The following is a 1,153,433-nucleotide window of genomic DNA, read 5'->3' as shown; positions in this document are numbered from 1 at the left end:
AAACTTGTTTCATCGCATTCAGCGCGTCAAATTACGCCGGAAACGGCCGTCTTTGTTCTGATATTGCTCAAAACACGGAGTCGAATTCCGTTTGTTTGTTTCGTGGATATCGGTGAGTAACTTTTTCTCTATACATGCTAGCGACCTAAAACTTGTTTTATCGCATTCAGCCCGTCAAATTACGCCGGAAACGGTCGTCTTTGTTTTGATATTGCTTGAAACACGAAGTCGAATTCCGTTCGTTTGTTTCGTGGATATCGGTGAGTAACTTTTTTTCTATACATGCTAGCGACCTAAAACTTGTTTTATCGCATTCAGCCCGTCAAATTACGCCGGAAACGGCCGTCTTTGTTTTGATATCGCTCGAAACACGAAGTCGAAGTCCGTTTGTTTGTTTTTCAGATATCGGTTGGTAACTTTTTTTCTATACATGCTAGCGACCTAAAACTTGTTTTATCGCATACAGCCCGTCAAATTACGCCGGAAACGGTCGTCTTTGTTCTGATATTGCTCGATGGACGAAGTCGGAGTCCGTTTGTTTGTTTTTCAGATATCGGTTAGTAACTTTTTTTCTATACATGCTAGCGACCTAAAACTTGTTTCATCGCATTCAGCGCGTCAAATTACGCCGGAAACGGTCGTCTTTGTTTTGATATTGCTCAAAACACGAAGTCGAATTCCGTACGTTTGTTTCGTGGATATCGGTGAGTAACTTTTTTTCTATACATGCTAGCGACCTAAAACTTGTTTTATCGCATTCAGCGCGTCAAATTACGCCGGAAACGGTCGTCTTTGTTTTGATATTGCTCAAAACACGAAGTCGAATTCCGTACGTTTGTTTCATGGATATCGGTGAGTAACTTTTTTTCTATACATGCTAGCGACCCAAAACTTGTTTTATCGCATTCAGCCCGTCAAATTACGCCGGTAACGGTCGTCTTTGTTCTGATATTGCTTGATAGACGAAGTCGGAGTCCGTTTGTTTGTTTTTCAGATATCGGTTAGTAACTTTTTTTCTATACATGCTAGCGACCTAAAACTTGTTTCATCGCATTCAGCGCGTCAAATTACGCCGGAAACGGTCGTCTTTGTTTTGATATTGCTCAAAACACGAAGTCGAATTCCGTACGTTTGTTTCGTGGATATCGGTGAGTAACTTTTTTTCTATACATGCTAGCGACCTAAAACTTGTTTTATCGCATTCAGCGCGTCAAATTACGCCGGAAACGGCCGTCTTTGTTTTGATATCGCTCGAAACACGAAGTCGAAGTCCGTTTGTTTGTTTTTCAGATATCGGTTGGTAACTTTTTTTCTATACATGCTAGCGACCTAAAACTTGTTTTATCGCATACAGCCCGTCAAATTACGCCGGAAACGGTCGTCTTTGTTCTGATATTGCTCGATGGACGAAGTCGGAGTCCGTTTGTTTGTTTTTCAGATATCGGTTAGTAACTTTTTTTCTATACATGCTAGCGACCTAAAACTTGTTTCATCGCATTCAGCGCGTCAAATTACGCCGGAAACGGTCGTCTTTGTTTTGATATTGCTCAAAACACGAAGTCGAATTCCGTACGTTTGTTTCGTGGATATCGGTGAGTAACTTTTTTTCTATACATGCTAGCGACCTAAAACTTGTTTTATCGCATTCAGCGCGTCAAATTACGCCGGAAACGGTCGTCTTTGTTTTGATATTGCTCAAAACACGAAGTCGAATTCCGTACGTTTGTTTCATGGATATCGGTGAGTAACTTTTTTTCTATACATGCTAGCGACCCAAAACTTGTTTTATCGCATTCAGCGCGTCAAATTACGCCGGAAACGGCCGTCTTTGTTTTGATATTGCTCGAAACACGAAGTCGAAGTCCGTTTGATTGTTTTTCAGATATCGGTTGGTAACTTTTTTTCTATACACGCTAGCGACCTAAAACTTGTTTTATCGCATTCAGCGCGTCAAATTACGCCGGAAACGGTCGTCTTTGTTCTGATATTGCTCAAAACACGGAGTCAATTTCCGTTCGTTTGTTTTGTGGATATCGGTGAGTAACTTTTTTTCTATACATGCTAGCGACCTAAAACTTGTTTTATCGCATTCAGCCCGTCAAATTACGCCGGAAACGGTCGTCTTTGTTCTGATATTGCTCGATAGACGAAGTCGGAGTCCGTTTGTTTGTTTTTCAGATATCGGTTAGTAACTTTTTTTCTATACATGCTAGCGACCTAAAACTTGTTTCATCGCATTCAGCGCGTCAAATTACGCCGGAAACGGTCGTCTTTGTTTTGATATTGCTCGATGGACGAAGTCGGAGTCCGTTTGTTTGTTTTTCAGATATCGGTTAGTAACTTTTTTTCTATACATGCTAGCGACCTAAAACTTGTTTCATCGCATTCAGCGCGTCAAATTACGCCGGAAACGGCCGTCTTTGTTTTGATATTGCTCAAAACACGAAGTCGAAGTCCGTTTGATTGTTTTTCAGATATCGGTTGGTAACTTTTTTTCTATACACGCTAGCGACCTAAAACTTGTTTTATCGCATTCAGCGCGTCAAATTACGCCGGAAACGGCCGTCTTTGTTTTGATATTGCTCGAAACACGAAGTCGAAGTCCGTTTGTTTGTTTTTCAGATATCGGTTGGTAACTTTATTTCTATACATGCTAGCGACCTAAAACTTGTTTTATCGCATTCAGCGCGTCAAATTACGCCGGAAACGGTCGTCTTTGTTTTGATATTGCTCAAAACACGGAGTCAATTTCCGTTCGTTTGTTTCGTGGATATCGGTGAGTAACTTTTTTTCTATACATGCTAGCGACCTAAAACTTGTTTTATCGCATTCAGCCCGTCAAATTACGCCGGAAACGGTCGTCTTTGTTCTGATATTGCTCGATAGACGAAGTCGGAGTCCGTTTGTTTGTTTTTCAGATATCGGTTAGTAACTTTTTTCCTATACATGCTAGCGACCTAAAACTTGTTTCATCGCATTCAGCGCGTCAAATTACGCCGGAAACGGCCGTCTTTGTTCTGATATTGCTCAAAACACGGAGTCGAATTCCGTTTGTTTGTTTCGTGGATATCGGTGAGTAACTTTTTTTCTATACATGCTAGCGACCTGAAACTTGTTTTATCGCATTCAGCGCGTCAAATTACGCCGGAAACGGCCGTCTTTGTTTTGATATTGCTCGAAACACGAAGTCGAAGTCCGTTTGTTTGTTTTTCAGATATCGGTTGGTAACTTTATTTCTATACATGCTAGCGACCTAAAACTTGTTTTATCGCATTCAGCGCGTCAAATTACGCCGGAAACGGTCGTCTTTGTTTTGATATTGCTCAAAACACGGAGTCAATGTCCGTTCGTTTGTTTTGTGGATATCGGTGAGTAACTTTTTTTCTATACATGCTAGCGACCTAAAACTTGTTTTATTGCATTCAGCCCGTCAAATTACGCCGGAAACGGTCGTGTTTGTTCTGATATTGCTCGATAGACGAAGTCGGAGTCCGTTTGTTTGTTTTTCAGATATCGGTTAGTAACTTTTTTTCTATACATGCTAGCGACCTAAAACTTGTTTCATCGCATTCAGCGCGTCAAATTACGCCGGAAACGGTCGTCTTTGTTCTGATATTGCTCAAAACACGGAGTCGAATTCCGTTTGTTTGTTTCGTGGATATCGGTGAGTAACTTTTTTTCTATACATGCTAGCGACCTCAAACTTGTTTTATCGCATTCAGCCCGTCAAATTACGCCGGAAACGGTCGTCTTCGTTTTGATATTGCTTAAAACACGAAGTCGCATTCCGTTTGTTTGTTTCGTGGATATCGGTGAGTAACTTTTTTTCTATACATGCTAGCGACCTAAAACTTGTTTTATCGCATTCAGCGCGTCAAATTACGCCGGAAACGGTCGTCTTTGTTTTGATATTGCTCAAAACACGAAGTCGAATTCCGTTCGTTTGTTTCGTGGATATCGTTAGTAACTTTTTTTTATACATGCTAGCGACCTAAAACTTGTTTCATCGCATTCAGCGCGTCAAATTACGCCGGAAACGGTCGTCTTTGTTCTGATATTGCTCAAAACACGGAGTCGAATTCCGTTTGTTTGTTTCGTGGATATCGGTGAGTAACTTTTTTTCTATACATGCTAGCGACCTAAAACTCGTTTTATCGCATTCAGCCCGTCAAATTACGCCGGTAACGGTCGTCTTTGTTCTGATATTGCTCGATAGACGAAGTCGGAGTCCGTTTGTTTGTTTTTCAGACATCGGTTAGTAACTTTTTTTCTATACATGCTAGCGACCTAAAACTTGTTTCATCGCATTCAGCGCGTCAAATTACGCCGGAGACGGTCGTCTTTGTTTTGATATTGCTCAAAACACGAAGTCGAATTCCGTACGTTTGTTTCGTGGATATCGGTGAGTAACTTTTTTTCTATACATGCTAGCGACCTAAAACTTGTTTTATCGCATTCAGCGCGTCAAATTACGCCGGAAACGGCCGTCTTTGTTTTGATATCGCTCGAAACACGAAGTCGAAGTCCGTTTGTTTGTTTTTCAGATATCGGTTAGTAACTTTTTTTCTATGCATGCTAGCGACCTGAAACTTGTTTTATCGCATACAGCCCGTCAAATTACGCCGGAAACGGTCGTCTTTGTTCTGATATTGCTCGATAGACGAAGTCGGAGTCCGTTTGTTTGTTTTTCAGATATCGGTTGGTAACTTTTTTTCTATACACGCTAGCGACCTAAAACTTGTTTTATCGCATTCAGCGCGTCAAATTACGCCGGAAACGGCCGTCTTTGTTTTGATATTGCTCGAAACACGAAGTCGAAGTCCGTTAGATTGTTTTTCAGATATCGGTTGGTAACTTTTTTTCTATACACGCTAGCGACCTAAAACTTGTTTTATCGCATTCAGCCCGTCAAATTACGCCGGTAACGGTCGTCTTTGTTCTGATATTGCTTGATAGACGAAGTCGGAGTCCGTTTGTTTGTTTTTCAGATATCGGTTAGTAACTTTTTTTCTATACATGCTAGCGACCTAAAACTTGTTTCATCGCATTCAGCGCGTCAAATTACGCCGGAAACGGTCGTCTTTGTTTTGATATTGCTCAAAACACGAAGTCGAATTCCGTACGTTTGTTTCGTGGATATCGGTGAGTAACTTTTTTTCTATACATGCTAGCGACCTAAAACTTGTTCTATCGCATTCAGCGCGTCAAATTACGCCGGAAACGGCCGTCTTTGTTTTGATATCGCTCGAAACACGAAGTCGAAGTCCGTTTGTTTGTTTTTCAGATATCGGTTGGTAACTTTTTTTCTATACATGCTAGCGACCTAAAACTTGTTTTATCGCATACAGCCCGTCAAATTACGCCGGAAACGGTCGTCTTTGTTCTGATATTGCTCGATGGACGAAGTCGGAGTCCGTTTGTTTGTTTTTCAGATATCGGTTAGTAACTTTTTTTCTATACATGCTAGCGACCTAAAACTTGTTTCATCGCATTCAGCGCGTCAAATTACGCCGGAAACGGTCGTCTTTGTTTTGATATTGCTCAAAACACGAAGTCGAATTCCGTACGTTTGTTTCGTGGATATCGGTGAGTAACTTTTTTTCTATACATGCTAGCGACCTAAAACTTGTTTTATCGCATTCAGCGCGTCAAATTACGCCGGAAACGGTCGTCTTTGTTTTGATATTGCTCAAAACACGAAGTCGAATTCCGTACGTTTGTTTCATGGATATCGGTGAGTAACTTTTTTTCTATACATGCTAGCGACCCAAAACTTGTTTTATCGCATTCAGCCCGTCAAATTACGCCGGTAACGGTCGTCTTTGTTCTGATATTGCTTGATAGACGAAGTCGGAGTCCGTTTGTTTGTTTTTCAGATATCGGTTAGTAACTTTTTTTCTATACATGCTAGCGACCTAAAACTTGTTTCATCGCATTCAGCGCGTCAAATTACGCCGGAAACGGTCGTCTTTGTTTTGATATTGCTCAAAACACGAAGTCGAATTCCGTACGTTTGTTTCGTGGATATCGGTGAGTAACTTTTTTTCTATACATGCTAGCGACCTAAAACTTGTTTTATCGCATTCAGCGCGTCAAATTACGCCGGAAACGGCCGTCTTTGTTTTGATATCGCTCGAAACACGAAGTCGAAGTCCGTTTGTTTGTTTTTCAGATATCGGTTGGTAACTTTTTTTCTATACATGCTAGCGACCTAAAACTTGTTTTATCGCATACAGCCCGTCAAATTACGCCGGAAACGGTCGTCTTTGTTCTGATATTGCTCGATGGACGAAGTCGGAGTCCGTTTGTTTGTTTTTCAGATATCGGTTAGTAACTTTTTTTCTATACATGCTAGCGACCTAAAACTTGTTTCATCGCATTCAGCGCGTCAAATTACGCCGGAAACGGTCGTCTTTGTTTTGATATTGCTCAAAACACGAAGTCGAATTCCGTACGTTTGTTTCGTGGATATCGGTGAGTAACTTTTTTTCTATACATGCTAGCGACCTAAAACTTGTTTTATCGCATTCAGCGCGTCAAATTACGCCGGAAACGGCCGTCTTTGTTTTGATATTGCTCAAAACACGAAGTCGAATTCCGTACGTTTGTTTCATGGATATCGGTGAGTAACTTTTTTTCTATACATGCTAGCGACCCAAAACTTGTTTTATCGCATTCAGCGCGTCAAATTACGCCGGAAACGGCCGTCTTTGTTTTGATATTGCTCGAAACACGAAGTCGAAGTCCGTTTGATTGTTTTTCAGATATCGGTTGGTAACTTTTTTTCTATACACGCTAGCGACCTAAAACTTGTTTTATCGCATTCAGCGCGTCAAATTACGCCGGAAACGGTCGTCTTTGTTTTGATATTGCTCAAAACACGGAGTCAATTTCCGTTCGTTTGTTTTGTGGATATCGGTGAGTAACTTTTTTTCTATACATGCTAGCGACCTAAAACTTGTTTTATCGCATTCAGCCCGTCAAATTACGCCGGAAACGGTCGTCTTTGTTTTGATATTGCTTGAAACACGAAGTCGAATTCCGTTCGTTTGTTTCGTGGATATCGGTGAGTAACTTTTTTTCTATACATGCTAGCGACCTAAAACTTGTTTCATCGCATTCAGCGCGTCAAATTACGCCGAAAACGGCCGTCTTTGTTTTGATATTGCTCAAAACACGAAGTCGAATTTCGTTCGTTTGTTTCGTGGATATCGGTGAGTAACTTTTTTTCTATACATGCTAGCGACCTAAAGATTGTATCATCGCATTCAGCGCGTCAAATTACGCCGGATACGGCCGTCTTTGTTTTGATATTGCTCGATAGACGAAGTCGGAGTCCGTTTGTTTGTTCTTCAGATATCGGTTAGTAACTTTTTTTCTATACATGCTAGCGACCTAAAACTTGTTTTATCGCATTCAGCGCGTCAAATTACGCCGGAAACGGCCGTCTTTGTTTTGATATTGCTCGATAGACGAAGTCGGAGTCCGTTTGTTTGTTTTTTAGATATCGGTTGGTAACTTTTTTTCTATACATGCTAGCGACCTCAAACTTGTTTTATCGCATTCGGCGCGTCAAATTACGCCGGAAACGGTCGTCTTTGTTTTGATATTGCTCAAAACACGGAGTCGAATTCCGTTCGTTTGTTTCGTGGATATCGGTGAGTAACTTTTTTTCTATACATGCTAGCGACCTGAAACTTGTTTCATCGCATTCAGCGCGTCAAATTACGCCGGAAACGGCCGTCTTTGTTCTGATATTGCTCAAAACACGGAGTCGAATTCCGTTTGTTTGTTTCGTGGATATCGGTGAGTAACTTTTTCTCTATACATGCTAGCGACCTAAAACTTGTTTTATCGCATTCAGCCCGTCAAACTACGCCGGAAACGGTCGTCTTTGTTTTGATATTGCTTGAAACACGAAGTCGAATTCCGTTCGTTTGTTTCGTGGATATCGGTGAGTAACTTTTTTTCTATACATGCTAGCGACCTAAAACTTGTATCATCGCATTCAGCGCGTCAAATTACGCCGGATACGGCCGTCTTTGTTTTGATATTGCTCGATAGACGAAGTCGGAGTCCGTTTGTTTGTTCTTCAGATATCGGTTAGTAACTTTTTTTCTATACATGCTAGCAACCTAAAACTTGTTTTATCGCATTCAGCGCGTCAAATTACGCCGGAAACGGCCGTCTTTGTTCTGATATTGCTCAAAACACGGAGTCGAATTCCGTTTGTTTGTTCCGTGGATATCGGTGAGTAACTTTTTCTCTATACATGCTAGCGACCTAAAACTTGTTTTATCGCATTCAGCGCGTCAAATTACGCCGGAAACGGCCGTCTTTGTTTTGATATTGCTCGAAACACGAAGTCGAAGTCCGTTTGTTTGTTTTTCAGATATCGGTTGGTAACTTTATTTCTATACATGCTAGCGACCGAGAACTTGTTTTATCGCATTCAGCGCGTCAAATTACGCCGGAAACGGTCGTCTTTGTTTTGATATTGCTCAAAACACGGAGTCAATTTCCGTTCGTTTGTTTCGTGGATATCGGTGAGTAACTTTTTTTCTATACATGCTAGCGACCTAAAACTTGTTTTATCGCATTCAGCCCGTCAAATTACGCCGGAAACGGTCGTCTTTGTTCTGATATTGCTCGATAGACGAAGTCGGAGTCCGTTTGTTTGTTTTTCAGATATCGGTTAGTAACTTTTTTCCTATACATGCTAGCGACCTAAAACTTGTTTCATCGCATTCAGCGCGTCAAATTACGCCGGAAACGGTTGTCTTCGTTCTGATATTGCTCAAAACACGGAGTCGAATTCCGTTCGTTTGTTTCGTGGATATCGGTGAGTAACTTTTTTTCTATACATGCTAGCGACCTAAAACTTGTTTTATCGCATTCAGCGCGTCAAATCACGCCGGAAACGGCCGTCTTTGTTTTGATATTGCTCGAAACACGAAGTCGAAGTCCGTTTGTTTGTTTTTCAGATATCGGTTGGTAACTTTTTTTCTATACATGCTAGCGACCTAAAACTTGTATCATCGCATTCAGCGCGTCAAATTTCGCCGGATACGGCCGTCTTTGTTTTGATATTGCTCGAAACACGAAGTCGAAGTCCGTTTGTTTGTTTTTCAGATATCGGTTGGTAACTTTATTTCTATACATGCTAGCGACCGAGAACTTGTTTTATCGCATTCAGCGCGTCAAATTACGCCGGAAACGGTCGTCTTTGTTTTGATATTGCTCAAAACACGGAGTCAATTTCCGTTCGTTTGTTTCGTGGATATCGGTGAGTAACTTTTTTTCTATACATGCTAGCGACCTAAAACTTGTTTTATCGCATTCAGCCCGTCAAATTACGCCGGAAACGGTCGTCTTTGTTCTGATATTGCTCGATAGACGAAGTCGGAGTCCGTTTGTTTGTTTTTCAGATATCGGTTAGTAACTTTTTTCCTATACATGCTAGCGACCTAAAACTTGTTTCATCGCATTCAGCGCGTCAAATTACGCCGGAAACGGTTGTCTTCGTTCTGATATTGCTCAAAACACGGAGTCGAATTCCGTTCGTTTGTTTCGTGGATATCGGTGAGTAACTTTTTTTCTATACATGCTAGCGACCTAAAACTTGTTTTATCGCATTCAGCGCGTCAAATCACGCCGGAAACGGCCGTCTTTGTTTTGATATTGCTCGAAACACGAAGTCGAAGTCCGTTTGTTTGTTTTTCAGATATCGGTTGGTAACTTTTTTTCTATACATGCTAGCGACCTAAAACTTGTATCATCGCATTCAGCGCGTCAAATTTCGCCGGATACGGCCGTCTTTGTTTTGATATTGCTCGATAGACGAAGTCGGAGTCCGTTTGTTTGTTCTTCAGATATCGGTTAGTAACTTTTTTTCTTTACATGCTAGCAACCTAAAACTTGTTTTATCGCATTCAGCGCGTCAAATTACGCCGGAAACGGCCGTCTTTGTTCTGATATTGCTCAAAACACGGAGTCGAATTCCGTTTGTTTGTTTCGTGGATATCGGTGAGTAACTTTTTCTCTATACATGCTAGCGACCTAAAATTTGTTTTATCGCATTCAGCCCGTCAAATTACGCCGGAAACGGTCGTCTTTGTTTTGATATTGCTTGAAACACGAAGTCGAATTCCGTTCGTTTGTTTCGTGGATATCGGTGAGTAACTTCTTTTCTATACATGCTAGCGACCTAAAACTTGTTTTATCGCATTCAGCCCGTCAAATTGCGCCGAAAACGGTCGTCTTTGTTTCGATATTGCTTAAAACACGAAGTCGAATTCCGTTCGTTTGTTTCGTGGATATCGGTGAGTAACTTTTTTTCTATACATGCTAGCGACCTAAAACTTATTTTATCGCATTCAGCGCGTCAAATTACGCCGGAAACGGTCGTCTTTGTTTTGATATTGCTCAAAACACGGAGTCAATTTCCGTTCGTTTGTTTTGTGGATATCGGTGAGTAACTTTTTTTCTATACATGCTAGCGACCTAAAACTTGTTTTATCGCATTCAGCCCGTCAAATTACGCCGGAAACGGTCGTCTTTGTTCTGATATTGCTCGATAGACGAAGTCGGAGTCCGTTTGTTTGTTTTTCAGATATCGGTTAGTAACTTTTTTTCTATACATGCTAGCGACCTAAAACTTGTTTCATCGCATTCAGCGCGTCAAATTACGCCGGAAACGGTCGTCTTTGTTCTGATATTGCTCAAAACACGGAGTCGAATTCCGTTTGTTTGTTTCGTGGATATCGGTGAGTAACTTTTTCTCTATACATGCTAGCGACCTAAAACTTGTTTTATCGCATTCAGCCCGTCAAATTACGCCGGAAACGGTCGTCTTTGTTTTGATATTGCTCAAAACACGGAGTCAATTTCCGTTCGTTTGTTTCGTGGATATCGGTGAGTAACTTTTTTTCTATACATGCTAGCGACCTAAAACTTGTTTTATCGCATTCAGCCCGTCAAATTACGCCGGAAACGGTCGTCTTTGTTCTGATATTGCTCGATAGACGAAGTCGGAGTCCGTTTGTTTGTTTTTCAGATATCGGTTAGTAACTTTTTTCCTATACATGCTAGCGACCTAAAACTTGTTTCATCGCATTCAGCGCGTCAAATTACGCCGGAAACGGTTGTCTTCGTTCTGATATTGCTCAAAACACGGAGTCGAATTCCGTTCGTTTGTTTCGTGGATATCGGTGAGTAACTTTTTTTCTATACATGCTAGCGACCTAAAACTTGTTTTATCGCATTCAGCGCGTCAAATCACGCCGGAAACGGCCGTCTTTGTTTTGATATTGCTCGAAACACGAAGTCGAAGTCCGTTTGTTTGTTTTTCAGATATCGGTTGGTAACTTTTTTTCTATACATGCTAGCGACCTAAAACTTGTATCATCGCATTCAGCGCGTCAAATTTCGCCGGATACGGCCGTCTTTGTTTTGATATTGCTCGATAGACGAAGTCGGAGTCCGTTTGTTTGTTCTTCAGATATCGGTTAGTAACTTTTTTTCTTTACATGCTAGCAACCTAAAACTTGTTTTATCGCATTCAGCGCGTCAAATTACGCCGGAAACGGCCGTCTTTGTTCTGATATTGCTCAAAACACGGAGTCGAATTCCGTTTGTTTGTTTCGTGGATATCGGTGAGTAACTTTTTCTCTATACATGCTAGCGACCTAAAATTTGTTTTATCGCATTCAGCCCGTCAAATTACGCCGGAAACGGTCGTCTTTGTTTTGATATTGCTTGAAACACGAAGTCGAATTCCGTTCGTTTGTTTCGTGGATATCGGTGAGTAACTTCTTTTCTATACATGCTAGCGACCTAAAACTTGTTTTATCGCATTCAGCCCGTCAAATTGCGCCGAAAACGGTCGTCTTTGTTTCGATATTGCTTAAAACACGAAGTCGAATTCCGTTCGTTTGTTTCGTGGATATCGGTGAGTAACTTTTTTTCTATACATGCTAGCGACCTAAAACTTATTTTATCGCATTCAGCGCGTCAAATTACGCCGGAAACGGTCGTCTTTGTTTTGATATTGCTCAAAACACGGAGTCAATTTCCGTTCGTTTGTTTTGTGGATATCGGTGAGTAACTTTTTTTCTATACATGCTAGCGACCTAAAACTTGTTTTATCGCATTCAGCCCGTCAAATTACGCCGGAAACGGTCGTCTTTGTTCTGATATTGCTCGATAGACGAAGTCGGAGTCCGTTTGTTTGTTTTTCAGATATCGGTTAGTAACTTTTTTTCTATACATGCTAGCGACCTAAAACTTGTTTCATCGCATTCAGCGCGTCAAATTACGCCGGAAACGGTCGTCTTTGTTCTGATATTGCTCAAAACACGGAGTCGAATTCCGTTTGTTTGTTTCGTGGATATCGGTGAGTAACTTTTTCTCTATACATGCTAGCGACCTAAAACTTGTTTTATCGCATTCAGCCCGTCAAATTACGCCGGAAACGGTCGTCTTTGTTTTGATATTGCTTGAAACACGAAGTCGAATTCCGTTCGTTTGTTTCGTGGATATCGGTGAGTAACTTTTTTTCTATACATGCTAGCGACCTAAAACTTGTTTTATCGCATTCAGCCCGTCAAATTACGCCGGAAACGGTCGTCTTTGTTCTGATATTGCTCGATAGACGAAGTCGGAGTCCGTTTGTTTGTTTTTCAGATATCGGTTAGTAACTTTTTTTCTATACATGCTAGCGACCTAAAACTTGTTTCATCGCATTCAGCGCGTCAAATTACGCCGGAAACGGTCGTCTTTGTTCTGATATTGCTCAAAACACGGAGTCGAATTCCGTTTGTTTGTTTCGTGGATATCGGTGAGTAACTTTTTTTCTATACATGCTAGCGACCTAAAACTTGTTTTATCGCATTCAGCCCGTCAAATTACGCCGGTAACGGTCGTCTTTGTTCTGATATTGCTCGATAGACGAAGTCGGAGGCGTTTGTTTGTTTTTCAGATATCGGTTAGTAACTTTTTTTCTATACATGCTAGCGACCTAAAACTTGTTTCATCGCATTCAGCGCGTCAAATTACGCCGGAAACGGTCGTCTTTGTTTTGATATTGCTCAAAACACGAAGTCAAATTCCGTACGTTTGTTTCGTGGATATCGGTGAGTAACTTTTTTTCTATACATGCTAGCGACCTGAAACTTGTTTTATCGCATTCAGCGCGTCAAATTACGCCGGAAACGGCCGTCTTTGTTTTGATATCGCTCGAAACACGAAGTCGAAGTCCGTTTGTTTGTTTTTCAGATATCGGTTGGTAACTTTATTTCTATACATGCTAGCGACCTAAAACTTGGTTTATCGCATTCAGCGCGTCAAATTACGCCGGATACGGCCGTCTTTGTTTTGATATTGCTCGATAGACGAAGTCGGAGTCCGTTTGTTTGTTCTTCAGATATCGGTTAGTAACTTTTTTTCTATACATGCTAGCAACCTAAAACTTGTTTTATCGCATTCAGCGCGTCAAATTACGCCGGAAACGGCCGTCTTTGTTCTGATATTGCTCAAAACACGGAGTCGAATTCCGTTTGTTTGTTTCGTGGATATCGGTGAGTAACTTTTTCTCTATACATGCTAGCGACCTAAAACTTGTTTTATCGCATTCAGCCCGTCAAATTACGCCGGAAACGGTCGTCTTTGTTTTGATATTGCTTGAAACACGAAGTCGAATTCCGTTCGTTTGTTTCGTGGATATCGGTGAGTAACTTTTTTTCTATACATGCTAGCGACCTAAAACTTGTTTTATCGCATTCAGCGCGTCAAATTACGCCGGAAACGGTCGTCTTTGTTTTGATATTGCTCAAAACACGAAGTCGAATTCCGTACGTTTGTTTCATGGATATCGGTGAGTAACTTTTTTTCTATACATGCTAGCGACCTAAAACTTGTTTTATCGCATTCAGCGCGTCAAATTACGCCGGAAACGGCCGTCTTTGTTTTGATATTGCTCGAAACACGAAGTCGAAGTCCGTTTGATTGTTTTTCAGATATCGGTTGGTAACTTTTTTTCTATACACGCTAGCGACCTAAAACTTGTTTTATCGCATTCAGCGCGTCAAATTACGCCGGAAACGGCCGTCTTTGTTTTGATATTGCTCGAAACACGAAGTCGAAGTCCGTTAGATTGTTTTTCAGATATCGGTTGGTAACTTTTTTTCTATACACGCTAGCGACCTAAAACTTGTTTTATCGCATTCAGCCCGTCAAATTACGCCGGTAACGGTCGTCTTTGTTCTGATATTGCTTGATAGACGAAGTCGGAGTCCGTTTGATTGTTTTTCAGATATCGGTTAGTAACTTTTTTTCTATACATGCTAGCGACCTAAAACTTGTTTCATCGCATTCAGCGCGTCAAATTACGCCGGTAACGGTCGTCTTTGTTCTGATATTGCTCGATAGACGAAGTCGGAGTCCGTTTGTTTGTTTTTCAGATATCGGTTAGTAACTTTTTTTCTATACATGCTAGCGACCTAAAACTTGTTTCATCGCATTCAGCGCGTCAAATTACGCCGGAGACGGTCGTCTTTGTTTTGATATTGCTCAAAACACGAAGTCGAATTCCGTACGTTTGTTTCGTGGATATCGGTGAGTAACTTTTTTTCTATACATGCTAGCGACCTAAAACTTGTTTTATCGCATTCAGCGCGTCAAATTACGCCGGAAACGGCCGTCTTTGTTTTGATATCGCTCGAAACACGAAGTCGAAGTCCGTTTGTTTGTTTTTCAGATATCGGTTAGTAACTTTTTTTCTATGCATGCTAGCGACCTGAAACTTGTTTTATCGCATACAGCCCGTCAAATTACGCCGGAAACGGTCGTCTTTGTTCTGATATTGCTCGATAGACGAAGTCGGAGTCCGTTTGTTTGTTTTTCAGATATCGGTTAGTAACTTTTTTTCTATACATGCTAGCGACCTAAAACTTGTTTCATCGCATTCAGCGCGTCAAATTACGCCGGAAACGGTCGTCTTTGTTTTGATATTGCTCAAAACACGAAGTCGAATTCCGTACGTTTGTTTCGTGGATATCGGTGAGTAACTTTTTTTCTATACATGCTAGCGACCTAAAACTTGTTTTATCGCATTCAGCGCGTCAAATAACGCCGGAAACGGCCGTCTTTGTTTTGATATTGCTCGAAACCCGAAGTCGAAGTCCGTTTGTTTGTTTTTCAGATGTCGGTTGGTAACTTTTTTTCTATACATGCTAGCGACCTAAAACTTGTTTTATCGCATTCAGCGCGTCAAATTACGCCGGAAACGGCCGTCTTTGTTTTGATATTGCTCGAAACACGAAGTCGAAGTCCGTTCGTTTGTTTTGTGGATATCGGTGAGTAACTTTTTTTCTATACATGCTAGCGACCTAAAACTTGTTTTACCGCATTCAGCCCGTCAAATTGCGCCGAAAACGGTCGTCTTTGTTTTGATATTGCTTAAAACACGAAGTCGAATTCCGTTCGTTTGTTTCGTGGATATCGGTGAGTATTTTTTTTTCTATACATGCTAGCGACCTAAAACTTATTTTATCGCATTCAGCGCGTCAAATTACGCCGGAAACGGTCGTCTTTGTTTTGATATTGCTCAAAACACGGAGTCAATTTCCGTTCGTTTGTTTTGTGGATATCGGTGAGTAACTTTTTTTCTATACATGCTAGCGACCTAAAACTTGTTTTATCGCATTCAGCCCGTCAAATTACGCCGGAAACGGTCGTCTTTGTTCTGATATTGCTCGATAGACGAAGTCGGAGTCCGTTTGTTTGTTTTGTGGATATCGGTGAGTAACTTTTTTTCTATACATGCTAGCGACCTAAAACTTGTTTTATCGCATTCAGCGCGTCAAATTACGCCGGAAACGGCCGTCTTTGTTTTGATATTGCTCGAAACACGAAGTCGAAGTCCGTTCGTTTGTTTCGTGGATATCGGTGAGTAACTTTTTTTCTATACATGCTAGCGACCTAAAACTTGTTTTATCGCATTCAGCCCGTCAAATTGCGCCGAAAACGGTCGTCTTTGTTTTGATATTGCTTAAAACACGAAGTCGAATTCCGTTCGTTTGTTTCGTGGATATCGGTGAGTAACTTTTTTTCTATACATGCTAGCGACCTAAAACTTATTTTATCGCATTCAGCGCGTCAAATTACGCCGGAAACGGTCGTCTTTGTTTTGATATTGCTCAAAACACGGAGTCAATTTCCGTTCGTTTGTTTTGTGGATATCGGTGAGTAACTTTTTTTCTATACATGCTAGCGACCTAAAACTTGTTTTATCGCATTCAGCCCGTCAAATTACGCCGGAAACGGTCGTCTTTGTTCTGATATTGCTCGATAGACGAAGTCGGAGTCCGTTTGTTTGTTTCTCAGATATCGGTTAGTAACTTTTTTTCTATACATGCTAGCGACCTAAAACTTGTTTCATCGCATTCAGCGCGTCAAATTACGCCGGAAACGGTCGTCTTTGTTCTGATATTGCTCAAAACACGGAGTCGAATTCCGTTTGTTTGTTTCGTGGATATCGGTGAGTAACTTTTTTTCTATACATGCTAGCGACCTAAAACTTGTTTTATCGCATTCAGCCCGTCAAATTACGCCGGTAACGGTCGTCTTTGTTCTGATATTGCTCGATAGACGAAGTCGGAGTCCGTTTGTTTGTTTTTCAGATATCGGTTAGTAACTTTTTTTCTATACATGCTAGCGACCTAAAACTTGTTTCATCGCATTCAGCGCGTCAAATTACGCCGGAAACGGTCGTCTTTGTTTTGATATTGCTCAAAACACGAAGTCGAATTCCGTACGTTTGTTTCGTGGATATCGGTGAGTAACTTTTTTTCTATACATGCTAGCGACCTGAAACTTGTTTTATCGCATTCAGCGCGTCAAATTACGCCGGAAACGGCCGTCTTTGTTTTGATATCGCTCGAAACACGAAGTCGAAGTCCGTTTGTTTGTTTTTCAGATATCGGTTGGTAACTTTTTTTCTATGCATGCTAGCGACCTAAAACTTGTTTTATCGCATACAGCCCGTCAAATTACGCCGGAAACGGTCGTCTTTGTTCTGATATTGCTCGATAGACGAAGTCGGAGTCCGTTTGTTTGTTTTTCAGATATCGGTTAGTAACTTTTTTTCTATACATGCTAGCGACCTAAAACTTGTTTCATCGCATTCAGCGCGTCAAATTACGCCGGAAACGGTCGTCTTTGTTTTGATATTGCTCAAAACACGAAGTCGAATTCCGTACGTTTGTTTCGTGGATATCGGTGAGTAACTTTTTTTCTATACATGCTAGCGACCTAAAACTTGTTTTATCGCATTCAGCGCGTCAAATTACGCCGGAAACGGCCGTCTTTGTTTTGATATTGCTCGAAACACGAAGTCAAAGTCCGTTTGTTTGTTTTTCAGATGTCGGTTGGTAACTTTTTTTCTATACATGCTAGCGACCTAAAACTTGTTTTATCGCATTCAGCGCGTCAAATTACGCCGGAAACGGCCGTCTTTGTTTTGATATTGCTCGAAACACGAAGTCGAAGTCCGTTCGTTTGTTTCGTGGATATCGGTGAGTAACTTTTTTTCTATACATGCTAGCGACCTAAAACTTGTTTTATCGCATTCAGCCCGTCAAATTGCGCCGAAAACGGTCGTCTTTGTTTTGATATTGCTTAAAACACGAAGTCGAATTCCGTTCGTTTGTTTCGTGGATATCGGTGAGTAACTTTTTTTCTATACATGCTAGCAACCTAAAACTTATTTTATCGCATTCAGCGCGTTAAATTACGCCGGAAACGGTCGTCTTTGTTTTGATATTGCTCAAAACACGGAGTCAATTTCCGTTCGTTTGTTTTGTGGATATCGGTGAGTAACTTTTTTTCTATACATGCAAGCGACCTAAAACTTGTTTTATCGCATTCAGCCCGTCAAATTGCGCCGAAAACGGTCGTCTTTGTTTTGATATTGCTTAAAACACGAAGTCGAATTCCGTTCGTTTGTTTCGTGGATATCGGTGAGTAACTTTTTTTCTATACATGCTAGCAACCTAAAACTTATTTTATCGCATTCAGCGCGTTAAATTACGCCGGAAACGGTCGTCTTTGTTTTGATATTGCTCAAAACACGGAGTCAATTTTCGTTCGTTTGTTTTGTGGATATCGGTGAGTAACTTTTTTTCTATACATGCAAGCGACCTAAAACTTGTTTTATCGCATTCAGCCCGTCAAATTACGCCGGAAACGGTCGTCTTTGTTTTGATATTGCTTGAAACACGAAGTCGAATTCCGTTCGTTTGTTTCGTGGATATCGGTGAGTAACTTTTTTTCTATACATGCTAGCGACCTAAAACTTGTTTCATCGCATTCAGCGCGTCAAATTACGCCGAAAACGGCCGTCTTTGTTTTGATATTGCTCAAAACACGAAGTCGAATTTCGTTCGTTTGTTTCGTGGATATCGGTGAGTAACTTTTTTTCTATACATGCTAGCGACCTAAAGATTGTATCATCGCATTCAGCGCGTCAAATTACGCCGGATACGGCCGTCTTTGTTTTGATATTGCTCGATAGACGAAGTCGGAGTCCGTTTGTTTGTTCTTCAGATATCGGTTAGTAACTTTTTTTCTATACATGCTAGCGACCTAAAACTTGTTTTATCGCATTCAGCGCGTCAAATTACGCCGGAAACGGCCGTCTTTGTTTTGATATTGCTCGATAGACGAAGTCGGAGTCCGTTTGTTTGTTTTTTAGATATCGGTTAGTAACTTTTTTTCTATACATGCTAGCGACCTCAAACTTGTTTTATCGCATTCGGCGCGTCAAATTACGCCGGAAACGGTCGTCTTTGTTTTGATATTGCTCAAAACACGGAGTCGAATTCCGTTCGTTTGTTTCGTGGATATCGGTGAGTAACTTTTTTTCTATACATGCTAGCGACCTGAAACTTGTTTCATCGCATTCAGCGCGTCAAATTACGCCGGAAACGGCCGTCTTTGTTCTGATATTGCTCAAAACACGGAGTCGAATTCCGTTTGTTTGTTTCGTGGATATCGGTGAGTAACTTTTTCTCTATACATGCTAGCGACCTAAAACTTGTTTTATCGCATTCAGCGCGTCAAATTACGCCGGAAACGGCCGTCTTTGTTTTGATATTGCTCGAAACACGAAGTCGAAGTCCGTTTGTTTGTTTTTCAGATATCGGTTGGTAACTTTATTTCTATACATGCTAGCGACCTAGAACTTGTTTTATCGCATTCAGCGCGTCAAATTACGCCGGAAACGGTCGTCTTTGTTTTGATATTGCTCAAAACACGGAGTCAATTTCCGTTCGTTTGTTTCGTGGATATCGGTGAGTAACTTTTTTTCTATACATGCTAGCGACCTAAAACTTGTTTTATCGCATTCAGCCCGTCAAATTACGCCGGAAACGGTCGTCTTTGTTCTGATATTGCTCAAAACACGGAGTCGAATTCCGTTTGTTTGTTTCGTGGATATCGGTGAGTAACTTTTTTTCTATACATGCTAGCGACCTAAAACTTGTTTTATTGCATTCAGCCCGTCAAATTACGCCGGTAACGGTCGTCTTTGTTCTGATATTGCTCGATAGACGAAGTCGGAGTCCGTTTGTTTGTTTTTCAGATATCGGTTAGTAACTTTTTTTCTATACATGCTAGCGACCTAAAACTTGTTTCATCGCATTCAGCGCGTCAAATTACGCCGGAAACGGTCGTCTTTGTTTTGATATTGCTCAAAACACGGAGTCGAATTCCGTTCGTTTGTTTCGTGGATATCGGTGAGTAACTTTTTTTCTATACATGCTAGCGACCTGAAACTTGTTTCATCGCATTCAGCGCGTCAAATTACGCCGGAAACGGCCGTCTTTGTTCTGATATTGCTCAAAACACGGAGTCGAATTCCGTTTGTTTGTTTCGTGGATATCGGTGAGTAACTTTTTCTCTATACATGCTAGCGACCTAAAACTTGTTTTATCGCATTCAGCCCGTCAAATTACGCCGGAAACGGTCGTCTTTGTTTTGATATTGCTTGAAACACGAAGTCGAATTCCGTTCGTTTGTTTCGTGGATATCGGTGAGTAACTTTTTTTCTATACATGCTAGCGACCTAAAACTTGTTTCATCGCATTCAGCGCGTCAAATTACGCCGAAAACGGCCGTCTTTGTTTTGATATTGCTCAAAACACGAAGTCGAATTTCGTTCGTTTGTTTCGTGGATATCGGTGAGTAACTTTTTTTCTATACATGCTAGCGACCTAAAGATTGTATCATCGCATTCAGCGCGTCAAATTACGCCGGATACGGCCGTCTTTGTTTTGATATTGCTCGATAGACGAAGTCGGAGTCCGTTTGTTTGTTCTTCAGATATCGGTTAGTAACTTTTTTTCTATACATGCTAGCGACCTAAAACTTGTTTTATCGCATTCAGCGCGTCAAATAACGCCGGAAACGGCCGTCTTTGTTTTGATATTGCTCGATAGACGAAGTCGGAGTCCGTTTGTTTGTTTTTTAGATATCGGTTAGTAACTTTTTTTCTATACATGCTAGCGACCTCAAACTTGTTTTATCGCATTCGGCGCGTCAAATTACGCCGGAAACGGTCGTCTTTGTTTTGATATTGCTCAAAACACGGAGTCGAATTCCGTTCGTTTGTTTCGTGGATATCGGTGAGTAACTTTTTTTCTATACATGCTAGCGACCTGAAACTTGTTTCATCGCATTCAGCCCGTCAAATTACGCCGGAAACGGTCGTCTTTGTTTTGATATTGCTTGAAACACGAAGTCGAATTCCGTTCGTTTGTTTCGTGGATATCGGTGAGTAACTTTTTTTCTATACATGCTAGCGACCTAAAACTTGTATCATCGCATTCAGCGCGTCAAATTACGCCGGATACGGCCGTCTTTGTTTTGATATTGCTCGATAGACGAAGTCGGAGTCCGTTTGTTTGTTCTTCAGATATCGGTTAGTAACTTTTTTTCTATACATGCTAGCAACCTAAAACTTGTTTTATCGCATTCAGCGCGTCAAATTACGCCGGAAACGGCCGTCTTTGTTCTGATATTGCTCAAAACACGGAGTCGAATTCCGTTTGTTTGTTTCGTGGATATCGGTGAGTAACTTTTTCTCTATACATGCTAGCGACCTAAAACTTGTTTTATCGCATTCAGCGCGTCAAATTACGCCGGAAACGGCCGTCTTTGTTTTGATATTGCTCGAAACACGAAGTCGAAGTCCGTTTGTTTGTTTTTCAGATATCGGTTGGTAACTTTATTTCTATACATGCTAGCGACCTAGAACTTGTTTTATCGCATTCAGCGCGTCAAATTACGCCGGAAACGGTCGTCTTTGTTTTGATATTGCTCAAAACACGGAGTCAATTTCCGTTCGTTTGTTTCGTGGATATCGGTGAGTAACTTTTTTTCTATACATGCTAGCGACCTAAAACTTGTTTTATCGCATTCAGCCCGTCAAATTACGCCGGAAACGGTCGTCTTTGTTCTGATATTGCTCGATAGACGAAGTCGGAGTCCGTTTGTTTGTTCTTCAGATATCGGTTAGTAACTTTTTTTCTATACATGCTAGCGACCTAAAACTTGTTTCATCGCATTCAGCGCGTCAAATTACGCCGGAAACGGTCGTCTTTGTTCTGATATTGCTCAAAACACGGAGTCGAATTCCGTTTGTTTGTTTCGTGGATATCGGTGAGTAACTTTTTTTCTATACATGCTAGCGACCTAAAACTTGTTTTATCGCATTCAGCCCGTCAAATTACGCCGGAAACGGTCGTCTTCGTTTTGATATTGCTCAAAACACGAAGTCGAATTCCGTTCGTTTGTTTCGTGGATATCGGTGAGTAACTTTTTTTCTATACATGCTAGCGACCTAAAACTTGTTTTATCGCATTCAGCGCGTCAAATTACGCCGGAAACGGTCGTCTTTGTTTTGATATTGCTCAAAACACGAAGTCGAATTCCGTTCGTTTGTTTCGTGGATATCGGTGAGTAACTTTTTTTCTATACATGCTAGCGACCTAAAACTTGTTTTATCGCATTCAGCGCGTCAAATTACGCCGGAAGCAGCCGTCTTTGTTTTGATATTGCTCGAAACACGAAGTCGAAGTCCGTTTGTTTGTTTTTCAGATATCGGTTGGTAACTTTTTTTCTATACATGCTAGCGACCTAAAACTTGTTTTATCGCATACAGCCCGTCAAATTACGCCGGAAACGGTCGTCTTTGTTTTGATATTGCTCGATGGACGAAGTCGGAGTCCGTTTGTTTGTTTTTCAGATATCGGTTAGTAACTTTTTTTCCATACATGCTAGCGACCTAAAACTTGTTTCATCGCATTCAGCGCGTCAAATTACGCCGGAAACGGCCGTCTTTGTTTTGATATTGCTCAAAACACGAAGTCGAAGTCCGTTTGATTGTTTTTCAGATATCGGTTGGTAACTTTTTTTCTATACACGCTAGCGACCTAAAACTTGTTTTATCGCATTCAGCGCGTCAAATTACGCCGGAAACGGCCGTCTTTGTTCTGATATTGCTCAAAACACGGAGTCGAATTCCGTTTGTTTGTTTCGTGGATATCGGTGAGTAACTTTTTCTCTATACATGCTAGCGACCTAAAACTTGTTTTATCGCATTCAGCGCGTCAAATTACGCCGGAAACGGCCGTCTTTGTTTTGATATTGCTCGAAACACGAAGTCGAAGTCCGTTTGTTTGTTTTTCAGATATCGGTTGGTAACTTTATTTCTATACATGCTAGCGACCTAAAACTTGTTTTATCGCATTCAGCCCGTCAAATTGCGCCGAAAACGGTCGTCTTTGTTTTGATATTGCTTAAAACACGAAGTCGAATTCCGTTCGTTTGTTTCGTGGATATCGGTGAGTAACTTTTTTTCTATACATGCTAGCGACCTAAAACTTATTTTATCGCATTCAGCGCGTCAAATTACGCCGGAAACGGTCGTCTTTGTTTTGATATTGCTCAAAACACGGAGTCAATTTCCGTTCGTTTGTTTTGTGGATATCGGTGAGTAACTTTTTTTCTATACATGCTAGCGACCTAAAACTTGTTTTATCGCATTCAGCCCGTCAAATTACGCCGGAAACGGTCGTCTTTGTTCTGATATTGCTCGATAGACGAAGTCGGAGTCCGTTTGTTTGTTTCTCAGATATCGGTTAGTAACTTTTTTTCTATACATGCTAGCGACCTAAAACTTGTTTCATCGCATTCAGCGCGTCAAATTACGCCGGAAACGGTCGTCTTTGTTCTGATATTGCTCAAAACACGGAGTCGAATTCCGTTTGTTTGTTTCGTGGATATCGGTGAGTAACTTTTTTTCTATACATGCTAGCGACCTAAAACTTGTTTTATCGCATTCAGCCCGTCAAATTACGCCGGTAACGGTCGTCTTTGTTCTGATATTGCTCGATAGACGAAGTCGGAGTCCGTTTGTTTGTTTTTCAGATATCGGTTAGTAACTTTTTTTCTATACATGCTAGCGACCTAAAACTTGTTTCATCGCATTCAGCGCGTCAAATTACGCCGGAAGCAGCCGTCTTTGTTTTGATATTGCTCGAAACACGAAGTCGAAGTCCGTTTGTTTGTTTTTCAGATATCGGTTGGTAACTTTTTTTCTATACATGCTAGCGACCTAAAACTTGTTTTATCGCATACAGCCCGTCAAATTACGCCGGAAACGGTCGTCTTTGTTTTGATATTGCTCGATGGACGAAGTCGGAGTCCGTTTGTTTGTTTTTCAGATATCGGTTAGTAACTTTTTTTCCATACATGCTAGCGACCTAAAACTTGTTTCATCGCATTCAGCGCGTCAAATTACGCCGGAAACGGCCGTCTTTGTTTTGATATTGCTCAAAACACGAAGTCGAAGTCCGTTTGATTGTTTTTCAGATATCGGTTGGTAACTTTTTTTCTATACACGCTAGCGACCTAAAACTTGTTTTATCGCATTCAGCGCGTCAAATTACGCCGGAAACGGCCGTCTTTGTTCTGATATTGCTCAAAACACGGAGTCGAATTCCGTTTGTTTGTTTCGTGGATATCGGTGAGTAACTTTTTCTCTATACATGCTAGCGACCTAAAACTTGTTTTATCGCATTCAGCGCGTCAAATTACGCCGGAAACGGCCGTCTTTGTTTTGATATTGCTCGAAACACGAAGTCGAAGTCCGTTTGTTTGTTTTTCAGATATCGGTTGGTAACTTTATTTCTATACATGCTAGCGACCTAAAACTTGTTTTATCGCATTCAGCCCGTCAAATTGCGCCGAAAACGGTCGTCTTTGTTTTGATATTGCTTAAAACACGAAGTCGAATTCCGTTCGTTTGTTTCGTGGATATCGGTGAGTAACTTTTTTTCTATACATGCTAGCGACCTAAAACTTATTTTATCGCATTCAGCGCGTCAAATTACGCCGGAAACGGTCGTCTTTGTTTTGATATTGCTCAAAACACGGAGTCAATTTCCGTTCGTTTGTTTTGTGGATATCGGTGAGTAACTTTTTTTCTATACATGCTAGCGACCTAAAACTTGTTTTATCGCATTCAGCCCGTCAAATTACGCCGGAAACGGTCGTCTTTGTTCTGATATTGCTCGATAGACGAAGTCGGAGTCCGTTTGTTTGTTTCTCAGATATCGGTTAGTAACTTTTTTTCTATACATGCTAGCGACCTAAAACTTGTTTCATCGCATTCAGCGCGTCAAATTACGCCGGAAACGGTCGTCTTTGTTCTGATATTGCTCAAAACACGGAGTCGAATTCCGTTTGTTTGTTTCGTGGATATCGGTGAGTAACTTTTTTTCTATACATGCTAGCGACCTAAAACTTGTTTTATCGCATTCAGCGCGTCAAATTACGCCGGAAACGGTCGTCTTTGTTTTGATATTGCTCAAAACACGGAGTCAATTTCCGTTCGTTTGTTTTGTGGATATCGGTGAGTAACTTTTTTTCTATACATGCTAGCGACCTAAAACTTGTTTTATCGCATTCAGCCCGTCAAATTACGCCGGAAACGGTCGTCTTTGTTCTGATATTGCTCGATAGACGAAGTCGGAGTCCGTTTGTTTGTTTCTCAGATATCGGTTAGTAACTTTTTTTCTATACATGCTAGCGACCTAAAACTTGTTTCATCGCATTCAGCGCGTCAAATTACGCCGGAAACGGTCGTCTTTGTTCTGATATTGCTCAAAACACGGAGTCGAATTCCGTTTGTTTGTTTCGTGGATATCGGTGAGTAACTTTTTTTCTATACATGCTAGCGACCTAAAACTTGTTTTATCGCATTCAGCCCGTCAAATTACGCCGGTAACGGTCGTCTTTGTTCTGATATTGCTCGATAGACGAAGTCGGAGTCCGTTTGTTTGTTTTTCAGATATCGGTTAGTAACTTTTTTTCTATACATGCTAGCGACCTAAAACTTGTTTCATCGCATTCAGCGCGTCAAATTACGCCGGAAACGGTCGTCTTTGTTTTGATATTGCTCAAAACACGAAGTCGAATTCCGTACGTTTGTTTCGTGGATATCGGTGAGTAACTTTTTTTCTATACATGCTAGCGACCTGAAACTTGTTTTATCGCATTCAGCGCGTCAAATTACGCCGGAAACGGCCGTCTTTGTTTTGATATCGCTCGAAACACGAAGTCGAAGTCCGTTTGTTTGTTTTTCAGATATCGGTTGGTAACTTTTTTTCTATGCATGCTAGCGACCTAAAACTTGTTTTATCGCATACAGCCCGTCAAATTACGCCGGAAACGGTCGTCTTTGTTCTGATATTGCTCGATAGACGAAGTCGGAGTCCGTTTGTTTGTTTTTCAGATATCGGTTAGTAACTTTTTTTCTATACATGCTAGCGACCTAAAACTTGTTTCATCGCATGCAGCGCGTCAAATTACGCCGGAAACGGTCGTCTTTGTTTTGATATTGCTCAAAACACGGAGTCAATTTCCGTTCGTTTGTTTTGTGGATATCGGTGAGTAACTTTTTTTCTATACATGCTAGCGACCTAAAACTTGTTTTATCGCATTCAGCCCGTCAAATTACGCCGGAAACGGTCGTCTTTGTTCTGATATTGCTCGATAGACGAAGTCGGAGTCCGTTTGTTTGTTTCTCAGATATCGGTTAGTAACTTTTTTTCTATACATGCTAGCGACCTAAAACTTGTTTCATCGCATTCAGCGCGTCAAATTACGCCGGAAACGGTCGTCTTTGTTCTGATATTGCTCAAAACACGGAGTCGAATTCCGTTTGTTTGTTTCGTGGATATCGGTGAGTAACTTTTTTTCTATACATGCTAGCGACCTAAAACTTGTTTTATCGCATTCAGCCCGTCAAATTACGCCGGTAACGGTCGTCTTTGTTCTGATATTGCTCGATAGACGAAGTCGGAGTCCGTTTGTTTGTTTTTCAGATATCGGTTAGTAACTTTTTTTCTATACATGCTAGCGACCTAAAACTTGTTTCATCGCATTCAGCGCGTCAAATTACGCCGGAAGCAGCCGTCTTTGTTTTGATATTGCTCGAAACACGAAGTCGAAGTCCGTTTGTTTGTTTTTCAGATATCGGTTGGTAACTTTTTTTCTATACATGCTAGCGACCTAAAACTTGTTTTATCGCATACAGCCCGTCAAATTACGCCGGAAACGGTCGTCTTTGTTTTGATATTGCTCGATGGACGAAGTCGGAGTCCGTTTGTTTGTTTTTCAGATATCGGTTAGTAACTTTTTTTCCATACATGCTAGCGACCTAAAACTTGTTTCATCGCATTCAGCGCGTCAAATTACGCCGGAAACGGCCGTCTTTGTTTTGATATTGCTCAAAACACGAAGTCGAAGTCCGTTTGATTGTTTTTCAGATATCGGTTGGTAACTTTTTTTCTATACACGCTAGCGACCTAAAACTTGTTTTATCGCATTCAGCGCGTCAAATTACGCCGGAAACGGCCGTCTTTGTTCTGATATTGCTCAAAACACGGAGTCGAATTCCGTTTGTTTGTTTCGTGGATATCGGTGAGTAACTTTTTCTCTATACATGCTAGCGACCTAAAACTTGTTTTATCGCATTCAGCGCGTCAAATTACGCCGGAAACGGCCGTCTTTGTTTTGATATTGCTCGAAACACGAAGTCGAAGTCCGTTTGTTTGTTTTTCAGATATCGGTTGGTAACTTTATTTCTATACATGCTAGCGACCTAAAACTTGTTTTATCGCATTCAGCCCGTCAAATTGCGCCGAAAACGGTCGTCTTTGTTTTGATATTGCTTAAAACACGAAGTCGAATTCCGTTCGTTTGTTTCGTGGATATCGGTGAGTAACTTTTTTTCTATACATGCTAGCGACCTAAAACTTATTTTATCGCATTCAGCGCGTCAAATTACGCCGGAAACGGTCGTCTTTGTTTTGATATTGCTCAAAACACGGAGTCAATTTCCGTTCGTTTGTTTTGTGGATATCGGTGAGTAACTTTTTTTCTATACATGCTAGCGACCTAAAACTTGTTTTATCGCATTCAGCCCGTCAAATTACGCCGAAAACGGTCGTCTTTGTTCTGATATTGCTCGATAGACGAAGTCGGAGTCCGTTTGTTTGTTTCTCAGATATCGGTTAGTAACTTTTTTTCTATACATGCTAGCGACCTAAAACTTGTTTCATCGCATTCAGCGCGTCAAATTACGCCGGAAACGGTCGTCTTTGTTCTGATATTGCTCAAAACACGGAGTCGAATTCCGTTTGTTTGTTTCGTGGATATCGGTGAGTAACTTTTTTTCTATACATGCTAGCGACCTAAAACTTGTTTTATCGCATTCAGCGCGTCAAATTACGCCGGAAACGGTCGTCTTTGTTTTGATATTGCTCAAAACACGGAGTCAATTTCCGTTCGTTTGTTTTGTGGATATCGGTGAGTAACTTTTTTTCTATACATGCTAGCGACCTAAAACTTGTTTTATCGCATTCAGCCCGTCAAATTACGCCGGAAACGGTCGTCTTTGTTCTGATATTGCTCGATAGACGAAGTCGGAGTCCGTTTGTTTGTTTTTCAGATATCGGTTAGTAACTTTTTTTCTATACATGCTAGCGACCTAAAACTTGTTTCATCGCATTCAGCGCGTCAAATTACGCCGGAAACGGTCGTCTTTGTTTTGATATTGCTCAAAACACGAAGTCGAATTCCGTACGTTTGTTTCGTGGATATCGGTGAGTAACTTTTTTTCTATACATGCTAGCGACCTGAAACTTGTTTTATCGCATTCAGCGCGTCAAATTACGCCGGAAACGGCCGTCTTTGTTTTGATATCGCTCGAAACACGAAGTCGAAGTCCGTTTGTTTGTTTTTCAGATATCGGTTGGTAACTTTTTTTCTATGCATGCTAGCGACCTAAAACTTGTTTTATCGCATACAGCCCGTCAAATTACGCCGGAAACGGTCGTCTTTGTTCTGATATTGCTCGATAGACGAAGTCGGAGTCCGTTTGTTTGTTTTTCAGATATCGGTTAGTAACTTTTTTTCTATACATGCTAGCGACCTAAAACTTGTTTCATCGCATGCAGCGCGTCAAATTACGCCGGAAACGGTCGTCTTTGTTTTGATATTGCTCAAAACACGAAGTCGAATTCCGTACGTTTGTTTCGTGGATATCGGTGAGTAACTTTTTTTCTATACATGCTAGCGACCTAAAACTTGTTTTATCGCATTCAGCGCGTCAAATTACGCCGGAAACGGCCGTCTTTGTTTTGATATTGCTCGAAACACGAAGTCAAAGTCCGTTTGTTTGTTTTTCAGATGTCGGTTGGTAACTTTTTTTCTATACATGCTAGCGACCTAAAACTTGTTTTATCGCATTCAGCGCGTCAAATTACGCCGGAAACGGCCGTCTTTGTTTTGATATTGCTCGAAACACGAAGTCGAAGTCCGTTCGTTTGTTTCGTGGATATCGGTGAGTAACTTTTTTTCTATACATGCTAGCGACCTAAAACTTGTTTTATCGCATTCAGCCCGTCAAATTGCGCCGAAAACGGTCGTCTTTGTTTTGATATTGCTTAAAACACGAAGTCGAATTCCGTTCGTTTGTTTCGTGGATATCGGTGAGTAACTTTTTTTCTATACATGCTAGCAACCTAAAACTTATTTTATCGCATTCAGCGCGTTAAATTACGCCGGAAACGGTCGTCTTTGTTTTGATATTGCTCAAAACACGGAGTCAATTTCCGTTCGTTTGTTTTGTGGATATCGGTGAGTAACTTTTTTTCTATACATGCAAGCGACCTAAAACTTGTTTTATCGCATTCAGCCCGTCAAATTGCGCCGAAAACGGTCGTCTTTGTTTTGATATTGCTTAAAACACGAAGTCGAATTCCGTTCGTTTGTTTCGTGGATATCGGTGAGTAACTTTTTTTCTATACATGCTAGCAACCTAAAACTTATTTTATCGCATTCAGCGCGTTAAATTACGCCGGAAACGGTCGTCTTTGTTTTGATATTGCTCAAAACACGGAGTCAATTTCCGTTCGTTTGTTTTGTGGATATCGGTGAGTAACTTTTTTTCTATACATGCAAGCGACCTAAAACTTGTTTTATCGCATTCAGCCCGTCAAATTACGCCGGAAACGGTCGTCTTTGTTTTGATATTGCTTGAAACACGAAGTCGAATTCCGTTCGTTTGTTTCGTGGATATCGGTGAGTAACTTTTTTTCTATACATGCTAGCGACCTAAAACTTGTTTCATCGCATTCAGCGCGTCAAATTACGCCGAAAACGGCCGTCTTTGTTTTGATATTGCTCAAAACACGAAGTCGAATTTCGTTCGTTTGTTTCGTGGATATCGGTGAGTAACTTTTTTTCTATACATGCTAGCGACCTAAAGATTGTATCATCGCATTCAGCGCGTCAAATTACGCCGGATACGGCCGTCTTTGTTTTGATATTGCTCGATAGACGAAGTCGGAGTCCGTTTGTTTGTTCTTCAGATATCGGTTAGTAACTTTTTTTCTATACATGCTAGCGACCTAAAACTTGTTTTATCGCATTCAGCGCGTCAAATTACGCCGGAAACGGCCGTCTTTGTTTTGATATTGCTCGATAGACGAAGTCGGAGTCCGTTTGTTTGTTTTTTAGATATCGGTTAGTAACTTTTTTTCTATACATGCTAGCGACCTCAAACTTGTTTTATCGCATTCGGCGCGTCAAATTACGCCGGAAACGGTCGTCTTTGTTTTGATATTGCTCAAAACACGGAGTCGAATTCCGTTCGTTTGTTTCGTGGATATCGGTGAGTAACTTTTTTTCTATACATGCTAGCGACCTGAAACTTGTTTCATCGCATTCAGCGCGTCAAATTACGCCGGAAACGGCCGTCTTTGTTCTGATATTGCTCAAAACACGGAGTCGAATTCCGTTTGTTTGTTTCGTGGATATCGGTGAGTAACTTTTTCTCTATACATGCTAGCGACCTAAAACTTGTTTTATCGCATTCAGCCCGTCAAATTACGCCGGAAACGGTCGTCTTTGTTTTGATATTGCTTGAAACACGAAGTCGAATTCCGTTCGTTTGTTTCGTGGATATCGGTGAGTAACTTTTTTTCTATACATGCTAGCGACCTAAAACTTGTATCATCGCATTCAGCGCGTCAAATTACGCCGGATACGGCCGTCTTTGTTTTGATATTGCTCGATAGACGAAGTCGGAGTCCGTTTGTTTGTTCTTCAGATATCGGTTAGTAACTTTTTTTCTATACATGCTAGCAACCTAAAACTTGTTTTATCGCATTCAGCGCGTCAAATTACGCCGGAAACGGCCGTCTTTGTTCTGATATTGCTCAAAACACGGAGTCGAATTCCGTTTGTTTGTTTCGTGGATATCGGTGAGTAACTTTTTCTCTATACATGCTAGCGACCTAAAACTTGTTTTATCGCATTCAGCGCGTCAAATTACGCCGGAAACGGCCGTCTTTGTTTTGATATTGCTCGAAACACGAAGTCGAAGTCCGTTTGTTTGTTTTTCAGATATCGGTTGGTAACTTTATTTCTATACATGCTAGCGACCTAGAACTTGTTTTATCGCATTCAGCGCGTCAAATTACGCCGGAAACGGTCGTCTTTGTTTTGATATTGCTCAAAACACGGAGTCAATTTCCGTTCGTTTGTTTCGTGGATATCGGTGAGTAACTTTTTTTCTATACATGCTAGCGACCTAAAACTTGTTTTATCGCATTCAGCCCGTCAAATTACGCCGGAAACGGTCGTCTTTGTTCTGATATTGCTCAAAACACGGAGTCGAATTCCGTTTGTTTGTTTCGTGGATATCGGTGAGTAACTTTTTTTCTATACATGCTAGCGACCTAAAACTTGTTTTATTGCATTCAGCCCGTCAAATTACGCCGGTAACGGTCGTCTTTGTTCTGATATTGCTCGATAGACGAAGTCGGAGTCCGTTTGTTTGTTTTTCAGATATCGGTTAGTAACTTTTTTTCTATACATGCTAGCGACCTAAAACTTGTTTCATCGCATTCAGCGCGTCAAATTACGCCGGAAACGGTCGTCTTTGTTTTGATATTGCTCAAAACACGGAGTCGAATTCCGTTCGTTTGTTTCGTGGATATCGGTGAGTAACTTTTTTTCTATACATGCTAGCAACCTGAAACTTGTTTCATCGCATTCAGCGCGTCAAATTACGCCGGAAACGGCCGTCTTTGTTCTGATATTGCTCAAAACACGGAGTCGAATTCCGTTTGTTTGTTTCGTGGATATCGGTGAGTAACTTTTTCTCTATACATGCTAGCGACCTAAAACTTGTTTTATCGCATTCAGCCCGTCAAATTACGCCGGAAACGGTCGTCTTTGTTTTGATATTGCTTGAAACACGAAGTCGAATTCCGTTCGTTTGTTTCGTGGATATCGGTGAGTAACTTTTTTTCTATACATGCTAGCGACCTAAAACTTGTTTCATCGCATTCAGCGCGTCAAATTACGCCGAAAACGGCCGTCTTTGTTTTGATATTGCTCAAAACACGAAGTCGAATTTCGTTCGTTTGTTTCGTGGATATCGGTGAGTAACTTTTTTTCTATACATGCTAGCGACCTAAAGATTGTATCATCGCATTCAGCGCGTCAAATTACGCCGGATACGGCCGTCTTTGTTTTGATATTGCTCGATAGACGAAGTCGGAGTCCGTTTGTTTGTTCTTCAGATATCGGTTAGTAACTTTTTTTCTATACATGCTAGCGACCTAAAACTTGTTTTATCGCATTCAGCGCGTCAAATTACGCCGGAAACGGCCGTCTTTGTTTTGATATTGCTCGATAGACGAAGTCGGAGTCCGTTTGTTTGTTTTTTAGATATCGGTTAGTAACTTTTTTTCTATACATGCTAGCGACCTCAAACTTGTTTTATCGCATTCGGCGCGTCAAATTACGCCGGAAACGGTCGTCTTTGTTTTGATATTGCTCAAAACACGGAGTCGAATTCCGTTCGTTTGTTTCGTGGATATCGGTGAGTAACTTTTTTTCTATACATGCTAGCGACCTGAAACTTGTTTCATCGCATTCAGCGCGTCAAATTACGCCGGAAACGGCCGTCTTTGTTCTGATATTGCTCAAAACACGGAGTCGAATTCCGTTTGTTTGTTTCGTGGATATCGGTGAGTAACTTTTTCTCTATACATGCTAGCGACCTAAAACTTGTTTTATCGCATTCAGCCCGTCAAATTACGCCGGAAACGGTCGTCTTTGTTTTGATATTGCTTGAAACACGAAGTCGAATTCCGTTCGTTTGTTTCGTGGATATCGGTGAGTAACTTTTTCTATACATGCTAGCGACCTAAAACTTGTATCATCGCATTCAGCGCGTCAAATTACGCCGGATACGGCCGTCTTTGTTTTGATATTGCTCGATAGACGAAGTCGGAGTCCGTTTGTTTGTTCTTCAGATATCGGTTAGTAACTTTTTTTCTATACCTGCTAGCAACCTAAAACTTGTTTTATCGCATTCAGCGCGTCAAATTACGCCGGAAACGGCCGTCTTTGTTCTGATATTGCTCAAAACACGGAGTCGAATTCCGTTTGTTTGTTTCGTGGATATCGGTGAGTAACTTTTTCTCTATACATGCTAGCGACCTAAAACTTGTTTTATCGCATTCAGCGCGTCAAATTACGCCGGAAACGGCCGTCTTTGTTTTGATATTGCTCGAAACACGAAGTCGAAGTCCGTTTGTTTGTTTTTCAGATATCGGTTGGTAACTTTATTTCTATACATGCTAGCGACCTAGAACTTGTTTTATCGCATTCAGCGCGTCAAATTACGCCGGAAACGGTCGTCTTTGTTTTGATATTGCTCAAAACACGGAGTCAATTTCCGTTCGTTTGTTTCGTGGATATCGGTGAGTAACTTTTTTTCTATACATGCTAGCGACCTAAAACTTGTTTTATCGCATTCAGCCCGTCAAATTACGCCGGAAACGGTCGTCTTTGTTCTGATATTGCTCGATAGACGAAGTCGGAGTCCGTTTGTTTGTTCTTCAGATATCGGTTAGTAACTTTTTTTCTATACATGCTAGCGACCTAAAACTTGTTTCATCGCATTCAGCGCGTCAAATTACGCCGGAAACGGTCGTCTTTGTTCTGATATTGCTCAAAACACGGAGTCGAATTCCGTTTGTTTGTTTCGTGGATATCGGTGAGTAACTTTTTTTCTATACATGCTAGCGACCTAAAACTTGTTTTATCGCATTCAGCCCGTCAAATTACGCCGGAAACGGTCGTCTTCGTTTTGATATTGCTCAAAACACGAAGTCGAATTCCGTTCGTTTGTTTCGTGGATATCGGTGAGTAACTTTTTTTCTATACATGCTAGCGACCTAAAACTTGTTTTATCGCATTCAGCGCGTCAAATTACGCCGGAAACGGTCGTCTTTGTTTTGATATTGCTCAAAACACGAAGTCGAATTCCGTTCGTTTGTTTCGTGGATATCGGTGAGTCACTTTTTTTCTATACATGCTAGCGACCTAAAACTTGTTTTATCGCATTCAGCGCGTCAAATTACGCCGGAAGCAGCCGTCTTTGTTTTGATATTGCTCGAAACACGAAGTCGAAGTCCGTTTGTTTGTTTTTCAGATATCGGTTGGTAACTTTTTTTCTATACATGCTAGCGACCTAAAACTTGTTTTATCGCATACAGCCCGTCAAATTACGCCGGAAACGGTCGTCTTTGTTTTGATATTGCTCGATGGACGAAGTCGGAGTCCGTTTGTTTGTTTTTCAGATATCGGTTAGTAACTTTTTTTCTATACATGCTAGCGACCTAAAACTTGTTTCATCGCATTCAGCGCGTCAAATTACGCCGGAAACGGCCGTCTTTGTTTTGATATTGCTCAAAACACGAAGTCGAAGTCCGTTTGATTGTTTTTCAGATATCGGTTGGTAACTTTTTTTCTATACACGCTAGCGACCTAAAACTTGTTTTATCGCATTCAGCGCGTCAAATTACGCCGGAAACGGCCGTCTTTGTTCTGATATTGCTCAAAACACGGAGTCGAATTCCGTTTGTTTGTTTCGTGGATATCGGTGAGTAACTTTTTCTCTATACATGCTAGCGACCTAAAACTTGTTTTATCGCATTCAGCGCGTCAAATTACGCCGGAAACGGCCGTCTTTGTTTTGATATTGCTCGAAACACGAAGTCGAAGTCCGTTTGTTTGTTTTTCAGATATCGGTTGGTAACTTTATTTCTATACATGCTAGCGACCTAAAACTTGTTTTATCGCATTCAGCGCGTCAAATTACGCCGGAAACGGTCGTCTTTGTTTTGATATTGCTCAAAACACGGAGTCAATTTCCGTTCGTTTGTTTCGTGGATATCGGTGAGTAACTTTTTTTCTATACATGCTAGCGACCTAAAACTTGTTTTATCGCATTCAGCCCGTCAAATTACGCCGGAAACGGTCGTCTTTGTTCTGATATTGCTCGATAGACGAAGTCGGAGTCCGTTTGTTTGTTTTTCAGATATCGGTTAGTAACTTTTTTCCTATACATGCTAGCGACCTAAAACTTGTTTCATCGCATTCAGCGCGTCAAATTACGCCGGAAACGGCCGTCTTTGTTCTGATATTGCTCAAAACACGGAGTCGAATTCCGTTTGTTTGTTTCGTGGATATCGGTGAGTAACTTTTTTTCTATACATGCTAGCGACCTAAAACTTGTTTTATCGCATTCAGCGCGTCAAATTACGCCGGAAACGGCCGTCTTTGTTTTGATATTGCTCGAAACACGAAGTCGAAGTCCGTTTGTTTGTTTTTCAGATATCGGTTGGTAACTTTATTTCTATACATGCTAGCGACCTAAAACTTGTTTTATCGCATTCAGCGCGTCAAATTACGCCAGAAACGGTCGTCTTTGTTTTGATATTGCTCAAAACACGGAGTCAATGTCCGTTCGTTTGTTTTGTGGATATCGGTGAGTAACTTTTTTTCTATACATGCTAGCGACCTAAAACTTGTTTTATCGCATTCAGCCCGTCAAATTACGCCGGAAACGGTCGTGTTTGTTCTGATATTGCTCGATAGACGAAGTCGGAGTCCGTTTGTTTGTTTTTCAGATATCGGTTAGTAACTTTTTTTCTATACATGCTAGCGACCTAAAACTTGTTTCATCGCATTCAGCGCGTCAAATTACGCCGGAAACGGTCGTCTTTGTTCTGATATTGCTCAAAACACGGAGTCGAATTCCGTTTGTTTGTTTCGTGGATATCGGTGAGTAACTTTTTTTCTATACATGCTAGCGACCTCAAACTTGTTTTATCGCATTCAGCCCGTCAAATTACGCCGGAAACGGTCGTCTTCGTTTTGATATTGCTTAAAACACGAAGTCGCATTCCGTTCGTTTGTTTCGTGGATATCGGTGAGTAACTTTTTTTCTATACATGCTAGCGACCTAAAACTTGTTTTATCGCATTCAGCGCGTCAAATTACGCCGGAAACGGTCGTCTTTGTTTTGATATTGCTCAAAACACGAAGTCGAATTCCGTTCGTTTGTTTCGTGGATATCGTTAGTAACTTTTTTTTATACATGCTAGCGACCTAAAACTTGTTTCATCGCATTCAGCGCGTCAAATTACGCCGGAAACGGTCGTCTTTGTTCTGATATTGCTCAAAACACGGAGTCGAATTCCGTTTGTTTGTTTCGTGGATATCGGTGAGTAACTTTTTTTCTATACATGCTAGCGACCTGAAACTTGTTTTATCGCATTCAGCGCGTCAAATTACGCCGGAAACGGCCGTCTTTGTTTTGATATCGCTCGAAACACGAAGTCGAAGTCCGTTTGTTTGTTTTTCAGATATCGGTTGGTAACTTTTTTTCTATGCATGCTAGCGACCTAAAACTTGTTTTATCGCATACAGCCCGTCAAATTACGCCGGAAACGGTCGTCTTTGTTCTGATATTGCTCGATAGACGAAGTCGGAGTCCGTTTGTTTGTTTTTCAGATATCGGTTAGTAACTTTTTTTCTATACATGCTAGCGACCTAAAACTTGTTTCATCGCATTCAGCGCGTCAAATTACGCCGGAAACGGTCGTCTTTGTTTTGATATTGCTCAAAACACGAAGTCGAATTCCGTACGTTTGTTTCGTGGATATCGGTGAGTAACTTTTTTTCTATACATGCTAGCGACCTAAAACTTGTTTTATCGCATTCAGCGCGTCAAATAACGCCGGAAACGGCCGTCTTTGTTTTGATATTGCTCGAAACACGAAGTCGAAGTCCGTTTGTTTGTTTTTCAGATGTCGGTTGGTAACTTTTTTTCTATACATGCTAGCGACCTAAAACTTGTTTTATCGCATTCAGCGCGTCAAATCACGCCGAAAACGGTCGTCTTTGTTTTGATATTGCTCAAAACACAAAGTCGAATTCCGTTCGTTTGTTTCGTGGATATCGGTGAGTAACTTTTTTTCTATACATGCTAGCGACCTAAAACTTGTTTTATCGCATTCAGCGCGTCAAATTACGCCGGAAACGGTCGTCTTTGTTTTGATATTGCTCAAAACACGAAGTCGAATTCCGTTCGTTTGTTTCGTGGATATCGGTGAGTAACTTTTTTTTTATACATGCTAGCGACCTAAAACTTGTTTTATCGCATTCAGCGCGTCAAATCACGCCGAAAACGGTCGTCTTTGTTTTGATATTGCTCAAAACACAAAGTCGAATTCCGTTCGTTTGTTTCGTGGATATCGGTGAGTAACTTTTTTTCTATACATGCTAGCGACCTAAAACTTGTTTTATCGCATTCAGCGCGTCAAATTACGCCGGAAACGGTCGTCTTTGTTTTGATATTGCTCAAAACACGAAGTCGAATTCCGTTCGTTTGTTTCGTGGATATCGGTAAGTAACTTTTTTTCTATACATGCTGGCGACCTGAAACTTGTTTTATCGCATTCAGCGCGTCAAATTACGCCGGAAACGGCCGTCTTTCTTTTGATATTGCTCGATAGACGAAGTCGGAGTCCGTTTGTTTGTTTTTCAGATATCGGTTAGTAACTTTTTTTCTATACATGCTAGCGACCTAAAACTTGTTTCATCGCATTCAGCGCGTCAAATTACGCCAGAAACGGTCGTCTTTGTTTTGATATTGCTCAAAACACGAAGTCGAATTCCGTTCGTTTGTTTCGTGGATATCGGTAAGTAACTTTTTTTTTATACATGCTAGCGACCTAAAACTTGTTTTATCGCATTCAGCGCGTCAAATCACGCCGGAAACGGTCGTCTTTGTTTTGATATTGCTCAAAACACGAAGTCGAATTCCGTTCGTTTGTTTCGTGGATATCGGTGAGTAACTTTTTTTCTATACATGCTAGCGACCTAAAACTTGTTTTATCGCATTCAGCGCGTCAAATTACGCCGGAAACGGTCGTCTTTGTTTTGATATTGCTCAAAACACGAAGTCGAATTCCGTACGTTTGTTTCGTGGATATCGGTGAGTAACTTTTTTCCTATACATGCTAGCGACCTAAAACTTGTTTTATCGCATTCAGCGCGTCAAATTACGCCGGAAACGGTTGTCTTTGTTTTGATATTGCTCAAAACACGAAGTCGAATTCCGTTCGTTTGTTTCGTGGATATCGGTGAGTAACTTTTTTTCTATACATGCTAGCGACCTAAAACTTGTTTTATCGCATTCAGCGCGTCAAATTACGCCGGAAACGGCCGTCTTTGTTTTGATATTGCTCAAAACACGGAGTCAATTTCCGTTCGTTTGTTTCGTGGATATCGGTGAGTAACTTTTTTTCTATACATGCTAGCGACCTAAAACTTGTTTCATCGCATTCAGCCCGTCAAATTACGCCGGAAACGGTCGTCTTTGTTCTGATATTGCTCGATAGACGAAGTTGGAGTCCGTTTGTTTGTTTTTCAGATATCGGTTAGTAACTTTTTTTCTATACATGCTAGCGACCTAAAACTTGTTTCATCGCATTCAGCGCGTCAAATTACGCCGGAAACGGCCGTCTTTCTTTTGATATTGCTTGATAGACGAAGTCGGAGTCCGTTTGATTGTTTTTCAGATATCGGTTGGTAACTTTTTTTCTTTACATGCTAGCGACCTAAAACTTGTTTTATCGCATTCAGCGCGTCAAATTACGCCGGAAACGGTCGTCTTTGTTTTGATATTGCTCAAAACACGAAGTCGAATTCCGTTCGTTTGTTTCGTGGATATCGGTAAGTAACTTTTTTTCTATACATGCTAGCGACCTGAAACTTGTTTTATCGCATTCAGCGCGTCAAATTACGCCGGAAACGGCCGTCTTTTTTTTGATATTGCTCGATAGACGAAGTCGGAGTCCGTTTGTTTGTTTTTCAGATATCGGTTAGTAACTTTTTTTCTATACATGCTAGCGACCTCAAACTTGTTTTATCGCATTCAGCGCGTCAAATTACGCCGGAAACGGTCGTCTTTGTTCTGATATTGCTCAAAACACGGAGTCGAATTCCTTTTGTTTGTTTCGTGGATATCGGTGAGTAACTTTTTTTCTGTACATGCTAGCGACCTAAAACTTGTTTTATCGCATTCAGCGCGTCAAATTACGCCGGAAACGGTCGTCTTTGTTTTGATATTGCTCAAAACACGGAGTCAATTTCCGTTCGTTTGTTTTGTGGATATCGGTGAGTAACTTTTTTTCTATACATGCTAGCGACCTAAAACTTGTTTTATCGCATTCAGCCCGTCAAATTACGCCGGAAACGGTCGTCTTTGTTCTGAAATTGCTCGATAGACAAAGTCGGAGTCCGTTTGTTTGTTTTTCAGATATCGGTTAGTAACTTTTTTTCTATACATGCTAGCGACCTAAAACTTGTTTCATCGCATTCAGCGCGTCAAATTACGCCGGAAACGGTCGTCTTTGTTCTGATATTGCTCGATAGACGAAGTCGGAGTCCGTTTGTTTGTTTTTCAGATATCGGTTAGTAACTTTCTTTCTATACATGCTAGCGACCTAAAACTTGTTTCATCGCATTCAGCGCGTCAAATTACGCCGGAAACGGTCGTCTTTGTTTTGATATTGCTCAAAACACGAAGTCGAATTCCGTTCGTTTGTTTCTTGGATATCGGTGAGTAACTTTTTTTCTATACATGCTAGCGACCTAAAACTTGTTTTATCGCATTCAGCGCGTCAAATTACGCCGGAAACGGCCGTCTTTGTCGTGATATTGCTCAAAACACGAAGTCGAAGTCCGTTTGATTGTTTTTCAGATATCGGTTGGTAACTTTTTTTCTATACACGCTAGCGACCTGAAACTTGTTTTATCGCATTTAGCGCGTCAAATTACGCCGGAAACGGTCGTCTTTGTTTTGATATTGCTCAAAACACGGAGTCAATTTTCGTTCGTTTGTTTCGTGGATATCGGTGAGTAACTTTTTTTCTATACATGCTAGCGACCTAAAACTTGTTTTATCGCATTCAGCGCGTCAAATTACGCCGGAAAGGGTCGTCTTTGTTTTGATATTGCTCAAAACACGGAGTCAATTTCCGTTCGTTTGTTTCGTGGATATCGGTGAGTAACTTTTTTTCTATACATGCTAGCGACCTAAAACTTGTTTTATCGCATTCAGCGCGTCAAATTACGCCGGAAACGGTCGTCTTTGTTTTGATATTGCTTGAAACACGAAGTCGAATTCCGTTTGATTGTTTTTCAGATATCGGTTGGTAACTTTTTTTCTATACACGCTAGCGACCTAAAACTTGTTTTATCGCCTTCAGCGCGTCAAATTACGCCGGAAACGGCCGTCTTTGTTGTGATATTGCTCGAAACACGAAGTCGAAGTCCGTTTGATTGTTTTTCAGATATCGGTTGGTAACTTTTTTTCTATACACGCTAGCGACCTAAAACTTGTTTTATCGCATTCAGCGCGTCAAATTACGCCGGAAACGGTCGTCTTTGTTTTGATATTGCTCAAAACACGGAGTCAATTCCCGTTCGTTTGTTTCGTGGATATCGGTGAGTAACTTTTTTTCTATATATGCTAGCGACCTAAAACTTAGTTTATCGCATTCAGCGCGTCAAATTACGCCGGAAACGGCCGTCTTTGTTTTGATATTGCTCGAAACACGAAGTCGAAGTCCGTTTGATTGTTTTTCAGATATCGGTTGGTAACTTTTTTTCTATACACGCTAGCGACCTAAAACTTGTTTTATCGCATTCAGAGCGTCAAATTACGCCGGAAACGGTCGTCTTTGTTTTGATATTGCTCAAAACACGAAGTCGAATTCCGTTCGTTTGTTTCGTGGATATCGGTAAGTAACTTTTTTTCTATACATGCTAGCGCCCTGAAACTTGTTTTATCGCATTCAGCGCGTCAAATTACGCCGGAAACGGCCGTCTTTCTTTTGATATTGCTCGATAGACGAAGTCGGAGTCCGTTTGTTTGTTTTTCAGATATCGGTTAGTAACTTTTTTTCTATACATGCTAGCGACCTAAAACTTGTTTTATCGCATTCAGCGCGTCAAATTACGCCGGAAACGGTCGTCTTTGTTCTGATATTGCTCAAAACACGGAGTCGAATTCCTTTTGTTTGTTTCGTGGATATCGGTGAGTAACTTTTTTTCTATACATGCTAGCGACCTAAAACTTGTTTTATCGCATTCAGCGCGTCAAATTACGCCGGAAACGGTCGTCTTTGTTTTGATATTGCTCAAAACACGGAGTCAATTTCCGTTCGTTTGTTTCGTGGATATCGGTGAGTAACTTTTTTTCTATACATGCTAGCGACCTAAAACTTGTTTCATCGCATTCAGCCCGTCAAATTACGCCGGAAACGGTCGTCTTTGTTCTGATATTGCTCGATAGACGAAGTTGGAGTCCGTTTGTTTGTTTTTCAGATATCGGTTAGTAACTTTTTTTCTATACATGCTAGCGACCTAAAACTTGTTTCATCGCATTCAGCGCGTCAAATTACGCCGGAAACGGCCGTCTTTCTTTTGATATTGCTTGATAGACGAAGTCGGAGTCCGTTTGATTGTTTTTCAGATATCGGTTGGTAACTTTTTTTCTATACATGCTAGCGACCTAAAACTTGTTTTATCGCATTCAGCGCGTCAAATTACGCCGGAAACGGTCGTCTTTGTTTTGATATTGCTCAAAACACGAAGTCGAATTCCGTTCGTTTGTTTCGTGGATATCGGTAAGTAACTTTTTTTCTATACATGCTAGCGACCTGAAACTTGTTTTATCGCATTCAGCGCGTCAAATTACGTCGGAAACGGCCGTCTTTTTTTTGATATTGCTCGATAGACGAAGTCGGAGTCCGTTTGTTTGTTTTTCAGATATCGGTTAGTAACTTTTTTTCTATACATGCTAGCGACCTCAAACTTGTTTTATCGCATTCAGCGCGTCAAATTACGCCGGAAACGGTCGTCTTTGTTCTGATATTGCTTGATAGACGAAGTCGGAGTCCGTTTGATTGTTTTTCAGATATCGGTTGGTAACTTTTTTTCTATACATGCTAGCGACCTAAAACTTGTTTTATCGCATTCAGCGCGTCAAATTACGCCGGAAACGGTCGTCTTTGTTTTGATATTGCTCAAAACACGAAGTCGAATTCCGTTCGTTTGTTTCGTGGATATCGGTAAGTAACTTTTTTTCTATACATGCTAGCGACCTGAAACTTGTTTTATCGCATTCAGCGCGTCAAATTACGTCGGAAACGGCCGTCTTTTTTTTGATATTGCTCGATAGACGAAGTCGGAGTCCGTTTGTTTGTTTTTCAGATATCGGTTAGTAACTTTTTTTCTATACATGCTAGCGACCTCAAACTTGTTTTATCGCATTCAGCGCGTCAAATTACGCCGGAAACGGTCGTCTTTGTTTTGATATTGCTCAAAACACGGATTCAATTTCCGTTCGTTTGTTTTGTGGATATCGGTTAGTAACTTTTTTTCTATACATGCTAGCGACCTAAAACTTGTTTCATCGCATTCAGCGCGTCAAATTACGCCGGAAACGGCCGTCTTTCTTTTGATATTGCTTGATAGACGAAGTCGGAGTCCGTTTGATTGTTTTTCAGATATCGGTTGGTAACTTTTTTTCTATACATGCTAGCGACCTAAAACTTGTTTTATCGCATTCAGCGCGTCAAATTACGCCGGAAACGGTCGTCTTTGTTTTGATATTGCTCAAAACACGAAGTCGAATTCCGTTCGTTTGTTTCGTGGATATCGGTAAGTAACTTTTTTTCTATACATGCTAGCGACCTGAAACTTGTTTTATCGCATTCAGCGCGTCAAATTACGTCGGAAACGGCCGTCTTTTTTTTGATATTGCTCGATAGACGAAGTCGGAGTCCGTTTGTTTGTTTTTCAGATATCGGTTAGTAACTTTTTTTCTATACATGCTAGCGACCTCAAACTTGTTTTATCGCATTCAGCGCGTCAAATTACGCCGGAAACGGTCGTCTTTGTTCTGATATTGCTCAAAACACGGAGTCGAATTCCTTTTGTTTGTTTCGTGGATATCGGTGAGTAACTTTTTTTCTGTACATGCTAGCGACCTAAAACTTGTTTTATCGCATTCAGCGCGTCAAATTACGTCGGAAACGGCCGTCTTTTTTTTGATATTGCTCGATAGACGAAGTCGGAGTCCGTTTGTTTGTTTTTCAGATATCGGTTAGTAACTTTTTTTCTATACATGCTAGCGACCTCAAACTTGTTTTATCGCATTCAGCGCGTCAAATTACGCCGGAAACGGTCGTCTTTGTTCTGATATTGCTTGATAGACGAAGTCGGAGTCCGTTTGATTGTTTTTCAGATATCGGTTGGTAACTTTTTTTCTATACATGCTAGCGACCTAAAACTTGTTTTATCGCATTCAGCGCGTCAAATTACGCCGGAAACGGTCGTCTTTGTTTTGATATTGCTCAAAACACGAAGTCGAATTCCGTTCGTTTGTTTCGTGGATATCGGTAAGTAACTTTTTTTCTATACATGCTAGCGACCTGAAACTTGTTTTATCGCATTCAGCGCGTCAAATTACGTCGGAAACGGCCGTCTTTTTTTTGATATTGCTCGATAGACGAAGTCGGAGTCCGTTTGTTTGTTTTTCAGATATCGGTTAGTAACTTTTTTTCTATACATGCTAGCGACCTCAAACTTGTTTTATCGCATTCAGCGCGTCAAATTACGCCGGAAACGGTCGTCTTTGTTTTGATATTGCTCAAAACACGGAGTCAATTTCCGTTCGTTTGTTTTGTGGATATCGGTTAGTAACTTTTTTTCTATACATGCTAGCGACCTAAAACTTGTTTCATCGCATTCAGCGCGTCAAATTACGCCGGAAACGGCCGTCTTTCTTTTGATATTGCTTGATAGACGAAGTCGGAGTCCGTTTGATTGTTTTTCAGATATCGGTTGGTAACTTTTTTTCTATACATGCTAGCGACCTAAAACTTGTTTTATCGCATTCAGCGCGTCAAATTACGCCGGAAACGGTCGTCTTTGTTTTGATATTGCTCAAAACACGAAGTCGAATTCCGTTCGTTTGTTTCGTGGATATCGGTAAGTAACTTTTTTTCTATACATGCTAGCGACCTGAAACTTGTTTTATCGCATTCAGCGCGTCAAATTACGTCGGAAACGGCCGTCTTTTTTTTGATATTGCTCGATAGACGAAGTCGGAGTCCGTTTGTTTGTTTTTCAGATATCGGTTAGTAACTTTTTTTCTATACATGCTAGCGACCTCAAACTTGTTTTATCGCATTCAGCGCGTCAAATTACGCCGGAAACGGTCGTCTTTGTTCTGATATTGCTCAAAACACGGAGTCGAATTCCTTTTGTTTGTTTCGTGGATATCGGTGAGTAACTTTTTTTCTGTACATGCTAGCGACCTAAAACTTGTTTTATCGCATTCAGCGCGTCAAATTACGCCGGAAACGGTCGTCTTTGTTTTGATATTGCTCAAAACACGGAGTCAATTTCCGTTCGTTTGTTTTGTGGATATCGGTGAGTAACTTTTTTTCTATACATGCTAGCGACCTAAAACTTGTTTTATCGCATTCAGCCCGTCAAATTACGCCGGAAACGGTCGTCTTTGTTCTGAAATTGCTCGATAGACAAAGTCGGAGTCCGTTTGTTTGTTTTTCAGATATCGGTTAGTAACTTTTTTTCTATACATGCTAGCGACCTAAAACTTGTTTCATCGCATTCAGCGCGTCAAATTACGCCGGAAACGGTCGTCTTTGTTTTGATATTGCTCAAAACACGAAGTCGAATTCCGTTCGTTTGTTTCGTGGATATCGGTGAGTAACTTTTTTTCTATACATGCTAGCGACCTAAAACTTGTTTTATCGCATTCAGCGCGTCAAATTACGCCGGAAACGGCCGTCTTTGTTGTGATATTGCTCGAAACACGAAGTCGAAGTCCGTTTGATTGTTTTTCAGATATCGGTTGGTAACTTTTTTTCTATACACGCTAGCGACCTAAAACTTGTTTTATCGCATTCAGCGCGTCAAATTACGCGGGAAACGGTCGTCTTTGTTTTGATATTGCTCAAAACACGGAGTCAATTTCCGTTCGTTTGTTTCGTGGATATCGGTGAGTAACTTTTTTTCTATACATGCTAGCGACCTAAAACTTGTTTTATCGTATTCAGCGCGTCAAATTACGCCGGAAACGGTCGTCTTTGTTTTGATATTGCTCAAAACACGAAGTCGAATTCCGTTCGTTTGTTTCGTGGATATCGGTGAGTAACTTTTTTTCTATACATGCTAGCGACCTAAAACTTGTTTTATCGCATTCAGCGCGTCAAATTACGCCGGAAACGGCCGTCTTTGTTACGATATTGCTCGAAACACGAAGTCGAAGTCCGTTTGATTGTTTTTCAGATATCGGTTGGTAATTTTTTTCTATACACGCTAGCGACCTGAAACTTGTTTTATCGCATTCAGCGCGTCAAATTACGCCGGAAACGGCCGTCTTTCTTTTGATATTGCTTGATAGACGAAGTCGGAGTCCGTTTGATTGTTTTTCAGATATCGGTTGGTAACTTTTTTTCTATACATGCTAGCGACCTAAAACTTGTTTTATCGCATTCAGCGCGTCAAATTACGCCGGAAACGGTCGTCTTTGTTTTGATATTGCTCAAAACACGAAGTCGAATTCCGTTCGTTTGTTTCGTGGATATCGGTAAGTAACTTTTTTTCTATACATGCTAGCGACCTGAAACTTGTTTTATCGCATTCAGCGCGTCAAATTACGCCGGAAACGGCCGTCTTTTTTTTGATATTGCTCGATAGACGAAGTCGGAGTCCGTTTGTTTGTTTTTCAGATATCGGTTAGTAACTTTTTTTCTATACATGCTAGCGACCTCAAACTTGTTTTATCGCATTCAGCGCGTCAAATTACGCCGGAAACGGTCGTCTTTGTTCTGATATTGCTCAAAACACGGAGTCGAATTCCTTTTGTTTGTTTCGTGGATATCGGTGAGTAACTTTTTTTCTATACACGCTAGCGACCTAAAACTTGTTTTATCGCATTCAGCGCGTCAAATTACGCCGGAAACGGTCGTCTTTGTTTTGATATTGCTCAAAACACGGAGTCAATTTCCGTTCGTTTTTTTCGTGGATATCGGTGAGTAACTTTTTTTCTATACATGCTAGCGACCTAAAACTTGTTTTATCGTATTCAGCGCGTCAAATTACGCCGGAAACGGTCGTCTTTGTTTTGATATTGCTCAAAACACGAAGTCGGAGTCCGTTTGTTTGTTTCGTGGATATCGGTGAGTAACTCTTTTTCTATACATGCTAGCGACCTAAAACTTGTTTTATCGCATTCAGCGCGTCAAATTACGCCGGAAACGGCCGTCTTTGTTTTGATATTGCTCGAAACACGAAGTCGAAGTCCGTTTGATTGTTTTTCAGATATCGGTTGGTAATTTTTTTCTATACACGCTAGCAACCTGAAACTTGTTTTATCGCATTCAGCGCGTCAAATTACGCCGGAAACGGCCGTCTTTCTTTTGATATTGCTTGATAGACGAAGTCGAATTCCGTACGTTTGTTTCATGGATATCGGTGAGTAACTTTTTTTCTATACATGCTAGCGACCCAAAACTTGTTTTATCGCATTCAGCCCGTCAAATTACGCCGGTAACGGTCGTCTTTGTTCTGATATTGCTTGATAGACGAAGTCGGAGTCCGTTTGTTTGTTTTTCAGATATCGGTTAGTAACTTTTTTTCTATACATGCTAGCGACCTAAAACTTGTTTCATCGCATTCAGCGCGTCAAATTACGCCGGAAACGGTCGTCTTTGTTTTGATATTGCTCAAAACACGAAGTCGAATTCCGTACGTTTGTTTCGTGGATATCGGTGAGTAACTTTTTTTCTATACATGCTAGCGACCTAAAACTTGTTTTATCGCATTCAGCGCGTCAAATTACGCCGGAAACGGCCGTCTTTGTTTTGATATCGCTCGAAACACGAAGTCGAAGTCCGTTTGTTTGTTTTTCAGATATCGGTTGGTAACTTTTTTTCTATACATGCTAGCGACCTAAAACTTGTTTTATCGCATACAGCCCGTCAAATTACGCCGGAAACGGTCGTCTTTGTTCTGATATTGCTCGATGGACGAAGTCGGAGTCCGTTTGTTTGTTTTTCAGATATCGGTTAGTAACTTTTTTTCTATACATGCTAGCGACCTAAAACTTGTTTCATCGCATTCAGCGCGTCAAATTACGCCGGAAACGGTCGTCTTTGTTTTGATATTGCTCAAAACACGAAGTCGAATTCCGTACGTTTGTTTCGTGGATATCGGTGAGTAACTTTTTTTCTATACATGCTAGCGACCTAAAACTTGTTTTATCGCATTCAGCGCGTCAAATTACGCCGGAAACGGTCGTCTTTGTTTTGATATTGCTCAAAACACGAAGTCGAATTCCGTACGTTTGTTTCATGGATATCGGTGAGTAACTTTTTTTCTATACATGCTAGCGACCCAAAACTTGTTTTATCGCATTCAGCGCGTCAAATTACGCCGGAAACGGCCGTCTTTGTTTTGATATTGCTCGAAACACGAAGTCGAAGTCCGTTTGATTGTTTTTCAGATATCGGTTGGTAACTTTTTTTCTATACACGCTAGCGACCTAAAACTTGTTTTATCGCATTCAGCGCGTCAAATTACGCCGGAAACGGTCGTCTTTGTTTTGATATTGCTCAAAACACGGAGTCAATTTCCGTTCGTTTGTTTTGTGGATATCGGTGAGTAACTTTTTTTCTATACATGCTAGCGACCTAAAACTTGTTTTATCGCATTCAGCCCGTCAAATTACGCCGGAAACGGTCGTCTTTGTTCTGATATTGCTCGATAGACGAAGTCGGAGTCCGTTTGTTTGTTTTTCAGATATCGGTTAGTAACTTTTTTTCTATACATGCTAGCGACCTAAAACTTGTTTCATCGCATTCAGCGCGTCAAATTACGCCGGAAACGGTCGTCTTTGTTCTGATATTGCTCAAAACACGGAGTCGAATTCCGTTTGTTTGTTTCGTGGATATCGGTGAGTAACTTTTTTTCTATACATGCTAGCGACCTAAAACTTGTTTTATCGCATTCAGCCCGTCAAATTACGCCGGAAACGGTCGTCTTCGTTTTGATATTGCTCAAAACACGAAGTCGAATTCCGTTCGTTTGTTTCGTGGATATCGGTGAGTAACTTTTTTTCTATACATGCTAGCGACCTAAAACTTGTTTTATCGCATTCAGCGCGTCAAATTACGCCGGAAACGGTCGTCTTTGTTTTGATATTGCTCAAAACACGAAGTCGAATTCCGTTCGTTTGTTTCGTGGATATCGGTGAGTAACTTTTTTTCTATACATGCTAGCGACCTAAAACTTGTTTTATCGCATTCAGCGCGTCAAATTACGCCGGAAGCGGCCGTCTTTGTTTCGATATTGCTCGAAACACGAAGTCGAAGTCCGTTTGTTTGTTTTTCAGATATCGGTTGGTAACTTTTTTTCTATACACGCTAGCGACCTAAAACTTGTTTTATCGCATTCAGCGCGTCAAATTACGCCGGAAACGGCCGTCTTTGTTTTGATATTGCTCGAAACACGAAGTCGAAGTCCGTTTGTTTGTTTTTCAGATATCGGTTGGTAACTTTATTTCTATACATGCTAGCGACCTAAAACTTGTTTTATCGCATTCAGCGCGTCAAATTACGCCGGAAACGGTCGTCTTTGTTTTGATATTGCTCAAAACACGGAGTCAATTTCCGTTCGTTTGTTTCGTGGATATCGGTGAGTAACTTTTTTTCTATACATGCTAGCGACCTAAAACTTGTTTTATCGCATTCAGCCCGTCAAATTACGCCGGAAACGGTCGTCTTTGTTCTGATATTGCTCGATAGACGAAGTCGGAGTCCGTTTGTTTGTTTTTCAGATATCGGTTAGTAACTTTTTTCCTATACATGCTAGCGACCTAAAACTTGTTTCATCGCATTCAGCGCGTCAAATTACGCCGGAAACGGTCGTCTTTGTTCTGATATTGCTCAAAACACGGAGTCGAATTCCGTTTGTTTGTTTCGTGGATATCGGTGAGTAACTTTTTTTCTATACATGCTAGCGACCTAAAACTTGTTTTATCGCATTCAGCCCGTCAAATTACGCCGGAAACGGTCGTCTTCGTTTTGATATTGCTCAAAACACGAAGTCGAATTCCGTTCGTTTGTTTCGTGGATATCGGTGAGTAACTTTTTTTCTATACATGCTAGCGACCTAAAACTTGTTTTATCGCATTCAGCGCGTCAAATTACGCCGGAAACGGTCGTCTTTGTTTTGATATTGCTCAAAACACGAAGTCGAATTCCGTTCGTTTGTTTCGTGGATATCGGTGAGTAACTTTTTTTCTATACATGCTAGCGACCTAAAACTTGTTTTATCGCATTCAGCGCGTCAAATTACGCCGGAAGCGGCCGTCTTTGTTTCGATATTGCTCGAAACACGAAGTCGAAGTCCGTTTGTTTGTTTTTCAGATATCGGTTGGTAACTTTTTTTCTATACATGCTAGCGACCTAAAACTTGTTTTATCGCATACAGCCCGTCAAATTACGCCGGAAACGGTCGTCTTTGTTTTGATATTGCTCGATGGACGAAGTCGGAGTCCGTTTGTTTGTTTTTCAGATATCGGTTAGTAACTTTTTTTCTATACATGCTAGCGACCTAAAACTTGTTTCATCGCATTCAGCGCGTCAAATTACGCCGGAAACGGCCGTCTTTGTTTTGATATTGCTCAAAACACGAAGTCGAAGTCCGTTTGATTGTTTTTCAGATATCGGTTGGTAACTTTTTTTCTATACACGCTAGCGACCTAAAACTTGTTTTATCGCATTCAGCGCGTCAAATTACGCCGGAAACGGCCGTCTTTGTTTTGATATTGCTCGAAACACGAAGTCGAAGTCCGTTTGTTTGTTTTTCAGATATCGGTTGGTAACTTTATTTCTATACATGCTAGCGACCTAAAACTTGTTTTATCGCATTCAGCGCGTCAAATTACGCCGGAAACGGTCGTCTTTGTTTTGATATTGCTCAAAACACGGAGTCAATTTCCGTTCGTTTGTTTCGTGGATATCGGTGAGTAACTTTTTTTCTATACATGCTAGCGACCTAAAACTTGTTTTATCGCATTCAGCCCGTCAAATTACGCCGGAAACGGTCGTCTTTGTTCTGATATTGCTCGATAGACGAAGTCGGAGTCCGTTTGTTTGTTTTTCAGATATCGGTTAGTAACTTTTTTCCTATACATGCTAGCGACCTAAAACTTGTTTCATCGCATTCAGCGCGTCAAATTACGCCGGAAACGGCCGTCTTTGTTCTGATATTGCTCAAAACACGGAGTCGAATTCCGTTTGTTTGTTTCGTGGATATCGGTGAGTAACTTTTTTTCTATACATGCTAGCGACCTGAAACTTGTTTTATCGCATTCAGCGCGTCAAATTACGCCGTAAACGGCCGTCTTTGTTTTGATATTGCTCGAAACACGAAGTCGAAGTCCGTTTGTTTGTTTTTCAGATATCGGTTGGTAACTTTATTTCTATACATGCTAGCGACCTAAAACTTGGTTTATCGCATTCAGCGCGTCAAATTACGCCGGAAACGGTCGTCTTTGTTTTGATATTGCTCAAAACACGGAGTCAATGTCCGTTCGTTTGTTTTGTGGATATCGGTGAGTAACTTTTTTTCTATACATGCTAGCGACCTAAAACTTGTTTTATCGCATTCAGCCCGTCAAATTACGCCGGAAACGGTCGTGTTTGTTCTGATATTGCTCGATAGACGAAGTCGGAGTCCGTTTGTTTGTTTTTCAGATATCGGTTAGTAACTTTTTTTCTATACATGCTAGCGACCTAAAACTTGTTTCATCGCATTCAGCGCGTCAAATTACGCCGGAAACGGTCGTCTTTGTTCTGATATTGCTCAAAACACGGAGTCGAATTCCGTTTGTTTGTTTCGTGGATATCGGTGAGTAACTTTTTTTCTATACATGCTAGCGACCTCAAACTTGTTTTATCGCATTCAGCCCGTCAAATTACGCCGGAAACGGTCGTCTTCGTTTTGATATTGCTTAAAACACGAAGTCGCATTCCGTTTGTTTGTTTCGTGGATATCGGTGAGTAACTTTTTTTCTATACATGCTAGCGACCTAAAACTTGTTTTATCGCATTCAGCGCGTCAAATTACGCCGGAAACGGTCGTCTTTGTTTTGATATTGCTCAAAACACGAAGTCGAATTCCGTTCGTTTGTTTCGTGGATATCGTTAGTAACTTTTTTTTATACATGCTAGCGACCTAAAACTTGTTTCATCGCATTCAGCGCGTCAAATTACGCCGGAAACGGTCGTCTTTGTTCTGATATTGCTCAAAACACGGAGTCGAATTCCGTTTGTTTGTTTCGTGGATATCGGTGAGTAACTTTTTTTCTATACATGCTAGCGACCTAAAACTCGTTTTATCGCATTCAGCCCGTCAAATTACGCCGGTAACGGTCGTCTTTGTTCTGATATTGCTCGATAGACGAAGTCGGAGTCCGTTTGTTTGTTTTTCAGATATCGGTTAGTAACTTTTTTTCTATACATGCTAGCGACCTAAAACTTGTTTCATCGCATTCAGCGCGTCAAATTACGCCGGAGACGGTCGTCTTTGTTTTGATATTGCTCAAAACACGAAGTCGAATTCCGTACGTTTGTTTCGTGGATATCGGTGAGTAACTTTTTTTCTATACATGCTAGCGACCTAAAACTTGTTTTATCGCATTCAGCGCGTCAAATTACGCCGGAAACGGCCGTCTTTGTTTTGATATCGCTCGAAACACGAAGTCGAAGTCCGTTTGTTTGTTTTTCAGATATCGGTTAGTAACTTTTTTTCTATGCATGCTAGCGACCTGAAACTTGTTTTATCGCATACAGCCCGTCAAATTACGCCGGAAACGGTCGTCTTTGTTCTGATATTGCTCGATAGACGAAGTCGGAGTCCGTTTGTTTGTTTTTCAGATATCGGTTGGTAACTTTTTTTCTATACACGCTAGCGACCTAAAACTTGTTTTATCGCATTCAGCGCGTCAAATTACGCCGGAAACGGCCGTCTTTGTTTTGATATTGCTCGAAACACGAAGTCGAAGTCCGTTAGATTGTTTTTCAGATATCGGTTGGTAACTTTTTTTCTATACACGCTAGCGACCTAAAACTTGTTTTATCGCATTCAGCCCGTCAAATTACGCCGGTAACGGTCGTCTTTGTTCTGATATTGCTTGATAGACGAAGTCGGAGTCCGTTTGTTTGTTTTTCAGATATCGGTTAGTAACTTTTTTTCTATACATGCTAGCGACCTAAAACTTGTTTCATCGCATTCAGCGCGTCAAATTACGCCGGAAACGGTCGTCTTTGTTTTGATATTGCTCAAAACACGAAGTCGAATTCCGTACGTTTGTTTCGTGGATATTGGTGAGTAACTTTTTTTCTATACATGCTAGCGACCTAAAACTTGTTCTATCGCATTCAGCGCGTCAAATTACGCCGGAAACGGCCGTCTTTGTTTTGATATCGCTCGAAACACGAAGTCGAAGTCCGTTTGTTTGTTTTTCAGATATCGGTTGGTAACTTTTTTTCTATACATGCTAGCGACCTAAAACTTGTTTTATCGCATACAGCCCGTCAAATTACGCCGGAAACGGTCGTCTTTGTTCTGATATTGCTCGATGGACGAAGTCGGAGTCCGTTTGTTTGTTTTTCAGATATCGGTTAGTAACTTTTTTTCTATACATGCTAGCGACCTAAAACTTGTTTCATCGCATTCAGCGCGTCAAATTACGCCGGAAACGGTCGTCTTTGTTTTGATATTGCTCAAAACACGAAGTCGAATTCCGTACGTTTGTTTCGTGGATATCGGTGAGTAACTTTTTTTCTATACATGCTAGCGACCTAAAACTTGTTTTATCGCATTCAGCGCGTCAAATTACGCCGGAAACGGTCGTCTTTGTTTTGATATTGCTCAAAACACGAAGTCGAATTCCGTACGTTTGTTTCATGGATATCGGTGAGTAACTTTTTTTCTATACATGCTAGCGACCCAAAACTTGTTTTATCGCATTCAGCCCGTCAAATTACGCCGGTAACGGTCGTCTTTGTTCTGATATTGCTTGATAGACGAAGTCGGAGTCCGTTTGTTTGTTTTTCAGATATCGGTTAGTAACTTTTTTTCTATACATGCTAGCGACCTAAAACTTGTTTCATCGCATTCAGCGCGTCAAATTACGCCGGAAACGGTCGTCTTTGTTTTGATATTGCTCAAAACACGAAGTCGAATTCCGTACGTTTGTTTCGTGGATATCGGTGAGTAACTTTTTTTCTATACATGCTAGCGACCTAAAACTTGTTTTATCGCATTCAGCGCGTCAAATTACGCCGGAAACGGCCGTCTTTGTTTTGATATCGCTCGAAACACGAAGTCGAAGTCCGTTTGTTTGTTTTTCAGATATCGGTTGGTAACTTTTTTTCTATACATGCTAGCGACCTAAAACTTGTTTTATCGCATACAGCCCGTCAAATTACGCCGGAAACGGTCGTCTTTGTTCTGATATTGCTCGATGGACGAAGTCGGAGTCCGTTTGTTTGTTTTTCAGATATCGGTTAGTAACTTTTTTTCTATACATGCTAGCGACCTAAAACTTGTTTCATCGCATTCAGCGCGTCAAATTACGCCGGAAACGGTCGTCTTTGTTTTGATATTGCTCAAAACACGAAGTCGAATTCCGTACGTTTGTTTCGTGGATATCGGTGAGTAACTTTTTTTCTATACATGCTAGCGACCTAAAACTTGTTTTATCGCATTCAGCGCGTCAAATTACGCCGGAAACGGTCGTCTTTGTTTTGATATTGCTCAAAACACGAAGTCGAATTCCGTACGTTTGTTTCATGGATATCGGTGAGTAACTTTTTTTCTATACATGCTAGCGACCCAAAACTTGTTTTATCGCATTCAGCGCGTCAAATTACGCCGGAAACGGCCGTCTTTGTTTTGATATTGCTCGAAACACGAAGTCGAAGTCCGTTTGATTGTTTTTCAGATATCGGTTGGTAACTTTTTTTCTATACACGCTAGCGACCTAAAACTTGTTTTATCGCATTCAGCGCGTCAAATTACGCCGGAAAAGGTCGTCTTTGTTTTGATATTGCTCAAAACACGGAGTCAATTTCCGTTCGTTTGTTTTGTGGATATCGGTGAGTAACTTTTTTTCTATACATGCTAGCGACCTAAAACTTGTTTTATCGCATTCAGCCCGTCAAATTACGCCGGAAACGGTCGTCTTTGTTTTGATATTGCTTGAAACACGAAGTCGAATTCCGTTCGTTTGTTTCGTGGATATCGGTGAGTAACTTTTTTTCTATACATGCTAGCGACCTAAAACTTGTTTCATCGCATTCAGCGCGTCAAATTACGCCGAAAACGGCCGTCTTTGTTTTGATATTGCTCAAAACACGAAGTCGAATTTCGTTCGTTTGTTTCGTGGATATCGGTGAGTAACTTTTTTTCTATACATGCTAGCGACCTAAAGATTGTATCATCGCATTCAGCGCGTCAAATTACGCCGGATACGGCCGTCTTTGTTTTGATATTGCTCGATAGACGAAGTCGGAGTCCGTTTGTTTGTTCTTCAGATATCGGTTAGTAACTTTTTTTCTATACATGCTAGCGACCTAAAACTTGTTTTATCGCATTCAGCGCGTCAAATTACGCCGGAAACGGCCGTCTTTGTTTTGATATTGCTCGATAGACGAAGTCGGAGTCCGTTTGTTTGTTTTTTAGATATCGGTTAGTAACTTTTTTTCTATACATGCTAGCGACCTCAAACTTGTTTTATCGCATTCGGCGCGTCAAATTACGCCGGAAACGGTCGTCTTTGTTTTGATATTGCTCAAAACACGGAGTCGAATTCCGTTCGTTTGTTTCGTGGATATCGGTGAGTAACTTTTTTTCTATACATGCTAGCGACCTGAAACTTGTTTCATCGCATTCAGCGCGTCAAATTACGCCGGAAACGGCCGTCTTTGTTCTGATATTGCTCAAAACACGGAGTCGAATTCCGTTTGTTTGTTTCGTGGATATCGGTGAGTAACTTTTTCTCTATACATGCTAGCGACCTAAAACTTGTTTTATCGCATTCAGCCCGTCAAACTACGCCGGAAACGGTCGTCTTTGTTTTGATATTGCTTGAAACACGAAGTCGAATTCCGTTCGTTTGTTTCGTGGATATCGGTGAGTAACTTTTTTTCTATACATGCTAGCGACCTAAAACTTGTATCATCGCATTCAGCGCGTCAAATTACGCCGGATACGGCCGTCTTTGTTTTGATATTGCTCGATAGACGAAGTCGGAGTCCGTTTGTTTGTTCTTCAGATATCGGTTAGTAACTTTTTTTCTATACATGCTAGCAACCTAAAACTTGTTTTATCGCATTCAGCGCGTCAAATTACGCCGGAAACGGCCGTCTTTGTTCTGATATTGCTCAAAACACGGAGTCGAATTCCGTTTGTTTGTTTCGTGGATATCGGTGAGTAACTTTTTCTCTATACATGCTAGCGACCTAAAATTTGTTTTATCGCATTCAGCCCGTCAAATTACGCCGGAAACGGTCGTCTTTGTTTTGATATTGCTTGAAACACGAAGTCGAATTCCGTTCGTTTGTTTCGTGGATATCGGTGAGTAACTTCTTTTCTATACATGCTAGCGACCTAAAACTTGTTTTATCGCATTCAGCCCGTCAGATTGCGCCGAAAACGGTCGTCTTTGTTTCGATATTGCTTAAAACACGAAGTCGAATTCCGTTCGTTTGTTTCGTGGATATCGGTGAGTAACTTTTTTTCTATACATGCTAGCGACCTAAAACTTATTTTATCGCATTCAGCGCGTCAAATTACGCCGGAAACGGTCGTCTTTGTTTTGATATTGCTCAAAACACGGAGTCAATTTCCGTTCGTTTGTTTTGTGGATATCGGTGAGTAACTTTTTTTCTATACATGCTAGCGACCTAAAACTTGTTTTATCGCATTCAGCCCGTCAAATTACGCCGGAAACGGTCGTCTTTGTTCTGATATTGCTCGATAGACGAAGTCGGAGTCCGTTTGTTTGTTTTTCAGATATCGGTTAGTAACTTTTTTTCTATACATGCTAGCGACCTAAAACTTGTTTCATCGCATTCAGCGCGTCAAATTACGCCGGAAACGGTCGTCTTTGTTCTGATATTGCTCAAAACACGGAGTCGAATTCCGTTTGTTTGTTTCGTGGATATCGGTGAGTAACTTTTTTTCTATACATGCTAGCGACCTAAAACTTGTTTTATCGCATTCAGCCCGTCAAATTACGCCGGTAACGGTCGTCTTTGTTCTGATATTGCTCGATAGACGAAGTCGGAGTCCGTTTGTTTGTTTTTCAGATATCGGTTAGTAACTTTTTTTCTATACATGCTAGCGACCTAAAACTTGTTTCATCGCATTCAGCGCGTCAAATTACGCCGGAAACGGTCGTCTTTGTTTAGATATTGCTCAAAACACGGAGTCGAATTCCGTTCGTTTGTTTCGTGGATATCGGTGAGTAACTTTTTTTCTATACATGCTAGCGACCTGAAACTTGTTTCATCGCATTCAGCGCGTCAAATTACGCCGGAAACGGCCGTCTTTGTTCTGATATTGCTCAAAACACGGAGTCGAATTCCGTTTGTTTGTTTCGTGGATATCGGTGAGTAACTTTTTCTCTATACATGCTAGCGACCTAAAACTTGTTTTATCGCATTCAGCCCGTCAAATTACGCCGGAAACGGTCGTCTTTGTTTTGATATTGCTTGAAACACGAAGTCGAATTCCGTTCGTTTGTTTCGTGGATATCGGTGAGTAACTTTTTTTCTATACATGCTAGCGACCTAAAACTTGTTTTATCGCATTCAGCCCGTCAAATTACGCCGGAAACGGTCGTCTTTGTTCTGATATTGCTCGATAGACGAAGTCGGAGTCCGTTTGTTTGTTTTTCAGATATCGGTTAGTAACTTTTTTTCTATACATGCTAGCGACCTAAAACTTGTTTCATCGCATTCAGCGCGTCAAATTACGCCGGAAACGGTCGTCTTTGTTCTGATATTGCTCAAAACACGGAGTCGAATTCCGTTTGTTTGTTTCGTGGATATCGGTGAGTAACTTTTTTTCTATACATGCTAGCGACCTAAAACTTGTTTTATCGCATTCAGCCCGTCAAATTACGCCGGTAACGGTCGTCTTTGTTCTGATATTGCTCGATAGACGAAGTCGGAGGCGTTTGTTTGTTTTTCAGATATCGGTTAGTAACTTTTTTTCTATACATGCTAGCGACCTAAAACTTGTTTCATCGCATTCAGCGCGTCAAATTACGCCGGAGACGGTCGTCTTTGTTTTGATATTGCTCAAAACACGAAGTCGAATTCCGTACGTTTGTTTCGTGGATATCGGTGAGTAACTTTTTTTCTATACATGCTAGCGACCTAAAACTTGTTTTATCGCATTCAGCGCGTCAAATTACGCCGGAAACGGCCGTCTTTGTTTTGATATCGCTCGAAACACGAAGTCGAAGTCCGTTTGTTTGTTTTTCAGATATCGGTTAGTAACTTTTTTTCTATGCATGCTAGCGACCTGAAACTTGTTTTATCGCATACAGCCCGTCAAATTACGCCGGAAACGGTCGTCTTTGTTCTGATATTGCTCGATAGACGAAGTCGGAGTCCGTTTGTTTGTTTTTCAGATATCGGTTAGTAACTTTTTTTCTATACATGCTAGCGACCTAAAACTTGTTTCATCGCATTCAGCGCGTCAAATTACGCCGGAAACGGTCGTCTTTGTTTTGATATTGCTCAAAACACGAAGTCGAATTCCGTACGTTTGTTTCGTGGATATCGGTGAGTAACTTTTTTTCTATACATGCTAGCGACCTAAAACTTGTTTTATCGCATTCAGCGCGTCAAATAACGCCGGAAACGGCCGTCTTTGTTTTGATATTGCTCGAAACCCGAAGTCGAAGTCCGTTTGTTTGTTTTTCAGATGTCGGTTGGTAACTTTTTTTCTATACATGCTAGCGACCTAAAACTTGTTTTATCGCATTCAGCGCGTCAAATTACGCCGGAAACGGCCGTCTTTGTTTTGATATTGCTCGAAACACGAAGTCGAAGTCCGTTCGTTTGTTTTGTGGATATCGGTGAGTAACTTTTTTTCTATACATGCTAGCGACCTAAAACTTGTTTTACCGCATTCAGCCCGTCAAATTGCGCCGAAAACGGTCGTCTTTGTTTTGATATTGCTTAAAACACGAAGTCGAATTCCGTTCGTTTGTTTCGTGGATATCGGTGAGTATTTTTTTTTCTATACATGCTAGCGACCTAAAACTTATTTTATCGCATTCAGCGCGTCAAATTACGCCGGAAACGGTCGTCTTTGTTTTGATATTGCTCAAAACACGGAGTCAATTTCCGTTCGTTTGTTTTGTGGATATCGGTGAGTAACTTTTTTTCTATACATGCAAGCGACCTAAAACTTGTTTTATCGCATTCAGCCCGTCAAATTACGCCGGAAACGGTCGTCTTTGTTTTGATATTGCTTGAAACACGAAGTCGAATTCCGTTCGTTTGTTTCGTGGATATCGGTGAGTAACTTCTTTTCTATACATGCTAGCGACCTAAAACTTGTTTTATCGCATTCAGCCCGTCAAATTGCGCCGAAAACGGTCGTCTTTGTTTCGATATTGCTTAAAACACGAAGTCGAATTCCGTTCGTTTGTTTCGTGGATATCGGTGAGTAACTTTTTTTCTATACATGCTAGCGACCTAAAACTTATTTTATCGCATTCAGCGCGTCAAATTACGCCGGAAACGGTCGTCTTTGTTTTGATATTGCTCAAAACACGGAGTCAATTTCCGTTCGTTTGTTTTGTGGATATCGGTGAGTAACTTTTTTTCTATACATGCTAGCGACCTAAAACTTGTTTTATCGCATTCAGCCCGTCAAATTACGCCGGAAACGGTCGTCTTTGTTCTGATATTGCTCGATAGACGAAGTCGGAGTCCGTTTGTTTGTTTTTCAGATATCGGTTAGTAACTTTTTTTCTATACATGCTAGCGACCTAAAACTTGTTTCATCGCATTCAGCGCGTCAAATTACGCCGGAAACGGTCGTCTTTGTTCTGATATTGCTCAAAACACGGAGTCGAATTCCGTTTGTTTGTTTCGTGGATATCGGTGAGTAACTTTTTTTCTATACATGCTAGCGACCTAAAACTTGTTTTATCGCATTCAGCCCGTCAAATTACGCCGGTAACGGTCGTCTTTGTTCTGATATTGCTCGATAGACGAAGTCGGAGTCCGTTTGTTTGTTTTTCAGATATCGGTTAGTAACTTTTTTTCAATACATGCTAGCGACCTAAAACTTGTTTCATCGCATTCAGCGCGTCAAATTACGCCGGAAACGGTCGTCTTTGTTTAGATATTGCTCAAAACACGGAGTCGAATTCCGTTCGTTTGTTTCGTGGATATCGGTGAGTAACTTTTTTTCTATACATGCTAGCGACCTGAAACTTGTTTCATCGCATTCAGCGCGTCAAATTACGCCGGAAACGGCCGTCTTTGTTCTGATATTGCTCAAAACACGGAGTCGAATTCCGTTTGTTTGTTTCGTGGATATCGGTGAGTAACTTTTTCTCTATACATGCTAGCGACCTAAAACTTGTTTTATCGCATTCAGCCCGTCAAATTACGCCGGAAACGGTCGTCTTTGTTTTGATATTGCTTGAAACACGAAGTCGAATTCCGTTCGTTTGTTTCGTGGATATCGGTGAGTAACTTTTTTTCTATACATGCTAGCGACCTAAAACTTGTTTTATCGCATTCAGCCCGTCAAATTACGCCGGAAACGGTCGTCTTTGTTCTGATATTGCTCGATAGACGAAGTCGGAGTCCGTTTGTTTGTTTTTCAGATATCGGTTAGTAACTTTTTTTCTATACATGCTAGCGACCTAAAACTTGTTTCATCGCATTCAGCGCGTCAAATTACGCCGGAAACGGTCGTCTTTGTTCTGATATTGCTCAAAACACGGAGTCGAATTCCGTTTGTTTGTTTCGTGGATATCGGTGAGTAACTTTTTTTCTATACATGCTAGCGACCTAAAACTTGTTTTATCGCATTCAGCCCGTCAAATTACGCCGGTAACGGTCGTCTTTGTTCTGATATTGCTCGATAGACGAAGTCGGAGGCGTTTGTTTGTTTTTCAGATATCGGTTAGTAACTTTTTTTCTATACATGCTAGCGACCTAAAACTTGTTTCATCGCATTCAGCGCGTCAAATTACGCCGGAAACGGTCGTCTTTGTTTTGATATTGCTCAAAACACGAAGTCAAATTCCGTACGTTTGTTTCGTGGATATCGGTGAGTAACTTTTTTTCTATACATGCTAGCGACCTGAAACTTGTTTTATCGCATTCAGCGCGTCAAATTACGCCGGAAACGGCCGTCTTTGTTTTGATATCGCTCGAAACACTAAGTCGAAGTCCGTTTGTTTGTTTTTCAGATATCGGTTGGTAACTTTATTTCTATACATGCTAGCGACCTAAAACTTGGTTTATCGCATTCAGCGCGTCAAATTACGCCGGATACGGCCGTCTTTGTTTTGATATTGCTCGATAGACGAAGTCGGAGTCCGTTTGTTTGTTCTCCAGATATCGGTTAGTAACTTTTTTTCTATACATGCTAGCAACCTAAAACTTGTTTTATCGCATTCAGCGCGTCAAATTACGCCGGAAACGGCCGTCTTTGTTCTGATATTGCTCAAAACACGGAGTCGAATTCCGTTTGTTTGTTTCGTGGATATCGGTGAGTAACTTTTTCTCTATACATGCTAGCGACCTAAAACTTGTTTTATCGCATTCAGCCCGTCAAATTACGCCGGAAACGGTCGTCTTTGTTTTGATATTGCTTGAAACACGAAGTCGAATTCCGTTCGTTTGTTTCGTGGATATCGGTGAGTAACTTTTTTTCTATACATGCTAGCGACCTAAAACTTGTTTTATCGCATTCAGCGCGTCAAATTACGCCGGAAACGGTCGTCTTTGTTTTGATATTGCTCAAAACACGAAGTCGAATTCCGTACGTTTGTTTCATGGATATCGGTGAGTAACTTTTTTTCTATACATGCTAGCGACCTAAAACTTGTTTTATCGCATTCAGCGCGTCAAATTACGCCGGAAACGGCCGTCTTTGTTTTGATATTGCTCGAAACACGAAGTCGAAGTCCGTTTGATTGTTTTTCAGATATCGGTTGGTAACTTTTTTTCTATACACGCTAGCGACCTAAAACTTGTTTTATCGCATTCAGCGCGTCAAATTACGCCGGAAACGGCCGTCTTTGTTTTGATATTGCTCGAAACACGAAGTCGAAGTCCGTTAGATTGTTTTTCAGATATCGGTTGGTAACTTTTTTTCTATACACGCTAGCGACCTAAAACTTGTTTTATCGCATTCAGCCCGTCAAATTACGCCGGTAACGGTCGTCTTTGTTCTGATATTGCTTGATAGACGAAGTCGGAGTCCGTTTGTTTGTTTTTCAGATATCGGTTAGTAACTTTTTTTCTATACATGCTAGCGACCTAAAACTTGTTTCATCGCATTCAGCGCGTCAAATTACGCCGGAAACGGTCGTCTTTGTTTTGATATTGCTCAAAACACGAAGTCGAATTCCGTACGTTTGTTTCGTGGATATCGGTGAGTAACTTTTTTTCTATACATGCTAGCGACCTAAAACTTGTTCTATCGCATTCAGCGCGTCAAATTACGCCGGAAACGGCCGTCTTTGTTTTGATATCGCTCGAAACACGAAGTCGAAGTCCGTTTGTTTGTTTTTCAGATATCGGTTGGTAACTTTTTTTCTATACATGCTAGCGACCTAAAACTTGTTTTATCGCATACAGCCCGTCAAATTACGCCGGAAACGGTCGTCTTTGTTCTGATATTGCTCGATGGACGAAGTCGGAGTCCGTTTGTTTGTTTTTCAGATATCGGTTAGTAACTTTTTTTCTATACATGCTAGCGACCTAAAACTTGTTTCATCGCATTCAGCGCGTCAAATTACGCCGGAAACGGTCGTCTTTGTTTTGATATTGCTCAAAACACGAAGTCGAATTCCGTACGTTTGTTTCGTGGATATCGGTGAGTAACTTTTTTTCTATACATGCTAGCGACCTAAAACTTGTTTTATCGCATTCAGCGCGTCAAATTACGCCGGAAACGGTCGTCTTTGTTTTGATATTGCTCAAAACACGAAGTCGAATTCCGTACGTTTGTTTCATGGATATCGGTGAGTAACTTTTTTTCTATACATGCTAGCGACCCAAAACTTGTTTTATCGCATTCAGCCCGTCAAATTACGCCGGTAACGGTCGTCTTTGTTCTGATATTGCTTGATAGACGAAGTCGGAGTCCGTTTGTTTGTTTTTCAGATATCGGTTAGTAACTTTTTTTCTATACATGCTAGCGACCTAAAACTTGTTTCATCGCATTCAGCGCGTCAAATTACGCCGGAAACGGTCGTCTTTGTTTTGATATTGCTCAAAACACGAAGTCGAATTCCGTACGTTTGTTTCGTGGATATCGGTGAGTAACTTTTTTTCTATACATGCTAGCGACCTAAAACTTGTTTTATCGCATTCAGCGCGTCAAATTACGCCGGAAACGGCCGTCTTTGTTTTGATATCGCTCGAAACACGAAGTCGAAGTCCGTTTGTTTGTTTTTCAGATATCGGTTGGTAACTTTTTTTCTATACATGCTAGCGACCTAAAACTTGTTTTATCGCATACAGCCCGTCAAATTACGCCGGAAACGGTCGTCTTTGTTCTGATATTGCTCGATGGACGAAGTCGGAGTCCGTTTGTTTGTTTTTCAGATATCGGTTAGTAACTTTTTTTCTATACATGCTAGCGACCTAAAACTTGTTTCATCGCATTCAGCGCGTCAAATTACGCCGGAAACGGTCGTCTTTGTTTTGATATTGCTCAAAACACGAAGTCGAATTCCGTACGTTTGTTTCGTGGATATCGGTGAGTAACTTTTTTTCTATACATGCTAGCGACCTAAAACTTGTTTTATCGCATTCAGCGCGTCAAATTACGCCGGAAACGGTCGTCTTTGTTTTGATATTGCTCAAAACACGAAGTCGAATTCCGTACGTTTGTTTCATGGATATCGGTGAGTAACTTTTTTTCTATACATGCTAGCGACCCAAAACTTGTTTTATCGCATTCAGCGCGTCAAATTACGCCGGAAACGGCCGTCTTTGTTTTGATATTGCTCGAAACACGAAGTCGAAGTCCGTTTGATTGTTTTTCAGATATCGGTTGGTAACTTTTTTTCTATACACGCTAGCGACCTAAAACTTGTTTTATCGCATTCAGCGCGTCAAATTACGCCGGAAACGGTCGTCTTTGTTTTGATATTGCTCGAAACACGAAGTCGAAGTCCGTTTGTTTGTTTTTCAGATATCGGTTGGTAACTTTATTTCTATACATGCTAGCGACCTAAAACTTGTTTTATCGCATTCAGCGCGTCAAATTACGCCGGAAACGGTCGTCTTTGTTTTGATATTGCTCAAAACACGGAGTCAATTTCCGTTCGTTTGTTTCGTGGATATCGGTGAGTAACTTTTTTTCTGTACATGCTAGCGACCTAAAACTTGTTTTATCGCATTCAGCCCGTCAAATTACGCCGGAAACGGTCGTCTTTGTTCTGATATTGCTCGATAGACGAAGTCGGAGTCCGTTTGTTTGTTTTTCAGATATCGGTTAGTAACTTTTTTCCTATACATGCTAGCGACCTAAAACTTGTTTCATCGCATTCAGCGCGTCAAATTACGCCGGAAACGGCCGTCTTTGTTCTGATATTGCTCAAAACACGGAGTCGAATTCCGTTTGTTTGTTTCGTGGATATCGGTGAGTAACTTTTTTTCTATACATGCTAGCGACCTGAAACTTGTTTTATCGCATTCAGCGCGTCAAATTACGCCGGAAACGGCCGTCTTTGTTTTGATATTGCTCGAAACACGAAGTCGAAGTCCGTTTGTTTGTTTTTCAGATATCGGTTGGTAACTTTATTTCTATACATGCTAGCGACCTAAAACTTGTTTTATCGCATTCAGCGCGTCAAATTACGCCGGAAACGGTCGTCTTTGTTTTGATATTGCTCAAAACACGGAGTCAATGTCCGTTCGTTTGTTTTGTGGATATCGGTGAGTAACTTTTTTTCTATACATGCTAGCGACCTAAAACTTGTTTTATCGCATTCAGCCCGTCAAATTACGCCGGAAACGGTCGTGTTTGTTCTGATATTGCTCGATAGACGAAGTCGGAGTCCGTTTGTTTGTTTTTCAGATATCGGTTAGTAACTTTTTTTCTATACATGCTAGCGACCTAAAACTTGTTTCATCGCATTCAGCGCGTCAAATTACGCCGGAAACGGTCGTCTTTGTTCTGATATTGCTCAAAACACGGAGTCGAATTCCGTTTGTTTGTTTCGTGGATATCGGTGAGTAACTTTTTTTCTATACATGCTAGCGACCTAAAACTTGTTCTATCGCATTCAGCGCGTCAAATTACGCCGGAAACGGCCGTCTTTGTTTTGATATCGCTCGAAACACGAAGTCGAAGTCCGTTTGTTTGTTTTTCAGATATCGGTTGGTAACTTTTTTTCTATACATGCTAGCGACCTAAAACTTGTTTTATCGCATACAGCCCGTCAAATTACGCCGGAAACGGTCGTCTTTGTTCTGATATTGCTCGATGGACGAAGTCGGAGTCCGTTTGTTTGTTTTTCAGATATCGGTTAGTAACTTTTTTTCTATACATGCTAGCGACCTAAAACTTGTTTCATCGCATTCAGCGCGTCAAATTACGCCGGAAACGGTCGTCTTTGTTTTGATATTGCTCAAAACACGAAGTCGAATTCCGTACGTTTGTTTCGTGGATATCGGTGAGTAACTTTTTTTCTATACATGCTAGCGACCTAAAACTTGTTTTATCGCATTCAGCGCGTCAAATTACGCCGGAAACGGTCGTCTTTGTTTTGATATTGCTCAAAACACGAAGTCGAATTCCGTACGTTTGTTTCATGGATATCGGTGAGTAACTTTTTTTCTATACATGCTAGCGACCCAAAACTTGTTTTATCGCATTCAGCCCGTCAAATTACGCCGGTAACGGTCGTCTTTGTTCTGATATTGCTTGATAGACGAAGTCGGAGTCCGTTTGTTTGTTTTTCAGATATCGGTTAGTAACTTTTTTTCTATACATGCTAGCGACCTAAAACTTGTTTCATCGCATTCAGCGCGTCAAATTACGCCGGAAACGGTCGTCTTTGTTTTGATATTGCTCAAAACACGAAGTCGAATTCCGTACGTTTGTTTCGTGGATATCGGTGAGTAACTTTTTTTCTATACATGCTAGCGACCTAAAACTTGTTTTATCGCATTCAGCGCGTCAAATTACGCCGGAAACGGCCGTCTTTGTTTTGATATCGCTCGAAACACGAAGTCGAAGTCCGTTTGTTTGTTTTTCAGATATCGGTTGGTAACTTTTTTTCTATACATGCTAGCGACCTAAAACTTGTTTTATCGCATACAGCCCGTCAAATTACGCCGGAAACGGTCGTCTTTGTTCTGATATTGCTCGATGGACGAAGTCGGAGTCCGTTTGTTTGTTTTTCAGATATCGGTTAGTAACTTTTTTTCTATACATGCTAGCGACCTAAAACTTGTTTCATCGCATTCAGCGCGTCAAATTACGCCGGAAACGGTCGTCTTTGTTTTGATATTGCTCAAAACACGAAGTCGAATTCCGTACGTTTGTTTCGTGGATATCGGTGAGTAACTTTTTTTCTATACATGCTAGCGACCTAAAACTTGTTTTATCGCATTCAGCGCGTCAAATTACGCCGGAAACGGTCGTCTTTGTTTTGATATTGCTCAAAACACGAAGTCGAATTCCGTACGTTTGTTTCATGGATATCGGTGAGTAACTTTTTTTCTATACATGCTAGCGACCCAAAACTTGTTTTATCGCATTCAGCGCGTCAAATTACGCCGGAAACGGCCGTCTTTGTTTTGATATTGCTCGAAACACGAAGTCGAAGTCCGTTTGATTGTTTTTCAGATATCGGTTGGTAACTTTTTTTCTATACACGCTAGCGACCTAAAACTTGTTTTATCGCATTCAGCGCGTCAAATTACGCCGGAAACGGTCGTCTTTGTTTTGATATTGCTCGAAACACGAAGTCGAAGTCCGTTTGTTTGTTTTTCAGATATCGGTTGGTAACTTTATTTCTATACATGCTAGCGACCTAAAACTTGTTTTATCGCATTCAGCGCGTCAAATTACGCCGGAAACGGTCGTCTTTGTTTTGATATTGCTCAAAACACGGAGTCAATTTCCGTTCGTTTGTTTCGTGGATATCGGTGAGTAACTTTTTTTCTGTACATGCTAGCGACCTAAAACTTGTTTTATCGCATTCAGCCCGTCAAATTACGCCGGAAACGGTCGTCTTTGTTCTGATATTGCTCGATAGACGAAGTCGGAGTCCGTTTGTTTGTTTTTCAGATATCGGTTAGTAACTTTTTTCCTATACATGCTAGCGACCTAAAACTTGTTTCATCGCATTCAGCGCGTCAAATTACGCCGGAAACGGCCGTCTTTGTTCTGATATTGCTCAAAACACGGAGTCGAATTCCGTTTGTTTGTTTCGTGGATATCGGTGAGTAACTTTTTTTCTATACATGCTAGCGACCTGAAACTTGTTTTATCGCATTCAGCGCGTCAAATTACGCCGGAAACGGCCGTCTTTGTTTTGATATTGCTCGAAACACGAAGTCGAAGTCCGTTTGTTTGTTTTTCAGATATCGGTTGGTAACTTTATTTCTATACATGCTAGCGACCTAAAACTTGTTTTATCGCATTCAGCGCGTCAAATTACGCCGGAAACGGTCGTCTTTGTTTTGATATTGCTCAAAACACGGAGTCAATGTCCGTTCGTTTGTTTTGTGGATATCGGTGAGTAACTTTTTTTCTATACATGCTAGCGACCTAAAACTTGTTTTATCGCATTCAGCCCGTCAAATTACGCCGGAAACGGTCGTGTTTGTTCTGATATTGCTCGATAGACGAAGTCGGAGTCCGTTTGTTTGTTTTTCAGATATCGGTTAGTAACTTTTTTTCTATACATGCTAGCGACCTAAAACTTGTTTCATCGCATTCAGCGCGTCAAATTACGCCGGAAACGGTCGTCTTTGTTCTGATATTGCTCAAAACACGGAGTCGAATTCCGTTTGTTTGTTTCGTGGATATCGGTGAGTAACTTTTTTTCTATACATGCTAGCGACCTCAAACTTGTTTTATCGCATTCAGCCCGTCAAATTACGCCGGAAACGGTCGTCTTCGTTTTGATATTGCTTAAAACACGAAGTCGCATTCCGTTTGTTTGTTTCGTGGATATCGGTGAGTAACTTTTTTTCTATACATGCTAGCGACCTAAAACTTGTTTTATCGCATTCAGCGCGTCAAATTACGCCGGAAACGGTCGTCTTTGTTTTGATATTGCTCAAAACACGAAGTCGAATTCCGTTCGTTTGTTTCGTGGATATCGTTAGTAACTTTTTTTTATACATGCTAGCGACCTAAAACTTGTTTCATCGCATTCAGCGCGTCAAATTACGCCGGAAACGGTCGTCTTTGTTCTGATATTGCTCAAAACACGGAGTCGAATTCCGTTTGTTTGTTTCGTGGATATCGGTGAGTAACTTTTTTTCTATACATGCTAGCGACCTAAAACTCGTTTTATCGCATTCAGCCCGTCAAATTACGCCGGTAACGGTCGTCTTTGTTCTGATATTGCTCGATAGACGAAGTCGGAGTCCGTTTGTTTGTTTTTCAGATATCGGTTAGTAACTTTTTTTCTATACATGCTAGCGACCTAAAACTTGTTTCATCGCGTTCAGCGCGTCAAATTACGCCGGAGACGGTCGTCTTTGTTTTGATATTGCTCAAAACACGAAGTCGAATTCCGTACGTTTGTTTCGTGGATATCGGTGAGTAACTTTTTTTCTATACATGCTAGCGACCTAAAACTTGTTTTATCGCATTCAGCGCGTCAAATTACGCCGGAAACGGCCGTCTTTGTTTTAATATCGCTCGAAACACGAAGTCGAAGTCCGTTTGTTTGTTTTTCAGATATCGGTTAGTAACTTTTTTTCTATGCATGCTAGCGACCTGAAACTTGTTTTATCGCATACAGCCCGTCAAATTACGCCGGAAACGGTCGTCTTTGTTCTGATATTGCTCGATAGACGAAGTCGGAGTCCGTTTGTTTGTTTTTCAGATATCGGTTGGTAACTTTTTTTCTATACACGCTAGCGACCTAAAACTTGTTTTATCGCATTCAGCGCGTCAAATTACGCCGGAAACGGCCGTCTTTGTTTTGATATTGCTCGAAACACGAAGTCGAAGTCCGTTAGATTGTTTTTCAGATATCGGTTGGTAACTTTTTTTCTATACACGCTAGCGACCTAAAACTTGTTTTATCGCATTCAGCCCGTCAAATTACGCCGGTAACGGTCGTCTTTGTTCTGATATTGCTTGATAGACGAAGTCGGAGTCCGTTTGTTTGTTTTTCAGATATCGGTTAGTAACTTTTTTTCTATACATGCTAGCGACCTAAAACTTGTTTCATCGCATTCAGCGCGTCAAATTACGCCGGAAACGGTCGTCTTTGTTTTGATATTGCTCAAAACACGAAGTCGAATTCCGTACGTTTGTTTCGTGGATATCGGTGAGTAACTTTTTTTCTATACATGCTAGCGACCTAAAACTTGTTCTATCGCATTCAGCGCGTCAAATTACGCCGGAAACGGCCGTCTTTGTTTTGATATCGCTCGAAACACGAAGTCGAAGTCCGTTTGTTTGTTTTTCAGATATCGGTTGGTAACTTTTTTTCTATACATGCTAGCGACCTAAAACTTGTTTTATCGCATACAGCCCGTCAAATTACGCCGGAAACGGTCGTCTTTGTTCTGATATTGCTCGATGGACGAAGTCGGAGTCCGTTTGTTTGTTTTTCAGATATCGGTTAGTAACTTTTTTTCTATACATGCTAGCGACCTAAAACTTGTTTCATCGCATTCAGCGCGTCAAATTACGCCGGAAACGGTCGTCTTTGTTTTGATATTGCTCAAAACACGAAGTCGAATTCCGTACGTTTGTTTCGTGGATATCGGTGAGTAACTTTTTTTCTATACATGCTAGCGACCTAAAACTTGTTTTATCGCATTCAGCGCGTCAAATTACGCCGGAAACGGTCGTCTTTGTTTTGATATTGCTCAAAACACGAAGTCGAATTCCGTACGTTTGTTTCATGGATATCGGTGAGTAACTTTTTTTCTATACATGCTAGCGACCCAAAACTTGTTTTATCGCATTCAGCCCGTCAAATTACGCCGGTAACGGTCGTCTTTGTTCTGATATTGCTTGATAGACGAAGTCGGAGTCCGTTTGTTTGTTTTTCAGATATCGGTTAGTAACTTTTTTTCTATACATGCTAGCGACCTAAAACTTGTTTCATCGCATTCAGCGCGTCAAATTACGCCGGAAACGGTCGTCTTTGTTTTGATATTGCTCAAAACACGAAGTCGAATTCCGTACGTTTGTTTCGTGGATATCGGTGAGTAACTTTTTTTCTATACATGCTAGCGACCTAAAACTTGTTTTATCGCATTCAGCGCGTCAAATTACGCCGGAAACGGCCGTCTTTGTTTTGATATCGCTCGAAACACGAAGTCGAAGTCCGTTTGTTTGTTTTTCAGATATCGGTTGGTAACTTTTTTTCTATACATGCTAGCGACCTAAAACTTGTTTTATCGCATACAGCCCGTCAAATTACGCCGGAAACGGTCGTCTTTGTTCTGATATTGCTCGATGGACGAAGTCGGAGTCCGTTTGTTTGTTTTTCAGATATCGGTTAGTAACTTTTTTTCTATACATGCTAGCGACCTAAAACTTGTTTCATCGCATTCAGCGCGTCAAATTACGCCGGAAACGGTCGTCTTTGTTTTGATATTGCTCAAAACACGAAGTCGAATTCCGTACGTTTGTTTCGTGGATATCGGTGAGTAACTTTTTTTCTATACATGCTAGCGACCTAAAACTTGTTTTATCGCATTCAGCGCGTCAAATTACGCCGGAAACGGTCGTCTTTGTTTTGATATTGCTCAAAACACGAAGTCGAATTCCGTACGTTTGTTTCATGGATATCGGTGAGTAACTTTTTTTCTATACATGCTAGCGACCCAAAACTTGTTTTATCGCATTCAGCGCGTCAAATTACGCCGGAAACGGCCGTCTTTGTTTTGATATTGCTCGAAACACGAAGTCGAAGTCCGTTTGATTGTTTTTCAGATATCGGTTGGTAACTTTTTTTCTATACACGCTAGCGACCTAAAACTTGTTTTATCGCATTCAGCGCGTCAAATTACGCCGGAAACGGTCGTCTTTGTTTTGATATTGCTCAAAACACGGAGTCAATTTCCGTTCGTTTGTTTTGTGGATATCGGTGAGTAACTTTTTTTCTATACATGCTAGCGACCTAAAACTTGTTTTATCGCATTCAGCCCGTCAAATTACGCCGGAAACGGTCGTCTTTGTTTTGATATTGCTTGAAACACGAAGTCGAATTCCGTTCGTTTGTTTCGTGGATATCGGTGAGTAACTTTTTTTCTATACATGCTAGCGACCTAAAACTTGTTTCATCGCATTCAGCGCGTCAAATTACGCCGAAAACGGCCGTCTTTGTTTTGATATTGCTCAAAACACGAAGTCGAATTTCGTTCGTTTGTTTCGTGGATATCGGTGAGTAACTTTTTTTCTATACATGCTAGCGACCTAAAGATTGTATCATCGCATTCAGCGCGTCAAATTACGCCGGATACGGCCGTCTTTGTTTTGATATTGCTCGATAGACGAAGTCGGAGTCCGTTTGTTTGTTCTTCAGATATCGGTTAGTAACTTTTTTTCTATACATGCTAGCGACCTAAAACTTGTTTTATCGCATTCAGCGCGTCAAATTACGCCGGAAACGGCCGTCTTTGTTTTGATATTGCTCGATAGACGAAGTCGGAGTCCGTTTGTTTGTTTTTTAGATATCGGTTAGTAACTTTTTTTCTATACATGCTAGCGACCTCAAACTTGTTTTATCGCATTCGGCGCGTCAAATTACGCCGGAAACGGTCGTCTTTGTTTTGATATTGCTCAAAACACGGAGTCGAATTCCGTTCGTTTGTTTCGTGGATATCGGTGAGTAACTTTTTTTCTATACATGCTAGCGACCTGAAACTTGTTTCATCGCATTCAGCGCGTCAAATTACGCCGGAAACGGCCGTCTTTGTTCTGATATTGCTCAAAACACGGAGTCGAATTCCGTTTGTTTGTTTCGTGGATATCGGTGAGTAACTTTTTCTCTATACATGCTAGCGACCTAAAACTTGTTTTATCGCATTCAGCCCGTCAAACTACGCCGGAAACGGTCGTCTTTGTTTTGATATTGCTTGAAACACGAAGTCGAATTTTCGTTTGTTTCGTGGATATCGGTGAGTAACTTTTTTTCTATACATGCTAGCGACCTAAAACTTGTTTTATCGCATTCAGCGCGTCAAATTACGCCGGAAACGGCCGTCTTTGTTTTGATATTGCTCGAAACACGAAGTCGAAGTCCGTTTGTTTGTTTTTCAGATATCGGTTGGTAACTTTATTTCTATACATGCTAGCGACCGAGAACTTGTTTTATCGCATTCAGCGCGTCAAATTACGCCGGAAACGGTCGTCTTTGTTTTGATATTGCTCAAAACACGGAGTCAATTTCCGTTCGTTTGTTTCGTGGATATCGGTGAGTAACTTTTTTTCTATACATGCTAGCGACCTAAAACTTGTTTTATCGCATTCAGCCCGTCAAATTACGCCGGAAACGGTCGTCTTTGTTCTGATATTGCTCGATAGACGAAGTCGGAGTCCGTTTGTTTGTTTTTCAGATATCGGTTAGTAACTTTTTTCCTATACATGCTAGCGACCTAAAACTTGTTTCATCGCATTCAGCGCGTCAAATTACGCCGGAAACGGTTGTCTTCGTTCTGATATTGCTCAAAACACGAAGTCGAATTCCGTACGTTTGTTTCGTGGATATCGGTGAGTAACTTTTTTTCTATACATGCTAGCGACCTAAAACTTGTTTTATCGCATTCAGCGCGTCAAATCACGCCGGAAGCGGCCGTCTTTGTTTTGATATTGCTCGAAACACGAAGTCGAAGTCCGTTTGTTTGTTTTTCAGATATCGGTTGGTAACTTTTTTTCTATACATGCTAGCGACCTAAAACTTGTATCATCGCATTCAGCGCGTCAAATTTCGCCGGATACGGCCGTCTTTGTTTTGATATTGCTCGATAGACGAAGTCGGAGTCCGTTTGTTTGTTCTTCAGATATCGGTTAGTAACTTTTTTTCTTTACATGCTAGCAACCTAAAACTTGTTTTATCGCATTCAGCGCGTCAAATTACGCCGGAAACGGCCGTCTTTGTTCTGATATTGCTCAAAACACGGAGTCGAATTCCGTTTGTTTGTTTCGTGGATATCGGTGAGTAACTTTTTCTCTATACATGCTAGCGACCTAAAATTTGTTTTATCGCATTCAGCCCGTCAAATTACGCCGGAAACGGTCGTCTTTGTTTTGATATTGCTTGAAACACGAAGTCGAATTCCGTTCGTTTGTTTCGTGGATATCGGTGAGTAACTTCTTTTCTATACATGCTAGCGACCTAAAACTTGTTTTATCGCATTCAGCCCGTCAAATTGCGCCGAAAACGGTCGTCTTTGTTTCGATATTGCTTAAAACACGAAGTCGAATTCCGTTCGTTTGTTTCGTGGATATCGGTGAGTAACTTTTTTTCTATACATGCTAGCGACCTAAAACTTATTTTATCGCATTCAGCGCGTCAAATTACGCCGGAAACGGTCGTCTTTGTTTTGATATTGCTCAAAACACGGAGTCAATTTCCGTTCGTTTGTTTTGTGGATATCGGTGAGTAACTTTTTTTCTATACATGCTAGCGACCTAAAACTTGTTTTATCGCATTCAGCCCGTCAAATTACGCCGGAAACGGTCGTCTTTGTTCTGATATTGCTCGATAGACGAAGTCGGAGTCCGTTTGTTTGTTTTTCAGATATCGGTTAGTAACTTTTTTTCTATACATGCTAGCGACCTAAAACTTGTTTCATCGCATTCAGCGCGTCAAATTACGCCGGAAACGGTCGTCTTTGTTCTGATATTGCTCAAAACACGGAGTCGAATTCCGTTTGTTTGTTTCGTGGATATCGGTGAGTAACTTTTTTTCTATACATGCTAGCGACCTAAAACTTGTTTTATCGCATTCAGCCCGTCAAATTACGCCGGTAACGGTCGTCTTTGTTCTGATATTGCTCGATAGACGAAGTCGGAGTCCGTTTGTTTGTTTTTCAGATATCGGTTAGTAACTTTTTTTCTATACATGCTAGCGACCTAAAACTTGTTTCATCGCATTCAGCGCGTCAAATTACGCCGGAAACGGTCGTCTTTGTTTAGATATTGCTCAAAACACGGAGTCGAATTCCGTTCGTTTGTTTCGTGGATATCGGTGAGTAACTTTTTTTCTATACATGCTAGCGACCTGAAACTTGTTTCATCGCATTCAGCGCGTCAAATTACGCCGGAAACGGCCGTCTTTGTTCTGATATTGCTCAAAACACGGAGTCGAATTCCGTTTGTTTGTTTCGTGGATATCGGTGAGTAACTTTTTCTCTATACATGCTAGCGACCTAAAACTTGTTTTATCGCATTCAGCCCGTCAAATTACGCCGGAAACGGTCGTCTTTGTTTTGATATTGCTTGAAACACGAAGTCGAATTCCGTTCGTTTGTTTCGTGGATATCGGTGAGTAACTTTTTTTCTATACATGCTAGCGACCTAAAACTTGTTTTATCGCATTCAGCCCGTCAAATTACGCCGGAAACGGTCGTCTTTGTTCTGATATTGCTCGATAGACGAAGTCGGAGTCCGTTTGTTTGTTTTTCAGATATCGGTTAGTAACTTTTTTTCTATACATGCTAGCGACCTAAAACTTGTTTCATCGCATTCAGCGCGTCAAATTACGCCGGAAACGGTCGTCTTTGTTCTGATATTGCTCAAAACACGGAGTCGAATTCCGTTTGTTTGTTTCGTGGATATCGGTGAGTAACTTTTTTTCTATACATGCTAGCGACCTAAAACTTGTTTTATCGCATTCAGCCCGTCAAATTACGCCGGTAACGGTCGTCTTTGTTCTGATATTGCTCGATAGACGAAGTCGGAGGCGTTCGTTTGTTTTTCAGATATCGGTTAGTAACTTTTTTTCTATACATGCTAGCGACCTAAAACTTGTTTCATCGCATTCAGCGCGTCAAATTACGCCGGAAACGGTCGTCTTTGTTTTGATATTGCTCAAAACACGAAGTCAAATTCCGTACGTTTGTTTCGTGGATATCGGTGAGTAACTTTTTTTCTATACATGCTAGCGACCTGAAACTTGTTTTATCGCATTCAGCGCGTCAAATTACGCCGGAAACGGCCGTCTTTGTTTTGATATCGCTCGAAACACGAAGTCGAAGTCCGTTTGTTTGTTTTTCAGATATCGGTTGGTAACTTTATTTCTATACATGCTAGCGACCTAAAACTTGGTTTATCGCATTCAGCGCGTCAAATTACGCCGGATACGGCCGTCTTTGTTTTGATATTGCTCGATAGACGAAGTCGGAGTCCGTTTGTTTGTTCTTCAGATATCGGTTAGTAACTTTTTTTCTATACATGCTAGCAACCTAAAACTTGTTTTATCGCATTCAGCGCGTCAAATTACGCCGGAAACGGCCGTCTTTGTTCTGATATTGCTCAAAACACGGAGTCGAATTCCGTTTGTTTGTTTCGTGGATATCGGTGAGTAACTTTTTCTCTATACATGCTAGCGACCTAAAACTTGTTTTATCGCATTCAGCCCGTCAAATTACGCCGGAAACGGTCGTCTTTGTTTTGATATTGCTTGAAACACGAAGTCGAATTCCGTTCGTTTGTTTCGTGGATATCGGTGAGTAACTTTTTTTCTATACATGCTAGCGACCTAAAACTTGTTTTATCGCATTCAGCGCGTCAAATTACGCCGGAAACGGTCGTCTTTGTTTTGATATTGCTCAAAACACGAAGTCGAATTCCGTACGTTTGTTTCATGGATATCGGTGAGTAACTTTTTTTCTATACATGCTAGCGACCTAAAACTTGTTTTATCGCATTCAGCGCGTCAAATTACGCCGGAAACGGCCGTCTTTGTTTTGATATTGCTCGAAACACGAAGTCAAAGTCCGTTTGATTGTTTTTCAGATATCGGTTGGTAACTTTTTTTCTATACACGCTAGCGACCTAAAACTTGTTTTATCGCATTCAGCGCGTCAAATTACGCCGGAAACGGCCGTCTTTGTTTTGATATTGCTCGAAACACGAAGTCGAAGTCCGTTAGATTGTTTTTCAGATATCGGTTGGTAACTTTTTTTCTATACACGCTAGCGACCTAAAACTTGTTTTATCGCATTCAGCCCGTCAAATTACGCCGGGAACGGTCGTCTTTGTTCTGATATTGCTTGATAGACGAAGTCGGAGTCCGTTTGATTGTTTTTCAGATATCGGTTAGTAACTTTTTTTCTATACATGCTAGCGACCTAAAACTTGTTTCATCGCATTCAGCGCGTCAAATTACGCCGGAAACGGTCGTCTTTGTTTTGATATTGCTCAAAACACGAAGTCGAATTCCGTACGTTTGTTTCGTGGATATCGGTGAGTAACTTTTTTTCTATACATGCTAGCGACCTAAAACTTGTTCTATCGCATTCAGCGCGTCAAATTACGCCGGAAACGGCCGTCTTTGTTTTGATATCGCTCGAAACACGAAGTCGAAGTCCGTTTGTTTGTTTTTCAGATATCGGTTGGTAACTTTTTTTCTATACATGCTAGCGACCTAAAACTTGTTTTATCGCATACAGCCCGTCAAATTACGCCGGAAACGGTCGTCTTTGTTCTGATATTGCTCGATGGACGAAGTCGGAGTCCGTTTGTTTGTTTTTCAGATATCGGTTAGTAACTTTTTTTCTATACATGCTAGCGACCTAAAACTTGTTTCATCGCATTCAGCGCGTCAAATTACGCCGGAAACGGTCGTCTTTGTTTTGATATTGCTCAAAACACGAAGTCGAATTCCGTACGTTTGTTTCGTGGATGTCGGTGAGTAACTTTTTTTCTATACATGCTAGCGACCTAAAACTTGTTTTATCGCATTCAGCGCGTCAAATTACGCCGGAAACGGTCGTCTTTGTTTTGATATTGCTCAAAACACGAAGTCGAATTCCGTACGTTTGTTTCATGGATATCGGTGAGTAACTTTTTTTCTATACATGCTAGCGACCCAAAACTTGTTTTATCGCATTCAGCCCGTCAAATTACGCCGGTAACGGTCGTCTTTGTTCTGATATTGCTTGATAGACGAAGTCGGAGTCCGTTTGTTTGTTTTTCAGATATCGGTTAGTAACTTTTTTTCTATACATGCTAGCGACCTAAAACTTGTTTCATCGCATTCAGCGCGTCAAATTACGCCGGAAACGGTCGTCTTTGTTTTGATATTGCTCAAAACACGAAGTCGAATTCCGTACGTTTGTTTCGTGGATATCGGTGAGTAACTTTTTTTCTATACATGCTAGCGACCTAAAACTTGTTTTATCGCATTCAGCGCGTCAAATTACGCCGGAAACGGCCGTCTTTGTTTTGATATCGCTCGAAACACGAAGTCGAAGTCCGTTTGTTTGTTTTTCAGATATCGGTTGGTAACTTTTTTTCTATACATGCTAGCGACCTAAAACTTGTTTTATCGCATACAGCCCGTCAAATTACGCCGGAAACGGTCGTCTTTGTTCTGATATTGCTCGATGGACGAAGTCGGAGTCCGTTTGTTTGTTTTTCAGATATCGGTTAGTAACTTTTTTTCTATACATGCTAGCGACCTAAAACTTGTTTCATCGCATTCAGCGCGTCAAATTACGCCGGAAACGGTCGTCTTTGTTTTGATATTGCTCAAAACACGAAGTCGAATTCCGTACGTTTGTTTCATGGATATCGGTGAGTAACTTTTTTTCTATACATGCTAGCGACCCAAAACTTGTTTTATCGCATTCAGCGCGTCAAATTACGCCGGAAACGGCCGTCTTTGTTTTGATATTGCTCGAAACACGAAGTCGAAGTCCGTTTGATTGTTTTTCAGATATCGGTTGGTAACTTTTTTTCTATACACGCTAGCGACCTAAAACTTGTTTTATCGCATTCAGCGCGTCAAATTACGCCGGAAACGGTCGTCTTTGTTTTGATATTGCTCAAAACACGGAGTCAATTTCCGTTCGTTTGTTTTGTGGATATCGGTGAGTAACTTTTTTTCTATACATGCTAGCGACCTAAAACTTGTTTTATCGCATTCAGCCCGTCAAATTACGCCGGAAACGGTCGTCTTTGTTCTGATATTGCTCGATAGACGAAGTCGGAGTCCGTTTGTTTGTTTTTCAGATATCGGTTAGTAACTTTTTTTCTATACATGCTAGCGACCTAAAACTTGTTTCATCGCATTCAGCGCGTCAAATTACGCCGGAAACGGTCGTCTTTGTTCTGATATTGCTCAAAACACGGAGTCGAATTCCGTTTGTTTGTTTCGTGGATATCGGTGAGTAACTTTTTTTCTATACATGCTAGCGACCTAAAACTTGTTTTATCGCATTCAGCCCGTCAAATTACGCCGGAAACGGTCGTCTTCGTTTTGATATTGCTCAAAACACGAAGTCGAATTCCGTTCGTTTGTTTCGTGGATATCGGTGAGTAACTTTTTTTCTATACATGCTAGCGACCTAAAACTTGTTTTATCGCATTCAGCGCGTCAAATTACGCCGGAAACGGTCGTCTTTGTTTTGATATTGCTCAAAACACGAAGTCGAATTCCGTTCGTTTGTTTCGTGGATATCGGTGAGTAACTTTTTTTCTATACATGCTAGCGACCTAAAACTTGTTTTATCGCATTCAGCGCGTCAAATTACGCCGGAAGCGGCCGTCTTTGTTTCGATATTGCTCGAAACACGAAGTCGAAGTCCGTTTGTTTGTTTTTCAGATATCGGTTGGTAACTATTTTTCTATACATGCTAGCGACCTAAAACTTGTTTTATCGCATACAGCCCGTCAAATTACGCCGGAAACGGTCGTCTTTGTTTTGATATTGCTCGATGGACGAAGTCGGAGTCCGTTTGTTTGTTTTTCAGATATCGGTTAGTAACTTTTTTTCTATACATGCTAGCGACCTAAAACTTGTTTCATCGCATTCAGCGCGTCAAATTACGCCGGAAACGGCCGTCTTTGTTTTGATATTGCTCAAAACACGAAGTCGAAGTCCGTTTGATTGTTTTTCAGATATCGGTTGGTAACTTTTTTTCTATACACGCTAGCGACCTAAAACTTGTTTTATCGCATTCAGCGCGTCAAATTACGCCGGAAACGGCCGTCTTTGTTTTGATATTGCTCGAAACACGAAGTCGAAGTCCGTTTGTTTGTTTTTCAGATATCGGTTGGTAACTTTATTTCTATACATGCTAGCGACCTAAAACTTGTTTTATCGCATTCAGCGCGTCAAATTACGCCGGAAACGGTCGTCTTTGTTTTGATATTGCTCAAAACACGGAGTCAATTTCCGTTCGTTTGTTTCGTGGATATCGGTGAGTAACTTTTTTTCTATACATGCTAGCGACCTAAAACTTGTTTTATCGCATTCAGCCCGTCAAATTACGCCGGAAACGGTCGTCTTTGTTCTGATATTGCTCGATAGACGAAGTCGGAGTCCGTTTGTTTGTTTTTCAGATATCGGTTAGTAACTTTTTTCCTATACATGCTAGCGACCTAAAACTTGTTTCATCGCATTCAGCGCGTCAAATTACGCCGAAAACGGCCGTCTTTGTTCTGATATTGCTCAAAACACGGAGTCGAATTCCGTTTGTTTGTTTCGTGGATATCGGTGAGTAACTTTTTTTCTATACATGCTAGCGACCTGAAACTTGTTTTATCGCATTCAGCGCGTCAAATTACGCCGGAAACGGCCGTCTTTGTTTTGATATTGCTCGAAACACGAAGTCGAAGTCCGTTTGTTTGTTTTTCAGATATCGGTTGGTAACTTTATTTCTATACATGCTAGCGACCTAAAACTTGTTTTATCGCATTCAGCGCGTCAAATTACGCCGGAAACGGTCGTCTTTGTTTTGATATTGCTCAAAACACGGAGTCAATGTCCGTTCGTTTGTTTTGTGGATATCGGTGAGTAACTTTTTTTCTATACATGCTAGCGACCTAAAACTTGTTTTATCGCATTCAGCCCGTCAAATTACGCCGGAAGCGGTCGTGTTTGTTCTGATATTGCTCGATAGACGAAGTCGGAGTCCGTTTGTTTGTTTTTCAGATATCGGTTAGTAACTTTTTTTCTATACATGCTAGCGACCTAAAACTTGTTTCATCGCATTCAGCGCGTCAAATTACGCCGGAAACGGTCGTCTTTGTTCTGATATTGCTCAAAACACGGAGTCGAATTCCGTTTGTTTGTTTCGTGGATATCGGTGAGTAACTTTTTTTCTATACATGCTAGCGACCTCAAACTTGTTTTATCGCATTCAGCCCGTCAAATTACGCCGGAAACGGTCGTCTTCGTTTTGATATTGCTTAAAACACGAAGTCGCATTCCGTTTGTTTGTTTCGTGGATATCGGTGAGTAACTTTTTTTCTATACATGCTAGCGACCTAAAACTTGTTTTATCGCATTCAGCGCGTCAAATTACGCCGGAAACGGTCGTCTTTGTTTTGATATTGCTCAAAACACGAAGTCGAATTCCGTTCGTTTGTTTCGTGGATATCGTTAGTAACTTTTTTTTATACATGCTAGCGACCTAAAACTTGTTTCATCGCATTCAGCGCGTCAAATTACGCCGGAAACGGTCGTCTTTGTTCTGATATTGCTCAAAACACGGAGTCGAATTCCGTTTGTTTGTTTCGTGGATATCGGTGAGTAACTTTTTTTCTATACATGCTAGCGACCTAAAACTCGTTTTATCGCATTCAGCCCGTCAAATTACGCCGGTAACGGTCGTCTTTGTTCTGATATTGCTCGATAGACGAAGTCGGAGTCCGTTTGTTTGTTTTTCAGATATCGGTTAGTAACTTTTTTTCTATACATGCTAGCGACCTAAAACTTGTTTCATCGCATTCAGCGCGTCAAATTACGCCGGAGACGGTCGTCTTTGTTTTGATATTGCTCAAAACACGAAGTCGAATTCCGTACGTTTGTTTCGTGGATATCGGTGAGTAACTTTTTTTCTATACATGCTAGCGACCTAAAACTTGTTTTATCGCATTCAGCGCGTCAAATTACGCCGGAAACAGCCGTCTTTGTTTTGATATCGCTCGAAACACGAAGTCGAAGTCCGTTTGTTTGTTTTTCAGATATCGGTTAGTAACTTTTTTTCTATGCATGCTAGCGACCTGAAACTTGTTTTATCGCATACAGCCCGTCAAATTACGCCGGAAACGGTCGTCTTTGTTCTGATATTGCTCGATAGACGAAGTCGGAGTCCGTTTGTTTGTTTTTCAGATATCGGTTAGTAACTTTTTTTCTATACATGCTAGCGACCTAAAACTTGTTTCATCGCATTCAGCGCGTCAAATTACGCCGGAAACGGTCGTCTTTGTTTTGATATTGCTCAAAACACGAAGTCGAATTCCGTACGTTTGTTTCGTGGATATCGGTGAGTAACTTTTTTTCTATACATGCTAGCGACCTAAAACTTGTTTTATCGCATTCAGCGCGTCAAATAACGCCGGAAACGGCCGTCTTTGTTTTGATATTGCTCGAAACCCGAAGTCGAAGTCCGTTTGTTTGTTTTTCAGATGTCGGTTGGTAACTTTTTTTCTATACATGCTAGCGACCTAAAACTTGTTTTATCGCATTCAGCGCGTCAAATTACGCCGGAAACGGCCGTCTTTGTTTTGATATTGCTCGAAACACGAAGTCGAAGTCCGTTCGTTTGTTTTGTGGATATCGGTGAGTAACTTTTTTTCTATACATGCTAGCGACCTAAAACTTGTTTTACCGCATTCAGCCCGTCAAATTGCGCCGAAAACGGTCGTCTTTGTTTTGATATTGCTTAAAACACGAAGTCGAATTCCGTTCGTTTGTTTCGTGGATATCGGTGAGTATTTTTTTTTCTATACATGCTAGCGACCTAAAACTTATTTTATCGCATTCAGCGCGTCAAATTACGCCGGAAACGGTCGTCTTTGTTTTGATATTGCTCAAAACACGGAGTCAATTTCCGTTCGTTTGTTTTGTGGATATCGGTGAGTAACTTTTTTTCTATACATGCTAGCGACCTAAAACTTGTTTTATCGCATTCAGCCCGTCAAATTACGCCGGAAACGGTCGTCTTTGTTCTGATATTGCTCGATAGACGAAGTCGGAGTCCGTTTGTTTGTTTTGTGGATATCGGTGAGTAACTTTTTTTCTATACATGCTAGCGACCTAAAACTTGTTTTATCGCATTCAGCGCGTCAAATTACGCCGGAAACGGCCGTCTTTGTTTTGATATTGCTCGAAACACGAAGTCGAAGTCCGTTCGTTTGTTTCGTGGATATCGGTGAGTAACTTTTTTTCTATACATGCTAGCGACCTAAAACTTGTTTTATCGCATTCAGCCCGTCAAATTGCGCCGAAAACGGTCGTCTTTGTTTTGATATTGCTTAAAACACGAAGTCGAATTCCGTTCGTTTGTTTCGTGGATATCGGTGAGTAACTTTTTTTCTATACATGCTAGCGACCTAAAACTTATTTTATCGCATTCAGCGCGTCAAATTACGCCGGAAACGGTCGTCTTTGTTTTGATATTGCTCAAAACACGGAGTCAATTTCCGTTCGTTTGTTTTGTGGATATCGGTGAGTAACTTTTTTTCTATACATGCTAGCGACCTAAAACTTGTTTTATCGCATTCAGCCCGTCAAATTACGCCGGAAACGGTCGTCTTTGTTCTGATATTGCTCGATAGACGAAGTCGGAGTCCGTTTGTTTGTTTCTCAGATATCGGTTAGTAACTTTTTTTCTATACATGCTAGCGACCTAAAACTTGTTTCATCGCATTCAGCGCGTCAAATTACGCCGGAAACGGTCGTCTTTGTTCTGATATTGCTCAAAACACGGAGTCGAATTCCGTTTGTTTGTTTCGTGGATATCGGTGAGTAACTTTTTTTCTATACATGCTAGCGACCTAAAACTTGTTTTATCGCATTCAGCCCGTCAAATTACGCCGGTAACGGTCGTCTTTGTTCTGATATTGCTCGATAGACGAAGTCGGAGTCCGTTTGTTTGTTTTTCAGATATCGGTTAGTAACTTTTTTTCTATACATGCTAGCGACCTAAAACTTGTTTCATCGCATTCAGCGCGTCAAATTACGCCGGAAACGGTCGTCTTTGTTTTGATATTGCTCAAAACACGAAGTCGAATTCCGTACGTTTGTTTCGTGGATATCGGTGAGTAACTTTTTTTCTATACATGCTAGCGACCTGAAACTTGTTTTATCGCATTCAGCGCGTCAAATTACGCCGGAAACGGCCGTCTTTGTTTTGATATCGCTCGAAACACGAAGTCGAAGTCCGTTTGTTTGTTTTTCAGATATCGGTTGGTAACTTTTTTTCTATGCATGCTAGCGACCTAAAACTTGTTTTATCGCATACAGCCCGTCAAATTACGCCGGAAACGGTCGTCTTTGTTCTGATATTGCTCGATAGACGAAGTCGGAGTCCGTTTGTTTGTTTTTCAGATATCGGTTAGTAACTTTTTTTCTATACATGCTAGCGACCTAAAACTTGTTTCATCGCATTCAGCGCGTCAAATTACGCCGGAAACGGTCGTCTTTGTTTTGATATTGCTCAAAACACGAAGTCGAATTCCGTACGTTTGTTTCGTGGATATCGGTGAGTAACTTTTTTTCTATACATGCTAGCGACCTAAAACTTGTTTTATCGCATTCAGCGCGTCAAATTACGCCGGAAACGGCCGTCTTTGTTTTGATATTGCTCGAAACACGAAGTCAAAGTCCGTTTGTTTGTTTTTCAGATGTCGGTTGGTAACTTTTTTTCTATACATGCTAGCGACCTAAAACTTGTTTTATCGCATTCAGCGCGTCAAATTACGCCGGAAACGGCCGTCTTTGTTTTGATATTGCTCGAAACACGAAGTCGAAGTCCGTTCGTTTGTTTCGTGGATATCGGTGAGTAACTTTTTTTCTATACATGCTAGCGACCTAAAACTTGTTTTATCGCATTCAGCCCGTCAAATTGCGCCGAAAACGGTCGTCTTTGTTTTGATATTGCTTAAAACACGAAGTCGAATTCCGTTCGTTTGTTTCGTGGATATCGGTGAGTAACTTTTTTTCTATACATGCTAGCAACCTAAAACTTATTTTATCGCATTCAGCGCGTTAAATTACGCCGGAAACGGTCGTCTTTGTTTTGATATTGCTCAAAACACGGAGTCAATTTCCGTTCGTTTGTTTTGTGGATATCGGTGAGTAACTTTTTTTCTATACATGCAAGCGACCTAAAACTTGTTTTATCGCATTCAGCCCGTCAAATTGCGCCGAAAACGGTCGTCTTTGTTTTGATATTGCTTAAAACACGAAGTCGAATTCCGTTCGTTTGTTTCGTGGATATCGGTGAGTAACTTTTTTTCTATACATGCTAGCAACCTAAAACTTATTTTATCGCATTCAGCGCGTTAAATTACGCCGGAAACGGTCGTCTTTGTTTTGATATTGCTCAAAACACGGAGTCAATTTCCGTTCGTTTGTTTTGTGGATATCGGTGAGTAACTTTTTTTCTATACATGCAAGCGACCTAAAACTTGTTTTATCGCATTCAGCCCGTCAAATTACGCCGGAAACGGTCGTCTTTGTTTTGATATTGCTTGAAACACGAAGTCGAATTCCGTTCGTTTGTTTCGTGGATATCGGTGAGTAACTTTTTTTCTATACATGCTAGCGACCTAAAACTTGTTTCATCGCATTCAGCGCGTCAAATTACGCCGAAAACGGCCGTCTTTGTTTTGATATTGCTCAAAACACGAAGTCGAATTTCGTTCGTTTGTTTCGTGGATATCGGTGAGTAACTTTTTTTCTATACATGCTAGCGACCTAAAGATTGTATCATCGCATTCAGCGCGTCAAATTACGCCGGATACGGCCGTCTTTGTTTTGATATTGCTCGATAGACGAAGTCGGAGTCCGTTTGTTTGTTCTTCAGATATCGGTTAGTAACTTTTTTTCTATACATGCTAGCGACCTAAAACTTGTTTTATCGCATTCAGCGCGTCAAATTACGCCGGAAACGGCCGTCTTTGTTTTGATATTGCTCGATAGACGAAGTCGGAGTCCGTTTGTTTGTTTTTTAGATATCGGTTAGTAACTTTTTTTCTATACATGCTAGCGACCTCAAACTTGTTTTATCGCATTCGGCGCGTCAAATTACGCCGGAAACGGTCGTCTTTGTTTTGATATTGCTCAAAACACGGAGTCGAATTCCGTTCGTTTGTTTCGTGGATATCGGTGAGTAACTTTTTTTCTATACATGCTAGCGACCTGAAACTTGTTTCATCGCATTCAGCGCGTCAAATTACGCCGGAAACGGCCGTCTTTGTTCTGATATTGCTCAAAACACGGAGTCGAATTCCGTTTGTTTGTTTCGTGGATATCGGTGAGTAACTTTTTCTCTATACATGCTAGCGACCTAAAACTTGTTTTATCGCATTCAGCGCGTCAAATTACGCCGGAAACGGCCGTCTTTGTTTTGATATTGCTCGAAACACGAAGTCGAAGTCCGTTTGTTTGTTTTTCAGATATCGGTTGGTAACTTTATTTCTATACATGCTAGCGACCTAGAACTTGTTTTATCGCATTCAGCGCGTCAAATTACGCCGGAAACGGTCGTCTTTGTTTTGATATTGCTCAAAACACGGAGTCAATTTCCGTTCGTTTGTTTCGTGGATATCGGTGAGTAACTTTTTTTCTATACATGCTAGCGACCTAAAACTTGTTTTATCGCATTCAGCCCGTCAAATTACGCCGGAAACGGTCGTCTTTGTTCTGATATTGCTCAAAACACGGAGTCGAATTCCGTTTGTTTGTTTCGTGGATATCGGTGAGTAACTTTTTTTCTATACATGCTAGCGACCTAAAACTTGTTTTATTGCATTCAGCCCGTCAAATTACGCCGGTAACGGTCGTCTTTGTTCTGATATTGCTCGATAGACGAAGTCGGAGTCCGTTTGTTTGTTTTTCAGATATCGGTTAGTAACTTTTTTTCTATACATGCTAGCGACCTAAAACTTGTTTCATCGCATTCAGCGCGTCAAATTACGCCGGAAACGGTCGTCTTTGTTTTGATATTGCTCAAAACACGGAGTCGAATTCCGTTCGTTTGTTTCGTGGATATCGGTGAGTAACTTTTTTTCTATACATGCTAGCGACCTGAAACTTGTTTCATCGCATTCAGCGCGTCAAATTACGCCGGAAACGGCCGTCTTTGTTCTGATATTGCTCAAAACACGGAGTCGAATTCCGTTTGTTTGTTTCGTGGATATCGGTGAGTAACTTTTTCTCTATACATGCTAGCGACCTAAAACTTGTTTTATCGCATTCAGCCCGTCAAATTACGCCGGAAACGGTCGTCTTTGTTTTGATATTGCTTGAAACACGAAGTCGAATTCCGTTCGTTTGTTTCGTGGATATCGGTGAGTAACTTTTTTTCTATACATGCTAGCGACCTAAAACTTGTTTCATCGCATTCAGCGCGTCAAATTACGCCGAAAACGGCCGTCTTTGTTTTGATATTGCTCAAAACACGAAGTCGAATTTCGTTCGTTTGTTTCGTGGATATCGGTGAGTAACTTTTTTTCTATACATGCTAGCGACCTAAAGATTGTATCATCGCATTCAGCGCGTCAAATTACGCCGGATACGGCCGTCTTTGTTTTGATATTGCTCGATAGACGAAGTCGGAGTCCGTTTGTTTGTTCTTCAGATATCGGTTAGTAACTTTTTTTCTATACATGCTAGCGACCTAAAACTTGTTTTATCGCATTCAGCGCGTCAAATAACGCCGGAAACGGCCGTCTTTGTTTTGATATTGCTCGATAGACGAAGTCGGAGTCCGTTTGTTTGTTTTTTAGATATCGGTTAGTAACTTTTTTTCTATACATGCTAGCGACCTCAAACTTGTTTTATCGCATTCGGCGCGTCAAATTACGCCGGAAACGGTCGTCTTTGTTTTGATATTGCTCAAAACACGGAGTCGAATTCCGTTCGTTTGTTTCGTGGATATCGGTGAGTAACTTTTTTTCTATACATGCTAGCGACCTGAAACTTGTTTCATCGCATTCAGCGCGTCAAATTACGCCGGAAACGGCCGTCTTTGTTCTGATATTGCTCAAAACACGGAGTCGAATTCCGTTTGTTTGTTTCGTGGATATCGGTGAGTAACTTTTTCTCTATACATGCTAGCGACCTAAAACTTGTTTTATCGCATTCAGCCCGTCAAATTACGCCGGAAACGGTCGTCTTTGTTTTGATATTGCTTGAAACACGAAGTCGAATTCCGTTCGTTTGTTTCGTGGATATCGGTGAGTAACTTTTTTTCTATACATGCTAGCGACCTAAAACTTGTATCATCGCATTCAGCGCGTCAAATTACGCCGGATACGGCCGTCTTTGTTTTGATATTGCTCGATAGACGAAGTCGGAGTCCGTTTGTTTGTTCTTCAGATATCGGTTAGTAACTTTTTTTCTATACATGCTAGCAACCTAAAACTTGTTTTATCGCATTCAGCGCGTCAAATTACGCCGGAAACGGCCGTCTTTGTTCTGATATTGCTCAAAACACGGAGTCGAATTCCGTTTGTTTGTTTCGTGGATATCGGTGAGTAACTTTTTCTCTATACATGCTAGCGACCTAAAACTTGTTTTATCGCATTCAGCGCGTCAAATTACGCCGGAAACGGCCGTCTTTGTTTTGATATTGCTCGAAACACGAAGTCGAAGTCCGTTTGTTTGTTTTTCAGATATCGGTTGGTAACTTTATTTCTATACATGCTAGCGACCTAGAACTTGTTTTATCGCATTCAGCGCGTCAAATTACGCCGGAAACGGTCGTCTTTGTTTTGATATTGCTCAAAACACGGAGTCAATTTCCGTTCGTTTGTTTCGTGGATATCGGTGAGTAACTTTTTTTCTATACATGCTAGCGACCTAAAACTTGTTTTATCGCATTCAGCCCGTCAAATTACGCCGGAAACGGTCGTCTTTGTTCTGATATTGCTCGATAGACGAAGTCGGAGTCCGTTTGTTTGTTCTTCAGATATCGGTTAGTAACTTTTTTTCTATACATGCTAGCGACCTAAAACTTGTTTCATCGCATTCAGCGCGTCAAATTACGCCGGAAACGGTCGTCTTTGTTCTGATATTGCTCAAAACACGGAGTCGAATTCCGTTTGTTTGTTTCGTGGATATCGGTGAGTAACTTTTTTTCTATACATGCTAGCGACCTAAAACTTGTTTTATCGCATTCAGCCCGTCAAATTACGCCGGAAACGGTCGTCTTCGTTTTGATATTGCTCAAAACACGAAGTCGAATTCCGTTCGTTTGTTTCGTGGATATCGGTGAGTAACTTTTTTTCTATACATGCTAGCGACCTAAAACTTGTTTTATCGCATTCAGCGCGTCAAATTACGCCGGAAACGGTCGTCTTTGTTTTGATATTGCTCAAAACACGAAGTCGAATTCCGTTCGTTTGTTTCGTGGATATCGGTGAGTAACTTTTTTTCTATACATGCTAGCGACCTAAAACTTGTTTTATCGCATTCAGCGCGTCAAATTACGCCGGAAGCAGCCGTCTTTGTTTTGATATTGCTCGAAACACGAAGTCGAAGTCCGTTTGTTTGTTTTTCAGATATCGGTTGGTAACTTTTTTTCTATACATGCTAGCGACCTAAAACTTGTTTTATCGCATACAGCCCGTCAAATTACGCCGGAAACGGTCGTCTTTGTTTTGATATTGCTCGATGGACGAAGTCGGAGTCCGTTTGTTTGTTTTTCAGATATCGGTTAGTAACTTTTTTTCCATACATGCTAGCGACCTAAAACTTGTTTCATCGCATTCAGCGCGTCAAATTACGCCGGAAACGGCCGTCTTTGTTTTGATATTGCTCAAAACACGAAGTCGAAGTCCGTTTGATTGTTTTTCAGATATCGGTTGGTAACTTTTTTTCTATACACGCTAGCGACCTAAAACTTGTTTTATCGCATTCAGCGCGTCAAATTACGCCGGAAACGGCCGTCTTTGTTCTGATATTGCTCAAAACACGGAGTCGAATTCCGTTTGTTTGTTTCGTGGATATCGGTGAGTAACTTTTTCTCTATACATGCTAGCGACCTAAAACTTGTTTTATCGCATTCAGCGCGTCAAATTACGCCGGAAACGGCCGTCTTTGTTTTGATATTGCTCGAAACACGAAGTCGAAGTCCGTTTGTTTGTTTTTCAGATATCGGTTGGTAACTTTATTTCTATACATGCTAGCGACCTAAAACTTGTTTTATCGCATTCAGCCCGTCAAATTGCGCCGAAAACGGTCGTCTTTGTTTTGATATTGCTTAAAACACGAAGTCGAATTCCGTTCGTTTGTTTCGTGGATATCGGTGAGTAACTTTTTTTCTATACATGCTAGCGACCTAAAACTTATTTTATCGCATTCAGCGCGTCAAATTACGCCGGAAACGGTCGTCTTTGTTTTGATATTGCTCAAAACACGGAGTCAATTTCCGTTCGTTTGTTTTGTGGATATCGGTGAGTAACTTTTTTTCTATACATGCTAGCGACCTAAAACTTGTTTTATCGCATTCAGCCCGTCAAATTACGCCGGAAACGGTCGTCTTTGTTCTGATATTGCTCGATAGACGAAGTCGGAGTCCGTTTGTTTGTTTCTCAGATATCGGTTAGTAACTTTTTTTCTATACATGCTAGCGACCTAAAACTTGTTTCATCGCATTCAGCGCGTCAAATTACGCCGGAAACGGTCGTCTTTGTTCTGATATTGCTCAAAACACGGAGTCGAATTCCGTTTGTTTGTTTCGTGGATATCGGTGAGTAACTTTTTTTCTATACATGCTAGCGACCTAAAACTTGTTTTATCGCATTCAGCCCGTCAAATTACGCCGGTAACGGTCGTCTTTGTTCTGATATTGCTCGATAGACGAAGTCGGAGTCCGTTTGTTTGTTTTTCAGATATCGGTTAGTAACTTTTTTTCTATACATGCTAGCGACCTAAAACTTGTTTCATCGCATTCAGCGCGTCAAATTACGCCGGAAACGGTCGTCTTTGTTTTGATATTGCTCAAAACACGAAGTCGAATTCCGTACGTTTGTTTCGTGGATATCGGTGAGTAACTTTTTTTCTATACATGCTAGCGACCTGAAACTTGTTTTATCGCATTCAGCGCGTCAAATTACGCCGGAAACGGCCGTCTTTGTTTTGATATCGCTCGAAACACGAAGTCGAAGTCCGTTTGTTTGTTTTTCAGATATCGGTTGGTAACTTTTTTTCTATGCATGCTAGCGACCTAAAACTTGTTTTATCGCATACAGCCCGTCAAATTACGCCGGAAACGGTCGTCTTTGTTCTGATATTGCTCGATAGACGAAGTCGGAGTCCGTTTGTTTGTTTTTCAGATATCGGTTAGTAACTTTTTTTCTATACATGCTAGCGACCTAAAACTTGTTTCATCGCATTCAGCGCGTCAAATTACGCCGGAAACGGTCGTCTTTGTTTTGATATTGCTCAAAACACGAAGTCGAATTCCGTACGTTTGTTTCGTGGATATCGGTGAGTAACTTTTTTTCTATACATGCTAGCGACCTAAAACTTGTTTTATCGCATTCAGCGCGTCAAATTACGCCGGAAACGGCCGTCTTTGTTTTGATATTGCTCGAAACACGAAGTCAAAGTCCGTTTGTTTGTTTTTCAGATGTCGGTTGGTAACTTTTTTTCTATACATGCTAGCGACCTAAAACTTGTTTTATCGCATTCAGCGCGTCAAATTACGCCGGAAACGGCCGTCTTTGTTTTGATATTGCTCGAAACACGAAGTCGAAGTCCGTTCGTTTGTTTCGTGGATATCGGTGAGTAACTTTTTTTCTATACATGCTAGCGACCTAAAACTTGTTTTATCGCAATCAGCCCGTCAAATTGCGCCGAAAACGGTCGTCTTTGTTTTGATATTGCTTAAAACACGAAGTCGAATTCCGTTCGTTTGTTTCGTGGATATCGGTGAGTAACTTTTTTTCTATACATGCTAGCAACCTAAAACTTATTTTATCGCATTCAGCGCGTTAAATTACGCCGGAAACGGTCGTCTTTGTTTTGATATTGCTCAAAACACGGAGTCAATTTCCGTTCGTTTGTTTTGTGGATATCGGTGAGTAACTTTTTTTCTATACATGCAAGCGACCTAAAACTTGTTTTATCGCATTCAGCCCGTCAAATTGCGCCGAAAACGGTCGTCTTTGTTTTGATATTGCTTAAAACACGAAGTCGAATTCCGTTCGTTTGTTTCGTGGATATCGGTGAGTAACTTTTTTTCTATACATGCTAGCAACCTAAAACTTATTTTATCGCATTCAGCGCGTTAAATTACGCCGGAAACGGTCGTCTTTGTTTTGATATTGCTCAAAACACGGAGTCAATTTCCGTTCGTTTGTTTTGTGGATATCGGTGAGTAACTTTTTTTCTATACATGCAAGCGACCTAAAACTTGTTTTATCGCATTCAGCCCGTCAAATTACGCCGGAAACGGTCGTCTTTGTTTTGATATTGCTTGAAACACGAAGTCGAATTCCGTTCGTTTGTTTCGTGGATATCGGTGAGTAACTTTTTTTCTATACATGCTAGCGACCTAAAACTTGTTTCATCGCATTCAGCGCGTCAAATTACGCCGAAAACGGCCGTCTTTGTTTTGATATTGCTCAAAACACGAAGTCGAATTTCGTTCGTTTGTTTCGTGGATATCGGTGAGTAACTTTTTTTCTATACATGCTAGCGACCTAAAGATTGTATCATCGCATTCAGCGCGTCAAATTACGCCGGATACGGCCGTCTTTGTTTTGATATTGCTCGATAGACGAAGTCGGAGTCCGTTTGTTTGTTCTTCAGATATCGGTTAGTAACTTTTTTTCTATACATGCTAGCGACCTAAAACTTGTTTTATCGCATTCAGCGCGTCAAATTACGCCGGAAACGGCCGTCTTTGTTTTGATATTGCTCGATAGACGAAGTCGGAGTCCGTTTGTTTGTTTTTTAGATATCGGTTAGTAACTTTTTTTCTATACATGCTAGCGACCTCAAACTTGTTTTATCGCATTCGGCGCGTCAAATTACGCCGGAAACGGTCGTCTTTGTTTTGATATTGCTCAAAACACGGAGTCGAATTCCGTTCGCTTGTTTCGTGGATATCGGTGAGTAACTTTTTTTCTATACATGCTAGCGACCTGAAACTTGTTTCATCGCATTCAGCGCGTCAAATTACGCCGGAAACGGCCGTCTTTGTTCTGATATTGCTCAAAACACGGAGTCGAATTCCGTTTGTTTGTTTCGTGGATATCGGTGAGTAACTTTTTCTCTATACATGCTAGCGACCTAAAACTTGTTTTATCGCATTCAGCCCGTCAAATTACGCCGGAAACGGTCGTCTTTGTTTTGATATTGCTTGAAACACGAAGTCGAATTCCGTTCGTTTGTTTCGTGGATATCGGTGAGTAACTTTTTTTCTATACATGCTAGCGACCTAAAACTTGTATCATCGCATTCAGCGCGTCAAATTACGCCGGATACGGCCGTCTTTGTTTTGATATTGCTCGATAGACGAAGTCGGAGTCCGTTTGTTTGTTCTTCAGATATCGGTTAGTAACTTTTTTTCTATACATGCTAGCAACCTAAAACTTGTTTTATCGCATTCAGCGCGTCAAATTACGCCGGAAACGGCCGTCTTTGTTCTGATATTGCTCAAAACACGGAGTCGAATTCCGTTTGTTTGTTTCGTGGATATCGGTGAGTAACTTTTTCTCTATACATGCTAGCGACCTAAAACTTGTTTTATCGCATTCAGCGCGTCAAATTACGCCGGAAACGGCCGTCTTTGTTTTGATATTGCTCGAAACACGAAGTCGAAGTCCGTTTGTTTGTTTTTCAGATATCGGTTGGTAACTTTATTTCTATACATGCTAGCGACCTAGAACTTGTTTTATCGCATTCAGCGCGTCAAATTACGCCGGAAACGGTCGTCTTTGTTTTGATATTGCTCAAAACACGGAGTCAATTTCCGTTCGTTTGTTTCGTGGATATCGGTGAGTAACTTTTTTTCTATACATGCTAGCGACCTAAAACTTGTTTTATCGCATTCAGCCCGTCAAATTACGCCGGAAACGGTCGTCTTTGTTCTGATATTGCTCAAAACACGGAGTCGAATTCCGTTTGTTTGTTTCGTGGATATCGGTGAGTAACTTTTTTTCTATACATGCTAGCGACCTAAAACTTGTTTTATTGCATTCAGCCCGTCAAATTACGCCGGTAACGGTCGTCTTTGTTCTGATATTGCTCGATAGACGAAGTCGGAGTCCGTTTGTTTGTTTTTCAGATATCGGTTAGTAACTTTTTTTCTATACATGCTAGCGACCTAAAACTTGTTTCATCGCATTCAGCGCGTCAAATTACGCCGGAAACGGTCGTCTTTGTTTTGATATTGCTCAAAACACGGAGTCGAATTCCGTTCGTTTGTTTCGTGGATATCGGTGAGTAACTTTTTTTCTATACATGCTAGCGACCTGAAACTTGTTTCATCGCATTCAGCGCGTCAAATTACGCCGGAAACGGCCGTCTTTGTTCTGATATTGCTCAAAACACGGAGTCGAATTCCGTTTGTTTGTTTCGTGGATATCGGTGAGTAACTTTTTCTCTATACATGCTAGCGACCTAAAACTTGTTTTATCGCATTCAGCCCGTCAAATTACGCCGGAAACGGTCGTCTTTGTTTTGATATTGCTTGAAACACGAAGTCGAATTCCGTTCGTTTGTTTCGTGGATATCGGTGAGTAACTTTTTTTCTATACATGCTAGCGACCTAAAACTTGTTTCATCGCATTCAGCGCGTCAAATTACGCCGAAAACGGCCGTCTTTGTTTTGATATTGCTCAAAACACGAAGTCGAATTTCGTTCGTTTGTTTCGTGGATATCGGTGAGTAACTTTTTTTCTATACATGCTAGCGACCTAAAGATTGTATCATCGCATTCAGCGCGTCAAATTACGCCGGATACGGCCGTCTTTGTTTTGATATTGCTCGATAGACGAAGTCGGAGTCCGTTTGTTTGTTCTTCAGATATCGGTTAGTAACTTTTTTTCTATACATGCTAGCGACCTAAAACTTGTTTTATCGCATTCAGCGCGTCAAATTACGCCGGAAACGGCCGTCTTTGTTTTGATATTGCTCGATAGACGAAGTCGGAGTCCGTTTGTTTGTTTTTTAGATATCGGTTAGTAACTTTTTTTCTATACATGCTAGCGACCTCAAACTTGTTTTATCGCATTCGGCGCGTCAAATTACGCCGGAAACGGTCGTCTTTGTTTCGATATTGCTCAAAACACGGAGTCGAATTCCGTTCGTTTGTTTCGTGGATACCGGTGAGTAACTTTTTTTCTATACATGCTAGCGACCTGAAACTTGTTTCATCGCATTCAGCGCGTCAAATTACGCCGGAAACGGCCGTCTTTGTTCTGATATTGCTCAAAACACGGAGTCGAATTCCGTTTGTTTGTTTCGTGGATATCGGTGAGTAACTTTTTCTCTATACATGCTAGCGACCTAAAACTTGTTTTATCGCATTCAGCCCGTCAAATTACGCCGGAAACGGTCGTCTTTGTTTTGATATTGCTTGAAACACGAAGTCGAATTCCGTTCGTTTGTTTCGTGGATATCGGTGAGTAACTTTTTCTATACATGCTAGCGACCTAAAACTTGTATCATCGCATTCAGCGCGTCAAATTACGCCGGATACGGCCGTCTTTGTTTTGATATTGCTCGATAGACGAAGTCGGAGTCCGTTTGTTTGTTCTTCAGATATCGGTTAGTAACTTTTTTTCTATACCTGCTAGCAACCTAAAACTTGTTTTATCGCATTCAGCGCGTCAAATTACGCCGGAAACGGCCGTCTTTGTTCTGATATTGCTCAAAACACGGAGTCGAATTCCGTTTGTTTGTTTCGTGGATATCGGTGAGTAACTTTTTCTCTATACATGCTAGCGACCTAAAACTTGTTTTATCGCATTCAGCGCGTCAAATTACGCCGGAAACGGCCGTCTTTGTTTTGATATTGCTCGAAACACGAAGTCGAAGTCCGTTTGTTTGTTTTTCAGATATCGGTTGGTAACTTTATTTCTATACATGCTAGCGACCTAGAACTTGTTTTATCGCATTCAGCGCGTCAAATTACGCCGGAAACGGTCGTCTTTGTTTTGATATTGCTCAAAACACGGAGTCAATTTCCGTTCGTTTGTTTCGTGGATATCGGTGAGTAACTTTTTTTCTATACATGCTAGCGACCTAAAACTTGTTTTATCGCATTCAGCCCGTCAAATTACGCCGGAAACGGTCGTCTTTGTTCTGATATTGCTCGATAGACGAAGTCGGAGTCCGTTTGTTTGTTCTTCAGATATCGGTAAGTAACTTTTTTTCTATACATGCTAGCGACCTAAAACTTGTTTCATCGCATTCAGCGCGTCAAATTACGCCGGAAACGGTCGTCTTTGTTCTGATATTGCTCAAAACACGGAGTCGAATTCCGTTTGTTTGTTTCGTGGATATCGGTGAGTAACTTTTTTTCTATACATGCTAGCGACCTAAAACTTGTTTTATCGCATTCAGCCCGTCAAATTACGCCGGAAACGGTCGTCTTCGTTTTGATATTGCTCAAAACACGAAGTCGAATTCCGTTCGTTTGTTTCGTGGAGATCGGTGAGTAACTTTTTTTCTATACATGCTAGCGACCTAAAACTTGTTTTATCGCATTCAGCGCGTCAAATTACGCCGGAAACGGTCGTCTTTGTTTTGATATTGCTCAAAACACGAAGTCGAATTCCGTTCGTTTGTTTCGTGGATATCGGTGAGTAACTTTTTTTCTATACATGCTAGCGACCTAAAACTTGTTTTATCGCATTCAGCGCGTCAAATTACGCCGGAAGCAGCCGTCTTTGTTTTGATATTGCTCGAAACACGAAGTCGAAGTCCGTTTGTTTGTTTTTCAGATATCGGTTGGTAACTTTTTTTCTATACATGCTAGCGACCTAAAACTTGTTTTATCGCATACAGCCCGTCAAATTACGCCGGAAACGGTCGTCTTTGTTTTGATATTGCTCGATGGACGAAGTCGGAGTCCGTTTGTTTGTTTTTCAGATATCGGTTAGTAACTTTTTTTCTATACATGCTAGCGACCTAAAACTTGTTTCATCGCATTCAGCGCGTCAAATTACGGCGGAAACGGCCGTCTTTGTTTTGATATTGCTCAAAACACGAAGTCGAAGTCCGTTTGATTGTTTTTCAGATATCGGTTGGTAACTTTTTTTCTATACACGCTAGCGACCTAAAACTTGTTTTATCGCATTCAGCGCGTCAAATTACGCCGGAAACGGCCGTCTTTGTTCTGATATTGCTCAAAACACGGAGTCGAATTCCGTTTGTTTGTTTCGTGGATATCGGTGAGTAACTTTTTCTCTATACATGCTAGCGACCTAAAACTTGTTTTATCGCATTCAGCGCGTCAAATTACGCCGGAAACGGCCGTCTTTGTTTTGATATTGCTCGAAACACGAAGTCGAAGTCCGTTTGTTTGTTTTTCAGATATCGGTTGGTAACTTCATTTCTATACATGCTAGCGACCTAAAACTTGTTTTATCGCATTCAGCGCGTCAAATTACGCCGGAAACGGTCGTCTTTGTTTTGATATTGCTCAAAACACGGAGTCAATTTCCGTTCGTTTGTTTCGTGGATATCGGTGAGTAACTTTTTTTCTATACATGCTAGCGACCTAAAACTTGTTTTATCGCATTCAGCCCGTCAAATTACGCCGGAAACGGTCGTCTTTGTTCTGATATTGCTCGATAGACGAAGTCGGAGTCCGTTTGTTTGTTTTTCAGATATCGGTTAGTAACTTTTTTCCTATACATGCTAGCGACCTAAAACTTGTTTCATCGCATTCAGCGCGTCAAATTACGCCGGAAACGGCCGTCTTTGTTCTGATATTGCTCAAAACACGGAGTCGAATTCCGTTTGTTTGTTTCGTGGATATCGGTGAGTAACTTTTTTTCTATACATGCTAGCGACCTAAAACTTGTTTTATCGCATTCAGCGCGTCAAATTACGCCGGAAACGGCCGTCTTTGTTTTGATATTGCTCGAAACACGAAGTCGAAGTCCGTTTGTTTGTTTTTCAGATATCGGTTGGTAACTTTATTTCTATACATGCTAGCGACCTAAAACTTGTTTCATCGCATTCAGCGCGTCAAATTACGCCGAAAACGGCCGTCTTTGTTTTGATATTGCTCAAAACACGAAGTCGAATTTCGTTCGTTTGTTTCGTGGATATCGGTGAGTAACTTTTTTTCTATACATGCTAGCGACCTAAAGATTGTATCATCGCATTCAGCGCGTCAAATTACGCCGGATACGGCCGTCTTTGTTTTGATATTGCTCGATAGACGAAGTCGGAGTCCGTTTGTTTGTTCTTCAGATATCGGTTAGTAACTTTTTTTCTATACATGCTAGCGACCTAAAACTTGTTTTATCGCATTCAGCGCGTCAAATTACGCCGGAAACGGCCGTCTTTGTTTTGATATTGCTCGATAGACGAAGTCGGAGTCCGTTTGTTTGTTTTTTAGATATCGGTTAGTAACTTTTTTTCTATACATGCTAGCGACCTCAAACTTGTTTTATCGCATTCGGCGCGTCAAATTACGCCGGAAACGGTCGTCTTTGTTTTGATATTGCTCAAAACACGGAGTCGAATTCCGTTCGTTTGTTTCGTGGATACCGGTGAGTAACTTTTTTTCTATACATGCTAGCGACCTGAAACTTGTTTCATCGCATTCAGCGCGTCAAATTACGCCGGAAACGGCCGTCTTTGTTCTGATATTGCTCAAAACACGGAGTCGAATTCCGTTTGTTTGTTTCGTGGATATCGGTGAGTAACTTTTTCTCTATACATGCTAGCGACCTAAAACTTGTTTTATCGCATTCAGCCCGTCAAATTACGCCGGAAACGGTCGTCTTTGTTTTGATATTGCTTGAAACACGAAGTCGAATTCCGTTCGTTTGTTTCGTGGATATCGGTGAGTAACTTTTTCTATACATGCTAGCGACCTAAAACTTGTATCATCGCATTCAGCGCGTCAAATTACGCCGGATACGGCCGTCTTTGTTTTGATATTGCTCGATAGACGAAGTCGGAGTCCGTTTGTTTGTTCTTCAGATATCGGTTAGTAACTTTTTTTCTATACCTGCTAGCAACCTAAAACTTGTTTTATCGCATTCAGCGCGTCAAATTACGCCGGAAACGGCCGTCTTTGTTCTGATATTGCTCAAAACACGGAGTCGAATTCCGTTTGTTTGTTTCGTGGATATCGGTGAGTAACTTTTTCTCTATACATGCTAGCGACCTAAAACTTGTTTTATCGCATTCAGCGCGTCAAATTACGCCGGAAACGGCCGTCTTTGTTTTGATATTGCTCGAAACACGAAGTCGAAGTCCGTTTGTTTGTTTTTCAGATATCGGTTGGTAACTTTATTTCTATACATGCTAGCGACCTAGAACTTGTTTTATCGCATTCAGCGCGTCAAATTACGCCGGAAACGGTCGTCTTTGTTTTGATATTGCTCAAAACACGGAGTCAATTTCCGTTCGTTTGTTTCGTGGATATCGGTGAGTAACTTTTTTTCTATACATGCTAGCGACCTAAAACTTGTTTTATCGCATTCAGCCCGTCAAATTACGCCGGAAACGGTCGTCTTTGTTCTGATATTGCTCGATAGACGAAGTCGGAGTCCGTTTGTTTGTTCTTCAGATATCGGTAAGTAACTTTTTTTCTATACATGCTAGCGACCTAAAACTTGTTTCATCGCATTCAGCGCGTCAAATTACGCCGGAAACGGTCGTCTTTGTTCTGATATTGCTCAAAACACGGAGTCGAATTCCGTTTGTTTGTTTCGTGGATATCGGTGAGTAACTTTTTTTCTATACATGCTAGCGACCTAAAACTTGTTTTATCGCATTCAGCCCGTCAAATTACGCCGGAAACGGTCGTCTTCGTTTTGATATTGCTCAAAACACGAAGTCGAATTCCGTTCGTTTGTTTCGTGGAGATCGGTGAGTAACTTTTTTTCTATACATGCTAGCGACCTAAAACTTGTTTTATCGCATTCAGCGCGTCAAATTACGCCGGAAACGGTCGTCTTTGTTTTGATATTGCTCAAAACACGAAGTCGAATTCCGTTCGTTTGTTTCGTGGATATCGGTGAGTAACTTTTTTTCTATACATGCTAGCGACCTAAAACTTGTTTTATCGCATTCAGCGCGTCAAATTACGCCGGAAGCAGCCGTCTTTGTTTTGATATTGCTCGAAACACGAAGTCGAAGTCCGTTTGTTTGTTTTTCAGATATCGGTTGGTAACTTTTTTTCTATACATGCTAGCGACCTAAAACTTGTTTTATCGCATACAGCCCGTCAAATTACGCCGGAAACGGTCGTCTTTGTTTTGATATTGCTCGATGGACGAAGTCGGAGTCCGTTTGTTTGTTTTTCAGATATCGGTTAGTAACTTTTTTTCTATACATGCTAGCGACCTAAAACTTGTTTCATCGCATTCAGCGCGTCAAATTACGGCGGAAACGGCCGTCTTTGTTTTGATATTGCTCAAAACACGAAGTCGAAGTCCGTTTGATTGTTTTTCAGATATCGGTTGGTAACTTTTTTTCTATACACGCTAGCGACCTAAAACTTGTTTTATCGCATTCAGCGCGTCAAATTACGCCGGAAACGGCCGTCTTTGTTCTGATATTGCTCAAAACACGGAGTCGAATTCCGTTTGTTTGTTTCGTGGATATCGGTGAGTAACTTTTTCTCTATACATGCTAGCGACCTAAAACTTGTTTTATCGCATTCAGCGCGTCAAATTACGCCGGAAACGGCCGTCTTTGTTTTGATATTGCTCAAAACACGGAGTCGAATTCCGTTTGTTTGTTTCGTGGATATCGGTGAGTAACTTTTTCTATACATGCTAGCGACCTAAAACTTGTATCATCGCATTCAGCGCGTCAAATTACGCCGGATACGGCCGTCTTTGTTTTGATATTGCTCGATAGACGAAGTCGGAGTCCGTTTGTTTGTTCTTCAGATATCGGTTGGTAACTTTATTTCTATACATGCTAGCGACCTAAAACTTGTTTTATCGCATTCAGCGCGTCAAATTACGCCGGAAACGGTCGTCTTTGTTTTGATATTGCTCAAAACACGGAGTCAATTTCCGTTCGTTTGTTTCGTGGATATCGGTGAGTAACTTTTTTTCTATACATGCTAGCGACCTAAAACTTGTTTTATCGCATTCAGCCCGTCAAATTACGCCGGAAACGGTCGTCTTTGTTCTGATATTGCTCGATAGACGAAGTCGGAGTCCGTTTGTTTGTTTTTCAGATATCGGTTAGTAACTTTTTTCCTATACATGCTAGCGACCTAAAACTTGTTTCATCGCATTCAGCGCGTCAAATTACGCCGGAAACGGCCGTCTTTGTTCTGATATTGCTCAAAACACGGAGTCGAATTCCGTTTGTTTGTTTCGTGGATATCGGTGAGTAACTTTTTTTCTATACATGCTAGCGACCTAAAACTTGTTTTATCGCATTCAGCGCGTCAAATTACGCCGGAAACGGCCGTCTTTGTTTTGATATTGCTCGAAACACGAAGTCGAAGTCCGTTTGTTTGTTTTTCAGATATCGGTTGGTAACTTTATTTCTATACATGCTAGCGACCTAAAACTTGTTTTATCGCATTCAGCGCGTCAAATTACGCCAGAAACGGTCGTCTTTGTTTTGATATTGCTCAAAACACGGAGTCAATGTCCGTTCGTTTGTTTTGTGGATATCGGTGAGTAACTTTTTTTCTATACATGCTAGCGACCTAAAACTTGTTTTATCGCATTCAGCCCGTCAAATTACGCCGGAAACGGTCGTGTTTGTTCTGATATTGCTCGATAGACGAAGTCGGAGTCCGTTTGTTTGTTTTTCAGATATCGGTTAGTAACTTTTTTTCTATACATGCTAGCGACCTAAAACTTGTTTCATCGCATTCAGCGCGTCAAATTACGCCGGAAACGGTCGTCTTTGTTCTGATATTGCTCAAAACACGGAGTCGAATTCCGTTTGTTTGTTTCGTGGATATCGGTGAGTAACTTTTTTTCTATACATGCTAGCGACCTCAAACTTGTTTTATCGCATTCAGCCCGTCAAATTACGCCGGAAACGGTCGTCTTCGTTTTGATATTGCTTAAAACACGAAGTCGCATTCCGTTCGTTTGTTTCGTGGATATCGGTGAGTAACTTTTTTTCTATACATGCTAGCGACCTAAAACTTGTTTTATCGCATTCAGCGCGTCAAATTACGCCGGAAACGGTCGTCTTTGTTTTGATATTGCTCAAAACACGAAGTCGAATTCCGTTCGTTTGTTTCGTGGATATCGTTAGTAACTTTTTTTCATACATGCTAGCGACCTAAAACTTGTTTCATCGCATTCAGCGCGTCAAATTACGCCGGAAACGGTCGTCTTTGTTCTGATATTGCTCAAAACACGGAGTCGAATTCCGTTTGTTTGTTTCGTGGATATCGGTGAGTAACTTTTTTTCTATACATGCTAGCGACCTGAAACTTGTTTTATCGCATTCAGCGCGTCAAATTACGCCGGAAACGGCCGTCTTTGTTTTGATATCGCTCGAAACACGAAGTCGAAGTCCGTTTGTTTGTTTTTCAGATATCGGTTGGTAACTTTTTTTCTATGCATGCTAGCGACCTAAAACTTGTTTTATCGCATACAGCCCGTCAAATTACGCCGGAAACGGTCGTCTTTGTTCTGATATTGCTCGATAGACGAAGTCGGAGTCCGTTTGTTTGTTTTTCAGATATCGGTTAGTAACTTTTTTTCTATACATGCTAGCGACCTAAAACTTGTTTCATCGCATTCAGCGCGTCAAATTACGCCGGAAACGGTCGTCTTTGTTTTGATATTGCTCAAAACACGAAGTCGAATTCCGTACGTTTGTTTCGTGGATATCGGTGAGTAACTTTTTTTCTATACATGCTAGCGACCTAAAACTTGTTTTATCGCATTCAGCGCGTCAAATTACGCCGGAAACGGCCGTCTTTGTTTTGATATTGCTCGAAACACGAAGTCGAAGTCCGTTTGTTTGTTTTTCAGATGTCGGTTGGTAACTTTTTTTCTATACATGCTAGCGACCTAAAACTTGTTTTATCGCATTCAGCGCGTCAAATTACGCCGGAAACGGCCGTCTTTGTTTTGATATTGCTCGAAACACGAAGTCGAAGTCCGTTCGTTTGTTTCGTGGATATCGGTGAGTAACTTTTTTTCTATACATGCTAGCGACCTAAAACTTGTTTTATCGCATTCAGCCCGTCAAATTGCGCCGAAAACGGTCGTCTTTGTTTTGATATTGCTTAAAACACGAAGTCGAATTCCGTTCGTTTGTTTCGTGGATATCGGTGAGTAACTTTTTTTCTATACATGCTAGCAACCTAAAACTTATTTTATCGCATTCAGCGCGTTAAATTACGCCGGAAACGGTCGTCTTTGTTTTGATATTGCTCAAAACACGGTGTCAATTTCCGTTCGTTTGTTTTGTGGATATCGGTGAGTAACTTTTTTTCTATACATGCAAGCGACCTAAAACTTGTTTGATCGCATTCAGCGCGTCAAATTACGCCGGAAGCGGCCGTCTTTGTTTCGATATTGCTCGAAACACGAAGTCGAAGTCCGTTTGTTTGTTTTTCAGATATCGGTTGGTAACTTTTTTTCTATACATGCTAGCGACCTAAAACTTGTTTTATCGCATACAGCCCGTCAAATTACGCCGGAAACGGTCGTCTTTGTTTTGATATTGCTCGATGGACGAAGTCGGAGTCCGTTTGTTTGTTTTTCAGATATCGGTTAGTAACTTTTTTTCTTTACATGCTAGCAACCTAAAACTTGTTTTATCGCATTCAGCGCGTCAAATTACGCCGGAAACGGCCGTCTTTGTTCTGATATTGCTCAAAACACGGAGTCGAATTCCGTTTGTTTGTTTCGTGGATATCGGTGAGTAACTTTTTCTCTATACATGCTAGCGACCTAAAATTTGTTTTATCGCATTCAGCCCGTCAAATTACGCCGGAAACGGTCGTCTTTGTTTTGATATTGCTTGAAACACGAAGTCGAATTCCGTTCGTTTGTTTCGTGGATATCGGTGAGTAACTTCTTTTCTATACATGCTAGCGACCTAAAACTTGTTTTATCGCATTCAGCCCGTCAAATTGCGCCGAAAACGGTCGTCTTTGTTTTGATATTGCTTAAAACACGAAGTCGAATTCCGTTCGTTTGTTTCGTGGATATCGGTGAGTAACTTTTTTTCTATACATGCTAGCGACCTAAAACTTATTTTATCGCATTCAGCGCGTCAAATTACGCCGGAAACGGTCGTCTTTGTTTTGATATTGCTCAAAACACGGAGTCAATTTCCGTTCGTTTGTTTTGTGGATATCGGTGAGTAACTTTTTTTCTATACATGCTAGCGACCTAAAACTTGTTTTATCGCATTCAGCGCGTCAAATTACGCCGGAAACGGCCGTCTTTGTTCTGATATTGCTCAAAACACGGAGTCGAATTCCGTTTGTTTGTTTCGTGGATATCGGTGAGTAACTTTTTCTCTATACATGCTAGCGACCTAAAACTTGTTTTATCGCATTCAGCGCGTCAAATTACGCCGGAAACGGCCGTCTTTGTTTTGATATTGCTCGAAACACGAAGTCGAAGTCCGTTTGTTTGTTTTTCAGATGTCGGTTGGTAACTTTTTTTCTATACATGCTAGCGACCTAAAACTTGTTTTATCGCATTCAGCGCGTCAAATTACGCCGGAAACGGCCGTCTTTGTTTTGATATTGCTCGAAACACGAAGTCGAAGTCCGTTCGTTTGTTTCGTGGATATCGGTAAGTAACTTTTTTTCTATACATGCTAGCGACCTAAAACTTGTTTTATCGCATTCAGCCCGTCAAATTGCGCCGAAAACGGTCGTCTTTGTTTTGATATTGCTTAAAACACGAAGTCGAATTCCGTTCGTTTGTTTCGTGGATATCGGTGAGTGACTTTTTTTCTATACATGCTAGCAACCTAAAACTTATTTTATCGCATTCAGCGCGTTAAATTACGCCGGAAACGGTCGTCTTTGTTTTGATATTGCTCAAAACACGGAGTCAATTTCCGTTCGTTTGTTTTGTGGATATCGGTGAGTAACTTTTTTTCTATACATGCAAGCGACCTAAAACTTGTTTTATCGCATTCAGCCCGTCAAATTACGCCGGAAACGGTCGTCTTTGTTCTGATATTGCTCGATAGACGAAGTCGGAGTCCGTTTGTTTGTTTTTCAGATATCGGTTGGTAACTTTTTTTCTATACATGCTAGCGACCTAAAACTTGTTTCATCGCATTCAGCGCGTCAAATTACGCCGGAAACGGTCGTCTTTGTTCTGATATTGCTCAAAACACGGAGTCGAATTCCGTTTGTTTGTTTCGTGGATATCGGTGAGTAAGTTTTTTTCTATACATGCTAGCGACCTAAAACTTGTTTTATTGCATTCAGCCCGTCAAATTACGCCGGTAACGGTCGTCTTTGTTCTGATATTGCTCGATAGACGAAGTCGGAGTCCGTTTGTTTGTTTTTCAGATATCGGTTAGTAACTTTTTTTCTATACATGCTAGCGACCTAAAACTTGTTTCATCGCATTCAGCGCGTCAAATTACGCCGGAAACGGTCGTCTTTGTTTTGATATTGCTCAAAACACGGAGTCGAATTCCGTTCGTTTGTTTCGTGGATATCGGTGAGTAACTTTTTTTCTATACATGCTAGCGACCTGAAACTTGTTTCATCGCATTCAGCGCGTCAAATTACGCCGGAAACGGCCGTCTTTGTTCTGATATTGCTCAAAACACGGAGTCGAATTCCGTTTGTTTGTTTCGTGGATATCGGTGAGTAACTTTTTCTCTATACATGCTAGCGACCTAAAACTTGTTTTATCGCATTCAGCCCGTCAAATTACGCCGGAAACGGTCGTCTTTGTTTTGATATTGCTTGAAACACGAAGTCGAATTCCGTTCGTTTGTTTCGTGGATATCGGTGAGTAACTTTTTTTCTATACATGCTAGCGACCTAAAACTTGTTTCATCGCATTCAGCGCGTCAAATTACGCCGAAAACGGCCGTCTTTGTTTTGATATTGCTCAAAACACGAAGTCGAATTTCGTTCGTTTGTTTCGTGGATATCGGTGAGTAACTTTTTTTCTATACATGCTAGCGACCTAAAGATTGTATCATCGCATTCAGCGCGTCAAATTACGCCGGATACGGCCGTCTTTGTTTTGATATTGCTCGATAGACGAAGTCGGAGTCCGTTTGTTTGTTCTTCAGATATCGGTTAGTAACTTTTTTTCTATACATGCTAGCGACCTAAAACTTGTTTTATCGCATTCAGCGCGTCAAATTACGCCGGAAGCGGCCGTCTTTGTTTCGATATTGCTCGAAACACGAAGTCGAAGTCCGTTTGTTTGTTTTTCAGATATCGGTTGGTAACTTTTTTTCTATACATGCTAGCGACCTAAAACTTGTTTTATCGCATACAGCCCGTCAAATTACGCCGGAAACGGTCGTCTTTGTTTTGATATTGCTCAAAACACGGAGTCAATTTCCGTTCGTTTGTTTCGTGGATATCGGTGAGTAACTTTTTTTCTATACATGCTAGCGACCTAAAACTTGTTTTATCGCATTCAGCCCGTCAAATTACGCCGGAAACGGTCGTCTTTGTTCTGATATTGCTCGATAGACGAAGTCGGAGTCCGTTTGTTTGTTTTTCAGATATCGGTTAGTCACTTTTTTCCTATACATGCTAGCGACCTAAAACTTGTTTCATCGCATTCAGCGCGTCAAATTACGCCGGAAACGGTTGTCTTCGTTCTGATATTGCTCAAAACACGGAGTCGAATTCCGTTCGTTTGTTTCGTGGATATCGGTGAGTAACTTTTTTTCTATACATGCTAGCGACCTAAAACTTGTTTTATCGCATTCAGCGCGTCAAATCACGCCGGAAACGGCCGTCTTTGTTTTGATATTGCTCGATAGACGAAGTCGGAGTCCGTTTGTTTGTTCTTCAGATATCGGTTAGTAACTTTTTTTCTATACATGCTAGCAACCTAAAACTTGTTTCATCGCATTCAGCGCGTCAAATTACGCCGGAAACGGCCGTCTTTGTTCTGATATTGCTCAAAACACGGAGTCGAATTCCGTTTGTTTGTTTCGTGGATATCGGTGAGTAACTTTTTCTCTATACATGCTAGCGACCTAAAATTTGTTTTATCGCATTCAGCGCGTCAAATTACGCCGGAAACGGCCGTCTTTGTTTTGATATTGCTCGAAACACGAAGTCGAAGTCCGTTTGATTGTTTTTCAGATATCGGTTGGTAACTTTTTTTCTATACACGCTAGCGACCTAAAACTTGTTTTATCGCATTCAGCGCGTCAAATTACGCCGGAAACGGTCGTCTTTGTTTTGATATTGCTCGATGGACGAAGTCGGAGTCCGTTTGTTTGTTTTTCAGATATCGGTTAGTAACTTTTTTTCTATACATGCTAGCGACCTGAAACTTGTTTTATCGCATTCAGCGCGTCAAATTACGCCGGAAACGGCCGTCTTTGTTTTGATATTGCTCAAAACACGGAGTCAATTTCCGTTCGTTTGTTTTGTGGATATCGGTGAGTAACTTTTTTTCTAAACATACTAGCGACCTAAAACTTGTTTTATCGCATTCAGCCCGTCAAATTACGCCGGAAACGGTCGTCTTTGTTCTGATATTGCTCGATAGACGAAGTCGGAGTCCGTTTGTTTGTTTTTCAGATATCGGTTAGTAACTTTTTTTCTATACATGCTAGCGACCTAAAACTTGTTTCATCGCATTCAGCGCGTCAAATTACGCCGGAAACGGTCGTCTTTGTTCTGATATTGCTCAAAACACGGAGTCGAATTCCGTTTGTTTGTTTCGTGGATATCGGTGAGTAACTTTTTTTCTATACATGCTAGCGACCTAAAACTTGTTTTATCGCATTCAGCCCGTCAAATTACGCCGGAAACGGTCGTCTTCGTTTTGATATTGCTCAAAACACGAAGTCGAATTCCGTTCGTTTGTTTCGTGGATATCGGTGAGTAACTTTTTTTCTATACATGCTAGCGACCTAAAACTTGTTTTATCGCATTCAGCGCGTCAAATTACGCCGGAAACGGTCGTCTTTGTTTTGATATTGCTCAAAACACGAAGTCGAATTCCGTTCGTTTGTTTCGTGGATATCGGTGAGTAACTTTTTTTCTATACATGCTAGCGACCTAAAACTTGTTTTATCGCATTCAGCGCGTCAAATTACGCCGGAAACGGCCGTCTTTGTTTTGATATTGCTCGAAACACGAAGTCGAAGTCCGTTTGTTTGTTTTTCAGATATCGGTTGGTAACTTTTTTTCTATACATGCTAGCGACCTAAAACTTGTTTTATCGCATACAGCCCGTCAAATTACGCCGGAAACGGTCGTCTTTGTTTTGATATTGCTCGATGGACGAAGTCGGAGTCCGTTTGTTTGTTTTTCAGATATCGGTTAGTAACTTTTTTTCTATACATGCTAGCGACCTAAAACTTGTTTCATCGCATTCAGCGCGTCAAATTACGCCGGAAACGGTCGTCTTTGTTTTGATATTGCTCAAAACACAAAGTCGAATTCCGTACGTTTGTTTCGTGGATATCGGTGAGTAACTTTTTTTCTATACATGCTAGCGACCTAAAACTTGTTTTATCGCATTCAGCGCGTCAAATTACGCCGGAAACGGCCGTCTTTGTTTTGATATCGCTCGAAACACGAAGTCGAAGTCCGTTTGTTTGTTTTTCAGATATCGGTTGGTAACTTTTTTTCTATACATGCTAGCGACCTGAAACTTGTTTTATCGCATACAGCCCGTCAAATTACGCCGGAAACGGTCGTCTTTGTTCTGATATTGCTCGATGGACGAAGTCGGAGTCCGTTTGTTTGTTTTTCAGATATCGGTGAGTAACTTTTTTTCTGTACATGCTAGCGACCTAAAACTTGTTTCATCGCATTCGGCGCGTCAAATTACGCCGGAAACGGTCGTCTTTGTTTCGATATTGCTCAAAACACGAAGTCGAATTCCGTACGTTTGTTTCGTGGATATCGGTGAGTAACTTTTTTTCTATACATGCTAGCGACCTAAAACTTGTTTTATCGCATTCAGCGCGTCAAATTACGCCGGAAACGGTCGTCTTTGTTTTGATATTGCTCAAAACACGAAGTCGAATTCCGTACGTTTGTTTCATGGATATCGGTGAGTAACTTTTTTTCTATACATGCTAGCGACCCAAAACTTGTTTTATCGCATTCAGCGCGTCAAATTACGCCGGAAACGGCCGTCTTTGTTTTGATATTGCTCGAAACACGAAGTCGAAGTCCGTTTGATTGTTTTCCAGATATCGGTTGGTAACTTTTTTTCTATACACGCTAGCGACCTAAAACTTGTTTTATCGCATTCAGCGCGTCAAATTACGCCGGAAACGGTCGTCTTTGTTTTGATATTGCTCGATGGACGAAGTCGGAGTCCGTTTGTTTGTTTTTCAGATATCGGTTAGTAACTTTTTTTCTATACATGCTAGCGACCTAAAACTTGTTTCATCGCATTCAGCGCGTCAAATTACGCCGGAAACGGCCGTCTTTGTTTTGATATTGCTCAAAACACGAAGTCGAAGTCCGTTTGATTGTTTTTCAGATATCGGTTGGTAACTTTTTTTCTATACACGCTAGCGACCTAAAACTTGTTTTATCGCATTCAGCGCGTCAAATTACGCCGGAAACGGTCGTCTTTGTTTTGATATTGCTCAAAACACGGAGTCAATTTCCGTTCGTTTGTTTTGTGGATATCGGTGAGTAACTTTTTTTCTATACATGCTAGCGACCTAAAACTTGTTTTATCGCATTCAGCCCGTCAAATTACGCCGGAAACGGTCGTCTTTGTTCTGATATTGCTCGATAGACGAAGTCGGAGTCCGTTTGTTTGTTTTTCAGATATCGGTTAGTAACTTTTTTTCTATACATGCTAGCGACCTGAAACTTGTTTCATCGCATTCAGCTCGTCAAATTACGCCGGAAACGGTCGTCTTTGTTCTGATATTGCTCAAAACACGGAGTCGAATTCCGTTTGTTTGTTTCGTGGATATCGGTAAGTAACTTTTTTTCTATACATGCTAGCGACCTAAAACTTGTTTTATCGCATTCAGCCCGTCAAATTACGCCGGTAACGGTCGTCTTTGTTCTGATATTGCTCGATAGACGGAGTCGGAGTCCGTTTGTTTGTTTTTCAGATATCGGTTAGTAACTTTTTTTCTATACATGCTAGCGACCTAAAACTTGTTTCAATCGCATTCAGCGCGTCAAATTACGCCGGAAACGGTCGTCTTTGTTTTGATATTGCTCAAAACACGAAGTCGAATTCCGTACGTTTGTTTCGTGGATATCGGTGAGTAACTTTTTTTCTATACATGCTAGCGACCTAAAACTTGTTTTATCGCATTCAGCGCGTCAAATTACGCCGGAAACGGCCGTCTTTGTTTTGATATCGCTCGAAACACGAAGTCGAAGTCCGCTTGTTTGTTTTTCAGATATCGGTTGGTAACTTTTTTTCTATACATGCTAGCGACCTGAAACTTGTTTTATCGCATACAGCCCGTCAAATTACGCCGGAAACGGCCGTCTTTGTTTTGATATTGCTCGAAACACGAAGTCGAAGTCCGTTTGATTGTTTTTCAGATATCGGTTGGTAACTTTTTTTCTATACACGCTAGCGACCTCAAACTTGTTTTATCGCATTCAGCGCGTCAAATTACGCCGGAAACGGCCGTCTTTGTTTTGATATTGCTCGAAACACGAAGTCGAAGTCCGTTTGATTGTTTTTCAGATATCGGTTGGTAACTTTTTTTCTATACACGCTAGCGACCTAAAACTTGTTTTATCGCATTCAGCCCGTCAAATTACGCCGGTAACGGTCGTCTTTGTTCTGATATTGCTTGATAGACGAAGTCGGAGTCCGTTTGTTTGTTTTTCAGATATCGGTTAGTAACTTTTTTTCTATACATGCTAGCGACCTAAAACTTGTTTCATCGCATTCAGCGCGTCAAATTACGCCGGAAACGGTCGTCTTTGTTTTGATATTGCTCAAAACACGAAGTCGAATTCCGTACGTTTGTTTCGTGGATATCGGTGAGTAACTTTTTTTCTATACATGCTAGCGACCTAAAACTTGTTTTATCGCATTCAGCGCGTCAAATTACGCCGGAAACGGCCGTCTTTGTTTTGATATCGCTCGAAACACGAAGTCGAAGTCCGTTTGTTTGTTTTTCAGATATCGGTTGGTAACTTTTTTTCTATACACGCTAGCGACCTAAAACTTGTTTTATCGCATACAGCCCGTCAAATTACGCCGGAAACGGTCGTCTTTGTTCTGATATTGCTCGATGGACGAAGTCGGAGTCCGTTTGTTTGTTTTTCAGATATCGGTTAGTAACTTTTCTTCTATACATGCTAGCGACCTAAAACTTGTTTTATCGCATTCAGCGCGTCAAATTACGCCGGAAACGGCCGTCTTTGTTTTGATATCGCTCGAAACACGAAGTCGAAGTCCGTTTGTTTGTTTTTCAGATATCGGTTGGTAACTTTTTTTCTATACATGCTAGCGACCTAAAACTTGTTTTATCGCATACAGCCCGTCAAATTACGCCGGAAACGGTCGTCTTTGTTCTGATATTGCTCGATGGACGAAGTCGGAGTCCGTTTGTTTGTTTTTCAGATATCGGTTAGTAACTTTTTTTCTATACATGCTAGCGACCTAAAACTTGTTTCATCGCATTCAGCGCGTCAAATTACGCCGGAAACGGTCGTCTTTGTTTTGATATTGCTCAAAACACGAAGTCGAATTCCGTACGTTTGTTTCGTGGATATCGGTGAGTAACTTTTTTTCTATACATGCTAGCGACCTAAAACTTGTTTTATCGCATTCAGCGCGTCAAATTACGCCGGAAACGGTCGTCTTTGTTTTGATATTGCTCAAAACACGAAGTCGAATTCCGTACGTTTGTTTCATGGATATCGGTGAGTAACTTTTTTTCTATACATGCTAGCGACCCAAAACTTGTTTTATCGCATTCAGCGCGTCAAATTACGCCGGAAACGGCCGTCTTTGTTCTGATATTGCTCGAAACACGAAGTCGAAGTCCGTTTGATTGTTTTACAGATATCGGTTGGTAACTTTTTTTCTATACACGCTAGCGACCTAAAACTTGTTTTATCGCATTCAGCGCGTCAAATTACGCCGGAAACGGTCGTCTTTGTTCTGATATTGCTCAAAACACGGAGTCAATTTCCGTTCGTTTGTTTTGTGGATATCGGTGAGTAACTTTTTTTCTATACATGCTAGCGACCTAAAACTTGTTTTATCGCATTCAGCCCGTCAAATTACGCCGGAAACGGTCGTCTTTGTTCTGATATTGCTCGATAGACGAAGTCGGAGTCCGTTTGTTTATTTTTCAGATATCGGTTAGTAACTTTTTTTCTATACATGCTAGCGACCTAAAACTTGTTTCATCGCATTCAGCGCGTCAAATTACGCCGGAAACGGTCGTCTTTGTTCTGATATTGCTCAAAACACGGAGTCGAATTCCGTTTGTTTGTTTCGTGGATATCGGTGAGTAACTTTTTTTCTATACATGCTAGCGACCTAAAACTTGTTTTATCGCATTCAGCCCGTCAAATTACGCCGGAAACGGTCGTCTTCGTTTTGATATTGCTCAAAACACGAAGTCGAATTCCGTTCGTTTGTTTCGTGGATATCGGTGAGTAACTTTTTTTCTATACATGCTAGCGACCTGAAACTTGTTTTATCGCATTCAGCGCGTCAAATTACGCCGGAAACGGTCGTCTTTGTTTTGATATTGCTCAAAACACGAAGTCGAATTCCGTTCGTTTGTTTCGTGGATATCGGTGAGTAACTTTTTTTCTATACATGCTAGCGACCTAAAACTTGTTTTATCGCATTCAGCGCGTCAAATTACGACGGAAACGGCCGTCTTCGTTTTGATATTGCTCGAAACACGAAGTCGAAGTCCGTTTGTTTGTTTTTCAGATATCGGTTGGTAACTTTTTTTCTATACATGCTAGCGACCTAAAACTTGTTTTATCGCATACAGCCCGTCAAATTACGCCGGAAACGGTCGTCTTTGTTTTGATATTGCTCGATGGACGAAGTCGGAGTCCGTTTGTTTGTTTTTCAGATATCGGTTAGTAACTTTTTTTCTATACATGCTAGCGACCTAAAACTTGTTTCATCGCATTCAGCGCGTCAAATTACGCCGGAAACGGCCGTCTTTGTTTTGATATTGCTCAAAACACGAAGTCGAAGTCCGTTTGATTGTTTTTCAGATATCGGTTGGTAACTTTTTTTCTATACACGCTAGCGACCTAAAACTTGTTTTATCGCATTCAGCGCGTCAAATTACGCCGGAAACGGTCGTCTTTGTTTTGATATTGCTCAAAACACGGAGTCAATTTCCGTTCGTTTGTTTTGTGGATATCGGTGAGTAACTTTTTTTCTATACATGCTAGCGACCTAAAACTTGTTTTATCGGATTCAGCCCGTCAAATTACGCCGGAAACGGTCGTCTTTGTTCTGATATTGCTCGATAGACGAAGTCGGAGTCCGTTTGTTTGTTTTTCAGATATCGGTTAGTAACTTTTTTTCTATACATGCTAGCGACCTGAAACTTGTTTCATCGCATTCAGCTCGTCCAATTACGCCGGAAACGGTCGTCTTTGTTCTGATATTGCTCAAAACACGGAGTCGAATTCCGTTTGTTTGTTTCGTGGATATCGGTGAGTAACTTTTTTTCTATACATGCTAGCGACCTAAAACTTGTTTTATCGCATTCAGCCCGTCAAATTACGCCGGTAACGGTCGTCTTTGTTCTGATATTGCTCGATAGACGGAGTCGGAGTCCGTTTGTTTGTTTTTCAGATATCGGTTAGTAACTTTTTTTCTATACATGCTAGCGACCTAAAACTTGTTTCAATCGCATTCAGCGCGTCAAATTACGCCGGAAACGGTCGTCTTTGTTTTGATATTGCTCAAAACACGAAGTCGAATTCCGTACGTTTGTTTCGTGGATATCGGTGAGTAACTTTTTTTCTATACATGCTAGCGACCTAAAACTTGTTTTATCGCATTCAGCGCGTCAAATTACGCCGGAAACGGCCGTCTTTGTTTTGATATCGCTCGAAACACGAAGTCGAAGTCCGTTTGTTTGTTTTTCAGATATCGGTTGGTAACTTTTTTTCTATACATGCTAGCGACCTAAAACTTGTTTTATCGCATTCAGCGCGTCAAATTACGCCGGAAACGGCCGTCTTTGTTTTGATATTGCTCAAAACACGGAGTCGAAGTCCGTTTGATTGTTTTTCAGATATCGGTTGGTAACTTTTTTTCTATACACGCTAGCGACCTAAAACTTGTTTTATCGCATTCAGCGCGTCAAATTACGCCGGTAACGGTCGTCTTTGTTTTGATATTGCTCAAAACACGGAGTCAATTTCCGTTCGTTTGTTTTGTGGATATCGGTGAGTAACTTTTTTTCTATACATGCTAGCGACCTAAAACTTGTTTCATCGCATTCAGCGCGTCAAATTACGCCGGAAACGGTCGTCTTTGTTTTGATATTGCTCAAAACACGAAGTCGAATTCCGTACGTTTGTTTCGTGGATATCGGTGAGTAACTTTTTTTCTATACATGCTAGCGACCTAAAACTTGTTTTATCGCATTCAGCGCGTCAAATTACGCCGGAAACGGCCGTCTTTGTTTTGATATTGCTCGAAACACGAAGTCGAAGTCCGTTTGTTTGTTTTTCAGATGTCGGTTGGTAACTTTTTTTCTATACATGCTAGCGACCTAAAACTTGTTTTATCGCATTCAGCGCGTCAAATTACGCCGGAAACGGCCGTCTTTGTTTTGATATTGCTCGAAACACGAAGTCGAAGTCCGTTCGTTTGTTTCGTGGATATCGGTGAGTAACTTTTTTTCCATACATGCTAGCGACCTAAAACTTGTTTTATCGCATTCAGCCCGTCAAATTGCGCCGAAAACGGTCGTCTTTGTTTTGATATTGCTTAAAACACGAAGTCGAATTCCGTTCGTTTGTTTCGTGGATATCGGTGAGTAACTTTTTTTCTATACATGCTAGCAACCTAAAACTTATTTTATCGCATTCAGCGCGTTAAATTACGCCGGAAACGGTCGTCTTTGTTTTGATATTGCTCAAAACACGGTGTCAATTTCCGTTCGTTTGTTTTGTGGATATCGGTGAGTAACTTTTTTTCTATACATGCAAGCGACCTAAAACTTGTTTGATCGCATTCAGCGCGTCAAATTACGCCGGAAGCGGCCGTCTTTGTTTCGATATTGCTCGAAACACGAAGTCGAAGTCCGTTTGTTTGTTTTTCAGATATCGGTTGGTAACTTTTTTTCTATACATGCTAGCGACCTAAAACTTGTTTTATCGCATACAGCCCGTCAAATTACGCCGGAAACGGTCGTCTTTGTTTTGATATTGCTCGATGGACGAAGTCGGAGTCCGTTTGTTTGTTTTTCAGATATCGGTTAGTAACTTTTTTTCTTTACATGCTAGCAACCTAAAACTTGTTTTATCGCATTCAGCGCGTCAAATTACGCCGGAAACGGCCGTCTTTGTTCTGATATTGCTCAAAACACGGAGTCGAATTCCGTTTGTTTGTTTCGTGGATATCGGTGAGTAACTTTTTCTCTATACATGCTAGCGACCTAAAATTTGTTTTATCGCATTCAGCCCGTCAAATTACGCCGGAAACGGTCGTCTTTGTTTTGATATTGCTTGAAACACGAAGTCGAATTCCGTTCGTTTGTTTCGTGGATATCGGTGAGTAACTTCTTTTCTATACATGCTAGCGACCTAAAACTTGTTTTATCGCATTCAGCCCGTCAAATTGCGCCGAAAACGGTCGTCTTTGTTTTGATATTGCTTAAAACACGAAGTCGAATTCCGTTCGTTTGTTTCGTGGATATCGGTGAGTAACTTTTTTTCTATACATGCTAGCGACCTAAAACTTATTTTATCGCATTCAGCGCGTCAAATTACGCCGGAAACGGTCGTCTTTGTTTTGATATTGCTCAAAACACGGAGTCAATTTCCGTTCGTTTGTTTTGTGGATATCGGTGAGTAACTTTTTTTCTATACATGCTAGCGACCTAAAACTTGTTTTATCGCATTCAGCGCGTCAAATTACGCCGGAAACGGCCGTCTTTGTTCTGATATTGCTCAAAACACGGAGTCGAATTCCGTTTGTTTGTTTCGTGGATATCGGTGAGTAACTTTTTCTCTATACATGCTAGCGACCTAAAACTTGTTTTATCGCATTCAGCGCGTCAAATTACGCCGGAAACGGCCGTCTTTGTTTTGATATTGCTCGAAACACGAAGTCGAAGTCCGTTTGTTTGTTTTTCAGATGTCGGTTGGTAACTTTTTTTCTATACATGCTAGCGACCTAAAACTTGTTTTATCGCATTCAGCGCGTCAAATTACGCCGGAAACGGCCGTCTTTGTTTTGATATTGCTCGAAACACGAAGTCGAAGTCCGTTCGTTTGTTTCGTGGATATCGGTAAGTAACTTTTTTTCTATACATGCTAGCGACCTAAAACTTGTTTTATCGCATTCAGCCCGTCAAATTGCGCCGAAAACGGTCGTCTTTGTTTTGATATTGCTTAAAACACGAAGTCGAATTCCGTTCGTTTGTTTCGTGGATATCGGTGAGTGACTTTTTTTCTATACATGCTAGCAACCTAAAACTTATTTTATCGCATTCAGCGCGTTAAATTACGCCGGAAACGGTCGTCTTTGTTTTGATATTGCTCAAAACACGGAGTCAATTTCCGTTCGTTTGTTTTGTGGATATCGGTGAGTAACTTTTTTTCTATACATGCAAGCGACCTAAAACTTGTTTTATCGCATTCAGCCCGTCAAATTACGCCGGAAACGGTCGTCTTTGTTCTGATATTGCTCGATAGACGAAGTCGGAGTCCGTTTGTTTGTTTTTCAGATATCGGTTAGTAACTTTTTTTCTATACATGCTAGCGACCTAAAACTTGTTTCATCGCATTCAGCGCGTCAAATTACGCCGGAAACGGTCGTCTTTGTTCTGATATTGCTCAAAACACGGAGTCGAATTCCGTTTGTTTGTTTCGTGGATATCGGTGAGTAACTTTTTTTCTATACATGCTAGCGACCTAAAACTTGTTTTATTGCATTCAGCCCGTCAAATTACGCCGGTAACGGTCGTCTTTGTTCTGATATTGCTCGATAGACGAAGTCGGAGTCCGTTTGTTTGTTTTTCAGATATCGGTTAGTAACTTTCTTTCTATACATGCTAGCGACCTAAAACTTGTTTCATCGCATTCAGCGCGTCAAATTACGCCGGAAACGGTCGTCTTTGTTTTGATATTGCTCAAAACACGGAGTCGAATTCCGTTCGTTTGTTTCGTGGATATCGGTGAGTAACTTTTTTTCTATACATGCTAGCGACCTGAAACTTGTTTCATCGCATTCAGCGCGTCAAATTACGCCGGAAACGGCCGTCTTTGTTCTGATATTGCTCAAAACACGGAGTCGAATTCCGTTTGTTTGTTTCGTGGATATCGGTGAGTAACTTTTTCTCTATACATGCTAGCGACCTAAAACTTGTTTTATCGCATTCAGCCCGTCAAATTACGCCGGAAACGGTCGTCTTTGTTTTGATATTGCTTGAAACACGAAGTCGAATTCCGTTCGTTTGTTTCGTGGATATCGGTGAGTAACTTTTTTTCTATACATGCTAGCGACCTAAAACTTGTTTCATCGCATTCAGCGCGTCAAATTACGCCGAAAACGGCCGTCTTTGTTTTGATATTGCTCAAAACACGAAGTCGAATTTCGTTCGTTTGTTTCGTGGATATCGGTGAGTAACTTTTTTTCTATACATGCTAGCGACCTAAAGATTGTATCATCGCATTCAGCGCGTCAAATTACGCCGGATACGGCCGTCTTTGTTTTGATATTGCTCGATAGACGAAGTCGGAGTCCGTTTGTTTGTTCTTCAGATATCGGTTAGTAACTTTTTTTCTATACATGCTAGCGACCTAAAACTTGTTTTATCGCATTCAGCGCGTCAAATTACGCCGGAAGCGGCCGTCTTTGTTTCGATATTGCTCGAAACACGAAGTCGAAGTCCGTTTGTTTGTTTTTCAGATATCGGTTGGTAACTTTTTTTCTATACATGCTAGCGACCTAAAACTTGTTTTATCGCATACAGCCCGTCAAATTACGCCGGAAACGGTCGTCTTTGTTTTGATATTGCTCAAAACACGGAGTCAATTTCCGTTCGTTTGTTTCGTGGATATCGGTGAGTAACTTTTTTTCTATACATGCTAGCGACCTAAAACTTGTTTTATCGCATTCAGCCCGTCAAATTACGCCGGAAACGGTCGTCTTTGTTCTGATATTGCTCGATAGACGAAGTCGGAGTCCGTTTGTTTGTTTTTCAGATATCGGTTAGTAACTTTTTTCCTATACATGCTAGCGACCTAAAACTTGTTTCATCGCATTCAGCGCGTCAAATTACGCCGGAAACGGTTGTCTTCGTTCTGATATTGCTCAAAACACGGAGTCGAATTCCGTTCGTTTGTTTCGTGGATATCGGTGAGTAACTTTTTTTCTATACATGCTAGCGACCTAAAACTTGTTTTATCGCATTCAGCGCGTCAAATCACGCCGGAAACGGCCGTCTTTGTTTTGATATTGCTCGATAGACGAAGTCGGAGTCCGTTTGTTTGTTCTTCAGATATCGGTTAGTAACTTTTTTTCTATACATGCTAGCAACCTAAAACTTGTTTCATCGCATTCAGCGCGTCAAATTACGCCGGAAACGGCCGTCTTTGTTCTGATATTGCTCAAAACACGGAGTCGAATTCCGTTTGTTTGTTTCGTGGATATCGGTGAGTAACTTTTTCTCTATACATGCTAGCGACCTAAAATTTGTTTTATCGCATTCAGCGCGTCAAATTACGCCGGAAACGGCCGTCTTTGTTTTGATATTGCTCGAAACACGAAGTCGAAGTCCGTTTGATTGTTTTTCAGATATCGGTTGGTAACTTTTTTTCTATACACGCTAGCAACCTAAAACTTGTTTCATCGCATTCAGCGCGTCAAATTACGCCGGAAACGGCCGTCTTTGTTCTGATATTGCTCAAAACACGGAGTCGAATTCCGTTTGTTTGTTTCGTGGATATCGGTGAGTAACTTTTTCTCTATACATGCTAGCGACCTGAAACTTGTTTTATCGCATTCAGCGCGTCAAATTACGCCGGAAACGGCCGTCTTTGTTTTGATATTGCTCAAAACACGGAGTCAATTTCCGTTCGTTTGTTTTGTGGATATCGGTGAGTAACTTTTTTTCTATACATACTAGCGACCTAAAACTTGTTTTATCGCATTCAGCCCGTCAAATTACGCCGGAAACGGTCGTCTTTGTTCTGATATTGCTCGATAGACGAAGTCGGAGTCCGTTTGTTTGTTTTTCAGATATCGGTTAGTAACTTTTTTTCTATACATGCTAGCGACCTAAAACTTGTTTCATCGCATTCAGCGCGTCAAATTACGCCGGAAACGGTCGTCTTTGTTCTGATATTGCTCAAAACACGGAGTCGAATTCCGTTTGTTTGTTTCGTGGATATCGGTGAGTAACTTTTTTTCTATACATGCTAGCGACCTAAAACTTGTTTTATCGCATTCAGCCCGTCAAATTACGCCGGAAACGGTCGTCTTCGTTTTGATATTGCTCAAAACACGAAGTCGAATTCCGTTCGTTTGTTTCGTGGATATCGGTGAGTAACTTTTTTTCTATACATGCTAGCGACCTAAAACTTGTTTTATCGCATTCAGCGCGTCAAATTACGCCGGAAACGGTCGTCTTTGTTTTGATATTGCTCAAAACACGAAGTCGAATTCCGTTCGTTTGTTTCGTGGATATCGGTGAGTAACTTTTTTTCTATACATGCTAGCGACCTAAAACTTGTTTTATCGCATTCAGCGCGTCAAATTACGCCGGAAACGGCCGTCTTTGTTTTGATATTGCTCGAAACACGAAGTCGAAGTCCGTTTGTTTGTTTTTCAGATATCGGTTGGTAACTTTTTTTCTATACATGCTAGCGACCTAAAACTTGTTTTATCGCATACAGCCCGTCAAATTACGCCGGAAACGGTCGTCTTTGTTTTGATATTGCTCGATGGACGAAGTCGGAGTCCGTTTGTTTGTTTTTCAGATATCGGTTAGTAACTTTTTTTCTATACATGCTAGCGACCTAAAACTTGTTTCATCGCATTCAGCGCGTCAAATTACGCCGGAAACGGTCGTCTTTGTTTTGATATTGCTCAAAACACAAAGTCGAATTCCGTACGTTTGTTTCGTGGATATCGGTGAGTAACTTTTTTTCTATACATGCTAGCGACCTAAAACTTGTTTTATCGCATTCAGCGCGTCAAATTACGCCGGAAACGGCCGTCTTTGTTTTGATATCGCTCGAAACACGAAGTCGAAGTCCGTTTGTTTGTTTTTCAGATATCGGTTGGTAACTTTTTTTCTATACATGCTAGCGACCTGAAACTTGTTTTATCGCATACAGCCCGTCAAATTACGCCGGAAACGGTCGTCTTTGTTCTGATATTGCTCGATGGACGAAGTCGGAGTCCGTTTGTTTGTTTTTCAGATATCGGTTAGTAACTTTTTTTCTGTACATGCTAGCGACCTAAAACTTGTTTCATCGCATTCGGCGCGTCAAATTACGCCGGAAACGGTCGTCTTTGTTTCGATATTGCTCAAAACACGAAGTCGAATTCCGTACGTTTGTTTCGTGGATATCGGTGAGTAACTTTTTTTCTATACATGCTAGCGACCTAAAACTTGTTTTATCGCATTCAGCGCGTCAAATTACGCCGGAAACGGTCGTCTTTGTTTTGATATTGCTCAAAACACGAAGTCGAATTCCGTACGTTTGTTTCATGGATATCGGTGAGTAACTTTTTTTCTATACATGCTAGCGACCCAAAACTTGTTTTATCGCATTCAGCGCGTCAAATTACGCCGGAAACGGCCGTCTTTGTTTTGATATTGCTCGAAACACGAAGTCGAAGTCCGTTTGATTGTTTTCCAGATATCGGTTGGTAACTTTTTTTCTATACACGCTAGCGACCTAAAACTTGTTTTATCGCATTCAGCGCGTCAAATTACGCCGGAAACGGTCGTCTTTGTTTTGATATTGCTCGATGGACGAAGTCGGAGTCCGTTTGTTTGTTTTTCAGATATCGGTTAGTAACTTTTTTTCTATACATGCTAGCGACCTAAAACTTGTTTCATCGCATTCAGCGCGTCAAATTACGCCGGAAACGGCCGTCTTTGTTTTGATATTGCTCAAAACACGAAGTCGAAGTCCGTTTGATTGTTTTTCAGATATCGGTTGGTAACTTTTTTTCTATACACGCTAGCGACCTAAAACTTGTTTTATCGCATTCAGCGCGTCAAATTACGCCGGAAACGGTCGTCTTTGTTTTGATATTGCTCAAAACACGGAGTCAATTTCCGTTCGTTTGTTTTGTGGATATCGGTGAGTAACTTTTTTTCTATACATGCTAGCGACCTAAAACTTGTTTTATCGCATTCAGCCCGTCAAATTACGCCGGAAACGGTCGTCTTTGTTCTGATATTGCTCGATAGACGAAGTCGGAGTCCGTTTGTTTGTTTTTCAGATATCGGTTAGTAACTTTTTTTCTATACATGCTAGCGACCTGAAACTTGTTTCATCGCATTCAGCTCGTCAAATTACGCCGGAAACGGTCGTCTTTGTTCTGATATTGCTCAAAACACGGAGTCGAATTCCGTTTGTTTGTTTCGTGGATATCGGTAAGTAACTTTTTTTCTATACATGCTAGCGACCTAAAACTTGTTTTATCGCATTCAGCCCGTCAAATTACGCCGGTAACGGTCGTCTTTGTTCTGATATTGCTCGATAGACGGAGTCGGAGTCCGTTTGTTTGTTTTTCAGATATCGGTTAGTAACTTTTTTTCTATACATGCTAGCGACCTAAAACTTGTTTCAATCGCATTCAGCGCGTCAAATTACGCCGGAAACGGTCGTCTTTGTTTTGATATTGCTCAAAACACGAAGTCGAATTCCGTACGTTTGTTTCGTGGATATCGGTGAGTAACTTTTTTTCTATACATGCTAGCGACCTAAAACTTGTTTTATCGCATTCAGCGCGTCAAATTACGCCGGAAACGGCCGTCTTTGTTTTGATATCGCTCGAAACACGAAGTCGAAGTCCGCTTGTTTGTTTTTCAGATATCGGTTGGTAACTTTTTTTCTATACATGCTAGCGACCTGAAACTTGTTTTATCGCATACAGCCCGTCAAATTACGCCGGAAACGGCCGTCTTTGTTTTGATATTGCTCGAAACACGAAGTCGAAGTCCGTTTGATTGTTTTTCAGATATCGGTTGGTAACTTTTTTTCTATACACGCTAGCGACCTCAAACTTGTTTTATCGCATTCAGCGCGTCAAATTACGCCGGAAACGGCCGTCTTTGTTTTGATATTGCTCGAAACACGAAGTCGAAGTCCGTTTGATTGTTTTTCAGATATCGGTTGGTAACTTTTTTTCTATACACGCTAGCGACCTAAAACTTGTTTTATCGCATTCAGCCCGTCAAATTACGCCGGTAACGGTCGTCTTTGTTCTGATATTGCTTGATAGACGAAGTCGGAGTCCGTTTGTTTGTTTTTCAGATATCGGTTAGTAACTTTTTTTCTATACATGCTAGCGACCTAAAACTTGTTTCATCGCATTCAGCGCGTCAAATTACGCCGGAAACGGTCGTCTTTGTTTTGATATTGCTCAAAACACGAAGTCGAATTCCGTACGTTTGTTTCGTGGATATCGGTGAGTAACTTTTTTTCTATACATGCTAGCGACCTAAAACTTGTTTTATCGCATTCAGCGCGTCAAATTACGCCGGAAACGGCCGTCTTTGTTTTGATATCGCTCGAAACACGAAGTCGAAGTCCGTTTGTTTGTTTTTCAGATATCGGTTGGTAACTTTTTTTCTATACACGCTAGCGACCTAAAACTTGTTTTATCGCATACAGCCCGTCAAATTACGCCGGAAACGGTCGTCTTTGTTCTGATATTGCTCGATGGACGAAGTCGGAGTCCGTTTGTTTGTTTTTCAGATATCGGTTAGTAACTTTTCTTCTATACATGCTAGCGACCTAAAACTTGTTTTATCGCATTCAGCGCGTCAAATTACGCCGGAAACGGCCGTCTTTGTTTTGATATCGCTCGAAACACGAAGTCGAAGTCCGTTTGTTTGTTTTTCAGATATCGGTTGGTAACTTTTTTTCTATACATGCTAGCGACCTAAAACTTGTTTTATCGCATACAGCCCGTCAAATTACGCCGTAAACGGTCGTCTTTGTTCGGATATTGCTCGATGGACGAAGTCGGAGTCCGTTTGTTTGTTTTTCAGATATCGGTTAGTAACTTTTTTTCTATACATGCTAGCGACCTAAAACTTGTTTCATCGCATTCAGCGCGTCAAATTACGCCGGAAACGGTCGTCTTTGTTTTGATATTGCTCAAAACACGAAGTCGAATTCCGTACGTTTGTTTCGTGGATATCGGTGAGTAACTTTTTTTCTATACATGCTAGCGACCTAAAACTTGTTTTATCGCATTCAGCGCGTCAAATTACGCCGGAAACGGTCGTCTTTGTTTTGATATTGCTCAAAACACGAAGTCGAATTCCGTACGTTTGTTTCATGGATATCGGTGAGTAACTTTTTTTCTATACATGCTAGCGACCCAAAACTTGTTTTATCGCATTCAGCGCGTCAAATTACGCCGGAAACGGCCGTCTTTGTTCTGATATTGCTCGAAACACGAAGTCGAAGTCCGTTTGATTGTTTTACAGATATCGGTTGGTAACTTTTTTTCTATACACGCTAGCGACCTAAAACTTGTTTTATCGCATTCAGCGCGTCAAATTACGCCGGAAACGGTCGTCTTTGTTTTGATATTGCTCAAAACACGGAGTCAATTTCCGTTCGTTTGTTTTGTGGATATCGGTGAGTAACTTTTTTTCTATACATGCTAGCGACCTAAAACTTGTTTTATCGCATTCAGCCCGTCAAATTACGCCGGAAACGGTCGTCTTTGTTCTGATATTGCTCGATAGACGAAGTCGGAGTCCGTTTGTTTGTTTTTCAGATATCGGTTAGTAACTTTTTTTCTATACATGCTAGCGACCTAAAACTTGTTTCATCGCATTCAGCGCGTCAAATTACGCCGGAAACGGTCGTCTTTGTTCTGATATTGCTCAAAACACGGAGTCGAATTCCGTTTGTTTGTTTCGTGGATATCGGTGAGTAACTTTTTTTCTATACATGCTAGCGACCTAAAACTTGTTTTATCGCATTCAGCCCGTCAAATTACGCCGGAAACGGTCGTCTTCGTTTTGATATTGCTCAAAACACGAAGTCGAATTCCGTTCGTTTGTTTCGTGGATATCGGTGAGTAACTTTTTTTCTATACATGCTAGCGACCTGAAACTTGTTTTATCGCATTCAGCGCGTCAAATTACGCCGGAAACGGTCGTCTTTGTTTTGATATTGCTCAAAACACGAAGTCGAATTCCGTTCGTTTGTTTCGTGGATATCGGTGAGTAACTTTTTTTCTATACATGCTAGCGACCTAAAACTTGTTTTATCGCATTCAGCGCGTCAAATTACGACGGAAACGGCCGTCTTTGTTTTGATATTGCTCGAAACACGAAGTCGAAGTCCGTTTGTTTGTTTTTCAGATATCGGTTGGTAACTTTTTTTCTATACATGCTAGCGACCTAAAACTTGTTTTATCGCATACAGCCCGTCAAATTACGCCGGAAACGGTCGTCTTTGTTTTGATATTGCTCGATGGACGAAGTCGGAGTCCGTTTGTTTGTTTTTCAGATATCGGTTAGTAACTTTTTTTCTATACATGCTAGCGACCTAAAACTTGTTTCATCGCATTCAGCGCGTCAAATTACGCCGGAAACGGCCGTCTTTGTTTTGATATTGCTCAAAACACGAAGTCGAAGTCCGTTTGATTGTTTTTCAGATATCGGTTGGTAACTTTTTTTCTATACACGCTAGCGACCTAAAACTTGTTTTATCGCATTCAGCGCGTCAAATTACGCCGGAAACGGTCGTCTTTGTTTTGATATTGCTCAAAACACGGAGTCAATTTCCGTTCGTTTGTTTTGTGGATATCGGTGAGTAACTTTTTTTCTATACATGCTAGCGACCTAAAACTTGTTTTATCGGATTCAGCCCGTCAAATTACGCCGGAAACGGTCGTCTTTGTTCTGATATTGCTCGATAGACGAAGTCGGAGTCCGTTTGTTTGTTTTTCAGATATCGGTTAGTAACTTTTTTTCTATACATGCTAGCGACCTGAAACTTGTTTCATCGCATTCAGCTCGTCCAATTACGCCGGAAACGGTCGTCTTTGTTCTGATATTGCTCAAAACACGGAGTCGAATTCCGTTTGTTTGTTTCGTGGATATCGGTGAGTAACTTTTTTTCTATACATGCTAGCGACCTAAAACTTGTTTTATCGCATTCAGCCCGTCAAATTACGCCGGTAACGATCGTCTTTGTTCTGATATTGCTCGATAGACGGAGTCGGAGTCCGTTTGTTTGTTTTTCAGATATCGGTTAGTAACTTTTTTTCTATACATGCTAGCGACCTAAAACTTGTTTCAATCGCATTCAGCGCGTCAAATTACGCCGGAAACGGTCGTCTTTGTTTTGATATTGCTCAAAACACGAAGTCGAATTCCGTACGTTTGTTTCGTGGATATCGGTGAGTAACTTTTTTTCTATACATGCTAGCGACCTAAAACTTGTTTTATCGCATTCAGCGCGTCAAATTACGCCGGAAACGGCCGTCTTTGTTTTGATATCGCTCGAAACACGAAGTCGAAGTCCGTTTGTTTGTTTTTCAGATATCGGTTGGTAACTTTTTTTCTATACATGCTAGCGACCTAAAACTTGTTTTATCGCATTCAGCGCGTCAAATTACGCCGGAAACGGCCGTCTTTGTTTTGATATTGCTCAAAACACGAAGTCGAAGTCCGTTTGATTGTTTTTCAGATATCGGTTGGTAACTTTTTTTCTATACACGCTAGCGACCTAAAACTTGTTTTATCGCATTCAGCGCGTCAAATTACGCCGGAAACGGTCGTCTTTGTTTTGATATTGCTCAAAACACGGAGTCAATTTCCGTTCGTTTGTTTTGTGGATATCGGTGAGTAACTTTTTTTCTATACATGCTAGCGACCTAAAACTTGTTTTATCGCATTCAGCCCGTCAAATTACGCCGGAAACGGTCGTCTTTGTTCTGATATTGCTCGATAGACGAAGTCGAAGTCCGTTTGTTTGTTTTTCAGATATCGGTTAGTAACTTTTTTCCTATACATGCTAGCGACCTGAAACTTGTTTTGTCGCATTCAGCTCGTCCAATTACGCCGGAAACGGTCGTCTTTGTTCTGATATTGCTCAAAACACGGAGTCGAATTCCGTTTGTTTGTTTCGTGGATATCGGTGAGTAACTTTTTTTCTATACATGCTAGCGACCTGAAACTTGTTTTATCGCATTCAGCCCATCAAATTACGCCGGTAACGGTCGTCTTTGTTCTGATATTGCTCGATAGACGGAGTCGGAGTCCGTTTGTTTGTTTTTCAGATATCGGTTAGTAACTTTTTTTCTATACATGCTAGCGACCTAAAACTTGTTTCATCGCATTCGGCGCGTCAAATTACGCCGGAAACGGTCGTCTTTGTTTTGATATTGCTCAAAACACGAAGTCGAATTCCGTACGTTTGTTTCGTGGATATCGGTGAGTAACTTTTTTTCTATACATGCTAGCGACCAAAAACTTGTTTTATCGCATTCAGCGCGTCAAATTACGCCGGAAACGGTCGTCTTTGTTTTGATATTGCTCAAAACACGAAGTCGAATTCCGTACGTTTGTTTCATGGATATCGGTGAGTAACTTTTTTTCTATACATGCTAGCGACCCAAAACTTGTTTTATCGCATTTAGCGCGTCAAATTACGCCGGAAACGGCCGTCTTTGTTTTGATATTGCTCGAAACACGAAGTCGAAGTCCGTTTGATTGTTTTTCAGATATCGGTTGGTAACTTTTTTTCTATACACGCTAGCGACCTAAAACTTGTTTTATCGCATTCAGCGCGTCAAATTACGCCGGAAACGGTCGTCTTTGTTTTGATATTGCTCGATGGACGAAGTCGGAGTCCGTTTGTTTGTTTTTCAGATATCGGTTAGTAACTTTTTTTCTATACATGCTAGCGACCTAAAACTTGTTTCATCGCATTCAGCGCGTCAAATTACGCCGGAAACGGCCGTCTTTGTTTTGATATTGCTCAAAACACGAAGTCGAAGTCCGTTTGATTGTTTTTCAGATATCGGTTGGTAACTTTTTTTCTATACACGCTAGCGACCTAAAACTTGTTTTATCGCATTCAGCGCGTCAAATTACGCCGGAAACGGTCGTCTTTGTTTTGATATTGCTCAAAACACGGAGTCAATTTCCGTTCGTTTGTTTTGTGGATATCGGTGAGTAACTTTTTTTCTATACATGCTAGCGACCTAAAACTTGTTTTATCGCATTCAGCCCGTCAAATTACGCCGGAAACGGTCGTCTTTGTTCTGATATTGCTCGATGGACGAAGTCGGAGTCCGTTTGTTTGTTTTTCAGATATCGGTTAGTAACTTTTTTTCTATACATGCTAGTGACCTAAAACTTGTTTCATCGCATTCGGCGCGTCAAATTACGCCGGAAACGGTCGTCTTTGTTTTGATATTGCTCAAAACACGAAGTCGAATTCCGTACGTTTGTTTCGTGGATATCGGTGAGTAACTTTTTTTCTATACATGCTAGCGACCTAAAACTTGTTTTATCGCATTCACCGCGTCAAATTACGCCGGAAACGGTCGTCTTTGTTTTAATATTGCTCAAAACACGAAGTCGAATTCCGTACGTTTGTTTCATGGATATCGGTGAGTAACTTTTTTTCTATACATGCTAGCGACCCAAAACTTGTTTTATCGCATTTAGCGCGTCAAATTACGCCGGAAACGGCCGTCTTTGTTTTGATATTGCTCGAAACACGAAGTCGAAGTCCGTTTGATTGTTTTTCAGATATCGGTTGGTAACTTTTTCTCTATACACGCTAGCGACCTAAAACTTGTTTTATCGCATTCAGCGCGTTAAATTACGCCGGAAACGGTCGTCTTTGTTTTGATATTGCTCGATGGACGAAGTCGGAGTCCGTTTGTTTGTTTTTCAGATATCGGTTAGTAACTTTTTTTCTATACATGGTAGCGACCTAAAACTTGTTTCATCGCATTCAGCGCGTCAAATTACGCCGGAAACGGCCGTCTTTGTTTTGATATTGCTCAAAACACGAAGTCGAAGTCCGTTTGATTGTTTTTCAGATATCGGTTGGTAACTTTTTTTCTATACACGCTAGCGACCTAAAACTTGTTTTATCGCATTCAGCGCGTCAAATTACGCCGGAAACGGTCGTCTTTGTTTTGATATTGCTCAAAACACGGAGTCAATTTCCGTTCGTTTGTTTTGTGGATATCGGTGAGTAACTTTTTTTCTATACATGCTAGCGACCTAAAACTTGTTTTATCGCATTCAGCCCGTCAAATTACGCCGGAAACGGTCGTCTTTGTTCTGATATTGCTCGATAGACGAAGTCGGAGTCCGTTTGTTTGTTTTTCAGATATCGGTTAGTAACTTTTTTTCTATACATGCTAGCGACCTGAAACTTGTTTCATCGCATTCAGCTCGTCAAATTACGCCGGAAACGGTCGTCTTTGTTCTGATATTGCTCAAAACACGGAGTCGAATTCCGTTTGTTTGTTTCGTGGATATCGGTAAGTAACTTTTTTTCTATACATGCTAGCGACCTGAAACTTGTTTTATCGCATTCAGCCCGTCAAATTACGCCGGTAACGGTCGTCTTTGTTCTGATATTGCTCGATAGACGGAGTCGGAGTCCGTTTGTTTGTTTTTCAGATATCGGTTAGTAACTTTTTTTCTATACATGCTAGCGACCTAAAACTTGTTTCAATCGCATTCAGCGCGTCAAATTACGCCGGAAACGGTCGTCTTTGTTTTGATATTGCTCAAAACACGAAGTCGAATTCCGTACGTTTGTTTCGTGGATATCGGTGAGTAACTTTTTTTCTATACATGCTAGCGACCTAAAACTTGTTTTATCGCATTCAGCGCGTCAAATTACGCCGGAAACGGCCGTCTTTGTTTTGATATCGCTCGAAACACGAAGTCGAAGTCCGCTTGTTTGTTTTTCAGATATCGGTTGGTAACTTTTTTTCTATACATGCAAGCGACCTAAAACTTGTTTTATCGCATTCAGCGCGTCAAATTACGCCGGAAACGGCCGTCTTTGTTTTGATATTGCTCGAAACACGAAGTCGAAGTCCGTTTGATTGTTTTTCAGATATCGGTTGGTAACTTTTTTTCTATACACGCTAGCGACCTAAAACTTGTTTTATCGCATTCAGCCCGTCAAATTACGCCGGTAACGGTCGTCTTTGTTCTGATATTGCTTGATAGACGAAGTCGGAGTCCGTTTGTTTGTTTTTCAGATATCGGTTAGTAACTTTTTTTCTATACATGCTAGCGACCTAAAACTTGTTTCATCGCATTCAGCGCGTCAAATTACGCCGGAAACGGTCGTCTTTGTTTTGATATTGCTCAAAACACGAAGTCGAATTCCGTACGTTTGTTTCGTGGATATCGGTGAGTAACTTTTTTTCTATACATGCTAGCGACCTAAAACTTGTTTTATCGCATTCAGCGCGTCAAATCACGCCGGAAACGGCCGTCTTTGTTTTGATATCGCTCGAAACACGAAGTCGAAGTCCGTTTGTTTGTTTTTCAGATATCGGTTGGTAACTTTTTTTCTATACATGCTAGCGACCTAAAACTTGTTTTATCGCATACAGCCCGTCAAATTACGCCGGTAACGGTCGTCTTTGTTCTGATATTGCTCGATAGACGGAGTCGGAGTCCGTTTGTTTGTTTTTCAGATATCGGTTAGTAACTTTTTTTCTATACATGCTAGCGACCTAAAACTTGTTTCAATCGCATTCAGCGCGTCAAATTACGCCGGAAACGGTCGTCTTTGTTTTGATATTGCTCAAAACACGAAGTCGAATTCCGTACGTTTGTTTCGTGGATATCGGTGAGTAACTTTTTTTCTATACATGCTAGCGACCTAAAACTTGTTTTATCGCATTCAGCGCGTCAAATTACGCCGGAAACGGCCGTCTTTGTTTTGATATCGCTCGAAACACGAAGTCGAAGTCCGCTTGTTTGTTTTTCAGATATCGGTTGGTAACTTTTTTTCTATACATGCAAGCGACCTAAAACTTGTTTTATCGCATTCAGCGCGTCAAATTACGCCGGAAACGGCCGTCTTTGTTTTGATATTGCTCGAAACACGAAGTCGAAGTCCGTTTGATTGTTTTTCAGATATCGGTTGGTAACTTTTTTTCTATACACGCTAGCGACCTAAAACTTGTTTTATCGCATTCAGCCCGTCAAATTACGCCGGTAACGGTCGTCTTTGTTCTGATATTGCTTGATAGACGAAGTCGGAGTCCGTTTGTTTGTTTTTCAGATATCGGTTAGTAACTTTTTTTCTATACATGCTAGCGACCTAAAACTTGTTTCATCGCATTCAGCGCGTCAAATTACGCCGGAAACGGTCGTCTTTGTTTTGATATTGCTCAAAACACGAAGTCGAATTCCGTACGTTTGTTTCGTGGATATCGGTGAGTAACTTTTTTTCTATACATGCTAGCGACCTAAAACTTGTTTTATCGCATTCAGCGCGTCAAATCACGCCGGAAACGGCCGTCTTTGTTTTGATATCGCTCGAATCACGAAGTCGAAGTCCGTTTGTTTGTTTTTCAGATATCGGTTGGTAACTTTTTTTCTATACATGCTAGCGACCTAAAACTTGTTTTATCGCATACAGCCCGTCAAATTACGCCGGAAACGGTCGTCTTTGTTCTGATATTGCTCGATGGACGAAGTCGGAGTCCGTTTGTTTGTTTTTCAGATATCGGTTAGTAACTTTTTTTCTATACATGCTAGCGACCTAAAACTTGTTTCATCGCATTCAGCGCGTCAAATTACGCCGGAAACGGCCGTCTTTGTTTTGATATTGCTCAAAACACGAAGTCGAAGTCCGTTTGATTGTTTTTCAGATATCGGTTGGTAACTTTTTTTCTATACACGCTAGCGACCTAAAACTTGTTTTATCGCATTCAGCGCGTCAAATTACGCCGGAAACGGTCGTCTTTGTTTTGATATTGCTCAAAACACGGAGTCAATTTCCGTTCGTTTGTTTTGTGGATATCGGTGAGTAACTTTTTTTCTATACATGCTAGCGACCTAAAACTTGTTTTATCGCATTCAGCCCGTCAAATTACGCCGGAAACGGTCGTCTTTGTTCTGATATTGCTCGATAGACGAAGTCGGAGTCCGTTTGTTTGTTTTTCAGATATCGGTTAGTAACTTTTTTTCTATACATGCTAGCGACCTGAAACTTGTTTCATCGCATTCAGCTCGTCAAATTACGCCGGAAACGGTCGTCTTTGTTCTGATATTGCTCAAAACACGGAGTCGAATTCCGTTTGTTTGTTTCGTGGATATCGGTGAGTAACTTTTTTTCTATACATGCTAGCGACCTAAAACTTGTTTTATCGCATTCAGCCCGTCAAATTACGCCGGTAACGGTCGTCTTTGTTCTGATATTGCTCGATAGACGGAGTCGGAGTCCGTTTGTTTGTTTTTCAGATATCGGTTAGTAACTTTTTTTCTATACATGCTAGCGACCTAAAACTTGTTTCAATCGCATTCAGCGCGGCAAATTACGCCGGAAACGGTCGTCTTTGTTTTGATATTGCTCAAAACACGAAGTCGAATTCCGTACGTTTGTTTCGTGGATATCGGTGAGTAACTTTTTTTCTATACATGCTAGCGACCTAAAACTTGTTTTATCGCATACAGCCCGTCAAATTACGCCGGAAACGGTCGTCTTTGTTCTGATATTGCTCGATGGACGAAGTCGGAGTCCGTTTGTTTGTTTTTCAGATATCGGTTAGTAACTTTTTTTCTATACATGCTAGCGACCTAAAACTTGTTTCATCGCATTCAGCGCGTCAAATTACGCCGGAAACGGCCGTCTTTGTTTTGATATTGCTCAAAACACGAAGTCGAAGTCCGTTTGATTGTTTTTCAGATATCGGTTGGTAACTTTTTTTCTATACACGCTAGCGACCTCAAACTTGTTTTATCGCATTCAGCGCGTCAAATTACGCCGGAAACGGTCGTCTTTGTTTTGATATTGCTCAAAACACGGAGTCAATTTCCGTTCGTTTGTTTTGTGGATATCGGTGAGTAACTTTTTTTCTATACATGCTAGCGACCTAAAACTTGTTTTATCGCATTCAGCCCGTCAAATTACGCCGGAAACGGTCGTCTTTGTTCTGATATTGCTCGATAGACGAAGTCGGAGTCCGTTTGTTTGTTTTTCAGATATCGGTTAGTAACTTTTTTTCTATACATGCTAGCGACCTGAAACTTGTTTCATCGCATTCAGCTCGTCAAATTACGCCGGAAACGGTCGTCTTTGTTCTGATATTGCTCAAAACACGGAGTCGAATTCCGTTTGTTTGTTTCGTGGATATCGGTGAGTAACTTTTTTTCTATACATGCTAGCGACCTAAAACTTGTTTTATCGCATTCAGCCCGTCAAATTACGCCGGTAACGGTCGTCTTTGTTCTGATATTGCTCGATAGACGGAGTCGGAGTCCGTTTGTTTGTTTTTCAGATATCGGTTAGTAACTTTTTTTCTATACATGCTAGCGACCTAAAACTTGTTTCAATCGCATTCAGCGCGTCAAATTACGCCGGAAACGGTCGTCTTTGTTTTGATATTGCTCAAAACACGAAGTCGAATTCCGTACGTTTGTTTCGTGGATATCGGTGAGTAACTTTTTTTCTATACATGCTAGCGACCTAAAACTTGTTTTATCGCATTCAGCGCGTCAAATTACGCCGGAAACGGCCGTCTTTGTTTTGATATCGCTCGAAACACGAAGTCGAAGTCTGTTTGTTTGTTTTTCAGATATCGGTTGGTAACTTTTTTTATATACATGCTAGCGACCTAAAACTTGTTTTATCGCATACAGCCCGTCAAATTACGCCGGAAACGGTCGTCTTTGTTCTGATATTGCTCGATGGACGAAGTCGGAGTCCGTTTGTTTGTTTTCCAGATATCGGTTAGTAACTTTTTTTCCATACATGCTAGCGACCTAAAACTTGTTTCATCGCATTCAGCGCGTCAAATTACGCCGGAAACGGTCGTCTTTGTTTTGATATTGCTCAAAACACGAAGTCGAATTCCGTACGTTTGTTTCATGGATATCGGTGAGTAACTTTTTTTCTATACATGCTAGCGACCTAAAACTTGTTTTATCGCATTCAGCGCGTCAAATTACGCCGGAAACGGCCGTCTTTGTTTTGATATTGCTCGAAACACGAAGTCGAAGTCCGTTTGTTTGTTTTTCAGATATCGGTTAGTAACTTTTTTTCTATACATGCTAGCGACCTGAAACTTGTTTCATCGCATTCAGCTCGTCAAATTACGCCGGAAACGGTCGTCTTTGTTCTGATATTGCTCAAAACACGGAGTCGAATTCCGTTTGTTTGTTTCGTGGATATCGGTGAGTAACTTTTTTTCTATACATGCTAGCGACCTAAAACTTGTTTTATCGCATTCAGCCCGTCAAATTACGCCGGTAACGGTCGTCTTTGTTCTGATATTGCTCGATAGACGGAGTCGGAGTCCGTTTGTTTGTTTTTCAGATATCGGTTAGTAACTTTTTTTCTATACATGCTAGCGACCTAAAACTTGTTTCAATCGCATTCAGCGCGTCAAATTACGCCGGAAACGGTCGTCTTTGTTTTGATATTGCTCAAAACACGAAGTCGAATTCCGTACGTTTGTTTCGTGGATATCGGTGAGTAACTTTTTTTCTATACATGCTAGCGACCTAAAACTTGTTTTATCGCATTCAGCGCGTCAAATTACGCCGGAAACGGTCGTCTTTGTTTTGATATTGCTCAAAACACGAAGTCGAATTCCGTACGTTTGTTTCATGGATATCGGTGAGTAACTTTTTTTCTATACATGCTAGCGACCTAAAACTTGTTTTATCGCATTCAGCGCGTCAAATTACGCCGGAAACGGTCGTCTTTGTTTTGATATTGCTCAAAACACGAAGTCGAATTCCGTACGTTTGTTTCGTGGATATCGGTGAGTAACTTTTTTTCTATACATGCTAGCGACCTAAAACTTGTTTTATCGCATTCAGCGCGTCAAATTACGCCGGAAACGGCCGTCTTTGTTTTGATATTGCTCGAAACACGAAGTCGAAGTCCGTTTGATTGTTTTTCAGATATCGGTTGGTAACTTTTTTTCTATACACGCTAGCGACCTAAAACTTGTTTTATCGCATTCAGCGCGTCAAATTACGCCGGAAACGGTCGTCTTTGTTTTGATATTGCTTAAAACACGGAGTCAATTTCCGTTCGTTTGTTTTGTGGATATCGGTGAGTAACTTTTTTTCTATACATGCTAGCGACCTAAAACTTGTTTTATCGCATTCAGCCCGTCAAATTACGCCGGAAACGGTCGTCTTTGTTCTGATATTGCTCGATAGACGAAGTCGGAGTCCGTTTGTTTGTTTTTCAGATATTGGTTATCAACTTTTTTTCTATACATGCTAGCGACCTAAAACTTGTTTCATCGCATTCAGCTCGTCAAATTACGCCGGAAACGGTCGTCTTTGTTCTGATATTGCTCAAAACACGGAGTCGAATTCCGTTTGTTTGTTTCGTGGATATCAGTGAGTAACTTTTTTTCTATACATGCTAGCGACCTAAAACTTGTTTTATCGCATTCAGCCCGTCAAATTACGCCGGTAACGGTCGTCTTTGTTCTGATATTGCTCGATAGACGGAGTCGGAGTCCGTTTGTTTGTTTTTCAGATATCGGTTAGTAACTTTTTTTCTATACATGCTAGCGACCTAAAACTTGTTTCAATCGCATTCAGCGCGTCAAATTACGCCGGAAACGGTCGTCTTTGTTTTGATATTGCTCAAAACACGAAGTCGAATTCCGTACGTTTGTTTCGTGGATATCGGTGAGTAACTTTTTTTCTATACATGCTAGCGACCTAAAACTTGTTTTATCGCATTTAGCGCGTCAAATTACGCCGGAAACGGTCGTCTTTGTTTTGATATTGCTCAAAACACGAAGTCGAATTCCGTACGTTTGTTTCATGGATATCGGTGAGTAACTTTTTTTCTATACATGCTAGCGACCTAAAACTTGTTTTATCGCATTCAGCGCGTCAAATTACGCCGGAAACGGCCGTCTTTGTTTTGATATTGCTCGTAACACGAAGTCGAAGTCCGTTTGTTTGTTTTTCAGATATCGGTTAGTAACTTTTTTTCTATACATGCTAGCGACCTGAAACTTGTTTCATCGCATTCAGCTCGTCAAATTACGCCGAAAACGGTCGTCTTTGTTCTGATATTGCTCAAAACACGGAGTCGAATTCCGTTTGTTTGTTTCGTGGATATCGGTGAGTAACTTTTTTTCTATACATGCTAGCGACCTAAAACTTGTTTTATCGCATTCAGCCCGTCAAATTACGCCGGAAACGGTCGTCTTTGTTCTGATATTGCTCGATAGACGAAGTCGGAGTCCGTTTGTTTGTTTTTCAGATATCGGTTAGTAACTTTTTTTCTATACATGCTAGCGACCTGAAACTTGTTTCATCGCATTCAGCTCGTCAAATTACGCCGGAAACGGTCGTCTTTGTTCTGATATTGCTCAAAACACGGAGTCGAATTCCGTTTGTTTGTTTCGTGGATATCGGTGAGTAACTTTTTTTCTATACATGCTAGCGACCTAAAACTTGTTTTATCGCATTCAGCCCGTCAAATTACGCCGGTAACGGTCGTCTTTGTTCTGATATTGCTCGATAGACGGAGTCGGAGTCCGTTTGTTTGTTTTTCAGATATCGGTTAGTAACTTTTTTTCTATACATGCTAGCGACCTAAAACTTGTTTCAATCGCATTCAGCGCGTCAAATTACGCCGGAAACGGTCGTCTTTGTTTTGATATTGCTCAAAACACGAAGTCGAATTCCGTACGTTTGTTTCGTGGATATCGGTGAGTAACTTTTTTTCTATACATGCTAGCGACCTAAAACTTGTTTTATCGCATTCAGCGCGTCAAATTACGCCGGAAACGGTCGTCTTTGTTTTGATATTGCTCAAAACACGAAGTCGAATTCCGTACGTTTGTTTCATGGATATCGGTGAGTAACTTTTTTTCTATACATGCTAGCGACCTAAAACTTGTTTTATCGCATTCAGCGCGTCAAATTACGCCGGAAACGGTCGTCTTTGTTTTGATATTGCTCAAAACACGAAGTCGAATTCCGTACGTTTGTTTCGTGGATATCGGTGAGTAACTTTTTTTCTATACATGCTAGCGACCTAAAACTTGTTTTATCGCATTCAGCGCGTCAAATTACGCCGGAAACGGCCGTCTTTGTTTTGATATTGCTCGAAACACGAAGTCGAAGTCCGTTTGATTGTTTTTCAGATATCGGTTGGTAACTTTTTTTCTATACACGCTAGCGACCTAAAACTTGTTTTATCGCATTCAGCGCGTCAAATTACGCCGGAAACGGTCGTCTTTGTTTTGATATTGCTTAAAACACGGAGTCAATTTCCGTTCGTTTGTTTTGTGGATATCGGTGAGTAACTTTTTTTCTATACATGCTAGCGACCTAAAACTTGTTTTATCGCATTCAGCCCGTCAAATTACGCCGGAAACGGTCGTCTTTGTTCTGATATTGCTCGATAGACGAAGTCGGAGTCCGTTTGTTTGTTTTTCAGATATTGGTTATCAACTTTTTTTCTATACATGCTAGCGACCTAAAACTTGTTTCATCGCATTCAGCTCGTCAAATTACGCCGGAAACGGTCGTCTTTGTTCTGATATTGCTCAAAACACGGAGTCGAATTCCGTTTGTTTGTTTCGTGGATATCAGTGAGTAACTTTTTTTCTATACATGCTAGCGACCTAAAACTTGTTTTATCGCATTCAGCCCGTCAAATTACGCCGGTAACGGTCGTCTTTGTTCTGATATTGCTCGATAGACGGAGTCGGAGTCCGTTTGTTTGTTTTTCAGATATCGGTTAGTAACTTTTTTTCTATACATGCTAGCGACCTAAAACTTGTTTCAATCGCATTCAGCGCGTCAAATTACGCCGGAAACGGTCGTCTTTGTTTTGATATTGCTCAAAACACGAAGTCGAATTCCGTACGTTTGTTTCGTGGATATCGGTGAGTAACTTTTTTTCTATACATGCTAGCGACCTAAAACTTGTTTTATCGCATTTAGCGCGTCAAATTACGCCGGAAACGGTCGTCTTTGTTTTGATATTGCTCAAAACACGAAGTCGAATTCCGTACGTTTGTTTCATGGATATCGGTGAGTAACTTTTTTTCTATACATGCTAGCGACCTAAAACTTGTTTTATCGCATTCAGCGCGTCAAATTACGCCGGAAACGGCCGTCTTTGTTTTGATATTGCTCGTAACACGAAGTCGAAGTCCGTTTGTTTGTTTTTCAGATATCGGTTAGTAACTTTTTTTCTATACATGCTAGCGACCTGAAACTTGTTTCATCGCATTCAGCTCGTCAAATTACGCCGAAAACGGTCGTCTTTGTTCTGATATTGCTCAAAACACGGAGTCGAATTCCGTTTGTTTGTTTCGTGGATATCGGTGAGTAACTTTTTTTCTATACATGCTAGCGACCTAAAACTTGTTTTATCGCATTCAGCCCGTCAAATTACGCCGGAAACGGTCGTCTTTGTTCTGATATTGCTCGATAGACGAAGTCGGAGTCCGTTTGTTTGTTTTTCAGATATCGGTTAGTAACTTTTTTTCTATACATGCTAGCGACCTGAAACTTGTTTCATCGCATTCAGCTCGTCAAATTACGCCGGAAACGGTCGTCTTTGTTCTGATATTGCTCAAAACACGGAGTCGAATTCCGTTTGTTTGTTTCGTGGATATCGGTGAGTAACTTTTTTTCTATACATGCTAGCGACCTAAAACTTGTTTTATCGCATTCAGCCCGTCAAATTACGCCGGTAACGGTCGTCTTTGTTCTGATATTGCTCGATAGACGGAGTCGGAGTCCGTTTGTTTGTTTTTCAGATATCGGTTAGTAACTTTTTTTCTATACATGCTAGCGACCTAAAACTTGTTTCAATCGCATTCAGCGCGGCAAATTACGCCGGAAACGGTCGTCTTTGTTTTGATATTGCTCAAAACACGAAGTCGAATTCCGTACGTTTGTTTCGTGGATATCGGTGAGTAACTTTTTTTCTATACATGCTAGCGACCTAAAACTTGTTTTATCGCATACAGCCCGTCAAATTACGCCGGAAACGGTCGTCTTTGTTCTGATATTGCTCGATGGACGAAGTCGGAGTCCGTTTGTTTGTTTTTCAGATATCGGTTAGTAACTTTTTTTCTATACATGCTAGCGACCTAAAACTTGTTTCATCGCATTCAGCGCGTCAAATTACGCCGGAAACGGCCGTCTTTGTTTTGATATTGCTCAAAACACGAAGTCGAAGTCCGTTTGATTGTTTTTCAGATATCGGTTGGTAACTTTTTTTCTATACACGCTAGCGACCTAAAACTTGTTTTATCGCATTCAGCGCGTCAAATTACGCCGGAAACGGTCGTCTTTGTTTTGATATTGCTCAAAACACGGAGTCAATTTCCGTTCGTTTGTTTTGTGGATATCGGTGAGTAACTTTTTTTCTATACATGCTAGCGACCTAAAACTTGTTTTATCGCATTCAGCCCGTCAAATTACGCCGGAAACGGTCGTCTTTGTTCTGATATTGCTCGATAGACGAAGTCGGAGTCCGTTTGTTTGTTTTTCAGATATCGGTTAGTAACTTTTTTTCTATACATGCTAGCGACCTGAAACTTGTTTCATCGCATTCAGCTCGTCAAATTACGCCGGAAACGGTCGTCTTTGTTCTGATATTGCTCAAAACACGGAGTCGAATTCCGTTTGTTTGTTTCGTGGATATCGGTGAGTAACTTTTTTTCTATACATGCTAGCGACCTAAAACTTGTTTTATCGCATTCAGCCCGTCAAATTACGCCGGTAACGGTCGTCTTTGTTCTGATATTGCTCGATAGACGGAGTCGGAGTCCGTTTGTTTGTTTTTCAGATATCGGTTAGTAACTTTTTTTCTATACATGCTAGCGACCTAAAACTTGTTTCAATCGCATTCAGCGCGTCAAATTACGCCGGAAACGGTCGTCTTTGTTTTGATATTGCTCAAAACACGAAGTCGAATTCCGTACGTTTGTTTCGTGGATATCGGTGAGTAACTTTTTTTCTATACATGCTAGCGACCTAAAACTTGTTTTATCGCATTCAGCGCGTCAAATTACGCCGGAAACGGCCGTCTTTGTTTTGATATCGCTCGAAACACGAAGTCGAAGTCTGTTTGTTTGTTTTTCAGATATCGGTTGGTAACTTTTTTTCTATACATGCTAGCGACCTAAAACTTGTTTTATCGCATACAGCCCGTCAAATTACGCCGGAAACGGTCGTCTTTGTTCTGATATTGCTCGATGGACGAAGTCGGAGTCCGTTTGTTTGTTTTCCAGATATCGGTTAGTAACTTTTTTTCTATACATGCTAGCGACCTAAAACTTGTTTCATCGCATTCAGCGCGTCAAATTACGCCGGAAACGGTCGTCTTTGTTTTGATATTGCTCAAAACACGAAGTCGAATTCCGTACGTTTGTTTCATGGATATCGGTGAGTAACTTTTTTTCTATACATGCTAGCGACCTAAAACTTGTTTTATCGCATTCAGCGCGTCAAATTACGCCGGAAACGGCCGTCTTTGTTTTGATATTGCTCGAAACACGAAGTCGAAGTCCGTTTGTTTGTTTTTCAGATATCGGTTAGTAACTTTTTTTCTATACATGCTAGCGACCTGAAACTTGTTTCATCGCATTCAGCTCGTCAAATTACGCCGGAAACGGTCGTCTTTGTTCTGATATTGCTCAAAACACGGAGTCGAATTCCGTTTGTTTGTTTCGTGGATATCGGTGAGTAACTTTTTTTCTATACATGCTAGCGACCTAAAACTTGTTTTATCGCATTCAGCCCGTCAAATTACGCCGGTAACGGTCGTCTTTGTTCTGATATTGCTCGATAGACGGAGTCGGAGTCCGTTTGTTTGTTTTTCAGATATCGGTTAGTAACTTTTTTTCTATACATGCTAGCGACCTAAAACTTGTTTCAATCGCATTCAGCGCGTCAAATTACGCCGGAAACGGTCGTCTTTGTTTTGATATTGCTCAAAACACGAAGTCGAATTCCGTACGTTTGTTTCGTGGATATCGGTGAGTAACTTTTTTTCTATACATGCTAGCGACCTAAAACTTGTTTTATCGCATTCAGCGCGTCAAATTACGCCGGAAACGGTCGTCTTTGTTTTGATATTGCTCAAAACACGAAGTCGAATTCCGTACGTTTGTTTCATGGATATCGGTGAGTAACTTTTTTTCTATACATGCTAGCGACCTAAAACTTGTTTTATCGCATTCAGCGCGTCAAATTACGCCGGAAACGGTCGTCTTTGTTTTGATATTGCTCAAAACACGAAGTCGAATTCCGTACGTTTGTTTCGTGGATATCGGTGAGTAACTTTTTTTCTATACATGCTAGCGACCTAAAACTTGTTTTATCGCATTCAGCGCGTCAAATTACGCCGGAAACGGCCGTCTTTGTTTTGATATTGCTCGAAACACGAAGTCGAAGTCCGTTTGATTGTTTTTCAGATATCGGTTGGTAACTTTTTTTCTATACACGCTAGCGACCTAAAACTTGTTTTATCGCATTCAGCGCGTCAAATTACGCCGGAAACGGTCGTCTTTGTTTTGATATTGCTTAAAACACGGAGTCAATTTCCGTTCGTTTGTTTTGTGGATATCGGTGAGTAACTTTTTTTCTATACATGCTAGCGACCTAAAACTTGTTTTATCGCATTCAGCCCGTCAAATTACGCCGGAAACGGTCGTCTTTGTTCTGATATTGCTCGATAGACGAAGTCGGAGTCCGTTTGTTTGTTTTTCAGATATTGGTTATCAACTTTTTTTCTATACATGCTAGCGACCTAAAACTTGTTTCATCGCATTCAGCTCGTCAAATTACGCCGGAAACGGTCGTCTTTGTTCTGATATTGCTCAAAACACGGAGTCGAATTCCGTTTGTTTGTTTCGTGGATATCAGTGAGTAACTTTTTTTCTATACATGCTAGCGACCTAAAACTTGTTTTATCGCATTCAGCCCGTCAAATTACGCCGGTAACGGTCGTCTTTGTTCTGATATTGCTCGATAGACGGAGTCGGAGTCCGTTTGTTTGTTTTTCAGATATCGGTTAGTAACTTTTTTTCTATACATGCTAGCGACCTAAAACTTGTTTCAATCGCATTCAGCGCGTCAAATTACGCCGGAAACGGTCGTCTTTGTTTTGATATTGCTCAAAACACGAAGTCGAATTCCGTACGTTTGTTTCGTGGATATCGGTGAGTAACTTTTTTTCTATACATGCTAGCGACCTAAAACTTGTTTTATCGCATTCAGCGCGTCAAATTACGCCGGAAACGGTCGTCTTTGTTTTGATATTGCTCAAAACACGAAGTCGAATTCCGTACGTTTGTTTCATGGATATCGGTGAGTAACTTTTTTTCTATACATGCTAGCGACCTAAAACTTGTTTTATCGCATTCAGCGCGTCAAATTACGCCGGAAACGGCCGTCTTTGTTTTGATATTGCTCGTAACACGAAGTCGAAGTCCGTTTGTTTGTTTTTCAGATATCGGTTAGTAACTTTTTTTCTATACATGCTAGCGACCTGAAACTTGTTTCATCGCATTCAGCTCGTCAAATTACGCCGAAAACGGTCGTCTTTGTTCTGATATTGCTCAAAACACGGAGTCGAATTCCGTTTGTTTGTTTCGTGGATATCGGTGAGTAACTTTTTTTCTATACATGCTAGCGACCTAAAACTTGTTTTATCGCATTCAGCCCGTCAAATTACGCCGGTAACGGTCGTCTTTGTTCTGATATTGCTCGATAGACGGAGTCGGAGTCCGTTTGTTTGTTTTTCAGATATCGGTTAGTAACTTTTTTTCTATACATGCTAGCGACCTAAAACTTGTTTCAATCGCATTCAGCGCGTCAAATTACGCCGGAAACGGTCGTCTTTGTTTTGATATTGCTCAAAACACGAAGTCGAATTCCGTACGTTTGTTTCGTGGATATCGGTGAGTAACTTTTTTTCTATACATGCTAGCGACCTAAAACTTGTTTTATCGCATTCAGCGCGTCAAATTACGCCGGAAACGGTCGTCTTTGTTTTGATATTGCTCAAAACACGAAGTCGAATTCCGTACGTTTGTTTCATGGATATCGGTGAGTAACTTTTTTTCTATACATGCTAGCGACCTAAAACTTGTTTTATCGCATTCAGCGCGTCAAATTACGCCGGAAACGGTCGTCTTTGTTTTGATATTGCTCAAAACACGAAGTCGAATTCCGTACGTTTGTTTCGTGGATATCGGTGAGTAACTTTTTTTCTATACATGCTAGCGACCTAAAACTTGTTTTATCGCATTCAGCGCGTCAAATTACGCCGGAAACGGCCGTCTTTGTTTTGATATTGCTCGAAACACGAAGTCGAAGTCCGTTTGATTGTTTTTCAGATATCGGTTGGTAACTTTTTTTCTATACACGCTAGCGACCTAAAACTTGTTTTATCGCATTCAGCGCGTCAAATTACGCCGGAAACGGTCGTCTTTGTTTTGATATTGCTCAAAACACGGAGTCAATTTCCGTTCGTTTGTTTTGTGGATATCGGTGAGTAACTTTTTTTCTATACATGCTAGCGACCTAAAACTTGTTTTATCGCATTCAGCCCGTCAAATTACGCCGGAAACGGTCGTCTTTGTTCTGATATTGCTCGATAGACGAAGTCGGAGTCCGTTTGTTTGTTTTTCAGATATCGGTTAGTAACTTTTTTTCTATACATGCTAGCGACCTGAAACTTGTTTCATCGCATTCAGCTCGTCAAATTACGCCGGAAACGGTCGTCTTTGTTCTGATATTGCTCAAAACACGGAGTCGAATTCCGTTTGTTTGTTTCGTGGATATCGGTGAGTAACTTTTTTTCTATACATGCTAGCGACCTAAAACTTGTTTTATCGCATTCAGCCCGTCAAATTACGCCGGTAACGGTCGTCTTTGTTCTGATATTGCTCGATAGACGGAGTCGGAGTCCGTTTGTTTGTTTTTCAGATATCGGTTAGTAACTTTTTTTCTATACATGCTAGCGACCTAAAACTTGTTTCAATCGCATTCAGCGCGTCAAATTACGCCGGAAACGGTCGTCTTTGTTTTGATATTGCTCAAAACACGAAGTCGAATTCCGTACGTTTGTTTCGTGGATATCGGTGAGTAACTTTTTTTCTATACATGCTAGCGACCTAAAACTTGTTTTATCGCATTCAGCGCGTCAAATTACGCCGGAAACGGTCGTCTTTGTTTTGATATTGCTCAAAACACGAAGTCGAATTCCGTACGTTTGTTTCATGGATATCGGTGAGTAACTTTTTTTCTATACATGCTAGCGACCTAAAACTTGTTTTATCGCATTCAGCGCGTCAAATTACGCCGGAAACGGTCGTCTTTGTTTTGATATTGCTCAAAACACGAAGTCGAATTCCGTACGTTTGTTTCGTGGATATCGGTGAGTAACTTTTTTTCTATACATGCTAGCGACCTAAAACTTGTTTTATCGCATTCAGCGCGTCAAATTACGCCGGAAACGGCCGTCTTTGTTTTGATATTGCTCGAAACACGAAGTCGAAGTCCGTTTGATTGTTTTTCAGATATCGGTTGGTAACTTTTTTTCTATACACGCTAGCGACCTAAAACTTGTTTTATCGCATTCAGCGCGTCAAATTACGCCGGAAACGGTCGTCTTTGTTTTGATATTGCTTAAAACACGGAGTCAATTTCCGTTCGTTTGTTTTGTGGATATCGGTGAGTAACTTTTTTTCTATACATGCTAGCGACCTAAAACTTGTTTTATCGCATTCAGCCCGTCAAATTACGCCGGAAACGGTCGTCTTTGTTCTGATATTGCTCGATAGACGAAGTCGGAGTCCGTTTGTTTGTTTTTCAGATATTGGTTATCAACTTTTTTTCTATACATGCTAGCGACCTAAAACTTGTTTCATCGCATTCAGCTCGTCAAATTACGCCGGAAACGGTCGTCTTTGTTCTGATATTGCTCAAAACACGGAGTCGAATTCCGTTTGTTTGTTTCGTGGATATCAGTGAGTAACTTTTTTTCTATACATGCTAGCGACCTAAAACTTGTTTTATCGCATTCAGCCCGTCAAATTACGCCGGTAACGGTCGTCTTTGTTCTGATATTGCTCGATAGACGGAGTCGGAGTCCGTTTGTTTGTTTTTCAGATATCGGTTAGTAACTTTTTTTCTATACATGCTAGCGACCTAAAACTTGTTTCAATCGCATTCAGCGCGTCAAATTACGCCGGAAACGGTCGTCTTTGTTTTGATATTGCTCAAAACACGAAGTCGAATTCCGTACGTTTGTTTCGTGGATATCGGTGAGTAACTTTTTTTCTATACATGCTAGCGACCTAAAACTTGTTTTATCGCATTCAGCGCGTCAAATTACGCCGGAAACGGCCGTCTTTGTTTTGATATTGCTCGAAACACGAAGTCGAAGTCCGTTTGATTGTTTTTCAGATATCGGTTGGTAACTTTTTTTCTATACACGCTAGCGACCTAAAACTTGTTTTATCGCATTCAGCGCGTCAAATTACGCCGGAAACGGTCGTCTTTGTTTTGATATTGCTCAAAACACGGAGTCAATTTCCGTTCGTTTGTTTTGTGGATATCGGTGAGTAACTTTTTTTCTATACATGCTAGCGACCTGAAACTTGTTTCATCGCATTCAGCTCGTCAAATTACGCCGAAAACGGTCGTCTTTGTTCTGATATTGCTCAAAACACGGAGTCGAATTCCGTTCGTTTGTTTCGTGGATATCGGTGAGTAACTTTTTTTCTATACATGCTAGCGACCTAAAACTTGTTTTATCGCATTCAGCCCGTCAAATTACGCCGGTAACGGTCGTCTTTGTTCTGATATTGCTCGATAGACGGAGTCGGAGTCCGTTTGTTTGTTTTTCAGATATCGGTTAGTAACTTTTTTTCTATACATGCTAGCGACCTAAAACTTGTTTCAATCGCATTCAGCGCGTCAAATTACGCCGGAAACGGTCGTCTTTGTTTTGATATTGCTCAAAACACGAAGTCGAATTCCGTACGTTTGTTTCGTGGATATCGGTGAGTAACTTTTTTTCTATACATGCTAGCGACCTAAAACTTGTTTTATCGCATTCAGCGCGTCAAATTACGCCGGAAACGGTCGTCTTTGTTTTGATATTGCTCAAAACACGAAGTCGAATTCCGTACGTTTGTTTCATGGATATCGGTGAGTAACTTTTTTTCTATACATGCTAGCGACCTAAAACTTGTTTTATCGCATTCAGCGCGTCAAATTACGCCGGAAACGGCCGTCTTTGTTTTGATATTGCTCGTAACACGAAGTCGAAGTCCGTTTGTTTGTTTTTCAGATATCGGTTAGTAACTTTTTTTCTATACATGCTAGCGACCTGAAACTTGTTTCATCGCATTCAGCTCGTCAAATTACGCCGAAAACGGTCGTCTTTGTTCTGATATTGCTCAAAACACGGAGTCGAATTCCGTTTGTTTGTTTCGTGGATATCGGTGAGTAACTTTTTTTCTATACATGCTAGCGACCTAAAACTTGTTTTATCGCATTCAGCCCGTCAAATTACGCCGGTAACGGTCGTCTTTGTTCTGATATTGCTCGATAGACGGAGTCGGAGTCCGTTTGTTTGTTTTTCAGATATCGGTTAGTAACTTTTTTTCTATACATGCTAGCGACCTAAAACTTGTTTCAATCGCATTCAGCGCGTCAAATTACGCCGGAAACGGTCGTCTTTGTTTTGATATTGCTCAAAACACGAAGTCGAATTCCGTACGTTTGTTTCGTGGATATCGGTGAGTAACTTTTTTTCTATACATGCTAGCGACCTAAAACTTGTTTTATCGCATTCAGCGCGTCAAATTACGCCGGAAACGGTCGTCTTTGTTTTGATATTGCTCAAAACACGAAGTCGAATTCCGTACGTTTGTTTCATGGATATCGGTGAGTAACTTTTTTTCTATACATGCTAGCGACCTAAAACTTGTTTTATCGCATTCAGCGCGTCAAATTACGCCGGAAACGGTCGTCTTTGTTTTGATATTGCTCAAAACACGAAGTCGAATTCCGTACGTTTGTTTCGTGGATATCGGTGAGTAACTTTTTTTCTATACATGCTAGCGACCTAAAACTTGTTTTATCGCATTCAGCGCGTCAAATTACGCCGGAAACGGCCGTCTTTGTTTTGATATTGCTCGAAACACGAAGTCGAAGTCCGTTTGATTGTTTTTCAGATATCGGTTGGTAACTTTTTTTCTATACACGCTAGCGACCTAAAACTTGTTTTATCGCATTCAGCGCGTCAAATTACGCCGGAAACGGTCGTCTTTGTTTTGATATTGCTCAAAACACGGAGTCAATTTCCGTTCGTTTGTTTTGTGGATATCGGTGAGTAACTTTTTTTCTATACATGCTAGCGACCTAAAACTTGTTTTATCGCATTCAGCCCGTCAAATTACGCCGGAAACGGTCGTCTTTGTTCTGATATTGCTCGATAGACGAAGTCGGAGTCCGTTTGTTTGTTTTTCAGATATCGGTTAGTAACTTTTTTTCTATACATGCTAGCGACCTGAAACTTGTTTCATCGCATTCAGCTCGTCAAATTACGCCGGAAACGGTCGTCTTTGTTCTGATATTGCTCAAAACACGGAGTCGAATTCCGTTTGTTTGTTTCGTGGATATCGGTGAGTAACTTTTTTTCTATACATGCTAGCGACCTAAAACTTGTTTTATCGCATTCAGCCCGTCAAATTACGCCGGTAACGGTCGTCTTTGTTCTGATATTGCTCGATAGACGGAGTCGGAGTCCGTTTGTTTGTTTTTCAGATATCGGTTAGTAACTTTTTTTCTATACATGCTAGCGACCTAAAACTTGTTTCAATCGCATTCAGCGAGTCAAATTACGCCGGAAACGGTCGTCTTTGTTTTGATATTGCTCAAAACACGAAGTCGAATTCCGTACGTTTGTTTCGTGGATATCGGTGAGTAACTTTTTTTCTATACATGCTAGCGACCTAAAACTTGTTTTATCGCATTCAGCGCGTCAAATTACGCCGGAAACGGTCGTCTTTGTTTTGATATTGCTCAAAACACGAAGTCGAATTCCGTACGTTTGTTTCATGGATATCGGTGAGTAACTTTTTTTCTATACATGCTAGCGACCTAAAACTTGTTTTATCGCATTCAGCGCGTCAAATTACGCCGGAAACGGCCGTCTTTGTTTTGATATTGCTCGAAACACGAAGTCGAAGTCCGTTTGTTTGTTTTTCAGATATCGGTTAGTAACTTTTTTTCTATACATGCTAGCGACCTGAAACTTGTTTCATCGCATTCAGCGCGTCAAATTACGCCGGAAACGGTCGTCTTTGTTTTGATATTGCTCAAAACACGGAGTCGAATTCCGTTTGTTTGTTTCGTGGATATCGGTGAGTAACTTTTTTTCTATACATGCTAGCGACCTAAAACTTGTTTTATCGCATTCAGCCCGTCAAATTACGCCGGTAACGGTCGTCTTTGTTCTGATATTGCTCGATAGACGGAGTCGGAGTCCGTTTGTTTGTTTTTCAGATATCGGTTAGTAACTTTTTTTCTATACATGCTAGCGACCTAAAACTTGTTTCAATCGCATTCAGCGCGTCAAATTACGCCGGAAACGGTCGTCTTTGTTTTGATATTGCTCAAAACACGAAGTCGAATTCCGTACGTTTGTTTCGTGGATATCGGTGAGTAACTTTTTTTCTATACATGCTAGCGACCTAAAACTTGTTTTATCGCATTCAGCGCGTCAAATTACGCCGGAAACGGTCGTCTTTGTTTTGATATTGCTCAAAACACGAAGTCGAATTGCGTACGTTTGTTTCATGGATATCGGTGAGTAACTTTTTTTCTATACATGCTAGCGACCTAAAACTTGTTTTATCGCATCCAGCGCGTCAAATTACGCCGGAAACGGTCGTCTTTGTTTTGATATTGCTCAAAACACGAAGTCGAATTCCGTACGTTTGTTTCGTGGATATCGGTTGGTAACTTTTTTTCTATACACGCTAGCGACCTAAAACTTGTTTTATCGCATTCAGCGCGTCAAATTACGCCGGAAACGGTCGTCTTTGTTTTGATATTGCTCAAAACACGGAGTCAATTTCCGTTCGTTTGTTTTGTGGATATCGGTGAGTAACTTTTTTTCTATACATGCTAGCGACCTAAAACTTGTTTTATCGCATTCAGCCCGTCAAATTACGCCGGAAACGGTCGTCTTTGTTCTGATATTGCTCGATAGACGAAGTCGGAGTCCGTTTGTTTGTTTTTCAGATATTGGTTATCAACTTTTTTTCTATACATGCTAGCGACCTAAAACTTGTTTCATCGCATTCAGCTCGTCAAATTACGCCGGAAACGGTCGTCTTTGTTCGGATATTGCTCAAAACACGGAGTCGAATTCCGTTTGTTTGTTTCGTGGATATCAGTGAGTAACTTTTTTTCTATACATGCTAGCGACCTAAAACTTGTTTTATCGCATTCAGCCCGTCAAATTACGCCGGTAACGGTCGTCTTTGTTCTGATATTGCTCAAAACACGGAGTCGAATTCCGTTTGTTTGTTTCGTGGATATCGGTGAGTAACTTTTTTTCTATACATGCTAGCGACCTAAAACTTGTTTTATCGCATTCAGCCCGTCAAATTACGCCGGAAACGGTCGTCTTCGTTTTGATATTGCTCAAAACACGAAGTCGAATTCCGTTCGTTTGTTTCGTGGATATCGGTGAGTAACTTTTTTTCTATACATGCGAGCGACCTGAAACTTGTTTTATCGCATTCAGCGCGTCAAATTACGCCGGAAACGGTCGTCTTTGTTTTGATATTGCTCAAAACACGAAGTCGAATTCCGTTCGTTTGTTTCGTGGATATCGGTGAGTAACTTTTTCTCTATACATGCTAGCGACCTAAAACTAGTTTTATCGCATTCAGCGCGTCAAATTACGCCGGAAACGGTCGTCTTTGTTTTGATATTGCTCAAAACACGAAGTCGAATTCCGTACGTTTGTTTCATGGATATCAGTAAGTAACTTTTTTTCTATACATGCTAGCGACCTAAAACTTGTTTTATCGCATTCAGCGCGTCAAATTACGCCGGAAACGGCCGTCTTTGTTTTGATATTGCTCGAAACACGAAGTCGAAGTCCGTTTGATTGTTTTTCAGATATCGGTTGGTAACTTTTTTTCTATACACGCTAGCGACCTAAAACTTGTTTTATCGCATTCAGCGCGTCAAATTACGACGGAAACGGTCGTCTTTGTTTTAATATTGCTCAAAACACGAAGTCGAATTCCGTACGTTTGTTTCATGGATATCGGTGAGTAACTTTTTTTCTATACATGCTAGCGACCCAAAACTTGTTTTATCGCATTTAGCGCGTCAAATTACGCCGGAAACGGCCGTCTTTGTTTTGATATTGCTCGAAACACGAAGTCGAAGTCCGTTTGATTGTTTTTCAGATATCGGTTGGTAACTTTTTCTCTATACACGCTAGCGACCTAAAACTTGTTTTATCGCATTCAGCCCGTCAAATTACGCCGGTAACGGTCGTCTTTGTTCTGGTATTGCTCGATAGACGGAGTCGGAGTCCGTTTGTTTGTTTTTCAGATATCGGTTAGTAACTTTTTTTCTATACATGCTAGCGACCTAAAACTTGTTTCAATCGCATTCAGCGCGTCAAATTACGCCGGAAACGGTCGTCTTTGTTTTGATATTGCTCAAAACACGAAGTCGAATTCCGTACGTTTGTTTCGTGGATATCGGTGAGTAACTTTTTTTCTATACATGCTAGCGACCTAAAACTTGTTTTATCGCATTCAGCGCGTCAAATTACGCCGGAAACGGTCGTCTTTGTTTTGATATTGCTCAAAACACGAAGTCGAATTCCGTACGTTTGTTTCATGGATATCGGTGAGTAACTTTTTTTCTATACATGCTAGCGACCCAAAACTTGTTTTATCGCATTCAGCGCGTCAAATTACGCCGGAAACGGCCGTCTTTGTTTTGATATTGCTCGAAACACGAAGTCGAAGTCCGTTTGATTGTTCTTCAGATATCGGTTGGTAACTTTTTTTCTATACACGCTAGCGACCTAAAACTTGTTTTATCGCATTCAGCGCGTCAAATTACGCCGGAAACGGTCGTCTTTGTTTTGATATTGCTCAAAACACGGAGTCAATTTCCGTTCGTTTGTTTTGTGGATATCGGTGAGTAACTTTTTTTCTATACATGCTAGCGACCTAAAACTTGTTTTATCGCATTCAGCCCGTCAAATTACGCCGGAAACGGTCGTCTTTGTTCTGATATTGCTCGATAGACGAAGTCGGAGTCCGTTTGTTTGTTTTTCAGATATCGGTTAGTAACTTTTTTTCTATACATGCTAGCGACCTAAAACTTGTTTCATCGCATTCAGCGCGTCAAATTACGCCGGAAACGGTCGTCTTTGTTCTGATATTGCTCAAAACACGGAGTCGAATTCCGTTTGTTTGTTTCGTGGATATCGGTGAGTAACTTTTTTTCTATACATGCTAGCGACCTAAAACTTGTTTTATCGCATTCAGCCCGTCAAATTACGCCGGAAACGGTCGTCTTCGTTTTGATATTGCTCAAAACACGAAGTCGAATTCCGTTCGTTTGTTTCGTGGATATCGGTGAGTAACTTTTTTTCTATACATGCTAGCGACCTGAAACTTGTTTTATCGCATTCAGCGCGTCAAATTACGCCGGAAACGGTCGTCTTTGTTTTGATATTGCTCAAAACACGAAGTCGAATTCCGTTCGTTTGTTTCGTGGATATCGGTGAGTAACTTTTTTTCTATACATGCTAGCGACCTAAAACTTGTTTTATCGCATTCAGCGCGTCAAATTACGCCGGAAGCGGCCGTCTTTGTTTTGATATTGCTCGAAACACGAAGTCGAAGTCCGTTTGTTTGTTTTTCAGATATCGGTTGGTAACTTTTTTTCTATACATGCTAGCGACCTAAAACTTGTTTTATCGCATACAGCCCGTCAAATTACGCCGGAAACGGTCGTCTTTGTTTTGATATTGCTCGATGGACGAAGTCGGAGTCCGTTTGTTTGTTTTTCAGATATCGGTTAGTAACTTTTTTTCTATACATGCTAGCGACCTAAAACTTGTTTCATCGCATTCAGCGCGTCAAATTACGCCGGAAACGGCCGTCTTTGTTTTGATATTGCTCAAAACACGAAGTCGAAGTCCGTTTGATTGTTTTTCAGATATCGGTTGGTAACTTTTTTTCTATACACGCTAGCGACCTGAAACTTGTTTTATCGCATTCAGCGCGTCAAATTACGCCGGAAACGGTCGTCTTTGTTTTGATATTGCTCAAAACACGGAGTCAATTTCCGTTCGTTTGTTTTGTGGATATCGGTGAGTAACTTTTTTTCTATACATGCTAGCGACCTAAAACTTGTTTTATCGCATTCAGCCCGTCAAATTACGCCGGAAACGGTCGTCTCTGTTCTGATATTGCTCGATAGACGAAGTCGGAGTCCGTTTGTTTGTTTTTCAGATATCGGTTAGTAACTTTTTTTCTATACATGCTAGCGACCTGAAACTTGTTTCATCGCATTCAGCTCGTCCAATTACGCCGGAAACGGTCGTCTTTGTTCTGATATTGCTCAAAACACGGAGTCGAAGTCCGTTTGATTGTTCTTCAGATATCGGTTGGTAACTTTTTTTCTATACACGCTAGCGACCTAAAACTTGTTTTATCGCATTCAGCGCGTCAAATTACGCCGGAAACGGTCGTCTTTGTTTTGATATTGCTCAAAACACGGAGTCAATTTCCGTTCGTTTGTTTTGTGGATATCGGTGAGTAACTTTTTTTCTATACATGCTAGCGACCTAAAACTTGTTTTATCGCATTCAGCCCGTCAAATTACGCCGGAAACGGTCGTCTTTGTTCTGATATTGCTCGATAGACGAAGTCGGAGTCCGTTTGTTTGTTTTTCAGATATCGGTTAGTAACTTTTTTTCTATACATGCTAGCGACCTAAAACTTGTTTCATCGCATTCAGCGCGTCAAATTACGCCGGAAACGGTCGTCTTTGTTCTGATATTGCTCAAAACACGGAGTCGAATTCCGTTTGTTTGTTTCGTGGATATCGGTGAGTAACTTTTTTTCTATACATGCTAGCGACCTAAAACTTGTTTTATCGCATTCAGCCCGTCAAATTACGCCGGAAACGGTCGTCTTCGTTTTGATATTGCTCAAAACACGAAGTCGAATTCCGTTCGTTTGTTTCGTGGATATCGGTGAGTAACTTTTTTTCTATACATGCTAGCGACCTGAAACTTGTTTTATCGCATTCAGCGCGTCAAATTACGCCGGAAACGGTCGTCTTTGTTTTGATATTGCTCAAAACACGAAGTCGAATTCCGTTCGTTTGTTTCGTGGATATCGGTGAGTAACTTTTTTTCTATACATGCTAGCGACCTGAAACTTGTTTCATCGCATTCAGCTCGTCCAATTACGCCGGAAACGGTCGTCTTTGTTCTGATATTGCTCAAAACACGGAGTCGAATTCCGTTTGTTTGTTTCGTGGATATCGGTGAGTAACTTTTTTTCTATACATGCTAGCGACCTGAAACTTGTTTTATCGCATTCAGCCCGTCAAATTACGCCGGTAACGGTCGTCTTTGTTTTGATATTGCTCGAAACACGAAGTCGAAGTCCGTTTGATTGTTTTTCAGATATCGGTTGGTAACTTTTTCTCTATACACGCTAGCGACCTAAAACTTGTTTTATCGCATTCAGCGCGTTAAATTACGCCGGAAACGGTCGTCTTTGTTTTGATATTGCTCGATGGACGAAGTCGGAGTCCGTTTGTTTGTTTTTCAGATATCGGTTAGTAACTTTTTTTCTATACATGCTAGCGACCTAAAACTTGTTTCATCGCATTCAGCGCGTCAAATTACGCCGGAAACGGCCGTCTTTGTTTTGATATTGCTCAAAACACGAAGTCGAAGTCCGTTTGATTGTTTTTCAGATATCGGTTGGTAACTTTTTTTCTATACACGCTAGCGACCTAAAACTTGTTTTATCGCATTCAGCGCGTCAAATTACGCCGGAAACGGTCGTCTTTGTTTTGATATTGCTCAAAACACGGAGTCAATTTCCGTTCGTTTGTTTTGTGGATATCGGTGAGTAACTTTTTTTCTATACATGCTAGCGACCTAAAACTTGTTTTATCGCATTCAGCCCGTCAAATTACGCCGGAAACGGTCGTCTTTGTTCTGATATTGCTCGATAGACGAAGTCGGAGTCCGTTTGTTTGTTTTTCAGATATCGGTTAGTAACTTTTTTTCTATACATGCTAGCGACCTGAAACTTGTTTCATCGCATTCAGCTCGTCAATGACGCCGGAAACGGTCGTCTTTGTTCTGATATTGCTCAAAACACGGAGTCGAATTCCGTTTGTTTGTTTCGTGGATATCGGTAAGTCACTTTTTTTCTATACATGCTAGCGACCTAAAACTTGTTTTATCGCATTCAGCCCGTCAAATTACGCCGGTAACGGTCGTCTTTGTTCTGATATTGCTCGATGGACGGAGTCGGAGTCCGTTTGTTTGTTTTTCAGATATCGGTTAGTAACTTTTTTTCTATACATGCCAGCGACCTAAAACTTGTTTCATCGCATTCAGCGCGTCAAATTACGCCGGAAACGGTCGTCTTTGTTTTGATATTGCTCAAAACACGAAGTCGAATTCCGTACGTTTGTTTCGTGGATATCGGTGAGTAACTTTTTTTCTATACATGCTAGCGACCTAAAACTTGTTTTATCGCATTCAGCGCGTCAAATCACGCCGGAAACGGCCGTCTTTGTTCTGATATCGCTCGAAACACGAAGTCGAAGTCCGTTTGTTTGTTTTTCAGATATCGGTTGGTAACTTTTTTTCTATACCTGCTAGCGACCTAAAACTTGTTTTATCGCATACAGCCCGTCAAATTACGCCGGAAACGGTCGTCTTTGTTCTGATATTGCTCGATGGACGAAGTCGGAGTCCGTTTGTTTGTTTTTCAGATATCGGTTAGTAACTTTTTTTCTATACATGCTAGCGACCTAAAACTTGTTTCATCGCATTCAGCGCGTCAAATTACGCCGGAAACGGTCGTCTTTGTTTTGATATTGCTCAAAACACGAAGTCGAATTCCGTACGTTTGTTTCGTGGATATCGGTGAGTAACTTTTTTTCTATACATGCTAGCGACCTAAAACTTGTTTTATCGCATTCAGCGCGTCAAATTACGCCGGAAACGGCCGTCTTTGTTTTGATATCGCTCGAAACACGAAGTCGAAGTCCGTTTGTTTGTTTTTCAGATATCGGTTGGTAACTTTTTTTCTATACATGCTAGCGACCTAAAACTTGTTTTATCGCATACAGCCCGTCAAATTACGCCGGAAACGGTCGTCTTTGTTCTGATATTGCTCGATGGACGAAGTCGGAGTCCGTTTGTTTGTTTTTCAGATATCGGTTAGTAACTTTTTTTCTATACATGCTAGCGACCTAAAACTTGTTTCATCGCATTCAGCGCGTCAAATTACGCCGGAAACGGCCGTCTTTGTTTTGATATTGCTCAAAACACGAAGTCGAAGTCCGTTTGATTGTTTTTCAGATATCGGTTGGTAACTTTTTTTCTATACACGCTAGCGACCTAAAACTTGTTTTATCGCATTCAGCGCGTCAAATTACGCCGGAAACGGTCGTCTTTGTTTTGATATTGCTCAAAACACGGAGTCAATTTCCGTTCGTTTGTTTTGTGGATATCGGTGAGTAACTTTTTTTCTATACATGCTAGCGACCTAAAACTTGTTTTATCGCATTCAGCCCGTCAAATTACGCCGGAAACGGTCGTCTTTGTTCTGATATTGCTCGATAGACGAAGTCGGAGTCCGTTTGTTTGTTTTTCAGATATCGGTTAGTAACTTTTTTTCTATACATGCTAGCGACCTGAAACTTGTTTCATCGCATTCAGCTCGTCAAATTACGCCGGAAACGGTCGTCTTTGTTCTGATATTGCTCAAAACACGGAGTCGAATTCCGTTTGTTTGTTTCGTGGATATCGGTGAGTAACTTTTTTTCTATACATGCTAGCGACCTAAAACTTGTTTTATCGCATTCAGCCCGTCAAATTACGCCGGTAACGGTCGTCTTTGTTCTGATATTGCTCGATAGACGGAGTCGGAGTCCGTTTGTTTGTTTTTCAGATATCGGTTAGTAACTTTTTTTCTATACATGCTAGCGACCTAAAACTTGTTTCAATCGCATTCAGCGCGTCAAATTACGCCGGAAACGGTCGTCTTTGTTTTGATATTGCTCAAAACACGAAGTCGAATTCCGTACGTTTGTTTCGTGGATATCGGTGAGTAACTTTTTTTCTATACATGCTAGCGACCTAAAACTTGTTTTATCGCATTCAGCGCGTCAAATTACGCCGGAAACGGCCGTCTTTGTTTTGATATCGCTCGAAACACGAAGTCGAAGTCTGTTTGTTTGTTTTTCAGATATCGGTTGGTAACTTTTTTTCTATACATGCTAGCGACCTAAAACTTGTTTTATCGCATACAGCCCGTCAAATTACGCCGGAAACGGCCGTCTTTGTTTTGATATTGCTCAAAACACGAAGTCGAATTCCGTACGTTTGTTTCGTGGATATCGGTTGGTAACTTTTTTTCTATACATGCTAGCGACCTAAAACTTGTTTTATCGCATTCAGCGCGTCAAATTACGCCGGAAACGGCCGTCTTTGTTTTGATATCGCTCGAAACACGAAGTCGAAGTCCGTTTGTTTGTTTTTCAGATATCGGTTGGTAACTTTTTTTCTATACATGCTAGCGACCTAAAACTTGTTTTATCGCATACAGCCCGTCAAATTACGCCGGAAACGGTCGTCTTTGTTCTGATATTGCTCGATGGACAAAGTCGGAGTCCGTTTGTTTGTTTTTCAGATATCGGTTAGTAACTTTTTTTCTATACATGCTAGCGACCTAAAACTTGTTTCATCGCATTCAGCGCGTCAAATTACGCCGGAAACGGTCGTCTTTGTTTTGATATTGCTCAAAACACGAAGTCGAATTCCGTACGTTTGTTTCGTGGATATCGGTTAGTAACTTTTTTTCTATACATGCTAGCGACCTAAAACTTGTTTTATCGCATTTAGCGCGTCAAATTACGCCGGAAACGGTCGTCTTTGTTTTGATATTGCTCAAAACACGAAGTCGAATTCCGTACGTTTGTTTCATGGATATCGGTGAGTAACTTTTTTTCTATACATGCTAGCGACCCAAAACTTGTTTTATCGCATTCAGCGCGTCAAATTACGCCGGAAACGGCCGTCTTTGTTTTGATATAGCTCGGAACACGAAGTCGAAGTCCGTTTGATTGTTTTTCAGATATCGGTTGGTAACTTTTTTTCTATACACGCTAGCGACCTAAAACTTGTTTTATCGCATTCAGCGCGTCAAATTACGCCGGAAACGGTCGTCTTTGTTTTGATATTGCTCGAAGGACGAAGTCGGAGTCCGTTTGTTTGTTTTTCAGATATCGGTTAGCAACTTTTTTTCTATACATGCTAGCGACCTAAAACTTGTTTCATCGCATTCAGCGCGTCAAATTACGCCGGAAACGGCCGTCTTTGTTTTGATATTGCTCAAAACACGAAGTCGAAGTCCGTTTGATTGTTTTTCAGATATCGGTTGGTAACTTTTTTTCTATACACGCTAGCGACCTAAAACTTGTTTTATCGCATTCAGCGCGTCAAATTACGCCGGAATCGGCCGTCTTTGTTTTGATATTGCTCGAAACACGAAGTCGAATTCCGTTCGTTTGTTTCGTGGATATCGGTGAGTAACTTTTTTTCTATACATGCCAGCGACCTAAAACTTGTTTCATCGCATTCAGCGCGTCAAATTACGCCGGAAACGGTCGTCTTTGTTCTGATATTGCTCAAAACACGGAGTCGAATTCCGTTTGTTTGTTTCGTGGATATCGGTGAGTAACTTTTTTTCTATACATGCTAGCGACCTAAAACTTGTTTTATCGCATTCAGCGCGTCAAATTACGCCGGAATCGGCCGTCTTTGTTTTGATATTGCTCGAAACACGAAGTCGAATTCCGTTCGTTTGTTTCGTGGATATCGGTGAGTAACTTTTTTTCTATACATGCCAGCGACCTAAAACTTGTTTCATCGCATTCAGCGCGTCAAATTACGCCGGAAACGGTCGTCTTTGTTTTGATATTGCTCAAAACACGAAGTCGAATTCCGTACGTTTGTTTCGTGGATATCGGTGAGTAACTTTTTTTCTATACATGCTAGCGACCTAAAACTTGTTTTATCGCATTCAGCGCGTCAAATCACGCCGGAAACGGCCGTCTTTGTTCTGATATCGCTCGAAACACGAAGTCGAAGTCCGTTTGTTTGTTTTTCAGATATCGGTTGGTAACTTTTTTTCTATACCTGCTAGCGACCTAAAACTTGTTTTATCGCATACAGCCCGTCAAATTACGCCGGAAACGGTCGTCTTTGTTCTGATATTGCTCGATGGACGAAGTCGGAGTCCGTTTGTTTGTTTTTCAGATATCGGTTAGTAACTTTTTTTCTATACATGCTAGCGACCTAAAACTTGTTTCATCGCATTCAGCGCGTCAAATTACGCCGGAAACGGTCGTCTTTGTTTTGATATTGCTCAAAACACGAAGTCGAATTCCGTACGTTTGTTTCGTGGATATCGGTGAGTAACTTTTTTTCTATACATGCTAGCGACCTAAAACTTGTTTTATCGCATTCAGCGCGTCAAATTACGCCGGAAACGGCCGTCTTTGTTTTGATATCGCTCGAAACACGAAGTCGAAGTCCGTTTGTTTGTTTTTCAGATATCGGTTGGTAACTTTTTTTCTATACATGCTAGCGACCTAAAACTTGTTTTATCGCATACAGCCCGTCAAATTACGCCGGAAACGGTCGTCTTTGTTCTGATATTGCTCGATGGACGAAGTCGGAGTCCGTTTGTTTGTTTTTCAGATATCGGTTAGTAACTTTTTTTCTATACATGCTAGCGACCTAAAACTTGTTTCATCGCATTCAGCGCGTCAAATTACGCCGGAAACGGCCGTCTTTGTTTTGATATTGCTCAAAACACGAAGTCGAAGTCCGTTTGATTGTTTTTCAGATATCGGTTGGTAACTTTTTTTCTATACACGCTAGCGACCTAAAACTTGTTTTATCGCATTCAGCGCGTCAAATTACGCCGGAAACGGTCGTCTTTGTTTTGATATTGCTCAAAACACGGAGTCAATTTCCGTTCGTTTGTTTTGTGGATATCGGTGAGTAACTTTTTTTCTATACATGCTAGCGACCTAAAACTTGTTTTATCGCATTCAGCCCGTCAAATTACGCCGGAAACGGTCGTCTTTGTTCTGATATTGCTCGATAGACGAAGTCGGAGTCCGTTTGTTTGTTTTTCAGATATCGGTTAGTAACTTTTTTTCTATACATGCTAGCGACCTGAAACTTGTTTCATCGCATTCAGCTCGTCAAATTACGCCGGAAACGGTCGTCTTTGTTCTGATATTGCTCAAAACACGGAGTCGAATTCCGTTTGTTTGTTTCGTGGATATCGGTGAGTAACTTTTTTTCTATACATGCTAGCGACCTAAAACTTGTTTTATCGCATTCAGCCCGTCAAATTACGCCGGTAACGGTCGTCTTTGTTCTGATATTGCTCGATAGACGGAGTCGGAGTCCGTTTGTTTGTTTTTCAGATATCGGTTAGTAACTTTTTTTCTATACATGCTAGCGACCTAAAACTTGTTTCAATCGCATTCAGCGCGTCAAATTACGCCGGAAACGGTCGTCTTTGTTTTGATATTGCTCAAAACACGAAGTCGAATTCCGTACGTTTGTTTCGTGGATATCGGTGAGTAACTTTTTTTCTATACATGCTAGCGACCTAAAACTTGTTTTATCGCATTCAGCGCGTCAAATTACGCCGGAAACGGCCGTCTTTGTTTTGATATCGCTCGAAACACGAAGTCGAAGTCTGTTTGTTTGTTTTTCAGATATCGGTTGGTAACTTTTTTTCTATACATGCTAGCGACCTAAAACTTGTTTTATCGCATACAGCCCGTCAAATTACGCCGGAAACGGCCGTCTTTGTTTTGATATTGCTCAAAACACGAAGTCGAATTCCGTACGTTTGTTTCGTGGATATCGGTTGGTAACTTTTTTTCTATACATGCTAGCGACCTAAAACTTGTTTTATCGCATTCAGCGCGTCAAATTACGCCGGAAACGGCCGTCTTTGTTTTGATATCGCTCGAAACACGAAGTCGAAGTCCGTTTGTTTGTTTTTCAGATATCGGTTGGTAACTTTTTTTCTATACATGCTAGCGACCTAAAACTTGTTTTATCGCATACAGCCCGTCAAATTACGCCGGAAACGGTCGTCTTTGTTCTGATATTGCTCGATGGACAAAGTCGGAGTCCGTTTGTTTGTTTTTCAGATATCGGTTAGTAACTTTTTTTCTATACATGCTAGCGACCTAAAACTTGTTTCATCGCATTCAGCGCGTCAAATTACGCCGGAAACGGTCGTCTTTGTTTTGATATTGCTCAAAACACGAAGTCGAATTCCGTACGTTTGTTTCGTGGATATCGGTTAGTAACTTTTTTTCTATACATGCTAGCGACCTAAAACTTGTTTTATCGCATTTAGCGCGTCAAATTACGCCGGAAACGGTCGTCTTTGTTTTGATATTGCTCAAAACACGAAGTCGAATTCCGTACGTTTGTTTCATGGATATCGGTGAGTAACTTTTTTTCTATACATGCTAGCGACCCAAAACTTGTTTTATCGCATTCAGCGCGTCAAATTACGCCGGAAACGGCCGTCTTTGTTTTGATATAGCTCGGAACACGAAGTCGAAGTCCGTTTGATTGTTTTTCAGATATCGGTTGGTAACTTTTTTTCTATACACGCTAGCGACCTAAAACTTGTTTTATCGCATTCAGCGCGTCAAATTACGCCGGAAACGGTCGTCTTTGTTTTGATATTGCTCGAAGGACGAAGTCGGAGTCCGTTTGTTTGTTTTTCAGATATCGGTTAGCAACTTTTTTTCTATACATGCTAGCGACCTAAAACTTGTTTCATCGCATTCAGCGCGTCAAATTACGCCGGAAACGGCCGTCTTTGTTTTGATATTGCTCAAAACACGAAGTCGAAGTCCGTTTGATTGTTTTTCAGATATCGGTTGGTAACTTTTTTTCTATACACGCTAGCGACCTAAAACTTGTTTTATCGCATTCAGCGCGTAAAATTACGCCGGAAACGGTCGTCTTTGTTTTGATATTGCTCAAAACACGGAGTCAATTTCCGTTCGTTTGTTTTGTGGATATCGGTGAGTAACTTTTTTTCTATACATGCTAGCGACCTAAAACTTGTTTTATCGCATTCAGCCCGTCAAATTACGCCGGAAACGGTCGTCTTTGTTCTGATATTGCTCGATAGACGAAGTCGGAGTCCGTTTGTTTGTTTTTCAGATATCGGTTAGTAACTTTTTTTCTATACATGCTAGCGACCTGAAACTTGTTTCATCGCATTCAGCTCGTCAAATTACGCCGGAAACGGTCGTCTTTGTTCTGATATTGCTCAAAACACGGAGTCGAATTCCGTTTGTTTGTTTCGTGGATATCGGTGAGTAACTTTTTTTCTATACATGCTAGCGACCTAAAACTTGTTTTATCGCATTCAGCCCGTCAAATTACGCCGGTAACGGTCGTCTTTGTTCTGATATTGCTCGATAGACGGAGTCGGAGTCCGTTTGTTTGTTTTTCAGATATCGGTTAGTAACTTTTTTTCTATACATGCTAGCGACCTAAAACTTGTTTCAATCGCATTCAGCGCGTCAAATTACGCCGGAAACGGTCGTCTTTGTTTTGATATTGCTCAAAACACGAAGTCGAATTCCGTACGTTTGTTTCGTGGATATCGGTGAGTAACTTTTTTTCTATACATGCTAGCGACCTAAAACTTGTTTTATCGCATTCAGCGCGTCAAATTACGCCGGAAACGGCCGTCTTTGTTTTGATATCGCTCGAAACACGAAGTCGAAGTCCGTTTGTTTGTTTTTCAGAAATCGGTTGGTAACTTTTTTTCTATACATGCTAGCGACCTAAAACTTGTTTTATCGCATACAGCCCGTCAAATTACGCCGGAAACGGTCGTCTTTGTTCTGATATTGCTCGATGGACGAAGTCGGAGTCCGTTTGTTTGTTTTTCAGATATCGGTTAGTAACTTTTTTTCTATACATGCTAGCGACCTAAAACTTGTTTTATCGCATTCAGCGCGTCAAATTACGGCGGAAACGACCGTCTTTGTTTTGATATTGCTCGAAACACGAAGTCGAAGTCCGTTTGTTTGTTTTTCAGATATCGGTTGGTAACTTTTTTTCTATACATGCTAGCGACCTAAAACTTGTTTTATCGCATTCAGCGCGTCAAATTACGCCGGGAACGGTCGTCTTTGTTCTGATATTGCTCAAAACACGGAGTCGAATTCCGTTTGTTTGTTTCGTGGATATCGGTGAGTAACTTTTTTTTTTATACATGCTAGCGACATGAAACTTGTTTCATCGCATTCAGCCCGTCAAATTACGCCGGAAACGGTCGTCTTTGTTCTGATATTGCTCGATAGACGAAGTCGGAGTCCGTTTGTTTGTTTTTCAGATATCGGTTAGTAACTTTTTTTCTATACATGCTAGCGACCTAAAACTTGTTTCATCGCATCAGCGCGTCAAATTACGCCGGAAACGGTCGTCTTTGTTCCGATATTGCTCAAAACACGGAGTCGAATTCCGTTTGTTTGTTTCGTGGATATCGGTGAGTAACTTTTTTTCTATACATGCTAGCGACCTAAAACTTGTTTCATCGCATTCAGCCCGTCAAATTACGCCGGAAACGGTCGTCTTCGTTTTGATATTGCTTGAAACACGAAGTCGAATTCCGTTCGTTTGTTTCGTGGATATCGGTGAGTAACTTTTTTTCTATACATGCCAGCGACCTAAAACTTGTTTCATCGCATTCAGCGCGTCAAATTACGCCGGAAACGGTCGTCTTTGTTTTGATATTGCTCAAAACACGAAGTCGAATTCCGTACGTTTGTTTCGTGGATATCGGTGAGTAACTTTTTTTCTATACATGCTAGCGACCTAAAACTTGTTTTATCGCATTCAGCGCGTCAAATCACGCCGGAAACGGCCGTCTTTGTTCTGATATCGCTCGAAACACGAAGTCGAAGTCCGTTTGTTTGTTTTTCAGATATCGGTTGGTAACTTTTTTTCTATACCTGCTAGCGACCTAAAACTTGTTTTATCGCATACAGCCCGTCAAATTACGCCGGAAACGGTCGTCTTTGTTCTGATATTGCTCGATGGACGAAGTCGGAGTCCGTTTGTTTGTTTTTCAGATATCGGTTAGTAACTTTTTTTCTATACATGCTAGCGACCTAAAACTTGTTTCATCGCATTCAGCGCGTCAAATTACGCCGGAAACGGTCGTCTTTGTTTTGATATTGCTCAAAACACGAAGTCGAATTCCGTACGTTTGTTTCGTGGATATCGGTGAGTAACTTTTTTTCTATACATGCTAGCGACCTAAAACTTGTTTTATCGCATTCAGCGCGTCAAATTACGCCGGAAACGGCCGTCTTTGTTTTGATATCGCTCGAAACACGAAGTCGAAGTCCGTTTGTTTGTTTTTCAGATATCGGTTGGTAACTTTTTTTCTATACATGCTAGCGACCTAAAACTTGTTTTATCGCATACAGCCCGTCAAATTACGCCGGAAACGGTCGTCTTTGTTCTGATATTGCTCGATGGACGAAGTCGGAGTCCGTTTGTTTGTTTTTCAGATATCGGTTAGTAACTTTTTTTCTATACATGCTAGCGACCTAAAACTTGTTTCATCGCATTCAGCGCGTCAAATTACGCCGGAAACGGCCGTCTTTGTTTTGATATTGCTCAAAACACGAAGTCGAAGTCCGTTTGATTGTTTTTCAGATATCGGTTGGTAACTTTTTTTCTATACACGCTAGCGACCTAAAACTTGTTTTATCGCATTCAGCGCGTCAAATTACGCCGGAAACGGTCGTCTTTGTTTTGATATTGCTCAAAACACGGAGTCAATTTCCGTTCGTTTGTTTTGTGGATATCGGTGAGTAACTTTTTTTCTATACATGCTAGCGACCTAAAACTTGTTTTATCGCATTCAGCCCGTCAAATTACGCCGGAAACGGTCGTCTTTGTTCTGATATTGCTCGATAGACGAAGTCGGAGTCCGTTTGTTTGTTTTTCAGATATCGGTTAGTAACTTTTTTTCTATACATGCTAGCGACCTGAAACTTGTTTCATCGCATTCAGCTCGTCAAATTACGCCGGAAACGGTCGTCTTTGTTCTGATATTGCTCAAAACACGGAGTCGAATTCCGTTTGTTTGTTTCGTGGATATCGGTGAGTAACTTTTTTTCTATACATGCTAGCGACCTAAAACTTGTTTTATCGCATTCAGCCCGTCAAATTACGCCGGTAACGGTCGTCTTTGTTCTGATATTGCTCGATAGACGGAGTCGGAGTCCGTTTGTTTGTTTTTCAGATATCGGTTAGTAACTTTTTTTCTATACATGCTAGCGACCTAAAACTTGTTTCAATCGCATTCAGCGCGTCAAATTACGCCGGAAACGGTCGTCTTTGTTTTGATATTGCTCAAAACACGAAGTCGAATTCCGTACGTTTGTTTCGTGGATATCGGTGAGTAACTTTTTTTCTATACATGCTAGCGACCTAAAACTTGTTTTATCGCATTCAGCGCGTCAAATTACGCCGGAAACGGCCGTCTTTGTTTTGATATCGCTCGAAACACGAAGTCGAAGTCTGTTTGTTTGTTTTTCAGATATCGGTTGGTAACTTTTTTTCTATACATGCTAGCGACCTAAAACTTGTTTTATCGCATACAGCCCGTCAAATTACGCCGGAAACGGCCGTCTTTGTTTTGATATTGCTCAAAACACGAAGTCGAATTCCGTACGTTTGTTTCGTGGATATCGGTTGGTAACTTTTTTTCTATACATGCTAGCGACCTAAAACTTGTTTTATCGCATTCAGCGCGTCAAATTACGCCGGAAACGGCCGTCTTTGTTTTGATATCGCTCGAAACACGAAGTCGAAGTCCGTTTGTTTGTTTTTCAGATATCGGTTGGTAACTTTTTTTCTATACATGCTAGCGACCTAAAACTTGTTTTATCGCATACAGCCCGTCAAATTACGCCGGAAACGGTCGTCTTTGTTCTGATATTGCTCGATGGACAAAGTCGGAGTCCGTTTGTTTGTTTTTCAGATATCGGTTAGTAACTTTTTTTCTATACATGCTAGCGACCTAAAACTTGTTTCATCGCATTCAGCGCGTCAAATTACGCCGGAAACGGTCGTCTTTGTTTTGATATTGCTCAAAACACGAAGTCGAATTCCGTACGTTTGTTTCGTGGATATCGGTTAGTAACTTTTTTTCTATACATGCTAGCGACCTAAAACTTGTTTTATCGCATTTAGCGCGTCAAATTACGCCGGAAACGGTCGTCTTTGTTTTGATATTGCTCAAAACACGAAGTCGAATTCCGTACGTTTGTTTCATGGATATCGGTGAGTAACTTTTTTTCTATACATGCTAGCGACCCAAAACTTGTTTTATCGCATTCAGCGCGTCAAATTACGCCGGAAACGGCCGTCTTTGTTTTGATATAGCTCGGAACACGAAGTCGAAGTCCGTTTGATTGTTTTTCAGATATCGGTTGGTAACTTTTTTTCTATACACGCTAGCGACCTAAAACTTGTTTTATCGCATTCAGCGCGTCAAATTACGCCGGAAACGGTCGTCTTTGTTTTGATATTGCTCGAAGGACGAAGTCGGAGTCCGTTTGTTTGTTTTTCAGATATCGGTTAGCAACTTTTTTTCTATACATGCTAGCGACCTAAAACTTGTTTCATCGCATTCAGCGCGTCAAATTACGCCGGAAACGGCCGTCTTTGTTTTGATATTGCTCAAAACACGAAGTCGAAGTCCGTTTGATTGTTTTTCAGATATCGGTTGGTAACTTTTTTTCTATACACGCTAGCGACCTAAAACTTGTTTTATCGCATTCAGCGCGTAAAATTACGCCGGAAACGGTCGTCTTTGTTTTGATATTGCTCAAAACACGGAGTCAATTTCCGTTCGTTTGTTTTGTGGATATCGGTGAGTAACTTTTTTTCTATACATGCTAGCGACCTAAAACTTGTTTTATCGCATTCAGCCCGTCAAATTACGCCGGAAACGGTCGTCTTTGTTCTGATATTGCTCGATAGACGAAGTCGGAGTCCGTTTGTTTGTTTTTCAGATATCGGTTAGTAACTTTTTTTCTATACATGCTAGCGACCTGAAACTTGTTTCATCGCATTCAGCTCGTCAAATTACGCCGGAAACGGTCGTCTTTGTTCTGATATTGCTCAAAACACGGAGTCGAATTCCGTTTGTTTGTTTCGTGGATATCGGTGAGTAACTTTTTTTCTATACATGCTAGCGACCTAAAACTTGTTTTATCGCATTCAGCGCGTCAAATTACGCCGGAATCGGCCGTCTTTGTTTTGATATTGCTCAAAACACGGAGTCAATTTCCGTTCGTTTGTTTTGTGGATATCGGTGAGTAACTTTTTTTCTATACATGCTAGCGACCTAAAACTTGTTTTATCGCATTCAGCCCGTCAAATTACGCCGGAAACGGTCGTCTTTGTTCTGATATTGCTCGATAGACGAAGTCGGAGTCCGTTTGTTTGTTTTTCAGATATCGGTTAGTAACTTTTTTTCTATACATGCTAGCGACCTGAAACTTGTTTCATCGCATTCAGCTCGTCAAATTACGCCGGAAACGGTCGTCTTTGTTCTGATATTGCTCAAAACACGGAGTCGAATTCCGTTTGTTTGTTTCGTGGATATCGGTGAGTAACTTTTTTTCTATACATGCTAGCGACCTAAAACTTGTTTTATCGCATTCAGCGCGTCAAATTACGCCGGAATCGGCCGTCTTTGTTTTGATATTGCTCGAAACACGAAGTCGAATTCCGTTCGTTTGTTTCGTGGATATCGGTGAGTAACTTTTTTTCTATACATGCCAGCGACCTAAAACTTGTTTCATCGCATTCAGCGCGTCAAATTACGCCGGAAACGGTCGTCTTTGTTTTGATATTGCTCAAAACACGAAGTCGAATTCCGTACGTTTGTTTCGTGGATATCGGTGAGTAACTTTTTTTCTATACATGCTAGCGACCTAAAACTTGTTTTATCGCATTCAGCGCGTCAAATCACGCCGGAAACGGCCGTCTTTGTTCTGATATCGCTCGAAACACGAAGTCGAAGTCCGTTTGTTTGTTTTTCAGATATCGGTTGGTAACTTTTTTTCTATACCTGCTAGCGACCTAAAACTTGTTTTATCGCATACAGCCCGTCAAATTACGCCGGAAACGGTCGTCTTTGTTCTGATATTGCTCGATGGACGAAGTCGGAGTCCGTTTGTTTGTTTTTCAGATATCGGTTAGTAACTTTTTTTCTATACATGCTAGCGACCTAAAACTTGTTTCATCGCATTCAGCGCGTCAAATTACGCCGGAAACGGTCGTCTTTGTTTTGATATTGCTCAAAACACGAAGTCGAATTCCGTACGTTTGTTTCGTGGATATCGGTGAGTAACTTTTTTTCTATACATGCTAGCGACCTAAAACTTGTTTTATCGCATTCAGCGCGTCAAATTACGCCGGAAACGGCCGTCTTTGTTTTGATATCGCTCGAAACACGAAGTCGAAGTCCGTTTGTTTGTTTTTCAGATATCGGTTGGTAACTTTTTTTCTATACATGCTAGCGACCTAAAACTTGTTTTATCGCATACAGCCCGTCAAATTACGCCGGAAACGGTCGTCTTTGTTCTGATATTGCTCGATGGACGAAGTCGGAGTCCGTTTGTTTGTTTTTCAGATATCGGTTAGTAACTTTTTTTCTATACATGCTAGCGACCTAAAACTTGTTTCATCGCATTCAGCGCGTCAAATTACGCCGGAAACGGCCGTCTTTGTTTTGATATTGCTCAAAACACGAAGTCGAAGTCCGTTTGATTGTTTTTCAGATATCGGTTGGTAACTTTTTTTCTATACACGCTAGCGACCTAAAACTTGTTTTATCGCATTCAGCGCGTCAAATTACGCCGGAAACGGTCGTCTTTGTTTTGATATTGCTCAAAACACGGAGTCAATTTCCGTTCGTTTGTTTTGTGGATATCGGTGAGTAACTTTTTTTCTATACATGCTAGCGACCTAAAACTTGTTTTATCGCATTCAGCCCGTCAAATTACGCCGGAAACGGTCGTCTTTGTTCTGATATTGCTCGATAGACGAAGTCGGAGTCCGTTTGTTTGTTTTTCAGATATCGGTTAGTAACTTTTTTTCTATACATGCTAGCGACCTGAAACTTGTTTCATCGCATTCAGCTCGTCAAATTACGCCGGAAACGGTCGTCTTTGTTCTGATATTGCTCAAAACACGGAGTCGAATTCCGTTTGTTTGTTTCGTGGATATCGGTGAGTAACTTTTTTTCTATACATGCTAGCGACCTAAAACTTGTTTTATCGCATTCAGCCCGTCAAATTACGCCGGTAACGGTCGTCTTTGTTCTGATATTGCTCGATAGACGGAGTCGGAGTCCGTTTGTTTGTTTTTCAGATATCGGTTAGTAACTTTTTTTCTATACATGCTAGCGACCTAAAACTTGTTTCAATCGCATTCAGCGCGTCAAATTACGCCGGAAACGGTCGTCTTTGTTTTGATATTGCTCAAAACACGAAGTCGAATTCCGTACGTTTGTTTCGTGGATATCGGTGAGTAACTTTTTTTCTATACATGCTAGCGACCTAAAACTTGTTTTATCGCATTCAGCGCGTCAAATTACGCCGGAAACGGCCGTCTTTGTTTTGATATCGCTCGAAACACGAAGTCGAAGTCTGTTTGTTTGTTTTTCAGATATCGGTTGGTAACTTTTTTTCTATACATGCTAGCGACCTAAAACTTGTTTTATCGCATACAGCCCGTCAAATTACGCCGGAAACGGCCGTCTTTGTTTTGATATTGCTCAAAACACGAAGTCGAATTCCGTACGTTTGTTTCGTGGATATCGGTTGGTAACTTTTTTTCTATACATGCTAGCGACCTAAAACTTGTTTTATCGCATTCAGCGCGTCAAATTACGCCGGAAACGGCCGTCTTTGTTTTGATATCGCTCGAAACACGAAGTCGAAGTCCGTTTGTTTGTTTTTCAGATATCGGTTGGTAACTTTTTTTCTATACATGCTAGCGACCTAAAACTTGTTTTATCGCATACAGCCCGTCAAATTACGCCGGAAACGGTCGTCTTTGTTCTGATATTGCTCGATGGACAAAGTCGGAGTCCGTTTGTTTGTTTTTCAGATATCGGTTAGTAACTTTTTTTCTATACATGCTAGCGACCTAAAACTTGTTTCATCGCATTCAGCGCGTCAAATTACGCCGGAAACGGTCGTCTTTGTTTTGATATTGCTCAAAACACGAAGTCGAATTCCGTACGTTTGTTTCGTGGATATCGGTTAGTAACTTTTTTTCTATACATGCTAGCGACCTAAAACTTGTTTTATCGCATTTAGCGCGTCAAATTACGCCGGAAACGGTCGTCTTTGTTTTGATATTGCTCAAAACACGAAGTCGAATTCCGTACGTTTGTTTCATGGATATCGGTGAGTAACTTTTTTTCTATACATGCTAGCGACCCAAAACTTGTTTTATCGCATTCAGCGCGTCAAATTACGCCGGAAACGGCCGTCTTTGTTTTGATATAGCTCGGAACACGAAGTCGAAGTCCGTTTGATTGTTTTTCAGATATCGGTTGGTAACTTTTTTTCTATACACGCTAGCGACCTAAAACTTGTTTTATCGCATTCAGCGCGTCAAATTACGCCGGAAACGGTCGTCTTTGTTTTGATATTGCTCGAAGGACGAAGTCGGAGTCCGTTTGTTTGTTTTTCAGATATCGGTTAGCAACTTTTTTTCTATACATGCTAGCGACCTAAAACTTGTTTCATCGCATTCAGCGCGTCAAATTACGCCGGAAACGGCCGTCTTTGTTTTGATATTGCTCAAAACACGAAGTCGAAGTCCGTTTGATTGTTTTTCAGATATCGGTTGGTAACTTTTTTTCTATACACGCTAGCGACCTAAAACTTGTTTTATCGCATTCAGCGCGTAAAATTACGCCGGAAACGGTCGTCTTTGTTTTGATATTGCTCAAAACACGGAGTCAATTTCCGTTCGTTTGTTTTGTGGATATCGGTGAGTAACTTTTTTTCTATACATGCTAGCGACCTAAAACTTGTTTTATCGCATTCAGCCCGTCAAATTACGCCGGAAACGGTCGTCTTTGTTCTGATATTGCTCGATAGACGAAGTCGGAGTCCGTTTGTTTGTTTTTCAGATATCGGTTAGTAACTTTTTTTCTATACATGCTAGCGACCTGAAACTTGTTTCATCGCATTCAGCTCGTCAAATTACGCCGGAAACGGTCGTCTTTGTTCTGATATTGCTCAAAACACGGAGTCGAATTCCGTTTGTTTGTTTCGTGGATATCGGTGAGTAACTTTTTTTCTATACATGCTAGCGACCTAAAACTTGTTTTATCGCATTCAGCCCGTCAAATTACGCCGGTAACGGTCGTCTTTGTTCTGATATTGCTCGATAGACGGAGTCGGAGTCCGTTTGTTTGTTTTTCAGATATCGGTTAGTAACTTTTTTTCTATACATGCTAGCGACCTAAAACTTGTTTCAATCGCATTCAGCGCGTCAAATTACGCCGGAAACGGTCGTCTTTGTTTTGATATTGCTCAAAACACGAAGTCGAATTCCGTACGTTTGTTTCGTGGATATCGGTGAGTAACTTTTTTTCTATACATGCTAGCGACCTAAAACTTGTTTTATCGCATTCAGCGCGTCAAATTACGCCGGAAACGGCCGTCTTTGTTTTGATATCGCTCGAAACACGAAGTCGAAGTCCGTTTGTTTGTTTTTCAGAAATCGGTTGGTAACTTTTTTTCTATACATGCTAGCGACCTAAAACTTGTTTTATCGCATACAGCCCGTCAAATTACGCCGGAAACGGTCGTCTTTGTTCTGATATTGCTCGATGGACGAAGTCGGAGTCCGTTTGTTTGTTTTTCAGATATCGGTTAGTAACTTTTTTTCTATACATGCTAGCGACCTAAAACTTGTTTTATCGCATTCAGCGCGTCAAATTACGGCGGAAACGACCGTCTTTGTTTTGATATTGCTCGAAACACGAAGTCGAAGTCCGTTTGTTTGTTTTTCAGATATCGGTTGGTAACTTTTTTTCTATACATGCTAGCGACCTAAAACTTGTTTTATCGCATTCAGCGCGTCAAATTACGCCGGGAACGGTCGTCTTTGTTCTGATATTGCTCAAAACACGGAGTCGAATTCCGTTTGTTTGTTTCGTGGATATCGGTGAGTAACTTTTTTTTTTATACATGCTAGCGACATGAAACTTGTTTCATCGCATTCAGCCCGTCAAATTACGCCGGAAACGGTCGTCTTTGTTCTGATATTGCTCGATAGACGAAGTCGGAGTCCGTTTGTTTGTTTTTCAGATATCGGTTAGTAACTTTTTTTCTATACATGCTAGCGACCTAAAACTTGTTTCATCGCATCAGCGCGTCAAATTACGCCGGAAACGGTCGTCTTTGTTCCGATATTGCTCAAAACACGGAGTCGAATTCCGTTTGTTTGTTTCGTGGATATCGGTGAGTAACTTTTTTTCTATACATGCTAGCGACCTAAAACTTGTTTCATCGCATTCAGCCCGTCAAATTACGCCGGAAACGGTCGTCTTCGTTTTGATATTGCTTGAAACACGAAGTCGAATTCCGTTCGTTTGTTTCGTGGATATCGGTGAGTAACTTTTTTTCTATACATGCTAGCGACCTAAAACTTGTTTTATCGCATTCAGCGCGTCAAATTACGCCGGAAACGGCCGTCTTTGTTTTGATATTGCTCGAAACACGAAGTCGAAGTCCGTTTGTTTGTTTTTCAGATATCGGTTGATAACTTTTTTTCTATACATGCTAGCGACCTGAAACTCGTTTTATCGCATTCAGCGCGTCAAATTACGCCGGAAACGGTCGTCTTTGTTTTGATTTTGCTCAAAACACGGAGTCAATTTCCGTTCGTTTGTTTCGTGGATATCGGTGAGTAACTTTTTTTCTATACATGCTAGCGACCTAAAACTTGTTTTATCGCATTCAGCGCGTCAAATTACGCCGGAAACGGTCGTCTTTGTTTTGATATTGCTCAAAACACGAAGTCGAATTTCGTTCGTTAGTTTCGTGGATATCGGTGAGTAACTTTTTTTCTATACATGCTAGCGACCTAAAACTTGTTTTATCGCATTCAGCGCGTCAAATTACGCCGGAAACGGCCGTCTTTGTTTTGATATTGCTCGAAACACGAAGTCGAAGTCCGTTTGTTTGTTTTTCAGATATTGGTTAGTAACTTTTTTTCTATACATGCTAGCGACCTAAAACTTATTTCATCGCATTCAGCGCGTCAAATTACGCCGGAAACGGTCGTCTTTGTTCTGATATTGCTCAAAACACGAAGTCGAATTCCGTTTGTTTGTTTCGTGGATATCGGTGAGTAACTTTTTTTCTATACATGCTAGCGACCTAAAACTTGTTTTATCGCATTCAGCGCGTCAAATTACGCCGGAATCGGCCGTCTTTGTTTTGATATTGCTCGAAACACGAAGTCGAATTCCGTTCGTTTGTTTCGTGGATATCGGTGAGTAACTTTTTTTCTATACATGCCAGCGACCTAAAACTTGTTTTATCGCATTCAGCGCGTCAAATTACGCCGGAAACGACCGTCTTTGTTTTGATATTGCTCGAAACACGAAGTCGAAGTCCGTTTGTTTGTTTTTCAGATATCGGTTAGTAACTTTTTTTCTATACATGCTAGCGACCTAAAACTTGTTTCATCGCATTCAGCGCGTCAAATTACGCCGGAAACGGTCGTCTTTGTTCTGATATTGCTCAAAACACGGAGTCGAATTCCGTTTGTTTGTTTCGTGGATATCGGTGAGTCACTTTTTTTCCATACATGCTAGCGACCTAAAACTTGTTTTATCGCATTAAGCCCGTCAAATTACGCCGGAAACGGTCGTCTTCGTTTGGATATTGCTTAAAACACGAAGTCGAATTCCGTTCGTTTGTTTCGTGGATATCGGTGAGTAACTTTTTTTCTATACATGCTAGCGACCTAAAACTTGTTTTATCGCATTCAGCCCGTCAAATTACGCCGGAAACGATCGTCTTTGTTCTGATATTGCTCGATAGACGAAGTCGGAGTCCGTTTGTTTGTTTTTTAGATATCGGTTAGTAACTTTTTTTCTATACATGCTAGCGACCTAAAACTTGTTTTATCGCATTCAGCGCGTCAAATTACGCCGGAAACGGTCGTCTTTGTTTTGATTTTGCTCAAAACACGGAGTCAATTTCCGTTCGTTTGTTTCGTGAATATCGGTGAGTAACTTTTTTTCTATACATGCTAGCGACCTAAAACTTGTTTTATCGCATTCAGCGCGTCAAATTACGCCGGAAACGGCCGTCTTTGTTTTGATATTGCTCGAAACACGAAGTCGAATTCCGTTCGTTTGTTTCGTGGATATCGGTGAGTATTTTTTTTTCTATACATGCTAGCGACATAAAACTTGTTTTATCGCATTCAGCCCGTCAAATTACGCCGGAAACGGTCGTCTTTGTTTTGATTTTGCTCAAAACACGGAGTCAATTTCCGTTCGTTTGTTTCGTGGATATCGGTGAGTAACTTTTTTTCTATACATGCTAGCGACCTAAAACTTGTTTTATCGCATTCAGCGCGTCAAATTACGCCGGAAACGGTCGTCTTTGTTTTGATATTGCTCGAAACACGAAGTCGAATTTCGTTCGTTTGTTTCGTGGATATCGGTGAGTAACTTTTTTTCTATACATGCTAGCGACCTAAAACTTGTTTTATCGCATTCAGCGCGTCAAATTACGCCGGAAACGACCGTCTTTGTTTTGATATTGCTCGAAACACGAAGTCGAAGTCCGTTTGTTTGTTTTTCAGATATCGGTTGGTAACTTTTTTTCTATACATGCTAGCGACCTAAAACTTGTTTTATCGCATTCAGCGCGTCAAATTACGCCGGAAACGGTCGTCTTTGTTTTGATTTTGCTCAAAACACGGAGTCAATTTCCGTTCGTTTGTTTCGTGGATATCGGTGAGTAACTTTTTTTCTATACATGCTAGCGACCTAAAACTTGTTTTATCGCATTCAGCGCGTCAAATTACGCCGGAAACGGTCGTCTTTGTTTTGATATTGCTCGAAACACGAAGTCGAATTTCGTTCGTTTGTTCCGTGGATATCGGTGAGTAACTTTTTTTCTATACATGCTAGCGACCTAAAACTTGTTTTATCGCATTCAGCGCGTCAAATTACGCCGGAAACGACCGTCTTTGTTTTGATATTGCTCGAAACACGAAGTCGAAGTCCGTTTGTTTGTTTTTCAGATATCGGTTGGTAACTTTTTTTCTATACATGCTAGCGACCTAAAACTTGTTTTATCGCATTCAGCCCGTCAAATTACGCCGGAAACGGTCGTCTTTGTTTTGATTTTGCTCAAAACACGGAGTCAATTTCCGTTCGTTTGTTTCGTGGATATCGGTGAGTAACTTTTTTTCTATACATGCTAGCGACCCAAAACTTGTTTTATCGCATTCAGCGCGTCAAATTACGCCGGAAACGGTCGTCTTTGTTTTGATATTGCTCGAAACACGAAGTCGAATTTCGTTCGTTTGTTTCGTGGATATCGGTGAGTAACTTTTTTTCTATACATGCTAGCGACCTAAAACTTGTTTTATCGCATTCAGCGCGTCAAATTACGCCGGAAACGACCGTCTTTGTTTTGATATTGCTCGAAACACGAAGTCGAAGTCCGTTTGTTTGTTTCGTGGATATCGGTGAGTAACTTTTTTTCTATACATGCTAGCGACATAAAACTTGTTTTATCGCATTCAGCCCGTCAAATTACGCCGGAAACGGTCGTCTTTGTTTTGATTTTGCTCAAAACACGGAGTCAATTTCCGTTCGTTTGTTTCGTGGATATCGGTGAGTAACTTTTTTTCTATACATGCTAGCGACCTAAAACTTGTTTTATCGCATTCAGCGCGTCAAATTACGCCGGAAACGGTCGTCTTTGTTTTGATATTGCTCGAAACACGAAGTCGAATTTCGTTCGTTTGTTTCGTGGATATCGGTGAGTAACTTTTTTTCTATACATGCTAGCGACCTAAAACTTGTTTTATCGCATTCAGCGCGTCAAATTACGCCGGAAACGGCCGTCTTTGTTTTGATATTGCTCGAAACACGAAGTCGAAGTCCGTTTGTTTGTTTTTCAGATATTGGTTAGTAACTTTTTTTCTATACATGCTAGCGACATAAAACTTGTTTTATCGCATTCAGCCCGTCAAATTACGCCGGAAACGGTCGTCTTTGTTTTGATTTTGCTCAAAACACGGAGTCAATTTCCGTTCGTTTGTTTCGTTGATATCGGTGAGTAACTTTTTTTCTATACATGCTAGCGACCTAAAACTTGTTTTATCGCATTCAGCGCGTCAAATTACGCCGGAAACGGTCGTCTTTGTTTTGATATTGCTCGAAACACGAAGTCGAATTTCGTTCGTTTGTTTCGTGGATATCGGTGAGTAACTTTTTTTCTATACATGCTAGCGACCTAAAACTTGTTTTATCGCATTCAGCGCGTCAAATTACGCCGGAAACGGCCGTCTCTGTTTTGATATTGCTCGAAACACGAAGTCGAAGTCCGTTTGTTTGTTTTTCAGATATTGGTTAGTAACTTTTTTTCTATACATGCTAGCGACCTAAAACTTATTTCATCGCATTCAGCGCGTCAAATTACGCCCAAAACGGTCGTCTTTGTTCTGATATTGCTCAAAACACGGAGTCGAATTCCGTTTGTTTGTTTCGTGGATATCAGTGAGTAACTTTTTTTCTATACATGCTAGCGACCTAAAACTTGTTTTATCGCATTCAGCGCGTCAAATTACGCCGGAATCGGCCGTCTTTGTTTTGATATTGCTTAAAACACGAAGTCGAATTCCGTTCGTTTGTTTCGTGGATATCGGTGAGTAACTTTTTTTCTATACATGCTAGCGACCTAAAACTTGTTTTATCGCATTCAGCGCGTCAAATTACGCCGGAAACGACCGTCTTTGTTTTGATATTGCTCGAAACACGAAGTCGAAGTCCGTTTGTTTGTTTTTCAGATATCGGTTGGTAACTTTTTTTCTATACATGCTGGCGACCTAAAACTTGTTTTATCGCATTCAGCGCGTCAAATTACGCCGGGAACGGTCGTCTTTGTTCTGATATTGCTCAAAACACGGAGTCGAATTCCGTTTGTTTGTTTCGTGGATATCGGTGAGTAACTTTTTTTCTATACATGCTAGCGACATAAAACTTGTTCTATCGCATTCAGCCCGTCAAATTACGCCGGAAACGGTCGTCTTTGTTCTGATATTGCTCGATAGACGAAGTCGGAGTCCGTTTGTTTGTTTTTCAGATATCGGTTAGTAACTTTTTTTCTATACATGCTAGCGACCTAAAACTTGTTTTATCGCATTCAGCGCGTCAAATTACGCCGGAAACGGTCGTCTTTGTTTTGATTTTGCTCAAAACACGGAGTCAATTTCCGTTCGTTTGTTTCGTGGATATCGGTGAGTAACTTTTTTTCTATACATGCTAGCGACCTAAAACTTGTTTTATCGCATTCAGCGCGTCAAATTACGCCGGAAACGGTCGTCTTTGTTTTGATATTGCTCAAAACACGAAGTCGAATTTCGTTCGTTTGTTTCGTGGATATCGGTGAGTAACTTTTTTTCTATACCTGCTAGCGACCTAAAACTTGTTTTATCGCATTCAGCGCGTCAAATTACGCCGGAAACGGCCGTCTTTGTTTTGATATTGCTCGAAACACGAAGTCGAAGTCCGTTTGTTTGTTTTTCAGATATTGGTTAGTAACTTTTTTTCTATACATGCTAGCGACCTAAAACTTATTTCATCGCATTCAGCGCGTCAAATTACGCCGGAAACGGTCGTCTTTGTTCTGATATTGCTCAAAACACGGAGTCGAATTCCGTTTGTTTGTTTCGTGGATATCGGTGAGTAACTTTTTTTCTATACATGCTAGCGACCTAGAACTTGTTTTATCGCATTCAGCGCGTCAAATTACGCCGGAAACGACCGTCTTTGTTTTGATATTGCTCGAAACACGAAGTCGAAGTCCGTTTGTTTGTTTTTCAGATATCGGTTAGTAACTTTTTTTCTATACATGCTAGCGACCTAAAACTTGTTTCATCGCATTCAGCGCGTCAAATTACGCCGGAAACGGTCGTCTTTGTTCTGATATTGCTCAAAACACGGAGTCGAATTCCGTTTGTTTGTTTCGTGGATATCGGTGAGTCACTTTTTTTTTATACATGCTAGCGACCTAAAACTTGTTTTATCGCATTAAGCCCGTCAAATTACGCCGGAAACGGTCGTCTTCGTTTGGATATTGCTTAAAACACGAAGTCGAATTCCGTTCGTTTGTTTCGTGGATATCGGTGAGTAACTTTTTTTCTATACATGCTAGCGACCTGAAACTTGTTTCATCGCATTCAGCGCGTCAAATTACGCTGGAAACCGCCGTCTTTGTTTTGATATTGCTCGAAACACGAAGTCGAAGTCCGTTTGTTTGTTTTTCAGTTATCGGTTGGTAACTTTTTTTCTATACATGCTAGCGACCTAAAACTTGTTTTATCGCATTCAGCGCGTCAAATTACGCCGGAAACGGTCGTCTTTGTTTTGATATTGCTCAAAACACGGAGTCAATTTCCGTTCGTATGTTTCGTGGATATCGGTGAGTAACTTTTTTTCTATACATGCTAGCGACCTAAAACTTGTTTTATCGCATTCAGCGCGTCAAATTACGCCGGAAACGGTCGTCTTTGTTTTGATATTGCTTAAAACACGTAGTCGAATTCCGTTCGTTTGTTTCGTGGATATCGGTGAGTAACTTTTTTTTTATACATGCTAGCGACCTAAAACTAGTTTTATCGCATTCAGCGCGTCAAATTACGCCGGAAACGGTCGTCTTTGTTTTGATATTGCTTAAAACACGAAGTCGAATTCCGTTCGTTTGTTTCGTGGATATCGGTGAGTAACTTTTTTTCTATACATGCTAGCGACCTAAAACTTGTTTTATCGCATTCAGCGCGTCAAATTACGCCGGAAACGGCCGTCTTTGTTTTGATATTGCTAGAAACACGAAGTCGAAGTCCGTTTGTTTGTTTTTCAGATATCGGTGAGTAACTTTTTTTTTATACATGCTAGCGACCTAAAACTAGTTTTATCGCATTCAGCGCGTCAAATTACGCCGGAAACGGCCGTCTTTGTTTTGATATTGCTCGAAACACGAAGTCGAATTCCGTTCGTTTGTTTCGTGGATGTCGGTGAGTAACTTTTTTTCTATACATGCTAGCGACATAAAACTTGTTTTATCGCATTCAGCCCGTCAAATTACGCCGGAAACGGTCGTCTTTGTTTTGATTTTGCTCAAAACACGGAGTCAATTTCCGTTCGTTTGTTTCGTGGATATCGGTGAGTAACTTTTTTTCTATACATGCTAGCGACCTAAAACTTGTTTTATCGCATTCAGCGCGTCAAATTACGCCGGAAACGGTCGTCTTTGTTTTGATATTGCTCGAAACACGAAGTCGAATTTCGTTCGTTTGTTTCGTGGATATCGGTGAGTAACTTTTTTTCTATACATGCTAGCGACCTAGAACTTGTTTTATCGCATTCAGCGCGTCAAATTACGCCGGAAACGGCCGTCTTTGTTTTGATATTGCTCGAAACACGAAGTCGAAGTCCGTTTGTTTGTTTTTCAGATATCGGTTAGTAACTTTTTTTCTATACATGCTAGCGACCTAAAACTTGTTTCATCGCATTCAGCGCGTCAAATTACGCCGGAAACGGCCGTCTTTGTTTTGATATTGCTCGAAACACGAAGTCGAAGTCCGTTTGTTTGTTTTTCAGATATCGGTTGATAACTTTTTTTCTATACATGCTAGCGACCTAAAACTTGTTTCATCGCATGCAGCGCGTCAAATTACGCCGGAAACGGTCGTCTTTGTTCTGATATTGCTCAAAACACGGAGTCGAATTCCGTTTGTTTGTTTCGTGGATATCGGTGAGTCACTTTTTTTCTATACATGCTAGCGACCTAAAACTTGTTTTATCGCATTAAGCCCGTCAAATTACGCCGGAAACGGTCGTCTTCGTTTGGATATTGCTTAAAACACGAAGTCGAATTCCGTTCGTTTGTTTCGTGGATATCGGTGAGTAACTTTTTTTCTATACATGCTAGCGACCTGAAACTTGTTTCATCGCATTCAGCGCGTCAAATTACGCTGGAAACGGCCGTCTTTGTTTTGATATTGCTCGAAACACGAAGTCGAAGTCCGTTTGTTTGTTTTTCAGTTATCGGTTGGTAACTTTTTTTCTATACATGCTAGCGACCTAAAACTTGTTTTATCGCATTCAGCGCGTCAAATTACGCCAGAAACGGTCGTCTTTGTTTTGATATTGCTCAAAACACGGAGTCAATTTCCGTTCGTATGTTTCGTGGATATCGGTGAGTAACTTTTTTTCTATACATGCTAGCGACCTAAAACTTGTTTTATCGCATTCAGCGCGTCAAATTACGCCGGAAACGGTCGTCTTTGTTTTGATATTGCTTAAAACACGTAGTCGAATTCCGTTCGTTTGTTTCGTGGATATCGGTGAGTAACTTTTTTTTTATACATGCTAGCGACCTAAAACTAGTTTCATCGCATTCAGCGCGTCAAATTACGCCGGAAACGGTCGTCTTTGTTTTGATATTGCTTAAAACACGAAGTCGAATTCCGTTCGTTTGTTTCGTGGATATCGGTGAGTAACTTTTTTTCTATACATGCTAGCGACCTAAAACTTGTTTTATCGCATTCAGCGCGTCAAATTACGCCGGAAACGGTCGTCTTTGTTTTGATATTGCTTAAAACACGTAGTCGAATTCCGTTCGTTTGTTTCGTGGATATCGGTGAGTAACTTTTTTTTTATACATGCTAGCGACCTAAAACTAGTTTCATCGCATTCAGCGCGTCAAATTACGCCGGAAACGGTCGTCTTTGTTTTGATATTGCTTAAAACACGAAGTCGAATTCCGTTCGTTTGTTTCGTGGATATCGGTGAGTAACTTTTTTTCTATACATGCTAGCGACCTAAAACTTGTTTTATCGCATTCAGCGCGTCAAATTACGCCGGAAACGGCCGTCTTTGTTTTGATATTGCTAGAAACACGAAGTCGAAGTCCGTTTGTTTGTTTTTCAGATATCGGTGAGTAACTTTTTTTTTATACATGCTAGCGACCTGAAACTAGTTTTATCGCATTCAGCGCGTCAAATTACGCCGGAAACGGCCGTCTTTGTTTTGATATTGCTCGAAACACGAAGTCGAATTCCGTTCGTTTGTTTCGTGGATATCGGTGAGTAACTTTTTTTCTATACATGCTAGCGACATAAAACTTGTTTTATCGCATTCAGCCCGTCAAATTACGCCGGAAACGGTCGTCTTTGTTTTGATTTTGCTCAAAACACGGAGTCAATTTCCGTTCGTTTGTTTCGTGGATATCGGTGAGTAACTTTTTTTCTATACATGCTAGCGACCTGAAACTTGTTTTATCGCATTCAGCGCGTCAAATTACGCCGGAAACGGTCGTCTTTGTTTTGATATTGCTCGAAACACGAAGTCGAATTTCGTTCGTTTGTTTCGTGGATATCGGTGAGTAACTTTTTTTCTATACATGCTAGCGACCTAAAACTTGTTTTATCGCATTCAGCGCGTCAAATTACGCCGGAAACGACCGTCTTTGTTTTGATATTGCTCGAAACACGAAGTCGAAGTCCGTTTCTTTGTTTTTCAGATATCGGTTGGTAACTTTTTTTCTATACATGCTAGCGACCTAAAACTTGTTTTATCGCATTCAGCGCGTCAAATTACGCCGGGAACGGTCGTCTTTGTTCTGATATTGCTCAAAACACGGAGTCGAATTCCGTTTGTTTGTTTCGTGGATATCGGTGAGTAACTTTTTTTCTATACATGCTAGCGACATAGAACTTGTTTTATCGCATTCAGCCCGTCAAATTACGCCGGAAACGGTCATCTTTGTTCTGATATTGCTCGATAGACGAAGTCGGAGTCCGTTTGTTTGTTTTTCAGATATCGGTTAGTAACTTTTTTTCTATACATGCTAGCGACCTAAAACTTGTTTCCTCGCATCAGCGCGTCAAATTACGCCGGAAACGGTCGTCTTTGTTCCGATATTGCTCAAAACACGGAGTCGAATTCCGTTTGTTTGTTTCGTGGATATCGGTGAGTAACTTTTTTTCTATACATGCTAGCGACCTAAAACTTGTTTCATCGCATTCAGCCTGTCAAATTACGCCGGAAACGGTCGTCTTCGTTTTGATATTGCTTGAAACACGAAGTCGAATTCCGTTCGTTTGTTTCGTGGATATCGGTGAGTAACTTTTTTTCTATACATGCTAGCGACATAGAACTTGTTTTATCGCATTCAGCCCGTCAAATTACGCCGGAAACGGTCATCTTTGTTCTGATATTGCTCGATAGACGAAGTCGGAGTCCGTTTGTTTGTTTTTCAGATATCGGTTAGTAACTTTTTTTCTATACATGCTAGCGACCTAAAACTTGTTTCCTCGCATCAGCGCGTCAAATTACGCCGGAAACGGTCGTCTTTGTTCCGATATTGCTCAAAACACGGAGTCGAATTCCGTTTGTTTGTTTCGTGGATATCGGTGAGTAACTTTTTTTCTATACATGCTAGCGACCTAAAACTTGTTTCATCGCATTCAGCCTGTCAAATTACGCCGGAAACGGTCGTCTTCGTTTTGATATTGCTTGAAACACGAAGTCGAATTCCGTTCGTTTGTTTCGTGGATATCGGTCAGTAACTTTTTTTCTATACATGCTAGCGACCTAAAACTTGTTTTATCGCATTCAGCGCGTCAAATTACGCCGGAAACGACCGTCTTTGTTTTGATATTGCTCGAAACACGAAGTCGAAGTCCGTTTCTTTGTTTTTCAGATATCGGTTGGTAACTTTTTTTCTATACATGCTAGCGACCTAAAACTTGTTTTATCGCATTCAGCGCGTCAAATTACGCCGGGAACGGTCGTCTTTGTTCTGATATTGCTCAAAACACGGAGTCGAATTCCGTTTGTTTGTTTCGTGGATATCGGTGAGTAACTTTTTTTCTATACATGCTAGCGACATAGAACTTGTTTTATCGCATTCAGCCCGTCAAATTACGCCGGAAACGGTCATCTTTGTTCTGATATTGCTCGATAGACGAAGTCGGAGTCCGTTTGTTTGTTTTTCAGATATCGGTTAGTAACTTTTTTTCTATACATGCTAGCGACCTAAAACTTGTTTCCTCGCATCAGCGCGTCAAATTACGCCGGAAACGGTCGTCTTTGTTCCGATATTGCTCAAAACACGGAGTCGAATTCCGTTTGTTTGTTTCGTGGATATCGGTGAGTAACTTTTTTTCTATACATGCTAGCGACCTAAAACTTGTTTCCTCGCATCAGCGCGTCAAATTACGCCGGAAACGGTCGTCTTTGTTCCGATATTGCTCAAAACACGGAGTCGAATTCCGTTTGTTTGTTTCGTGGATATCGGTGAGTAACTTTTTTTCTATACATGCTAGCGACCTAAAACTTGTTTCATCGCATTCAGCCTGTCAAATTACGCCGGAAACGGTCGTCTTCGTTTTGATATTGCTTGAAACACGAAGTCGAATTCCGTTCGTTTGTTTCGTGGATATCGGTGAGTAACTTTTTTTCTATACATGCTAGCGACCTAAAACTTGTTTTATCGCATTCAGCGCGTCAAATTACGCCGGAAACGGCCGTCTTTGTTTTGATATTGCTCGAAACACGAAGTCGAAGTCCGTTTGTTTGTTTTTCAGACATCGGTTGATAACTTTTTTTCTATACATGCTAGCGACCTAAAACTCGTTTTATCGCATTCAGCGCGTCAAATTACGCCGGAAACGGTCGTCTTTGTTCTGATATTGCTCAAAACACGGAGTCGAATTCCGTTTGTTTGTTTCGTGGATATCGGTGAGTAACTTTTTTTCTATACATGCTAGCGACCTAAAACTTGTTTTATCGCATTCAGCGCGTCAAATTACGCCGGAATCGGCCGTCTTTGTTTTGATATTGCTTGAAACACGAAGTCGAATTCCGTTCGTTTGTTTCGTGGATATCGGTGAGTAACTTTTTTTCTATACATGCTAGCGACCTAAAACTTGTTTTATCGCATTCAGCGCGTCAAATTACGCCGGAAACGACCGTCTTTGTTTTGATATTGCTCGAAACACGAAGTCGAAGTCCGTTTGTTTGTTTTTCAGATATCGGTTAGTAACTTTTTTTCTATACATGCTAGCGACCTAAAACTTGTTTCATCGCATTCAGCGCGTCAAATTACGCCGGAAACGGTCGTCTTTGTTCTGATATTGCTCAAAACACGAAGTCGAATTCCGTTTGTTTGTTTCGTGGATATCGGTGAGTCACTTTTTTTCTATACATGCTAGCGACCTAAAACTTGTTTTATCGCATTAAGCCCGTCAAATTACGCCGGAAACGGTCGTCTTCGTTTGGATATTGCTTAAAACACGAAGTCGAATTCCGTTCGTTTGTTTCGTGGATATCGGTGAGTAACTTTTTTTCTATACATGCTAGCGACCTAAAACTTGTTTTATCGCATTCAGCGCGTCAAATTACGCCGGAAACGGCCGTCTTTGTTTTGATATTGCTCGAAACACGAAGTCGAAGTCCGTTTGTTTGTTTTTCAGATATCGGTTAGTAACTTTTTTTCTATACATGCTAGCGACCTAAAACTTGTTTTATCGCATTCAGCGCGTCAAATTACGCCGGAAACGACCGTCTTTGTTTTGATATTGCTCGAAACACGAAGTCGAAGTCCGTTTGTTTGTTTTTCAGATATCGGTTAGTAACTTTTTTTCTATACATGCTAGCGACCTAAAACTTGTTTTATCGCATTCAGCGCGTCAAATTACGCCGGGAACGGTCGTCTTTGTTCTGATATTGCTCAAAACACGGAGTCGAATTCCGTTTGTTTGTTTCGTGGATATCGGTGAGTAACTTTTTTTCTATACATGCTAGCGACATAAAACTTGTTTTATCGCATTCAGCGCGTCAAATTACGCCGGAAACGGTCGTCTTTGTTCTGATATTGCTCAAAACACGGAGTCGAATTCCGTTTGTTTGTTTCGTGGATATCGGTGAGTAACTTTTTTTCTATACATGCTAGCGACCTAAAACTTGTTTTATCGCATTCAGCGCGTCAAATTACGCCGGAATCGGCCGTCTTTGTTTTGATATTGCTCGAAACACGAAGTCGAATTCCGTTCGTTTGTTTCGTGGATATCGGTGAGTAACTTTTTTTCTATACATGCTAGCGACCTAAAACTTGTTTTATCGCATTCAGCGCGTCAAATTACGCCGGAAACGACCGTCTTTGTTTTGATATTGCTCGAAACACGAAGTCGAAGTCCGTTTGTTTGTTTTTCAGATATCGGTAAGTCACTTTTTTTCTATACATGCTAGCGACCTAAAACTTGTTTCATCGCATTCAGCGCGTCAAATTACGCCGGAAACGGTCGTCTTTGTTCTGATATTGCTCAAAACACGGAGTCGAATTCCGTTTGTTTGTTTCGTGGATATCGGTGAGTCACTTTTTTTCTATACATGCTAGCGACCTAAAACTTGTTTTATCGCATTAAGCCCGTCAAATTACGCCGGAAACGGTCGTCTTCGTTTGGATATTGCTTGAAACACGAAGTCGAATTCCGTTCGTTTGTTTCGTGGATATCGGTGAGTAACTTTTTTTCTATACATGCTAGCGACCTAAAACTTGTTTTATCGCATTCAGCGCGTCAAATTACGCCGGAAACGGCCGTCTTTGTTTTGATATTGCTCGAAACACGAAGTCGAAGTCCGTTTGTTTGTTTTTCAGATATCGGTTAGTAACTTTTTTTCTATACATGCTAGCGACCTAAAACTTGTTTCATCGCATTCAGCGCGTCAAATTACGCCGGAAACGGCCGTCTTTGTTTTGATATTGCTCGAAACACGAAGTCGAAGTCCGTTTGTTTGTTTTTCAGTTATCGGTTGGTAACTTTTTTTCTATACATGCTAGCGACCTAAAACTTGTTTTATCGCATTCAGCGCGTCAAATTACGCCGGAAACGGTCGTCTTTGTTTTGATATTGCTCAAAACACGGAGTCAATTTCCGTTCGTATGTTTCGTGGATATCGGTGAGTAACTTTTTTTCTATACATGCTAGCGACCTAAAACTTGTTTTATCGCATTCAGCGCGTCAAATTACGCCGGAAACGGTCGTCTTTGTTTCGATATTGCTTAAAACACGTAGTCGAATTCCGTTCGTTTGTTTCGTGGATATCGGTGAGTAACTTTTTTTTTATACATGCTAGCGACCTAAAACTAGTTTTATCGCATTCAGCGCGTCAAATTACGCCGGAAACGGTCGTCTTTGTTTTGATATTGCTCGAAACACGAAGTCGAATTCCGTTCGTTTGTTTCGTGGATATCGGTGAGTAACTTTTTTTCTATACATGCTAGCGACCTAAAACTTGTTTTATCGCATTCAGCGCGTCAAATTACGCCGGAAACGACCGTCTTTGTTTTGATATTGCTCGAAACACGAAGTCGAAGTCCGTTTGTTTGTTTTTCAGATATCGGTAAGTCACTTTTTTTCTATACATGCTAGCGACCTAAAACTTGTTTCATCGCATTCAGCGCGTCAAATTACGCCGGAAACGGTCGTCTTTGTTCTGATATTGCTCAAAACACGGAGTCGAATTCCGTTTGTTTGTTTCGTGGATATCGGTGAGTCACTTTTTTTCTATACATGCTAGCGACCTAAAACTTGTTTTATCGCATTAAGCCCGTCAAATTACGCCGGAAACGGTCGTCTTCGTTTGGATATTGCTTAAAACACGAAGTCGAATTCCGTTCGTTTGTTTCGTGGATATCGGTGAGTAACTTTTTTTCTATACATGCTAGCGACCTAAAACTTGTTTTATCGCATTCAGCGCGTCAAATTACGCCGGAAACGGCCGTCTTTGTTTTGATATTGCTCGAAACACGAAGTCGAAGTCCGTTTGTTTGTTTTTCAGATATCGGTTAGTACCTTTTTTTCTATACATGCTAGCGACCTAAAACTTGTTTCATCGCATTCAGCGCGTCAAATTACGCCGGAAACGGCCGTCTTTGTTTTGATATTGCTCGAAACACGAAGTCGAAGTCCGTTTGTTTGTTTTTCAGTTATCGGTTGGCAACTTTTTTTCTATACATGCTAGCGACCTAAAACTTGTTTTATCGCATTCAGCGCGTCAAATTACGCCGGAAACGGTCGTCTTTGTTTTGATATTGCTCAAAACACGGAGTCAATTTCCGTTCGTATGTTTCGTGGATATCGGTGAGTAACTTTTTTTCTATACATGCTAGCGACCTAAAACTTGTTTTATCGCATTCAGCGCGTCAAATTACGCCGGAAACGGTCGTCTTTGTTTTGATATTGCTTAAAACACGTAGTCGAATTCCGTTCGTTTGTTTCGTGGATATCGGTGAGTAACTTTTTTTTTATACATGCTAGCGACCTAAAACTAGTTTTATCGCATTCAGCGCGTCAAATTACGCCGGAAACGGTCGTCTTTGTTTTGATATTGCTTAAAACACGAAGTCGAATTCCGTTCGTTTGTTTCGTGGATATCGGTGAGTAACTTTTTTTCTATACATGCTAGCGACCTAAAACTTGTTTTATCGCATTCAGCGCGTCAAATTACGCCGGAATCGGCCGTCTTTGTTTTGATATTGCTTGAAACACGAAGTTGAATTCCGTTCGTTTGTTTCGTGGATATCGGTGAGTAACTTTTTTTCTATACATGCTAGCGACCTAAAACTTGTTTTATCGCATTCAGCGCGTCAAATTACGCCGGAATCGACCGTCTTTGTTTTGATATTGCTCGAAACACGAAGTCGAAGTCCGTTTGTTTGTTTTTCAGACATCGGTTAGTAACTTTTTTTCTATACATGCTAGCGACCTAAAACTTGTTTTATCGCATTCAGCGCGTCAAATTACGCCGGAAACGACCGTCTTTGTTTTGATATTGCTCGAAACACGAAGTCGAAGTCCGTTTGTTTGTTTTTCAGATATCGGTTAGTAACTTTTTTTCTATACATGCTAGCGACCTAAAACTTGTTTTATCGCATTCAGCGCGTCAAATTACGCCGGGAACGGTCGTCTTTGTTCTGATATTGCTCAAAACACGGAGTCGAATTCCGTTTGTTTGTTTCGTGGATATCGGTGAGTAACTTTTTTTCTATACATGCTAGCGACATAAAACTTGTTTTATCGCATTCAGCCCGTCAAATTACGCCGGAAACGGTCGTCTTTGTTCTGATATTGCTCGATAGACGAAGTCGGAGTCCGTTTGTTTGTTTTTCAGATATCGGTTAGTAACTTTTTTTCTATACATGCTAGCGACCTAAAACTTGTTTCCTCGCATCAGCGCGTCAAATTACGCCGGAAACGGTCGTCTTTGTTCCGATATTGCTCAAAACACGGAGTCGAATTCCGTTTGTTTGTTTCGTGGATATCGGTGAGTAACTTTTTTTCTATACATGCTAGCGACCTAAAACTTGTTTCATCGCATTCAGCCTGTCAAATTACGCCGGAAACGGTCGTCTTCGTTTTGATATTGCTTGAAACACGAAGTCGAATTCCGTTCGTTTGTTTCGTGGATATCGGTGAGTAACTTTTTTTCTATACATGCTAGCGACCTAAAACTTGTTTTATCGCATTCAGCGCGTCAAATTACGCCGGAAACGGCCGTCTTTGTTTTGATATTGCTCGAAACACGAAGTCGAAGTCCGTTTGTTTGTTTTTCAGATATCGGTTGATAACTTTTTTTCTATACATGCTAGCGACCTAAAACTCGTTTTATCGCATTCAGCGCGTCAAATTACGCCGGAAACGGTCGTCTTTGTTCTGATATTGCTCAAAACACGGAGTCGAATTCCGTTTGTTTGTTTCGTGGATATCGGTGAGTAACTTTTTTTCTATACATGCTAGCGACCTAAAACTTGTTTTATCGCATTCAGCGCGTCAAATTACGCCGGAATCGGCCGTCTTTGTTTTGATATTGCTTGAAACACGAAGTCGAATTCCGTTCGTTTGTTTCGTGGATATCGGTGAGTAACTTTTTTTCTATACATGCTAGCGACCTAAAACTTGTTTTATCGCATTCAGCGCGTCAAATGACGCCGGAAACGACCGTCTTTGTTTTGATATTGCTCGAAACACGAAGTCGAAGTCCGTTTGTTTGTTTTTCAGATATCGGTTAGTAACTTTTTTTCTATACATGCTAGCGACCTAAAACTTGTTTCATCGCATTCAGCGCGTCAAATTACGCCGGAAACGGTCGTCTTTGTTCTGATATTGCTTAAAACACGGAGTCGAATTCCGTTTGTTTGTTTCGTGGATATCGGTGAGTCACTTTTTTTCTATACATGCTAGCGACCTAAAACTTGTTTTATCGCATTAAGCCCGTCAAATTACGCCGGAAACGGTCGTCTTCGTTTGGATATTGCTTAAAACACGAAGTCGAATTCCGTTCGTTTGTTTCGTGGATATCGGTGAGTAACTTTTTTTCTATACATGCTAGCGACCTAAAACTTGTTTTATCGCATTCAGCGCGTCAAATTACGCCGGAAACGGCCGTCTTTGTTTTGATATTGCTCGAAACACGAAGTCGAAGTCCGTTTGTTTGTTTTTCAGATATCGGTTAGTAACTTTTTTTCTATACATGCTAGCGACCTAAAACTCGTTTTATCGCATTCAGCGCGTCAAATTACGCCGGAAACGGTCGTCTTTGTTCTGATATTGCTCAAAACACGGAGTCGAATTCCGTTTGTTTGTTTCGTGGATATCGGTGAGTAACTTTTTTTCTATACATGCTAGCGACCTAAAACTTGTTTTATCGCATTCAGCGCGTCAAATTACGCCGGAATCGGCCGTCTTTGTTTTGATATTGCTCGAAACACGAAGTCGAATTCCGTTCGTTTGTTTCGTGGATATCGGTGAGTAACTTTTTTTCTATACATGCTAGCGACCTAAAACTAGTTTTATCGCATTCAGCGCGTCAAATTACGCCGGAAACGACCGTCTTTGTTTTGATATTGCTCGAAACACGAAGTCGAAGTCCGTTTGTTTGTTTTTCAGATATCGGTTAGTAACTTTTTTTCTATACATGCTAGCGACCTAAAACTTGTTTTATCGCATTCAGCGCGTCAAATTACGCCGGAAACGGTCGTCTTTGTTCTGATATTGCTCAAAACACGGAGTCGAATTCCGTTTGTTTGTTTCGTGGATATCGGTGAGTCACTTTTTTTCTATACATGCTAGCGACCTAAAACTTGTTTTATCGCATTAAGCCCGTCAAATTACGCCGGAAACGGTCGTCTTCGTTTGGATATTGCTTAAAACACGAAGTCGAATTCCGTTCGTTTGTTTCGTGGATATCGGTGAGTAACTTTTTTTCTATACATGCTAGCGACCTAAAACTTGTTTTATCGCATTCAGCGCGTCAAATTACGCCGGAAACGGCCGTCTTTGTTTTGATATTGCTCGAAACACGAAGTCGAAGTCCGTTTGTTTGTTTTTCAGATATCGGTTAGTAACTTTTTTTCTATACATGCTAGCGACCTAAAACTTGTTTCATCGCATTCAGCGCGTCAAATTACGCCGGAAACGGCCGTCTTTGTTTTGATATTGCTCGAAACACGAAGTCGAAGTCCGTTTGTTTGTTTTTCAGTTATCGGTTGGTAACTTTTTTTCTATACATGCTAGCGACCTAAAACTTGTTTTATCGCATTCAGCGCGTCAAATTACGCCGGAAACGGTCGTCTTTGTTTTGATATTGCTCAAAACACGGAGTCAATTTCCGTTCGTATGTTTCGTGGATATCGGTGAGTAACTTTTTTTCTATACATGCTAGCGACCTAAAACTTGTTTTATCGCATTCAGCGCGTCAAATTACGCCGGAAACGGTCGTCTTTGTTCTGATATTGCTCAAAACACGGAGTCGAATTCCGTTTGTTTGTTTCGTGGATATCGGTGAGTAACTTTTTTTCTATACATGCTAGCGACCTAAAACTTGTTTTATCGCATTCAGCGCGTCAAATTACGCCGGAATCGGCCGTCTTTGTTTTGATATTGCTTGAAACACGAAGTCGAATTCCGTTCGTTTGTTTCGTGGATATCGGTGAGTAACTTTTTTTCTATACATGCTAGCGACCTAAAACTTGTTTTATCGCATTCAGCGCGTCAAATGACGCCGGAAACGACCGTCTTTGTTTTGATATTGCTCGAAACACGAAGTCGAAGTCCGTTTGTTTGTTTTTCAGATATCGGTTAGTAACTTTTTTTCTATACATGCTAGCGACCTAAAACTTGTTTCATCGCATTCAGCGCGTCAAATTACGCCGGAAACGGTCGTCTTTGTTCTGATATTGCTTAAAACACGGAGTCGAATTCCGTTTGTTTGTTTCGTGGATATCGGTGAGTCACTTTTTTTCTATACATGCTAGCGACCTAAAACTTGTTTTATCGCATTAAGCCCGTCAAATTACGCCGGAAACGGTCGTCTTCGTTTGGATATTGCTTAAAACACGAAGTCGAATTCCGTTCGTTTGTTTCGTGGATATCGGTGAGTAACTTTTTTTCTATACATGCTAGCGACCTAAAACTTGTTTTATCGCATTCAGCGCGTCAAATTACGCCGGAAACGGCCGTCTTTGTTTTGATATTGCTCGAAACACGAAGTCGAAGTCCGTTTGTTTGTTTTTCAGATATCGGTTAGTAACTTTTTTTCTATACATGCTAGCGACCTAAAACTCGTTTTATCGCATTCAGCGCGTCAAATTACGCCGGAAACGGTCGTCTTTGTTCTGATATTGCTCAAAACACGGAGTCGAATTCCGTTTGTTTGTTTCGTGGATATCGGTGAGTAACTTTTTTTCTATACATGCTAGCGACCTAAAACTTGTTTTATCGCATTCAGCGCGTCAAATTACGCCGGAATCGGCCGTCTTTGTTTTGATATTGCTCGAAACACGAAGTCGAATTCCGTTCGTTTGTTTCGTGGATATCGGTGAGTAACTTTTTTTCTATACATGCTAGCGACCTAAAACTAGTTTTATCGCATTCAGCGCGTCAAATTACGCCGGAAACGACCGTCTTTGTTTTGATATTGCTCGAAACACGAAGTCGAAGTCCGTTTGTTTGTTTTTCAGATATCGGTTAGTAACTTTTTTTCTATACATGCTAGCGACCTAAAACTTGTTTTATCGCATTCAGCGCGTCAAATTACGCCGGAAACGGTCGTCTTTGTTCTGATATTGCTCAAAACACGGAGTCGAATTCCGTTTGTTTGTTTCGTGGATATCGGTGAGTCACTTTTTTTCTATACATGCTAGCGACCTAAAACTAGTTTTATCGCATTCAGCGCGTCAAATTACGCCGGAAACGACCGTCTTTGTTTTGATATTGCTCGAAACACGAAGTCGAAGTCCGTTTGTTTGTTTTTCAGATATCGGTTAGTAACTTTTTTTCTATACATGCTAGCGACCTAAAACTTGTTTTATCGCATTCAGCGCGTCAAATTACGCCGGAAACGGTCGTCTTTGTTCTGATATTGCTCAAAACACGGAGTCGAATTCCGTTTGTTTGTTTCGTGGATATCGGTGAGTCACTTTTTTTCTATACATGCTAGCGACCTAAAACTTGTTTTATCGCATTAAGCCCGTCAAATTACGCCGGAAACGGTCGTCTTCGTTTGGATATTGCTTAAAACACGAAGTCGAATTCCGTTCGTTTGTTTCGTGGATATCGGTGAGTAACTTTTTTTCTATACATGCTAGCGACCTAAAACTTGTTTTATCGCATTCAGCGCGTCAAATTACGCCGGAAACGGCCGTCTTTGTTTTGATATTGCTCGAAACACGAAGTCGAAGTCCGTTTGTTTGTTTTTCAGATATCGGTTAGTAACTTTTTTTCTATACATGCTAGCGACCTAAAACTTGTTTCATCGCATTCAGCGCGTCAAATTACGCCGGAAACGGCCGTCTTTGTTTTGATATTGCTCGAAACACGAAGTCGAAGTCCGTTTGTTTGTTTTTCAGTTATCGGTTGGTAACTTTTTTTCTATACATGCTAGCGACCTAAAACTTGTTTTATCGCATTCAGCGCGTCAAATTACGCCGGAAACGGTCGTCTTTGTTTTGATATTGCTCAAAACACGGAGTCAATTTCCGTTCGTATGTTTCGTGGATATCGGTGAGTAACTTTTTTTCTATACATGCTAGCGACCTAAAACTTGTTTTATCGCATTCAGCGCGTCAAATTACGCCGGAAACGGTCGTCTTTGTTTTGATATTGCTTAAAACACGTAGTCGAATTCCGTTCGTTTGTTTCGTGGATATCGGTGAGTAACTTTTTTTTTATACATGCTAGCGACCTAAAACTAGTTTTATCGCATTCAGCGCGTCAAATTACGCCGGAAACGGTCGTCTTCGTTTGGATATTGCTTAAAACACGAAGTCGAATTCCGTTCGTTTGTTTCGTGGATATCGGTGAGTAACTTTTTTTCTATACATGCTAGCGACCTAAAACTTGTTTTATCGCATTCAGCGCGTCAAATTACGCCGGAAACGGCCGTCTTTGTTTTGATATTGCTCGAAACACGAAGTCGAAGTCCGTTTGTTTGTTTTTCAGATATCGGTTAGTAACTTTTTTTCTATACATGCTAGCGACCTAAAACTTGTTTCATCGCATTCAGCGCGTCAAATTACGCCGGAAACGGCCGTCTTTGTTTTGATATTGCTCGAAACACGAAGTCGAAGTCCGTTTGTTTGTTTTTCAGTTATCGGTTGGTTACTTTTTTTCTATACATGCTAGCGACCTAAAACTTGTTTTATCGCATTCAGCGCGTCAAATTACGCCGGAAACGGTCGTCTTTGTTTTGATATTGCTCAAAACACGGAGTCAATTTCCGTTCGTATGTTTCGTGGATATCGGTGAGTAACTTTTTTTCTATACATGCTAGCGACCTAAAACTTGTTTTATCGCATTCAGCGCGTCAAATTACGCCGGAAACGGTCGTCTTTGTTTTGATATTGCTTAAAACACGTAGTCGAATTCCGTTCGTTTGTTTCGTGGATATCGGTGAGTAACTTTTTTTTTATACATGCTAGCGACCTAAAACTAGTTTTATCGCATTCAGCGCGTCAAATTACGCCGGAAACGGTCGTCCTTGTTTTGATATTGCTTAAAACACGAAGTCGAATTCCGTTCGTTTGTTTCGTGGATATCGGTGAGTAACTTTTTTTCTATACATGCTAGCGACCTAAAACTTGTTTTATCGCATTCAGCGCGTCAAATTACGCCGGAATCGGCCGTCTTTGTTTTGATATTGCTTGAAACACGAAGTTGAATTCCGTTCGTTTGTTTCGTGGATATCGGTGAGTAACTTTTTTTCTATACATGCTAGCGACCTAAAACTTGTTTTATCGCATTCAGCGCGTCAAATTACGCCGGAAACGACCGTCTTTGTTTTGATATTGCTCGAAACACGAAGTCGAAGTCCGTTTGTTTGTTTTTCAGACATCGGTTAGTAACTTTTTTTCTATACATGCTAGCGACCTAAAACTTGTTTTATCGCATTCAGCGCGTCAAATTACGCCGGAAACGACCGTCTTTGTTTTGATATTGCTCGAAACACGAAGTCGAAGTCCGTTTGTTTGTTTTTCAGATATCGGTTAGTAACTTTTTTTCTATACATGCTAGCGACCTAAAACTTGTTTTATCGCATTCAGCGCGTCAAATTACGCCGGGAACGGTCGTCTTTGTTCTGATATTGCTCAAAACACGGAGTCGAATTCCGTTTGTTTGTTTCGTGGATATCGGTGAGTAACTTTTTTTCTATACATGCTAGCGACATAAAACTTGTTTTATCGCATTCAGCCCGTCAAATTACGCCGGAAACGGTCGTCTTTGTTCTGATATTGCTCGATAGACGAAGTCGGAGTCCGTTTGTTTGTTTTTCAGATATCGGTTAGTAACTTTTTTTCTATACATGCTAGCGACCTAAAACTTGTTTCCTCGCATCAGCGCGTCAAATTACGCCGGAAACGGTCGTCTTTGTTCCGATATTGCTCAAAACACGGAGTCGAATTCCGTTTGTTTGTTTCGTGGATATCGGTGAGTAACTTTTTTTCTATACATGCTAGCGACCTAAAACTTGTTTCATCGCATTCAGCCTGTCAAATTACGCCGGAAACGGTCGTCTTCGTTTTGATATTGCTTGAAACACGAAGTCGAATTCCGTTCGTTTGTTTCGTGGATATCGGTGAGTAACTTTTTTTCTATACATGCTAGCGACCTAAAACTTGTTTTATCGCATTCAGCGCGTCAAATTACGCCGGAAACGGCCGTCTTTGTTTTGATATTGCTCGAAACACGAAGTCGAAGTCCGTTTGTTTGTTTTTCAGATATCGGTTGATAACTTTTTTTCTATACATGCTAGCGACCTAAAACTCGTTTTATCGCATTCAGCGCGTCAAATTACGCCGGAAACGGTCGTCTTTGTTCTGATATTGCTCAAAACACGGAGTCGAATTCCGTTTGTTTGTTTCGTGGATATCGGTGAGTAACTTTTTTTCTATACATGCTAGCGACCTAAAACTTGTTTTATCGCATTCAGCGCGTCAAATTACGCCGGAATCGGCCGTCTTTGTTTTGATATTGCTTGAAACACGAAGTCGAATTCCGTTCGTTTGTTTCGTGGATATCGGTGAGTAACTTTTTTTCTATACATGCTAGCGACCTAAAACTTGTTTTATCGCATTCAGCGCGTCAAATGACGCCGGAAACGACCGTCTTTGTTTTGATATTGCTCGAAACACGAAGTCGAAGTCCGTTTGTTTGTTTTTCAGATATCGGTTAGTAACTTTTTTTCTATACATGCTAGCGACCTAAAACTTGTTTCATCGCATTCAGCGCGTCAAATTACGCCGGAAACGGTCGTCTTTGTTCTGATATTGCTCAAAACACGGAGTCGAATTCCGTTTGTTTGTTTCGTGGATATCGGTGAGTCACTTTTTTTCTATACATGCTAGCGACCTAAAACTTGTTTTATCGCATTCAGCGCGTCAAATTACGCCGGAAACGGTCGTCTTTGTTTTGATATTGCTTAAAACACGAAGTCGAATTCCGTTCGTTTGTTTCGTGGATATCGACGAGTAACTTTTTTTCTATACATGCTAGCGACCTAAAACTTGTTTTATCGCATTCAGCGCGTCAAATTACGCCGGAAACGGCCGTCTTTGTTTTGATATTGCTAGAAACACGAAGTCGAAGTCCGTTTGTTTGTTTTTCAGATATCGGTGAGTAACTTTTTTTTTATACATGCTAGCGACCTAAAACTAGTTTTATCGCATTCAGCGCGTCAAATTACGCCGGAAACGGCCGTCTTTGTTTTGATATTGCTCGAAACACGAAGTCGAAGTCCGTTTGTTTGTTTTTCAGATATCGGTGAGTAACTTTTTTTCTATACATGCTAGCGACCTAAAACTCGTTTTATCGCATTCAGCGCGTCAAATTACGCCGGAAACGGTCGTCTTTGTTCTGATATTGCTCAAAACACGGAGTCGAATTCCGTTTGTTTGTTTCGTGGATATCGGTGAGTAACTTTTTTTCTATACATGCTAGCGACCTAAAACTTGTTTTATCGCATTCAGCGCGTCAAATTACGCCGGAATCGGCCGTCTTTGTTTTGATATTGCTTGAAACACGAAGTCGTATTCCGTTCGTTTGTTTCGTGGATATCGGTGAGTAACTTTTTTTCTATACATGCTAGCGACCTAAAACTTGTTTTATCGCATTCAGCGCGTCAAATGACGCCGGAAACGACCGTCTTTGTTTTGATATTGCTCGAAACACGAAGTCGAAGTCCGTTTGTTTGTTTTTCAGATATCGGTTAGTAACTTTTTTTCTATACATGCTAGCGACCTAAAACTTGTTTCATCGCATTCAGCGCGTCAAATTACGCCGGAAACGGTCGTCTTTGTTCTGATATTGCTTAAAACACGGAGTCGAATTCCGTTTGTTTGTTTCGTGGATATCGGTGAGTCACTTTTTTTCTATACATGCTAGCGACCTAAAACTTGTTTTATCGCATTAAGCCCGTCAAATTACGCCGGAAACGGTCGTCTTCGTTTGGATATTGCTTAAAACACGAAGTCGAATTCCGTTCGTTTGTTTCGTGGATATCGGTGAGTAACTTTTTTTCTATACATGCTAGCGACCTAAAACTTGTTTTATCGCATTCAGCGCGTCAAATTACGCCGGAAACGGCCGTCTTTGTTTTGATATTGCTCGAAACACGAAGTCGAAGTCCGTTTGTTTGTTTTTCAGATATCGGTTAGTAACTTTTTTTCTATACATGCTAGCGACCTAAAACTCGTTTTATCGCATTCAGCGCGTCAAATTACGCCGGAAACGGTCGTCTTTGTTCTGATATTGCTCAAAACACGGAGTCGAATTCCGTTTGTTTGTTTCGTGGATATCGGTGAGTAACTTTTTTTCTATACATGCTAGCGACCTAAAACTTGTTTTATCGCATTCAGCGCGTCAAATTACGCCGGAATCGGCCGTCTTTGTTTTGATATTGCTCGAAACACGAAGTCGAATTCCGTTCGTTTGTTTCGTGGATATCGGTGAGTAACTTTTTTTCTATACATGCTAGCGACCTAAAACTAGTTTTATCGCATTCAGCGCGTCAAATTACGCCGGAAACGACCGTCTTTGTTTTGATATTGCTCGAAACACGAAGTCGAAGTCCGTTTGTTTGTTTTTCAGATATCGGTTAGTAACTTTTTTTCTATACATGCTAGCGACCTGAAACTTGTTTTATCGCATTCAGCGCGTCAAATTACGCCGGAAACGGTCGTCTTTGTTCTGATATTGCTCAAAACACGGAGTCGAATTCCGTTTGTTTGTTTCGTGGATATCGGTGAGTCACTTTTTTTCTATACATGCTAGCGACCTAAAACTTGTTTTATCGCATTAAGCCCGTCAAATTACGCCGGAAACGGTCGTCTTCGTTTGGATATTGCTTAAAACACGAAGTCGAATTCCGTTCGTTTGTTTCGTGGATATCGGTGAGTAACTTTTTTTCTATACATGCTAGCGACCTAAAACTTGTTTTATCGCATTCAGCGCGTCAAATTACGCCGGAAACGGCCGTCTTTGTTTTGATATTGCTCGAAACACGAAGTCGAAGTCCGTTTGTTTGTTTTTCAGATATCGGTTAGTAACTTTTTTTCTATACATGCTAGCGACCTAAAACTTGTTTCATCGCATTCAGCGCGTCAAATTACGCCGGAAACGGCCGTCTTTGTTTTGATATTGCTCGAAACACGAAGTCGAAGTCCGTTTGTTTGTTTTTCAGTTATCGGTTGGTAACTTTTTTTCTATACATGCTAGCGACCTAAAACTTGTTTTATCGCATTCAGCGCGTCAAATTACGCCGGAAACGGTCGTCTTTGTTTTGATATTGCTCAAAACACGGAGTCAATTTCCGTTCGTATGTTTCGTGGATATCGGTGAGTAACTTTTTTTCTATACATGCTAGCGACCTAAAACTTGTTTTATCGCATTCAGCGCGTCAAATTACGCCGGAAACGGCCGTCTTTGTTTTGATATTGCTCGAAACACGAAGTCGAAGTCCGTTTGTTTGTTTTTCAGTTATCGGTTGGTAACTTTTTTTCTATACATGCTAGCGACCTAAAACTAGTTTTATCGCATTCAGCGCGTCAAATTACGCCGGAAACGACCGTCTTTGTTTTGATATTGCTCGAAACACGAAGTCGAAGTCCGTTTGTTTGTTTTTCAGATATCGGTTAGTAACTTTTTTTCTATACATGCTAGCGACCTAAAACTTGTTTTATCGCATTCAGCGCGTCAAATTACGCCGGAAACGGTCGTCTTTGTTCTGATATTGCTCAAAACACGGAGTCGAATTCCGTTTGTTTGTTTCGTGGATATCGGTGAGTCACTTTTTTTCTATACATGCTAGCGACCTAAAACTTGTTTTATCGCATTAAGCCCGTCAAATTACGCCGGAAACGGTCGTCTTCGTTTGGATATTGCTTAAAACACGAAGTCGAATTCCGTTCGTTTGTTTCGTGGATATCGGTGAGTAACTTTTTTTCTATACATGCTAGCGACCTAAAACTTGTTTTATCGCATTCAGCGCGTCAAATTACGCCGGAAACGGCCGTCTTTGTTTTGATATTGCTCGAAACACGAAGTCGAAGTCCGTTTGTTTGTTTTTCAGATATCGGTTAGTAACTTTTTTTCTATACATGCTAGCGACCTAAAACTTGTTTCATCGCATTCAGCGCGTCAAATTACGCCGGAAACGGCCGTCTTTGTTTTGATATTGCTCGAAACACGAAGTCGAAGTCCGTTTGTTTGTTTTTCAGTTATCGGTTGGTAACTTTTTTTCTATACATGCTAGCGACCTAAAACTTGTTTTATCGCATTCAGCGCGTCAAATTACGCCGGAAACGGTCGTCTTTGTTTTGATATTGCTCAAAACACGGAGTCAATTTCCGTTCGTATGTTTCGTGGATATCGGTGAGTAACTTTTTTTCTATACATGCTAGCGACCTAAAACTTGTTTTATCGCATTCAGCGCGTCAAATTACGCCGGAAACGGTCGTCTTTGTTCTGATATTGCTCAAAACACGGAGTCGAATTCCGTTTGTTTGTTTCGTGGATATCGGTGAGTAACTTTTTTTCTATACATGCTAGCGACCTAAAACTTGTTTTATCGCATTCAGCGCGTCAAATTACGCCGGAATCGGCCGTCTTTGTTTTGATATTGCTTGAAACACGAAGTCGAATTCCGTTCGTTTGTTTCGTGGATATCGGTGAGTAACTTTTTTTCTATACATGCTAGCGACCTAAAACTTGTTTTATCGCATTCAGCGCGTCAAATGACGCCGGAAACGACCGTCTTTGTTTTGATATTGCTCGAAACACGAAGTCGAAGTCCGTTTGTTTGTTTTTCAGATATCGGTTAGTAACTTTTTTTCTATACATGCTAGCGACCTAAAACTTGTTTCATCGCATTCAGCGCGTCAAATTACGCCGGAAACGGTCGTCTTTGTTCTGATATTGCTTAAAACACGGAGTCGAATTCCGTTTGTTTGTTTCGTGGATATCGGTGAGTCACTTTTTTTCTATACATGCTAGCGACCTAAAACTTGTTTTATCGCATTAAGCCCGTCAAATTACGCCGGAAACGGTCGTCTTCGTTTGGATATTGCTTAAAACACGAAGTCGAATTCCGTTCGTTTGTTTCGTGGATATCGGTGAGTAACTTTTTTTCTATACATGCTAGCGACCTAAAACTTGTTTTATCGCATTCAGCGCGTCAAATTACGCCGGAAACGGCCGTCTTTGTTTTGATATTGCTCGAAACACGAAGTCGAAGTCCGTTTGTTTGTTTTTCAGATATCGGTTAGTAACTTTTTTTCTATACATGCTAGCGACCTAAAACTCGTTTTATCGCATTCAGCGCGTCAAATTACGCCGGAAACGGTCGTCTTTGTTCTGATATTGCTCAAAACACGGAGTCGAATTCCGTTTGTTTGTTTCGTGGATATCGGTGAGTAACTTTTTTTCTATACATGCTAGCGACCTAAAACTTGTTTTATCGCATTCAGCGCGTCAAATTACGCCGGAATCGGCCGTCTTTGTTTTGATATTGCTCGAAACACGAAGTCGAATTCCGTTCGTTTGTTTCGTGGATATCGGTGAGTAACTTTTTTTCTATACATGCTAGCGACCTAAAACTAGTTTTATCGCATTCAGCGCGTCAAATTACGCCGGAAACGACCGTCTTTGTTTTGATATTGCTCGAAACACGAAGTCGAAGTCCGTTTGTTTGTTTTTCAGATATCGGTTAGTAACTTTTTTTCTATACATGCTAGCGACCTAAAACTTGTTTTATCGCATTCAGCGCGTCAAATTACGCCGGAAACGGTCGTCTTTGTTCTGATATTGCTCAAAACACGGAGTCGAATTCCGTTTGTTTGTTTCGTGGATATCGGTGAGTCACTTTTTTTCTATACATGCTAGCGACCTAAAACTTGTTTTATCGCATTAAGCCCGTCAAATTACGCCGGAAACGGTCGTCTTCGTTTGGATATTGCTTAAAACACGAAGTCGAATTCCGTTCGTTTGTTTCGTGGATATCGGTGAGTAACTTTTTTTCTATACATGCTAGCGACCTAAAACTAGTTTTATCGCATTCAGCGCGTCAAATTACGCCGGAAACGACCGTCTTTGTTTTGATATTGCTCGAAACACGAAGTCGAAGTCCGTTTGTTTGTTTTTCAGATATCGGTTAGTAACTTTTTTTCTATACATGCTAGCGACCTAAAACTTGTTTTATCGCATTCAGCGCGTCAAATTACGCCGGAAACGGTCGTCTTTGTTCTGATATTGCTCAAAACACGGAGTCGAATTCCGTTTGTTTGTTTCGTGGATATCGGTGAGTCACTTTTTTTCTATACATGCTAGCGACCTAAAACTTGTTTTATCGCATTAAGCCCGTCAAATTACGCCGGAAACGGTCGTCTTCGTTTGGATATTGCTTAAAACACGAAGTCGAATTCCGTTCGTTTGTTTCGTGGATATCGGTGAGTAACTTTTTTTCTATACATGCTAGCGACCTAAAACTTGTTTTATCGCATTCAGCGCGTCAAATTACGCCGGAAACGGCCGTCTTTGTTTTGATATTGCTCGAAACACGAAGTCGAAGTCCGTTTGTTTGTTTTTCAGATATCGGTTAGTAACTTTTTTTCTATACATGCTAGCGACCTAAAACTTGTTTCATCGCATTCAGCGCGTCAAATTACGCCGGAAACGGCCGTCTTTGTTTTGATATTGCTCGAAACACGAAGTCGAAGTCCGTTTGTTTGTTTTTCAGTTATCGGTTGGTAACTTTTTTTCTATACATGCTAGCGACCTAAAACTTGTTTTATCGCATTCAGCGCGTCAAATTACGCCGGAAACGGTCGTCTTTGTTTTGATATTGCTCAAAACACGGAGTCAATTTCCGTTCGTATGTTTCGTGGATATCGGTGAGTAACTTTCTTTCTATACATGCTAGCGACCTAAAACTTGTTTTATCGCATTCAGCGCGTCAAATTACGCCGGAAACGGTCGTCTTTGTTTTGATATTGCTTAAAACACGTAGTCGAATTCCGTTCGTTTGTTTCGTGGATATCGGTGAGTAACTTTTTTTTTATACATGCTAGCGACCTAAAACTAGTTTTATCGCATTCAGCGCGTCAAATTACGCCGGAAACGGTCGTCTTCGTTTGGATATTGCTTAAAACACGAAGTCGAATTCCGTTCGTTTGTTTCGTGGATATCGGTGAGTAACTTTTTTTCTATACATGCTAGCGACCTAAAACTTGTTTTATCGCATTCAGCGCGTCAAATTACGCCGGAAACGGCCGTCTTTGTTTTGATATTGCTCGAAACACGAAGTCGAAGTCCGTTTGTTTGTTTTTCAGCTATCGGTTAGTAACTTTTTTTCTATACATGCTAGCGACCTAAAACTTGTTTCATCGCATTCAGCGCGTCAAATTACGCCGGAAACGGCCGTCTTTGTTTTGATATTGCTCGAAACACGAAGTCGAAGTCCGTTTGTTTGTTTTTCAGTTATCGGTTGGTAACTTTTTTTCTATACATGCTAGCGACCTAAAACTTGTTTTATCGCATTCAGCGCGTCAAATTACGCCGGAAACGGTCGTCTTTGTTTTGATATTGCTCAAAACACGGAGTCAATTTCCGTTCGTATGTTTCGTGGATATCGGTGAGTAACTTTTTTTCTATACATGCTAGCGACCTAAAACTTGTTTTATCGCATTCAGCGCGTCAAATTACGCCGGAAACGGTCGTCTTTGTTTTGATATTGCTTAAAACACGTAGTCGAATTCCGTTCGTTTGTTTCGTGGATATCGGTGAGTAACTTTTTTTTTATACATGCTAGCGACCTAAAACTAGTTTTATCGCATTCAGCGCGTCAAATTACGCCGGAAACGGTCGTCCTTGTTTTGATATTGCTTAAAACACGAAGTCGAATTCCGTTCGTTTGTTTCGTGGATATCGGTGAGTAACTTTTTTTCTATACATGCTAGCGACCTAAAACTTGTTTTATCGCATTCAGCGCGTCAAATTACGCCGGAATCGGCCGTCTTTGTTTTGATATTGCTTGAAACACAAAGTTGAATTCCGTTCGTTTGTTTCGTGGATATCGGTGAGTAACTTTTTTTCTATACATGCTAGCGACCTAAAACTTGTTTTATCGCATTCAGCGCGTCAAATTACGCCGGAAACGACCGTCTTTGTTTTGATATTGCTCGAAACACGAAGTCGAAGTCCGTTTGTTTGTTTTTCAGACATCGGTTAGTAACTTTTTTTCTATACATGCTAGCGACCTAAAACTTGTTTTATCGCATTCAGCGCGTCAAATTACGCCGGAAACGACCGTCTTTGTTTTGATATTGCTCGAAACACGAAGTCGAAGTCCGTTTGTTTGTTTTTCAGATATCGGTTAGTAACTTTTTTTCTATACATGCTAGCGACCTAAAACTTGTTTTATCGCATTCAGCGCGTCAAATTACGCCGGGAACGGTCGTCTTTGTTCTGATATTGCTCAAAACACGGAGTCGAATTCCGTTTGTTTGTTTCGTGGATATCGGTGAGTAACTTTTTTTCTATACATGCTAGCGACATAAAACTTGTTTTATCGCATTCAGCCCGTCAAATTACGCCGGAAACGGTCGTCTTTGTTCTGATATTGCTCGATAGACGAAGTCGGAGTCCGTTTGTTTGTTTTTCAGATATCGGTTAGTAACTTTTTTTCTATACATGCTAGCGACCTAAAACTTGTTTCCTCGCATCAGCGCGTCAAATTACGCCGGAAACGGTCGTCTTTGTTCCGATATTGCTCAAAACACGGAGTCGAATTCCGTTTGTTTGTTTCGTGGATATCGGTGAGTAACTTTTTTTCTATATATGCTAGCGACCTAAAACTTGTTTCATCGCATTCAGCCTGTCAAATTACGCCGGAAACGGTCGTCTTCGTTTTGATATTGCTTGAAACACGAAGTCGAATTCCGTTCGTTTGTTTCGTGGATATCGGTGAGTAACTTTTTTTCTATACATGCTAGCGACCTAAAACTTGTTTTATCGCATTCAGCGCGTCAAATTACGCCGGAAACGGCCGTCTTTGTTTTGATATTGCTCGAAACACGAAGTCGAAGTCCGTTTGTTTGTTTTTCAGATATCGGTTGATAACTTTTTTTCTATACATGCTAGCGACCTAAAACTCGTTTTATCGCATTCAGCGCGTCAAATTACGCCGGAAACGGTCGTCTTTGTTCTGATATTGCTCAAAACACGGAGTCGAATTCCGTTTGTTTGTTTCGTGGATATCGGTGAGTAACTTTTTTTCTATACATGCTAGCGACCTAAAACTTGTTTTATCGCATTCAGCGCGTCAAATTACGCCGGAATCGGCCGTCTTTGTTTTGATATTGCTTGAAACACGAAGTCGAATTCCGTTCGTTTGTTTCGTGGATATCGGTGAGTAACTTTTTTTCTATACATGCTAGCGACCTAAAACTTGTTTTATCGCATTCAGCGCGTCAAATGACGCCGGAAACGACCGTCTTTGTTTTGATATTGCTCGAAACACGAAGTCGAAGTCCGTTTGTTTGTTTTTCAGATATCGGTTAGTAACTTTTTTTCTATACATGCTAGCGACCTAAAACTTGTTTCATCGCATTCAGCGCGTCAAATTACGCCGGAAACGGTCGTCTTTGTTCTGATATTGCTCAAAACACGGAGTCGAATTCCGTTTGTTTGTTTCGTGGATATCGGTGAGTCACTTTTTTTCTATACATGCTAGCGACCTAAAACTTGTTTTATCGCATTCAGCGCGTCAAATTACGCCGGAAACGGTCGTCTTTGTTTTGATATTGCTTAAAACACGAAGTCGAATTCCGTTCGTTTGTTTCGTGGATATCGACGAGTAACTTTTTTTCTATACATGCTAGCGACCTAAAACTTGTTTTATCGCATTCAGCGCGTCAAATTACGCCGGAAACGGCCGTCTTTGTTTTGATATTGCTAGAAACACGAAGTCGAAGTCCGTTTGTTTGTTTTTCAGATATCGGTGAGTAACTTTTTTTTTATACATGCTAGCGACCTAAAACTAGTTTTATCGCATTCAGCGCGTCAAATTACGCCGGAAACGGCCGTCTTTGTTTTGATATTGCTCGAAACACGAAGTCGAAGTCCGTTTGTTTGTTTTTCAGATATCGGTGAGTAACTTTTTTTTTATACATGCTAGCGACCTAAAACTAGTTTCATCGCATTCAGCGCGTCAAATTACGCCGGAAACGGCCGTCTTTGTTTTGATATTGCTCGAAACACGAAGTCGAATTCCGTTCGTTTGTTTCGTGGATATCGGTGAGTAACTTTTTTTCTATACATGCTAGCGACCTAAAACTTGTTTTATCGCATTCAGCGCGTCAAATGACGCCGGAAACGACCGTCTTTGTTTTGATATTGCTCGAAACACGAAGTCGAAGTCCGTTTGTTTGTTTTTCAGATATCGGTTAGTAACTTTTTTTCTATACATGCTAGCGACCTAAAACTTGTTTCATCGCATTCAGCGCGTCAAATTACGCCGGAAACGGTTGTCTTTGTTCTGATATTGCTCAAAACACGGAGTCGAATTCCGTTTGTTTGTTTCGTGGATATCGGTGAGTCACTTTTTTTCTATACATGCTAGCGACCTAAAACTTGTTTTATCGCATTAAGCCCGTCAAATTACGCCGGAAACGGTCGTCTTCGTTTGGATATTGCTTAAAACACGAAGTCGAATTCCGTTCGTTTGTTTCGTGGATATCGGTGAGTAACTTTTTTTCTATACATGCTAGCGACCTAAAACTTGTTTTATCGCATTCAGCGCGTCAAATTACGCCGGAAACGGCCGTCTTTGTTTTGATATTGCTCGAAACACGAAGTCGAAGTCCGTTTGTTTGTTTTTCAGATATCGGTTAGTAACTTTTTTTCTATACATGCTAGCGACCTAAAACTCGTTTTATCGCATTCAGCGCGTCAAATTACGCCGGAAACGGTCGTCTTTGTTCTGATATTGCTCAAAACACGGAGTCGAATTCCGTTTGTTTGTTTCGTGGATATCGGTGAGTAACTTTTTTTCTATACATGCTAGCGACCTAAAACTTGTTTTATCGCATTCAGCGCGTCAAATTACGCCGGAATCGGCCGTCTTTGTTTTGATATTGCTCGAAACACGAAGTCGAATTCCGTTCGTTTGTTTCGTGGATATCGGTGAGTATTTTTTTTTCTATACATGCTAGCGACCTAAAACTTGTTTTATCGCATTCAGCGCGTCAAATTACGCCGGAAACGGCCGTCTTTGTTTTGATATTGCTCGAAACACGAAGTCGAAGTCCGTTTGTTTGTTTTTCGGATATCGGTTAGTAACTTTTTTTCTATACATGCTAGCGACCTAAAACTTGTTTCATCGCATTCAGCGCGTCAAATTACGCCGGAAACGGCCGTCTTTGTTTTGATATTGCTCGAAACACGAAGTCGAAGTCCGTTTGTTTGTTTTTCAGTTATCGGTTGGTAACTTTTTTTCTATACATGCTAGCGACCTAAAACTTGTTTTATCGCATTCAGCGCGTCAAATTACGCCGGAAACGGTCGTCTTTGTTTTGATATTGCTCAAAACACGGAGTCAATTTCCGTTCGTATGTTTCGTGGATATCGGTGAGTAACTTTTTTTCTATACATGCTAGCGACCTAAAACTTGTTTTATCGCATTCAGCGCGTCAAATTACGCCGGAAACGGTCGTCTTTGTTTTGATATTGCTTAAAACACGTAGTCGAATTCCGTTCGTTTGTTTCGTGGATATCGGTGAGTAACTTTTTTTTTATACATGCTAGCGACCTAAAACTAGTTTTATCGCATTCAGCGCGTCAAATTACGCCGGAAACGGTCGTCTTTGTTTTGATATTGCTTAAAACACGAAGTCGAATTCCGTTCGATTGTTTCGTGGATATCGACGAGTAACTTTTTTTCTATACATGCTAGCGACCTAAAACTTGTTTTATCGCATTCAGCGCGTCAAATTACGCCGGAAACGGCCGTCTTTGTTTTGATATTGCTAGAAACACGAAGTCGAAGTCCGTTTGTTTGTTTTTCAGATATCGGTGAGTAACTTTTTTTTTATACATGCTAGCGACCTAAAACTAGTTTTATCGCATTCAGCGCGTCAAATTACGCCGGAAACGGCCGTCTTTGTTTTGATATTGCTCGAAACACGAAGTCGAATTCCGTTCGTTTGTTTCGTGGATATCGGTGAGTAACTTTTTTTCTATACATGCTAGCGACCTAAAACTTGTTTTATCGCATTCAGCCCGTCAAATTACGCCGGAAACGGTCGTCTTCGTTTTGATATTGCTTAAAACACGAAGTCGAATTCCGTTCGTTTGTTTCGTGGATATCGGTGAGTAACTTTTTTTCTATACATGCTAGCGACCTAAAACTTGTTTTATCGCATTCGGCGCGTCAAATTACGCCGGAAAAGGCCGTCTTTGTTTTGATATTGCTCGAAACACGAAGTCGAAGTCCGTTTGTTTGTTTTTCAGATATCGGTGAGTAACTTTTTTTTTATACATGCTAGCGACCTAAAACTAGTTTCATCGCATTCAGCGCGTCAAATTACGCCGGAAACGGCCGTCTTTGTTTTGATATTGCTCGAAACACGAAGTCGAATTCCGTTCGTTTGTTTCGTGGATATCGGTGAGTAACTTTTTTTCTATACATGCTAGCGACCTAAAACTTGTTTTATCGCATTCAGCGCGTCAAATGACGCCGGAAACGACCGTCTTTGTTTTGATATTGCTCGAAACACGAAGTCGATGTCCGTTTGTTTGTTTTTCAGATATCGGTTAGTAACTTTTTTTCTATACATGCTAGCGACCTAAAACTTGTTTCATCGCATTCAGCGCGTCAAATTACGCCGGAAACGGTCGTCTTTGTTCTGATATTGCTCAAAACACGGAGTCGAATTCCGTTTGTTTGTTTCGTGGATATCGGTGAGTCACTTTTTTTCTATACATGCTAGCGACCTAAAACTTGTTTTATCGCATTAAGCCCGTCAAATTACGCCGGAAACGGTCGTCTTCGTTTGGATATTGCTTAAAACACGAAGTCGAATTCCGTTCGTTTGTTTCGTGGATATCGGTAAGTAACTTTTTTTCTATACATGCTAGCGACCTAAAACTTGTTTTATCGCATTCAGCGCGTCAAATTACGCCGGAAACGGCCGTCTTTGTTTTGATATTGCTCGAAACACGAAGTCGAAGTCCGTTTGTTTGTTTTTCAGATATCGGTTAGCAACTTTTTTTCTATACATGCTAGCGACCTAAAACTCGTTTTATCGCATTCAGCGCGTCAAATTACGCCGGAAACGGTCGTCTTTGTTCTGATATTGCTCAAAACACGGAGTCGAATTCCGTTTGTTTGTTTCGTGGATATCGGTGAGTAACTTTTTTTCTATACATGCTAGCGACCTAAAACTTGTTTTATCGCATTCAGCGCGTCAAATTACGCCGGAATCGGCCGTCTTTGTTTTGATATTGCTCGAAACACGAAGTCGAATTCCGTTCGTTTGTTTCGTGGATATCGGTGAGTATTTTTTTTTCTATACATGCTAGCGACCTAAAACTTGTTTTATCGCATTCAGCGCGTCAAATTACGCCGGAAACGGCCGTCTTTGTTTTGATATTGCTCGAAACACGAAGTCGAAGTCCGTTTGTTTGTTTTTCAGATATCGGTTAGTAACTTTTTTTCTATACATGCTAGCGACCTAAAACTTGTTTCATCGCATTCAGCGCGTCAAATTACGCCGGAAACGGCCGTCTTTGTTTTGATATTGCTCGAAACACGAAGTCGAAGTCCGTTTGTTTGTTTTTCAGTTATCGGTTGGTAACTTTTTTTCTATACATGCTAGCGACCTAAAACTTGTTTTATCGCATTCAGCGCGTCAAATTACGCCGGAAACGGTCGTCTTTGTTTTGATATTGCTCAAAACACGGAGTCAATTTCCGTTCGTATGTTTCGTGGATATCGGTGAGTAACTTTTTTTCTATACATGCTAGCGACCTAAAACTTGTTTTATCGCATTCAGCGCGTCAAAGTACGCCGGAAACGGTCGTCTTTGTTTTGATATTGCTTAAAACACGTAGTCGAATTCCGTTCGTTTGTTTCGTGGATATCGGTGAGTAACTTTTTTTTTATACATGCTAGCGACCTAAAACTAGTTTTATCGCATTCAGCGCGTCAAATTACGCCGGAAACGGTCGTCTTTGTTTTGATATTGCTTAAAACACGAAGTCGAATTCCGTTCGATTGTTTCGTGGATATCGACGAGTAACTTTTTTTCTATACATGCTAGCGACCTAAAACTTGTTTTATCGCATTCAGCGCGTCAAATTACGCCGGAAACGGCCGTCTTTGTTTTGATATTGCTAGAAACACGAAGTCGAAGTCCGTTTGTTTGTTTTTCAGATATCGGTGAGTAACTTTTTTTTTATACATGCTAGCGACCTAAAACTAGTTTTATCGCATTCAGCGCGTCAAATTACGCCGGAAACGGCCGTCTTTGTTTTGATATTGCTCGAAACACGAAGTCGAATTCCGTTCGTTTGTTTCGTGGATATCGGTGAGTAACTTTTTTTCTATACATGCTAGCGACCTAAAACTTGTTTTATCGCATTCAGCCCGTCAAATTACGCCGGAAACGGTCGTCTTCGTTTTGATATTGCTTAAAACACGAAGTCGAATTCCGTTCGTTTGTTTCGTGGATATCGGTGAGTAACTTTTTTTCTATACATGCTAGCGACCTAAAACTTGTTTTATCGCATTCGGCGCGTCAAATTACGCCGGAAAAGGCCGTCTTTGTTTTGATATTGCTCGAAACACGAAGTCGAAGTCCGTTTGTTTGTTTTTCAGATATCGGTGAGTAACTTTTTTTTTATACATGCTAGCGACCTAAAACTAGTTTCATCGCATTCAGCGCGTCAAATTACGCCGGAAACGGCCGTCTTTGTTTTGATATTGCTCGAAACACGAAGTCGAATTCCGTTCGTTTGTTTCGTGGATATCGGTGAGTAACTTTTTTTCTATACATGCTAGCGACCTAAAACTTGTTTTATCGCATTCAGCGCGTCAAATGACGCCGGAAACGACCGTCTTTGTTTTGATATTGCTCGAAACACGAAGTCGATGTCCGTTTGTTTGTTTTTCAGATATCGGTTAGTAACTTTTTTTCTATACATGCTAGCGACCTAAAACTTGTTTCATCGCATTCAGCGCGTCAAATTACGCCGGAAACGGTCGTCTTTGTTCTGATATTGCTCAAAACACGGAGTCGAATTCCGTTTGTTTGTTTCGTGGATATCGGTGAGTCACTTTTTTTCTATACATGCTAGCGACCTAAAACTTGTTTTATCGCATTAAGCCCGTCAAATTACGCCGGAAACGGTCGTCTTCGTTTGGATATTGCTTAAAACACGAAGTCGAATTCCGTTCGTTTGTTTCGTGGATATCGGTAAGTAACTTTTTTTCTATACATGCTAGCGACCTAAAACTTGTTTTATCGCATTCAGCGCGTCAAATTACGCCGGAAACGGCCGTCTTTGTTTTGATATTGCTCGAAACACGAAGTCGAAGTCCGTTTGTTTGTTTTTCAGATATCGGTTAGTAACTTTTTTTCTATACATGCTAGCGACCTAAAACTCGTTTTATCGCATTCAGCGCGTCAAATTACGCCGGAAACGGTCGTCTTTGTTCTGATATTGCTCAAAACACGGAGTCGAATTCCGTTTGTTTGTTTCGTGGATATCGGTGAGTAACTTTTTTTCTATACATGCTAGCGACCTAAAACTTGTTTTATCGCATTCAGCGCGTCAAATTACGCCGGAATCGGCCGTCTTTGTTTTGATATTGCTCGAAACACGAAGTCGAATTCCGTTCGTTTGTTTCGTGGATATCGGTGAGTAACTTTTTTTCTATACATGCTAGCGACCTAAAACTTGTTTTATCGCATTCAGCGCGTCAAATTACGCCGGAAACGGCCGTCTTTGTTTTGATATTGCTCGAAACACGAAGTCGAAGTCCGTTTGTTTGTTTTTCAGATATCGGTTAGTAACTTTTTTTCTATACATGCTAGCGACCTAAAACTTGTTTCATCGCATTCAGCGCGTCAAATTACGCCGGAAACGGCCGTCTTTGTTTTGATATTGCTCGAAACACGAAGTCGAAGTCCGTTTGTTTGTTTTTCAGTTATCGGTTGGTAACTTTTTTTCTATACATGCTAGCGACCTAAAACTTGTTTTATCGCATTCAGCGCGTCAAATTACGCCGGAAACGGTCGTCTTTGTTTTGATATTGCTCAAAACACGGAGTCAATTTCCGTTCGTATGTTTCGTGGATATCGGTGAGTAACTTTTTTTCTATACATGCTAGCGACCTAAAACTTGTTTTATCGCATTCAGCGCGTCAAATTACGCCGGAAACGGTCGTCTTTGTTTTGATATTGCTTAAAACACGTAGTCGAATTCCGTTCGTTTGTTTCGTGGATATCGGTGAGTAACTTTTTTTTTATACATGCTAGCGACCTAAAACTAGTTTTATCGCATTCAGCGCGTCAAATTACGCCGGAAACGGTCGTCTTTGTTTTGATATTGCTTAAAACACGAAGTCGAATTCCGTTCGTTTGTTTCGTGGATATCGACGAGTAACTTTTTTTCTATACATGCTAGCGACCTAAAACTTGTTTTATCGCATTCAGCGCGTCAAATTACGCCGGAAACGGCCGTCTTTGTTTTGATATTGCTAGAAACACGAAGTCGAAGTCCGTTTGTTTGTTTTTCAGATATCGGTGAGTAACTTTTTTTTTATACATGCTAGCGACCTAAAACTAGTTTTATCGCATTCAGCGCGTCAAATTACGCCGGAAACGGCCGTCTTTGTTTTGATATTGCTCGAAACACGAAGTCGAATTCCGTTCGTTTGTTTCGTGGATATCGGTGAGTAACTTTTTTTCTATACATGCTAGCGACCTAAAACTTGTTTTATCGCATTCAGCCCGTCAAATTACGCCGGAAACGGTCGTCTTCGTTTTGATATTGCTTAAAACACGAAGTCGAATTCCGTTCGTTTGTTTCGTGGATATCGGTGAGTAACTTTTTTTCTATACATGCTAGCGACCTAAAACTTGTTTTATCGCATTCGGCGCGTCAAATTACGCCGGAAAAGGCCGTCTTTGTTTTGATATTGCTCGAAACACGAAGTCGAAGTCCGTTTGTTTGTTTTTCAGATATCGGTGAGTAACTTTTTTTTTATACATGCTAGCGACCTAAAACTAGTTTCATCGCATTCAGCGCGTCAAATTACGCCGGAAACGGCCGTCTTTGTTTTGATATTGCTCGAAACACGAAGTCGAATTCCGTTCGTTTGTTTCGTGGATATCGGTGAGTAACTTTTTTTCTATACATGCTAGCGACCTAAAACTTGTTTTATCGCATTCAGCGCGTCAAATGACGCCGGAAACGACCGTCTTTGTTTTGATATTGCTCGAAACACGAAGTCGAAGTCCGTTTGTTTGTTTTTCAGATATCGGTTAGTAACTTTTTTTCTATACATGCTAGCGACCTAAAACTTGTTTCATCGCATTCAGCGCGTCAAATTACGCCGGAAACGGTCGTCTTTGTTCTGATATTGCTCAAAACACGGAGTCGAATTCCGTTTGTTTGTTTCGTGGATATCGGTGAGTCACTTTTTTTCTATACATGCTAGCGACCTAAAACTTGTTTTATCGCATTAAGCCCGTCAAATTACGCCGGAAACGGTCGTCTTCGTTTGGATATTGCTTAAAACACGAAGTCGAATTCCGTTCGTTTGTTTCGTGGATATCGGTGAGTAACTTTTTTTCTATACATGCTAGCGACCTAAAACTTGTTTTATCGCATTCAGCGCGTCAAATTACGCCGGAAACGGCCGTCTTTGTTTTGATATTGCTCGAAACACGAAGTCGAAGTCCGTTTGTTTGTTTTTCAGATATCGGTTAGTAACTTTTTTTCTATACATGCTAGCGACCTAGAACTTGTTTTATCGCATTCAGCGCGTCAAATTACGCCGGAAACGGTCGTCTTTGTTCTGATATTGCTCAAAACACGGAGTCGAATTCCGTTTGTTTGTTTCGTGGATATCGGTGAGTAACTTTTTTTCTATACATGCTAGCGACCTAAAACTTGTTTTATCGCATTCAGCGCGTCAAATTACGCCGGAATCGGCCGTCTTTGTTTTGATATTGCTCGAAACACGAAGTCGAATTCCGTTCGTTTGTTTCGTGGATATCGGTGAGTAACTTTTTTTCTATACATGCTAGCGACCTAAAACTTGTTTTATCGCATTCAGCGCGTCAAATTACGCCGGAAACGGCCGTCTTTGTTTTGATATTGCTCGAAACACGAAGTCGAAGTCCGTTTGTTTGTTTTTCAGATATCGGTTGGTAACTTTTTTTCTATACATGCTAGCGACCTAAAACTTGTTTCATCGCATTCAGCGCGTCAAATTACGCCGGAAACGGCCGTCTTTGTTTTGATATTGCTCGAAACACGAAGTCGAAGTCCGTTTGTTTGTTTTTCAGTTATCGGTTGGTAACTTTTTTTCTATACATGCTAGCGACCTAAAACTTGTTTTATCGCATTTAGCGCGTCAAATTACGCCGGAAACGGTCGTCTTTGTTTTGATATTGCTCAAAACACGGAGTCAATTTCCGTTCGTTTGTTTCGTGGATATCGGTGAGTAACTTTTTTTCTATACATGCTAGCGACCTAAAACTTGTTTTATCGATTCAGCCCGTCAAATTACGCCGGAAACGGTCGTCTTCGTTTTGATATTGCTTAAAACACGAAGTCGAATTCCGTTCGTTTGTTTCGTGGATATCGGTGAGTAACTTTTTTTCTATACATGCTAGCGACCTAAAACTTATTTCATCGCATTCAGAGCGTCAAATTACGCCGGAAACGGTCGTCTTTGTTCTGATATTGCTCAAAACACGGAGTCGAATTCCGTTTGTTTGTTTCGTGGATATCGGTGAGTAACTTTTTTTCTATACATGCTAGCGACCTAAAACTTGTTTTATCGCATTCAGCGCGTCAAATTACGCCGGAATCGGCCGTCTTTGTTTTGATATTGCTCGAAACACGAAGTCGAATTCCGTTCGTTTGTTTCGTGGATATCGGTGAGTAACTTTTTTTCTATACATGCTAGCGACCTAAAACTTGTTTTATCGCATTCAGCGCGTCAAATTACGCCGGAAACGACCGTCTTTGTTTTGATATTGCTCGAAACACGAAGTCGAAGTCCGTTTGTTTGTTTTTCAGATATCGGTTAGTAACTTTTTTTCTATACATGCTAGCGACCTAAAACTTGTTTCATCGCATTCAGCGCGTCAAATTACGCCGGAAACGGTCGTCTTTGTTCTGATATTGCTCAAAACACGGAGTCGAATTCCGTTTGTTTGTTTCGTGGATATCGGTGAGTCACTTTTTTTCTATACATGCTAGCGACCTAAAACTTGTTTTATCGCATTAAGCCCGTCAAATTACGCCGGAAACGGTCGTCTTCGTTTGGATATTGCTTAAAACACGAAGTCGAATTCCGTTCGTTTGTTTCGTGGATATCGGTGAGTAACTTTTTTTCTATACATGCTAGCGACCTAAAACTTGTTTTATCGCATTCAGCGCGTCAAATTACGCCGGAAACGGCCGTCTTTGTTTTGATATTGCTCGAAACACGAAGTCGAAGTCCGTTTGTTTGTTTTTCAGATATCGGTTATTAACTTTTTTTCTATACATGCTAGCGACCTAAAACTTGTTTCATCGCATTCAGCGCGTCAAATTACGCCGGAAACGGCCGTCTTTGTTTTGATATTGCTCGAAACACGAAGTCGAAGTCCGTTTGTTTGTTTTTCAGTTATCGGTTGGTAACTTTTTTTCTATACATGCTAGCGACCTAAAACTTGTTTTATCGCATTCAGCGCGTCAAATTACGCCGGAAACGGTCGTCTTTGTTCTGATATTGCTCAAAACACGGAGTCAATTTCCGTTCGTATGTTTCGTGGATATCGGTGAGTAACTTTTTTTCTATACATGCTAGCGACCTAAAACTTGTTTTATCGCATTCAGCGCGTCAAATTACGCCGGAAACGGTCGTCTTTGTTTTGATATTGCTTAAAACACGTAGTCGAATTCCGTTCGTTTGTTTCGTGGATATCGGTGAGTAACTTTTTTTTTATACATGCTAGCGACCTAAAACTAGTTTTATCGCATTCAGCGCGTCAAATTACGCCGGAAACGGTCGTCTCTGTTTTGATATTGCTTAAAACACGAAGTCGAATTCCGTTCGTTTGTTTCGTGGATATCGGTGAGTAACTTTTTTTCTATACATGCTAGCGACCTAAATCTTGTTTTATCGCATTCAGCGCGTCAAATTACGCCGGAAACGGCCGTCTTTGTTTTGATATTGCTCGAAACACGAAGTCGAATTCCGTTCGTTTGTTTCGTGGATATCGGTGAGTAACTTTTTTTCTATACATGCTAGCGACCTAAAACTTGTTTTATCGCATTCAGCCCGTCAAATTACGCCGGAAACGGTCGTCTTCGTTTTGATATTGCTTAAAACACGAAGTCGAATTCCGTTCGTTTGTTTCGTGGATATCGGTGAGTAACTTTTTTTCTATACATGCTAGCGACCTAAAACTTGTTTTATCGCATTCAGCGCGTCAAATTACGCCGGAAAAGGCCGTCTTTGTTTTGATATTGCTCGAAACACGAAGTCGAAGTCCGTTTGTTTGTTTTTCAGATATCGGTGAGTAACTTTTTTTTTATACATGCTAGCGACCTAAAACTAGTTTTACCGCATTCAGCGCGTCAAATTACGCCGGAAACGGCCGTCTTTGTTTTGATATTGCTCGAAACACGAAGTCGAATTCCGTTCGTTTGTTTCGTGGATATCGGTGAGTAACTTTTTTTCTATACATGCTAGCGACCTAAAACTTGTTTTATCGCATTCAGCGCGTCAAATTACGCCGAAAACGGCCGTCTTTGTTTTGATATTGCTCGAAACACGAAGTCGAAGTCCGTTTGTTTGTTTTTCAGTTATCGGTTGGTAACTTTTTTTCTATACATGCTAGCGACCTAAAACTTGTTTTATCGCATTCAGCGCGTCAAATTACGCCGGAAACGGTCGTCTTAGTTTTGATATTGCTCAAAACACGGAGTCAATTTCCGTTCGTTTGTTTCGTGGATATCGGTGAGTAACTCTTTTTCTATACATGCTAGCGACCTAAAACTTGTTTTATCGCATTCAGCCCGTCAAATTACGCCGGAAACGGTCGTCTTTGTTCTGATATTGCTCGATAGACGAAGTCGGAGTCCGTTCGTTCGTTTTTCAGATATCGGTTGGTAACTTTTTTTCTCTACATGCTAGCGACCTAAAACTTGTTTCATCGCATTCAGCGCGTCAAATTACGCCGGAAACGGCCGTCTTTGTTTTGATATTGCTCGAAACACGAAGTCGAAGTCCGTTTGTTTGTTTTTCAGTTATCGGTTGGTAACTTTTTTTCTATACATGCTAGCGACCTAAAACTTGTTTTATCGCATTTAGCGCGTCAAATTACGCCGGAAACGGTCGTCTTTGTTTTGATATTGCTCAAAACACGGAGTCAATTTCCGTTCGTTTGTTTCGTGGATATCGGTGAGTAACTTTTTTTCTATACATGCTAGCGACCTAAAACTTGTTTTATCGATTCAGCCCGTCAAATTACGCCGGAAACGGTCGTCTTCGTTTTGATATTGCTTAAAACACGAAGTCGAATTCCGTTCGTTTGTTTCGTGGATATCGGTGAGTAACTTTTTTTCTATACATGCTAGCGACCTAAAACTTATTTCATCGCATTCAGCGCGTCAAATTACGCCGGAAACGGTCGTCTTTGTTCTGATATTGCTCAAAACACGGAGTCGAATTCCGTTTGTTTGTTTCGTGGATATCGGTGAGTAACTTTTTTTCTATACATGCTAGCGACCTAAAACTTGTTTTATCGCATTCAGCGCGTCAAATTACGCCGGAATCGGCCGTCTTTGTTTTGATATTGCTCGAAACACGAAGTCGAATTCCGTTCGTTTGTTTCGTGGATATCGGTGAGTAACTTTTTCTCTATACATGCTAGCGACCTAAAACTTGTTTTATCGCATTCAGCGCGTCAAATTACGCCGGAAACGACCGTCTTTGTTTTGATATTGCTCGAAACACGAAGTCGAAGTCCGTTTGTTTGTTTTTCAGATATCGGTTAGTAACTTTTTTTCTATACATGCTAGCGACCTAAAACTTGTTTCATCGCATTCAGCGCGTCAAATTACGCCGGAAACGGTCGTCTTTGTTCTGATATTGCTCAAAACACGGAGTCGAATTCCGTTTGTTTGTTTCGTGGATATCGGTGAGTCACTTTTTTTCTATACATGCTAGCGACCTTGAACTTGTTTTATCGCATTAAGCCCGTCAAATTACGCCGGAAACGGTCGTCTTCGTTTGGATATTGCTTGAAACACGAAGTCGAATTCCGTTCGTTTGGTTCGTGGATATCGGTGAGTAACTTTTTTTCTATACATGCTAGCGACCTAAAACTTGTTTTATCGCATTCAGCGCGTCAAATTACGCCGGAAACGGCCGTCTTTGTTTTGATATTGCTCGAAACACGAAGTCGAAGTCCGTTTGTTTGTTTTTCAGATATCGGTTAGTAACTTTTTTTCTATACATGCTAGCGACCTAAAACTTGTTTCATCGCATTCAGCGCGTCAAATTACGCTGGAAACGGCCGTCTTTGTTTTGATATTGCTCGAAACACGAAGTCGAAGTCCGTTTGTTTGTTTTTCAGTTATCGGTTGGTAACTTTTTTTCTATACATGCTAGCGACCTAAAACTTGTTTTATCGCATTCAGCGCGTCAAATTACGCCGGAAACGGTCGTCTTTGTTTTGATATTGCTCAAAACACGGAGTCAATTTCCGTTCGTATGTTTCGTGGATATCGGTGAGTAACTTTTTTTCTATACATGCTAGCGACCTAAAACTTGTTTTATCGCATTCAGCGCGTCAAATTACGCCGGAAACGGTCGTCTTTGTTTTGATATTGCTTAAAACACGTAGTCGGATTCCGTTCGTTTGTTTCGTGGATATCGGTGAGTAACTTTTTTTTTATACATGCTAGCGACCTAAAACTAGTTTTATCGCATTCAGCGCGTCAAATTACGCCGGAAACGGTCGTCTCTGTTTTGATATTGCTTAAAACACGAAGTCGAATTCCGTTCGTTTGTTTCGTGGATATCGGTGAGTAACTTTTTTTCTATACATGCTAGCGACCTAAAACTTGTTTTATCGCATTCAGCGCGTCAAATTACGCCGGAAACGGCCGTCTTTGTTTTGATATTGCTCGAAACACGAAGTCGAAGTCCGTTTGTTTGTTTTTCAGATATCGGTGAGTAACTTTTTTTCTATACATGCTAGCGACCTAAAACTTGTTTTATCGCATTCAGCGCGTCAAATTACGCCGGAAAAGGCCGTCTTTGTTTTGATATTGCTCGAAACACGAAGTCGAAGTCCGTTTGTTTGTTTTTCAGATATCGGTGAGTAACTTTTTTTTTATACATGCTAGCGACCTAAAACTAGTTTTATCGCATTCAGCGCGTCAAATTACGCCGGAAACGGTCGTCTTAGTTTCGATATTGCTCAAAACACGGAGTCAATTTCCGTTCGTTTGTTTCGTGGATATCGGTGAGTAACTCTTTTTCTATACATGCTAGCGACCTGAAACTTGTTTTATCGCATTCAGCCCGTCAAATTACGCCGGAAACGGTCGTCTTTGTTCTGATATTGCTCGATAGACGCAGTCGGAGTCCGTTCGTTTGTTTTTCAGATATCGGTTGGTAACTTTTTTTCTATACATGCTAGCGACCTAAAACTTGTTTCATCGCATTCAGCGCGTCAAATTACGCCGGAAACGGCCGTCTTTGTTTTGATATTGCTCGAAACACGAAGTCGAAGTCCGTTTGTTTGTTTTTCAGTTATCGGTTGGTAACTTTTTTTCTATACATGCTAGCGACCTAAAACTTGTTTTATCGCATTTAGCGCGTCAAATTACGCCGGAAACGGTCGTCTTTGTTTGATATTGCTCAAAACACGGAGTCAATTTCCGTTCGTTTGTTTCGTGGATATCGGTGAGTAACTTTTTTTCTATACATGCTAGCGACCTAAAACTTGTTTTATCGATTCAGCCCGTCAAATTACGCCGGAAACGGCCGTCTTTGTTTTGATATTGCTCGAAACACGAAGTCGAAGTCCGTTTGTTTGTTTTTCAGATATCGGTTAGTAACTTTTTTTCTATACATGCTAGCGACCTAAAACTTGTTTCATCGCATTCAGCGCGTCAAATTACGCCGGAAACGGCCGTCTTTGTTTTGATATTGCTCGAAACACGAAGTCGAAGTCCGTTTGTTTGTTTTTCAGTTATCGGTTGGTAACTTTTTTTCTATACATGCTAGCGACCTAAAACTTGTTTTATCGCATTCAGCGCGTCAAATTACGCCGGAAACGGTCGTCTTTGTTTTGATATTGCTCAAAACACGGAGTCAATTTCCGTTCGTATGTTTCGTGGATATCGGTGAGTAACTTTTTTTCTATACATGCTAGCGACCTAAAACTTGTTTTATCGCATTCAGCGCGTCAAATTACGCCGGAAACGGTCGTCTTTGTTTTGATATTGCTTAAAACACGTAGTCGAATTCCGTTCGTTTGTTTCGTGGATATCGGTGAGTAACTTTTTTTTTATACATGCTAGCGACCTAAAACTAGTTTTATCGCATTCAGCGCGTCAAATTACGCCGGAAACGGTCGTCTCTGTTTTGATATTGCTTAAAACACGAAGTCGAATTCCGTTCGTTTGTTTCGTGGATATCGGTGAGTAACTTTTTTTCTATACATGCTAGCGACCTAAAACTTGTTTTATCGCATTCAGCGCGTCAAATTACGCCGGAAACGGCCGTCTTTGTTTTGATATTGCTCGAAACACGAAGTCGAAGTCCGTTTGTTTGTTTTTCAGATATCGGTGAGTAACTTTTTTTCTATACATGCTAGCGACCTAAAACTTGTTTTATCGCATTCAGCGCGTCAAATTACGCCGGAAAAGGCCGTCTTTGTTTTGATATTGCTCGAAACACGAAGTCGAAGTCCGTTTGTTTGTTTTTCAGATATCGGTGAGTAACTTTTTTTTTATACATGCTAGCGACCTAAAACTAGTTTTATCGCATTCAGCGCGTCAAATTACGCCGGAAACGGTCGTCTTAGTTTCGATATTGCTCAAAACACGGAGTCAATTTCCGTTCGTTTGTTTCGTGGATATCGGTGAGTAACTCTTTTTCTATACATGCTAGCGACCTGAAACTTGTTTTATCGCATTCAGCCCGTCAAATTACGCCGGAAACGGTCGTCTTTGTTCTGATATTGCTCGATAGACGCAGTCGGAGTCCGTTCGTTTGTTTTTCAGATATCGGTTGGTAACTTTTTTTCTATACATGCTAGCGACCTAAAACTTGTTTCATCGCATTCAGCGCGTCAAATTACGCCGGAAACGGCCGTCTTTGTTTTGATATTGCTCGAAACACGAAGTCGAAGTCCGTTTGTTTGTTTTTCAGTTATCGGTTGGTAACTTTTTTTCTATACATGCTAGCGACCTAAAACTTGTTTTATCGCATTTAGCGCGTCAAATTACGCCGGAAACGGTCGTCTTTGTTTTGATATTGCTCAAAACACGGAGTCAATTTCCGTTCGTTTGTTTCGTGGATATCGGTGAGTAACTTTTTTTCTATACATGCTAGCGACCTAAAACTTGTTTTATCGATTCAGCCCGTCAAATTACGCCGGAAACGGTCGTCTTCGTTTTGATATTGCTCGAAACACGAAGTCGAAGTCCGTTTGTTTGTTTTTCAGATATCGGTGAGTAACTTTTTTTTTATACATGCTAGCGACCTAAAACTAGTTTCATCGCATTCAGCGCGTCAAATTACGCCGGAAACGGCCGTCTTTGTTTTGATATTGCTCGAAACACGAAGTCGAATTCCGTTCGTTTGTTTCGTGGATATCGGTGAGTAACTTTTTTTCTATACATGCTAGCGACCTAAAACTTGTTTTATCGCATTCAGCCCGTCAAATTACGCCGGAAACGGTCGTCTTCGTTTTGATATTGCTTAAAACACGAAGTCGAATTCCGTTCGTTTGTTTCGTGGATATCGGTGAGTAACTTTTTTTCTATACATGCTAGCGACCTAAAACTTGTTTTATCGCATTCAGCGCGTCAAATTACGCCGGAAAAGGCCGTCTTTGTTTTGATATTGCTCGAAACACGAAGTCGAAGTCCGTTTGTTTGTTTTTCAGATATCGGTGAGTAACTTTTTTTTTATACATGCTAGCGACCTAAAACTAGTTTTATCGCATTCAGCGCGTCAAATTACGCCGGAAACGGTCGTCTTAGTTTCGATATTGCTCAAAACACGGAGTCAATTTCCGTTCGTTTGTTTCGTGGATATCGGTGAGTAACTCTTTTTCTATACATGCTAGCGACCTAAAACTTGTTTTATCGCATTCAGCCCGTCAAATTACGCCGGAAACGGTCGTCTTTGTTCTGATATTGCTCGATAGACGAAGTCGGAGTCCGTTCGTTTGTTTTTCAGATATCGGTTGGTAACTTTTTTTCTATACATGCTAGCGACCTAAAACTTGTTTCATCGCATTCAGCGCGTCAAATTACGCCGGAAACGGCCGTCTTTGTTTTGATATTGCTCGAAACACGAAGTCGAAGTCCGTTTGTTTGTTTTTCAGTTATCGGTTGGTAACTTTTTTTCTATACATGCTAGCGACCTAAAACTTGTTTTATCGCATTTAGCGCGTCAAATTACGCCGGAAACGGTCGTCTTTGTTTTGATATTGCTCAAAACACGGAGTCAATTTCCGTTCGTTTGTTTCGTGGATATCGGTGAGTAACTTTTTTTCTATACATGCTAGCGACCTAAAACTTGTTTTATCGATTCAGCCCGTCAAATTACGCCGGAAACGGTCGTCTTCGTTTTGATATTGCTTAAAACACGAAGTCGAATTCCGTTCGTTTGTTTCGTGGATATCGGTGAGTAACTTTTTTTCTATACATGCTAGCGACCTAAAACTTGTTTTATCGCATTCAGCGCGTCAAATTACGCCGAAAACGGCCGTCTTTGTTTTGATATTGCTCGAAGCACGAAGTCGAATTCCGTTCGTTTGTTTCGTGGATATCGGTGAGTAACTTTTTTTCTATACATGCTAGCGACCTAAAACTTGTTTTATCGCATTCAGCGCGTCAAATTACGCCGGAAACGACCGTCTTTGTTTTGATATTGCTCGAAACACGAAGTCAAAGTCCGTTTGTTTGTTTTTCAGATATCGGTTGGTAACTTTTTTTCTATACATGCTAGCGACCTAAAACTTGTTTTATCGCATTCAGCGCGTCAAATTACGCCGGAAACGGTCGTCTTTGTTTTGATATTGCTCAAAACACGGAGTCAATTTCCGTTCGTATGTTTCGTGGATATCGGTGAGTAACTTTTTTTCTATACATGCTAGCGACCTAAAACTTGTTTTATCGCATTCAGCGCGTCAAATTACGCCGGAAACGGTCGTCTTTGTTTTGATATTGCTTAAAACACGTAGTCGAATTCCGTTCGTTTGTTTCGTGGATATCGGTGAGTAACTTTTTTTTTATACATGCTAGCGACCTAAAACTAGTTTTATCGCATTCAGCGCGTCAAATTACGCCGGAAACGGTCGTCTCTGTTTTGATATTGCTTAAAACACGAAGTCGAATTCCGTTCGTTTGTTTCGTGGATATCGGTGAGTAACTTTTTTTCTATACATGCTAGCGACCTAAAACTTGTTTTATCGCATTCAGCGCGTCAAATTACGCCGGAAACGGCCGTCTTTGTTTTGATATTGCTCGAAACACGAAGTCGAAGTCCGTTTGTTTGTTTTTCAGATATCGGTGAGTAACTTTTTTTTTATACATGCTAGCGACCTAAAACTAGTTTCATCGCATTCAGCGCGTCAAATTACGCCGGAAACGGCCGTCTTTGTTTTGATATTGCTCGAAACACGAAGTCGAATTCCGTTCGTTTGTTTCGTGGATATCGGTGAGTAACTTTTTTTCTATACATGCTAGCGACCTAAAACTTGTTTTATCGCATTCAGCCCGTCAAATTACGCCGGAAACGGTCGTCTTCGTTTTGATATTGCTTAAAACACGAAGTCGAATTCCGTTCGTTTGTTTCGTGGATATCGGTGAGTAACTTTTTTTCTATACATGCTAGCGACCTAAAACTTGTTTTATCGCATTCAGCGCGTCAAATTACGCCGGAAAAGGCCGTCTTTGTTTTGATATTGCTCGAAACACGAAGTCGAAGTCCGTTTGTTTGTTTTTCAGATATCGGTGAGTAACTTTTTTTTTATACATGCTAGCGACCTAAAACTAGTTTTATCGCATTCAGCGCGTCAAATTACGCCGGAAACGGTCGTCTTAGTTTCGATATTGCTCAAAACACGGAGTCAATTTCCGTTCGTTTGTTTCGTGGATATCGGTGAGTAACTCTTTTTCTATACATGCTAGCGACCTAAAACTTGTTTTATCGCATTCAGCCCGTCAAATTACGCCGGAAACGGTCGTCTTTGTTCTGATATTGCTCGATAGACGAAGTCGGAGTCCGTTCGTTTGTTTTTCAGATATCGGTTGGTAACTTTTTTTCTATACATGCTAGCGACCTAAAACTTGTTTCATCGCATTCAGCGCGTCAAATTACGCCGGAAACGGCCGTCTTTGTTTTGATATTGCTCGAAACACGAAGTCGAAGTCCGTTTGTTTGTTTTTCAGTTATCGGTTGGTAACTTTTTTTCTATACATGCTAGCGACCTAAAACTTGTTTTATCGCATTTAGCGCGTCAAATTACGCCGGAAACGGTCGTCTTTGTTTTGATATTGCTCAAAACACGGAGTCAATTTCCGTTCGTTTGTTTCGTGGATATCGGTGAGTAACTTTTTTTCTATACATGCTAGCGACCTAAAACTTGTTTTATCGATTCAGCCCGTCAAATTACGCCGGAAACGGTCGTCTTCGTTTTGATATTGCTTAAAACACGAAGTCGAATTCCGTTCGTTTGTTTCGTGGATATCGGTGAGTAACTTTTTTTCTATACATGCTAGCGACCTAAAACTTGTTTTATCGCATTCAGCGCGTCAAATTACGCCGAAAACGGCCGTCTTTGTTTTGATATTGCTCGAAGCACGAAGTCGAATTCCGTTCGTTTGTTTCGTGGATATCGGTGAGTAACTTTTTTTCTATACATGCTAGCGACCTAAAACTTGTTTTATCGCATTCAGCGCGTCAAATTACGCCGGAAACGACCGTCTTTGTTTTGATATTGCTCGAAACACGAAGTCAAAGTCCGTTTGTTTGTTTTTCAGATATCGGTTGGTAAATTTTTTTCTATACATGCTAGCGACCTAAAACTTGTTTTATCGCATTCAGCGCGTCAAATTACGCCGGGAACGGTCGTCTTTGTTCTGATATTGCTCAAAACACGGAGTCGAATTCGGTTTGTTTGTTTCGTGGATATCGGTGAGTAACTTTTTTTCTATACATGCTAGCGACATAAAACTTGTTTTATCGCATTCAGCCCGTCAAATTACGCCGGAAACGGTCGTCTTTGTTCTGATATTGCTTGATAGACGAAGTCGGAGTCCGTTTGTTTGTTTCTCAGATATCGGTTAGTAACTTTTTTTCTATACATCCTAGCGACCTAAAACTTGTTTCATCGCATTCAGCGCGTCAAATTACGCCGGAAACGGCCGTCTTTGTTTTGATATTGCTCGATAGACGAAGTCGGAGTCCGTTTGTTTGTTTTTCAGATATCGGTTAGTAACTTTTTTTCTATACATGCTAGCGACCTAAAACTTATTTCATCGCATTCAGCGCGTCAAATTACGCCGGAAACGGCCGTCTTTGTTTTGATATTGCTCGAAACACGAAGTCGAAGTCCGTTTGTTTGTTTTTCAGATATCGGTGAGTAACTTTTTTTTTATACATGCTAGCGACCTAAAACTAGTTTTATCGCATTCAGCGCGTCAAATTACGCCGGAAACGGTCGTCTTAGTTTTGATATTGCTCAAAACACGGAGTCAATTTCCGTTCGTTTGTTTCGTGGATATCGGTGAGTAACTCTTTTTCTATACATGCTAGCGACCTAAAACTTGTTTTATCGCATTCAGCCCGTCAAATTACGCCGGAAACGGTCGTCTTTGTTCTGATATTGCTCGATAGACGAAGTCGGAGTCCGTTCGTTTGTTTTTCAGATATCGGTTGGTAACTTTTTTTCTATACATGCTAGCGACCTAAAACTTGTTTCATCGCATTCAGCGCGTCAAATTACGCCGGAAACGGCCGTCTTTGTTTTGATATTGCTCGAAACACGAAGTCGAAGTCCGTTTGTTTGTTTTTCAGTTATCGGTTGGTAACTTTTTTTCTATACATGCTAGCGACCTAAAACTTGTTTTATCGCATTTAGCGCGTCAAATTACGCCGGAAACGGTCGTCTTTGTTTTGATATTGCTCAAAACACGGAGTCAATTTCCGTTCGTTTGTTTCGTGGATATCGGTGAGTAACTTTTTTTCTATACATGCTAGCGACCTAAAACTTGTTTTATCGATTCAGCCCGTCAAATTACGCCGGAAACGGTCGTCTTCGTTTTGATATTGCTTAAAACACGAAGTCGAATTCCGTTCGTTTGTTTCGTGGATATCGGTGAGTAACTTTTTTTCTATACATGCTAGCGACCTAAAACTTGTTTTATCGCATTCAGCGCGTCAAATTACGCCGGGAACGGTCGTCTTTGTTCTGATATTGCTCAAAACACGGAGTCGAATTCCGTTTGTTTGTTTCGTGGATATCGGTGAGTAACTTTTTTTCTATACATGCTAGCGACATAAAACTTGTTTTATCGCATTCAGCCCGTCAAATTACGCCGGAAACGGTCGTCTTTGTTCTGATATTGCTCGATAGACGAAGTCGGAGTCCGTTTGTTTGTTTCTCAGATATCGGTTAGTAACTTTTTTTCTATACATCCTAGCGACCTAAAACTTGTTTCATCGCATTCAGCGCGTCAAATTACGCCGGAAACGGCCGTCTTTGTTTTGATATTGCTCGATAGACGAAGTCGGAGTCCGTTTGTTTGTTTTTCAGATATCGGTTAGTAACTTTTTTTCTATACATGCTAGCGACCTAAAACTTGTTTCATCGCATTCAGCGCGTCAAATTACGCCGGAAACGGCCGTCTTTGTTTTGATATTGCTCGAAACACGAAGTCGAAGTCCGTTTGTTTGTTTTTCAGTTATCGGTTGGTAACTTTTTTTCTATACATGCTAGCGACCTAAAACTTGTTTTATCGCATTCAGCGCGTCAAATTACGCCGGAAACGGTCGTCTTAGTTTTGATATTGCTCAAAACACGGAGTCAATTTCCGTTCGTTTGTTTCGTGGATATCGGTGAGTAACTCTTTTTCTATACATGCTAGCGACCTAAAACTTGTTTTATCGCATTCAGCCCGTCAAATTACGCCGGAAACGGTCGTCTTCGTTCTGATATTGCTCGATAGACGAAGTCGGAGTCCGTATGTTTGTTTTTCAGATATCGGTTGGTAACTTTTTTTCTATACATGCTAGCGACCTAAAACTTGTTTCATCGCATTCAGCGCGTCAAATTACGCCGGAAACGGCCGTCTTTGTTTTGATATTGCTCGAAACACGAAGTCGAAGTCCGTTTGTTTGTTTTTCAGTTATCGGTTGGTAACTTTTTTTTCTATACATGCTAGCGACCTAAAACTTGTTTTATCGCATTTAGCGCGTCAAATTACGCCGGAAACGGTCGTCTTTGTTTTGATATTGCTCAAAACACGGAGTCAATTTCCGTTCGTTTGTTCCGTGGATATCGGTGAGTAACTTTTTTTCTATACATGCTAGCGACCTAAAACTTGTTTTATCGATTCAGCCCGTCAAATTACGCCGGAAACGGTCGTCTTCGTTTTGATATTGCCTAAAACACGAAGTCGAATTCCGTTCGTTTGTTTCGTGGATATCGGTGAGTAACTTTTTTTCTATACATGCTAGCGACCTAAAACTTGTTTTATCGCATTCAGCGCGTCAAATTACGCCGGAAACGGCCGTCTTTGTTTTGATATTGCTCGAAACACGAAGTCGAATTCCGTTCGTTTGTTTCGTGGATATCGGTGAGTAACTTTTTTTCTATACATGCTAGCGACCTAAAACTTGTTCTATCGCATTCAGCGCGTCAAATTACGCCGGAAACGACCGTCTTTGTTTTGATATTGCTCGAAACACGAAGTCGAAGTCCGTTTGTTTGTTTTTCAGATATCGGTTGGTAACTTTTTTTCTATACATGCTAGCGACCTAAAACTTGTTTTATCGCATTCAGCGCGTCAAATTACGCCGGGAACGGTCGTCTTTGTTCTGATATTGCTCAAAACACGGAGTCGAATTCCGTTTGTTTGTTTCGTGGATATCGACGAGTAACTTTTTTTCTATACATGCTAGCGACATAAAACTTGTTTTATCGCATTCAGCCCGTCAAATTACGCCGGAAACGGTCGTCTTTGTTCTGATATTGCTCGATAGACGAAGTCGGAGTCCGTTTGTTTGTTTCTCAGATATCGGTTAGTAACTTTTTTTCTATACATCCTAGCGACCTAAAACTTGTTTCATCGCATTCAGCGCGTCAAATTACGCCGGAAACGGCCGTCTTTGTTTTGATATTGCTCGATAGACGAAGTCGGAGTCCGTTTGTTTGTTTTTCAGATATCGGTTAGTAACTTTTTTTCTATACATGCTAGCGACCTAAAACTTGTTTTATCGCATTCAGCGCGTCAAATTACGCCGGAAACGGCCGTCTTTGTTTTGATATTGCTCGAAACACGAAGTCGAAGTCCGTTTGTTTGTTTTTCAGTTATCGGTTGGTAACTTTTTTTCTATACATGCTAGCGACCTAAAACTTGTTTTATCGCATTCAGCGCGTCAAATTACGCCGGAAACGGTCGTCTTAGTTTTGATATTGCTCAAAACACGGAGTCAATTTCCGTTCGTTTGTTTCGTGGATATCGGTGAGTAACTCTTTTTCTATACATGCTAGCGACCTAAAACTTGTTTTATCGCATTCAGCCCGTCAAATTACGCCGGAAACGGTCGTCTTTGTTCTGATATTGCTCGATAGACGAAGTCGGAGTCCGTTCGTTTGTTTTTCAGATATCGGTTGGTAACTTTTTTTCTATACATGCTAGCGACCTAAAACTTGTTTTATCGCATTTAGCGCGTCAAATTACGCCGGAAACGGTCGTCTTTGTTTCGATATTGCTCAAAACACGGAGTCAATTTCCGTTCGTTTGTTCCGTGGATATCGGTGAGTAACTTTTTTTCTATACATGCTAGCGACCTAAAACTTGTTTTATCGATTCAGCCCGTCAAATTACGCCGGAAACGGTCGTCTTCGTTTTGATATTGCCTAAAACACGAAGTCGAATTCCGTTCGTTTGTTTCGTGGATATCGGTGAGTAACTTTTTTTCTATACATGCTAGCGACCTAAAACTTGTTTTATCGCATTCAGCGCGTCAAATTACGCCGGAAACGGCCGTCTTTGTTTTGATATTGCTCGAAACACGAAGTCGAATTCCGTTCGTTTGTTTCGTGGATATCGGTGAGTAACTTTTTTTCTATACATGCTAGCGACCTAAAACTTGTTCTATCGCATTCAGCGCGTCAAATTACGCCGGAAACGACCGTCTTTGTTCTGATATTGCTCGAAACACGAAGTCGAAGTCCGTTTGTTTGTTTTTCAGATATCGGTTGGTAACTTTTTTTCTATACATGCTAGCGACCTAAAACTTGTTTTATCGCATTCAGCGCGTCAAATTACGCCGGGAACGGTCGTCTTTGTTCTGATATTGCTCAAAACACGGAGTCGAATTCCGTTTGTTTGTTTCGTGGATATCGGTGAGTAACTTTTTTTCTATACATGCTAGCGACATAAAACTTGTTTTATCGCATTCAGCCCGTCAAATTACGCCGGAAACGGTCGTCTTTGTTCTGATATTGCTCGATAGACGAAGTCGGAGTCCGTTTGTTTGTTTCTCAGATATCGGTTAGTAACTTTTTTTCTATACATCCTAGCGACCTAAAACTTGTTTCATCGCATTCAGCGCGTCAAATTACGCCGGAAACGGCCGTCTTTGTTTTGATATTGCTCGATAGACGAAGTCGAATTCCGTTCGTTTGTTTCGTGGATATCGGTGAGTAACTTTTTTTCTATACATGCCAGCGACCTAAAACTTGTTTTATCGCATTCAGCGCGTCAAATTACGCCGGAAACGGCCGTCTTTGTTTTGATATTGCTCGAAACACGAAGTCGAAGTCCGTTTGTTTGTTTTTCAGTTATCGGTTGGTAACTTTTTTTCTATACATGCTAGCGACCTAAAACTTGTTTTATCGCATTCAGCGCGTCAAATTACGCCGGAAACGGTCGTCTTAGTTTTGATATTGCTCAAAACACGGAGTCAATTTCCGTTCGTTTGTTTCGTGGATATCGGTGAGTAACTCTTTTTCTATACATGCTAGCGACCTAAAACTTGTTTTATCGCATTCAGCCCGTCAAATTACGCCGGAAACGGTCGTCTTTGTTCTGATATTGCTCGATAGACGAAGTCGGAGTCCGTTCGTTTGTTTTTCAGATATCGGTTGGTAACTTTTTTTCTATACATGCTAGCGACCTAAAACTTGTTTCATCGCATTCAGCGCGTCAAATTACGCCGGAAACGGCCGTCTTTGTTTTGATATTGCTCGAAACACGAAGTCGAAGTCCGTTTGTTTGTTTTTCAGTTATCGGTTGGTAACTTTTTTTCTATACATGCTAGCGACCTAAAACTTGTTTTATCGCATTTAGCGCGTCAAATTACGCCGGAAACGGTCGTCTTTGTTTCGATATTGCTCAAAACACGGAGTCAATTTCCGTTCGTTTGTTCCGTGGATATCGGTGAGTAACTTTTTTTCTATACATGCTAGCGACCTAAAACTTGTTTTATCGATTCAGCCCGTCAAATTACGCCGGAAACGGTCGTCTTCGTTTTGATATTGCCTAAAACACGAAGTCGAATTCCGTTCGTTTGTTTCGTGGATATCGGTGAGTAACTTTTTTTCTATACATGCTAGCGACCTAAAACTTGTTTTATCGCATTCAGCGCGTCAAATTACGCCGGAAACGGCCGTCTTTGTTTTGATATTGCTCGAAACACGAAGTCGAATTCCGTTCGTTTGTTTCGTGGATATCGGTGAGTAACTTTTTTTCTATACATGCTAGCGACCTAAAACTTGTTCTATCGCATTCAGCGCGTCAAATTACGCCGGAAACGACCGTCTTTGTTTTGATATTGCTCGAAACACGAAGTCGAAGTCCGTTTGTTTGTTTTTCAGATATCGGTTGGTAACTTTTTTTCTATACATGCTAGCGACCTAAAACTTGTTTTATCGCATTCAGCGCGTCAAATTACGCCGGGAACGGTCGTCTTTGTTCTGATATTGCTCAAAACACGGAGTCGAATTCCGTTTGTTTGTTTCGTGGATATCGGTGAGTAACTTTTTTTCTATACATGCTAGCGACATAAAACTTGTTTTATCGCATTCAGCGCGTCAAATTACGCCGGAAACGACCGTCTTTGTTTTGATATTGCTCGAAACACGAAGTCGAAGTCCGTTTGTTTGTTTTTCAGATATCGGTTGGTGACTTTTTTTCTATACATGCTAGCGACCTAAAACTTGTTTTATCGCATTCAGCGCGTCAAATTACGCCGGGAACGGTCGTCTTTGTTCTGATATTGCTCAAAACACGGAGTCGAATTCCGTTTGTTTGTTTCGTGGATATCGGTGAGTAACTTTTTTTCTATACATGCTAGCGACATAAAACTTGTTTTATCGCATTCAGCCCGTCAAATTACGCCGGAAACGGTCGTCTTTGTTCTGATATTGCTCGATAGACGAAGTCGGAGTCCGTTTGTTTGTTTCTCAGATATCGGTTAGTAACTTTTTTTCTATACATCCTAGCGACCTAAAACTTGTTTCATCGCATTCAGCGCGTCAAATTACGCCGGAAACGGCCGTCTTTGTTTTGATATTGCTCGATAGACGAAGTCGGAGTCCGTTTGTTTGTTTTTCAGATATCGGTTAGTAACTTTTTTTTTATACATGCTAGCGACCTAAAACTAGTTTTATCGCATTCAGCGCGTCAAATTACGCCGGAAACGGTCGTCTTAGTTTTGATATTGCTCAAAACACGGAGTCAATTTCCGTTCGTTTGTTTCGTGGATATCGGTGAGTAACTCTTTTTCTATACATGCTAGCGACCTAAAACTTGTTTTATCGCATTCAGCCCGTCAAATTACGCCGGAAACGGTCGTCTTTGTTCTGATATTGCTCGATAGACGAAGTCGGAGTCCGTTCGTTTGTTTTTCAGATATCGGTTGGTAACTTTTTTTCTATACATGCTAGCGACATAAAACTTGTTTCATCGCATTCAGCGCGTCAAATTACGCCGGAAACGGCCGTCTTTGTTTTGATATTGCTCGAAACACGAAGTCGAAGTCCGTTTGTTTGTTTTTCAGTTATCGGTTGGTAACTTTTTTTCTATACATGCTAGCGACCTAAAACTTGTTTTATCGCATTTAGCGCGTCAAATTACGCCGGAAACGGTCGTCTTTGTTTTGATATTGCTCAAAACACGGAGTCAATTTCCGTTCGTTTGTTTCGTGGATATCGGTGAGTAACTTTTTTTCTATACATGCTAGCGACCTAAAACTTGTTTTATCGATTCAGCCCGTCAAATTACGCCGGAAACGGTCGTCTTCGTTTTGATATTGCTTAAAACACGAAGTCGAATTCCGTTCGTTTGTTTCGTGGATATCGGCGAGTAACTTTTTTTCTATACATGCTAGCGACCTAAAACTTGTTTTATCGCATTCAGCGGGTCAAATTACGCCGAAAACGGCCGTCTTTGTTTTGATATTGCTCGAAGCTCGAAGTCGAATTCCGTTCGTTTGTTTCGTGGATATCGGTGAGTAACTTTTTTTCTATACATGCTAGCGACCTAAAACTTGTTTTATCGCATTCAGCGCGTCAAATTACGCCGGAAACGACCGTCTTTGTTTTGATATTGCTCGAAACACGAAGTCGAAGTCCGTTTGTTTGTTTTTCAGATATCGGTTGGTATTTTTTTTTCTATACATGCTAGCGACCTAAAACTTGTTTTATCGCATTCAGCGCGTCAAATTACGCCGGGAACGGTCGTCTTTGTTCTGATATTGCTCAAAACACGGAGTCGAATTCCGTTTGTTTGTTTCGTGGATATCGGTGAGTAACTTTTTTTCTATACATGCTAGCGACATAAAACTTGTTTTATCGCATTCAGCCCGTCAAATTACGCCGGAAACGGTCGTCTTTGTTCTGATATTGCTCGATAGACGAAGTCGGAGTCCGTTTGTTTGTTTCTCAGATATCGGTTAGTAACTTTTTTTCTATACATCCTAGCGACCTAAAACTTGTTTCATCGCATTCAGCGCGTCAAATTACGCCGGAAACGGCCGTCTTTGTTTTGATATTGCTCGATAGACGAAGTCGGAGTCCGTTTGTTTGTTTTTCAGATATCGGTTAGTAACTTTTTTTCTATACATGCTAGCGACCTAAAACTTGTTTCATCGCATTCAGCGCGTCAAATTACGCCGGAAACGGCCGTCTTTGTTTTGATATTGCTCGAAACACGAAGTCGAAGTCCGTTTGTTTGTTTTTCAGTTATCGGTTGGTAACTTTTTTTCTATACATGCTAGCGACCTAAAACTTGTTTTATCGCATTCAGCGCGTCAAATTACGCCGGAAACGGTCGTCTTAGTTTTGATATTGCTCAAAACACGGAGTCAATTTCCGTTCGTTTGTTTCGTGAATATCGGTGAGTAACTCTTTTTCTATACATGCTAGCGACCTAAAACTTGTTTTATCGCATTCAGCCCGTCAAATTACGCCGGAAACGGTCGTCTTTGTTCTGATATTGCTCGATAGACGAAGTCGGAGTCCGTTCGTTTGTTTTTCAGATATCGGTTGGTAACTTTTTTTCTATACATGCTAGCGACCTAAAACTTGTTTCATCGCATTCAGCGCGTCAAATTACGCCGGAAACGGCCGTCTTTGTTTTGATATTGCTCGAAACACGAAGTCGAAGTCCGTTTGTTTGTTTTTCAGTTATCGGTTGGTAACTTTTTTGCTATACATGCTAGCGACCTGAAACTTGTTTTATCGCATTTAGCGCGTCAAATTACGCCGGAAACGGTCGTCTTTGTTTTGATATTGCTCAAAACACGGAGTCAATTTCCGTTCGTTTGTTCCGTGGATATCGGTGAGTAACTTTTTTTCTATACATGCTAGCGACCTAAAACTTGTTTTATCGATTCAGCCCGTCAAATTACGCCGGAAACGGTCGTCTTCGTTTTGATATTGCCTAAAACACGAAGTCGAATTCCGTTCGTTTGTTTCGTGGATATCGGTGAGTAACTTTTTTTCTATACATGCTAGCGACCTAAAACTTGTTTTATCGCATTCAGCGCGTCAACTTACGCCGGAAACGGCCGTCTTTGTTTTGATATTGCTCGAAACACGAAGTCGAATTCCGTTCGTTTGTTTCGTGGATATCGGTGAGTAACTTTTTTTCTATACATGCTAGCGACCTAAAACTTGTTCTATCGCATTCAGCGCGTCAAATTACGCCGGAAACGACCGTCTTTGTTTTGATATTGCTCGAAACACGAAGTCGAAGTCCGTTTGTTTGTTTTTCAGATATCGGTTGGTAACTTTTTTTCTATACATGCTAGCGACCTAAAACTTGTTTTATCGCATTCAGCGCGTCAAATTACGCCGGGAACGGTCGTCTTTGTTCTGATATTGCTCAAAACACGGAGTCGAATTCCGTTTGTTTGTTTCGTGGATATCGACGAGTAACTTTTTTTCTATACATGCTAGCGACATAAAACTTGTTTTATCGCATTCAGCCCGTCAAATTACGCCGGAAACGGTCGTCTTTGTTCTGATATTGCTCGATAGACGAAGTCGGAGTCCGTTTGTTTGTTTCTCAGATATCGGTTAGTAACTTTTTTTCTATACATCCTAGCGACCTAAAACTTGTTTCATCGCATTCAGCGCGTCAAATTACGCCGGAAACGGCCGTCTTTGTTTTGATATTGCTCGATAGACGAAGTCGGAGTCCGTTTGTTTGTTTTTCAGATATCGGTTAGTTACTTTTTTTCTATACATGCTAGCGACCTAAAACTTGTTTTATCGCATTCAGCGCGTCAAATTACGCCGGAAACGGCCGTCTTTGTTTTGATATTGCTCGAAACACGAAGTCGAAGTCCGTTTGTTTGTTTTTCAGTTATCGGTTGGTAACTTTTTTTCTATACATGCTAGCGACCTAAAACTTGTTTTATCGCATTCAGCGCGTCAAATTACGCCGGAAACGGTCGTCTTAGTTTTGATATTGCTCAAAACACGGAGTCAATTTCCGTTCGTTTGTTTCGTGGATATCGGTGAGTAACTCTTTTTCTATACATGCTAGCGACCTAAAACTTGTTTTATCGCATTCAGCCCGTCAAATTACGCCGGAAACGGTCGTCTTTGTTCTGATATTGCTCGATAGACGAAGTCGGAGTCCGTTCGTTTGTTTTTCAGATATCGGTTGGTAACTTTTTTTCTATACATGCTAGCGACCTAAAACTTGTTTCATCGCATTCAGCGCGTCAAATTACGCCGGAAACGGCCGTCTTTGTTTTGATATTGCTCGAAACACGAAGTCGAAGTCCGTTTGTTTGTTTTTCAGTTATCGGTTGGTAACTTTTTTTCTATACATGCTAGCGACCTAAAACTTGTTTTATCGCATTTAGCGCGTCAAATTACGCCGGAAACGGTCGTCTTTGTTTTGATATTGCTCAAAACACGGAGTCAATTTCCGTTCGTTTGTTCCGTGGATATCGGTGAGTAACTTTTTTTCTATACATGCTAGCGACCTAAAACTTGTTTTATCGATTCAGCCCGTCAAATTACGCCGGAAACGGTCGTCTTCGTTTTGATATTGCCTAAAACACGAAGTCGAATTCCGTTCGTTTGTTTCGTGGATATCGGTGAGTAACTTTTTTTCTATACATGCTAGCGACCTAAAACTTGTTTTATCGCATTCAGCGCGTCAAATTACGCCGGAAACGGCCGTCTTTGTTTTGATATTGCTCGAAACACGAAGTCGAATTCCGTTCGTTTGTTTCGTGGATATCGGTGAGTAACTTTTTTTCTATACATGCTAGCGACCTAAAACTTGTTCTATCGCATTCAGCGCGTCAAATTACGCCGGAAACGACCGTCTTTGTTTTGATATTGCTCGAAACACGAAGTCGAAGTCCGTTTGTTTGTTTTTCAGATATCGGTTGGTAACTTTTTTTCTATACATGCTAGCGACCTAAAACTTGTTTTATCGCATTTAGCGCGTCAAATTACGCCGGGAACGGTCGTCTTTGTTCTGATATTGCTCAAAACACGGAGTCGAATTCCGTTTGTCTGTTTCGTGGATATCGGTGAGTAACTTTTTTTCTATACATGCTAGCGACATAAAACTTGTTTTATCGCATTCAGCCCGTCAAATTACGCCGGAAACGGTCGTCTTTGTTCTGATATTGCTCGATAGACGAAGTCGGAGTCCGTTCGTTTTTTTTTCAGATATCGGTTGGTAACTTTTTTTCTATACATGCTAGCGACCTAAAACTTGTTTCATCGCATTCAGCGCGTCAAATTACGCCGGAAACGGCCGTCTTTGTTTTGATATTGCTCGAAACACGAAGTCGAAGTCCGTTTGTTTGTTTTTCAGTTATCGGTTGGTAACTTTTTTTCTATACATGCTAGCGACCTAAAACTTGTTTTATCGCATTTAGCGCGTCAAATTACGCCGGAAACGGTCGTCTTTGTTTTGATATTGCTCAAAACGCGGAGTCAATTTCCGTTCGTTTGTTCCGTGGATATCGGTGAGTAACTTTTTTTCTATACATGCTAGCGACCTAAAACTTGTTTTATCGATTCAGCCCGTCAAATTACGCCGGAAACGGTCGTCTTCGTTTTGATATTGCCTAAAACACGAAGTCGAATTCCGTTCGTTTGTTTCGTGGATATCGGTGAGTAACTTTTTTTCTATACATGCTAGCGACCTAAAACTTGTTTTATCGCATTCAGCGCGTCAAATTACGCCGGAAACGGCCGTCTTTGTTTTGATATTGCTCGAAACACGAAGTCGAATTCCGTTCGTTTGTTTCGTGGATATCGGTGAGTAACTTTTTTTCTATACATGCTAGCGACCTAAAACTTGTTCTATCGCATTCAGCGCGTCAAATTACGCCGGAAACGACCGTCTTTGTTTTGATATTGCTCGAAACACGAAGTCGAAGTCCGTTTGTTTGTTTTTCAGATATCGGTTGGTAACTTTTTTTCTATACATGCTAGCGACCTAAAACTTGTTTTATCGCATTAAGCGCGTCAAATTACGCCGGGAACGGTCGTCTTTGTTCTGATATTGCTCAAAACACGGAGTCGAATTCCGTTTGTTTGTTTCGTGGATATCGGTGAGTAACTTTTTTTCTATACATGCTAGCGACATAAAACTTGTTTTATCGCATTCAGCCCGTCAAATTACGCCGGAAACGGTCGTCTTTGTTCTGATATTGCTCGATAGACGAAGTCGGAGTCCGTTTGTTTGTTTCTCAGATATCGGTTAGTCACTTTTTTTCTATACATCCTAGCGACCTAAAACTTGTTTCATCGCATTCAGCGCGTCAAATTACGCCGGAAACGGCCGTCTTTGTTTTGATATTGCTCGATAGACGAAGTCGGAGTCCGTTTGTTTGTTTTTCAGATATCGGTTAGTAACTTTTTTTCTATACATGCTAGCGACCTAAAACTTGTTTTATCGCATTCAGCGCGTCAAATTACGCCGGAAACGGCCGTCTTTGTTTTGATATTGCTCGAAACACGAAGTCGAAGTCCGTTCGTTTGTTTTTCAGTTATCGGTTGGTAACTTTTTTTCTATACATGCTAGCGACCTAAAACTTGTTTTATCGCATTCAGCGCGTCAAATTACGCCGGTAACGGTCGTCTTAGTTTTGATATTGCTCAAAACACGGAGTCAATTTCCGTTCGTTTGTTTCGTGGATATCGGTGAGTAACTCTTTTTCTATACATGCTAGCGACCTAAAACTTGTTTTATCGCATTCAGCCCGTCAAATTACGCCGGAAACGGTCGTCTTTGTTCTGATATTGCTCGATAGACGAAGTCGGAGTCCGTTCGTTTGTTTTTCAGATATCGGTTGGTAACTTTTTTTCTATACATGCTAGCGACCTAAAACTTGTTTCATCGCATTCAGCGCGTCAAATTACGCCGGAAACGGCCGTCTTTGTTTTGATATTGCTCGAAACACGAAGTTGAAGTCCGTTTGTTTGTTTTTCAGTTATCGGTTGGTAACTTTTTTTCTATACATGCTAGCGACCTAAAACTTGTTTTATCGCATTTAGCGCGTCAAATTACGCCGGAAACGGTCGTCTTTGTTTTGATATTGCTCAAAACACGGAGTCAATTTCCGTTCGTTTGTTTCGTGGATATCGGTGAGTAACTTTTTTTCTATACATGCTAGCGACCTAAAACTTGTTTTATCGATTCAGCCCGTCAAATTACGCCGGAAACGGTCGTCTTCGTTTTGATATTGCTTAAAACACGAAGTCGAATTCCGTTCGTTTGTTTCGTGGATATCGGTGAGTAACTTTTTTTCTATACATGCTAGCGACCTAAAACTTGTTTTATCGCATTCAGCGCGTCAAATTACGCCGGAAACGGCCGTCTTTGTTTTGATATTGCTCGAAACACGTAGTCGAATTCCGTTCGTTTGTTTCGTGGATATCGGTGAGTAACTTTTTTTCTATACATGCTAGCGACCTAAAACTTGTTTTATCGCATTCAGCGCGTCAAATTACGCCGGAAACGACCGTCTTTGTTTTGATATTGCTCGAAACACGGAGTCGAAGTCCGTTTGTTTGTTTTTCAGATATCGGTTGGTAACTTTTTTTCTATACATGCTAGCGACCTAAAACTCGTTTTATCGCATTCAGCGCGTCAAATTACGCCGGGAACGGTCGTCTTTGTTCTGATATTGCTCAAAACACGGAGTCGAATTCCGTTTGTTTGTTTCGTGGATATCGGTGAGTAACTTTTTTTCTATACATGCTAGCGACATAAAACTTGTTCTATCGCATTCAGCCCGTCAAATTACGCCGGAAACGGTCGTCTTTGTTCTGATATTGCTCGATAGACGAAGTCGGAGTGCGTTTGTTTGTTTCTCAGATATCGGTTAGTAACTTTTTTTCTATACATCCTAGCGACCTAAAACTTGTTTCATCGCATTCAGCGCGTCAAATTACGCCGGAAACGGCCGTCTTTGTTTTGATATTGCTCGATAGACGAAGTCGGAGTCCGTTTGTTTGTTTTTCAGATATCGGTTAGTAACTTTTTTTCTATACATGCTAGCGACCTAAAACTTGTTTTATCGCATTCAGCGCGTCAAATTACGCCGGAAACGGCCGTCTTTGTTTTGATATTGCTTGAAACACGAAGTCGAAGTCCGTTTGTTTGTTTTTCAGATATCGGTGAGTAACTTTTTTTTTATACATGCTAGCGACCTAAAACTAGTTTTATCGCATTCAGCGCGTCAAATTACGCCGGAAACGGCCGTCTTTGTTTTGATATTGCTCGAAACACGAAGTCGAATTCCGTTCGTTTGTTTCGTGGATATCGGTGAGTAACTTTTTTTCTATACATGCTAGCGACCTAAAACTTGTTTTATCGCATTCAGCCCGTCAAATTACGCCGGAAACGGTCGTCTTCGTTTTGATATTGCTTAAAACACGAAGTCGAATTCCGTTCGTTTGTTTCGTGGATATCGGTGAGTAACTTTTTTTCTATACATGTTAGCGACCTAAAACTTGTTTTATCGCATTCAGCGCGTCAAATTACGCCGGAAAAGGCCGTCTTTGTTTTGATATTGCTCGAAACACGAAGTCGAAGTCCGTTTGTTTGTTTTTCAGATATCGGTGAGTAACTTTTTTTCTATACATCCTAGCGACCTAAAACTTGTTTCATCGCATTCAGCGCGTCAAATTACGCCGGAAACGGCCGTCTTTGTTTTGATATTGCTCGATAGACGAAGTCGGAGTCCGTTTGTTTGTTTTTCAGATATCGGTTAGTAACTTTTTTTCTATACATGCTAGCGACCTAAAACTTGTTTTATCGCATTCAGCGCGTCAAATTACGCCGGAAACGGCCGTCTTTGTTTTGATATTGCTCGAAACACGAAGTCGAAGTCCGTTTGTTTGTTTTTCAGATATCGGTGAGTAACTTTTTTTTTATACATGCTAGCGACCTAAAACTAGTTTTATCGCATTCAGCGCGTCAAATTACGCCGGAAACGGCCGTCTTTGTTTTGATATTGCTCGAAACACGAAGTCGAATTCCGTTCGTTTGTTTCGTGGATATCGGTGAGTAACTTTTTTTCTATACATGCTAGCGACCTAAAACTTTTTTTATCGCATTCAGCCCGTCAAATTACGCCGGAAACGGTCGTCTTCGTTTTGATATTGCTTAAAACACGAAGTCGAATTCCGTTCGTTTGTTTCGTGGATATCGGTGAGTAACTTTTTTTCTATTCATGCTAGCGACCTAAAACTTGTTTTATCGCATTCAGCGCGTCAAATTACGCCGGAAACGGCCGTCTTTGTTCTGATATTGCTCGAAACACGAAGTCGAAGTCCGTTTGTTTGTTTTTCAGATATCGGTGAGTAACTTTTTTTTTATACATGCTAGCGACCTGAAACTTGTTTTATCGCATTCAGCGCGTCTAATTACGCCGGAAACGGCCGTCTTTGTTTTGATATTGCTCGAAACACGAAGTCGAATTCCGTTCGTTTGTTTCGTGGATATCGGTGAGTCACTTTTTTTCTATACATGCTAGCGACCTAAAACTTGTTTTATCGCATTCAGCGCGTCAAATTACGCCGGAAACGGCCGTCTTTGTTCTGATATTGCTCGAAACACGAAGTCGAAGTCCGTTTGTTTGTTTTTCAGTTATCGGTTGGTAACTTTTTTTCTATACATGCTAGCGACCTGAAACTTGTTTTATCGCATTCAGCGCGTCAAATTACGCCGGAAACGGTCGTCTTTGTTCTGATATTGCTCAAAACACGGAGTCGATATCCGTTCGTTTGTTTCGTGGATATCGGTAAGTAACTTTTTTTCTATACATGCTAGCGACCTGAAACTTGTTATATCGCATTCAGCGCGTCAAATTACGCCGGAAACAACCGTCTTTCTTTCGATATTGCTCGACAGACGAAGTCGGAGTCCGTTTGTTTGTTTCTCAGATATCGGTTAGTAACTTTTTTTCTATACATCCTAGCGACCTAAAACTTGTTTCATCGCATTCAGCGCGTCAAATTACGCCGGAAACGGCCGTCTTTGTTTTGATATTGCTCAATAGACGAAGTCGGAGTCCGTTTGTTTGTTTTTCAGATATCGGTTAGTAACTTTTTTTCTATACATGCTAGCGACCTAAAACTTGTTTCATCGCATTCAGCGCGTCAAATTACGCCGGAAACGGTCGTCTTTGTTCTGATATTGCTCAAAACACGGAGTCGAATTCCGTTTGTTTGTTTCGTGGATATCGGTGAGTAACTTTTTTTCTATACATGCTAGCGACCTAAAACTTGTTTTATCGCATTCAGCGCGTCAAATTACGCCGGAAACGGTCGTCTTTGTTTTGATATTGCTCAAAACACGGAGTCAATTTCCGTTCGTTTGTTTCGTGGATATCGGTGAGTAACTTTTTTTCTATACATGCTAGCGACCTAAAACTTGTTTTATCGCATTCAGCGCGTCAAATTACGCCGGAAACGGTCGTCTTTGTTTTGATATTGCTCAAAACACGGAGTCAATTTCCGTTCGTTTGTTTCGTGGATATCGGTGAGTAACTTTTTTTCTATACATGCTAGCGACCTAAAACTTGTTTTATCGCATTCAGCGCGTCAAATTACGCCGGAAACGGTCGTCTTTGTTTTGATATTGCTCAAAACACGTAGTCGAATTCCGTTCGTTTGTTTCGTGGATATCGGTGAGTAACTTTTTTTCTATACATGCTAGCGACCTAAAACTTGTTTTATCGCATTCAGCCCGTCAAATTACGCCGGAAACGGTCGTCTTCGTTTTGATATTGCTTAAAACACGAAGTCGAATTCCGTTCGTGCGTTTCGTGGATATCGGTGAGTAACTTTTTTTCTATTCATGCTAGCGACCTAAAACTTGTTTTATCGCATTCAGCGCGTCAAATTACGCCGGAAACGGCCGTCTTTGTTCTGATATTGCTCGAAACACGAAGTCGAAGTCCGTTTGTTTGTTTTTCAGATATCGGTGAGTAACTTTTTTTTTATACATGCTAGCGACCTGAAACTTGTTTTATCGCATTCAGCGCGTCTAATTACGCCGGAAACGGCCGTCTTTGTTTTGATATTGCTCGAAACACGAAGTCGAATTCCGTTCGTTTGTTTCGTGGATATCGGTGAGTAACTTTTTTTCTATACATGCTAGCGACCTAAAACTTGTTTTATCGCATTCAGCGCGTCAAATTACGCCGGAAACGGCCGTCTTTGTTCTGATATTGCTCGAAACACGAAGTCGAAGTCCGTTTGTTTGTTTTTCAGTTATCGGTTGGTAACTTTTTTTCTATACATGCTAGCGACCTGAAACTTGTTTTATCGCATTCAGCGCGTCAAATTACGCCGGAAACGGTCGTCTTTGTTCTGATATTGCTCAAAACACGGAGTCGATATCCGTTCGTTTGTTTCGTGGATATCGGTAAGTAACTTTTTTTCTATACATGCTAGCGACCTGAAACTTGTTATATCGCATTCAGCGCGTCAAATTACGCCGGAAACAACCGTCTTTCTTTCGATATTGCTCGACAGACGAAGTCGGAGTCCGTTTGTTTGTTTCTCAGATATCGGTTAGTAACTTTTTTTCTATACATCCTAGCGACCTAAAACTTGTTTCATCGCATTCAGCGCGTCAAATTACGCCGGAAACGGCCGTCTTTGTTTTGATATTGCTCGATAGACGAAGTCGGAGTCCGTTTGTTTGTTTTTCAGATATCGGTTAGTAACTTTTTTTCTATACATGCTAGCGACCTAAAACTTGTTTCATCGCATTCAGCGCGTCAAATTACGCCGGAAACGGTCGTCTTTGTTCTGATATTGCTCAAAACACGGAGTCGAATTCCGTTTGTTTGTTTCGTGGATATCGGTGAGTAACTTTTTTTATATACATGCTAGCGACCTAAAACTTGTTTTATCGCATTCAGCGCGTCAAATTACGCCGGAAACGGTCGTCTTTGTTTTGATATTGCTCAAAACACGGAGTCAATTTTCGTTCGTTTGTTTCGTGGATATCGGTGAGTAACTTTTTTTCTATACATGCTAGCGACCTAAAACTTGTTTTATCGCATTCAGCGCGTCAAATTTCGCCGGAAACGGTCGTCTTTGTTTTGATATTGCTTAAAACACGTAGTCGAATTCCGTTCGTTTGTTTCGTGGATATCGGTGAGTAACTTTTTTTCTATACATGCTAGCGACCTAAAACTTGTTTTATCGCATTCAGCCCGTCAAATTACGCCGGAAGCGGTCGTCTTCGTTTTGATATTGCTTAAAACACGAAGTCGAATTCCGTTCGTTTGTTTCGTGGATATCGGTGAGTAACTTTTTTTCTCTTCATGCTAGCGACCTGAAACTTGTTTTATCGCATTCAGCGCGTCAAATGACGCCGGAAACGGCCGTCTTTGTTCTGATATTGCTCGAAACACGAAGTCGAAGTCCGTTTGTTTGTTTTTCAGATATCGGTGAGTAACTTTTTTTTTATACATGCTAGCGACCTGAAACTTGTTTTATCGCATTCAGCGCGTCAAATTACGCCGGAAAAGGCCGTCTTTGTTTTGATATTGCTCGAAACACGAAGTCGAAGTCCGTTTGTTTGTTTTTCAGTTATCGGTTGGTAACTTTTTTTCTATACATGCTAGCGACCTAAAACTTGTTTTATCGCATTCAGCGCGTCAAATTACGCCGGATACGGTCGTCTTTGTTTTGATATTGCTTAAAACACGAAGTCGAATTCCGTTCGTTTGTTTCGTGGATATCGGTGAGTAACTTTTTTTCTATACATGCTAGCGACCTGAAACTTGTTTTATCGCATTCAGCGCGTCAAATTACGCCGGAAACGGCCGTCTTTGTTTTGATATTGCTCAAAACACGAAGTCGAAGTCCGTTTGTTTGTTTTTCAGATATCGGTGAGTCACTTTTTTTTTATACATGCTAGCGACCTGAAACTTGTTTTATCGCATTCAGCGCGTCTAATTACGCCGGAAACGGCCGTCTTTGTTTTGATATTGCTCGAAACACGAAGTCGAATTCCGTTCGTTTGTTTCGTGGATATCGGTGAGTAACTTTTTTTCTATACATGCTAGCGACCTAAAACTTGTTTTATCGCATTCAGCGCGTCAAATTACGCCGGAAACGGTCGTCTTTGTTTTGATATTGCTCAAAACACGTAGTCGAATTCCGTTCGTTTGTTTCGTGGATATCGGTGAGTAACTTTTTTTCTATACATGCTAGCGACCTGAAACTTGTTTTATCGCATTCAGCGCGTCAAATTACGCCGGAAACGGTCGTCTTTGTTCTGATATTGCTCAAAACACGGAGTCGATATCCGTTCGTTTGTTTCGTGGATATCGGTAAGTAACTTTTTTTCTATACATGCTAGCGACCTGAAACTTGTTATATCGCATTCAGCGCGTCAAATTACGCCGGAAACAACCGTCTTTCTTTCGATATTGCTCGACAGACGAAGTCGGAGTCCGTTTGTTTGTTTCTCAGATATCGGTTGGTAACTTTTTTTCTATACATGCTAGCGACCTGAAACTTGTTTTATCGCATTCAGCCTGTCAAATTACGCCGGAAACGGCCGTCTTTGTTTTGATATTGCTCAAAACACGAAGTCGAAGTCCGTTTGTTTGTTTTTCAGATATCGGTGAGTAACTTTTTTTTTATACATGCTAGCGACCTGAAACTTGTTTAATCGCATTCAGCGCGTCTAATTACGTCGGAAACGGCCGTCTTTGTTTTGATATTGCTCGAAACACGAAGTCGAATTCCGTTCGTTTGTTTCGTGGATATCGGTGAGTAACTTTTTTTCTATACATGCTAGCGACCTAAAACTTGTTTTATCGCATTCAGCGCGTCAAATTACGCCGGAAACGGCCGTCTTTGTTTTGATATTGCTCGAAACACGAAGTCGAAGTCCGTTTGTTTGTTTTTCAGTTATCGGTTGGTAACTTTTTTTCTATACATGCTAGCGACCTGAAACTTGTTTTATCGCATTCAGCGCGTCAAATTACGCCGGCAACGGTCGTCTTTGTTCTGATATTGCTCAAAACACGGAGTCGATATCCGTTCGTTTGTTTCGTGGATATCGGTAAGTAACTTTTTTTCTATACATGCTAGCGACCTGAAACTTGTTATATCGCATTCAGCGCGTCAAATTACGCCGGAAACAACCGTCTTTCTTTTGATATTGCTCGACAGACGAAGTCGGAGTCCGTTTTTTTGTTTTTCAGATATCGGTTGGTAACTTTTTTTCTATACATGCTAGCGACCTGAAACTTGTTTTATCGCATTCAGCCTGTCAAATTACGCCGGAAACGGTCGTCTTTGTTTTGATATTGCTCAAAACACGAAGTCGAATTCCGTTCGTTTGTTTCGTGGATATCGGTGAGTAACTTTTTTTCTATACATGCTAGCGACCTGAAACTTGTTTCATCGCATTCAGCGCGTCGAATTACGCCGGATACGGTCGTCTTTGTTCTGATATTGCTCAATACACGGAGTCGAATTCCGTTTGTTTGTTTCGTGGATATCGGTGAGTAACTTTTTTTCTATACATGCTAGCGACCTGAAACTTGTTTTATCGCATTCAGCGCGTCAAATTACGCCGGAAACGGCCGTCTTTGTTTTGATATTGCTCGAAACACGAAGTCGAAGTCCGTTAGTTTGTTTTTCAGATATCGGTTGGTAACTTTTTTTCTATACATGCTAGCGACCTCAAACTTGTTTCATCGCATTCAGCGCGTTAAATTACGCCGAAAACGGACGTCTTTGTTCTGATATTGCTCAAAACACGGAGTCGAATTCCGTTTGTTTGTTTCGTGGATATCGGTGAGTCACTTTTTTTTTATACATGCTAGCGACCTGAAACTTGTTTTATCGCATTCAGCGCGTCTAATTACGCCGGAAACGGCCGTCTTTGTTTTGATATTGCTCGAAACACGAAGTCGAATTCCGTTCGTTTGTTTCGTGGATATCGGTGAGTAACTTTTTTTCTATACATGCTAGCGACCTAAAACTTGTTTTATCGCATTCAGCGCGTCAAATTACGCCGGAAACGGTCGTCTTTGTTTTGATATTGCTCAAAACACGTAGTCGAATTCCGTTCGTTTGTTTCGTGGATATCGGTGAGTAACTTTTTTTCTATACATGCTAGCGACCTAAAACTTGTTTTATCGCATTCAGCCCGTCAAATTACGCCGGAAACGGTCGTCTTCGTTTTGATATTGCTTAAAACACGAAGTCGGATTCCGTTCGTGCGTTTCGTGGATATCGGTGAGTAACTTTTTTTCTATTCATGCTAGCGACCTAAAACTTGTTTTATCGCATTCAGCGCGTCAAATTACGCCAGAAACGGCCGTCTTTGTTCTGATATTGCTCGAAACACGAAGTCGAAGTCCGTTTGTTTGTTTTTCAGATATCGGTGAGTAACTTTTTTTTTATACATGCTAGCGACCTGAAACTTGTTTTATCGCATTCAGCGCGTCTAATTACGCCGGAAACGGCCGTCTTTGTTTTGATATTGCTCGAAACACGAAGTCGAATTCCGTTCGTTTGTTTCGTGGATATCGGTGAGTAACTTTTTTTCTATACATGCTAGCGACCTAAAACTTGTTTTATCGCATTCAGCGCGTCAAATTACGCCGGAAACGGCCGTCTTTGTTCTGATATTGCTCGAAACACGAAGTCGAAGTCCGTTTGTTTGTTTTTCAGTTATCGGTTGGTAACTTTTTTTCTATACATGCTAGCGACCTGAAACTTGTTTTATCGCATTCAGCGCGTCAAATTACGCCGGAAACGGTCGTCTTTGTTCTGATATTGCTCAAAACACGGAGTCGATATCCGTTCGTTTGTTTCGTGGATATCGGTAAGTAACTTTTTTTCTATACATGCTAGCGACCTGAAACTTGTTATATCGCATTCAGCGCGTCAAATTACGCCGGAAACAACCGTCTTTCTTTCGATATTGCTCGACAGACGAAGTCGGAGTCCGTTTGTTTGTTTCTCAGATATCGGTTAGTAACTTTTTTTCTATACATCCTAGCGACCTAAAACTTGTTTCATCGCATTCAGCGCGTCAAATTACGCCGGAAACGGCCGTCTTTGTTTTGATATTGCTCGATAGACGAAGTCGGAGTCCGTTTGTTTGTTTTTCAGATATCGGTTAGTAACTTTTTTTCTATACATGCTAGCGACCTAGAACTTGTTTCATCGCATTCAGCGCGTCAAATTACGCCGGAAACGGTCGTCTTTGTTCTGATATTGCTCAAAACACGGAGTCGAATTCCGTTTGTTTGTTTCGTGGATATCGGTGAGTAACTTTTTTTCTATACATGCTAGCGACCTAAAACTTGTTTTATCGCATTCAGCGCGTCAAATTACGCCGGAAACGGTCGTCTTTGTTTTGATATTGCTCAAAACACGGAGTCAATTTCCGTTCGTTTGTTTCGTGGATATCGGTGAGTAACTTTTTTTCTATACATGCTAGCGACCTAAAACTTGTTTTATCGCATTCAGCGCGTCAAATTACGCCGGAAACGGTCGTCTTTGTTTTGATATTGCTTAAAACACGTAGTCGAATTCCGTTCGTTTGTTTCGTGGATATCGGTGAGTATTTTTTTTTCTATACATGCTAGCGACCTAAAACTTGTTTTATCGCATTCAGCGCGTCAAATTACGCCGGAAACGGTCGTCTTTGTTTTGATATTGCTTAAAACACGTAGTCGAATTCCGTTCGTTTGTTTCGTGGATATCGGTGAGTATTTTTTTTTCTATACATGCTAGCGACCTAAAACTTGTTTTATCGCATTCAGCGCGTCAAATTACGCCGGAAACGGCCGTCTTTGTTTTGATATTGCTCGAAACACGAAGTCGAAGTCCGTTTGTTTGTTTTTCAGTTATCGGTTGGTAACTTTTTTTCTATACATGCTAGCGACCTGAAACTTGTTTTATCGCATTCAGCGCGTCAAATTACGCCGGAAACGGTCGTCTTTGTTCTGATATTGCTCAAAACACGGAGTCGATATCCGTTCGTTTGTTTCGTGGATATCGGTAAGTAACTTTTTTTCTATACATGCTAGCGACCTGAAACTTGTTATATCGCATTCAGCGCGTCAAATTACGCCGGAAACAACCGTCTTTGTTCTGATATTGCTCGAAACACGAAGTCGAAGTCCGTTTGTTTGTTTTTCAGATATCGGTGAGTAACTTTTTTTTTATACATGCTAGCGACCTGAAACTTGTTTTATCGCATTCAGCGCGTCTAATTACGCCGGAAACGGCCGTCTTTGTTTTGATATTGCTCGAAACACGAAGTCGAATTCCGTTCGTTTGTTTCGTGGATATCGGTGAGTAACTTTTTTTCTATACATGCTAGCGACCTAAAACTTGTTTTATCGCATTCAGCGCGTCAAATTACGCCGGAAACGGCCGTCTTTGTTCTGATATTGCTCGAAACACGAAGTCGGAGTCCGTTTGTTTGTTTTTCAGTTATCGGTTGGTAACTTTTTTTCTATACATGCTAGCGACCTGAAACTTGTTTTATCGCATTCAGCGCGTCAAATTACGCCGGAAACGGTCGTCTTTGTTCTGATATTGCTCAAAACACGGAGTCGATATCCGTTCGTTTGTTTCGTGGATATCGGTAAGTAACTTTTTTTCTATACATGCTAGCGACCTGAAACTTGTTATATCGCATTCAGCGCGTCAAATTACGCCGGAAACAACCGTCTTTCTTTCGATATTGCTCGACAGACGAAGTCGGAGTCCGTTTGTTTGTTTCTCAGATATCGGTTAGTAACTTTTTTTCTATACATCCTAGCGACCTAAAACTTGTTTCATCGCATTCAGCGCGTCAAATTACGCCGGAAACGGCCGTCTTTGTTTTGATATTGCTCGATAGACGAAGTCGGAGTCCGTTTGTTTGTTTTTCAGATATCGGTTAGTAACTTTTTTTCTATACATGCTAGCGACCTAAAACTTGTTTCATCGCATTCAGCGCGTCAAATTACGCCGGAAACGGTCGTCTTTGTTCTGATATTGCTCAAAACACGGAGTCGAATTCCGTTTGTTTGTTTCGTGGATATCGGTGAGTAACTTTTTTTCTATACATGCTAGCGACCTAAAACTTGTTTTATCGCATTCAGCGCGTCAAATTACGCCGGAAACGGTCGTCTTTGTTTTGATATTGCTCAAAACACGGAGTCAATTTCCGTTCGTTTGTTTCGTGGATATCGGTGAGTAACTTTTTTTCTATACATGCTAGCGACCTAAAACTTGTTTTATCGCATTCAGCGCGTCAAATTACGCCGGAAACGGTCGTCTTTGTTTTGATATTGCTTAAAACACGTAGTCGAATTCCGTTCGTTTGTTTCGTGGATATCGGTGAGTATTTTTTTTTCTATACATGCTAGCGACCTAAAACTTGTTTTATCGCATTCAGCCCGTCAAATTACGCCGGAAGCGGTCGTCTTCGTTTTGATATTGCTTAAAACACGAAGTCGAATTCCGTTCGTTTGTTTCGTGGATATCGGTGAGTAACTTTTTTTCTCTTCATGCTAGCGACCTAAAACTTGTTTTATCGCATTCAGCGCGTCAAATGACGCCGGAAACGGCCGTCTTTGTTCTGATATTGCTCGAAACACGAAGTCGAAGTCCGTTTGTTTGTTTTTCAGATATCGGTGAGTAACTTTTTTTTTATACATGCTAGCGACCTGAAACTTGTTTTATCGCATTCAGCGCGTCAAATTACGCCGGAAAAGGCCGTCTTTGTTTTGATATTGCTCGAAACACGAAGTCGAAGTCCGTTTGTTTGTTTTTCAGTTATCGGTTGGTAACTTTTTTTCTATACATGCTAGCGACCTAAAACTTGTTTTATCGCATTCAGCGCGTCAAATTACGCCGGATACGGTCGTCTTTGTTTTGATATTGCTTAAAACACGAAGTCGAATTCCGTTCGTTTGTTTCGTGGATATCGGTGAGTAACTTTTTTTCTATACATGCTAGCGACCTGAAACTTGTTTTATCGCATTCAGCGCGTCAAATTACGCCGAAAACGGCCGTCTTTGTTTCGATATTGCTCAAAACACGAAGTCGAAGTCCGTTTGTTTGTTTTTCAGATATCGGTGAGTAACTTTTTTTTTATACATGCTAGCGACCTGAAACTTGTTTTATCGCATTCAGCGCGTCTAATTACGCCGGAAACGGCCGTCTTTGTTTTGATATTGCTCGAAACACGAAGTCGAATTCCGTTCGTTTGTTTCGTGGATATCGGTGAGTAACTTTTTTTCTATACATGCTAGCGACCTAAAACTTGTTTTATCGCATTCAGCGCGTCAAATTACGCCGGAAACGGCCGTCTTTGTTTTGATATTGCTCGAAACACGAAGTCGAAGTCCGTTTGTTTGTTTTTCAGTTATCGGTTGGTAACTTTTTTTCTATACATGCTAGCGACCTGAAACTTGTTTTATCGCATTCAGCGCGTCAAATTACGCCGGAAACGGTCGTCTTTGTTCTGATATTGCTCAAAACACGGAGTCGATATCCGTTCGTTTGTTTCGTGGATATCGGTAAGTAACTTTTTTTCTATACATGCTAGCGACCTGAAACTTGTTATATCGCATTCAGCGCGTCAAATTACGCCGGAAACAACCGTCTTTCTTTTGATATTGCTCGACAGACGAAGTCGGAGTCCGTTTGTTTGTTTTTCAGATATCGGTTGGTAACTTTTTTTCTATACATGCTAGCGACCTGAAACTTGTTTTATCGCATTCAGCCTGTCAAATTACGCCGGAAACGGTCGTCTTTGTTTTGATATTGCTCAAAACACGAAGTCGAATTCCGTTCGTTTGTTTCGTGGATATCGGTGAGTAACTTTTTTTCTATACATGCTAGCGACCTGAAACTTGTTTCATCGCATTCAGCGCGTCGAATTACGCCGGATACGGTCGTCTTTGTTCTGATATTGCTCAATACACGGAGTCGAATTCCGTTTGTTTGTTTCGTGGATATCGGTGAGTAACTTTTTTTCTATACATGCTAGCGACCTGAAACTTGTTTTATCGCATTCAGCGCGTCAAATTACGCCGGAAACGGCCGTCTTTGTTTTGATATTGCTCGAAACACGAAGTCGAAGTCCGTTAGTTTGTTTTTCAGATATCGGTTGGTAACTTTTTTTCTATACATGCTAGCGACCTAAAACTTTTTTTATCGCATTCAGCCCGTCAAATTACGCCGGAAACGGTCGTCTTCGTTTTGATATTGCTTAAAACACGAAGTCGAATTCCGTTCGTTTGTTTCGTGGATATCGGTGAGTAACTTTTTTTCTATTCATGCTAGCGACCTAAAACTTGTTTTATCGCATTCAGCGCGTCAAATTACGCCGGAAACGGCCGTCTTTGTTCTGATATTGCTCGAAACACGAAGTCGAAGTCCGTTTGTTTGTTTTTCAGATATCGGTGAGTAACTTTTTTTTTATACATGCTAGCGACCTGAAACTTGTTTTATCGCATTCAGCGCGTCTAATTACGCCGGAAACGGCCGTCTTTGTTTTGATATTGCTCGAAACACGAAGTCGAATTCCGTTCGTTTGTTTCGTGGATATCGGTGAGTCACTTTTTTTCTATACATGCTAGCGACCTAAAACTTGTTTTATCGCATTCAGCGCGTCAAATTACGCCGGAAACGGCCGTCTTTGTTCTGATATTGCTCGAAACACGAAGTCGAAGTCCGTTTGTTTGTTTTTCAGTTATCGGTTGGTAACTTTTTTTCTATACATGCTAGCGACCTGAAACTTGTTTTATCGCATTCAGCGCGTCAAATTACGCCGGAAACGGTCGTCTTTGTTCTGATATTGCTCAAAACACGGAGTCGATATCCGTTCGTTTGTTTCGTGGATATCGGTAAGTAACTTTTTTTCTATACATGCTAGCGACCTGAAACTTGTTATATCGCATTCAGCGCGTCAAATTACGCCGGAAACAACCGTCTTTCTTTCGATATTGCTCGACAGACGAAGTCGGAGTCCGTTTGTTTGTTTCTCAGATATCGGTTAGTAACTTTTTTTCTATACATCCTAGCGACCTAAAACTTGTTTCATCGCATTCAGCGCGTCAAATTACGCCGGAAACGGCCGTCTTTGTTTTGATATTGCTCAATAGACGAAGTCGGAGTCCGTTTGTTTGTTTTTCAGATATCGGTTAGTAACTTTTTTTCTATACATGCTAGCGACCTAAAACTTGTTTCATCGCATTCAGCGCGTCAAATTACGCCGGAAACGGTCGTCTTTGTTCTGATATTGCTCAAAACACGGAGTCGAATTCCGTTTGTTTGTTTCGTGGATATCGGTGAGTAACTTTTTTTCTATACATGCTAGCGACCTAAAACTTGTTTTATCGCATTCAGCGCGTCAAATTACGCCGGAAACGGTCGTCTTTGTTTTGATATTGCTCAAAACACGGAGTCAATTTCCGTTCGTTTGTTTCGTGGATATCGGTGAGTAACTTTTTTTCTATACATGCTAGCGACCTAAAACTTGTTTTATCGCATTCAGCGCGTCAAATTACGCCGGAAACGGTCGTCTTTGTTTTGATATTGCTCAAAACACGGAGTCAATTTCCGTTCGTTTGTTTCGTGGATATCGGTGAGTAACTTTTTTTCTATACATGCTAGCGACCTAAAACTTGTTTTATCGCATTCAGCGCGTCAAATTACGCCGGAAACGGTCGTCTTTGTTTTGATATTGCTCAAAACACGGAGTCAATTTCCGTTCGTTTGTTTCGTGGATATCGGTGAGTAACTTTTTTTCTATACATGCTAGCGACCTAAAACTTGTTTTATCGCATTCAGCGCGTCAAATTACGCCGGAAACGGTCGTCTTTGTTTTGATATTGCTCAAAACACGTAGTCGAATTCCGTTCGTTTGTTTCGTGGATATCGGTGAGTAACTTTTTTTCTATACATGCTAGCGACCTAAAACTTGTTTTATCGCATTCAGCCCGTCAAATTACGCCGGAAACGGTCGTCTTCGTTTTGATATTGCTTAAAACACGAAGTCGAATTCCGTTCGTGCGTTTCGTGGATATCGGTGAGTAACTTTTTTTCTATTCATGCTAGCGACCTAAAACTTGTTTTATCGCATTCAGCGCGTCAAATTACGCCGGAAACGGCCGTCTTTGTTCTGATATTGCTCGAAACACGAAGTCGAAGTCCGTTTGTTTGTTTTTCAGATATCGGTGAGTAACTTTTTTTTTATACATGCTAGCGACCTGAAACTTGTTTTATCGCATTCAGCGCGTCTAATTTCGCCGGAAACGGCCGTCTTTGTTTTGATATTGCTCGAAACACGAAGTCGAATTCCGTTCGTTTGTTTCGTGGATATCGGTGAGTAACTTTTTTTCTATACATGCTAGCGACCTAAAACTTGTTTTATCGCATTCAGCGCGTCAAATTACGCCGGAAACGGCCGTCTTTGTTCTGATATTGCTCGAAACACGAAGTCGAAGTCCGTTTGTTTGTTTTTCAGTTATCGGTTGGTAACTTTTTTTCTATACATGCTAGCGACCTGAAACTTGTTTTATCGCATTCAGCGCGTCAAATTACGCCGGAAACGGTCGTCTTTGTTCTGATATTGCTCAAAACACGGAGTCGATATCCGTTCGTTTGTTTCGTGGATATCGGTAAGTAACTTTTTTTCTATACATGCTAGCGACCTGAAACTTGTTATATCGCATTCAGCGCGTCAAATTACGCCGGAAACAACCGTCTTTCTTTCGATATTGCTCGACAGACGAAGTCGGAGTCCGTTTGTTTGTTTCTCAGATATCGGTTAGTAACTTTTTTTCTATACATCCTAGCGACCTAAAACTTGTTTCATCGCATTCAGCGCGTCAAATTACGCCGGAAACGGCCGTCTTTGTTTTGATATTGCTCGATAGACGAAGTCGGAGTCCGTTTGTTTGTTTTTCAGATATCGGTTAGTAACTTTTTTTCTATACATGCTAGCGACCTAAAACTTGTTTTATCGCATTCAGCGCGTCAAATTACGCCGGAAACGGTCGTCTTTGTTTTGATATTGCTTAAAACACGTAGTCGAATTCCGTTCGTTTGTTTCGTGGATATCGGTGAGTAACTTTTTTTCTATACATGCTAGCGACCTAAAACTTGTTTTATCGCATTCAGCCCGTCAAATTACGCCGGAAGCGGTCGTCTTCGTTTTGATATTGCTTAAAACACGAAGTCGAATTCCGTTCGTTTGTTTCGTGGATATCGGTGAGTAACTTTTTTTCTCTTCATGCTAGCGACCTAAAACTTGTTTTATCGCATTCAGCGCGTCAAATGACGCCGGAAACGGCCGTCTTTGTTCTGATATTGCTCGAAACACGAAGTCGAAGTCCGTTTGTTTGTTTTTCAGATATCGGTGAGTAACTTTTTTTTTATACATGCTAGCGACCTGAAACTTGTTTTATCGCATTCAGCGCGTCAAATTACGCCGGAAAAGGCCGTCTTTGTTTTGATATTGCTCGAAACACGAAGTCGAAGTCCGTTTGTTTGTTTTTCAGTTATCGGTTGGTAACTTTTTTTCTATACATGCTAGCGACCTAAAACTTGTTTTATCGCATTCAGCGCGTCAAATTACGCCGGATACGGTCGTCTTTGTTTTGATATTGCTTAAAACACGAAGTCGAATTCCGTTCGTTTGTTTCGTGGATATCGGTGAGTAACTTTTTTTCTATACATGCTAGCGACCTGAAACTTGTTTTATCGCATTCAGCGCGTCAAATTACGCCGGAAACGGCCGTCTTTGTTTTGATATTGCTCAAAACACGAAGTCGAAGTCCGTTTGTTTGTTTTTCAGATATCGGTGAGTCACTTTTTTTTTATACATGCTAGCGACCTGAAACTTGTTTTATCGCATTCAGCGCGTCTAATTACGCCGGAAACGGCCGTCTTTGTTTTGATATTGCTCGAAACACGAAGTCGAATTCCGTTCGTTTGTTTCGTGGATATCGGTGAGTAACTTTTTTTCTATACATGCTAGCGACCTAAAACTTGTTTTATCGCATTCAGCGCGTCAAATTACGCCGGAAACGGTCGTCTTTGTTTTGATATTGCTCAAAACACGTAGTCGAATTCCGTTCGTTTGTTTCGTGGATATCGGTGAGTAACTTTTTTTCTATACATGCTAGCGACCTGAAACTTGTTTTATCGCATTCAGCGCGTCAAATTACGCCGGAAACGGTCGTCTTTGTTCTGATATTGCTCAAAACACGGAGTCGATATCCGTTCGTTTGTTTCGTGGATATCGGTAAGTAACTTTTTTTCTATACATGCTAGCGACCTGAAACTTGTTATATCGCATTCAGCGCGTCAAATTACGCCGGAAACAACCGTCTTTCTTTCGATATTGCTCGACAGACGAAGTCGGAGTCCGTTTGTTTGTTTCTCAGATATCGGTTGGTAACTTTTTTTCTATACATGCTAGCGACCTGAAACTTGTTTTATCGCATTCAGCCTGTCAAATTACGCCGGAAACGGCCGTCTTTGTTTTGATATTGCTCAAAACACGAAGTCGAAGTCCGTTTGTTTGTTTTTCAGATATCGGTGAGTAACTTTTTTTTTATACATGCTAGCGACCTGAAACTTGTTTAATCGCATTCAGCGCGTCTAATTACGTCGGAAACGGCCGTCTTTGTTTTGATATTGCTCGAAACACGAAGTCGAATTCCGTTCGTTTGTTTCGTGGATATCGGTGAGTAACTTTTTTTCTATACATGCTAGCGACCTAAAACTTGTTTTATCGCATTCAGCGCGTCAAATTACGCCGGAAACGGCCGTCTTTGTTTTGATATTGCTCGAAACACGAAGTCGAAGTCCGTTTGTTTGTTTTTCAGTTATCGGTTGGTAACTTTTTTTCTATACATGCTAGCGACCTGAAACTTGTTTTATCGCATTCAGCGCGTCAAATTACGCCGGCAACGGTCGTCTTTGTTCTGATATTGCTCAAAACACGGAGTCGATATCCGTTCGTTTGTTTCGTGGATATCGGTAAGTAACTTTTTTTCTATACATGCTAGCGACCTGAAACTTGTTATATCGCATTCAGCGCGTCAAATTACGCCGGAAACAACCGTCTTTCTTTTGATATTGCTCGACAGACGAAGTCGGAGTCCGTTTTTTTGTTTTTCAGATATCGGTTGGTAACTTTTTTTCTATACATGCTAGCGACCTGAAACTTGTTTTATCGCATTCAGCCTGTCAAATTACGCCGGAAACGGTCGTCTTTGTTTTGATATTGCTCAAAACACGAAGTCGAATTCCGTTCGTTTGTTTCGTGGATATCGGTGAGTAACTTTTTTTCTATACATGCTAGCGACCTGAAACTTGTTTCATCGCATTCAGCGCGTCGAATTACGCCGGATACGGTCGTCTTTGTTCTGATATTGCTCAATACACGGAGTCGAATTCCGTTTGTTTGTTTCGTGGATATCGGTGAGTAACTTTTTTTCTATACATGCTAGCGACCTGAAACTTGTTTTATCGCATTCAGCGCGTCAAATTACGCCGGAAACGGCCGTCTTTGTTTTGATATTGCTCGAAACACGAAGTCGAAGTCCGTTAGTTTGTTTTTCAGATATCGGTTGGTAACTTTTTTTCTATACATGCTAGCGACCTCAAACTTGTTTCATCGCATTCAGCGCGTTAAATTACGCCGAAAACGGACGTCTTTGTTCTGATATTGCTCAAAACACGGAGTCGAATTCCGTTTGTTTGTTTCGTGGATATCGGTGAGTCACTTTTTTTTTATACATGCTAGCGACCTGAAACTTGTTTTATCGCATTCAGCGCGTCTAATTACGCCGGAAACGGCCGTCTTTGTTTTGATATTGCTCGAAACACGAAGTCGAATTCCGTTCGTTTGTTTCGTGGATATCGGTGAGTAACTTTTTTTCTATACATGCTAGCGACCTAAAACTTGTTTTATCGCATTCAGCGCGTCAAATTACGCCGGAAACGGTCGTCTTTGTTTTGATATTGCTCAAAACACGTAGTCGAATTCCGTTCGTTTGTTTCGTGGATATCGGTGAGTAACTTTTTTTCTATACATGCTAGCGACCTAAAACTTGTTTTATCGCATTCAGCCCGTCAAATTACGCCGGAAACGGTCGTCTTCGTTTTGATATTGCTTAAAACACGAAGTCGGATTCCGTTCGTGCGTTTCGTGGATATCGGTGAGTAACTTTTTTTCTATTCATGCTAGCGACCTAAAACTTGTTTTATCGCATTCAGCGCGTCAAATTACGCCAGAAACGGCCGTCTTTGTTCTGATATTGCTCGAAACACGAAGTCGAAGTCCGTTTGTTTGTTTTTCAGATATCGGTGAGTAACTTTTTTTTTATACATGCTAGCGACCTGAAACTTGTTTTATCGCATTCAGCGCGTCTAATTACGCCGGAAACGGCCGTCTTTGTTTTGATATTGCTCGAAACACGAAGTCGAATTCCGTTCGTTTGTTTCGTGGATATCGGTGAGTAACTTTTTTTCTATACATGCTAGCGACCTAAAACTTGTTTTATCGCATTCAGCGCGTCAAATTACGCCGGAAACGGCCGTCTTTGTTCTGATATTGCTCGAAACACGAAGTCGAAGTCCGTTTGTTTGTTTTTCAGTTATCGGTTGGTAACTTTTTTTCTATACATGCTAGCGACCTGAAACTTGTTTTATCGCATTCAGCGCGTCAAATTACGCCGGAAACGGTCGTCTTTGTTCTGATATTGCTCAAAACACGGAGTCGATATCCGTTCGTTTGTTTCGTGGATATCGGTAAGTAACTTTTTTTCTATACATGCTAGCGACCTGAAACTTGTTATATCGCATTCAGCGCGTCAAATTACGCCGGAAACAACCGTCTTTCTTTCGATATTGCTCGACAGACGAAGTCGGAGTCCGTTTGTTTGTTTCTCAGATATCGGTTAGTAACTTTTTTTCTATACATCCTAGCGACCTAAAACTTGTTTCATCGCATTCAGCGCGTCAAATTACGCCGGAAACGGCCGTCTTTGTTTTGATATTGCTCGATAGACGAAGTCGGAGTCCGTTTGTTTGTTTTTCAGATATCGGTTAGTAACTTTTTTTCTATACATGCTAGCGACCTAAAACTTGTTTCATCGCATTCAGCGCGTCAAATTACGCCGGAAACGGTCGTCTTTGTTCTGATATTGCTCAAAACACGGAGTCGAATTCCGTTTGTTTGTTTCGTGGATATCGGTGAGTAACTTTTTTTCTATACATGCTAGCGACCTAAAACTTGTTTTATCGCATTCAGCGCGTCAAATTACGCCGGAAACGGTCGTCTTTGTTTTGATATTGCTCAAAACACGGAGTCAATTTCCGTTCGTTTGTTTCGTGGATATCGGTGAGTAACTTTTTTTCTATACATGCTAGCGACCTAAAACTTGTTTTATCGCATTCAGCGCGTCAAATTACGCCGGAAACGGTCGTCTTTGTTTTGATATTGCTTAAAACACGTAGTCGAATTCCGTTCGTTTGTTTCGTGGATATCGGTGAGTATTTTTTTTTCTATACATGCTAGCGACCTAAAACTTGTTTTATCGCATTCAGCGCGTCAAATTACGCCGGAAACGGTCGTCTTTGTTTTGATATTGCTTAAAACACGTAGTCGAATTCCGTTCGTTTGTTTCGTGGATATCGGTGAGTATTTTTTTTTCTATACATGCTAGCGACCTAAAACTTGTTTTATCGCATTCAGCGCGTCAAATTACGCCGGAAACGGCCGTCTTTGTTTTGATATTGCTCGAAACACGAAGTCGAAGTCCGTTTGTTTGTTTTTCAGTTATCGGTTGGTAACTTTTTTTCTATACATGCTAGCGACCTGAAACTTGTTTTATCGCATTCAGCGCGTCAAATTACGCCGGAAACGGTCGTCTTTGTTCTGATATTGCTCAAAACACGGAGTCGATATCCGTTCGTTTGTTTCGTGGATATCGGTAAGTAACTTTTTTTCTATACATGCTAGCGACCTGAAACTTGTTATATCGCATTCAGCGCGTCAAATTACGCCGGAAACAACCGTCTTTGTTCTGATATTGCTCGAAACACGAAGTCGAAGTCCGTTTGTTTGTTTTTCAGATATCGGTGAGTAACTTTTTTTTTATACATGCTAGCGACCTGAAACTTGTTTTATCGCATTCAGCGCGTCTAATTACGCCGGAAACGGCCGTCTTTGTTTTGATATTGCTCGAAACACGAAGTCGAATTCCGTTCGTTTGTTTCGTGGATATCGGTGAGTAACTTTTTTTCTATACATGCTAGCGACCTAAAACTTGTTTTATCGCATTCAGCGCGTCAAATTACGCCGGAAACGGCCGTCTTTGTTCTGATATTGCTCGAAACACGAAGTCGGAGTCCGTTTGTTTGTTTTTCAGTTATCGGTTGGTAACTTTTTTTCTATACATGCTAGCGACCTGAAACTTGTTTTATCGCATTCAGCGCGTCAAATTACGCCGGAAACGGTCGTCTTTGTTCTGATATTGCTCAAAACACGGAGTCGATATCCGTTCGTTTGTTTCGTGGATATCGGTAAGTAACTTTTTTTCTATACATGCTAGCGACCTGAAACTTGTTATATCGCATTCAGCGCGTCAAATTACGCCGGAAACAACCGTCTTTCTTTCGATATTGCTCGACAGACGAAGTCGGAGTCCGTTTGTTTGTTTCTCAGATATCGGTTAGTAACTTTTTTTCTATACATCCTAGCGACCTAAAACTTGTTTCATCGCATTCAGCGCGTCAAATTACGCCGGAAACGGCCGTCTTTGTTTTGATATTGCTCGATAGACGAAGTCGGAGTCCGTTTGTTTGTTTTTCAGATATCGGTTAGTAACTTTTTTTCTATACATGCTAGCGACCTAAAACTTGTTTCATCGCATTCAGCGCGTCAAATTACGCCGGAAACGGTCGTCTTTGTTCTGATATTGCTCAAAACACGGAGTCGAATTCCGTTTGTTTGTTTCGTGGATATCGGTGAGTAACTTTTTTTCTATACATGCTAGCGACCTAAAACTTGTTTTATCGCATTCAGCGCGTCAAATTACGCCGGAAACGGTCGTCTTTGTTTTGATATTGCTCAAAACACGGAGTCAATTTCCGTTCGTTTGTTTCGTGGATATCGGTGAGTAACTTTTTTTCTATACATGCTAGCGACCTAAAACTTGTTTTATCGCATTCAGCGCGTCAAATTACGCCGGAAACGGTCGTCTTTGTTTTGATATTGCTTAAAACACGTAGTCGAATTCCGTTCGTTTGTTTCGTGGATATCGGTGAGTATTTTTTTTTCTATACATGCTAGCGACCTAAAACTTGTTTTATCGCATTCAGCCCGTCAAATTACGCCGGAAGCGGTCGTCTTCGTTTTGATATTGCTTAAAACACGAAGTCGAATTCCGTTCGTTTGTTTCGTGGATATCGGTGAGTAACTTTTTTTCTCTTCATGCTAGCGACCTAAAACTTGTTTTATCGCATTCAGCGCGTCAAATGACGCCGGAAACGGCCGTCTTTGTTCTGATATTGCTCGAAACACGAAGTCGAAGTCCGTTTGTTTGTTTTTCAGATATCGGTGAGTAACTTTTTTTTTATACATGCTAGCGACCTGAAACTTGTTTTATCGCATTCAGCGCGTCAAATTACGCCGGAAAAGGCCGTCTTTGTTTTGATATTGCTCGAAACACGAAGTCGAAGTCCGTTTGTTTGTTTTTCAGTTATCGGTTGGTAACTTTTTTTCTATACATGCTAGCGACCTAAAACTTGTTTTATCGCATTCAGCGCGTCAAATTACGCCGGATACGGTCGTCTTTGTTTTGATATTGCTTAAAACACGAAGTCGAATTCCGTTCGTTTGTTTCGTGGATATCGGTGAGTAACTTTTTTTCTATACATGCTAGCGACCTGAAACTTGTTTTATCGCATTCAGCGCGTCAAATTACGCCGAAAACGGCCGTCTTTGTTTTGATATTGCTCAAAACACGAAGTCGAAGTCCGTTTGTTTGTTTTTCAGATATCGGTGAGTAACTTTTTTTTTATACATGCTAGCGACCTGAAACTTGTTTTATCGCATTCAGCGCGTCTAATTACGCCGGAAACGGCCGTCTTTGTTTTGATATTGCTCGAAACACGAAGTCGAATTCCGTTCGTTTGTTTCGTGGATATCGGTGAGTAACTTTTTTTCTATACATGCTAGCGACCTAAAACTTGTTTTATCGCATTCAGCGCGTCAAATTACGCCGGAAACGGCCGTCTTTGTTTTGATATTGCTCGAAACACGAAGTCGAAGTCCGTTTGTTTGTTTTTCAGTTATCGGTTGGTAACTTTTTTTCTATACATGCTAGCGACCTGAAACTTGTTTTATCGCATTCAGCGCGTCAAATTACGCCGGAAACGGTCGTCTTTGTTCTGATATTGCTCAAAACACGGAGTCGATATCCGTTCGTTTGTTTCGTGGATATCGGTAAGTAACTTTTTTTCTATACATGCTAGCGACCTGAAACTTGTTATATCGCATTCAGCGCGTCAAATTACGCCGGAAACAACCGTCTTTCTTTTGATATTGCTCGACAGACGAAGTCGGAGTCCGTTTGTTTGTTTTTCAGATATCGGTTGGTAACTTTTTTTCTATACATGCTAGCGACCTGAAACTTGTTTTATCGCATTCAGCCTGTCAAATTACGCCGGAAACGGTCGTCTTTGTTTTGATATTGCTCAAAACACGAAGTCGAATTCCGTTCGTTTGTTTCGTGGATATCGGTGAGTAACTTTTTTTCTATACATGCTAGCGACCTGAAACTTGTTTCATCGCATTCAGCGCGTCGAATTACGCCGGATACGGTCGTCTTTGTTCTGATATTGCTCAATACACGGAGTCGAATTCCGTTTGTTTGTTTCGTGGATATCGGTGAGTAACTTTTTTTCTATACATGCTAGCGACCTGAAACTTGTTTTATCGCATTCAGCGCGTCAAATTACGCCGGAAACGGCCGTCTTTGTTTTGATATTGCTCGAAACACGAAGTCGAAGTCCGTTAGTTTGTTTTTCAGATATCGGTTGGTAACTTTTTTTCTATACATGCTAGCGACCTCAAACTTGTTTCATCGCATTCAGCGCGTTAAATTACGCCGAAAACGGACGTCTTTGTTCTGATATTGCTCGAAACACGAAGTCGAATTCCGTTCGTTTGTTTCGTGGATATCGGTGAGTAACTTTTTTCCTATACATGCTAGCGACCTAAAACTTGTTTTATCGCATTCAGCGCGTCAAATTACGCCGGAAACGGCCGTCTTTGTTTTGATATTGCTCGAAACACGAAGTCGAAGTATGTTTGTTTGTTTTTCAGTTATCGGTTGGTAACTTTTTTTCTATACATGCTAGCGACCTGAAACTTGTTTTATCGCATTCAGCGCGTCAAATTACGCCGGAAACGGTCGTCTTTGTTCTGATATTGCTCAAAACACGGAGTCGATATCCGTTCGTTTGTTTCGTGGATATCGGTAAGTAACTTTTTTTCTATACATGCTAGCGACCTGAAACTTGTTATATCGCATTCAGCGCGTCAAATTACGCCGGAAACAACCGTCTTTCTTTTGATATTGCTCGACAGACGAAGTCGGAGTCCGTTTGTTTGTTTTTCAGATATCGGTTGGTAACTTTTCTTCTATACATGCTAGCGACCTGAAACTTGTTTTATCGCATTCAGCCTGTCAAATTACGCCGGAAACGGTCGTCTTTGTTTTGATATTGCTCAAAACACGAAGTCGAATTCCGTTCGTTTGTTTCGTGGATATCGGTGAGTAACTTTTTTTCTATACATGCTAGCGACCTGAAACTTGTTTCATCGCATTCAGCGCGTCGAATTACGCCGGATACGGTCGTCTTTGTTCTGATATTGCTCAATACACGGAGTCGAATTCCGTTTGTTTGTTTCGTGGATATCGGTGAGTAACTTTTTTTCTATACATGCTAGCGACCTGAAACTTGTTTTATCGCATTCAGCGCGTCAAATTACGCCGGAAACGGCCGTCTTTGTTTTGATATTGCTCGAAACACGAAGTCGAAGTCCGTTAGTTTGTTTTTCAGATATCGGTTGGTAACTTTTTTTCTATACATGCTAGCGACCTCAAACTTGTTTCATCGCATTCAGCGCGTTAAATTACGCCGACAACGGACGTCTTTGTTCTGATATTGCTCAAAACACGGAGTCGAATTCCGTTTGTTTGTTTCGTGGATATCGGTGAGTCACTTTTTTTTTATACATGCTAGCGACCTGAAACTTGTTTTATCGCATTCAGCGCGTCTAATCACGCCGGAAACGGCCGTCTTTGTTTTGATATTGCTCGAAACACGAAGTCGAATTCCGTTCGTTTGTTTCGTGGATATCGGTGAGTAACTTTTTTTCTATACATGCTAGCGACCTAAAACTTGTTTTATCGCATTCAGCGCGTCAAATTACGCCGGAAACGGTCGTCTTTGTTTTGATATTGCTCAAAACACGTAGTCGAATTCCGTTCGTTTGTTTCGTGGATATCGGTGAGTAACTTTTTTTCTATACATGCTAGCGACCTAAAACTTGTTTTATCGCATTCAGCCCGTCAAATTACGCCGGAAACGGTCGTCTTCGTTTTGATATTGCTTAAAACACGAAGTCGGATTCCGTTCGTGCGTTTCGTGGATATCGGTGAGTAACTTTTTTTCTATTCATGCTAGCGACCTAAAACTTGTTTTATCGCTTTCAGCGCGTCAAATTACGCCGGAAACGGCCGTCTTTGTTCTGATATTGCTCGAAACACGAAGTCGAAGTCCGTTTGTTTGTTTTTCAGATATCGGTGAGTAACTTTTTTTTTATACATGCTAGCGACCTGAAACTTGTTTTATCGCATTCAGCGCGTCTAATTACGCCGGAAACGGCCGTCTTTGTTTTGATATTGCTCGAAACACGAAGTCGAATTCCGTTCGTTTGTTTCGTGGATATCGGTGAGTAACTTTTTTTCTATACATGCTAGCGACCTAAAACTTGTTTTATCGCATTCAGCGCGTCAAATTACGCCGGAAACGGCCGTCTTTGTTCTGATATTGCTCGAAACACGAAGTCGAAGTCCGTTTGTTTGTTTTTCAGTTATCGGTTGGTAACTTTTTTTCTATACATGCTAGCGACCTGAAACTTGTTTTATCGCATTCAGCGCGTCAAATTACGCCGGAAACGGTCGTCTTTGTTCTGATATTGCTCAAAACACGGAGTCGATATCCGTTCGTTTGTGTCGTGGATATCGGTAAGTAACTTTTTTTCTATACATGCTAGCGACCTGAAACTTGTTATATCGCATTCAGCGCGTCAAATTACGCCGGAAACAACCGTCTTTCTTTCGATATTGCTCGACAGACGAAGTCGGAGTCCGTTTGTTTGTTTCTCAGATATCGGTTAGTAACTTTTTTTCTATACATCCTAGCGACCTAAAACTTGTTTCATCGCATTCAGCGCGTCAAATTACGCCGGAAACGGCCGTCTTTGTTTTGATATTGCTCGATAGACGAAGTCGGAGTCCGTTTGTTTGTTTTTCAGATATCGGTTAGTAACTTTTTTTCTATACATGCTAGCGACCTAAAACTTGTTTCATCGCATTCAGCGCGTCAAATTACGCCGGAAACGGTCGTCTTTGTTCTGATATTGCTCAAAACACGGAGTCGAATTCCGTTTGTTTGTTTCGTGGATATCGGTGAGTAACTTTTTTTCTATACATGCTAGCGACCTAAAACTTGTTTTATCGCATTCAGCGCGTCAAATTACGCCGGAAACGGTCGTCTTTGTTTTGATATTGCTCAAAACACGGAGTCAATTTCCGTTCGTTTGTTTCGTGGATATCGGTGAGTAACATTTTTTCTATACATGCTAGCGACCTAAAACTTGTTTTATCGCATTCAGCGCGTCAAATTACGCCGGAAACGGTCGTCTTTGTTTTGATATTGCTTAAAACACGTAGTCGAATTCCGTTCGTTTGTTTCGTGGATATCGGTGAGTAACTTTTTTTCTATACATGCTAGCGACCTTAAACTTGTTTTATCGCATTCAGCCCGTCAAATTACGCCGGAAGCGGTCGTCTTCGTTTTGATATTGCTTAAAACACGAAGTCGAATTCCGTTCGTTTGTTTCGTGGATATCGGTGAGTAACTTTTTTTCTCTTCATGCTAGCGACCTAAAACTTGTTTTATCGCATTCAGCGCGTCAAATGACGCCGGAAACGGCCGTCTTTGTTCTGATATTGCTCGAAACACGAAGTCGAAGTCCGTTTGTTTGTTTTTCAGATATCGGTGAGTAACTTTTTTTTTATACATGCTAGCGACCTGAAACTTGTTTTATCGCATTCAGCGCGTCTAATTACGCCGGAAACGGCCGTCTTTGTTTTGATATTGCTCGAAACACGAAGTCGAATTCCGTTCGTTTGTTTCGTGGATATCGGTGAGTAACTTTTTTTCTATACATGCTAGCGACCTAAAACTTGTTTTATCGCATTCAGCGCGTCAAATTACGCCGGAAAAGGCCGTCTTTGTTTTGATATTGCTCGAAACACGAAGTCGAAGTCCGTTTGTTTGTTTTTCAGTTATCGGTTGGTAACTTTTTTTCTATACATGCTAGCGACCTAAAACTTGTTTTATCGCATTCAGCGCGTCAAATTACGCCGGATACGGTCGTCTTTGTTTTGATATTGCTTAAAACACGAAGTCGAATTCCGTTCGTTTGTTTCGTGGATATCGGTGAGTAACTTTTTTTCTATACATGCTAGCGACCTGAAACTTGTTTTATCGCATTCAGCGCGTCAAATTACGCCGGAAACGGCCGTCTTTGTTTTGATATTGCTCAAAACACGAAGTCGAAGTCCGTTTGTTTGTTTTTCAGATATCGGTGAGTAACTTTTTTTTTATACATGCTAGCGACCTGAAACTTGTTTTAACGCATTCAGCGCGTCTAATTACGCCGGAAACGGCCGTCTTTGTTTTGATATTGCTCGAAACACGAAGTCGAATTCCGTTCGTTTGTTTCGTGGATATCGGTGAGTAACTTTTTTTCTATACATGCTAGCGACCTAAAACTTGTTTGATCGCATTCAGCGCGTCAAATTACGCCAGAAACGGCCGTCTTTGTTTTGATATTGCTCGAAACACGAAGTCGAAGTCCGTTTGTTTGTTTTTCAGTTATCGGTTGGTAACTTTTTTTCTATACATGCTAGCGACCTGAAACTTGTTTTATCGCATTCAGCCCGTCAAATTACGCCGGAAACGGTCGTCTTCGTTTTGATATTGCTTAAAACACGAAGTCGGATTCCGTTCGTGCGTTTCGTGGATATCGGTGAGTAACTTTTTTTCTATTCATGCTAGCGACCTAAAACTTGTTTTATCGCTTTCAGCGCGTCAAATTACGCCGGAAACGGCCGTCTTTGTTCTGATATTGCTCGAAACACGAAGTCGAAGTCCGTTTGTTTGTTTTTCAGATATCGGTGAGTAACTTTTTTTTTATACATGCTAGCGACCTGAAACTTGTTTTATCGCATTCAGCGCGTCTAATTACGCCGGAAACGGCCGTCTTTGTTTTGATATTGCTCGAAACACGAAGTCGAATTCCGTTCGTTTGTTTCGTGGATATCGGTGAGTAACTTTTTTTCTATACATGCTAGCGACCTAAAACTTGTTTTATCGCATTCAGCGCGTCAAATTACGCCGGAAACGGCCGTCTTTGTTCTGATATTGCTCGAAACACGAAGTCGAAGTCCGTTTGTTTGTTTTTCAGTTATCGGTTGGTAACTTTTTTTCTATACATGCTAGCGACCTGAAACTTGTTTTATCGCATTCAGCGCGTCAAATTACGCCGGAAACGGTCGTCTTTGTTCTGATATTGCTCAAAACACGGAGTCGATATCCGTTCGTTTGTGTCGTGGATATCGGTAAGTAACTTTTTTTCTATACATGCTAGCGACCTGAAACTTGTTATATCGCATTCAGCGCGTCAAATTACGCCGGAAACAACCGTCTTTCTTTCGATATTGCTCGACAGACGAAGTCGGAGTCCGTTTGTTTGTTTCTCAGATATCGGTTAGTAACTTTTTTTCTATACATCCTAGCGACCTAAAACTTGTTTCATCGCATTCAGCGCGTCAAATTACGCCGGAAACGGCCGTCTTTGTTTTGATATTGCTCGATAGACGAAGTCGGAGTCCGTTTGTTTGTTTTTCAGATATCGGTTAGTAACTTTTTTTCTATACATGCTAGCGACCTAAAACTTGTTTCATCGCATTCAGCGCGTCAAATTACGCCGGAAACGGTCGTCTTTGTTCTGATATTGCTCAAAACACGGAGTCGAATTCCGTTTGTTTGTTTCGTGGATATCGGTGAGTAACTTTTTTTCTATACATGCTAGCGACCTAAAACTTGTTTTATCGCATTCAGCGCGTCAAATTACGCCGGAAACGGTCGTCTTTGTTTTGATATTGCTCAAAACACGGAGTCAATTTCCGTTCGTTTGTTTCGTGGATATCGGTGAGTAACATTTTTTCTATACATGCTAGCGACCTAAAACTTGTTTCATCGCATTCAGCGCGTCAAATTACGCCGGAAACGGTCGTCTTTGTTTTGATATTGCTTAAAACACGTATTTGAATTCCGTTCGTTTGTTTCGTGGATATCGGTGAGTAACTTTTTTTCTATACATGCTAGCGACCTTAAACTTGTTTTATCGCATTCAGCCCGTCAAATTACGCCGGAAGCGGTCGTCTTCGTTTTGATATTGCTTAAAACACGAAGTCGAATTCCGTTCGTTTGTTTCGTGGATATCGGTGAGTAACTTTTTTTCTCTTCATGCTAGCGACCTAAAACTTGTTTTATCGCATTCAGCGCGTCAAATGACGCCGGAAACGGCCGTCTTTGTTCTGATATTGCTCGAAACACGAAGTCGAAGTCCGTTTGTTTGTTTTTCAGATATCGGTGAGTAACTTTTTTTTTATACATGCTAGCGACCTGAAACTTGTTTTATCGCATTCAGCGCGTCTAATTACGCCGGAAACGGCCGTCTTTGTTTTGATATTGCTCGAAACACGAAGTCGAATTCCGTTCGTTTGTTTCGTGGATATCGGTGAGTAACTTTTTTTCTATACATGCTAGCGACCTAAAACTTGTTTTATCGCATTCAGCGCGTCAAATTACGCCGGAAAAGGCCGTCTTTGTTTTGATATTGCTCGAAACACGAAGTCGAAGTCCGTTTGTTTGTTTTTCAGTTATCGGTTGGTAACTTTTTTTCTATACATGCTAGCGACCTAAAACTTGTTTTATCGCATTCAGCGCGTCAAATTACGCCGGATACGGTCGTCTTTGTTTTGATATTGCTTAAAACACGAAGTCGAATTCCGTTCGTTTGTTTCGTGGATATCGGTGAGTAACTTTTTTTCTATACATGCTAGCGACCTGAAACTTGTTTTATCGCATTCAGCGCGTCAAATTACGCCGGAAACGGCCGTCTTTGTTTTGATATTGCTCAAAACACGAAGTCGAAGTCCGTTTGTTTGTTTTTCAGATATCGGTGAGTAACTTTTTTTTTATACATGCTAGCGACCTGAAACTTGTTTTAACGCATTCAGCGCGTCTAATTACGCCGGAAACGGCCGTCTTTGTTTTGATATTGCTCGAAACACGAAGTCGAATTCCGTTCGTTTGTTTCGTGGATATCGGTGAGTAACTTTTTTTCTATACATGCTAGCGACCTAAAACTTGTTTTATCGCATTCAGCGCGTCAAATTACGCCGGAAACGGCCGTCTTTGTTTTGATATTGCTCGAAACACGAAGTCGAAGTCCGTTTGTTTGTTTTTCAGTTATCGGTTGGTAACTTTTTTTCTATACATGCTAGCGACCTGAAACTTGTTTTATCGCATTCAGCGCGTCAAATTACGCCGGAAACGGTCGTCTTTGTTCTGATATTGCTCAAAACACGGAGTCGATATCCGTTCGTTTGTTTCGTGGATATCGGTAAGTAACTTTTTTTCTATACATGCTAGCGACCTGAAACTTGTTATATCGCATTCAGCGCGTCAAATTACGCCGGAAACAACCGTCTTTCTTTTGATATTGCTCGACAGACGAAGTCGGAGTCCGTTTGTTTGTTTTTCAGATATCGGTTGGTAACTTTTTTTCTATACATGCTAGCGACCTGAAACTTGTTTTATCGCATTCAGCCTGTCAAATTACGCCGGAAACGGTCGTCTTTGTTTTGATATTGCTCAAAACACGAAGTCGAATTCCGTTCGTTTGTTTCGTGGATATCGGTGAGTAACTTTTTTTCTATACATGCTAGCGACCTGAAACTTGTTTCATCGCATTCAGCGCGTCGAATTACGCCGGATACGGTCGTCTTTGTTCTGATATTGCTCAATACACGGAGTCGAATTCCGTTTGTTTGTTTCGTGGATATCGGTGAGTAACTTTTTTTCTATACATGCTAGCGACCTGAAACTTGTTTTATCGCATTCAGCGCGTCAAATTACGCCGGAAACGGCCGTCTTTGTTTTGATATTGCTCGAAACACGAAGTCGAAGTCCGTTAGTTTGTTTTTCAGATATCGGTTGGTAACTTTTTTTCTATACATGCTAGCGACCTCAAACTTGTTTTATCGCATTCAGCGCGTTAAATTACGCCGAAAACGGACGTCTTTGTTCTGATATTGCTCAAAACACGGAGTCGAATTCCGTTCGTTTGTTTCGTGGATATCGGTGAGTAACTTTTTTTCTATACATGCTAGCGACCTAAAACTTGTTTTATCGCATTCAGCGCGTCAAATTACGCCGGAAACGGCCGTCTTTGTTTTGATATTGCTCGAAACACGAAGTCCAAGTCCGTTTGTTTGTTTTTCAGTTATCGGTTGGTAACTTTTTTTCTATACATGCTAGCGACCTAAAACTTGTTTTATCGCATCCAGCCCGTCAAATTACGCCGGAAACGGTCGTCTTTGTTCTGATATTGCTCGATAGACGAAGTCGGAGTCCGTTCGTTTGTTTTTCAGATATCGGTTGGTAACTTTTTTTCTATACATGCTGGCGACCTAAAACTTGTTTCATCGCATTCAGCGCGTCAAATTACGCCGGAAACAACCGTCTTTCTTTTGATATTGCTCGACAGACGAAGTCGGAGTCCGTTTGTTTGTTTTTCAGATATCGGTTGGTAACTTTTTTTCTATACATGCTAGCGACCTGAAACTTGTTTTATCGCATTCAGCCTGTCAAATTACGCCGGAAACGGTCGTCTTTGTTTTGATATTGCTCAAAACACGAAGTCGAATTCCGTTCGTTTGTTTCGTGGATATCGGTGAGTAACTTTTTTTCTATACATGCTAGCGACCTGAAACTTGTTTCATCGCATTCAGCGCGTCGAATTACGCCGGATACGGTCGTCTTTGTTCTGATATTGCTCAATACACGGAGTCGAATTCCGTTTGTTTGTTTCGTGGATATCGGTGAGTAACTTTTTTTCTATACATGCTAGCGACCTGAAACTTGTTTTATCGCATTCAGCGCGTCAAATTACGCCGGAAACGGCCGTCTTTGTTTTGATATTGCTCGAAACACGAAGTCGGAGTCCGTTAGTTTGTTTTTCAGATATCGGTTGGTAACTTTTTTTCTATACATGCTAGCGACCTCAAACTTGTTTCATCGCATTCAGCGCGTTAAATTACGCCGAAAACGGACGTCTTTGTTCTGATATTGCTTGAAACACGAAGTCGAATTCCGTTCGTTTGTTTCGTGGATATCGGTGAGTAACTTTTTTTCTATACATGCTAGCGACCTAAAACTTGTTTTATCGCATTCAGCGCGTCAAATTACGCCGGAAAAGGCCGTCTTTGTTTTGATATTGCTCGAAACACGAAGTCGAAGTCCGTTTGTTTGTTTTTCAGTTATCGGTTGGTAACTTTTTTTCTATACATGCTAGCGACCTAAAACTTGTTTTATCGCATTCAGCGCGTCAAATTACGCCGGAAACGGTCGTCTTTGTTTTGATATTGCTCAAAACACGGAGTCCATTTCCGTTCGTTTGTTTCGTGGATATCGGTGAGTAACTTTTTTTCTATACATGCTAGCGACCTAAAACTTGTTTTATCGCATTCAGCGCGTCAAATTACGCCGGAAACGGTCGTCTTTGTTTTGATATTGCTTAAAACACGAAGTCGAATTCCGTTCGTTTGTTTCGTGGATATCGGTGAGTAACTTTTTTTCTATACATGCTAGCGACCTGAAACTTGTTTTATCGCATTCAGCGCGTCAAATTACGCCGGAAACGGCCGTCTTTGTTTTGATATTGCTCGAAACACGAAGTCGATGTCCGTTTGTTTGTTTTTCAGATATCGGTTGGTAACTTTTTTTCTATACATGCTAGCGACCTCAAACTTGTTTCATCGCATTCAGCGCGTTAAATTACGCCGAAAACGGACGTCTTTGTTCTGATATTGCTCAAAACACGGAGTCGAATTCCGTTTGTTTGTTTCGTGGATATCGGTGAGTAACTTTTTTTCTATACATGCTAGCGACCTAAAACTTGTTTTATTGCATTCAGCCCGTCAAATTACGCCGGAAACGGTCGTCTTCGTTTTGATATTGCTTAAAACACGGAGTCGAATTCCATTCGTTTGTTTCGTGGATATCGGTGAGTAACTTTTTTTTTATACATGCTAGCGACCTGAAACTTGTTTTATCGCATTCAGCGCGTCAAATTACGCCGGAAACGGCCGTCTTTGTTTTGATATTGCTCGAAACACGAAGTCGAATTCCGTTCGTTTGTTTCGTGGATATCGGTGAGTAACTTTTTTTCTATACATGCTAGCGACCTAAAACTTGTTTTATCGCATTCAGCGCGTCAAATTACGCCGGAAACGGTCGTCTTTGTTTTGATATTGCTCAAAACACGGAGTCCATTTCCGTTCGTTTGTTTCGTGGATATCGGTGAGTAACTTTTTTTCTATACATGCTAGCGACCTAAAACTTGTTTTATCGCATTCAGCGCGTCAAATTACGCCGGAAACGGTCGTCTTTGTTTTGATATTGCTTAAAACACGAAGTCGAATTCCGTTCGTTTGTTTCGTGGATATCGGTGAGTAACTTTTTTTCTATACATGCTAGCGACCTGAAACTTGTTTTATCGCATTCAGCGCGTCAAATTACGCCGGAAACGGCCGTCTTTGTTTTGATATTGCTCGAAACACGAAGTCGATGTCCGTTTGTTTGTTTTTCAGATATCGGTTGGTAACTTTTTTTCTATACATGCTAGCGACCTCAAACTTGTTTCATCGCATTCAGCGCGTTAAATTACGCCGAAAACGGACGTCTTTGTTCTGATATTGCTCAAAACACGGAGTCGAATTCCGTTTGTTTGTTTCGTGGATATCGGTGAGTAACTTTTTTTCTATACATGCTAGCGACCTAAAACTTGTTTTATTGCATTCAGCCCGTCAAATTACGCCGGAAACGGTCGTCTTCGTTTTGATATTGCTTAAAACACGGAGTCGAATTCCATTCGTTTGTTTCGTGGATATCGGTGAGTAACTTTTTTTTTATACATGCTAGCGACCTGAAACTTGTTTTATCGCATTCAGCGCGTCAAATTACGCCGGAAACGGCCGTCTTTGTTTTGATATTGCTCGAAACACGAAGTCGATGTCCGTTTGTTTGTTTTTCAGATATCGGTTGGTAACTTTTTTTCTATACATGCTAGCGACCTCAAACTTGTTTCATCGCATTCAGCGCGTTAAATTACGCCGAAAACGGACGTCTTTGTTCTGATATTGCTCAAAACACGGAGTCGAATTCCGTTTGTTTGTTTCGTGGATATCGGTGAGTAACTTTTTTTCTATACATGCTAGCGACCTAAAACTTGTTTTATCGCATTCAGCGCGTCAAATTACGCCGGAAACGGCCGTCTTTGTTTTGATATTGCTCGAAACACGAAGTCGAATTCCGTTCGTTTGTTTCGTGGATATCGGTGAGTAACTTTTTTTCTATACATGCTAGCGACCTAAAACTTGTTTTATCGCATTCAGCGCGTCAAATTACGCCGGAAAAGGCCGTCTTTGTTTTGATATTGCTCGAAACACGAAGTCGAAGTCCGTTTGTTTGTTTTTCAGTTATCGGTTGGTAACTTTTTTTCTATACATGCTAGCGACCTAAAACTTGTTTTATCGCATTCAGCGCGTCAAATTACGCCGGAAACGGTCGTCTTTGTTTTGATATTGCTCAAAACACGGAGTCCATTTCCGTTCGTTTGTTTCGTGGATATCGGTGAGTAACTTTTTTTCTATACATGCTAGCGACCTAAAACTTGTTTTATCGCATTCAGCGCGTCAAATTACGCCGGAAACGGTCGTCTTTGTTTTGATATTGCTTAAAACACGAAGTCGAATTCCGTTCGTTTGTTTCGTGGATATCGGTGAGTAACTTTTTTTCTATACATGCTAGCGACCTGAAACTTGTTTTATCGCATTCAGCGCGTCAAATTACGCCGGAAACGGCCGTCTTTGTTTTGATATTGCTCGAAACACGAAGTCGATGTCCGTTTGTTTGTTTTTCAGATATCGGTTGGTAACTTTTTTTCTATACATGCTAGCGACCTCAAACTTGTTTCATCGCATTCAGCGCGTTAAATTACGCCGAAAACGGACGTCTTTGTTCTGATATTGCTCAAAACACGGAGTCGAATTCCGTTTGTTTGTTTCGTGGATATCGGTGAGTAACTTTTTTTCTATACATGCTAGCGACCTAAAACTTGTTTTATTGCATTCAGCCCGTCAAATTACGCCGGAAACGGTCGTCTTCGTTTTGATATTGCTTAAAACACGGAGTCGAATTCCATTCGTTTGTTTCGTGGATATCGGTGAGTAACTTTTTTTTTATACATGCTAGCGACCTGAAACTTGTTTTATCGCATTCAGCGCGTCAAATTACGCCGGAAACGGCCGTCTTTGTTTTGATATTGCTCGAAACACGAAGTCGAATTCCGTTCGTTTGTTTCGTGGATATCGGTGGGTAACTTTTTTTCTATACATGCTAGCGACCTGAAACTTGTTTTATCGCATTCAGCGCGTCAAATTACGCCGGAAACGGCCGTCTTTGTTTTGATATTGCTCGAAACACGAAGTCGATGTCCGTTTGTTTGTTTTTCAGATATCGGTTGGTAACTTTTTTTCTATACATGCTAGCGACCTAAAACTTGTTTTATCGCATTCAGCCCGTCAAATTACGCCGGAAACGGTCGTCTTTGTTTTGATATTGCTTAAAACACGGAGTCGAATTCCATTCGTTTGTTTCGTGGATATCGGTGAGTAACTTTTTTTTTATACATGCTAGCGACCTGAAACTTGTTTTATCGCATTCAGCGCGTCAAATTACGCCGGAAACGGCCGTCTTTGTTTTGATATTGCTCGAAACACGAAGTCGAATTCCGTTCGTTTGTTTCGTGGATATCGGTGGGTAACTTTTTTTCTATACATGCTAGCGACCTAAAACTTGTTTTATCGCATTCAGCGCGTCAAATTACGCCGGTAACGGCCGTCTTTGTTTTGATATTGCTCGAAACACGAAGTCCAAGTCCGTTTGTTTGTTTTTCAGTTATCGGTTGGTAACTTTTTTTCTATACATGCTAGCGACCTAAAACTTGTTTTATCGCATCCAGCCCGTCAAATTACGCCGGAAACGGTCGTCTTTGTTCTGATATTGCTCGATAGACGAAGTCGGAGTCCGTTCGTTTGTTTTTCAGATATCGGTTGGTAACTTTTTTTCTATACATGCTAGCGACCTAAAACTTGTTTCATCGCATTCAGCGCGTCAAATTACGCCGGAAAAGGCCGTCTTTGTTTTGATATTGCTCGAAACACGAAGTCGAAGTCCGTTTGTTTGTTTTTCAGTTATCGGTTGGTAATTTTTTTTCTACACATGCTAGCGACCTAAAACTTGTTTTATCGCATTCAGCGCGTCAAATTACGCCGGAAACGGTCGTCTTTGTTTTGATATTGCTCAAAACACGGAGTCCATTTCCGTTCGTTTGTTTCGTGGATATCGGTGAGTAACTTTTTTTCTATACATGCTAGCGACCTAAAACTTGTTTTATCGCATTCAGCGCGTCAAATTACGCCGGAAAAGGCCGTCTTTGTTTTGATATTGCTCGAAACACGAAGTCGAAGTCCGTTTGTTTGTTTTTCAGTTATCGGTTGGTAACTTTTTTTCTATACATGCTAGCGACCTAAAACTTGTTTTATCGCATTCAGCGCGTCAAATTACGCCGGAAACGGTCGTCTTTGTTTTGATATTGCTCAAAACACGGAGTCCATTTCCGTTCGTTTGTTTCGTGGATATCGGTGAGTAACTTTTTTTCTATACATGCTAGCGACCTAAAACTTGTTTTATCGCATTCAGCCCGTCAAATTACGCCGGAAACGGTCGTCTTCGTTTTGATATTGCTCAAAACACGAAGTCGAAGTCCGTTTGTTTGTTTTTCAGATATCGGTTAGTTACTTTTTTTCTATACATGCTAGCGCTCTAAAACTTGTTTCATCGCATTCAGCGCGTCAAATTACGCCGGAAACGGTCGTCTTTGTTCTGATATTGCTCAAAACACGGAGTCAATTTCCGTTCGTTTGTTTCGTGGATATCGGTGAGTAACTTTTTTTCTATACATGCTAGCGACCTAAAACTTGTTTTATCGCATTCAGCGCGTCAAATTACGCCGGAAACGGTCGTCTTTGTTTTGATATTGCTTAAAACACGAAGTCGAATTCCGTTCGTTTGTTTCGTGGATATCGGTGGGTAACTTTTTTTCTATACATGCTAGCGACCTAAAACTTGTTTCATCGCATTCAGCGCGTCAAATTACGCCGGAAACGGTCGTCTTTGTTTTGATGTTGCTCAAAACACGAAGTCGAATTCCGTTCGTTTGTTCCGTGGATATCGGTGAGTAACTTTTTTTCTATACATGCTAGCGACCTAAAACTTGTTTCATCGCATTCAGCGCGTCAAATTACGCCGGAAACGGTCGTCTTTGTTTTGATATTGCTCAAAACACGACGTCGAATTCCGTTCGTTTGTTACGTGGATATCGGTGAGTAACTTTTTTTCTATACATGCTAGCGACCTAAAACTTGTTTTATCGCATTCAGCGCGTCAAATTACGCCGGAAACGGTCGTATTTGTTTTGATATTGCTCGAAACACGAAGTCGAAGTCCGTTTGTTTGTTTTCCAGATATCGGTTGGTAACTTTTTTTCTATACATGCTAGCGACCTAAAACTTGTTTCATCGCATTCAGCGCGTCAAATTACGCCGGAAACGGTCGTCTTTGTTCTGATATTGCTCAAAACACGGAGTCGAATTCCGTTTGTTTGTTTCGTGGATATCGGTGAGTAACTTTTTTTCTATACATGCTAGCGACCTGAAACTTGTTTCATCGCATTCAGCGCGTCAAATTACGCCGGAAACGGTCGTCTTTGTTCTGATATTGCTCAAAACACGGAGTCAATTTCCGTTCGTTTGTTTCGTGGATATCGGTGAGTAACTTTTTTTCTATACATGCTAGCGACCTAAAACTTGTTTTATCGCATTCAGCGCGTCAAATTACGCCGGAAACGGTCGTCTTTGTTTTGATATTGCTTAAAACACGAAGTCGAATTCCGTTCGTTTGTTTCGTGGATATCGGTGGGTAACTTTTTTTCTATACATGCTAGCGACCTAAAACTTGTTTCATCGCATTCAGCGCGTCAAATTACGCCGGAAACGGTCGTCTTTGTTTTGATGTTGCTCAAAACACGAAGTCGAATTCCGTTCGTTTGTTCCGTGGATATCGGTGAGTAACTTATTTTCTATACATGCTAGCGACCTAAAACTTGTTTCATCGCATTCAGCGCGTCAAATTACGCCGGAAACGGTCGTCTTTGTTTTGATGTTGCTCAAAACACGAAGTCGAATTCCGTTCGTTTGTTCCGTGGATATCGGTGAGTAACTTTTTTTCTATACATGCTAGCGACCTAAAACTTGTTTCATCGCATTCAGCGCGTCAAATTACGCCGGAAACGGTCGTCTTTGTTTTGATGTTGCTCAAAACACGAAGTCGAATTCCGTTCGTTTGTTCCGTGGATATCGGTGAGTAACTTTTTTTCTATACGTGCTAGCGACCTAAAACTTGTTTCATCGCATTCAGCGCGTCAAATTACGCCGGAAACGGTCGTCTTTGTTTTGATATTGCTCAAAACACGACGTCGAATTCCGTTCGTTTGTTACGTGGATATCGGTGAGTAACTTTTTTTCTATACATGCTAGCGACCTAAAACTTGTTTTATCGCATTCAGCGCGTCAAATTACGCCGGAAACGGTCGTATTTGTTTTGATATTGCTCGAAACACGAAGTCGAAGTCCGTTTGTTTGTTTTCCAGATATCGGTTGGTAACTTTTTTTCTATACATGCTAGCGACCTAAAACTTGTTTCATCGCATTCAGCGCGTCAAATTACGCCGGAAACGGTCGTCTTTGTTCTGATATTGCTCAAAACACGGAGTCGAATTCCGTTTGTTTGTTTCGTGGATATCGGTGAGTAACTTTTTTTCTATACATGCTAGCGACCTAAAACTTGTTTTATCGCATTCAGCCCGTCAAATTACGCCGGAAACGGTCGTCTTCGTTTTGATATTGCTTAAAACACGAAGTCGAAGTCCGTTTGTTTGTTTTTCAGATATCGGTTAGTAACTTTTTTTCTATACATGCTAGCGACCTAAAACTTGTTTCATCGCATTCAGCGCGTCAAATTACGCCGGAAACGGTCGTCTTTGTTCTGATATTGCTCAAAACACGGAGTCAATTTCCGGTCGTTTGTTTCGTGGATATCGGTGAGTAACTTTTTTTCTATACATGCTAGCGACCTAAAACTTGTTTTATCGCATTCAGCGCGTCAAATTACGCCGGAAACGGTCGTCTTTGTTTTGATATTGCTTAAAACACGAAGTCGAATTCCGTTCGTTTGTTTCGTGGATATCGGTGGGTAACTTTTTTTCTATACATGCTAGCGACCTAAAACTTGTTTCATCGCATTCAGCGCGTCAAATTACGCCGGAAACGGTCGTCTTTGTTTTGATGTTGCTCAAAACACGAAGTCGAATTCCGTTCGTTTGTTCCGTGGATATCGGTGAGTAACTTTTTTTCTATACATGCTAGCGACCTAAAACTTGTTTCATCGCATTCAGCGCGTCAAATTACGCCGGAAACGGTCGTCTTTGTTTTGATGTTGCTCAAAACACGAAGTCGAATTCCGTTCGTTTGTTCCGTGGATATCGGTGAGTAACTTTTTTTCTATACATGCTAGCGACCTAAAACTTGTTTCATCGCATTCAGCGCGTCAAATTACGCCGGAAACGGTCGTCTTTGTTTTGATGTTGCTCAAAACACGAAGTCGAATTCCGTTCGTTTGTTCCGTGGATATCGGTGAGTAACTTTTTTTCTATACATGCTAGCGACCTAAAACTTGTTTCATCGCATTCAGCGCGTCAAATTACGCCGGAAACGGTCGTCTTTGTTTTGATATTGCTCAAAACACGACGTCGAATTCCGTTCGTTTGTTACGTGGATATCGGTGAGTAACTTTTTTTCTATACATGCTAGCGACCTAAAACTTGTTTTATCGCATTCAGCGCGTCAAATTACGCCGGAAACGGTCGTATTTGTTTTGATATTGCTCGAAACACGAAGTCGAAGTCCGTTTGTTTGTTTTCCAGATATCGGTTGGTAACTTTTTTTCTATACATGCTAGCGACCTAAAACTTGTTTCATCGCATTCAGCGCGTCAAATTACGCCGGAAACGGTCGTCTTTGTTCTGATATTGCTCAAAACACGGAGTCGAATTCCGTTTGTTTGTTTCGTGGATATCGGTGAGTAACTTTTTTTCTATACATGCTAGCGACCTAAAACTTGTTTTATCGCATTCAGCCCGTCAAATTACGCCGGAAACGGTCGTCTTCGTTTTGATATTGCTTAAAACACGAAGTCGAAGTCCGTTTGTTTGTTTTTCAGATATCGGTTAGTAACTTTTTTTCTATACATGCTAGCGACCTAAAACTTGTTTCATCGCATTCAGCGCGTCAAATTACGCCGGAAACGGTCGTCTTTGTTCTGATATTGCTCAAAACACGGAGTCAATTTCCGTTCGTTTGTTTCGTGGATATCGGTGAGTAACTTTTTTTCTATACATGCTAGCGACCTAAAACTTGTTTTATCGCATTCAGCGCGTCAAATTACGCCGGAAACGGTCGTCTTTGTTTTGATATTGCTTAAAACACGAAGTCGAATTCCGTTCGTTTGTTTCGTGGATATCGGTGGGTAACTTTTTTTCTATACATGCTAGCGACCTAAAACTTGTTTCATCGCATTCAGCGCGTCAAATTACGCCGGAAACGGTCGTCTTTGTTTTGATGTTGCTCAAAACACGAAGTCGAATTCCGTTCGTTTGTTCCGTGGATATCGGTGAGTAACTTTTTTTCTATACATGCTAGCGACCTAGAACTTGTTTCATCGCATTCAGCGCGTCAAATTACGCCGGAAACGGTCGTCTTTGTTTTGATGTTGCTCAAAACACGAAGTCGAATTCCGTTCGTTTGTTCCGTGGATATCGGTGAGTAACTTTTTTTCTATACATGCTAGCGACCTAAAACTTGTTTCATCGCAATCAGCGCGTCAAATTACGCCGGAAACGGTCGTCTTTGTTCTGATATTGCTCAAAACACGGAGTCGAATTCCGTTTGTTTGTTTCGTGGATATCGGTGAGTAACTTTTTTTCTATACATGCTAGCGACCTAAAACTTGTTTTATCGCATTCAGCCCGTCAAATTACGCCGGAAACGGTCGTCTTCGTTTTGATATTGCTTAAAACACGAAGTCGAAGTCCGTTTGTTTGTTTTTCAGATATCGGTTGGTAACTTTTTTTCTATACATGCTAGCGACCTCAAACTTGTTTCATCGCATTCAGCGCGTCAAATTACGCCGGTAACGGTCGTCTTTGTTCTGATATTGCTCAAAACACGGAGTCGAATTCCGTTTGTTTGTTTCGTGGATATCGGTGTGTAACTTTTTGTCTATACATGCTAGCGACCTAAAACTTGTTTTATCGCATTCAGCCCGTCAAATTACGCCGGAAACGGTCGTCTTCGTTTTGATATTGCTTAAAACACGAAGTCGAAGTCCGTTTGTTTGTTTTTCAGATATCGGTTAGTTACTTTTTTTCTATACATGCTAGCGACCTAAAACTTGTTTCATCGCATTCAGCGCGTTAAATTACGCCGGAAACGGTCGTCTTTGTTCTGATATTGCTCAAAACACGGAGTCAATTTCCGTTCGTTTGTTTCGTGGATATCGGTGAGTAACTTTTTTTCTATACATGCTAGCGACCTAAAACTTGTTTTATCGCATTCAGCGCGTCAAATTACGCCGGATACGGTCGTCTTTGTTTTGATATTGCTCAAAACACGAAGTCGAATTCCGTTCGTTTGTTTCGTGGATATCGGTTGGTAACTTTTTTTCTATACATGCTAGCGACCTAAAACTTGTTTCATCGCATTCAGCGCGTCAAATTACGCCGGAAACGGTCGTCTTTGTTCTGATATTGCTCAAAACACGGAGTCGAATTCCGTTTGTTTGTTTCGTGGATATCGGTGTGTAACTTTTTTTCTATACATGCTAGCGACCTAAAACTTGTTTTATCGCATTCAGCCCGTCAAATTACGCCGGAAACGGTCGTCTTCGTTTTGATATTGCTCAAAACACGAAGTCGAAGTCCGTTTGTTTGTTTTTCAGATATCGGTTGGTAACTTTTTTTCTATACATGCTAGCGACCTAAAACTTGTTTCATCGCATTCAGCGCGTCAAATTACGCCGGAAACGGTCGTCTTTGTTCTGATATTGCTCAAAACACGGAGTCAATTTCCGTTCGTTTGTTTCGTGGATATCGGTGAGTAACTTTTTTTCTATACATGCTAGCGACCTAAAACTTGTTTGATCGCATTGAGCGCGTTAAATTACACCGGAAACGGTCGTCTTTGTTTTGATATTGCTTAAAACACGAAGTCGAATTCCGTTCGTTTGTTTCGTGGATATCGGTGGGTAACTTTTTTTCTATACATGCTAGCGACCTGAAACTTGTTTCATCGCATTCAGCGCGTCAAATTACGCCGGAAACGGTCGTCTTTGTTTTGATGTTGCTCAAAACACGAAGTCGAATTCCGTTCGTTTGTTCCGTGGATATCGGTGAGTAACTTTTTTTCTATACATGCTAGCGACCTAAAACTTGTTTCATCGCAATCAGCGCGTCAAATTACGCCGGAAACGGTCGTCTTTGTTTTGATATTGCTCAAAACACGACGTTGAATTCCGTTCGTTTGTTTCGTGGATATCGGTGAGTAACTTTTTTTCTATACATGCTAGCGACCTAAAACTTGTTTTATCGCATTCAGCGCGTCAAATTACGCCGGAAACGGCCGTCTTTGTTTTGATATTGCTCGAAACACGTAGTCGAAGTCCGTTTGTTTGTTTTTCAGATATCGGTTAGTAACTTTTTTTCTATACATGCTAGCGACCTAAAACTTGTTTTATCGCATTCAGCCTGTCAAATTACGCCGGAAACGGTCGTCTTTGTTTTGATATTGCTCAAAACACGACGTCGAATTCCGTTCGTTTGTTTCGTGGATATCGGTGAGTAACTTTTTTTCTATACATGCTAGCGACCTAAAACTTGTTTTATCGCATTCAGCGCGTCAAATTACGCCGGAAACGGCCGTCTTTGTTTTGATATTGCTCGAAACACGTAGTCGAAGTCCGTTTGTTTGTTTTTCAGATATCGGTTGGTAACTTTTTTTCTATACATGCTAGCGACCTAAAACTTGTTTCATCGCAATCAGCGCGTCAAATTACGCCGGAAACGGTCGTCTTTGTTTTGATATTGCTCAAAACACGACGTCGAATTCCGTTCGTTTGTTTCGTGGATATCGGTGAGTAACTTTTTTTCTATACATGCTAGCGACCTAAAACTTGTTTTATCGCATTCAGCCCGTCAAATTACGCCGGAAACGGTCGTCTTCGTCTTGATATTGCTTAAAACACGAAGTCGAAGTCCGTTTGTTTGTTTTTCAGATATCGGTTGGTAACTTTTTTTCTATACATGCTAGCGACCTAAAACTTGTTTCATCGCATTCAGCGCGTCAAGTTACGCCGGAAACGGTCGTCTTTGTTCTGATATTGCTCAAAACACGGAGTCAATTTCCGTTCGTTTGTTTCGTGGATATCGGTGAGTAACTTTTTTTCTATACATGCTAGCGACCTAAAACTTGTTTTATCGCATTGAGCGCGTTAAATTACGCCGGAAACGGTCGTCTTTGTTTTGATATTGCTTAAAACACGAAGTCGAATTCCGTTCGTTTGTTTCGTGGATATCGGTGGGTAACTTTTTTCCTATACATGCTAGCGACCTAAAACTTGTTTCATCGCATTCAGCGCGTCAAATTACGCCGAATCGGTCGTCTTTGTTTTGATGTTGCTCAAAACACGAAGTCGAATTCCGTTCGTTTGTTCCGTGGATATCGGTGAGTAACTTTTTTTCTATACATGCTAGCGACCTAGAACTTGTTTCATCGCATTCAGCGCGTCAAATTACGCCGGAAACGGTCGTCTTTGTTTTGATGTTGCTCAAAACACGAAGTCGAATTCCGTTCGTTTGTTCCGTGGATATCGGTGAGTAACTTTTTTTCTATACATGCTAGCGACCTAAAACTTGTTTTATCGCAATCAGCGCGTCAAATTACGCCGGAAACGGTCGTCTTTGTTCTGATATTGCTCAAAACACGGAGTCGAATTCCGTTTGTTTGTTTCGTGGATATCGGTGAGTAACTTTTTTTCTATACATGCTAGCGACCTAAAACTTGTTTTATCGCATTCAGCCCGTCAAATTACGCCGGAAACGGTCGTCTTCGTTTTGATATTGCTTAAAACACGAAGTCGAAGTCCGTTTGTTTGTTTTTCAGATATCGGTTGGTAACTTTTTTTCTATACATGCTAGCGACCTCAAACTTGTTTCATCGCATTCAGCGCGTCAAATTACGCCGGTAACGGTCGTCTTTGTTCTGATATTGCTCAAAACACGGAGTCGAATTCCGTTTGTTTGTTTCGTGGATATCGGTGTGTAACTTTTTGTCTATACATGCTAGCGACCTAAAACTTGTTTTATCGCATTCAGCGCGTCAAATTACGCCGAATCGGTCGTCTTTGTTTTGATGTTGCTCAAAACACGAAGTCGAATTCCGTTCGTTTGTTCCGTGGATATCGGTGAGTAACTTTTTTTCTATACATGCTAGCGACCTAGAACTTGTTTCATCGCATTCAGCGCGTCAAATTACGCCGGAAACGGTCGTCTTTGTTTTGATGTTGCTCAAAACACGAAGTCGAATTCCGTTCGTTTGTTCCGTGGATATCGGTGAGTAACTTTTTTTCTATACATGCTAGCGACCTAAAACTTGTTTCATCGCAATCAGCGCGTCAAATTACGCCGGAAACGGTCGTCTTTGTTCTGATATTGCTCAAAACACGGAGTCGAATTCCGTTTGTTTGTTTCGTGGATATCGGTGAGTAACTTTTTTTCTATACATGCTAGCGACCTAAAACTTGTTTTATCGCATTCAGCCCGTCAAATTACGCCGGAAACGGTCGTCTTCGTTTTGATATTGCTTAAAACACGAAGTCGAAGTCCGTTTGTTTGTTTTTCAGATATCGGTTGGTAACTTTTTTTCTATACATGCTAGCGACCTCAAACTTGTTTCATCGCATTCAGCGCGTCAAATTACGCCGGTAACGGTCGTCTTTGTTCTGATATTGCTCAAAACACGGAGTCGAATTCCGTTTGTTTGTTTCGTGGATATCGGTGTGTAACTTTTTGTCTATACATGCTAGCGACCTAAAACTTGTTTTATCGCATTCAGCCCGTCAAATTACGCCGGAAACGGTCGTCTTCGTTTTGATATTGCTTAAAACACGAAGTCGAAGTCCGTTTGTTTGTTTTTCAGATATCGGTTAGTTACTTTTTTTCTATACATGCTAGCGACCTAAAACTTGTTTCATCGCATTCAGCGCGTTAAATTACGCCGGAAACGGTCGTCTTTGTTCTGATATTGCTCAAAACACGGAGTCAATTTCCGTTCGTTTGTTTCGTGGATATCGGTGAGTAACTTTTTTTCTATACATGCTAGCGACCTAAAACTTGTTTTATCGCATTCAGCGCGTCAAATTACGCCGGATACGGTCGTCTTTGTTTTGATATTGCTCAAAACACGAAGTCGAATTCCGTTCGTTTGTTTCGTGGATATCGGTTGGTAACTTTTTTTCTATACATGCTAGCGACCTAAAACTTGTTTCATCGCATTCAGCGCGTCAAATTACGCCGGAAACGGTCGTCTTTGTTCTGATATTGCTCAAAACACGGAGTCGAATTCCGTTTGTTTGTTTCGTGGATATCGGTGTGTAACTTTTTTTCTATACATGCTAGCGACCTAAAACTTGTTTTATCGCATTCAGCCCGTCAAATTACGCCGGAAACGGTCGTCTTCGTTTTGATATTGCTCAAAACACGAAGTCGAAGTCCGTTTGTTTGTTTTTCAGATATCGGTTGGTAACTTTTTTTCTATACATGCTAGCGACCTAAAACTTGTTTCATCGCATTCAGCGCGTCAAATTACGCCGGAAACGGTCGTCTTTGTTCTGATATTGCTCAAAACACGGAGTCAATTTCCGTTCGTTTGTTTCGTGGATATCGGTGAGTAACTTTTTTTCTATACATGCTAGCGACCTAAAACTTGTTTGATCGCATTGAGCGCGTTAAATTACACCGGAAACGGTCGTCTTTGTTTTGATATTGCTTAAAACACGAAGTCGAATTCCGTTCGTTTGTTTCGTGGATATCGGTGGGTAACTTTTTTTCTATACATGCTAGCGACCTAAAACTTGTTTCATCGCATTCAGCGCGTCAAATTACGCCGGAAACGGTCGTCTTTGTTTTGATGTTGCTCAAAACACGAAGTCGAATTCCGTTCGTTTGTTCCGTGGATATCGGTGAGTAACTTTTTTTCTATACATGCTAGCGACCTAAAACTTGTTTCATCGCAATCAGCGCGTCAAATTACGCCGGAAACGGTCGTCTTTGTTTTGATATTGCTCAAAACACGACGTTGAATTCCGTTCGTTTGTTTCGTGGATATCGGTGAGTAACTTTTTTTCTATACATGCTAGCGACCTAAAACTTGTTTTATCGCATTCAGCGCGTCAAATTACGCCGGAAACGGCCGTCTTTGTTTTGATATTGCTCGAAACACGTAGTCGAAGTCCGTTTGTTTGTTTTTCAGATATCGGTTAGTAACTTTTTTTCTATACATGCTAGCGACCTAAAACTTGTTTTATCGCATTCAGCCTGTCAAATTACGCCGGAAACGGTCGTCTTTGTTTTGATATTGCTCAAAACACGACGTCGAATTCCGTTCGTTTGTTTCGTGGATATCGGTGAGTAACTTTTTTTCTATACATGCTAGCGACCTAAAACTTGTTTTATCGCATTCAGCGCGTCAAATTACGCCGGAAACGGCCGTCTTTGTTTTGATATTGCTCGAAACACGTAGTCGAAGTCCGTTTGTTTGTTTTTCAGATATCGGTTGGTAACTTTTTTTCTATACATGCTAGCGACCTAAAACTTGTTTCATCGCAATCAGCGCGTCAAATTACGCCGGAAACGGTCGTCTTTGTTTTGATATTGCTCAAAACACGACGTCGAATTCCGTTCGTTTGTTTCGTGGATATCGGTGAGTAACTTTTTTTCTATACATGCTAGCGACCTAAAACTTGTTTTATCGCATTCAGCGCGTCAAATTACGCCGGAAACGGCCGTCTTTGTTTTGATATTGCTCGAAACACGTAGTCGAAGTCCGTTTGTTTGTTTATCAGATATCGGTTGGTAACTTTTTTTCTATACATGCTAGCGACCTAAAACTTGTTTCATCGCAATCAGCGCGTCAAATTACGCCGGAAACGGTCGTCTTTGTTCTGATATTGCTCAAAACACGGAGTCGAATTCCGTTAGTTTGTTTCGTGGATATCGGTGAGTAACTTTTTTTCTATACATGCTAGCGACCTAAAACTTGTTTTATCGCATTCAGCCCGTCAAATTACGCCGGAAACGGTCGTCTTCGTCTTGATATTGCTTAAAACACGAAGTCGAAGTCCGTTTGTTTGTTTTTCAGATATCGGTTGGTAACTTTTTTTCTATACATGCTAGCGACCTAAAACTTGTTTCATCGCATTCAGCGCGTCAAGTTACGCCGGAAACGGTCGTCTTTGTTCTGATATTGCTCAAAACACGGAGTCAATTTCCGTTCGTTTGTTTCGTGGATATCGGTGAGTAACTTTTTTTCTATACATGCTAGCGACCTAAAACTTGTTTTATCGCATTGAGCGCGTTAAATTACGCCGGAAACGGTCGTCTTTGTTTTGATATTGCTTAAAACACGAAGTCGAATTCCGTTCGTTTGTTTCGTGGATATCGGTGGGTAACTTTTTTCCTATACATGCTAGCGACCTAAAACTTGTTTCATCGCATTCAGCGCGTCAAATTACGCCGAATCGGTCGTCTTTGTTTTGATGTTGCTCAAAACACGAAGTCGAATTCCGTTCGTTTGTTCCGTGGATATCGGTGAGTAACTTTTTTTCTATACATGCTAGCGACCTAAAACTTGTTTCATCGCATTCAGCGCGTCAAATTACGCCGGAAACGGTCGTCTTTGTTTTGATGTTGCTCAAAACACGAAGTCGAATTCCGTTCGTTTGTTCCGTGGATATCGGTGAGTAACTTTTTTTCTATACATGCTAGCGACCTGAAACTTGTTTCATCGCATTCAGCGCGTCAAATTACGCCGGAAACAACCGTCTTTCTCTTGATATTGCTCGATAGACGAAGTCGGAGTCCGTTTGTTTGTTTTTCAGATATCGGTAAGTAACTTTTTTTCTATACATGCTAGCGACCTAAAACTTGTTTTATCGCATTCAGCCTGTCAAATTACGCCGGAAACGGTCGTCTTTGTTTTGATATTGCTCAAAACACGACGTCGAATTCCGTTCGTTTGTTTCGTGGATATCGGTGAGTAACTTTTTTTCTATACATGCTAGCGACCTAAAACTTGTTTCATCGCATTCAGCGCGTCAAATTACGCCGGAAACGGTCGTCTTCGTTTTGATGTTGCTCAAAACACGAAGTCGAATTCCGTTCGTTTGTTCCGTGGATATCGGTGAGTAACTTTTTTTCTATACATGCTAGCGACCTAAAACTTGTTTCATCGCATTCAGCGCGTCAAATTACGCCGGAAACGGTCGTCTTTGTTTTGATGTTGCTCAAAACACGAAGTCGAATTCCGTTCGTTTGTTCCGTGGATATCGGTGAGTAACTTTTTTTCTATACATGCTAGCGACCTGAAACTTGTTTCATCGCATTCAGCGCGTCAAATTACGCCGGAAACAATCGTCTTTCTCTTGATATTGCTCGATAGACGAAGTCGGAGTCCGTTTGTTTGTTTTTCAGATATCGGTTAGTAACTTTTTTTCTATACATGCTAGCGACCTAAAACTTGTTTTATCGCATTCAGCCTGTCAAATTACGCCGGAAACGGTCGTCTTTGTTTTGATATTGCTCAAAACACGACGTCGAATTCCGTTCGTTTGTTTCGTGGATATCGGTGAGTAACTTTTTTTCTATACATGCTAGCGACCTAAAACTTGTTTTATCGCATTCAGCGCGTCAAATTACGCCGGAAACGGCCGTCTTTGTTTTGATATTGCTCGAAACACGTAGTCGAAGTCCGTTTGTTTGTTTTTCAGATATCGGTTGGTAACTTTTTTTCTATACATGCTAGCGACCTAAAACTTGTTTCATCGCAATCAGCGCGTCAAATTACGCCGGAAACGGTCGTCTTTGTTCTGATATTGCTCAAAACACGGAGTCGAATTCCGTTAGTTTGTTTCGTGGATATCGGTGAGTAACTTTTTTTCTATACATGCTAGCGACCTAAAACTTGTTTTATCGCATTCAGCCCGTCAAATTACGCCGGAAACGGTCGTCTTCGTCTTGATATTGCTTGAAACACGAAGTCGAAGTCCGTTTGTTTGTTTTTCAGATATCGGTTGGTAACTTTTTTTCTATACATGCTAGCGACCTAAAACTTGTTTCATCGCATTCAGCGCGTCAAATTACGCCGGAAACGGTCGTCTTTGTTCTGATATTGCTCAAAACACGGAGTCGAGTTCCGTTTGTTTGTTTCGTGGATATCGGTGTGTAACTTTTTTTCTATACATGCTAGCGACCTAAAACTTGTTTTATCGCATTCAGCCCGTCAAATTACGCCGGAAACGGCCGTCTTTGTTTTGATATTGCTCGAAACACGTAGTCGAAGTCCGTTTGTTTGTTTTTCAGATATCGGTTGGTAACTTTTTTTCTATACATGCTAGCGACCTAAAACTTGTTTCATCGCAATCAGCGCGTCAAATTACGCCGGAAACGGTCGTCTTTGTTCTGATATTGCTCAAAACACGGAGTCGAATTCCGTTAGTTTGTTTCGTGGATATCGGTGAGTAACTTTTTTTCTATACATGCTAGCGACCTAAAACTTGTTTTATCGCATTCAGCCCGTCAAATTACGCCGGAAACGGTCGTCTTCGTCTTGATATTGCTTAAAACACGAAGTCGAAGTCCGTTTGTTTGTTTTTCAGATATCGGTTGGTAACTTTTTTTCTATACATGCTAGCGACCTAAAACTTGTTTCATCGCATTCAGCGCGTCAAGTTACGCCGGAAACGGTCGTCTTTGTTCTGATATTGCTCAAAACACGGAGTCGAGTTCCGTTTGTTTGTTTCGTGGATATCGGTGTGTAACTTTTTTTCTATACATGCTAGCGACCTAAAACTTGTTTTATCGCATTCAGCCCGTCAAATTACGCCGGAAACGGTCGTCTTTGTTTTGATATTGCTTAAAACACGAAGTCGAAGTCCGTTTGTTTGTTTTTCAGATATCGGTTGGTAACTTTTTTTCTATACATGCTAGCGACCTAAAACTTGTTTCATCGCATTCAGCGCGTCAAATTACGCCGGAAACGGTCGTCTTTGTTCTGATATTGCTCAAAACACGGAGTCAATTTCCGTTCGTTTGTTCCGTGGATATCGGTGAGTAACTTTTTTTCTATACATGCTAGCGACCTAAAACTTGTTTCATCGCATTCAGCGCGTCAAATTACGCCGGAAACGGTCGTCTTTGTTTTGATGTTGCTCAAAACACGAAGTCGAATTCCGTTCGTTTGTTCCGTGGATATCGGTGAGTAACTTTTTTTCTATACATGCTAGCGACCTGAAACTTGTTTCATCGCATTCAGCGCGTCAAATTACGCCGGAAACAATCGTCTTTCTCTTGATATTGCTCGATAGACGAAGTCGGAGTCCGTTTGTTTGTTTTTCAGATATCGGTTAGTAACTTTTTTTCTATACATGCTAGCGACCTAAAACTTGTTTTATCGCATTCAGCCTGTCAAATTACGCCGGAAACGGTCGTCTTTGTTTTGATATTGCTCAAAACACGACGTCGAATTCCGTTCGTTTGTTTCGTGGATATCGGTGAGTAACTTTTTTTCTATACATGCTAGCGACCTAAAACTTGTTTCATCGCATTCAGCGCGTCAAATTACGCCGGAAACGGTCGTCTTTGTTCTGATATTGCTCAAAACACGGAGTCGAGTTCCGTTTGTTTGTTTCGTGGATATCGGTGTGTAACTTTTTTTCTATACATGCTAGCGACCTAAAACTTGTTTTATCGCATTCAGCCCGTCAAATTACGCCGGAAACGGCCGTCTTTGTTTTGATATTGCTCGAAACACGTAGTCGAAGTCCGTTCGTTTGTTTTTCAGATATCGGTTGGTAACTTTTTTTCTATACATGCTAGCGACCTAAAACTTGTTTCATCGCATTCAGCGCGTCAAATTACGCCGGAAACGGTCGTCTTTGTTCTGATATTGCTCAAAACACGGAGTCGAGTTCCGTTTGTTTGTTTCGTGGATATCGGTGTGTAACTTTTTTTCTATACATGCTAGCGACCTAAAACTTGTTTTATCGCATTCAGCCCGTCAAATTACGCCGGAAACGGTCGTCTTTGTTTTGATATTGCTCGAAACACGTAGTCGAAGTCCGTTTGTTTGTTTTTCAGATATCGGTTGGTAACTTTTTTTCTATACATGCTAGCGACCTAAAACTTGTTTCATCGCAATCAGCGCGTCAAATTACGCCGGAAACGGTCGTCTTTGTTCTGATATTGCTCAAAACACGGAGTCGAGTTCCGTTTGTTTGTTTCGTGGATATCGGTGTGTAACTTTTTTTCTATACATGCTAGCGACCTAAAACTTGTTTTATCGCATTCAGCCAGTCAAATTACGCCGGAAACGGTCGTCTTTGTTTTGATATTGCTTAAAACACGAAGTCGAAGTCCGTTTGTTTGTTTTTTAGATATCGGTTGGTAACTTCTTTTCTATACATGCTAGCGACCTAAAACTTGTTTCATCGCATTCAGCGCGTCAAATTACGCCGAAAACGGTCGTCTTTGTTTTGATGTTGCTCAAAACACGAAGTCGAATTCCGTTCGTTTGTTCCGTGGATATCGGTGAGTAACTTTTTTTCTATACATGCTAGCGACCTGAAACTTGTTTCATCGCATTCAGCGCGTCAAATTACGCCGGAAACAATCGTCTTTCTCTTGATATTGCTCGATAGACGAAGTCGGAGTCCGTTTGTTTGTTTTTCAGATATCGGTTAGTAACTTTTTTTCTATACATGCTAGCGACCTAATACTTGTTTTATCGCATTCAGCCTGTCAAATTACGCCGGAAACGGTCGTCTTTGTTTTGATATTGCTCAAAACACGACGTCGAATTCCGTTCGTTTGTTTCGTGGATATCGGTGAGTAACTTTTTTTCTATACATGCTAGCGACCTAAAACTTGTTTTATCGCATTCAGCGCGTCAAATTACGCCGGAAACGGCCGTCTTTGTTTTGATATTGCTCGAAACACGTAGTCGAAGTCCGTTTGTTTGTTTTTCAGATATCGGTTGGTAACTTTTTTTCTATACATGCTAGCGACCTAAAACTTGTTTCATCGCAATCAGCGCGTCAAATTACGCCGGAAACGGTCGTCTTTGTTCTGATATTGCTCGAAACACGGAGTCGAGTTCCGTTTGTTTGTTTCGTGGATATCGGTGTGTAACTTTTTTTCTATACATGCTAGCGACCTAAAACTTGTTTCATCGCATTCAGCCCGTCAAATTACGCCGGAAACGGTCGTCTTTGTTTTGATATTGCTTAAAACACGAAGTCGAAGTCCGTTTGTTTGTTTTTCAGATATCGGTTGGTAACTTCTTTTCTATACATGCTAGCGACCTGAAACTTGTTTCATCGCATTCAGCGCGTCAAATTACGCCGGAAACGGTCGTCTTTGTTCTGATATTGCTCAAAACACGGAGTCAATTTCCGTTCGTTTGTTTCGTGGATATCGGTGAGTAACTTTTTTTCTATACATGCTAGCGACCTAAAACTTGTTTAATCGCATTCAGCGCGTCAAATTACGCCGGAAACGGTCGTCTTTGTTTTGATATTGCTTAAAACACGAAGTCGAATTCCGTTCGTTTGTTTCGTGGATATCGGTGGGTAACTTTTTTTCTATACATGCTAGCGACCTAAAACTTGTTTCATCGCATTCAGCGCGTCAAATTACGCCGGAAACGGTCGTCTTTGTTTTGATGTTGCTCAAAACACGAAGTCGAATTCCGTTCGTTTGTTCCGTGGATATCGGTGAGTAACTTTTTTTCTATACATGCTAGCGACCTAAAACTTGTTTCATCGCATTCAGCGCGTCAAATTACGCCGGAAACGGTCGTCTTTGTTTTGATGTTGCTCAAAACACGAAGTCGAATTCCGTTCGTTTGTTCCGTGGATATCGGTGAGTAACTTTTTTTCTATACATGCTAGCGACCTGAAACTTGTTTCATCGCATTCAGCTCGTCAAATTACGCCGGAAACAACCGTCTTTCTCTTGATATTGCTCGATAGACGAAGTCGGAGTCTGTTTGTTTGTTTTTCAGATATCGGTAAGTAACTTTTTTTCTATACATGCTAGCGACCTAAAACTTGTTTTATCGCATTCAGCCTGTCAAATTACGCCGGAAACAGTCGTCTTTGTTTTGATATTGCTCAAAACACGAAGTCGAATTCCGTTCGTTTGTTCCGTGGATATCGGTGAGTAACTTTTTTTCTATACATGCTAGCGACCTAAAACTTGTTTCATCGCATTCAGCGCGTCAAATTACGCCGGAAACGGTCGTCTTTGTTTTGATGTTGCTCAAAACACGAAGTCGAATTCCGTTCGTTTGTTCCGTGGATATCGGTGAGTAACTTTTTTTCTATACATGCTAGCGACCTGAAACTTGTTTTATCGCATTCAGCTCGTCAAATTACGCCGGAAACAACCGTCTTTCTCTTGATATTGCTCGATAGACGAAGTCGGAGTCCGTTTGTTTGTTTTTCAGATATCGGTAAGTAACTTTTTTTCTATACATGCTAGCGACCTAAAACTTGTTTCATCGCATTCAGCGCGTCAAATTACGCCGGAAACGGCCGTCTTTGTTTTGATATTGCTCGAAACACGTAGTCGAAGTCCGTTTGTTTGTTTTTCAGATATCGGTTGGTAACTTTTTTTCTATACATGCTAGCGACCTAAAACTTGTTTCATCGCAATCAGCGCGTCAAATTACGCCGGAAACGGTCGTCTTTGTTCTGATATTGCTCGAAACACGGAGTCGAGTTCCGTTTGTTTGTTTCGTGGATATCGGTGTGTAACTTTTTTTCTATACATGCTAGCGACCTAAAACTTGTTTCATCGCATTCAGCCCGTCAAATTACGCCGGAAACGGTCGTCTTTGTTTTGATATTGCTTAAAACACGAAGTCGAAGTCCGTTTGTTTGTTTTTCAGATATCGGTTGGTAACTTCTTTTCTATACATGCTAGCGACCTGAAACTTGTTTCATCGCATTCAGCGCGTCAAATTACGCCGGAAACGGTCGTCTTTGTTCTGATATTGCTCAAAACACGGAGTCAATTTCCGTTCGTTTGTTTCGTGGATATCGGTGAGTAACTTTTTTTCTATACATGCTAGCGACCTAAAACTTGTTTAATCGCATTCAGCGCGTCAAATTACGCCGGAAACGGTCGTCTTTGTTTTGATATTGCTTAAAACACGAAGTCGAATTCCGTTCGTTTGTTTCGTGGATATCGGTGGGTAACTTTTTTTCTATACATGCTAGCGACCTAAAACTTGTTTCATCGCATTCAGCGCGTCAAATTACGCCGGAAACGGTCGTCTTTGTTTTGATGTTGCTCAAAACACGAAGTCGAATTCCGTTCGTTTGTTCCGTGGATATCGGTGAGTAACTTTTTTTCTATACATGCTAGCGACCTAAAACTTGTTTCATCGCATTCAGCGCGTCAAATTACGCCGGAAACGGTCGTCTTTGTTTTGATGTTGCTCAAAACACGAAGTCGAATTCCGTTCGTTTGTTCCGTGGATATCGGTGAGTAACTTTTTTTCTATACATGCTAGCGACCTGAAACTTGTTTCATCGCATTCAGCTCGTCAAATTACGCCGGAAACAACCGTCTTTCTCTTGATATTGCTCGATAGACGAAGTCGGAGTCTGTTTGTTTGTTTTTCAGATATCGGTAAGTAACTTTTTTTCTATACATGCTAGCGACCTAAAACTTGTTTTATCGCATTCAGCCTGTCAAATTACGCCGGAAACAGTCGTCTTTGTTTTGATATTGCTCAAAACACGAAGTCGAATTCCGTTCGTTTGTTCCGTGGATATCGGTGAGTAACTTTTTTTCTATACATGCTAGCGACCTAAAACTTGTTTCATCGCATTCAGCGCGTCAAATTACGCCGGAAACGGTCGTCTTTGTTTTGATGTTGCTCAAAACACGAAGTCGAATTCCGTTCGTTTGTTCCGTGGATATCGGTGAGTAACTTTTTTTCTATACATGCTAGCGACCTGAAACTTGTTTCATCGCATTCAGCTCGTCAAATTACGCCGGAAACAACCGTCTTTCTCTTGATATTGCTCGATAGACGAAGTCGGAGTCCGTTTGTTTGTTTTTCAGATATCGGTAAGTAACTTTTTTTCTATACATGCTAGCGACCTAAAACTTGTTTTATCGCATTCAGCCTGTCAAATTACGCCGGAAACAGTCGTCTTTGTTTTGATATTGCTCAAAACACGAAGTCGAATTCCGTTCGTTTGTTCCGTGGATATCGGTGAGTAACTTTTTTTCTATACATGCTAGCGACCTAAAACTTGTTTCATCGCATTCAGCGCGTCAAATTACGCCGGAAACGGTCGTCTTTGTTTTGATGTTGCTCAAAACACGAAGTCGAATTCCGTTCGTTTGTTCCGTGGATATCGGTGAGTAACTTTTTTTCTATACATGCTAGCGACCTGAAACTTGTTTCATCGCATTCAGCGCGTCAAATTACGCCGGAAACAACCGTCTTTCTCTTGATATTGCTCGATAGACGAAGTCGGAGTCCGTTTGTTTGTTTTTCAGATATCGGTAAGTAACTTTTTTTCTATACATGCTAGCGACCTAAAACTTGTTTTATCGCATTCAGCCTGTCAAATTACGCCGGAAACAGTCGTCTTTGTTTTGATATTGCTCAAAACACGACGTCGAATTCCGTTTGTTTGTTTCGTGGATATCGGTGAGTAACTTTTTTTCTATACATGCTAGCGACCTAAAACTTGTTTTATCGCATTCAGCGCGTCAAATTACGCCGGAAACGGCCGTCTTCGTTTTGATATTGCTCGAAACACGAAGTCGAAGTCCGTTTGTTTGTTTTTCAGATATCGGTTGGTAACTTTTTTTCTATACATGCTAGCGACCTAAAACTTGTTTCATCGCAATCAGCGCGTCAAATTACGCCGGAAACGGTCGTCTTTGTTCTGATATTGCTCAAAACACGGAGTCGAATTCCGTTTGTTTGTTTCGTGGATATCGGTGAGTAACTTTTTTTCTATACATGCTAGCGACCTAAAACTTGTTTTATCGCATTCAGCGCGTCAAATTACGCCGGAAACGGTCGTCTTTGTTTTGATATTGCTTAAAACACGAAGTCGAATTCCGTTCGTTTGTTTCGTGGATATCGGTGGGTGACTTTTTTTCTATACATGCTAGCGACCTAAAACTTGTTTCATCGCATTCAGCGCGTCAAATTACGCCGGAAACGGTCGTCTTTGTTTCGATGTTGCTCAAAACACGAAGTCGAATTCCGTTCGTTTGTTCCGTGGATATCGGTGAGTAACTTTTCTTCTATACATGCTAGCGACCTAAAACTTGTTTCATCGCATTCAGCGCGTCAAATTACGCCGGAAACGGTCGTCTTTGTTTTGATGTTGCTCAAAACACGAAGTCGAATTCCGTTCGTTTGTTCCGTGGATATCGGTGAGTAACTTTTTTTCTATACATGCTAGCGACCTGAAACTTGTTTCATCGCATTCAGCGCGTCAAATTACGCCGGAAACAACCGTCTTTCTTTTGATATTGCTCGATAGACGAAGTCGGAGTCCGTTTGTTTGTTTTTCAGATATCGGTAAGTAACTTTTTTTCTATACATGCTAGCGACCTAAAACTTGTTTTATCGCATTCAGCCTGTCAAATCACGCCGGAAACGGTCGTCTTTGTTTTGATATTGCTCAAAACACGACGTCGAATTCCGTTCGTTTGTTTCGTGGATATCGGTGAGTAACTTTTTTTCTATACATGCTAGCGACCTAAAACTTGTTTTATCGCATTCAGCCCGTCAAATTACGCCGGAAACGGTCGTCTTCGTTTTGATATTGCTTAAAACACGAAGTCGAAGTCCGTTTGTTTGTTTTTCAGATATCGGTTGGTAACTTTTTTTCTATACATGCTAGCGACCTAAAACTTGTTTCATCGCATTCAGCCCGTCAAATTAAGCCGGAAACGGTCGTCTTTGTTCTGATATTGCTCGAAACACGGAGTCAATTTCCGTTCGTTTGTTTCGTGGATATCGGTGAGTAACTTTTTTTCTATACATGCTAGCGACCTAAAACTTGTTTTATCGCATTCAGCGCGTCAAATTACGCCGGAAACGGCCGTCTTTGTTTTGATATTGCTCGAAACACGAAGTCGAAGTCCGTTTGTTTGTTTTTCAGATATCGGTTGGTAACTTTTTTTTTATACATGCTAGCGACCTAAAACTTGTTTTATCGCATTCAGCGCGTCAAATTACGCCGGAAACGGTCGTCTTTGTTCTGATATTGCTCAAAACACGAAGTCGAATTCCGTTCGTTTGTTCCGTGGATATCGGTGAGTAACTTTTTTTCTATACATGCTAGCGACCTGAAACTTGTTTCATCGCATTCAGCGCGTCAAATTACGCCGGAAACGGCCGTCTTTGTTTTGATATTGCTCGATAGACGAAGTCGGAGTCCGTTTGTTTGTTCTTCAGATATCGGTTGGTAACTTTTTTTTTATACATGCTAGCGACCTAAAACTTGTTTTATCGCATTCAGCGCGTCAAATTACGCCGGAAACGGTCGTCTTCGTTTTGATGTTGCTCAAAACACGAAGTCGAATTCCGTTCGTTTGTTCCGTGGATATCGGTGAGTAACTTTTTTTCTATACATGCTAGCGACCTGAAACTTGTTCTATCGCATTCAGCGCGTCAAATTACGCCGGAAACGGCCGTCTTTGTTTTGATATTGCTCAAAACACGGAGTCGAATTCCGTTCGTTTGTTTCGTGGATATCGGTGAGTAACTTTTTTTTGATACATGCTAGCGACCTAAAACTTGTTTTATCGCATTCAGCGCGTCAAATTACGCCGGAAACGGCCGTCTTTGTTTTGATATTGCTCGAAACACGAAGTCGAATTCCGTTCGTTTGTTTCGTGGATATCGGTGGGTAACTTTTTTTCTATACATGCTAGCGACCTAAAACTTGTTTTATCGCATTCAGCCCGTCGAATTACGCCGGAAACGGTCGTCTTCGTTTTGATATTGCTTAAAACACAGAGTCCAAGTCCGTTTGTTTGTTTTTCAGATATCGGTTGGTAACTTTTTTTCTATACATGCTAGCGACCTAAAACTTGTTTCATCGCATTCAGCCCGTCGAATTACGCCGAAAACGGTCGTCTTTGTTTCGATATTGCTCAAAACACGGAGTCAATTTCCGTTCGTTCGTTTCGTGGATATCGGTGAGTAACTTTTTTTCTATACATGCTAGCGACCTAAAACTTGTTTCATCGCATTCAGCGCGTCAAATTACGCCGGAAACGGTCGTCTTTGTTTTGATGTTGCTCAAAACACGAAGTCGAATTCCGTTCGTTTGTTCCGTGGATATCGGTGAGTAACTTTTTTTCTATACATGCTAGCGACCTGAAACTTGTTTCATCGCATTCAGCGCGTCAAATTACGCCGGAAACAACCGTCTTTCTCTTGATATTGCTCGATAGACGAAGTCGGAGTCCGTTTGTTTGTTTTTCAGATATCGGTAAGTAACTTTTTTTCTATACATGCTAGCGACCTAAAACTTGTTTTATCGCATTCAGCCTGTCAAATTACGCCGGAAACAGTCGTCTTTGTTTTGATATTGCTCAAAACACGACGTCGAATTCCGTTTGTTTGTTTCGTGGATATCGGTGAGTAACTTTTTTTCTATACATGCTAGCGACCTAAAACTTGTTTTATCGCATTCAGCGCGTCAAATTACGCCGGAAACGGCCGTCTTCGTTTTGATATTGCTCGAAACACGAAGTCGAAGTCCGTTTGTTTGTTTTTCAGATATCGGTTGGTAACTTTTTTTCTATACATGCTAGCGACCTAAAACTTGTTTCATCGCAATCAGCGCGTCAAATTACGCCGGAAACGGTCGTCTTTGTTCTGATATTGCTCAAAACACGGAGTCGAATTCCGTTTGTTTGTTTCGTGGATATCGGTGAGTAACTTTTTTTCTATACATGCTAGCGACCTAAAACTTGTTTTATCGCATTCAGCGCGTCAAATTACGCCGGAAACGGTCGTCTTTGTTTTGATATTGCTTAAAACACGAAGTCGAATTCCGTTCGTTTGTTTCGTGGATATCGGTGGGTAACTTTTTTTCTATACATGCTAGCGACCTAAAACTTGTTTCATCGCATTCAGCGCGTCAAATTACGCCGGAAACGGTCGTCTTTGTTTCGATGTTGCTCAAAACACGAAGTCGAATTCCGTTCGTTTGTTCCGTGGATATCGGTGAGTAACTTTTCTTCTATACATGCTAGCGACCTAAAACTTGTTTTATCGCATTCAGCCTGTCAAATTACGCCGGAAACGGTCGTCTTTGTTTTGATATTGCTCAAAACACGACGTCGAATTCCGTTCGTTTGTTTCGTGGATATCGGTGAGTAACTTTTTTTCTATACATGCTAGCGACCTAAAACTTGTTTTATCGCATTCAGCGCGTCAAATTACGCCGGAAACGGCCGTCTTTGTTTTGATATTGCTCGAAACACGTAGTCGAAGTCCGTTTGTTTGTTTTTCAGATATCGGTTGGTAACTTTTTTTCTATACATGCTAGCGACCTAAAACTTGTTTCATCGCAATCAGCGCGTCAAATTACGCCGGAAACGGTCGTCTTTGTTTTGATATTGCTCAAAACACGACGTCGAATTCCGTTCGTTTGTTTCGTGGATATCGGTGAGTAACTTTTTTTCTATACATGCTAGCGACCTAAAACTTGTTTTATCGCATTCAGCGCGTCAAATTACGCCGGAAACGGCCGTCTTTGTTTTGATATTGCTCGAAACACGTAGTCGAAGTCCGTTTGTTTGTTTATCAGATATCGGTTGGTAACTTTTTTTCTATACATGCTAGCGACCTAAAACTTGTTTCATCGCAATCAGCGCGTCAAATTACGCCGGAAACGGTCGTCTTTGTTCTGATATTGCTCAAAACACGGAGTCGAATTCCGTTAGTTTGTTTCGTGGATATCGGTGAGTAACTTTTTTTCTATACATGCTAGCGACCTAAAACTTGTTTTATCGCATTCAGCCCGTCAAATTACGCCGGAAACGGTCGTCTTCGTCTTGATATTGCTTAAAACACGAAGTCGAAGTCCGTTTGTTTGTTTTTCAGATATCGGTTGGTAACTTTTTTTCTATACATGCTAGCGACCTAAAACTTGTTTCATCGCATTCAGCGCGTCAAGTTACGCCGGAAACGGTCGTCTTTGTTCTGATATTGCTCAAAACACGGAGTCAATTTCCGTTCGTTTGTTTCGTGGATATCGGTGAGTAACTTTTTTTCTATACATGCTAGCGACCTAAAACTTGTTTTATCGCATTGAGCGCGTTAAATTACGCCGGAAACGGTCGTCTTTGTTTTGATATTGCTTAAAACACGAAGTCGAATTCCGTTCGTTTGTTTCGTGGATATCGGTGGGTAACTTTTTTCCTATACATGCTAGCGACCTAAAACTTGTTTCATCGCATTCAGCGCGTCAAATTACGCCGAATCGGTCGTCTTTGTTTTGATGTTGCTCAAAACACGAAGTCGAATTCCGTTCGTTTGTTCCGTGGATATCGGTGAGTAACTTTTTTTCTATACATGCTAGCGACCTAAAACTTGTTTCATCGCATTCAGCGCGTCAAATTACGCCGGAAACGGTCGTCTTTGTTTTGATGTTGCTCAAAACACGAAGTCGAATTCCGTTCGTTTGTTCCGTGGATATCGGTGAGTAACTTTTTTTCTATACATGCTAGCGACCTGAAACTTGTTTCATCGCATTCAGCGCGTCAAATTACGCCGGAAACAACCGTCTTTCTCTTGATATTGCTCGATAGACGAAGTCGGAGTCCGTTTGTTTGTTTTTCAGATATCGGTAAGTAACTTTTTTTCTATACATGCTAGCGACCTAAAACTTGTTTTATCGCATTCAGCCTGTCAAATTACGCCGGAAACGGTCGTCTTTGTTTTGATATTGCTCAAAACACGACGTCGAATTCCGTTCGTTTGTTTCGTGGATATCGGTGAGTAACTTTTTTTCTATACATGCTAGCGACCTAAAACTTGTTTCATCGCATTCAGCGCGTCAAATTACGCCGGAAACGGTCGTCTTCGTTTTGATGTTGCTCAAAACACGAAGTCGAATTCCGTTCGTTTGTTCCGTGGATATCGGTGAGTAACTTTTTTTCTATACATGCTAGCGACCTAAAACTTGTTTCATCGCATTCAGCGCGTCAAATTACGCCGGAAACGGTCGTCTTTGTTTTGATGTTGCTCAAAACACGAAGTCGAATTCCGTTCGTTTGTTCCGTGGATATCGGTGAGTAACTTTTTTTCTATACATGCTAGCGACCTGAAACTTGTTTCATCGCATTCAGCGCGTCAAATTACGCCGGAAACAATCGTCTTTCTCTTGATATTGCTCGATAGACGAAGTCGGAGTCCGTTTGTTTGTTTTTCAGATATCGGTTAGTAACTTTTTTTCTATACATGCTAGCGACCTAAAACTTGTTTTATCGCATTCAGCCTGTCAAATTACGCCGGAAACGGTCGTCTTTGTTTTGATATTGCTCAAAACACGACGTCGAATTCCGTTCGTTTGTTTCGTGGATATCGGTGAGTAACTTTTTTTCTATACATGCTAGCGACCTAAAACTTGTTTTATCGCATTCAGCGCGTCAAATTACGCCGGAAACGGTCGTCTTTGTTCTGATATTGCTCAAAACACGGAGTCGAATTCCGTTAGTTTGTTTCGTGGATATCGGTGAGTAACTTTTTTTCTATACATGCTAGCGACCTAAAACTTGTTTTATCGCATTCAGCCCGTCAAATTACGCCGGAAACGGTCGTCTTCGTCTTGATATTGCTTGAAACACGAAGTCGAAGTCCGTTTGTTTGTTTTTCAGATATCGGTTGGTAACTTTTTTTCTATACATGCTAGCGACCTAAAACTTGTTTCATCGCATTCAGCGCGTCAAATTACGCCGGAAACGGTCGTCTTTGTTCTGATATTGCTCAAAACACGGAGTCGAGTTCCGTTTGTTTGTTTCGTGGATATCGGTGTGTAACTTTTTTTCTATACATGCTAGCGACCTAAAACTTGTTTTATCGCATTCAGCCCGTCAAATTACGCCGGAAACGGCCGTCTTTGTTTTGATATTGCTCGAAACACGTAGTCGAAGTCCGTTTGTTTGTTTTTCAGATATCGGTTGGTAACTTTTTTTCTATACATGCTAGCGACCTAAAACTTGTTTCATCGCAATCAGCGCGTCAAATTACGCCGGAAACGGTCGTCTTTGTTCTGATATTGCTCAAAACACGGAGTCGAATTCCGTTAGTTTGTTTCGTGGATATCGGTGAGTAACTTTTTTTCTATACATGCTAGCGACCTAAAACTTGTTTTATCGCATTCAGCCCGTCAAATTACGCCGGAAACGGTCGTCTTCGTCTTGATATTGCTTAAAACACGAAGTCGAAGTCCGTTTGTTTGTTTTTCAGATATCGGTTGGTAACTTTTTTTCTATACATGCTAGCGACCTAAAACTTGTTTCATCGCATTCAGCGCGTCAAGTTACGCCGGAAACGGTCGTCTTTGTTCTGATATTGCTCAAAACACGGAGTCGAGTTCCGTTTGTTTGTTTCGTGGATATCGGTGTGTAACTTTTTTTCTATACATGCTAGCGACCTAAAACTTGTTTTATCGCATTCAGCCCGTCAAATTACGCCGGAAACGGTCGTCTTTGTTTTGATATTGCTTAAAACACGAAGTCGAAGTCCGTTTGTTTGTTTTTCAGATATCGGTTGGTAACTTTTTTTCTATACATGCTAGCGACCTAAAACTTGTTTCATCGCATTCAGCGCGTCAAATTACGCCGGAAACGGTCGTCTTTGTTCTGATATTGCTCAAAACACGGAGTCAATTTCCGTTCGTTTGTTCCGTGGATATCGGTGAGTAACTTTTTTTCTATACATGCTAGCGACCTAAAACTTGTTTTATCGCATTCAGCGCGTCAAATTACGCCGGAAACGGCCGTCTTTGTTTTGATATTGCTCGAAACACGTAGTCGAAGTCCGTTTGTTTGTTTTTCAGATATCGGTTGGTAACTTTTTTTCTATACATGCTAGCGACCTAAAACTTGTTTCATCGCAATCAGCGCGTCAAATTACGCCGGAAACGGTCGTCTTTGTTTTGATATTGCTCAAAACACGACGTCGAATTCCGTTCGTTTGTTTCGTGGATATCGGTGAGTAACTTTTTTTCTATACATGCTAGCGACCTAAAACTTGTTTTATCGCATTCAGCGCGTCAAATTACGCCGGAAACGGCCGTCTTTGTTTTGATATTGCTCGAAACACGTAGTCGAAGTCCGTTTGTTTGTTTATCAGATATCGGTTGGTAACTTTTTTTCTATACATGCTAGCGACCTAAAACTTGTTTCATCGCAATCAGCGCGTCAAATTACGCCGGAAACGGTCGTCTTTGTTCTGATATTGCTCAAAACACGGAGTCGAATTCCGTTAGTTTGTTTCGTGGATATCGGTGAGTAACTTTTTTTCTATACATGCTAGCGACCTAAAACTTGTTTTATCGCATTCAGCCCGTCAAATTACGCCGGAAACGGTCGTCTTCGTCTTGATATTGCTTAAAACACGAAGTCGAAGTCCGTTTGTTTGTTTTTCAGATATCGGTTGGTAACTTTTTTTCTATACATGCTAGCGACCTAAAACTTGTTTCATCGCATTCAGCGCGTCAAGTTACGCCGGAAACGGTCGTCTTTGTTCTGATATTGCTCAAAACACGGAGTCAATTTCCGTTCGTTTGTTTCGTGGATATCGGTGAGTAACTTTTTTTCTATACATGCTAGCGACCTAAAACTTGTTTTATCGCATTGAGCGCGTTAAATTACGCCGGAAACGGTCGTCTTTGTTTTGATATTGCTTAAAACACGAAGTCGAATTCCGTTCGTTTGTTTCGTGGATATCGGTGGGTAACTTTTTTCCTATACATGCTAGCGACCTAAAACTTGTTTCATCGCATTCAGCGCGTCAAATTACGCCGAATCGGTCGTCTTTGTTTTGATGTTGCTCAAAACACGAAGTCGAATTCCGTTCGTTTGTTCCGTGGATATCGGTGAGTAACTTTTTTTCTATACATGCTAGCGACCTAAAACTTGTTTCATCGCATTCAGCGCGTCAAATTACGCCGGAAACGGTCGTCTTTGTTTTGATGTTGCTCAAAACACGAAGTCGAATTCCGTTCGTTTGTTCCGTGGATATCGGTGAGTAACTTTTTTTCTATACATGCTAGCGACCTGAAACTTGTTTCATCGCATTCAGCGCGTCAAATTACGCCGGAAACAACCGTCTTTCTCTTGATATTGCTCGATAGACGAAGTCGGAGTCCGTTTGTTTGTTTTTCAGATATCGGTAAGTAACTTTTTTTCTATACATGCTAGCGACCTAAAACTTGTTTTATCGCATTCAGCCTGTCAAATTACGCCGGAAACGGTCGTCTTTGTTTTGATATTGCTCAAAACACGACGTCGAATTCCGTTCGTTTGTTTCGTGGATATCGGTGAGTAACTTTTTTTCTATACATGCTAGCGACCTAAAACTTGTTTCATCGCATTCAGCGCGTCAAATTACGCCGGAAACGGTCGTCTTCGTTTTGATGTTGCTCAAAACACGAAGTCGAATTCCGTTCGTTTGTTCCGTGGATATCGGTGAGTAACTTTTTTTCTATACATGCTAGCGACCTAAAACTTGTTTCATCGCATTCAGCGCGTCAAATTACGCCGGAAACGGTCGTCTTTGTTTTGATGTTGCTCAAAACACGAAGTCGAATTCCGTTCGTTTGTTCCGTGGATATCGGTGAGTAACTTTTTTTCTATACATGCTAGCGACCTGAAACTTGTTTCATCGCATTCAGCGCGTCAAATTACGCCGGAAACAATCGTCTTTCTCTTGATATTGCTCGATAGACGAAGTCGGAGTCCGTTTGTTTGTTTTTCAGATATCGGTTAGTAACTTTTTTTCTATACATGCTAGCGACCTAAAACTTGTTTTATCGCATTCAGCCTGTCAAATTACGCCGGAAACGGTCGTCTTTGTTTTGATATTGCTCAAAACACGACGTCGAATTCCGTTCGTTTGTTTCGTGGATATCGGTGAGTAACTTTTTTTCTATACATGCTAGCGACCTAAAACTTGTTTTATCGCATTCAGCGCGTCAAATTACGCCGGAAACGGTCGTCTTTGTTCTGATATTGCTCAAAACACGGAGTCGAATTCCGTTAGTTTGTTTCGTGGATATCGGTGAGTAACTTTTTTTCTATACATGCTAGCGACCTAAAACTTGTTTTATCGCATTCAGCCCGTCAAATTACGCCGGAAACGGTCGTCTTCGTCTTGATATTGCTTGAAACACGAAGTCGAAGTCCGTTTGTTTGTTTTTCAGATATCGGTTGGTAACTTTTTTTCTATACATGCTAGCGACCTAAAACTTGTTTCATCGCATTCAGCGCGTCAAATTACGCCGGAAACGGTCGTCTTTGTTCTGATATTGCTCAAAACACGGAGTCGAGTTCCGTTTGTTTGTTTCGTGGATATCGGTGTGTAACTTTTTTTCTATACATGCTAGCGACCTAAAACTTGTTTTATCGCATTCAGCCCGTCAAATTACGCCGGAAACGGCCGTCTTTGTTTTGATATTGCTCGAAACACGTAGTCGAAGTCCGTTTGTTTGTTTTTCAGATATCGGTTGGTAACTTTTTTTCTATACATGCTAGCGACCTAAAACTTGTTTCATCGCAATCAGCGCGTCAAATTACGCCGGAAACGGTCGTCTTTGTTCTGATATTGCTCAAAACACGGAGTCGAATTCCGTTAGTTTGTTTCGTGGATATCGGTGAGTAACTTTTTTTCTATACATGCTAGCGACCTAAAACTTGTTTTATCGCATTCAGCCCGTCAAATTACGCCGGAAACGGTCGTCTTCGTCTTGATATTGCTTAAAACACGAAGTCGAAGTCCGTTTGTTTGTTTTTCAGATATCGGTTGGTAACTTTTTTTCTATACATGCTAGCGACCTAAAACTTGTTTCATCGCATTCAGCGCGTCAAGTTACGCCGGAAACGGTCGTCTTTGTTCTGATATTGCTCAAAACACGGAGTCGAGTTCCGTTTGTTTGTTTCGTGGATATCGGTGTGTAACTTTTTTTCTATACATGCTAGCGACCTAAAACTTGTTTTATCGCATTCAGCCCGTCAAATTACGCCGGAAACGGTCGTCTTTGTTTTGATATTGCTTAAAACACGAAGTCGAAGTCCGTTTGTTTGTTTTTCAGATATCGGTTGGTAACTTTTTTTCTATACATGCTAGCGACCTAAAACTTGTTTCATCGCATTCAGCGCGTCAAATTACGCCGGAAACGGTCGTCTTTGTTCTGATATTGCTCAAAACACGGAGTCAATTTCCGTTCGTTTGTTCCGTGGATATCGGTGAGTAACTTTTTTTCTATACATGCTAGCGACCTAAAACTTGTTTCATCGCATTCAGCGCGTCAAATTACGCCGGAAACGGTCGTCTTTGTTTTGATGTTGCTCAAAACACGAAGTCGAATTCCGTTCGTTTGTTCCGTGGATATCGGTGAGTAACTTTTTTTCTATACATGCTAGCGACCTGAAACTTGTTTCATCGCATTCAGCGCGTCAAATTACGCCGGAAACAATCGTCTTTCTCTTGATATTGCTCGATAGACGAAGTCGGAGTCCGTTTGTTTGTTTTTCAGATATCGGTTAGTAACTTTTTTTCTATACATGCTAGCGACCTAAAACTTGTTTTATCGCATTCAGCCTGTCAAATTACGCCGGAAACGGTCGTCTTTGTTTTGATATTGCTCAAAACACGACGTCGAATTCCGTTCGTTTGTTTCGTGGATATCGGTGAGTAACTTTTTTTCTATACATGCTAGCGACCTAAAACTTGTTTCATCGCATTCAGCGCGTCAAATTACGCCGGAAACGGTCGTCTTTGTTCTGATATTGCTCAAAACACGGAGTCGAGTTCCGTTTGTTTGTTTCGTGGATATCGGTGTGTAACTTTTTTTCTATACATGCTAGCGACCTAAAACTTGTTTTATCGCATTCAGCCCGTCAAATTACGCCGGAAACGGCCGTCTTTGTTTTGATATTGCTCGAAACACGTAGTCGAAGTCCGTTCGTTTGTTTTTCAGATATCGGTTGGTAACTTTTTTTCTATACATGCTAGCGACCTAAAACTTGTTTCATCGCAATCAGCGCGTCAAATTACGCCGGAAACGGTCGTCTTTGTTCTGATATTGCTCAAAACACGGAGTCGAGTTCCGTTTGTTTGTTTCGTGGATATCGGTGTGTAACTTTTTTTCTATACATGCTAGCGACCTAAAACTTGTTTTATCGCATTCAGCCAGTCAAATTACGCCGGAAACGGTCGTCTTTGTTTTGATATTGCTTAAAACACGAAGTCGAAGTCCGTTTGTTTGTTTTTCAGATATCGGTTGGTAACTTCTTTTCTATACATGCTAGCGACCTAAAACTTGTTTCATCGCATTCAGCGCGTCAAATTACGCCGAAAACGGTCGTCTTTGTTTTGATGTTGCTCAAAACACGAAGTCGAATTCCGTTCGTTTGTTCCGTGGATATCGGTGAGTAACTTTTTTTCTATACATGCTAGCGACCTGAAACTTGTTTCATCGCATTCAGCGCGTCAAATTACGCCGGAAACAATCGTCTTTCTCTTGATATTGCTCGATAGACGAAGTCGGAGTCCGTTTGTTTGTTTTTCAGATATCGGTAAGTAACTTTTTTTCTATACATGCTAGCGACCTAAAACTTGTTTTATCGCATTCAGCCTGTCAAATTACGCCGGAAACGGTCGTCTTTGTTTTGATATTGCTCAAAACACGACGTCGAATTCCGTTCGTTTGTTTCGTGGATATCGGTGAGTAACTTTTTTTCTATACATGCTAGCGACCTAAAACTTGTTTTATCGCATTCAGCGCGTCAAATTACGCCGGAAACGGCCGTCTTTGTTTTGATATTGCTCGAAACACGTAGTCGAAGTCCGTTTGTTTGTTTTTCAGATATCGGTTGGTAACTTTTTTTCTATACATGCTAGCGACCTAAAACTTGTTTCATCGCAATCAGCGCGTCAAATTACGCCGGAAACGGTCGTCTTTGTTCTGATATTGCTCGAAACACGGAGTCGAGTTCCGTTTGTTTGTTTCGTGGATATCGGTGTGTAACTTTTTTTCTATACATGCTAGCGACCTAAAACTTGTTTCATCGCATTCAGCCCGTCAAATTACGCCGGAAACGGTCGTCTTTGTTTTGATATTGCTTAAAACACGAAGTCGAAGTCCGTTTGTTTGTTTTTCAGATATCGGTTGGTAACTTCTTTTCTATACATGCTAGCGACCTGAAACTTGTTTCATCGCATTCAGCGCGTCAAATTACGCCGGAAACGGTCGTCTTTGTTCTGATATTGCTCAAAACACGGAGTCAATTTCCGTTCGTTTGTTTCGTGGATATCGGTGAGTAACTTTTTTTCTATACATGCTAGCGACCTAAAACTTGTTTAATCGCATTCAGCGCGTCAAATTACGCCGGAAACGGTCGTCTTTGTTTTGATATTGCTTAAAACACGAAGTCGAATTCCGTTCGTTTGTTTCGTGGATATCGGTGGGTAACTTTTTTTCTATACATGCTAGCGACCTAAAACTTGTTTCATCGCATTCAGCGCGTCAAATTACGCCGAAAACGGTCGTCTTTGTTTTGATGTTGCTCAAAACACGAAGTCGAATTCCGTTCGTTTGTTCCGTGGATATCGGTGAGTAACTTTTTTTCTATACATGCTAGCGACCTAAAACTTGTTTCATCGCATTCAGCGCGTCAAATTACGCCGGAAACGGTCGTCTTTGTTTTGATGTTGCTCAAAACACGAAGTCGAATTCCGTTCGTTTGTTCCGTGAATATCGGTGAGTAACTTTTTTTCTATACATGCTAGCGACCTGAAACTTGTTTCATCGCATTCAGCTCGTCAAATTACGCCGGAAACAACCGTCTTTCTCTTGATATTGCTCGATAGACGAAGTCGGAGTCTGTTTGTTTGTTTTTCAGATATCGGTAAGTAACTTTTTTTCTATACATGCTAGCGACCTAAAACTTGTTTTATCGCATTCAGCCTGTCAAATTACGCCGGAAACAGTCGTCTTTGTTTTGATATTGCTCAAAACACGAAGTCGAATTCCGTTCGTTTGTTCCGTGGATATCGGTGAGTAACTTTTTTTCTATACATGCTAGCGACCTAAAACTTGTTTCATCGCATTCAGCGCGTCAAATTACGCCGGAAACGGTCGTCTTTGTTTTGATGTTGCTCAAAACACGAAGTCGAATTCCGTTCGTTTGTTCCGTGGATATCGGTGAGTAACTTTTTTTCTATACATGCTAGCGACCTGAAACTTGTTTCATCGCATTCAGCTCGTCAAATTACGCCGGAAACAACCGTCTTTCTCTTGATATTGCTCGATAGACGAAGTCGGAGTCCGTTTGTTTGTTTTTCAGATATCGGTAAGTAACTTTTTTTCTATACATGCTAGCGACCTAAAACTTGTTTTATCGCATTCAGCCTGTCAAATTACGCCGGAAACAGTCGTCTTTGTTTTGATATTGCTCAAAACACGAAGTCGAATTCCGTTCGTTTGTTCCGTGGATATCGGTGAGTAACTTTTTTTCTATACATGCTAGCGACCTAAAACTTGTTTCATCGCATTCAGCGCGTCAAATTACGCCGGAAACGGTCGTCTTTGTTTTGATGTTGCTCAAAACACGAAGTCGAATTCCGTTCGTTTGTTCCGTGGATATCGGTGAGTAACTTTTTTTCTATACATGCTAGCGACCTGAAACTTGTTTCATCGCATTCAGCGCGTCAAATTACGCCGGAAACAACCGTCTTTCTCTTGATATTGCTCGATAGACGAAGTCGGAGTCCGTTTGTTTGTTTTTCAGATATCGGTAAGTAACTTTTTTTCTATACATGCTAGCGACCTAAAACTTGTTTTATCGCATTCAGCCTGTCAAATTACGCCGGAAACAGTCGTCTTTGTTTTGATATTGCTCAAAACACGACGTCGAATTTCGTTTGTTTGTTTCGTGGATATCGGTGAGTAACTTTTTTTCTATACATGCTAGCGACCTAAAACTTGTTTTATCGCATTCAGCGCGTCAAATTACGCCGGAAACGGTCGTCTTTGTTTTGATATTGCTTAAAACACGAAGTCGAATTCCGTTCGTTTGTTTCGTGGATATCGGTGGGTAACTTTTTTTCTATACATGCTAGCGACCTAAAACTTGTTTCATCGCATTCAGCGCGTCAAATTACGCCGGAAACGGTCGTCTTTGTTTCGATGTTGCTCAAAACACGAAGTCGAATTCCGTTCGTTTGTTCCGTGGATATCGGTGAGTAACTTTTCTTCTATACATGCTAGCGACCTAAAACTTGTTTCATCGCATTCAGCGCGTCAAATTACGCCGGAAACGGTCGTCTTTGTTTTGATGTTGCTCAAAACACGAAGTCGAATTCCGTTCGTTTGTTCCGTGGATATCGGTGAGTAACTTTTTTTCTATACATGCTAGCGACCTGAAACTTGTTTCATCGCATTCAGCGCGTCAAATTACGCCGGAAACAACCGTCTTTCTTTTGATATTGCTCGATAGACGAAGTCGGAGTCCGTTTGTTTGTTTTTCAGATATCGGTAAGTAACTTTTTTTCTATACATGCTAGCGACCTAAAACTTGTTTTATCGCATTCAGCCTGTCAAATCACGCCGGAAACGGTCGTCTTTGTTTTGATATTGCTCAAAACACGACGTCGAATTCCGTTCGTTTGTTTCGTGGATATCGGTGAGTAACTTTTTTTCTATACATGCTAGCGACCTAAAACTTGTTTTATCGCATTCAGCCCGTCAAATTACGCCGGAAACGGTCGTCTTCGTTTTGATATTGCTTAAAACACGAAGTCGAAGTCCGTTTGTTTGTTTTTCAGATATCGGTTGGTAACTTTTTTTCTATACATGCTAGCGACCTAAAACTTGTTTCATCGCATTCAGCCCGTCAAATTAAGCCGGAAACGGTCGTCTTTGTTCTGATATTGCTCGAAACACGGAGTCAATTTCCGTTCGTTTGTTTCGTGGATATCGGTGAGTAACTTTTTTTCTATACATGCTAGCGACCTAAAACTTGTTTTATCGCATTCAGCGCGTCAAATTACGCCGGAAACGGCCGTCTTTGTTTTGATATTGCTCGAAACACGAAGTCGAAGTCCGTTTGTTTGTTTTTCAGATATCGGTTGGTAACTTTTTTTTTATACATGCTAGCGACCTGAAACTTGTTCTATCGCATTCAGCGCGTCAAATTACGCCGGAAACGGCCGTCTTTGTTTTGATATTGCTCAAAACACGGAGTCGAATTCCGTTCGTTTGTTTCGTGGATATCGGTGAGTAACTTTTTTTTGATACATGCTAGCGACCTAAAACTTGTTTTATCGCATTCAGCGCGTCAAATTACGCCGGAAACGGCCGTCTTTGTTTTGATATTGCTCGAAACACGAAGTCGAATTCCGTTCGTTTGTTTCGTGGATATCGGTGGGTAACTTTTTTTCTATACATGCTAGCGACCTAAAACTTGTTTTATCGCATTCAGCCCGTCGAATTACGCCGGAAACGGTCGTCTTTGTTTTGATATTGCTTAAAACACAGAGTCCAAGTCCGTTTGTTTGTTTTTCAGATATCGGTTGGTAACTTTTTTTCTATACATGCTAGCGACCTAAAACTTGTTTCATCGCATTCAGCCCGTCGAATTACGCCGAAAACGGTCGTCTTTGTTTCGATATTGCTCAAAACACGGAGTCAATTTCCGTTCGTTCGTTTCGTGGATATCGGTGAGTAACTTTTTTTCTATACATGCTAGCGACCTAAAACTTGTTTCATCGCATTCAGCGCGTCAAATTACGCCGGAAACGGTCGTCTTTGTTTTGATGTTGCTCAAAACACGAAGTCGAATTCCGTTCGTTTGTTCCGTGGATATCGGTGAGTAACTTTTTTTCTATACATGCTAGCGACCTGAAACTTGTTTCATCGCATTCAGCGCGTCAAATTACGCCGGAAACAACCGTCTTTCTCTTGATATTGCTCGATAGACGAAGTCGGAGTCCGTTTGTTTGTTTTTCAGATATCGGTAAGTAACTTTTTTTCTATACATGCTAGCGACCTAAAACTTGTTTTATCGCATTCAGCCTGTCAAATTACGCCGGAAACAGTCGTCTTTGTTTTGATATTGCTCAAAACACGACGTCGAATTCCGTTTGTTTGTTTCGTGGATATCGGTGAGTAACTTTTTTTCTATACATGCTAGCGACCTAAAACTTGTTTTATCGCATTCAGCGCGTCAAATTACGCCGGAAACGGCCGTCTTCGTTTTGATATTGCTCGAAACACGAAGTCGAAGTCCGTTTGTTTGTTTTTCAGATATCGGTTGGTAACTTTTTTTCTATACATGCTAGCGACCTAAAACTTGTTTCATCGCAATCAGCGCGTCAAATTACGCCGGAAACGGTCGTCTTTGTTCTGATATTGCTCAAAACACGGAGTCGAATTCCGTTTGTTTGTTTCGTGGATATCGGTGAGTAACTTTTTTTCTATACATGCTAGCGACCTAAAACTTGTTTTATCGCATTCAGCGCGTCAAATTACGCCGGAAACGGTCGTCTTTGTTTTGATATTGCTTAAAACACGAAGTCGAATTCCGTTCGTTTGTTTCGTGGATATCGGTGGGTAACTTTTTTTCTATACATGCTAGCGACCTAAAACTTGTTTCATCGCATTCAGCGCGTCAAATTACGCCGGAAACGGTCGTCTTTGTTTCGATGTTGCTCAAAACACGAAGTCGAATTCCGTTCGTTTGTTCCGTGGATATCGGTGAGTAACTTTTCTTCTATACATGCTAGCGACCTAAAACTTGTTTCATCGCATTTAGCGCGTCAAATTACGCCGGAAACGGTCGTCTTTGTTTTGATGTTGCTCAAAACACGAAGTCGAATTCCGTTCGTTTGTTCCGTGGATATCGGTGAGTAACTTTTTTTCTATACATGCTAGCGACCTGAAACTTGTTTCATCGCATTCAGCGCGTCAAATTACGCCGGAAACAACCGTCTTTCTTTTGATATTGCTCGATAGACGAAGTCGGAGTCCGTTTGTTTGTTTTTCAGATATCGGTAAGTAACTTTTTTTCTATACATGCTAGCGACCTCAAACTTGTTTTATCGCATTCAGCCTGTCAAATCACGCCGGAAACGGTCGTCTTTGTTTTGATATTGCTCAAAACACGACGTCGAATTCCGTTCGTTTGTTTCGTGGATATCGGTGAGTAACTTTTTTTCTATACATGCTAGCGACCTAAAACTTGTTTTATCGCATTCAGCCCGTCAAATTACGCCGGAAACGGTCGTCTTCGTTTTGATATTGCTTAAAACACGAAGTCGAAGTCCGTTTGTTTGTTTTTCAGATATCGGTTGGTAACTTTTTTTCTATACATGCTAGCGACCTAAAACTTGTTTCATCGCATTCAGCCCGTCAAATTAAGCCGGAAACGGTCGTCTTTGTTCTGATATTGCTCGAAACACGGAGTCAATTTCCGTTCGTTTGTTTCGTGGATATCGGTGAGTAACTTTTTTTCTATACATGCTAGCGACCTAAAACTTGTTTTATCGCATTCAGCGCGTCAAATTACGCCGGAAACGGCCGTCTTTGTTTTGATATTGCTCGAAACACGAAGTCGAAGTCCGTTTGTTTGTTTTTCAGATATCGGTTGGTAACTTTTTTTTTATACATGCTAGCGACCTAAAACTTGTTTTATCGCATTCAGCGCGTCAAATTACGCCGGAAACGGTCGTCTTTGTTCTGATATTGCTCAAAACACGAAGTCGAATTCCGTTCGTTTGTTCCGTGGATATCGGTGAGTAACTTTTTTTCTATACATGCTAGCGACCTGAAACTTGTTTCATCGCATTCAGCGCGTCAAATTACGCCGGAAACGGCCGTCTTTGTTTTGATATTGCTCGATAGACGAAGTCGGAGTCCGTTTGTTTGTTCTTCAGATATCGGTTGGTAACTTTTTTTTTATACATGCTAGCGACCTAAAACTTGTTTTATCGCATTCAGCGCGTCAAATTACGCCGGAAACGGTCGTCTTTGTTTTGATGTTGCTCAAAACACGAAGTCGAATTCCGTTCGTTTGTTCCGTGGATATCGGTGAGTAACTTTTTTTCTATACATGCTAGCGACCTGAAACTTGTTCCATCGCATTCAGCGCGTCAAATTACGCCGGAAACGGCCGTCTTTGTTTTGATATTGCTCAAAACACGGAGTCGAATTCCGTTCGTTTGTTTCGTGGATATCGGTGAGTAACTTTTTTTTGATACATGCTAGCGACCTAAAACTTGTTTTATCGCATTCAGCGCGTCAAATTACGCCGGAAACGGCCGTCTTTGTTTTGATATTGCTCGAAACACGAAGTCGAATTCCGTTCGTTTGTTTCGTGGATATCGGTGGGTAACTTTTTTTCTATACATGCTAGCGACCTAAAACTTGTTTTATCGCATTCAGCCCGTCGAATTACGCCGGAAACGGTCGTCTTCGTTTTGATATTGCTTAAAACACAGAGTCCAAGTCCGTTTGTTTGTTTTTCAGATATCGGTTGGTAACTTTTTTTCTATACATGCTAGCGACCTAAAACTTGTTTCATCGCATTCAGCCCGTCGAATTACGCCGAAAACGGTCGTCTTTGTTTCGATATTGCTCAAAACACGGAGTCAATTTCCGTTCGTTCGTTTCGTGGATATCGGTGAGTAACTTTTTTTCTATACATGCTAGCGACCTAAAACTTGTTTCATCGCATTCAGCGCGTCAAATTACGCCGGAAACGGTCGTCTTTGTTTTGATATTGCTCAAAACACGAAGTCGAATTCCGTTCGTTTGTTCCGTGGATATCGGTGAGTAACTTTTTTTCTATACATGCTAGCGACCTGAAACTTGTTTCATCGCATTCAGCGCGTCAAATTACGCCGGAAACGGCCGTCTTTGTTTTGATATTGCTCAAAACACGGAGTCGAATTCCGTTCGTTTGTTTCGTGGATATCGGTGAGTAACTTTTTTTTGATACATGCTAGCGACCTAAAACTTGTTTTATCGCATTCAGCGCGTCAAATTACGCCGGAAACGGCCGTCTTTGTTTTGATATTGCTCGAAACACGAAGTCGAATTCCGTTCGTTTGTTTCGTGGATATCGGTGGGTAACTTTTTTTCTATACATGCTAGCGACCTAAAACTTGTTTTATCGCATTCAGCGCGTCAAATTACGCCGGAAACGGCCGTCTTTGTTTTGATATTGCTCGAAACACGAAGTCCAAGTCCGTTTGTTTGTTTTTCAGTTATCGGTTGGTAACTTTTTTTCTATACATGCTAGCGACCTAAAACTTGTTTGATCGCATTCAGCCCGTCAAATTACGCCGGAAACGGTCGTCTTTGTTCTGATATTGCTCGATAGACGAAGTCGGAGTCCGTTCGTTTGTTTTTCAGATATCGGTTGGTAACTTTTTTTCTATACATGCTAGCGACCTAAAACTTGTTTCATCGCATTCAGCGCGTCAAATTACGCCGGAAACGGCCGTCTTTGTTTTGATATTGCTCGAAACACGAAGTCGAAGTCCGTTTGTTTGTTTTTCAGTTATCGGTTGGTAACTTTTTTTCTATACATGCTAGCGACCTAAAACTTGTTTTATCGCATTCAGCGCGTCAAATTACGCCGGAAACGGTCGTCTTTGTTTTGATATTGCTCAAAACACGGAGTCAATTTCCGTTCGTTTGTTTCGTGGATATCGGTGAGTAACTTTTTTTCTATACATGCTAGCGACCTAAAACTTGTTTGATCGCATTCAGCCTGTCAAATTACGCCGGAAACGGTCGTCTTTGTTTTGATATTGCTCAAAACACGACGTCGAATTCCGTTCGTTTGTTTCGTGGATATCGGTGAGTAACTTTTTTTCTATACATGCTAGCGACCTAAAACTTGTTTTATCGCATTCAGCCCGTCAAATTACGCCGGAAACGGTCGTCTTCGTTTTGATATTGCTTAAAACACGAAGTCGAAGTCCGTTTGTTTGTTTTTCAGATATCGGTTGGTAACTTTTTTTCTATACATGCTAGCGACCTAAAACTTGTTTCATCGCATTCAGCCCGTCAAATTAAGCCGGAAACGGTCGTCTTTGTTCTGATATTGCTCGAAACACGGAGTCAATTTCCGTTCGTTTGTTTCGTGGATATCGGTGAGTAACTTTTTTTCTATACATGCTAGCGACCTAAAACTTGTTTTATCGCATTCAGCGCGTCAACTTACGCCGGAAACGGCCGTCTTTGTTTTGATATTGCTCGAAACACGAAGTCGAAGTCCGTTTGTTTGTTTTTCAGATATCGGTTGGTAACTTTTTTTTTATACATGCTAGCGACCTAAAACTTGTTTTATCGCATTCAGCGCGTCAAATTACGCCGGAAACGGTCGTCTTTGTTCTGATATTGCTCAAAACACGAAGTCGAATTCCGTTCGTTTGTTCCGTGGATATCGGTGAGTAACTTTTTTTCTATACATGCTAGCGACCTGAAACTTGTTTCATCGCATTCAGCGCGTCAAATTACGCCGGAAACGGCCGTCTTTGTTTTGATATTGCTCGAAACACGAAGTCGAAGTCCGTTTGTTTGTTTTTCAGTTATCGGTTGGTAACTTTTTTTCTATACATGCTAGCGACCTAAAACTTGTTTCATCGCATTCAGCGCGTCAAATTACGCCGGAAACGGTCGTCTTTGTTTTGATATTGCTCAAAACACGGAGTCAATTTCCGTTCGTTTGTTTCGTGGATATCGGTGAGTAACTTTTTTTCTATACATGCTAGCGACCTAAAACTTGTTTGATCGCATTCAGCCTGTCAAATCACGCCGGAAACGGTCGTCTTTGTTTTGATATTGCTCAAAACACGACGTCGAATTCCGTTCGTTTGTTTCGTGGATATCGGTGAGTAACTTTTTTTCTATACATGCTAGCGACCTAAAACTTGTTTTATCGCATTCAGCCCGTCAAATTACGCCGGAAACGGTCGTCTTCGTTTTGATATTGCTTAAAACACGAAGTCGAAGTCCGTTTGTTTGTTTTTCAGATATCGGTTGGTAACTTTTTTTCTATACATGCTAGCGACCTAAAACTTGTTTCATCGCATTCAGCCCGTCAAATTAAGCCGGAAACGGTCGTCTTTGTTCTGATATTGCTCGAAACACGGAGTCAATTTCCGTTCGTTTGTTTCGTGGATATCGGTGAGTAACTTTTTTTCTATACATGCTAGCGACCTAAAACTTGTTTTATCGCATTCAGCGCGTCAACTTACGCCGGAAACGGCCGTCTTTGTTTTGATATTGCTCGAAACACGAAGTCGAAGTCCGTTTGTTTGTTTTTCAGATATCGGTTGGTAACTTTTTTTTTATACATGCTAGCGACCTAAAACTTGTTTTATCGCATTCAGCGCGTCAAATTACGCCGGAAACGGTCGTCTTTGTTCTGATATTGCTCAAAACACGAAGTCGAATTCCGTTCGTTTGTTCCGTGGATATCGGTGAGTAACTTTTTTTCTATACATGCTAGCGACCTGAAACTTGTTTCATCGCATTCAGCGCGTCAAATTACGCCGGAAACGGCCGTCTTTGTTTTGATATTGCTCGAAACACGAAGTCGAAGTCCGTTTGTTTGTTTTTCAGTTATCGGTTGGTAACTTTTTTTCTATACATGCTAGCGACCTAAAACTTGTTTCATCGCATTCAGCGCGTCAAATTACGCCGGAAACGGTCGTCTTTGTTTTGATATTGCTCAAAACACGGAGTCAATTTCCGTTCGTTTGTTTCGTGGATATCGGTGAGTAACTTTTTTTCTATACATGCTAGCGACCTAAAACTTGTTTGATCGCATTCAGCCTGTCAAATCACGCCGGAAACGGTCGTCTTTGTTTTGATATTGCTCAAAACACGACGTCGAATTCCGTTCGTTTGTTTCGTGGATATCGGTGAGTAACTTTTTTTCTATACATGCTAGCGACCTAAAACTTGTTTTATCGCATTCAGCCCGTCAAATTACGCCGGAAACGGTCGTCTTCGTTTTGATATTGCTTAAAACACGAAGTCGAAGTCCGTTTGTTTGTTTTTCAGATATCGGTTGGTAACTTTTTTTCTATACATGCTAGCGACCTAAAACTTGTTTCATCGCATTCAGCCCGTCAAATTAAGCCGGAAACGGTCGTCTTTGTTCTGATATTGCTCGAAACACGGAGTCAATTTCCGTTCGTTTGTTTCGTGGATATCGGTGAGTAACTTTTTTTCTATACATGCTAGCGACCTAAAACTTGTTTTATCGCATTCAGCGCGTCAACTTACGCCGGAAACGGCCGTCTTTGTTTTGATATTGCTCGAAACACGAAGTCGAAGTCCGTTTGTTTGTTTTTCAGATATCGGTTGGTAACTTTTTTTTTATACATGCTAGCGACCTAAAACTTGTTTTATCGCATTCAGCGCGTCAAATTACGCCGGAAACGGTCGTCTTTGTTCTGATATTGCTCAAAACACGAAGTCGAATTCCGTTCGTTTGTTCCGTGGATATCGGTGAGTAACTTTTTTTCTATACATGCTAGCGACCTGAAACTTGTTTCATCGCATTCAGCGCGTCAAATTACGCCGGAAACGGCCGTCTTTGTTTTGATATTGCTCGATAGACGAAGTCGGAGTCCGTTTGTTTGTTCTTCAGATATCGGTTGGTAACTTTTTTTTTATACATGCTAGCGACCTAAAACTTGTTTTATCGCATTCAGCGCGTTAAATTACGCCGGAAACGGTCGTCTTTGTTTTGATGTTGCTCAAAACACGAAGTCGAATTCCGTTCGTTTGTTCCGTGGATATCGGTGAGTAACTTTTTTTCTATACATGCTAGCGACCTGAAACTTGTTTCATCGCATTCAGCGCGTCAAATTACGCCGGAAACGGCCGTCTTTGTTTTGATATTGCTCAAAACACGGAGTCGAATTCCGTTCGTTTGTTTCGTGGATATCGGTGAGTAACTTTTTTTTGATACATGCTAGCGACCTAAAACTTGTTTTATCGCATTCAGCGCGTCAAATTACGCCGGAAACGGCCGTCTTTGTTTTGATATTGCTCGAAACACGAAGTCGAATTCCGTTCGTTTGTTTCGTGGATATCGGTGGGTAACTTTTTTTCTATACATGCTAGCGACCTAAAACTTGTTTTATCGCATTCAGCCCGTCGAATTACGCCGGAAACGGTCGTCTTCGTTTTGATATTGCTTAAAACACAGAGTCCAAGTCCGTTTGTTTGTTTTTCAGATATCGGTTGGTAACTTTTTTTCTATACATGCTAGCGACCTAAAACTTGTTTCATCGCATTCAGCCCGTCGAATTACGCCGAAAACGGTCGTCTTTGTTTCGATATTGCTCAAAACACGGAGTCAATTTCCGTTCGTTCGTTTCGTGGATATCGGTGAGTAACTTTTTTTCTATACATGCTAGCGACCTAAAACTTGTTTCATCGCATTCAGCGCGTCAAATTACGCCGGAAACGGTCGTCTTTGTTTTGATATTGCTCAAAACACGAAGTCGAATTCCGTTCGTTTGTTCCGTGGATATCGGTGAGTAACTTTTTTTCTATACATGCTAGCGACCTGAAACTTGTTTCATCGCATTCAGCGCGTCAAATTACGCCGGAAACGGCCGTCTTTGTTTTGATATTGCTCAAAACACGGAGTCGAATTCCGTTCGTTTGTTTCGTGGATATCGGTGAGTAACTTTTTTTTGATACATGCTAGCGACCTAAAACTTGTTTTATCGCATTCAGCGCGTCAAATTACGCCGGAAACGGCCGTCTTTGTTTTGATATTGCTCGAAACACGAAGTCGAATTCCGTTCGTTTGTTTCGTGGATATCGGTGGGTAACTTTTTTTCTATACATGCTAGCGACCTAAAACTTGTTTTATCGCATTCAGCGCGTCAAATTACGCCGGAAACGGCCGTCTTTGTTTTGATATTGCTCGAAACACGAAGTCCAAGTCCGTTTGTTTGTTTTTCAGTTATCGGTTGGTAACTTTTTTTCTATACATGCTAGCGACCTAAAACTTGTTTTATCGCATTCAGCCCGTCAAATTACGCCGGAAACGGTCGTCTTTGTTCTGATATTGCTCGATAGACGAAGTCGGAGTCCGTTCGTTTGTTTTTCAGATATCGGTTGGTAACTTTTTTTCTATACATGCTAGCGACCTAAAACTTGTTTCATCGCATTCAGCGCGTCAAATTACGCCGGAAACGGCCGTCTTTGTTTTGATATTGCTCGAAACACGAAGTCGAAGTCCGTTTGTTTGTTTTTCAGTTATCGGTTGGTAACTTTTTTTCTATACATGCTAGCGACCTAAAACTTGTTTTATCGCATTCAGCGCGTCAAATTACGCCGGAAACGGTCGTCTTTGTTTTGATATTGCTCAAAACACGGAGTCAATTTCCGTTCGTTTGTTTCGTGGATATCGGTGAGTAACTTTTTTTCTATACATGCTAGCGACCTAAAACTTGTTTTATCGCATTCAGCGCGTCAAATTACGCCGGAAACGGTCGTCTTTGTTTTGATATTGCTTAAAACACGAAGTCGAATTCCGTTCGTTTGTTTCGTGGATATCGGTGAGTAACTTTTTTTCTATACATGCTAGCGACCTAAAACTTGTTTTATCGCATTCAGCGCGTCAAATTACGCCGGAAACGGCCGTCTTTGTTTTGATATTGCTCGAAACACGAAGTCCAAGTCCGTTTGTTTGTTTTTCAGTTATCGGTTGGTAACTTTTTTTCTATACATGCTAGCGACCTAAAACTTGTTTTATCGCATTCAGCCCGTCAAATTACGCCGGAAACGGTCGTCTTTGTTCTGATATTGCTCGATAGACGAAGTCGGAGTCCGTTCGTTTGTTTTTCAGATATCGGTTGGTAACTTTTTTTCTATACATGCTAGCGACCTAAAACTTGTTTCATCGCATTCAGCGCGTCAAATTACGCCGGAAACGGCCGTCTTTGTTTTGATATTGCTCGAAACACGAAGTCGAAGTCCGTTTGTTTGTTTTTCAGTTATCGGTTGGTAACTTTTTTTCTATACATGCTAGCGACCTAAAACTTGTTTTATCGCATTCAGCGCGTCAAATTACGCCGGAAACGGTCGTCTTTGTTTTGATATTGCTCAAAACACGGAGTCAATTTCCGTTCGTTTGTTTCGTGGATATCGGTGAGTAACTTTTTTTCTATACATGCTAGCGACCTGAAACTTGTTTCATCGCATTCAGCGCGTCAAATTACGCCGGAAACAACCGTCTTTCTTTTGATATTGCTCGATAGACGAAGTCGGAGTCCGTTTGTTTGTTTTTCAGATATCGGTAAGTCACTTTTTTTCTATACATGCTAGCGACCTAAAACTTGTTTTATCGCATTCAGCCTGTCAAATCACGCCGGAAACGGTCGTCTTTGTTTTGATATTGCTCAAAACACGACGTCGAATTCCGTTCGTTTGTTTCGTGGATATCGGTGAGTAACTTTTTTTCTATACATGCTAGCGACCTAAAACTTGTTTTATCGCATTCAGCCCGTCAAATTACGCCGGAAACGGTCGTCTTCGTTTTGATATTGCTTAAAACACGAAGTCGAAGTCCGTTTGTTTGTTTTTCAGATATCGGTTGGTAACTTTTTTTCTATACATGCTAGCGACCTAAAACTTGTTTCATCGCATTCAGCCCGTCAAATTAAGCCGGAAACGGTCGTCTTTGTTCTGATATTGCTCGAAACACGGAGTCAATTTCCGTTCGTTTGTTTCGTGGATATCGGTGAGTAACTTTTTTTCTATACATGCTAGCGACCTAAAACTTGTTTTATCGCATTCAGCGCGTCAAATTACGCCGGAAACGGCCGTCTTTGTTTTGATATTGCTCGAAACACGAAGTCGAAGTCCGTTTGTTTGTTTTTCAGATATCGGTTGGTAACTTTTTTTTTATACATGCTAGCGACCTAAAACTTGTTTTATCGCATTCAGCGCGTCAAATTACGCCGGAAACGGTCGTCTTTGTTCTGATATTGCTCAAAACACGAAGTCGAATTCCGTTCGTTTGTTCCGTGGATATCGGTGAGTAACTTTTTTTCTATACATGCTAGCGACCTGAAACTTGTTTCATCGCATTCAGCGCGTCAAATTACGCCGGAAACGGCCGTCTTTGTTTTGATATTGCTCGATAGACGAAGTCGGAGTCCGTTTGTTTGTTCTTCAGATATCGGTTGGTAACTTTTTTTTTATACATGCTAGCGACCTAAAACTTGTTTTATCGCATTCAGCGCGTCAAATTACGCCGGAAACGGTCGTCTTTGTTTTGATGTTGCTCAAAACACGAAGTCGAATTCCGTTCGTTTGTTCCGTGGATATCGGTGAGTAACTTTTTTTCTATACATGCTAGCGACCTGAAACTTGTTTCATCGCATTCAGCGCGTCAAATTACGCCGGAAACGGCCGTCTTTGTTTTGATATTGCTCAAAACACGGAGTCGAATTCCGTTCGTTTGTTTCGTGGATATCGGTGAGTAACTTTTTTTTGATACATGCTAGCGACCTAAAACTTGTTTTATCGCATTCAGCGCGTCAAATTACGCCGGAAACGGCCGTCTTTGTTTTGATATTGCTCGAAACACGAAGTCGAATTCCGTTCGTTTGTTTCGTGGATATCGGTGGGTAACTTTTTTTCTATACATGCTAGCGACCTAAAACTTGTTTTATCGCATTCAGCCCGTCGAATTACGCCGGAAACGGTCGTCTTCGTTTTGATATTGCTTAAAACACAGAGTCCAAGTCCGTTTGTTTGTTTTTCAGATATCGGTTGGTAACTTTTTTTCTATACATGCTAGCGACCTAAAACTTGTTTCATCGCATTCAGCCCGTCGAATTACGCCGAAAACGGTCGTCTTTGTTTCGATATTGCTCAAAACACGGAGTCAATTTCCGTTCGTTCGTTTCGTGGATATCGGTGAGTAACTTTTTTTCTATACATGCTAGCGACCTAAAACTTGTTTCATCGCATTCAGCGCGTCAAATTACGCCGGAAACGGTCGTCTTTGTTTTGATATTGCTCAAAACACGAAGTCGAATTCCGTTCGTTTGTTCCGTGGATATCGGTGAGTAACTTTTTTTCTATACATGCTAGCGACCTGAAACTTGTTTCATCGCATTCAGCGCGTCAAATTACGCCGGAAACGGCCGTCTTTGTTTTGATATTGCTCAAAACACGGAGTCGAATTCCGTTCGTTTGTTTCGTGGATATCGGTGAGTAACTTTTTTTTGATACATGCTAGCGACCTAAAACTTGTTTTATCGCATTCAGCGCGTCAAATTACGCCGGAAACGGCCGTCTTTGTTTTGATATTGCTCGAAACACGAAGTCGAATTCCGTTCGTTTGTTTCGTGGATATCGGTGGGTAACTTTTTTTCTATACATGCTAGCGACCTAAAACTTGTTTTATCGCATTCAGCGCGTCAAATTACGCCGGAAACGGCCGTCTTTGTTTTGATATTGCTCGAAACACGAAGTCCAAGTCCGTTTGTTTGTTTTTCAGTTATCGGTTGGTAACTTTTTTTCTATACATGCTAGCGACCTAAAACTTGTTTTATCGCATTCAGCCCGTCAAATTACGCCGGAAACGGTCGTCTTTGTTCTGATATTGCTCGATAGACGAAGTCGGAGTCCGTTCGTTTGTTTTTCAGATATCGGTTGGTAACTTTTTTTCTATACATGCTAGCGACCTAAAACTTGTTTCATCGCATTCAGCGCGTCAAATTACGCCGGAAACGGCCGTCTTTGTTTTGATATTGCTCGAAACACGAAGTCGAAGTCCGTTTGTTTGTTTTTCAGTTATCGGTTGGTAACTTTTTTTCTATACATGCTAGCGACCTAAAACTTGTTTTATCGCATTCAGCGCGTCAAATTACGCCGGAAACGGTCGTCTTTGTTTTGATATTGCTCAAAACACGGAGTCAATTTCCGTTCGTTTGTTTCGTGGATATCGGTGAGTAACTTTTTTTCTATACATGCTAACGACCTAAAACTTGTTTTATCGCATTCAGCGCGTCAAATTACGCCGGAAACGGTCGTCTTTGTTTTGATATTGCTTAAAACACGAAGTCGAATTCCGTTCGTTTGTTTCGTGGATATCGGTGAGTAACTTTTTTTCTATACATGCTAGCGACCTAAAACTTGTTTTATCGCATTCAGCGCGTCAAATTACGCCGGAAACGGCCGTCTTTGTTTTGATATTGCTCGAAACACGAAGTCCAAGTCCGTTTGTTTGTTTTTCAGTTATCGGTTGGTAACTTTTTTTCTATACATGCTAGCGACCTAAAACTTGTTTTATCGCATTCAGCCCGTCAAATTACGCCGGAAACGGTCGTCTTTGTTCTGATATTGCTCGATAGACGAAGTCGGAGTCCGTTCGTTTGTTTTTCAGATATCGGTTGGTAACTTTTTTTCTATACATGCTAGCGACCTAAAACTTGTTTCATCGCATTCAGCGCGTCAAATTACGCCGGAAACGGCCGTCTTTGTTTTGATATTGCTCGAAACACGAAGTCGAAGTCCGTTTGTTTGTTTTTCAGTTATCGGTTGGTAACTTTTTTTCTATACATGCTAGCGACCTAAAACTTGTTTTATCGCATTCAGCGCGTCAAATTACGCCGGAAACGGTCGTCTTTGTTTTGATATTGCTCAAAACACGGAGTCAATTTCCGTTCGTTTGTTTCGTGGATATCGGTGAGTAACTTTTTTTCTATACATGCTAGCGACCTAAAACTTGTTTTATCGCATTCAGCGCGTCAAATTACGCCGGATACGGTCGTCTTTGTTTTGATGTTGCTCAAAACACGAAGTCGAATTCCGTTCGTTTGTTCCGTGGATATCGGTGAGTAACTTTTTTTCTATACATGCTAGCGACCTAAAACTTGTTTCATCGCATTCAGCGCGTCAAATTACGCCGGAAACGGTCGTCTTTGTTCTGATATTGCTCAAAACACGGAGTCAATTTCCGGTCGTTTGTTTCGTGGATATCGGTGAGTAACTTTTTTTCTATACATGCTAGCGACCTAAAACTTGTTTTATCGCATTCAGCGCGTCAAATTACGCCGGAAACGGTCGTCTTTGTTTTGATATTGCTTAAAACACGAAGTCGAATTCCGTTCGTTTGTTTCGTGGATATCGGTGGGTAACTTTTTTTCTATACATGCTAGCGACCTAAAACTTGTTTCATCGCATTCAGCGCGTCAAATTACGCCGGAAACGGTCGTCTTTGTTTTGATGTTGCTCAAAACACGAAGTCGAATTCCGTTCGTTTGTTCCGTGGATATCGGTGAGTAACTTTTTTTCTATACATGCTAGCGACCTAAAACTTGTTTCATCGCATTCAGCGCGTCAAATTACGCCGGAAACGGTCGTCTTTGTTCTGATGTTGCTCAAAACACGAAGTCGAATTCCGTTCGTTTGTTCCGTGGATATCGGTGAGTAACTTTTTTTCTATACATGCTAGCGACCTGAAACTTGTTTCATCGCATTCAGCGCGTCAAATTACGCCGGAAACAACCGTCTTTCTTTTGATATTGCTCGATAGACGAAGTCGGAGTCCGTTTGTTTGTTTTTCAGATATCGGTAAGTAACTTTTTTTCTATACATGCTAGCGACCTAAAACTTGTTTTATCGCATTCAGCCTGTCAAATTACGCCGGAAACGGTCGTCTTTGTTTTGATATTGCCCAAAACACGACGTCGAATTCCGTTCGTTTGTTTCGTGGATATCGGTGAGTAACTTTTTTTCTATACATGCTAGCGACCTAAAACTTGTTTCATCGCATTCAGCGCGTCAAATTACGCCGGAAACAACCGTCTTTCTCTTGATATTGCTCGATAGACGAAGTCGGAGTCCGTTTGTTTGTTTTTCAGATATCGGTAAGTAACTTTTTTTCTATACATGCTAGCGACCTAAAACTTGTTTTATCGCATTCAGCCTGTCAAATTACGCCGGAAACGGCCGTCTTTGTTTTGATATTGCTCGAAACACGAAGTCGAAGTCCGTTTGTTTGTTTTTCAGATATCGGTTGGTAACTTTTTTTCTATACATGCTAGCGACCTGAAACTTGTTTCATCGCATTCAGCCCGTCAAATTACGCCGGAAACGGTCGTCTTTGTTCTGATATTGCTCAAAACACGGAGTCAATTTCCGTTTGTTTGTTTCGTGGATATCGGTGAGTAACTTTTTTTCTATACATGCTAGCGACCTAAAACTTGTTTCATCGCATTCAGCGCGTCAAATTACGCCGGAAACGGTCGTCTTTGTTTTGATATTGCTTAAAACACGAAGTCGAATTCCGTTCGTTTGTTTCGTGGATATCGGTGAGTAACTTTTTTTCTATACATGCTAGCGACCTAAAACTTGTTTTATCGCATTCAGCGCGTTAAATTACGCCGGAAACGGTCGTCTTTGTTTTGATGTTGCTCAAAACACGAAGTCGAATTCCGTTCGTTTGTTCCGTGGATATCGGTGAGTAACTTTTTTTCTATACATGCTAGCGACCTGAAACTTGTTTCATCGCATTCAGCCCGTCAAATTACGCCGGAAACGGTCGTCTTTGTTCTGATATTGCTCAAAACACGGAGTCAATTTCCGTTTGTTTGTTTCGTGGATATCGGTGAGTAAATTTTTTTCTATACATGCTAGCGACCTAAAACTTGTTTCATCGCATTCAGCGCGTCAAATTACGCCGGAAACGGTCGTCTTTGTTTTGATATTGCTTAAAACACGAAGTCGAATTCCGTTCGTTTGTTTCGTGGATATCAGTGAGTAACTTTTTTTCTATACATGCTAGCGACCTAAAACTTGTTTTATCGCATTCAGCGCGTCGAATTACGCCGGAAACGGTCGTCTTTGTTTTGATGTTGCTCAAAACACGAAGTCGAATTCCGTTCGTTTGTTCCGTGGATATCGGTGAGTAACTTTTTTTCTATACATGCTAGCGACCTGAAACTTGTTTCATCGCATTCAGCCCGTCAAATTACGCCGGAAACGGTCGTCTTTGTTCTGATATTGCTCAAAACACGGAGTCAATTTCCGTTCGTTTGTTTCGTGGATATCGGTGAGTAACTTTTTTTCTATACATGCTAGCGACCTAAACCTTGTTTTATCGCATTCAGCGCGTCAAATTACGCCGGAAACGGTCGTCTTTGTTTTGATATTGCTTAAAACACGAAGTCGAATTCCGTTCGTTTGTTTCGTGGATATCGGTGGGTAACTTTTTTTCTATACATGCTAGCGACCTAAAACTTGTTTCATCGCATTCAGCGCGTCAAATTACGCCGGAAACGGTCGTCTTTGTTTTGATGTTGCTCAAAACACGAAGTCGAATTCCGTTCGTTTGTTCCGTGGATATCGGTGAGTAACTTTTTTTCTATACATGCTAGCGACCTGAAACTTGTTTCATCGCATTCAGCGCGTCAAATTACGCCGGAAACAACCGTCTTTCTCTTGATATTGCTCGATAGACGAAGTCGGAGTCCGTTTGTTTGTTTTTCAGATATCGGTTAGTAACTTTTTTTCTATACATGCTAGCGACCTAAAACTTGTTTTATCGCATTCAGCCTGTCAAATTACGCCGGAAACGGTCGTCTTTGTTTTGATATTGCTCAAAACACGACGTCGAATTCCGTTCGTTTGTTTCGTGGATATCGGTGAGTAACTTTTTTTCTATACATGCTAGCGACCTAAAACTTGTTTTATCGCATTCAGCGCGTCAAATTACGCCGGAAACGGCCGTATTTGTTTTGATATTGCTCGAAACACGAAGTCGAAGTCCGTTTGTTTGTTTTTCAGATATCGGTTGGTAACTTTTTCTCTATACATGCTAGCGACCTAAAACTTGTTTCATCGCATTCAGCGCGTCAAATTACGCCGGAAACGGTCGTCTTTGTTCTGATATTGCTCAAAACACGGAGTCGAATTCCGTTTGTTTGTTTCGTGGATATCGGTGAGTAACTTTTCTGCTATACATGCTAGCGACCTAAAACTTGTTTTATCGCATTCAGCGCGTCAAATTACGCCGGAAACGGCCGTCTTTGTTTTGATATTGCTTAAAACACGAAGTCGAAGTCCGTTTGTTTGTTTTTCAGATATCGGTTGGTAACTTGTTTTCTATACATGCTAGCGACCTAAAACTTGTTTCATCGCATTCAGCGCGTCAAATTACGCCGAAAACGGTCGTCTTTGTTCTGATATTGCTCAAAACACGGAGTCAATTTCCGTTCGTTTGTTTCGTGGATATCGGTGAGTAACTTTTTTTCTATACATGCTAGCGACCTAAAACTTGTTTTATCGCATTCAGCGCGTCGAATTACGCCGGAAACGGTCGTCTCTGTTTTGATATTGCTTAAAACACGAAGTCGAATTCCGTTCGTTTGTTTCGTGGATATCGGTAAGTAACTTTTTTTCTATACATGCTAGCGACCTAAAACTTGTTTCATCGCATTCAGCGCGTCAAATTACGCCGGAAACGGTCGTCTTTGTTTTGATGTTGCTCAAAACACGAAGTCGAATTTTGTTCGTTTGTTCCGTGGATATCGGTGAGTAACTTTTTTTCTATACATGCTAGCGACCTGAAACTTGTTTCATCGCATTCAGCGCGTCAAATTACGCCGGAAACAACCGTCTTTCTCTTGATATTGCTCGATAGACGAAGTCGGAGTCCGTTTGTTTGTTTTTCAGATATCGGTTAGTAACTTTTTTTCTATACATGCTAGCGACCTAAAACTTGTTTTATCGCATTCAGCGCAGCAAATTACGCCGGAAACGGTCGTCTTTGTTCTGATATTGCTCAAAACACGGAGTCGAATTCCGTTTGTTTGTTTCGTGGATATCGGTGAGTAACTTTTTTCTATACATGCTAGCGACCTAAAACTTGTTTTATCGCATTCAGCGCGTCAAATTACGCCGGAAACGGTCGTCTTTGTTTTGATATTGCTTGAAACACGAAGTCGAATTCCGTTCGTTTGTTTCGCGGATATCGGTGAGTAACTTTTTTTCTATACATGCTAGCGACCTAAAACTTGTTTTATCGCATTCAGCGCGTCAAATTACGCCGGAAACGGTCGTCTTTGTTTTGATGTTGCTCAAAACACGAAGTCGAATTCCGTTCGTTTGTTCCGTGGATATCGGTGAGTAACTTTTTTTCTATACATGCTAGCGACCTGAAACTTGTTTCATCGCATTTAGCCCGTCAAATTACGCCGGAAACGGTCGTCTTTGTTCTGATATTGCTCAAAACACGGAGTCAATTTCCGTTCGTTTGTTTCGTGGATATCGGTGAGTAACTTTTCTTCTATACATGCTAGCGACCTAAAACTTGTTTCATCGCATTCAGCGCGTCAAATTACGCCGGAAACGGTCGTCTTTGTTTTGATATTGCTTAAAACACGAAGTCGAATTCCGTTCGTTTGTTTCGTGGATATCGGTGAGTAACTTTTTTTCTATACATGCTAGCGACCTAAAACTTGTTTTATCGCATTCAGCGCGTCAAATTACGCCGGAAACGGTCGTCTTTGTTTTGATATTGCTTAAAACACGAAGTCGAATTCCGTTCGTTTGTTTCGTGGATATCGGTGGGTAACTTTTTTTCTATACATGCTAGCGACCTAAAACTTGTTTTATCGCATTCAGCGCGTCGAATTACGCCGGAAACGGTCGTCTTTGTTTTGATGTTGCTCAAAACACGAAGTCGAATTCCGTTCGTTTGTTCCGTGGATATCGGTGAGTAACTTTTTTTCTATACATGCTAGCGACCTGAAACTTGTTTCATCGCATTCAGCCCGTCAAATTACGCCGGAAACGGTCGTCTTTGTTCTGATATTGCTCAAAACACGGAGTCAATTTCCGTTCGTTTGTTTCGTGGATATCGGTGAGTAACTTTTTTTCTATACATGCTAGCGACCTAAAACTTGTTTTATCGCATTCAGCGCGTCAAATTACGCCGGAAACGGTCGTCTTTGTTTTGATATTGCTTAAAACACGAAGTCGAATTCCGTTCGTTTGTTTCGTGGATATCGGTGGGTAACTTTTTTTCTATACATGCTAGCGACCTAAAACTTGTTTCATCGCATTCAGCGCGTCAAATTACGCCGGAAACGGTCGTCTTTGTTTTGATGTTGCTCAAAACACGAAGTCGAATTCCGTTCGTTTGTTCCGTGGATATCGGTGAGTAACTTTTTTTCTATACATGCTAGCGACCTGAAACTTGTTTCATCGCATTCAGCGCGTCAAATTACGCCGGAAACAACCGTCTTTCTCTTGATATTGCTCGATAGACGAAGTCGGAGTCCGTTTGTTTGTTTTTCAGATATCGGTTAGTAACTTTTTTTCTATACATGCTAGCGACCTAAAACTTGTTTTATCGCATTCAGCCTGTCAAATTACGCCGGAAACGGTCGTCTTTGTTTTGATATTGCTCAAAACACGACGTCGAATTCCGTTCGTTTGTTTCGTGGATATCGGTGAGTAACTTTTTTTCTATACATGCTAGCGACCTAAAACTTGTTTTATCGCATTCAGCGCGTCAAATTACGCCGGAAACGGCCGTATTTGTTTTGATATTGCTCGAAACACGAAGTCGAAGTCCGTTTGTTTGTTCCGTGGATATCGGTGAGTAACTTTTTTTCTATACATGCTAGCGACCTGAAACTTGTTTCATCGCATTCAGCGCGTCAAATTACGCCGGAAACAACCGTCTTTCTCTTGATATTGCTCGATAGACGAAGTCGGAGTCCGTTTGTTTGTTTTTCAGATATCGGTTAGTAACTTTTTTTCTATACATGCTAGCGACCTAAAACTTGTTTTATCGCATTCAGCCTGTCAAATTACGCCGGAAACGGTCGTCTTTGTTTTGATATTGCTCAAAACACGACGTCGAATTCCGTTCGTTTGTTTCGTGGATATCGGTGAGTAACTTTTTTTCTATACATGCTAGCGACCTAAAACTTGTTTTATCGCATTCAGCGCGTCAAATTACGCCGGAAACGGCCGTATTTGTTTTGATATTGCTCGAAACACGAAGTCGAAGTCCGTTTGTTTGTTTTTCAGATATCGGTTGGTAACTTTTTCTCTATACATGCTAGCGACCTAAAACTTGTTTTATCGCATTCAGCGCGTCGAATTACGCCGGAAACGGTCGTCTCTGTTTTGATACTGCTTAAAACACGAAGTCGAATTCCGTTCGTTTGTTTCGTGGATATCGGTAAGTAACTTTTTTTCTATACATGCTAGCGACCTAAAACTTGTTTCATCGCATTCAGCGCGTCAAATTACGCCGGAAACGGTCGTCTTTGTTTTGATGTTGCTCAAAACACGAAGTCGAATTTTGTTCGTTTGTTCCGTGGATATCGGTGAGTAACTTTTTTTCTATACATGCTAGCGACCTGAAACTTGTTTCATCGCATTCAGCGCGTCAAATTACGCCGGAAACAACCGTCTTTCTCTTGATATTGCTCGATAGACGAAGTCGGAGTCCGTTTGTTTGTTTTTCAGATATCGGTTAGTAACTTTTTTTCTATACATGCTAGCGACCTAAAACTTGTTTTATCGCATTCAGCGCAGCAAATTACGCCGGAAACGGTCGTCTTTGTTCTGATATTGCTCAAAACACGGAGTCGAATTCCGTTTGTTTGTTTCGTGGATATCGGTGAGTAACTTTTTTCTATACATGCTAGCGACCTAAAACTTGTTTTATCGCATTCAGCGCGTCAAATTACGCCGGAAACGGTCGTCTTTGTTTTGATATTGCTTGAAACACGAAGTCGAATTCCGTTCGTTTGTTTCGCGGATATCGGTGAGTAACTTTTTTTCTATACATGCTAGCGACCTAAAACTTGTTTTATCGCATTCAGCGCGTCAAATTACGCCGGAAACGGTCGTCTTTGTTTTGATGTTGCTCAAAACACGAAGTCGAATTCCGTTCGTTTGTTCCGTGGATATCGGTGAGTAACTTTTTTTCTATACATGCTAGCGACCTGAAACTTGTTTCATCGCATTTAGCCCGTCAAATTACGCCGGAAACGGTCGTCTTTGTTCTGATATTGCTCAAAACACGGAGTCAATTTCCGTTCGTTTGTTTCGTGGATATCGGTGAGTAACTTTTCTTCTATACATGCTAGCGACCTAAAACTTGTTTCATCGCATTCAGCGCGTCAAATTACGCCGGAAACGGTCGTCTTTGTTTTGATATTGCTTAAAACACGAAGTCGAATTCCGTTCGTTTGTTTCGTGGATATCGGTGAGTAACTTTTTTTCTATACATGCTAGCGACCTAAAACTTGTTTTATCGCATTCAGCGCGTTAAATTACGCCGGAAACGGTCGTCTTTGTTTTGATGTTGCTCAAAACACGAAGTCGAATTCCGTTCGTTTGTTCCGTGGATATCGGTGAGTAACTTTTTTTCTATACATGCTAGCGACCTGAAACTTGTTTCATCGCATTCAGCCCGTCAAATTACGCCGGAAACGGTCGTCTTTGTTCTGATATTGCTCAAAACACGGAGTCAATTTCCGTTCGTTTGTTTCGTGGATATCGGTGAGTAACTTTTTTTCTATACATGCTAGCGACCTAAAACTTGTTTCATCGCATTCAGCGCGTCAAATTACGCCGGAAACGGTCGTCTTTGTTTTGATATTGCTTAAAACACGAAGTCGAATTCCGTTCGTTTGTTTCGTGGATATCAGTGAGTAACTTTTTTTCTATACATGCTAGCGACCTAAAACTTGTTTTATCGCATTCAGCGCGTCAAATTACGCCGGAAACGGTCGTCTTTGTTTTGATGTTGCTCAAAACACGAAGTCGAATTCCGTTCGTTTGTTCCGTGGATATCGGTGAGTAACTTTTTTTCTATACATGCTAGCGACCTGAAACTTGTTTCATCGCATTCAGCCCGTCAAATTACGCCGGAAACGGTCGTCTTTGTTCTGATATTGCTCAAAACACGGAGTCAATTTCCGTTCGTTTGTTTCGTGGATATCGGTGAGTAACTTTTTTTCTATACATGCTAGCGACCTTAAACTTGTTTCATCGCATTCAGCGCGTCAAATTACGCCGGAAACGGTCGTCTTTGTTTTGATATTGCTTAAAACACGAAGTCGAATTCCGTTCGTTTGTTTCGTGGATATCGGTGAGTAACTTTTTTTCTATACATGCTAGCGACCTAAAACTTGTTTCATCGCATTCAGCGCGTCAAATTACGCCGGAAACGGTCGTCTTTGTTCTGATATTGCTCAAAACACGGAGTCAATTTCCGTTCGTTTGTTTCGTGGATATCGGTGAGTAACTTTTTTTCTATACATGCTAGCGACCTAAAACTTGTTTTATCGCATTCAGCGCGTCAAATTACGCCGGAAACGGTCGTCTTTGTTTTGATATTGCTTAAAACACGAAGTCGAATTCCGTTCGTTTGTTTCGTGGATATCGGTGGGTAACTTTTTTTCTATACATGCTAGCGACCTAAAACTTGTTTCATCGCATTCAGCGCGTCAAATTACGCCGGAAACGGTCGTCTTTGTTTTGATGTTGCTCAAAACACGAAGTCGAATTCCGTTCGTTTGTTCCGTGGATATCGGTGAGTAACTTTTTTTCTATACATGCTAGCGACCTGAAACTTGTTTCATCGCATTCAGCGCGTCAAATTACGCCGGAAACACCCGTCTTTCTCTTGATATTGCTCGATAGACGAAGTCGGAGTCCGTTTGTTTGTTTTTCAGATATCGGTTAGTAACTTTTTTTCTATACATGCTAGCGACCTAAAACTTGTTTTATCGCATTCAGCCTGTCAAATTACGCCGGAAACGGTCGTCTTTGTTTTGATATTGCTCAAAACACGACGTCGAATTCCGTTCGTTTGTTTCGTGGATATCGGTGAGTAACTTTTTTTCTATACATGCTAGCGACCTAAAACTTGTTTTATCGCATTCAGCGCGTCAAATTACGCCGGAAACGGCCGTATTTGTTTTGATATTGCTCGAAACACGAAGTCGAAGTCCGTTTGTTTGTTTTTCAGATATCGGTTGGTAACTTTTTCTCTATACATGCTAGCGACCTAAAACTTGTTTCATCGCATTCAGCGCGTCAAATTACGCCGGAAACGGTCGTCTTTGTTCTGATATTGCTCAAAACACGGAGTCGAATTCCGTTTGTTTGTTTCGTGGATATCGGTGAGTAACTTTTTTGCTATACATGCTAGCGACCTAAAACTTGTTTTATCGCATTCAGCGCGTCAAATTACGCCGGAAACGGCCGTCTTTGTTTTGATATTGCTTAAAACACGAAGTCGAAGTCCGTTTGTTTGTTTTTCAGATATCGGTTGGTAACTTGTTTTCTATACATGCTAGCGACCTAAAACTTGTTTCATCGCATTCAGCGCGTCAAATTACGCCGGAAACGGTCGTCTTTGTTCTGATATTGCTCAAAACACGGAGTCAATTTCCGTTCGTTTGTTTCGTGGATATCGGTGAGTAACTTTTTTCTATACATGCTAGCGACCTAAAACTTGTTTTATCGCATTCAGCGCGTCGAATTACGCCGGAAACGGTCGTCTTTGTTTTGATATTGCTTAAAACACGAAGTCGAATTCCGTTCGTTTGTTTCGTGGATATCGGTGAGTAACTTTTTTTCTATACATGCTAGCGACCTAAAACTTGTTTTATCGCATTCAGCGCGTCAAATTACGCCGGAAACGGTCGTCTTTGTTTTGATGTTGCTCAAAACACGAAGTCGAATTTTGTTCGTTTGTTCCGTGGATATCGGTGAGTAACTTTTTTTCTTAACATGCTAGCGACCTGAAACTTGTTTCATCGCATTCAGCGCGTCAAATTACGCCGGAAACAACCGTCTTTCTCTTGATATTGCTCGATAGACGAAGTCGGAGTCCGTTTGTTTGTTTTTCAGATATCGGTTAGTAACTTTTTTTCTATACATGCTAGCGACCTAAAACTTGTTTTATCGCATTCAGCGCAGCAAATTACGCCGGAAACGGTCGTCTTTGTTCTGATATTGCTCAAAACACGGAGTCGAATTCCGTTTGTTTGTTTCGTGGATATCGGTGAGTAACTTTTTTCTATACATGCTAGCGACCTAAAACTTGTTTTATCGCATTCAGCGCGTCAAATTACGCCGGAAACGGTCGTCTTTGTTTTGATATTGCTTAAAACACGAAGTCGAATTCCGTTCTTTTGTTTCGTGGATATCGGTGAGTAACTTTTTTTCTATACATGCTAGCGACCTAAAACTTGTTTTATCGCATTCAGCGCGTCAAATTACGCCGGAAACGGTCGTCTTTGTTTTGATGTTGCTCAAAACACGAAGTCGAATTCCGTTCGTTTGTTCCGTGGATATCGGTGAGTAACTTTTTTTCTATACATGCTAGCGACCTGAAACTTGTTTCATCGCATTCAGCCCGTTAAATTACGCCGGAAACGGTCGTCTTTGTTCTGATATTGCTCAAAACACGGAGTCAATTTCCGTTCGTTTGTTTCGTGGATATCGGTGAGTAACTTTTCTTCTATACATGCTAGCGACCTAAAACTTGTTTCATCGCATTCAGCGCGTCAAATTACGCCGGAAACGGTCGTCTTTGTTTTGATATTGCTTAAAACACGAAGTCGAATTCCGTTCGTTTGTTTCGTGGATATCGGTGAGTAACTTTTTTTCTATACATGCTAGCGACCTAAAACTTGTTTTATCGCATTCAGCGCGTTAAATTACGCCGGAAACGGTCGTCTTTGTTTTGATGTTGCTCAAAACACGAAGTCGAATTCCGTTCGTTTGTTCCGTGGATATCGGTGAGTAACTTTTTTTCTATACATGCTAGCGACCTGAAACTTGTTTCATCGCATTCAGCCCGTCAAATTACGCCGGAAACGGTCGTCTTTGTTCTGATATTGCTCAAAACACGGAGTCAATTTCCGTTCGTTTGTTTCGTGGATATCGGTGAGTAACTTTTTTTCTATACATGCTAGCGACCTAAAACTTGTTTCATCGCATTCAGCGCGTCAAATAACGCCGGAAACGGTCGTCTTTGTTTTGATATTGCTTAAAACACGAAGTCGAATTCCGTTCGTTTGTTTCGTGGATATCAGTGAGTAACTTTTTTTCTATACATGCTAGCGACCTAAAACTTGTTTTATCGCATTCAGCGCGTCAAATTACGCCGGAAACGGTCGTCTTTGTTTTGTTGTTGCTCCAAACACGAAGTCGAATTCCGTTCGTTTGTTCCGTGGATATCGGTGAGTAACTTTTTTTCTATACATGCTAGCGACCTGAAACTTGTTTCATCGCATTCAGCCCGTCAAATTACGCCGGAAACGGTCGTCTTTGTTCTGATATTGCTCAAAACACGGAGTCAATTTCCGTTCGTTTGTTTCGTGGATATCGGTGAGTAACTTTTTTTCTATACATGCTAGCGACCTAAAACTTGTCTCATCGCATTCAGCGCGTCAAATTACGCCGGAAACGGTCGTCTTTGTTCTGATATTGCTCAAAACACGGAGTCAATTTCCGTTCGTTTGTTTCGTGGATATCGGTGAGTAACTTTTTTTCTATACATGCTAGCGACCTAAAACTTGTTTTATCGCATTCAGCGCGTCAAATTACGCCGGAAACGGTCGTCTTTGTTTTGATATTGCTTAAAACACGAAGTCGAATTCCGTTCGTTTGTTTCGTGGATATCGGTGGGTAACTTTTTTTCTATACATGCTAGCGACCTAAAACTTGTTTCATCGCATTCAGCGCGTCAAATTACGCCGGAAACGGTCGTCTTTGTTTTGATGTTGCTTAAAACACGAAGTCGAATTCCGTTCGTTTGTTCCGTGGATATCGGTGAGTAACTTTTTTTCTATACATGCTAGCGACCTGAAACTTGTTTCATCGCATTCAGCGCGTCAAATTAGCCGGAAACAACCGTCTTTCTCTTGATATTGCTCGATAGACGGAGTCGGAGTCCGTTTGTTTGTTTTTCAGATATCGGTTAGTAACTTTTTTTCTATACATGCTAGCGACCTAAAACTTGTTTTATCGCATTCAGCCTGTCAAATTACGCCGGAAACGGTCGTCTTTGTTTTGATATTGCTCAAAACACGACGTCGAATTCCGTTCGTTTGTTTCGTGGATATCGGTGAGTAACTTTTTTTCTATACATGCTAGCGACCTAAAACTTGTTTTATCGCATTCAGCGCGTCAAATTACGCCGGAAACGGTCGTCTTTGTTTTGATATTGCTTAAAACACGAAGTCGAATTCCGTTCGTTTGTTTCGTGGATATCGGTGAGTAACTTTTTTTCTATACATGCTAGCGACCTAAAACTTGTTTTATCGCATTCAGCGCGTCAAATTACGCCGGAAACGGTCGTCTTTGTTTTGATGTTGCTCAAAACACGAAGTCGAATTTTGTTCGTTTGTTCCGTGGATATCGGTGAGTAACTTTTTTTCTTAACATGCTAGCGACCTGAAACTTGTTTCATCGCATTCAGCGCGTCAAATTACGCCGGAAACAACCGTCTTTCTCTTGATATTGCTCGATAGACGAAGTCGGAGTCCGTTTGTTTGTTTTTCAGATATCGGTTAGTAACTTTTTTTCTATACATGCTAGCGACCTAAAACTTGTTTTATCGCATTCAGCCTGTCAAATTACGCCGGAAACGGTCGTCTTTGTTTTGATATTGCTCAAAACACGACGTCGAATTCCGTTCGTTTGTTTCGTGGATATCGGTGAGTAACTTTTTTTCTATACATGCTAGCGACCTAAAACTTGTTTTATCGCATTCAGCGCGTCAAATTACGCCGGAAACGGTCGTCTTTGTTTTGATATTGCTTAAAACACGAAGTCGAATTCCGTTCGTTTGTTTCGTGGATATCGGTGAGTAACTTTTTTTCTATACATGCTAGCGACCTAAAACTTGTTTTATCGCATTCAGCGCGTCAAATTACGCCGGAAACGGTCGTCTTTGTTTTGATGTTGCTCAAAACACGAAGTCGAATTTTGTTCGTTTGTTCCGTGGATATCGGTGAGTAACTTTTTTTCTTAACATGCTAGCGACCTGAAACTTGTTTCATCGCATTCAGCGCGTCAAATTACGCCGGAAACAACCGTCTTTCTCTTGATATTGCTCGATAGACGAAGTCGGAGTCCGTTTGTTTGTTTTTCAGATATCGGTTAGTAACTTTTTTTCTATACATGCTAGCGACCTAAAACTTGTTTTATCGCATTCAGCGCAGCAAATTACGCCGGAAACGGTCGTCTTTGTTCTGATATTGCTCAAAACACGGAGTCGAATTCCGTTTGTTTGTTTCGTGGATATCGGTGAGTAACTTTTTTCTATACATGCTAGCGACCTAAAACTTGTTTTATCGCATTCAGCGCGTCAAATTACGCCGGAAACGGTCGTCTTTGTTTTGATATTATTTAAAACACGAAGTCGAATTCCGTTCTTTTGTTTCGTGGATATCGGTGAGTAACTTTTTTTCTATACATGCTAGCGACCTAAAACTTGTTTTATCGCATTCAGCGCGTCAAATTACGCCGGAAACGGTCGTCTTTGTTTTGATGTTGCTCAAAACACGAAGTCGAATTCCGTTCGTTTGTTCCGTGGATATCGGTGAGTAACTTTTTTTCTATACATGCTAGCGACCTGAAACTTGTTTCATCGCATTCAGCCCGTCAAATTACGCCGGAAACGGTCGTCTTTGTTCTGATATTGCTCAAAACACGGAGTCAATTTCCGTTCGTTTGTTTCGTGGATATCGGTGAGTAACTTTTCTTCTATACATGCTAGCGACCTAAAACTTGTTTCATCGCATTCAGCGCGTCAAATTACGCCGGAAACGGTCGTCTTTGTTTTGATATTGCTTAAAACACGAAGTCGAATTCCGTTCGTTTGTTTCGTGGATATCGGTGGGTAACTTTTTTTCTATACATGCTAGCGACCTAAAACTTGTTTTATCGCATTCAGCGCGTTAAATTACGCCGGAAACGGTCGTCTTTGTTTTGATGTTGCTCAAAACACGAAGTCGAATTCCGTTCGTTTGTTCCGTGGATATCGGTGAGTAACTTTTTTTCTATACATGCTAGCGACCTGAAACTTGTTTCATCGCATTCAGCCCGTCAAATTACGCCGGAAACGGTCGTCTTTGTTCTGATATTGCTCAAAACACGGAGTCAATTTCCGTTCGTTTGTTTCGTGGATATCGGTGAGTAACTTTTTTTCTATACATGCTAGCGACCTAAAACTTGTTTCATCGCATTCAGCGCGTCAAATTACGCCGGAAACGGTCGTCTTTGTTTTGATATTGCTTAAAACACGAAGTCGAATTCCGTTCGTTTGTTTCGTGGATATCAGTGAGTAACTTTTTTTCTATACATGCTAGCGACCTAAAACTTGTTTTATCGCATTCAGCGCGTCAAATTACGCCGGAAACGGTCGTCTTTGTTTTGTTGTTGCTCCAAACACGAAGTCGAATTCCGTTCGTTTGTTCCGTGGATATCGGTGAGTAACTTTTTTTCTATACATGCTAGCGACCTGAAACTTGTTTCATCGCATTCGGCCCGTCAAATTACGCCGGAAACGGTCGTCTTTGTTCTGATATTGCTCAAAACACGGAGTCAATTTCCGTTCGTTTGTTTCGTGGATATCGGTGAGTAACTTTTTTTCTATACATGCTAGCGACCTAAAACTTGTCTCATCGCATTCAGCGCGTCAAATTACGCCGGAAACGGTCGTCTTTGTTCTGATATTGCTCAAAACACGGAGTCAATTTCCGTTCGTTTGTTTCGTGGATATCGGTGAGTAACTTTTTTTCTATACATGCTAGCGACCTAAAACTTGTTTTATCGCATTCAGCGCGTCAAATTACGCCGGAAACGGTCGTCTTTGTTTTGATATTGCTTAAAACACGAAGTCGAATTCCGTTCGTTTGTTTCGTGGATATCGGTGGGTAACTTTTTTTCTATACATGCTAGCGACCTAAAACTTGTTTCATCGCATTCAGCGCGTCAAATTACGCCGGAAACGGTCGTCTTTGTTTTGATGTTGCTTAAAACACGAAGTCGAATTCCGTTCGTTTGTTCCGTGGATATCGGTGAGTAACTTTTTTTCTATACATGCTAGCGACCTGAAACTTGTTTCATCGCATTCAGCGCGTCAAATTAGCCGGAAACAACCGTCTTTCTCTTGATATTGCTCGATAGACGAAGTCGGAGTCCGTTTGTTTGTTTTTCAGATATCGGTTAGTAACTTTTTTTCTATACATGCTAGCGACCTAAAACTTGTTTTATCGCATTCAGCCTGTCAAATTACGCCGGAAACGGTCGTCTTTGTTTTGATATTGCTCAAAACACGACGTCGAATTCCGTTCGTTTGTTTCGTGGATATCGGTGAGTAACTTTTTTTCTATACATGCTAGCGACCTAAAACTTGTTTTATCGCATTCAGCGCGTCAAATTACGCCGGAAACGGTCGTCTTTGTTTTGATATTGCTTAAAACACGAAGTCGAATTCCGTTCGTTTGTTTCGTGGATATCGGTGAGTAACTTTTTTTCTATACATGCTAGCGACCTAAAACTTGTTTTATCGCATTCAGCGCGTCAAATTGCGCCGGAAACGGTCGTCTTTGTTTTGATGTTGCTCAAAACACGAAGTCGAATTCCGTTCGTTTGTTCCGTGGATATCGGTGAGTAACTTTTTTTCTATACATGCTAGCGACCTGAAACTTGTTTCATCGCATTCAGCCCGTCAAATTACGCCGGAAACGGTCGTCTTTGTTCTGATATTGCTCAAAACACGGAGTCAATTTCCGTTCGTTTGTTTCGTGGATATCGGTGAGTAACTTTTTTTCTATACATGCTAGCGACCTAAAACTTGTTTCATCGCATTCAGCGCGTCAAATTACGCCGGAAACGGTCGTCTTTGTTTCGATATTGCTTAAAACACGAAGTCGAATTCCGTTCGTTTGTTTCGTGGATATCGGTGAGTAACTTTTTTTCTATACATGCTAGCGACCTAAAACTTGTTTTATCGCATTCAGCGCGTCAAATTACGCCGGAAACGGTCGTCTTTGTTTTGATGTTGCTCAAAACACGAAGTCGAATTCCGTTCGTTTGTTCCGTGGATATCGGTGAGTAACTTTTTTTCTATACATGCTAGCGACCTGAAACTTGTTTCATCGCATTCAGCCCGTCAAATTACGCCGGAAACGGTCGTCTTTGTTCTGATATTGCTCAAAACACGGAGTCAATTTCCGTTCGTTTGTTTCGTGGATATCGGTGAGTAACTTTTTTTCTATACATGCTAGCGACCTAAAACTTGTTTTATCGCATTCAGCGCGTCAAATTACGCCGGAAACGGTCGTCTTTGTTTTGATATTGCTTAAAACACGAAGTCGAATTCCGTTCGTTTGTTTCGTGGATATCGGTGGGTAACTTTTTTTCTATACATGCTAGCGACCTAAAACTTGTTTCATCGCATTCAGCGCGTCAAATTACGCCGGAAACGGTCGTCTTTGTTTTGATGTTGCTTAAAACACGAAGTCGAATTCCGTTCGTTTGTTCCGTGGATATCGGTGAGTAACTTTTTTTCTATACATGCTAGCGACCTGAAACTTGTTTCATCGCATTCAGCGCGTCAAATTAGCCGGAAACAACCGTCTTTCTCTTGATATTGCTCGATAGACGAAGTCGGAGTCCGTTTGTTTGTTTTTCAGATATCGGTTAGTAACTTTTTTTCTATACATGCTAGCGACCTAAAACTTGTTTTATCGCATTCAGCCTGTCAAATTACGCCGGAAACGGTCGTCTTTGTTTTGATATTGCTCAAAACACGACGTCGAATTCCGTTCGTTTGTTTCGTGGATATCGGTGAGTAACTTTTTTTCTATACATGCTAGCGACCTAAAACTTGTTTTATCGCATTCAGCGCGTCAAATTACGCCGGAAACGGTCGTCTTTGTTTTGATATTGCTTAAAACACGAAGTCGAATTCCGTTCGTTTGTTTCGTGGATATCGGTGAGTAACTTTTTTTCTATACATGCTAGCGACCTAAAACTTGTTTTATCGCATTCAGCGCGTCAAATTACGCCGGAAACGGTCGTCTTTGTTTTGATGTTGCTCAAAACACGAAGTCGAATTCCGTTCGTTTGTTCCGTGGATATCGGTGAGTAACTTTTTTTCTATACATGCTAGCGACCTGAAACTTGTTTCATCGCATTCAGCCCGTCAAATTACGCCGGAAACGGTCGTCTTTGTTCTGATATTGCTCAAAACACGGAGTCAATTTCCGTTCGTTTGTTTCGTGGATATCGGTGAGTAACTTTTTTTCTATACATGCTAGCGACCTAAAACTTGTTTCATCGCATTCAGCGCGTCAAATTACGCCGGAAACGGTCGTCTTTGTTTCGATATTGCTTAAAACACGAAGTCGAATTCCGTTCGTTTGTTTCGTGGATATCGGTGAGTAACTTTTTTTCTATACATGCTAGCGACCTAAAACTTGTTTTATCGCATTCAGCGCGTCAAATTACGCCGGAAACGGTCGTCTTTGTTTTGATGTTGCTCAAAACACGAAGTCGAATTCCGTTCGTTTGTTCCGTGGATATCGGTGAGTAACTTTTTTTCTATACATGCTAGCGACCTGAAACTTGTTCCATCGCATTCAGCCCGTCAAATTACGCCGAAAACGGTCGTCTTTGTTCTGATATTGCTCAAAACACGGAGTCAATTTCCGTTCGTTTGTTTCGTGGATATCGGTGAGTAACTTTTTTTCTATACATGCTAGCGACCTAAAACTTGTTTTATCGCATTCAGCGCGTCAAATTACGCCGGAAACGGTCGTCTTTGTTTTGATATTGCTTGAAACACGAAGTCGAATTCCGTTCGTTTGTTTCGTGGATATCGGTGGGTAACTTTTTTTCTATACATGCTAGCGACCTAAAACTTGTTTCATCGCATTCAGCGCGTCAAATTACGCCGGAATCGGTCGTCTTTGTTTTGATGTTGCTCCAAACACGAAGTCGAATTCCGTTCGTTTGTTCCGTGGATATCGGTGAGTAACTTTTTTTCTATACATGCTAGCGACCTGAAACTTGTTTCATCGCATTCAGCGCGTCAAATTACGCCGGAAACAACCGTCTTTCTCTTGATATTGCTCGATAGACGAAGTCGGAGTCCGTTTGTTTGTTTTTCAGATATCGGTTAGTAACTTTTTTTCTATACATGCTAGCGACCTAAAACTTGTTTTATCGCATTCAGCGCAGCAAATTACGCCGGAAACGGTCGTCTTTGTTCTGATATTGCTCAAAACACGGAGTCAATTTCCGTTCGTTTGTTTCGTGGATATCGGTGAGTAACTTTTTTTCTATACATGCTAGCGACCTAAAACTTGTTTCATCGCATTCAGCGCGTCAAATTACGCCGGAAACGGTCGTCTTTGTTCTGATATTGCTCAAAACACGGAGTCAATTTCCGTTCGTTTGTTTCGTGGATATCGGTAGGTAACTTTTTTTCTATACATGCTAGCGACCTAAAACTTGTTTTATCGCATTCAGCGCGTCAAATTACGCCGGAAACGGTCGTCTTTGTTTTGATATTGCTTAAAACACGAAGTCGAATTCCGTTCGTTTGTTTCGTGGATATCGGTGAGTAACTTTTTTTCTATACATGCTAGCGACCTAAAACTTGTTTCATCGCATTCAGCGCGTCAAATTACGCCGGAAACGGTTGTCTTTGTTTTGATGTTGCTCAAAACACGAAGTCGAATTCCGTTCGTTTGTTCCGTGGATATCGGTGAGTAACTTTTTTTCTATACATGCCAGCGACCTGAAACTTGTTTCATCGCATTCAGCGCGTCAAATTACGCCGGAAACAACCGTCTTTCTCTTGATATTGCTCGATAGACGAAGTCGGAGTCCGTTTGTTTGTTTTTCAGATATCGGTTAGTAACTTTTTTTCTATACATGCTAGCGACCTAAAACTTGTTTGATCGCATTCAGCCTGTCAAATTACGCCGGAAACGGTCGTCTTTGTTTTGATATTGCTCGAAACACGACGTCGAATTCCGTTCGTTTGTTTCGTGGATATCGGTGAGTAACTTTTTTTCTATACATGCTAGCGACCTAAAACTTGTTTCATCGCATTCAGCGCGTCAAATTACGCCGGAAACGGTCGTCTTTGTTCTGATATTGCTCAAAACACGGAGTCAATTTCCGTTCGTTTGTTTCGTGGATATCGGTAGGTAACTTTTTTTCTATACATGCTAGCGACCTAAAACTTGTTTTATCGCATTCAGCGCGTCAAATTACGCCGGAAACGGTCGTCTTCGTTTTGATATTGCTTAAAACACGAAGTCGAATTCCGTTCGTTTGTTTCGTGGATATCGGTGAGTAACTTTTTTTCTATACATGCTAGCGACCTAAAACTTGTTTCATCGCATTCAGCGCGTCAAATTACGCCGGAAACGGTCGTCTTTGTTTTGATGTTGCTCAAAACACGAAGTCGAATTCCGTTCGTTTGTTCCGTGGATATCGGTGAGTAACTTTTTTTCTATACATGCCAGCGACCTGAAACTTGTTTCATCGCATTCAGCGCGTCAAATTACGCCGGAAACAACCGTCTTTCTCTTGATATTGCTCGATAGACGAAGTCGGAGTCCGTTTGTTTGTTTTTCAGATATCGGTTAGTAACTTTTTTTCTATACATGCTAGCGACCTAAAACTTGTTTTATCGCATTCAGCGCGTCAAATTACGCCGGAAACGGTCGTCTTTGTTTTGATGTTGCTCAAAACACGAAGTCGAATTCCGTTCGTTTGTTCCGTGGATATCGGTGAGTAACTTTTTTTCTATACATGCTAGCGACCTGAAACTTGTTTCATCGCATTCAGCGCGTCAAATTACGCCGGAAACAACCGTCTTTCTCTTGATATTGCTCGATAGACGAAGTCGGAGTCCGTTTGTTTGTTTTTCAGATATCGGTTAGTAACTTTTTTTCTATACATGCTAGCGACCTAAAACTTGTTTTATCGCATTCAGCCTGTCAAATTACGCCGGAAACGGTCGTCTTTGTTTTGATATTGCTCAAAACACGACGTCGAATTCCGTTCGTTTGTTTCGTGGATATCGGTGAGTAACTTTTTTGCTATACATGCTAGCGACCTAAAACTTGTTTTATCGCATTCAGCGCGTCAAATTACGCCGGAAACGGCCGTCTTTGTTTTGATATTGCTTCAAACACGAAGTCGAAGTCCGTTTGTTTGTTTTTCAGATATCGGTTGGTAACTTGTTTTCTATACATGCTAGCGACCTAAAACTTGTTTCATCGCATTCAGCCCGTCAAATTCCGCCGGAAACGGTCGTCTTTGTTTTGATATTGCTTAAAACACGAAGTCGAATTCCGTTCGTTTGTTTCGTGGATATCGGTGGGTAACTTTTTTTCTATACATGCTAGCGACCTAAAACTTGTTTCATCGCATTCAGCGCGTCAAATTACGCCGGAAACGGTCGTCTTTGTTTTGATGTTGCTTAAAACACGAAGTCGAATTCCGTTCGTTTGTTCCGTGGATATCGGTGAGTAACTTTTTTTCTATACATGCTAGCGACCTGAAACTTGTTTCATCGCATTCAGCGCGTCAAATTAGCCGGAAACAACCGTCTTTCTCTTGATATTGCTCGATAGACGAAGTCGGAGTCCGTTTGTTTGTTTTTCAGATATCGGTTAATAACTTTTTTTCTATACATGCTAGCGACCTAAAACTTGTTTCATCGCATTCAGCCTGTCAAATTACGCCGGAAACGGCCGTCTTTGTTTTGATATTGCTCGAAACACGAAGTCGAAGTCCGTTTGTTTGTTTTTCAGATATCGGTTGGTAACTTTTTTTCTATACATGCTAGCGACCTAAAACTTGTTTCATCGCATTCAGCCCGTCAAATTACGCCGGAAACGGTCGTCTTTGTTCTGATATTGCTCAAAACACGGAGTCAATTTCCGTTCGTTTGTTTCGTGGATATCGGTGAGTAACTTTTTTTCTATACATGCTAGCGACCTAAAACTTGTTTCATCGCATTCAGCGCGTCAAATTACGCCGGAAACGGTCGTCTTTGTTTCGATATTGCTTAAAACACGAAGTCGAATTCCGTTCGTTTGTTTCGTGGATATCGGTGAGTAACTTTTTTTCTATACATGCTAGCGACCTAAAACTTGTTTTATCGCATTCAGCGCGTCAAATTACGCCGGAAACGGTCGTCTTTGTTTTGATGTTGCTCAAAACACGAAGTCGAATTCCGTTCGTTTGTTCCGTGGATATCGGTGAGTAACTTTTTTTCTATACATGCTAGCGACCTGAAACTTGTTTCATCGCATTCAGCCCGTCAAATTACGCCGGAAACGGTCGTCTTTGTTCTGATATTGCTCAAAACACGGAGTCAATTTCCGTTCGTTTGTTTCGTGGATATCGGTGAGTCACTTTTTTTCTATACATGCTAGCGACCTAAAACTTGTTTTATCGCATTCAGCGCGTCAAATTACGCCGGAAACGGTCGTCTTTGTTTTGATATTGCTTAAAACACGAAGTCGAATTCCGTTCGTTTGTTTCGTGGATATCGGTGGGTAACTTTTTTTCTATACATGCTAGCGACCTAAAACTTGTTTCATCGCATTCAGCGCGTCAAATTACGCCGGAAACGGTCGTCTTTGTTTTGATGTTGCTTAAAACACGAAGTCGAATTCCGTTCGTTTGTTCCGTGGATATCGGTGAGTAACTTTTTTTCTATACATGCTAGCGACCTGAAACTTGTTTCATCGCATTCAGCGCGTCAAATTAGCCGGAAACAACCGTCTTTCTCTTGATATTGCTCGATAGACGAAGTCGGAGTCCGTTTGTTTGTTTTTCAGATATCGGTTAGTAACTTTTTTTCTATACATGCTAGCGACCTAAAACTTGTTTTATCGCATTCAGCCTGTCAAATTACGCCGGAAACGGTCGTCTTTGTTTTGATATTGCTCAAAACACGACGTCGAATTCCGTTCGTTTGTTTCGTGGATATCGGTGAGTAACTTTTTTTCTATACATGCTAGCGACCTAAAACTTGTTTTATCGCATTCAGCGCGTCAAATTACGCCGGAAACGGTCGTCTTTGTTTTGATATTGCTTAAAACACGAAGTCGAATTCCGTTCGTTTGTTTCGTGGATATCGGTGAGTAACTTTTTTTCTATACATGCTAGCGACCTAAAACTTGTTTTATCGCATTCAGCGCGTCAAATTACGCCGGAAACGGTCGTCTTTGTTTTGATGTTGCTCAAAACACGAAGTCGAATTCCGTTCGTTTGTTCCGTGGATATCGGTGAGTAACTTTTTTTCTATACATGCTAGCGACCTGAAACTTGTTTCATCGCATTCAGCCCGTCAAATTACGCCGGAAACGGTCGTCTTTGTTCTGATATTGCTCAAAACACGGAGTCAATTTCCGTTCGTTTGTTTCGTGGATATCGGTGAGTAACTTTTTTTCTATACATGCTAGCGACCTAAAACTTGTTTCATCGCATTCAGCGCGTCAAATTACGCCGGAAACGGTCGTCTTTGTTTCGATATTGCTTAAAACACGAAGTCGAATTCCGTTCGTTTGTTTCGTGGATATCGGTGAGTAACTTTTTTTCTATACATGCTAGCGACCTAAAACTTGTTTTATCGCATTCAGCGCGTCAAATTACGCCGGAAACGGTCGTCTTTGTTTTGATGTTGCTCAAAACACGAAGTCGAATTCCGTTCGTTTGTTCCGTGGATATCGGTGAGTAACTTTTTTTCTATACATGCTAGCGACCTGAAACTTGTTTCATCGCATTCAGCCCGTCAAATTACGCCGGAAACGGTCGTCTTTGTTCTGATATTGCTCAAAACACGGAGTCAATTTCCGTTCGTTTGTTTCGTGGATATCGGTGAGTAACTTTTTTTCTATACATGCTAGCGACCTAAAACTTGTTTTATCGCATTCAGCGCGTCAAATTACGCCGGAAACGGTCGTCTTTGTTTTGATATTGCTTGAAACACGAAGTCGAATTCCGTTCGTTTGTTTCGTGGATATCGGTGGGTAACTTTTTTTCTATACATGCTAGCGACCTAAAACTTGTTTCATCGCATTCAGCGCGTCAAATTACGCCGAAATCGGTCGTCTTTGTTTTGATGTTGCTCAAAACACGAAGTCGAATTCCGTTCGTTTGTTCCGTGGATATCGGTGAGTAACTTTTTTTCTATACATGCTAGCGACCTGAAACTTGTTTCATCGCATTCAGCGCGTCAAATTACGCCGGAAACAACCGTCTTTCTCTTGATATTGCTCGATAGACGAAGTCGGAGTCCGTTTGTTTGTTTTTCAGATATCGGTTAGTAACTTTTTTTCTATACATGCTAGCGACCTAAAACTTGTTTTATCGCATTCAGCGCAGCAAATTACGCCGGAAACGGTCGTCTTTGTTCTGATATTGCTCAAAACACGGAGTCAATTTCCGTTCGTTTGTTTCGTGGATATCGGTGAGTAACTTTTTTTCTATACATGCTAGCGACCTAAAACTTGTTTCATCGCATTCAGCGCGTCAAATTACGCCGGAAACGGTCGTCTTTGTTCTGATATTGCTCAAAACACGGAGTCAATTTCCGTTCGTTTGTTTCGTGGATATCGGTAGGTAACTTTTTTTCTATACATGCTAGCGACCTAAAACTTGTTTTATCGCATTCAGCGCGTCAAATTACGCCGGAAACGGTCGTCTTTGTTTTGATATTGCTTAAAACACGAAGTCGAATTCCGTTCGTTTGTTTCGTGGATATCGGTGAGTAACTTTTTTTCTATACATGCTAGCGACCTAAAACTTGTTTCATCGCATTCAGCGCGTCAAATTACGCCGGAAACGGTCGTCTTTGTTTTGATGTTGCTCAAAACACGAAGTCGAATTCCGTTCGTTTGTTCCGTGGATATCGGTGAGTAACTTTTTTTCTATACATGCCAGCGACCTGAAACTTGTTTCATCGCATTCAGCGCGTCAAATTACGCCGGAAACAACCGTCTTTCTCTTGATATTGCTCGATAGACGAAGTCGGAGTCCGTTTGTTTGTTTTTCAGATATCGGTTAGTAACTTTTTTTCTATACATGCTAGCGACCTAAAACTTGTTTGATCGCATTCAGCCTGTCAAATTACGCCGGAAACGGTCGTCTTTGTTTTGATATTGCTCGAAACACGACGTCGAATTCCGTTCGTTTGTTTCGTGGATATCGGTGAGTAACTTTTTTTCTATACATGCTAGCGACCTAAAACTTGTTTTATCGCATTCAGCGCGTCAAATTACGCCGGAAACGGTCGTCTTTGTTTTGATGTTGCTCAAAACACGAAGTCGAATTCCGTTCGTTTGTTCCGTGGATATCGGTGAGTAACTTTTTTTCTATACATGCTAGCGACCTGAAACTTGTTTCATCGCATTCAGCGCGTCAAATTACGCCGGAAACAACCGTCTTTCTCTTGATATTGCTCGATAGACGAAGTCGGAGTCCGTTTGTTTGTTTTTCAGATATCGGTTAGTAACTTTTTTTCTATACATGCTAGCGACCTAAAACTTGTTTTATCGCATTCAGCCTGTCAAATTACGCCGGAAACGGTCGTCTTTGTTTTGATATTGCTCGAAACACGACGTCGAATTCCGTTCGTTTGTTTCGTGGATATCGGTGAGTAACTTTTTTTCTATACATGCTAGCGACCTAAAACTTGTTTTATCGCATTCAGCGCGTCAAATTACGCCGGATACGGCCGTCTTTGTTTTGATATTGCTCGAAACACGAAGTCGAAGTCCGTTTGTTTGTTTTTCAGATATCGGTTGGTAACTTTTTCTCTATACATGCTAGCGACCTAAAACTTGTTTCATCGCATTCAGCGCGTCAAATTACGCCGGAAACGGTCGTCTTTGTTTTGATGTTGCTTAAAACACGAAGTCGAATTCCGTTCGTTTGTTCCGTGGATATCGGTGAGTAACTTTTTTTCTATACATGCTAGCGACCTGAAACTTGTTTCATCGCATTCAGCGCGTCAAATTAGCCGGAAACAACCGTCTTTCTCTTGATATTGCTCGATAGACGAAGTCGGAGTCCGTTTGTTTGTTTTTCAGATATCGGTTAGTAACTTTTTTTCTATACATGCTAGCGACCTAAAACTTGTTTTATCGCATTCAGCCTGTCAAATTACGCCGGAAACGGTCGTCTTTGTTTTGATATTGCTCAAAACACGACGTCGAATTCCGTTCGTTTGTTTCGTGGATATCGGTGAGTAACTTTTTTTCTATACATGCTAGCGACCTAAAACTTGTTTTATCGCATTCAGCGCGTCAAATTACGCCGGAAGCGGTCGTCTTTGTTTTGATATTGCTTAAAACACGAAGTCGAATTCCGTTCGTTTGTTTCGTGGATATCGGTGAGTAACTTTTTTTCTATACATGCTAGCGACCTAAAACTTGTTTTATCGCATTCAGCGCGTCAAATTACGCCGGAAACGGTCGTCTTTGTTTTGATGTTGCTCAAAACACGAAGTCGAATTCCGTTCGTTTGTTCCGTGGATATCGGTGAGTAACTTTTTTTCTATACATGCTAGCGACCTGAAACTTGTTTCATCGCATTCAGCCCGTCAAATTACGCCGGAAACGGTCGTCTTTGTTCTGATATTGCTCAAAACACGGAGTCAATTTCCGTTCGTTTGTTTCGTGGATATCGGTGAGTAACTTTTTTTCTATACATGCTAGCGACCTAAAACTTGTTTCATCGCATTCAGCGCGTCAAATTACGCCGGAAACGGTCGTCTTTGTTTCGATATTGCTTAAAACACGAAGTCGAATTCCGTTCGTTTGTTTCGTGGATATCGGTGAGTAACTTTTTTTCTATACATGCTAGCGACCTAAAACTTGTTTTATCGCATTCAGCGCGTCAAATTACGCCGGAAACGGTCGTCTTTGTTTTGATGTTGCTCAAAACACGAAGTCGAATTCCGTTCGTTTGTTCCGTGGATATCGGTGAGTAACTTTTTTTCTATACATGCTAGCGACCTGAAACTTGTTTCATCGCATTCAGCCCGTCAAATTACGCCGGAAACGGTCGTCTTTGTTCTGATATTGCTCAAAACACGGAGTCAATTTCCGTTCGTTTGTTTCGTGGATATCGGTGAGTAACTTTTTTTCTATACATGCTAGCGACCTAAAACTTGTTTTATCGCATTCAGCGCGTCAAATTACGCCGGAAACGGTCGTCTTTGTTTTGATATTGCTTGAAACACGAAGTCGAATTCCGTTCGTTTGTTTCGTGGATATCGGTGGGTAACTTTTTTTCTATACATGCTAGCGACCTAAAACTTGTTTCATCGCATTCAGCGCGTCAAATTACGCCGGAATCGGTCGTCTTTGTTTTGATGTTGCTCAAAACACGAAGTCGAATTCCGTTCGTTTGTTCCGTGGATATCGGTGAGTAACTTTTTTTCTATACATGCTAGCGACCTGAAACTTGTTTCATCGCATTCAGCGCGTCAAATTACGCCGGAAACAACCGTCTTTCTCTTGATATTGCTCGATAGACGAAGTCGGAGTCCGTTTGTTTGTTTTTCAGATATCGGTTAGTAACTTTTTTTCTATACATGCTAGCGACCTAAAACTTGTTTTATCGCATTCAGCGCAGCAAATTACGCCGGAAACGGTCGTCTTTGTTCTGATATTGCTCAAAACACGGAGTCAATTTCCGTTCGTTTGTTTCGTGGATATCGGTGAGTAACTTTTTTTCTATACATGCTAGCGACCTAAAACTTGTTTCATCGCATTCAGCGCGTCAAATTACGCCGGAAACGGTCGTCTTTGTTCAGATATTGCTCAAAACACGGAGTCAATTTCCGTTCGTTTGTTTCGTGGATATCGGTAGGTAACTTTTTTTCTATACATGCTAGCGACCTAAAACTTGTTTTATCGCATTCAGCGCGTCAAATTACGCCGGAAACGGTCGTCTTTGTTTTGATATTGCTTAAAACACGAAGTCGAATTCCGTTCGTTTGTTTCGTGGATATCGGTGAGTAACTTTTTTTCTATACATGCTAGCGACCTAAAACTTGTTTCATCGCATTCAGCGCGTCAAATTACGCCGGAAACGGTCGTCTTTGTTTTGATGTTGCTCAAAACACGAAGTCGAATTCCGTTCGTTTGTTCCGTGGATATCGGTGAGTAACTTTTTTTCTATACATGCCAGCGACCTGAAACTTGTTTCATCGCATTCAGCGCGTCAAATTACGCCGGAAACAACCGTCTTTCTCTTGATATTGCTCGATAGACGAAGTCGGAGTCCGTTTGTTTGTTTTTCAGATATCGGTTAGTAACTTTTTTTCTATACATGCTAGCGACCTAAAACTTGTTTGATCGCATTCAGCCTGTCAAATTACGCCGGAAACGGTCGTCTTTGTTTTGATATTGCTCGAAACACGACGTCGAATTCCGTTCGTTTGTTTCGTGGATATCGGTGAGTAACTTTTTTTCTATACATGCTAGCGACCTAAAACTTGTTTTATCGCATTCAGCGCGTCAAATTACGCCGGAAACGGTCGTCTTTGTTTTGATGTTGCTCAAAACACGAAGTCGAATTCCGTTCGTTTGTTCCGTGGATATCGGTGAGTAACTTTTTTTCTATACATGCTAGCGACCTGAAACTTGTTTCATCGCATTCAGCGCGTCAAATTACGCCGGAAACAACCGTCTTTCTCTTGATATTGCTCGATAGACGAAGTCGGAGTCCGTTTGTTTGTTTTTCAGATATCGGTTAGTAACTTTTTTTCTATACATGCTAGCGACCTAAAACTTGTTTTATCGCATTCAGCCTGTCAAATTACGCCGGAAACGGTCGTCTTTGTTTTGATATTGCTCAAAACACGACGTCGAATTCCGTTCGTTTGTTTCGTGGATATCGGTGAGTAACTTTTTTGCTATACATGCTAGCGACCTAAAACTTGTTTTATCGCATTCAGCGCGTCAAATTACGCCGGAAACGGCCGTCTTTGTTTTGATATTGCTTCAAACACGAAGTCGAAGTCCGTTTGTTTGTTTTTCAGATATCGGTTGGTAACTTGTTTTCTATACATGCTAGCGACCTAAAACTTGTTTCATCGCATTCAGCCCGTCAAATTCCGCCGGAAACGGTCGTCTTTGTTTTGATATTGCTCAAAACACGGAGTCAATTTCCGTTCGTTTGTTTCGTGGATATCGGTGAGTAACTTTTTTTCTATACATGCTAGCGACCTAAAACTTGTTTCATCGCATTCAGCGCGTCAAATTACGCCGGAAACGGTCGTCTTTGTTCTGATATTGCTTAAAACACGGAGTCAATTTCCATTCGTTTGTTTCGTGGATATCGGTAGGTAACTTTTTTTCTATACATGCTAGCGACCTAAAACTTGTTTTATCGCATTCAGCGCGTCAAATTACGCCGGAAACGGTCGTCTTTGTTTTGATATTGCTTAAAACACGAAGTCGAATTCCGTTCGTTTGTTTCGTGGATATCGGTGAGTAACTTTTTTTCTATACATGCTAGCGACCTAAAACTTGTTTCATCGCATTCAGCGCGTCAAATTACGCCGGAAACGGTCGTCTTTGTTTTGATGTTGCTCAAAACACGAAGTCGAATTCCGTTCGTTTGTTCCGTGGATATCGGTGAGTAACTTTTTTTCTATACATGCTAGCGACCTGAAACTTGTTTCATCGCATTCAGCGCGTCAAATTACGCCGGAAACAACCGTCTTTCTCTTGATATTGCTCGATAGACGAAGTCGGAGTCCGTTTGTTTGTTTTTCAGATATCGGTTAGTAACTTTTTTTCTATACATGCTAGCGACCTAAAACTTGTTTTATCGCATTCAGCCTGTCAAATCACGCCGAAAACGGTCGTCTTTGTTTTGATATTGCTCGAAACACGACGTCGAATTCCGTTCGTTTGTTTCGTGGATATCGGTGAGTAACTTTTTTGCTATACATGCTAGCGACCTAAAACTTGTTTTATCGCATTCAGCGCGTCAAATTACGCCGGAAACGGCCGTCTTTGTTTTGATATTGCTTCAAACACGAAGTCGAAGTCCGTTTGTTTGTTTTTCAGATATCGGTTGGTAACTTGTTTTCTATACATGCTAGCGACCTAAAACTTGTTTCATCGCATTCAGCCCGTCAAATTCCGCCGGAAACGGTCGTCTTTGTTTTGATATTGCTCAAAACACGGAGTCAATTTCCGTTCGTTTGTTTCGTGGATATCGGTGAGTAACTTTTTTTCTATACATGCTAGCGACCTAAAACTTGTTTCATCGCATTCAGCGCGTCAAATTACGCCGGAAACGGTCGTCTTTGTTTTGATATTGCTCAAAACACGGAGTCAATTTCCGTTCGTTTGTTTCGTGGATATCGGTAGGTAACTTTTTTTCTATACATGCTAGCGACCTAAAACTTGTTTTATCGCATTCAGCGCGTCAAATCACGCCGGAAACGGTCGTCTTTGTTTTGATATTGCTTAAAACACGAAGTCGAATTCCGTTCGTTTGTTTCGTGGATATCGGTGAGTAACTTTTTTTCTATACATGCTAGCGACCTAAAACTTGTTTCATCGCATTCAGCGCGTCAAATTACGCCGGAAACGGTCGTCTTTGTTTTGATGTTGCTCAAAACACGAAGTCGAATTCCGTTCGTTTGTTCCGTGGATATCGGTGAGTAACTTTTTTTCTATACATGCTAGCGACCTGAAACTTGTTTCATCGCATTCAGCGCGTCAAATTACGCCGGAAACAACCGTCTTTCTCTTGATATTGCTCGATAGACGAAGTCGGAGTCCGTTTGTTTGTTTTTCAGATATCGGTTAGTAACTTTTTTTCTATACATGCTAGCGACCTAAAACTTGTTTTATCGCATTCAGCCTGTCAAATTACGCCGGAAACGGTCGTCTTTGTTTTGATATTGCTCGAAACACGACGTCGAATTCCGTTCGTTTGTTTCGTGGATATCGGTGAGTAACTTTTTTTCTATACATGCTAGCGACCTAAAACTTGTTTTATCGCATTCAGCGCGTCAAATTACGCCGGATACGGCCGTCTTTGTTTTGATATTGCTCGAAACACGAAGTCGAAGTCCGTTTGTTTGTTTTTCAGATATCGGTTGGTAACTTTTTCTCTATACATGCTAGCGACCTAAAACTTGTTTCATCGCATTCAGCGCGTCAAATTACGCCGGAAACGGTCGTCTTTGTTCTGATATTGCTCAAAACACGGAGTCGAATTCCGTTTGTTTGTTTCGTGGATATCGGTGAGTAACTTTTTTTCTATACATGCTAGCGACCTAAAACTTGTTTTATCGCATTCAGCGCGTCAAATTACGCCGGAAACGGTCGTCTTTGTTTTGATATTGCTCGAAACACGAAGTCGAATTCCGTTCGTTTGTTTCGTGGATATCGGTGAGTAACTTTTTTTCTATACATGCTAGCGACCTAAAACTTGTTTTATCGCATTCAGCGCGTCAAATTACGCCGGAAACAACCGTCTTTCTCTTGATATTGCTCGATAGACGAAGTCGGAGTCCGTTTGTTTGTTTTTCAGATATCGGTTAGTAACTTTTTTTCTATACATGCTAGCGACCTAAAACTTGTTTTATCGCATTCAGCCTGTCAAATTACGCCGGAAACGGTCGTCTTTGTTTTGATATTGCTCAAAACACGACGTCGAATTCCGTTCGTTTGTTTCGTGGATATCGGTGAGTAACTTTTTTGCTATACATGCTAGCGACCTAAAACTTGTTTTATCGCATTCAGCGCGTCAAATTACGCCGGAAACGGCCGTCTTTGTTTTGATATTGCTTCAAACACGAAGTCGAAGTCCGTTTGTTTGTTTTTCAGATATCGGTTGGTAACTTGTTTTCTATACATGCTAGCGACCTAAAACTTGTTTCATCGCATTCAGCCCGTCAAATTCCGCCGGAAACGGTCGTCTTTGTTTTGATATTGCTCAAAACACGGAGTCAATTTCCGTTCGTTTGTTTCGTGGATATCGGTGAGTAACTTTTTTTCTATACATGCTAGCGACCTAAAACTTGTTTCATCGCATTCAGCGCGTCAAATTACGCCGGAAACGGTCGTCTTTGTTTTGATATTGCTTAAAACACGGAGTCAATTTCCGTTCGTTTGTTTCGTGGATATCGGTAGGTAACTTTTTTTCTATACATGCTAGCGACCTAAAACTCGTTTTATCGCATTCAGCGCGTCAAATCACGCCGGAAACGGTCGTCTTTGTTTTGATATTGCTTAAAACACGAAGTCGAATTCCGTTCGTTTGTTTCGTGGATATCGGTGAGTAACTTTTTTTCTATACATGCTAGCGACCTAAAACTTGTTTCATCGCATTCAGCGCGTCAAATTACGCCGGAAACGGTCGTCTTTGTTTTGATGTTGCTCAAAACACGAAGTCGAATTCCGTTCGTTTGTTCCGTGGATATCGGTGAGTAACTTTTTTTCTATACATGCTAGCGACCTGAAACTTGTTTTATCGCATTCAGCGCGTCAAATTACGCCGGAAACGGTCGTCTTTGTTTTGATATTGCTCGAAACACGAAGTCGAATTCCGTTCGTTTGTTTCGTGGATATCGGTGAGTAACTTTTTTTCTATACATGCTAGCGACCTAAAACTTGTTTTATCGCATTCAGCGCGTCAAATTACGCCAGAAACGGCCGTCTTTGTTTTGATATTGCTCGAAACACGAAGTCGAAGTCCGTTTGTTTGTTTTTCAGATATCGGCGAGTAACTTTTTTTTTATACATGCTAGCGACCTAAAACTTGTTTTATCGCATTCAGCGCGTCAAATTACGCCGGAAACGGTCGTCTTTAGTTTGATATTGCTCGAAACACGAAGTCGAATTCCGTTCGTTTGTTTCGTGGATATCGGTGAGTAACTTTTTTTCTATACATGCTAGCGACCTAAAACTTGTTTTATCGCATTCAGCGCGTCAAATTACGCCGGAAACGGTCGTCTTTGTTTTGATATTGCTTAAAACACGAAGTCGAATTCCGTTCGTTTGTTTCGTGGATATCCGTGAGTAACTTTTTTTCTATACATGCTACCGACCTGAAACTTGTTTTATCGCATTCAGCGCGTCAAATTACGCCAGAAACGGTCGTCTTTGTTTTGATATTGCTCAAAACACGGAGTCAATTTCCGTTTGTTTGTTTCGTGGATATCGGTGAGTAACTCTTTTTCTATACATGCTAGCGACCTAAAACTTGTTTTATCGCATTCAGCCCGTCAAATTACGCCGGAAACGGTCGTCTTTGTTCTGATATTGCTCAATAGACGAAGTCGGAGTCCGTTCGTTTGTTTTTCAGATATCGGTTGGTAACTTTTTTTCTATACATGCTAGCGACCTAAAACTTGTTTCATCGCATTCAGCGCGTCAAATTACGCCGGAAACGGCCGTCTTTGTTTTGATATTGCTCGAAACACGAAGTCGAAGTCCGTTTGTTTGTTTTTCAGTTATCGGTTGGTAACTTTTTTTCTATACATGCTAGCGACCTAAAACTTGTTTTATCGCATTCAGCGCGTCAAATTACGCCGGAAACGGTCGTCTTTGTTTTGATATTGCTCAAAACACGGAGTCAATTTCCGTTCGTTTGTTTCGTGGATATCGGTGAGTAACTTTTTTTCTATACATGCTAGCGACCTAAAACTTGTTTTATCGCATTCAGCGCGTCAAATTACGCCGGAAACGGTCGTCTTTGTTTTGATATTGCTTAAAACACGAAGTCGAATTCCGTTCGTTTGTTCCGTGGATATCGGTGAGTAACTTTTTTTCTATACATGCTACCGACCTAAAACTTGTTTTATCGCATTCAGCGCGTCAAATTACGCCGGAAACGGTCGTCTTTGTTTTGATATTGCTCAAAACACGGAGTCAATTTCCGTTCGTTTGTTTCGTGGATATCGGTGAGTAACTCTTTTTTTATACATGCTAGCGACCTAAAACTTGTTTTATCGCATTCAGCGCGTCAAATTACGCCGGAAACGGTCGTCTTTGTTTTGATATTGCTTAAAACACGAAGTCGAATTCCGTTCGTTTGTTTCGTGGATATCGGTGAGTAACTTTTTTTCTATACATGCTACCGACCTGAAACTTGTTTTATCGCATTCAGCGCGTCAAATTACGCCAGAAACGGTCGTCTTTGTTTTGATATTGCTCAAAACACGGAGTCAATTTCCGTTTGTTTGTTTCGTGGATATCGGTGAGTAACTCTTTTTCTATACATGCTAGCGACCTAAAACTTGTTTTATCGCATTCAGCCCGTCAAATTACGCCGGAAACGGTCGTCTTTGTTCTGATATTGCTCGATAGACGAAGTCGGAGTCCGTTCGTTTGTTTTTCAGATATCGGTTGGTAACTTTTTTTCTATACATGCTAGCGACCTAAAACTTGTTTCATCGCATTCAGCGCGTCAAATTACGCCGGAAACGGCCGTCTTTGTTTTGATATTGCTCGAAACACGAAGTCGAAGTCCGTTTGTTTGTTTTTCAGTTATCGGTTGGTAACTTTTTTTCTATACATGCTAGCGACCTAAAACTTGTTTTATCGCATTCAGCGCGTCAAATTACGCCGGAAACGGTCGTCTTTGTTTTGATATTGCTTAAAACACGAAGTCGAATTCCGTTCGTTTGTTCCGTGGATATCGGTGAGTAACTTTTTTTCTATACATGCTACCGACCTGAAACTTGTTTTATCGCATTCAGCGCGTCAAATTACGCCGGAAACGGTCGTCTTTGTTTTGATATTGCTCAAAACACGGAGTCAATTTCCGTTCGTTTGTTTCGTGGATATCGGTGAGTAACTCTTTTTTTATACATGCTAGCGACCTAAAACTTGTTTTATCGCATTCAGCCCGTCAAATTACGCCGGAAACGGTCGTCTTTGTTCTGATATTGCTCGATAGACAAAGTCGGAGTCCGTTCGTTTGTTTTTCAGATATCGGTTTGTAACTTTTTTTCTATACATGCTAGCGACCTAAAACTTATTTCATCGCATTCAGCGCGTCAAATTACGCCGGAAACGGTCGTCTTTGTTTTGATATTGCTCAAAACACGAAGTCGAATTCCGTTCGTTTGTTTCGTGGATATCGGTAAGTAACTTTTTTTCTATACATGCTAGCGACCTGAAACTTGTTTCATCGCATTCAGCGCGTCAAATTACGCCGGAAACAACCGTCTTTCTTCTGATATTGCTCGACAGACGAAGTCGAAGTCCGTTTGTTTGTTTCTCAGATATCGGTTGGTAACTTTTTTTCTATACATGCTAGCGACCTAAAACTTGTTTTATCGCATTCAGCGCGTCAAATTACGCCGGAAACGGTCGTCTTTGTTTTGATATTGCTTAAAACACGAAGTCGAATTCCGTTCGTTTGTTTCGTGGATATCGGTGAGTAACTTTTTTTCTATACATGCTACCGACCTAAAACTTGTTTTATCGCATTCAGCGCGTCAAATTACGCCGGAAACGGTCGTCTTTGTTTCGATATTGCTCAAAACACGGAGTCAATTTCCGTTCGTTTGTTTCGTGGATATCGGTGAGTAACTCTTTTTCTATACATGCTAGCGACCTAAAACTTGTTTTATCGCATTCAGCCCGTCAAATTACGCCGGAAACGGTCGTCTTTGTTCTGATATTGCTCGATAGACAAAGTCGGAGTCCGTTCGTTTGTTTTTCAGATATCGGTTGGTAACTTTTTTTCTATACATGCTAGCGACCTAAAACTTGTTTTATCGCATTCAGCCCGTCAAATTACGCCGGAAACGGTCGTCTTTGTTCTGATATTGCTCGATAGACAAAGTCGGAGTCCGTTCGTTTGTTTTTCAGATATCGGTTGGTAACTTTTTTTCTATACATGCTAGCGACCTAAAACTTGTTTCATCGCATTCAGCGCGTCAAATTACGCCGGAAACGGCCGTCTTTGTTTTGATATTGCTTCAAACACGAAGTCGAAGTCCGTTTGTTTGTTTTTCAGATATCGGTTGGTAACTTGTTTTCTATACATGCTAGCGACCTAAAACTTGTTTCATCGCATTCAGCCCGTCAAATTCCGCCGGAAACGGTCGTCTTTGTTTTGATATTGCTCAAAACACGGAGTCAATTTCCGTTCGTTTGTTTCGTGGATATCGGTGAGTAACTTTTTTTCTATACATGCTAGCGACCTAAAACTTGTTTCATCGCATTCAGCGCGTCAAATTACGCCGGAAACGGTCGTCTTTGTTTTGATATTGCTTAAAACACGGAGTTAATTTCCGTTCGTTTGTTTCGTGGATATCGGTAGGTAACTTTTTTTCTATACATGCTAGCGACCTAAAACTTGTTTTATCGCATTCAGCGCGTCAAATCACGCCGGAAACGGTCGTCTTTGTTTTGATATTGCTTAAAACACGAAGTCGAATTCCGTTCGTTTGTTTCGTGGATATCGGTGAGTAACTTTTTTTCTATACATGCTAGCGACCTAAAACTTGTTTCATCGCATTCAGCGCGTCAAATTACGCCGGAAACGGTCGTCTTTGTTTTGATGTTGCTCAAAACACGAAGTCGAATTCCGTTCGTTTGTTCCGTGGATATCGGTGAGTAACTTTTTTTCTATACATGCTAGCGACCTGAAACTTGTTTCATCGCATTCAGCGCGTCAAATTACGCCGGAAACAACCGTCTTTCTCTTGATATTGCTCGATAGACGAAGTCGGAGTCCGTTTGTTTGTTTTTCAGATATCGGTTAGTAACTTTTTTTCTATACATGCTAGCGACCTAAAACTTGTTTTATCGCATTCAGCGCGTCAAATTACGCCGGAAACGGTCGTCTTTGTTTTGATATTGCTCAAAACACGGAGTCAATTTCCGTTCGTTTGTTTCGTGGATATCGGTGAGTAACTTTTTTTCTATACATGCTAGCGACCTAAAACTTGTTTTATCGCATTCAGCGCGTCAAATTACGCCGGAAACGGTCGTCTTTGTTTTGATATTGCTTAAAACACGAAGTCGAATTCCGTTCGTTTGTTCCGTGGATATCGGTGAGTAACTTTTTTTCTATACATGCTACCGACCTAAAACTTGTTTTATCGCATTCAGCGCGTCAAATTACGCCGGAAACGGTCGTCTTTGTTTTGATATTGCTCAAAACACGGAGTCAATTTCCGTTCGTTTGTTTCGTGGATATCGGTGAGTAACTCTTTTTTTATACATGCTAGCGACCTAAAACTTGTTTTATCGCATTCAGCGCGTCAAATTACGCCGAAAACGGTCGTCTTTGTTTTGATATTGCTCAAAACACGAAGTCGAATTCCGTTCGTTTGTTTCGTGGATATCGGTGAGTAACTTTTTTTCTATACATGCTAGCGACCTAAAACTTGTTTTATCGCATTCAGCGCGTCAAATTACGCCGGAAACGGTCGTCTTTGTTTTGATATTGCTTGAAACACGAAGTCGAATTCCGTTCGTTTGTTTCGTGGATATCGGTGAGTAACTTTTTTTCTATACATGCTACCGACCTGAAACTTGTTTTATCGCATTCAGCGCGTCAAATTACGCCAGAAACGGTCGTCTTTGTTTTGATATTGCTCAAAACACGGAGTCAATTTCCGTTTGTTTGTTTCGTGGATATCGGTGAGTAACTCTTTTTCTATACATGCTAGCGACCTAAAACTTGTTTTATCGCATTCAGCCCGTCAAATTACGCCGGAAACGGTCGTCTTTGTTCTGATATTGCTCGATAGACGAAGTCGGAGTCCGTTCGTTTGTTTTTCAGATATCGGTTGGTAACTTTTTTTCTATACATGCTAGCGACCTAAAACTTGTTTCATCGCATTCAGCGCGTCAAATTACGCCGGAAACGGCCGTCTTTGTTTTGATATTGCTCGAAACACGAAGTCGAAGTCCGTTTGTTTGTTTTTCAGTTATCGGTTGGTAACTTTTTTTCTATACATGCTAGCGACCTAAAACTTGTTTTATCGCATTCAGCGCGTCAAATTACGCCGGAAACGGTCGTCTTTGTTTTGATATTGCTCAAAACACGGAGTCAATTTCCGTTCGTTTGTTTCGTGGATATCGGTGAGTAACTTTTTTTCTATACATGCTAGCGACCTAAAACTTGTTTTATCGCATTCAGCGCGTCAAATTACGCCGGAAACGGTCGTCTTTGTTTTGATATTGCTTAAAACACGAAGTCGAATTCCGTTCGTTTGTTCCGTGGATATCGGTGAGTAACTTTTTTTCTATACATGCTACCGACCTAAAACTTGTTTTATCGCATTCAGCGCGTCAAATTACGCCGGAAACGGTCGTCTTTGTTTTGATATTGCTCAAAACACGAAGTCGAATTCCGTTCGTTTGTTCCGTGGATATCGGTGAGTAACTTTTTTTCTATACATGCTAGCGACCTGAAACCTGTTTCATCGCATTCAGCGCGTCAAATTACGCCGGAAACGGCCGTCTTTGTTTTGATATTGCTTGAAACACGAAGTCGAAGTCCGTTTGTTTGTTTTTCAGATATTGGTTAGTAACTTTTTTTCTATACATGCTAGCGACCTAAAACTTGTCTTATCGCATTCAGCGCGTCAAATTACGCCGGAAACGGTCGTCTTTGTTTTGATATTGCTCAAAACACGAAGTCGAATTCCGTTCGTTTGTTTCGTGGATATCGGTGAGTAACTTTTTTTCCATACATGCTAGCGACCTAAAACTTGTTTTATCGCATTCAGCGCATCAAATTACGCCGGAAACGGCCGTCTTTGTTCTGATATTGCTCGAAACACGAAGTCAAAGTCCGTTTGTTTGTTTTTCAGATATCGGTTGGTAACTTTTTTTCTATACATGCTAGCGACCTAAAACTTGTTTTATCGCATTCAGCGCAGCAAATTACGCCGGAAACGGTCGTCTTTGTTCTGATATTGCTCAAAACACGAAGTCGAATTCCGTTCGTTTGTTCCGTGGATATCGGTGAGTAACTTTTTTTCAATACATGCTAGCGACCTGAAACCTGTTTCATCGCATTCAGCGCGTCAAATTACGCCGGAAACGGCCGTCTTTGTTTTGATATTGCTTGAAACACGAAGTCGAAGTCCGTTTGTTTGTTTTCCAGATATCGGTTGGTAACTTTTTTTCTATACATACTAGCGACCTAAAACTTGTTTCATCGCATTCAGCGCGTCAAATTACGCCGGAAACGGTCGTCTTTGTTTTGATATTGCTTAAAACACGAAGTCGAATTCCGTTCGTTTGTTTCGTGGATATCGGTGAGTAACTTTTTTTCTATACATGCTACCGACCTAAAACTTGTTTTATCGCATTCAGCGCGTCAAATTACGCCGGAAACGGTCGTCTTTGTTTTGATATTGCTTAAAACACGAAGTCGAATTCCGTTCGTTTGTTTCGTGGATATCGGTGAGTAACTTTTTTTCTATACATGCTAGCAACCTAAAACTTGTTTCATCGCATTTAGCGCGTCAAATTATGCCGGAAACGGCCGTCTTTGTTTTGATATTGCTCGATAGACAAAGTCGGAGTCCGTTTGTTTGTTTTTCAGATATTGGTTAGTAACTTTTTTTCTATACATGCTAGCGACCTAAAACTTGTCTTATCGCATTCAGCGCGTCAAATTACGCCGGAAACGGTCGTCTTTGTTTTGATATTGCTCAAAACACGAAGTCGAATTCCGTTCGTTTGTTTCGTGGATATCGGTGAGTAACTTTTTTTCTATACATGCTAGCGACCTAAAACTTGTTTCATCGCATTCAGCGCGTCAAATTACGCCGGAAACGGCCATCTTTGTTTTGATATTGCTCGATAGACGAAGTCGGAGTCCGTTTGTTTGTTTTTCAGATATCGGTTAGTAACTTTTTTTTTATACATGCTCGCGACCCAATACTTGTTTTATCGCATTTAGCGCGTCAAATTACGCCGGAAACGGTCGTCTTCGTTCTGATATTGCTCAAAACACGGAGTCGAATTCCGTTTGTTTGTTTCGTGGATATCGGTGAGTAACTTTCTTTCTATACATGCTCGCGACCCAATACTTGTCTTATCGCATTCAGCGCGTCAAATTACGCCGGAAACGGTCGTCTTTGTTTTGATATTGCTCAAAACACGAAGTCGAATTCCGTTCGTTTGTTTCGTGGATATCGGTGAGTAACTTTTTTTCCATACATGCTAGCGACCTAAAACTTGTTTTATCGCATTCAGCGCATCAAATTACGCCGGAAACGGCCGTCTTTGTTCTGATATTGCTCGAAACACGAAGTCAAAGTCCGTTTGTTTGTTTTTCAGATATCGGTTGGTAACTTTTTTTCTATACATGCTAGCGACCTAAAACTTGTTTTATCGCATTCAGCGCAGCAAATTACGCCGGAAACGGTCGTCTTTGTTCTGATATTGCTCAAAACACGAAGTCGAATTCCGTTCGTTTGTTCCGTGGATATCGGTGAGTAACTTTTTTTCAATACATGCTAGCGACCTGAAACCTGTTTCATCGCATTCAGCGCGTCAAATTACGCCGGAAACGGCCGTCTTTGTTTTGATATTGCTTGAAACACGAAGTCGAAGTCCGTTTGTTTGTTTTCCAGATATCGGTTGGTAACTTTTTTTCTATACATACTAGCGACCTAAAACTTGTTTCATCGCATTCAGCGCGTCAAATTACGCCGGAAACGGTCGTCTTTGTTTTGATATTGCTTAAAACACGAAGTCGAATTCCGTTCGTTTGTTTCGTGGATATCGGTGAGTAACTTTTTTTCTATACATGCTACCGACCTAAAACTTGTTTTATCGCATTCAGCGCGTCAAATTACGCCGGAAACGGTCGTCTTTGTTTTGATATTGCTTAAAACACGAAGTCGAATTCCGTTCGTTTGTTTCGTGGATATCGGTGAGTAACTTTTTTTCTATACATGCTAGCAACCTAAAACTTGTTTCATCGCATTTAGCGCGTCAAATTATGCCGGAAACGGCCGTCTTTGTTTTGATATTGCTCGATAGACAAAGTCGGAGTCCGTTTGTTTGTTTTTCAGATATTGGTTAGTAACTTTTTTTCTATACATGCTAGCGACCTAAAACTTGTCTTATCGCATTCAGCGCGTCAAATTACGCCGGAAACGGTCGTCTTTGTTTTGATATTGCTCAAAACACGAAGTCGAATTCCGTTCGTTTGTTTCGTGGATATCGGTGAGTAACTTTTTTTCCATACATGCTAGCGACCTAAAACTTGTTTTATCGCATTCAGCGCATCAAATTACGCCGGAAACGGCCGTCTTTGTTCTGATATTGCTCGAAACACGAAGTCAAAGTCCGTTTGTTTGTTTTTCAGATATCGGTTGGTAACTTTTTTTCTATACATGCTAGCGACCTAAAACTTGTTTTATCGCATTCAGCGCAGCAAATTACGCCGGAAACGGTCGTCTTTGTTCTGATATTGCTCAAAACACGAAGTCGAATTCCGTTCGTTTGTTCCGTGGATATCGGTGAGTAACTTTTTTTCTATACATGCTAGCGACCTAAAACTTGTTTGATCGCATTCAGCGCGTCAAATTACGCCGGAAACGGTCGTCTTTGTTTTGATATTGCTCGAAACACGAAGTCGAAGTCCGTTTGTTTGTTTTTCAGATATCGGTTGGTAACTTTTTTTCTATACATGCTAGCGGCCTAAAACTTGTTTTATCGCATTCAGCGCGTCAAATTACGCCGGAAACGGCCGTCTTTGTTTTGATATTGCTCGATAGACGAGGTCAGAGTCCGTTTGTTTGTCTCGTGGATATCGGTGAGTAACTTTTTTTCTATACATGCTAGCGACCTGAAACTTGTTTCATCGCATTTAGCGCGTCAAATTACGCCGGAAACGGCCGTCTTTGTTTTGATATTGCTCGATAGACAAAGTCGGAGTCCGTTTGTTTGTTTTTCAGATATCGGTGAGTAACTTTTTTTCTATACATGCTAGCGACCTAAAACTTGTTTTATCGCATTCAGCGCGTCAAATTACGCCGGAAACGGTCGTCTTTGTTTTGATATTGCTTAAAACACGAAGTCGAATTCCGTTCGTTTGTTTCGTGGATATCGGTGAGTAACTTTTTTTCTATACATGCTAGCAACCTAAAACTTGTTTCATCGCATTTAGCGCGTCAAATTATGCCGGAAACGGCCGTCTTTGTTTTGATATTGCTCGATAGACGAAGTCGGAGTCCGTTTGTTTGTTTTTCAGATATTGGTTAGTAACTTTTTTTCTATACATGCTAGCGACCTAAAACTTGTCTTATCGCATTCAGCGCGTCAAATTACGCCGGAAACGGTCGTCTTTGTTTTGATATTGCTCAAAACACGAAGTCGAATTCCGTTCGTTTGTTTCGTGGATATCGGTGAGTAACTTTTTTTCCATACATGCTAGCGACCTAAAACTTGTTTTATCGCATTCAGCGCATCAAATTACGCCGGAAACGGCCGTCTTTGTTCTGATATTGCTCGAAACACGAAGTCAAAGTCCGTTTGTTTGTTTTTCAGATATCGGTTGGTAACTTTTTTTCTATACATGCTAGCGACCTAAAACTTGTTTTATCGCATTCAGCGCAGCAAATTACGCCGGAAACGGTCGTCTTTGTTCTGATATTGCTCAAAACACGAAGTCGAATTCCGTTCGTTTGTTCCGTGGATATCGGTGAGTAACTTTTTTTCAATACATGCTAGCGACCTGAAACCTGTTTCATCGCATTCAGCGCGTCAAATTACGCCGGAAACGGCCGTCTTTGTTTTGATATTGCTTGAAACACGAAGTCGAAGTCCGTTTGTTTGTTTTTCAGATATCGGTTGGTAACTTTTTTTCTATACATACTAGCGACCTAAAACTTGTTTCATCGCATTCAGCGCGTCAAATTACGCCGGAAACGGTCGTCTTTGTTTTGATATTGCTTAAAACACGAAGTCGAATTCCGTTCGTTTGTTTCGTGGATATCGGTGAGTAACTTTTTTTCTATACATGCTACCGACCTAAAACTTGTTTTATCGCATTCAGCGCGTCAAATTACGCCGGAAACGGTCGTCTTTGTTTCGATATTGCTCAAAACACGGAGTCAATTTCCGTTCGTTTGTTTCGTGGATATCGGTGAGTAACTCTTTTTCTATACATGCTAGCGACCTAAAACTTGTTTTATCGCATTCAGCCCGTCAAATTACGCCGGAAACGGTCGTCTTTGTTCTGATATTGCTCGATAGACAAAGTCGGAGTCCGTTCGTTTGTTTTTCAGATATCGGTTGGTAACTTTTTTTCTATACATGCTAGCGACCTAAAACTTGTTTTATCGCATTCAGCCCGTCAAATTACGCCGGAAACGGTCGTCTTTGTTCTGATATTGCTCGATAGACAAAGTCGGAGTCCGTTCGTTTGTTTTTCAGATATCGGTTGGTAACTTTTTTTCTATACATGCTAGCGACCTAAAACTTGTTTCATCGCATTCAGCGCGTCAAATTACGCCGGAAACGGTCGTCTTTGTTTTGATATTGCTCAAAACACGAAGTCGAATTCCGTTCGTTTGTTTCGTGGATATCGGTGAGTAACTTTTTTTCTATACATGCTAGCGACCTGAAACTTGTTTCATCGCATTCAGTGCGTCAAATTACGCCGGAAACAACCGTCTTTCTTCTGATATTGCTCGACAGACGAAGTCGAAGTCCGTTTGTTTGTTTTTCAGATATCGGTTGGTAACTTTTTTTCTATACATGCTAGCGACCTAAAACTTGTTTTATCGCATTCAGCGCGTCAAATTACGCCGGAAACGGTCGTCCTTGTTTCGATATTGCTCAAAACACGAAGTCGAATTCCGTTCGTTTGTTCCGTGGATATCGGTGAGTAACTTTTTTTCTATACATGCTAGCGACCTGAAACCTGTTTCATCGCATTCAGCGCGTCAAATTACGCCGGAAACGGCCGTCTTTGTTTTGATATTGCTTGAAACACGAAGTCGAAGTCCGTTTGTTTGTTTTTCAGATATCGGTTGGTAACTTTTTTTCTATACATACTAGCGACCTAAAACTTGTTTTATCGCATTCAGCGCGTCAAATTACGCCGAAAACGGTCGTCTTTTATCTGATATTGCTCAGAACACGGAGTCGAATTCCGTTTGTTTGTTTCGTGGATATCAGAGAGTAACTTTTTTTCTATACATGCTAGCGACCTGAAACTTGTTTTATCGCATTCAGCGCGTCAAATTACGCCGGAAACGGTCGTCTTTGTTTTGATATTGATCGAAACACGAAGTCGAAGTCCGTTTGTTTGTTTTTCAGATTTCGGTTGGTAACTTTTTTTCTATACATGCTAGCGACCTAAAACTTGTTTTATCGCATTCAGCGCGTCAAATTACGCCGGAAACGGTCGTCTTTGTTTTGATATTGCTCGAAACACGAAGTCGAAGTCCGTTTGTTTGTTTTTCAGATATCGGTTGGTAACTTTTTTTCTATACATGCTAGCGACCTAAAACTTGTTTGATCGCATTCAGCGCGTCAAATTACGCCGGAAACGGTCGTCTTTGTTTTGATATTGCTCGAAACACGAAGTCGAAGTCCGTTTGTTTGTTTTTCAGATATCGGTTGGTAACTTTTTTTCTATACATGCTAGCGGCCTAAAACTTGTTTTATCGCATTCAGCGCGTCAAATTACGCCGGAAACGGCCGTCTTTGTTTTGATATTGCTCGATAGACGAGGTCAGAGTCCGTTTGTTTGTCTCGTGGATATCGGTGAGTAACTTTTTTTCTATACATGCTAGCGACCTGAAACTTGTTTCATCGCATTTAGCGCGTCAAATTACGCCGGAAACGGCCGTCTTTGTTTTGATATTGCTCGATAGACAAAGTCGGAGTCCGTTTGTTTGTTTTTCAGATATCGGTGAGTAACTTTTTTTCTATACATGCTAGCGACCTAAAACTTGTTTCATCGCATTCAGCGCGTCAAATTACGCCGGAAACGGCCATCTTTGTTTTGATATTGCTCGATAGACGAAGTCGGAGTCCGTTTGTTTGTTTTTCAGATATCGGTTAGTAACTTTTTTTTTATACATGCTCGCGACCCAATACTTGTTTTATCGCATTTAGCGCGTCAAATTACGCCGGAAACGGTCGTCTTCGTTCTGATATTGCTCAAAACACGGAGTCGAATTCCGTTTGTTTGTTTCGTGGATATCGGTGAGTAACTTTCTTTCTATACATGCTCGCGACCCAATACTTGTCTTATCGCATTCAGCGCGTCAAATTACGCCGGAAACGGTCGTCTTTGTTTTGATATTGCTCAAAACACGAAGTCGAATTCCGTTCGTTTGTTTCGTGGATATCGGTGAGTAACTTTTTTTCCATACATGCTAGCGACCTAAAACTTGTTTTATCGCATTCAGCGCATCAAATTACGCCGGAAACGGCCGTCTTTGTTCTGATATTGCTCGAAACACGAAGTCAAAGTCCGTTTGTTTGTTTTTCAGATATCGGTTGGTAACTTTTTTTCTATACATGCTAGCGACCTAAAACTTGTTTTATCGCATTCAGCGCAGCAAATTACGCCGGAAACGGTCGTCTTTGTTCTGATATTGCTCAAAACACGAAGTCGAATTCCGTTCGTTTGTTCCGTGGATATCGGTGAGTAACTTTTTTTCTATACATGCTAGCGACCTAAAACCTGTTTCATCGCATTCAGCGCGTCAAATTACGCCGGAAACGGCCGTCTTTGTTTTGATATTGCTCGAAACACGAAGTCGAAGTCCGTTTGTTTGTTTTTCAGATATCGGTTGGTAACTTTTTTTCTATACATGCTAGCGACCTAAAACTTGTTTTATCGCATTCAGCGCGTCAAATTACGCCGGAAACGGTCGTCTTTGTTTTGATATTGCTCGAAACACGAAGTCGAAGTCCGTTTGTTTGTTTTTCAGATATCGGTTGGTAACTTTTTTTCTATACATGCTAGCGACCTAAAACTTGTTTGATCGCATTCAGCGCGTCAAATTACGCCGGAAACGGTCGTCTTTGTTTTGATATTGCTCGAAACACGAAGTCGAAGTCCGTTTGTTTGTTTTTCAGATATCGGTTGGTAACTTTTTTTCTATACATGCTAGCGGCCTAAAACTTGTTTTATCGCATTCAGCGCGTCAAATTACGCCGGAAACGGCCGTCTTTGTTTTGATATTGCTCGATAGACGAGGTCAGAGTCCGTTTGTTTGTCTCGTGGATATCGGTGAGTAACTTTTTTTCTATACATGCTAGCGACCTGAAACTTGTTTCATCGCATTTAGCGCGTCAAATTACGCCGGAAACGGCCGTCTTTGTTTTGATATTGCTCGATAGACAAAGTCGGAGTCCGTTTGTTTGTTTTTCAGATATCGGTGAGTAACTTTTTTTCTATACATGCTAGCGACCTAAAACTTGTTTCATCGCATTCAGCGCGTCAAATTACGCCGGAAACGGCCATCTTTGTTTTGATATTGCTCGATAGACGAAGTCGGAGTCCGTTTGTTTGTTTTTCAGATATCGGTTAGTAACTTTTTTTTTATACATGCTCGCGACCCAATACTTGTTTTATCGCATTTAGCGCGTCAAATTACGCCGGAAACGGTCGTCTTCGTTCTGATATTGCTCAAAACACGGAGTCGAATTCCGTTTGTTTGTTTCGTGGATATCGGTGAGTAACTTTCTTTCTATACATGCTAGCGACCTAAAACTTGTTTTATCGCATTCAGCGCGTCAAATTACGCCGGAAACGGTCGTCTTTGTTTTGATATTGCTTAAAACACGAAGTCGAATTCCGTTCGTTTGTTTCGTGGATATCGGTGAGTAACTTTTTTTCTATACATGCTAGCAACCTAAAACTTGTTTTATCGCATTTAGCGCGTCAAATTATGCCGGAAACGGCCGTCTTTGTTTTGATATTGCTCGATAGACGAAGTCGGAGTCCGTTTGTTTGTTTTTCAGATATTGGTTAGTAACTTTTTTCTATACATGCTAGCGACCTAAAACTTGTCTTATCGCATTCAGCGCGTCAAATTACGCCGGAAACGGTCGTCTTTGTTTTGATATTGCTCAAAACACGAAGTCGAATTCCGTTCGTTTGTTTCGTGGATATCGGTGAGTAACTTTTTTTCCATACATGCTAGCGACCTAAAACTTGTTTTATCGCATTCAGCGCGTCAAATTACGCCGGAAACGGTCGTCTTTGTTTTGATATTGCTCGAAACACGAAGTCGAAGTCCGTTTGTTTGTTTTTCAGATATCGGTTGGTAACTTTTTTTCTATACATGCTAGCGACCTAAAACTTGTTTGATCGCATTCAGCGCGTCAAATTACGCCGGAAACGGTCGTCTTTGTTTTGATATTGCTCGAAACACGAAGTCGAAGTCCGTTTGTTTGTTTTTCAGATATCGGTTGGTAACTTTTTTTCTATACATGCTAGCGGCCTAAAACTTGTTTTATCGCATTCAGCGCGTCAAATTACGCCGGAAACGGCCGTCTTTGTTTTGATATTGCTCGATAGACGAGGTCAGAGTCCGTTTGTTTGTCTCGTGGATATCGGTGAGTAACTTTTTTTCTATACATGCTAGCGACCTGAAACTTGTTTCATCGCATTTAGCGCGTCAAATTACGCCGGAAACGGCCGTCTTTGTTTTGATATTGCTCGATAGACAAAGTCGGAGTCCGTTTGTTTGTTTTTCAGATATCGGTGAGTAACTTTTTTTCTATACATGCTAGCGACCTAAAACTTGTTTCATCGCATTCAGCGCGTCAAATTACGCCGGAAACGGCCATCTTTGTTTTGATATTGCTCGATAGACGAAGTCGGAGTCCGTTTGTTTGTTTTTCAGATATCGGTTAGTAACTTTTTTTTTATACATGCTCGCGACCCAATACTTGTTTTATCGCATTTAGCGCGTCAAATTACGCCGGAAACGGTCGTCTTCGTTCTGATATTGCTCAAAACACGGAGTCGAATTCCGTTTGTTTGTTTCGTGGATATCGGTGAGTAACTTTCTTTCTATACATGCTAGCGACCTAAAACTTGTTTTATCGCATTCAGCGCGTCAAATTACGCCGGAAACGGTCGTCTTTGTTTTGATATTGCTTAAAACACGAAGTCGAATTCCGTTCGTTTGTTTCGTGGATATCGGTGAGTAACTTTTTTTCTATACATGCTAGCAACCTAAAACTTGTTTTATCGCATTTAGCGCGTCAAATTATGCCGGAAACGGCCGTCTTTGTTTTGATATTGCTCGATAGACGAAGTCGGAGTCCGTTTGTTTGTTTTTCAGATATTGGTTAGTAACTTTTTTCTATACATGCTAGCGACCTAAAACTTGTCTTATCGCATTCAGCGCGTCAAATTACGCCGGAAACGGTCGTCTTTGTTTTGATATTGCTCAAAACACGAAGTCGAATTCCGTTCGTTTGTTTCGTGGATATCGGTGAGTAACTTTTTTTCCATACATGCTAGCGACCTAAAACTTGTTTTATCGCATTCAGCGCATCAAATTACGCCGGAAACGGCCGTCTTTGTTCTGATATTGCTCGAAACACGAAGTCAAAGTCCGTTTGTTTGTTTTTCAGATATCGGTTGGTAACTTTTTTTCTATACATGCTAGCGACCTAAAACTTGTTTAATCGCATTCAGCGCAGCAAATTACGCCGGAAACGGTCGTCTTTGTTCTGATATTGCTCAAAACACGAAGTCGAATTCCGTTCGTTTGTTCCGTGGATATCGGTGAGTAACTTTTTTTCTATACATGCTAGCGACCTAAAACCTGTTTCATCGCATTCAGCGCGTCAAATTACGCCGGAAACGGCCGTCTTTGTTTTGATATTGCTCGAAACACGAAGTCGAAGTCCGTTTGTTTGTTTTTCAGATATCGGTTGGTAACTTTTTTTCTATACATGCTAGCGACCTAAAACTTGTTTTATCGCATTCAGCGCGTCAAATTACGCCGGAAACGGTCGTCTTTGTTTTGATATTGCTCGAAACACGAAGTCGAAGTCCGTTTGTTTGTTTTTCAGATATCGGTTGGTAACTTTTTTTCTATACATGCTAGCGACCTAAAACTTGTTTGATCGCATTCAGCGCGTCAAATTACGCCGGAAACGGTCGTCTTTGTTTTGATATTGCTCGAAACACGAAGTCGAAGTCCGTTTGTTTGTTTTTCAGATATCGGTTGGTAACTTTTTTTCTATACATGCTAGCGGCCTAAAACTTGTTTTATCGCATTCAGCGCGTCAAATTACGCCGGAAACGGCCGTCTTTGTTTTGATATTGCTCGATAGACGAGGTCAGAGTCCGTTTGTTTGTCTCGTGGATATCGGTGAGTAACTTTTTTTCTATACATGCTAGCGACCTGAAACTTGTTTCATCGCATTTAGCGCGTCAAATTACGCCGGAAACGGCCGTCTTTGTTTTGATATTGCTCGATAGACAAAGTCGGAGTCCGTTTGTTTGTTTTTCAGATATCGGTGAGTAACTTTTTTTCTATACATGCTAGCGACCTAAAACTTGTTTCATCGCATTCAGCGCGTCAAATTACGCCGGAAACGGCCATCTTTGTTTTGATATTGCTCGATAGACGAAGTCGGAGTCCGTTTGTTTGTTTTTCAGATATCGGTTAGTAACTTTTTTTTTATACATGCTCGCGACCCAATACTTGTTTTATCGCATTTAGCGCGTCAAATTACGCCGGAAACGGTCGTCTTCGTTCTGATATTGCTCAAAACACGGAGTCGAATTCCGTTTGTTTGTTTCGTGGATATCGGTGAGTAACTTTCTTTCTATACATGCTAGCGACCTAAAACTTGTTTTATCGCATTCAGCGCGTCAAATTACGCCGGAAACGGTCGTCTTTGTTTTGATATTGCTTAAAACACGAAGTCGAATTCCGTTCGTTTGTTTCGTGGATATCGGTGAGTAACTTTTTTTCTATACATGCTAGCAACCTAAAACTTGTTTTATCGCATTTAGCGCGTCAAATTATGCCGGAAACGGCCGTCTTTGTTTTGATATTGCTCGATAGACGAAGTCGGAGTCCGTTTGTTTGTTTTTCAGATATTGGTTAGTAACTTTTTTCTATACATGCTAGCGACCTAAAACTTGTCTTATCGCATTCAGCGCGTCAAATTACGCCGGAAACGGTCGTCTTTGTTTTGATATTGCTCAAAACACGAAGTCGAATTCCGTTCGTTTGTTTCGTGGATATCGGTGAGTAACTTTTTTTCCATACATGCTAGCGACCTAAAACTTGTTTTATCGCATTCAGCGCATCAAATTACGCCGGAAACGGCCGTCTTTGTTCTGATATTGCTCGAAACACGAAGTCAAAGTCCGTTTGTTTGTTTTTCAGATATCGGTTGGTAACTTTTTTTCTATACATGCTAGCGACCTAAAACTTGTTTTATCGCATTCAGCGCAGCAAATTACGCCGGAAACGGTCGTCTTTGTTCTGATATTGCTCAAAACACGAAGTCGAATTCCGTTCGTTTGTTCCGTGGATATCGGTGAGTAACTTTTTTTCTATACATGCTAGCGACCTAAAACCTGTTTCATCGCATTCAGCGCGTCAAATTACGCCGGAAACGGCCGTCTTTGTTTTGATATTGCTCGAAACACGAAGTCGAAGTCCGTTTGTTTGTTTTTCAGATATCGGTTGGTAACTTTTTTTCTATACATGCTAGCGACCTAAAACTTGTTTTATCGCATTCAGCGCGTCAAATTACGCCGGAAACGGTCGTCTTTGTTTTGATATTGCTCGAAACACGAAGTCGAAGTCCGTTTGTTTGTTTTTCAGATATCGGTTGGTAACTTTTTTTCTATACATGCTAGCGACCTAAAACTTGTTTGATCGCATTCAGCGCGTCAAATTACGCCGGAAACGGTCGTCTTTGTTTTGATATTGCTCGAAACACGAAGTCGAAGTCCGTTTGTTTGTTTTTCAGATATCGGTTGGTAACTTTTTTTCTATACATGCTAGCGGCCTAAAACTTGTTTTATCGCATTCAGCGCGTCAAATTACGCCGGAAACGGCCGTCTTTGTTTTGATATTGCTCGATAGACGAGGTCAGAGTCCGTTTGTTTGTCTCGTGGATATCGGTGAGTAACTTTTTTTCTATACATGCTAGCGACCTGAAACTTGTTTCATCGCATTTAGCGCGTCAAATTACGCCGGAAACGGCCGTCTTTGTTTTGATATTGCTCGATAGACAAAGTCGGAGTCCGTTTGTTTGTTTTTCAGATATCGGTGAGTAACTTTTTTTCTATACATGCTAGCGACCTAAAACTTGTTTCATCGCATTCAGCGCGTCAAATTACGCCGGAAACGGCCATCTTTGTTTTGATATTGCTCGATAGACGAAGTCGGAGTCCGTTTGTTTGTTTTTCAGATATCGGTTAGTAACTTTTTTTTTATACATGCTCGCGACCCAATACTTGTTTTATCGCATTTAGCGCGTCAAATTACGCCGGAAACGGTCGTCTTCGTTCTGATATTGCTCAAAACACGGAGTCGAATTCCGTTTGTTTGTTTCGTGGATATCGGTGAGTAACTTTCTTTCTATACATGCTAGCGACCTAAAACTTGTTTTATCGCATTCAGCGCGTCAAATTACGCCGGAAACGGTCGTCTTTGTTTTGATATTGCTTAAAACACGAAGTCGAATTCCGTTCGTTTGTTTCGTGGATATCGGTGAGTAACTTTTTTTCTATACATGCTAGCGACCTGAAACTTGTTTCATCGCATTCAGCGCGTCAAATTACGCCGGAAACGGCCGTCTTTGTTTTGATATTGCTCGATAGACGAAGTCGGAGTCCGTTTGTTTGTTTTTCAGATATCGGTTAGTAACTTTTTTTCTATACATGCTAGCGACCTGAAACTTGTTTCATCGCATTCAGCGCGTCAAATTACGCCGGAAACGGCCGTCTTTGTTTTGATATTGCTCGATAGACGAAGTCAGAGTCCGTTTGTTTGTTTCGTGGATATCGGTGAGTAACTTTTTTTCTATACATGCTAGCGACCTGAAACTTGTTTCATCGCATTTAGCGCGTCAAATTACGCCGGAAACGGCCGTCTTTGTTTTGATATTGCTCGATAGACAAAGTCGGAGTCCGTTTGTTTGTTTTTCAGATATCGGTTAGTAACTTTTTTTCTATACATGCTAGCGACCTAAAACTTGTTTCATCGCATTCAGCGCGTCAAAATACGCCGGAAACGGCCGTCTTTGTTTTGATATTGCTCGATAGACGAGGTCAGAGTCCGTTTGTTTGTTTTTCAGATATCGGTTAGTAACTTTTTTTTTGTACATGCTAGCGACCTAAAACTTGTTTCATCGCATTCAGCGCGTCAAATTACGCCGGAAACGGCCGTCTTTGTTTTGATATTGCTCGATAGACAAAGTCGGAGTCCGTTTGTTTGTTTTTCAGATATCGGTTAGTAACTTTTTTTCTATACATGCTAGCGACCTAAAACTTGTTTCATCGCATTCAGCGCGTCAAATTACGCCGGAAACGGCCATCTTTGTTTTGATATTGCTCGATAGACGAAGTCGGAGTCCGTTTGTTTGTTTTTCAGATATCGGTTAGTAACTTTTTTTTTATACATGCTCGCGACCCAATACTTGTTTTATCGCATTTAGCGCGTCAAATTACGCCGGAAACGGTCGTCTTCGTTCTGATATTGCTCAAAACACGGAGTCGAATTCCGTTTGTTTGTTTCGTGGATATCGGTGAGTAACTTTCTTTCTATACATGCTAGCGACCTAAAACTTGTTTTATCGCATTCAGCGCGTCAAATTACGCCGGAAACGGTCGTCTTTGTTTTGATATTGCTTAAAACACGAAGTCGAATTCCGTTCGTTTGTTTCGTGGATATCGGTGAGTAACTTTTTTTCTATACATGCTAGCAACCTAAAACTTGTTTTATCGCATTTAGCGCGTCAAATTATGCCGGAAACGGCCGTCTTTGTTTTGATATTGCTCGATAGACGAAGTCGGAGTCCGTTTGTTTGTTTTTCAGATATTGGTTAGTAACTTTTTTCTATACATGCTAGCGACCTAAAACTTGTCTTATCGCATTCAGCGCGTCAAATTACGCCGGAAACGGTCGTCTTTGTTTTGATATTGCTCAAAACACGAAGTCGAATTCCGTTCGTTTGTTTCGTGGATATCGGTGAGTAACTTTTTTTCCATACATGCTAGCGACCTAAAACTTGTTTTATCGCATTCAGCGCATCAAATTACGCCGGAAACGGCCGTCTTTGTTCTGATATTGCTCGAAACACGAAGTCAAAGTCCGTTTGTTTGTTTTTCAGATATCGGTTGGTAACTTTTTTTCTATACATGCTAGCGACCTAAAACTTGTTTTATCGCATTCAGCGCAGCAAATTACGCCGGAAACGGTCGTCTTTGTTCTGATATTGCTCAAAACACGAAGTCGAATTCCGTTCGTTTGTTCCGTGGATATCGGTGAGTAACTTTTTTTCTATACATGCTAGCGACCTAAAACCTGTTTCATCGCATTCAGCGCGTCAAATTACGCCGGAAACGGCCGTCTTTGTTTTGATATTGCTCGAAACACGGAGTCGAATTCCGTTTGTTTGTTTCGTGGATATCGGTGAGTAACTTTCTTTCTATACATGCTAGCGACCTAAAACTTGTTTTATCGCATTCAGCGCGTCAAATTACGCCGGAAACGGTCGTCTTTGTTTTGATATTGCTTAAAACACGAAGTCGAATTCCGTTCGTTTGTTTCGTGGATATCGGTGAGTAACTTTTTTTCTATACATGCTAGCAACCTAAAACTTGTTTTATCGCATTTAGCGCGTCAAATTATGCCGGAAACGGCCGTCTTTGTTTTGATATTGCTCGATAGACGAAGTCGGAGTCCGTTTGTTTGTTTTTCAGATATTGGTTAGTAACTTTTTTCTATACATGCTAGCGACCTAAAACTTGTCTTATCGCATTCAGCGCGTCAAATTACGCCGGAAACGGTCGTCTTTGTTTTGATATTGCTCAAAACACGAAGTCGAATTCCGTTCGTTTGTTTCGTGGATATCGGTGAGTAACTTTTTTTCCATACATGCTAGCGACCTAAAACTTGTTTTATCGCATTCAGCGCATCAAATTACGCCGGAAACGGCCGTCTTTGTTCTGATATTGCTCGAAACACGAAGTCAAAGTCCGTTTGTTTGTTTTTCAGATATCGGTTGGTAACTTTTTTTCTATACATGCTAGCGACCTAAAACTTGTTTTATCGCATTCAGCGCAGCAAATTACGCCGGAAACGGTCGTCTTTGTTCTGATATTGCTCAAAACACGAAGTCGAATTCCGTTCGTTTGTTCCGTGGATATCGGTGAGTAACTTTTTTTCTATACATGCTAGCGACCTAAAACCTGTTTCATCGCATTCAGCGCGTCAAATTACGCCGGAAACGGCCGTCTTTGTTTTGATATTGCTCGAAACACGAAGTCGAAGTCCGTTTGTTTGTTTTTCAGATATCGGTTGGTAACTTTTTTTCTATACATGCTAGCGACCTAAAACTTGTTTTATCGCATTCAGCGCGTCAAATTACGCCGGAAACGGTCGTCTTTGTTTTGATATTGCTCAAAACACGAAGTCGAATTCCGTTTGTTTGTTTCGTGGATATCGGTGAGTAACTTTTTTTCTATACATGCTAGCGACCTGAAACTTGTTTCATCGCATTCAGCGCGTCAAATTACGCCGGAAACGGCCGTCTTTGTTTTGATATTGCTCGATAGACGAAGTCGGAGTCCGTTTGTTTGTTTTTCAGATATCGGTTAGTAACTTTTTTTCTATACATGCTAGCGACCTGAAACTTGTTTCATCGCATTTAGCGCGTCAAATTACGCCGGAAACGGCCGTCTTTGTTTTGATATTGCTCGATAGACAAAGTCGGAGTCCGTTTGTTTGTTTTTCAGATATCGGTTAGTAACTTTTTTTCTATACATGCTAGCGACCTAAAACTTGTTTCATCGCATTCAGCGCGTCAAAATACGCCGGAAACGGCCGTCTTTGTTTTGATATTGCTCGATAGACGAGGTCAGAGTCCGTTTGTTTGTTTTTCAGATATCGGTTAGTAACTTTTTTTTTGTACATGCTAGCGACCTAAAACTTGTTTCATCGCATTCAGCGCGTCAAATTACGCCGGAAACGGCCGTCTTTGTTTTGATATTGCTCGATAGACAAAGTCGGAGTCCGTTTGTTTGTTTTTCAGATATCGGTTAGTAACTTTTTTTCTATACATGCTAGCGACCTAAAACTTGTTTTATCGCATTCAGCGCAGCAAATCACGCCGAAAACGGTCGTCTTTGTTCTGATATTGCTCAAAACACGAAGTCGAATTCCGTTCGTTTGTTCCGTGGATATCGGTGAGTAACTTTTTTTCTATACATGCTAGCGACCTAAAACTTGTTTTATCGCATTCAGCGCAGCAAATTACGCCGGAAACGGTCGTCTTTGTTCTAATATTGCTCAAAACACGAAGTCGAATTCCGTTCGTTTGTTCCGTGGATATCGGTGAGTAACTTTTTTTCTATACATGCTAGCGACCCAATACTTGTTTTATCGCATTTAGCGCGTCAAATTACGCCGGAAACGGTCGTCTTCGTTCTGATATTGCTCAAAACACGGAGTCGAATTCCGTTTGTTTGTTTCGTGGATATCGGTGAGTAACTTCTTTTCTATATATGCTAGCGACCTAAAACTTGTTTTATCGCATTCAGCGCTTCAAATTACGCCGGAAACGGCCGTCTTTGTTTCGATATTGCTCGAAACACGAAGTCAAAGTCCGTTTGTTTGTTTTTCAGATATTGGTTAGTAACTTTTTTTCTATACATGCTAGCGACCTGAAACTTGTTTTATCGCATTCAGCGCGTCAAATTACGCCGGAAACGGTCGTCTTTGTTTTGATATTGCTTGAAACACGAAGTCGAATTCCGTTTGTTTGTTTCGTGGATATCGGTAAGTAACTTTTTTTCTATACATGCTAGCGACCTGAAACTTGTTTTATCGCATTCAGCGCTTCAAATTACGCCGGAAACGGCCGTCTTTGTTTTGATATTGCTCGAAACACGAAGTCAAAGTCCGTTTGTTTGTTTTTCAGATATCGGTTGGTAACTTTTTTTCTATACATGCTAGCGACCTAAAACTTGTTTTATCGCATTCAGCGCAGCAAATTACGCCGGAAACGGTCGTCTTTGTTTTAATATTGCTCAAAACACGAAGTCGAATTCCGTTCGTTTGTTCCGTGCATATCGGTGAGTAACTTTTTTTCTATACATGCTAGCGACCCAATACTTGTTTTATCGCATTTAGCGCGTCAAATTACGCCGGAAACGGTCGTCTCCGTTCTGATATTGCTCAAAACACGGAGTCGAATTCCGTTTGTTTGTTTCGTGGATATCGGTGAGTAACTTTTTTTCTATACATGCTAGCGACCTAAAACTTGTTTCATCGCATTCAGCGCGTCAAATTACGCCGGAAACGGTCGTCTTTGTTATGATATTGCTTAAAACACGAAGTCGAATTCCGTTCGTTTGTTTCGTGGATATCGGTGAGTAACTTTTTTTCTATACATGCTAGCGACCTAAAACTTGTTTTATCGCATTTAGCGCGTCAAATTATGCCGGAAACGGCCGTCTTTGTTTTGATATTGCTCGATAGACGAAGTCGGAGTCCGTTTGTTTGTTTTTCAGATATTGGTTAGTAACTTTTTTTCTATACATGCTAGCGACCTAAAACTTGTCTTATCGCATTCAGCGCGTCAAATTACGCCGGAAACGGTCGTCTTTGTTTTGATATTGCTCAAAACACGAAGTCGAATTCCGTTCGTTTGTTTCGTGGATATCGGTGAGTAACTTTTTTTCTATACATGCTAGCGACCTAAAACTTGTTTCATCGCATTCAGCGCGTCAAATTACGCCGGAAACGGTCGTCTTTGTTTCGATATTGCTTAAAACACGAAGTCGAATTCCGTTCGTTTGTTTCGTGGATATCGGTGAGTAACTTTTTTTCTATACATGCTAGCGACCTAAAACTTGTTTTATCGCATTCAGCGCGTCAAATTATGCCGGAAACGGCCGTCTTTGTTTTGATATTGCTCGATAGACGAAGTCGGAGTCCGTTTGTTTGTTTTTCAGATATTGGTTAGTAACTTTTTTTCTATACATGCTAGCGACCTGAAACTTGTTTCATCGCATTCAGCGCGTCAAATTACGCCGGAAACGGCCGTCTTTGTTTTGATATTGCTCGATAGACGAAGTCAGAGTCCGTTTGTTTGTTTCGTGGATATCGGTGAGTAACTTTTTTTCTATACATGCTAGCGACCTGAAACTTGTTTCATCGCATTCAGCGCGTCAAATTACGCCGGAAACGGCCGTCTTTGTTTTGATATTGCTCGATAGACAAAGTCGAAGTCCGTTTGTTTGTTTTTCAGATATCGGTTAGTAACTTTTTTTCTATACATGCTAGCGACCTAAAACTTGTTTCATCGCATTCAGCGCAGCAAATTACGCCGAAAACGGTCGTCTTTGTTCTGATATTGCTCAAAACACGAAGTCGAATTCCGTTCGTTTGTTCCGTGGATATCGGTGAGTAACTTTTTTTCTATACATGCTAGCGACCTAAAACTTGTTTTATCGCATTCAGCGCAGCAAATTACTTCGGAAACGGTCGTCTTTGTTCTAATATTGCTCAAAACACGAAGTCGAATTCCGTTCGTTTGTTCCGTGGATATCGGTGAGTAACTTTTTTTCTATACATGCTAGCGACCCAATACTTGTTTTATCGCATTCAGCGCTTCAAATTACGCCGGAAACGGCCGTCTTTGTTTTGATATTGCTCGAAACACGAAGTCAAAGTCCGTTTGTTTGTTTTTCAGATATTGGTTAGTAACTTTTTTTCTATACATGCTAGCGACCTAAAACTTGTCTTATCGCATTCAGCGCGTCAAATTACGCCGGAAACGGTCGTCTTTGTTTTGATATTGCTCAAAACACGAAGTCGAATTCCGTTCGTTTGTTTCGTGGATATCGGTGAGTAACTTTTTTTCTATACATGCTAGCGACCTAAAACTTGTTTCATCGCATTCAGCGCGTCAAATTACGCCGGAAACGGTCGTCTTTGTTCTGATATTGCTTAAAACACGAAGTCGAATTCCGTTCGTTTGTTTCGTGGATATCGGTGAGTAACTTTTTTTCTATACATGCTAGCGACCTAAAACTTGTTTTATCGCATTCAGCGCAGCAAATCACGCCGAAAACGGTCGTCTTTGTTCTGATATTGCTCAAAACACGAAGTCGAATTCCGTTCGTTTGTTCCGTGGATATCGGTGAGTAACTTTTTTTCTATACATGCTAGCGACCTAAAACTTGTTTTATCGCATTCAGCGCAGCAAATTACGCCGGAAACGGTCGTCTTTGTTCTAATATTGCTCAAAACACGAAGTCGAATTCCGTTCGTTTGTTCCGTGGATATCGGTGAGTAACTTTTTTTCTATACATGCTAGCGACCCAATACTTGTTTTATCGCATTTAGCGCGTCAAATTACGCCGGAAACGGTCGTCTTCGTTCTGATATTGCTCAAAACACGGAGTCGAATTCCGTTTGTTTGTTTCGTGGATATCGGTGAGTAACTTCTTTTCTATATATGCTAGCGACCTAAAACTTGTTTTATCGCATTCAGCGCTTCAAATTACGCCGGAAACGGCCGTCTTTGTTTCGATATTGCTCGAAACACGAAGTCAAAGTCCGTTTGTTTGTTTTTCAGATATTGGTTAGTAACTTTTTTTCTATACATGCTAGCGACCTGAAACTTGTTTTATCGCATTCAGCGCGTCAAATTACGCCGGAAACGGTCGTCTTTGTTTTGATATTGCTTGAAACACGAAGTCGAATTCCGTTTGTTTGTTTCGTGGATATCGGTAAGTAACTTTTTTTCTATACATGCTAGCGACCTAAAACTTGTTTTATCGCATTCAGCGCTTCAAATTACGCCGGAAACGGCCGTCTTTGTTTTGATATTGCTCGAAACACGAAGTCAAAGTCCGTTTGTTTGTTTTTCAGATATCGGTTGGTAACTTTTTTTCTATACATGCTAGCGACCTAAAACTTGTTTTATCGCATTCAGCGCAGCAAATTACGCCGGAAACGGTCGTCTTTGTTTTAATATTGCTCAAAACACGAAGTCGAATTCCGTTCGTTTGTTCCGTGCATATCGGTGAGTAACTTTTTTTCTATACATGCTAGCGACCCAATACTTGTTTTATCGCATTTAGCGCGTCAAATTACGCCGGAAACGGTCGTCTCCGTTCTGATATTGCTCAAAACACGGAGTCGAATTCCGTTTGTTTGTTTCGTGGATATCGGTGAGTAACTTTTTTTCTATACATGCTAGCGACCTAAAACTTGTTTCATCGCATTCAGCGCGTCAAATTACGCCGGAAACGGTCGTCTTTGTTTTGATATTGCTTAAAACACGAAGTCGAATTCCGTTCGTTTGTTTCGTGGATATCGGTGAGTAACTTTTTTTCTATACATGCTAGCGACCTAAAACTTGTTTTATCGCATTTAGCGCGTCAAATTATGCCGGAAACGGCCGTCTTTGTTTTGATATTGCTCGATAGACGAAGTCGGAGTCCGTTTGTTTGTTTTTCAGATATTGGTTAGTAACTTTTTTTCTATACATGCTAGCGACCTAAAACTTGTCTTATCGCATTCAGCGCGTCAAATTACGCCGGAAACGGTCGTCTTTGTTTTGATATTGCTCAAAACACGAAGTCGAATTCCGTTCGTTTGTTTCGTGGATATCGGTGAGTAACTTTTTTTCTATACATGCTAGCGACCTAAAACTTGTTTCATCGCATTCAGCGCGTCAAATTACGCCGGAAACGGTCGTCTTTGTTTCGATATTGCTTAAAACACGAAGTCGAATTCCGTTCGTTTGTTTCGTGGATATCGGTGAGTAACTTTTTTTCTATACATGCTAGCGACCTAAAACTTGTTTTATCGCATTCAGCGCGTCAAATTATGCCGGAAACGGCCGTCTTTGTTTTGATATTGCTCGATAGACGAAGTCGGAGTCCGTTTGTTTGTTTTTCAGATATTGGTTAGTAACTTTTTTTCTATACATGCTAGCGACCTGAAACTTGTTTCATCGCATTCAGCGCGTCAAATTACGCCGGAAACGGCCGTCTTTGTTTTGATATTGCTCGATAGACGAAGTCAGAGTCCGTTTGTTTGTTTCGTGGATATCGGTGAGTAACTTTTTTTCTATACATGCTAGCGACCTGAAACTTGTTTCATCGCATTCAGCGCGTCAAATTACGCCGGAAACGGCCGTCTTTGTTTTGATATTGCTCGATAGACAAAGTCGAAGTCCGTTTGTTTGTTTTTCAGATATCGGTTAGTAACTTTTTTTCTATACATGCTAGCGACCTAAAACTTGTTTCATCGCATTCAGCGCAGCAAATTACGCCGAAAACGGTCGTCTTTGTTCTGATATTGCTCAAAACACGAAGTCGAATTCCGTTCGTTTGTTCCGTGGATATCGGTGAGTAACTTTTTTTCTATACATGCTAGCGACCTAAAACTTGTTTTATCGCATTCAGCGCAGCAAATTACTTCGGAAACGGTCGTCTTTGTTCTAATATTGCTCAAAACACGAAGTCGAATTCCGTTCGTTTGTTCCGTGGATATCGGTGAGTAACTTTTTTTCTATACATGCTAGCGACCCAATACTTGTTTTATCGCATTCAGCGCTTCAAATTACGCCGGAAACGGCCGTCTTTGTTTTGATATTGCTCGAAACACGAAGTCAAAGTCCGTTTGTTTGTTTTTCAGATATTGGTTAGTAACTTTTTTTCTATACATGCTAGCGACCTAAAACTTGTCTTATCGCATTCAGCGCGTCAAATTACGCCGGAAACGGTCGTCTTTGTTTTGATATTGCTCAAAACACGAAGTCGAATTCCGTTCGTTTGTTTCGTGGATATCGGTGAGTAACTTTTTTTCTATACATGCTAGCGACCTAAAACTTGTTTCATCGCATTCAGCGCGTCAAATTACGCCGGAAACGGTCGTCTTTGTTCTGATATTGCTTAAAACACGAAGTCGAATTCCGTTCGTTTGTTTCGTGGATATCGGTGAGTAACTTTTTTTCTATACATGCTAGCGACCTAAAACTTGTTTTACCGCATTCAGCGCGTCAAATTATGCCGGAAACGGCCGTCTTTGTTTTGATATTGCTCGATAGACGAAGTCGGAGTCCGTTTGTTTGTTTTTCAGATATTGGTTAGTAACTTTTTTTCTATACATGCTAGCGACCTGAAACTTGTTTCATCGCATTCAGCGCGTCAAATTACGCCGAAAACGGCCGTCTTTGTTTTGATATTGCTCGATAGACGAAGTCAGAGTCCGTTTGTTTGTTTCGTGGATATCGGTGAGTAACTTTTTTTCTATACATGCTAGCGACCTGAAACTTGTTTCATCGCATTCAGCGCGTCAAATTACGCCGGAAACGGCCGTCTTTGTTTTGATATTGCTCGATAGACAAAGTCGGAGTCCGTTTGTTTGTTTTTCAGATATCGGTTAGTAACTTTTTTTCTATACATGCTAGCGACCTAAAACTTGTTTCATCGCATTCAGCGCGTCAAATTACGCCGGAAACGGCCGTCTTTGTTTTGATATTGCTCGATAGACGAGGTCAGAGTCCGTTTGTTTGTTTTTCAGATATCGGTTAGTAACTTTTTTTTTGTACATGCTAGCGACCTAAAACTTGTTTTATCGCATTCAGCGCGTCAAATTACGCCGGAAACGGTCGTCTTTGTTTTAATATTGCTTGAAACACGAAGTCGAATTCCGTTCGTTTGTTTCGTGGATATCGGTGAGTAACTTTTTTTCTATATATGCTAGCGACCTAAAACTTGTTTTATCGCATTCAGCGCTTCAAATTACGCCGGAAACGGCCGTCTTTGTTTTGATATTGCTCGAAACACGAAGTCAAAGTCCGTTTGTTTGTTTTTCAGATATCGGTTGGTAACTTTTTTTCTATACATGCTAGCGACCTAAAACTTGTTTCATCGCATTCAGCGCAGCAAATTACGCCGGAAACGGTTGTCTTTGTTCTGATATTGCTCAAAACACGAAGTCGAATTCCGTTCGTTTGTTCCGTGGATATCGGTGAGTAACTTTTTTTCTATACATGCTAGCGACCTGAAACCTGTTTCATCGCATTCAGCGCGTCAAATTACGCCGGAAACGGCCGTCTTTGTTTCGATATTGCTCGAAACACGAAGTCGAAGTCCGTTTGTTTGTTTTTCAGATATCGGTTAGTAACTTTTTTTTTGTACATGCTAGCGACCCAAAACTTGTTTTATCGCATTCAGCGCGTCAAATTACGCCGGAAACGGTCGTCTTTGTTTTGATATTGCTTGAAACACGAAGTCGAATTCCGTTCGTTTGTTTCGTGGATATCGGTGAGTAACTTTTTTTCTATATATGCTAGCGACCTAAAACTTGTTTTATCGCATTCAGCGCATCAAATTACGCCGGAAACGGCCGTCTTTGTTCTGATATTGCTCGAAACACGAAGTCAAAGTCCGTTTGTTTGTTTTTCAGATATCGGTTGGTAACTTTTTTTCTATACATGCTAGCGACCTAAAACTTGTTTTATCGTATTCAGCGCAGCAAATTACGCCGAAAACGGTCGTCTTTGTTCTGATATTGCTCAAAACACGAAGTCGAATTCCGTTCGTTTGTTCCGTGGATATCGGTGAGTAACTTTTTTTCTATACATGCTAGCGACCTAAAACTTGTTTTATTGCATTCAGCGCAGCAAATTACGCCGGAAACGGTCGTCTTTGTTCTAATATTGCTCAAAACACGAAGTCGAATTCCGTTCGTTTGTTCCGTGGATATCGGTGAGTAACTTTTTTTCTATACATGCTAGCGACCCAATACTTGTTTTATCGCATTTAGCGCGTCAAATTACGCCGGAAACGGTCGTCTTCGTTCTGATATTGCTCAAAACACGGAGTCGAATTCCGTTTGTTTGTTTCGTGGATATCGGTGAGTAACTTCTTTTCTATATATGCTAGCGACCCAAAACTTGTTTTATCGCATTCAGCGCTTCAAATTACGCCGGAAACGGCCGTCTTTGTTTCGATATTGCTCGAAACACGAAGTCAAAGTCCGTTTGTTTGTTTTTCAGATATTGGTTAGTTACTTTTTTTCTATACATGCTAGCGACCTGAAACTTGTTTTATTGCATTCAGCGCGTCAAATTACGCCGGAAACGGTCGTCTTTGTTTTGATATTGCTTGAAACACGAAGTGGAATTCCGTTTGTTTGTTTCGTGGATATCGGTAAGTAACTTTTTTTCTATACATGCTAGCGACCTAAAACTTGTTTTATCGCATTCAGCGCTTCAAATTACGCCGGAAACGGCCGTCTTCGTTTTGATATTGCTCGAAACACGAAGTCAAAGTCCGTTTGTTTGTTTTTCAGATATCGGTTGGTAACTTTTTTTCTATACATGCTAGCGACCTAAAACTTGTTTTATCGCATTCAGCGCAGCAAATTACGCCGGAAACGGTCGTCTTTGTTCTAATATTGCTAAAAACACGAAGTCGAATTCCGTTCGTTTGTTCCGTGGATATCGGTGAGTAACTTTTTTTCTATACATGCTAGCGACCCAATACTTGTTTTATCGCATTTAGCGCGTCAAATTACGCCGGAAACGGTCGTCTCCGTTCTGATATTGCTCAAAACACGGAGTCGAATTCCGTTTGTTTGTTTCGTGGATATCGGTGAGTAACTTTTTTTCTATACATGCTAGCGACCTAAAACTTGTTTCATCGCATTCAGCGCGTCAAATTACGCCGGAAACGGTCGTCTTTGTTTTGATATTGCTTAAAACACGAAGTCGAATTCCGTTCGTTTGTTTCGTGGATATCGGTGAGTAACTTTTTTTCTATACATGCTAGCGACCTAAAACTTGTTTTATCGCATTCAGCGCGTCAAATTATGCCGGAAACGGCCGTCTTTGTTTTGATATTGCTCGATAGACGAAGTCGGAGTCCGTTTGTTTGTTTTTCAGATATTGGTTAGTAACTTTTTTTCTATACATGCTAGCGACCTAAAACTTGTCTTATCGCATTCAGCGCGTCAAATTACGCCGGAAACGGTCGTCTTTGTTTTGATATTGCTCAAAACACGAAGTCGAATTCCGTTCGTTTGTTTCGTGGATATCGGTGAGTAACTTTTTTTCTATACATGCTAGCGACCTAAAACTTGTTTCATCGCATTCAGCGCGTCAAATTACGCCGGAAACGGTCGTCTTTGTTTTGATATTGCTTAAAACACGAAGTCGAATTCCGTTCGTTTGTTTCGTGGATATCGGTGAGTAACTTTTTTTCTATACATGCTAGCGACCTAAAACTTGTTTTATCGCATTCAGCGCGTCAAATTATGCCGGAAACGGCCGTCTTTGTTTTGATATTGCTCGATAGACGAAGTCGGAGTCCGTTTGTTTGTTTTTCAGATATTGGTTAGTAACTTTTTTTCTATACATGCTAGCGACCTGAAACTTGTTTCATCGCATTCAGCGCGTCAAATTACGCCGGAAACGGCCGTCTTTGTTTTGATATTGCTCGATAGACGAAGTCAGAGTCCGTTTGTTTGTTTCGTGGATAGCGGTGAGTAACTTTTTTTCTATACATGCTAGCGACCTGAAACTTGTTTCATCGCATTCAGCGCGTCAAATTACGCCGGAAACGGCCGTCTTTGTTTTGATATTGCTCGATAGACAAAGTCGGAGTCCGTTTGTTTGTTTTTCAGATATCGGTTAGTAACTTTTTTTCTATACATGCTAGCGACCTAAAACTTGTTTCATCGCATTCAGCGCTGCAAATTACGCCGAAAACGGACGTCTTTGTTCTGATATTGCTCAAAACACGAAGTCGAATTCCGTTCGTTTGTTCCGTGGATATCGGTGAGCAACTTTTTTTCTATACATGCTAGCGACCTAAAACTTGTTTTATCGCATTCAGCGCAGCAAATTACGCCGGAAACGGTCGTCTTTGTTCTAATATTGCTCAAAACACGAAGTCGAATTCCGTTCGTTTGTTCCGTGGATATCGGTGAGTAACTTTTTTTCTATACATGCTAGCGACCCAATACTTGTTTTATCGCATTCAGCGCTTCAAATTACGCTGGAAACGGCCGTCTTTGTTTTGATATTGCTCGAAACACGAAGTCAAAGTCCGTTTGTTTGTTTTTCAGATATTGGTTAGTAACTTTTTTTCTATACATGCTAGCGACCTAAAACTTGTTTCATCGCATTCAGCGCGTCAAATTACGCCGGAAACGGTCGTCTTTGTTTTGATATTGCTCAAAACACGGAGTCAATTTCCGTTCGTTTGTTTCGTGGATATCGGTGAGTAACTTTTTTTCTATACATGCTAGCGACCTAAAACTTGTTTTATCGCATTCAGCGCGTCAAATTACGCCGGAAACGGTCGTCTTTGTTTTGATATTGCTTAAAACACGAAGTCGAATTCCGTTCGTTTGTTTCGTGGATATCGGTGAGTAACTTTTTTTCTATACATGCTACCGACCTAAAACTTGTTTTATCGTATTCAGCGCGTCAAATTACGCCGGAAACGGTCGTCTTTGTTTTGATATTGCTCAAAACACGGAGTCAATTTCCGTTCGTTTGTTTCGTGGATATCGGTGAGTAACTCTTTTTCTATACATGCTAGCGACCTAAAACTTGTTTTATCGCATTCAGCCCGTCAAATTACGCCGGAAACGGTCGTCTTTGTTCTGATATTGCTCGATAGACAAAGTCGGAGTCCGTTCGTTTGTTTTTCAGATATCGGTTGGTAACTTTTTTTCTATACATGCTAGCGACCTAAAACTTGTTTCATCGCATTCAGCGCGTCAAATTACGCCGGAAACGGTCGTCTTTGTTTTGATATTGCTCAAAACACGGAGTCGAATTCCGTTCGTTTGTTTCGTGGATATCGGTAAGTAACTTTTTTTCTATACATGCTAGCGACCTGAAACTTGTTTCATCGCATTCAGCGCGTCAAATTACGCCGGAAACAACCGTCTTTCTTCTGATATTGCTCGACAGACGAAGTCGAAGTCCGTTCGTTTGTTTCGTGGATATCGGTGAGTAACTTTTTTTCTATACATGCTAGCGACCTAAAACTTGTTTCATCGCATTCAGCGCGTCAAATTACGCCGGAAACGGTCGTCTTTGTTTCGATATTGCTTAAAACACGAAGTCGAATTCCGTTCGTTTGTTTCGTGGATATCGGTGAGTAACTTTTTTTCTATACATGCTAGCGACCTAAAACTTGTTTTATCGCATTCAGCGCGTCAAATTACGCCGGAAACGGTCGTCTTTGTTTTGATGTTGCTCAAAACACGAAGTCGAATTCCGTTCGTTTGTTCCGTGGATATCGGTGAGTAACTTTTTTTCTATACATGCTAGCGACCTGAAACTTGTTTCATCGCATTCAGCGCGTCAAATTACGCCGGAAACAACCGTCTTTCTCTTGATATTGCTCGATAGACGAAGTCGGAGTCCGTTTGTTTGTTTTTCAGATATCGGTTAGTAACTTTTTTTCTATACATGCTAGCGACCTAAAACTTGTTTTATCGCATTCAGCGCAGCAAATTACGCCGGAAACGGTCGTCTTTGTTCTGATATTGCTCAAAACACGGAGTCAATTTCCGTTCGTTTGTTTCGTGGATATCGGTGAGTAACTTTTTTTCTATACATGCTAGCGACCTAAAACTTGTTTCATCGCATTCAGCGCGTCAAATTACGCCGGAAACGGTCGTCTTTGTTCTGATATTGCTCAAAACACGGAGTCAATTTCCGTTCGTTTGTTTCGTGGATATCGGTAGGTAACTTTTTTTCTATACATGCTAGCGACCTAAAACTTGTTTTATCGCATTCAGCGCGTCAAATTACGCCGGAAACGGTCGTCTTTGTTTTGATATTGCTTAAAACACAAAGTCGAATTCTGTTCGTTTGTTTCGTGGATATCGGTGAGTAACTTTTTTTCTATACATGCTAGCGACCTAAAACTTGTTTCATCGCATTCAGCGCGTCAAATTACGCCGGAAACGGTCGTCTTTGTTTTGATGTTGCTCAAAACACGAAGTCGAATTCCGTTCGTTTGTTCCGTGGATATCGGTGAGTAACTTTTTTTCTATACATGCTAGCGACCTGAAACTTGTTTCATCGCATTCAGCGCGTCAAATTACGCCGGAAACAACCGTCTTTCTCTTGATATTGCTCGATAGACGAAGTCGGAGTCCGTTTGTTTGTTTTTCAGATATCGGTTAGTAACTTTTTTTCTATACATGCTAGCGACCTAAAACTTGTTTTATCGCATTCAGCCTGTCAAATTACGCCGGAAACGGTCGTCTTTGTTTTGATATTGCTCGAAACACGACGTCGAATTCCGTTCGTTTGTTTCGTGGATATCGGTGAGTAACTTTTTTTCTATACATGCTAGCGACCTAAAACTTGTTTTATCGCATTCAGCGCGTCAAATTACGCCGGAAACGGTCGTCTTTGTTTTGATGTTGCTCAAAACACGAAGTCGAATTCCGTTCGTTTGTTCCGTGGATATCGGTGAGTAACTTTTTTTCTATACATGCTAGCGACCTGAAACTTGTTTCATCGCATTCAGCGCGTCAAATTACGCCGGAAACAACCGTCTTTCTCTTGATATTGCTCGATAGACGAAGTCGGAGTCCGTTTGTTTGTTTTTCAGATATCGGTTAGTAACTTTTTTTCTATACATGCTAGCGACCTAAAACTTGTTTTATCGCATTCAGCGCGTCAAATTACGCCGGAAACGGCCGTCTTTGTTTTGATATTGCTTCAAACACGAAGTCGAAGTCCGTTTGTTTGTTTTTCAGATATCGGTTGGTAACTTGTTTTCTATACATGCTACCGACCTAAAACTTGTTTCATCGCATTCAGCCCGTCAAATTCCGCCGGAAACGGTCGTCTTTGTTTTGATATTGCTCAAAACACGGAGTCAATTTCCGTTCGTTTGTTTCGTGGATATCGGTGAGTAACTTTTTTTCTATACATGCTAGCGACCTAAAACTTGTTTCATCGCATTCAGCGCGTCAAATTACGCCGGAAACGGTCGTCTTTGTTCTGATATTGCTTAAAACACGGAGTCAATTTCCGTTCGTTTGTTTCGTGGATATCGGTAGGTAACTTTTTTTCTATACATGCTAGCGACCTGAAACTTGTTTTATCGCATTCAGCGCGTCAAATTACGCCGGAAACGGTCGTCTTTGTTTTGATATTGCTTAAAACACGAAGTCGAATTCCGTTCGTTTGTTTCGTGGATATCGGTGAGTAACTTTTTTTCTATACATGCTAGCGACCTGAAACTTGTTTCATCGCATTCAGCGCGTCAAATTACGCCGGAAACAACCGTCTTTCTTCTGATATTGCTCGACAGACGAAGTCGAAGTCCGTTTGTTTGTTTTTCAGATATCGGTTGGTAACTTTTTTTCTATACATGCTAGCGACCTAAAACTTGTTTTATCGCATTCAGCGCGTCAAATTACGCCGGAAACGGTCGTCTTTGTTTTGATATTGCTCGAAACACGAAGTCGAAGTCCGTTTGTTTGTTTTTCAGATTTCGGTTGGTAACTTTTTTTCTATACATGCTAGCGACCTAAAACTTGTTTTATCGCATTCAGCGCGTCAAATTACGCCGAAAACGGTCGTCTTTGTTCTGATATTGCTCAGAACACGGAGTCGAATTCCGTTTGTTTGTTTCGTGGATATCGGAGAGTAACTTTTTTTCTATACATGCTAGCGACCTAAAACTTGTTTTATCGCATTCAGCGCGTCAAATTACGCCGGAAACGGTCGTCTTTGTTTTGATATTGCTCGAAACACGAAGTCGAAGTCCGTTTGTTTGTTTTTCAGATTTCGGTTGGTAACTTTTTTTCTATACATGCTAGCGACCTAAAACTTGTTTTATCGCATTCAGCGCGTCAAATTACGCCGGAAACGGTCGTCTTTGTTTTGATATTGCTCGAAACACGAAGTCGAAGTCCGTTTGTTTGTTTTTCAGATATCGGTTGGTAACTTTTTTTCTATACATGCTAGCGACCTAAAACTTGTTTCATCGCATTCAGCGCGTCAAATTACGCCGGAAACGGTCGTCTTTGTTTTGATATTGCTCGAAACACGAAGTCGAAGTCCGTTTGTTTGTTTTTCAGATATCGGTTGGTAACTTTTTTTCTATACATGCTAGCGGCCTAAAACTTGTTTTATCGCATTCAGCGCGTCAAATTACGCCGGAAACGGCCGTCTTTGTTTTGATATTGCTTCAAACACGAAGTCGAAGTCCGTTTGTTTGTTTTTCAGATATCGGTTGGTAACTTGTTTTCTATACATGCTACCGACCTAAAACTTGTTTCATCGCATTCAGCCCGTCAAATTCCGCCGGAAACGGTCGTCTTTGTTTTGATATTGCTCAAAACACGGAGTCAATTTCCGTTCGTTTGTTTCGTGGATATCGGTGAGTAACTTTTTTTCTATACATGCTAGCGACCTAAAACTTGTTTCATCGCATTCAGCGCGTCAAATTACGCCGGAAACGGTCGTCTTTGTTCTGATATTGCTTAAAACACGGAGTCAATTTCCGTTCGTTTGTTTCGTGGATATCGGTAGGTAACTTTTTTTCTATACATGCTAGCGACCTGAAACTTGTTTTATCGCATTCAGCGCGTCAAATTACGCCGGAAACGGTCGTCTTTGTTTTGATATTGCTTAAAACACGAAGTCGAATTCCGTTCGTTTGTTTCGTGGATATCGGTGAGTAACTTTTTTTCTATACATGCTAGCGACCTGAAACTTGTTTCATCGCATTCAGCGCGTCAAATTACGCCGGAAACAACCGTCTTTCTTCTGATATTGCTCGACAGACGAAGTCGAAGTCCGTTTGTTTGTTTTTCAGATATCGGTTGGTAACTTTTTTTCTATACATGCTAGCGACCTAAAACTTGTTTTATCGCATTCAGCGCGTCAAATTACGCCGGAAACGGTCGTCTTTGTTTTGATATTGCTCGAAACACGAAGTCGAAGTCCGTTTGTTTGTTTTTCAGATTTCGGTTGGTAACTTTTTTTCTATACATGCTAGCGACCTAAAACTTGTTTTATCGCATTCAGCGCGTCAAATTACGCCGAAAACGGTCGTCTTTGTTCTGATATTGCTCAGAACACGGAGTCGAATTCCGTTTGTTTGTTTCGTGGATATCGGAGAGTAACTTTTTTTCTATACATGCTAGCGACCTAAAACTTGTTTTATCGCATTCAGCGCGTCAAATTACGCCGGAAACGGTCGTCTTTGTTTTGATATTGCTCGAAACACGAAGTCGAAGTCCGTTTGTTTGTTTTTCAGATTTCGGTTGGTAACTTTTTTTCTATACATGCTAGCGACCTAAAACTTGTTTTATCGCATTCAGCGCGTCAAATTACGCCGGAAACGGTCGTCTTTGTTTTGATATTGCTCGAAACACGAAGTCGAAGTCCGTTTGTTTGTTTTTCAGATATCGGTTGGTAACTTTTTTTCTATACATGCTAGCGACCTAAAACTTGTTTCATCGCATTCAGCGCGTCAAATTACGCCGGAAACGGTCGTCTTTGTTTTGATATTGCTCGAAACACGAAGTCGAAGTCCGTTTGTTTGTTTTTCAGATATCGGTTGGTAACTTTTTTTCTATACATGCTAGCGGCCTAAAACTTGTTTTATCGCATTCAGCGCGTCAAATTACGCCGGAAACGGCCGTCTTTGTTTTGATATTGCTCGATAGACGAGGTCAGAGTCCGTTTGTTTGTCTCGTGGATATCGGTGAGTAACTTTTTTTCTATACATGCTAGCGACCTGAAACTTGTTTCATCGCATTCAGCGCGTCAAATTACGCCGGAAACGGCCGTCTTTGTTTTGATATTGCTCGATAGACAAAGTCGGAGTCCGTTTGTTTGTTTTTCAGATATCGGTTAGTAACTTTTTTTCTATACATGCTAGCGACCTAAAACTTGTTTCATCGCATTCAGCGCAGCAAATTACGCCGAAAACGGTCGTCTTTGTTCTGATATTGCTCAAAACACGAAGTCGAATTCCGTTCGTTTGTTCCGTGGATATCGGTGAGTAACTTTTTTTCTATACATGCTAGCGACCTAAAACTTGTTTTATCGCATTCAGCGCGTCAAATTACGTCGGAAACGGTCGTCTTTGTTTTGATATTGCTCGAAACACGAAGTCGAAGTCCGTTTGTTTGTTTTTCAGATTTCGGTTGGTAACTTTTTTTCTATACATGCTAGCGACCTGAAACTTGTTTTATCGCATTCAGCGCGTCAAATTACGCCGGAAACGGTCGTCTTTGTTTTGATATTGCTCGAAACACGAAGTCGAAGTCCGTTTGTTTGTTTTTCAGATATCGGTTGGTAACTTTTTTTCTATACATGCTAGCGACCTAAAACTTGTTTCATCGCATTCAGCGCGTCAAATTACGCCGGAAACGGTCGTCTTTGTTTTGATATTGCTCGAAACACGAAGTCGAAGTCCGTTTGTTTGTTTTTCAGATATCGGTTGGTAACTTTTTTTCTATACATGCTAGCGGCCTAAAACTTGTTTTATCGCATTCAGCGCGTCAAATTACGCCGGAAACGGCCGTCTTTGTTTTGATATTGCTCGATAGACGAGGTCAGAGTCCGTTTGTTTGTCTCGTGGATATCGGTGAGTAACTTTTTTTCTATACATGCTAGCGACCTGAAACTTGTTTCATCGCATTAAGCGCGTCAAATTACGCCGGAAACGGCCGTCTTTGTTTTGATATTGCTCGATAGACAAAGTCGGAGTCCGTTTGTTTGTTTTTCAGATATCGGTGAGTAACTTTTTTTCTATACATGCTAGCGACCTAAAACTTGTTTCATCGCATTCAGCGCGTCAAATTACGCCGGAAACGGCCATCTTTGTTTTGATATTGCTCGATAGACGAAGTCGGAGTCCGTTTGTTTGTTTTTCAGATATCGGTTAGTAACTTTTTTCATACATGCTCGCGACCCAATACTTGTTTTATCGCATTTAGCGCGTCAAATTACGCCGAAAACGGTCGTCTTCGTTCTGATATTGCTCAAAACACGGAGTCGAATTCCGTTTGTTTGTTTCGTGGATATCGGTGAGTAACTTTCTTTCTATACATGCTAGCGACCTAAAACTTGTTTTATCGCATTCAGCGCGTCAAATTACGCCGAAAACGGTCGTCTTTGTTTTGATATTGCTTAAAACACGGAGTCGAATTCCGTTCGTTTGTTTCGTGGATATCGGTGAGTAACTTTTTTTCTATACATGCTAGCAACCTAAAACTTGTTTTATCGCATTTAGCGCGTCAAATTATGCCGGAAACGGCCGTCTTTGTTTTGATATTGCTCGATAGACGAAGTCGGAGTCCGTTTGTTTGTTTTTCAGATATTGGTTAGTAACTTTTTTTCTATACATGCTAGCGACCTAAAACTTGTCTTATCGCATTCAGCGCGTCAAATTACGCCGGAAACGGTCGTCTTTGTTTTGATATTGCTCAAAACACGAAGTCGAATTCCGTTCGTTTGTTTCGTGGATATCGGTGAGTAACTTTTTTTCCATACATGCTAGCGACCTAAAACTTGTTTTATCGCATTCAGCGCGTCAAATTACGCCGGAAACGGCCGTCTTTGTTTTGATATTGCTCGATAGACGAGGTCAGAGTCCGTTTGTTTGTCTCGTGGATATCGGTGAGTAACTTTTTTTCTATACATGCTAGCGACCTGAAACTTGTTTCATCGCATTTAGCGCGTCAAATTACGCCGGTAACGGCCGTCTTTGTTTTGATATTGCTCGATAGACAAAGTCGGAGTCCGTTTGTTTGTTTTTCAGATATCGGTGAGTAACTTTTTTTCTATACATGCTAGCGACCTAAAACTTGTTTCATCGCATTCAGCGCGTCAAATTACGCCGGAAACGGCCATCTTTGTTTTGATATTGCTCGATAGACGAAGTCGGAGTCCGTTTGTTTGTTTTTCAGATATCGGTTAGTAACTTTTTTTTTATACATGCTCGCGACCCAATACTTGTTTTATCGCATTTAGCGCGTCAAATTACGCCGAAAACGGTCGTCTTCGTTCTGATATTGCTCAAAACACGGAGTCGAATTCCGTTTGTTTGTTTCGTGGATATCGGTGAGTAACTTTCTTTCTATACATGCTAGCGACCTAAAACTTGTTTTATCGCATTCAGCGCGTCAAATTACGCCGAAAACGGTCGTCTTTGTTTTGATATTGCTTAAAACACGAAGTCGAATTCCGTTCGTTTGTTTCGTGGATATCGGTGAGTAACTTTTTTTCTATACATGCTAGCAACCTAAAACTTGTTTTATCGCATTTAGCGCGTCAAATTATGCCGGAAACGGCCGTCTTTGTTTTGATATTGCTCGATAGACGAAGTCGGAGTCCGTTTGTTTGTTTTTCAGATATTGGTTAGTAACTTTTTTTCTATACATGCTAGCGACCTAAAACTTGTTTTATCGCATTCAGCGCGTCAAATTACGCCGAAAACGGTCGTCTTTGTTTTGATATTGCTTAAAACACGAAGTCGAATTCCGTTCGTTTGTTTCGTGGATATCGGTGAGTAACTTTTTTTCTATACATGCTAGCAACCTAAAACTTGTTTTATCGCATTTAGCGCGTCAAATTATGCCGGAAACGGCCGTCTTTGTTTTGATATTGCTCGATAGACGAAGTCGGAGTCCGTTTGTTTGTTTTTCAGATATTGGTTAGTAACTTTTTTTCTATACATGCTAGCGACCTAAAACTTGTCTTATCGCATTCAGCGCGTCAAATTACGCCGGAAACGGTCGTCTTTGTTTTGATATTGCTCAAAACACGAAGTCGAATTCCGTTCGTTTGTTTCGTGGATATCGGTGAGTAACTTTTTTTCCATACATGCTAGCGACCTAAAACTTGTTTTATCGCATTCAGAGCATCAAATTACGCCGGAAACGGCCGTCTTTGTTCTGATATTGCTCGAAACACGAAGTCAAAGTCCGTTTGTTTGTTTTTCAGATATCGGTTGGTAACTTTTTTTCTATACATGCTAGCGACCTAAAACTTGTTTTATCGCATTCAGCGCAGCAAATTACGCCGGAAACGGTCGTCTTTGTTCTGATATTGCTCAAAACACGAAGTCGAATTCCGTTCGTTTGTTCCGTGGATATCGGTGAGTAACTTTTTTTCTATACATGCTAGCGACCTAAAACCTGTTTCATCGCATTCAGCGCGTCAAATTACGCCGGAAACGGCCGTCTTTGTTTTGATATTGCTCGAAACACGAAGTCGAAGTCCGTTTGTTTGTTTTTCAGATATCGGTTGGTAACTTTTTTTCTATACATGCTAGCGACCTAAAACTTGTTTTATCGCATTCAGCGCGTCAAATTACGCCGGAAACGGTCGTCTTTGTTTTGATATTGCTCAAAACACGAAGTCGAATTCCGTTTGTTTGTTTCGTGGATATCGGTGTGTAACTTTTTTTCTATACATGCTAGCGACCTGAAACTTGTTTCATCGCATTCAGCGCGTCAAATTACGCCGGAAACGGCCGTCTTTGTTTTGATATTGCTCGATAGACGAAGTCGGAGTCCGTTTGTTTGTTTTTCAGATATCGGTTAGTAACTTTCTTTCTATACATGCTAGCGACCTGAAACTTGTTTCATCGCATTCAGCGCGTCAAATTACGCCGGAAACGGCCGTCTTTGTTTTGATATTGCTCGATAGACGAAGTCAGAGTCCGTTTGTTTGTTTCGTGGATATCGGTGAGTAACTTTTTTTCTATACATGCTATTGACCTGAAACTTGTTTCATCGCATTCAGCGCGTCAAATTACGCCGGAAACGGCCGTCTTTGTTTTGATATTGCTCGATAGACAAAGTCGGAGTCCGTTTGTTTGTTTTTCAGATATCGGTTAGTAACTTTTTTTCTATACATGCTAGCGACCTAAAACTTGTTTCATCGCATTCAGCGCGTCAAAATACGCCGGAAACGGCCGTCTTTGTTTTGATATTGCTCGATAGACGAGGTCAGAGTCCGTTTGTTTGTTTTTCAGATATCGGTTAGTAACTTTTTTTTTGTACATGCTAGCGACCTAAAACTTGTTTCATCGCATTCAGCGCGTCAAATTACGCCGGAAACGGCCGTCTTTGTTTTGATATTGCTCGATAGACAAAGTCGGAGTCCGTTTGTTTGTTTTTCAGATATCGGTTAGTAACTTTTTTTTCTATACATGCTAGCGACCTAAAACTTGTTTCATCGCATTCTGCGCGTCAAATTACGCCGGAAACGGCCGTCTTTGTTTTGATATTGCTCGATAGACGAGGTCAGAGTCCGTTTGTTTGTTTTTCAGATATCGGTTAGTAACTTTTTTTTTGTACATGCTAGCGACCTGAAACTTGTTTTATCGCATTCAGCGCGTCAAATTACGCCGGGAACGGTCGTCTTTGTTTTGATATTGCTTGAAACACGAAGTCGAATTCCGTTCGTTTGTTTCGTGGATATCGGTAAGTAACTTTTTTTCTATATATGCTAGCGACCTGAAACTTGTTTTATCGCATTCAGCGCATCAAATTACGCCGGAAACGGCCGTCTTTGTTCTGATATTGCTCGAAACACGAAGTCAGAGTCCGTTTGTTTGTTTTTCAGATATCGGTTGGTAACTTTTTTTCTATACATGCTAGCGACCTGAAACTTGTTTTATCGCATTCAGCGCAGCAAATTACGCCGAAAACGGTCGTCTTTGTTCTGATATTGCTCAAAACACGAAGTCGAATTCCGTTCGTTTGTTCCGTGGATATCGGTGAGTAACTTTTTTTCTATACATGCTAGCGACCTAAAACCTGTTTCATCGCATTCAGCGCTTTAAATTACGCCGGAAACGGCCGTCTTTGTTTTGATATTGCTCGAAACACGAAGTCGAAGTCCGTTTGTTTGTTTTTCAGATATCGGTTGGTAACTTTTTTTCTATACATGCTAGCGACCTAAAACTTGTTTTATCGCATTCAGCGCGTCAAATTACGCCGGAAACGGTCGTCTTTGTTTTGATATTGCTCAAAACACGAAGTCGAATTCCGTTTGTTTGTTTCGTGGATATCGGTGAGTAACTTTTTTTCTATACATGCTAGCGACCTGAAACTTGTTTCATCGCATTCAGCGCGTCAAATTACGCCGGAAACGGCCGTCTTTGTTTTGATATTGCTCGATAGACGAAGTCGGAGTCCGTTCGTTTGTTCCGTGGATATCGGTGAGTAACTTTTTTTCTATACATGCTAGCGACCTAAAACTTGTTTCATCGCATTTAGCGCGTCAAATTACGCCGGAAACGGTCGTCTTTGTTTTGATATTGCTTGAAACACGAAGTCGAATTCCGTTCGTTTGTTTCGTGGATATCGGTGAGTAACTTTTTTTCTATATATGCTAGCGACCTAAAACTTGTTTTATCGCATTCAGCGCTTCAAATTACGCCGGAAACGGCCGTCTTCGTTTTGATATTGCTTGAAACACGAAGTCAAAGTCCGTTTGTTTGTTTTTCAGATATTGGTTAGTAACTTTTTTTCTATACATGCTAGCGACCTGAAACTTGTTTCATCGCATTCAGCGCGTCAAATTACGCCGGAAACGGCCGTCTTTGTTTTGATATTGCTCGATAGACGAAGTCAGAGTCCGTTTGTTTGTTGCGTGGATATCGGTGAGTAACTTTTTTTCTATACATGCTAGCGACCTGAAACTTGTTTCATCGCATTCAGCGCGTCAAATTACGCCGGAAACGGCCGTCTTTGTTTTGATATTGCTCGATAGACAAAGTCGGAGTCCGTTTGTTTGTTTTTCAGATATCGGTTAGTAACTTTTTTTCTATACATGCTAGCGACCTAAAACTTGTTTCATCGCATTCAGCGCGTCAAATTACGCCGGAAACGGCCGTCTTTGTTTTGATATTGCTCGATAGACGAGGTCAGAGTCCGTTTGTTTGTTTTTCAGATATCGGTTAGTAACTTTTTTTTTGTAAATGCTAGCGACCTAAAACTTGTTTTATCGCATTCAGCGCGTCAAATTACGCCGGAAACGGTCGTCTTTGTTTTGATATTGCTTGAAACACGAAGTCGAATTCCGTTCGTTTGTTTCGTGAATATCGGTGAGTAACTTTTTTTCTATATATGCTAGCGACCTAAAACTTGTTTTATCGCATTCAGCGCTTCAAATTACGCCGGAAACGGCCGTCTTTGTTTTGATATTGCTCGAAACACGAAGTCAAAGTCCGTTTGTTTGTTTTTCAGATATCGGTTGGTAACTTTTTTTCTATACATGCTAGCGACCTCAAACTTGTTTCATCGCATTCAGCGCAGCAAATTACGCCGGAAACGGTCGTCTTTGTTCTGATATTTCTCAAAACACGAAGTCGAATTCCGTTCGTTTGTTCCGTGGATATCGGTGAGTAACTTTTTTTCTATACATGCTAGCGACCTGAAACCTGTTTCATCGCATTCAGCGCGTCAAATTACGCCGGAAACGGCCGTCTTTGTTTCGATATTGCTCGAAACACGAAGTCGAAGTCCGTTTGTTTGTTTTTCAGATATCGGTTAGTAACTTTTTTTTTGTACATGCTAGCGACCTAAAACTTGTTTTATCGCATTCAGCGCAGCAAATTACGCCGAAAACGGTCGTCTTTGTTCTGATATTGCTCAAAACACGAAGTCGAATTCCGTTCGTTTGTTCCGTGGATATCGGTGAGTAACTTTTTTTCTATACATGCTAGCGACCTAAAACTTGTTTCATCGCATTCAGCGCGTCAAATTACGCCGGAAACGGCCGTCTTTGTTTTGATATTGCTCGATAGACGAGGTCAGAGTCCGTTTGTTTGTTTTTCAGATATCGGTTAGTAACTTTTTTTTTGTACATGCTAGCGACCTAAAACTTGTTTTATCGCATTCAGCGCGTCAAATTACGCCGGAAACGGTCGTCTTTGTTTTGATATTGCTTGAAACACGAAGTCGAATTCCGTTCGTTTGTTTCGTGGATATCGGTGAGTAACTTTTTTTCTATATATGCTAGCGACCTAAAACTTGTTTTATCGCATTCAGCGCTTCAAATTACGCCGGAAACGGCCGTCTTTGTTTTGATATTGCTCGAAACACGAAGTCAAAGTCCGTTTGTTTGTTTTTCAGATATCGGTTGGTAACTTTTTTTCTATACATGCTAGCGACCTCAAACTTGTTTCATCGCATTCAGCGCAGCAAATTACGCCGGAAACGGTCGTCTTTGTTCTGATATTGCTCAAAACACGAAGTCGAATTCCGTTCGTTTGTTCCGTGGATATCGGTGAGTAACTTTTTTTCTATACATGCTAGCGACCTGAAACCTGTTTCATCGCATTCAGCGCGTCAAATTACGCCGGAAACGGCCGTCTTTGTTTCGATATTGCTCGAAACACGAAGTCGAAGTCCGTTTGTTTGTTTTTCAGATATCGGTGAGTAACTTTTTTTTTGTACATGCTAGCGACCTAAAACTTGTTTTATCGCATTCAGCGCAGCAAATTACGCCGAAAACGGTCGTCTTTGTTCTGATATTGCTCAAAACACGAAGTCGAATTCCGTTCGTTTGTTCCGTGGATATCGGTGAGTAACTTTTTTTCTATACATGCTAGCGACCTAAAACTTGTTTTATCGCATTCAGCGCGTCAAATTACGCCGGAAACGGTCGTCTTTGTTTTGATTCTGCTCGAAACACGAAGTCGAAGTCCGTTTGTTTGTTTTTCAGATTTCGGTTGGTAACTTTTTTTCTATACATGCTAGCGACCTAAAACTTGTTTTATCGCATTCAGCGCGTCAAATTACGCCGGAAACGGTCGTCTTTGTTTTGATATTGCTCGAAACACGAAGTCGAAGTCCGTTTGTTTGTTTTTCAGATATCGGTTGGTAACTTTTTTTCTATACATGCTAGCGACCTAAAACTTGTTTCATCGCATTCAGCGCGTCAAATTACGCCGGAAACGGTCGTCTTTGTTTTGATATTGCTCGAAACACGAAGTCGAAGTCCGTTTGTTTGTTTTTCAGATATCGGTTGGTAACTTTTTTTCTATACATGCTAGCGGCCTAAAACTTGTTTTATCGCATTCAGCGCGTCAAATTACGCCGGAAACGGCCGTCTTTGTTTTGATATTGCTCGATAGACGAGGTCAGAGTCCGTTTGTTTGTCTCGTGGATATCGGTGAGTAACTTTTTTTCTATACATGCTAGCGACCTGAAACTTGTTTCATCGCATTTAGCGCGTCAAATTACGCCGGAAACGGCCGTCTTTGTTTTGATATTGCTCGATAGACAAAGTCGGAGTCCGTTTGTTTGTTTTTCAGATATCGGTGAGTAACTTTTTTTCTATACATGCTAGCGACCTAAAACTTGTTTCATCGCATTCAGCGCGTCAAATTACGCCGGAAACGGCCATCTTTGTTTTGATATTGCTCGATAGACGAAGTCGGAGTCCGTTTGTTTGTTTTTCAGATATCGGTTAGTAACTTTTTTTTTATACATGCTCGCGACCCAATACTTGTTTTATCGCATTTAGCGCGTCAAATTACGCCGGAAACGGTCGTCTTCGTTCTGATATTGCTCAAAACACGGAGTCGAATTCCGTTTGTTTGTTTCGTGGATATCGGTGAGTAACTTTCTTTCTATACATGCTAGCGACCTAAGACTTGTTTTATCGCATTCAGCGCTTCAAATTACGCCGGAAACGGCCGTCTTTGTTTTGATATTGCTCGAAACACGAAGTCAAAGTCCGTTTGTTTGTTTTTCAGATATTGGTTAGTAACTTTTTTTCTATACATGCTAGCGACCTGAAACTTGTTTCATCGCATTCAGCGCGTCAAATTACGCCGGAAACAACCGTCTTTCTTCTGATATTGCTCGACAGACGAAGTCGAAGTCCGTTTGTTTGTTTTTCAGATATCGGTTGGTAACTTTTTTTCTATACATGCTAGCGACCTAAAACTTGTTTTATCGCATTCAGCGCGTCAAATTACGCCGGAAACGGTCGTCTTTGTTTTGATATTGCTCAAAACACGAAGTCGAATTCCGTTCGTTTGTTCCGTGGATATCGGTGAGTAACTTTTTTTCTATACATGCTAGCGACCTGAAACCTGTTTCATCGCATTCAGCGCGTCAAATTACGCCGGAAACGGCCGTCTTTGTTTTGATATTGCTTGAAACACGAAGTCGAAGTCCGTTTGTTTGTTTTTCAGATATCGGTTGGTAACTTTTTTTCTATACATACTAGCGACCTAAAACTTGTTTTATCGCATTCAGCGCGTCAAATTACGCCGAAAACGGTCGTCTTTGTTCTGATATTGCTCAGAACACGGAGTCGAATTCCGTTTGTTTGTTTCGTGGATATCGGAGAGTAACTTTTTTTCTATACATGCTAGCGACCTAAAACTTGTTTTATCGCATTCAGCGCGTCAAATTACGCCGGAAACGGTCGTCTTTGTTTTGATATTGCTCGAAACACGAAGTCGAAGTCCGTTTGTTTGTTTTTCAGATTTCGGTTGGTAACTTTTTTTCTATACATGCTAGCGACCTAAAACTTGTTTTATCGCATTCAGCGCGTCAAATTACGCCGGAAACGGTCGTCTTTGTTTTGATATTGCTCGAAACACAAAGTCGAAGTCCGTTTGTTTGTTTTTCAGATATCGGTTGGTAACTTTTTTTCTATACATGCTAGCGACCTAAAACTTGTTTGATCGCATTCAGCGCGTCAAATTACGCCGGAAACGGTCGTCTTTGTTTTGATATTGCTCGAAACACGAAGTCGAAGTCCGTTTGTTTGTTTTTCAGATATCGGTTGGTAACTTTTTTTCTATACATGCTAGCGGCCTAAAACTTGTTTTATCGCATTCAGCGCGTCAAATTACGCCGGAAACGGCCGTCTTTGTTTTGATATTGCTCGATAGACGAGGTCAGAGTCCGTTTGTTTGTCTCGTGGATATCGGTGAGTAACTTTTTTTCTATACATGCTAGCGACCTGAAACTTGTTTCATCGCATTTAGCGCGTCAAATTACGCCGGAAACGGCCGTCTTTGTTTTGATATTGCTCGATAGACAAAGTCGGAGTCCGTTTGTTTGTTTTTCAGATATCGGTGAGTAACTTTTTTTCTATACATGCTAGCGACCTAAAACTTGTTTCATCGCATTCAGCGCGTCAAATTACGCCGGAAACGGCCATCTTTGTTTTGATATTGCTCGATAGACGAAGTCGGAGTCCGTTTGTTTGTTTTTCAGATATCGGTTAGTAACTTTTTTTTTATACATGCTCGCGACCCAATACTTGTTTTATCGCATTTAGCGCGTCAAATTACGCCGGAAACGGTCGTCTTCGTTCTGATATTGCTCAAAACACGGAGTCGAATTCCGTTTGTTTGTTTCGTGGATATCGGTGAGTAACTTTCTTTCTATACATGCTAGCGACCTAAAACTTGTTTTATCGCATTCAGCGCGTCAAATTACGCCGAAAACGGTCGTCTTTGTTTTGATATTGCTTAAAACACGAAGTCGAATTCCGTTCGTTTGTTTCGTGGATATCGGTGAGTAACTTTTTTTCTATACATGCTAGCAACCTAAAACTTGTTTTATCGCATTTAGCGCGTCAAATTATGCCGGAAACGGCCGTCTTTGTTTTGATATTGCTCGATAGACGAAGTCGGAGTCCGTTTGTTTGTTTTTCAGATATTGGTTAGTAACTTTTTTTCTATACATGCTAGCGACCTAAAACTTGTCTTATCGCATTCAGCGCGTCAAATTACGCCGGAAACGGTCGTCTTTGTTTTGATATTGCTCAAAACACGAAGTCGAATTCCGTTCGTTTGTTTCGTGGATATCGGTGAGTAACTTTTTTTCCATACATGCTAGCGACCTAAAACTTGTTTTATCGCATTCAGCGCATCAAATTACGCCGGAAACGGCCGTCTTTGTTCTGATATTGCTCGAAACACGAAGTCAAAGTCCGTTTGTTTGTTTTTCAGATATCGGTTGGTAACTTTTTTTCTATACATGCTAGCGACCTCAAACTTGTTTCATCGCATTCAGCGCAGCAAATTACGCCGGAAACGGTCGTCTTTGTTCTGATATTGCTCAAAACACGAAGTCGAATTCCGTTCGTTTGTTCCGTGGATATCGGTGAGTAACTTTTTTTCTATACATGCTAGCGACCTGAAACCTGTTTCATCGCATTCAGCGCGTCAAATTACGCCGGAAACGGCCGTCTTTGTTTCGATATTGCTCGAAACACGAAGTCGAAGTCCGTTTGTTTGTTTTTCAGATATCGGTTAGTAACTTTTTTTTTGTACATGCTAGCGACCTAAAACTTGTTTTATCGCATTCAGCGCAGCAAATTACGCCGAATACGGTCGTCTTTGTTCTGATATTGCTCAAAACACGAAGTCGAATTCCGTTCGTTTGTTCCGTGGATATCGGTGAGTAACTTTTTTTCTATACATGCTAGCGACCTAAAACTTGTTTTATCGCATTCAGCGCAGCAAATTACGCCGGAAACGGTCGTCTTTGTTCTAATATTGCTCAAAACACGAAGTCGAATTCCGTTCGTTTGTTCCGTGGATATCGGTGAGTAACTTTTTTTCTATACATGCTAGCGACCCAATACTTGTTTTATCGCATTTAGCGCGTCAAATTACGCCGGAAACGGTCGTCTTCGTTCTGATATTGCTCAGAACACGGAGTCGAATTCCGTTTGTTTGTTTCGTGGATATCGGTGAGTAACTTCTTTTCTATATATGCTAGCGACCTAAAACTTGTTTTATCGCATTCAGCGCTTCAAATTACGCCGGAAACGGCCGTCTTTGTTTTGATATTGCTCGAAACACGAAGTCAAAGTCCGTTTGTTTGTTTTTCAGATATTGGTTAGTAACTTTTTTTCTATACATGCTAGCGACCTGAAACTTGTTTCATCGCATTCAGCGCGTCAAATTACGCCGGAAACAACCGTCTTTCTTCTGATATTGCTCGACAGACGAAGTCGAAGTCCGTTTGTTTGTTTTTCAGATATCGGTTGGTAACTTTTTTTCTATACATGCTAGCGACCTAAAACTTGTTTTATCGCATTCAGCGCGTCAAATTACGCCGGAAACGGTCGTCTTTGTTTTGATATTGCTCAAAACACGAAGTCGAATTCCGTTCGTTTGTTCCGTGGATATCGGTGAGTAACTTTTTTTCTATACATGCTAGCGACCTGAAACCTGTTTCATCGCATTCAGCGCGTCAAATTACGCCGGAAACGGCCGTCTTTGTTTTGATATTGCTTGAAACACGAAGTCGAAGTCCGTTTGTTTGTTTTTCAGATATCGGTTGGTAACTTTTTTTCTATACATACTAGCGACCTAAAACTTGTTTTATCGCATTCAGCGCGTCAAATTACGCCGAAAACGGTCGTCTTTGTTCTGATATTGCTCAGAACACGGAGTCGAATTCCGTTTGTTTGTTTCGTGGATATCGGAGAGTAACTTTTTTTCTATACATGCTAGCGACCTAAAACTTGTTTTATCGCATTCAGCGCGTCAAATTACGCCGGAAACGGTCGTCTTTGTTTTGATATTGCTCGAAACACGAAGTCGAAGTCCGTTTGTTTGTTTTTCAGATTTCGGTTGGTAACTTTTTTTCTATACATGCTAGCGACCTAAAACTTGTTTTATCGCATTCAGCGCGTCAAATTACGCCGGAAACGGTCGTCTTTGTTTTGATATTGCTCGAAACACGAAGTCGAAGTCCGTTTGTTTGTTTTTCAGATATCGGTTGGTAACTTTTTTTCTATACATGCTAGCGACCTAAAACTTGTTTCATCGCATTCAGCGCGTCAAATTACGCCGAAAACGGTCGTCTTTGTTTTGATATTGCTCGAAACACGAAGTCGAAGTCCGTTTGTTTGTTTTTCAGATATCGGTTGGTAACTTTTTTTCTATACATGCTAGCGGCCTAAAACTTGTTTTATCGCATTCAGCGCGTCAAATTACGCCGGAAACGGCCGTCTTTGTTTTGATATTGCTCGATAGACGAGGTCAGAGTCCGTTTGTTTGTCTCGTGGATATCGGTGAGTAACTTTTTTTCTATACATGCTAGCGACCTGAAACTTGTTTCATCGCATTTAGCGCGTCAAATTACGCCGGAAACGGCCGTCTTTGTTTTGATATTGCTCGATAGACAAAGTCGGAGTCCGTTTGTTTGTTTTTCAGATATCGGTGAGTAACTTTTTTTCTATACATGCTAGCGACCTAAAACTTGTTTCATCGCATTCAGCGCGTCAAATTACGCCGGAAACGGCCATCTTTGTTTTGATATTGCTCGATAGACGAAGTCGGAGTCCGTTTGTTTGTTTTTCAGATATCGGTTAGTAACTTTTTTTTTATACATGCTCGCGACCCAATACTTGTTTTATCGCATTTAGCGCGTCAAATTACGCCGGAAACGGTCGTCTTCGTTCTGATATTGCTCAAAACACGGAGTCGAATTCCGTTTGTTTGTTTCGTGGATATCGGTGAGTAACTTTCTTTCTATACATGCTAGCGACCTAAAACTTGTTTTATCGCATTCAGCGCGTCAAATTACGCCGAAAACGGTCGTCTTTGTTTTGATATTGCTTAAAACACGAAGTCGAATTCCGTTCGTTTGTTTCGTGGATATCGGTGAGTAACTTTTTTTCTATACATGCTAGCAACCTAAAACTTGTTTTATCGCATTTAGCGCGTCAAATTATGCCGGAAACGGCCGTCTTTGTTTTGATATTGCTCGATAGACGAAGTCGGAGTCCGTTTGTTTGTTTTTCAGATATTGGTTAGTAACTTTTTTTCTATACATGCTAGCGACCTAAAACTTGTCTTATCGCATTCAGCGCGTCAAATTACGCCGGAAACGGTCGTCTTTGTTTTGATATTGCTCAAAACACGAAGTCGAATTCCGTTCGTTTGTTTCGTGGATATCGGTGAGTAACTTTTTTTCCATACGTGCTAGCGACCTAAAACTTGTTTTATCGCATTCAGCGCATCAAATTACGCCGGAAACGGCCGTCTTTGTTCTGATATTGCTCGAAACACGAAGTCAAAGTCCGTTTGTTTGTTTTTCAGATATCGGTTGGTAACTTTTTTTCTATACATGCTAGCGACCTAAAACTTGTTTTATCGCATTCAGCGCAGCAAATTACGCCGGAAACGGTCGTCTTTGTTCTGATATTGCTCAAAACACGAAGTCGAATTCCGTTCGTTTGTTCCGTGGATATCGGTGAGTAACTTTTTTTCTATACATGCTAGCGACCTAAAACCTGTTTCATCGCATTCAGCGCGTCAAATTACGCCGGAAACGGCCGTCTTTGTTCTGATATTGCTCGAAACACGAAGTCGGAGTCCGTTTGTTTGTTTTTCAGATATTGGTTAGTAACTTTTTTTCTATACATGCTAGCGACCTGAAACTTGTTTCATCGCATTCAGCGCGTCAAATTACGCCGGAAACGGCCGTCTTTGTTTTGATATTGCTCGATAGACGAAGTCAGAGTCCGTTTGTTTGTTTCGTGGATATCGGTGAGTAACTTTTTTTCTATACATGCTATTGACCTGAAACTTGTTTCATCGCATTCAGCGCGTCAAATTACGCCGGAAACGGCCGTCTTTGTTTTGATATTGCTCGATAGACAAAGTCGGAGTCCGTTTGTTTGTTTTTCAGATATCGGTTAGTAACTTTTTTTCTATACATGCTAGCGACCTAAAACTTGTTTCATCGCATTCAGCGCGTCAAAATACGCCGAAAACGGCCGTCTTCGTTTTGATATTGCTCGATAGACGAGGTCAGAGTCCGTTTGTTTGTTTTTCAGATATCGGTTAGTAACTTTTTTTTTGTACATGCTAGCGACCTAAAACTTGTTTCATCGCATTCAGCGCGTCAAATTACGCCGGAAACGGCCGTCTTTGTTTTGATATTGCTCGATAGACAAAGTCGGAGTCCGTTTGTTTGTTTTTCAGATATCGGTTGGTAACTTTTTTTTCTATACATGCTAGCGACCTAAAACTTGTTTCATCGCATTCTGCGCGTCAAATTACGCCGGAAACGGCCGTCTTTGTTTTGATATTGCTCGATAGACGAGGTCAGAGTCCGTTTGTTTGTTTTTCAGATATCGGTTAGTAACTTTTTTTTTGTACATGCTAGCGACCTAAAACTTGTTTCATCGCATTCAGCGCGTCAAATTACGCCGGAAACGGCCATCTTTGTTTTGATATTGCTCGATAGACGAAGTCGGAGTCCGTTTGTTTGTTTTTCAGATATCGGTTAGTAACTTTTTTTTTATACATGCTCGCGACCCAATACTTGTTTTATCGCATTTAGCGCGTCAAATTACGCCGGAAACGGTCGTCTTCGTTCTGATATTGCTCAAAACACGGAGTCGAATTCCGTTTGTTTGTTTCGTGGATATCGGTGAGTAACTTTCTTTCTATACATGCTAGCGACCTAAAACTTGTTTTATCGCATTCAGCGCGTCAAATTACGCCGAAAACGGTCGTCTTTGTTTTGATATTGCTTAAAACACGAAGTCGATTTCCGTTCGTTTGTTTCGTGGATATCGGTGAGTAACTTTTTTTCTATACATGCTAGCAACCTAAAACTTGTTTTATCGCATTTAGCGCGTCAAATTATGCCGGAAACGGCCGTCTTTGTTTTGATATTGCTCGATAGACGAAGTCGGAGTCCGTTTGTTTGTTTTTCAGATATTGGTTAGTAACTTTTTTTCTATACATGCTAGCGACCTAAAACTTGTCTTATCGCATTCAGCGCGTCAAATTACGCCGGAAACGGTCGTCTTTGTTTTGATATTGCTCAAAACACGAAGTCGAATTCCGTTCGTTTGTTTCGTGGATATCGGTGAGTAACTTTTTTTCCATACATGCTAGCGACCTAAAACTTGTTTTATCGCATTCAGCGCATCAAATTACGCCGGAAACGGCCGTCTTTGTTCTGATATTGCTCGAAACACGAAGTCAAAGTCCGTTTGTTTGTTTTTCAGATATCGGTTGGTAACTTTTTTTCTATACATGCTAGCGACCTAAAACTTGTTTTATCGCATTCAGCGCAGCAAATTACGCCGGAAACGGTCGTCTTTGTTCTGATATTGCTCAAAACACGAAGTCGAATTCCGTTCGTTTGTTCCGTGGATATCGGTGAGTAACTTTTTTTCTATACATGCTAGCGACCTAAAACCTGTTTCATCGCATTCAGCGCGTCAAATTACGCCGGAAACGGCCGTCTTTGTTCTGATATTGCTCGAAACACGAAGTCGAAGTCCGTTTGTTTGTTTTTCAGATATCGGTTGGTAACTTTTTTTCTATACATGCTAGCGACCTAAAACTTGTTTTATCGCATTCAGCGCGTCAAATTACGCCGGAAACGGTCGTCTTTGTTTTGATATTGCTCAAAACACGAAGTCGAATTCCGTTTGTTTGTTTCGTGGATATCGGTGTGTAACTTTTTTTCTATACATGCTAGCGACCTGAAACTTGTTTCATCGCATTCAGCGCGTCAAATTACGCCGGCAACGGCCGTCTTTGTTTTGATATTGCTCGATAGACGAAGTCGGAGTCCGTTTGTTTGTTTTTCAGATATTGGTTAGTAACTTTTTTTCTATACATGCTAGCGACCTGAAACTTGTTTCATCGCATTCAGCGCGTCAAATTACGCCGGAAACGGCCGTCTTTGTTTTGATATTGCTCGATAGACGAAGTCAGAGTCCGTTTGTTTGTTTCGTGGATATCGGTGAGTAACTTTTTTTCTATACATGCTATTGACCTGAAACTTGTTTCATCGCATTCAGCGCGTCAAATTACGCCGGAAACGGCCGTCTTTGTTTTGATATTGCTCGATAGACAAAGTCGGAGTCCGTTTGTTTGTTTTTCAGATATCGGTTAGTAACTTTTTTTCTATACATGCTAGCGACCTAAAACCTGTTTCATCGCATTCAGCGCTTTAAATTACGCCGGAAACGGCCGTCTTTGTTTTGATATTGCTCGAAACACGAAGTCGAAGTCCGTTTGTTTGTTTTTCAGATATCGGTTGGTAACTTTTTTTCTATACATGCTAGCGACCTAAAACTTGTTTTATCGCATTCAGCGCGTCAAATTACGCCGGAAACGGTCGTCTTAGTTTTGATATTGCTCAAAACACGAAGTCGAATTCCGTTTGTTTGTTTCGTGGATATCGGTGAGTAACTTTTTTTCTATACATGCTAGCGACCTGAAACTTGTTTCATCGCATTCAGCGCGTCAAATTACGCCGGAAACGGCCGTCTTTGTTTTGATATTGCTCGATAGACGAAGTCGGAGTCCGTTTGTTTGTTTTTCAGATATCGGTTAGTAACTTTTTTTCTATACATGCTAGCGACCTAAAACTCGTTTTATCGCATTTAGCGCGTCAAATTACGCCGGAAACGGTCGTCTTTGTTTTGATATTGCTTGAAACACGAAGTCGAATTCCGTTCGTTTGTTTCGTGGATATCGGTGAGTAACTTTTTTTCTATATATGCTAGCGACCTAAAACTTGTTTTATCGCATTCAGCGCTTCAAATTACGCCGGAAACGGCCGTCTTCGTTTTGATATTGCTCGAAACACGAAGTCAAAGTCCGTTTGTTTGTTTTTCAGATATTGGTTAGTAACTTTTTTTCTATACATGCTAGCGACCTGAAACTTGTTTCATCGCATTCAGCGCGTCAAATTACGCCGGAAACGGCCGTCTTTGTTTTGATATTGCTCGATAGACGAAGTCAGAGTCCGTTTGTTTGTTTCGTGGATATCGGTGAGTAACTTTTTTTCTATACATGCTAGCGACCTGAAACTTGTTTCATCGCATTCAGCGCGTCAAATTACGCCGGAAACGGCCGTCTTTGTTTTGATATTGCTCGATAGACAAAGTCGGAGTCCGTTTGTTTGTTTTTCAGATATCGGTTAGTAACTTTTTTTTTGTACATGCTAGCGACCTAAAACTTGTTTTATCGCATTCAGCGCGTCAAATTACGCCGGAAACGGTCGTCTTTGTTTTGATATTGCTTGAAACACGAAGTCGAATTCCGTTCGTTTGTTTCGTGGATATCGGTGGGTAACTTTTTTTCTATATATGCTAGCGACCTAAAACTTGTTTTATCGCATTCAGCGCTTCAAATTACGCCGGAAACGGCCGTCTTTGTTTTGATATTGCTCGAAACACGAAGTCAAAGTCCGTTTGTTTGTTTTTCAGATATCGGTTGGTAACTTTTTTTCTATACATGCTAGCGACCTCAAACTTGTTTCATCGCATTCAGCGCAGCAAATTACGCCGGAAACGGTCGTCTTTGTTCTGATATTGCTCAAAACACGAAGTCGAATTCCGTTCGTTTGTTCCGTGGATATCGGTGAGTAACTTTTTTTCTATACATGCTAGCGACCTAAAACCTGTTTCATCGCATTCAGCGCGTCAAATTACGCCGGAAACGGCCGTCTTTGTTTTGATATTGCTCGAAACACGAAGTCGAAGTCCGTTTGTTTGTTTTTCAGATATCGGTTGGTAACTTTTTTTCTATACATGCTAGCGACCTAAAACTTGTTTTATCGCATTCAGCGCGTCAAATTACGCCGGAAACGGTCGTCTTTGTTTTGATATTGCTCAAAACACGAAGTCGAATTCCGTTTGTTTGTTTCGTGGATATCGGTGTGTAACTTTTTTTCTATACATGCTAGCGACCTGAAACTTGTTTCATCGCATTCAGCGCGTCAAATTACGCCGGAAACGGCCGTCTTTGTTTTGATATTGCTCGATAGACGAAGTCGGAGTCCGTTTGTTTGTTTTTCAGATATTGGTTAGTAACTTTTTTTCTATACATGCTAGCGACCTGAAACTTGTTTCATCGCATTCAGCGCGTCAAATTACGCCGGAAACGGCCGTCTTTGTTTTGATATTGCTCGATAGACGAAGTCAGAGTCCGTTTGTTTGTTTCGTGGATATCGGTGAGTAACTTTTTTTCTATACATGCTATTGACCTGAAACTTGTTTCATCGCATTCAGCGCGTCAAATTACGCCGGAAACGGCCGTCTTTGTTTTGATATTGCTCGATAGACAAAGTCGGAGTCCGTTTGTTTGTTTTTCAGATATCGGTTAGTAACTTTTTTTCTATACATGCTAGCGACCTAAAACTTGTTTCATCGCATTCAGCGCGTCAAAATACGCCGGAAACGGCCGTCTTCGTTTTGATATTGCTCGATAGACGAGGTCAGAGTCCGTTTGTTTGTTTTTCAGATATCGGTTAGTAACTTTTTTTTTGTACATGCTAGCGACCTAAAACTTGTTTCATCGCATTCAGCGCGTCAAATTACGCCGGAAACGGCCGTCTTTGTTTTGATATTGCTCGATAGACAAAGTCGGAGTCCGTTTGTTTGTTTTTCAGATATCTGTTAGTAACTTTTTTTTCTATACATGCTAGCGACCTAAAACTTGTTTCATCGCATTCTGCGCGTCAAATTACGCCGGAAACGGCCGTCTTTGTTTTGATATTGCTCGATAGACGAGGTCAGAGTCCGTTTGTTTGTTTTTCAGATATCGGTTAGTAACTTTTTTTTTGTACATGCTAGCGACCTAAAACTTGTTTTATCGCATTCAGCGCGTCAAATTACGCCGGGAACGGTCGTCTTTGTTTTGATATTGCTTGAAACACGAAGTCGAATTCCGTTCGTTTGTTTCGTGGATATCGGTAAGTAACTTTTTTTCTATATATGCTAGCGACCTAAAACTTGTTTTATCGCATTCAGCGCATCAAATTACGCCGGAAACGGCCGTCTTTGTTCTGATATTGCTCGAAACACGAAGTCAGAGTCCGTTTGTTTGTTTTTCAGATATCGGTTGGTAACTTTTTTTCTATACATGCTAGCGACCTGAAACTTGTTTTATCGCATTCAGCGCAGCAAATTACGCCGAAAACGGTCGTCTTTGTTCTGATATTGCTCAAAACACGAAGTCGAATTCCGTTCGTTTGTTCCGTGGATATCGGTAAGTAACTTTTTTTCTATACATGCTAGCGACCTAAAACCTGTTTCATCGCATTCAGCGCTTTAAATTACGCCGGAAACGGCCGTCTTTGTTTTGATATTGCTCGAAACACGAAGTCGAAGTCCGTTTGTTTGTTTTTCAGATATCGGTTGGTAACTTTTTTTCTATACATGCTAGCGACCTAAAACTTGTTTTATCGCATTCAGCGCGTCAAATTACGCCGGAAACGGTCGTCTTAGTTTTGATATTGCTCAAAACACGAAGTCGAATTCCGTTTGTTTGTTTCGTGGATATCGGTGAGTAACTTTTTTTCTATACATGCTAGCGACCTGAAACTTGTTTCATCGCATTCAGCGCGTTAAATTACGCCGGAAACGGCCGTCTTTGTTTTGATATTGCTCGATAGACGAAGTCGGAGTCCGTTTGTTTGTTTTTCAGATATCGGTTAGTAACTTTTTTTCTATACATGCTAGCGACCTAAAACTTGTTTTATCGCATTTAGCGCGTCAAATTACGCCGGAAACGGTCGTCTTTGTTTTGATATTGCTTGAAACACGAAGTCGAATTCCGTTCGTTTGTTTCGTGGATATCGGTGAGTAACTTTTTTTCTATATATGCTAGCGACCTAAAACTTGTTTTATCGCATTCAGCGCTTCAAATTACGCCGGAAACGGCCGTCTTCGTTTTGATATTGCTCGAAACACGAAGTCAAAGTCCGTTTGTTTGTTTTTCAGATATTGGTTAGTAACTTTTTTTCTATACATGCTAGCGACCTGAAACTTGTTTCATCGCATTCAGCGCGTCAAATTACGCCGGAAACAGCCGTCTTTGTTTTGATATTGCTCGATAGACGAAGTCAGAGTCCGTTTGTTTGTTTCGTGGATATCGGTGAGTAACTTTTTTTCTATACATGCTAGCGACCTGAAACTTGTTTCATCGCATTCAGCGCGTCAAATTACGCCGAAAACGGCCGTCTTTGTTTTGATATTGCTCGATAGACAAAGTCGGAGTCCGTTCGTTTGTTTCGTGGATATCGGTGGGTAACTTTTTTTCTATATATGCTAGCGACCTAGAACTTGTTTTATCGCATTCAGCGCGTCAAATTACGCCGGAAACGGTCGTCTTTGTTTTGATATTGCTTGAAACACGAAGTCGAATTCCGTTCGTTTGTTTCGTGGATATCGGTGGGTAACTTTTTTTCTATATATGCTAGCGACCTAAAACTTGTTTTATCGCATTCAGCGCTTCAAATTACGCCGGAAACGGCCGTCTTTGTTTTGATATTGCTCGAAACACGAAGTCAAAGTCCGTTTGTTTGTTTTTCAGATATCGGTTGGTAACTTTTTTTCTATACATGCTAGCGACCTCAAACTTGTTTCATCGCATTCAGCGCAGCAAATTACGCCGGAAACGGTCGTCTTTGTTCTGATATTGCTCAAAACACGAAGTCGAATTCCGTTCGTTTGTTCCGTGGATATCGGTGAGTAACTTTTTTTCTATACATGCTAGCGACCTGAAACCTGTTTCATCGCATTCAGCGCGTCAAATTACGCCGGAAACGGCCGTCTTTGTTTCGATATTGCTCGAAACACGAAGTCGAAGTCCGTTTGTTTGTTTTTCAGATATCGGTTAGTAACTTTTTTTTTGTACATGCTAGCGACCTAAAACTTGTTTTATCGCATTCAGCGCAGCAAATTACGCCGAAAACGGTCGTCTTTGTTCTGATATTGCTCAAAACACGAAGTCGAATTCCGTTTGTTTGTTCCGTGGATATCGGTGAGTAACTTATTTTCTATACATGCTAGCGACCTAAAACTTGTTTCATCGCATTCAGCGCGTCAAATTACGCCGGAAACGGCCGTCTTTGTTTTGATATTGCTCGATAGACGAGGTCAGAGTCCGTTTGTTTGTTTTTCAGATATCGGTTGGTAACTTTTTTTTTGTACATGCTAGCGACCTAAAACTTGTTTTATCGCATTCAGCGCGTCAAATTACGCCGGAAACGGTCGTCTTTGTTTTGATATTGCTTGAAACACGAAGTCGAATTCCGTTCGTTTGTTTCGTGGATATCGGTGAGTAACTTTTTTTCTATATATGCTAGCGACCTAAAACTTGTTTTATCGCATTCAGCGCTTCAAATTACGCCGGAAACGGCCGTCTTTGTTTTGATATTGCTCGAAACACGAAGTCAAAGTCCGTTTGTTTGTTTTTCAGATATCGGTTGGTAACTTTTTTTCTATACATGCTAGCGACCTCAAACTTGTTTCATCGCATTCAGCGCAGCAAATTACGCAGGAAACGGTCGTCTTTGTTCTGATATTGCTCAAAACACGAAGTCGAATTCCGTTCGTTTGTTCCGTGGATATCGGTGAGTAACTTTTTTTCTATACATGCTAGCGACCTGAAACCTGTTTCATCGCATTCAGCGCGTCAAATTACGCCGGAAACGGCCGTCTTTGTTTCGATATTGCTCGAAACACGAAGTCGAAGTCCGTTTGTTTGTTTTTCAGATATCGGTCAGTGACTTTTTTTTTGTACATGCTAGCGACCTAAAACTTGTTTTATCGCATTCAGCGCAGCAAATTACGCCGAAAACGGTCGTCTTTGTTCTGATATTGCTCAAAACACGAAGTCGAATTCCGTTCGTTTGTTCCGTGGATATCGGTGAGTAACTTTTTTTCTATACATGCTAGCGACCTAAAACTTGTTTTATCGCATTCAGCGCAGCAAATTACGCCGGAAACGGTCGTCTTTGTTCTAATATTGCTCAAAACACGAAGTCGAATTCCGTTCGTTTGTTCCGTGGATATCGGTGAGTAACTTTTTTTCTATACATGCTAGCGACCCAATACTTGTTTTATCGCATTCAGCGCAGCAAATTACGCCGAAAACGGTCGTCTTTGTTCTGATATTGCTCAAAACACGAAGTCGAATTCCGTTTGTTTGTTCCGTGGATATCGGTGAGTAACTTATTTTCTATACATGCTAGCGACCTAAAACTTGTTTCATCGCATTCAGCGCGTCAAATTACGCCGGAAACGGCCGTCTTTGTTTTGATATTGCTCGATAGACGAGGTCAGAGTCCGTTTGTTTGTTTTTCAGATATCGGTTAGTAACTTTTTTTTTGTACATGCTAGCGACCTAAAACTTGTTTTATCGCATTCAGCGCGTCAAATTACGCCGGAAACGGTCGTCTTTGTTTTGATATTGCTTGAAACACGAAGTCGAATTCCGTTCGTTTGTTTCGTGGATATCGGTGAGTAACTTTTTTTCTATATATGCTAGCGACCTAAAACTTGTTTTATCGCATTCAGCGCTTCAAATTACGCCGGAAACGGCCGTCTTTGTTTTGATATTGCTCGAAACACGAAGTCAAAGTCCGTTTGTTTGTTTTTCAGATATCGGTTGGTAACTTTTTTTCTATACATGCTAGCGACCTCAAACTTGTTTCATCGCATTCAGCGCAGCAAATTACGCAGGAAACGGTCGTCTTTGTTCTGATATTGCTCAAAACACGAAGTCGAATTCCGTTCGTTTGTTCCGTGGATATCGGTGAGTAACTTTTTTTCTATACATGCTAGCGACCTGAAACCTGTTTCATCGCATTCAGCGCGTCAAATTACGCCGGAAACGGCCGTCTTTGTTTCGATATTGCTCGAAACACGAAGTCGAAGTCCGTTTGTTTGTTTTTCAGATATCGGTCAGTAACTTTTTTTTTGTACATGCTAGCGACCTAAAACTTGTTTTATCGCATTCAGCGCAGCAAATTACGCCGAAAACGGTCGTCTTTGTTCTGATATTGCTCAAAACACGAAGTCGAATTCCGTTCGTTTGTTCCGTGGATATCGGTGAGTAACTTTTTTTCTATACATGCTAGCGACCTAAAACTTGTTTTATCGCATTCAGCGCAGCAAATTACGCCGGAAACGGTCGTCTTTGTTCTAATATTGCTCAAAACACGAAGTCGAATTCCGTTCGTTTGTTCCGTGGATATCGGTGAGTAACTTTTTTTCTATACATGCTAGCGACCTCAAACTTGTTTCATCGCATTCAGCGCAGCAAATTACGCAGGAAACGGTCGTCTTTGTTCTGATATTGCTCAAAACACGAAGTCGAATTCCGTTCGTTTGTTCCGTGGATATCGGTGAGTAACTTTTTTTCTATACATGCTAGCGACCTGAAACCTGTTTCATCGCATTCAGCGCGTCAAATTACGCCGGAAACGGCCGTCTTTGTTTCGATATTGCTCGAAACACGAAGTCGAAGTCCGTTTGTTTGTTTTTCAGATATCGGTCAGTAACTTTTTTTTTGTACATGCTAGCGACCTAAAACTTGTTTTATCGCATTCAGCGCAGCAAATTACGCCGAAAACGGTCGTCTTTGTTCTGATATTGCTCAAAACACGAAGTCGAATTCCGTTCGTTTGTTCCGTGGATATCGGTGAGTAACTTTTTTTCTATACATGCTAGCGACCTAAAACTTGTTTTATCGCATTCAGCGCAGCAAATTACGCCGGAAACGGTCGTCTTTGTTCTAATATTGCTCAAAACACGAAGTCGAATTCCGTTCGTTTGTTCCGTGGATATCGGTGAGTAACTTTTTTTCTATACATGCTAGCGACCCAATACTTGTTTTATCGCATTTAGCGCGTCAAATTACGCCGGAAACGGTCGTCTTCGTTCTGATATTGCTCAAAACACGGAGTCGAATTCCGTTTGTTTGTTTCGTGGATATCGGTGAGTAACTTCTTTTCTATATATGCTAGCGACCTAAAACTTGTTTTATCGCATTCAGCGCTTCAAATTACGCCGGAAACGGCCGTCTTTGTTTTGATATTGCTCGAAACACGAAGTCAAAGTCCGTTTGTTTGTTTTCCAGATATTGGTTAGTAACTTTTTTTCTATACATGCTAGCGACCTAAAACTTGTCTTATCGCATTCAGCGCGTCAAATTACGCCGGAAACGGTCGTCTTTGTTTTGATATTGCTCAAAACACGAAGTCGGATTCCGTTCGTTTGTTTCGTGGATATCGGTGAGTAACTTTTTTTCTATACATGCTAGCGACCTAAAACTTGTTTCATCGCATTCAGCGCGTCAAATTACGCCGGAAACGGTCGTCTTTGTTTCGATATTGCTTAAAACACGAAGTCGAATTCCGTTCGTTTGTTTCGTGGATATCGGTGAGTAACTTTTTTTCTATACATGCTAGCGACCTAAAACTTGTTTTATCGCATTCAGCGCGTCAAATCATGCCGGAAACGGCCGTCTTTGTTTTGATATTGCTCGATAGACGAAGTCGGAGTCCGTTTGTTTGTTTTTCAGATATTGGTTAGTAACTTTTTTTCTATACATGCTAGCGATCTGAAACTTGTTTCATCGCATTCAGCGCGTCAAATTACGCCGGAAACGGCCGTCTTTGTTTTGATATTGCTCGATAGACGAAGTCAGAGTCCGTTTGTTTGTTTCGTGGATATCGGTGAGTAACTTTTTTTCTATACATGCTAGCGACCTGAAACTTGTTTCATCGCATTCAGCGCGTCAAATTACGCCGGAAACGGCCGTCTTTGTTTTGATATTGCTCGATAGACAAAGTCGGAGTCCGTTTGTTTGTTTTTCAGATATCGGTTAGTAACTTTTTTTCTATACATGCTAGCGACCTAAAACTTGTTTCATCGCATTCAGCGCGACAAATTACGCCGGAAACGGCCGTCTTTGTTTTGATATTGCTCGATAGACGAGGTCAGAGTCCGTTTGTTTGTTTTTCAGATATCGGTTAGTAACTTTTTTTTTGTACATGCTAGCGACCTAAAACTTGTTTTATCGCATTCAGCGCGTCAAATTACGCCGGAAACGGTCGTCTTTGTTTTGATATTGCTTGAAACACGAAGTCGAATTCCGTTCGTTTGTTTCGTGGATATCGGTGAGTAACTTTTTTTCTATACATGCTAGCGACCCAATACTTGTTTTATCGCATTTAGCGCGTCAAATTACGCCGGAAACGGTCGTCTTCGTTCCGATATTGCTCAAAACACGGAGTCGAATTCCGTTTGTTTGTTTCGTGGATATCGGTGAGTAACTTCTTTTCTATATATGCTAGCGACCTAAAACTTGTTTTATCGCATTCAGCGCTTCAAATTACGCCGGAAACGGCCGTCTTTGTTTTGATATTGCTCGAAACACGAAGTCAAAGTCCGTTTGTTTGTTTTTCAGATATTGGTTAGTAACTTTTTTTCTATACATGCTAGCGACCTAAAACTTGTCTTATCGCATTCAGCGCGTCAAATTACGCCGGAAACGGTCGTCTTTGTTTTGATATTGCTCAAAACACGAAGTCGAATTCCGTTCGTTTGTTTCGTGGATATCGGTGAGTAACTTTTTTTCTATACATGCTAGCGACCTAAAACTTGTTTCATCGCATTCAGCGCGTCAAATTACGCCGGAAACGGTCGTCTTTGTTTTGATATTGCTTAAAACACGAAGTCGAATTCCGTTCGTTTGTTTCGTGGATATCGGTGAGTAACTTTTTTTCTATACATGCTAGCGACCTAAAACTTGTTTTATCGCATTCAGCGCGTCAAATTATGCCGGAAACGGCCGTCTTTGTTTTGATATTGCTCGATAGACGAAGTCGGAGTCCGTTTGTTTGTTTTTCAGATATTGGTTAGTAACTTTTTTTCTATACATGCTAGCGACCTGAAACTTGTTTCATCGCATTCAGCGCGTCAAATTACGCCGGAAACGGCCGTCTTTGTTTTGATATTGCTCGATAGACGAAGTCAGAGTCCGTTTGTTTGTGTCGTGGATATCGGTGAGTAACTTTTTTTCTATACATGCTAGCGACCTGAAACTTGTTTCATCGCATTCAGCGCGTCAAATTACGCCGGAAACGGCCGTCTTTGTTTTGATATTGCTCGATAGACAAAGTCGGAGTCCGTTTGTTTGTTTTTCAGATATCGGTTAGTAACTTTTTTTCTATACATGCTAGCGACCTAAAACTTGTTTCATCGCATTCAGCGCGTCAAATTACGCCGGAAACGGCCGTCTTTGTTTTGATATTGCTCGATAGACGAGGTCAGAGTCCGTTTGTTTGTTTTTCAGATATCGGTTAGTAACTTTTTTTTTGTACATGCTAGCGACCTAAAACTTGTTTTATCGCATTCAGCGCGTCAAATTACGCCGGAAACGGTCGTCTTTGTTTTGATATTGCTTGAAACACGAAGTCGAATTCCGTTCGTTTGTTTCGTGGATATCGGTGGGTAACTTTTTTTCTATATATGCTAGCGACCTAAAACTTGTTTTATCGCATTCAGCGCTTCAAATTACGCCGGAAACGGCCGTCTTTGTTTTGATATTGCTCGAAACACGAAGTCAAAGTCCGTTTGTTTGTTTTTCAGATATCGGTTGGTAACTTTTTTTCTATACATGCTAGCGACCTCAAACTTGTTTCATCGCATTCAGCGCAGCAAATTACGCCGGAAACGGTCGTCTTTGTTCTGATATTGCTCAAAACACGAAGTCGAATTCCGTTCGTTTGTTCCGTGGATATCGGTGAGTAACTTTTTTTCTATACATGCTAGCGACCTGAAACCTGTTTCATCGCATTCAGCGCGTCAAATTACGCCGGAAACGGCCGTCTTTGTTTCGATATTGCTCGAAACACGAAGTCAAAGTCCGTTTGTTTGTTTTTCAGATATCGGTTAGTAACTTTTTTTTTGTACATGCTAGCGACCTAAAACTTGTTTTATCGCATTCAGCGCAGCAAATTACGCCGAAAACGGTCGTCTTTGTTCTGATATTGCTCAAAACACGAAGTCGAATTCCGTTCGTTTGTTCCGTGGATATCGGTGAGTAACTTTTTTTCTATACATGCTAGCGACCTAAAACTTGTTTCATCGCATTCAGCGCGTCAAATTACGCCGGAAACGGCCGTCTTTGTTTTGATATTGCTCGATAGACGAGGTCAGAGTCCGTTTGTTCGTTTTTCAGATATCGGTTAGTAACTTTTTTTTTGTACATGCTAGCGACCTAAAACTTGTTTTATCGCATTCAGCGCGTCAAATTACGCCGGAAACGGTCGTCTTTGTTTTGATATTGCTTGAAACACGAAGTCGAATTCCGTTCGTTTGTTTCGTGGATATCGGTGAGTAACTTTTTTTCTATATATGCTAGCGACCTAAAACTTGTTTTATCGCATTCAGCGCTTCAAATTACGCCGGAAACGGCCGTCTTTGTTTTGATATTGCTCGAAACACGAAGTCAAAGTCCGTTTGTTTGTTTTTCAGATATCGGTTGGTAACTTTTTTTCTATACATGCTAGCGACCTGAAACTTGTTTCATCGCATTCAGCGCAGCAAATTACGCAGGAAACGGTCGTCTTTGTTCTGATATTGCTCAAAACACGAAGTCGAATTCCGTTCGTTTGTTCCGTGGATATCGGTGAGTAACTTTTTTTCTATACATGCTAGCGACCTGAAACCTGTTTCATCGCATTCAGCGCGTCAAATTACGCCGGAAACGGCCGTCTTTGTTTCGATATTGCTCGAAACACGAAGTCGAAGTCCGTTTGTTTGTTTTTCAGATATCGGTTAGTAACTTTTTTTTTGTACATGCTAGCGACCTAAAACTTGTTTTATCGCATTCAGCGCAGCAAATTACGCCGAAAACGGTCGTCTTTGTTCTGATATTGCTCAAAACACGAAGTCGAATTCCGTTCGTTTGTTCCGTGGATATCGGTGAGTAACTTTTTTTCTATACATGCTAGCGACCTAAAACTTGTTTTATCGCATTCAGCGCAGCAAATTACGCCGGAAACGGTCGTCTTTGTTCTAATATTGCTCAAAACACGAAGTCGAATTCCGTTCGTTTGTTCCGTGGATATCGGTGAGTAACTTTTTTTCTATACATGCTAGCGACCCAATACTTGTTTTATCGCATTTAGCGCGTCAAATTACGCCGGAAACGGTCGTCTTCGTTCTGATATTGCTCAAAACACGGAGTCGAATTCCGTTTGTTTGTTTCGTGGATATCGGTGAGTAACTTCTTTTCTATATATGCTAGCGACCTAAAACTTGTTTTATCGCATTCAGCGCTTCAAATTACGCCGGAAACGGCCGTCTTTGTTTTGATATTGCTCGAAACACGAAGTCAAAGTCCGTTTGTTTGTTTTCCAGATATTGGTTAGTAACTTTTTTTCTATACATGCTAGCGACCTAAAACTTGTCTTATCGCATTCAGCGCGTCAAATTACGCCGGGAACGGTCGTCTTTGTTTTGATATTGCTCAAAACACGAAGTCGGATTCCGTTCGTTTGTTTCGTGGATATCGGTGAGTAACTTTTTTTCTATACATGCTAGCGACCTAAAACTTGTTTCATCGCATTCAGCGCGTCAAATTACGCCGGAAACGGTCGTCTTTGTTTTGATATTGCTTAAAACACGAAGTCGAATTCCGTTCGTTTGTTTCGTGGATATCGGTGAGTAACTTTTTTTCTATACATGCTAGCGACCTAAAACTTGTTTTATCGCATTCAGCGCGTCAAATTATGCCGGAAACGGCCGTCTTTGTTTTGATATTGCTCGATAGACGAAGTCGGAGTCCGTTTGTTTGTTTTTCAGATATTGGTTAGTAACTTTTTTTCTATACATGCTAGCGATCTGAAACTTGTTTCATCGCATACAGCGCGTCAAATTACGCCGGAAACGGCCGTCTTTGTTTTGATATTGCTCGATAGACGAAGTCAGAGTCCGTTTGTTTGTTTCGTGGATATCGGTGAGTAACTTTTTTTCTATACATGCTAGCGACCTGAAACTTGTTTCATCGCATTCAGCGCGTCAAATTACGCCGGAAACGGCCGTCTTTGTTTTGATATTGCTCGATAGACAAAGTCGGAGTCCGTTTGTTTGTTTTTCAGATATCGGTTAGTAACTTTTTTTCTATACATGCTAGCGACCTAAAACTTGTTTCATCGCATTCAGCGCGACAAATTACGCCGGAAACGGCCGTCTTTGTTTTGATATTGCTCGATAGACGAGGTCAGAGTCCGTTTGTTTGTTTTTCAGATATCGGTTAGTAACTTTTTTTTTGTACATGCTAGCGACCTAAAACTTGTTTTATCGCATTCAGCGCGTCAAATTACGCCGGAAACGGTCGTCTTTGTTTTGATATTGCTTGAAACACGAAGTCGAATTCCGTTCGTTTGTTCCGTGGATATCGGTGAGTAACTTTTTTTCTATACATGCTAGCGACCCAATACTTGTTTTATCGCATTTAGCGCGTCAAATTACGCCGGAAACGGTCGTCTTCGTTCTGATATTGCTCAAAACACGGAGTCGAATTCCGTTTGTTTGTTTCGTGGATATCGGTGAGTAACTTCTTTTCTATATATGCTAGCGACCTAAAACTTGTTTTATCGCATTCAGCGCTTCAAATTACGCCGGAAACGGCCGTCTTTGTTTTGATATTGCTCGAAACACGAAGTCAAAGTCCGTTTGTTTGTTTTTCAGATATTGGTTAGTAACTTTTTTTCTATACATGCTAGCGACCTAAAACTTGTCTTATCGCATTCAGCGCGTCAAATTACGCCGGAAACGGTCGTCTTTGTTTTGATATTGCTCAAAACACGAAGTCGAATTCCGTTCGTTTGTTTCGTGGATATCGGTGAGTAACTTTTTTTCTATACATGCTAGCGACCTAAAACTTGTTTCATCGCATTCAGCGCGTCAAATTACGCCGGAAACGGTCGTCTTTGTTTTGATATTGCTCGAAACACGAAGTCGAAGTCCGTTTGTTTGTTTTTCAGATTTCGGTTGGTAACTTTTTTTCTATACATGCTAGCGACCTAAAACTTGTTTTATCGCATTCAGCGCGTCAAATTACGCCGGAAACGGTCGTCTTTGTTTTGATATTGCTCGAAACACGAAGTCAAAGTCCGTTTGTTTGTTTTTCAGATATCGGTTGGTAACTTTTTTTCTATACATGCTAGCGACCTAAAACTTGTTTGATCGCATTCAGCGCGTCAAATTACGCCGGAAACGGTCGTCTTTGTTTTGATATTGCTCGAAACACGAAGTCGAAGTCCGTTTGTTTGTTTTTCAGATATCGGTTGGTAACTTTTTTTCTATACATGCTAGCGGCCTAAAACTTGTTTTATCGTATTCAGCGCGTCAAATTACGCCGGAAACGGTCGTCTTTGTTTTGATATTGCTCAAAACACGGAGTCAATTTCCGTTCGTTTGTTTCGTGGATATCGGTGAGTAACTCTTTTTCTATACATGCTAGCGACCTAAAACTTGTTTTATCGCATTCAGCGCGTCAAATTACGCCGGAAACGGTCGTCTTTGTTTTGATATTGCTTGAAACACGAAGTCGAATTCCGTTCGTTTGTTTCGTGGATATCGGTGAGTAACTTTTTTTCTATATATGCTAGCGACCTAAAACTTGTTTTATCGCATTCAGCGCTTCAAATTACGCCGGAAACGGCCGTCTTTGTTTTGATATTGCTCGAAACACGAAGTCAAAGTCCGTTTGTTTGTTTTTCAGATATCGGTTGGTAACTTTTTTTCTATACATGCTAGCGACCTAAAACTTGTTTTATCGCATTCAGCGCAGCAAATTACGCCGGAAACGGTCGTCTTTGTTCTGATATTGCTCAAAACACGAAGTCGAATTCCGTTCGTTTGTTCCGTGGATATCGGTGAGTAACTTTTTTTCTATACATGCTAGCGACCTGAAACCTGTTTCATCGCATTCAGCGCGTCAAATTACGCCGGAAACGGCCGTCTTTGTTTTGATATTGCTCGAAACACGAAGTCGAAGTCCGTTTGTTTGTTTTTCAGATATTGGTTGGTTACTTTTTTTCTGTACATGCTAGCGACCTAAAACTTGTTTTATCGCATTCAGCGCGTCAAATTACGCCGGAAACGGTCGTCTTTGTTTTGATATTGCTCAAAACACGAAGTCGAATTCCGTTTGTTTGTTTCGTGGATATCGGTGAGTAACTTTTTTTCTATACATGCTAGCGACCTGAAACTTGTTTCATCGCATTCAGCGCGTCAAATTACGCCGGAAACGGCCGTCTTTGTTTTGATATTGCTCGATAGACGAAGTCGGAGTCCGTTTGTTTGTTTTTCAGATATCGGTTAGTAACTTTTTTTCTATACATGCTAGCGACCTGAAACTTGTTTCATCGCATTCAGCGCGTCAAATTACGCCGGAAACGGCCGTCTTTGTTTTGATATTGCTTGAAACACGAAGTCGAAGTCCGTTTGTTTGTTTTTCAGATATCGGTTGGTAACTTTTTTTCTATACATACTAGCGACCTAAAACTTGTTTCATCGCATTCAGCGCGTCAATATACGCCGGAAACGGTCGTCTTTGTTTTGATATTGCTCAAAACACGGAGTCAATTTCCGTTCGTTTGTTTCGTGGATATCGGTGAGTAACTCTTTTTCTATACATGCTAGCGACCTAAAACTTGTTTTATCGCATTCAGCCCGTCAAATTACGCCGGAAACGGTCGTCTTTGTTCTGATATTGCTCGATAGACAAAGTCGGAGTCCGTTTGTTTGTTTTTCAGATATCGGTTGGTAACTTTTTTTCTATACATGCTAGCGACCTAAAACTTGTTTTATCGCATTCAGCGCGTCGAATTACGCCGGAAACGGTCGTCTTTGTTATGATATTGCTCAAAACACGAAGTCGAATTATGTTCGTTTGTTCCGTGGATATCGGTGAGTAACTTTTTTTCTATACATGCTAGCGACCTGAAACCTGTTTCATCGCATTCAGCGCGTCAAATTACGCCGGAAACGGCCGTCTTTGTTTTGATATTGCTTGAAACACGAATTCGAAGTCCGTTTGTTTGTTTTTCAGATATCGGTTGGTAACTTTTTTTCTATACATACTAGCGACCTATAACTTGTTTTATCGCATTCAGCGCGTCAAATTACGCCGAAAACGGTCGTCTTCGTTCTGATATTGCTCAGAACACGGAGTCGAATTCCGTTTGTTTGTTTCGTGGATATCGGAGAGTAACTTTTTTTCTATACATGCTAGCGACCTAAAACTTGTTTTATCGCATTCAGCGCGTCAAATTACGCCGGAAACGGTCGTCTTTGTTTTGATATTGCTCGAAACACGAAGTCGAAGTCCGTTTGTTTGTTTTTCAGATTTCGGTTGGTAACTTTTTTTCTATACATGCTAGCGACCTAAAACTTGTTTTATCGCATTCAGCGCGTCAAATTACGCCGGAAACGGTCGTCTTTGTTTTGATATTGCTCGAAACACGAAGTCGAAGTCCGTTTGTTTGTTTTTCAGATTTCGGTTGGTAATTTTTTTTCTATACATGCTAGCGACCTAAAACTTGTTTTATCGCATTCAGCGCGTCAAATTACGCCGGAAACGGTCGTCTTTGTTTTGATATTGCTCGAAACACGAAGTCAAAGTCCGTTTGTTTGTTTTTCAGATATCGGTTGGTAACTTTTTTTCTATACATGCTAGCGACCTAAAACTTGTTTGATCGCATTCAGCGCGTCAAATTACGCCGGAAACGGTCGTCTTTGTTTTGATATTGCTCGAAACACGAAGTCGAAGTCCGTTTGTTTGTTTTTCAGATTTCGGTTGGTAACTTTTTTTCTATACATGCTAGCGACCTAAAACTTGTTTTATCGCATTCAGCGCGTCAAATTACGCCGGAAACGGTCGTCTTTGTTTTGATATTGCTTGAAACACGAAGTCGAATTCCGTTCGTTTGTTTCGTGGATATCGGTGAGTAACTTTTTTTCTATATATGCTAGCGACCTAAAACTTGTTTTATCGCATTCAGCGCAGCAAATTACGCCGGAAACGGTCGTCTTTGTTCTGATATTGCTCAAAACACGAAGTCGAATTCCGTTCGTTTGTTCCGTGGATATCGGTGAGTAACTTTTTTTCTATACATGCTAGCGACCTGAAACCTGTTTCATCGCATTCAGCGCGTCAAATTACGCCGGAAACGGCCGTCTTTGTTTTGATATTGCTCGAAACACGAAGTCGAAGTCCGTTTGTTTGTTTTTCAGATATTGGTTGGTTACTTTTTTTCTGTACATGCTAGCGACCTAAAACTTGTTTTATCGCATTCAGCGCGTCAAATTACGCCGGAAACGGTCGTCTTTGTTTTGATATTGCTCAAAACACGAAGTCGAATTCCGTTTGTTTGTTTCGTGGATATCGGTGAGTAACTTTTTTTCTATACATGCTAGCGACCTGAAACTTGTTTCATCGCATTCAGCGCGTCAAATTACGCCGGAAACGGCCGTCTTTGTTTTGATATTGCTCGATAGACGAAGTCGGAGTCCGTTTGTTTGTTTTTCAGATATCGGTTGGTAACTTTTTTTCTATACATGCTAGCGACCTAAAACTTGTTTCATCGCATTCAGCGCGTCAAATTACGCCGGAAACGGTCGTCTTTGTTTTGATATTGCTCAAAACACGAAGTCGAATTCCGTTCGTTTGTTTCGTGGATATCGGTAAGTAACTTTTTTTCTATACATGCTAGCGACCTGAAACTTGTTTCATCGCATTCAGCGCGTCAAATTACGCCGGAAACAACCGTCTTTCTTCTGATATTGCTCGACAGACGAAGTCGAAGTCCGTTTGTTTGTTTTTCAGATATCGGTTGGTAACTTTTTTTCTATACATGCTAGCGACCTAAAACTTGTTTTATCGCATTCAGCGCGTCGAATTACGCCGGAAACGGTCGTCTTTGTTATGATATTGCTCAAAACACGAAGTCGAATTATGTTCGTTTGTTCCGTGGATATCGGTGAGTAACTTTTTTTCTATACATGCTAGCGACCTGAAACCTGTTTCATCGCATTCAGCGCGTCAAATTACGCCGGAAACGGCCGTCTTTGTTTTGATATTGCTCGATAGACAAAGTCGGAGTCCGTTTGTTTGTTTTTCAGATATCGGTTAGTAACTTTTTTTCTATACATGCTAGCGACCTAAAACTTGTTTCATCGCATTCAGCGCGACAAATTACGCCGGAAACGGCCGTCTTTGTTTTGATATTGCTCGATAGACGAGGTCAGAGTCCGTTTGTTTGTTTTTCAGATATCGGTTAGTAACTTTTTTTTTGTACATGCTAGCGACCTAAAACTTGTTTTATCGCATTCAGCGCGTCAAATTACGCCGGAAACGGTCGTCTTTGTTTTGATATTGCTTGAAACACGAAGTCGAATTCCGTTCGTTTGTTCCGTGGATATCGGTGAGTAACTTTTTTTCTATACATGCTAGCGACCCAATACTTGTTTTATCGCATTTAGCGCGTCAAATTACGCCGGAAACGGTCGTCTTCGTTCTGATATTGCTCAAAACACGGAGTCGAATTCCGTTTGTTTGTTTCGTGGATATCGGTGAGTAACTTCTTTTCTATATATGCTAGCGACCTAAAACTTGTTTTATCGCATTCAGCGCTTCAAATTACGCCGGAAACGGCCGTCTTTGTTTTGATATTGCTCGAAACACGAAGTCAAAGTCCGTTTGTTTGTTTTTCAGATATTGGTTAGTAACTTTTTTTCTATACATGCTAGCGACCTAAAACTTGTCTTATCGCATTCAGCGCGTCAAATTACGCCGGAAACGGTCGTCTTTGTTTTGATATTGCTCAAAACACGAAGTCGAATTCCGTTCGTTTGTTTCGTGGATATCGGTGAGTAACTTTTTTTCTATACATGCTAGCGACCTAAAACTTGTTTCATCGCATTCAGCGCGTCAAATTACGCCGGAAACGGTCGTCTTTGTTTTGATATTGCTTAAAACACGAAGTCGAATTCCGTTCGTTTGTTTCGTGGATATCGGTGAGTAACTTTTTTTCTATACATGCTAGCGACCTAAAACTTGTTTTATCGCATTCAGCGCGTCAAATTATGCCGGAAACGGCCGTCTTTGTTTTGATATTGCTCGATAGACGAAGTCGGAGTCCGTTTGTTTGTTTTTCAGATATTGGTTAGTAACTTTTTTTCTATACATGCTAGCGACCTGAAACTTGTTTCATCGCATTCAGCGCGTCAAATTACGCCGGAAACGGCCGTCTTTGTTTTGATATTGCTCGATAGACGAAGTCAGAGTCCGTTTGTTTGTGTCGTGGATATCGGTGAGTAACTTTTTTTCTATACATGCTAGCGACCTGAAACTTGTTTCATCGCATTCAGCGCGTCAAATTACGCCGGAAACGGCCGTCTTTGTTTTGATATTGCTCGATAGACAAAGTCGGAGTCCGTTTGTTTGTTTTTCAGATATCGGTTAGTAACTTTTTTTCTATACATGCTAGCGACCTAAAACTTGTTTCATCGCATTCAGCGCGTCAAATTACGCCGGAAACGGCCGTCTTTGTTTTGATATTGCTCGATAGACGAGGTCAGAGTCCGTTTGTTTGTTTTTCAGATATCGGTTAGTAACTTTTTTTTTGTACATGCTAGCGACCTAAAACTTGTTTTATCGCATTCAGCGCGTCAAATTACGCCGGAAACGGTCGTCTTTGTTTTGATATTGCTTGAAACACGAAGTCGAATTCCGTTCGTTTGTTTCGTGGATATCGGTGAGTAACTTTTTTTCTATATATGCTAGCGACCTAAAACTTGTTTCATCGCATTCAGCGCGTCAAATTACGCCGGAAACGGCCGTCTTTGTTTTGATATTGCTCGATAGACAAAGTCGGAGTCCGTTTGTTTGTTTTTCAGATATCGGTGAGTAACTTCTTTTCTATATATGCTAGCGACCTAAAACTTGTTTTATCGCATTCAGCGCTTCAAATTACGCCGGAAACGGCCGTCTTTGTTTTGATATTGCTCGAAACACAAAGTCAAAGTCCGTTTGTTTGTTTTTCAGATATTGGTTAGTAACTTTTTTTCTATACATGCTAGCGACCTAAAACTTGTCTTATCGCATTCAGCGCGTCAAATTACGCCGGAAACGGTCGTCTTTGTTTTGATATTGCTCAAAACACGAAGTCGAATTCCGTTCGTTTGTTTCGTGGATATCGGTGAGTAACTTTTTTTCTATACATGCTAGCGACCTGAAACTTGTTTCATCGCATTCAGCGCGTCAAATTACGCCGGAAACGGTCGTCTTTGTTTTGATATTGCTTAAAACACGAAGTCGAATTCCGTTCGTTTGTTTCGTGGATATCGGTGAGTAACTTTTTTTCTATACATGCTAGCGACCTAAAACTTGTTTTATCGCATTCAGCGCGTCAAATTATGCCGAAAACGGCCGTCTTTGTTTTGATATTGCTCGATAGACGAAGTCGGAGTCCGTTTGTTTGTTTTTCAGATATTGGTTAGTAACTTTTTTTCTATACATGCTAGCGACCTGAAACTTGTTTCATCGCATTCAGCGCGTCAAATTACGCCGGAAACGGCCGTCTTTGTTTTGATATTGCTCGATAGACGAAGTCAGAGTCCGTTTGTTTGTGTCGTGGATATCGGTGAGTAACTTTTTTTCTATACATGCTAGCGACCTGAAACTTGTTTCATCGCATTCAGCGCGTCAAATTACGCCGGAAACGGCCGTCTTTGTTTTGATATTGCTCGATAGACAAAGTCGGAGTCCGTTTGTTTGTTTTTCAGATATCGGTTAGTAACTTTTTTTCTATACATGCTAGCGACCTAAAACTTGTTTCATCGCATTCAGCGCGTCAAATTACGCCGGAAACGGCCGTCTTTGTTTTGATATTGCTCGATAGACGAGGTCAGAGTCCGTTTGTTTGTTTTTCAGATATCGGTTAGTAACTTTTTTTTTGTACATGCTAGCGACCTAAAACTTGTTTTATCGCATTCAGCGCGTCAAATTACGCCGGAAACGGTCGTCTTTGTTTTGATATTGCTTGAAACACGAAGTCGAATTCCGTTCGTTTGTTTCGTGGATATCGGTGAGTAACTTTTTTTCTATATATGCTAGCGACCTAAAACTTGTTTTATCGCATTCAGCGCTTCAAATTACGCCGGAAACGGCCGTCTTTGTTTTGATATTGCTCGAAACACGAAGTCAAAGTCCGTTTGTTTGTTTTTCAGATATCGGTTGGTAACTTTTTTTCTATACATGCTAGCGACCTAAAACTTGTTTCATCGCATTCAGCGCAGCAAATTACGCCGGAAACGGTCGTCTTTGTTCTGATATTGCTCAAAACACGAAGTCGAATTCCGTTCGTTTGTTCCGTGGATATCGGTGAGTAACTTTTTTTCTATACATGCTAGCGACCTGAAACCTGTTTCATCGCATTCAGCGCGTCAAATTACGCCGGAAACGGCCGTCTTTGTTTCGATATTGCTCGAAACACGAATTCGAAGTCCGTTTGTTTGTTTTTCAGATATCGGTTGGTAACTTTTTTTCTGTACATGCTAGCGACCTAAAACTTGTTTTATCGCATTCAGCGCAGCAAATTACGCCGGAAACGGTCGTCTTTGTTCTGATATTGCTCAAAACACGAAGTCGAATTCCGTTCGTTTGTTCCGTGGATATCGGTGAGTAACTTTTTTTCTATACATGCTAGCGACCTGAAACCTGTTTCATCGCATTCAGCGCGTCAAATTACGCCGGAAACGGCCGTCTTTGTTTTGATATTGCTCGAAACACGAAGTCGAAGTCCGTTTGTTTGTTTGTCAGATATCGGTTGGTAACTTTTTTTCTATACATGCTAGCGACCTAAAACTTGTTTTATCGCATTCAGCGCAGCAAATTACGCCGGAAACGGTCGTCTTTGTTCTGATATTGCTCAAAACACGAAGTCGAATTCCGTTCGTTTGTTCCGTGGATATCGGTGAGTAACTTTTTTTCTATATATGCTAGCGACCTAAAACTTGTTTTATCGCATTCAGCGCTTCAAATTACGCCAGAAACGGCCGTCTTTGTTTTGATATTGCTCGAAACACGAAGTCAAAGTCCGTTTGTTTGTTTTTCAGATATTGGTTAGTAACTTTTTTTCTATACATGCTAGCGACCTAAAACTTGTCTTATCGCATTCAGCGCGTCAAATTACGCCGGAAACGGTCGTCTTTGTTTTGATATTGCTCAAAACACGAAGTCGAATTCCGTTCGTTTGTTTCGTGGATATCGGTAAGTAACTTTTTTTCTATACATGCTAGCGACCTGAAACTTGTTTCATCGCATTCAGCGCGTCAAATTACGCCGGAAACAACCGTCTTTCTTCTGATATTGCTCGACAGACGAAGTCGAAGTCCGTTTGTTTGTTTTTCAGATATCGGTTGGTAACTTTTTTTCTATACATGCTAGCGACCTAAAACTTGTTTTATCGCATTCAGCGCGTCGAATTACGCCGGAAACGGTCGTCTTTGTTATGATATTGCTCAAAACACGAAGTCGAATTATGTTCGTTTGTTCCGTGGATATCGGTGAGTAACTTTTTTTCTATACATGCTAGCGACCTGAAACCTGTTTCATCGCATTCAGCGCGTCAAATTACGCCGGAAACGGCCGTCTTTGTTTTGATATTGCTTGAAACACGAATTCGAAGTCCGTTTGTTTGTTTTTCAGATATCGGTTGGTAACTTTTTTTCTATACATACTAGCGACCTATAACTTGTTTTATCGCATTCAGCGCGTCAAATTACGCCGAAAACGGTCGTCTTCGTTCTGATATTGCTCAGAACACGGAGTCGAATTCCGTTTGTTTGTTTCGTGGATATCGGAGAGTAACTTTTTTTCTATACATGCTAGCGACCTAAAACTTGTTTTATCGCATTCAGCGCGTCAAATTACGCCGGAAACGGTCGTCTTTGTTTTGATATTGCTCGAAACACGAAGTCGAAGTCCGTTTGTTTGTTTTTCAGATTTCGGTTGGTAACTTTTTTTCTATACATGCTAGCGACCTAAAACTTGTTTTATCGCATTCAGCGCGTCAAATTACGCCGGAAACGGTCGTCTTTGTTTTGATATTGCTCGAAACACGAAGTCAAAGTCCGTTTGTTTGTTTTTCAGATATCGGTTGGTAACTTTTTTTCTATACATGCTAGCGACCTAAAACTTGTTTGATCGCATTCAGCGCGTCAAATTACGCCGGAAACGGTCGTCTTTGTTTTGATATTGCTCGAAACACGAAGTCGAAGTCCGTTTGTTTGTTTTTCAGATATCGGTTGGTAACTTTTTTTCTATACATGCTAGCGGCCTAAAACTTGTTTTATCGTATTCAGCGCGTCAAATTACGCCGGAAACGGTCGTCTTTGTTTTGATATTGCTCAAAACACGGAGTCAATTTCCGTTCGTTTGTTTCGTGGATATCGGTGAGTAACTCTTTTTCTATACATGCTAGCGACCTAAAACTTGTTTTATCGCATTCAGCGCGTCAAATTACGCCGGAAACGGTCGTCTTTGTTTTGATATTGCTTGAAACACGAAGTCGAATTCCGTTCGTTTGTTTCGTGGATATCGGTGAGTAACTTTTTTTCTATATATGCTAGCGACCTAAAACTTGTTTTATCGCATTCAGCGCTTCAAATTACGCCGAAAACGGCCGTCTTTGTTTTGATATTGCTCGAAACACGAAGTCAAAGTCCGTTTGTTTGTTTTTCAGATATCGGTTGGTAACTTTTTTTCTATACATGCTAGCGACCTAAAACTTGTTTTATCGCATTCAGCGCAGCAAATTACGCCGGAAACGGTCGTCTTTGTTCTGATATTGCTCAAAACACGAAGTCGAATTCCGTTCGTTTGTTCCGTGGATATCGGTGAGTAACTTTTTTTCTATACATGCTAGCGACCTGAAACCTGTTTCATCGCATTCAGCGCGTCAAATTACGCCGGAAACGGCCGTCTTTGTTTTGATATTGCTCGAAACACGAAGTCGAAGTCCGTTTGTTTGTTTTTCAGATATTGGTTGGTTACTTTTTTTCTGTACATGCTAGCGACCTAAAACTTGTTTTATCGCATTCAGCGCGTCAAATTACGCCGGAAACGGTCGTCTTTGTTTTGATATTGCTCAAAACACGAAGTCGAATTCCGTTTGTTTGTTTCGTGGATATCGGTGAGTAACTTTTTTTCTATACATGCTAGCGACCTGAAACTTGTTTCATCGCATTCAGCGCGTCAAATTACGCCGGAAACGGCCGTCTTTGTTTTGATATTGCTCGATAGACGAAGTCGGAGTCCGTTTGTTTGTTTTTCAGATATCGGTTAGTAACTTTTTTTCTATACATGCTAGCGACCTGAAACTTGTTTCATCGCATTCAGCGCGTCAAATTACGCCGGAAACGGCCGTCTTTGTTTTGATATTGCTTGAAACACGAAGTCGAAGTCCGTTTGTTTGTTTTTCAGATATCGGTTGGTAACTTTTTTTCTATACATACTAGCGACCTAAAACTTGTTTCATCGCATTCAGCGCGTCAATATACGCCGGAAACGGTCGTCTTTGTTTTGATATTGCTCAAAACACGGAGTCAATTTCCGTTCGTTTGTTTCGTGGATATCGGTGAGTAACTCTTTTTCTATACATGCTAGCGACCTAAAACTTGTTTTATCGCATTCAGCCCGTCAAATTACGCCGGAAACGGTCGTCTTTGTTCTGATATTGCTCGATAGACAAAGTCGGAGTCCGTTTGTTTGTTTTTCAGATATCGGTTGGTAACTTTTTTTCTATACATGCTAGCGACCTAAAACTTGTTTTATCGCATTCAGCGCGTCGAATTACGCCGGAAACGGTCGTCTTTGTTATGATATTGCTCAAAACACGAAGTCGAATTATGTTCGTTTGTTCCGTGGATATCGGTGAGTAACTTTTTTTCTATACATGCTAGCGACCTGAAACCTGTTTCATCGCATTCAGCGCGTCAAATTACGCCGGAAACGGCCGTCTTTGTTTTGATATTGCTTGAAACACGAATTCGAAGTCCGTTTGTTTGTTTTTCAGATATCGGTTGGTAACTTTTTTTCTATACATACTAGCGACCTATAACTTGTTTTATCGCATTCAGCGCGTCAAATTACGCCGAAAACGGTCGTCTTCGTTCTGATATTGCTCAGAACACGGAGTCGAATTCCGTTTGTTTGTTTCGTGGATATCGGAGAGTAACTTTTTTTCTATACATGCTAGCGACCTAAAACTTGTTTTATCGCATTCAGCGCGTCAAATTACGCCGGAAACGGTCGTCTTTGTTTTGATATTGCTCGAAACACGAAGTCGAAGTCCGTTTGTTTGTTTTTCAGATTTCGGTTGGTAACTTTTTTTCTATACATGCTAGCGACCTAAAACTTGTTTTATCGCATTCAGCGCGTCAAATTACGCCGGAAACGGTCGTCTTTGTTTTGATATTGCTCGAAACACGAAGTCGAAGTCCGTTTGTTTGTTTTTCAGATTTCGGTTGGTAATTTTTTTTCTATACATGCTAGCGACCTAAAACTTGTTTTATCGCATTCAGCGCGTCAAATTACGCCGGAAACGGTCGTCTTTGTTTTGATATTGCTCGAAACACGAAGTCAAAGTCCGTTTGTTTGTTTTTCAGATATCGGTTGGTAACTTTTTTTCTATACATGCTAGCGACCTAAAACTTGTTTGATCGCATTCAGCGCGTCAAATTACGCCGGAAACGGTCGTCTTTGTTTTGATATTGCTCGAAACACGAAGTCGAAGTCCGTTTGTTTGTTTTTCAGATTTCGGTTGGTAACTTTTTTTCTATACATGCTAGCGACCTAAAACTTGTTTTATCGCATTCAGCGCGTCAAATTACGCCGGAAACGGTCGTCTTTGTTTTGATATTGCTTGAAACACGAAGTCGAATTCCGTTCGTTTGTTTCGTGGATATCGGTGAGTAACTTTTTTTCTATATATGCTAGCGACCTAAAACTTGTTTTATCGCATTCAGCGCAGCAAATTACGCCGGAAACGGTCGTCTTTGTTCTGATATTGCTCAAAACACGAAGTCGAATTCCGTTCGTTTGTTCCGTGGATATCGGTGAGTAACTTTTTTTCTATACATGCTAGCGACCTGAAACCTGTTTCATCGCATTCAGCGCGTCAAATTACGCCGGAAACGGCCGTCTTTGTTTTGATATTGCTCGAAACACGAAGTCGAAGTCCGTTTGTTTGTTTTTCAGATATTGGTTGGTTACTTTTTTTCTGTACATGCTAGCGACCTAAAACTTGTTTTATCGCATTCAGCGCGTCAAATTACGCCGGAAACGGTCGTCTTTGTTTTGATATTGCTCAAAACACGAAGTCGAATTCCGTTTGTTTGTTTCGTGGATATCGGTGAGTAACTTTTTTTCTATACATGCTAGCGACCTGAAACTTGTTTCATCGCATTCAGCGCGTCAAATTACGCCGGAAACGGCCGTCTTTGTTTTGATATTGCTCGATAGACGAAGTCGGAGTCCGTTTGTTTGTTTTTCAGATATCGGTTAGTAACTTTTTTCTATACATGCTAGCGACCTGAAACTTGTTTCATCGCATTCAGCGCGTCAAATTACGCCGGAAACGGCCGTCTTTGTTTTGATATTGCTTGAAACACGAAGTCGAAGTCCGTTTGTTTGTTTTTCAGATATCGGTTGGTAACTTTTTTTCTATACATACTAGCGACCTAAAACTTGTTTCATCGCATTCAGCGCGTCAATATACGCCGGAAACGGTCGTCTTTGTTTTGATATTGCTCAAAACACGGAGTCAATTTCCGTTCGTTTGTTTCGTGGATATCGGTGAGTAACTCTTTTTCTATACATGCTAGCGACCTAAAACTTGTTTTATCGCATTCAGCCCGTCAAATTACGCCGGAAACGGTCGTCTTTGTTCTGATATTGCTCGATAGACAAAGTCGGAGTCCGTTTGTTTGTTTTTCAGATATCGGTTGGTAACTTTTTTTCTATACATGCTAGCGACCTAAAACTTGTTTCATCGCATTCAGCGCGTCAAATTACGCCGGAAACGGTCGTCTTTGTTTTGATATTGCTCAAAACACGAAGTCGAATTCCGTTCGTTTGTTTCGTGGATATCGGTAAGTAACTTTTTTTCTATACATGCTAGCGACCTGAAACTTGTTTCATCGCATTCAGCGCGTCAAATTACGCCGGAAACAACCGTCTTTCTTCTGATATTGCTCGACAGACGAAGTCGAAGTCCGTTTGTTTGTTTTTCAGATATCGGTTGGTAACTTTTTTTCTATACATGCTAGCGACCTAAAACTTGTTTTATCGCATTCAGCGCGTCGAATTACGCCGGAAACGGTCGTCTTTGTTATGATATTGCTCAAAACACGAAGTCGAATTATGTTCGTTTGTTCCGTGGATATCGGTGAGTAACTTTTTTTCTATACATGCTAGCGACCTGAAACCTGTTTCATCGCATTCAGCGCGTCAAATTACGCCGGAAACGGCCGTCTTTGTTTTGATATTGCTTGAAACACGAATTCGAAGTCCGTTTGTTTGTTTTTCAGATATCGGTTGGTAACTTTTTTTCTATACATACTAGCGACCTATAACTTGTTTTATCGCATTCAGCGCGTCAAATTACGCCGAAAACGGTCGTCTTCGTTCTGATATTGCTCAGAACACGGAGTCGAATTCCGTTTGTTTGTTTCGTGGATATCGGAGAGTAACTTTTTTTCTATACATGCTAGCGACCTAAAACTTGTTTTATCGCATTCAGCGCGTCAAATTACGCCGGAAACGGTCGTCTTTGTTTTGATATTGCTCGAAACACGAAGTCGAAGTCCGTTTGTTTGTTTTTCAGATTTCGGTTGGTAACTTTTTTTCTATACATGCTAGCGACCTAAAACTTGTTTTATCGCATTCAGCGCGTCAAATTACGCCGGAAACGGTCGTCTTTGTTTTGATATTGCTCGAAACACGAAGTCGAAGTCCGTTTGTTTGTTTTTCAGATTTCGGTTGGTAATTTTTTTTCTATACATGCTAGCGACCTAAAACTTGTTTTATCGCATTCAGCGCGTCAAATTACGCCGGAAACGGTCGTCTTTGTTTTGATATTGCTCGAAACACGAAGTCAAAGTCCGTTTGTTTGTTTTTCAGATATCGGTTGGTAACTTTTTTTCTATACATGCTAGCGACCTAAAACTTGTTTGATCGCATTCAGCGCGTCAAATTACGCCGGAAACGGTCGTCTTTGTTTTGATATTGCTCGAAACACGAAGTCGAAGTCCGTTTGTTTGTTTTTCAGATTTCGGTTGGTAACTTTTTTTCTATACATGCTAGCGACCTAAAACTTGTTTTATCGCATTCAGCGCGTCAAATTACGCCGGAAACGGTCGTCTTTGTTTTGATATTGCTTGAAACACGAAGTCGAATTCCGTTCGTTTGTTTCGTGGATATCGGTGAGTAACTTTTTTTCTATATATGCTAGCGACCTAAAACTTGTTTTATCGCATTCAGCGCTTCAAATTACGCCGGAAACGGCCGTCTTTGTTTTGATATTGCTCGAAACACGAAGTCAAAGTCCGTTTGTTTGTTTTTCAGATATCGGTTGGTAACTTTTTTTCTATACATGCTAGCGACCTAAAACTTGTTTTATCGCATTCAGCGCAGCAAATTACGCCGGAAACGGTCGTCTTTGAACTGATATTGCTCAAAACACGAAGTCGAATTCCGTTCGTTTGTTCCGTGGATATCGGTGAGTAACTTTTTTTCTATACATGCTAGCGACCTGAAACCTGTTTCATCGCATTCAGCGCGTCAAATTACGCCGGAAACGGCCGTCTTTGTTTTGATATTGCTCGAAACACGAAGTCGAAGTCCGTTTGTTTGTTTTTCAGATATTGGTTGGTTACTTTTTTTCTGTACATGCTAGCGACCTAAAACTTGTTTTATCGCATTCAGCGCGTCAAATTACGCCGGAAACGGTCGTCTTTGTTTTGATATTGCTCAAAACACGAAGTCGAATTCCGTTTGTTTGTTTCGTGGATATCGGTGAGTAACTTTTTTTCTATACATGCTAGCGACCTGAAACTTGTTTCATCGCATTCAGCGCGTCAAATTACGCCGGAAACGGCCGTCTTTGTTTTGATATTGCTCGATAGACGAAGTCGGAGTCCGTTTGTTTGTTTTTCAGATATCGGTTAGTAACTTTTTTTCTATACATGCTAGCGACCTGAAACTTGTTTCATCGCATTCAGCGCGTCAAATTACGCCGGAAACGGCCGTCTTTGTTTTGATATTGCTTGAAACACGAAGTCGAAGTCCGTTTGTTTGTTTTTCAGATATCGGTTGGTAACTTTTTTTCTATACATACTAGCGACCTAAAACTTGTTTCATCGCATTCAGCGCGTCAATATACGCCGGAAACGGTCGTCTTTGTTTTGATATTGCTCAAAACACGGAGTCAATTTCCGTTCGTTTGTTTCGTGGATATCGGTGAGTAACTCTTTTTCTATACATGCTAGCGACCTAAAACTTGTTTTATCGCATTCAGCCCGTCAAATTACGCCGGAAACGGTCGTCTTTGTTCTGATATTGCTCGATAGACAAAGTCGGAGTCCGTTCGTTTGTTTTTCAGATATCGGTTGGTAACTTTTTTTCTATACATGCTAGCGACCTAAAACTTGTTTCATCGCATTCAGCGCGTCAAATTACGCCGGAAACGGTCGTCTTTGTTTTGATATTGCTTGAAACACGAAGTCGAAGTCCGTTTGTTTGTTTTTCAGATATCGGTTGGTAACTTTTTTTCTATACATACTAGCGACCTAAAACTTGTTTCATCGCATTCAGCGCGTCAATATACGCCGGAAACGGTCGTCTTTGTTTTGATATTGCTCAAAACACGGAGTCAATTTCCGTTCGTTTGTTTCGTGGATATCGGTGAGTAACTCTTTTTCTATACATGCTAGCGACCTAAAACTTGTTTTATCGCATTCAGCCCGTCAAATTACGCCGGAAACGGTCGTCTTTGTTCTGATATTGCTCGATAGACAAAGTCGGAGTCCGTTCGTTTGTTTTTCAGATATCGGTTGGTAACTTTTTTTCTATACATGCTAGCGACCTAAAACTTGTTTCATCGCATTCAGCGCGTCAAATTACGCCGGAAACGGTCGTCTTTGTTTTGATATTGCTCAAAACACGAAGTCGAATTCCGTTCGTTTGTTTCGTGGATATCGGTAAGTAACTTTTTTTCTATACATGCTAGCGACCTGAAACTTGTTTCATCGCATTCAGCGCGTCAAATTACGCCGGAAACAACCGTCTTTCTTCTGATATTGCTCGACAGACGAAGTCGAAGTCCGTTTGTTTGTTTTTCAGATATCGGTTGGTAACTTTTTTTCTATACATGCTAGCGACCTAAAACTTGTTTTATCGCATTCAGCGCGTCGAATTACGCCGGAAACGGTCGTCTTTGTTATGATATTGCTCAAAACACGAAGTCGAATTATGTTCGTTTGTTCCGTGGATATCGGTGAGTAACTTTTTTTCTATACATGCTAGCGACCTGAAACCTGTTTCATCGCATTCAGCGCGTCAAATTACGCCGGAAACGGCCGTCTTTGTTTTGATATTGCTTGAAACACGAATTCGAAGTCCGTTTGTTTGTTTTTCAGATATCGGTTGGTAACTTTTTTTCTATACATACTAGCGACCTATAACTTGTTTTATCGCATTCAGCGCGTCAAATTACGCCGAAAACGGTCGTCTTCGTTCTGATATTGCTCAGAACACGGAGTCGAATTCCGTTTGTTTGTTTCGTGGATATCGGAGAGTAACTTTTTTTCTATACATGCTAGCGACCTAAAACTTGTTTTATCGCATTCAGCGCGTCAAATTACGCCGGAAACGGTCGTCTTTGTTTTGATATTGCTCGAAACACGAAGTCGAAGTCCGTTTGTTTGTTTTTCAGATTTCGGTTGGTAACTTTTTTTCTATACATGCTAGCGACCTAAAACTTGTTTTATCGCATTCAGCGCGTCAAATTACGCCGGAAACGGTCGTCTTTGTTTTGATATTGCTCGAAACACGAAGTCAAAGTCCGTTTGTTTGTTTTTCAGATATCGGTTGGTAACTTTTTTTCTATACATGCTAGCGACCTAAAACTTGTTTGATCGCATTCAGCGCGTCAAATTACGCCGGAAACGGTCGTCTTTGTTTTGATATTGCTCGAAACACGAAGTCGAAGTCCGTTTGTTTGTTTTTCAGATATCGGTTGGTAACTTTTTTTCTATACATGCTAGCGGCCTAAAACTTGTTTTATCGTATTCAGCGCGTCAAATTACGCCGGAAACGGTCGTCTTTGTTTTGATATTGCTCAAAACACGGAGTCAATTTCCGTTCGTTTGTTTCGTGGATATCGGTGAGTAACTCTTTTTCTATACATGCTAGCGACCTAAAACTTGTTTTATCGCATTCAGCGCGTCAAATTACGCCGGAAACGGTCGTCTTTGTTTTGATATTGCTTGAAACACGAAGTCGAATTCCGTTCGTCTGTTTCGTGGATATCGGTGAGTAACTTTTTTTCTATATATGCTAGCGACCTAAAACTTGTTTTATCGCATTCAGCGCTTCAAATTACGCCGGAAACGGCCGTCTTTGTTTTGATATTGCTCGAAACACGAAGTCAAAGTCCGTTTGTTTGTTTTTCAGATATCGGTTGGTAACTTTTTTTCTATACATGCTAGCGACCTAAAACTTGTTTTATCGCATTCAGCGCAGCAAATTACGCCGGAAACGGTCGTCTTTGTTCTGATATTGCTCAAAACACGAAGTCGAATTCCGTTCGTTTGTTCCGTGGATATCGGTGAGTAACTTTTTTTCTATACATGCTAGCGACCTGAAACCTGTTTCATCGCATTCAGCGCGTCAAATTACGCCGGAAACGGCCGTCTTTGTTTTGATATTGCTCGAAACACGAAGTCGAAGTCCGTTTGTTTGTTTTTCAGATATTGGTTGGTTACTTTTTTTCTGTACATGCTAGCGACCTAAAACTTGTTTTATCGCATTCAGCGCGTCAAATTACGCCGGAAACGGTCGTCTTTGTTTTGATATTGCTCAAAACACGAAGTCGAATTCCGTTTGTTTGTTTCGTGGATATCGGTGAGTAACTTTTTTTCTATACATGCTAGCGACCTGAAACTTGTTTCATCGCATTCAGCGCGTCAAATTACGCCGGAAACGGCCGTCTTTGTTTTGATATTGCTCGATAGACGAAGTCGGAGTCCGTTTGTTTGTTTTTCAGATATCGGTTAGTAACTTTTTTTCTATACATGCTAGCGACCTGAAACTTGTTTCATCGCATTCAGCGCGTCAAATTACGCCGGAAACGGCCGTCTTTGTTTTGATATTGCTCAAAACACGGAGTCAATTTCCGTTCGTTTGTTTCGTGGATATCGGTGAGTAACTCTTTTTCTATACATGCTAGCGACCTAAAACTTGTTTTATCGCATTCAGCCCGTCAAATTACGCCGGAAACGGTCGTCTTTGTTCTGATATTGCTCGATAGACAAAGTCAGAGTCCGTTCGTTTGTTTTTCAGATATCGGTTGGTAACTTTTTTTCTATACATGCTAGCGACCTAAAACTTGTTTCATCGCATTCAGCGCGTCAAATTACGCCGGAAACGGTCGTCTTTGTTTTGATATTGCTCAAAACACGAAGTCGAATTCCGTTCGTTTGTTTCGTGGATATCGGTAAGTAACTTTTTTTCTATACATGCTAGCGACCTGAAACTTGTTTCATCGCATTCAGCGCGTCAAATTACGCCGGAAACAACCGTCTTTCTTCTGATATTGCTCGACAGACGAAGTCGAAGTCCGTTTGTTTGTTTTTCAGATATCGGTTGGTAACTTTTTTTCTATACATGCTAGCGACCTAAAACTTGTTTTATCGCATTCAGCGCGTCGAATTACGCCGGAAACGGTCGTCTTTGTTATGATATTGCTCAAAACACGAAGTCGAATTATGTTCGTTTGTTCCGTGGATATCGGTGAGTAACTTTTTTTCTATACATGCTAGCGACCTGAAACCTGTTTCATCGCATTCAGCGCGTCAAATTACGCCGGAAACGGCCGTCTTTGTTTTGATATTGCTTGAAACACGAATTCGAAGTCCGTTTGTTTGTTTTTCAGATATCGGTTGGTAACTTTTTTTCTATACATACTAGCGACCTATAACTTGTTTTATCGCATTCAGCGCGTCAAATTACGCCGAAAACGGTCGTCTTCGTTCTGATATTGCTCAGAACACGGAGTCGAATTCCGTTTGTTTGTTTCGTGGATATCGGAGAGTAACTTTTTTTCTATACATGCTAGCGACCTAAAACTTGTTTTATCGCATTCAGCGCGTCAAATTACGCCGGAAACGGTCGTCTTTGTTTTGATATTGCTCGAAACACGAAGTCAAAGTCCGTTTGTTTGTTTTTCAGATATCGGTTGGTAACTTTTTTTCTATACATGCTAGCGACCTAAAACTTGTTTGATCGCATTCAGCGCGTCAAATTACGCCGGAAACGGTCGTCTTTGTTTTGATATTGCTCGAAACACGAAGTCGAAGTCCGTTTGTTTGTTTTTCAGATATCGGTTGGTAACTTTTTTTCTATACATGCTAGCGGCCTAAAACTTGTTTTATCGTATTCAGCGCGTCAAATTACGCCGGAAACGGTCGTCTTTGTTTTGATATTGCTCAAAACACGGAGTCAATTTCCGTTCGTTTGTTTCGTGGATATCGGTGAGTAACTCTTTTTCTATACATGCTAGCGACCTAAAACTTGTTTTATCGCATTCAGCGCGTCAAATTACGCCGGAAACGGTCGTCTTTGTTTTGATATTGCTTGAAACACGAAGTCGAATTCCGTTCGTCTGTTTCGTGGATATCGGTGAGTAACTTTTTTTCTATATATGCTAGCGACCTAAAACTTGTTTTATCGCATTCAGCGCTTCAAATTACGCCGGAAACGGCCGTCTTTGTTTTGATATTGCTCGAAACACGAAGTCAAAGTCCGTTTGTTTGTTTTTCAGATATCGGTTGGTAACTTTTTTTCTATACATGCTAGCGACCTAAAACTTGTTTTATCGCATTCAGCGCAGCAAATTACGCCGGAAACGGTCGTCTTTGTTCTGATATTGCTCAAAACACGAAGTCGAATTCCGTTCGTTTGTTCCGTGGATATCGGTGAGTAACTTTTTTTCTATACATGCTAGCGACCTGAAACCTGTTTCATCGCATTCAGCGCGTCAAATTACGCCGGAAACGGCCGTCTTTGTTTTGATATTGCTCGAAACACGAAGTCGAAGTCCGTTTGTTTGTTTTTCAGATATTGGTTGGTTACTTTTTTTCTGTACATGCTAGCGACCTAAAACTTGTTTTATCGCATTCAGCGCGTCAAATTACGCCGGAAACGGTCGTCTTTGTTTTGATATTGCTCAAAACACGAAGTCGAATTCCGTTTGTTTGTTTCGTGGATATCGGTGAGTAACTTTTTTTCTATACATGCTAGCGACCTGAAACTTGTTTCATCGCATTCAGCGCGTCAAATTACGCCGGAAACGGCCGTCTTTGTTTTGATATTGCTCGATAGACGAAGTCGGAGTCCGTTTGTTTGTTTTTCAGATATCGGTTAGTAACTTTTTTTCTATACATGCTAGCGACCTGAAACTTGTTTCATCGCATTCAGCGCGTCAAATTACGCCGGAAACGGCCGTCTTTGTTTTGATATTGCTCGATAGACGAAGTCGGAGTCCGTTTGTTTGTTTTTCAGATATCGGTTAGTAACTTTTTTTCTATACATGCTAGCGACCTAAAACTTGTTTTATCGCATTCAGCGCGTCAAATTACGCCGGAAACGGTCGTCTTTGTTTTGATATTGCTTAAAACACGAAGTCGAATTCCGTTCGTTTGTTTCATGGATATCGGTGAGTAACTTTTTTTCTATACATGCTAGCGACCTAAAACTTGTTTTATCGCATTCAGCGCGTCAAATTACGCCGGAAACGGCCGTCTTTGTTTTGATATTGCTCGATAGACGAAGTCAGAGTCCGTTTGTTTGTTTTTCAGATATCGGTTAGTAACTTTTTTTTTATACATGCTAGCGACCTTATACTTGTTTTATCGCATTCAGCGCGTCAAATTACGCCGGAAACGGTCGTCTTCGTTCTGATATTGCTCAAAACACGGAGTCGAATTCCGTTTGTTTGTTTCGTGGATATTGGTGAGTAACTTTTTTTCTATACATGCTAGCGACCTGAAACTTGTTTTATCGCATTCAGCGCGTCAAATTACGCCGGAAACGGTCGTCTTTGTTTTGATATTGCTTAAAACACGAAGTCGAATTCCGTTCGTTTGTTTCGTGGATATCGGTGAGTAACTCTTTTTCTATACATGCTAGCGACCTAAAACTTGTTTTATCGCATTCAGCCCGTCAAATTACGCCGGAAACGGTCGTCTTTGTTCTGATATTGCTCGATAGACAAAGTCGGAGTCCGTTCGTTTGTTTTTCAGATATCGGTTGGTAACTTTTTTTCTATACATGCTAGCGACCTAAAACTTGTTTCATCGCATTCAGCGCGTCAAATTACGCCGGAAACGGTCGTCTTTGTTTTGATATTGCTCAAAACACGAAGTCGAATTCCGTTCGTTTGTTTCGTGGATATCGGTAAGTAACTTTTTTTCTATACATGCTAGCGACCTGAAACTTGTTTCATCGCATTCAGCGCGTCAAATTACGCCGGAAACAACCGTCTTTCTACTGATATTGCTCGACAGACGAAGTCGAAGTCCGTTTGTTTGTTTTTCAGATATCGGTTGGTAACTTTTTTTCTATACATGCTAGCGACCTAAAACTTGTTTCATCGCATTCAGCGCGTCAATATACGCCGGAAACGGTCGTCTTTGTTTTGATATTGCTCAAAACACGGAGTCAATTTCCGTTCGTTTGTTTCGTGGATATCGGTGAGTAACTTTTTTTCTATACATGCTAGCGACCTAACACTTGTTTTATCGCATTCAGCGCGTCAAATTACGCCGGAAACGGTCGTCTTTGTTTTGATATTGCTTAAAACACGAAGTCGAATTCCGTTCGTTTGTTTCGTGGATATCGGTGAGTAACTTTTTTTCTATACATGCTACCGACCTAAAACTTGTTTTATCGTATTCAGCGCGTCAAATTACGCCGGAAACGGTCGTCTTTGTTTTGATATTGCTCAAAACACGGAGTCAATTTCCGTTCGTTTGTTTCGTGGATATCGGTGAGTAACTCTTTTTCTATACATGCTAGCGACCTAAAACTTGTTTTATCGCATTCAGCGCGTCAAATTACGCCGGAAACGGTCGTCTTTGTTTTGATATTGCTTGAAACACGAAGTCGAATTCCGTTCGTTTGTTTCGTGGATATCGGTGAGTAACTTTTTTTCTATATATGCTAGCGACCTAAAACTTGTTTTATCGCATTCAGCGCTTCAAATTACGCCGGAAACGGCCGTCTTTGTTTTGATATTGCTCGAAACACGAAGTCAAAGTCCGTTTGTCTGTTTTTCAGATATCGGTTGGTAACTTTTTTTCTATACATGCTAGCGACCTAAAACTTGTTTTATCGCATTCAGCGCAGCAAATTACGCCGGAAACGGTCGTCTTTGTTCTGATATTGCTCAAAACACGAAGTCGAATTCCGTTCGTTTGTTCCGTGGATATCGGTGAGTAACTTTTTTTCTATACATGCTAGCGACCTGAAACCTGTTTCATCGCATTCAGCGCGTCAAATTACGCCGGAAACGGCCGTCTTTGTTTTGATATTGCTCGAAACACGAAGTCGAAGTCCGTTTGTTTGTTTTTCAGATATTGGTTGGTTACTTTTTTTCTGTACATGCTAGCGACCTAAAACTTGTTTTATCGCATTCAGCGCGTCAAATTACGCCGGAAACGGTCGTCTTTGTTTTGATATTGCTCAAAACACGAAGTCGAATTCTGTTTGTTTGTTTCGTGGATATCGGTGAGTAACTTTTTTTCTATACATGCTAGCGACCTGAAACTTGTTTCATCGCATTCAGCGCGTCAAATTACGCCGGAAACGGCCGTCTTTGTTTTGATATTGCTCGATAGACGAAGTCGGAGTCCGTTTGTTTGTTTTTCAGATATCGGTTAGTAACTTTTTTTCTATACATGCTAGCGACCTGAAACTTGTTTCATCGCATTCAGCGCGTCAAATTACGCCGGAAACGGCCGTCTTTGTTTTGATATTGCTCGATAGACGAAGTCGGAGTCCGTTTGTTTGTTTTTCAGATATCGGTTAGTAACTTTTTTTCTATACATGCTAGCGACCTAAAACTTGTTTTATCGCATTCAGCGCAGCAAATTACGCCGGAAACGGTCGTCTTTGTTCTGATATTGCTCAAAACACGAAGTCGAATTCCGTTCGTTTGTTCCGTGGATATCGGTGAGTAACTTTTTTTCTATACATGCTAGCGACCTGAAACCTGTTTCATCGCATTCAGCGCGTCAAATTACGCCGGAAACGGCCGTCTTTGTTTTGATATTGCTCGAAACACGAAGTTGAAGTCCGTTTGTTTGTTTTTCAGATATTGGTTGGTTACTTTTTTTCTGTACATGCTAGCGACCTAAAACTTGTTTTATCGCATTCAGCGCGTCAAATTACGCCGGAAACGGTCGTCTTTGTTTTGATATTGCTCAAAACACGAAGTCGAATTCCGTTTGTTTGTTTCGTGGATATCGGTGAGTAACTTTTTTTCTATACATGCTAGCGACCTGAAACTTGTTTCATCGCATTCAGCGCGTCAAATTACGCCGGAAACGGCCGTCTTTGTTTCGATATTGCTCGATAGACGAAGTCGGAGTCCGTTTGTTTGTTTTTCAGATATCGGTTAGTAACTTTTTTTCTATACATGCTAGCGACCTGAAACTTGTTTCATCGCATTCAGCGCGTCAAATTACGCCGGAAACGGCCGTCTTTGTTTTGATATTGCTCGATAGACGAAGTCGGAGTCCGTTTGTTTGTTTTTCAGATATCGGTTAGTAACTTTTTTTCTATACATGCTAGCGACCTAAAACTTGTTTTATCGCATTCAGCGCGTCAAATTACGCCGGAAACGGTCGTCTTTGTTTTGATATTGCTTAAAACACGAAGTCGAATTCCGTTCGTTTGTTTCATGGATATCGGTGAGTAACTTTTTTTCTATACATGCTAGCGACCTAAAACTTGTTTTATCGCATTCAGCGCGTCAAATTACGCCGGAAACGGCCGTCTTTGTTTTGATATTGCTCGATAGACGAAGTCAGAGTCCGTTTGTTTGTTTTTCAGATATCGGTTAGTAACTTTTTTTTTATACATGCTAGCGACCTTATACTTGTTTTATCGCATTCAGCGCGTCAAATTACGCCGGAAACGGTCGTCTTCGTTCTGATATTGCTCAAAACACGGAGTCGAATTCCGTTTGTTTGTTTCGTGGATATTGGTGAGTAACTTTTTTTCTATACATGCTAGCGACCTGAAACTTGTTTTATCGCATTCAGCGCGTCAAATTACGCCGGAAACGGTCGTCTTTGTTTTGATATTGCTTAAAACACGAAGTCGAATTCCGTTCGTTTGTTTCGTGGATATCGGTGAGTAACTCTTTTTCTATACATGCTAGCGACCTAAAACTTGTTTTATCGCATTCAGCCCGTCAAATTACGCCGGAAACGGTCGTCTTTGTTCTGATATTGCTCGATAGACAAAGTCGGAGTCCGTTCGTTTGTTTTTCAGATATCGGTTGGTAACTTTTTTTCTATACATGCTAGCGACCTAAAACTTGTTTCATCGCATTCAGCGCGTCAAATTACGCCGGAAACGGTCGTCTTTGTTTTGATATTGCTCAAAACACGAAGTCGAATTCCGTTCGTTTGTTTCGTGGATATCGGTAAGTAACTTTTTTTCTATACATGCTAGCGACCTGAAACTTGTTTCATCGCATTCAGCGCGTCAAATTACGCCGGAAACAACCGTCTTTCTACTGATATTGCTCGACAGACGAAGTCGAAGTCCGTTTGTTTGTTTTTCAGATATCGGTTGGTAACTTTTTTTCTATACATGCTAGCGACCTAAAACTTGTTTCATCGCATTCAGCGCGTCAATATACGCCGGAAACGGTCGTCTTTGTTTTGATATTGCTCAAAACACGGAGTCAATTTCCGTTCGTTTGTTTCGTGGATATCGGTGAGTAACTTTTTTTCTATACATGCTAGCGACCTAACACTTGTTTTATCGCATTCAGCGCGTCAAATTACGCCGGAAACGGTCGTCTTTGTTTTGATATTGCTTAAAACACGAAGTCGAATTCCGTTCGTTTGTTTCGTGGATATCGGTGAGTAACTTTTTTTCTATACATGCTACCGACCTAAAACTTGTTTTATCGTATTCAGCGCGTCAAATTACGCCGGAAACGGTCGTCTTTGTTTTGATATTGCTCAAAACACGGAGTCAATTTCCGTTCGTTTGTTTCGTGGATATCGGTGAGTAACTCTTTTTCTATACATGCTAGCGACCTAAAACTTGTTTTATCGCATTCAGCGCGTCAAATTACGCCGGAAACGGTCGTCTTTGTTTTGATATTGCTTGAAACACGAAGTCGAATTCCGTTCGTTTGTTTCGTGGATATCGGTGAGTAACTTTTTTTCTATATATGCTAGCGACCTAAAACTTGTTTTATCGCATTCAGCGCTTCAAATTACGCCGGAAACGGCCGTCTTTGTTTTGATATTGCTCGAAACACGAAGTCAAAGTCCGTTTGTCTGTTTTTCAGATATCGGTTGGTAACTTTTTTTCTATACATGCTAGCGACCTAAAACTTGTTTTATCGCATTCAGCGCAGCAAATTACGCCGGAAACGGTCGTCTTTGTTCTGATATTGCTCAAAACACGAAGTCGAATTCCGTTCGTTTGTTCCGTGGATATCGGTGAGTAACTTTTTTTCTATACATGCTAGCGACCTGAAACCTGTTTCATCGCATTCAGCGCGTCAAATTACGCCGGAAACGGCCGTCTTTGTTTTGATATTGCTCGAAACACGAAGTCGAAGTCCGTTTGTTTGTTTTTCAGATATTGGTTGGTTACTTTTTTTCTGTACATGCTAGCGACCTAAAACTTGTTTTATCGCATTCAGCGCGTCAAATTACGCCGGAAACGGTCGTCTTTGTTTTGATATTGCTCAAAACACGAAGTCGAATTCTGTTTGTTTGTTTCGTGGATATCGGTGAGTAACTTTTTTTCTATACATGCTAGCGACCTGAAACTTGTTTCATCGCATTCAGCGCGTCAAATTACGCCGGAAACGGCCGTCTTTGTTTTGATATTGCTCGATAGACGAAGTCGGAGTCCGTTTGTTTGTTTTTCAGATATCGGTTAGTAACTTTTTTTCTATACATGCTAGCGACCTGAAACTTGTTTCATCGCATTCAGCGCGTCAAATTACGCCGGAAACGGCCGTCTTTGTTTTGATATTGCTCGATAGACGAAGTCGGAGTCCGTTTGTTTGTTTTTCAGATATCGGTTAGTAACTTTTTTTCTATACATGCTAGCGACCTAAAACTTGTTTTATCGCATTCAGCGCGTCAAATTACGCCGGAAACGGTCGTCTTTGTTTTGATATTGCTTAAAACACGAAGTCGAATTCCGTTCGTTTGTTTCATGGATATCGGTGAGTAACTTTTCTTCTATACATGCTAGCGACCTAAAACTTGTTTTATCGCATTCAGCGCGTCAAATTACGCCAGAAACGGCCGTCTTTGTTTTGATATTGCTCGATAGACGAGGTCAGAGTCCGTTTGTTTGTTTCGTGGATATCGGTGAGTAACTTTTTTTCTATACATGCTAGCGACCTGAAACTTGTTTCATCGCATTCAGCGCGTCAAATTACGCCGGAAACGGCCGTCTTTGTTTTGATATTGCTCGATAGACAAAGTCGGAGTCCGTTTGTTTGTTTTTCAGATATCGGTTAGTATTTTTTTTTCTATACATGCTAGCGACCTAAAACTTGTTTCATCGCATTCAGCGCGTCAAATTACGCCGGAAACGGCCGTCTTTGTTTTGATATTGCTCGATAGACGAAGTCAGAGTCCGTTTGTTTGTTTTTCAGATATCGGTTAGTAACTTTTTTTTTATACATGCTAGCGACCTTATACTTGTTTTATCGCATTTAGCGCGTCAAATTACGCCGGAAACGGTCGTCTTCGTTCTGATATTGCTCAAAACACGGAGTCGAATTCCGTTTGTTTGTTTCGTGGATATTGGTGAGTAACTTTTTTTCTATACATGCTAGCGACCTGAAACTTGTTTTATCGCATTCAGCGCGTCAAATTACGCCGGAAACGGTCGTCTTTGTTTTGATATTGCTTGAAACACGAAGTCGAATTCCGTTCGTTTGTTTCGTGGATATCGGTGAGTAACTTTTTTTCTATACATGCTAGCGACCTAAAACTTGTTCTATCGCATTTAGCGCGTCCAATGACGCCGGAAACGGCCGTCTTTGTTTTGATATTGCTCGATAGACGAAGTCGGAGTCCGTTTGTTTGTTTTTCAGATATTGGTTGGTAACTTTTTTTCTATACATGCTAGCGACCTGAAACTTGTTTTATCGCATTCAGCGCGTCAAATTACGCCGGAAACGGTCGTCTTTGTTTTGATATTGCTTAAAACACGAAGTCGAATTCCGTTCGTTTGTTTCGTGGATATCGGTGAGTAACTTTTTTTCTATACATGCTAGCGACCTAAAACTTGTTCTATCGCATTCAGCGCGTCAAATTACGCCGGAAACGGTCGTCTTTGTTCTGATATTGCTTAAAACACGAAGTCGAATTCCGTTCGTTTGTTTCGTGGATATCGGTGAGTAACTCTTTTTCTATACATGCTAGCGACCTAAAACTTGTTTTATCGCATTCAGCCCGTCAAATTACGCCGGAAACGGCCGTCTTTGTTTTGATATTGCTTGAAACACGAAGTCGAAGTCCGTTTGTTTGTTTTTCAGATATCGGTTGGTAACTTTTTTTCTATACATACTAGCGACCTAAAACTTGTTTCATCGCATTCAGCGCGTCAATATACGCCGGAAACGGTCGTCTTTGTTTTGATATTGCTCAAAACACGGAGTCAATTTCCGTTCGTTTGTTTCGTGGATATCGGTGAGTAACTCTTTTTCTATACATGCTAGCGACCTAAAACTTGTTTTATCGCATTCAGCCCGTCAAATTACGCCGGAAACGGTCGTCTTTGTTCTGATATTGCTCGATAGACAAAGTCGGAGTCCGTTCGTTTGTTTTTCAGATATCGGTTGGTAACTTTTTTTCTATACATGCTAGCGACCTAAAACTTGTTTCATCGCATTCAGCCTGTCAAATTACGCCGGAAACGGTCGTCTTTGTTTTGATATTGCTCAAAACACGAAGTCGAATTCCGTTCGTTTGTTTCGTGGATATCGGTAAGTAACTTTTTTTCTATACATGCTAGCGACCTGAAACTTGTTTCATCGCATTCAGCGCGTCAAATTACGCCGGAAACAACCGTCTTTCTTCTGATATTGCTCGACAGACGAAGTCGAAGTCCGTTTGTTTGTTTTTCAGATATCGGTTGGTAACTTTTTTTCTATACATGCTAGCGACCTAAAACCTGTTTTATCGCATTCAGCGCGTCGAATTACGCCGGAAACGGTCGTCTTTGTTATGATATTGCTCAAAACACGAAGTCGAATTATGTTCGTTTGTTCCGTGGATATCGGTGAGTAACTTTTTTTCTATACATGCTAGCGACCTGAAACCTGTTTCATCGCATTCAGCGCGTCAAATTACGCCGGAAACGGCCGTCTTTGTTTTGATATTGCTTGAAACACGAATTCGAAGTCCGTTTGTTTGTTTTTCAGATATCGGTTGGTAACTTTTTTTCTATACATACTAGCGACCTATAACTTGTTTTATCGCATTCAGCGCGTCAAATTACGCCGGAAACGGTCGTCTTTGTTTTGATATTGCTCGAAACACGAAGTCGAAGTCCGTTTGTTTGTTTTTCAGATTTCGGTTGGTAACTTTTTTTCTATACATGCCAGCGACCTAAAACTTGTTTTATCGCATTCAGCGCGTCAAATTACGCCGGAAACGGTCGTCTTTGTTTTGATATTGCTCGAAACACGAAGTCAAAGTCCGTTTGTTTGTTTTTCAGATATCGGTTGGTAACTTTTTTTCTATACATGCTAGCGACCTAAAACTTGTTTGATCGCATTCAGCGCGTCAAATTACGCCGGAAACGGTCGTCTTTGTTTTGATATTGCTCGAAACACGAAGTCGAAGTCCGTTTGTTTGTTTTTCAGATATCGGTGGTAACTTTTTTTCTATACATGCTAGCGGCCTAAAACTTGTTTTATCGTATTCAGCGCGTCAAATTACGCCGGAAACGGTCGTCTTTGTTTTGATATTGCTCAAAACACGGAGTCAATTTCCGTTCGTTTGTTTCGTGGATATCGGTGAGTAACTCTTTATCTATACATGCTAGCGACCTAAAACTTGTTTTATCGCATTCAGCGCGTCAAATTACGCCGGAAACGGTCGTCTTTGTTTTGATATTGCTTGAAACACGAAGTCGAATTCCGTTCGTTTGTTTCGTGGATATCGGTGAGTAACTTTTTTTCTATATATGCTAGCGACCTAAAACTTGTTTTATCGCATTCAGCGCTTCAAATTACGCCGGAAACGGCCGTCTTTGTTTTGATATTGCTCGAAACACGAAGTCAAAGTCCGTTTGTTTGTTTTTCAGATATCGGTTGGTAACTTTTTTTCTATACATGCTAGCGACCTAAAACTTGTTTTATCGCATTCAGCGCAGCAAATTACGCCGGAAACGGTCGTCTTTGTTCTGATATTGCTCAAAACACGAAGTCGAATTCCGTTCGTTTGTTCCGTGGATATCGGTGAGTAACTTTTTTTCTATACATGCTAGCGACCTGAAACCTGTTTCATCGCATTCAGCGCGTCAAATTACGCCGGAAACGGCCGTCTTTGTTTTGATATTGCTCGAAACACGAAGTCGAAGTCCGTTTGTTTGTTTTTCAGATATTGGTTGGTTACTTTTTTTCTGTACATGCTAGCGACCTAAAACTTGTTTTATCGCATTCAGCGCGTCAAATTACGCCGGAAACGGTCGTCTTTGTTTTGATATTGCTCAAAACACGAAGTCGAATTCCGTTTGTTTGTTTCGTGGATATCGGTGAGTAACTTTTTTTCTATACATGCTAGCGACCTGAAACTTGTTTCATCGCATTCAGCGCGTCAAATTACGCCGGAAACGGCCGTCTTTGTTTTGATATTGCTCGATAGACGAAGTCGGAGTCCGTTTGTTTGTTTTTCAGATATCGGTTAGTAACTTTTTTTCTATACATGCTAGCGACCTGAAACTTGTTTCATCGCATTCAGCGCGTCAAATTACGCCGGAAACGGCCGTCTTTGTTTTGATATTGCTCGATAGACGAAGTCGGAGTCCGTTTGTTTGTTTTTCAGATATCGGTTAGTAACTTTTTTTCTATACATGCTAGCGACCTGAAACTTGTTTTATCGCATTCAGCGCGTCAAATTACGCCGGAAACGGTCGTCTTTGTTTTGATATTGCTTAAAACACGAAGTCGAATTCCGTTCGTTTGTTTCATGGATATCGGTGAGTAACTTTTTTTCTATACATGCTAGCGACCTAAAACTTGTTTTATCGCATTCAGCGCGTCAAATTACGCCGGAAACGGCCGTCTTTGTTTTGATATTGCTCGATAGACGAGGTCAGAGTCCGTTTGTTCGTTTCGTGGATATCGGTGAGTAACTTTTTTTCTATACATGCTAGCGACCTGAAACTTGTTTCATCGCATTCAGCGCGTCAAATTACGCCGGAAACGGCCGTCTTTGTTTTGATATTGCTCGATAGACAAAGTCGGAGTCCGTTTGTTTGTTTTTCAGATATCGGTTAGTATTTTTTTTTCTATACATGCTAGCCACCTAAAACTTGTTTCATCGCATTCAGCGCGTCAAATTACGCCGGAAACGGCCGTCTTTGTTTTGATATTGCTCGATAGACGAAGTCAGAGTCCGTTTGTTTGTTTTTCAGATATCGGTTAGTAACTTTTTTTTTAGACATGCTAGCGACCTTATACTTGTTTTATCGCATTCAGCGCGTCAAATTACGCCGGAAACGGTCGTCTTCGTTCTGATATTGCTCAAAACACGGAGTCGAATTCCGTTTGTTTGTTTCGTGGATATTGGTGAGTAACTTTTTTTCTATACATGCTAGCGACCTGAAACTTGTTTTATCGCATTCAGCGCGTCAAATTACGCCGGAAACGGTTGTCTTTGTTTTGATATTGCTTAAAACACGAAGTCGAATTCCGTTCGTTTGTTTCGTGGATATCGGTGAGTAACTTTTTTTCTATACATGCTAGCGACCTAAAACTTGTTCTATCGCATTTAGCGCGTCCAATGACGCCGGAAACGGCCGTCTTTGTTTTGATATTGCTCGATAGACGAAGTCGGAGTCCGTTTGTTTGTTTTTCAGATATCGGTTGGTAACTTTTTTTCTATACATGCTAGCGACCTGAAACTTGTTTTATCGCATTCAGCGCGTCAAATTACGCCGGAAACGGTCGTCTTTGTTTTGATATTGCTTAAAACACGAAGTCGAATTCCGTTCGTTTGTTTCGTGGATATCGGTGAGTAACTTTTTTTCTATACATGCTAGCGACCTAAAACTTGTTCTATCGCATCTAGCGCGTCCAATGACGCCGGAAACGGCCGTCTTTGTTTTGATATTGCTCGATAGACGAAGTCGGAGTCCGTTTGTTTGTTTTTCAGATATCGGTTGGTAACTTTTTTTCTATACATGCTAGCGACCTAAAACTTGTTTTATCGCATTCAGCGCGTCAAATTACGCCGGAAACGGCCGTCTTTGTTTCGATATTGCTCGATAGACGAAGTCAGAGTCCGTTTGTTTGTTTTTCAGATATCGGTTAGTAACTTTTTTTTTATACATGCTAGCGACCTTATACTTGTTTTATCGCATTCAGCGCGTCAAATTACGCCGGAAACGGTCGTCTTCGTTCTGATATTGCTCAAAACACGGAGTCGAATTCCGTTTGTTTGTTTCGTGGATATCGGTGAGTAACTTTTTTTCTATACATGCTAGCGACCTGAAACTTGTTTCATCGCATTCAGCGCGTCAAATTACGCCGGAAACGGTCGTCTTTGTTTTGATATTGCTCAAAACACGAAGTCGAATTCCGTTCGTTTGTTCCGTGGATATCGGTGAGTAACTTTTTTTCTATACATGCTAGCGACCTGAAACCTGTTTCATCGCATTCAGCGCGTCAAATTACGCCGGAAACGGCCGTCTTTGTTTTGATATTGCTTGAAACACGAAGTCGAAGTCCGTTTGTTTGTTTTTCAGATATCGGTTGGTAACTTTTTTTCTATACATACTAGCGACCTAAAACTTGTTTCATCGCATTCAGCGCGTCAATATACGCCGGAAACGGTCGTCTTTGTTTTGATATTGCTCAAAACACGGAGTCAATTTCCGTTCGTTTGTTTCGTGGATATCGGTGAGTAACTTTTTTTCTATACATGCTAGCGACCTAAAACTTGTTTTATCGCATTCAGCGCGTCAAATTACGCCGGAAACGGTCGTCTTTGTTTTGATATTGCTTAAAACACGAAGTCGAATTCCGTTCGTTTGTTTCGTGGATATCGGTGAGTAACTTTTTTTCTATACATGCTACCGACCTAAAACTTGTTTTATCGCATTCAGCGCGTCAAATTACGCCGGAAACGGTCGTCTTTGTTTTGATATTGCTTGAAACACGAAGTCGAATTCCGTTCGTTTGTTTCGTGGATATCGGTGAGTAACTTTTTTTCTATACATGCTAGCGACCTAAAACCTGTTTTATCGCATTCAGCGCGTCGAATTACGCCGGAAACGGTCGTCTTTGTTATGATATTGCTCAAAACACGAAGTCGAATTATGTTCGTTTGTTCCGTGGATATCGGTGAGTAACTTTTTTTCTATACATGCTAGCGACCTGAAACCTGTTTCATCGCATTCAGCGCGTCAAATTACGCCGGAAACGGCCGTCTTTGTTTTGATATTGCTTGAAACACGAATTCGAAGTCCGTTTGTTTGTTTTTCAGATATCGGTTGGTAACTTTTTTTCTATACATACTAGCGACCTATAACTTGTTTTATCGCATTCAGCGCGTCAAATTACGCCGGAAACGGTCGTCTTTGTTTTGATATTGCTCGAAACACGAAGTCGAAGTCCGTTTGTTTGTTTTTCAGATTTCGGTTGGTAACTTTTTTTCTATACATGCCAGCGACCTAAAACTTGTTTTATCGCATTCAGCGCGTCAAATTACGCCGGAAACGGTCGTCTTTGTTTTGATATTGCTCGAAACACGAAGTCAAAGTCCGTTTGTTTGTTTTTCAGATATCGGTTGGTAACTTTTTTTCTATACATGCTAGCGACCTAAAACTTGTTTGATCGCATTCAGCGCGTCAAATTACGCCGGAAACGGTCGTCTTTGTTTTGATATTGCTCGAAACACGAAGTCGAAGTCCGTTTGTTTGTTTTTCAGATATCGGTGGTAACTTTTTTTCTATACATGCTAGCGGCCTAAAACTTGTTTTATCGTATTCAGCGCGTCAAATTACGCCGAAAACGGTCGTCTTTGTTTTGATATTGCTCAAAACACGGAGTCAATTTCCGTTTGTTTATTTCGTGGATATCGGTGAGTAACTCTTTATCTATACATGCTAGCGACCTAAAACTTGTTTTATCGCATTCAGCGCGTCAAATTACGCCGGAAACGGTCGTCTTTGTTTTGATATTGCTTGAAACACGAAGTCGAATTCCGTTCGTTTGTTTCGTGGATATCGGTGAGTAACTTTTTTTCTATATATGCTAGCGACCTAAAACTTGTTTTATCGCATTCAGCGCTTCAAATTACGCCGGAAACGGCCGTCTTTGTTTTGATATTGCTCGAAACACGAAGTCAAAGTCCGTTTGTTTGTTTTTCAGATATCGGTTGGTAACTTTTTTTCTATACATGCTAGCGACCTAAAACTTGTTTTATCGCATTCAGCGCAGCAAATTACGCCGGAAACGGTCGTCTTTGTTCTGATATTGCTCAAAACACGAAGTCGAATTCCGTTCGTTTGTTCCGTGGATATCGGTGAGTAACTTTTTTTCTATACATGCTAGCGACCTGAAACCTGTTTCATCGCATTCAGCGCGTCAAATTACGCCGGAAACGGCCGTCTTTGTTTTGATATTGCTCGAAACACGAAGTCGAAGTCCGTTTGTTTGTTTTTCAGATATTGGTTGGTTACTTTTTTTCTGTACATGCTAGCGACCTAAAACTTGTTTTATCGCATTCAGCGCGTCAAATTACGCCGGAAACGGTCGTCTTTGTTTTGATATTGCTCAAAACACGAAGTCGAATTCCGTTTGTTTGTTTCGTGGATATCGGTGAGTAACTTTTTTTCTATACATGCTAGCGACCTGAAACTTGTTTCATCGCATTCAGCGCGTCAAATTACGCCGGAAACGGCCGTCTTTGTTTTGATATTGCTCGATAGACGAAGTCGGAGTCCGTTTGTTTGTTTTTCAGATATCGGTTAGTAACTTTTTTTCTATACATGCTAGCGACCTGAAACTTGTTTCATCGCATTCAGCGCGTCAAATTACGCCGGAAACGGCCGTCTTTGTTTTGATATTGCTCGATAGACGAAGTCGGAGTCCGTTTGTTTGTTTTTCAGATATCGGTTAGTAACTTTTTTTCTATACATGCTAGCGACCTGAAACTTGTTTTATCGCATTCAGCGCGTCAAATTACGCCGGAAACGGTCGTCTTTGTTTTGATATTGCTTAAAACACGAAGTCGAATTCCGTTCGTTTGTTTCATGGATATCGGTGAGTAACTTTTTTTCTATACATGCTAGCGACCTAAAACTTGTTTTATCGCATTCAGCGCGTCAAATTACGCCGGAAACGGCCGTCTTTGTTTTGATATTGCTCGATAGACGAGGTCAGAGTCCGTTTGTTCGTTTCGTGGATATCGGTGAGTAACTTTTTTTCTATACATGCTAGCGACCTGAAACTTGTTTCATCGCATTCAGCGCGTCAAATTACGCCGGAAACGGCCGTCTTTGTTTTGATATTGCTCGATAGACAAAGTCGGAGTCCGTTTGTTTGTTTTTCAGATATCGGTTAGTATTTTTTTTTCTATACATGCTAGCCACCTAAAACTTGTTTCATCGCATTCAGCGCGTCAAATTACGCCGGAAACGGCCGTCTTTGTTTTGATATTGCTCGATAGACGAAGTCAGAGTCCGTTTGTTTGTTTTTCAGATATCGGTTAGTAACTTTTTTTTTAGACATGCTAGCGACCTTATACTTGTTTTATCGCATTCAGCGCGTCAAATTACGCCGGAAACGGTCGTCTTCGTTCTGATATTGCTCAAAACACGGAGTCGAATTCCGTTTGTTTGTTTCGTGGATATTGGTGAGTAACTTTTTTTCTATACATGCTAGCGACCTGAAACTTGTTTTATCGCATTCAGCGCGTCAAATTACGCCGGAAACGGTTGTCTTTGTTTTGATATTGCTTAAAACACGAAGTCGAATTCCGTTCGTTTGTTTCGTGGATATCGGTGAGTAACTTTTTTTCTATACATGCTAGCGACCTAAAACTTGTTTTATCGCATTTAGCGCGTCCAATGACGCCGGAAACGGCCGTCTTTGTTTTGATATTGCTCGATAGACGAAGTCGGAGTCCGTTTGTTTGTTTTTCAGATATCGGTTGGTAACTTTTTTTCTATACATGCTAGCGACCTGAAACTTGTTTTATCGCATTCAGCGCGTCAAATTACGCCGGAAACGGTCGTCTTTGTTTTGATATTGCTTAAAACACGAAGTCGAATTCCGTTCGTTTGTTTCGTGGATATCGGTGAGTAACTTTTTTTCTATACATGCTAGCGACCTAAAACTTGTTCTATCGCATTTAGCGCGTCCAATGACGCCGGAAACGGCCGTCTTTGTTTTGATATTGCTCGATAGACGAAGTCGGAGTCCGTTTGTTTGTTTTTCAGATATCGGTTGGTAACTTTTTTTCTATACATGCTAGCGACCTAAAACTTGTTTTATCGCATTCAGCGCGTCAAATTACGCCGGAAACGGCCGTCTTTGTTTCGATATTGCTCGATAGACGAAGTCAGAGTCCGTTTGTTTGTTTTTCAGATATCGGTTAGTAACTTTTTTTTTATACATGCTAGCGACCTTATACTTGTTTTATCGCATTCAGCGCGTCAAATTACGCCGGAAACGGTCGTCTTCGTTCTGATATTGCTCAAAACACGGAGTCGAATTCCGTTTGTTTGTTTCGTGGATATCGGTGAGTAACTTTTTTTCTATACATGCTAGCGACCTGAAACTTGTTTCATCGCATTCAGCGCGTCAAATTACGCCGGAAACGGTCGTCTTTGTTTTGATATTGCTCAAAACACGAAGTCGAATTCCGTTCGTTTGTTCCGTGGATATCGGTGAGTAACTTTTTTTCTATACATGCTAGCGACCTGAAACCTGTTTCATCGCATTCAGCGCGTCAAATTACGCCGGAAACGGCCGTCTTTGTTTTGATATTGCTTGAAACACGAAGTCGAAGTCCGTTTGTTTGTTTTTCAGATATCGGTTGGTAACTTTTTTTCTATACATACTAGCGACCTAAAACTTGTTTCATCGCATTCAGCGCGTCAATATACGCCGGAAACGGTCGTCTTTGTTTTGATATTGCTCAAAACACGGAGTCAATTTCCGTTCGTTTGTTTCGTGGATATCGGTGAGTAACTTTTTTTCTATACATGCTAGCGACCTAAAACTTGTTTTATCGCATTCAGCGCGTCAAATTACGCCGGAAACGGTCGTCTTTGTTTTGATATTGCTTAAAACACGAAGTCGAATTCCGTTCGTTTGTTTCGTGGATATCGGTGAGTAACTTTTTTTCAATACATGCTACCGACCTAAAACTTGTTTTATCGTATTCAGCGCGTCAAATTACGCCGGAAACGGTCGTCTTTGTTTTGATATTGCTCAAAACACGGAGTCAATTTCCGTTCGTTTGTTTCGTGGATATCGGTGAGTGACTCTTTTTCTATACATGCTAGCGACCTAAAACTTGTTTTATCGCATTCAGCCCGTCAAATTACGCCGGAAACGGTCGTCTTTGTTCTGATATTGCTCGATAGACAAAGTCGGAGTCCGTTCGTTTGTTTTTCAGATATCGGTTGGTAACTTTTTTTCTATACATGCTAGCGACCTAAAACTTGTTTCATCGCATTCAGCGCGTCAAATTACGCCGGAAACGGCCGTCTTTGTTTTGATATTGCTTGAAACACGAAGTCGAAGTCCGTTTGTTTGTTTTTCAGATATCGGTTGGTAACTTTTTTTCTATACATACTAGCGACCTAAAACTTGTTTCATCGCATTCAGCGCGTCAATATACGCCGGAAACGGTCGTCTTTGTTTTGATATTGCTCAAAACACGGAGTCAATTTCCGTTCGTTTGTTTCGTGGATATCGGTGAGTAACTCTTTTTCTATACATGCTAGCGACCTAAAACTTGTTTTATCGCATTCAGCCCGTCAAATTACGCCGGAAACGGTCGTCTTTGTTCTGATATTGCTCGATAGACAAAGTCGGAGTCCGTTCGTTTGTTTTTCAGATATCGGTTGGTAACTTTTTTTCTATACATGCTAGCGACCTAAAACTTGTTTCATCGCATTCAGCGCGTCAAATTACGCCGGAAACGGTCGTGTTTGTTTTGATATTGCTCAAAACACGAAGTCGAATTCCGTTCGTTTGTTTCGTGGATATCGGTGAGTAACTTTTTTTCTATACATGCTAGCGACCTGAAACTTGTTTCATCGCATTCAGCGCGTCAAATTACGCCAGAAACAACCGTCTTTCTTCTGATATTGCTCGACAGACGAAGTCGAAGTCCGTTTGTTTGTTTTTCAGATATCGGTTGGTAACTTTTTTTCTATACATGCTAGCGACCTAAAACTTGTTTTATCGCATTCAGCGCGTCGAATTACGCCGGAAACGGTCGTCTTTGTTTTGATATTGCTTGAAACACGAAGTCGAATTCCGTTCGTTTGTTTCGTGGATATCGGTGAGTAACTTTTTTTCTATATATGCTAGCGACCTAAAACTTGTTTTATCGCATTCAGCGCTTCAAATTACGCCGGAAACGGCCGTCTTTGTTTTGATATTGCTCGAAACACGAAGTCAAAGTCCGTTTGTTTGTTTTTCAGATATCGGTTGGTAACTTTTTTTCTATACATGCTAGCGACCTAAAACTTGTTTTATCGCATTCAGCGCGTCGAATTACGCCGGAAACGGTCGTCTTTGTTATGATATTGCTCAAAACACGAAGTCGAATTATGTTCGTTTGTTCCGTGGATATCGGTGAGTAACTTTTTTTCTATACATGCTAGCGACCTGAAACCTGTTTCATCGCATTCAGCGCGTCAAATTACGCCGGAAACGGCCGTCTTTGTTTTGATATTGCTCAAAACACGAAGTCGAATTCCGTTCGTTTGTTTCGTGGATATCGGTGAGTAACTCTTTTTCTATACATGCTAGCGACCTAAAACTTGTTTTATCGCATTCAGCCCGTCAAATTACGCCGGAAACGGTCGTCTTTGTTCTGATATTGCTCGATAGACAAAGTCGGAGTCCGTTCGTTTGTTTTTCAGATATCGGTTGGTAACTTTTTTTCTATACATGCTAGCGACCTAAAACTTGTTTCATCGCATTCAGCGCGTCAAATTACGCCGGAAACGGTCGTCTTTGTTTTGATATTGCTCAAAACACGAAGTCGAATTCCGTTCGTTTGTTTCGTGGATATCGGTAAGTAACTTTTTTTCTATACATGCTAGCGACCTGAAACTTGTTTCATCGCATTCAGCGCGTCAAATTACGCCGGAAACAACCGTCTTTCTTCTGATATTGCTCGACAGACGAAGTCGAAGTCCGTTTGTTTGTTTTTCAGATATCGGTTGGTAACTTTTTTTCTATACATGCTAGCGACCTAAAACTTGTTTTATCGCATTCAGCGCGTCGAATTACGCCGGAAACGGTCGTCTTTGTTATGATATTGCTCAAAACACGAAGTCGAATTATGTTCGTTTGTTCCGTGGATATCGGTGAGTAACTTTTTTTCTATACATGCTAGCGACCTGAAACCTGTTTCATCGCATTCAGCGCGTCAAATTACGCCGGAAACGGCCGTCTTTGTTTTGATATTGCTTGAAACACGAATTCGAAGTCCGTTTGTTTGTTTTTCAGATATCGGTTGGTAACTTTTTTTCTATACATACTAGCGACCTATAACTTGTTTTATCGCATTCAGCGCGTCAAATTACGCCGAAAACGGTCGTCTTCGTTCTGATATTGCTCAGAACACGGAGTCGAATTCCGTTTGTTTGTTTCGTGGATATCGGAGAGTAACTTTTTTTCTATACATGCTAGCGACCTTAAACTTGTTTTATCGCATTCAGCGCGTCAAATTACGCCGGAAACGGTCGTCTTTGTTTTGATATTGCTCGAAACACGAAGTCGAAGTCCGTTTGTTTGTTTTTCAGATTTCGGTTGGTAACTTTTTTTCTATACATGCCAGCGACCTAAAACTTGTTTTATCGCATTCAGCGCGTCAAATTACGCCGGAAACGGTCGTCTTTGTTTTGATATTGCTCGAAACACGAAGTCAAAGTCCGTTTGTTTGTTTTTCAGATATCGGTTGGTAACTTTTTTTCTATACATGCTAGCGACCTAAAACTTGTTTGATCGCATTCAGCGCGTCAAATTACGCCGGAAACGGTCGTCTTTGTTTTGATATTGCTCGAAACACGAAGTCGAAGTCCGTTTGTTTGTTTTTCAGATATCGGTTGGTAACTTTTTTTCTATACATGCTAGCGGCCTAAAACTTGTTTTATCGTATTCAGCGCGTCAAATTACGCCGGAAACGGTCGTCTTTGTTTTGATATTGCTCAAAACACGGAGTCAATTTCCGTTCGTTTGTTTCGTGGATATCGGTGAGTAACTCTTTTTCTATACATGCTAGCGACCTAAAACTTAATTTATCGCATTCAGCGCGTCAAATTACGCCGGAAACGGTCGTCTTTGTTTTGATATTGCTTGAAACACGAAGTCGAATTCCGTTCGTTTGTTTCGTGGATATCGGTGAGTAACTTTTTTTCTATATATGCTAGCGACCTAAAACTTGTTTTATCGCATTCAGCGCTTCAAATTACGCCGGAAACGGCCGTCTTTGTCTTGATATTGCTCGAAACACGAAGTCAAAGTCCGTTTGTTTGTTTTTCAGATATCGGTTGGTAACTTTTTTTCTATACATGCTAGCGACCTAAAACTTGTTTTATCGCATTCAGCGCAGCAAATTACGCCGGAAACGGTCGTCTTTGTTCTGATATTGCTCAAAACACGAAGTCGAATTCCGTTCGTTTGTTCCGTGGATATCGGTGAGTAACTTTTTTTCTATACATGCTAGCGACCTGAAACCTGTTTCATCGCATTCAGCGCGTCAAATTACGCCGGAAACGGCCGTCTTTGTTTTGATATTGCTCGAAACACGAAGTCGAAGTCCGTTTGTTTGTTTTTCAGATATCGGTTGGTAACTTTTTTTCTATACATGCTAGCGACCTAAAACTTGTTTGATCGCATTCAGCGCGTCAAATTACGCCGGAAACGGTCGTCTTTGTTTTGATATTGCTCGAAACACGAAGTCGAAGTCCGTTTGTTTGTTTTTCAGATATCGGTTGGTAACTTTTTTTCTATACATGCTAGCGGCCTAAAACTTGTTTTATCGTATTCAGCGCGTCAAATTACGCCGGAAACGGTCGTCTTTGTTTTGATATTGCTCAAAACACGGAGTCAATTTCCGTTCGTTTGTTTCGTGGATATCGGTGAGTAACTCTTTTTCTATACATGCTAGCGACCTAAAACTTGTTTTATCGCATTCAGCGCGTCAAATTACGCCGGAAACGGTCGTCTTTGTTTTGATATTGCTTGAAACACGAAGTCGAATTCCGTTCGTTTGTTTCGTGGATATCGGTGAGTAACTTTTTTTCTATATATGCTAGCGACCTAAAACTTGTTTTATCGCATTCAGCGCTTCAAATTACGCCGGAAACGGCCGTCTTTGTTTTGATATTGCTCGAAACACGAAGTCAAAGTCCGTTTGTTTGTTTTTCAGATATCGGTTGGTAACTTTTTTTCTATACATGCTAGCGACCTAAAACTTGTTTTATCGCATTCAGCGCAGCAAATTACGCCGGAAACGGTCGTCTTTGTTCTGATATTGCTCAAAACACGAAGTCGAATTCCGTTCGTTTGTTCCGTGGATATCGGTGAGTAACTTTTTTTCTATACATGCTAGCGACCTGAAACCTGTTTCATCGCATTCAGCGCGTCAAATTACGCCGGAAACGGCCGTCTTTGTTTTGATATTGCTCGAAACACGAAGTCGAAGTCCGTTTGTTTGTTTTTCAGATATTGGTTGGTTACTTTTTTTCTGTACATGCTAGCGACCTAAAACTTGTTTTATCGCATTCAGCGCGTCAAATTACGCCGGAAACGGTCGTCTTTGTTTTGATATTGCTCAAAACACGAAGTCGATTTCCGTTTGTTTGTTTCGTGGATATCGGTGAGTAACTTTTTTTCTATACATGCTAGCGACCTGAAACTTGTTTCATCGCATTCAGCGCGTCAAATTACGCCGGAAACGGCCGTCTTTGTTTTGATATTGCTCGATAGACGAAGTCGGAGTCCGTTTGTTTGTTTTTCAGATATCGGTTAGTAACTTTTTTTCTATACATACTAGCGACCTATAACTTGTTTTATCGCATTCAGCGCGTCAAATTACGCCGAAAACGGTCGTCTCCGTTCTGATATTGCTCAGAACACGGAGTCGAATTCCGTTTGTTTGCTTCGTGGATATCGGAGAGTAACTTTTTTTCTATACATGCTAGCGACCTAAAACTTGTTTTATCGCATTCAGCGCGTCAAATTACGCCGGAAACGGTCGTCTTTGTTTTGATATTGCTCGAAACACGAAGTCGAAGTCCGTTTGTTTGTTTTTCAGATTTCGGTTGGTAACTTTTTTTCTATACATGCTAGCGACCTAAAACTTGTTTTATCGCATTCAGCGCGTCAAATTACGCCGGAAACGGTCGTCTTTGTTTTGATATTGCTCGAAACACGAAGTCAAAGTCCGTTTGTTTGTTTTTCAGATATCGGTTGGTAACTTTTTTTCTATACATGCTAGCGACCTAAAACTTGTTTGATCGCATTCAGCGCGTCAAATTACGCCGGAAACGGTCGTCTTTGTTTTGATATTGCTCGAAACACGAAGTCGAAGTCCGTTTGTTTGTTTTTCAGATATCGGTTGGTAACTTTTTTTCTATACATGCTAGCGGCCTAAAACTTGTTTTATCGTATTCAGCGCGTCAAATTACGCCGGAAACGGTCGTCTTTGTTTTGATATTGCTCAAAACACGGAGTCAATTTCCGTTCGTTTGTTTCGTGGATATCGGTGAGTAACTCTTTTTCTATACATGCTAGCGACCTAAAACTTGTTTTATCGCATTCAGCGCGTCAAATTACGCCGGAAACGGTCGTCTTTGTTTTGATATTGCTTGAAACACGAAGTCGAATTCCGTTCGTTTGTTTCGTGGATATCGGTGAGTAACTTTTTTTCTATATATGCTAGCGACCTAAAACTTGTTTTATCGCATTCAGCGCTTCAAATTACGCCGGAAACGGCCGTCTTTGTTTTGATATTGCTCGAAACACGAAGTCAAAGTCCGTTTGTTTGTTTTTCAGATATCGGTTGGTAACTTTTTTTCTATACATGCTAGCGACCTAAAACTTGTTTTATCGCATTCAGCGCGTCAAATTACGCCGGAAACGGTCGTCTTTGTTTTGATATTGCTTGAAACACGAAGTCGAATTCCGTTCGTTTGTTTCGTGGATATCGGTGAGTAACTTTTTTTCTATATATGCTAGCGACCTAAAACTTGTTTTATCGCATTCAGCGCTTCAAATTACGCCGGAAACGGCCGTCTTTGTTTTGATATTGCTCGAAACACGAAGTCAAAGTCCGTTTGTTTGTTTTTCAGATATCGGTTGGTAACTTTTTTTCTATACATGCTAGCGACCTAAAACTTGTTTTATCGCATTCAGCGCGTCAAATTACGCCGGAAACGGCCGTCTTTGTTTTGATATTGCTCAAAACACGAAGTCGAATTCCGTTCGTTTGTTTCGTGGATATCGGTAAGTAACTTTTTTTCTATACATGCTAGCGACCTGAAACTTGTTTCATCGCATTCAGCGCGTCAAATTACGCCGGAAACAACCGTCTTTCTTCTGATATTGCTCGACAGACGAAGTCGAAGTCCGTTTGTTTGTTTTTCAGATATCGGTTGGTAACTTTTTTTCTATACATGCTAGCGACCTAAAACTTGTTTTATCGCATTCAGCGCGTCGAATTACGCCGGAAACGGTCGTCTTTGTTATGATATTGCTCAAAACACGAAGTCGAATTATGTTCGTTTGTTCCGTGGATATCGGTGAGTAACTTTTTTTCTATACATGCTAGCGACCTGAAACCTGTTTCATCGCATTCAGCGCGTCAAATTACGCCGGAAACGGTCGTCTTTGTTTTGATATTGCTTGAAACACGAAGTCGAATTCCGTTCGTTTGTTTCGTGGATATCGGTGAGTAACTTTTTTTCTATATATGCTAGCGACCTAAAACTTGTTTTATCGCATTCAGCGCTTCAAATTACGCCGGAAACGGCCGTCTTTGTCTTGATATTGCTCGAAACACGAAGTCAAAGTCCGTTTGTTTGTTTTTCAGATATCGGTTGGTAACTTTTTTTCTATACATGCTAGCGACCTAAAACTTGTTTTATCGCATTCAGCGCAGCAAATTACGCCGGAAACGGTCGTCTTTGTTCTGATATTGCTCAAAACACGAAGTCGAATTCCGTTCGTTTGTTCCGTGGATATCGGTGAGTAACTTTTTTTCTATACATGCTAGCGACCTGAAACCTGTTTCATCGCATTCAGCGCGTCAAATTACGCCGGAAACGGCCGTCTTTGTTTTGATATTGCTCGAAACACGAAGTCGAAGTCCGTTTGTTTGTTTTTCAGATATCGGTTGGTAACTTTTTTTCTATACATGCTAGCGACCTAAAACTTGTTTGATCGCATTCAGCGCGTCAAATTACGCCGGAAACGGTCGTCTTTGTTTTGATATTGCTCGAAACACGAAGTCGAAGTCCGTTTGTTTGTTTTTCAGATATCGGTTGGTAACTTTTTTTCTATACATGCTAGCGGCCTAAAACTTGTTTTATCGTATTCAGCGCGTCAAATTACGCCGGAAACGGTCGTCTTTGTTTTGATATTGCTCAAAACACGGAGTCAATTTCCGTTCGTTTGTTTCGTGGATATCGGTGAGTAACTCTTTTTCTATACATGCTAGCGACCTAAAACTTGTTTTATCGCATTCAGCGCGTCAAATTACGCCGGAAACGGTCGTCTTTGTTTTGATATTGCTTGAAACACGAAGTCGAATTCCGTTCGTTTGTTTCGTGGATATCGGTGAGTAACTTTTTTTCTATATATGCTAGCGACCTAAAACTTGTTTTATCGCATTCAGCGCTTCAAATTACGCCGGAAACGGCCGTCTTTGTTTTGATATTGCTCGAAACACGAAGTCAAAGTCCGTTTGTTTGTTTTTCAGATATCGGTTGGTAACTTTTTTTCTATACATGCTAGCGACCTAAAACTTGTTTTATCGCATTCAGCGCAGCAAATTACGCCGGAAACGGTCGTCTTTGTTCTGATATTGCTCAAAACACGAAGTCGAATTCCGTTCGTTTGTTCCGTGGATATCGGTGAGTAACTTTTTTTCTATACATGCTAGCGACCTGAAACCTGTTTCATCGCATTCAGCGCGTCAAATTACGCCGGAAACGGCCGTCTTTGTTTTGATATTGCTCGAAACACGAAGTCGAAGTCCGTTTGTTTGTTTTTCAGATATTGGTTGGTTACTTTTTTTCTGTACATGCTAGCGACCTAAAACTTGTTTTATCGCATTCAGCGCGTCAAATTACGCCGGAAACGGTCGTCTTTGTTTTGATATTGCTCAAAACACGAAGTCGATTTCCGTTTGTTTGTTTCGTGGATATCGGTGAGTAACTTTTTTTCTATACATGCTAGCGACCTGAAACTTGTTTCATCGCATTCAGCGCGTCAAATTACGCCGGAAACGGCCGTCTTTGTTTTGATATTGCTCGATAGACGAAGTCGGAGTCCGTTTGTTTGTTTTTCAGATATCGGTTAGTAACTTTTTTTCTATACATACTAGCGACCTATAACTTGTTTTATCGCATTCAGCGCGTCAAATTACGCCGAAAACGGTCGTCTCCGTTCTGATATTGCTCAGAACACGGAGTCGAATTCCGTTTGTTTGTTTCGTGGATATCGGAGAGTAACTTTTTTTCTATACATGCTAGCGACCTAAAACTTGTTTTATCGCATTCAGCGCGTCAAATTACGCCGGAAACGGTCGTCTTTGTTTTGATATTGCTCGAAACACGAAGTCGAAGTCCGTTTGTTTGTTTTTCAGATTTCGGTTGGTAACTTTTTTTCTATACATGCTAGCGACCTAAAACTTGTTTTATCGCATTCAGCGCGTCAAATTACGCCGGAGACGGTCGTCTTTGTTTTGATATTGCTCGAAACACGAAGTCAAAGTCCGTTTGTTTGTTTTTCAGATATCGGTTGGTAACTTTTTTTCTATACATGCTAGCGACCTAAAACTTGTTTGATCGCATTCAGCGCGTCAAATTACGCCGGAAACGGTCGTCTTTGTTTTGATATTGCTCGAAACACGAAGTCGAAGTCCGTTTGTTTGTTTTTCAGATATCGGTTGGTAACTTTTTTTCTATACATGCTAGCGGCCTAAAACTTGTTTTATCGTATTCAGCGCGTCAAATTACGCCGGAAACGGTCGTCTTTGTTTTGATATTGCTCAAAACACGGAGTCAATTTCCGTTCGTTTGTTTCGTGGATATCGGTGAGTAACTCTTTTTCTATACATGCTAGCGACCTAAAACTTGTTTTATCGCATTCAGCGCGTCAAATTACGCCGGAAACGGTCGTCTTTGTTTTGATATTGCTTGAAACACGAAGTCGAATTCCGTTCGTTTGTTTCGTGGATATCGGTGAGTAACTTTTTTTCTATATATGCTAGCGACCTAAAACTTGTTTTATCGCATTCAGCGCTTCAAATTACGCCGGAAACGGCCGTCTTTGTTTTGATATTGCTCGAAACACGAAGTCAAAGTCCGTTTGTTTGTTTTTCAGATATCGGTTGGTAACTTTTTTTCTATACATGCTAGCGACCTAAAACTTGTTTTATCGCATTCAGCGCGTCAAATTACGCCGGAAACGGTCGTCTTTGTTTTGATATTGCTTGAAACACGAAGTCGAATTCCGTTCGTTTGTTTCGTGGATATCGGTGAGTAACTTTTTTTCTATATATGCTAGCGACCTAAAACTTGTTTTATCGCATTCAGCGCTTCAAATTACGCCGGAAACGGCCGTCTTTGTTTTGATATTGCTCGAAACACGAAGTCAAAGTCCGTTTGTTTGTTTTTCAGATATCGGTTGGTAACTTTTTTTCTATACATGCTAGCGACCTAAAACTTGTTTTATCGCATTCAGCGCAGCAAATTACGCCGGAAACGGTCGTCTTTGTTCTGATATTGCTCAAAACACGAAGTCGAATTCCGTTCGTTTGTTCCGTGGATATCGGTGAGTAACTTTTTTTCTATACATGCTAGCGACCTGAAACCTGTTTCATCGCATTCAGCGCGTCAAATTACGCCGGAAACGGCCGTCTTTGTTTTGATATTGCTCGAAACACGAAGTCGAAGTCCGTTTGTTTGTTTTTCAGATATTGGTTGGTTACTTTTTTTCTGTACATGCTAGCGACCTAAAACTTGTTTTATCGCATTCAGCGCGTCAAATTACGCCGGAAACGGTCGTCTTTGTTTTGATATTGCTCAAAACACGAAGTCGAATTCCGTTTGTTTGTTTCGTGGATATCGGTGAGTACCTTTTTTTCTATACATGCTAGCGACCTGAAACTTGTTTCATCGCATTCAGCGCGTCAAATTACGCCGGAAACGGCCGTCTTTGTTTTGATATTGCTCGATAGACGAAGTCGGAGTCCGTTTGTTTGTTCTTCAGATATCGGTTAGTAACTTTTTTTCTATACATGCTAGCGACCTGAAACTTGTTTCATCGCATTCAGCGCGTCAAATTACGCCGGAAACGGCCGTCTTTGTTTTGATATTGCTCGATAGACGAAGTCGGAGTCCGTTTGTTTGTTTTTCAGATATCGGTTAGTAACTTTTTTTCTATACATGCTAGCGACCTAAAACTTGTTTTATCGCATTCAGCGCGTCAAATTACGCCGGAAACGGTCGTCTTTGTTTTGATATTGCTTAAAACACGAAGTCGAATTCCGTTCGTTTGTTTCATGGATATCGGTGAGTAACTTTTTTTCTATACATGCTAGCGACCTAAAACTTGTTTTATCGCATTCAGCGCGTCAAATTACGCCGGAAACGGCCGTCTTTGTTTCGATATTGCTCGATAGACGAGGTCAGAGTCCGTTTGTTTGTTTCGTGGATATCGGTGAGTAACTTTTTTTCTATACATGCTAGCGACCTGAAACTTGTTTCATCGCATTCAGCGCGTCAAATTACGCCGGAAACGGCCGTCTTTGTTTTGATATTGCTCGATAGACAAAGTCGGAGTCCGTTTGTTTGTTTTTCAGATATCGGTTAGTATTTTTTTTTCTATACATGCTAGCGACCTAAAACTTGTTTCATCGCATTCAGCGCGTCAAATTACGCCGGAAACGGCCGTCTTTGTTTTGATATTGCTCGATAGACGAAGTCAGAGTCCGTTTGTTTGTTTTTCAGATATCGGTTAGTAACTTTTTTTTTATACATGCTAGCGACCTTATACTTGTTTTATCGCATTCAGCGCGTCAAATTACGCCGGAAACGGTCGTCTTCGTTCTGATATTGCTCAAAACACGGAGTCGAATTCCGTTTGTTTGTTTCGTGGATATTGGTGAGTAACTTTTTTTCTATACATGCTAGCGACCTGAAACTTGTTTTATCGCATTCAGCGCGTCAAATTACGCCGGAAACGGTCGTCTTTGTTTTGATATTGCTTAAAACACGAAGTCGAATTCCGTTCGTTTGTTTCGTGGATATCGGTGAGTAACTTTTTTTCTATACATGCTAGCGACCTAAAACTTGTTCTATCGCATTTAGCGCGTCCAATGACGCCGGAAACGGCCGTCTTTGTTTTGATATTGCTCGATAGACGAAGTCGGAGTCCGTTTGTTTGTTTTTCAGATATCGGTTGGTAACTTTTTTTCTATACATGCTAGCGACCTGAAACTTGTTTCATCGCATTCAGCGCGTCAAATTACGCCGGAAACGGTCGTCTTTGTTTTGATATTGCTTAAAACACGAAGTCGAATTCCGTTCGTTTGTTTCGTGGATATCGGTGAGTAACTTTTTTTCTATACATGCTAGCGACCTAAAACTTGTTCTATCGCATTTAGCGCGTCCAATGACGCCGGAAACGGCCGTCTTTGTTTTGATATTGCTCGATAGACGAAGTCGGAGTCCGTTTGTTTGTTTTTCAGATATCGGTTGGTAACTTTTTTTCTATACATGCTAGCGACCTAAAACTTGTTTTATCGCATTCAGCGCGTCAAATTACGCCGGAAACGGCCGTCTTTGTTTCGATATTGCTCGATAGACGAAGTCAGAGTCCGTTTGTTTGTTTTTCAGATATCGGTTAGTAACTTTTTTTTTATACATGCTAGCGACCTTATACTTGTTTTATCGCATTCAGCGCGTCAAATTACGCCGGAAACGGTCGTCTTCGTTCTGATATTGCTCAAAACACGGAGTCAATTTCCGTTCGTTTGTTTCGTGGATATCGGTGAGTAACTCTTTTTCTATACATGCTAGCGACCTAAAACTTGTTTTATCGCATTCAGCCCGTCAAATTACGCCGGAAACGGTCGTCTTTGTTCTGATATTGCTCGATAGACAAAGTCGGAGTCCGTTCGTTTGTTTTTCAGATATCGGTTGGTAACTTTTTTTCTATACATGCTAGCGACCTAAAACTTGTTTCATCGCATTCAGCGCGTCAAATTACGCCGGAAACGGTCGTCTTTGTTTTGATATTGCTCAAAACACGAAGTCGAATTCCGTTCGTTTGTTTCGTGGATATCGGTAAGTAACTTTTTTTCTATACATGCTAGCGACCTGAAACTTATTTCATCGCATTCAGCGCGTCAAATTACGCCGGAAACAACCGTCTTTCTACTGATATTGCTCGACAGACGAAGTCGAAGTCCGTTTGTTTGTTTTTCAGATATCGGTTGGTAACTTTTTTTCTATACATGCTAGCGACCTAAAACTTGTTTCATCGCATTCAGCGCGTCAATATACGCCGGAAACGGTCGTCTTTGTTTTGATATTGCTCAAAACACGGAGTCAATTTCCGTTCGTTTGTTTCGTGGATATCGGTGAGTAACTTTTTTTCTATACATGCTAGCGACCTAAAACTTGTTTTATCGCATTCAGCGCGTCAAATTACGCCGGAAACGGACGTCTTTGTTTTGATATTGCTTAAAACACGAAGTCGAATTCCGTTCGTTTGTTTCGTGGATATCGGTGAGTAACTTTTTTTCTATACATGCTACCGACCTAAAACTTGTTTTATCGTATTCAGCGCGTCAAATTACGCCGGAAACGGTCGTCTTTGTTTTGATATTGCTCAAAACACGGAGTCAATTTCCGTTCGTTTGTTTCGTGGATATCGGTGAGTAACTCTTTTTCTATACATGCTAGCGACCTAAAACTTGTTTTATCGCATTCAGCGCGTCAAATTACGCCGGAAACGGTCGTCTTTGTTTTGATATTGCTTGAAACACGAAGTCGAATTCCGTTCGTTTGTTTCGTGGATATCGGTGAGTAACTTTTTTTCTATATATGCTAGCGACCTTAAACTTGTTTTATCGCATTCAGCGCTTCAAATTACGCCGGAAACGGACGTCTTTGTTTTGATATTGCTTAAAACACGAAGTCGAATTCCGTTCGTTTGTTTCGTGGATATCGGTGAGTAACTTTTTTTCTATACATGCTACCGACCTAAAACTTGTTTTATCGTATTCAGCGCGTCAAATTACGCCGGAAACGGTCGTCTTTGTTTTGATATTGCTCAAAACACGGAGTCAATTTCCGTTCGTTTGTTTCGTGGATATCGGTGAGTAACTCTTTTTCTATACATGCTAGCGACCTAAAACTTGTTTTATCGCATTCAGCGCGTCAAATTACGCCGGAAACGGTCGTCTTTGTTTTGATATTGCTTGAAACACGAAGTCGAATTCCGTTCGTTTGTTTCGTGGATATCGGTGAGTAACTTTTTTTCTATATATGCTAGCGACCTTAAACTTGTTTTATCGCATTCAGCGCTTCAAATTACGCCGGAAACGGCCGTCTTTGTTTTGATATTGCTCGAAACACGAAGTCAAAGTCCGTTTGTTTGTTTTTCAGATATCGGTTGGTAACTTTTTTTCTATACATGCTAGCGACCTAAAACTTGTTTTATCGCATTCAGCGCAGCAAATTACGCCGGAAACGGTCGTCTTTGTTCTGATATTGCTCAAAACACGAAGTCGAATTCCGTTCGTTTGTTCCGTGGATATCGGTGAGTAACTTTTTTTCTATACATGCTAGCGACCTGAAACCTGTTTCATCGCATTCAGCGCGTCAAATTACGCCGGAAACGGCCGTCTTTGTTTTGATATTGCTCGAAACACGAAGTCGAAGTCCGTTTGTTTGTTTTTCAGATATTGGTTGGTTACTTTTTTTCTGTACATGCTAGCGACCTAAAACTTGTTTTATCGCATTCAGCGCGTCAAATTACGCCGGAAACGGTCGTCTTTGTTTTGATATTGCTCAAAACACGAAGTCGAATTCCGTTTGTTTGTTTCGTGAATATCGGTGAGTAACTTTTTTTCTATACATGCTAGCGACCTGAAACTTGTTTCATCGCATTCAGCGCGTCAAATTACGCCGGAAACGGCCGTCTTTGTTTTGATATTGCTCGATAGACGAAGTCGGAGTCCGTTTGTTTGTTTCTCAGATATCGGTTAGTAACTTTTTTTCTATACATGCTAGCGACCTGAAACTTGTTTCATCGCATTCAGCGCGTCAAATTACGCCGGAAACGGCCGTCTTTGTTTTGATATTGCTCGATAGACGAAGTCGGAGTCCGTTTGTTTGTTTTTCAGATATCGGTTAGTAACTTTTTTTCTATACATGCTAGCGACCTAAAACTTGTTTTATCGCATTCAGCGCGTCAAATTACGCCGGAAACGGTCGTCTTTGTTTTGATATTGCTTAAAACACGAAGTCGAATTCCGTTCGTTTGTTTCATGGATATCGGTGAGTAACTTTTTTTCTATACATGCTAGCGACCTAAAACTTGTTTTATCGCATTCAGCGCGTCAAATTACGCCGGGAACGGCCGTCTTTGTTTTGATATTGCTCGATAGACGAGGTCAGAGTCCGTTTGTTTGTTTCGTGGATATCGGTGAGTAACTTTTTTTCTATACATGCTAGCGACCTGAAACTTGTTTCATCGCATTCAGCGCGTCAAATTACGCCGGAAACGGCCGTCTTTGTTCTGATATTGCTCGATAGACAAAGTCGGAGTCCGTTTGTTTGTTTCGTGGATATCGGTTAGTATTTTTTTTTCTATACATGCTAGCGACCTAAAACTTGTTTCATCGCATTCAGCGCGTCAAATTACGCCGGAAACGGCCGTCTTTGTTTTGATATTGCTCGATAGACGAAGTCAGAGTCCGTTTGTTTGTTTTTCAGATATCGGTTAGTAACTTTTTTTTCTATACATGCTAGCGACCTAAAACTTGTTTCATCGCATTCAGCGCGTCAAATTACGCCGGAAACGGCCGTCTTTGTTTTGATATTGCTCGATAGACGAAGTCAGAGTCCGTTTGTTTGTTCTTCAGATATCGGTTAGTAACTTTTTTTTTATACATGCTAGCGACCTTATACTTGTTTTATCGCATTCAGCGCGTCAAATTACGCCGGATACGGTCGTCTTCGTTCTGATATTGCTCAAAACACGGAGTCGAATTCCGTTTGTTTGTTTCGTGGATATTGGTGAGTACCTTTTTTTCTATACATGCTAGCGACCTGAAACTTGTTTTATCGCATTCAGCGCGTCAAATTACGCCGGAAACGGTCGTCTTTGTTTTGATATTGCTTAAAACACGAAGTCGAATTCCGTTCGTTTGTTTCGTGGATATCGGTGAGTAACTTTTTTTCTATACATGCTAGCGACCTAAAACTTGTTCTATCGCATTTAGCGCGTCCAATGACGCCGGAAACGGCCGTCTTTGTTTTGATATTGCTCGATAGACGAAGTCGGAGTCCGTTTGTTTGTTTTTCAGATATCGGTTAGTAACTTTTTTTCTATACATGCTAGCGACCTGAAACTTGTTTTATCGCATTCAGCGCGTCAAATTACGCCGGAAACGGTCGTCTTTGTTTTGATATTGCTTAAAACACGAAGTCGAATTCCGTTCGTTCGTTTCGTGGATATCGGTGAGTAACTTTTTTTCTATACATGCTAGCGACCTAAAACTTGTTCTATCGCATTTAGCGCGTCCAATGACGCCGGAAACGGCCGTCTTTGTTTTGATATTGCTCGATAGACGAAGTCGGAGTCCGTTTGTTTGTTTTTCAGATATCGGTTAGTAACTTTTTTTCTATACATGCTAGCGACCTGAAACTTGTTTTATCGCATTCAGCGCGTCAAATTACGCCGGAAACGGTCGTCTTTGTTTTGATATTGCTTAAAACACGAAGTCGAATTCCGTTCGTTTGTTTCGTGGATATCGGTGAGTAACTTTTTTTCTATACATGCTAGCGACCTAAAACTTGTTCTATCGCATTTAGCGCGTCCAATGACGCCGGAAACGGCCGTCTTTGTTTTGATATTGCTCGATAGACGAAGTCGGAGTCCGTTTGTTTGTTTTTCAGATATCGGTTGGTAACTTTTTTTCTATACATGCTAGCGACCTAAAACTTGTTTTATCGCATTCAGCGCGTCAAATTACGCCGGAAACGGCCGTCTTTGTTTCGATATTGCTCGATAGACGAAGTCAGAGTCCGTTTGTTTGTTTTTCAGATATCGGTTAGTAACTTTTTTTTTATACATGCTAGCGACCTTATACTTGTTTTATCGCATTCAGCGCGTCAAATTACGCCGGAAACGGTCGTCTTCGTTCTGATATTGCTCAAAACACGGAGTCGAATTCCGTTTGTTTGTTTCGTGGATATCGGTGAGTAACTTTTTTTCTATACATGCTAGCGACCTGAAACTTGTTTCATCGCATTCAGCGCGTCAAATTACGCCGGAAACAACCGTCTTTCTTCTGATATTGCTCGACAGACGAAGTCGAAGTCCGTTTGTTTGTTTTTCAGATATCGGTTGGTAACTTTTTTTCTATACATGCTAGCGACCTAAAACTTGTTTTATCGCATTCAGCGCGTCAAATTACGCCGGAAACGGTCGTCTTTGTTTTGATATTGCTCAAAACACGAAGTCGAACTCCGTTCGTTTGTTCCGTGGATATCGGTGAGTAACTTTTTTTCTATACATGCTAGCGACCTGAAACCTGTTTCATCGCATTCAGCGCGTCAAATTACGCCGGAAACGGCCGTCTTTGTTTTGATATTGCTTGAAACACGAAGTCGAAGTCCGTTTGTTTGTTTTTCAGATATCGGTTGGTAACTTTTTTTCTATACATACTAGCGACCTAAAACTTGTTTCATCGCATTCAGCGCGTCAATATACGCCGGAAACGGTCGTCTTTGTTTTGATATTGCTTAAAACACGAAGTCGAATTCCGTTCGTTTGTTTCGTGGATATCGGTGAGTAACTTTTTTTCTATACATGCTAGCGACCTAAAACTTGTTCTATCGCATTTAGCGCGTCCAATGACGCCGGAAACGGCCGTCTTTGTTTTGATATTGCTCGATAGACGAAGTCGGAGTCCGTTTGTTTGTTTTTCAGATATCGGTTAGTAACTTTTTTTCTATACATGCTAGCGACCTGAAACTTGTTTTATCGCATTCAGCGCGTCAAATTACGCCGGAAACGGTCGTCTTTGTTTTGATATTGCTTAAAACACGAAGTCGAATTCCGTTCGTTCGTTTCGTGGATATCGGTGAGTAACTTTTTTTCTATACATGCTAGCGACCTAAAACTTGTTCTATCGCATTTAGCGCGTCCAATGACGCCGGAAACGGCCGTCTTTGTTTTGATATTGCTCGATAGACGAAGTCGGAGTCCGTTTGTTTGTTTTTCAGATATCGGTTAGTAACTTTTTTTCTATACATGCTAGCGACCTGAAACTTGTTTTATCGCATTCAGCGCGTCAAATTACGCCGGAAACGGTCGTCTTTGTTTTGATATTGCTTAAAACACGAAGTCGAATTCCGTTCGTTTGTTTCGTGGATATCGGTGAGTAACTTTTTTTCTATACATGCTAGCGACCTAAAACTTGTTCTATCGCATTTAGCGCGTCCAATGACGCCGGAAACGGCCGTCTTTGTTTTGATATTGCTCGATAGACGAAGTCGGAGTCCGTTTGTTTGTTTTTCAGATATCGTTTGGTAACTTTTTTTCTATACATGCTAGCGACCTAAAACTTGTTTTATCGCATTCAGCGCGTCAAATTACGCCGGAAACGGCCGTCTTTGTTTCGATATTGCTCGATAGACGAAGTCAGAGTCCGTTTGTTTGTTTTTCAGATATCGGTTAGTAACTTTTTTTTTATACATGCTAGCGACCTTATACTTGTTTTATCGCATTCAGCGCGTCAAATTACGCCGGAAACGGTCGTCTTCGTTCTGATATTGCTCAAAACACGGAGTCGAATTCCGTTTGTTTGTTTTGTGGATATCGGTGAGTAACTTTTTTTCTATACATGCTAGCGACCTGAAACTTGTTTCATCGCATTCAGCGCGTCAAATTACGCCGGAAACAACCGTCTTTCTTCTGATATTGCTCGACAGACGAAGTCGAAGTCCGTTTGTTTGTTTTTCAGATATCGGTTGGTAACTTTTTTTCTATACATGCTAGCGACCTAAAACTTGTTTTATCGCATTCAGCGCGTCAAATTACGCCGGAAACGGTCGTCTTCGTTCTGATATGGCTCAAAACACGGAGTCGAATTCCGTTTGTTTGTTTCGTGGATATTGGTGAGTAACTTTTTTTCTATACATGCTAGCGACCTGAAACTTGTTTTATCGCATTCAGCGCGTCAAATTACGCCGGAAACGGTCGTCTTTGTTTTGATATTGCTTAAAACACGAAGTCGAATTCCGTTCGTTTGTTTCGTGGATATCGGTGAGTAACTTTTTTTTCATACATGCTAGCGACCTAAAACTTGTTCTATCGCATTCAGCGCGTCCAATGACGCCGGAAACGGCCGTCTTTGTTTTGATATTGCTCAAAACACGGAGTCAATTTCCGTTCGTTTGTTTCGTGGATATCGGTGAGTAACTCTTTTTCTATACATGCTAGCGACCTAAAACTTGTTTTATCGCATTCAGCGCGTCAAATTACGCCGGAAACGGTCGTCTTTGTTTTGATATTGCTCGATAGACGAAGTCGGAGTCCGTTTGTTTGTTGTTCAGATATCGGTTAGTAACTTTTTTTCTATACATGCTAGCGACCTAAAACTTGTTTTATCGCATTCAGCGCGTCAAATTACGCCGGAAACGGTCGTCTTTGTTTTGATATTGCTTAAAACACGAAGTCGAATTCCGTTCGTTTGTTTCATGGATATCGGTGAGTAACTTTTTTTCTATACATGCTAGCGACCTAAAACTTGTTTTATCGCATTCAGCGCGTCAAATTACGCCGGAAACGGCCGTCTTTGTTTTGATATTGCTCGATAGACGAGGTCAGAGTCCGTTTGTTTGTTTCGTGGATATCGGTGAGTAACTTTTTTTCTATACATGCTAGCGACCTGAAACTTGTTTCATCGCATTCAGCGCGTCAAATTACGCCGGAAACGGCCGTCTTTGTTTTGATATTGCTCGATAGACAAAGTCGGAGTCCGTTTGTTTGTTTTTCAGATATCGGTTAGGATTTTTTTTTCTATACATGCTAGCGACCTAAAACTTGTTTTATCGCATTCAGCGCGTCAAATTACGCCGGAAACGGCCGTCTTTGTTTTGATATTGCTCGATAGACGAAGTCAGAGTCCGTTTGTTTGTTTTTCAGATATCGGTTAGTAACTTTTTTTTTATACATGCTAGCGACCTTATACTTGTTTTATCGCATTCAGCGCGTCAAATTACGCCGGAAACGGTCGTCTTCGTTCTGATATGGCTCAAAACACGGAGTCGAATTCCGTTTGTTTGTTTCGTGGATATTGGTGAGTAACTTTTTTTCTATACATGCTAGCGACCTGAAACTTGTTTTATCGCATTCAGCGCGTCAAATTACGCCGGAAACGGTCGTCTTTGTTTTGATATTGCTTAAAACACGAAGTCGAATTCCGTTCGTTTGTTTCGTGGATATCGGTGAGTAACTTTTTTTCTATACATGCTAGCGACCTAAAACTTGTTCTATCGCATTTAGCGCGTCCAATGACGCCGGAAACGGCCGTCTTTGTTTTGATATTGCTCAAAACACGGAGTCAATTTCCGTTCGTTTGTTTCGTGGATATCGGTGAGTAACTCTTTTTCTATACATGCTAGCGACCTAAAACTTGTTTTATCGCATTCAGCGCGTCAAATTACGCCGGAAACGGTCGTCTTTGTTTTGATATTGCTCGATAGACGAAGTCGGAGTCCGTTTGTTTGTTTTTCAGATATCGGTTAGTAACTTTTTTTCTATACATGCTAGCGACCTAAAACTTGTTTTATCGCATTCAGCGCGTCAAATTACGCCGGAAACGGTCGTCTTTGTTTTGATATTGCTTAAAACACGAAGTCGAATTCCGTTCGTTTGTTTCATGGATATCGGTGAGTAACTTTTTTTCTATACATGCTAGCGACCTAAAACTTGTTTTATCGCATTCAGCGCGTCAAATTACGCCGGAAACGGCCGTCTTTGTTTTGATATTGCTCGATAGACGAGGTCAGAGTCCGTTTGTTTGTTTCGTGGATATCGGTGAGTAACTTTTTTTCTATACATGCTAGCGACCTGAAACTTGTTTCATCGCATTCAGCGCGTCAAATTACGCCGGAAACGGCCGTCTTTGTTTTGATATTGCTCGATAGACAAAGTCGGAGTCCGTTTGTTTGTTTTTCAGATATCGGTTAGGATTTTTTTTTCTATACATGCTAGCGACCTAAAACTTGTTTCATCGCATTCAGCGCGTCAAATTACGCCGGAAACGGCCGTCTTTGTTTTGATATTGCTCGATAGACGAAGTCAGAGTCCGTTTGTTTGTTTTTCAGATATCGGTTAGTAACTTTTTTTTTATACATGCTAGCGACCTTATACTTGTTTTATCGCATTCAGCGCGTCAAATTACGCCGGAAACGGTCGTCTTCGTTCTGATATTGCTCAAAACACGGAGTCGAATTCCGTTTGTTTGTTTCGTGGATATTGGTGAGTAACTTTTTTTCTATACATGCTAGCGACCTGAAACTTGTTTTATCGCATTCAGCGCGTCAAATTACGCCGGAAACGGTCGTCTTTGTTTTGATATTGCTTAAAACACGAAGTCGAATTCCGTTCGTTTGTTTCGTGGATATCGGTGAGTAACTTTTTTTCTATACATGCTAGCGACCTAAAACTTGTTCTATCGCATTTAGCGCGTCCAATGACGCCGGAAACGGCCGTCTTTGTTTTGATATTGCTCAAAACACGGAGTCAATTTCCGTTCGTTTGTTTCGTGGATATCGGTGAGTAACTCTTTTTCTATACATGCTAGCGACCTAAAACTTGTTTTATCGCATTCAGCGCGTCAAATTACGCCGGAAACGGTCGTCTTTGTTTTGATATTGCTCGATAGACGAAGTCGGAGTCCGTTTGTTTGTTTTTCAGATATCGGTTAGTAACTTTTTTTCTATACATGCTAGCGACCTAAAACTTGTTTTATCGCATTCAGCGCGTCAAATTACGCCGGAAACGGTCGTCTTTGTTTTGATATTGCTTAAAACACGAAGTCGAATTCCGTTCGTTTGTTTCATGGATATCGGTGAGTAACTTTTTTTCTATACATGCTAGCGACCTAAAACTTGTTTTATCGCATTCAGCGCGTCAAATTACGCCGGAAACGGCCGTCTTTGTTTTGATATTGCTCGATAGACGAGGTCAGAGTCCGTTTGTTTGTTTCGTGGATATCGGTGAGTAACTTTTTTTCTATACATGCTAGCGACCTGAAACTTGTTTCATCGCATTCAGCGCGTCAAATTACGCCGGAAACGGCCGTCTTTGTTTTGATATTGCTCGATAGACAAAGTCGGAGTCCGTTTGTTTGTTTTTCAGATATCGGTTAGGATTTTTTTTTCTATACATGCTAGCGACCTAAAACTTGTTTCATCGCATTCAGCGCGTCAAATTACGCCGGAAACGGCCGTCTTTGTTTTGATATTGCTCGATAGACGAAGTCAGAGTCCGTTTGTTTGTTTTTCAGATATCGGTTAGTAACTTTTTTTTTATACATGCTAGCGACCTTATACTTGTTTTATCGCATTCAGCGCGTCAAATTACGCCGGAAACGGTCGTCTTCGTTCTGATATTGCTCAAAACACGGAGTCGAATTCCGTTTGTTTGTTTCGTGGATATTGGTGAGTAACTTTTTTTCTATACATGCTAGCGACCTGAAACTTGTTTTATCGCATTCAGCGCGTCAAATTACGCCGGAAACGGTCGTCTTTGTTTTGATATTGCTTAAAACACGAAGTCGAATTCCGTTCGTTTGTTTCGTGGATATCGGTGAGTAACTTTTTTTCTATACATGCTAGCGACCTAAAACTTGTTCTATCGCATTTAGCGCGTCCAATGACGCCGGAAACGGCCGTCTTTGTTTTGATATTGCTCGATAGACGAAGTCGGAGTCCGTTTGTTTGTTTTTCAGATATCGGTTGGTAACTTTTTTTCTATACATGCTAGCGACCTGAAACTTGTTTTATCGCATTCAGCGCGTCAAATTACGCCGGAAACGGTCGTCTTTGTTTTGATATTGCTTAAAACACGAAGTCGAATTCCGTTCGTTTGTTTCGTGGATATCGGTGAGTAACTTTTTTTCTATACATGCTAGCGACCTAAAACTTGTTCTATCGCATTTAGCGCGTCCAATGACGCCGGAAACGGCCGTCTTTGTTTTGATATTGCTCGATAGACGAAGTCGGAGTCCGTTTGTTTGTTTTTCAGATATCGGTTGGTAACTTTTTTTCTATACATGCTAGAGACCTAAAACTTGTTTTATCGCATTCAGCGCGTCAAATTACGCCGGAAACGGCCGTCTTTGTTTCGATATTGCTCGATAGACGAAGTCAGAGTCCGTTTGTTTGTTTTTCAGATATCGGTTAGTAACTTTTTTTTTATACATGCTAGCGACCTTATACTTGTTTTATCGCATTCAGCGCGTCAAATTACGCCGGAAACGGTCGTCTTCGTTCTGATATTGCTCAAAACACGGAGTCGAATTCCGTTTGTTTGTTTCGTGGATATCGGTGAGTAACTTTTTTTCTATACATGCTAGCGACCTGAAACTTGTTTCATCGCATTCAGCGCGTCAAATTACGCCGGAAACAACCGTCTTTCTTCTGATATTGCTCGACAGACGAAGTCGAAGTCCGTTTGTTTGTTTTTCAGATATCGGTTGGTAACTTTTTTTCTATACATGCTAGCGACCTAAAACTTGTTTTATCGCATTCAGCGCGTCAAATTACGCCGGAAACGGTCGTCTTTGTTTTGATATTGCTCAAAACACGAAGTCGAACTCCGTTCGTTTGTTCCGTGGATATCGGTGAGTAACTATTTTTCTATACATGCTAGCGACCTGAAACCTGTTTCATCGCATTCAGCGCGTCAAATTACGCCGGAAACGGCCGTCTTTGTTTTGATATTGCTTGAAACACGAAGTCGAAGTCCGTTTGTTTGTTTTTCAGATATCGGTTGGTAACTTTTTTTCTATACATACTAGCGACCTAAAACTTGTTTCATCGCATTCAGCGCGTCAATATACGCCGGAAACGGTCGTCTTTGTTTTGATATTGCTCAAAACACGGAGTCAATTTCCGTTCGTTTGTTTCGTGGATATCGGTGAGTAACTTTTTTTCTATACATGCTAGCGACCTAAAACTTGTTTTATCGCATTCAGCGCGTCAAATTACGCCGGAAACGGTCGTCTTCGTTTTGATATTGCTCAAAACACGAAGTCGAATTCCGATCGTTTGTTTCGTGGATATCGGTGAGTAACTTTTTTTCTATACATGCTACCGACCTAAAACTTGTTTTATCGTATTCAGCGCGTCAAATTACGCCGGAAACGGTCGTCTTTGTTTTGATATTGCTCAAAACACGGAGTCAATTTCCGTTCGTTTGTTTCGTGGATATCGGTGAGTAACTCTTTTTCTATACATGCTAGCGACCTAAAACTTGTTTTATCGCATTCAGCCCGTCAAATTACGCCGGAAACGGTCGTCTTTGTTCTGATATTGCTCGATAGACAAAGTCGGAGTCCGTTCGTTTGTTTTTCAGATATCGGTTGGTAACTTTTTTTCTATACATGCTAGCGACCTAAAACTTGTTTTATCGCATTCAGCGCGTCAAATTACGCCGGAAACGGTCGTCTTCGTTTTGATATTGCTCAAAACACGAAGTCGAATTCCGTTCGTTTGTTTCGTGGATATCGGTGAGTAACTTTTTTTCTATACATGCTACCGACCTAAAACTTGTTTTATCGTATTCAGCGCGTCAAATTACGCCGACAACGGTCGTCTTTGTTTTGATATTGCTCAAAACACGGAGTCAATTTCCGTTCGTTTGTTTCGTGGATATCGGTGAGTAACTCTTTTTCTATACATGCTAGCGACCTAAAACTTGTTTTATCGCATTCAGCCCGTCAAATTACGCCGAAAACGGTCGTCTTTGTTTTGATATTGCTCAAAACACGAAGTCGAATTCCGTTCGTTTGTTTCGTGGATATCGGTAAGTAACTTTTTTTCTATACATGCTAGCGACCTGAAACTTGTTTCATCGCATTCAGCGCGTCAAATTACGCCGGAAACAACCGTCTTTCTACTGATATTGCTCGACAGACGAAGTCGAAGTCCGTTTGTTTGTTTTTCAGATATCGGTTGGTAACTTTTTTTCTATACATGCTAGCGACCTGAAACTTGTTTCATCGCATTCAGCGCGTCAAATTACGCCGGGAACAACCGTCTTTCTTCTGATATTGCTCGACAGACGAAGTCGAAGTCCGTTTGTTTGTTTTTCAGATATCGGTTGGTAACTTTTTTTCTATACATGCTAGCGACCTAAAACTTGTTTTATCGCATTCAGCGCGTCAAATTACGCCGGAAACGGTCGTCTTTGTTTTGATATTGCTCAAAACACGAAGTCGAACTCCGTTCGTTTGTTCCGTGGATATCGGTGAGTAACTATTTTTCTATACATGCTAGCGACCTGAAACCTGTTTCATCGCATTCAGCGCGTCAAATTACGCCGGAAACGGCCGTCTTTGTTTTGATATTGCTTGAAACACGAAGTCGAAGTCCGTTTGTTTGTTTTTCAGATATCGGTTGGTAACTTTTTTTCTATACATACTAGCGACCTAAAACTTGTTTCATCGCATTCAGCGCGTCAATATACGCCGGAAACGGTCGTCTTTGTTTTGATATTGCTCAAAACACGGAGTCAATTTCCGTTCGTTTGTTTCGTGGATATCGGTGAGTAACTTTTTTTCTATACATGCTAGCGACCTAAAACTTGTTTTATCGCATTCAGCGCGTCAAATTACGCCGGAAACGGTCGTCTTCGTTTTGATATTGCTCAAAACACGAAGTCGAATTCCGTTCGTTTGTTTCGTGGATATCGGTGAGTAACTTTTTTTCTATACATGCTACCGACCTAAAACTTGTTTTATCGTATTCAGCGCGTCAAATTACGCCGGAAACGGTCGTCTTTGTTTTGATATTGCTCAAAACACGGAGTCAATTTCCGTTCGTTTGTTTCGTGGATATCGGTGAGTAACTCTTTTTCTATACATGCTAGCGACCTAAAACTTGTTTTATCGCATTCAGCCCGTCAAATTACGCCGGAAACGGTCGTCTTTGTTCTGATATTGCTCGATAGACAAAGTCGGAGTCCGTTCGTTTGTTTTTCAGATATCGGTTGGTAACTTTTTTTCTATACATGCTAGCGACCTAAAACTTGTTTTATCGCATTCAGCGCGTCAAATTACGCCGGAAACGGTCGTCTTCGTTTTGATATTGCTCAAAACACGAAGTCGAATTCCGTTCGTTTGTTTCGTGGATATCGGTGAGTAACTTTTTTTCTATACATGCTACCGACCTAAAACTTGTTTTATCGTATTCAGCGCGTCAAATTACGCCGGAAACGGTCGTCTTTGTTTTGATATTGCTCAAAACACGGAGTCAATTTCCGTTCGTTTGTTTCGTGGATATCGGTGAGTAACTCTTTTTCTATACATGCTAGCGACCTAAAACTTGTTTTATCGCATTCAGCCCGTCAAATTACGCCGAAAACGGTCGTCTTTGTTTTGATATTGCTCAAAACACGAAGTCGAATTCCGTTCGTTTGTTTCGTGGATATCGGTAAGTAACTTTTTTTCTATACATGCTAGCGACCTGAAACTTGTTTCATCGCATTCAGCGCGTCAAATTACGCCGGAAACAACCGTCTTTCTACTGATATTGCTCAAAACACGAAGTCGAATTATGTTCGTTTGTTCCGTGGATATCGGTGAGTAACTTTTTTTCTATACATGCTAGCGACCTGAAACCTGTTTCATCGCATTCAGCGCGTCAAATTACGCCGGAAACGGCCGTCTTTGTTTTGATATTGCTTGAAACACGAATTCGAAGTCCGTTTGTTTGTTTTTCAGATATCGGTTGGTAACTTTTTTTCTATACATACTAGCGACCTATAACTTGTTTTATCGCATTCAGCGCGTCAAATTACGCCAAAAACGGTCGTCTTCGTTCTGATATTGCTCAGAACACGGAGTCGAATTCCGTTTGTTTGTTTCGTGGATATCGGAGAGTAACTTTTTTTCTATACATGCTAGCGACCTAAAACTTGTTTTATCGCATTCAGCGCGTCAAATTACGCCGGAAACGGTCGTCTTTGTTTTGATATTGCTCGAAACACGAAGTCGAAGTCCGTTTGTTTGTTTTTCAGATTTCGGTTGGTAACTTTTTTTCTATACATGCTAGCGACCTAAAACTTGTTTTATCGCATTCAGCGCGTCAAATTACGCCGGAAACGGTCGTCTTTGTTTTGATATTGCTCGAAACACGAAGTCAAAGTCCGTTTGTTTGTTTTTCAGATATCGGTTGGTAACTTTTTTTCTATACATGCTAGCGACCTAAAACTTGTTTGATCGCATTCAGCGCGTCAAATTACGCCGGAAACGGTCGTCTTTGTTTTGATATTGCTCGAAACACGAAGTCGAAGTCCGTTTGTTTGTTTTTCAGATATCGGTTGGTAACTTTTTTTCTATACATGCTAGCGACCTAAAACTTGTTTTATCGCATTCAGCGCGTCGAATTACGCCGGAAACGGTCGTCTTTGTTTTGATATTGCTCAAAACACGAAGTCGAATTATGTTCGTTTGTTCCGTGGATATCGGTGAGTAACTTTTTTTCTATACATGCTAGCGACCTGAAACCTGTTTCATCGCATTCAGCGCGTCAAATTACGCCGGAAACGGCCGTCTTTGTTTTGATATTGCTTGAAACACGAATTCGAAGTCCGTTTGTTTGTTTTTCAGATATCGGTTGGTAACTTTTTTTCTATACATACTAGCGACCTATAACTTGTTTTATCGCATTCAGCGCGTCAAATTACGCCAAAAACGGTCGTCTTCGTTCTGATATTGCTCAGAACACGGAGTCGAATTCCGTTTGTTTGTTTCGTGGATATCGGAAAGTAACTTTTTTTCTATACATGCTAGCGACCTAAAACTTGTTTTATCGCATTCAGCGCGTCAAATTACGCCGGAAACGGTCGTCTTTGTTTTGATATTGCTCGAAACACGAAGTCAAAGTCCGTTTGTTTGTTTTTCAGATATCGGTTGGTAACTTTTTTTCTATACATGCTAGCGACCTAAAACTTGTTTGATCGCATTCAGCGCGTCAAATTACGCCGGAAACGGTCGTCTTTGTTTTGATATTGCTCGAAACACGAAGTCGAAGTCCGTTTGTTTGTTTTTCAGATATCGGTTGGTAACTTTTTTTCTATACATGCTAGCGGCCTAAAACTTGTTTTATCGTATTCAGCGCGTCAAATTACGCCGGAAACGGTCGTCTTTGTTTTGATATTGCTCAAAACACGGAGTCAATTTCCGTTCGTTTGTTTCGTGGATATCGGTGAGTAACTCTTTTTCTATACATGCTAGCGACCTAAAACTTGTTTAATCGCATTCAGCCCGTCAAATTACGCCGGAAACGGTCGTCTTTGTTCTGATATTGCTCGATAGACAAAGTCGGAGTCCGTTCGTTTGTTTTTCAGATATCGGTTGGTAACTTTTTTTCTATACATGCTAGCGACCTAAAACTTGTTTCATCGCATTCAGCGCGTCAAATTACGCCGGAAACGGTCGTCTTTGTTTTGATATTGCTCAAAAATCGAAGTCGAATTCCGTTCGTTTGTTTCGTGGATATCGGTAAGTAACTTTTTTTCTATACATGCTAGCGACCTGAAACTTGTTTCATCGCATTCAGCGCGTCAAATTACGCCGGAAACAACCGTCTTTCTTCTGATATTGCTCGACAGACGAAGTCGAAGTCCGTTTGTTTGTTTTTCAGATATCGGTTGGTAACTTTTTTTCTATACATGCTAGCGACCTAAAACTTGTTTTATCGCATTCAGCGCGTCAAATTACGCCGGAAACGGTCGTCTTTGTTTTGATATTGCTCAAAACACGAAGTCGAATTCCGTTCGTTTGTTCCGTGGATATCGGTGAGTAACTTTTTTTCTATACATGCTAGCGACCTGAAACCTGTTTCATCGCATTCAGCGCGTCAAATTACGCCGGAAACGGCCGTCTTCGTTTCGATATTGCTTGAAACACGAAGTCGAAGTCCGTTTGTTTGTTTTTCAGATATCGGTTGGTAACTTTTTTTCTATACATACTAGCGACCTATAACTTGTTTTATCGCATTCAGCGCGTCAAATTACGCCGGAAACGGTCGTCTTTGTTTTGATATTGCTCGAAACACGAAGTCGAAGTCCGTTTGTTTGTTTTTCAGATTTCGGTTGGTAACTTTTTTTCTATACATGCTAGCGACCTAAAACTTGTTTCATCGCATTCAGCGCGTCAAATTACGCCGGAAACGGTCGTCTTTGTTTTGATATTGCTCGAAACACGAAGTCAAAGTCCGTTTGTTTGTTTTTCAGATATCGGTTGGTAACTTTTTTTCTATACATGCTAGCGACCTAAAACTTGTTTGATCGCATTCAGCGCGTCAAATTACGCCGGAAACGGTCGTCTTTGTTTTGATATTGCTCGAAACACGAAGTCGAAGTCCGTTTGTTTGTTTTTCAGATATCGGTTGGTAACTTTTTTTCTATACATGCTAGCGGCCTAAAACTTGTTTTATCGCATTCAGCGCGTCAAATTACGCCGGAAACGGCCGTCTTTGTTTTGATATTGCTCGATAGACGAGGTCAGAGTCCGTTTGTTTGTCTCGTGGATATCGGTGAGTAACTTTTTTTCTATACATGCTAGCGACCTGAAACTTGTTTCATCGCATTCAGCGCGTCAAATTACGCCGGAAACGGCCGTCTTTGTTTTGATATTGCTCGATAGACAAAGTCGGAGTCCGTTTGTTTGTTTTTCAGATATCGGTGAGTAACTTTTTTTCTATACATGCTAGCGACCTAAAACTTGTTTCATCGCATTCAGCGCGTCAAATTACGCCGGAAACGGCCATCTTTGTTTTGATATTGCTCGATAGACGAAGTCGGAGTCCGTTTGTTTGTTTTTCAGATATCGGTTAGTAACTTTTTTTTTATACATGCTAGCGACCCAATACTTGTTTTATCGCATTTAGCGCGTCAAATTACGCCGGAAACGGTCGTCTTCGTTCTGATATTGCTCAAAACACGGAGTCGAACTCCGTTTGTTTGTTTCGTGGATATCGGTGAGTAACTTTCTTTCTATACATGCTAGCGACCTAAAACTTGTTTTATCGCATTCGGCGCGTCAAATTACGCCGGAAACGGTCGTCTTTGTTTTGATATTGCTCAAAACACGAAGTCGAATTCCGTTCGTTTGTTTCGTGGATATCGGTGAGTAACTTTTTTTCTATACATGCTAGCAACCTAAAACTTGTTTTATCGCATTTAGCGCGTCAAATTATGCCGGAAACGGCCGTCTTTGTTTTGATATTGCTCGATAGACGAAGTCGGAGTCCGTTTGTTTGTTTTTCAGATATTGGTTAGTAACTTTTTTTCTATACATGCTAGCGACCTAAAACTTGTCTTATCGCATTCAGCGCGTCAAATTACGCCGGAAACGGTCGTCTTTGTTTTGATATTGCTCAAAACACGAAGTCGAATTCCGTTCGTTTGTTTCGTGGATATCGGTGAGTAACTTTTTTTCTATACATGCTAGCGACCTAAAACTTGTTTTATCGCATTCAGCGCATCAAATTACGCCGGAAACGGCCGTCTTTGTTCTGATATTGCTCGAAACACGAAGTCAAAGTCCGTTTGTTTGTTTTTCAGATATCGGTTGGTAACTTTTTTTCTATACATGCTAGCGACCTAAAACTTGTTTTATCGCATTCAGCGCAGCAAATTACGCCGGAAACGGTCGTCTTTGTTCTGATATTGCTCAAAACACGAAATCGAATTCCGTTCGTTTGTTCCGTGGATATCGGTGAGTAACTTTTTTTCTATACATGCTAGCGACCTAAAACCTGTTTCATCGCATTCAGCGCGTCAAATTACGCCGGAAACGGCCGTCTTTGTTTTGTCATTGCTCGAAACACGAAGTCGAAGTCCGTTTGTTTGTTTTTCAGATATCGGTTGGTAACTTTTTTTCTATACATGCTAGCGACCTAAAACTTGTTTTATCGCATTCAGCGCGTCAAATTACGCCGGAAACGGTCGTCTTTGTTTTGATATTGCTCAAAACACGAAGTCGAATTCCGTTTGTTTGTTTCGTGGATATCGGTGAGTAACTTTTTTTCTATACATGCTAGCGACCTGAAACTTGTTTCATCGCATTCAGCGCGTCAAATTACGCCGGAAACGGCCGTCTTTGTTTTGATATTGCTCGATAGACGAAGTCGGAGTCCGTTTGTTTGTTTTTCAGATATCGGTTAGTAACTTTTTTTCTATACATGCTAGCGACCTGAAACTTGTTTCATCGCATTCAGCGCGTCAAATTACGCCGGAAACGGCCGTCTTTGTTTTGATATTGCTCGATAGACGAAGTCAGAGTCCGTTTGTTTGTTTCGTGGATATCGGTGAGTAACTTTTTTTCTATACATGCTAGCGACCTGAAACTTGTTTCATCGCATTCAGCGCGTCAAATTACGCCGGAAACGGCCGTCTTTGTTTTGATATTGCTCGATAGACAAAGTCGGAGTCCGTTTGTTTGTTTTTCAGATATCGGTTAGTAACTTTTTTTCTATACATGCTAGCGACCTAAAACTTGTTTCATCGCATTCAGCGCGTCAAATTACGCCGGAAACGGCCGTCTTTGTTTTGATATTGCTCGATAGACGAGGTCAGAGTCCGTTTGTTTGTTTTTCAGATATCGGTTAGTAACTTTTTTTTTGTACATGCTAGCGACCTAAAACTTGTTTCATCGCATTCAGCGCGTCAAATTACGCCGGAAACGGCCGTCTTTGTTTTGATATTGCTCGATAGACAAAGTCGGAGTCCGTTTGTTTGTTTTTCAGATATCGGTTAGTAACTTTTTTTCTATACATGCTAGCGACCTAAAACTTGTTTCATCGCATTCAGCGCGTCAAATTACGCCGGAAACGGCCGTCTTTGTTTTGATATTGCTCGATAGACGAGGTCAGAGTCCGTTTGTTTGTTTTTCAGATATCGGTTAGTAACTTTTTTTTTGTACATGCTAGCAACCTAAAACTTGTTTTATCGCATTCAGCGCGTCAAATTTCGCCGGAAACGGTCGTCTTTGTTTTGATATTGCTTGAAACACGAAGTCGAATTCCGTTCGTTTGTTTCGTGGATATCGGTGAGTAACTTTTTTTCTATATATGCTAGCGACCTAAAACTTGTTTTATCGCATTCAGCGCTTAAATTACGCCGGAAACGGCCGTCTTTGTTTTGATATTGCTCGAAACACGAAGTCAAAGTCCGTTTGTTTGTTTTTCAGATATCGGTTGGTAACTTTTTTTCTATACATGCTAGCGACCTAAAACTTGTTTTATCGCATTCAGCGCAGCAAATTACGCCGGAAACGGTCGTCTTTGTTCTGATATTGCTCAAAACACGAAGTCGAATTCCGTTCGTTTGTTCCGTGGATATCGGTGAGTAACTTTTTTTCTATACATGCTAGCGACCTGAAACCTGTTTCATCGCATTCAGCGCGTCAAATTACGCCGGAAACGGCCGTCTTTGTTTTGATATTGCTCGAAACACGAAGTCGAAGTCCGTTTGTTTGTTTTTCAGATATTGGTTGGTTACTTTTTTTCTGTACATGCTAGCGACCTAAAACTTGTTTTATCGCATTCAGCGCGTCAAATTACGCCGGAAACGGTCGTCTTTGTTTTGATATTGCTCAAAACACGAAGTCGAATTCCGTTTGTTTGTTTCGTGGATATCGGTGAGTACCTTTTTTTCTATACATGCTAGCGACCTGAAACTTGTTTCATCGCATTCAGCGCGTCAAATTACGCCGGAAACGGCCGTCTTTGTTTTGATATTGCTCGATAGACGAAGTCGGAGTCCGTTTGTTTGTTTTTCAGATATCGGTTAGTAACTTTTTTTCTATACATGCTAGCGACCTGAAACTTGTTTCATCGCATTCAGCGCGTCAAATTACGCCGGAAACGGCCGTCTTTGTTTTGATATTGCTCGATAGACGAAGTCGGAGTCCGTTTGTTTGTTTTTCAGATATCGGTTAGTAACTTTTTTTCTATACATGCTAGCGACCTAAAACTTGTTTTATCGCATTCAGCGCGTCAAATTACGCCGGAAACGGTCGTCTTTGTTTTGATATTGCTTAAAACACGAAGTCGAATTCCGTTCGTTTGTTTCATGGATATCGGTGAGTAACTTTTTTTCTATACATGCTAGCGACCTAAAACTTGTTTTATCGCATTCAGCGCGTCAAATTACGCCGGAAACGGCCGTCTTTGTTTTGATATTGCTCGATAGACGAGGTCAGAGTCCGTTTGTTTGTTTCGTGGATATCGGTGAGTAACTTTTTTTCTATACATGCTAGCGACCTGAAACTTGTTTCATCGCATTCAGCGCGTCAAATTACGCCGGAAACGGCCGTCTTTGTTTTGATATTGCTCGATAGACAAAGTCGGAGTCCGTTTGTTTGTTTTTCAGATATCGGTTAGTATTTTTTTTTCTATACATGCTAGCGACCTAAAACTTGTTTCATCGCATTCAGCGCGTCAAATTACGCCGGAAACGGCCGTCTTTGTTTTGATATTGCTCGATAGACGAAGTCAGAGTCCGTTTGTTTGTTTTTCAGATATCGGTTAGTAACTTTTTTTTTATACATGCTAGCGACCTTATACTTGTTTTATCGCATTCAGCGCGTCAAATTACGCCGGAAACGGTCGTCTTCGTTCTGATATTGCTCAAAACACGGAGTCGAATTCCGTTTGTTTGTTTCGTGGATATTGGTGAGTAACTTTTTTTCTATACATGCTAGCGACCTGAAACTTGTTTTATCGCATTCAGCGCGTCAAATTACGCCGGAAACGGTCGTCTTTGTTTTGATATTGCTTAAAACACGAAGTCGAATTCCGTTCGTTTGTTTCGTGGATATCGGTGAGTAACTTTTTTTCTATACATGCTAGCGACCTAAAACTTGTTCTATCGCATTTAGCGCGTCCAATGACGCCGGAAACAGCCGTCTTTGTTTTGATATTGCTCGATAGACGAAGTCGGAGTCCGTTTGTTTGTTTTTCAGATATCGGTTGGTAACTTTTTTTCTATACATGCTAGCGACCTGAAACTTGTTTTATCGCATTCAGCGCGTCAAATTACGCCGGAAACGGTCGTCTTTGTTTTGATATTGCTTAAAACACGAAGTCGAATTCCGTTCGTTTGTTTCGTGGATATCGGTGAGTAACTTTTTTTCTATACATGCTAGCGACCTAAAACTTGTTCTATCGCATTTAGCGCGTCCAATGACGCCGGAAACAGCCGTCTTTGTTTTGATATTGCTCGATAGACGAAGTCGGAGTCCGTTTGTTTGTTTTTCAGATATCGGTGAGTAACTTTTTTTCTATACATGCTAGCGACCTAAAACTTGTTCTATCGCATTTAGCGCGTCCAATGACGCCGGAAACAGCCGTCTTTGTTTTGATATTGCTCGATAGACGAAGTCGGAGTCCGTTTGTTTGTTTTTCAGATATCGGTTGGTAACTTTTTTTCTATACATGCTAGCGACCTGAAACTTGTTTTATCGCATTCAGCGCGTCAAATTACGCCGGAAACGGTCGTCTTTGTTTTGATATTGCTCAAAACACGGAGTCAATTTCCGTTCGTTTGTTTCGTGGATATCGGTGAGTAACTCTTTTTCTATACATGCTAGCGACCTAAAACTTGTTTTATCGCATTCAGCCCGTCAAATTACGCCGGAAACGGTCGTCTTTGTTCTGATATTGCTCGATAGACAAAGTCGGAGTCCGTTCGTTTGTTTTTCAGATATCGGTTGGTAACTTTTTTTCTATACATGCTAGCGACCTAAAACTTGTTTCATCGCATTCAGCGCGTCAAATTACGCCGGAAACGGTCGTCTTTGTTTTGATATTGCTCAAAACACGAAGTCGAATTCCGTTCGTTTGTTTCGTGGATATCGGTAAGTAACTTTTTTTCTATACATGCTAGCGACCTGAAACTTGTTTCATCGCATTCAGCGCGTCAAATTACGCCGGAAACAACCGTCTTTCTTCTGATATTGCTCGACAGACGAAGTCGAAGTCCGTTTGTTTGTTTTTCAGATATCGGTTGGTAACTTTTTTTCTATACATGCTAGCGACCTAAAACTTGTTTTATCGCATTCAGCGCGTCGAATTACGCCGGAAACGGTCGTCTTTGTTTTGATATTGCTCAAAACACGAAGTCGAATTATGTTCGTTTGTTCCGTGGATATCGGTGAGTAACTTTTTTTCTATACATGCTAGCGACCTGAAACCTGTTTCATCGCATTCAGCGCGTCAAATTACGCCGGAAACGGCCGTCTTTGTTTTGATATTGCTTGAAACACGAATTCGAAGTCCGTTTGTTTGTTTTTCAGATATCGGTTGGTAACTTTTTTTCTATACATACTAGCGACCTATAACTTGTTTTATCGCATTCAGCGCGTCAAATTACGCCAAAAACGGTCGTCTTCGTTCTGATATTGCTCAGAACACGGAGTCGAATTCCGTTTGTTTGTTTCGTGGATATCGGAGAGTAACTTTTTTTCTATACATGCTAGCGACCTAAAACTTGTTTTATCGCATTCAGCGCGTCAAATTACGCCGGAAACGGTCGTCTTTGTTTTGATATTGCTCGAAACACGAAGTCGAAGTCCGTTTGTTTGTTTTTCAGATTTCGGTTGGTAACTTTTTTTCTATACATGCTAGCGACCTAAAACTTGTTTCATCGCATTCAGCGCGTCAAATTACGCCGGAAACGGTCGTCTTTGTTTTGATATTGCTCAAAACACGAAGTTGAATTCCGTTCGTTTGTTTCGTGGATATCGGTAAGTAACTTTTTTTCTATACATGCTAGCGACCTGAAACTTGTTTCATCGCATTCAGCGCGTCAAATTACGCCGGAAACAACCGTCTTTCTTCTGATATTGCTCGACAGACGAAGTCGAAGTCCGTTTGTTTGTTTTTCAGATATCGGTTGGTAACTTTTTTTCTATACATGCTAGCGACCTAAAACTTGTTTTATCGCATTCAGCGCGTCGAATTACGCCGGAAACGGTCGTCTTTGTTTTGATATTGCTCAAAACACGAAGTCGAATTATGTTCGTTTGTTCCGTGGATATCGGTGAGTAACTTTTTTTCTATACATGCTAGCGACCTGAAACCTGTTTCATCGCATTCAGCGCGTCAAATTACGCCGGAAACGGCCGTCTTTGTTTTGATATTGCTTGAAACACGAATTCGAAGTCCGTTTGTTTGTTTTTCAGATATCGGTTGGTAACTTTTTTTCTATACATACTAGCGACCTATAACTTGTTTTATCGCATTCAGCGCGTCAAATTACGCCAAAAACGGTCGTCTTCGTTCTGATATTGCTCAGAACACGGAGTCGAATTCCGTTTGTTTGTTTCGTGGATATCGGAGAGTAACTTTTTTTCTATACATGCTAGCGACCTAAAACTTGTTTTATCGCATTCAGCGCGTCAAATTACGCCGGAAACGGTCGTCTTTGTTTTGATATTGCTCGAAACACGAAGTCGAAGTCCGTTTGTTTGTTTTTCAGATTTCGGTTGGTAACTTTTTTTCTATACATGCTAGCGACCTAAAACTTGTTTCATCGCATTCAGCGCGTCAAATTACGCCGGAAACGGTCGTCTTTGTTTTGATATTGCTCAAAACACGAAGTTGAATTCCGTTCGTTTGTTTCGTGGATATCGGTAAGTAACTTTTTTTCTATACATGCTAGCGACCTGAAACTTGTTTCATCGCATTCAGCGCGTCAAATTACGCCGGAAACAACCGTCTTTCTTCTGATATTGCTCGACAGACGAAGTCGAAGTCCGTTTGTTTGTTTTTCAGATATCGGTTGGTAACTTTTTTTCTATACATGCTAGCGACCTAAAACTTGTTTTATCGCATTCAGCGCGTCGAATTACGCCGGAAACGGTCGTCTTTGTTTTGATATTGCTCAAAACACGAAGTCGAATTATGTTCGTTTGTTCCGTGGATATCGGTGAGTAACTTTTTTTCTATACATGCTAGCGACCTGAAACCTGTTTCATCGCATTCAGCGCGTCAAATTACGCCGGAAACGGCCGTCTTTGTTTTGATATTGCTTGAAACACGAATTCGAAGTCCGTTTGTTTGTTTTTCAGATATCGGTTGGTAACTTTTTTTCTATACATACTAGCGACCTATAACTTGTTTTATCGCATTCAGCGCGTCAAATTACGCCAAAAACGGTCGTCTTCGTTCTGATATTGCTCAGAACACGGAGTCGAATTCCGTTTGTTTGTTTCGTGGATATCGGAGAGTAACTTTTTTTCTATACATGCTAGCGACCTAAAACTTGTTTGATCGCATTCAGCGCGTCAAATTACGCCGGAAACGGTCGTCTTTGTTTTGATATTGCTCGAAACACGAAGTCGAAGTCCGTTTGTTTGTTTTTCAGATTTCGGTTGGTAACTTTTTTTCTATACATGCTAGCGACCTAAAACTTGTTTTATCGCATTCAGCGCGTCAAATTACGCCGGAAACGGTCGTCTTTGTTTTGATATTGCTCGAAACACGAAGTCAAAGTCCGTTTGTTTGTTTTTCAGATATCGGTTGGTAACTTTTTTTCTATACATGCTAGCGACCTAAAACTTGTTTGATCGCATTCAGCGCGTCAAATTACGCCGGAAACGGTCGTCTTTGTTTTGATATTGCTCGAAACACGAAGTCGAAGTCCGTTTGTTTGTTTTTCAGATATCGGTTGGTAACTTTTTTTCTATACATGCTAGCGACCTAAAACTTGTTTTATCGCATTCAGCGCGTCGAATTACGCCGGAAACGGTCGTCTTTGTTTTGATATTGCTCAAAACACGAAGTCGAATTATGTTCGTTTGTTCCGTGGATATCGGTGAGTAACTTTTTTTCTATACATGCTAGCGACCTGAAACCTGTTTCATCGCATTCAGCGCGTCAAATTACGCCGGAAACGGCCGTCTTTGTTTTGATATTGCTTGAAACACGAATTCGAAGTCCGTTTGTTTGTTTTTCAGATATCGGTTGGTAACTTTTTTTCTATACATACTAGCGACCTATAACTTGTTTTATCGCATTCAGCGCGTCAAATTACGCCAAAAACGGTCGTCTTCGTTCTGATATTGCTCAGAACACGGAGTCGAATTCCGTTTGTTTGTTTCGTGGATATCGGAGAGTAACTTTTTTTCTATACATGCTAGCGACCTAAAACTTGTTTTATCGCATTCAGCGCGTCAAATTACGCCGGAAACGGTCGTCTTTGTTTTGATATTGCTCGAAACACGAAGTCGAAGTCCGTTTGTTTGTTTTTCAGATTTCGGTTGGTAACTTTTTTTCTATACATGCTAGCGACCTAAAACTTGTTTTATCGCATTCAGCGCGTCAAATTACGCCGGAAACGGTCGTCTTTGTTTTGATATTGCTCGAAACACGAAGTCAAAGTCCGTTTGTTTGTTTTTCAGATATCGGTTGGTAACTTTTTTTCTATACATGCTAGCGACCCAAAACTTGTTTGATCGCATTCAGCGCGTCAAATTACGCCGGAAACGGTCGTCTTTGTTTTGATATTGCTCGAAACACGAAGTCGAAGTCCGTTTGTTTGTTTTTCAGATATCGGTTGGTAACTTTTTTTCTATACATGCTAGCGGCCTAAAACTTGTTTTATCGTATTCAGCGCGTCAAATTACGCCGGAAACGGTCGTCTTTGTTTTGATATTGCTCAAAACACGGAGTCAATTTCCGTTCGTTTGTTTCGTGGATATCGGTGAGTAACTCTTTTTCTATACATGCTAGCGACCTAAAACTTGTTTTATCGCATTCAGCCCGTCAAATTACGCCGGAAACGGTCGTCTTTGTTCTGATATTGCTCGATAGACAAAGTCGGAGTCCGTTCGTTTGTTTTTCAGATATCGGTTGGTAACTTTTTTTCTATACATGCTAGCGACCTAAAACTTGTTTCATCGCATTCAGCGCGTCAAATTACGCCGGAAACGGTCGTCTTTGTTTTGATATTGCTCAAAACACGAAGTCGAATTCCGTTCGTTTGTTTCGTGGATATCGGTAAGTAACTTTTTTTCTATACATGCTAGCGACCTGAAACTTGTTTCATCGCATTCAGCGCGTCAAATTACGCCGGAAACAACCGTCTTTCTTCTGATATTGCTCGACAGACGAAGTCGAAGTCCGTTTGTTTGTTTTTCAGATATCGGTTGGTAACTTTTTTTCTATACATGCTAGCGACCTAAAACTTGTTTTATCGCATTCAGCGCGTCAAATTACGCCGGAAACGGTCGTCTTTGTTTTGATATTGCTCAAAACACGAAGTCGAATTCCGTTCGTTTGTTCCGTGGATATCGGTGAGTAACTTTTTTTCTATACATGCTAGCGACCTGAAACCTGTTTCATCGCATTCAGCGCGTCAAATTACGCCGGAAACGGCCGTCTTCGTTTTGATATTGCTTGAAACACGAAGTCGAAGTCCGTTTGTTTGTTTTTCAGATATCGGTTGGTAACTTTTTTTCTATACATACTAGCGACCTATAACTTGTTTTATCGCATTCAGCGCGTCAAATTACGCCGGAAACGGTCGTCTTTGTTTTGATATTGCTCGAAACACGAAGTCGAAGTCCGTTTGTTTGTTTTTCAGATTTCGGTTGGTAACTTTTTTTCTATACATGCTAGCGACCTAAAACTTGTTTCATCGCATTCAGCGCGTCAAATTACGCCGGAAACGGTCGTCTTTGTTTTGATATTGCTCGAAACACGAAGTCAAAGTCCGTTTGTTTGTTTTTCAGATATCGGTTGGTAACTTTTTTTCTATACATGCTAGCGACCTAAAACTTGTTTGATCGCATTCAGCGCGTCAAATTACGCCGGAAACGGTCGTCTTTGTTTTGATATTGCTCAAAACACGAAGTCGAATTATGTTCGTTTGTTCCGTGGATATCGGTGAGTAACTTTTTTTCTATACATGCTAGCGACCTGAAACCTGTTTCATCGCATTCAGCGCGTCAAATTACGCCGGAAACGGCCGTCTTTGTTTTGATATTGCTTGAAACACGAATTCGAAGTCCGTTTGTTTGTTTTTCAGATATCGGTTGGTAACTTTTTTTCTATACATACTAGCGACCTATAACTTGTTTTATCGCATTCAGCGCGTCAAATTACGCCAAAAACGGTCGTCTTCGTTCTGATATTGCTCAGAACACGGAGTCGAATTCCGTTTGTTTGTTTCGTGGATATCGGAGAGTAACTTTTTTTCTATACATGCTAGCGACCTAAAACTTGTTTTATCGCATTCAGCGCGTCAAATTACGCCGGAAACGGTCGTCTTTGTTTTGATATTGCTCGAAACACGAAGTCGAAGTCCGTTTGTTTGTTTTTCAGATTTCGGTTGGTAACTTTTTTTCTATACATGCTAGCGACCTAAAACTTGTTTTATCGCATTCAGCGCGTCAAATTACGCCGGAAACGGTCGTCTTTGTTTTGATATTGCTCGAAACACGAAGTCAAAGTCCGTTTGTTTGTTTTTCAGATATCGGTTGGTAACTTTTTTTCTATACATGCTAGCGACCTAAAACTTGTTTGATCGCATTCAGCGCGTCAAATTACGCCGGAAACGGTCGTCTTTGTTTTGATATTGCTCGAAACACGAAGTCGAAGTCCGTTTGTTTGTTTTTCAGATATCGGTTGGTAACTTTTTTTCTATACATGCTAGCGGCCTAAAACTTGTTTTATCGTATTCAGCGCGTCAAATTACGCCGGAAACGGTCGTCTTTGTTTTGATATTGCTCAAAACACGGAGTCAATTTCCGTTCGTTTGTTTCGTGGATATCGGTGAGTAACTCTTTTTCTATACATGCTAGCGACCTAAAACTTGTTTTATCGCATTCAGCCCGTCAAATTACGCCGGAAACGGTCGTCTTTGTTCTGATATTGCTCGATAGACAAAGTCGGAGTCCGTTCGTTTGTTTTTCAGATATCGGTTGGTAACTTTTTTTCTATACATGCTAGCGACCTAAAACTTGTTTCATCGCATTCAGCGCGTCAAATTACGCCGGAAACGGTCGTCTTTGTTTTGATATTGCTCAAAACACGAAGTCGAATTCCGTTCGTTTGTTTCGTGGATATCGGTAAGTAACTTTTTTTCTATACATGCTAGCGACCTGAAACTTGTTTCATCGCATTCAGCGCGTCAAATTACGCCGGAAACAACCGTCTTTCTTCTGATATTGCTCGACAGACGAAGTCGAAGTCCGTTTGTTTGTTTTTCAGATATCGGTTGGTAACTTTTTTTCTATACATGCTAGCGACCTAAAACTTGTTTTATCGCATTCAGCTCGTCAAATTACGCCGGAAACGGTCGTCTTTGTTTTGATATTGCTCAAAACACGAAGTCGAATTCCGTTCGTTTGTTCCGTGGATATCGGTGAGTAACTTTTTTTCTATACATGCTAGCGACCTGAAACCTGTTTCATCGCATTTAGCGCGTCAAATTACGCCGGAAACGGCCGTCTTCGTTTTGATATTGCTTGAAACACGAAGTCGAAGTCCGTTTGTTTGTTTTTCAGATATCGGTTGGTAACTTTTTTTCTATACATACTAGCGACCTATAACTTGTTTTATCGCATTCAGCGCGTCAAATTACGCCGGAAACGGTCGTCTTTGTTTTGATATTGCTCGAAACACGAAGTCGAAGTCCGTTTGTTTGTTTTTCAGATTTCGGTTGGTAACTTTTTTTCTATACATGCTAGCGACCTAAAACTTGTTTCATCGCATTCAGCGCGTCAAATTACGCCGGAAACGGTCGTCTTTGTTTTGATATTGCTCGAAACACGAAGTCAAAGTCCGTTTGTTTGTTTTTCAGATATCGGTTGGTAACTTTTTTTCTATACATGCTAGCGACCTAAAACTTGTTTGATCGCATTCAGCGCGTCAAATTACGCCGGAAACGGTCGTCTTTGTTTTGATATTGCTCGAAACACGAAGTCGAAGTCCGTTTGTTTGTTTTTCAGATATCGGTTGGTAACTTTTTTTCTATACATGCTAGCGGCCTAAAACTTGTTTTATCGCATTCAGCGCGTCAAATTACGCCGGAAACGGCCGTCTTTGTTTTGATATTGCTCGATAGACGAGGTCAGAGTCCGTTTGTTTGTCTCGTGGATATCGGTGAGTAACTTTTTTTCTATACATGCTAGCGACCTGAAACTTGTTTCATCGCATTCAGCGCGTCAAATTACGCCGGAAACGGCCGTCTTTGTTTTGATATTGCTCGATAGACAAAGTCGGAGTCCGTTTGTTTGTTTTTCAGATATCGGTGAGTAACTTTTTTTCTATACATGCTAGCGACCTAAAACTTGTTTCATCGCATTCAGCGCGTCAAATTACGCCGGAAACGGCCATCTTTGTTTTGATATTGCTCGATAGACGAAGTCGGAGTCCGTTTGTTTGTTTTTCAGATATCGGTTAGTAACTTTTTTTTTATACATGCTAGCGACCCAATACTTGTTTTATCGCATTTAGCGCGTCAAATTACGCCGGAAACGGTCGTCTTCGTTCTGATATTGCTCAAAACACGGAGTCGAATTCCGTTTGTTTGTTTCGTGGATATCGGTGAGTAACTTTCTTTCTATACATGCTAGCGACCTAAAACTTGTTTTATCGCATTCGGCGCGTCAAATTACGCCGGAAACGGTCGTCTTTGTTTTGATATTGCTCAAAACACGAAGTCGAATTCCGTTCGTTTGTTTCGTGGATATCGGTGAGTAACTTTTTTTCTATACATGCTAGCAACCTAAAACTTGTTTTATCGCATTTAGCGCGTCAAATTATGCCGGAAACGGCCGTCTTTGTTTTGATATTGCTCGATAGACGAAGTCGGAGTCCGTTTGTTTGTTTTTCAGATATTGGTTAGTAACTTTTTTTCTATACATGCTAGCGACCTAAAACTTGTCTTATCGCATTCAGCGCGTCAAATTACGCCGGAAACGGTCGTCTTTGTTTTGATATTGCTCAAAACACGAAGTCGAATTCCGTTCGTTTGTTTCGTGGATATCGGTGAGTAACTTTTTTTCTATACATGCTAGCGACCTGAAACTTGTTTCATCGCATTCAGCGCGTCAAATTACGCCGGAAACGGCCGTCTTTGTTTTGATATTGCTCGATAGACGAGGTCAGAGTCCGTTTGTTTGTCTCGTGGATATCGGTGAGTAACTTTTTTTCTATACATGCTAGCGACCTGAAACTTGTTTCATCGCATTCAGCGCGTCAAATTACGCCGGAAACGGCCGTCTTTGTTTTGATATTGCTCGATAGACAAAGTCGGAGTCCGTTTGTTTGTTTTTCAGATATCGGTGAGTAACTTTTTTTCTATACATGCTAGCGACCTAAAACTTGTTTCATCGCATTCAGCGCGTCAAATTACGCCGGAAACGGCCATCTTTGTTTTGATATTGCTCGATAGACGAAGTCGGAGTCCGTTTGTTTGTTTTTCAGATATCGGTTAGTAACTTTTTTTTTATACATGCTAGCGACCCAATACTTGTTTTATCGCATTTAGCGCGTCAAATTACGCCGGAAACGGTCGTCTTTGTTCTGATATTGCTCAAAACACGGAGTCGAATTCCGTTTGTTTGTTTCGTGGATATCGGTGAGTAACTTTCTTTCTATACATGCTAGCGACCTAAAACTTGTTTTATCGCATTCGGCGCGTCAAATTACGCCGGAAACGGTCGTCTTTGTTTTGATATTGCTCAAAACACGAAGTCGAATTCCGTTCGTTTGTTTCGTGGATATCGGTGAGTAACTTTTTTTCTATACATGCTAGCAACCTAAAACTTGTTTTATCGCATTTAGCGCGTCAAATTATGCCGGAAACGGCCGTCTTTGTTTTGATATTGCTCGATAGACGAAGTCGGAGTCCGTTTGTTTGTTTTTCAGATATTGGTTAGTAACTTTTTTTCTATACATGCTAGCGACCTAAAACTTGTCTTATCGCATTCAGCGCGTCAAATTACGCCGGAAACGGTCGTCTTTGTTTTGATATTGCTCAAAACACGAAGTCGAATTCCGTTCGTTTGTTTCGTGGATATCGGTGAGTAACTTTTTTTCTATACATGCTAGCGACCTAAAACTTGTTTTATCGCATTCAGCGCATCAAATTACGCCGGAAACGGCCGTCTTTGTTCTGATATTGCTCGAAACACGAAGTCAAAGTCCGTTTGTTTGTTTTTCAGATATCGGTTGGTAACTTTTTTTCTATACATGCTAGCGACCTAAAACTTGTTTTATCGCATTCAGCGCAGCAAATTACGCCGGAAACGGTCGTCTTTGTTCTGATATTGCTCAAAACACGAAATCGAATTCCGTTCGTTTGTTCCGTGGATATCGGTGAGTAACTTTTTTTCTATACATGCTAGCGACCTAAAACCTGTTTCATCGCATTCAGCGCGTCAAATTACGCCGGAAACGGCCGTCTTTGTTTTGTCATTGCTCGAAACACGAAGTCGAAGTCCGTTTGTTTGTTTTTCAGATATCGGTTGGTAACTTTTTTTCTATACATGCTAGCGACCTAAAACTTGTTTTATCGCATTCAGCGCGTCAAATTACGCCGGAAACGGTCGTCTTTGTTTTGATATTGCTCAAAACACGAAGTCGAATTCCGTTTGTTTGTTTCGTGGATATCGGTGAGTAACTTTTTTTCTATACATGCTAGCGACCTGAAACTTGTTTCATCGCATTCAGCGCGTCAAATTACGCCGGAAACGGCCGTCTTTGTTTTGATATTGCTCGATAGACGAAGTCGGAGTCCGTTTGTTTGTTTTTCAGATATCGGTTAGTAACTTTTTTTCTATACATGCTAGCGACCTTATACTTGTTTTATCGCATTCAGCGCGTCAAATTACGCCGGAAACGGTCGTCTTCGTTCTGATATTGCTCAAAACACGGAGTCGAATTCCGTTTGTTTGTTTCGTGGATATTGGTGAGTAACTCTTTTTCTATACATGCTAGCGACCTGAAACTTGTTTTATCGCATTCAGCGCGTCAAATTACGCCGGAAACGGTCGTCTTTGTTTTGATATTGCTTAAAACACGAAGTCGAATTCCGTTCGTTTGTTTCGTGGATATCGGTGAGTAACTTTTTTTCTATACATGCTAGCGACCTAAAACTTGTTCTATCGCATTTAGCGCGTCCAATGACGCCGGAAACGGCCGTCTTTGTTTTGATATTGCTCAAAACACGGAGTCAATTTCCGTTCGTTTGTTTCGTGGATATCGGTGAGTAACTCTTTTTCTATACATGCTAGCGACCTAAAACTTGTTTTATCGCATTCAGCGCGTCAAATTACGCCGGAAACGGTCGTCTTTGTTTTGATATTGCTCGATAGACGAAGTCGGAGTCCGTTTGTTTGTTTTTCAGATATCGGTTAGTAACTTTTTTTCTATACATGCTAGCGACCTAAAACTTGTTTTATCGCATTCAGCGCGTCAAATTACGCCGGAAACGGTCGTCTTTGTTTTGATATTGCTTAAAACACGAAGTCGAATTCCGTTCGTTTGTTTCATGGATATCGGTGAGTAACTTTTTTTCTATACATGCTAGCGACCTAAAACTTGTTTTATCGCATTCAGCGCGTCAAATTACGCCGGAAACGGCCGTCTTTGTTTTGATATTGCTCAAAACACGGAGTCAATTTCCGTTCGTTTGTTTCGTGGATATCGGTGAGTAACTCTTTTTCTATACATGCTAGCGACCTAAAACTTGTTTTATCGCATTCAGCGCGTCAAATTACGCCGAAAACGGTCGTCTTTGTTTTGATATTGCTCGATAGACGAAGTCGGAGTCCGTTTGTTTGTTTTTCAGATATCGGTTAGTAACTTTTTTTCTATACATGCTAGCGACCTAAAACTTGTTTTATCGCATTCAGCGCGTCAAATTACGCCGGAAACGGTCGTCTTTGTTTTGATATTGCTTAAAACACGAAGTCGAATTCCGTTCGTTTGTTTCATGGATATCGGTGAGTAACTTTTTTTCTATACATGCTAGCGACCTAAAACTTGTTTTATCGCATTCAGCGCGTCAAATTACGCCGGAAACGGCCGTCTTTGTTTTGATATTGCTCGATAGACGAGGTCAGAGTCCGTTTGTTTGTTTCGTGGATATCGGTGAGTAACTTTTTTTCTATACATGCTAGCGACCTCAAACTTGTTTCATCGCATTCAGCGCGTCAAATTACGCCGGAAACGGCCGTCTTTGTTTTGATATTGCTTGATAGACAAAGTCGGAGTCCGTTTGTTTGTTTTTCAGATATCGGTTAGGATTTTTTTTTCTATACATGCTAGCGACCTAAAACTTGTTTCATCGCATTCAGCGCGTCAAATTACGCCGGAAACGGCCGTCTTTGTTTTGATATTGCTCGATAGACGAAGTCAGAGTCCGTTTGTTTGTTTTTCAGATATCGGTTAGTAACTTTTTTTTTATACATGCTAGCGACCTTATACTTGTTTTATCGCATTCAGCGCGTCAAATTACGCCGGAAACGGTCGTCTTCGTTCTGATATTGCTCAAAACACGGAGTCGAATTCCGTTTGTTTGTTTCGTGGATATTGGTGAGTAACTCTTTTTCTATACATGCTAGCGACCTGAAACTTGTTTTATCGCATTCAGCGCGTCAAATTACGCCGGAAACGGTCGTCTTTGTTTTGATATTGCTTAAAACACGAAGTCGAATTCCGTTCGTTTGTTTCGTGGATATCGGTGAGTAACTTTTTTTCTATACATGCTAGCGACCTAAAACTTGTTCTATCGCATTTAGCGCGTCCAATGACGCCGGAAACGGCCGTCTTTGTTTTGATATTGCTCAAAACACGGAGTCAATTTCCGTTCGTTTGTTTCGTGGATATCGGTGAGTAACTCTTTTTCTATACATGCTAGCGACCTAAAACTTGTTTTATCGCATTCAGCGCGTCAAATTACGCCGGAAACGGTCGTCTTTGTTTTGATATTGCTCGATAGACGAAGTCGGAGTCCGTTTGTTTGTTTTTCAGATATCGGTTAGTAACTTTTTTTCTATACATGCTAGCGACCTAAAACTTGTTTTATCGCATTCAGCGCGTCAAATTACGCCGGAAACGGTCGTCTTTGTTTTGATATTGCTTAAAACACGAAGTCGAATTCCGTTCGTTTGTTTCATGGATATCGGTGAGTAACTTTTTTTCTATACATGCTAGCGACCTAAAACTTGTTTTATCGCATTCAGCGCGTCAAATTACGCCGGAAACGGTCGTCTTTGTTTTGATATTGCTTAAAACACGAAGTCGAATTCCGTTCGTTTGTTTCATGGATATCGGTGAGTAACTTTTTTTCTATACATGCTAGCGACCTAAAACTTGTTTTATCGCATTCAGCGCGTCAAATTACGCCGGAAACGGTCGTCTTTGTTTTGATATTGCTTAAAACACGAAGTCGAATTCCGTTCGTTTGTTTCATGGATATCGGTGAGTAACTTTTTTTCTATACATGCTAGCGACCTAAAACTTGTTTTATCGCATTCAGCGCGTCAAATTACGCCGGAAACGGCCGTCTTTGTTTTGATATTGCTCGATAGACAAAGTCGGAGTCCGTTTGTTTGTTTTTCAGATATCGGTTAGGATTTTTTTTTCTATACATGCTAGCGACCTAAAACTTGTTTCATCGCATTCAGCGCGTCAAATTACGCCGGAAACGGCCGTCTTTGTTTTGATATTGCTCGATAGACGAAGTCAGAGTCCGTTTGTTTGTTTTTCAGATATCGGTTAGTAACTTTTTTTTTATACATGCTAGCGACCTTATACTTGTTTTATCGCATTCAGCGCGTCAAATTACGCCGGAAACGGTCGTCTTCGTTCTGATATTGCTCAAAACACGGAGTCGAATTCCGTTTGTTTGTTTCGTGGATATTGGTGAGTAACTTTTTTTCTATACATGCTAGCGACCTGAAACTTGTTTTATCGCATTCAGCGCGTCAAATTACGCCGGAAACGGTCGTCTTTGTTTTGATATTGCTTAAAACACGAAGTCGAATTCCGTTCGTTTGTTTCGTGGATATCGGTGAGTAACTTTTTTTCTATACATGCTAGCGACCTAAAACTTGTTCTATCGCATTTAGCGCGTCCAATGACGCCGGAAACGGCCGTCTTTGTTTTGATATTGCTCGATAGACGAAGTCGGAGTCCGTTCGTTTGTTTTTCAGATATCGGTTGGTAACTTTTTTTCTATACATGCTAGCGACCTGAAACTTGTTTTATCGCATTCAGCGCGTCAAATTACGCCGGAAACGGTCGTCTTTGTTTTGATATTGCTTAAAACACGAAGTCGAATTCCGTTCGTTTGTTTCGTGGATATCGGTGAGTAACTTTTTTTCTATACATGCTAGCGACCTAAAACTTGTTCTATCGCATTTAGCGCGTCCAATGACGCCGGAAACGGCCGTCTTTGTTTTGATATTGCTCGATAGACGAAGTCGGAGTCCGTTTGTTTGTTTTTCAGATATCGGTTGGTAACTTTTTTTCTATACATGCTAGCGACCTAAAACTTGTTTTATCGCATTCAGCGCGTCAAATTACGCCGGAAACGGCCGTCTTTGTTTCGATATTGCTCGATAGACGAAGTCAGAGTCCGTTTGTTTGTTTTTCAGATATCGGTTAGTAACTTTTTTTTTATACATGCTAGCGACCTTATACTTGTTTTATCGCATTCAGCGCGTCAAATTACGCCGGAAACGGTCGTCTTCGTTCTGATATTGCTCAAAACACGGAGTCGAATTCCGTTTGTTTGTTTCGTGGATATCGGTGAGTAACTTTTTTTCTATACATGCTAGCGACCTAAAACTTGTTTCATCGCATTCAGCGCGTCAAATTACGCCGGAAACGGTCGTCTTTGTTTTGATATTGCTCAAAACACGAAGTCGAACTCCGTTCGTTTGTTCCGTGGATATCGGTGAGTAACTTTTTTTCTATACATGCTACCGACCTAAAACTTGTTTTATCGTATTCAGCGCGTCAAATTACGCCGGAAACGGTCGTCTTTGTTTTGATATTGCTCAAAACACGGAGTCAATTTCCGTTCGTTTGTTTCGTGGATATCGGTGAGTAACTCTTTTTCTATACATGCTAGCGACCTAAAACTTGTTTTATCGCATTCAGCCCGTCAAATTACGCCGGAAACGGTCGTCTTTGTTCTGATATTGCTCGATAGACAAAGTCGGAGTCCGTTCGTTTGTTTTTCAGATATCGGTTGGTAACTTTTTTTCTATACATGCTAGCGACCTAAAACTTGTTTCATCGCATTCAGCGCGTCAAATTACGCCGGAAACGGTCGTCTTTGTTTTGATATTGCTCAAAACACGAAGTCGAATTCCGTTCGTTTGTTTCGTGGATATCGGTAAGTAACTTTTTTTCTATACATGCTAGCGACCTGAAACTTGTTTCATCGCATTCAGCGCGTCAAATTACGCCGGAAACAACCGTCTTTCTTCTGATATTGCTCGACAGACGAAGTCGAAGTCCGTTTGTTTGTTTTTCAGATATCGGTTGGTAACTTTTTTTCTATACATGCTAGCGACCTAAAACTTGTTTTATCGCATTCAGCGCGTCGAATTACGCCGGAAACGGTCGTCTTTGTTTTGATATTGCTCAAAACACGAAGTCGAATTATGTTCGTTTGTTCCGTGGATATCGGTGAGTAACTTTTTTTCTATACATGCTAGCGACCTGAAACCTGTTTCATCGCATTCAGCGCGTCAAATTACGCCGGAAACGGCCGTCTTTGTTTTGATATTGCTTGAAACACGAATTCGAAGTCCGTTTGTTTGTTTTTCAGATATCGGTTGGTAACTTTTTTTCTATACATACTAGCGACCTATAACTTGTTTTATCGCATTCAGCGCGTCAAATTACGCCAAAAACGGTCGTCTTCGTTCTGATATTGCTCAGAACACGGAGTCGAATTCCGTTTGTTTGTTTCGTGGATATCGGAGAGTAACTTTTTTTCTATACATGCTAGCGACCTAAAACTTGTTTTATCGCATTCAGCGCGTCAAATTACGCCGGAAACGGTCGTCTTTGTTTTGATATTGCTCGAAACACGAAGTCGAAGTCCGTTTGTTTGTTTTTCAGATTTCGGTTGGTAACTTTTTTTCTATACATGCTAGCGACCTAAAACTTGTTTCATCGCATTCAGCGCGTCAAATTACGCCGGAAACGGTCGTCTTTGTTTTGATATTGCTCAAAACACGAAGTTGAATTCCGTTCGTTTGTTTCGTGGATATCGGTAAGTAACTTTTTTTCTATACATGCTAGCGACCTGAAACTTGTTTCATCGCATTCAGCGCGTCAAATTACGCCGGAAACAACCGTCTTTCTTCTGATATTGCTCGACAGACGAAGTCGAAGTCCGTTTGTTTGTTTTTCAGATATCGGTTGGTAACTTTTTTTCTATACATGCTAGCGACCTAAAACTTGTTTTATCGCATTCAGCGCGTCGAATTACGCCGGAAACGGTCGTCTTTGTTTTGATATTGCTCAAAACACGAAGTCGAATTATGTTCGTTTGTTCCGTGGATATCGGTGAGTAACTTTTTTTCTATACATGCTAGCGACCTGAAACCTGTTTCATCGCATTCAGCGCGTCAAATTACGCCGGAAACGGCCGTCTTTGTTTTGATATTGCTTGAAACACGAATTCGAAGTCCGTTTGTTTGTTTTTCAGATATCGGTTGGTAACTTTTTTTCTATACATACTAGCGACCTATAACTTGTTTTATCGCATTCAGCGCGTCAAATTACGCCAAAAACGGTCGTCTTCGTTCTGATATTGCTCAGAACACGGAGTCGAATTCCGTTTGTTTGTTTCGTGGATATCGGAGAGTAACTTTTTTTCTATACATGCTAGCGACCTAAAACTTGTTTGATCGCATTCAGCGCGTCAAATTACGCCGGAAACGGTCGTCTTTGTTTTGATATTGCTCGAAACACGAAGTCGAAGTCCGTTTGTTTGTTTTTCAGATTTCGGTTGGTAACTTTTTTTCTATACATGCTAGCGACCTAAAACTTGTTTTATCGCATTCAGCGCGTCAAATTACGCCGGAAACGGTCGTCTTTGTTTTGATATTGCTCGAAACACGAAGTCAAAGTCCGTTTGTTTGTTTTTCAGATATCGGTTGGTAACTTTTTTTCTATACATGCTAGCGACCTAAAACTTGTTTGATCGCATTCAGCGCGTCAAATTACGCCGGAAACGGTCGTCTTTGTTTTGATATTGCTCGAAACACGAAGTCGAAGTCCGTTTGTTTGTTTTTCAGATATCGGTTGGTAACTTTTTTTGTATACATGCTAGCGACCTAAAACTTGTTTTATCGCATTCAGCGCGTCGAATTACGCCGGAAACGGTCGTCTTTGTTTTGATATTGCTCAAAACACGAAGTCGAATTATGTTCGTTTGTTCCGTGGATATCGGTGAGTAACTTTTTTTCTATACATGCTAGCGACCTGAAACCTGTTTCATCGCATTCAGCGCGTCAAATTACGCCGGAAACGGCCGTCTTTGTTTTGATATTGCTTGAAACACGAATTCGAAGTCCGTTTGTTTGTTTTTCAGATATCGGTTGGTAACTTTTTTTCTATACATACTAGCGACCTATAACTTGTTTTATCGCATTCAGCGCGTCAAATTACGCCAAAAACGGTCGTCTTCGTTCTGATATTGCTCAGAACACGGAGTCGAATTCCGTTTGTTTGTTTCGTGGATATCGGAGAGTAACTTTTTTTCTATACATGCTAGCGACCTAAAACTTGTTTTATCGCATTCAGCGCGTCAAATTACGCCGGAAACGGTCGTCTTTGTTTTGATATTGCTCGAAACACGAAGTCGAAGTCCGTTTGTTTGTTTTTCAGATTTCGGTTGGTAACTTTTTTTCTATACATGCTAGCGACCTAAAACTTGTTTCATCGCATTCAGCGCGTCAAATTACGCCGGAAACGGTCGTCTTTGTTTTGATATTGCTCGAAACACGAAGTCAAAGTCCGTTTGTTTGTTTTTCAGATATCGGTTGGTAACTTTTTTTCTATACATGCTAGCGACCCAAAACTTGTTTGATCGCATTCAGCGCGTCAAATTACGCCGGAAACGGTCGTCTTTGTTTTGATATTGCTCGAAACACGAAGTCGAAGTCCGTTTGTTTGTTTTTCAGATATCGGTTGGTAACTTTTTTTCTATACATGCTAGCGGCCTAAAACTTGTTTTATCGTATTCAGCGCGTCAAATTACGCCGGAAACGGTCGTCTTTGTTTTGATATTGCTCAAAACACGGAGTCAATTTCCGTTCGTTTGTTTCGTGGATATCGGTGAGTAACTCTTTTTCTATACATGCTAGCGACCTAAAACTTGTTTTATCGCATTCAGCCCGTCAAATTACGCCGGAAACGGTCGTCTTTGTTCTGATATTGCTCGATAGACAAAGTCGGAGTCCGTTCGTTTGTTTTTCAGATATCGGTTGGTAACTTTTTTTCTATACATGCTAGCGACCTAAAACTTGTTTCATCGCATTCAGCGCGTCAAATTACGCCGGAAACGGTCGTCTTTGTTTTGATATTGCTCAAAACACGAAGTCGAATTCCGTTCGTTTGTTTCGTGGATATCGGTAAGTAACTTTTTTTCTATACATGCTAGCGACCTGAAACTTGTTTCATCGCATTCAGCGCGTCAAATTACGCCGGAAACAACCGTCTTTCTTCTGATATTGCTCGACAGACGAAGTCGAAGTCCGTTTGTTTGTTTTTCAGATATCGGTTGGTAACTTTTTTTCTATACATGCTAGCGACCTAAAACTTGTTTTATCGCATTCAGCGCGTCAAATTACGCCGGAAACGGTCGTCTTTGTTTTGATATTGCTCAAAACACGAAGTCGAATTCCGTTCGTTTGTTCCGTGGATATCGGTGAGTAACTTTTTTTCTATACATGCTAGCGACCTGAAACCTGTTTCATCGCATTCAGCGCGTCAAATTACGCCGGAAACGGCCGTCTTCGTTTTGATATTGCTTGAAACACGAAGTCGAAGTCCGTTTGTTTGTTTTTCAGATATCGGTTGGTAACTTTTTTTCTATACATACTAGCGACCTATAACTTGTTTTATCGCATTCAGCGCGTCAAATTACGCCGGAAACGGTCGTCTTTGTTTTGATATTGCTCGAAACACGAAGTCGAAGTCCGTTTGTTTGTTTTTCAGATTTCGGTTGGTAACTTTTTTTCTATACATGCTAGCGACCTAAAACTTGTTTCATCGCATTCAGCGCGTCAAATTACGCCGGAAACGGTCGTCTTTGTTTTGATATTGCTCGAAACACGAAGTCAAAGTCCGTTTGTTTGTTTTTCAGATATCGGTTGGTAACTTTTTTTCTATACATGCTAGCGACCTAAAACTTGTTTGATCGCATTCAGCGCGTCAAATTACGCCGGAAACGGTCGTCTTTGTTTTGATATTGCTCAAAACACGAAGTCGAATTATGTTCGTTTGTTCCGTGGATATCGGTGAGTAACTTTTTTTCTATACATGCTAGCGACCTGAAACCTGTTTCATCGCATTCAGCGCGTCAAATTACGCCGGAAACGGCCGTCTTTGTTTTGATATTGCTTGAAACACGAATTCGAAGTCCGTTTGTTTGTTTTTCAGATATCGGTTGGTAACTTTTTTTCTATACATACTAGCGACCTATAACTTGTTTTATCGCATTCAGCGCGTCAAATTACGCCAAAAACGGTCGTCTTCGTTCTGATATTGCTCAGAACACGGAGTCGAATTCCGTTTGTTTGTTTCGTGGATATCGGAGAGTAACTTTTTTTCTATACATGCTAGCGACCTAAAACTTGTTTTATCGCATTCAGCGCGTCAAATTACGCCGGAAACGGTCGTCTTTGTTTTGATATTGCTCGAAACACGAAGTCGAAGTCCGTTTGTTCGTTTTTCAGATTTCGGTTGGTAACTTTTTTTCTATACATGCTAGCGACCTAAAACTTGTTTTATCGCATTCAGCGCGTCAAATTACGCCGGAAACGGTCGTCTTTGTTTTGATATTGCTCGAAACACGAAGTCAAAGTCCGTTTGTTTGTTTTTCAGATATCGGTTGGTAACTTTTTTTCTATACATGCTAGCGACCTGAAACTTGTTTGATCGCATTCAGCGCGTCAAATTACGCCGGAAACGGTCGTCTTTGTTTTGATATTGCTCGAAACACGAAGTCGAAGTCCGTTTGTTTGTTTTTCAGATATCGGTTGGTAACTTTTTTTCTATACATGCTAGCGGCCTAAAACTTGTTTTATCGTATTCAGCGCGTCAAATTACGCCGGAAACGGTCGTCTTTGTTTTGATATTGCTCAAAACACGGAGTCAATTTCCGTTCGTTTGTTTCGTGGATATCGGTGAGTAACTCTTTTTCTATACATGCTAGCGACCTAAAACTTGTTTTATCGCATTCAGCCCGTCAAATTACGCCGGAAACGGTCGTCTTTGTTCTGATATTGCTCGATAGACAAAGTCGGAGTCCGTTCGTTTGTTTTTCAGATATCGGTTGGTAACTTTTTTTCTATACATGCTAGCGACCTAAAACTTGTTTCATCGCATTCAGCGCGTCAAATTACGCCGGAAACGGTCGTCTTTGTTTTGATATTGCTCAAAACACGAAGTCGAATTCCGTTCGTTTGTTTCGTGGATATCGGTAAGTAACTTTTTTTCTATACATGCTAGCGACCTGAAACTTGTTTCATCGCATTCAGCGCGTCAAATTACGCCGGAAACAACCGTCTTTCTTCTGATATTGCTCGACAGACGAAGTCGAAGTCCGTTTGTTTGTTTTTCAGATATCGGTTGGTAACTTTTTTTCTATACATGCTAGCGACCTAAAACTTGTTTTATCGCATTCAGCTCGTCAAATTACGCCGGAAACGGTCGTCTTTGTTTTGATATTGCTCAAAACACGAAGTCGAATTCCGTTCGTTTGTTCCGTGGATATCGGTGAGTAACTTTTTTTCTATACATGCTAGCGACCTGAAACCTGTTTCATCGCATTTAGCGCGTCAAATTACGCCGGAAACGGCCGTCTTCGTTTTGATATTGCTTGAAACACGAAGTCGAAGTCCGTTTGTTTGTTTTTCAGATATCGGTTGGTAACTTTTTTTCTATACATACTAGCGACCTATAACTTGTTTTATCGCATTCAGCGCGTCAAATTACGCCGGAAACGGTCGTCTTTGTTTTGATATTGCTCGAAACACGAAGTCGAAGTCCGTTTGTTTGTTTTTCAGATTTCGGTTGGTAACTTTTTTTCTATACATGCTAGCGACCTAAAACTTGTTTCATCGCATTCAGCGCGTCAAATTACGCCGGAAACGGTCGTCTTTGTTTTGATATTGCTCGAAACACGAAGTCAAAGTCCGTTTGTTTGTTTTTCAGATATCGGTTGGTAACTTTTTTTCTATACATGCTAGCGACCTAAAACTTGTTTGATCGCATTCAGCGCGTCAAATTACGCCGGAAACGGTCGTCTTTGTTTTGATATTGCTCGAAACACGAAGTCGAAGTCCGTTTGTTTGTTTTTCAGATATCGGTTGGTAACTTTTTTTCTATACATGCTAGCGGCCTAAAACTTGTTTTATCGCATTCAGCGCGTCAAATTACGCCGGAAACGGCCGTCTTTGTTTTGATATTGCTCGATAGACGAGGTCAGAGTCCGTTTGTTTGTCTCGTGGATATCGGTGAGTAACTTTTTTTCTATACATGCTAGCGACCTGAAACTTGTTTCATCGCATTCAGCGCGTCAAATTACGCCGGAAACGGCCGTCTTTGTTTTGATATTGCTCGATAGACAAAGTCGGAGTCCGTTTGTTTGTTTTTCAGATATCGGTGAGTAACTTTTTTTCTATACATGCTAGCGACCTAAAACTTGTTTCATCGCATTCAGCGCGTCAAATTACGCCGGAAACGGCCATCTTTGTTTTGATATTGCTCGATAGACGAAGTCGGAGTCCGTTTGTTTGTTTTTCAGATATCGGTTAGTAACTTTTTTTTTATACATGCTAGCGACCCAATACTTGTTTTATCGCATTTAGCGCGTCAAATTACGCCGGAAACGGTCGTCTTCGTTCTGATATTGCTCAAAACACGGAGTCGAATTCCGTTTGTTTGTTTCGTGGATATCGGTGAGTAACTTTCTTTCTATACATGCTAGCGACCTAAAACTTGTTTTATCGCATTCGGCGCGTCAAATTACGCCGGAAACGGTCGTCTTTGTTTTGATATTGCTCAAAACACGAAGTCGAATTCCGTTCGTTTGTTTCGTGGATATCGGTGAGTAACTTTTTTTCTATACATGCTAGCAACCTAAAACTTGTTTTATCGCATTTAGCGCGTCAAATTATGCCGGAAACGGCCGTCTTTGTTTTGATATTGCTCGATAGACGAAGTCGGAGTCCGTTTGTTTGTTTTTCAGATATTGGTTAGTAACTTTTTTTCTATACATGCTAGCGACCTAAAACTTGTCTTATCGCATTCAGCGCGTCAAATTACGCCGGAAACGGTCGTCTTTGTTTTGATATTGCTCAAAACACGAAGTCGAATTCCGTTCGTTTGTTTCGTGGATATCGGTGAGTAACTTTTTTTCTATACATGCTAGCGACCTGAAACTTGTTTCATCGCATTCAGCGCGTCAAATTACGCCGGAAACGGCCGTCTTTGTTTTGATATTGCTCGATAGACGAGGTCAGAGTCCGTTTGTTTGTCTCGTGGATATCGGTGAGTAACTTTTTTTCTATACATGCTAGCGACCTGAAACTTGTTTCATCGCATTCAGCGCGTCAAATTACGCCGGAAACGGCCGTCTTTGTTTTGATATTGCTCGATAGACAAAGTCGGAGTCCGTTTGTTTGTTTTTCAGATATCGGTGAGTAACTTTTTTTCTATACATGCTAGCGACCTAAAACTTGTTTCATCGCATTCAGCGCGTCAAATTACGCCGGAAACGGCCATCTTTGTTTTGATATTGCTCGATAGACGAAGTCGGAGTCCGTTTGTTTGTTTTTCAGATATCGGTTAGTAACTTTTTTTTTATACATGCTAGCGACCCAATACTTGTTTTATCGCATTTAGCGCGTCAAATTACGCCGGAAACGGTCGTCTTCGTTCTGATATTGCTCAAAACACGGAGTCGAATTCCGTTTGTTTGTTTCGTGGATATCGGTGAGTAACTTTCTTTCTATACATGCTAGCGACCTAAAACTTGTTTTATCGCATTCGGCGCGTCAAATTACGCCGGAAACGGTCGTCTTTGTTTTGATATTGCTCAAAACACGAAGTCGAATTCCGTTCGTTTGTTTCGTGGATATCGGTGAGTAACTTTTTTTCTATACATGCTAGCAACCTAAAACTTGTTTTATCGCATTTAGCGCGTCAAATTATGCCGGAAACGGCCGTCTTTGTTTTGATATTGCTCGATAGACGAAGTCGGAGTCCGTTTGTTTGTTTTTCAGATATTGGTTAGTAACTTTTTTTCTATACATGCTAGCGACCTAAAACTTGTCTTATCGCATTCAGCGCGTCAAATTACGCCGGAAACGGTCGTCTTTGTTTTGATATTGCTCAAAACACGAAGTCGAATTCCGTTCGTTTGTTTCGTGGATATCGGTGAGTAACTTTTTTTCTATACATGCTAGCGACCTAAAACTTGTTTTATCGCATTCAGCGCATCAAATTACGCCGGAAACGGCCGTCTTTGTTCTGATATTGCTCGAAACACGAAGTCAAAGTCCGTTTGTTTGTTTTTCAGATATCGGTTGGTAACTTTTTTTCTATACATGCTAGCGACCTAAAACTTGTTTTATCGCATTCAGCGCAGCAAATTACGCCGGAAACGGTCGTCTTTGTTCTGATATTGCTCAAAACACGAAATCGAATTCCGTTCGTTTGTTCCGTGGATATCGGTGAGTAACTTTTTTTCTATACATGCTAGCGACCTAAAACCTGTTTCATCGCATTCAGCGCGTCAAATTACGCCGGAAACGGCCGTCTTTGTTTTGTCATTGCTCGAAACACGAAGTCGAAGTCCGTTTGTTTGTTTTTCAGATATCGGTTGGTAACTTTTTTTCTATACATGCTAGCGACCTAAAACTTGTTTTATCGCATTCAGCGCGTCAAATTACGCCGGAAACGGTCGTCTTTGTTTTGATATTGCTCAAAACACGAAGTCGAATTCCGTTTGTTTGTTTCGTGGATATCGGTGAGTAACTTTTTTTCTATACATGCTAGCGACCTGAAACTTGTTTCATCGCATTCAGCGCGTCAAATTACGCCGGAAACGGCCGTCTTTGTTTTGATATTGCTCGATAGACGAAGTCGGAGTCCGTTTGTTTGTTTTTCAGATATCGGTTAGTAACTTTTTTTCTATACATGCTAGCGACCTGAAACTTGTTTCATCGCATTCAGCGCGTCAAATTACGCCGGAAACGGCCGTCTTTGTTTTGATATTGCTCGATAGACGAAGTCAGAGTCCGTTTGTTTGTTTCGTGGATATCGGTGAGTAACTTTTTTTCTATACATGCTAGCGACCTGAAACTTGTTTCATCGCATTCAGCGCGTCAAATTACGCCGGAAACGGCCGTCTTTGTTTTGATATTGCTCGATAGACAAAGTCGGAGTCCGTTTGTTTGTTTTTCAGATATCGGTTAGTAACTTTTTTTCTATACATGCTAGCGACCTAAAACTTGTTTCATCGCATTCAGCGCGTCAAATTACGCCGGAAACGGCCGTCTTTGTTTTGATATTGCTCGATAGACGAGGTCAGAGTCCGTTTGTTTGTTTTTCAGATATCGGTTAGTAACTTTTTTTTTGTACATGCTAGCGACCTAAAACTTGTTTCATCGCATTCAGCGCGTCAAATTACGCCGGAAACGGCCGTCTTTGTTTTGATATTGCTCGATAGACAAAGTCGGAGTCCGTTTGTTTGTTTTTCAGATATCGGTTAGTAACTTTTTTTCTATACATGCTAGCGACCTAAAACTTGTTTCATCGCATTCAGCGCGTCAAATTACGCCGGAAACGGCCGTCTTTGTTTTGATATTGCTCGATAGACGAGGTCAGAGTCCGTTTGTTTGTTTTTCAGATATCGGTTAGTAACTTTTTTTTTGTACATGCTAGCAACCTAAAACTTGTTTTATCGCATTCAGCGCGTCAAATTTCGCCGGAAACGGTCGTCTTTGTTTTGATATTGCTTGAAACACGAAGTCGAATTCCGTTCGTTTGTTTCGTGGATATCGGTGAGTAACTTTTTTTCTATATATGCTAGCGACCTAAAACTTGTTTTATCGCATTCAGCGCAGCAAATTACGCCGGAAACGGTCGTCTTTGTTCTGATATTGCTCAAAACACGAAGTCGAATTCCGTTCGTTTGTTCCGTGGATATCGGTGAGTAACTTTTTTTCTATACATGCTAGCGACCTAAAACTTGTTTCATCGCATTTAGCGCGTCAAATTACGCCGGAAACGGCCGTCTTTGTTTTGATATTGCTCGATAGACAAAGTCGGAGTCCGTTTGTTTGTTTTTCAGATATCGGTTAGTAACTTTTTTTCTATACATGCTAGCGACCTAAAACTTGTTTCATCGCATTCAGCGCGTCAAATTACGCCGGAAACGGCCGTCTTTGTTTTGATATTGCTCGATAGACGAGGTCAGAGTCCGTTTGTTTGTTTTTCAGATATCGGTTAGTAACTTTTTTTTTGTACATGCTAGCAACCTAAAACTTGTTTTATCGCATTCAGCGCGTCAAATTACGCCGGAAACGGTCGTCTTTGTTTTGATATTGCTTGAAACACGAAGTCGAATTCCGTTCGTTTGTTTCGTGGATATCGGTGAGTAACTTTTTTTCTATATATGCTAGCGACCTAAAACTTGTTTCATCGCATTCAGCGCATCAAATTACGCCGGAAACGGCCGTCTTTGTTCTGATATTGCTCGAAACACGAAGTCAAAGTCCGTTTGTTTGTTTTTCAGATATCGGTTGGTAACTTCTTTTCTATACATGCTAGCGACCTAAAACTTGTCTTATCGCATTCAGCGCGTCAAATTACGCCGGAAACGGTCGTCTTTGTTTCGATATTGCTCAAAACACGAAGTCGAATTCCGTTCGTTTGTTCCGTGGATATCGGTGAGTAACTTTTTTTCTATACATGCTAGCGACCTAAAACTTGTTTTATCGCATTCAGCGCATCAAATTACGCCGGAAACGGCCGTCTTTGTTCTGATATTGCTCGAAACACGAAGTCAAAGTCCGTTTGTTTGTTTTTCAGATATCGGTTGGTAACTTTTTTTCTATACATGCTAGCGACCTAAAACTTGTTTTATCGCATTCAGCGCAGCAAATTACGCCGGAAACGGTCGTCTTTGTTCTGATATTGCTCAAAACACGAAGTCGAATTCCGTTCGTTTGTTCCGTGGATATCGGTGAGTAACTTTTTTTCTATACATGCTAGCGACCTAAAACCTGTTTCATCGCATTCAGCGCGTCAAATTACGCCGGAAACGGCCGTCTTTGTTTTGATATTGCTCGAAACACGAAGTCGAAGTCCGTTTGTTTGTTTTTCAGATATCGGTTGATAACTTTTTTTCTATACATGCTAGCGACCTGAAACTTGTTTCATCGCATTCAGCGCGTCAAATTACGCCGGAAACGGCCGTCTTTGTTTTGATATTGCTCGATAGACGAAGTCGGAGTCCGTTTGTTTGTTTTTCAGATATCGGTTAGTAACTTTTTTTTTGTACATGCTAGCGACCTAAAACTTGTTTTATCGCATTCAGCGCGTCAAATTACGCCGGAAACGGTCGTCTTTGTTTTGATATTGCTCAAAACACGAAGTCGAATTCCGTTTGTTTGTTTCGTGGATATCGGTGAGTAACTTTTTTTCTATACATGCTAGCGACCTGAAACTTGTTTCATCGCATTCAGCGCGTCAAATTACGCCGGAAACGGCCGTCTTTGTTTTGATATTGCTCGATAGACGAAGTCGGAGTCCGTTTGTTTGTTTTTCAGATATCGGTTAGTAACTTTTTTTCTATACATGCTAGCGACCTAAAACTTGTTTTATCGCATTCAGCGCAGCAAATTACGCCGGAAACGGTCGTCTTTGTTCTGATATTGCTCAAAACACGAAGTCGAATTCCGTTCGTTTGTTCCGTGGATATCGGTGAGTAACTTTTTTTCTATACATGCTAGCGACCTAAAACCTGTTTCATCGCATTCAGCGCGTCAAATTACGCCGGAAACGGCCGTCTTTGTTTTGATATTGCTCGAAACACGAAGTCGAAGTCCGTTTGTTTGTTTTTCAGATATCGGTTGGTAACTTTTTTTCTATACATGCTAGCGACCTGAAACTTGTTTCATCGCATTCAGCGCGTCAAATTACGCCGGAAACGGCCGTCTTTGTTTTGATATTGCTCGATAGACGAAGTCGGAGTCCGTTTGTTTGTTTTTCAGATATCGGTTAGTAACTTTTTTTTTGTACATGCTAGCGACCTAAAACTTGTTTTATCGCATTCAGCGCGTCAAATTACGCCGGAAACGGTCGTCTTTGTTTTGATATTGCTCAAAACACGAAGTCGAATTCCGTTTGTTTGTTTCGTGGATATCGGTGAGTAACTTTTTTTCTATACATGCTAGCGACCTGAAACTTGTTTCATCGCATTCAGCGCGTCAAATTACGCCGGAAACGGCCGTCTTTGTTTTGATATTGCTCGATAGACGAAGTCGGAGTCCGTTTGTTTGTTTTTCAGATATCGGTTAGTAACTTTTTTTCTATACATGCTAGCGACCTGAAACTTGTTTCATCGCATTCAGCGCGTCAAATTACGCCGGAAACGGCCGTCTTTGTTTTGATATTGCTCGATAGACGAAGTCAGAGTCCGTTTGTTTGTTTCGTGGATATCGGTGAGTAACTTTTTTTCTATACATGCTAGCGACCTGAAACTTGTTTCATCGCATTCAGCGCGTCAAATTACGCCGGAAACGGCCGTCTTTGTTTTGATATTGCTCGATAGACAAAGTCGGAGTCCGTTTGTTTGTTTTTCAGATATCGGTTAGTAACTTTTTTTCTATACATGCTAGCGACCTAAAACTTGTTTCATCGCATTCAGCGCGTCAAATTACGCCGGAAACGGCCGTCTTTGTTTTGATATTGCTCGATAGACGAGGTCAGAGTCCGTTTGTTTGTTTTTCAGATATCGGTTAGTAACTTTTTTTTTGTACATGCTAGCGACCTAAAACTTGTTTCATCGCATTCAGCGCGTCAAATTACGCCGGAAACGGCCGTCTTTGTTTTGATATTGCTCGATAGACAAAGTCGGAGTCCGTTTGTTTGTTTTTCAGATATCGGTTAGTAACTTTTTTTCTATACATGCTAGCGACCTAAAACTTGTTTCATCGCATTCAGCGCGTCAAATTACGCCGGAAACGGCCGTCTTTGTTTTGATATTGCTCGATAGACGAGGTCAGAGTCCGTTTGTTTGTTTTTCAGATATCGGTTAGTAACTTTTTTTTTGTACATGCTAGCAACCTAAAACTTGTTTTATCGCATTCAGCGCGTCAAATTTCGCCGGAAACGGTCGTCTTTGTTTTGATATTGCTTGAAACACGAAGTCGAATTCCGTTCGTTTGTTTCGTGGATATCGGTGAGTAACTTTTTTTCTATATATGCTAGCGACCTAAAACTTGTTTTATCGCATTCAGCGCAGCAAATTACGCCGGAAACGGTCGTCTTTGTTCTGATATTGCTCAAAACACGAAGTCGAATTCCGTTCGTTTGTTCCGTGGATATCGGTGAGTAACTTTTTTTCTATACATGCTAGCGACCTAAAACTTGTTTCATCGCATTTAGCGCGTCAAATTACGCCGGAAACGGCCGTCTTTGTTTTGATATTGCTCGATAGACAAAGTCGGAGTCCGTTTGTTTGTTTTTCAGATATCGGTTAGTAACTTTTTTTCTATACATGCTAGCGACCTAAAACTTGTTTCATCGCATTCAGCGCGTCAAATTACGCCGGAAACGGCCGTCTTTGTTTTGATATTGCTCGATAGACGAGGTCAGAGTCCGTTTGTTTGTTTTTCAGATATCGGTTAGTAACTTTTTTTTTGTACATGCTAGCAACCTAAAACTTGTTTTATCGCATTCAGCGCGTCAAATTACGCCGGAAACGGTCGTCTTTGTTTTGATATTGCTTGAAACACGAAGTCGAATTCCGTTCGTTTGTTTCGTGGATATCGGTGAGTAACTTTTTTTCTATATATGCTAGCGACCTAAAACTTGTTTCATCGCATTCAGCGCATCAAATTACGCCGGAAACGGCCGTCTTTGTTCTGATATTGCTCGAAACACGAAGTCAAAGTCCGTTTGTTTGTTTTTCAGATATCGGTTGGTAACTTCTTTTCTATACATGCTAGCGACCTAAAACTTGTCTTATCGCATTCAGCGCGTCAAATTACGCCGGAAACGGTCGTCTTTGTTTCGATATTGCTCAAAACACGAAGTCGAATTCCGTTCGTTTGTTCCGTGGATATCGGTGAGTAACTTTTTTTCTATACATGCTAGCGACCTAAAACTTGTTTTATCGCATTCAGCGCATCAAATTACGCCGGAAACGGCCGTCTTTGTTCTGATATTGCTCGAAACACGAAGTCAAAGTCCGTTTGTTTGTTTTTCAGATATCGGTTGGTAACTTTTTTTCTATACATGCTAGCGACCTAAAACTTGTTTTATCGCATTCAGCGCAGCAAATTACGCCGGAAACGGTCGTCTTTGTTCTGATATTGCTCAAAACACGAAGTCGAATTCCGTTCGTTTGTTCCGTGGATATCGGTGAGTAACTTTTTTTCTATACATGCTAGCGACCTAAAACCTGTTTCATCGCATTCAGCGCGTCAAATTACGCCGGAAACGGCCGTCTTTGTTTTGATATTGCTCGAAACACGAAGTCGAAGTCCGTTTGTTTGTTTTTCAGATATCGGTTGGTAACTTTTTTTCTATACATGCTAGCGACCTGAAACTTGTTTCATCGCATTCAGCGCGTCAAATTACGCCGGAAACGGCCGTCTTTGTTTTGATATTGCTCGATAGACGAAGTCGGAGTCCGTTTGTTTGTTTTTCAGATATCGGTTAGTAACTTTTTTTCTATACATGCTAGCGACCTGAAACTTGTTTCATCGCATTCAGCGCGTCAAATTACGCCGGAAACGGCCGTCTTTGTTTTGATATTGCTCGATAGACGAAGTCAGAGTCCGTTTGTTTGTTTCGTGGATATCGGTGAGTAACTTTTTTTCTATACATGCTAGCGACCTGAAACTTGTTTCATCGCATTCAGCGCGTCAAATTACGCCGGAAACGGCCGTCTTTGTTTTGATATTGCTCGATAGACAAAGTCGGAGTCCGTTTGTTTGTTTTTCAGATATCGGTTAGTAACTTTTTTTCTATACATGCTAGCGACCTAAAACTTGTTTCATCGCATTCAGCGCGTCAAATTACGCCGGAAACGGCCGTCTTTGTTCTGATATTGCTCGAAACACGAAGTCAAAGTCCGTTTGTTTGTTTTTCAGATATCGGTTGGTAACTTTTTTTCTATACATGCTAGCGACCTAAAACTTGTTTTATCGCATTCAGCGCAGCAAATTACGCCGGAAACGGTCGTCTTTGTTCTGATATTGCTCAAAACACGAAATCGAATTCCGTTCGTTTGTTCCGTGGATATCGGTGAGTAACTTTTTTTCTATACATGCTAGCGACCTAAAACCTGTTTCATCGCATTCAGCGCGTCAAATTACGCCGGAAACGGCCGTCTTTGTTTTGTCATTGCTCGAAACACGAAGTCGAAGTCCGTTTGTTTGTTTTTCAGATATCGGTTGGTAACTTTTTTTCTATACATGCTAGCGACCTAAAACTTGTTTTATCGCATTCAGCGCGTCAAATTACGCCGGAAACGGTCGTCTTTGTTTTGATATTGCTCAAAACACGAAGTCGAATTCCGTTTGTTTGTTTCGTGGATATCGGTGAGTAACTTTTTTTCTATACATGCTAGCGACCTGAAACTTGTTTCATCGCATTCAGCGCGTCAAATTACGCCGGAAACGGCCGTCTTTGTTTTGATATTGCTCGATAGACGAAGTCGGAGTCCGTTTGTTTGTTTTTCAGATATCGGTTAGTAACTTTTTTTCTATACATGCTAGCGACCTGAAACTTGTTTCATCGCATTCAGCGCGTCAAATTACGCCGGAAACGGCCGTCTTTGTTTTGATATTGCTCGATAGACGAAGTCAGAGTCCGTTTGTTTGTTTCGTGGATATCGGTGAGTAACTTTTTTTCTATACATGCTAGCGACCTGAAACTTGTTTCATCGCATTCAGCGCGTCAAATTACGCCGGAAACGGCCGTATTTGTTTTGATATTGCTCGAAACACGAAGTCAAAGTCCGTTTGTTTGTTTTTCAGATATCGGTTGGTAACTTCTTTTCTATACATGCTAGCGACCTAAAACTTGTCTTATCGCATTCAGCGCGTCAAATTACGCCGGAAACGGTCGTCTTTGTTTCGATATTGCTCAAAACACGAAGTCGAATTCCGTTCGTTTGTTCCGTGGATATCGGTGAGTAACTTTTTTTCTATACATGCTAGCGACCTAAAACTTGTTTTATCGCATTCAGCGCATCAAATTACGCCGGAAACGGCCGTCTTTGTTCTGATATTGCTCGAAACACGAAGTCAAAGTCCGTTTGTTTGTTTTTCAGATATCGGTTGGTAACTTTTTTTCTATACATGCTAGCGACCTAAAACTTGTTTTATCGCATTCAGCGCAGCAAATGACGCCGGAAACGGTCGTCTTTGTTCTGATATTGCTCAAAACACGAAGTCGAATTCCGTTCGTTTGTTCCGTGGATATCGGTGAGTAACTTTTTTTCTATACATGCTAGCGACCTAAAACCTGTTTCATCGCATTCAGCGCGTCAAATTACGCCGGAAACGGCCGTCTTTGTTTTGATATTGCTCGAAACACGAAGTCGAAGTCCGTTTGTTTGTTTTTCAGATATCGGTTGGTAACTTTTTTTCTATACATGCTAGCGACCTGAAACTTGTTTCATCGCATTCAGCGCGTCAAATTACGCCGGAAACGGCCGTCTTTGTTTTGATATTGCTCGATAGACGAAGTCGGAGTCCGTTTGTTTGTTTTTCAGATATCGGTTAGTAACTTTTTTTCTATACATGCTAGCGACCTGAAACTTGTTTCATCGCATTCAGCGCGTCAAATTACGCCGGAAACGGCCGTCTTTGTTTTGATATTGCTCGATAGACGAAGTCAGAGTCCGTTTGTTTGTTTCGTGGATATCGGTGAGTAACTTTTTTTCTATACATGCTAGCGACCTACAACTTGTTTCATCGCATTCAGCGCGTCAAATTACGCCGGAAACGGCCGTCTTTGTTTTGATATTGCTCGATAGACAAAGTCGGAGTCCGTTTGTTTGTTCTTCAGATATCGGTTAGTAACTTTTTTTCTATACATGCTAGCGACCTAAAACTTGTTTCATCGCATTCAGCGCGTCAAATTACGCCGGAAACGGCCGTCTTTGTTCTGATATTGCTCGATAGACGAGGTCAGAGTCCGTTTGTTTGTTTTTCAGATATCGGTTAGTAACTTTTTTTTTGTACATGCTAGCGACCTAAAACTTGTTTCATCGCATTCAGCGCGTCAAATTACGCCGGAAACGGCCGTCTTTGTTTTGATATTGCTCGATAGACAAAGTCGGAGTCCGTTTGTTTGTTTTTCAGATATCGGTTAGTAACTTTTTTTCTATACATGCTAGCGACCTAAAACTTGTTTCATCGCATTCAGCGCGTCAAATTACGCCGGAAACGGCCGTCCTTGTTTTGATATTGCTCGATAGACGAGGTCAGAGTCCGTTTGTTTGTTCTTCAGATATCGGTTAGTAACTTTTTTTTTGTACATGCTAGCGACCTAAAACTTGTTTCATCGCATTCAGCGCGTCAAATTACGCCGGAAACGGCCGTCTTTGTTTTGATATTGCTCGATAGACGAAGTCAGAGTCCGTTTGTTTGTTTCGTGGATATCGGTGAGTAACTTTTTTTCTATACATGCTAGCGACCTAAAACTTGTTTTATCGCATTAAGCGCGTCAAATTATGCCGGAAACGGCCGTCTTTGTTTTGATATTGCTCGATAGACGAATTCGGAGTCCGTTTGTTTGTTTTTCAGATATTGGTTAGTAACTTTTTTTCTATATATGCTAGCGACCTAAAACTTGTTTTATCGCATTCAGCGCATCAAATTACGCCGGAAACGGCCGTCTTTGTTCTGATATTGCTCGAAACACGAAGTCAAAGTCCGTTTGTTTGTTTTTCAGATATCGGTTGGTAACTTTTTTTCTATACATGCTAGCTACCTAAAACTTGTTTTATCGCATTCAGCGCAGCAAATTACGCCGGGAACGGTTGTCTTTGTTCTGATATTGCTCAAAACACGAAGTCGAATTCCGTTCGTTTGTTCCGTGGATATCGGTGAGTAACTTTTTTTCTATACATGCTAGCGACCTAAAACCTGTTTCATCGCATTCAGCGCGTCAAATTACGCCGGAAACGGCCGTCTTTGTTTTGATATTGCTCGATAGACGAAGTCAGAGTCCGTTTGTTTGTTTCGTGGATATCGGTGAGTAACTTTTTTTCTATACATGCTAGCGACCTGAAACTTGTTTCATCGCATTCAGCGCGTCAAATTACGCCGGAAGCGGCCGTCTTTGTTTTGATATTGCTCGATAGACAAAGTCGGAGTCCGTTTGTTTGTTTTTCAGATATCGGTTAGTAACTTTTTTTCTATACATGCTAGCGACCTAAAACTTGTTTCATCGCATTCAGCGCGTCAAATTACGCCGGAAACGGCCGTCTTTGTTTTGATATTGCTTGATAGACGAGGTCAGAGTCCGTTTGTTTGTTTTTCAGATATCGGTTAGTAACTTTTTTTTTGTACATGCTAGCGACCTAAAACTTGTTTCATCGCATTCAGCGCGTCAAATTACGCCGGAAACGGCCGTCTTTGTTTTGATATTGCTCGATAGACAAAGTCGGAGTCCGTTTGTTTGTTTTTCAGATATCGGTTAGTAACTTTTTTTCTATACATGCTAGCGACCTGAAACTTGTTTCATCGCATTCAGCGCGTCAAATTACGCCGGAAACGGCCGTCTTTGTTTTGATATTGCTCGATAGACGAAGTCAGAGTCCGTTTGTTTGTTTCGTGGATATCGGTGAGTAACTTTTTTTCTATACATGCTAGCGACCTGAAACTTGTTTCATCGCATTCAGCGCGTCAAATTACGCCGGAAACGGCCGTATTTGTTTTGATATTGCTCGAAACACGAAGTCAAAGTCCGTTTGTTTGTTTTTCAGATATCGGTTGGTAACTTCTTTTCTATACATGCTAGCGACCTAAAACTTGTCTTATCGCATTCAGCGCGTCAAATTACGCCGGAAACGGTCGTCTTTGTTTCGATATTGCTCAAAACACGAAGTCGAATTCCGTTCGTTTGTTCCGTGGATATCGGTGAGTAACTTTTTTTCTATACATGCTAGCGACCTAAAACTTGTTTTATCGCATTCAGCGCATCAAATTACGCCGGAAACGGCCGTCTTTGTTCTGATATTGCTCGAAACACGAAGTCAAAGTCCGTTTGTTTGTTTTTCAGATATCGGTTGGTAACTTTTTTTCTATACATGCTAGCGACCTAAAACTTGTTTTATCGCATTCAGCGCAGCAAATTACGCCGGAAACGGTCGTCTTTGTTCTGATATTGCTCAAAACACGAAGTCGAATTCCGTTCGTTTGTTCCGTGGATATCGGTGAGTAACTTTTTTTCTATACATGCTAGCGACCTAAAACCTGTTTCATCGCATTCAGCGCGTCAAATTACGCCGGAAACGGCCGTCTTTGTTTTGATATTGCTCGAAACACGAAGTCGAAGTCCGTTTGTTTGTTTTTCAGATATCGGTTGGTAACTTTTTTTCTATACATGCTAGCGACCTGAAACTTGTTTCATCGCATTCAGCGCGTCAAATTACGCCGGAAACGGCCGTCTTTGTTTTGATATTGCTCGATAGACGAAGTCGGAGTCCGTTTGTTTGTTTTTCAGATATCGGTTAGTAACTTTTTTTCTATACATGCTAGCGACCTGAAACTTGTTTCATCGCATTCAGCGCGTCAAATTACGCCGGAAACGGCCGTCTTTGTTTTGATATTGCTCGATAGACGAAGTCAGAGTCCGTTTGTTTGTTTCGTGGATATCGGTGAGTAACTTTTTTTCTATACATGCTAGCGACCTGAAACTTGTTTCATCGCATTCAGCGCGTCAAATTACGCCGGAAACGGCCGTCTTTGTTTTGATATTGCTCGATAGACAAAGTCGGAGTCCGTTTGTTTGTTTTTCAGATATCGGTTAGTAACTTTTTTTCTATACATGCTAGCGACCTAAAACTTGTTTCATCGCATTCAGCGCGTCAAATTACGCCGGAAACGGCCGTCTTTGTTCTGATATTGCTCGATAGACGAGGTCAGAGTCCGTTTGTTTGTTTTTCAGATATCGGTTAGTAACTTTTTTTTTGTACATGCTAGCGACCTAAAACTTGTTTCATCGCATTCAGCGCGTCAAATTACGCCGGAAACGGCCGTCTTTGTTTTGATATTGCTCGATAGACAAAGTCGGAGTCCGTTTGTTTGTTTTTCAGATATCGGTTAGTAACTTTTTTTCTATACATGCTAGCGACCTAAAACTTGTTTCATCGCATTCAGCGCGTCAAATTACGCCGGAAACGGCCGTCTTTGTTTTGATATTGCTCGATAGACGAGGTCAGAGTCCGTTTGTTTGTTCTTCAGATATCGGTTAGTAACTTTTTTTTTGTACATGCTAGCGACCTGAAACTTATTTCATCGCATTCAGCGCGTCAAATTACGCCGGAAACGGCCGTCTTTGTTTTGATATTGCTCGATAGACGAAGTCGGAGTCCGTTTGTTTGTTTTTCAGATATCGGTTAGTAACTTTTTTTCTATACATGCTAGCGACCTGAAACTTGTTTCATCGCATTCAGCGCGTCAAATTACGCCGGAAACGGCCGTCTTTGTTTTGATATTGCTCGATAGACGAAGTCAGAGTCCGTTTGTTTGTTTCGTGGATATCGGTGAGTAACTTTTTTTCTATACATGCTAGCGACCTGAAACTTGTTTCATCGCATTCAGCGCGTCAAATTACGCCGGAAACGGCCGTCTTTGTTTTGATATTGCTCGATAGACAAAGTCGGAGTCCGTTTGTTTGTTTTTCAGATATCGGTTAGTAACTTTTTTTCTATACATGCTAGCGACCTAAAACTTGTTTCATCGCATTCAGCGCGTCAAATTACGCCGGAAACGGCCGTCTTTGTTCTGATATTGCTCGATAGACGAGGTCAGAGTCCGTTTGTTTGTTTTTCAGATATCGGTTAGTAACTTTTTTTTTGTACATGCTAGCGACCTAAAACTTGTTTCATCGCATTCAGCGCGTCAAATTACGCCGGAAACGGCCGTCTTTGTTTTGATATTGCTCGATAGACAAAGTCGGAGTCCGTTTGTTTGTTTTTCAGATATCGGTTAGTAACTTTTTTTCTATACATGCTAGCGACCTAAAACTTGTTTCATCGCATTCAGCGCGTCAAATTACGCCGGAAACGGCCGTCTTTGTTTTGATATTGCTCGATAGACGAGGTCAGAGTCCGTTTGTTTGTTCTTCAGATATCGGTTAGTAACTTTTTTTTTGTACATGCTAGCGACCTAAAACTTGTTTCATCGCATTCAGCGCGTCAAATTACGCCGGAAACGGCCGTCTTTGTTTTGATATTGCTCGATAGACGAAGTCAGAGTCCGTTTGTTTGTTTCGTGGATATCGGTGAGTAACTTTTTTTCTATACATGCTAGCGACCTAAAACTTGTTTTATCGCATTAAGCGCGTCAAATTATGCCGGAAACGGCCGTCTTTGTTTTGATATTGCTCGATAGACGAATTCGGAGTCCGTTTGTTTGTTTTTCAGATATTGGTTAGTAACTTTTTTTCTATATATGCTAGCGACCTAAAACTTGTTTTATCGCATTCAGCGCATCAAATTACGCCGGAAACGGCCGTCTTTGTTCTGATATTGCTCGAAACACGAAGTCAAAGTCCGTTTGTTTGTTTTTCAGATATCGGTTGGTAACTTTTTTTCTATACATGCTAGCTACCTAAAACTTGTTTTATCGCATTCAGCGCAGCAAATTACGCCGGGAACGGTTGTCTTTGTTCTGATATTGCTCAAAACACGAAGTCGAATTCCGTTCGTTTGTTCCGTGGATATCGGTGAGTAACTTTTTTTCTATACATGCTAGCGACCTAAAACCTGTTTCATCGCATTCAGCGCGTCAAATTACGCCGGAAACGGCCGTCTTTGTTTTGATATTGCTCGATAGACGAAGTCAGAGTCCGTTTGTTTGTTTCGTGGATATCGGTGAGTAACTTTTTTTCTATACATGCTAGCGACCTGAAACTTGTTTCATCGCATTCAGCGCGTCAAATTACGCCGGAAGCGGCCGTCTTTGTTTTGATATTGCTCGATAGACAAAGTCGGAGTCCGTTTGTTTGTTTTTCAGATATCGGTTAGTAACTTTTTTTCTATACATGCTAGCGACCTAAAACTTGTTTCATCGCATTCAGCGCGTCAAATTACGCCGGAAACGGCCGTCTTTGTTTTGATATTGCTTGATAGACGAGGTCAGAGTCCGTTTGTTTGTTTTTCAGATATCGGTTAGTAACTTTTTTTTTGTACATGCTAGCGACCTAAAACTTGTTTCATCGCATTCAGCGCGTCAAATTACGCCGGAAACGGCCGTCTTTGTTTTGATATTGCTCGATAGACAAAGTCGGAGTCCGTTTGTTTGTTTTTCAGATATCGGTTAGTAACTTTTTTTCTATACATGCTAGCGACCTAAAACTTGTTTTATCGCATTCAGCGCGTAAAATTACGCCGGAAACGGTCGTCTTTGTTTTGATATTGCTTGAAACACGAAGTCGAATTCTGTCGTTTGTTTCGTGGATATCGGTGAGTAACTTTTTTTCTATATATGCTAGCGACCTAAAACTTGTTTTATCGCATTCAGCGCATCAAATTACGCCGGAAACGGCCGTCTTTGTTCTGATATTGCTCGAAACACGAAGTCAAAGTCCGTTTGTTTGTTTTTCAGATATCGGTTGGTAACTTTTTTTCTATACATGCTAGCGACCTAAAACTTGTTTTATCGCATTCAGCGCGTCAAATTACGCCGGAAACGGTCGTCTTTGTTTTGATATTGCTTGAAACACGAAGTCGAATTCCGTTCGTTTGTTTCGTGGATATCGGTGAGTAACTTTTTTTCTATATATGCTAGCGACCTAAAACTTGTTTTATCGCATTCAGCGCATCAAATTACGCCGGAAACGGCCGTCTTTGTTCTGATATTGCTCGAAACACGAAGTCGGAGTCCGTTTGTTTGTTTTTCAGATATCGGTTAGTAAGTTTTTTTCTATACATGCTAGCGACCTGAAACTTGTTTTATCGCATTCAGCGCAGCAAATTACGCCGGAAACGGTCGTCTTTGTTCTGATATTGCTCAAAACACGAAGTCGAATTCCGTTCGTTTGTTCCGTGGATATCGGTGAGTAACTTTTTTTCTATACATGCTAGCGACCTAAAACCTGTTTCATCGCATTCAGCGCGTCAAATTACGCCGGAAACGGCCGTCTTTGTTTTGATATTGCTCGATAGACGAAGTCAGAGTCCGTTTGTTTGTTTCGTGGATATCGGTGAGTAACTTTTTTTCTATACATGCTAGCGACCTAAAACTTGTTTTATCGCATTAAGCGCGTCAAATTATGCCGGAAACGGCCGTCTTTGTTTTGATATTGCTCGATAGACGAATTCGGAGTCCGTTTGTTTGTTTTTCAGATATTGGTTAGTAACTTTTTTTCTATACATGCTAGCGACCTGAAACTTGTCTTATCGCATTCAGCGCGTCAAATTACGCCGGAAACGGTCGTCTTTGTTTTGATATTGCTCAAAACACGAAGTCGAATTCCGTTCGTTTGTTTCGTGGATATCGGTGAGTAACTTTTTTTCTATACATGCTAGCGACCTAAAACTTGTTTCATCGCATTCAGCGCGTCAAATTACGCCGGAAACGGTCGTTTTTGTTTTGATATTGCTTAAAACACGAAGTCGAATTCCGTTCGTTTGTTTCGTGGATATCGGTGAGTAACTTTTTTTCTATACATGCTAGCGACCTAAAACTTGTTTTATCGCATTTAGCGCGTCAAATTATGCCGGAAACGGCCGTCTTTGTTTTGATATTGCTCGATAGACGAAGTCGGAGTCCGTTTGTTTGTTTTTCAGATATTGGTTAGTAACTTTTTTTCTATACATGCTAGCGACCTAAAACTTGTCTTATCGCATTCAGCGCGTCAAATTACGCCGGAAACGGTCGTCTTTGTTTTGATATTGCTCAAAACACGAAGTCGAATTCCGTTCGTTTGTTCCGTGGATATCGGTGAGTAACTTTTTTTCTATACATGCTAGCGACCTAAAACCTGTTTCATCGCATTCAGCGCGTCAAATTATGCCGGAAACGGCCGTCTTTGTTTTGATATTGCTCGAAACACGAAGTCGAAGTCCGTTTGTTTGTTTTTCAGATATCGGTTGGTAACTTTTTTTCTATACATGCTAGCGACCTAAAACTTGTCTTATCGCATTCAGCGCGTCAAATTACGCCGGAAACGGTCGTCTTTGTTTTGATATTGCTCAAAACACGAAGTCGAATTCCGTTCGTTCGTTTCGTGGATATCGGTGAGTACCTTTTTTTCTATACATGCTAGCGACCTAAAACTTGTTTTATCGCATTCAGCGCGTCAAATTACGCCGGAAACGGTCGTCTTTGTTTTGATATTGCTCAAAACACGAAGTCGAATTCCGTTTGTTTGTTTCGTGGATATCGGTGAGTAACTTTTTTTCTATACATGCTAGCGACCTGAAACTTGTTTCATCGCATTCAGCGCGTCAAATTACGCCGGAAACGGCCGTCTTTGTTTCGATATTGCTCGATAGACGAAGTCGGAGTCCGTTTATTTGTTTTTCAGATATCGGTTAGTAACTTTTTTTCTATACATGCTAGCGACCTAAAACTTGTTCTATCGCATTTAGCGCGTCAAATGACGCCGGAAACGGCCGTCTTTGTTTTGATATTGCTCGATAGACGAAGTCGGAGTCCGTTTGTTTGTTTTTCAGATATTGGTTAGTAACTTTATTTCTATACATGCTAGCGACCTAAAACTTGTCTTATCGCATTCAGCGCGTCAAATTACGCCGGAAACGGTCGTCTTTGTTTTGATATTGCTCAAAACACGAAGTCGAATTCCGTTCGTTTGTTTCGTGGATATCGGTGAGTAACTTTTTTTCTATACATGCTAGCGACCTAAAACTTGTTTTATCGCATTCAGCGCGTCAAATTACGCCGGCAACGGCCGTCTTTGTTTTGATATTGCTCGAAACACGAAGTCGAAGTCCGTTTGTTTGGTTTTCAGATATCGGTTGGTAACTTTTTTTCTATACATGCTAGCGACCTAAAACTTGTTTTATCGCATTCAGCGCAGCAAATTACGCCGGAAACGGTCGTCTTTGTTCTGATATTGCTCAAAACACGAAGTCGAATTCCGTTCGTTTGTTCCGTAGATTTCGGTGAGTAACTTTTTTTCTATACATGCTAGCGACCTGAAACTTGTTTCATCGCATTCAGCGCGTCAAATTACGCCGGAAACGGCCGTCTTTGTTTTGATATTGCTCGATAGACAAAGTCGGAGTCCGTTTGTTTGTTTTTCAGATATCGGTGAGTAACTTGTTTTCTATACATGCTAGCGACCTAAAACTTGTTTTATCGCATTCAGCGCAGCAAATTACGCCGGAAACAGTCGTCTTTGTTCTGATATTGCTCAAAACACGAAGTCGAATTCCGTTCGTTTGTTCCGTGGATATCGGTGAGTAACTTTTTTTCTATACATGCTAGCGACCTAAAACCTGTTTCATCGCATTCAGCGCGTCAAATTACGCCGGAAACGGCCGTCTTTGTTTTGATATTGCTGGAAACACGAAGTCGAAGTCCGTTTGTTTGTTTTTCAGATATCGGTTGGTCACTTTTTTTCTATACATGCTAGCGACCTAAAACTTGTTTTATCGCATTCAGCGCGTCAGATTACGCCGGAAACGGTCGTCTTTGTTTTGATATTGCTTAAAACACGAAGTCGAATTCCGTTCGTTTGTTTCGTGGATATCGGTAAGTAACTTTTTTTCTATACATGCTAGCGACCTAAAACTTGTTTTATCGCATTCAGCGCGTCAAATTACGCCGGAAACGGTCGTCTTTGTTTTGATATTGCTTGAAACACGAAGTCGAATTCCGTTCGTTTGTTTCGTGGATATCGGTGAGTAACTTCTTTTCTATATATGCTAGCGACCTAAAACTTGTTTTATCGCATTCAGCGCTTCAAATTACGCCGGAAGCGGCCGTCTTTGTTTTGATATGGCTCGATAGACGAAGTCGGAGTCCGTTTGTTTGTTTTTCGAATATCGGTCAGTAACTTTTTTTCTATACATGCTAGCGACCTAAAACTTGTTTTATCGCATTCAGCGCGTCAAATTACGCCGGAAACGGTCGTCTTTGTTTTGATATTGCTTTAAACACGAAGTCGAATTCCGTTCGTTTGTTTCATGGATATCGGTGAGTAACTTTTTTTCTATACATGCTAGCGACCTAAAACTTGTTCTATCGCATTCAGCGCGTCAAATTACGCCGGAAACGGCCGTCTTTGTTTTGATATTGCTCGATAGACGAAGTCGGAGTCCGTTTGTTTGTTTTTCAGATATCGGTTAGTAACTTTTTTTCTATACATGCTAGCGACCTAAAACTTGTTTTATCGCATTCGGCGCGTCAAATTACGCCGGAAACGGTCGTCTTTGTTTTGATATTGCTTAAAACACGAAGTCGAATTCCGTTCGTTTGTTTCGTGGATATCGGTGAGTAACTTTTTTTCTATACATGCTAGCGACCTAAAACTTGATTTATCGCATTCAGCGCGTCAAATCACGCCGGAAACGGTCGTCTTTGTTTTGATATTGCTTGAAACACGAGGTCGAATTCCGTTCGTTTGTTTCGTGGATATCGGTGAGTAACTTTTTTTCTATACATGCTAGCGACCTAAAACTTGTTTTATCGCATTCAGCGCTTCAAATTACAACGGAAACGGCCGTCTTTGTTTTGATATTGCTCGAAACACGAAGTCGAAGTCCGTTTGTTTGGTTTTCAGATATCGGTTGGTAACTTTTTTTCTATACATGCTAGCGACCTAAAACTTGTTTTATCGCATTCAGCGCGTCAAATTACGCCGGAAACGGTCGTCTTTGTTTTGATATTGCTTGAAACACGAAGTCGAATTCCGTTCGTTTGTTTCGTGGATATCGGTGAGTAACTTCTTTTCTATATATGCTAGCGACCTAAAACTTGTTTTATCGCATTCAGCGCTTCAAATTACGCCGGAAGCGGCCGTCTTTGTTTTGATATGGCTCGATAGACGAAGTCGGAGTCCGTTTGTTTGTTTTTCGAATATCGGTCAGTAACTTTTTTTCTATACATGCTAGCGACCTAAAACTTGTTTTATCGCATTCAGCGCGTCAAATTACGCCGGAAACGGTCGTCTTTGTTTTGATATTGCTTTAAACACGAAGTCGAATTCCGTTCGTTTGTTTCATGGATATCGGTGAGTAACTTTTTTTCTATACATGCTAGCGACCTAAAACTTGTTCTATCGCATTCAGCGCGTCAAATTACGCCGGAAACGGCCGTCTTTGTTTTGATATTGCTCGATAGACGAAGTCGGAGTCCGTTTGTTTGTTTTTCAGATATCGGTTAGTAACTTTTTTTCTATACATGCTAGCGACCTAAAACTTGTTTTATCGCATTCGGCGCGTCAAATTACGCCGGAAACGGTCGTCTTTGTTTTGATATTGCTTAAAACACGAAGTCGAATTCCGTTCGTTTGTTTCGTGGATATCGGTGAGTAACTTTTTTTCTATACATGCTAGCGACCTAAAACTTGTTTTATCGCATTCAGCGCGTCAAATCACGCCGGAAACGGTCGTCTTTGTTTTGATATTGCTTGAAACACGAGGTCGAATTCCGTTCGTTTGTTTCGTGGATATCGGTGAGTAACTTTTTTTCTATACATGCTAGCGACCTAAAACTTGTTTTATCGCATTCAGCGCTTCAAATTACAACGGAAACGGCCGTCTTTGTTTTGATATTGCTCGAAACACGAAGTCGAAGTCCGTTTGTTTGGTTTTCAGATATCGGTTGGTAACTTTTTTTCTATACATGCTAGCGACCTAAAACTTGTTTTATCGCATTCAGCGCAGCAAATTACGCCGGAAACGGTCGTCTTTGTTCTGATATTGCTCAAAACACGAAGTCGAATTCCGTTCGTTTGTTCCGTAGATTTCGGTGAGTAACTTTTTTTCTATACATGCTAGCGACCTGAAACTTGTTTCATCGCATTCAGCGCGTCAAATTACGCCGGAAACGGCCGTCTTTGTTTTGATATTGCTCGAAAGACAAAGTCGGAGTCCGTTTGTTTGTTTTTCAGATATCGGTGAGTAACTTGTTTTCTATACATGCTAGCGACCTAAAACTTGTTTTATCGCATTCAGCGCAGCAAATTACGCCGGAAACAGTCGTCTTTGTTCTGATATTGCTCAAAACACGAAGTCGAATTCCGTTCGTTTGTTTTCGTGGATATCGGTGAGTAACTTTTTTTCTATACATGCTAGCGACCTAAAACCTGTTTCATCGCATTCAGCGCGTCAAATTACGCCGGAAACGGCCGTCTTTGTTTTGATATTGCTCGAAACACGAAGTCGAAGTCCGTTTGTTTGTTTTTCAGATATCGGTTGGTAACTTTTTTTCTATACATGCTAGCGACCTAAAACTTGTCTTATCGCATTCAGCGCGTCAAATTACGCCGGAAACGGTCGTCTTTGTTTTGATATTGCTCAAAACACGAAGTCGAATTCCGTTCGTTCGTTTCGTGGATATCGGTGAGTACCTTTTTTTCTATACATGCTAGCGACCTAAAACTTGTTTTATCGCATTCAGCGCGTCAAATTACGCCGGAAACGGTCGTCTTTGTTTTGATATTGCTCAAAACACGAAGTCGAATTCCGTTTGTTTGTTTCGTGGATATCGGTGAGTAACTTTTTTTCTATACATGCTAGCGACCTGAAACTTGTTTCATCGCATTCAGCGCGTCAAATTACGCCGGAAACGGCCGTCTTTGTTTTGATATTGCTCGATAGACGAAGTCGGAGTCCGTTTATTTGTTTTTCAGATATCGGTTAGTAACTTTTTTTCTATACATGCTAGCGACCTAAAACTTGTTCTATCGCATTTAGCGCGTCAAATGACGCCGGAAACGGTCGTCTTTGTTCTGATATGCTCAAAACACGGAGTCGAATTCCGTTTGTTTGTTTCGTGGATATCGGTGAGTAACTTTTTTTCTATACATGCTAGCGACCTAAAACTTGTTTTATCGCATTCAGCGCGTCAAATTACGCCGGAAACGGTCGTCTTCGTTTTGATATTGCTTAAAACACGAAGTCGAATTCCGTTCGTTTGTTTCGTGGATATCGGTGAGTAACTTTTTTTCTATACATGCTAGCGACCTAAAACTTGTTCTATCGCATTTAGCGCGTCAAATGACGCCGGAAACGGCCGTCTTTTTTTGATATTGCTCGATAGACGAAGTCGGAGTCCGTTTGTTTGTTTTTCAGATATTGGTTAGTAACTTTTTTTCTATACATGCTAGCGACCTAAAACTTGTCTTATCGCATTCAGCGCGTCAAATTACGCCGGAAACTGTCGTCTTTGTTTTGATATTGCTCAAAACACGAAGTCGAATTCCGTTCGTTTGTTTCGTGGATATCGGTGAGTAACTTTTTTTCTATACATGCTAGCGACCTAAAACTTGTTTTATCGCATTCAGCGCGTCAAATTACGCCGGCAACGGCCGTCTTTGTTTTGATATTGCCCGAAACACGAAGTCGAAGTCCGTTTGTTTGGTTTTCAGATATCGGTTGGTAACTTTTTTTCTATACATGCTAGCGACCTAAAACTTGTTTTATCGCATTCAGCGCAGCAAATTACGCCGGAAACGGTCGTCTTTGTTCTGATATTGCTCAAAACACGAAGTCGAATTCCGTTCGTTTGTTCCGTAGATTTCGGTGAGTAACTTTTTTTCTATACATGCTAGCGACCTGAAACTTGTTTCATCGCATTCAGCGCGTCAAATTACGCCGGAAACGGCCGTCTTTGTTTTGATATTGCTCGATAGACAAAGTCGGAGTCCGTTTGTTTGTTTTTCAGATATCGGTGAGTAACTTGTTTTCTATACATGCTAGCGACCTAAAACTTGTTTTATCGCATTCAGCGCAGCAAATTACGCCGGAAACAGTCGTCTTTGTTCTGATATTGCTCAAAACACGAAGTCGAATTCCGTTCGTTTGTTCCGTGGATATCGGTGAGTAACTTTTTTTCTATACATGCTAGCGACCTAAAACCTGTTTCATCGCATTCAGCGCGTCAAATTACGCCGGAAACGGCCGTCTTTGTTTTGATATTGCTCGAAACACGAAGTCGAAGTCCGTTTGTTTGTTTTTCAGATATCGGTTGGTAACTTTTTTTCTATACATGCTAGCGACCTAAAACTTGTCTTATCGCATTCAGCGCGTCAAATTACGCCGGAAACGGTCGTCTTTGTTTTGATATTGCTCAAAACACGAAGTCGAATTCCGTTCGTTCGTTTCGTGGATATCGGTGAGTACCTTTTTTTCTATACATGCTAGCGACCTAAAACTTGTTTTATCGCATTCAGCGCGTCAAATTACGCCGGAAACGGTCGTCTTTGTTTTGATATTGCTCAAAACACGAAGTCGAATTCCGTTTGTTTGTTTCGTGGATATCGGTGAGTAACTTTTTTTCTATACATGCTAGCGACCTGAAACTTGTTTCATCGCATTCAGCGCGTCAAATTACGCCGGAAACGGCCGTCTTTGTTTTGATATTGCTCGATAGACGAAGTCGGAGTCCGTTTATTTGTTTTTCAGATATCGGTTAGTAACTTTTTTTCTATACATGCTAGCGACCTAAAACTTGTTCTATCGCATTTAGCGCGTCAAATGACGCCGGAAACGGCCGTCTTTGTTTTGATATTGCTCGATAGACGAAGTCGGAGTCCGTTTGTTTGTTTTTCAGATATTGGTTAGTAACTTTATTTCTATACATGCTAGCGACCTAAAACTTGTCTTATCGCATTCAGCGCGTCAAATTACGCCGGAAACGGTCGTCTTTGTTTTGATATTGCTCAAAACACGAAGTCGAATTCCGTTCGTTTGTTTCGTGGATATCGGTGAGTAACTTTTTTTCTATACATGCTAGCGACCTAAAACTTGTTTTATCGCATTCAGCGCGTCAAATTACGCCGGCAACGGCCGTCTTTGTTTTGATATTGCTCGAAACACGAAGTCGAAGTCCGTTTGTTTGGTTTTCAGATATCGGTTGGTAACTTTTTTTCTATACATGCTAGCGACCTAAAACTTGTTTTATCGCATTCAGCGCAGCAAATTACGCCGGAAACGGTCGTCTTTGTTCTGATATTGCTCAAAACACGAAGTCGAATTCCGTTCGTTTGTTCCGTAGATTTCGGTGAGTAACTTTTTTTCTATACATGCTAGCGACCTGAAACTTGTTTCATCGCATTCAGCGCGTCAAATCACGCCGGAAACGGTCGTCTTTGTTTTGATATTGCTCAAAACACGAAGTCGAATTCCGTTCGTTTGTTTCATGGATATCAGTGAGTAACTTTTTTTCTATACATGCTAGCGACCCAAAACTTGTTTTATCGCATTCAGCGCGTCAAATTACGCCGGAAGCGGCCGTCTTTGTTTTGATATTGCTCGATAGACGAAGTCGGAGTCCGTTTGTTTGTTTTTCAGATATCGGTGAGTAACTTTTTTTCTATACATGCTAGCGACCTCAAACTTGTTTTATCGCATTCGGCGCGTCAAATTACGCCGGAAACGGTCGTCTTTGTTTTGATATTGCTTAAAACACGAAGTCGAATTCCGTTCGTTTGTTTCGTGGATATCGGGGAGTAACTTTTTTTCTATACATGCTAGCGACCTAAAACTTGTTTTATCGCATTCAGCGCGTCAAATTACGCCGGAAACGGCCGTCTTTGTTCTGATATTGCTCGAAACACGAAGTCAAAGTCCGTTTGTTTGTTTTTCAGATATCGGTTGGTAACTTTTTTTCTATACATGCTAGCGACCTAAAACTTGTTTTATCGCATTCAGCGCGTCAGATTACGCCGGAAACGGTCGTCTTTGTTTCGATATTGCTTAAAACACGAAGTCGAATTCCGTTCGTTTGTTCCGTGGATATCGGTGAGTAACTTTTTTTCTATACATGCTAGCGACCTGAAACCTGTTTTATCGCATTCAGCGCGTCAAATTACGCCGGAAACGGCCGTCTTTGTTTTGATATTGCTCGAAACACGAAGTCGAAGTCCGTTTGTTTGTTTTTCAGATATCGGTTGGTAACTTTTTTTTGTATACATGCTAGCGACCTAAAACTTGTTTTATCGCATTCAGCGCGTCAAATTACGCCGGAAACGGTCGTCTTTGTTTTGATATTGCTCAAAACACGAAGTCGAATTCCGTTTGTTTGTTTCGTGGATATCGGTGAGTAACTTCTTTTCTATACATGCTAGCGACCTGAAACTTGTTTCATCGCATTCAGCGCGTCAAATTACGCCGGAAACGGCCGTCTTTGTTTTGATATTGCTCGATAGACGAAGTCGGAGTCCGTTTGTTTGTTTTTCAGATATCGGTTAGTAACTTTTTTTCTATACATGCTAGCGACCTAAAACTTGTTTCATCGCATTCAGCGCGTCAAATTACGCCGGAAACGGCCGTCTTTGTTTTGATATTGCTCGATGGACGAAGTCAGAGTCCGTTTGTTTGTTTTTCAGATATCGGTTAGTAACTTTTTTTTTATACATGCTAGCGACCTAAAACTTGTTTCACCGCATTCAGCGCGTCAAATTACGCCGGAAACGGTCGTCTTTGTTCTGATATTGCTCAAAACACGGAGTCGAATTCCGTTTGTTTGTTTCGTGGATATCGGTGAGTAACTTTTTTTCTATACATGCTAGCGACCTAGAACTTGTTATATCGCATTCAGCTCGGCAAATTACGCCGGAAACGGTCGTCTTTGTTTCGATATTGCTTGAAACACGAAGTCGAATTTCGTTCGTTTGTTTCGTGGATATCGGTGAGTAACTTTTTTTCTATATATGCTAGCGACCTAAAACTTGTTTTATCGCATTCAGCGCGTCAAATTACGCCGGAAACGGTCGTCTTTGTTTTGATATTGCTTAAAACACGAAGTCGAATTCCGTTCGTTTGTTTTGTGGATATCGGCCAGTAACTTTTTATCTATACATGCTAGCGACCTAAAACTTGTTTTATCGCATTCAGCGCGTCAAATTACGCCGGAAACGGCCGTCTCTGTTTTGATATTGCTCGAACACGAAGTCGAAGTCCGTTTGTTTGTTTTTCAGATATCGGTTGGTAACTTTTTTTCTATACATGCTAGCGACCTGAAACTTGTTTTATCGCGTTCAGCGCGTCAAATTACGCCGGAAACGGTTGTCTTTGTTTAGATATTGCACGAAACACGAAGTCGAAGTCCGTTTGTTTGTTTTTCAGATATCGGTTGGTAACTTTCTTTCTATACATGCTAGCGTCCTAAAACTTGTTTTATCGCATTCAGCGCGTCAAATTACGCCGGAAGCGGCCGTCTTCGTTTTGATATTGCACGAAACACGAAGTCGAAGTCCGTTTGTTTGTTTTTCAGATATCGGTTGGTAACTTTTTTTCTATACATGCTAGCGACCTAAAACTTGTTTTATCGCATTCAGCGCGTCAAATTACGCCGGAAACGGTCGTCTTTGTTTTGATATTGCTTAAAACACGAAGTCGAATTCCGTTCGTTTGTTTCGTGGATATCGGTGAGTAACTTTTTTTCTATACATGCTAGCGACACAAAACTTGTTTTATCGCATTCAGCGCGTCAAATCACGCCGAAAACGGCCGTCTTTGTTGTGATATTGCTCGAAACACGAAGTCGAAGTCCGTTTGTTTGTTTTTCAGATATCGGTTGGTAACTTTTTTTCTATACATGCTAGCGACCTGAAACCTGTTTCATCGCATTCAGCGCGTCAAATTACGCCGGAAACGGCCGTCTTTGTTTTGATATTGCACGAAACACGAAGTCGAAGTCCGTTTGTTTGTTTTTCAGATATCGGTTAGTAACTTTTTTTCTATACATGCTAGCGACCTAACACTTGTTTTATCGCATTCAGCGCGTCAAATTACGCCGGAAACGGTCGTCTTTGTTTTGATATTGCTTACAACACGAAGTCGAATTCCGTTCGTTTGTTTTGTGGATATCGGTGAGTAACTTTTTTTCTATACATGCTAGCGACCTAAAACTTAATTTATCGCATTCAGCGCGTCAAATTACGACGAAAACGGCCGTCTTTGTTTTGATATTGCTCGAAACACGAAGTCGAAGTCCGTTTGTTTGTTTTCCAGATATCGGTTGGTAACTTTTTTTCTATACATGCTAGCGACCTAAAACTTGTTTTATCGCATTCAGCGCGTCAAATTACGCCGGAAACGGTTGTCTTTGTTTTGATATTGCTTGAAACATGAAGTCGAATTCCGTTCGGTTGTTTCGTGGATATCGGTGAGTAACTTTTTTTCTATACATGCTAGCGACCTAAAACTTGTTTCATCGCATTCAGCGCGTCAAATTACGCCGGAAACGGCCGTCTTTGTTTTGATATTGCACGAAACACGAAGTCGAAGTCCGTTTGTTTGTTTTTCAGATATCGGTTAGTAACTTTTTTTCTATACATGCTAGCGACCTAAAACTTGTTTTATCGCATTCAGCGCGTCAAATTACGCCGAAAACGGTCGTCTTTGTTTTGATATTGCTTACAACACGAAGTCGAATTCCGTTCGTTTGTTTTGTGGATATCGGTGAGTAACTTTTTTTCTATACATGCTAGCGACCTAAAACTTAATTTATCGCATTCAGCGCGTCAAATTACGCCGGAAACGGCCGTCTTTGTTTTGATATTGCTCGAAACACGAAGTCGAAGTCCGTTTGTTTGTTTTCCAGATATCGGTTGGTAACTTTTTTTCTATACATGCTAGCGACCTTAAACTTGTTTTATCGCATTCAGCGCGTCAAATTACGCCGGAAACGGTCGTCTTCGTTTTGATATTGCTTAAAACACGAAGTCGAATTCCGTTCGTTTGTTTCGTGGATATCGGTGAGTAACTTTTTTTCTATACATGCTAGCGACCTAAAACTTGTTCTATCGCATTTAGCGCGTCAAATGACGCCGGAAACGGCCGTCTTTTTTTGATATTGCTCGATAGACGAAGTCGGAGTCCGTTTGTTTGTTTTTCAGATATTGGTTAGTAACTTTTTTTCTATACATGCTAGCGACCTAAAACTTGTCTTATCGCATTCAGCGCGTCAAATTACGCCGGAAACTGTCGTCTTTGTTTTGATATTGCTCAAAACACGAAGTCGAATTCCGTTCGTTTGTTTCGTGGATATCGGTGAGTAACTTTTTTTCTATACATGCTAGCGACCTAAAACTTGTTTTATCGCATTCAGCGCGTCAAATTACGCCGGCAACGGCCGTCTTTGTTTTGATATTGCCCGAAACACGAAGTCGAAGTCCGTTTGTTTGGTTTTCAGATATCGGTTGGTAACTTTTTTTCTATACATGCTAGCGACCTAAAACTTGTTTTATCGCATTCAGCGCAGCAAATTACGCCGGAAACGGTCGTCTTTGTTCTGATATTGCTCAAAACACGAAGTCGAATTCCGTTCGTTTGTTCCGTAGATTTCGGTGAGTAACTTTTTTTCTATACATGCTAGCGACCTGAAACTTGTTTCATCGCATTCAGCGCGTCAAATTACGCCGGAAACGGCCGTCTTTGTTTTGATATTGCTCGATAGACAAAGTCGGAGTCCGTTTGTTTGTTTTTCAGATATCGGTGAGTAACTTGTTTTCTATACATGCTAGCGACCTAAAACTTGTTTTATCGCATTCAGCGCAGCAAATTACGCCGGAAACAGTCGTCTTTGTTCTGATATTGCTCAAAACACGAAGTCGAATTCCGTTCGTTTGTTCCGTGGATATCGGTGAGTAACTTTTTTTCTATACATGCTAGCGACCTAAAACCTGTTTCATCGCATTCAGCGCGTCAAATTACGCCGGAAACGGCCGTCTTTGTTTTGATATTGCTCGAAACACGAAGTCGAAGTCCGTTTGTTTGTTTTTCAGATATCGGTTGGTAACTTTTTTTCTATACATGCTAGCGACCTAAAACTTGTCTTATCGCATTTAGCGCGTCAAATTACGCCGGAAACGGTCGTCTTTGTTTTGATATTGCTCAAAACACGAAGTCGAATTCCGTTCGTTCGTTTCGTGGATATCGGTGAGTACCTTTTTTTCTATACATGCTAGCGACCTAAAACTTGTTTTATCGCATTCAGCGCGTCAAATTACGCCGGAAACGGTCGTCTTTGTTTTGATATTGCTCAAAACACGAAGTCGAATTCCGTTTGTTTGTTTCGTGGATATCGGTGAGTAACTTTTTTTCTATACATGCTAGCGACCTGAAACTTGTTTCATCGCATTCAGCGCGTCAAATTACGCCGGAAACGGCCGTCTTTGTTTTGATATTGCTCGATAGACGAAGTCGGAGTCCGTTTATTTGTTTTTCAGATATCGGTTAGTAACTTTTTTTCTATACATGCTAGCGACCTAAAACTTGTTCTATCGCATTTAGCGCGTCAAATGGCGCCGGAAACGGCCGTCTTTGTTTTGATATTGCTCGATAGACGAAGTCGGAGTCCGTTTGTTTGTTTTTCAGATATTGGTTAGTAACTTTATTTCTATACATGCTAGCGACCTAAAACTTGTCTTATCGCATTCAGCGCGTCAAATTACGCCGGAAACGGTCGTCTTTGTTTTGATATTGCTCAAAACACGAAGTCGAATTCCGTTCGTTTGTTTCGTGGATATCGGTGAGTAACTTTTTTTCTATACATGCTAGCGACCTAAAACTTGTTTTATCGCATTCAGCGCGTCAGATTACGCCGGCAACGGCCGTCTTTGTTTTGATATTGCTCGAAACACGAAGTCGAAGTCCGTTTGTTTGGTTTTCAGATATCGGTTGGTAACTTTTTTTCTATACATGCTAGCGACCTAAAACTTGTTTTATCGCATTCAGCGCAGCAAATTACGCCGGAAACGGTCGTCTTTGTTCTGATATTGCTCAAAACACGAAGTCGAATTCCGTTCGTTTGTTCCGTAGATTTCGGTGAGTAACTTTTTTTCTATACATGCTAGCGACCTGAAACTTGTTTCATCGCATTCAGCGCGTCAAATCACGCCGGAAACGGTCGTCTTTGTTTTGATATTGCTCAAAACACGAAGTCGAATTCCGTTCGTTTGTTTCATGGATATCAGTGAGTAACTTTTTTTCTATACATGCTAGCGACCCAAAACTTGTTTTATCGCATTCAGCGCGTCAAATTACGCCGGAAGCGGCCGTCTTTGTTTTGATATTGCTCGATAGACGAAGTCGGAGTCCGTTTGTTTGTTTTTCAGATATCGGTGAGTAACTTTTTTTCTATACATGCTAGCGACCTCAAACTTGTTTTATCGCATTCGGCGCGTCAAATTACGCCGGAAACGGTCGTCTTTGTTTTGATATTGCTTAAAACACGAAGTCGAATTCCGTTCGTTTGTTTCGTGGATATCGGGGAGTAACTTTTTTTCTATACATGCTAGCGACCTAAAACTTGTTTTATCGCATTCAGCGCGTCAAATTACGCCGGAAACGGCCGTCTTTGTTCTGATATTGCTCGAAACACGAAGTCAAAGTCCGTTTGTTTGTTTTTCAGATATCGGTTGGTAACTTTTTTTCTATACATGCTAGCGACCTAAAACTTGTTTTATCGCATTCAGCGCGTCAGATTACGCCGGAAACGGTCGTCTTTGTTTCGATATTGCTTAAAACACGAAGTCGAATTCCGTTCGTTTGTTCCGTGGATATCGGTGAGTAACTTTTTTTCTATACATGCTAGCGACCTGAAACCTGTTTTATCGCATTCAGCGCGTCAAATTACGCCGGAAACGGCCGTCTTTGTTTTGATATTGCTCGAAACACGAAGTCGAAGTCCGTTTGTTTGTTTTTCAGATATCGGTTGGTAACTTTTTTTTGTATACATGCTAGCGACCTAAAACTTGTTTTATCGCATTCAGCGCGTCAAATTACGCCGGAAACGGTCGTCTTTGTTTTGATATTGCTCAAAACACGAAGTCGAATTCCGTTTGTTTGTTTCGTGGATATCGGTGAGTAACTTCTTTTCTATACATGCTAGCGACCTGAAACTTGTTTCATCGCATTCAGCGCGTCAAATTACGCCGGAAACGGCCGTCTTTGTTTTGATATTGCTCGATAGACGAAGTCGGAGTCCGTTTGTTTGTTTTTCAGATATCGGTTAGTAACTTTTTTTCTATACATGCTAGCGACCTAAAACTTGTTTCATCGCATTCAGCGCGTCAAATTACGCCGGAAACGGCCGTCTTTGTTTTGATATTGCTCGATGGACGAAGTCAGAGTCCGTTTGTTTGTTTTTCAGATATCGGTTAGTAACTTTTTTTTTATACATGCTAGCGACCTAAAACTTGTTTTATCGCATTCAGCGCGTCAAATTACGCCGGAAACGGTCGTCTTTGTTTTGATATTGCTCAAAACACGAAGTCGAATTCCGTTTGTTTGTTTCGTGGATATCGGTGAGTAACTTCTTTTCTATACATGCTAGCGACCTGAAACTTGTTTCATCGCATTCAGCGCGTCAAATTACGCCGGAAACGGCCGTCTTTGTTTTGATATTGCTCGATAGACGAAGTCGGAGTCCGTTTGTTTGTTTTTCAGATATCGGTTAGTAACTTTTTTTCTATACATGCTAGCGACCTAAAACTTGTTTCATCGCATTCAGCGCGTCAAATTACGCCGGAAACGGCCGTCTTTGTTTTGATATTGCTCGATGGACGAAGTCAGAGTCCGTTTGTTTGTTTTTCAGATATCGGTTAGTAACTTTTTTTTTATACATGCTAGCGACCTAAAACTTGTTTCACCGCATTCAGCGCGTCAAATTACGCCGGAAACGGTCGTCTTTGTTCTGATATTGCTCAAAACACGGAGTCGAATTCCGTTTGTTTGTTTCGTGGATATCGGTGAGTAACTTTTTTTCTATACATGCTAGCGACCTAGAACTTGTTATATCGCATTCAGCTCGGCAAATTACGCCGGAAACGGTCGTCTTTGTTTCGATATTGCTTGAAACACGAAGTCGAATTTCGTTCGTTTGTTTCGTGGGTATCGGTGAGTAACTTTTTTTCTATATATGCTAGCGACCTAAAACTTGTTTTATCGCATTCAGCGCGTCAAATTACGCCGGAAACGGTCGTCTTTGTTTTGATATTGCTTAAAACACGAAGTCGAATTCCGTTCGTTTGTTTTGTGGATATCGGCCAGTAACTTTTTATCTATACATGCTAGCGACCTAAAACTTGTTTTATCGCATTCAGCGCGTCAAATTACGCCGGAAACGGCCGTCTCTGTTTTGATATTGCTCGAACACGAAGTCGAAGTCCGTTTGTTTGTTTTTCAGATATCGGTTGGTAACTTTTTTTCTATACATGCTAGCGACCTGAAACTTGTTTTATCGCGTTCAGCGCGTCAAATTACGCCGGAAACGGTTGTCTTTGTTTAGATATTGCACGAAACACGAAGTCGAAGTCCGTTTGTTTGTTTTTCAGATATCGGTTGGTAACTTTCTTTCTATACATGCTAGCGTCCTAAAACTTGTTTTATCGCATTCAGCGCGTCAAATTACGCCGGAAGCGGCCGTCTTCGTTTTGATATTGCACGAAACACGAAGTCGAAGTCCGTTTGTTTGTTTTTCAGATATCGGTTGGTAACTTTTTTTCTATACATGCTAGCGACCTAAAACTTGTTTTATCGCATTCAGCGCGTCAAATTACGCCGGAAACGGTCGTCTTTGTTTTGATATTGCTTAAAACACGAAGTCGAATTCCGTTCGTTTGTTTCGTGGATATCGGTGAGTAACTTTTTTTCTATACATGCTAGCGACACAAAACTTGTTTTATCGCATTCAGCGCGTCAAATCACGCCGAAAACGGCCGTCTTTGTAGTGATATTGCTCGAAACACGAAGTCGAAGTCCGTTTGTTTGTTTTTCAGATATCGGTTGGTAACTTTTTTTCTATACATGCTAGCGACCTGAAACCTGTTTCATCGCATTCAGCGCGTCAAATTACGCCGGAAACGGCCGTCTTTGTTTTGATATTGCACGAAACACGAAGTCGAAGTCCGTTTGTTTGTTTTTCAGATATCGGTTAGTAACTTTTTTTCTATACATGCTAGCGACCTAACACTTGTTTTATCGCATTCAGCGCGTCAAATTACGCCGGAAACGGTCGTCTTTGTTTTGATATTGCTTACAACACGAAGTCGAATTCCGTTCGTTTGTTTTGTGGATATCGGTGAGTAACTTTTTTTCTATACATGCTAGCGACCTAAAACTTAATTTATCGCATTCAGCGCGTCAAATTACGACGAAAACGGCCGTCTTTGTTTTGATATTGCTCGAAACACGAAGTCGAAGTCCGTTTGTTTGTTTTCCAGATATCGGTTGGTAACTTTTTTTCTATACATGCTAGCGACCTAAAACTTGTTTTATCGCATTCAGCGCGTCAAATTACGCCGGAAACGGTTGTCTTTGTTTTGATATTGCTTGAAACATGAAGTCGAATTCCGTTCGGTTGTTTCGTGGATATCGGTGAGTAACTTTTTTTCTATACATGCTAGCGACCTAAAACTTGTTTCATCGCATTCAGCGCGTCAAATTACGCCGGAAACGGCCGTCTTTGTTTTGATATTGCACGAAACACGAAGTCGAAGTCCGTTTGTTTGTTTTTCAGATATCGGTTAGTAACTTTTTTTCTATACATGCTAGCGACCTAAAACTTGTTTTATCGCATTCAGCGCGTCAAATTACGCCGAAAACGGTCGTCTTTGTTTTGATATTGCTTACAACACGAAGTCGAATTCCGTTCGTTTGTTTTGTGGATATCGGTGAGTAACTTTTTTTCTATACATGCTAGCGACCTAAAACTTAATTTATCGCATTCAGCGCGTCAAATTACGCCGGAAACGGCCGTCTTTGTTTTGATATTGCTCGAAACACGAAGTCGAAGTCCGTTTGTTTGTTTTCCAGATATCGGTTGGTAACTTTTTTTCTATACATGCTAGCGACCTTAAACTTGTTTCATCGCATTCAGCGCGTCAAATTACGCCGGAAACGGTCGTCTTTGTTTTGATATTGCTTGAAATACGAAGTCGAATTCCGTTCGGTTGTTTCGTGGATATCGGTGAGTAACTTTTTTTCTATACATGCTAGCGACCTAAAATTTGTTTCATCGCATTCAGCGCGTCAAATTACGCCGGAAACGGCCGTCTTTGTTTTGATATTGCACGAAACACGAAGTCAAAGTCCGTTTGTTTGTTTTCCAGATATCGGTTGGTAACTTTTTTTCTATACATGCTAGCGACCTAAAACTTGTTTTATCGCATTCAGCGCGTCAAATTACGCCGGAAACGGTCGTCTTTGTTTTGATATTGCTTGAAACACGAAGTCGAATTCCGTTCGGTTGTTTCGTGGATATCGGTGAGTAACTTTTTTTCTATACATGCTAGCGACCTGAAACTTGTTTCGTCGCATTCAGCGCGTCAAATTACGCCGGAAACGGCCGTCTTTGTTTTGATATTGCACGAAACACGAAGTCGAAGTCCGTTTGTTTGTTTTTCAGATATCGGTTGGTAACTTTTTTTCTATACATGCTAGCGACCTAAAACTTGTTTTATCGCATTCAGCGCGTCAAATTACGCCGGAAACGGTCGTCTTTGTTTTGATATTGCTTGAAACACGAAGTCGAATTCCGTTCGGTTGTTTCGTGGATATCGGTGAGTAACTTTTTTTCTATACATGCTAGCGACCTAAAACTTGTTTCATCGCATTCAGCGCGTCAAATTACGCCGGAAACGGTCGTCTTTGTTTTGATATTGCTTGAAATACGAAGTCGAATTCCGTTCGGTTGTTTCGTGGATATCGGTGAGTAACTTTTTTTCTATACATGCTAGCGACCTAAAATTTGTTTCATCGCATTCAGCGCGTCAAATTACGCCGGAAACGGCCGTCTTTGTTTTGATATTGCACGAAACACGAAGTCAAAGTCCGTTTGTTTGTTTTCCAGATATCGGTTGGTAACTTTTTTTCTATACATGCTAGCGACCTAAAACTTGTTTTATCGCATTCAGCGCGTCAAATTACGCCGGAAACGGTCGTCTTTGTTTTGATATTGCTTGAAACACGAAGTCGAATTCCGTTCGGTTGTTTCGTGGATATCGGTGAGTAACTTTTTTTCTATACATGCTAGCGACCTGAAACTTGTTTCGTCGCATTCAGCGCGTCAAATTACGCCGGAAACGGCCGTCTTTGTTTTGATATTGCACGAAACACGAAGTCGAAGTCCGTTTGTTTGTTTTTCAGATATCGGTTGGTAACTTTTTTTCTATACATGCTAGCGACCTAAAACTTGTTTTATCGCATTCAGCGCGTCAAATTACGCCGGAAACGGTCGTCTTTGTTTTGATATTGCTTGAAACACGAAGTCGAATTCCGTTCGGTTGTTTCGTGGATATCGGTGAGTAACTTTTTTTCTATACATGCTAGCGACCTAAAACTTGTTTCATCGCATTCAGCGCGTCAAATTACGCCGGAAACGGCCGTCTTTGTTTTGATATTGCACGAAACACGAAGTCGAAGTCCGTTTGTTTGTTTTTCAGATATCGGTTGGTAACTTTTTTTCTATACATGCTAGCGACCTAAAACTTGTTTTATCGCATTCAGCGCGTCAAATTACGCCGGAAACGGTCGTCTTTGTTTTGATATTGCTTGAAACACGAAGTCGAATTCCGTTCGGTTGTTTCGTGGATATCGGTGAGTAACTTTTTTTCTATACATGCTAGCGACCTGAAACTTGTTTCGTCGCATTCAGCGCGTCAAATTACGCCGGAAACGGCCGTCTTTGTTTTGATATTGCACGAAACACGAAGTCGAAGTCCGTTTGTTTGTTTTTCAGATATCGGTTGGTAACTTTTTTTCTATACATGCTAGCGACCTAAAACTTGTTTTATCGCATTCAGCGCGTCAAATTACGCCGGAAACGGTCGTCTTTGTTTTGATATTGCTTGAAACACGAAGTCGAATTCCGTTTGGTTGTTTCGTGGATATCGGTGAGTAACTTTTTTTCTATACATGCTAGCGACCTAAAACTTGTTTCATCGCATTCAGCGCGTCAAATTACGCCGGAAACGGCCGTCTTTGTTTTGATATTGCACGAAACACGAAGTCGAAGTCCGTTTGTTTGTTTTTCAGATATCGGTTGGTAACTTTTTTTCTATACATGCTAGCGACCTAAAACTTGTTTTATCGCATTCAGCGCGTCAAATTACGCCGGAAACGGTCGTCTTTGTTTTGATATTGCTCGAAACACGAAGTCGAAGTCCGTTTGTTTGTTTTTCAGATATCGGTTGGTAACTTTTTTTCTATACATGCTAGCGACCTAAAACTTGTTTTATCGCATTCAGCGCGTCAAATTACGCCGAAAACGGTCGTCTTTGTTTTGATATTGCTCGAAACACGAAGTCGAAGTCCATTTGTTTGTTTTTCAGATATCGGTTGGTAACTTTTTTTCTATACATGCTAGCGACCTAAAACTTGTTTTATCGCATTCAGCGCGTCAAATTACGCCGGAAACGGTCGTCTTTGTTTTGATATTGCTCAAAACACGAAGTCGAATTCCGTTTGTTTGTTTCGTGGATATCAATGAGTAACTTCTTTTCTACACATGCTAGCGACCTGAAACTTGTTTCATCGCATTCAGCGCGTCAAATTACGCCGGAAACGGCCGTCTTTGTTTTGATATTGCTCGATAGACGAAGTCGGAGTCCGTTTGTTTGTTTTTCAGATATCGGTTAGTAACTTTTTTTCTATACATGCTAGCGACCTAAAACTTGTTTCATCGCATTCAGCGCGTCAAATTACGCCGGAAACGGCCGTCTTTGTTTTGATATTGCTCGATAGACGAAGTCAGAGTCCGTTTGTTTGTTTTTCAGATATCGGTTGGTAACTTTTTTTCTATACATGCTAGCGACCTAAAACTTGTTTTATAGCATTCAGCGCGTCAAATTACGCCGGAAACGGTCGTCTTTGTTTTGATATTGCTCAAAACACGAAGTCGAATTCCGTTCGTTTGTTTCGTGGATATCGGTGAGTAACTTCTTTTCTATACATGCTAGCGACCTGGAACTTGTTTCATCGCATTCAGCGCGTCAAATTACGCCGGAAACGGCCGTCTTTGTTTTGATATTGCTCGATAGACGAAGTCAGAGTCCGTTTGTTTGTTTTTCAGATATCGGTTAATAACTTTTTTTTTATACATGCTAGCGACCTAAAACTTGTTTCACCGCATTCAGCGCGTCAAATTACGCCGGAAACGGTCGTCTTTGTTTTGATATTGCTTGAAACACGAAGTCGAATTCCGTTCGTTTGTTTTGTGGATATCGGTTGGTAACTTTTTTTCTATACATGCTAGCGACCTAAAACTTGTTTTATCGCATTCAGCGCGTTAAATTACGCCGGAAACGGTCGTCTTTGTTTTGATATTGCTTGAAACACGAAGTCGAATTCCGTTCGGTTGTTTCGTGGATATCGGTGAGTAACTTTTTTTCTATACATGCTAGCGACCTAAAACTTGTTTCATCGCATTCAGCGCGTCAAATTACGCCGGAAACGGCCGTCTTTGTTTTGATATTGCACGAAACACGAAGTCGAAGTCCGTTTGTTTGTTTTTCAGATATCGGTTGGTAACTTTTTTTCTATACATGCTAGCGACCTAAAACTTGTTTTATCGCATTCAGCGCGTCAAATTACGCCGGAAACGGTCGTCTTTGTTTTGATATTGCTTAAAACACGAAGTCGAATTCCGTTCGTTTGTTTTGTGGATATCGGTGAGTAACTTTTTTTCTATACATGCTAGCGACCTAAAACTTAATTGATCGCATTCAGCGCGTCAAATTACGCCGGAAACGGCCGTCTTTGTTTTGATATTGCTCGAAACACGAAGTCGAAGTCCGTTTGTTTGTTTTCCAGATATCGGTTGGTAACTTTTTTTCTATACATGCTAGCGACCTAAAACTTGTTTTATCGCATTCAGCGCGTCAAATTACGCCGGAAACGGTCGTCTTTGTTTTGATATTGCTTGAAACACGAAGTCGAATTCCGTTCGGTTGTTTCGTGGATATCGGTGAGTAACTTTTTTTCTATACATGCTAGCGACCTAAAACTTGTTTCATCGCATTCAGCGCGTCAAATTACGCCGGAAACGGCCGTCTTTGTTTTGATATTGCACGAAACACGAAGTCGAAGTCCGTTTGTTTGTTTTTCAGATATCGGTTGGTAACTTTTTTTCTATACATGCTAGCGACCTAAAACTTGTTTCATCGCATTCAGCGCGTCAAATTACGCCGGAAACGGTCGTCTTTGTTTTGATATTGCTCAAAACACGACGTCGAATTCCGTTCGTTTGTTTCGTGGATATCGGTGAGTAACTTTTTTTCTATACATGCTAGCGACCTAAAACTTGTTTTATCGCATTCAGCGCGTCAAATTACGCCGGAAACGGCCGTCTTTGTTTTGATATTGCTCGAAACACGAAGTCGAAGTCCGTTTGTTTGTTTTTCAGATATCGGTTGGTAACTTTTTTTCTATACATGCTAGCGACCTAAAACTTGTTTTATCGCATTCAGCGCGTCAAATTACGCCGGAAACGGTCGTCTTTGTTTTGATATTGCTCAAAACACGAAGTCGAATTCCGTTTGTTTGTTTCGTGGATATCGGTGAGTAACTTCTTTTCTACACATGCTAGCGACCTGAAACTTGTTTCATCGCATTCAGCGCGTCAAATTACGCCGGAAACGGCCGTCTTTGTTTTGATATTGCACGAAACACGAAGTCGAAGTCCGTTTGTTTGTTTTTCAGATATCGGTTGGTAACTTTTTTTCTATACATGCTAGCGACCTAAAACTTGTTTTATCGCATTCAGCGCGTCAAATTACGCCGGAAACGGTCGTCTTTGTTTTGATATTGCTCGAAATACGGAGTCGAAGTCCGTTTGTTTGTTTTCCAGATATCGGTTGGTAACTTTTTTTCTATACATGCTAGCGACCTAAAACTTGTTTCATCGCATTCAGCGCGTCAAATTACGCCGGAAACGGCCGTCTTTGTTTTGATATTGCACGAAACACGAAGTCGAAGTCCGTTTGTTTGTTTTTCAGATATCGGTTGGTAACTTTTTTTCTATACATGCTAGCGACCTAAAACTTGTTTCATCGCATTCAGCGCGTCAAATTACGCCGGAAACGGTCGTCTTTGTTTTGATATTGCTCAAAACACGACGTCGAATTCCGTTCGTTTGTTTCGTGGATATCGGTGAGTAACTTTTTTTCTATACATGCTAGCGACCTAAAACTTGTTTTATCGCATTCAGCGCGTCAAATTACGCCGGAAACGGCCGTCTTTGTTTTGATATTGCTCGAAACACGAAGTCGAAGTCCGTTTGTTTGTTTTTCAGATATCGGTTGGTAACTTTTTTTCTATACATGCTAGCGACCTAAAACTTGTTTTATCGCATTCAGCGCGTCAAATTACGCCGGAAACGGTCGTCTTTGTTTTGATATTGCTCAAAACACGAAGTCGAATTCCGTTTGTTTGTTTCGTGGATATCGGTGAGTAACTTCTTTTCTACACATGCTAGCGACCTGAAACTTGTTTCATCGCATTCAGCGCGTCAAATTACGCCGGAAACGGCCGTCTTTGTTTTGATATTGCACGAAACACGAAGTCGAAGTCCGTTTGTTTGTTTTTCAGATATCGGTTGGTAACTTTTTTTCTATACATGCTAGCGACCTAAAACTTGTTTTATCGCATTCAGCGCGTCAAATTACGCCGGAAACGGTCGTCTTTGTTTTGATATTGCTCGAAATACGGAGTCGAAGTCCGTTTGTTTGTTTTCCAGATATCGGTTGGTAACTTTTTTTCTATACATGCTAGCGACCTGAAACTTGTTTTATCGCATTCAGCGCGTCAAATTACGCCGGAAACGGCCGTCTTTGTTTTGATATTGCTCGAAACACGAAGTCGAAGTCCGTTTGTTTGTTTTCCAGATATCGGTTGGTAACTTTTTTTCTATACATGCTAGCGACCTAAAACTTGTTTTATCGCATTCAGCGCGTCAAATTACGCCGGAAACGGTTGTCTTTGTTTTGATATTGCTTGAAACACGAAGTCGAATTTCGTTCGGTTGTTTCGTGGATATCGGTGAGTAACTTTTTTTCTATACATGCTAGCGACCTAAAACTTGTTTCATCGCATTCAGCGCGTCAAATTACGCCGGAAACGGCCGTCTTTGTTTTGATATTGCACGAAACACGAAGTCGAAGTCCGTTTGTTTGTTTTTCAGATATCGGTTAGTAACTTTTTTTCTATACATGCTAGCGACCTAAAACTTGTTTTATCGCATTCAGCGCGTCAAATTACGCCGGAAACGGTCGTCTTTGTTTTGATATTGCTTGAAACACGAAGTCGAATTCCGTTCGGTTGTTTCGTGGATATCGGTGAGTAACATTTTTTCTATACATGCTAGCGACCTAAAACTTGTTTCATCGCATTCAGCGCGTCAAATTACGCCGGAAACGGCCGTCTTTGTTTTGATATTGCACGAAACACGAAGTCGAAGTCCGTTTGTTTGTTTTCCAGATATCGGTTGGTAACTTTTTTTCTATACATGCTAGCGACCTAAAACTTGTTTTATCGCATTCAGCGCGTCAAATTACGCCGGAAACGGTCGTCTTTGTTTTGATATTGCTTGAAACACGAAGTCGAATTCCGTTCGGTTGTTTCGTGGATATCGGTGAGTAACTTTTTTTCTATACATGCTAGCGACCTGAAACTTGTTTCATCGCATTCAGCGCGTCAAATTACGCCGGAAACGGCCGTCTTTGTTTTGATATTGCACGAAACACGAAGTCGAAGTCCGTTTGTTTGTTTTTCAGATATCGGTTGGTAACTTTTTTTCTATACATGCTAGCGACCTAAAACTTGTTTTATCGCATTCAGCGCGTCAAATTACGCCGGAAACGGTCGTCTTTGTTTTGATATTGCTTGAAACACGAAGTCGAATTCCGTTCGGTTGTTTCGTGGATATTGGTGAGTAACTTTTTTTCTATACATGCTAGCGACCTAAAACTTGTTTCATCGCATTCAGCGCGTCAAATTACGCCGGAAACGGCCGTCTTTGTTTTGATATTGCACGAAACACGAAGTCGAAGTCCGTTTGTTTGTTTTTCAGATATCGGTTGGTAACTTTTTTTCTATACATGCTAGCGACCTAGAACTTGTTTTATCGCATTCAGCGCGTCAAATTACGCCGGAAACGGTCGTCTTTGTTTTGATATTGCTTGAAACACGAAGTCGAATTCCGTTCGGTTGTTTCGTGGATATCGGTGAGTAACTTTTTTTCTATACATGCTAGCGACCTCAAACTTGTTTCATCGCATTCAGCGCGTCAAATTACGCCGGAAACGGCCGTCTTTGTTTTGATATTGCACGAAACACGAAGTCGAAGTCCGTTTGTTTGTTTTTCAGATATCGGTTGGTAACTTTTTTTCTATACATGCTAGCGACCTAAAACTTGTTTTATCGCATTCAGCGCGTCAAATTACGCCGGAAACGGTCGTCTTTGTTTTGATATTGCTCGAAATACGGAGTCGAAGTCCGTTTGTTTGTTTTCCAGATATCGGTTGGTAACTTTTTTTCTATACATGCTAGCGACCTGAAACTTGTTTTATCGCATTCAGCGCGTCAAATTACGCCGGAAACGGCCGTCTTTGTTTTGATATTGCTCGAAACACGAAGTCGAAGTCCGTTTGTTTGTTTTCCAGATATCGGTTGGTAACTTTTTTTCTATACATGCTAGCGACCTAAAACTTGTTTTATCGCATTCAGCGCGTCAAATTACGCCGGAAACGGTTGTCTTTGTTTTGATATTGCTTGAAACACGAAGTCGAATTCCGTTCGGTTGTTTCGTGGATATCGGTGAGTAACTTTTTTTCTATACATGCTAGCGACCTAAAACTTGTTTCATCGCATTCAGCGCGTCAAATTACGCCGGAAACGGCCGTCTTTGTTTTGATATTGCACGAAACACGAAGTCGAAGTCCGTTTGTTTGTTTTTCAGATATCGGTTAGTAACTTTTTTTCTATACATGCTAGCGACCTAAAACTTGTTTTATCGCATTCAGCGCGGAAAATTACGCCGGAAACGGTCGTCTTTGTTTTGATATTGCTTGAAACACGAAGTCGAATTCCGTTCGGTTGTTTCGTGGATATCGGTGAGTAACTTTTTTTCTATACATGCTACCGACCTAAAACTTGTTTCATCGCATTCAGCGCGTCAAATTACGCCGGAAACGGCCGTCTTTGTTTTGATATTGCACGAAACACGAAGTCGAAGTCCGTTTGTTTGTTTTCCAGATATCGGTTGGTAACTTCTTTTCTATACATGCTAGCGACCTAAAACTTGTTTTATCGCATTCAGCGCGTCAAATTACGCCGGAAACGGTCGTCTTTGTTTTGATATTGCTTGAAACACGAAGTCGAATTCCGTTCGGTTGTTTCGTGGATATCGGTGAGTAACTTTTTTTCTATACATGCTAGCGACCTGAAACTTGTTTCATCGCATTCAGCGCGTCAAATTACGCCGGAAACGGCCGTCTTTGTTTTGATATTGCACGAAACACGAAGTCGAAGTCCGTTTGTTTGTTTTTCAGATATCGGTTGGTAACTTTTTTTCTATACATGCTAGCGACCTAAAACTTGTTTTATCGCATTCAGCGCGTCAAATTACGCCGGAAACGGTCGTCTTTGTTTTGATATTGCTTGAAACACGAAGTCGAATTCCGTTCGGTTGTTTCGTGGATATTGGTGAGTAACTTTTTTTCTATACATGCTAGCGACCTAAAACTTGTTTTATCGCATTCAGCGCGTCAAATTACGCCGGAAACGGCCGTCTTTGTTTTGATATTGCACGAAACACGAAGTCGAAGTCCGTTTGTTTGTTTTTCAGATATCGGTTGGTAACTTTTTTTCTATACATGCTAGCGACCTAGAACTTGTTTTATCGCATTCAGCGCGTCAAATTACGCCGGAAACGGTCGTCTTTGTTTTGATATTGCTCGAAACACGAAGTCGAATTCCGTTCGGTTGTTTCGTGGATATCGGTGAGTAACTTTTTTTCTATACATGCTAGCGACCTAAAACTTGTTTCATCGCATTCAGCGCGTCAAATTACGCCGGAAACGGCCGTCTTTGTTTTGATATTGCACGAAACACGAAGTCGAAGTCCGTTTGTTTGTTTTCCAGATATCGGTTGGTAACTTTTTTTCTATACATGCTAGCGACCTAAAACTTGTTTTATCGCATTCAGCGCGTCAAATTACGCCGGAAACGGTCGTCTTTGTTTTGATATTGCTTGAAACACGAAGTCGAATTCCGTTCGGTTGTTTCGTGGATATCGGTGAGTAACTTTTTTTCTATACATGCTAGCGACCTGAAACTTGTTTCATCGCATTCAGCGCGTCAAATTACGCCGGAAACGGCCGTCTTTGTTTTGATATTGCACGAAACACGAAGTCGAAGTCCGTTTGTTTGTTTTTCAGATATCGGTTGGTAACTTTTTTTCTATACATGCTAGCGACCTAAAACTTGTTTTATCGCATTCAGCGCGTCAAATTACGCCGGAAACGGTCGTCTTTGTTTTGATATTGCTTGAAACACGAAGTCGAATTCCGTTCGGTTGTTTCGTGGATATTGGTGAGTAACTTTTTTTCTATACATGCTAGCGACCTAAAACTTGTTTCATCGCATTCAGCGCGTCAAATTACGCCGGAAACGGCCGTCTTTGTTTTAATATTGCACGAAACACGAAGTCGAAGTCTGTTTGTTTGTTTTTCAGATATCGGTTGGTAACTTTTTTTCTATACATGCTAGCGACCTAGAACTTGTTTTATCGCATTCAGCGCGTCAAATTACGCCGGAAACGGTCGTCTTTGTTTTGATATTGCTCGAAACACGAAGTCGAAGTCCGTTTGTTTGTTTTTCAGATATCGGTTGGTAACTTTTTTTCTATACATGCTAGCGACCTAAAACTTGTTTTATCGCATTCAGCGCGTCAAATTACGCCGGAAACGGTCGTCTTTGTTTTGATATTGCTCGAAACACGAAGTCGAAGTCAATTTGTTTGTTTTTCAGATATCGGTTGGTAACTTTTTTTCTATACATGCTAGCGACCTGAAACTTGTTTTATCGCATTCAGCGCGTCAAATTACGCCGGAAACGGCCGTCTTTGTTTTGATATTGCTCGAAACACGAAGTCGAAGTCCGTTTGTTTGTTTTCCAGATATCGGTTGGTAACTTTTTTTCTATACATGCTAGCGACCTAAAACTTGTTTTATCGCATTCAGCGCGTCAAATTACGCCGGAAACGGTCGTCTTTGTTTTGATATTGCTCAAAACACGAAGTCGAATTCCGTTTGTTTGTTTCGTGGATATCGGTGAGTAACTTCTTTTCTACACATGCTAGCGACCTGAAACTTGTTTCATCGCATTCAGCGCGTCAAATAACGCCGGAAACGGCCGTCTTTGTTTTGATATTGCTCGATAGACGAAGTCAGAGTCCGTTTGTTTGTTTTTCAGATATCGGTTGGTAACTTTTTTTCTATACATGCTAGCGACCTAAAACTTGTTTTATCGCATTCAGCGCGTCAAATTACGCCGAAAACGGTCGTCTTTGTTCTGATATTGCTCAAGACACGGAGTCGAATTCCGTTTGTTTGTTTCGTGGATATCGGTGAGTATCTTTGTTTCTATACATGCTAGCGACCTCAAACTTGTTTTATCGCATTCAGCGCGTCAAATTACGCCGGAAACGGTCGTCTTTGTTTTGATATTGCTTAAAACACGAAGTCGAATTCCGTTCGTTTGTTTCGTGGATATCGGTGAGTAACTTTTTTTCTATACATGCTAGCGACCTAAAACTTGTTTCATCGCATTCAGCGCGTCAAATAACGCCGGAAACGGCCGTCTTTGTTTTGATATTGCTCGAAACACGAAGTCGAAGTCCGTTTGTTTGTTTTCCAGATATCGGTTGGTAACTTTTTTTCTATACATGCTAGCGACCTAAAACTTGTTTTATCGCATTCAGCGCGTCAAATTACGCCGGAAACGGTCGTCTTTGTTTTGATATTGCTTGAAACACGAAGTCGAATTCCGTTCGGTTGTTTCGTGGATATTGGTGAGTAACTTTTTTTCTATACATGCTAGCGACCTAAAACTTGTTTCATCGCATTCAGCGCGTCAAATTACGCCGGAAACGGCCGTCTTTGTTTTAATATTGCACGAAACACGAAGTCGAAGTCTGTTTGTTTGTTTTTCAGATATCGGTTGGTAACTTTTTTTCTATACATGCTAGCGACCTAGAACTTGTTTTATCGCATTCAGCGCGTCAAATTACGCCGGAAACGGTCGTCTTTGTTTTGATATTGCTCGAAACACGAAGTCGAAGTCCGTTTGTTTGTTTTTCAGATATCGGTTGGTAACTTTTTTTCTATACATGCTAGCGACCTAAAACTTGTTTTATCGCATTCAGCGCGTCAAATTACGCCGGAAACGGTCGTCTTTGTTTTGATATTGCTCGAAACACGAAGTCGAAGTCAATTTGTTTGTTTTTCAGATATCGGTTGGTAACTTTTTTTCTATACATGCTAGCGACCTGAAACTTGTTTTATCGCATTCAGCGCGTCAAATTACGCCGGAAACGGCCGTCTTTGTTTTGATATTGCTCGAAACACGAAGTCGAAGTCCGTTTGTTTGTTTTCCAGATATCGGTTGGTAACTTTTTTTCTATACATGCTAGCGACCTAAAACTTGTTTTATCGCATTCAGCGCGTCAAATTACGCCGGAAACGGTCGTCTTTGTTTTGATATTGCTCAAAACACGAAGTCGAATTCCGTTTGTTTGTTTCGTGGATATCGGTGAGTAACTTCTTTTCTACACATGCTAGCGACCTGAAACTTGTTTCATCGCATTCAGCGCGTCAAATAACGCCGGAAACGGCCGTCTTTGTTTTGATATTGCTCGATAGACGAAGTCAGAGTCCGTTTGTTTGTTTTTCAGATATCGGTTGGTAACTTTTTTTCTATACATGCTAGCGACCTAAAACTTGTTTTATCGCATTCAGCGCGTCAAATTACGCCGAAAACGGTCGTCTTTGTTCTGATATTGCTCAAGACACGGAGTCGAATTCCGTTTGTTTGTTTCGTGGATATCGGTGAGTATCTTTGTTTCTATACATGCTAGCGACCTCAAACTTGTTTTATCGCATTCAGCGCGTCAAATTACGCCGGAAACGGTGGTCTTTGTTTTGATATTGCTTAAAACACGAAGTCGAATTCCGTTCGTTTGTTTCGTGGATATCGGTGAGTAACTTTTTTTCTATACATGCTAGCGACCTAAAACTTGTTTCATCGCATTCAGCGCGTCAAATAACGCCGGAAACGGCCGTCTTTGTTTTGATATTGCTCGATAGACGAAGTCAGAGTCCGTTTGTTTGTTTTTCAGATATCGGTTGGTAACTTTTTTTCTATACATGCTAGCGACCTAAAACTTGTTTTATCGCATTCAGCGCGTCAAATTACGCCGGAAACGGTCGTCTTTGTTTTGATATTGCTCAAAACACGAAGTCGAATTCCGTTCGTTTGTTTCGTGGATATCGGTGAGTAACTTCTTTTCTATACATGCTAGCGACCTGGAACTTGTTTCGTCGCATTCAGCGCGTCAAATTACGCCGGAAACGGCCGTCTTTGTTTTGATATTGCTCGATAGACGAAGTCAGAGTCCGTTTGTTTGTTTTTCAGATATCGGTTAATAACTTTTTTTTTATACATGCTAGCGACCTAAAACTTGTTTCACCGCATTCAGCGCGTCAAATTACGCCGGAAACGGTCGTCTTTGTTTTGATATTGCTTGAAACACGAAGTCGAATTCCGTTCGTTTGTTTTGTGGATATCGGTTGGTAACTTTTTTTCTATACATGCTAGCGACCTAAAACTTGTTTTATCGCATTCAGCGCGTCAAATTACGCCGGAAACGGTCGTCTTTGTTTTGATATTGCTTGAAACACGAAGTCGAATTCCGTTCGGTTGTTTCGTGGATATCGGTGAGTAACTTTTTTTCTATACATGCTAGCGACCTGAAACTTGTTTCATCGCATTCAGCGCGTCAAATTACGCCGGAAACGGCCGTCTTTGTTTTGATATTGCACGAAACACGAAGTCGAAGTCCGTTTGTTTGTTTTTCAGATATCGGTTGGTAACTTTTTTTCTATACATGCTAGCGACCTAAAACTTGTTTTATCGCATTCAGCGCGTCAAATTACGCCGGAAACGGTCGTCTTTGTTTTGATATTGCTTGAAACACGAAGTCGAATTCCGTTCGGTTGTTTCGTGGATATTGGTGAGTAACTTTTTTTCTATACATGCTAGCGACCTAAAACTTGTTTTATCGCATTCAGCGCGTCAAATTACGCCGGAAACGGCCGTCTTTGTTTTGATATTGCACGAAACACGAAGTCGAAGTCCGTTTGTTTGTTTTTCAGATATCGGTTGGTAACTTTTTTTCTATACATGCTAGCGACCTAGAACTTGTTTTATCGCATTCAGCGCGTCAAATTACGCCGGAAACGGTCGTCTTTGTTTTGATATTGCTTGAAACACGAAGTCGAATTCCGTTCGGTTGTTTCGTGGATATCGGTGAGTAACTTTTTTTCTATACATGCTAGCGACCTAAAACTTGTTTCATCGCATTCAGCGCGTCAAATTACGCCGGAAACGGCCGTCTTTGTTTTGATATTGCACGAAACACGAAGTCGAAGTCCGTTTGTTTGTTTTCCAGATATCGGTTGGTAACTTTTTTTCTATACATGCTAGCGACCTAAAACTTGTTTTATCGCATTCAGCGCGTCAAATTACGCCGGAAACGGTCGTCTTTGTTTTGATATTGCTCGAAACACGAAGTCGAAGTCCGTTTGTTTGTTTTTCAGATATCGGTTGGTAACTTTTTTTCTATACATGCTAGCGACCTAAAACTTGTTTTATCGCATTCAGCGCGTCAAATTACGCCGGAAACGGTCGTCTTTGTTTTGATATTGCTCGAAACACGAAGTCGAAGTCAATTTGTTTGTTTTTCAGATATCGGTTGGTAACTTTTTTTCTATACATGCTAGCGACCTGAAACTTGTTTTATCGCATTCAGCGCGTCAAATTACGCCGGAAACGGCCGTCTTTGTTTTGATATTGCTCGAAACACGAAGTCGAAGTCCGTTTGTTTGTTTTCCAGATATCGGTTGGTAACTTTTTTTCTATACATGCTAGCGACCTAAAACTTGTTTTATCGCATTCAGCGCGTCAAATTACGCCGGAAACGGTCGTCTTTGTTTTGATATTGCTCAAAACACGAAGTCGAATTCCGTTTGTTTGTTTCGTGGATATCGGTGAGTAACTTCTTTTCTACACATGCTAGCGACCTGAAACTTGTTTCATCGCATTCAGCGCGTCAAATTACGCCAGAAACGGCCGTCTTTGTTTTGATATTGCTCGATAGACGAAGTCGGAGTCCGTTTGTTTGTTTTTCAGATATCGGTTAGTAACTTTTTTTCTATACATGCGAGCGACCTAAAACTTGTTTCATCGCATTCAGCGCGTCAAATAACGCCGGAAACGGCCGTCTTTGTTTTGATATTGCTCGATAGACGAAGTCAGAGTCCGTTTGTTTGTTTTTCAGATATCGGTTGGTAACTTTTTTTCTATACATGCTAGCGATCTAAAACTTGTTTCATCGCATTCAGCGCGTCAAATTACGCCGGAAACGGTCGTCTTTGTTTTGATATTGCTCAAAACACGAAGTCGAATTCCGTTCGTTTGTTTCGTGGATATCGGTGAGTAACTTCTTTTCTATACATGCTAGCGACCTGGAACTTGTTTCGTCGCATTCAGCGCGTCAAATTACGCCGGAAACGGCCGTCTTTGTTTTGATATTGCTCGATAGACGAAGTCAGAGTCCGTTTGTTTGTTTTTCAGATATCGGTTAATAACTTTTTTTTTATACATGCTAGCGACCTAAAACTTGTTTCACCGCATTCAGCGCGTCAAATTACGCCGGAAACGGTCGTCTTTGTTTTGATATTGCTTGAAACACGAAGTCGAATTCCGTTCGTTTGTTTTGTGGATATCGGTTGGTAACTTTTTTTCTATACATGCTAGCGACCTAAAACTTGTTTTATCGCATTCAGCGCGTCAAATTACGCCGGAAACGGCCGTCTTTGTTTTGATATTGCTCGATAGACGAAGTCGGAGTCCGTTTGTTTGTTTTTCAGATATCGGTTAGTACCTTTTTTTCTATACATGCTAGCGACCTAAAACTTGTTTCATCGCATTCAGCGCGTCAAATTACGCCGGAAACAGCCGTCTTTGTTTTGATATTGCTCGATAGACGAAGTCGGAGTCCGTTTGTTTGTTTTTCAGATATCGGTTAGTAACTTTTTTTTTATACATGCTAGCGACCTAAAACTTGTTTCACCGCATTCAGCGCGTCAAATTACGCCGGAAACGGTCGTCTTTGTTCTGATATTGCTCAAAACACGGAGTCGAATTCCGTTTGTTTGTTTCGTGGATATCGGTGAGTAACTTTTTTTCTATACATGCTAGCGACCTAAAACTTGTTTTATCGCATTCAGCGCGTCAAATTACGCCGGAAACGGCCGTCTTTGTTTTGATATTGCTCGAAACACGAAGTCGAAGTCCGTTTGTTTGTTTTCCAGATATCGGTTGGTAACTTTTTTTCTATACATGCTAGCGACCTAAAACTTGTTTTATCGCATTCAGCGCGTCTAATTACGCCGGAGACGGTCGTCTTTGTTTCGATATTGCTTGAAACACGAAGTCGAATTCCGTTCGGTTGTTTCGTGGATATCGGTGAGTAACTTTTTTTCTATACATGCTAGCTACCTCAAACTTGTTTCATCGCATTCAGCGCGTCAAATTACGCCGGAAACGGCCGTCTTTGTTTTGATATTGCACGAAACACGAAGTCGAAGTCCGTTTGTTTGTTTTTCAGATATCGGTTGGTAACTTTTTTTCTATACATGCTAGCGACCTAACACTTGTTTGATCGCATTCAGCGCGTCAAATTACGCCGGAAACGGTCGTCTTTGTTTTGATATTGCTCGAAACACGAAGTCGAAGTCCGTTTGTTTGTTTTTCAGATATCGGTTGGTAACTTTTTTTCTATACATGCTAGCGACCTAAAACTTGTTTTATCGCATTCAGCGCGTCAAATTACGCCGGAAACGGTCGTCTTTGTTTTGATATTGCTCGAAACACGAAGTCGAAGTCCGTTTGTTTGTTTTTCAGATATCGGTTGGTAACTTTTTTTCTATACATGCTAGCGACCTGAAACTTGTTTTATCGCATTCAGCGCGTCAAATTACGCCGGAAACGGCCGTCTTTGTTTTGATATTGCTCGAAACACGAAGTCGAAGTCCGTTTGTTTGTTTTCCAGATATCGGTTGGTAACTTTTTTTCTATACATGCTAGCGACCTAAAACTTGTTTTATCGCATTCAGCGCGTCAAATTACGCCGGAAACGGTCGTCTTTGTTTTGATATTGCTCAAAACACGAAGTCGAATTCCGTTTGTTTGTTTCGTGGATATCGGTGAGTAACTTCTTTTCTACACATGCTAGCGACCTGAAACTTGTTTCATCGCATTCAGCGCGTCAAATTACGCCAGAAACGGCCGTCTTTGTTTTGATATTGCTCGATAGACGAAGTCGGAGTCCGTTTGTTTGTTTTTCAGATATCGGTTAGTAACTTTTTTTCTATACATGCTAGCGACCTAAAACTTGTTTCATCGCATTCAGCGCGTCAAATTACGCCGGAAACGGCCGTCTTTGTTTTGATATTGCTCGATAGACGAAGTCAGAGTCCGTTTGTTTGTTTTTCAGATATCGGTTGGTAACTTTTTTTCTATACATGCTAGCGACCTAAAACTTGTTTTATCGCATTCAGCGCGTCAAATTACGCCGGAAACGGTCGTCTTTGTTTTGATATTGCTCAAAACACGAAGTCGAATTCCGTTTGTTTGTTTCGTGGATATCGGTGAGTAACTTCTTTTCTACACATGCTAGCGACCTGAAACTTGTTTCATCGCATTCAGCGCGTCAAATTACGCCGGAAACGGTCGTCTTTGTTTTGATATTGCTTAAAACACGAAGTCGAATTCCGTTCGTTTGTTTCGTGGATATCGGTGAGTAACTTTTTTTCTATACACGCTAGCGACCTAAAACTTGTTTTATCGCATTCAGCGCGTCAAATTACGCCGGAAACGGTCGTCTTTGTTTTGATATTGCTGAAAACACGAAGTCGAATTCCGTTCGTTTGTTTCGTGGATATCGGTGAGTAACTTTTTTTCTATACATGCTAGCGACCTAAAACTTGTTTCATCGCATTCAGCGCGTCAAATAACGCCGGAAACGGCCGTCTTTGTTTTGATATTGCTCGATAGACGAAGTCAGAGTCCGTTTGTTTGTTTTTCAGATATCGGTTGGTAACTTTTTTTCTATACATGCTAGCGACCTAAAACTTGTTTTATCGCATTCAGCGCGTCAAATTACGCCGGAAACGGTCGTCTTTGTTTTGATATTGCTCAAAACACGAAGTCGAATTCCGTTCGTTTGTTTCGTGGATATCGGTGAGTAACTTCTTTTCTATACATGCTAGCGACCTGGAACTTGTTTCGTCGCATTCAGCGCGTCAAATTACGCCGGAAACGGCCGTCTTTGTTTTGATATTGCTCGATAGACGAAGTCAGAGTCCGTTTGTTTGTTTTTCAGATATCGGTCAATAACTTTTTTTTTATACATGCTAGCGACCTAAAACTTGTTTCACCGCATTCAGCGCGTCAAATTACGCCGGAAACGGTCGTCTTTGTTTTGATATTGCTTGAAACACGAAGTCGAATTCCGTTCGTTTGTTTTGTGGATATCGGTTGGTAACTTTTTTTCTATACATGCTAGCGACCTAAAACTTGTTTTATCGCATTCAGCGCGTCAAATTACGCCGGAAACGGTCGTCTTTGTTTTGATATTGCTTGAAACACGAAGTCGAATTCCGTTCGGTTGTTTCGTGGATATCGGTGAGTAACTTTTTTTCTATACATGCTAGCGACCTGAAACTTGTTTCATCGCATTCAGCGCGTCAAATTACGCCGGAAACGGCCGTCTTTGTTTTGATATTGCACGAAACACGAAGTCGAAGTCCGTTTGTTTGTTTTTCAGATATCGGTTGGTAACTTTTTTTCTATACATGCTAGCGACCTAAAACTTGTTTTATCGCATTCAGCGCGTCAAATTACGCCGGAAACGGTCGTCTTTGTTTTGATATTGCTTGAAACACGAAGTCGAATTCCGTTCGGTTGTTTCGTGGATATTGGTGAGTAACTTTTTTTCTATACATGCTAGCGACCTAAAACTTGTTTTATCGCATTCAGCGCGTCAAATTACGCCGGAAACGGCCGTCTTTGTTTTGATATTGCACGAAACACGAAGTCGAAGTCCGTTTGTTTGTTTTTCAGATATCGGTTGGTAACTTTTTTTCTATACATGCTAGCGACCTAGAACTTGTTTTATCGCATTCAGCGCGTCAAATTACGCCGGAAACGGTCGTCTTTGTTTTGATATTGCTTGAAACACGAAGTCGAATTCCGTTCGGTTGTTTCGTGGATATCGGTGAGTAACTTTTTTTCTATACATGCTAGCGACCTAAAACTTGTTTCATCGCATTCAGCGCGTCAAATTACGCCGGAAACGGCCGTCTTTGTTTTGATATTGCACGAAACACGAAGTCGAAGTCCGTTTGTTTGTTTTCCAGATATCGGTTGGTAACTTTTTTTCTATACATGCTAGCGACCTAAAACTTGTTTTATCGCATTCAGCGCGTCAAATTACGCCGGAAACGGTCGTCTTTGTTTTGATATTGCTCGAAACACGAAGTCGAAGTCAATTTGTTTGTTTTTCAGATATCGGTTGGTAACTTTTTTTCTATACATGCTAGCGACCTGAAACTTGTTTTATCGCATTCAGCGCGTCAAATTACGCCGGAAACGGCCGTCTTTGTTTTGATATTGCTCGAAACACGAAGTCGAAGTCCGTTTGTTTGTTTTCCAGATATCGGTTGGTAACTTTTTTTCTATACATGCTAGCGACCTAAAACTTGTTTTATCGCATTCAGCGCGTCAAATTACGCCGGAAACGGTCGTCTTTGTTTTGATATTGCTCAAAACACGAAGTCGAATTCCGTTTGTTTGTTTCGTGGATATCGGTGAGTAACTTCTTTTCTACACATGCTAGCGACCTGAAACTTGTTTCATCGCATTCAGCGCGTCAAATTACGCCAGAAACGGCCGTCTTTGTTTTGATATTGCTCGATAGACGAAGTCGGAGTCCGTTTGTTTGTTTTTCAGATATCGGTTAGTAACTTTTTTTCTATACATGCTAGCGACCTAAAACTTGTTTCATCGCATTCAGCGCGTCAAATAACGCCGGAAACGGCCGTCTTCGTTTTGATATTGCTCGATAGACGAAGTCAGAGTCCGTTTGTTTGTTTTTCAGATATCGGTTGGTAACTTTTTTTCTATACATGCTAGCGACCTAAAACTTGTTTTATCGCATTCAGCGCGTCAAATTACGCCGGAAACGGTCGTCTTTGTTTTGATATTGCTCAAAACACGAAGTCGAATTCCGTTCGTTTGTTTCGTGGATATCGGTGAGTAACTTCTTTTCTATACATGCTAGCGACCTGGAACTTGTTTCGTCGCATTCAGCGCGTCAAATTACGCCGGAAACGGCCGTCTTTGTTTTGATATTGCTCGATAGACGAAGTCAGAGTCCGTTTGTTTGTTTTTCAGATATCGGTTAATAACTTTTTTTTTATACATGCTAGCGACCTAAAACTTGTTTCACCGCATTCAGCGCGTCAAATTACGCCGGAAACGGTCGTCTTTGTTTTGATATTGCTTGAAACACGAAGTCGAATTCCGTTCGTTTGTTTTGTGGATATCGGTTGGTAACTTTTTTTCTATACATGCTAGCGACCTAAAACTTGTTTTATCGCATTCAGCGCGTCAAATTACGCCGGAAACGGCCGTCTTTGTTTTGATATTGCTCGATAGACGAAGTCGGAGTCCGTTTGTTTGTTTTTCAGATATCGGTTAGTACCTTTTTTTCTATACATGCTAGCGACCTAAAACTTGTTTCATCGCATTCAGCGCGTCAAATTACGCCGGAAACAGCCGTCTTTGTTTTGATATTGCTCGATAGACGAAGTCGGAGTCCGTTTGTTTGTTTTTCAGATATCGGTTAGTAACTTTTTTTTTATACATGCTAGCGACCTAAAACTTGTTTCACCGCATTCAGCGCGTCAAATTACGCCGGAAACGGTCGTCTTTGTTCTGATATTGCTCAAAACACGGAGTCGAATTCCGTTTGTTTGTTTCGTGGATATCGGTGAGTAACTTTTTTTCTATACATGCTAGCGACCTAAAACTTGTTTTATCGCATTCAGCGCGTCAAATTACGCCGGAAACGGCCGTCTTTGTTTTGATATTGCTCGAAACACGAAGTCGAAGTCCGTTTGTTTGTTTTCCAGATATCGGTTGGTAACTTTTTTTCTATACATGCTAGCGACCTAAAACTTGTTTTATCGCATTCAGCGCGTCTAATTACGCCGGAGACGGTCGTCTTTGTTTCGATATTGCTTGAAACACGAAGTCGAATTCCGTTCGGTTGTTTCGTGGATATCGGTGAGTAACTTTTTTTCTATACATGCTAGCTACCTCAAACTTGTTTCATCGCATTCAGCGCGTCAAATTACGCCGGAAACGGCCGTCTTTGTTTTGATATTGCACGAAACACGAAGTCGAAGTCCGTTTGTTTGTTTTTCAGATATCGGTTGGTAACTTTTTTTCTATACATGCTAGCGACCTAACACTTGTTTGATCGCATTCAGCGCGTCAAATTACGCCGGAAACGGTCGTCTTTGTTTTGATATTGCTCGAAACACGAAGTCGAAGTCCGTTTGTTCGTTTTTCAGATATCGGTTGGTAACTTTTTTTCTATACATGCTAGCGACCTAAAACTTGTTTTATCGCGTTCAGCGCGTCAAATTACGCCGGAAACGGTCGTCTTTGTTTTGATATTGCTCAAAACACGAAGTCGAATTCCGTTTGTTTGTTTCGTGGATATCGGTGAGTAACTTTTTTTCTATACATGCTAGCGACCTGAAACTTGTTTCATCGCATTCAGCGCGTCAAATTACGCCGGAAACGGCCGTCTTTGTTTTGATATTGCTCGATAGACGAAGTCGGAGTCCGTTTGTTTGTTTTTCAGATATCGGTTAGTAACTTTTTTTTTATACATGCTAGCGACCTAAAACTTGTTTCACCGCATTCAGCGCGTCAAATTACGCCGGAAACGGTCGTCTTTGTTTTGATATTGCTCAAAACACGAAGTCGAATTCCGTTCGTTTGTTCCGTGGATATCGGTGAGTAACTTTTTTTCTATACATGCTAGCGACCTGAAACCTGTTTCATCGCATTCAGCGCGTCAAATTACGCCGGAAACGGCCGTCTTTGTTTTGATATTGCTCGAAACACGAAGTCGAAGTCCGTTTGTTTGTTTTTCAGATATCGGTTGGTAACTTTTTTTCTATACATGCTAGCGACCTAAAACTTGTTTCATCGCATTCAGCGCGTCAAATTACGCCGGAAACGGCCGTCTTTGTTTTGATATTGCTCGATAGACGAAGTCGGAGTCCGTTTGTTTGTTTTTCAGATATCGGTTAGTAACTTTTTTTTTATACATGCTAGCGACCTGAAACTTGTTTCATCGCATTCAGCGCGTCAAATTACGCCGGAAACGGCCGTCTTTGTTTTGATATTGCTCGATAGACGAAGTCGGAGTCCGTTTGTTTGTTTTTCAGATATCGGTTAGTAACTTTTTTTTTATACATGCTAGCGACCTAAAACTTGTTTCACCGCATTCAGCGCGTCAAATTACGCCGGAAACGGTCGTCTTTGTTTTGATATTGCTCAAAACACGAAGTCGAATTCCGTTCGTTTGTTCCGTGGATATCGGTGAGTAACTTTTTTTCTATACATGCTAGCGACCTGAAACCTGTTTCATCGCATTCAGCGCGTCAAATTACGCCGGAAACGGCCGTCTTTGTTTTGATATTGCTCGAAACACGAAGTCGAAGTCCGTTTGTTTGTTTTTCAGATATCGGTTGGTAACTTTTTTTCTATACATGCTAGCGACCTAAAACTTGTTTTATCGCATTCAGCGCGTCAAATTACGCCGGAAACGGTCGTCTTTGTTTTGATATTGCTCAAAACACGAAGTCGAATTCCGTTTGTTTGTTTCGTGGATATCGGTGAGTAACTTCTTTTCTATACATGCTAGCGACCTGAAACTTGTTTCATCGCATTCAGCACGTCAAATTACGCCGGAAACGGTCGTCTTTGTTTTGATATTGCTCAAAACACGAAGTCGAATTCCGTTTGTTTGTTTCGTGGATATCGGTGAGTAACTGCTTTTCTATACATGCTAGCGACCTGAAACTTGTTTCATCGCATTCAGCGCGTCAAATTACGCCAGAAACGGCCGTCTTTGTTTTGATATTGCTCGATAGACGAAGTCGGAGTCCGTTTGTCTGTTTTTCAGATATCGGGTGGTAACTTTTTTTCTATACATGCTAGCGACCTAAAACTTGTTTTATCGCATTCAGCGCGTCAAATTACGCCGGAAACGGCCGTCTTTGTTTTGATATTGCTCGATAGACGAAGTCAGAGTCCGTTTGTTTGTTTTTCAGATATCGGTTAGTAACTTTTTTTTTATACATGCTAGCGACCTAAAACTTGTTTCACCGCATTCAGCGCGTCAAATTACGCCGGAAACGGTCGTCTTTGTTCTGATATTGCTCAAAACACGGGGTCGAATTCCGTTTGTTTGTTTCGTGGATATCGGTGAGTAACTTTTTTTCTATACATGCTAGCGACCTAAAACTTGTTATATCGCATTCAGCTCGGCAAATTACGCCGGAAACGGTCGTCTTTGTTTTGATATTGCTTGAAACACGAAGTCGAATTCCGTTCGTTTGTTTCGTGGATATCGGTGAGTAACTTTTTTTCTATATATGCTAGCGACCTAAAACTTGTTTTATCGCATTTAGCGCTTCAAATTACGCCGGAAACGGCCGTCTTTGTTTTGATATTGCTCGATAGACGAAGTCGGAGTCCGTTTGTTTGTTTTTCAGATATCGGTTGGTAATTTTTTTTCTATACATGCTAGCGACCTAGAACTTGTTTTATCGCATTCAGCGCGTCAAATTACGCCGGAAACGGTCGTCTTTGTTTTGATATTGCTTGAAACACGAAGTCGAATTCCGTTCGGTTGTTTCGTGGATATCGGTGAGTAACTTTTTTTCTATACATGCTAGCGACCTAAAACTTGTTTCATCGCATTCAGCGCGTCAAATTACGCCGGAAACGGCCGTCTTTGTTTTGATATTGCACGAAACACGAAGTCGAAGTCCGTTTGTTTGTTTTCCAGATATCGGTTGGTAACTTTTTTTCTATACATGCTAGCGACCTAAAACTTGTTTTATCGCATTCAGCGCGTCAAATTACGCCGGAAACGGTCGTCTTTGTTTTGATATTGCTTGAAACACGAAGTCGAATTCCGTTCGGTTGTTTCGTGGATATCGGTGAGTAACTTTTTTTCTATACATGCTAGCGACCTGAAACTTGTTTCATCGCATTCAGCGCCTCAAATTACGCCGGAAACGGCCGTCTTTGTTTTGATATTGCACGAAACACGAAGTCGAAGTCCGTTTGTTTGTTTTTCAGATATCGGTTGGTAACTTTTTTTCTATACATGCTAGCGACCTAAAACTTGTTTTATCGCATTCAGCGCGTCAAATTACGCCGGAAACGGTCGTCTTTGTTTTGATATTGCTTGAAACACGAAGTCGAATTCCGTTCGGTTGTTTCGTGGATATTGGTGAGTAACTTTTTTTCTATACATGCTAGCGACCTAAAACTTGTTTCATCGCATTCAGCGCGTCAAATTACGCCGGAAACGGCCGTCTTTGTTTTGATATTGCACGAAACACGAAGTCGAAGTCTGTTTGTTTGTTTTTCAGATATCGGTTGGTAACTTTTTTTCTATACATGCTAGCGACCTAGAACTTGTTTTATCGCATTCAGCGCGTCAAATTACGCCGGAAACGGTCGTCTTTGTTTTGATATTGCTCGAAACACGAAGTCGAAGTCCGTTTGTTTGTTTTTCAGATATCGGTTGGTAACTTTTTTTCTATACATGCTAGCGACCTAAAACTTGTTTTATCGCATTCAGCGCGTCAAATTACGCCGGAAACGGTCGTCTTTGTTTTGATATTGCTCGAAACACGAAGTCGAAGTCCGTTTGTTTGTTTTTCAGATATCGGTTGGTAACTTTTTTTCTATACATGCTAGCGACCTGAAACTTGTTTTATCGCATTCAGCGCGTCAAATTACGCCGGAAACGGCCGTCTTTGTTTTGATATTGCTCGAAACACGAAGTCGAAGTCCGTTTGTTTGTTTTCCAGATATCGGTTGGTAACTTTTTTTCTATACATGCTAGCGACCTAAAACTTGTTTTATCGCATTCAGCGCGTCAAATTACGCCGGAAACGGTCGTCTTTGTTTTGATATTGCTCAAAACACGAAGTCGAATTCCGTTTGTTTGTTTCGTGGATATCGGTGAGTAACTTCTTTTCTACACATGCTAGCGACCTGAAACTTGTTTCATCGCATTCAGCGCGTCAAATTACGCCAGAAACGGCCGTCTTTGTTTTGATATTGCTCGATAGACGAAGTCGGAGTCCGTTTGTTTGTTTTTCAGATATCGGTTAGTAACTTTTTTTCTATACATGCTAGCGACCTAAAACTTGTTTCATCGCATTCAGCGCGTCAAATTACGCCGGAAACGGCCGTCTTTGTTTTGATATTGCTCGATAGACGAAGTCAGAGTCCGTTTGTTTGTTTTTCAGATATCGGTTGGTAACTTTTTTTCTATACATGCTAGCGACCTAAAACTTGTTTTATCGCATTCAGCGCGTCAAATTACGCCGGAAACGGTCGTCTTTGTTTTGATATTGCTCAAAACACGAAGTCGAATTCCGTTTGTTTGTTTCGTGGATATCGGTGAGTAACTTCTTTTCTACACATGCTAGCGACCTGAAACTTGTTTCATCGCATTCAGCGCGTCAAATTACGCCAGAAACGGCCGTCTTTGTTTTGATATTGCTTGATAGACGAAGTCGGAGTCCGTTTGTTTGTTTTTCAGATATCGGTTAGTAACTTTTTTTCTATACATGCTAGCGACCTAAAACTTGTTTCACCGCATTCAGCGCGTCAAATTACGCCGGAAACGGTCGTCTTTGTTTTGATATTGCTTGAAACACGAAGTCGAATTCCGTTCGTTTGTTTTGTGGATATCGGTTGGTAACTGTTTTTCTATACATGCTAGCGACCTAAAACTTGTTTTATCGCATTCAGCGCGTCAAATTACGCCGGAAACGGCCGTCTTTGTTTTGATATTGCTCGATAGACGAAGTCGGAGTCCGTTTGTTTGTTTTTCAGATATCGGTTAGTACCTTTTTTTCTATACATGCTAGCGACCTAAAACTTGTTTCATCGCATTCAGCGCGTCAAATTACGCCGGAAACAGCCGTCTTTGTTTTGATATTGCTCGATAGACGAAGTCGGAGTCCGTTTGTTTGTTTTTCAGATATCGGTTAGTAACTTTTTTTTTATACATGCTAGCGACCTAAAACTTGTTTCACCGCATTCAGCGCGTCAAATTACGCCGGAAACGGTCGTCTTTGTTCTGATATTGCTCAAAACACGGAGTCGAATTCCGTTTGTTTGTTTCGTGGATATCGGTGAGTAACTTTTTTTCTATACATGCTAGCGACCTAAAACTTGTTTTATCGCATTCAGCGCGTCAAATTACGCCGGAAACGGCCGTCTTTGTTTTGATATTGCTCGAAACACGAAGTCGAAGTCCGTTTGTTTGTTTTTCAGATATCGGTTGGTAACTTTTTTTCTATACATGCTAGCGACCTAGAACTTGTTTTATCGCATTCAGCGCGTCAAATTACGCCGGAAACGGTCGTCTTTGTTTTGATATTGCTTGAAACACGAAGTCGAATTCCGTTCGGTTGTTTCGTGGATATCGGTGAGTAACTTTTTTTCTATACATGCTAGCGACCTAAAACTTGTTTCATCGCATTCAGCGCGTCAAATTACGCCGGAAACGGCCGTCTTTGTTTTGATATTGCACGAAACACGAAGTCGAAGTCCGTTTGTTTGTTTTCCAGATATCGGTTGGTAACTTTTTTTCTATACATGCTAGCGACCTAAAACTTGTTTTATCGCATTCAGCGCGTCAAATTACGCCGGAAACGGTCGTCTTTGTTTTGATATTGCTTGAAACACGAAGTCGAATTCCGTTCGGTTGTTTCGTGGATATCGGTGAGTAACTTTTTTTCTATACATGCTAGCGACCTGAAACTTGTTTCATCGCATTCAGCGCGTCAAATTACGCCGGAAACGGCCGTCTTTGTTTTGATATTGCACGAAACACGAAGTCGAAGTCCGTTTGTTTGTTTTTCAGATATCGGTTGGTAACTTTTTTTCTATACATGCTAGCGACCTAAAACTTGTTTTATCGCATTCAGCGCGTCAAATTACGCCGGAAACGGTCGTCTTTGTTTTGATATTGCTTGAAACACGAAGTCGAATTCCGTTCGGTTGTTTCGTGGATATTGGTGAGTAACTTTTTTTCTATACATGCTAGCGACCTAAAACTTGTTTCATCGCATTCAGCGCGTCAAATTACGCCGGAAACGGCCGTCTTTGTTTTAATATTGCACGAAACACGAAGTCGAAGTCTGTTTGTTTGTTTTTCAGATATCGGTTGGTAACTTTTTTTCTATACATGCTAGCGACCTAGAACTTGTTTTATCGCATTCAGCGCGTCAAATTACGCCGGAAACGGTCGTCTTTGTTTTGATATTGCTCGAAACACGAAGTCGAAGTCCGTTTGTTTGTTTTTCAGATATCGGTTGGTAACTTTTTTTCTATACATGCTAGCGACCTAAAACTTGTTTTATCGCATTCAGCGCGTCAAATTACGCCGGAAACGGTCGTCTTTGTTTTGATATTGCTCGAAACACGAAGTCGAAGTCCGTTTGTTTGTTTTTCAGATATCGGTTGGTAACTTTTTTTCTATACATGCTAGCGACCTAAAACTTGTTTTATCGCATTCAGCGCGTCAAATTACGCCGGAAACGGCCGTCTTTGTTTTGATATTGCTCGATAGACGAAGTCAGAGTCCGTTTGTTTGTTTTTCAGATATCGGTTTGTAACTTTTTTTTTATACATGCTAGCGACCTAAAACTTGTTTCACCGCATTCAGCGCGTCAAATTACGCCGGAAACGGTCGTCTTTGTTCTGATATTGCTCAAAACACGGGGTCGAATTCCGTTTGTTTGTTTCGTGGATATCGGTGAGTAACTTTTTTTCTATACATGCTAGCGACCTAAAACTTGTTATATCGCATTCAGCTCGGCAAATTACGCCGGAAACGGTCGTCTTTGTTTTGATATTGCTTGAAACACGAAGTCGAATTCCGTTCGTTTGTTTCGTGGATATCGGTGAGTAACTTTTTTTCTATATATGCTAGCGACCTAAAACTTGTTTTATCGCATTTAGCGCTTCAAATTACGCCGGAAACGGCCGTCTTTGTTTTGATATTGCTCGATAGACGAAGTCGGAGTCCGTTTGTTTGTTTTTCAGATATCGGTTGGTAATTTTTTTTCTATACATGCTAGCGACCTAGAACTTGTTTTATCGCATTCAGCGCGTCAAATTACGCCGGAAACGGTCGTCTTTGTTTTGATATTGCTTGAAACACGAAGTCAAATTCCGTTCGGTTGTTTCGTGGATATCGGTGAGTAACTTTTTTTCTATACATGCTAGCGACCTAAAACTTGTTTCATCGCATTCAGCGCGTCAAATTACGCCGGAAACGGCCGTCTTTGTTTTGATATTGCACGAAACACGAAGTCGAAGTCCGTTTGTTTGTTTTCCAGATATCGGTTGGTAACTTTTTTTCTATACATGCTAGCGACCTAAAACTTGTTTTATCGCATTCAGCGCGTCAAATTACGCCGGAAACGGTCGTCTTTGTTTTGATATTGCTTGAAACACGAAGTCGAATTCCGTTCGGTTGTTTCGTGGATATCGGTGAGTAACTTTTTTTCTATACATGCTAGCGACCTGAAACTTGTTTCATCGCATTCAGCGCGTCAAATTACGCCGGAAACGGCCGTCTTTGTTTTGATATTGCACGAAACACGAAGTCGAAGTCCGTTTGTTTGTTTTTCAGATATCGGTTGGTAACTTTTTTTCTATACATGCTAGCGACCTAAAACTTGTTTTATCGCATTCAGCGCGTCAAATTACGCCGGAAACGGTCGTCTTTGTTTTGATATTGCTTGAAACACGAAGTCGAATTCCGTTCGGTTGTTTCGTGGATATTGGTGAGTAACTTTTTTTCTATACATGCTAGCGACCTAAAACTTGTTTCATCGCATTCAGCGCGTCAAATTACGCCGGAAACGGCCGTCTTTGTTTTGATATTGCACGAAACACGAAGTCGAAGTCTGTTTGTTTGTTTTTCAGATATCGGTTGGTAACTTTTTTTCTATACATGCTAGCGACCTAGAACTTGTTTTATCGCATTCAGCGCGTCAAATTACGCCGGAAACGGTCGTCTTTGTTTTGATATTGCTCGAAACACGAAGTCGAAGTCCGTTTGTTTGTTTTTCAGATATCGGTTGGTAACTTTTTTTCTATACATGCTAGCGACCTAAAACTTGTTTTATCGCATTCAGCGCGTCAAATTACGCCGGAAACGGTCGTCTTTGTTTTGATATTGCTCGAAACACGAAGTCGAAGTCCGTTTGTTTGTTTTTCAGATATCGGTTGGTAACTTTTTTTCTATACATGCTAGCGACCTGAAACTTGTTTTATCGCATTCAGCGCGTCAAATTACGCCGGAAACGGCCGTCTTTGTTTTGATATTGCTCGAAACACGAAGTCGAAGTCCGTTTGTTTGTTTTCCAGATATCGGTTGGTAACTTTTTTTCTATACATGCTAGCGACCTAAAACTTGTTTTATCGCATTCAGCGCGTCAAATTACGCCGGAAACGGTCGTCTTTGTTTTGATATTGCTCAAAACACGAAGTCGAATTCCGTTTGTTTGTTTCGTGGATATCGGTGAGTAACTTCTTTTCTACACATGCTAGCGACCTGAAACTTGTTTCATCGCATTCAGCGCGTCAAATTACGCCAGAAACGGCCGTCTTTGTTTTGATATTGCTCGATAGACGAAGTCGGAGTCCGTTTGTTTGTTTTTCAGATATCGGTTAGTAACTTTTTTTCTATACATGCTAGCGACCTAAAACTTGTTTCATCGCATTCAGCGCGTCAAATTACGCCGGAAACGGCCGTCTTTGTTTTGATATTGCTCGATAGACGAAGTCAGAGTCCGTTTGTTTGTTTTTCAGATATCGGTTGGTAACTTTTTTTCTATACATGCTAGCGACCTAAAACTTGTTTTATCGCATTCAGCGCGTCAAATTACGCCGGAAACGGTCGTCTTTGTTTTGATATTGCTCAAAACACGAAGTCGAATTCCGTTTGTTTGTTTCGTGGATATCGGTGAGTAACTTCTTTTCTACACATGCTAGCGACCTGAAACTTGTTTCATCGCATTCAGCGCGTCAAATTACGCCAGAAACGGCCGTCTTTGTTTTGATATTGCTCGATAGACGAAGTCGGAGTCCGTTTGTTTGTTTTTCAGATATCGGTTAGTAACTTTTTTTCTATACATGCTAGCGACCTAAAACTTGTTTCATCGCATTCAGCGCGTCAAATTACGCCGGAAACGGCCGTCTTTGTTTTGATATTGCTCGATAGACGAAGTCAGAGTCCGTTTGTTTGTTTTTCAGATATCGGTTGGTAACTTTTTTTCTATACATGCTAGCGACCTAAAACTTGTTTTATCGCATTCAGCGCGTCAAATTACGCCGGAAACGGTCGTCTTTGTTTTGATATTGCTCAAAACACGAAGTCGAATTCCGTTCGTTTGTTTCGTGGATATCGGTGAGTAACTTCTTTTCTATACATGCTAGCGACCTGGAACTTGTTTCGTCGCATTCAGCGCGTCAAATTACGCCGGAAACGGCCGTCTTTGTTTTGATATTGCTCGATAGACGAAGTCAGAGTCCGTTTGTTTGTTTTTCAGATATCGGTTAATAACTTTTTTTTTATACATGCTAGCGACCTAAAACTTGTTTCACCGCATTCAGCGCGTCAAATTACGCCGGAAACGGTCGTCTTTGTTTTGATATTGCTTGAAACACGAAGTCGAATTCCGTTCGTTTGTTTTGTGGATATCGGTTGGTAACTGTTTTTCTATACATGCTAGCGACCTAAAACTTGTTTTATCGCATTCAGCGCGTCAAATTACGCCGGAAACGGCCGTCTTTGTTTTGATATTGCTCGATAGACGAAGTCGGAGTCCGTTTGTTTGTTTTTCAGATATCGGTTAGTACCTTTTTTTCTATACATGCTAGCGACCTAAAACTTGTTTCATCGCATTCAGCGCGTCAAATTACGCCGGAAACAGCCGTCTTTGTTTTGATATTGCTCGATAGACGAAGTCGGAGTCCGTTTGTTTGTTTTTCAGATATCGGTTAGTAACTTTTTTTTTATACATGCTAGCGACCTAAAACTTGTTTCACCGCATTCAGCGCGTCAAATTACGCCGGAAACGGTCGTCTTTGTTCTGATATTGCTCAAAACACGGAGTCGAATTCCGTTTGTTTGTTTCGTGGATATCGGTGAGTAACTTTTTTTCTATACATGCTAGCGACCTAAAACTTGTTTTATCGCATTCAGCGCGTCAAATTACGCCGGAAACGGCCGTCTTTGTTTTGATATTGCTCGAAACACGAAGTCGAAGTCCGTTTGTTTGTTTTTCAGATATCGGTTGGTAACTTTCTTTCTATACATGCTAGCGACCTAGAACTTGTTTTATCGCATTCAGCGCGTCAAATTACGCCGGAAACGGTCGTCTTTGTTTTGATATTGCTTGAAACACGAAGTCGAATTCCGTTCGGTTGTTTCGTGGATATCGGTGAGTAACTTTTTTTCTATACATGCTAGCGACCTAAAACTTGTTTCATCGCATTCAGCGCGTCAAATTACGCCGGAAACGGCCGTCTTTGTTTTGATATTGCACGAAACACGAAGTCGAAGTCCGTTTGTTTGTTTTCCAGATATCGGTTGGTAACTTTTTTTCTATACATGCTAGCGACCTAAAACTTGTTTTATCGCATTCAGCGCGTCAAATTACGCCGGAAACGGTCGTCTTTGTTTTGATATTGCTTGAAACACGAAGTCGAATTCCGTTCGGTTGTTTCGTGGATATCGGTGAGTAACTTTTTTTCTATACATGCTAGCGACCTGAAACTTGTTTCATCGCATTCAGCGCGTCAAATTACGCCGGAAACGGCCGTCTTTGTTTTGATATTGCACGAAACACGAAGTCGAAGTCCGTTTGTTTGTTTTTCAGATATCGGTTGGTAACTTTTTTTCTATACATGCTAGCGACCTAAAACTTGTTTTATCGCATTCAGCGCGTCAAATTACGCCGGAAACGGTCGTCTTTGTTTTGATATTGCTTGAAACACGAAGTCGAATTCCGTTCGGTTGTTTCGTGGATATTGGTGAGTAACTTTTTTTCTATACATGCTAGCGACCTCAAACTTGTTTCATCGCATTCAGCGCGTCAAATTACGCCGGAAACGGCCGTCTTTGTTTTGATATTGCACGAAACACGAAGTCGAAGTCTGTTTGTTTGTTTTTCAGATATCGGTTGGTAACTTTTTTTCTATACATGCTAGCGACCTAGAACTTGTTTTATCGCATTCAGCGCGTCAAATTACGCCGGAAACGGTCGTCTTTGTTTTGATATTGCTCGAAACACGAAGTCGAAGTCCGTTTGTTTGTTTTTCAGATATCGGTTGGTAACTTTTTTTCTATACATGCTAGCGACCTAAAACTTGTTTTATCGCATTCAGCGCGTCAAATTACGCCGGAAACGGTCGTCTTTGTTTTGATATTGCTCGAAACACGAAGTCGAAGTCCGTTTGTTTGTTTTTCAGATATCGGTTGGTAACTTTTTTTCTATACATGCTAGCGACCTGAAACTTGTTTTATCGCATTCAGCGCGTCAAATTACGCCGGAAACGGCCGTCTTTGTTTTGATATTGCTCGAAACACGAAGTCGAAGTCCGTTTGTTTGTTTTCCAGATATCGGTTGGTAACTTTTTTTCTATACATGCTAGCGACCTAAAACTTGTTTTATCGCATTCAGCGCGTCAAATTACGCCGGAAACGGTCGTCTTTGTTTTGATATTGCTCAAAACACGAAGTCGAATTCCGTTTGTTTGTTTCGTGGATATCGGTGAGTAACTTCTTTTCTACACATGCTAGCGACCTGAAACTTGTTTCATCGCATTCAGCGCGTCAAATTACGCCAGAAACGGCCGTCTTTGTTTTGATATTGCTCGATAGACGAAGTCGGAGTCCGTTTGTTTGTTTTTCAGATATCGGTTAGTAACTTTTTTTCTATACATGCTAGCGACCTAAAACTTGTTTCATCGCATTCAGCGCGTCAAATTACGGCGGAAACGGCCGTCTTTGTTTTGATATTGCTCGATAGACGAAGTCAGAGTCCGTTTGTTTGTTTTTCAGATATCGGTTGGTAACTTTTTTTCTATACATGCTAGCGACCTAAAACTTGTTTTATCGCATTCAGCGCGTCAAATTACGCCGGAAACGGTCGTCTTTGTTTTGATATTGCTCAAAACACGAAGTCGAATTCCGTTTGTTTGTTTCGTGGATATCGGTGAGTAACTTCTTTTCTACACATGCTAGCGACCTGAAACTTGTTTCATCGCATTCAGCGCGTCAAATTACGCCAGAAACGGCCGTCTTTGTTTTGATATTGCTCGATAGACGAAGTCGGAGTCCGTTTGTTTGTTTTTCAGATATCGGTTAGTAACTTTTTTTCTATACATGCTAGCGACCTAAAACTTGTTTCATCGCATTCAGCGCGTCAAATTACGCCGGAAACGGCCGTCTTTGTTTTGATATTGCTCGATAGACGAAGTCAGAGTCCGTTTGTTTGTTTTTCAGATATCGGTTGGTAACTTTTTTTCTATAGATGCTAGCGACCTAAAACTTGTTTTATCGCATTCAGCGCGTCAAATTACGCCGGAAACGGTCGTCTTTGTTTTGATATTGCTCAAAACACGAAGTCGAATTCCGTTCGTTTGTTTCGTGGATATCGGTGAGTAACTTCTTTTCTATACATGCTAGCGACCTGGAACTTGTTTCGTCGCATTCAGCGCGTCAAATTACGCCGGAAACGGCCGTCTTTGTTTTGATATTGCTCGATAGACGAAGTCAGAGTCCGTTTGTTTGTTTTTCAGATATCGGTTAATAACTTTTTTTTTATACATGCTAGCGACCTAAAACTTGTTTCACCGCATTCAGCGCGTCAAATTACGCCGGAAACGGTCGTCTTTGTTTTGATATTGCTTGAAACACGAAGTCGAATTCCGTTCGTTTGTTTTGTGGATATCGGTTGGTAACTGTTTTTCTATACATGCTAGCGACCTAAAACTTGTTTTATCGCATTCAGCGCGTCAAATTACGCCGGAAACGGCCGTCTTTGTTTTGATATTGCTCGATAGACGAAGTCGGAGTCCGTTTGTTTGTTTTTCAGATATCGGTTAGTACCTTTTTTTCTATACATGCTAGCGACCTAAAACTTGTTTCATCGCATTCAGCGCGTCAAATTACGCCGGAAACAGCCGTCTTTGTTTTGATATTGCTCGATAGACGAAGTCGGAGTCCGTTTGTTTGTTTTTCAGATATCGGTTAGTAACTTTTTTTTTATACATGCTAGCGACCTAAAACTTGTTTCACCGCATTCAGCGCGTCAAATTACGCCGGAAACGGTCGTCTTTGTTCTGATATTGCTCAAAACACGGAGTCGAATTCCGTTTGTTTGTTTCGTGGATATCGGTGAGTAACTTTTTTTCTATACATGCTAGCGACCTAAAACTTGTTTTATCGCATTCAGCGCGTCAAATTACGCCGGAAACGGCCGTCTTTGTTTTGATATTGCTCGAAACACGAAGTCGAAGTCCGTTTGTTTGTTTTTCAGATATCGGTTGGTAACTTTTTTTCTATACATGCTAGCGACCTAGAACTTGTTTTATCGCATTCAGCGCGTCAAATTACGCCGGAAACGGTCGTCTTTGTTTTGATATTGCTTGAAACACGAAGTCGAATTCCGTTCGGTTGTTTCGTGGATATCGGTGAGTAACTTTTTTTCTATACATGCTAGCGACCTAAAACTTGTTTCATCGCATTCAGCGCGTCAAATTACGCCGGAAACGGCCGTCTTTGTTTTGATATTGCACGAAACACGAAGTCGAAGTCCGTTTGTTTGTTTTCCAGATATCGGTTGGTAACTTTTTTTCTATACATGCTAGCGACCTAAAACTTGTTTTATCGCATTCAGCGCGTCAAATTACGCCGGAAACGGTCGTCTTTGTTTTGATATTGCTGGAAACACGAAGTCGAATTCCGTTCGGTTGTTTCGTGGATATCGGTGAGTAACTTTTTTTCTATACATGCTAGCGACCTGAAACTTGTTTCATCGCATTCAGCGCGTCAAATTACGCCGGAAACGGCCGTCTTTGTTTTGATATTGCACGAAACACGAAGTCGAAGTCCGTTTGTTTGTTTTTCAGATATCGGTTGGTAACTTTTTTTCTATACATGCTAGCGACCTAAAACTTGTTTTATCGCATTCAGCGCGTCAAATTACGCCGGAAACGGTCGTCTTTGTTTTGATATTGCTTGAAACACGAAGTCGAATTCCGTTCGGTTGTTTCGTGGATATTGGTGAGTAACTTTTTTTCTATACATGCTAGCGACCTAAAACTTGTTTCATCGCATTCAGCGCGTCAAATTACGCCGGAAACGGCCGTCTTTGTTTTAATATTGCACGAAACACGAAGTCGAAGTCTGTTTGTTTGTTTTTCAGATATCGGTTGGTAACTTTTTTTCTATACATGCTAGCGACCTAGAACTTGTTTTATCGCATTCAGCGCGTCAAATTACGCCGGAAACGGTCGTCTTTGTTTTGATATTGCTCGAAACACGAAGTCGAAGTCCGTTTGTTTGTTTTTCAGATATCGGTTGGTAACTTTTTTTCTATACATGCTAGCGACCTAAAACTTGTTTTATCGCATTCAGCGCGTCAAATTACGCCGGAAACGGTCGTCTTTGTTTTGATATTGCTCGAAACACGAAGTCGAAGTCCGTTTGTTTGTTTTTCAGATATCGGTTGGTAACTTTTTTTCTATACATGCTAGCGACCTGAAACTTGTTTTATCGCATTCAGCGCGTCAAATTACGCCGGAAACGGCCGTCTTTGTTTTGATATTGCTCGAAACACGAAGTCGAAGTCCGTTTGTTTGTTTTCCAGATATCGGTTGGTAACTTTTTTTCTATACATGCTAGCGACCTAAAACTTGTTTTATCGCATTCAGCGCGTCAAATTACGCCGGAAACGGTCGTCTTTGTTTTGATATTGCTCAAAACACGAAGTCGAATTCCGTTTGTTTGTTTCGTGGATATCGGTGAGTAACTTCTTTTCTACACATGCTAGCGACCTGAAACTTGTTTCATCGCATTCAGCGCGTCAAATTACGCCAGAAACGGCCGTCTTTGTTTTGATATTGCTCGATAGACGAAGTCGGAGTCCGTTTGTTTGTTTTTCAGATATCGGTTAGTAACTTTTTTTCTATACATGCTAGCGACCTAAAACTTGTTTCATCGCATTCAGCGCGTCAAATAACGCCGGAAACGGCCGTCTTTGTTTTGATATTGCTCGATAGACGAAGTCAGAGTCCGTTTGTTTGTTTTTCAGATATCGGTTGGTAACTTTTTTTCTATACATGCTAGCGACCTAAAACTTGTTTTATCGCATTCAGCGCGTCAAATTACGCCGGAAACGGTCGTCTTTGTTTTGATATTGCTCAAAACACGAAGTCGAATTCCGTTCGTTTGTTTCGTGGATATCGGTGAGTAACTTCTTTTCTATACATGCTAGCGACCTGGAACTTGTTTCGTCGCATTCAGCGCGTCAAATTACGCCGGAAACGGCCGTCTTTGTTTTGATATTGCTCGATAGACGAAGTCAGAGTCCGTTTGTTTGTTTTTCAGATATCGGTTAATAACTTTTTTTTTATACATGCTAGCGACCTAAAACTTGTTTCACCGCATTCAGCGCGTCAAATTACGCCGGAAACGGTCGTCTTTGTTTTGATATTGCTTGAAACACGAAGTCGAATTCCGTTCGTTTGTTTTGTGGATATCGGTTGGTAACTTTTTTTCTATACATGCTAGCGACCTAAAACTTGTTTTATCGCATTCAGCGCGTCAAATTACGCCGGAAACGGCCGTCTTTGTTTTGATATTGCTCGATAGACGAAGTCGGAGTCCGTTTGTTTGTTTTTCAGATATCGGTTAGTACCTTTTTTTCTATACATGCTAGCGACCTAAAACTTGTTTCATCGCATTCAGCGCGTCAAATTACGCCGGAAACAGCCGTCTTTGTTTTGATATTGCTCGATAGACGAAGTCGGAGTCCGTTTGTTTGTTTTTCAGATATCGGTTAGTAACTTTTTTTTTATACATGCTAGCGACCTAAAACTTGTTTCACCGCATTCAGCGCGTCAAATTACGCCGGAAACGGTCGTCTTTGTTCTGATATTGCTCAAAACACGGAGTCGAATTCCGTTTGTTTGTTTCGTGGATATCGGTGAGTAACTTTTTTTCTATACATGCTAGCGACCTAAAACTTGTTTCATCGCATTCAGCGCGTCAAATTACGCCGGAAACGGCCGTCTTTGTTTTGATATTGCTCGAAACACGAAGTCGAAGTCCGTTTGTTTGTTTTCCAGATATCGGTTGGTAACTTTTTTTCTATACATGCTAGCGACCTAAAACTTGTTTTATCGCATTGAGCGCGTCTAATTACGCCGGAGACGGTCGTCTTTGTTTCGATATTGCTTGAAACACGAAGTCGAATTCCGTTCGGTTGTTTCGTGGATATCGGTGAGTAACTTTTTTTCTATACATGCTAGCTACCTCAAACTTGTTTCATCGCATTCAGCGCGTCAAATTACGCCGGAAACGGCCGTCTTTGTTTTGATATTGCACGAAACACGAAGTCGAAGTCCGTTTGTTTGTTTTTCAGATATCGGTTGGTAACTTTTTTTCTATACATGCTAGCGACCTAACACTTGTTTGATCGCATTCAGCGCGTCAAATTACGCCGGAAACGGTCGTCTTTGTTTTGATATTGCTCGAAACACGAAGTCGAAGTCCGTTTGTTCGTTTTTCAGATATCGGTTGGTAACTTTTTTTCTATACATGCTAGCGACCTAAAACTTGTTTTATCGCGTTCAGCGCGTCAAATTACGCCGGAAACGGTCGTCTTTGTTTTGATATTGCTCAAAACACGAAGTCGAATTCCGTTTGTTTGTTTCGTGGATATCGGTGAGTAACTTTTTTTCTATACATGCTAGCGACCTGAAACTTGTTTCATCGCATTCAGCGCGTCAAATTACGCCGGAAACGGCCGTCTTTGTTTTGATATTGCTCGATAGACGAAGTCGGAGTCCGTTTGTTTGTTTTTCAGATATCGGTTAGTAACTTTTTTTTTATACATGCTAGCGACCTAAAACTTGTTTCACCGCATTCAGCGCGTCAAATTACGCCGGAAACGGTCGTCTTTGTTTTGATATTGCTCAAAACACGAAGTCGAATTCCGTTCGTTTGTTCCGTGGATATCGGTGAGTAACTTTTTTTCTATACATGCTAGCGACCTGAAACCTGTTTCATCGCATTCAGCGCGTCAAATTACGCCGGAAACGGCCGTCTTTGTTTTGATATTGCTCGAAACACGAAGTCGAAGTCCGTTTGTTTGTTTTTCAGATATCGGTTGGTAACTTTTTTTCTATACATGCTAGCGACCTAAAACTTGTTTCATCGCATTCAGCGCGTCAAATTACGCCGGAAACGGCCGTCTTTGTTTTGATATTGCTCGATAGACGAAGTCGGAGTCCGTTTGTTTGTTTTTCAGATATCGGTTAGTAACTTTTTTTTTATACATGCTAGCGACCTGAAACTTGTTTCATCGCATTCAGCGCGTCAAATTACGCCGGAAACGGCCGTCTTTGTTTTGATATTGCTCGATAGACGAAGTCGGAGTCCGTTTGTTTGTTTTTCAGATATCGGTTAGTAACTTTTTTTTTATACATGCTAGCGACCTAAAACTTGTTTCACCGCATTCAGCGCGTCAAATTACGCCGGAAACGGTCGTCTTTGTTTTGATATTGCTCAGAACACGAAGTCGAATTCCGTTCGTTTGTTCCGTGGATATCGGTGAGTAACTTTTTTTCTATACATGCTAGCGACCTGAAACTTGTTTCATCGCATTCAGCACGTCAAATTACGCCGGAAACGGTCGTCTTTGTTTTGATATTGCTCAAAACACGAAGTCGAATTCCGTTTGTTTGTTTCGTGGATATCGGTGAGTAACTGCTTTTCTATACATGCTAGCGACCTGAAACTTGTTTCATCGCATTCAGCGCGTCAAATTACGCCAGAAACGGCCGTCTTTGTTTTGATATTGCTCGATAGACGAAGTCGGAGTCCGTTTGTCTGTTTTTCAGATATCGGGTGGTAACTTTTTTTCTATACATGCTAGCGACCTAAAACTTGTTTTATCGCATTCAGCGCGTCAAATTACGCCGGAAACGGCCGTCTTTGTTTTGATATTGCTCGATAGACGAAGTCAGAGTCCGTTTGTTTGTTTTTCAGATATCGGTTAGTAACTTTTTTTTTATACATGCTAGCGACCTAAAACTTGTTTCACCGCATTCAGCGCGTCAAATTACGCCGGAAACGGTCGTCTTTGTTCTGATATTGCTCAAAACACGGGGTCGAATTCCGTTTGTTTGTTTCGTGGATATCGGTGAGTAACTTTTTTTCTATACATGCTAGCGACCTAAAACTTGTTATATCGCATTCAGCTCGGCAAATTACGCCGGAAACGGTCGTCTTTGTTTTGATATTGCTTGAAACACGAAGTCGAATTCCGTTCGTTTGTTTCGTGGATATCGGTGAGTAACTTTTTTTCTATATATGCTAGCGACCTAAAACTTGTTTTATCGCATTTAGCGCTTCAAATTACGCCGGAAACGGCCGTCTTTGTTTTGATATTGCTCGATAGACGAAGTCGGAGTCCGTTTGTTTGTTTTTCAGATATCGGTTGGTAATTTTTTTTCTATACATGCTAGCGACCTAGAACTTGTTTTTTCGCATTCAGCGCGTCAAATTACGCCGGAAACGGTCGTCTTTGTTTTGATATTGCTTGAAACACGAAGTCGAATTCCGTTCGGTTGTTTCGTGGATATCGGTGAGTAACTTTTTTTCTATACATGCTAGCGACCTAAAACTTGTTTCATCGCATTCAGCGCGTCAAATTACGCCGGAAACGGCCGTCTTTGTTTTGATATTGCACGAAACACGAAGTCGAAGTCCGTTTGTTTGTTTTCCAGATATCGGTTGGTAACTTTTTTTCTATACATGCTAGCGACCTAAAACTTGTTTTATCGCATTCAGCGCGTCAAATTACGCCGGAAACGGTCGTCTTTGTTTTGATATTGCTTGAAACACGAAGTCGAATTCCGTTCGGTTGTTTCGTGGATATCGGTGAGTAACTTTTTTTCTATACATGCTAGCGACCTGAAACTTGTTTCATCGCATTCAGCGCGTCAAATTACGCCGGAAACGGCCGTCTTTGTTTTGATATTGCACGAAACACGAAGTCGAAGTCCGTTTGTTTGTTTTTCAGATATCGGTTGGTAACTTTTTTTCTATACATGCTAGCGACCTAAAACTTGTTTTATCGCATTCAGCGCGTCAAATTACGCCGGAAACGGTCGTCTTTGTTTTGATATTGCTTGAAACACGAAGTCGAATTCCGTTCGGTTGTTTCGTGGATATTGGTGAGTAACTTTTTTTCTATACATGCTAGCGACCTAAAACTTGTTTCATCGCATTCAGCGCGTCAAATTACGCCGGAAACGGCCGTCTTTGTTTTGATATTGCACGAAACACGAAGTCGAAGTCTGTTTGTTTGTTTTTCAGATATCGGTTGGTAACTTTTTTTCTATACATGCTAGCGACCTAGAACTTGTTTTATCGCATTCAGCGCGTCAAATTACGCCGGAAACGGTCGTCTTTGTTTTGATATTGCTCGAAACACGAAGTCGAAGTCCGTTTGTTTGTTTTTCAGATATCGGTTGGTAACTTTTTTTCTATACATGCTAGCGACCTAAAACTTGTTTTATCGCATTCAGCGCGTCAAATTACGCCGGAAACGGTCGTCTTTGTTTTGATATTGCTCGAAACACGAAGTCGAAGTCCGTTTGTTTGTTTTTCAGATATCGGTTGGTAACTTTTTTTCTATACATGCTAGCGACCTGAAACTTGTTTTATCGCATTCAGCGCGTCAAATTACGCCGGAAACGGCCGTCTTTGTTTTGATATTGCTCGAAACACGAAGTCGAAGTCCGTTTGTTTGTTTTCCAGATATCGGTTGGTAACTTTTTTTCTATACATGCTAGCGACCTAAAACTTGTTTTATCGCATTCAGCGCGTCAAATTACGCCGGAAACGGTCGTCTTTGTTTTGATATTGCTCAAAACACGAAGTCGAATTCCGTTTGTTTGTTTCGTGGATATCGGTGAGTAACTTCTTTTCTACACATGCTAGCGACCTGAAACTTGTTTCATCGCATTCAGCGCGTCAAATTACGCCAGAAACGGCCGTCTTTGTTTTGATATTGCTCGATAGACGAAGTCGGAGTCCGTTTGTTTGTTTTTCAGATATCGGTTAGTAACTTTTTTTTTATACATGCTAGCGACCTGAAACTTGTTTCATCGCATTCAGCGCGTCAAATTACGCCGGAAACGGCCGTCTTTGTTTTGATATTGCTCGATAGACGAAGTCGGAGTCCGTTTGTTTGTTTTTCAGATATCGGTTAGTAACTTTTTTTTTATACATGCTAGCGACCTAAAACTTGTTTCACCGCATTCAGCGCGTCAAATTACGCCGGAAACGGTCGTCTTTGTTTTGATATTGCTCAAAACACGAAGTCGAATTCCGTTCGCTTGTTCCGTGGATATCGGTGAGTAACTTTTTTTCTATACATGCTAGCGACCTGAAACTTGTTTCATCGCATTCAGCACGTCAAATTACGCCGGAAACGGTCGTCTTTGTTTTGATATTGCTCAAAACACGAAGTCGAATTCCGTTTGTTTGTTTCGTGGATATCGGTGAGTAACTGCTTTTCTATACATGCTAGCGACCTGAAACTTGTTTCATCGCATTCAGCGCGTCAAATTACGCCAGAAACGGCCGTCTTTGTTTTGATATTGCTCGATAGACGAAGTCGGAGTCCGTTTGTCTGTTTTTCAGATATCGGTGGTAACTTTTTTTCTATACATGCTAGCGACCTAAAACTTGTTTTATCGCATTCAGCGCGTCAAATTACGCCGGAAACGGCCGTCTTTGTTTTGATATTGCTCGATAGACGAAGTCAGAGTCCGTTTGTTTGTTTTTCAGATATCGGTTAGTAACTTTTTTTTTATACATGCTAGCGACCTAAAACTTGTTTCACCGCATTCAGCGCGTCAAATTACGCCGGAAACGGTCGTCTTTGTTCTGATATTGCTCAAAACACGGGGTCGAATTCCGTTTGTTTGTTTCGTGGATATCGGTGAGTCACTTTTTTTCTATACATGCTAGCGACCTAAAACTTGTTATATCGCATTCAGCTCGGCAAATTACGCCGGAAACGGTCGTCTTTGTTTTGATATTGCTTGAAACACGAAGTCGAATTCCGTTCGTTTGTTTCGTGGATATCGGTGAGTAACTTTTTTTCTATATATGCTAGCGACCTAAAACTTGTTTTATCGCATTTAGCGCTTCAAATTACGCCGGAAACGGCCGTCTTTGTTTTGATATTGCTCGATAGACGAAGTCGGAGTCCGTTTGTTTGTTTTTCAGATATCGGTTGGTAATTTTTTTTCTATACATGCTAGCGACCTAGAACTTGTTTTATCGCATTCAGCGCGTCAAATTACGCCGGAAACGGTCGTCTTTGTTTTGATATTGCTTGAAACACGAAGTCGAATTCCGTTCGGTTGTTTCGTGGATATCGGTGAGTAACTTTTTTTCTATACATGCTAGCGACCTAAAACTTGTTTCATCGCATTCAGCGCGTCAAATTACGCCGGAAACGGCCGTCTTTGTTTTGATATTGCACGAAACACGAAGTCGAAGTCCGTTTGTTTGTTTTCCAGATATCGGTTGGTAACTTTTTTTCTATACATGCTAGCGACCTAAAACTTGTTTTATCGCATTCAGCGCGTCAAATTACGCCGGAAACGGTCGTCTTTGTTTTGATATTGCTCGAAACACGAAGTCGAATTCCGTTTGTTTGTTTTTCAGATATCGGTTGGTAACTTTTTTTCTATACATGCTAGCGACCTGAAACTTGTTTTATCGCATTCAGCGCGTCAAATTACGCCGGAAACGGCCGTCTTTGTTTTGATATTGCTCGAAACACGAAGTCGAAGTCCGTTTGTTTGTTTTCCAGATATCGGTTGGTAACTTTTTTTCTATACATGCTAGCGACCTAAAACTTGTTTTATCGCATTCAGCGCGTCAAATTACGCCGGAAACGGTCGTCTTTGTTTTGATATTGCTCAAAACACGAAGTCGAATTCCGTTTGTTTGTTTCGTGGATATCGGTGAGTAACTTCTTTTCTACACATGCTAGCGACCTGAAACTTGTTTCATCGCATTCAGCGCGTCAAATTACGCCAGAAACGGCCGTCTTTGTTTTGATATTGCTCGATAGACGAAGTCGGAGTCCGTTTGTTTGTTTTTCAGATATCGGTTAGTAACTTTTTTTTTATACATGCTAGCGACCTGAAACTTGTTTCATCGCATTCAGCGCGTCAAATTACGCCGGAAACGGCCGTCTTTGTTTTGATATTGCTCGATAGACGAAGTCGGAGTCCGTTTGTTTGTTTTTCAGATATCGGTTAGTAACTTTTTTTTTATACATGCTAGCGACCTAAAACTTGTTTCACCGCATTCAGCGCGTCAAATTACGCCGGAAACGGTCGTCTTTGTTTTGATATTGCTCAAAACACGAAGTCGAATTCCGTTCGTTTGTTCCGTGGATATCGGTGAGTAACTTTTTTTCTATACATGCTAGCGACCTAAAACTTGTTATATCGCATTCAGCTCGGCAAATTACGCCGGAAACGGTCGTCTTTGTTTTGATATTGCTTGAAACACGAAGTCGAATTCCGTTCGTTTGTTTCGTGGATATCGGTGAGTAACTTTTTTTCTATATATGCTAGCGACCTAAAACTTGTTTTATCGCATTTAGCGCTTCAAATTACGCCGGAAACGGCCGTCTTTGTTTTGATATTGCTCGATAGACGAAGTCGGAGTCCGTTTGTTTGTTTTTCAGATATCGGTTGGTAATTTTTTTTCTATACATGCTAGCGACCTAGAACTTGTTTTATCGCATTCAGCGCGTCAAATTACGCCGGAAACGGTCGTCTTTGTTTTGATATTGCTTGAAACACGAAGTCGAATTCCGTTCGGTTGTTTCGTGGATATCGGTGAGTAACTTTTTTTCTATACATGCTAGCGACCTAAAACTTGTTTCATCGCATTCAGCGCGTCAAATTACGCCGGAAACGGCCGTCTTTGTTTTGATATTGCACGAAACACGAAGTCGAAGTCCGTTTGTTTGTTTTCCAGATATCGGTTGGTAACTTTTTTTCTATACATGCTAGCGACCTAAAACTTGTTTTATCGCATTCAGCGCGTCAAATTACGCCGGAAACGGTCGTCTTTGTTTTGATATTGCTCGAAACACGAAGTCGAATTCCGTTTGTTTGTTTTTCAGATATCGGTTGGTAACTTTTTTTCTATACATGCTAGCGACCTGAAACTTGTTTTATCGCATTCAGCGCGTCAAATTACGCCGGAAACGGCCGTCTTTGTTTTGATATTGCTCGAAACACGAAGTCGAAGTCCGTTTGTTTGTTTTCCAGATATCGGTTGGTAACTTTTTTTCTATACATGCTAGCGACCTAAAACTTGTTTTATCGCATTCAGCGCGTCAAATTACGCCGGAAACGGTCGTCTTTGTTTTGATATTGCTCAAAACACGAAGTCGAATTCCGTTTGTTTGTTTCGTGGATATCGGTGAGTAACTTCTTTTCTACACATGCTAGCGACCTGAAACTTGTTTCATCGCATTCAGCGCGTCAAATTACGCCAGAAACGGCCGTCTTTGTTTTGATATTGCTCGATAGACGAAGTCGGAGTCCGTTTGTTTGTTTTTCAGATATCGGTTAGTAACTTTTTTTTTATACATGCTAGCGACCTGAAACTTGTTTCATCGCATTCAGCGCGTCAAATTACGCCGGAAACGGCCGTCTTTGTTTTGATATTGCTCGATAGACGAAGTCGGAGTCCGTTTGTTTGTTTTTCAGATATCGGTTAGTAACTTTTTTTTTATACATGCTAGCGACCTAAAACTTGTTTCACCGCATTCAGCGCGTCAAATTACGCCGGAAACGGTCGTCTTTGTTTTGATATTGCTCAAAACACGAAGTCGAATTCCGTTCGTTTGTTCCGTGGATATCGGTGAGTAACTTTTTTTCTATACATGCTAGCGACCTGAAACTTGTTTCATCGCATTCAGCGCGTCAAATTACGCCGGAAACGGTCGTCTTTGTTTTGATATTGCTTGAAACACGAAGTCGAATTCCGTTCGGTTGTTTCGTGGATATCGGTGAGTAACTTTTTTTCTATACATGCTAGCGACCTAAAACTTGTTTCATCGCATTCAGCGCGTCAAATTACGCCGGAAACGGCCGTCTTTGTTTTGATATTGCACGAAACACGAAGTCGAAGTCCGTTTGTTTGTTTTCCAGATATCGGTTGGTAACTTTTTTTCTATACATGCTAGCGACCTAAAACTTGTTTTATCGCATTCAGCGCGTCAAATTACGCCGGAAACGGTCGTCTTTGTTTTGATATTGCTTGAAACACGAAGTCGAATTCCGTTCGGTTGTTTCGTGGATATCGGTGAGTAACTTTTTTTCTATACATGCTAGCGACCTGAAACTTGTTTCATCGCATTCAGCGCGTCAAATTACGCCGGAAACGGCCGTCTTTGTTTTGATATTGCACGAAACACGAAGTCGAAGTCCGTTTGTTTGTTTTTCAGATATCGGTTGGTAACTTTTTTTCTATACATGCTAGCGACCTAAAACTTGTTTTATCGCATTCAGCGCGTCAAATTACGCCGGAAACGGTCGTCTTTGTTTTGATATTGCTTGAAACACGAAGTCGAATTCCGTTCGGTTGTTTCGTGGATATTGGTGAGTAACTTTTTTTCTATACATGCTAGCGACCTAAAACTTGTTTCATCGCATTCAGCGCGTCAAATTACGCCGGAAACGGCCGTCTTTGTTTTGATATTGCACGAAACACGAAGTCGAAGTCTGTTTGTTTGTTTTTCAGATATCGGTTGGTAACTTTTTTTCTATACATGCTAGCGACCTAGAACTTGTTTTATCGCATTCAGCGCGTCAAATTACGCCGGAAACGGTCGTCTTTGTTTTGATATTGCTCGAAACACGAAGTCGAAGTCCGTTTGTTTGTTTTTCAGATATCGGTTGGTAACTTTTTTTCTATACATGCTAGCGACCTAAAACTTGTTTTATCGCATTCAGCGCGTCAAATTACGCCGGAAACGGTCGTCTTTGTTTTGATATTGCTCGAAACACGAAGTCGAAGTCCGTTTGTTTGTTTTTCAGATATCGGTTGGTAACTTTTTTTCTATACATGCTAGCGACCTGAAACTTGTTTTATCGCATTCAGCGCGTCAAATTACGCCGGAAACGGCCGTCTTTGTTTTGATATTGCTCGAAACACGAAGTCGAAGTCCGTTTGTTTGTTTTCCAGATATCGGTTGGTAACTTTTTTTCTATACATGCTAGCGACCTAAAACTTGTTTTATCGCATTCAGCGCGTCAAATCACGCCGGAAACGGTCGTCTTTGTTTTGATATTGCTCAAAACACGAAGTCGAATTCCGTTTGTTTGTTTCGTGGATATCGGTGAGTAACTTCTTTTCTACACATGCTAGCGACCTGAAACTTGTTTCATCGCATTCAGCGCGTCAAATTACGCCAGAAACGGCCGTCTTTGTTTTGATATTGCTCGATAGACGAAGTCGGAGTCCGTTTGTTTGTTTTTCAGATATCGGTTAGTAACTTTTTTTCTATACATGCTAGCGACCTAAAACTTGTTTCATCGCATTCAGCGCGTCAAATTACGCCGGAAACGGCCGTCTTTGTTTTGATATTGCTCGATAGACGAAGTCAGAGTCCGTTTGTTTGTTTTTCAGATATCGGTTGGTAACTTTTTTTCTATACATGCTAGCGACCTAAAACTTGTTTTATCGCATTCAGCGCGTCAAATTACGCCGGAAACGGTCGTCTTTGTTTTGATATTGCTCAAAACACGAAGTCGAATTCCGTTTGTTTGTTTCGTGGATATCGGTGAGTAACTTCTTTTCTACACATGCTAGCGACCTGAAACTTGTTTCATCGCATTCAGCGCGTCAAATTACGCCAGAAACGGCCGTCTTTGTTTTGATATTGCTCGATAGACGAAGTCGGAGTCCGTTTGTTTGTTTTTCAGATATCGGTTAGTAACTTTTTTTCTATACATGCTAGCGACCTAAAACTTGTTTCATCGCATTCAGCGCGTCAAATTACGACGGAAACGGCCGTCTTTGTTTTGATATTGCTCGATAGACGAAGTCAGAGTCCGTTTGTTTGTTTTTCAGATATCGGTTGGTAACTTTTTTTCTATACATGCTAGCAACCTAAAACTTGTTTTATCGCATTCAGCGCGTCAAATTACGCCGGAAACGGTCGTCTTTGTTTTGATATTGCTCAAAACACGAAGTCGAATTCCGTTCGTTTGTTTCGTGGATATCGGTGAGTAACTTCTTTTCTATACATGCTAGCGACCTGGAACTTGTTTCGTCGCATTCAGCGCGTCAAATTACGCCGGAAACGGCCGTCTTTGTTTTGATATTGCTCGATAGACGAAGTCAGAGTCCGTTTGTTTGTTTTTCAGATATCGGTTAATAACTTTTTTTTTATACATGCTAGCGACCTAAAACTTGTTTCACCGCATTCAGCGCGTCAAATTACGCCGGAAACGGTCGTCTTTGTTTTGATATTGCTTGAAACACGAAGTCGAATTCCGTTCGTTTGTTTTGTGGATATCGGTTGGTAACTGTTTTTCTATACATGCTAGCGACCTAAAACTTGTTTTATCGCATTCAGCGCGTCAAATTACGCCGGAAACGGCCGTCTTTGTTTTGATATTGCTCGATAGACGAAGTCGGAGTCCGTTTGTTTGTTTTTCAGATATCGGTTAGTACCTTTTTTTCTATACATGCTAGCGACCTAAAACTTGTTTCATCGCATTCAGCGCGTCAAATTACGCCGGAAACAGCCGTCTTTGTTTTGATATTGCTCGATAGACGAAGTCGGAGTCCGTTCGTTTGTTTTTCAGATATCGGTTAGTAACTTTTTTTTTATACATGCTAGCGACCTAAAACTTGTTTCACCGCATTCAGCGCGTCAAATTACGCCGGAAACGGTCGTCTTTGTTCTGATATTGCTCAAAACACGGAGTCGAATTCCGTTTGTTTGTTTCGTGGATATCGGTGAGTAACTTTTTTTCTATACATGCTAGCGACCTAAAACTTGTTTTATCGCATTCAGCGCGTCAAATTACGCCGGAAACGGCCGTCTTTGTTTTGATATTGCTCGAAACACGAAGTCGAAGTCCGTTTGTTTGTTTTCCAGATATCGGTTGGTAACTTTTTTTCTATACATGCTAGCGACCTAAAACTTGTTTTATCGCATTCAGCGCGTCTAATTACGCCGGAGACGGTCGTCTTTGTTTCGATATTGCTTGAAACACGAAGTCGAATTCCGTTCGGTTGTTTCGTGGATATCGGTGAGTAACTTTTTTTCTATACATGCTAGCTACCTAAAACTTGTTTCATCGCATTCAGCGCGTCAAATTACGCCGGAAACGGCCGTCTTTGTTTTGATATTGCACGAAACACGAAGTCGAAGTCCGTTTGTTTGTTTTTCAGATATCGGTTGGTAACTTTTTTTCTATACATGCTAGCGACCTAACACTTGTTTGATCGCATTCAGCGCGTCAAATTACGCCGGAAACGGTCGTCTTTGTTTTGATATTGCTCGAAACACGAAGTCGAAGTCCGTTTGTTCGTTTTTCAGATATCGGTTGGTAACTTTTTTTCTATACATGCTAGCGACCTAAAACTTGTTTTATCGCGTTCAGCGCGTCAAATTACGCCGGAAACGGTCGTCTTTGTTTTGATATTGCTCAAAACACGAAGTCGAATTCCGTTTGTTTGTTTCGTGGATATCGGTGAGTAACTTTTTTTCTATACATGCTAGCGACCTGGAACTTGTTTCATCGCATTCAGCGCGTCAAATTACGCCGGAAACGGCCGTCTTTGTTTTGATATTGCTCGATAGACGAAGTCGGAGTCCGTTTGTTTGTTTTTCAGATATCGGTTAGTAACTTTTTTTTTATACATGCTAGCGACCTAAAACTTGTTTCACCGCATTCAGCGCGTCAAATTACGCCGGAAACGGTCGTCTTTGTTTTGATATTGCTCAAAACACGAAGTCGAATTCCGTTCGTTTGTTCCGTGGATATCGGTGAGTAACTTTTTTTCTATACATGCTAGCGACCTGAAACCTGTTTCATCGCATTCAGCGCGTCAAATTACGCCGGAAACGGCCGTCTTTGTTTTGATATTGCTCGAAACACGAAGTCGAAGTCCGTTTGTTTGTTTTTCAGATATCGGTTGGTAACTTTTTTTCTATACATGCTAGCGACCTAAAACTTGTTTTATCGCATTCAGCGCGTCAAATTACGCCGGAAACGGTCGTCTTTGTTTTGATATTGCTCAAAACACGAAGTCGAATTCCGTTTGTTTGTTTCGTGGATATCGGTGAGTAACTTCTTTTCTATACATGCTAGCGACCTGAAACTTGTTTCATCGCATTCAGCGCGTCAAATTACGCCAGAAACGGCCGTCTTTGTTTTGATATTGCTCGAAAGACGAAGTCGGAGTCCGTTTGTCTGTTTTTCAGATATCGGGTGGTAACTTTTTTTCTATACATGCTAGCGACCTAAAACTTGTTTTATCGCATTCAGCGCGTCAAATTACGCCGGAAACGGCCGTCTTTGTTTTGATATTGCTCGATAGACGAAGTCAGAGTCCGTTTGTTTGTTTTTCAGATATCGGTTAGTAACTTTTTTTCTATACATGCTAGCGACCTAAAACTTGTTTTATCGCATTCAGCGCGTCAAATTACGCCGGAAACGGTCGTCTTTGTTTTGATATTGCTCAAAACACGAAGTCGAATTCCGTTTGTTTGTTTCGTGGATATCGGTGAGTAACTTCTTTTCTATACATGCTAGCGACCTGAAACTTGTTTCATCGCATTCAGCGCGTCAAATTACGCCGGAAACGGCCGTCTTTGTTTTGATATTGCTCGATAGACGAAGTCGGAGCCCGTTTGTTTGTTTTTCAGATATCGGTTAGTAACTTTTTTTCTATACATGCTAGCGACCTAAAACTTGTTTCATCGCATTCAGCGCGTCAAATTACGCCGGAAACGGCCGTCTTTGTTTTGATATTGCTCGATAGACGAAGTCGGAGTCCGTTTGTTTGTTTTTCAGATATCGGTTAGTAACTTTTTTTTTATACATGCTAGCGACCTAAAACTTGTTTCACCGCATTCAGCGCGTCAAATTACGCCGGAAACGGTCGTCTTTGTTTTGATATTGCTCAAAACACGAAGTCGAATTCCGTTCGTTTGTTCCGTGGATATCGGTGAGTAACTTTTTTTCTATACATGCTAGCGACCTGAAACCTGTTTCATCGCATTCAGCGCGTCAAATTACGCCGGAAACGGCCGTCTTTGTTTTGATATTGCTCGAAACACGAAGTCGAAGTCCGTTTGTTTGTTTTTCAGATATCGGTTGGTAACTTTTTTTCTATACATGCTAGCGACCTAAAACTTGTTTTATCGCATTCAGCGCGTCAAATTACGCCGGAAACGGTCGTCTTTGTTTTGATAGTGCTCGAAACACGAAGTCGAATTCCGTTTGTTTGTTTCGTGGATATCGGTGAGTAACTTCTTTTCTATACATGCTAGCGACCTGAAACTTGTTTCATCGCATTCAGCGCGTCAAATTACGCCAGAAACGGCCGTCTTTGTTTTGATATTGCTCGATAGACGAAGTCGGAGTCCGTTTGTCTGTTTTTCAGATATCGGGTGGTAACTTTTTTTCTATACATGCTAGCGACCTAAAACTTGTTTTATCGCATTCAGCGCGTCAAATTACGCCGGAAACGGCCGTCTTTGTTTTGATATTGCTCGATAGACGAAGTCAGAGTCCGTTTGTTTGTTTTTCAGATATCGGTTAGTAACTTTTTTTTTATACATGCTAGCGACCTAAAACTTGTTTCACCGCATTCAGCGCGTCAAATTACGCCGGAAACGGTCGTCTTTGTTCTGATATTGCTCAAAACACGGGGTCGAATTCCGTTTGTTTGTTTCGTGGATATCGGTGAGTAACTTTTTTTCTATACATGCTAGCGACCTAAAACTTGTTATATCGCATTCAGCTCGGCAAATTACGCCGGAAACGGTCGTCTTTGTTTTGATATTGCTTGAAACACGAAGTCGAATTCCGTTCGTTTGTTTCGTGGATATCGGTGAGTAACTTTTTTTCTATATATGCTAGCGACCTAAAACTTGTTTTATCGCATTTAGCGCTTCAAATTACGCCGGAAACGGCCGTCTTTGTTTTGATATTGCTCGATAGACGAAGTCGGAGTCCGTTTGTTTGTTTTTCAGATATCGGTTAGTAACTTTTTTTCTATACATGCTAGCGACCTAAAACTTGTTTTATCGCATTCAGCGCGTCAAATTACGCCGGAAACGGTCGTCTTTGTTTTGATATTGCTTAAAACACGAAGTCGAATTCCGTTTGTTTGTTTTGTGGATATCGGTGAGTAACTTTTTTTCTATACATGCTGGCGACCTAAAACTTGTTTCATCGCATTCAGCGCGTCAAATTACGCCGGAAACGGCCGTCTTTGTTTTGATATTGCTCGAAACACGAAGTCGAAGTCCGTTTGTTTGTTTTCCAGATATCGGTTGGTAACTTTTTTTCTATACATGCTAGCGACCCAAAACTTGTTTTATTGCATTCAGCGCGTCAAATTACGCCGGAAACGGTCGTCTTTGTTTTGATATTGCTCAAAACACGAAGTCGAATTCCGTTTGTTTGTTTCGTGGATATCGGTGAGTAACTTCTTTTCTATACATGCTAGCGACCTGAAACTTGTTTCATCGCATTCAGCGCGTCAAATTACGCCGGAAACGGCCGTCTTTGTTTTGATATTGCTCGATAGACGAAGTCGGAGCCCGTTTGTTTGTTTTTCAGATATCGGTTAGTAACTTTTTTTCTATACATGCTAGCGACCTAAAACTTGTTTCATCGCATTCAGCGCGTCAAATTACGCCGGAAACGGCCGTCTTTGTTTTGATATTGCTCGATAGACGAAGTCGGAGTCCGTTTGTTTGTTTTTCAGATATCGGTTAGTAACTTTTTTTTTATACATGCTAGCGACCTAAAACTTGTTTCACCGCATTCAGCGCGTCAAATTACGCCGGAAACGGTCGTCTTTGTTTTGATATTGCTCAAAACACGAAGTCGAATTCCGTTCGTTTGTTCCGTGGATATCGGTGAGTAACTTTTTTTCTATACATGCTAGCGACCTGAAACCTGTTTCATCGCATTCAGCGCGTCAAATTACGCCGGAAACGGCCGTCTTTGTTTTGATATTGCTCGAAACACGAAGTCGAAGTCCGTTTGTTTGTTTTTCAGATATCGGTTGGTAACTTTTTTTCTATACATGCTAGCGACCTAAAACTTGTTTTATCGCATTCAGCGCGTCAAATTACGCCGGAAACGGTCGTCTTTGTTTTGATATTGCTCAAAACACGAAGTCGAATTCCGTTTGTTTGTTTCGTGGATATCGGTGAGTAACTTCTTTTCTATACATGCTAGCGACCTGAAACTTGTTTCATCGCATTCAGCGCGTCAAATTACGCCAGAAACGGCCGTCTTTGTTTTGATATTGCTCGATAGACGAAGTCGGAGTCCGTTTGTCTGTTTTTCAGATATCGGGTGGTAACTTTTTTTCTATACATGCTAGCGACCTAAAACTTGTTTTATCGCATTCAGCGCGTCAAATTACGCCGGAAACGGCCGTCTTTGTTTTGATATTGCTCGATAGACGAAGTCAGAGTCCGTTTGTTTGTTTTTCAGATATCGGTTAGTAACTTTTTTTTTATACATGCTAGCGACCTAAAACTTGTTTCACCGCATTCAGCGCGTCAAATTACGCCGGAAACGGTCGTCTTTGTTCTGATATTGCTCAAAACACGGGGTCGAATTCCGTTTGTTTGTTTCGTGGATATCGGTGAGTAACTTTTTTTCTATACATGCTAGCGACCTAAAACTTGTTATATCGCATTCAGCTCGGCAAATTACGCCGGAAACGGTCGTCTTTGTTTTGATATTGCTTGAAACACGAAGTCGAATTCCGTTCGTTTGTTTCGTGGATATCGGTGAGTAACTTTTTTTCTATATATGCTAGCGACCTAAAACTTGTTTTATCGCATTTAGCGCTTCAAATTACGCCGGAAACGGCCGTCTTTGTTTTGATATTGCTCGATAGACGAAGTCGGAGTCCGTTTGTTTGTTTTTCAGATATCGGTTAGTAACTTTTTTTCTATACATGCTAGCGACCTAAAACTTGTTTTATCGCATTCAGCGCGTCAAATTACGCCGGAAACGGTCGTCTTTGTTTTGATATTGCTTAAAACACGAAGTCGAATTCCGTTTGTTTGTTTTGTGGATATCGGTGAGTAACTTTTTTTCTATACATGCTGGCGACCTAAAACTTGTTTCATCGCATTCAGCGCGTCAAATTACGCCGGAAACGGCCGTCTTTGTTTTGATATTGCTCGAAACACGAAGTCGAAGTCCGTTTGTTTGTTTTCCAGATATCGGTTGGTAACTTTTTTTCTATACATGCTAGCGACCCAAAACTTGTTTTATTGCATTCAGCGCGTCAAATTACGCCGGAAACGGTCGTCTTTGTTTTGATATTGCTTGAAACACGAAGTCGAATTCCGTTCGGTTGTTTCGTGGATATCGGTGAGTAACTTTTTTTCTATACATGCTAGCGACCTAAAACTTGTTTCATCGCATTCAGCGCGTCAAATTACGCCCGAAACGGCCGTCTTTGTTTTGATATTGCACGAAACACGAAGTCGAAGTCCGTTTGTTTGTTTTTCAGATATCGGTTGGTAACTTTTTTTCTATACATGCTAGCGACCTAAAACTTGTTTTATCGCATTCGGCGCGTCAAATTACGCCGGAAATGGTCGTCTTTGTTTTGATATTGCTTAAAACACGAAGTCGAATTCCGTTCGTTTGTTTCGTGGATATCGGTGAGTAACTTTTTTTCTATACATGCTAGCGACACAAAACTTGTTTTATCGCATTCAGCGCGTCAAATTACGCCGGAAACGGCCGTCTTTGTTTTGATATTGCTCGATACACGAAGTCGAAGTCCGTTTGTTTGTTTTTCGGATATCGGTTGGTAACTTTTTTTCTATACATGCTAGCGACCTAAAACTTGTTTTATCGCATTCAGCGCGTCAAATTACGCCGGAAACGGTCGTCTTTGTTTTGATATTGCTCAAAACACGAAGTCGAATTCCGTTCGTTTGTTCCGTGGATATCGGTGAGTAACTTTTTTTCTATACATGCTAGCGACCTAAAACTTGTTTTATCGCATTCAGCGCGTCAAATTACGCCGGAAACGGCCGTCTTTATTTTGATATTGCTCGAAACACGTAGTCGAAGTCCATTTGTTTGTTTTTCAGATATCGGGTGGTCACTTTTTTTCTATACATGCTAGCGACCTAAAACTTGTTTCATCGCATTCAGCGCGTCAAATTACGCCGGAAACGGTCGTCTTTGTTTTGATATTGCTCAAAACACGAAGTCGAATTCCGTTTGTTTGTTTCGTGGATATCGGTGAGTAACTTTTTTTCCATACATGCTAGCGACCTGAAACTTGTTTCATCGCATTCAGCGCGTCAAATTACGCCGGAAACGGCCGTCTTTGTAGTGATATTGCTCGATAGACGAAGTCGGAGTCCGTTTGTTTGTTTTTCAGATATCCGTTAGTACCTTTTTTTCTATACATGCTAGCGACCTAAAACTTGTTTCATCGCATTCAGCGCGTCAAATTACGCCGGAAACAGCCGTCTTTGTTTTGATATTGCTCGAAACACGAATTCGAAGTCCGTTTGTTTGTTTTCCAGATATCGGTTGGTAACTTTTTTTCTATACATGCTAGCGACCTAAAACTTGTTTCATCGCATTCAGCGCGTCTAATTACGCCGGAGACGGTCGTCTTTGTTTTAATATTGCTTGAAACACGAAGTCGAATTCCGTTCGGTTGTTTCGTGGATATCGGTGAGTAACTTTTTTTCTATACATGCTAGCGACCTAAAACTTGTTTTATCGCATTCAGCGCGTCAAATTACGCCGGAAACGGCCGTCTTTGTTTTGATATTGCTCGAAACACGAATTTGAAGTCCGTTTGTTTGTTTTCCAGATATCGGTTGGTAACTTTTTTTCTATACATGCTAGCGACCTGAAACTTGTTTCATCGCATTCAGCGCGTCTAATTACGCCGGAGACGGTCGTCTTTGTTTTGATATTGCTTGAAACACGAAGTCGAATTCCGTTTGTTTGTTTCGTGGATATCGGTGAGTAACTTCTTTTCTATACATGCTAGCGACCTGAAACTTGTTTCATAGCATTCAGCGCGTCAAATTACGCCAGAAACGGCCGTCTTTGTTTTGATATTGCTCGATAGACGAAGTCGGAGTCCGTTTGTCTGTTTTTCAGATATCGGGTAGTAACTTTTTTTCTATACATGCTAGCGACCTAAAACTTGTTTTATCGCATTCAGCGCGTCAAATTACGCCGGAAACGGTCGTCTTTGTTTTGATATTGCTCGATAGACGAAGTCAGAGTCCGTTTGTTTGTTTTTCAGATATCGGTTAGTAACTTTTTTTCTATACATGCTAGCGACCTAAAACTTGTTTTATCGCATTCAGCGCGTCAAATTACGCCGGAAACGGTCGTCTTTGTTTTGATATTGCTCAAAACACGAAGTCGAATTCCGTTTGTTTGTTTCGTGGATATCGGTGAGTAACTTCTTTTCTATACATGCTAGCGACCTGAAACTTGTTTCATCGCATTCAGCGCGTCAAATTACGCCGGAAACGGCCGTCTTTGTTTTGATATTGCTCGATAGACGAAGTCGGAGCCCGTTTGTTTGTTTTTCAGATATCGGTTAGTAACTTTTTTTCTATACATGCTAGCGACCTAAAACTTGTTTTATCGCATTCAGCGCGTCAAATTACGCCGGAAACGGCCGTCTTTGTTTTGATATTGCTCGATAGACGAAGTCAGAGTCCGTTTGTTTGTTTTTCAGATATCGGTTAGTAACTTTTTTTTTATACATGCTAGCGACCTAAAACTTGTTTCACCGCATTCAGCGCGTCAAATTACGCCGGAAACGGTCGTCTTTGTTCTGATATTGCTCAAAACACGGGGTCGAATTCCGTTTGTTTGTTTCGTGGATATCGGTGAGTAACTTTTTTTCTATACATGCTAGCGACCTAAAACTTGTTATATCGCATTCAGCTCGGCAAATTACGCCGGAAACGGTCGTCTTTGTTTTGATATTGCTTGAAACACGAAGTCGAATTCCGTTCGTTTGTTTCGTGGATATCGGTGAGTAACTTTTTTTGTATATATGCTAGCGACCTAAAACTTGTTTTATCGCATTTAGCGCTTCAAATTACGCCGGAAACGGCCGTCTTTGTTTTGATATTGCTCGATAGACGAAGTCGGAGTCCGTTTGTTTGTTTTTCAGATATCGGTTAGTAACTTTTTTTCTATACATGCTAGCGACCTAAAACTTGTTTTATCGCATTCAGCGCGTCAAATTACGCCGGAAACGGTCGTCTTTGTTTTGATATTGCTTAAAACACGAAGTCGAATTCCGTTTGTTTGTTTTGTGGATATCGGTGAGTAACTTTTTTTCTATACATGCTGGCGACCTAAAACTTGTTTTATCGCATTCAGCGCGTCAAATTACGCCGAAAACGGCCGTCTTTGTTTTGATATTGCTCGAAACACGAAGTCGAAGTCCGTTTGTTTGTTTTCCAGATATCGGTTGGTAACTTTTTTTCTATACATGCTAGCGACCCAAAACTTGTTTTATCGCATTCAGCGCGTCAAATTACGCCGGAAACGGTCGTCTTTGTTTTGATATTGCTTGAAACACGAAGTCGAATTCCGTTCGGTTGTTTCGTGGATATCGGTGAGTAACTTTTTTTCTATACATGCTAGCGACCTAAAACTTGTTTCATCGCATTCAGCGCGTCAAATTACGCCCGAAACGGCCGTCTTTGTTTTGATATTGCACGAAACACGAAGTCGAAGTCCGTTTGTTTGTTTTTCAGATATCGGTTGGTAACTTTTTTTCTATACATGCTAGCGACCTAAAACTTGTTTTATCGCATTCGGCGCGTCAAATTACGCCGGAAATGGTCGTCTTTGTTTTGATATTGCTTAAAACACGAAGTCGAATTCCGTTCGTTTGTTTCGTGGATATCGGTGAGTAACTTTTTTTCTATACATGCTAGCGACACAAAACTTGTTTTATCGCATTCAGCGCGTCAAATTACGCCGGAAACGGCCGTCTTTGTTTTGATATTGCTCGATACACGAAGTCGAAGTCCGTTTGTTTGTTTTTCGGATATCGGTTGGTAACTTTTTTTCTATACATGCTAGCGACCTAAAACTTGTTTTATCGCATTCAGCGCGTCAAATTACGCCGGAAACGGTCGTCTTTGTTTTGATATTGCTCAAAACACGAAGTCGAATTCCGTTCGTTTGTTCCGTGGATATCGGTGAGTAACTTTTTTTCTATACATGCTAGCGACCTAAAACTTGTTTTATCGCATTCAGCGCGTCAAATTACGCCGGAAACGGCCGTCTTTATTTTGATATTGCTCGAAACACGTAGTCGAAGTCCATTTGTTTGTTTTTCAGATATCGGGTGGTCACTTTTTTTCTATACATGCTAGCGACCTAAAACTTGTTTCATCGCATTCAGCGCGTCAAATTACGCCGGAAACGGTCGTCTTTGTTTTGATATTGCTCAAAACACGAAGTCGAATTCCGTTTGTTTGTTTCGTGGATATCGGTGAGTAACTTTTTTTCCATACATGCTAGCGACCTGAAACTTGTTTCATCGCATTCAGCGCGTCAAATTACGCCGGAAACGGCCGTCTTTGTAGTGATATTGCTCGATAGACGAAGTCGGAGTCCGTTTGTTTGTTTTTCAGATATCCGTTAGTACCTTTTTTTCTATACATGCTAGCGACCTAAAACTTGTTTCATCGCATTCAGCGCGTCAAATTACGCCGGAAACAGCCGTCTTTGTTTTGATATTGCTCGAAACACGAATTCGAAGTCCGTTTGTTTGTTTTCCAGATATCGGTTGGTAACTTTTTTTCTATACATGCTAGCGACCTAAAACTTGTTTCATCGCATTCAGCGCGTCTAATTACGCCGGAGACGGTCGTCTTTGTTTTAATATTGCTTGAAACACGAAGTCGAATTCCGTTCGGTTGTTTCGTGGATATCGGTGAGTAACTTTTTTTCTATACATGCTAGCGACCTAAAACTTGTTTTATCGCATTCAGCGCGTCAAATTACGCCGGAAACGGCCGTCTTTGTTTTGATATTGCTCGAAACACGAATTCGAAGTCCGTTTGTTTGTTTTCCAGATATCGGTTGGTAACTTTTTTTCTATACATGCTAGCGACCTGAAACTTGTTTCATCGCATTCAGCGCGTCTAATTACGCCGGAGACGGTCGTCTTTGTTTTGATATTGCTTGAAACACGAAGTCGAATTCCGTTTGTTTGTTTCGTGGATATCGGTGAGTAACTTCTTTTCTATACATGCTAGCGACCTGAAACTTGTTTCATAGCATTCAGCGCGTCAAATTACGCCAGAAACGGCCGTCTTTGTTTTGATATTGCTCGATAGACGAAGTCGGAGTCCGTTTGTCTGTTTTTCAGATATCGGGTAGTAACTTTTTTTCTATACATGCTAGCGACCTAAAACTTGTTTTATCGCATTCAGCGCGTCAAATTACGCCGGAAACGGTCGTCTTTGTTTTGATATTGCTCGATAGACGAAGTCAGAGTCCGTTTGTTTGTTTTTCAGATATCGGTTAGTAACTTTTTTTCTATACATGCTAGCGACCTAAAACTTGTTTTATCGCATTCAGCGCGTCAAATTACGCCGGAAACGGTCGTCTTTGTCTTGATATTGCTCAAAACACGAAGTCGAATTCCGTTTGTTTGTTTCGTGGATATCGGTGAGTAACTTCTTTTCTATACATGCTAGCGACCTGAAACTTGTTTCATCGCATTCAGCGCGTCAAATTACGCCGGAAACGGCCGTCTTTGTTTTGATATTGCTCGATAGACGAAGTCGGAGCCCGTTTGTTTGTTTTTCAGATATCGGTTAGTAACTTTTTTTCTATACATGCTAGCGACCTAAAACTTGTTTTATCGCATTCAGCGCGTCAAATTACGCCGGAAACGGCCGTCTTTGTTTTGATATTGCTCGATAGACGAAGTCAGAGTCCGTTTGTTTGTTTTTCAGATATCGGTTAGTAACTTTTTTTTTATACATGCTAGCGACCTAAAACTTGTTTCACCGCATTCAGCGCGTCAAATTACGCCGGAAACGGTCGTCTTTGTTCTGATATTGCTCAAAACACGGGGTCGAATTCCGTTTGTTTGTTTCGTGGATATCGGTGAGTAACTTTTTTTCTATACATGCTAGCGACCTAAAACTTGTTATATCGCATTCAGCTCGGCAAATTACGCCGGAAACGGTCGTCTTTGTTTTGATATTGCTTGAAACACGAAGTCGAATTCCGTTCGTTTGTTTCGTGGATATCGGTGAGTAACTTTTTTTGTATATATGCTAGCGACCTAAAACTTGTTTTATCGCATTTAGCGCTTCAAATTACGCCGGAAACGGCCGTCTTTGTTTTGATATTGCTCGATAGACGAAGTCGGAGTCCGTTTGTTTGTTTTTCAGATATCGGTTAGTAACTTTTTTTCTATACATGCTAGCGACCTAAAACTTGTTTTATCGCATTCAGCGCGTCAAATTACGCCGGAAACGGTCGTCTTTGTTTTGATATTGCTTAAAACACGAAGTCGAATTCCGTTTGTTTGTTTTGTGGATATCGGTGAGTAACTTTTTTTCTATACATGCTGGCGACCTAAAACTTGTTTTATCGCATTCAGCGCGTCAAATTACGCCGAAAACGGCCGTCTTTGTTTTGATATTGCTCGAAACACGAATTCGAAGTCCGTTTGTTTGTTTTCCAGATATCGGTTGGTAACTTTTTTTCTATACATGCTAGCGACCTGAAACTTGTTTCATCGCATTCAGCGCGTCTAATTACGCCGGAGACGGTCGTCTTTGTTTTGATATTGCTTGAAACACGAAGTCGAATTCCGTTTGTTTGTTTCGTGGATATCGGTGAGTAACTTCTTTTCTATACATGCTAGCGACCTGAAACTTGTTTCATAGCATTCAGCGCGTCAAATTACGCCAGAAACGGCCGTCTTTGTTTTGATATTGCTCGATAGACGAAGTCGGAGTCCGTTTGTCTGTTTTTCAGATATCGGGTAGTAACTTTTTTTCTATACATGCTAGCGACCTAAAACTTGTTTTATCGCATTCAGCGCGTCAAATTACGCCGGAAACGGTCGTCTTTGTTTTGATATTGCTCGATAGACGAAGTCAGAGTCCGTTTGTTTGTTTTTCAGATATCGGTTAGTAACTTTTTTTCTATACATGCTAGCGACCTAAAACTTGTTTTATCGCATTCAGCGCGTCAAATTACGCCGGAAACGGTCGTCTTTGTTTTGATATTGCTCAAAACACGAAGTCGAATTCCGTTTGTTTGTTTCGTGGATATCGGTGAGTAACTTCTTTTCTATACATGCTAGCGACCTGAAACTTGTTTCATCGCATTCAGCGCGTCAAATTACGCCGGAAACGGCCGTCTTTGTTTTGATATTGCTCGATAGACGAAGTCGGAGCCCGTTTGTTTGTTTTTCAGATATCGGTTAGTAACTTTTTTTCTATACATGCTAGCGACCTAAAACTTGTTTTATCGCATTCAGCGCGTCAAATTACGCCGAAAACGGCCGTCTTTGTTTTGATATTGCTCGATAGACGAAGTCAGAGTCCGTTTGTTTGTTTTTCAGATATCGGTTAGTAACTTTTTTTTTATACATGCTAGCGACCTAAAACTTGTTTCACCGCATTCAGCGCGTCAAATTACGCCGGAAACGGTCGTCTTTGTTCTGATATTGCTCAAAACACGGGGTCGAATTCCGTTTGTTTGTTTCGTGGATATCGGTGAGTAACTTTTTTTCTATACATGCTAGCGACCTAAAACTTGTTATATCGCATTCAGCTCGGCAAATTACGCCGGAAACGGTCGTCTTTGTTTTGATATTGCTTGAAACACGAAGTCGAATTCCGTTCGTTTGTTTCGTGGATATCGGTGAGTAACTTTTTTTGTATATATGCTAGCGACCTAAAACTTGTTTTATCGCATTTAGCGCTTCAAATTACGCCGGAAACGGCCGTCTTTGTTTTGATATTGCTCGATAGACGAAGTCGGAGTCCGTTTGTTTGTTTTTCAGATATCGGTTAGTAACTTTTTTTCTATACATGCTAGCGACCTAAAACTTGTTTTATCGCATTCAGCGCGTCAAATTACGCCGGAAACGGTCGTCTTTGTTTTGATATTGCTTAAAACACGAAGTCGAATTCCGTTTGTTTGTTTTGTGGATATCGGTGAGTAACTTTTTTTCTATACATGCTGGCGACCTAAAACTTGTTTTATCGCATTCAGCGCGTCAAATTACGCCGGAAACGGCCGTCTTTGTTTTGATATTGCTCGAAACACGAAGTCGAAGTCCGTTTGTTTGTTTTCCAGATATCGGTTGGTAACTTTTTTTCTATACATGCTAGCGACCCAAAACTTGTTTTATCGCATTCAGCGCGTCAAATTACGCCGGAAACGGTCGTCTTTGTTTTGATATTGCTTGAAACACGAAGTCGAATTCCGTTCGTTTGTTTCGTGGATATCGGTGAGTAACTTTTTTTCTATATATGCTAGCGACCTAAAACTTGTTTTATCGCATTTAGCGCTTCAAATTACGCCGGAAACGGCCGTCTTTGTTTTGATATTGCTCGATAGACGAAGTCGGAGTCCGTTTGTTTGTTTTTCAGATATCGGTTAGTAACTTTTTTTCTATACATGCTAGCGACCTAAAACTTGTTTTATCGCATTCAGCGCGTCAAATTACGCCGGAAACGGTCGTCTTTGTTTTGATATTGCTTAAAACACGAAGTCGAATTCCGTTTGTTTGTTTTGTGGATATCGGTGAGTAACTTTTTTTCTATACATGCTGGCGACCTAAAACTTGTTTCATCGCATTCAGCGCGTCAAATTACGCCGGAAACGGCCGTCTTTGTTTTGATATTGCTCGAAACACGAAGTCGAAGTCCGTTTGTTTGTTTTCCAGATATCGGTTGGTCACTTTTTTTCTATACATGCTAGCGACCCAAAACTTGTTTTATTGCATTCAGCGCGTCAAATTACGCCGGAAACGGCCGTCTTTGTTTTGATATTGCTCGAAACACGAATTCGAAGTCCGTTTGTTTGTTTTCCAGATATCGGTTGGTAACTTTTTTTCTATACATGCTAGCGACCTGAAACTTGTTTCATCGCATTCAGCGCGTCTAATTACGCCGGAGACGGTCGTCTTTGTTTTGATATTGCTTGAAACACGAAGTCGAATTCCGTTTGTTTGTTTCGTGGATATCGGTGAGTAACTTCTTTTCTATACATGCTAGCGACCTGAAACTTGTTTCATAGCATTCAGCGCGTCAAATTACGCCAGAAACGGCCGTCTTTGTTTTGATATTGCTCGATAGACGAAGTCGGAGTCCGTTTGTCTGTTTTTCAGATATCGGGTAGTAACTTTTTTTCTATACATGCTAGCGACCTAAAACTTGTTTTATCGCATTCAGCGCGTCAAATTACGCCGGAAACGGTCGTCTTTGTTTTGATATTGCTCGATAGACGAAGTCAGAGTCCGTTTGTTTGTTTTTCAGATATCGGTTAGTAACTTTTTTTCTATACATGCTAGCGACCTAAAACTTGTTTTATCGCATTCAGCGCGTCAAATTACGCCGGAAACGGTCGTCTTTGTTTTGATATTGCTCAAAACACGAAGTCGAATTCCGTTTGTTTGTTTCGTGGATATCGGTGAGTAACTTCTTTTCTATACATGCTAGCGACCTGAAACTTGTTTCATCGCATTCAGCGCGTCAAATTACGCCGGAAACGGCCGTCTTTGTTTTGATATTGCTCGATAGACGAAGTCGGAGCCCGTTTGTTTGTTTTTCAGATATCGGTTAGTAACTTTTTTTCTATACATGCTAGCGACCTAAAACTTGTTTTATCGCATTCAGCGCGTCAAATTACGCCGGAAACGGCCGTCTTTGTTTTGATATTGCTCGATAGACGAAGTCAGAGTCCGTTTGTTTGTTTTTCAGATATCGGTTAGTAACTTTTTTTTTATACATGCTAGCGACCTAAAACTTGTTTCACCGCATTCAGCGCGTCAAATTACGCCGGAAACGGCCGTCTTTGTTTTGATATTGCTCGAAACACGAAGTCGAAGTCCGTTTGTTTGTTTTCCAGATATCGGTTGGTAACTTTTTTTCTATACATGCTAGCGACCCAAAACTTGTTTTATCGCATTCAGCGCGTCAAATTACGCCGGAAACAGCCGTCTTTGTTTTGATATTGCTCAAAACACGAAGTCGAATTCCGTTCGTTTGTTCCGTGGATATCGGTGAGTAACTTTTTTTCTATACATGCTGGCGACCTAAAACTTGTTTTATCGCATTCAGCGCGTCAAATTACGCCGGAAACGGCCGTCTTTATTTTGATATTGCTCGAAACACGTAGTCGAAGTCCATTTGTTTGTTTTTCAGATATCGGGTGGTAACTTTTTTTCTATACATGCTAGCGACCCAAAACTTGTTTCATCGCATTCAGCGCGTCAAATTACGCCGGAAACGGTCGTCCTTGTTTTGATATTGCTCAAAACACGAAGTCGAATTCCGTTTGTTTGTTTCGTGGATATCGGTGAGTAACTTTTTTTCCATACATGCTAGCGACCTGAAACTTGTTTCATCGCATTCAGCGCGTCAAATTACGCCGGAAACGGCCGTCTTTGTTTTAATATTGCTCGATAGACGAAGTCGGAGTCCGTTTGTTTGTTTTTCAGATATCGGTTAGTACCTTTTTTTCTATACATGCTAGCGACCTAAAACTTGTTTCATCGCATTCAGCGCGTCAAATTACGCCGGAAACGGTCGTCTTTGTTTTGATATTGCTTAAAACACGAAGTCGAATTCCGTTTGTTTGTTTTGTGGATATCGGTGAGTAACTTTTTTTCTATACATGCTGGCGACCTAAAACTTGTTTCATCGCATTCAGCGCGTCAAATTACGCCGGAAACGGCCGTCTTTGTTTTGATATTGCTCGAAACACGAAGTCGAAGTCCGTTTGTTTGTTTTCCAGATATCGGTTGGTAACTTTTTTTCTATACATGCTAGCGACCTAAAACTTGTTTTATCGCATTCGGCGCGTCAAATTACGCCGGAAATGGTCGTCTTTGTTTTGATATTGCTTAAAACACAAAGTCGAATTCCGTTCGTTTGTTTCGTGGATATCGGTGAGTAACTTTTTTTCTATACATGCTAGCGACACAAAACTTGTTTTATCGCATTCAGCGCGTCAAATTACGCCGGAAACGGCCGTCTTTGTTTTGATATTGCTCGATACACGAAGTCGAAGTCCGTTTGTTTGTTTTTCGGATATCGGTTGGTAACTTTTTTTCTATACATGCTAGCGACCTAAAACTTGTTTTATCGCATTCAGCGCGTCAAATTACGCCGGAAACGGTCGACTTTGTTTTGATATTGCTCAAAACACGAAGTCGAATTCCGTTCGTTTGTTCCGTGGATATCGGTGAGTAACTTTTTTTCTATACATGCTAGCGACCTAAAACTTGTTTTATCGCATTTAGCGCGTCAAATTACGCCGGAAACGGCCGTCTTTATTTTGATATTGCTCGAAACACGTAGTCGAAGTCCATTTGTTTGTTTTTCAGATATCGGGTGGTAACTTTTTTTCTATACATGCTAGCGACCTAAAACTTGTTTCATCGCATTCAGCGCGTCAAATTACGCCGGAAACGGTCGTCTTTGTTTTGATATTGCTCAAAACACGAAGTCGAATTCCGTTTGTTTGTTTCGTGGATATCGGTGAGTAACTTTTTTTCCATACATGCTAGCGACCTGAAACTTGTTTCATCGCATTCAGCGCGTCAAATTACGCCGGAAACGGCCGTCTTTGTTTTGATATTGCTCGATAGACGAAGTCGGAGTCCGTTTGTTTGTTTTTCAGATATCGGTAAGTACCTTTTTTTCTATACATGCTAGCGACCTAAAACTTGTTTCATCGCATTCAGCGCGTCAAATTACGCCGGAAACAGCCGTCTTTGTTTTGATATTGCTCAAAACACGAAGTCGAATTCCGTTCGTTTGTTCCGTGGATATCGGTGAGTAACTTTTTTTCTATACATGCTGGCGACCTAAAACTTGTTTTATCGCATTCAGCGCGTCAAATTACGCCGGAAACGGCCGTCTTTATTTTGATATTGCTCGAAACACGTAGTCGAAGTCCATTTGTTTGTTTTTCAGATATCGGGTGGTAACTTTTTTTCTATACATGCTAGCGACCTAAAACTTGTTTCATCGCATTCAGCGCGTCAAATTACGCCGGAAACGGTCGTCTTTGTTTCGATATTGCTCAAAACACGAAGTCGAATTCCGTTTGTTTGTTTCGTGGATATCGGTGAGTAACTTTTTTTCCATACATGCTAGCGACCTGAAACTTGTTTCATCGCATTCAGCGCGTCAAATTACGCCGGAAACGGCCGTCTTTGTTTTGATATTGCTCGATAGACGAAGTCGGAGTCCGTTTGTTTGTTTTTCAGATATCGGTTAGTACCTTTTTTTCTATACATGCTAGCGACCTAAAACTTGTTTCATCGCATTCAGCGCGTCAAATTACGCCGGAAACAGCCGTCTTTGTTTTGATATTGCTCAAAACACGAAGTCGAATTCCGTTCGTTTGTTCCGTGGATATCGGTGAGTAACTTTTTTTCTATACATGCTGGCGACCTAAAACTTGTTTTATCGCATTCAGCGCGTCAAATTACGCCGGAAACGGTCGTCTTTGTTTTGATATTGCTCAAAACACGAAGTCGAATTCCGTTCGTTTGTTCCGTGGATATCGGTGAGTAACTTTTTTTCTATACATGCTGGCGACCTAAAACTTGTTTTATCGCATTCAGCGCGTCAAATTACGCCGGAAACGGCCGTCTTTATTTTGATATTGCTCGAAACACGTAGTCGAAGTCCATTTGTTTGTTTTTCAGATATCGGGTGGTAACTTTTTTTCTGTACATGCTAGCGACCTAAAACTTGTTATATCGCATTCAGCTCGGCAAATTACGCCGGAAACGGTCGTCTTTGTTTTGATATTGCTTGAAACACGAAGTCGAATTCCGTTTGTTTGTTTCGTGGATATCGGTGAGTAACTTTTTTTCCATACATGCTAGCGACCTGAAACTTGTTTCATCGCATTCAGCGCGTCAAATTACGCCGGAAACGGCCGTCTTTGTTTTGATATTGCTCGATAGACGAAGTCGGAGTCCGTTTGTTTGTTTTTCAGATATCGGTTAGTACCTTTTTTTCTATACATGCTAGCGACCTAAAACTTGTTTCATCGCATTCAGCGCGTCAAATTACGCCGGAAACAGCCGTCTTTGTTTTGATATTGCTCAAAACACGAAGTCGAATTCCGTTCGTTTGTTCCGTGGATATCGGTGAGTAACTTTTTTTCTATACATGCTGGCGACCTAAAACTTGTTTTATCGCATTCAGCGCGTCAAATTACGCCGGAAACGGTCGTCTTTGTTTTGATATTGCTCAAAACACGAAGTCGAATTCCGTTCGTTTGTTCCGTGGATATCGGTGAGTAACTTTTTTTCTATACATGCTGGCGACCTAAAACTTGTTTTATCGCATTCAGCGCGTCAAATTACGCCGGAAACGGCCGTCTTTATTTTGATATTGCTCGAAACACGTAGTCGAAGTCCATTTGTTTGTTTTTCAGATATCGGGTGGTAACTTTTTTTCTGTACATGCTAGCGACCTAAAACTTGTTATATCGCATTCAGCTCGGCAAATTACGCCGGAAACGGTCGTCTTTGTTTTGATATTGCTTGAAACACGAAGTCGAATTCCGTTCGTTTGTTTCGTGGATATCGGTGAGTAACTTTTTTTCTATATATGCTAGCGACCTAAAACTTGTTTTATCGCATTTAGCGCTTCAAATTACGCCGGAAACGGCCGTCTTTGTTTTGATATTGCTCGATAGACGAAGTCGGAGTCCGTTTGTTTGTTTTTCAGATATCGGTTAGTAACTTTTTTTCTATACATGCTAGCGACCTAAAACTTGTTTTATCGCATTCAGCGCGTCAAATTACGCCGGAAACGGTCGTCTTTGTTTTGATATTGCTTAAAACACGAAGTCGAATTCCGTTTGTTTGTTTTGTGGATATCGGTGAGTAACTTTTTTTCTATACATGCTGGCGACCTAAAACTTGTTTCATCGCATTCAGCGCGTCAAATTACGCCGGAAACGGCCGTCTTTGTTTTGATATTGCTCGAAACACGAAGTCGAAGTCCGTTTGTTTGTTTTCCAGATATCGGTTGGTCACTTTTTTTCTATACATGCTAGCGACCCAAAACTTGTTTTATTGCATTCAGCGCGTCAAATTACGCCGGAAACGGTCGTCTTTGTTTTGATATTGCTTGAAACACGAAGTCGAATTCCGTTCGGTTGTTTCGTGGATATCGGTGAGTAACTTTTTTTCTATACATGCTAGCGACCTAAAACTTGTTTCATCGCATTCAGCGCGTCAAATTACGCCCGAAACGGCCGTCTTTGTTTTGATATTGCACGAAACGGGAAGTCGAAGTCCGTTTGTTTGTTTTTCAGATATCGGTTGGTAACTTTTTTTCTATACATGCTAGCGACCTAAAACTTGTTTTATCGCATTCGGCGCGTCAAATTACGCCGGAAATGGTCGTCTTTGTTTTGATATTGCTTAAAACACGAAGTCGAATTCCGTTCGTTTGTTTCGTGGATATCGGTGAGTAACTTTTTTTCTATACATGCTAGCGACACAAAACTTGTTTTATCGCATTCAGCGCGTCAAATTACGCCGGAAACGGCCGTCTTTGTTTTGATATTGCTCGATACACGAAGTCGAAGTCCGTTTGTTTGTTTTTCGGATATCGGTTGGTAACTTTTTTTCTATACATGCTAGCGACCTAAAACTTGTTTTATCGCATTCAGCGCGTCAAATTACGCCGGAAACGGTCGTCTTTGTTTTGATATTGCTCAAAACACGAAGTCGAATTCCGTTCGTTTGTTCTGGGATATCGGTGAGTAACTTTTTTTCTATACATGCTAGCGACCTAAAACTTGTTTTATCGCATTCAGCGCGTCAAATTACGCCGGAAACGGCCGGCTTTATTTTGATATTGCTCGAAACACGTAGTCGAAGTCCATTTGTTTGTTTTTCAGATATCGGGTGGTCACTTTTTTTCTATACATGCTAGCGACCTAAAACTTGTTTCATCGCATTCAGCGCGTCAAATTACGCCGGAAACGGTCGTCTTTGTTTTGATATTGCTCAAAACACGAAGTCGAATTCCGTTTGTTTGTTTCGTGGATATCGGTGAGTAACTTTTTTTCCATACATGCTAGCGACCTGAAACTTGTTTCATCGCATTCAGCGCGTCAAATTACGCCGGAAACGGCCGTCTTTGTAGTGATATTGCTCGATAGACGAAGTCGGAGTCCGTTTGTTTGTTTTTCAGATATCCGTTAGTACCTTTTTTTCTATACATGCTAGCGACCTAAAACTTGTTTCATCGCATTCAGCGCGTCAAATTACGCCGGAAACAGCCGTCTTTGTTTTGATATTGCTCGAAACACGAATTCGAAGTCCGTTTGTTTGTTTTCCAGATATCGGTTGGTAACTTTTTTTCTATACATGCTAGCGACCTAAAACTTGTTTCATCGCATTCAGCGCGTCTAATTACGCCGGAGACGGTCGTCTTTGTTTTGATATTGCTTGAAACACGAAGTCGAATTCCGTTCGGTTGTTTCGTGGATATCGGTGAGTAACTTTTTTTCTATACATGCTAGCGACCTAAAACTTGTTTTATCGCATTCAGCGCGTCAAATTACGCCGGAAACGGCCGTCTTTGTTTTGATATTGCTCGAAACACGAATTCGAAGTCCGTTTGTTTGTTTTCCAGATATCGGTTGGTAACTTTTTTTCTATACATGCTAGCGACCTAAAACTTGTTTCATCGCATTCAGCGCGTCTAATTACGCCGGAGACGGTCGTCTTTGTTTTGATATTGCTTGAAACACGAAGTCGAATTCCGTTTGTTTGTTTCGTGGATATCGGTGAGTAACTTCTTTTCTATACATGCTAGCGACCTGAAACTTGTTTCATAGCATTCAGCGCGTCAAATTACGCCAGAAACGGCCGTCTTTGTTTTGATATTGCTCGATAGACGAAGTCGGAGTCCGTTTGTCTGTTTTTCAGATATCGGGTAGTAACTTTTTTTCTATACATGCTAGCGACCTAAAACTTGTTTTATCGCATTCAGCGCGTCAAATTACGCCGGAAACGGTCGTCTTTGTTTTGATATTGCTCGATAGACGAAGTCAGAGTCCGTTTGTTTGTTTTTCAGATATCGGTTAGTAACTTTTTTTCTATACATGCTAGCGACCTAAAACTTGTTTTATCGCATTCAGCGCGTCAAATTACGCCGGAAATGGTCGTCTTTGTTTTGATATTGCTTAAAACACAAAGTCGAATTCCGTTCGTTTGTTTCGTGGATATCGGTGAGTAACTTTTTTTCTATACATGCTAGCGACACAAAACTTGTTTTATCGCATTCAGCGCGTCAAATTACGCCGGAAACGGTCGTCTTTGTTTTGATATTGCTCAAAACACGAAGTCGAATTCCGTTTGTTCGTTTTGTGGATATCGGTGAGTAACTTTTTTTCTATACATGCTGGCGACCTAAAACTTGTTTTATCGCATTCAGCGCGTCAAATTACGCCGGAAACGGCCGTCTTTGTTTCGATATTGCTCAAAACACGAAGTCGAATTCCGTTCGTTTGTTCCGTGGATATCGGTGAGTAACTTTTTTTCTATACATGCTGGCGACCTAAAACTTGTTTTATCGCATTCAGCGCGTCAAATTACGCCGGAAACGGCCGTCTTTATTTTGATATTGCTCGAAACACGTAGTCGAAGTCCATTTGTTTGTTTTTCAGATATCGGGTGGTAACTTTTTTTCTATACATGCTAGCGACCTAAAACTTGTTTCATCGCATTCAGCGCGTCAAATTACGCCGGAAACGGTCGTCTTTGTTTTGATATTGCTCAAAACACGAAGTCGAATTCCGTTTGTTTGTTTCGTGGATATCGGTGAGTAACTTTTTTTCCATACATGCTAGCGACCTGAAACTTAATTCATCGCATTCAGCGCGTCAAATTACGCCGGAAACGGCCGTCTTTGTTTTGATATTGCTCGATAGACCAAGTCGGAGTTCGTTTGCTTGTTTTTCAGATATCGGTTAGTACCTTTTTTTCTATACATGCTAGCGACCTAAAACTTGTTTCATCGCATTCAGCGCGTCAAATTACGCCGGAAACAGCCGTCTTTGTTTTGATATTGCTCGATAGACGAAGTCGGAGTCCGTTTGTTTGTTTTTCAGATATCGGTTAGTAACTTTTTTTTTATACATGCTAGCGACCTAAAACTTGTTTCACCGCATTCAGCGCGTCAAATTACGCCGGAAACGGTCGTCTTTGTTCGGATATTGCTCAAAACACGGAGTCGAATTCCGTTTGTTTGTTTCGTGGATATCGGTGAGTAACTTTTTTTCTATACATGCTAGCGACCTGAAACTTGTTTCATCGCATTCAGCGCGTCAAATTACGCCGGAAACGGCCGTCTTTGTTTTGATATTGCTCGATAGACGAAGTCGGAGTCCGTTTGTTTGTTTTTCAGATATCGGTTAGTAACTTTTTTTTTATACATGCTAGCGACCTAAAACTTGTTTCACCGCATTCAGCGCGTCAAATTACGCCGGAAACGGTCGTCTTTGTTTTGATATTGCTCAAAACACGAAGTCGAATTCCGTTCGTTTGTTCCGTGGATATCGGTGAGTAACTTTTTTTCTATACATGCTAGCGACCTGAAACCTGTTTCATCGCATTCAGCGCGTCAAATTACGCCGGAAACGGCCGTCTTTGTTTTGATATTGCTCGAAACACGAAGTCGAAGTCCGTTTGTTTGTTTTTCAGATATCGGTTGGTAACTTTTGCTCTATACATGCTAGCGACCTAAAACTTGTTTTATCGCATTCAGCGCGTCAAATTACGCCGAAAACGGTCGTCTTTGTTTTGATATTGCTCAAAACACGAAGTCGAATTCCGTTTGTTTGTTTCGTGGATATCGGTGAGTAACTTCTTTTCTATACATGCTAGCGACCTGAAACTTGTTTCATCGCATTCAGCGCGTCAAATTACGCCAGAAACGGCCGTCTTTGTTTTGATATTGCTCGATAGACGAAGTCGGAGTCCGTTTGTCTGTTTTTCAGATATCGGGTGGTAACTTTTTTTCTATACATGCTAGCGACCTAAAACTTGTTTTATCGCATTCAGCGCGTCAAATTACGCCGGAAACGGCCGTCTTTGTTTTGATATTGCTCGATAGACGAAGTCAGAGTCCGTTTGTTTGTTTTTCAGATATCGGTTAGTAACTTCTTTTCTATACATGCTAGCGACCTAAAACTTGTTTTATCGCATTCAGCGCGTCAAATTACGCCGGAAACGGTCGTCTTTGTTTTGATATTGCTCAAAACACGAAGTCGAATTCCGTTTGTTTGTTTCGTGGATATCGGTGAGTAACTTCTTTTCTATACATGCTAGCGACCTGAAACTTGTTTCATCGCATTCAGCGCGTCAAATTACGCCGGAAACGGCCGTCTTTGTTTTGATATTGCTCGATAGACGAAGTCGGAGCCCGTTTGTTTGTTTTTCAGATATCGGTTAGTAACTTTCTTTCTATACATGCTAGCGACCTAAAACTTGTTTTATCGCATTCAGCGCGTCAAATTACGCCGGAAACGGCCGTCTTTGTTTTGATATTGCTCGATAGACGAAGTCAGAGTCCGTTTGTTTGTTTTTCAGATATCGGTTAGTAACTTTTTTTTTATACATGCTAGCGACCTAAAACTTGTTTCACCGCATTCAGCGCGTCAAATTACGCCGGAAACGGTCGTCTTTGTCCTGATATTGCTCAAAACACGGGGTCGAATTCCGTTTGTTTGTTTCGTGGATATCGGTGAGTAACTTTTTTTCTATACATGCTAGCGACCTAAAACTTGTTATATCGCATTCAGCTCGGCAAATTACGCCGGAAACGGTCGTCTTTGTTTTGATATTGCTTGAAACACGAAGTCGAATTCCGTTCGTTTGTTTCGTGGATATCGGTGAGTAACTTTTTTTCTATATATGCTAGCGACCTAAAACTTGTTTTATCGCATTAAGCGCTTCAAATTACGCCGGAAACGGCCGTCTTTGTTTTGATATTGCTCGATAGACGAAGTCGGAGTCCGTTTGTTTGTTTTTCAGATATCGGTTAGTAACTTTTTTTCTATACATGCTAGCGACCTAAAACTTGTTTTATCGCATTCAGCGCGTCAAATTACGCCGGAAACGGTCGTCTTTGTTTTGATATTGCTTAAAACACGAAGTCGAATTCCGTTTGTTCGTTTTGTGGATATCGGTGAGTAACTTTTTTTCTATACATGCTGGCGACCTAAAACTTGTTTTATCGCATTCAGCGCGTCAAATTACGCCGGAAACGGCCGTCTTTGTTTTGATATTGCTCAAAACACGAAGTCGAATTCCGTTCGTTTGTTCCGTGGATATCGGTGAGTAACTTTTTTTCTATACATGCTAGCGACCTGAAACTTGTTTCATCGCATTCAGCGCGTCAAATTACGCCAGAAACGGCCGTCTTTGTTTTGATATTGCTCGATAGACGAAGTCGGAGTCCGTTTGTCTGTTTTTCAGATATCGGGTGGTAACTTTTTTTCTATACATGCTAGCGACCTAAAACTTGTTTTATCGCATTCAGCGCGTCAAATTACGCCGGAAACGGCCGTCTTTGTTTTGATATTGCTCGATAGACGAAGTCAGAGTCCGTTTGTTTGTTTTTCAGATATCGGTTAGTAACTTCTTTTCTATACATGCTAGCGACCTAAAACTTGTTTTATCGCATTCAGCGCGTCAAATTACGCCGGAAACGGTCGTCTTTGTTTTGATATTGCTCAAAACACGAAGTCGAATTCCGTTTGTTTGTTTCGTGGATATCGGTGAGTAACTTCTTTTCTATACATGCTAGCGACCTGAAACTTGTTTCATCGCATTCAGCGCGTCAAATTACGCCGGAAACGGCCGTCTTTGTTTTGATATTGCTCGATAGACGAAGTCGGAGCCCGTTTGTTTGTTTTTCAGATATCGGTTAGTAACTTTTTTTCTATACATGCTAGCGACCTAAAACTTGTTTTATCGCATTCAGCGCGTCAAATTACGCCGGAAACGGCCGTCTTTGTTTTGATATTGCTCGATAGACGAAGTCAGAGTCCGTTTGTTTGTTTTTCAGATATCGGTTAGTAACTTTTTTTTTATACATGCTAGCGACCTAAAACTTGTTTCACCGCATTCAGCGCGTCAAATTACGCCGGAAACGGTCGTCTTTGTCCTGATATTGCTCAAAACACGGGGTCGAATTCCGTTTGTTTGTTTCGTGGATATCGGTGAGTAACTTTTTTTCTATACATGCTAGCGACCTAAAACTTGTTATATCGCATTCAGCTCGGCAAATTACGCCGGAAACGGTCGTCTTTGTTTTGATATTGCTTGAAACACGAAGTCGAATTCCGTTCGTTTGTTTCGTGGATATCGGTGAGTAACTTTTTTTCTATATATGCTAGCGACCTAAAACTTGTTTTATCGCATTAAGCGCTTCAAATTACGCCGGAAACGGCCGTCTTTGTTTTGATATTGCTCGATAGACGAAGTCGGAGTCCGTTTGTTTGTTTTTCAGATATCGGTTAGTAACTTTTTTTCTATACATGCTAGCGACCTAAAACTTGTTTTATCGCATTCAGCGCGTCAAATTACGCCGGAAACGGTCGTCTTTGTTTTGATATTGCTTAAAACACGAAGTCGAATTCCGTTTGTTCGTTTTGTGGATATCGGTGAGTAACTTTTTTTCTATACATGCTGGCGACCTAAAACTTGTTTTATCGCATTCAGCGCGTCAAATTACGCCGGAAACGGCCGTCTTTGTTTTGATATTGCTCAAAACACGAAGTCGAATTCCGTTCGTTTGTTCCGTGGATATCGGTGAGTAACTTTTTTTCTATACATGCTGGCGACCTAAAACTTGTTTTATCGCATTCAGCGCGTCAAATTACGCCGGAAACGGCCGTCTTTATTTTGATATTGCTCGAAACACGTAGTCGAAGTCCATTTGTTTGTTTTTCAGATATCGGGTGGTAACTTTTTTTCTATACATGCTAGCGACCTAAAACTTGTTTCATCGCATTCAGCGCGTCAAATTACGCCGGAAACGGTCGTCTTTGTTCGGATATTGCTCAAAACACGGAGTCGAATTCCGTTTGTTTGTTTCGTGGATATCGGTGAGTAACTTTTTTTCTATACATGCTAGCGACCTGAAACTTGTTTCATCGCATTCAGCGCGTCAAATTACGCCGGAAACGGCCGTCTTTGTTTTGATATTGCTCGATAGACGAAGTCGGAGTCCGTTTGTTTGTTTTTCAGATATCGGTTAGTAACTTTTTTTTTATACATGCTAGCGACCTAAAACTTGTTTCACCGCATTCAGCGCGTCAAATTACGCCGGAAACGGTCGTCTTTGTTTTGATATTGCTCAAAACACGAAGTCGAATTCCGTTCGTTTGTTCCGTGGATATCGGTGAGTAACTTTTTTTCTATACATGCTAGCGACCTGAAACCTGTTTCATCGCATTAAGCGCTTCAAATTACGCCGGAAACGGCCGTCTTTGTTTTGATATTGCTCGATAGACGAAGTCGGAGTCCGTTTGTTTGTTTTTCAGATATCGGTTAGTAACTTTTTTTCTATACATGCTAGCGACCTAAAACTTGTTTTATCGCATTCAGCGCGTCAAATTACGCCGGAAACGGTCGTCTTTGTTTTGATATTGCTTAAAACACGAAGTCGAATTCCGTTTGTTCGTTTTGTGGATATCGGTGAGTAACTTTTTTTCTATACATGCTGGCGACCTAAAACTTGTTTTATCGCATTCAGCGCGTCAAATTACGCCGGAAACGGCCGTCTTTGTTTTGATATTGCTCGAAACACGAAGTCGAAGTCCGTTTGTTTGTTTTCCAGATATCGGTTGGTAACTTTTTTTCTATACATGCTAGCGACCCAAAACTTGTTTTATCGCATTCAGCGCGTCAAATTACGCCGGAAACGGCCGTCTTTGTTTTGATATTGCTCGAAACACGAATTCGAAGTCCGTTTGTTTGTTTTCCAGATATCGGTTGGTAACTTCTTTTCTATACATGCTAGCGACCTAAAACTTGTTTCATCGCATTCAGCGCGTCTAATTACGCCGGAGACGGTCGTCTTTGTTTTGATATTGCTTGAAACACGAAGTCGAATTCCGTTCGGTTGTTTCGTGGATATCGGTAAGTAACTTTTTTTCTATACATGCTAGCGACCTAAAACTTGTTTCATCGCATTCAGCGCGTCAAATTACGCCGGAAACGGCCGTCTTTGTTTTGATATTGCACGAAACACGAAGTCGAATTCCGTTCGTTTGTTCCGTGGATATCGGTGAGTAACTTTTTTTCTATACATGCTGGCGACCTAAAACTTGTTTTATCGCATTCAGCGCGTCAAATTACGCCGGAAACGGCCGTCTTTATTTTGATATTGCTCGAAACACGTAGTCGAAGTCCATTTGTTTGTTTTTCAGATATCGGGTGGTAACTTTTTTTCTATACATGCTAGCGACCTAAAACTTGTTTTATCGCATTCAGCGCGTCAAATTACGCCGGAAACGGCCGTCTTTGTTTTGATATTGCTCGAAACACGAATTCGAAGTCCGTTTGTTTGTTTTCCAGATATCGGTTGGTAACTTCTTTTCTATACATGCTAGCGACCTAAAACTTGTTTCATCGCATTCAGCGCGTCTAATTACGCCGGAGACGGTCGTCTTTGTTTTGATATTGCTTGAAACACGAAGTCGAATTCCGTTCGGTTGTTTCGTGGATATCGGTAAGTAACTTTTTTTCTATACATGCTAGCGACCTAAAACTTGTTTCATCGCATTCAGCGCGTCAAATTACGCCGGAAACGGCCGTCTTTGTTTTGATATTGCACGAAACACGAAGTCGAAGTCCGTTTGTTTGTTTTTCAGATATCGGTTGGTAACTTTTTTTCTATACATGCTAGCGACCTAACACTTGTTTGATCGCATTCAGCGCGTCAAATTACGCCGGAAACGGTCGTCTTTGTTTTGATATTGCTCGAAACACGAAGTCGAAGTCCGTTTGTTCGTTTTTCAGATATCGGTTAGTAACTTTTTTTCTATACATGCTAGCGACCTAAAACTTGTTTCATCGCGTTCAGCGCGTCAAATTACGCCGGAAACGGTCGTCTTTGTTTTGATATTGCTCGAAACACGTAGTCGAAGTCCGTTTGTTCGTTTTTCAGATATCGGTTGGTAACTTTTTTTCTATACATGCTAGCGACCTAAAACTTGTTTTATCGCATTCAGCGCGTCAAATTACGCCGGAAACGGCCGTCTTTGTTTTGATATTGCACGAAACACGAAGTCGAAGTCCGTTTGTTTGTTTTTCAGATATCGGTTGGTAACTTTTTTTCTATACATGCTAGCGACCTAAAACTTGTTTTATCGCATTCAGCGCGTCAAATAACGCCGGAAACGGTCGTCTTTGTTTTGATAGTGCTCGAAACACGAAGCCGAAGTCCGTTTGTTTGTTTTTCAGATATCGGTTGGTAACTTTTTTTCTATACATACTAGCGACCTAAAACTTGTTTTATCGCATTTAGCGAGTCAAATTACGCCGGAAACGGTCGTCTTTGTTTTGATATTGCTCAAAACACGAAGTCGAATTCCGTTTGTTTGTTTCGTGGATATCGGTGAGTAACTTTTTTTCTATACATGCTAGCGACCTAAAACTTGTTTTATCGCATTCAGCGCGTCAAATTACGCCGGAAACGGTCGTCTTTGTTTTGATATTGCTTAAAACAAGAAGTCGAATTCCGTTCGTTTGTTTCATGAATATCGGTGAGTAACTTTTTTTCTATACATGCTAGCGACCTAAAACTTGTTTTATCGCATTCAGCGCGTCAAATTACGCCGGAAACGGCCGTCTTTGTTTTGATATTGCTCGATAGACGAAGTCAGAGTCCGTTTGTTTGTTTTTCAGATATCGGTTAGTAACTTTTTTTTTATACATGCTAGCGATCTAAAACTTGTTTTATCGCATTCAGCGCGTCAAATTACGCCGGAAACGGTCGTCTTTGTTTTGATATTGCTTGAAACACGAAGTCGAATTCCGTTCGTTTGTTTCGTGGATATCGGTGAGTAACTTTTTTTCTATATATGCTAGCGACCTAAAACTTGTTTTATCGCATTCAGCGCGTCAAATTACGCCGGAAACGGCCGTCTTTGTATTGATATTGCACGAAACACGAAGTCGAAGTCCGTTTGTTTGTTTTTCAGATATCGGTTGGTAACTTTTTTTCTATACATGCTAGCGACCTAAAACTTGTTTTATCGCATTCAGCGCGTCAAATAACGCCGGAAACGGTCGTCTTTGTTTTGATAGTGCTCGAAACACGAAGTCGAAGTCCGTTTGTTTGTTTTTCAGATATCGGTTGGTAACTTTCTTTCTATACATGCTAGCGACCTAAAACTTGTTTTATCGCATTCAGCGCGTCAAATAACGCCGGAAACGGTCGTCTTTGTTTTGATAGTGCTCGAAACACGAAGCCGAAGTCCGTTTGTTTGTTTTTCAGATATCGGTTGGTAACTTTTTTTCTATACATACTAGCGACCTAAAACTTGTTTTATCGCATTCAGCGAGTCAAATTACGCCGGAAACGGTCGTCTTTGTTTTGATATTGCTCAAAACACGAAGTCGAATTCCGTTTGTTTGTTTCGTGGATATCGGTGAGTAACTTTTTTTCTATACATGCTAGCGACCTAAAACTTGTTTTATCGCATTCAGCGCGTCAAATTACGCCGGAAACGGTCGTCTTTGTTTTGATATTGCTTAAAACAAGAAGTCGAATTCCGTTCGTTTGTTTCATGAATATCGGTGAGTAACTTTTTTTCTATACATGCTAGCGACCTAAAACTTGTTTTATCGCATTCAGCGCGTCAAATTACGCCGGAAACGGCCGTCTTTGTTTTGATATTGCTCGATAGACGAAGTCAGAGTCCGTTTGTTTGTTTTTCAGATATCGGTTGGTAACTTTTTTTTTATACATGCTAGCGATCTAAAACTTGTTTTATCGCATTCAGCGCGTCAAATTACGCCGGAAACGGTCGTCTTTGTTTTGATATTGCTTGAAACACGAAGTCGAATTCCGTTCGTTTGTTTCGTGGATATCGGTGAGTAACTTTTTTTCTATATATGCTAGCGACCTAAAACTTGTTTTATCGCATTCAGCGCGTCAAATTACGCCGGAAACGGCCGTCTTTGTATTGATATTGCACGAAACACGAAGTCGAAGTCCGTTTGTTTGTTTTTCAGATATCGGTTGGTAACTTTTTTTCTATACATGCTAGCGACCTAAAACTTGTTTTATCGCATTCAGCGCGTCAAATAACGCCGGAAACGGTCGTCTTTGTTTTGATAGTGCTCGAAACACGAAGTCGAAGTCCGTTTGTTTGTTTTTCAGATATCGGTTGGTAACTTTCTTTCTATACATGCTAGCGACCTAAAACTTGTTTTATCGCATTCAGCGCGTCAAATTACGCCGGAAACGGCCGTCTTTGTTTTGATATTGCTCGATAGACGAAGTCAGAGTCCGTTTGTTTGTTTTTCAGATATCGGTTAGTAACTTTTTTTTTATACATGCTAGCGATCTAAAACTTGTTTTATCGCATTCAGCGCGTCAAATTACGCCGGAAACGGTGGTCTTTGTTTTGATATTGCTTGAAACACGAAGTCGAATTCCGTTCGTTTGTTTCGTGGATATCGGTGAGTAACTTTTTTTCTATATATGCTAGCGACCTAAAACTTGTTTTATCGCATTCAGCGCGTCAAATTACGCCGGAAACGGCCGTCTTTGTATTGATATTGCACGAAACACGAAGTCGAAGTCCGTTTGTTTGTTTTTCAGATATCGGTTGGTAACTTTTTTTCTATACATGCTAGCGACCTAAAACTTGTTTTATCGCATTCAGCGCGTCAAATAACGCCGGAAACGGTCGTCTTTGTTTTGATAGTGCTCGAAACACGAAGTCGAAGTCCGTTTGTTTGTTTTTCAGATATCGGTTGGTAACTTTCTTTCTATACATGCTAGCGACCTAAAACTTGTTTTATCGCATTCAGCGCGTCAAATAACGCCGGAAACGGTCGTCTTTGTTTTGATAGTGCTCGAAACACGAAGCCGAAGTCCGTTTGTTTGTTTTTCAGATATCGGTTGGTAACTTTTTTTCTATACATACTAGCGACCTAAAACTTGTTTTATCGCATTCAGCGAGTCAAATTACGCCGGAAACGGTCGTCTTTGTTTTGATATTGCTCAAAACACGAAGTCGAATTCCGTTTGTTTGTTTCGTGGATATCGGTGAGTAACTTTTTTTCTATACATGCTAGCGACCTAAAACTTGTTTTATCGCATTCAGCGCGTCAAATTACGCCGGAAACGGTCGTCTTTGTTTTGATATTGCTTAAAACAAGAAGTCGAATTCCGTTCGTTTGTTTCATGAATATCGGTGAGTAACTTTTTTTCTATACATGCTAGCGACCTAAAACTTGTTTTATCGCATTCAGCGCGTCAAATTACGCCGGAAACGGCCGTCTTTGTTTTGATATTGCTCGATAGACGAAGTCAGAGTCCGTTTGTTTGTTTTTCAGATATCGGTTAGTAACTTTTTTTTTATACATGCTAGCGATCTAAAACTTGTTTTATCGCATTCAGCGCGTCAAATTACGCCGGAAACGGTCGTCTTTGTTTTGATATTGCTTGAAACACGAAGTCGAATTCCGTTCGTTTGTTTCGTGGATATCGGTGAGTAACTTTTTTTCTATATATGCTAGCGACCTAAAACTTGTTTTATCGCATTCAGCGCGTCAAATTACGCCGGAAACGGCCGTCTTTGTATTGATATTGCACGAAACACGAAGTCGAAGTCCGTTTGTTTGTTTTTCAGATATCGGTTGGTAACTTTTTTTCTATACATGCTAGCGACCTAAAACTTGTTTTATCGCATTCAGCGCGTCAAATAACGCCGGAAACGGTCGTCTTTGTTTTGATAGTGCTCGAAACACGAAGTCGAAGTCCGTTCGTTTGTTTTTCAGATATCGGTTGGTAACTTTCTTTCTATACATGCTAGCGACCTAAAACTTGTTTTATCGCATTCAGCGCGTCAAATAACGCCGGAAACGGTCGTCTTTGTTTTGATAGTGCTCGAAACACGAAGTCGAAGTCCGTTTGTTTGTTTTTCAGATATCGGTTGGTAACTTTTTTTCTATACATGCTAGCGGCCTGAAACTTGTTTTATCGCATTCAGCGCGTCAAATTACGCCGGAAACGGTCGTCTTTGTTTTGATAGTGCTCGAAACACGAAGTCGAAGTCCGTTTGTTTGTTTTTCAGATATCGGTTGGTAACTTTTTTTCTATACATGCTAGCGGCCTAAAACTTGTTTTATCGCATTCAGCGCGTCAAATTACGCCGGAAACGGTCGTCTTTGTTCTGATATTGCTCGAAACACGAAGTCGAAGTCCGTTTGTTTGTTTTTCAGATTTCGGTTGGTAACTTTTTTTCTATACATGCTAGCGACCTAAAACTTGTTTCATCGCATTCAGCGCGTCAAATTACGCCGGAAACGGTCGTCTTTGTTTTGATATTGCTCGAAACACGAAGTCGAAGTCCGTTTGTTTGTTTTCCAGATATCGGTTGGTAACTTTTTTTCTATACATGCTAGCGACCTGAAACTTGTTTTATCGCATTCAGCGCGTCAAATTACGCCGGAAACGGTCGTCTTTGTTTTGATATTGCTCGAAACACGAAGTCGAAGTCCGTTGGTTTGTTTTTCAGATATCGGTTGGTAACTTTTTTTCTATACATGCTTGCGACCTGAAACTTGTTTTATCGCGTTCAGCGCGTCAAATTACGCCGGAAACGGTTGTCTTTGTTTTGATATTGCACGAAACACGAAGTCGAAGTCCGTTTGTTTGTTTTTCAGATATCGGTTAGTAACTTTTTTTCTATACATGCTAGGGACCTAAAACTTGTTTCATCGCATTCAGCGCGTCAAATTACGCCGGAAACGGCCGTCTTTGTTTTGATATTGCACAAAACACGAAGTCGAAGTCCGTTTGTTTGTTTTTCAGATATCGGTTGGTAACTTTTTTTCTATACATGCTAGCGACCTAAAACTTGTTTTATCGCATTCAGCGCGTCAAATGACGACGGAAACGGTCGTCTTTGTCTTGATATTGCTCGAAACACGAAGTCGAAGTCCGTTTGTTTGTTTTCCAGATATCGGTTGGTAACTTTTTTTCTATACATGCTAGCGACCTGAAACTTGTTTTATCGCATTCAGCGCGTCAAATTACGCCGGAAACGGTCGTCTTTGTTTTGATATTGCTCGAAACACGAAGTCGAAGTCCGTTTGTTTGTTTTTCAGATATCGGTTGGTAACTTTTTTTCTATACATGCTAGCGACCTGAAACTTGTTTTATCGCGTTCAGCGCGTCAAATTACGCCGGAAACGGTTGTCTTTGTTTTGATATTGCACGAAACACGAAGTCGAAGTCCGTTTGTTTGTTTTTCAGATATCGGTTGGTAACTTTTTTTCTATACATGCTAGCGACCTAAAACTTGTTTTATCGCATTCAGCGCGTCAAATTACGCCGGAAACGGTCGTCTTTGTTTTGATATTGCTTGAAACACGAAGTCGAATTCCGTTCGTTTGTTTCGTGGATATCGGTGAGTAACTTTTTTTCTATATATGCTAGCGACCTAAAACTTGTTTTATCGCATTCAGCGCGTCAAATAACGCCGGAAACGGTCGTCTTTGTTTTGATAGTGCTCGAAACACGAAGTCGAAGTCCGTTTGTTTGTTTTTCAGATATCGGTTGGTAACTTTCTTTCTATACATGCTAGCGACCTAAAACTTGTTTTATCGCATTCAGCGCGTCAAATAACGCCGGAAACGGTCGTCTTTGTTTTGATAGTGCTCGAAACACGAAGCCGAAGTCCGTTTGTTTGTTTTTCAGATATCGGTTGGTAACTTTTTTTCTATACATACTAGCGACCTAAAACTTGTTTTATCGCATTCAGCGAGTCAAATTACGCCGGAAACGGTCGTCTTTGTTTTGATATTGCTCAAAACACGAAGTCGAATTCCGTTTGTTTGTTTCGTGGATATCGGTGAGTAACTTTTTTTCTATACATGCTAGCGACCTAAAACTTGTTTTATCGCATTCAGCGCGTCAAATTACGCCGGAAACGGTCGTCTTTGTTTTGATATTGCTTAAAACAAGAAGTCGAATTCCGTTCGTTTGTTTCATGAATATCGGTGAGTAACTTTTTTTCTATACATGCTAGCGACCTAAAACTTGTTTTATCGCATTCAGCGCGTCAAATTACGCCGGAAACGGCCGTCTTTGTTTTGATATTGCTCGATAGACGAAGTCAGAGTCCGTTTGTTTGTTTTTCAGATATCGGTTAGTAACTTTTTTTTTATACATGCTAGCGATCTAAAACTTGTTTTATCGCATTCAGCGCGTCAAATTACGCCGGAAACGGTCGTCTTTGTTTTGATATTGCTTGAAACACGAAGTCGAATTCCGTTCGTTTGTTTCGTGGATATCGGTGAGTAACTTTTTTTCTATATATGCTAGCGACCTAAAACTTGTTTTATCGCATTCAGCGCGTCAAATTACGCCGGAAACGGCCGTCTTTGTATTGATATTGCACGAAACACGAAGTCGAAGTCCGTTTGTTTGTTTTTCAGATATCGGTTGGTAACTTTTTTTCTATACATGCTAGCGACCTAAAACTTGTTTTATCGCATTCAGCGCGTCAAATAACGCCGGAAACGGTCGTCTTTGTTTTGATAGTGCTCGAAACACGAAGTCGAAGTCCGTTTGTTTGTTTTTCAGATATCGGTTGGTAACTTTCTTTCTATACATGCTAGCGACCTAAAACTTGTTTTATCGCATTCAGCGCGTCAAATAACGCCGGAAACGGTCGTCTTTGTTTTGATAGTGCTCGAAACACGAAGTCGAAGTCCGTTTGTTTGTTTTTCAGATATCGGTTGGTAACTTTTTTTCTATACATGCTAGCGGCCTGAAACTTGTTTTATCGCATTCAGCGCGTCAAATTACGCCGGAAACGGTCGTCTTTGTTTTGATAGTGCTCGAAACACGAAGTCGAAGTCCGTTTGTTTGTTTTTCAGATATCGGTTGGTAACTTTTTTTCTATACATGCTAGCGGCCTAAAACTTGTTTTATCGCATTCAGCGCGTCAAATTACGCCGGAAACGGTCGTCTTTGTTCTGATATTGCTCGAAACACGAAGTCGAAGTCCGTTTGTTTGTTTTTCAGATTTCGGTTGGTAACTTTTTTTCTATACATGCTAGCGACCTAAAACTTGTTTCATCGCATTCAGCGCGTCAAATTACGCCGGAAACGGTCGTCTTTGTTTTGATATTGCTCGAAACACGAAGTCGAAGTCCGTTTGTTTGTTTTCCAGATATCGGTTGGTAACTTTTTTTCTATACATGCTAGCGACCTGAAACTTGTTTTATCGCATTCAGCGCGTCAAATTACGCCGGAAACGGTCGTCTTTGTTTTGATATTGCTCGAAACACGAAGTCGAAGTCCGTTGGTTTGTTTTTCAGATATCGGTTGGTAACTTTTTTTCTATACATGCTTGCGACCTGAAACTTGTTTTATCGCGTTCAGCGCGTCAAATTACGCCGGAAACGGTTGTCTTTGTTTTGATATTGCACGAAACACGAAGTCGAAGTCCGTTTGTTTGTTTTTCAGATATCGGTTAGTAACTTTTTTTCTATACATGCTAGGGACCTAAAACTTGTTTCATCGCATTCAGCGCGTCAAATTACGCCGGAAACGGCCGTCTTTGTTTTGATATTGCACAAAACACGAAGTCGAAGTCCGTTTGTTTGTTTTTCAGATATCGGTTGGTAACTTTTTTTCTATACATGCTAGCGACCTAAAACTTGTTTTATCGCATTCAGCGCGTCAAATGACGACGGAAACGGTCGTCTTTGTCTTGATATTGCTCGAAACACGAAGTCGAAGTCCGTTTGTTTGTTTTCCAGATATCGGTTGGTAACTTTTTTTCTATACATGCTAGCGACCTGAAACTTGTTTTATCGCATTCAGCGCGTCAAATTACGCCGGAAACGGTCGTCTTTGTTTTGATATTGCTCGAAACACGAAGTCGAAGTCCGTTTGTTTGTTTTTCAGATATCGGTTGGTAACTTTTTTTCTATACATGCTAGCGACCTGAAACTTGTTTTATCGCGTTCAGCGCGTCAAATTACGCCGGAAACGGTTGTCTTTGTTTTGATATTGCACGAAACACGAAGTCGAAGTCCGTTTGTTTGTTTTTCAGATATCGGTTGGTAACTTTTTTTCTATACATGCTAGCGACCTAAAACTTGTTTTATCGCATTCAGCGCGTCAAATTACGCCGGAAACGGCCGTCTTTGTTTTGATATTGCACGAAACACGAAGTCGAAGTCCGTTTGTTTGTTTTTCAGATATCGGTTGGTAACTTTTTTTCTATACATGCTAGCGACCTAAAACTTGTTTTATCGCATTCAGCGCGTCAAATTACGCCGGAAACGGTCGTCTTTGTTTTGATAGTGCTCGAAACACGAAGTCGAAGTCCGTTTGTTTGTTTTTCAGATATCGGTTGGTAACTTTTTTTCTATACATGCTAGCGACCTGAAACTTGTTTCATCGCATTCAGCGCGTCAAATTACGCCGGAAACGGCCGTCTTTGTTTTGATATTGCTCGATAGACGAAGTCGGAGTCCGTTTGTTTGTTTTTCAGATATCGGTTAGTAACTTTTTTTTTATACATGCTAGCGACCTAAAACTTGTTTCACCGCATTCAGCGCGTCAAATTACGCCGGAAACGGTCGTCTTTGTTTTGATATTGCTCAAAACACGAAGTCGAATTCCGTTCGTTTGTTCCGTGGATATCGGTGAGTAACTTTTTTTCTATACATGCTAGCGACCTGAAACCTGTTTCATCGCATTAAGCGCTTCAAATTACGCCGGAAACGGCCGTCTTTGTTTTGATATTGCTCGATAGACGAAGTCGGAGTCCGTTTGTTTGTTTTTCAGATATCGGTTAGTAACTTTTTTTCTATACATGCTAGCGACCTAAAACTTGTTTTATCGCATTCAGCGCGTCAAATTACGCCGGAAACGGTCGTCTTTGTTTTGATATTGCTTAAAACACGAAGTCGAATTCCGTTTGTTCGTTTTGTGGATATCGGTGAGTAACTTTTTTTCTATACATGCTGGCGACCTAAAACTTGTTTTATCGCATTCAGCGCGTCAAATTACGCCGGAAACGGCCGTCTTTGTTTTGATATTGCTCGAAACACGAAGTCGAAGTCCGTTTGTTTGTTTTCCAGATATCGGTTGGTAACTTTTTTTCTATACATGCTAGCGACCCAAAACTTGTTTTATCGCATTCAGCGCGTCAAATTACGCCGGAAACGGCCGTCTTTGTTTTGATATTGCTCGAAACACGAATTCGAAGTCCGTTTGTTTGTTTTCCAGATATCGGTTGGTAACTTCTTTTCTATACATGCTAGCGACCTAAAACTTGTTTCATCGCATTCAGCGCGTCTAATTACGCCGGAGACGGTCGTCTTTGTTTTGATATTGCTTGAAACACGAAGTCGAATTCCGTTCGGTTGTTTCGTGGATATCGGTAAGTAACTTTTTTTCTATACATGCTAGCGACCTAAAACTTGTTTCATCGCATTCAGCGCGTCAAATTACGCCGGAAACGGCCGTCTTTGTTTTGATATTGCACGAAACACGAAGTCGAATTCCGTTCGTTTGTTCCGTGGATATCGGTGAGTAACTTTTTTTCTATACATGCTGGCGACCTAAAACTTGTTTTATCGCATTCAGCGCGTCAAATTACGCCGGAAACGGCCGTCTTTATTTTGATATTGCTCGAAACACGTAGTCGAAGTCCATTTGTTTGTTTTTCAGATATCGGGTGGTAACTTTTTTTCTATACATGCTAGCGACCTAAAACTTGTTTCATCGCATTCAGCGCGTCAAATTACGCCGGAAACGGTCGTCTTTGTTCGGATATTGCTCAAAACACGGAGTCGAATTCCGTTTGTTTGTTTCGTGGATATCGGTGAGTAACTTTTTTTCTATACATGCTAGCGACCTAAAACTTGTTTTATCGCATTCAGCGCGTCAAATTACGCCGGAAACGGCCGTCTTTGTTTTGATATTGCTCGAAACACGAATTCGAAGTCCGTTTGTTTGTTTTCCAGATATCGGTTGGTAACTTCTTTTCTATACATGCTAGCGACCTAAAACTTGTTTCATCGCATTCAGCGCGTCTAATTACGCCGGAGACGGTCGTCTTTGTTTTGATATTGCTTGAAACACGAAGTCGAATTCCGTTCGGTTGTTTCGTGGATATCGGTAAGTAACTTTTTTTCTATACATGCTAGCGACCTAAAACTTGTTTCATCGCATTCAGCGCGTCAAATTACGCCGGAAACGGCCGTCTTTGTTTTGATATTGCACGAAACACGAAGTCGAAGTCCGTTTGTTTGTTTTTCAGATATCGGTTGGTAACTTTTTTTCTATACATGCTAGCGACCTAACACTTGTTTGATCGCATTCAGCGCGTCAAATTACGCCGGAAACGGTCGTCTTTGTTTTGATATTGCTCGAAACACGAAGTCGAAGTCCGTTTGTTCGTTTTTCAGATATCGGTTAGTAACTTTTTTTCTATACATGCTAGCGACCTAAAACTTGTTTCATCGCGTTCAGCGCGTCAAATTACGCCGGAAACGGTCGTCTTTGTTTTGATATTGCTCGAAACACGTAGTCGAAGTCCGTTTGTTCGTTTTTCAGATATCGGTTGGTAACTTTTTTTCTATACATGCTAGCGACCTAAAACTTGTTTTATCGCATTCAGCGCGTCAAATTACGCCGGAAACGGCCGTCTTTGTTTTGATATTGCACGAAACACGAAGTCGAAGTCCGTTTGTTTGTTTTTCAGATATCGGTTGGTAACTTTTTTTCTATACATGCTAGCGACCTAAAACTTGTTTTATCGCATTCAGCGCGTCAAATTACGCCGGAAACGGCCGTCTTTGTTTTGATATTGCACGAAACACGAAGTCGAAGTCCGTTTGTTTGTTTTTCAGATATCGGTTGGTAACTTTTTTTCTATACATGCTAGCGACCTAAAACTTGTTTTATCGCATTCAGCGCGTCAAATTACGCCGGAAACGGTCGTCTTTGTTTTGATAGTGCTCGAAACACGAAGTCGAATTCCGTTTGTTTGTTTCGTGGATATCGGTGAGTAACTTTTTTTCTATACATGCTAGCGACCTGAAACTTGTTTCATCGCATTCAGCGCGTCAAATTACGCCGGAAACGGCCGTCTTTGTTTTGATATTGCTCGATAGACGAAGTCGGAGTCCGTTTGTTTGTTTTTCAGATATCGGTTAGTAACTTTTTTTTTATACATGCTAGCGACCTAAAACTTGTTTCACCGCATTCAGCGCGTCAAATTACGCCGGAAACGGTCGTCTTTGTTTTGATATTGCTCAAAACACGAAGTCGAATTCCGTTCGTTTGTTCCGTGGATATCGGTGAGTAACTTTTTTTCTATACATGCTAGCGACCTGAAACCTGTTTCATCGCATTAAGCGCTTCAAATTACGCCGGAAACGGCCGTCTTTGTTTTGATATTGCTCGATAGACGAAGTCGGAGTCCGTTTGTTTGTTTTTCAGATATCGGTTAGTAACTTTTTTTCTATACATGCTAGCGACCTAAAACTTGTTTTATCGCATTCAGCGCGTCAAATTACGCCGGAAACGGTCGTCTTTGTTTTGATATTGCTTAAAACACGAAGTCGAATTCCGTTTGTTCGTTTTGTGGATATCGGTGAGTAACTTTTTTTCTATACATGCTAGCGACCCAAAACTTGTTTTATCGCATTCAGCGCGTCAAATTACGCCGGAAACGGCCGTCTTTGTTTTGATATTGCTCGAAACACGAATTCGAAGTCCGTTTGTTTGTTTTCCAGATATCGGTTGGTAACTTCTTTTCTATACATGCTAGCGACCTAAAACTTGTTTCATCGCATTCAGCGCGTCTAATTACGCCGGAGACGGTCGTCTTTGTTTTGATATTGCTTGAAACACGAAGTCGAATTCCGTTCGGTTGTTTCGTGGATATCGGTAAGTAACTTTTTTTCTATACATGCTAGCGACCTAAAACTTGTTTCATCGCATTCAGCGCGTCAAATTACGCCGGAAACGGCCGTCTTTGTTTTGATATTGCACGAAACACGAAGTCGAATTCCGTTCGTTTGTTCCGTGGATATCGGTGAGTAACTTTTTTTCTATACATGCTGGCGACCTAAAACTTGTTTTATCGCATTCAGCGCGTCAAATTACGCCGGAAACGGCCGTCTTTATTTTGATATTGCTCGAAACACGTAGTCGAAGTCCATTTGTTTGTTTTTCAGATATCGGGTGGTAACTTTTTTTCTATACATGCTAGCGACCTAAAACTTGTTTCATCGCATTCAGCGCGTCAAATTACGCCGGAAACGGTCGTCTTTGTTCGGATATTGCTCAAAACACGGAGTCGAATTCCGTTTGTTTGTTTCGTGGATATCGGTGAGTAACTTTTTTTCTATACATGCTAGCGACCTAAAACTTGTTTTATCGCATTCAGCGCGTCAAATTACGCCGGAAACGGCCGTCTTTGTTTTGATATTGCTCGAAACACGAATTCGAAGTCCGTTTGTTTGTTTTCCAGATATCGGTTGGTAACTTCTTTTCTATACATGCTAGCGACCTAAAACTTGTTTCATCGCATTCAGCGCGTCTAATTACGCCGGAGACGGTCGTCTTTGTTTTGATATTGCTTGAAACACGAAGTCGAATTCCGTTCGGTTGTTTCGTGGATATCGGTAAGTAACTTTTTTTCTATACATGCTAGCGACCTAAAACTTGTTTCATCGCATTCAGCGCGTCAAATTACGCCGGAAACGGCCGTCTTTGTTTTGATATTGCACGAAACACGAAGTCGAAGTCCGTTTGTTTGTTTTTCAGATATCGGTTGGTAACTTTTTTTCTATACATGCTAGCGACCTAACACTTGTTTGATCGCATTCAGCGCGTCAAATTACGCCGGAAACGGTCGTCTTTGTTTTGATATTGCTCGAAACACGAAGTCGAAGTCCGTTTGTTCGTTTTTCAGATATCGGTTAGTAACTTTTTTTCTATACATGCTAGCGACCTAAAACTTGTTTCATCGCGTTCAGCGCGTCAAATTACGCCGGAAACGGTCGTCTTTGTTTTGATATTGCTCGAAACACGTAGTCGAAGTCCGTTTGTTCGTTTTTCAGATATCGGTTGGTAACTTTTTTTCTATACATGCTAGCGACCTAAAACTTGTTTTATCGCATTCAGCGCGTCAAATTACGCCGGAAACGGCCGTCTTTGTTTTGATATTGCACGAAACACGAAGTCGAAGTCCGTTTGTTTGTTTTTCAGATATCGGTTGGTAACTTTTTTTCTATACATGCTAGCGACCTAAAACTTGTTTTATCGCATTCAGCGCGTCAAATTACGCCGGAAACGGCCGTCTTTGTTTTGATATTGCACGAAACACGAAGTCGAAGTCCGTTTGTTTGTTTTTCAGATATCGGTTGGTAACTTTTTTTCTATACATGCTAGCGACCTAAAACTTGTTTTATCGCATTCAGCGCGTCAAATTACGCCGGAAACGGTCGTCTTTGTTTTGATAGTGCTCGAAACACGAAGTCGAATTCCGTTTGTTTGTTTCGTGGATATCGGTGAGTAACTTTTTTTCTATACATGCTAGCGACCTGAAACTTGTTTCATCGCATTCAGCGCGTCAAATTACGCCGGAAACGGCCGTCTTTGTTTTGATATTGCTCGATAGACGAAGTCGGAGTCCGTTTGTTTGTTTTTCAGATATCGGTTAGTAACTTTTTTTTTATACATGCTAGCGACCTAAAACTTGTTTCACCGCATTCAGCGCGTCAAATTACGCCGGAAACGGTCGTCTTTGTTTTGATATTGCTCAAAACACGAAGTCGAATTCCGTTCGTTTGTTCCGTGGATATCGGTGAGTAACTTTTTTTCTATACATGCTAGCGACCTGAAACCTGTTTCATCGCATTAAGCGCTTCAAATTACGCCGGAAACGGCCGTCTTTGTTTTGATATTGCTCGATAGACGAAGTCGGAGTCCGTTTGTTTGTTTTTCAGATATCGGTTAGTAACTTTTTTTCTATACATGCTAGCGACCTAAAACTTGTTTTATCGCATTCAGCGCGTCAAATTACGCCGGAAACGGTCGTCTTTGTTTTGATATTGCTTAAAACACGAAGTCGAATTCCGTTTGTTCGTTTTGTGGATATCGGTGAGTAACTTTTTTTCTATACATGCTAGCGACCCAAAACTTGTTTTATCGCATTCAGCGCGTCAAATTACGCCGGAAACGGCCGTCTTTGTTTTGATATTGCTCGAAACACGAATTCGAAGTCCGTTTGTTTGTTTTCCAGATATCGGTTGGTAACTTCTTTTCTATACATGCTAGCGACCTAAAACTTGTTTCATCGCATTCAGCGCGTCTAATTACGCCGGAGACGGTCGTCTTTGTTTTGATATTGCTTGAAACACGAAGTCGAATTCCGTTCGGTTGTTTCGTGGATATCGGTAAGTAACTTTTTTTCTATACATGCTAGCGACCTAAAACTTGTTTCATCGCATTCAGCGCGTCAAATTACGCCGGAAACGGCCGTCTTTGTTTTGATATTGCACGAAACACGAAGTCGAATTCCGTTCGTTTGTTCCGTGGATATCGGTGAGTAACTTTTTTTCTATACATGCTGGCGACCTAAAACTTGTTTTATCGCATTCAGCGCGTCAAATTACGCCGGAAACGGCCGTCTTTATTTTGATATTGCTCGAAACACGTAGTCGAAGTCCATTTGTTTGTTTTTCAGATATCGGGTGGTAACTTTTTTTCTATACATGCTAGCGACCTAAAACTTGTTTCATCGCATTCAGCGCGTCAAATTACGCCGGAAACGGTCGTCTTTGTTCGGATATTGCTCAAAACACGGAGTCGAATTCCGTTTGTTTGTTTCGTGGATATCGGTGAGTAACTTTTTTTCTATACATGCTAGCGACCTAAAACTTGTTTTATCGCATTCAGCGCGTCAAATTACGCCGGAAACGGCCGTCTTTGTTTTGATATTGCTCGAAACACGAATTCGAAGTCCGTTTGTTTGTTTTCCAGATATCGGTTGGTAACCTCTTTTCTATACATGCTAGCGACCTAAAACTTGTTTCATCGCATTCAGCGCGTCTAATTACGCCGGAGACGGTCGTCTTTGTTTTGATATTGCTTGAAACACGAAGTCGAATTCCGTTCGGTTGTTTCGTGGATATCGGTAAGTAACTTTTTTTCTATACATGCTAGCGACCTAAAACTTGTTTCATCGCATTCAGCGCGTCAAATTACGCCGGAAACGGCCGTCTTTGTTTTGATATTGCACGAAACACGAAGTCGAAGTCCGTTTGTTTGTTTTTCAGATATCGGTTGGTAACTTTTTTTCTATACATGCTAGCGACCTAACACTTGTTTGATCGCATTCAGCGCGTCAAATTACGCCGGAAACGGTCGTCTTTGTTTTGATATTGCTCGAAACACGAAGTCGAAGTCCGTTTGTTCGTTTTTCAGATATCGGTTAGTAACTTTTTTTCTATACATGCTAGCGACCTAAAACTTGTTTCATCGCGTTCAGCGCGTCAAATTACGCCGGAAACGGTCGTCTTTGTTTTGATATTGCTCGAAACACGTAGTCGAAGTCCGTTTGTTCGTTTTTCAGATATCGGTTGGTAACTTTTTTTCTATACATGCTAGCGACCTAAAACTTGTTTTATCGCATTCAGCGCGTCAAATTACGCCGGAAACGGCCGTCTTTGTTTTGATATTGCACGAAACACGAAGTCGAAGTCCGTTTGTTTGTTTTTCAGATATCGGTTGGTAACTTTTTTTCTATACATGCTAGCGACCTAAAACTTGTTTTATCGCATTCAGCGCGTCAAATTACGCCGGAAACGGCCGTCTTTGTTTTGATATTGCACGAAACACGAAGTCGAAGTCCGTTTGTTTGTTTTTCAGATATCGGTTGGTAACTTTTTTTCTATACATGCTAGCGACCTAAAACTTGTTTTATCGCATTCAGCGCGTCAAATTACGCCGGAAACGGTCGTCTTTGTTTTGATAGTGCTCGAAACACGAAGTCGAATTCCGTTTGTTTGTTTCGTGGATATCGGTGAGTAACTTTTTTTCTATACATGCTAGCGACCTGAAACTTGTTTCATCGCATTCAGCGCGTCAAATTACGCCGGAAACGGCCGTCTTTGTTTTGATATTGCTCGATAGACGAAGTCGGAGTCCGTTTGTTTGTTTTTCAGATATCGGTTAGTAACTTTTTTTTTATACATGCTAGCGACCTAAAACTTGTTTCACCGCATTCAGCGCGTCAAATTACGCCGGAAACGGTCGTCTTTGTTTTGATATTGCTCAAAACACGAAGTCGAATTCCGTTCGTTTGTTCCGTGGATATCGGTGAGTAACTTTTTTTCTATACATGCTAGCGACCTGAAACCTGTTTCATCGCATTAAGCGCTTCAAATTACGCCGGAAACGGCCGTCTTTGTTTTGATATTGCTCGATAGACGAAGTCGGAGTCCGTTTGTTTGTTTTTCAGATATCGGTTAGTAACTTTTTTTCTATACATGCTAGCGACCTAAAACTTGTTTTATCGCATTCAGCGCGTCAAATTACGCCGGAAACGGTCGTCTTTGTTTTGATATTGCTTAAAACACGAAGTCGAATTCCGTTTGTTCGTTTTGTGGATATCGGTGAGTAACTTTTTTTCTATACATGCTGGCGACCTAAAACTTGTTTTATCGCATTCAGCGCGTCAAATTACGCCGGAAACGGCCGTCTTTGTTTTGATATTGCTCGAAACACGAAGTCGAAGTCCGTTTGTTTGTTTTCCAGATATCGGTTGGTAACTTTTTTTCTATACATGCTAGCGACCCAAAACTTGTTTTATCGCATTCAGCGCGTCAAATTACGCCGGAAACGGCCGTCTTTGTTTTGATATTGCTCGAAACACGAATTTGAAGTCCGTTTGTTTGTTTTCCAGATATCGGTTGGTAACTTCTTTTCTATACATGCTAGCGACCTAAAACTTGTTTCATCGCATTCAGCGCGTCTAATTACGCCGGACACGGTCGTCTTTGTTTTGATATTGCTTGAAACACGAAGTCGAATTCCGTTCGGTTGTTTCGTGGATATCGGTAAGTAACTTTTTTTCTATACATGCTAGCGACCTAAAACTTGTTTCATCGCATTCAGCGCGTCAAATTACGCCGGAAACGGCCGTCTTTGTTTTGATATTGCACGAAACACGAAGTCGAATTCCGTTCGTTTGTTCCGTGGATATCGGTGAGTAACTTTTTTTCTATACATGCTGGCGACCTAAAACTTGTTTTATCGCATTCAGCGCGTCAAATTACGCCGGAAACGGCCGTCTTTATTTTGATATTGCTCGAAACACGTAGTCGAAGTCCATTTGTTTGTTTTTCAGATATCGGGTGGTAACTTTTTTTCTATACATGCTAGCGACCTAAAACTTGTTTCATCGCATTCAGCGCGTCAAATTACGCCGCAAACGGTCGTCTTTGTTTTGATATTGCTCAAAACACGAAGTCGAATTCCGTTTGTTTGTTTCGTGGATATCGGTGAGTAACTTTTTTTCCATACATGCTAGCGACCTGAAACTTAATTCATCGCATTCAGCGCGTCAAATTACGCCGGAAACGGCCGTCTTTGTTTTGATATTGCTCGATAGACCAAGTCGGAGTCCGTTTGTTTGTTTTTCAGATATCGGTTAGTACCTTTTTTTCTATACATGCTAGCGACCTAAAACTTGTTTCATCGCATTCAGCGCGTCAAATTACGCCGGAAACAGCCGTCTTTGTTTTGATATTGCTCGATAGACGAAGTCGGAGTCCGTTTGTTTGTTTTTCAGATATCGGTTAGTAACTTTTTTTTTATACATGCTAGCGACCTAAAACTTGTTTCACCGCATTCAGCGCGTCAAATTACGCCGGAAACGGTCGTCTTTGTTCGGATATTGCTCAAAACACGGAGTCGAATTCCGTTTGTTTGTTTCGTGGATATCGGTGAGTAACTTTTTTTCTATACATGCTAGCGACCTAAAACTTGTTTTATCGCATTCAGCGCGTCAAATTACGCCGGAAACGGCCGTCTTTGTTTTGATATTGCTCGAAACACGAATTCGAAGTCCGTTTGTTTGTTTTCCAGATATCGGTTGGTAACTTCTTTTCTATACATGCTAGCGACCTAAAACTTGTTTCATCGCATTCAGCGCGTCTAATTACGCCGGAGACGGTCGTCTTTGTTTTGATATTGCTTGAAACACGAAGTCGAATTCCGTTCGGTTGTTTCGTGGATATCGGTAAGTAACTTTTTTTCTATACATGCTAGCGACCTAAAACTTGTTTCATCGCATTCAGCGCGTCAAATTACGCCGGAAACGGCCGTCTTTGTTTTGATATTGCACGAAACACGAAGTCGAAGTCCGTTTGTTTGTTTTTCAGATATCGGTTGGTAACTTTTTTTCTATACATGCTAGCGACCTAACACTTGTTTGATCGCATTCAGCGCGTCAAATTACGCCGGAAACGGTCGTCTTTGTTTTGATATTGCTCGAAACACGAAGTCGAAGTCCGTTTGTTCGTTTTTCAGATATCGGTTAGTAACTTTTTTTCTATACATGCTAGCGACCTAAAACTTGTTTCATCGCGTTCAGCGCGTCAAATTACGCCGGAAACGGTCGTCTTTGTTTTGATATTGCTCGAAACACGTAGTCGAAGTCCGTTTGTTCGTTTTTCAGATATCGGTTGGTAACTTTTTTTCTATACATGCTAGCGACCTAAAACTTGTTTTATCGCATTCAGCGCGTCAAATTACGCCGGAAACGGCCGTCTTTGTTTTGATATTGCACGAAACACGAAGTCGAAGTCCGTTTGTTTGTTTTTCAGATATCGGTTGGTAACTTTTTTTCTATACATGCTAGCGACCTAAAACTTGTTTTATCGCATTCAGCGCGTCAAATAACGCCGGAAACGGTCGTCTTTGTTTTGATAGTGCTCGAAACACGAAGCCGAAGTCCGTTTGTTTGTTTTTCAGATATCGGTTGGTAACTTTTTTTCTATACATACTAGCGACCTAAAACTTGTTTTATCGCATTCAGCGAGTCAAATTACGCCGGAAACGGTCGTCTTTGTTTTGATATTGCTCAAAACACGAAGTCGAATTCCGTTTGTTTGTTTCGTGGATATCGGTGAGTAACTTTTTTTCTATACATGCTAGCGACCTAAAACTTGTTTTATCGCATTCAGCGCGTCAAATTACGCCGGAAACGGTCGTCTTTGTTTTGATATTGCTTAAAACAAGAAGTCGAATTCCGTTCGTTTGTTTCATGAATATCGGTGAGTAACTTTTTTTCTATACATGCTAGCGACCTAAAACTTGTTTTATCGCATTCAGCGAGTCAAATTACGCCGGAAACGGTCGTCTTTGTTTTGATATTGCTCAAAACACGAAGTCGAATTCCGTTTGTTTGTTTCGTGGATATCGGTGAGTAACTTTTTTTCTATACATGCTAGCGACCTAAAACTTGTTTTATCGCATTCAGCGCGTCAAATTACGCCGGAAACGGTCGTCTTTGTTTTGATATTGCTTAAAACAAGAAGTCGAATTCCGTTCGTTTGTTTCATGAATATCGGTGAGTAACTTTTTTTCTATACATGCTAGCGACCTAAAACTTGTTTTATCGCATTCAGCGCGTCAAATTACGCCGGAAACGGCCGTCTTTGTTTTGATATTGCTCGATAGACGAAGTCAGAGTCCGTTTGTTTGTTTTTCAGATATCGGTTAGTAACTTTTTTTTTATACATGCTAGCGATCTAAAACTTGTTTTATCGCATTCAGCGCGTCAAATTACGCCGAAAACGGTCGTCTTTGTTTTGATATTGCTTGAAACACGAAGTCGAATTCCGTTCGTTTGTTTCGTGGATATCGGTGAGTAACTTTTTTTCTATATATGCTAGCGACCTAAAACTTGTTTTATCGCATTCAGCGCGTCAAATTACGCCGGAAACGGCCGTCTTTGTATTGATATTGCACGAAACACGAAGTCGAAGTCCGTTTGTTTGTTTTTCAGATATCGGTTGGTAACTTTTTTTCTATACATGCTAGCGACCTAAAACTTGTTTTATCGCATTCAGCGCGTCAAATAACGCCGGAAACGGTCGTCTTTGTTTTGATAGTGCTCGAAACACGAAGTCGAAGTCCGTTTGTTTGTTTTTCAGATATCGGTTGGTAACTTTCTTTCTATACATGCTAGCGACCTAAAACTTGTTTTATCGCATTCAGCGCGTCAAATAACGCCGGAAACGGTCGTCTTTGTTTTGATAGTGCTCGAAACACGAAGTCGAAGTCCGTTTGTTTGTTTTTCAGATATCGGTTGGTAACTTTTTTTCTATACATGCTAGCGGCCTGAAACTTGTTTTATCGCATTCAGCGCGTCAAATTACGCCGGAAACGGTCGTCTTTGTTTTGATAGTGCTCGAAACACGAAGTCGAAGTCCGTTTGTTTGTTTTTCAGATATCGGTTGGTAACTTTTTTTCTATACATGCTAGCGGCCTAAAACTTGTTTTATCGCATTCAGCGCGTCAAATTACGCCGGAAACGGTCGTCTTTGTTCTGATATTGCTCGAAACACGAAGTCGAAGTCCGTTTGTCTGTTTTTCAGATTTCGGTTGGTAACTTTTTTTCTATACATGCTAGCGACCTAAAACTTGTTTCATCGCATTCAGCGCGTCAAATTACGCCGGAAACGGTCGTCTTTGTTTTGATATTGCTCGAAACACGAAGTCGAAGTCCGTTTGTTTGTTTTCCAGATATCGGTTGGTAACTTTTTTTCTATACATGCTAGCGACCTGAAACTTGTTTTATCGCATTCAGCGCGTCAAATTACGCCGGAAACGGTCGTCTTTGTTTTGATATTGCTCGAAACACGAAGTCGAAGTCCGTTGGTTTGTTTTTCAGATATCGGTTGGTAACTTTTTTTCTATACATGCTTGCGACCTGAAACTTGTTTTATCGCGTTCAGCGCGTCAAATTACGCCGGAAACGGTTGTCTTTGTTTTGATATTGCACGAAACACGAAGTCGAAGTCCGTTTGTTTGTTTTTCAGATATCGGTTAGTAACTTTTTTTCTATACATGCTAGGGACCTAAAACTTGTTTCATCGCATTCAGCGCGTCAAATTACGCCGGAAACGGCCGTCTTTGTTTTGATATTGCACAAAACACGAAGTCGAAGTCCGTTTGTTTGTTTTTCAGATATCGGTTGGTAACTTTTTTTCTATACATGCTAGCGACCTAAAACTTGTTTTATCGCATTCAGCGCGTCAAATGACGACGGAAACGGTCGTCTTTGTCTTGATATTGCTCGAAACACGAAGTCGAAGTCCGTTTGTTTGTTTTCCAGATATCGGTTGGTAACTTTTTTTCTATACATGCTAGCGACCTGAAACTTGTTTTATCGCATTCAGCGCGTCAAATTACGCCGGAAACGGTCGTCTTTGTTTTGATATTGCTCGAAACACGAAGTCGAAGTCCGTTTGTTTGTTTTTCAGATATCGGTTGGTAACTTTTTTTCTATACATGCTAGCGACCTGAAACTTGTTTTATCGCGTTCAGCGCGTCAAATTACGCCGGAAACGGTTGTCTTTGTTTTGATATTGCACGAAACACGAAGTCGAAGTCCGTTTGTTTGTTTTTCAGATATCGGTTGGTAACTTTTTTTCTATACATGCTAGCGACCTAAAACTTGTTTTATCGCATTCAGCGCGTCAAATTACGCCGGAAACGGCCGTCTTTGTTTTGATATTGCACGAAACACGAAGTCGAAGTCCGTTTGTTTGTTTTTCAGATATCGGTTGGTAACTTTTTTTCTATACATGCTAGCGACCTAAAACTTGTTTTATCGCATTCAGCGCGTCAAATTACGCCGGAAACGGTCGTCTTTGTTTTGATAGTGCTCGAAACACGAAGTCGAAGTCCGTTTGTTTGTTTTTCAGATATCGGTTGGTAACTTTTTTTCTATACATGCTAGCGGCCTAAAACTTGTTTTATCGCATTCAGCGCGTCAAATTACGCCGGAAACGGTCGTCTTTGTTCTGATATTGCTCGAAACACGAAGTCGAAGTCCGTTTGTTTGTTTTTCAGATTTCGGTTGGTAACTTTTTTTCTATACATGCTAGCGACCTAAAACTTGTTTTATCGCATTCAGCGCGTCAAATTACGCCGGAAACGGTCGTCTTTGTTTTGATATTGCACGAAACACGAAGTCGAAGTCCGTTTGTTTGTTTTTCAGATATCGGTTAGTAACTTTTTTTCTATACATGCTAGGGACCTAAAACTTGTTTCATCGCATTCAGCGCGTCAAATTACGCCGGAAACGGCCGTCTTTGTTTTGATATTGCACAAAACACGAAGTCGAAGTCCGTTTGTTTGTTTTTCAGATATCGGTTGGTAACTTTTTTTCTATACATGCTAGCGACCTAAAACTTGTTTTATCGCATTCAGCGCGTCAAATGACGACGGAAACGGTCGTCTTTGTCTTGATATTGCTCGAAACACGAAGTCGAAGTCCGTTTGTTTGTTTTCCAGATATCGGTTGGTAACTTTTTTTCTATACATGCTAGCGACCTGAAACTTGTTTTATCGCATTCAGCGCGTCAAATTACGCCGGAAACGGCCGTCTTTGTTTTGATATTGCTCGATAGACCAAGTCGGAGTCCGTTTGTTTGTTTTTCAGATATCGGTTAGTACCTTTTTTTCTATACATGCTAGCGACCTAAAACTTGTTTCATCGCATTCAGCGCGTCAAATTACGCCGGAAACAGCCGTCTTTGTTTTGATATTGCTCGATAGACGAAGTCGGAGTCCGTTTGTTTGTTTTTCAGATATCGGTTAGTAACTTTTTTTTTATACATGCTAGCGACCTAAAACTTGTTTCACCGCATTCAGCGCGTCAAATTACGCCGGAAACGGTCGTCTTCGTTCGGATATTGCTCAAAACACGGAGTCGAATTCCGTTTGTTTGTTTCGTGGATATCGGTGAGTAACTTTTTTTCTATACATGCTAGCGACCTAAAACTTGTTTTATCGCATTCAGCGCGTCAAATTACGCCGGAAACGGCCGTCTTTGTTTTGATATTGCTCGAAACACGAATTCGAAGTCCGTTTGTTTGTTTTCCAGATATCGGTTGGTAACTTCTTTTCTATACATGCTAGCGACCTAAAACTTGTTTCATCGCATTCAGCGCGTCTAATTACGCCGGAGACGGTCGTCTTTGTTTTGATATTGCTTGAAACACGAAGTCGAATTCCGTTCGGTTGTTTCGTGGATATCGGTAAGTAACTTTTTTTCTATACATGCTAGCGACCTAAAACTTGTTTCATCGCATTCAGCGCGTCAAATTACGCCGGAAACGGCCGTCTTTGTTTTGATATTGCACGAAACACGAAGTCGAAGTCCGTTTGTTTGTTTTTCAGATATCGGTTGGTAACTTTTTTTCTATACATGCTAGCGACCTAACACTTGTTTGATCGCATTCAGCGCGTCAAATTACGCCGGAAACGGTCGTCTTTGTTTTGATATTGCTCGAAACACGAAGTCGAAGTCCGTTTGTTCGTTTTTCAGATATCGGTTAGTAACTTTTTTTCTATACATGCTAGCGACCTAAAACTTGTTTCATCGCGTTCAGCGCGTCAAATTACGCCGGAAACGGTCGTCTTTGTTTTGATATTGCTCGAAACACGTAGTCGAAGTCCGTTTGTTCGTTTTTCAGATATCGGTTGGTAACTTTTTTTCTATACATGCTAGCGACCTAAAACTTGTTTTATCGCATTCAGCGCGTCAAATTACGCCGGAAACGGCCGTCTTTGTTTTGATATTGCACGAAACACGAAGTCGAAGTCCGTTTGTTTGTTTTTCAGATATCGGTTGGTAACTTTTTTTCTATACATGCTAGCGACCTAAAACTTGTTTTATCGCATTCAGCGCGTCAAATAACGCCGGAAACGGTCGTCTTTGTTTTGATAGTGCTCGAAACACGAAGCCGAAGTCCGTTTGTTTGTTTTTCAGATATCGGTTGGTAACTTTTTTTCTATACATACTAGCGACCTAAAACTTGTTTTATCGCATTCAGCGAGTCAAATTACGCCGGAAACGGTCGTCTTTGTTTTGATATTGCTCAAAACACGAAGTCGAATTCCGTTTGTTTGTTTCGTGGATATCGGTGAGTAACTTTTTTTCTATACATGCTAGCGACCTAAAACTTGTTTTATCGCATTCAGCGCGTCAAATTACGCCGGAAACGGTCGTCTTTGTTTTGATATTGCTTAAAACAAGAAGTCGAATTCCGTTCGTTTGTTTCATGAATATCGGTGAGTAACTTTTTTTCTATACATGCTAGCGACCTAAAACTTGTTTTATCGCATTCAGCGCGTCAAATTACGCCGGAAACGGCCGTCTTTGTTTTGATATTGCTCGATAGACGAAGTCAGAGTCCGTTTGTTTGTTTTTCAGATATCGGTTAGTAACTTTTTTTTTATACATGCTAGCGATCTATAACTTGTTTTATCGCATTCAGCGCGTCAAATTACGCCGGAAACGGTCGTCTTTGTTTTGATATTGCTTGAAACACGAAGTCGAATTCCGTTCGTTTGTTTCGTGGATATCGGTGAGTAACTTTTTTTCTATATATGCTAGCGACCTAAAACTTGTTTTATCGCATTCAGCGCGTCAAATTACGCCGGAAACGGCCGTCTTTGTATTGATATTGCACGAAACACGAAGTCGAAGTCCGTTTGTTTGTTTTTCAGATATCGGTTGGTAACTTTTTTTCTATACATGCTAGCGACCTAAAACTTGTTTTATCGCATTCAGCGCGTCAAATAACGCCGGAAACGGTCGTCTTTGTTTTGATAGTGCTCGAAACACGAAGTCGAAGTCCGTTTGTTTGTTTTTCAGATATCGGTTGGTAACTTTCTTTCTATACATGCTAGCGACCTAAAACTTGTTTTATCGCATTCAGCGCGTCAAATAACGCCGGAAACGGTCGTCTTTGTTTTGATAGTGCTCGAAACACGAAGTCGAAGTCCGTTTGTTTGTTTTTCAGATATCGGTTGGTAACTTTCTTTCTATACATGCTAGCGACCTAAAACTTGTTTTATCGCATTCAGCGCGTCAAATAACGCCGGAAACGGTCGTCTTTGTTTTGATAGTGCTCGAAACACGAAGTCGAAGTCCGTTTGTTTGTTTTTCAGATATCGGTTGGTAACTTTTTTTCTATACATGCTAGCGGCCTGAAACTTGTTTTATCGCATTCAGCGCGTCAAATTACGCCGGAAACGGTCGTCTTTGTTTTGATAGTGCTCGAAACACGAAGTCGAAGTCCGTTTGTTTGTTTTTCAGATATCGGTTGGTAACTTTTTTTCTATACATGCTAGCGGCCTAAAACTTGTTTTATCGCATTCAGCGCGTCAAATTACGCCGGAAACGGTCGTCTTTGTTCTGATATTGCTCGAAACACGAAGTCGAAGTCCGTTTGTCTGTTTTTCAGATTTCGGTTGGTAACTTTTTTTCTATACATGCTAGCGACCTAAAACTTGTTTCATCGCATTCAGCGCGTCAAATTACGCCGGAAACGGTCGTCTTTGTTTTGATATTGCTCGAAACACGAAGTCGAAGTCCGTTTGTTTGTTTTCCAGATATCGGTTGGTAACTTTTTTTCTATACATGCTAGCGACCTGAAACTTGTTTTATCGCATTCAGCGCGTCAAATTACGCCGGAAACGGTCGTCTTTGTTTTGATATTGCTCGAAACACGAAGTCGAAGTCCGTTGGTTTGTTTTTCAGATATCGGTTGGTAACTTTTTTTCTATACATGCTTGCGACCTGAAACTTGTTTTATCGCGTTCAGCGCGTCAAATTACGCCGGAAACGGTTGTCTTTGTTTTGATATTGCACGAAACACGAAGTCGAAGTCCGTTTGTTTGTTTTTCAGATATCGGTTAGTAACTTTTTTTCTATACATGCTAGGGACCTAAAACTTGTTTCATCGCATTCAGCGCGTCAAATTACGCCGGAAACGGCCGTCTTTGTTTTGATATTGCACAAAACACGAAGTCGAAGTCCGTTTGTTTGTTTTTCAGATATCGGTTGGTAACTTTTTTTCTATACATGCTAGCGACCTAAAACTTGTTTTATCGCATTCAGCGCGTCAAATGACGACGGAAACGGTCGTCTTTGTCTTGATATTGCTCGAAACACGAAGTCGAAGTCCGTTTGTTTGTTTTCCAGATATCGGTTGGTAACTTTTTTTCTATACATGCTAGCGACCTGAAACTTGTTTTATCGCATTCAGCGCGTCAAATTACGCCGGAAACGGTCGTCTTTGTTTTGATATTGCTCGAAACACGAAGTCGAAGTCCGTTTGTTTGTTTTTCAGATATCGGTTGGTAACTTTTTTTCTATACATGCTAGCGACCTGAAACTTGTTTTATCGCGTTCAGCGCGTCAAATTACGCCGGAAACGGTTGTCTTTGTTTTGATATTGCACGAAACACGAAGTCGAAGTCCGTTTGTTTGTTTTTCAGATATCGGTTGGTAACTTTTTTTCTATACATGCTAGCGACCTAAAACTTGTTTTATCGCATTCAGCGCGTCAAATTACGCCGGAAACGGCCGTCTTTGTTTTGATATTGCACGAAACACGAAGTCGAAGTCCGTTTGTTTGTTTTTCAGATATCGGTTGGTAACTTTTTTTCTATACATGCTAGCGACCTAAAACTTGTTTTATCGCATTCAGCGCGTCAAATTACGCCGGAAACGGTCGTCTTTGTTTTGATAGTGCTCGAAACACGAAGTCGAAGTCCGTTTGTTTGTTTTTCAGATATCGGTTGGTAACTTTTTTTCTATACATGCTAGCGGCCTAAAACTTGTTTTATCGCATTCAGCGCGTCAAATTACGCCGGAAACGGTCGTCTTTGTTCTGATATTGCTCGAAACACGAAGTCGAAGTCCGTTTGTTTGTTTTTCAGATTTCGGTTGGTAACTTTTTTTCTATACATGCTAGCGACCTAAAACTTGTTTTATCGCATTCAGCGCGTCAAATTACGCCGGAAACGGTCGTCTTTGTTTTGATATTGCACGAAACACGAAGTCGAAGTCCGTTTGTTTGTTTTTCAGATATCGGTTAGTAACTTTTTTTCTATACATGCTAGGGACCTAAAACTTGTTTCATCGCATTCAGCGCGTCAAATTACGCCGGAAACGGCCGTCTTTGTTTTGATATTGCACAAAACACGAAGTCGAAGTCCGTTTGTTTGTTTTTCAGATATCGGTTGGTAACTTTTTTTCTATACATGCTAGCGACCTAAAACTTGTTTTATCGCATTCAGCGCGTCAAATGACGACGGAAACGGTCGTCTTTGTCTTGATATTGCTCGAAACACGAAGTCGAAGTCCGTTTGTTTGTTTTCCAGATATCGGTTGGTAACTTTTTTTCTATACATGCTAGCGACCTGAAACTTGTTTTATCGCATTCAGCGCGTCAAATTACGCCGGAAACGGTCGTCTTTGTTTTGATATTGCTCGAAACACGAAGTCGAAGTCCGTTTGTTTGTTTTTCAGATATCGGTTGGTAACTTTTTTTCTATACATGCTAGCGACCTGAAACTTGTTTTATCGCGTTCAGCGCGTCAAATTACGCCGGAAACGGTTGTCTTTGTTTTGATATTGCACGAAACACGAAGTCGAAGTCCGTTTGTTTGTTTTTCAGATATCGGTTGGTAACTTTTTTTCTATACATGCTAGCGACCTAAAACTTGTTTTATCGCATTCAGCGCGTCAAATTACGCCGGAAACGGCCGTCTTTGTTTTGATATTGCACGAAACACGAAGTCGAAGTCCGTTTGTTTGTTTTTCAGATATCGGTTGGTAACTTTTTTTCTATACATGCTAGCGACCTAAAACTTGTTTTATCGCATTCAGCGCGTCAAATTACGCCGGAAACGGTCGTCTTTGTTTTGATAGTGCTCGAAACACGAAGTCGAAGTCCGTTTGTTTGTTTTTCAGATATCGGTTGGTAACTTTTTTTCTATACATGCTAGCGGCCTAAAACTTGTTTTATCGCATTCAGCGCGTCAAATTACGCCGGAAACGGTCGTCTTTGTTTTGATATTGCACGAAACACGAAGTCGAAGTCCGTTTGTTTGTTTTTCAGATATCGGTTGGTAACTTTTTTTCTATACATGCGAGCGACCTGAAACTTGTTTTATCGCATTCAGCGCGTCAAATTACGCCGGAAACGGCCGTCTTTGTTTTGATATTGCTCGAAACACGAATTCGAAGTCCGTTTGTTTGTTTTCCAGATATCGGTTGGTAACTTCTTTTCTATACATGCTAGCGACCTAAAACTTGTTTCATCGCATTCAGCGCGTCTAATTACGCCGGAGACGGTCGTCTTTGTTTTGATATTGCTTGAAACACGAAGTCGAATTCCGTTCGGTTGTTTCGTGGATATCGGTAAGTAACTTTTTTTCTATACATGCTAGCGACCTAAAACTTGTTTCATCGCATTCAGCGCGTCAAATTACGCCGGAAACGGCCGTCTTTGTTTTGATATTGCACGAAACACGAAGTCGAATTCCGTTCGTTTGTTCCGTGGATATCGGTGAGTAACTTTTTTTCTATACATGCTGGCGACCTAAAACTTGTTTTATCGCATTCAGCGCGTCAAATTACGCCGGAAACGGCCGTCTTTATTTTGATATTGCTCGAAACACGTAGTCGAAGTCCATTTGTTTGTTTTTCAGATATCGGGTGGTAACTTTTTTTCTATACATGCTAGCGACCTAAAACTTGTTTCATCGCATTCAGCGCGTCAAATTACGCCGGAAACGGTCGTCTTTGTTTTGATATTGCTCAAAACACGAAGTCGAATTCCGTTTGTTTGTTTCGTGGATATCGGTGAGTAACTTTTTTTCCATACATGCTAGCGACCTGAAACTTAATTCATCGCATTCAGCGCGTCAAATTACGCCGGAAACGGCCGTCTTTGTTTTGATATTGCTCGATAGACCAAGTCGGAGTCCGTTTGTTTGTTTTTCAGATATCGGTTAGTACCTTTTTTTCTATACATGCTAGCGACCTAAAACTTGTTTCATCGCATTCAGCGCGTCAAATTACGCCGGAAACAGCCGTCTTTGTTTTGATATTGCTCGATAGACGAAGTCGGAGTCCGTTTGTTTGTTTTTCAGATATCGGTTAGTAACTTTTTTTTTATACATGCTAGCGACCTAAAACTTGTTTCACCGCATTCAGCGCGTCAAATTACGCCGGAAACGGTCGTCTTTGTTCGGATATTGCTCAAAACACGGAGTCGAATTCCGTTTGTTTGTTTCGTGGATATCGGTGAGTAACTTTTTTTCTATACATGCTAGCGACCTAAAACTTGTTTTATCGCATTCAGCGCGTCAAATTACGCCGGAAACGGCCGTCTTTGTTTTGATATTGCTCGAAACACGAATTCGAAGTCCGTTTGTTTGTTTTCCAGATATCGGTTGGTAACTTCTTTTCTATACATGCTAGCGACCTAAAACTTGTTCCATCGCATTCAGCGCGTCTAATTACGCCGGAGACGGTCGTCTTTGTTTTGATATTGCTTGAAACACGAAGTCGAATTCCGTTCGGTTGTTTCGTGGATATCGGTAAGTAACTTTTTTTCTATACATGCTAGCGACCTAAAACTTGTTTCATCGCATTCAGCGCGTCAAATTACGCCGGAAACGGCCGTCTTTGTTTTGATATTGCACGAAACACGAAGTCGAAGTCCGTTTGTTTGTTTTTCAGATATCGGTTGGTAACTTTTTTTCTATACATGCTAGCGACCTAACACTTGTTTGATCGCATTCAGCGCGTCAAATTACGCCGGAAACGGTCGTCTTTGTTTTGATATTGCTCGAAACACGAAGTCGAAGTCCGTTTGTTCGTTTTTCAGATATCGGTTAGTAACTTTTTTTCTATACATGCTAGCGACCTAAAACTTGTTTCATCGCGTTCAGCGCGTCAAATTACGCCGGAAACGGTCGTCTTTGTTTTGATATTGCTCGAAACACGTAGTCGAAGTCCGTTTGTTCGTTTTTCAGATATCGGTTGGTAACTTTTTTTCTATACATGCTAGCGACCTAAAACTTGTTTTATCGCATTCAGCGCGTCAAATTACGCCGGAAACGGCCGTCTTTGTTTTGATATTGCACGAAACACGAAGTCGAAGTCCGTTTGTTTGTTTTTCAGATATCGGTTGGTAACTTTTTTTCTATACATGCTAGCGACCTAAAACTTGTTTTATCGCATTCAGCGCGTCAAATAACGCCGGAAACGGTCGTCTTTGTTTTGATAGTGCTCGAAACACGAAGCCGAAGTCCGTTTGTTTGTTTTTCAGATATCGGTTGGTAACTTTTTTTCTATACATACTAGCGACCTAAAACTTGTTTTATCGCATTCAGCGAGTCAAATTACGCCGGAAACGGTCGTCTTTGTTTTGATATTGCTCAAAACACGAAGTCGAATTCCGTTTGTTTGTTTCGTGGATATCGGTGAGTAACTTTTTTTCTATACATGCTAGCGACCTGAAACTTGTTTTATCGCATTCAGCGCGTCAAATTACGCCGGAAACGGTCGTCTTTGTTTTGATATTGCTTAAAACAAGAAGTCGAATTCCGTTCGTTTGTTTCATGAATATCGGTGAGTAACTTTTTTTCTATACATGCTAGCGACCTAAAACTTGTTTTATCGCATTCAGCGCGTCAAATTACGCCGGAAACGGCCGTCTTTGTTTTGATATTGCTCGATAGACGAAGTCAGAGTCCGTTTGTTTGTTTTTCAGATATCGGTTAGTAACTTTTTTTTTATACATGCTAGCGATCTAAAACTTGTTTTATCGCATTCAGCGCGTCAAATTACGCCGGAAACGGTCGTCTTTGTTTTGATATTGCTTGAAACACGAAGTCGAATTCCGTTCGTTTGTTTCGTGGATATCGGTGAGTAACTTTTTTTCTATATATGCTAGCGACCTAAAACTTGTTTTATCGCATTCAGCGCGTCAAATTACGCCGGAAACGGCCGTCTTTGTTTTGATATTGCACGAAACACGAAGTCGAAGTCCGTTTGTTTGTTTTTCAGATATCGGTTGGTAACTTTTTTTCTATACATGCTAGCGACCTAAAACTTGTTTTATCGCATTCAGCGCGTCAAATAACGCCGGAAACGGTCGTCTTTGTTTTGATAGTGCTCGAAACACGAAGTCGAAGTCCGTTTGTTTGTTTTTCAGATATCGGTTGGTAACTTTCTTTCTATACATGCTAGCGACCTAAAACTTGTTTTATCGCATTCAGCGCGTCAAATAACGCCGGAAACGGTCGTCTTTGTTTTGATAGTGCTCGAAACACGAAGTCGAAGTCCGTTTGTTTGTTTTTCAGATATCGGTTGGTAACTTTTTTTCTATACATGCTAGCGGCCTGAAACTTGTTTTATCGCATTCAGCGCGTCAAATTACGCCGGAAACGGTCGTCTTTGTTTTGATAGTGCTCGAAACACGAAGTCGAAGTCCGTTTGTTTGTTTTTCAGATATTGGTTGGTAACTTTTTTTCTATACATGCTGGCGACCTAAAACTTGTTTTATCGCATTCAGCGCGTCAAATTACGCCGGAAACGGCCGTCTTTATTTTGATATTGCTCGAAACACGTAGTCGAAGTCCATTTGTTTGTTTTTCAGATATCGGGTGGTAACTTTTTTTCTATACATGCTAGCGACCTAAAACTTGTTTCATCGCATTCAGCGCGTCAAATTACGCCGGAAACGGTCGTCTTTGTTTTGATATTGCTCAAAACACGAAGTCGAATTCCGTTTGTTTGTTTCGTGGATATCGGTGAGTAACTTTTTTTCCATACATGCTAGCGACCTGAAACTTAATTCATCGCATTCAGCGCGTCAAATTACGCCGGAAACGGCCGTCTTTGTTTTGATATTGCTCGATAGACCAAGTCGGAGTCCGTTTGTTTGTTTTTCAGATATCGGTTAGTACCTTTTTTTCTATACATGCTAGCGACCTAAAACTTGTTTCATCGCATTCAGCGCGTCAAATTACGCCGGAAACAGCCGTCTTTGTTTTGATATTGCTCGATAGACGAAGTCGGAGTCCGTTTGTTTGTTTTTCAGATATCGGTTAGTAACTTTTTTTTTATACATGCTAGCGACCTAAAACTTGTTTCACCGCATTCAGCGCGTCAAATTACGCCGGAAACGGTCGTCTTTGTTCGGATATTGCTCAAAACACGGAGTCGAATTCCGTTTGTTTGTTTCGTGGATATCGGTGAGTAACTTTTTTTCTATACATGCTAGCGACCTAAAACTTGTTTTATCGCATTCAGCGCGTCAAATTACGCCGGAAACGGCCGTCTTTGTTTTGATATTGCTCGAAACACGAATTCGAAGTCCGTTTGTTTGTTTTCCAGATATCGGTTGGTAACTTCTTTTCTATACATGCTAGCGACCTAAAACTTGTTCCATCGCATTCAGCGCGTCTAATTACACCGGAGACGGTCGTCTTTGTTTTGATATTGCTTGAAACACGAAGTCGAATTCCGTTCGGTTGTTTCGTGGATATCGGTAAGTAACTTTTTTTCTATACATGCTAGCGACCTAAAACTTGTTTCATCGCATTCAGCGCGTCAAATTACGCCGGAAACGGCCGTCTTTGTTTTGATATTGCACGAAACACGAAGTCGAAGTCCGTTTGTTTGTTTTTCAGATATCGGTTGGTAACTTTTTTTCTATACATGCTAGCGACCTAACACTTGTTTGATCGCATTCAGCGCGTCAAATTACGCCGGAAACGGTCGTCTTTGTTTTGATATTGCTCGAAACACGAAGTCGAAGTCCGTTTGTTCGTTTTTCAGATATCGGTTAGTAACTTTTTTTCTATACATGCTAGCGACCTAAAACTTGTTTCATCGCGTTCAGCGCGTCAAATTACGCCGGAAACGGTCGTCTTTGTTTTGATATTGCTCGAAACACGTAGTCGAAGTCCGTTTGTTCGTTTTTCAGATATCGGTTGGTAACTTTTTTTCTATACATGCTAGCGACCTAAAACTTGTTTTATCGCATTCAGCGCGTCAAATAACGCCGGAAACGGTCGTCTTTGTTTTGATAGTGCTCGAAACACGAAGCCGAAGTCCGTTTGTTTGTTTTTCAGATATCGGTTGGTAACTTTTTTTCTATACATACTAGCGACCTAAAACTTGTTTTATCGCATTCAGCGAGTCAAATTACGCCGGAAACGGTCGTCTTTGTTTTGATATTGCTCAAAACACGAAGTCGAATTCCGTTTGTTTGTTTCGTGGATATCGGTGAGTAACTTTTTTTCTATACATGCTAGCGACCTAAAACTTGTTTTATCGCATTCAGCGCGTCAAATTACGCCGGAAACGGTCGTCTTTGTTTTGATATTGCTTAAAACAAGAAGTCGAATTCCGTTCGTTTGTTTCATGAATATCGGTGAGTAACTTTTTTTCTATACATGCTAGCGACCTAAAACTTGTTTTATCGCATTCAGCGCGTCAAATTACGCCGGAAACGGCCGTCTTTGTTTTGATATTGCTCGATAGACGAAGTCAGAGTCCGTTTGTTTGTTTTTCAGATATCGGTTAGTAACTTTTTTTTTATACATGCTAGCGATCTAAAACTTGTTTTATCGCATTCAGCGCGTCAAATTACGCCGGAAACGGTCGTCTTTGTTTTGATATTGCTTGAAACACGAAGTCGAATTCCGTTCGTTTGTTTCGTGGATATCGGTGAGTAACTTTTTTTCTATATATGCTAGCGACCTAAAACTTGTTTTATCGCATTCAGCGCGTCAAATTACGCCGGAAACGGCCGTCTTTGTTTTGATATTGCACGAAACACGAAGTCGAAGTCCGTTTGTTTGTTTTTCAGATATCGGTTGGTAACTTTTTTTCTATACATGCTAGCGACCTAAAACTTGTTTTATCGCATTCAGCGCGTCAAATAACGCCGGAAACGGTCGTCTTTGTTTTGATAGTGCTCGAAACACGAAGTCGAAGTCCGTTTGTTCGTTTTTCAGATATCGGTTGGTAACTTTCTTTCTATACATGCTAGCGACCTAAAACTTGTTTTATCGCATTCAGCGCGTCAAATAACGCCGGAAACGGTCGTCTTTGTTTTGATAGTGCTCGAAACACGAAGTCGAAGTCCGTTTGTTTGTTTTTCAGATATCGGTTGGTAACTTTTTTTCTATACATGCTAGCGGCCTGAAACTTGTTTTATCGCATTCAGCGCGTCAAATTACGCCGGAAACGGTCGTCTTTGTTTTGATAGTGCTCGAAACACGAAGTCGAAGTCCGTTTGTTTGTTTTTCAGATATCGGTTGGTAACTTTTTTTCTATACATGCTAGCGGCCTAAAACTTGTTTTATCGCATTCAGCGCGTCAAATTACGCCGGAAACGGTCGTCTTTGTTCTGATATTGCTCGAAACACGAAGTCGAAGTCCGTTTGTTTGTTTTTCAGATTTCGGTTGGTAACTTTTTTTCTATACATGCTAGCGACCTAAAACTTGTTTTATCGCATTCAGCGCGTCAAATTACGCCGGAAACGGTCGTCTTTGTTTTGATATTGCTCGAAACACGAAGTCGAAGTCCGTTTGTTTGTTTTCCAGATATCGGTTGGTAACTTTTTTTCTATACATGCTAGCGACCTGAAACTTGTTTTATCGCATTCAGCGCGTCAAATTACGCCGGAAACGGTCGTCTTTGTTTTGATATTGCTCGAAACACGAAGTCGAAGTCCGTTGGTTTGTTTTTCAGATATCGGTTGGTAACTTTTTTTCTATACATGCTTGCGACCTGAAACTTGTTTTATCGCGTTCAGCGCGTCAAATTACGCCGGAAACGGTTGTCTTTGTTTTGATATTGCACGAAACACGAAGTCGAAGTCCGTTTGTTTGTTTTTCAGATATCGGTTAGTAACTTTTTTTCTATACATGCTAGGGACCTAAAACTTGTTTCATCGCATTCAGCGCGTCAAATTACGCCGGAAACGGTCGTCTTTGTTCTGATATTGCTCGAAACACGAAGTCGAAGTCCGTTTGTTTGTTTTCCAGATATCGGTTGGTAACTTTTTTTCTATACATGCTAGCGACCTGAAACTTGTTTTATCGCATTCAGCGCGTCAAATTACGCCGGAAACGGTCGTCTTTGTTCTGATATTGCTCGAAACACGAAGTCGAAGTCCGTTTGTTTGTTTTTCAGATTTCGGTTGGTAACTTTTTTTCTATACATGCTAGCGACCTAAAACTTGTTTTATCGCATTCAGCGCGTCAAATTACGCCGGAAACGGTCGTCTTTGTTTTGATATTGCTCGAAACACGAAGTCGAAGTCCGTTTGTTTGTTTTCCAGATATCGGTTGGTAACTTTTTTTCTATACATGCTAGCGACCTGAAACTTGTTTTATCGCATTCAGCGCGTCAAATTACGCCGGAAACGGTCGTCTTTGTTCTGATATTGCTCGAAACACGAAGTCGAAGTCCGTTGGTTTGTTTTTCAGATATCGGTTGGTAACTTTTTTTCTATACATGCTTGCGACCTGAAACTTGTTTTATCGCGTTCAGCGCGTCAAATTACGCCGGAAACGGTTGTCTTTGTTTTGATATTGCACGAAACACGAAGTCGAAGTCCGTTTGTTTGTTTTTCAGATATCGGTTAGTAACTTTTTTTCTATACATGCTAGGGACCTAAAACTTGTTTTATCGCATTCAGCGCGTCAAATTACGCCGGAAACGGCCGTCTTTGTTTTGATATTGCACAAAACACGAAGTCGAAGTCCGTTTGTTTGTTTTTCAGATATCGGTTGGTAACTTTTTTTCTATACATGCTAGCGACCTAAAACTTGTTTTATCGCATTCAGCGCGTCAAATTACGCCGGAAACGGTCGTCTTTGTTTTGATATTGCTCGAAACACGAAGTCGAAGTCCGTTTGTTTGTTTTCCAGATATCGGTTGGTAACTTTTTTTCTATACATGCTAGCGACCTGAAACTTGTTTTATCGCATTCAGCGCGTCAAATTACGACGGAAACGGTCGTCTTTGTCTTGATATTGCTCGAAACACGAAGTCGAAGTCCGTTTGTTTGTTTTCCAGATATCGGTTGGTAACTTTTTTTCTATACATGCTAGCGACCTGAAACTTGTTTTATCGCATTCAGCGCGTCAAATTACGCCGGAAACGGTCGTCTTTGTTTTGATATTGCTCGAAACACGAAGTCGAAGTCCGTTTGTTTGTTTTTCAGATATCGGTTGGTAACTTTTTTTCTATACATGCTAGCGACCTGAAACTTGTTTTATCGCATTCAGCGCGTCAAATTACGCCGGAAACGGTCGTCTTTGTTTTGATAGTGCTCGAAACACGAAGTCGAAGTCCGTTTGTTTGTTTTTCAGATATCGGTTGGTAACTTTTTTTCTATACATGCTAGCGGCCTAAAACTTGTTTTATCGCATTCAGCGCGTCAAATTACGCCGGAAACGGTCGTCTTTGTTTTGATAGTGCTCGAAACACGAAGTCGAAGTCCGTTTGTTTGTTTTTCAGATATCGGTTGGTAACTTTTTTTCTATACATGCTAGCGGCCTAAAACTTGTTTTATCGCATTCAGCGCGTCAAATTACGCCGGAAACGGTCGTCTTTGTTTTGATAGTGCTCGAAACACGAAGTCGAAGTCCGTTTGTTTGTTTTTCAGATATCGGTTGGTAACTTTTTTTCTATACATGCTAGCGGCCTAAAACTTGTTTTATCGCATTCAGCGCGTCAAATTACGCCGGAAACGGTCGTCTTTGTTCTGATATTGCTCGAAACACGAAGTCGAAGTCCGTTTGTTTGTTTTTCAGATATCGGTTGGTAACTTTTTTTCTATACATGCTAGCGGCCTGAAACTTGTTTTATCGCATTCAGCGCGTCAAATTACGCCGGAAACGGTCGTCTTTGTTCTGATATTGCTCGAAACACGAAGTCGAAGTCCGTTTGTTTGTTTTCCAGATATCGGTTGGTAACTTTTTTTCTATACATGCTAGCGACCTAAAACTTGTTTTATCGCATTCAGCGCGTCAAATTACGCCGGAAACGGTCGTCTTTGTTTTGATATTGCTTGAAACACGAAGTCGAATTCCGTTCGGTTGTTTCGTGGATATCGGTGAGTAACTTTTTTTCTATACATGCTAGCGACCTAAAACTTGTTTCATCGCATTCAGCGCGTCAAATTACGCCGGAAACGGCCGTCTTTGTTTTGATATTGCACGAAACACGAAGTCGAAGTCCGTTTGTTTGTTTTTCAGATATCGGTTGGTAACTTTTTTTCTATACATGCGAGCGACCTGAAACTTGTTTTATCGCGTTCAGCGCGTCAAATTACGCCGGAAACGGTTGTCTTTGTTTTGATATTGCACAAAACACGAAGTCGAAGTCCGTTTGTTTGTTTTTCAGATATCGGTTGGTAACTTTTTTTCTATACATGCTAGCGACCTAAAACTTGTTTTATCGCATTCAGCGCGTCAAATTACGACGGAAACGGCCGTCTTTGTCTTGATATTGCTCGAAACACGAAGTCGAAGTCCGTTTGTTTGTTTTCCAGATATCGGTTGGTAACTTTTTTTCTATACATGCTAGCGACCTGAAACTTGTTTTATCGCATTCAGCGCGTCAAATTACGCCGGAAACGGTCGTCTTTGTTTTGATATTGCTCGAAACACGAAGTCGAAGTCCGTTTGTTTGTTTTTCAGATATCGGTTGGTAACTTTTTTTCTATACATGCTAGCGACCTGAAACTTGTTTTATCGCGTTCAGCGCGTCAAATTACGCCGGAAACGGTTGTCTTTGTTTTGATATTGCACGAAACACGAAGTCGAAGTCCGTTTGTTTGTTTTTCAGATATCGGTTGGTAACTTTTTTTCTATACATGCTAGCGACCTAAAACTTGTTTTATCGCATTCAGCGCGTCAAATTACGCCGGAAACGGCCGTCTTTGTTTTGATATTGCACGAAACACGAAGTCGAAGTCCGTTTGTTTGTTTTTCAGATATCGGCTGGTAACTTTTTTTCTATACATGCTAGCGACCTAAAACTTGTTTTATCGCATTCAGCGCGTCAAATTACGCCGGAAACGGTCGTCTTTGTTTTGATAGTGCTCGAAACACGAAGTCGAAGTCCGTTTGTTTGTTTTTCAGATATCGGTTGGTAACTTTTTTTCTATACATGCTAGCGGCCTAAAACTTGTTTTATCGCATTCAGCGCGTCAAATTACGCCGGAAACGGTCGTCTTTGTTTTGATAGTGCTCGAAACACGAAGTCGAAGTCCGTTTGTTTGTTTTTCAGATATCGGTTGGTAACTTTTTTTCTATACATGCTAGCGGCCTAAAACTTGTTTTATCGCATTCAGCGCGTCAAATTACGCCGGAAACGGTCGTCTTTGTTCTGATATTGCTCGAAACACGAAGTCGAAGTCCGTTTGTTTGTTTTCCAGATATCGGTTGGTAACTTTTTTTCTATACATGCTAGCGACCTAAAACTTGTTTGATCGCATTCAGCGCGTCAAATTACGCCGGAAACGGTCGTCTTTGTTTTGATATTGCTCGAAACACGAAGTCGAAGTCCGTTTGTTTGTTTTTCAGATATCGGTTGGTAACTTTTTTTCTATACATGCTAGCGACCTAAAACTTGTTTTATCGCATTCAGCGCGTCAAATTACGCCGGAAACGGTCGTCTTTGTTTTGATATTGCTCGAAACACGAAGTCGAAGTCCGTTTGTTTGTTTTTCAGATATCGGTTGGTAACTTTTTTTCTATACATGCTAGCGACCTGAAACTTGTTTTATCGCGTTCAGCGCGTCAAATTACGCCGGAAACGGTTGTCTTTGTTTTGATATTGCTCGAAACACGAAGTCGAATTTCGTTCGGTTGTTTCGTGGATATCGGTGAGTAACTTTTTTTCTATCATGCTAGCGACCTAAAACTTGTTTCATCGCATTCAGCGCGTCAAATTACGCCGGAAACGGCCGTCTTTGTTTTGATATTGCACGAAACACGAAGTCGAAGTCCGTTTGTTTGTTTTTCAGATATCGGTTGGTAACTTTTTTTCTATACATGCTAGCGACCTAAAACTTGTTTTATCGCATTCAGCGCGTCAAATTACGCCGGAAACGGTCGTCTTTGTTTTGATAGTGCTCGAAACACGAAGTCGAAGTCCGTTTGTTTGTTTTTCAGATATCGGTTGGTAACTTTTTTTCTATACATGCTAGCGGCCTAAAACTTGTTTTATCGCATTCAGCGCGTCAAATTACGCCGGAAACGGTCGTCTTTGTTTTGATAGTGCTCGAAACACGAAGTCGAAGTCCGTTTGTTTGTTTTTCAGATATCGGTTGGTAACTTTTTTTCTATACATGCTAGCGGCCTAAAACTTGTTTTATCGCATTCAGCGCGTCAAATTACGCCGGAAACGGTCGTCTTTGTTCTGATATTGCTCGAAACACGAAGTCGAAGTCCGTTTGTTTGTTTTCCAGATATCGGTTGGTAACTTTTTTTCTATACATGCTAGCGACCTAAAACTTGTTTGATTGCATTCAGCGCGTCAAATTACGCCGGAAACGGTCGTCTTTGTTTTGATATTGCTCGAAACACGAAGTCGAAGTCCGTTTGTTTGTTTTTCAGATATCGGTTGGTAACTTTTTTTCTATACATGCTAGCGACCTAAAACTTGTTTTATCGCATTCAGCGCGTCAAATTACGCCGGAAACGGTCGTCTTTGTTTTGATAGTGCTCGAAACACGAAGTCGAAGTCCGTTTGTTTGTTTTTCAGATATCGGTTGGTAACTTTTTTTCTATACATGCTAGCGGCCTAAAACTTGTTTTATCGCATTCAGCGCGTCAAATTACGCCGGAAACGGTCGTCTTTGTTCTGATATTGCTCGAAACACGAAGTCGAAGTCCGTTTGTTTGTTTTCCAGATATCGGTTGGTAACTTTTTTTCTATACATGCTAGCGACCTAAAACTTGTTTGATCGCATTCAGCGCGTCAAATTACGCCGGAAACGGTCGTCTTTGTTTTGATATTGCTCGAAACACGAAGTCGAAGTCCGTTTGTTTGTTTTTCAGATATCGGTTGGTAACTTTTTTTCTATACATGCTAGCGACCTAAAACTTGTTTTATCGCATTCAGCGCGTCAAATTACGCCGGAAACGGTCGTCTTTGTTTTGATATTGCTCGAAACACGAAGTCGAAGTCCGTTTGTTTGTTTTTCAGATATCGGTTGGTAACTTTTTTTCTATACATGCTAGCGACCTGAAACTTGTTTTATCGCGTTCAGCGCGTCAAATTACGCCGGAAACGGTTGTCTTTGTTTTGATATTGCTCGAAACACGAAGTCGAATTTCGTTCGGTTGTTTCGTGGATATCGGTGAGTAACTTTTTTTCTATACATGCTAGCGACCTAAAACTTGTTTCATCGCATTCAGCGCGTCAAATTACGCCGGAAACGGCCGTCTTTGTTTTGATATTGCACGAAACACGAAGTCGAAGTCCGTTTGTTTGTTTTTCAGATATCGGTTGGTAACTTTTTTTCTATACATGCTAGCGACCTAAAACTTGTTTTATCGCATTCAGCGCGTCAAATTACGCCGGAAACGGTCGTCTTTGTTTTGATAGTGCTCGAAACACGAAGTCGAAGTCCGTTTGTTTGTTTTTCAGATATCGGTTGGTAACTTTTTTTCTATACATGCTAGCGGCCTAAAACTTGTTTTATCGCATTCAGCGCGTCAAATTACGCCGGAAACGGTCGTCTTTGTTTTGATAGTGCTCGAAACACGAAGTCGAAGTCCGTTTGTTTGTTTTTCAGATATCGGTTGGTAACTTTTTTTCTATACATGCTAGCGGCCTAAAACTTGTTTTATCGCATTCAGCGCGTCAAATTACGCCGGAAACGGTCGTCTTTGTTCTGATATTGCTCGAAACACGAAGTCGAAGTCCGTTTGTTTGTTTTCCAGATATCGGTTGGTAACTTTTTTTCTATACATGCTAGCGACCTAAAACTTGTTTGATTGCATTCAGCGCGTCAAATTACGCCGGAAACGGTCGTCTTTGTTTTGATATTGCTCGAAACACGAAGTCGAAGTCCGTTTGTTTGTTTTTCAGATATCGGTTGGTAACTTTTTTTCTATACATGCTAGCGACCTAAAACTTGTTTTATCGCATTCAGCGCGTCAAATTACGCCGGAAACGGTCGTCTTTGTTTTGATATTGCTCGAAACACGAAGTCGAAGTCCGTTTGTTTGTTTTTCAGATATCGGTTGGTAACTTTTTTTCTATACATGCTAGCGACCTGAAACTTGTTTTATCGCGTTCAGCGCGTCAAATTACGCCGGAAACGGTTGTCTTTGTTTTGATATTGCACGAAACACGAAGTCGAAGTCCGTTTGTTTGTTTTTCAGATATCGGTTGGTAACTTTTTTTCTATACATGCTAGCGACCTAAAACTTGTTTTATCGCATTCAGCGCGTCAAATGACGCCGGAAACGGTCGTCTTTGTTCTGATATTGCTCGAAACACGAAGTCGAAGTCCGTTTGTTTGTTTTCCAGATATCGGTTGGTAACTTTTTTTCTATACATGCTAGCGACCTAAAACTTGTTTTATCGCATTCAGCGCGTCAAATTACGCCGGAAACGGTCGTCTTTGTTTTGATATTGCTCGAAACACGAAGTCGAATTTCGTTCGGTTGTTTCGTGGATATCGGTGAGTAACTTTTTTTCTATACATGCTAGCGACCTAAAACTTGTTTCATCGCATTCAGCGCGTCAAATTACGCCGGAAACGGCCGTCTTTGTTTTGATATTGCACGAAACACGAAGTCGAAGTCCGTTTGTTTGTTTTTCAGATATCGGTTGGTAACTTTTTTTCTATACATGCTAGCGACCTAAAACTTGTTTGATCGCATTCAGCGCGTCAAATTACGCCGGAAACGGTCGTCTTTGTTTTGATAGTGCTCGAAACACGAAGTCGAAGTCCGTTTGTTTGTTTTTCAGATATCGGTTGGTAACTTTTTTTCTATACATGCTAGCGGCCTAAAACTTGTTTTATCGCATTCAGCGCGTCAAATTACGCCGGAAACGGTCGTCTTTGTTTTGATAGTGCTCGAAACACGAAGTCGAAGTCCGTTTGTTTGTTTTTCAGATATCGGTTGGTAACTTTTTTTCTATACATGCTAGCGGCCTAAAACTTGTTTTATCGCATTCAGCGCGTCAAATTACGCCGGAAACGGTCGTCTTTGTTCTGATATTGCTCGAAACACGAAGTCGAAGTCCGTTTGTTTGTTTTCCAGATATCGGTTGGTAACTTTTTTTCTATACATGCTAGCGACCTAAAACTTGTTTGATCGCATTCAGCGCGTCAAATTACGCCGGAAACGGTCGTCTTTGTTTTGATATTGCTCGAAACACGAAGTCGAAGTCCGTTTGTTTGTTTTTCAGATATCGGTTGGTAACTTTTTTTCTATACATGCTAGCGACCTAAAACTTGTTTTATCGCATTCAGCGCGTCAAATTACGCCGGAAACGGTCGTCTTTGTTTTGATATTGCTCGAAACACGAAGTCGAAGTCCGTTTGTTTGTTTTTCAGATATCGGTTGGTAACTTTTTTTCTATACATGCTAGCGACCTGAAACTTGTTTTATCGCGTTCAGCGCGTCAAATTACGCCGGAAACGGTTGTCTTTGTTTTGATATTGCTCGAAACACGAAGTCGAATTTCGTTCGGTTGTTTCGTGGATATCGGTGAGTAACTTTTTTTCTATCATGCTAGCGACCTAAAACTTGTTTCATCGCATTCAGCGCGTCAAATTACGCCGGAAACGGCCGTCTTTGTTTTGATATTGCACGAAACACGAAGTCGAAGTCCGTTTGTTTGTTTTTCAGATATCGGTTGGTAACTTTTTTTCTATACATGCTAGCGACCTAAAACTTGTTTTATCGCATTCAGCGCGTCAAATTACGCCGGAAACGGTCGTCTTTGTTTTGATAGTGCTCGAAACACGAAGTCGAAGTCCGTTTGTTTGTTTTTCAGATATCGGTTGGTAACTTTTTTTCTATACATGCTAGCGGCCTAAAACTTGTTTTATCGCATTCAGCGCGTCAAATTACGCCGGAAACGGTCGTCTTTGTTTTGATAGTGCTCGAAACACGAAGTCGAAGTCCGTTTGTTTGTTTTTCAGATATCGGTTGGTAACTTTTTTTCTATACATGCTAGCGGCCTAAAACTTGTTTTATCGCATTCAGCGCGTCAAATTACGCCGGAAACGGTCGTCTTTGTTCTGATATTGCTCGAAACACGAAGTCGAAGTCCGTTTGTTTGTTTTCCAGATATCGGTTGGTAACTTTTTTTCTATACATGCTAGCGACCTAAAACTTGTTTGATTGCATTCAGCGCGTCAAATTACGCCGGAAACGGTCGTCTTTGTTTTGATATTGCTCGAAACACGAAGTCGAAGTCCGTTTGTTTGTTTTTCAGATATCGGTTGGTAACTTTTTTTCTATACATGCTAGCGACCTAAAACTTGTTTTATCGCATTCAGCGCGTCAAATTACGCCGGAAACGGTCGTCTTTGTTTTGATAGTGCTCGAAACACGAAGTCGAAGTCCGTTTGTTTGTTTTTCAGATATCGGTTGGTAACTTTTTTTCTATACATGCTAGCGGCCTAAAACTTGTTTTATCGCATTCAGCGCGTCAAATTACGCCGGAAACGGTCGTCTTTGTTCTGATATTGCTCGAAACACGAAGTCGAAGTCCGTTTGTTTGTTTTCCAGATATCGGTTGGTAACTTTTTTTCTATACATGCTAGCGACCTAAAACTTGTTTGATCGCATTCAGCGCGTCAAATTACGCCGGAAACGGTCGTCTTTGTTTTGATATTGCTCGAAACACGAAGTCGAAGTCCGTTTGTTTGTTTTTCAGATATCGGTTGGTAACTTTTTTTCTATACATGCTAGCGACCTAAAACTTGTTTTATCGCATTCAGCGCGTCAAATTACGCCGGAAACGGTCGTCTTTGTTTTGATATTGCTCGAAACACGAAGTCGAAGTCCGTTTGTTTGTTTTTCAGATATCGGTTGGTAACTTTTTTTCTATACATGCTAGCGACCTGAAACTTGTTTTATCGCGTTCAGCGCGTCAAATTACGCCGGAAACGGTTGTCTTTGTTTTGATATTGCTCGAAACACGAAGTCGAATTTCGTTCGGTTGTTTCGTGGATATCGGTGAGTAACTTTTTTTCTATACATGCTAGCGACCTAAAACTTGTTTCATCGCATTCAGCGCGTCAAATTACGCCGGAAACGGCCGTCTTTGTTTTGATATTGCACGAAACACGAAGTCGAAGTCCGTTTGTTTGTTTTTCAGATATCGGTTGGTAACTTTTTTTCTATACATGCTAGCGACCTAAAACTTGTTTTATCGCATTCAGCGCGTCAAATTACGCCGGAAACGGTCGTCTTTGTTTTGATAGTGCTCGAAACACGAAGTCGAAGTCCGTTTGTTTGTTTTTCAGATATCGGTTGGTAACTTTTTTTCTATACATGCTAGCGGCCTAAAACTTGTTTTATCGCATTCAGCGCGTCAAATTACGCCGGAAACGGTCGTCTTTGTTTTGATAGTGCTCGAAACACGAAGTCGAAGTCCGTTTGTTTGTTTTTCAGATATCGGTTGGTAACTTTTTTTCTATACATGCTAGCGGCCTAAAACTTGTTTTATCGCATTCAGCGCGTCAAATTACGCCGGAAACGGTCGTCTTTGTTCTGATATTGCTCGAAACACGAAGTCGAAGTCCGTTTGTTTGTTTTCCAGATATCGGTTGGTAACTTTTTTTCTATACATGCTAGCGACCTAAAACTTGTTTGATTGCATTCAGCGCGTCAAATTACGCCGGAAACGGTCGTCTTTGTTTTGATATTGCTCGAAACACGAAGTCGAAGTCCGTTTGTTTGTTTTTCAGATATCGGTTGGTAACTTTTTTTCTATACATGCTAGCGACCTAAAACTTGTTTTATCGCATTCAGCGCGTCAAATTACGCCGGAAACGGTCGTCTTTGTTTTGATATTGCTCGAAACACGAAGTCGAAGTCCGTTTGTTTGTTTTTCAGATATCGGTTGGTAACTTTTTTTCTATACATGCTAGCGACCTGAAACTTGTTTTATCGCGTTCAGCGCGTCAAATTACGCCGGAAACGGTTGTCTTTGTTTTGATATTGCACGAAACACGAAGTCGAAGTCCGTTTGTTTGTTTTTCAGATATCGGTTGGTAACTTTTTTTCTATACATGCTAGCGACCTAAAACTTGTTTTATCGCATTCAGCGCGTCAAATGACGCCGGAAACGGTCGTCTTTGTTCTGATATTGCTCGAAACACGAAGTCGAAGTCCGTTTGTTTGTTTTCCAGATATCGGTTGGTAACTTTTTTTCTATACATGCTAGCGACCTAAAACTTGTTTTATCGCATTCAGCGCGTCAAATTACGCCGGAAACGGTCGTCTTTGTTTTGATATTGCTCGAAACACGAAGTCGAATTTCGTTCGGTTGTTTCGTGGATATCGGTGAGTAACTTTTTTTCTATACATGCTAGCGACCTAAAACTTGTTTCATCGCATTCAGCGCGTCAAATTACGCCGGAAACGGCCGTCTTTGTTTTGATATTGCACGAAACACGAAGTCGAAGTCCGTTTGTTTGTTTTTCAGATATCGGTTGGTAACTTTTTTTCTATACATGCTAGCGACCTAAAACTTGTTTGATCGCATTCAGCGCGTCAAATTACGCCGGAAACGGTCGTCTTTGTTTTGATATTGCTCGAAACACGAAGTCGAAGTCCGTTTGTTTGTTTTTCAGATATCGGTTGGTAACTTTTTCTCTATACATGCTAGCGACCTAAAACTTGTTTTATCGCATTCAGCGCGTCAAATTACGCCGGAAACGGTCGTCTTTGTTTTGATATTGCTCGAAACACGAAGTCGAAGTCCGTTTGTTTGTTTTTCAGATATCGGTTGGTAACTTTTTTTCTATACATGCTTGCGACCTGAAACTTGTTTTATCGCGTTCAGCGCGTCAAATTACGCCGGAAACGGTTGTCTTTGTTTTGATATTGCACGAAACACGAAGTCGAAGTCCGTTTGTTTGTTTTTCAGATATCGGTTGGTAACTTTTTTTCTATACATGCTAGCGACCTAAAACTTGTTTTATCGCATTCAGCGCGTCAAATTACGCCGGAAACGGTCGTCTTTGTTTTGATATTGCTCGAAACACGAAGTCGAAGTCCGTTTGTTTGTTTTTCAGATATCGGTTGGTAACTTGTTTTCTATACATGCTAGCGGCCTAAAACTTGTTTTATCGCATTCAGCGCGTCAAATTACGCCGGAAACGGTCGTCTTTGTTTTGATATTGCTCGAAACACGAAGTCGAAGTCCGTTTGTTTGTTTTCCAGATATCGGTTGGTAACTTTTTTTCTATACATGCTAGCGACCTAAAACTCTTTTTATCGCATTCAGCGCGTCAAATTACGCCGGAAACGGTCGTCTTTGTTTTGATATTGCTCGAAACACGAAGTCGAAGTCCGTTTGTTTGTTTTTCAGATATCGGTTGGTAACTTTTTTTCTATACATGCTTGCGACCTGAAACTTGTTTTATCGCGTTCAGCGCGTCAAATTACGCCGGAAACGGTTGTCTTTGTTTTGATATTGCACGAAACACGAAGTCGAAGTCCGTTTGTTTGTTTTTCAGATATCGGTTAGTAACTTCTTTTCTATACATGCTAGGGACCTAAAACTTGTTTCATCGCACTCAGCGCGTCAAATTACGCCGGAAACGGCCGTCTTTGTTTTGATATTGCACAAAACACGAAGTCGCAGTCCGTTTGTTTGTTTTTCAAATATCGGTTGGTAACTTTTTTTCTATACATGCTTGCGACCTGAAACTTGTTTTATCGCGTTCAGCGCGTCAAATTACGCCGGAAACGGTTGTCTTTGTTTTGATATTGCACGAAACACGAAGTCGAAGTCCGTTTGTTTGTTTTTCAGATATCGGTTAGTAACTTCTTTTCTATACATGCTAGGGACCTAAAACTTGTTTCATCGCATCCAGCGCGTCAAATTACGCCGGAAACGGCCGTCTTTGTTTTGATATTGCACAAAACACGAAGTCGAAGTCCGTTTGTTTGTTTTTCAGATATCGGTTGGTAACTTTTTTTCTATACATGCTAGCGACCTAAAACTTGTTTTATCGCATTCAGCGCGTCAAATTACGCCGGAAACGGTCGTCTTTGTTTTGATATTGCTCGAAACACGAAGTCGAAGTCCGTTTGTTTGTTTTTCAGATATCGGTTGGTAACTTTTTTTCTATACATGCTTGCGACCTGAAACTTGTTTTATCGCGTTCAGCGCGTCAAATTACGCCGGAAACGGTTGTCTTTGTTTTGATATTGCACGAAACACGAAGTCGAAGTCCGTTTTTTTGTTTTTCAGATATCGGTTAGTAACTTCTTTTCTATACATGCTAGGGACCTAAAACTTGTTTCATCGCATTCAGCGCGTCAAATTACGCCGGAAACGGCCGTCTTTGTTTTGATATTGCACAAAACACCAAGTCGCAGTCCGTTTGTTTGTTTTTCAGATATCGGTTGGTAACTTTTTTTCTATACATGCTTGCGACCTGAAACTTGTTTTATCGCGTTCAGCGCGTCAAATTACGCCGGAAACGGTTGTCTTTGTTTTGATATTGCACGAAACACGAAGTCGAAGTCCGTTTGTTTGTTTTTCAGATATCGGTTAGTAACTTCTTTTCTATACATGCTAGGGACCTAAAACTTGTTTCATCGCATCCAGCGCGTCAAATTACGCCGGAAACGGCCGTCTTTGTTTTGATATTGCACAAAACACGAAGTCGAAGTCCGTTTGTTTGTTTTTCAGATATCGGTTGGTAACTTTTTTTCTATACATGCTAGCGACCTAAAACTTGTTTTATCGCATTCAGCGCGTCAAATTACGCCGGAAACGGTCGTCTTTGTTTTGATATTGCTCGAAACACGAAGTCGAAGTCCGTTTGTTTGTTTTCCAGATATCGGTTGGTAACTTTTTTTCTATAGATGCTAGCGACCTAAAACTTGTTTTATCGCATTCAGCGCGTCAAATTACGCCGGAAACGGTCGTCTTTGTTTTGATATTGCTCGACACACGAAGTCGAAGTCCGTTTGTTTGTTTTTCAGATATCGGTGAGAAACTTTTTTTCTATACATGCTAGCGACCTAAGACTTAATTTATCGCATTCGGCGCGTCAAATTACGCCGGAAACGGCCGTCTTTGTTTTGATATTGCTCGAAACACGAAGTCGAAGTCCGTTTGTTTGTTTTTCAGATATCGGTTGGTAACTTTTTTTCTATACATGCTAGCGGCCTAAAACTTGTTTTATCGCATTCAGCGCGTCAAATTACGCCGGAAACGGTCGTCTTTGTTTTGATATTGCTCGAAACACGAAGTCGAAGTCCGTTTGTTTGTTTTCCAGATATCGGTTGGTAACTTTTTTTCTATACATGCTAGCGACCTAAAACTCTTTTTATCGCATTCAGCGCGTCAAATTACGCCGGAAACGGTCGTCTTTGTTTCGATATTGCTCAAAACACGAAGTCGAATTCCGTTCGTTTGTTTCGTGGATATCGGTGAGTAACTTTTTTTCTATACATGCTAGCGACCTAAAACTTGTTTTATCGCATTCAGCGCGTCAAATTACGCCGGAAACGGTCGTCTTTGTTTTGATATTGCTCGAAACACGAAGTCGAAGTCCGTTTGTTTGTTTTCCAGATATCGGTTGGTAACTTTTTTTCTATAGATGCTAGCGACCTAAAACTTGTTTTATCGCATTCAGCGCGTCAAATTACGCCGGAAACGGTCGTCTTTGTTTTGATATTGCTCGACACACGAAGTCGAAGTCCGTTTGTTTGTTTTTCAGATATCGGTGAGAAACTTTTTTTCTATACATGCTAGCGACCTAAGACTTAATTTATCGCATTCGGCGCGTCAAATTACGCCGGAAACGGCCGTCTTTGTTTTGATATTGCTCGAAACACGAAGTCGAAGTCCGTTTGTTTGTTTTTCAGATATCGGTTGGTAACTTTTTTTCTATACATGCTAGCGGCCTAAAACTTGTTTTATCGCATTCAGCGCGTCAAATTACGCCGGAAACGGTCGTCTTTGTTTTGATATTGCTCGAAACACGAAGTCGAAGTCCGTTTGTTTGTTTTCCAGATATCGGTTGGTAACTTTTTTTCTATACATGCTAGCGACCTAAAACTCTTTTTATCGCATTCAGCGCGTCAAATTACGCCGGAAACGGTCGTCTTTGTTTCGATATTGCTCAAAACACGAAGTCGAATTCCGTTCGTTTGTTTCGTGGATATCGGTGAGTAACTTTTTTTCTATACATGCTAGCGACCTAAAACTTGTTTTATCGCGTTCAGCGCGTCAAATTACGCCGGAAACGGTTGTCTTTGTTTTGATATTGCACGAAACACGAAGTCGAAGTCCGTTTGTTTGTTTTTCAGATATCGGTGGGTAACTTTTTTTCTATACATGCTAGCGACCTAAAACTTGTTTTATCGCATTCAGCGCGTCAAATTACGCCGGAAACGGTCGTCTTTGTCTTGATATTGCTCGAAACACGAAGTCGAAGTCCGTTTGTTTGTTTTCCAGATATCGGTTGGTAACTTTTTTTCTATACATGCTAGCGACCTAAAACTTGTTCTATCGCATACAGCGCGTCAAATTACGCCGGAAACGGTCGTCTTTGTTTTGATATTGCTCGACACACGAAGTCGAAGTCCGTTTGTTTGTTTTTCAGATATCGGTGAGAAACTTTTTTTCTATACATGCTAGCGACCTAAGACTTAATTTATCGCATTCGGCGCGTCAAATTACGCCGGAAACGGCCGTCTTTGTTTTGATATTGCTCGAAACACGAAGTCGAAGTCCGTTTGTTTGTTTTTCAGATATCGGTTGGTAACTTTTTTTCTATACATGCTAGCGACCTAAAACTTGTTTTATCGCATTCAGCGCGTCAAATTACGCCGGAAACGGTCGTTTTTGTTTTGATATTGCTCGAAACACGAAGTCGAAGTCCGTTTGTTTGTTTTTCAGATATCGGTTGGTAACTTTTTTGCTATACATGCTAGCGACCTAAAACTTGTTTGATCGCATTCAGCGCGTCAAATCACGCCGGAAACGGCCGTCTTTGTTTTGATATTGCTCGAAACACGAAGTCGAAGTCCGTTTGTTTGTTTTTCAGATATCGGTTGGTAACTTTTTTTCTATACATGCTAGCGACCTAAAACTTGTTTTATCGCATTCAGCGCGTCAAATTACGCCGGAAAGGGTGGTCTTTGTTTTGATATTGCTCGAAACACGAAGTCGAAGTCCGTTTGTTTGTTTTTCAGATATCGGTTGGTAACTTTTTTTCTATACATGCTAGCGACCTGAAACTTGTTTTATCGCATTCAGCGCGTCAAATTACGCCGGAATCGGTCGTCTTTGTTTTGATATTGCTTGAAACACGAAGTCGAAGTCCGTTTGTTTGTTTTTCAGATATCGGTTGGTAACTTTTTTTCTATACATGCTAGCGACCTAAAACTTGTTTTATCGCATTCAGCGCGTCAAATTACGCCGGAAACGGTCGTCTTTGTTTCGATATTGCTCGAAACACGAAGTCGAAGTCCGTTTGTTTGTTTTTCAGATATCGGTTGGTAACTTTTTTTCTATACATGCTAGCGACCTAAAACTTGTTTTATCGCATTCAGCGCGTCAAATTACGCCGGAAACGGCCGTCTTTGTTTTGATATTGCTCGAAACACGAAGTCGAAGTCCGTTTGTTTGTTTTTCAGATATCGGTTGGTAACTTTCTTTCTATACATGCTAGCGACCTGAAACTTGTTTTATCGCATTCAGCGCGTCAAATTACGCCGGAAACGGTCGTCTTTGTTCTGATATCGCTCAAAACACGGAGTCGAATTCCGTTTGTTTGTTTCGTAGATATCGGTGAGTAACTTTTTTTCTATACATGCTAGCGACCTAAAACTTGTTTTATCGCATTCAGCGCGTCAAATTACGCCGGAAACGGTCGTCTTTGTTTTGATATTGCTCGAAACACGAAGTCGAAGTCCGTTTGTTTGTTTTCCAGATATCGGTTGGTCACTTTTTTTCTATACATGCTAGCGACCTAAAACTTGTTTTATCGCATTCAGCGCGTCAAATTACGCCGGAAACGGTCGTCTTTGTTTTGATATTGCTCGAAACACGAAGTCGAAGTCCGTTTGTTTGTTTTTCAGATATCGGTTGGTAACTTTTTTTCTATACATGCTAGCGACCTAAAACTTGTTTTATCGCATTCAGCGCGTCAAATTACGCCGGAAACGGTCGTCTTCGTTTTGATATTGCTTGAAACACGAAGTCGAATTCCGTTCGTTTGTTTCGTGGATATCGGTGAGTAACTTTTTTTCTATATATGCTAGCGACCTAGAACTTGTTTTATCGCATTCAGCGCTTCAAATTACGCCGGAAACGGCCGTCTTTGTTTTGATATTGCTCGATAGACGAAGTCAGAGTCCGTTTGTTTGTTTTTCAGATATCGGTTGGTCACTTTTTTTCTATACATGCTAGCGACCTAAAACTTGTTTTATCGCATTCAGCGCGTCAAATTACGCCGGAAACCGTCGTCTTTGTTTTGATATTGCTCGACACACGAAGTCGAAGTCCGTTTGTTTGTTTTTCAGATATCGGTGAGAAACTTTTTTTCTATACATGCTAGCGACCTAAGACTTAATTTATCGCATTCGGCGCGTCAAATTACGCCGGAAACGGCCGTCTTTGTTTTGATATTGCTCGAAACACGAAGTCGAAGTCCGTTTGTTTGTTTTTCAGATATCGGTGGGTGACTTTTTTTCTATACATGCTAGCGACCTAAAACTTGTTTTATCGCATTCAGCGCGTCAAATTACGCCGGAAACGGTCGTTTTTGTTTTGATATTGCTCGAAACACGAAGTCGAAGTCCGTTTGTTTGTTTTTCAGATATCGGTTGGTAACTTTTTTTCTATACATGCTAGCGACCTCAAACTTGTTTTATCGCATTCAGCGCGTCAAATCACGCCGGAAACGGTCGTCTTTGTTTTGATATTGCTCGAAACACGAAGTCGAAGTCCGTTTGTTTGTTTTCCAGATATCGGTTGGTCACTTTTTTTCTATACATGCTAGCGACCTAAAACTTGTTTTATCGCATTCAGCGCGTCAAATTACGCCGGAAACGGTCGTCTTTGTTTTGATATTGCTCGAAACACGAAGTCGAAGTCCGTTTGTTTGTTTTTCAGATATCGGTTGGTAACTTTTTTTCTATACATGCTAGCGACCTAAAACTTGTTTTATCGCGTTTAGCGCGTCAAATTACGCCGGAAACGGTCGTCTTTGTTTTGATATTGCTTGAAACACGAAGTCGAATTCCGTTCGTTTGTTTCGTGGATATCGGTGAGTAACTTTTTTTCTATATATGCTAGCGACCTAGAACTTGTTTTATCGCATTCAGCGCGTCAAATTACGCCGGAAACGGTCGTCTTTGTTTCGATATTGCTCGAAACACGAAGTCGAAGTCCGTTTGTTTGTTTTTCAGATATCGGTTGGTAACTTTTTTTCTATACATGCTAGCGACCTAAAACTTGTTTTATCGCATTCAGCGCGTCAAATTACGCCGGAAACGGCCGTCTTTGTTTTGATATTGCTCGAAACACGAAGTCGAAGTCCGTTTGTTTGTTTTTCAGATATCGGTTGGTAACTTTCTTTCTATACATGCTAGCGACCTGAAACTTGTTTTATCGCATTCAGCGCGTCAAATTACGCCGGAAACGGTCGTCTTTGTTCTGATATCGCTCAAAACACGGAGTCGAATTCCGTTTGTTTGTTTCGTAGATATCGGTGAGTAACTTTTTTTCTATACATGCTAGCGACCTAAAACTTGTTTTATCGCATTCAGCGCGTCAAATTACGCCGGAAACGGTCGTCTTTGTTTTGATATTGCTCGAAACACGAAGTCGAAGTCCGTTTGTTTGTTTTCCAGATATCGGTTGGTCACTTTTTTTCTATACATGCTAGCGACCTAAAACTTGTTTTATCGCATTCAGCGCGTCAAATTACGCCGGAAACGGTCGTCTTTGTTTTGATATTGCTCGAAACACGAAGTCGAAGTCCGTTTGTTTGTTTTTCAGATATCGGTTGGTAACTTTTTTTCTATACATGCTAGCGGCCTAAAACTTGTTTTATCGCATTCAGCGCGTCAAATTACGCCGGAAACGGTCGTCTTTGTTTTGATATTGCTCGAAACACGAAGTCGAAGTCCGTTTGTTTGTTTTCCAGATATCGGTTGGTAACTTTTTTTCTATACATGCTAGCGACCTAAAACTCTTTTTATCGCATTCAGCGCGTCAAATTACGCCGGAAACGGTCGTCTTTGTTTCGATATTGCTCAAAACACGAAGTCGAATTCCGTTCGTTTGTTTCGTGGATATCGGTGAGTAACTTTTTTTCTATACATGCTAGCGACCTAAAACTTGTTTTATCGCGTTCAGCGCGTCAAATTACGCCGGAAACGGTTGTCTTTGTTTTGATATTGCACGAAACACGAAGTCGAAGTCCGTTTGTTTGTTTTTCAGATATCGGTTGGTAACTTTTTTTCTATACATGCTAGCGACCTAAAACTTGTTTTATCGCATTCAGCGCGTCAAATTACGCCGGAAACGGTCGTCTTTGTCTTGATATTGCTCGAAACACGAAGTCGAAGTCCGTTTGTTTGTTTTCCAGATATCGGTTGGTAACTTTTTTTCTATACATGCTAGCGACCTAAAACTTGTTCTATCGCATACAGCGCGTCAAATTACGCCGGAAACGGTCGTCTTTGTTTTGATATTGCTCGACACACGAAGTCGAAGTCCGTTTGTTTGTTTTTCAGATATCGGTGAGAAACTTTTTTTCTATACATGCTAGCGACCTAAAACTTGTTTTATCGCATTCAGCGCGTCAAATTACGCCGGAAACGGTCGTCTTTGTCTTGATATTGCTCGAAACACGAAGTCGAAGTCCGTTTGTTTGTTTTCCAGATATCGGTTGGTAACTTTTTTTCTATACATGCTAGCGACCTAAAACTTGTTCTATCGCATACAGCGCGTCAAATTACGCCGGAAACGGTCGTCTTTGTTTTGATATTGCTCGACACACGAAGTCGAAGTCCGTTTGTTTGTTTTTCAGATATCGGTGAGAAACTTTTTTTCTATACATGCTAGCGACCTAAGACTTAATTTATCGCATTCGGCGCGTCAAATTACGCCGGAAACGGCCGTCTTTGTTTTGATATTGCTCGAAACACGAAGTCGAAGTCCGTTTGTTTGTTTTTCAGATATCGGTTGGTAACTTTTTTTCTATACATGCTAGCGACCTAAAACTTGTTTTATCGCATTCAGCGCGTCAAATTACGCCGGAAACGGCCGTCTTTGTTTTGATATTGCTCGAAACACGAAGTCGAAGTCCGTTTGTTTGTTTTTCAGATATCGGTTGGTAACTTTCTTTCTATACATGCTAGCGACCTGAAACTTGTTTTATCGCATTCAGCGCGTCAAATTACGCCGGAAACGGTCGTCTTTGTTCTGATATCGCTCAAAACACGGAGTCGAATTCCGTTTGTTTGTTTCGTAGATATCGGTGAGTAACTTTTTTTCTATACATGCTAGCGACCTAAAACTTGTTTTATCGCATTCAGCGCGTCAAATTACGCCGGAAACGGTCGTCTTTGTTTTGATATTGCTCGAAACACGAAGTCGAAGTCCGTTTGTTTGTTTTCCAGATATCGGTTGGTCACTTTTTTTCTATACATGCTAGCGACCTAAAACTTGTTTTATCGCATTCAGCGCGTCAAATTACGCCGGAAACGGTCGTCTTTGTTTTGATATTGCTCGAAACACGAAGTCGAAGTCCGTTTGTTTGTTTTTCAGATATCGGTTGGTAACTTTTTTTCTATACATGCTAGCGACCTAAAACTTGTTTTATCGCATTCAGCGCGTCAAATTACGCCGGAAACGGTCGTCTTCGTTTTGATATTGCTTGAAACACGAAGTCGAATTCCGTTCGTTTGTTTCGTGGATATCGGTGAGTAACTTTTTTTCTATATATGCTAGCGACCTAGAACTTGTTTTATCGCATTCAGCGCTTCAAATTACGCCGGAAACGGCCGTCTTTGTTTTGATATTGCTCGATAGACGAAGTCAGAGTCCGTTTGTTTGTTTTTCAGATATCGGTTGGTCACTTTTTTTCTATACATGCTAGCGACCTAAAACTTGTTTTATCGCATTCAGCGCGTCAAATTACGCCGGAAACCGTCGTCTTTGTTTTGATATTGCTCGACACACGAAGTCGAAGTCCGTTTGTTTGTTTTTCAGATATCGGTGAGAAACTTTTTTTCTATACATGCTAGCGACCTAAGACTTAATTTATCGCATTCGGCGCGTCAAATTACGCCGGAAACGGCCGTCTTTGTTTTGATATTGCTCGAAACACGAAGTCGAAGTCCGTTTGTTTGTTTTTCAGATATCGGTGGGTGACTTTTTTTCTATACATGCTAGCGACCTAAAACTTGTTTTATCGCATTCAGCGCGTCAAATTACGCCGGAAACGGTCGTTTTTGTTTTGATATTGCTCGAAACACGAAGTCGAAGTCCGTTTGTTTGTTTTTCAGATATCGGTTGGTAACTTTTTTTCTATACATGCTAGCGACCTCAAACTTGTTTTATCGCATTCAGCGCGTCAAATCACGCCGGAAACGGTCGTCTTTGTTTTGATATTGCTCGAAACACGAAGTCGAAGTCCGTTTGTTTGTTTTCCAGATATCGGTTGGTCACTTTTTTTCTATACATGCTAGCGACCTAAAACTTGTTTTATCGCATTCAGCGCGTCAAATTACGCCGGAAACGGTCGTCTTTGTTTTGATATTGCTCGAAACACGAAGTCGAAGTCCGTTTGTTTGTTTTTCAGATATCGGTTGGTAACTTTTTTTCTATACATGCTAGCGACCTAAAACTTGTTTTATCGCATTCAGCGCGTCAAATTACGCCGGAAACGGTCGTTTTTGTTTTGATATTGCTCGAAACACGAAGTCGAAGTCCGTTTGTTTGTTTTTCAGATATCGGTTGGTAACTTTTTTGCTATACATGCTAGCGACCTAAAACTTGTTTGATCGCATTCAGCGCGTCAAATCACGCCGGAAACGGCCGTCTTTGTTTTGATATTGCTCGAAACACGAAGTCGAAGTCCGTTTGTTTGTTTTTCAGATATCGGTTGGTAACTTTTTTTCTATACATGCTAGCGACCTAAAACTTGTTTTATCGCATTCAGCGCGTCAAATTACGCCGGAAAGGGTGGTCTTTGTTTTGATATTGCTCGAAACACGAAGTCGAAGTCCGTTTGTTTGTTTTTCAGATATCGGTTGGTAACTTTTTTTCTATACATGCTAGCGACCTGAAACTTGTTTTATCGCATTCAGCGCGTCAAATTACGCCGGAATCGGTCGTCTTTGTTTTGATATTGCTTGAAACACGAAGTCGAAGTCCGTTTGTTTGTTTTTCAGATATCGGTTGGTAACTTTTTTTCTATACATGCTAGCGACCTAAAACTTGTTTTATCGCATTCAGCGCGTCAAATTACGCCGGAAACGGTCGTCTTTGTTTCGATATTGCTCGAAACACGAAGTCGAAGTCCGTTTGTTTGTTTTTCAGATATCGGTTGGTAACTTTTTTTCTATACATGCTAGCGACCTAAAACTTGTTTTATCGCATTCAGCGCGTCAAATTACGCCGGAAACGGCCGTCTTTGTTTTGATATTGCTCGAAACACGAAGTCGAAGTCCGTTTGTTTGTTTTTCAGATATCGGTTGGTAACTTTCTTTCTATACATGCTAGCGACCTGAAACTTGTTTTATCGCATTCAGCGCGTCAAATTACGCCGGAAACGGTCGTCTTTGTTCTGATATCGCTCAAAACACGGAGTCGAATTCCGTTTGTTTGTTTCGTAGATATCGGTGAGTAACTTTTTTTCTATACATGCTAGCGACCTAAAACTTGTTTTATCGCATTCAGCGCGTCAAATTACGCCGGAAACGGTCGTCTTTGTTTTGATATTGCTCGAAACACGAAGTCGAAGTCCGTTTGTTTGTTTTCCAGATATCGGTTGGTCACTTTTTTTCTATACATGCTAGCGACCTAAAACTTGTTTTATCGCATTCAGCGCGTCAAATTACGCCGGAAACGGTCGTCTTTGTTTTGATATTGCTCGAAACACGAAGTCGAAGTCCGTTTGTTTGTTTTTCAGATATCGGTTGGTAACTTTTTTTCTATACATGCTAGCGACCTAAAACTTGTTTTATCGCATTCAGCGCGTCAAATTACGCCGGAAACGGTCGTCTTCGTTTTGATATTGCTTGAAACACGAAGTCGAATTCCGTTCGTTTGTTTCGTGGATATCGGTGAGTAACTTTTTTTCTATATATGCTAGCGACCTAGAACTTGTTTTATCGCATTCAGCGCTTCAAATTACGCCGGAAACGGCCGTCTTTGTTTTGATATTGCTCGATAGACGAAGTCAGAGTCCGTTTGTTTGTTTTTCAGATATCGGTTGGTCACTTTTTTTCTATACATGCTAGCGACCTAAAACTTGTTTTATCGCATTCAGCGCGTCAAATTACGCCGGAAACCGTCGTCTTTGTTTTGATATTGCTCGACACACGAAGTCGAAGTCCGTTTGTTTGTTTTTCAGATATCGGTGAGAAACTTTTTTTCTATACATGCTAGCGACCTAAGACTTAATTTATCGCATTCGGCGCGTCAAATTACGCCGGAAACGGCCGTCTTTGTTTTGATATTGCTCGAAACACGAAGTCGAAGTCCGTTTGTTTGTTTTTCAGATATCGGTGGGTGACTTTTTTTCTATACATGCTAGCGACCTAAAACTTGTTTTATCGCATTCAGCGCGTCAAATTACGCCGGAAACGGTCGTTTTTGTTTTGATATTGCTCGAAACACGAAGTCGAAGTCCGTTTGTTTGTTTTTCAGATATCGGTTGGTAACTTTTTTTCTATACATGCTAGCGACCTCAAACTTGTTTTATCGCATTCAGCGCGTCAAATCACGCCGGAAACGGTCGTCTTTGTTTTGATATTGCTCGAAACACGAAGTCGAAGTCCGTTTGTTTGTTTTCCAGATATCGGTTGGTCACTTTTTTTCTATACATGCTAGCGACCTAAAACTTGTTTTATCGCATTCAGCGCGTCAAATTACGCCGGAAACGGTCGTCTTTGTTTTGATATTGCTCGAAACACGAAGTCGAAGTCCGTTTGTTTGTTTTTCAGATATCGGTTGGTAACTTTTTTTCTATACATGCTAGCGACCTAAAACTTGTTTTATCGCGTTTAGCGCGTCAAATTACGCCGGAAACGGTCGTCTTTGTTTTGATATTGCTTGAAACACGAAGTCGAATTCCGTTCGTTTGTTTCGTGGATATCGGTGAGTAACTTTTTTTCTATATATGCTAGCGACCTAGAACTTGTTTTATCGCATTCAGCGCGTCAAATTACGCCGGAAACGGTCGTCTTTGTTTCGATATTGCTCGAAACACGAAGTCGAAGTCCGTTTGTTTGTTTTTCAGATATCGGTTGGTAACTTTTTTTCTATACATGCTAGCGACCTAAAACTTGTTTTATCGCATTCAGCGCGTCAAATTACGCCGGAAACGGCCGTCTTTGTTTTGATATTGCTCGAAACACGAAGTCGAAGTCCGTTTGTTTGTTTTTCAGATATCGGTTGGTAACTTTCTTTCTATACATGCTAGCGACCTGAAACTTGTTTTATCGCATTCAGCGCGTCAAATTACGCCGGAAACGGTCGTCTTTGTTCTGATATCGCTCAAAACACGGAGTCGAATTCCGTTTGTTTGTTTCGTAGATATCGGTGAGTAACTTTTTTTCTATACATGCTAGCGACCTAAAACTTGTTTTATCGCATTCAGCGCGTCAAATTACGCCGGAAACGGTCGTCTTTGTTTTGATATTGCTCGAAACACGAAGTCGAAGTCCGTTTGTTTGTTTTCCAGATATCGGTTGGTCACTTTTTTTCTATACATGCTAGCGACCTAAAACTTGTTTTATCGCATTCAGCGCGTCAAATTACGCCGGAAACGGTCGTCTTTGTTTTGATATTGCTCGAAACACGAAGTCGAAGTCCGTTTGTTTGTTTTTCAGATATCGGTTGGTAACTTTTTTTCTATACATGCTAGCGGCCTAAAACTTGTTTTATCGCATTCAGCGCGTCAAATTACGCCGGAAACGGTCGTCTTTGTTTTGATATTGCTCGAAACACGAAGTCGAAGTCCGTTTGTTTGTTTTCCAGATATCGGTTGGTAACTTTTTTTCTATACATGCTAGCGACCTAAAACTCTTTTTATCGCATTCAGCGCGTCAAATTACGCCGGAAACGGTCGTCTTTGTTTCGATATTGCTCAAAACACGAAGTCGAATTCCGTTCGTTTGTTTCGTGGATATCGGTGAGTAACTTTTTTTCTATACATGCTAGCGACCTAAAACTTGTTTTATCGCGTTCAGCGCGTCAAATTACGCCGGAAACGGTTGTCTTTGTTTTGATATTGCACGAAACACGAAGTCGAAGTCCGTTTGTTTGTTTTTCAGATATCGGTTGGTAACTTTTTTTCTATACATGCTAGCGACCTAAAACTTGTTTTATCGCATTCAGCGCGTCAAATTACGCCGGAAACGGTCGTCTTTGTCTTGATATTGCTCGAAACACGAAGTCGAAGTCCGTTTGTTTGTTTTCCAGATATCGGTTGGTAACTTTTTTTCTATACATGCTAGCGACCTAAAACTTGTTCTATCGCATACAGCGCGTCAAATTACGCCGGAAACGGTCGTCTTTGTTTTGATATTGCTCGACACACGAAGTCGAAGTCCGTTTGTTTGTTTTTCAGATATCGGTGAGAAACTTTTTTTCTATACATGCTAGCGACCTAAAACTTGTTTTATCGCATTCAGCGCGTCAAATTACGCCGGAAACGGTCGTCTTTGTCTTGATATTGCTCGAAACACGAAGTCGAAGTCCGTTTGTTTGTTTTCCAGATATCGGTTGGTAACTTTTTTTCTATACATGCTAGCGACCTAAAACTTGTTCTATCGCATACAGCGCGTCAAATTACGCCGGAAACGGTCGTCTTTGTTTTGATATTGCTCGACACACGAAGTCGAAGTCCGTTTGTTTGTTTTTCAGATATCGGTGAGAAACTTTTTTTCTATACATGCTAGCGACCTAAGACTTAATTTATCGCATTCGGCGCGTCAAATTACGCCGGAAACGGCCGTCTTTGTTTTGATATTGCTCGAAACACGAAGTCGAAGTCCGTTTGTTTGTTTTTCAGATATCGGTTGGTAACTTTTTTTCTATACATGCTAGCGACCTAAAACTTGTTTTATCGCATTCAGCGCGTCAAATTACGCCGGAAACGGCCGTCTTTGTTTTGATATTGCTCGAAACACGAAGTCGAAGTCCGTTTGTTTGTTTTTCAGATATCGGTTGGTAACTTTCTTTCTATACATGCTAGCGACCTGAAACTTGTTTTATCGCATTCAGCGCGTCAAATTACGCCGGAAACGGTCGTCTTTGTTCTGATATCGCTCAAAACACGGAGTCGAATTCCGTTTGTTTGTTTCGTAGATATCGGTGAGTAACTTTTTTTCTATACATGCTAGCGACCTAAAACTTGTTTTATCGCATTCAGCGCGTCAAATTACGCCGGAAACGGTCGTCTTTGTTTTGATATTGCTCGAAACACGAAGTCGAAGTCCGTTTGTTTGTTTTCCAGATATCGGTTGGTCACTTTTTTTCTATACATGCTAGCGACCTAAAACTTGTTTTATCGCATTCAGCGCGTCAAATTACGCCGGAAACGGTCGTCTTTGTTTTGATATTGCTCGAAACACGAAGTCGAAGTCCGTTTGTTTGTTTTTCAGATATCGGTTGGTAACTTTTTTTCTATACATGCTAGCGACCTAAAACTTGTTTTATCGCATTCAGCGCGTCAAATTACGCCGGAAACGGTCGTCTTCGTTTTGATATTGCTTGAAACACGAAGTCGAATTCCGTTCGTTTGTTTCGTGGATATCGGTGAGTAACTTTTTTTCTATATATGCTAGCGACCTAGAACTTGTTTTATCGCATTCAGCGCTTCAAATTACGCCGGAAACGGCCGTCTTTGTTTTGATATTGCTCGATAGACGAAGTCAGAGTCCGTTTGTTTGTTTTTCAGATATCGGTTGGTCACTTTTTTTCTATACATGCTAGCGACCTAAAACTTGTTTTATCGCATTCAGCGCGTCAAATTACGCCGGAAACCGTCGTCTTTGTTTTGATATTGCTCGACACACGAAGTCGAAGTCCGTTTGTTTGTTTTTCAGATATCGGTGAGAAACTTTTTTTCTATACATGCTAGCGACCTAAGACTTAATTTATCGCATTCGGCGCGTCAAATTACGCCGGAAACGGCCGTCTTTGTTTTGATATTGCTCGAAACACGAAGTCGAAGTCCGTTTGTTTGTTTTTCAGATATCGGTGGGTGACTTTTTTTCTATACATGCTAGCGACCTAAAACTTGTTTTATCGCATTCAGCGCGTCAAATTACGCCGGAAACGGTCGTTTTTGTTTTGATATTGCTCGAAACACGAAGTCGAAGTCCGTTTGTTTGTTTTTCAGATATCGGTTGGTAACTTTTTTTCTATACATGCTAGCGACCTCAAACTTGTTTTATCGCATTCAGCGCGTCAAATCACGCCGGAAACGGTCGTCTTTGTTTTGATATTGCTCGAAACACGAAGTCGAAGTCCGTTTGTTTGTTTTCCAGATATCGGTTGGTCACTTTTTTTCTATACATGCTAGCGACCTAAAACTTGTTTTATCGCATTCAGCGCGTCAAATTACGCCGGAAACGGTCGTCTTTGTTTTGATATTGCTCGAAACACGAAGTCGAAGTCCGTTTGTTTGTTTTTCAGATATCGGTTGGTAACTTTTTTTCTATACATGCTAGCGACCTAAAACTTGTTTTATCGCGTTCAGCGCGTCAAATTACGCCGGAAACGGTCGTCTTTGTTTTGATATTGCTTGAAACACGAAGTCGAATTCCGTTCGTTTGTTTCGTGGATATCGGTGAGTAACTTTTTTTCTATATATGCTAGCGACCTAGAACTTGTTTTATCGCATTCAGCGCGTCAAATTACGCCGGAAACGGTCGTCTTTGTTTCGATATTGCTCGAAACACGAAGTCGAAGTCCGTTTGTTTGTTTTTCAGATATCGGTTGGTAACTTTTTTTCTATACATGCTAGCGACCTAAAACTTGTTTTATCGCATTCAGCGCGTCAAATTACGCCGGAAACGGCCGTCTTTGTTTTGATATTGCTCGAAACACGAAGTCGAAGTCCGTTTGTTTGTTTTTCAGATATCGGTTGGTAACTTTCTTTCTATACATGCTAGCGACCTGAAACTTGTTTTATCGCATTCAGCGCGTCAAATTACGCCGGAAACGGTCGTCTTTGTTCTGATATCGCTCAAAACACGGAGTCGAATTCCGTTTGTTTGTTTCGTAGATATCGGTGAGTAACTTTTTTTCTATACATGCTAGCGACCTAAAACTTGTTTTATCGCATTCAGCGCGTCAAATTACGCCGGAAACGGTCGTCTTTGTTTTGATATTGCTCGAAACACGAAGTCGAAGTCCGTTTGTTTGTTTTCCAGATATCGGTTGGTCACTTTTTTTCTATACATGCTAGCGACCTAAAACTTGTTTTATCGCATTCAGCGCGTCAAATTACGCCGGAAACGGTCGTCTTTGTTTTGATATTGCTCGAAACACGAAGTCGAAGTCCGTTTGTTTGTTTTTCAGATATCGGTTGGTAACTTTTTTTCTATACATGCTAGCGACCTAAAACTTGTTTTATCGCATTCAGCGCGTCAAATTACGCCGGAAACGGTCGTCTTCGTTTTGATATTGCTTGAAACACGAAGTCGAATTCCGTTCGTTTGTTTCGTGGATATCGGTGAGTAACTTTTTTTCTATATATGCTAGCGACCTAGAACTTGTTTTATCGCATTCAGCGCTTCAAATTACGCCGGAAACGGCCGTCTTTGTTTTGATATTGCTCGATAGACGAAGTCAGAGTCCGTTTGTTTGTTTTTCAGATATCGGTTGGTCACTTTTTTTCTATACATGCTAGCGACCTAAAACTTGTTTTATCGCATTCAGCGCGTCAAATTACGCCGGAAACCGTCGTCTTTGTTTTGATATTGCTCGACACACGAAGTCGAAGTCCGTTTGTTTGTTTTTCAGATATCGGTGAGAAACTTTTTTTCTATACATGCTAGCGACCTAAGACTTAATTTATCGCATTCGGCGCGTCAAATTACGCCGGAAACGGCCGTCTTTGTTTTGATATTGCTCGAAACACGAAGTCGAAGTCCGTTTGTTTGTTTTTCAGATATCGGTGGGTGACTTTTTTTCTATACATGCTAGCGACCTAAAACTTGTTTTATCGCATTCAGCGCGTCAAATTACGCCGGAAACGGTCGTTTTTGTTTTGATATTGCTCGAAACACGAAGTCGAAGTCCGTTTGTTTGTTTTTCAGATATCGGTTGGTAACTTTTTTTCTATACATGCTAGCGACCTCAAACTTGTTTTATCGCATTCAGCGCGTCAAATCACGCCGGAAACGGTCGTCTTTGTTTTGATATTGCTCGAAACACGAAGTCGAAGTCCGTTTGTTTGTTTTCCAGATATCGGTTGGTCACTTTTTTTCTATACATGCTAGCGACCTAAAACTTGTTTTATCGCATTCAGCGCGTCAAATTACGCCGGAAACGGTCGTCTTTGTTTTGATATTGCTCGAAACACGAAGTCGAAGTCCGTTTGTTTGTTTTTCAGATATCGGTTGGTAACTTTTTTTCTATACATGCTAGCGACCTAAAACTTGTTTTATCGCGTTCAGCGCGTCAAATTACGCCGGAAACGGTCGTCTTTGTTTTGATATTGCTTGAAACACGAAGTCGAATTCCGTTCGTTTGTTTCGTGGATATCGGTGAGTAACTTTTTTTCTATATATGCTAGCGACCTAGAACTTGTTTTATCGCATTCAGCGCTTCAAATTACGCCGGAAACGGCCGTCTTTGTTTTGATATTGCTCGATAGACGAAGTCAGAGTCCGTTTGTTTGTTTTTCAGATATCGGTTGGTCACTTTTTTTCTATACATGCTAGCGACCTAAAACTTGTTTTATCGCATTCAGCGCGTCAAATTACGCCGGAAACGGCCGTCTTTGTTTTGATATTGCTCGATAGACGAAGTCGGAGTCCGTTTGTTTGTTTTTCAGATATCGGTTGGTAACTTTTTTTCTATACATGCTAGCGACCTAAAACTTGTTTTATCGCATTCAGCGCGTCAAATTACGCCGGAAACGGTCGTCTTTGTTTTGATATTGCTCGAAACACGAAGTCGAAGTCCGTTTGTTTGTTTTTCAGATATCGGTTGGTAACTTTTTTTCTATACATGCTAGCGACCTTAAACTTGTTTTATCGCGTTCAGCGCGTCAAATTACGCCGGAAACGGTCGTCTTTGTTTTGATATTGCTTGAAACACGAAGTCGAATTCCGTTCGTTTGTTTCGTGGATATCGGTGAGTAACTTTTTTTCTATATATGCTAGCGACCTAGAACTTGTTTTATCGCATTCAGCGCTTCAAATTACGCCGGAAACGGCCGTCTTTGTTTTGATATTGCTCGATAGACGAAGTCAGAGTCCGTTTGTTTGTTTTTCAGATATCGGTTGGTCACTTTTTTTCTATACATGCTAGCGACCTAAAACTTGTTTTATCGCATTCAGCGCGTCAAATTACGCCGGAAACGGCCGTCTTTGTTTTGATATTGCTCGATAGACGAAGTCGGAGTCCGTTTGTTTGTTTTTCAGATATCGGTTGGTAACTTTTTTTCTATACATGCTAGCGACCTAAAACTTGTTTTATCGCATTCAGCGCGTCAAATTACGCCGGAAACGGTCGTCTTTGTCTTGATATTGCTCGAAACACGAAGTCGAAGTCCGTTTGTTTGTTTTCCAGATATCGGTTGGTAACTTTTTTTCTATACATGCTAGCGACCTAAAACTTGTTTTATCGCATTCAGCGCGTCAAATCACGCCGGAAACGGTCGTCTTTGTCTTGATATTGCTCGAAACACGAAGTCGAAGTCCGTTTGTTTGTTTTCCAGATATCGGTTGGTAACTTTTTTTCTATACATGCTAGCGACCTAAAACTTGTTTTATCGCATTCAGCGCGTCAAATTACGCCGGAAACCGTCGTCTTTGTTTTGATATTGCTTGACACACGAAGTCGAAGTCCGTTTGTTTGTTTTTCAGATATCGGTGAGAAACTTTTTTTCTATACATGCTAGGGACCTAAGACTTAATTTATCGCATTCGGCGCGTCAAATTACGCCGGAAACGGCCGTCTTTGTTTTGATATTGCTCGATAGACGAAGTCAGAGTCCGTTTGTTTGTTTTTCAGATATCGGTTGGTCACTTTTTTTCTATACATGCTAGCGACCTAAAACTTGTTTTATCGCATTCAGCGCGTCAAATTACGCCGGAAACGGCCGTCTTTGTTTTGATATTGCTCGATAGACGAAGTCGGAGTCCGTTTGTTTGTTTTTCAGATATCGGTTGGTAACTTTTTTTCTATACATGCTAGCGACCTAAAACTTGTTTTATCGCATTCAGCGCGTCAAATTACGCCGGAAACGGTCGTCTTTGTCTTGATATTGCTCGAAACACGAAGTCGAAGTCCGTTTGTTTGTTTTCCAGATATCGGTTGGTAACTTTTTTTCTATACATGCTAGCGACCTAAAACTTGTTTTATCGCATTCAGCGCGTCAAATCACGCCGGAAACGGTCGTCTTTGTCTTGATATTGCTCGAAACACGAAGTCGAAGTCCGTTTGTTTGTTTTCCAGATATCGGTTGGTAACTTTTTTTCTATACATGCTAGCGACCTAAAACTTGTTTTATCGCATTCAGCGCGTCAAATTACGCCGGAAACCGTCGTCTTTGTTTTGATATTGCTCGACACACGAAGTCGAAGTCCGTTTGTTTGTTTTTCAGATATCGGTGAGAAACTTTTTTTCTATACATGCTAGGGACCTAAGACTTAATTTATCGCATTCGGCGCGTCAAATTACGCCGGAAACGGCCGTCTTTGTTTTGATATTGCTCGAAACACGAAGTCGAAGTCCGTTTGTTTGTTTTTCAGATATCGGTTGGTGACTTTTTTTCTATACATGCTAGCGACCTAAAACTTGTTTTATCGCATTCAGCGCGTCAAATTACGCCGGAAACGGTCGTTTTTGTTTTGATATTGCTCGAAACACGAAGTCGAAGTCCGTTTGTTTGTTTTTCAGATATCGGTTGGTAACTTTTTTTCTATACATGCTAGCGACCTCAAACTTGTTTTATCGCATTCAGCGCGTCAAATCACGCCGGAAACGGCCGTCTTTGTTTTGATATTGCTCGAAACACGAAGTCGAAGTCCGTTTGTTTGTTTTTCAGATATCGGTTGGTAACTTTTTTTCTATACATGCTAGCGACCTAAAACTTGTTTTATCGCATTCAGCGCGTCAAATTACGCCGGAAACGGTCGTCCCTGTTTTGATATTGCTCGAAACACGAAGTCGAAGTCCGTTTGTTTGTTTTCCAGATATCGGTTGGTTACTTTTTTTCTATACATGCTAGCGACCTAAAACTTGTTTTATCGCATTCAGCGAGTCAAATTACGCCGGAAACGGTCGTCTTTGTTTTGATATTGCTCGAAACACGAAGTCGAAGTCCGTTTGTTTGTTTTTCAGATATCGGTTGGTAACTTTTTTTCTATACATGCTAGCGACCTAAAACTTGTTTTATCGCATTCAGCGCGTCAAATTACGCCGGAAACGGTCGTCTTTGTTTTGATATTGCTTGAAACACGAAGTCGAATTCCGTTCGTTTGTTTCGTGGATATCAGTGAGTAACTTTTTTTCTATATAAGCTGGCGACCTAGAACTTGTTTTATCGCATTCAGCGCGTCAAATTACGCCGGAAACGGTCGTCTTTGTCTTGATATTGCTCGAAACACGAAGTCGAAGTCCGTTTGTTTGTTTTCCAGATATCGGTTGGTAACTTTTTTTCTATACATGCTAGCGACCTAAAACTTGTTTTATCGCATTCAGCGCGTCAAATCACGCCGGAAACGGTCGTCTTTGTCTTGATATTGCTCGAAACACGAAGTCGAAGTCCGTTTGTTTGTTTTCCAGATATCGGTTGGTAACTTTTTTTCTATACATGCTAGCGACCTAAAACTTGTTTTATCGCATTCAGCGCGTCAAATTACGCCGGAAACCGTCGTCTTTGTTTTGATATTGCTCGACACACGAAGTCGAAGTCCGTTTGTTTGTTTTTCAGATATCGGTGAGTAACTTTTTTTCTATACATGCTAGCGACCTAAAACTTGTTTTATCGCATTCAGCGCGTCAAATTACGCCGGAAACGGCCGTCTTTGTTTTGATATTGCTCGAAACACGAAGTCGAAGTCCGTTTGTTTGTTTTTCAGATATCGGTTGGTAACTTTTTTTCTATACATGCTAGCGACCGAAAACTTGTTTCATCGCATTTAGCGCGTCAAATTACGCCGGAAACGGTCTTCTTTGTTCTGATATTGCTCAAAACACGGAGTCGAATTCCGTTTGTTTGTTTCGTGGATATCGGTGAGTAACTTTTTTTCTATACATGCTAGCGACCTAAAACTTGTTTTATCGCATTCAGCGCGTCAAATTACGCCGGAAACGGTCGTCCCTGTTTTGATGTTGCTCGAAACACGAAGTCGAAGTCCGTTTGTTTGTTTTCCAGATATCGGTTGGTTACTTTTTTTCTATACATGCTAGCGACCTAAAACTTGTTTTATCGCATTCAGCGAGTCAAATTACGCCGGAAACGGTCGTCTTTGTTTTGATATTGCTCGAAACACGAAGTCGAAGTCCGTTTGTTTGTTTTTCAGATATCGGTTGGTAACTTTTTTTCTATACATGCTAGCGACCTAAAACTTGTTTTATCGCATTCAGCGCGTCAAATTACGCCGGAAACGGCCGTCTTTGTTTTGATATTGCTCGAAACACGAAGTCGAAGTCCGTTTGTTTGTTTTTCAGATATCGGTTGGTAACTTTTTTTCTATACATGCTAGCGACCGAAAACTTGTTTCATCGCATTTAGCGCGTCAAATTACGCCGGAAACGGTCTTCTTTGTTCTGATATTGCTCAAAACACGGAGTCGAATTCCGTTTGTTTGTTTCGTGGATATCGGTGAGTAACTTTTTTTCTATACATGCTAGCGACCTAAAACTTGTTTTATCGCATTCAGCGCGTCAAATTACGCCGGAAACGGTCGTCCCTGTTCTGATGTTGCTCGAAACACGAAGTCGAAGTCCGTTTGTTTGTTTTCCAGATATCGGTTGGTTACTTTTTTTCTATACATGCTAGCGACCTAAAACTTGTTTTATCGCATTCAGCGAGTCAAATTACGCCGGAAACGGTCGTCTTTGTTTTGATATTGCTCGAAACACGAAGTCGAAGTCCGTTTGTTTGTTTTTCAGATATCGGTTGGTAACTTTTTTTCTATACATGCTAGCGACCTAAAACTTGTTTTATCGCATTCAGCGCGTCAAATTACGCCGGAAACGGTCGTCTTTGTTTTGATATTGCTTGAAACACGAAGTCGAATTCCGTTCGTTTGTTTCGTGGATATCGGTGAGTAACTTTTTTTCTATATATGCTGGCGACCTAGAACTTGTTTTATCGCATTCAGCGCTTCAAATTACGCCGGAAACGGCCGTCTTTGTTTTGATATTGCTCGATAGACGAAGTCGGAGTTCGTTTGTTTGTTTTTCAGATATCGGTTAGTAACTTTTTTTCTATACATGCTAGCGACCTAAAACTTGTTTTATCGCATTCAGCGCGTCAAATTACGCCGGAAACGGCCGTCTTTGTTTTGATATTGCTCGATAGACGAGGTCAGAGTCCGTTTGTTTGTTCCGTGGATATCGGTGAGTAACTTTTTTCTTATACATGCTAGCGACCTAAAACTTGTTTCACCGCATTCAGCGCGTCAAATTACGCCGGAAACGGTCGTCTTTGTTCTGATATTGCTCAAAACACGGAGTCGAATTCCGTTTGTTTGTTTCGTGGATATCGGTGAGTAACTTTTTTTCTATACATGCTAGCGACCTAAAACTTGTTTTATCGCATTCAGCGCGTCAAATTACGCCGGAAACGGCCGTCTTTGTTTTGATATTGCTCGAAACACGAAGTCGAAGTCCGTTTGTTTGTTTTTCAGATATCGGTTGGTAACTTTTTTTCTATACATGCTAGCGACCGAAAACTTGTTTCATCGCATTTAGCGCGTCAAATTACGCCGGAAACGGTCTTCTTTGTTCTGATATTGCTCAAAACACGGAGTCGAATTCCGTTTGTTTGTTTCGTGGATATCGGTGAGTAACTTTTTTTCTATACATGCTAGCGACCTAAAACTTGTTTTATCGCATTCAGCGCGTCAAATTACGCCGGAAACGGTCGTCCCTGTTTTGATATTGCTCGAAACACGAAGTCGAAGTCCGTTTGTTTGTTTTCCAGATATCGGTTGGTTACTTTTTTTCTATACATGCTAGCGACCTAAAACTTGTTTTATCACATTCAGCGAGTCAAATTACGCCGGAAACGGTCGTCTTTGTTTTGATATTGCTCGAAACACGAAGTCGAAGTCCGTTTGTTTGTTTTTCAGATATCGGTTGGTAACTTTTTTTCTATACATGCTAGCGACCTAAAACTTGTTTTATCGCATTCAGCGCGTCAAATTACGCCGGAAACGGTCGTCTTTGTTTTGATATTGCTTGAAACACGAAGTCGAATTCCGTTCGTTTGTTTCGTGGATATCGGTGAGTAACTTTTTTTCTATATATGCTGGCGACCTAGAACTTGTTTTATCGCATTCAGCGCTTCAAATTACGCCGGAAACGGCCGTCTTTGTTTTGATATTGCTCGATAGACGAAGTCGGAGTTCGTTTGTTTGTTTTTCAGATATCGGTTAGTAACTTTTTTTCTATACATGCTAGCGACCTAAAACTTGTTTTATCGCATTCAGCGCGTCAAATTACGCCGGAAACGGCCGTCTTTGTTTTGATATTGCTCGATAGACGAGGTCAGAGTCCGTTTGTTTGTTCCGTGGATATCGGTGAGTAACTTTTTTCTTATACATGCTAGCGACCTGAAACTTGTTTCACCGCATTCAGCGCGTCAAATTACGCCGAAAACGGTCGTCTTTGTTCTGATATTGCTCAAAACACGGAGTCGAATTCCGTTTGTTTGTTTCGTGGATATCGGTGAGTAACTTTTTTTCTATACATGCTAGCGACCTAAAACTTGTTTTATCGCATTCAGCGCGTCAAATTACGCCGGAAACGGCCGTCTTTGTTTTGATATTGCTCGAAACACGAAGTCGAAGTCCGTTTGTTTGTTTTTCAGATATCGGTTGGTAACTTTTTTTCTATACATGCTAGCGACCGAAAACTTGTTTCATCGCATTTAGCGCGTCAAATTACGCCGGAAACGGTCTTCTTTGTTCTGATATTGCTCAAAACACGGAGTCGAATTCCGTTTGTTTGTTTCGTGGATATCGGTGAGTAACTTTTTTTCTATACATCTAGCGACCTAAAACTTGTTTTATCGCATTCAGCGCGTCAAATTACGCCGGAAACGGTCGTCCCTGTTTTGATATTGCTCGAAACACGAAGTCGAAGTCCGTTTGTTTGTTTTCCAGATATCGGTTGGTTACTTTTTTTCTATACATGCTAGCGACCTAAAACTTGTTTTATCGCATTCAGCGAGTCAAATTACGCCGGAAACGGTCGTCTTTGTTTTGATATTGCTCGAAACACGAAGTCGAAGTCCGTTTGTTTGTTTTTCAGATATCGGTTGGTAACTTTTTTTCTATACATGCTAGCGACCTAAAACTTGTTTTATCGCATTCAGCGCGTCAAATTACGCCGGAAACGGTCGTCTTTGTTTTGATATTGCTTGAAACACGAAGTCGAATTCCGTTCGTTTGTTTCGTGGATATCGGTGAGTAACTTTTTTTCTATATATGCTGGCGACCTAGAACTTGTTTTATCGCATTCAGCGCTTCAAATTACGCCGGAAACGGCCGTCTTTGTTTTGATATTGCTCGATAGACGAAGTCGGAGTTCGTTTGTTTGTTTTTCAGATATCGGTTAGTAACTTTTTTTCTATACATGCTAGCGACCTAAAACTTGTTTTATCGCATTCAGCGCGTCAAATTACGCCGGAAACGGCCGTCTTTGTTTTGATATTGCTCGATAGACGAGGTCAGAGTCCGTTTGTTTGTTCCGTGGATATCGGTGAGTAACTTTTTTCTTATACATGCTAGCGACCTAAAACTTGTTTCACCGCATTCAGCGCGTCAAATTACGCCGGAAACGGTCGTCTTTGTTCTGATATTGCTCAAAACACGGAGTCGAATTCCGTTTGTTTGTTTCGTGGATATCGGTGAGTAACTTTTTTTCTATACATGCTAGCGACCTAAAACTTGTTTTATCGCATTCAGCGCGTCAAATTACGCCGGAAACGGCCGTCTTTGTTTTGATATTGCTCGAAACACGAAGTCGAAGTCCGTTTGTTTGTTTTTCAGATATCGGTTGGTAACTTTTTTTCTATACATGCTAGCGACCGAAAACTTGTTTCATCGCATTTAGCGCGTCAAATTACGCCGGAAACGGTCTTCTTTGTTCTGATATTGCTCAAAACACGGAGTCGAATTCCGTTTGTTTGTTTCGTGGATATCGGTGAGTAACTTTTTTTCTATACATGCTAGCGACCTAAAACTTGTTTTATCGCATTCAGCGCGTCAAATTACGCCGGAAACGGTCGTCCCTGTTTTGATATTGCTCGAAACACGAAGTCGAAGTCCGTTTGTTTGTTTTCCAGATATCGGTTGGTTACTTTTTTTCTATACATGCTAGCGACCTAAAACTTGTTTTATCACATTCAGCGAGTCAAATTACGCCGGAAACGGTCGTCTTTGTTTTGATATTGCTCGAAACACGAAGTCGAAGTCCGTTTGTTTGTTTTTCAGATATCGGTTGGTAACTTTTTTTCTATACATGCTAGCGACCTAAAACTTGTTTTATCGCATTCAGCGCGTCAAATTACGCCGGAAACGGTCGTCTTTGTTTTGATATTGCTTGAAACACGAAGTCGAATTCCGTTCGTTTGTTTCGTGGATATCGGTGAGTAACTTTTTTTCTATATATGCTGGCGACCTAGAACTTGTTTTATCGCATTCAGCGCTTCAAATTACGCCGGAAACGGCCGTCTTTGTTTTGATATTGCTCGATAGACGAAGTCGGAGTTCGTTTGTTTGTTTTTCAGATATCGGTTAGTAACTTTTTTTCTATACATGCTAGCGACCTAAAACTTGTTTTATCGCATTCAGCGCGTCAAATTACGCCGGAAACGGCCGTCTTTGTTTTGATATTGCTCGATAGACGAGGTCAGAGTCCGTTTGTTTGTTCCGTGGATATCGGTGAGTAACTTTTTTCTTATACATGCTAGCGACCTGAAACTTGTTTCACCGCATTCAGCGCGTCAAATTACGCCGGAAACGGTCGTCTTTGTTCTGATATTGCTCAAAACACGGAGTCGAATTCCGTTTGTTTGTTTCGTGGATATCGGTGAGTAACTTTTTTTCTATACATGCTAGCGACCTAAAACTTGTTTTATCGCATTCAGCGCGTCAAATTACGCCGGAAACGGCCGTCTTTGTTTTGATATTGCTCGAAACACGAAGTCGAAGTCCGTTTGTTTGTTTTTCAGATATCGGTTGGTAACTTTTTTTCTATACATGCTAGCGACCGAAAACTTGTTTCATCGCATTTAGCGCGTCAAATTACGCCGGAAACGGTCTTCTTTGTTCTGATATTGCTCAAAACACGGAGTCGAATTCCGTTTGTTTGTTTCGTGGATATCGGTGAGTAACTTTTTTTCTATACATCTAGCGACCTAAAACTTGTTTTATCGCATTCAGCGCGTCAAATTACGCCGGAAACGGTCGTCCCTGTTTTGATATTGCTCGAAACACGAAGTCGAAGTCCGTTTGTTTGTTTTCCAGATATCGGTTGGTTACTTTTTTTCTATACATGCTAGCGACCTAAAACTTGTTTTATCGCATTCAGCGAGTCAAATTACGCCGGAAACGGTCGTCTTTGTTTTGATATTGCTCGAAACACGAAGTCGAAGTCCGTTTGTTTGTTTTTCAGATATCGGTTGGTAACTTTTTTTCTATACATGCTAGCGACCTAAAACTTGTTTTATCGCATTCAGCGCGTCAAATTACGCCGGAAACGGTCGTCTTTGTTTTGATATTGCTTGAAACACGAAGTCGAATTCCGTTCGTTTGTTTCGTGGATATCGGTGAGTAACTTTTTTTCTATATATGCTGGCGACCTAGAACTTGTTTTATCGCATTCAGCGCTTCAAATTACGCCGGAAACGGCCGTCTTTGTTTTGATATTGCTCGATAGACGAAGTCGGAGTTCGTTTGTTCGTTTTTCAGATATCGGTTAGTAACTTTTTTTCTATACATGCTAGCGACCTAAAACTTGTTTTATCGCATTCAGCGCGTCAAATTACGCCGGAAACGGCCGTCTTTGTTTTGATATTGCTCGATAGACGAGGTCAGAGTCCGTTTGTTTGTTCCGTGGATATCGGTGAGTAACTTTTTTCTTATACATGCTAGCGACCTAAAACTTGTTTCACCGCATTCAGCGCGTCAAATTACGCCGGAAACGGTCGTCTTTGTTCTGATATTGCTCAAAACACGGAGTCGAATTCCGTTTGTTTGTTTCGTGGATATCGGTGAGTAACTTTTTTTCTATACATGCTAGCGACCTAAAACTTGTTTTATCGCATTCAGCGCGTCAAATTACGCCGGAAACGGCCGTCTTTGTTTTGATATTGCTCGAAACACGAAGTCGAAGTCCGTTTGTTTGTTTTTCAGATATCGGTTGGTAACTTTTTTTCTATACATGCTAGCGACCGAAAACTTGTTTCATCGCATTTAGCGCGTCAAATTACGCCGGAAACGGTCTTCTTTGTTCTGATATTGCTCAAAACACGGAGTCGAATTCCGTTTGTTTGTTTCGTGGATATCGGTGAGTAACTTTTTTTCTATACATGCTAGCGACCTAAAACTTGTTTTATCGCATTCAGCGCGTCAAATTACGCCGGAAACGGTCGTCCCTGTTTTGATATTGCTCGAAACACGAAGTCGAAGTCCGTTTGTTTGTTTTCCAGATATCGGTTGGTTACTTTTTTTCTATACATGCTAGCGACCTAAAACTTGTTTTATCGCATTCAGCGAGTCAAATTACGCCGGAAACGGTCGTCTTTGTTTTGATATTGCTCGAAACACGAAGTCGAAGTCCGTTTGTTTGTTTTTCAGATATCGGTTGGTAACTTTTTTTCTATACATGCTAGCGACCTAAAACTTGTTTTATCGCATTCAGCGCGTCAAATTACGCCGGAAACGGTCGTCTTTGTTTTGATATTGCTTGAAACACGAAGTCGAATTCCGTTCGTTTGTTTCGTGGATATCGGTGAGTAACTTTTTTTCTATATATGCTGGCGACCTAGAACTTGTTTTATCGCATTCAGCGCTTCAAATTACGCCGGAAACGGCCGTCTTTGTTTTGATATTGCTCGATAGACGAAGTCGGAGTTCGTTTGTTTGTTTTTCAGATATCGGTTAGTAACTTTTTTTCTATACATGCTAGCGACCTAAAACTTGTTTTATCGCATTCAGCGCGTCAAATTACGCCGGAAACGGCCGTCTTTGTTTTGATATTGCTCGATAGACGAGGTCAGAGTCCGTTTGTTTGTTCCGTGGATATCGGTGAGTAACTTTTTTCTTATACATGCTAGCGACCTAAAACTTGTTTCACCGCATTCAGCGCGTCAAATTACGCCGGAAACGGTCGTCTTTGTTCTGATATTGCTCAAAACACGGAGTCGAATTCCGTTTGTTTGTTTCGTGGATATCGGTGAGTAACTTTTTTTCTATACATGCTAGCGACCTAAAACTTGTTTTATCGCATTCAGCGCGTCAAATTACGCCGGAAACGGCCGTCTTTGTTTTGATATTGCTCGAAACACGAAGTCGAAGTCCGTTTGTTTGATTTTCAGATATCGGTTGGTAACTTTTTTTCTATACATGCTAGCGACCGAAAACTTGTTTCATCGCATTGAGCGCGTCAAATTACGCCGGAAACGGTCTTCTTTGTTCTGATATTGCTCAAAACACGGAGTCGAATTCCGTTTGTTTGTTTCGTGGATATCGGTGAGTAACTTTTTTTCTATACATGCTAGCGACCTAAAACTTGTTTTATCGCATTCAGCCCGTCAAATTAGGCCGGAAACGGTCGTCTTCGTTTTGATATTGCTTAAAACACGAAGTCGAATTCCGTTCGTTTGTTTCGTGGATATCGGTGAGTAACTTTTTTTCTATATATGCTAGCGACCTAAAACTTGTTTTATCGCATTCAGCTCGGCAAATTACGCCGGAAACGGTCGTCTTTGTTTTGATATTGCTTGAAACACGAAGTCGAATTCCGTTCGTTTGTTTCGTGGATATCGGTGAGTAACTTTTTTTCTATACATGCTAGCGACCTAAAACTTGTTTTATCGCATTGAGCGCGTCAAATTACGCCGGAAACGGTCTTCTTTGTTCTGATATTGCTCAAAACACGGAGTCGAATTCCGTTTGTTTGTTTCGTGGATATCGGTGAGTAACTTTTTTTTTATACATGCTAGCGACCTAAAACTTGTTTCACCGCATTCAGCGCGTCAAATTACGCCGGAAACGGTCGTCTTTGTTCTGATATTGCTCAAAACACGGAGTCGAATTCCGTTTGTTTGTTTCGTGGATATCGGTGAGTAACTTTTTTTCTATACATGCTAGCGACTTAAAACTTGTTTTATCGCATTCAGCGCGTCAAATTACGCCGGAAACGGCCGTCTTTGTTTTGATATTGCTCGAAACACGAAGTCGAAGTCCGTTTGTTCGTTTTTCAGATATCGGTTGGTAACTTTTTTTCTATACATGCTAGCGACCTAAAACTTGTTTCACCGCATTCAGCGCGTCAAATTACGCCGGAAACGGTCGTCTTTGTTCTGATATTGCTCAAAACACGGAGTCGAATTCCGTTTGTTTGTTTCGTGGATATCGGTGAGTAACTTTTTTTCCATACATGCTAGCGACCTAAAACTTGTTTTATCGCATTCAGCGCGTCAAATTACGCCGGAAACGGCCGTCTTTGTTTTGATATTGCTCGAAACACGAAGTCGAAGTCCGTTTGTTTGTTTTTCAGATATCGGTTGGTAACTTTTTTTCTATACATGCTAGCGACCGAAAACTTGTTTCATCGCATTTAGCGCGTCAAATTACGCCGGAAACGGTCTTCTTTGTTCTGATATTGCTCAAAACACGGAGTCGAATTCCGTTTGTTTGTTTCGTGGATATCGGTGAGTAACTTTTTTTCTATACATGCTAGCGACCTAAAACTTGTTTTATCGCATTCAGCCCGTCAAATTACGCCGGAAACGGTCGTCTTCGTTTTGATATTGCTTAAAACACGAAGTCGAATTCCGTTCGTTTGTTTCGTGGATATCGGTGAGTAACTTTTTTTCTATATATGCTAGCGACCTAAAACTTGTTTTATCGCATTCAGCTCGGCAAATTACGCCGGAAACGGTCGTCTTTGTTTTGATATTGCTTGAAACACGAAGTCGAATTCCGTTCGTTTGTTTCGTGGATATCGGTGAGTAACTTTTTTTCTATATATGCTAGCGACCTAAAACTTCTTTCATCGCATTCAGCGCTTTAAATTACGCCGGAAACGGCCGTCTTTGTTTTGATATTGCTCGATAGACGAAGTCAGAGTCCGTTTGTTTGTTTTTCAGATATCGGTTAGTAACTTTTTTTCTATACATGCTAGCGACCTAAAACTTGTTTTATCGCATTCAGCGCGTCAAATTACGCCGGAAACGGCCGTCTTTGTTTTGATATTGCTCGATAGACGAGGTCAGAGTCCGTTTGTTTGTTCCGTGGATATCGGTGAGTAACTTTTTTTTTATACATGCTAGCGACCTAAAACTTGTTTCACCGCATTCAGCGCGTCAAATTACGCCGGAAACGGTCGTCTTTGTTCTGATATTGCTCAAAACACGGAGTCGAATTCCGTTTGTTTGTTTCGTGGATATCGGTGAGTAACTTTTTTTCTATACATGCTAGCGACCTAAAACTTGTTTTATCGCATTCAGCGCGTCAAATTACGCCGGAAACGGCCGTCTTTGTTTTGATATTGCTCGAAACACGAAGTCGAAGTCCGTTTGTTCGTTTTTCAGATATCGGTTGGTAACTTTTTTTCTATACATGCTAGCGACCTAAAACTTGTTTCACCGCATTCAGCGCGTCAAATTACGCCGGAAACGGTCGTCTTTGTTCTGATATTGCTCAAAACACGGAGTCGAATTCCGTTTGTTTGTTTCGTGGATATCGGTGAGTAACTTTTTTTCTATACATGCTAGCGACCTAAAACTTGTTTTATCGCATTCAGCGCGTCAAATTACGCCGGAAACGGCCGTCTTTGTTTTGATATTGCTCGAAACACGAAGTCGAAGTCCGTTTGTTTGTTTTTCAGATATCGGTTGGTAACTTTTTTTCTATACATGCTAGCGACCGAAAACTTGTTTCATCGCATTTAGCGCGTCAAATTACGCCGGAAACGGTCTTCTTTGTTCTGATATTGCTCAAAACACGGAGTCGAATTCCGTTTGTTTGTTTCGTGGATATCGGTGAGTAACTTTTTTTCTATACATGCTAGCGACCTAAAACTTGTTTTATCGCATTCAGCCCGTCAAATTACGCCGGAAACGGTCGTCTTCGTTTTGATATTGCTTAAAACACGAAGTCGAATTCCGTTCGTTTGTTTCGTGGATATCGGTGAGTAACTTTTTTTCTATATATGCTAGCGACCTAAAACTTGTTTTATCGCATTCAGCTCGGCAAATTACGCCGGAAACGGTCGTCTTTGTTTTGATATTGCTTGAAACACGAAGTCGAATTCCGTTCGTTTGTTTCGTGGATATCGGTGAGTAACTTTTTTTCTATATATGCTAGCGACCTAAAACTTCTTTCATCGCATTCAGCGCTTTAAATTACGCCGGAAACGGCCGTCTTTGTTTTGATATTTCTCGATAGACGAAGTCAGAGTCCGTTTGTTTGTTTTTCAGATATCGGTTAGTAACTTTTTTTCTATACATGCTAGCGACCTAAAACTTGTTTTATCGCATTCAGCGCGTCAAATTACGCCGGAAACGGCCGTCTTTGTTTTGATATTGCTCGATAGACGAGGTCAGAGTCCGTTTGTTTGTTCCGTGGATATCGGTGAGTAACTTTTTTTTTATACATGCTAGCGACCTAAAACTTGTTTCACCGCATTCAGCGCGTCAAATTACGCCGGAAACGGTCGTCTTTGTTCTGATATTGCTCAAAACACGGAGTCGAATTCCGTTTGTTTGTTTCGTGGATATCGGTGAGTAACTTTTTTTCTATACATGCTAGCGACCTAAAACTTGTTTTATCGCATTCAGCGCGTCAAATTACGCCGGAAACGGCCGTCTTTGTTTTGATATTGCTCGAAACACGAAGTCGAAGTCCGTTTGTTTGTTTTTCAGATATCGGTTGGTAACTTTTTTTCTATACATGCTAGCGACCGAAAACTTGTTTCATCGCATTTAGCGCGTCAAATTACGCCGGAAACGGTCTTCTTTGTTCTGATATTGCTCAAAACACGGAGTCGAATTCCGTTTGTTTGTTTCGTGGATATCGGTGAGTAACTTTTTTTCTATACATGCTAGCGACCTAAAACTTGTTTTATCGCATTCAGCCCGTCAAATTACGCCGGAAACGGTCGTCTTCGTTTTGATATTGCTTAAAACACGAAGTCGAATTCCGTTCGTTTGTTTCGTGGATATCGGTGAGTAACTTTTTTTCTATATATGCTAGCGACCTAAAACTTGTTTTATCGCATTCAGCTCGGCAAATTACGCCGGAAACGGTCGTCTTTGTTTTGATATTGCTTGAAACACGAAGTCGAATTCCGTTCGTTTGTTTCGTGGATATCGGTGAGTAACTTTTTTTCTATATATGCTAGCGACCTAAAACTTCTTTCATCGCATTCAGCGCTTTAAATTACGCCGGAAACGGCCGTCTTTGTTTTGATATTGCTCGATAGACGAAGTCAGAGTCCGTTTGTTTGTTTTTCAGATATCGGTTAGTAACTTTTTTTCTATACATGCTAGCGACCTAAAACTTGTTTTATCGCATTCAGCGCGTCAAATTACGCCGGAAACGGCCGTCTTTGTTTTGATATTGCTCGATAGACGAGGTCAGAGTCCGTTTGTTTGTTCCGTGGATATCGGTGAGTAACTTTTTTTTTATACATGCTAGCGACCTAAAACTTGTTTCACCGCATTCAGCGCGTCAAATTACGCCGGAAACGGTCGTCTTTGTTCTGATATTGCTCAAAACACGGAGTCGAATTCCGTTTGTTTGTTTCGTGGATATCGGTGAGTAACTTTTTTTCTATACATGCTAGCGACCTAAAACTTGTTTTATCGCATTCAGCGCGTCAAATTACGCCGGAAACGGCCGTCTTTGTTTTGATATTGCTCGAAACACGAAGTCGAAGTCCGTTTGTTCGTTTTTCAGATATCGGTTGGTAACTTTTTTTCTATACATGCTAGCGACCTAAAACTTGTTTCACCGCATTCAGCGCGTCAAATTACGCCGGAAACGGTCGTCTTTGTTCTGATATTGCTCAAAACACGGAGTCGAATTCCGTTTGTTTGTTTCGTGGATATCGGTGAGTAACTTTTTTTCTATACATGCTAGCGACCTAAAACTTGTTTTATCGCATTCAGCGCGTCAAATTACGCCGGAAACGGCCGTCTTTGTTTTGATATTGCTCGAAACACGAAGTCGAAGTCCGTTTGTTTGTTTTTCAGATATCGGTTGGTAACTTTTTTTCTATACATGCTAGCGACCGAAAACTTGTTTCATCGCATTTAGCGCGTCAAATTACGCCGGAAACGGTCTTCTTTGTTCTGATATTGCTCAAAACACGGAGTCGAATTCCGTTTGTTTGTTTCGTGGATATCGGTGAGTAACTTTTTTTCTATACATGCTAGCGACCTAAAACTTGTTTTATCGCATTCAGCCCGTCAAATTACGCCGGAAACGGTCGTCTTCGTTTTGATATTGCTTAAAACACGAAGTCGAATTCCGTTCGTTTTTTTCGTGGATATCGGTGAGTAACTTTTTTTCTATATATGCTAGCGACCTAAAACTTGTTTTATCGCATTCAGCTCGGCAAATTACGCCGGAAACGGTCGTCTTTGTTTTGATATTGCTTGAAACACGAAGTCGAATTCCGTTCGTTTGTTTCGTGGATATCGGTGAGTAACTTTTTTTCTATATATGCTAGCGACCTAAAACTTCTTTCATCGCATTCAGCGCTTTAAATTACGCCGGAAACGGCCGTCTTTGTTTTGATATTTCTCGATAGACGAAGTCAGAGTCCGTTTGTTTGTTTTTCAGATATCGGTTAGTAACTTTTTTTCTATACATGCTAGCGACCTAAAACTTGTTTTATCGCATTCAGCGCGTCAAATTACGCCGGAAACGGCCGTCTTTGTTTTGATATTGCTCGATAGACGAGGTCAGAGTCCGTTTGTTTGTTCCGTGGATATCGGTGAGTAACTTTTTTTTTATACATGCTAGCGACCTAAAACTTGTTTCACCGCATTCAGCGCGTCAAATTACGCCGGAAACGGTCGTCTTTGTTCTGATATTGCTCAAAACACGGAGTCGAATTCCGTTTGTTTGTTTCGTGGATATCGGTGAGTAACTTTTTTTCTATACATGCTAGCGACCTAAAACTTGTTTTATCGCATTCAGCGCGTCAAATTACGCCGGAAACGGCCGTCTTTGTTTTGATATTGCTCGAAACACGAAGTCGAAGTCCGTTTGTTCGTTTTTCAGATATCGGTTGGTAACTTTTTTTCTATACATGCTAGCGACCGAAAACTTGTTTTATCGCATTCAGCGCGTCAAATTACGCCGGAAACGGTCGTCTTTGTTTTGATATTGCTTGAAACACGAAGTCGAATTCCGTTCGTTTGTTTCGTGGATATCGGTGAGTAACTTTTTTTCTATATATGCTAGCGACCTAAAACTTGTTTTATCGCATTTAGCGCGTCAAATTACGCCGGAAACGGCCGTCTTTGTTTTGATATTGCTCGAAACACGAAGTCGAAGTCCGTTTGTTCGTTTTTCAGATATCGGTTGGTAACTTTTTTTCTATACATGCTAGCGACCTAAAACTTGTTTCACCGCATTCAGCGCGTCAAATTACGCCGGAAACGGTCGTCTTTGTTCTGATATTGCTCAAAACACGGAGTCGAATTCCGTTTGTTTGTTTCGTGGATATCGGTGAGTAACTTTTTTTCTATACATGCTAGCGACCTAAAACTTGTTTTATCGCATTCAGCGCGTCAAATTACGCCGGAAACGGCCGTCTTTGTTTTGATATTGCTCGAAACACGAAGTCGAAGTCCGTTTGTTTGTTTTTCAGATATCGGTTGGTAACTTTTTTTCTATACATGCTAGCGACCGAAAACTTGTTTCATCGCATTTAGCGCGTCAAATTACGCCGGAAACGGTCTTCTTTGTTCTGATATTGCTCAAAACACGGAGTCGAATTCCGTTTGTTTGTTTCGTGGATATCGGTGAGTAACTTTTTTTCTATACATGCTAGCGACCTAAAACTTGTTTTATCGCATTCAGCCCGTCAAATTACGCCGGAAACGGTCGTCTTCGTTTTGATATTGCTTAAAACACGAAGTCGAATTCCGTTCGTTTTTTTCGTGGATATCGGTGAGTAACTTTTTTTCTATATATGCTAGCGACCTAAAACTTGTTTTATCGCATTCAGCTCGGCAAATTACGCCGGAAACGGTCGTCTTTGTTTTGATATTGCTTGAAACACGAAGTCGAATTCCGTTCGTTTGTTTCGTGGATATCGGTGAGTAACTTTTTTTCTATATATGCTAGCGACCTAAAACTTCTTTCATCGCATTCAGCGCTTTAAATTACGCCGGAAACGGCCGTCTTTGTTTTGATATTTCTCGATAGACGAAGTCAGAGTCCGTTTGTTTGTTTTTCAGATATCGGTTAGTAACTTTTTTTCTATACATGCTAGCGACCTAAAACTTGTTTTATCGCATTCAGCGCGTCAAATTACGCCGGAAACGGCCGTCTTTGTTTTGATATTGCTCGATAGACGAGGTCAGAGTCCGTTTGTTTGTTCCGTGGATATCGGTGAGTAACTTTTTTTTTATACATGCTAGCGACCTAAAACTTGTTTCACCGCATTCAGCGCGTCAAATTACGCCGGAAACGGTCGTCTTTGTTCTGATATTGCTCAAAACACGGAGTCGAATTCCGTTTGTTTGTTTCGTGGATATCGGTGAGTAACTTTTTTTCTATACATGCTAGCGACCTAAAACTTGTTTTATCGCATTCAGCGCGTCAAATTACGCCGGAAACGGCCGTCTTTGTTTTGATATTGCTCGAAACACGAAGTCGAAGTCCGTTTGTTCGTTTTTCAGATATCGGTTGGTAACTTTTTTTCTATACATGCTAGCGACCGAAAACTTGTTTTATCGCATTCAGCGCGTCAAATTACGCCGGAAACGGTCGTCTTTGTTTTGATATTGCTTGAAACACGAAGTCGAATTCCGTTCGTTTGTTTCGTGGATATCGGTGAGTAACTTTTTTTCTATATATGCTAGCGACCTAAAACTTGTTTTATCGCATTTAGCGCGTCAAATTACGCCGGAAACGGCCGTCTTTGTTTTGATATTGCTCGAAACACGAAGTCGAAGTCCGTTTGTTCGTTTTTCAGATATCGGTTGGTAACTTTTTTTCTATACATGCTAGCGACCTAAAACTTGTTTCACCGCATTCAGCGCGTCAAATTACGCCGGAAACGGTCGTCTTTGTTCTGATATTGCTCAAAACACGGAGTCGAATTCCGTTTGTTTGTTTCGTGGATATCGGTGAGTAACTTTTTTTCTATACATGCTAGCGACCTAAAACTTGTTTTATCGCATTCAGCGCGTCAAATTACGCCGGAAACGGCCGTCTTTGTTTTGATATTGCTCGAAACACGAAGTCGAAGTCCGTTTGTTTGTTTTTCAGATATCGGTTGGTAACTTTTTTTCTATACATGCTAGCGACCGAAAACTTGTTTCATCGCATTTAGCGCGTCAAATTACGCCGGAAACGGTCTTCTTTGTTCTGATATTGCTCAAAACACGGAGTCGAATTCCGTTTGTTTGTTTCGTGGATATCGGTGAGTAACTTTTTTTCTATACATGCTAGCGACCTAAAACTTGTTTTATCGCATTCAGCCCGTCAAATTACGCCGGAAACGGTCGTCTTCGTTTTGATATTGCTTAAAACACGAAGTCGAATTCCGTTCGTTTGTTTCGTGGATATCGGTGAGTAACTTTTTTTCTATATATGCTAGCGACCTAAAACTTGTTTTATCGCATTCAGCTCGGCAAATTACGCCGGAAACGGTCGTCTTTGTTTTGATATTGCTTGAAACACGAAGTCGAATTCCGTTCGTTTGTTTCGTGGATATCGGTGAGTAACTTTTTTTCTATATATGCTAGCGACCTAAAACTTCTTTCATCGCATTCAGCGCTTTAAATTACGCCGGAAACGGCCGTCTTTGTTTTGATATTTCTCGATAGACGAAGTCAGAGTCCGTTTGTTTGTTTTTCAGATATCGGTTAGTAACTTTTTTTCTATACATGCTAGCGACCTAAAACTTGTTTTATCGCATTCAGCGCGTCAAATTACGCCGGAAACGGCCGTCTTTGTTTTGATATTGCTCGATAGACGAGGTCAGAGTCCGTTTGTTTGTTCCGTGGATATCGGTGAGTAACTTTTTTTTTATACATGCTAGCGACCTAAAACTTGTTTCACCGCATTCAGCGCGTCAAATTACGCCGGAAACGGTCGTCTTTGTTCTGATATTGCTCAAAACACGGAGTCGAATTCCGTTTGTTTGTTTCGTGGATATCGGTGAGTAACTTTTTTTCTATACATGCTAGCGACCTAAAACTTGTTTTATCGCATTCAGCGCGTCAAATTACGCCGGAAACGGCCGTCTTTGTTTTGATATTGCTCGAAACACGAAGTCGAAGTCCGTTTGTTCGTTTTTCAGATATCGGTTGGTAACTTTTTTTCTATACATGCTAGCGACCGAAAACTTGTTTCATCGCATTTAGCGCGTCAAATTACGCCGGAAACGGTCTTCTTTGTTCTGATATTGCTCAAAACACGGAGTCGAATTCCGTTTGTTTGTTTCGTGGATATCGGTGAGTAACTTTTTTTCTATACATGCAAGCGACCTAAAACTTGTTTTATCGCATTCAGCCCGTCAAATTACGCCGGAAACGGTCGTCTTCGTTTTGATATTGCTTAAAACACGAAGTCGAATTCCGTTCGTTTGTTTCGTGGATATCGGTGAGTAACTTTTTTTCTATATATGCTAGCGACCTAAAACTTGTTTTATCGCATTCAGCTCGGCAAATTACGCCGGAAACGGTCGTCTTTGTTTTGATATTGCTTGAAACACGAAGTCGAATTCCGTTCGTTTGTTTCGTGGATATCGGTGAGTAACTTTTTTTCTATATATGCTAGCGACCTAAAACTTCTTTTATCGCATTCAGCGCTTCAAATTACGCCGGAAACGGCCGTCTTTGTTTTGATATTGCTCGATAGACGAAGTCAGAGTCCGTTTGTTTGTTTCGTGGATATCGGTGAGTAACTTTTTTTCTATACATGCTAGCGACCTGAAACTTGTTTCATCGCATTCAGCGCGTCAAATTACGCCGGAAACGGCCGTCTTTGTTTTGATATTGCTCGATAGACAAAGTCGGAGTCCGTTTGTTTGTTTTTCAGATATCGGTTAGCAACTTTTTTTCTATACATGCTAGCGACCTCAAACTTGTTTTATCGCATTCAGCGCGTCAAATTACGCCGGAAACGGTCGTCTTTGTTTTGATATTGCTTGAAACACGAAGTCGAATTCCGTTCGTTTGTTTCGTGGATATCGGTGAGTAACTTTTTTTCTATATATGCTAGCGACCTAAAACTTGTTTTATCGCATTCAGCGCTTCAAATTACGCCGGAAACGGCCGTCTTTGTTTTGATATTGCTCGATAGACGAAGTCGGAGTCCGTTTGTTTGTTTTTCAGATATCGGTTAGTAACTTTTTTTCTATACATGCTAGCGACCTAAAACTTGTTTTATCGCATTCAGCGCGTCAAATTACGCCGGAAACGGTCGTCTTTGTTTTGATATTGCTTAAAAAACGAAGTCGAATTCCGTTCGTTTGTTTCATGGATATCGGTGAGTAACTTTTTTTCTATACATGCTAGCGACCTAAAACTTGTTTTATCGCATTCAGCGCGTCAAATTACGCCGGAAACGGCCGTCTTTGTTTTGATATTGCTCGAAACACGAAGTCGAAGTCCGTTTGTTTGTTTTTCAGATATCGGTGAGTAACTTTTTTTCTATACATGCTAGCGACCTGAAACTTGTTTTATCGCATTCAGCGCGTCAAATTACGCCGGAAACGGTCGTCTTTGTTCTGATATTGCTCAAAACACGGAATCGAATTCCGTTTGTTTGTTCCGTGGATATCGATGAGTAACTTTTTTTTTATACATGCTAGCGACACAAAACTTGTTTTATCGCATTTAGCGCGTCAAATTACGCCGGAAACGGCCGTCTTTGTTTTGATATTGCTCGAAACACGAAGTCGAAGTCCGTTTGTTTGTTTTTCAGATATCGGTTGGTAACTTTTTTTCTATACATGCTAGCGACCTAAAACTTGTTTTATCGCATTCAGCGCGTCAAATTACGCCGGAAACGGCCGTCTTTGTTTTGATATTGCTCGAAACACGAAGTCGAAGTCCGTTTGTTTGTTTTTCAGATATCGGTTGGAAACTTTTTTTCTATACATGCTAGCGACCTAAAACTTGTTTTATCGCATTCAGCGCGTCAAATTACGCCGGAAACGGTCGTCTTTGTTCTGATATTGCTCAAAACACGGAGTCGAATTCCGTTTGTTTGTTCCGTGGATATCGGTGAGTAACTTTTTTTCTATACATGCTAGCGACCTAAAACTTGTTTTATCGCATTCAGCGCGTCAAATTACGCCAGTAACGGTCGTCTTTGTTTTGATATTGCTCGAAACACGAAGTCGAAGTCCGTTTGTTTGTTTTTCAGATATCGGTTGGTAACTTTTTTTCTATACATGCTAGCGACCTAAAACTTGTTTTATCGCATTCAGCGCGTCACATTACGCCGGAAACGGTCGTCTTTGTTTTGATATTGCTCAAAACACGAAGTCGAATTCCGTTCGTTTGTTCCGTGGATATCGGTGAGTAACTTTTTTTCTGTACATGCTAGCGACCTTAAACTTGTTTCATCGCATTCAGCGCGTCGTATTACGCCGGAAACGGCCGTCTTTGTTTTGATATTGCTCGATAGACGAAGTCGGAGTCCGTTTGTTTGTTTTCCAGATATCGGTTAGTAACTTTTTTTCTATACATGCTAGCGACCTAAAACTTGTTTCATCGCATTCAGCGCGTCAAATTACGCCGGAAACGGTCGTCTTTGTTCTGATATTGCTCAAAACACGGAGTCGAATTCCGTTTGTTTGTTTCGTGGATATCGGTGAGTAACTTTTTTTCTATACATGCTAGCGACCTAAAACTTGTTTTATCGCATTCAGCGCGTCAAATTACGCCGGAAACGGTCGTCTTTGTTTTGATATTGCTTAAAAAACGAAGTCGAATTCCGTTCGTTTGTTTCATGGATATCGGTGAGTAACTTTTTTTCTATACATGCTAGCGACCTAAAACTTGTTTTATCGCATTCAGCGCGTCAAATTACGCCGGAAACGGCCGTCTTTGTTTTGATATTGCTCGAAACACGAAGTCGAAGTCCGTTTGTTTGTTTTTCAGATATCGGTGAGTAACTTTTTTTCTATACATGCTAGCGACCTGAAACTTGTTTTATCGCATTCAGCGCGTCAAATTACGCCGGAAACGGTCGTCTTTGTTCTGATATTGCTCCAAACACGGAGTCGAATTCCGTTTGTTTGTTTCGTGGATATCGGTGAGTAACTTTTTTTCTATACATGCTAGCGACCTAAAACTTGTTTTATCGCATTCAGCGCGTCAAATTACGCCGGAAGCGGCTGTCTTTGTTTTGATATTGCTCGAAACACGAAGTCGAAGTTCGTTTGTTTGTTTTTCAGATATCGGTTGGAAACTTTTTTTCTATACATGCTAGCGACCTAAAACCTGTTTCATCGCATTCAGCGCGTCTAATTACGCCGGAAACGGTCGTCTTTGTTCTGATATTGCTCAAAACACGGAGTCGAATTCCGTTTGTTTGTTTTTCAGATATCGGTTAGTAACTTTTTTTCTATACATGCTAGCGACCTGAAACTTGTTTTATCGCATTCAGCGCATCAAATTACGCCGGAAACGGTCGTCTTTGTTTTGATATTGCTCAAAACACGAAGTCGAATTCCGTTCGTTTGTTTCGTGGATATCGGTAAGTAACTTTTTTTCTATACATGCTAGCGACCTGAAACTTGTTTTATCGCATTCAGCGCGTCAAATTACGCCGGAAACGGCCGTCTTTGTTTTGATATTGCTCGAAACACGAAGTCGAAGTCTGTTCGTTTGTTTTTCAGATATCGGTTGGTAACTTTTTTTCTATACATGCTAGCGACCTAAAACTTGTTCTATCGCATTCAGCGCGTCAAATTACGCTGGAAACGGTCGTCTTTGTTTTGATATTGCTCGAAACACGAAGTCGAAGTGCGTTAGTTTGTTTTTCAGATATCGGTTGGTAACTTTTTTTCTATACATGCTAGCGACCTAAAACTTGTTTTATCGCATTCAGCGCGTCAAATTACGCCGGAAACGGCCGTCTTTGTTTTGATATTGCTCGAAACACGAAGTCGAAGTCTGTTCGTTTGTTTTTCAGATATCGGTTGGTAACTTTTTTTCTATACATGCTAGCGACCTAAAACTTGTTTTATCGCATTCAGCGCGTCAAATTACGTCGGAAACGGCCGTCTTTGTTTTGATATTGCTCGATAGACGAAGTCGGAGTCCGTTTGTTTGTTTTTCAGATATCGGTTGGTAACTTTTTTTCTATACATGCTAGCGACCCAAAACTTGTTTGATCGCATTCAGCGCGTCAAATTACGCCGGAAACGGCCGTCTCTGTTTCGATATTGCTCGAAACACGAAGTCGAAGTCCGTTTGTTTGTTTTTCAGATATCGGTTGGTAACTTTTTTTCTATACATGCTAGCGACCTAAAACTTGTTTTATCGCATTCAGCGCGTTAAATTACGCCGGAAACGGTCGTCTTTGTTTTGATATTGCTCGAAACACGAAGTCGAAGTCCGTTTGTTTGTTTTTCAGATATCGGTTGGTAACTTTTTTTCTATACATGCTAGCGACCTAAAACTTGTTTTATCGCATTCAGCGCGTTAAATTACGCCGGAAACGGCCGTCTCTGTTTCGATATTGCTCAAAACACGAAGTCGAAGTCCGTTTGTTTGTTTTTCAGATATCGGTTGGTAACTTTTTTTCTATACATGCTAGCGACCTAAAACTTGTTTTATCGCATTCAGCGCGTCAAATTACGCCGGAAACGGCCGTCTCTGTTTCGATATTGCTCGAAACACGAAGTCGAAGTCCGTTTGTTTGTTTTTCAGATATCGGTTGGTAACTTTTTTTTTATACATGCTAGCGACCTAAAACTTGTTTTATCGCATTCAGCGCGTCAAATCACGCCGGAAACGGTCGTCTTTGTTTTGATATTGCTCAAAACACGAAGTCGAATTCCGTTCGTTTGTTTCGTGGATATCGGTGAGTAACTTTTTTTCTATACATGCTAGCGCTCTAAAACTTGTTTTATCGCATTCAGCGCGTCAAATTACGCCGGAAACGGTCGTCTTTGTTTTGATATTGCTCAAAACACGAAGTCGAATTCCGTACGTTTGTTTCGTGGATATCGGTGAGTAACTTTCTTTCTATACATGCTAGCGACCTAAAACTTGTTTCATCGCATTCAGCGCGTCAAATTACGCCGGAAACGATCGTCTTTGTTTTGATATTGCTCAAAACACGAAGTCGAATTCCGTTCGTTTGTTTCGTGGATATCGGTGAGTAACTTTTTTTTTATACATGCTAGCGACCTTAAACTTGTTTTATCGCATTCAGCGCGTCAAATCACGCCGGAAACGGTCGTCTTTGTTTTGATATTGCTCAAAACACGAAGTCGAATTCCGTTCGTTTGTTTCGTGGATATCGGTGAGTAACTTTTTTTCTATACATGCTAGCGACCTAAAACTTGTTTTATCGCATTCAGCGCGTCAAATTACGCCGGAAACGGCCGTCTTTGTTTTGATATTGCTCGAAACACGAAGTCGAAGTCCGTTTGATTGTTTTTCAGATATCGGTTAGTAACTTTTTTTCTATACACGCTAGCGACCTAAAACTTGTTTTATCGCATTCAGCGCGTCAAATTACGCCGGAAGCGGCTGTCTTTGTTTTGATATTGCTCGAAACACGAAGTCGAAGTTCGTTTGTTTGTTTTTCAGATATCGGTTGGAAACTTTTTTTCTATACATGCTAGCGACCTAAAACCTGTTTCATCGCATTCAGCGCGTCTAATTACGCCGGAAACGGTCGTCTTTGTTCTGATATTGCTCAAAACACGGAGTCGAATTCCGTTTGTTTGTTTTTCAGGTATCGGTTAGTAACTTTTTTTCTATACATGCTAGCGACCTGAAACTTGTTTTATCGCATTCAGCGCATCAAATTACGCCGGAAACGGTCGTCTTTGTTTTGATATTGCTCAAAACACGAAGTCGAATTCCGTTCGTTTGTTTCGTGGATATCGGTAAGTAACTTTTTTTCTATACATGCTAGCGACCTGAAACTTGTTTTATCGCATTCAGCGCGTCAAATTACGCCGGAAACGGCCGTCTTTCTTTTGATATTGCTCGATAGACGAAGTCGGAGTCCGTTTGTTTGTTTTTCAGATATCGGTTAGTAACTTTTTTTCTATACATGCTAGCGACCTAAAACTTGTTTTATCGCATTCAGCGCGTCAAATTACGCCGGAAACGGTCGTCTTTGTTTTGATATTGCTCAAAACACGAAGTCGAATTCCGTACGTTTGTTTCGTGGATATCGGTGAGTAACTTTCTTTCTATACATGCTAGCGACCTAAAACTTGTTTCATCGCATTCAGCGCGTCAAATTACGCCGGAAACGGTCGTCTTTGTTTTGATATTGCTCAAAACACGAAGTCGAAGTGCGTTAGTTTGTTTTTCAGATATCGGTTGGTAACTTTTTTTCTATACATGCTAGCGACCTAAAACTTGTTTTATCGCATTCAGCGCGTCAAATTACGCCGGAAACGGCCGTCTTTGTTTTGATATTGCTCGAAACACGAAGTCGAAGTCTGTTCGTTTGTTTTTCAGATATCGGTTGGTAACTTTTTTTCTATACATGCTAGCGACCTAAAACTTGTTTTATCGCATTCAGCGCGTCAAATTACGTCGGAAACGGCCGTCTTTGTTTTGATATTGCTCGATAGACGAAGTCGGAGTCCGTTTGTTTGTTTTTCAGATATCGGTTGGTAACTTTTTTTCTATACATGCTAGCGACCCAAAACTTGTTTGATCGCATTCAGCGCGTCAAATTACGCCGGAAACGGCCGTCTCTGTTTCGATATTGCTCGAAACACGAAGTCGAAGTCCGTTTGTTTGTTTTTCAGATATCGGTTGGTAACTTTTTTTCTATACATGCTAGCGACCTAAAACTTGTTTTATCGCATTCAGCGCGTTAAATTACGCCGGAAACGGTCGTCTTTGTTTTGATATTGCTCGAAACACGAAGTCGAAGTCCGTTTGTTTGTTTTTCAGATATCGGTTGGTAACTTTTTTTCTATACATGCTAGCGACCTAAAACTTGTTTTATCGCATTCAGCGCGTTAAATTACGCCGGAAACGGCCGTCTCTGTTTCGATATTGCTCAAAACACGAAGTCGAAGTCCGTTTGTTTGTTTTTCAGATATCGGTTGGTAACTTTTTTTCTATACATGCTAGCGACCTAAAACTTGTTTTATCGCATTCAGCGCGTCAAATTACGCCGGAAACGGCCGTCTCTGTTTCGATATTGCTCGAAACACGAAGTCGAAGTCCGTTTGTTTGTTTTTCAGATATCGGTTGGTAACTTTTTTTTTATACATGCTAGCGACCTAAAACTTGTTTTATCGCATTCAGCGCGTCAAATCACGCCGGAAACGGTCGTCTTTGTTTTGATATTGCTCAAAACACGAAGTCGAATTCCGTTCGTTTGTTTCGTGGATATCGGTGAGTAACTTTTTTTCTATACATGCTAGCGCTCTAAAACTTGTTTTATCGCATTCAGCGCGTCAAATTACGCCGGAAACGGTCGTCTTTGTTTTGATATTGCTCAAAACACGAAGTCGAATTCCGTACGTTTGTTTCGTGGATATCGGTGAGTAACTTTCTTTCTATACATGCTAGCGACCTAAAACTTGTTTCATCGCATTCAGCGCGTCAAATTACGCCGGAAACGATCGTCTTTGTTTTGATATTGCTCAAAACACGAAGTCGAATTCCGTTCGTTTGTTTCGTGGATATCGGTGAGTAACTTTTTTTTTATACATGCTAGCGACCTTAAACTTGTTTTATCGCATTCAGCGCGTCAAATCACGCCGGAAACGGTCGTCTTTGTTTTGATATTGCTCAAAACACGAAGTCGAATTCCGTTCGTTTGTTTCGTGGATATCGGTGAGTAACTTTTTTTCTATACATGCTAGCGACCTAAAACTTGTTTTATCGCATTCAGCGCGTCAAATTACGCCGGAAACGGCCGTCTTTGTTTTGATATTGCTCGAAACACGAAGTCGAAGTCCGTTTGATTGTTTTTCAGATATCGGTTAGTAACTTTTTTTCTATACACGCTAGCGACCTAAAACTTGTTTTATCGCATTCAGCGCGTCAAATTACGCCGGAAGCGGCTGTCTTTGTTTTGATATTGCTCGAAACACGAAGTCGAAGTTCGTTTGTTTGTTTTTCAGATATCGGTTGGAAACTTTTTTTCTATACATGCTAGCGACCTAAAACCTGTTTCATCGCATTCAGCGCGTCTAATTACGCCGGAAACGGTCGTCTTTGTTCTGATATTGCTCAAAACACGGAGTCGAATTCCGTTTGTTTGTTTTTCAGGTATCGGTTAGTAACTTTTTTTCTATACATGCTAGCGACCTGAAACTTGTTTTATCGCATTCAGCGCATCAAATTACGCCGGAAACGGTCGTCTTTGTTTTGATATTGCTCAAAACACGAAGTCGAATTCCGTTCGTTTGTTTCGTGGATATCGGTAAGTAACTTTTTTTCTATACATGCTAGCGACCTGAAACTTGTTTTATCGCATTCAGCGCGTCAAATTACGCCGGAAACGGCCGTCTTTCTTTTGATATTGCTCGATAGACGAAGTCGGAGTCCGTTTGTTTGTTTTTCAGATATCGGTTAGTAACTTTTTTTCTATACATGCTAGCGACCTAAAACTTGTTTTATCGCATTCAGCGCGTCAAATTACGCCGGAAACGGTCGTCTTTGTTTTGATATTGCTCAAAACACGAAGTCGAATTCCGTACGTTTGTTTCGTGGATATCGGTGAGTAACTTTCTTTCTATACATGCTAGCGACCTAAAACTTGTTTCATCGCATTCAGCGCGTCAAATTACGCCGGAAACGGTCGTCTTTGTTTTGATATTGCTCAAAACACGAAGTCGAATTCCGTTCGTTTGTTTCGTGGATATCGGTGAGTAACTTTTTTTTTATACATGCTAGCGACCTAAAACTTGTTTTATCGCATTCAGCGCGTCAAATCACGCCGGAAACGGTCGTCTTTGTTTTGATATTGCTCAAAACACGAAGTCGAATTCCGTTCGTTTGTTTCGTGGATATCGGTGAGTAACTTCTTTTCTATACATGCTAGCGACCTAAAACTTGTTTTATCGCATTCAGCGCGTCAAATTACGCCGGAAGCGGCTGTCTTTGTTTTGATATTGCTCGAAACACGAAGTCGAAGTTCGTTTGTTTGTTTTTCAGATATCGGTTGGAAACTTTTTTTCTATACATGCTAGCGACCTAAAACCTGTTTTATCGCATTCAGCGCGTCAAATTACGCCGGAAACGGCCGTCTTTGTTTTGATATTGCTCGAAACACGAAGTCGAAGTCCGTTTGATTGTTTTTCAGATATCGGTTAGTAACTTTTTTTCTATACACGCTAGCGACCTAAAACTTGTTTTATCGCATTCAGCGCGTCAAATTACGCCGGAAGCGGCTGTCTTTGTTTTGATATTGCTCGAAACACGAAGTCGAAGTTCGTTTGTTTGTTTTTCAGATATCGGTTGGAAACTTTTTTTCTATACATGCTAGCGACCTAAAACCTGTTTCATCGCATTCAGCGCGTCTAATTACGCCGGAAACGGTCGTCTTTGTTCTGATATTGCTCAAAACACGGAGTCGAATTCCGTTTGTTTGTTTTTCAGATATCGGTTAGTAACTTTTTTTCTATACATGCTAGCGACCTGAAACTTGTTTTATCGCATTCAGCGCATCAAATTACGCCGGAAACGGTCGTCTTTGTTTTGATATTGCTCAAAACACGAAGTCGAATTCCGTTCGTTTGTTTCGTGGATATCGGTAAGTAACTTTTTTTCTATACATGCTAGCGACCTGAAACTTGTTTTATCGCATTCAGCGCGTCAAATTACGCCGGAAACGGCCGTCTTTCTTTTGATATTGCTCGATAGACGAAGTCGGAGTCCGTTTGTTTGTTTTTCAGATATCGGTTAGTAACTTTTTTTCTATACATGCTAGCGACCTAAAACTTGTTTCATCGCATTTAGCGCGTCAAATTACGCCGGAAACGGTCGTCTTTGTTTTGATATTGCTCAAAACACGAAGTCGAATTCCGTTCGTTTGTTTCGTGGATATCGGTGAGTAACTTTTTTTTTATACATGCTAGCGACCTAAAACTTGTTTTATCGCATTCAGCGCGTCAAATCACGCCGAAAACGGTCGTCTTTGTTTTGATATTGCTCAAAACACAAAGTCGAATTCCGTTCGTTTGTTTCGTGGATATCGGTCAGTAACTTTTTTTCTATACATGCTAGCGACCTAAAACTTGTTTTATCGCATTCAGCGCGTCAAATTACGCCGGAAACGGTCGTCTTTGTTTTGATATTGCTCAAAACACGAAGTCGAATTCCGTTCGTTTGTTTCGTGGATATCGGTAAGTAACTTTTTTTCTATACATGCTGGCGACCTGAAACTTGTTTTATCGCATTCAGCGCGTCAAATTACGCCGGAAACGGCCGTCTTTCTTTTGATATTGCTCGATAGACGAAGTCGGAGTCCGTTTGTTTGTTTTTCAGATATCGGTTAGTAACTTTTTTTCTATACATGCTAGCGACCTAAAACTTGTTTCATCGCATTCAGCGCGTCAAATTACGCCAGAAACGGTCGTCTTTGTTTTGATATTGCTCAAAACACGAAGTCGAATTCCGTTCGTTTGTTTCGTAGATATCGGTAAGTAACTTTTTTTTTATACATGCTAGCGACCTAAAACTTGTTTTATCGCATTCAGCGCGTCAAATCACGCCGGAAACGGTCGTCTTTGTTTTGATATTGCTCAAAACACGAAGTCGAATTCCGTTCGTTTGTTTCGTGGATATCGGTGAGTAACTTTTTTTCTATACATGCTAGCGACCTAAAACTTGTTTTATCGCATTCAGCGCGTCAAATTACGCCGGAAACGGTCGTCTTTGTTTTGATATTGCTCAAAACACGAAGTCGAATTCCGTACGTTTGTTTCGTGGATATCGGTGAGTAACTTTTTTCCTATACATGCTAGCGACCTAAAACTTGTTTTATCGCATTCAGCGCGTCAAATTACGCCGGAAACGGTTGTCTTTGTTTTGATATTGCTCAAAACACGAAGTCGAATTCCGTTCGTTTGTTTCGTGGATATCGGTGAGTAACTTTCTTTCTATACATGCTAGCGACCTAAAACTTGTTTTATCGCATTCAGCGCGTCAAATTACGCCGGAAACGGCCGTCTTTGTTTTGATATTGCTCGAAACACGAAGTCGAAGTCCGTTTGATTGTTTTTCAGATATCGGTTGGTAACTTTTTTTCTATACACGCTAGCGACCTAAAACTTGTTTTATCGCCTTCAGCGCGTCAAATTACGCCGGAAACGGCCGTCTTTGTTGTGATATTGCTCGAAACACGAAGTCGAAGTCCGTTTGATTGTTTTTCAGATATCGGTTGGTAACTTTTTTTCTATACACGCTAGCGACCTAAAACTTGTTTTATCGCATTCAGCGCGTCAAATTACGCCGGAAACAGTCGTCTTTGTTTTGATATTGCTCAAAACACGGAGTCAATTTCCGTTCGTTTGAATCTTGGATATCGGTGAGTAACTTTTTTTCTATACATGCTAGCGACCTAAAACTTGTTTTATCGCATTCAGCGCGTCAAATTACGCCGGAAACGGCCGTCTTTGTCGTGATATTGCTCAAAACACGAAGTCGAAGTCCGTTTGATTGTTTTTCAGATATCGGTTGGTAACTTTTTTTCTATACACGCTAGCGACCTGAAACTTGTTTTATCGCATTTAGCGCGTCAAATTACGCCGGAAACGGTCGTCTTTGTTTTGATATTGCTCAAAACACGGAGTCAATTTTCGTTCGTTTGTTTCGTGGATATCGGTGAGTAACTTTTTTTCTATACATGCTAGCGACCTAAAACTTGTTTTATCGCATTCAGCGCGTCAAATTACGCCGGAAACGGTCGTCTTTGTCTTGATATTGCTTGAAACACGAAGTCGAATTCCGTTTGATTGTTTTTCAGATATCGGTTGGTAACTTTTTTTCTATACACGCTAGCGACCTAAAACTTGTTTTATCGCCTTCAGCGCGTCAAATTACGCCGGAAACGGCCGTCTTTGTTGTGATATTGCTCGAAACACGAAGTCGAAGTCCGTTTGATTGTTTTTCAGATATCGGTTGGTAACTTTTTTTCTATACACGCTAGCGACCTAAAACTTGTTTGATCGCATTCAGCGCGTCAAATTACGCCGGAAACGGTCGTCTTTGTTTTGATATTGCTCAAAACACGGAGTCAATTCCCGTTCGTTTGTTTCGTGGATATCGGTGAGTAACTTTTTTTCTATATATGCTAGCGACCTAAAACTTAGTTTATCGCATTCAGCGCGTCAAATTACGCCGGAAACGGCCGTCTTTGTTTTGATATTGCTCGAAACACGAAGTCGAAGTCCGTTTGATTGTTTTTCAGATATCGGTTGGTAACTTTTTTTCTATACACGCTAGCGACCTAAAACTTGTTTTATCGCATTCAGAGCGTCAAATTACGCCGGAAACGGTCGTCTTTGTTTTGATATTGCTCAAAACACGAAGTCGAATTCCGTTCGTTTGTTTCGTGGATATCGGTAAGTAACTTTTTTTCTATACATGCTAGCGCCCTGAAACTTGTTTTATCGCATTCAGCGCGTCAAATTACGCCGGAAACGGCCGTCTTTCTTTTGATATTGCTCGATAGACGAAGTCGGAGTCCGTTTGTTTGTTTTTCAGATATCGGTTAGTAACTTTTTTTCTATACATGCTAGCGACCTAAAACTTGTTTTATCGCATTCAGCGCGTCAAATTACGCCGGAAACGGTCGTCTTTGTTCTGATATTGCTCAAAACACGGAGTCGAATTCCTTTTGTTTGTTTCGTGGATATCGGTGAGTAACTTTTTTTCTATACATGCTAGCGACCTAAAACTTGTTTTATCGCATTCAGCGCGTCAAATTACGCCGGAAACGGTCGTCTTTGTTTTGATATTGCTCAAAACACGGAGTCAATTTCCGTTCGTTTGTTTCGTGGATATCGGTGAGTAACTTTTTTTCTATACATGCTAGCGACCTAAAACTTGTTTCATCGCATTCAGCCCGTCAAATTACGCCGGAAACGGTCGTCTTTGTTCTGATATTGCTCGATAGACGAAGTTGGAGTCCGTTTGTTTGTTTTTCAGATATCGGTTAGTAACTTTTTTTCTATACATGCTAGCGACCTAAAACTTGTTTCATCGCATTCAGCGCGTCAAATTACGCCGGAAACGGCCGTCTTTCTTTTGATATTGCTTGATAGACGAAGTCGGAGTCCGTTTGATTGTTTTTCAGATATCGGTTGGTAACTTTTTTTCTATACATGCTAGCGACCTAAAACTTGTTTTATCGCATTCAGCGCGTCAAATTACGCCGGAAACGGTCGTCTTTGTTTTGATATTGCTCAAAACACGAAGTCGAATTCCGTTCGTTTGTTTCGTGGATATCGGTAAGTAACTTTTTTTCTATACATGCTAGCGACCTGAAACTTGTTTTATCGCATTCAGCGCGTCAAATTACGCCGGAAACGGCCGTCTTTTTTTTGATATTGCTCGATAGACGAAGTCGGAGTCCGTTTGTTTGTTTTTCAGATATCGGTTAGTAACTTTTTTTCTATACATGCTAGCGACCTCAAACTTGTTTTATCGCATTCAGCGCGTCAAATTACGCCGGAAACGGTCGTCTTTGTTCTGATATTGCTCAAAACACGGAGTCGAATTCCTTTTGTTTGTTTCGTGGATATCGGTGAGTAACTTTTTTTCTGTACATGCTAGCGACCTAAAACTTGTTTTATCGCATTCAGCGCGTCAAATTACGCCGGAAACGGTCGTCTTTGTTTTGATATTGCTCAAAACACGGAGTCAATTTCCGTTCGTTTGTTTCGTGGATATCGGTGAGTAACTTTTTTTCTATACATGCTAGCGACCTAAAACTTGTTTTATCGCATTCAGCGCGTCAAATTACGCCGGAAACGGTCGTCTTTGTTTTGATATTGCTTGAAACACGAAGTCGAATTCCGTTTGATTGTTTTTCAGATATCGGTTGGTAACTTTTTTTCTATACACGCTAGCGACCTAAAACTTGTTTTATCGCCTTCAGCGCGTCAAATTACGCCGGAAACGGCCGTCTTTGTTGTGATATTGCTCGAAACACGAAGTCGAAGTCCGTTTGATTGTTTTTCAGATATCGGTTGGTAACTTTTTTTCTATACACGCTAGCGACCTAAAACTTGTTTTATCGCATTCAGCGCGTCAAATTACGCCGGAAACGGTCGTCTTTGTTTTGATATTGCTCAAAACACGGAGTCAATTCCCGTTCGTTTGTTTCGTGGATATCGGTGAGTAACTTTTTTTCTATATATGCTAGCGACCTAAAACTTAGTTTATCGCATTCAGCGCGTCAAATTACGCCGGAAACGGCCGTCTTTGTTTTGATATTGCTCGAAACACGAAGTCGAAGTCCGTTTGATTGTTTTTCAGATATCGGTTGGTAACTTTTTTTCTATACACGCTAGCGACCTAAAACTTGTTTTATCGCATTCAGAGCGTCAAATTACGCCGGAAACGGTCGTCTTTGTTTTGATATTGCTCAAAACACGAAGTCGAATTCCGTTCGTTTGTTTCGTGGATATCGGTAAGTAACTTTTTTTCTATACATGCTAGCGCCCTGAAACTTGTTTTATCGCATTCAGCGCGTCAAATTACGCCGGAAACGGCCGTCTTTCTTTTGATATTGCTCGATAGACGAAGTCGGAGTCCGTTTGTTTGTTTTTCAGATATCGGTTAGTAACTTTTTTTCTATACATGCTAGCGACCTAAAACTTGTTTTATCGCATTCAGCGCGTCAAATTACGCCGGAAACGGTCGTCTTTGTTCTGATATTGCTCAAAACACGGAGTCGAATTCCTTTTGTTTGTTTCGTGGATATCGGTGAGTAACTTTTTTTCTATACATGCTAGCGACCTAAAACTTGTTTTATCGCATTCAGCGCGTCAAATTACGCCGGAAACGGTCGTCTTTGTTTTGATATTGCTCAAAACACGGAGTCAATTTCCGTTCGTTTGTTTCGTGGATATCGGTGAGTAACTTTTTTTCTATACATGCTAGCGACCTAAAACTTGTTTCATCGCATTCAGCCCGTCAAATTACGCCGGAAACGGTCGTCTTTGTTCTGATATTGCTCGATAGACGAAGTTGGAGTCCGTTTGTTTGTTTTTCAGATATCGGTTAGTAACTTTTTTTCTATACATGCTAGCGACCTAAAACTTGTTTCATCGCATTCAGCGCGTCAAATTACGCCGGAAACGGCCGTCTTTCTTTTGATATTGCTTGATAGACGAAGTCGGAGTCCGTTTGATTGTTTTTCAGATATCGGTTGGTAACTTTTTTTCTATACATGCTAGCGACCTAAAACTTGTTTTATCGCATTCAGCGCGTCAAATTACGCCGGAAACGGTCGTCTTTGTTTTGATATTGCTCAAAACACGAAGTCGAATTCCGTTCGTTTGTTTCGTGGATATCGGTAAGTAACTTTTTTTCTATACATGCTAGCGACCTGAAACTTGTTTTATCGCATTCAGCGCGTCAAATTACGCCGGAAACGGCCGTCTTTTTTTTGATATTGCTCGATAGACGAAGTCGGAGTCCGTTTGTTTGTTTTTCAGATATCGGTTAGTAACTTTTTTTCTATACATGCTAGCGACCTCAAACTTGTTTTATCGCATTCAGCGCGTCAAATTACGCCGGAAACGGTCGTCTTTGTTCTGATATTGCTCAAAACACGGAGTCGAATTCCTTTTGTTTGTTTCGTGGATATCGGTGAGTAACTTTTTTTCTGTACATGCTAGCGACCTAAAACTTGTTTTATCGCATTCAGCGCGTCAAATTACGCCGGAAACGGTCGTCTTTGTTTTGATATTGCTCAAAACACGGAGTCAATTTCCGTTCGTTTGTTTTGTGGATATCGGTGAGTAACTTTTTTTCTATACATGCTAGCGACCTAAAACTTGTTTTATCGCATTCAGCCCGTCAAATTACGCCGGAAACGGTCGTCTTTGTTCTGAAATTGCTCGATAGACAAAGTCGGAGTCCGTTTGTTTGTTTTTCAGATATCGGTTAGTAACTTTTTTTCTATACATGCTAGCGACCTAAAACTTGTTTCATCGCATTCAGCGCGTCAAATTACGCCGGAAACGGTCGTCTTTGTTCTGATATTGCTCGATAGACGAAGTCGGAGTCCGTTTGTTTGTTTTTCAGATATCGGTTAGTAACTTTCTTTCCATACATGCTAGCGACCTAAAACTTGTTTCATCGCATTCAGCGCGTCAAATTACGCCGGAAACGGTCGTCTTTGTTTTGATATTGCTCAAAACACGAAGTCGAATTCCGTTCGTTTGTTTCTTGGATATCGGTGAGTAACTTTTTTTCTATACATGCTAGCGACCTAAAACTTGTTTTATCGCATTCAGCGCGTCAAATTACGCCGGAAACGGCCGTCTTTGTCGTGATATTGCTCAAAACACGAAGTCGAAGTCCGTTTGATTGTTTTTCAGATATCGGTTGGTAACTTTTTTTCTATACACGCTAGTGACCTGAAACTTGTTTTATCGCATTTAGCGCGTCAAATTACGCCGGAAACGGTCGTCTTTGTTTTGATATTGCTCAAAACACGGAGTCAATTTTCGTTCGTTTGTTTCGTGGATATCGGTGAGTAACTTTTTTTCTATACATGCTAGCGACCTAAAACTTGTTTTATCGCATTCAGCGCGTCAAATTACGCCGGAAAGGGTCGTCTTTGTTTTGATATTGCTCAAAACACGGAGTCAATTTCCGTTCGTTTGTTTCGTGGATATCGGTGAGTAACTTTTTTTCTATACATGCTAGCGACCTAAAACTTGTTTTATCGCATTCAGCGCGTCAAATTACGCCGGAAACGGTCGTCTTTGTTTTGATATTGCTTGAAACACGAAGTCGAATTCCGTTTGATTGTTTTTCAGATATCGGTTGGTAACTTTTTTTCTATACACGCTAGCGACCTAAAACTTGTTTTATCGCCTTCAGCGCGTCAAATTACGCCGGAAACGGCCGTCTTTGTTGTGATATTGCTCGAAACACGAAGTCGAAGTCCGTTTGATTGTTTTTCAGATATCGGTTGGTAACTTTTTTTCTATACACGCTAGCGACCTAAAACTTGTTTTATCGCATTCAGCGCGTCAAATTACGCCGGAAACGGTCGTCTTTGTTTTGATATTGCTCAAAACACGGAGTCAATTCCCGTTCGTTTGTTTCGTGGATATCGGTGAGTAACTTTTTTTCTATATATGCTAGCGACCTAAAACTTAGTTTATCGCATTCAGCGCGTCAAATTACGCCGGAAACGGCCGTCTTTGTTTTGATATTGCTCGAAACACGAAGTCGAAGTCCGTTTGATTGTTTTTCAGATATCGGTTGGTAACTTTTTTTCTATACACGCTAGCGACCTAAAACTTGTTTTATCGCATTCAGAGCGTCAAATTACGCCGGAAACGGTCGTCTTTGTTTTGATATTGCTCAAAACACGAAGTCGAATTCCGTTCGTTTGTTTCGTGGATATCGGTAAGTAACTTTTTTTCTATACATGCTAGCGCCCTGAAACTTGTTTTATCGCATTCAGCGCGTCAAATTACGCCGGAAACGGCCGTCTTTCTTTTGATATTGCTCGATAGACGAAGTCGGAGTCCGTTTGTTTGTTTTTCAGATATCGGTTAGTAACTTTTTTTCTATACATGCTAGCGACCTAAAACTTGTTTTATCGCATTCAGCGCGTCAAATTACGCCGGAAACGGTCGTCTTTGTTCTGATATTGCTCAAAACACGGAGTCGAATTCCTTTTGTTTGTTTCGTGGATATCGGTGAGTAACTTTTTTTCTATACATGCTAGCGACCTAAAACTTGTTTTATCGCATTCAGCGCGTCAAATTACGCCGGAAACGGTCGTCTTTGTTTTGATATTGCTCAAAACACGGAGTCAATTTCCGTTCGTTTGTTTCGTGGATATCGGTGAGTAACTTTTTTTCTATACATGCTAGCGACCTAAAACTTGTTTCATCGCATTCAGCCCGTCAAATTACGCCGGAAACGGTCGTCTTTGTTCTGATATTGCTCGATAGACGAAGTTGGAGTCCGTTTGTTTGTTTTTCAGATATCGGTTAGTAACTTTTTTTCTATACATGCTAGCGACCTAAAACTTGTTTCATCGCATTCAGCGCGTCAAATTACGCCGGAAACGGCCGTCTTTCTTTTGATATTGCTTGATAGACGAAGTCGGAGTCCGTTTGATTGTTTTTCAGATATCGGTTGGTAACTTTTTTTCTATACATGCTAGCGACCTAAAACTTGTTTTATCGCATTCAGCGCGTCAAATTACGCCGGAAACGGTCGTCTTTGTTTTGATATTGCTCAAAACACGAAGTCGAATTCCGTTCGTTTGTTTCGTGGATATCGGTAAGTAACTTTTTTTCTATACATGCTAGCGACCTGAAACTTGTTTTATCGCATTCAGCGCGTCAAATTACGTCGGAAACGGCCGTCTTTTTTTTGATATTGCTCGATAGACGAAGTCGGAGTCCGTTTGTTTGTTTTTCAGATATCGGTTAGTAACTTTTTTTCTATACATGCTAGCGACCTCAAACTTGTTTTATCGCATTCAGCGCGTCAAATTACGCCGGAAACGGTCGTCTTTGTTCTGATATTGCTCAAAACACGGAGTCGAATTCCTTTTGTTTGTTTCGTGGATATCGGTGAGTAACTTTTTTTCTGTACATGCTAGCGACCTAAAACTTGTTTTATCGCATTCAGCGCGTCAAATTACGCCGGAAACGGTCGTCTTTGTTTTGATATTGCTCAAAACACGGAGTCAATTTCCGTTCGTTTGTTTTGTGGATATCGGTGAGTAACTTTTTTTCTATACATGCTAGCGACCTAAAACTTGTTTTATCGCATTCAGCCCGTCAAATTACGCCGGAAACGGTCGTCTTTGTTCTGAAATTGCTCGATAGACAAAGTCGGAGTCCGTTTGTTTGTTTTTCAGATATCGGTTAGTAACTTTTTTTCTATACATGCTAGCGACCTAAAACTTGTTTCATCGCATTCAGCGCGTCAAATTACGCCGGAAACGGTCGTCTTTGTTTTGATATTGCTCAAAACACGAAGTCGAATTCCGTTCGTTTGTTTCGTGGATATCGGTGAGTAACTTTTTTTCTATACATGCTAGCGACCTAAAACTTGTTTTATCGCATTCAGCGCGTCAAATTACGCCGGAAACGGCCGTCTTTGTTGTGATATTGCTCGAAACACGAAGTCGAAGTCCGTTTGATTGTTTTTCAGATATCGGTTGGTAACTTTTTTTCTATACACGCTAGCGACCTAAAACTTGTTTTATCGCATTCAGCGCGTCAAATTACGCGGGAAACGGTCGTCTTTGTTTTGATATTGCTCAAAACACGGAGTCAATTTCCGTTCGTTTGTTTCGTGGATATCGGTGAGTAACTTTTTTTCTATACATGCTAGCGACCTAAAACTTGTTTTATCGTATTCAGCGCGTCAAATTACGCCGGAAACGGTCGTCTTTGTTTTGATATTGCTTGATAGACGAAGTCGGAGTCCGTTTGTTTGTTTTTCAGATATCGGTTAGTAACTTTTTTTCTATACATGCTAGCGACCTAAAACTTGTTTCATCGCATTCAGCGCGTCAAATTACGCCGGAAACGGTCGTCTTTGTTTTGATATTGCTCAAAACACGAAGTCGAATTCCGTACGTTTGTTTCGTGGATATCGGTGATTAACTTTTTTTCTATACATGCTAGCGACCTAAAACTTGTTTTATCGCATTCAGCGCGTCAAATTACGCCGGAAACGGCCGTCTTTGTTTTGATATCGCTCGAAACACGAAGTCGAAGTCCGTTTGTTTGTTTTTCAGATATCGGTTGGTAACTTTTTTTCTATACATGCTAGCGACCTAAAACTTGTTTTATCGCATTCAGCGCGTCAAATTACGCCGGAAACGGTCGTCTTTGTTTTGATATTGCTCAAAACACGAAGTCGAATTCCGTTCGTTTGTTTCGTGGATATCGGTAAGTAACTTTTTTTCTATACATGCTAGCGACCTGAAACTTGTTTTATCGCATTCAGCGCGTCAAATTACGTCGGAAACGGCCGTCTTTTTTTTGATATTGCTCGATAGACGAAGTCGGAGTCCGTTTGTTTGTTTTTCAGATATCGGTTAGTAACTTTTTTTCTATACATGCTAGCGACCTCAAACTTGTTTTATCGCATTCAGCGCGTCAAATTACGCCGGAAACGGTCGTCTTTGTTCTGATATTGCTCAAAACACGGAGTCGAATTCCTTTTGTTTGTTTCGTGGATATCGGTGAGTAACTTTTTTTCTGTACATGCTAGCGACCTAAAACTTGTTTTATCGCATTCAGCGCGTCAAATTACGCCGGAAACGGCCGTCTTTTTTTTGATATTGCTCGATAGACGAAGTCGGAGTCCGTTTGTTTGTTTTTCAGATATCGGTTAGTAACTTTTTTTCTATACATGCTAGCGACCTCAAACTTGTTTTATCGCATTCAGCGCGTCAAATTACGCCGGAAACGGTCGTCTTTGTTCTGATATTGCTCAAAACACGGAGTCGAATTCCTTTTGTTTGTTTCGTGGATATCGGTGAGTAACTTTTTTTCTATACACGCTAGCGACCTAAAACTTGTTTTATCGCATTCAGCGCGTCAAATTACGCCGGAAACGGTCGTCTTTGTTTTGATATTGCTCAAAACACGGAGTCAATTTCCGTTCGTTTTTTTCGTGGATATCGGTGAGTAACTTTTTTTCTATACATGCTAGCGACCTAAAACTTGTTTTATCGTATTCAGCGCGTCAAATTACGCCGGAAACGGTCGTCTTTGTTTTGATATTGCTCGAAACACGAAGTCGAAGTCCGTTTGATTGTTTTTCAGATATCGGTTGGTAATTTTTTTCTATACACGCTAGCAACCTGAAACTTGTTTTATCGCATTCAGCGCGTCAAATTACGCCGGAAACGGCCGTCTTTCTTTTGATATTGCTTGATAGACGAAGTCGAATTCCGTACGTTTGTTTCATGGATATCGGTGAGTAACTTTTTTTCTATACATGCTAGCGACCCAAAACTTGTTTTATCGCATTCAGCCCGTCAAATTACGCCGGTAACGGTCGTCTTTGTTCTGATATTGCTTGATAGACGAAGTCGGAGTCCGTTTGTTTGTTTTTCAGATATCGGTTAGTAACTTTTTTTCTATACATGCTAGCGACCTAAAACTTGTTTCATCGCATTCAGCGCGTCAAATTACGCCGGAAACGGTCGTCTTTGTTTTGATATTGCTCAAAACACGAAGTCGAATTCCGTACGTTTGTTTCGTGGATATCGGTGAGTAACTTTTTTTCTATACATGCTAGCGACCTAAAACTTGTTTTATCGCATTCAGCGCGTCAAATTACGCCGGAAACGGCCGTCTTTGTTTTGATATCGCTCGAAACACGAAGTCGAAGTCCGTTTGTTTGTTTTTCAGATATCGGTTGGTAACTTTTTTTCTATACATGCTAGCGACCTAAAACTTGTTTTATCGCATACAGCCCGTCAAATTACGCCGGAAACGGTCGTCTTTGTTCTGATATTGCTCGATGGACGAAGTCGGAGTCCGTTTGTTTGTTTTTCAGATATCGGTTAGTAACTTTTTTTCTATACATGCTAGCGACCTAAAACTTGTTTCATCGCATTCAGCGCGTCAAATTACGCCGGAAACGGTCGTCTTCGTTTTGATATTGCTCAAAACACGAAGTCGAATTCCGTACGTTTGTTTCGTGGATATCGGTGAGTAACTTTTTTTCTATACATGCTAGCGACCTAAAACTTGTTTTATCGCATTCAGCGCGTCAAATTACGCCGGAAACGGTCGTCTTTGTTTTGATATTGCTCAAAACACGAAGTCGAATTCCGTACGTTTGTTTCATGGATATCGGTGAGTAACTTTTTTTCTATACATGCTAGCGACCCAAAACTTGTTTTATCGCATTCAGCGCGTCAAATTACGCCGGAAACGGCCGTCTTTGTTTTGATATTGCTCGAAACACGAAGTCGAAGTCCGTTTGATTGTTTTTCAGATATCGGTTGGTAACTTTTTTTCTATACACGCTAGCGACCTAAAACTTGTTTTATCGCATTCAGCGCGTCAAATTACGCCGGAAACGGTCGTCTTTGTTTTGATATTGCTCAAAACACGGAGTCAATTTCCGTTCGTTTGTTTTGTGGATATCGGTGAGTAACTTTTTTTCTATACATGCTAGCGACCTAAAACTTGTTTTATCGCATTCAGCCCGTCAAATTACGCCGGAAACGGTCGTCTTTGTTCTGATATTGCTCGATAGACGAAGTCGGAGTCCGTTTGTTTGTTTTTCAGATATCGGTTAGTAACTTTTTTTCTATACATGCTAGCGACCTAAAACTTGTTTCATCGCATTCAGCGCGTCAAATTACGCCGGAAACGGTCGTCTTTGTTCTGATATTGCTCAAAACACGGAGTCGAATTCCGTTTGTTTGTTTCGTGGATATCGGTGAGTAACTTTTTTTCTATACATGCTAGCGACCTAAAACTTGTTTTATCGCATTCAGCCCGTCAAATTACGCCGGAAACGGTCGTCTTCGTTTTGATATTGCTCAAAACACGAAGTCGAATTCCGTTCGTTTGTTTCGTGGATATCGGTGAGTAACTTTTTTTCTATACATGCTAGCGACCTAAAACTTGTTTTATCGCATTCAGCGCGTCAAATTACGCCGGAAACGGTCGTCTTTGTTTTGATATTGCTCAAAACACGAAGTCGAATTCCGTTCGTTTGTTTCGTGGATATCGGTGAGTAACTTTTTTTCTATACATGCTAGCGACCTAAAACTTGTTTTATCGCATTCAGCGCGTCAAATTACGCCGGAAGCGGCCGTCTTTGTTTCGATATTGCTCGAAACACGAAGTCGAAGTCCGTTTGTTTGTTTTTCAGATATCGGTTGGTAACTTTTTTTCTATACATGCTAGCGACCTAAAACTTGTTTTATCGCATACAGCCCGTCAAATTACGCCGGAAACGGTCGTCTTTGTTTTGATATTGCTCGATGGACGAAGTCGGAGTCCGTTTGTTTGTTTTTCAGATATCGGTTAGTAACTTTTTTTCTATACATGCTAGCGACCTAAAACTTGTTTCATCGCATTCAGCGCGTCAAATTACGCCGGAAACGGCCGTCTTTGTTTTGATATTGCTCAAAACACGAAGTCGAAGTCCGTTTGATTGTTTTTCAGATATCGGTTGGTAACTTTTTTTCTATACACGCTAGCGACCTAAAACTTGTTTTATCGCATTCAGCGCGTCAAATTACGCCGGAAACGGCCGTCTTTGTTTTGATATTGCTCGAAACACGAAGTCGAAGTCCGTTTGTTTGTTTTTCAGATATCGGTTGGTAACTTTATTTCTATACATGCTAGCGACCTAAAACTTGTTTTATCGCATTCAGCGCGTCAAATTACGCCGGAAACGGTCGTCTTTGTTTTGATATTGCTCAAAACACGGAGTCAATTTCCGTTCGTTTGTTTCGTGGATATCGGTGAGTAACTTTTTTTCTATACATGCTAGCGACCTAAAACTTGTTTTATCGCATTCAGCCCGTCAAATTACGCCGGAAACGGTCGTCTTTGTTCTGATATTGCTCGATAGACGAAGTCGGAGTCCGTTTGTTTGTTTTTCAGATATCGGTTAGTAACTTTTTTCCTATACATGCTAGCGACCTAAAACTTGTTTCATCGCATTCAGCGCGTCAAATTACGCCGGAAACGGCCGTCTTTGTTCTGATATTGCTCAAAACACGGAGTCGAATTCCGTTTGTTTGTTTCGTGGATATCGGTGAGTAACTTTTTTTCTATACATGCTAGCGACCTGAAACTTGTTTTATCGCATTCAGCGCGTCAAATTACGCCGGAAACGGCCGTCTTTGTTTTGATATTGCTCGAAACACGAAGTCGAAGTCCGTTTGTTTGTTTTTCAGATATCGGTTGGTAACTTTATTTCTATACATGCTAGCGACCTAAAACTTGTTTTATCGCATTCAGCGCGTCAAATTACGCCGGAAACGGTCGTCTTTGTTTTGATATTGCTCAAAACACGGAGTCAATGTCCGTTCGTTTGTTTTGTGGATATCGGTGAGTAACTTTTTTTCTATACATGCTAGCGACCTGAAACTTGTTTTATCGCATTCAGCCCGTCAAATTACGCCGGAAACGGTCGTGTTTGTTCTGATATTGCTCGATAGACGAAGTCGGAGTCCGTTTGTTTGTTTTTCAGATATCGGTTAGTAACTTTTTTTCTATACATGCTAGCGACCTAAAACTTGTTTCATCGCATTCAGCGCGTCAAATTACGCCGGAAACGGTCGTCTTTGTTCTGATATTGCTCAAAACACGGAGTCGAATTCCGTTTGTTTGTTTCGTGGATATCGGTGAGTAACTTTTTTTCTATACATGCTAGCGACCTCAAACTTGTTTTATCGCATTCAGCCCGTCAAATTACGCCGGAAACGGTCGTCTTCGTTTTGATATTGCTTAAAACACGAAGTCGCATTCCGTTTGTTTGTTTCGTGGATATCGGTGAGTAACTTTTTTTCTATACATGCTAGCGACCTAAAACTTGTTTTATCGCATTCAGCGCGTCAAATTACGCCGGAAACGGTCGTCTTTGTTTTGATATTGCTCAAAACACGAAGTCGAATTCCGTTCGTTTGTTTCGTGGATATCGTTAGTAACTTTTTTTTATACATGCTAGCGACCTAAAACTTGTTTCATCGCATTCAGCGCGTCAAATTACGCCGGAAACGGTCGTCTTTGTTCTGATATTGCTCAAAACACGGAGTCGAATTCCGTTTGTTTGTTTCGTGGATATCGGTGAGTAACTTTTTTTCTATACATGCTAGCGACCTAAAACTCGTTTTATCGCATTCAGCCCGTCAAATTACGCCGGTAACGGTCGTCTTTGTTCTGATATTGCTCGATAGACGAAGTCGGAGTCCGTTTGTTTGTTTTTCAGATATCGGTTAGTAACTTTTTTTCTATACATGCTAGCGACCTAAAACTTGTTTCATCGCATTCAGCGCGTCAAATTACGCCGGAGACGGTCGTCTTTGTTTTGATATTGCTCAAAACACGAAGTCGAATTCCGTACGTTTGTTTCGTGGATATCGGTGAGTAACTTTTTTTCTATACATGCTAGCGACCTAAAACTTGTTTTATCGCATTCAGCGCGTCAAATTACGCCGGAAACGGCCGTCTTTGTTTTGATATCGCTCGAAACACGAAGTCGAAGTCCGTTTGTTTGTTTTTCAGATATCGGTTAGTAACTTTTTTTCTATGCATGCTAGCGACCTGAAACTTGTTTTATCGCATACAGCCCGTCAAATTACGCCGGAAACGGTCGTCTTTGTTCTGATATTGCTCGATAGACGAAGTCGGAGTCCGTTTGTTTGTTTTTCAGATATCGGTTGGTAACTTTTTTTCTATACACGCTAGCGACCTAAAACTTGTTTTATCGCATTCAGCGCGTCAAATTACGCCGGAAACGGCCGTCTTTGTTTTGATATTGCTCGAAACACGAAGTCGAAGTCCGTTTGATTGTTTTTCAGATATCGGTTGGTAACTTTTTTTCTATACACGCTAGCGACCTAAAACTTGTTTTATCGCATTCAGCCCGTCAAATTACGCCGGTAACGGTCGTCTTTGTTCTGATATTGCTTGATAGACGAAGTCGGAGTCCGTTTGTTTGTTTTTCAGATATCGGTTAGTAACTTTTTTTCTATACATGCTAGCGACCTAAAACTTGTTTCATCGCATTCAGCGCGTCAAATTACGCCGGAAACGGTCGTCTTTGTTTTGATATTGCTCAAAACACGAAGTCGAATTCCGTACGTTTGTTTCGTGGATATCGGTGAGTAACTTTTTTTCTATACATGCTAGCGACCTAAAACTTGTTCTATCGCATTCAGCGCGTCAAATTACGCCGGAAACGGCCGTCTTTGTTTTGATATCGCTCGAAACACGAAGTCGAAGTCCGTTTGTTTGTTTTTCAGATATCGGTTGGTAACTTTTTTTCTATACATGCTAGCGACCTAAAACTTGTTTTATCGCATACAGCCCGTCAAATTACGCCGGAAACGGTCGTCTTTGTTCTGATATTGCTCGATGGACGAAGTCGGAGTCCGTTTGTTTGTTTTTCAGATATCGGTTAGTAACTTTTTTTCTATACATGCTAGCGACCTAAAACTTGTTTCATCGCATTCAGCGCGTCAAATTACGCCGGAAACGGTCGTCTTTGTTTTGATATTGCTCAAAACACGAAGTCGAATTCCGTACGTTTGTTTCGTGGATATCGGTGAGTAACTTTTTTTCTATACATGCTAGCGACCTAAAACTTGTTTTATCGCATTCAGCGCGTCAAATTACGCCGGAAACGGTCGTCTTTGTTTTGATATTGCTCAAAACACGAAGTCGAATTCCGTACGTTTGTTTCATGGATATCGGTGAGTAACTTTTTTTCTATACATGCTAGCGACCCAAAACTTGTTTTATCGCATTCAGCCCGTCAAATTACGCCGGTAACGGTCGTCTTTGTTCTGATATTGCTTGATAGACGAAGTCGGAGTCCGTTTGTTTGTTTTTCAGATATCGGTTAGTAACTTTTTTTCTATACATGCTAGCGACCTAAAACTTGTTTCATCGCATTCAGCGCGTCAAATTACGCCGGAAACGGTCGTCTTTGTTTTGATATTGCTCAAAACACGAAGTCGAATTCCGTACGTTTGTTTCGTGGATATCGGTGAGTAACTTTTTTTCTATACATGCTAGCGACCTAAAACTTGTTTTATCGCATTCAGCGCGTCAAATTACGCCGGAAACGGCCGTCTTTGTTTTGATATCGCTCGAAACACGAAGTCGAAGTCCGTTTGTTTGTTTTTCAGATATCGGTTGGTAACTTTTTTTCTATACATGCTAGCGACCTAAAACTTGTTTTATCGCATACAGCCCGTCAAATTACGCCGGAAACGGTCGTCTTTGTTCTGATATTGCTCGATGGACGAAGTCGGAGTCCGTTTGTTTGTTTTTCAGATATCGGTTAGTAACTTTTTTTCTATACATGCTAGCGACCTAAAACTTGTTTCATCGCATTCAGCGCGTCAAATTACGCCGGAAACGGTCGTCTTTGTTTTGATATTGCTCAAAACACGAAGTCGAATTCCGTACGTTTGTTTCGTGGATATCGGTGAGTAACTTTTTTTCTATACATGCTAGCGACCTAAAACTTGTTTTATCGCATTCAGCGCGTCAAATTACGCCGGAAACGGTCGTCTTTGTTTTGATATTGCTCAAAACACGAAGTCGAATTCCGTACGTTTGTTTCATGGATATCGGTGAGTAACTTTTTTTCTATACATGCTAGCGACCCAAAACTTGTTTTATCGCATTCAGCGCGTCAAATTACGCCGGAAACGGCCGTCTTTGTTTTGATATTGCTCGAAACACGAAGTCGAAGTCCGTTTGATTGTTTTTCAGATATCGGTTGGTAACTTTTTTTCTATACACGCTAGCGACCTAAAACTTGTTTTATCGCATTCAGCGCGTCAAATTACGCCGGAAACGGTCGTCTTTGTTTTGATATTGCTCAAAACACGGAGTCAATTTCCGTTCGTTTGTTTTGTGGATATCGGTGAGTAACTTTTTTTCTATACATGCTAGCGACCTAAAACTTGTTTTATCGCATTCAGCGCGTCAAATTACGCCGAAAACGGCCGTCTTTGTTTTGATATTGCTCAAAACACGAAGTCGAATTTCGTTCGTTTGTTTCGTGGATATCGGTGAGTAACTTTTTTTCTATACATGCTAGCGACCTAAAGATTGTATCATCGCATTCAGCGCGTCAAATTACGCCGGATACGGCCGTCTTTGTTTTGATATTGCTCGATAGACGAAGTCGGAGTCCGTTTGTTTGTTCTTCAGATATCGGTTAGTAACTTTTTTTCTATACATGCTAGCGACCTAAAACTTGTTTTATCGCATTCAGCGCGTCAAATTACGCCGGAAACGGCCGTCTTTGTTTTGATATTGCTCGATAGACGAAGTCGGAGTCCGTTTGTTTGTTTTTTAGATATCGGTTAGTAACTTTTTTTCTATACATGCTAGCGACCTCAAACTTGTTTTATCGCATTCGGCGCGTCAAATTACGCCGGAAACGGTCGTCTTTGTTTTGATATTGCTCAAAACACGGAGTCGAATTCCGTTCGTTTGTTTCGTGGATATCGGTGAGTAACTTTTTTTCTATACATGCTAGCGACCTGAAACTTGTTTCATCGCATTCAGCGCGTCAAATTACGCCGGAAACGGCCGTCTTTGTTCTGATATTGCTCAAAACACGGAGTCGAATTCCGTTTGTTTGTTTCGTGGATATCGGTGAGTAACTTTTTCTCTATACATGCTAGCGACCTAAAACTTGTTTTATCGCATTCAGCCCGTCAAACTACGCCGGAAACGGTCGTCTTTGTTTTGATATTGCTTGAAACACGAAGTCGAATTCCGTTCGTTTGTTTCGTGGATATCGGTGAGTAACTTTTTTTCTATACATGCTAGCGACCTAAAACTTGTATCATCGCATTCAGCGCGTCAAATTACGCCGGATACGGCCGTCTTTGTTTTGATATTGCTCGATAGACGAAGTCGGAGTCCGTTTGTTTGTTCTTCAGATATCGGTTAGTAACTTTTTTTCTATACATGCTAGCAACCTAAAACTTGTTTTATCGCATTCAGCGCGTCAAATTACGCCGGAAACGGCCGTCTTTGTTCTGATATTGCTCAAAACACGGAGTCGAATTCCGTTTGTTTGTTCCGTGGATATCGGTGAGTAACTTTTTCTCTATACATGCTAGCGACCTAAAACTTGTTTTATCGCATTCAGCGCGTCAAATTACGCCGGAAACGGCCGTCTTTGTTCTGATATTGCTCAAAACACGGAGTCGAATTCCGTTTGTTTGTTCCGTGGATATCGGTGAGTAACTTTTTCTCTATACATGCTAGCGACCTAAAACTTGTTTTATCGCATTCAGCGCGTCAAATTACGCCGGAAACGGCCGTCTTTGTTTTGATATTGCTCGAAACACGAAGTCGAAGTCCGTTTGTTTGTTTTTCAGATATCGGTTGGTAACTTTATTTCTATACATGCTAGCGACCGAGAACTTGTTTTATCGCATTCAGCGCGTCAAATTACGCCGGAAACGGTCGTCTTTGTTTTGATATTGCTCAAAACACGGAGTCAATTTCCGTTCGTTTGTTTCGTGGATATCGGTGAGTAACTTTTTTTCTATACATGCTAGCGACCTAAAACTTGTTTTATCGCATTCAGCCCGTCAAATTACGCCGGAAACGGTCGTCTTTGTTCTGATATTGCTCGATAGACGAAGTCGGAGTCCGTTTGTTTGTTTTTCAGATATCGGTTAGTAACTTTTTTCCTATACATGCTAGCGACCTAAAACTTGTTTCATCGCATTCAGCGCGTCAAATTACGCCGGAAACGGTTGTCTTCGTTCTGATATTGCTCAAAACACGGAGTCGAATTCCGTTCGTTTGTTTCGTGGATATCGGTGAGTAACTTTTTTTCTATACATGCTAGCGACCTAAAACTTGTTTTATCGCATTCAGCGCGTCAAATCACGCCGGAAACGGCCGTCTTTGTTTTGATATTGCTCGAAACACGAAGTCGAAGTCCGTTTGTTTGTTTTTCAGATATCGGTTGGTAACTTTTTTTCTATACATGCTAGCGACCTAAAACTTGTATCATCGCATTCAGCGCGTCAAATTTCGCCGGATACGGCCGTCTTTGTTTTGATATTGCTCGATAGACGAAGTCGGAGTCCGTTTGTTTGTTCTTCAGATATCGGTTAGTAACTTTTTTTCTTTACATGCTAGCAACCTAAAACTTGTTTTATCGCATTCAGCGCGTCAAATTACGCCGGAAACGGCCGTCTTTGTTCTGATATTGCTCAAAACACGGAGTCGAATTCCGTTTGTTTGTTTCGTGGATATCGGTGAGTAACTTTTTCTCTATACATGCTAGCGACCTAAAATTTGTTTTATCGCATTCAGCCCGTCAAATTACGCCGGAAACGGTCGTCTTTGTTTTGATATTGCTTGAAACACGAAGTCGAATTCCGTTCGTTTGTTTCGTGGATATCGGTGAGTAACTTCTTTTCTATACATGCTAGCGACCTAAAACTTGTTTTATCGCATTCAGCCCGTCAGATTGCGCCGAAAACGGTCGTCTTTGTTTCGATATTGCTCAAAACACGAAGTCGAATTCCGTTCGTTTGTTTCGTGGATATCGGTGAGTAACTTTTTTTCTATACATGCTAGCGACCTAAAACTTATTTTATCGCATTCAGCGCGTCAAATTACGCCGGAAACGGTCGTCTTTGTTTTGATATTGCTCAAAACACGGAGTCAATTTCCGTTCGTTTGTTTTGTGGATATCGGTGAGTAACTTTTTTTCTATACATGCTAGCGACCTAAAACTTGTTTTATCGCATTCAGCCCGTCAAATTACGCCGGTAACGGTCGTCTTTGTTCTGATATTGCTCGATAGACGAAGTCGGAGTCCGTTTGTTTGTTTTTCAGATATCGGTTAGTAACTTTTTTTCTATACATGCTAGCGACCTAAAACTTGTTTCATCGCATTCAGCGCGTCAAATTACGCCGGAAACGGTCGTCTTTGTTTAGATATTGCTCAAAACACGGAGTCGAATTCCGTTCGTTTGTTTCGTGGATATCGGTGAGTAACTTTTTTTCTATACATGCTAGCGACCTGAAACTTGTTTCATCGCATTCAGCGCGTCAAATTACGCCGGAAACGGCCGTCTTTGTTCTGATATTGCTCAAAACACGGAGTCGAATTCCGTTTGTTTGTTTCGTGGATATCGGTGAGTAACTTTTTCTCTATACATGCTAGCGACCTAAAACTTGTTTTATCGCATTCAGCCCGTCAAATTACGCCGGAAACGGTCGTCTTTGTTTTGATATTGCTTGAAACACGAAGTCGAATTCCGTTCGTTTGTTTCGTGGATATCGGTGAGTAACTTTTTTTCTATACATGCTAGCGACCTAAAACTTGTTTTATCGCATTCAGCCCGTCAAATTACGCCGGAAACGGTCGTCTTTGTTCTGATATTGCTCGATAGACGAAGTCGGAGTCCGTTTGTTTGTTTTTCAGATATCGGTTAGTAACTTTTTTTCTATACATGCTAGCGACCTAAAACTTGTTTCATCGCATTCAGCGCGTCAAATTACGCCGGAAACGGTCGTCTTTGTTCTGATATTGCTCAAAACACGGAGTCGAATTCCGTTTGTTTGTTTCGTGGATATCGGTGAGTAACTTTTTTTCTATACATGCTAGCGACCTAAAACTTGTTTTATCGCATTCAGCCCGTCAAATTACGCCGGTAACGGTCGTCTTTGTTCTGATATTGCTCGATAGACGAAGTCGGAGGCGTTTGTTTGTTTTTCAGATATCGGTTAGTAACTTTTTTTCTATACATGCTAGCGACCTAAAACTTGTTTCATCGCATTCAGCGCGTCAAATTACGCCGGAGACGGTCGTCTTTGTTTTGATATTGCTCAAAACACGAAGTCGAATTCCGTACGTTTGTTTCGTGGATATCGGTGAGTAACTTTTTTTCTATACATGCTAGCGACCTAAAACTTGTTTTATCGCATTCAGCGCGTCAAATTACGCCGGAAACGGCCGTCTTTGTTTTGATATCGCTCGAAACACGAAGTCGAAGTCCGTTTGTTTGTTTTTCAGATATCGGTTAGTAACTTTTTTTCTATGCATGCTAGCGACCTGAAACTTGTTTTATCGCATACAGCCCGTCAAATTACGCCGGAAACGGTCGTCTTTGTTCTGATATTGCTCGATAGACGAAGTCGGAGTCCGTTTGTTTGTTTTTCAGATATCGGTTAGTAACTTTTTTTCTATACATGCTAGCGACCTAAAACTTGTTTCATCGCATTCAGCGCGTCAAATTACGCCGGAAACGGTCGTCTTTGTTTTGATATTGCTCAAAACACGAAGTCGAATTCCGTACGTTTGTTTCGTGGATATCGGTGAGTAACTTTTTTTCTATACATGCTAGCGACCTAAAACTTGTTTTATCGCATTCAGCGCGTCAAATAACGCCGGAAACGGCCGTCTTTGTTTTGATATTGCTCGAAACCCGAAGTCGAAGTCCGTTTGTTTGTTTTTCAGATGTCGGTTGGTAACTTTTTTTCTATACATGCTAGCGACCTAAAACTTGTTTTATCGCATTCAGCGCGTCAAATTACGCCGGAAACGGCCGTCTTTGTTTTGATATTGCTCGAAACACGAAGTCGAAGTCCGTTCGTTTGTTTTGTGGATATCGGTGAGTAACTTTTTTTCTATACATGCTAGCGACCTAAAACTTGTTTTACCGCATTCAGCCCGTCAAATTGCGCCGAAAACGGTCGTCTTTGTTTTGATATTGCTTAAAACACGAAGTCGAATTCCGTTCGTTTGTTTCGTGGATATCGGTGAGTATTTTTTTTTCTATACATGCTAGCGACCTAAAACTTATTTTATCGCATTCAGCGCGTCAAATTACGCCGGAAACGGTCGTCTTTGTTTTGATATTGCTCAAAACACGGAGTCAATTTCCGTTCGTTTGTTTTGTGGATATCGGTGAGTAACTTTTTTTCTATACATGCTAGCGACCTAAAACTTGTTTTATCGCATTCAGCCCGTCAAATTACGCCGGAAACGGTCGTCTTTGTTCTGATATTGCTCGATAGACGAAGTCGGAGTCCGTTTGTTTGTTTTGTGGATATCGGTGAGTAACTTTTTTTCTATACATGCTAGCGACCTAAAACTTGTTTTATCGCATTCAGCGCGTCAAATTACGCCGGAAACGGCCGTCTTTGTTTTGATATTGCTCGAAACACGAAGTCGAAGTCCGTTCGTTTGTTTCGTGGATATCGGTGAGTAACTTTTTTTCTATACATGCTAGCGACCTAAAACTTGTTTTATCGCATTCAGCCCGTCAAATTGCGCCGAAAACGGTCGTCTTTGTTTTGATATTGCTTAAAACACGAAGTCGAATTCCGTTCGTTTGTTTCGTGGATATCGGTGAGTAACTTTTTTTCTATACATGCTAGCGACCTAAAACTTATTTTATCGCATTCAGCGCGTCAAATTACGCCGGAAACGGTCGTCTTTGTTTTGATATTGCTCAAAACACGGAGTCAATTTCCGTTCGTTTGTTTTGTGGATATCGGTGAGTAACTTTTTTTCTATACATGCTAGCGACCTAAAACTTGTTTTATCGCATTCAGCCCGTCAAATTACGCCGGAAACGGTCGTCTTTGTTCTGATATTGCTCGATAGACGAAGTCGGAGTCCGTTTGTTTGTTTCTCAGATATCGGTTAGTAACTTTTTTTCTATACATGCTAGCGACCTAAAACTTGTTTCATCGCATTCAGCGCGTCAAATTACGCCGGAAACGGTCGTCTTTGTTCTGATATTGCTCAAAACACGGAGTCGAATTCCGTTTGTTTGTTTCGTGGATATCGGTGAGTAACTTTTTTTCTATACATGCTAGCGACCTAAAACTTGTTTTATCGCATTCAGCCCGTCAAATTACGCCGGTAACGGTCGTCTTTGTTCTGATATTGCTCGATAGACGAAGTCGGAGTCCGTTTGTTTGTTTTTCAGATATCGGTTAGTAACTTTTTTTCTATACATGCTAGCGACCTAAAACTTGTTTCATCGCATTCAGCGCGTCAAATTACGCCGGAAACGGTCGTCTTTGTTTTGATATTGCTCAAAACACGAAGTCGAATTCCGTACGTTTGTTTCGTGGATATCGGTGAGTAACTTTTTTTCTATACATGCTAGCGACCTGAAACTTGTTTTATCGCATTCAGCGCGTCAAATTACGCCGGAAACGGCCGTCTTTGTTTTGATATCGCTCGAAACACGAAGTCGAAGTCCGTTTGTTTGTTTTTCAGATATCGGTTGGTAACTTTTTTTCTATGCATGCTAGCGACCTAAAACTTGTTTTATCGCATACAGCCCGTCAAATTACGCCGGAAACGGTCGTCTTTGTTCTGATATTGCTCGATAGACGAAGTCGGAGTCCGTTTGTTTGTTTTTCAGATATCGGTTAGTAACTTTTTTTCTATACATGCTAGCGACCTAAAACTTGTTTCATCGCATTCAGCGCGTCAAATTACGCCGGAAACGGTCGTCTTTGTTTTGATATTGCTCAAAACACGAAGTCGAATTCCGTACGTTTGTTTCGTGGATATCGGTGAGTAACTTTTTTTCTATACATGCTAGCGACCTAAAACTTGTTTTATCGCATTCAGCGCGTCAAATTACGCCGGAAACGGCCGTCTTTGTTTTGATATTGCTCGAAACACGAAGTCAAAGTCCGTTTGTTTGTTTTTCAGATGTCGGTTGGTAACTTTTTTTCTATACATGCTAGCGACCTAAAACTTGTTTTATCGCATTCAGCGCGTCAAATTACGCCGGAAACGGCCGTCTTTGTTTTAATATTGCTCGAAACACGAAGTCGAAGTCCGTTCGTTTGTTTCGTGGATATCGGTGAGTAACTTTTTTTCTATACATGCTAGCGACCTAAAACTTGTTTTATCGCATTCAGCCCGTCAAATTGCGCCGAAAACGGTCGTCTTTGTTTTGATATTGCTTGAAACACGAAGTCGAATTCCGTTCGTTTGTTTCGTGGATATCGGTGAGTAACTTTTTTTCTATACATGCTAGCAACCTAAAACTTATTTTATCGCATTCAGCGCGTTAAATTACGCCGGAAACGGTCGTCTTTGTTTTGATATTGCTCAAAACACGGAGTCAATTTCCGTTCGTTTGTTTTGTGGATATCGGTGAGTAATTTTTTTTCTATACATGCAAGCGACCTAAAACTTGTTTTATCGCATTCAGCCCGTCAAATTGCGCCGAAAACGGTCGTCTTTGTTTTGATATTGCTTAAAACACGAAGTCGAATTCCGTTCGTTTGTTTCGTGGATATCGGTGAGTAACTTTTTTTCTATACATGCTAGCAACCTAAAACTTATTTTATCGCATTCAGCGCGTTAAATTACGCCGGAAACGGTCGTCTTTGTTTTGATATTGCTCAAAACACGGAGTCAATTTCCGTTCGTTTGTTTTGTGGATATCGGTGAGTAACTTTTTTTCTATACATGCAAGCGACCTAAAACTTGTTTTATCGCATTCAGCCCGTCAAATTACGCCGGAAACGGTCGTCTTTGTTTTGATATTGCTTGAAACACGAAGTCGAATTCCGTTCGTTTGTTTCGTGGATATCGGTGAGTAACTTCTTTTCTATACATGCTAGCGACCTAAAACTTGTTTTATCGCATTCAGCCCGTCAAATTGCGCCGAAAACGGTCGTCTTTGTTTCGATATTGCTTAAAACACGAAGTCGAATTCCGTTCGTTTGTTTCGTGGATATCGGTGAGTAACTTTTTTTCTATACATGCTAGCGACCTAAAACTTATTTTATCGCATTCAGCGCGTCAAATTACGCCGGAAACGGTCGTCTTTGTTTTGATATTGCTCAAAACACGGAGTCAATTTCCGTTCGTTTGTTTTGTGGATATCGGTGAGTAACTTTTTTTCTATACATGCTAGCGACCTAAAACTTGTTTTATCGCATTCAGCCCGTCAAATTGCGCCGAAAACGGTCGTCTTTGTTTTGATATTGCTTAAAACACGAAGTCGAATTCCGTTCGTTTGTTTCGTGGATATCGGTGAGTAACTTTTTTTCTATACATGCTAGCAACCTAAAACTTATTTTATCGCATTCAGCGCGTTAAATTACGCCGGAAACGGTCGTCTTTGTTTTGATATTGCTCAAAACACGGAGTCAATTTCCGTTCGTTTGTTTTGTGGATATCGGTGAGTAACTTTTTTTCTATACATGCAAGCGACCTAAAACTTGTTTTATCGCATTCAGCCCGTCAAATTACGCCGGAAACGGTCGTCTTTGTTTTGATATTGCTTGAAACACGAAGTCGAATTCCGTTCGTTTGTTTCGTGGATATCGGTGAGTAACTTCTTTTCTATACATGCTAGCGACCTAAAACTTGTTTTATCGCATTCAGCCCGTCAAATTGCGCCGAAAACGGTCGTCTTTGTTTCGATATTGCTTAAAACACGAAGTCGAATTCCGTTCGTTTGTTTCGTGGATATCGGTGAGTAACTTTTTTTCTATACATGCTAGCGACCTAAAACTTATTTTATCGCATTCAGCGCGTCAAATTACGCCGGAAACGGTCGTCTTTGTTTTGATATTGCTCAAAACACGGAGTCAATTTCCGTTCGTTTGTTTTGTGGATATCGGTGAGTAACTTTTTTTCTATACATGCTAGCGACCTAAAACTTGTTTTATCGCATTCAGCCCGTCAAATTACGCCGGAAACGGTCGTCTTTGTTCTGATATTGCTCGATAGACGAAGTCGGAGTCCGTTTGTTTGTTTTTCAGATATCGGTTAGTAACTTTTTTTCTATACATGCTAGCGACCTAAAACTTGTTTCATCGCATTCAGCGCGTCAAATTACGCCGGAAACGGTCGTCTTTGTTCTGATATTGCTCAAAACACGGAGTCGAATTCCGTTTGTTTGTTTCGTGGATATCGGTGAGTAACTTTTTTTCTATACATGCTAGCGACCTAAAACTTGTTTTATCGCATTCAGCCCGTCAAATTACGCCGGTAACGGTCGTCTTTGTTCTGATATTGCTCGATAGACGAAGTCGGAGTCCGTTTGTTTGTTTTTCAGATATCGGTTAGTAACTTTTTTTCTATACATGCTAGCGACCTAAAACTTGTTTCATCGCATTCAGCGCGTCAAATTACGCCGGAAACGGTCGTCTTTGTTTAGATATTGCTCAAAACACGGAGTCGAATTCCGTTCGTTTGTTTCGTGGATATCGGTGAGTAACTTTTTTTCTATACATGCTAGCGACCTGAAACTTGTTTCATCGCATTCAGCGCGTCAAATTACGCCGGAAACGGCCGTCTTTGTTCTGATATTGCTCAAAACACGGAGTCGAATTCCGTTTGTTTGTTTCGTGGATATCGGTGAGTAACTTTTTCTCTATACATGCTAGCGACCTAAAACTTGTTTTATCGCATTCAGCCCGTCAAATTACGCCGGAAACGGTCGTCTTTGTTTTGATATTGCTTGAAACACGAAGTCGAATTCCGTTCGTTTGTTTCGTGGATATCGGTGAGTAACTTTTTTTCTATACATGCTAGCGACCTAAAACTTGTTTTATCGCATTCAGCCCGTCAAATTACGCCGGAAACGGTCGTCTTTGTTCTGATATTGCTCGATAGACGAAGTCGGAGTCCGTTTGTTTGTTTTTCAGATATCGGTTAGTAACTTTTTTTCTATACATGCTAGCGACCTAAAACTTGTTTCATCGCATTCAGCGCGTCAAATTACGCCGGAAACGGTCGTCTTTGTTCTGATATTGCTCAAAACACGGAGTCGAATTCCGTTTGTTTGTTTCGTGGATATCGGTGAGTAACTTTTTTTCTATACATGCTAGCGACCTAAAACTTGTTTTATCGCATTCAGCCCGTCAAATTACGCCGGTAACGGTCGTCTTTGTTCTGATATTGCTCGATAGACGAAGTCGGAGGCGTTTGTTTGTTTTTCAGATATCGGTTAGTAACTTTTTTTCTATACATGCTAGCGACCTAAAACTTGTTTCATCGCATTCAGCGCGTCAAATTACGCCGGAAACGGTCGTCTTTGTTTTGATATTGCTCAAAACACGAAGTCAAATTCCGTACGTTTGTTTCGTGAATATCGGTGAGTAACTTTTTTTCTATACATGCTAGCGACCTGAAACTTGTTTTATCGCATTCAGCGCGTCAAATTACGCCGGAAACGGCCGTCTTTGTTTTGATATCGCTCGAAACACGAAGTCGAAGTCCGTTTGTTTGTTTTTCAGATATCGGTTGGTAACTTTATTTCTATACATGCTAGCGACCTAAAACTTGGTTTATCGCATTCAGCGCGTCAAATTACGCCGGATACGGCCGTCTTTGTTTTGATATTGCTCGATAGACGAAGTCGGAGTCCGTTTGTTTGTTCTTCAGATATCGGTTAGTAACTTTTTTTCTATACATGCTAGCAACCTAAAACTTGTTTTATCGCATTCAGCGCGTCAAATTACGCCGGAAACGGCCGTCTTTGTTCTGATATTGCTCAAAACACGGAGTCGAATTCCGTTTGTTTGTTTCGTGGATATCGGTGAGTAACTTTTTCTCTATACATGCTAGCGACCTAAAACTTGTTTTATCGCATTCAGCCCGTCAAATTACGCCGGAAACGGTCGTCTTTGTTTTGATATTGCTTGAAACACGAAGTCGAATTCCGTTCGTTTGTTTCGTGGATATCGGTGAGTAACTTTTTTTCTATACATGCTAGCGACCTAAAACTTGTTTTATCGCATTCAGCGCGTCAAATTACGCCGGAAACGGTCGTCTTTGTTTTGATATTGCTCAAAACACGAAGTCGAATTCCGTACGTTTGTTTCATGGATATCGGTGAGTAACTTTTTTTCTATACATGCTAGCGACCTAAAACTTGTTTTATCGCATTCAGCGCGTCAAATTACGCCGGAAACGGCCGTCTTTGTTTTGATATTGCTCGAAACACGAAGTCGAAGTCCGTTTGATTGTTTTTCAGATATCGGTTGGTAACTTTTTTTCTATACACGCTAGCGACCTAAAACTTGTTTTATCGCATTCAGCGCGTCAAATTACGCCGGAAACGGCCGTCTTTGTTTTGATATTGCTCGAAACACGAAGTCGAAGTCCGTTAGATTGTTTTTCAGATATCGGTTGGTAACTTTTTTTCTATACACGCTAGCGACCTAAAACTTGTTTTATCGCATTCAGCCCGTCAAATTACGCCGGTAACGGTCGTCTTTGTTCTGATATTGCTTGATAGACGAAGTCGGAGTCCGTTTGTTTGTTTTTCAGATATCGGTTAGTAACTTTTTTTCTATACATGCTAGCGACCTAAAACTTGTTTCATCGCATTCAGCGCGTCAAATTACGCCGGAAACGGTCGTCTTTGTTTTGATATTGCTCAAAACACGAAGTCGAATTCCGTACGTTTGTTTCGTGGATATCGGTGAGTAACTTTTTTTCTATACATGCTAGCGACCTAAAACTTGTTCTATCGCATTCAGCGCGTCAAATTACGCCGGAAACGGCCGTCTTTGTTTTGATATCGCTCGAAACACGAAGTCGAAGTCCGTTTGTTTGTTTTTCAGATATCGGTTGGTAACTTTTTTTCTATACATGCTAGCGACCTAAAACTTGTTTTATCGCATACAGCCCGTCAAATTACGCCGGAAACGGTCGTCTTTGTTCTGATATTGCTCGATGGACGAAGTCGGAGTCCGTTTGTTTGTTTTTCAGATATCGGTTAGTAACTTTTTTTCTATACATGCTAGCGACCTAAAACTTGTTTCATCGCATTCAGCGCGTCAAATTACGCCGGAAACGGTCGTCTTTGTTTTGATATTGCTCAAAACACGAAGTCGAATTCCGTACGTTTGTTTCGTGGATATCGGTGAGTAACTTTTTTTCTATACATGCTAGCGACCTAAAACTTGTTTTATCGCATTCAGCGCGTCAAATTACGCCGGAAACGGTCGTCTTTGTTTTGATATTGCTCAAAACACGAAGTCGAATTCCGTACGTTTGTTTCATGGATATCGGTGAGTAACTTTTTTTCTATACATGCTAGCGACCCAAAACTTGTTTTATCGCATTCAGCCCGTCAAATTACGCCGGTAACGGTCGTCTTTGTTCTGATATTGCTTGATAGACGAAGTCGGAGTCCGTTTGTTTGTTTTTCAGATATCGGTTAGTAACTTTTTTTCTATACATGCTAGCGACCTAAAACTTGTTTCATCGCATTCAGCGCGTCAAATTACGCCGGAAACGGTCGTCTTTGTTTTGATATTGCTCAAAACACGAAGTCGAATTCCGTACGTTTGTTTCGTGGATATCGGTGAGTAACTTTTTTTCTATACATGCTAGCGACCTAAAACTTGTTTTATCGCATTCAGCGCGTCAAATTACGCCGGAAACGGCCGTCTTTGTTTTGATATCGCTCGAAACACGAAGTCGAAGTCCGTTTGTTTGTTTTTCAGATATCGGTTGGTAACTTTTTTTCTATACATGCTAGCGACCTAAAACTTGTTTTATCGCATACAGCCCGTCAAATTACGCCGGAAACGGTCGTCTTTGTTCTGATATTGCTCGATGGACGAAGTCGGAGTCCGTTTGTTTGTTTTTCAGATATCGGTTAGTAACTTTTTTTCTATACATGCTAGCGACCTAAAACTTGTTTCATCGCATTCAGCGCGTCAAATTACGCCGGAAACGGTCGTCTTTGTTTTGATATTGCTCAAAACACGAAGTCGAATTCCGTACGTTTGTTTCGTGGATATCGGTGAGTAACTTTTTTTCTATACATGCTAGCGACCTAAAACTTGTTTTATCGCATTCAGCGCGTCAAATTACGCCGGAAACGGTCGTCTTTGTTTTGATATTGCTCAAAACACGAAGTCGAATTCCGTACGTTTGTTTCATGGATATCGGTGAGTAACTTTTTTTCTATACATGCTAGCGACCCAAAACTTGTTTTATCGCATTCAGCGCGTCAAATTACGCCGGAAACGGCCGTCTTTGTTTTGATATTGCTCGAAACACGAAGTCGAAGTCCGTTTGATTGTTTTTCAGATATCGGTTGGTAACTTTTTTTCTATACACGCTAGCGACCTAAAACTTGTTTTATCGCATTCAGCGCGTCAAATTACGCCGGAAACGGTCGTCTTTGTTTTGATATTGCTCAAAACACGGAGTCAATTTCCGTTCGTTTGTTTTGTGGATATCGGTGAGTAACTTTTTTTCTATACATGCTAGCGACCTAAAACTTGTTTTATCGCATTCAGCCCGTCAAATTACGCCGGAAACGGTCGTCTTTGTTCTGATATTGCTCGATAGACGAAGTCGGAGTCCGTTTGTTTGTTTTTCAGATATCGGTTAGTAACTTTTTTTCTATACATGCTAGCGACCTAAAACTTGTTTCATCGCATTCAGCGCGTCAAATTACGCCGGAAACGGTCGTCTTTGTTTTGATATTGCTCGATGGACGAAGTCGGAGTCCGTTTGTCTGTTTTTCAGATATCGGTTAGTAACTTTTTTTCTATACATGCTAGCGACCTAAAACTTGTTTCATCGCATTCAGCGCGTCAAATTACGCCGGAAACGGCCGTCTTTGTTTTGATATTGCTCAAAACACGAAGTCGAAGTCCGTTTGATTGTTTTTCAGATATCGGTTGGTAACTTTTTTTCTATACACGCTAGCGACCTAAAACTTGTTTTATCGCATTCAGCGCGTCAAATTACGCCGGAAACGGCCGTCTTTGTTTTGATATTGCTCGAAACACGAAGTCGAAGTCCGTTTGTTTGTTTTTCAGATATCGGTTGGTAACTTTATTTCTATACATGCTAGCGACCTAAAACTTGTTTTATCGCATTCAGCGCGTCAAATTACGCCGGAAACGGTCGTCTTTGTTTTGATATTGCTCAAAACACGGAGTCAATTTCCGTTCGTTTGTTTCGTGGATATCGGTGAGTAACTTTTTTTCTATACATGCTAGCGACCTGAAACTTGTTTTATCGCATTCAGCGCGTCAAATTACGCCGGAAACGGCCGTCTTTGTTTTGATATTGCTCGAAACACGAAGTCGAAGTCCGTTTGTTTGTTTTTCAGATATCGGTTGGTAACTTTATTTCTATACATGCTAGCGACCTAAAACTTGTTTTATCGCATTCAGCGCGTCAAATTACGCCGGAAACGGTCGTCTTTGTTTTGATATTGCTCAAAACACGGAGTCAATGTCCGTTCGTTTGTTTTGTGGATATCGGTGAGTAACTTTTTTTCTATACATGCTAGCGACCTCAAACTTGTTTTATCGCATTCAGCCCGTCAAATTACGCCGGAAACGGTCGTCTTCGTTTTGATATTGCTTAAAACACGAAGTCGCATTCCGTTTGTTTGTTTCGTGGATATCGGTGAGTAACTTTTTTTCTATACATGCTAGCGACCTAAAACTTGTTTTATCGCATTCAGCGCGTCAAATTACGCCGGAAACGGTCGTCTTTGTTTTGATATTGCTCAAAACACGAAGTCGAATTCCGTTCGTTTGTTTCGTGGATATCGTTAGTAACTTTTTTTTATACATGCTAGCGACCTAAAACTTGTTTCATCGCATTCAGCGCGTCAAATTACGCCGGAAACGGTCGTCTTTGTTCTGATATTGCTCAAAACACGGAGTCGAATTCCGTTTGTTTGTTTCGTGGATATCGGTGAGTAACTTTTTTTCTATACATGCTAGCGACCTAAAACTCGTTTTATCGCATTCAGCCCGTCAAATTACGCCGGTAACGGTCGTCTTTGTTCTGATATTGCTCGATAGACGAAGTCGGAGTCCGTTTGTTTGTTTTTCAGATATCGGTTAGTAACTTTTTTTCTATACATGCTAGCGACCTAAAACTTGTTTCATCGCATTCAGCGCGTCAAATTACGCCGGAGACGGTCGTCTTTGTTTTGATATTGCTCAAAACACGAAGTCGAATTCCGTACGTTTGTTTCGTGGATATCGGTGAGTAACTTTTTTTCTATACATGCTAGCGACCTAAAACTTGTTTTATCGCATTCAGCGCGTCAAATTACGCCGGAAACGGCCGTCTTTGTTTTGATATCGCTCGAAACACGAAGTCGAAGTCCGTTTGTTTGTTTTTCAGATATCGGTTAGTAACTTTTTTTCTATGCATGCTAGCGACCTGAAACTTGTTTTATCGCATACAGCCCGTCAAATTACGCCGGAAACGGTCGTCTTTGTTCTGATATTGCTCGATAGACGAAGTCGGAGTCCGTTTGTTTGTTTTTCAGATATCGGTTGGTAACTTTTTTTCTATACACGCTAGCGACCTAAAACTTGTTTTATCGCATTCAGCGCGTCAAATTACGCCGGAAACGGCCGTCTTTGTTTTGATATTGCTCGAAACACGAAGTCGAAGTCCGTTAGATTGTTTTTCAGATATCGGTTGGTAACTTTTTTTCTATACACGCTAGCGACCTAAAACTTGTTTTATCGCATTCAGCCCGTCAAATTACGCCGGTAACGGTCGTCTTTGTTCTGATATTGCTTGATAGACGAAGTCGGAGTCCGTTTGTTTGTTTTTCAGATATCGGTTAGTAACTTTTTTTCTATACATGCTAGCGACCTAAAACTTGTTTCATCGCATTCAGCGCGTCAAATTACGCCGGAAACGGTCGTCTTTGTTTTGATATTGCTCAAAACACGAAGTCGAATTCCGTACGTTTGTTTCGTGGATATCGGTGAGTAACTTTTTTTCTATACATGCTAGCGACCTAAAACTTGTTCTATCGCATTCAGCGCGTCAAATTACGCCGGAAACGGCCGTCTTTGTTTTGATATCGCTCGAAACACGAAGTCGAAGTCCGTTTGTTTGTTTTTCAGATATCGGTTGGTAACTTTTTTTCTATACATGCTAGCGACCTAAAACTTGTTTTATCGCATACAGCCCGTCAAATTACGCCGGAAACGGTCGTCTTTGTTCTGATATTGCTCGATGGACGAAGTCGGAGTCCGTTTGTTTGTTTTTCAGATATCGGTTAGTAACTTTTTTTCTATACATGCTAGCGACCTAAAACTTGTTTCATCGCATTCAGCGCGTCAAATTACGCCGGAAACGGTCGTCTTTGTTTTGATATTGCTCAAAACACGAAGTCGAATTCCGTACGTTTGTTTCGTGGATATCGGTGAGTAACTTTTTTTCTATACATGCTAGCGACCTAAAACTTGTTTTATCGCATTCAGCGCGTCAAATTACGCCGGAAACGGTCGTCTTTGTTTTGATATTGCTCAAAACACGAAGTCGAATTCCGTACGTTTGTTTCATGGATATCGGTGAGTAACTTTTTTTCTATACATGCTAGCGACCCAAAACTTGTTTTATCGCATTCAGCGCGTCAAATTACGCCGGAAACGGCCGTCTTTGTTTTGATATTGCTCGAAACACGAAGTCGAAGTCCGTTTGATTGTTTTTCAGATATCGGTTGGTAACTTTTTTTCTATACACGCTAGCGACCTAAAACTTGTTTTATCGCATTCAGCGCGTCAAATTACGCCGGAAACGGTCGTCTTTGTTTTGATATTGCTCAAAACACGGAGTCAATTTCCGTTCGTTTGTTTTGTGGATATCGGTGAGTAACTTTTTTTCTATACATGCTAGCGACCTAAAACTTGTTTTATCGCATTCAGCCCGTCAAATTACGCCGGAAACGGTCGTCTTTGTTTTGATATTGCTTGAAACACGAAGTCGAATTCCGTTCGTTTGTTTCGTGGATATCGGTGAGTAACTTTTTTTCTATACATGCTAGCGACCTAAAACTTGTTTCATCGCATTCAGCGCGTCAAATTACGCCGAAAACGGCCGTCTTTGTTTTGATATTGCTCAAAACACGAAGTCGAATTTCGTTCGTTTGTTTCGTGGATATCGGTGAGTAACTTTTTTTCTATACATGCTAGCGACCTAAAGATTGTATCATCGCATTCAGCGCGTCAAATTACGCCGGATACGGCCGTCTTTGTTTTGATCTTGCTCGATAGACGAAGTCGGAGTCCGTTTGTTTGTTCTTCAGATATCGGTTAGTAACTTTTTTTCTATACATGCTAGCGACCTAAAACTTGTTTTATCGCATTCAGCGCGTCAAATTACGCCGGAAACGGCCGTCTTTGTTTTGATATTGCTCGATAGACGAAGTCGGAGTCCGTTTGTTTGTTTTTTAGATATCGGTTAGTAACTTTTTTTCTATACATGCTAGCGACCTCAAACTTGTTTTATCGCATTCGGCGCGTCAAATTACGCCGGAAACGGTCGTCTTTGTTTTGATATTGCTCAAAACACGGAGTCGAATTCCGTTCGTTTGTTTCGTGGATATCGGTGAGTAACTTTTTTTCTATACATGCTAGCGACCTGAAACTTGTTTCATCGCATTCAGCGCGTCAAATTACGCCGGAAACGGCCGTCTTTGTTCTGATATTGCTCAAAACACGGAGTCGAATTCCGTTTGTTTGTTTCGTGGATATCGGTGAGTAACTTTTTCTCTATACATGCTAGCGACCTAAAACTTGTTTTATCGCATACAGCCCGTCAAACTACGCCGGAAACGGTCGTCTTTGTTTTGATATTGCTTGAAACACGAAGTCGAATTCCGTTCGTTTGTTTCGTGGATATCGGTGAGTAACTTTTTTTCTATACATGCTAGCGACCTAAAACTTGTATCATCGCATTCAGCGCGTCAAATTACGCCGGATACGGCCGTCTTTGTTTTGATATTGCTCGATAGACGAAGTCGGAGTCCGTTTGTTTGTTCTTCAGATATCGGTTAGTAACTTTTTTTCTATACATGCTAGCAACCTAAAACTTGTTTTATCGCATTCAGCGCGTCAAATTACGCCGGAAACGGCCGTCTTTGTTCTGATATTGCTCAAAACACGGAGTCGAATTCCGTTTGTTTGTTCCGTGGATATCGGTGAGTAACTTTTTCTCCATACATGCTAGCGACCTAAAACTTGTTTTATCGCATTCAGCGCGTCAAATCACGCCGGAATCGGCCGTCTTTGTTTTGATATTGCTCGAAACACGAAGTCGAAGTCCGTTTGTTTGTTTTTCAGATATCGGTTGGTAACTTTTTTTCTATACATGCTAGCGACCTAAAACTTGTATCATCGCATTCAGCGCGTCAAATTTCGCCGGATACGGCCGTCTTTGTTTTGATATTGCTCGATAGACGAAGTCGGAGTCCGTTTGTTTGTTCTTCAGATATCGGTTAGTAACTTTTTTTCTTTACATGCTAGCAACCTAAAACTTGTTTTATCGCATTCAGCGCGTCAAATCACGCCGGAAACGGCCGTCTTTGTTTTGATATTGCTCGAAACACGAAGTCGAAGTCCGTTTGTTTGTTTTTCAGATATCGGTTGGTAACTTTTTTTCTATACATGCTAGCGACCTAAAACTTGTATCATCGCATTCAGCGCGTCAAATTTCGCCGGATACGGCCGTCTTTGTTTTGATATTGCTCGATAGACGAAGTCGGAGTCCGTTTGTTTGTTCTTCAGATATCGGTTAGTAACTTTTTTTCTTTACATGCTAGCAACCTAAAACTTGTTTTATCGCATTCAGCGCGTCAAATTACGCCGGAAACGGCCGTCTTTGTTCTGATATTGCTCAAAACACGGAGTCGAATTCCGTTTGTTTGTTTCGTGGATATCGGTGAGTAACTTTTTCTCTATACATGCTAGCGACCTAAAATTTGTTTTATCGCATTCAGCCCGTCAAATTACGCCGGAAACGGTCGTCTTTGTTTTGATATTGCTTGAAACACGAAGTCGAATTCCGTTCGTTTGTTTCGTGGATATCGGTGAGTAACTTCTTTTCTATACATGCTAGCGACCTAAAACTTGTTTTATCGCATTCAGCCCGTCAAATTGCGCCGAAAACGGTCGTCTTTGTTTCGATATTGCTTAAAACACGAAGTCGAATTCCGTTCGTTTGTTTCGTGGATATCGGTGAGTAACTTTTTTTCTATACATGCTAGCGACCTAAAACTTATTTTATCGCATTCAGCGCGTCAAATTACGCCGGAAACGGTCGTCTTTGTTTTGATATTGCTCAAAACACGGAGTCAATTTCCGTTCGTTTGTTTTGTGGATATCGGTGAGTAACTTTTTTTCTATACATGCTAGCGACCTAAAACTTGTTTTATCGCATTCAGCCCGTCAAATTACGCCGGAAACGGTCGTCTTTGTTCTGATATTGCTCGATAGACGAAGTCGGAGTCCGTTTGTTTGTTTTTCAGATATCGGTTAGTAACTTTTTTTCTATACATGCTAGCGACCTAAAACTTGTTTCATCGCATTCAGCGCGTCAAATTACGCCGGAAACGGTCGTCTTTGTTCTGATATTGCTCAAAACACGGAGTCGAATTCCGTTTGTTTGTTTCGTGGATATCGGTGAGTAACTTTTTCTCTATACATGCTAGCGACCTAAAACTTGTTTTATCGCATTCAGCCCGTCAAATTACGCCGGAAACGGTCGTCTTTGTTTTGATATTGCTTGAAACACGAAGTCGAATTCCGTTCGTTTGTTTCGTGGATATCGGTGAGTAACTTTTTTTCTATACATGCTAGCGACCTAAAACTTGTTTTATCGCATTCAGCCCGTCAAATTACGCCGGAAACGGTCGTCTTTGTTCTGATATTGCTCGATAGACGAAGTCGGAGTCCGTTTGTTTGTTTTTCAGATATCGGTTAGTAACTTTTTTTCTATACATGCTAGCGACCTAAAACTTGTTTCATCGCATTCAGCGCGTCAAATTACGCCGGAAACGGTCGTCTTTGTTCTGATATTGCTCAAAACACGGAGTCGAATTCCGTTTGTTTGTTTCGTGGATATCGGTGAGTAACTTTTTTTCTATACATGCTAGCGACCTAAAACTTGTTTTATCGCATTCAGCCCGTCAAATTACGCCGGTAACGGTCGTCTTTGTTCTGATATTGCTCGATAGACGAAGTCGGAGGCGTTTGTTTGTTTTTCAGATATCGGTTAGTAACTTTTTTTCTATACATGCTAGCGACCTAAAACTTGTTTCATCGCATTCAGCGCGTCAAATTACGCCGGAAACGGTCGTCTTTGTTTTGATATTGCTCAAAACACGAAGTCAAATTCCGTACGTTTGTTTCGTGGATATCGGTGAGTAACTTTTTTTCTATACATGCTAGCGACCTGAAACTTGTTTTATCGCATTCAGCGCGTCAAATTACGCCGGAAACGGCCGTCTTTGTTTTGATATCGCTCGAAACACGAAGTCGAAGTCCGTTTGTTTGTTTTTCAGATATCGGTTGGTAACTTTATTTCTATACATGCTAGCGACCTAAAACTTGGTTTATCGCATTCAGCGCGTCAAATTACGCCGGATACGGCCGTCTTTGTTTTGATATTGCTCGATAGACGAAGTCGGAGTCCGTTTGTTTGTTCTTCAGATATCGGTTAGTAACTTTTTTTCTATACATGCTAGCAACCTAAAACTTGTTTTATCGCATTCAGCGCGTCAAATTACGCCGGAAACGGCCGTCTTTGTTCTGATATTGCTCAAAACACGGAGTCGAATTCCGTTTGTTTGTTTCGTGGATATCGGTGAGTAACTTTTTCTCTATACATGCTAGCGACCTAAAACTTGTTTTATCGCATTCAGCCCGTCAAATTACGCCGGAAACGGTCGTCTTTGTTTTGATATTGCTTGAAACACGAAGTCGAATTCCGTTCGTTTGTTTCGTGGATATCGGTGAGTAACTTTTTTTCTATACATGCTAGCGACCTAAAACTTGTTTTATCGCATTCAGCGCGTCAAATTACGCCGGAAACGGTCGTCTTTGTTTTGATATTGCTCAAAACACGAAGTCGAATTCCGTACGTTTGTTTCATGGATATCGGTGAGTAACTTTTTTTCTATACATGCTAGCGACCTAAAACTTGTTTTATCGCATTCAGCGCGTCAAATTACGCCGGAAACGGCCGTCTTTGTTTTGATATTGCTCGAAACACGAAGTCGAAGTCCGTTTGATTGTTTTTCAGATATCGGTTGGTAACTTTTTTTCTATACACGCTAGCGACCTAAAACTTGTTTTATCGCATTCAGCGCGTCAAATTACGCCGGAAACGGCCGTCTTTGTTTTGATATTGCTCGAAACACGAAGTCGAAGTCCGTTAGATTGTTTTTCAGATATCGGTTGGTAACTTTTTTTCTATACACGCTAGCGACCTAAAACTTGTTTTATCGCATTCAGCCCGTCAAATTACGCCGGTAACGGTCGTCTTTGTTCTGATATTGCTTGATAGACGAAGTCGGAGTCCGTTTGATTGTTTTTCAGATATCGGTTAGTAACTTTTTTTCTATACATGCTAGCGACCTAAAACTTGTTTCATCGCATTCAGCGCGTCAAATTACGCCGGAAACGGTCGTCTTTGTTTTGATATTGCTCAAAACACGAAGTCGAATTCCGTACGTTTGTTTCGTGGATATCGGTGAGTAACTTTTTTTCTATACATGCTAGCGACCTAAAACTTGTTCTATCGCATTCAGCGCGTCAAATTACGCCGGAAACGGCCGTCTTTGTTTTGATATCGCTCGAAACACGAAGTCGAAGTCCGTTTGTTTGTTTTTCAGATATCGGTTGGTAACTTTTTTTCTATACATGCTAGCGACCTAAAACTTGTTTTATCGCATACAGCCCGTCAAATTACGCCGGAAACGGTCGTCTTTGTTCTGATATTGCTCGATGGACGAAGTCGGAGTCCGTTTGTTTGTTTTTCAGATATCGGTTAGTAACTTTTTTTCTATACATGCTAGCGACCTAAAACTTGTTTCATCGCATTCAGCGCGTCAAATTACGCCGGAAACGGTCGTCTTTGTTTTGATATTGCTCAAAACACGAAGTCGAATTCCGTACGTTTGTTTCGTGGATATCGGTGAGTAACTTTTTTTCTATACATGCTAGCGACCTAAAACTTGTTTTATCGCATTCAGCGCGTCAAATTACGCCGGAAACGGTCGTCTTTGTTTTGATATTGCTCAAAACACGAAGTCGAATTCCGTACGTTTGTTTCATGGATATCGGTGAGTAACTTTTTTTCTATACATGCTAGCGACCCAAAACTTGTTTTATCGCATTCAGCCCGTCAAATTACGCCGGAAACGGTCGTCTTTGTTTTGATATTGCTCAAAACACGAAGTCGAATTCCGTACGTTTGTTTCATGGATATCGGTGAGTAACTTTTTTTCTATACATGCTAGCGACCCAAAACTTGTTTTATCGCATTCAGCGCGTCAAATTACGCCGGAAACGGCCGTCTTTGTTTTGATATTGCTCGAAACACGAAGTCGAAGTCCGTTTGATTGTTTTTCAGATATCGGTTGGTAACTTTTTTTCTATACACGCTAGCGACCTAAAACTTGTTTTATCGCATTCAGCGCGTCAAATTACGCCGGAAACGGTCGTCTTTGTTTTGATATTGCTCAAAACACGGAGTCAATTTCCGTTCGTTTGTTTTGTGGATATCGGTGAGTAACTTTTTTTCTATACATGCTAGCGACCTAAAACTTGTTTTATCGCATTCAGCCCGTCAAATTACGCCGGAAACGGTCGTCTTTGTTCTGATATTGCTCGATAGACGAAGTCGGAGTCCGTTTGTTTGTTTTTCAGATATCGGTTAGTAACTTTTTTTCTATACATGCTAGCGACCTAAAACTTGTTTCATCGCATTCAGCGCGTCAAATTACGCCGGAAACGGTCGTCTTTGTTCTGATATTGCTCAAAACACGGAGTCGAATTCCGTTTGTTTGTTTCGTGGATATCGGTGAGTAACTTTTTTTCTATACATGCTAGCGACCTAAAACTTGTTTTATCGCATTCAGCCCGTCAAATTACGCCGGAAACGGTCGTCTTCGTTTTGATATTGCTCAAAACACGAAGTCGAATTCCGTTCGTTTGTTTCGTGGATATCGGTGAGTAACTTTTTTTCTATACATGCTAGCGACCTAAAACTTGTTTTATCGCATTCAGCGCGTCAAATTACGCCGGAAACGGTCGTCTTTGTTTTGATATTGCTCAAAACACGAAGTCGAATTCCGTTCGTTTGTTTCGTGGATATCGGTGAGTAACTTTTTTTCTATACATGCTAGCGACCTAAAACTTGTTTTATCGCATTCAGCGCGTCAAATTACGCCGGAAGCGGCCGTCTTTGTTTCGATATTGCTCGAAACACGAAGTCGAAGTCCGTTTGTTTGTTTTTCAGATATCGGTTGGTAACTATTTTTCTATACATGCTAGCGACCTAAAACTTGTTTTATCGCATACAGCCCGTCAAATTACGCCGGAAACGGTCGTCTTTGTTTTGATATTGCTCGATGGACGAAGTCGGAGTCCGTTTGTTTGTTTTTCAGATATCGGTTAGTAACTTTTTTTCTATACATGCTAGCGACCTAAAACTTGTTTCATCGCATTCAGCGCGTCAAATTACGCCGGAAACGGCCGTCTTTGTTTTGATATTGCTCAAAACACGAAGTCGAAGTCCGTTTGATTGTTTTTCAGATATCGGTTGGTAACTTTTTTTCTATACACGCTAGCGACCTAAAACTTGTTTTATCGCATTCAGCGCGTCAAATTACGCCGGAAACGGCCGTCTTTGTTTTGATATTGCTCGAAACACGAAGTCGAAGTCCGTTTGTTTGTTTTTCAGATATCGGTTGGTAACTTTATTTCTATACATGCTAGCGACCTAAAACTTGTTTTATCGCATTCAGCGCGTCAAATTACGCCGGAAACGGTCGTCTTTGTTTTGATATTGCTCAAAACACGGAGTCAATTTCCGTTCGTTTGTTTCGTGGATATCGGTGAGTAACTTTTTTTCTATACATGCTAGCGACCTAAAACTTGTTTTATCGCATTCAGCCCGTCAAATTACGCCGGAAACGGTCGTCTTTGTTCTGATATTGCTCGATAGACGAAGTCGGAGTCCGTTTGTTTGTTTTTCAGATATCGGTTAGTAACTTTTTTCCTATACATGCTAGCGACCTAAAACTTGTTTCATCGCATTCAGCGCGTCAAATTACGCCGGAAACGGCCGTCTTTGTTCTGATATTGCTCAAAACACGGAGTCGAATTCCGTTTGTTTGTTTCGTGGATATCGGTGAGTAACTTTTTTTCTATACATGCTAGCGACCTGAAACTTGTTTTATCGCATTCAGCGCGTCAAATTACGCCGGAAACGGCCGTCTTTGTTTTGATATTGCTCGAAACACGAAGTCGAAGTCCGTTTGTTTGTTTTTCAGATATCGGTTGGTAACTTTATTTCTATACATGCTAGCGACCTAAAACTTGTTTCATCGCATTCAGCGCGTCAAATTACGCCGGAAACGGCCGTCTTTGTTTTGATATTGCTCAAAACACGAAGTCGAAGTCCGTTTGATTGTTTTTCAGATATCGGTTGGTAACTTTTTTTCTATACACGCTAGCGACCTAAAACTTGTTTTATCGCATTCAGCGCGTCAAATTACGCCGGAAACGGCCGTCTTTGTTTTGATATTGCTCGAAACACGAAGTCGAAGTCCGTTTGTTTGTTTTTCAGATATCGGTTGGTAACTTTATTTCTATACATGCTAGCGACCCAAAACTTGTTTTATCGCATTCAGCGCGTCAAATTACGCCGGAAACGGTCGTCTTTGTTTTGATATTGCTCAAAACACGGAGTCAATTTCCGTTCGTTTGTTTCGTGGATATCGGTGAGTAACTTTTTTTCTATACATGCTAGCGACCTAAAACTTGTTTTATCGCATTCAGCCCGTCAAATTACGCCGGAAACGGTCGTCTTTGTTCTGATATTGCTCGATAGACGAAGTCGGAGTCCGTTTGTTTGTTTTTCAGATATCGGTTAGTAACTTTTTTCCTATACATGCTAGCGACCTAAAACTTGTTTCATCGCATTCAGCGCGTCAAATTACGCCGGAAACGGCCGTCTTTGTTCTGATATTGCTCAAAACACGGAGTCGAATTCCGTTTGTTTGTTTCGTGGATATCGGTGAGTAACTTTTTTTCTATACATGCTAGCGACCTGAAACTTGTTTTATCGCATTCAGCGCGTCAAATTACGCCGGAAACGGCCGTCTTTGTTTTGATATTGCTCGAAACACGAAGTCGAAGTCCGTTTGTTTGTTTTTCAGATATCGGTTGGTAACTTTATTTCTATACATGCTAGCGACCTAAAACTTGTTTTATCGCATTCAGCGCGTCAAATTACGCCGGAAACGGTCGTCTTTGTTTTGATATTGCTCAAAACACGGAGTCAATGTCCGTTCGTTTGTTTTGTGGATATCGGTGAGTAACTTTTTTTCTATACATGCTAGCGACCTAAAACTTGTTTTATCGCATTCAGCCCGTCAAATTACGCCGGAAGCGGTCGTGTTTGTTCTGATATTGCTCGATAGACGAAGTCGGAGTCCGTTTGTTTGTTTTTCAGATATCGGTTAGTAACTTTTTTTCTATACATGCTAGCGACCTAAAACTTGTTTCATCGCATTCAGCGCGTCAAATTACGCCGGAAACGGTCGTCTTTGTTCTGATATTGCTCAAAACACGGAGTCGAATTCCGTTTGTTTGTTTCGTGGATATCGGTGAGTAACTTTTTTTCTATACATGCTAGCGACCTCAAACTTGTTTTATCGCATTCAGCCCGTCAAATTACGCCGGAAACGGTCGTCTTCGTTTTGATATTGCTTAAAACACGAAGTCGCATTCCGTTTGTTTGTTTCGTGGATATCGGTGAGTAACTTTTTTTCTATACATGCTAGCGACCTAAAACTTGTTTTATCGCATTCAGCGCGTCAAATTACGCCGGAAACGGTCGTCTTTGTTTTGATATTGCTCAAAACACGAAGTCGAATTCCGTTCGTTTGTTTCGTGGATATCGTTAGTAACTTTTTTTTATACATGCTAGCGACCTAAAACTTGTTTCATCGCATTCAGCGCGTCAAATTACGCCGGAAACGGTCGTCTTTGTTCTGATATTGCTCAAAACACGGAGTCGAATTCCGTTTGTTTGTTTCGTGGATATCGGTGAGTAACTTTTTTTCTATACATGCTAGCGACCTAAAACTCGTTTTATCGCATTCAGCCCGTCAAATTACGCCGGTAACGGTCGTCTTTGTTCTGATATTGCTCGATAGACGAAGTCGGAGTCCGTTTGTTTGTTTTTCAGATATCGGTTAGTAACTTTTTTTCTATACATGCTAGCGACCTAAAACTTGTTTCATCGCATTCAGCGCGTCAAATTACGCCGGAGACGGTCGTCTTTGTTTTGATATTGCTCAAAACACGAAGTCGAATTCCGTACGTTTGTTTCGTGGATATCGGTGAGTAACTTTTTTTCTATACATGCTAGCGACCTAAAACTTGTTTTATCGCATTCAGCGCGTCAAATTACGCCGGAAACGGCCGTCTTTGTTTTGATATCGCTCGAAACACGAAGTCGAAGTCCGTTTGTTTGTTTTTCAGATATCGGTTAGTAACTTTTTTTCTATGCATGCTAGCGACCTGAAACTTGTTTTATCGCATACAGCCCGTCAAATTACGCCGGAAACGGTCGTCTTTGTTCTGATATTGCTCGATAGACGAAGTCGGAGTCCGTTTGTTTGTTTTTCAGATATCGGTTAGTAACTTTTTTTCTATACATGCTAGCGACCTAAAACTTGTTTCATCGCATTCAGCGCGTCAAATTACGCCGGAAACGGTCGTCTTTGTTTTGATATTGCTCAAAACACGAAGTCGAATTCCGTACGTTTGTTTCGTGGATATCGGTGAGTAACTTTTTTTCTATACATGCTAGCGACCTAAAACTTGTTTTATCGCATTCAGCGCGTCAAATAACGCCGGAAACGGCCGTCTTTGTTTTGATATTGCTCGAAACCCGAAGTCGAAGTCCGTTTGTTTGTTTTTCAGATGTCGGTTGGTAACTTTTTTTCTATACATGCTAGCGACCTAAAACTTGTTTTATCGCATTCAGCGCGTCAAATTACGCCGGAAACGGCCGTCTTTGTTTTGATATTGCTCGAAACACGAAGTCGAAGTCCGTTCGTTTGTTTTGTGGATATCGGTGAGTAACTTTTTTTCTATACATGCTAGCGACCTAAAACTTGTTTTACCGCATTCAGCCCGTCAAATTGCGCCGAAAACGGTCGTCTTTGTTTTGATATTGCTTAAAACACGAAGTCGAATTCCGTTCGTTTGTTTCGTGGATATCGGTGAGTATTTTTTTTTCTATACATGCTAGCGACCTAAAACTTATTTTATCGCATTCAGCGCGTCAAATTACGCCGGAAACGGTCGTCTTTGTTTTGATATTGCTCAAAACACGGAGTCAATTTCCGTTCGTTTGTTTTGTGGATATCGGTGAGTAACTTTTTTTCTATACATGCTAGCGACCTAAAACTTGTTTTATCGCATTCAGCCCGTCAAATTACGCCGGAAACGGTCGTCTTTGTTCTGATATTGCTCGATAGACGAAGTCGGAGTCCGTTTGTTTGTTTTGTGGATATCGGTGAGTAACTTTTTTTCTATACATGCTAGCGACCTAAAACTTGTTTTATCGCATTCAGCGCGTCAAATTACGCCGGAAACGGCCGTCTTTGTTTTGATATTGCTCGAAACACGAAGTCGAAGTCCGTTCGTTTGTTTCGTGGATATCGGTGAGTAACTTTTTTTCTATACATGCTAGCGACCTAAAACTTGTTTTATCGCATTCAGCCCGTCAAATTGCGCCGAAAACGGTCGTCTTTGTTTTGATATTGCTTAAAACACGAAGTCGAATTCCGTTCGTTTGTTTCGTGGATATCGGTGAGTAACTTTTTTTCTATACATGCTAGCGACCTAAAACTTATTTTATCGCATTCAGCGCGTCAAATTACGCCGGAAACGGTCGTCTTTGTTTTGATATTGCTCAAAACACGGAGTCAATTTCCGTTCGTTTGTTTTGTGGATATCGGTGAGTAACTTTTTTTCTATACATGCTAGCGACCTAAAACTTGTTTTATCGCATTCAGCCCGTCAAATTACGCCGGAAACGGTCGTCTTTGTTCTGATATTGCTCGATAGACGAAGTCGGAGTCCGTTTGTTTGTTTCTCAGATATCGGTTAGTAACTTTTTTTCTATACATGCTAGCGACCTAAAACTTGTTTCATCGCATTCAGCGCGTCAAATTACGCCGGAAACGGTCGTCTTTGTTCTGATATTGCTCAAAACACGGAGTCGAATTCCGTTTGTTTGTTTCGTGGATATCGGTGAGTAACTTTTTTTCTATACATGCTAGCGACCTAAAACTTGTTTTATCGCATTCAGCCCGTCAAATTACGCCGGTAACGGTCGTCTTTGTTCTGATATTGCTCGATAGACGAAGTCGGAGTCCGTTTGTTTGTTTTTCAGATATCGGTTAGTAACTTTTTTTCTATACATGCTAGCGACCTAAAACTTGTTTCATCGCATTCAGCGCGTCAAATTACGCCGGAAACGGTCGTCTTTGTTTTGATATTGCTCAAAACACGAAGTCGAATTCCGTACGTTTGTTTCGTGGATATCGGTGAGTAACTTTTTTTCTATACATGCTAGCGACCTGAAACTTGTTTTATCGCATTCAGCGCGTCAAATTACGCCGGAAACGGCCGTCTTTGTTTTGATATCGCTCGAAACACGAAGTCGAAGTCCGTTTGTTTGTTTTTCAGATATCGGTTGGTAACTTTTTTTCTATGCATGCTAGCGACCTAAAACTTGTTTTATCGCATACAGCCCGTCAAATTACGCCGGAAACGGTCGTCTTTGTTCTGATATTGCTCGATAGACGAAGTCGGAGTCCGTTTGTTTGTTTTTCAGATATCGGTTAGTAACTTTTTTTCTATACATGCTAGCGACCTAAAACTTGTTTCATCGCATTCAGCGCGTCAAATTACGCCGGAATCGGTCGTCTTTGTTTTGATATTGCTCAAAACACGAAGTCGAATTCCGTACGTTTGTTTCGTGGATATCGGTGAGTAACTTTTTTTCTATACATGCTAGCGACCTAAAACTTGTTTTATCGCATTCAGCGCGTCAAATTACGCCGGAAACGGCCGTCTTTGTTTTGATATTGCTCGAAACACGAAGTCAAAGTCCGTTTGTTTGTTTTTCAGATGTCGGTTGGTAACTTTTTTTCTATACATGCTAGCGACCTAAAACTTGTTTTATCGCATTCAGCGCGTCAAATTACGCCGGAAACGGCCGTCTTTGTTTTGATATTGCTCGAAACACGAAGTCGAAGTCCGTTCGTTTGTTTCGTGGATATCGGTGAGTAACTTTTTTTCTATACATGCTAGCGACCTAAAACTTGTTTTATCGCATTCAGCCCGTCAAATTGCGCCGAAAACGGTCGTCTTTGTTTTGATATTGCTTAAAACACGAAGTCGAATTCCGTTCGTTTGTTTCGTGGATATCGGTGAGTAACTTTTTTTCTATACATGCTAGCAACCTAAAACTTATTTTATCGCATTCAGCGCGTTAAATTACGCCGGAAACGGTCGTCTTTGTTTTGATATTGCTCAAAACACGGAGTCAATTTCCGTTCGTTTGTTTTGTGGATATCGGTGAGTAACTTTTTTTCTATACATGCAAGCGACCTAAAACTTGTTTTATCGCATTCAGCCCGTCAAATTGCGCCGAAAACGGTCGTCTTTGTTTTGATATTGCTTAAAACACGAAGTCGAATTCCGTTCGTTTGTTTCGTGGATATCGGTGAGTAACTTTTTTTCTATACATGCTAGCAACCTAAAACTTATTTTATCGCATTCAGCGCGTTAAATTACGCCGGAAACGGTCGTCTTTGTTTTGATATTGCTCAAAACACGGAGTCAATTTTCGTTCGTTTGTTTTGTGGATATCGGTGAGTAACTTTTTTTCTATACATGCAAGCGACCTACAACTTGTTTTATCGCATTCAGCCCGTCAAATTACGCCGGAAACGGTCGTCTTTGTTTTGATATTGCTTGAAACACGAAGTCGAATTCCGTTCGTTTGTTTCGTGGATATCGGTGAGTAACTTTTTTTCTATACATGCTAGCGACCTAAAACTTGTTTCATCGCATTCAGCGCGTCAAATTACGCCGAAAACGGCCGTCTTTGTTTTGATATTGCTCAAAACACGAAGTCGAATTTCGTTCGTTTGTTTCGTGGATATCGGTGAGTAACTTTTTTTCTATACATGCTAGCGACCTAAAGATTGTATCATCGCATTCAGCGCGTCAAATTACGCCGGATACGGCCGTCTTTGTTTTGATATTGCTCGATAGACGAAGTCGGAGTCCGTTTGTTTGTTCTTCAGATATCGGTTAGTAACTTTTTTTCTATACATGCTAGCGACCTAAAACTTGTTTTATCGCATTCAGCGCGTCAAATTACGCCGGAAACGGCCGTCTTTGTTTTGATATTGCTCGATAGACGAAGTCGGAGTCCGTTTGTTTGTTTTTTAGATATCGGTTAGTAACTTTTTTTCTATACATGCTAGCGACCTCAAACTTGTTTTATCGCATTCGGCGCGTCAAATTACGCCGGAAACGGTCGTCTTTGTTTTGATATTGCTCAAAACACGGAGTCGAATTCCGTTCGTTTGTTTCGTGGATATCGGTGAGTAACTTTTTTTCTATACATGCTAGCGACCTGAAACTTGTTTCATCGCATTCAGCGCGTCAAATTACGCCGGAAACGGCCGTCTTTGTTCTGATATTGCTCAAAACACGGAGTCGAATTCCGTTTGTTTGTTTCGTGGATATCGGTGAGTAACTTTTTCTCTATACATGCTAGCGACCTAAAACTTGTTTTATCGCATTCAGCGCGTCAAATTACGCCGGAAACGGCCGTCTTTGTTTTGATATTGCTCGAAACACGAAGTCGGAGTCCGTTTGTTTGTTTTTCAGATATCGGTTGGTAACTTTATTTCTATACATGCTAGCGACCTAGAACTTGTTTTATCGCATTCAGCGCGTCAAATTACGCCGGAAACGGTCGTCTTTGTTTTGATATTGCTCAAAACACGGAGTCAATTTCCGTTCGTTTGTTTCGTGGATATCGGTGAGTAACTTTTTTTCTATACATGCTAGCGACCTAAAACTTGTTTTATCGCATTCAGCCCGTCAAATTACGCCGGAAACGGTCGTCTTTGTTCTGATATTGCTCAAAACACGGAGTCGAATTCCGTTTGTTTGTTTCGTGGATATCGGTGAGTAACTTTTTTTCTATACATGCTAGCGACCTAAAACTTGTTTTATTGCATTCAGCCCGTCAAATTACGCCGGTAACGGTCGTCTTTGTTCTGATATTGCTCGATAGACGAAGTCGGAGTCCGTTTGTTTGTTTTTCAGATATCGGTTAGTAACTTTTTTTCTATACATGCTAGCGACCTAAAACTTGTTTCATCGCATTCAGCGCGTCAAATTACGCCGGAAACGGTCGTCTTTGTTTTGATATTGCTCAAAACACGGAGTCGAATTCCGTTCGTTTGTTTCGTGGATATCGGTGAGTAACTTTTTTTCTATACATGCTAGCGACCTGAAACTTGTTTCATCGCATTCAGCGCGTCAAATTACGCCGGAAACGGCCGTCTTTGTTCTGATATTGCTCAAAACACGGAGTCGAATTCCGTTTGTTTGTTTCGTGGATATCGGTGAGTAACTTTTTCTCTATACATGCTAGCGACCTAAAACTTGTTTTATCGCATTCAGCCCGTCAAATTACGCCGGAAACGGTCGTCTTTGTTTTGATATTGCTTGAAACACGAAGTCGAATTTCGTTCGTTTGTTTCGTGGATATCGGTGAGTAACTTTTTTTCTATACATGCTAGCGACCTAAAACTTGTTTCATCGCATTCAGCGCGTCAAATTACGCCGAAAACGGCCGTCTTTGTTTTGATATTGCTCAAAACACGAAGTCGAATTTCGTTCGTTTGTTTCGTGGATATCGGTGAGTAACTTTTTTTCTATACATGCTAGCGACCTAAAGATTGTATCATCGCATTCAGCGCGTCAAATTACGCCGGATACGGCCGTCTTTGTTTTGATATTGCTCGATAGACGAAGTCGGAGTCCGTTTGTTTGTTCTTCAGATATCGGTTAGTAACTTTTTTTCTATACATGCTAGCGACCTAAAACTTGTTTTATCGCATTCAGCGCGTCAAATAACGCCGGAAACGGCCGTCTTTGTTTTGATATTGCTCGATAGACGAAGTCGGAGTCCGTTTGTTTGTTTTTTAGATATCGGTTAGTAACTTTTTTTCTATACATGCTAGCGACCTCAAACTTGTTTTATCGCATTCGGCGCGTCAAATTACGCCGGAAACGGTCGTCTTTGTTTTGATATTGCTCAAAACACGGAGTCGAATTCCGTTCGTTTGTTTCGTGGATATCGGTGAGTAACTTTTTTTCTATACATGCTAGCGACCTGAAACTTGTTTCATCGCATTCAGCCCGTCAAATTACGCCGGAAACGGTCGTCTTTGTTTTGATATTGCTTGAAACACGAAGTCGAATTCCGTTCGTTTGTTTCGTGGATATCGGTGAGTAACTTTTTTTCTATACATGCTAGCGACCTAAAACTTGTATCATCGCATTCAGCGCGTCAAATTACGCCGGATACGGCCGTCTTTGTTTTGATATTGCTCGATAGACGAAGTCGGAGTCCGTTTGTTTGTTCTTCAGATATCGGTTAGTAACTTTTTTTCTATACATGCTAGCAACCTAAAACTTGTTTTATCGCATTCAGCGCGTCAAATTACGCCGGAAACGGCCGTCTTTGTTCTGATATTGCTCAAAACACGGAGTCGAATTCCGTTTGTTTGTTTCGTGGATATCGGTGAGTAACTTTTTCTCTATACATGCTAGCGACCTAAAACTTGTTTCATCGCATTCAGCGCGTCAAATTACGCCGGAAACGGCCGTCTTTGTTTTGATATTGCTCGAAACACGAAGTCGAAGTCCGTTTGTTTGTTTTTCAGATATCGGTTGGTAACTTTATTTCTATACATGCTAGCGACCTAGAACTTGTTTTATCGCATTCAGCGCGTCAAATTACGCCGGAAACGGTCGTCTTTGTTTTGATATTGCTCAAAACACGGAGTCAATTTCCGTTCGTTTGTTTCGTGGATATCGGTGAGTAACTTTTTTTCTATACATGCTAGCGACCTAAAACTTGTTTTATCGCATTCAGCCCGTCAAATTACGCCGGAAACGGTCGTCTTTGTTCTGATATTGCTCGATAGACGAAGTCGGAGTCCGTTTGTTTGTTCTTCAGATATCGGTTAGTAACTTTTTTTCTATACATGCTAGCGACCTAAAACTTGTTTCATCGCATTCAGCGCGTCAAATTACGCCGGAAACGGTCGTCTTTGTTCTGATATTGCTCAAAACACGGAGTCGAATTCCGTTTGTTTGTTTCGTGGATATCGGTGAGTAACTTTTTTTCTATACATGCTAGCGACCTAAAACTTGTTTTATCGCATTCAGCCCGTCAAATTACGCCGGAAACGGTCGTCTTCGTTTTGATATTGCTCAAAACACGAAGTCGAATTCCGTTCGTTTGTTTCGTGGATATCGGTGAGTAACTTTTTTTCTATACATGCTAGCGACCTAAAACTTGTTTTATCGCATTCAGCGCGTCAAATTACGCCGGAAACGGTCGTCTTTGTTTTGATATTGCTCAAAACACGAAGTCGAATTCCGTTCGTTTGTTTCGTGGATATCGGTGAGTAACTTTTTTTCTATACATGCTAGCGACCTAAAACTTGTTTTATCGCATTCAGCGCGTCAAATTACGCCGGAAGCAGCCGTCTTTGTTTTGATATTGCTCGAAACACGAAGTCGAAGTCCGTTTGTTTGTTTTTCAGATATCGGTTGGTAACTTTTTTTCTATACATGCTAGCGACCTAAAACTTGTTTTATCGCATACAGCCCGTCAAATTACGCCGGAAACGGTCGTCTTTGTTTTGATATTGCTCGATGGACGAAGTCGGAGTCCGTTTGTTTGTTTTTCAGATATCGGTTAGTAACTTTTTTTCCATACATGCTAGCGACCTAAAACTTGTTTCATCGCATTCAGCGCGTCAAATTACGCCGGAAACGGCCGTCTTTGTTTTGATATTGCTCAAAACACGAAGTCGAAGTCCGTTTGATTGTTTTTCAGATATCGGTTGGTAACTTTTTTTCTATACACGCTAGCGACCTAAAACTTGTTTTATCGCATTCAGCGCGTCAAATTACGCCGGAAACGGCCGTCTTTGTTCTGATATTGCTCAAAACACGGAGTCGAATTCCGTTTGTTTGTTTCGTGGATATCGGTGAGTAACTTTTTCTCTATACATGCTAGCGACCTAAAACTTGTTTTATCGCATTCAGCGCGTCAAATTACGCCGGAAACGGCCGTCTTTGTTTTGATATTGCTCGAAACACGAAGTCGAAGTCCGTTTGTTTGTTTTTCAGATATCGGTTGGTAACTTTATTTCTATACATGCTAGCGACCTAAAACTTGTTTTATCGCATTCAGCCCGTCAAATTGCGCCGAAAACGGTCGTCTTTGTTTTGATATTGCTTAAAACACGAAGTCGAATTCCGTTCGTTTGTTTCGTGGATATCGGTGAGTAACTTTTTTTCTATACATGCTAGCGACCTAAAACTTATTTTATCGCATTCAGCGCGTCAAATTACGCCGGAAACGGTCGTCTTTGTTTTGATATTGCTCAAAACACGGAGTCAATTTCCGTTCGTTTGTTTTGTGGATATCGGTGAGTAACTTTTTTTCTATACATGCTAGCGACCTAAAACTTGTTTTATCGCATTCAGCCCGTCAAATTACGCCGGAAACGGTCGTCTTTGTTCTGATATTGCTCGATAGACGAAGTCGGAGTCCGTTTGTTTGTTTCTCAGATATCGGTTAGTAACTTTTTTTCTATACATGCTAGCGACCTAAAACTTGTTTCATCGCATTCAGCGCGTCAAATTACGCCGGAAACGGTCGTCTTTGTTCTGATATTGCTCAAAACACGGAGTCGAATTCCGTTTGTTTGTTTCGTGGATATCGGTGAGTAACTTTTTTTCTATACATGCTAGCGACCTAAAACTTGTTTTATCGCATTCAGCCCGTCAAATTACGCCGGTAACGGTCGTCTTTGTTCTGATATTGCTCGATAGACGAAGTCGGAGTCCGTTTGTTTGTTTTTCAGATATCGGTTAGTAACTTTTTTTCTATACATGCTAGCGACCTAAAACTTGTTTCATCGCATTCAGCGCGTCAAATTACGCCGGAAACGGTCGTCTTTGTTTTGATATTGCTCAAAACACGAAGTCGAATTCCGTACGTTTGTTTCGTGGATATCGGTGAGTAACTTTTTTTCTATACATGCTAGCGACCTGAAACTTGTTTTATCGCATTCAGCGCGTCAAATTACGCCGGAAACGGCCGTCTTTGTTTTGATATCGCTCGAAACACGAAGTCGAAGTCCGTTTGTTTGTTTTTCAGATATCGGTTGGTAACTTTTTTTCTATGCATGCTAGCGACCTAAAACTTGTTTTATCGCATACAGCCCGTCAAATTACGCCGGAAACGGTCGTCTTTGTTCTGATATTGCTCGATAGACGAAGTCGGAGTCCGTTTGTTTGTTTTTCAGATATCGGTTAGTAACTTTTTTTCTATACATGCTAGCGACCTAAAACTTGTTTCATCGCATGCAGCGCGTCAAATTACGCCGGAAACGGTCGTCTTTGTTTTGATATTGCTCAAAACACGAAGTCGAATTCCGTACGTTTGTTTCGTGGATATCGGTGAGTAACTTTTTTTCTATACATGCTAGCGACCTAAAACTTGTTTTATCGCATTCAGCGCGTCAAATTACGCCGGAAACGGCCGTCTTTGTTTTGATATTGCTCGAAACACGAAGTCAAAGTCCGTTTGTTTGTTTTTCAGATGTCGGTTGGTAACTTTTTTTCTATACATGCTAGCGACCTAAAACTTGTTTTATCGCATTCAGCGCGTCAAATTACGCCGGAAACGGCCGTCTTTGTTTTGATATTGCTCGAAACACGAAGTCGAAGTCCGTTCGTTTGTTTCGTGGATATCGGTGAGTAACTTTTTTTCTATACATGCTAGCGACCTAAAACTTGTTTTATCGCATTCAGCCCGTCAAATTGCGCCGAAAACGGTCGTCTTTGTTTTGATATTGCTTAAAACACGAAGTCGAATTCCGTTCGTTTGTTTCGTGGATATCGGTGAGTAACTTTTTTTCTATACATGCTAGCAACCTAAAACTTATTTTATCGCATTCAGCGCGTTAAATTACGCCGGAAACGGTCGTCTTTGTTTTGATATTGCTCAAAACACGGAGTCAATTTCCGTTCGTTTGTTTTGTGGATATCGGTGAGTAACTTTTTTTCTATACATGCAAGCGACCTAAAACTTGTTTTATCGCATTCAGCCCGTCAAATTGCGCCGAAAACGGTCGTCTTTGTTTTGATATTGCTTAAAACACGAAGTCGAATTCCGTTCGTTTGTTTCGTGGATATCGGTGAGTAACTTTTTTTCTATACATGCTAGCAACCTAAAACTTATTTTATCGCATTCAGCGCGTTAAATTACGCCGGAAACGGTCGTCTTTGTTTTGATATTGCTCAAAACACGGAGTCAATTTCCGTTCGTTTGTTTTGTGGATATCGGTGAGTAACTTTTTTTCTATACATGCAAGCGACCTAAAACTTGTTTTATCGCATTCAGCCCGTCAAATTACGCCGGAAACGGTCGTCTTTGTTTTGATATTGCTTGAAACACGAAGTCGAATTCCGTTCGTTTGTTTCGTGGATATCGGTGAGTAACTTTTTTTCTATACATGCTAGCGACCTAAAACTTGTTTCATCGCATTCAGCGCGTCAAATTACGCCGAAAACGGCCGTCTTTGTTTTGATATTGCTCAAAACACGAAGTCGAATTTCGTTCGTTTGTTTCGTGGATATCGGTGAGTAACTTTTTTTCTATACATGCTAGCGACCTAAAGATTGTATCATCGCATTCAGCGCGTCAAATTACGCCGGATACGGCCGTCTTTGTTTTGATATTGCTCGATAGACGAAGTCGGAGTCCGTTTGTTTGTTCTTCAGATATCGGTTAGTAACTTTTTTTCTATACATGCTAGCGACCTAAAACTTGTTTTATCGCATTCAGCGCGTCAAATTACGCCGGAAACGGCCGTCTTTGTTTTGATATTGCTCGATAGACGAAGTCGGAGTCCGTTTGTTTGTTTTTTAGATATCGGTTAGTAACTTTTTTTCTATACATGCTAGCGACCTCAAACTTGTTTTATCGCATTCGGCGCGTCAAATTACGCCGGAAACGGTCGTCTTTGTTTTGATATTGCTCAAAACACGGAGTCGAATTCCGTTCGTTTGTTTCGTGGATATCGGTGAGTAACTTTTTTTCTATACATGCTAGCGACCTGAAACTTGTTTCATCGCATTCAGCGCGTCAAATTACGCCGGAAACGGCCGTCTTTGTTCTGATATTGCTCAAAACACGGAGTCGAATTCCGTTTGTTTGTTTCGTGGATATCGGTGAGTAACTTTTTCTCTATACATGCTAGCGACCTAAAACTTGTTTTATCGCATTCAGCCCGTCAAATTACGCCGGAAACGGTCGTCTTTGTCTTGATATTGCTTGAAACACGAAGTCGAATTCCGTTCGTTTGTTTCGTGGATATCGGTGAGTAACTTTTTTTCTATACATGCTAGCGACCTAAAACTTGTTTTATCGCATTCAGCCCGTCAAATTACGCCGGAAACGGTCGTCTTTGTTCTGATATTGCTCGATAGACGAAGTCGGAGTCCGTTTGTTTGTTTCTCAGATATCGGTTAGTAACTTTTTTTCTATACATGCTAGCGACCTAAAACTTGTTTCATCGCATTCAGCGCGTCAAATTACGCCGGAAACGGTCGTCTTTGTTCTGATATTGCTCAAAACACGGAGTCGAATTCCGTTTGTTTGTTTCGTGGATATCGGTGAGTAACTTTTTCTCTATACATGCTAGCGACCTAAAACTTGTTTTATCGCATTCAGCGCGTCAAATTACGCCGGAAACGGCCGTCTTTGTTTTGATATTGCTCGAAACACGAAGTCGAAGTCCGTTTGTTTGTTTTTCAGATATCGGTTGGTAACTTTATTTCTATACATGCTAGCGACCTAGAACTTGTTTTATCGCATTCAGCGCGTCAAATTACGCCGGAAACGGTCGTCTTTGTTTTGATATTGCTCAAAACACGGAGTCAATTTCCGTTCGTTTGTTTCGTGGATATCGGTGAGTAACTTTTTTTCTATACATGCTAGCGACCTAAAACTTGTTTTATCGCATTCAGCCCGTCAAATTACGCCGGAAACGGTCGTCTTTGTTCTGATATTGCTCGATAGACGAAGTCGGAGTCCGTTTGTTTGTTTTTCAGATATCGGTTAGTAACTTTTTTTCTATACATGCTAGCGACCTAAAACTTGTTTCATCGCATGCAGCGCGTCAAATTACGCCGGAAACGGTCGTCTTTGTTTTGATATTGCTCAAAACACGAAGTCGAATTCCGTACGTTTGTTTCGTGGATATCGGTGAGTAACTTTTTTTCTATACATGCTAGCGACCTAAAACTTGTTTTATCGCATTCAGCGCGTCAAATTACGCCGGAAACGGCCGTCTTTGTTTTGATATTGCTCGAAACACGAAGTCAAAGTCCGTTTGTTTGTTTTTCAGATGTCGGTTGGTAACTTTTTTTCTATACATGCTAGCGACCTAAAACTTGTTTTATCGCATTCAGCGCGTCAAATTACGCCGGAAACGGCCGTCTTTGTTTTGATATTGCTCGAAACACGAAGTCGAAGTCCGTTCGTTTGTTTCGTGGATATCGGTGAGTAACTTTTTTTCTATACATGCTAGCGACCTAAAACTTGTTTTATCGCATTCAGCCCGTCAAATTGCGCCGAAAACGGTCGTCTTTGTTTTGATATTGCTTAAAACACGAAGTCGAATTCCGTTCGTTTGTTTCGTGGATATCGGTGAGTAACTTTTTTTCTATACATGCTAGCAACCTAAAACTTATTTTATCGCATTCAGCGCGTTAAATTACGCCGGAAACGGTCGTCTTTGTTTTGATATTGCTCAAAACACGGAGTCAATTTCCGTTCGTTTGTTTTGTGGATATCGGTGAGTAACTTTTTTTCTATACATGCAAGCGACCTAAAACTTGTTTTATCGCATTCAGCCCGTCAAATTGCGCCGAAAACGGTCGTCTTTGTTTTGATATTGCTTAAAACACGAAGTCGAATTCCGTTCGTTTGTTTCGTGGATATCGGTGAGTAACTTTTTTTCTATACATGCTAGCAACCTAAAACTTATTTTATCGCATTCAGCGCGTTAAATTACGCCGGAAACGGTCGTCTTTGTTTTGATATTGCTCAAAACACGGAGTCAATTTCCGTTCGTTTGTTTTGTGGATATCGGTGAGTAACTTTTTTTCTATACATGCAAGCGACCTAAAACTTGTTTTATCGCATTCAGCCCGTCAAATTACGCCGGAAACGGTCGTCTTTGTTTTGATATTGCTTGAAACACGAAGTCGAATTCCGTTCGTTTGTTTCGTGGATATCGGTGAGTAACTTTTTTTCTATACATGCTAGCGACCTAAAACTTGTTTCATCGCATTCAGCGCGTCAAATTACGCCGAAAACGGCCGTCTTTGTTTTGATATTGCTCAAAACACGAAGTCGAATTTCGTTCGTTTGTTTCGTGGATATCGGTGAGTAACTTTTTTTCTATACATGCTAGCGACCTAAAGATTGTATCATCGCATTCAGCGCGTCAAATTACGCCGGATACGGCCGTCTTTGTTTTGATATTGCTCGATAGACGAAGTCGGAGTCCGTTTGTTTGTTCTTCAGATATCGGTTAGTAACTTTTTTTCTATACATGCTAGCGACCTAAAACTTGTTTTATCGCATTCAGCGCGTCAAATTACGCCGGAAACGGCCGTCTTTGTTTTGATATTGCTCGATAGACGAAGTCGGAGTCCGTTTGTTTGTTTTTTAGATATCGGTTAGTAACTTTTTTTCTATACATGCTAGCGACCTCAAACTTGTTTTATCGCATTCGGCGCGTCAAATTACGCCGGAAACGGTCGTCTTTGTTTTGATATTGCTCAAAACACGGAGTCGAATTCCGTTCGTTTGTTTCGTGGATATCGGTGAGTAACTTTTTTTCTATACATGCTAGCGACCTGAAACTTGTTTCATCGCATTCAGCGCGTCAAATTACGCCGGAAACGGCGGTCTTTGTTCTGATATTGCTCAAAACACGGAGTCGAATTCCGTTTGTTTGTTTCGTGGATATCGGTGAGTAACTTTTTCTCTATACATGCTAGCGACCTAAAACTTGTTTTATCGCATTCAGCCCGTCAAATTACGCCGGAAACGGTCGTCTTTGTTTTGATATTGCTTGAAACACGAAGTCGAATTCCGTTCGTTTGTTTCGTGGATATCGGTGAGTAACTTTTTTTCTATACATGCTAGCGACCTAAAACTTGTATCATCGCATTCAGCGCGTCAAATTACGCCGGATACGGCCGTCTTTGTTTTGATATTGCTCGATAGACGAAGTCGGAGTCCGTTTGTTTGTTCTTCAGATATCGGTTAGTAACTTTTTTTCTATACATGCTAGCAACCTAAAACTTGTTTTATCGCATTCAGCGCGTCAAATTACGCCGGAAACGGCCGTCTTTGTTCTGATATTGCTCAAAACACGGAGTCGAATTCCGTTTGTTTGTTTCGTGGATATCGGTGAGTAACTTTTTCTCTATACATGCTAGCGACCTAAAACTTGTTTTATCGCATTCAGCGCGTCAAATTACGCCGGAAACGGCCGTCTTTGTTTTGATATTGCTCGAAACACGAAGTCGAAGTCCGTTTGTTTGTTTTTCAGATATCGGTTGGTAACTTTATTTCTATACATGCTAGCGACCTAGAACTTGTTTTATCGCATTCAGCGCGTCAAATTACGCCGGAAACGGTCGTCTTTGTTTTGATATTGCTCAAAACACGGAGTCAATTTCCGTTCGTTTGTTTCGTGGATATCGGTGAGTAACTTTTTTTCTATACATGCTAGCGACCTAAAACTTGTTTTATCGCATTCAGCCCGTCAAATTACGCCGGAAACGGTCGTCTTTGTTCTGATATTGCTCAAAACACGGAGTCGAATTCCGTTTGTTTGTTTCGTGGATATCGGTGAGTAACTTTTTTTCTATACATGCTAGCGACCTAAAACTTGTTTTATTGCATTCAGCCCGTCAAATTACGCCGGTAACGGTCGTCTTTGTTCTGATATTGCTCGATAGACGAAGTCGGAGTCCGTTTGTTTGTTTTTCAGATATCGGTTAGTAACTTTTTTTCTATACATGCTAGCGACCTAAAACTTGTTTCATCGCATTCAGCGCGTCAAATTACGCCGGAAACGGTCGTCTTTGTTTTGATATTGCTCAAAACACGGAGTCGAATTCCGTTCGTTTGTTTCGTGGATATCGGTGAGTAACTTTTTTTCTATACATGCTAGCGACCTGAAACTTGTTTCATCGCATTCAGCGCGTCAAATTACGCCGGAAACGGCCGTCTTTGTTCTGATATTGCTCAAAACACGGAGTCGAATTCCGTTTGTTTGTTTCGTGGATATCGGTGAGTAACTTTTTCTCTATACATGCTAGCGACCTAAAACTTGTTTTATCGCATTCAGCCCGTCAAATTACGCCGGAAACGGTCGTCTTTGTTTTGATATTGCTTGAAACACGAAGTCGAATTCCGTTCGTTTGTTTCGTGGATATCGGTGAGTAACTTTTTTTCTATACATGCTAGCGACCTAAAACTTGTTTCATCGCATTCAGCGCGTCAAATTACGCCGAAAACGGCCGTCTTTGTTTTGATATTGCTCAAAACACGAAGTCGAATTTCGTTCGTTTGTTTCGTGGATATCGGTGAGTAACTTTTTTTCTATACATGCTAGCGACCTAAAGATTGTATCATCGCATTCAGCGCGTCAAATTACGCCGGATACGGCCGTCTTTGTTTTGATATTGCTCGATAGACGAAGTCGGAGTCCGTTTGTTTGTTCTTCAGATATCGGTTAGTAACTTTTTTTCTATACATGCTAGCGACCTAAAACTTGTTTTATCGCATTCAGCGCGTCAAATTACGCCGGAAACGGCCGTCTTTGTTTTGATATTGCTCGATAGACGAAGTCGGAGTCCGTTTGTTTGTTTTTTAGATATCGGTTAGTAACTTTTTTTCTATACATGCTAGCGACCTCAAACTTGTTTTATCGCATTCGGCGCGTCAAATTACGCCGGAAACGGTCGTCTTTGTTTTGATATTGCTCAAAACACGGAGTCGAATTCCGTTCGTTTGTTTCGTGGATATCGGTGAGTAACTTTTTTTCTATACATGCTAGCGACCTGAAACTTGTTTCATCGCATTCAGCGCGTCAAATTACGCCGGAAACGGCCGTCTTTGTTCTGATATTGCTCAAAACACGGAGTCGAATTCCGTTTGTTTGTTTCGTGGATATCGGTGAGTAACTTTTTCTCTATACATGCTAGCGACCTAAAACTTGTTTTATCGCATTCAGCCCGTCAAATTACGCCGGAAACGGTCGTCTTTGTTTTGATATTGCTTGAAACACGAAGTCGAATTCCGTTCGTTTGTTTCGTGGATATCGGTGAGTAACTTTTTCTATACATGCTAGCGACCTAAAACTTGTATCATCGCATTCAGCGCGTCAAATTACGCCGGATACGGCCGTCTTTGTTTTGATATTGCTCGATAGACGAAGTCGGAGTCCGTTTGTTTGTTCTTCAGATATCGGTTAGTAACTTTTTTTCTATACCTGCTAGCAACCTAAAACTTGTTTTATCGCATTCAGCGCGTCAAATTACGCCGGAAACGGCCGTCTTTGTTCTGATATTGCTCAAAACACGGAGTCGAATTCCGTTTGTTTGTTTCGTGGATATCGGTGAGTAACACTTTCTCTATACATGCTAGCGACCTAAAACTTGTTTTATCGCATTCAGCGCGTCAAATTACGCCGGAAACGGCCGTCTTTGTTTTGATATTGCTCGAAACACGAAGTCGAAGTCCGTTTGTTTGTTTTTCAGATATCGGTTGGTAACTTTATTTCTATACATGCTAGCGACCTAGAACTTGTTTTATCGCATTCAGCGCGTCAAATTACGCCGGAAACGGTCGTCTTTGTTTTGATATTGCTCAAAACACGGAGTCAATTTCCGTTCGTTTGTTTCGTGGATATCGGTGAGTAACTTTTTTTCTATACATGCTAGCGACCTAAAACTTGTTTTATCGCATTCAGCCCGTCAAATTACGCCGGAAACGGTCGTCTTTGTTCTGATATTGCTCGATAGACGAAGTCGGAGTCCGTTTGTTTGTTCTTCAGATATCGGTTAGTAACTTTTTTTCTATACATGCTAGCGACCTAAAACTTGTTTCATCGCATTAGCGCGTCAAATTACGCCGGAAACGGTCGTCTTTGTTCTGATATTGCTCAAAACACGGAGTCGAATTCCGTTTGTTTGTTTCGTGGATATCGGTGAGTAACTTTTTTTCTATACATGCTAGCGACCTAAAACTTGTTTTATCGCATTCAGCCCGTCAAATTACGCCGGAAACGGTCGTCTTCGTTTTGATATTGCTCAAAACACGAAGTCGAATTCCGTTCGTTTGTTTCGTGGATATCGGTGAGTAACTTTTTTTCTATACATGCTAGCGACCTAAAACTTGTTTTATCGCATTCAGCGCGTCAAATTACGCCGGAAACGGTCGTCTTTGTTTTGATATTGCTCAAAACACGAAGTCGAATTCCGTTCGTTTGTTTCGTGGATATCGGTGAGTAACTTTTTTTCTATACATGCTAGCGACCTAAAACTTGTTTTATCGCATTCAGCGCGTCAAATTACGCCGGAAGCAGCCGTCTTTGTTTTGATATTGCTCGAAACACGAAGTTGAAGTCCGTTTGTTTGTTTTTCAGATATCGGTTGGTAACTTTTTTTCTATACATGCTAGCGACCTAAAACTTGTTTTATCGCATACAGCCCGTCAAATTACGCCGGAAACGGTCGTCTTTGTTTTGATATTGCTCGATGGACGAAGTCGGAGTCCGTTTGTTTGTTTTTCAGATATCGGTTAGTAACTTTTTTTCTATACATGCTAGCGACCTAAAACTTGTTTCATCGCATTCAGCGCGTCAAATTACGCCGGAAACGGCCGTCTTTGTTTTGATATTGCTCAAAACACGAAGTCGAAGTCCGTTTGATTGTTTTTCAGATATCGGTTGGTAACTTTTTTTCTATACACGCTAGCGACCTAAAACTTGTTTTATCGCATTCAGCGCGTCAAATTACGCCGGAAACGGCCGTCTTTGTTCTGATATTGCTCAAAACACGGAGTCGAATTCCGTTTGTTTGTTTCGTGGATATCGGTGAGTAACTTTTTCTCTATACATGCTAGCGACCTAAAACTTGTTTTATCGCATTCAGCGCGTCAAATTACGCCGGAAACGGCCGTCTTTGTTTTGATATTGCTCGAAACACGAAGTCGAAGTCCGTTTGTTTGTTTTTCAGATATCGGTTGGTAACTTTATTTCTATACATGCTAGCGACCTAAAACTTGTTCTATCGCATTCAGCGCGTCAAATTACGCCGGAAACGGTCGTCTTTGTTTTGATATTGCTCAAAACACGGAGTCAATTTCCGTTCGTTTGTTTCGTGGATATCGGTGAGTAACTTTTTTTCTATACATGCTAGCGACCTAAAACTTGTTTTATCGCATTCAGCCCGTCAAATTACGCCGGAAACGGTCGTCTTTGTTCTGATATTGCTCGATAGACGAAGTCGGAGTCCGTTTGTTTGTTTTTCAGATATCGGTTAGTAACTTTTTTCCTATACATGCTAGCGACCTAAAACTTGTTTCATCGCATTCAGCGCGTCAAATTACGCCGGAAACGGCCGTCTTTGTTCTGATATTGCTCAAAACACGGAGTCGAATTCCGTTTGTTTGTTTCGTGGATATCGGTGAGTAACTTTTTTTCTATACATGCTAGCGACCTAAAACTTGTTTTATCGCATTCAGCGCGTCAAATTACGCCGGAAACGGCCGTCTTTGTTTTGATATTGCTCGAAACACGAAGTCGAAGTCCGTTTGTTTGTTTTTCAGATATCGGTTGGTAACTTTATTTCTATACATGCTAGCGACCTAAAACTTGTTTTATCGCATTCAGCGCGTCAAATTACGCCAGAAACGGTCGTCTTTGTTTTGATATTGCTCAAAACACGGAGTCAATGTCCGTTCGTTTGTTTTGTGGATATCGGTGAGTAACTTTTTTTCTATACATGCTAGCGACCTAAAACTTGTTTTATCGCATTCAGCCCGTCAAATTACGCCGGAAACGGTCGTGTTTGTTCTGATATTGCTCGATAGACGAAGTCGGAGTCCGTTTGTTTGTTTTTCAGATATCGGTTAGTAACTTTTTTTCTATACATGCTAGCGACCTAAAACTTGTTTCATCGCATTCAGCGCGTCAAATTACGCCGGAAACGGTCGTCTTTGTTCTGATATTGCTCAAAACACGGAGTCGAATTCCGTTTGTTTGTTTCGTGGATATCGGTGAGTAACTTTTTTTCTATACATGCTAGCGACCTCAAACTTGTTTTATCGCATTCAGCCCGTCAAATTACGCCGGAAACGGTCGTCTTCGTTTTGATATTGCTTAAAACACGAAGTCGCATTCCGTTCGTTTGTTTCGTGGATATCGGTGAGTAACTTTTTTTCTATACATGCTAGCGACCTAAAACTTGTTTTATCGCATTCAGCGCGTCAAATTACGCCGGAAACGGTCGTCTTTGTTTTGATATTGCTCAAAACACGAAGTCGAATTCCGTTCGTTTGTTTCGTGGATATCGTTAGTAACTTTTTTTTATACATGCTAGCGACCTAAAACTTGTTTCATCGCATTCAGCGCGTCAAATTACGCCGGAAACGGTCGTCTTTGTTCTGATATTGCTCAAAACACGGAGTCGAATTCCGTTTGTTTGTTTTGTGGATATCGGTGAGTAACTTTTTTTCTATACATGCTAGCGACCTGAAACTTGTTTTATCGCATTCAGCGCGTCAAATTACGCCGGGAACGGCCGTCTTTGTTTTGATATCGCTCGAAACACGAAGTCGAAGTCCGTTTGTTTGTTTTTCAGATATCGGTTGGTAACTTTTTTTCTATGCATGCTAGCGACCTAAAACTTGTTTTATCGCATACAGCCCGTCAAATTACGCCGGAAACGGTCGTCTTTGTTCTGATATTGCTCGATAGACGAAGTCGGAGTCCGTTTGTTTGTTTTTCAGATATCGGTTAGTAACTTTTTTTCTATACATGCTAGCGACCTAAAACTTGTTTCATCGCATTCAGCGCGTCAAATTACGCCGGAAACGGTCGTCTTTGTTTTGATATTGCTCAAAACACGAAGTCGAATTCCGTACGTTTGTTTCGTGGATATCGGTGAGTAACTTTTTTTCTATACATGCTAGCGACCTAAAACTTGTTTTATCGCATTCAGCGCGTCAAATAACGCCGGAAACGGCCGTCTTTGTTTTGATATTGCTCGAAACACGAAGTCGAAGTCCGTTTGTTTGTTTTTCAGATGTCGGTTGGTAACTTTTTTTCTATACATGCTAGCGACCTAAAACTTGTTTTATCGCATTCAGCGCGTCAAATCACGCCGAAAACGGTCGTCTTTGTTTTGATATTGCTCAAAACACAAAGTCGAATTCCGTTCGTTTGTTTCGTGGATATCGGTGAGTAACTTTTTTTCTATACATGCTAGCGACCTAAAACTTGTTTCATCGCATTCAGCGCGTCAAATTACGCCGGAAACGGTCGTCTTTGTTTTGATATTGCTCAAAACACGAAGTCGAATTCCGTTCGTTTGTTTCGTGGATATCGGTGAGTAACTTTTTTTTTATACATGCTAGCGACCTAAAACTTGTTTTATCGCATTCAGCGCGTCAAATCACGCCGAAAACGGTCGTCTTTGTTTTGATATTGCTCAAAACACAAAGTCGAATTCCGTTCGTTTGTTTCGTGGATATCGGTGAGTAACTTTTTTTCTATACATGCTAGCGACCTAAAACTTGTTTTATCGCATTCAGCGCGTCAAATTACGCCGGAAACGGTCGTCTTTGTTTTGATATTGCTCAAAACACGAAGTCGAATTCCGTTCGTTTGTTTCGTGGATATCGGTAAGTAACTTTTTTTCTATACATGCTGGCGACCTGAAACTTGTTTTATCGCATTCAGCGCGTCAAATTACGCCGGAAACGGCCGTCTTTCTTCTGATATTGCTCGATAGACGAAGTCGGAGTCCGTTTGTTTGTTTTTCAGATATCGGTTAGTAACTTTTTTTCTATACATGCTAGCGACCTAAAACTTGTTTCATCGCATTCAGCGCGTCAAATTACGCCAGAAACGGTCGTCTTTGTTTTGATATTGCTCAAAACACGAAGTCGAATTCCGTTCGTTTGTTTTGTGGATATCGGTAAGTAACTTTTTTTTTATACATGCTAGCGACCTAAAACTTGTTTTATCGCATTCAGCGCGTCAAATCACGCCGGAAACGGTCGTCTTTGTTTTGATATTGCTCAAAACACGAAGTCGAATTCCGTTCGTTTGTTTCGTGGATATCGGTGAGTAACTTTTTTTCTATACATGCTAGCGACCTAAAACTTGTTTTATCGCATTCAGCGCGTCAAATTACGCCGGAAACGGTCGTCTTTGTTTTGATATTGCTCAAAACACGAAGTCGAATTCCGTACGTTTGTTTCGTGGATATCGGTGAGTAACTTTTTTCCTATACATGCTAGCGACCTAAAACTTGTTTTATCGCATTCAGCGCGTCAAATTACGCCGGAAACGGTTGTCTTTGTTTTGATATTGCTCAAAACACGAAGTCGAATTCCGTTCGTTTGTTTCGTGGATATCGGTGAGTAACTTTTTTTCTATACATGCTAGCGACCTAAAACTTGTTTTATCGCATTCAGCGCGTCAAATTACGCCGGAAACGGCCGTCTTTGTTTTGATATTGCTCGAAACACGAAGTCGAAGTCCGTTTGATTGTTTTTCAGATATCGGTTGGTAACTTTTTTTCTATACACGCTAGCGACCTAAAACTTGTTTTATCGCCTTCAGCGCGTCAAATTACGCCGGAAACGGCCGTCTTTGTTGTGATATTGCTCGAAACACGAAGTCGAAGTCCGTTTGATTGTTTTTCAGATATCGGTTGGTAACTTTTTTTCTATACACGCTAGCGACCTAAGACTTGTTTTATCGCATTCAGCGCGTCAAATTACGCCGGAAACAGTCGTCTTTGTTTTGATATTGCTCAAAACACGGAGTCAATTTCCGTTCGTTTGAATCTTGGATATCGGTGAGTAACTTTTTTTCTATACATGCTAGCGACCTAAAACTTGTTTTATCGCATTCAGCGCGTCAAATTACGCCGGAAACGGCCGTCTTTGTCGTGATATTGCTCAAAACACGAAGTCGAAGTCCGTTTGATTGTTTTTCAGATATCGGTTGGTAACTTTTTTTCTATACACATTAGCGACCTGAAACTTGTTTTATCGCATTTAGCGCGTCAAATTACGCCGGAAACGGTCGTCTTTGTTTTGATATTGCTCAAAACACGGAGTCAATTTTCGTTCGTTTGTTTCGTGGATATCGGTGAGTAACTTTTTTTCTATACATGCTAGCGACCTAAAACTTGTTTTATCGCATTCAGCGCGTCAAATTACGCCGAAAAGGGTCGTCTTTGTTTTGATATTGCTCAAAACACGGAGTCAATTTCCGTTCGTTTGTTTCGTGGATATCGGTGAGTAACTTTTTTTCTATACATGCTAGCGACCTAAAACTTGTTTTATCGCATTCAGCGCGTCAAATTACGCCGGAAACGGTCGTCTTTGTCTTGATATTGCTTGAAACACGAAGTCGAATTCCGTTTGATTGTTTTTCAGATATCGGTTGGTAACTTTTTTTCTATACACGCTAGCGACCTAAAACTTGTTTTATCGCCTTCAGCGCGTCAAATTACGCCGGAAACGGCCGTCTTTGTTGTGATATTGCTCGAAACACGAAGTCGAAGTCCGTTTGATTGTTTTTCAGATATCGGTTGGTAACTTTTTTTCTATACACGCTAGCGACCTAAAACTTGTTTGATCGCATTCAGCGCGTCAAATTACGCCGGAAACGGTCGTCTTTGTTTTGATATTGCTCAAAACACGGAGTCAATTCCCGTTCGTTTGTTTCGTGGATATCGGTGAGTAACTTTTTTTCTATATATGCTAGCGACCTAAAACTTAGTTTATCGCATTCAGCGCGTCAAATTACGCCGGAAACGGCCGTCTTTGTTTTGATATTGCTCGAAACACGAAGTCGAAGTCCGTTTGATTGTTTTTCAGATATCGGTTGGTAACTTTTTTTCTATACACGCTAGCGACCTAAAACTTGTTTTATCGCATTCAGAGCGTCAAATTACGCCGGAAACGGTCGTCTTTGTTTTGATATTGCTCAAAACACGAAGTCGAATTCCGTTCGTTTGTTTCGTGGATATCGGTAAGTAACTTTTTTTCTATACATGCTAGCGCCCTGAAACTTGTTTTATCGCATTCAGCGCGTCAAATTACGCCGGAAACGGCCGTCTTTCTTTTGATATTGCTCGATAGAAGAAGTCGGAGTCCGTTTGTTTGTTTTTCAGATATCGGTTAGTAACTTTTTTTCTATACATGCTAGCGACCTAAAACTTGTTTTATCGCATTCAGCGCGTCAAATTACGCCGGAAACGGTCGTCTTTGTTCTGATATTGCTCAAAACACGGAGTCGAATTCCTTTTGTTTGTTTCGTGGATATCGGTGAGTAACTTTTTTTCTATACATGCTAGCGACCTAAAACTTGTTTTATCGCATTCAGCGCGTCAAATTACGCCGGAAACGGTCGTCTTTGTTTTGATATTGCTCAAAACACGGAGTCAATTTCCGTTCGTTTGTTTCGTGGATATCGGTGAGTAACTTTTTTTCTATACATGCTAGCGACCTAAAACTTGTTTCATCGCATTCAGCCCGTCAAATTACGCCGGAAACGGTCGTCTTTGTTCTGATATTGCTCGATAGACGAAGTTGGAGTCCGTTTGTTTGTTTTTCAGATATCGGTTAGTAACTTTTTTTCTATACATGCTAGCGACCTAAAACTTGTTTCATCGCATTCAGCGCGTCAAATTACGCCGGAAACGGCCGTCTTTCTTTTGATATTGCTTGATAGACGAAGTCGGAGTCCGTTTGATTGTTTTTCAGATATCGGTTGGTAACTTTTTTTCTTTACATGCTAGCGACCTAAAACTTGTTTTATCGCATTCAGCGCGTCAAATTACGCCGGAAACGGTCGTCTTTGTTTTGATATTGCTCAAAACACGAAGTCGAATTCCGTTCGTTTGTTTCGTGGATATCGGTAAGTAACTTTTTTTCTATACATGCTAGCGACCTGAAACTTGTTTTATCGCATTCAGCGCGTCAAATTACGCCGGAAACGGCCGTCTTTTTTTTGATATTGCTCGATAGACGAAGTCGGAGTCCGTTTGTTTGTTTTTCAGATATCGGTTAGTAACTTTTTTTCTATACATGCTAGCGACCTCAAACTTGTTTTATCGCATTCAGCGCGTCAAATTACGCCGGAAACGGTCGTCTTTGTTCTGATATTGCTCAAAACACGGAGTCGAATTCCTTTTGTTTGTTTCGTGGATATCGGTGAGTAACTTTTTTTCTGTACATGCTAGCGACCTAAAACTTGTTTTATCGCATTCAGCGCGTCAAATTACGCCGGAAACGGTCGTCTTTGTTTTGATATTGCTCAAAACACGGAGTCAATTTCCGTTCGTTTGTTTTGTGGATATCGGTGAGTAACTTTTTTTCTATACATGCTAGCGACCTAAAACTTGTTTTATCGCATTCAGCCCGTCAAATTACGCCGGAAACGGTCGTCTTTGTTCTGAAATTGCTCGATAGACAAAGTCGGAGTCCGTTTGTTTGTTTTTCAGATATCGGTTAGTAACTTTTTTTCTATACATGCTAGCGACCAAAAACTTGTTTCATCGCATTCAGCGCGTCAAATTACGCCGGAAACGGTCGTCTTTGTTCTGATATTGCTCGATAGACGAAGTCGGAGTCCGTTTGTTTGTTTTTCAGATATCGGTTAGTAACTTTCTTTCTATACATGCTAGCGACCTAAAACTTGTTTCATCGCATTCAGCGCGTCAAATTACGCCGGAAACGGTCGTCTTTGTTTTGATATTGCTCAAAACACGAAGTCGAATTCCGTTCGTTTGTTTCTTGGATATCGGTGAGTAACTTTTTTTCTATACATGCTAGCGACCTAAAACTTGTTTTATCGCATTCAGCGCGTCAAATTACGCCGGAAACGGCCGTCTTTGTCGTGATATTGCTCAAAACACGAAGTCGAAGTCCGTTTGATTGTTTTTCAGATATCGGTTGGTAACTTTTTTTCTATACACGCTAGCGACCTGAAACTTGTTTTATCGCATTTAGCGCGTCAAATTACGCCGGAAACGGTCGTCTTTGTTTTGATATTGCTCAAAACACGGAGTCAATTTTCGTTCGTTTGTTTCGTGGATATCGGTGAGTAACTTTTTTCTATACATGCTAGCGACCTAAAACTTGTTTTATCGCATTCAGCGCGTCAAATTACGCCGGAAAGGGTCGTCTTTGTTTTGATATTGCTCAAAACACGGAGTCAATTTCCGTTCGTTTGTTTCGTGGATATCGGTGAGTAACTTTTTTTCTATACATGCTAGCGACCTAAAACTTGTTTTATCGCATTCAGCGCGTCAAATTACGCCGGAAACGGTCGTCTTTGTTTTGATATTGCTTGAAACACGAAGTCGAATTCCGTTTGATTGTTTTTCAGATATCGGTTGGTAACTTTTTTTCTATACACGCTAGCGACCTAAAACTTGTTTTATCGCCTTCAGCGCGTCAAATTACGCCGGAAACGGCCGTCTTTGTTGTGATATTGCTCGAAACACGAAGTCGAAGTCCGTTTGATTGTTTTTCAGATATCGGTTGGTAACTTTTTTTCTATACACGCTAGCGACCTAAAACTTGTTTTATCGCATTCAGCGCGTCAAATTACGCCGGAAACGGTCGTCTTTGTTTTGATATTGCTCAAAACACGGAGTCAATTCCCGTTCGTTTGTTTCGTGGATATCGGTGAGTAACTTTTTTTCTATATATGCTAGCGACCTAAAACTTAGTTTATCGCATTCAGCGCGTCAAATTACGCCGGAAACGGCCGTCTTTGTTTTGATATTGCTCGAAACACGAAGTCGAAGTCCGTTTGATTGTTTTTCAGATATCGGTTGGTAACTTTTTTTCTATACACGCTAGCGACCTAAAACTTGTTTTATCGCATTCAGAGCGTCAAATTACGCCGGAAACGGTCGTCTTTGTTTTGATATTGCTCAAAACACGAAGTCGAATTCCGTTCGTTTGTTTCGTGGATATCGGTAAGTAACTTTTTTTCTATACATGCTAGCGCCCTGAAACTTGTTTTATCGCATTCAGCGCGTCAAATTACGCCGGAAACGGCCGTCTTTCTTTTGATATTGCTCGATAGACGAAGTCGGAGTCCGTTTGTTTGTTTTTCAGATATCGGTTAGTAACTTTTTTTCTATACATGCTAGCGACCTAAAACTTGTTTTATCGCATTCAGCGCGTCAAATTACGCCGGAAACGGTCGTCTTTGTTCTGATATTGCTCAAAACACGGAGTCGAATTCCTTTTGTTTGTTTCGTGGATATCGGTGAGTAACTTTTTTTCTATACATGCTAGCGACCTAAAACTTGTTTTATCGCATTCAGCGCGTCAAATTACGCCGGAAACGGTCGTCTTTGTTTTGATATTGCTCAAAACACGGAGTCAATTTCCGTTCGTTTGTTTCGTGGATATCGGTGAGTAACTTTTTTTCTATACATGCTAGCGACCTAAAACTTGTTTCATCGCATTCAGCCCGTCAAATTACGCCGGAAACGGTCGTCTTTGTTCTGATATTGCTCGATAGACGAAGTTGGAGTCCGTTTGTTTGTTTTTCAGATATCGGTTAGTAACTTTTTTTCTATACATGCTAGCGACCTAAAACTTGTTTCATCGCATTCAGCGCGTCAAATTACGCCGGAAACGGCCGTCTTTCTTTTGATATTGCTTGATAGACGAAGTCGGAGTCCGTTTGATTGTTTTTCAGATATCGGTTGGTAACTTTTTTTCTATACATGCTAGCGACCTAAAACTTGTTTTATCGCATTCAGCGCGTCAAATTACGCCGGAAACGGTCGTCTTTGTTTTGATATTGCTCAAAACACGAAGTCGAATTCCGTTCGTTTGTTTCGTGGATATCGGTAAGTAACTTTTTTTCTATACATGCTAGCGACCTGAAACTTGTTTTATCGCATTCAGCGCGTCAAATTACGTCGGAAACGGCCGTCTTTTTTTTGATATTGCTCGATAGACGAAGTCGGAGTCCGTTTGTTTGTTTTTCAGATATCGGTTAGTAACTTTTTTTCTATACATGCTAGCGACCTCAAACTTGTTTTATCGCATTCAGCGCGTCAAATTACGCCGGAAACGGTCGTCTTTGTTCTGATATTGCTCAAAACACGGAGTCGAATTCCTTTTGTTTGTTTCGTGGATATCGGTGAGTAACTTTTTTTCTGTACATGCTAGCGACCTAAAACTTGTTTTATCGCATTCAGCGCGTCAAATTACGCCGGAAACGGTCGTCTTTGTTTTGATATTGCTCAAAACACGGAGTCAATTTCCGTTCGTTTGTTTTGTGGATATCGGTGAGTAACTTTTTTTCTATACATGCTAGCGACCTAAAACTTGTTTTATCGCATTCAGCCCGTCAAATTACGCCGGAAACGGTCGTCTTTGTTCTGAAATTGCTCGATAGACAAAGTCGGAGTCCGTTTGTTTGTTTTTCAGATATCGGTTAGTAACTTTTTTTCTATACATGCTAGCGACCTAAAACTTGTTTCATCGCATTCAGCGCGTCAAATTACGCCGGAAACGGTCGTCTTTGTTTTGATATTGCTCAAAACACGAAGTCGAATTCCGTTCGTTTGTTTCGTGGATATCGGTGAGTAACTTTTTTTCTATACATGCTAGCGACCTAAAACTTGTTTTATCGCATTCAGCGCGTCAAATTACGCCGGAAACGGCCGTCTTTGTTGTGATATTGCTCGAAACACGAAGTCGAAGTCCGTTTGATTGTTTTTCAGATATCGGTTGGTAACTTTTTTTCTATACACGCTAGCGACCTAAAACTTGTTTTATCGCATTCAGCGCGTCAAATTACGCGGGAAACGGTCGTCTTTGTTTTGATATTGCTCAAAACACGGAGTCAATTTCCGTTCGTTTGTTTCGTGGATATCGGTGAGTAACTTTTTTTCTATACATGCTAGCGACCTAAAACTTGTTTTATCGTATTCAGCGCGTCAAATTACGCCGGAAACGGTCGTCTTTGTTTTGATATTGCTCAAAACACGAAGTCGAATTCCGTTCGTTTGTTTCGTGGATATCGGTTAGTAACTTTTTTTCTATACATGCTAGCGACCTAAAACTTGTTTCATCGCATTCAGCGCGTCAAATTACGCCGGAGACGGTCGTCTTTGTTTTGATATTGCTCAAAACACGAAGTCGAATTCCGTACGTTTGTTTCGTGGATATCGGTGAGTAACTTTTTTTCTATACATGCTAGCGACCTAAAACTTGTTTTATCGCATTCAGCGCGTCAAATTACGCCGGAAACGGCCGTCTTTGTTTTGATATCGCTCGAAACACGAAGTCGAAGTCCGTTTGTTTGTTTTTCAGATATCGGTTAGTAACTTTTTTTCTATGCATGCTAGCGACCTGAAACTTGTTTTATCGCATACAGCCCGTCAAATTACGCCGGAAACGGTCGTCTTTGTTCTGATATTGCTCGATAGACGAAGTCGGAGTCCGTTTGTTTGTTTTTCAGATATCGGTTGGTAACTTTTTTTCTATACACGCTAGCGACCTAAAACTTGTTTTATCGCATTCAGCGCGTCAAATTACGCCGGAAACGGCCGTCTTTGTTTTGATATTGCTCGAAACACGAAGTCGAAGTCCGTTAGATTGTTTTTCAGATATCGGTTGGTAACTTTTTTTCTATACACGCTAGCGACCTAAAACTTGTTTTATCGCATTCAGCCCGTCAAATTACGCCGGTAACGGTCGTCTTTGTTCTGATATTGCTTGATAGACGAAGTCGGAGTCCGTTTGTTTGTTTTTCAGATATCGGTTAGTAACTTTTTTTCTATACATGCTAGCGACCTAAAACTTGTTTCATCGCATTCAGCGCGTCAAATTACGCCGGAAACGGTCGTCTTTGTTTTGATATTGCTCAAAACACGAAGTCGAATTCCGTACGTTTGTTTCGTGGATATCGGTGAGTAACTTTTTTTCTATACATGCTAGCGACCTAAAACTCGTTTTATCGCATTCAGCCCGTCAAATTACGCCGGTAACGGTCGTCTTTGTTCTGATATTGCTCGATAGACGAAGTCGGAGTCCGTTTGTTTGTTTTTCAGATATCGGTTAGTAACTTTTTTTCTATACATGCTAGCGACCTAAAACTTGTTTCATCGCATTCAGCGCGTCAAATTACGCCGGAAACGGCCGTCTTTGTTTTGATATCGCTCGAAACACGAAGTCGAAGTCCGTTTGTTTGTTTTTCAGATATCGGTTAGTAACTTTTTTTCTATGCATGCTAGCGACCTGAAACTTGTTCTATCGCATTCAGCGCGTCAAATTACGCCGGAAACGGCCGTCTTTGTTTTGATATCGCTCGAAACACGAAGTCGAAGTCCGTTTGTTTGTTTTTCAGATATCGGTTGGTAACTTTTTTTCTATACATGCTAGCGACCTAAAACTTGTTTTATCGCATACAGCCCGTCAAATTACGCCGGAAACGGTCGTCTTTGTTCTGATATTGCTCGATGGACGAAGTCGGAGTCCGTTTGTTTGTTTTTCAGATATCGGTTAGTAACTTTTTTTCTATACATGCTAGCGACCTAAAACTTGTTTCATCGCATTCAGCGCGTCAAATTACGCCGGAAACGGTCGTCTTTGTTTTGATATTGCTCAAAACACGAAGTCGAATTCCGTACGTTTGTTTCGTGGATATCGGTGAGTAACTTTTTTTCTATACATGCTAGCGACCTAAAACTTGTTTTATCGCATTCAGCGCGTCAAATTACGCCGGAAACGGTCGTCTTTGTTTTGATATTGCTCAAAACACGAAGTCGAATTCCGTACGTTTGTTTCATGGATATCGGTGAGTAACTTTTTTTCTATACATGCTAGCGACCCAAAACTTGTTTTATCGCATTCAGCCCGTCAAATTACGCCGGTAACGGTCGTCTTTGTTCTGATATTGCTTGATAGACGAAGTCGGAGTCCGTTTGTTTGTTTTTCAGATATCGGTTAGTAACTTTTTTTCTATACATGCTAGCGACCTAAAACTTGTTTTATCGCATTCAGCGCGTCAAATTACGCCGGAAACGGCCGTCTTTGTTTTGATATTGCTCGAAACACGAAGTCGAAGTCCGTTTGATTGTTTTTCAGATATCGGTTGGTAACTTTTTTTCTATACACGCTAGCGACCTAAAGATTGTATCATCGCATTCAGCGCGTCAAATTACGCCGGATACGGCCGTCTTTGTTTTGATATTGCTCGATAGACGAAGTCGGAGTCCGTTTGTTTGTTCTTCAGATATCGGTTAGTAACTTTTTTTCTATACATGCTAGCGACCTAAAACTTGTTTTATCGCATTCAGCGCGTCAAATTACGCCGGAAACGGCCGTCTTTGTTTTGATATTGCTCGATAGACGAAGTCGGAGTCCGTTTGTTTGTTTTTTAGATATCGGTTAGTAACTTTTTTTCTATACATGCTAGCGACCTCAAACTTGTTTTATCGCATTCGGCGCGTCAAATTACGCCGGAAACGGTCGTCTTTGTTTTGATATTGCTCAAAACACGGAGTCGAATTCCGTTCGTTTGTTTCGTGGATATCGGTGAGTAACTTTTTTTCTATACATGCTAGCGACCTGAAACTTGTTTCATCGCATTCAGCGCGTCAAATTACGCCGGAAACGGCCGTCTTTGTTCTGATATTGCTCAAAACACGGAGTCGAATTCCGTTTGTTTGTTTCGTGGATATCGGTGAGTAACTTTTTCTCTATACATGCTAGCGACCTAAAACTTGTTTTATCGCATTCAGCCCGTCAAACTACGCCGGAAACGGTCGTCTTTGTTTTGATATTGCTTGAAACACGAAGTCGAATTCCGTTCGTTTGTTTCGTGGATATCGGTGAGTAACTTTTTTTCTATACATGCTAGCGACCTAAAACTTGTTTTATCGCATTCAGCGCGTCAAATTACGCCGGAAACGGCCGTCTTTGTTTTGATATTGCTCGAAACACGAAGTCGAAGTCCGTTTGTTTGTTTTTCAGATATCGGTTGGTAACTTTATTTCTATACATGCTAGCGACCGAGAACTTGTTTTATCGCATTCAGCGCGTCAAATTACGCCGGAAACGGTCGTCTTTGTTTTGATATTGCTCAAAACACGGAGTCAATTTCCGTTCGTTTGTTTCGTGGATATCGGTGAGTAACTTTTTTTCTATACATGCTAGCGACCTAAAACTTGTTTTATCGCATTCAGCCCGTCAAATTACGCCGGAAACGGTCGTCTTTGTTCTGATATTGCTCGATAGACGAAGTCGGAGTCCGTTTGTTTGTTTTTCAGATATCGGTTAGTAACTTTTTTCCTATACATGCTAGCGACCTAAAACTTGTTTCATCGCATTCAGCGCGTCAAATTACGCCGGAAACGGTTGTCTTCGTTCTGATATTGCTCAAAACACGGAGTCGAATTCCGTACGTTTGTTTCGTGGATATCGGTGAGTAACTTTTTTTCTATACATGCTAGCGACCTAAAACTTGTTTTATCGCATTCAGCGCGTCAAATCACGCCGGAAACGGCCGTCTTTGTTTTGATATTGCTCGAAACACGAAGTCGAAGTCCGTTTGTTTGTTTTTCAGATATCGGTTGGTAACTTTTTTTCTATACATGCTAGCGACCTAAAACTTGTATCATCGCATTCAGCGCGTCAAATTTCGCCGGATACGGCCGTCTTTGTTTTGATATTGCTCGATAGACGAAGTCGGAGTCCGTTTGTTTGTTCTTCAGATATCGGTTAGTAACTTTTTTTCTTTACATGCTAGCAACCTAAAACTTGTTTTATCGCATTCAGCGCGTCAAATTACGCCGGAAACGGCCGTCTTTGTTCTGATATTGCTCAAAACACGGAGTCGAATTCCGTTTGTTTGTTTCGTGGATATCGGTGAGTAACTTTTTCTCTATACATGCTAGCGACCTAAAATTTGTTTTATCGCATTCAGCCCGTCAAATTACGCCGGAAACGGTCGTCTTTGTTTTGATATTGCTTGAAACACGAAGTCGAATTCCGTTCGTTTGTTTCGTGGATATCGGTGAGTAACTTCTTTTCTATACATGCTAGCGACCTAAAACTTGTTTTATCGCATTCAGCCCGTCAAATTGCGCCGAAAACGGTCGTCTTTGTTTCGATATTGCTTAAAACACGAAGTCAAATTCCGTTCGTTTGTTTCGTGGATATCGGTGAGTAACTTTTTTTCTATACATGCTAGCGACCTAAAACTTATTTTATCGCATTCAGCGCGTCAAATTACGCCGGAAACGGTCGTCTTTGTTTTGATATTGCTCAAAACACGGAGTCAATTTCCGTTCGTTTGTTTTGTGGATATCGGTGAGTAACTTTTCTTCTATACATGCTAGCGACCTAAAACTTGTTTTATCGCATTCAGCCCGTCAAATTACGCCGGAAACGGTCGTCTTTGTTCTGATATTGCTCGATAGACGAAGTCGGAGTCCGTTTGTTTGTTTTTCAGATATCGGTTAGTAACTTTTTTTCTATACATGCTAGCGACCTAAAACTTGTTTCATCGCATTCAGCGCGTCAAATTACGCCGGAAACGGTCGTCTTTGTTCTGATATTGCTCAAAACACGGAGTCGAATTCCGTTTGTTTGTTTCGTGGATATCGGTGAGTAACTTTTTTTCTATACATGCTAGCGACCTAAAACTTGTTTTATCGCATTCAGCCCGTCAAATTACGCCGGTAACGGTCGTCTTTGTTCTGATATTGCTCGATAGACGAAGTCGGAGTCCGTTTGTTTGTTTTTCAGATATCGGTTAGTAACTTTTTTTCTATACATGCTAGCGACCTAAAACTTGTTTCATCGCATTCAGCGCGTCAAATTACGCCGGAAACGGTCGTCTTTGTTTAGATATTGCTCAAAACACGGAGTCGAATTCCGTTCGTTTGTTTCGTGGATATCGGTGAGTAACTTTTTTTCTATACATGCTAGCGACCTGAAACTTGTTTCATCGCATTCAGCGCGTCAAATTACGCCGGAAACGGCCGTCTTTGTTCTGATATTGCTCAAAACACGGAGTCGAATTCCGTTTGTTTGTTTCGTGGATATCGGTGAGTAACTTTTTCTCTATACATGCTAGCGACCTAAAACTTGTTTTATCGCATTCAGCCCGTCAAATTACGCCGGAAACGGTCGTCTTTGTTTTGATATTGCTTGAAACACGAAGTCGAATTCCGTTCGTTTGTTTCGTGGATATCGGTGAGTAACTTTTTTTCTATACATGCTAGCGACCTAAAACTTGTTTTATCGCATTCAGCCCGTCAAATTACGCCGGAAACGGTCGTCTTTGTTCTGATATTGCTCGATAGACGAAGTCGGAGTCCGTTTGTTTGTTTTTCAGATATCGGTTAGTAACTTTTTTTCTATACATGCTAGCGACCTAAAACTTGTTTCATCGCATTCAGCGCGTCAAATTACGCCGGAAACGGTCGTCTTTGTTCTGATATTGCTCAAAACACGGAGTCGAATTCCGTTTGTTTGTTTCGTGGATATCGGTGAGTAACTTTTTTTCTATACATGCTAGCGACCTAAAACTTGTTTTATCGCATTCAGCCCGTCAAATTACGCCGGTAACGGTCGTCTTTGTTCTGATATTGCTTGATAGACGAAGTCGGAGGCGTTTGTTTGTTTTTCAGATATCGGTTAGTAACTTTTTTTCTATACATGCTAGCGACCTAAAACTTGTTTCATCGCATTCAGCGCGTCAAATTACGCCGGAAACGGTCGTCTTTGTTTTGATATTGCTCAAAACACGAAGTCAAATTCCGTACGTTTGTTTCGTGGATATCGGTGAGTAACTTTTTTTCTATACATGCTAGCGACCTGAAACTTGTTTTATCGCATTCAGCGCGTCAAATTACGCCGGAAACGGCCGTCTTTGTTTTGATATCGCTCGAAACACGAAGTCGAAGTCCGTTTGTTTGTTTTTCAGATATCGGTTGGTAACTTTATTTCTATACATGCTAGCGACCTAAAACTTGGTTTATCGCATTCAGCGCGTCAAATTACGCCGGATACGGCCGTCTTTGTTTTGATATTGCTCGATAGACGAAGTCGGAGTCCGTTTGTTTGTTCTTCAGATATCGGTTAGTAACTTTTTTTCTATACATGCTAGCAACCTAAAACTTGTTTTATCGCATTCAGCGCGTCAAATTACGCCGGAAACGGCCGTCTTTGTTCTGATATTGCTCAAAACACGGAGTCGAATTCCGTTTGTTTGTTTCGTGGATATCGGTGAGTAACTTTTTCTCTATACATGCTAGCGACCTAAAACTTGTTTTATCGCATTCAGCCCGTCAAATTACGCCGGAAACGGTCGTCTTTGTTTTGATATTGCTTGAAACACGAAGTCGAATTCCGTTCGTTTGTTTCGTGGATATCGGTGAGTAACTTTTTTTCTATACATGCTAGCGACCTAAAACTTGTTTTATCGCATTCAGCGCGTCAAATTACGCCGGAAACGGTCGTCTTTGTTTTGATATTGCTCAAAACACGAAGTCGAATTCCGTACGTTTGTTTCATGGATATCGGTGAGTAACTTTTTTTCTATACATGCTAGCGACCTAAAACTTGTTTTATCGCATTCAGCGCGTCAAATTACGCCGGAAACGGCCGTCTTTGTTTTGATATTGCTCGAAACACGAAGTCGAAGTCCGTTTGATTGTTTTTCAGATATCGGTTGGTAACTTTTTTTCTATACACGCTAGCGACCTAAAACTTGTTTTATCGCATTCAGCGCGTCAAATTACGCCGGAAACGGCCGTCTTTGTTTTGATATTGCTCGAAACACGAAGTCGAAGTCCGTTAGATTGTTTTTCAGATATCGGTTGGTAACTTTTTTTCTATACACGCTAGCGACCTAAAACTTGTTTTATCGCATTCAGCCCGTCAAATTACGCCGGTAACGGTCGTCTTTGTTCTGATATTGCTTGATAGACGAAGTCGGAGTCCGTTTGATTGTTTTTCAGATATCGGTTAGTAACTTTTTTTCTATACATGCTAGCGACCTAAAACTTGTTTCATCGCATTCAGCGCGTCAAATTACGCCGGAAACGGTCGTCTTTGTTTTGATATTGCTCAAAACACGAAGTCGAATTCCGTACGTTTGTTTCGTGGATATCGGTGAGTAACTTCTTTTCTATACATGCTAGCGACCTAAAACTTGTTCTATCGCATTCAGCGCGTCAAATTACGCCGGAAACGGCCGTCTTTGTTTTGATATCGCTCGAAACACGAAGTCGAAGTCCGTTTGTTTGTTTTTCAGATATCGGTTGGTAACTTTTTTTCTATACATGCTAGCGACCTAAAACTTGTTTTATCGCATACAGCCCGTCAAATTACGCCGGAAACGGTCGTCTTTGTTCTGATATTGCTCGATGGACGAAGTCGGAGTCCGTTTGTTTGTTTTTCAGATATCGGTTAGTAACTTTTTTTCTATACATGCTAGCGACCTAAAACTTGTTTCATCGCATTCAGCGCGTCAAATTACGCCGGAAACGGTCGTCTTTGTTTTGATATTGCTCAAAACACGAAGTCGAATTCCGTACGTTTGTTTCGTGGATATCGGTGAGTAACTTTTTTTCTATACATGCTAGCGACCTAAAACTTGTTTTATCGCATTCAGCGCGTCAAATTACGCCGGAAACGGTCGTCTTTGTTTTGATATTGCTCAAAACACGAAGTCGAATTCCGTACGTTTGTTTCATGGATATCGGTGAGTAACTTTTTTTCTATACATGCTAGCGACCCAAAACTTGTTTTATCGCATTCAGCCCGTCAAATTACGCCGGTAACGGTCGTCTTTGTTCTGATATTGCTTGATAGACGAAGTCGGAGTCCGTTTGTTTGTTTTTCAGATATCGGTTAGTAACTTTTTTTCTATACATGCTAGCGACCTAAAACTTGTTTCATCGCATTCAGCGCGTCAAATTACGCCGGAAACGGTCGTCTTTGTTTTGATATTGCTCAAAACACGAAGTCGAATTCCGTACGTTTGTTTCGTGGATATCGGTGAGTAACTTTTTTTCTATACATGCTAGCGACCTAAAACTTGTTTTATCGCATTCAGCGCGTCAAATTACGCCGGAAACGGCCGTCTTTGTTTTGATATCGCTCGAAACACGAAGTCGAAGTCCGTTTGTTTGTTTTTCAGATATCGGTTGGTAACTTTTTTTCTATACATGCTAGCGACCTAAAACTTGTTTTATCGCATACAGCCCGTCAAATTACGCCGGAAACGGTCGTCTTTGTTCTGATATTGCTCGATGGACGAAGTCGGAGTCCGTTTGTTTGTTTTTCAGATATCGGTTAGTAACTTTTTTTCTATACATGCTAGCGACCTAAAACTTGTTTCATCGCATTCAGCGCGTCAAATTACGCCGGAAACGGTCGTCTTTGTTTTGATATTGCTCAAAACACGAAGTCGAATTCCGTACGTTTGTTTCATGGATATCGGTGAGTAACTTTTTTTCTATACACGCTAGCGACCTAAAACTTGTTTTATCGCATTCAGCGCGTCAAATTACGCCGGAAACGGTCGTCTTTGTTTTGATATTGCTCAAAACACGGAGTCAATTTCCGTTCGTTTGTTTTGTGGATATCGGTGAGTAACTTTTTTTCTATACATGCTAGCGACCTAAAACTTGTTTTATCGCATTCAGCCCGTCAAATTACGCCGGAAACGGTCGTCTTTGTTCTGATATTGCTCGATAGACGAAGTCGGAGTCCGTTTGTTTGTTTTTCAGATATCGGTTAGTAACTTTTTTTCTATACATGCTAGCGACCTAAAACTTGTTTCATCGCATTCAGCGCGTCAAATTACGCCGGAAACGGTCGTCTTTGTTCTGATATTGCTCAAAACACGGAGTCGAATTCCGTTTGTTTGTTTCGTGGATATCGGTGAGTAACTTTTTTTCTATACATGCTAGCGACCTAAAACTTGTTTTATCGCATTCAGCCCGTCAAATTACGCCGGAAACGGTCGTCTTCGTTTTGATATTGCTCAAAACACGAAGTCGAATTCCGTTCGTTTGTTTCGTGGATATCGGTGAGTAACTTTTTTTCTATACATGCTAGCGACCTAAAACTTGTTTTATCGCATTCAGCGCGTCAAATTACGCCGGAAACGGTCGTCTTTGTTTTGATATTGCTCAAAACACGAAGTCGAATTCCGTTCGTTTGTTTCGTGGATATCGGTGAGTAACTTTTTTTCTATACATGCTAGCGACCTAAAACTTGTTTTATCGCATTCAGCGCGTCAAATTACGCCGGAAACGGCCGTCTTTGTTTTGATATTGCTCGAAACACGAAGTCGAAGTCCGTTTGATTGTTTTTCAGATATCGGTTGGTAACTTTTTTTCTATACACGCTAGCGACCTAAAACTTGTTTTATCGCATTCAGCGCGTCAAATTACGCCGGAAACGGCCGTCTTTGTTTTGATATTGCTTGATAGACGAAGTCGGAGTCCGTTTGATTGTTTTTCAGATATCGGTTAGTAACTTTTTTTCTATACATGCTAGCGACCTAAAACTTGTTTCATCGCATTCAGCGCGTCAAATTACGCCGGAAACGGTCGTCTTTGTTTTGATATTGCTCAAAACACGAAGTCGAATTCCGTACGTTTGTTTCGTGGATATCGGTGAGTAACTTCTTTTCTATACATGCTAGCGACCTAAAACTTGTTCTATCGCATTCAGCGCGTCAAATTACGCCGGAAACGGCCGTCTTTGTTTTGATATCGCTCGAAACACGAAGTCGAAGTCCGTTTGTTTGTTTTTCAGATATCGGTTGGTAACTTTTTTTCTATACATGCTAGCGACCTAAAACTTGTTTTATCGCATACAGCCCGTCAAATTACGCCGGAAACGGTCGTCTTTGTTCTGATATTGCTCGATGGACGAAGTCGGAGTCCGTTTGTTTGTTTTTCAGATATCGGTTAGTAACTTTTTTTCTATACATGCTAGCGACCTAAAACTTGTTTCATCGCATTCAGCGCGTCAAATTACGCCGGAAACGGTCGTCTTTGTTTTGATATTGCTCAAAACACGAAGTCGAATTCCGTACGTTTGTTTCGTGGATATCGGTGAGTAACTTTTTTTCTATACATGCTAGCGACCTAAAACTTGTTTTATCGCATTCAGCGCGTCAAATTACGCCGGAAACGGTCGTCTTTGTTTTGATATTGCTCAAAACACGAAGTCGAATTCCGTACGTTTGTTTCATGGATATCGGTGAGTAACTTTTTTTCTATACATGCTAGCGACCCAAAACTTGTTTTATCGCATTCAGCCCGTCAAATTACGCCGGTAACGGTCGTCTTTGTTCTGATATTGCTTGATAGACGAAGTCGGAGTCCGTTTGTTTGTTTTTCAGATATCGGTTAGTAACTTTTTTTCTATACATGCTAGCGACCTAAAACTTGTTTCATCGCATTCAGCGCGTCAAATTACGCCGGAAACGGTCGTCTTTGTTTTGATATTGCTCAAAACACGAAGTCGAATTCCGTACGTTTGTTTCGTGGATATCGGTGAGTAACTTTTTTTCTATACATGCTAGCGACCTAAAACTTGTTTTATCGCATTCAGCGCGTCAAATTACGCCGGAAACGGCCGTCTTTGTTTTGATATCGCTCGAAACACGAAGTCGAAGTCCGTTTGTTTGTTTTTCAGATATCGGTTGGTAACTTTTTTTCTATACATGCTAGCGACCTAAAACTTGTTTTATCGCATACAGCCCGTCAAATTACGCCGGAAACGGTCGTCTTTGTTCTGATATTGCTCGATGGACGAAGTCGGAGTCCGTTTGTTTGTTTTTCAGATATCGGTTAGTAACTTTTTTTCTATACATGCTAGCGACCTAAAACTTGTTTCATCGCATTCAGCGCGTCAAATTACGCCGGAAACGGTCGTCTTTGTTTTGATATTGCTCAAAACACGAAGTCGAATTCCGTACGTTTGTTTCATGGATATCGGTGAGTAACTTTTTTTCTATACACGCTAGCGACCTAAAACTTGTTTTATCGCATTCAGCGCGTCAAATTACGCCGGAAACGGTCGTCTTTGTTTTGATATTGCTCAAAACACGGAGTCAATTTCCGTTCGTTTGTTTTGTGGATATCGGTGAGTAACTTTTTTTCTATACATGCTAGCGACCTAAAACTTGTTTTATCGCATTCAGCCCGTCAAATTACGCCGGAAACGGTCGTCTTTGTTCTGATATTGCTCGATAGACGAAGTCGGAGTCCGTTTGTTTGTTTTTCAGATATCGGTTAGTAACTTTTTTTCTATACATGCTAGCGACCTAAAACTTGTTTCATCGCATTCAGCGCGTCAAATTACGCCGGAAACGGTCGTCTTTGTTCTGATATTGCTCAAAACACGGAGTCGAATTCCGTTTGTTTGTTTCGTGGATATCGGTGAGTAACTTTTTTTCTATACATGCTAGCGACCTAAAACTTGTTTTATCGCATTCAGCCCGTCAAATTACGCCGGAAACGGTCGTCTTCGTTTTGATATTGCTCAAAACACGAAGTCGAATTCCGTTCGTTTGTTTCGTGGATATCGGTGAGTAACTTTTTTTCTATACATGCTAGCGACCTAAAACTTGTTTTATCGCATTCAGCGCGTCAAATTACGCCGGAAACGGTCGTCTTTGTTTTGATATTGCTCAAAACACGAAGTCGAATTCCGTTCGTTTGTTTCGTGGATATCGGTGAGTAACTTTTTTTCTATACATGCTAGCGACCTAAAACTTGTTTTATCGCATTCAGCGCGTCAAATTACGCCGGAAGCGGCCGTCTTTGTTTCGATATTGCTCGAAACACGAAGTCGAAGTCCGTTTGTTTGTTTTTCAGATATCGGTTGGTAACTATTTTTCTATACATGCTAGCGACCTAAAACTTGTTTTATCGCATACAGCCTGTCAAATTACGCCGGAAACGGTCGTCTTTGTTTTGATATTGCTCGATGGACGAAGTCGGAGTCCGTTTGTTTGTTTTTCAGATATCGGTTAGTAACTTTTTTTCTATACATGCTAGCGACCTAAAACTTGTTTCATCGCATTCAGCGCGTCAAATTACGCCGGAAACGGCCGTCTTTGTTTTGATATTGCTCAAAACACGAAGTCGAAGTCCGTTTGATTGTTTTTCAGATATCGGTTGGTAACTTTTTTTCTATACACGCTAGCGACCTAAAACTTGTTTTATCGCATTCAGCGCGTCAAATTACGCCGGAAACGGCCGTCTTTGTTTTGATATTGCTCGAAACACGAAGTCGAAGTCCGTTTGTTTGTTTTTCAGATATCGGTTGGTAACTTTATTTCTATACATGCTAGCGACCTAAAACTTGTTTTATCGCATTCAGCGCGTCAAATTACGCCGGAAACGGTCGTCTTTGTTTTGATATTGCTCAAAACACGGAGTCAATGTCCGTTCGTTTGTTTTGTGGATATCGGTGAGTAACTTTTTTTCTATACATGCTAGCGACCTAAAACTTGTTTTATCGCATTCAGCCCGTCAAATTACGCCGGAAGCGGTCGTGTTTGTTCTGATATTGCTCGATAGACGAAGTCGGAGTCCGTTTGTTTGTTTTTCAGATATCGGTTAGTAACTTTTTTTCTATACATGCTAGCGACCTAAAACTTGTTTCATCGCATTCAGCGCGTCAAATTACGCCGGAAACGGTCGTCTTTGTTCTGATATTGCTCAAAACACGGAGTCGAATTCCGTTTGTTTGTTTCGTGGATATCGGTGAGTAACTTTTTTTCTATACATGCTAGCGACCTCAAACTTGTTTTATCGCATTCAGCCCGTCAAATTACGCCGGAAACGGTCGTCTTCGTTTTGATATTGCTTAAAACACGAAGTCGCATTCCGTTTGTTTGTTTCGTGGATATCGGTGAGTAACTTTTTTTCTATACATGCTAGCGACCTAAAACTTGTTTTATCGCATTCAGCGCGTCAAATTACGCCGGAAACGGTCGTCTTTGTTTTGATATTGCTCAAAACACGAAGTCGAATTCCGTTCGTTTGTTTCGTGGATATCGTTAGTAACTTTTTTTTATACATGCTAGCGACCTAAAACTTGTTTCATCGCATTCAGCGCGTCAAATTACGCCGGAAACGGTCGTCTTTGTTCTGATATTGCTCAAAACACGGAGTCGAATTCCGTTTGTTTGTTTCGTGGATATCGGTGAGTAACTTTTTTTCTATACATGCTAGCGACCTAAAACTCGTTTTATCGCATTCAGCCCGTCAAATTACGCCGGTAACGGTCGTCTTTGTTCTGATATTGCTCGATAGACGAAGTCGGAGTCCGTTTGTTTGTTTTTCAGATATCGGTTAGTAACTTTTTTTCTATACATGCTAGCGACCTAAAACTTGTTTCATCGCATTCAGCGCGTCAAATTACGCCGGAGACGGTCGTCTTTGTTTTGATATTGCTCAAAACACGAAGTCGAATTCCGTACGTTTGTTTCGTGGATATCGGTGAGTAACTTTTTTTCTATACATGCTAGCGACCTAAAACTTGTTTTATCGCATTCAGCGCGTCAAATTACGCCGGAAACGGCCGTCTTTGTTTTGATATCGCTCGAAACACGAAGTCGAAGTCCGTTTGTTTGTTTTTCAGATATCGGTTAGTAACTTTTTTTCTATGCATGCTAGCGACCTGAAACTTGTTTTATCGCATACAGCCCGTCAAATTACGCCGGAAACGGTCGTCTTTGTTCTGATATTGCTCGATAGACGAAGTCGGAGTCCGTTTGTTTGTTTTTCAGATATCGGTTAGTAACTTTTTTTCTATACATGCTAGCGACCTAAAACTTGTTTCATCGCATTCAGCGCGTCAAATTACGCCGGAAACGGTCGTCTTTGTTTTGATATTGCTCAAAACACGAAGTCGAATTCCGTACGTTTGTTTCGTGGATATCGGTGAGTAACTTTTTTTCTATACATGCTAGCGACCTAAAACTTGTTTTATCGCATTCAGCGCGTCAAATAACGCCGGAAACGGCCGTCTTTGTTTTGATATTGCTCGAAACCCGAAGTCGAAGTCCGTTTGTTTGTTTTTCAGATGTCGGTTGGTAACTTTTTTTCTATACATGCTAGCGACCTAAAACTTGTTTTATCGCATTCAGCGCGTCAAATTACGCCGGAAACGGCCGTCTTTGTTTTGATATTGCTCAAAACACGAAGTCGAATTCCGTTCGTTTGTTTCGTGGATATCGGTGAGTAACTTTTTTTCTATACATGCTAGCGACCTAAAACTTGTTTTATCGCATTCAGCGCGTCAAATTACGCCGGAAGCAGCCGTCTTTGTTTTGATATTGCTCGAAACACGAAGTCGAAGTCCGTTTGTTTGTTTTTCAGATATCGGTTGGTAACTTTTTTTCTATACATGCTAGCGACCTAAAACTTGTTTTATCGCATACAGCCCGTCAAATTACGCCGGAAACGGTCGTCTTTGTTTTGATATTGCTCGATGGACGAAGTCGGAGTCCGTTTGTTTGTTTTTCAGATATCGGTTAGTAACTTTTTTTCCATACATGCTAGCGACCTAAAACTTGTTTCATCGCATTCAGCGCGTCAAATTACGCCGGAAACGGCCGTCTTTGTTTTGATATTGCTCAAAACACGAAGTCGAAGTCCGTTTGATTGTTTTTCAGATATCGGTTGGTAACTTTTTTTCTATACACGCTAGCGACCTAAAACTTGTTTTATCGCATTCAGCGCGTCAAATTACGCCGGAAACGGCCGTCTTTGTTCTGATATTGCTCAAAACACGGAGTCGAATTCCGTTTGTTTGTTTCGTGGATATCGGTGAGTAACTTTTTCTCTATACATGCTAGCGACCTAAAACTTGTTTTATCGCATTCAGCGCGTCAAATTACGCCGGAAACGGCCGTCTTTGTTTTGATATCGCTCGAAACACGAAGTCGAAGTCCGTTTGTTTGTTTTTCAGATATCGGTTGGTAACTTTATTTCTATACATGCTAGCGACCTAAAACTTGTTTTATCGCATTCAGCCCGTCAAATTGCGCCGAAAACGGTCGTCTTTGTTTTGATATTGCTTAAAACACGAAGTCGAATTCCGTTCGTTTGTTTCGTGGATATCGGTGAGTAACTTTTTTTCTATACATGCTAGCGACCTAAAACTTATTTTATCGCATTCAGCGCGTCAAATTACGCCGGAAACGGTCGTCTTTGTTTTGATATTGCTCAAAACACGGAGTCAATTTCCGTTCGTTTGTTTTGTGGATATCGGTGAGTAACTTTTTTTCTATACATGCTAGCGACCTAAAACTTGTTTTATCGCATTCAGCCCGTCAAATTACGCCGGAAACGGTCGTCTTTGTTCTGATATTGCTCGATAGACGAAGTCGGAGTCCGTTTGTTTGTTTCTCAGATATCGGTTAGTAACTTTTTTTCTATACATGCTAGCGACCTAAAACTTGTTTCATCGCATTCAGCGCGTCAAATTACGCCGGAAACGGTCGTCTTTGTTCTGATATTGCTCAAAACACGGAGTCGAATTCCGTTTGTTTGTTTCGTGGATATCGGTGAGTAACTTTTTTTCTATACATGCTAGCGACCTAAAACTTGTTTTATCGCATTCAGCCCGTCAAATTACGCCGGTAACGGTCGTCTTTGTTCTGATATTGCTCGATAGACGAAGTCGGAGTCCGTTTGTTTGTTTTTCAGATATCGGTTAGTAACTTTTTTTCTATACATGCTAGCGACCTAAAACTTGTTTCATCGCATTCAGCGCGTCAAATTACGCCGGAAACGGTCGTCTTTGTTTTGATATTGCTCAAAACACGAAGTCGAATTCCGTACGTTTGTTTCGTGGATATCGGTGAGTAACTTTTTTTCTATACATGCTAGCGACCTGAAACTTGTTTTATCGCATTCAGCGCGTCAAATTACGCCGGAAACGGCCGTCTTTGTTTTGATATCGCTCGAAACACGAAGTCGAAGTCCGTTTGTTTGTTTTTCAGATATCGGTTGGTAACTTTTTTTCTATGCATGCTAGCGACCTAAAACTTGTTTTATCGCATACAGCCCGTCAAATTACGCCGGAAACGGTCGTCTTTGTTCTGATATTGCTCGATAGACGAAGTCGGAGTCCGTTTGTTTGTTTTTCAGATATCGGTTAGTAACTTTTTTTCTATACATGCTAGCGACCTAAAACTTGTTTCATCGCATTCAGCGCGTCAAATTACGCCGGAAACGGTCGTCTTTGTTTTGATATTGCTCAAAACACGAAGTCGAATTCCGTACGTTTGTTTCGTGGATATCGGTGAGTAACTTTTTTTCTATACATGCTAGCGACCTAAAACTTGTTTTATCGCATTCAGCGCGTCAAATTACGCCGGAAACGGCCGTCTTTGTTTTGATATTGCTCGAAACACGAAGTCAAAGTCCGTTTGTTTGTTTTTCAGATGTCGGTTGGTAACTTTTTTTCTATACATGCTAGCGACCTAAAACTTGTTTTATCGCATTCAGCGCGTCAAATTACGCCGGAAACGGCCGTCTTTGTTTTGATATTGCTCGAAACACGAAGTCGAAGTCCGTTCCTTTGTTTCGTGGATATCGGTGAGTAACTTTTTTTCTATACATGCTAGCGACCTAAAACTTGTTTTATCGCATTCAGCCCGTCAAATTGCGCCGAAAACGGTCGTCTTTGTTTTGATATTGCTTAAAACACGAAGTCGAATTCCGTTCGTTTGTTTCGTGGATATCGGTGAGTAACTTTTTTTCTATACATGCTAGCAACCTAAAACTTATTTTATCGCATTCAGCGCGTTAAATTACGCCGGAAACGGTCGTCTTTGTTTTGATATTGCTCAAAACACGGAGTCAATTTCCGTTCGTTTGTTTTGTGGATATCGGTGAGTAACTTTTTTTCTATACATGCAAGCGACCTAAAACTTGTTTTATCGCATTCAGCCCGTCAAATTGCGCCGAAAACGGTCGTCTTTGTTTTGATATTGCTTAAAACACGAAGTCGAATTCCGTTCGTTTGTTTCGTGGATATCGGTGAGTAACTTTTTTTCTATACATGCTAGCAACCTAAAACTTATTTTATCGCATTCAGCGCGTTAAATTACGCCGGAAACGGTCGTCTTTGTTTTGATATTGCTCAAAACACGGAGTCAATTTCCGTTCGTTTGTTTTGTGGATATCGGTGAGTAACTTTTTTTCTATACATGCAAGCGACCTAAAACTTGTTTTATCGCATTCAGCCCGTCAAATTACGCAGGAAACGGTCGTCTTTGTTTTGATATTGCTTGAAACACGAAGTCGAATTCCGTTCGTTTGTTTCGTGGATATCGGTGAGTAACTTTTTTTCTATACATGCTAGCGACCTAAAACTTGTTTCATCGCATTCAGCGCGTCAAATTACGCCGAAAACGGCCGTCTTTGTTTTGATATTGCTCAAAACACGAAGTCGAATTTCGTTCGTTTGTTTCGTGGATATCGGTGAGTAACTTTTTTTCTATACATGCTAGCGACCTAAAGATTGTATCATCGCATTCAGCGCGTCAAATTACGCCGGATACGGCCGTCTTTGTTTTGATATTGCTCGATAGACGAAGTCGGAGTCCGTTTGTTTGTTCTTCAGATATCGGTTAGTAACTTTTTTTCTATACATGCTAGCGACCTAAAACTTGTTTTATCGCATTCAGCGCGTCAAATTACGCCGGAAACGGCCGTCTTTGTTTTGATATTGCTCGATAGACGAAGTCGGAGTCCGTTTGTTTGTTTTTTAGATATCGGTTAGTAACTTTTTTTCTATACATGCTAGCGACCTCAAACTTGTTTTATCGCATTCAGCGCGTCAAATTACGCCGGAAACGGCCGTCTTTGTTTTGATATCGCTCGAAACACGAAGTCGAAGTCCGTTTGTTTGTTTTTCAGATATCGGTTGGTAACTTTTTTTCTATGCATGCTAGCGACCTAAAACTTGTTTTATCGCATACAGCCCGTCAAATTACGCCGGAAACGGTCGTCTTTGTTCTGATATTGCTCGATAGACGAAGTCGGAGTCCGTTTGTTTGTTTTTCAGATATCGGTTAGTAACTTTTTTTCTATACATGCTAGCGACCTAAAACTTGTTTCATCGCATTCAGCGCGTCAAATTACGCCGGAAACGGTCGTCTTTGTTTTGATATTGCTCAAAACACGAAGTCGAATTCCGTACGTTTGTTTCGTGGATATCGGTGAGTAACTTTTTTTCTATACATGCTAGCGACCTAAAACTTGTTTTATCGCATTCAGCGCGTCAAATTACGCCGGAAACGGCCGTCTTTGTTTTGATATTGCTCGAAACACGAAGTCAAAGTCCGTTTGTTTGTTTTTCAGATGTCGGTTGGTAACTTTTTTTCTATACATGCTAGCGACCTAAAACTTGTTTTATCGCATTCAGCGCGTCAAATTACGCCGGAAACGGCCGTCTTTGTTTTGATATTGCTCGAAACACGAAGTCGAAGTCCGTTCGTTTGTTTCGTGGATATCGGTGAGTAACTTTTTTTCTATACATGCTAGCGACCTAAAACTTGTTTTATCGCATTCAGCCCGTCAAATTGCGCCGAAAACGGTCGTCTTTGTTTTGATATTGCTTAAAACACGAAGTCGAATTCCGTTCGTTTGTTTCGTGGATATCGGTGAGTAACTTTTTTTCTATACATGCTAGCAACCTAAAACTTATTTTATCGCATTCAGCGCGTTAAATTACGCCGGAAACGGTCGTCTTTGTTTTGATATTGCTCAAAACACGGAGTCAATTTCCGTTCGTTTGTTTTGTGGATATCGGTGAGTAACTTTTTTTCTATACATGCAAGCGACCTAAAACTTGTTTCATCGCATTCAGCGCGTCAAATTACGCCGGAAACGGTCGTCTTTGTTTTGATATTGCTCAAAACACGAAGTCGAATTCCGTACGTTTGTTTCGTGGATATCGGTGAGTAACTTTTTTTCTATACATGCTAGCGACCTGAAACTTGTTTTATCGCATTCAGCGCGTCAAATTACGCCGGAAACGGCCGTCTTTGTTTTGATATCGCTCGAAACACGAAGTCGAAGTCCGTTTGTTTGTTTTTCAGATATCGGTTGGTAACTTTTTTTCTATGCATGCTAGCGACCTAAAACTTGTTTTATCGCATACAGCCCGTCAAATTACGCCGGAAACGGTCGTCTTTGTTCTGATATTGCTCGATAGACGAAGTCGGAGTCCGTTTGTTTGTTTTTCAGATATCGGTTAGTAACTTTTTTTCTATACATGCTAGCGACCTAAAACTTGTTTCATCGCATTCAGCGCGTCAAATTACGCCGGAAACGGTCGTCTTTGTTTTGATATTGCTCAAAACACGAAGTCGAATTCCGTACGTTTGTTTCGTGGATATCGGTGAGTAACTTTTTTTCTATACATGCTAGCGACCTAAAACTTGTTTTATCGCATTCAGCGCGTCAAATTACGCCGGAAACGGCCGTCTTTGTTTTGATATTGCTCGAAACACGAAGTCAAAGTCCGTTTGTTTGTTTTTCAGATGTCGGTTGGTAACTTTTTTTCTATACATGCTAGCGACCTAAAACTTGTTTTATCGCATTCAGCGCGTCAAATTACGCCGGAAACGGCCGTCTTTGTTTTGATATTGCTCGAAACACGAAGTCGAAGTCCGTTCCTTTGTTTCGTGGATATCGGTGAGTAACTTTTTTTCTATACATGCTAGCGACCTAAAACTTGTTTTATCGCATTCAGCCCGTCAAATTGCGCCGAAAACGGTCGTCTTTGTTTTGATATTGCTTAAAACACGAAGTCGAATTCCGTTCGTTTGTTTCGTGGATATCGGTGAGTAACTTTTTTTCTATACATGCTAGCAACCTAAAACTTATTTTATCGCATTCAGCGCGTTAAATTACGCCGGAAACGGTCGTCTTTGTTTTGATATTGCTCAAAACACGGAGTCAATTTCCGTTCGTTTGTTTTGTGGATATCGGTGAGTAACTTTTTTTCTATACATGCAAGCGACCTAAAACTTGTTTTATCGCATTCAGCCCGTCAAATTGCGCCGAAAACGGTCGTCTTTGTTTTGATATTGCTTAAAACACGAAGTCGAATTCCGTTCGTTTGTTTCGTGGATATCGGTGAGTAACTTTTTTTCTATACATGCTAGCAACCTAAAACTTATTTTATCGCATTCAGCGCGTTAAATTACGCCGGAAACGGTCGTCTTTGTTTTGATATTGCTCAAAACACGGAGTCAATTTCCGTTCGTTTGTTTTGTGGATATCGGTGAGTAACTTTTTTTCTATACATGCAAGCGACCTAAAACTTGTTTTATCGCATTCAGCCCGTCAAATTACGCAGGAAACGGTCGTCTTTGTTTTGATATTGCTTGAAACACGAAGTCGAATTCCGTTCGTTTGTTTCGTGGATATCGGTGAGTAACTTTTTTTCTATACATGCTAGCGACCTAAAACTTGTTTCATCGCATTCAGCGCGTCAAATTACGCCGAAAACGGCCGTCTTTGTTTTGATATTGCTCAAAACACGAAGTCGAATTTCGTTCGTTTGTTTCGTGGATATCGGTGAGTAACTTTTTTTCTATACATGCTAGCGACCTAAAGATTGTATCATCGCATTCAGCGCGTCAAATTACGCCGGATACGGCCGTCTTTGTTTTGATATTGCTCGATAGACGAAGTCGGAGTCCGTTTGTTTGTTCTTCAGATATCGGTTAGTAACTTTTTTTCTATACATGCTAGCGACCTAAAACTTGTTTTATCGCATTCAGCGCGTCAAATTACGCCGGAAACGGCCGTCTTTGTTTTGATATTGCTCGATAGACGAAGTCGGAGTCCGTTTGTTTGTTTTTTAGATATCGGTTAGTAACTTTTTTTCTATACATGCTAGCGACCTCAAACTTGTTTTATCGCATTCAGCGCGTCAAATTACGCCGGAAACGGCCGTCTTTGTTTTGATATCGCTCGAAACACGAAGTCGAAGTCCGTTTGTTTGTTTTTCAGATATCGGTTGGTAACTTTTTTTCTATGCATGCTAGCGACCTAAAACTTGTTTTATCGCATACAGCCCGTCAAATTACGCCGGAAACGGTCGTCTTTGTTCTGATATTGCTCGATAGACGAAGTCGGAGTCCGTTTGTTTGTTTTTCAGATATCGGTTAGTAACTTTTTTTCTATACATGCTAGCGACCTAAAACTTGTTTCATCGCATTCAGCGCGTCAAATTACGCCGGAAACGGTCGTCTTTGTTTTGATATTGCTCAAAACACGAAGTCGAATTCCGTACGTTTGTTTCGTGGATATCGGTGAGTAACTTTTTTTCTATACATGCTAGCGACCTAAAACTTGTTTTATCGCATTCAGCGCGTCAAATTACGCCGGAAACGGCCGTCTTTGTTTTGATATTGCTCGAAACACGAAGTCAAAGTCCGTTTGTTTGTTTTTCAGATGTCGGTTGGTAACTTTTTTTCTATACATGCTAGCGACCTAAAACTTGTTTTATCGCATTCAGCGCGTCAAATTACGCCGGAAACGGCCGTCTTTGTTTTGATATTGCTCGAAACACGAAGTCGAAGTCCGTTCGTTTGTTTCGTGGATATCGGTGAGTAACTTTTTTTCTATACATGCTAGCGACCTAAAACTTGTTTTATCGCATTCAGCCCGTCAAATTGCGCCGAAAACGGTCGTCTTTGTTTTGATATTGCTTAAAACACGAAGTCGAATTCCGTTCGTTTGTTTCGTGGATATCGGTGAGTAACTTTTTTTCTATACATGCTAGCAACCTAAAACTTATTTTATCGCATTCGGCGCGTTAAATTACGCCGGAAACGGTCGTCTTTGTTTTGATATTGCTCAAAACACGGAGTCAATTTCCGTTCGTTTGTTTTGTGGATATCGGTGAGTAACTTTTTTTCTATACATGCAAGCGACCTAAAACTTGTTTTATCGCATTCAGCCCGTCAAATTGCGCCGAAAACGGTCGTCTTTGTTTTGATATTGCTTAAAACACGAAGTCGAATTCCGTTCGTTTGTTTCGTGGATATCGGTGAGTAACTTTTTTTCTATACATGCTAGCAACCTAAAACTTATTTTATCGCATTCAGCGCGTTAAATTACGCCGGAAACGGTCGTCTTTGTTTTGATATTGCTCAAAACACGGAGTCAATTTCCGTTCGTTTGTTTTGTGGATATCGGTGAGTAACTTTTTTTCTATACATGCAAGCGACCTAAAACTTGTTTTATCGCATTCAGCCCGTCAAATTACGCCGGAAACGGTCGTCTTTGTTTTGATATTGCTTGAAACACGAAGTCGAATTCCGTTCGTTTGTTTCGTGGATATCGGTGAGTAACTTTTTTTCTATACATGCTAGCGACCTAAAACTTGTTTCATCGCATTCAGCGCGTCAAATTACGCCGAAAACGGCCGTCTTTGTTTTGATATTGCTCAAAACACGAAGTCGAATTTCGTTCGTTTGTTTCGTGGATATCGGTGAGTAACTTTTTTTCTATACATGCTAGCGACCTAAAGATTGTATCATCGCATTCAGCGCGTCAAATTACGCCGGATACGGCCGTCTTTGTTTTGATATTGCTCGATAGACGAAGTCGAATTCCGTTCGTTTGTTTCGTGGATATCGGTGAGTAACTTTTTTTCTATACATGCTAGCGACCTAAAACTTGTTTCATCGCATTCAGCGCGTCAAATTACGCCGAAAACGGCCGTCTTTGTTTTGATATTGCTCAAAACACGAAGTCGAATTTCGTTCGTTTGTTTCGTGGATATCGGTGAGTAACTTTTTTTCTATACATGCTAGCGACCTAAAGATTGTATCATCGCATTCAGCGCGTCAAATTACGCCGGATACGGCCGTCTTTGTTTTGATATTGCTCGATAGACGAAGTCGGAGTCCGTTTGTTTGTTCTTCAGATATCGGTTAGTAACTTTTTTTCTATACATGCTAGCGACCTAAAACTTGTTTTATCGCATTCAGCGCGTCAAATTACGCCGGAAACGGCCGTCTTTGTTTTGATATTGCTCGATAGACGAAGTCGGAGTCCGTTTGTTTGTTTTTTAGATATCGGTTAGTAACTTTTTTTCTATACATGCTAGCGACCTCAAACTTGTTTTATCGCATTCGGCGCGTCAAATTACGCCGGAAACGGTCGTCTTTGTTTTGATATTGCTCAAAACACGGAGTCGAATTCCGTTCGCTTGTTTCGTGGATATCGGTGAGTAACTTTTTTTCTATACATGCTAGCGACCTGAAACTTGTTTCATCGCATTCAGCGCGTCAAATTACGCCGGAAACGGCCGTCTTTGTTCTGATATTGCTCAAAACACGGAGTCGAATTCCGTTTGTTTGTTTCGTGGATATCGGTGAGTAACTTTTTCTCTATACATGCTAGCGACCTAAAACTTGTTTTATCGCATTCAGCCCGTCAAATTACGCCGGAAACGGTCGTCTTTGTTTTGATATTGCTTGAAACACGAAGTCGAATTCCGTTCGTTTGTTTCGTGGATATCGGTGAGTAACTTTTTTTCTATACATGCTAGCGACCTAAAACTTGTATCATCGCATTCAGCGCGTCAAATTACGCCGGATACGGCCGTCTTTGTTTTGATATTGCTCGATAGACGAAGTCGGAGTCCGTTTGTTTGTTCTTCAGATATCGGTTAGTAACTTTTTTTCTATACATGCTAGCAACCTAAAACTTGTTTTATCGCATTCAGCGCGTCAAATTACGCCGGAAACGGCCGTCTTTGTTCTGATATTGCTCAAAACACGGAGTCGAATTCCGTTTGTTTGTTTCGTGGATATCGGTGAGTAACTTTTTCTCTATACATGCTAGCGACCTAAAACTTGTTTTATCGCATTCAGCGCGTCAAATTACGCCGGAAACGGCCGTCTTTGTTTTGATATTGCTCGAAACACGAAGTCGAAGTCCGTTTGTTTGTTTTTCAGATATCGGTTGGTAACTTTATTTCTATACATGCTAGCGACCTAGAACTTGTTTTATCGCATTCAGCGCGTCAAATTACGCCGGAAACGGTCGTCTTTGTTTTGATATTGCTCAAAACACGGAGTCAATTTCCGTTCGTTTGTTTCGTGGATATCGGTGAGTAACTTTTTTTCTATACATGCTAGCGACCTAAAACTTGTTTTATCGCATTCAGCCCGTCAAATTACGCCGGAAACGGTCGTCTTTGTTCTGATATTGCTCAAAACACGGAGTCGAATTCCGTTTGTTTGTTTCGTGGATATCGGTGAGTAACTTTTTTTCTATACATGCTAGCGACCTAAAACTTGTTTTATTGCATTCAGCCCGTCAAATTACGCCGGTAACGGTCGTCTTTGTTCTGATATTGCTCGATAGACGAAGTCGGAGTCCGTTTGTTTGTTTTTCAGATATCGGTTAGTAACTTTTTTTCTATACATGCTAGCGACCTAAAACTTGTTTCATCGCATTCAGCGCGTCAAATTACGCCGGAAACGGTCGTCTTTGTTTTGATATTGCTCAAAACACGGAGTCGAATTCCGTTCGTTTGTTTCGTGGATATCGGTGAGTAACTTTTTTTCTATACATGCTAGCGACCTGAAACTTGTTTCATCGCATTCAGCGCGTCAAATTACGCCGGAAACGGCCGTCTTTGTTCTGATATTGCTCAAAACACGGAGTCGAATTCCGTTTGTTTGTTTCGTGGATATCGGTGAGTAACTTTTTCTCTATACATGCTAGCGACCTAAAACTTGTTTTATCGCATTCAGCCCGTCAAATTACGCCGGAAACGGTCGTCTTTGTTTTGATATTGCTTGAAACACGAAGTCGAATTCCGTTCGTTTGTTTCGTGGATATCGGTGAGTAACTTTTTTTCTATACATGCTAGCGACCTAAAACTTGTTTCATCGCATTCAGCGCGTCAAATTACGCCGAAAACGGCCGTCTTTGTTTTGATATTGCTCAAAACACGAAGTCGAATTTCGTTCGTTTGTTTCGTGGATATCGGTGAGTAACTTTTTTTCTATACATGCTAGCGACCTAAAGATTGTATCATCGCATTCAGCGCGTCAAATTACGCCGGATACGGCCGTCTTTGTTTTGATATTGCTCGATAGACGAAGTCGGAGTCCGTTTGTTTGTTCTTCAGATATCGGTTAGTAACTTTTTTTCTATACATGCTAGCGACCTAAAACTTGTTTTATCGCATTCAGCGCGTCAAATTACGCCGGAAACGGCCGTCTTTGTTTTGATATTGCTCGATAGACGAAGTCGGAGTCCGTTTGTTTGTTTTTTAGATATCGGTTAGTAACTTTTTTTCTATACATGCTAGCGACCTCAAACTTGTTTTATCGCATTCGGCGCGTCAAATTACGCCGGAAACGGTCGTCTTTGTTTTGATATTGCTCAAAACACGGAGTCGAATTCCGTTCGTTTGTTTCGTGGATATCGGTGAGTAACTTTTTTTCTATACATGCTAGCGACCTGAAACTTGTTTCATCGCATTCAGCGCGTCAAATTACGCCGGAAACGGCCGTCTTTGTTCTGATATTGCTCAAAACACGGAGTCGAATTCCGTTTGTTTGTTTCGTGGATATCGGTGAGTAACTTTTTCTCTATACATGCTAGCGACCTAAAACTTGTTTTATCGCATTCAGCCCGTCAAATTACGCCGGAAACGGTCGTCTTTGTTTTGATATTGCTTGAAACACGAAGTCGAATTCCGTTCGTTTGTTTCGTGGATATCGGTGAGTAACTTTTTCTATACATGCTAGCGACCTAAAACTTGTATCATCGCATTCAGCGCGTCAAATTACGCCGGATACGGCCGTCTTTGTTTTGATATTGCTCGATAGACGAAGTCGGAGTCCGTTTGTTTGTTCTTCAGATATCGGTTAGTAACTTTTTTTCTATACCTGCTAGCAACCTAAAACTTGTTTTATCGCATTCAGCGCGTCAAATTACGCCGGAAACGGCCGTCTTTGTTCTGATATTGCTCAAAACACGGAGTCGAATTCCGTTTGTTTGTTTCGTGGATATCGGTGAGTAACTTTTTCTCTATACATGCTAGCGACCTAAAACTTGTTTTATCGCATTCAGCGCGTCAAATTACGCCGGAAACGGCCGTCTTTGTTTTGATATTGCTCGAAACACGAAGCCGAAGTCCGTTTGTTTGTTTTTCAGATATCGGTTGGTAACTTTATTTCTATACATGCTAGCGACCTAGAACTTGTTTTATCGCATTCAGCGCGTCAAATTACGCCGGAAACGGTCGTCTTTGTTTTGATATTGCTCAAAACACGGAGTCAATTTCCGTTCGTTTGTTTCGTGGATATCGGTGAGTAACTTTTTTTCTATACATGCTAGCGACCTAAAACTTGTTTTATCGCATTCAGCCCGTCAAATTACGCCGGAAACGGTCGTCTTTGTTCTGATATTGCTCGATAGACGAAGTCGGAGTCCGTTTGTTTGTTCTTCAGATATCGGTAAGTAACTTTTTTTCTATACATGCTAGCGACCTAAAACTTGTTTCATCGCATTCAGCGCGTCAAATTACGCCGGAAACGGTCGTCTTTGTTCTGATATTGCTCAAAACACGGAGTCGAATTCCGTTTGTTTGTTTCGTGGATATCGGTGAGTAACTTTTTTTCTATACATGCTAGCGACCTAAAACTTGTTTTATCGCATTCAGCCCGTCAAATTACGCCGGAAACGGTCGTCTTCGTTTTGATATTGCTCAAAACACGAAGTCGAATTCCGTTCGTTTGTTTCGTGGATATCGGTGAGTAACTTTTTTTCTATACATGCTAGCGACCTAAAACTTGTTTTATCGCATTCAGCGCGTCAAATTACGCCGGAAACGGTCGTCTTTGTTTTGATATTGCTCAAAACACGAAGTCGAATTCCGTTCGTTTGTTTCGTGGATATCGGTGAGTAACTTTTTTTCTATACATGCTAGCGACCTAAAACTTGTTTTATCGCATTCAGCGCGTCAAATTACGCCGGAAGCAGCCGTCTTTGTTTTGATATTGCTCGAAACACGAAGTCGAAGTCCGTTTGTTTGTTTTTCAGATATCGGTTGGTAACTTTTTTTCTATACATGCTAGCGACCTAAAACTTGTTTTATCGCATACAGCCCGTCAAATTACGCCGGAAACGGTCGTCTTTGTTTTGATATTGCTCGATGGACGAAGTCGGAGTCCGTTTGTTTGTTTTTCAGATATCGGTTAGTAACTTTTTTTCTATACATGCTAGCGACCTAAAACTTGTTTCATCGCATTCAGCGCGTCAAATTACGCCGGAAACGGCCGTCTTTGTTTTGATATTGCTCAAAACACGAAGTCGAAGTCCGTTTGATTGTTTTTCAGATATCGGTTGGTAACTTTTTTTCTATACACGCTAGCGACCTAAAACTTGTTTTATCGCATTCAGCGCGTCAAATTACGCCGGAAACGGCCGTCTTTGTTCTGATATTGCTCAAAACACGGAGTCGAATTCCGTTTGTTTGTTTCGTGGATATCGGTGAGTAACTTTTTCTCTATACATGCTAGCGACCTAAAACTTGTTTTATCGCATTCAGCGCGTCAAATTACGCCGGAAACGGCCGTCTTTGTTTTGATATTGCTCGAAACACGAAGTCGAAGTCCGTTTGTTTGTTTTTCAGATATCGGTTGGTAACTTTATTTCTATACATGCTAGCGACCTAAAACTTGTTTTATCGCATTCAGCGCGTCAAATTACGCCGGAAACGGTCGTCTTTGTTTTGATATTGCTCAAAACACGGAGTCAATTTCCGTTCGTTTGTTTCGTGGATATCGGTGAGTAACTTTTTTTCTATACATGCTAGCGACCTAAAACTTGTTTTATCGCATTCAGCCCGTCAAATTACGCCGGAAACGGTCGTCTTTGTTCTGATATTGCTCGATAGACGAAGTCGGAGTCCGTTTGTTTGTTTTTCAGATATCGGTTAGTAACTTTTTTCCTATACATGCTAGCGACCTAAAACTTGTTTCATCGCATTCAGCGCGTCAAATTACGCCGGAAACGGCCGTCTTTGTTCTGATATTGCTCAAAACACGGAGTCGAATTCCGTTTGTTTGTTTCGTGGATATCGGTGAGTAACTTTTTTTCTATACATGCTAGCGACCTAAAACTTGTTTTATCGCATTCAGCGCGTCAAATTACGCCGGAAACGGCCGTCTTTGTTTTGATATTGCTCGAAACACGAAGTCGAAGTCCGTTTGTTTGTTTTTCAGATATCGGTTGGTAACTTTATTTCTATACATGCTAGCGACCTAAAACTTGTTTTATCGCATTCAGCGCGTCAAATTACGCCAGAAACGGTCGTCTTTGTTTTGATATTGCTCAAAACACGGAGTCAATGTCCGTTCGTTTGTTTTGTGGATATCGGTGAGTAACTTTTTTTCTATACATGCTAGCGACCTAAAACTTGTTTTATCGCATTCAGCCCGTCAAATTACGCCGGAAACGGTCGTGTTTGTTCTGATATTGCTCGATAGACGAAGTCGGAGTCCGTTTGTTTGTTTTTCAGATATCGGTTAGTAACTTTTTTTCTATACATGCTAGCGACCTAAAACTTGTTTCATCGCATTCAGCGCGTCAAATTACGCCGGAAACGGTCGTCTTTGTTCTGATATTGCTCAAAACACGGAGTCGAATTCCGTTTGTTTGTTTCGTGGATATCGGTGAGTAACTTTTTTTCTATACATGCTAGCGACCTCAAACTTGTTTTATCGCATTCAGCCCGTCAAATTACGCCGGAAACGGTCGTCTTCGTTTTGATATTGCTTAAAACACGAAGTCGCATTCCGTTCGTTTGTTTCGTGGATATCGGTGAGTAACTTTTTTTCTATACATGCTAGCGACCTAAAACTTGTTTTATCGCATTCAGCGCGTCAAATTACGCCGGAAACGGTCGTCTTTGTTTTGATATTGCTCAAAACACGAAGTCGAATTCCGTTCGTTTGTTTCGTGGATATCGTTAGTAACTTTTTTTTATACATGCTAGCGACCTAAAACTTGTTTCATCGCATTCAGCGCGTCAAATTACGCCGGAAACGGTCGTCTTTGTTCTGATATTGCTCAAAACACGGAGTCGAATTCCGTTTGTTTGTTTCGTGGATATCGGTGAGTAACTTTTTTTCTATACATGCTAGCGACCTGAAACTTGTTTTATCGCATTCAGCGCGTCAAATTACGCCGGAAACGGCCGTCTTTGTTTTGATATCGCTCGAAACACGAAGTCGAAGTCCGTTTGTTTGTTTTTCAGATATCGGTTGGTAACTTTTTTTCTATGCATGCTAGCGACCTAAAACTTGTTTTATCGCATACAGCCCGTCAAATTACGCCGGAAACGGTCGTCTTTGTTCTGATATTGCTCGATAGACGAAGTCGGAGTCCGTTTGTTTGTTTTTCAGATATCGGTTAGTAACTTTTTTTCTATACATGCTAGCGACCTAAAACTTGTTTCATCGCATTCAGCGCGTCAAATTACGCCGGAAACGGTCGTCTTTGTTTTGATATTGCTCAAAACACGAAGTCGAATTCCGTACGTTTGTTTCGTGGATATCGGTGAGTAACTTTTTTTCTATACATGCTAGCGACCTAAAACTTGTTTTATCGCATTCAGCGCGTCAAATTACGCCGGAAACGGCCGTCTTTGTTTTGATATTGCTCGAAACACGAAGTCGAAGTCCGTTTGTTTGTTTTTCAGATGTCGGTTGGTAACTTTTTTTCTATACATGCTAGCGACCTAAAACTTGTTTTATCGCATTCAGCGCGTCAAATTACGCCGGAAACGGCCGTCTTTGTTTTGATATTGCTCGAAACACGAAGTCGAAGTCCGTTCGTTTGTTTCGTGGATATCGGTGAGTAACTTTTTTTCTATACATGCTAGCGACCTAAAACTTGTTTTATCGCATTCAGCCCGTCAAATTGCGCCGAAAACGGTCGTCTTTGTTTTGATATTGCTTAAAACACGAAGTCGAATTCCGTTCGTTTGTTTCGTGGATATCGGTGAGTAACTTTTTTTCTATACATGCTAGCAACCTAAAACTTATTTTATCGCATTCAGCGCGTTAAATTACGCCGGAAACGGTCGTCTTTGTTTTGATATTGCTCAAAACACGGTGTCAATTTCCGTTCGTTTGTTTTGTGGATATCGGTGAGTAACTTTTTTTCTATACATGCAAGCGACCTAAAACTTGTTTGATCGCATTCAGCGCGTCAAATTACGCCGGAAGCGGCCGTCTTTGTTTCGATATTGCTCGAAACACGAAGTCGAAGTCCGTTTGTTTGTTTTTCAGATATCGGTTGGTAACTTTTTTTCTATGCATGCTAGCGACCTAAAACTTGTTTTATCGCATACAGCCCGTCAAATTACGCCGGAAACGGTCGTCTTTGTTCTGATATTGCTCGATAGACGAAGTCGGAGTCCGTTTGTTTGTTTTTCAGATATCGGTTAGTAACTTTTTTTCTATACATGCTAGCGACCTAAAACTTGTTTCATCGCATTCAGCGCGTCAAATTACGCCGGAAACGGTCGTCTTTGTTTTGATATTGCTCAAAACACGAAGTCGAATTCCGTACGTTTGTTTCGTGGATATCGGTGAGTAACTTTTTTTCTATACATGCTAGCGACCTAAAACTTGTTTTATCGCATTCAGCGCGTCAAATTACGCCGGAAACGGCCGTCTTTGTTTTGATATTGCTCGAAACACGAAGTCGAAGTCCGTTTGTTTGTTTTTCAGATGTCGGTTGGTAACTTTTTTTCTATACATGCTAGCGACCTAAAACTTGTTTTATCGCATTCAGCGCGTCAAATTACGCCGGAAACGGCCGTCTTTGTTTTGATATTGCTCGAAACACGAAGTCGAAGTCCGTTCGTTTGTTTCGTGGATATCGGTGAGTAACTTTTTTTCTATACATGCTAGCGACCTAAAACTTGTTTTATCGCATTCAGCCCGTCAAATTGCGCCGAAAACGGTCGTCTTTGTTTTGATATTGCTTAAAACACGAAGTCGAATTCCGTTCGTTTGTTTCGTGGATATCGGTGAGTAACTTTTTTTCTATACATGCTAGCAACCTAAAACTTATTTTATCGCATTCAGCGCGTTAAATTACGCCGGAAACGGTCGTCTTTGTTTTGATATTGCTCAAAACACGGTGTCAATTTCCGTTCGTTTGTTTTGTGGATATCGGTGAGTAACTTTTTTTCTATACATGCAAGCGACCTAAAACTTGTTTGATCGCATTCAGCGCGTCAAATTACGCCGGAAGCGGCCGTCTTTGTTTCGATATTGCTCGAAACACGAAGTCGAAGTCCGTTTGTTTGTTTTTCAGATATCGGTTGGTAACTTTTTTTCTATACATGCTAGCGACCTAAAACTTGTTTTATCGCATACAGCCCGTCAAATTACGCCGGAAACGGTCGTCTTTGTTTTGATATTGCTCGATGGACGAAGTCGGAGTCCGTTTGTTTGTTTTTCAGATATCGGTTAGTAACTTTTTTTCTTTACATGCTAGCAACCTAAAACTTGTTTTATCGCATTCAGCGCGTCAAATTACGCCGGAAACGGCCGTCTTTGTTCTGATATTGCTCAAAACACGGAGTCGAATTCCGTTTGTTTGTTTCGTGGATATCGGTGAGTAACTTTTTCTCTATACATGCTAGCGACCTAAAATTTGTTTTATCGCATTCAGCCCGTCAAATTACGCCGGAAACGGTCGTCTTTGTTTTGATATTGCTTGAAACACGAAGTCGAATTCCGTTCGTTTGTTTCGTGGATATCGGTGAGTAACTTCTTTTCTATACATGCTAGCGACCTAAAACTTGTTTTATCGCATTCAGCCCGTCAAATTGCGCCGAAAACGGTCGTCTTTGTTTTGATATTGCTTAAAACACGAAGTCGAATTCCGTTCGTTTGTTTCGTGGATATCGGTGAGTAACTTTTTTTCTATACATGCTAGCGACCTAAAACTTATTTTATCGCATTCAGCGCGTCAAATTACGCCGGAAACGGTCGTCTTTGTTTTGATATTGCTCAAAACACGGAGTCAATTTCCGTTCGTTTGTTTTGTGGATATCGGTGAGTAACTTTTTTTCTATACATGCAAGCGACCTAAAACTTGTTTGATCGCATTCAGCGCGTCAAATTACGCCGGAAGCGGCCGTCTTTGTTTCGATATTGCTCGAAACACGAAGTCGAAGTCCGTTTGTTTGTTTTTCAGATATCGGTTGGTAACTTTTTTTCTATACATGCTAGCGACCTAAAACTTGTTTTATCGCATACAGCCCGTCAAATTACGCCGGAAACGGTCGTCTTTGTTTTGATATTGCTCGATGGACGAAGTCGGAGTCCGTTTGTTTGTTTTTCAGATATCGGTTAGTAACTTTTTTTCTTTACATGCTAGCAACCTAAAACTTGTTTTATCGCATTCAGCGCGTCAAATTACGCCAGGAACGGCCGTCTTTGTTCTGATATTGCTCAAAACACGGAGTCGAATTCCGTTTGTTTGTTTCGTGGATATCGGTGAGTAACTTTTTCTCTATACATGCTAGCGACCTAAAATTTGTTTTATCGCATTCAGCCCGTCAAATTACGCCGGAAACGGTCGTCTTTGTTTTGATATTGCTTGAAACACGAAGTCGAATTCCGTTCGTTTGTTTCGTGGATATCGGTGAGTAACTTCTTTTCTATACATGCTAGCGACCTAAAACTTGTTTTATCGCATTCAGCCCGTCAAATTGCGCCGAAAACGGTCGTCTTTGTTTTGATATTGCTTAAAACACGAAGTCGAATTCCGTTCGTTTGTTTCGTGGATATCGGTGAGTAACTTTTTTTCTATACATGCTAGCGACCTAAAACTTATTTTATCGCATTCAGCGCGTCAAATTACGCCGGAAACGGTCGTCTTTGTTTTGATATTGCTCAAAACACGGAGTCAATTTCCGTTCGTTTGTTTTGTGGATATCGGTGAGTCACTTTTTTTCTATACATGCTAGCGACCTAAAACTTGTTTTATCGCATTCAGCGCGTCAAATTACGCCGGAAACGGCCGTCTTTGTTCTGATATTGCTCAAAACACGGAGTCGAATTCCGTTTGTTTGTTTCGTGGATATCGGTGAGTAACTTTTTCTCTATACATGCTAGCGACCTAAAACTTGTTTTATCGCATTCAGCGCGTCAAATTACGCCGGAAACGGCCGTCTTTGTTTTGATATTGCTCGAAACACGAAGTCGAAGTCCGTTTGTTTGTTTTTCAGATGTCGGTTGGTAACTTTTTTTCTATACATGCTAGCGACCTAAAACTTGTTTTATCGCATTCAGCGCGTCAAATTACGCCGGAAACGGCCGTCTTTGTTTTGATATTGCTCGAAACACGAAGTCGAAGTCCGTTCGTTTGTTTCGTGGATATCGGTAAGTAACTTTTTTTCTATACATGCTAGCGACCTAAAACTTGTTTTATCGCATTCAGCCCGTCAAATTGCGCCGAAAACGGTCGTCTTTGTTTTGATATTGCTTAAAACACGAAGTCGAATTCCGTTCGTTTGTTTCGTGGATATCGGTGAGTGACTTTTTTTCTATACATGCTAGCAACCTAAAACTTATTTTATCGCATTCAGCGCGTTAAATTACGCCGGAAACGGTCGTCTTTGTTTTGATATTGCTCAAAACACGGAGTCAATTTCCGTTCGTTTGTTTTGTGGATATCGGTGAGTAACTTTTTTTCTATACATGCAAGCGACCTAAAACTTGTTTTATCGCATTCAGCCCGTCAAATTACGCCGGAAACGGTCGTCTTTGTTCTGATATTGCTCGATAGACGAAGTCGGAGTCCGTTTGTTTGTTTTTCAGATATCGGTTAGTAACTTTTTTTCTATACATGCTAGCGACCTAAAACTTGTTTCATCGCATTCAGCGCGTCAAATTACGCCGGAAACGGTCGTCTTTGTTCTGATATTGCTCAAAACACGGAGTCGAATTCCGTTTGTTTGTTTCGTGGATATCGGTGAGTAACTTTTTTTCTATACATGCTAGCGACCTAAAACTTGTTTTATTGCATTCAGCCCGTCAAATTACGCCGGTAACGGTCGTCTTTGTTCTGATATTGCTCGATAGACGAAGTCGGAGTCCGTTTGTTTGTTTTTCAGATATCGGTTAGTAACTTTTTTTCTATACATGCTAGCGACCTAAAACTTGTTTCATCGCATTCAGCGCGTCAAATTACGCCGGAAACGGTCGTCTTTGTTTTGATATTGCTCAAAACACGGAGTCGAATTCCGTTCGTTTGTTTCGTGGATATCGGTGAGTAACTTTTTTTCTATACATGCTAGCGACCTGAAACTTGTTTCATCGCATTCAGCGCGTCAAATTACGCCGGAAACGGCCGTCTTTGTTCTGATATTGCTCAAAACACGGAGTCGAATTCCGTTTGTTTGTTTCGTGGATATCGGTGAGTAACTTTTTCTCTATACATGCTAGCGACCTAAAACTTGTTTTATCGCATTCAGCCCGTCAAATTACGCCGGAAACGGTCGTCTTTGTTTTGATATTGCTTGAAACACGAAGTCGAATTCCGTTCGTTTGTTTCGTGGATATCGGTGAGTAACTTTTTTTCTATACATGCTAGCGACCTAAAACTTGTTTCATCGCATTCAGCGCGTCAAATTACGCCGAAAACGGCCGTCTTTGTTTTGATATTGCTCAAAACACGAAGTCGAATTTCGTTCGTTTGTTTCGTGGATATCGGTGAGTAACTTTTTTTCTATACATGCTAGCGACCTAAAGATTGTATCATCGCATTCAGCGCGTCAAATTACGCCGGATACGGCCGTCTTTGTTTTGATATTGCTCGATAGACGAAGTCGGAGTCCGTTTGTTTGTTCTTCAGATATCGGTTAGTAACTTTTTTTCTATACATGCTAGCGACCTAAAACTTGTTTTATCGCATTCAGCGCGTCAAATTACGCCGGAAGCGGCCGTCTTTGTTTCGATATTGCTCGAAACACGAAGTCGAAGTCCGTTTGTTTGTTTTTCAGATATCGGTTGGTAACTTTTTTTCTATACATGCTAGCGACCTAAAACTTGTTTTATCGCATACAGCCCGTCAAATTACGCCGGAAACGGTCGTCTTTGTTTTGATATTGCTCAAAACACGGAGTCAATTTCCGTTCGTTTGTTTCGTGGATATCGGTGAGTAACTTTTTTTCTATACATGCTAGCGACCTAAAACTTGTTTTATCGCATTCAGCCCGTCAAATTACGCCGGAAACGGTCGTCTTTGTTCTGATATTGCTCGATAGACGAAGTCGGAGTCCGTTTGTTTGTTTTTCAGATATCGGTTAGTAACTTTTTTCCTATACATGCTAGCGACCTAAAACTTGTTTCATCGCATTCAGCGCGTCAAATTACGCCGGAAACGGTTGTCTTCGTTCTGATATTGCTCAAAACACGGAGTCGAATTCCGTTCGTTTGTTTCGTGGATATCGGTGAGTAACTTTTTTTCTATACATGCTAGCGACCTAAAACTTGTTTTATCGCATTCAGCGCGTCAAATCACGCCGGAAACGGCCGTCTTTGTTTTGATATTGCTCGATAGACGAAGTCGGAGTCCGTTTGTTTGTTCTTCAGATATCGGTTAGTAACTTTTTTTCTATACATGCTAGCAACCTAAAACTTGTTTCATCGCATTCAGCGCGTCAAATTACGCCGGAAACGGCCGTCTTTGTTCTGATATTGCTCAAAACACGGAGTCGAATTCCGTTTGTTTGTTTCGTGGATATCGGTGAGTAACTTTTTCTCTATACATGCTAGCGACCTAAAATTTGTTTTATCGCATTCAGCGCGTCAAATTACGCCGGAAACGGCCGTCTTTGTTTTGATATTGCTCGAAACACGAAGTCGAAGTCCGTTTGATTGTTTTTCAGATATCGGTTGGTAACTTTTTTTCTATACACGCTAGCGACCTAAAACTTGTTTTATCGCATTCAGCGCGTCAAATTACGCCGGAAACGGTCGTCTTTGTTTTGATATTGCTCGATGGACGAAGTCGGAGTCCGTTTGTTTGTTTTTCAGATATCGGTTAGTAACTTTTTTTCTATACATGCTAGCGACCTGAAACTTGTTTTATCGCATTCAGCGCGTCAAATTACGCCGGAAACGGCCGTCTTTGTTTTGATATTGCTCAAAACACGGAGTCAATTTCCGTTCGTTTGTTTTGTGGATATCGGTGAGTAACTTTTTTTCTATACATGCTAGCGACCTAAAACTTGTTTTATCGCATTCAGCCCGTCAAATTACGCCGGAAACGGTCGTCTTTGTTCTGATATTGCTCGATAGACGAAGTCGAAGTCCGTTTGTTTGTTTTTCAGATATCGGTTAGTAACTTTTTTCCTATACATGCTAGCGACCTGAAACTTGTTTTGTCGCATTCAGCTCGTCCAATTACGCCGGAAACGGTCGTCTTTGTTCTGATATTGCTCAAAACACGGAGTCGAATTCCGTTTGTTTGTTTCGTGGATATCGGTGAGTAACTTTTTTTCTATACATGCTAGCGACCTGAAACTTGTTTTATCGCATTCAGCCCGTCAAATTACGCCGGTAACGGTCGTCTTTGTTCTGATATTGCTCGATAGACGGAGTCGGAGTCCGTTTGTTTGTTTTTCAGATATCGGTTAGTAACTTTTTTTCTATACATGCTAGCGACCTAAAACTTGTTTCATCGCATTCGGCGCGTCAAATTACGCCGGAAACGGTCGTCTTTGTTTTGATATTGCTCAAAACACGAAGTCGAATTCCGTACGTTTGTTTCGTGGATATCGGTGAGTAACTTTTTTTCTATACATGCTAGCGACCAAAAACTTGTTTTATCGCATTCAGCGCGTCAAATTACGCCGGAAACGGTCGTCTTTGTTTTGATATTGCTCAAAACACGAAGTCGAATTCCGTACGTTTGTTTCATGGATATCGGTGAGTAACTTTTTTTCTATACATGCTAGCGACCCAAAACTTGTTTTATCGCATTTAGCGCGTCAAATTACGCCGGAAACGGCCGTCTTTGTTTTGATATTGCTCGAAACACGAAGTCGAAGTCCGTTTGATTGTTTTTCAGATATCGGTTGGTAACTTTTTTTCTATACACGCTAGCGACCTAAAACTTGTTTTATCGCATTCAGCGCGTCAAATTACGCCGGAAACGGTCGTCTTTGTTTTGATATTGCTCGATGGACGAAGTCGGAGTCCGTTTGTTTGTTTTTCAGATATCGGTTAGTAACTTTTTTTCTATACATGCTAGCGACCTAAAACTTGTTTCATCGCATTCAGCGCGTCAAATTACGCCGGAAACGGCCGTCTTTGTTTTGATATTGCTCAAAACACGAAGTCGAAGTCCGTTTGATTGTTTTTCAGATATCGGTTGGTAACTTTTTTTCTATACACGCTAGCGACCTAAAACTTGTTTTATCGCATTCAGCGCGTCAAATTACGCCGGAAACGGTCGTCTTTGTTTTGATATTGCTCAAAACACGGAGTCAATTTCCGTTCGTTTGTTTTGTGGATATCGGTGAGTAACTTTTTTTCTATACATGCTAGCGACCTAAAACTTGTTTTATCGCATTCAGCCCGTCAAATTACGCCGGAAACGGTCGTCTTTGTTCTGATATTGCTCGATGGACGAAGTCGGAGTCCGTTTGTTTGTTTTTCAGATATCGGTTAGTAACTTTTTTTCTATACATGCTAGTGACCTAAAACTTGTTTCATCGCATTCGGCGCGTCAAATTACGCCGGAAACGGTCGTCTTTGTTTTGATATTGCTCAAAACACGAAGTCGAATTCCGTACGTTTGTTTCGTGGATATCGGTGAGTAACTTTTTTTCTATACATGCTAGCGACCTAAAACTTGTTTTATCGCATTCACCGCGTCAAATTACGCCGGAAACGGTCGTCTTTGTTTTAATATTGCTCAAAACACGAAGTCGAATTCCGTACGTTTGTTTCATGGATATCGGTGAGTAACTTTTTTTCTATACATGCTAGCGACCCAAAACTTATTTTATCGCATTCAGCGCGTTAAATTACGCCGGAAACGGTCGTCTTTGTTTTGATATTGCTCAAAACACGGAGTCAATTTCCGTTCGTTTGTTTTGTGGATATCGGTGAGTAACTTTTTTTCTATACATGCAAGCGACCTAAAACTTGTTTTATCGCATTCAGCCCGTCAAATTACGCCGGAAACGGTCGTCTTTGTTCTGATATTGCTCGATAGACGAAGTCGGAGTCCGTTTGTTTGTTTTTCAGATATCGGTTAGTAACTTTTTTTCTATACATGCTAGCGACCTAAAACTTGTTTCATCGCATTCAGCGCGTCAAATTACGCCGGAAACGGTCGTCTTTGTTCTGATATTGCTCAAAACACGGAGTCGAATTCCGTTTGTTTGTTTCGTGGATATCGGTGAGTAACTTTTTTTCTATACATGCTAGCGACCTAAAACTTGTTTTATTGCATTCAGCCCGTCAAATTACGCCGGTAACGGTCGTCTTTGTTCTGATATTGCTCGATAGACGAAGTCGGAGTCCGTTTGTTTGTTTTTCAGATATCGGTTAGTAACTTTTTTTCTATACATGCTAGCGACCTAAAACTTGTTTCATCGCATTCAGCGCGTCAAATTACGCCGGAAACGGTCGTCTTTGTTTTGATATTGCTCAAAACACGGAGTCGAATTCCGTTCGTTTGTTTCGTGGATATCGGTGAGTAACTTTTTTTCTATACATGCTAGCGACCTGAAACTTGTTTCATCGCATTCAGCGCGTCAAATTACGCCGGAAACGGCCGTCTTTGTTCTGATATTGCTCAAAACACGGAGTCGAATTCCGTTTGTTTGTTTCGTGGATATCGGTGAGTAACTTTTTCTCTATACATGCTAGCGACCTAAAACTTGTTTTATCGCATTCAGCCCGTCAAATTACGCCGGAAACGGTCGTCTTTGTTTTGATATTGCTTGAAACACGAAGTCGAATTCCGTTCGTTTGTTTCGTGGATATCGGTGAGTAACTTTTTTTCTATACATGCTAGCGACCTAAAACTTGTTTCATCGCATTCAGCGCGTCAAATTACGCCGAAAACGGCCGTCTTTGTTTTGATATTGCTCAAAACACGAAGTCGAATTTCGTTCGTTTGTTTCGTGGATATCGGTGAGTAACTTTTTTTCTATACATGCTAGCGACCTAAAGATTGTATCATCGCATTCAGCGCGTCAAATTACGCCGGATACGGCCGTCTTTGTTTTGATATTGCTCGATAGACGAAGTCGGAGTCCGTTTGTTTGTTCTTCAGATATCGGTTAGTTACTTTTTTTCTATACATGCTAGCGACCTAAAACTTGTTTTATCGCATTCAGCGCGTCAAATTACGCCGGAAGCGGCCGTCTTTGTTTCGATATTGCTCGAAACACGAAGTCGAAGTCCGTTTGTTTGTTTTTCAGATATCGGTTGGTAACTTTTTTTCTATACATGCTAGCGACCTAAAACTTGTTTTATCGCATACAGCCCGTCAAATTACGCCGGAAACGGTCGTCTTTGTTTTGATATTGCTCAAAACACGGAGTCAATTTCCGTTCGTTTGTTTCGTGGATATCGGTGAGTAACTTTTTTTCTATACATGCTAGCGACCTAAAACTTGTTTTATCGCATTCAGCCCGTCAAATTACGCCGGAAACGGTCGTCTTTGTTCTGATATTGCTCGATAGACGAAGTCGGAGTCCGTTTGTTTGTTTTTCAGATATCGGTTAGTAACTTTTTTCCTATACATGCTAGCGACCTAAAACTTGTTTCATCGCATTCAGCGCGTCAAATTACGCCGGAAACGGTTGTCTTCGTTCTGATATTGCTCAAAACACGGAGTCGAATTCCGTTCGTTTGTTTCGTGGATATCGGTGAGTAACTTTTTTTCTATACATGCTAGCGACCTAAAACTTGTTTTATCGCATTCAGCGCGTCAAATCACGCCGGAAACGGCCGTCTTTGTTTTGATATTGCTCGATAGACGAAGTCGGAGTCCGTTTGTTTGTTCTTCAGATATCGGTTAGTAACTTTTTTTCTATACATGCTAGCAACCTAAAACTTGTTTCATCGCATTCAGCGCGTCAAATTACGCCGGAAACGGCCGTCTTTGTTCTGATATTGCTCAAAACACGGAGTCGAATTCCGTTTGTTTGTTTCGTGGATATCGGTGAGTAACTTTTTCTCTATACATGCTAGCGACCTAAAATTTGTTTTATCGCATTCAGCGCGTCAAATTACGCCGGAAACGGCCGTCTTTGTTTTGATATTGCTCGAAACACGAAGTCGAAGTCCGTTTGATTGTTTTTCAGATATCGGTTGGTAACTTTTTTTCTATACACGCTAGCGACCTAAAACTTGTTTTATCGCATTCAGCGCGTCAAATTACGCCGGAAACGGTCGTCTTTGTTTTGATATTGCTCGATGGACGAAGTCGGAGTCCGTTTGTTTGTTTTTCAGATATCGGTTAGTAACTTTTTTTCTATACATGCTAGCGACCTGAAACTTGTTTTATCGCATTCAGCGCGTCAAATTACGCCGGAAACGGCCGTCTTTGTTTTGATATTGCTCAAAACACGGAGTCAATTTCCGTTCGTTTGTTTTGTGGATATCGGTGAGTAACTTTTTTTCTATACATGCTAGCGACCTAAAACTTGTTTTATCGCATTCAGCCCGTCAAATTACGCCGGAAACGGTCGTCTTTGTTCTGATATTGCTCGATAGACGAAGTCGAAGTCCGTTTGTTTGTTTTTCAGATATCGGTTAGTAACTTTTTTCCTATACATGCTAGCGACCTGAAACTTGTTTTGTCGCATTCAGCTCGTCCAATTACGCCGGAAACGGTCGTCTTTGTTCTGATATTGCTCAAAACACGGAGTCGAATTCCGTTTGTTTGTTTCGTGGATATCGGTGAGTAACTTTTTTTCTATACATGCTAGCGACCTGAAACTTGTTTTATCGCATTCAGCCCGTCAAATTACGCCGGTAACGGTCGTCTTTGTTCTGATATTGCTCGATAGACGGAGTCGGAGTCCGTTTGTTTGTTTTTCAGATATCGGTTAGTAACTTTTTTTCTATACATGCTAGCGACCTAAAACTTGTTTCATCGCATTCGGCGCGTCAAATTACGCCGGAAACGGTCGTCTTTGTTTTGATATTGCTCAAAACACGAAGTCGAATTCCGTACGTTTGTTTCGTGGATATCGGTGAGTAACTTTTTTTCTATACATGCTAGCGACCAAAAACTTGTTTTATCGCTTTCAGCGCGTCAAATTACGCCGGAAACGGTCGTCTTTGTTTTGATATTGCTCAAAACACGAAGTCGAATTCCGTACGTTTGTTTCATGGATATCGGTGAGTAACTTTTTTTCTATACATGCTAGCGACCCAAAACTTGTTTTATCGCATTTAGCGCGTCAAATTACGCCGGAAACGGCCGTCTTTGTTTTGATATTGCTCGAAACACGAAGTCGAAGTCCGTTTGATTGTTTTTCAGATATCGGTTGGTAACTTTTTTTCTATACACGCTAGCGACCTAAAACTTGTTTTATCGCATTCAGCGCGTCAAATTACGCCGGAAACGGTCGTCTTTGTTTTGATATTGCTCGATGGACGAAGTCGGAGTCCGTTTGTTTGTTTTTCAGATATCGGTTAGTAACTTTTTTTCTATACATGCTAGCGACCTAAAACTTGTTTCATCGCATTCAGCGCGTCAAATTACGCCGGAAACGGCCGTCTTTGTTTTGATATTGCTCAAAACACGAAGTCGAAGTCCGTTTGATTGTTTTTCAGATATCGGTTGGTAACTTTTTTTCTATACACGCTAGCGACCTAAAACTTGTTTTATCGCATTCAGCGCGTCAAATTACGCCGGAAACGGTCGTCTTTGTTTTGATATTGCTCAAAACACGGAGTCAATTTCCGTTCGTTTGTTTTGTGGATATCGGTGAGTAACTTTTTTTCTATACATGCTAGCGACCTAAAACTTGTTTTATCGCATTCAGCCCGTCAAATTACGCCGGAAACGGTCGTCTTTGTTCTGATATTGCTCGATGGACGAAGTCGGAGTCCGTTTGTTTGTTTTTCAGATATCGGTTAGTAACTTTTTTTCTATACATGCTAGTGACCTAAAACTTGTTTCATCGCATTCGGCGCGTCAAATTACGCCGGAAACGGTCGTCTTTGTTTTGATATTGCTCAAAACACGAAGTCGAATTCCGTACGTTTGTTTCGTGGATATCGGTGAGTAACTTTTTTTCTATACATGCTAGCGACCTAAAACTTGTTTTATCGCATTCACCGCGTCAAATTACGCCGGAAACGGTCGTCTTTGTTTTAATATTGCTCAAAACACGAAGTCGAATTCCGTACGTTTGTTTCATGGATATCGGTGAGTAACTTTTTTTCTATACATGCTAGCGACCCAAAACTTGTTTTATCGCATTTAGCGCGTCAAATTACGCCGGAAACGGCCGTCTTTGTTTTGATATTGCTCGAAACACGAAGTCGAAGTCCGTTTGATTGTTTTTCAGATATCGGTTGGTAACTTTTTCTCTACACACGCTAGCGACCTAAAACTTGTTTTATCGCATTCAGCGCGTTAAATTACGCCGGAAACGGTCGTCTTTGTTTTGATATTGCTCGATGGACGAAGTCGGAGTCCGTTTGTTTGTTTTTCAGATATCGGTTAGTAACTTTTTTTCTATACATGGTAGCGACCTAAAACTTGTTTCATCGCATTCAGCGCGTCAAATTACGCCGGAAACGGCCGTCTTTGTTTTGATATTGCTCAAAACACGAAGTCGAAGTCCGTTTGATTGTTTTTCAGATATCGGTTGGTAACTTTTTTTCTATACACGCTAGCGACCTAAAACTTGTTTTATCGCATTCAGCGCGTCAAATTACGCCGGAAACGGTCGTCTTTGTTTTGATATTGCTCAAAACACGGAGTCAATTTCCGTTCGTTTGTTTTGTGGATATCGGTGAGTAACTTTTTTTCTATACATGCTAGCGACCTAAAACTTGTTTTATCGCATTCAGCCCGTCAAATTACGCCGGAAACGGTCGTCTTTGTTCTGATATTGCTCGATAGACGAAGTCGGAGTCCGTTTGTTTGTTTTTCAGATATCGGTTAGTAACTTTTTTTCTATACATGCTAGCGACCTGAAACTTGTTTCATCGCATTCAGCTCGTCAAATTACGCCGGAAACGGTCGTCTTTGTTCTGATATTGCTCAAAACACGGAGTCGAATTCCGTTTGTTTGTTTCGTGGATATCGGTAAGTAACTTTTTTTCTATACATGCTAGCGACCTAAAACTTGTTTTATCGCATTCAGCCCGTCAAATTACGCCGGTAACGGTCGTCTTTGTTCTGATATTGCTCGATAGACGGAGTCGGAGTCCGTTTGTTTGTTTTTCAGATATCGGTTAGTAACTTTTTTTCTATACATGCTAGCGACCTAAAACTTGTTTCAATCGCATTCAGCGCGTCAAATTACGCCGGAAACGGTCGTCTTTGTTTTGATATTGCTCAAAACACGAAGTCGAATTCCGTACGTTTGTTTCGTGGATATCGGTGAGTAACTTTTTTTCTATACATGCTAGCGACCTAAAACTTGTTTTATCGCATTCAGCGCGTCAAATTACGCCGGAAACGGCCGTCTTTGTTTTGATATCGCTCGAAACACGAAGTCGAAGTCCGCTTGTTTGTTTTTCAGATATCGGTTGGTAACTTTTTTTCTATACATGCAAGCGACCTAAAACTTGTTTTATCGCATTCAGCGCGTCAAATTACGCCGGAAACGGCCGTCTTTGTTTTGATATTGCTCGAAACACGAAGTCGAAGTCCGTTTGATTGTTTTTCAGATATCGGTTGGTAACTTTTTTTCTATACACGCTAGCGACCTAAAACTTGTTTTATCGCATTCAGCCCGTCAAATTACGCCGGTAACGGTCGTCTTTGTTCTGATATTGCTTGATAGACGAAGTCGGAGTCCGTTTGTTTGTTTTTCAGATATCGGTTAGTAACTTTTTTTCTATACATGCTAGCGACCTAAAACTTGTTTCATCGCATTCAGCGCGTCAAATTACGCCGGAAACGGTCGTCTTTGTTTTGATATTGCTCAAAACACGAAGTCGAATTCCGTACGTTTGTTTCGTGGATATCGGTGAGTAACTTTTTTTCTATACATGCTAGCGACCTAAAACTTGTTTTATCGCATTCAGCGCGTCAAATCACGCCGGAAACGGCCGTCTTTGTTTTGATATCGCTCGAAACACGAAGTCGAAGTCCGTTTGTTTGTTTTTCAGATACCGGTTGGTAACTTTATTTCTATACATGCTAGCGACCTAAAACTTGTTTTATCGCATTCAGCGCGTCAAATTACGCCAGAAACGGTCGTCTTTGTTTTGATATTGCTCAAAACACGGAGTCAATGTCCGTTCGTTTGTTTTGTGGATATCGGTGAGTAACTTTTTTTCTATACATGCTAGCGACCTAAAACTTGTTTTATCGCATTCAGCCCGTCAAATTACGCCGGAAACGGTCGTGTTTGTTCTGATATTGCTCGATAGACGAAGTCGGAGTCCGTTTGTTTGTTTTTCAGATATCGGTTAGTAACTTTTTTTCTATACATGCTAGCGACCTAAAACTTGTTTCATCGCATTCAGCGCGTCAAATTACGCCGGAAACGGTCGTCTTTGTTCTGATATTGCTCAAAACACGGAGTCGAATTCCGTTTGTTTGTTTCGTGGATATCGGTGAGTAACTTTTTTTCTATACATGCTAGCGACCTCAAACTTGTTTTATCGCATTCAGCCCGTCAAATTACGCCGGAAACGGTCGTCTTCGTTTTGATATTGCTTAAAACACGAAGTCGCATTCCGTTCGTTTGTTTCGTGGATATCGGTGAGTAACTTTTTTTCTATACATGCTAGCGACCTAAAACTTGTTTTATCGCATTCAGCGCGTCAAATTACGCCGGAAACGGTCGTCTTTGTTTTGATATTGCTCAAAACACGAAGTCGAATTCCGTTCGTTTGTTTCGTGGATATCGTTAGTAACTTTTTTTTATACATGCTAGCGACCTAAAACTTGTTTCATCGCATTCAGCGCGTCAAATTACGCCGGAAACGGTCGTCTTTGTTCTGATATTGCTCAAAACACGGAGTCGAATTCCGTTTGTTTGTTTCGTGGATATCGGTGAGTAACTTTTTTTCTATACATGCTAGCGACCTGAAACTTGTTTTATCGCATTCAGCGCGTCAAATTACGCCGGAAACGGCCGTCTTTGTTTTGATATCGCTCGAAACACGAAGTCGAAGTCCGTTTGTTTGTTTTTCAGATATCGGTTGGTAACTTTTTTTCTATGCATGCTAGCGACCTAAAACTTGTTTTATCGCATACAGCCCGTCAAATTACGCCGGAAACGGTCGTCTTTGTTCTGATATTGCTCGATAGACGAAGTCGGAGTCCGTTTGTTTGTTTTTCAGATATCGGTTAGTAACTTTTTTTCTATACATGCTAGCGACCTAAAACTTGTTTCATCGCATTCAGCGCGTCAAATTACGCCGGAAACGGTCGTCTTTGTTTTGATATTGCTCAAAACACGAAGTCGAATTCCGTACGTTTGTTTCGTGGATATCGGTGAGTAACTTTTTTTCTATACATGCTAGCGACCTAAAACTTGTTTTATCGCATTCAGCGCGTCAAATTACGCCGGAAACGGCCGTCTTTGTTTTGATATTGCTCGAAACACGAAGTCGAAGTCCGTTTGTTTGTTTTTCAGATGTCGGTTGGTAACTTTTTTTCTATACATGCTAGCGACCTAAAACTTGTTTTATCGCATTCAGCGCGTCAAATTACGCCGGAAACGGCCGTCTTTGTTTTGATATTGCTCGAAACACGAAGTCGAAGTCCGTTCGTTTGTTTCGTGGATATCGGTGAGTAACTTTTTTTCTATACATGCTAGCGACCTAAAACTTGTTTTATCGCATTCAGCCCGTCAAATTGCGCCGAAAACGGTCGTCTTTGTTTTGATATTGCTTAAAACACGAAGTCGAATTCCGTTCGTTTGTTTCGTGGATATCGGTGAGTAACTTTTTTTCTATACATGCTAGCAACCTAAAACTTATTTTATCGCATTCAGCGCGTTAAATTACGCCGGAAACGGTCGTCTTTGTTTTGATATTGCTCAAAACACGGTGTCAATTTCCGTTCGTTTGTTTTGTGGATATCGGTGAGTAACTTTTTTTCTATACATGCAAGCGACCTAAAACTTGTTTGATCGCATTCAGCGCGTCAAATTACGCCGGAAGCGGCCGTCTTTGTTTCGATATTGCTCGAAACACGAAGTCGAAGTCCGTTTGTTTGTTTTTCAGATATCGGTTGGTAACTTTTTTTCTATACATGCTAGCGACCTAAAACTTGTTTTATCGCATACAGCCCGTCAAATTACGCCGGAAACGGTCGTCTTTGTTTTGATATTGCTCGATGGACGAAGTCGGAGTCCGTTTGTTTGTTTTTCAGATATCGGTTAGTAACTTTTTTTCTTTACATGCTAGCAACCTAAAACTTGTTTTATCGCATTCAGCGCGTCAAATTACGCCGGAAACGGCCGTCTTTGTTCTGATATTGCTCAAAACACGGAGTCGAATTCCGTTTGTTTGTTTCGTGGATATCGGTGAGTAACTTTTTCTCTATACATGCTAGCGACCTAAAATTTGTTTTATCGCATTCAGCCCGTCAAATTACGCCGGAAACGGTCGTCTTTGTTTTGATATTGCTTGAAACACGAAGTCGAATTCCGTTCGTTTGTTTCGTGGATATCGGTGAGTAACTTCTTTTCTATACATGCTAGCGACCTAAAACTTGTTTTATCGCATTCAGCCCGTCAAATTGCGCCGAAAACGGTCGTCTTTGTTTTGATATTGCTTAAAACACGAAGTCGAATTCCGTTCGTTTGTTTCGTGGATATCGGTGAGTAACTTTTTTTCTATACATGCTAGCGACCTAAAACTTATTTTATCGCATTCAGCGCGTCAAATTACGCCGGAAACGGTCGTCTTTGTTTTGATATTGCTCAAAACACGGAGTCAATTTCCGTTCGTTTGTTTTGTGGATATCGGTGAGTAACTTTTTTTCTATACATGCTAGCGACCTAAAACTTGTTTTATCGCATTCAGCGCGTCAAATTACGCCGGAAACGGCCGTCTTTGTTCTGATATTGCTCAAAACACGGAGTCGAATTCCGTTTGTTTGTTTCGTGGATATCGGTGAGTAACTTTTTCTCTATACATGCTAGCGACCTAAAACTTGTTTTATCGCATTCAGCGCGTCAAATTACGCCGGAAACGGCCGTCTTTGTTTTGATATTGCTCGAAACACGAAGTCGAAGTCCGTTTGTTTGTTTTTCAGATGTCGGTTGGTAACTTTTTTTCTATACATGCTAGCGACCTAAAACTTGTTTTATCGCATTCAGCGCGTCAAATTACGCCGGAAACGGCCGTCTTTGTTTTGATATTGCTCGAAACACGAAGTCGAAGTCCGTTCGTTTGTTTCGTGGATATCGGTAAGTAACTTTTTTTCTATACATGCTAGCGACCTAAAACTTGTTTTATCGCATTCAGCCCGTCAAATTGCGCCGAAAACGGTCGTCTTTGTTTTGATATTGCTTAAAACACGAAGTCGAATTCCGTTCGTTTGTTTCGTGGATATCGGTGAGTGACTTTTTTTCTATACATGCTAGCAACCTAAAACTTATTTTATCGCATTCAGCGCGTTAAATTACGCCGGAAACGGTCGTCTTTGTTTTGATATTGCTCAAAACACGGAGTCAATTTCCGTTCGTTTGTTTTGTGGATATCGGTGAGTAACTTTTTTTCTATACATGCTAGCGACCTAAAACTTGTTTTATCGCATTCAGCGCGTCAAATTACGCCGGAAACGGCCGTCTTTGTTCTGATATTGCTCAAAACACGGAGTCGAATTCCGTTTGTTTGTTTCGTGGATATCGGTGAGTAACTTTTTCTCTATACATGCTAGCGACCTAAAACTTGTTTTATCGCATTCAGCGCGTCAAATTACGCCGGAAACGGCCGTCTTTGTTTTGATATTGCTCGAAACACGAAGTCGAAGTCCGTTTGTTTGTTTTTCAGATGTCGGTTGGTAACTTTTTTTCTATACATGCTAGCGACCTAAAACTTGTTTTATCGCATTCAGCGCGTCAAATTACGCCGGAAACGGCCGTCTTTGTTTTGATATTGCTCGAAACACGAAGTCGAAGTCCGTTCGTTTGTTTCGTGGATATCGGTAAGTAACTTTTTTTCTATACATGCTAGCGACCTAAAACTTGTTTTATCGCATTCAGCCCGTCAAATTGCGCCGAAAACGGTCGTCTTTGTTTTGATATTGCTTAAAACACGAAGTCGAATTCCGTTCGTTTGTTTCGTGGATATCGGTGAGTGACTTTTTTTCTATACATGCTAGCAACCTAAAACTTATTTTATCGCATTCAGCGCGTTAAATTACGCCGGAAACGGTCGTCTTTGTTTTGATATTGCTCAAAACACGGAGTCAATTTCCGTTCGTTTGTTTTGTGGATATCGGTGAGTAACTTTTTTTCTATACATGCAAGCGACCTAAAACTTGTTTTATCGCATTCAGCCCGTCAAATTACGCCGGAAACGGTCGTCTTTGTTCTGATATTGCTCGATAGACGAAGTCGGAGTCCGTTTGTTTGTTTTTCAGATATCGGTTAGTAACTTTTTTTCTATACATGCTAGCGACCTAAAACTTGTTTCATCGCATTCAGCGCGTCAAATTACGCCGGAAACGGTCGTCTTTGTTCTGATATTGCTCAAAACACGGAGTCGAATTCCGTTTGTTTGTTTCGTGGATATCGGTGAGTAACTTTTTTTCTATACATGCTAGCGACCTAAAACTTGTTTTATTGCATTCAGCCCGTCAAATTACGCCGGTAACGGTCGTCTTTGTTCTGATATTGCTCGATAGACGAAGTCGGAGTCCGTTTGTTTGTTTTTCAGATATCGGTTAGTAACTTTTTTTCTATACATGCTAGCGACCTAAAACTTGTTTCATCGCATTCAGCGCGTCAAATTACGCCGGAAACGGTCGTCTTTGTTTTGATATTGCTCAAAACACGGAGTCGAATTCCGTTCGTTTGTTTCGTGGATATCGGTGAGTAACTTTTTTTCTATACATGCTAGCGACCTGAAACTTGTTTCATCGCATTCAGCGCGTCAAATTACGCCGGAAACGGCCGTCTTTGTTCCGATATTGCTCAAAACACGGAGTCGAATTCCGTTTGTTTGTTTCGTGGATATCGGTGAGTAACTTTTTCTCTATACATGCTAGCGACCTAAAACTTGTTTTATCGCATTCAGCCCGTCAAATTACGCCGGAAACGGTCGTCTTTGTTTTGATATTGCTTGAAACACGAAGTCGAATTCCGTTCGTTTGTTTCGTGGATATCGGTGAGTAACTTTTTTTCTATACATGCTAGCGACCTAAAACTTGTTTCATCGCATTCAGCGCGTCAAATTACGCCGAAAACGGCCGTCTTTGTTTTGATATTGCTCAAAACACGAAGTCGAATTTCGTTCGTTTGTTTCGTGGATATCGGTGAGTAACTTTTTTTCTATACATGCTAGCGACCTAAAGATTGTATCATCGCATTCAGCGCGTCAAATTACGCCGGATACGGCCGTCTTTGTTTTGATATTGCTCGATAGACGAAGTCGGAGTCCGTTTGTTTGTTCTTCAGATATCGGTTAGTAACTTTTTTTCTATACATGCTAGCGACCTAAAACTTGTTTTATCGCATTCAGCGCGTCAAATTACGCCGGAAACGGCCGTCTTTGTTCTGATATTGCTCAAAACACGGAGTCGAATTCCGTTTGTTTGTTTCGTGGATATCGGTAAGTAACTTTTTCTCTATACATGCTAGCGACCTAAAACTTGTTTTATCGCATTCAGCGCGTCAAATTACGCCGGAAACGGCCGTCTTTGTTTTGATATTGCTCGAAACACGAAGTCGAAGTCCGTTTGTTTGTTTTTCAGATGTCGGTTGGTAACTTTTTTTCTATACATGCTAGCGACCTAAAACTTGTTTTATCGCATTCAGCGCGTCAAATTACGCCGGAAACGGCCGTCTTTGTTTTGATATTGCTCGAAACACGAAGTCGAAGTCCGTTCGTTTGTTTCGTGGATATCGGTAAGTAACTTTTTTTCTATACATGCTAGCGACCTAAAACTTGTTTTATCGCATTCAGCCCGTCAAATTGCGCCGAAAACGGTCGTCTTTGTTTTGATATTGCTTAAAACACGAAGTCGAATTCCGTTCGTTTGTTTCGTGGATATCGGTGAGTGACTTTTTTTCTATACATGCTAGCAACCTAAAACTTATTTTATCGCATTCAGCGCGTTAAATTACGCCGGAAACGGTCGTCTTTGTTTTGATATTGCTCAAAACACGGAGTCAATTTCCGTTCGTTTGTTTTGTGGATATCGGTGAGTAACTTTTTTTCTATACATGCAAGCGACCTAAAACTTGTTTTATCGCATTCAGCCCGTCAAATTACGCCGGAAACGGTCGTCTTTGTTCTGATATTGCTCGATAGACGAAGTCGGAGTCCGTTTCTTTGTTTTTCAGATATCGGTTAGTAACTTTTTTTCTATACATGCTAGCGACCTAAAACTTGTTTCATCGCATTCAGCGCGTCAAATTACGCCGGAAACGGTCGTCTTTGTTCTGATATTGCTCAAAACACGGAGTCGAATTCCGTTTGTTTGTTTCGTGGATATCGGTGAGTAACTTTTTTTCTATACATGCTAGCGACCTAAAACTTGTTTTATTGCATTCAGCCCGTCAAATTACGCCGGTAACGGTCGTCTTTGTTCTGATATTGCTCGATAGACGAAGTCGGAGTCCGTTTGTTTGTTTTTCAGATATCGGTTAGTAACTTTTTTTCTATACATGCTAGCGACCTAAAACTTGTTTCATCGCATTCAGCGCGTCAAATTACGCCGGAAACGGTCGTCTTTGTTTTGATATTGCTCAAAACACGGAGTCGAATTCCGTTCGTTTGTTTCGTGGATATCGGTGAGTAACTTTTTTTCTATACATGCTAGCGACCTGAAACTTGTTTCATCGCATTCAGCGCGTCAAATTACGCCGGAAACGGCCGTCTTTGTTCCGATATTGCTCAAAACACGGAGTCGAATTCCGTTTGTTTGTTTCGTGGATATCGGTGAGTAACTTTTTCTCTATACATGCTAGCGACCTAAAACTTGTTTTATCGCATTCAGCCCGTCAAATTACGCCGGAAACGGTCGTCTTTGTTTTGATATTGCTTGAAACACGAAGTCGAATTCCGTTCGTTTGTTTCGTGGATATCGGTGAGTAACTTTTTTTCTATACATGCTAGCGACCTAAAACTTGTTTCATCGCATTCAGCGCGTCAAATTACGCCGAATACGGCCGTCTTTGTTTTGATATTGCTCAAAACACGAAGTCGAATTTCGTTCGTTTGTTTCGTGGATATCGGTGAGTAACTTTTTTTCTATACATGCTAGCGACCTAAAGATTGTATCATCGCATTCAGCGCGTCAAATTACGCCGGATACGGCCGTCTTTGTTTTGATATTGCTCGATAGACGAAGTCGGAGTCCGTTTGTTTGTTCTTCAGATATCGGTTAGTAACTTTTTTTCTATACATGCTAGCGACCTAAAACTTGTTTTATCGCATTCAGCGCGTCAAATTACGCCGGAAGCGGCCGTCTTTGTTTCGATATTGCTCGAAACACGAAGTCGAAGTCCGTTTGTTTGTTTTTCAGATATCGGTTGGTAACTTTTTTTCTATACATGCTAGCGACCTAAAACTTGTTTTATCGCATACAGCCCGTCAAATTACGCCGGAAACGGTCGTCTTTGTTTTGATATTGCTCAAAACACGGAGTCAATTTCCGTTCGTTTGTTTCGTGGATATCGGTGAGTAACTTTTTTTCTATACATGCTAGCGACCTAAAACTTGTTTTATCGCATTCAGCCCGTCAAATTACGCCGGAAACGGTCGTCTTTGTTCTGATATTGCTCGATAGACGAAGTCGGAGTCCGTTTGTTTGTTTTTCAGATATCGGTTAGTAACTTTTTTCCTATACATGCTAGCGACCTAAAACTTGTTTCATCGCATTCAGCGCGTCAAATTACGCCGGAAACGGTTGTCTTCGTTCTGATATTGCTCAAAACACGGAGTCGAATTCCGTTCGTTTGTTTCGTGGATATCGGTGAGTAACTTTTTTTCTATACATGCTAGCGACCTAAAACTTGTTTTATCGCATTCAGCGCGTCAAATCACGCCGGAAACGGCCGTCTTTGTTTTGATATTGCTCGATAGACGAAGTCGGAGTCCGTTTGTTTGTTCTTCAGATATCGGTTAGTAACTTTTTTTCTATACATGCTAGCAACCTAAAACTTGTTTCATCGCATTCAGCGCGTCAAATTACGCCGGAAACGGCCGTCTTTGTTCTGATATTGCTCAAAACACGGAGTCGAATTCCGTTTGTTTGTTTCGTGGATATCGGTGAGTAACTTTTTCTCTATACATGCTAGCGACCTAAAATTTGTTTTATCGCATTCAGCGCGTCAAATTACGCCGGAAACGGCCGTCTTTGTTTTGATATTGCTCGAAACACGAAGTCGAAGTCCGTTTGATTGTTTTTCAGATATCGGTTGGTAACTTTTTTTCTATACACGCTAGCGACCTAAAACTTGTTTTATCGCATTCAGCGCGTCAAATTACGCCGGAAACGGTCGTCTTTGTTTTGATATTGCTCGATGGACGAAGTCGGAGTCCGTTTGTTTGTTTTTCAGATATCGGTTAGTAACTTTTTTTCTATACATGCTAGCGACCTGAAACTTGTTTTATCGCATTCAGCGCGTCAAATTACGCCGGAAACGGCCGTCTTTGTTTTGATATTGCTCAAAACACGGAGTCAATTTCCGTTCGTTTGTTTTGTGGATATCGGTGAGTAACTTTTTTTCTATACATGCTAGCGACCTAAAACTTGTTTTATCGCATTCAGCCCGTCAAATTACGCCGGAAACGGTCGTCTTTGTTCTGATATTGCTCGATAGACGAAGTCGAAGTCCGTTTGTTTGTTTTTCAGATATCGGTTAGTAACTTTTTTCCTATACATGCTAGCGACCTGAAACTTGTTTTGTCGCATTCAGCTCGTCCAATTACGCCGGAAACGGTCGTCTTTGTTCTGATATTGCTCAAAACACGGAGTCGAATTCCGTTTGTTTGTTTCGTGGATATCGGTGAGTAACTTTTTTTCTATACATGCTAGCGACCTGAAACTTGTTTTATCGCATTCAGCCCGTCAAATTACGCCGGTAACGGTCGTCTTTGTTCTGATATTGCTCGATAGACGGAGTCGGAGTCCGTTTGTTTGTTTTTCAGATATCGGTTAGTAACTTTTTTTCTATACATGCTAGCGACCTAAAACTTGTTTCATCGCATTCGGCGCGTCAAATTACGCCGGAAACGGTCGTCTTTGTTTTGATATTGCTCAAAACACGAAGTCGAATTCCGTACGTTTGTTTCGTGGATATCGGTGAGTAACTTTTTTTCTATACATGCTAGCGACCAAAAACTTGTTTTATCGCATTCAGCGCGTCAAATTACGCCGGAAACGGTCGTCTTTGTTTTGATATTGCTCAAAACACGAAGTCGAATTCCGTACGTTTGTTTCATGGATATCGGTGAGTAACTTTTTTTCTATACATGCTAGCGACCCAAAACTTGTTTTATCGCATTTAGCGCGTCAAATTACGCCGGAAACGGCCGTCTTTGTTTTGATATTGCTCGAAACACGAAGTCGAAGTCCGTTTGATTGTTTTTCAGATATCGGTTGGTAACTTTTTTTCTATACACGCTAGCGACCTAAAACTTGTTTTATCGCATTCAGCGCGTCAAATTACGCCGGAAACGGTCGTCTTTGTTTTGATATTGCTCGATGGACGAAGTCGGAGTCCGTTTGTTTGTTTTTCAGATATCGGTTAGTAACTTTTTTTCTATACATGCTAGCGACCTAAAACTTGTTTCATCGCATTCAGCGCGTCAAATTACGCCGGAAACGGCCGTCTTTGTTTTGATATTGCTCAAAACACGAAGTCGAAGTCCGTTTGATTGTTTTTCAGATATCGGTTGGTAACTTTTTTTCTATACACGCTAGCGACCTAAAACTTGTTTTATCGCATTCAGCGCGTCAAATTACGCCGGAAACGGTCGTCTTTGTTTTGATATTGCTCAAAACACGGAGTCAATTTCCGTTCGTTTGTTTTGTGGATATCGGTGAGTAACTTTTTTTCTATACATGCTAGCGACCTAAAACTTGTTTTATCGCATTCAGCCCGTCAAATTACGCCGGAAACGGTCGTCTTTGTTCTGATATTGCTCGATGGACGAAGTCGGAGTCCGTTTGTTTGTTTTTCAGATATCGGTTAGTAACTTTTTTTCTATACATGCTAGTGACCTAAAACTTGTTTCATCGCATTCGGCGCGTCAAATTACGCCGGAAACGGTCGTCTTTGTTTTGATATTGCTCAAAACACGAAGTCGAATTCCGTACGTTTGTTTCGTGGATATCGGTGAGTAACTTTTTTTCTATACATGCTAGCGACCTAAAACTTGTTTTATCGCATTCACCGCGTCAAATTACGCCGGAAACGGTCGTCTTTGTTTTAATATTGCTCAAAACACGAAGTCGAATTCCGTACGTTTGTTTCATGGATATCGGTGAGTAACTTTTTTTCTATACATGCTAGCGACCCAAAACTTGTTTTATCGCATTTAGCGCGTCAAATTACGCCGGAAACGGCCGTCTTTGTTTTGATATTGCTCGAAACACGAAGTCGAAGTCCGTTTGATTGTTTTTCAGATATCGGTTGGTAACTTTTTCTCTACACACGCTAGCGACCTAAAACTTGTTTTATCGCATTCAGCGCGTTAAATTACGCCGGAAACGGTCGTCTTTGTTTTGATATTGCTCGATGGACGAAGTCGGAGTCCGTTTGTTTGTTTTTCAGATATCGGTTAGTAACTTTTTTTCTATACATGGTAGCGACCTAAAACTTGTTTCATCGCATTCAGCGCGTCAAATTACGCCGGAAACGGCCGTCTTTGTTTTGATATTGCTCAAAACACGAAGTCGAAGTCCGTTTGATTGTTTTTCAGATATCGGTTGGTAACTTTTTTTCTATACACGCTAGCGACCTAAAACTTGTTTTATCGCATTCAGCGCGTCAAATTACGCCGGAAACGGTCGTCTTTGTTTTGATATTGCTCAAAACACGGAGTCAATTTCCGTTCGTTTGTTTTGTGGATATCGGTGAGTAACTTTTTTTCTATACATGCTAGCGACCTAAAACTTGTTTTATCGCATTCAGCCCGTCAAATTACGCCGGAAACGGTCGTCTTTGTTCTGATATTGCTCGATAGACGAAGTCGGAGTCCGTTTGTTTGTTTTTCAGATATCGGTTAGTAACTTTTTTTCTATACATGCTAGCGACCTGAAACTTGTTTCATCGCATTCAGCTCGTCAAATTACGCCGGAAACGGTCGTCTTTGTTCTGATATTGCTCAAAACACGGAGTCGAATTCCGTTTGTTTGTTTCGTGGATATCGGTAAGTAACTTTTTTTCTATACATGCTAGCGACCTAAAACTTGTTTTATCGCATTCAGCCCGTCAAATTACGCCGGTAACGGTCGTCTTTGTTCTGATATTGCTCGATAGACGGAGTCGGAGTCCGTTTGTTTGTTTTTCAGATATCGGTTAGTAACTTTTTTTCTATACATGCTAGCGACCTAAAACTTGTTTCAATCGCATTCAGCGCGTCAAATTACGCCGGAAACGGTCGTCTTTGTTTTGATATTGCTCAAAACACGAAGTCGAATTCCGTACGTTTGTTTCGTGGATATCGGTGAGTAACTTTTTTTCTATACATGCTAGCGACCTAAAACTTGTTTTATCGCATTCAGCGCGTCAAATTACGCCGGAAACGGCCGTCTTTGTTTTGATATCGCTCGAAACACGAAGTCGAAGTCCGCTTGTTTGTTTTTCAGATATCGGTTGGTAACTTTTTTTCTATACATGCAAGCGACCTAAAACTTGTTTTATCGCATTCAGCGCGTCAAATTACGCCGGAAACGGCCGTCTTTGTTTTGATATTGCTCGAAACACGAAGTCGAAGTCCGTTTGATTGTTTTTCAGATATCGGTTGGTAACTTTTTTTCTATACACGCTAGCGACCTAAAACTTGTTTTATCGCATTCAGCCCGTCAAATTACGCCGGTAACGGTCGTCTTTGTTCTGATATTGCTTGATAGACGAAGTCGGAGTCCGTTTGTTTGTTTTTCAGATATCGGTTAGTAACTTTTTTTCTATACATGCTAGCGACCTAAAACTTGTTTCATCGCATTCAGCGCGTCAAATTACGCCGGAAACGGTCGTCTTTGTTTTGATATTGCTCAAAACACGAAGTCGAATTCCGTACGTTTGTTTCGTGGATATCGGTGAGTAACTTTTTTTCTATACATGCTAGCGACCTAAAACTTGTTTTATCGCATTCAGCGCGTCAAATCACGCCGGAAACGGCCGTCTTTGTTTTGATATCGCTCGAAACACGAAGTCGAAGTCCGTTTGTTTGTTTTTCAGATATCGGTTGGTAACTTTTTTTCTATACATGCTAGCGACCTAAAACTTGTTTTATCGCATACAGCCCGTCAAATTACGCCGGTAACGGTCGTCTTTGTTCTGATATTGCTCGATAGACGAAGTCGGAGTCCGTTTGTTTGTTTTTCAGATATCGGTTAGTAACTTTTTTTCTATACATGCTAGCGACCTAAAACTTGTTTCAATCGCATTCAGCGCGTCAAATTACGCCGGAAACGGTCGTCTTTGTTTTGATATTGCTCAAAACACGAAGTCGAATTCCGTACGTTTGTTTCGTGGATATCGGTGAGTAACTTTTTTTCTATACATGCTAGCGACCTAAAACTTGTTTTATCGCATTCAGCGCGTCAAATTACGCCGGAAACGGCCGTCTTTGTTTTGATATCGCTCGAAACACGAAGTCGAAGTCCGCTTGTTTGTTTTTCAGATATCGGTTGGTAACTTTTTTTCTATACATGCAAGCGACCTGAAACTTGTTTTATCGCATTCAGCGCGTCAAATTACGCCGGAAACGGCCGTCTTTGTTTTGATATTGCTCGAAACACGAAGTCGAAGTCCGTTTGATTGTTTTTCAGATATCGGTTGGTAACTTTTTTTCTATACACGCTAGCGACCTAAAACTTGTTTTATCGCATTCAGCCCGTCAAATTACGCCGGTAACGGTCGTCTTTGTTCTGATATTGCTTGATAGACGAAGTCGGAGTCCGTTTGTTTGTTTTTCAGATATCGGTTAGTAACTTTTTTTCTATACATGCTAGCGACCTAAAACTTGTTTCATCGCATTCAGCGCGTCAAATTACGCCGGAAACGGTCGTCTTTGTTTTGATATTGCTCAAAACACGAAGTCGAATTCCGTACGTTTGTTTCGTGGATATCGGTGAGTAACTTTTTTTCTATACATGCTAGCGACCTAAAACTTGTTTTATCGCATTCAGCGCGTCAAATCACGCCGGAAACGGCCGTCTTTGTTTTGATATCGCTCGAAACACGAAGTCGAAGTCCGTTTGTTTGTTTTTCAGATATCGGTTGGTAACTTTTTTTCTATACATGCTAGCGACCTAAAACTTGTTTTATCGCATACAGCCCGTCAAATTACGCCGGAAACGGTCGTCTTTGTTCTGATATTGCTCGATGGACGAAGTCGGAGTCCGTTTGTTTGTTTTTCAGATATCGGTTAGTAACTTTTTTTCTATACATGCTAGCGACCTAAAACTTGTTTCATCGCATTCAGCGCGTCAAATTACGCCGGAAACGGTCGTCTTTGTTTTGATATTGCTCAAAACACGAAGTCGAATTCCGTACGTTTGTTTCGTGGATATCGGTGAGTAACTTTTTTTCTATACATGCTAGCGACCTAAAACTTGTTTTATCGCATTCAGCGCGTCAAATTACGCCGGAAACGGTCGTCTTTGTTTTGATATTGCTCAAAACACGAAGTCGAATTCCGTACGTTTGTTTCATGGATATCGGTGAGTAACTTTTTTTCTATACATGCTAGCGACCTAAAACTTGTTTTATCGCATTCAGCGCGTCAAATTACGCCGGAAACGGCCGTCTTTGTTTTGATATTGCTCGAAACACGAAGTCGAAGTCCGTTTGATTGTTTTTCAGATATCGGTTGGTAACTTTTTTTCTATACACGCTAGCTACCTAAAACTTGTTTTATCGCATTCAGCGCGTCAAATTACGCCGGAAACGGTCGTCTTTGTTTTGATATTGCTCAAAACACGAAGTCGAATTCCGTACGTTTGTTTCGTGGATATCGGTGAGTAACTTTTTTTCTATACATGCTAGCGACCTAAAACTTGTTTTATCGCATTCAGCGCGTCAAATTACGCCGGAAACGGCCGTCTTTGTTTTGATATCGCTCGAAACACGAAGTCGAAGTCCGCTTGTTTGTTTTTCAGATATCGGTTGGTAACTTTTTTTCTATACATGCAAGCGACCTAAAACTTGTTTTATCGCATACAGCCCGTCAAATTACGCCGGAAACGGCCGTCTTTGTTTTGATATTGCTCGAAACACGAAGTCGAAGTCCGTTTGATTGTTTTTCAGATATCGGTTGGTAACTTCTTTTCTATACACGCTAGCGACCTAAAACTTGTTTCATCGCATTCAGCGCGTCAAATTACGCCGGAAACGGTCGTCTTTGTTTTGATATTGCTCAAAACACGAAGTCGAATTCCGTACGTTTGTTTCGTGGATATCGGTGAGTAACTTTTTTTCTATACATGCTAGCGACCTAAAACTTGTTTTATCGCATTCAGCGCGTCAAATTACGCCGGAAACGGTCGTCTTTGTTTTGATATTGCTCAAAACACGAAGTCGAATTCCCCACGTTTGTTTCATGGATATCGGTGAGTAACTTTTTTTCTATACATGCTAGCGACCCAAAACTTGTTTTATCGCATTCAGCGCGTCAAATTACGCCGGAAACGGCCGTCTTTGTTTTGATATTGCTCGAAACACGAAGTCGAAGTCCGTTTGATTGTTCTTCAGATATCGGTTGGTAACTTTTTTTCTATACACGCTAGCGACCTAAAACTTGTTTTATCGCATTCAGCGCGTCAAATTACGCCGGAAACGGTCGTCTTTGTTTTGATATTGCTCAAAACACGGAGTCAATTTCCGTTCGTTTGTTTTGTGGATATCGGTGAGTAACTTTTTTTCTATACATGCTAGCGACCTAAAACTTGTTTTATCGCATTCAGCCCGTCAAATTACGCCGGGAACGGTCGTCTTTGTTCTGATATTGCTCGATAGACGAAGTCGGAGTCCGTTTGTTTGTTTTTCAGATATCGGTTAGTAACTTTTTTTCTATACATGCTAGCGACCTAAAACTTGTTTCATCGCATTCAGCGCGTCAAATTACGCCGGAAACGGTCGTCTTTGTTCTGATATTGCTCAAAACACGGAGTCGAATTCCGTTTGTTTGTTTCGTGGATATCGGTGAGTAACTTTTTTTCTATACATGCTAGCGACCTAAAACTTGTTTTATCGCATTCAGCCCGTCAAATTACGCCGGAAACGGTCGTCTTCGTTTTGATATTGCTCAAAACACGAAGTCGAATTCCGTTCGTTTGTTTCGTGGATATCGGTGAGTAACTTTTTTTCTATACATGCTAGCGACCTAAAACTTGTTTTATCGCATTCAGCGCGTCAAATTACGCCGGAAACGGTCGTCTTTGTTTTGATATTGCTCAAAACACGAAGTCGAATTCCGTTCGTTTGTTTCGTGGATATCGGTGAGTAACTTTTTTTCTATACATGCTAGCGACCTAAAACTTGTTTTATCGCATTCAGCGCGTCAAGATACGCCGGAAACGGCCGTCTTTGTTTTGATATTGCTCGAAACACGAAGTCGAAGTCCGTTTGTTTGTTTTTCAGATATCGGTTGGTAACTTTTTTTCTATACATGCTAGCGACCTAAAACTTGTTTTATCGCATACAGCCCGTCAAATTACGCCGGAAACGGTCGTCTTTGTTTTGATATTGCTCGATGGACGAAGTCGGAGTCCGTTTGTTTGTTTTTCAGATATCGGTTAGTAACTTTTTTTCTATACATGCTAGCGACCTAAAACTTGTTTCATCGCATTCAGCGCGTCAAATTACGCCGGAAACGGCCGTCTTTGTTTTGATATTGCTCAAAACACGAAGTCGAAGTCCGTTTGATTGTTTTTCAGATATCGGTTGGTAACTTTTTTTCTATACACGCTAGCGACCTGAAACTTGTTTTATCGCATTCAGCGCGTCAAATTACGCCGGAAACGGTCGTCTTTGTTTTGATATTGCTCAAAACACGGAGTCAATTTCCGTTCGTTTGTTTTGTGGATATCGGTGAGTAACTTTTTTTCTATACATGCTAGCGACCTAAAACTTGTTTTATCGCATTCAGCCCGTCAAATTACGCCGGAAACGGTCGTCTCTGTTCTGATATTGCTCGATAGACGAAGTCGGAGTCCGTTTGTTTGTTTTTCAGATATCGGTTAGTAACTTTTTTTCTATACATGCTAGCGACCTGAAACTTGTTTCATCGCATTCAGCTCGTCCAATTACGCCGGAAACGGTCGTCTTTGTTCTGATATTGCTCAAAACACGGAGTCGAATTCCGTTTGTTTGTTTCGTGGATATCGGTGAGTAACTTTTTTTCTATACATGCTAGCGACCTAAAACTTGTTTTATCGCATTCAGCCCGTCAAATTACGCCGGTAACGGTCGTCTTTGTTCTGATATTGCTCGATAGACGGAGTCGGAGTCCGTTTGTTTGTTTTTCAGATATCGGTTAGTAACTTTTTTTCTATACATGCTAGCGACCTAAAACTTGTTTCAATCGCATTCAGCGCGTCAAATTACGCCGGAAACGGTCGTCTTTGTTTTGATATTGCTCAAAACACGAAGTCGAATTCCGTACGTTTGTTTCGTGGATATCGGTGAGTAACTTTTTTTCTATACATGCTAGCGACCTAAAACTTGTTTTATCGCATTCAGCGCGTCAAATTACGCCGGAAACGGCCGTCTTTGTTTTGATATCGCTCGAAACACGAAGTCGAAGTCCGTTTGTTTGTTTTTCAGATATCGGTTGGTAACTTTTTTTCTATACATGCTAGCGACCTAAAACTTGTTTTATCGCATACAGCCCGTCAAATTACGCCGGAAACGGTCGTCTTTGTTCTGATATTGCTCGATGGACGAAGTCGGAGTCCGTTTGTTTGTTTTTCAGATATCGGTTAGTAACTTTTTTTCTATACATGCTAGCGACCTAAAACTTGTTTCATCGCATTCAGCGCGTCAAATTACGCCGGAAACGGTCGTCTTTGTTTTGATATTGCTCAAAACACGAAGTCGAATTCCGTACGTTTGTTTCGTGGATATCGGTTAGTAACTTTTTTTCTATACATGCTAGCGACCTAAAACTTGTTTTATCGCATTCAGCGCGTCAAATTACGCCGGAAACGGTCGTCTTTGTTTTGATATTGCTCAAAACACGAAGTCGAATTCCGTACGTTTGTTTCATGGATATCGGTGAGTAACTTTTTTTCTATACATGCTAGCGACCCAAAACTTGTTTTATCGCATTCAGCGCGTCAAATTACGCCGGAAACGGCCGTCTTTGTTTTGATATAGCTCGGAACACGAAGTCGAAGTCCGTTTGATTGTTTTTCAGATATCGGTTGGTAACTTTTTTTCTATACACGCTAGCGACCTAAAACTTGTTTTATCGCATTCAGCGCGTCAAATTACGCCGGAAACGGTCGTCTTTGTTTTGATATTGCTCGATGGACGAAGTCGGAGTCCGTTTGTTTGTTTTTCAGATATCGGTTAGCAACTTTTTTTCTATACATGCTAGCGACCTAAAACTTGTTTCATCGCATTCAGCGCGTCAAATTACGCCGGAAACGGCCGTCTTTGTTTTGATATTGCTCAAAACACGAAGTCGAAGTCCGTTTGATTGTTTTTCAGATATCGGTTGGTAACTTTTTTTCTATACACGCTAGCGACCTAAAACTTGTTTTATCGCATTCAGCGCGTCAAATTACGCCGGAAACGGTCGTCTTTGTTTTGATATTGCTCGATGGACGAAGTCGGAGTCCGTTTGTTTGTTTTTCAGATATCGGTTAGCAACTTTTTTTCTATACATGCTAGCGACCTGAAACTTGTTTCATCGCATTCAGCGCGTCAAATTACGCCGGAAACGGCCGTCTTTGTTTTGATATTGCTCAAAACACGAAGTCGAAGTCCGTTTGATTGTTTTTCAGATATCGGTTGGTAACTTTTTTTCTATACACGCTAGCGACCTAAAACTTGTTTTATCGCATTCAGCGCGTCAAATTACGCCGGAAACGGTCGTCTTTGTTTTGATATTGCTCAAAACACGGAGTCAATTTCCGTTCGTTTGTTTTGTGGATATCGGTGAGTAACTTTTTTTCTATACATGCTAGCGACCTAAAACTTGTTTTATCGCATTCAGCCCGTCAAATTACGCCGGAAACGGTCGTCTTTGTTCTGATATTGCTCGATAGACGAAGTCGGAGTCCGTTTGTTTGTTTTTCAGATATCGGTTAGTAACTTTTTTTCTATACATGCTAGCGACCTAAAACTTGTTTCAATCGCATTCAGCGCGTCAAATTACGCCGGAAACGGTCGTCTTTGTTTTGATATTGCTCAAAACACGAAGTCGAATTCCGTACGTTTGTTTCGTGGATATCGGTGAGTAACTTTTTTTCTATACATGCTAGCGACCTAAAACTTGTTTTATCGCATACAGCCCGTCAAATTACGCCGGAAACGGTCGTCTTTGTTCTGATATTGCTCGATGGACGAAGTCGGAGTCCGTTTGTTTGTTTTTCAGATATCGGTTAGTAACTTTTTTTCTATACATGCTAGCGACCTAAAACTTGTTTCATCGCATTCAGCGCGTCAAATTACGCCGGAAACGGCCGTCTTTGTTTTGATATTGCTCAAAACACGAAGTCGAAGTCCGTTTGATTGTTTTTCAGATATCGGTTGGTAACTTTTTTTCTATACACGCTAGCGACCTAAAACTTGTTTTATCGCATTCAGCGCGTCAAATTACGCCGGAAACGGTCGTCTTTGTTTTGATATTGCTCAAAACACGGAGTCAATTTCCGTTCGTTTGTTTTGTGGATATCGGTGAGTAACTTTTTTTCTATACATGCTAGCGACCTAAAACTTGTTTTATCGCATTCAGCCCGTCAAATTACGCCGGAAACGGTCGTCTTTGTTCTGATATTGCTCGATAGACGAAGTCGGAGTCCGTTTGTTTGTTTTTCAGATATCGGTTAGTAACTTTTTTTCTATACATGCTAGCGACCTGAAACTTGTTTCATCGCATTCAGCTCGTCAAATTACGCCGGAAACGGTCGTCTTTGTTCTGATATTGCTCAAAACACGGAGTCGAATTCCGTTTGTTTGTTTCGTGGATATCGGTGAGTAACTTTTTTTCTATACATGCTAGCGACCTAAAACTTGTTTTATCGCATTCAGCCCGTCAAATTACGCCGGTAACGGTCGTCTTTGTTCTGATATTGCTCGATAGACGGAGTCGGAGTCCGTTTGTTTGTTTTTCAGATATCGGTTAGTAACTTTTTTTCTATACATGCTAGCGACCTAAAACTTGTTTCAATCGCATTCAGCGCGTCAAATTACGCCGGAAACGGTCGTCTTTGTTTTGATATTGCTCAAAACACGAAGTCGAATTCCGTACGTTTGTTTCGTGGATATCGGTGAGTAACTTTTTTTCTATACATGCTAGCGACCTAAAACTTGTTTTATCGCATTCAGCGCGTCAAATTACGCCGGAAACGGCCGTCTTTGTTTTGATATCGCTCGAAACACGAAGTCGAAGTCTGTTTGTTTGTTTTTCAGATATCGGTTGGTAACTTTTTTTCTATACATGCTAGCGACCTAAAACTTGTTTTATCGCATACAGCCCGTCAAATTACGCCGGAAACGGTCGTCTTTGTTCTGATATTGCTCGATGGACGAAGTCGGAGTCCGTTTGTTTGTTTTCCAGATATCGGTTAGTAACTTTTTTTCTATACATGCTAGCGACCTAAAACTTGTTTCATCGCATTCAGCGCGTCAAATTACGCCGGAAACGGTCGTCTTTGTTTTGATATTGCTCAAAACACGAAGTCGAATTCCGTACGTTTGTTTCATGGATATCGGTGAGTAACTTTTTTTCTATACATGCTAGCGACCTAAAACTTGTTTTATCGCATTCAGCGCGTCAAATTACGCCGGAAACGGCCGTCTTTGTTTTGATATTGCTCGAAACACGAAGTCGAAGTCCGTTTGTTTGTTTTTCAGATATCGGTTAGTAACTTTTTTTCTATACATGCTAGCGACCTGAAACTTGTTTCATCGCATTCAGCTCGTCAAATTACGCCGGAAACGGTCGTCTTTGTTCTGATATTGCTCAAAACACGGAGTCGAATTCCGTTTGTTTGTTTCGTGGATATCGGTGAGTAACTTTTTTTCTATACATGCTAGCGACCTAAAACTTGTTTTATCGCATTCAGCCCGTCAAATTACGCCGGTAACGGTCGTCTTTGTTCTGATATTGCTCGATAGACGGAGTCGGAGTCCGTTTGTTTGTTTTTCAGATATCGGTTAGTAACTTTTTTTCTATACATGCTAGCGACCTAAAACTTGTTTCAATCGCATTCAGCGCGTCAAATTACGCCGGAAACGGTCGTCTTTGTTTTGATATTGCTCAAAACACGAAGTCGAATTCCGTACGTTTGTTTCGTGGATATCGGTGAGTAACTTTTTTTCTATACATGCTAGCGACCTAAAACTTGTTTTATCGCATTCAGCGCGTCAAATTACGCCGGAAACGGTCGTCTTTGTTTTGATATTGCTCAAAACACGAAGTCGAATTCCGTACGTTTGTTTCATGGATATCGGTGAGTAACTTTTTTTCTATACATGCTAGCGACCTAAAACTTGTTTTATCGCATTCAGCGCGTCAAATTACGCCGGAAACGGTCGTCTTTGTTTTGATATTGCTCAAAACACGAAGTCGAATTCCGTACGTTTGTTTCGTGGATATCGGTGAGTAACTTTTTTTCTATACATGCTAGCGACCTAAAACTTGTTTTATCGCATTCAGCGCGTCAAATTACGCCGGAAACGGCCGTCTTTGTTTTGATATTGCTCGAAACACGAAGTCGAAGTCCGTTTTATTGTTTTTCAGATATCGGTTGGTAACTTTTTTTCTATACACGCTAGCGACCTAAAACTTGTTTTATCGCATTCAGCGCGTCAAATTACGCCGGAAACGGTCGTCTTTGTTTTGATATTGCTTAAAACACGGAGTCAATTTCCGTTCGTTTGTTTTGTGGATATCGGTGAGTAACTTTTTTTCTATACATGCTAGCGACCTAAAACTTGTTTTATCGCATTCAGCCCGTCAAATTACGCCGGAAACGGTCGTCTTTGTTCTGATATTGCTCGATAGACGAAGTCGGAGTCCGTTTGTTTGTTTTTCAGATATTGGTTATCAACTTTTTTTCTATACATGCTAGCGACCTAAAACTTGTTTCATCGCATTCAGCTCGTCAAATTACGCCGGAAACGGTCGTCTTTGTTCTGATATTGCTCAAAACACGGAGTCGAATTCCGTTTGTTTGTTTCGTGGATATCAGTGAGTAACTTTTTTTCTATACATGCTAGCGACCTAAAACTTGTTTTATCGCATTCAGCCCGTCAAATTACGCCGGTAACGGTCGTCTTTGTTCTGATATTGCTCGATAGACGGAGTCGGAGTCCGTTTGTTTGTTTTTCAGATATCGGTTAGTAACTTTTTTTCTATACATGCTAGCGACCTAAAACTTGTTTCAATCGCATTCAGCGCGTCAAATTACGCCGGAAACGGTCGTCTTTGTTTTGATATTGCTCAAAACACGAAGTCGAATTCCGTACGTTTGTTTCGTGGATATCGGTGAGTAACTTTTTTTCTATACATGCTAGCGACCTAAAACTTGTTTTATCGCATTCAGCGCGTCAAATTACGCCGGAAACGGTCGTCTTTGTTTTGATATTGCTCAAAACACGAAGTCGAATTCCGTACGTTTGTTTCATGGATATCGGTGAGTAACTTTTTTTCTATACATGCTAGCGACCTAAAACTTGTTTTATCGCATTCAGCGCGTCAAATTACGCCGGAAACGGCCGTCTTCGTTTTGATATTGCTCGTAACACGAAGTCGAAGTCCGTTTGTTTGTTTTTCAGATATCGGTTAGTAACTTTTTTTCTATACATGCTAGCGACCTGAAACTTGTTTCATCGCATTCAGCTCGTCAAATTACGCCGAAAACGGTCGTCTTTGTTCTGATATTGCTCAAAACACGGAGTCGAATTCCGTTTGTTTGTTTCGTGGATATCGGTGAGTAACTTTTTTTCTATACATGCTAGCGACCTAAAACTTGTTTTATCGCATTCAGCCCGTCAAATTACGCCGGTAACGGTCGTCTTTGTTCTGATATTGCTCGATAGACGGAGTCGGAGTCCGTTTGTTTGTTTTTCAGATATCGGTTAGTAACTTTTTTTCTATACATGCTAGCGACCTAAAACTTGTTTCAATCGCATTCAGCGCGTCAAATTACGCCGGAAACGGTCGTCTTTGTTTTGATATTGCTCAAAACACGAAGTCGAATTCCGTACGTTTGTTTCGTGGATATCGGTGAGTAACTTTTTTTCTATACATGCTAGCGACCTAAAACTTGTTTTATCGCATTCAGCGCGTCAAATTACGCCGGAAACGGTCGTCTTTGTTTTGATATTGCTCAAAACACGAAGTCGAATTCCGTACGTTTGTTTCATGGATATCGGTGAGTAACTTTTTTTCTATACATGCTAGCGACCTAAAACTTGTTTTATCGCATTCAGCGCGTCAAATTACGCCGGAAACGGTCGTCTTTGTTTTGATATTGCTCAAAACACGAAGTCGAATTCCGTACGTTTGTTTCGTGGATATCGGTGAGTAACTTTTTTTCTATACATGCTAGCGACCTAAAACTTGTTTTATCGCATTCAGCGCGTCAAATTACGCCGGAAACGGCCGTCTTTGTTTTGATATTGCTCGAAACACGAAGTCGAAGTCCGTTTGATTGTTTTTCAGATATCGGTTGGTAACTTTTTTTCTATACACGCTAGCGACCTAAAACTTGTTTTATCGCATTCAGCGCGTCAAATTACGCCGGAAACGGTCGTCTTTGTTTTGATATTGCTCAAAACACGGAGTCAATTTCCGTTCGTTTGTTTTGTGGATATCGGTGAGTAACTTTTTTTCTATACATGCTAGCGACCTAAAACTTGTTTTATCGCATTCAGCCCGTCAAATTACGCCGGAAACGGTCGTCTTTGTTCTGATATTGCTCGATAGACGAAGTCGGAGTCCGTTTGTTTGTTTTTCAGATATCGGTTAGTAACTTTTTTTCTATACATGCTAGCGACCTGAAACTTGTTTCATCGCATTCAGCTCGTCAAATTACGCCGGAAACGGTCGTCTTTGTTCTGATATTGCTCAAAACACGGAGTCGAATTCCGTTTGTTTGTTTCGTGGATATCGGTGAGTAACTTTTTTTCTATACATGCTAGCGACCTAAAACTTGTTTTATCGCATTCAGCCCGTCAAATTACGCCGGTAACGGTCGTCTTTGTTCTGATATTGCTCGATAGACGGAGTCGGAGTCCGTTTGTTTGTTTTTCAGATATCGGTTAGTAACTTTTTTTCTATACATGCTAGCGACCTAAAACTTGTTTCAATCGCATTCAGCGCGTCAAATTACGCCGGAAACGGTCGTCTTTGTTTTGATATTGCTCAAAACACGAAGTCGAATTCCGTACGTTTGTTTCATGGATATCGGTGAGTAACTTTTTTTCTATACATGCTAGCGACCTAAAACTTGTTTTATCGCATTCAGCGCGTCAAATTACGCCGGAAACGGTCGTCTTTGTTTTGATATTGCTCAAAACACGAAGTCGAATTCCGTACGTTTGTTTCGTGGATATCGGTGAGTAACTTTTTTTCTATACATGCTAGCGACCTAAAACTTGTTTTATCGCATTCAGCGCGTCAAATTACGCCGGAAACGGCCGTCTTTGTTTTGATATTGCTCGAAACACGAAGTCGAAGTCCGTTTGATTGTTTTTCAGATATCGGTTGGTAACTTTTTTTCTATACACGCTAGCGACCTAAAACTTGTTTTATCGCATTCAGCGCGTCAAATTACGCCGGAAACGGTCGTCTTTGTTTTGATATTGCTTAAAACACGGAGTCAATTTCCGTTCGTTTGTTTTGTGGATATCGGTGAGTAACTTTTTTTCTATACATGCTAGCGACCTAAAACTTGTTTTATCGCATTCAGCCCGTCAAATTACGCCGGAAACGGTCGTCTTTGTTCTGATATTGCTCGATAGACGAAGTCGGAGTCCGTTTGTTTGTTTTTCAGATATTGGTTATCAACTTTTTTTCTATACATGCTAGCGACCTAAAACTTGTTTCATCGCATTCAGCTCGTCGAATTACGCCGGAAACGGTCGTCTTTGTTCTGATATTGCTCAAAACACGGAGTCGAATTCCGTTTGTTTGTTTCGTGGATATCAGTGAGTAACTTTTTTTCTATACATGCTAGCGACCTAAAACTTGTTTTATCGCATTCAGCCCGTCAAATTACGCCGGTAACGGTCGTCTTCGTTCTGATATTGCTCGATAGACGGAGTCGGAGTCCGTTTGTTTGTTTTTCAGATATCGGTTAGTAACTTTTTTTCTATACATGCTAGCGACCTAAAACTTGTTTCAATCGCATTCAGCGCGTCAAATTACGCCGGAAACGGTCGTCTTTGTTTTGATATTGCTCAAAACACGAAGTCGAATTCCGTACGTTTGTTTCGTGGATATCGGTGAGTAACTTTTTTTCTATACATGCTAGCGACCTAAAACTTGTTTTATCGCATTCAGCGCGTCAAATTACGCCGGAAACGGTCGTCTTTGTTTTGATATTGCTCAAAACACGAAGTCGAATTCCGTACGTTTGTTTCATGGATATCGGTGAGTAACTTTTTTTCTATACATGCTAGCGACCTAAAACTTGTTTTATCGCATTCAGCGCGTCAAATTACGCCGGAAACGGCCGTCTTTGTTTTGATATTGCTCGTAACACGAAGTCGAAGTCCGTTTGTTTGTTTTTCAGATATCGGTTAGTAACTTTTTTTCTATACATGCTAGCGACCTGAAACTTGTTTCATCGCATTCAGCTCGTCAAATTACGCCGGAAACGGTCGTCTTTGTTCTGATATTGCTCAAAACACGGAGTCGAATTCCGTTCGTTTGTTTCGTGGATTTCGGTGAGTAACTTTTTTTCTATACATGCTAGCGACCTAAAACTTGTTTTATCGCATTCAGCCCGTCAAATTACGCCGGTAACGGTCGTCTTTGTTCTGATATTGCTCGATAGACGGAGTCGGAGTCCGTTTGTTTGTTTTTCAGATATCGGTTAGTAACTTTTTTTCTATACATGCTAGCGACCTAAAACTTGTTTCAATCGCATTCAGCGCGTCAAATTACGCCGGAAACGGTCGTCTTTGTTTTGATATTGCTCAAAACACGAAGTCGAATTCCGTACGTTTGTTTCGTGGATATCGGTGAGTAACTTTTTTTCTATACATGCTAGCGACCTAAAACTTGTTTTATCGCATTCAGCGCGTCAAATTACGCCGGAAACGGTCGTCTTTGTTTTGATATTGCTCAAAACACGAAGTCGAATTCCGTACGTTTGTTTCATGGATATCGGTGAGTAACTTTTTTTCTATACATGCTAGCGACCTAAAACTTGTTTTATCGCATTCAGCGCGTCAAATTACGCCGGAAACGGCCGTCTTTGTTTTGATATTGCTCGTAACACGAAGTCGAAGTCCGTTTGTTTGTTTTTCAGATATCGGTTAGTAATTTTTTTTCTATACATGCTAGCGACCTGAAACTTGTTTCATCGCATTCAGCTCGTCAAATTACGCCGAAAACGGTCGTCTTTGTTCTGATATTGCTCAAAACACGGAGTCGAATTCCGTTTGTTTGTTTCGTGGATATCGGTGAGTAACTTTTTTTCTATACATGCTAGCGACCTAAAACTTGTTTTATCGCATTCAGCCCGTCAAATTACGCCGGTAACGGTCGTCTTTGTTCTGATATTGCTCGATAGACGGAGTCGGAGTCCGTTTGTTTGTTTTTCAGATATCGGTTAGTAACTTTTTTTCTATACATGCTAGCGACCTAAAACTTGTTTCAATCGCATTCAGCGCGTCAAATTACGCCGGAAACGGTCGTCTTTGTTTTGATATTGCTCAAAACACGAAGTCGAATTCCGTACGTTTGTTTCGTGGATATCGGTGAGTAACTTTTTTTCTATACATGCTAGCGACCTAAAACTTGTTTTATCGCATTCAGCGCGTCAAATTACGCCGGAAACGGTCGTCTTTGTTTTGATATTGCTCAAAACACGAAGTCGAATTCCGTACGTTTGTTTCATGGATATCGGTGAGTAACTTTTTTTCTATACATGCTAGCGACCTAAAACTTGTTTTATCGCATTCAGCGCGTCAAATTACGCCGGAAACGGTCGTCTTTGTTTTGATATTGCTCAAAACACGAAGTCGAATTCCGTACGTTTGTTTCGTGGATATCGGTGAGTAACTTTTTTTCTATACATGCTAGCGACCTAAAACTTGTTTTATCGCATTCAGCGCGTCAAATTACGCCGGAAACGGCCGTCTTTGTTTTGATATTGCTCGAAACACGAAGTCGAAGTCCGTTTGATTGTTTTTCAGATATCGGTTGGTAACTTTTTTTCTATACACGCTAGCGACCTAAAACTTGTTTTATCGCATTCAGCGCGTCAAATTACGCCGGAAACGGTCGTCTTTGTTTTGATATTGCTCAAAACACGGAGTCAATTTCCGTTCGTTTGTTTTGTGGATATCGGTGAGTAACTTTTTTTCTATACATGCTAGCGACCTAAAACTTGTTTTATCGCATTCAGCCCGTCAAATTACGCCGGAAACGGTCGTCTTTGTTCTGATATTGCTCGATAGACGAAGTCGGAGTCCGTTTGTTTGTTTTTCAGATATCGGTTAGTAACTTTTTTTCTATACATGCTAGCGACCTGAAACTTGTTTCATCGCATTCAGCTCGTCAAATTACGCCGGAAACGGTCGTCTTTGTTCTGATATTGCTCAAAACACGGAGTCGAATTCCGTTTGTTTGTTTCGTGGATATCGGTGAGTAACTTTTTTTCTATACATGCTAGCGACCTAAAACTTGTTTTATCGCATTCAGCCCGTCAAATTACGCCGGTAACGGTCGTCTTTGTTCTGATATTGCTCGATAGACGGAGTCGGAGTCCGTTTGTTTGTTTTTCAGATATCGGTTAGTAACTTTTTTTCTATACATGCTAGCGACCTAAAACTTGTTTCAATCGCATTCAGCGAGTCAAATTACGCCGGAAACGGTCGTCTTTGTTTTGATATTGCTCAAAACACGAAGTCGAATTCCGTACGTTTGTTTCGTGGATATCGGTGAGTAACTTTTTTTCTATACATGCTAGCGACCTAAAACTTGTTTTATCGCATTCAGCGCGTCAAATTACGCCGGAAACGGTCGTCTTTGTTTTGATATTGCTCAAAACACGAAGTCGAATTCCGTACGTTTGTTTCATGGATATCGGTGAGTAACTTTTTTTCTATACATGCTAGCGACCTAAAACTTGTTTTATCGCATTCAGCGCGTCAAATTACGCCGGAAACGGCCGTCTTTGTTTTGATATTGCTCGAAACACGAAGTCGAAGTCCGTTTGTTTGTTTTTCAGATATCGGTTAGTAACTTTTTTTCTATACATGCTAGCGACCTGAAACTTGTTTCATCGCATTCAGCGCGTCAAATTACGCCGGAAACGGTCGTCTTTGTTTTGATATTGCTCAAAACACGGAGTCGAATTCCGTTTGTTTGTTTCGTGGATATCGGTGAGTAACTTTTTTTCTATACATGCTAGCGACCTAAAACTTGTTTTATCGCATTCAGCCCGTCAAATTACGCCGGTAACGGTCGTCTTTGTTCTGATATTGCTCGATAGACGGAGTCGGAGTCCGTTTGTTTGTTTTTCAGATATCGGTTAGTAACTTTTTTTCTATACATGCTAGCGACCTAAAACTTGTTTCAATCGCATTCAGCGCGTCAAATTACGCCGGAAACGGTCGTCTTTGTTTTGATATTGCTCAAAACACGAAGTCGAATTCCGTACGTTTGTTTCGTGGATATCGGTGAGTAACTTTTTTTCTATACATGCTAGCGACCTAAAACTTGTTTTATCGCATTCAGCGCGTCAAATTACGCCGGAAACGGTCGTCTTAGTTTTGATATTGCTCAAAACACGAAGTCGAATTGCGTACGTTTGTTTCATGGATATCGGTGAGTAACTTTTTTTCTATACATGCTAGCGACCTAAAACTTGTTTTATCGCATCCAGCGCGTCAAATTACGCCGGAAACGGTCGTCTTTGTTTTGATATTGCTCAAAACACGAAGTCGAATTCCGTACGTTTGTTTCGTGGATATCGGTTGGTAACTTTTTTTCTATACACGCTAGCGACCTAAAACTTGTTTTATCGCATTCAGCGCGTCAAATTACGCCGGAAACGGTCGTCTTTGTTTTGATATTGCTCAAAACACGGAGTCAATTTCCGTTCGTTTGTTTTGTGGATATCGGTGAGTAACTTTTTTTCTATACATGCTAGCGACCTAAAACTTGTTTTATCGCATTCAGCCCGTCAAATTACGCCGGAAACGGTCGTCTTTGTTCTGATATTGCTCGATAGACGAAGTCGGAGTCCGTTTGTTTGTTTTTCAGATATTGGTTATCAACTTTTTTTCTATACATGCTAGCGACCTAAAACTTGTTTCATCGCATTCAGCTCGTCAAATTACGCCGGAAACGGTCGTCTTTGTTCGGATATTGCTCAAAACACGGAGTCGAATTCCGTTTGTTTGTTTCGTGGATATCAGTGAGTAACTTTTTTTCTATACATGCTAGCGACCTAAAACTTGTTTTATCGCATTCAGCCCGTCAAATTACGCCGGTAACGGTCGTCTTTGTTCTGATATTGCTCAAAACACGGAGTCGAATTCCGTTTGTTTGTTTCGTGGATATCGGTGAGTAACTTTTTTTCTATACATGCTAGCGACCTAAAACTTGTTTTATCGCATTCAGCCCGTCAAATTACGCCGGAAACGGTCGTCTTCGTTTTGATATTGCTCAAAACACGAAGTCGAATTCCGTTCGTTTGTTTCGTGGATATCGGTGAGTAACTTTTTTTCTATACATGCGAGCGACCTGAAACTTGTTTTATCGCATTCAGCGCGTCAAATTACGCCGGAAACGGTCGTCTTTGTTTTGATATTGCTCAAAACACGAAGTCGAATTCCGTTCGTTTGTTTCGTGGATATCGGTGAGTAACTTTTTCTCTATACATGCTAGCGACCTAAAACTAGTTTTATCGCATTCAGCGCGTCAAATTACGCCGGAAATGGTCGTCTTTGTTTTGATATTGCTCAAAACACGAAGTCGAATTCCGTACGTTTGTTTCATGGATATCAGTAAGTAACTTTTTTTCTATACATGCTAGCGACCTAAAACTTGTTTTATCGCATTCAGCGCGTCAAATTACGCCGGAAACGGCCGTCTTTGTTTTGATATTGCTCGAAACACGAAGTCGAAGTCCGTTTGATTGTTTTTCAGATATCGGTTGGTAACTTTTTTTCTATACACGCTAGCGACCTAAAACTTGTTTTATCGCATTCAGCGCGTCAAATTACGACGGAAACGGTCGTCTTTGTTTTAATATTGCTCAAAACACGAAGTCGAATTCCGTACGTTTGTTTCATGGATATCGGTGAGTAACTTTTTTTCTATACATGCTAGCGACCCAAAACTTGTTTTATCGCATTTAGCGCGTCAAATTACGCCGGAAACGGCCGTCTTTGTTTTGATATTGCTCGAAACACGAAGTCGAAGTCCGTTTGATTGTTTTTCAGATATCGGTTGGTAACTTTTTCTCTATACACGCTAGCGACCTAAAACTTGTTTTATCGCATTCAGCCCGTCAAATTACGCCGGTAACGGTCGTCTTTGTTCTGGTATTGCTCGATAGACGGAGTCGGAGTCCGTTTGTTTGTTTTTCAGATATCGGTTAGTAACTTTTTTTCTATACATGCTAGCGACCTAAAACTTGTTTCAATCGCATTCAGCGCGTCAAATTACGCCGGAAACGGTCGTCTTTGTTTTGATATTGCTCAAAACACGAAGTCGAATTCCGTACGTTTGTTTCGTGGATATCGGTGAGTAACTTTTTTTCTATACATGCTAGCGACCTAAAACTTGTTTTATCGCATTCAGCGCGTCAAATTACGCCGGAAACGGTCGTCTTTGTTTTGATATTGCTCAAAACACGAAGTCGAATTGCGTACGTTTGTTTCATGGATATCGGTGAGTAACTTTTTTTCTATACATGCTAGCGACCTAAAACTTGTTTTATCGCATCCAGCGCGTCAAATTACGCCGGAAACGGTCGTCTTTGTTTTGATATTGCTCAAAACACGAAGTCGAATTCCGTACGTTTGTTTCGTGGATATCGGTGAGTAACTTTTTTTCTATACATGCTAGCGACCTAAAACTTGTTTTATCGCATTCAGCGCGTCAAATTACGCCGGAAACGGCCGTCTTTGTTTTGATATTGCTCGAAACACGAAGTCGAAGTCCGTTTGATTGTTTTTCAGATATCGGTTGGTAACTTTTTTTCTATACACGCTAGCGACCTAAAACTTGTTTTATCGCATTCAGCGCGTCAAATTACGCCGGAAACGGTCGTCTTTGTTTTGATATTGCTCAAAACACGGAGTCAATTTCCGTTCGTTTGTTTTGTGGATATCGGTGAGTAACTTTTTTTCTATACATGCTAGCGACCTAAAACTTGTTTTATCGCATTCAGCCCGTCAAATTACGCCGGAAACGGTCGTCTTTGTTCTGATATTGCTCGATAGACGAAGTCGGAGTCCGTTTGTTTGTTTTTCAGATATTGGTTATCAACTTTTTTTCTATACATGCTAGCGACCTAATACTTGTTTCATCGCATTCAGCTCGTCAAATTACGCCGGAAACGGTCGTCTTTGTTCGGATATTGCTCAAAACACGGAGTCGAATTCCGTTTGTTTGTTTCGTGGATATCAGTGAGTAACTTTTTTTCTATACATGCTAGCGACCTAAAACTTGTTTTATCGCATTCAGCCCGTCAAATTACGCCGGTAACGGTCGTCTTTGTTCTGATATTGCTCAAAACACGGAGTCGAATTCCGTTTGTTTGTTTCGTGGATATCGGTGAGTAACTTTTTTTCTATACATGCTAGCGACCTAAAACTTGTTTTATCGCATTCAGCCCGTCAAATTACGCCGGAAACGGTCGTCTTCGTTTTGATATTGCTCAAAACACGAAGTCGAATTCCGTTCGTTTGTTTCGTGGATATCGGTGAGTAACTTTTTTTCTATACATGCGAGCGACCTGAAACTTGTTTTATCGCATTCAGCGCGTCAAATTACGCCGGAAACGGTCGTCTTTGTTTTGATATTGCTCAAAACACGAAGTCGAATTCCGTTCGTTTGTTTCGTGGATATCGGTGAGTAACTTTTTCTCTATACATGCTAGCGACCTAAAACTAGTTTTATCGCATTCAGCGCGTCAAATTACGCCGGAAACGGTCGTCTTTGTTTTGATATTGCTCAAAACACGAAGTCGAATTCCGTACGTTTGTTTCATGGATATCGGTGAGTAACTTTTTTTCTATACATGCTAGCGACCTAAAACTTGTTTTATCGCATTCAGCGCGTCAAATTACGCCGGAAACGGCCGTCTTTGTTTTGATATTGCTCGAAACACGAAGTCGAAGTCCGTTTGATTGTTTTTCAGATATCGGTTGGTAACTTTTTTTCTATACACGCTAGCGACCTAAAACTTGTTTTATCGCATTCAGCGCGTTAAATTACGCCGGAAACGGTCGTCTTTGTTTTGATATTGCTCGATGGACGAAGTCGGAGTCCGTTTGTTTGTTTTTCAGATATCGGTTAGTAACTTTTTTTCTATACATGCTAGCGACCTAAAACTTGTTTCATCGCATTCAGCGCGTCAAATTACGCCGGAAACGGCCGTCTTTGTTTTGATATTGCTCAAAACACGAAGTCGAAGTCCGTTTGATTGTTTTTCAGATATCGGTTGGTAACTTTTTTTCTATACACGCTAGCGACCTAAAACTTGTTTTATCGCATTCAGCGCGTCAAATTACGCCGGAAACGGTCGTCTTTGTTTTGATATTGCTCAAAACACGGAGTCAATTTCCGTTCGTTTGTTTTGTGGATATCGGTGAGTAACTTTTTTTCTATACATGCTAGCGACCTAAAACTTGTTTTATCGCATTCAGCCCGTCAAATTACGCCGGAAACGGTCGTCTTTGTTTTGATATTGCTCGATAGACGAAGTCGGAGTCCGTTTGTTTGTTTTTCAGATATCGGTTAGTAACTTTTTTTCTATACATGCTAGCGACCTGAAACTTGTTTCATCGCATTCAGCTCGTCAAATTACGCCGGAAACGGTCGTCTTTGTTCTGATATTGCTCAAAACACGGAGTCGAATTCCGTTTGTTTGTTTCGTGGATATCGGTAAGTCACTTTTTTTCTATACATGCTAGCGACCTAAAACTTGTTTTATCGCATTCAGCCCGTCAAATTACGCCGGTAACGGTCGTCTTTGTTCTGATATTGCTCGATAGACGGAGTCGGAGTCCGTTTGTTTGTTTTTCAGATATCGGTTAGTAACTTTTTTTCTATACATGCTAGCGACCTAAAACTTGTTTCAATCGCATTCAGCGCGTCAAATTACGCCGGAAACGGTCGTCTTTGTTTTGATATTGCTCAAAACACGAAGTCGAATTCCGTACGTTTGTTTCGTGGATATCGGTGAGTAACTTTTTTTCTATACATGCTAGCGACCTAAAACTTGTTTTATCGCATTCAGCGCGTCAAATTACGCCGGAAACGGCCGTCTTTGTTTTGATATCGCTCGAAACACGAAGTCGAAGTCCGCTTGTTTGTTCTTCAGATATCGGTTGGTAACTTTTTTTCTATACATGCTAGCGACCTAAAACTTGTTTTATCGCATACAGCCCGTCAAATTACGCCGGAAACGGCCGTCTTTGTTTTGATATTGCTCGAAACACGAAGTCGAAGTCCGTTTGATTGTTTTTCAGATATCGGTTGGTAACTTTTTTTCTATACACGCTAGCGACCTAAAACTTGTTTTATCGCATTCAGCCCGTCAAATTACGCCGGTAACGGTCGTCTTTGTTCTGATATTGCTTGATAGACGAAGTCGGAGTCCGTTTGTTTGTTTTTCAGATATCGGTTAGTAACTTTTTTTCTATACATGCTAGCGACCTAAAACTTGTTTCATCGCATTCAGCGCGTCAAATTACGCCGGAAACGGTCGTCTTTGTTTTGATATTGCTCAAAACACGAAGTCGAATTCCGTACGTTTGTTTCGTGGATATCGGTGAGTAACTTTTTTTCTATACATGCTAGCGACCTAAAACTTGTTTTATCGCATTCAGCGCGTCAAATCACGCCGGAAACGGCCGTCTTTGTTCTGATATCGCTCGAAACACGAAGTCGAAGTCCGTTTGTTTGTTTTTCAGATATCGGTTGGTAACTTTTTTTCTATACCTGCTAGCGACCTAAAACTTGTTTTATCGCATACAGCCCGTCAAATTACGCCGGAAACGGTCGTCTTTGTTCTGATATTGCTCGATGGACGAAGTCGGAGTCCGTTTGTTTGTTTTTCAGATATCGGTTAGTAACTTTTTTTCTATACATGCTAGCGACCTAAAACTTGTTTCATCGCATTCAGCGCGTCAAATTACGCCGGAAACGGTCGTCTTTGTTTTGATATTGCTCAAAACACGAAGTCGAATTCCGTACGTTTGTTTCGTGGATATCGGTGAGTAACTTTTTTTCTATACATGCTAGCGACCTAAAACTTGTTTTATCGCATTCAGCGCGTCAAATTACGCCGGAAACGGTCGTCTTTGTTTTGATATTGCTCAAAACACGAAGTCGAATTCCGTACGTTTGTTTCATGGATATCGGTGAGTAACTTTTTTTCTATACATGCTAGCGACCCAAAACTTGTTTTATCGCATTCAGCGCGTCAAATTACGCCGGAAACGGCCGTCTTTGTTTTGATATTGCTCGAAACTCGAAGTCGAAGTCCGTTTGATTGTTCTTCAGATATCGGTTGGTAACTTTTTTTCTATACACGCTAGCGACCTAAAACTTGTTTTATCGCATTCAGCGCGTCAAATTACGCCGGAAACGGTCGTCTTTGTTTTGATATTGCTCAAAACACGGAGTCAATTTCCGTTCGTTTGTTTTGTGGATATCGGTGAGTAACTTTTTTTCTATACATGCTAGCGACCTAAAACTTGTTTTATCGCATTCAGCCCGTCAAATTACGCCGGAAACGGTCGTCTTTGTTTTGATATTGCTCGATGGACGAAGTCGGAGTCCGTTTGTTTGTTTTTCAGATATCGGTTAGTAACTTTTTTTCTATACATGCTAGCGACCTAAAACTTGTTTCATCGCATTCAGCGCGTCAAATTACGCCGGAAACGGCCGTCTTTGTTTTGATATTGCTCAAAACACGAAGTCGAAGTCCGTTTGATTGTTTTTCAGATATCGGTTGGTAACTTTTTTTCTATACACGCTAGCGACCTGAAACTTGTTTTATCGCATTCAGCGCGTCAAATTACGCCGGAAACGGTCGTCTTTGTTTTGATATTGCTCAAAACACGGAGTCAATTTCCGTTCGTTTGTTTTGTGGATATCGGTGAGTAACTTTTTTTCTATACATGCTAGCGACCTAAAACTTGTTTTATCGCATTCAGCCCGTCAAATTACGCCGGAAACGGTCGTCTCTGTTCTGATATTGCTCGATAGACGAAGTCGGAGTCCGTTTGTTTGTTTTTCAGATATCGGTTAGTAACTTTTTTTCTATACATGCTAGCGACCTGAAACTTGTTTCATCGCATTCAGCTCGTCCAATTACGCCGGAAACGGTCGTCTTTGTTCTGATATTGCTCAAAACACGGAGTCGAATTCCGTTTGTTTGTTTCGTGGATATCGGTGAGTAACTTTTTTTCTATACATGCTAGCGACCTAAAACTTGTTTTATCGCATTCAGCCCGTCAAATTACGCCGGTAACGGTCGTCTTTGTTTTGATATTGCTCGAAACACGAAGTCGAAGTCCGTTTGATTGTTTTTCAGATATCGGTTGGTAACTTTTTCTCTATACACGCTAGCGACCTAAAACTTGTTTTATCGCATTCAGCGCGTTAAATTACGCCGGAAACGGTCGTCTTTGTTTTGATATTGCTCGATGGACGAAGTCGGAGTCCGTTTGTTTGTTTTTCAGATATCGGTTAGTAACTTTTTTTCTATACATGCTAGCGACCTAAAACTTGTTTCATCGCATTCAGCGCGTCAAATTACGCCGGAAACGGCCGTCTTTGTTTTGATATTGCTCAAAACACGAAGTCGAAGTCCGTTTGATTGTTTTTCAGATATCGGTTGGTAACTTTTTTTCTATACACGCTAGCGACCTAAAACTTGTTTTATCGCATTCAGCGCGTCAAATTACGCCGGAAACGGTCGTCTTTGTTTTGATATTGCTCAAAACACGGAGTCAATTTCCGTTCGTTTGTTTTGTGGATATCGGTGAGTAACTTTTTTTCTATACATGCTAGCGACCTAAAACTTGTTTTATCGCATTCAGCCCGTCAAATTACGCCGGAAACGGTCGTCTTTGTTCTGATATTGCTCGATAGACGAAGTCGGAGTCCGTTTGTTTGTTTTTCAGATATCGGTTAGTAACTTTTTTTCTATACATGCTAGCGACCTGAAACTTGTTTCATCGCATTCAGCTCGTCAAATTACGCCGGAAACGGTCGTCTTTGTTCTGATATTGCTCAAAACACGGAGTCGAATTCCGTTTGTTTGTTTCGTGGATATCGGTAAGTCACTTTTTTTCTATACATGCTAGCGACCTAAAACTTGTTTTATCGCATTCAGCCCGTCAAATTACGCCGGTAACGGTCGTCTTTGTTCTGATATTGCTCGATAGACGGAGTCGGAGTCCGTTTGTTTGTTTTTCAGATATCGGTTAGTAACTTTTTTTCTATACATGCTAGCGACCTAAAACTTGTTTCAATCGCATTCAGCGCGTCAAATTACGCCGGAAACGGTCGTCTTTGTTTTGATATTGCTCAAAACACGAAGTCGAATTCCGTACGTTTGTTTCGTGGATATCGGTGAGTAACTTTTTTTCTATACATGCTAGCGACCTAAAACTTGTTTTATCGCATTCAGCCCGTCAAATTACGCCGGAAACGGTCGTCTTTGTTCTGATATTGCTCGATAGACGAAGTCGGAGTCCGTTTGTTTGTTTTTCAGATATCGGTTAGTAACTTTTTTTCTATACATGCTAGCGACCTGAAACTTGTTTCATCGCATTCAGCTCGTCAAATTACGCCGGAAACGGTCGTCTTTGTTCTGATATTGCTCAAAACACGGAGTCGAATTCCGTTTGTTTGTTTCGTGGATATCGGTAAGTCACTTTTTTTCTATACATGCTAGCGACCTAAAACTTGTTTTATCGCATTCAGCCCGTCAAATTACGCCGGTAACGGTCGTCTTTGTTCTGATATTGCTCGATAGACGGAGTCGGAGTCCGTTTGTTTGTTTTTCAGATATCGGTTAGTAACTTTTTTTCTATACATGCTAGCGACCTAAAACTTGTTTCAATCGCATTCAGCGCGTCAAATTACGCCGGAAACGGTCGTCTTTGTTTTGATATTGCTCAAAACACGAAGTCGAATTCCGTACGTTTGTTTCGTGGATATCGGTGAGTAACTTTTTTTCTATACATGCTAGCGACCTAAAACTTGTTTTATCGCATTCAGCGCGTCAAATTACGCCGGAAACGGCCGTCTTTGTTTTGATATCGCTCGAAACACGAAGTCGAAGTCCGCTTGTTTGTTTTTCAGATATCGGTTGGTAACTTTTTTTCTATACATGCTAGCGACCTAAAACGTGTTTTATCGCATACAGCCCGTCAAATTACGCCGGAAACGGCCGTCTTTGTTTTGATATTGCTCGAAACACGAAGTCGAAGTCCGTTTGATTGTTTTTCAGATATCGGTTGGTAACTTTTTTTCTATACACGCTAGCGACCTAAAACTTGTTTTATCGCATTCAGCCCGTCAAATTACGCCGGAAACGGTCGTCTTTGTTCTGATATTGCTCGATAGACGAAGTCGGAGTCCGTTTGTTTGTTTTTCAGATATCGGTTAGTAACTTTTTTTCTATACATGCTAGCGACCTGAAACTTGTTTCATCGCATTCAGCTCGTCAAATTACGCCGGAAACGGTCGTCTTTGTTCTGATATTGCTCAAAACACGGAGTCGAATTCCGTTTGTTTGTTTCGTGGATATCGGTAAGTCACTTTTTTTCTATACATGCTAGCGACCTAAAACTTGTTTTATCGCATTCAGCCCGTCAAATTACGCCGGTAACGGTCGTCTTTGTTCTGATATTGCTCGATAGACGGAGTCGGAGTCCGTTTGTTTGTTTTTCAGATATCGGTTAGTAACTTTTTTTCTATACATGCTAGCGACCTAAAACTTGTTTCAATCGCATTCAGCGCGTCAAATTACGCCGGAAACGGTCGTCTTTGTTTTGATATTGCTCAAAACACGAAGTCGAATTCCGTACGTTTGTTTCGTGGATATCGGTGAGTAACTTTTTTTCTATACATGCTAGCGACCTAAAACTTGTTTTATCGCATTCAGCCCGTCAAATTACGCCGGAAACGGTCGTCTTTGTTCTGATATTGCTCGATAGACGAAGTCGGAGTCCGTTTGTTTGTTTTTCAGATATCGGTTAGTAACTTTTTTTCTATACATGCTAGCGACCTGAAACTTGTTTCATCGCATTCAGCTCGTCAAATTACGCCGGAAACGGTCGTCTTTGTTCTGATATTGCTCAAAACACGGAGTCGAATTCCGTTTGTTTGTTTCGTGGATATCGGTAAGTCACTTTTTTTCTATACATGCTAGCGACCTAAAACTTGTTTTATCGCATTCAGCCCGTCAAATTACGCCGGTAACGGTCGTCTTTGTTCTGATATTGCTCGATAGACGGAGTCGGAGTCCGTTTGTTTGTTTTTCAGATATCGGTTAGTAACTTTTTTTCTATACATGCTAGCGACCTAAAACTTGTTTCAATCGCATTCAGCGCGTCAAATTACGCCGGAAACGGTCGTCTTTGTTTTGATATTGCTCAAAACACGAAGTCGAATTCCGTACGTTTGTTTCGTGGATATCGGTGAGTAACTTTTTTTCTATACATGCTAGCGACCTAAAACTTGTTTTATCGCATTCAGCGCGTCAAATTACGCCGGAAACGGCCGTCTTTGTTTTGATATCGCTCGAAACACGAAGTCGAAGTCCGCTTGTTTGTTTTTCAGATATCGGTTGGTAACTTTTTTTCTATACATGCTAGCGACCTAAAACGTGTTTTATCGCATACAGCCCGTCAAATTACGCCGGAAACGGCCGTCTTTGTTTTGATATTGCTCGAAACACGAAGTCGAAGTCCGTTTGATTGTTTTTCAGATATCGGTTGGTAACTTTTTTTCTATACACGCTAGCGACCTAAAACTTGTTTTATCGCATTCAGCCCGTCAAATTACGCCGGTAACGGTCGTCTTTGTTCTGATATTGCTTGATAGACGAAGTCGGAGTCCGTTTGTTTGTTTTTCAGATATCGGTTAGTAACTTTTTTTCTATACATGCTAGCGACCTAAAACTTGTTTCATCGCATTCAGCGCGTCAAATTACGCCGGAAACGGTCGTCTTTGTTTTGATATTGCTCAAAACACGAAGTCGAATTCCGTACGTTTGTTTCGTGGATATCGGTGAGTAACTTTTTTTCTATACATGCTAGCGACCTAAAACTTGTTTTATCGCATTCAGCGCGTCAAATCACGCCGGAAACGGCCGTCTTTGTTCTGATATCGCTCGAAACACGAAGTCGAAGTCCGTTTGTTTGTTTTTCAGATATCGGTTGGTAACTTTTTTTCTATACCTGCTAGCGACCTAAAACTTGTTTTATCGCATACAGCCCGTCAAATTACGCCGGAAACGGTCGTCTTTGTTCTGATATTGCTCGATGGACGAAGTCGGAGTCCGTTTGTTTGTTTTTCAGATATCGGTTAGTAACTTTTTTTCTATACATGCTAGCGACCTAAAACTTGTTTCATCGCATTCAGCGCGTCAAATTACGCCGGAAACGGTCGTCTTTGTTTTGATATTGCTCAAAACACGAAGTCGAATTCCGTACGTTTGTTTCGTGGATATCGGTGAGTAACTTTTTTTCTATACATGCTAGCGACCTAAAACTTGTTTTATCGCATTCAGCGCGTCAAATTACGCCGGAAACGGTCGTCTTTGTTTTGATATTGCTCAAAACACGAAGTCGAATTCCGTACGTTTGTTTCATGGATATCGGTGAGTAACTTTTTTTCTATACATGCTAGCGACCCAAAACTTGTTTTATCGCATTCAGCGCGTCAAATTACGCCGGAAACGGCCGTCTTTGTTTTGATATTGCTCGAAACACGAAGTCGAAGTCCGTTTGATTGTTCTTCAGATATCGGTTGGTAACTTTTTTTCTATACACGCTAGCGACCTAAAACTTGTTTTATCGCATTCAGCGCGTCAAATTACGCCGGAAACGGTCGTCTTTGTTTTGATATTGCTCAAAACACGGAGTCAATTTCCGTTCGTTTGTTTTGTGGATATCGGTGAGTAACTTTTTTTCTATACATGCTAGCGACCTAAAACTTGTTTTATCGCATTCAGCCCGTCAAATTACGCCGGAAACGGTCGTCTTTGTTCTGATATTGCTCGATAGACGAAGTCGGAGTCCGTTTGTTTGTTTTTCAGATATCGGTTAGTAACTTTTTTTCTATACATGCTAGCGACCTAAAACTTGTTTCATCGCATTCAGCGCGTCAAATTACGCCGGAAACGGTCGTCTTTGTTCTGATATTGCTCAAAACACGGAGTCGAATTCCGTTTGTTTGTTTCGTGGATATCGGTGAGTAACTTTTTTTCTATACATGCTAGCGACCTAAAACTTGTTTTATCGCATTCAGCCCGTCAAATTACGCCGGAAACGGTCGTCTTCGTTTTGATATTGCTCAAAACACGAAGTCGAATTCCGTTCGTTTGTTTCGTGGATATCGGTGAGTAACTTTTTTTCTATACATGCTAGCGACCTGAAACTTGTTTTATCGCATTCAGCGCGTCAAATTACGCCGGAAACGGTCGTCTTTGTTTTGATATTGCTCAAAACACGAAGTCGAATTCCGTTCGTTTGTTTCGTGGATATCGGTGAGTAACTTTTTTTCTATACATGCTAGCGACCTGAAACTTGTTTCATCGCATTCAGCTCGTCCAATTACGCCGGAAACGGTCGTCTTTGTTCTGATATTGCTCAAAACACGGAGTCGAATTCCGTTTGTTTGTTTCGTGGATATCGGTGAGTAACTTTTTTTCTATACATGCTAGCGACCTGAAACTTGTTTTATCGCATTCAGCCCGTCAAATTACGCCGGTAACGGTCGTCTTTGTTTTGATATTGCTCGAAACACGAAGTCGAAGTCCGTTTGATTGTTTTTCAGATATCGGTTGGTAACTTTTTCTCTATACACGCTAGCGACCTAAAACTTGTTTTATCGCATTCAGCGCGTTAAATTACGCCGGAAACGGTCGTCTTTGTTTTGATATTGCTCGATGGACGAAGTCGGAGTCCGTTTGTTTGTTTTTCAGATATCGGTTAGTAACTTTTTTTCTATACATGCTAGCGACCTAAAACTTGTTTCATCGCATTCAGCGCGTCAAATTACGCCGGAAACGGCCGTCTTTGTTTTGATATTGCTCAAAACACGAAGTCGAAGTCCGTTTGATTGTTTTTCAGATATCGGTTGGTAACTTTTTTTCTATACACGCTAGCGACCTAAAACTTGTTTTATCGCATTCAGCGCGTCAAATTACGCCGGAAACGGTCGTCTTTGTTTTGATATTGCTCAAAACACGGAGTCAATTTCCGTTCGTTTGTTTTGTGGATATCGGTGAGTAACTTTTTTTCTATACATGCTAGCGACCTAAAACTTGTTTTATCGCATTCAGCCCGTCAAATTACGCCGGAAACGGTCGTCTTTGTTCTGATATTGCTCGATAGACGAAGTCGGAGTCCGTTTGTTTGTTTTTCAGATATCGGTTAGTAACTTTTTTTCTATACATGCTAGCGACCTGAAACTTGTTTCATCGCATTCAGCTCGTCAATGACGCCGGAAACGGTCGTCTTTGTTCTGATATTGCTCAAAACACGGAGTCGAATTCCGTTTGTTTGTTTCGTGGATATCGGTAAGTCACTTTTTTTCTATACATGCTAGCGACCTAAAACTTGTTTTATCGCATTCAGCCCGTCAAATTACGCCGGTAACGGTCGTCTTTGTTCTGATATTGCTCGATGGACGGAGTCGGAGTCCGTTTGTTTGTTTTTCAGATATCGGTTAGTAACTTTTTTTCTATACATGCTAGCGACCTAAAACTTGTTTCATCGCATTCAGCGCGTCAAATTACGCCGGAAACGGTCGTCTTTGTTTTGATATTGCTCAAAACACGAAGTCGAATTCCGTACGTTTGTTTCGTGGATATCGGTGAGTAACTTTTTTTCTATACATGCTAGCGACCTAAAACTTGTTTTATCGCATTCAGCGCGTCAAATCACGCCGGAAACGGCCGTCTTTGTTCTGATATCGCTCGAAACACGAAGTCGAAGTCCGTTTGTTTGTTTTTCAGATATCGGTTGGTAACTTTTTTTCTATACCTGCTAGCGACCTAAAACTTGTTTTATCGCATACAGCCCGTCAAATTACGCCGGAAACGGTCGTCTTTGTTCTGATATTGCTCGATGGACGAAGTCGGAGTCCGTTTGTTTGTTTTTCAGATATCGGTTAGTAACTTTTTTTCTATACATGCTAGCGACCTAAAACTTGTTTCATCGCATTCAGCGCGTCAAATTACGCCGGAAACGGTCGTCTTTGTTTTGATATTGCTCAAAACACGAAGTCGAATTCCGTACGTTTGTTTCGTGGATATCGGTGAGTAACTTTTTTTCTATACATGCTAGCGACCTAAAACTTGTTTTATCGCATTCAGCGCGTCAAATTACGCCGGAAACGGTCGTCTTTGTTTTGATATTGCTCAAAACACGAAGTCGAATTCCGTACGTTTGTTTCATGGATATCGGTGAGTAACTTTTTTTCTATACATGCTAGCGACCCAAAACTTGTTTTATCGCATTCAGCGCGTCAAATTACGCCGGAAACGGCCGTCTTTGTTTTGATATTGCTCGAAACACGAAGTCGAAGTCCGTTTGATTGTTCTTCAGATATCGGTTGGTAACTTTTTTTCTATACACGCTAGCGACCTAAAACTTGTTTTATCGCATTCAGCGCGTCAAATTACGCCGGAAACGGTCGTCTTTGTTTTGATATTGCTCAAAACACGGAGTCAATTTCCGTTCGTTTGTTTTGTGGATATCGGTGAGTAACTTTTTTTCTATACATGCTAGCGACCTAAAACTTGTTTTATCGCATTCAGCCCGTCAAATTACGCCGGAAACGGTCGTCTTTGTTCTGATATTGCTCGATAGACGAAGTCGGAGTCCGTTTGTTTGTTTTTCAGATATCGGTTAGTAACTTTTTTTCTATACATGCTAGCGACCTAAAACTTGTTTCATCGCATTCAGCGCGTCAAATTACGCCGGAAACGGTCGTCTTTGTTCTGATATTGCTCAAAACACGGAGTCGAATTCCGTTTGTTTGTTTCGTGGATATCGGTGAGTAACTTTTTTTCTATACATGCTAGCGACCTAAAACTTGTTTTATCGCATTCAGCCCGTCAAATTACGCCGGAAACGGTCGTCTTCGTTTTGATATTGCTCAAAACACGAAGTCGAATTCCGTTCGTTTGTTTCGTGGATATCGGTGAGTAACTTTTTTTCTATACATGCTAGCGACCTGAAACTTGTTTTATCGCATTCAGCGCGTCAAATTACGCCGGAAACGGTCGTCTTTGTTTTGATATTGCTCAAAACACGAAGTCGAATTCCGTTCGTTTGTTTCGTGGATATCGGTGAGTAACTTTTTTTCTATACATGCTAGCGACCTAAAACTTGTTTTATCGCATTCAGCGCGTCAAATTACGCCGGAAACGGCCGTCTTTGTTTTGATATTGCTCGAAACACGAAGTCGAAGTCCGTTTGTTTGTTTTTCAGATATCGGTTGGTAACTTTTTTTCTATACATGCTAGCGACCTAAAACTTGTTTTATCGCATACAGCCCGTCAAATTACGCCGGAAACGGTCGTCTTTGTTTTGATATTGCTCGATGGACGAAGTCGGAGTCCGTTTGTTTGTTTTTCAGATATCGGTTAGTAACTTTTTTTCTATACATGCTAGCGACCTAAAACTTGTTTCATCGCATTCAGCGCGTCAAATTACGCCGGAAACGGCCGTCTTTGTTTTGATATTGCTCAAAACACGAAGTCGAAGTCCGTTTGATTGTTTTTCAGATATCGGTTGGTAACTTTTTTTCTATACACGCTAGCGACCTGAAACTTGTTTTATCGCATTCAGCGCGTCAAATTACGCCGGAAACGGTCGTCTTTGTTTTGATATTGCTCAAAACACGGAGTCAATTTCCGTTCGTTTGTTTTGTGGATATCGGTGAGTAACTTTTTTTCTATACATGCTAGCGACCTAAAACTTGTTTTATCGCATTCAGCCCGTCAAATTACGCCGGAAACGGTCGTCTCTGTTCTGATATTGCTCGATAGACGAAGTCGGAGTCCGTTTGTTTGTTTTTCAGATATCGGTTAGTAACTTTTTTTCTATACATGCTAGCGACCTGAAACTTGTTTCATCGCATTCAGCTCGTCCAATTACGCCGGAAACGGTCGTCTTTGTTCTGATATTGCTCAAAACACGGAGTCGAATTCCGTTTGTTTGTTTCGTGGATATCGGTGAGTAACTTTTTTTCTATACATGCTAGCGACCTAAAACTTGTTTTATCGCATTCAGCCCGTCAAATTACGCCGGTAACGGTCGTCTTTGTTCTGATATTGCTCGATAGACGGAGTCGGAGTCCGTTTGTTTGTTTTTCAGATATCGGTTAGTAACTTTTTTTCTATACATGCTAGCGACCTAAAACTTGTTTCAATCGCATTCAGCGCGTCAAATTACGCCGGAAACGGTCGTCTTTGTTTTGATATTGCTCAAAACACGAAGTCGAATTCCGTACGTTTGTTTCGTGGATATCGGTGAGTAACTTTTTTTCTATACATGCTAGCGACCTAAAACTTGTTTTATCGCATTCAGCGCGTCAAATTACGCCGGAAACGGCCGTCCTTGTTTTGATATCGCTCGAAACACGAAGTCGAAGTCCGTTTGTTTGTTTTTCAGATATCGGTTGGTAACTTTTTTTCTATACATGCTAGCGACCTAAAACTTGTTTTATCGCATACAGCCCGTCAAATTACGCCGGAAACGGTCGTCTTTGTTCTGATATTGCTCGATGGACGATGTCGGAGTCCGTTTGTTTGTTTTTCAGATATCGGTTAGTAACTTTTTTTCTATACATGCTAGCGACCTAAAACTTGTTTCATCGCATTCAGCGCGTCAAATTACGCCGGAAACGGTCGTCTTTGTTTTGATATTGCTCAAAACACGAAGTCGAATTCCGTACGTTTGTTTCGTGGATATCGGTTAGTAACTTTTTTTCTATACATGCTAGCGACCTAAAACTTGTTTTATCGCATTTAGCGCGTCAAATTACGCCGGAAACGGTCGTCTTTGTTTTGATATTGCTCAAAACACGAAGTCGAATTCCGTACGTTTGTTTCATGGATATCGGTGAGTAACTTTTTTTCTATACATGCTAGCGACCCAAAACTTGTTTTATCGCATTCAGCGCGTCAAATTACGCCGGAAACGGCCGTCTTTGTTTTGATATAGCTCGGAACACGAAGTCGAAGTCCGTTTGATTGTTTTTCAGATATCGGTTGGTAACTTTTTTTCTATACACGCTAGCGACCTAAAACTTGTTTTATCGCATTCAGCGCGTCAAATTACGCCGGAAACGGTCGTCTTTGTTTTGATATTGCTCGAAGGACGAAGTCGGAGTCCGTTTGTTTGTTTTTCAGATATCGGTTAGCAACTTTTTTTCTATACATGCTAGCGACCTAAAACTTGTTTCATCGCATTCAGCGCGTCAAATTACGCCGGAAACGGCCGTCTTTGTTTTGATATTGCTCAAAACACGAAGTCGAAGTCCGTTTGATTGTTTTTCAGATATCGGTTGGTAACTTTTTTTCTATACACGCTAGCGACCTAAAACTTGTTTTATCGCATTCAGCGCGTAAAATTACGCCGGAAACGGTCGTCTTTGTTTTGATATTGCTCAAAACACGGAGTCAATTTCCGTTCGTTTGTTTTGTGGATATCGGTGAGTAACTTTTTTTCTATACATGCTAGCGACCTAAAACTTGTTTTATCGCATTCAGCCCGTCAAATTACGCCGGAAACGGTCGTCTTTGTTCTGATATTGCTCGATAGACGAAGTCGGAGTCCGTTTGTTTGTTTTTCAGATATCGGTTAGTAACTTTTTTTCTATACATGCTAGCGACCTGAAACTTGTTTCATCGCATTCAGCTCGTCAAATTACGCCGGAAACGGTCGTCTTTGTTCTGATATTGCTCAAAACACGGAGTCGAATTCCGTTTGTTTGTTTCGTGGATATCGGTGAGTAACTTTTTTTCTATACATGCTAGCGACCTAAAACTTGTTTTATTGCATTCAGCCCGTCAAATTACGCCGGTAACGGTCGTCTTTGTTCTGATATTGCTCGATAGACGGAGTCGGAGTCCGTTTGTTTGTTTTTCAGATATCGGTTAGTAACTTTTTTTCTATACATGCTAGCGACCTAAAACTTGTTTCAATCGCATTCAGCGCGTCAAATTACGCCGGAAACGGTCGTCTTTGTTTTGATATTGCTCAAAACACGAAGTCGAATTCCGTACGTTTGTTTCGTGGATATCGGTGAGTAACTTTTTTTCTATACATGCTAGCGACCTAAAACTTGTTTTATCGCATTCAGCGCGTCAAATTACGCCGGAAACGGTCGTCTTTGTTTTGATATTGCTCAAAACACGGAGTCAATTTCCGTTCGTTTGTTTTGTGGATATCGGTGAGTAACTTTTTTTCTATACATGCTAGCGACCTAAAACTTGTTTTATCGCATTCAGCCCGTCAAATTACGCCGGAAACGGTCGTCTTTGTTCTGATATTGCTCGATAGACGAAGTCGGAGTCCGTTTGTTTGTTTTTCAGATATCGGTTAGTAACTTTTTTTCTATACATGCTAGCGACCTGAAACTTGTTTCATCGCATTCAGCTCGTCAAATTACGCCGGAAACGGTCGTCTTTGTTCTGATATTGCTCAAAACACGGAGTCGAATTCCGTTTGTTTGTTTCGTGGATATCGGTGAGTAACTTTTTTTCTATACATGCTAGCGACCTAAAACTTGTTTTATCGCATTCAGCCCGTCAAATTACGCCGGTAACGGTCGTCTTTGTTCTGATATTGCTCGATAGACGGAGTCGGAGTCCGTTTGTTTGTTTTTCAGATATCGGTTAGTAACTTTTTTTCTATACATGCTAGCGACCTAAAACTTGTTTCAATCGCATTCAGCGCGTCAAATTACGCCGGAAACGGTCGTCTTTGTTTTGATATTGCTCAAAACACGAAGTCGAATTCCGTACGTTTGTTTCGTGGATATCGGTGAGTAACTTTTTTTCTATACATGCTAGCGACCTAAAACTTGTTTTATCGCATTCAGCGCGTCAAATTACGCCGGAAACGGCCGTCTTTGTTTTGATATCGCTCGAAACACGAAGTCGAAGTCCGTTTGTTTGTTTTTCAGATATCGGTTGGTAACTTTTTTTCTATACATGCTAGCGACCTAAAACTTGTTTTATCGCATACAGCCCGTCAAATTACGCCGGAAACGGTCGTCTTTGTTCTGATATTGCTCGATGGACGAAGTCGGAGTCCGTTTGTTTGTTTTTCAGATATCGGTTAGTAACTTTTTTTCTATACATGCTAGCGACCTAAAACTTGTTTCATCGCATTCAGCGCGTCAAATTACGCCGGAAACGGCCGTCTTTGTTTTGATATTGCTCAAAACACGAAGTCGAAGTCCGTTTGATTGTTTTTCAGATATCGGTTGGTAACTTTTTTTCTATACACGCTAGCGACCTAAAACTTGTTTTATCGCATTCAGCGCGTCAAATTACGCCGGAAACGGTCGTCTTTGTTTTGATATTGCTCAAAACACGGAGTCAATTTCCGTTCGTTTGTTTTGTGGATATCGGTGAGTAACTTTTTTTCTATACATGCTAGCGACCTAAAACTTGTTTTATCGCATTCAGCCCGTCAAATTACGCCGGAAACGGTCGTCTTTGTTCTGATATTGCTCGATAGACGAAGTCGGAGTCCGTTTGTTTGTTTTTCAGATATCGGTTAGTAACTTTTTTTCTATACATGCTAGCGACCTGAAACTTGTTTCATCGCATTCAGCTCGTCAAATTACGCCGGAAACGGTCGTCTTTGTTCTGATATTGCTCAAAACACGGAGTCGAATTCCGTTTGTTTGTTTCGTGGATATCGGTGAGTAACTTTTTTTCTATACATGCTAGCGACCTAAAACTTGTTTTATCGCATTCAGCCCGTCAAATTACGCCGGTAACGGTCGTCTTTGTTCTGATATTGCTCGATAGACGGAGTCGGAGTCCGTTTGTTTGTTTTTCAGATATCGGTTAGTAACTTTTTTTCTATACATGCTAGCGACCTAAAACTTGTTTCAATCGCATTCAGCGCGTCAAATTACGCCGGAAACGGTCGTCTTTGTTTTGATATTGCTCAAAACACGAAGTCGAATTCCGTACGTTTGTTTCGTGGATATCGGTGAGTAACTTTTTTTCTATACATGCTAGCGACCTAAAACTTGTTTTATCGCATTCAGCGCGTCAAATTACGCCGGAAACGGCCGTCTTTGTTTTGATATCGCTCGAAACACGAAGTCGAAGTCTGTTTGTTTGTTTTTCAGATATCGGTTGGTAACTTTTTTTCTATACATGCTAGCGACCTAAAACTTGTTTTATCGCATACAGCCCGTCAAATTACGCCGGAAACGGCCGTCTTTGTTTTGATATTGCTCAAAACACGAAGTCGAATTCCGTACGTTTGTTTCGTGGATATCGGTTGGTAACTTTTTTTCTATACATGCTAGCGACCTAAAACTTGTTTTATCGCATTCAGCGCGTCAAATTACGCCGGAAACGGCCGTCTTTGTTTTGATATCGCTCGAAACACGAAGTCGAAGTCCGTTTGTTTGTTTTTCAGATATCGGTTGGTAACTTTTTTTCTATACATGCTAGCGACCTAAAACTTGTTTTATCGCATACAGCCCGTCAAATTACGCCGGAAACGGTCGTCTTTGTTCTGATATTGCTCGATGGACAAAGTCGGAGTCCGTTTGTTTGTTTTTCAGATATCGGTTAGTAACTTTTTTTCTATACATGCTAGCGACCTAAAACTTGTTTCATCGCATTCAGCGCGTCAAATTACGCCGGAAACGGTCGTCTTTGTTTTGATATTGCTCAAAACACGAAGTCGAATTCCGTACGTTTGTTTCGTGGATATCGGTTAGTAACTTTTTTTCTATACATGCTAGCGACCTAAAACTTGTTTTATCGCATTTAGCGCGTCAAATTACGCCGGAAACGGTCGTCTTTGTTTTGATATTGCTCAAAACACGAAGTCGAATTCCGTACGTTTGTTTCATGGATATCGGTGAGTAACTTTTTTTTTATACATGCTAGCGACCCAAAACTTGTTTTATCGCATTCAGCGCGTCAAATTACGCCGGAAACGGCCGTCTTTGTTTTGATATAGCTCGGAACACGAAGTCGAAGTCCGTTTGATTGTTTTTCAGATATCGGTTGGTAACTTTTTTTCTATACACGCTAGCGACCTAAAACTTGTTTTATCGCATTCAGCGCGTCAAATTACGCCGGAAACGGTCGTCTTTGTTTTGATATTGCTCGAAGGACGAAGTCGGAGTCCGTTTGTTTGTTTTTCAGATATCGGTTAGCAACTTTTTTTCTATACATGCTAGCGACCTAAAACTTGTTTCATCGCATTCAGCGCGTCAAATTACGCCGGAAACGGCCGTCTTTGTTTTGATATTGCTCAAAACACGAAGTCGAAGTCCGTTTGATTGTTTTTCAGATATCGGTTGGTAACTTTTTTTCTATACACGCTAGCGACCTAAAACTTGTTTTATCGCATTCAGCGCGTAAAATTACGCCGGAAACGGTCGTCTTTGTTTTGATATTGCTCAAAACACGGAGTCAATTTCCGTTCGTTTGTTTTGTGGATATCGGTGAGTAACTTTTTTTCTATACATGCTAGCGACCTAAAACTTGTTTTATCGCATTCAGCCCGTCAAATTACGCCGGAAACGGTCGTCTTTGTTCTGATATTGCTCGATAGACGAAGTCGGAGTCCGTTTGTTTGTTTTTCAGATATCGGTTAGTAACTTTTTTTCTATACATGCTAGCGACCTGAAACTTGTTTCATCGCATTCAGCTCGTCAAATTACGCCGGAAACGGTCGTCTTTGTTCTGATATTGCTCAAAACACGGAGTCGAATTCCGTTTGTTTGTTTCGTGGATATCGGTGAGTAACTTTTTTTCTATACATGCTAGCGACCTAAAACTTGTTTTATCGCATTCAGCCCGTCAAATTACGCCGGTAACGGTCGTCTTTGTTCTGATATTGCTCGATAGACGGAGTCGGAGTCCGTTTGTTTGTTTTTCAGATATCGGTTAGTAACTTTTTTTCTATACATGCTAGCGACCTAAAACTTGTTTCAATCGCATTCAGCGCGTCAAATTACGCCGGAAACGGTCGTCTTTGTTTTGATATTGCTCAAAACACGAAGTCGAATTCCGTACGTTTGTTTCGTGGATATCGGTGAGTAACTTTTTTTCTATACATGCTAGCGACCTAAAACTTGTTTTATCGCATTCAGCGCGTCAAATTACGCCGGAAACGGCCGTCTTTGTTTTGATATCGCTCGAAACACGAAGTCGAAGTCCGTTTGTTTGTTTTTCAGAAATCGGTTGGTAACTTTTTTTCTATACATGCTAGCGACCTAAAACTTGTTTTATCGCATACAGCCCGTCAAATTACGCCGGAAACGGTCGTCTTTGTTCTGATATTGCTCGATGGACGAAGTCGGAGTCCGTTTGTTTGTTTTTCAGATATCGGTTAGTAACTTTTTTTCTATACATGCTAGCGACCTAAAACTTGTTTCATCGCATTCAGCGCGTCAAATTACGCCGGAAACGGCCGTCTTTGTTTTGATATTGCTCAAAACACGAAGTCGAAGTCCGTTTGATTGTTTTTCAGATATCGGTTGGTAACTTTTTTTCTATACACGCTAGCGACCTAAAACTTGTTTTATCGCATTCAGCGCGTCAAATTACGCCGGAAACGGTCGTCTTTGTTTTGATATTGCTCAAAACACGGAGTCAATTTCCGTTCGTTTGTTTTGTGGATATCGGTGAGTAACTTTTTTTCTATACATGCTAGCGACCTAAAACTTGTTTTATCGCATTCAGCCCGTCAAATTACGCCGGAAACGGTCGTCTTTGTTCTGATATTGCTCGATAGACGAAGTCGGAGTCCGTTTGTTTGTTTTTCAGATATCGGTTAGTAACTTTTTTTCTATACATGCTAGCGACCTGAAACTTGTTTCATCGCATTCAGCTCGTCAAATTACGCCGGAAACGGTCGTCTTTGTTCTGATATTGCTCAAAACACGGAGTCGAATTCCGTTTGTTTGTTTCGTGGATATCGGTGAGTAACTTTTTTTCTATACATGCTAGCGACCTAAAACTTGTTGTATCGCATTCAGCCCGTCAAATTACGCCGGTAACGGTCGTCTTTGTTCTGATATTGCTCGATAGACGGAGTCGGAGTCCGTTTGTTTGTTTTTCAGAGATCGGTTAGTAACTTTTTTTCTATACATGCTAGCGACCTAAAACTTGTTTCAATCGCATTCAGCGCGTCAAATTACGCCGGAAACGGTCGTCTTTGTTTTGATATTGCTCAAAACACGAAGTCGAATTCCGTACGTTTGTTTCGTGGATATCGGTGAGTAACTTTTTTTCTATACATGCTAGCGACCTAAAACTTGTTTTATCGCATTCAGCGCGTCAAATTACGCCGGAAACGGCCGTCTTTGTTTTGATATCGCTCGAAACACGAAGTCGAAGTCTGTTTGTTTGTTTTTCAGATATCGGTTGGTAACTTTTTTTCTATACATGCTAGCGACCTAAAACTTGTTTTATCGCATACAGCCCGTCAAATTACGCCGGAAACGGTCGTCTTTGTTCTGATATTGCTCGATGGACGAAGTCGGAGTCCGTTTGTTTGTTTTCCAGATATCGGTTAGTAACTTTTTTTCTATACATGCTAGCGACCTAAAACTTGTTTCATCGCATTCAGCGCGTCAAATTACGCCGGAAACGGTCGTCTTTGTTTTGATATTGCTCAAAACACGAAGTCGAATTCCGTACGTTTGTTTCATGGATATCGGTGAGTAACTTTTTTTCTATACATGCTAGCGACCTAAAACTTGTTTTATCGCATTCAGCGCGTCAAATTACGCCGGAAACGGCCGTCTTTGTTTTGATATTGCTCGAAACACGAAGTCGAAGTCCGTTTGTTTGTTTTTCAGATATCGGTTAGTAACTTTTTTTCTATACATGCTAGCGACCTGAAACTTGTTTCATCGCATTCAGCTCGTCAAATTACGCCGGAAACGGTCGTCTTTGTTCTGATATTGCTCAAAACACGGAGTCGAATTCCGTTTGTTTGTTTCGTGGATATCGGTGAGTAACTTTTTTTCTATACATGCTAGCGACCTAAAACTTGTTTTATCGCATTCAGCCCGTCAAATTACGCCGGTAACGGTCGTCTTTGTTCTGATATTGCTCGATAGACGGAGTCGGAGTCCGTTTGTTTGTTTTTCAGATATCGGTTAGTAACTTTTTTTCTATACATGCTAGCGACCTAAAACTTGTTTTATCGCATTCAGCGCGTCAAATTACGCCGGAAACGGTCGTCTTTGTTTTGATATTGCTCAAAACACGGAGTCAATTTCCGTTCGTTTGTTTTGTGGATATCGGTGAGTAACTTTTTTTCTATACATGCTAGCGACCTAAAACTTGTTTTATCGCATTCAGCCCGTCAAATTACGCCGGAAACGGTCGTCTTTGTTCTGATATTGCTCGATAGACGAAGTCGGAGTCCGTTTGTTTGTTTTTCAGATATCGGTTAGTAACTTTTTTTCTATACATGCTAGCGACCTGAAACTTGTTTCATCGCATTCAGCTCGTCAAATTACGCCGGAAACGGTCGTCTTTGTTCTGATATTGCTCAAAACACGGAGTCGAATTCCGTTTGTTTGTTTCGTGGATATCGGTGAGTAACTTTTTTTCTATACATGCTAGCGACCTAAAACTTGTTTTATCGCATTCAGCCCGTCAAATTACGCCGGTAACGGTCGTCTTTGTTCTGATATTGCTCGATAGACGGAGTCGGAGTCCGTTTGTTTGTTTTTCAGATATCGGTTAGTAACTTTTTTTCTATACATGCTAGCGACCTAAAACTTGTTTCAATCGCATTCAGCGCGTCAAATTACGCCGGAAACGGTCGTCTTTGTTTTGATATTGCTCAAAACACGAAGTCGAATTCCGTACGTTTGTTTCGTGGATATCGGTGAGTAACTTTTTTTCTATACATGCTAGCGACCTAAAACTTGTTTTATCGCATTCAGCGCGTCAAATTACGCCGGAAACGGCCGTCTTTGTTTTGATATCGCTCGAAACACGAAGTCGAAGTCTGTTTGTTTGTTTTTCAGATATCGGTTGGTAACTTTTTTTCTATACATGCTAGCGACCTAAAACTTGTTTTATCGCATACAGCCCGTCAAATTACGCCGGAAACGGTCGTCTTTGTTCTGATATTGCTCGATGGACGAAGTCGGAGTCCGTTTGTTTGTTTTCCAGATATCGGTTAGTAACTTTTTTTCTATACATGCTAGCGACCTAAAACTTGTTTCATCGCATTCAGCGCGTCAAATTACGCCGGAAACGGTCGTCTTTGTTTTGATATTGCTCAAAACACGAAGTCGAATTCCGTACGTTTGTTTCATGGATATCGGTGAGTAACTTTTTTTCTATACATGCTAGCGACCTAAAACTTGTTTCATCGCATTCAGCGCGTCAAATTACGCCGGAAACGGCCGTCTTTGTTTTGATATTGCTCGAAACACGAAGTCGAAGTCCGTTTGTTTGTTTTTCAGATATCGGTTAGTAACTTTTTTTCTATACATGCTAGCGACCTGAAACTTGTTTCATCGCATTCAGCTCGTCAAATTACGCCGGAAACGGTCGTCTTTGTTCTGATATTGCTCAAAACACGGAGTCGAATTCCGTTTGTTTGTTTCGTGGATATCGGTGAGTAACTTTTTTTCTATACATGCTAGCGACCTAAAACTTGTTTTATCGCATTCAGCCCGTCAAATTACGCCGGTAACGGTCGTCTTTGTTCTGATATTGCTCGATAGACGGAGTCGGAGTCCGTTTGTTTGTTTTTCAGATATCGGTTAGTAACTTTTTTTCTATACATGCTAGCGACCTAAAACTTGTCTCAATCGCATTCAGCGCGTCAAATTACGCCGGAAACGGTCGTCTTTGTTTTGATATTGCTCAAAACACGAAGTCGAATTCCGTACGTTTGTTTCGTGGATATCGGTGAGTAACTTTTTTTCTATACATGCTAGCGACCTAAAACTTGTTTTATCGCATTCAGCGCGTCAAATTACGCCGGAAACGGCCGTCTTTGTTTTGATATTGCTCGAAACACGAAGTCGAAGTCCGTTTGATTGTTTTTCAGATATCGGTTGGTAACTTTTTTTCTATACACGCTAGCGACCTAAAACTTGTTTTATCGCATTCAGCGCGTCAAATTACGCCGGAAACGGTCGTCTTTGTTTTGATATTGCTTAAAACACGGAGTCAATTTCCGTTCGTTTGTTTTGTGGATATCCGTGAGTAACTTTTTTTCTATACATGCTAGCGACCTAAAACTTGTTTTATCGCATTCAGCCCGTCAAATTACGCCGGAAACGGTCGTCTTTGTTCTGATATTGCTCGATAGACGAAGTCGGAGTCCGTTTGTTTGTTTTTCAGATATTGGTTATCAACTTTTTTTCTATACATGCTAGCGACCTAAAACTTGTTTCATCGCATTCAGCTCGTCAAATTACGCCGGAAACGGTCGTCTTTGTTCTGATATTGCTCAAAACACGGAGTCGAATTCCGTTTGTTTGTTTCGTGGATATCAGTGAGTAACTTTTTTTCTATACATGCTAGCGACCTAAAACTTGTTTTATCGCATTCAGCCCGTCAAATTACGCCGGTAACGGTCGTCTTTGTTCTGATATTGCTCGATAGACGGAGTCGGAGTCCGTTTGTTTGTTTTTCAGATATCGGTTAGTAACTTTTTTTCTATACATGCTAGCGACCTAAAACTTGTTTCAATCGCATTCAGCGCGTCAAATTACGCCGGAAACGGTCGTCTTTGTTTTGATATTGCTCAAAACACGAAGTCGAATTCCGTACGTTTGTTTCGTGGATATCGGTGAGTAACTTTTTTTCTATACATGCTAGCGACCTAAAACTTGTTTTATCGCATTCAGCGCGTCAAATTACGCCGGAAACGGTCGTCTTTGTTTTGATATTGCTCAAAACACGAAGTCGAATTCCGTACGTTTGTTTCATGGATATCGGTGAGTAACTTTTTTTCTATACATGCTAGCGACCTAAAACTTGTTTTATCGCATTCAGCGCGTCAAATTACGCCGGAAACGGCCGTCTTTGTTTTGATATTGCTCGAAACACGAAGTCGAAGTCCGTTTGTTTGTTTTTCAGATATCGGTTAGTAACTTTTTTTCTATACATGCTAGCGACCTGAAACTTGTTTCATCGCATTCAGCTCGTCAAATTACGCCGGAAACGGTCGTCTTTGTTCTGATATTGCTCAAAACACGGAGTCGAATTCCGTTTGTTTGTTTCGTGGATATCGGTGAGTAACTTTTTTTCTATACATGCTAGCGACCTAAAACTTGTTTTATCGCATTCAGCCCGTCAAATTACGCCGGTAACGGTCGTCTTTGTTCTGATATTGCTCGATAGACGGAGTCGGAGTCCGTTTGTTTGTTTTTCAGATATCGGTTAGTAACTTTTTTTCTATACATGCTAGCGACCTAAAACTTGTTTCAATCGCATTCAGCGCGTCAAATTACGCCGGAAACGGTCGTCTTTGTTTTGATATTGCTCAAAACACGAAGTCGAATTCCGTACGTTTGTTTCATGGATATCGGTGAGTAACTTTTTTTCTATACATGCTAGCGACCTAAAACTTGTTTTATCGCATTCAGCGCGTCAAATTACGCCGGAAACGGCCGTCTTTGTTTTGATATTGCTCGAAACACGAAGTCGAAGTCCGTTTGTTTGTTTTTCAGATATCGGTTAGTAACTTTTTTTCTATACATTCTAGCGACCTGAAACTTGTTTCATCGCATTCAGCTCGTCAAATTACGCCGGAAACGGTCGTCTTTGTTCTGATATTGCTCAAAACACGGAGTCGAATTCCGTTTGTTTGTTTCGTGGATATCGGTGAGTAACTTTTTTTCTATACATGCTAGCGACCTAAAACTTGTTTTATCGCATTCAGCCCGTCAAATTACGCCGGAAACGGCCGTCTTTGTTTTGATATTGCTCGAAACACGAAGTCGAAGTCCGTTTGATTGTTTTTCAGATATCGGTTGGTAACTTTTTTTCTATACACGCTAGCGACCTAAAACTTGTTTTATCGCATTCAGCGCGTCAAATTACGCCGGAAACGGTCGTCTTTGTTTTGATATTGCTTAAAACACGGAGTCAATTTCCGTTCGTTTGTTTTGTGGATATCGGTGAGTAACTTTTTTTCTATACATGCTAGCGACCTAAAACTTGTTTTATCGCATTCAGCCCGTCAAATTACGCCGGAAACGGTCGTCTTTGTTCTGATATTGCTCGATAGACGAAGTCGGAGTCCGTTTGTTTGTTTTTCAGATATTGGTTATCAACTTTTTTTCTATACATGCTAGCGACCTAAAACTTGTTTCATCGCATTCAGCTCGTCAAATTACGCCGGAAACGGTCGTCTTTGTTCTGATATTGCTCAAAACACGGAGTCGAATTCCGTTTGTTTGTTTCGTGGATATCAGTGAGTAACTTTTTTTCTATACATGCTAGCGACCTAAAACTTGTTTTATCGCATTCAGCCCGTCAAATTACGCCGGTAACGGTCGTCTTTGTTCTGATATTGCTCGATAGACGGAGTCGGAGTCCGTTTGTTTGTTTTTCAGATATCGGTTAGTAACTTTTTTTCTATACATGCTAGCGACCTAAAACTTGTTTCAATCGCATTCAGCGCGTCAAATTACGCCGGAAACGGTCGTCTTTGTTTTGATATTGCTCAAAACACGAAGTCGAATTCCGTACGTTTGTTTCGTGGATATCGGTGAGTAACTTTTTTTCTATACATGCTAGCGACCTAAAACTTGTTTTATCGCATTCAGCGCGTCAAATTACGCCGGAAACGGTCGTCTTTGTTTTGATATTGCTCAAAACACGAAGTCGAATTCCGTACGTTTGTTTCATGGATATCGGTGAGTAACTTTTTTTCTATACATGCTAGCGACCTAAAACTTGTTTTATCGCATTCAGCGCGTCAAATTACGCCGGAAACGGCCGTCTTTGTTTTGATATTGCTCGAAACACGAAGTCGAAGTCCGTTTGTTTGTTTTTCAGATATCGGTTAGTAACTTTTTTTCTATACATGCTAGCGACCTGAAACTTGTTTCATCGCATTCAGCTCGTCAAATTACGCCGGAAACGGTCGTCTTTGTTCTGATATTGCTCAAAACACGGAGTCGAATTCCGTTTGTTTGTTTCGTGGATATCGGTGAGTAACTTTTTTTCTATACATGCTAGCGACCTAAAACTTGTTTTATCGCATTCAGCCCGTCAAATTACGCCGGTAACGGTCGTCTTTGTTCTGATATTGCTCGATAGACGGAGTCGGAGTCCGTTTGTTTGTTTTTCAGATATCGGTTAGTAACTTTTTTTCTATACATGCTAGCGACCTAAAACTTGTTTCAATCGCATTCAGCGCGTCAAATTACGCCGGAAACGGTCGTCTTTGTTTTGATATTGCTCAAAACACGAAGTCGAATTCCGTACGTTTGTTTCATGGATATCGGTGAGTAACTTTTTTTCTATACATGCTAGCGACCTAAAACTTGTTTTATCGCATTCAGCGCGTCAAATTACGCCGGAAACGGCCGTCTTTGTTTTGATATTGCTCGAAACACGAAGTCGAAGTCCGTTTGTTTGTTTTTCAGATATCGGTTAGTAACTTTTTTTCTATACATGCTAGCGACCTGAAACTTGTTTCATCGCATTCAGCTCGTCAAATTACGCCGGAAACGGTCGTCTTTGTTCTGATATTGCTCAAAACACGGAGTCGAATTCCGTTTGTTTGTTTCGTGGATATCGGTGAGTAACTTTTTTTCTATACATGCTAGCGACCTAAAACTTGTTTTATCGCATTCAGCGCGTCAAATTACGCCGGAAACGGCCGTCTTTGTTTTGATATTGCTCGAAACACGAAGTCGAAGTCCGTTTGATTGTTTTTCAGATATCGGTTGGTAACTTTTTTTCTATACACGCTAGCGACCTAAAACTTGTTTTATCGCATTCAGCGCGTCAAATTACGCCGGAAACGGTCGTCTTTGTTTTGATATTGCTCAAAACACGGAGTCAATTTCCGTTCGTTTGTTTTGTGGATATCGGTGAGTAACTTTTTTTCTATACATGCTAGCGACCTAAACTTGTTTTATCGCATTCAGCCCGTCAAATTACGCCGGAAACGGTCGTCTTTGTTCTGATATTGCTCGATAGACGAAGTCGGAGTCCGTTTGTTTGTTTTTCAGATATCGGTTAGTAACTTTTTTTCTATACATGCTAGCGACCTGAAACTTGTTTCATCGCATTCAGCTCGTCAAATTACGCCGGAAACGGTCGTCTTTGTTCTGATATTGCTCAAAACACGGAGTCGAATTCCGTTTGTTTGTTTCGTGGATATCGGTGAGTAACTTTTTTTCTATACATGCTAGCGACCTAAAACTTGTTTTATCGCATTCAGCCCGTCAAATTACGCCGGCAACGGTCGTCTTTGTTCTGATATTGCTCGATAGACGGAGTCGGAGTCCGTTTGTTTGTTTTTCAGATATCGGTTAGTAACTTTTTTTCTATACATGCTAGCGACCTAAAACTTGTTTCAATCGCATTCAGCGCGTCAAATTACGCCGGAAACGGTCGTCTTTGTTTTGATATTGCTCAAAACACGAAGTCGAATTCCGTACGTTTGTTTCGTGGATATCGGTGAGTAACTTTTTTTCTATACATGCTAGCGACCTAAAACTTGTTTCATCGCATTCAGCGCGTCAAATTACGCCGGAAACGGTCGTCTTTGTTTTGATATTGCTCAAAACACGAAGTCGAATTCCGTACGTTTGTTTCATGGATATCGGTGAGTAACTTTTTTTCTATACATGCTAGCGACCTAAAACTTGTTTTATCGCATTCAGCGCGTCAAATTACGCCGGAAACGGCCGTCTTTGTTTTGATATTGCTCGAAACACGAAGTCGAAGACCGTTTGTTTGTTTTTCAGATATCGGTTAGTAACTTTTTTTCTATACATGCTAGCGACCTGAAACTTGTTTCATCGCATTCAGCTCGTCAAATTACGCCGGAAACGGTCGTCTTTGTTCTGATATTGCTCAAAACACGGAGTCGAATTCCGTTTGTTTGTTTCGTGGATATCGGTGAGTAACTTTTTTTCTATACATGCTAGCGACCTAAAACTTGTTTGATCGCATTCAGCGCGTCAAATTACGCCGGAAACGGCCGTCTTTGTTTTGATATTGCTCGAAACACGAAGTCGAAGTCCGTTTGATTGTTTTTCAGATATCGGTTGGTAACTTTTTTTCTATACACGCTAGCGACCTAAAACTTGTTTTATCGCATTCAGCGCGTCAAATTACGCCGGAAACGGTCGTCTTTGTTTTGATATTGCTCAAAACACGGAGTCAATTTCCGTTCGTTTGTTTTGTGGATATCGGTGAGTAACTTTTTTTCTATACATGCTAGCGACCTAAACTTGTTTTATCACATTCAGCGCGTCAAATTACGCCGGAAACGGTCGTCTTTGTTTTGATATTGCTCAAAACACGAAGTCGAATTCCGTACGTTTGTTTCGTGGATATCGGTGAGTAACTTTTTTTCTATACATGCTAGCGACCTAAAACTTGTTTTATCGCATTCAGCGCGTCAAATTACGCCGGAAACGGTCGTCTTTGTTTTGATATTGCTCAAAACACGAAGTCGAATTCCGTACGTTTGTTTCATGGATATCGGTGAGTAACTTTTTTTCTATACATGCTAGCGACCTAAAACTTGTTTTATCGCATTCAGCGCGTCAAATTACGCCGGAAACGGCCGTCTTTGTTTTGATATTGCTCGAAACACGAAGTCGAAGACCGTTTGTTTGTTTTTCAGATATCGGTTAGTAACTTTTTTTCTATACATGCTAGCGACCTGAAACTTGTTTCATCGCATTCAGCTCGTCAAATTACGCCGGAAACGGTCGTCTTTGTTCTGATATTGCTCAAAACACGGAGTCGAATTCCGTTTGTTTGTTTCGTGGATATCGGTGAGTAACTTTTTTTCTATACATGCTAGCGACCTAAAACTTGTTTTATCGCATTCAGCCCGTCAAATTACGCCGGTAACGGTCGTCTTTGTTCTGATATTGCTCGATAGACGGAGTCGGAGTCCGTTTGTTTGTTTTTCAGATATCGGTTAGTAACTTTTTTTCTATACATGCTAGCGACCTAAAACTTGTTTCAATCGCATTCAGCGCGTCAAATTACGCCGGAAACGGTCGTCTTTGTTTTGATATTGCTCAAAACACGAAGTCGAATTCCGTACGTTTGTTTCGTGGATATCGGTGAGTAACTTTTTTTCTATACATGCTAGCGACCTAAAACTTGTTTTATCGCATTCAGCGCGTCAAATTACGCCGGAAACGGTCGTCTTTGTTTTGATATTGCTCAAAACACGAAGTCGAATTCCGTACGTTTGTTTCATGGATATCGGTGAGTAACTTTTTTTCTATACATGCTAGCGACCTAAAACTTGTTTTATCGCATCCAGCGCGTCAAATTACGCCGGAAACGGTCGTCTTTGTTTTGATATTGCTCAAAACACGAAGTCGAATTCCGTACGTTTGTTTCGTGGATATCGGTGAGTAACTTTTTTTCTATACATGCTAGCGACCTAAAACTTGTTTTATCGCATTCAGCGCGTCAAATTACGCCGGAAACGGCCGTCTTTGTTTTGATATTGCTCGAAACACGAAGTCGAAGTCCGTTTGATTTTTTTTCAGATATCGGTTGGTAACTTTTTTTCTATACACGCTAGCGACCTAAAACTTGTTTTATCGCATTCAGCGCGTCAAATTACGCCGGAAACGGTCGTCTTTGTTTTGATATTGCTCAAAACACGGAGTCAATTTCCGTTCGTTTGTTTTGTGGATATCGGTGAGTAACTTTTTTTCTATACATGCTAGCGACCTAAAACTTGTTTTATCGCATTCAGCCCGTCAAATTACGCCGGAAACGGTCGTCTTTGTTCTGATATTGCTCGATAGACGAAGTCGGAGTCCGTTTGTTTGTTTTTCAGATATTGGTTATCAACTTTTTTTCTATACATGCTAGCGACCTAAAACTTGTTTCATCGCATTCAGCTCGTCAAATTACGCCGGAAACGGTCGTCTTTGTTTTGATATTGCTCAAAACACGGAGTCGAATTCCGTTTGTTTGTTTCGTGGATATCAGTGAGTAACTTTTTTTCTATACATGCTAGCGACCTAAAACTTGTTTTATCGCATTCAGCCCGTCAAATTACGCCGGTAACGGTCGTCTTTGTTCTGATATTGCTCAAAACACGGAGTCGAATTCCGTTTGTTTGTTTCGTGGATATCGGTGAGTAACTTTTTTTCTATACATGCTAGCGACCTAAAACTTGTTTTATCGCATTCAGCCCGTCAAATTACGCCGGAAACGGTCGTCTTCGTTTTGATATTGCTCAAAACACGAAGTCGAATTCCGTTCGTTTGTTTCGTGGATATCGGTGAGTAACTTTTTTTCTATACATGCGAGCGACCTAAAACTTGTTTTATCGCATTCAGCGCGTCAAATTACGCCGGAAACGGTCGTCTTTGTTTTGATATTGCTCAAAACACGAAGTCGAATTCCGTTCGTTTGTTTCGTGGATATCGGTGAGTAACTTTTTTTCTATACATGCTAGCGACCTAAAACTAGTTTTATCGCATTCAGCGCGTCAAATTACGCCGGAAACGGTCGTCTTTGTTCTGATATTGCTCAAAACACGAAGTCGAATTCCGTACGTTTGTTTCATGGATATCGGTGAGTAACTTTTTTTCTATACATGCTAGCGACCTAAAACTTGTTTTATCGCATTCAGCGCGTCAAATTACGCCGGAAACGGCCGTCTTTGTTTTGATATTGCTCGAAACACGAAGTCGAAGTCCGTTTGATTGTTTTTCAGATATCGGTTGGTAACTTTTTTTCTATACACGCTAGCGACCTAAAACTTGTTATATCGCATTCAGCGCGTCAAATTACGACGGAAACGGTCGTCTTTGTTTTGATATTGCTCAAAACACGGAGTCAATTTCCGTTCGTTTGTTTTGTGGATATCGGTGGGTAACTTTTTTTCTATACATGCTAGCGACCTAAAACTAGTTTTATCGCATTCAGCGCGTCAAATTACGCCGGAAACGGTCGTCTTTGTTTTGATATTGCTCAAAACACGAAGTCGAATTCCGTACGTTTGTTTCATGGATATCGGTGAGTAACTTTTTTTCTATACATGCTAGCGACCTAAAACTTGTTTCATCGCATTCAGCTCGTCAAATTACGCCGGAAACGGTCGTCTTTGTTCTGATATTGCTCAAAACACGGAGTCGAATTCCGTTTGTTTGTTTCGTGGATATCAGTGAGTAACTTTTTTTCTATACATGCTAGCGACCTAAAACTTGTTTTATCGCATTCAGCCCGTCAAATTACGCCGGTAACGGTCGTCTTTGTTCTGATATTGCTCAAAACACGGAGTCGAATTCCGTTTGTTTGTTTCGTGGATATCGGTGAGTAACTTTTTTTCTATACATGCTAGCGACCTAAAACTTGTTTTATCGCATTCAGCCCGTCAAATTACGCCGGAAACGGTCGTCTTCGTTTTGATATTGCTCAAAACACGAAGTCGAATTCCGCTTGTTTGTTTCGTGGATATCAGTGAGTAACTTTTTTTCTATACATGCTAGCGACCTAAAACTTGTTTTATCGCATTCAGCCCGTCAAATTACGCCGGTAACGGTCGTCTTTGTTCTGATATTGCTCAAAACACGGAGTCGAATTCCGTTTGTTTGTTTCGTGGATATCGGTGAGTAACTTTTTTTCTATACATGCTAGCGACCTAAAACTTGTTTTATCGCATTCAGCCCGTCAAATTACGCCGGAAACGGTCGTCTTCGTTTTGATATTGCTCAAAACACGAAGTCGAATTCCGTTCGTTTGTTTCGTGGATATCGGTGAGTAACTTTTTTTCTATACATGCGAGCGACCTAAAACTTGTTTTATCGCATTCAGCGCGTCAAATTACGCCGGAAACGGTCGTCTTTATTCTGATATTGCTCAAAACACGGAGTCAATTTCCGTTCGTTTGTTTTGTGGATATCGGTGAGTAACTTTTTTTCTATACATGCTAGCGACCTAAAACTTGTTTGATCGCATTCAGCCCGTCAAATTACGCCGGAAACGGTCGTCTTTGTTTTGATATTGCTCAAAACACGAAGTCGAATTCCGTACGTTTGTTTCGTGGATATCGGTGAGTAACTTTTTTTCTATACACGCTAGCGACCTAAAACTAGTTTTATCGCATTCAGCGCGTCAAATTACGCCGGAAACGGTCGTCTTTGTTTTGATATTGCTCAAAACACGAAGTCGAATTCCGTACGTTTGTTTCATGGATATCGGTGAGTAACTTTTTTTCTATACATGCTAGCGACCTAAAACTTGTTTTATCGCATTCAGCGCGTCAAATTACGCCGGAAACGGCCGTCTTTGTTTTGATATTGCTCGAAACACGAAGTCGAAGTCCGTTTGATTGTTTTTCAGATATCGGTTGGTAACTTTTTTTCTATACACGCTAGCGACCTAAAACTTGTTTTATCGCATTCAGCGCGTCAAATTACGCCGGAAACGGTCGTCTTTGTTTTGATATTGCTCAAAACACGGAGTCAATTTCCGTTCGTTTGTTTTGTGGATATCGGTGAGTAACTTTTTTTCTATACATGCTAGCGACCTAAAACTTGTTTTATCGCATTCAGCCCGTCAAATTACGCCGGAAACGGTCGTCTTTGTTCTGATATTGCTCGATAGACGAAGTCGGAGTCCGTTTGTTTGTTTTTCAGATATCGGTTAGTAACTTTAATTCTATACATGCTAGCGACCTAAAACTTGTTTCATCGCATTCAGCGCGTCAAATTACGCCGGAAACGGTCGTCTTTGTTCTGATATTGCTCAAAACACGAAGTCGAATTCCGTACGTTTGTTTCGTGGATATCGGTGAGTAACTTTTTTTCTATACATGCTAGCGACCTAAAACTAGTTTTATCGCATTCAGCGCGTCAAATTACGCCGGAAACGGTCGTCTTTGTTTTGATATTGCTCAAAACACGAAGTCGAATTCCGTACGTTTGTTTCATGGATATCGGTGAGTAACTTTTTTTCTATACATGCTAGCGACCTAAAACTTGTTTTATCGCATTCAGCGCGTCAAATTACGCCGGAAACGGCCGTCTTTGTTTTGATATTGCTCGAAACACGAAGTCGAAGTCCGTTTGATTGTTTTTCAGATATCGGTTGGTAACTTTTTTTCTATACACGCTAGCGACCTAAAACTTGTTTTATCGCATTCAGCGCGTCAAATTACGCCGGAAACGGTCGTCTTTGTTCTGCTATTGCTCAAAACACGGAGTCAATTTCCGTTCGTTTGTTTTGTGGATATCGGTGAGTAACTTTTTTTCTATACATGCTAGCGACCTAAAACTTGTTTTATCGCATTCAGCCCGTCAAATTACGCCGGAAACGGTCGTCTTTGTTCTGATATTGCTCGATAGACGAAGTCGGAGTCCGTTTGTTTGTTTTTCAGATATCGGTTAGTAACTTTTTTTCTATACATGCTAGCGACCTAAAACTTGTTTCATCGCATTCAGCGCGTCAAATTACGCCGGAAACGGTCGTCTTTGTTCTGATATTGCTCAAAACACGGAGTCGAATTCCGTTTGTTTGTTTCGTGGATATCGGTGAGTAACTTTTTTTCTATACATGCTAGCGACCTAAAACTTGTTTGATCGCATTCAGCCCGTCAAATTACGCCGGAAACGGTCGTCTTCGTTTTGATATTGCTCAAAACACGAAGTCGAATTCCGTTCGTTTGTTTCGTGGATATCGGTGAGTAACTTTTTTTCTATACATGCTAGCGACCTAAAACTTGTTTTATCGCATTCAGCGCGTCAAATTACGCCGGAAACGGTCGTCTTTGTTTTGATATTGCTCAAAACACGAAGTCGAATTCCGTTCGTTTGTTTCGTGGATATCGGTGAGTAACTTTTTTTCTATACATGCTAGCGACCTAAAACTAGTTTTATCGCATTCAGCGCGTCAAATTACGCCGGAAACGGTCGTCTTTGTTTTGATATTGCTCAAAACACGAAGTCGAATTCTGTACGTTTGTTTCATGGATATCGGTGAGTAACTTTTTTTCTATACATGCTAGCGACCTAAAACTTGTTTTATCGCATTCAGCGCGTCAAATTACGCCGGAAACGGCCGTCTTTGTTTTGATATTGCTCGAAACACGAAGTCGAAGTCCGTTTGATTGTTTTTCAGATATCGGTTGGTAACTTTTTTTCTATACACGCTAGCGACCTAAAACTTGTTTTATCGCATTCAGCGCGTCAAATTACGCCGGAAACGGTCGTCTTTGTTCTGATATTGCTCAAAACACGGAGTCAATTTCCGTTCGTTTGTTTTGTGGATATCGGTGAGTAACTTTTTTTCTATACATGCTAGCGACCTAAAACTTGTTTTATCGCATTCAGCCCGTCAAATTACGCCGGAAACGGTCGTCATTGTTTTGATATTGCTCAAAACACGAAGTCGAATTCCGTACGTTTGTTTCGTGGATATCGGTGGGTAACTTTTTTTCTATACACGCTAGCGACCTAAAACTAGTTTTATCGCATTCAGCGCGTCAAATTACGCCGGAAACGGTCGTCTTTGTTTTGATATTGCTCAAAACACGAAGTCGAATTCCGTACGTTTGTTTCATGGATATCGGTGAGTAACTTTTTTTCTATACATGCTAGCGACCTAAAACTTGTTTTATCGCATTCAGCGCGTCAAATTACGCCGGAAACGGCCGTCTTTGTTTTGATATTGCTCGAAACACGAAGTCGAAGTCCGTTTGATTGTTTTTCAGATATCGGTTGGTAACTTTTTTTCTATACACGCTAGCGACCTAAAACTTGTTTTATCGCATTCAGCGCGTCAAATTACGCCGGAAACGGTCGTCTTTGTTTTGATATTGCTCAAAACACGGAGTCAATTTCCGTTCGTTTGTTTTGTGGATATCGGTGAGTAACTTTTTTTCTATACATGCTAGCGACCTAAAACTTGTTTTATCGCATTCAGCCCGTCAAATTACGCCGGAAACGGTTGTCTTTGTTCTGATATTGCTCGATAGACGAAGTCGGAGTCCGTTTGTTTGTTTTTCAGATATCGGTTAGTAACTTTTTTTCTATACATGCTAGCGACCTAAAACTTGTTTCATCGCATTCAGCGCGTCAAATTACGCCGGAAACGGTCGTCTTTGTTCTGATATTGCTCAAAACACGAAGTCGAATTCCGTACGTTTGTTTCGTGGATATCGGTGAGTAACTTTTTTTCTATACATGCTAGCGACCTAAAACTTGTTTTATCGCATTCAGCGCGTCAAATTACGCCGGAAACGGCCGTCTTTGTTTTGATATTGCTCGAAACACGAAGTCGAAGTCCGTTTGATTGTTTTTCAGATATCGGTTGGTAACTTTTTTTCTATACACGCTAGCGACCTAAAACTTGTTTTATCGCATTCAGCGCGTCAAATTACGCCGGAAACGGTCGTCTTTGTTCTGATATTGCTCAAAACACGGAGTCAATTTCCGTTCGTTTGTTTTGTGGATATCGGTGAGTAACTTTTTTTCTATACATGCTAGCGACCTAAAACTTGTTTTATCGCATTCAGCCCGTCAAATTACGCCGGAAACGGTCGTCTTTGTTCTGATATTGCTCGATAGACGAAGTCGGAGTCCGTTTGTTTGTTTTTCAGATATCGGTTAGTAACTTTTTTTCTATACACGCTAGCGACCTAAAACTTGTTTTATCGCATTCAGCGCGTCAAATTACGCCGGAAACGGTCGTCTTTGTTCTGATATTGCTCAAAACACGGAGTCAATTTCCGTCCGTTTGTTTTGTGGATATCGGTGAGTAACTTTTTTTCTATACATGCTAGCGACCTAAAACTTGTTTTATCGCATTCAGCCCGTCAAATTACGCCGGAAACGGTCGTCTTTGTTTTGATATTGCTCAAAACACGAAGTCGAATTCCGTACGTTTGTTTCGTGGATATCGGTGAGTAACTTTTTTTCTATACACGCTAGCGACCTAAAACTAGTTTTATCGCATTCAGCGCGTCAAATTACGCCGGAAACGGTCGTCTTTGTTTTGATATTGCTCAAAACACGAAGTCGAATTCCGTACGTTTGTTTCATGGATATCGGTGAGTAACTTTTTTTCTATACATGCTAGCGACCTAAAACTTGTTTTATCGCATTCAGCGCGTCAAATTACGCCGGAAACGGCCGTCTTTGTTTTGATATTGCTCGAAACACGAAGTCGAAGTCCGTTTGATTGTTCTTCAGATATCGGTTGGTAACTTTTTTTCTATACACGCTAGCGACCTAAAACTTGTTTTATCGCATTCAGCGCGTCAAATTACGCCGGAAACGGTCGTCTTTGTTTTGATATTGCTCAAAACACGGAGTCAATTTCCGTTCGTTTGTTTTGTGGATATCGGTGAGTAACTTTTTTTCTATACATGCTAGCGACCTAAAACTTGTTTTATCGCATTCAGCCCGTCAAATTACGCCGGAAACGGTCGTCTTTGTTCTGATATTGCTCGATAGACGAAGTCGGAGTCCGTTTGTTTGTTTTTCAGATATCGGTTAGTAACTTTTTTTCTATACATGCTAGCGACCTAAAACTTGTTTCATCGCATTCAGCGCGTCAAATTACGCCGGAAACGGTCGTCTTTGTTCTGATATTGCTCGAAACACGAAGTCGAATTCCGTACGTTTGTTTCGTGGATATCGGTGAGTAACTTTTTTTCTATACATGCTAGCGACCTAAAACTAGTTTTATCGCATTCAGCGCGTCAAATTACGCCGGAAACGGTCGTCTTTGTTTTGATATTGCTCAAAACACGAAGTCGAATTCCGTACGTTTGTTTCATGGATATCGGTGAGTAACTTTTTTTCTATACATGCTAGCGACCTAAAACTTGTTTTATCGCATTCAGCGCGTCAAATTACGCCGGAAACGGCCGTCTTTGTTTTGATATTGCTCGAAACACGAAGTCGAAGTCCGTTTGATTGTTTTTCAGATATCGGTTGGTAACTTTTTTTCTATACACGCTAGCGACCTAAAACTTGTTTCATCGCATTCAGCGCGTCAAATTACGCCGGAAACGGTCGTCTTTGTTCTGATATTGCTCAAAACACGGAGTCAATTTCCGTTCGTTTGTTTTGTGGATATCGGTGAGTAACTTTTTTTCTATACATGCTAGCGACCTAAAACTTGTTTTATCGCATTCAGCCCGTCAAATTACGCCGGAAACGGTCGTCTTTGTTCTGATATTGCTCGATAGACGAAGTCGGAGTCCGTTTGTTTGTTTTTCAGATATCGGTTAGTAACTTTTTTTCTATACATGCTAGCGACCTAAAACTTGTTTCATCGCATTCAGCGCGTCAAATTACGCCGGAAACGGTCGTCTTTGTTCTGATATTGCTCAAAACACGGAGTCGAATTCCGTTCGTTTGTTTCGTGGATATCGGTGAGTAACTTTTTTTCTATACATGCTAGCGACCTAAAACTTGTTTTATCGCATTCAGCCCGTCAAATTACGCCGGAAACGGTCGTCTTCGTTTTGATATTGCTCAAAACACGAAGTCGAATTCCGTTCGTTTGTTTCGTGGATATCGGTGAGTAACTTTTTTTCTATACATGCTAGCGACCTAAAACTTGTTTTATCGCATTCAGCGCGTCAAATTACGCCGGAAACGGTCGTCTTTGTTTTGATATTGCTCAAAACACGAAGTCGAATTCCGTTCGTTTGTTTCGTGGATATCGGTGAGTAACTTTTTTTCTATACATGCTAGCGACCTAAAACTTGTTTTATCGCATTCAGCGCGTCAAATTACGCCGGAAACGGCCGTCTTTGTTTTGATATTGCTCGAAACACGAAGTCGAAGTCCGTTTGATTGTTTTTCAGATATCGGTTGGTAACTTTTTTTCTATACACGCTAGCGACCTAAAACTTGTTTTATCGCATTCAGCGCGTCAAATTACGCCGGAAACGGTCGTCTTTGTTCTGATATTGCTCAAAACACAGAGTCGAATTCCGTTCGTTTGTTTCGTGGATATCGGTGAGTAACTTTTTTTCTATACATGCTAGCGACCTAAAACTTGTTTTATCGCATTCAGCCCGTCAAATTACGCCGGAAACGGTCGTCTTCGTTTTGATATTGCTCAAAACACGAAGTCGAATTCCGTTCGTTTGTTTCGTGGATATCGGTGAGTAACTTTTTTTCTATACATGCTAGCGACCTAAAACTTGTTTTATCGCATTCAGCGCGTCAAATTACGCCGGAAACGGCCGTCTTTGTTTTGATATTGCTCGAAACACGAAGTCGAAGTCCGTTTGATTGTTTTTCAGATATCGGTTGGTAACTTTTTTTCTATACACGCTAGCGACCTAAAACTTGTTTTATCGCATTCAGCGCGTCAAATTACGCCGGAAACGGTCGTCTTTGTTCTGATATTGCTCAAAACACGGAGTCGAATTCCGTTCGTTTGTTTCGTGGATATCGGTGAGTAACTTTTTTTCTATACATGCTAGCGACCTAAAACTTGTTTTATCGCATTCAGCCCGTCAAATTACGCCGGAAACGGTCGTCTTTGTTCTGATATTGCTCGATAGACGAAGTCGGAGTCCGTTTGTTTGTTTTTCAGATATCGGTTAGTAACTTTTTTTCTATACATGCTAGCGACCTAAAACTTGTTTCATCGCATTCAGCGCGTCAAATTACGCCGGAAACGGTCGTCTTTGTTCTGATATTGCTCAAAACACGGAGTCGAATTCCGTTCGTTTGTTTCGTGGATATCGGTGAGTAACTTTTTTTCTATACATGCTAGCGACCTAAAACTTGTTTTATCGCATTCAGCGCGTCAAATTACGCCGGAAACGGCCGTCTTTGTTTTGATATTGCTCGAAACACGAAGTCGAAGTCCGTTTGATTGTTTTTCAGATATCGGTTGGTAACTTTTTTTCTATACACGCTAGCGACCTAAAACTTGTTTTATCGCATTCAGCGCGTCAAATTACGCCGGAAACGGTCGTCTTTGTTCTGATATTGCTCAAAACACGGAGTCGAATTCCGTTCGTTTGTTTCGTGGATATCGGTGAGTAACTTTTTTTCTATACATGCTAGCGACCTAAAACTTGTTTTATCGCATTCAGCCCGTCAAATTACGCCGGAAACGGTCGTCTTTGTTCTGATATTGCTCGATAGACGAAGTCGGAGTCCGTTTGTTTGTTTTTCAGATATCGGTTAGTAACTTTTTTTCTATACATGCTAGCGACCTAAAACTTGTTTCATCGCATTCAGCGCGTCAAATTACGCCGGAAACGGTCGTCTTTGTTCTGATATTGCTCAAAACACGGAGTCGAATTCCGTTCGTTTGTTTCGTGGATATCGGTGAGTAACTTTTTTTCTATACATGCTAGCGACCTAAAACTTGTTTTATCGCATTCAGCCCGTCAAATTACGCCGGAAACGGTCGTCTTTGTTCTGATATTGCTCGATAGACGAAGTCGGAGTCCGTTTGTTTGTTTTTCAGATATCGGTTAGTAACTTTCTTTCTATACATGCTAGCGACCTAAAACTTGTTTCATCGCATTCAGCGCGTCAAATTACGCCGGAAACGGTCGTCTTTGTTTTGATATTGCTCAAAACACGAAGTCGAATTCCGTTCGTTTGTTTCGTGGATATCGGTGAGTAACTTTTTTTCTATACATGCTAGCGACCTAAAACTTGTTTCATCGCATTCAGCGCGTCAAATTACGCCGGAAACGGTCGTCTTTGTTCTGATATTGCTCGAAACACGAAGTCGAATTCCGTACGTTTGTTTCGTGGATATCGGTGAGTAACTTTTTTTCTATACATGCTAGCGACCTAAAACTAGTTTTATCGCATTCAGCGCGTCAAATTACGCCGGAAACGGTCGTCTTTGTTTTGATATTGCTCAAAACACGAAGTCGAATTCCGTACGTTTGTTTCATGGATATCGGTGAGTAACTTTTTTTCTATACATGCTAGCGACCTAAAACTTGTTTTATCGCATTCAGCGCGTCAAATTACGCCGGAAACGGCCGTCTTTGTTTTGATATTGCTCGAAACACGAAGTCGAAGTCCGTTTGATTGTTTTTCAGATATCGGTTGGTAACTTTTTTTCTATACACGCTAGCGACCTAAAACTTGTTTCATCGCATTCAGCGCGTCAAATTACGCCGGAAACGGTCGTCTTTGTTCTGATATTGCTCAAAACACGGAGTCAATTTCCGTTCGTTTGTTTTGTGGATATCGGTGAGTAACTTTTTTTCTATACATGCTAGCGACCTAAAACTTGTTTTATCGCATTCAGCCCGTCAAATTACGCCGGAAACGGTCGTCTTTGTTCTGATATTGCTCGATAGACGAAGTCGGAGTCCGTTTGTTTGTTTTTCAGATATCGGTTAGTAACTTTTTTTCTATACATGCTAGCGACCTAAAACTTGTTTCATCGCATTCAGCGCGTCAAATTACGCCGGAAACGGTCGTCTTTGTTCTGATATTGCTCAAAACACGGAGTCGAATTCCGTTCGTTTGTTTCGTGGATATCGGTGAGTAACTTTTTTTCTATACATGCTAGCGACCTAAAACTTGTTTTATCGCATTCAGCCCGTCAAATTACGCCGGAAACGGTCGTCTTCGTTTTGATATTGCTCAAAACACGAAGTCGAATTCCGTTCGTTTGTTTCGTGGATATCGGTGAGTAACTTTTTTTCTATACATGCTAGCGACCTAAAACTTGTTTTATCGCATTCAGCGCGTCAAATTACGCCGGAAACGGTCGTCTTTGTTTTGATATTGCTCAAAACACGAAGTCGAATTCCGTTCGTTTGTTTCGTGGATATCGGTGAGTAACTTTTTTTCTATACATGCTAGCGACCTAAAACTTGTTTTATCGCATTCAGCGCGTCAAATTACGCCGGAAACGGCCGTCTTTGTTTTGATATTGCTCGAAACACGAAGTCGAAGTCCGTTTGATTGTTTTTCAGATATCGGTTGGTAACTTTTTTTCATACACGCTAGCGACCTAAAACTTGTTTTATCGCATTCAGCGCGTCAAATTACGACGGAAACGGTCGTCTTTGTTTTGATATTGCTCAAAACACGGAGTCAATTTCCGTTCGTTTGTTTTGTGGATATCGGTGAGTAACTTTTTTTCTATACATGCTAGCGACCTAAAACTTGTTTTATCGCATTCAGCCCGTCAAATTACGCCGGAAACGGTCGTCTTTGTTCTGATATTGCTCGATAGACGAAGTCGGAGTCCGTTTGTTTGTTTTTCAGATATCGGTTAGTAACTTTTTTTCTATACATGCTAGCGACCTAAAACTTGTTTCATCGCATTCAGCGCGTCAAATTACGCCGGAAACGGTCGTCTTTGTTCTGATATTGCTCAAAACACGGAGTCGAATTCCGTTCGTTTGTTTCGTGGATATCGGTGAGTAACTTTTTTTCTATACATGCTAGCGACCTAAAACTTGTTTTATCGCATTCAGCCCGTCAAATTACGCCGGAAACGGTCGTCTTTGTTCTGATATTGCTCGATAGACGAAGTCGGAGTCCGTTTGTTTGTTTTTCAGATATCGGTTAGTAACTTTCTTTCTATACATGCTAGCGACCTAAAACTTGTTTCATCGCATTCAGCGCGTCAAATTACGCCGGAAACGGTCGTCTTTGTTTTGATATTGCTCAAAACACGAAGTCGAATTCCGTTCGTTTGTTTCGTGGATATCGGTGAGTAACTTTTTTTCTATACATGCTAGCGACCTAAAACTTGTTTTATCGCATTCAGCGCGTCAAATTACGCCGGAAACGGCCGTCTTTGTTTTGATATTGCTCAAAACACGAAGTCGAATTCCGTTCGTTTGTTTCGTGGATATCGGTGAGTAACTTTTTTTCTATACATGCTAGCGACCTAAAACTTGTTTTATCGCATTCAGCGCGTCAAATTACGCCGGAAACGGCCGTCTTTGTTTTGATATTGCTCGAAACACGAAGTCGAAGTCCGTTTGTTTGTTTTTCAGATATCGGTTAGTAACTTTCTTTCTATACATGCTAGCGACCTAAAACTTGTTTCATCGCATTCAGCGCGTCAAATTACGCCGGAAACGGTCGTCTTTGTTTTGATATTGCTCAAAACACGAAGTCGAATTCCGTTCGTTTGTTTCGTGGATATCGGTGAGTAACTTTTTTTCTATACATGCTAGCGACCTAAAACTTGTTTTATCGCATTCAGCGCGTCAAATTACGCCGGAAACGGCCGTCTTTGTTTTGATATTGCTCAAAACACGAAGTCGAATTCCGTTCGTTTGTTTCGTGGATATCGGTGAGTAACTTTTTTTCTATACATGCTAGCGACCTAAAACTTGTTTTATCGCATTCAGCGCGTCAAATTACGCCGGAAACGGCCGTCTTTGTTTTGATATTGCTCGAAACACGAAGTCGAAGTCCGTTTGTTTGTTTTTCAGATATCGGTTGGTAACTTTTTTTCTATACATGCTAGCGACCTAAAACTTGTTTTATCGCATTCAGCGCGTTAAATTACGCCGGAAACGGTCGTCTTTGTTTTGATATTGCTCAAAACACGAAGTCGAATTCCGTACGTTTGTTTCATGGATATCGGTGAGTAACTTTTTTTCTATACATGCTAGCGACCTAAAACTTGTTTTATCGCATTCAGCGCGTCAAATTACGCCGGAAACGGCCGTCTTTGTTTTGATATTGCTCGAAACACGAAGTCGAAGTCCGTTTGATTGTTTTTCAGATATCGGTTGGTAACTTTTTTTCTATACACGCTAGCGACCTAAAACTTGTTTTATCGCATTCAGCGCGTCAAATTACGCCGGAAACGGCCGTCTTTGTTTTGATATTGCTCAAAACACGAAGTCGAATTCCGTTCGTTTGTTTCGTGGATATCGGTGAGTAACTTTTTTTCTATACATGCTAGCGACCTAAAACTTGTTTTATCGCATTCAGCGCGTCAAATTACCCCGGAAACGGCCGTCTTTGTTTTGATATTGCTCGAAACACGAAGTCGAAGTCCGTTTGTTTGTTTTTCAGATATCGGTTGGTAACTTTTTTTCTATACATGCTAGCGACCTAAAACTTGTTTTATCGCATTCAGCGCGTTAAATTACGCCGGAAACGGTCGTCTTTGTTTTGATATTGCTCAAAACACGAAGTCGAATTCCGTACGTTTGTTTCATGGATATCGGTGAGTAACTTTTTTTCTATACATGCTAGCGACCTAAAACTTGTTTTATCGCATTCAGCGCGTCAAATTACGCCGGAAACGGCCGTCTTTGTTTTGATATTGCTCGAAACACGAAGTCGAAGTCCGTTTGATTGTTTTTCAGATATCGGTTGGTAACTTTTTTTCTATACACGCTAGCGACCTAAAACTTGTTTTATCGCATTCAGCGCGTCAAATTACGCCGGAAACGGTCGTCTTTGTTTTGATATTGCTCAAAACACGGAGTCAATTTCCGTTCGTTTGTTTTGTGGATATCGGTGAGTAACTTTTTTTCTATACATGCTAGCGACCTAAAACTTGTTTTATCGCATTCAGCCCGTCAAATTACGCCGGAAACGGTCGTCTTTGTTCTGATATTGCTCGATAGACGAAGTCGGAGTCCGTTTGTTTGTTTTTCAGATATCGGTTAGTAACTTTTTTTCTATACATGCTAGCGACCTAAAACTTGTTTCATCGCATTCAGCGCGTCAAATTACGCCGGAAACGGTCGTCTTTGTTCTGATATTGCTCAAAACACGGAGTCGAATTCCGTTTGTTTGTTTCGTGGATATAGGTGAGTAACTTTTTTTCTATACATGCTAGCGACCTAGAACTTGTTTTATCGCATTCAGCCCGTCAAATTACGCCGGAAACGGTCGTCTTCGTTTTGATATTGCTCAAAACACGAAGTCGAATTCCGTTCGTTTGTTTCGTGGATATCGGTGAGTAACTTTTTTTCTATACATGCTAGCGACCTAAAACTTGTTTTATCGCATTCAGCGCGTCAAATTACGCCGGAAACGGTCGTCTTTGTTTTGATATTGCTTAAAACACGAAGTCGAATTCCGTTCGTTTGTTTCGTGGATATCGGTGAGTAACTTTTTTTCTATACATGCTAGCGACCTAAAACTTGTTTTATCGCATTCAGCGCGTCAAATTACGCCGGAAACGGCCGTCTTTGTTTTGATATTGCTCGAAACACGAAGTCGAAGTCCGTTTGTTTGTTTTTCAGATATCGGTTGGTAACTTTTTTTCTATACATGCTAGCGACCTAAAACTTGTTTTATCGCATACAGCCCGTCAAATTACGCCGGAAACGGTCGTCTTTGTTTTGATATTGCTCGATGGACGAAGTCGGAGTCCGTTTGTTTGTTTTTCAGATATCGGTTAGTAACTTTTTTTCTATACATGCTAGCGACCTAAAACTTGTTTCATCGCATTCAGCGCGTCAAATTACGCCGGAAACGGTCGTCTTTGTTTTGATATTGCTCAAAACACGAAGTCGAATTCCGTACGTTTGTTTCGTGGATATCGGTGAGTAACTTTTTTTCTATACATGCTAGCGACCTAAAACTTGTTTTATCGCATTCAGCGCGTCAAATTACGCCGGAAACGGCCGTCTTTGTTTTGATATTGCTCAAAACACGAAGTCGAATTCCGTACGTTTGTTTCATGGATATCGGTGAGTAACTTTTTTTCTATACATGCTAGCGACCTAAAACTTGTTTTATCGCATTCAGCGCGTCAAATTACGCCGGAAACGGTCGTCTGTGTTTTGATATTGCTCAAAACACGAAGTCGAATTCCGTACGTTTGTTTCGTGGATATCGGTGAGTAACTTTTTTTCTATACATGCTAGCGACCTAAAACTTGTTTTATCGCATTCAGCGCGTCAAATTACGCCGGAAACGGCCGTCTTTGTTTTGATATTGCTCAAAACACGAAGTCGAATTCCGTACGTTTGTTTCATGGATATCGGTGAGTAACTTTTTTTCTATACATGCTAGCGACCTAAAACTTGTTTTATCGCATTCAGCGCGTCAAATTACGCCGGAAACGGCCGTCTTTGTTTTGATATTGCTCAAAACACGAAGTCGAATTCCGTACGTTTGTTTCATGGATATCGGTGAGTAACTTTTTTTCTATACATGCTAGCGACCTAAAACTTGTTTTATCGCATTCAGCGCGTCAAATTACGCCGGAAACGGTCGTCTGTGTTTTGATATTGCTCAAAACACGAAGTCGAATTCCGTACGTTTGTTTCGTGGATATCGGTGAGTAACTTTTTTTCTATACATGCTAGCGACCTAAAACTTGTTTTATCGCATTCAGCGCGTCAAATTACGCCGGAAACGGCCGTCTTTGTTTTGATATTGCTCAAAACACGAAGTCGAATTCCGTACGTTTGTTTCATGGATATCGGTGAGTAACTTTTTTTCTATACATGCTAGCGACCTAAAACTCGTTTTATCGCATTCAGCGCGTCAAATTACGCCGGAAACGGTCGTCTTTGTTTTGATATTGCTCAAAACACGGAGTCAATTTCCGTTCGTTTGTTTTGTGGATATCGGTGAGTAACTTTTTTTCTATACATGCTAGCGACCTAAAACTTGTTTTATCGCATTCAGCCCGTCAAATTACGCCGGAAACGGTCGTCTTTGTTCTGATATTGCTCGATAGACGAAGTCGGAGTCCGTTTGTTTGTTTTTCAGATATCGGTTAGTAACTTTTTTTCTATACATGCTAGCGACCTAAAACTTGTTTTATCGCATTCAGCGCGTCAAATTACGACGGAAACGGTCGTCTTTGTTTTGATATTGCTCAAAACACGGAGTCAATTTCCGTTCGTTTGTTTTGTGGATATCGGTGAGTAACTTTTTTTCTATACATGCTAGCGACCTAAAACTTGTTTTATCGCATTCAGCCCGTCAAATTACGCCGGAAACGGTCGTCTTTGTTCTGATATTGCTCGATAGACGAAGTCGGAGTCCGTTTGTTTGTTTTTCAGATATCGGTTAGTAACTTTTTTTCTATACATGCTAGCGACCTAAAACTTGTTTCATCGCATTCAGCGCGTCAAATTACGCCGGAAACGGTCGTCTTTGTTCTGATATTGCTCAAAACACGGAGTCGAATTCCGTTCGTTTGTTTCGTGGATATCGGTGAGTAACTTTTTTTCTATACATGCTAGCGACCTAAAACTTGTTTTATCGCATTCAGCCCGTCAAATTACGCCGGAAACGGTCGTCTTCGTTTTGATATTGCTCAAAACACGAAGTCGAATTCCGTTCGTTTGTTTCGTGGATATCGGTGAGTAACTTTTTTTCTATACATGCTAGCGACCTAAAACTTGTTTTATCGCATTCAGCGCGTCAAATTACGCCGGAAACGGTCGTCTTTGTTTTGATATTGCTCAAAACACGAAGTCGAATTCCGTTCGTTTGTTTCGTGGATATCGGTGAGTAACTTTTTTTCTATACATGCTAGCGACCTAAAATTCGTTTTATCGCATTCAGCGCGTCAAATTACGCCGGAAACGGCCGTCTTTGTTTTGATATTGCTCGAAACACGAAGTCGAAGTCCGTTTGTTTGTTTTTCAGATATCGGTTGGTAACTTTTTTTCTATACATGCTAGCGACCTGAAACTTGTTTTATCGCATACAGCCCGTCAAATTACGCCGGAAACGGTCGTCTTTGTTTTGATATTGCTCGAAACACGAAGTCGAAGTCCGTTTGATTGTTTTTCAGATATCGGTTGGTAACTTTTTTTCTATACACGCTAGCGACCTAAAACTTGTTTTATCGCATTCAGCGCGTCAAATTACGCCGGAAACGGCCGTCTTTGTTTTGATATTGCTCAAAACACGAAGTCGAATTCCGTTCGTTTGTTTCGTGGATATCGGTGAGTAACTTTTTTTCTATACATGCTAGCGACCTAAAACTTGTTTTATCGCATTCAGCGCGTCAAATTACGCCGGAAACGGCCGTCTTTGTTTTGATATTGCTCGAAACACGAAGTCGAAGTCCGTTTGTTTGTTTTTCAGATATCGGTTGGTAACTTTTTTTCTATACATGCTAGCGACCTAAAACTTGTTTTATCGCATTCAGCGCGTTAAATTACGCCGGAAACGGTCGTCTTTGTTTTGATATTGCTCAAAACACGAAGTCGAATTCCGTACGTTTGTTTCATGGATATCGGTGAGTAACTTTTTTTCTATACATGCTAGCGACCTAAAACTTGTTTTATCGCATTCAGCGCGTCAAATTACGCCGGAAACGGCCGTCTTTGTTTTGATATTGCTCGAAACACGAAGTCGAAGTCCGTTTGATTGTTTTTCAGATATCGGTTGGTAACTTTTTTTCTATACACGCTAGCGACCTAAAACTTGTTTTATCGCATTCAGCGCGTCAAATTACGCCGGAAACGGTCGTCTTTGTTTTGATATTGCTCAAAACACGGAGTCAATTTCCGTTCGTTTGTTTTGTGGATATCGGTGAGTAACTTTTTTTCTATACATGCTAGCGACCTAAAACTTGTTTTATCGCATTCAGCCCGTCAAATTACGCCGGAAACGGTCGTCTTTGTTCTGATATTGCTCGATAGACGAAGTCGGAGTCCGTTTGTTTGTTTTTCAGATATCGGTTAGTAACTTTTTTTCTATACATGCTAGCGACCTAAAACTTGTTTCATCGCATTCAGCGCGTCAAATTACGCCGGAAACGGTCGTCTTTGTTCTGATATTGCTCAAAACACGGAGTCGAATTCCGTTTGTTTGTTTCGTGGATATAGGTGAGTAACTTTTTTTCTATACATGCTAGCGACCTAGAACTTGTTTTATCGCATTCAGCCCGTCAAATTACGCCGGAAACGGTCGTCTTCGTTTTGATATTGCTCAAAACACGAAGTCGAATTCCGTTCGTTTGTTTCGTGGATATCGGTGAGTAACTTTTTTTCTATACATGCTAGCGACCTAAAACTTGTTTTATCGCATTCAGCGCGTCAAATTACGCCGGAAACGGTCGTCTTTGTTTTGATATTGCTTAAAACACGAAGTCGAATTCCGTTCGTTTGTTTCGTGGATATCGGTGAGTAACTTTTTTTCTATACATGCTAGCGACCTAAAACTTGTTTTATCGCATTCAGCGCGTCAAATTACGCCGGAAACGGCCGTCTTTGTTTTGATATTGCTCGAAACACGAAGTCGAAGTCCGTTTGTTTGTTTTTCAGATATCGGTTGGTAACTTTTTTTCTATACATGCTAGCGACCTAAAACTTGTTTTATCGCATACAGCCCGTCAAATTACGCCGGAAACGGTCGTCTTTGTTTTGATATTGCTCGATGGACGAAGTCGGAGTCCGTTTGTTTGTTTTTCAGATATCGGTTAGTAACTTTTTTTCTATACATGCTAGCGACCTAAAACTTGTTTCATCGCATTCAGCGCGTCAAATTACGCCGGAAACGGTCGTCTTTGTTTTGATATTGCTCAAAACACGAAGTCGAATTCCGTACGTTTGTTTCGTGGATATCGGTGAGTAACTTTTTTTCTATACATGCTAGCGACCTAAAACTTGTTTTATCGCATTCAGCGCGTCAAATTACGCCGGAAACGGCCGTCTTTGTTTTGATATTGCTCAAAACACGAAGTCGAATTCCGTACGTTTGTTTCATGGATATCGGTGAGTAACTTTTTTTCTATACATGCTAGCGACCTAAAACTTGTTTTATCGCATTCAGCGCGTCAAATTACGCCGGAAACGGTCGTCTGTGTTTTGATATTGCTCAAAACACGAAGTCGAATTCCGTACGTTTGTTTCGTGGATATCGGTGAGTAACTTTTTTTCTATACATGCTAGCGACCTAAAACTTGTTTTATCGCATTCAGCGCGTCAAATTACGCCGGAAACGGCCGTCTTTGTTTTGATATTGCTCAAAACACGAAGTCGAATTCCGTACGTTTGTTTTATGGATATCGGTGAGTAACTTTTTTTCTATACATGCTAGCGACCTAAAACTTGTTTTATCGCATTCAGCGCGTCAAATTACGCCGGAAACGGCCGTCTTTGTTTTGATATTGCTCAAAACACGAAGTCGAATTCCGTACGTTTGTTTCATGGATATCGGTGAGTAACTTTTTTTCTATACATGCTAGCGACCTAAAACTTGTTTTATCGCATTCAGCGCGTCAAATTACGCCGGAAACGGTCGTCTGTGTTTTGATATTGCTCAAAACACGAAGTCGAATTCCGTACGTTTGTTTCGTGGATATCGGTGAGTAACTTTTTTTCTATACATGCTAGCGACCTAAAACTTGTTTTATCGCATTCAGCGCGTCAAATTACGCCGGAAACGGCCGTCTTTGTTTTGATATTGCTCAAAACACGAAGTCGAATTCCGTACGTTTGTTTCATGGATATCGGTGAGTAACTTTTTTTCTATACATGCTAGCGACCTAAAACTCGTTTTATCGCATTCAGCGCGTCAAATTACGCCGGAAACGGTCGTCTTTGTTTTGATATTGCTCAAAACACGGAGTCAATTTCCGTTCGTTTGTTTTGTGGATATCGGTGAGTAACTTTTTTTCTATACATGCTAGCGACCTAAAACTTGTTTTATCGCATTCAGCCCGTCAAATTACGCCGGAAACGGTCGTCTTTGTTCTGATATTGCTCGATAGACGAAGTCGGAGTCCGTTTGTTTGTTTTTCAGATATCGGTTAGTAACTTTTTTTCTATACATGCTAGCGACCTAAAACTTGTTTTATCGCATTCAGCGCGTCAAATTACGACGGAAACGGTCGTCTTTGTTTTGATATTGCTCAAAACACGGAGTCAATTTCCGTTCGTTTGTTTTGTGGATATCGGTGAGTAACTTTTTTTCTATACATGCTAGCGACCTAAAACTTGTTTTATCGCATTCAGCCCGTCAAATTACGCCGGAAACGGTCGTCTTTGTTCTGATATTGCTCGATAGACGAAGTCGGAGTCCGTTTGTTTGTTTTTCAGATATCGGTTAGTAACTTTTTTTCTATACATGCTAGCGACCTAAAACTTGTTTCATCGCATTCAGCGCGTCAAATTACGCCGGAAACGGTCGTCTTTGTTCTGATATTGCTCAAAACACGGAGTCGAATTCCGTTCGTTTGTTTCGTGGATATCGGTGAGTAACTTTTTTTCTATACATGCTAGCGACCTAAAACTTGTTTTATCGCATTCAGCCCGTCAAATTACGCCGGAAACGGTCGTCTTCGTTTTGATATTGCTCAAAACACGAAGTCGAATTCCGTTCGTTTGTTTCGTGGATATCGGTGAGTAACTTTTTTTCTATACATGCTAGCGACCTAAAACTTGTTTTATCGCATTCAGCGCGTCAAATTACGCCGGAAACGGTCGTCTTTGTTTTGATATTGCTCAAAACACGAAGTCGAATTCCGTTCGTTTGTTTCGTGGATATCGGTGAGTAACTTTTTTTCTATACATGCTAGCGACCTAAAATTCGTTTTATCGCATTCAGCGCGTCAAATTACGCCGGAAACGGCCGTCTTTGTTTTGATATTGCTCGAAACACGAAGTCGAAGTCCGTTTGTTTGTTTTTCAGATATCGGTTGGTAACTTTTTTTCTATACATGCTAGCGACCTGAAACTTGTTTTATCGCATACAGCCCGTCAAATTACGCCGGAAACGGTCGTCTTTGTTTTGATATTGCTCGATGGACGAAGTCGGAGTCCGTTTGTTTGTTTTTCAGATATCGGTTAGTAACTTTTTTTCTATACATGCTAGCGACCTAAAACTTGTTTCATCGCATTCAGCGCGTCAAATTACGCCGGAAACGGTCGTCTTTGTTTTGATATTGCTCAAAACACGAAGTCGAATTCCGTACGTTTGTTTCGTGGATATCGGTGAGTAACTTTTTTTCTATACATGCTAGCGACCTAAAACTTGTTTTATCGCATTCAGCGCGTCAAATTACGCCGGAAACGGTCGTCTTTGTTTTGATATTGCTCAAAACACGAAGTCGAATTCCGTACGTTTGTTTCATGGATATCGGTGAGTAACTTTTTTTCTATACATGCTAGCGACCTAAAACTTGTTTTATCGCATTCAGCGCGTCAAATTACGCCGGAAACGGTCGTCTTTGTTTTGATATTGCTCAAAACACGAAGTCGAATTCCGTACGTTTGTTTCATGGATATCGGTGAGTAACTTTTTTTCTATACATGCTAGCGACCTAAAACTTGTTTCATCGCATTCAGCGCGTCAAATTACGCCGGAAACGGTCGTCTTTGTTTTGATATTGCTTAAAACACGAAGTCGAATTCCGTACGTTTGTTTCGTGGATATCGGTGAGTAACTTTTTTTCTATACATGCTAGCGACCTAAAACTTGTTTTATCGCATTCAGCGCGTCAAATTACGCCGGAAACGGTCGTCTTTGTTTTGATATTGCTCAAAACACGAAGTCGAATTCCGTACGTTTGTTTCATGGATATCGGTGAGTAACTTTTTTTCTATACATGCTAGCGACCTAAAACTTGTTTTATCGCATTCAGCGCGTCAAATTACGCCGGAAACGGCCGTCTTTGTTTTGATATTGCTCGAAACACGAAGTCGAAGTCCGTTTGTTTGTTTTTCAGATATCGGTTGGTAACTTTTTTTCTATACATGCTAGCGACCTAAAACTTGTTTGATCGCATACAGCCCGTCAAATTACGCCGGAAACGGTCGTCTTTGTTTTGATATTGCTCGATGGACGAAGTCGGAGTCCGTTTGTTTGTTTTTCAGATATCGGTTAGTAACTTTCTTTCTATACATGCTAGCGACCTAAAACTTGTTTCATCGCATTCAGCGCGTCAAAGTACGCCGGAAACGGTCGTCTTTGTTTTGATATTGCTCAAAACACGAAGTCGAATTCCGTTCGTTTGTTTCGTGGATATCGGTGAGTAACTTTTTTTCTATACATGCTAGCGACCTAAAACTTGTTTTATCGCATTCAGCGCGTCAAATTACGCCGGAAACGGCCGTCTTTGTTTTGATATTGCTCAAAACACGAAGTCGAATTCCGTTCGTTTGTTTCGTGGATATCGGTGAGTAACTTTTTTTCTATACATGCTAGCGACCTAAAACTTGTTTTATCGCATTCAGCGCGTCAAATTACGCCGGAAACGGTCGTCTTTGTTTTGATATTGCTCAAAACACGAAGTCGAATTCCGTTCGTTTGTTTCGTGGATATCGGTGAGTAACTTTTTTTCTATACATGCTAGTGACCTAAAACTTGTTTTATCGCATTCAGCGCGTCAAATTACGCCGGAAACGGCCGTCTTTGTTTTGATATTGCTCAAAACACGAAGTCGAATTCCGTACGTTTGTTTCATGGATATCGGTGAGTAACTTTTTTTCTATACATGCTAGCGACCTAAAACTTGTTTTATCGCATTCAGCCCGTCAAATTACGCCGGAAACGGTCGTCTTTGTTCTGATATTGCTCGATAGACGAAGTCGGAGTCCGTTTGTTTGTTTTTCAGATATCGGTTAGTAACTTTTTTTCTATACATGCTAGCGACCTGAAACTTGTTTGATCGCATACAGCCCGTCAAATTACGCCGGAAACGGTCGTCTTTGTTTTGATATTGCTCGATGGACGAAGTCGGAGTCCGTTTGTTTGTTTTTCAGATATCGGTTAGTAACTTTCTTTCTATACATGCTAGCGACCTAAAACTTGTTTCATCGCATTCAGCGCGTCAAATTACGCCGGAAACGGTCGTCTTTGTTTTGATATTGCTCAAAACACGAAGTCGAATTCCGTTCGTTTGTTTCGTGGATATCGGTGAGTAACTTTTTTTCTATACATGCTAGCGACCTAAAACTTGTTTTATCGCATTCAGCGCGTCAAATTACGCCGGAAACGGCCGTCTTTGTTTTGATATTGCTCAAAACACGAAGTCGAATTCCGTTCGTTTGTTTCGTGGATATCGGTGAGTAACTTTTTTTCTATACATGCTAGCGACCTAAAACTTGTTTTATCGCATTCAGCGCGTCAAATTACGCCGGAAACGGCCGTCTTTGTTTTGATATTGCTCGAAACACGAAGTCGAAGTCCGTTTGTTTGTTTTTCAGATATCGGTTGGTAACTTTTTTTCTATACATGCTAGCGACCTAAAACTTGTTTTATCGCATTCAGCGCGTTAAATTACGCCGGAAACGGTCGTCTTTGTTTTGATATTGCTCAAAACACGAAGTCGAATTCCGTACGTTTGTTTCATGGATATCGGTGAGTAACTTTTTTTCTATACATGCTAGCGACCTAAAACTTGTTTTATCGCATTCAGCGCGTCAAATTACGCCGGAAACGGCCGTCTTTGTTTTGATATTGCTCGAAACACGAAGTCGAAGTCCGTTTGATTGTTTTTCAGATATCGGTTGGTAACTTTTTTTCTATACACGCTAGCGACCTAAAACTTGTTTTATCGCATTCAGCGCGTCAAATTACGCCGGAAACGGTCGTCTTTGTTTTGATATTGCTCAAAACACGGAGTCAATTTCCGTTCGTTTGTTTTGTGGATATCGGTGAGTAACTTTTTTTCTATACATGCTAGCGACCTAAAACTTGTTTTATCGCATTCAGCCCGTCAAATTACGCCGGAAACGGTCGTCTTTGTTCTGATATTGCTCGATAGACGAAGTCGGAGTCCGTTTGTTTGTTTTTCAGATATCGGTTAGTAACTTTTTTTCTATACATGCTAGCGACCTAAAACTTGTTTCATCGCATTCAGCGCGTCAAATTACGCCGGAAACGGTCGTCTTTGTTCTGATATTGCTCAAAACACGGAGTCGAATTCCGTTTGTTTGTTTCGTGGATATAGGTGAGTAACTTTTTTTCTATACATGCTAGCGACCTAGAACTTGTTTTATCGCATTCAGCCCGTCAAATTACGCCGGAAACGGTCGTCTTCGTTTTGATATTGCTCAAAACACGAAGTCGAATTCCGTTCGTTTGTTTCGTGGATATCGGTGAGTAACTTTTTTTCTATACATGCTAGCGACCTAAAACTTGTTTTATCGCATTCAACGCGTCAAATTACGCCGGAAGCGGTCGTCTTTGTTTTGATATTGCTTAAAACACGAAGTCGAATTCCGTTCGTTTGTTTCGTGGATATCGGTGAGTAACTTTTTTTCTATACATGCTAGCGACCTAAAACTTGTTTTATCGCATTCAGCGCGTCAAATTACGCCGGAAACGGCCGTCTTTGTTTTGATATTGCTCGAAACACGAAGTCGAAGTCCGTTTGTTTGTTTTTCAGATATCGGTTGGTAACTTTTTTTCTATACATGCTAGCGACCTAAAACTTGTTTTATCGCATACAGCCCGTCAAATTACGCCGGAAACGGTCGTCTTTGTTTTGATATTGCTCGATGGACGAAGTCGGAGTCCGTTTGTTTGTTTTTCAGATATCGGTTGGTAACTTTTTTTCTATACATGCTAGCGACCTAAAACTTGTTTCATCGCATTCAGCGCGTCAAATTACGCCGGAAACGGTCGTCTTTGTTTTGATATTGCTCAAAACACGAAGTCGAATTCCGTACGTTTGTTTCGTGGATATCGGTGAGTAACTTTTTTTCTATACATGCTAGCGACCTAAAACTTGTTTTATCGCATTCAGCGCGTCAAATTACGCCGGAAACGGCCGTCTTTGTTTTGATATTGCTCAAAACACGAAGTCGAATTCCGTACGTTTGTTTCATGGATATCGGTGAGTAACTTTTTTTCTATACATGCTAGCGACCTAAAACTTGTTTTATCGCATTCAGCGCGTCAAATTACGCCGGAAACGGTCGTCTGTGTTTTGATATTGCTCAAAACACGAAGTCGAATTCCGTACGTTTGTTTCGTGGATATCGGTGAGTAACTTTTTTTCTATACATGCTAGCGACCTAAAACTTGTTTTATCGCATTCAGCGCGTCAAATTACGCCGGAAACGGCCGTCTTTGTTTTGATATTGCTCAAAACACGAAGTCGAATTCCGTACGTTTGTTTCATGGATATCGGTGAGTAACTTTTTTTCTATACATGCTAGCGACCTAAAACTCGTTTTATCGCATTCAGCGCGTCAAATTACGCCGGAAACGGTCGTCTTTGTTTTGATATTGCTCAAAACACGGAGTCAATTTCCGTTCGTTTGTTTTGTGGATATCGGTGAGTAACTTTTTTTCTATACATGCTAGCGACCTAAAACTTGTTTTATCGCATTCAGCGCGTCAAATTACGCCGGAAACGGCCGTCTTTGTTTTGATATTGCTCAAAACACGAAGTCGAATTCCGTACGTTTGTTTCATGGATATCGGTGAGTAACTTTTTTTCTATACATGCTAGCGACCTAAAACTCGTTTTATCGCATTCAGCGCGTCAAATTACGCCGGAAACGGTCGTCTTTGTTTTGATATTGCTCAAAACACGGAGTCAATTTCCGTTCGTTTGTTTTGTGGATATCGGTGAGTAACTTTTTTTCTATACATGCTAGCGACCTAAAACTTGTTTTATCGCATTCAGCCCGTCAAATTACGCCGGAAACGGTCGTCTTTGTTCTGATATTGCTCGATAGACGAAGTCGGAGTCCGTTTGTTTGTTTTTCAGATATCGGTTAGTAACTTTTTTTCTATACATGCTAGCGACCTAAAACTTGTTTTATCGCATTCAGCGCGTCAAATTACGACGGAAACGGTCGTCTTTGTTTTGATATTGCTCAAAACACGGAGTCAATTTCCGTTCGTTTGTTTTGTGGATATCGGTGAGTAACTTTTTTTCTATACATGCTAGCGACCTAAAACTTGTTTTATCGCATTCAGCCCGTCAAATTACGCCGGAAACGGTCGTCTTTGTTCTGATATTGCTCGATAGACGAAGTCGGAGTCCGTTTGTTTGTTTTTCAGATATCGGTTAGTAACTTTTTTTCTATACATGCTAGCGACCTAAAACTTGTTTCATCGCATTCAGCGCGTCAAATTACGCCGGAAACGGTCGTCTTTGTTCTGATATTGCTCAAAACACGGAGTCGAATTCCGTTCGTTTGTTTCGTGGATATCGGTGAGTAACTTTTTTTCTATACATGCTAGCGACCTAAAACTTGTTTTATCGCATTCAGCCCGTCAAATTACGCCGGAAACGGTCGTCTTCGTTTTGATATTGCTCAAAACACGAAGTCGAATTCCGTTCGTTTGTTTCGTGGATATCGGTGAGTAACTTTTTTTCTATACATGCTAGCGACCTAAAACTTGTTTTATCGCATTCAGCGCGTCAAATTACGCCGGAAACGGTCGTCTTTGTTTTGATATTGCTCAAAACACGAAGTCGAATTCCGTTCGTTTGTTTCGTGGATATCGGTGAGTAACTTTTTTTCTATACATGCTAGCGACCTAAAATTCGTTTTATCGCATTCAGCGCGTCAAATTACGCCGGAAACGGCCGTCTTTGTTTTGATATTGCTCGAAACACGAAGTCGAAGTCCGTTTGTTTGTTTTTCAGATATCGGTTGGTAACTTTTTTTCTATACATGCTAGCGACCTGAAACTTGTTTTATCGCATACAGCCCGTCAAATTACGCCGGAAACGGTCGTCTTTGTTTTGATATTGCTCGATGGACGAAGTCGGAGTCCGTTTGTTTGTTTTTCAGATATCGGTTAGTAACTTTTTTTCTATACATGCTAGCGACCTAAAACTTGTTTCATCGCATTCAGCGCGTCAAATTACGCCGGAAACGGTCGTCTTTGTTTTGATATTGCTCAAAACACGAAGTCGAATTCCGTACGTTTGTTTCGTGGATATCGGTGAGTAACTTTTTTTCTATACATGCTAGCGACCTAAAACTTGTTTTATCGCATTCAGCGCGTCAAATTACGCCGGAAACGGTCGTCTTTGTTTTGATATTGCTCAAAACACGAAGTCGAATTCCGTACGTTTGTTTCATGGATATCGGTGAGTAACTTTTTTTCTATACATGCTAGCGACCTAAAACTTGTTTTATCGCATTCAGCGCGTCAAATTACGCCGGAAACGGTCGTCTTTGTTTTGATATTGCTCAAAACACGAAGTCGAATTCCGTACGTTTGTTTCATGGATATCGGTGAGTAACTTTTTTTCTATACATGCTAGCGACCTAAAACTTGTTTCATCGCATTCAGCGCGTCAAATTACGCCGGAAACGGTCGTCTTTGTTTTGATATTGCTTAAAACACGAAGTCGAATTCCGTACGTTTGTTTCGTGGATATCGGTGAGTAACTTTTTTTCTATACATGCTAGCGACCTAAAACTTGTTTTATCGCATTCAGCGCGTCAAATTACGCCGGAAACGGTCGTCTTTGTTTTGATATTGCTCAAAACACGAAGTCGAATTCCGTACGTTTGTTTCATGGATATCGGTGAGTAACTTTTTTTCTATACATGCTAGCGACCTAAAACTTGTTTTATCGCATTCAGCGCGTCAAATTACGCCGGAAACGGCCGTCTTTGTTTTGATATTGCTCGAAACACGAAGTCGAAGTCCGTTTGATTGTTTTTCAGATATCGGTTGGTAACTTTTTTTCTATACACGCTAGCGACCTTAAACTTGTTTCATCGCATTCAGCGCGTCAAATTACGCCGGAAACGGCCGTCTTTGTTTTGATATTGCTCGAAACACGAAGTCGAAGTCCGTTTGATTGTTTTTCAGATATCGGTTGGTAACTTTTTTTCTATACACGCTAGCTACCTAAAACTTGTTTTATCGCATTCAGCGCGTCAAATTACGCCGGAAACGGTCGTCTTTGTTTTGATATTGCTCAAAACACGAAGTCGAATTCCGTACGTTTGTTTCATGGATATCGGTGAGTAACTTTTTTTCTATACATGCTAGCGACCTAAAACTTGTTTCATCGCATTCAGCGCGTCAAATTACGCCGGAAACGGTCGTCTTTGTTTTGATATTGCTTAAAACACGAAGTCGAATTCCGTACGTTTGTTTCGTGGATATCGGTGAGTAACTTTTTTTCTATACATGCTAGCGACCTAAAACTTGTTTTATCGCATTCAGCGCGTCAAATTACGCCGGAAACGGTCGTCTTTGTTTTGATATTGCTCAAAACACGAAGTCGAATTCCGTACGTTTGTTTCATGGATATCGGTGAGTAACTTTTTTTCTATACATGCTAGCGACCTAAAACTTGTTTTATCGCATTCAGCGCGTCAAATTACGCCGGAAACGGCCGTCTTTGTTTTGATATTGCTCGAAACACGAAGTCGAAGTCCGTTTGATTGTTTTTCAGATATCGGTTGGTAACTTTTTTTCTATACACGCTAGCGACCTAAAACTTGTTTCATCGCATTCAGCGCGTCAAATTACGCCGGAAACGGTCGTCTTTGTTTTGATATTGCTCAAAACACGAAGTCGAATTCCGTACGTTTGTTTCGTGGATATCGGTGAGTAACTTTTTTTCTATACATGCTAGCGACCTAAAACTTGTTTTATCGCATTCAGCGCGTCAAATTACGCCGGAAACGGCCGTCTTTGTTTTGATATTGCTCAAAACACGAAGTCGAATTCCGTTCGTTTGTTTCGTGGATATCGGTGAGTAACTTTTTTTCTATACATGCTAGCGACCTAAAACTTGTTTTATCGCATTCAGCGCGTCAAATTACGCCGGAAACGGCCGTCTTTGTTTTGATATTGCTCGAAACACGAAGTCGAAGTCCGTTTGTTTGTTTTTCAGATATCGGTTGGTAACTTTTTTTCTATACATGCTAGCGACCTAAAACTTGTTTTATCGCATTCAGCGCGTTAAATTACGCCGGAAACGGTCGTCTTTGTTTTGATATTGCTCAAAACACGAAGTCGAATTCCGTACGTTTGTTTTATGGATATCGGTGAGTAACTTTTTTTCTATACATGCAAGCGACCTAAAACTTGTTTTATCGCATTCAGCGCGTCAAATTACGCCGGAAACGGCCGTCTTTGTTTTGATATTGCTCGAAACACGAAGTCGAAGTCCGTTTGATTGTTTTTCAGATATCGGTTGGTAACTTTTTTTCTATACATGCTAGCGACCTAAAACTTGTTTTATCGCATTCAGCGCGTCAAATTACGCCGGAAACGGTCGTCTTTGTTTTGATATTGCTCAAAACACGAAGTCGAATTCCGTTCGTTTGTTTCGTGGATATCGATGAGTAACTTTTTTTCTATACATGCTAGTGACCTAAAACTTGTTTTATCGCATTCAGCGCGTCAAATTACGCCGGAAACGGCCGTCTTTGTTTTGATATTGCTCGAAACACGAAGTCGAAGTCCGTTTGTTTGTTTTTCAGATATCGGTTGGTAACTTTTTTTCTATACATGCTAGCGACCTAAAACTTGTTTGATCGCATACAGCCCGTCAAATTACGCCGGAAACGGTCGTCTTTGTTTTGATATTGCTCGATGGACGAAGTCGGAGTCCGTTTGTTTGTTTTTCAGATATCGGTTAGTAACTTTCTTTCTATACATGCTAGCGACCTAAAACTTGTTTCATCGCATTCAGCGCGTCAAAGTACGCCGGAAACGGTCGTCTTTGTTTTGATATTGCTCAAAACACGAAGTCGAATTCCGTTCGTTTGTTTCGTGGATATCGGTGAGTAACTTTTTTTCTATACATGCTAGCGACCTAAAACTTGTTTTATCGCATTCAGCGCGTCAAATTACGCCGGAAACGGCCGTCTTTGTTTTGATATTGCTCAAAACACGAAGTCGAATTCCGTTCGTTTGTTTCGTGGATATCGGTGAGTAACTTTTTTTCTATACATGCTAGCGACCTAAAACTTGTTTTATCGCATTCAGCGCGTCAAATTACGCCGGAAACGGCCGTCTTTGTTTTGATATTGCTCGAAACACGAAGTCGAAGTCCGTTTGTTTGTTTTTCAGATATCGGTTGGTAACTTTTTTTCTATACATGCTAGCGACCTAAAACTTGTTTGATCGCATACAGCCCGTCAAATTACGCCGGAAACGGTCGTCTTTGTTTTGATATTGCTCGATGGACGAAGTCGGAGTCCGTTTGTTTGTTTTTCAGATATCGGTTAGTAACTTTCTTTCTATACATGCTAGCGACCTAAAACTTGTTTCATCGCATTCAGCGCGTCAAAGTACGCCGGAAACGGTCGTCTTTGTTTTGATATTGCTCAAAACACGAAGTCGAATTCCGTTCGTTTGTTTCGTGGATATCGGTGAGTAACTTTTTTTCTATACATGCTAGCGACCTAAAACTTGTTTTATCGCATTCAGCGCGTCAAATTACGCCGGAAACGGCCGTCTTTGTTTTGATATTGCTCAAAACACGAAGTCGAATTCCGTTCGTTTGTTTCGTGGATATCGGTGAGTAACTTTTTTTCTATACATGCTAGCGACCTAAAACTTGTTTTATCGCATTCAGCGCGTCAAATTACGCCGGAAACGGTCGTCTTTGTTTTGATATTGCTCAAAACACGAAGTCGAATTCCGTTCGTTTGTTTCGTGGATATCGGTGAGTAACTTTTTTTCTATACATGCTAGTGACCTAAAACTTGTTTTATCGCATTCAGCGCGTCAAATTACGCCGGAAACGGCCGTCTTTGTTTTGATATTGCTCGAAACACGAAGTCGAAGTCCGTTTGTTTGTTTTTCAGATATCGGTTGGTAACTTTTTTTCTATACATGCTAGCGACCTAAAACTTGTTTGATCGCATACAGCCCGTCAAATTACGCCGGAAACGGTCGTCTTTGTTTTGATATTGCTCGATGGACGAAGTCGGAGTCCGTTTGTTTGTTTTTCAGATATCGGTTAGTAACTTTCTTTCTATACATGCTAGCGACCTAAAACTTGTTTCATCGCATTCAGCGCGTCAAATTACGCCGGAAACGGTCGTCTTTGTTTTGATATTGCTCAAAACACGAAGTCGAATTCCGTTCGTTTGTTTCGTGGATATCGGTGAGTAACTTTTTTTCTATACATGCTAGCGACCTAAAACTTGTTTTATCGCATTCAGCGCGTCAAATTACGCCGGAAACGGCCGTCTTTGTTTTGATATTGCTCAAAACACGAAGTCGAATTCCGTTCGTTTGTTTCGTGGATATCGGTGAGTAACTTTTTTTCTATACATGCTAGCGACCTAAAACTTGTTTTATCGCATTCAGCGCGTCAAATTACGCCGGAAACGGCCGTCTTTGTTTTGATATTGCTCGAAACACGAAGTCGAAGTCCGTTTGTTTGTTTTTCAGATATCGGTTGGTAACTTTTTTTCTATACATGCTAGCGACCTAAAACTTGTTTTATCGCATTCAGCGCGTTAAATTACGCCGGAAACGGTCGTCTTTGTTTTGATATTGCTCAAAACACGAAGTCGAATTCCGTACGTTTGTTTCATGGATATCGGTGAGTAACTTTTTTTCTATACATGCTAGCGACCTAAAACTTGTTTTATCGCATTCAGCGCGTCAAATTACGCCGGAAACGGTCGTCTTTGTTTTGATATTGCTCAAAACACGAAGTCGAATTCCGTACGTTTGTTTCATGGATATCGGTGAGTAACTTTTTTTCTATACATGCTAGCGACCTAAAACTTGTTTTATCGCATTCAGCGCGTCAAATTACGCCGGAAACGGCCGTCTTTGTTTTGATATTGCTCGAAACACGAAGTCGAAGTCCGTTTGTTTGTTTTTCAGATATCGGTTGGTAACTTTTTTTCTATACATGCTAGCGACCTAAAACTTGTTTGATCGCATACAGCCCGTCAAATTACGCCGGAAACGGTCGTCTTTGTTTTGATATTGCTCGATGGACGAAGTCGGAGTCCGTTTGTTTGTTTTTCAGATATCGGTTAGTAACTTTCTTTCTATACATGCTAGCGACCTAAAACTTGTTTCATCGCATTCAGCGCGTCAAAGTACGCCGGAAACGGTCGTCTTTGTTTTGATATTGCTCAAAACACGAAGTCGAATTCCGTTCGTTTGTTTCGTGGATATCGGTGAGTAACTTTTTTTCTATACATGCTAGCGACCTAAAACTTGTTTTATCGCATTCAGCGCGTCAAATTACGCCGGAAACGGCCGTCTTTGTTTTGATATTGCTCAAAACACGAAGTCGAATTCCGTTCGTTTGTTTCGTGGATATCGGTGAGTAACTTTTTTTCTATACATGCTAGCGACCTAAAACTTGTTTTATCGCATTCAGCGCGTCAAATTACGCCGGAAACGGTCGTCTTTGTTTTGATATTGCTCAAAACACGAAGTCGAATTCCGTTCGTTTGTTTCGTGGATATCGGTGAGTAACTTTTTTTCTATACATGCTAGTGACCTAAAACTTGTTTTATCGCATTCAGCGCGTCAAATTACGCCGGAAACGGCCGTCTTTGTTTTGATATTGCTCGAAACACGAAGTCGAAGTCCGTTTGTTTGTTTTTCAGATATCGGTTGGTAACTTTTTTTCTATACATGCTAGCGACCTAAAACTTGTTTGATCGCATACAGCCCGTCAAATTACGCCGGAAACGGTCGTCTTTGTTTTGATATTGCTCGATGGACGAAGTCGGAGTCCGTTTGTTTGTTTTTCAGATATCGGTTAGTAACTTTCTTTCTATACATGCTAGCGACCTAAAACTTGTTTCATCGCATTCAGCGCGTCAAATTACGCCGGAAACGGTCGTCTTTGTTTTGATATTGCTCAAAACACGAAGTCGAATTCCGTTCGTTTGTTTCGTGGATATCGGTGAGTAACTTTTTTTCTATACATGCTAGCGACCTAAAACTTGTTTTATCGCATTCAGCGCGTCAAATTACGCCGGAAACGGCCGTCTTTGTTTTGATATTGCTCAAAACACGAAGTCGAATTCCGTTCGTTTGTTTCGTGGATATCGGTGAGTAACTTTTTTTCTATACATGCTAGCGACCTAAAACTTGTTTTATCGCATTCAGCGCGTCAAATTACGCCGGAAACGGCCGTCTTTGTTTTGATATTGCTCGAAACACGAAGTCGAAGTCCGTTTGTTTGTTTTTCAGATATCGGTTGGTAACTTTTTTTCTATACATGCTAGCGACCTAAAACTTGTTTTATCGCATTCAGCGCGTTAAATTACGCCGGAAACGGTCGTCTTTGTTTTGATATTGCTCAAAACACGAAGTCGAATTCCGTACGTTTGTTTCATGGATATCGGTGAGTAACTTTTTTTCTATACATGCTAGCGACCTAAAACTTGTTTTATCGCATTCAGCGCGTCAAATTACGCCGGAAACGGCCGTCTTTGTTTTGATATTGCTCGAAACACGAAGTCGAAGTCCGTTTGATTGTTTTTCAGATATCGGTTGGTAACTTTTTTTCTATACACGCTAGCGACCTAAAACTTGTTTTATCGCATTCAGCGCGTCAAATTACGCCGGAAACGGTCGTCTTTGTTTTGATATTGCTCAAAACACGGAGTCAATTTCCGTTCGTTTGTTTTGTGGATATCGGTGAGTAACTTTTTTTCTATACATGCTAGCGACCTAAAACTTGTTTTATCGCATTCAGCCCGTCAAATTACGCCGGAAACGGTCGTCTTTGTTCTGATATTGCTCGATAGACGAAGTCGGAGTCCGTTTGTTTGTTTTTCAGATATCGGTTAGTAACTTTTTTTCTATACATGCTAGCGACCTAAAACTTGTTTCATCGCATTCAGCGCGTCAAATTACGCCGGAAACGGTCGTCTTTGTTCTGATATTGCTCAAAACACGGAGTCGAATTCCGTTTGTTTGTTTCGTGGATATAGGTGAGTAACTTTTTTTCTATACATGCTAGCGACCTAGAACTTGTTTTATCGCATTCAGCCCGTCAAATTACGCCGGAAACGGTCGTCTTCGTTTTGATATTGCTCAAAACACGAAGTCGAATTCCGTTCGTTTGTTTCGTGGATATCGGTGAGTAACTTTTTTTCTATACATGCTAGCGACCTAAAACTTGTTTTATCGCATTCAACGCGTCAAATTACGCCGGAAGCGGTCGTCTTTGTTTTGATATTGCTTAAAACACGAAGTCGAATTCCGTTCGTTTGTTTCGTGGATATCGGTGAGTAACTTTTTTTCTATACATGCTAGCGACCTAAAACTTGTTTTATCGCATTCAGCGCGTCAAATTACGCCGGAAACGGCCGTCTTTGTTTTGATATTGCTCGAAACACGAAGTCGAAGTCCGTTTGTTTGTTTTTCAGATATCGGTTGGTAACTTTTTTTCTATACATGCTAGCGACCTAAAACTTGTTTTATCGCATACAGCCCGTCAAATTACGCCGGAAACGGTCGTCTTTGTTTTGATATTGCTCGATGGACGAAGTCGGAGTCCGTTTGTTTGTTTTTCAGATATCGGTTGGTAACTTTTTTTCTATACATGCTAGCGACCTAAAACTTGTTTCATCGCATTCAGCGCGTCAAATTACGCCGGAAACGGTCGTCTTTGTTTTGATATTGCTCAAAACACGAAGTCGAATTCCGTACGTTTGTTTCGTGGATATCGGTGAGTAACTTTTTTTCTATACATGCTAGCGACCTAAAACTTGTTTTATCGCATTCAGCGCGTCAAATTACGCCGGAAACGGCCGTCTTTGTTTTGATATTGCTCAAAACACGAAGTCGAATTCCGTACGTTTGTTTCATGGATATCGGTGAGTAACTTTTTTTCTATACATGCTAGCGACCTAAAACTTGTTTTATCGCATTCAGCGCGTCAAATTACGCCGGAAACGGTCGTCTGTGTTTTGATATTGCTCAAAACACGAAGTCGAATTCCGTACGTTTGTTTCGTGGATATCGGTGAGTAACTTTTTTTCTATACATGCTAGCGACCTAAAACTTGTTTTATCGCATTCAGCGCGTCAAATTACGCCGGAAACGGCCGTCTTTGTTTTGATATTGCTCAAAACACGAAGTCGAATTCCGTACGTTTGTTTCATGGATATCGGTGAGTAACTTTTTTTCTATACATGCTAGCGACCTAAAACTCGTTTTATCGCATTCAGCGCGTCAAATTACGCCGGAAACGGTCGTCTTTGTTTTGATATTGCTCAAAACACGGAGTCAATTTCCGTTCGTTTGTTTTGTGGATATCGGTGAGTAACTTTTTTTCTATACATGCTAGCGACCTAAAACTTGTTTTATCGCATTCAGCCCGTCAAATTACGCCGGAAACGGTCGTCTTTGTTCTGATATTGCTCGATAGACGAAGTCGGAGTCCGTTTGTTTGTTTTTCAGATATCGGTTAGTAACTTTTTTTCTATACATGCTAGCGACCTAAAACTTGTTTTATCGCATTCAGCGCGTCAAATTACGACGGAAACGGTCGTCTTTGTTTTGATATTGCTCAAAACACGGAGTCAATTTCCGTTCGTTTGTTTTGTGGATATCGGTGAGTAACTTTTTTTCTATACATGCTAGCGACCTAAAACTTGTTTTATCGCATTCAGCCCGTCAAATTACGCCGGAAACGGTCGTCTTTGTTCTGATATTGCTCGATAGACGAAGTCGGAGTCCGTTTGTTTGTTTTTCAGATATCGGTTAGTAACTTTTTTTCTATACATGCTAGCGACCTAAAACTTGTTTCATCGCATTCAGCGCGTCAAATTACGCCGGAAACGGTCGTCTTTGTTCTGATATTGCTCAAAACACGGAGTCGAATTCCGTTCGTTTGTTTCGTGGATATCGGTGAGTAACTTTTTTTCTATACATGCTAGCGACCTAAAACTTGTTTTATCGCATTCAGCCCGTCAAATTACGCCGGAAACGGTCGTCTTCGTTTTGATATTGCTCAAAACACGAAGTCGAATTCCGTTCGTTTGTTTCGTGGATATCGGTGAGTAACTTTTTTTCTATACATGCTAGCGACCTAAAACTTGTTTTATCGCATTCAGCGCGTCAAATTACGCCGGAAACGGTCGTCTTTGTTTTGATATTGCTCAAAACACGAAGTCGAATTCCGTTCGTTTGTTTCGTGGATATCGGTGAGTAACTTTTTTTCTATACATGCTAGCGACCTAAAATTCGTTTTATCGCATTCAGCGCGTCAAATTACGCCGGAAACGGCCGTCTTTGTTTTGATATTGCTCGAAACACGAAGTCGAAGTCCGTTTGTTTGTTTTTCAGATATCGGTTGGTAACTTTTTTTCTATACATGCTAGCGACCTGAAACTTGTTTTATCGCATACAGCCCGTCAAATTACGCCGGAAACGGTCGTCTTTGTTTTGATATTGCTCGATGGACGAAGTCGGAGTCCGTTTGTTTGTTTTTCAGATATCGGTTAGTAACTTTTTTTCTATACATGCTAGCGACCTAAAACTTGTTTCATCGCATTCAGCGCGTCAAATTACGCCGGAAACGGTCGTCTTTGTTTTGATATTGCTCAAAACACGAAGTCGAATTCCGTACGTTTGTTTCGTGGATATCGGTGAGTAACTTTTTTTCTATACATGCTAGCGACCTAAAACTTGTTTTATCGCATTCAGCGCGTCAAATTACGCCGGAAACGGTCGTCTTTGTTTTGATATTGCTCAAAACACGAAGTCGAATTCCGTACGTTTGTTTCATGGATATCGGTGAGTAACTTTTTTTCTATACATGCTAGCGACCTAAAACTTGTTTTATCGCATTCAGCGCGTCAAATTACGCCGGAAACGGTCGTCTTTGTTTTGATATTGCTCAAAACACGAAGTCGAATTCCGTACGTTTGTTTCATGGATATCGGTGAGTAACTTTTTTTCTATACATGCTAGCGACCTAAAACTTGTTTCATCGCATTCAGCGCGTCAAATTACGCCGGAAACGGTCGTCTTTGTTTTGATATTGCTTAAAACACGAAGTCGAATTCCGTACGTTTGTTTCGTGGATATCGGTGAGTAACTTTTTTTCTATACATGCTAGCGACCTAAAACTTGTTTTATCGCATTCAGCGCGTCAAATTACGCCGGAAACGGTCGTCTTTGTTTTGATATTGCTCAAAACACGAAGTCGAATTCCGTACGTTTGTTTCATGGATATCGGTGAGTAACTTTTTTTCTATACATGCTAGCGACCTAAAACTTGTTTTATCGCATTCAGCGCGTCAAATTACGCCGGAAACGGCCGTCTTTGTTTTGATATTGCTCGAAACACGAAGTCGAAGTCCGTTTGATTGTTTTTCAGATATCGGTTGGTAACTTTTTTTCTATACACGCTAGCGACCTTAAACTTGTTTCATCGCATTCAGCGCGTCAAATTACGCCGGAAACGGCCGTCTTTGTTTTGATATTGCTCGAAACACGAAGTCGAAGTCCGTTTGATTGTTTTTCAGATATCGGTTGGTAACTTTTTTTCTATACACGCTAGCTACCTAAAACTTGTTTTATCGCATTCAGCGCGTCAAATTACGCCGGAAACGGTCGTCTTTGTTTTGATATTGCTCAAAACACGAAGTCGAATTCCGTACGTTTGTTTCATGGATATCGGTGAGTAACTTTTTTTCTATACATGCTAGCGACCTAAAACTTGTTTCATCGCATTCAGCGCGTCAAATTACGCCGGAAACGGTCGTCTTTGTTTTGATATTGCTGAAAACACGAAGTCGAATTCCGTACGTTTGTTTCGTGGATATCGGTGAGTAACTTTTTTTCTATACATGCTAGCGACCTAAAACTTGTTTTATCGCATTCAGCGCGTCAAATTACGCCGGAAACGGTCGTCTTTGTTTTGATATTGCTCAAAACACGAAGTCGAATTCCGTACGTTTGTTTCATGGATATCGGTGAGTAACTTTTTTTCTATACATGCTAGCGACCTAAAACTTGTTTTATCGCATTCAGCGCGTCAAATTACGCCGGAAACGGCCGTCTTTGTTTTGATATTGCTCGAAACACGAAGTCGAAGTCCGTTTGATTGTTTTTCAGATATCGGTTGGTAACTTTTTTTCTATACACGCTAGCGACCTAAAACTTGTTTCATCGCATTCAGCGCGTCAAATTACGCCGGAAACGGTCGTCTTTGTTTTGATATTGCTCAAAACACGAAGTCGAATTCCGTACGTTTGTTTCGTGGATATCGGTGAGTAACTTTTTTTCTATACATGCTAGCGACCTAAAACTTGTTTTATCGCATTCAGCGCGTCAAATTACGCCGGAAACGGCCGTCTTTGTTTTGATATTGCTCAAAACACGAAGTCGAATTCCGTTCGTTTGTTTCGTGGATATCGGTGAGTAACTTTTTTTCTATACATGCTAGCGACCTAAAACTTGTTTTATCGCATTCAGCGCGTCAAATTACGCCGGAAACGGCCGTCTTTGTTTTGATATTGCTCGAAACACGAAGTCGAAGTCCGTTTGTTTGTTTTTCAGATATCGGTTGGTAACTTTTTTTCTATACATGCTAGCGACCTAAAACTTGTTTTATCGCATTCAGCGCGTTAAATTACGCCGGAAACGGTCGTCTTTGTTTTGATATTGCTCAAAACACGAAGTCGAATTCCGTACGTTTGTTTTATGGATATCGGTGAGTAACTTTTTTTCTATACATGCAAGCGACCTAAAACTTGTTTTATCGCATTCAGCGCGTCAAATTACGCCGGAAACGGCCGTCTTTGTTTTGATATTGCTCGAAACACGAAGTCGAAGTCCGTTTGATTGTTTTTCAGATATCGGTTGGTAACTTTTTTTCTATACATGCTAGCGACCTAAAACTTGTTTTATCGCATTCAGCGCGTCAAATTACGCCGGAAACGGTCGTCTTTGTTTTGATATTGCTCAAAACACGAAGTCGAATTCCGTTCGTTTGTTTCGTGGATATCGATGAGTAACTTTTTTTCTATACATGCTAGTGACCTAAAACTTGTTTTATCGCATTCAGCGCGTCAAATTACGCCGGAAACGGCCGTCTTTGTTTTGATATTGCTCGAAACACGAAGTCGAAGTCCGTTTGTTTGTTTTTCAGATATCGGTTGGTAACTTTTTTTCTATACATGCTAGCGACCTAAAACTTGTTTGATCGCATACAGCCCGTCAAATTACGCCGGAAACGGTCGTCTTTGTTTTGATATTGCTCGATGGACGAAGTCGGAGTCCGTTTGTTTGTTTTTCAGATATCGGTTAGTAACTTTCTTTCTATACATGCTAGCGACCTAAAACTTGTTTCATCGCATTCAGCGCGTCAAAGTACGCCGGAAACGGTCGTCTTTGTTTTGATATTGCTCAAAACACGAAGTCGAATTCCGTTCGTTTGTTTCGTGGATATCGGTGAGTAACTTTTTTTCTATACATGCTAGCGACCTAAAACTTGTTTTATCGCATTCAGCGCGTCAAATTACGCCGGAAACGGCCGTCTTTGTTTTGATATTGCTCAAAACACGAAGTCGAATTCCGTTCGTTTGTTTCGTGGATATCGGTGAGTAACTTTTTTTCTATACATGCTAGCGACCTAAAACTTGTTTTATCGCATTCAGCGCGTCAAATTACGCCGGAAACGGCCGTCTTTGTTTTGATATTGCTCGAAACACGAAGTCGAAGTCCGTTTGTTTGTTTTTCAGATATCGGTTGGTAACTTTTTTTCTATACATGCTAGCGACCTAAAACTTGTTTGATCGCATACAGCCCGTCAAATTACGCCGGAAACGGTCGTCTTTGTTTTGATATTGCTCGATGGACGAAGTCGGAGTCCGTTTGTTTGTTTTTCAGATATCGGTTAGTAACTTTCTTTCTATACATGCTAGCGACCTAAAACTTGTTTCATCGCATTCAGCGCGTCAAAGTACGCCGGAAACGGTCGTCTTTGTTTTGATATTGCTCAAAACACGAAGTCGAATTCCGTTCGTTTGTTTCGTGGATATCGGTGAGTAACTTTTTTTCTATACATGCTAGCGACCTAAAACTTGTTTTATCGCATTCAGCGCGTCAAATTACGCCGGAAACGGCCGTCTTTGTTTTGATATTGCTCAAAACACGAAGTCGAATTCCGTTCGTTTGTTTCGTGGATATCGGTGAGTAACTTTTTTTCTATACATGCTAGCGACCTAAAACTTGTTTTATCGCATTCAGCGCGTCAAATTACGCCGGAAACGGTCGTCTTTGTTTTGATATTGCTCAAAACACGAAGTCGAATTCCGTTCGTTTGTTTCGTGGATATCGGTGAGTAACTTTTTTTCTATACATGCTAGTGACCTAAAACTTGTTTTATCGCATTCAGCGCGTCAAATTACGCCGGAAACGGCCGTCTTTGTTTTGATATTGCTCGAAACACGAAGTCGAAGTCCGTTTGTTTGTTTTTCAGATATCGGTTGGTAACTTTTTTTCTATACATGCTAGCGACCTAAAACTTGTTTGATCGCATACAGCCCGTCAAATTACGCCGGAAACGGTCGTCTTTGTTTTGATATTGCTCGATGGACGAAGTCGGAGTCCGTTTGTTTGTTTTTCAGATATCGGTTAGTAACTTTCTTTCTATACATGCTAGCGACCTAAAACTTGTTTCATCGCATTCAGCGCGTCAAATTACGCCGGAAACGGTCGTCTTTGTTTTGATATTGCTCAAAACACGAAGTCGAATTCCGTTCGTTTGTTTCGTGGATATCGGTGAGTAACTTTTTTTCTATACATGCTAGCGACCTAAAACTTGTTTTATCGCATTCAGCGCGTCAAATTACGCCGGAAACGGCCGTCTTTGTTTTGATATTGCTCAAAACACGAAGTCGAATTCCGTTCGTTTGTTTCGTGGATATCGGTGAGTAACTTTTTTTCTATACATGCTAGCGACCTAAAACTTGTTTTATCGCATTCAGCGCGTCAAATTACGCCGGAAACGGCCGTCTTTGTTCTGATATTGCTCGAAACACGAAGTCGAAGTCCGTTTGTTTGTTTTTCAGATATCGGTTGGTAACTTTTTTTCTATACATGCTAGCGACCTAAAACTTGTTTTATCGCATTCAGCGCGTTAAATTACGCCGGAAACGGTCGTCTTTGTTTTGATATTGCTCAAAACACGAAGTCGAATTCCGTACGTTTGTTTCATGGATATCGGTGAGTAACTTTTTTTCTATACATGCTAGCGACCTAAAACTTGTTTTATCGCATTCAGCGCGTCAAATTACGCCGGAAACGGTCGTCTTTGTTTTGATATTGCTCAAAACACGGAGTCAATTTCCGTTCGTTTGTTTTGTGGATATCGGTGAGTAACTTTTTTTCTATACATGCTAGCGACCTAAAACTTGTTTTATCGCATTCAGCCCGTCAAATTACGCCGGAAACGGTCGTCTTTGTTCTGATATTGCTCGATAGACGAAGTCGGAGTCCGTTTGTTTGTTTTTCAGATATCGGTTAGTAACTTTTTTTCTATACATGCTAGCGACCTAAAACTTGTTTCATCGCATTCAGCGCGTCAAATTACGCCGGAAACGGTCGTCTTTGTTCTGATATTGCTTAAAACACGGAGTCGAATTCCGTTTGTTTGTTTCGTGGATATAGGTGAGTAACTTTTTTTCTATACATGCTAGCGACCTAGAACTTGTTTTATCGCATTCAGCCCGTCAAATTACGCCGGAAACGGTCGTCTTCGTTTTGATATTGCTCAAAACACGAAGTCGAATTCCGTTCGTTTGTTTCGTGGATATCGGTGAGTAACTTTTTTTCTATACATGCTAGCGACCTAAAACTTGTTTTATCGCATTCAGCGCGTCAAATTACGCCGGAAACGGTCGTCTTTGTTTTGATATTGCTTAAAACACGAAGTCGAATTCCGTTCGTTTGTTTCGTGGATATCGGTGAGTAACTTTTTTTCTATACATGCTAGCGACCTAAAACTTGTTTTATCGCATTCAGCGCGTCAAATTACGCCGGAAACGGCCGTCTTTGTTTTGATATTGCTCGAAACACGAAGTCGAAGTCCGTTTGTTTGTTTTTCAGATATCGGTTGGTAACTTTTTTTCTATACATGCTAGCGACCTAAAACTTGTTTTATCGCATACAGCCCGTCAAATTACGCCGGAAACGGTCGTCTTTGTTTTGATATTGCTCGATGGACGAAGTCGGAGTCCGTTTGTTTGTTTTTCAGATATCGGTTAGTAACTTTTTTTCTATACATGCTAGCGACCTAAAACTTGTTTCATCGCATTCAGCGCGTCAAATTACGCCGGAAACGGTCGTCTTTGTTTTGATATTGCTCAAAACACGAAGTCGAATTCCGTACGTTTGTTTCGTGGATATCGGTGAGTAACTTTTTTTCTATACATGCTAGCGACCTAAAACTTGTTTTATCGCATTCAGCGCGTCAAATTACGCCGGAAACGGCCGTCTTTGTTTTGATATTGCTCAAAACACGAAGTCGAATTCCGTACGTTTGTTTCATGGATATCGGTGAGTAACTTTTTTTCTATACATGCTAGCGACCTAAAACTTGTTTTATCGCATTCAGCGCGTCAAATTACGCCGGAAACGGTCGTCTTTGTTTTGATATTGCTCAAAACACGAAGTCGAATTCCGTACGTTTGTTTCGTGGATATCGGTGAGTAACTTTTTTTCTATACATGCTAGCGACCTAAAACTTGTTTTATCGCATTCAGCGCGTCAAATTACGCCGGAAACGGCCGTCTTTGTTTTGATATTGCTCAAAACACGAAGTCGAATTCCGTACGTTTGTTTCATGGATATCGGTGAGTAACTTTTTTTCTATACATGCTAGCGACCTAAAACTTGTTTTATCGCATTCAGCGCGTCAAATTACGCCGGAAACGGTCGTCTTTGTTTTGATATTGCTCAAAACACGGAGTCAATTTCCGTTCGTTTGTTTTGTGGATATCGGTGAGTAACTTTTTTTCTATACATGCTAGCGACCAAAAACTTGTTTTATCGCATTCAGCCCGTCAAATTACGCCGGAAACGGTCGTCTTTGTTCTGATATTGCTCGATAGACGAAGTCGGAGTCCGTTTGTTTGTTTTTCAGATATCGGTTAGTAACTTCTTTTCTATACATGCTAGCGACCTAAAACTTGTTTCATCGCATTCAGCGCGTCAAATTACGCCGGAAACGGTCGTCTTTGTTCTGATATTGCTCAAAACACGGAGTCGAATTCCGTTTGTTTGTTCCGTGGATATCGGTGAGTAACTTTTTTTCTATACATGCTAGCGACCTAAAACTTGTTTTATCGCATTCAGCCCGTCAAATTACGCCGGAAACGGTCGTCTTCGTTTTGATATTGCTCAAAACACGAAGTCGAATTCCGTTCGTTTGTTTCGTGGATATCGGTGAGTAACTTTTTTTCTATACATGCTAGCGACCTAAAACTTGTTTTATCGCATCCAGCGCGTCAAATTACGCCGGAAACGGCCGTCTTTGTTTTGATATTGCTCAAAACACGAAGTCGAATTCCGTTCGTTTGTTTCGTGGATATCGGTGAGTAACTTTTTTTCTATACATGCTAGCGACCTAAAACTTGTTTTAACGCATTCAGCGCGTCAAATTACGCCGGAAACGGCCGTCTTTGTTTTGATATTGCTCGAAACACGAAGTCGAAGTCCGTTTGTTTGTTTTTCAGATATCGGTTGGTAACTTTTTTTCTATACATGCTACCGACCTAAAACTTGTTTTATCGCATTCAGCGCGTTAAATTACGCCGGAAACGGCCGTCTTTGTTTTGATATTGCTCGAAACACGAAGTCGAAGTCCGTTTGTTTGTTTTTCAGATATCGGTTGGTAACTTTTTTTCTATACATGCTAGCGACCTAAAACTTGTTTTATCGCATTCAGCCCGTCAAATTACGCCGGAAACGGTCGTCTTTGTTCTGATATTGCTCGATAGACGAAGTCGGAGTCCGTTTGTTTGTTTTTCAGATATCGGTTAGTAACTTTCTTTCTATACATGCTAGCGACCTAAAACTTGTTTCATCGCATTCAGCGCGTCAAATTACGCCGGAAACGGTCGTCTTTGTTCTGATATTGCTCAAAACACGGAGTCGAATTCCGTTTGTTTGTTTCGTGGATATCGGTGAGTAACTTTTTTTCTATACATGCTAGCGACCTAAAACTTGTTTTATCGCATTCAGCCCGTCAAATTACGCCGGAAACGGTCGTCTTCGTTTTGATATTGCTCAAAACACGAAGTCGAATTCCGTTCGTTTGTTTCGTGGATATCGGTGAGTAACTTTTTTTCTATACATGCTAGCGACCAAAAACTTGTTTTATCGCATTCAGCCCGTCAAATTACGCCGGAAACGGTCGTCTTTGTTCTGATATTGCTCGATAGACGAAGTCGGAGTCCGTTTGTTTGTTTTTCAGATATCGGTTAGTAACTTCTTTTCTATACATGCTAGCGACCTAAAACTTGTTTCATCGCATTCAGCGCGTCAAATTACGCCGGAAACGGTCGTCTTTGTTCTGATATTGCTCAAAACACGGAGTCGAATTCCGTTTGTTTGTTCCGTGGATATCGGTGAGTAACTTTTTTTCTATACATGCTAGCGACCTAAAACTTGTTTTATCGCATTCAGCCCGTCAAATTACGCCGGAAACGGTCGTCTTCGTTTTGATATTGCTCAAAACACGAAGTCGAATTCCGTTCGTTTGTTTCGTGGATATCGGTGAGTAACTTTTTTTCTATACATGCTAGCGACCTAAAACTTGTTTTATCGCATTCAGCGCGTCAAATTACGCCGGAAACGGCCGTCTTTGTTTTGATATTGCTCAAAACACGAAGTCGAATTCCGTTCGTTTGTTTCGTTGATATCGGTGAGTAACTTTTTTTCTATACATGCTAGCGACCTAAAACTTGTTTTATCGCATTCAGCGCGTCAAATTACGCCGGAAACGGCCGTCTTTGTTTTGATATTGCTCGAAACACGAAGTCGAAGTCCGTTTGTTTGTTTTTCAGATATCGGTTGGTAACTTTTTTTCTATACATGCTAGCGACCTAAAACTTGTTTTATCGCATTCAGCGCGTTAAATTACGCCGGAAACGGCCGTCTTTGTTTTGATATTGCTCGAAACACGAAGTCGAAGTCCGTTTGTTTGTTTTTCAGATATCGGTTGGTAACTTTTTTTCTATACATGCTAGCGACCTAAAACTTGTTTTATCGCATTCAGCGCGTTAAATTACGCCGGAAACGGCCGTCTTTGTTTTGATATTGCTCGAAACACGAAGTCGAAGTCCGTTTGTTTGTTTTTCAGATATCGGTTGGTAACTTTTTTTCTATACATGCTAGCGACCTAAAACTTGTTTCATCGCATTCAGCGCGTCAAATTACGCCGGAAACGGTCGTCTTTGTTCTGATATTGCTCAAAACACGGAGTCGAATTCCGTTTGTTTGTTCCGTGGATATCGGTGAGTAACTTTTTTTCTATACATGCTAGCGACCTAAAACTTGTTTTATCGCATTCAGCCCGTCAAATTACGCCGGAAACGGTCGTCTTCGTTTTGATATTGCTCAAAACACGAAGTCGAATTCCGTTCGTTTGTTTCGTGGATATCGGTGAGTAACTTTTTTTCTATACATGCTAGCGACCTAAAACTTGTTTTATCGCATTCAGCGCGTCAAATTACGCCGGAAACGGCCGTCTTTGTTTTGATATTGCTCGAAACACGAAGTCGAAGTCCGTTTGTTTGTTTTTCAGATATCGGTTGGTAACTTTTTTTCTATACATGCTAGCGACCTAAAACTTGTTTTATCGCATTCAGCGCGTTAAATTACGCCGGAAACGGCCGTCTTTGTTTTGATATTGCTCGAAACACGAAGTCGAAGTCCGTTTGTTTGTTCTTCAGATATCGGTTGGTAACTTTTTTTCTATACATGCTAGCGACCTAAAACTTGTTTTATCGCATTCAGCCCGTCAAATTACGCCGGAAACGGTCGTCTTTGTTCTGATATTGCTCGATAGACGAAGTCGGAGTCCGTTTGTTTGTTTTTCAGATATCGGTTAGTAACTTTTTTTCTATACATGCTAGCGACCTAAAACTTGTTTTATCGCATTCAGCCCGTCAAATTACGCCGGAAACGGTCGTCTTTGTTCTGATATTGCTCGATAGACGAAGTCGGAGTCCGTTTGTTTGTTTTTCAGATATCGGTTAGTAACTTTCTTTCTATACATGCTAGCGACCTAAAACTTGTTTCATCGCATTCAGCGCGTCAAATTACGCCGGAAACGGTCGTCTTTGTTCTGATATTGCTCAAAACACGGAGTCGAATTCCGTTTGTTTGTTTCGTGGATATCGGTGAGTAACTTTTTTTCTATACATGCTAGCGACCTAAAACTTGTTTTATCGCATTCAGCGCGTCAAATTACGCCGGAAACGGCCGTCTTTGTTTTGATATTGCTCGAAACACGAAGTCGAAGTCCGTTTGTTTGTTTTTCAGATATCGGTTGGTAACTTTTTTTCTATACATGCTAGCGACCTAAAACTTGTTTTATCGCATTCAGCGCGTTAAATTACGCCGGAAACGGCCGTCTTTGTTTTGATATTGCTCGAAACACGAAGTCGAAGTCCGTTTGTTTGTTCTTCAGATATCGGTTGGTAACTTTTTTTCTATACATGCTAGCGACCTAAAACTTGTTTTATCGCATTCAGCCCGTCAAATTACGCCGGAAACGGTCGTCTTTGTTCTGATATTGCTCAAAACACGGAGTCGAATTCCGTTTGTTTGTTTCGTGGATATCGGTGAGTAACTTTTTTTCTATACATGCTAGCGACCTAAAACTTGTTTTATCGCATTCAGCCCGTCAAATTACGCCGGAAACGGTCGTCTTCGTTTTGATATTGCTCAAAACACGAAGTCGAATTCCGTTCGTTTGTTTCGTGGATATCGGTGAGTAACTTTTTTTCTATACATGCTAGCGACCTAAAACTTGTTTTATCGCATTCAGCGCGTCAAATTACGCCGGAAACGGCCGTCTTTGTTTTGATATTACTCAAAACACGAAGTCGAATTCCGTTCGTTTGTTTCGTGGATATCGGTGAGTAACTTTTTTTCTATACATGCTAGCGACCTAAAACTTGTTTTAACGCATTCAGCGCGTCAAATTACGCCGGAAACGGCCGTCTTTGTTTTGATATTGCTCGAAACACGAAGTCGAAGTCCGTTTGTTTGTTTTTCAGATATCGGTTGGTAACTTTTTTTCTATACATGCTAGCGACCTAAAACTTGTTTTATCGCATTCAGCGCGTTAAATTACGCCGGAAACGGCCGTCTTTGTTTTGATATTGCTCGAAACACGAAGTCGAAGTCCGTTTGTTTGTTTTTCAGATATCGGTTGGTAACTTTTTTTCTATACATGCTAGCGACCTAAAACTTGTTTTATCGCATTCAGCCCGTCAAATTACGCCGGAAACGGTCGTCTTTGTTCTGATATTGCTCGATAGACGAAGTCGGAGTCCGTTTGTTTGTTTTTCAGATATCGGTTAGTAACTTTCTTTCTATACATGCTAGCGACCTAAAACTTGTTTCATCGCATTCAGCGCGTCAAATTACGCCGGAAACGGTCGTCTTTGTTCTGATATTGCTCAAAACACGGAGTCGAATTCCGTTTGTTTGTTTCGTGGATATCGGTGAGTAACTTTTTTTCTATACATGCTAGCGACCTAAAACTTGTTTTATCGCATTCAGCCCGTCAAATTACGCCGGAAACGGTCGTCTTCGTTTTGATATTGCTCAAAACACGAAGTCGAATTCCGTTCGTTTGTTTCGTGGATATCGGTGAGTAACTTTTTTTCTATACATGCTAGCGACCAAAAACTTGTTTTATCGCATTCAGCCCGTCAAATTACGCCGGAAACGGTCGTCTTTGTTCTGATATTGCTCGATAGACGAAGTCGGAGTCCGTTTGTTTGTTTTTCAGATATCGGTTAGTAACTTCTTTTCTATACATGCTAGCGACCTAAAACTTGTTTCATCGCATTCAGCGCGTCAAATTACGCCGGAAACGGTCGTCTTTGTTCTGATATTGCTCAAAACACGGAGTCGAATTCCGTTTGTTTGTTCCGTGGATATCGGTGAGTAACTTTTTTTCTATACATGCTAGCGACCTAAAACTTGTTTTATCGCATTCAGCCCGTCAAATTACGCCGGAAACGGTCGTCTTCGTTTTGATATTGCTCAAAACACGAAGTCGAATTCCGTTCGTTTGTTTCGTGGATATCGGTGAGTAACTTTTTTTCTATACATGCTAGCGACCTAAAACTTGTTTTATCGCATTCAGCGCGTCAAATTACGCCGGAAACGGCCGTCTTTGTTTTGATATTGCTCAAAACACGAAGTCGAATTCCGTTCGTTTGTTTCGTTGATATCGGTGAGTAACTTTTTTTCTATACATGCTAGCGACCTAAAACTTGTTTTATCGCATTCAGCGCGTCAAATTACGCCGGAAACGGCCGTCTTTGTTTTGATATTGCTCGAAACACGAAGTCGAAGTCCGTTTGTTTGTTTTTCAGATATCGGTTGGTAACTTTTTTTCTATACATGCTAGCGACCTAAAACTTGTTTTATCGCATTCAGCGCGTTAAATTACGCCGGAAACGGCCGTCTTTGTTTTGATATTGCTCGAAACACGAAGTCGAAGTCCGTTTGTTTGTTTTTCAGATATCGGTTGGTAACTTTTTTTCTATACATGCTAGCGACCTGAAACTTGTTTCATCGCATTCAGCGCGTCAAATTACGCCGGAAACGGTCGTCTTTGTTCTGATATTGCTCAAAACACGGAGTCGAATTCCGTTTGTTTGTTCCGTGGATATCGGTGAGTAACTTTTTTTCTATACATGCTAGCGACCTAAAACTTGTTTTATCGCATTCAGCCCGTCAAATTACGCCGGAAACGGTCGTCTTCGTTTTGATATTGCTCAAAACACGAAGTCGAATTCCGTTCGTTTGTTTCGTGGATATCGGTGAGTAACTTTTTTTCTATACATGCTAGCGACCTAAAACTTGTTTTATCGCATTCAGCGCGTCAAATTACGCCGGAAACGGCCGTCTTTGTTTTGATATTGCTCGAAACACGAAGTCGAAGTCCGTTTGTTTGTTTTTCAGATATCGGTTGGTAACTTTTTTTCTATACATGCTAGCGACCTAAAACTTGTTTTATCGCATTCAGCGCGTTAAATTACGCCGGAAACGGCCGTCTTTGTTTTGATATTGCTCGAAACACGAAGTCGAAGTCCGTTTGTTTGTTCTTCAGATATCGGTTGGTAACTTTTTTTCTATACATGCTAGCGACCTAAAACTTGTTTTATCGCATTCAGCCCGTCAAATTACGCCGGAAACGGTCGTCTTTGTTCTGATATTGCTCGATAGACGAAGTCGGAGTCCGTTTGTTTGTTTTTCAGATATCGGTTAGTAACTTTTTTTCTATACATGCTAGCGACCTAAAACTTGTTTCATCGCATTCAGCGCGTCAAATTACGCCGGAAACGGTCGTCTTTGTTCTGATATTGCTCAAAACACGGAGTCGAATTCCGTTTGTTTGTTTCGTGGATATCGGTGAGTAACTTTTTTTCTATACATGCTAGCGACCAAAAACTTGTTTTATCGCATTCAGCCCGTCAAATTACGCCGGAAACGGTCGTCTTTGTTCTGATATTGCTCGATAGACGAAGTCGGAGTCCGTTTGTTTGTTTTTCAGATATCGGTTAGTAACTTCTTTTCTATACATGCTAGCGACCTAAAACTTGTTTCATCGCATTCAGCGCGTCAAATTACGCCGGAAACGGTCGTCTTTGTTCTGATATTGCTCAAAACACGGAGTCGAATTCCGTTTGTTTGTTCCGTGGATATCGGTGAGTAACTTTTTTTCTATACATGCTAGCGACCTAAAACTTGTTTTATCGCATTCAGCCCGTCAAATTACGCCGGAAACGGTCGTCTTCGTTTTGATATTGCTCAAAACACGAAGTCGAATTCCGTTCGTTTGTTTCGTGGATATCGGTGAGTAACTTTTTTTCTATACATGCTAGCGACCTAAAACTTGTTTTATCGCATTCAGCGCGTCAAATTACGCCGGAAACGGCCGTCTTTGTTTTGATATTGCTCAAAACACGAAGTCGAATTCCGTTCGTTTGTTTCGTTGATATCGGTGAGTAACTTTTTTTCTATACATGCTAGCGACCTAAAACTTGTTTTATCGCATTCAGCGCGTCAAATTACGCCGGAAACGGCCGTCTTTGTTTTGATATTGCTCGAAACACGAAGTCGAAGTCCGTTTGTTTGTTTTTCAGATATCGGTTGGTAACTTTTTTTCTATACATGCTAGCGACCTAAAACTTGTTTTATCGCATTCAGCGCGTTAAATTACGCCGGAAACGGCCGTCTTTGTTTTGATATTGCTCGAAACACGAAGTCGAAGTCCGTTTGTTTGTTTTTCAGATATCGGTTGGTAACTTTTTTTCTATACATGCTAGCGACCTAAAACTTGTTTTATCGCATTCAGCGCGTTAAATTACGCCGGAAACGGCCGTCTTTGTTTTGATATTGCTCGAAACACGAAGTCGAAGTCCGTTTGTTTGTTTTTCAGATATCGGTTGGTAACTTTTTTTCTATACATGCTAGCGACCTAAAACTTGTTTCATCGCATTCAGCGCGTCAAATTACGCCGGAAACGGTCGTCTTTGTTCTGATATTGCTCAAAACACGGAGTCGAATTCCGTTTGTTTGTTCCGTGGATATCGGTGAGTAACTTTTTTTCTATACATGCTAGCGACCTAAAACTTGTTTTATCGCATTCAGCCCGTCAAATTACGCCGGAAACGGTCGTCTTTGTTCTGATATTGCTCGATAGACGAAGTCGGAGTCCGTTTGTTTGTTTTTCAGATATCGGTTAGTAACTTTTTTTCTATACATGCTAGCGACCTAAAACTTGTTTCATCGCATTCAGCGCGTCAAATTACGCCGGAAACGGTCGTCTTTGTTCTGATATTGCTCAAAACACGGAGTCGAATTCCGTTTGTTTGTTTCGTGGATATCGGTGAGTAACTTTTTTTCTATACATGCTAGCGACCTAAAACTTGTTTTATCGCATTCAGCCCGTCAAATTACGCCGGAAACGGTCGTCTTCGTTTTGATATTGCTCAAAACACGAAGTCGAATTCCGTTCGTTTGTTTCGTGGATATCGGTGAGTAACTTTTTTTCTATACATGCTAGCGACCTAAAACTTGTTCTATCGCATTCAGCGCGTCAAATTACGCCGGAAACGGCCGTCTTTGTTTTGATATTGCTCAAAACACGAAGTCGAATTCCGTTCGTTTGTTTCGTGGATATCGGTGAGTAACTTTTTTTCTATACATGCTAGCGACCTAAAACTTGTTTTATCGCATTCAGCGCGTCAAATTACGCCGGAAACGGCCGTCTTTGTTTTGATATTGCTCGAAACACGAAGTCGAAGTCCGTTTGTTTGTTTTTCAGATATCGGTTGGTAACTTTTTTTCTATACATGCTAGCGACCTAAAACTTGTTTTATCGCATTCAGCGCGTTAAATTACGCCGGAAACGGTCGTCTTTGTTTTGATATTGCTCAAAACACGAAGTCGAATTCCGTTCGTTTGTTTCGTGGATATCGGTGAGTAACTTTTTTTCTATACATGCTAGCGACCTAAAACTTGTTTTATCGCATTCAGCGCGTCAAATTACGCCGGAAACGGCCGTCTTTGTTTTGATATTGCTCGAAACACGAAGTCGAAGTCCGTTTGATTGTTTTTCAGATATCGGTTGGTAACTTTTTTTCTATACATGCTAGCGACCTAAAACTTGTTTTATCGCATTCAGCGCGTTAAATTACGCCGGAAACGGTCGTCTTTGTTTTGATATTGCTCAAAACACGAAGTCGAATTCCGTACGTTTGTTTCATGGATATCGGTGAGTAACTTTTTTTCTATACATGCTAGCGACCTAAAACTTGTTTTATCGCATTCAGCGCGTCAAATTACGCCGGAAACGGCCGTCTTTGTTTTGATATTGCTCGAAACACGAAGTCGAAGTCCGTTTGATTGTTTTTCAGATATCGGTTGGTAACTTTTTTTCTATACACGTTAGCGACCTAAAACTTGTTTTATCGCATTCAGCGCGTCAAATTACGCCGGAAACGGTCGTCTTTGTTTTGATATTGCTCAAAACACGGAGTCAATTTCCGTTCGTTTGTTTTGTGGATATCGGTGAGTAACTTTTTTTCTATACATGCTAGCGACCTAAAACTTGTTTTATCGCATTCAGCCCGTCAAATTACGCCGGAAACGGTCGTCTTTGTTCTGATATTGCTCGATAGACGAAGTCGGAGTCCGTTTGTTTGTTTTTCAGATATCGGTTAGTAACTTTTTTTCTATACATGCTAGCGACCTAAAACTTGTTTCATCGCATTCAGCGCGTCAAATTACGCCGGAAACGGTCGTCTTTGTTCTGATATTGCTCAAAACACGGAGTCGAATTCTGTTTGTTTGTTTCGTGGATATCGGTGAGTAACTTTTTTTCTATACATGCTAGCGACCTAGAACTTGTTTTATCGCATTCAGCCCGTCAAATTACGCCGGAAACGGTCGTCTTCGTTTTGATATTGCTCAAAACACGAAGTCGAATTCCGTTCGTTTGTTTCGTGGATATCGGTGAGTAACTTTTTTTCTATACATGCTAGCGACCTAAAACTTGTTTTATCGCATTTAGCGCGTCAAATTACGCCGGAAACGGTCGTCTTTGTTTTGATATTGCTTAAAACACGAAGTCGAATTCCGTTCGTTTGTTTCGTGGATATCGGTGAGTAACTTTTTTTCTATACATGCTAGCGACCTAAAACTTGTTTTATCGCATTCAGCGCGTCAAATTACGCCGGAAACGGCCGTCTTTGTTTTGATATTGCTCGAAACACGAAGTCGAAGTCCGTTTGTTTGTTTTTCAGATATCGGTTGGTAACTTTTTTTCTATACATGCTAGCGACCTAAAACTTGTTTTATCGCATACAGCCCGTCAAATTACGCCGGAAACGGTCGTCTTTGTTTTGATATTGCTCGATGGACGAAGTCGGAGTCCGTTTGTTTGTTTTTCAGATATCGGTTAGTAACTTTTTTTCTATACATGCTAGCGACCTAAAACTTGTTTCATCGCATTCAGCGCGTCAAATTACGCCGGAAACGGTCGTCTTTGTTTTGATATTGCTCAAAACACGAAGTCGAATTCCGTACGTTTGTTTCGTGGATATCGGTGAGTAACTTTTTTTCTATACATGCTAGCGACCTAAAACTTGTTTTATCGCATTCAGCGCGTCAAATTACGCCGGAAACGGCCGTCTTTGTTTTGATATTGCTCAAAACACGAAGTCGAATTCCGTACGTTTGTTTCATGGATATCGGTGAGTAACTTTTTTTCTATACATGCTAGCGACCTAAAACTTGTTTTATCGCATTCAGCGCGTCAAATTACGCCGGAAACGGTCGTCTTTGTTTTGATATTGCTCAAAACACGAAGTCGAATTCCGTACGTTTGTTTCGTGGATATCGGTGAGTAACTTTTTTACTATACATGCTAGCGACCTAAAACTTGTTTTATCGCATTCAGCGCGTCAAATTACGCCGAAAACGGCCGTCTTTGTTTTGATATTGCTCAAAACACGAAGTCGAATTCCGTACGTTTGTTTCATGGATATCGGTGAGTAACTTTTTTTCTATACATGCTAGCGACCTAAAACTTGTTTTATCGCATCCAGCGCGTCAAATTACGCCGGAAACGGTCGTCTTTGTTTTGATATTGCTTAAAACACGGAGTCGAATTCCGTACGTTTGTTTCATGGATATCGGTGAGTAACTTTTTTTCTATACATGCTAGCGACCTAAAACTTGTTTTATCGCATTCAGCGCGTCAAATTACGCCGGAAACGGTCGTCTTTGTTTTGATATTGCTCAAAACACGAAGTCGAATTCCGTACGTTTGTTTCGTGGATATCGGTGAGTAACTTTTTTACTATACATGCTAGCGACCTAAAACTTGTTTTATCGCATTCAGCGCGTCAAATTACGCCGGAAACGGTCGTCTTTGTTCTGATATTGCTCGATAGACGAAGTCGGAGTCCGTTTGTTTGTTTTTCAGATATCGGTTAGTAACTTTTTTTCTATACATGCTAGCGACCTAAAACTTGTTTCATCGCATTCAGCCCGTCAAATTACGCCGGAAACGGTCGTCTTTGTTCTGATATTGCTCAAAACACGGAGTCGAATTCCGTTTGTTTGTTTCGTGGATATCGGTGAGTAACTTTTTTTCTATACATGCTAGCGACCTAAAACTTGTTTTATCGCATTCAGCCCGTCAAATTACGCCGGAAACGGTCGTCTTCGTTTTGATATTGCTCAAAACACGAAGTCGAATTCCGTTCGTTTGTTTCGTGGATATCGGTGAGTAACTTTTTTTCTATACATGCTAGCGACCTAAAACTTGTTTTATCGCATTCAGCGCGTCAAATTACGCCGGAAACAGTCGTCTTTGTTTTGATATTGCTCAAAACACGAAGTCGAATTCCGTTCGTTTGTTTCGTGGATATCGGTGAGTAACTTTTTTCCTATACATGCTAGCGACCTAAAACTTGTTTTATCGCATTCAGCGCGTCAAATTACGCCGGAAACGGCCGTCTTTGTTTTGATATTGCTCGAAACACGAAGTCGAAGTCCGTTTGTTTGTTTTTCAGATATCGGTTGGTAACTTTTTTTCTATACATGCTAGCGACCTAAAACTTGTTTTATCGCATTCAGCGCGTCAAATTACGCCGGAAACGGTCGTCTTTGTTTTGATATTGCTCAAAACACGGAGTCAATTTCCGTTCGTTTGTTTCGTGGATATCGCTGAGTAACTTTTTTTCTATACATGCTAGCGACCTAAAACTTGTTTTATCGCATTCAGCGCGTCAAATTACGCCGGAAACGGCCGTCTTTGTTTTGATATTGCTCGAAACACGAAGTCGAAGTCCGTTTGTTTGTTTTTCAGATATCGGTTGGTAACTTTTTTTCTATACATGCTAGCGACCTAAAACTTGTTTTATCGCATTCAGCGCGTCAAATTACGCCGGAAACGGCCGTCTTTGTTCTGATATTGCTCGAAACACGAAGTCGAAGTCCGTTTGTTTGTTTTTTAGATATCGGTTGGTAACTTTTTTTCTATACATGCTAGCGACCTAAAACTTGTTTTATCGCATTCAGCGCGTCAAATTACGCCGGAAGCGGTCGTCTTTGTTTTGATATTGCTCAAAACACGGAGTCAATTTCCGTTCGTTTGTTTCGTGGATATCGGTGAGTAACTTTTTTTCTATACATGCTAGCGACCTAAAACTTGTTTTATCGCATTTAGCGCGTCAAATTACGCCGGAAACGGTCGTCTTTGTTTTGATATTGCTCAAAACACGAAGTCGAATTCCGTTCGTTTGTTTCGTGGATATCGGTGAGTAACTTTTTTTCTGTACATGCTAGCGACCTAAAACTTGTTTTATCGCATTCAGCGCGTCAAATTACGCCGGAAACGGCCGTCTTTGTTTTGATATTGCTCGAAACACGAAGTCGAAGTCCGTTTGTTTGTTTTTCAGATATCGGTTGATAACTTTTTTTCTATACATGCTAGCGACCTAAAACTTGTTTTATCGCATTCAGCCCGTCAAATTACGCCGGAAACGGTCGTCTTCGTTTTGATATTGCTCAAAACACGAAGTCGAATTCCGTTCGTTTGTTTCGTGGATATCGGTGAGTAACTTTTTTTCTATACATGCTAGCGACCTAAAACTTGTTTTATCGCATTCAGCGCGTCAAATTACGCCGGAAACAGTCGTCTTTGTTTTGATATTGCTCAAAACACGAAGTCGAATTCCGTTCGTTTGTTTCGTGGATATCGGTGAGTAACTTTTTTTCTATACATGCTAGCGACCTAAAACTTGTTTTATCGCATTCAGCGCGTCAAATTACGCCGGAAACGGCCGTCTTTGTTTTGATATTGCTCGAAACACGAAGTCGAAGTCCGTTTGTTTGTTTTTCAGATATCGGTTGGTAACTTTTTTTCTATACATGCTAGCGACCTAAAACTTGTTTTATCGCATTCAGCGCGTCAAATTACGCCGGAAACGGTCGTCTTTGTTTTGATATTGCTCAAAACACGGAGTCAATTTCCGTTCGTTTGTTCCGTGGATATCGCTGAGTAACTTTTTTTCTATACATGCTAGCGACCTAAAACTTGTTTTATCGCATTCAGCGCGTCAAATTACGCCGGAAGCGGTCGTCTTTGTTTTGATATTGCTCAAAACACGGAGTCAATTTCCGTTCGTTTGTTTCGTGGATATCGGTGAGTAACTTTTTTTCTATACATGCTAGCGACCTAAAACTTGTTTTATCGCATTTAGCGCGTCAAATTACGCCGGAAACGGTCGTCTTTGTTTTGATATTGCTCAAAACACGAAGTCGAATTCCGTTCGTTTGTTTCGTGGATATCGGTGAGTAACTTTTTTTCTATACATGCTAGCGACCTAAAACTTGTTTTATCGCATTCAGCGCGTCAAATTACGCCGGAAACGGCCGTCTTTGTTTTGATATTGCTCGAAACACGAAGTCGAAGTCCGTTTGTTTGTTTTTCAGATATCGGTTGATAACTTTTTTTCTATACATGCTAGCGACCTAAAACTTGTTTTATCGCATTCAGCCCGTCAAATTACGCCGGAAACGGTCGTCTTCGTTTTGATATTGCTCAAAACACGAAGTCGAATTCCGTTCGTTTGTTTCGTGGATATCGGTGAGTAACTTTTTTTCTATACATGCTAGCGACCTAAAACTTGTTTTATCGCATTCAGCGCGTCAAATTACGCCGGAAACAGTCGTCTTTGTTTTGATATTGCTCAAAACACGAAGTCGAATTCCGTTCGTTTGTTTCGTGGATATCGGTGAGTAACTTTTTTTCTATACATGCTAGCGACCTAAAACTTGTTTTATCGCATTCAGCGCGTCAAATTACGCCGGAAACGGCCGTCTTTGTTTTGATATTGCTCGAAACACGAAGTCGAAGTCCGTTTGTTTGTTTTTCAGATATCGGTTGGTAACTTTTTTTCTATACATGCTAGCGACCTAAAACTTGTTTTATCGCATTCAGCGCGTCAAATTACGCCGGAAACGGTCGTCTTTGTTTTGATATTGCTCAAAACACGGAGTCAATTTCCGTTCGTTTGTTTCGTGGATATCGCTGAGTAACTTTTTTTCTATACATGCTAGCGACCTAAAACTTGTTTTATCGCATTCAGCCCGTCAAATTACGCCGGAAACGGTCGTCTTTGTTCTGATATTGCTCGATAGACGAAGTCGGAGTCCGTTTGTTTGTTTTTCAGATATCGGTTAGTAACTTTTTTTCTATACATGCTAGCGACCTAAAACTTGTTTCATCGCATTCAGCGCGTCAAATTACGCCGGAAACGGTCGTCTTTGTTCTGATATTGCTCAAAACACGGAGTCGAATTCCGTTTGTTTGTTTCGTGGATATCGGTGAGTAACTTTTTTTCTATACATGCTAGCGACCTAAAACTTGTTTTATCGCATTTAGCCCGTCAAATTACGCCGGAAACGGTCGTCTTCGTTTTGATATTGCTCGAAACACGAAGTCGAATTCCGTTCGTTTGTTCCGTGGATATCGGTGAGTAACTTTTTTTCTATACATGCTAGCGACCTAAAACTTGTTTTATCGCATTCAGCGCGTCAAATTACGCCGGAAACGGTCGTCTTTGTTTTGATATTGCTCAAAACACGAAGTCGAATTCCGTTCGTTTGTTTCGTGGATATCGGTGAGTAACTTTTTTTCTATACATGCTAGCGACCTAAAACTTGTTTTATCGCATTCAGCGCGTCAAATTACGCCGGAAACGGCCGTCTTTGTTTTGATATTGCTCAAAACACGAAGTCGAATTCCGTTCGTTTGTTTCGTGGATATCGGTGAGTAACTTTTTTTCTATACATGCTAGCGACCTAAAACTTGTTTTATCGCATTCAGCGCGTCAAATTACGCCGGAAACGGCCGTCTTTGTTTTGATATTGCTCGAAACACGAAGTCGAAGTCCGTTTGTTTGTTTTTCAGATATCGGTTGATAACTTTTTTTCTATACATGCTAGCGACCTAAAACTTGTTTTATCGCATTCAGCCCGTCAAATTACGCCGGAAACGGTCGTCTTCGTTTTGATATTGCTCAAAACACGAAGTCGAATTCCGTTCGTTTGTTTCGTGGATATCGGTGAGTAACTTTTTTTCTATACATGCTAGCGACCTAAAACTTGTTTTATCGCATTCAGCGCGTCAAATTACGCCGGAAACAGTCGTCTTTGTTTTGATATTGCTCAAAACACGAAGTCGAATTCCGTTCGTTTGTTTCGTGGATATCGGTGAGTAACTTTTTTTCTATACATGCTAGCGACCTAAAACTTGTTTTATCGCATTCAGCGCGTCAAATTACGCCGGAAACGGCCGTCTTTGTTTTGATATTGCTCGAAACACGAAGTCGAAGTCCGTTTGTTTGTTTTTCAGATATCGGTTGGTAACTTTTTTTCTATACATGCTAGCGACCTAAAACTTGTTTTATCGCATTCAGCGCGTCAAATTACGCCGGAAACGGTCGTCTTTGTTTTGATATTGCTCAAAACACGGAGTCAATTTCCGTTCGTTTGTTTCGTGGATATCGCTGAGTAACTTTTTTTCTATACATGCTAGCGACCTAAAACTTGTTTTATCGCATTCAGCCCGTCAAATTACGCCGGAAACGGTCGTCTTTGTTCTGATATTGCTCGATAGACGAAGTCGGAGTCCGTTTGTTTGTTTTTCAGATATCGGTTAGTAACTTTTTTTCTATACATGCTAGCGACCTAAAACTTGTTTCATCGCATTCAGCGCGTCAAATTACGCCGGAAACGGTCGTCTTTGTTCTGATATTGCTCAAAACACGGAGTCGAATTCCGTTTGTTTGTTTCGTGGATATCGGTGAGTAACTTTTTTTCTATACATGCTAGCGACCTAAAACTTGTTTTATCGCATTTAGCCCGTCAAATTACGCCGGAAACGGTCGTCTTCGTTTTGATATTGCTCGAAACACGAAGTCGAATTCCGTTCGTTTGTTCCGTGGATATCGGTGAGTAACTTTTTTTCTATACATGCTAGCGACCTAAAACTTGTTTTATCGCATTCAGCGCGTCAAATTACGCCGGAAACGGTCGTCTTTGTTTTGATATTGCTCAAAACACGAAGTCGAATTCCGTTCGTTTGTTTCGTGGATATCGGTGAGTAACTTTTTTTCTATACATGCTAGCGACCTAAAACTTGTTTTATCGCATTCAGCGCGTCAAATTACGCCGGAAACGGCCGTCTTTGTTTTGATATTGCTCAAAACACGGAGTCAATTTCCGTTCGTTTGTTTTGTGGATATCGGTGAGTAACTTTTTTTCTATACATGCTAGCGACCTAAAACTTGTTTTATCGCATTCAGCCCGTCAAATTACGCCGGAAACGGTCGTCTTTGTTCTGATATTGCTCGATAGACGAAGTCGGAGTCCGTTTGTTTGTTTTTCAGATATCGGTTAGTAACTTTTTTTCTATACATGCTAGCGACCTAAAACTTGTTTCATCGCATTCAGCGCGTCAAATTACGCCGGAAACGGTCGTCTTTGTTCTGATATTGCTCAAAACACGGAGTCGAATTCCGTTTGTTTGTTTCGTGGATATCGGTGAGTAACTTTTTTTCTATACATGCTAGCGACCTAAAACTTGTTTTATCGCATTTAGCCCGTCAAATTACGCCGGAAACGGTCGTCTTCGTTTTGATATTGCTCGAAACACGAAGTCGAATTTCGTTCGTTTGTTTCGTGGATATCGGTGAGTAACTTTTTTTCTATACATGCTAGCGACCTAAAACTTGTTTTATCGCATTCAGCGCGTCAAATTACGCCGGAAACGGTCGTCTTTGTTTTGATATTGCTCAAAACACGAAGTCGAATTCCGTTCGTTTGTTTCGTGGATATCGGTGAGTAACTTTTTTTCTATACATGCTAGCGACCTAAAACTTGTTTTATCGCATTCAGCGCGTCAAATTACGCCGGAAACGGCCGTCTTTGTTTTGATATTGCTCGAAACACGAAGTCGAAGTCCGTTTGTTTGTTTTTCAGATATCGGTTGGTAACTTTTTTTCTATACATGCTAGCGACCTAAAACTTGTTTTATCGCATTCAGCGCGTCAAATTACGCCGGAAACGGTCGTCTTTGTTTTGATATTGCTCAAAACACGGAGTCAATTTCCGTTCGTTTGTTTCGTGGATATCGGTGAGTAACTTTTTTTCTATACATGCTAGCGACCTAAAACTTGTTTTATCGCATTCAGCGCGTCAAATTACGCCGGAAACGGCCGTCTTTGTTTTGATATTGCTCGAAACACGAAGTCGAAGTCCGTTTGTTTGTTTTTCAGATATCGGTTGATAACTTTTTTTCTATACATGCTAGCGACCTAAAACTTGTTTTATCGCATTCAGCGCGTCAAATTACGCCGGAAACGGTCGTCTTTGTTTTGATATTGCTCAAAACACGGAGTCAATTTCCGTTCGTTTGTTTTGTGGAAATCGGTGAGTAACTTTTTTTCTATACATGCTAGCGACCTAAAACTTGTTTTATCGCATTCAGCCCGTCAAATTACGCCGGAAACGGTCGTCTTTGTTCTGATATTGCTCGATAGACGAAGTCGGAGTCCGTTTGTTTGTTTTTCAGATATCGGTTAGTAACTTTTTTTCTATACATGCTAGCGACCTAAAACTTGTTTCATCGCATTCAGCGCGTCAAATTACGCCGGAAACGGTCGTCTTTGTTCTGAAATTGCTCAAAACACGGAGTCGAATTCCGTTTGTTTGTTTCGTGGATATCGGTGAGTAACTTTTTTTCTATACATGCTAGCGACCTAAAACTTGTTTTATCGCATTCAGCCCGTCAAATTACGCCGGAAACGGTCGTCTTCGTTTTGATATTGCTCGAAACACGAAGTCGAATTCCGTTCGTTTGTTTCGTGGATATCGGTGAGTAACTTTTTTTCTATACATGCTAGCGACCTAAAACTTGTTTTATCGCATTCAGCGCGTCAAATTACGCCGGAAACGGTCGTCTTTGTTTTGATATTGCTCAAAACACGAAGTCGAATTCCGTTCGTTTGTTTCGTGGATATCGGTGAGTAACTTTTTTTCTATACATGCTAGCGACCTAAAACTTGTTTTATCGCATTCAGCGCGTCAAATTACGCCGGAAACGGCCGTCTTTGTTTTGATATTGCTCGAAACACGAAGTCGAAGTCCGTTTGTTTGTTTTTCAGATATCGGTTGGTAACTTTTTTTCTATACATGCTAGCGACCTAAAACTTGTTTTATCGCATTCAGCGCGTCAAATTACGCCGGAAACGGTCGTCTTTGTTTTGATATTGCTCAAAACACGGAGTCAATTTCCGTTCGTTTGTTTCGTGGATATCGGTGAGTAACTTTTTTTCTATACATGCTAGCGACCTAAAACTTGTTGTATCGCATTCAGCGCGTCAAATTACGCCGGAAACGGCCGTCTTTGTTTTGATATTGCTCGAAACACGAAGTCGAAGTCCGTTTGTTTGTTTTTCAGATATCGGTTGGTAACTTTTTTTCTATACATGCTGGCGACCTAAAACTTGTTTTATCGCATTCAGCGCGTCAAATTACGCCGGAAGCGGTCGTCTTTGTTTTGATATTGCTCAAAACACGGAGTCAATTTCCGTTCGTTTGTTTCGTGGATATCGGTGAGTAACTTTTTTTCTATACATGCTAGCGACCTAAAACTTGTTTTATCGCATTGAGCGCGTCAAATTACGCCGGAAACGGTCGTCTTCGTTTTGATATTGCTCAAAACACGAAGTCGAATTCCGTTCGTTTGTTTCGTGGATATCGGTGAGTAACTTTTTTTCTATACATGCTAGCGACCTAAAACTTGTTTTATCGCATTCAGCGCGTCAAATTACGCCGGAAACGGCCGTCTTTGTTCTGATATTGATCGAAACACGAAGTCGAAGTCCGTTTGATTGTTTTTCAGATATCGGTTGGTAACTTTTTTTCTATACACGCTAGCGACCTAAAACTTGTTTTATCGCATTCAGCGCGTCAAATTACGCCGGAAACGGTCGTCTTTGTTTTGATATTGCTCAAAACACGGAGTCAATTTCCGTTCGTTTGTTTTGTGGATATCGGTGAGTAACTTTTTTTCTATACATGCTAGCGACCTATAACTTGTTTTATCGCATTCAGCCCGTCAAATTACGCCGAAAACGGTCGTCTTTGTTCTGATATTGCTCGATAGACGAAGTCGGAGTCCGTTTGTTTGTTTTTCAGATATCGGTTAGTAACTTTTTTTCTATACATGCTAGCGACCTAAACTTGTTTCATCGCATTCAGCGCGTCAAATTACGCCGGAAACGGTCGTCTTTGTTCTGATATTGCTCAAAACACGAAGTCGAATTCCGTACGTTTGTTTCGTGGATATCGGTGAGTAACTTTTTTACTATACATGCTAGCGACCTAAAACTTGTTTTATCGCATTCAGCGCGTCAAATTACGCCGGAAACGGCCGTCATTGTTTTGATATTGCTCAAAACACGAAGTCGAATTCCGTACGTTTGTTTCATGGATATCGGTGAGTAACTTTTTTTCTATACATGCTAGCGACCTAAAACTTGTTTTATCGCATTCAGCGCGTCAAATTACGCCGGAAACGGTCGTCTTTGTTTTGATATTGCTCAAAACACGGAGTCGAATTCCGTACGTTTGTTTCATGGATATCGGTGAGTAACTTTTTTTCTATACATGCTAGCGACCTAAAACTTGTTTTATCGCATTCAGCGCGTCAAATTACGCCGGAAACGGTCGTCTTTGTTTTGATATTGCTCAAAACACGAAGTCGAATTCCGTACGTTTGTTTCGTGGATATCGGTGAGTAACTTTTTTACTATACATGCTAGCGACCTAAAACTTGTTTTATCGCATTCAGCGCGTCAAATTACGCCGGAAACGGCCGTCTTTGTTTTGATATTGCTCAAAACACGAAGTCGAATTCCGTACGTTTGTTTCATGGATATCGGTGAGTAACTTTTTTTCTATACATGCTAGCGACCTAAAACTTGTTTTATCGCATCCAGCGCGTCAAATTACGCCGGAAACGGTCGTCTTTGTTTTGATATTGCTCAAAACACGGAGTCGAATTCCGTACGTTTGTTTCATGGATATCGGTGAGTAACTTTTTTTCTATACATGCTAGCGACTCAAAACTTGTTTTATCGCATTCAGCGCGTCAAATTACGCCGGAAACGGTCGTCTTTGTTTTGATATTGCTCAAAACACGAAGTCGAATTCCGTACGTTTGTTTCGTGGATATCGGTGAGTAACTTTTTTACTATACATGCTAGCGACCTAAAACTTGTTTTATCGCATTCAGCGCGTCAAATTACGCCGGAAACGGTCGTCTTTGTTCTGATATTGCTCGATAGACGAAGTCGGAGTCCGTTTGTTTGTTTTTCAGATATCGGTTAGTAACTTTTTTTCTATACATGCTAGCGACCTAAAACTTGTTTCATCGCATTCAGCCCGTCAAATTACGCCGGAAACGGTCGTCTTTGTTCTGATATTGCTCAAAACACGGAGTCGAATTCCGTTTGTTTGTTTCGTGGATATCGGTGAGTAACTTTTTTTCTATACATGCTAGCGACCTAAAACTTGTTTTATCGCATTCAGCCCGTCAAATTACGCCGGAAACGGTCGTCTTCGTTTTGATATTGCTCAAAACACGAAGTCGAATTCCGTTCGTTTGTTTCGTGGATATCGGTGAGTAACTTTTTTTCTATACATGCTAGCGACCTAAAACTTGTTTTATCGCATTCAGCGCGTCAAATTACGCCGGAAACAGTCGTCTTTGTTTTGATATTGCTCAAAACACGAAGTCGAATTCCGTTCGTTTGTTTCGTGGATATCGGTGAGTAACTTTTTTTCTATACATGCTAGCGACCTAAAACTTGTTTTATCGCATTCAGCGCGTCAAATTACGCCGGAAACGGCCGTCTTTGTTTCGATATTGCTCGAAACACGAAGTCGAAGTCCGTTTGTTTGTTTTTCAGATATCGGTTGGTAACTTTTTTTCTATACATGCTAGCGACCTAAAACTTGTTTTATCGCATTCAGCGCGTCAAATTACGCCGGAAACGGTCGTCTTTGTTTTGATATTGCTCAAAACACGGAGTCAATTTCCGTTCGTTTGTTTCGTGGATATCGCTGAGTAACTTTTTTTCTATACATGCTAGCGACCTAAAACTTGTTTTATCGCATTCAGCGCGTCAAATTACGCCGGAAACGGCCGTCTTTGTTCTGATATTGCTCGAAACACGAAGTCGAAGTCCGTTTGTTTGTTTTTTAGATATCGGTTGGTAACTTTTTTTCTATACATGCTAGCGACCTAAAACTTGTTTTATCGCATTCAGCGCGTCAAATTACGCCGGAAGCGGTCGTCTTTGTTTTGATATTGCTCAAAACACGGAGTCAATTTCCGTTCGTTTGTTTCGTGGATATCGGTGAGTAACTTTTTTTCTATACATGCTAGCGACCTAAAACTTGTTTTATCGCATTTAGCGCGTCAAATTACGCCGGAAACGGTCGTCTTTGTTTTGATATTGCTCAAAACACGAAGTCGAATTCCGTTCGTTTGTTTCGTGGATATCGGTGAGTAACTTTTTTTCTGTACATGCTAGCGACCTAAAACTTGTTTTATCGCATTCAGCGCGTCAAATTACGCCGGAAACGGCCGTCTTTGTTTTGATATTGCTCGAAACACGAAGTCGAAGTCCGTTTGTTTGTTTTTCAGATATCGGTTGATAACTTTTTTTCTATACATGCTAGCGACCTAAAACTTGTTTTATCGCATTCAGCGCGTCAAATTACGCCGGAAACGGCCGTCTTTGTTTTGATATTGCTCGAAACACGAAGTCGAAGTCCGTTTGTTTGTTTTTCAGATATCGGTTGATAACTTTTTTTCTATACATGCTAGCGACCTAAAACTTGTTTTATCGCATTCAGCCCGTCAAATTACGCCGGAAACGGTCGTCTTCGTTTTGATATTGCTCAAAACACGAAGTCGAATTCCGTTCGTTTGTTTCGTGGATATCGGTGAGTAACTTTTTTTCTATACATGCTAGCGACCTAAAACTTGTTTTATCGCATTCAGCGCGTCAAATTACGCCGGAAACAGTCGTCTTTGTTTTGATATTGCTCAAAACACGAAGTCGAATTCCGTTCGTTTGTTTCGTGGATATCGGTGAGTAACTTTTTTTCTATACATGCTAGCGACATAAAACTTGTTTTATCGCATTCAGCGCGTCAAATTACGCCGGAAACGGCCGTCTTTGTTTTGATATTGCTCGAAACACGAAGTCGAAGTCCGTTTGTTTGTTTTTCAGATATCGGTTGGTAACTTTTTTTCTATACATGCTAGCGACCTAAAACTTGTTTTATCGCATTCAGCGCGTCAAATTACGCCGGAAACGGTCGTCTTTGTTTTGATATTGCTCAAAACACGGAGTCAATTTCCGTTCGTTTGTTCCGTGGATATCGCTGAGTAACTTTTTTTCTATACATGCTAGCGACCTAAAACTTGTTTTATCGCATTCAGCGCGTCAAATTACGCCGGAAGCGGTCGTCTTTGTTTTGATATTGCTCAAAACACGGAGTCAATTTCCGTTCGTTTGTTTCGTGGATATCGGTGAGTAACTTTTTTTCTATACATGCTAGCGACCTAAAACTTGTTTTATCGCATTTAGCGCGTCAAATTACGCCGGAAACGGTCGTCTTTGTTTTGATATTGCTCAAAACACGAAGTCGAATTCCGTTCGTTTGTTTCGTGGATATCGGTGAGTAACTTTTTTTCTATACATGCTAGCGACCTAAAACTTGTTTTATCGCATTCAGCGCGTCAAATTGCGCCGGAAACGGCCGTCTTTGTTTTGATATTGCTCGAAACACGAAGTCGAAGTCCGTTTGTTTGTTTTTCAGATATCGGTTGATAACTTTTTTTCTATACATGCTAGCGACCTAAAACTTGTTTTATCGCATTCAGCCCGTCAAATTACGCCGGAAACGGTCGTCTTCGTTTTGATATTGCTCAAAACACGAAGTCGAATTCCGTTCGTTTGTTTCGTGGATATCGGTGAGTAACTTTTTTTCTATACATGCTAGCGACCTAAAACTTGTTTTATCGCATTCAGCGCGTCAAATTACGCCGGAAACAGTCGTCTTTGTTTTGATATTGCTCAAAACACGAAGTCGAATTCCGTTCGTTTGTTTCGTGGATATCGGTGAGTAACTTTTTTTCTATACATGCTAGCGACCTAAAACTTGTTTTATCGCATTCAGCGCGTCAAATTACGCCGGAAACGGCCGTCTTTGTTTTGATATTGCTCGAAACACGAAGTCGAAGTCCGTTTGTTTGTTTTTCAGATATCGGTTGGTAACTTTTTTTCTATACATGCTAGCGACCTAAAACTTGTTTTATCGCATTCAGCGCGTCAAATTACGCCGGAAACGGTCGTCTTTGTTTTGATATTGCTCAAAACACGGAGTCAATTTCCGTTCGTTTGTTTCGTGGATATCGCTGAGTAACTTTTTTTCTATACATGCTAGCGACCTAAAACTTGTTTTATCGCATTCAGCGCGTCAAATTACGCCGGAAACGGCCGTCTTTGCTCTGATATCGCTCGAAACACGAAGTCGAAGTCCGTTTGTTTGTTTTTTAGATATCGGTTGGTAACTTTTTTTCTATACATGCTAGCGACCTAAAACTTGTTTTATCGCATTCAGCGCGTCAAATTACGCCGGAAGCGGTCGTCTTTGTTTTGATATTGCTCAAAACACGGAGTCAATTTCCGTTCGTTTGTTTCGTGGATATCGGTGAGTAACTTTTTTTCTATACATGCTAGCGACCTAAAACTTGTTTTATCGCATTTAGCGCGTCAAATTACGCCGGAAACGGTCGTCTTTGTTTTGATATTGCTCAAAACACGAAGTCGAATTCCGTTCGTTTGTTTCGTGGATATCGGTGAGTAACTTTTTTTCTATACATGCTAGCGACCTAAAACTTGTTTTATCGCATTCAGCGCGTCAAATTACGCCGGAAACGGCCGTCTTTGTTTTGATATTGCTCGAAACACGAAGTCGAAGTCCGTTTGTTTGTTTTTCAGATATCGGTCGATAACTTTTTTTCTATACATGCTAGCGACCTAAAACTTGTTTTATCGCATTCAGCGCGTCAAATTACGCCGGAAACGGTCGTCTTTGTTTTGATATTGCTCAAAACACGGAGTCAATTTCCGTTCGTTTGTTTTGTGGATATCGGTGAGTAACTTTTTTTCTATACATGCTAGCGACCTAAAACTTGTTTTATCGCATTCAGCCCGTCAAATTACGCCGGAAACGGTCGTCTTTGTTCTGATATTGCTCGATAGACGAAGTCGGAGTCCGTTTGTTTGTTTTTCAGATATCGGTTAGTAACTTTTTTTCTATACATGCTAGCGACCTAAAACTTGTTTCATCGCATTCAGCGCGTCAAATTACGCCGGAAACAGTCGTCTTTGTTTTGATATTGCTCAAAACACGAAGTCGAATTCCGTTCGTTTGTTTCGTGGATATCGGTGAGTAACTTTTTTTCTATACATGCTAGCGACCTAAAACTTGTTTTATCGCATTCAGCGCGTCAAATTACGCCGGAAACGGCCGTCTTTGTTTTGATATTGCTCGAAACACGAAGTCGAAGTCCGTTTGTTTGTTTTTCAGATATCGGTTGGTAACTTTTTTTCTATACATGCTAGCGACCTAAAACTTGTTTTATCGCATTCAGCGCGTCAAATTACGCCGGAAACGGTCGTCTTTGTTTTGATATTGCTCAAAACACGGAGTCAATTTCCGTTCGTTTGTTTCGTGGATATCGCTGAGTAACTTTTTTTCTATACATGCTAGCGACCTAAAACTTGTTTTATCGCATTCAGCGCGTCAAATTACGCCGGAAACGGCCGTCTTTGCTCTGATATCGCTCGAAACACGAAGTCGAAGTCCGTTTGTTTGTTTTTTAGATATCGGTTGGTAACTTTTTTTCTATACATGCTAGCGACCTAAAACTTGTTTTATCGCATTCAGCGCGTCAAATTACGCCGGAAGCGGTCGTCTTTGTTTTGATATTGCTCAAAACACGGAGTCAATTTCCGTTCGTTTGTTTCGTGGATATCGGTGAGTAACTTTTTTTCTATACATGCTAGCGACCTAAAACTTGTTTTATCGCATTTAGCGCGTCAAATTACGCCGGAAACGGTCGTCTTTGTTTTGATATTGCTCAAAACACGAAGTCGAATTCCGTTCGTTTGTTTCGTGGATATCGGTGAGTAACTTTTTTTCTATACATGCTAGCGACCTAAAACTTGTTTTATCGCATTCAGCGCGTCAAATTACGCCGGAAACGGCCGTCTTTGTTTTGATATTGCTCGAAACACGAAGTCGAAGTCCGTTTGTTTGTTTTTCAGATATCGGTTGATAACTTTTTTTCTATACATGCTAGCGACCTAAAACTTGTTTTATCGCATTCAGCGCGTCAAATTACGCCGGAAACGGTCGTCTTTGTTTTGATATTGCTCAAAACACGGAGTCAATTTCCGTTCGTTTGTTTTGTGGATATCGGTGAGTAACTTTTTTTCTATACATGCTAGCGACCTAAAACTTGTTTTATCGCATTCAGCCCGTCAAATTACGCCGGAAACGGTCGTCTTTGTTCTGATATTGCTCGATAGACGAAGTCGGAGTCCGTTTGTTTGTTTTTCAGATATCGGTTAGTAACTTTTTTTCTATACATGCTAGCGACCTAAAACTTGTTTCATCGCATTCAGCGCGTCAAATTACGCCGGAAACGGTCGTCTTTGTTCTGATATTGCTCAAAACACGGAGTCGAATTCCGTTTGTTTGTTTCGTGGATATCGGTGAGTAACTTTTTTTCTATACATGCTAGCGACCTAAAACTTGTTTTATCGCATTCAGCGCGTCAAATTACGCCGGAAACGGCCGTCTTTGTTTTGATATTGCTCGAAACACGAAGTCGAAGTCCGTTTGTTTGTTTTTCAGATATCGGTCGATAACTTTTTTTCTATACATGCTAGCGACCTAAAACTTGTTTTATCGCATTCAGCGCGTCAAATTACGCCGGAAACGGTCGTCTTTGTTTTGATATTGCTCAAAACACGGAGTCAATTTCCGTTCGTTTGTTTTGTGGATATCGGTGAGTAACTTTTTTTCTATACATGCTAGCGACCTAAAACTTGTTTTATCGCATTCAGCCCGTCAAATTACGCCGGAAACGGTCGTCTTTGTTCTGATATTGCTCGATAGACGAAGTCGGAGTCCGTTTGTTTGTTTTTCAGATATCGGTTAGTAACTTTTTTTCTATACATGCTAGCGACCTAAAACTTGTTTCATCGCATTCAGCGCGTCAAATTACGCCGGAAACAGTCGTCTTTGTTTTGATATTGCTCAAAACACGAAGTCGAATTCCGTTCGTTTGTTTCGTGGATATCGGTGAGTAACTTTTTTTCTATACATGCTAGCGACCTAAAACTTGTTTTATCGCATTCAGCGCGTCAAATTACGCCGGAAACGGCCGTCTTTGTTTTGATATTGCTCGAAACACGAAGTCGAAGTCCGTTTGTTTGTTTTTCAGATATCGGTTGGTAACTTTTTTTCTATACATGCTAGCGACCTAAAACTTGTTTTATCGCATTCAGCGCGTCAAATTACGCCGGAAACGGTCGTCTTTGTTTTGATATTGCTCAAAACACGGAGTCAATTTCCGTTCGTTTGTTTCGTGGATATCGCTGAGTAACTTTTTTTCTATACATGCTAGCGACCTAAAACTTGTTTTATCGCATTCAGCGCGTCAAATTACGCCGGAAACGGCCGTCTTTGCTCTGATATCGCTCGAAACACGAAGTCGAAGTCCGTTTGTTTGTTTTTTAGATATCGGTTGGTAACTTTTTTTCTATACATGCTAGCGACCTAAAACTTGTTTTATCGCATTCAGCGCGTCAAATTACGCCGGAAGCGGTCGTCTTTGTTTTGATATTGCTCAAAACACGGAGTCAATTTCCGTTCGTTTGTTTCGTGGATATCGGTGAGTAACTTTTTTTCTATACATGCTAGCGACCTAAAACTTGTTTTATCGCATTTAGCGCGTCAAATTACGCCGGAAACGGTCGTCTTTGTTTTGATATTGCTCAAAACACGAAGTCGAATTCCGTTCGTTTGTTTCGTGGATATCGGTGAGTAACTTTTTTTCTATACATGCTAGCGACCTAAAACTTGTTTTATCGCATTCAGCGCGTCAAATTACGCCGGAAACGGCCGTCTTTGTTTTGATATTGCTCGAAACACGAAGTCGAAGTCCGTTTGTTTGTTTTTCAGATATCGGTTGATAACTTTTTTTCTATACATGCTAGCGACCTAAAACTTGTTTTATCGCATTCAGCGCGTCAAATTACGCCGGAAACGGTCGTCTTTGTTTTGATATTGCTCAAAACACGGAGTCAATTTCCGTTCGTTTGTTTTGTGGATATCGGTGAGTAACTTTTTTTCTATACATGCTAGCGACCTAAAACTTGTTTTATCGCATTCAGCCCGTCAAATTACGCCGGAAACGGTCGTCTTTGTTCTGATATTGCTCGATAGACGAAGTCGGAGTCCGTTTGTTTGTTTTTCAGATATCGGTTAGTAACTTTTTTTCTATACATGCTAGCGACCTAAAACTTGTTTCATCGCATTCAGCGCGTCAAATTACGCCGGAAACGGTCGTCTTTGTTCTGATATTGCTCAAAACACGGAGTCGAATTCCGTTTGTTTGTTTCGTGGATATCGGTGAGTAACTTTTTTTCTATACATGCTAGCGACCTAAAACTTGTTTTATCGCATTTAGCCCGTCAAATTACGCCGGAAACGGTCGTCTTCGTTTTGATATTGCTCGAAACACGAAGTCGAATTCCGTTCGTTTGTTCCGTGGATATCGGTGAGTAACTTTTTTTCTATACATGCTAGCGACCTAAAACTTGTTTTATCGCATTCAGCGCGTCAAATTACGCCGGAAACGGTCGTCTTTGTTTTGATATTGCTCAAAACACGAAGTCGAATTCCGTTCGTTTGTTTCGTGGATATCGGTGAGTAACTTTTTTTCTATACATGCTAGCGACCTAAAACTTGTTTTATCGCATTCAGCGCGTCAAATTACGCCGGAAACGGCCGTCTTTGTTTTGATATTGCTCAAAACACGGAGTCAATTTCCGTTCGTTTGTTTTGTGGATATCGGTGAGTAACTTTTTTTCTATACATGCTAGCGACCTAAAACTTGTTTTATCGCATTCAGCCCGTCAAATTACGCCGGAAACGGTCGTCTTTGTTCTGATATTGCTCGATAGACGAAGTCGGAGTCCGTTTGTTTGTTTTTCAGATATCGGTTAGTAACTTTTTTTCTATACATGCTAGCGACCTAAAACTTGTTTCATCGCATTCAGCGCGTCAAATTACGCCGGAAACGGTCGTCTTTGTTCTGATATTGCTCAAAACACGGAGTCGAATTCCGTTTGTTTGTTTCGTGGATATCGGTGAGTAACTTTTTTTCTATACATGCTAGCGACCTAAAACTTGTTTTATCGCATTTAGCCCGTCAAATTACGCCGGAAACGGTCGTCTTCGTTTTGATATTGCTCGAAACACGAAGTCGAATTCCGTTCGTTTGTTTCGTGGATATCGGTGAGTAACTTTTTTTCTATACATGCTAGCGACCTAAAACTTGTTTTATCGCATTCAGCGCGTCAAATTACGCCGGAAACGGTCGTCTTTGTTTTGATATTGCTCAAAACACGAAGTCGAATTCCGTTCGTTTGTTTCGTGGATATCGGTGAGTAACTTTTTTTCTATACATGCTAGCGACCTAAAACTTGTTTTATCGCATTCAGCGCGTCAAATTACGCCGGAAACGGCCGTCTTTGTTTTGATATTGCTCGAAACACGAAGTCGAAGTCCGTTTGTTTGTTTTTCAGATATCGGTTGGTAACTTTTTTTCTATACATGCTAGCGACCTAAAACTTGTTTTATCGCATTCAGCGCGTCAAATTACGCCGGAAACGGTCGTCTTTGTTTTGATATTGCTCAAAACACGGAGTCAATTTCCGTTCGTTTGTTTCGTGGATATCGGTGAGTAACTTTTTTTCTATACATGCTAGCGACCTAAAACTTGTTTTATCGCATTCAGCGCGTCAAATTACGCCGGAAACGGCCGTCTTTGTTTTGATATTGCTCGAAACACGAAGTCGAAGTCCGTTTGTTTGTTTTTCAGATATCGGTTGATAACTTTTTTTCTATACATGCTAGCGACCTAAAACTTGTTTTATCGCATTCAGCGCGTCAAATTACGCCGGAAACGGTCGTCTTTGTTTTGATATTGCTCAAAACACGGAGTCAATTTCCGTTCGTTTGTTTTGTGGAAATCGGTGAGTAACTTTTTTTCTATACATGCTAGCGACCTAAAACTTGTTTTATCGCATTCAGCCCGTCAAATTACGCCGGAAACGGTCGTCTTTGTTCTGATATTGCTCGATAGACGAAGTCGGAGTCCGTTTGTTTGTTTTTCAGATATCGGTTAGTAACTTTTTTTCTATACATGCTAGCGACCTAAAACTTGTTTCATCGCATTCAGCGCGTCAAATTACGCCGGAAACGGTCGTCTTTGTTCTGAAATTGCTCAAAACACGGAGTCGAATTCCGTTTGTTTGTTTCGTGGATATCGGTGAGTAACTTTTTTTCTATACATGCTAGCGACCTAAAACTTGTTTTATCGCATTCAGCCCGTCAAATTACGCCGGAAACGGTCGTCTTCGTTTTGATATTGCTCGAAACACGAAGTCGAATTCCGTTCGTTTGTTTCGTGGATATCGGTGAGTAACTTTTTTTCTATACATGCTAGCGACCTAAAACTTGTTTTATCGCATTCAGCGCGTCAAATTACGCCGGAAACGGTCGTCTTTGTTTTGATATTGCTCAAAACACGAAGTCGAATTCCGTTCGTTTGTTTCGTGGATATCGGTGAGTAACTTTTTTTCTATACATGCTAGCGACCTAAAACTTGTTTTATCGCATTCAGCGCGTCAAATTACGCCGGAAACGGCCGTCTTTGTTTTGATATTGCTCGAAACACGAAGTCGAAGTCCGTTTGTTTGTTTTTCAGATATCGGTTGGTAACTTTTTTTCTATACATGCTAGCGACCTAAAACTTGTTTTATCGCATTCAGCGCGTCAAATTACGCCGGAAACGGTCGTCTTTGTTTTGATATTGCTCAAAACACGGAGTCAATTTCCGTTCGTTTGTTTCGTGGATATCGGTGAGTAACTTTTTTTCTATACATGCTAGCGACCTAAAACTTGTTGTATCGCATTCAGCGCGTCAAATTACGCCGGAAACGGCCGTCTTTGTTTTGATATTGCTCGAAACACGAAGTCGAAGTCCGTTTGTTTGTTTTTCAGATATCGGTTGGTAACTTTTTTTCTATACATGCTAGCGACCTAAAACTTGTTTTATCGCATTCAGCGCGTCAAATTACGCCGGAAGCGGTCGTCTTTGTTTTGATATTGCTCAAAACACGGAGTCAATTTCCGTTCGTTTGTTTCGTGGATATCGGTGAGTAACTTTTTTTCTATACATGCTAGCGACCTAAAACTTGTTTTATCGCATTGAGCGCGTCAAATTACGCCGGAAACGGTCGTCTTCGTTTTGATATTGCTCAAAACACGAAGTCGAATTCCGTTCGTTTGTTTCGTGGATATCGGTGAGTAACTTTTTTTCTATACATGCTAGCGACCTAAAACTTGTTTTATCGCATTCAGCGCGTCAAATTACGCCGGAAACGGCCGTCTTTGTTCTGATATTGATCGAAACACGAAGTCGAAGTCCGTTTGATTGTTTTTCAGATATCGGTTGGTAACTTTTTTTCTATACACGCTAGCGACCTAAAACTTGTTTTATCGCATTCAGCGCGTCAAATTACGCCGGAAACGGTCGTCTTTGTTTTGATATTGCTCAAAACACGGAGTCAATTTCCGTTCGTTTGTTTTGTGGATATCGGTGAGTAACTTTTTTTCTATACATGCTAGCGACCTATAACTTGTTTTATCGCATTCAGCCCGTCAAATTACGCCGGAAACGGTCGTCTTTGTTCTGATATTGCTCGATAGACGAAGTCGGAGTCCGTTTGTTTGTTTTTCAGATATCGGTTAGTAACTTTTTTTCTATACATGCTAGCGACCTAAACTTGTTTCATCGCATTCAGCGCGTCAAATTACGCCGGAAACGGTCGTCTTTGTTCTGATATTGCTCAAAACACGAAGTCGAATTCCGTACGTTTGTTTCGTGGATATCGGTGAGTAACTTTTTTACTATACATGCTAGCGACCTAAAACTTGTTTTATCGCATTCAGCGCGTCAAATTACGCCGGAAACGGCCGTCATTGTTTTGATATTGCTCAAAACACGAAGTCGAATTCCGTACGTTTGTTTCATGGATATCGGTGAGTAACTTTTTTTCTATACATGCTAGCGACCTAAAACTTGTTTTATCGCATTCAGCGCGTCAAATTACGCCGGAAACGGTCGTCTTTGTTTTGATATTGCTCAAAACACGGAGTCGAATTCCGTACGTTTGTTTCATGGATATCGGTGAGTAACTTTTTTTCTATACATGCTAGCGACCTAAAACTTGTTTTATCGCATTCAGCGCGTCAAATTACGCCGGAAACGGTCGTCTTTGTTTTGATATTGCTCAAAACACGAAGTCGAATTCCGTACGTTTGTTTCGTGGATATCGGTGAGTAACTTTTTTACTATATATGCTAGCGACCTAAAACTTGTTTTATCGCATTCAGCGCGTCAAATTACGCCGGAAACGGTCGTCTTTGTTCTGATATTGCTCGATAGACGAAGTCGGAGTCCGTTTGTTTGTTTTTCAGATATCGGTTAGTAACTTTTTTTCTATACATGCTAGCGACCTAAAACTTGTTTCATCGCATTCAGCCCGTCAAATTACGCCGGAAACGGTCGTCTTTGTATTGATATTGCTCAAAACACGGAGTCGAATTCCGTTTGTTTGTTTCGTGGATATCGGTGAGTAACTTTTTTTCTATACATGCTAGCGACCTAAAACTTGTTTTATCGCATTCAGCCCGTCAAATTACGCCGGAAACGGTCGTCTTCGTTTTGATATTGCTCAAAACACGAAGTCGAATTCCGTTCGTTTGTTTCGTGGATATCGGTGAGTAACTTTTTTTCTATACATGCTAGCGACCTAAAACTTGTTTTATCGCATTCAGCGCGTCAAATCACGCCGGAAACAGTCGTCTTTGTTTTGATATTGCTCAAAACACGAAGTCGAATTCCGTTCGTTTGTTTCGTGGATATCGGTGAGTAACTTTTTTTCTATACATGCTAGCGACCTAAAACTTGTTTTATCGCATTCAGCGCGTCAAATTACGCCGGAAACGGCCGTCTTTGTTCTGATATTGATCGAAACACGAAGTCGAAGTCCGTTTGATTGTTTTTCAGATATCGGTTGGTAACTTTTTTTCTATACACGCTAGCGACCTAAAACTTGTTTTATCGCATTCAGCGCGTCAAATTACGCCGGAAACGGTCGTCTTTGTTTTGATATTGCTCAAAACACGGAGTCAATTTCCGTTCGTTTGTTTTGTGGATATCGGTGAGTAACTTTTTTTCTATACATGCTAGCGACCTATAACTTGTTTTATCGCATTCAGCCCGTCAAATTACGCCGGAAACGGTCGTCTTTGTTCTGATATTGCTCGATAGACGAAGTCGGAGTCCGTTTGTTTGTTTTTCAGATATCGGTTAGTAACTTTTTTTCTATACATGCTAGCGACCTAAACTTGTTTCATCGCATTCAGCGCGTCAAATTACGCCGGAAACGGTCGTCTTTGTTCTGATATTGCTCAAAACACGAAGTCGAATTCCGTACGTTTGTTTCGTGGATATCGGTGAGTAACTTTTTTACTATACATGCTAGCGACCTAAAACTTGTTTTATCGCATTCAGCGCGTCAAATTACGCCGGAAACGGCCGTCATTGTTTTGATATTGCTCAAAACACGAAGTCGAATTCCGTACGTTTGTTTCATGGATATCGGTGAGTAACTTTTTTTCTATACATGCTAGCGACCTAAAACTTGTTTTATCGCATTCAGCGCGTCAAATTACGCCGGAAACGGTCGTCTTTGTTTTGATATTGCTCAAAACACGGAGTCGAATTCCGTACGTTTGTTTCATGGATATCGGTGAGTAACTTTTTTTCTATACATGCTAGCGACCTAAAACTTGTTTTATCGCATTCAGCGCGTCAAATTACGCCGGAAACGGTCGTCTTTGTTTTGATATTGCTCAAAACACGAAGTCGAATTCCGTACGTTTGTTTCGTGGATATCGGTGAGTAACTTTTTTACTATACATGCTAGCGACCTAAAACTTGTTTTATCGCATTCAGCGCGTCAAATTACGCCGGAAACGGTCGTCTTTGTTCTGATATTGCTCGATAGACGAAGTCGGAGTCCGTTTGTTTGTTTTTCAGATATCGGTTAGTAACTTTTTTTCTATACATGCTAGCGACCTAAAACTTGTTTCATCGCATTCAGCCCGTCAAATTACGCCGGAAACGGTCGTCTTTGTATTGATATTGCTCAAAACACGGAGTCGAATTCCGTTTGTTTGTTTCGTGGATATCGGTGAGTAACTTTTTTTCTATACATGCTAGCGACCTAAAACTTGTTTTATCGCATTCAGCCCGTCAAATTACGCCGGAAACGGTCGTCTTCGTTTTGATATTGCTCAAAACACGAAGTCGAATTCCGTTCGTTTGTTTCGTGGATATCGGTGAGTAACTTTTTTTCTATACATGCTAGCGACCTAAAACTTGTTTTATCGCATTCAGCGCGTCAAATCACGCCGGAAACAGTCGTCTTTGTTTTGATATTGCTCAAAACACGAAGTCGAATTCCGTTCGTTTGTTTCGTGGATATCGGTGAGTAACTTTTTTTCTATACATGCTAGCGACCTAAAACTTGTTTTATCGCATTCAGCGCGTCAAATTACGCCGGAAACGGCCGTCTTTGTTCTGATATTGATCGAAACACGAAGTCGAAGTCCGTTTGATTGTTTTTCAGATATCGGTTGGTAACTTTTTTTCTATACACGCTAGCGACCTAAAACTTATTTTATCGCATTCAGCGCGTCAAATTACGCCGGAAACGGTCGTCTTTGTTTTGATATTGCTCAAAACACGGAGTCAATTTCCGTTCGTTTGTTTTGTGGATATCGGTGAGTAACTTTTTTTCTATACATGCTAGCGACCTATAACTTGTTTTATCGCATTCAGCCCGTCAAATTACGCCGGAAACGGTCGTCTTTGTTCTGATATTGCTCGATAGACGAAGTCGGAGTCCGTTTGTTTGTTTTTCAGATATCGGTTAGTAACTTTTTTTCTATACATGCTAGCGACCTAAACTTGTTTCATCGCATTCAGCGCGTCAAATTACGCCGGAAACGGTCGTCTTTGTTCTGATATTGCTCAAAACACGAAGTCGAATTCCGTACGTTTGTTTCGTGGATATCGGTGAGTAACTTTTTTACTATACATGCTAGCGACCTAAAACTTGTTTTATCGCATTCAGCGCGTCAAATTACGCCGGAAACGGCCGTCATTGTTTTGATATTGCTCAAAACACGAAGTCGAATTCCGTACGTTTGTTTCATGGATATCGGTGAGTAACTTTTTTTCTATACATGCTAGCGACCTAAAACTTGTTTTATCGCATTCAGCGCGTCAAATTACGCCGGAAACGGTCGTCTTTGTTTTGATATTGCTCAAAACACGGAGTCGAATTCCGTACGTTTGTTTCATGGATATCGGTGAGTAACTTTTTTTCTATACATGCTAGCGACCTAAAACTTGTTTTATCGCATTCAGCGCGTCAAATTACGCCGGAAACGGTCGTCTTTGTTTTGATATTGCTCAAAACACGAAGTCGAATTCCGTACGTTTGTTTCGTGGATATCGGTGAGTAACTTTTTTACTATACATGCTAGCGACCTAAAACTTGTTTTATCGCATTCAGCGCGTCAAATTACGCCGGAAACGGTCGTCTTTGTTCTGATATTGCTCGATAGACGAAGTCGGAGTCCGTTTGTTTGTTTTTCAGATATCGGTTAGTAACTTTTTTTCTATACATGCTAGCGACCTAAAACTTGTTTCATCGCATTCAGCCCGTCAAATTACGCCGGAAACGGTCGTCTTTGTATTGATATTGCTCAAAACACGGAGTCGAATTCCGTTTGTTTGTTTCGTGGATATCGGTGAGTAACTTTTTTTCTATACATGCTAGCGACCTAAAACTTGTTTTATCGCATTCAGCCCGTCAAATTACGCCGGAAACGGTCGTCTTCGTTTTGATATTGCTCAAAACACGAAGTCGAATTCCGTTCGTTTGTTTCGTGGATATCGGTGAGTAACTTTTTTTCTATACATGCTAGCGACCTAAAACTTGTTTTATCGCATTCAGCGCGTCAAATCACGCCGGAAACAGTCGTCTTTGTTTTGATATTGCTCAAAACACGAAGTCGAATTCCGTTCGTTTGTTTCGTGGATATCGGTGAGTAACTTTTTTTCTATACATGCTAGCGACCTAAAACTTGTTTTATCGCATTCAGCGCGTCAAATTACGCCGGAAACGGCCGTCTTTGTTTTGATATTGCTCGAAACACGAAGTCGAAGTCTGTTTGTTTGTTTTTCAGATATCGGTTGGTAACTTTTTTTCTATACATGCTAGCGACCTAAAACTTGTTTTATCGCATTCAGCGCGTCAAATTACGCCGGAAACGGTCGTCTTTGTTTTGATATTGCTCAAAACACGGAGTCAATTTCCGTTCGTTTGTTTCGTGGATATCGCTGAGTAACTTTTTTTCTATACATGCTAGCGACCTAAAACTTGTTGTATCGCATTTAGCGCGTCAAATTACGCCGGAAACGGCCGTCTCTGTTTTGATATTGCTCGAAACACGAAGTCGAAGTCCGTTTGTTTGTTTTTCAGATATCGGTTGGTAACTTTTTTTCTATACATGCTAGCGACCTAAAACTTGTTTTATCGCATTCAGCGCGTCAAATTACGCCGGAAGCGGTCGTCTTTGTTTTGATATTGCTCAAAACACGGAGTCAATTTCCGTTCGTTTGTTTCGTGGATATCGGTGAGTAACTTTTTTTCTATACATGCTAGCGACCTAAAACTTGTTTTATCGCATTCAGCGCGTCAAATTACGCCGGAAACGGTCGTCTTTGTTCTGATATTGCTCGATAGACGAAGTCGGAGTCCGTTTGTTTGTTTTTCAGATATCGGTTAGTAACTTTTTTTCTATACATGCTAGCGACCTAAAACTTGTTTCATCGCATTCAGCCCGTCAAATTACGCCGGAAACGGTCGTCTTTGTATTGATATTGCTCAAAACACGGAGTCGAATTCCGTTTGTTTGTTTCGTGGATATCGGTGAGTAACTTTTTTTCTATACATGCTAGCGACCTAAAACTTGTTTTATCGCATTCAGCCCGTCAAATTACGCCGGAAACGGTCGTCTTCGTTTTGATATTGCTCAAAACACGAAGTCGAATTCCGTTCGTTTGTTTCGTGGATATCGGTGAGTAACTTTTTTTCTATACATGCTAGCGACCTAAAACTTGTTTTATCGCATTCAGCGCGTCAAATCACGCCGGAAACAGTCGTCTTTGTTTTGATATTGCTCAAAACACGAAGTCGAATTCCGTTCGTTTGTTTCGTGGATATCGGTGAGTAACTTTTTTTCTATACATGCTAGCGACCTAAAACTTGTTTTATCGCATTCAGCGCGTCAAATTACGCCGGAAACGGCCGTCTTTGTTTTGATATTGCTCGAAACACGAAGTCGAAGTCTGTTTGTTTGTTTTTCAGATATCGGTTGGTAACTTTTTTTCTATACATGCTAGCGACCTAAAACTTGTTTTATCGCATTCAGCGCGTCAAATTACGCCGGAAACGGTCGTCTTTGTTTTGATATTGCTCAAAACACGGAGTCAATTTCCGTTCGTTTGTTTCGTGGATATCGCTGAGTAACTTTTTTTCTATACATGCTAGCGACCTAAAACTTGTTGTATCGCATTCAGCGCGTCAAATTACGCCGGAAACGGCCGTCTCTGTTTTGATATTGCTCGAAACACGAAGTCGAAGTCCGTTTGTTTGTTTTTCAGATATCGGTTGGTAACTTTTTTTCTATACATGCTAGCGACCTAAAACTTGTTTTATCGCATTCAGCGCGTCAAATTACGCCGGAAGCGGTCGTCTTTGCTTTGATATTGCTCAAAACACGGAGTCAATTTCCGTTCGTTTGTTTCGTGGATATCGGTGAGTAACTTTTTTTCTATACATGCTAGCGACCTAAAACTTGTTTTATCGCATTGAGCGCGTCAAATTACGCCGGAAACGGTCGTCTTTGTTTTGATATTGCTCAAAACACGAAGTCGAATTCCGTTCGTTTGTTTCGTGGATATCGGTGAGTAACTTTTTTTCTATACATGCTAGCGACCTAAAACTTGTTGTATCGCATTCAGCGCGTCAAATTACGCCGGAAACGGCCGTCTTTGTTTTGATATTGCTCGAAACACGAAGTCGAAGTCCGTTTGTTTGTTTTTCAGATATCGGTTGGTAACTTTTTTTCTATACATGCTAGCGACCTAAAACTTGTTTTATCGCATTCAGCGCGTCAAATTACGCCGGAAACGGTCGTCTTTGTTTTGACATTGCTCAAAACACGAAGTCAATTTCCGTTCGTTTGTTTCGTGGATATCGGTGAGTAACTTTTTTTATATACATGCTAGCGACCTAAAACTTGTTTTATCGCATTCAGCGCGTCAAATTACGCCGGAAACGGCCGTCTTTGTTCTGATATTGATCGAAACACGAAGTCGAAGTCCGTTTGATTGTTTTTCAGATATCGGTTGGTAACTTTTTTTCTATACACGCTAGCGACCTAAAACTTGTTTTATCGCATTCAGCGCGTCAAATTACGCCGGAAACGGTCGTCTTTGTTTTGATATTGCTCAAAACACGGAGTCAATTTCCGTTCGTTTGTTTTGTGGATATCGGTGAGTAACTTTTTTTCTATACATGCTAGCGACCTATAACTTGTTTTATCGCATTCAGCCCGTCAAATTACGCCGGAAACGGTCGTCTTTGTTCTGATATTGCTCGATAGACGAAGTCGGAGTCCGTTTGTTTGTTTTTCAGATATCGGTTAGTAACTTTTTTTCTATACATGCTAGCGACCTAAACTTGTTTCATCGCATTCAGCGCGTCAAATTACGCCGGAAACGGTCGTCTTTGTTTTGATATTGCTCAAAACACGAAGTCGAATTCCGTACGTTTGTTTCGTGGATATCGGTGAGTAACTTTTTTACTATACATGCTAGCGACCTAAAACTTGTTTTATCGCATTCAGCGCGTCAAATTACGCCGGAAACGGCCGTCTTTGTTTTGATATTGCTCAAAACACGAAGTCGAATTCCGTACGTTTGTTTCATGGATATCGGTGAGTAACTTTTTTTCTATACATGCTAGCGACCTAAAACTTGTTTTATCGCATTCAGCGCGTCAAATTACGCCGGAAACGGTCGTCTTTGTTTTGATATTGCTCAAAACACGGAGTCGAATTCCGTACGTTTGTTTCATGGATATCGGTGAGTAACTTTTTTTCTATACATGCTAGCGACCTAAAACTTGTTTTATCGCATTCAGCGCGTCAAATTACGCCGGAAACGGTCGTCTTTGTTTTGATATTGCTCAAAACACGAAGTCGAATTCCGTACGTTTGTTTCGTGGATATCGGTGAGTAACTTTTTTACTATACATGCTAGCGACCTAAAACTTGTTTTATCGCATTCAGCGCGTCAAATTACGCCGGAAACGGTCGTCTTTGTTCTGATATTGCTCGATAGACGAAGTCGGAGTCCGTTTGTTTGTTTTTCAGATATCGGTTAGTAACTTTTTTTCTATACATGCTAGCGACCTAAAACTTGTTTCATCGCATTCAGCCCGTCAAATTACGCCGGAAACGGTCGTCTTTGTTCTGATATTGCTCAAAACACGGAGTCGAATTCCGTTTGTTTGTTTCGTGGATATCGGTGAGTAACTTTTTTTCTATACATGCTAGCGACCTAAAACTTGTTTTATCGCATTCAGCCCGTCAAATTACGCCGGAAACGGTCGTCTTCGTTTTGATATTGCTCAAAACACGAAGTCGAATTCCGTTCGTTTGTTTCGTGGATATCGGTGAGTAACTTTTTTTCTATACATGCTAGCGACCTAAAACTTGTTTTATCGCATTCAGCGCGTCAAATTACGCCGGAAACAGTCGTCTTTGTTTTGATATTGCTCAAAACACGAAGTCGAATTCCGTTCGTTTGTTTCGTGGATATCGGTGAGTAACTTTTTTTCTATACATGCTAGCGACCTAAAACTTGTTTTATCGCATTCAGCGCGTCAAATTACGCCGGAAACGGCCGTCTTTGTTTTGATATTGCTCGAAACACGAAGTCGAAGTCCGTTTGTTTGTTTTTCAGATATCGGTTGGTAACTTTTTTTCTATACATGCTAGCGACCTAAAACTTGTTTTATCGCATTCAGCGCGTCAAATTACGCCGGAAACGGTCGTCTTTGTTTTGATATTGCTCAAAACACGGAGTCAATTTCCGTTCGTTTGTTTCGTGGATATCGCTGAGTAACTTTTTTTCTATACATGCTAGCGACCTAAAACTTGTTTTATCGCATTCAGCGCGTCAAATTACGCCGGAAACGGCCGTCTTTGTTCTGATATTGCTCGAAACACGAAGTCGAAGTCCGTTTGTTTGTTTTTTAGATATCGGTTGGTAACTTTTTTTCTATACATGCTAGCGACCTAAAACTTGTTTTATCGCATTCAGCGCGTCAAATTACGCCGGAAGCGGTCGTCTTTGTTTTGATATTGCTCAAAACACGGAGTCAATTTCCGTTCGTTTGTTTCGTGGATATCGGTGAGTAACTTTTTTTCTATACATGCTAGCGACCTAAAACTTGTTTTATCGCATTTAGCGCGTCAAATTACGCCGGAAACGGTCGTCTTTGTTTTGATATTGCTCAAAACACGAAGTCGAATTCCGTTCGTTTGTTTCGTGGATATCGGTGAGTAACTTTTTTTCTATACATGCTAGCGACCTAAAACTTGTTTTATCGCATTCAGCGCGTCAAATTACGCCGGAAACGGCCGTCTTTGTTTTGATATTGCTCGAAACACGAAGTCGAAGTCCGTTTGTTTGTTTTTCAGATATCGGTTGATAACTTTTTTTCTATACATGCTAGCGACCTAAAACTTGTTTTATCGCATTCAGCGCGTCAAATTACGCCGGAAACGGTCGTCTTTGTTTTGATATTGCTCAAAACACGGAGTCAATTTCCGTTCGTTTGTTTTGTGGATATCGGTGAGTAACTTTTTTTCTATACATGCTAGCGACCTAAAACTTGTTTTATCGCATTCAGCCCGTCAAATTACGCCGGAAACGGTCGTCTTCGTTTTGATATTGCTCGAAACACGAAGTCGAATTCCGTTCGTTTGTTTCGTGGATATCGGTGAGTAACTTTTTTTCTATACATGCTAGCGACCTAAAACTTGTTTTATCGCATTCAGCGCGTCAAATTACGCCGGAAACGGTCGTCTTCGTTTTGATATTGCTCAAAACACGAAGTCGAATTCCGTTCGTTTGTTTCGTGGATATCGGTGAGTAACTTTTTTTCTATACATGCTAGCGACCTAAAACTTGTTTTATCGCATTCAGCCCGTCAAATTACGCCGGAAACGGTCGTCTTCGTTTTGATATTGCTCGAAACACGAAGTCGAATTCCGTTCGTTTGTTTCGTGGATATCGGTGAGTAACTTTTTTTCTATACATGCTAGCGACCTAAAACTTGTTTTATCGCATTCAGCGCGTCAAATTACGCCGGAAACGGTCGTCTTTGTTTTGATATTGCTCAAAACACGAAGTCGAATTCCGTTCGTTTGTTTCGTGGATATCGGTGAGTAACTTTTTTTCTATACATGCTAGCGACCTAAAACTTGTTTTATCGCATTCAGCGCGTCAAATTACGCCGGAAACGGCCGTCTTTGTTTTGATATTGCTCGAAACACGAAGTCGAAGTCCGTTTGTTTGTTTTTCAGATATCGGTTGGTAACTTTTTTTCTATACATGCTAGCGACCTAAAACTTGTTTCATCGCATTCAGCGCGTCAAATTACGCCGGAAACGGTCGTCTTTGTTTTGATATTGCTCAAAACACGGAGTCAATTTCCGTTCGTTTGTTTCGTGGATATCGGTGAGTAACTTTTTTTCTATACATGCTAGCGACCTAAAACTTGTTGTATCGCATTCAGCGCGTCAAATTACGCCGGAAACGGCCGTCTTTGTTTTGATATTGCTCGAAACACGAAGTCGAAGTCCGTTTGTTTGTTTTTCAGATATCGGTTGGTAACTTTTTTTCTATACATGCTAGCGACCTAAAACTTGTTTTATCGCATTCAGCGCGTCAAATTACGCCGGAAGCGGTCGTCTTTGTTTTGATATTGCTCAAAACACGGAGTCAATTTCCGTTCGTTTGTTTCGTGGATATCGGTGAGTAACTTTTTTTCTATACATGCTAGCGACCTAAAACTTGTATTATCGCATTCAGCCCGTCAAATTACGCCGGGAACGGTCGTCTTTGTTCTGATATTGCTCGATAGACGAAGTCGGAGTCCGTTTGTTTGTTTTTCAGATATCGGTTAGTAACTTTTTTTCTATACATGCTAGCGACCTAAAACTTGTTTCATCGCATTCAGCGCGTCAAATTACGCCGGAAACGGTCGTCTTTGTTCTGATATTGCTCAAAACACGGAGTCGAATTCCGTTTGTTTGTTTCGTGGATATCGGTGAGTAACTTTTTTTCTATACATGCTAGCGACCTAAAACTTGTTTTATCGCATTCAGCCCGTCAAATTACGCCGGAAACGGTCGTCTTCGTTTTGATATTGCTCGAAACACGAAGTCGAATTCCGTTCGTTTGTTTCGTGGATATCGGTGAGTAACTTTTTTTCTATACATGCTAGCGACCTAAAACTTGTTTTATCGCATTCAGCGCGTCAAATTACGCCGGAAACGGTCGTCTTTGTTTTGATATTGCTCAAAACACGAAGTCGAATTCCGTTCGTTTGTTTCGTGGATATCGGTGAGTAACTTTTTTTCTATACATGCTAGCGACCTAAAACTTGTTTTATCGCATTCAGCGCGTCAAATTACGCCGGAAACGGTCGTCTTTGTTTTGATATTGCTCAAAACACGGAGTCAATTTCCGTTCGTTTGTTTTGTGGATATCGGTGAGTAACTTTTTTTCTATACATGCTAGCGACCTAGAACTTGTTTTATCGCATTCAGCCCGTCAAATTACGCCGGAAACGGTCGTCTTTGTTCTGATATTGCTCGATAGACGAAGTCGGAGTCCGTTTGTTTGTTTTTCAGATATCGGTTAGTAACTTTTTTTCTATACACGCTAGCGACCTAAAACTTGTTTTATCGCATTCAGCGCGTCAAATTACGCCGGAAACGGTCGTCTTTGTTTTGATATTGCTCAAAACACGGAGTCAATTTCCGTTCGTTTGTTTTGTGGATATCGGTGAGTAACTTTTTTTCTATACATGCTAGCGACCTAGAACTTGTTTTATCGCATTCAGCCCGTCAAATTACGCCGGAAACGGTCGTCTTTGTTCTGATATTGCTCAAAACACGGAGTCGAATTCCGTTTGTTTGTTTCGTGGATATCGGTGAGTAACTTTTTTTCTATACATGCTAGCGACCTAAAACTTGTTTTATCGCATTCAGCCCGTCAAATTACGCCGGAAACGGTCGTCTTCGTTTTGATATTGCTCGAAACACGAAGTCGAATTCCGTTCGTTTGTTTCGTGGATATCGGTGAGTAACTTTTTTTCTATACATGCTAGCGACCTAAAACTTGTTTTATCGCATTCAGCGCGTCAAATTACGCCGGAAACGGTCGTCTTTGTTTTGATATTGCTCAAAACACGAAGTCGAATTCCGTTCGTTTGTTTCGTGGATATCGGTGAGTAACTTTTTTTCTATACATGCTAGCGACCTAAAACTTGTTTTATCGCATTCAGCGCGTCAAATTACGCCGGAAACGGCCGTCTTTGTTTTGATATTGCTCGGAACACGAAGTCGAAGTCCGTTTGTTTGTTTTTCAGATATCGGTTGGTAACTTTTTTTCTATACATGCTAGCGACCTAAAACTTGTTTTATCGCATTCAGCGCGTCAAATTACGCCGGAAACGGTCGTCTTTGTTTTGATATTGCTCAAAACACGGAGTCAATTTCCGTTCGTTTGTTTCGTGGATATCGGTGAGTAACTTTTTTTCTATACATGCTAGCGACCTAAAACTTGTTGTATCGCATTCAGCGCGTCAAATTACGCCGGAAACGGCCGTCTTTGTTTTGATATTGCTCGAAACACGAAGTCGAAGTCCGTTTGTTTGTTTTTCAGATATCGGTTGGTAACTTTTTTTCTATACATGCTAGCGACCTAAAACTTGTTTTATCGCATTCAGCGCGTCAAATTACGCCGGAAGCGGTCGTCTTTGTTTTGATATTGCTCAAAACACGGAGTCAATTTCCGTTCGTTTGTTTCGTGGATATCGGTGAGTAACTTTTTTTCTATACATGCTAGCGACCTAAAACTTGTTTTATCGCATTCAGCGCGTCAAATTACGCCGGAAACGGCCGTCTTTGTTTTGATATTGCTCGAAACACGAAGTCGAAGTCCGTTTGTTTGTTTTTCAGATATCGGTTGGTAACTTTTTTTCTATACATGCTAGCGACCTAAAACTTGTTTTATCGCATTCAGCGCGTCAAATTACGCCGGAAACGGTCGTCTTCGTTTTGATATTGCTCAAAACACGGAGTCAATTTCCGTTCGTTTGTTTCGTGGAAATCGGTGAGTAACTTTTTTTCTATACATGCTAGCGACCTAAAACTTGTTGTATCGCATTCAGCGCGTCAAATTACGCCGGAAACGGCCGTCTTTGTTTTGATATTGCTCGAAACACGAAGTCGAAGTCCGTTTGTTTGTTTTTCAGATATCGGTTGGTAACTTTTTTTCTATACATGCTAGCGACCTAAAACTTGTTTTATCGCATTCAGCGCGTCAAATTACGCCGGAAGCGGTCGTCTTTGTTTTGATATTGCTCAAAACACGGAGTCAATTTCCGTTCGTTTGTTTCGTGGATATCGGTGAGTAACTTTTTTTCTATACATGCTAGCGACCTAAAACTTGTTTTATCGCATTTAGCGCGTCAAATTACGCCGGAAACGGTCGTCTTTGTTTTGATATTGCTCAAAACACGAAGTCGAATTCCGTTCGTTTGTTTCGTGGATATCGGTGAGTAACTTTTTTTCTATACATGCTAGCGACCTAAAACTTGTTTTATCGCATTCAGCGCGTCAAATTACGCCGGAAACGGCCGTCTTTGTTTTGATATTGCTCGAAACACGAAGTCGAAGTCCGTTTGTTTGTTTTTCAGATATCGGTTGATAACTTTTTTTCTATACATGCTAGCGACCTAAAACTTGTTTTATCGCATTCAGCGCGTCAAATTACGCCGGAAACGGTCGTCTTTGTTTTGATATTGCTCAAAACACGGAGTCAATTTCCGTTCGTTTGTTTTGTGGATATCGGTGAGTAACTTTTTTTCTATACATGCTAGCGACCTAAAACTTGTATTATCGCATTCAGCCCGTCAAATTACGCCGGGAACGGTCGTCTTTGTTCTGATATTGCTCGATAGACGAAGTCGGAGTCCGTTTGTTTGTTTTTCAGATATCGGTTAGTAACTTTTTTTCTATACATGCTAGCGACCTAAAACTTGTTTCATCGCATTCAGCGCGTCAAATTACGCCGGAAACGGTCGTCTTTGTTCTGATATTGCTCAAAACACGGAGTCGAATTCCGTTTGTTTGTTTCGTGGATATCGGTGAGTAACTTTTTTTCTATACATGCTAGCGACCTAAAACTTGTTTTATCGCATTCAGCCCGTCAAATTACGCCGGAAACGGTCGTCTTCGTTTTGATATTGCTCGAAACACGAAGTCGAATTCCGTTCGTTTGTTTCGTGGATATCGGTGAGTAACTTTTTTTCTATACATGCTAGCGACCTAAAACTTGTTTTATCGCATTCAGCGCGTCAAATTACGCCGGAAACGGTCGTCTTTGTTTTGATATTGCTCAAAACACGAAGTCAAATTCCGTTCGTTTGTTTCGTGGATATCGGTGAGTAACTTTTTTTCTATACATGCTAGCGACCTAAAACTTGTTTTATCGCATTCAGCGCGTCAAATTACGCCGGAAACGGTCGTCTTTGTTTTGATATTGCTCAAAACACGGAGTCAATTTCCGTTCGTTTGTTTTGTGGATATCGGTGAGTAACTTTTTTTCTATACATGCTAGCGACCTAGAACTTGTTTTATCGCATTCAGCCCGTCAAATTACGCCGGAAACGGTCGTCTTTGTTCTGATATTGCTCGATAGACGAAGTCGGAGTCCGTTTGTTTGTTTTTCAGATATCGGTTAGTAACTTTTTTTCTATACACGCTAGCGACCTAAAACTTGTTTTATCGCATTCAGCGCGTCAAATTACGCCGGAAACGGTCGTCTTTGTTTTGATATTGCTCAAAACACGGAGTCAATTTCCGTTCGTTTGTTTTGTGGATATCGGTGAGTAACTTTTTTTCTATACATGCTAGCGACCTAGAACTTGTTTTATCGCATTCAGCCCGTCAAATTACGCCGGAAACGGTCGTCTTTGTTCTGATATTGCTCAAAACACGGAGTCGAATTCCGTTTGTTTGTTTCGTGGATATCGGTGAGTAACTTTTTTTCTATACATGCTAGCGACCTAAAACTTGTTTTATCGCATTCAGCCCGTCAAATTACGCCGGAAACGGTCGTCTTTGTTTTGATATTGCTCGAAACACGAAGTCGAATTCCGTTCGTTTGTTTCGTGGATATCGGTGAGTAACTTTTTTTCTATACATGCTAGCGACCTAAAACTTGTTTTATCGCATTCAGCGCGTCAAATTACGCCGGAAACGGTCGTCTTTGTTTTGATATTGCTCAAAACACGAAGTCGAATTCCGTTCGTTTGTTTCGTGGATATCGGTGAGTAACTTTTTTTCTATACATGCTAGCGACCTAAAACTTGTTTTATCGCATTCAGCGCGTCAAATTACGCCGGAAACGGCCGTCTTTGTTTTGATATTGCTCGAAACACGAAGTCGAAGTCCGTTTGTTTGTTTTTCAGATATCGGTTGGTAACTTTTTTTCTATACATGCTAGCGACCTAAAACTTGTTTTATCGCATTCAGCGCGTCAAATTACGCCGGAAACGGTCGTCTTTGTTTTGATATTGCTCAAAACACGGAGTCAATTTCCGTTCGTTTGTTTCGTGGATATCGGTGAGTAACTTTTTTTCTATACATGCTAGCGACCTAAAACTTGTTGTATCGCATTCAGCGCGTCAAATTACGCCGGAAACGGCCGTCTTTGTTTTGATATTGCTCGAAACACGAAGTCGAAGTCCGTTTGTTTGTTTTTCAGATATCGGTTGGTAACTTTTTTTCTATACATGCTAGCGACCTAAAACTTGTTTTATCGCATTCAGCGCGTCAAATTACGCCGGAAGCGGTCGTCTTTGTTTTGATATTGCTCAAAACACGGAGTCAATTTCCGTTCGTTTGTTTCGTGGATATCGGTGAGTAACTTTTTTTCTATACATGCTAGCGACCTAAAACTTGTTTTATCGCATTTAGCGCGTCAAATTACGCCGGAAACGGTCGTCTTTGTTTTGATATTGCTCAAAACACGAAGTCGAATTCCGTTCGTTTGTTTCGTGGATATCGGTGAGTAACTTTTTTTCTATACATGCTAGCGACCTAAAACTTGTTTTATCGCATTCAGCGCGTCAAATTACGCCGGAAACGGCCGTCTTTGTTTTGATATTGCTCGAAACACGAAGTCGAAGTCCGTTTGTTTGTTTCGTGGATATCGGTGAGTAACTTTTTTTCTATACATGCTAGCGACCTAAAACTTGTTTTATCGCATTCAGCCCGTCAAATTACGCCGGAAACGGTCGTCTTTGTTCTGATATTGCTCGATAGACGAAGTCGGAGTCCGTTTGTTTGTTTTTCAGATATCGGTTAGTAACTTTTTTTCTATACATGCTAGCGACCTAAACTTGTTTCATCGCATTCAGCGCGTCAAATTACGCCGGAAACGGTCGTCTTTGTTCTGATATTGCTCGAAACACGGAGTCGAATTCCGTTTGTTTGTTTCGTGGATATCGGTGAGTAACTTTTTTTCTATACATGCTAGCGACCTAAAACTTGTTTTATCGCATTCAGCCCGTCAAATTACGCCGGAAACGGTCGTCTTCGTTTTGATATTGCTTAAAACACGGAGTCGAATTCCGTTCGTTTGTTTCGTGGATATCGGTGAGTAACTTTTTTTCTATACATGCTAGCGACCTAAAACTTGTTTTATCGCATTCAGCGCGTCAAATTACGCCGGAATCGGTCGTCTTTGTTTTGATATTGCTCAAAACACGAAGTCGAATTCCGTTCGTTTGTTTCGTGGATATCGGTGAGTAACTTTTTTTCTATACATGCTAGCGACCTAAAACTTGTTTTATCGCATTCAGCGCGTCAAATTACGCCGGAAACGGCCGTCTTTGTTTTGATATTGCTCAAAACACGAAGTCGAATTCCGTTCGTTTGTTTCTTGGATATCGGTGAGTAACTTTTTTTCTATACATGCTAGCGACCTAAAACTTGTTTTATCGCATTCAGCGCGTCAAATTACGCCGGAAACGGCCGTCTTTGTTTTGATATTGCTCGAAACACGAAGTCGAAGTCCGTTTGTTTGTTTTTCAGATATCGGTTGGTAACTTTTTTTCTATACATGCTAGCGACCTAAAACTTGTTTTATCGCATCCAGCGCGTCAAATTACGCCGGAAACGGTCGTCTTTGTTTTGATATTGCTCAAAACACGGAGTCAATTTCCGTTCGTTTGTTTCGTGGATATCGCTGAGTAACTTTTTTTCTATACATGCTAGCGACCTAAAACTTGTTTTATCGCATTCAGCGCGTCAAATTACGCCGGAAACGGCCGTCTTTGTTTTGATATTGCTCGAAACACGAAGTCGAAGTCCGTTTGTTTGTTTTTTAGATATCGGTTGGTAACTTTTTTTCTATACATGCTAGCGACCTAAAACTTGTTTTATCGCATTCAGCGCGTCAAATTACGCCGGAAACGGTCGTCTTTGTTTTGATATTGCTCAAAACACGGAGTCAATTTCCGTTCGTTTGTTTCGTGGATATCGGTGAGTAACTTTTTTTCTATACATGCTAGCGACCTGAAACTTGTTTTATCGCATTCAGCGCGTCAAATTACGCCGGAAACGGTCGTCTTCGTTTTGATATTGCTTAAAACACGGAGTCGAATTCCGTTCGTTTGTTTCGTGGATATCGGTGAGTAACTTTTTTTCTATACATGCTAGCGACCTAAAACTTGTTTTATCGCATTCAGCGCGTCAAATTACGCCGGAATCGGTCGTCTTTGTTTTGATATTGCTCAAAACACGAAGTCGAATTCCGTTCGTTTGTTTCGTGGATATCGGTGAGTAACTTTTTTTCTATACATGCTAGCGACCTAAAACTAGTTTTATCGCATTCAGCGCGTCAAATTACGCCGGAAACGGCCGTCTTTGTTTTGATATTGCTCAAAACACGAAGTCGAATTCCGTTCGTTTGTTTCTTGGATATCGGTGAGTAACTTTTTTTCTATACATGCTAGCGACCTAAAACTTGTTTTATCGCATTCAGCGCGTCAAATTACGCCGGAAACGGCCGTCTTTGTTTTGATATTGCTCGAAACACGAAGTCGAAGTCCGTTTGTTTGTTTTTCAGACATCGGTTGGTAACTTTTTTTCTATACATGCTAGCGACCTAAAACTTGTTTTATCGCATTCAGCGCGTCAAATTACGCCGGAAACGGTCGTCTTTGTTTTGATATTGCTCAAAACACGGAGTCAATTTCCGTTCGTTTGTTTCGTGGATATCGCTGAGTAACTTTTTTTCTATACATGCTAGCGACCTAAAACTTGTTTTATCGCATTCAGCGCGTCAAATTACGCCGGAAACGGCCGTCTTTGTTTTGATATTGCTCGAAACACGAAGTCGAAGTCCGTTTGTTTGTTTTTTAGATATCGGTTGGTAACTTTTTTTCTATACATGCTAGCGACCTAAAACTTGTTTTATCGCATCCAGCGCGTCAAATTACGCCGGAAACGGTCGTCTTTGTTTTGATATTGCTCAAAACACGGAGTCAATTTCCGTTCGTTTGTTTCGTGGATATCGCTGAGTAACTTTTTTTCTATACATGCTAGCGACCTAAAACTTGTTTTATCGCATTCAGCGCGTCAAATTACGCCGGAAACGGCCGTCTTTGTTTTGATATTGCTCGAAACACGAAGTCGAAGTCCGTTTGTTTGTTTTTTAGATATCGGTTGGTAACTTTTTTTCTATACATGCTAGCGACCTAAAACTTGTTTTATCGCATTCAGCGCGTCAAATTACGCCGGAAACGGTCGTCTTTGTTTTGATATTGCTCAAAACACGGAGTCAATTTCCGTTCGTTTGTTTCGTGGATATCGGTGAGTAACTTTTTTTCTATACATGCTAGCGACCTGAAACTTGTTTTATCGCATTCAGCGCGTCAAATTACGCCGGAAACGGTCGTCTTCGTTTTGATATTGCTTAAAACACGGAGTCGAATTCCGTTCGTTTGTTTCGTGGATATCGGTGAGTAACTTTTTTTCTATACATGCTAGCGACCTAAAACTTGTTTTATCGCATTCAGCGCGTCAAATTACGCCGGAATCGGTCGTCTTTGTTTTGATATTGCTCAAAACACGAAGTCGAATTCCGTTCGTTTGTTTCGTGGATATCGGTGAGTAACTTTTTTTCTATACATGCTAGCGACCTAAAACTTGTTTTATCGCATTCAGCGCGTCAAATTACGCCGGAAACGGCCGTCTTTGTTTTGATATTGCTCAAAACACGAAGTCGAATTCCGTTCGTTTGTTTCTTGGATATCGGTGAGTAACTTTTTTTCTATACATGCTAGCGACCTAAAACTTGTTTTATCGCATTCAGCGCGTCAAATTACGCCGGAAACGGCCGTCTTTGTTTTGATATTGCTCGAAACACGAAGTCGAAGTCCGTTTGTTTGTTTTTCAGATATCGGTTGGTAACTTTTTTTCTATACATGCTAGCGACCTAAAACTTGTTTTATCGCATTCAGCGCGTCAAATTACGCCGGAAACGGTCGTCTTTGTTTTGATATTGCTCAAAACACGGAGTCAATTTCCGTTCGTTTGTTTCGTGGATATCGCTGAGTAACTTTTTTTCTATACATGCTAGCGACCTAAAACTTGTTTTATCGCATTCAGCGCGTCAAATTACGCCGGAAACGGCCGTCTTTGTTTTGATATTGCTCGAAACACGAAGTCGAAGTCCGTTTGTTTGTTTTTTAGATATCGGTTGGTAACTTTTTTTCTATACATGCTAGCGACCTAAAACTTGTTTTATCGCATTCAGCGCGTCAAATTACGCCGGAAACGGTCGTCTTTGTTTTGATATTGCTCAAAACACGGAGTCAATTTCCGTTCGTTTGTTTCGTGGATATCGGTGAGTAACTTTTTTTCTATACATGCTAGCGACCTGAAACTTGTTTTATCGCATTCAGCGCGTCAAATTACGCCGGAAACGGCCGTCTTTCTTTTGATATTGCTCGATAGACGAAGTCGGAGTCCGTTTGTTTGTTTTTCAGATATCGGTTAGTAACTTTTTTTCTATACATGCTAGCGACCTAAAACTTGTTTTATCGCATTCAGCGCGTCAAATTACGCCGGAAACGGCCGTCTTTGTTTTGATATTGCTCAAAACACGAAGTCGAATTCCGTTCGTTTGTTTCTTGGATATCGGTGAGTAACTTTTTTTCTATACATGCTAGCGACCTAAAACTTGTTTTATCGCATTCAGCGCGTCAAATTACGCCGGAAACGGCCGTCTTTGTTTTGATATTGCTCGAAACACGAAGTCGAAGTCCGTTTGTTTGTTTTTCAGATATCGGTTGGTAACTTTTTTTCTATACATGCTAGCGACCTAAAACTTGTTTTATCGCATTCAGCGCGTCAAATTACGCCCGAAACGGCCGTCTTTGTTTTGATATTGCTCGAAACACGAAGTCGAAGTCCGTTTGTTTGTTTTTCAGATATCGGTTGGTAACTTTTTTTCTATACATGCTAGCGACCTAAAACTTGTTTTATCGCATTCAGCGCGTCAAATTACGCCGGAATCGGTCGTCTTTGTTTTGATATTGCTCAAAACACGAAGTCGAATTCCGTTCGTTTGTTTCGTGGATATCGGTGAGTAACTTTTTTTCTATACATGCTAGCGACCTAAAACTTGTTTTATCGCATTCAGCGCGTCAAATTACGCCGGAAACGGCCGTCTTTGTTTTGATATTGCTCAAAACACGAAGTCGAATTCCGTTCGTTTGTTTCTTGGATATCGGTGAGTAACTTTTTTTCTATACATGCTAGCGACCTAAAACTTGTTTTATCGCATTCAGCGCGTCAAATTACGCCGGAAACGGCCGTCTTTGTTTTGATATTGCTCGAAACACGAAGTCGAAGTCCGTTTGTTTGTTTTTCAGATATCGGTTGGTAACTTTTTTTCTATACATGCTAGCGACCTAAAACTTGTTTTATCGCATTCAGCGCGTCAAATTACGCCGGAAACGGTCGTCTTTGTTTTGATATTGCTCAAAACACGGAGTCAATTTCCGTTCGTTTGTTTCGTGGATATCGCTGAGTAACTTTTTTTCTATACATGCTAGCGACCTAAAACTTGTTTTATCGCATTCAGCGCGTCAAATTACGCCGGAAACGGCCGTCTTTGTTTTGATATTGCTCGAAACACGAAGTCGAAGTCCGTTTGTTTGTTTTTTAGATATCGGTTGGTAACTTTTTTTCTATACATGCTAGCGACCTAAAACTTGTTTTATCGCATTCAGCGCGTCAAATTACGCCGGAAACGGTCGTCTTTGTTTTGATATTGCTCAAAACACGGAGTCAATTTCCGTTCGTTTGTTTCGTGGATATCGGTGAGTAACTTTTTTTCTATACATGCTAGCGACCTGAAACTTGTTTTATCGCATTCAGCGCGTCAAATTACGCCGGAAACGGCCGTCTTTCTTTTGATATTGCTCGATAGACGAAGTCGGAGTCCGTTTGTTTGTTTTTCAGATATCGGTTAGTAACTTTTTTTCTATACATGCTAGCGACCTAAAACTTGTTTTATCGCATTTAGCGCGTCAAATTACGCCGGAAACGGCCGTCTTTGTTTTGATATTGCTCAAAACACGAAGTCGAATTCCGTTCGTTTGTTTCTTGGATATCGGTGAGTAACTTTTTTTCTATACATGCTAGCGACCTAAAACTTGTTTTATCGCATTCAGCGCGTCAAATTACGCCGGAAACGGCCGTCTTTGTTTTGATATTGCTCGAAACACGAAGTCGAAGTCCGTTTGTTTGTTTTTCAGATATCGGTTGGTAACTTTTTTTCTATACATGCTAGCGACCTAAAACTTGTTTTATCGCATTCAGCGCGTCAAATTACGCCGGAAACGGTCGTCTTTGTTTTGATATTGCTCAAAACACGGAGTCAATTTCCGTTCGTTTGTTTCGTGGATATCGCTGAGTAACTTTTTTTCTATACATGCTAGCGACCTAAAACTTGTTTTATCGCATTCAGCGCGTCAAATTACGCCGGAAACGGCCGTCTTTGTTTTGATATTGCTCGAAACACGAAGTCGAAGTCCGTTTGTTTGTTTTTTAGATATCGGTTGGTAACTTTTTTTCTATACATGCTAGCGACCTAAAACTTGTTTTATCGCATTCAGCGCGTCAAATTACGCCGGAAACGGTCGTCTTTGTTTTGATATTGCTCAAAACACGGAGTCAATTTCCGTTCGTTTGTTTCGTGGATATCGGTGAGTAACTTTTTTTCTATACATGCTAGCGACCTGAAACTTGTTTTATCGCATTCAGCGCGTCAAATTACGCCGGAAACGGCCGTCTTTCTTTTGATATTGCTCGATAGACGAAGTCGGAGTCCGTTTGTTTGTTTTTCAGATATCGGTTAGTAACTTTTTTTCTATACATGCTAGCGACCTAAAACTTGTTTTATCGCATTTAGCGCGTCAAATTACGCCGGAAACGGTCGTCTTTGTTCTGATATTGCTCAAAACACGGAGTCGAATTCCTTTTGTTTGTTTCGTGGATATCGGTGAGTAACTTTTTTTCTATACATGCTAGCGACCTGAAACTTGTTTTATCGCATTCAGCGCGTCAAATTACGCCGGAAACGGTCGTCTTTGTTTTGATATTGCTCAAAACACGAAGTCGAATTCCGTTCGTTTGTTTCGTGGATATCGGTGAGTAACTTTTTTTCTATACATGCTAGCGACCTAAAACTTGTTTTATCGCATTCAGCGCGTCAAATTACGCCGGAAACGGCCGTCTTTGTTTTGATATTGCTCGAAACACGAAGTCGAAGTCCGTTTGTTTGTTTTTCAGATATCGGTTGGTAACTTTTTTTCTATACATGCTAGCGACCTAAAACTTGTTTTATCGCATTCAGCGCGTCAAATTACGCCGGAAACGGTCGTCTTTGTTTTGATATTGCTCAAAACACGGAGTCAATTTCCGTTCGTTTGTTTCGTGGATATCGGTGAGTAACTTTTTTTCTATACATGCTAGCGACCTGAAACTTGTTTTATCGCATTCAGCGCGTCAAATTACGCCGGAAACGGCCGTCTTTCTTTTGATATTGCTCGATAGACGAAGTCGGAGTCCGTTTGTTTGTTTTTCAGATATCGGTTAGTAACTTTTTTTCTATACATGCTAGCGACCTGAAACTTGTTTTATCGCATTCAGCGTGTCAAATTACGCCGGAAGCGGTCGTCTTTGTTTTGATATTGCTCAAAACACGGAGTCAATTTCCGTTCGTTTGTTTCGTGGATATCGGTGAGTAACTTTTTTTCTATACATGCTAGCGACCTGAAACTTGTTTTATCGCATTCAGCGCGTCAAATTACGCCGGAAACGGCCGTCTTTCTTTTGATATTGCTCGATAGACGAAGTCGGAGTCCGTTTGTTTGTTTTTCAGATATCGGTTAGTAACTTTTTCTCTACACATGCTAGCGACCTAAAACTTGTTTCATCGCATTCAGCGCGTCAAATTACGCCGGAAACGGTCGTCTTTGTTTTGATATTGCTCAAAACACGAAGTCGAATTCCGTTCGTTTGTTTCGTGGATATCGGTGAGTAACTTTTTTTCTATACATGCTAGCGACCTAAAACTTGTTTTATCGCATTCAGCGCGTCAAATTACGCCGGAAACGGCCGTCTTTGTTGTGATATTGCTCGAAACACGAAGTCGAAGTCCGTTTGATTGTTTTTCAGATATCGGTTGGTTACTTTTTTTCTATACACGCTAGCGACCTAAAACTTGTTTCATCGCATTCAGCGCGTCAAATTACGCCGGAAACGGTCGTCTTTGTTCTGATATTGCTCAAAACACGGAGTCGAATTCCGTTTGTTTGTTTCGTGGATATCGGTGAGTAACTTTTTTTCTATACATGCTAGCGACCTCAAACTTGTTTTATCGCATTCAGCCCGTCAAATTACGCCGGAAACGGTCGTCTTCGTTTTGATATTGCTTAAAACACGAAGTCGCATTCCGTTCGTTTGTTTCGTGGATATCGGTGAGTAACTTTTTTTCTATACATGCTAGCGACCTAAAACTTGTTTTATCGCATTCAGCGCGTCAAATTACGCCGGAAACGGTCGTCTTTGTTTTGATATTGCTCAAAACACGAAGTCGAATTCCGTTCGTTTGTTTCGTGGATATCGGTGAGTAACTTTTTTTCTATACATGCTAGCGACCTAAAACTTGTTTTATCGCATTCAGCGCGTCAAATTACGCCGGAAACGGCCGTCTTTGTTTTGATATTGCTCGAAACACGAAGTCGAAGTCCGTTTGTTTGTTTTTCAGATATCGGTTGGTAACTTTTTTTCTATACATGCTAGCGACCTAAAACTTGTTTTATCGCTTTCAGCGCGTCAAATTACGCCGGAAACGGTCGTCTTTGTTTTGATATTGCTCAAAACACGGAGTCAATTTCCGTTCGTTTGTTTCGTGGATATCGCTGAGTAACTTTTTTTCTATACATGCTAGCGACCTAAAACTTGTTTTATCGCATTCAGCGCGTCAAATTACGCCGGAAACGGCCGTCTTTGTTTTGATATTGCTCGAAACACGAAGTCGAAGTCCGTATGTTTGTTTTTCAGATATCGGTTGGTAACTTTTTTTCTATACATGCTAGCGACCTAAAACTTGTTTTATCGCATTCAGCGCATCAAATTACGCCGGAAGCGGTCGTCTTTGTTTTGATATTGCTCAAAACACGGAGTCAATTTCCGTTCGTTTGTTTCGTGGATATCGGTGAGTAACTTTTTTTCTATACATGCTAGCGACCTGAAACTTGTTTTATCGCATTCAGCGCGTCAAATTACGCCGGAAACGGCCGTCTTTCTTTCGATATTGCTCGATAGACGAAGTCGGAGTCCGTTTGTTTGTTTTTCAGATATCGGTTGGTAACTTTTTTTCTATACATGCTAGCGACCTAAAACTTGTTTCATCGCATTCAGCGCGTCAAATTACGCCGGAAACGGTCGTCTTTGTTTTGATATTGCTCAAAACACGAAGTCGAATTCCGTTCGTTTGTTTCGTGGATATCGGTGAGTAACTTTTTTTCTATACATGCTAGCGACCTAAAACTTGTTTTATCGCATTCAGCGCGTCAAATTACGCCGGAAACGGCCGTCTTTGTTGTGATATTGCTCGAAACACGAAGTCGAAGTCCGTTTGATTGTTTTTCAGATATCGGTTGGTAACTTTTCTTCTATACACGCTAGCGACCTAAAACTTGTTTTATCGCATTCAGCGCGTCAAATTACGCCGGGAACGGTCGTCTTTGTTTTGATATTGCTCAAAACACGGAGTCAATTTCCGTTCGTTTGTTTCGTGGATATCGGTGAGTAACTTTTTTTCTATACATGCTAGCGACCTAAAACTTGTTTTATCGCATTCAGCGCGTCAAATTACGCCGGAAACGGTCGTCTTTGTTTTAATATTGCTCAAAACACGAAGTCGAATTCCGTTCGTTTGTTTCGTGGATATCGGTGAGTAACTTTTTTTCTATACACGCTAGCGACCTAAAACTTGTTTTATCGCATTCAGCGCGTCAAATTACGCCGGAAGCGGCTGTCTTTGTTTTGATATTGCTCGAAACACGAAGTCGAAGTCCGTTTGTTTGTTTTTCAGATATCGGTTGGAAACTTTTTTTCTATACATGCTAGCAACCTAAAACCTGTTTCATCGCATTCAGCGCGTCCAATTACGCCGGAAACGGTCGTCTTTGTTCTGATATTGCTCAAAACACGGAGTCGAATTCCGTTTGTTTGTTTTTCAGATATCGGTTAGTAACTTTTTTTCTATACAAGCTAGCGACCTGAAACTTGTTTTATCGCATTCAGCGCGTCAAATTACGCCGTAAACGGTCGTCTTTGTTTTGATATTGCTCAAAACACGAAGTCGAATTCCGTTCGTTTGTTTCGTGGATATCGGTAAGTAACTTTTTTTCTATACATGCTAGCGACCTGAAACTTGTTTTATCGCATTCAGCGCGTCAAATTACGCCGGAAACGGCCGTCTTTCTTTTGATTTTGCTTGATAGACGAAGTCGGAGTCCGTTTGTTTGTTTTTCAGATATCGGTTAGTAACTTTTTTTCTATACATGCTAGCGACCTAAAACTTGTTTTATCGCATTCAGCGCGTCAAATTACGCCGGAAACGGTCGTCTTTGTTTTGATATTGCTTAAAACACGAAGTCGAATTCCGTTCGTTTGTTTCGTGGATATCGTTAGTAACTTTTTTTTTATACATGCTAGCGACCTAAAACTTGTTTCATCGCATTCAGCGCGTCAAATTACGCCGGAAACGGCCGTCTTTGTTTTGATATTGCTCGAAACACGAAGTCGAAGTCCGTTTGTTTGTTTTTCAGATGTCGGTTGGTAACTTTTTTTCTATACATGCTAGCGACCTAAAACTCGTTTTATCGCATTCAGCGCGTCAAATTACGCCGGAAACGGTCGTCTTTGTTTTGATATTGCTCGAAACACGAAGTCGAATTCCGTTCGTTTGTTTCGTGGATATCGGTGAGTAACTTTTTTTCTATACATGCTAGCGACCTAAAACTTGTTTCATCGCATTCAGCGCGTCAAATTACGCCGGAAAGGGTCGTCTTTGTTCTGATATTGCTCAAAACACGGGGTCGAATTCCGTTTGTTTGTTTCGTGGATATCGGTGAGTAACTTTTTTTCTATACATGCTAGCGACCTAAAACCTGTTTCATCGCATTCAGCGCGTCAAATTACGCCGGAAACGGTCGTCTTTGTTCTGATATTGCTCAAAACACGGAGTCGAATTCCGTTTGTTTGTTTTTCAGATATCGGTTAGTAACTTTTTTTCTATACATGCTAGCGACCTAAAACTTGTTTTATCGCATTCAGCGCGTCAAATTACGCCGGAAACGGCCGTCTTTGTTTTGATATTGCTCGAAACACGAAGTCGAAGTCCGTTTGTTTGTTTTTCAGATATCGGTTGGTAACTTTTTTTCTATACATGCTAGCGACCTAAAACTTGTTTTATCGCATTCAGCGCGTCAAATTACGCCGGAAACGGTCGTCTTTGTTTTGATATTGCTCAAAACACGGAGTCAATTTCCGTTCGTTTGTTTCGTGGATATCGGTGAGTAACTTTTTTTCTATACATGCTAGCGACCTGAAACTTGTTTTATCGCATTCAGCGCGTCAAATTACGCCGGAAACGGCCGTCTTTCTTTTGATATTGCTCGATAGACGAAGTCGGAGTCCGTTTGTTTGTTTTTCAGATATCGGTTAGTAACTTTTTTTCTATACATGCTAGCGACCTAAAACTTGTTTTATCGCATTCAGCGTGTCAAATTACGCCGGAAGCGGTCGTCTTTGTTTTGATATTGCTCAAAACACGGAGTCAATTTCCGTTCGTTTGTTTCGTGGATATCGGTGAGTAACTTTTTTTCTATACATGCTAGCGACCTGAAACTTGTTTTATCGCATTCAGCGCGTCAAATTACGCCGGAAACGGCCGTCTTTCTTTTGATATTGCTCGATAGACGAAGTCGGAGTCCGTTTGTTTGTTTTTCAGATATCGGTTAGTAACTTTTTCTCTACACATGCTAGCGACCTAAAACTTGTTTCATCGCATTCAGCGCGTCAAATTACGCCGGAAACGGTCGTCTTTGTTTTGATATTGCTCAAAACACGAAGTCGAATTCCGTTCGTTTGTTTCGTGGATATCGGTGAGTAACTTTTTTTCTATACATGCTAGCGACCTAAAACTTGTTTTATCGCATTCAGCGCGTCAAATTACGCCGGAAACGGCCGTCTTTGTTGTGATATTGCTCGAAACACGAAGTCGAAGTCCGTTTGATTGTTTTTCAGATATCGGTTGGTTACTTTTTTTCTATACACGCTAGCGACCTGAAACTTGTTTCATCGCATTCAGCGCGTCAAATTACGCCGGAAACGGTCGTCTTTGTTCTGATATTGCTCAAAACACGGAGTCGAATTCCGTTTGTTTGTTTCGTGGATATCGGTGAGTAACTTTTTTTCTATACATGCTAGCGACCTCAAACTTGTTTTATCGCATTCAGCCCGTCAAATTACGCCGGAAACGGTCGTCTTCGTTTTGATATTGCTTAAAACACGAAGTCGCATTCCGTTCGTTTGTTTCGTGGATATCGGTGAGTAACTTTTTTTCTATACATGCTAGCGACCTAAAACTTGTTTTATCGCATTCAGCGCGTCAAATTACGCCGGAAACGGTCGTCTTTGTTTTGATATTGCTCAAAACACGAAGTCGAATTCCGTTCGTTTGTTTCGTGGATATCGGTGAGTAACTTTTTTTCTATACATGCTAGCGACCTAAAACTTGTTTTATCGCATTCAGCGCGTCAAATTACGCCGGAAACGGCCGTTTTTGTTTTGATATTGCTCGAAACACGAAGTCGAAGTCCGTTTGTTTGTTTTTCAGATATCGGTTGGTAACTTTTTTTCTATACATGCTAGCGACCTAAAACTTGTTTTATCGCTTTCAGCGCGTCAAATTACGCCGGAAACGGTCGTCTTTGTTTTGATATTGCTCAAAACACGGAGTCAATTTCCGTTCGTTTGTTTCGTGGATATCGCTGAGTAACTTTTTTTCTATACATGCTAGCGACCTAAAACTTGTTTTATCGCATTCAGCGCGTCAAATTACGCCGGAAACGGCCGTCTTTGTTTTGATATTGCTCGAAACACGAAGTCGAAGTCCGTATGTTTGTTTTTCAGATATCGGTTGGTAACTTTTTTTCTATACATGCTAGCGACCTAAAACTTGTTTTATCGCATTCAGCGCATCAAATTACGCCGGAAGCGGTCGTCTTTGTTTTGATATTGCTCAAAACACGGAGTCAATTTCCGTTCGTTTGTTTCGTGGATATCGGTGAGTAACTTTTTTTCTATACATGCTAGCGACCTGAAACTTGTTTTATCGCATTCAGCGCGTCAAATTACGCCGGACACGGCCGTCTTTCTTTCGATATTGCTCGATAGACGAAGTCGGAGTCCGTTTGTTTGTTTTTCAGATATCGGTTGGTAACTTTTTTTCTATACATGCTAGCGACCTAAAACTTGTTTCATCGCATTCAGCGCGTCAAATTACGCCGGAAACGGTCGTCTTTGTTTTGATATTGCTCAAAACACGAAGTCGAATTCCGTTCGTTTGTTTCGTGGATATCGGTGAGTAACTTTTTTTCTATACATGCTAGCGACCTAAAACTTGTTTTATCGCATTCAGCGCGTCAAATTACGCCGGAAACGGCCGTCTTTGTTGTGATATTGCTCGAAACACGAAGTCGAAGTCCGTTTGATTGTTTTTCAGATATCGGTGGGTAACTTTTTTTCTATACACGCTAGCGACCTAAAACTTGTTTTATCGCATTCAGCGCGTCAAATTACGCCGGGAACGGTCGTCTTTGTTTTGATATTGCTCAAAACACGGAGTCAATTTCCGTTCGTTTGTTTCGTGGATATCGGTGAGTAACTTTTTTTCTATACATGCTAGCGACCTAAAACTTGTTTTATCGCATTCAGCGCGTCAAATTACGCCGGAAACGGTCGTCTTTGTTTTAATATTGCTCAAAACACGAAGTCGAATTCCGTTCGTTTGTTTCGTGGATATCGGTGAGTAACTTTTTTTCTATACACGCTAGCGACCTAAAACTTGTTTTATCGCATTCAGCGCGTCAAATTACGCCGGAAGCGGCTGTCTTTGTTTTGATATTGCTCGAAACACGAAGTCGAAGTCCGTTTGTTTGTTTTTCAGATATCGGTTGGAAACTTTTTTTCTATACATGCTAGCAACCTAAAACCTGTTTCATCGCATTCAGCGCGTCCAATTACGCCGGAAACGGTCGTCTTTGTTCTGATATTGCTCAAAACACGGAGTCGAATTCCGTTTGTTTGTTTTTCAGATATCGGTTAGTAACTTTTTTTCTATACAAGCTAGCGACCTGAAACTTGTTTTATCGCATTCAGCGCGTCAAATTACGCCGTAAACGGTCGTCTTTGTTTTGATATTGCTCAAAACACGAAGTCGAATTCCGTTCGTTTGTTTCGTGGATATCGGTAAGTAACTTTTTTTCTATACATGCTAGCGACCTGAAACTTGTTTTATCGCATTCAGCGCGTCAAATTACGCCGGAAACGGCCGTCTTTCTTTTGATTTTGCTTGATAGACGAAGTCGGAGTCCGTTTGTTTGTTTTTCAGATATCGGTTAGTAACTTTTTTTCTATACATGCTAGCGACCTAAAACTTGTTTTATCGCATTCAGCGCGTCAAATTACGCCGGAAACGGTCGTCTTTGTTTTGATATTGCTTAAAACACGAAGTCGAATTCCGTTCGTTTGTTTCGTGGATATCGTTAGTAACTTTTTTTTTATACATGCTAGCGACCTAAAACTTGTTTCATCGCATTCAGCGCGTCAAATTACGCCGGAAACGGCCGTCTTTGTTTTGATATTGCTCGAAACACGAAGTCGAAGTCCGTTTGTTTGTTTTTCAGATGTCGGTTGGTAACTTTTTTTCTATACATGCTAGCGACCTAAAACTCGTTTTATCGCATTCAGCGCGTCAAATTACGCCGGAAACGGTCGTCTTTGTTTTGATATTGCTCGAAACACGAAGTCGAATTCCGTTCGTTTGTTTCGTGGATATCGGTGAGTAACTTTTTTTCTATACATGCTAGCGACCTAAAACTTGTTTCATCGCATTCAGCGCGTCAAATTACGCCGGAAAGGGTCGTCTTTGTTCTGATATTGCTCAAAACACGGGGTCGAATTCCGTTTGTTTGTTTCGTGGATATCGGTGAGTAACTTTTTTTCTATACATGCTAGCGACCTAAAACCTGTTTCATCGCATTCAGCGCGTCAAATTACGCCGGAAACGGTCGTCTTTGTTCTGATATTGCTCAAAACACGGAGTCGAATTCCGTTTGTTTGTTTTTCAGATATCGGTTAGTAACTTTTTTTCTATACATGCTAGCGACCTAAAACTTGTTTTATCGCATTCAGCGCGTCAAATTACGCCGGAAACGGTCGTCTTTGTTTTGATATTGCTCAAAACACGAAGTCGAATTCCGTTCGTTTGTTTCGTGGATATCGGTAAGTAACTTTTTTTCTATACATGCTAGCGACCTGAAACTTGTTTTATCGCATTCAGCGCGTCAACCTACGCCGGAAACGGCCGTATTTGTTTTGATATTGCTTGATAGACGAAGTCGGAGTCCGTTTGTTTGTTTTTCAGATATCGGTTGGTAACTTTTTTTCTATACATGCTAGCGACCTAAAACTTGTTTTATCGCATTCAGCGCGTCAAATTACGCCGGAAACGGCCGTCTTTGTTTTGATATTGCTCGAAACACGAAGTCGAAGTCCGTTTGTTTGTTTTTCAGATATCGGTTGGTAACTTTTTTTCTATACATGCTAGCGACCTCAAACTTGTTTTATCGCATTCAGCGCGTCAAATTACGCCGGAAACGGTTGTCTTTGTTTTGATATTGCTCAAAACACGAAGTCGAATTCCGTTCGTTTGTTTCGTGGATATCGGTGAGTAACTTTTTTTCTATACATGCTAGCGACCTAAAACTTGTTTTATCGCATTCAGCGCGTCAAATTACGCCGGAAACGGCCGTCTTTGTTTTGATATTGCTCGAAACACGAAGTCGAAGTCCGTTTGTTTGTTTTTCAGATATCGGTTGGTAACTTTTTTTCTATACATGCTAGCGACCTTAAACTTGTTTTATCGCATTCAGCGCGTCAAATTACGCCGGAAACGGTTGTCTTTGTTTTGATATTGCTCAAAACACGAAGTCGAATTCCGTTCGTTTGTTTCGTGGATATCGGTGAGTAACTTTTTTTCTATACATGCTAGCGACCTAAAACTTGTTTTATCGCATTCAGCGCGTCAAATTACGCCGGAAACGGCCGTCTTTGTTTTGATATTGCTCGAAACACGAAGTCGAAGTCCGTTTGATTGTTTTTCAGATATCGGTTGGTAACTTTTTTTCTATACACGCTAGCGACCTAAAACTTGTTTTATCGCATTCAGCGCGTCAAATTACGCCGGAATCGGTCGTCTTTGTTTTGATATTGCTCAAAACACGGAGTCAATTTCCGTTCGTTTGTTTTGTGGATATCGGTGAGTAACTTTTTTTCTATACATGCTAGCGACCTAAAACTTGTTTTATCGCATTCAGCCCGTCAAATTACGCCGGAAACGGTCGTCTTTGTTCTGATATTGCTCGATAGACGAAGTCGGAGTCCGTTTGTTTGTTTTTCAGATATCGGTTAGTAACTTTTTTTCTATACATGCTAGCGACCTGAAACTTGTTTCATCGCATTCAGCGCGTCAAATTACGCCGGAAACGGTCGTCTTTGTTCTGATATTGCTCAAAACACGGAGTCGAATTCCGTTTGTTTGTTTCGTGGATATCGGTGAGTAACTTTTTTTCTATACATGCTAGCGACCTCAAACTTGTTTTATCGCATTCAGCCCGTCAAATTACGCCGGAAACGGTCGTCTTCGTTTTGATATTGCTTAAAACACGAAGTCGCATTCCGTTCGTTTGTTTCGTGGATATCGGTGAGTAACTTTTTTTCTATACATGCTAGCGACCTAAAACTTGTTTTATTGCATTCAGCGCGTCAAATTACGCCGGAAACGGTCGTCTTTGTTTTGATATTGCTCAAAACACGAAGTCGAATTCCGTTCGTTTGTTTCGTGGATATCGGTGAGTAACTTTTTTTCTATACATGCTAGCGACCTAAAACTTGTTTTATCGCATTCAGCGCGTCAAATTACGCCGGAAACGGCCGTCTTTGTTTTGATATTGCTCGAAACACGAAGTCGAAGTCCGTTTGTTTGTTTTTCAGATATCGGTTGGTAACTTTTTTTCTCTACATGCTAGCGACCTAAAACTTGTTTTATCGCTTTCAGCGCGTCAAATTACGCCGGAAACGGTCGTCTTTGTTCTGATATTGCTCAAAACACGGAGTCAATTTCCGTTCGTTTGTTTCGTGGATATCGCTGAGTAACTTTTTTTCTATACATGCTAGCGACCTAAAACTTGTTTTATCGCATTCAGCGCGTCAAATTACGCCGGAAACGGCCGTCTTTGTTTTGATATTGCTCGAAACACGAAGTCGAAGTCCGTATGTTTGTTTTTCAGATATCGGTTGGTAACTTTTTTTCTATACATGCTAGCGACCTAAAACTTGTTTTATCGCATTCAGCGCGTCAAATTACGCCGGAAGCGGTCGTCTTTGTTTTGATATTGCTCAAAACACGGAGTCAATTTCCGTTCGTTTGTTTCGTGGATATCGGTGAGTAACTTTTTTTCTATACATGCTAGCGACCTGAAACTTGTTTTATCGCATTCAGCGCGTCAAATTACGCCGGAAACGGCCGTCTTTCTTTTGATATTGCTCGATAGACGAAGTCGGAGTCCGTTTGTTTGTTTTTCAGATATCGGTTAGTAACTTTTTCTCTATACATGCTAGCGACCTAAAACTTGTTTCATCGCATTCAGCGCGTCAAATTACGCCGGAAACGGTCGTCTTTGTTTTGATATTGCTCAAAACACGAAGTCGAATTCCGTTCGTTTGTTTCGTGGATATCGGTGAGTAACTTTTTTTCTATACATGCTAGCGACCTAAAACTTGTTTTATCGCATTCAGCGCGTCAAATTACGCCGGAAACGGCCGTCTTTGTTGTGATATTGCTCGAAACACGAAGTCGAAGTCCGTTTGATTGTTTTTCAGATATCGGTTGGTAACTTTTTTTCTATACACGCTAGCGACCTAAAACTTGTTTCATCGCATTCAGCGCGTCAAATTACGCCGGAAACGGTCGTCTTAGTTCTGATATTGCTCAAAACACGGAGTCGAATTCCGTTTGTTTGTTTCGTGGATATCGGTGAGTAACTTTTTTTCTATACATGCTAGCGACCTCAAACTTGTTTTATCGCATTCAGCCCGTCAAATTACGCCGGAAACGGTCGTCTTCGTTTTGATATTGCTTAAAACACGAAGTCGCATTCCGTTCGTTTGTTTCGTGGATATCGGTGAGTAACTTTTTTTCTATACATGCTAGCGACCTAAAACTTGTTTTATCGCATTCAGCGCGTCAAATTACGCCGGAAACGGTCGTCTTTGTTTTGATATTGCTCGAAACACGAAGTCGAATTCCGTTCGTTTGTTTCGTGGATATCGGTGAGTAACTTTTTTTCTATACATGCTAGCGACCTAAAACTTGTTTTATCGCATACAGCGCGTCAAATTACGCCGGAAACGGCCGTCTTTGTTTTGATATTGCTCGAAACACGAAGTCGAAGTCCGTTTGTTTGTTTTTCAGATATCGGTTGGTAACTTTTTTTCTATACATGCTAGCGACCTAAAACTTGTTTTATCGCTTTCAGCGCGTCAAATTACGCCGGAAACGGTCGTCTTTGTTTTGATATTGCTCAAAACACGGAGTCAATTTCCGTTCGTTTGTTTCGTGGATATCGCTGAGTAACTTTTTTTCTATACATGCTAGCGACCTAAAACTTGTTTTATCGCATTCAGCGCGTCAAATTACGCCGGAAACGGCCGTCTTTGTTTTGATATTGCTCGAAACACGAAGTCGAAGTCCGTATGTTTGTTTTTCAGATATCGGTTGGTAACTTTTTTTCTATACATGCTAGCGACCTAAAACTTGTTTTATCGCATTTAGCGCATCAAATTACGCCGGAAGCGGTCGTGTTTGTTTTGATATTGCTCAAAACACGAAGTCAATTTCCGTTCGTTTGTTTCGTGGATATCGGTGAGTAACTTTTTTTCTATACATGCTAGCGACCTGAAACTTGTTTTATCGCATTCAGCGCGTCAAATTACGCCGGAAACGGCCGTCTTTCTTTTGATATTGCTCGATAGACGAAGTCGGAGTCCGTTTGTTTGTTTTTCAGATATCGGTGAGTAACTTTTTTTCTATACATGCTAGCGACCTAAAACTTGTTTTATCGCATTCAGCGCGTCAAATTACGCCGGAAACGGCCGTCTTTGTTGTGATATTGCTCGAAACACGAAGTCGAAGTCCGTTTGATTGTTTTTCAGATATCGGTTGGTAACTTTTTTTCTATACACGCTAGCGACCTAAAACTTGTTTTATCGCATTCAGCGCGTCAAATTACGCCGGGAACGGTCGTCTTTGTTTTGATATTGCTCAAAACACGGAGTCAATTTCCGTTCGTTTGTTTCGTGGATATCGGTGAGTAACTTTTTTTCTATACATGCTAGCGACCTAAAACTTGTTTTATCGCATTCAGCGCGTCAAATTACGCCGGAAACGGTCGTCTTTGTTTTAATATTGCTCAAAACACGAAGTCGAATTCCGTTCGTTTGTTTCGTGGATATCGGTGAGTAACTTTTTTTCCATACACGCTAGCGACCTAAAACTTGTTTTATCGCATTCAGCGCGTCAAATCACGCCGGAAACGGTCGTCTTTGTTTTGATATTGCTCGAAACACGAAGTCGAAGTCCGTTTGTTTGTTTTTCAGATGTCGATTGGTAACTTTTTTTCTATACATGCTAGCGACCTAAAACTCGTTTTATCGCATTCAGCGCGTCAAATTACGCCGGAAACGGTCGTCTTTGTTTTGATATTGCTCAAAACACGAAGTCGAATTCCGTTCGTTTGTTTCGTGGATATCGGTGAGTAACTTTTTTTCTATACATGCTAGCGACCTAAAACTTGTTTCATCGCATTCAGCGCGTCAAATTACGCCGGAAAGGGTCGTCTTTGTTCTGATATTGCTCAAAACACGGGGTCGAATTCCGTTTGTTTGTTCCGTGGATATCGGTGAGTAACTTTTTTTCTATACATGCTAGCGACCTAAAACCTGTTTCATCGCATTCAGCGCGTCAAATTACGCCGGAAACGGTCGTCTTTGTTCTGATATTGCTCAAAACACGGAGTCGAATTCCGTTTGTTTGTTTTTCAGATATCGGTTAGTAACTTTTTTTCTATACATGCTAGCGACCTAAAACTTGTTTTATCGCATTTAGCGCATCAAATTACGCCGGAAGCGGTCGTGTTTGTTTTGATATTGCTCAAAACACGGAGTCAATTTCCGTTCGTTTGTTTCGTGGATATCGGTGAGTAACTTTTTTTCTATACATGCTAGCGACCTGAAACTTGTTTTATCGCATTCAGCGCGTCAAATTACGCCGGAAACGGCCGTCTTTCTTTTGATATTGCTCGATAGACGAAGTCGGAGTCCGTTTGTTTGTTTTTCAGATATCGGTGAGTAACTTTTTTTCTATACATGCTAGCGACCTAAAACTTGTTTTATCGCATTCAGCGCGTCAAATTACGCCGGAAACGGCCGTCTTTGTTGTGATATTGCTCGAAACACGAAGTCGAAGTCCGTTTGATTGTTTTTCAGATATCGGTTGGTAACTTTTTTTCTATACACGCTAGCGACCTAAAACTTGTTTTATCGCATTCAGCGCGTCAAATTACGCCGGGAACGGTCGTCTTTGTTTTGATATTGCTCAAAACACGGAGTCAATTTCCGTTCGTTTGTTTCGTGGATATCGGTGAGTAACTTTTTTTCTATACATGCTAGCGACCTAAAACTTGTTTTATCGCATTCAGCGCGTCAAATTACGCCGGAAACGGTCGTCTTTGTTTTAATATTGCTCAAAACACGAAGTCGAATTCCGTTCGTTTGTTTCGTGGATATCGGTGAGTAACTTTTTTTCCATACACGCTAGCGACCTAAAACTTGTTTTATCGCATTCAGCGCGTCAAATCACGCCGGAAACGGTCGTCTTTGTTTTGATATTGCTCGAAACACGAAGTCGAAGTCCGTTTGTTTGTTTTTCAGATGTCGATTGGTAACTTTTTTTCTATACATGCTAGCGACCTAAAACTCGTTTTATCGCATTCAGCGCGTCAAATTACGCCGGAAACGGTCGTCTTTGTTTTGATATTGCTCAAAACACGAAGTCGAATTCCGTTCGTTTGTTTCGTGGATATCGGTGAGTAACTTTTTTTCTATACATGCTAGCGACCTAAAACTTGTTTCATCGCATTCAGCGCGTCAAATTACGCCGGAAAGGGTCGTCTTTGTTCTGATATTGCTCAAAACACGGGGTCGAATTCCGTTTGTTTGTTCCGTGGATATCGGTGAGTAACTTTTTTTCTATACATGCTAGCGACCTAAAACCTGTTTCATCGCATTCAGCGCGTCAAATTACGCCGGAAACGGTCGTCTTTGTTCTGATATTGCTCAAAACACGGAGTCGAATTCCGTTTGTTTGTTTTTCAGATATCGGTTAGTAACTTTTTTTCTATACATGCTAGCGACCTAAAACTTGTTTTATCGCATTCAGCGCGTCAAATTACGCCGGAAACGGTCGTCTTTGTTTTGATATTGCTCAAAACACGAAGTCGAATTCCGTTCGTTTGTTTCGTGGATATCGGTAAGTAACTTTTTTTCTATACATGCTAGCGACCTGAAACTTGTTTTATCGCATTCAGCGCGTCAACCTACGCCGGAAACGGCCGTATTTGTTTTGATATTGCTCGATAGACGAAGTCGGAGTCCGTTTGTTTGTTTCTCAGATATCGGTTAGTAACTCTTTTTCTATACATGCTAGCGACCTAAAACTTGTTTTATCGCATTCAGCGCGTCAAATTACGCCGGAAACGGCCGTCTTTGTTTTGATATTGCTCGAAACACGAAGTCGAAGTCCGTTTGTTTGTTTTTCAGATATCGGTTGGTAACTTTTTTTCTATACATGCGAGCGACCTCAAACTTGTTTTATCGCATTCAGCGCGTCAAATTACGCCGGAAACGGTTGTCTTTGTTTTGATATTGCTCAAAACACGAAGTCGAATTCCGTTCGTTTGTTTCGTGGATATCGGTGAGTAACTTTTTTTCTATACATGCTAGCGACCTAAAACTTGTTTTATCGCATTCAGCGCGTCAAATTACGCCGGAAACGGCCGTCTTTGTTTTGATATTGCTCGAAACACGAAGTCGAAGTCCGTTTGTTTGTTTTTCAGATATCGGTTGGTAACTTTTTTTCTATACATGCTAGCGACCTAAAACTTGTTTTATCGCATTCAGCGCGTCAAATTACGCCGGAAACGGTCGTCTTTGTTTTGATATTGCTTAAAACACGAAGTCGAATTCCGTTCGTTTGTTTCGTGGATATCGGTGAGTAACTTTTTTTCTATACATGCTAGCGACCTGAAACTTGTTTTATCGCATTCAGCGCGTCAACCTACGCCGGAAACGGCCGTATTTGTTTTGATATTGCTCGATAGACGAAGTCGGAGTCCGTTTGTTTGTTTTTCAGATATCGGTTAGTAACTTTTTTTCTATACATGCTAGCGACCTAAAACTTGTTTTATCGCACTCAGCGCGTCAAATTACGCCGGAAACGGCCGTCTTTGTTTTGATATTGCTCGAAACACGAAGTCGAAGTCCGTTTGTTTGTTTTTCAGATATCGGTTGGTAACTTTTTTTCTATACATGCTAGCGACCTCAAACTTGTTTTATCGCATTCAGCGCGTCAAATTACGCCGGAAACGGTTGTCTTTGTTTTGATATTGCTCGAAACACGAAGTCGAAGTCCGTTTGTTTGTTTTTCAGATATCGGTTGGTAACTTTTTTTCTATACATGCTAGCGACCTAAAACTTGTTTTATCGCATTCAGCGCGTCAAATTACGCCGGAAACGGTCGTCTTTGTTTTGATATTGCTTAAAACACGAAGTCGAATTCCGTTCGTTTGTTTCGTGGATATCGGTGAGTAACTTTTTTTTTATACATGCTAGCGACCTAAAACTTGTTTTATCGCATTCAGCGCGTCAAATTACGCCGGAAACGGCCGTCTTTGTTTTGATATTGCTCGAAACACGAAGTCGAAGTCCGTTTGTTTGTTTTTCAGATATCGGTTGGTAACTTTTTTTCTATACATGCTAGCGACCTAAAACTTGTTTTATCGCATTCAGCGCGTCAAATTACGCCGGAAACGGTCGTCTTTGTTTTGATATTGCTCAAAACACGGAGTCAATTTCCGTTCGTTTGTTTTGTGGATATCGGTGAGTAACTTTTTTTCTATACATGCTAGCGACCTAAAACTTGTTTGATCGCATTCAGCCCGTCAAATTACGCCGGAAACGGTCGTCTTTGTTCTGATATTGCTCGATAGACGAAGTCGGAGTCCGTTTGTTTGTTTTTCAGATATCGGTTAGTAACTTTTTTTCTATACATGCTAGCGACCTAAAACTTGTTTCATCGCATTCAGCGCGTCAAATTACGCCGGAAACGGTCGTCTTTGTTCTGATATTGCTCAAAACACGGAGTCGAATTCCGTTTGTTTGTTTCGTGGATATCGGTGAGTCACTTTTTTTCTATACATGCTAGCGACCTCAAACTTGTTTTATCGCATTCAGCCCGTCAAATTACGCCGGAAACGGTCGTCTTCGTTTTGATATTGCTTAAAACACGAAGTCGAATTCCGTTCGTTTGTTTCGTGGATATCGGTGAGTAACTTTTTTTCTATACATGCTAGCGACCTAAAACTTGTTTTATCGCATTCAGCGCGTCAAATTACGCCGGAAACGGTCGTCTTTGTTTTGATATTGCTCAAAACCCGAAGTCGAATTCCGTTCGTTTGTTTCGTGGATATCGGTGAGTAACTTTTTTTCTATACATGCTAGCGACCTAAAACTTGTTTTATCGCATTCAGCGCGTCAAATTACGCCGGAAACGGCCGTCTTTGTTTTGATATTGCTCGAAACACGAAGTCGAAGTCCGTTTGTTTGTTTTTCAGATATCGGTTGGTAACTTTTTTTCTATACATGCTAGCGACCTAAAACTTGTTTTATCGCATTCAGCGCGTCAAATTACGCCGGAAACGGCCGTCTTTGTTTTGATATTGCTCGAAACACGAAGTCGAAGTCCGTTTGTTTGTGTTTCAGATATCGGTTGGTAACTTTTTTTCTATATATGCTAGCGACCTAAAACTTGTTTTATCGCTTTCAGCGCGTCAAATTACGCCGGAAACGGTCGTCTTTGTTTTGATATTGCTCAAAACACGGAGTCAATTTCCGTTCGTTTGTTTCGTGGATATCGCTGAGTAACTTTTTTTCTATACATGCTAGCGACCTAAAACTTGTTTTATCGCATTCAGCGCGTCAAATTACGCCGGAAACGGCCGTCTTTGTTTTGATATTGCTCGAAACACGAAGTCGAAGTCCGTTTGTTTGTTTTTCAGATATCGGTTGGTAACTTTTTTTCTATACATGCTAGCGATCTAAAACTTGTTTCATCGCATTCGGCGCGTCAAATTACGCCGGAAGCGGTCGTCTTTGTTTTGATATTGCTCAAAACACGGAGTCAATTTCCGTTCGTTTGTTTCGTGGATATCGGTGAGTAACTTTTTTTCTATACATGCTAGCGACCTGAAACTTGTTTTATCGCATTCAGCGCGTCAAATTACGCCGGAAACGGCCGTCTTTCTTTTGATATTGCTCGATAGACGAAGTCGGAGTCCGTTTGTTTGTTTTTCAGATATCGGTTAGTAACTTTTTTTCTATACATGCTAGCGACCTAAAACTTGTTTTATCGCATTCAGCGCGTCAAATTACGCCGGAAACGGCCGTCTTTGTTTTGATATTGCTCGAAACACGAAGTCGAAGTCCGTTTGTTTGTTTTTCAGATATCGGTTGGTAACTTTTTTTCTATACATGCTAGCGACCTCAAACTTGTTTTATCGCATTCAGCGCGTCAAATTACGCCGGAAACGGTTGTCTTTGTTTTGATATTGCTCAAAACACGAAGTCGAATTCCGTTCGTTTGTTTCGTGGATATCGGTGAGTAACTTTTTTTCTATACATGCTAGCGACCTAAAACTTGTTTTATCGCATTCAGCGCGTCAAATTACGCCAGAAACGGCCGTCTTTGTTTTGATATTGCTCGAAACACGAAGTCGAAGTCCGTTTGTTTGTTTTTCAGATATCGGTTGGTAACTTTTTTTCTATACATGCTAGCGACCTAAAACTTGTTTTATCGCATTCAGCGCGTCAAATTACGCCGGAAACGGTCGTCTTTGTTTTGATATTGCTCAAAACACGGAGTCAATTTCCGTTCGTTTGTTTCGTGGATATCGGTGAGTAACTTTTTTTCTATACATGCTAGCGACCTCAAACTTGTTTTATCGCATTCAGCGCGTCAAATTACGCCGGAAACGGTCGTCTTTGTTTTGATATTGCTCAAAACACGGAGTCAATTTCCGTTCGTTTGTTTTGTGGATATCGGTGAGTAACTTTTTTTCTATACATGCTAGCGACCTAAAACTTGTTTGATCGCATTCAGCCCGTCAAATTACGCCGGAAACGGTCGTCTTTGTTCTGATATTGCTCGATAGACGAAGTCGGAGTCCGTTTGTTTGTTTTTCAGATATCGGTTAGTAACTTTTTTTCTATACATGCTAGCGACCTAAAACTTGTTTCATCGCATTCAGCGCGTCAAATTACGCCGGAAACGGTCGTCTTTGTTCTGATATTGCTCAAAACACGGAGTCGAATTCCGTTTGTTTGTTTCGTGGATATCGGTGAGTAACTTTTTTTCTATACATGCTAGCGACCTCAAACTTGTTTTATCGCATTCAGCCCGTCAAATTACGCCGGAAACGGTCGTCTTCGTTTTGATATTGCTTAAAACACGAAGTCGAATTCCGTTCGTTTGTTTCGTGGATATCGGTGAGTAACTTTTTTTCTATACATGCTAGCGACCTAAAACTTGTTTTATCGCATTCAGCGCGTCAAATTACGCCGGAAACGGTCGTCTTTGTTTTGATATTGCTCAAAACCCGAAGTCGAATTCCGTTCGTTTGTTTCGTGGATATCGGTGAGTAACTTTTTTTCTATACATGCTAGCGACCTAAAACTTGTTTTATCGCATTCAGCGCGTCAAATTACGCCGGAAACGGCCGTCTTTGTTTTGATATTGCTCGAAACACGAAGTCGAAGTCCGTTTGTTTGTTTTTCAGATATCGGTTGGTAACTTTTTTTCTATACATGCTAGCGACCTAAAACTTGTTTTATCGCATTCAGCGCGTCAAATTACGCCGGAAACGGTCGTCTTTGTTTTGATATTGCTCAAAACACGGAGTCAATTTCCGTTCGTTTGTTTCGTGGATATCGCTGAGTAACTTTTTTTCTATACATGCTAGCGACCTAAAACTTGTTTTATCGCATTCAGCGCGTCAAATTACGCCGGAAACGGCCGTCTTTGTTTTGATATTGCTCGAAACACGAAGTCGAAGTCCGTTTGTTTGTTTTTCAGATATCGGTTGGTAACTTTTTTTCTATACATGCTAGCGATCTAAAACTTGTTTTATCGCATTCAGCGCGTCAAATTACGCCGGAAGCGGTCGTCTTTGTTTTGATATTGCTCAAAACACGGAGTCAATTTCCGTTCGTTTGTTTCGTGGATATCGGTGAGTAACTTTTTTTCTATACATGCTAGCGACCTGAAACTTGTTTTATCGCATTCAGCGCGTCAAATTACGCCGGAAACGGTCGTCTTTGTTTTGATATTGCTCAAAACACGGAGTCAATTTCCGTTCGTTTGTTTCGTGGATATCGCTGAGTAACTTTTTTTCTATACATGCTAGCGACCTAAAACTTGTTTTATCGCATTCAGCGCGTCAAATTACGCCGGAAACGGCCGTCTTTGTTTTGATATTGCTCGAAACACGAAGTCGAAGTCCGTTTGTTTGTTTTTCAGATATCGGTTGGTAACTTTTTTTCTATACATGCTAGCGATCTAAAACTTGTTTTATCGCATTCAGCGCGTCAAATTACGCCGGAAGCGGTCGTCTTTGTTTTGATATTGCTCAAAACACGGAGTCAATTTCCGTTCGTTTGTTTCGTGGATATCGGTGAGTAACTTTTTTTCTATACATGCTAGCGACCTGAAACTTGTTTTATCGCATTCAGCGCGTCAAATTACGCCGGAAACGGCCGTCTTTCTTTTGATATTGCTCGATAGACGAAGTCGGAGTCCGTTTGTTTGTTTTTCAGATATCGGTTAGTAACTTTTTTTCTATACATGCTAGCGACCTAAAACTTGTTTCATCGCATTCAGCGCGTCAAATTACGCCGGAAACGGTCGTCTTTGTTTTGATATTGCTCAAAACACGAAGTCGAATTCCGTTCGTTTGTTTCGTGGATATAGGTGAGTAACTTTTTTTCTATACATGCTAGCGACCTAAAACTTGTTTTATCGCATTCAGCGCGTCAAATTACGCCGGAAACGGCCGTCTTTGTTTTGATATTGCTCGAAACACGAAGTCGAAGTCCGTTTGTTTGTTTTTCAGATATCGGTTGGTAACTTTTTTTCTATACATGCTAGCGACCTAAAACTTGTTTTATCGCATTCAGCGCGTCAAATTACGCCGGAAACGGTCGTCTTTGTTTTGATATTGCTCAAAACACGGAGTCAATTTCCGTTCGTTTGTTTCGTGGATATCGGTGAGTAACTTTTTTTCTATACATGCTAGAGACCTAAAACTTGTTTTATCGCATTCAGCGCGTCAAATTACGCCGGAAACGGCCGTCTTTGTTCTGATATTGCTCGAAACACGAAGTCGAAGTCCGTTTGATTGTTTTTCAGATATCGGTTGGTAACTTTTTTTCTATACATGCTAGCGACCTAAAACTTGTTTTATCGCTTTCAGCGCGTCAAATTACGCCGGAAACGGTCGTCTTTGTTTTGATATTGCTCAAAACACGGAGTCAATTTCCGTTCGTTTGTTTCGTGGATATCGCTGAGTAACTTTTTTTCTATACATGCTAGCGACCTTAAACTTGTTTTATCGCATTCAGCGCGTCAAATTACGCCGGAAACGGCCGTCTTTGTTTTGATATTGCTCGAAACACGAAGTCGGAGTCCGTTTGTTTGTTTTTCAGATATCGGTTAGTAACTTTTTTTCTATACATGCTAGCGACCTAAAACTTGTTTTATCGCATTCAGCGCGTCAAATTACGCCGGAAACGGCCGTCTTTGTTTTGATATTGCTCGAAACACGAAGTCGAAGTCCGTTTGTTTGTTTTTCAGATATCGGTTGGTAACTTTTTTTCTATACATGCTAGCGACCTCAAACTTGTTTTATCGCATTCAGCGCGTCAAATTACGCCGGAAACGGTTGTCTTTGTTTTGATATTGCTCAAAACACGAAGTCGAATTCCGTTCGTTTGTTTCGTGGATATCGGTGAGTAACTTTTTTTCTATACATGCTAGCGACCTAAAACTTGTTTTATCGCATTCAGCGCGTCAAATTACGCCAGAAACGGCCGTCTTTGTTTTGATATTGCTCGAAACACGAAGTCGAAGTCCGTTTGTTTGTTTTTCAGATATCGGTTGGTAACTTTTTTTCTATACATGCTAGCGACCTAAAACTTGTTTTATCGCATTCAGCGCGTCAAATTACGCCGGAAACGGTCGTCTTTGTTTTGATATTGCTCAAAACACGGAGTCAATTTCCGTTCGTTTGTTTCGTGGATATCGGTGAGTAACTTTTTTTCTATACATGCTAGCGACCTCAAACTTGTTTTATCGCATTCAGCGCGTCAAATTACGCCGGAAACGGTCGTCTTTGTTTTGATATTGCTCAAAACACGGAGTCAATTTCCGTTCGTTTGTTTCGTGGATATCGGTGAGTAACTTTTTTTCTATACATGCTAGCGACCTAAAACTTGTTTGATCGCATTCAGCCCGTCAAATTACGCCGGAAACGGTCGTCTTTGTTCTGATATTGCTCGATAGACGAAGTCGGAGTCCGTTTGTTTGTTTTTCAGATATCGGTTAGTAACTTTTTTTCTATACATGCTAGCGACCTAAAACTTGTTTCATCGCATTCAGCGCGTCAAATTACGCCGGAAACGGTCGTCTTTGTTCTGATATTGCTCAAAACACGGAGTCGAATTCCGTTTGTTTGTTTCGTGGATATCGGTGAGTAACTTTTTTTCTATACATGCTAGCGACCTCAAACTTGTTTTATCGCATTCAGCCCGTCAAATTACGCCGGAAACGGTCGTCTTCGTTTTGATATTGCTTAAAACACGAAGTCGAATTCCGTTCGTTTGTTTCGTGGATATCGGTGAGTAACTTTTTTTCTATACATGCTAGCGACCTAAAACTTGTTTTATCGCATTCAGCGCGTCAAATTACGCCGGAAACGGTCGTCTTTGTTTTGATATTGCTCAAAACCCGAAGTCGAATTCCGTTCGTTTGTTTCGTGGATATCGGTAAGTAACTTTTTTTCTATACATGCTAGCGACCTAAAACTTGTTTTATCGCATTCAGCGCGTCAAATTACGCCGGAAACGGCCGTCTTTGTTTTGATATTGCTCGAAACACGAAGTCGAAGTCCGTTTGTTTGTTTTTCAGATATCGGTTGGTAACTTTTTTTCTATACATGCTAGCGACCTAAAACTTGTTTTATCGCATTCAGCGCGTCAAATTACGCCGGAAGCGGTCGTCTTTGTTTTGATATTGCTCAAAACACGGAGTCAATTTCCGTTCGTTTGTTTCGTGGATATCGGTGAGTAACTTTTTTTCTATACATGCTAGCGACCTGAAACTTGTTTTATCGCATTCAGCGCGTCAAATTACGCCGGAAACGGCCGTCTTTCTTTTGATATTGCTCGATAGACGAAGTCGGAGTCCGTTTGTTTGTTTTTCAGATATCGGTTAGTAACTTTTTTTCTATACATGCTAGCGACCTAAAACTTGTTTCATCGCATTCAGCGCGTCAAATTACGCCGGAAACGGTCGTCTTTGTTTTGATATTGCTCAAAACACGAAGTCGAATTCCGTTCGTTTGTTTCGTGGATATAGGTGAGTAACTTTTTTTCTATACATGCTAGCGACCTAAAACTTGTTTTATCGCATTCAGCGCGTCAAATTACGCCGGAAACGGCCGTCTTTGTTTTGATATTGCTCGAAACACGAAGTCGAAGTCCGTTTGTTTGTTTTTCAGATATCGGTTGGTAACTTTTTTTCTATACATGCTAGCGACCTAAAACTTGTTTTATCGCATTCAGCGCGTCAAATTACGCCGGAAACGATCGTCTTTGTTTTGATATTGCTCAAAACACGGAGTCAATTTCCGTTCGTTTGTTTCGTGGATATCGGTGAGTAACTTTTTTTCTATACATGCTAGAGACCTAAAACTTGTTTTATCGCATTCAGCGCGTCAAATTACGCCGGAAACGGCCGTCTTTGTTCTGATATTGCTCGAAACACGAAGTCGAAGTCCGTTTGATTGTTTTTCAGATATCGGTTGGTAACTTTTTTTCTATACATGCTAGCGACCTAAAACTTGTTTTATCGCTTTCAGCGCGTCAAATTACGCCGGAAACGGTCGTCTTTGTTTTGATATTGCTCAAAACACGGAGTCAATTTCCGTTCGTTTGTTTCGTGGATATCGCTGAGTAACTTTTTTTCTATACATGCTAGCGACCTAAAACTTGTTTTATCGCATTCAGCGCGTCAAATTACGCCGGAAACGGCCGTCTTTGTTTTGATATTGCTCGAAACACGAAGTCGAAGTCCGTTTGTTTGTTTTTCAGATATCGGTTGGTAACTTTTTTTCTATACATGCTAGCGACCTAAAACTTGTTTTATCGCATTCAGCGCGTCAAATTACGCCGGAAGCGGTCGTCTTTGTTTTGATATTGCTCAAAACACGGAGTCAATTTCCGTTCGTTTGTTTCGTGGATATCGGTGAGTAACTTTTTTTCTATACATGCTAGCGACCTGAAACTTGTTTTATCGCATTCAGCGCGTCAAATTACGCCGGAAACGGCCGTCTTTCTTTTGATATTGCTCGATAGACGAAGTCGGAGTCCGTTTGTTTGTTTTTCAGATATCGGTTGGTAACTTTTTTTCTATACATGCTAGCGACCTAAAACTTGTTTCATCGCATTCAGCGCGTCAAATTACGCCGGAAACGGTCGTCTTTGTTTTGATATTGCTCAAAACACGAAGTCGAATTCCGTTCGTTTGTTTCGTGGATATCGGTGAGTAACTTTTTTTCTATACATGCTAGCGACCTAAAACTTGTTTTATCGCATTCAGCGCGTCAAATTACGCCGGAAACGGCCGTCTTTGTTTTAATATTGCTCGAAACACGAAGTCGAAGTCCGTTTGTTTGTTTTTCAGATATCGGTTGGTAACTTTTTTTCTATACATGCTAGCGACCTAAAACTTGTTTCATCGCATTCAGCGCGTCAAATTACGCCGGAAACGGTCGTCTTTGTTTTGATATTGCTCAAAACACGAAGTCGAATTCCGTTCGTTTGTTTCGTGGATATCGGTGAGTAACTTTTTTTCTATACATGCTAGCGACCTAAAACTTGTTTTATCGCATTCAGCGCGTCAAATTACGCCGGAAACGGCCGTCTTTGTTTTAATATTGCTCGAAACACGAAGTCGAAGTCCGTTTGTTTGTTTTTCAGATATCGGTTGGTAACTTTTTTTCTATACATGCTAGCGACCTAAAACTTGTTTTATCGCATTCAGCGCGTCAAATTACGCCGGAAACGGTCGTCTTTGTTTTGATATTGCTCAAAACACGGAGTCAATTTCCGTTCGTTTGTTTCGTGGATATCGGTGAGTAACTTTTTTTCTATACATGCTAGCGACCTAAAACTTGTTTTATCGCATTCAGCGCGTCAAATTACGCCGGAAACGGCCGTCTTTGTTCTGATATTGCTCGAAACACGAAGTCGAAGTCCGTTTGATTGTTTTTCAGATATCGGTTGGTAACTTTTTTTCTATACACGCTAGCGACCTAAAACTTGTTTTATCGCATTCAGCGCGTCAAATTACGCCGAAAACGGTCGTCTTTGTTTTGATATTGCTCGAAACACGGAGTCAATTTCCGTTCGTTTGTTTCGTGGATATCGGTGAGTAACTTTTTTTCTATACATGCTAGCGACCTAAAACTTGTTTTATCGCATTCAGCCCGTCAAATTACGCCGGAAACGGTCGTCTTTGTTCTGATATTGCTCGATAGACGAAGTCGGAGTCCGTTTGTTTGTTTTTCAGATATCGGTTAGTAACTTTTTTTCTATACATGCTAGCGACCTAAAACTTGTTTCATCGCATTCAGCGCGTCAAATTACGCCGGAAACGGTCGTCTTTGTTCTGATATTGCTCAAAACACGGAGTCGAATTCCGTTTGTTTGTTTCGTGGATATCGGTGAGTAACTTTTTTTCTATACATGCTAGCGACCTCAAACTTGTTTTATCGCATTCAGCCCGTCAAATTACGCCGGAAACGGTCGTCTTCGTTTTGATATTGCTTAAAACACGAAGTCGAATTCCGTTCGTTTGTTTCGTGGATATCGGTGAGTAACTTTTTTTCTATACATGCTAGCGACCTAAAACTTGTTTTATCGCATTCAGCGCGTCAAATTACGCCGGAAACGGTCGTCTTTGTTTTGATATTGCTCAAAACACGAAGTCGAATTCCGTACGTTTGTTTCGTGGATATCGGTGAGTAACTTTTTTTCTATACATGCTAGGGACCTAAAACTTGTTTTATCGCATTCAGCGCGTCAAATTACGCCGGAAACGGCCGTCTTTGTTTTGATATTGCTCGAAACACGAAGTCGAAGTCCGTTTGTTTGTTTTTCAGATATCGGTTGGTAACTTTTTTTCTATACATGCTAGCGACCTAAAACTTGTTTTATCGCATTCAGCGCGTCAAATTACGCCGGAAACGGTCGTCTTTGTTTTGATATTGCTCAAAACACGGAGTCAATTTCCGTTCGTTTGTTTCGTGGATATCGCTGAGTAACTTTTTTTCTATACATGCTAGCGACCTAAAACTTGTTTTATCGCATTCAGCGCGTCAAATTACGCCGGAAACGGCCGTCTTTGTTTTGATATTGCTCGAAACACGAAGTCGAAGTCCGTTTGTTTGTTTTTCAGATAACGGTTGGTAACTTTTTTTCTATACATGCTAGCGATCTAAAACTTGTTTTATCGCATTCAGCGCGTCAAATTACGCCGGAAGCGGTCGTCTTTGTTTTGATATTGCTCAAAACACGGAGTCGATTTCCGTTCGTTTGTTTCGTGGATATCGGTGAGTAACTTTTTTTCTATACATGCTAGCGACCTGAAACTTGTTTTCTCGCATTCAGCGCGTGAAATTACGCCGGAAACGGCCGTCTTTCTTTTGATATTGCTCGATAGACGAAGTCGGAGTCCGTTTGTTTGTTTTTCAGATATCGGTTAGTAACTTTTTTTCTATACATGCTAGCGACCTAAAACTTGTTTCATCGCATTCAGCGCGTCAAATTACGCCGGAAACGGTCGTCTTTGTTTTGATATTGCTCAAAACACGAAGTCGAATTCCGTTCGTTTGTTTCGTGGATATAGGTGAGTAACTTTTTTTCTATACATGCTAGGGACCTAAAACTTGTTTTATCGCATTCAGCGCGTCAAATTACGCCGGAAACGGTCGTCTTTGTTTTGATATTGCTCGAAACACGAAGTCGAAGTCCGTTTGTTTGTTTTTCAGATATCGGTTGGTAACTTTTTTTCTATACATGCTAGCGACCTAAAACTTGTTTTATCGCATTCAGCGCGTCAAATTACGCCGGAAACGGTCGTCTTTGTTTTGATATTGCTCAAAACACGGAGTCAATTTCCGTTCGTTTGTTTCGTGGATATCGGTGAGTAACTTTTTTTCTATACATGCTAGAGACCTAAAACTTGTTTTATCGCATTCAGCGCGTCAAATTACGCCGAAAACGGTCGTCTTTGTTTTGATATTGCTCAAAACACGGAGTCAATTTCCGTTCGTTTGTTTCGTGGATATCGGTGAGTAACTTTTTTTCTATACATGCTAGCGACCTAAAACTTGTTTTATCGCATTCAGCCCGTCAAATTACGCCGGAAACGGTCGTCTTTGTTCTGATATTGCTCGATAGACGAAGTCGGAGTCCGTTTGTTTGTTTTTCAGATATCGGTTAGTAACTTTTTTTCTATACATGCTAGCGACCTAAAACTTGTTTCATCGCATTCAGCGCGTCAAATTACGCCGGAAACGGTCGTCTTTGTTCTGATATTGCTCAAAACACGGAGTCGAATTCCGTTTGTTTGTTTCGTGGATATCGGTGAGTAACTTTTTTTCTATACATGCTAGCGACCTCAAACTTGTTTTATCGCATTCAGCCCGTCAAATTACGCCGGAAACGGTCGTCTTCGTTTTGATATTGCTTAAAACACGAAGTCGAATTCCGTTCGTTTGTTTCGTGGATATCGGTGAGTAACTTTTTTTCTATACATGCTAGCGACCTAAAACTTGTTTTATCGCATTCAGCGCGTCAAATTACGCCGGAAACGGTCGTCTTTGTTTTGATATTGCTCAAAACACGAAGTCGAATTCCGTACGTTTGTTTCGTGGATATCGGTGAGTAACTTTTTTTCTATACATGCTAGGGACCTAAAACTTGTTTTATCGCATTCAGCGCGTCAAATTACGCCGGAAACGGCCGTCTTTGTTTTGATATTGCTCGAAACACGAAGTCGAAGTCCGTTTGTTTGTTTTTCAGATATCGGTTGGTAACTTTTTTTCTATACATGCTAGCGACCTAAAACTTGTTTTATCGCATTCAGCGCGTCAAATTACGCCGGAAACGGTCGTCTTTGTTTTGATATTGCTCAAAACACGGAGTCAATTTCCGTTCGTTTGTTTCGTGGATATCGCTGAGTAACTTTTTTTCTATACATGCTAGCGACCTAAAACTTGTTTTATCGCATTCAGCGCGTCAAATTACGCCGGAAACGGCCGTCTTTGTTTTGATATTGCTCGAAACACGAAGTCGAAGTCCGTTTGTTTGTTTTTCAGATATCGGTTGGTAACTTTTTTTCTATACATGCTAGCGATCTAAAACTTGTTTTATCGCATTCAGCGCGTCAAATTACGCCGGAAGCGGTCGTCTTTGTTTTGATATTGCTCAAAACACGGAGTCAATTTCCGTTCGTTTGTTTCGTGGATATCGGTGAGTAACTTTTTTTCTATACATGCTAGCGACCTGAAACTTGTTTTCTCGCATTCAGCGCGTGAAATTACGCCGGAAACGGCCGTCTTTCTTTTGATATTGCTCAATAGACGAAGTCGGAGTCCGTTTGTTTGTTTTTCAGATATCGGTTAGTAACTTTTTTTCTATACATGCTAGCGACCTAAAACTTGTTTCATCGCATTCAGCGCGTCAAATTACGCCGGAAACGGTCGTCTTTGTTTTGATATTGCTCAAAACACGAAGTCGAATTCCGTTCGTTTGTTTCGTGGATATAGGTGAGTAACTTTTTTTCTATACATGCTAGCGACCTAAAACTTGTTTTATCGCATTCAGCGCGTCAAATTACGCCGGAAACGGCCGTCTTTGTTTTGATATTGCTCGAAACACGAAGTCGAAGTCCGTTTGTTTGTTTATCAGATATCGGTTGGTAACTTTTTTTCTATACATGCTAGCGACCTAAAACTTGTTTTATCGCATTCAGCGCGTCAAATTACGCCGGAAACGGTCGTCTTTGTTTTGATATTGCTCAAAACACGGAGTCAATTTCCGTTCGTTTGTTTCGTGGATATCGGTGAGTAACTTTTTTTCTATACATGCTAGAGACCTAAAACTTGTTTTATCGCATTCAGCGCGTCAAATTACGCCGAAAACGGTCGTCTTTGTTTTGATATTGCTCAAAACACGGAGTCAATTTCCGTTCGTTTGTTTCGTGGATATCGGTGAGTAACTTTTTTTCTATACATGCTAGCGACCTAAAACTTGTTTTATCGCATTCAGCCCGTCAAATTACGCCGGAAACGGTCGTCTTTGTTCTGATATTGCTCGATAGACGAAGTCGGAGTCCGTTTGTTTGTTTTTCAGATATCGGTTAGTAACTTTTTTTCTATACATGCTAGCGACCTAAAACTTGTTTCATCGCATTCAGCGCGTCAAATTACGCCGGAAACGGTCGTCTTTGTTCTGATATTGCTCAAAACACGGAGTCGAATTCCGTTTGTTTGTTTCGTGGATATCGGTGAGTAACTTTTTTTCTATACATGCTAGCGACCTCAAACTTGTTTTATCGCATTCAGCCCGTCAAATTACGCCGGAAACGGTCGTCTTCGTTTTGATATTGCTTAAAACACGAAGTCGAATTCCGTTCGTTTGTTTCGTGGATATCGGTGAGTAACTTTTTTTCTATACATGCTAGCGACCTAAAACTTGTTTTATCGCATTCAGCGCGTCAAATTACGCCGGAAACGGTCGTCTTTGTTTTGATATTGCTCAAAACACGAAGCCGAATTTCGTACGTTTGTTTCGTGGATATCGGTGAGTAACTTTTTTTCTATACATGCTAGGGACCTAAAACTTGTTTTATCGCATTCAGCGCGTCAAATTACGCCGGAAACGGCCGTCTTTGTTTTGATATTGCTCGAAACACGAAGTCGAAGTCCGTTTGTTTGTTTTTTAGATATCGGTTGGTAACTTTTTTTCTATACATGCTAGCGACCTAAAACTTGTTTTATCGCATTCAGCGCGTCAAATTACGCCGGAAACGGTCGTCTTTGTTTTGATATTGCTCAAAACACGGAGTCAATTTCCGTTCGTTTGTTTCGTGGATATCGCTGAGTAACTTTTTTTCTATACATGCTAGCGACCTAAAACTTGTTTTATCGCATTCAGCGCGTCAAATTACGCCGGAAACGGCCGTCTTTGTTTTGATATTGCTCGAAACACGAAGTCGAAGTCCGTTTGTTTGTTTTTCAGATATCGGTTGGTAACTTTTTTTCTATACATGCTAGCGATCTAAAACTTGTTTTATCGCATTCAGCGCGTCAAATTACGCCGGAAGCGGTCGTCTTTGTTTTGATATTGCTCAAAACACGGAGTCAATTTCCGTTCGTTTGTTTCGTGGATATCGGTGAGTAACTTTTTTTCTATACATGCTAGCGACCTGAAACTTGTTTTCTCGCATTCAGCGCGTGAAATTACGCCGGAAACGGCCGTCTTTCTTTTGATATTGCTCGATAGACGAAGTCGGAGTCCGTTTGTTTGTTTTTCAGATATTGGTTAGTAACTTTTTTTCTATACATGCTAGCGACCTAAAACTTGTTTCATCGCATTCAGCGCGTCAAATTACGCCGGAAACGGTCGTCTTTGTTTTGATATTGCTCAAAACACGAAGTCGAATTCCGTTCGTTTGTTTCGTGGATATAGGTGAGTAACTTTTTTTCTATACATGCTAGCGACCTAAAACTTGTTTTATCGCATTCAGCGCGTCAAATTACGCCGGAAACGGTCGTCTTTGTTTTGATATTGCTCAAAACACGGAGTCAATTTCCGTTCGTTTGTTTCGTGGATATCGGTGAGTAACTTTTTTTCTATACATGCTAGAGACCTAAAACTTGTTTTATCGCATTCAGCGCGTCAAATTACGCCGAAAACGGTCGTCTTTGTTTTGATATTGCTCAAAACACGGAGTCAATTTCCGTTCGTTTGTTTCGTGGATATCGGTGAGTAACTTTTTTTCTATACATGCTAGCGACCTAAAACTTGTTTTATCGCATTCAGCCCGTCAAATTACGCCGGAAACGGTCGTCTTTGTTCTGATATTGCTCGATAGACGAAGTCGGAGTCCGTTTGTTTGTTTTTCAGATATCGGTTAGTAACTTTTTTTCTATACATGCTAGCGACCTAAAACTTGTTTCATCGCATTCAGCGCGTCAAATTACGCCGGAAACGGTCGTCTTTGTTCTGATATTGCTCAAAACACGGAGTCGAATTCCGTTTGTTTGTTTCGTGGATATCGGTGAGTAACTTTTTTTCTATACATGCTAGGGACCTAAAACTTGTTTTATCGCATTCAGCGCGTCAAATTACGCCGGAAACGGTCGTCTTTGTTTTGATATTGCTCAAAACACGGAGTCAATTTCCGTTCGTTTGTTTCGTGGATATCGCTGAGTAACTTTTTTTCTATACATGCTAGCGACCTAAAACTTGTTTTATCGCATTCAGCGCGTCAAATTACGCCGGAAACGGCCGTCTTTGTTTTGATATTGCTCGAAACACGAAGTCGAAGTCCGTTTGTTTGTTTTTCAGATATCGGTTGGTAACTTTTTTTCTATACATGCTAGCGATCTAAAACTTGTTTTATCGCATTCAGCGCGTCAAATTACGCCGGAAGCGGTCGTCTTTGTTTTGATATTGCTCAAAACACGGAGTCAATTTCCGTTCGTTTGTTTCGTGGATATCGGTGAGTAACTTTTTTTCTATACATGCTAGCGACCTGAAACTTGTTTTCTCGCATTCAGCGCGTGAAATTACGCCGGAAACGGCCGTCTTTCTTTTGATATTGCTCGATAGACGAAGTCGGAGTCCGTTTGTTTGTTTTTCAGATATCGGTTAGTAACTTTTTTTCTATACATGCTAGCGACCTAAAACTTGTTTCATCGCATTCAGCGCGTCAAATTACGCCGGAAACGGTCGTCTTTGTTTTGATATTGCTCAAAACACGAAGTCGAATTCCGTTCGTTTGTTTCGTGGATATAGGTGAGTAACTTTTTTTCTATACATGCTAGCGACCTAAAACTTGTTTTATTGCATTCAGCGCGTCAAATTACGCCGGAAACGGCCGTCTTTGTTTTGATATTGCTCGAAACACGAAGTCGAAGTCCGTTTGTTTGTTTTTCAGATATCGGTTGGTAACTTTTTTTCTATACATGCTAGCGACCTAAAACTTGTTTTATCGCATTCAGCGCGTCAAATTACGGCGGAAACGGTCGTCTTTGTTTTGATATTGCTCAAAACACGGAGTCAATTTCCGTTCGTTTGTTTCGTGGATATCGGTGAGTAACTTTTTTTCTATACATGCTAGAGACCTAAAACTTGTTTTATCGCATTCAGCGCGTCAAATTACGCCGAAAACGGTCGTCTTTGTTTTGATATTGCTCAAAACACGGAGTCAATTTCCGTTCGTTTGTTTCGTGGATATCGGTGAGTAACTTTTTTTCTATACATGCTAGCGACCTAAAACTTGTTTTATCGCATTCAGCCCGTCAAATTACGCCGGAAACGGTCGTCTTTGTTCTGATATTGCTCGATAGACGAAGTCGGAGTCCGTTTGTTTGTTTTTCAGATATCGGTTAGTAACTTTTTTTCTATACATGCTAGCGACCTAAAACTTGTTTCATCGCATTCAGCGCGTCAAATTACGCCGGAAACGGTCGTCTTTGTTCTGATATTGCTCAAAACACGGAGTCGAATTCCGTTTGTTTGTTTCGTGGATATCGGTGAGTAACTTTTTTTCTATACATGCTAGCGACCTCAAACTTGTTTTATCGCATTCAGCCCGTCAAATTACGCCGGAAACGGTCGTCTTCGTTTTGATATTGCTTAAAACACGAAGTCGAATTCCGTTCGTTTGTTTCGTGGATATCGGTGAGTAACTTTTTTTCTATACATGCTAGCGACCTAAAACTTGTTTTATCGCATTCAGCGCGTCAAATTACGCCGGAAACGGTCGTCTTTGTTTTGATATTGCTCAAAACACGAAGCCGAATTTCGTACGTTTGTTTCGTGGATATCGGTGAGTAACTTTTTTTCTATACATGCTAGGGACCTAAAACTTGTTTTATCGCATTCAGCGCGTCAAATTACGCCGGAAACGGCCGTCTTTGTTTTGATATTGCTCGAAACACGAAGTCGAAGTCCGTTTGTTTGTTTTTCAGATATCGGTTGGTAACTTTTTTTCTATACATGCTAGCGACCTAAAACTTGTTTTATCGCATTCAGCGCGTCAAATTACGCCGGAAACGGTCGTCTTTGTTTTGATATTGCTCAAAACACGGAGTCAATTTCCGTTCGTTTGTTTCGTGGATATCGCTGAGTAACTTTTTTTCTATACATGCTAGCGACCTGAAACTTGTTTTATCGCATTCAGCGCGTCAAATTACGCCGGAAACGGCCGTCTTTGTTTTGATATTGCTCGAAACACGAAGTCGAAGTCCGTTTGTTTGTTTTTCAGATATCGGTTGGTAACTTTTTTTCTATACATGCTAGCGACCTAAAACTTGTTTTATCGCATTCAGCGCGTCAAATTACGCCGGAAGCGGTCGTCTTTGTTTTGATATTGCTCAAAACACGGAGTCAATTTCCGTTCGTTTGTTTCGTGGATATCGGTGAGTAACTTTTTTTCTATACATGCTAGCGACCTGAAACTTGTTTTCTCGCATTCAGCGCGTGAAATTACGCCGGAAACGGCCGTCTTTCTTTTGATATTGCTCGATAGACGAAGTCGGAGTCCGTTTGTTTGTTTTTCAGATATTGGTTAGTAACTTTCTTTCTATACATGCTAGCGACCTAAAACTTGTTTCATCGCATTCAGCGCGTCAAATTACGCCGGAAACGGTCGTCTTTGTTTTGATATTGCTCAAAACACGAAGTCGAATTCCGTTCGTTTGTTTCGTGGATATAGGTGAGTAACTTTTTTTCTATACATGCTAGCGACCTAAAACTTGTTTTATCGCATTCAGCGCGTCAAATTACGCCGGAAACGGCCGTCTTTGTTTTGATATTGCTCGAAACACGAAGTCGAAGTCCGTTTGTTTGTTTTTCAGATATCGGTTGGTAACTTTTTTTCTATACATGCTAGCGACCTAAAACTTGTTTTATCGCATTCAGCGCGTCAAATTACGCCGGAAACGGTCGTCTTTGTTTTGATATTGCTCAAAACACGGAGTCAATTTCCGTTCGTTTGTTTCGTGGATATCGGTGAGTAACTTTTTTTCTATACATGCTAGAGACCTAAAACTTGTTTTATCGCATTCAGCGCGTCAAATTACGCCGGAAACGGCCGTCTTTGTTCTGATATTGCTCGAAACACGAAGTCGAAGTCCGTTTGTTTGTTTTTCAGATATCGGTTGGTAACTTTTTTTCTATACATGCTAGCGACCTAAAACTTGTTTTATCGCATTCAGCGCGTCAAATTACGCCGGAAACGGCCGTCTTTGTTTTGATATTGCTCGAAACACGAAGTCGAAGTCCGTTTGTTTGTTTTTCAGATATCGGTTGGTAACTTTTTTTCTATACATGCCAGCGACCTAAAACTTGTGTTATCGCATTCAGCGCGTCAAATTACGCCGGAAGCGGTCGTCTTTGTTTTGATATTGCTCAAAACACGGAGTCAATTTCCGTTCGTTTGTTTCGTGGATATCGGTGAGTAACTTTTTTTCTATACATGCTAGCGACCTGAAACTTGTTTTATCGCATTCAGCGCGTCAAATTACGCCGGAAACGGCCGTCTTTCTTTTGATATTGCTCGATAGACGAAGTCGGAGTCCGTTTGTTTGTTTTTCAGATATCGGTTGGTAACTTTTTTTCTATACATGCTAGCGACCTAAAACTTGTTTCATCGCATTCAGCGCGTCAAATTACGCCGGAAACGGTCGTCTTTGTTTTGATATTGCTCAAAACACGAAGTCGAATTCCGTTCGTTTGTTTCGTGGATATCGGTGAGTAACTTTTTTTCTATACATGCTAGCGACCTAAAACTTGTTTTATCGCATTCAGCGCGTCAAATTACGCCGGAAACGGCCGTCTTTGTTTTGATATTGCTCGAAACACGAAGTCGAAGTCCGTTTGTTTGTTTTTCAGATATCGGTTGGTAACTTTTTTTCTATACATGCTAGCGACCTAAAACTTGTTTTATCGCATTCAGCGCGTCAAATTACGCCGGAAACGGTCGTCTTTGTTTTGATATTGCTCAAAACACGGAGTCAATTTCCGTTCGTTTGTTTCGTGGATATCGGTGAGTAACTTTATTTCTATACATGCTAGCGACCTAAAACTTGTTTTATCGCATTCAGCGCGTCAAATTACGCCGGAAACGGCCGTCTTTGTTCTGATATTGCTCGAAACACGGAGTCGAAGTCCGTTTGATTGTTTTTCAGATATCGGTTGGTAACTTTTTTTCTATACACGCTAGCGACCTAAAACTTGTTTTATCACATTCAGCGCGTCAAATTACGCCGAAAACGGTCGTCTTTGTTTTGATATTGCTCAAAACACGGAGTCAATTTCCGTTCGTTTGTTTCGTGGATATCGGTGAGTAACTTTTTTTCTATACATGCTAGCGACCTAAAACTTGTTTTATCGCATTCAGCCCGTCAAATTACGCCGGAAACGGTCGTCTTTGTTCTGATATTGCTCGATAGACGAAGTCGGAGTCCGTTTGTTTGTTTTTCAGATATCGGTTAGTAACTTTTTTTCTATACATGCTAGCGACCTAAAACTTGTTTCATCGCATTCAGCGCGTCAAATTACGCCGGAAACGGTCGTCTTTGTTCTGATATTGCTCAAAACACGGAGTCGAATTCCGTTTGTTTGTTTCGTGGATATCGGTGAGTAACTTTTTTTCTATACATGCTAGCGACCTCAAACTTGTTTTATCGCATTCAGCCCGTCAAATTACGCCGGAAACGGTCGTCTTCGTTTTGATATTGCTTAAAACACGAAGTCGAATTCCGTTCGTTTGTTTCGTGGATATCGGTGAGTAACTTTTTTTCTATACATGCTAGCGACCTAAAACTTGTTTTATCGCAATCAGCGCGTCAAATTACGCCGGAAACGGCCGTCTTTGTTTTGATATTGCTCGAAACACGAAGTCGAAGTCCGTTTGTTTGTTTTTCAGATATCGGTTGGTAACTTTTTTTCTATACATGCTAGCGACCTAAAACTTGTTTTATCGCATTCAGCGCGTCAAATTACGCCGGAAACGGCCGTCTTTGTTTTGATATTGCTCGAAACACGAAGTCGAAGTCCGTTTGTTTGTTTTTCAGATATCGGTTGGTAACTTTTTTTCTATACATGCTAGCGACCTCAAACTTGTTTTATCGCATTCAGCGCGTCAAATTACGCCGGAAACGGTTGTCTTTGTTTTGATATTGCTCAAAACACGAAGTCGAATTCCGTTCGTTTGTTTCGTGGATATCGGTGAGTAACTTTTTTTCTATACATGCTAGCGACCTAAAACTTGTTTTATCGCATTCAGCGCGTCAAATTACGCCGGAAACGGCCGTCTTTGTTTTGATATTGCTCGAAACACGAAGTCGAAGTCCGTTTGTTTGTTTTCCAGATATCGGTTGGTAACTTTTTTTCTATACATGCTAGCGACCTAAAACTTGTTTTATCGCATTCAGCGCGTCAAATTACGCCGGAAACGGTCGTCTTTGTTCTGATATTGCTCGATAGACGAAGTCGGAGTCCGTTTGTTTGTTTTTCAGATATCGGTTAGTAACTTTTTTTCTATACATGCTAGCGACCTAAAACTTGTTTCATCGCATTCAGCGCGTCAAATCACGCCGGAAACGGTCGTCTTTGTTTTGATATTGCTCGAAACACGAAGTCGAAGTCCGTTTGTTTGTTTTTCAGATGTCGGTTGGTAACTTTTTTTCTATACATGCTAGCGACCTAAAACTCGTTTTATCGCATTCAGCGCGTCAAATTACGCCGGAAACGGTCGTCTTTGTTTTGATATTGCTCGAAACACGAAGTCGAAGTCCGTTTGTTTGTTTTTCAGATATCGGTTGGTAACTTTTTTTCTATACATGCTAGCGACCTAAAACTTGTCTTATCGCATTCAGCGCGTCAAATTACGCCGGAAACGGTCGTCTTTGTTCTGATATTGCTCAAAACACGGAGTCGAATTCCGTTTGTTTGTTTCGTGGATATCGGTGAGTAACTTTTTTTCTATACATGCTAGCGACCTCAAACTTGTTTTATCGCATTCAGCCCGTCAAATTACGCCGGAAACGGTCGTCTTCGTTTTGATATTGCTTAAAACACGAAGTCGAATTCCGTTCGTTTGTTTCGTGGATATCGGTGAGTAACTTTTTTTCTATACATGCTAGCGACCTAAAACTTGTTTTATCGCATTCAGCGCGTCAAATTACGCCGGAAACGGCCGTCTTTGTTTTGATATTGCTCGAAACACGAAGTCGAAGTCCGTTTGTTTGTTTTTCAGATATCGGTTGGTAACTTTTTTTCTATACATGCTAGCGACCTAAAACTTGTTTTATCGCATTCAGCGCGTCAAATTACGCCGGAAACGGCCGTCTTTGTTTTGATATTGCTCGAAACACGAAGTCGAAGTCCGTTTGTTTGTTTTTCAGATATCGGTTGGTAACTTTTTTTCTATACATGCTAGCGACCTCAAACTTGTTTTATCGCATTCAGCGCGTCAAATTACGCCGGAAACGGTTGTCTTTGTTTTGATATTGCTCAAAACACGAAGTCGAATTCCGTTCGTTTGTTTCGTGGATATCGGTGAGTAACTTTTTTTCTATACATGCTAGCGACCTAAAACTTGTTTTATCGCATTCAGCGCGTCAAATTACGCCGGAAACGGCCGTCTTTGTTTTGATATTGCTCGAAACACGAAGTCGAAGTCCGTTTGTTTGTTTTCCAGATATCGGTTGGTAACTTTTTTTCTATACATGCTAGCGACCTAAAACTTGTTTTATCGCATTCAGCGCGTCAAATTACGCCGGAAACGGTCGTCTTTGTTTTGATATTGCTTAAAACACGAAGTCGAATTCCGTTCGTTTGTTTCGTGGATATCGGTGAGTAACTTTTTTTTTATACATGCTAGCGACCTAAAACTTGTTTTATCGCATTCAGCGCGTCAAATCACGCCGGAAACGGTCGTCTTTGTTTTGATATTGCTCGAAACACGAAGTCGAAGTCCGTTTGTTTGTTTTTCAGATGTCGGTTGGTAACTTTTTTTCTATACATGCTAGCGACCTAAAACTCGTTTTATCGCATTCAGCGCGTCAAATTACGCCGGAAACGGTCGTCTTTGTTTTGATATTGCTCGAAACACGAAGTCGAAGTCCGTTTGTTTGTTTTTCAGATATCGGTTGGTAACTTTTTTTCTATACATGCTAGCGACCTAAAACTTGTCTTATCGCATTCAGCGCGTCAAATTACGCCGGAAACGGTCGTCTTTGTTCTGATATTGCTCAAAACACGGAGTCGAATTCCGTTTGTTTGTTTCGTGGATATCGGTGAGTAACTTTTTTTCTATACATGCTAGCGACCTCAAACTTGTTTTATCGCATTCAGCCCGTCAAATTACGCCGGAAACGGTCGTCTTCGTTTTGATATTGCTTAAAACACGAAGTCGAATTCCGTTCGTTTGTTTCGTGGATATCGGTGAGTAACTTTTTTTCTATACATGCTAGCGACCTAAAACTTGTTTTATCGCATTCAGCGCGTCAAATTACGCCGGAAACGGCCGTCTTTGTTTTGATATTGCTCGAAACACGAAGTCGAAGTCCGTTTGTTTGTTTTTCAGATATCGGTTGGTAACTTTTTTTCTATACATGCTAGCGACCTAAAACTTGTTTTATCGCATTCAGCCCGTCAAATTACGCCGGAAACGGTCGTCTTCGTTTTGATATTGCTTAAAACACGAAGTCGAATTCCGTTCGTTTGTTTCGTGGATATCGGTGAGTAACTTTTTTTCTATACATGCTAGCGACCTAAAACTTGTTTTATCGCATTCAGCGCGTCAAATCACGCCGGAAACGGTCGTCTTTGTTTTGATATTGCTCGAAACACGAAGTCGAAGTCCGTTTGTTTGTTTTTCAGATGTCGGTTGGTAACTTTTTTTCTATACATGCTAGCGACCTAAAACTTGTTTTATCGCATTCAGCGCGTCAAATTACGCCGGAAACGGCCGTCTTTGTTTTGATATTGCTCGAAACACGAAGTCGAAGTCCGTTTGTTTGTTTTTCAGATATCGGTTGGTAACTTTTTTTCTATACATGCTAGCGACCTCAAACTTGTTTTATCGCATTCAGCGCGTCAAATTACGCCGGAAACGGTTGTCTTTGTTTTGATATTGCTCAAAACACGAAGTCGAATTCCGTTCGTTTGTTTCGTGGATATCGGTGAGTAACTTTTTTTCTATACATGCTAGCGACCTAAAACTTGTTTTATCGCATTCAGCGCGTCAAATTACGCCGGAAACGGCCGTCTTTGTTTTGATATTGCTCGAAACACGAAGTCGAAGTCCGTTTGTTTGTTTTCCAGATATCGGTTGGTAACTTTTTTTCTATACATGCTAGCGACCTAAAACTTGTTTTATCGCATTCAGCGCGTCAAATTACGCCGGAAACGGTCGTCTTTGTTTTGATATTGCTTAAAACACGAAGTCGAATTCCGTTCGTTTGTTTCGTGGATATCGGTGAGTAACTTTTTTTTTATACATGCTAGCGACCTAAAACTTGTTTTATCGCATTCAGCGCGTCAAATCACGCCGGAAACGGTCGTCTTTGTTTTGATATTGCTCGAAACACGAAGTCGAAGTCCGTTTGTTTGTTTTTCAGATGTCGGTTGGTAACTTTTTTTCTATACATGCTAGCGACCTAAAACTCGTTTTATCGCATTCAGCGCGTCAAATTACGCCGGAAACGGTCGTCTTTGTTTTGATATTGCTCGAAACACGAAGTCGAAGTCCGTTTGTTTGTTTTTCAGATATCGGTTGGTAACTTTTTTTCTATACATGCTAGCGACCTAAAACTTGTCTTATCGCATTCAGCGCGTCAAATTACGCCGGAAACGGTCGTCTTTGTTCTGATATTGCTCAAAACACGGAGTCGAATTCCGTTTGTTTGTTTCGTGGATATCGGTGAGTAACTTTTTTTCTATACATGCTAGCGACCTCAAACTTGTTTTATCGCATTCAGCCCGTCAAATTACGCCGGAAACGGTCGTCTTCGTTTTGATATTGCTTAAAACACGAAGTCGAATTCCGTTCGTTTGTTTCGTGGATATCGGTGAGTAACTTTTTTTCTATACATGCTAGCGACCTAAAACTTGTTTTATCGCATTCAGCGCGTCAAATTACGCCGGAAACGGCCGTCTTTGTTTTGATATTGCTCGAAACACGAAGTCGAAGTCCGTTTGTTTGTTTTTCAGATATCGGTTGGTAACTTTTTTTCTATACATGCTAGCGACCTAAAACTTGTTTTATCGCATTCAGCGCGTCAAATTACGCCGGAAACGGCCGTCTTTGTTTTGATATTGCTCGAAACACGAAGTCGAAGTCCGTTTGTTTGTTTTTCAGATATCGGTTGGTAACTTTTTTTCTATACATGCTAGCGACCTCAAACTTGTTTTATCGCATTCAGCGCGTCAAATTACGCCGGAAACGGTTGTCTTTGTTTTGATATTGCTCAAAACACGAAGTCGAATTCCGTTCGTTTGTTTCGTGGATATCGGTGAGTAACTTTTTTTCTATACATGCTAGCGACCTAAAACTTGTTTTATCGCATTCAGCGCGTCAAATTACGCCGGAAACGGCCGTCTTTGTTTTGATATTGCTCGAAACACGAAGTCGAAGTCCGTTTGTTTGTTTTTCAGATATCGGTTGGTAACTTTTTTTCTATACATGCTAGCGACCTAAAACTTGTTTTATCGCATTCAGCGCGTCAAATTACGCCGGAAACGGTCGTCTTTGTTTTGATATTGCTTAAAACACGAAGTCGAATTCCGTTCGTTTGTTTCGTGGATATCGGTGAGTAACTTTTTTTTTATACATGCTAGCGACCTAAAACTTGTTTTATCGCATTCAGCGCGTCAAATCACGCCGGAAACGGTCGTCTTTGTTTTGATATTGCTCGAAACACGAAGTCGAAGTCCGTTTGTTTGTTTTTCAGATGTCGGTTGGTAACTTTTTTTCTATACATGCTAGCGACCTAAAACTTGTTTTATCGCATTCAGCGCGTCAAATTACGCCGGAAACGGTCGTCTTTGTTTTGATATTGCTCAAAACACGAAGTCGAATTCCGTTTGTTTGTTTCGTGGATATCGGTGAGTAACTTTTTTTCTATACATGCTAGCGACCTAAAACTTGTTTCATCGCATTCAGCGCGTCAAATTACGCCGGAAAGGGTCGTCTTTGTTCTGATATTGCTCAAAACACGGGGTCGAATTCCGTTTGTTTGTTTCGTGGATATCGGTGAGTAACTTTTTTTCTATACATGCTAGCGACCTAAAACCTGTTTCATCGCATTCAGCGCGTCAAATTACGCCGGAAACGGTCGTCTTTGTTCTGATATTGCTCAAAACACGGAGTCGAATTCCGTTTGTTTGTTTTTCAGATATCGGTTAGTAACTTTTTTTCTATACATGCTAGCGACCTAAAACTTGTTTTATCGCATTCAGCGCGTCAAATTACGCCGGAAACGGTCGTCTTTGTTTTGATATTGCTCAAAACACGAAGTCGAATTCCGTTCGTTTGTTTCGTGGATATCGGTAAGTAACTTTTTTTCTATACATGCTAGCGACCTGAAACTTGTTTTATCGCATTCAGCGCGTCAACCTACGCCGGAAACGGCCATATTTGTTTTGATATTGCTCGATAGACGAAGTCGGAGTCCGTTTGTTTGTTTTTCAGATATCGGTTAGTAACTTTTTTTCTATACATGCTAGCGACCTAAAACTTGTTTTATCGCACTCAGCGCGTCAAATTACGCCGGAAACGGCCGTCTTTGTTTTGATATTGCTCGAAACACGAAGTCGAAGTCCGTTTGTTTGTTTTTCAGATATCGGTTGGTAACTTTTTTTCTATACATGCTAGCGACCTCAAACTTGTTTTATCGCATTCAGCGCGTCAAATTACGCCGGAAACGGTTGTCTTTGTTTTGATATTGCTCAAAACACGAAGTCGAATTCCGTTCGTTTGTTTCGTGGATATCGGTGAGTAACTTTTTTTCTATACATGCTAGCGACCTAAAACTTGTTTTATCGCATTCAGCGCGTCAAATTACGCCGGAAACGGCCGTCTTTGTTTTGATATTGCTCGAAACACGAAGTCGAAGTCCGTTTGTTTGTTTTTCAGATATCGGTTGGTAACTTTTTTTCTATACATGCTAGCGACCTAAAACTTGTTTTATCGCATTCAGCGCGTCAAATTACGCCGGAAACGGTCGTCTTTGTTTTGATATTGCTCAAAACACGGAGTCAATTTCCGTTCGTTTGTTTTGTGGATATCGGTGAGTAACTTTTTTTCTATACATGCTAGCGACCTAAAACTTGTTTGATCGCATTCAGCCCGTCAAATTACGCCGGAAACGGTCGTCTTTGTTCTGATATTGCTCGATAGACGAAGTCGGAGTCCGTTTGTTTGTTTTTCAGATATCGGTTAGTAACTTTTTTTCTATACATGCTAGCGACCTAAAACTTGTTTCATCGCATTCAGCGCGTCAAATTACGCCGGAAACGGTCGTCTTTGTTCTGATATTGCTCAAAACACGGAGTCGAATTCCGTTTGTTTGTTTCGTGGATATCGGTGAGTCACTTTTTTTCTATACATGCTAGCGACCTCAAACTTGTTTTATCGCATTCAGCCCGTCAAATTACGCCGGAAACGGTCGTCTTCGTTTTGATATTGCTTAAAACACGAAGTCGAATTCCGTTCGTTTGTTTCGTGGATATCGGTGAGTAACTTTTTTTCTATACATGCTAGCGACCTAAAACTTGTTTTATCGCATTCAGCGCGTCAAATTACGCCGGAAACGGTCGTCTTTGTTTTGATATTGCTCAAAACCCGAAGTCGAATTCCGTTCGTTTGTTTCGTGGATATCGGTGAGTAACTTTTTTTCTATACATGCTAGCGACCTAAAACTTGTTTTATCGCATTCAGCCCGTCAAATTACGCCGGAAACGGTCGTCTTTGTTCTGATATTGCTCGATAGACGAAGTCGGAGTCCGTTTGTTTGTTTTTCAGATATCGGTTAGTAACTTTTTTTCTATACATGCTAGCGACCTAAAACTTGTTTCATCGCATTCAGCGCGTCAAATTACGCCGGAAACGGTCGTCTTTGTTCTGATATTGCTCAAAACACGGAGTCGAATTCCGTTTGTTTGTTTCGTGGATATCGGTGAGTAACTTTTTTTCTATACATGCTCGCGACCTCAAACTTGTTTTATCGCATTCAGCCCGTCAAATTACGCCGGAAACGGTCGTCTTCGTTTTGATATTGCTTAAAACACGAAGTCGAATTCCGTTCGTTTGTTTCGTGGATATCGGTGAGTAACTTTTTTTCTATACATGCTAGCGACCCAAAACTTGTTTTATCGCATTCAGCGCGTCAAATTACGCCGGAAACGGTCGTCTTTGTTTTGATATTGCTCGATAGACGAAGTCGGAGTCCGTTTGTTTGTTTTTCAGATATCGGTTAGTAACTTTTTTTCTATACATGCTAGCGACCTAAAACTTGTTTCATCGCATTCAGCGCGTCAAATTACGCCGGAAACGGTCGTCTTTGTTTTGATATTGCTCAAAACACGAAGTCGAATTCCGTTCGTTTGTTTCGTGGATATAGGTGAGTAACTTTTTTTCTATACATGCTAGCGACCTAAAACTTGTTTTATCGCATTTAGCGCGTCAAATTACGCCGGAAACGGCCGTCTTTGTTTTGATATTGCTCGAAACACGAAGTCGAAGTCCGTTTGTTTGTTTTTCAGATATCGGTTGGTAACTTTTTTTCTATACATGCTAGCGACCTAAAACTTGTTTTATCGCATTCAGCGCGTCAAATTACGCCGGAAACGGTCGTCTTTGTTTTGATATTGCTCAAAACACGGAGTCAATTTCCGTTCGTTTGTTTCGTGGATATCGGTGAGTAACTTTTTTTCTATACATGCTAGAGACCTGAAACTTGTTTTATCGCATTCAGCGCGTCAAATTACGCCGGAAACGGCCGTCTTTGTTCTGATATTGCTCGAAACACGAAGTCGAAGTCCGTTTGATTGTTTTTCAGATATCGGTTGGTAACTTTTTTTCTATACATGCTAGCGACCTAAAACTTGTTTTATCGCTTTCAGCGCGTCAAATTACGCCGGAAACGGTCGTCTTTGTTTTGATATTGCTCAAAACACGGAGTCAATTTCCGTTCGTTTGTTTCGTGGATATCGCTGAGTAACTTTTTTTCTATACATGCTAGCGACCTCAAACTTGTTTTATCGCATTCAGCGCGTCAAATTACGCCGGAAACGGCCGTCTTTGTTTTGATATTGCTCGAAACACGAAGTCGAAGTCCGTTTGTTTGTTTTTCAGATATCGGTTGGTAACTTTTTTTCTATACATGCTAGCGACCTAAAACTTGTTTTATCGCATTCAGCGCGTCAAATTACGCCGGAAGCGGTCGTCTTTGTTTTGATATTGCTCAAAACACGGAGTCAATTTCCGTTCGTTTGTTTCGTGGATATCGGTGAGTAACTTTTTTTCTATACATGCTAGCGACCTGAAACTTGTTTTATCGCATTCAGCGCGTCAAATTACGCCGGAAACGGCCGTCTTTCTTTTGATATTGCTCGATAGACGAAGTCGGAGTCCGTTTGTTTGTTTTTCAGATATCGGTTGGTAACTTTTTTTCTATACATGCTAGCGACCTAAAACTTGTTTCATCGCATTCAGCGCGTCAAATTACGCCGGAAACGGTCGTCTTTGTTTTGATATTGCTCAAAACACGAAGTCGAATTCCGTTCGTTTGTTTCGTGGATATCGGTGAGTAACTTTTTTTCTATACATGCTAGCGACCTAAAACTTGTTTTATCGCATTCAGCGCGTCAAATTACGCCGGAAACGGCCGTCTTTGTTTTGATATTGCTCGAAACACGAAGTCGAAGTCCGTTTGTTTGTTTTTCAGATATCGGTTGGTAACTTTTTTTCTATACATGCTAGCGACCTGAAACTTGTTTTCTCGCATTCAGCGCGTGAAATTACGCCGGAAACGGCCGTCTTTCTTTTGATATTGCTCGATAGACGAAGTCGGAGTCCGTTTGTTTGTTTTTCAGATATTGGTTAGTAACTTTTTTTCTATACATGCTAGCGACCTCAAACTTGTTTTATCGCATTCAGCCCGTCAAATTACGCCGGAAACGGTCGTCTTCGTTTTGATATTGCTTAAAACACGAAGTCGAATTCCGTTCGTTTGTTTCGTGGATATCGGTGAGTAACTTTTTTTCTATACATGCTAGCGACCTAAAACTTGTTTTATCGCATTCAGCGCGTCAAATTACGCCGGAAACGGTCGTCTTTGTTTTGATATTGCTCAAAACACGAAGCCGAATTTCGTACGTTTGTTTCGTGGATATCGGTGAGTAACTTTTTTTCTATACATGCTAGGGACCTAAAACTTGTTTTATCGCATTCAGCGCGTCAAATTACGCCGGAAACGGCCGTCTTTGTTTTGATATTGCTCGAAACACGAAGTCGAAGTCCGTTTGTTTGTTTTTCAGATATCGGTTGGTAACTTTTTTTCTATACATGCTAGCGACCTAAAACTTGTTTTATCGCATTCAGCGCGTCAAATTACGCCGGAAACGGTCGTCTTTGTTTTGATATTGCTCAAAACACGGAGTCAATTTCCGTTCGTTTGTTTCGTGGATATCGCTGAGTAACTTTTTTTCTATACATGCTAGCGACCTAAAACTTGTTTTATCGCATTCAGCGCGTCAAATTACGCCGGAAACGGTCGTCTTTGTTTTGATATTGCTCAAAACACGAAGTCGAATTCCGTTCGTTTGTTTCGTGGATATAGGTGAGTAACTTTTTTTCTATACATGCTAGCGACCTAAAACTTGTTTTATCGCATTTAGCGCGTCAAATTACGCCGGAAACGGCCGTCTTTGTTTTGATATTGCTCGAAACACGAAGTCGAAGTCCGTTTGTTTGTTTTTCAGATATCGGTTGGTAACTTTTTTTCTATACATGCTAGCGACCTAAAACTTGTTTTATCGCATTCAGCGCGTCAAATTACGCCGGAAACGGTCGTCTTTGTTTTGATATTGCTCAAAACACGGAGTCAATTTCCGTTCGTTTGTTTCGTGGATATCGGTGAGTAACTTTTTTTCTATACATGCTAGAGACCTGAAACTTGTTTTATCGCATTCAGCGCGTCAAATTACGCCGGAAACGGCCGTCTTTGTTCTGATATTGCTCGAAACACGAAGTCGAAGTCCGTTTGATTGTTTTTCAGATATCGGTTGGTAACTTTTTTTCTATACATGCTAGCGACCTAAAACTTGTTTTATCGCTTTCAGCGCGTCAAATTACGCCGGAAACGGTCGTCTTTGTTTTGATATTGCTCAAAACACGGAGTCAATTTCCGTTCGTTTGTTTCGTGGATATCGCTGAGTAACTTTTTTTCTATACATGCTAGCGACCTCAAACTTGTTTTATCGCATTCAGCGCGTCAAATTACGCCGGAAACGGCCGTCTTTGTTTTGATATTGCTCGAAACACGAAGTCGAAGTCCGTTTGTTTGTTTTTCAGATATCGGTTGGTAACTTTTTTTCTATACATGCTAGCGACCTAAAACTTGTTTTATCGCATTCAGCGCGTCAAATTACGCCGGAAGCGGTCGTCTTTGTTTTGATATTGCTCAAAACACGGAGTCAATTTCCGTTCGTTTGTTTCGTGGATATCGGTGAGTAACTTTTTTTCTATACATGCTAGCGACCTGAAACTTGTTTTATCGCATTCAGCGCGTCAAATTACGCCGGAAACGGCCGTCTTTCTTTTGATATTGCTCGATAGACGAAGTCGGAGTCCGTTTGTTTGTTTTTCAGATATCGGTTGGTAACTTTTTTTCTATACATGCTAGCGACCTAAAACTTGTTTCATCGCATTCAGCGCGTCAAATTACGCCGGAAACGGTCGTCTTTGTTTTGATATTGCTCAAAACACGAAGTCGAATTCCGTTCGTTTGTTTCGTGGATATCGGTGAGTAACTTTTTTTCTATACATGCTAGCGACCTAAAACTTGTTTTATCGCATTCAGCGCGTCAAATTACGCCGGAAACGGCCGTCTTTGTTTTGATATTGCTCGAAACACGAAGTCGAAGTCCGTTTGTTTGTTTTTCAGATATCGGTTGGTAACTTTTTTTCTATACATGCTAGCGACCTGAAACTTGTTTTCTCGCATTCAGCGCGTGAAATTACGCCGGAAACGGCCGTCTTTCTTTTGATATTGCTCGATAGACGAAGTCGGAGTCCGTTTGTTTGTTTTTCAGATATTGGTTAGTAACTTTTTTTCTATACATGCTAGCGACCTCAAACTTGTTTTATCGCATTCAGCCCGTCAAATTACGCCGGAAACGGTCGTCTTCGTTTTGATATTGCTTAAAACACGAAGTCGAATTCCGTTCGTTTGTTTCGTGGATATCGGTGAGTAACTTTTTTTCTATACATGCTAGCGACCTAAAACTTGTTTTATCGCATTCAGCGCGTCAAATTACGCCGGAAACGGTCGTCTTTGTTTTGATATTGCTCAAAACACGAAGCCGAATTTCGTACGTTTGTTTCGTGGATATCGGTGAGTAACTTTTTTTCTATACATGCTAGGGACCTAAAACTTGTTTTATCGCATTCAGCGCGTCAAATTACGCCGGAAACGGCCGTCTTTGTTTTGATATTGCTCGAAACACGAAGTCGAAGTCCGTTTGTTTGTTTTTCAGATATCGGTTGGTAACTTTTTTTCTATACATGCTAGCGACCTAAAACTTGTTTTATCGCATTCAGCGCGTCAAATTACGCCGGAAACGGTCGTCTTTGTTTTGATATTGCTCAAAACACGGAGTCAATTTCCGTTCGTTTGTTTCGTGGATATCGCTGAGTAACTTTTTTTCTATACATGCTAGCGACCTAAAACTTGTTTTATCGCATTCAGCGCGTCAAATTACGCCGGAAACGGTCGTCTTTGTTTTGATATTGCTCAAAACACGAAGTCGAATTCCGTTCGTTTGTTTCGTGGATATAGGTGAGTAACTTTTTTTCTATACATGCTAGCGACCTAAAACTTGTTTTATCGCATTTAGCGCGTCAAATTACGCCGGAAACGGCCGTCTTTGTTTTGATATTGCTCGAAACACGAAGTCGAAGTCCGTTTGTTTGTTTTTCAGATATCGGTTGGTAACTTTTTTTCTATACATGCTAGCGACCTAAAACTTGTTTTATCGCATTCAGCGCGTCAAATTACGCCGGAAACGGTCGTCTTTGTTTTGATATTGCTCAAAACACGGAGTCAATTTCCGTTCGTTTGTTTCGTGGATATCGGTGAGTAACTTTTTTTCTATACATGCTAGAGACCTGAAACTTGTTTTATCGCATTCAGCGCGTCAAATTACGCCGGAAACGGCCGTCTTTGTTCTGATATTGCTCGAAACACGAAGTCGAAGTCCGTTTGATTGTTTTTCAGATATCGGTTGGTAACTTTTTTTCTATACATGCTAGCGACCTAAAACTTGTTTTATCGCTTTCAGCGCGTCAAATTACGCCGGAAACGGTCGTCTTTGTTTTGATATTGCTCAAAACACGGAGTCAATTTCCGTTCGTTTGTTTCGTGGATATCGCTGAGTAACTTTTTTTCTATACATGCTAGCGACCTAAAACTTGTTTTATCGCATTCAGCGCGTCAAATTACGCCGGAAACGGCCGTCTTTGTTTTGATATTGCTCGAAACACGAAGTCGAAGTCCGTTTGTTTGTTTTTCAGATATCGGTTGGTAACTTTTTTTCTATACATGCTAGCGACCTAAAACTTGTTTTATCGCATTCAGCGCGTCAAATTACGCCGGAAGCGGTCGTCTTTGTTTTGATATTGCTCAAAACACGGAGTCAATTTCCGTTCGTTTGTTTCGTGGATATCGGTGAGTAACTTTTTTTCTATACATGCTAGCGACCTGAAACTTGTTTTATCGCATTCAGCGCGTCAAATTACGCCGGAAACGGCCGTCTTTCTTTTGATATTGCTCGATAGACGAAGTCGGAGTCCGTTTGTTTGTTTTTCAGATATCGGTTGGTAACTTTTTTTCTATACATGCTAGCGACCTAAAACTTGTTTCATCGCATTCAGCGCGTCAAATTACGCCGGAAACGGTCGTCTTTGTTTTGATATTGCTCAAAACACGAAGTCGAATTCCGTTCGTTTGTTTCGTGGATATCGGTGAGTAACTTTTTTTCTATACATGCTAGCGACCTAAAACTTGTTTTATCGCATTCAGCGCGTCAAATTACGCCGGAAACGGCCGTCTTTGTTTTGATATTGCTCGAAACACGAAGTCGAAGTCCGTTTGTTTGTTTTTCAGATATCGGTTGGTAACTTTTTTTCTATACATGCTAGCGACCTAAAACTTGTTTTATCGCATTCAGCGCGTCAAATTACGCCGGAAACGGTCGTCTTTGTTTTGATATTGCTCAAAACACGGAGTCAATTTCCGTTCGTTTGTTTCGTGGATATCGGTGAGTAACTTTATTTCTATACATGCTAGCGACCTAAAACTTGTTTTATCGCATTCAGCGCGTCAAATTACGCCGGAAACGGCCGTCTTTGTTCTGATATTGCTCGAAACACGAAGTCGAAGTCCGTTTGATTGTTTTTCAGATATCGGTTGGTAACTTTTTTTCTATACACGCTAGCGACCTAAAACTTGTTTTATCGCATTCAGCGCGTCAAATTACGCCGAAAACGGTCGTCTTTGTTTTGATATTGCTCAAAACACGGAGTCAATTTCCGTTCGTTTGTTTCGTGGATATCGGTGAGTAACTTTTTTTCTATACATGCTAGCGACCTAAAACTTGTTTTATCGCATTCAGCCCGTCAAATTACGCCGGAAACGGTCGTCTTTGTTCTGATATTGCTCGATAGACGAAGTCGGAGTCCGTTTGTTTGTTTTTCAGATATCGGTTAGTAACTTTTTTTCTATACATGCTAGCGACCTAAAACTTGTTTCATCGCATTCAGCGCGTCAAATTACGCCGGAAACGGTCGTCTTTGTTCTGATATTGCTCAAAACACGGAGTCGAATTCCGTTTGTTTGTTTCGTGGATATCGGTGAGTAACTTTTTTTCTATACATGCTGGCGACCTCAAACTTGTTTTATCGCATTCAGCCCGTCAAATTACGCCGGAAACGGTCGTCTTCGTTTTGATATTGCTTAAAACACGAAGTCGAATTCCGTTCGTTTGTTTCGTGGATATCGGTGAGTAACTTTTTTTCTATACATGCTAGCGACCTGAAACTTGTTTTATCGCATTCAGCGCGTCAAATTACGCCGGAAACGGTCGTCTTTGTTTTGATATTGCTCAAAACACAAAGTCGAATTCCGTTCGTTTGTTTCGTGGATATCGGTGAGTAACTTTTTTTCTATACATGCTAGCGACCTAAAACTTGTTTTATCGCATTCAGCGCGTCAAATTACGCCGGAAACGGCCGTCTTTGTTTTGATATTGCTCGAAACACGAAGTCGAAGTCCGTTTGTTTGTTTTTCAGATATCGGTTGGCAACTTTTTTTCTATACATGCTAGCGACCTAAAACTTGTTTTATCGCTTTCAGCGCGTCAAATTACGCCGGAAACGGTCGTCTTTGTTTTGATATTGCTCAAAACACGGAGTCAATTACCGTTCGTTTGTTTCGTGGATATCGCTGAGTAACTTTTTTTCTATACATGCTAGCGACCTAAAACTTGTTTTATCGCATTCAGCGCGTCAAATTACGCCGGAAACGGCCGTTTTTGTTTTGATATTGCTCGAAACACGAAGTCGAAGTCCGTTTGTTTGTTTTTCAGATATCGGTTGGTAACTTTTTTTCTATACATGCTAGCGACCTAAAACATGTTTTATCGCATTTAGCGCGTCAAATTACGCCGGAAGCGGTCGTCTTTGTTTTGATATTGCTCAAAACACGGAGTCAATTTCCGTTCGTTTGTTTCGTGGATATCGGTGAGTAACTTTTTTTCTATACATGCTAGCGACCTGAAACATGTTTTATCGCATTCAGCGCGTCAAATTACGCCGGAAGCGGTCGTCTTTGTTTTGATATTGCTCAAAACACGGAGTCAATTTCCGTTCGTTTGTTTCGTGGATATCGGTGAGTAACTTTTTTTCTATACATGCTAGCGACCTGAAACTTGTTTTATCGCATTCAGCGCGTCAAATTACGCCGGAAACGGCCGTCTTTCTTTTGATATTGCTCGATAGACGAAGTCGGAGTCCGTTTGTTTGTTTTTCAGATATCGGTTAGTAACTTTTTTTCTATACATGCTAGCGACCTAAAACTTGTTTCATCGCATTCAGCGCGTCAAATTACGCCGGAAACGGTCGTCTTTGTTTTGATATTGCTCAAAACACGAAGTCGAATTCCGTTCGTTTGTTTCGTGGATATCGGTGAGTAACTTTTTTTCTATACATGCTAGCGACCTAAAACTTGTTTTATCGCATTCAGCGCGTCAAATTACGCCGGAAACGGTCGTCTTTGTTTTGATATTGCTCAAAACACGGAGTCAATTTCCGTTCGTTTGTTTCGTGGATATCGGTGAGTAACTTTTTTTCTATACATGCTAGCGACCTAAAACTTGTTTTATCGCATTCAGCGCGTCAAATTACGCCGGAAACGGTCGTCTTTGTTTTGATATTGCTCAAAACACGGGGTCAATTTCCGTTCGTTTGTTTCGTGGATATCGGTGAGTAACTTTTTTTCTATACATGCTAGCGACCTAAAACTTGTTTCATCGCATTCAGCGCGTCAAATTACGCCGGAAACGGTCGTCTTTGTTTTAATATTGCTTAAAACACGAAGTCGAATTCCGTTCGTTTGTTTCGTGGATATCGGTGAGTAACTTTTTTTCTATACATGCTAGCGACTCAAAACTTGTTTTATCGCATTCAGCGCGTCAAATTACGCCGGAAACGGCCGTCTTTGTTTTGATATTGCTCGAAACACGAAGTCGAAGTCCGTTTGATTGTTTTTCAGATATCGGTTGGTAACTTTTTTTCTATACACGCTAGCGACCTAAAACTTGTTTTATCGCATTCAGCGCGTCAAATTACGCCGGGAGCGGCTGTCTTTGTTTTGATATTGCTCGAAACACGAAGTCGAAGTCCGTTTGTTTGTTTTTCAGATATCGGTTGGAAACTTTTTTTCTATACATGCTAGCGACCTAAAACCTGTTTCATCGCATTCAGCGCGTCTAATTACGCCGGAAACGGTCGTCTTTGTTCTGATATTGCTCAAAACACGGAGTCGAATTCCGTTTGTTTGTTTTTCAGATATCGGTTAGTAACTTTTTTTCTATACATGCTAGCGACCTGAAACTTGTTTTATCGCATTCAGCGCGTCAAATTACGCCGGAAACGGTCGTCTTTGTTTTGATATTGCTTAAAACACGAAGTCGAATTCCGTTCGTTTGTTTCGTGGATATCGGTGAGTAACTTTTTTTTTATACATGCTAGCGACCTAAAACTTGTTTTATCGCATTCAGCGCGTCAAATCACGCCGGAAACGGTCGTCTTTGTTTTGATATTGCTTAAAACACGAAGTCGAATTCCGTTCGTTTGTTTCGTGGATATCGTTAGTAACTTTTTTTTTATACATGCTAGCGACCTAAAACTTGTTTCATCGCATTCAGCGCGTCAAATTACGCCGGAAACGGCCGTCTTTGTTTTGATATTAATCGAAACACGAAGTCGAAGTCCGTTTGTTTGTTTTTCAGATGTCGGTTGGTAACTTTTTTTCTATACATGCTAGCGACCTAAAACTTGTTTTATTGCATTCAGCGCGTCAAATTACGCCGGAAACGGTCGTCTTTGTTTTGATATTGCTCAAAACACGAAGTCGAATTCCGTTCGTTTGTTTCGTGGATATCGATGAGTAACTTTTTTTCTATACATGCTAGCGACCTAAAACTTGTTTCATCGCATTCAGCGCGTCAAATTACGCCGGAAAGGGTCGTCTTTGTTCTGATATTGCTCAAAACACGGGGTCGAATTCCGTTTGTTTGTTTCGTGGATATCGGTGCGTAACTTTTTTTCTATACATGCTAGCGACCTAAAACTTGTTTTATCGCATTCAGCCCGTCAAATTACGCCGAAAACGGTCGTCTTCGTTTTGATATTGCTTAAAACACGAAGTCGAATTCCGTTCGTTTGTTTCGTGGATATCGGTAAGTAACTTTTTTTCTATACATGCTAGCGACCTGAAACTTGTTTTATCGCATTCAGCGCGTCAAATTACGCCGGAAACGGCCGTCTTTGTTTTGATATTGCTCGATAGACGAAGTCGGAGTCCGTTTGTTTGTTTTTCAGATATCGGTTAGTAACTTTTTTTCTATACATGCTAGCGACCTCAAACTTGTTTTATCGCATTCAGCGCGTCAAATTACGCCGGAAACGGCCGTCTTTGTTTTGATATTGCTCGAACCACGAAGTCGAAGTCCGTTTGTTTGTTTTTCAGATATCGGTTGGTAACTTTTTTTCTATACATGCTAGCGACCTAAAACTTGTTTTATCGCATTCAGCGCGTCAAATTACGCCGGAAACGGTTGTCTTTGTTTTGATATTGCTCAAAACACGAAGTCGAATTCCGTTCGTTTCTTTCGTGGATATCGGTGAGTAACTTTTTTCTATACATGCTAGCGACCTAAAACTTGTTTTATCGCATTCAGCGCGTCAAATTACGCCGGAAACGGCCGTCTTTGTTTTGATATTGCTCGAAACACGAAGTCGAAGTCCGTTTGTTTGTTTTTCAGATATCGGTTGGTAACTTCATTTCTATACATGCTAGCGACCTAAAACTTGTTTTATCGCATTCAGCGCGTCAAATTACGCCGGAAACGGTCGTCTGTGTTTTGATATTAATCAAAACACGGAGTCAATTTCCGTTCGTTTGTTTCGTGGATATCGGTGAGTAACTTTTTTTCTATACATGCTAGCGACCTAAAACTTGTTTCATCGCATTCAGCCCGTCAAATTACGCCGGAAACGGTCGTCATTGTTCTGATATTGCTCGATAGACGAAGTCGAAGTCCGTTTGTTTGTTTTTCAGATATCGGTTGGTAACTTTTTTTCTATACATGCTAGCGACCTAAAACTTGTTTTATCGCATTCAGCGCGTCAAATTACGCCGGAAACGGTCGTCTGTGTTTTGATATTAATCAAAACACGGAGTCAATTTCCGTTCGTTTGTTTCGTGGATATCGGTGAGTAACTTTTTTTCTATACATGCTAGCGACCTAAAACTTGTTTCATCGCATTCAGCCCGTCAAATTACGCCGGAAACGGTCGTCATTGTTCTGATATTGCTCGATAGACGAAGTCGGAGTCCGTTTGTTTGTTTTTCAGATATCGGTTAGTAACTTTTTTTCTATACATGCTAGCGACCTAAAACTTGTTTTATCGCATTCAGCGCGTCAAATTACGCCGGAAACGGTCGTCTTTGTTTTGATATTGCTCAAAACACGAAGTCGAATTCCGTTCGTTTGTTTCGTGGATATCGGTAAGTAACTTTTTTTCTATACATGCTAGCGACCTGAAACTTGTTTTATCGCATTCAGCGCGTCAAATTACGCCGGAAACGGCCGTCTTTGTTTTGATATTGCTCGATAGACGAAGTCGGAGTCCGTTTGTTTGTTTTTCAGATATCGGTTAGTAACTTTTTTTCTATACATGCTAGCGACCTAAAACTTGTTTTATCGCATTCAGCGCGTCAAATTACGCCGGAAACGGCCGTCTTTGTTTTGATATTGCTCGAAACACGAAGTCGAAGTCCGTTTGTTTGTTTTTCAGATATCGGTTGGTAACTTTTTTTCTATACATGCTAGCGACCTAAAACTTGTTTTATCGCATTCAGCGCGTCAAATTACGCCGGAAACGGTGGTCTTTGTTTTGATATTGCTCAAAACACGAAGTCGAATTCCGTTCGTTTCTTTCGTGGATATCGGTGAGTAACTTTTTTCTATACATGCTAGCGACCTAAAACTTGTTTTATCGCATTCAGCGCGTCAAATTACGCCGGAAACGGCCGTCTTTGTTTTGATATTGCTCGAAACACGAAGTCGAAGTCCGTTTGTTTGTTTTTCAGATATCGGTTGGTAACTTCATTTCTATACATGCTAGCGACCTAAAACTTGTTTTATCGCATTCAGCGCGTCAAATTACGCCGGAAACGGTCGTCTGTGTTTTGATATTAATCAAAACACGGAGTCAATTTCCGTTCGTTTGTTTCGTGGATATCGGTGAGTAACTTTTTTTCTATACATGCTAGCGACCTAAAACTTGTTTCATCGCATTCAGCCCGTCAGATTACGCCGGAAACGGTCGTCATTGTTCTGATATTGCTCGATAGACGAAGTCGAAGTCCGTTTGTTTGTTTTTCAGATATCGGTTGGTAACTTTTTTTCTATACATGCTAGCGACCTAAAACTTGTTTTATCGCATTCAGCGCGTCAAATTACGCCGGAAACGGTCGTCTGTGTTTTGATATTAATCAAAACACGGAGTCAATTTCCGTTCGTTTGTTTCGTGGATATCGGTGAGTAACTTTTTTTCTATACATGCTAGCGACCTAAAACTTGTTTCATCGCATTCAGCCCGTCAAATTACGCCGGAAACGGTCGTCATTGTTCTGATATTGCTCGATAGACGAAGTCGGAGTCCGTTTGTTTGTTTTTCAGATATCGGTTAGTAACTTTTTTTCTATACATGCTAGCGACCTAAAACTTGTTTCATCGCATTCAGCGCGTCAAATTACGCCGGAAACGGTCGTCTTCGTTCTGATATTGCTCAAAACACGGAGTCGAATTCCGTTCGTTTGTTTCGTGGATATCGGTGAGTAACTTTTTTTCTATACATGCTAGCGACCTAAAACTTGTTTTATCGCATTCAGCGCGTCAAATTACGCCGGAAACGGTCGTCTGTGTTTTGATATTAATCAAAACACGGAGTCAATTTCCGTTCGTTTGTTTCGTAGATATCGGTGAGTAACTTTTTTTCTATACATGCTAGCGACCTAAAACTTGTTTCATCGCATTCAGCCCGTCAAATTACGCCGGAAACGGTCGTCATTGTTCTGATATTGCTCGATAGACGAAGTCGGAGTCCGTTTGTTTGTTTTTCAGATATCGGTTGGTAACTTTTTTTCTATACATGCTAGCGACCTAAAACTTGTTTTATTGCATTCAGCGCGTCAAATTACGCCGGAAACGGTCGTCTTTGTTTTGATATTGCTCAAAACACGAAGTCGAATTCCGTTCGTTTGTTTCGTGGATATCGATGAGTAACTTTTTTTCTATACATGCTAGCGACCTAAAACTTGTTTCATCGCATTCAGCGCGTCAAATTACGCCGGAAAGGGTCGTCTTTGTTCTGATATTGCTCAAAACACGGGGTCGAATTCCGTTTGTTTGTTTCGTGGATATCGGTGAGTAACTTTTTTTCTATACATGCTAGCGACCTAAAACTTGTTTTATCGCATTCAGCCCGTCAAATTACGCCGAAAACGGTCGTCTTCGTTTTGATATTGCTTAAAACACGAAGTCGAATTCCGTTCGTTTGTTTCGTGGATATCGGTGAGTAACTTTTTTTCTATACATGCTAGCGACCTCAAACTTATTTTATCGCATTTAGCGCGTCAAATTACGCCGGAAACGGCTGTCTTTGTTTTGATATTGCTCGAAACACGAAGTCGAAGTCCGTTTGTTTGTTTTTCAGATATCGGTTGGAAACTTTTTTTCTATACATGCTAGCGACCTAAAACCTGTTTCATCGCATTCAGCGCGTCAAATTACGCCGGAAACGGTCGTCTTTGTTCTGATATTGCTCAAAACACGGAGTCGAATTCCGTTTGTTTGTTTTTCAGATATCGGTTAGTAACTTTTTTTCTATACATGCTAGCGACCTAAAACTTGTTTTATCGCATTCAGCGCGTCAAATTACGCCGGAAACGGCCGTCTTTGTTTTGATATTGCTCGATAGACGAAGTCGGAGTCCGTTTGTTTGTTTTTCAGATATCGGTTAGTAACTTTTTTTCTATACATGCTGGCGACCTAAAACTTGTTTTATCGCATTCAGCGCGTCAAATTACGCCGGAAACGGCCGTCTTTGTTTTGATATTGCTCGAAACACGAAGTCGAAGTCCGTTTGTTTGTTTTTCAGATATCGGTTGGTAACTTTTTTTCTATACATGCTAGCGACCTAAAACTTGTTTTATCGCATTCAGCGCGTCAAATTACGCCGGAAACGGTGGTCTTTGTTTTGATATTGCTCAAAACACGAAGTCGAATTCCGTTCGTTTCTTTCGTGGATATCGGTGAGTAACTTTTTTCTATACATGCTAGCGACCTAAAACTTGTTTTATCGCATTCAGCGCGTCAAATTACGCCGGAAACGGCCGTCTTTGTTTTGATATTGCTCGAAACACGAAGTCGAAGTCCGTTTGTTTGTTTTTCAGATATCGGTTGGTAACTTTATTTCTATACATGCTAGCGACCTAAAACTTGTTTTATCGCATTCAGCGCGTCAAATTACGCCGGAAACGGTCGTCTGTGTTTTGATATTAATCAAAACACGGAGTCAATTTCCGTTCGTTTGTTTCGTGGATATCGGTGAGTAACTTTTTTTCTATACATGCTAGCGACCTAAAACTTGTTTCATCGCATTCAGCCCGTCAAATTACGCCGGAAACGGTCGTCATTGTTCTGATATTGCTCGATAGACGAAGTCGGAGTCCGTTTGTTTGTTTTTCAGATATCGGTGAGTAACTTTTTTTCTATACATGCTAGCGACCTAAAACTTGTTTTATCGCATTCAGCGCGTCAAATTACGCCGGAAACGGCCGTCTTTGTTTTGATATTGCTCGAAACACGAAGTCGAAGTCCGTTTGTTTGTTTTTCAGATATCGGTTAGTAACTTTTTTTCTATACATGCTGGCGACCTGAAACTTGTTTTATCGCATTCAGCGCGTCAAATTACGCCGGAAACGGCCGTCTTTGTTTTGATATTGCTCGAAACACGAAGTCGAAGTCCGTTTGTTTGTTTTTCAGATATCGGTTGGTAACTTTATTTCTATACATGCTAGCGACCTAAAACTTGTTTTATCGCATTCAGCGCGTCAAATTACGCCGGAAACGGTCGTCTGTGTTTTGATATTAATCAAAACACGGAGTCAATTTCCGTTCGTTTGTTTCGTGGATATCGGTGAGTAACTTTTTTTCTATACATGCTAGCGACCTAAAACTTGTTTCATCGCATTCAGCCCGTCAAATTACGCCGGAAACGGTCGTCATTGTTCTGATATTGCTCGATAGACGAAGTCGGAGTCCGTTTGTTTGTTTTTCAGATATCGGTTAGTAACTTTTTTTCTATACATGCTAGCGACCTAAAACTTGTTTCATCGCATTCAGCGCGTCAAATTACGCCGGAAACGGTCGTCTTCGTTCTGATATTGCTCAAAACACGGAGTCGAATTCCGTTCGTTTGTTTCGTGGATATCGGTGAGTAACTTTTTTTCTATACATGCTAGCGACCTAAAACTTGTTTTATCGCATTCAGCGCGTCAAATTACGCCGGAAACGGCCGTCTTTGTTTTGATATTGCTCGAAACACGAAGTCGAAGTCCGTTTGTTTGTTTTTCAGATATCGGTTAGTAACTTTTTTTCTATACATGCTGGCGACCTAAAACTTGTTTCATCGCATTCAGCGCGTCAAATTACGCCGGAAACGGCCGTCTTTGTTTTGATATTGCTCGAAACACGAAGTCGAAGTCCGTTTGTTTGTTTTTCAGATATCGGTTGGTAACTTTTTTTCTATACATGCTAGCGACCTAAAACTTGTTTTATCGCATTCAGCGCGTCAAATTACGCCGGAAACGGTGGTCTTTGTTTTGATATTGCTCAAAACACGAAGTCGAATTCCGTTCGTTTCTTTCGTGGATATCGGTGAGTAACTTTTTTCTATACATGCTAGCGACCTAAAACTTGTTTTATCGCATTCAGCGCGTCAAATTACGCCGGAAACGGCCGTCTTTGTTTTGATATTGCTCGAAACACGAAGTCGAAGTCCGTTTGTTTGTTTTTCAGATATCGGTTGGTAACTTTATTTCTATACATGCTAGCGACCTAAAACTTGTTTTATCGCATTCAGCGCGTCAAATTACGCCGGAAACGGTCGTCTGTGTTTTGATATTAATCAAAACACGGAGTCAATTTCCGTTCGTTTGTTTCGTGGATATCGGTGAGTAACTTTTTTTCTATACATGCTAGCGACCTAAAACTTGTTTCATCGCATTCAGCCCGTCAAATTACGCCGGAAACGGTCGTCATTGTTCTGATATTGCTCGATAGACGAAGTCGGAGTCCGTTTGTTTGTTTTTCAGATATCGGTGAGTAACTTTTTTTCTATACATGCTAGCGACCTAAAACTTGTTTTATCGCATTCAGCGCGTCAAATTACGCCGGAAACGGTCGTCTGTGTTTTGATATTAATCAAAACACGGAGTCAATTTCCGTTCGTTTGTTTCGTGGATATCGGTGAGTAACTTTTTTTCTATACATGCTAGCGACCTAAAACTTGTTTCATCGCATTCAGCCCGTCAAATTACGCCGGAAACGGTCGTCATTGTTCTGATATTGCTCGATAGACGAAGTCGGAGTCCGTTTGTTTGTTTTTCAGATATCGGTGAGTAACTTTTTTTCTATACATGCTAGCGACCTAAAACTTGTTTTATCGCATTCAGCGCGTCAAATTACGCCGGAAACGGCCGTCTTTGTTTTGATATTGCTCGAAACACGAAGTCGAAGTCCGTTTGTTTGTTTTTCAGATATCGGTTAGTAACTTTTTTTCTATACATGCTGGCGACCTAAAACTTGTTTTATCGCATTCAGCGCGTCAAATTACGCCGGAAACGGCCGTCTTTGTTTTGATATTGCTCGAAACACGAAGTCGAAGTCCGTTCGTTTGTTTTTCAGATATCGGTTGGTAACTTTATTTCTATACATGCTAGCGACCTAAAACTTGTTTTATCGCATTCAGCGCGTCAAATTACGCCGGAAACGGTCGTCTGTGTTTTGATATTAATCAAAACACGGAGTCAGTTTCCGTTCGTTTGTTTCGTGGATATCGGTGAGTAACTTTTTTTCTATACATGCTAGCGACCTAAAACTTGTTTCATCGCATTCAGCCCGTCAAATTACGCCGGAAACGGTCGTCATTGTTCTGATATTGCTCGATAGACGAAGTCGGAGTCCGTTTGTTTGTTTTTCAGATATCGGTTAGTAACTTTTTTTCTATACATGCTAGCGACCTAAAACTTGTTTCATCGCATTTAGCGCGTCAAATTACGCCGGAAACGGTCGTCTTCGTTCTGATATTGCTCAAAACACGGAGTCGAATTCCGTTCGTTTGTTTCGTGGATATCGGTGAGTAACTTTTTTTCTATACATGCTAGCGACCTAAAACTTGTTTTATCGCATTCAGCGCGTCAAATTACGCCGGAAACGGCCGTCTTTGTTTTGATATTGCTCGAAACACGAAGTCGAAGTCCGTTTGTTTGTTTTTCAGATATCGGTTAGTAACTTTTTTTCTATACATGCTGGCGACCTAAAACTTGTTTCATCGCATTCAGCGCGTCAAATTACGCCGGAAACGGCCGTCTTTGTTTTGATATTGCTCGAAACACGAAGTCGAAGTCCGTTTGTTTGTTTTTCAGATATCGGTTGGTAACTTTTTTTCTATACATGCTAGCGACCTAAAACTTGTTTTATCGCATTCAGCGCGTCAAATTACGCCGGAAACGGTGGTCTTTGTTTTGATATTGCTCAAAACACGAAGTCGAATTCCGTTCGTTTCTTTCGTGGATATCGGTGAGTAACTTTTTTCTATACATGCTAGCGACCTAAAACTTGTTTTATCGCATTCAGCGCGTCAAATTACGCCGGAAACGGCCGTCTTTGTTTTGATATTGCTCGAAACACGAAGTCGAAGTCCGTTTGTTTGTTTTTCAGATATCGGTTGGTAACTTTTTTTCTATACATGCTAGCGACCTAAAACTTGTTTTATCGCATTCAGCGCGTCAAATTACGCCGGAAACGGTGGTCTTTGTTTTGATATTGCTCAAAACACGAAGTCGAATTCCGTTCGTTTCTTTCGTGGATATCGGTGAGTAACTTTTTTCTATACATGCTAGCGACCTAAAACTTGTTTTATCGCATTCAGCGCGTCAAATTACGCCGGAAACGGTCGTCGTTGTTTTGATATTGCTCAAAACACGGAGTCAATTTCCGTTCGTTTGTTCCGTGGATATCGCTGAGTAACTTTTTTTCTATACATGCTAGCGACCTAAAACTTGTTTTATCGCATTCAGCGCGTCAAATTACGCCGGAAACGGTCGTCTGTGTTTTGATATTAATCAAAACACGGAGTCAATTTCCGTTCGTTTGTTTCGTGGATATCGGTGAGTAACTTTTTTTCTATACATGCTAGCGACCTAAAACTTGTTTCATCGCATTCAGCCCGTCAAATTACGCCGGAAACGGTCGTCATTGTTCTGATATTGCTCGATAGACGAAGTCGGAGTCCGTTTGTTTGTTTTTCAGATATCGGTGAGTAACTTTTTTTCTATACATGCTAGCGACCTAAAACTTGTTTTATCGCATTCAGCGCGTCAAATTACGCCGAAAACGGCCGTCTTTGTTTTGATATTGCTCGAAACACGAAGTCGAAGTCCGTTTGTTTGTTTTTCAGATATCGGTTAGTAACTTTTTTTCTATACATGCTGGCGACCTAAAACTTGTTTTATCGCATTCAGCGCGTCAAATTACGCCGGAAACGGCCGTCTTTGTTTTGATATTGCTCGAAACACGAAGTCGAAGTCCGTTTGTTTGTTTTTCAGATATCGGTTGGTAACTTTATTTCTATACATGCTAGCGACCTAAAACTTGTTTTATCGCATTCAGCGCGTCAAATTACGCCGGAAACGGTCGTCTGTGTTTTGATATTAATCAAAACACGGAGTCAATTTCCGTTCGTTTGTTTCGTGGATATCGGTGAGTAACTTTTTTTCTATACATGCTAGCGACCTAAAACTTGTTTCATCGCATTCAGCCCGTCAAATTACGCCGGAAACGGTCGTCATTGTTCTGATATTGCTCGATAGACGAAGTCGGAGTCCGTTTGTTTGTTTTTCAGATATCGGTTAGTAACTTTTTTTCTATACATGCTAGCGACCTAAAACTTGTTTCATCGCATTCAGCGCGTCAAATTACGCCGGAAACGGTCGTCTTCGTTCTGATATTGCTCAAAACACGGAGTCGAATTCCGTTCGTTTGTTTCGTGGATATCGGTGAGTAACTTTTTTTCTATACATGCTAGCGACCTAAAACTTGTTTTATCGCATTCAGCGCGTCAAATTACGCCGGAAACGGCCGTCTTTGTTTTGATATTGCTCGAAACACGAAGTCGAAGTCCGTTTGTTTGTTTTTCAGATATCGGTTGGTAACTTTTTTTCTATACATGCTAGCGACCTAAAACTTGTTTTATCGCATTCAGCGCGTCAAATTACGCCGGAAACGGTTGTCTTTGTTTTGATATTGCTCAAAACACGAAGTCGAATTCCGTTCGTTTCTTTCGTGGATATCGGTGAGTAACTTTTTTTCTATACATGCTAGCGACCTAAAACTTGTTTTATCGCATTCAGCGCGTCAAATTACGCCGGAAACGGCCGTCTTTGTTTTGATATTGCTCGAAACACAAAGTCGAAGTCCGTTTGTTTGTTTTTCAGATATCGGTTGGTAACTTTATTTCTATACATGCTAGCGACCTAAAACTTGTTTTATCGCATTCAGCGCGTCAAATTACGCCGGAAACGGTCGTCTGTGTTTTGATATTGCTCAAAACACGGAGTCAATTTCCGTTCGTTTGTTTCGTGGATATCGGTGAGTAACTTTTTTTCTATACATGCTAGCGACCTAAAACTTGTTTCATCGCATTCAGCCCGTCAAATTACGCCGGAAACGGTCGTCATTGTTCTGATATTGCTCGATAGACGAAGTCGGAGTCCGTTTGTTTGTTTTTCAGATATCGGTTAGTAACTTTTTTTCTATACATGCTAGCGACCTAAAACTTGTTTCATCGCATTCAGCGCGTCAAATTACGCCGGAAACGGTCGTCTTCGTTCTGATATTGCTCAAAACACGGAGTCGAATTCCGTTCGTTTGTTTCGTGGATATCGGTGAGTAACTTTTTTTCTATACATGCTAGCGACCTAAAACTTGTTTTATCGCATTCAGCGCGTCAAATTACGCCGGAAACGGCCGTCTTTGTTTTGATATTGCTCGAAACACGAAGTCGAAGTCCGTTTGTTTGTTTTTCAGATATCGGTTGGTAACTTTTTTTTTATACATGCTAGCGACCTAAAACTTGTTTTATCGCATTCAGCGCGTCAAATTACGCCGGAAACGGCCGTCTTTGTTTTGATATTGCTCAAAACACGAAGTCGAATTCCGTTCGTTTGTTTCGTGGATATCGGTGAGTAACTTTTTTTCTATACATGCTAGCGACCTAAAACTTGTTTTATCGCATTCAGCGCGTCAAATTACGCCGGAAACGGCCGTCTTTGTTGTGATATTGCTCGAAACACGAAGTCGAAGTCCGTTTGATTGTTTTTCAGATATCGGTTGGTAACTTTTTTTCTATACACGCTAGCGACCTGAAACTTGTTTCATCGCATTCAGCGCGTCAAATTACGCCGGAAACGGTCGTCTTTGTTTTGATATTGCTCAAAACACGGAGTCAATTTCCGTTCGTTTGTTTCGTGGATATCGGTGAGTAACTTTATTTCTATACATGCTAGCGACCTAAAACTTGTTTTATCGCATTCAGCGCGTCAAATTACGCCGGAAACGGTCGTCTGTGTTTTGATATTAATCAAAACACGGAGTCAATTTCCGTTCGTTTGTTTCGTGGATATCGGTGAGTAACTTTTTTTCTATACATGCTAGCGACCTAAAACTTGTTTCATCGCATTCAGCCCGTCAAATTACGCCGGAAACGGTCGTCATTGTTCTGATATTGCTCGATAGACGAAGTCGGAGTCCGTTTGTTTGTTTTTCAGATATCGGTTAGTAACTTTTTTTCTATACATGCTAGCGACCTAAAACTTGTTTCATCGCATTCAGCGCGTCAAATTACGCCGGAAACGGTCGTCTTCGTTCTGATATTGCTCAAAACACGGAGTCGAATTCCGTTCGTTTGTTTCGTGGATATCGGTGAGTAACTTTTTTTCTATACATGCTAGCGACCTAAAACTTGTTTTATCGCATTCAGCGCGTCAAATTACGCCGGAAACGGCCGTCTTTGTTTTGATATTGCTCGAAACACGAAGTCGAAGTCCGTTTGTTTGTTTTTCAGATATCGGTTGGTAACTTTTTTTCTATACATGCTAGCGACCTAAAACTTGTTTTATCGCATTCAGCGCGTCAAATTACGCCGGAAACGGTTGTCTTTGTTTTGATATTGCTCAAAACACGAAGTCGAATTCCGTTCGTTTCTTTCGTGGATATCGGTGAGTAACTTTTTTTCTATACATGCTAGCGACCTAAAACTTGTTTTATCGCATTCAGCGCGTCAAATTACGCCGGAAACGGCCGTCTTTGTTTTGATATTGCTCGAAACACAAAGTCGAAGTCCGTTTGTTTGTTTTTCAGATATCGGTTGGTAACTTTATTTCTATACATGCTAGCGACCTAAAACTTGTTTTATCGCATTCAGCGCGTCAAATTACGCCGGAAACGGTCGTCTGTGTTTTGATATTGCTCAAAACACGGAGTCAATTTCCGTTCGTTTGTTTCGTGGATATCGGTGAGTAACTTTTTTTCTATACATGCTAGCGACCTAAAACTTGTTTCATCGCATTCAGCCCGTCAAATTACGCCGGAAACGGTCGTCATTGTTCTGATATTGCTCGATAGACGAAGTCGGAGTCCGTTTGTTTGTTTTTCAGATATCGGTTAGTAACTTTTTTTCTATACATGCTAGCGACCTAAAACTTGTTTCATCGCATTCAGCGCGTCAAATTACGCCGGAAACGGTCGTCTTCGTTCTGATATTGCTCAAAACACGGAGTCGAATTCCGTTCGTTTGTTTCGTGGATATCGGTGAGTAACTTTTTTTCTATACATGCTAGCGACCTAAAACTTGTTTTATCGCATTCAGCGCGTCAAATTACGCCGGAAACGGCCGTCTTTGTTTTGATATTGCTCGAAACACGAAGTCGAAGTCCGTTTGTTTGTTTTTCAGATATCGGTTGGTAACTTTTTTTTTATACATGCTAGCGACCTAAAACTTGTTTTATCGCATTCAGCGCGTCAAATTACGCCGGAAACGGCCGTCTTTGTTTTGATATTGCTCAAAACACGAAGTCGAATTCCGTTCGTTTGTTTCGTGGATATCGGTGAGTAACTTTTTTTCTATACATGCTAGCGACCTAAAACTTGTTTTATCGCATTCAGCGCGTCAAATTACGCCGGAAACGGCCGTCTTTGTTGTGATATTGCTCGAAACACGAAGTCGAAGTCCGTTTGATTGTTTTTCAGATATCGGTTGGTAACTTTTTTTCTATACACGCTAGCGACCTGAAACTTGTTTCATCGCATTCAGCGCGTCAAATTACGCCGGAAACGGTCGTCTTTGTTTTGATATTGCTCAAAACACGGAGTCAATTTCCGTTCGTTTGTTTCGTGGATATCGGTGAGTAACTTTTTTTCTATACATGCTAGCGACCTAAAACTTGTTTTATCGCATTCAGCGCGTCAAATTACGCCGGAAACGGCCGTCTTTGTTTTGATATTGCTCGAAACACGAAGTCGAAGTCCGTTTGATTGTTTTTCAGATATCGGTTGGTAACTTTTTTTCTATACATGCTAGCGACCTAAAACTTGTTTCATCGCATTCAGCGCGTCAAATTACGCCGGAAACGGTCGTCTTCGTTCTGATATTGCTCAAAACACGGAGTCGAATTCCGTTTGTTTGTTTCGTGGATATCGGTGAGTAACTTTTTTTCTATACATGCTAGCGACCTAAAACTTGTTTTATCGCATTCAGCCCGTCAAATTACGCCGGAAACGGTCGTCTTCGTTTTAATATTGCTCAAAACACGAAGTCGAATTCCGTTCGTTTGTTTCGTGGATATCGGTGAGTAACTTTTTTTCTATACATGCTAGCGACCTAAAACTTGTTTTATCGCATTCAGCGCGTAAAATTACGCCGGAAACGGTCGTCTTTGTTTTGATATTGCTCAAAACACGAAGTCGAATTCCGTTCGTTTGTTTCGTGGATATCGGTGAGTAACTTTTTTTCTATACATGCTAGCGACCTAAAACTTGTTTTATCGCATTCAGCGCGTCAAATTACGCCGGAAACGGCCGTCTTTGTTTTGATATTGCTCGAAACACGAAGTCGAAGTCCGTTTGTTTGTTTTTCAGATATCGGTTGGTAACTTTTTTTCTATACATGCTAGCGACCTAAAACTTGTTTTATCGCATTCAGCGCGTCAAATTACGCCGGAAACGGTCGTCTTTGTTTTGATATTGCTCAAAACACGGAGTCAATTTCCGTTCGTTTGTTTCGTGGATATCGCTGAGTAACTTTTTTTCTATACATGCTAGCGACCTAAAACTTGTTTTATCGCATTCAGCGCGTCAAATTACGCCGGAAACGGCCGTCTTTGTTTTGATATTGCTCGAAACACGAAGTCGAAGTCCGTTTGATTGTTTTTCAGATATCGGTTGGTAACTTTTTTTCTATACATGCTAGCGACCTAAAACTTGTTTCATCGCATTCAGCGCGTCAAATTACGCCGGAAACGGTCGTCTTTGTTCTGATATTGCTCAAAACACGAAGTCGAATTCCGTTTGTTTGTTTCGTGGATATCGGTGAGTAACTTTTTTTCTATACATGCTAGCGACCTAAAACTTGTTTTATCGCATTCAGCCCGTCAAATTACGCCGGAAACGGTCGTCTTCGTTTTGATATTGCTCAAAACACGAAGTCGAATTCCGTTCGTTTGTTTCGTGGATATCGGTAAGTAACTTTTTTTCTATACATGCTAGCGACCTAAAACTTGTTTTATCGCATTCAGCGCGTCAAATTACGCCGGAAACGGTCGTCTTTGTTTTGATATTGCTCAAAACACGGAGTCAATTTCCGTTCGTTTGTTTCGTGGATATCGCTGAGTAACTTTTTTTCTATACATGCTAGCGACCTAAAACTTGTTTTATCGCATTCAGCGCGTCAAATTACGCCGGAAACGGCCGTCTTTGTTTTGATATTGCTCGAAACACGAAGTCGAAGTCCGTTTGTTTGTTTTTTAGATATCGGTTGGTAACTTCTTTTCTATACATGCTAGCGACCTAAAACTTGTTTTATCGCATTCAGCGCGTCAAATTACGCCGGAAGCGGTCGTCTTTGTTTTGATATTGCTCAAAACACGGAGTCAATTTCCGTTCGTTTGTTTCGTGGATATCGGTGAGTAACTTTTTTTCTATACATGCTAGCGACCTGAAACTTGTTTTATCGCATTCAGCGCGTCAAATTACGCCGAAAACGGTCGTCTTTGTTTTGATATTGCTCAAAACACGGAGTCAATTTCCGTTCGTTTGTTTCGTGGATATCGGTGGGTAACTTTTTCTCTATACATGCTAGCGACCTAAAACTTGTTTTATCGCATTCAGCGCGTCAAATTACGCCGGAAACGGCCGTCTTTGTTTTGATATTGCTCGAAACACGAAGTCGAAGTCCGTTTGATTGTTTTTCAGATATCGGTTGGTAACTTTTTTTCTATACATGCTAGCGACCTAAAACTTGTTTTATCGCATTCAGCGCGGCAAATTACGCCGGAAACGGTCGTCTTTGTTCTGATATTGCTCAAAACACGGAGTCGAATTCCGTTTGTTTGTTTCGTGGATATCGGTGAGTAACTTTTTTTCTATACATGCTAGCGACCTAAAACTTGTTTTATCGCATTCAGCCCGTCAAATTACGCCGGAAACGGTCGTCTTCGTTTTGATATTGCTTAAAACACGAAGTCGAATTCCGTTCGTTTGTTTCGTGGATATCGGTGAGTAACTTTTTTTCTATACATGCTAGCGACCTAAAACTTGTTTTATCGCATTCAGCGCGTTAAATTACGCCGGAAACGGTCGTCTTCGTTTTGATATTGCTCAAAACACGAAGTCGAATTCCGTTCGTTTGTTTCGTGGATATCGGTGAGTAACTTTTTTTCTATACATGCTAGCGACCTAAAACTTGTTTCATCGCATTCAGCGCGTCAAATTACGCCGGAAACGGCCGTCTTTGTTTTGATATTGCTCGAAACACGAAGTCGAAGTCCATTTGTTTGTTTTTCAGATATCGGTTGGTAACTTTTTTTCTATACATGCTAGCGACCTAAAACTTGTTTTATCGCATTCAGCGCGTCAAATTACGCCGGAAACGGTCGTCGTTGTTTTGATATTGCTCAAAACACGGAGTCAATTTCCGTTCGTTTGTTCCGTGGATATCGCTGAGTAACTTTTTTTCTATACATGCTAGCGACCTAAAACTTGTTTTATCGCATTCAGCGCGTCAAATTACGCCGGAAACGGCCGTCTTTGTTTTGATATTGCTCGAAACACGAAGTCGAAGTCCGTTTGTTTGTTTTTTAGATATCGGTTGGTAACTTTTTTTCTATACATGCTAGCGACCTAAAACTTGTTTTATTGCATTCAGCGCGTCAAATTACGCCGGAAGCGGTCGTCTTTGTTTTGATATTGCTCAAAACACGGAGTCAATTTCCGTTCGTTTGTTTCGTGGATATCGGTGAGTAACTTTTTTTCTATACATGCTAGCGACCTGAAACTTGTTTTATCGCATTCAGCGCGTCAAATTACGCCGGAAACGGCCGTCTTTCTTTTGATATTGCTCGATAGACGAAGTCGGAGTCCGTTTGTTTGTTTTTCAGATATCGGTTGGTACCTTTTTTTCTATACATGCCAGCGACCTAAAACTTGTTTTATCGCATTCAGCGCGTCAAATTACGCCGGAAGCGGCTGTCTTTGTTTTGATATTGCTCGAAACACGAAGTCGAAGTCCGTTTGTTTGTTTTTCAGATATCGGTTGGAAACTTTTTTTCTATACATGCTAGCGACCTAAAACCTGTTTCATCGCATTCAGCGCGTCTAATTACGCCGGAAACGGTCGTCTTTGTTCTGATATTGCTCAAAACACGGAGTCGAATTCCGTTTGTTTGTTTTTCAGATATCGGTTAGTAACTTTTTTTCTATACATGCTAGCGACCTGAAACTTGTTTTATCGCATTCAGCGCGTCAAATTACGCCGGAAACGGTCGTCTTTGTTTTGATATTGCTCAAAACACGAAGTCGAATTCCGTTCGTTTGTTTCGTTGATATCGGTAAGTAACTTTTTTTCTATACATGCTAGCGACCTGAAACTTGTTTTATCGCATTCAGCGCGTCAAATTACGCCGGAAACGGCCGTCTTTCTTTTGATATTGCTCGATAGACGAAGTCGGAGTCCGTTTGTTTGTTTTTCAGATATCGGTTAGTAACTTTTTTTCTATACATGCTAGCGACCTAAAACTTGTTTTATCGCATTCAGCGCGTCAAATTACGCCGGAAACGGTCGTCTTTGTTTTGATATTGCTTAAAACACGAAGTCGAATTCCGTTCGTTTGTTTTGTGGATATCGGTGAGTAACTTTTTTTTCATACATGCTAGCGACCTAAAACTTGTTTTATCGCATTCAGCGCGTCAAATCACGCCGGAAACGGTCGTCTTTGTTTTGATATTGCTCAAAACACGGAGTCAATTTCCGTTCGTTTGTTTCGTGGATATCGCTGAGTAACTTTTTTTCTATACATGCTAGCGACCTAAAACTTGTTTTATCGCATTCAGCGCGTCAAATTACGCCGAAAACGGCCGTCTTTGTTTCGATATTGCTCGAAACACGAAGTCGAAGTCCGTTTGTTTGTTTTTTAGATATCGGTTGGTAACTTTTTTTCTATACATGCTAGCGACCTAAAACTTGTTTTATCGCATTCAGCGCGTCAAATTACGCCGGAAGCGGTCGTCTTTGTTTTGATATTGCTCAAAACACGGAGTCAATTTCCGTTCGTTTGTTTCGTGGATATCGGTGAGTAACTTTTTTTCTATACATGCTAGCGACCTGAAACTTGTTTTATCGCATTCAGCGCGTCAAATTACGCCGGAAACGGCCGTCTTTCTTTTGATATTGCTCGATAGACGAAGTCGGAGTCCGTTTGTTTGTTTTTCAGATATCGGTTAGTAACTTTTTTTCTATACATGCTAGCGACCTAAAACTTGTTTTATCGCATTCAGCCCGTCAAATTACGCCGAAAACGGTCGTCTTCGTTTTGATATTGCTCAAAACACGAAGTCGAATTCCGTTCGTTTGTTTCGTGGATATCGGTGAGTAACTTTTTTTCTATACATGCTAGCGACCTAAAACTTGTTTTATCGCATTCAGCGCGTCAAATTACGCCGGAAACGGCCGTCTTTGTTTTGATATTGCTCGAAACACGAAGTCGAAGTCCATTTGTTTGTTTTTCAGATATCGGTTGGTAACTTTTTTTCTATACATGCTAGCGACCTAAAACTTGTTTTATCGCATTCAGCGCGTCAAATTACGCCGGAAACGGTCGTCGTTGTTTTGATATTAATCAAAACACGGAGTCAATTTTCGTTCGTTTGTTCCGTGAATATCGCTGAGTAACTTTTTTTCTATACATGCTAGCGACCTAAAACTTGTTTTATCGCATTCAGCGCGTCAAATTACGCCGGAAACGGCCGTCTTTGTTTTGATATTGCTCGAAACACGAAGTCGAAGTCCGTTTGTTTGTTTTTTAGATATCGGTTGGTAACTTTTTTTCTATACATGCTAGCGACCTAAAACTTGTTTTATTGCATTCAGCGCGTCAAATTACGCCGGAAGCGGTCGTCTTTCTTTTGATATTGCTCGATAGACGAAGTCGGAGTCCGTTTGTTTGTTTTTCAGATATCGGTTAGTAACTTTTTTTCTATACATGCTAGCGACCTAAAACTTGTTTTATCGCATTCAGCGCGTCAAATTACGCCGGAAACGGTCGTCTTTGTTTTGATATTGCTTAAAACACGAAGTCGAATTCCGTTCGTTTGTTTTGTGGATATCGGTGAGTAACTTTTTTTTTATACATGCTAGCGACCTAAAACTTGTTTTATCGCATTCAGCGCGTCAAATCACGCCGGAAACGGTCGTCTTTGTTTTGATATTGCTCAAAACACGGAGTCAATTTCCGTTCGTTTGTTTCGTGGATATCGCTGAGTAACTTTTTTTCTATACATGCTAGCGACCTAAAACTTGTTTTATCGCATTCAGCGCGTCAAATTACGCCGAAAACGGCCGTCTTTGTTTCGATATTGCTCGAAACACGAAGTCGAAGTCCGTTTGTTTGTTTTTTAGATATCGGTTGGTAACTTTTTTTCTATACATGCTAGCGACCTAAAACTTGTTTTATCGCATTCAGCGCGTCAAATTACGCCGGAAGCGGTCGTCTTTGTTTTGATATTGCTCAAAACACGGAGTCAATTTCCGTTCGTTTGTTTCGTGGATATCGGTGAGTAACTTTTTTTCTATACATGCTAGCGACCTGAAACTTGTTTTATCGCATTCAGCGCGTCAAATTACGCCGGAAACGGCCGTCTTTCTTTTGATATTGCTCGATAGACGAAGTCGGAGTCCGTTTGTTTGTTTTTCAGATATCGGTTAGTAACTTTTTTTCTATACATGCTAGCGACCTAAAACTTGTTTTATCGCATTCAGCCCGTCAAATTACGCCGAAAACGGTCGTCTTCGTTTTGATATTGCTCAAAACACGAAGTCGAATTCCGTTCGTTTGTTTCGTGGATATCGGTGAGTAACTTTTTTTCTATACATGCTAGCGACCTAAAACTTGTTTTATCGCATTCAGCGCGTCAAATTACGCCGGAAACGGCCGTCTTTGTTTTGATATTGCTCGAAACACGAAGTCGAAGTCCATTTGTTTGTTTTTCAGATATCGGTTGGTAACTTTTTTTCTATACATGCTAGCGACCTAAAACTTGTTTTATCGCATTCAGCGCGTCAAATTACGCCGGAAACGGTCGTCGTTGTTTTGATATTAATCAAAACACGGAGTCAATTTCCGTTCGTTTGTTCCGTGGATATCGCTGAGTAACTTTTTTTCTATACATGCTAGCGACCTAAAACTTGTTTTATCGCATTCAGCGCGTCAAATTACGCCGGAAACGGCCGTCTTTGTTTTGATATTGCTCGAAACACGAAGTCGAAGTCCGTTTGTTTGTTTTTTAGATATCGGTTGGTAACTTTTTTTCTATACATGCTAGCGACCTAAAACTTGTTTTATTGCATTCAGCGCGTCAAATTACGCCGGAAGCGGTCGTCTTTGTTTTGATATTGCTCAAAACACGGAGTCAATTTCCGTTCGTTTGTTTCGTGGATATCGGTGAGTAACTTTTTTTCTATACATGCTAGCGACCTGAAACTTGTTTTATCGCATTCAGCGCGTCAAATTACGCCGGAAACGGCCGTCTTTCTTTTGATATTGCTCGATAGACGAAGTCGGAGTCCGTTTGTTTGTTTTTCAGATATCGGTTGGTAACTTTTTTTCTATACATGCTAGCGACCTAAAACTTGTTTTATCGCATTTAGCGCGTCAAATTACGCCGGAAGCGGCTGTCTTTGTTCTGATATTGCTCGAAACACGAAGTCGAAGTCCGTTTGTTTGTTTTTCAGATATCGGTTGGAAACTTTTTTTCTATACATGCTAGCGACCTAAAACCTGTTTCATCGCATTCAGCGCGTCTAATTACGCCGGAAACGGTCGTCTTTGTTCTGATATTGCTCAAAACACGGAGTCGAATTCCGTTTGTTTGTTTTTCAGATATCGGTTAGTAACTTTTTTTCTATACATGCTAGCGACCTGAAACTTGTTTTATCGCATTCAGCGCGTCAAATTACGCCGGAAACGGTCGTCTTTGTTTTGATATTGCTTAAAACACGAAGTCGAATTCCGTTCGTTTGTTTCGTGGATATCGGTAAGTAACTTTTTTTCTATACATGCTAGCGACCTGAAACTTGTTTTATCGCATTCAGCGCGTCAAATTACGCCGGAAACGGCCGTCTTTCTTTTGATATTGCTCGATAGACGAAGTCGGAGTCCGTTTGTTTGTTTTTCAGATATCGGTTAGTAACTTTTTTTCTATACATGCTAGCGACCTAAAACTTGTTTTATCGCATTCAGCGCGTCAAATTACGCCGGAAACGGTCGTCTTTGTTTTGATATTGCTTAAAACACGAAGTCGAATTCCGTTCGTTTGTTTTGTGGATATCGGTGAGTAACTTTTTTTTTATACATGCTAGCGACCTAAAACTTGTTTTATCGCATTCAGCGCGTCAAATCACGCCGGAAACGGTCGTCTTTGTTTTGATATTGCTCAAAACACGGAGTCAATTTCCGTTCGTTTGTTTCGTGGATATCGCTGAGTAACTTTTTTTCTATACATGCTAGCGACCTAAAACTTGTTTTATCGCATTCAGCGCGTCAAATTACGCCGAAAACGGCCGTCTTTGTTTTGATATTGCTCGAAACACGAAGTCGAAGTCCGTTTGTTTGTTTTTTAGATATCGGTTGGTAACTTTTTTTCTATACATGCTAGCGACCTAAAACTTGTTTTATCGCATTCAGCGCGTCAAATTACGCCGGAAGCGGTCGTCTTTGTTTTGATATTGCTCAAAACACGGAGTCAATTTCCGTTCGTTTGTTTCGTGGATATCGATGAGTAACTTTTTTTCTATACATGCTAGCGACCTGAAACTTGTTTTATCGCATTCAGCGCGTCAAATTACGCCGGAAACGGCCGTCTTTCTTTTGATATTGCTCGATAGACGAAGTCGGAGTCCGTTTGTTTGTTTTTCAGATATCGGTTAGTAACTTTTTTTCTATACATGCTAGCGACCTAAAACTTGTTTTATCGCATTCAGCCCGTCAAATTACGCCGGAAACGGTCGTCTTCGTTTTGATATTGCTTAAAACACGAAGTCGAATTCCGTTCGTTTGTTTCGTGGATATCGGTGAGTAACTTTTTTTCTATACATGCTAGCGACCTAAAACTTGTTTTATCGCATTCAGCGCGTCAAATTACGCCGGAAACGGCCGTCTTTCTTTTGATATTGCTCGATAGACGAAGTCGGAGTCCGTTTGTTTGTTTTTCAGATATCGGTTAGTAACTTTTTTTCTATACATGCTAGCGACCTAAAACTTGTTTTATCGCATTCAGCCCGTCAAATTACGCCGGAAACGGTCGTCTTCGTTTTGATATTGCTTAAAACACGAAGTCGAATTCCGTTCGTTTGTTTCGTGGATATCGGTGAGTAACTTTTTTTCTATACATGCTAGCGACCTAAAACTTGTTTTATCGCATTCAGCGCGTCAAATTACGCCGGAAACGGTCGTCTTTGTTTTGATATTGCTCAAAACACGAAGTCGAATTCCGTTCGTTTGTTTCGTGGATATCGGTGAGTAACTTTTTTTCTATACATGCTAGCGACCTAAAACTTGTTTTATCGCATTCAGCGCGTCAAATTACGCCGGAAACGGCCGTCTTTGTTTTGATATTGCTCGAAACACGAAGTTGAAGTCCGTTTGTTTGTTTTTCAGATATCGGTTGGTAACTTTTTTTCTATACATGCTAGCGACCTCAAACTTGTTTTATCGCATTCAGCGCGTCAAATTACGCCGGAAGCGGTCGTCTTTGTTTTGATATTGCTCAAAACACGAAGTCGAATTCCGTTCGTTTGTTTCGTGGATATCGGTGAGTAACTTTTTTTCTATACATGCTAGCGACCTAAAACTTGTTTTATCGCATTCAGCGCGTCAAATTACGCCGAAAACGGCCGTCTTTGTTTTGATATTGCTCGAAACACGAAGTCGAAGTCCGTTTGTTTGTTTTTTAGATATCGGTTGGTAACTTTTTTTCTATACATGCTAGCGACCTAAAACTTGTTTTATCGCATTCAGCGCGTCAAATTACGCCGGAAGCGGTCGTCTTTGTTTTGATATTGCTCAAAACACGGAGTCAATTTCCGTTCGTTTGTTTCGTGGATATCGATGAGTAACTTTTTTTCTATACATGCTAGCGACCTGAAACTTGTTTTATCGCATTCAGCGCGTCAAATTACGCCGGAAACGGCCGTCTTTCTTTTGATATTGCTCGATAGACGAAGTCGGAGTCCGTTTGTTTGTTTTTCAGATATCGGTTAGTAACTTTTTTTCTATACATGCTAGCGACCTAAAACTTGTTTTATCGCATTCAGCCCGTCAAATTACGCCGGAAACGGTCGTCTTCGTTTTGATATTGCTTAAAACACGAAGTCGAATTCCGTTCGTTTGTTTCGTGGATATCGGTGAGTAACTTTTTTTCTATACATGCTAGCGACCTAAAACTTGTTTTATCGCATTCAGCGCGTCAAATTACGCCGGAAACGGCCGTCTTTCTTTTGATATTGCTCGATAGACGAAGTCGGAGTCCGTTTGTTTGTTTTTCAGATATCGGTTAGTAACTTTTTTTCTATACATGCTAGCGACCTAAAACTTGTTTTATCGCATTCAGCCCGTCAAATTACGCCGGAAACGGTCGTCTTCGTTTTGATATTGCTTAAAACACGAAGTCGAATTCCGTTCGTTTGTTTCGTGGATATCGGTGAGTAACTTTTTTTCTATACATGCTAGCGACCTAAAACTTGTTTTATCGCATTCAGCGCGTCAAATTACGCCGGAAACGGTCGTCTTTGTTTTGATATTGCTCAAAACACGAAGTCGAATTCCGTTCGTTTGTTTCGTGGATATCGGTGAGTAACTTTTTTTCTATACATGCTAGCGACCTAAAACTTGTTTTATCGCATTCAGCGCGTCAAATTACGCCGGAAACGGCCGTCTTTGTTTTGATATTGCTCGAAACACGAAGTTGAAGTCCGTTTGTTTGTTTTTCAGATATCGGTTGGTAACTTTTTTTCTATACATGCTAGCGACCTCAAACTTGTTTTATCGCATTCAGCGCGTCAAATTACGCCGGAAGCGGTCGTCTTTGTTTTGATATTGCTCAAAACACGAAGTCGAATTCCGTTCGTTTGTTTCGTGGATATCGGTGAGTAACTTTTTTTCTATACATGCTAGCGACCTAAAACTTGTTTTATTGCATTCAGCCCGTCAAATTACGCCGGAAACGGTCGTCTTTGTTCTGATATTGCTCAATAGACGAAGTCGGAGTCCGTTTGTTTGTTTTTCAGATATCGGTTAGTAACTTTTTTTCTATACATGCTAGCGACCTGAAACTTGTTTCATCGCATTCAGCGCGTCAAATTACGCCGGAAACGGTCGTCTTTGTTCTGATATTGCTCAAAACACGGAGTTCAATTCCGTTTGTTTGTTTCGTGGATATCGGTGAGTGACTTTTTTTCTATACATGCTAGCGACCTAAAACTTGTTTTATCGCATTCAGCGCGTCAAATTACGCCGGAAACGGTGGTCTTTGTTTTGATATTGCTTCAAACACGAAGTCGAATTCCGTTCGTTTGTTTCGTGGATATCGGTGAGTAACTTTTTTTCTATACATGCTAGCGACCTAAAACTTGTTTTATCGCATACAGCCCGTCAAATTACGCCGGAAACGGTCGTCTTTGTTCTGATATTGCTCGATAGACGAAGTCGGAGTCCGTTTGTTTGTTTTTCAGATATCGGTTAGTAACTTTTTTTCTATACATGCTAGCGACCTAAAACTTGTTTCATCGCATTCAGCGCGTGAAATTACGCCGGAAACGGTCGTCTTTGTTCTGATATTGCTCAAAACACGGAGTCGAATTCCTTTTGTTTGTTTCGTGGATATCGGTGAGTAACTTTTTTTCTATACATGCTAGCGACCTAAAACTTGTTTTATCGCATTCAGCCCGTCAAATTACGCCGGAAACGGTCGTCTTCGTTTTGATATTGCTTAAAACACGAAGTCGAATTCCGTTCGTTTGTTTCGTGGATATCGGTGAGTAACTTTTTTTCTATACATGCTAGCAACCTAAAACTTGTTTTATCGCATTCAGCGCGTCAAATTACGCCGGAAACGGTCGTCTTTGTTTTGATATTGCTTGAAACACGAAGTTGAATTCCGTTCGTTTGTTTCGTGGATATCGGTGAGTAACTTTTTTTCTATACATGCTAGCGACCTAAAACTTGTTTTATCGCATACAGCCCGTCAAATTACGCCGGAAACGGTCGTCTTTGTTCTGATATTGCTCGATAGACGAAGTCGGAGTCCGTTTGTTTGTTTTTCAGATATCGGTTAGTAACTTTTTTTCTATACATGCTAGCGACCTAAAACTTGTTTCATCGCATTCAGCGCGTGAAATTACGCCGGAAACGGTCGTCTTTGTTCTGATATTGCTCAAAACACGGAGTCGAATTCCTTTTGTTTGTTTCGTGGATATCGGTGAGTAACTTTTTTTCTATACATGCTAGCGACCTAAAACTTGTTTTATCGCATTCAGCCCGTCAAATTACGCCGGAAACGGTCGTCTTCGTTTTGATATTGCTCAAAACACGAAGTCGAATTCCGTTCGTTTGTTTCGTGGATATCGGTGAGTAACTTTTTTTCTATACATGCTAGCGACCTGAAACTTGTTTTATTGCATACAGCCCGTCAAATTACGCCGGAAACGGTCGTCTTTGTTCTGATATTGCTCGATAGACGAAGTCGGAGTCCGTTTGTTTGTTTTTCAGATATCGGTTAGTAACTTTTTTTCTATACATGCTAGCGACCTGAAACTTGTTTCATCGCATTCAGCGCGTCAAATTACGCCGGAAACGGTCGTCTTTGTTCTGATATTGCTCAAAACACGGAGTTCAATTCCGTTTGTTTGTTTCGTGGATATCGGTGAGTGACTTTTTTTCTATACATGCTAGCGACCTAAAACTTGTTTTATCGCATTCAGCGCGTCAAATTACGCCGGAAACGGTGGTCTTTGTTTTGATATTGCTTAAAACACGAAGTCGAATTCCGTTCGTTTGTTTCGTGGATATCGGTGAGTAACTTTTTTTCTATACATGCTAGCGACCTAAAACTTGTTTTATCGCATACAGCCCGTCAAATTACGCCGGAAACGGTCGTCTTTGTTCTGATATTGCTCGATAGACGAAGTCGGAGTCCGTTTGTTTGTTTTTCAGATATCGGTTAGTAACTTTTTTTCTATACATGCTAGCGACCTAAAACTTGTTTCATCGCATTCAGCGCGTGAAATTACGCCGGAAACGGTCGTCTTTGTTCTGATATTGCTCAAAACACGGAGTCGAATTCCTTTTGTTTGTTTCGTGGATATCGGTGAGTAACTTTTTTTCTATACATGCTAGCGACCTAAAACTTGTTTTATCGCATTCAGCCCGTCAAATTACGCCGGAAACGGTCGTCTTCGTTTTGATATTGCTTAAAACACGAAGTCGAATTCCGTTCGTTTGTTTCGTGGATATCGGTGAGTAACTTTTTTTTCTATACATGCTAGCAACCTAAAACTTGTTTTATCGCATTCAGCCCGTCAAATTACGCCGGAAACGGTCGTCTTTGTTTTGATATTGCTTGAAACACGAAGTTGAATTCCGTTCGTTTGTTTCGTGGATATCGGTGAGTAACTTTTTTTCTATACATGCTAGCGACCTAAAACTTGTTTTATCGCATACAGCCCGTCAAATTACGCCGGAAACGGTCGTCTTTGTTCTGATATTGCTCGATAGACGAAGTCGGAGTCCGTTTGTTTGTTTTTCAGATATCGGTTAGTAACTTTTTTTCTATACATGCTAGCGACCTAAAACTTGTTTCATCGCATTCAGCGCGTCAAATTACGCCGGAAACGGTCGTCTTTGTTCTGATATTGCTCAAAACACGGAGTCGAATTCCTTTTGTTTGTTTCGTGGATATCGGTGAGTAACTTTTTTTCTATACATGCTAGCGACCTAAAACTTGTTTTATCGCATTCAGCCCGTCAAATTACGCCGGAAACGGTCGTCTTCGTTTTGATATTGCTCAAAACACGAAGTCGAATTCCGTTCGTTTGTTTCGTGGATATCGGTGAGTAACTTTTTTTCTATACATGCTAGCGACCTGAAACTTGTTTTATTGCATACAGCCCGTCAAATTACGCCGGAAACGGTCGTCTTTGTTCTGATATTGCTCGATAGACGAAGTCGGAGTCCGTTTGTTTGTTTTTCAGATATCGGTTAGTAACTTTTTTTCTATACATGCTAGCGACCTGAAACTTGTTTCATCGCATTCAGCGCGTCAAATTACGCCGGAAACGGTCGTCTTTGTTCTGATATTGCTCAAAACACGGAGTTCAATTCCGTTTGTTTGTTTCGTGGATATCGGTGAGTGACTTTTTTTCTATACATGCTAGCGACCTAAAACTTGTTTTATCGCATTCAGCGCGTCAAATTACGCCGGAAACGGTGGTCTTTGTTTTGATATTGCTTAAAACACGAAGTCGAATTCCGTTCGTTTGTTTCGTGGATATCGGTGAGTAACTTTTTTTCTATACATGCTAGCGACCTAAAACTTGTTTTATCGCATACAGCCCGTCAAATTACGCCGGAAACGGTCGTCTTTGTTCTGATATTGCTCGATAGACGAAGTCGGAGTCCGTTTGTTTGTTTTTCAGATATCGGTTAGTAACTTTTTTTCTATACATGCTAGCGACCTAAAACTTGTTTCATCGCATTCAGCGCGTGAAATTACGCCGGAAACGGTCGTCTTTGTTCTGATATTGCTCAAAACACGGAGTCGAATTCCTTTTGTTTGTTTCGTGGATATCGGTGAGTAACTTTTTTTCTATACATGCTAGCGACCTAAAACTTGTTTTATCGCATTCAGCCCGTCAAATTACGCCGGAAACGGTCGTCTTCGTTTTGATATTGCTTAAAACACGAAGTCGAATTCCGTTCGTTTGTTTCGTGGATATCGGTGAGTAACTTTTTTTTCTATACATGCTAGCAACCTAAAACTTGTTTTATCGCATTCAGCCCGTCAAATTACGCCGGAAACGGTCGTCTTTGTTTTGATATTGCTTGAAACACGAAGTTGAATTCCGTTCGTTTGTTTCGTGGATATCGGTGAGTAACTTTTTTTCTATACATGCTAGCGACCTAAAACTTGTTTTATCGCATACAGCCCGTCAAATTACGCCGGAAACGGTCGTCTTTGTTCTGATATTGCTCGATAGACGAAGTCGGAGTCCGTTTGTTTGTTTTTCAGATATCGGTTAGTAACTTTTTTTCTATACATGCTAGCGACCTAAAACTTGTTTCATCGCATTCAGCGCGTCAAATTACGCCGGAAACGGTCGTCTTTGTTCTGATATTGCTCAAAACACGGAGTCGAATTCCTTTTGTTTGTTTCGTGGATATCGGTGAGTAACTTTTTTTCTATACATGCTAGCGACCTAAAACTTGTTTTATCGCATTCAGCCCGTCAAATTACGCCGGAAACGGTCGTCTTCGTTTTGATATTGCTTAAAACACGAAGTCGAATTCCGTTCGTTTGTTTCGTGGATATCGGTGAGTAACTTTTTTTCTATACATGCTAGCAACCTAAAACTTGTTTTATCGCATTCAGCGCGTCAAATTACGCCGGAAACGGTCGTCTTTGTTTTGATATTGCTCAAAACACGAAGTCGAATTCCGTACGTTTGTTTCGTGGATATCGGTGAGTAACTTTTTTTCTATACATGCTAGCGACCTAAAACTTGTTTTATCGCATTCAGCGCGTCAAATTACGCCGGAAACGGTCGTCTTTGTTCTGATATTGCTCAAAACACGAAGTCGAATTCCGTACGTTTGTTTCGTGGATATCGGTGAGTAACTTTTTTTCTATACATGCTAGCGACCTAAAACTTGTTTTATCGCATTCAGCGCGTCAAATTACGCCGGAAACGGCCGTCTTTGTTTTGATATTGCTCGAAACACGAAGTCGAAGTCCGTTTGTTTGTTTTTCAGATATCGGTTGGTAACTTTTTTTCTATACATGCTAGCGACCTAAAACTTGTTTTATCGCATTCAGCGCGTCAAATTACGCCGGAAACGGTCGTCTTTGTTCTGATATTGCTCAAAACACGGAGTCGAATTCCTTTTGTTTGTTTCGTGGATATCGGTGAGTAACTTTTTTTCTATACATGCTAGCGACCTAAAACTTGTTTTATCGCATTCAGCGCGTCAAATTACGCCGGAAACGGTCGTCTTTGTTTTGATATTGCTGAAAACACGGAGTCAATTTCCGTTCGTTTGTTTCGTGGATATCGGTGAGTAACTTTTTTTCTATACATGCTAGCGACCTGAAACTTGTTTTATCGCATTCAGCGCGTCAAATTACGCCGGAAACGGCCGTCTTTCTTTTGATATTGCTCGATAGACGAAGTCGGAGTCCGTTTGTTTGTTTTTCAGATATCGGTTGGTAACTTTTTTTCTATACATGCTAGCGACCTAAAACTTGTTTTATCGCATTCAGCGCGTCAAATTACGCCGGAAGCGGCTGTCTTTGTTTTGATATTGCTCGAAACACGAAGTCGAAGTCCGTTTGTTTGTTTTTCAGATATCGGTTGGAAACTTTTTTTCTATACATGCTAGCGACCTAAAACCTGTTTCATCGCATTCAGCGCGTCTAATTACGCCGGAAACGGTCGTCTTTGTTCTGATATTGCTCAAAACACGGAGTCGAATTCCGTTTGTTTGTTTTTCAGATATCGGTTAGTAACTTTTTTTCTATACATGCTAGCGACCTGAAACTTGTTTTATCGCATTCAGCGCGTCAAATTACGCCGGAAACGGTCGTCTTTGTTTTGATATTGCTCAAAACACGAAGTCGAATTACGTTCGTTTGTTTCGTGGATATCGGTAAGTAACTTTTTTTCTATACATGCTAGCGACCTGAAACTTGTTTTATCGCATTCAGCGCGTCAAATTACGCCGGAAACGGCCGTCTTTCTTTTGATATTGCTCGATAGACGAAGTCGGAGTCCGTTTGTTTGTTTTTCAGATATCGGTTAGTAACTTTTTTTCTATACATGCTAGCGACCTAAAACTTGTTTTATCGCATTCAGCGCGTCAAATTACGCCGGAAACGGTCGTCTTTGTTTTGATATTGCTTAAAACACGAAGTCGAATTCCGTTCGTTTGTTTTGTGGATATCGGTGAGTAACTTTTTTTCTATACATGCTAGCGACCTAAAACTTGTTTTATCGCATTCAGCCCGTCAAATTACGCCGGAAACGGTCGTCTTCGTTTTGATATTGCTCAAAACACGAAGTCGAATTCCGTTCGTTTGTTTCGTGGATATCGGTGAGTAACTTTTTTTCTATACATGCTAGCGACCTAAAACTTGTTTTATCGCATTCAGCGCGTCAAATTACGCCGAAAACGGTCGTCTTTGTTCTGATATTGCTCAAAACACGAAGTCGAATTCCGTTCGTTTGTTTCGTGGATATCGGTGAGTAACTTTTTTCCTATACATGCTAGCGACCTAAAACTTGTTTTATCGCATTCAGCGCGTCAAATTACGCCGGAAACGGTCGTCTTTGTTTTGATATTGCTGAAAACACGGAGTCAATTTCCGTTCGTTTGTTTCGTGGATATCGGTGAGTAACTTTTTTTCTATACATGCTAGCGACCTGAAACTTGTTTTATCGCATTCAGCGCGTCAAGTTACGCCGGAAACGGCCGTCTTTGTTTTGATATTGCTCGAAACACGAAGTCGAAGTCCGTTTGTTTGTTTTTCAGATATCGGTTGGTAACTTTTTTTCTATACATGCTAGCGACCTAAAACTTGTTTTATCGCATTCAGCGCGTCAAATTACGCCGGAAACGGTCGTCTTTGTTCTGATATTGCTCAAAACACGGAGTCGAATTCCTTTTGTTTGTTTCGTGGATATCGGTGAGTAACTTTTTTTCTATACATGCTAGCGACCTAAAACTTGTTTTATCGCATTCAGCGCGTCAAATTACGCCGGAATCGGTCGTCTTTGTTTTGATATTGCTCAAAACACGAAGTCGAATTCCGTACGTTTGTTTCGTGGATATCGGTGAGTAACTTTTTTTCTATACATGCTAGCGACCTAAAACTTGTTTTATCGCATTCAGCGCGTCAAATTACGCCGGAAACGGTCGTCTTTGTTCTGATATTGCTCAAAACACGAAGTCGAATTCCGTACGTTTGTTTCGTGGATATCGGTGAGTAACTTTTTTTCTATACATGCTAGCGACCTAAAACTTGTTTTATCGCATTCAGCGCGTCAAATTACGCCGGAAACGGCCGTCTTTGTTTTGATATTGCTCGAAACACGAAGTCGAAGTCCGTTTGTTTGTTTTTCAGATATCGGTTGGTAACTTTTTTTCTATACATGCTAGCGACCTAAAACTTGTTTTATCGCATTCAGCGCGTCAAATTACGCCGGAAACGGTCGTCTTTGTTCTGATATTGCTCAAAACACGGAGTCGAATTCCTTTTGTTTGTTTCGTGGATATCGGTGAGTAACTTTTTTTCTATACATGGTAGCGACCTAAAACTTGTTTTATCGCATTCAGCGCGTCAAATTACGCCGGAAACGGTCGTCTTTGTTTTGATATTGCTGAAAACACGGAGTCAATTTCCGTTCGTTTGTTTCGTGGATATCGGTGAGTAACTTTTTTTCTATACATGCTAGCGACCTGAAACTTGTTTTATCGCATTCAGCGCGTCAAATTACGCCGGAGACGGCCGTCTTTCTTTTGATATTGCTCGATAGACGAAGTCGGAGTCCGTTTGTTTGTTTTTCAGATATCGGTTGGTAACTTTTTTTCTATACATGCTAGCGACCTAAAACTTGTTTTATCGCATTCAGCGCGTCAAATTACGCCGGAAGCGGCTGTCTTTGTTTTGATATTGCTCGAAACACGAAGTCGAAGTCCGTTTGTTTGTTTTTCAGATATCGGTTGGAAACTTTTTTTCTATACATGCTAGCGACCTAAAACCTGTTTCATCGCATTCAGCGCGTCTAATTACGCCGGAAACGGTCGTCTTTGTTCTGATATTGCTCAAAACACGGAGTCGAATTCCGTTTGTTTGTTTTTCAGATATCGGTTAGTAACTTTTTTTCTATACATGCTAGCGACCTGAAACTTGTTTTATCGCATTCAGCGCGTCAAATTACGCCGGAAACGGTCGTCTTTGTTTTGATATTGCTCAAAACACGAAGTCGAATTACGTTCGTTTGTTTCGTGGATATCGGTAAGTAACTTTTTTTCTATACATGCTAGCGACCTGAAACTTGTTTTATCGCATTCAGCGCGTCAAATTACGCCGGAAACGGCCGTCTTTCTTTTGATATTGCTCGATAGACGAAGTCGGAGTCCGTTTGTTTGTTTTTCAGATATCGGTTAGTAACTTTTTTTCTATACATGCTAGCGACCTAAAACTTGTTTTATCGCATTCAGCGCGTCAAATTACGCCGGAAACGGTCGTCTTTGTTTTGATATTGCTTAAAACACGAAGTCGAATTCCGTTCGTTTGTTTTGTGGATATCGGTGAGTAACTTTTTTTCTATACATGCTAGCGACCTAAAACTTGTTTTATCGCATTCAGCCCGTCAAATTACGCCGGAAACGGTCGTCTTCGTTTTGATATTGCTCAAAACACGAAGTCGAATTCCGTTCGTTTGTTTCGTGGATATCGGTGAGTAACTTTTTTTCTATACATGCTAGCGACCTAAAACTTGTTTTATCGCATTCAGCGCGTCAAATTACGCCGAAAACGGTCGTCTTTGTTCTGATATTGCTCAAAACACGAAGTCGAATTCCGTTCGTTTGTTTCGTGGATATCGGTGAGTAACTTTTTTTCTATACATGCTAGCGACCTAAAACTTGTTTCATCGCATTCAGCGCGTCAAATTACGCCGGAAACGGTCGTCTTTGTTCTGATATTGCTCAAAACACGGAGTCGAATTCCTTTTGTTTGTTTCGTGGATATCGGTGAGTAACTTTTTTTCTATACATGCTAGCGACCTAAAACTTGTTTTATCGCATTCAGCGCGTCAAATTACGCCGGAAACGGTCGTCTTTGTTTTGATATTGCTGAAAACACGGAGTCAATTTCCGTTCGTTTGTTTCGTGGATATCGGTGAGTAACTTTTTTTCTATACATGCTAGCGACCTGAAACTTGTTTTATCGCATTCAGCGCGTCAAATTACGCCGGAAACGGCCGTCTTTCTTTTGATATTGCTCGATAGACGAAGTCGGAGTCCGTTTGTTTGTTTTTCAGATATCGGTTGGTAACTTTTTTTCTATACATGCTAGCGACCTAAAACTTGTTTTATCGCATTCAGCGCGTCAAATTACGCCGGAAGCGGCTGTCTTTGTTTTGATATTGCTCGAAACACGAAGTCGAAGTCCGTTTGTTTGTTTTTCAGATATCGGTTGGAAACTTTTTTTCTATACATGCTAGCGACCTAAAACCTGTTTCATCGCATTCAGCGCGTCTAATTACGCCGGAAACGGTCGTCTTTGTTCTGATATTGCTCAAAACACGGAGTCGAATTCCGTTTGTTTGTTTTTCAGATATCGGTTAGTAACTTTTTTTCTATACATGCTAGCGACCTAAAACTTGTTTTATCGCATTCAGCGCGTCAAATTACGCCGGAAGCGGTCGTCTTTGTTTTGATATTGCTCAAAACACGGAGTCAATTTCCGTTCGTTTGTTTCGTGGATATCGGTGAGTAACTTTTTTTCTATACATGCTAGCGACCTGAAACTTGTTTTATCGCATTCAGCGCGTCAAATTACGCCGGAAACGGCCGTCTTTCTCTTGATATTGCTCGATAGACGAAGTCGGAGTCCGTTTGTTTGTTTTTCAGATATCGGTTAGTAACTTTTTTTCTATACATGCTAGCGACCTAAAACTTGTTTTATCGCATTCAGCCCGTCAAATTACGCCGGAAACGGTCGTCTTCGTTTTGATATTGCTTAAAACACGAAGTCGAATTCCGTTCGTTTGTTTCGTGGATATCGGTGAGTAACTTTTTTTCTATACATGCTAGCGACCTGAAACTTGTTTTATCGCATTCAGCGCGTCAAATTACGCCGGAAACGGCCGTCTTTCTTTTGATATTGCTCGATAGACGAAGTCGGAGTCCGTTTGTTTGTTTTTCAGATATCGGTTAGTAACTTTTTTTCTATACATGCTAGCGACCTAAAACTTGTTTTATCGCATTCAGCCCGTCAAATTACGCCGGAAACGGTCGTCTTCGTTTTGATATTGCTTAAAACACGAAGTCGAATTCCGTTCGTTTGTTTCGTGGATATCGGTGAGTAACTTTTTTTCTATACATGCTAGCGACCTAAAACTTGTTTTATCGCATTCAGCGCGTCAAATTACGCCGGAAACGGTCGTCTTTGTTTTGATATTGCTCAAAACACGAAGTCGAATTCCGTTCGTTTGTTTCGTGGATATCGGTGAGTAACTTTTTTTCTATACATGCTAGCGACCTAAAACTTGTTTTATCGCATTCAGCGCGTCAAATTACGCCGGAAACGGCCGTCTTTGTTTTGATATTGCTCGGAACACGAAGTCGAAGTCCGTTTGTTTGTTTTTCAGATATCGGTTGGTAACTTTTTTTCTATACATGCTAGCGACCTAAAACTTGTTTTATCGCATTCAGCCCGTCAAATTACGCCGGAAACGGTCGTCTTCGTTTTGATATTGCTTAAAACACGAAGTCGAATTCCGTTCGTTTGTTTCGTGGATATCGGTGAGTAACTTTTTTTCTATACATGCTAGCGACCTAAAACTTGTTTTATCGCATTCAGCGCGTCAAATTACGCCGGAAACGGCCGTCTTTCTTTTGATATTGCTCGATAGACGAAGTCGGAGTCCGTTTGTTTGTTTTTCAGATATCGGTTAGTAACTTTTTTTCTATACATGCTAGCGACCTAAAACTTGTTTTATCGCATTCAGCCCGTCAAATTACGCCGGAAACGGTCGTCTTCGTTTTGATATTGCTTAAAACACGAAGTCGAATTCCGTTCGTTTGTTTCGTGGATATCGGTGAGTAACTTTTTTTCTATACATGCTAGCGACCTAAAACTTGTTTTATCGCATTCAGCGCGTCAAATTACGCCGGAAACGGTCGTCTTTGTTTTGATATTGCTCAAAACACGAAGTCGAATTCCGTTCGTTTGTTTCGTGGATATCGGTGAGTAACTTTTTTTCTATACATGCTAGCGACCTAAAACTTGTTTTATCGCATTCAGCGCGTCAAATTACGCCGGAAACGGCCGTCTTTGTTCTGATATTGCTCGAAACACGAAGTCGAAGTCCGTTTGTTTGTTTTTCAGATATCGGTTGGTAACTTTTTTTCTATACATGCTAGCGACCTCAAACTTGTTTTATCGCATTCAGCGCGTCAAATTACGCCGGAAGCGGTCGTCTTTGTTTTGATATTGCTCAAAACACGAAGTCGAATTCCGTTCGTTTGTTTCGTGGATATCGGTGAGTAACTTTTTTTCTATTGATGCTAGCGACCTCAAACTTGTTTTATCGCATTCAGCGCGTCAAATTACGCCGGAAGCGGTCGTCTTTGTTTTGACATTGCTCAAAACACGAAGTCGAATTCCGTTCGTTTGTTTCGTGGATATCGGTGAGTAACTTTTTTTCTATACATGCTAGCGACCTAAAACTTGTTTCATCGCATTCAGCGCGTCAAATTACGCCGGAAACGGTCGTCTTCGTTTTGATATTGCTTAAAACACGAAGTCGAATTCCGTTCGTTTGTTTCGTGGATATCGGTGAGTAACTTTTTTTCTATACATGCTAGCGACCTAAAACTTGTTTTATCGCATTCAGCCCGTCAAATTACGCCGGAAACGGTCGTCTTCGTTTTGATATTGCTTAAAACACGAAGTCGAATTCCGTTCGTTTGTTTCGTGGATATCGGTGAGTAACTTTTTTTCTATACATGCTAGCGACCTAAAACTTGTTTTATCGCATTCAGCGCGTCAAATTACGCCGGAAACGGTCGTCTTCGTTTTGATATTGCTCAAAACACGAAGTCGAATTCCGTTCGTTTGTTTCGTGGATATCGGTGAGTAACTTTTTTTCTATACATGCTAGCGACCTAAAACTTGTTTCATCGCATTCAGCGCGTCAAATTACGCCGGAAACGGCCGTCTTTGTTTTGATATTGCTCGAAACACGAAGTCGAAGTCCATTTGTTTGTTTTTCAGATATCGGTTGGTAACTTATTTTCTATACATGCTAGCGACCTAAAACTTGTTTTATTGCATTCAGCGCGTCAAATTACGCCGGAAACGGTCGTCTTTGTTTTGATATTGCTCAAAACACGGAGTCAATTTCCGTTCGTTTGTTCCGTGGATATCGCTGAGTAACTTTTTTTCTATACATGCTAGCGACCTAAAACTTGTTTTATCGCATTCAGCGCGTCAAATTACGCCGGAAGCGGTCGTCTTCGTTTTGATATTGCTTAAAACACGAAGTCGAATTCCGTTCGTTTGTTTCGTGGATATCGGTGAGTAACTTTTTTTCTATACATGCTAGCGACCTAAAACTTGTTTTATCGCATTCAGCGCGTCAAATTACGCCGGAAACGGTCGTCTTTGTTTTGATATTGCTCAAAACACGAAGTCGAATTCCGTTCGTTTGTTTCGTGGATATCGGTGAGTAACTTTTTTTCTATACATGCTAGCGACCTAAAACTTGTTTTATCGCATTCAGCGCGTCAAATTACGCCGGAAACGGCCGTCTTTGTTTTGATATTGCTCGAAACACGAAGTCGAAGTCCGTTTGATTGTTTTTCAGATATCGGTTGGTAACTTTTTTTCTATACATGCTAGCGACCTAAAACTTGTTTCATCGCATTCAGCGCGTCAAATTACGCCGGAAACGGTCGTCTTTGTTCCGATATTGCTCAAAACACGGAGTCGAATTCCGTTTGTTTGTTTCGTGGATATCGGTGAGTAACTTTTTTTCTATACATGCTAGCGACCTAAAACTTGTTTTATCGCATTCAGCCCGTCAAATTACGCCGGAAACGGTCGTCTTCGTTTTGATATTGCTTAAAACACGAAGTCGAATTCCGTTCGTTTGTTTCGTGGATATCGGTGAGTAACTTTTTTTCTATACATGCTAGCGACCTAAAACTTGTTTTATCGCATTCAGCGCGTCAAATTACGCCGGAAACGGTCGTCTTCGTTTTGATATTGCTCAAAACACGAAGTCGAATTCCGTTCGTTTGTTTCGTGGATATCGGTGAGTAACTTTTTTTCTATACATGCTAGCGACCTAAAACTTGTTTTATCGCATTCAGCGCGTCAAATTACGCCGGAAACGGCCGTCTTTGTTTTGATATTGCTCGAAACACGAAGTCGAAGTCCATTTGTTTGTTTTTCAGATATCGGTTGGTAACTTTTTTTCTTTACATGCTAGCGACCTCAAACTTGTTTTATCGCATTCAGCGCGTCAAATTACGCCGGAAGCGGTCGTCTTTGTTTTGATATTGCTCAAAACACGAAGTCGAATTCCGTTCGTTTGTTTCGTGGATATCGGTGAGTAACTTTTTTTCTATAGATGCTAGCGACCTCAAACTTGTTTTATCGCATTCAGCGCGTCAAATTACGCCGGAAGCGGTCGTCTTTGTTTTGATATTGCTCAAAACACGAAGTCGAATTCCGTTCGTTTGTTTCGTGGATATCGGTGAGTAACTTTTTTTCTATACATGCTAGCGACCTAAAACTTGTTTTATCGCATTCAGCGCGTCAAATTACGCCGGAAACGGCCGTCTTTGTTTTGATATTGCTCGAAACACGAAGTCGAAGTCCGTTTGTTTGTTTTTCAGATATCGGTTGGTAACTTTTTTTCTATACATGCTAGCGACCTAAAACTTGTTTCATCGCATTCAGCGCGTCAAATTACGCCGGAAACGGTCGTCTTCGTTTTGATATTGCTTAAAACACGAAGTCGAATTCCGTTCGTTTGTTTCGTGGATATCGGTGAGTAACTTTTTTTCTATACATGCTAGCGACCTAAAACTTGTTTTATCGCATTCAGCGCGTCAAATTACGCCGGAAACGGTCGTCTTTGTTTTGATATTGCTCAAAACACGAAGTCGAATTCCGTTCGTTTGTTTCGTGGATATCGGTGAGTAACTTTTTTTCTATACATGCTAGCGACCTAAAACTTGTTTTATCGCATTCAGCGCGTCAAATTACGCCGGAAACGGCCGTCTTTGTTTTGATATTGCTCGAAACACGAAGTCGAAGTCCGTTTGATTGTTTTTCAGATATCGGTTGGTAACTTTTTTTCTATACATGCTAGCGACCTAAAACTTGTTTCATCGCATTCAGCGCGTCAAATTACGCCGGAAACGGTCGTCTTTGTTCTGATATTGCTCAAAACACGGAGTCGAATTCCGTTTGTTTGTTTCGTGGATATCGGTGAGTAACTTTTTTTCTATACATGCTAGCGACCTAAAACTTGTTTTATCGCATTCAGCCCGTCAAATTACGCCGGAAACGGTCGTCTTCGTTTTGATATTGCTGAAAACACGAAGTCGAATTCCGTTCGTTTGTTTCGTGGATATCGGTGAGTAACTTTTTTTCTATACATGCTAGCGACCTAAAACTTGTTTGATCGCATTCAGCGCGTCAAATTACGCCGGAAACGGTCGTCTTCGTTTTGATATTGCTCAAAACACGAAGTCGAATTCCGTTCGTTTGTTTCGTGGATATCGGTGAGTAACTTTTTTTCTATACATGCTAGCGACCTAAAACTTGTTTTATCGCATTCAGCGCGTCAAATTACGCCGGAAACGGCCGTCTTTGTTTTGATATTGCTCGAAACACGAAGTCGAAGTCCGTTTGTTTGTTTTTCAGATATCGGTTGGTAACTTTTTTTTTATACATGCTAGCGACCTAAAACTTGTTTTATCGCATTCAGCGCGTCAAATTACGCCGGAAACGGCCGTCTTTGTTTTGATATTGCTCAAAACACGAAGTCGAATTCCGTTCGTTTGTTTCGTGGATATCGGTGAGTAACTTTTTTTCTATACATGCTAGCGACCTAAAACTTGTTTTATCGCATTCAGCGCGTCAAATTACGCCGGAAACGGCCGTCTTTGTTGTGATATTGCTCGAAACACGAAGTCGAAGTCCGTTTGATTGTTTTTCAGATATCGGTTGGTAACTTTTTTTCTATACACGCTAGCGACCTAAAACTTGTTTTATCGCATTCAGCGCGTCAAATTACGCCGGAAACGGTCGTCTTTGTTTTGATATTGCTCAAAACACGGAGTCAATTTCCGTTCGTTTGTTTCGTGGATATCGGTGAGTAACTTTTTTTCTATACATGCTAGCGACCTAAAACTTGTTTTATCGCATTCAGCGCGTCAAATTACGCCGGAAACGGCCGTCTTTGTTTTGATATTGCTCGAAACACGAAGTCGAAGTCCGTTTGATTGTTTTTCAGATATCGGTTGGTAACTTTTTATCTATACATGCTAACGACCTAAAACTTGTTTTATCGCATTCAGCGCGTCAAATTACGCCGGAAGCGGTCGTCTTTGTTTTGATATTGCTCAAAACACGAAGTCGAATTCCGTTCGTTTGTTTCGTGGATATCGGTGAGTAACTTTTTTTCTATACATGCTAGCGACCTAAAACTTGTTTTATCGCATTCAGCGCGTCAAATTACGCCGGAAACGGCCGTCTTTGTTTTGATATTGCTCGAAACACGAAGTCGAAGTCCGTTTGTTTGTTTTTCAGATATCGGTTGGTAACTTTTTTTCTATACATGCTAGCGACCTAAAACTTGTTTCATCGCATTCAGCGCGTCAAATTACGCCGGAAACGGTCGTCTTCGTTTTGATATTGCTTAAAACACGAAGTCGAATTCCGTTCGTTTGTTTCGTGGATATCGGTGAGTAACTTTTTTTCTATACATGCTAGCGACCTAAAACTTGTTTTATCGCATTCAGCGCGTCAAATTACGCCGGAAACGGTCGTCTTTGTTTTGATATTGCTCAAAACACGAAGTCGAATTCCGTTCGTTTGTTTCGTGGATATCGGTGAGTAACTTTTTTTCTATACATGCTAGCGACCTAAAACTTGTTTTATCGCATTCAGCGCGTCAAATTACGCCGGAAACGGCCGTCTTTGTTTTGATATTGCTCGAAACACGAAGTCGAAGTCCGTTTGATTGTTTTTCAGATATCGGTTGGTAACTTTTTTTCTATACATGCTAGCGACCTAAAACTTGTTTCATCGCATTCAGCGCGTCAAATTACGCCGGAAACGGTCGTCTTTGTTCTGATATTGCTCAAAACACGGAGTCGAATTCCGTTCGTTTGTTTCGTGGATATCGGTGAGTAACTTTTTTTCTATACATGCTAGCGACCTAAAACTTGTTTTATCGCATTCAGCCCGTCAAATTACGCCGGAAACGGTCGTCTTCGTTTTGATATTGCTTAAAACACGAAGTCGAATTCCGTTCGTTTGTTTCGTGGATATCGGTGAGTAACTTTTTTTCTATACATGCTAGCGACCTAAAACTTGTTTGATCGCATTCAGCGCGTCAAATTACGCCGGAAACGGTCGTCTTCGTTTTGATATTGCTCAAAACACGAAGTCGAATTCCGTTCGTTTGTTTCGTGGATATCGGTGAGTAACTTTTTTTCTATACATGCTAGCGACCTAAAACTTGTTTTATCGCATTCAGCGCGTCAAATTACGCCGGAAATGGTCGTCTTTGTTTTGATATTGCTCAAAACACGGAGTCAATTTCCGTTCGTTTGTTCCGTGGATATCGCTGAGTAACTTTTTTTCTATACATGCTAGCGACCTAAAACTTGTTTTATCGCATTCAGCGCGTCAAATTACGCCGAAAACGGCCGTCTTTGTTTTGATATTGCTCGAAACACGAAGTCGAAGTCCGTTTGTTTGTTTTTTAGATATCGGTTGGTCACTTTTTTTCTATACATGCTAGCGACCTAAAACTTGTTTTATCGCATTCAGCGCGTCAAATTACGCCGGAAGCGGTCGTCTTTGTTTTGATATTGCTCAAAACACGGAGTCAATTTCCGTTCGTTTGTTTCGTGGATATCGGTGAGTAACTTTTTTTCTATACATGCTAGCGACCTGAAACTTGTTTTATCGCATTCAGCGCGTCAAATTACGCCGGAAACGGCCGTCTTTCTTTTGATATTGCTCGATAGACGAAGTCGGAGTCCGTTTGTTTGTTTTTCAGATATCGGTTGGTAACTTTTTTTCTATACATGCTAGCGACCTAAAACTTGTTTTATCGCATTCAGCGCGTCAAATTACGCCGGAAGCGGCTGTCTTTGTTTTGATATTGCTCGAAACACGAAGTCGAAGTCCGTTTGTTTGTTTTTCAGATATCGGTTGGAAACTTTTTTTCTATACATGCTAGCGACCTAAAACTTGTTTTATCGCATTCAGCGCGTCAAATTACGCCGGAAGCGGTCGTCTTTATTTTGATATTGCTCAAAACACGGAGTCAATTTCCGTTCGTTTGTTTCGTGGATATCGGTGAGTAACTTTTTTTCTATACATGCTAGCGACCTAAAACTTGTTTCATCGCATTCAGCGCGTCAAATTACGCCGGAAACGGTCGTCTTTGTTCTGATATTGCTCAAAACACGGAGTCGAATTCCGTTTGTTTGTTTCGTGGATATCGGTGAGTAACTTTTTTTCTATACATGCTAGCGACCTAAAACTTGTTTTATCGCATTCAGCCCGTCAAATTACGCCGGAAACGGTCGTCTTCGTTTTGATATTGCTTAAAACACGAAGTCGAATTCCGTTCGTTTGTTTCGTGGATATCGGTGAGTAACTTTTTTTCTATACATGCTAGCGACCTAAAACTTGTTTTATCGCATTCAGCGCGTCAAATTACGCCGGAAACGGTCGTCTTCGTTTTGATATTGCTCAAAACACGAAGTCGAATTCCGTTCGTTTGTTTCGTGGATATCGGTGAGTAACTTTTTTTCTATACATGCTAGCGACCTAAAACTTGTTTTATCGCATTCAGCGCGTCAAATTACGCCGGAAACGGTCGTCGTTGTTCTGATATTGCTTAAAACACGGAGTCAATTTCCGTTCGTTTGTTCCGTGGATATCGCTGAGTAACTTTTTTTCTATACATGCTAGCGACCTAAAACTTGTTTTATCGCATTCAGCGCGTCAAATTACGCCGGAAACGGCCGTCTTTGTTTTGATATTGCTCGAAACACAAAGTCGAAGTCCGTTTTTTTTTTTTTAGATATCGGTTGGTAACTTTTTTTCTATACATGCTAGCGACCTAAAACTTGTTTTATTGCATTCAGCGCGTCAAATTACGCCGGAAGCGGTCGTCTTTGTTTTGATATTGCTCAAAACACGGAGTCAATTTCCGTTCGTTTGTTTCGTGGATATCGGTGAGTAACTTTTTTTCTATACATGCTAGCGACCTGAAACTTGTTTTATCGCATTCAGCGCGTCAAATTACGCCGGAAACGGCCGTCTTTCTTTTGATATTGCTCGATAGACGAAGTCGGAGTCCGTTTGTTTGTTTTTCAGATATCGGTTGGTAACTTTTTTTCTATACATGCTAGCGACCTAAAACTTGTTTTATCGCATTCAGCGCGTCAAATTACGCCGGAAGCGGCTGTCTTTGTTTTGATATTGCTCGAAACACGAAGTCGAAGTCCGTTTGTTTGTTTTTCAGATATCGGATAGTAACTTTTTTTCTATACATGCTAGCGACCTGAAACTTGTTTTATCGCATTCAGCGCGTCAAATTACGCCGGAAACGGTCGTCTTTGTTTTGATATTGCTCAAAACACGAAGTCGAATTCCGTTCGTTTGTTTCGTGGATATCGGTAAGTAACTTTTTTTCTATACATGCTAGCGACCTGAAACTTGTTTTATCGCATTCAGCGCGTCAAATTACGCCGGAAACGGCCGTCTTTCTTTTGATATTGCTCGATAGACGAAGTCGGAGTCCGTTTGTTTGTTTTTCAGATATCGGTTAGTAACTTTTTTTCTATACATGCTAGCGACCTAAAACTTGTTTTATCGCATTCAGCGCGTCAAATTACGCCGGAAACGGTCGTCTTTGTTTTGATATTGCTTAAAACACGAAGTCGAATTCCGTTCGTTTGTTTTGTGGATATCGGTGAGTAACTTTTTTTTTATACATGCTAGCGACCTAAAACTTGTTTTATCGCATTCAGCGCGTCAAATCACGCCGGAAACGGTCGTCTTTGTTTTGATATTGCTCAAAACACGGAGTCAATTTCCGTTCGTTTGTTTCGTGGATATCGCTGAGTAACTTTTTTTCTATACATGCTAGCGACCTAAAACTTGTTTTATCGCATTCAGCGCGTCAAATTACGCCGAAAACGGCCGTCTTTGTTTTGATATTGCTCGAAACACGAAGTCGAAGTCCGTTTGTTTGTTTTTTAGATATCGGTTGGTAACTTTTTTTCTATACATGCTAGCGACCTAAAACTTGTTTTATCGCATTCAGCGCGTCAAATTACGCCGGAAGCGGTCGTCTTTGTTTTGATATTGCTCAAAACACGGAGTCAATTTCCGTTCGTTTGTTTCGTGGATATCGGTGAGTAACTTTTTTTCTATACATGCTAGCGACCTAAAACTTGTTTCATCGCATTCAGCGCGTCAAATTACGCCGGAAACGGTCGTCTTCGTTTTGATATTGCTTAAAACACGAAGTCGAATTCCGTTCGTTTGTTTCGTGGATATCGGTGAGTAACTTTTTTTCTATACATGCTAGCGACCTAAAACTTGTTTTATCGCATTCAGCGCGTCAAATTACGCCGGAAACGGTCGTCTTTGTTTTGATATTGCTCAAAACACGAAGTCGAATTCCGTTCGTTTGTTTCGTGGATATCGGTGAGTAACTTTTTTTCTATACATGCTAGCGACCTAAAACTTGTTTTATCGCATTCAGCGCGTCAAATCACGCCGGAAGCGGCCGTCTTTGTTTTGATATTGCTCGAAACACGAAGTCGAAGTCCGTTTGTTTGTTTTTCAGATATCGGTTGGTAACTTTTTTTCTATACATGCTAGCGACCTAAAACTTGTTTTATCGCATTCAGCGCGTCAAATTACGCCGGAAGCGGCTGTCTTTGTTTTGATATTGCTCGAAACACGAAGTCGAAGTCCGTTTGTTTGTTTTTCAGATATCGGATAGTAACTTTTTTTCTATACATGCTAGCGACCTGAAACTTGTTTTATCGCATTCAGCGCGTCAAATTACGCCGGAAACGGTCGTCTTTGTTTTGATATTGCTCAAAACACGAAGTCGAATTCCGTTCGTTTGTTTCGTGGATATCGGTAAGTAACTTTTTTTCTATACATGCTAGCGACCTGAAACTTGTTTTATCGCATTCAGCGCGTCAAATTACGCCGGAAACGGCCGTCTTTCTTTTGATATTGCTCGATAGACGAAGTCGGAGTCCGTTTGTTTGTTTTTCAGATATCGGTTAGTAACTTTTTTTCTATACATGCTAGCGACCTAAAACTTGTTTTATCGCATTCAGCGCGTCAAATTACGCCGGAAACGGTCGTCTTTGTTTTGATATTGCTTAAAACACGAAGTCGAATTCCGTTCGTTTGTTTTGTGGATATCGGTGAGTAACTTTTTTTTTATACATGCTAGCGACCTAAAACTTGTTTTATCGCATTCAGCGCGTCAAATCACGCCGGAAACGGTCGTCTTTGTTTTGATATTGCTCAAAACACGGAGTCAATTTCCGTTCGTTTGTTTCGTGGATATCGCTGAGTAACTTTTTTTCTATACATGCTAGCGACCTAAAACTTGTTTTATCGCATTCAGCGCGTCAAATTACGCCGAAAACGGCCGTCTTTGTTTTGATATTGCTCGAAACACGAAGTCGAAGTCCGTTTGTTTGTTTTTTAGATATCGGTTGGTAACTTTTTTTCTATACATGCTAGCGACCTAAAACTTGTTTTATCGCATTCAGCGCGTCAAATTACGCCGGAAGCGGTCGTCTTTGTTTTGATATTGCTCAAAACACGGAGTCAATTTCCGTTCGTTTGTTTCGTGGATATCGGTGAGTAACTTTTTTTCTATACATGCTAGCGACCTAAAACTTGTTTCATCGCATTCAGCGCGTCAAATTACGCCGGAAACGGTCGTCTTCGTTTTGATATTGCTTAAAACACGAAGTCGAATTCCGTTCGTTTGTTTCGTGGATATCGGTGAGTAACTTTTTTTCTATACATGCTAGCGACCTAAAACTTGTTTTATCGCATTCAGCGCGTCAAATTACGCCGGAAACGGTCGTCTTTGTTTTGATATTGCTCAAAACACGAAGTCGAATTCCGTTCGTTTGTTTCGTGGATATCGGTGAGTAACTTTTTTTCTATACATGCTAGCGACCTAAAACTTGTTTTATCGCATTCAGCGCGTCAAATCACGCCGGAAGCGGCCGTCTTTGTTTTGATATTGCTCGAAACACGAAGTCGAAGTCCGTTTGTTTGTTTTTCAGATATCGGTTGGTAACTTTTTTTCTATACATGCTAGCGACCTAAAACTTGTTTTATCGCATTCAGCGCGTCAAATTACGCCGGAAGCGGTCGTCTTTGTTTTGATATTGCTCAAAACACGGAGTCAATTTCCGTTCGTTTGTTTCGTGGATATCGGTGAGTAACTTTTTTTCTATACATGCTAGCGACCTGAAACTTGTTTTATCGCATTCAGCGCGTCAAATTACGCCGGAAACGGTCGTCTTTGTTTTGATATTGCTCAAAACACGAAGTCGAATTCCGTTGGTTTGTTTCGTGGATATCGGTGAGTAACTTTTTTTCTATACATGCTAGCGACCTAAAACTTGTTTTATCGCATACAGCTCGTCAAATTACATCGAAAACGGTCGTCTTTGTTCTGATATTGCTCGATAGACGAAGTCGGAGTCCGTTTGTTTGTTTTTCAGATATCGGTTAGTAACTTTTTATCTATACATGCTAGCGACCTAAAACTTGTTTCATCGCATTCAGCGCGTCAAATTACGCCGGAAACGGTCGTCTTTGTTCTGATATTGCTCAAAACACGGAGTCGAATTCCTTTTGTTTGTTTCGTGGATATCGGTGAGTAACTTTTTTTCTATACATGCTAGCGACCTTAAACTTGTTTTATCGCATTCAGCCCGGCAAATGACGCCGGAAACGGTCGTCTTTGTTCTGATATTGCTCGATAGACGAAGTCGGAGTCCGTTCGTTTGTTTCGTGGATATCGGTGAGTAACTTTTTTTCTATACATGCTAGCGACCTAAAACTTGTTTTATCGCATTCAGCGCGTCAAATTACGCCGGAAACGGCCGTCTTTGTTTTGATATTGCTCGAAACACGGAGTCGAAGTCCGTTTGTTTGTTTTTTAGATATCGGTTGGTAACTTTTTTTCTATACATGCTAGCGACCTAAAACTTGTTTCATCGCATTCAGCGCGTCAAATTACGCCGGAAACGGTCGTCTTTGTTCTGATATTGCTCAAAACACGGAGTCGAATTCCGTTCGTTTGTTTCGTGGATATCGGTGAGTAACTTTTTTTCTATACATGCTAGCGACCTAAAACTTGTTTTATCGCATTCAGCGCGTCAAATTACGCCGGAAACGGCCGTCTTTCTTTTGATATTGCTCGATAGACGAAGTCGGAGTCCGTTTGTTTGTTTTTCAGATATCGGTTAGTAACTTTTTTTCTATACATGCTAGCGACCTAAAACTTGTTTTATCGCATTCAGCCCGTCAAATTACGCCGGAAACGGTCGTCTTCGTTTTGATATTGCTTAAAACACGAAGTCGAATTCCGTTCGTTTGTTTCGTGGATATCGGTGAGTAACTTTTTTTCTATACATGCTAGCGACCTAAAACTTGTTTTATCGCATTCAGCGCGTCAAATTACGCCGGAAACGGTCGTCTTTGTTTTGATATTGCTCAAAACACGAAGTCGAATTCCGTTCGTTTGTTTCGTGGATATCGGTGAGTAACTTTTTTTCTATACATGCTAGCGACCTAAAACTTGTTTTATCGCATTCAGCGCGTCAAATTACGCCGGAAACGGCCGTCTTTGTTCTGATATTGCTCGAAACACGAAGTCGAAGTCCGTTTGTTTGTTTTTCAGATATCGGTTGGTAACTTTTTTTCTATACATGCTAGCGACCTCAAACTTGTTTTATCGCATTCAGCGCGTCAAATTACGCCGGAAGCGGTCGTCTTTGTTTTGATATTGCTCAAAACACGAAGTCGAATTCCGTTCGTTTGTTTCGTGGATATCGGTGAGTAACTTTTTTTCTATTGATGCTAGCGACCTCAAACTTGTTTTATCGCATTCAGCGCGTCAAATTACGCCGGAAGCGGTCGTCTTTGTTTTGATATTGCTCAAAACACGAAGTCGAATTCCGTTCGTTTGTTTCGTGGATATCGGTGAGTAACTTTTTTTCTATACATGCTAGCGACCTAAAACTTGTTTTATCGCATTCAGCGCGTCAAATTACGCCGGAAACGGTCGTCTTTGTTTTGATATTGCTCAAAACACGAAGTCGAATTCCGTTCGTTTGTTTCGTGGATATCGGTGAGTAACTTTTTTTCTATACATGCTAGCGACCTAAAACTTGTTTTATCGCATTCAGCGCGTCAAATTACGCCGGAAACGGCCGTCTTTGTTCTGATATTGCTCGAAACACGAAGTCGAAGTCCGTTTGTTTGTTTTTCAGATATCGGTTGGTAACTTTTTTTCTATACATGCTAGCGACCTCAAACTTGTTTTATCGCATTCAGCGCGTCAAATTACGCCGGAAGCGGTCGTCTTTGTTTTGATATTGCTCAAAACACGAAGTCGAATTCCGTTCGTTTGTTTCGTGGATATCGGTGAGTAACTTTTTTTCTATTGATGCTAGCGACCTCAAACTTGTTTTATCGCATTCAGCGCGTCAAATTACGCCGGAAGCGGTCGTCTTTGTTTTGATATTGCTCAAAACACGAAGTCGAATTCCGTTCGTTTGTTTCGTGGATATCGGTGAGTAACTTTTTTTCTATACATGCTAGCGACCTAAAACTTGTTTCATCGCATTCAGCGCGTCAAATTACGCCGGAAACGGTCGTCTTCGTTTTGATATTGCTTAAAACACGAAGTCGAATTCCGTTCGTTTGTTTCGTGGATATCGGTGAGTAACTTTTTTTCTATACATACTAGCGACCTAAAATTTGTTTTATCGCATTCAGCGCGTCAAATTACGCCGGAAACGGTCGTCTTTGTTTTGATATTGCTCAAAACACGAAGTCGAATTCCGTTCGTTTGTTTCGTGGATATCGGTAAGTAACTTTTTTTCTATACATGCTAGCGACCTGAAACTTGTTTTATCGCATTCAGCGCGTCAAATTACGCCGGAAACGGCCGTCTTTGTTTTGATATTGCTCGAAACACGAAGTCGAAGTCCGTTTGATTGTTTTTCAGATATCGGTTGGTAACTTTTTTCCTATACATGCTAGCGACCTAAAACTTGTTTCATCGCATTCAGCGCGTCAAATTACGCCGGAAACGGTCGTCTTTGTTCTGATATTGCTCAAAACACGGAGTCGAATTCCGTTTGTTTGTTTCGTGGATATCGGTGAGTAACTTTTTTTCTATACATGCTAGCGACCTAAAACTTGTTTTATCGCATTCAGCCCGTCAAATTACGCCGGAAACGGTCGTCTTCGTTTTGATATTGCTTAAAACACGAAGTCGAATTCCGTTCGTTTGTTTCGTGGATATCGGTGAGTAACTTTTTTTCTATACATGCTAGCGACCTAAAACTTGTTTTATCGCATTCAGCGCGTCAAATTACGCCGGAAACGGTCGTCTTCGTTTTGATATTGCTCAAAACACGAAGTCGAATTCCGTTCGTTTGTTTCGTGGATATCGGTGAGTAACTTTTTTTCTATACATGCTAGCGACCTAAAACTTGTTTTATCGCATTCAGCGCGTCAAATTACGCCGGAAACGGTCGTCTTCGTTTTGATATTGCTCAAAACACGAAGTCGAATTCCGTTCGTTTGTTTCGTGGATATCGGTGAGTAACTTTTTTTCTATACATGCTAGCGACCTAAAACTTGTTTCATCGCATTCAGCGCGTCAAATTACGCCGGAAACGGCCGTCTTTGTTTTGATATTGCTCGAAACACGAAGTCGAAGTCCATTTGTTTGTTTTTCAGATATCGGTTGGTAACTTATTTTCTATACATGCTAGCGACCTAAAACTTGTTTTATTGCATTCAGCGCGTCAAATTACGCCGGAAACGGTCGTCTTTGTTTTGATATTGCTCAAAACACGGAGTCAATTTCCGTTCGTTTGTTCCGTGGATATCGCTGAGTAACTTTTTTTCTATACATGCTAGCGACCTAAAACTTGTTTTATCGCATTCAGCGCGTCAAATTACGCCGGAAGCGGTCGTCTTCGTTTTGATATTGCTTAAAACACGAAGTCGAATTCCGTTCGTTTGTTTCGTGGATATCGGTGAGTAACTTTTTTTCTATACATGCTAGCGACCTAAAACTTGTTTTATCGCATTCAGCGCGTCAAATTACGCCGGAAACGGTCGTCTTTGTTTTGATATTGCTCAAAACACGAAGTCGAATTCCGTTCGTTTGTTTCGTGGATATCGGTGAGTAACTTTTTTTCTATACATGCTAGCGACCTAAAACTTGTTTTATCGCATTCAGCGCGTCAAATTACGCCGGAAACGGCCGTCTTTGTTTTGATATTGCTCGAAACACGAAGTCGAAGTCCGTTTGATTGTTTTTCAGATATCGGTTGGTAACTTTTTTTCTATACATGCTAGCGACCTAAAACTTGTTTCATCGCATTCAGCGCGTCAAATTACGCCGGAAACGGTCGTCTTTGTTCCGATATTGCTCAAAACACGGAGTCGAATTCCGTTTGTTTGTTTCGTGGATATCGGTGAGTAACTTTTTTTCTATACATGCTAGCGACCTAAAACTTGTTTTATCGCATTCAGCCCGTCAAATTACGCCGGAAACGGTCGTCTTCGTTTTGATATTGCTTAAAACACGAAGTCGAATTCCGTTCGTTTGTTTCGTGGATATCGGTGAGTAACTTTTTTTCTATACATGCTAGCGACCTAAAACTTGTTTTATCGCATTCAGCGCGTCAAATTACGCCGGAAACGGTCGTCTTCGTTTTGATATTGCTCAAAACACGAAGTCGAATTCCGTTCGTTTGTTTCGTGGATATCGGTGAGTAACTTTTTTTCTATACATGCTAGCGACCTAAAACTTGTTTTATCGCATTCAGCGCGTCAAATTACGCCGGAAACGGCCGTCTTTGTTTTGATATTGCTCGAAACACGAAGTCGAAGTCCATTTGTTTGTTTTTCAGATATCGGTTGGTAACTTTTTTTCTTTACATGCTAGCGACCTCAAACTTGTTTTATCGCATTCAGCGCGTCAAATTACGCCGGAAGCGGTCGTCTTTGTTTTGATATTGCTCAAAACACGAAGTCGAATTCCGTTCGTTTGTTTCGTGGATATCGGTGAGTAACTTTTTTTCTATAGATGCTAGCGACCTCAAACTTGTTTTATCGCATTCAGCGCGTCAAATTACGCCGGAAGCGGTCGTCTTTGTTTTGATATTGCTCAAAACACGAAGTCGAATTCCGTTCGTTTGTTTCGTGGATATCGGTGAGTAACTTTTTTTCTATACATGCTAGCGACCTAAAACTTGTTTTATCGCATTCAGCGCGTCAAATTACGCCGGAAACGGCCGTCTTTGTTTTGATATTGCTCGAAACACGAAGTCGAAGTCCGTTTGTTTGTTTTTCAGATATCGGTTGGTAACTTTTTTTCTATACATGCTAGCGACCTAAAACTTGTTTCATCGCATTCAGCGCGTCAAATTACGCCGGAAACGGTCGTCTTCGTTTTGATATTGCTTAAAACACGAAGTCGAATTCCGTTCGTTTGTTTCGTGGATATCGGTGAGTAACTTTTTTTCTATACATGCTAGCGACCTAAAACTTGTTTTATCGCATTCAGCGCGTCAAATTACGCCGGAAACGGTCGTCTTTGTTTTGATATTGCTCAAAACACGAAGTCGAATTCCGTTCGTTTGTTTCGTGGATATCGGTGAGTAACTTTTTTTCTATACATGCTAGCGACCTAAAACTTGTTTTATCGCATTCAGCGCGTCAAATTACGCCGGAAACGGCCGTCTTTGTTTTGATATTGCTCGAAACACGAAGTCGAAGTCCGTTTGATTGTTTTTCAGATATCGGTTGGTAACTTTTTTTCTATACATGCTAGCGACCTAAAACTTGTTTCATCGCATTCAGCGCGTCAAATTACGCCGGAAACGGTCGTCTTTGTTCTGATATTGCTCAAAACACGGAGTCGAATTCCGTTTGTTTGTTTCGTGGATATCGGTGAGTAACTTTTTTTCTATACATGCTAGCGACCTAAAACTTGTTTTATCGCATTCAGCCCGTCAAATTACGCCGGAAACGGTCGTCTTCGTTTTGATATTGCTGAAAACACGAAGTCGAATTCCGTTCGTTTGTTTCGTGGATATCGGTGAGTAACTTTTTTTCTATACATGCTAGCGACCTAAAACTTGTTTGATCGCATTCAGCGCGTCAAATTACGCCGGAAACGGTCGTCTTCGTTTTGATATTGCTCAAAACACGAAGTCGAATTCCGTTCGTTTGTTTCGTGGATATCGGTGAGTAACTTTTTTTCTATACATGCTAGCGACCTAAAACTTGTTTTATCGCATTCAGCGCGTCAAATTACGCCGGAAACGGCCGTCTTTGTTTTGATATTGCTCGAAACACGAAGTCGAAGTCCGTTTGTTTGTTTTTCAGATATCGGTTGGTAACTTTTTTTTTATACATGCTAGCGACCTAAAACTTGTTTTATCGCATTCAGCGCGTCAAATTACGCCGGAAACGGCCGTCTTTGTTTTGATATTGCTCAAAACACGAAGTCGAATTCCGTTCGTTTGTTTCGTGGATATCGGTGAGTAACTTTTTTTCTATACATGCTAGCGACCTAAAACTTGTTTTATCGCATTCAGCGCGTCAAATTACGCCGGAAACGGCCGTCTTTGTTGTGATATTGCTCGAAACACGAAGTCGAAGTCCGTTTGATTGTTTTTCAGATATCGGTTGGTAACTTTTTTTCTATACACGCTAGCGACCTAAAACTTGTTTTATCGCATTCAGCGCGTCAAATTACGCCGGAAACGGTCGTCTTTGTTTTGATATTGCTCAAAACACGGAGTCAATTTCCGTTCGTTTGTTTCGTGGATATCGGTGAGTAACTTTTTTTCTATACATGCTAGCGACCTAAAACTTGTTTTATCGCATTCAGCGCGTCAAATTACGCCGGAAACGGCCGTCTTTGTTTTGATATTGCTCGAAACACGAAGTCGAAGTCCGTTTGATTGTTTTTCAGATATCGGTTGGTAACTTTTTATCTATACATGCTAACGACCTAAAACTTGTTTTATCGCATTCAGCGCGTCAAATTACGCCGGAAGCGGTCGTCTTTGTTTTGATATTGCTCAAAACACGAAGTCGAATTCCGTTCGTTTGTTTCGTGGATATCGGTGAGTAACTTTTTTTCTATACATGCTAGCGACCTAAAACTTGTTTTATCGCATTCAGCGCGTCAAATTACGCCGGAAACGGCCGTCTTTGTTTTGATATTGCTCGAAACACGAAGTCGAAGTCCGTTTGTTTGTTTTTCAGATATCGGTTGGTAACTTTTTTTCTATACATGCTAGCGACCTAAAACTTGTTTCATCGCATTCAGCGCGTCAAATTACGCCGGAAACGGTCGTCTTCGTTTTGATATTGCTTAAAACACGAAGTCGAATTCCGTTCGTTTGTTTCGTGGATATCGGTGAGTAACTTTTTTTCTATACATGCTAGCGACCTAAAACTTGTTTTATCGCATTCAGCGCGTCAAATTACGCCGGAAACGGTCGTCTTTGTTTTGATATTGCTCAAAACACGAAGTCGAATTCCGTTCGTTTGTTTCGTGGATATCGGTGAGTAACTTTTTTTCTATACATGCTAGCGACCTAAAACTTGTTTTATCGCATTCAGCGCGTCAAATTACGCCGGAAACGGCCGTCTTTGTTTTGATATTGCTCGAAACACGAAGTCGAAGTCCGTTTGATTGTTTCGTGGATATCGGTGAGTAACTTTTTTTCTATACATGCTAGCGACCTAAAACTTGTTTTATCGCATTCAGCGCGTCAAATTACGCCGGAAACGGCCGTCTTTGTTTTGATATTGCTCGAAACACGAAGTCGAAGTCCGTTTGATTGTTTTTCAGATATCGGTTGGTAACTTTTTTTCTATACATGCTAGCGACCTAAAACTTGTTTCATCGCATTCAGCGCGTCAAATTACGCCGGAAACGGTCGTCTTTGTTCTGATATTGCTCAAAACACGGAGTCGAATTCCGTTTGTTTGTTTCGTGGATATCGGTGAGTAACTTTTTTTCTATACATGCTAGCGACCTATAACTTGTTTTATCGCATTCAGCCCGTCAAATTACGCCGGAAACGGTCGTCTTCGTTTTGATATTGCTGAAAACACGAAGTCGAAGTCCGTTTGTTTGTTTTTCAGATATCGGTTGGTAACTTTTTTTCTATACATGCTAGCGACCTAAAACTTGTTTCATCGCATTCAGCGCGTCAAATTACGCCGGAAACGGTCGTCTTCGTTTTGATATTGCTTAAAACACGAAGTCGAATTCCGTTCGTTTGTTTCGTGGATATCGGTGAGTAACTTTTTTTCTATACATGCTAGCGACCTAAAACTTGTTTTATCGCATTCAGCGCGTCAAATTACGCCGGAAACGGTCGTCTTTGTTTTGATATTGCTCAAAACACGAAGTCGAATTCCGTTCGTTTGTTTCGTGGATATCGGTGAGTAACTTTTTTTCTATACATGCTAGCGACCTAAAACTTGTTTTATCGCATTCAGCGCGTCAAATTACGCCGGAAACGGCCGTCTTTGTTTTGATATTGCTCGAAACACGAAGTCGAAGTCCGTTTGATTGTTTCGTGGATATCGGTGAGTAACTTTTTTTCTATACATGCTAGCGACCTAAAACTTGTTTTATCGCATTCAGCGCGTCAAATTACGCCGGAAACGGCCGTCTTTGTTTTGATATTGCTCGAAACACGAAGTCGAAGTCCGTTTGATTGTTTTTCAGATATCGGTTGGTAACTTTTTTTCTATACATGCTAGCGACCTAAAACTTGTTTCATCGCATTCAGCGCGTCAAATTACGCCGGAAACGGTCGTCTTTGTTCTGATATTGCTGAAAACACGGAGTCGAATTCCGTTTGTTTGTTTCGTGGATATCGGTGAGTAACTTTTTTTCTATACATGCTAGCGACCTAAAACTTGTTTTATCGCATTCAGCCCGTCAAATTACGCCGGAAACGGTCGTCTTCGTTTTGATATTGCTGAAAACACGAAGTCGAATTCCGTTCGTTTGTTTCGTGGATATCGGTGAGTAACTTTTTTTCTATACATGCTAGCGACCTAAAACTTGTTTGATCGCATTCAGCGCGTCAAATTACGCCGGAAACGGTCGTCTTCGTTTTGATATTGCTCAAAACACGAAGTCGAATTCCGTTCGTTTGTTTCGTGGATATCGGTGAGTAACTTTTTTTCTATACATGCTAGCGACCTAAAACTTGTTTTATCGCATTCAGCGCGTCAAATTACGCCGGAAACGGCCGTCTTTGTTTTGATATTGCTCGAAACACGAAGTCGAAGTCCGTTTGTTTGTTTTTCAGATATCGGTTGGTAACTTTTTTTTTATACATGCTAGCGACCTAAAACTTGTTTTATCGCATTCAGCGCGTCAAATTACGCCGGAAACGGCCGTCTTTGTTTTGATATTGCTCAAAACACGAAGTCGAATTCCGTTCGTTTGTTTCGTGGATATCGGTGAGTAACTTTTTTTCTATACATGCTAGCGACCTAAAACTTGTTTTATCGCATTCAGCGCGTCAAATTACGCCGGAAACGGCCGTCTTTGTTGTGATATTGCTCGAAACACGAAGTCGAAGTCCGTTTGATTGTTTTTCAGATATCGGTTGGTAACTTTTTTTCTATACACGCTAGCGACCTAAAACTTGTTTTATCGCATTCAGCGCGTCAAATTACGCCGGAAACGGTCGTCTTTGTTTTGATATTGCTCAAAACACGGAGTCAATTTCCGTTCGTTCGTTTCGTGGATATCGGTGAGTAACTTTTTTTCTATACATGCTAGCGACCTAAAACTTGTTTTATCGCATTCAGCGCGTCAAATTACGCCGGAAACGGCCGTCTTTGTTTTGATATTGCTCGAAACACGAAGTCGAAGTCCGTTTGATTGTTTTTCAGATATCGGTTGGTAACTTTTTATCTATACATGCTAACGACCTAAAACTTGTTTTATCGCATTCAGCGCGTCAAATTACGCCGGAAGCGGTCGTCTTTGTTTTGATATTGCTCAAAACACGAAGTCGAATTCCGTTCGTTTGTTTCGTGGATATCGGTGAGTAACTTTTTTTCTATACATGCTAGCGACCTAAAACTTGTTTTATCGCATTCAGCGCGTCAAATTACGCCGGAAACGGCCGTCTTTGTTTTGATATTGCTCGAAACACGAAGTCGAAGTCCGTTTGTTTGTTTTTCAGATATCGGTTGGTAACTTTTTTTCTATACATGCTAGCGACCTAAAACTTGTTTCATCGCATTCAGCGCGTCAAATTACGCCGGAAACGGTCGTCTTCGTTTTGATATTGCTTAAAACACGAAGTCGAATTCCGTTCGTTTGTTTCGTGGATATCGGTGAGTAACTTTTTTTCTATACATGCTAGCGACCTAAAACTTGTTTTATCGCATTCAGCGCGTCAAATTACGCCGGAAACGGTCGTCTTTGTTTTGATATTGCTCAAAACACGAAGTCGAATTCCGTTCGTTTGTTTCGTGGATATCGGTGAGTAACTTTTTTTCTATACATGCTAGCGACCTAAAACTTGTTTTATCGCATTCAGCGCGTCAAATTACGCCGGAAACGGCCGTCTTTGTTTTGATATTGCTCGAAACACGAAGTCGAAGTCCGTTTGATTGTTTTTCAGATATCGGTTGGTAACTTTTTTTCTATACATGCTAGCGACCTAAAACTTGTTTCATCGCATTCAGCGCGTCAAATTACGCCGGAAACGGTCGTCTTTGTTCTGATATTGCTCAAAACACGGAGTCGAATTCCGTTCGTTTGTTTCGTGGATATCGGTGAGTAACTTTTTTTCTATACATGCTAGCGACCTAAAACTTGTTTTATCGCATTCAGCCCGTCAAATTACGCCGGAAACGGTCGTCTTCGTTTTGATATTGCTTAAAACACGAAGTCGAATTCCGTTCGTTTGTTTCGTGGATATCGGTGAGTAACTTTTTTTCTATACATGCTAGCGACCTAAAACTTGTTTGATCGCATTCAGCGCGTCAAATTACGCCGGAAACGGTCGTCTTCGTTTTGATATTGCTCAAAACACGAAGTCGAATTCCGTTCGTTTGTTTCGTGGATATCGGTGAGTAACTTTTTTTCTATACATGCTAGCGACCTAAAACTTGTTTTATCGCATTCAGCGCGTCAAATTACGCCGGAAATGGTCGTCTTTGTTTTGATATTGCTCAAAACACGGAGTCAATTTCCGTTCGTTTGTTCCGTGGATATCGCTGAGTAACTTTTTTTCTATACATGCTAGCGACCTAAAACTTGTTTTATCGCATTCAGCGCGTCAAATTACGCCGAAAACGGCCGTCTTTGTTTTGATATTGCTCGAAACACGAAGTCGAAGTCCGTTTGTTTGTTTTTTAGATATCGGTTGGTCACTTTTTTTCTATACATGCTAGCGACCTAAAACTTGTTTTATCGCATTCAGCGCGTCAAATTACGCCGGAAGCGGTCGTCTTTGTTTTGATATTGCTCAAAACACGGAGTCAATTTCCGTTCGTTTGTTTCGTGGATATCGGTGAGTAACTTTTTTTCTATACATGCTAGCGACCTGAAACTTGTTTTATCGCATTCAGCGCGTCAAATTACGCCGGAAACGGCCGTCTTTCTTTTGATATTGCTCGATAGACGAAGTCGGAGTCCGTTTGTTTGTTTTTCAGATATCGGTTGGTAACTTTTTTTCTATACATGCTAGCGACCTAAAACTTGTTTTATCGCATTCAGCGCGTCAAATTACGCCGGAAGCGGCTGTCTTTGTTTTGATATTGCTCGAAACACGAAGTCGAAGTCCGTTTGTTTGTTTTTCAGATATCGGTTGGAAACTTTTTTTCTATACATGCTAGCGACCTAAAACTTGTTTTATCGCATTCAGCGCGTCAAATTACGCCGGAAGCGGTCGTCTTTATTTTGATATTGCTCAAAACACGGAGTCAATTTCCGTTCGTTTGTTTCGTGGATATCGGTGAGTAACTTTTTTTCTATACATGCTAGCGACCTAAAACTTGTTTCATCGCATTCAGCGCGTCAAATTACGCCGGAAACGGTCGTCTTTGTTCTGATATTGCTCAAAACACGGAGTCGAATTCCGTTTGTTTGTTTCGTGGATATCGGTGAGTAACTTTTTTTCTATACATGCTAGCGACCTAAAACTTGTTTTATCGCATTCAGCCCGTCAAATTACGCCGGAAACGGTCGTCTTCGTTTTGATATTGCTTAAAACACGAAGTCGAATTCCGTTCGTTTGTTTCGTGGATATCGGTGAGTAACTTTTTTTCTATACATGCTAGCGACCTAAAACTTGTTTTATCGCATTCAGCGCGTCAAATTACGCCGGAAACGGTCGTCTTCGTTTTGATATTGCTCAAAACACGAAGTCGAATTCCGTTCGTTTGTTTCGTGGATATCGGTGAGTAACTTTTTTTCTATACATGCTAGCGACCTAAAACTTGTTTTATCGCATTCAGCGCGTCAAATTACGCCGGAAACGGTCGTCGTTGTTTTGATATTGCTTAAAACACGGAGTCAATTTCCGTTCGTTTGTTTCGTGGATATCGGTGAGTAACTTTTTTTCTATACATGCTAGCGACCTAAAACTTGTTTTATCGCATTCAGCGCGTCAAATTACGCCGGAAACGGTCGTCTTTGTTTTGATATTGCTCAAAACACGAAGTCGAATTCCGTTCGTTTGTTTCGTGGATATCGGTGAGTAACTTTTTTTCTATACATGCTAGCGACCTAAAACTTGTTTTATCGCATTCAGCGCGTCAAATTACGCCGGAAACGGCCGTCTTTGTTTTGATATTGCTCGAAACACGAAGTCGAAGTCCGTTTGATTGTTTTTCAGATATCGGTTGGTAACTTTTTTTCTATACATGCTAGCGACCTAAAACTTGTTTCATCGCATTCAGCGCGTCAAATTACGCCGGAAACGGTCGTCTTTGTTCTGATATTGCTCAAAACACGGAGTCGAATTCCGTTCGTTTGTTTCGTGGATATCGGTGAGTAACTTTTTTTCTATACATGCTAGCGACCTAAAACTTGTTTTATCGCATTCAGCCCGTCAAATTACGCCGGAAACGGTCGTCTTCGTTTTGATATTGCTTAAAACACGAAGTCGAATTCCGTTCGTTTGTTTCGTGGATATCGGTGAGTAACTTTTTTTCTATACATGCTAGCGACCTAAAACTTGTTTGATCGCATTCAGCGCGTCAAATTACGCCGGAAACGGTCGTCTTCGTTTTGATATTGCTCAAAACACGAAGTCGAATTCCGTTCGTTTGTTTCGTGGATATCGGTGAGTAACTTTTTTTCTATACATGCTAGCGACCTAAAACTTGTTTTATCGCATTCAGCGCGTCAAATTACGCCGGAAATGGTCGTCTTTGTTTTGATATTGCTCAAAACACGGAGTCAATTTCCGTTCGTTTGTTCCGTGGATATCGCTGAGTAACTTTTTTTCTATACATGCTAGCGACCTAAAACTTGTTTTATCGCATTCAGCGCGTCAAATTACGCCGAAAACGGCCGTCTTTGTTTTGATATTGCTCGAAACACGAAGTCGAAGTCCGTTTGTTTGTTTTTTAGATATCGGTTGGTCACTTTTTTTCTATACATGCTAGCGACCTAAAACTTGTTTTATCGCATTCAGCGCGTCAAATTACGCCGGAAGCGGTCGTCTTTGTTTTGATATTGCTCAAAACACGGAGTCAATTTCCGTTCGTTTGTTTCGTGGATATCGGTGAGTAACTTTTTTTCTATACATGCTAGCGACCTGAAACTTGTTTTATCGCATTCAGCGCGTCAAATTACGCCGGAAACGGCCGTCTTTCTTTTGATATTGCTCGATAGACGAAGTCGGAGTCCGTTTGTTTGTTTTTCAGATATCGGTTGGTAACTTTTTTTCTATACATGCTAGCGACCTAAAACTTGTTTTATCGCATTCAGCGCGTCAAATTACGCCGGAAGCGGCTGTCTTTGTTTTGATATTGCTCGAAACACGAAGTCGAAGTCCGTTTGTTTGTTTTTCAGATATCGGTTGGAAACTTTTTTTCTATACATGCTAGCGACCTAAAACTTGTTTTATCGCATTCAGCGCGTCAAATTACGCCGGAAGCGGTCGTCTTTATTTTGATATTGCTCAAAACACGGAGTCAATTTCCGTTTGTTTGTTTTTCAGATATCGGTTGGTAACTTTTTTTCTATACATGCTAGCGACCTAAAACTTGTTTTATCGCATTCAGCGCGTCAAATTACGCCGGAAACGGTCGTCTTTGTTTTGATATTGCTCAAAACACGAAGTCGAATTCCGTTTGTTTGTTTCGTGGATATCGGTGAGTAACTTCTTTTCTATACATGCTAGCGACCTGAAACTTGTTTCATCGCATTCAGCGCGTCAAATTACGCCGGAAACGGTCGTCTTTGTTTTGATATTGCTCGAAACACGAAGTCGAAGTCCGTTTGTTTGTTTTTTAGATATCGGTTGGTCACTTTTTTTCTATACATGCTAGCGACCTAAAACTTGTTTTATCGCATTCAGCGCGTCAAATTACGCCGGAAGCGGTCGTCTTTGTTTTGATATTGCTCAAAACACGGAGTCAATTTCCGTTCGTTTGTTTCGTGGATATCGGTGAGTAACTTTTTTTCTATACATGCTAGCGACCTGAAACTTGTTTTATCGCATTCAGCGCGTCAAATTACGCCGGAAACGGCCGTCTTTCTTTTGATATTGCTCGATAGACGAAGTCGGAGTCCGTTTGTTTGTTTTTCAGATATCGGTTGGTAACTTTTTTTCTATACATGCTAGCGACCTAAAACTTGTTTTATCGCATTCAGCGCGTCAAATTACGCCGGAAGCGGCTGTCTTTGTTTTGATATTGCTCGAAACACGAAGTCGAAGTCCGTTTGTTTGTTTTTCAGATATCGGTTGGAAACTTTTTTTCTATACATGCTAGCGACCTAAAACTTGTTTTATCGCATTCAGCGCGTCAAATTACGCCGGAAGCGGTCGTCTTTATTTTGATATTGCTCAAAACACGGAGTCAATTTCCGTTTGTTTGTTTCGTGGATATCGGTGAGTAACTTTTTTTCTATACATGCTAGCGACCTAAAACTTGTTTCATCGCATTCAGCGCGTCAAATTACGCCGGAAACGGTCGTCTTTGTTCTGATATTGCTCAAAACACGGAGTCGAATTCCGTTTGTTTGTTTCGTGGATATCGGTGAGTAACTTTTTTTCTATACATGCTAGCGACCTAAAACTTGTTTTATCGCATTCAGCCCGTCAAATTACGCCGGAAACGGTCGTCTTCGTTTTGATATTGCTTAAAACACGAAGTCGAATTCCGTTCGTTTGTTTCGTGGATATCGGTGAGTAACTTTTTTTCTATACATGCTAGCGACCTAAAACTTGTTTTATCGCATTCAGCGCGTCAAATTACGCCGGAAACGGTCGTCTTCGTTTTGATATTGCTCAAAACACGAAGTCGAATTCCGTTCGTTTGTTTCGTGGATATCGGTGAGTAACTTTTTTTCTATACATGCTAGCGACCTAAAACTTGTTTTATCGCATTCAGCGCGTCAAATTACGCCGGAAACGGTCGTCGTTGTTTTGATATTGCTTAAAACACGGAGTCAATTTCCGTTCGTTTGTTTCGTGGATATCGGTGAGTAACTTTTTTTCTATACATGCTAGCGACCTAAAACTTGTTTTATCGCATTCAGCGCGTCAAATTACGCCGGAAACGGTCGTCTTTGTTTTGATATTGCTCAAAACACGAAGTCGAATTCCGTTCGTTTGTTTCGTGGATATCGGTGAGTAACTTTTTTTCTATACATGCTAGCGACCTAAAACTTGTTTTATCGCATTCAGCGCGTCAAATTACGCCGGAAACGGCCGTCTTTGTTTTGATATTGCTCGAAACACGAAGTCGAAGTCCGTTTGATTGTTTTTCAGATATCGGTTGGTAACTTTTTTTCTATACATGCTAGCGACCTAAAACTTGTTTCATCGCATTCAGCGCGTCAAATTACGCCGGAAACGGTCGTCTTTGTTCTGATATTGCTCAAAACACGGAGTCGAATTCCGTTCGTTTGTTTCGTGGATATCGGTGAGTAACTTTTTTTCTATACATGCTAGCGACCTAAAACTTGTTTTATCGCATTCAGCCCGTCAAATTACGCCGGAAACGGTCGTCTCCGTTTTGATATTGCTTAAAACACGAAGTCGAATTCCGTTCGTTTGTTTCGTGGATATCGGTGAGTAACTTTTTTTCTATACATGCTAGCGACCTAAAACTTGTTTGATCGCATTCAGCGCGTCAAATTACGCCGGAAACGGTCGTCTTCGTTTTGATATTGCTCAAAACACGAAGTCGAATTCCGTTCGTTTGTTTCGTGGATATCGGTGAGTAACTTTTTTTCTATACATGCTAGCGACCTAAAACTTGTTTTATCGCATTCAGCGCGTCAAATTACGCCGGAAATGGTCGTCTTTGTTTTGATATTGCTCAAAACACGGAGTCAATTTCCGTTCGTTTGTTCCGTGGATATCGCTGAGTAACTTTTTTTCTATACATGCTAGCGACCTAAAACTTGTTTTATCGCATTCAGCGCGTCAAATTACGCCGAAAACGGCCGTCTTTGTTTTGATATTGCTCGAAACACGAAGTCGAAGTCCGTTTGTTTGTTTTTTAGATATCGGTTGGTCACTTTTTTTCTATACATGCTAGCGACCTAAAACTTGTTTTATCGCATTCAGCGCGTCAAATTACGCCGGAAGCGGTCGTCTTTGTTTTGATATTGCTCAAAACACGGAGTCAATTTCCGTTCGTTTGTTTCGTGGATATCGGTGAGTAACTTTTTTTCTATACATGCTAGCGACCTGAAACTTGTTTTATCGCATTCAGCGCGTCAAATTACGCCGGAAACGGCCGTCTTTCTTTTGATATTGCTCGATAGACGAAGTCGGAGTCCGTTTGTTTGTTTTTCAGATATCGGTTGGTAACTTTTTTTCTATACATGCTAGCGACCTAAAACTTGTTTTATCGCATTCAGCGCGTCAAATTACGCCGGAAGCGGCTGTCTTTGTTTTGATATTGCTCGAAACACGAAGTCGAAGTCCGTTTGTTTGTTTTTCAGATATCGGTTGGAAACTTTTTTTCTATACATGCTAGCGACCTAAAACTTGTTTTATCGCATTCAGCGCGTCAAATTACGCCGGAAGCGGTCGTCTTTATTTTGATATTGCTCAAAACACGGAGTCAATTTCCGTTCGTTTGTTTCGTGGATATCGGTGAGTAACTTTTTTTCTATACATGCTAGCGACCTAAAACTTGTTTCATCGCATTCAGCGCGTCAAATTACGCCGGAAACGGTCGTCTTTGTTCTGATATTGCTCAAAACACGGAGTCGAATTCCGTTTGTTTGTTTCGTGGATATCGGTGAGTAACTTTTTTTCTATACATGCTAGCGACCTAAAACTTGTTTTATTGCATTCAGCCCGTCAAATTACGCCGGAAACGGTCGTCTTCGTTTTGATATTGCTTAAAACACGAAGTCGAATTCCGTTCGTTTGTTTCGTGGATATCGGTGAGTAACTTTTTTTCTATACATGCTAGCGACCTAAAACTTGTTTTATCGCATTCAGCGCGTCAAATTACGCCGGAAACGGTCGTCTTCGTTTTGATATTGCTCAAAACACGAAGTCGAATTCCGTTCGTTTGTTTCGTGGATATCGGTGAGTAACTTTTTTTCTATACATGCTAGCGACCTAAAACTTGTTTTATCGCATTCAGCGCGTCAAATTACGCCGGAAACGGTCGTCGTTGTTTTGATATTGCTTAAAACACGGAGTCAATTTCCGTTCGTTTGTTCCGTGGATATCGCTGAGTAACTTTTTTTCTATACATGCTAGCGACCTAAAACTTGTTTTATCGCATTCAGCGCGTCAAATTACGCCGGAAACGGCCGTCTTTGTTTTGATATTGCTCGAAACACAAAGTCGAAGTCCGTTTTTTTTTTTTTAGATATCGGTTGGTAACTTTTTTTCTATACATGCTAGCGACCTAAAACTTGTTTTATTGCATTCAGCGCGTCAAATTACGCCGGAAGCGGTCGTCTTTGTTTTGATATTGCTCAAAACACGGAGTCAATTTCCGTTCGTTCGTTTCGTGGATATCGGTGAGTAACTTTTTTTCTATACATGCTAGCGACCTGAAACTTGTTTTATCGCATTCAGCGCGTCAAATTACGCCGGAAACGGCCGTCTTTCTTTTGATATTGCTCGATAGACGAAGTCGGAGTCCGTTTGTTTGTTTTTCAGATATCGGTTGGTAACTTTTTTTCTATACATGCTAGCGACCTAAAACTTGTTTTATCGCATTCAGCGCGTCAAATTACGCCGGAAGCGGCTGTCTTTGTTTTGATATTGCTCGAAACACGAAGTCGAAGTCCGTTTGTTTGTTTTTCAGATATCGGATAGTAACTTTTTTTCTATACATGCTAGCGACCTGAAACTTGTTTTATCGCATTCAGCGCGTCAAATTACGCCGGAAACGGTCGTCTTTGTTTTGATATTGCTCAAAACACGAAGTCGAATTCCGTTCGTTTGTTTCGTGGATATCGGTAAGTAACTTTTTTTCTATACATGCTAGCGACCTGAAACTTGTTTTATCGCATTCAGCGCGTCAAATTACGCCGGAAACGGCCGTCTTTCTTTTGATATTGCTCGATAGACGAAGTCGGAGTCCGTTTGTTTGTTTTTCAGATATCGGTTAGTAACTTTTTTTCTATACATGCTAGCGACCTAAAACTTGTTTTATCGCATTCAGCGCGTCAAATTACGCCGGAAACGGTCGTCTTTGTTTTGATATTGCTTAAAACACGAAGTCGAATTCCGTTCGTTTGTTTTGTGGATATCGGTGAGTAACTTTTTTTTTATACATGCTAGCGACCTAAAACTTGTTTTATCGCATTCAGCGCGTCAAATCACGCCGGAAACGGTCGTCTTTGTTTTGATATTGCTCAAAACACGGAGTCAATTTCCGTTCGTTTGTTTCGTGGATATCGCTGAGTAACTTTTTTTCTATACATGCTAGCGACCTAAAACTTGTTTTATCGCATTCAGCGCGTCAAATTACGCCGAAAACGGCCGTCTTTGTTTTGATATTGCTCGAAACACGAAGTCGAAGTCCGTTTGTTTGTTTTTTAGATATCGGTTGGTAACTTTTTTTCTATACATGCTAGCGACCTAAAACTTGTTTTATCGCATTCAGCGCGTCAAATTACGCCGGAAGCGGTCGTCTTTGTTTTGATATTGCTCAAAACACGGAGTCAATTTCCGTTCGTTTGTTTCGTGGATATCGGTGAGTAACTTTTTTTCTATACATGCTAGCGACCTAAAACTTGTTTCATCGCATTCAGCGCGTCAAATTACGCCGGAAACGGTCGTCTTCGTTTTGATATTGCTTAAAACACGAAGTCGAATTCCGTTCGTTTGTTTCGTGGATATCGGTGAGTAACTTTTTTTCTATACATGCTAGCGACCTAAAACTTGTTTTATCGCATTCAGCGCGTCAAATTACGCCGGAAACGGTCGTCTTTGTTTTGATATTGCTCAAAACACGAAGTCGAATTCCGTTCGTTTGTTTCGTGGATATCGGTGAGTAACTTTTTTTCTATACATGCTAGCGACCTAAAACTTGTTTTATCGCATTCAGCGCGTCAAATCACGCCGGAAGCGGCCGTCTTTGTTTTGATATTGCTCGAAACACGAAGTCGAAGTCCGTTTGTTTGTTTTTCAGATATCGGTTGGTAACTTTTTTTCTATACATGCTAGCGACCTAAAACTTGTTTTATCGCATTCAGCGCGTCAAATTACGCCGGAAGCGGTCGTCTTTGTTTTGATATTGCTCAAAACACGGAGTCAATTTCCGTTCGTTTGTTTCGTGGATATCGGTGAGTAACTTTTTTTCTATACATGCTAGCGACCTGAAACTTGTTTTATCGCATTCAGCGCGTCAAATTACGCCGGAAACGGTCGTCTTTGTTTTGATATTGCTCAAAACACGAAGTCGAATTCCGTTGGTTTGTTTCGTGGATATCGGTGAGTAACTTTTTTTCTATACATGCTAGCGACCTAAAACTTGTTTTATCGCATACAGCTCGTCAAATTACATCGAAAACGGTCGTCTTTGTTCTGATATTGCTCGATAGACGAAGTCGGAGTCCGTTTGTTTGTTTTTCAGATATCGGTTAGTAACTTTTTATCTATACATGCTAGCGACCTAAAACTTGTTTCATCGCATTCAGCGCGTCAAATTACGCCGGAAACGGTCGTCTTTGTTCTGATATTGCTCAAAACACGGAGTCGAATTCCTTTTGTTTGTTTCGTGGATATCGGTGAGTAACTTTTTTTCTATACATGCTAGCGACCTTAAACTTGTTTTATCGCATTCAGCCCGGCAAATGACGCCGGAAACGGTCGTCTTTGTTCTGATATTGCTCGATAGACGAAGTCGGAGTCCGTTCGTTTGTTTCGTGGATATCGGTGAGTAACTTTTTTTCTATACATGCTAGCGACCTAAAACTTGTTTTATCGCATTCAGCGCGTCAAATTACGCCGGAAACGGCCGTCTTTGTTTTGATATTGCTCGAAACACGGAGTCGAAGTCCGTTTGTTTGTTTTTTAGATATCGGTTGGTAACTTTTTTTCTATACATGCTAGCGACCTAAAACTTGTTTCATCGCATTCAGCGCGTCAAATTACGCCGGAAACGGTCGTCTTTGTTCTGATATTGCTCAAAACACGGAGTCGAATTCCGTTTGTTTGTTTCGTGGATATCGGTGAGTAACTTTTTTTCTATACATGCTAGCGACCTAAAACTTGTTTTATCGCATTCAGCGCGTCAAATTACGCCGAAAACGGTCGTCTTTGTTTTGATATTGCTTAAAACACGAAGTCGAATTCCGTTCGTTTGTTTCGTGGATATCGGTGAGTAACTTTTTTTCTATACATGCTAGCGACCTAAAACTTGTTTTATCGCATACAGCTCGTCAAATTACATCGGAAACGGTCGTCTTTGTTCTGATATTGCTCAATAGACGAAGTCGGAGTCCGTTTGTTTGTTTTTCAGATATCGGTTAGTAACTTTTTATCTATACATGCTAGCGACCTAAAACTTGTTTCATCGCATTCAGCGCGTCAAATTACGCCGGAAACGGTCGTCTTTGTTCTGATATTGCTCAAAACACGGAGTCGAATTCCTTTTGTTTGTTTCGTGGATATCGGTGAGTAACTTTTTTTCTATACATGCTAGCGACCTTAAACTTGTTTTATCGCATTCAGCCCGGCAAATTACGCCGGAAACGGTCGTCTTCGTTTTGATATTGCTTAAAACACGAAGTCGAATTCCGTTCGTTTGTTTCGTGGATATCGGTGAGTAACTTTTTTTCTATACATGCTAGCGACCTAAAACTTGTTTTATCGCATTCAGCGCGTCAAATTACGCCGGAAACGGCCGTCTTTGTTTTGATATTGCTCGAAACACGAAGTCGAAGTCCGTTTGTTTGTTTTTTAGATATCGGTTGGTAACTTTTTTTCTATACATGCTAGCGACCTAAAACTTGTTTCATCGCATTCAGCGCGTCAAATTACGCCGGAAACGGTCGTCTTTGTTCTGATATTGCTCAAAACACGGAGTCGAATTCCGTTTGTTTGTTTCGTGGATATCGGTGAGTAACTTTTTTTCTATACATGCTAGCGACCTAAAACTTGTTTTATCGCATTCAGCGCGTCAAATTACGCCGGAAACGGCCGTCTTTGTTTTGATATTGCTCGAAACACGGAGTCGAAGTCCGTTTGTTTGTTTTTTAGATATCGGTTGGTAACTTTTTTTCTATACATGCTAGCGACCTAAAACTTGTTTCATCGCATTCAGCGCGTCAAATTACGCCGGAAACGGTCGTCTTTGTTCTGATATTGCTCAAAACACGGAGTCGAATTCCGTTTGTTTGTTTCGTGGATATCGGTGAGTAACTTTTTTTCTATACATGCTAGCAACCTAAAACTTGTTTTATCGCATTCAGCGCGTCAAATTACGCCGAAAACGGTCGTCTTTGTTTTGATATTGCTTAAAACACGAAGTCGAATTCCGTTCGTTTGTTTCGTGGATATCGGTGAGTAACTTTTTTTCTATACATGCTAGCGACCTAAAACTTGTTTTATCGCATACAGCTCGTCAAATTACATCGGAAACGGTCGTCTTTGTTCTGATATTGCTCAATAGACGAAGTCGGAGTCCGTTTGTTTGTTTTTCAGATATCGGTTAGTAACTTTTTATCTATACATGCTAGCGACCTAAAACTTGTTTCATCGCATTCAGCGCGTCAAATTACGCCGGAAACGGTCGTCTTTGTTCTGATATTGCTCAAAACACGGAGTCGAATTCCTTTTGTTTGTTTCGTGGATATCGGTGAGTAACTTTTTTTCTATACATGCTAGCGACCTTAAACTTGTTTTATCGCATTCAGCCCGGCAAATTACGCCGGAAACGGTCGTCTTCGTTTTGATATTGCTTAAAACACGAAGTCGAATTCCGTTCGTTTGTTTCGTGGATATCGGTGAGTAACTTTTTTTCTATACATGCTAGCGACCTAAAACTTGTTTTATCGCATTCAGCGCGTCAAATTACGCCGGAAACGGCCGTCTTTGTTTTGATATTGCTCGAAACACGAAGTCGAAGTCCGTTTGTTTGTTTTTTAGATATCGGTTGGTAACTTTTTTTCTATACATGCTAGCGACCTAAAACTTGTTTCATCGCATTCAGCGCGTCAAATTACGCCGGAAACGGTCGTCTTTGTTCTGATATTGCTCAAAACACGGAGTCGAATTCCGTTTGTTTGTTTCGTGGATATCGGTGAGTAACTTTTTTTCTATACATGCTAGCGACCTAAAACTTGTTTTATCGCATTCAGCGCGTCAAATTACGCCGAAAACGGTCGTCTTTGTTTTGATATTGCTTAAAACACGAAGTCGAATTCCGTTCGTTTGTTTCGTGGATATCGGTGAGTCACTTTTTTTCTATACATGCTAGCGACCTAAAACTTGTTTTATCGCATTCAGCGCGTCAAATTACGCCGGAAACGGCCGTCTTTGTTTTGATATTGCTCGAAACACGAAGTCGAAGTCCGTTTGTTTGTTTTTCAGATATCGGTTGGTAACTTTTTTTCTATACATCCTAGCGACCTAAAACTTGTTTTATCGCATACAGCCCGTCAAATTACGCCGGAAACGGTCGTCTTTGTTCTGATATTGCTCGATAGACGAAGTCGGAGTCCGTTTGTTTGTTTTTCAGATATCGGTTAGTAACTTTTTTTCTATACATGCTAGCGACCTAAAACTTGTTTCATCGCATTCAGCGCGTCAAATTACGCCGGAAACGGTCGTCTTTGTTCTGATATTGCTCAAAACACGGAGTCGAATTCCGTTTGTTTGTTTCGTGGATATCGGTGAGTAACTTTTTTTCTATACATGCTAGCGACCTAAAACTTGTTTTATCGCATTCAGCGCGTCAAATTACGCCGGAAACGGCCGTCTTTGTTTCGATATTGCTCGAAACACGAAGTCGAAGTCCGTTTGTTTGTTTTTCAGATATCGGTTGGTAACTTTTTTTCTATACATCCTAGCGACCTAAAACTTGTTTTATCGCATTCAGCGCGTCAAATTACGCCGGAAACGGTCGTCTTTGTTTTGATATTGCTCAAAACACGGAGTCAATTTCCGTTCGTTTGTTTCGTGGATATCGCTGAGTAACTTTTTTTCTATACATGCTAGCGACCTAAAACTTGTTTTATCGCATACAGCCCGTCAAATTACGCCGGAAACGGTCGTCTTTGTTCTGATATTGCTCGATAGACGAAGTCGGAGTCCGTTTGTTTGTTTTTCAGATATCGGTTAGTAACTTTTTTTCTATACATGCTAGCGACCTAAATTTTGTTTCATCGCATTCAGCGCGTCAAATTACGCCGAAAACGGTCGTCTTTGTTTTGATATTGCTTAAAACACGAAGTCGAATTCCGTTCGTTTGTTTCGTGGATATCGGTGAGTAACTTTTTTTCTATACATGCTAGCGACCTAAAACTTGTTTTATCGCATACAGCCCGTCAAATTACGCCGGAAACGGTTGTCTTTGTTCTGATATTGCTCGATGGACGAAGTCGGAGTCCGTTTGTTTGTTTTTCAGATATCGGTTAGTAACTTTTTTTCTATACATGCTAGCGACCTAAAACTTGTTTCATCGCATTCAGCGCGTCAAATTACGCCGGAAACGGTCGTCTTTGTTCTGATATTGCTCAAAACACGGAGTCGAATTCCGTTTGTTTGTTTCGTGGATATCGGTGAGTCACTTTTTTTCTATACATGCTAGCGACCTAAAACTTGTTTCATCGCATTCAGCGCGTCAAATTACGCCGGAAACGGTCGTCTTTGTTCTGATATTGCTCAAAACACGGAGTCGAATTCCGTTTGTTTGTTTCGTGGATATCGGTGAGTCACTTTTTTTCTATACATGCTAGCGACCTAAAACTTGTTTTATCGCATTCAGCGCGTCAAATTACGCCGGAAACGGCCGTCTTTGTTTTAATATTGCTCGAAACACGAAGTCGAAGTCCGTTTGTTTGTTTTTCAGATATTGGTTGGTACCTTTTTTTCTATACATCCTAGCGACCTAAAACTTGTTTCATCGCATTCAGCGCGTCAAATTACGCCGGAAACGGTCGTCTTTGTTCTGATATTGCTCAAAACACGGAGTCGAATTCCGTTTGTTTGTTTCGTGGATATCGGTGAGTAACTTTTTTTCTATACATGCTAGCGACCTAAAACTTGTTTCATCGCATTCAGCCCGTCAAATTACGCCGGAAACGGTCGTCTTCGTTTTGATATTGCTTAAAACACGAAGTCGAATTCCGTTCGTTTGTTTCGTGGATATCGGTGAGTAACTTTTTTTCTATACATGCTAGCGACCTAAAACTTGTTTTATCGCATTCAGCGCGTCAAATTACGCCGGAAACGGCCGTCTTTGTTTTGATATTGCTCAAAACACGGAGTCGAAGTCCGTTTGTTTGTTTCGTGGATATCGGTGAGTAACTTTTTTTCTATACATGCTAGCGACCTAAAACTTGTTTTATCGCATTCAGCGCGTCAAATTACGCCGAAAACGGTCGTCTTTGTTTTGATATTGCTTAAAACACGAAGTCGAATTCCGTTCGTTTGTTTCGTGGATATCGGTGAGTAACTTTTTTTCTATACATGCTAGCGACCTAAAACTTGTTTTATCGCATACAGCCCGTCAAATTACGCCGGAAACGGTCGTCTTTGTTCTGATATTGCTCGATAGACGAAGTCGGAGTCCGTTTGTTTGTTTTTCAGATATCGGTTAGTAACTTTTTTTCTATACATGCTAGCGACCTAAAACTTGTTTCATCGCATTCAGCGCGTCAAATTACGCCGGAAACGGTCGTCTTTGTTCTGATATTGCTCAAAACACGGAGTCGAATTCCGTTTGTTTGTTTCGTGGATATCGGTGAGTAACTTTTTTTCTATACATGCTAGCGACCTAAAACTTGTTTTATCGCATTCAGCGCGTCAAATTACGCCGAAAACGGTCGTCTTTGTTTTGATATTGCTTAAAACACGAAGTCGAATTCCGTTCGTTTGTTTCGTGGATATCGGTGAGTAACTTTTTTTCTATACATGCTAGCGACCTAAAACTTGTTTTATCGCATACAGCCCGTCAAATTACGCCGGAAACGGTTGTCTTTGTTCTGATATTGCTCGATGGACGAAGTCGGAGTCCGTTTGTTTGTTTTTCAGATATCGGTTAGTAACTTTTTTTCTATACATGCTAGCGACCTAAAACTTGTTTCATCGCATTCAGCGCGTCAAATTACGCCGGAAACGGTCGTCTTTGTTCTGATATTGCTCAAAACACGGAGTCGAATTCCGTTTGTTTGTTTCGTGGATATCGGTGAGTCACTTTTTTTCTATACATGCTAGCGACCTAAAACTTGTTTTATCGCATTCAGCGCGTCAAATTACGCCGGAAACGGCCGTCTTTGTTTTAATATTGCTCGAAACACGAAGTCGAAGTCCGTTTGTTTGTTTTTCAGATATTGGTTGGTACCTTTTTTTCTATACATCCTAGCGACCTAAAACTTGTTTCATCGCATTCAGCGCGTCAAATTACGCCGGAAACGGTCGTCTTTGTTCTGATATTGCTCAAAACACGGAGTCGAATTCCGTTTGTTTGTTTCGTGGATATCGGTGAGTAACTTTTTTTCTATACATGCTAGCGACCTAAAACTTGTTTCATCGCATTCAGCCCGTCAAATTACGCCGGAAACGGTCGTCTTCGTTTTGATATTGCTTAAAACACGAAGTCGAATTCCGTTCGTTTGTTTCGTGGATATCGGTGAGTAACTTTTTTTCTATACATGCTAGCGACCTAAAACTTGTTTTATCGCATTCAGCGCGTCAAATTACGCCGGAAACGGCCGTCTTTGTTTTGATATTGCTCAAAACACGGAGTCGAAGTCCGTTTGTTTGTTTCGTGGATATCGGTGAGTAACTTTTTTTCTATACATGCTAGCGACCTAAAACTTGTTTTATCGCATTCAGCGCGTCAAATTACGCCGAAAACGGTCGTCTTTGTTTTGATATTGCTTAAAACACGAAGTCGAATTCCGTTCGTTTGTTTCGTGGATATCGGTGAGTAACTTTTTTTCTATACATGCTAGCGACCTAAAACTTGTTTTATCGCATACAGCCCGTCAAATTACGCCGGAAACGGTCGTCTTTGTTCTGATATTGCTCGATAGACGAAGTCGGAGTCCGTTTGTTTGTTTTTCAGATATCGGTTAGTCACTTTTTTTCTATACATGCTAGCGACCTAAAACTTGTTTCATCGCATTCAGCGCGTCAAATTACGCCGGAAACGGTCGTCTTTGTTCTGATATTGCTTAAAACACGGAGTCGAATTCCGTTTGTTTGTTTCGTGGATATCGGTGAGTAACTTTTTTTCTATACATGCTAGCGACCTAAAACTTGTTTTATCGCATTCAGCCCGTCAAATTACGCCGGAAACGATCGTCTTCGTTTTCATATTGCTTAAAACACGAAGTCGAATTCCGTTCGTTTGTTTCGTGGATATCGGTGAGTAACTTTTTTTCTATACATGCTAGTGACCTAAAACTTGTTTTATCGCATTCAGCGCGTCAAATTACGCCGGAAACGGCCGTCTTTGTTTTGATATTGCTCGAAACACGAAGTCGAAGTCCGTTTGTTTGTTTTTCAGATATCGGTTGGTAACTTTTTTTCTATACATCCTAGCGACCTGAAACTTGTTTTATCGCATACAGCCCGTCAAATTACGCCGAAAACGGTCGTCTTTGTTTTGATATTGCTTAAAACACGAAGTCGAATTCCGTTCGTTTGTTTCGTGGATATCGGTGAGTAACTTTTTTTCTATACATGCTAGCGACCTAAATTTTGTTTCATCGCATTCAGCGCGTCAAATTACGCCGGAAACGGCCGTCTTTGTTTCGATATTGCTCGAAACACGAAGTCGAAGTCCGTTTGTTTGTTTTTCAGATATCGGTTGGTAACTTTTTTTTTATACATCCTAGCGACCTAAAACTTGTTTTATCGCATTCAGCGCGTCAAATTACGCCGGAAACGGTCGTCTTTGTTTTGATATTGCTCAAAACACGGAGTCAATTTCCGTTCGTTTGTTTCGTGGATATCGCTGAGTAACTTTTTTTCTATACATGCTAGCGACCTAAAACTTGTTTTATCGCATACAGCCCGTCAAATTACGCCGGAAACGGTCGTCTTTGTTCTGATATTGCTCGATAGACGAAGTCGGAGTCCGTTTGTTTGTTTTTCAGATATCGGTTAGTAACTTTTTTTCTATACATGCTAGCGACCTAAATTTTGTTTCATCGCATTCAGCGCGTCAAATTACGCCGGAAACGGTCGTCTTTGTTCTGATATTGCTTAAAACACGAAGTCGAATTCCGTTCGTTTGTTTCGTGGATATCGGTGAGTAACTTTTTTTCTATACATGCTAGCGACCTAAAACTTGTTTCATCGCATTCAGCGCGTCAAATTACGCCGGAAACGGTCGTCTTTGTTCTGATATTGCTCAAAACACGGAGTCGAATTCCTTTTGTTTGTTTCGTGGATATCGGTGAGTAACATTTTTTCTATACATGCTAGCGACCTTAAACTTGTTTTATCGCATTCAGCCCGGCAAATTACGCCGGAAACGGTCGTCTTCGTTTTGATATTGCTTAAAACACGAAGTCGAATTCCGTTCGTTTGTTTCGTGGATATCGGTGAGTAACTTTTTTTCTATACATGCTAGCGACCTAAAACTTGTTTTATCGCATTTAGCGCGTCAAATTACGCCGGAAACGGCCGTCTTTGTTTTGATATTGCTCGAAACACGAAGTCGAAGTCCGTTTGTTTGTTTTTTAGATATCGGTTGGTAACTTTTTTTCTATACATGCTAGCGACCTAAAACTTGTTTCATCGCATTCAGCGCGTCAAATTACGCCGAAAACGGTCGTCTTTGTTTTGATATTGCTTAAAACACGAAGTCGAATTCCGTTCGTTTGTTTCGTGGATATCGGTGAGTAACTTTTTTTCTATACATGCTAGCGACCTAAAACTTATTTTATCGCACACAGCCCGTCAAATTACGCCGGAAACGGTTGTCTTTGTTCTGATATTGCTCGATGGACGAAGTCGGAGTCCGTTTGTTTGTTTTTCAGATATCGGTTAGTAACTTTTTTTCTATACATGCTAGCGACCTAAATTTTGTTTCATCGCATTCAGCGCGTCAAATTACGCCGGAAACGGTCGTCTTTGTTCTGATATTGCTCAAAACACGGAGTCGAATTCCGTTTGTTTGTTTCGTGGATATCGGTGAGTAACTTTTTTTCTATACATGCTAGCGACCTAAAACTTGTTTTATCGCATTCAGCCCGTCAAATTACGCCGGAAACGGTCGTCTTCGTTTTGATATTGCTTAAAACACGAAGTCGAATTCCGTTCGTTTGTTTCGTGGATATCGGTGAGTAACTTTTTTTCTATACATGCTAGCGACCTAAAACTTGTTTCATCGCATTCAGCGCGTCAAATTACGCCGGAAACGGTCGTCTTTGTTCTGATATTGCTCAAAACACGGAGTCGAATTCCTTTTGTTTGTTTCGTGGATATCGGTGAGTAACATTTTTTCTATACATGCTAGCGACCTTGAACTTGTTTTATCGCATTCAGCCCGGCAAATTACGCCGGAAACGGTCGTCTTCGTTTTGATATTGCTTAAAACACGAAGTCGAATTCCGTTCGTTTGTTTCGTGGATATCGGTGAGTAACTTTTTTTCTATACATGCTAGCGACCTAAAACTTGTTTTATCGCATTCAGCGCGTCAAATTACGCCGGAAACGGCCGTCTTTGTTTTGATATTGCTCGAAACACGAAGTCGAAGTCCGTTTGTTTGTTTTTTAGATATCGGTTGGTAACTTTTTTTCTATACATGCTAGCGACCTAAAACTTGTTTCATCGCATTCAGCGCGTCAAATTACGCCGGAAACGGTCGTCTTTGTTCTGATATTGCTCAAAACACGGAGTCGAATTCCGTTTGTTTGTTTTGTGGATATCGGTGAGTAACTTTTTTTCTATACATGCTAGCGACCTAAAACTTGTTTTATCGCATTCAGCGCGTCAAATTACGCCGAAAACGGTCGTCTTTGTTTTGATATTGCTTAAAACACGAAGTCGAATTCCGTTCGTTTGTTTCGTGGATATCGGTGAGTAACTTTTTTTCTATACATGCTAGCGACCTGAAACTTATTTTATCGCATACAGCCCGTCAAATTACGCCGGAAACGGTTGTCTTTGTTCTGATATTGCTCGATGGACGAAGTCGGAGTCCGTTTGTTTGTTTTTCAGATATCGGTTAGTAACTTTTTTTCTATACATGCTAGCGACCTAAAACTTGTTTCATCGCATTCAGCGCGTCAAATTACGCCGGAAACGGTCGTCTTTGTTCTGATATTGCTCAAAACACGGAGTCGAATTCCGTTTGTTTGTTTCGTGGATATCGGTGAGTCACTTTTTTTCTATACATGCTAGCGACCTAAAACTTGTTTTATCGCATTCAGCGCGTCAAATTACGCCGGAAACGGCCGTCTTTGTTTCGATATTGCTCGAAACACGAAGTCGAAGTCCGTTTGTTTGTTTTTCAGATATCGGTTGGTAACTTTTTTTCTATACATCCTAGCGACCTAAAACTTGTTTTATCGCATTCAGCGCGTCAAATTACGCCGGAAACGGTCGTCTTTGTTCTGATATTGCTTAAAACACGGAGTCAATTTCCGTTCGTTTGTTTCGTGGATATCGCTGAGTAACTTTTTTTCTATACATGCTAGCGACCTAAAACTTGTTTTATCGCATACAGCCCGTCAAATTACGCCGGAAACGGTCGTCTTTGTTCTGATATTGCTCGATAGACGAAGTCGGAGTCCGTTTGTTTGTTTTTCAGATATCGGTTAGTAAAATTTTTTCTATACATGCTAGCGACCTAAATTTTGTTTCATCGCATTCAGCGCGTCAAATTACGCCGGAAACGGTCGTCTTTGTTCTGATATTGCTCAAAACACGGAGTCGAATTCCGTTTGTTTGTTTCGTGGATATCGGTGAGTAACTTTTTTTCTATACATGCTAGCGACCTAAAACTTGTTTTATCGCATTCAGCCCGTCAAATTACGCCGGAAACGGTCGTCTTCGTTTTGATATTGCTTAAAACACGAAGTCGAATTCCGTTCGTTTGTTTCGTGGATATCGGTGAGTAACTTTTTTTCTATACATGCTAGCGACCTAAAACTTGTTTTATCGCATTCAGCGCGTCAAATTACGCCGGAAACGGCCGTCTTTGTTTTGATATTGCTCGAAACACGAAGTCGAAGTCCGTTTGTTTGTTTTTCAGATATCGGTTGGTAACTTTTTTTCTATACATCCTAGCGACCTAAAACTTGTTTTATCGCATTCAGCGCGTCAAATTACGCCGAAAACGGTCGTCTTTGTTTTGATATTGCTGAAAACACGAAGTCGAATTCCGTTCGTTTGTTTCGTGGATATCGGTGAGTAACTTTTTTTCTATACATGCTAGCGACCTAAAACTTGTTTTATCGCATACAGCCCGTCAAATTACGCCGGAATCGGTTGTCTTTGTTCTGATATTGCTCGATAGACGAAGTCGGAGTCCGTTTGTTTGTTTTTCAGATATCGGTTAGTAACTTTTTTTCTATACATGCTAGCGACCTAAAACTTGTTTCATCGCATTCAGCGCGTCAAATTACGTCGGAAACGGTCGTCTTTGTTCTGATATCGCTCAAAACACGGAGTCGAATTCCGTTTGTTTGTTTCGTGGATATCGGTGAGTAACTTTTTTTCTATACATGCTAGCGACCTAAAACTTATTTGATCGCATTCAGCCCGTCAAATTTCGCCGGAAACGGTCGTCTTCGTTTTGATATTGCTTAAAACACGAAGTCGAATTCCGTTCGTTTGTTTCGTGGATATCGGTGAGTAACTTTTTTTCTATACATGCTAGCGACCTAAAACTTGTTATATCGCATTCAGCGCGTCAAATTACGCCGGAAACGGTCGTCTTTGTTTTGATATTGCTCAAAACACGGAGTCAATTTCCGTTCGTTTGTTTCGTGGATATCGGTGAGTAACTTTTTTTCTATACATGCTAGCGACCTAAAACTTGTTTTATCGCATACAGCCCGTCAAATTACGCCGGAAACGGTCGTCTTTGTTCTGATATTGCTCGATAGACGAAGTCGGAGTCCGTTTGTTTGTTTTTCAGATATCGGTTAGTAACTTTTTTTCTATACATGCTAGCGACCTAAAACTTGTTTTATCGCATTCAGCCCGTCAAATTTCGCCGGAAACGGTCGTCTTCGTTTTGATATTGCTTAAAACACGAAGTCGAATTCCGTTCGTTTGTTTCGTGGATATCGGTGAGTAACTTTTTTTCTATACATGCTAGCGACCTAAAACTTGTTATATCGCATTCAGCGCGTCAAATTACGCCGGAAACGGTCGTCTTTGTTTTGATATTGCTCAAAACACGGAGTCAATTTCCGTTCGTTTGTTTCGTGGATATCGGTGAGTAACTTTTTTTCTATACATGCTAGCGACCTAAAACTTGTTTCATCGAATTCAGCGCGTCAAATTACGCCGGAAACGGTCGTCTTTGTTCTGATATTGCTCAAAACACGGAGTCGAATTCCGTTTGTTTGTTTCGTGGATATCGGTGAGTAACTTTTTTTCTATACATGCTAGCGACCTAAAACTTGTTTTATCGCATTCAGCGCGTCAAATTACGCCGAAAACGGTCGTCTTTGTTTTGATATTGCTTAAAACACGAAGTCGAATTCCGTTCGTTTGTTTCGTGGATATCGGTGAGTAACTTTTTTTCTATACATGCTAGCGACCTAAAACTTGTTTTATCGCATACAGCCCGTCAAATTACGCCGGAAACGGTTGTCTTTGTTCTGATATTGCTCGATAGACGAAGTCGGAGTCCGTTTGTTTGTTTTTCAGATATCGGTTAGTAACTTTTTTTCTATACATGCTAGCGACCTAAAACTTGTTTCATCGCATTCAGCGCGTCAAATTACGCCGGAAACGGTCGTCTTTGTTCTGATATTGCACAAAACACGGAGTCGAATTCCGTTTGTTTGTTTCGTGGATATCGGTGAGTCACTTTTTTTCTATACATGCTAGCGACCTAAAACTTGTTTTATCGCATTCAGCGCGTCAAATTACGCCGGAAACGGCCGTCTTTGTTTTGATATTGCTCGAAACACGAAGTCGAAGTCCGTTTGTTTGTTTTTCAGATATCGGTTGGTAACTTTTTTTCTATACATCCTAGCGACCTAAAACTTGTTTTATCGCATTCAGCGCGTCAAATTACGCCGGAAACGGTCGTCTTTGTTTTGATATTGCTCAAAACACGGAGTCAATTTCCGTTCGTTTGTTTCGTGGATATCGCTGAGTAACTTTTTTTCTATACATGCTAGCGACCTAAAACTTGTTTTATCGCATACAGCCCGTCAAATTACGCCGGAAACGGTCGTCTTTGTTCTGATATTGCTCGATAGACGAAGTCGGAGTCCGTTTGTTTGTTTTTCAGATATCGGTTGGTAACTTTTTTTCTATACATGCTAGCGACCTAAAACTTGTTTCATCGCATTCAGCGCGTCAAATTACGCCGGAAGCGGTCGTCTTTGTTCTGATATTGCTCAAAACACGGAGTCGAATTCCGATTGTTTGTTTCGTGGATATCGGTGAGTAACTTTTTTTCTATACATGCTAGCGACCTAAAACTTGTTTTATCGCATTCAGCCCGTCAAATTACGCCGGAAACGGTCGTCTTCGTTTTGATATTGCTTAAAACACGAAGTCGAATTCCGTTCGTTTGTTTCGTGGATATCGGTGAGTAACTTTTTTTCTATACATGCTAGCGACCTGAAACTTGTTTTATCGCATTCAGCGCGTCAAATTACGCCGGAAACGGCCGTCTTTGTTTTGATATTGCTCGAAACACGAAGTCGAAGTCCGTTTGTTTGTTTTTCAGATATCGGTTGGTAACTTTTTTTCTATACATCCTAGCGACCTAAAACTTGTTTTATCGCATTCAGCGCGTCAAATTACGCCGAAAACGGTCGTCTTTGTTTTGATATTGCTGAAAACACGAAGTCGAATTCCGTTCGTTTGTTTCGTGGATATCGGTGAGTAACTTTTTTTCTATACATGCTAGCGACCTAAAACTTGTTTTATCGCATACAGCCCGTCAAATTACGCCGGAATCGGTTGTCTTTGTTCTGATATTGCTCGATAGACGAAGTCGGAGTCCGTTTGTTTGTTTTTCAGATATCGGTTAGTAACTTTTTTTCTATACATGCTAGCGACCTAAAACTTGTTTCATCGCATTCAGCGCGTCAAATTACGTCGGAAACGGTCGTCTTTGTTCTGATATCGCTCAAAACACGGAGTCGAATTCCGTTTGTTTGTTTCGTGGATATCGGTGAGTAACTTTTTTTCTATACATGCTAGCGACCTAAAACTTGTTTTATCGCATTCAGCCCGTCAAATTTCGCCGGAAACGGTCGTCTTCGTTTTGATATTGCTTAAAACACAAAGTCGAATTCCGTTCGTTTGTTTCGTGGATATCGGTGAGTAACTTTTTTTCTATACATGCTAGCGACCTAAAACTTGTTATATCGCATTCAGCGCGTCAAATTACGCCGGAAACGGTCGTCTTTGTTTTGATATTGCTCAAAACACGGAGTCAATTTCCGTTCGTTTGTTTCGTGGATATCGGTGAGTAACTTTTTTTCTATACATGCTAGCGACCTAAAACTTGTTTTATCGCATACAGCCCGTCAAATTACGCCGGAAACGGTCGTCTTTGTTCTGATATTGCTCGATAGACGAAGTCGGAGTCCGTTTGTTTGTTTTTCAGATATCGGTTAGTAACTTTTTTTCTATACATGCTAGCGACCTAAAACTTGTTTTATCGCATTCAGCCCGTCAAATTTCGCCGGAAACGGTCGTCTTCGTTTTGATATTGCTTAAAACACGAAGTCGAATTCCGTTCGTTTGTTTCGTGGATATCGGTGAGTAACTTTTTTTCTATACATGCTAGCGACCTAAAACTTGTTATATCGCATTCAGCGCGTCAAATTACGCCGGAAACGGTCGTCTTTGTTTTGATATTGCTCAAAACACGGAGTCAATTTCCGTTCGTTTGTTTCGTGGATATCGGTGAGTAACTTTTTTTCTATACATGCTAGCGACCTAAAACTTGTTTTATCGCATACAGCCCGTCAAATTACGCCGGAAACGGTCGTCTTTGTTCTGATATTGCTCGATAGACGAAGTCGGAGTCCGTTTGTTTGTTTTTCAGATATCGGTTAGTAACTTTTTTTCTATACATGCTAGCGACCTAAAACTTGTTTCATCGCATTCAGCGCGTCAAATTACGCCGGAAACGGTCGTCTTTGTTCTGATATTGCTTAAAACACGGAGTCGAATTCCGTTTGTTTGTTTCGTGGATATCAGTGAGTAACTGTTTTTCTATACATGCTAGCGACCTAAAACTTGTTTTATCGCATTCAGCGCGTCAAATTACGCCGGAAACGGTCGTCTTTGTGTTGATATTGCTCAAAACACGAAGTCGAATACCGTTCGTTTGTTTCGTGGATATCGGTGAGTAACTTTTTTTCTATACATGCTAGCGACCTAAAACTTGTTTCATCGCATTCAGCGCGTCAAATTACGCCGGAAACGGTCGTCTTTGTTCTGATATTGCTCAAAACACGGAGTCGAATTCCTTTTGTTTGTTTCGTGGATATCGGTGAGTAACATTTTTTCTATACATGCTAGCGACCTAAAACTTGTTTCATCGCATTCAGCGCGTCAAATTACGCCGGAAGCGGTCGTCTTTGTTCTGATATTGCTCAAAACACGGAGTCGAATTCCGTTTGTTTGTTTCGTGGATATCGGTGAGTAACTTTTTTTCTATACATGCTAGCGACCTAAAACTTGTTTTATCGCATTCAGCCCGTCAAATTACGCCGGAAACGGTCGTCTTCGTTTTGATATTGCTTAAAACACGAAGTCGAATTCCGTTCGTTTGTTTCGTGGATATCGGTGAGTAACTTTTTTTCTATACATGCTAGCGACCTAAAACTTGTTTTATCGCATTCAGCGCGTCAAATTACGCCGGAAACGGCCGTCTTTGTTTTGATATTGCTCGAAACACGAAGTCGAAGTCCGTTTGTTTGTTTTTCAGATATCGGTTGGTAACTTTTTTTCTATACATCCTAGCGACCTAAAACTTGTTTTATCGCATTCAGCGCGTCAAATTACGCCGAAAACGGTCGTCTTTGTTTTGATATTGCTGAAAACACGAAGTCGAATTCCGTTCGTTTGTTTCGTGGATATCGGTGAGTAACTTTTTTTCTATACATGCTAGCGACCTAAAACTTGTTTTATCGCATACAGCCCGTCAAATTACGCCGGAAACGGTCGTCTTTGTTCTGATATTGCTCGATAGACGAAGTCGGAGTCCGTTTGTTTGTTTTTCAGATATCGGTTAGTAACTTTTTTTCTATACATGCTAGCGACCTAAAACTTGTTTCATCGCATTCAGCGCGTCAAATTACGCCGGAAACGGTCGTCTTTGTTCTGATATTGCTTAAAACACGGAGTCGAATTCCGTTTGTTTGTTTCGTGGATATCAGTGAGTAACTGTTTTTCTATACATGCTAGCGACCTAAAACTTGTTTTATCGCATTCAGCGCGTCAAATTACGCCGGAAACGGTCGTCTTTGTGTTGATATTGCTCAAAACACGAAGTCGAATACCGTTCGTTTGTTTCGTGGATATCGGTGAGTAACTTTTTTTCTATACATGCTAGCGACCTAAAACTTGTTTCATCGCATTCAGCGCGTCAAATTACGCCGGAAACGGTCGTCTTTGTTCTGATATTGCTCAAAACACGGAGTCGAATTCCTTTTGTTTGTTTCGTGGATATCGGTGAGTAACATTTTTTCTATACATGCTAGCGACCTTAAACTTGTTTTATCGCATTCAGCGCGTCAAATTACGCCGGAAACGGTCGTCTTCGTTTTGATATTGCTTAAAACACGAAGTCATATTCCGTTCGTTTGTTTCGTGGATATCGGTGAGTAACTTTTTTTCTATACATGCTAGCGACCTAAAACTTGTTTCATCGCATTCAGCGCGTCAAATTACGCCGGAAACGGTCGTCTTTGTTCTGATATTGCTCAAAACACGGAGTCGAATTCCTTTTGTTTGTTTCGTGGATATCGGTGAGTCACATTTTTTCTATACATGCTAGCGACCTTAAACTTGTTTTATCGCATTCAGCCCGGCAAATTACGCCGGAAACGGTCGTCTTCGTTTTGATATTGCTTAAAACACGAAGTCATATTCCGTTCGTTTGTTTCGTGGATATCGGTGAGTAACTTTTTTTCTATACATGCTAGCGACCTAAAACTTGTTTCATCGCATTCAGCGCGTCAAATTACGCCGGAAACGGTCGTCTTTGTTCTGATATTGCTCAAAACACGGAGTCGAATTCCTTTTGTTTGTTTCGTGGATATCGGTGAGTAACATTTTTTCTATACATGCTAGCGACCTTAAACTTGTTTTATCGCATTCAGCCCGGCAAATTACCCCGGAAACGGTCGTCTTCGTTTTGATATTGCTTAAAACACGAAGTCATATTCCGTTCGTTTGTTTCGTGGATATCGGTGAGTAACTTTTTTTCTATACATGCTAGCGACCTAAAACTTGTTTTATCGCATTCAGCGCGTCAAATTACGCCGGAAACGGCCGTCTTTGTTTTGATATTGCTCGAAACACGAAGTCGAAGTCCGTTTGTTTGTTTTTTGGATATCGGTTGGTAACTTTTTTTCTATACATGCTAGCGACCTAAAACTTGTTTCATCGCATTCAGCGCGTCAAATTACGCCGGAAACGGTCGTCTTTGTTCTGATATTGCTCAAAACACGGAGTCGAATTCCGTTTGTTTGTTTCGTGGATATCGGTGAGTAACTTTTTTTCTATACATGCTAGCGACCTAAAACTTGTTTTATCGCATTCAGCGCGTCAAATTACGCCGAAAACGGTCGTCTTTGTTTTGATATTGCTTAAAACACGAAGTCGAATTCCGTTCGTTTGTTTCGTGGATATCGGTGAGTAACTTTTTTTCTATACATGCTAGCGACCTAAAACTTGTTTTATCGCATACAGCCCGTCAAATTACGCCGGAAACGGTTGTCTTTGTTCTGATATTGCTCGATAGACGAAGTCGGAGTCCGTTTGTTTGTTTTTCAGATATCGGTTAGTAACTTTTTTTCTATACATGCTAGCGACCTAAAACTTGTTTCATCGCATTCAGCGCGTCAAATTACGCCGGAAACGGTCGTCTTTGTTCTGATATTGCTCAAAACACGGAGTCGAATTCCGTTTGTTTGTTTCGTGGATATCGGTGAGTCACTTTTTTTCTATACATGCTAGCGACCTAAAACTTGTTTTATCGCATTCAGCGCGTCAAATTACGCCGGAAACGGCCGTCTTTGTTTTGATATTGCTCGAAACACGAAGTCGAAGTCCGTTTGTTTGTTTTTCAGACATCGGTTGGTAACTTTTTTTCTATACATCCTAGCGACCTAGAACTTGTTTTATCGCATCCAGCGCGTCAAATTACGCCGGAAACGGTCGTCTTTGTTTTGATATTGCTCAAAACACGAAGTCAATTTCCGTTCGTTTGTTTCGTGGATATCGCTGAGTAACTTTTTTTCTATACATGCTAGCGACCTAAAACTTGTTTTATCGCATACAGCCCGTCAAATTACGCCGGAAACGGTCGTCTTTGTTCTGATATTGCTCGATAGACGAAGTCGGAGTCCGTTTGTTTGTTTTTCAGATATCGGTTAGTAACTTTTTTTCTATACATGCTGGCGACCTAAAACTTGTTTCATCGCATTCAGCGCGTCAAATTACGCCGGAAGCGGTCGTCTTTGTTCTGATATTGCTCAAAACACGGAGTCGAATTCCGTTTGTTTGTTTCGTGGATATCGGTGAGTAACTTTTTTTCTATACATGCTAGCGACCTAAAACTTGTTTTATCGCATTCAGCGCGTCAAATTACGCCGGAAACGGTCGTCTTTGTTTTGATATTGCTTAAAACACGAAGTCAAATTCCGTTCGTTTGTTTCGTGGATATCGGTGAGTAACTTTTTTTCTATACATGCTAGCGACCTAAAACTTGTTTTATCGCATTCAGCGCGTCAAATTACGCCGGAAACGGCCGTCTTTGTTTTGATATTGCTCGAAACACGAAGTCGAAGTCCGTTTGTTTGTTTTTCAGATATCGGTTGGTAACTTTTTTTCTATACATCTTAGCGACCTAAAACTTGTTTTATCGCATTCAGCGCGTCAAATTACGCCGGAAACGGTCGTCTTTGTTCTGATATTGCTCAAAACACGGAGTCAATTTCCGTTCGTTTGTTTCGTGGATATCGCTGAGTAACTTTTTTTCTATACATGCTAGCGACCTGAAACTTGTTTTATCGCATTCAGCGCGTCAAATTACGCCGGAAACGGCCGTCTTTGTTTTGATATTGCTCGAAACACGAAGTCGGAGTCCGTTTGTTTGTTTTTTAGATATCGGTTGGTTACTTTTTTTCTATACATGCTAGCGACCTAAAACTTGTTTTATCGCATTCAGCGCGTCAAATTACGCCGGAAGCGGTCGTCTTTGTTTTGATATTGCTCAAAACACGGAGTCAATTTCCGTTCGTTTGTTTCGTGGATATCGGTGAGTAACTTTTTTTCTATACATGCTCGCGACCTAAAACTTGTTTTATCGCATTCAGCGCGTCAAATTACGCCGGAAACGGTCGTCTTTGTTTTGATATTGCTCAAAACACGAAGTCGAATTCCGTTCGTTTGTTTCGTGGATATCGGTGAGTAACTTTTTTTCTATACATGCTAGCGACCTAAAACTTGTTTTATCGCATTCAGCGCGTCAAATTACGCCGGAAACGGCCGTCTTTTTTTTGATATTGCTCGAAACACGAAGTCGAAGTCCGTTTGTTTGATTTTCAGATATCGGTTGGTAACTATTTTTCTATACATCCTAGCGACCTAAAACTTGTTTTATCGCATTCAGCGCGTCAACTACGTCGGAAACGGTCGTCTTTGTTTTGATATTGCTCAAAACACGGAGTCAATTTCCGTTCGTTTGTTTCGTGAATATCGCTGAGTAACTTTTTTTCTATACATGCTAGCGACCTAAAACTTGTTTTATCGCATTCAGCTCGTCAAATTACGCCGGAAACGGCCGTCTTTGTTTTGATATTGCTCGAAACACGAAGTCGAAGTCCGTTTGTTTGTTTTTCAGATATCGGTTGGTAACTTTTTTTCTATACATGCTAGCGACCTAAACCTTGTTTTATCGCATTCAGCGCGTCTAATTACGCCGGAAACGGTCGTCTTTGTTTTGATATTGCTCGAAACACGAAGTCGAAGTCCGTTTGTTTGTTTTTCAGATATCGGTTAGTAACTTTTTTTCTATACATGCTAGCGACCTAAAACTTGTTTCATCGCATTCAGCGCGTCAAATTACGCCGGAAGCGGTCGTCTTTGTTCTGATATTGCTCAAAACACGGAGTCGAATTCCGTTTGTTTGTTTCGTGGATATCGGTGAGTAACTTTTTTTCTATACATGCTAGCGACCTAAAACTTGTTTGATCGCATTCAGCGCGTCAAATTACGCCGGAAACGGTCGTCTTTGTTTTGATATTGCTCAAAACACGAAGTCGAATTCCGTTCGTTTGTTTCGTGGATATCGGTGAGTAACTTTTTTTCTATACATGCTAGCGACCTAAAACTTGTTTTATCGCATTCAGCGCGTCAAATTACGCCGGAAACGGCCGTCTTTGTTTTGATATTGCTCGAAACACGAAGTCGAAGTCCGTTTGTTTGTTTTTCAGATATCGGTTGGTAACTTTTTTTCTATACATCCTAGCGACCTAAAACTTGTTTTATCGCATTCAGCGCGTCAAATTACGCCGGAAACGGTCGTCTTTGTTTTGATATTGCTCAAAACACGGAGTCAATTTCCGTTCGTTTGTTTTGTGGATATCGCTGAGTAACTTTTTTTCTATACATGCTAGCGACCTAAAACTTGTTTCATCGCATTCAGCGCGTCAAATTACGCCGGAAACGGTCGTCTTTGTTCTGATATTGCTCAAAACACGGAGTCGAATTCCGTTTGTTTGTTTCGTGGATATCGGTGAGTAACTTTTTTTCTATACATGCTAGCGACCTAAAACTTGTTTTATCGCATTCAGCGCGTCAAATTACGCCGGGAGCGGTCGTCTTCGTTTTGATATTGCTCAAAACACGGAGTCAATTTCCGTTCGTTTGTTTCGTGGATATCGGTGAGTCACTTTTTTTCTATACATGCTAGCGACCTAAAACTTGTTTTATCGCATTCAGCGCGTCAAATTACGCCGAAAACGGTCGTCTTTGTTTTGATATTGCTCAAAACACGAAGTCGAATTCCGTTCGTTTGTTTCGTGGATATCGGTGAGTAACTTTTTTTCTATACATGCTAGCGACCTAAAACTTGTTTTATCGCATTCAGCGCGTCAAATTACGCCGGAAACGGCCGTCTTTTTTTTGATATTGCTCGAAACACGAAGTCGAAGTCCGTTTGTTTGTTTTTCAGATATCGGTTGGTAACTATTTTTCTATACATCCTAGCGACCTAAAACTTGTTTTATCGCATTCAGCGCGTCAAATTACGCCGGAAACGGTCGTCTTTGTTTTGATATTGCTCAAAACACGGAGTCAATTTCCGTTCGTTTGTTTCGTGGATATCGCTGAGTAACTTTTTTTCTATACATGCTAGCGACCTAAAACTTGTTTTATCGCATTCAGCGCGTCAAATTACGCCGGAAGCGGTCGTCTTTGTTTTGATATTGCTCAAAACACGGAGTCAATTTCCGTTCGTTTGTTTCGTGGATATCGGTGAGTAACTTTTTTTCTATACATGCTAGCGACCTAAAACTTGTTTTATCGCATTCAGCGCGTCAAATTACGCCGGAAACGGTCGTCTTTGTTTTGATATTGCTCAAAACACGAAGTCGAATTCCGTTCGTTTGTTTCGTGGATATCGGTGAGTAACTTTTTTTCTATACATGCTAGCGACCTAAAACTTGTTTTATCGCATTCAGCGCGTCAAATTACGCCGGAAACGGCCGTCTTTTTTTTGATATTGCTCGAAACACGAAGTCGAAGTCCGTTTGTTTGTTTTTCAGATATCGGTTGGTAACTATTTTTTTATACATCCTAGCGACCTAAAACTTGTTTTATCGCATTCAGCGCGTCAAATTACGTCGGAAACGGTCGTCTTTGTTTTGATATTGCTCAAAACACGGAGTCAATTTCCGTTCGTTTGTTTCGTGAATATCGCTGAGTAACTTTCTTTCTATACATGCTAGCGACCTAAAACTTGTTTTATCGCATTCAGCGCGTCAAATTACGCCGGAAGCGGTCGTCTTTGTTTTGATATTGCTCAAAACACGGAGTCAATTTCCGTTCGTTTGTTTCGTGGATATCGGTGAGTAACTTTTTTTCTATACATGCTAGCGACCTAAAACTTGTTTTATCGCATTCAGCGCGTCAAATTACGCCGGAAACGGTCGTCTTTGTTTTGATATTGCTCAAAACACGAAGTCGAATTCCGTTCGTTTGTTTCGTGGATATCGGTGAGTAACTTTTTTTCTATACATGCTAGCGACCTAAAACTTGTTTTATCGCATTCAGCTCGTCAAATTACGCCGGAAACGGCCGTCTTTGTTTTGATATTGCTCGAAACACGAAGTCGAAGTCCGTTTGTTTGTTTTTCAGATATCGGTTGGTAACTTTTTTTCTATACATCCTAGCGACCTAAAACTTGTTTTATCGCATTCAGCGCGTCAAATTACGCCGGAAACGGTCGTCTTTGTTTTGATATTGCTCAAAACACGGAGTCAATTTCCGTTCGTTTGTTTCGTGGATATCGCTGAGTAACTTTTTTTCTATACATGCTAGCGACCTAAAACTTGTTTCATCGCATACAGCGCGTCAAATTACGCCGGAAACGGTCGTCTTTGTTCTGATATTGCTCAAAACACGGAGTCGAATTCCGTTTGTTTGTTTCGTGGATATCGGTGAGTAACTTTTTTTCTATACATGCTAGCGACCTAAAACTTGTTTTATCGCATTCAGCGCGTCAAATTACGCCGGGAGCGGTCGTCTTTGTTTTGATATTGCTCAAAACACGGAGTCAATTTCCGTTCGTTTGTTTCGTGGATATCGGTGAGTAACTTTTTTTCTATACATGCTAGCGACCTAAAACTTGTTTTATCGCATTCAGCGCGTCAAATTACGCCAAAAACGGTCGTCTTTGTTTTGATATTGCTCAAAACACGAAGTCGAATTCCGTTCGTTTGTTTCGTGGATATCGGTGAGTAACTTTTTTTCTATACATGCTAGCGACCTAAAACTTGTTTTATCGCATTCAGCGCGTCAAATTACGCCGGAAACGGCCGTCTTTTTTTTGATATTGCTCGAAACACGAAGTCGAAGTCCGTTTGTTTGTTTTTCAGATATCGGTTGGTAACTATTTTTCTATACATCCTAGCGACCTAAAACTTGTTTTATCGCATTCAGCGCGTCAAATTACGCCGGAAACGGTCGTCTTTGTTTTGATATTGCTCAAAACACGAAGTCGAATTCCGTTCGTTTGTTTCGTGGATATCGGTGAGTAACTTTTTTTCTATACATGCTAGCGACCTAAAACTTGTTTTATCGCATTCAGCTCGTCAAATTACGCCGGAAACGGCCGTCTTTGTTTTGATATTGCTCGAAACACGAAGTCGAAGTCCGTTTGTTTGTTTTTCAGATATCGGTTGGTAACTTTTTTTCTATACATGCTAGCGACCTAAACCTTGTTTTATCGCATTCAGCGCGTCGAATTACGCCGGAAACGGTCGTCTTTGTTTTTATATTGCTCGAAACACGAAGTCGAAGTCCGTTTGTTTGTTTTTCAGATATCGGTTAGTAACTTTTTTTCTATACATGCTAGCGACCTAAAACTTGTTTCATCGCATTCAGCGCGTCAAATTACGCGGGAAGCGGTCGTCTTTGTTCTGATATTGCTCAAAACACGGAGTCGAATTCCGTTTGTTTGTTTCGTGGATATCGGTGAGTAACTTTTTTTCTATACATGCTAGCGACCTAAAACTTGTTTGATCGCATTCAGCGCGTCAAATTACGCCGGAAACGGTCGTCTTTGTTTTGATATTGCTCAAAACACGGAGTCAATTTCCGTTCGTTTGTTTTTCAGATATCGGTTGGTAACTATTTTTCTATACATCCTAGCGACCTAAAACTTGTTTTATCGCATTCAGCGCGTCAAATTACGCCGGAAACGGTCGTCTTTGTTTTGATATTGCTCAAAACACGGAGTCAATTTCCGTTCGTTTGTTTCGTGGATATCGCTGAGTAACTTTTTTTCTATACATGCTAGCGACCTAAAACTTGTTTCATCGCATACAGCGCGTCAAATTACGCCGGAAACGGTCGTCTTTGTTCTGATATTGCTCAAAACACGGAGTCGAATTCCGTTTGTTTGTTTCGTGGATATCGGTGAGTAACTTTTTTTCTATACATGCTAGCGACCTAAAACTTGTTTTATCGCATTCAGCGCGTCAAATTACGCCGGGAGCGGTCGTCTTTGTTTTGATATTGCTCAAAACACGGAGTCAATTTCCGTTCGTTTGTTTCGTGGATATCGGTGAGTAACTTTTTTTCTATACATGCTAGCGACCTAAAACTTGTTTTATCGCATTCAGCGCGTCAAATTACGCCAAAAACGGTCGTCTTTGTTTTGATATTGCTCAAAACACGAAGTCGAATTCCGTTCGTTTGTTTCGTGGATATCGGTGAGTAACTTTTTTTCTATACATGCTAGCGACCTAAAACTTGTTTTATCGCATTCAGCGCGTCAAATTACGCCGGAAACGGCCGTCTTTTTTTTGATATTGCTCGAAACACGAAGTCGAAGTCCGTTTGTTTGTTTTTCAGATATCGGTTGGTAACTATTTTTCTATACATCCTAGCGACCTAAAACTTGTTTTATCGCATTCAGCGCGTCAAATTACGCCGGAAACGGTCGTCTTTGTTTTGATATTGCTCAAAACACGAAGTCGAATTCCGTTCGTTTGTTTCGTGGATATCGGTGAGTAACTTTTTTTCTATACATGCTAGCGACCTAAAACTTGTTTTATCGCATTCAGCTCGTCAAATTACGCCGGAAACGGCCGTCTTTGTTTTGATATTGCTCGAAACACGAAGTCGAAGTCCGTTTGTTTGTTTTTCAGATATCGGTTGGTAACTTTTTTTCTATACATGCTAGCGACCTAAACCTTGTTTTATCGCATTCAGCGCGTCGAATTACGCCGGAAACGGTCGTCTTTGTTTTTATATTGCTCGAAACACGAAGTCGAAGTCCGTTTGTTTGTTTTTCAGATATCGGTTAGTAACTTTTTTTCTATACATGCTAGCGACCTAAAACTTGTTTCATCGCATTCAGCGCGTCAAATTACGCGGGAAGCGGTCGTCTTTGTTCTGATATTGCTCAAAACACGGAGTCGAATTCCGTTTGTTTGTTTCGTGGATATCGGTGAGTAACTTTTTTTCTATACATGCTAGCGACCTAAAACTTGTTTGATCGCATTCAGCGCGTCAAATTACGCCGGAAACGGTCGTCTTTGTTTTGATATTGCTCAAAACACGGAGTCAATTTCCGTTCGTTTGTTTTTCAGATATCGGTTGGTAACTATTTTTCTATACATCCTAGCGACCTAAAACTTGTTTTATCGCATTCAGCGCGTCAAATTACGCCGGAAACGGTCGTCTTTGTTTTGATATTGCTCAAAACACGGAGTCAATTTCCGTTCGTTTGTTTCGTGGATATCGGTGAGTAACTTTTTTTCTATACATGCTAGCGACCTAAAACTTGTTTTATCGCATTCAGCGCGTCAAATTACGCCGGAAACGGTCGTCTTTGTTTTGATATTGCTCAAAACACGAAGTCGAATTCCGTTCGTTTGTTTCGTGGATATCGGTGAGTAACTTTTTTTCTATACATGCTAGCGACCTAAAACTTGTTTTATCGCATTCAGCTCGTCAAATTACGCCGGAAACGGCCGTCTTTGTTTTGATATTGCTCGAAACACGAAGTCGAAGTCCGTTTGTTTGTTTTTCAGATATCGGTTGGTAACTTTTTTTCTATACATGCTAGCGACCTAAACCTTGTTTTATCGCATTCAGCGCGTCGAATTACGCCGGAAACGGTCGTCTTTGTTTTTATATTGCTCGAAACACGAAGTCGAAGTCCGTTTGTTTGTTTTTCAGATATCGGTTAGTAACTTTTTTTCTATACATGCTAGCGACCTAAAACTTGTTTCATCGCATTCAGCGCGTCAAATTACGCCGGAAGCGGTCGTCTTTGTTCTGATATTGCTCAAAACACGGAGTCGAATTCCGTTTGTTTGTTTCGTGGATATCGGTGAGTAACTTTTTTTCTATACATGCTAGCGACCTAAAACTTGTTATATCGCATTCAGCGCGTCAAATTACGCCGGAAACGGTCGTCTTTGTTTTGATATTGCTCAAAACACGAAGTCGAATTCCGTTCGTTTGTTTTTCAGATATCGGTTGGTAACTATTTTTCTATACATCCTAGCGACCTAAAACTTGTTTTATCGCATTCAGCGCGTCAAATTACGCCGGAAACGGTCGTCTTTGTTTTGATATTGCTCAAAACACGGAGTCAATTTCCGTTCGTTTGTTTCGTGGATATCGCTGAGTAACTTTTTTTCTATACATGCTAGCGACCTAAAACTTGTTTTATCGCATTCAGCGCGTCAAATTACGCCGGAAGCGGTCGTCTTTGTTTTGATATTGCTCAAAACACGGAGTCAATTTCCGTTCGTTTGTTTCGTGGATATCGGTGAGTAACTTTTTTTCTATACATGCTAGCGACCTAAAACTTGTTTTATCGCATTCAGCGCGTCAAATTACGCCGGAAACGGTCGTCTTTGTTTTGATATTGCTCAAAACACGAAGTCGAATTCCGTTCGTTTGTTTCGTGGATATCGGTGAGTAACTTTTTTTCTATACATGCTAGCGACCTAAAACTTGTTTTATCGCATTCAGCGCGTCAAATTACGCCGGAAACGGCCGTCTTTGTTTTGATATTGCTCGAAACACGAAGTCGAAGTCCGTTTGTTTGTTTTTCAGATATCGGTTGGTAACTTTTTTTCTATACATCCTAGCGACCTGAAACTTGTTTTATCGCATTCAGCGCGTCAAATTACGCCGGAAACGGTCGTCTTTGTTTTGATATTGCTCAAAACACGGAGTCAATTTCCGTTCGTTTGTTTCGTGGATATCGCTGAGTAACTTTTTTTCTATACATGCTAGCGACCTACAACTTGTTTTATCGCATTCAGCGCGTCAAATTACGCCGGAAACGGCCGTCTTTGTTTTGATATTGCTCGAAACACGAAGTCGAAGTCCGTTTGTTTGTTTTTTAGATATCGGTTGGTAACTTTTTTTCTATACATGCTAGCGACCTAAAACTTGTTTTATCGCATTCAGCGCGTCAAATTACGCCGGAAGCGGTCGTCTTTGTTTTGATATTGCTCAAAACACGGAGTCAATTTCCGTTCGTTTGTTTCGTGGATATCGGTGAGTAACTTTTTTTCTATACATGCTAGCGACCTAAAACTTGTTTTATCGCATTCAGCGCGTCAAATTACGCCGGAAACGGTCGTCTTTGTTTTGATATTGCTCAAAACACGAAGTCGAATTCCGTTCGTTTGTTTCGTGGATATCGGTGAGTAACTTTTTTTCTATATATGCTAGCGACCTAAAACTTGTTTTATCGCATTCAGCGCGTCAAATTACGCCGGAAACGGTCGTCTTTGTTTTGATATTGCTCAAAACACGAAGTCGAATTCCGTTCGTTTGTTTCGTGGATATCGGTGAGTAACTTTTTTTCTATACATGCTAGCGACCTAAAACTTGTTTTATCGCATTCAGCGCGTCAAATTACGCCGGAAACGGCCGTCTTTTCTTTGATATTGCTCGAAACACGAAGTCGAAGTCCGTTTGTTTGTTTTTTAGATATCGGTTGGTAACTTTTTTTCTATACATGCTAGCGACCTAAAACTTGTTTCATCGCATTCAGCGCGTCAAATTACGCCGGAAACGGTCGTCTTTGTTCTGATATTGCTCAAAACACGGAGTCGAATTCCGTTTGTTTGTTTCGTGGATATCGGTGAGTAACTTTTTTTCTATACATGCTAGCGACCTAAAACTTGTTTTATCGCATTCAGCCCGTCAAATTACGCCGGAAACGGTCGTCTTCGTTTTGATATTGCTTAAAACACGAAGTCGAATTCCGTTCGTTTGTTTCGTGGATATCGCTGAGTAACTTTTTTTCTATACATGCTAGCGACCTAAAACTTGTTTTATCGCATTCAGCGCGTCAAATTACGCCGGAAACGGCCGTCTTTGTTTTGATATTGCTCGAAACACGAAGTCGAAGTCCGTTTGTTTGTTTTTTAGATATCGGTTGGTAACTTTTTTTCTATACATGCTAGCGACCTCAAACTTGTTTCATCGCATTCAGCGCGTCAAATTACGCTGGAAGCGGTCGTCTTTGTTTTGATATTGCTCAAAACACGGAGTCAATTTCCGTTCGTTTGTTTCGTGGATATCGGTGAGTAACTTTTTTTCTATACATGCTAGCGACCTAAAACTTGTTTCATCGCATTCAGCGCGTCAAATTACGCCGGAAACGGTCGTCTTTGTTTTGATATTGCTCAAAACACGAAGTCGAATTCCGTTCGTTTGTTTCGTGGATATCGGTGAGTAACTTTTTTTCTATATATGCTAGCGACCTAAAACTTGTTTTATCGCATTCAGCGCGTCAAATTACGCCGGAAACGGTCGTCTTTGTTTTGATATTGCTCAAAACACGAAGTCGAATTCCGTTCGTTTGTTTCGTGGATATCGGTGAGTAACTTTTTTTCTATACATGCTAGCGACCTAAAACTTGTTTTATCGCATTCAGCGCGTCAAATTACGCCGGAAACGGCCGTCTTTGTTTTGATATTGCTCGAAACACGAAGTCGAAGTCCGTTTGTTTGTTTTTTAGATATCGGTTGGTAACTTTTTTTCTATACATGCTAGCGACCTAAAACTTGTTTCATCGCATTCAGCGCGTCAAATTACGCTGGAAGCGGTCGTCTTTGTTTTGATATTGCTCAAAACACGGAGTCAATTTCCGTTCGTTTGTTTCGTGGATATCGGTGAGTAACTTTTTTTCTATACATGCTAGCGACCTAAAACTTGTTTTATCGCATTCAGCGCGTCAAATTACGCCGGAAACGGTCGTCTTTGTTTTGATATTGCTCAAAACACGAAGTCGAATTCCGTTCGTTTGTTTCGTGGATATCGGTGAGTAACTTTTTTTCTATATATGCTAGCGACCTAAAACTTGTTTTATCGCATTCAGCGCGTCAAATTACGCCGAAAACGGTCGTCTTTGTTTTGATATTGCTCAAAACACGAAGTCGAATTCCGTTCGTTTGTTTCGTGGATATCGGTGAGTAACTTTTTTTCTATACATGCTAGCGACCTAAAACTTGTTTTATCGCATTCAGCGCGTCAAATTACGCCGGAAACGGCCGTCTTTGTTTTGATATTGCTCGAAACACGAAGTCGAAGTCCGTTTGTTTGTTTTTCAGATATCGGTTGGTAACTTTTTTTCTATACATGCTAGCGACCTAAACCTTGTTTTATCGCATTCAGCGCGTCGAATTACGCCGGAAACGGTCGTCTTTGTTTTTATATTGCTCGAAACACGAAGTCGAAGTCCGTTTGTTTGTTTTTCAGATATCGGTTAGTAACTTTTTTTCTATACATGCTAGCGACCTAAAACTTGTTTCATCGCATTCAGCGCGTCAAATTACGCCGGAAGCGGTCGTCTTTGTTCTGATATTGCTCAAAACACGGAGTCGAATTCCGTTTGTTTGTTTCGTGGATATCGGTGAGTAACTTTTTTTCTATACATGCTAGCGACCTAAAACTTGTTATATCGCATTCAGCGCGTCAAATTACGCCGGAAACGGTCGTCTTTGTTTTGATATTGCTCAAAACACGAAGTCGAATTCCGTTCGTTTGTTTTTCAGATATCGGTTGGTAACTATTTTTCTATACATCCTAGCGACCTAAAACTTGTTTTATCGCATTCAGCGCGTCAAATTACGCCGGAAACGGTCGTCTTTGTTTTGATATTGCTCAAAACACGGAGTCAATTTCCGTTCGTTTGTTTCGTGGATATCGCTGAGTAACTTTTTTTCTATACATGCTAGCGACCTAAAACTTGTTTTATCGCATTCAGCGCGTCAAATTACGCCGGAAGCGGTCGTCTTTGTTTTGATATTGCTCAAAACACGGAGTCGAATTCCGTTTGTTTGTTTCGTGGATATCGGTGAGTAACTTTTTTTCTATACATGCTAGCGACCTAAAACTTGTTTTATCGCATTCAGCCCGTCAAATTACGCCGGAAACGGTCGTCTTCGTTTTGATATTGCTTAAAACACGAAGTCGAATTCCGTTCGTTTGTTTCGTGGATATCGCTGAGTAACTTTTTTTCTATACATGCTAGCGACCTAAAACTTGTTTTATCGCATTCAGCGCGTCAAATTACGCCGGAAACGGCCGTCTTTGTTTTGATATTGCTCGAAACACGAAGTCGAAGTCCGTTTGTTTGTTTTTTAGATATCGGTTGGTAACTTTTTTTCTATACATGCTAGCGACCTAAAACTTGTTTCATCGCATTCAGCGCGTCAAATTACGCTGGAAGCGGTCGTCTTTGTTTTGATATTGCTCAAAACACGGAGTCAATTTCCGTTCGTTTGTTTCGTGGATATCGGTGAGTAACTTTTTTTCTATACATGCTAGCGACCTAAAACTTGTTTTATCGCATTCAGCGCGTCAAATTACGCCGGAAACGGTCGTCTTTGTTTTGATATTGCTCAAAACACGAAGTCGAATTCCGTTCGTTTGTTTCGTGGATATCGGTGAGTAACTTTTTTTCTATATATGCTAGCGACCTAAAACTTGTTTTATCGCATTCAGCGCGTCAAATTACGCCGGAAACGGTCGTCTTTGTTTTGATATTGCTCAAAACACGAAGTCGAATTCCGTTCGTTTGTTTCGTGGATATCGGTGAGTAACTTTTTTTCTATACATGCTAGCGACCTAAAACTTGTTTTATCGCATTCAGCGCGTCAAATTACGCCGGAAACGGCCGTCTTTGTTTTGATATTGCTCGAAACACGAAGTCGAAGTCCGTTTGTTTGTTTTTCAGATATCGGTTGGTAACTTTTTTTCTATACATGCTAGCGACCTAAACCTTGTTTTATCGCATTCAGCGCGTCGAATTACGCCGGAAACGGTCGTCTTTGTTTTTATATTGCTCGAAACACGAAGTCGAAGTCCGTTTGTTTGTTTTTCAGATATCGGTTAGTAACTTTTTTTCTATACATGCTAGCGACCTAAAACTTGTTTCATCGCATTCAGCGCGTCAAATTACGCCGGAAGCGGTCGTCTTTGTTCTGATATTGCTCAAAACACGGAGTCGAATTCCGTTTATTTGTTTCGTGGATATCGGTGAGTAACTTTTTTTCTATACATGCTAGCGACCTAAAACTTGTTATATCGCATTCAGCGCGTCAAATTACGCCGGAAACGGTCGTCTTTGTTTTGATATTGCTCAAAACACGAAGTCGAATTCCGTTCGTTTGTTTTTCAGATATCGGTTGGTAACTATTTTTCTATACATCCTAGCGACCTAAAACTTGTTTTATCGCATTCAGCGCGTCAAATTACGCCGGAAACGGTCGTCTTTGTTTTGATATTGCTCAAAACACGGAGTCAATTTCCGTTCGTTTGTTTCGTGGATATCGCTGAGTAACTTTTTTTCTATACATGCTAGCGACCTAAAACTTGTTTTATCGCATTCAGCGCGTCAAATTACGCCGGAAGCGGTCGTCTTTGTTTTGATATTGCTCAAAACACGGAGTCAATTTCCGTTCGTTTGTTTCGTGGATATCGGTGAGTAACTTCTTTTCTATACATGCTAGCGACCTAAAACTTGTTTTATCGCATTCAGCGCGTCAAATTACGCCGGAAACGGTCGTCTTTGTTTTGATATTGCTCAAAACACGAAGTCGAATTCCGTTCGTTTGTTTCGTGGATATCGGTGAGTAACTTTTTTTCTATACATGCTAGCGACCTAAAACTTGTTTTATCGCATTCAGCTCGTCAAATTACGCCGGAAACGGCCGTCTTTGTTTTGATATTGCTCGAAACACGAAGTCGAAGTCCGTTTGTTTGTTTTTCAGATATCGGTTGGTAACTTTTTTTCTATACATGCGAGCGACCTAAACCTTGTTTTATCGCATTCAGCGCGTCAAATTACGCCGGAAACGGTCGTCTTTGTTTTTATATTGCTCGAAACACGAAGTCGAAGTCCGTTTGTTTGTTTTTCAGATATCGGTTAGTAACTTTTTTTCTATACATGCTAGCGACCTAAAACTTGTTTCATCGCATTCAGCGCGTCAAATTACGCCGGAAGCGGTCGTCTTTGTTCTGATATTGCTCAAAACACGGAGTCGAATTCCGTTTGTTTGTTTCGTGGATATCGGTGAGTAACTTTTTTTCTATACATGCTAGCGACCTAAAACTTGTCTGATCGCATTCAGCGCGTCAAATTACGCCGGAAACGGTCGTCTTTGTTTTGATATTGCTCAAAACACGAAGTCGAATTGTGTTCGTTTGTTTTTCAGATATCGGTTGGTAACTATTTTTCTATACATCCTAGCGACCTAAAACTTGTTTTATCGCATTCAGCGCGTCAAATTACGCCGGAAACGGTCGTCTTTGTTTTGATATTGCTCAAAACACGGAGTCAATTTCCGTTCGTTTGTTTCGTGGATATCGCTGAGTAACTTTTTTTCTATACATGCTAGCGACCTAAAACTTGTTTTATCGCATTCAGCGCGTCAAATTACGCCGGAAGCGGTCGTCTTTGTTTTGATATTGCTCAAAACACGGAGTCGAATTCCGTTTGTTTGTTTCGTGGATATCGGTGAGTAACTTTTTTTCTATACATGCTAGCGACCTAAAACTTGTTTTATCGCATTCAGCCCGTCAAATTACGCCGGAAACGGTCGTCTTCGTTTTGATATTGCTTCAAACACGAAGTCGAATTCCGTTCGTTTGTTTCGTGGATATCGCTGAGTAACTTTTTTTCTATACATGCTAGCGACCTAAAACTTGTTTTATCGCATTCAGCGCGTCAAATTACGCCGGAAACGGCCGTCTTTGTTTTGATATTGCTCGAAACACGAAGTCGAAGTCCGTTTGTTTGTTTTTTAGATATCGGTTGGTAACTTTTTTTCTATACATGCTAGCGACCTAAAACTTGTTTCATCGCATTCAGCGCGTCAAATTACGCTGGAAGCGGTCGTCTTTGTTTTGATATTGCTCAAAACACGGAGTCAATTTCCGTTCGTTTGTTTCGTGGATATCGGTGAGTAACTTTTTTTCTATACATGCTAGCGACCTAAAACTTGTTTTATCGCATTCAGCGCGTCAAATTACGCCGGAAACGGTCGTCTTTGTTTTGATATTGCTCAAAACACGAAGTCGAATTCCGTTCGTTTGTTTCGTGGATATCGGTGAGTAACTTTTTTTCTATATATGCTAGCGACCTAAAACTTGTTTTATCGCATTCAGCGCGTCAAATTACGCCGGAAACGGTCGTCTTTGTTTTGATATTGCTCAAAACACGAAGTCGAATTCCGTTCGTTTGTTTCGTGGATATCGGTGAGTAACTTTTTTTCTATACATGCTAGCGACCTAAAACTTGTTTTATCGCATTCAGCGCGTCAAATTACGCCGGAAACGGCCGTCTTTGTTTTGATATTGCTCGAAACACGAAGTCGAAGTCCGTTTGTTTGTTTTTCAGATATCGGTTGGTAACTTTTTTTCTATACATGCTAGCGACCTAAACCTTGTTTTATCGCATTCAGCGCGTCGAATTACGCCGGAAACGGTCGTCTTTGTTTTTATATTGCTCGAAACACGAAGTCGAAGTCCGTTTGTTTGTTTTTCAGATATCGGTTAGTAACTTTTTTTCTATACATGCTAGCGACCTAAAACTTGTTTCATCGCATTCAGCGCGTCAAATTACGCCGGAAGCGGTCGTCTTTGTTCTGATATTGCTCAAAACACGGAGTCGAATTCCGTTTATTTGTTTCGTGGATATCGGTGAGTAACTTTTTTTCTATACATGCTAGCGACCTAAAACTTGTTATATCGCATTCAGCGCGTCAAATTACGCCGGAAACGGTCGTCTTTGTTTTGATATTGCTCAAAACACGAAGTCGAATTCCGTTCGTTTGTTTTTCAGATATCGGTTGGTAACTATTTTTCTATACATCCTAGCGACCTAAAACTTGTTTTATCGCATTCAGCGCGTCAAATTACGCCGGAAACGGTCGTCTTTGTTTTGATATTGCTCAAAACACGGAGTCAATTTCCGTTCGTTTGTTTCGTGGATATCGCTGAGTAACTTTTTTTCTATACATGCTAGCGACCTAAAACTTGTTTTATCGCATTCAGCGCGTCAAATTACGCCGGAAGCGGTCGTCTTTGTTTTGATATTGCTCAAAACACGGAGTCAATTTCCGTTCGTTTGTTTCGTGGATATCGGTGAGTAACTTCTTTTCTATACATGCTAGCGACCTAAAACTTGTTTTATCGCATTCAGCGCGTCAAATTACGCCGGAAACGGTCGTCTTTGTTTTGATATTGCTCAAAACACGAAGTCGAATTCCGTTCGTTTGTTTCGTGGATATCGGTGAGTAACTTTTTTTCTATACATGCTAGCGACCTAAAACTTGTTTTATCGCATTCAGCTCGTCAAATTACGCCGGAAACGGCCGTCTTTGTTTTGATATTGCTCGAAACACGAAGTCGAAGTCCGTTTGTTTGTTTTTCAGATATCGGTTGGTAACTTTTTTTCTATACATGCAAGCGACCTAAACCTTGTTTTATCGCATTCAGCGCGTCAAATTACGCCGGAAACGGTCGTCTTTGTTTTTATATTGCTCGAAACACGAAGTCGAAGTCCGTTTGTTTGTTTTTCAGATATCGGTTAGTAACTTTTTTTCTATACATGCTAGCGACCTAAAACTTGTTTCATCGCATTCAGCGCGTCAAATTACGCCGGAAGCGGTCGTCTTTGTTCTGATATTGCTCAAAACACGGAGTCGAATTCCGTTTGTTTGTTTCGTGGATATCGGTGAGTAACTTTTTTTCTATACATGCTAGCGACCTAAAACTTGTCTGATCGCATTCAGCGCGTCAAATTACGCCGGAAACGGTCGTCTTTGTTTTGATATTGCTCAAAACACGAAGTCGAATTGTGTTCGTTTGTTTCGTGGATATCGGTGGGTAACTTTTTTTCTATACATGCTAGCGACCTAAAACTTGTTTTATCGCATTCAGCGCGTCAAATTACGCCGGAAACGGCCGTCTTTGTTTTGATATTGCTCGAAACACGAAGTCGAAGTCCGTTTGTTTGTTTTTCAGATATCGGTTGGTAACTTTTTTTCTATACATCCTAGCGACCTAAAACTTGTTTTATCGCATTCAGCGCGTCAAATTACGCCGAAAACGGTCGTCTTTGTTTTGATATTGCTCAAAACACGGAGTCAATTTCCGTTCGTTTGTTTCGTGGATATCGCTGAGTAACTTTTTTTCTATACATGCTAGCGACCTAAAACTTGTTTCATCGCATTCAGCGCGTCAAATTACGCCGGAAACGGTCGTCTTTGTTCTGATATTGCTCAAAACACGGGGTCGTATTCCGTTTGTTTGTTTCGTGGATATCGGTGAGTAACTTTTTTTCTATACATGCTAGCGACCTAAAACTTGTTTTATCGCATTCAGCGCGTCAAATTACGCCGGAAACGGTCGTCTTTGTTTTGATATTGCTTGAAACACGAAGTCGAATTCCGTTCGTTTGTTTCGTGGATATCGGTGAGTAACTTTTTTTCTATACATGCTAGCGACCTAAAACTTGTTTTATCGCATTCAGCGCGTCAAATTACGCCGGAAACGGCCGTCTTTGTTTTGATATTGCTCGAAACACGAAGTCGAAGTCCGTTTGTTTGTTTTTCAGATATCGGTTGGTAACTTTTTTTCTATACATCCTAGCGACCTGAAACTTGTTTTATCGCATTCAGCGCGTCAAATTACGCCGGAAACGGTCGTCTTTGTTTTGATATTGCTCAAAACACGGAGTCAATTTCCGTTCGTTTGTTTCGTGGATATCGCTGAGTAACTTTTTTTCTATACATGCTAGCGACCTAAAACTTGTTTTATCGCATTCAGCGCGTCAAATTACGCCGGAAACGGTCGTCTTTGTTTTGATATTGCTCAAAACACGAAGTCGAATTCCGTTCGTTTGTTTCGTGGATATCGGTGAGTAACTTTTTTTCTATATATGCTAGCGACCTAAAACTTGTTTTATCGCATTCAGCGCGTCAAATTACGCCGGAAACGGTCGTCTTTGTTTTGATATTGCTCAAAACACGAAGTCGAATTCCGTTCGTTTGTTTCGTGGATATCGGTGAGTAACTTTTTTTCTATACATGCTAGCGACCTAAAACTTGTTTTATCGCATTCAGCGCGTCAAATTACGCCGGAAACGGCCGTCTTTGTTTTGATATTGCTCGAAACACGAAGTCGAAGTCCGTTTGTTTGTTTTTCAGATATCGGTTGGTAACTTTTTTTCTATACATGCTAGCGACCTAAACCTTGTTTTATCGCATTCAGCGCGTCGAATTACGCCGGAAACGGTCGTCTTTGTTTTTATATTGCTCGAAACACGAAGTCGAAGTCCGTTTGTTTGTTTTTCAGATATCGGTTAGTAACTTTTTTTCTATACATGCTAGCGACCTAAAACTTGTTTCATCGCATTCAGCGCGTCAAATTACGCCGGAAGCGGTCGTCTTTGTTCTGATATTGCTCAAAACACGGAGTCGAATTCCGTTTATTTGTTTCGTGGATATCGGTGAGTAACTTTTTTTCTATACATGCTAGCGACCTAAAACTTGTTATATCGCATTCAGCGCGTCAAATTACGCCGGAAACGGTCGTCTTTGTTTTGATATTGCTCAAAACACGAAGTCGAATTCCGTTCGTTTGTTTTTCAGATATCGGTTGGTAACTATTTTTCTATACATCCTAGCGACCTAAAACTTGTTTTATCGCATTCAGCGCGTCAAATTACGCCGGAAACGGTCGTCTTTGTTTTGATATTGCTCAAAACACGGAGTCAATTTCCGTTCGTTTGTTTCGTGGATATCGCTGAGTAACTTTTTTTCTATA

The sequence above is a fragment of the Diprion similis genome, chromosome 9 (assembly GCF_021155765.1).
Source record: "Diprion similis isolate iyDipSimi1 chromosome 9, iyDipSimi1.1, whole genome shotgun sequence".
NCBI lineage: Eukaryota > Metazoa > Arthropoda > Insecta > Hymenoptera > Diprionidae > Diprion > Diprion similis.
Note: the sequence above shows the minus strand (reverse complement) of the source record.